Raw genomic sequence first — 1,153,433 nt, forward strand, 5'->3', positions numbered from 1 at the left:
AATGTACAGAAATGGGGAAAAAATGTACTCAAGCATCAAAAATGCTCCAATGTTTTTAGAACTTAAAAGGTGATAACCAACATTGTGAATTGCACTACATGCCTGTAGGAAGCCAATAGAGTTTGTAAAATAGTGATGTTGCACAGATGTATGGTGGTGGGGATCAGTAGTGGGATTCAAATCCCATCACTACCAGTTCGCTCGTGGACGTGTGTGAGCTTGTGCATGCACATGTGCAGAGACGTCCAGGCGGGTGGGCAGAGCGTCCCTTGCATGCCCTCCAAGATTTAGATGGCTCTGACATTGTTGATCTGCTGTAAAGACTTAAACCCTGGTACTTTTTTCCCTGAGAATTATGGTAAGACATTGGCACCTGATTTGAAATCATATTGAGAATTTAAATGCAATTATGATTTAGGCTTTGTTTATTATATTGTCTTTTTCATGTTACGGGGATTGGCAACTATGTCACTAACCGAAGCAGTAACTAATGCACAGGGATGTTTGCATAGTATGTTTGTGGTTGCTGGAACCAGTGCATTGCTTTTAATGTGTATTCTCCATTGTGTGCCTGCTTACTCTCTTGTGATCCTTCCCGATCCAATCTTTCTGTTCTATCAGAGGGGTTAGGGGGAAAAAAACCCATGTGACTTCTGTAGGCAATCTTTCCCATCTGATCCATTTTCTACACACCCTCACAGAATGCACAGATTTGAGAGTTACGAGATTACAAGAAAGTAAACAGGCAAATAATTGGGAATACACCAGGGGTGAAATGTAAAATTTGTTACTACCGGTTCTGTGGGCGTGGCTTGGTGGTGGTGGTGGGTAATGTGACTGGGTAGGTGTTGCCAACTTTTTTTTTTTAACTTTTCAAAGCATTTTTTCTGCAAATGCAGAAAAATGTTTTGAAAAGCCTCTGCCCATCAGGCAACTCAGCTGGGATCGTCAAAGCCTTTTCAAAGCATTTTTTTAACCACCTCTTCCGCTGAAGAGATTGCAGAAAAAAATGCTTTAAAAGTCTCTCTGATGATCCCAGCTGAGTTGCCTGATCATCAGAGAGGCTTTTCAAAGCATTTTTTTTAAAAAAGCCTCTCTTGACATCCCAGCTAGTTGTCTGATTGTCAGATATTTTTTTAAAAGCCTATCTGATGATCAGGCAATTCAGCTGGGATCGTCAGAGAAACTTTTAAAGCATTTTTTCTGCAACCTCTTCAGCGGAAGAGGTGGTTAAAAAATGCTTTGAAAAGGCTCTGACGATCCCAGCTGTGTTGCCTGATTGGCAGAGGCTTTTCAAAGCATTTTTTTTAACCAACTCTTCGGCCGAAGAGGTTGCAGAAAAAAATACTTTGAAAGGCCTCTGACGATCCCAGCTGAGCTGCGTGATCATCAGAGGCTTTTTTTTTTACTTTTAAAAGCATTTTTTCAGTGGAAGAAGTTGAAGAAAATATGCTTTTTAAAGTAAAAAAAAAAAGCCTCTGATGATCCTGCAGCTCAGCTGGGCATAGTGGTGGGGGGGCAGCGATTTTTGCTACCGGTTCTCTGAACCACCCGCCCCCATCGCTATTGTATTGGGGGATTCGGTCCGAACTGGGAGCATTTCACCCCTGGAATACACGAGGCTGTTTGCTTAATGCACTTGCAGCTGTCAACACATTGCTTTGATGTGATTTTCCCATTGTATACCTGCTTACTCTCTTGTAATTCCTTCCTCTCCTCTCTACAAGATAGAGAGGGAAAAAACAGATTAGACACAGGACCTGTAGACTATAAGATTAAGGGATGATGTGAAGCTCTTAAATGTGGATATTAGTTATAAAATTATTTTTTCAGCACCATTGTAAATTCATGCAGTAGCTGAATGAAACAATCAGTAAGCAACATTATTTTATTCTGTGTTTTTAATCTTTGTCATTGTTTATAAAATACAAATCCCTTAAATAAACTTTCTAGAGACTTCATTCACGCTTCTGGATGGAATGATGATCTCAATTCATATCAATGTAATTCTTAACTGGATTTGGTACTGAGATTACTGCAGCCATTCTAATTTGTGATCTTTGTCAAGAGAAAAACAAGGGATGGGAAAATGTTTTGATTCTTCTAGAGCATTTTGAGCTTGGATAAACATGTATGTAGAATAGTTTGAGATTATTGAAATTGGTGGCAAGAAACTGATCAAGGTTTTTTTTTCCAATATTGTTGAGATGAATTTTCATAAAGCATTATGGTTAATAGGAGAAACACACTTTCATAAGCATGTTCCTCTATATTGTTCATTCAACTAAATAACTACCGCGTTTCCCCCAAAATAAGACCCTGTCTTATATTTTTTTGAACACGGAAATAAGTGCTTGGCCTTACTGCCATGCACTCAAAAGCTCGATTGGGCTTATTATCAGGGGATGTCTTATTTTGGGGAAAACAGGGTAGGTAAATGAGAATAATAAGGTGCCTTCTAAGCCAAGGATCCCCAATCCCTGGTCCACGGACTGGAACCAGGCCACGTCATGTCAGAATTGGGTTGTGCAAAGAAGCGAAGCCCCCATCCTCAGGAAGCAGGAAGCATGCGAAACCACAGAAAAAAACCTTTCTCCACCGAACCAGTCTCTGGTGCCCAAAAGGTTGGGGGGGGGACACTATTCTAAGTAACTGCATATAAAGGAAGATAATTCTAAGTAACTGCATATAAAGGAAGATAGTTGTTGCTTAGCATAACCTTGCTACATTATGCTATGCAAAGTTTATTTCTAAAGATCAACTGGATTTCTGGGCAACCCTTTGCATGGCAAATGTGTACACATGCCTATTCCAAGGTACATGGGTACAGCATTGGAAGAAAATCACATTATATAGAGCCGAAGTGGCACAGTGGTTAGAGTGCAGTACTGCAGCTACTTCAGCTGACTGCTAGTTCAGCAGATCAGCGGATCAAATCTCACCGGCTCAAGGTTGACTCAGTCTTCCATCCTTCCAAGGTGGGTAAAATGAGGACCCAGATTGTTGGGGGCAATATGCTATTTAGTATTCTGTCTTTGGTGTAAGCCGCCCAGAGTCCTCGGAGAGTGGGCGGCATAGAAATATGACTAATAAAATAAAAATAAATTGAACTTAATGGGTCTTTCCAGTGGTGGGATTCAAGTAATTTAACAACCGGTTCTCTGCCCTAATGATTTCTTCCAACAACCAGTTTGCCAAACTGCTCAGAAAGTTAACAACCGGTTCTCCCGAAGTGGTGAGAACTGGCTGAATCCCACCATTGGGTCTTTCTAAAAACAATTCTCCAAAGGATTTCACTTGAGCTACTTACAATTCCATCAGATATAAACACCATGTGCATTTTATTTCTCATATCAAGTGAAAATCTTTAGTAAATGCAAGAAAGCTTGCAAAGGTGCCCATATTTACCTGCTTATTACTTTTATGGTCTTTAAATTATTAATTCTCTGTCTATCATAATTTATTGGAAATATAGTTTAATATTTATTTACTTTCTGCAATTATGGGAGTAAGTGAGAAATTAAATTTATTTTCTATTGGTATAAGGTTGTTTTATATGGATTATATTTATTTGCCTTAAAATATTAGTGTTTATAAATTCATGTTTATTTAGCTCAGATATATTTATAACACTGAAATTAATTTTTAAAAGCCTTTATTTAGTAAAAAAAAACCAGTTTTCTTCCCAATTTCTTTATAAATGAAAGAGAATTTTTTTAAAAAATACCGACAGTCAACCAAGAGAACCAGGAAACAATGGCCAATATTTAGCCATTTGACACAAAGCTTACTTCCACATTTATAAGATTGCACTATAAATGTGCAACCTTTTTCATTAATTTTCAACAAGTGCCATTAAACTGAGTAAGCATGATCTAAGTAAAAGCAATGGAGTCAGTGACCACTGTAACACACAGCAACTACAATTTTACCAAGAATCGATGTGATAATCTTAAGGTTTCAGATGAAAAGAGCTAATCTCAATTCATCCATTTTTTGCATTATGAGAACATTTGGACTTTAACAATCTCTTAAATTTAATTAAGAAAAATATCTTCAAAAAGTAGATCCTTAAGGTCCATGTCAGGGGACATCTCACAGACATTTCCAAACTTTGTAGAGTTATTTTAACTTGCATTCCTGCCAGTTGGTGAAGAGATCTTAAACAATTCATCGTGATTTTGAAGCAAATTCCTTAAGTACTGTATTCCATTCATTTGAATATTATTTTTATATTCCATCTTTCATTCAACTGCTCAAGGCAGAATGCACAATGGTCCCTCCCCCTAGTTTCCCCAATAACAGGTAGGTTGTGAGATAGGACTGACTGATAAGAGTATGAATCACCCAGGGAGTTTCTCTGGTTGTGAGTAGGCAACAATGTCCATGGCATCATTTCTCTTAACACTGAACACATTGGCTCTCATTTACATTCATTTCTATAAAAATTAAAAATATTTAGGAAGTCAAAAAATCCCCATTTTTTAATCTAGTTTAGACACGCCATAAAAATATTACCTTAGAAAATCCCATTCATTCTACATGAATGTAAAAGGAGAAGTTTTCAGAGATCATCCAAAAGCCCTTGCATAAATTCATTGGAAGCTTATATATTTGTTTGTTTGTTTATTCATTCATTTATTTTCAGCCCATCTTGCCACAAGGTGACTCTGGGGGAGTTTACAAAGTTAAAAACAATAAAACAATACAAAGATACAGTATATACCAGGGGTGTCAAATTGGATTTCTTGAAGGGCTGGATCAGCATTGTACTGTTCTTCCGTGTGCCAGCAGTGAGGGAAGCAAGGGGGGGAGATGGGACGGACGCCTCCTGCAGCATCCTGCCGGCCAAAATGGAACACAGGAGGGCCGTGCATGGGCCCCCTGCACCTCATTTTCAGCTGCACTGTCCCGGCCAAAAATGGCCCACGTGGCATGGCCCTGCATGGCGCCCGTGTGACCTGTTGTCATCCCTGGCCTCCAACAGCACTCTGCCAGCCAAAAACGGGCCACGCAAAGGACCCACAAGGTCCCCACATAGCCCCCCCATGGCCCATTTTGGCCAGCAGAAGCCCCGTGGGCTAGTCCTTTGATATTTCCAGGCTGGCCCCGTGAGCCAGATTTAAGCATCCCATGGGCCTGATGCAGTTTGACACCCCTGGTATATAGCAATAAAATAATAAGCTATGATGAAAAGATGAGGAGGGAAAGAACAAGGTGTATAGAAGATGAGTTGGGATCTGCTATTAGGCATCCCCCAAGCCAGCTGGCAGAGCCATCCCTTTAGGCCCTTATGGAAGGCCAGGAGGATGGGAGCAGATCTCACCACGGGTGTTAAGATGTTCCAAAGGGCAAGAACCACTGCAAAGAAGGCTCTTCTTCTGGACCTTGGCAGCCAAAATTCCTTGACTGATGGGATCTGCAACATGCCTCCTCTGCTGGCATGGATGGGGTAGGCCCATCCCATTGGGATGAGACAGTTCCTCAGGTAACATGGACCCATGCCATGTAGGGCTTTATAGGTAATAACTAACACCTTCAATTGCACCTGGAAGCAGACCGGCAATCAGTTCAGCTCACGGAACAGCAGTATAACGTGGGCCATTCTAGGGGCCCCAAAGGCTGGCCACACCAATGCACTCTGCACTGGTTGTAGCTTCTGAATGCTTTTCAAGGGTAGCCCTATGTAGAGCACATTGCAGTAGTCCAGACATGAGATGCCCAGGGCTTGAATGAGTGCAGGGAGTCCTGATCTTGATTTTTTATAAGTTTTTCAATCAATTAATCTAAATGGTTAATTCATTAAACAATGTGGCCCTGTATTTTACACATTACTTATTAGCCATGTATAAAATAATTACTCTTCATAATAAAATAGCTATAATCAAGAACAGATTATTTTGATGAAAACTGTAATTCAGGGTACAGTTATTTAGGAGTAATCTTCACTGGAAGTTATTTCCCATTAAAAGCAGACTTTTGCCCTTAATCACCCATTGAAACCAACAGAACAAAGTGACTGATATGGCTGATTAATTTAATTCAACTAATTTTAATGGATTTAAAAAAATAACCCTCTCCAGATTTACTTAGAACTCCTTTGACTGAAATTGTCATGTAATTGCTGATGAACAAGACCACAAAGCCAGAAGGACTGAGTGACTTGCAAATGACTGGGTTGCCATGCCTGGTTAATTGGAGCTGGAGCAAAGCCATTACATTTTAAACAAAGAAACTAATCTATCATGGTATTAGAAATACTTTTGTAAGAAATATATCTGACTCGCTGATAATTATTGTGTCTCATTTAAGGATATTCTAAGTGTACCTTAGCAGAATTTAGAGATAATTTAGATTAGCCTGCCATTTCAGACAGGTTTAAGAATCCCATTTTTATTTTTGCCTTAGTAGTTAGTCTCCTTCAAGTAGAATTCAACTCCTGCTGGCTTTATCAGACTATACATATGTAGCATGAGAAGGGGGGTGGGAGAGATAGTTAGAGAAGGAGGGAGGGAGAGGGGTAGGGAAGGAGGGAAAGAGAGAGAAAGAATAACTTGATCTGTGGAGGCAAGTATGCATATACTTGCATACATATATGCACTACTTGCTAGTTAAGCCCCACCCCTGATGTTTTCTGATGATTTGCAAGGTATTACCTGTTTGCATTTTTAAACATATCTGTATCCTTACTGTAATGGTAATTCCTTTTAACCAACACACTGTTATCAAGTCAAAGATACAATTAGATGTTGATCTAGCAGTAGCACTGTAATCTTAATATAGGTAGTCCTCGACTTACAACCAAAATTGAGCCCAAAATTTCTGTTGCTAAGTGAGACATTAAGAGAGGTTTGCCTCATTTTACAACCTTGCTTGCACATTTGTTAAATGAATCCCTGCAGTTTTTAAACTAGTAACCCAGTTGTTAAGTGAATCTGGCTTCCCCATTGACTTTGCTTGGCAGAGGGTTGTAAAATGTGATCACATGACACTGGCACATTACAACCGTTATAAATATGAATCCTTTGCCAAGCGTCTGAATTTTGATCACATGACTTGGGGATGCTGCAACAGTGTAAGTGTGGAAAATGGTCCTAAGTCACTTTTTCAGTGCTGTTATAACTTCAAAATGTCACTAAATGAACTGTTGTTAAGTCGAGGACTACCCGTACCTTCTGGGAGTCCACCAGGGTCCATCTCACCTACCAATATTGGAAGGATCTTAAAAACCATGAAGAGGGTACCACATTTGGACGACAGAAATTCAAAACAGGGCAGCAGAGGCCTGGACAACCGAAACTGCAAGTGTCCTTTTGAAATTCTTCAAACTGCTTATTAAAGTTGCAAAAGGAAAAGGAAAACGCTACTAGTAACAAAATTCCAAACAGCTGATTGTTCCAAGAATGCCAAATCTCTCATCTTTGTGTCCAAACCCTAAGGGAGAGGGAGAGAGAGAGAGAGAGAGAGAGGCAACAAAGGAGCAAGGAAATAAAAGTAGTGCAATACAGAGGAAGGAAAGTACATATTGCATTTCCTATTTTCTTTTTTCATTTCCTATCGAGAGGAAAGCCAATTACAAAATTGAGGGTCGTCCAAAGCGGGAGTGGTGGTAGTGTAGATTTACCGGGACAACCCTAAAACAGACTCCGACACTTATGGGGACAGAGAGACCAAGACTGTCCATGGGAAAACTAGTCCGTGGAGAAAACGTGCACGTGGGAAAGCGAGCGTCGGGCTGGTTCCTTAAAGGCTGCATTTTGAGCACCCGACCCACCCACCCAAAAAAACCTCCCAAGACGCCACCCCGCAGCTTCCTATCCTTTCACAGGGCTGTATTCAAATTGCGCGCATTTTCTCTCGGGTTCCTCTCCAGCACGTGGAACCCCCTTTTCTAGCACCCGCTCTGTTATTAATCGCTCGGCGCAATCCAGAGAGCCGGAGACCCAATGCCCACGTCGCCAGAGCTCGCCTCGACCCTCGGCCGGGGTCAGCGGATAAGCAGAAAGCGGCTCCGGCGCTGCCGCTCGGGGCGCTCCCGGGTGGGTGGGTGGGACGCGGAGGTTGGCTGGAGGGCGGGGGAAGTGTAGCCGCGGGACCAAGAGGCGGGGCCTGCCCATAGGACGGGCCGGGCGGGGGAACCCATGGCACTACAGGCGAAGGCTTTGCTCCTGCCGCGTTGACAGCGTCAGGTCAGTGCGGGAGCGAACGAGGCAAGCGGGAGGCTCACGCGGCGCGTCGGGACAGGAGAGAGAGCGAGCCACACGGGCAGAGTCCCAGAGTGCCCGCCCGCCTCAGTAGCGGCTGCCACTCGCTGCGACTCTAGGAGGCGTTCTGGGGAACTCGGTCCGTGGAGGCACGTGTCTCTGGGTCCAGCGGGAGTGGGGCGGCTGTGGGAGATGCGTCGGGACCGGGATGGAGGGGGGGGGAGTGTCTCGGAATAGGGGAGCTGGCGCCGCAAAAAGGCAGAAGAAACTTTGTTTTTTGGGGGGGGGGGCAGCGGACCTCTAGGAGGGCCGTGCCAGGCAAGGACAGGTCTTCTTCCCTATCAGAGTCGGAGGCGCAGGGTTTCCTCATGAGAGTTCCTCTCCAGGCTCGGGGGGTTGTGAGAGTGGTCGGGAGAAGGAGTTGAAGTCTTTCCGGATGGGGTTACCCTACGCGAACTCTGTGGAAAGATAAGGCTGACTGTCCGGGGCTGAGGGGGGTGGGGGGGGAGGACGGTGAAGGGAAGGAGAGACATCCGTACGAAAGGCATGCCCGTGTCAGCACACGCGCAACAACTTATTAACTCCTAGTTAATGGATATGTCAGTCTGGGAAGTTGGACCCTAGACGAGGAAAATTCCGCCCAGGTAAAAAGAATCCAGTAGGTCTGAATGCAGAGACGGGTTGCAAAGGGTTTTTGTGATGTGCAGATTTTTTAAAAAAAAAATGTATATTGACTTGAAAGTCTTTAGTTAAAAAAAAGAGAGTTAAACGCTTCCTGGCCCCTTTAGGCATGGGTGTGCAGTTTGCTTTGCATCAGGTCTGAGTAATACCTTGAGGAAGGAAAAGTTGATAGTAACTGGAATTATATTTGAGTATCTGATAAAACCCAGTGGGCAGGAATGGGCATTAATAGGCGCCTTCTGGGTTTGCTGAAGGAGTTTCATAGGGCTTTGTTGTTCTCTAGATCCCCTTAAGCTTTTAGCTTTTCCTAGGTAAATTGCCTGCTGTGAGTATTCTGATAGTAGGAAAATGTAAAGCACCTGTAGCCAAGATGGATCCTTATGAATAAAGAGAAGATGATGGGCAGGGAGTTACACTTAGTACTTAGTAAACCAAAAGTGCTGATAATTTCTTTTAAATAAATCATACTTTTTCTCTTAGCCTTCCTAATCACAACAAGGAGTGTAAATAGGGTTTCAAGTGTAATCATTCCACAACACAGATTATAGATTGTGAAATACATATGATGCCTTGGTGTCATATCCCAAGTCTGCAGGAGTGTTTTGTAAGTTTCCCACTGACATTTCTCCCTAGGGCATTAGAGACTGCAAGTTCCTGTTAATGTTGTAACTTTGAGGCAATATGTGTGAGTTATGATCAGTATGGTAACAGGGTCATAATTTAATACTGCAGTAGCATTTTGGTAATAAATTGAGTGAGGAAACACTTTTTATGGAGTGTGGATGTCCACAGGTAAAAACCATAATTGCTTTCAGTGATAGCTTGAAATTGAATATTTCCATCAGTAGCCAAATCATATACAAGTATGTTTCATATATTATAATTTACCAAATATATCTGGAAGTCATAAGAGCCAATTTAGTAATGAGCATTAATTTGACAATAATTATTCCAAAATTCAACCCAGACTCCTTTTAAAATATGTACTGTCTAATCTTCTGAGATGGGATTGAGCTAGAAAGTGATGGTACAGCTACTTTCTTTGTATAGTGAACTTTGAACCATCTTTTTGATATAAATGTCAAATGTTAATAACACCCACAGAGGTAGTTTTTACTTGTGAAACTAAAAAGATTAGCCGTTTTCCTGTGTGTGGTACAGTGAGTGAAAGCTATATCTAAGAGGGAAAAAGGGAAAGGAAAATCAGACAGTGATTACAGGTTGTGTAGGTTGTTATCTTGATCATAAAGATTAGTGATATTCAGTCTGGTGTACTCCAGTTGAAGTGGGATTTACCAGAGAGTTGAAATCCCAATGCTTCTGGAGACTAAATTGCTGAGGTGGATGCGTTATTACATAGTGACCTTTATAAGAAAAAGTCAATTTAAATTGTAGGTATTTAATGTATATGATAAAGTTGCCTGTGAAAAAAAAAATTAGGATCCTAATTCTGACTCTTATTCCATCAGTTAAAGTGCTTCTTTTCAACTCATTTCTATAAAGTTCATTTTGTGGAGTAATCATTCTGATGTATTGCTTAAAGATATTCTGATTTCCAGAGATGTTTGTATCTAAACTACCATATTGATAAAACCCAATGTTTAATTTTGTAAAAAAAATGAAATGCATGTCTGCAATAAAATAAATGTAAGTATAATGTAATTAAGTCATGCACGGTTATTAATGGCAAAATAAACATTTGTGGGGGGTTTTACGGTATACATGAGCGTGCATTGTTTTAGATTTTTTCTCTTTGTACTTAGATTAACTTTCCATGAAAAAAATGCTGTATGCAGTTTGGGCAGCAAAAATAGGTACCTTGAATTAAATTTTGGTGTTTTTTTTTAATGTTCCGTACATCCTATTCTCGAATCTTTTTATAATTCAGTCTTCTCTGTATTTTTTTAGAACTTAAGTCTCAAAAAATGCTACAAGGTTTCAGGTGCAGGCTAAAGAACTTGGTAGATTCTCAGGATACGTTCCAGTTTAGTTATCATCAGGTTTAGAAAATGAGCTCATCTTTAAAATTGGGTCTCTATGCTTATCATCAATATGGAATAACCATTCCATGACATTGAACACCTATTACGTTGGTTTTTATTTTTTTAGCACAAATCTTTTTGTGTGTGTGTACCCTGGTATCTCAGGTAATGTTAAATAACTACAACACTTTGTAGAAGAAGGGATTGTAAGACATTCATTCTATGGTTTTCAGAAACTGAAATCTAAAGTTACCTGTTTTAAATTGAAATAAAAGTCTAGTTGATATATTGATGAGCCTTGTCCTCAGAATCCCTAAAATGTTACTGTGATTCTTTTATTCATCCAAAGAACACCACACTTAATTTTTTCCAAAATCAATGGAAACAGTAATATGCTATAGATTACATAGAATAACCAGAGAGAAACTTCTAATTTTGGTAATATTTACCTAGCACTTTTCAACAAATGAAATGTCTTATATGAATGATCAGATTTTTCAGTATATCTGTTAGATTCCACACCTCTTCTCAATATTTTTTTCATATATTGTGTATATTGAAAAAGCCTTTTGTCATTAGTGATATTAATAAATTGGCATAAACTCCCAATTCAAAATCTATAATAGTGAAGTCATATATAGTTCAGTCCTATACAAAACTGGGTGGCCAGTCATATGATTCAAGGTACGCATTAGGACTAATAACGAACATACAGCATAAGGATTGTGGTGAATAGCTTGATAAAAACTTAGTTTTGTTGCTCTGCTTTGATATTGGAAATCAGGACAAGTTCAAAATAAAATTGCAATATCATAATTCTTTTATAAAAATCTATACTACAGCCATACTTGGAATAAGTGAAGTCAGAACACTCAAAACATTTTTGGATGAGGAAAAAAAAATAAGGGGGAAATCTCATAAACACATATACAATTAAGGTAGGCAGGGTATGGTAAAAGAGTCTTAAATATAACCTGAAGGTGGAAAATTCAGAATCAATCCAAAGAAGTGCTTCTTCATATAGTCTTATCGTAAAGTTATGTGATTAATTAACCCAAGATGTAAGAGCTATGAACTCAGACAGTTTTAAAAGAGGTCTAGAGGATAAAGTCATGGGAGATAGTGTAAACCTATCATAGCTACTGGTCAAGATGGCTGTAAAAAGTATTGTAAAGTCAACATGCTTCTCCGTACTATTGGCTAGAGAATATAAAGAGAAGGGAGCAGTTGTTTTCACATGCTGCCTAATGCTTTCTCACAAACAACTGGATAGACTATGTGGGATCAGAATGCTAGATTAGCTGGGCATCTCATCTGAAATGGCATTCAGTACTATAAGTGCTCCCTTGCTAATGCTAATGACTCATAATTAACATTTAAGAAATTGCACCAATTGCACCAATTTGAACCACTTGCACTACTGAGGACATGTAGAGTTGTTTTTTGTTTGTTTGGTGGTGTTGTTTTTTTGAGAAAATGTCCCTGTGTGTAGCTATATGATTGTGCCATTATAGAATGTGTTGTGTATGAGAGTCACTAAGAAAGATCTAGCAATCGTAGGTCACATCTTATTTTTGCCAGCCAGCTAGCATTATATCAAGCCTCATGGTGATGCTCCCCAGAAATACAAAGGCCACCCCATTCTCTTATGACTAAGCATATTATTTGCTTAGCCAGAACAAAGTCTATGAATTTAACACTGTGAATCCCAAAGTCCCGCCTTATGAAACAACTATTTTCAGCTTTACTAGTTGAAAATTAGCAGAGTTTGAAGGAAGGAAGGAGGGAATGGGAAAGAAATTCTAAATAAAAAAGAAGGAATGATTTGCATCATTCTGCTTTCACTTACTGCTCTTAAGATTATATCTATTTGCAATTATTGGTCCGTGCTGGCTGTTTGTAGAAGCCATCACTTGATACTGAAAGTATCAAGTCAATAATTTGGAAGTATGAATTCAGCTTCAATAGGAAATAGAAGCATTGACTCTTAAAAAACTTATCGATGCAGTACATCAAAATTTTGAAAAAGCCACCTACATTTTATTTAATATTTGAAATCAAACATTGCCATCAAAATTACTTTGGCATCTACAATTATGACACAATGATTTGAGAGTTGTGTTAATTTCAGAGTATAATAATCTAATAGGAATTCAAATTAGCTGTAGCCTGCAGTTTATCTGATTTTCTGCTTTAGCTCTCAGCGATTACTTATGTGTCTGCTTTAATGTTTTCTAGTACAGGATTGGGTGGAGCCTTTCCTTACTCTGCCACATCTTCCCTTAACAAACATTGGATACCTGGGTTTCATAAAATCAAACTTCAGAATGCAGCCAGGATTATCAGTTTTTGATTTACAGTGTAATCCTAGAACTTCTAGGAGTTATAGATGGAGAGGTAGAGAAGGTTTTTTTCTTTTCATTTGGTCTGCTTGAAGTGTTCAAGTGAAGGAAGAAAAATGAAAACTTGTTTTCTTCATTAAGACAAGAATACCTTGGGATATGTGGATTTGAGTAGACATACTTAAAAGAAGGAGAAATTTCAATTCCGCGGTGATTGTGCTTCACCTAAAACAGTATTAAGAGAAAGAATCTTGTAACTTTTTATCTTTTCTAGTTTGTTTTATAGTGCTAGGATTCTAAACAAGTGTGATTGGATTTTGCTAAAGTTCTAGAAATCACCAGGAACTATTAGTTTTCCAGCGTACAAGTAGTTCTCGACTTACAACCATTCATTTTGGGACCATTCTAGGTTACAACGGCACAGAAAAAAGGGACTTATGACTAGCCCTTGGACTTACAACCATTTCAATGTCCCCAGTCACATGAATAAACTTTGGGCACCTGGCAACTGGCGTGTATTTACAACAGTTGCAGTGTCCTGGCATCATTTGAGAGCCATTTCTGACATTCCTAGGTAGTTTCCGACAAGCAAAGTTTATGGGGGGAAATATATTCACTTAACAACTGCAGTGATTCATTTAACAACCATGGCAAAAGGCCATAAAATTGCACACAACTCAATTGCCTAGACTACTTGTAATCTACATTTTTAAATAATTCTGTAGACAACAAATTGTTCTTGTGATCTGTGGTTTTACCCAATTCATATAAGCCAGCATTTTTCAAAAGTTGGCAACTTAAGATAGGTGGACTTCAACTCCCAGAATTGCCCAGCCAGCATGCAAGTGATAACACTTAATACACAGGCTTTCACATTGATGTAAAAAATATGGGAAATGAGTTGTCTTTTAAAAATAAAATGTTTGGTTTTAAAAATTTATTTTAAAAATAAAATACTTTGGTTTTAGATATTTTTATTAGAATATATGCTTTGTATTACTGGGTTTTGCTCTTGAATTTTCCTTTGCAAATCCAAGTTTTAAACATAAACAATTAACTTTTTTTATTCTTATGAGCCTCTGTCAGATTTGTCCCTTTTTCAGGTTTGTCCTTTATTTTTTCCAAGAAAATATGGTCATTGTAAATATATGTAAATTGCTTTCCTCTAATATCTTATGTACACCAACCTTCACACACATATTTTTAAACTAAAACTTTAAGCTACATTTTAAGAGATATCTTCACAAATCAACATGCAGAAAGAACGTTAGCATCAAGGACGCAATAAATTATTTCCACATTTATATAATATGAAAATATTTAGTGAAGAATGTCACTATTTAAATATTCCATCATTTGAAACTTCTTTAAATATGGAATTTGAGGTATGAAAATAATTTATGATAAGGTAAGGAAAGTTTTTGATTGGTGGACTCACTTGGGATTTTAAGAATGCTTGGGTACCCTCACACAAGAGCAGGTGTAGGGAGGCTTCCTTCTGTACAAAATGACTGCCAGTCGTGGATATGGCCAATCATAAAACCCCCATTTTTCAGAAGGCAGGACTGACAAGATTGCTCCCTTTATTCACCTTCACCATGATAATGTTAACCATGATAATGTTAGGATGTTTTCAAGAAAACATACTAATTTCTTATCTACTTGTTTTTAACTAAAAGGATCTAAAATATTAAAGTAAAATACATCAATGGATTGATGCCCGGATTGGTCAAGGCTGCAAATGAATTGGTGGCCAGAGGCATTATGTTGCTTATTGTATTGCTAACTGAATCGCTAACTAAGAAGTGCTTAATTAACATATGAAAATATATTTTTAGCAGAGGCTCCATTGTATGTTAGTCGTCTAACTCTAGCCTGCAACATTAGAACTGTTGAATATACTCTTAGCTGCTGAGGATAGTAAAAATATATTTCCTCATGCCATTTTACAACTAAGCAGTTATGATAACAAATAGCCTGAGGAGTCAGGATTATTTTTTCTTTTCCCATGCCTGGAACAACTATAGATTGCTCTTGATCTTTATTCCTGTTAAACAAGAAAATATTCAGCTACTCCTATATTTTAGTTACTACCACTTGAGCAACTCTTTTTCCAGGAAGCAAGGCCAGGTTTAAACATGATAAAACTTTTTTCTTCAGCTATTTCATTTCGTCTTGTAAAGAGACTCTTGTAGAAGTTGAGCATTCTTTTTCTTTAGTCTTTCAAATCATTTAATCATAAAAATGTCAACATGCTTTACCATTTTGCTAAGCAGGTGGTCGGATTGTATTTTTTTTAATAATAGGAAAACTGACAGACATGCGTAATCCCAAACAGATATCTCGCTATTTGGAATGGTAACACTTTCTTTGAATTCTATCATTTTGATTCTTCTGAAAATATAAACGGCCTTGAGGGAATTCCAATCAGGAGAAAAGCATATAAAATGTTTGCAAATTTATTTTTGAATAAATTGAAGACATACAAAGTAGAAACTGCAAGAAGAACATCAGGAAAAGGTTAATAGTCAGATAATTAGTTCTTTCATTTGACCCAGATCTCTAAAGTTCTAGTAATGTTCTTACCTCTGATGCTTTTACCCAAAATTGAACATGATGGTGAGAATCTCTGCTTACAAATATTTGGCTTTTTCAAGATAACAAAGCTGTGGGGAGGTGGGGGGGGAGTGACACTGCAAACTTCATATTTGTTTTCAATTTAAACTGCAGTACAGATTTTAAGAGAATTCAGTACAGCAAAGTCTTCTTTTAGCATCTTGACAAGAACGTTATCCTTTTTGAACATAATTTGTTTTTTATAATTTTTAAATATTCTATATAAGTTTTAAATTATCACTTCAAACACTTTTTGTGGGTATTTGCTGCAACTAAATTAAGCAAAAGATGTCCCAGTTTTAATGTCACAGGGATGTGTTATTTGTTACTTCAAACAAGCTAATATGCAGAGAAAAATGTTAATTATAGGGTTTGGGAACTTGGTGGTCATTTAAGCAGTAATGGTCAGAAGAACAGGTTTTACTTCCCAAGGGCAAGGACTTTGATTACCCCAATCAGGAGATTTAAAGAAAGGCAACATTGATTTGTTAATATTTATTATTCCAATTACTTATACTTGGGAACATGAGAAAACTAGTGGAGTTTAAGCCTTATTACAGTGATAACATTTCAGTTAATTGGGGCTAACTAAATCCCCAGTTTCTTCAGTGGCACTTAAGAACAACTAGCTTTCTTTGAATCTGGGATGCAAGTGTTATATTTTAGATTTGAATGATAAGACTGAAAAAAAAAGTTAAAATAGAAGAATAATTCTATTCATTTATTTATTTGCCAAGTATATATGGCTGCCTATCGCACATAAAGTGGCTCTGGGTGGCATACAATAAAACCAACAAAAATGTTCTACAAACCAATTAAAAACCATAAATATGGATAAATCAAGATTATGATGGGAAAAATATATTATATAGCCAACATGCAGACTCCCTATTGCCAGGAGATTCCCTGGCTCTCCAGAACCATGTTTTGAGGGCTTTCTGGAAGGTCTAAGGTTGAGGCTAACTTCATCACAGGAGAGTCAGTGTTCCAGAAGGCAGAAAAGACTCACCTCCTTAGTCCGATTTCTTTCACAGATGGGACTTGCAGTATATCCCTCCAACCAGACTTGATGGGTGGGATAGATGTAATCAGGAGGTGGTCCCCCCCAAATAAGCCAGCACTGTGCCTATAGGGTTTTAAAAGTTAAAACCAGCACCAAGAACTGGACCTTGAAGCAAACAGGTTGCCAATATAGTTGATGGAGCAGAGTGGTACTGTGTATCACTCTAGGGGCAGACATGACTGCCCCCATTGCCTCATTCTGCACTAGTTGAAGCTTCCAGAACCCTAAAATCAACAGTAGCCCCATGTAGAATATCTGAAAGGTTATAATCAACACACCTACATTCTTTTCTACTTTTAACGATATTTTAGAATTAATTCAACATTGAATAAACTCCTGTGAACTTTTGACTATTAGTTTTTTTGTATGGCATACTTTAAAGGAGCTCTGGTGCTCTCCCAGACATGATAGGCTGGACTGTATCATCTCCAACAATGAAATGGCTTGTTTATGCTTATGATGGAATCCAGCACATCTGGATGTTGCTGTGATAAAGTAGTAAACTTTATTTTTATCTTTTCTAATCTGTTTTATAGTGTTAGGATTCTAAACAAGTGTGATTGGATTTTGCTAAACTTCTAGAAATCACCAGGAACCATTTAGTTTTCCACTGTACAAGTAGTTCTTGACTTACAACCATTCATTTTGGGACCATTCTAGGTTACAACAGCACTGAAAAGAAGGGTCCTTGGACTTACAACCATTTCAGTGTCCCCAGTAACATGAACAAACTTCGGGGACTTGGCAACTGGTGTATATTTACAACAGTTGCAGTGTCCTGGGGTCATTTGATAGCCATTCCTAGGCAGCTTCCAACAAGCAAAGTTTATGGGGGGAAACAGATTTACTTAACAACTGCACTGATTCATTTAACAGCCATGGCAAAAAGGCCATAAAATTGCACACAACTCAATTGCCTTGCTTCGCAACATAAAATTTGTTTCCAATTGTGGTTGTAGACTACTTATAATCTACATTTTAAAATATTTCTGTAGACAACAACTTGTTTGTGATAAAACAGTAAACTGTCTTATGGGACATAGTTTAAATTTACATTGCTGGAATGACACTTAATGGAAATGTCATTTCTGACTATTTATTTCTGTTTCCCTATTTTGTCTATGGAGGCAGTTTCTCTAATGTCACCGAAGTCACATCAAACAGCTCACCCTATGCATCATGCACTATTTCAACCTTAATGTGATGTAACCTTGTGGTTGTGAAAGTCATGTGCACATCTTTCCATTCACTTTTGAGTGACAGGATGCTCAGTCTGGTAGGCAAAAGTTCAAGTAAAAGTCATTTCATTAAGAAGGCACTTCAAATGTATTGTCTTGTGGCTGTCCAATCTCTTCTTGAAAACGAAGTCGCAAAAAGAGATCACATGATGCCAGGACACTGCAATAATAATAAATATGAGCCATTTGCCAAGCATCTGAACTTTGATCACGTAACCATGGGAATGCTGCAAAGGTCATAAGTGTGAAAACTGGTCATAAGTCGCCTTTTTCAGTGTCATTTTAACTTTGAATTGTCAGTAAATGACTAGTTGTAAATTGAGGACAATTTGTAATCCAATTCAGATTTGCAAATGAAGCTCACTTTATTATAATGCTCTCACTTGCTGTTCTTCTGTTTGAAATTTCAATATACTTTCTAGCAATTACATTTTCATCATTTGTGCACAGTTCTATTTTAAACTCAGTTTTACAATGGTCAAAACCATAAATTCTTTTGTCTATTTTAAATCTAATAATTGGAAATAAAAGAACTATTGACACTATATCCCTTTTCTATTATTTTCTTGATTTTATTTTATATTCTCCTTGAGAAAAATCTAGTATATTACTAGATTAGTTAGTCATTCTGTTTACCTATTACTTTTTGTCTATAAAATGCTTCTTGTGCTGAGAATCACAAGGAGTTTTTGACACAACCTGGATTTGTATCTATTGCATATTCTCAATATGGCACATCTAACGAAATGATTGTAAAATCCACATTAGCTTGACTTTATCACTAATATCCATGCCATAAAAATCTTGGGTTATGTCCTTCTAACTCAAAAAGCCTTCTGTTTCTCAGCAACATCCATTTTCTTTTAGCAAAATCGAACAGAAAATTTCAAATCAAGAAAACTCAATGCTCCTCTTTCCTTTGTATCTAGTAACACTTTATATTTAACTTGTGGTTTTTCCCAGTAATTAACAAATGTATGTATACATCCTTCTGCCACAGTTTGAACGATGCATCAGTTGTCAAAACAGTTATTGTCTGAAACAAAAGTATCATTTTAGGCAAGCCATTCATTTTCATTACAGAAATTCTCTCCAGGAATGATAGTTGTAGTTTCTCCAATCTTAACATGGCTTGTTTAACTTGTTGAACTTCACTTCATGTCTTATCATGATTACTTAGAAATAACACACAATTCATATTTATCATTATGACACCCAAATATTTTACCTTCTTCTCAATCTTAAAGCCTGTTTTGTTAAACAATTCTGTTTGATCTATTTTCATATTTTTTGTAATATCTTCACCCTTTGTTTATTAAACCTGCTAATACACCAGCTTCTTTTAATTTGCTCATTAATATTTCAATTCCATTTAAAGGATTGTCTAGAACCAACACTTGTCTTGTTTGTTTTTGTATCTCACATGGTTTCGTTAGATGTCCACTAACAATTATTTGTGCTTTCTGTGAAATATAGATGTCTTACCTGTTATATAAAGTTCTGTAAAAATTCATTTCTTCCAGAACTTTGGACAAGAAAGCCCAATTCAACTGTGAAAGGCATTTTCTGCATCTGAGAAGATCAGTGTGGCTCCAAGTATTCTGAAATATCCCACAAATTTCTAATATTATCCCTTAACTGTATGGTAGATAAAAAATCTACATGGATTCTCATGAATAAATTCTTGCAAAATTATATTCAGTATCAGAAAGAATAATTGCGAACAACTTGTAGTCATTATTCAATAATGATATTGGCCTATACTTTCCTGTTAAAGTCAAATCTTATCTCTCTTTAGATAAATAGTATAATATATGTCCAATTCTCTGGCAAATTTCCTCTCTGTAGTTTATCGTATTTTGTAAAGATTGTAAAAGTTCATCCTCAAAACATTTCTTAATCCATCTGTCCAGGCAGCTTTCCGTGGCTTCAGAAACTTATTATGTCTCTGGTCGTCTGTAATCCTGAGTAAATTTTATTTCTTTAAATATTCATCTATTTTCTATAAAGATGTCACTTCCTTTATACAAATGGGAATAATATTGAATAATGAAATGCTTTTTGTATGGCTGTGTTGTCCATTGATACAGATCTCCGGTTTGCAACTTCAATATTTTGTTTTCCTTTTTGTAATTGATATGCTACCCATTTTCCTGGTTTATTTGTAAACTCAGTTTTTTTCTCTTTACATAATTCATTTTTATTTCCGTTTCTTGCTCCTGATAGTTAATTGTTATTGTAAAATGTTCTTAATTTGTTAAGAAATACTTGTGAGAAATACTTAAGCAAATGGAACAATAGAAAAATACGTGGCTGAAAGGATTGAAATTTGCACTAGAGATTTTTTTTATATAAAATAAGATACATTGGTATATGTATCAGACATATTTTTTAGAATATATATAAGCACTTCAAATTTATGTTGGAAATGTGAACAACAAAAAGAGACATTTTATCACGTCTGATGGATATGTAAAAAAGCTAGGTAATTTTGGATTCAAATGCATACACTGATTCAGAGGATTTTAATGATTAATATATAGTTGAAACTAGGTATTGATCTTTCGGGATTGATGGATAAACAATTGTGAAAAAAACTATGGAAAACTGTTTTTGTACATGATAACTGCAGCAAGATTATGGTATGCACAAGATGGTTGGTGAAGATGATGGAACTTGCCAAGGTGGCTTAATTGATTTCTTTGAACAGAGAAAAGACAGCATCTACATTTATTGCTGAGTGGACACCTCTTATAGACTTTTTGTGTGAAACCAAAAAAATAATAAACTCTTGAGTTATGGTTTTGATGATTAAGATAATTATAGAAAGAGAGTTATAAAATAACTATAGAGCCGTGGTGGTGAACCTATGGCACACGTGCCCAAGGTGGCATGCAAAGCCATCTTTCCAGGCACGCCAGCTGTCACTCAACTCACCTGCAGCTGCACATGCATGTGCACCCCAGTGGTGCTCGAGCCTCTGGTGTGCATGCGTGCAATTCAGGGGAGCCAGCTGGTCTTTGGAAATCTCCTGCACATGCATGCACATTTGCACATGCGTGTGCGAGTACTTGTTCGCAGCACATGCATGCATAGATGGCATTCACGCATGTGCATTGTGCAAAAACTGCACATGTGCAGATTGTGTGATTGCATGTGCAGTGCACAAGGAGCTGCGCGAAAGCCGCACGCATGTGCAGATGGTGCTGTTGTGCATGCAGCGCATGGGAAGGAGTGTGTTAGCATGGATAGCACACTTGCACGTATTGCATACCTGTTCGGCACTGAGTTTAAAATAGAACTGTGCACAAATGGTGACAATATAATTGTTAGAAAGTATATTGAAATTTCAAACTCCTCTTTCCCCCCAACTGCCTCCACCACCAGTCTGCCAAGCTAGAAAGATTGGCCTTAGAAAACGTCTTTGGATGTCTGGCTGAATTCAAGTAAACTTTTTTTCTCTTTTAGTCTCCATACAATTCTCATGGAATCCTGGGGATCTACAGATATCATGTGAAAAACTCATACCTCAAACAATATCTTATAATGTTCCCAAGACTGAAGGAAAATTGTGATAATAGGGTAGATCCTCTTCTTTTGTTTGCAGAAAGTCTAAGTTGTTTAATCCTTGATCTTTTTAGGTAGAGTGTGAAAGTTTCCCATTTGAAACCTCAAAGAGTTGCTGCCAGTCATTTTAGACATTACTGAGCTAAACAGACTTGACTCTGAGTCAGGATCAAGCAGGTTAAAGGAATGTCCTTTGCAGATAATGTGAAATTGTTAGAAAAGGTACAGCTGAAAAAAATATCCAAGAGAGAAACAAAGATCAGTGTTTTAGCTATCCATATTATGACAATCACGTTCTATATTGCAGTTTCCCACACATATACACCCTTCCTGGAAAAAAGTATGCAAATAACCATGATAGGAGCTGGAGCATGTGAAGAAAATATACTTTTAGACGTACTTCTCTGGACTGTGACTGTTCCAAATGCAACCAGTAAGGAAGTAAAGCATTAGTGCTTTTACTCAACAAATTAAAAAATGACATCAACTTGCAAGTCCCATTCTGCTCCTTCTGTCATGTGTCTGGGTAGTTCTTAAAACCTTACAATGTTACTAAATAGCATTGCTGTGCCAAATGTTATCCTTCAGCACTCCTTCAGTACCCTGCTGTGCTGCCCTCTGGCAATATGGGAACTGCGCTGAATCTATCAAGGACATTCTAGTTTAGTGTCATGTATCAACCTGGATGGATTTGGGAAGGCCCTGGAGTATGACAGGCCTCTTGCACAGCCACTTCTTCCCAGCAATCTATACAGAAGGCCAGCAGAAGATAGTAAATGTCCATTAATAGATATTAATGACCTGGACACATAAATCTGTCCAGGGCCCTGTTTCAAACTACCCAAATGGGCTGCTGTTGCTGCAACTGCTTGATTGTGACAGGGAGAAAACCTCTCTCCATGTTACCTGCATCACACATGAATCTGTATCTCTAATCTTGTTTCCCTTTATCTATTTTGACTCAAAGATAGAATAGAATAGAATAGAATAGAATAGAATAGAATAGAATAGAATAGAATAGAATAGAATAGAATAGAATAGAATTCTTTATTGGCCAAGTGTGATTGGACACACAAGGAATTTGTCTTTGGTGTATATGCTCTCAGTGTACATAAAAAGACAAGATACATTCATCAAAAATTATAAGGTACAACACTTAATGATAGTCATAGGGTACAAATAAGCAATTAGATTATACTAGGAAACAATCAATATAAATCGTAAGGATACAAGCAACAAAGTTACAGTCATAAGTGGGAGGAGCTGGGTGATAGGAACGATGAGAAGACTAATAGAAATAGTAATGCAGACTTAGTGAATAGTTTGACAGCGTTGAGGGAATTAGTTGTTTAGTTTAGTTTAGTTTTATTAAATTTATATACCGCCCTACTCCCGAAGGACTCAGGGCGGTGAACAGGCACAGGATAAAATACAGAATACAAAAGTTAAAAACAATTTAAAACCAAATTAAATATTATTGGCCCACGACAATTAAAATCCCAATAAATTTAAAACAAATTAAAATTTCAATTTAAAATTTAAAAGAAAGGGGAGAAAAATTAGGCCAGGCCGGCTTGCTGGAATAAGAGGTCTTAAGAGCACGGCGGAAGGTGCGCAGATCCGGGATCCTCCGTATCTCCGGGGGGAGCTCGTTCCAGATAGTGGGTGCCCCCACAGAGAAAGCCCTCCCCCTGGGGGCCGCCAGTCGACACTGCTTGGCTGACGGCACCCCGGAGGAGACCCTCTCTATGAGAGCGTACCGGCCAGTGGGAGACTATTTGTGGTAGTAGGCGGTCCCGTAAATAACCATGTCCTAAGCCATGGAGCGCTTTAAAGGTGGTAACCAAAACCTTGAAGCACACACGGAAGACCACTGGGAGCCAGTGCAGCTCGCGCAGGAGAGGTGTTACACAGGAGCGCCATGTTGCTCCCATAACCACCCGCGCGGCCGCACTCTGCGCCAGTTGGAGCCTCTGCGTGCTCCTCAAGGGGAGCCCCATGTAGAGAGCATTACAATAGTCCAGGCGGGAGGTGATGAGGGCATGAGTGACTGTGTGTAGGGAGTCCCGATTCAGAAAGGGAAGCAACTGGCGGATCAGGCGAACCTGATGAAAAATCCTCCCGGTCACGGCCGTCAAGTGCTCTTCTAAAGACAGCCGTGAATCCAGGAGGACACCCAAGTTGCGAGCCCTCTCCGTGGGGGCCAGCGATTTGCCCCCAATAGTTAGCAATGGCGTCAACTGACTATATCGGGACGCCAGAAACCACAGCCACTCGGTCTTGGATGGGTTGAGCCTGAGCCTGTTCCTCCCCATCCAGATCCGCACGGCCTCCAGACACCAGGACATCACTTCAAGGGCATTGTTGGGGTGGTCTGGGGTGGAGATGTACAACTGAGTATCATCAGCGTACTGATGGAACTTCACCCCGAAACCATGGATGATCTCGCCCAGCGGCTTTACATAAATGTTGAACAGAAGGGGCGAGAGGACCGACCCTTGTGGCACCCCACATACGAGGGGCCTCGGGGACGACCTCTGCCCCCCTGCCAACACAGACTGCAACCGGTCAGAGAGAAAGGAGGAGAACCACCGTAGAACAGTGCCCCCCACCCCTAACTCTTCCAGCCGGTGCAGCATGATACCATGGTCGATGGTATCAAAAGCCGCTGAGAGATCTAATAGGACCAGGACAGAGGATCAGCCCCTGTCCCGAGCCCTCCAGAGATCATCAACCAATGCAACCAATGCCGTTTCCGTGCTGTACCCAGGCCTGAAGCCCGACTGGAACGGATCCAGATATGTCGTTTCATCCAGGTACTGGGGGAGCTGTCGCGCAACCACACTCTCAACAACCTTCGCAACGAAGCAAAGGTTGGAGACTGGACGATAGTTAGCCAATACTGCCGGGTCCAGGGAAGGCTTCTTGAGGAGAGGCCTTACCACCGCCTCTTTCAGGGCGGCGGGGAAGTCACCCTCACCCAACGAAGCATTTATAATCCCCTGGAGCCAGCCTCGCGTCACCTCCCGGGAAGCCAGCACTAACCAGGAGGGGCACGGGTCCAATAAACAAGTGGTCGCGTTCAGTCTACCCAGAATCCTGTCCACGTCCTCAGGGGTCACAGGATCAAACTCATCCCAGATAACATTCTCAAGACCTGCCCCAGTCCCTCCCCCTGAGACTAGTTGTTTAGCAGAGTAATGGCGTTCAGGGAAAAAACTGTTCTTGTGTCTAATTGTTTTGGTGTGCAGTGCTCTATAGCGTCGTTTTGAAGGTTAAAACAATTTATGATCAGAATGTGTGGGGTCTGTAAATATTTTCACAGCCCTCTTTTTGACTCGTGCAGTATATAGTGCAATCCCAATTGCTGTAATCTTTTTTTCATAATTCTAATTATTTCAATTGATCCTTTTTACTTCTTTTAAAACAGTAAAATCCTTTTTAACATGACCATACATAAGGCAATGGCACACTGACCAAAGATTTCTGTTAAGGATCTTGTTTGATTAACACTTTTGTTTTAGTTCCCTTCCTAAACCCTTTTGTTTATAGCAATTGCACATTGGATTAACATTTAAATTACTGATTTTAGTTTTATAAACCACATCAGCGAGTTAGACTTTCCAAATCGGAGTCGGATTTCATTAATGAATAGTTCAAGTTTGCATATTTTTTGTGCCAATATGCTTCTGCCTATATTTGACATTTTGAAGAACATCAAGCGAAAGTAAAATATTCTCTCTTGACTGCCATGTGTCCAATATCTTTTCAGAATGCCTGGTTTATAAGAATAACAGACAGGACACAGTTATGCAATTCTGGCAGAAATTCTTGAAAATATATGAGAGTGTGTATGAAGCACCTCTTTTTTAATAGTTAAAGCAGTCTGTCTTTTTTCAGGTTTGTATAACTGCTTCAGGAACTCCTTCTAGCTTTCCTTGTGTGGAGTGGGGAGGAATGGACCACTGCACCGATGTATATGCACAAGCCTAAGGCAGATCAGGTTTCCAACCACCCCCATGAACATATAAAAGGACATGATTGAAAAAGAGCTACTTTGGATGTGGTCTAATAGCTAGAATAGGACTCTATGTATATGCAGTTCTACATAAAACTAATGCATCCTGAATATCAATGTATATTTTGCACTGACTAATTCTACTAAAGTCTGTGATTCATTTTTGCATTGTTATTCCATTAATAAAAATGCTTTTTTATTCATTTGGACTGTATGTCTTGGGAAACATTTAAACGCATCTGAGACTAGTTGTAGTTATTAGTGGTAATTATTTAATGTACTAGAAATCATTTAAAATCTGCCCTAAGTTAAAGATAAAAAATCCTGAATTCCTTTACACAGGATTCTGTTTTATAAAAAAAAAATGCTGTAGTATTTAGTCTATGGGAGAGTCAGTACTAGAGTTAATTTATAACTAAAACAAATGAATCTATAAAAAGAAGAACAGTTGCATAAGTAAGTCAAGAGAAAAAAAAGGGTAGATAAGGGCTATCTGAACCTGTTTGATCCCAGTGATTTTATGACCAAGGAATTCAATTATAGGTGTGTTGAGTGCAGCAAATCACAGATCTCTAAATTAATGGGACACAAATATCTTTATCAAATTCTATATGTATTCATATGCTGCAAAGTTCAATCTATCCTCCCGTAAATAAAATTCCTAGCAGCTGCACTGGGCACCTCTTGCTGAAACTAAATGGTTCAGCTGAAACATTTTTCAAACCTACCTACTAATATAAAGCCTAGCTTTAAGTATAATAAACTAAATCAATAGATTTTTTCCTTTAGAGAAATATTTGATTGTGCATTAGCAGCATTTTGCTTCTGTAAGCCTCACAATAATTAGTGCTGAAGAGCAAAGGACACAAATAATGTTGTAGGTAAATTACATCCAATTCTATGCATGTATTGCCTGGGTTCTTTGTTCATCTCGGGTGGGATTATTTAATATGAATTTTGCCTTATTTTTTAAAACACATTAAAGTTTACTATGAATTAACTTCTATTACCAAACTTTAGGTTATCTCCTTAGAAAAGGAGTCATTTTTAAGTCATGTTTGAGAGAGACTCAAAGAGGTCCTTATGGTCTTATGATTCAGTAATAAGATAGGACAATACAGATATATGCGTAATATTACCATTAGTGCTGTGGGGAATAATTAGGACTAATTCTTCGAATGGGGTTTCAGATTTAGGCTGTTTTCAAAGAGAATCATACTCCCATCCTGTTGAAATGAGGTACACCTAATGTTCCATTTATTTTAATGGAACCTAAGTAGAATTTACTTTATTGAAATTGAAGCTCTTGAGTTTACTAATAAAATATTGACAAAATTCTAGAGTTGGAATAAAAATTCACAATCGTACAACCAGAAGAGTTCAAAAATGTCTTTGTACATTTTTTCTTTCTTTTGTCAGCACATCATATGACTTTCCTCTCGATCCCTAGGGATCCATTCTTTAGATATCTATCAAGACCTCAGTGTTGATGTACTGCAAAAATATATGGAATTGCTTTTTCCAGAATTTGTCACTGCTGTTTTCCTTATCTGTGAAGGAAGCTCAGTTACTCCCAATGGAGAAATTTTATGCTAGCTTAGTCTTAAAATAAAGTTCTTAAAAAAATCTGAGGGAAAGGTCATATCCTAATAACTATGACAATCTAAATTCCCAGGGAGTTTGAGAATGATGCTGCAGACCACAGCACTGACAGCTTTCCAGTAATAGGTTGCTGGAATGCTGCCAGGGAAAGTGATCTGAACTGAAGCAGAATTACAGTAGTGGAATAGAATACAAGCAAATAATGGGTCCTTTTTTTTCCCTTGGATTAACTTTTGCAATTTCTCATTGGTCTTTAAATTAGTCTTGTGATAGTGCTGTTGGCCAAAGCTCCTGGTCATTTGCATCAAGAGTTGATGTAAAGTCAAGAAGAAACACGTTTTATCTGTGGGAACAGGAACCAAAGGTGTTCACAGCAAGAGGACTCTAGCATTGATAGGAATGGAGGGGGAATATTCTTGTTTTTCCAATGTGGAAAAAATAAGGAAGTTATTAATTTACTAATTAATTAATCTTGGAACTGTCAGTGTATCATATATTCAGAGGTTACAGATACAAAAAAATAATTTATACGCGCTGTTCTCAGATTGAACATTCCGGCTAAAACCAATGAAACATTTTTCCTCTTATCTGTGTGGATAATTTTCATTGTGTCTGGAAAAGGAAACTTTAAACATTGGTACCCTGCAAATAAAAAAATCCCTCCCCTTCAACTTCATATTTGAATAATTAAAAAAGCTGTTTTTACTCATTAAACTAGAATCTAGTTTGTCCATCTGACATGAAACTGATAAAGAAACTGTCTCATCTTAATCTACATCAGGGCTGCCAAACCCCCAGCCTGCGGGCCAGATGTGTTTTGCGCTGGCCATGCCCATGCCCAGTTTAGCAAAGGGGAAAAAAGTCCTGATATGTCATGTGATGCCGCCGTGATGACATGAGTTTGACACCCCTGATCTACATCATAGGACTATGCTGAGTTTAAATAATATGGTAAGTTCCTAGGAATAGTAGAGAGATATCACGAGAAGTATTTTACTTAAAGTTCTCTAGTTTTGTTTGCTGACCATAAACTAAAATGACATCTGTCTCTACATTGGATTTTTACTCTATAGCTTAGTCTTAGTAATAAAAATAGTTAAGTTCAATAATTTAATGTAATTAATGTCTGTGCATTTATTTATCATTAAATGTATGTACTGCCCATCTCATTATTGATTGACTCTGGGAGACTTACAAGATCATGCATGTGACGCATATAAGGACTATATATAGTTCTTATAACAGTCCTGTAAAATTGATCAGTGGTATATTGCCATATTGAGGATAGAAAGAGTGGATTGTCTAATTTATTTCCTGTCCCATGAGTACTATTCTATACTATGCTACACTAGTTCTTTGTGCTACTTATTAAACCATAATCAGCCATGCTTGAAGAAACTTGTTAAACCATAAGCTTAGGCCTGCTAAAATTAGTTGTAGTGAGCTCATTGTCAAGTTTTCTGTTCATGCTCTGTGGTGTCTCTCTATGCCCACCACATACATAGTTTCGCAATTTTTTTCCCAATATGTATCATACTGTCTTCATGTGCTCATGAAATAAGCAAACTCATCTCTTCCCACTCGCTTTTTTCTTCTCTCATGTGGAAATGAATTTTTTCCACTTGCATTCCTCTGTAGGCTGTTTGATCATGGTTAAGGAACATGACTACTTGTAGCTAGTAAAGTAATGCACTAATTTTTTCCTTGTTTTATTGAACACACAGCTGAATGAAAGTTATATTTCAATATTATAAACATTCACAAGGGATCAAATTTATGCATGCCTTTTGATTATGGAAATTATTATTTAAAGTGGGTATTTTGTTAAGTATTTGTTACTTTCAGGTTTCAGAAATCTGAAGGTAACAAATTAAATTTAAATGTCATTAGTAAATTATTATGAACAGATATATTCACACTAAATTCGGAAGGAAACCTCAAATCTACACCATGGGTAGGATTATTTTTTTCTGAACAATTGAGACACACAAGAATAAAATACAATTGGACATATGTTTTTACATAATACATCACTTTATGCACTTTATATACTCTTTTGGAATAGTGCCATAATTTCCAATTTAAACAAAGATTTGGATATGTTATCATCAATTCTGTTGCCTACTTTACAGAAATCAAGTTAGGTTTTAAAATTTCTATCTGCATTTTTTCTGGCTAAATTTCCTATTTCTATCCCAAGTTGACATTCCAGAAATGGATGACCATGGTTGGAAGCAGTTTGCTTCTTGGAAAATAATGTAAGAATGTTTGCATTTGACTTACTTCACAGGAAGGGCAGGATATGGAATGATGTTGCCTCTAAGGGCCATGTTGGATAGAAAAAAAATTACAGTTGGAACTTCGAATATAAAAGGAATGTGGGAAGAGTATTAGCCCTGATCTGCTTTTACTGTGTAAATGTATTGGGGCTCATCACTCTATTTTTTTAAAAGTGAATTTTCTTTCCCTGTCTTCAGTTCTTCAGTAAGCTTTGTTCCTTCTAAAGTGCCACTGAATGATCTAAAAGATGTAATTTTAAAATCTAATACTTTCAAATAATAAAACGCACAGTCACTTTCCAGTTACGTAATACAACCCACTGCAGCCACATGATCTTTTCTGGTAGCAGAAACTGGCATGTTGCAGAAGTAACACAAAGTCACTGTCAGAATGTCTCAATTCCTTAAATATGCCTTCCTTAAAAGATGTATCAATCTTATATTTTTCATTGTATTTACATTATAGATATCTAGCTCAAAATTTCCATATCTGTATGTTGAAATGTGATTTACATGGAAAATAATGTTGAAATATTTCAAAATGTTAACAAATACTAGGAAAGGTTTAACTGTAACACTTGAGGCTTTGGAAGCTTTTTAGTTGAAGTTTAGAATAGTAATACAAATTAAATATATGAAGTGGGGAGGGAGACATAACTTTTAATATAGAAGCAGTTAACTTGAGTTCTTTGTGGCAGTGTGACACTAGGATGACCTGTACTTCATGATGATAAGTCCTTCAGTTGTTCGCTGAAACTACACTCACTGTGTAGCTTATCAGTTCAGAAACTGGGTGGTGACAGACATTTCTGAGATCTGCATAAAATCATAGAATTGGAAGAAGCTCTTAATGCCATCAGATCCGATTCCCTCTCAATAGGTAATTGTAATATAAGATGCATCTACTCCTGCATGGAGCATCATATATTTAAAACCATTATCGTATTTCTCATTAATAGTTTCTTCTTCAAAGTAGTTACACATAATCTGTTACATTACAATTTTATTGTCAGACTCTGCAATATTGGTCAACCGGCTCTAAATTTAGGTACATAAAATGTAACTATGAACAGACCATGAAATAGCTTAGAGGGTGTGCACATTTAACTATTTTTCAGATATCTGGGGCATTGTATAACCATAAAGTATGCAAAATGATACTCTTATGCTAAAATCTTATTCCAATTAAATTATTGATCCTAGTCTTATAAACCATATTTTGAATGTCAATGTGCTAAATAAAAACTGCAATAGAATCACAGACTTTCTCCTTTTGGCTTTTTAAAGAAGACACATTGACTTCTGCCTTGTTTGAGAAATCTGATGTAAAAGATGACTCAGGACATTGACATTAGAAATTTTAATTTTTGCTTACACATTTACATCCTGCTTGTTATATATACAAAATCTTCAAATTATCTTATTATATAATTGTCACAAAAAAGAGTAACCAATATTCATTCTGTCTGTATGAAATATTGAATGTCTGGCATACAATTTTTTTTTAAATTTTTAAACTTTTATTAATTTAAGAAACCACATAATACATTTATAAATGCAAGTAAAACAATTTACAACAAGCATCATATTAATGACATCTATCTATAATATCTGAATTGTTACAATATCAATATCCTATATTCTTCAATATACAATATTTCTCTCACCTTCTATAATGATATTATTTTATTGATATCTCATGTCTCTTTCTTAAATTTCATTTGATGTAAAAATTTATTTTACTCTATTGATATCTTTTCTTTTATTTAATTTTTCTTTCTTTCTTCTTCTTTTTTTTTCACTTCCCTCTAACCATTCATACCATTTTTTTCCAGACCAGATAATATTCAGATTCTTCCTTTAAATAGTTTAAATTTAAATAGTTTCTGATAGAATGAAATTCATGTGTCTTTTTCTTTTACATGAAAAACGTACAATCTGTTGTGAACAGTCAATTCCCCTACATATCCCCCTCACTTCCCAACTACAAATTACTACACTTCCTCTTTTAGACAAGGGGGTGTATAAAATGTAATAAATAATATCAGAATGACAGATCAGAACAAATAATTTGCAAGCAAAATGAGTTTTGCCTCAGATAAATCCTCAGTAAGCATCTTTTGTCAGCTGTTGGTTTGCTCTTGTTTTAATCATATGAAATGTACACTGTTTCCAGCTGAATATTCTTAAAGAAACAGACATTTGCCAAATAAGCTGAGTCACTAGAAGAATAATGGGCTCAGCAGGCCATATTTTCTGGTGGCCAGCTGCTTTCCCTCCATCCTGAAAAATGAAGGATAGCTACCTTTTTTTCAGAAATTTGTATTTAAATTTGCCTGCTAATTATAGCATGCCCTGCTTCTGATGAAATGAATACTAGTCAACATACAACTTTCATAATAACCTTTTTAGTGTTAACTGTACCAACGTACCAAATGTGTCTTTTTTAAAAAAAAAAATCAGTGACGTAAGAAAAAGATGTTTGCAGTTCAGATTCACTCTACTGAACAAACACACCCACACACACATTATGCTTCTTGAAGCAATCAATGCAATGTTGTAGGCAGATACATGTTAATACAAGTTGGCATTCTTTAGATGTAATTTCTTCCATTCAAAAGTGTGGTTGGCTGAAGAAAGCTAGGCTTATCAACAAAAAGTTGATAGATTATATTTCCTTGAATAGTGCAAGTAGATATGTATGTACTGTTACCGTATAGACAAATTGTTCACATTCCCTACATGTACCTGTACTTGTCTGATGATCACATCAACCAGGGATAGTGTTTCTGTTCGGGTTTCTGGTAAGAGAAAGTCACATGGGAAATGTTGCACATAAAGTAGTACAAACATTTACATGGAGGTGAGAAAACGAGATTGATCTGGTATGGTTATTTCCTTATGCCTTGTTTCATCTCTAGCAAGGTATGAGGAACCTATTGGTATAGCTATAAAACTAGCTTTCTGGAGAGCTATTGGGTCTACTACTCTTAGCCTGGGGATTATTCATCATCATGGTCAACTTTTAAGAATGAAAAACCTGAGCCCTTCCAAAAGTACTGGACTTCTCAATAGTAACCCAGGGAGCCATGATAAAAAATGTTAGGAGATAAGACGTTCTAGTTTAGCAACATTGGAGCATCCATAGATGCTTAGGCAACGTCAAGCTTCAGGGCTTAACAATTGTGGTCTAGACAGCCTGGATACACCAATATATCAACCATACATTTCCCAACCTTACATATCTTTTTTTCTAGATCATCTGCCCAAGAAGAGAGTGATTTACTCCCTCTTGATCTTTTCCCCCCTACTTTGTGCCTCTTAAAACAGTGAAAAAGGAATTGCTATGAGGATGAAAGTGCTGTAACTTTTTGTGAGTGAATGGAGGAATTGTTTTGTTGTAGTTGTTCAGGCTTATCTGTTCTTCTGCTTTGTGTCAGAGAGTGTTACATACAAGCTTTTGAATGAGTTGCTTAATATTGATTTTGTTGGCTCTGGATATTATTAGTTGTGTTTTATCTCATGTGAACTTCTAAAATGTTTTAAATAAGGGTTCTAGATGAATTTCTGGTGTTGTGCCAGAATGTATTATGATTTTAGTAATTGTATTTATAATATCTGTTCTGCAAACTGTGTTAATGCCATTTGTATTGTAATATACACACATATATAGACTATAATAGCAAGCGGTATTACAAGCCCATAAATTTAGAACTAGTCCTTGTTTAACAACCACTTCTTTAGCAAGCATTTGAAGTTACAAATGTACTGAAAGAGAAGACTTCCGATAAGTCCTTGTAGTTGTGGCTGTTATGCATCCCCATGGCTGTATAATCGCAATTTGGATGCTTGGCAACTGGCACTCAATTATGATGGTCACAAATCTCGCAGTCATGGCATCACCATTTGCAATCTTTATTGATGTCTTCCTACAGGCAAAGTCAATGGGGAAGCCAACAGGAAGTCAGAAATTCCATATTTTCACACCTTATTACCATGCAGGATTCAGTTAAGAATGGCAACTGCATCTACTACAACTGTGGTTGTAAGTTAGCACTATCACATGATACAGCACTTTGTGATTGTGTCCCTTAGTGCCGATGTTGCTGGCCCTAGTTACCATCATGAAGCGACGACTATCTGTAATGTCTATCACTAAAAAAAAAGATATGGATATAATTGCCATATTGAAAATCTAGTTCATCAATAAAAATTACGAATACAATTCCTAAGCATGATTGTAGTCGTGTTCCATTGATTTGAATGGGATTGTTTGCAAATACAGGTAATCTTCACTCATGACTGCTTGTTTAATGATGGTTCAAAGTTATGATAGTCTTGGAAAAAGTGATTTATGACCTGTCTTTCAAGTTAAATCATTGTACCATGGCCCCATGGTCATGTGATTGCAATTCAGGCACTTGGCAACCAGCTTGTATTTACAACCAGTTGCAGCATCCTATAGTCACCCAGTTACGATTTGCGACCTTCCCAGACAATTTCTAGCAATCAATGTAAATTGGGGAAGCCAGCTTTGCTTATTGACCAAGATTCATAATGACCATGTGATTCGCTTAATGATCACAGTAAAAATGTGAAATCAGCTCTGGTCACATAATGATTTGTTTAATAATTGCATCTCTTAGTGACTGAAATTCTGCTCTTAACTCTGGTCGTAATGCATTTTTTGGCATTTTCCTACTTGTTTTGCAATAATTTAAGTCATTTTAATATATGGAAATAATAAATAAGTATAGTTAATACTAATTAAGTTGTCTCATCCTGGCACTCCTTAGATTTATCATCTGGGAGTTATGGGATTGTGGTCCAATGCAAATATTGGATTGTCAGTTGAGGAACTTTATTTATGATAATAGTTATAGTTTATAGTTTATTTGATTTGTATACTGCCCTACTCCCGAAGGACTCAGGGCGGTGAACAGCCAAACAATAAAATACATAGATACAAAAAATTTAAAAACCAGATAAAATCAAATTAAATCATTTTGGCCCAGACAGATTAAAACACCCCAATAATTTAAAAACAGATTAAAATTTACATATTTAAAAAAGGGAAGAGATTAGGCCAAGCCCGCCTGATGGAATAAAAAGGTCTTCACAGCGCGGCGGAAGGTGCGCAGATCCGGGATCCTCCGTATCTCTGGGGGGAGCTCATTCCAGATGGTAGGTGCCCCCACAGAGAAGGCTCTCCCCCTAGGGGTCGCCAGCCGACACTGTTTGGCTGACAGCACCCAGAGGAGCCCCTCTCTATGAGAGCGTACTGGCCGGTGGGAGGCTATTGGTGGTAGTAGGCGGTCCCGTAGATAACCAGGTCCTAAGCCATGGAGCGCTTTAAAGGTGGTAACCAAAACCTTGAAGCGCACCCAGAAGACCACCAGGAGCCAGTGTAGCTCGCGCAGGAGAGGTGTTAGATGATAATAATTTAAAAGTTTCTATTTTTATGTATTGCTGAAATAATGTAAAAACCTTATAGTGCCTAAAGTTTGTTCTATTTGCACGGTTCCTACTTATTATATATAAACATAAATTATAGGGGGAAAAATCATTAGTTGATCAATTCTGCTTTAGTATTGTTCCCTAATTTTTTTTCTGATTTGAGACTTTTTAAATGCAAGTAGATCAATAAATGTGCTCTATTTTTTAATCATAAGTGAAAATAAAAGTTTTAAAACTAAGCTTGAGTAAACCAAGGGTAGTGGTTTAAGGAATTATGAAGATCATCCATGGAAACCAAAGAAAATTGTATGGAGAAAGGGGAAAGCTTTTCTGATTTTATAAGCAACTGAGACAGAGCATTTTACTTGTGCATCTGCGTGTATTTCTCTTGTACATATATGCAGTAATTAAATAATGTGATTTGATATGTGGGATTTAGACTTGTACTGACTTTCTTGAGCCTATTAGTTTTAGCCTCATTCAAATGCCTTCTGAAAAATAGGTGTTTTGGCATTGGTCAAGCCCCCCTCCATGTCTGCCATTTTGTGAATAAGCCAATACCCATTCTTTGTGAAAGCGCTAAAAGCACCTGATATGGCACTACATAAACATGGTGTGGATCCTAATACTAACCAATAAATGTTTCAAGCTACAATCTGAAATGTTCTTACTAAACAATAAAGCCTACTAAATGTTGCCGATCTTATTTCTAAGTAAACATGCACATCATTTTGTTTTGTTAAATTTGTTCCAGAGACAAAAAGACACCCAACATTGCTTCCATTTTGCATCAGATGAGATTGAGACAGAATCTGTCTCAGGATAAAAGTTATAGGTGTACTCTCCATGAATCATTTCATTAACTATTAGTAGATGTCTGCTGTATCACAGTTACGTAATCGGGGGGGGGAGTCTTTTAGCAGAGATCTTTGCTCCTGTTGGCAAATGCTTCGAACTCATTGTGCCAAGCAATTAAATATGACCCTAGGTGTCTGTTGCATTCTGTTACCCATCTCTAAAAATTGCACTGCAATGCAGACCCAAGTTATTTCTATAACTATAGTAAAACTTCACAGGGAAACTTTTTTGATGACTAGATTAAGGCAGCCAATACGCAGGCTGCATTGAGCCCCAGACATATTTTTGTGGGTCCCACAGCACTGTTGTGTCTTAATGATCACACCTCTGAAATTCAGCAACATGGCCATTTTGATGATGCATATTTTTTTTCAGCCTCCAGGTGCCTATTTATATTACTTTAAATGAAAATGCTGTTCAGAGCTCCAATCCCCCCAAACTGAATTTTAAGCCTGATTCCAAGCTATTTATACTTTTGATTTCCATTTGTGTCTAGTATAAGTCATGAGGATGTAATGGCATTATTTGGCTACCAATCTATTTTTATTTCTAAGGATATCCACTTGCCAACAAATCTGCCAACAAATCAGCCTGGCATTATTATGCAAATGCTGTAAGTTTTGTGTTAGTTGGGTCATTATATAATTGCTAAATCTACTAATAAAAATGCATTATTAGCATTAGTGACACAATGTCATTTGCCCCCCTGCAGACACCCATAACTGTGGTCACCACCATTTCCCCATAGTCATGTAACATTTGAAAAAATGGACAAAGTTTACCTCCCCAAGAAATAAATCCACACTTTTTCTTAAGGCAGAATATTAAAATTTTCAGAACAATCTTTAATGCAGAAGGTTGTAAGCAATGTTTCATAAGATGAGGGAACAGAGGAACTGAACTTTCACCAGGGTTTATGGTGAATACTTATACTAATTTATTTTAAACTCTGTTTTTTCCTAACAGAGAAAAGTATTTTATTAGATGTATACCCCACCCTTATGTACACTGAACAGAATCTGCATAATGCTCCCACTTCCTATTTTCTGCACAATAGCTCTGTAAGGTGGGTTGGTCTGAGCGAGAATGACTGGCCCCAAATCACCCTTCCAGCTTCCATGCCTAAGACTAAGACTAAGACCCATGCCTAAGACTAAGCCTAAGACTAAGACCCTTCCAGCTTCCATGCCCATGCCTAAGAGAAACCTAAGACTTACAATCTCTGGTTTCTGAGTCAGCCCCTAGACTAAACTGTAGAGCCAAATTTTGACCCGTTTGTTGAAGCCAAAAGATTGGGGGTTTTCATCACCTCTGGGGGGTAGGATGTTCTACAAAGCTGGGGCAGGGGGCTCTCTTCCTAGACCCCACCAGTTGAAATTCTTTGACTGTAGCTTACCTTCCCTGCCTGATCGAGTGATGGGCTAATGAGATGGGGTGAAGCCAGTTCTTTAGGTAATCTGGTCCTATGCAATGTAGGCAGTGGTGGGTTGCTCCTGATTCGGTCCAGTTCTTGCAAACCGGTAGTAATGGCGGTGGGAGGCTCCACCCACCCGCCCTGATGTCATCACTGACAATCTGCACATGTGCAGAAGCTTCTGCGCATGCACGCGTGTGCTCCCGTTGCGAACCAGTAGTAAAGGCAAGTGGAACCCACCCCTGCATGTAGGATTTTATAAGTCCAACACCTTGAATTGGACCCAGAAGCAAACTGATACCTAGTGCAATTTACAGAGCAAAAGTGTTATAAGTACCCTTCTTCAAGAACCCAGTATAGCTTTCACTGCCATACTCTGCACCAGCTGAAGCTTCCAGATATTTTCAGAATTATTAAATATCTCTATGTAGAGCCCACTGCAATAGTCCAATCGGAAGATGACCAGGGTATGAGCAACTCAGTGTAGAGACTCCCTGTCCAGAAAAGGACATAATTGCCACTCAACGTGGAGTTGAGCAAAAACCCTCCTGGCCACGACTTCCACTTACTCTTCGAACAGGAGCTGAGGATCCAAGAGGATACCGGGTCTGTCTGGTCTAGTCAGGTCCATCCAGAACCAAAGATGATAAGCTCTTGAGTACAGATGGGCTCACTCATAGCCAGATAACATACTATCTAAACTGTGTATGTAACAAACATATTTGAACATGAGCTTCTATTTTCTAATAATCAGAGATTTCATATTGGATGGTTCTTATGTAGTGGAAAATATGCTTTAGTAAACTCTGGAAAAGCCAGTTGGTCATAAATGGAAACATTTCCAAATACCCTGAAATATTCCTAAAGATATAAGAATCATAATATGTTTTTTGTTACTAGTGAAGCATAAGCATGAGGATTAATCAATCTATTGCATCATTATACAGTATTATTAATGCTGTAGTTATGTATTATACTTAATTCAGTGGGGGGAAAGGTATTTCCATTTTATGAGATAATAGATATTAATAGGAAGAAATTGTAATGAAAAATGTTATGTTTACATTCCATAAATGAATTTTGTTTTATTATTCATACAACATAAAACATAGTAACTAACCCCTGCCCAATACCAGAATCCACCATTGCAGATCCCTGCTAGATGGCCATGCGGTCTCTTTTAAACACCTCCAGCAAAAGTGTCTTCACTTCTAAGAGTTTCTAAGGATGGAACTCTTAGTTACAAGTAGACACATTTCATTTTGTCTATGGCCTTCCTAAAACTTTATGCCCAGGATTGAATACACTAATCTGATCAATGCAATGACTTTAGTAAGTACTGGCAACTAAGAGTTCCCTCCTTAAGAGCCAAACACACAAGTGATATCCATTTAAAGTCTGTGCATTAAGAGGAAAGAAAATTCAAGAGCTAAGGAAAATCTCTTTATAGAATCATCTTTAAGAAAATGTATCTGTGCAGTGTATTCTTAATCTAGCAAATAAGAGGATAGGGATAGGCCCAATGAAGATATGGGCTAATATTTGGGGAGGATCAGCCTCCCCTTCCACTAGAATCTATTTTCAGATTCCAAACCAATATCCACTGAAAAGTAGAATAGCTCTATAAAAACATAATATACACTATATCTAATGATCCATCAGACTACCAAGAAACCCAACACATCCTAAAAGGAAGTCCTATGGTTTACTGCTCTATCCTTGTACAAAAAAAAAAATCCCATCATAGGATTCACTTAAAGGGGTTAATAATTGCTTTTCCTTTCTACCATCATTTCTCCATATCTATTATCTCACAAAATGGAAATACCCTTTTCCCCCACTGAATTAATTTGACCATGAATGAGTAGATTTCCTAATAAGATTTGGGGCAGTGAAATAATTTACCATATAATTTTAATCCTTTAAGTGTTTTCCAGTAAAGACTGACTAGAAGTTAATAAGGATTTTTTTTACTTTTACAAGTAAGTTACTATGACCTAAAGCATATATCTGTGCTATATTAATTGCAGAAGGTGCATGTGGCTATTTCAGCCAACTGCTACGGTACAATTAACTTTAAAAGAGATGCTAGGACTTAGTAACATATAGGGCCTAGAGAAAAAAAGTCTGTGTATGCCTCTGTATGTATGTGTTTTACTTAACATGTTCTGATTAAATAAGTTCAAAATAACACACATGTCTCTCTTATACACATTCTCCTCCTTGCTGTCTTGTACAAGATCACAAGGTTTTCCCTCTCAGTGAATTGTTCGTACATCTCAAATTTACCATGTTGGAAGATGAGACATTTGGAAGGCAGTCCCTTAAAGAGGAATCCAAAGCTGGTGAACCCCAAAAGATGCTTACCCTTTTCTAGCCATTCTGAACAATGAAGTATTTGTAAAAATGCATTAATGTGATTATGAAAACAGAGCAGAATAGGTTATAAAAGAACAGAATATATTCTTTGACTATGGAAATGATCTAGCAGCCAATGTTTTCAGTTTAGAGGTCTGAATATTGGATGGACATTTTTAATACTGAGTGTAATATCATCGATACTGAAATAGAATATTTTAAACAGAAGAGAGGTTCAGATATTTAAAGAGGTTTGTGGTGGTGCAGTGCTACATGAATGTACTTGAAATCACTTTACCAAAAGCTCTTACACTGATTATTTGTTGTTTATTTAAACAATTTAGAAGCTGCCCATTTCTGGAAATTCTGGGCAGCCTGTAGTTAAAAAAAGTAGCAACAATACAAAAAATAATAATCGTGGAAAGGTAGAGAAATAGAAAAGATTCTAATAGAAAGACAGCTTGAAATGAAGCTGCTTCGTTAAAAAATGGCTGATGTAGGTTATTTTCATGGTGAAATAACTTGAAAATTACCTATTCAAAAGCTGCTGCTGTGTTTCAAAGTTGTCCCATATTGTATTTTCAGGTAGATGAGGTAGGAATCTAAGTACTAGCAATGCCATTGTAAGCAGCCTAGAAACGTACTCTCAGCTTAATACTGAAATTTCTATTAAACAAATAAGAACAAATTTGGAAAAGCCATTTCACACGCTTTCTTCTCTCTTGTTATTAGTTCACTTTCAAGTACATTGGGTTAAACTGCAAACAGTTCCTGTCCCTCTTTCTGAAAATAAGATGACTATAAGTAGCTTTTGGCAGCAGGAGTATTGTTTTTTTTATCAGTTTATAATTCTATCTGCTAAACCTCAAATATTAGAGTTTTATACCTTGCGAATTGTGTTTAGGTGAGTGAAATCTGCTGCCTCCAGTGCATATCCAAACATGCTTAAATCTGATTGGTTTTAAACTAATTGAATACCGCAATCCTGTACAGAAATACTCAGAGAATTTTGAAGTCTACATATCAGAAAGGAATTAAAGTTGACAAAGCATAATTTATACCAGTGAAACTCACTGAGTAAACTTTACAAACTTACATACACATACTATGGTAAAATAACTCCATGGATAATACTCTCAGTTTCCTGGGAAAAGGTGGAAATGTGTGTGTGAGGGGGTGGGGGTTAACAAGAATATAAAACTGAGTTTAAATGAATAAAAATCAGTATATTTTCAGATCTGTATTTCAGTGTGTTCTCTAGCCAAAATATCATCTATCTTTGTTCATTTCTATACTACATCATTTTTGATTCAGAAGATTGCATTTACTTGATAATTTAACTCGAAATCAAATTTATACTTTTCTTACATCTGTTTCCTATTAAAGTGTTTACATGTGTAACAACCTTGGCTGGAAGCAAATTTCCATATTGACTGTAAAGAATGGGGGGGGGGAATGATATATTTCAAAAGTAAAGAAATGGCTTTGAAGGAAGTACCTGTTAGAACTTGAATGGCCTGAATGGCAAATTTTGTCTGTCATTGTGTTATGTAAATTTTTGGCCAAGTTTTCCACATTTCTTAAGGGACTGTCAGCTTGTTTTAAAACCGGAAAACAAGATGCTGTCATCTGAATGGCATGCACTTAATTTGGGGTATTTCAGTGTTGTTCCAGACCCACTTTTTTTAGTGCAAAGCAAATGTTCTGTCATTGAGATAGAGCCCTTTTTCCTGTCACCAAGTGGAGGTCTTCTCAGTACTAACTGCTGGTGATCAATCAAACTAAAGACCTTCCAAACTCTATACAAGGCCTTCCATAGCTCTTATAGATTCAGAGTTTTTATACAAATTGGAAACAATTGTTTACAGTCCAAGTGATCTTATTACAGTTATGAGCTAATGATAATGTAAATTTGCCGGTGTCAGCCTTGCAAGCCATATTAGGCCGGAAGCTTCAATGCTGCCACCTCTTCATGTGTGGGAACGTAGGAGGGGGGATTTAGGAGAGAGGAATTAGTAGACATAATAGCATTCTTCCTATCGGTCAAGGTCAAGGTGATCCAGCATCTGGAGGAGGAGTGGTCAGGGGCTGGGTCGAGGTGGAACGGATGTTGATTGGAGCATGTGATCGATTTAGGAGAAAGGGGGTGGCTTTGGGAGCTTTGAATTACTGAAGAAAAGCCTGAGCTTTTCAGATTCAGGATTTCCCAGATGTGCCAGTTTACCTATTCTAGTAAAGAGAACTTTGGAAAATGCCTGCTTCCGCATCTTTACTGGGAGTTGGGGGTTTTCTGGAACGCTGACAGCCAGTCAAAAACCAGAAAATAATATTTGGTCAATATTTGGTCAAAAAGTCCAGATTATATTTTGGTAATGGAAATCTATGATTCTAGGTTTGCACAATGTAATAGAATTCTATGGCATTTATTAATGCAAGCCATGTTTATTGGTGGTTTCACTTGAATAGAATAGACTAGAATAGAATAACAGAGTTGGAAGGGACCTTGGAGGTCTTCTAGTCCAACCCTTGCCCAGGCAGGAAACCCTACATCACTTCAGACAAATGGTTATCCAATCTCTTCTTAAAATCTTCCAGTGTTGGAGCATTCACAACTTCTGCAGGCAAGTTGTTCCACTGATTAATTGTTCTATCTGTCAGGAAATTTCTCCTTAGTTCTAAATTGCTTCTCTCCTTGATTAGTTTCCACCCATTGCTTCTTGTTCTACCCTCAGGTGCTTTGAAGAATAGCTTGACTCCCTCTTCTTTGTGGTAGTCCCTGAGATATTGGAACACTGCTATTGTGTCTCCCCTAGGCCTTCTTTTCATTAAACTAGACATACCCAGTTCCTGCAACCGTTCTTCATATGTTTTAGCTTCCAGTCCCCTAATCATCTTTGTTGCTCTTCTCTGCACTATTTCTAGAGTCTCCACATCTTTGGTGGGAGACCTTGGTGGGAGTCTACATAGCTATAATCAAATGAGTGGTGTTTCCTAAATAGTGTTACATTTAGGAGGAAAAGTACTCCAAAAACTATTGTAAAATGCTACCATTTTATTTTTACCTGCCCTTTGAACTGCAATAAAGTATGACTAAAACACACACATCTCCTTTTCCTATGTAATTAAAGGCATCAGGTAACAGTAATGTTATGCTCCCTCTGCTGATTTTATAGTACTACAACAGAATAGCTGTGAAAGTGAATTGTCTCACTGAAATAAATGCTCAGAAGATGCCATGTGTTAGCAGAAGGTATACAACCTGAGGCGCTAGGACTACATGAAGTCCTTTAGGTTTGGTTCCCAAAGACCTCAGTTTGTTACCAAATTATAATTTCTAATAATACAGAAAATGAAAATGATGGTGTACTTGACTGAAATGTGTAGGCTTCCATACAGGGGGACAAGAGGCAAAATATTTGTCATGATAAAACAGTTATAACGTATTTGCTTCAGATGTTTGGATGAAAATACCTGTGAACAGGTTACGTCATGATATCAGATGTGTTGTCATCTTGACACAATATTTGCTAAAAATACCTGCCCTATTAACTATTATGGTTGTGCAACAGTTTGGAATTGAAGAGGAAAAGGTGCTTTGGTGACGTTATACATGTAGCAACTGTAAGAATACAATTTTTCTCTTTAAATTGAAGCACTATCCAGCACAGTTAACTAAATCTAACTTAAATTGCATTTTTAAAAAGTGATTAAAACTAGGCTTTGGCCTGGCACCACTAACTATTGTGGGACGAAAGGTCCATGCATCTCATTAAAATCCACATGCCCTTTGAATGGCCAAAGAATTGATCAATCAACCTTCTATCCCCTCTGATAAAATCCTTATTCTACCATTCTTTTCTCCAATGTCATAGATTAGTCAGCCTTCCTCGGCCTTCTCCACCTTCCAGAATTCCATAATTTCCTTAATTCCCAATGCATCTGGTTGGGGAAGACTGGTCGGAAGTGTTAGCTACATATGTGGTGTTCTTGTGTATAATTTAGAGCAGAATAAAATCCATAGAATTATATTCCCAAGAATTCTAATATTTATTTTTGCTTAATTCTCTCAGAATTTCTTTTTGTGTATTTTTCCTTTCTTGGTTTTGTACAACCAGTGTGAAATTAGGGATGAGGCTGCCCCTGTTCACAGGTCTAGTGACAATGTTCTGTTTAGTGAAAAGAAATTATGTCTAGAATGCAGTGCAACAGGCCAATCAGGTTAACGGAAGCTTCTTCATTGTATGGGGTAAACGCTGAACAAAATGTTGTTAGCCTATTTATTATTTATTGCCATAGCATAACACCCACCAGATATAGTGAATGACAGCTTCCTTAATTCCTAACTTATTTTTTAATTTAAACACACAATTAAAGTGTGGTAGAACCACACATCTGCAGAACACGGGTTTCAAGAAGGTTGCCATAGACAAAATATGGGAGTCCAGAGGATTGTGGGGAACTTTTTTCCTATGACCTAAGCTCAAGGCACTTCCACCAAAGCATTTTAAATTACTGTTATTTAAAGACATTCCAGAGCTCTGTAATCCCGTGAACCAATTTATTTCCCAGTTGGCTGTGGAGCAGTTGAAACAATTGCAAAGTGAAGTGTGGTTCTTGTTTCTTCTGGGAAATGGGCTCCATTTCCCATTGGAAGGAGCTATTATCTCCACCACCTCTCTCTTCCTTAGTTTCAATTCTTGTAAGGGAAACACAAGCCCAATAACTTTGCTGTCTTCCTCAGAAGCCCAACTAAAAGGAGCATTGGGGAAATTGACTAATGTTACCTAGGAACTGCCATGCAAAGCACCAATCTTAAATTGTTAGTTGAGTTCCTCTTTAACATGGAGTGAAAATATTTTGTTGTTGTTGTTGTGGCAGTCTTGTGGGTCTGCATCATCTTTGGCAGTAGAGACAGTAATTTTTATTCTTTGCCCTCAGCACTTTGTGAAGCAACTAATAATCTGCAGAAGTGAAAACAAGACAATGTGGAAGTGTGTGGGGCCAATAGGATAGGTTTGCCTTATCCAGTCCCATGGGCACTTTCTCAGGAGAGCACTGGAGACCTGTCTCCTTTTTTTTTGTACTATCCTGTGTTCCCCTTATGTGACTAGTAAAGCACAGTGCTGTCCTGTTCGTTGCCCTTTCTCTATTCCTTGAAAGTAAAAAAGAATAAAGAAATGAAACTCGTTCCCTCCCATGCGTACCAATTCATTTGCGCTGAACATATTTTAATTGACAGTGAGAGTGTGGAATAAATGGTACTGCAATTGAGTTTAACTCTCCTGGGGAATCTTTGGGATCTACTTACCTATTTCCTTTTTACTTAAGTTGAGGTCTGAGACTGTGGAATAGAAAATAATAAGCTATAAGTTTAGGAACCCAACATAGATGTGAATCTACTCATCAGGATGCTGTCATTTGCCTATTCCAGGGGTGGGCAACTGTGGCCCTTTTACAACCTGTGGACTTCAACTCCCAGAATTCCTGAGACAGCCAAGCTGCCCATCCCTGGCCTATTCCATCTATCACTGTAAATTCTGGTCTTTCCTATGAATGGAGAGAAGCAAATTGTGAATTAGAAATGCCTCATTTTCAGTTAGAAACAGTTTTTTTTACCCCAGCATGAAGCAGTTGTTTTATGCTTCAAGCAGTTGTTTTGTGCTATTTCAGTCCTTTTAAAAGTGTTTTAAGTTCAAAAAAACTTCTTTCAAGATCCAGTCACTTCCAAAGTGATTAAAACAGCTCAGTTTGAAACATCTGTTTCAAATTAGAGAAATAGTTTCAAATTCAAAACGGAACAATTTTCATTTGAAATGATTTGCACATTCATATATTTGTTGCGTGGCTAATTTGGGGGAGTGTGGTTATTACTTCAAAAAACATATTTAAATAGTAGTGAATGCTAATGCTAATCATTGTAAAGCTTTTTTGTTTCTTTTTTATTGCCAAAGGATACTGGGTCACCTTATGCCAGTCTTAGAGGACACCACATTTACCCATAATATTATGCATACTTTCTTTTTAAAGCCACAGATATCATAGACCCAAAAAGACATCTCTTATTTTTGTGTTTGATTATTCTACATAGCACAACACTTTCATATAACAAATTTGAACAATGTTTTCCTCTTCTAGCCACAATTAGTAGATTTTATTTCTGAAAAAAATGATAAATGTCTTCACAGTGTCTTTCATATAGATTAGAGAATATTACAGACAAAATAAACCAGAGGAACAGAAAAGACAGGAATATTGTTTCTTCAGTACACTATTATGTGTTTTTTTTTTAAAAAAAGATTATTTCTTCAGTCTGAAATACTTAGGAAATGTAAACTGAAACAGTTTATTCAGAAGACATCAAGGAGAAAATTCTCTTACCAGTTTCCCCAAAATGTGTCAAAGAGGGCATGCTTAATGTATTTTCATCAGATAATTCTTAGTGGTGGGATTCAAAATTTTTTACTACTGGTTCTGTGGGCGTGGCTTGGTGGGCATAGCATAGCTTGGTGGGTGTAGCTTGGTGGGTGTAGCTTGGTGGGCATGGCAGGGGAAGGATACTGTAAAATCTCCATTCCTACCCCACTCCAGGGGAAGGTTATTGCAAAATCCCCCATTTCCTCCTGATCAGCTAGGACTCGGGAGGCAGAAGATGGGAGCGAGGCCAGTTAGAGGTATTTATTGGTTCTCTGAACTACTCAAAATTTCCGCTACCGGTTCTCCAGAACTGGTCAGAACCTGCTAAATACCACTTCTGGTTTTCACATTATAATCTAAGAAAGCATTAACCCTAAAGTTCTAGGTGGCACTTTAAACATTAGCTCTTCTTTGTTCTGGTCAATGTTTTGAGGAGCTGTAAAATTGGCACCATATAGCTAGTTCCCTTACTGATGCAAAACTATAGGCAAATAACTATTTAATCCTCTGTGTGAAAAAGAACAGTGCAGGTTTTGACATAACATTCTAAAAAGCATTTGCCTATCTTTTGGGGTGTGCCAAGATCAGTTCTGATGCAGTTTCAGTATATTGGACGAGAGGGGAATTAAAGGGTTCTTTCTCTGGCTGGATTCAAACACTGTGCAAACTGTGGTTTGATTTTGAATAAGACATGGTGGCCTGGATCACACAATCCTAGGCTATAAAACATGGTTAATAAATCACAACGTATGACTTTGTTGATCCTGTCAAGCCAAACCTAAGCAAAACAAATTGTGCCCTAAGAATGAATAATGTGCCATTGAATTATTATATGCCACCAATAGTCACTTTCCATGAGATACGTGGCCATATAAATGTGATAAATTAATAAATACAACCATGCACTCTAATTGGGAGACAGTTGCTGGGGAGATAGTTTGATCTCATTAATATTTGACTTAGCTTTTTTAACACAACAGGAAGGTTTACAGTCTCAAAGAATTGCAGCAGCTGGTAAATTCATACATAAATTTTTACATATTAATTGTGTTCTTTTCTGGGATAAGCAACATTATATATAGCACAGATAAGAGTAAGTAATCATAAACCAAAGGAATTAAGGTATGAGATGACAAAAGGAAACACACCTAATATCAGCACCATTCAGTATTTTTTGCAAGCTTGGAGTTTTTTAACATTTTCACCACATTTTTTTTCATCTAGTTTTCTTGAACACTAATATTCACACTCATTCTACTCTTCAACACATTATTATAATTCTTGTAAAATCTGTAATGCACTTTGTCTACCATCATTTCAGCTTTATCCGAAATCATTTCATCACTTTTATTATTTTTAGTTCCATCCATTCTGCTGGAACTCTTTCCTTTGCCTCTTCACCCATTTTCAAAACCATTTTTTCCTTTCAAAATCACGGTACATTTTATTGGTCACTTTTAAGTTTAGCAGTTTCATTTTCTTAGCTACATTGCTTGTGACTGTCTTTTTCTCTTTTTTAACCTCAGTTTTGTTCTGATATGCAATTTTTTCTTCATTCAAAGTGACTTTCATTGCAACAGTTCTATTGAGCATCCTTATTCATACTGGCCTTTCATATATGTAGCTCCACACACTTCTGTAGCTCACTGTAAAATAATTCTTTTCCCTCTGTTCCAGTTTCTACATTTTTTTCTTATGTCCAGTGATTATGTTTGGGGAATTTTTATGTGTGTGCATGTGCTTTCAAGTCAGTTTTGACTCCTGATGACTGCCTGTTCTGCCATTTTCAGTGGTTTGCCATTGCCTGCTTTCTGGAGCTGCGAAAGAGTGACTGGCTCAAGGTTACCCAGTTAGCTTTGTGCCTAACGCAAGACTAGAACTCTTGGTTTTTGGTTGCTAGCCTGGTACCTTAACCACTAATGTAGGATATGTATGTTCTCTTCCTACCTTTCTACTTTTACTTCTTTCACTTCTTTCCTCTTCTTCTTATATGCATTTTTCATCATAATCCCTCAAATCAACCATGCTTTTAAATTTATATTCATTCCGTTGCTATGTGTACATATGGATGGACTTATCATTAAACCATGTATTCAAAACAGCCCTTTTTCTAATCAGGTACCTAACTGTCACCATTCTTATTAATTCTTGGATTTCTGAATGATCAATCACTTTTTTTGAATGATTTTTCCTTATTCATTTTATTTATTTTTATTTTATTTTGAATTTGTATAACGCCCTTCTCCCTGAGGACTCAGGGCGGTGAACAGCCAAGTAAAAACATCAAATACAAATATTAAAATACAGTTAAAAATATATATATAAATTTGGCCCCATTAATTAAAAACGATAAACAAAACAATTAAAAACACTTAAAAAAATTAGGCTTGCTGGAAAAAGAAGGTTTTAAGGGCACGGCGGAAGGCACTGAGGTCATGGATTCTCCTTATCTCATGCATATCAACCTAACAATTTTACCCCCTGGAGTTGCCTTCAAAATAATACATTTTTTTCTCAGAACTCATTTCTGGTTCTTACATTATCCTTGAGTTTCACATACAATTATCACAAACTTTGGATTTCTACTTTTATTTGCTCCATAGCAACCTAGATAACACTAGATGATATTTCCTGACATACATTTTAGCTGTTCCTCTCATAATGAAACATCCCCTTCCAATTTCCTGTGTTTCCTGGAGCATTAGCTCCAGACTATAAGTATTGAATATCTTCATTCAGATCATTCACTAATTCATGCTCTTTGCCTTTTATAGAAGACTCAAAGTCACAATTTTCCATATACCATAATTGCCACCAGAAGAACTTTGACACTGACATTTATTTTTTCCTGTCAGATCTTTGGTCACCTGAGATTTCTTATAATGCTTTCATAAGATAAACTAGGCTGCCATTTTTAGCCATAGTCATGCCACATGCAGCATTCCCTCAAACCAAAAGGACAGTATCGGTCACTTTTAACACTTCTGACCTTTATGTAAATTCAATCATTTGTAATTATTTTCTGCAAAACTTGGATAAAACCAAGGAAGGAACATTAGACTCAAAAGTGTAGATTATGAGTCTCACAAGGGGGCTTCCAATGGAGATGGCTATGTGGTGACTAGGAGTCTTTATCTTTCATTAATGGCTTCCCAGGAGCAACAAAAAAAAATGAATGTAGATTTGGGTGTTGGAAAAATGGCAGGAAAATTAAAACTGACACCACACTGAGGGTTTTGCATAAACTAGGAGTTGGCGATCCTTTGTCTATTGACCATATGCAAGTCTTGAAATTCCTCTTTTGCAGAGCCACAGGAAATTGCACTGCTGAATGTTGACAGCACAAAGACTGAGTGCACAATTTCTCAGACACAGAATTTCTAGGGAACCTTGGTTAAATCACTGGATCTGATGTATTCTTTTTGGTGAAGTATGATGTATGTACTGTAGATGGCATATTTATGTCACGCGCACACACACACACATTACTCAAGAGCTCCAGAAGCATAGCTAATGTTCCATATTTTTTCCCACAACAACTCTGGAATGGAACAACTTGTCCCGGCCGACTTGTGATGGTCAACTTGTCACAAGACAACTCTGTGCGACAATTCAACATGGGATAATTCAACAGAGGGACAAGTAACATTTCAGCTCACCCCCAGCCTTGAGGACTTCTAACTTGAGAAGGTTCAAATCTAAAGCAAGACAAGGATCGCTGCAATTAACTCATTCCTCTCTTGAGTTATCCTGTGCTGAATTGTCCCGCAACAAGTTGGCTTGTGGTGAGTCGGCCAGGGCAAGACAGCCGGGACAAGTTGGCCAGGGCAAGTTGTCCAAGACTTCAAAACCCTATGAGTAGAAGTAGGTGTGGCTGAGAGAGACTGACTGCCCATATAGTCCTCTGCTTTTCAGATTTTTTTTTCATTTTTATGATATCTCTATCAACAGAGGGTTTAATTGTTTTTCAGTTGAAAATATTGAAATCACTTTTTTAAAAGGAGTTTTCCACCCTGCTGAGAAAATTATTTGCTCAGCAGAAAATACTGATGGAGGAAGAGGGGGGAATTTCCAAAGAAGTGTGCTGAGGATTGCAAACTTTAAGGCATGTCCAGACTCACCCAGGTCACAGGGTACAACTTTTACCAGAGCTGGGATACCCAGGGCCAGTGATATGTTTGCCTATGTCACCAAGGAAGTTAAACGTTGACAAAAGCCTCTCCTCCCGAGTCTAATGTGATTACAGTCGATAGACCATTGCTGCTATTTTAAAAACCATTTTTAGGAAGGAAGGCAGGGTAGTACTGGCTGGTTCAAAGTAAACAGAGCCAAACCAGTTTTAATTACATAAAGGTATAAAGTCCATGCATGCTAGTATTCCAAGTTTCAAATGAAATATCAAGCCAAATACAGTCAGCTTCCCTATTTTTATATGTATGTGTGTGTGTGTGTGTGTGTGTGTGTGTGTATATATATATATATATATATATATATATATATATATATATATATATATGCCTCTGTGATGTACAGTTCTAGTCTTGCACATACCTATATGTTTGTGTGTGTCTGTGTATCATATCATATATCTCTGGTGCTAATTAAGCAGTTGCCTACTTCAAAACTGGTATTATATATGCCTAAAATTAAGTGTTCACTTGTGGCCTTCGAAAGACATTGCTTTCCTGCCTCTGTCTCCCCTTTTTTCAAATTGGTATGTTGTGTGTGTTTTCTTATTTTTTTAGAATTATTAATAAGATCTAGCCTGATCCTAATTTAGATATGAGTATTTTACCATTCCAGACTTGGTAAACAGTTCCTGGATTTCCAGTTCTAGGCAAATACAAAAATTTAGTGGTTGTTGCTGCATTTTGTGGAATCTGTTCATTTGTCATGAAGTCCAAAGTTGACTCTTTACAGTTGTAGGCAGCATTCTGTCTGAAAAAGTAATTCTTGTGTGAAAGAACAGTTGTACTATGTACTATGAGCACTACTTAATTCTGCTGAGCAAAATGGTTTAAATCTTGCAATAACAAGTCACCTCCTAGTAAGCATCTGGGACATCTATGTAGTTTTCTTGGTAACTATACAGAATTGGTGAACCATGGCCACCTTCTATGATGATATTTCTACTTTCTAATGTAGTCTACAGGTTTAGGATTCTTAACCATTAACCTCCTCATTAACCAGATCCAATTCTCCATAGTTGTCTTGGCATAACTATCACCATCTTTTTCTACTGGATACTTATTTTAACTGCAAAAGCATCATATTGGAGGTCTCAAGCAAAGATCAAAGGGATCATTGTTTATAGAATGACAACAGCACTAATGCATTTGTAGAAGAATTAATTTAAGTGATATTTGAAGGCTTCTGAACATATGTAAACTCTACACCCACAATCAGCCATAATTGCACCTGGTTTTGGGGGATGGTTTTTCAGCTCAGAAAGTGTAACTTTGAAATAAACAATTAAATAATATCCACATTGAATGTAATCTACAGGAAGCTCTCCCACACAATTCCTACTAAAATTAATTTTGCCATGCTAATGGTAATAAACTTCCTGGTACATTAAGCATTTGCTGATTATTCATCCCCTCCCTAGATTTATTGGATTCCTTTTCCCCAGGGGGGAAAAAATCCAGCATACCACTTCTGATATTAATAAAAAAGTAACATCACTAAAAACCAGAAGATTTGCAACCATTCATAGATCGTTGGTATGTCTTGCTTTTGAAAATATTTACAGAACTGTGTCAGACCAGCACTTCTGAGTATTTCTGGCTTTGTTCATTATTTTTCTGGAATGTGAATGTAATTGTAGTGATGTAAATTTTTATTTTATAAATATTGAGTCTCACTTTTTTCTCTTTTTCTTTTTAATTTCAGGCTTTACAATGGTTGATACCGAAATGCCGTTTTGGCCCATGAACTTTGGTATTAGCCCAGTTGATCTTTCTGCAATGGATGAACACTCCCATGCTTTTGACATAAAGCCCTTCAGCACCGTTGATTTTTCCAGCCTTTCTTCTCCACATTATGAGGACCTCCCTCTTGCAAGAACTGACCAGATAGCCCTTGACTATAAATATGATGTGAAATTTCAAGATTGTCAAAGTATGTAAACTTTTTATGGCTTGATCATTGTAGTTATTAGAAGAGTGTTCAGCTTTAGTTGGTATCAAACACTATAGGAGCCTGAGTGGCGTAGGAGGCTAATGCCTCCTACTAAGGCAGCATTTAACATCCAGCTGCCTGCAATTACTGCGAGTTCAATTCTCACCAGGCTCAAGGTCGACTCAGCCTTCCATCCATTCTAAGGTGGGTAAAATGAGGACCCGGTTTGTGGGGGCAATAAGCTGACTTTGTATAAAATATACAAAAGTATGAAGGCTATTGCTTAACGCATTGTAAGCCACCCTGAGTCTCCGGAGAAGGGCGGCATATAAAAATAAAAATAAATAAAAATAAATAAATAAAATAGTTTATAAATTAACTAGTGAACAGCTTTAAATCAGGGGTTTTCAGGTTGTGAAACCTGATAGTTAAAAAAAAAATTCCTAAGACTGATCAGGAGGCAAAGCTCAAGTGACTTCCTTAAGTCTCTCACAAAACTCCATCAACTGAACGCAATTTGAAAAATCTTGCTTTATACAATCCGGAATACAGATAAACATACATTCTTCCATAGTAAAAGGCCACTGATTTAGTGATAGTTTAGTGATAGGTTGATAATTTATATGCTATAAATTCCTGTTTTGTTGCTATGTTGTATCAACAAAATAATTTTTTAGGCTATTAGGATCTACAAAAAAGACCCTTTGGTACAATCAATCATATTTTAAGATTATAGTTATTTCCTTAAATTAAAAAAAAAACTGTTGCTTGGCCTTCGCAACAAAAAAGACTAGAACTATCATTCTGTGTACACTTATCAATTTAAAAGTTAAATTCAAACCTAACAATATCCAGGTACCACAGTGTTCATATATTCAATACTTATGTATATTTAAAAATAAAAAATTATATATATATATGTATGTGTGGGAAATGAATTTTTATGATTCCAAAATTATGTACATTTAAATGGGCTGTAAACTATATCAATTAGCAGTTCGAAAGCACATAAAAAATGCAAGTAGAAAAAATAGGGACCACCTTTGGTGGGAAGGTAACAGCGTTCCATGCACCTTTGGCATTTAGTCATGCTGGCCACATGACCAGAGAGACATCTTCGGACAGCGCTGGCTCTTCGGCTTTGAAATGGAGATGAGCACCGCCCCCTAGAGTCGGGAACGACTAGCACATATGTGCAAGGGGAACCTTTACCTTTTTAAACTATATCAAAGATAAACCCATCTCTCTTCTGTGCTCCTTGAGTCCCCCCCCACTAATTTTCAATCTCATATTACTTTCATTGTTTATTCCATTGTTTATCTGTATCATTTCATTACTTTGATACTGTTATTTTTACTCTTCATTGCTCTGTTTCTACTGTTGTAAGCCGCCCAGAGTAGCCCCTTAGCAAGATGGGCAGGAAATATATTTAACAAACAAATAAATAAATACTAGTTCATAAATTGGTAATCTTAGCTAAGATCACAATATTCATATCCCACCCCAATCAGAATACTGTGGATAGGACACAAATACAAAAATCAAAGAGAATCAAGGGTACAAATCTTTAATCTATACCTATAGTAGCCACCATCCTTTAATCAACTTGAGGAACTAATCAATTTAGGAGGTTGTAGCCTCCTGAAACTTCACCCCATTTAGTTGTTTGGGGAAAGGCTAGCAAGGTAATTGCTGTGTTTATCTCTAATGGGGCGAATGTTCCAAACAGTGAGAGCTGCCACAAAGCCTGTCACCCACATATTTCAAATTGAGATAGTGCTATCATCAGCAGGCCCTCTCTAAATGTCTGAAGTGGTTTCAATTCAATTCAGAGAGAAGATGAAATATAAAAAATCTGGGATTATAGATCTGACTATATAGAATTTACAAGAAACTAATGTAGTACTGCCTGTTGAAAGATACACTAAGAAGCAGCATTAGATTTATAATTCTTTAATTTTTATGGTTTACTGAGTTTCAAAATGAGTCATGCAATAAAAATATAAATAATACAACCAATACTTTTTATTCTTTGAATTAATGTGCACTAAAGCAAAGATTGTGTAACCGATCGGTGTAATATAGGAAGCAGGATTGTTTTGTTTTGTTTTTGTTTTTATTAAATTTATATACCGCCCTACTCCCGAAGGACTCAGGGTGGTGAACAGGCACAAAATAAAATACATAGATACAAAAGTTAGAAACATAATTAAAACCAGATTAAATAATTTAGCCCGAGACAATTAAAAATCCCAATAATTTAAAACAGATTAAAATTTCGATTTAAAAGAATTTTAAAACGGGGGAGAAAATTAGGCCAGGCCGGCTTGCTGGAATAGGAGGGTCTTAAGAGCACGGCGGAAAGTGCGCAGATCCGGGATCCTCCATATCTCTGGGGGGAGCTCGTTCCAGATAGTGGGTTCCCCCACAGAGAAGGCTCTCCCCCTGGGGGCTGCCAGTCGACATTGTTTGGCTGACGGCACCCAGAGGAGCCCCTCTCTATGAGAGCGTACCGGCCGGTGGGAGGCTGTTTGTGGTAGTAGGCGGTCCCGTAAATAGCCAGGTCCTAAGCCATGGAGCGCTCTAAAGGTGGTAACCAAAACCTTGAAGCACACACGGAAGACCACCGGGAGCCAGTGCAGCTCGTGCAGGAGAGGTGTCACATGGGAGCACCATGTTGCTCCCATAACCACCTGCGCAGCCACACTCTGCACCAGTTGGAACCTCCGGGTGCTCCTCAAGGGGAGCCCCATGTAGAGAGCATTACAGTAGTCCAGGTGGGAAGTGACGAGGGCATGAGTGACTGTGTGTAGGGAGTCCCGATCCAGAAAGGGACACAACTGGCGAATCAGGTGAACCTGATGAAAAATCCTCCCGATCACAGCTGTCAAGTGCTCTTCTAAAGACAGCCGTGAATCCAGGAGGACACCCAAGTTGCGAGCCCTCTCCATGGGGGCCAGCAATTCGCCCCCAATAGTCAGCGATGGCATCAGCTGACTATATCGGGATGTCAGAAACCACAGCCACTCGGTCTTGGATGGGTTGAGCCTGAGCCTGTTCCTCCCCATCCAGATCCGCACGGCCTCCAGACACTGGGACATCACTTCAAGGGCATCATTGGGGTGGTCTGGGGTGGAGATGTACAGCTGGGTGTCATCAGCGTACTGGTGGTACTTCACCCCGGACTGGGAGAGCTAACAGCCTGTTTTCTATTTCATGGTTGTAGAATTATAGAATTTTTTTTTCACTCTGAGCACAACTGTTAGAGAAGAATAATTTAATGGTGCATGCTATCAATCTTCCCATTCCAAAGTATTAGATGCCACTTAATCTTAAATATGACCAGAATTTAGAGGCATAATGGCTTGGAAAATCAACAGCTTAATGGCATGCTCCTTTTGAAAGCCCAGGTTCCAAAGGCAGCATATTGAGTATTACAAATCAGCCAAAACCAAGCTTGATTTTATGAACTGAGACATACATAATTGACACCAATACGTTTATCAAGCTAGACAATTATTTCATAGCACTTTCTATAACAACCTCACCAATTATACAGATGTAATTATTCATTTTGAAAAGTCCTATACATAGTTTCGTAATATATATAGTATATTCATAGTATATAGAAATTCTAAAGGATATTATTCCCATTTTGTAGTATAGGGCCTGAGAAATATCAACAAGATATATGGGCAAATCTCAGCTTGTAGCTCCTTCTCCTGGACACTGCCCTTTTCAGTATTTGCCTCACAGAAATTATAGTTTTAAAAAATGAAAATATTGTGTTAACTATAGTTGAAACTATGTTTTGAATTGGATTTCAAATTCTGCTTTAGAAACATAATATACAGTAATTGGTGGCCACCAATGTTTTACTTTGGCTTTTTCCACTGGAAAGGCAAGGTTAGATATTTCAGACTCCCATTTGCTGACTTTACTAACTTTGTATATCTAACTCTTGTATAGTTTTTAAAATATCTGAATCTTGAATGCATTCAGATTGGCAATACTAATTAGAGGTAATTGGTAATAATCAGGGATTTAGTTAATTCTTCTTTTGAAATCTTCCTCTTATTCAGATGCAATTAAAGTAGAACCTCCATCTCCACCGTATTTCTCAGAAAAACTTCAGATGTATAGTAAACCACATGAAGAAGCCTCTTGTTCTCTCATGGCTATTGAATGCAGGGTGTGTGGGGACAAAGCTTCTGGGTTTCATTATGGAGTGCATGCATGTGAAGGTTGCAAGGTAGGTAATTGTAGTAATGCATGATTCATTAAAAAAAATGTTTCTTTATCTCTTTAAAATGCTATCAGCCCTTACTGTAATATCAATAGTCAAAGATAAGAATTTCTAATTCACCAAATTCAGGAGGGCCATATACTTCTAGTTTATTTCTTTTCTAAAATATATTAGAACATGCTGCTCCTCATTATTTTGTATTAATAGAATCTAAAACATCATCTGAGTTAGTTTTAACTAAAAAGTTCCTTGTCTGTTTTAGTTAACTAACAGGCAAATGACAGTAAGGAACTTACTTTTCTAAAGTATGTTTTGTTTAGTATTTGTCTTGCTGGAATATTGCACTTCAGCTTTTATCTGCCCCTTAGTATACCCTGAGAGAGCAAGCACATTTAGGTTTTTTGTAACAATTCTAAGAATGTGATTTAAATCACATTTTTAGAATTGTTAGCAAGCTAACTTTCTGTTATTAAATCACATTTTTAGTATTGTTAGACAAAAGCTAAATTTGTTAAAGTGCTTACTCTCTCGGGGTATACTAAGGGGCAGATAAAAGCTGAAGTGGAATATTCTAACAAGACAAATATATTTCAAACAGGAAGTAAGCCAAAGTAAGAAAATGTTTCTCATGCACTCCATCCAAACTTGTGAAATAAATACAACTTTTGGAGATATGTCATGTAGACCTCCCCAAAGCATGTTCAATCTTAATATTTTGTCACATCAAGCAATTAATTAAAAAACCTTCTCTTTTAAACAATCACATCACTTTCCCAGAAACTATAATTTAATATAATTTATTAAGTGAGTATTTAAAATGTTTTGCAGAATTATAAATAAGAAGGTAGAAAATTATTCCATACATGTGCACACACAAATTCTCTATTTAGTATACTTAATTCTTGCAGATATCTTAACTAAGCTACAATGAACTTACCATAAAGTAAATTCCACTGGAATTAAAAAGAGTTCCTTTCATATTAATGCAATATTTAAAACACACACACCATATTGCTTTGTTCTGAATGAATACTGAGAAATCAGATTTCAAAAAATAGTAGAGAGTGTGATAAAATCCACAATAACATTAAAATATTTCTAGCCAAAAATACGTTGTTGTCTTTCAACTTAAATCTGATATGGTAGGAAATTCCTTAAGGATAATATTTTTTGTATCCCTTTATTTTATTTTTTTTGAAGGGTTTCTTTCGCAGAACAATCCGTTTAAAATTAATCTATGATCGATGTGATCTCAACTGCCGCATTCATAAAAAAAGTAGAAATAAATGTCAATATTGCCGATTCCAAAAGTGCCTTGCAGTTGGAATGTCGCATAATGGTAAGCATCTTAATTTCTGGTTAGCTGATTGGAAATGATGTGTCAAGAGAATGGATTGCATCTGTTGTCTATGAAACAACAATCATGTGGCTCTGTGCATTTTGAATATACAGGGTTCAGCAGCTCTTTATATAGAATGTGACATCCTATGCAACTTGCACACATAAGTACTCTTTAACGGTTGCCTGAAAACGTGTGCAATTTCAAATGTTTTAATAATCTCACTTCCATTATATCTCATGGGAACATAGCCATGTCGTGAAATGCTAAAAGAGTAATTAAAAATATATATTTTAAATATAATCTGGATGATCCATGGAACCATGTGCCTGCATACCTTCCCTTGTCAAATTCAACCAGGTTAAAAAACAAAACCTGAGAACGCATTGCAAGATCTAGGTGTATGATCATTTGAGTTTGGCACTTAGATGCAATTCCCATAGAAAGATGTTTAATAATGTCAGGGGCTACAAACCACGGTAATCCTTCCTAGTCATGCTTAAGACCTCAGGACTAGGGCTACTGAATGTGAGCAATGGCTCTTCCAGTCCTGACAAAGGAGCATATCCTTGGAGTGCTGGTTTAAATGATAGCTCAAGCAAAATGATCTTGCTGGAATGAAGAAGCATGTTCACCCTGCAGAACAGCTGGAAGAGATCTACAATTATCAGCAAGATATTAGCTGGTGTTTTGGTTGCTGTGTCTGTTGCACACAATCATTATCTATCTGTGTATTCCCATTAACTATCACTGTTAGTTTTTCCTAAATTATTTTCTGCTCTCCTTTACCACACTATGCCTTTTGGTATCCTAGCCATACTTGAGAAAGAAATCATATACATCTAGTGCGGTGTTTCTCAACCTTGGTAACTTTAAGATATGTGGACTTCAACTCCAATGGCTGGCTGGGGAATTCTGGGAGTCCACACATCTTAAAGTTGCCAAGATTGAGAAACACTGTTCAAGTGTCAATGTAATATGTAGAGTATGATATTATCGGTAACACATGAAGTGATTGATATCATATGAAGTTATTTTATACCCATCTGGATACAAAATAAAACTCCATGACAGTATTGTTGAATACTGTAATGTATTTGTTGACTGTTGGGAGCTTATATTCTAGGTCAGCCCATAGCACTTAATTCTTCCTATATTTCTTGGAAAATAGGAAGGTTCACAATAAAATATAAATATCCTCTTGAGGCATAGGTTTTATGTAGGTTTTTTCAAACAGTGAATATTTGGCTTATGTAGATTATTTAGTAAATATTTGGCTTGAAAAGGTTTGGACTGCTTATTCTATTTTCCTGTCCCTATTACTTCCTCTTCCATTGCTACATCTTATTATGTTATTAGCCTTGTCTCATTTGGTTATTTAGATTTCATTTTATTAATTGAGATTATATAATCATAGGTTTTTCTGCTTGTGAGTCTGAAAGGCCTTATTGTTTCTGACCCATCTCTTGTTTTGCATCATATACTAAGTACATCATTCAGTGCAATAACATTAACACTTCCAAAATCAGATGTCTGTTTGTCTGTTTGTCTTTCTTTCTTTCTTTTTCTTTTTCTTTTTCTTTTTCTTTTTCTTTCTTTGTCTTCCCTTCCCTTCCCTTCCTTCCTTCCTTCACTTTTTCCCTCCCTCCCTCCCTCCCTCCCTTTCTTCTTGAAACTTATTTCACGTCTATGTTAAGGCTGGGGCAATATTAATCCATTTTAACTATGGTGAGATGAAAAGATTTTGCCCTTTATTGTTCATATGCATAATTATTAATGAAGTGCCTAGCTTTTGGCTGAATAAGATTTTTTTTCTTCCAAGGAGTTGAGAGATAAAGATATGAATGACACAACCATCAGCCCCATCTTTCATAGCCTTTTCTGCATTTTTATGCCACTTCATGAATAACCTAGATAGTTGGCCAATGTCTCTATCTGGTTTTCTGCACTGAAAGAGTGCAGAAAACAGTACAAATTGCTATTATTGTGCAGGGGAGAGGGGACCTGCATTGCAGGAGAGAATGATGAAATCCATGGTTGGAAGACAAGTCAAGACTAGAATTCTTGCCATTGGGAAACCATTCCAGAAGAAATGCAGCTAAATAATCTTCACAACATTTCTGCTTCAATTGGAGTTGAGTTAGCATCTACTTAGCTGAGCTTTCCACTCCCCACTTAAGTCCTACAGTTTCATGGGCTTACAGTTGGTGCCATTCTCAGAGGAAGAAAGTTACAAGCTAATGCCATTTCATCCAGTCTAAGGAAAGAAAGAACATCTGATGGCTTTATATTAATTGGTGGCATCAGAAAAGCCCTCTGGTATCTCCGGATTTTTCAGGAGAGGAGAATTCTGCTTTGCAATGTGATTGCAGAGGCTCTAAACTGGAAGTACGGTACTTGCTATAACATTCTTTGGCAAGTAGTCTTAAAATTATGTAATCAAGATTTGAACTACCTGGATTTGACCTTGTTATTACAGTACTTTTCATGAAGTAGTTTATTTGCTGCTGCTTATTTATTTATTAAATTTATATGCCTCCCATCTTTCTGTTAGGGTGATTCTGGGTGGATAATAGAAATAGAAAAGGAATTAAAACTTGTAAAACTATGCATAGAAAAGGAATTAAAAGTTGTAAAACTATGCAGAAAACTAGAACCAAGGAGACAGATAGGATGGAAATGAGGTCTTCTTATCCCATCAATCATTCCCCCCCTGTGGTTCCAAGCCAACTGGCTAAATCAAGTTTTAATACTCTTCCGGGAGGCCAAAATAACCGAAGCAGTTCTCGCCTACAGTGGTAGAATGTTCCACAGGTCAGGGCCACAGAGGAAAAGGCTCTTCTCCTTGACCCTGCCTGCCAGAATTGCATAGCAGACAGGGTCTGTAGCAAACCTCTTCTGCTGGAAGCCTTGACAATGTAGAGAAGTATTTCTGCTAAGGGAAGTTAATGTTGTTTCATGTATCGTCATTGGCAGTCCGATAAAGCCAGATCTAATTTACTCCAAAACATTGTGATATTAGTACGCTCATTAAATGATTCCAGTCAGTATGGAGAGAAGGGGATGCCAACAAAACAGAACAGAAAAAAATGGGGGGGGGGAAATAGTATGGTTGTAAATTGCCACAAAAGACTGAAGAGGTATGGTTCCTTTTTTTCCCCAGATTACATTTTATGTTCCCCAAAGTCAACTTGTATACTTGCAATTTTAATGAGCAAAAAAGTCAGTAAAAAAAACCTATTTCTACTTCCTTCTTGTTCATGTTTTTGACATATACAGTGGTCAATCTTCCTCAGTTATAAAATCTTGCCTGGTTTTTCTAGGCTGCACATTTATTCTTCTATTTCCTTAAAGGAGTGAGTCCCCATTGACTTTTAAAAGAATATATTTGAGTACAACATATCATTTGGCCCTAACACAGCTTGTAGAATGAGCTTGATAGATTTAGGAGATGAATGTATGATATGGGACAATTTAAAGACCATTTAAGTTCATGCTATGAATTTATGAGAAAATATTTAATGTTATAATTCTTGAGAGAATGAATTCTAGTGAAGATTGTTTTCTCTCTCCTGGCAAAGCCAAACGAAAACAGGAATAGAATGTCATAACAGAGCCTTATGTAATTAAAAAACTAAAGAATTGCAAACATTACTGGGAAAATATCTTCTCTGTGGTTTTTATTTTCTCAGTATAAAATGTAGTTTCCTGACGCCAGAAGAAACTCTTAACTTGTTTTTTATTACCAACAAATAAATTGTTATGAGAAGTATTTTCTAAAATCTGATGTTATTTTAAAGGCAAAAATATTGCTGTGAAAATATTTTTATAGAACCTCATATGGACGCACACACTTTCCTAGTTAAGCTCATTCTGAACAGTATATATTATCTATTATGGAAGAACAGTGAAATGTATGGGATTTCACAAGACAGAATAGAAGGACACGGGACTCTCATATACAACTGAATCTAGTGACCTGAGCTTCTTGAGGTATCAGATTCCACATCATGACTAATCCATCCTCAATAATTCTATGAATTAAGTTAGTGTAGCCTTCAGTAGCCTTGTTTTCCCCAGAAATATTGGATTGATTTCCAATTAGTTTCTAACCAAGATGGCTAAAGGCAGTTTGAGTCAAATTGAAAAAGACTAATAAAAAACACTGTCAAACTTTCCTCTTTGCACCCTTGACAGGAAAGAGTTAATTCAAGGAACAAGAATCCAAGAGCAATAATTAATAGTAGTTATAAATTAGAATTTGTTAAAAAGTTATAACACAAGAATTCAAGCAAGTGCCCTACTTTGGATAAGATGCCTATAGTATACATTAGCAATTCAGCAGCAAGAGTCTTGGCTGTTTCCTCCTGTTTTGTTGATGTAGAAAAGAAATAAGTCTATCTTGTGAAGATGGGACAGTAGGCATTTCCTGTGTTGATAACTCTCAGCGCTTTTATCAATGTGAGAAATAGTTCTCACAAACAGATTTATTTAGCAAAAGATAAATATCAGAGCTTAAAAATCAGACTACCTCCCAGTAAAACAATTCAAGGCCCTTCTGAAATTGCATAAAACTGAGACTACTGCTTACTGAGAAAAATAAAGATTTTTTTACATTCATTTTAGAGAAAATATAGACCATGTAAACCACTTAGAAAGGACTGTAAAACACTATGAAGCGGTCTATAAGTTATTGTTATTGCTATTTTCAATGACATCAGGTCCAATCTGCTGTTATTTATGCAGGTAGGCAGATGTGTACAGATCATCCATACAACAGCATTTGCTTAAGGGATTGTACCTGTTTTGGACCTTTGCAAAGTAGGGCAAAATGGCAGGTTGAAATAGACTATAGTATGGGTGAGCAAAGGTGCAAAAGCAAATAACCCATAATTCAACTATTTCAAGACTTTCCTCTATTGTTCGAGCCTTGTGTTCTCCTCAGATGGTTGGAATTTTGGAAGAGGGGAATGATACCCATAGGCCTACTTAGCCACTGAATAGAAAGGGTTGACAGGATGTTTGAGGAAGATGATCTACCCATTAGTGAATGAAGCTTTTTATTCGCCAAAGGTCATATTGGCCAATAAAGCCATTCTGCTAAACCGGATTTTAATCATTGATGATTTTTTACATCCAGTACATTTCTTCCAGATATATATTTAGTTCAGGCACTGGGGATATTCTATTTTGAATGCATAATTTTTATCTCATTTAGCAAGAATCCATCTGTAATATTAATCTAGGGCTGTGAGTGAATTCCAAATCTAGTATTGCATTGGATCACCAAACTCCTTAAACTGGTCCTACACAACAACCTTATGTTACATGTTGAAAGTAAAAAATCTAGAGTTTGAATTGTTGCATCAGTTCCGTCAGTTACTTTAGGCAATTCCTTTTCCAACGTATATACTTCCTATCTACAAATGCAGAAGAAAATCACATGTTTTGGAGGTACAGCTTTTGTCGACCTCCAAAATTTATGGTTTATAGCACTAATCTAGAAATTCTCAGATTGTTAAAGGTACTGTGTGCTTTGCTTGATTTTATTGTAGGTAAATATGGCCATGTAGCATGTTAAGGGCTATAAAGCTTGGCATCCACGGAGACATGCTGTACAAATGAGGATTATAAATAACATTTTCTCCCTCCATAGGAAACAGAGACTCTTTGATCTTGCAAAGAATAATCCATTTCATTCTAATTCATATATTGCTACCAACATCTTTCAGTCGGATTTGTCTCCATTCTACTATATGCATTTTTAAACATGAGCAATTTGGACCCTTTGCTCTAGTTTCTAAATACAGGGATATTGTAGAATTATTTTCATTACAAAATGTACTGGTAGTTCTCACCTTATGATCACAATTGGGACTGAAATTTCTGTGATAAGTCATTTGGTTGTAAATTGAGTCAGACACAATTTTACAATTTTTATGGTGGGCATTAGGCAAATCACAGTGGAAAATTATGCGGTTGTTAAGCGAATCCAGCTTCCCCAATGGCCTTTTCTTTCTTCTTTTTTTTTTTTTGCCTGATATCAGGAAAAAAAAAGACCACAAATCACAAGCGTGTGATGGCAGTACACTATAACCAGCTATAAATGCAAGTGTCAAGTGCCAGAATTGCAGTCACATCACCACGGGGTGGGTGGGTGGTGGGTGGGAGTAGTATAATAGTCGTAAACTCAGGTCTTAAGTTGATTTTTCCAAAACTGATGTAACTTTGGATCATCATTAAATGAACAATCCTAAGTAAAGGACCATTTATCTATGTGAATTTTCTACACAAAGTATCACCATGGAAGCTTTGATTCATGCCTTCTTTGAAGAACCTGTTAGATTTTTAACCTGCCTTCTTATATCTTTTTTTAATTATTATTATATCTGTAGTTTTGTCCTGCTGTTTTATTAAGGCAGCAAGCATACGTAATTCTCCTGCCTCCTTATGTTTGCCACAAGGAATTGGGTTGAGTTGAGAGAGACTGGCCCAAACCTAGCCGGTTTTCACGCCCAAGGAAGTCATAGAACTCATCATCTGCTGATTTCTGGACCAGTAATCACTGGTAGTAATCACCAGTACTATAATCACTATACCACATAAAATCACGAATTCCTAAAACATACAATTTAGAACACTTATTTGGTACTTTGGCAATTTCAAACTTTCTTTCATGCTTTTAATAATCAGCTAATAAAGGAATGAAGTAAAATATTCTGCTGAAACTGAAGAATTTTATCTTTTCTATGATAGAATACTTTCAGTTCTATACAGAAAAACTGATTTCAGCGTATTACCCAGAGATAGACAAAACAGTCATATGAAGACAAACACACATACAGATAATTTTTAAGATAATTTACATGTCAATATGTTTACTTAGAAAAGTTCCTTTGACATTAGTGAAATTCTACCAGAGTGAACTTTTTGTCCCTTTAAATTATTTATGCATTCAGGATAGAAAAGAAAAATAGCCTTATAGTTAAATAGATACATTTTAGGATTTTTAGCCCACACTAACCAACATTCTGAACATGTCTAAAGCTATTCCCCCAGTAGAAGAAGATCAGTCTAGGTAGCTGCTATCTTTATTCAAATGAAGATTGTACTTAGATGTGTGGGAAGCCATTTTTCTCAAAGAGAAGAAAGGAGGTGATTTAACAACGATTGGTCACTAGTGATGGTGACACAGAGCTGAGCAAACACATGCACTGCTTTTCCACCGAGAAGAAACATTATATTTACATCCTGTAAAGTTGTAAAAGGTGGTGGAGGGAAAATGCAACTACAACAGAATGGAGATCAGTTAGGTGCAGTTTATTACTGTTGCCGTTTTCCTTTCAGCTATTAGGTTTGGGCGAATGCCACAAGCTGAGAAGGAGAAACTCTTGGCAGAGATTTCAAGTGACATCGACCAGCTGAACCCTGAGTCTGCTGATCTGCGAGCCCTGGCCAAGCTGCTCTATGATTCCTACATAAAGTCTTTCCCCCTGACCAAAGCCAAGGCGAGGGCAATCTTGACAGGAAAGACAACAGACCAATCAGTAAGTTCCATCCAGTTGTTCTTTTCTTCTTTGGGCAAAAGGTCTACCATTCTAATGGACTATATTGTGCGTGTATGTGTTTTTTAAAAAATGTGTTTGGTACTTAATGTATTTCAAACCAAAGCCGAAACACAGGAAATGGTTTAGATGGGATAAGTAAACATTATTTGGAAAAAATCTAATAAAATATTTGAATCCCTTACAAGTATGTGAAGGTCAACACAACTTGCCTTCCTGTATAGTCGCTCCTTTTTCCATTGGTAATCACCTACATTATCCAATGGAGCTATTGTATGTCTTAAAGCATCTATGTTGGGCTACAGTTCAATCCCTTTTTGGCATTAGACTGGACATTTTTAGTTCCCTGGTAGAAAGGCTAATTCAAGGACCAGCCACATCCTTTTGCTAAGGTTTCTCAACCGTGACAATAGATATGTGGATTCAACTCCCAGAATTCCCCAGCCAGCATGCTTGTTGGAGAATTGTGATAATAAAAATTTATACATCTTAAGATTGTGAAACTCTGTGTTAGAAGAACAGCAAATTTCCCCTCCTTTTTTTTTTAAACTAATCTATCTAGTCCCACTGATCTTTTTATTTTCAGTTGTCAGCAAATGTCTAGTGTTCAGTTCTTCCTTCCAGTGTTTACTTTACTTCCTTATACTCTAGCTGTTTAACAATTCGTTGTAACTTTACTAGCTCTATGCTCGTGAAAATCCTTGTTTACATCCTTTATTGCCGGCTTGCATAGTTTATTTGAGCAAGCTTATTTTTGTTCTCATTTGAATAAAATTTCCTTGGTCAGAAAGAACTCTTGTACTTCCTTGATGCTAGATAATGACCTTGCATATGTCCTCTTGTTTCTAATGGTATGTTTTCTGACTTAAGATACAGATACTAGTTCATTTATATAATCCTTCAGCCTCAGTATGTCAGAAGGCCACCAGCTCTGCATCTTCCTGTCAGTCATAGGCTGCTTTTTTAGAGCATCTCACCGGTGCCTCTCCTCTCCTTCTTGAGCTGGTTGATGGTAGAAGATAGGGGTTAGCAGGAAGGACAAGGAGGCCTTAACACCTAGGTGAAGGGGGAAGTTTCAGAAAACAGAACAAGGCAGGAGTTTTTGCCAGTAAGCCATTGCCTGCTCTGCAACTCCTAAGGAAGTACTGCCAAATTGTCTTTGGAGCATTTCCTCTGGAACAAGAGTTAAGTTGATATTTAATCGGATTGGCTTCTCCAGACACTCCATAAAATTTATGGAGTTGCTGCTGCTCTCCATTGAAAGAAATCTTTGAAAGAAATGCATTTAAAGAAATCTTAGTTTGTTTTTCTGAAGGAGGAGACACAATTATATCCAGAAAATACAAAAGAGTGGCCACTTTGCAAATGCCCCTTTGAAATAAAATACTGGGCAATTCTCACAAGATGTTCAGCATTTGGCTGTATATAACCAAATACCATATACTATTTTGTGAGATATGAACATGTTCACACTACCCACAGCTGATATATTGAGAAAAGGAGGGAATGCTACTTCCAAATAGTGTGATTTATAGGTATGCTGTCTTCATACATGGCGGGCTATGTGTAGATGTGGCCCCTGTTATTTGCAGAGGTTCCATTCCAGCCTAACAACTGTGGACAATGAAACAAGGCTTATTTTATTGTGCTTTATCCCTATATGACCACCTTGTAAAATACAACTCTGGGTAGCTCACAACAATAATAAAACCACAAACAATAAAAAAACAAGTATATCAGGTACCTGGCCTACCATCTCCAATCCATCACTCTATGCATACCTTGAGCTCCAATCATGGCACCCAGGGGAAACCCATCCCTTTACATCTTTCTGCAAGGCTAGAAGTGTGTAGGGGTCTACTGGTTCCCAGAGGGAAGGGTGTTCAACAGGGCAGGAGCTGCTGAGGAAAAGTCACATGTCCTTGGTATCTAATGGAAACATTTAAGGGATGGAATCTGGAGACTTTTTAAAAAAACCACAGAGTAAAAGCAATCTGCACACATATGTAAACATTCTTTCTCTCTCTCCTCATCCACACACACACTTGGAAAGCCCTCCTTCAAACAGAACCAAGTCTACTGATATGCAATACCCTTTATTGAGTTCTGCTCTGTAATTGCTGTGTCAAACATTGGATTATGGAACTGCTGTATGGAGAACGAATGAAATGGGAGGAGCAAGGATGAAAGAGGGCCCTTCAAAAATAGAATGTTGTTTACTGATTGCCTTTCCATCAGTAATCCTGCATAAAATCAGATATATTTTTATGGTTGCATACAAACGATCCCATTTTGATAAGTTTTAAATAATATTTTAAAATGTGTGAGTTCAAGGTAAATATTATAATAGGCAGCAGTTTTCTACATACTCCCTGAATGAAGAAAAACTGAGACTGGAACCTCTTTGAAATTGGGCTTTCACATTATGAGTCTGATTTGCTAAGAATTACATCTAAACTGGAACTTTTGTGTGTGACAGTATTCACCTATCCATGATTAAATTCCAACTATCAGGATAGTGTTACTGGAATAAAAACTAGAAACGAAAATCCCATATAAAAGGCCAATACTTTCTTGGCCTTACCTTTAAAAAGAATGAGAATAAATGTGCTCATTCAGTAAATAATGTGTAAAACAATTTTATTATGCCTTCTGTAATGGACTTTGGGTTCCCAAACATTAATATGTTTATTGTGGATACAATTCTCAACTATGTTTCTTCTCAGAATGGTGGGTAGCACGTCTTCATATGTAAATGACTGGTAAATAGATTGTACAGTTTAAAATAATTATGTAGACAGTTGTTCTGAGACATACAGTGCTCACTGGCCTTTGTAAAATACTTTATTAAGTGACAAAGAAACCCATTTCAGGTTCTCTAGCTTCCACTAATTAATATTTTCTGCAATTTTCTAAGAAATATCATGTACAAACAAAGATCAAGGAAGCACTAGAAATAATAAAGCAACAAATAACACCTATAGCCAAGAAGATCAGCAGACACAAAGCTTGAATTGCAAATTACAGTCAGAACTTCCCATTTCAGTCCAATCATAAACATTTCTACCAATCCATCAATGGAGACTGGAGTTATTCAGATAGTACTTGATGAGGAAGAAACAGTGTAGTTCTGGGCATAGATATGGGATAACCCAAGAAATACAACAAGGACTCAGCTTGGTTAAAGGAGGTAGATAAGAATAAAAAACAGTTGAAATGAAAGAATTAGTAATAACAGCAGAAATGGTAGAGAAAACAGCAAGAAATATCAAGAATTGGTCAGTACTAGGTGAAAATGAACTGCATGGTTTTTGGTTGAAACATCTGCCTAGTCTACACCCACTTGATGCCAAGCAGTTTAACAACATACTGCAAGGAGGTGAAATTGAAAAGCAGCTAACATCTGGCAAACCTACCTGATAAGGAAGGATCCAGCAAAAGGGGCAGCACCAGACCACAATAAGCCAATTACCTGCTTACCAACAACTTGCAGATTGCTAACTAGAATGGTAGCTAATGCAGTCCAACAGCATTTAATTGAAAGCAAGCTCTTTCCACTTGAGCAGAAAGGAAACCTCCCAAACAGTGGAGAAACATAAGATTGACTCCTAACTGACCAGATGATTTTGGAAAACTGCAAGGGAAGGAAGACCAACCTGAATCTAGTGTGGATTGACTACAAAAAGGCATTTGATTCCCTGCCACATATTTGGATAATCAAATGTCTAGAAATAACATGAGTCAGTAGAAACATCTCAAGCTTTGTGCAAAGATCAATGGCACAATGAAAAACAATATTGCTGTTCAATTGTGATAAACTGGGAGAGGTTAATATCAAAAGAGGAATTTTACAAGGCAATTCACTGTCATCACTACTGTTTGCCATTGCACTGATTCCTCTATCAATAATTTTGAAAAAGTTGCCCCATGATTATCAAACATCTGCCAGACAATCTCACATCTTTTACATGGATGATATGTATGGAAGCTGTATGGAAATACACCATCTGAAATAGAAATGCTGCTCAACACTGTCCAAAGTATTGCAATGGAAGTTGCACTGGACAAATGTTCCACCCACACCATCAGTAGAGAAAAATAGTGAAAGCTATAGGATGCCCTACAGAAATAACATCAAGAGTCTAGATCAGGGATGTCAAATTCAAGGCCCGGGGGCTGGATCTAGCCCATGGGGTGCCTAGATCTGGCCCACAGGGCTGCCCTGCAATCAGTGAAGGACTGGCCCGTAGTGCCTCTGCCAGTGAAAACGGAAGTAGGGAGGGCCACAGTCAGTCCTCCTGAGCTCCGTTTTCTCTGGCAGAGGGTTGCAGAAGGCCGTCACAGCCAAAAATTGAGCTCGGGAGCCCATTTTCACTGGCAGAGCATTCGGGCCACCACAGGTGCTTCCAACACGAGTGACATTGAGCTGGCCATGCCCACACTGGCCACACCCACACTGGCCCCCCAAGGTCAAACACAACCATGATGCGGCCCTCAATGAAATGGAGTTTGACACCCCTGGTCTAGATGAAGAAGATCACTAGAAATACGTGAGCATACTTCAGGCTCAAGCACACTGAAGTCAAGAAGAAGATTAATAGTAGAACATCAGAAGAATGAACAAGATCCTAGAGTTCAAACTCACTTGTAGAAATACCATTAAGGCAATTAATACCTGGGCAATTCCAGTCATTAGATACACAGCTGGAATAGTCAATTGGACTAAAACTGAACTAAAAGCCCGGGATAGGAAGACTAGAAACATAATGACATTGAATCATGTCCTTTATCAGTGCAGTAATGTTGACAGACTCTACTTACCAAGGAAAATAGGTGGGTGTGGAATGTTGCAAGTACACCAGTCAGTTGAAGAAGAAAAAAGGACATTGAAAGAATATCTGAAGGGCAGTGAAGAAGATACACTGAAACTAGTACATTATGAAGGCTCACTGAGTACTGTATAGACCAAACTGGCCTTCAAGAAAGACCAAATGAAAGATAGAAAAGAGACATGACAAGGCAAAGTGATATTACATGGCCAACACATTAAAAAATAGCAGGCAAAGCAGATAACAAGAACACTTGGCAATGCCTAAGAGCAGGAAAATTGAAGACAGAGGGGCACATTCTGGCTGCATAAGATGAAGCCTTAAGAACAAATGCATACCAGGCCAAAATTGAGAGGACATCAACAGATAGTAAAGCAAGCCTCTGAAAAGAAATTGAAGAAAAACTTAGCCGCTAAAGAACAGACTGACTCTAAACAATGGCAGGACAAAGTAGCAATAATGGTGCATTGGAATATCTGCAAGATACAGCATTTGCCTGCCAGCAAGAACTGGTGGGAAATAATAGAAAATGAAATAAATAGAAAATGAAAATAATAGAAAATGAAAAAACTGAAGTGCTCTGGGACTTTAGAATTCAAACAAAAAGACCCTGGCCAGATAATACCTCAGACTTAACAACTCTGGATAAGAAAGGGAAAAAAAACCTTTGGATAGTGCATGTTGCAGTATCATCTGGTGCCTTTATTCTAATCCTTGTATAGGCACAGATTTGAATTTTGACAATACTCTTATCCTCTGTAGCAACAGATCCATACTCTTTTGGGAAGTTCTCCAATCTTTCCATTTTTAAGGGGTTTCAATGGGTAAGGAAGAAAAGCAGAAATCAGATCTTCCACCTTTCATCCTATGTATCATTTTCCATGTCTGATATTCCTTTAATTTAAAAAAAAACAGTTCTTCAAAGTCCAGTTGAAGCAAATAATGCCCCAGCACCTTCTACTTTTCATCCAATTAGCTGCATGGTTCATTGTGATGACTTTAAAATACATTCTGAGTAAGCATACCCTTTATGAAATGGTCACAATAGTGTTGTGAAACAGCCTTCTAGATCTGTCTGTCTGTCCCTCTCTTTCTCTCTCTATCTTTTTCTCTCTATCTAGCTATCTGTCATCTGGCTATCTATCTCCTGGTAATTCAATCACAATTGTTTACCTTGTTTTTGTTTTAAAGAATCAATGACAAATCATAAGTATTATTGATATAGGGATGAATTCAATAAAATACAGTAAATGGATTTGCTACACAGTGCTACTGTCTTCTACTTCTATGGGAGTAATGGCATATCTTCCATGTTGTTTGATGAGTTTTAGAAATAAGGTACAAGTAAGGTTTTCTATCTCAGCTTCTCTGCTCTGTCTTTGAGGAGGAGGATATTACATTGCACCCCTGGCGTTAAGAACATTCAGTCAACATGTGTATGATTGTGGGTGGGTTGGGGGAAAATCAGCTTAAAATATGCCAATCTCATGCTATACATTTTACATGGGTTTTATTGCCCATTACAAATCTATGGCAAGGAAATTAAGAAAGCCGTAAAAAAAACAGATTAGCCTTAGTGATAAAATATAGGAGCCTAATTGCCAGTATTATGTCGGTGTAACAAGTTTTCAAAATGATAAAGCAGATATGCTATTGGCTTTAAATGATTGCTGCTTCTTAGCAATTTACCTCGAGGGGAAAACATAGGGCTTTATTTACCAAAACAAAATGGTTTTTCTTCAAAATATGTCCTTGAAAACCGAGAGATCTATTGTAGCTGAGTTCTTCACATTCATACACTATCTTCTCCAACCTGTTTTTCAGATAGTCATTGTGTTTTGTGTTGCAAAAATCCTGATCATCAACTGTATCTCTGTCTCTCTTTTTTTAGCCATTTGTCATTTATGACATGCATTCCTTAATGATGGGAGAAGACCAGATCAAGTGTAAACATTTGAGCCCCATGCAAGAGCAAAATAAAGAAGTGGCCATACGCATCTTCCAGCGTTGCCAGTTTCGCTCAGTGGAAGCTGTTCAGGAAATCACTGAATTTGCCAAAAGCATTCCAGGTTTTGTGAGTTTAGACCTCAATGACCAAGTAACTCTCCTGAAATATGGAGTGCATGAGATCATCTATACGCTCCTAGCCTCCATGATGAATAAAGATGGTGTTCTCATATCCAATGGACAAGGATTCATGACTCGGGAGTTCCTAAAGAGCCTGCGGAAACCTTTCTGTGACTTTATGGAGCCAAAATTTGAGTTTGCTGTCAAATTCAATGCACTGGAATTAGACGACAGTGACTTGGCAATATTTATAGCTGTCATTATTCTCAGTGGAGGTAAGTGTGAGAAAGTTTCATAGTTTTCCTTGATTTGCAAAGGTGCATGACTTCTGAGCCCCCCCCCAACACCCCATATTTAGCACACCAGCCTTGTACTTTGGTCTTCACTTCCCACTCAGAACATTAAAATAGAGACTAAATCCCTGGCGTAGTTATTAATGCTTCTTTAACTGCTTTCAGTTGAATCATAAATTGGGCGGTCCTGATTTGAAAACTATACTACTGTATTATGGATAGGCTCTTGTCTCCAAAAAGCTAATTTACATATGTGCAATGATCCTTTTAGAACAAAGATTCTTGAGGCAATTTTTCTCATTCTACTATATGCAGTTTGGAAGATGAATGAAATGAACAATTGCCCTTCATGAAAGAGTTTAATTAAGAGTTTAATTATCCCAAAAGAGTTTTAAGTATCCTACAGAAAGCAGTGGTGAAATGCAAATTATTTTACTACCGGTTCTGTGGGTGTGGTGTGGTGGGCATGATGTGGCGTGGTGGGCATGGCAGGGGAAGGATACTGCAAATTCTCCATTCCTACCCCACTCCAGGGGAAGGATACTGCAAAATCTCCATTCCCATTCCATTTTGGGGCCAGCGAGAGGTGGTATTTGCCGGTTCTCCAAAATACTCAAAATTTCCGCTACCGGTTCTCCAAACTGCTCAAATTTCTGCTACCAGTTCTCCAGAACCTGTTGGAACCTGCTGGATTTCACCTCTATCAGAAAGTATACATCAGGAGTCCTAGGAGTTCTAAAGGGCTCAATTTTTGGCTCTCCACTGCTCCACATCCAGTGACTACATATTAGCCAGCTGGACTGACTCTACTTGTGCTGGTTATTGGATCCCCTTGGGAAGAAAGATGCAAAAATCATTGTGTTAATTAGTCCTTGCTTGACCAATCTGATCTTTTGGAGCCCTGGTTTCTTTCTGTACATATTAATTGTCCTTCAATCTGAACCTCTGCTTGTATCTCAGTTCTGGTTTGTCCTTCAGTTCTTGTTCTTTGGTTCCGGCAAAGTGGTTTTGTCCCTTGTCTCCTGATTCCCTTCAGACTGCTGTCTCTGGACAGCCCTGGCAGTTCAGTCACAAAACTAAGGCCTGGAAAGCATATACCACAGAGATGGTATTCAGCAGGTTCCGACCAGTTCTGGAGAACTGGTAGAGGAAATTTTGAGTAGTTCGGAGAACCAGTAAATACCACCACTGACCAGCCCCGCCCCCATCTATTCTCTGCATCCCAAGTCCCAGCTGATTGGGAGGAAATGGGGATTTTGCAGTAACCTTCCCCTGCCACGCCCACCAAGCCACACCCACAGAACTGGCAGTAAAAAATTTTAAATCCCACCACTGGTATACCAGGACAAACTATGAAACCCAATGTTATTGGTTTTGATTAATAGCTATTTGTCAGAGTCTGCAGCAGAAATCTTGAGACTGAACATGGCACCACGTGTAAACAAAAAAATGTCAAGTGAACTTATCTGTTTCTTTGTGACTCTTTGCATCTCCAGGGTGACCCTACTGAGTTGGGTTGCTGCTGCTGCTTATCACCATATGCGGTGCTCTGTTTTCCTTATACAGAACCAGATGCCACCACCCTTACATAATTTCACCTCTCTGATTGCTTCTTTCTCTCAACCACCTTTGAGGATTGCATGATTCAACAAGTGTCAGGATTAAAGGAGTTTAATTATTATTTGGTACTTTTCACTTGGAACTGCAGCATTAAGGCATGTTGTTAGTTAAACTAAAAGCTCATTTAGCAAGAATATATACTGTAAGAATTCTTGAGAAAGATTTTGGAATGAGTGACTGAGTGGCTCTGAATAAAGGCAAAAATCAAAGTTGATTTTTCTTTTGAGAGCTGCTTCCAGCACACCGAATTCAGTTCCATTCTGTTTTCAGAGTATTACAGTATCGATAGACAAAGTCCTAAGCCCTCTTAAATATTTCCTTTCCAACATGCCATTAGATTGGAAAGGATAAAATTTAGCTGTATTATTTCAAGAGAGGTTTTAAAAAATGAGTTACAATTAGTCACAGCTGCAATAAGACAGGAATTCTGAGACTTTGCAGTGGAATGAATCACTAACATCATTTCTCTTTTCCTTCACATTGATATGACAAATTCAAGAATTAATCTAAATAATATAATTCAACAAAAGTTAAATTGAACGCTTTGAGAAGCACAGTGTCTTGGAATGCAAGATTGTCAGGGAAAAAAAACCACCTTCCATCTCAAGAAATTCCTTTGAATTGGATGGTACTTTTTGATAATAAAGGTTAGAAAATGTCTTCCTGCTTGCTTTCCTCAAAACACTGAACACATAAGGCAAAAAGAATACATCTCAAGTATGGATGTTTCAAATATGAATACTTTTTAACCTTTTTAAATTTTATTTTAACAGATATTTAGAAATGCAAGCAAGGGAGGGGAACAAGGATATAAAGATTTCTAGGCTATAAAAAATTGAATAAGAATTTTCAAAGTAACATTAAAGATTATTCTGTTATTAAAAGCAAATCAATAGCAATTACCAAATGTAATAATAGGATAATCAATCAGAAATATTAGGAAATATAAATTAAGAACTTTTATCCTTATTGTAACAAAAGACAATTGTTACTGTTACCTAACTGCAACTCATCCTTTTTTTAATATTGCTAATAGGTAGATAGATAATTAAAACAGTTTTAAAGGTTACCCTAGTTAAGAGGCAATAGCTGCATTTCTGAACATGATAGCAAAACACTTCTGGTTGAACTTGATTGATATAGTACAATGTTGTGTCCAAAAATTGACTGTGTGTGTGATGGAGTGTGAGTGGGTGTGTTTACAATTTAAAAATAAGAGAAAATTCAAATCCATAAGGCAATATTGTATACATTGAGTTCTGCTGAAGAGGAATCAGTGGAAATTTTTCATTAGTTGCTTTATATTTTCAATGCAATTAGAGTTAAGGTATAAATTCATATCCTTTCCCATTCTTCTGTCTGCCTGGAAACCCTAGAGTAGAATCTGCTAGGATTCTAACTTAGCCTGGATGTGCATAGTCCAATCCTTGTTGGAGATAAGCGAAGCTTTTATTGATCCCTGTGAGGTTTTGGTGCAGCTGTAACTTGTGGTAAAATTTATCAACTGGTTTTTGCAAACTGGACTGAACCAGCTAGTAGACATTTCTAGCAAAGCCTCATTTAGTGCCTGTAAGATTCTTGCATGAGAAGATTTTCCCCTGAAATATTTGTACTCTTTTTTGATTGATTGATTGGTTTCATGCCATCAAGTTGATGTCAAATCTTAGCTCTTCCACCAACACCCCTATCACCTCTGTAACTGAATCTCTCCACTTTGCTACTCATCATCCTCTTCTCTTTCCTTCTCCCTTTCCCAATATTAAAGCTGTCCTCAGAGAGCTAGGTCTTTGCATCTCTCCAAATTAGAGTAATTTGAGCTTAGTCATTTGTGTCTTGATTGGGAACTCTAGGTTGATTTGTTCAGTGATCCATGTGGTTTATTTTCTTGGATGTCCACAGTATTCTCAGGAGGTTTTTTTTAGATTTTGGATTTTTTTATCTGACACATATTATTTTTATAAATAACTCAAGATGGTGAATGCACCTAATTCTCTTTCTTCCTCTTATTTTCTCACAATAACAAACCTGTGAAGTGGGTTGGGCTGAGAGAGTAACTGGCCCAATGTCACCCAGCTGCCTTTCATGCCTGAAGTGGAACTAGAATTCACATTCTCCTGCTTTCTAGCCAGGTGCCTTAACCACTGGACCAAACTGGGGTCAACACCAAAAGCATCAATACTCTTCCTATTTTGTTTCTTCATGTTTTTGTATAAATATTTAATATTTAAAATAGCATCTTCAGTGAACTTGGAGACAAATTTATAAACAGATCAATTGTATATTAAATTTTCAAAAGGATTTAATATGTATTTGCCTATAGAATGCCCCAAAACAACGCTCCCACAAAATGGACAATATGCTGTCTTCCCAGTCTTTTAAATCTTCTTCAGGCCCAATCCAACGGAAAGTACATTCAGGGTATTACATATTCCCAATAATTGTGCCTGAAGTTGTACAGATTAAAGTTTTCAAGTAATTATTGCACTGTGGTTTGAATAATTGAAACCATTGAAAAATGTACAGTTTAGGAATAAATGATCTCGAAGCTTTATGTCGTCATTTTAAGACAAGCTTTTAAGTTGTAGTTTTCTTCATAGTTTTCATTCTGCTACCAGAATTCTGCCTTGTCTGTGAGACAAGAGGAATGAGATAATCCTTTCCAGTTTCATTTCCCTGTTGCTCTAGGAATTTCAAGGAAAAGTGGAATAGTTTACAGAAGGAAAGGGGATCAGAAGAGATTGCTTCCCCCTTTCCACTGGAGGATTCCCACACTAGATTAATAGGCTCTTGTAGAAAAAAGCCATCTGCTAAATACTTCTGTTGGATCCAATCTAGTTGAAAATACTTTTTTTTCGAGGGTCCTGAACTATTTTATCAGTATAGGAATTGCTGTTTACAGATTGAAAAAGACAAACTCTCATTTAAAAGGACAAGCCAATTAACAGTTTTGAGGGATATTCCACCTATTAAGAATTTTTTTTATATAACTTATAAGATATGTGCAGCCAGTGCTAGTTTCTTTGGATTTAAAACCTGATTTGTTCTGTACTCATTAAAATCAGGCACGCAACTGCTGAGTCACACTGACATTATGATAAGAGTTCCCAGCCAAATGCCTATTCTTGTTCTAAATGAGCTTCAGTAGCAATTGCTCTTAAGAGATAAGAATACATAGGAATTTTGCAAGTGTACATAGAACATAAAATAATTGTTATGAACATTTTGTAAGTGAATGATTAACAGAAAGTATGGTTCTCTTTGAGAATGTTAAAGAATAAAAGAGACTTCCACACTGGATAAAAGCCTATCTCTAAATATGGTCATCTACTTTGGGAACATTGTTTCAGCTTTACATTTTACGTATTTATCAGTCTTTCAAAAATAACTTTTATTGATATTAGAATAGCAGTATTTCTAATGTTTATTTCTAGTTAAATAAACTACAGTTTAATTTTAAACTAAAGGAACAATAGAACTTCATTTTTATCACTTCTGTTTAATGTTTCCTATGACTATTTGGGGACACAGGCATGTGTGCCACCTATGTTAGAACTTCATCCTAAAGTCTACCTGGAATTTATCTTTAAATGCATTGAAGTGTCGAACTATTCAAATTCCAACTAGGCTTTCATATTTTTTAAAAAAATGCTTCAGTATCCTAAGCTTGGCCTTGATTTGGAGTACTTTAAGAGGGAAGACTCTTGGAGAAAGCATTATGTAGGTTTTCTTCCTTTTCTTGGGTTTTTCTCAATGATAAACAAGAAAAATGGTGAGAAAATAGGTAAGGGCTTCTGATCAAAGAGGACATCTGGATCCCTTGATAAGCCCAGGAAACAAAAATTATGCTGTGGCGCAGTGGTTAGAGTGCAGTACTGCAGGCTACTTCTGCTCACTGCCGGCTGCCTGCAATTTAGCAGTTCAAATCACACCAGGCTTAAGGTTGACTCAGCCTTCCATCCTTCCAAGGTGGGTAAAATGAGGACCCAAATTGTTGGGAGTAATATGCTGACTCTGTAAACCGCTTAGAGAGGGCTGTAAAGCACTGTAAAGTGGTATATAAGTCTAAGTGCTATTGCTATTGCTATGTCTGGAAAAAAAATCCTTTTTTATTGTAGAAAAAAGAACCTGTAGAATTCAGTCTGCTTTTATATTTCCTTGGGATAAAAAGAAGTTACTTTTAGACAAGTTGAATAGTATTATATTGTTAACAACATTAAAGACTGACAGTGAAGTAAGCAAGGGATTTTCTAGGATTTCAAAAACAGTAGGAAAAGATGCTGCAGACTTTACGGTTGCTTAAATTTTATGTTTATGCACAATGAGTCATACCCAGATGTTTTAGCATTTGCAGATTATCAAAATGTTGTTAAAATCTATGTAGTCCCTCACAAACCAGACATTTAAAAAAATATTAATTGCCACATCTCTAAAATGTTTATGCACACATATCCTCCATACATAGCAGACAGATCTAAAAGTTTTGAATAAATGACCTTGAGTGTCACATGAGTAAGCTTCTGTTTGTGCAATATTACATGAGCAGAGTTTGTCTCTCTTTTCTCCTTCTTTTCCTGCAATAAATAAATAAATAAATATGTTATGCTCTTCCAAGCTTCTTGAGCAAATTTGGAACTAGAAGGAGGAAAGAGGAGAAGTCTGTTCTAACTGCAGAATCTCTTTTGCTGGCAGAAAGGCATCATAGGATGTAACTCATAAAATAATGTAAACCCAGTATGCCTACTTCTTTTTGACACAGCTTTTCTTGTGTCCTTTTTTTATACTCTGTTGGGGGTGTCAAACTCACGGCATCACATGATGTATCGTGACTTTTTTCCCCTTCATTAACTGGGTGTGGGCGTGGCCAGGGCATGATGCATCTGGCCTGTGGGCCGCAGGTTTGACAGCCCTGCTCTATGTTATTCCTTCCTCATTTTATTTAAAGTAGAATGCTAAATTTTGGGGGGGTAACTAACTTATTGATTGGGCAATGGTAGCTATGCCTTTGTGATTTCTGAGAAAAAATAAAACATTTGAGAAAATGGTTCTATATTCTTGTTATGTAAATATTTGGGAGGGTATAACATTTCCTATATATTAGGTCTAGTTAGTCAGTGTATTTTATAATGTAAAAACCCAAATTATGAAGGAACTATCAAGTATATCAGTTTATATGAAATGCTGCCTTTTTTTTTTTTTTTGACACCTAGGGTAAATAAGTCATTTTGTGGTTTATATAATCAGGTTGTAAATCCTTACAAGAACTAGTTCAGCCTACTTGAACTTCTTTAAACAGACACAGAGCTGGTTTCTTGTTTTCATCTGTTACTGTTTTAACTTCCTTCACTTAACACCATACGATTTCTATGACCTTGAATAAAATCATATTCTAGTGACAAAACTGAGAACTTAAACCTGGCAATGTAATTAACAGCTTTACTTAAATAACTTAATAGCAATCAGTTTGGGCTGTGAAGCTTGAGCAGCAGGCTTAATTGATCAAGGATGTTACCCTTTCATGTTTAAGAATTGTTCTACAAAAGCTGCAGGAATGGCCACCATGATATAACCCAAATCTGGAAAATGACATTGGGTTATTTGTTAGGTATCAAAAGATTTGCACAACTCCTAAAGTCATCATTTGTTGATTTCAGTCTTCTTCCCTTTATTCTTTGATGATGAAGGAACTTTCTTGTCATGTGAGGATGTCTGTTCCCTCCTGTCTTCAGGCTGTAAATCCTAGACAACAACAGATCAGCCTCTTTTTGTTGGTGTTGTGTGACTTCATCATCATTATCATTGTCCCCATGAGCATTCTGAATAAGACAAATGGAAGTTTCTTACAGCACAGCTGGAGGGCATTAGATTAGTGAAAGCTGTACAGTACATTACACCTTATCCAGACATCTGAGCCTATACCCAATGCCCTCATCTACAACAAGATGACACCCAGCTTGTCCACTTACTTGAATGACTTAGCAATTGTTTTACTTATTAACTTTTGCCTTGCAGCATGAAGCCACTGGATTCTGGTTATTGTGGTTTCACATTGTCGAGTTTAAGAGATTATATATTAGCAAGAGAGGCTGCAATGGTCACTTGCAGATGTTGTCAAAATAGGAACATTGTGCACAATTATTAGCAACATTTGGCTGTATTTTCATCCCTTTTGCTTATAGAATTATAGAATTTCTCCATTTGTCCAAAAGTTCAACATAAACACAGGAGTTCAATTAAACTGTGGTTGGATTTTAGTATTTTTTTTTTTTTAGTCTTTTTAGGATATAAGGCTATACAGCAGGGAAAACTCAAGCAATTAACCCAAGAAATCTCATAAAACATTGTGGTGGTTTTGGTGGAGAGTTAGTTGAATGTTGTCAACAACTTCATGTTAAATAAAAATCATAAACAAATCATAAACAAATGGCAAGAAAAATGAAAAGAGAGGTACAGGTAAAATTGTGTGTGAAGGAAAAATCAGTACTCTGAACTGAGGCTAAAAAATATCTCTGACCCTAAAAAGCAGGCTTTTGTGGCAGTCAAAAACGTATGGGTAATTCCAGTTCAGATGGCATTTAAAGGTAGTTTCCGCAAAGCTAGAACTGCTGCGGACACCTTTATAATTCAGCTATACCTATGGATATGTAGCTATATATGTTTTAAAACAAATGTTGTTGTTGTTGTTTTTGCTTCTAGATCGACCTGGATTACTGAATGTGAAACCTATTGAAGATATTCAAGATAGTTTGCTGCAATCACTAGAACTTCAATTAAAGCTGAATCACCCAGAATCATCACAGCTGTTTGCAAAATTGTTGCAGAAAATGACAGACCTCAGACAGATTGTAACAGAACATGTGCAGCTGTTGCAAATTATAAAGAAAACGGAGACAGATATGAGCCTTCATCCACTCCTACAAGAAATTTACAAGGATTTGTATTAAGGGTCATCAGATTTCTAATTCATTTACATAAGTACGTTCATCAAATTGCACTATTTCTTTAAGAGGAAAAATATTACATACCTAAGAAATTACTGTGAAAAAAAAAACCATTTAAAGAGACAGAGCTTTACTATTATAGATCTATTTTATGCATATTGTTTATAAAGATACATTTACAATTTGCTTTTAATATTAAAATGTCTTTATCATCAAAATGTTGACTGTATTTACCAGATTCTTTTTTCCTGACTTATTTGATATAATAGCATTGCTTTTTCAATCTGATTTAAAAATAACAAGAGTAAGAATATAGTTCAGCTTCACTGCAAAGAAGAGTAATTTCCCCCTCAAGGGAAGTTTTCTGGATCTTGATGTGATTGTGAATCAACAACAATTATACAGGTCACTGCATTATCCTACAGTACTCAAATTATATACATCTAACTTTTAAATAAGTTTTCCAGAAAGGCACAAAAGGCTCCAATTTTTTTTAAAAAAATAATTAGGTTGCGATTTTTTTTTTAAACATTCCTAACATTACAGTATCTGGGTTTGAAAGAGACTGCCAGAAGAATGAATATTTATGATTTACACTTATATTAAATAATGTACATTTCAAGGTGCTCAGGATAGGTAGTGCAAAATTAGTTTTATGCATTTTTATATACTTACATTTATATTGTACGCTGATTTCAAATGTGAGCTGCATAGCAGTTTTATTTTTTTTCTCTGCTGCCTCTAGCGGTAGCTTGGCACAGGACCAGAAACTCAGATTTGCCCTGAGATGTAAAACACTCCCTGTGTGTGGTGGTGAAGGTGGTAGAAGCAGGCTCTTTTGATCTTGGCAAAGCTGGCAGTGAGAGCCCTCATGTGATTGCCTCAAGCAAGCCAAACATTGCAAAGCAACAGGGCAGATTTTATGGGACTGCTGTTTGGATTAGTATTTATAGGGCAGCAAGTTGGAACAAGATAGCATTTACCAACTTCTGACTGAGAAAGGAAATTGTTCTCAACTGGAAATGCTTGGTGACTTTGGAAAGCCTATTGGTATCACTGTTCAGACAGATCGTGCATCTGTCCTATATCCTGGGAGTTTGGGAGGCTGAGCCAAAATGGAAATGTAGGAAGCATCTTTATCCCCTCTTTCGCCCTAAGTAAATATGCTGCTAATGATGAAGATTTAGAATGGTGTAAATGGCCTGAAAATAACACCAATGCAGGCAAAGTACTGATCACCATGATCTAAATACTATGGCTCAGGGAAATTCTCCATAGTGAGAGTGAATTAAATCAGAGGTAGATAACGGGTGGTAGTTCAGATATTGCTGAATTAGAGCTTCCAGTTTCCCAAGCCCATCTGGCCAGTGGTGAGGGATCCTAGGAGTGATAGCTTAGCAACTTCTGAATGATGTAAGTTACCTGTCCTTACTATAAACTGTGAATAAACAATCAGGTTTTTGATCCATTGTGGATCTTCAAATCTTCTCTCAAAAATTCTCTAAGGAGAATAGATGGAAACAACAAGGAAGCATCATTACAGGTCATGGGGAGTTAGCCTGTCAGCAGCCATGCTTCTAAAGAGAGTTGAATTTGCTAGTCTCTGCCTTGAACACAATTGTGGTTCCTTCCAATGGAGCAGCTCTCCATTGGCTGCTCCTAGAATGGTACTGCTAGGGATCAAACGTAAGAGTTGTATACATTTAAACCTCTGCTTTACTTCCAACACAATAAATAAAACCATACCAGGAGATGTGGACAAGTGTACATTGAATCAAACCAATAGGACTGCATATCTAAAGCAACTCAAATGTGAACTGTATTTATTATCAAAATTGAAAAGGAGGGTTATTCATTACACCCTGATTCCCCGTGGTTTATATATTGTATATTTAAACAAGGTACAAAGCTTGAACATAAATTGTGTTCTTAAATCTTGCAACTTTGTGACATGTTGCTAGATAGAATAGGCTAATGCTGATTCCATTCTGATGAGTTGGTTTGGCAAGAGGTTTATTCTATGTTGAAAAGTGTGTTCAATACTTGGCAAATAATAGTAAATAACTAGGATTCTAGAATATCTGCAAAGGAGATTTGATGACATTGATTTCCAGCTGTTCCTCATTTCTGCTCTCTATGAATGATTTACAAGTGGGAAACACAATATTTAAAAATTTAATGAGAGATTCTAGATCAAGTCAGAGTAGCAATCCAATATGCCTCAAATAAAATGCCATTTTTAATTTCCTTACTGAAAATAAGGAAATCTACCTATTTCAGATTTTGATTTCAACTGGTGCTAATAGCTTGAGAAAAAATGAAAATATAAAGTGATAAATAAAATTTATATTATACTTTAGATATAATATTACATTTTTCATATTGCTTTTAACATTCTTGCCAAAATGATATTCAACAATTTAGGCATTTATCTGTTTAAAAGTGGTAAGCCAAATTATGAATGAGGTACAAGAATATATAACATTTTTACAATGAATCAGGGTTTGAACTAAGAAAAAAGATTTTCACCATGGGCTCTGTACTTAATTAGACCATTCACCCACTTCAGGGAAAAACCCTTTTTATAAAGTCCTAATATTTTCTCATGTGAATTATAATCATAATTTTGGTTTGAGTTTAAATATATTCTGCTTCTATGGGATTTTATTTATTAAAAAAGCTTGCTCATGTCAATTTATGTAGCTGTGTTATTTTCAGAACCTCGAGGGCTTTGGTGAAAATATTCCAAATCGTAAATCACTGACTGTTTTATGAAAACATGACTGTAACCCAAAACATTTGTTAACTTGAAATTAACATATGTGTTCTTTCTTTTCTTTCTTTTTTTTTTCTTTTCTTTTCTGAATCTTAGCAGGTATATATTGTATTATCCTCTTCTTTTTTTAGAATAGCTATTACATAAAAGGGGCAAAATTTTTATTGGGCAGTTCAATACACATACACACACAGCCTTAAATGTCCGGCATAAAAATGTTTATATAGTATATAGTATAGCCTTTATTGTGATTGTAAATCATATATACAACAAAATTTGGTTTAGCCTCTCTAGTGCAATCCATAACAGAAAATACAAAACTATGCTTCTATGCACATTTTTAGGAATGCCATAAACCACTGAAGATACCAATTTATTTGTTGAATATTAGTGGATATAGCTCGTTTAAAATTAATTTTTTATCTTCAGATTGCTAAAAATTTAGTAGCATGTTTCAGAAAGAAAGGCAGTCTTTAATTTCACAATTGTAATACATTGAAAAACTTTGTAGAATGTCCAAACTCTTATTATTTTCAGTAATTTTTCATATTACTACATCTATTAGTCACTGCTGATCACAGGTTGAATCTATTGATGGTAATGAACTAAATTTGTAAACCTAAAAATTTGGAAACCTAAAACAGGAATCCCCAAACCCCGATCTGCGGCCTCAATACCAGGCCACGGGCCACTGGAAACCGGGCCGTAGAAGCAGCAGGCAAGTGCATGAAACTCCATTTAACTAAGGGTACATGTGTGAAATCAACCCCTTTGCCCCATGCAGATCCGCAGCGCCCGAAAGTTTGGGGACTACTGATCTAAAACAGCTAAGGGAGTTAGTCAGCTAAAACTGAAAAGGATTGAAGTATCTCCACAACTATGAAAATATTTTAACAATTCGTTTTCAAAAGTTTTCTCCTGTATATGTAATCTTTTTAGAGAACAGTAAATTGTTGGGTTTTTTTAATAGAAATGGCAGTCATTGTACTATTCACTTCTAGGATACTAAAACAAAGTGATAAATTGTGACTGAAACAATTCTTGTAGAGAACACGCCTGTGATCACAGGAGCCATCTTTTACCACCCTTGCAGTCTGTAAATCTATTGAAGACTTGACAAGCTACATGTGATAGGAGCTGAAGTTCAACACATCTGACAAATGCTCATTGGGTGGAGGGTTGAGAAATCTATTCTTAACCATTGAGGAATAGGAATTATTGAGGGAGAAACAGCAAAGATTGAATTACACATTAAATTGAGGGAGAAACAGAAAGATTGAATTACACATTCTCACCTCTGGTCCATGCTTCCTATTCCATAAGATTGGATTTAAAGCCTCTGTTGGACTATTTCTGTGGAATTTAACAACTTGAATCATTTTTCTGAAAACTAAAATGTTTTAAAAACACAAATTCAATGAATGATGCAGATGTCATCACAAATATAAGTATATACTCAATACTCGCTGGATTGTAGATTTATGTAAAGGGCATACATATAATATTATACGTTGATAAACTAGGCAAACACACAACAACTTAAATAACAAAGCTGTTGCTAAATCTTGCTCTCAGGCTACTCAGGTAAGTATTTTAATAATTACTGTCCAGAATTTCACATATCTGAATATAATGTGCCCTGTGTGCAAAAGCACGATAAAACCATTTCACTGAGGAATTGTTCGCTTCATGATCACAAAACCCCACAGTAAAAACAGTGAAATATGGGGTCTTTTAGAAATTGCTGAACTATAGCTGACAGCACTTGGGAGCATAGCCAATGGTGACAGATGATGGGAGTTGTAATTCTGTAATATCTGGTAGGCTGCAAGTTCTCCAATCTTGATCTACATGATATAATCCTCCAGCAATACTCTAAAGCACTGTTTCTCAACCTTGGCAACTTTTAAGTTGTGTGGACTTCAACACCCTGATACCCTTATACTGCACTGGTTGGGGAGTGCTGGGAACTAAAAGTCCACACATCTTAAAGTTGAGAAACATTGCTCTAAGCAAATAAAGTGGGTTTGAGTACCCAAGCTAGAACAGAAATTACAGTTGTTCCTGAAAACTGACTGAACATGCTATGAAAAGCCTTTTACTCAGGATAAGAAATTCCAACATTTTGCACTTAGATGTCTTGTGACTCATATGACTTGCATATAACAATTAGGACGTTTGTGCCCATTCCAGTACACTAACATCAAACAAATAAAGGTGGGAATAGAGGCAATAAAACATGGTGGGAGGGGGAAAAGGAAAATATACAGTAAGCAGATTGTGAATTATCTTGTTTTAAAAAAATCCCACTTGCATATGCTTTGGATAGCAGTAAAAACTGAACAATTGTTTGACAGGTAAGCTAACTGATAAGTTTATAATTTATTTTGCTACCTGAGGTAGAATTGTGTTCCCTGCTAAGTGCTGGATAACTAAGATTTTACTACTTTTTTATGGCATTCAAATTACCCATCTGATGCACGCCCTCTTTTTTTCTGGTTATCACATTTTCTCCCCTCTACATCCTCTACTCCAAAATGAAGCTCTGTCATTTTAATTTTTTTCAAAATTTGTTGTTGCTTTTCATGGATGCGGGACTATCAAAGCAGATAAATACATGCAGGGATGCCTCAGGGCATAGTTAAAAGAATTAAGATGGCAGCACTGCTTCGATCACACCATTTTGGCTGATATCATGGCTTTTTGATTGTACCCTGCAGACACATCTGAACTATTGCAAATCTAAGATAAAGACCTGGGAATTCTCTTACACCACAACTGAGGTTTTGAACAAGGTGGCTACCTAACCCATCCATCCTCAATGTCTCTTTGTGTCTATTAAGATTTGCAGATTTTAGCAATAAATCTGCAGTTGAGTCAAACTGGAAAATAGTTCAGGGGAAAAGTGCAGATGTGGTCTTTCTGCTTCAGTGAGAAAGGAAAGACCTGGAAGAGTCACCAGATGGATCTGCAAACAAGATTCAGAGCAAAGTCAACTGTAATAAAAATTTGATTCAGGTCAAATGAAGTTAATCCTGCAGAGTCTCAGTTAAGAAAAAATAAAATAGCTACTTAAGATATGCATTGTTTTTTAGCAGCTAATCTTCCACAAATTAGGAATATACAAATCAGTAATCACCGATTGTCCCGCTAATTTCAAAGGCACTGTGATAAACTATAATGAAGTTTGCATAGTTTTGGTTTTACATCTCTGTGAATTTACAGAGTTTATTTGATACAAGTAGTCCTCATCTTATAACCATTGATTTAATGACCGTTCAGTTACAACAGCATTGAAAAAAGTGACTTATGACTGTTTTTCGCACAACCATTGCATGGTCACCTAGTCAAAATTCAGATGCTTGCCAACTTGTTCATATTTTGATAGTTACAGTGTCCCGTGATCAGCTCTTGCGACCTTCTGACAAGCAAAGTCAATGGCGAAGCCACATTCATTTAACAACAGTGTTACTAACCTAACATCTGCAGCGATTCACTTAACATCTGTTAAGGTCATAAGAAAGGTCATAAAATAAAGCAAATCTCACTTAACAAATGTCTTGCTTAGCAACATAAATTGTGGGCTGAATTGTGGTTGTAAATTGAAGACTATCTGTATTTCTAAAAGCCCCAATAAACAGTTCATCATGTGAACTCAATATGTATGAAGTCAGTAAAAAAAAAAGGCTCCTCTAAGTGAGTGTAGCTAGTATCCAGTGAAATCTACTGAAGTGCAAACTTTTAATTTTGGCTACAGCTCATCCACCCTTTATATAAAACATGACATATGTTTGAATATGAATAAATCATCAACGTTTTCAGTCAAAAAGAAGGACTGACTTTTTTCAAAATCTAAAACAGGATTCACCAAATTCACTATCTTGAGGTCTTCCAAAGGTTTCATATAAACAGAGATTGGGACAACATAGGTTATTCTTTACACTGAGTTGCACTATCTATATAGATTCCTGTAGAATCATGGAAGATGCTTTGGCTTTTCAAAGTTAGCCTGCACTCTCACTTCATACTACACAAAGGCTGTGCTGGACCTTTGACCTCCAAAGAGAATCTTAAGAAGACTGTAATGTGCTTCAAACCCAATTTATTTCTGAAAAGGCATTATCTGACAAAATAACAGTATCTGCACAAATCACAGGGCAGTAGATCTGTGAGGTTCTGTGTTCAGAGTTAGAATGTTCAGTATAATTGACTGCAACATTTAATTTCACTTAGAACCACTTAATTTTGTGTAAAGACTTAAATGAAGTCTCTTAATAAAACTTCTGGTGCTGGAAACTGTTCTGCCTGAGCAGAAAATAGTTGATGATTGCCTATTGATTATTAACATGGCATTGAAACGGTCTGAATTATAAAACCATTTGTCTATCACTACTGTGGTGCTTAATTTGTGTCTTGATTACCTCTCCTTTATCTCAGTGAGTTAAAACTGCAGACAAAGAAGGTTTTGATTTAAACTTATGTGTTACACACCAGCATCTTTTCAAACCCAATAATGTTTGACAGCTGAATGGATCTTTATTTGACAACTCATAAGGTATATTTCATCTTCCATAAAATCTACATCTCTTGAATGTTCTACAGAAAGCCTGTCAAACTTCATGTACCGAGACCTAGTAGTCTGTGTTTCTTATCCAAAAGAAAAAGACTGGATGGAGGATTTACTGCCTAATGTCAACCCTGGTTTGTTGTTTAAACTGAGATCCTTTCAAAACTTCAGAAAGCTAATGCAAGTTATGATAGTTGAAAATCCATAACACATGCAAACATAAAAGCTGAGTTGACACATTGTGCTAAGCCACAATATATTTAACAAAGAATTGTTCCAGAGTTTCACAAACTGTCTAATATGGTGACTCCTTAAAACAATAAATGCATTTATACGAACACGCACATATATTCCTGAACTGTAGCGAGTACACTCTGTCAGGACTCCTGTTATCAGACAGGTCTCTACTCTGCTTGGACAAGCCAAGTGCCCTAATAAGCCAAACGGCTTGTGCACAAATTGTAAAGCTGGTGCCAGTCAGATCATACACCACATGTTGGGTCTGCAAACCACAGCTAGATTGCTGTAATGCTGCCTGAACAATCTGACAGCTGGAGGTAATACAGGAATGCTACCTAGCCTGGTATGTCTGTGATAATTTAATTTCCATTCTATTATGTCATCACTTGATCCAGTGGTGGGTTTCAATTTTTTTTACTACCGGTTCTGTGGGTGTGGCTTGGTGGACATGGCTTGGTGGCCGTGGCAGGGGAAGGATACTGTAAAATCTCCATTCCCACCCCACTCCAGGGGAAGGATACTGCAAAATCCACATTTCCTCCTGATAAACTGGGATTTGGGAGGCAGAGAATAGATGGGGGCAAGGCCAGTCAGAATTTTTACTACCGGTTCTCCGAACTAAAAATTTCCACTACCGGTTCCCCAGAACTGGTCAAAATCTGCTGAAACCCACCTCTGACTTGATCCTGCTAAAAGACTAGATATATCTTAATATTAAAAAAAAAAAAAGGTACTCCAAAATTAAAGCAAGTTTTTCATTCATTCATGGTGGGTCTCTTTCTCTACACAATTAGGCTGGGATTTATTCCCCTCTTCTCTGGGATATGTTCTGCCTTAATGTCTACCTGTGCATTTCAAATGATGCTGTCCAAATTGAAATTTGTCACAACTACAACATACCTCACCCATATACTAAATGCCAACATTTCACAGATTTTACACATACTGTCATTTTTGTAGTAATTTTATTAAAGAGTATAATCAACAACAATACCTGGATTGCAAACTTTCAAATAACCACTAGCTGGAAACAAAGAAATACAGAAAACTGTAGCCCATTGTTGCCATCTAGTGGTTGCCTTGATTTTTTGCAGCCCAGATAGTGAACTTGTACTTGTGTCTCTTGTGACCTGTGCACTATGATAATGCTCTCTAAATAATCTATATCAGTAAAGTGTTTGAAAGGCTAAACTCCATCTCCACCTTACATATGAAAGATATCAGACTAGCCCAGAAAAATCTTGCCTTCAAATCTTCCATCTATCATTGGATGACCTTGATGAAGCATCCTGTCTCTTCTCAACCTAGGTACAAGGACTGGGAAAAGTGACAATATGTATGCAGTCTTGCTTTCCTCACAAGGTGAGCTAGTTAGATAAATGATGGTGCCCCAGAACTGAATACTGTATTATTTATTTATCATACTGCACTTAAATTCTGGCAGAAGATACAGAACAATTAAAACTTGGACCACACGTTTTCTGAATAGTTTTTATCTGGACCTGCACCAGTCGGGCTTCAGGCAGGGGTACAGCACAGAAACGGCATTGTTGTGTTGGTGGATGATCTCTGGAGGGCTCAGGACAGGGGTTGCTCCTCTGTCCTGGTCCTATTGGATCTCTCAGCGGCTTTTGATACCATCGACCATGGGATCATGCTGCAGCGGTTGAGGGGGTTAGGAATAGGGGGTACCGTATTGCGGTGGTTCTCCTCCTTCCTCTCCGACCGTTCTCAGTTTGTGTTGGTAGGGGGGCAGAGGTCGACCTCGAGGCACCTCGCATGGGGAGTGCCGCAAGGGTCGGTTCTCTCGCCCCTTCTGTTCAACATTTATGTGAAGCCGCTGGATGAGATTATCCGTGGTTTTGGGGTGAGAGTCCATCAGTATGCTGATGACACTCTGCTGTACATCTCCACCCCAGACCACCCCGAAAATGCCTTAATGTGATGTCTCGCTGCCTGGATGGGGAGAAATAGGCTCAGACTCAACCCTTCCAAGACCGAGTGGCTGTGGCTTCCAGCGTCCCGATATAGTCAGCTGGTGCCATCGCTGACTATTGGGGGTGAATCTCTGCCCCCCACAGAGAGGGCTCGCAATCTGGGCATCCTCCTGGACACACGGCTGTCTTTAGAAGAGCATATGACGGCCGTGGCCAGGGGGGCTTTTTATCAGGTTCGCATGATTTGCCAGTTGCAGCCCTTTCTGGACCGGGACGTCTTGCGCACGGTCACTCACACCCTTGTCACCTCCCGGATGGACTATTGTAATGCTCTCTACATGGGGCTCCCCTGGAAGAGCACTCGGAGGCTCCAACTGGTCCAGAATGCGGCCGCGCGGGTGGTTATGGGTGCAACTCGTTGTGCCCACATGACACCCCTCCTGTGCGAGCTGCACTGGCTTCCAGTGGTCTTCCGGGTGCGATTCAAGGTGCTGGTTACCACCTTTAAAGCGCTCCATGGCATAGGACCCAGGTACCTTTGAGACCGACTTCTGCCACCAATAGCCTCCCACTGGCCAGTCCGCTCCCACAGAGAGGGTCTCCTCAGGGTGCCATCGGCCAAGTTATTTCGGCTGGCGACACCCAGGGGGAGGGCCTTCTCTGTGGGAGCCCCTGCCCTGTGGAATGAACTGCCCCCGGAAATGCGTAAAATCTCCCACCTCCATGGATTTCGCTATGCCCTCAAGACCCTGCTGTTCCGCCAGGCCGGGCTATCAATGTAATGATTTTAAATTAGGTGTTTTAAATTTTGGGGGTTTTAAATTTGAGCCGAAACTATTTAATAATTTTAATTATTTTTAATTGATGTTTGTCTTTGTGCTTTTAATAGGCTGTACACCGTCCTGAGTCCTCTGGGAGAAGGGCGGTATAGAAATAAAATTATTATTATTATTATTATTATTATTATTATTATTATTATTATTATTATTATTATTATTATTATTATTATTATTAATCCCAGAGCTATAATTGCACTCAACAATGCACTAAAAGGCCACCATCAGTGAGCTGTTGGACAGCATTATTAGGTCTGTTGTGTGGATGTTTGGGTGGTTTAGAGGCAGGGAATTTGTGACGGGTGGGGGTGTGTTTGGGGATTGTTATGTGTGTTGGAGCTGGTCTTTGGGTGTTAAGTGAATTTCGTTGTATGGGTATACTGTGTATATACGTACAATGACAATAAAGTTATTATTGGTTAATCTTTAGTGAAATTCACAGCCTTTGAGGCTGGTTAATAGCTCAGCAGCTCGAGTCCTAACCAAGGACCTAGGAACTGTTAAGGTATCATCGGAGGATGTAAGCTGTTCCGAGTAAGGTGGTTTTTTGTAGAGTCAAAATGTTCAAGTCCGGCAAATTTAGAATTTCTAAATAGTGGGGTAGCCCTTTGGGTATTGCTCCAAGAGCTCCAATTACAATCGGGACAACACACAATTTCTTTTTCCACAGTCGCTCAACTTCAATTTGCAAGTCCCGGTACTTTGTGATTTTTTCTTGCTGCTTATCTTCAATCCGTGCATCACCGGGTATTGCAATGTCAATGAACCATACTTTTTTCTTTTCAACTATTGTTATGTCAGGTGTGTTGTGGACCAAGTGCCTGTAGTCTGAATCCTAAAGTCCCACATGAGATTGAGTCTGTTGTGTGGATGTTTGGGTGGTTTAGAGGCGGGGAATTTGTGATGGGTGGGGGTGTGTTTGGGGATTGTTATGTGTGTTGGAGCTGGTCTTTGGGTGTTAAGTGAATTTCGTTGTATGGGTATACTGTGTACATACGTACAATGACAATAAAGTTATTATTATTATTATTATTATTATTATTATTATTATTATTTTCATCTGGTTTAATGTAAAGCTGCCTACTTTTAGAGGAGAGTTAGATAGATTGCAGACATTTAAAAGAACGAGGAGGCATAAGAACATATGTGGAGTTTGAGGTTTTAAAGGCCTTGTTTTCATGTCGATGGGCCATTTTTCATAGTCTTGTGTGGCAATGCTGAACATTTATGGCTCGTTTCATAGAACATGGTTACCCAAGAGATCTCTCAAGCTCAGTGGAAATTTCAAGGAAAAAAAAAGGCATTCTCCAGAGACAGGGGAGGGAAGGTGAAGCAGGAGTCTCATTGGCTCTTTCAATGGGAAGAGCTGGCAATGTACTGGAGTATCTTGTCCTTCATGCAGCAAAAATGATTAAACCCGTTCTGTTGTGTCAGCGTATCCTCAGTTTGTTAGTGTTTTCTGGCCAATGCTTGCCAGAAAAAGTGAAGGAAGCCTGCCAAACAGGCTTAACAAAAATGCAGCCTTAAATATAACAAATGAGGTTGCATTTTGCTGTGGAAATATTTCCTGAAAGATTTAAAAAAATAAAAATAAAGATGTGAACAAGCCAAACAGCCATGTACTTAAGGGAAGGGAAACGGGGGCTGATGAGAAGAAATCAAGAGACTCCATTCATCTGAAAGCGTGTTTAGACAATATGGGGCTCTAATTATTTTGAAGGTGTCCCAACTAATTTAAGGTGGGGAAACCACACCTCATACTTCGGCCTCCTATTTTCCTCACAACAACCACCCTGTGAGGGGGGTTGGGCTGAGAGTGAGTGATTGGACCAAAGTCACCTGGTCAGCTTTTATGTATTCATCCTTTCCTGGTTTCTAGGCCAGCACCTTCACCACTACACCAAACCCCAAGTGATGGGTAGGGTAAATTCCAAAACTAATGTGATGCATTGATCTAGTACCTAGAAATAGAAATAGAATTACAGAGTTGGAAGGGACCTTGGAGGTCTTCTAGTCCAACCCCTTGCCTAGGCAAGAAATCCTAAACCACTTCAGACAAATGGTTATCCAATCTCTTCTTAAAAACTTCCAGTGTTGGAGCATTCACAACTTCTGGAGACAAGTTGTTCCACTGATTAATTGTTCTAACCGTCAGGAAATTTCTCCTTAGTTCTAAGTTGCTTCTCTCCTTGATTAGTTTCCACCCATTGCTTCTTGTCCTACCCTCAGGTGCTCTGGAGAATAGTTTGATTCCCTCTTTTTTATGGGCAGGCCTTGAGATATTGGAACACTGCTATCATGTCTTCCCTAGTCCTTCTTTTCATTAAACTAGACATACCCAGGCCCTGCAACCATTCTTCATATGTTTTAGCCTCCAGTCCCCTAATCATTTTGTTACTCTTCTCTGTGCTCTTTCTAGAGTCTCAACATCTTTTTTACATTATTGCAAATGTATGAGTACTCCGAGTTGGTCTTACCAAGGCATTAGAAAGTGCTATTGAACATGTCTCGTGATCTTGATTCTATCCCTCTGTTTATGCAGCCCAGAACTACCTGATCTAGTACCTAGGGCTGCCTATATTTCAGAATAATTTGGAAGAAGTGCCTCAGAGCTCACCCATGCTCAGCACCTCTCCACTTATCTCTAGTGCCCTGGCAGAGCCTGGAAGAAAAGGGCTGCAGCTGCTTGGAGAGCTGTTTTAACTCTACCAGACTGACTGCTTACAGCAGCTTTCTTGCAGAAGCCTGGAGAAAGATGGGTAACAGAGTGATGAGTAACAGAGGGATGCTGTGCTTGTGAGATCATAAAGCATTTGTTCCAATCAGACTAAAAAGTCTTCTCCAACCTCTAGTCAACAATGTCCTCCTTCTGTCACATTCATTCTCAACTTTTTGAGCTCTCAGCATCCACTTGTAGCCCTGGGCATCTCTGCCCTAGAATAAAGTCTTGCTCTTCCAGATGCTTCCAGCCTCTGTTTTGTTTTGTTTTTGCAAACACAGAATATTACAGATGGTGATGCCATATTTTGCCACCACTTTTTTATTAGTTCCAGTAAAGGGAAATGCATTTGATGATCTCTGGTTGTAGGTCAAGAAACATATCTGAAGGAACTCTCCTTTATTGATATGGACTAGAGTAATAGAATCTTAAAAGTCTAACTCAGTTTTCCCTTCTTTTTACACCATAGGAAATTAGGAAGGGTTAGTCTGAACCCATTTTCAGGCTCCAATTCCGCTGCTTAACAATTTTTTTTCCCAAATATTACTTCTAATTTCTTCAAGATCATCTCTGTGATTCCAAACACAAAGATACCTTCTTCTTCTTCTTCTTCTTTTTTTTACTTGAAGCACTTCCTAAGTTGTGCAAAATGGCTTTTTCTAGTTTGTGTCTTCAATGGATCTCAAATTTACAGTATGTAATCTACAAATTTCTTGTAGTTCCTTTCACAGAAGTTGTAGTTCAACATATGGCGGTCTTGTCTGGCTTTGCTCAACAGTTCCTAATGTTTGGTGTGGAAAACACTCAAGACCCGCAAAGATACTGCATGGGCTTCCAAATAAATAAATAAAGGCTAAAATCTCATGAGATCACCAATAATGCAAGATGTTCGTATTCTCATTCAAAATGTTGCAAGATTTCAGGAATGAATGTTTTAAATCCCTGCAGAATTCATACTTTCGCAAGTTTTCAACATTAAAAAATAACATTTTGGTATCAGGGTTTTTCTTGGGTGTTTTTTTTCTTTTAAACTGGTTGTTCTTATTTAGGTTCTTATGGGAGAAACAAAACATCAATATAAAACTTAAAAGAGTTTGATTAGTGATTAAGTTGCTGATTTAGAAATCAGGATATGGTGAGTTTTAAGTTTCCCTCAGGCCAGCTGGGTGACTTTGGGCCAGTAACTCTCTCTCAGCCCAATCCGCCTCATAGGGTTTTTGTGAGGAAAATAGGAGACGTGAGTATTAGGTAATTCAAAAATAGAAGATGTACACAAAAATACACATACCTGTTCATAGACACATAAGCTTAAGGAAAAATACATACACATATGTATGTACATATAGAGTACATAAACATTAGGGGTTTTTTAACAACCCTTTTTGCTATCTAAATTTTTAACCACAACAGTTTCTCATACATTTGAGTATCTCAGTTAAAAATATATTGCATTTTATGTGACCTATATGTTTGTTTTACAGATATGGACAGAAACCACAGCTGATTTCAAGGGAATGTTAACCCAGCTAACAAAGATACCAATTTGCTTTTAATCTGCCAACACAATCTATAAAGGTTACAATTAATGGAATACAGTGTTATCTTCAAGGTCAATTGCTGAAATAGATTTATTGGGAAATGTGTGCTACAAAGTAATCCAGGTAAATTCTTCCAATGTCTAAATCCTTTTTTAAAAATTTTTTAAATTTAAATTTTTTAAATTGGACATTTTGCCAATCCCAACTGGGATTTTTCAGTATGTGCACATACTGGTGCCCACAAGTGTTGTTGTTAGTTGCAAAGTTGTGTCTGACCCATCGCAAGCCCATGAACAATGTTCCTCCAGGCCTTCCTGTCCTCTACCGTCCTCTGGAATCCGTTTATGCTCATGCCAACTGCTTCAGTGACTCCATCCAGCCACTTTATTCTCTGTCATCCCCTTCTTCTTTTGCCCTCAATCTTTCCCAACATTAGGCTCCTCTCTAGTGAGTCCTTCCTTCTCATTAGGTGGCCAAAGTATTCAAGTTTCATCTTCAGGACCTGGCCTTCTAAAGAGCAGTTAGGGTTGATCTCCTCTAGGACTGACCGGTTTGATCGCCTTGCAGTCCAAGGGACTCGCAGGAGTCTTCTCCAGCACCATAGTTCAAAGGCCTCGATTCTTTGGAGCTCAGCCTTTCTTATGGTCCAACTTTCACAGCCATACATTGCAACTGGGAAAACCATAGCCTTGACTATATGCACTTTTGTTGGCAGGGTGATGTCTCTGCTTTTTAGTATGCTGTCTAGATTTGCCATAGTTTTCCTCCTCAGGGGAGGAAAATGCCCACAGGTACCATATTGCTAATCACTAATTTATATGATAATTCTCAAAAACCAAAATTTTACTTGTGTAGAAAAGGAAAACATTGGGGACCACATATTATAGCATTGACTTTTGTGAGCTTTCCTGAATTTCATCAGAATTTATCAAGGCCACATAGCTTTTCATAATTTGACCATAATTCCCTGGAGCATAAAAACCACCAATTGGAGGAGGTTGTTTAGCTTTGTCCAAACAGCTGGTATCTGCTGACTTGATTTTCAAAAAGGAAAAAAAAGGGTTAAATCAAAAGAATGCTTTATTTCTATGCACAGTGGGAACAATTTAGGGAAATGATAGTCCATTTGGAATGGTGTCAAAGATTCCTAACTGCAAATTTGTTCTCAGATGCAGGTACTGTATCTTGAACTTTGACAACATCTCAATTTGGGAGGGGGGGTTGTTTGCTTTGTTTTGCATAATGCCTAAATAGTTTTTTCTCATTCCAGAAAAACCAACATAACAAAAGGAATGAATCCCAAGGTACAAAGCAGTCCAAATGGCTTTTTTTTCCTTTTTCTTTTCCTTTTTTTTTTTTTTTTTTTTTTGCTATATAGATACAAACCCCAATGCCAAAGCAGATAACCATGTCCTGCTGGGTCATCGTTTCAGAGATATTTCCCTACTTAAACAGAGAAACAGAGTGAAGAAGGGCGAGCAAAAAAGCAGGCACAACTTTCGACTTCCTATCAGCTTCCCTATTGAATTTCCTTATGGGAAACTGGCAAGGAGCATCAGAAAGCCTTCCTTCCTTCCTTCCTTCCTTCCTTGCTTGCTTGCTTGCTTGCTTGCTTGCTTGCAAATAAGTGGCTGCTGTTGGGTGGGGGAGTGAGGGATTGTTAGACTGGCTGGGAAACACTCACAGAACATTGAAAATTACAATCATTTCAGCAACAGCCAATAGCACTGAAGCAGCCACAAATTTCCCAAATTTCATTTCCTCTGGAGTCATGTGTCCTAGATTTTGGACACATTCTGTAAGTTAGCTCATTTGAGGTACTTTGGCTCAAAAATTGGAGCCCTGTGATGCATCATTCTGCTCCAGTTAAAGGTCATGACAACAAGAGTTTTAGTAGCATATAAATGAATTTTTTTGGCTATTAAAATGCTCAGTTATCAAGACTTAAGTTATACCTTGATTATTAATATTGTTCATATTACTGTTTAAGTAACAACATCTCATCTTCAAATACCGTCTATACCCATTCAAAATAAAGAAAAAGAAAAATGTTTTTATGGATTGGAATCTCCCTTTTTTCCCACACTTAACCAGATGGAATGCCGTAATTTGAGGCACCAAACCTCAAAATGTATTAACATTCCATTATGTTTTAAAGGAAACATAAAAATGTTTTCTGATGTGGCTTCTAAAATAACAAAGATTATAGGAGTGTAATTCAACTTTATCAAGTAACCTGTACCCGAACTGGCTGTCTGAATTTTTGGAATCCTATTTCCCATGTTATTACATTTTCGTATTAACTTACATTCTGTCTGCCTTCCCACCTGTCCATCAGCCTGCCAGCCTGCCTTTGGTAAGTAGGATCCATAGAACATTACAGGGATTGCCATGAAGGGAGAGACAAAATGACAAAGATTAATTAAAAAAATAAGAAACCATTTTGCATAAGCTCAAGTATGAGCTTCCCTTTCATGCTCGCTTTTACTTTTGGAAACAAGCCATGGCTTTTTCAATGAACCATTTCAGTGTGGATAGTTTCAAAGTTAATATAAGCCATACATCAGGGGTGAAATGTAAAATTTGTTACTACCAGTTCTGTGGGCGTGGCTTGGTGGTGGTGGTGGTAATGTGACTGGGTGGGCGTGGCCAACTTTTTTTTTTTTTAACTTTTCAAAGCATTTTTTCTACAACCTCTTTAGCCGAAGAGGTTGCAAAAAAATGCTTTGAAAAGCCTTTGCCGATCAGGCAACTCAGCTGGGATCGTCAGAGGCTTTTCAAAGCGTTTTTTTTACCACCTCTTCGGCCAAAAAGGTTGCAGAAAAAAATGCTTTGAAAAGCCTCTGACGATCCCAGCTGAACCGCATGATCATCAGAAGCTTTTTTTTTTTACTTTTAAAAGCATTTTTTCGGCGGAAGAGGTTGTAGAAAAAATGCTTTTAAAAGTAAAAAAAAAAAGCCTCTGGTGATCGTGCGGCTCAGCTGGGCATGGTTGTGGGGGGGCGCAGGGATTTTGGTTCCGGTTCTCCGAACCACCCGCTGCCATCGCTACCGGATCGGGCGATCCGGTCTGAACCGGGAACATTTCACCTCTGCTATACATGCTGCTGAAATGAACTGTTTCCATTAAATAATCCATATTAATGAAGGGCAGAAGCATTACATGAATGAATTAAAATAGGGACTGACTCTAATCCTGGTCTGTTTTTCATCCCCTGGAGCTCTTTGAGATTCATTGCTAATTGGATCTGATCATGCATTCACTTTTTTCTCCCTTAAAGCGTTTCACTTCTTGGAGAGGACAATTGAAAAGGGTAGACCAGGTCAGCATTGGGCCATCTCTACCAAGTCCAGTGAATACCGCTGAAATATCTGCAATGTTTCAAAATCATTTTGAAACCAGACACTTGTCTAGTCAATCTCTTTGGTAGGCTGAAACTCAACAATGTCTCTCTAGAGCACAGAGTCCTTCATTCCTAAGAAATCCTGGGGACATTATGACCTCCTGTTTTTGTAATAAAGGAGCAGAAAATTACAAAACCTGTACAGAACAGTACGTTTTAATAACATTATTTGCCATACATGATTTTTATATCTTTTTAATATATCCCTTGAGTATTTCAGGAATTAAGGTCAGAATGAAACTAAGAACGTACAGAAAGCAGAGAGGAAAAGAAGCATACCTTTTGTTGCAGTCAGAGGCAGGAAAGGAATTTGAACCTAAACTAATTTTGGGATTTGTTAGAACGAATTATAACCGACATTATTATTGAGTTTAATTTCTGCTTTGATTGAATAGTTTGACAGACTCTCTGTTAAGAGATGCCAAAGAGTAATGAAGTGGAAAACAAAACAGAGTAGGGACTCCTTTTTACTGTTGCGGTGCCTAGGGACAATTACCAGGAATGCAAGGAACAAAGTTGGATTATTTTGTTTCTTATTCTTTTCTAGCTGCACCTCAGATTGGATAGTACAACCTGATGCCTCCAAACATCACAGAGTCCCCAGAAGGATATGGCCTTAAGCGTTCCTTCTGAATTTCACTGAAAGGGAATACTATGAAATTTGTAGTGGATAATTATATTATTTCCATTTCATCATAGTAATTCTGTTAATCTTGGTTTCAGGAGTATTTGGAGTTAGAGGTAAAAAATCAAGATGGTGGACATGAACATGTGATCTAAACTATCAACTTGATTTTTTTTTTTTTTTGTCTTCTTGACGTATCACCCCAAAGTCAAACACTGCCCTTGGCCCAAAACTGGCATGCATCTAGTGAATAGAACATCTCTGTATCAAATTCCAATTGAAGAGGATCACCAGGTATAGATTATCTATTCCCATTATTCTGAGTAATCTTCAAAAATCCAAACCTAATCAAAAAGAGTTCTCACTTTAGTATTGACTTGTGCTTCTTGTGTGAAACAACATCAGGAGCAATATGAAAGGCTGGGGATTTGCAGCATAATGTTGCAACACATTTTTTTTTCATCTTCACAGTTTTTAGTTTTTCAACTTCACAATTTGTAGTTGTGCTATACTATAATATCAATTCTTTGCAGATGTGGTCATCTAAACAATATCAAATTGGGGAGGGATGCATACATAACCAATACAAGTATCTATATTTTAACACTTTTGTTGCTCAAACCACAGAGAAGGATTTCTGCTAATCACTGGAATCTTGCATTCTCTTTTTTTCCCTCAAAAAGAACATCTGACAGAGGGGAGACTTGTCTGACTATCAGTGTTGTCGGTCAAAATCCAAATAACTTTTAGGGACCAACTTCAGAGAGACTTTTGCCTTAGGCTCGAGGCATGAGGAGAAGAATATTCTGGCTTCTTCCACATTGACATAGATTTCTTGAAACTTCTGGCATTCAGATGTGATGGACCTCAACTTCTATCACTCATGTCAGTCTATCAAGAATTATGGTGACTGTAAAACAACAGACAGAACCTTCCTACTAATTATATTATTGTTCTAATGTGTTATAAGCTACCTCAGAAATGAATGGGAGAAACAGTGAGAAAGAAGATCTTAAAATCGAAAGGCTTCTTTTCAAAGAAATAGCACAAAAATTTTAGATTACAATATGCTTGCCTCCGAGATGGTGACTTTTTGGTGTATCTTGAGCTTCTCTACTATTTGAATCATTCTGTGTTTCTTCCTTTCTATTCTAGCCTTCCTGTGACTACAAAGAAGAAGAAAAAAAGCCATATTTAAAGATAAAAAGTAAACTAACATGCAAATAATAAGTTCACAGTGCCTTCATTGAGTCAAGTGGCATACATGTTTGATAAATGAATAAATATAGATTGTTAGAATTGTTGTTTAGGTGCAATTGATCCTGAGTGTTACATTTTGCACTGGTAAAAATTTTCTCATTTGAATGTAAATTTCTTAGTAATACAATTTGATACATATATATATGTTCAAAAGTAAGTCTTACTGAGTTCAAAAAGTTCAGTGGACTGTTTTCATAGTTAAATGAATGTAGCCTAGCCTAGCCTTGTAGGCCTAGGAAACAAAAAGCAGAAAACTAAATGATCAAGATATTTAATTCTTTGTTCTACACTATTTTCCTGTAAGTTGTCTCATAGAAGAAATATTACTTAAACTGTTTGGCTCATTAAATCAGTACGGTAGCTGTTGAATTTCATTCTCCAAACAAAGTCCATTTTTTCTTCAGGTTTCTAATCATACCTAGCTTGTGTTATAGTATATTAACAGAACAGAACCCTAGTACATAAATCACAGAATTTGCTTTGTCATGACATAAAATATTTTTTGTCACTTGTCCCCCAATCTGCTGTGGACACGTACAAAAGCATTAGTCCTGTGGAAGGCCTCAAAAACAATAAGAGCTGGCAGGAATATCTCTCTATAATTCATTAAAACAATTGTGTCTTCTTGTGGATTCATACAGTTGTCTTCTGCAGCTGCTGTGAATACTTGGAAAAAGATACATTCTATTTCACACATCATACATGTGCCATACATGCTTTTGTACTAATATGTACAAAAGATTGTAACTCACTAAAAGCTGAGGGAACATCAAACCATCAGAGAAGTTATTGGGCTGGTGTGGTTTGACTTCCTTATGTGCTAAAATACAGGAGTAGCAAATGTAGAATTGGAAGACAAATACTTATAACAGAGATAACACTGCCATTGGTTAATCCATCCACATGGCAATAATATCATTCTGAAGGTACAAAGAGAAAACTGAAATTATTGTGGGGAATGTTTACACATTTTTGCTACATAGGGATATCATAGGGGAAAAATACATAAGCACAATAAATTCTGAAAAGAGAATCCAATCAAGTTTGCCATTAATACATGGAACAAATATGAAAATATAACGTGGGTCACAGCACTGAAAATCATACCACCATACAGGATGGCAGGAGTTGTATCAATTTTAGACCAACATTTGAATTGGCATAAGGGAAGATTAATATGATGAAATCTTTAGAATCTGGACTTCTTTATAAATTGCCAAGTTATTTTTCCTGTGGCTATACAAAGGAGTTACACAGAAGCAACAGTTTGCAGTCTTGCTGTGCTTGATTTATTGTAGCATTAAATTTTTGGCATCTTGAGGAACTTTCATAATAGGAGAAAATGAATAATCTGTTGTTTGAGCAAAGAGTACCCATTTGAATACAGCTACCCATGTTTTAGCCAAATACATTAATGTAAATCCAATTCTAGCTATTTGGAAAGATGCAGAAAAATATACAAAAGAAAAGGAAAATGCGATTGAACGTATTTAGGAACTTCTAGTTAAAAACAAATGGCACATTAACAGAGCGGTCCAATTAAATAAAGTATATTTCCATGGCCCCAAAGTTTCTACTCTCCCAACCTAATCCCTTCAAAGCGCAGGTAGTCCTTCCACAACTGGGACCAGAATCTTGTTTGTTTAGTGAAGCAATCATTAAGCAGTATGTCCATGTGGCCACTTTGCTCAATGAACATAATTCCAGCACTCCTAGTTGTGGTCATTAAACAAACTTGTGGATCATTAGGCAAAGCCAGGTAGCTTTTTTGCTCTGATTTCAGCTCCATTTAGGTCTATGGGAAGCTGAAATCCTTGGGTAGGCAGCTCTTTCAACCAGCTTCCAGAAAGGACAGGGAGTTCTCTTGGCAGGTGGCAACCAAGCATCCAGATGGTGATCACATGCGGCATATGCTTTGTTTCCAATCATCAAAAGTGCTTTACAGGCTATAGTTCACTCTTTTTGAGACTGTTGTTAGGCAAACAGTCATAACTTGAGGAATACCTGCATTTTCAATCTGATCCATAAACCTCTTCACTCACAGCCAAATGCCTGGGCAAAAATAAATGAAATAGCAATAGCACTTAGACTTATATATCTCTTCACAGTGCTTTACAACCTTCTCTAAGTGGTTTACAGAGTCAACATATTGCCCCCAATAATCTGGGTCCTCATTTTACCAACCTCGGAAGGATGGAAGGTGGAGTCAACCTTAAGCCTCTTAGGATCGAACTCCTGGCAATCAGCAGAATTAGCCTGCAATACTGCATTTTAACCACTGTGCCACTATGACTCATCAGATATAAATAAAGGCTCTCTTCATCCACTCCAAGCTGGGATATCTTCAGGATGTAATTAAAAAAAAAAAAGTCAAGATGGCACACATGCAATTAAAACAGACAGAGCTCTAATCACAACATTGTGGTCATCATCTTGACTTTCTTGACTGTGCCTTCAGATATCCCCAACTCCAGGTAATGACAGGATTGATGCAGTGTCAAGTCCTCTACAGCTGGGCTGTAAAGCAAGAATGACATCCTTTGGGACAGAGTGATGCCTGGATCAGCCATTTGTGATCTCTTTTGTTTCTTTTTAATGTAAGCTCCCCAGGCTCATTAGGAGTCAGGCAACCTTTACATTGTATGAATAATGGAAATCAGTAACAGAAATCCATAAGCCTTTGGGTGGGTGGGGGGGGTGTCCCATCCTTTTGAGTCAACATTGACTCAATTGGACTGGTCCCTGCAGTTTTCTTGGCAAGGTTTTTCAGAATGATTTACCCTTGCCTCCTTCCTAGGGCTGATCCAGTGTGGCTGGTCAAAGGTCATCGATCTGGCTTCATGCCTTAGGTGGGATTAGAAACCCACAAAACCACCAACCACTACCCAAGAGCAACTGCAGGCTCTTGGAAACTGTAAGGATTTCCTAGCCTTGTTTTGAACTACTTTTCTCAGATGCCTCCCCACCTGGACTAACTTGCTCTTTATGCAATAATTTGTCTACTGACTCATCTCCTGGATTTGCAGCTTCCTTAATGCAGTTGTCTTTAATTATTCCAGAGTAAAAATGGTATTTTCCCTCTCACCATAAAAATCTTTCCATGTCTAGGGTGCATTGGTGGTTGCACCTAATCTACTCATTTTTCTTATTTTTATTCCAGAATATCAGTTGATTACTACTCTCATGTGTATACTATTCTATGTTCATATGGAGAGGAGGGAAGAAAATTGGTTATATGCAAGTATCTCCTCTTTGCTTTGGCTATGGATTTATAAGATACAGCAGACCACTTTGTTATGCCTTACCAAATATTTTCTCTTCTCCATACTCTATTTCATACATGTTGTGCAAATAATAAATCATTAATTCCCTAGCAGTGTAGTCAGTTGTCCAGTTATTTTCTATCCTTGATTGTAAGAGCAGCATATTATTTAACAATAGCAAAAGATAGCAAAAGAATCAACAATACATCTTTTCTTGAATTTCTGCTATGCAAAGTAAACAGCCTTGAAATTATCTGCATGGGTATTTGGGACTGGAGTCTAAATTACATTGACTAGTCCTATGTTTCGGTGAACCTGACATTTCTCTACAGAAAAAGACATAATTATAAGCAATGGAAACAGTAATATTTTTATTGAAATTGTGAACCGTACTATTCCTTGCAACCACTCAACAATTGTAGAATAACTGATTAAGATAGTGAAGGCTCTTATTTAATTTTGCAAATTTCCAATGACAAATTCTCAATCAGACTCCAAACATGATTTAAGTAAATATCTGCTCCCTGAACTGATAGATATTCCAAATATTTAAGCGATTTCTGAATTTTCATGAGTATTTGCTTATTATATCACTTTATATATTGCATTTAATTTTATTATTAAATGCATTTAATTTTATTTTAAATATGCAACTAATTCCAGGCATTGTCAGCCATTCGAGGTAGGGCAGACCAGGAAACCAACATTACAAGTACTACTTTTATTCTAATGTTACAATAACAGAATCAAGCAAGTCTGAATGTGCTCTCCCTCTTTCCCTCCATCCCTTTATCCTTGTGAGAACTAGAAACCATCAAGTCTGACACTCTCTCTCAAATTACATTTCTGCCCCAACCTCAGATTTCTTTTCCTGACAGTTACGGTACCTTGATGGTAGCTCTTCTTCCTGCCCCTCAAGGTTATTCCTACTGCTTATTAAAAGTATTTAGTTTAACCCACATTATTGCTTATTTATTTGTCCTTTGCTTGTTTGTCAAAGACCAAAACAGACATTAAAAAAAGGAAAAGAAAAACCCCTGTAAAGAACAAAGCAGTATAGTCAGAAACTTACACAAAAAGTATTGAAGCTACCAAGATTACTCAACAACATAAGATAGAAGTGTAACTGCAAGAAGAGAAATGGCTATTCCAGAGATATTTGGAAGCTTGTCAACTAAGAGGAGGAGTAATTCTTGCTTTATGTATTGCATTGTTGTATTGCACCATATTTCTATCATCACTTTGTGATAGAAATCTACACGTGGAGATGTCATTTGTCAGTTATTAGTTACAGCTTCTGTGTCAACCTATTGAGTTCTGTTAGCCAACTTAGCTTATTGTGGGAGAATAATTCCAGGAGTCTATACAAATTGTCTAAATCATTAAAATTTCACATGCTGATAAATGGCCAAATTTTCTTCTCTGAATTTTACATGGCCTAAAAAGAATTAAAATCTGCCTTGGACTGCAGCCAAATTCTTTACACTTGATCATCAGGAAGCAACAAGGTGTCTTGGCTTCATCCCCACCCCCACCCCCACTTCTTGCCAAAAGGCAAACTGCTTTCTCCAAGTAAAACTAAAAAAATTAAAGGCATAGTGTTCCATTGTTTCTGAGTTCATCCCCACTATGTTTTTCATTTCTTGTATGGATAAAGAGCGGGACATTCATATGAAATTACAGTTGGAGAATCAGGAGACGTTGTCCATTAATTTCTCAGGGAGGTAAAGGTGTGTATTGCTTCACTTCCATCAAGATTTTTGCTGCTGCCAAATGGATATTGTCTTTTTGTATAAAAATCCAGCACTTCTGTGGCTGCATATGCACAATTATGGCTGAGTGGGATCAGGGAAAAAGTTCTCTTACTTACGGGTAACTGAGGACATAATGTCTTTATCTGAAAATTCCATAGCTAAATAGGGACACATTCAAGCAATTGGTACTGTTTATATTTGCAAAACAAATCTGTGGGCCAGCCTTGAATCTACCTGCAATCTTAGTTACAAAATGAAACCATAATGGCTTCTAAAAGAGCCTAATGCAGCCTTTATAATCTGATGCTATTCAGATTGTTATTCTAGGGTACACTATATTTTCAGGCTGCTACTAACTGAATTCTTGGATCAGTTTTGTTGGTTCTCTACTCCTTATTGTAACACAAACCTATATCACTTTATTTAATAATTTAACAATCGATCTGGTGAAATACAAGTGGCAGTTTCAAACTTTCTTTGATCCTTTCTGTTATAGTGATAGTTTTTAAGAATCAAAGGATTTATTTCTTTGATTTGGATGTGATCCACAGATGCTACCATAACATCTTCTTATTATATGGCAAATTGGGTTTGTAAATGGGAAATATCTTTATGATCACTGACCAATATTTGGATTTGTGTAAATTTGGACGGGTAGGGTGGGGTTGCTAGCATTATTCTCTGCATCTGCCATAAAATATGCAACCCTTTGCTGGTTATGCAACATCAGAATAGATACCATTTTTGAATGGGATTTTCTATTTTGTTCTCCCACATCTATATAAATGAAAATGTAAATGTCCGTTTGTACATAACCGCACATCTCCAAAAGTTCTTCACCGATTGCTTTCAAATTTTGACACAACATTGCATTCGACTACGGGCATGTTTTTATATAACTATGTTATATACATGTCACACCTGTGACAGGTAAAAACATGAAAAACATTGGAAAACATTGAAAGACACTGAAAGACATTGAAAGACATTGAAAGACATTGAAAAACAGCGCCATCTGCTGGATGTAAAACCAACATGGCAGCCTCCCAGCCCTGATTACGCTCAACAGATTTCTGCTCCTTATATTTAGACTCTCCATATTGCTTCCAAGAAACTTCGCATTTGGAAGGCAGAGACGCCCGAGGGCCATATCCTGCCACCAGGCTTGGCAGGTAGGCAGCCGGCTCCCCACTGGGAAGCCCTCATAGCTGGTGCTTCTAGGGCTGGTTGGGCCTGGCTCTGACCTCCCCCTCCCCCGGCCTCCCCTCGAACTAGCCTCGCCTGCTGCTGCTGCCCATCCCCCTCGCCAGCCGCTCTCGGGGCTCCCTCCAAAGAACACCTGGCAACAAGGCTGCCTGGGTCCACCGAGCGGGAACCCTCCATCCCTTGCCTGGCCCAAATCGCGCCTGGCCCAGCGCTACCATGGGCCCCAAGCTCAGAAAGACCAGCCGCTAACCGGCGCTATGCGAATCTGGTCAGTGAGTGGGAGATGGAGGCAACTGGAGCCTCGGGGTCACCTTTGACCAGCACCGCCTTTGATTCCCAGGTGGGCGCTCTGGCAGTTCATGGAGCCTACATGAAAATTTCGGCCTCTGCCAGAAAAGGGGCTCCGGGGAGGCTTCGGGGGGCAGAAACGGCCAGGAGGGAGGATGGCTGGCCCTCCTTCGTTTCGCCTGGAAGAGCGGGGGATTTAATCATTCCCCTGCCCTTGGCAGGCGGGGCAGGAGAACTGCGCAGCAGGGGTCCAGTGGGGTGTGCGTGGCTCCTGTCTTTGCCGCTTTCTTCCTTCGAGCAGGAAGCCCCAAACCAGCCTTGAACCCCCGCCGCACCCCCTCCCTCCCTCTCTTCTCTGCTATGCGTCTCCCCGTCGAGCCCCCAGAGAACATCTGTGTAGGGAGGACGGACGGGGCCCCCGAGTTTCTGCTGTGGTGCGGAGAGCTGTGAAGGCATGGCCTGAAAAGGTAAAGGCGACAGCGAGGGATGCAGAAGAGGCCAGGCCAGAGACAGAGATAAACAGAGAGAGAGGGAGAGAGAGACATAGAAAAATACAGAGACACGGGGGGGGGGAGAGACACATACAGAGATACAGAGAGACAGAGACAGAGAGACAGAGAGAGATACAGAGAGGGGGGAGAGAGAGACATAGAGATACAGAGAGAGGGGGAGAGAGAGACACATAGATACAGAGTGGGGGAGAGAGAGACATAGAGAGATACAGAGGGGGGAAGAGAAAGAGAGACATAGATACAGAGAGGGGGAGAGAGAGACACATAGATACAGAGGGGGGAGAGAGAGATAGAGAGATACAGAGGGGGGAGAGAGAGAGACAGAGAGAGATACAGAGAGAGGGGGAGAGAGACATAGAGATATAGAGAGAGGGAGAGAGAGAGACCTAGAGAGATACAAAGAGAGAGGGGGAGACAGAGAGGGAGGATTTTGTGGTTCCCATTGTTTTTTAGCAACCGGTTCTCTGCCCTAATCACCAGCTGGCTAGGCGTGGCTCGGGGGCTGTCATGTGACTGATGAAAGTGAGTGACGTCAAGTTGGCCACACCCACCAAATGTTCGTGGAGAGTTTGGAACTTCAGCCTCACTCTTTTAGCCCAGCAGAAGCACCAGACTGGGCCACAGCAACGCGTGGCCGGGTACAGCTAGTATGTAAATAAATAGAGATCAATAAGCGTTTTTAGCTTATATTATTTTCATTAAACAAACATGGTCCCCATCAGAGCTCCAGAAAGCCATTTCAAGGACTCCACATAAAGTCTAGTTTAGGATTGATGAAGAGTGATAATTTGGCTCCAATTCTATATTATATCTAAAAAATTGTGCCCATTTTATCATTGTCTCCTCGACGACCTCATCTTCCATCTTGTTTCTCAATAAATATTTATATATTTTGTTAATTAATTTTTCCTCCGTTCCTTGTATAATTTTATCCAATTCCGCTGCCCGTCTGTCATTTTTTCAGGATTTTTTCCTTATGTAATGTATCCTTTACATTCCAATATTGGGACTAATAATTTTTGTTTCTCTATGGGTGGGTATTTAAAATAGAAAGTCAACTGGGGGTGATTTTCCGAGAACAATTCCTATAGAGCTAGTCATTTATCAAAAAATTTAGTCAGATTATTTTTCCAAGAGACCACATGATTATGAAATTTTTCCAAATGCCAATGAAATGAAAAGACTGGGGCAAAGAGTACTGCTAGAAATATAAAATATCTGTATTTTCAAGAGCATTCATCTTCTGTGTGGTCAAAATATTAGGGTAGATGAACTTTGATGGTCAACTACCTTAGGGACACCATACATAATAAGGCCTACTCTTAAGGAGCATGTATTTTGTAGAGATAAATCTGGGCTTGCCATGATCTGTATATATTTTCAGGACATAACTACAATCAATCCTGCTTTGTGAGGAGAACACTTTTATGTTAAATGAACCTATGCTGTAAATAAATAAGTTGCATTCAACCTTTACTTATGTGGGTGCAAATGGAAGAGTGATGTTCCCATTGATCATTTGTTCAGTCTCAATACATCACTTCAGAAAGTAATCAAAATAGACTTGGAATGAATCCAAAGTGAGAATGATATCTCCCAATAACTAGCATAAGAAACCTGCAAGCTATATTCAACTTTCTAATACTTCAGCAAAGTGAGGTGAAATTTCCCAAGTGGTTGACGCCTAATTTTAGATAAACTCATGCTTCTTTAAATTTTGTTTTAAACTATATGAAATTCAAAATGGTCAGCAAGAATTGGATAAAATTATACAAGGAACGGAGGAAAAATTAATTAACAAAATATATAAATATTTATTGAGAAACAAGATGGAAGATGAGGTCGTCAAGGAGACAATGATAAAATGGGCAAATTTTTTTAGATATAATATAGAATTGGAGAAATGGGAAAAAATGTGGGAAACAAATATAAAATTGACTATGTCTGCTGCCTTCAAAGAAAACCAGATTAAGATGTTCTATAGATGGCATCTCCCACCGGCAAGGCTTGCCAAGATGTTTTCAAACATTTCACCAACAGTTTGGAAATATAAAAATGCGTACGGAACATATTATCATTTATGGTGGACATGCTCATCCGCAAAAAGGTATTGGACCAAAATTAGAAAATGGTTGGAAGAGTTAATCGAGCAACCCATAGATTGGAAACTGAAGATATATTTATTAGGAATATCCACCAGGAAATATACCAAAGAAATACAATACCTAATTTTACATATAATAACGGCAGCAAGGATATCATATGCACAAAACTGGAAAAATAATAATTTACCAACTGAGGAAGAACTGATAAGAAAAATACTGGACTGTGCCAGGAGATAAAAGAAAAGGAGGACACAGAATACTATGCAGCATGGAACAAATGGTTTGGATGATTGTGAACCGCCCCGAGTCCTCCGGGAGAAGGGCGGCATATAAATTTTAATAAATAAATAAATGGTATAATTGGCTGGAGATTAGAACTAGTAAATAAGAATGAATGGGAAAATGTCACAAAACGGATAATGTTTGTAAAATAATAGTTACAATATTATGTGTGAAGGATTATAGACAGAAATAAGGAAAAAGGGACTATAAAGACAAGTATAGTTAAAGAAGAGCAGGGGGAAAATGTAAATAATAGAGGAATACCATTACGAAACTGTTGTAAAAAGGAAATATATGTTTTATGTTTGTGTTTGCCTTGTTCTGTCTTCTAAAAAACAATAAAAAGATTTAATTTAAAAAAAAATTCATTTTAAAAAAGGAAAGGAGACAAGGAACTTTACTGTTCTGAGATGAAATCAGACTGCATTTGCAAGAATAGTCTGGGATGATAGACTCTTCCCAAAAGTTCAATTGGTATTGTGCAAAGGGAAAATTTACAAATTTGAGATGATTTAACATATAGAGTCATTTATTATTTGATGAACAATTTGTATGAAAAATGCAAATACAAGTAGCATTTGGGATGGAACATTGGCATTTGGGATGGAATTGATTTCTTTTTTATAATATGTATACCTAATATACATATTGTTTGATAGAATTTGATATGAAAATACATTTTCTGCAAGCAAAAGGTGTATCTGGACTACTGCGATGCTCTCTACATGGGGCTCCCCTTGGGGTGCACCCGGAGGCTACAGTTAGTCCAGAATGCGGCCACGCGGGGGATTATGGGAGCGACGGGGTGCTCACATATGACACCTCTCCTGCGTGAGCTGCACTGGGTTCCTGTGGTCTTCCGGGTGCGCTTCAAGGTGTTGGTGACCACCTTTAAAGCGCTCCATGGCTTAGGGCCGGGTTATCTGCGAGACCGCCTTCTGCCGCCAATAGCCTCCCACCGACCGGTTCGCTCGCACAGAGAGGGCCTCCTCAGGGTGCCGTCAGCCAGACAGTGTCGGCTAGCAACCCCCAGGGGGAGAGCCTTCTCTGTGGCAGCACCCGCCCTCTGGAATGAACTACCCCCTGAGATACGCACGATATCAGACCTCTGGACTTTTCGTCGGGCCCTGAAAACACACCTATTCCATCTAGCTGGGCTGGCTTGATCCCATCCTCTCAGTTTTAATTGAATTTGATTTTAATTGGGTTGTTTTTAATATTTTGGGCCAAAATTATTTAATTGTTTTTTAAATTGTTTTTAAATTTTATATGCAATGTTTTATCTTGGCTGTACACCGCCCTGAGTCCCGCAGGAGAAGGGCGGTATAGAAATAAAATTATAATAATAATAATTATAATAATAATATCTGCACTTGCTATTTATGGCAGCTTGAGAGCAGAGTTAGAAAAAAACATATCCAGACTGAGATGTTGCAATAATTGTTTGTAAGGCATTCAATCAGGGGTGAAATCTAATTATTTCCCTTACCGGTTCTGTGGGCGTGGCTTAATTGGTGGGTGTGGCTTGGTGGTCAGGTCACCCAGTGGGCGTGGCTTGGTGGTCAGGTTACTGGGTGAGCATGGCCAATAATAATAAATAACAATAAGAGGTACCAAAAAACAACTTTTATACTTTACACACACACAACACAACACAACACAACTGACTCACACACAATGTAAAAGCAGCTGCACTTCATCCAAAACGGCCCCTGCAACAAGCAGGAACCTCACACAGCCACAAAAAGCTCAAAAACCAACTTTCACACTTTACACACACACAACACAACACAACTGACTCACACACAATGTAAAAGCAGCTGCACTTCAGCCAAAATGGCCCCTGCAACAAGCAGGAACCTCACACAGCCACAAAAAGCTCAAAAACCAACTTTCACACTTTACACACACACAACACAACACAACTGACTCACACACAATGTAAAAGCAGCTGCACTTCAGCCAAAATGGCCCCTGCAACAAGCAGGAACCTCATACAGCCACAAAAAGCTGAAATCAACTGTGAAAGTTGGTTTTTGAGCTTTTTGTACCACAGAACCAGTAGGGAAAAAATTTGAATTTCACCCCTGACTACATTATTTCTATAACCCCACATAATTCTAGTCATCAAATCCCAAAATCAAAATTTCATTTCTTGCAAGTTTCTTGCAAAAAGTACAAAATAGTTTTCATATTAGAAATAAAATTGGTCAAAATCTTTTCTTCAATCAAAACTGACAAATTGCCGTCTCCAAGAATTACATCAGCTTTACTTCCACTCCACTTTTTCACTGGAGGCATTTAAAAGTCCTTCCACCTTTGAGCATACAGAAGTATCACCGCTTTTATATATGTTGTGGGAGTTTTCCTAACTTTAAAATCAGAAATTTCTTTCCTAAAGAATGGGAAAGCAACTAATTAAGGAATACTCAATACTTCTCATTTATCACACCATTTTTCTACTAATATCAGCATTTTTGGAAACAGAAATTTTTCCAAACCAGGGTTTAGTTTTTAGGAATTATGACATGAGATTCACAAATTCTTTTGCAGAATCATTTGCAACCTATTTCTTCCCTTGAAAAGCACCTTGAGTAAACTGGCTGTTAGAAAGAGATTCATTTCTAATTAAATTACAGATTCATTTCTAGTCTTGTTCAGCAAAGGACTTCTGGGAGCTGTTGCAGCCTCATCCCAAACTCAGATTAAATAGTATCGTTAGAGATAGCCAAATATTCACAGCCATCAGTTTTGTTGGTTTAATTCTAGGCCAATTAATCTTAATTAATAATGGAATTATTTGAAACTTGCATTTTAGCTGCAGCAATGGCCTTGACACAAACCCAGTTCCACAGATGTTATGTTTCAGCTCACAGTCTATCTAGGAAGACATGAACTGAGTGTACATGAATATATATTTTCCCGAGTAGGCTATGAAAGTATTGCTATTTAAAAATAAATAATAATGTAATTTATTTACAGTGCTGAAAATGAAAATTGCACAAAAGTTAGGGGTGGCTGACACAGGCAAGGGGAATCTTTGAAATGATATGAAGCCATGACAGAATGTTTAACAAATTCTTTACCCTAAATTGAGCTGATTTGGTTACGGGAAACAATTGTTTGCATTTACTTGCTTATAAATGTGTTTTAAATAAACAGAAACTTCCTAGCACATGTCTCGGCATATAGTATTTTGTTGTTAAAATGGTAAAAAAAAAGGAATAAAGCTTGTTGGTGTTTCAGATTCAACAAAGGAACAGCAATCCTTTTCCTGTTATGAAAAAAGAACGGAAAGAAAATATTAAAAAGTGGGACATTTCTCAAGAGGATGTTTTTTAGTTTATTTTTGTTTAAGAAAAGACAACATGTCTTTTCTGGCAGAAAATTAGGGGTTTTTTGCTTTCCCGCTGTTTAAGAAGGTGCTGATTTAGGGCATTATCCTGTCTTTTGGATAATGAAAACCCATTTTCTGAATTATTTTGGAAGGTTTTTTTTAATTTTTAGGACATTTTAGACAATAAACAGGCACCAGGTCAAAAAAGTTCTGAGGCATGTGCCAGATTTATAACACTGTATACAATGGGACTATTAATAGAAAGGCCCATTAAAACATATGCTTGATTGCTGTACTTTGCTGAATCAGGTCCATGCATTGTTTCTAACATTCCTGCAAAAAAGGGAAGATGGAGGGCCAATTTTAGTCTGACTTGAGACTTTAGTTGACAATGCAACTTGAGATTTTCTGCCAGAAGTGAATTGATGCCTGGAATTAATAATTCAGAATCAATCATTGCCATCTAACTGGGCCCATTCTTAAGCATGGTTCCAAACTTAATGACAAATCTACAATCCAAGCCAAGGCATCTTTTTCATGAAGGGCAAGATAGACACGCCTCCAACCCCTGTAGGAAAGCTGACTGGATTGGTAATTGAACCTGCTAATGAGAGGAGAGCATCCCTCAAGATGCCAAAAGGTAGCAGCATATTTTAAGCTCTACAATATGCAAAATCTGGTCTGTTTTGGTGTCAGGCTGTTTCCCAGCAGCTGGTACTTTCTCTGTCTAAAAAAAAAAAAAAAAGTGGGGGAGGGAACCTTGTCCTAAATGATAATGCCAGAGTTAAGTATTTATGTTCTGTTCCAAATCACTCACTGTGTTCAGTTCAGAGGTAAGATAATACTGTAGAACTTCTCTGGGGTAAGAGGGAGAAGCCAAATATGCATATCATAAGTATTCATTCATTCGTTTGTTTGCTTGTGTGTTTGTTTATATCTTCAGGAGCTCCAGGCAATTTACATAGCACCTTTCCTGCAATTTCACAACAATCCTGAGAGGTAGGCTAAAGGTGACCATGAACCTTTCTGGTTGAAGCTCTAGGATAGTTGGGAAACTCCCCCTTCTCCCACACACATCCTGCTTTTCCATTGTGCTACCTCAGTGTTTTTCAAACTTGGCAAGTTTTAAGATGTGTGGACTTCCACTCCCAGACTTGCCAAGTTTGAAAAACATTCAGCTAGACAGTTCTGAAGCAATGTTAACCTCTGACTGGTAAATATCAGTGATTTCTACTGTCTTCCCGCATAGCTTCTAGTTTTTCTAAGAATTCAATTTTTATTATTTTCTTACTTAAAATACTTCTAAGGTGTTTTGAGGGCAAAAGTATCTTACAATAAAAGCATTTATTAAACAACAGTAAAGCCTACAAGATTTAAAGAATGAATAAGGTTTACAATCGCTACCAATTAAAGCTATCCTTCCTATACCAGACTACTAAAATTAGGGGGAGTGTGTGCTTCTAAGTCTGTGTTGATTCCTGACAGCTTCCTGGACAAGCCCATGCTGCACTTTCAGAATTAGTCTGTCCTTGGCTACTTCCTAAGGATGAGAATGAGTGGCCCAAGGTCATCCAGATGGCTTCATGCCTATGGTGGGACTAGACCTCACAATCTCATGATTACTAGCCTTCTGCCTTAGCCATTAGTCCAAATGCCATAACCACTAGCCCTAAAGAACTCTGAAAATTAGGCTTTGTTACAGCTAATATCCAGAAGGGAACACTAAAACTTCACTAGGAGAAAAACTTGGGGAGAAAATCAATAGGTCTCGAGGGCTTTTAAAGAAACTGTTAATGATAGACCCTGATGAAATCAGAGGCTATGTGCCCCACCTGTAAAAGGCCACTAGGGAAAATCTCTCTTTTTAAATCTAGTTCAGGAAGGTATCAATCTCTGCTTCAGGTAAAAAGGTGAACACTATCCTACCAATAACATGGTGCACAATTTTAAGGTTGATGTCAGCGGCAGCTCCGTGAGAGACGCTGGGCTGAGAGAAGAGGATCCAGTCAGTTTCCAGAGTGAGGGTGAGTTGAAGGTGGAACTGAACCCTGGTTCTAATCCCAGACCTTTGTCCCAATTTTGCAATATTAACCCGTGTTAGTAAAATTGAATCATCAATTAATCAGTCTAAGGAGGTTCTCCAGTCACCTGGATGACTGAGAATTTTCATAGACTTTTAGCTATGGACTTTGGGATAAACACACTTCGAATGGTGTGGGAGTATGAATGGATTTCCAGAAAAATTGTAGACTAAAAGAACCATTTGTGCTTCAGTTTGAGATGCAGACAACTCAGACTCATCCCCAACAGCCAGTGCCTGTGTTCAACAATGAAGAGACACAGGACAGAAACCATCCTGCAGCCAAGTAGGCTCCACACTCATTTGCACAGGTGACCCTGAGAACATAGATAAACCTCCAACTGGCCTCAATGACTTTCTAAAAGAATGCAAATAACCAGCTGTCTGCAAGGAATATAAATCCTTCCGTTCCTCACCATCCAGAGTTGAAGAATCTTCTTGGTTGAGAAGCGAAATGTCTTCAAAGGAAAAAACAAGAAATCCAATTGCCTCTTGAAAAACCACCTTTGAGCATCAATTGATCAATTATAAAACCTTTGTAGTGGTAGATGGTTTTCACAGATGTCTGGATCATCCAAATGTAACCCTCTTATAACAATTGCAGGCTTTGCTTCCCTTGGCTTGTATAAACCTGCTGTGAGTTGCCCAAGCAAAGTGTGAGTGAGTTGAGTGTGCTCCTGCTTTTCCTGAACAAGTGTGATCAAAATTATTATCTCCCCTGTAGATTAATCTTGACACTTCAAATGGACTCACAACATCCCACTCTAAAACCAGTTTTTAAAAATAATACATTATTCACTATTTTAAATTCTATGCATGTTAACACTATACATGAAAAGAAAAAGAGAAGTGGAATATTATATTCTTCTTTCACAAATGCATGCTGAATCAAAATATCAAATTTAGTATGTTTTAGGTTGTGCTGTGAATAATCAAGCACAAAGCTAAAACATATACATTCCAAACTTCTGAGAAGAACAATCAGCCATCAGCCCTTGAGCTGTAATTAAACGTTATCTTTTAATGAAAAGGCTACATCCCTCCATGACTATAAGAATAAGGGTTTCTGGGGATCACAATCATGAAAGTGAGTCCAACTTCAAAATGTGCAGTTGCACATTTTGCAGCTTTTGCATTGTTGCAGCTAACAACCATGTTCCAAAGACATTGACAAATGCGATGGACATCCTGCAACCTATATTATCCTCTTGTCCCTTATTAAGCTTTATTCTTTAGCCAGTTCCTTTACAAGAACTGGTGAAATTTGAAACTCAAACCTCACATGAAAGAGCAATAATTAACGTTCTCAGGATTTGGGCCTAGTAACTATATTCTGGATAAATTTTATTCTGAAGTATAACAACAAGTCACCATCTCATCTAACTTGCAGTGGGATATTGTGGTAAGGAGGCTTAATTCTCTCAGAAATGTCCTCCAATTTGCAGAATCAGAACCGTATGCTATGCTGACATTGATCCAACTCTTAGCTGTTTGTTGGGGATGTTCAGAGAGGACATAATTCTGGGCACTATTGCAGATAAAGTACAGCAAAATTGGGTACGTGAATAAAATGTACACCCAACTGCAGTTAAAGTATTTAATGAACTTAAGAATAAAACATTTATGTGATATTGCTGGTTTTACAAGTGAAATCAGATTGAGGTTGGTCTTAAGAGATTTGTGGGAGATTTAATGTCATTCATTAATAACTAACTTGGCATGCCTCACCTTTTGTTGACATTTTCAGCAGGCTATAAACACATTCCCATAAACTACTCTGCAGGAAGATTAATTTTAAATCTGGGATAAACAGTGAAAATTACTGAAATGGGGACATCTAGTGGCTCCATCTATTCCTACTTTTCAAAAGAGTGAACAGCTTGACAATACAATGGCAAAACACAGTGGACTTGTTCTTTCACTGAGAAATAGAATTTAATTGGTTGCTTTGCCCTTGCTGGCTCAGAAGATAAAAGGATGCAAAACAGAACCAGCTGAGTCTTAAAAATAAGCACTTGACAAAATATTAATGGTGTAGAATTCATTATTTAATGCACATGTTTAATGTTTTTTCAGTTATATTTGTGGGATCCTTGGTGCTCTCAGAGAGCAGCATCGACCGCATAGCTCAACTCTGAGCTACAAATATTCTCTGCTATTGGTAAAGTTAGACTTAATTCAGATTGCAGCAGCTCATTTATTATCAGGAATTAATCTGCAAGCACAGTGTGTAGCCATTGTGCTAAAATACAGTATGGGATATTAATTAGCTTTCAGTGATAATTTAAAATGTTTAATATTTAAATTCCTAAATCAGTTTTGACCAGATAATCCATTGTTTTAGTTTTGACTCAATATCAGTCCCATGCTATCAGGTTCCCTGCACCAACTTTCTTCCTCACTTGAAATTAAACTGAAACAGGTAAGCCCCAGCTCTTCTCAGCAAGGAGGATAGGCTGATTCTGCTCGTTCTCCCAACTTGATATGTGTCCCTACAGCAGCTTTGCTCAACCTTAGCAACTTTTAAGATGTCTGGACTTCAACTCCCAGAATTCCCAAAAACTTCAGGCATCCAGATTGAGATTGAGATACATTGCCCTACAGGCTGAGATAGAAGTTGTCCCAAAGATACTCCACACCCATTTGTACTACTCAGATGACCCTGAGGACAAACCTCTAAATGGCCACAAGGACTTTCTAAAAGAATGCAAATGACCAGCTGTCTGCAAGGAATATAAATCCTTTCATTCCCCACCATCCAGTCAGAACTGAAGTAAAGCTTCTTGGATGAGAAACCAAATGTCTTCAAAGAAAAGAAAGTCCAGTTGCCTCTTGAGAGAAAAAAAAAAGGCACATTTGGGACAACCATGATCTGGATGACTGAGAATCTCCATAGACAAGAAGAAGTTGTGTTTCAAAGATTTGAAAGGGGCCAGGTTGGGGAAAGCCATTTTAGGAAGTAAACTTTCTGTTGTTTTTATGGTGCTTATAGTTTACATTCTCATTTCTATTTGATTTTCAAGAATATAGCATTTTACTTATTTTCTTCTTAGAGATACTTCAGAGTGTAAATTGCAGGTACTACTTATAATAGTAGAATGCTATAGATTGCCACAATAAGATGTGTGTTAATATGCAAATCCTTATCCATAAATCCACTGAATTTAATGATCCAAATCCTTACTGTAGCAAGCCAAATTTGTGGGTGAACCAAGATATAAAAAATGCCTTTAGAGAAACTGGCAGGAATTAAAAACAAAGCTAAATTTTAATGGCATGTAAAGCATGTAAGATAATCTCTGCTTTATGAGCCTTTTTTGGCAAAGTGACATACCATTAAAGTATCATTGCAATAAACCAATCTTATATAAGCAATAGCGTGATTTAAATCAAAAGTCAGCTTTTCTATACCAAAATTAATATGTAGCTTTTTAATACAAAAAGAACAACTCTGTGGCACTTAATTGGATTGAAATATGTTGACATATGTTACCAATCTGTTATTTTTCAGACAATTTTATATTCTTCCTGCATTTCTGGATCTGTGCTATTGCCATATTATATGCAGGACAAAATCAATGTTAGGGTTGCCAGGTGTCCACTATTTGAGCGGACAGTCCGCTTTTTTTACATTATGTTCACTATTTTTTTTCACAAAATAGTAGACATTTTTTTTATTCAAAAGCTTTATGATGAAATGGTACGTAATCTAAAGCTGTACAGTCTAAGAGAATAAGGATAAGAGAATCGCGTTTTGTCTTTTTTTTCATAAGTTAGAATGAGACAAAGATCGAATATCCATTGAACTTGATTCTCCGAAAAAAATAATGAAATTAAAATAAAAATATATTATAAAATTATGTGCAGTTCACATTTTTAAAATGTATTGTAGCTTGTGTCGACTGACCTAAAATGGCGTCGAGTGATGAGAGTGACAGCAGCGAGATTTCGAATTCTTTAAAACGAAAGAGAGTGTGCAAATACACCAAAGACTGGGAAGCTACTTTTGCATGGATTACCAACAACGAAACCGACAGAACAAATACGACGGCCTACTGTAAATTGTGTCAGAAATCATTCACAATTGAATATAATGGTATAAAAACTGTCACATAGCATGCAAGCACAAAAAATAATTTAGATAAGGAGAAAATAGCTTCCAGCAACAAGCAAATCAATTCGTTTTTCATTGTTAAAGACTCCTCTTTCAGTGAGAAAGTGACTGTAGCTGAAATGGCTGAAACTTACCATGGGATCAAACGCCATATTTCTTTCCTGGCTCAAGATTGCGGTATTAAGTTAATGAAGCAAATTTTTGATGATTCAGAAATTGTAAAAAAGATGTCTTGTGGAAGAACCAAATCATCAGCTATTGTCAATAAGGTTTTGTATCCTTTTTCTATTGAGTTGGTTCTCAATGATCTTAAAACTGGAATTCCATTTTCTCTCTCTATTGACGCATCAAACAAGGGAAATCACAAAATGTATCCCGTTGTTGCACAGTATTTTACTTGTGAAGGACTGTGTGTGAAAATTTTAGACTTTTATGAGAATTCTTTCGAAGATTCTACATCAATAAAAAATCAGCTGTGTCGAGTTCTTAGTGATAACGAATTGGAAATAAATAATGTTTCAGCTTACTCAGCAGATAACGCATCGGTCAATTATGAAGTGAACAAATCTGTTTACCAAAAATTATTGCTGGAAAATGACAATATTGTAGCTGCTCATTGCAATAATCACATTTTACACAACAGCGCAAAAAATGCATTAAAGCAGTTATCTTTCGATATCAAAAATGTAGTGCTGAAGGTTTTTGCCGAATTTTCGAATTCTGCGAAGAAACAAGAAGAGTTGAAATCATTTTTTGAGTTTTGCGAGTCAGAATTCCATGAAGTTTGTATATTTTTTAATATTTCTCAACATTGTACTGAAATTAAAAAATTATTCCTTAAACATAAAGAATTGATCAAAGCTGCGCAGTCAAATAAAAAATACACACGACAGCAAAGTAAAATGTAATTTAATATTTTACATATTATTATATTTGATGTTTTGAATTTTAAGTAACGTTTTGAAGTGATTATTTTAATATGTGTTAAAATGTTTGTAAGAAAATATATAATTTAATTGTAATTTTTTTTTATTTTTTTACTACTTAACCTCCCCCCCCCCCGCTTGTCCGCTATTTTTTGGAAGCAGACCTGGCAACCCTACAAATATCAGACAATTTATATTAATTCATCTGATCCCCAGATATTTACCTTCTTCTCAATTTTAAACCCTTGTTTTAGACTGTTTTGATCTTGTATACTCATATTTTTAACCAACATATTTGCTTTTTGCTTTTTATTTTAAGATCAACTAATGCACCAAAGGCCTTCAATTTCTTTATTAAGCGTTCAATTCCATTCTGAAGCTCTCATAAACATAAACTAAACTAAATCATCAGTGAAAGCTATGAATTTGTAAGCCTATTTTAAATTTTCAGTCTCATTATTTTCTCATCCTAATGTCTCTATTTAACACCGCAAGAACAAAAATAAAAAGCAACAAGGATAAAATATATTCTTGCTTTTGTCTCCTTCTGTATCCTACATGATTTAAATTGCTATTACAATATTTTTCTAAGATTTAATCCCTTAAATAGAATTCTCCCCAAAATCCATACCTTTCAAAATTTTGAACATAAATGATCAATTCAAATTACTGAAAGCTTTCTCAGTATCTAGAAAACTCAGTGCCACGTTTCTGATGATGTCGTTGTAGCTACTCTACTATATCCAATTCTGACATTATCTCTTAATAGTCATATTGATCTTCATGAATAAAGTCCTGTAAAATCCTCTTAACTCTTATCAGAAAATATCAATGTAAATACACTGCTCAAAAAAATAAAGGAAACACAAGCAGAAGACATCCGAGATCTGAATGAATGAAATAGCCTTATTAAATACTTTGTTACATACAGTAGTTTTGTGTTCCCTTTAGTTGTTTACCTTAACATACAGTAGTTTATACACTGCTCAAACAACTAAAGGGAACACAAAACTACTGTATGTAACAAAGTATTTAATAAGGCTATTTCATTCATTCAGATCTCAGATGTCTTCTGCTTGTGTTCCCTTTATTTTTTTGAGCAGTGTATTTCATAGTCATTCAATCGATCTATAATTCTTAGTTGAAATTAAAACTCATCCTTCTTGTAGGAAGAAATATCCTTCTGGGTTCAGCTCCAAGTGGGGAAAAAGACACTGGAAACATGGAGACTGCTTGGAAAGATGGTTTAATGGTGGACAGGATCATATGGTTTGAGTTCCTGAACAGAAAAGGGCGAGATACAGCGAGTCCCTGGGTTTTATGCTTTCTCTGGCTTTGAACTTCCTGGGGCCCCGAAAGAGTATCCTGATTGGTTGTCAGACTCCCAGGGTGTGGGGGTCTTAGTTAGCCTTGCTGGCTGATGTAATCTTCCCAGGTGCCATGTGGTGAGTTTCTGTTGCTATTGTGTTGCAGATGGGTCCTATTGTCAAAGATTGAGTTTCTGCCTCTGGCCCATTAACAAAGTTAATGGTCTTCCGAGTGCGCTTTAAGGTGTTGGTTCTTACCTTTAAAGTGCTCCATGGCTTAGGATCTGGGTACCTAGGAGACCACCTTCTGCAACCGATAACCTCCCACCAACAAGTATGCTCCCACAGAGTGGGCCTCCTCAGGGTGCCATCAGTAAAACAATGTCGGCTGGTGGTTCCCAGGAGGAGAGCCTTCTCTCTGGGGGCACCTGCCCTATGGAACAGGATACCCCCAGGGATATGAATGATCCCAGATCTCCATACTTTCCGTTGTGCCTTGAAGACCTTTCTATTTCACTAAGCCGGACTGGCATAAATTTTCAATTTATCTAAATTTTACGCTGAGGATCTTAATTGATGAGCCAAATCGGTTTAATTATTTTAAATTATTTTTATTTCACATTATATGTATGTTATTCTGACTGTTCACCGCCCTGAGTCCTTTGGGAGAAGGGCGGTATAAAAATTAAAATAAATAAATAAATAAATAAACAAACAAACAAACAAATAAAGGGGGGGAGGCAGGAAGGTGGGAGTTGCTTTGTCTTTAAAACATGTTTCTCCATTTCTCAACCAGGGAAACATAATATTCTGCCTTTTTAATATTTCCTAAAATATTTCATTCTTCTAGGAAAGGGTGGGTGCTAACTTCCTACACTTTGATAGTAAAGCACTATTAGCCCCTTTCCAAGATTCTGGCATAGCAGATCCCTGTAATTCAGCATGCAATTGTTGGAAGAAATATCCTACTGGGTTCAGTTCCAAGTGGGAAAAAAAGACACTGGAAACATGGAGACTGCTTGGAAAGATGGTTTAATGGTAGACAGGAATCACATGGCTTGAGTTCCTGAGCAGAATCATATGGCTTGAGTTCCTGAGCAGAAAAAGGCAGAGATGCTATGAGCCCCTGGGTTTTATACCCTCTCTGGCTTTGAACTTCCTGGAGCACAGGAAGAGTATACTGATTGGTTGCTGTCAGAGGTATAGATAGCCTTGCTGGCTGATGTAATCTTCCCAGGTGCCATGTGGGGAGTTTCCATTGCTAGATGGGTCCTATTGTGTTGCAGATGGGATGCTGAGGCTTTAATGGCCCATTGACAAAGGGGTGGGGGAATGAGTTTCTGCTTCTCTGAGTTTCTACTTCTCCTTTAGGGGAAATATTCTGCCTTTTTAGTATATCCTAAAATATTTCATTTTTCTAGGAGAGGGGTGGGTTTTAACTTCCAACACTTTTAAATGGTTGATCTTTGAAACACTTATAGTATAAACTTGGTGATCCATCAGGCCTTGGTGCTTTCCCTATTTTATTCTTTTTTATAGTTTCTGATATTTCAAAAGTTGTTATCGGATTATTTTATGGAAAGCCTTAACAAGAGTTACAAATTTACAAAAGTGATTAGAAAAGTATCTATCTTTAAAGGCACTGACAGTGGTTTGAGGTACAGTGGCATTCCCTCATCTCCCAGAGCATTAAACCAGAGCTGTCAAACTCCTGGCCCATAGGCCGGATGCGTTACGTGCTGGCCATGCCCACGTCCAGTTTAGCGAAGGGGGGGAAAGTCCCGATACATCACGTGACAGCACCAAGACGACATGAATTTGACACCCCTGCTCTAAACCCATTGGAGTTCACTGGCTTGCAGTCTTCTCATGAGAAGTAATTGTCTGGAGCACTTGTGAGCAATCCCAAGTGGTCTCCTTGTCGAGAGAGGAATTACGAAGAGTCCATTCACTCACTGTTTCTTCATTCTGTCATGGACATTAGCTCCACCCCCAGTCAAGCTGTCTTCAGCTTGCCATTCCCCCCCCCCCAAAAAAGATTAAAGACAGTGGTGAAATCCAAATTTTTTTACTACCAGTTCTGTGGGCGTGGCGTGGCTTGGTGGGCGTGGCTTGATGGGCATGGCAGGGGCAGGATACTGCAAAATCCCCATTCCCTCCCCACTCCTGGGGCCAGCCGGAAGTGGCATTTGCTGGTTCTCCAAACTACTCAAAATTTTCACTACCAGTTCTCCGAACTTCTCAAAATTTCTACTACCGGTTCTCCAGAACCTGTCAGAACCTGTTGGATTTCACCTCTGATTAAAGGTGTTCCTCTAATCTCTGAGGGGAAGATCTTATTTTGATATAGAAGCCTATTACATTTCTAGGTCAATGCAATATACATGCATCTTCCTGTATCAACCCCAAAACTCAATATAAAGCAATTACAGGTAATACTACTTCAAGTATTTCCAAATGATTTCATCAAATTCTGACCTCTAAAAGGAAGTTCATGTGTTATGCACCAGGTTACTGACCTTTCTTTAAATGAGCTGCAAACGTGAACAATTCGGTTATCATTGTGAAAGAAAGTGAACTGCTATTAACCCCAGCTAAATATATTGACACATACCTATTCTGGCAGCAAATGGGCATTTCAAACTTTTAAAGACAGTCCCCAATTACAAATTCTCTGTCTTGCTATACTTATTGGAACTAAAATTACTGCGGGATATTATTTTCTGTGTATTCTGAGTATCCAAAAAAACAACAACATAATTTAAAGCACAAATTTAATCTTTAAGATAATGATTACCAAAAGCATTATCAGAGAACAAATACAAATAGCCTTATTAGAGACTGAAAAATAGCCTTGTTTTACTGCTGAAATTTCTTTAATTTCTCAATTTGTATCGTATTGAGGTAACTGTACTTAGCTTACTTATTTGAATTAAAACAAATTATGATAAAAGGCTAAAGCTCAGCTCATTTTGTTGTTGGGCTTTATTGGGGGCGGGGAGTAACACTGAAATTTTATCCTCCTTGAAGCCATTATCAATTTCATAAATTAGTGATCTGACAAAACAGTGGATAGCCACACTTACTATTTTAAAGATAATGAGTGATAATAATGCCATTATAAACATAATGGTTTGAAAGGGCAGTATGGGGGCAGAGAGGTTACACATCTTATAATATGCTGTCAGCCATTCCATGAATTTTTTTGACCGTAGCACACTTGCTTTTGCCTTTTCTGACACTGCCAACATAAATTAAACAGGGCAAAAACTAAGGCCAGTCAATATTGCTTTCAACATCCTTTTCTGCAGTAAAGAACATTTCATTATAAGTGCTAGATTGACAGCAGACTCCACCTCCCCTCTGTTCCCCACTCACCCATATTTTTATTAGCTATATTGATGTATTTGCTTTGCTTTCTTTTTCCTTGTTCATTTTATTGTCCTTCACTTTGTTTAAACTTCCTTTTTGTTGTGGTTGTTGTAAACCACCAAAAATAGCCCCATGACAAGACAGCCAGCAAATAAATTTAAGAATTATTATATTCCAAATAGTCACATATTCATTATATTGATTAATTTCAATTATGTTTATAGTGTTTCACTATATTCATTGTATTTTAGATATCTGACTGGAGACGAATTTGGTGCAGTGGTTAAAGGCACCAGGGTAGAAATAGGTAGAGCCTGAGTTCTTGTCCTGGTTTAGGTATAAAGCCAGCTGGGTGATCTTCAGTTAGTGACTAGCAAGAAAGCAAAAGTAAACCACTGTCAAAAACTTTGCCAAGAAAAATGCAGGGACCAGTCCACAGGAATCAACACTAACTGGAAGGCACAATGCATATATGCCTGTGTGTGTGATACGCACCTCAGAATCCTAAAAAGTCACCAAATTTATTATACAGATAGTCCTCGACTTACAATCAATAATTGAGGCCAAAATTTATGTTGCTAAGTGAAAATTTGTTGAAGTGAGTTTTGTCCCATTTTCCAACCTTTCTTGCCACAGTTGTTAAGTGAACCATTGCAGTTGTTAAGTTACTAATATGATTAAGTGAATCTGGTTTCCCCATTGACCTTGCTTGTCAGAAAGTCACAAAAGGGGATCAGGACCAGTGGTGGGTTCCTCCCCGTTCAGTTCGGGCAAGCTGGTAGCGGTGACGATATGACGTCACCGAACCGGTTCTCCCCCCCCTCCCACCTTATTCTTATCTTTTATTTGGTCCCACCCCCAATCTATTGCTGCCTCCTGAGTCCCAGCTGATGAAAACTGTTTAAATTCTTGCAGCAGGGCTTCAAAGGGCCCTCCTACAGCTGATCAGTGTTAAAAGCAAACAAATGAGTTGGGTCGTAAGTGCGAGGACTGGTCGTAAGTGCGAGGACCTTCCAGAAATGACTTACCAGCTAGCCACGCCCACCTAGTCACATGACCTCTAAGCCACACCCATAAAATAAGCCACGCCCACAGGACCGGTAGTAAAAAAATTTAGAACCCACCCCTGATCAGGACACTGCTGCAACCCTCACGAACCAGTTGCCAAACATCCAATTTTTGATCACCTGACCATGGGGATGCTGCAATGGTTGTTAAGTGCGAAAAAAGGTCATAAGTCACTTTTCTCAGTGCCGTTGTTAACTTTGAATGGGCACTAAATGAACTGTTGTAAGTTCATTACTTACTGTTGTAAGTACATTACTATTTTTTTTTCTGATATTTTAAAATTCTTTTACATCCACATTGTAAATCCTCAGTTTTGGAAAAAGTTGGCTGGAAAACTGTTAACTGTTGCCGAGAAAGAAATAGCTAGCTGTGTACAGAGATATGCAGAAATAATCTCCCGACACACCATTGCAACGAACAGACGCGCGTAAATACCTTCAAGCTCAACTAGACTCAGTTCGTTATAGCCCACCCCTTCTCCCCCCACCATGAAGACATCCCGTGTCAGTCGCATGAAAGTCACGTGGCCGCCCGAACCGCTATGACGGAGCCTTGACGTCCCTTCGTAATCACGCGCTTTCTCCCCCGCCCCTCCCGCCGCTCCGTTGCCTCAGCAACCGAGCCGTAAATCCACGCCACCTTCCGAACGGGCCTTCTGCTGCGCTTCTCCGTTGCCACAACAACCACGTTGGACCGTAAATGAAAGAACAGTCGTCAAACTAAAACCCTTCGGCTCTAGCAGGACGTCGGGAGTTTAAAGTGAGCCTGGTGGTCTCTTTCTGGTCGGGTTCGACTTCTGCCGACGTCATAGGGGTTTGCCTTCTTGTTGTCTGGGCGGGCGGTCGCGCGGAATGGCTCGCCCGCTGTCTTGCTTTCCGGTTTCCCATTCGGGACTGCAGCCCTGGGATTCCCGAGTGGTCTCCTATCCACGCATTAAGTGAGACCCAACCTGGTTAGTAGCTTCAGCGCTCGGCAAGGAAGCGGCGAGGAGTTAGGGCTAGCTAGGCTGCCCTTGGCCGCGTTTGCAAGGGGCGCTAAGCCACGTTTTACTGCCAAAGCTCAGCTTCCCTCTTAAGACTCTATAGCTCGCGAGCTCTGAAAATGGGGCTTTTTAAAGTGAAGAATATAGAGGCCGAATCAGGGAGACCTTGCACCAATTGAATTTCCAGATGTATTTTTTAAAATGCTCATAGCAACCTAATTAAGGAAATAGGCAATTCTTTTAGCTTTTAGCATCATTACTAATGTGAGAACAATTGGGTATTTTGTGTAACAAGTTCATATACTGCATGCCAGCTTTTCCTTCTTAGAAGGCATATCAAGTCCGAGTGTCGGACCTAGAAGTAAACATGCAGCTGCTGCTGTTTTTCCTGCTCTTGTTACTTCCATTTTTGCAGACTTGATATGGAATTTTTTACTTAAGATACTAAGAGTAGGACAGAAACCCATTTATAAATATTGTTTGAAATAACCATAAAAGTTCTTTCTTAACTATTCTGAATAAGATAATGGGAAAAAATACATGTCTATGTGGGGGGGGGCATTATTATTTTCCCCTCCGTTGGCTTATGGTCTGTATAAAAGAAGAACTTGTGCAAGTGTCTTTTTTTCTCCCTTTTTGATATTAAGTGAAAGGTTATAAAAAGTGCCAGAGCAGATGGCAGCATCTAGCAGATACTAGACATTCCCCACCAACCTCCAGAAATGCTAAGCATGATCCAGCCTGTTTAATAATTGGATAGGGGAGAGCATGGCAAGTGGCTAAGCTGGAGACTAGAAGGGAAAGTCGGGATATATTTTAAAAGAAAGTAGTGGTCATATTACTGCCAAAGGTTCCAGTGCGGATGGCTCTATGACATCCCCTGAAGCTATATTTGATTCAAAATATTTTCTTTTGTGTTTGGGAAAAGCTTATACCTCAGTAAAGAGCCATACTGTTATCATACATAAAAGTCCATATTCAGTTTCTGGCATTTCCACTGTTTTAAGCCTTGGACATACACACTTTGCAAGCTGTTAAGAATATAGGTAGTCTTTGTTTAACAACTGCAATTGGGACTAGAATCACTAAGCAACATGGTTATTTAGTGAGTTATCACATGACTATGATGGATGTATGATCTCAGTTCTACCAAGGTGGTTAAGCAACTCACCTGTAATCATTAAGGACATCACCTGACTGCAATTTCCAATTTTACTTACAGCTTCTCCATTCACTTTGCTTGTTGGAAGCAGGTTGTGAAGCACAGAAATGGTGTCCACGGGATACTACAATAGTCATCAACCCCTAGCTGGTTTAAAATGTCTGGATCTCAATTATAATCGCAGGAATACTACAACGGTTATAACTGCAAGGATTTGTCATAAAGTTATTTTTACGGTGCTGTAAATGGTCCTTAACAAGGGAGTGGCTTAGTGAGGACTACCTATATGTAGCTTTGAACAACATAAAAAAAGTAATAATTTAGAATATAACCAAATATTTATTTATGCTCTTTACTCTTAGATACTTGCATTGAAAGAGAAAGATAATACCAAATGGCAGAAGCAGTTTTTCATCCTCCCAGAAGGAAAAGAAAAGTATATGAATCATATGATTCCCCATTCCCTATTTCTCCTTCTGTAGAAGGCAGTCATGGAAGAGTTTCTAAAGTGTGCCGGGCTGAATTGATAAATAACAATGTAATTGTGAAGAATCCTGAAGATATAGAACAGATATATAGCAAGGTATTTTTGGCTCATTTTATCTGTATAATCCATTAAATTAATCAGTTTTGGATACTGATCCTGCATTTCTGTCTGAACAAAGAATGTTTTGTTAAATAAGTGGTATCATAGCTTTGCTTGTTTTCTAGGGATTTTTTGGAAAAGGTATTCTTTCAAGAAGTCGACCAGAATATAATATTTCAGATCCTATGTTGACTGCTAAATGGAAAGGTAAACAGAAGCATGTATGTGTGTGTGTGTATTAGACTTATATAGCTCCATTTTATATACCAGAATCCTGGACAGGATCACATAACAGCAACAATCAATCTCCTGCCCCCCACCCCCAACCTAGCACCCTAAAAGCAATACACCTCTACACAGCCCATGTTCAACTGAATTGAGCTCTAGCTTCACCCTACCCTGCAGGAAGAGCCAGTTGTTCAAAGCCTTTCAAAACATTAGGAGAGTGAAGGCCTGCCATATCTCAGGAGAAAGGGTGCTTTACAAAGCAGGGGCTGTACAGAGAAGGCACACTTTCTTGATCCCATGGATTGGTAGCATTTAAAGAAAGGGATCTGGTATGCACCCACCCTATCAGTTGAAAAAGTAGATGGATACTGTGGGAGAGACAATTGAACAAATAACCTGACATTTCACCCTCAAAAGAATCTTCCCTAAAAAGGGCAGGTTGGAGAATGGACAAAATTTGTCCAACTCAGTTGAGTCCAAGGAAGGCCTCTTGAGAAACAGGCATACTAATGCCTCCTTCAAGGGAGGTAGCCCTGCCCCATCCTCCAGTGCAGTGGTGGGTTGCTACTAGTTCGCCCCGGATCGGGCGAACAGGTGGCGGCGGCGAGAGGCTCCACCCACGCTCCCGGGTGTTTCTTCCCATGCCCAGAAGCACCGCCTGAGCATGTGCGCACCCACAAGCGAACCGGTAATGATGGGACTAATGCTCCAGTGAGTCACTAATCACTGCTTGGATCCAACTGCATGTCACCTCCCAGAGGACCTTAAGCAACCAAGAGGGGCACCAGTCCAGCACAAAAGTAGCAAAACTGGCATCCCTGAGGACCTCTGGTCATTTCCTCAGAAGTAACCAGCTTAGAATCTTCCCAGATAAATTAAAAAGGCATGTGGTAGGCATTTGGTTACACAAAATTGCAATTGTGCTGCTTTGTGGTCTCTGAGCATGCAGATTGAGAGAGAGCTACAGTTCTCAAATTTATTTCAAGATCAGCATATTTCTAGATTTATTTACCCCATATATTTATATACTGTCCCTCTCCCAACATTCAATGTAATTTTCATAATAAAGCATTTTGATTATATGGTAAATATGAATACCTTTCTGAAATTGTATCCAAATTATGTTATTAATGTTTTAATATGTATATAAAAATAGTAATTATACTTTCTATTGCAGATGCTAAATTAAATATGCCAATAATCTCATCAAAAAAGTAAGTTTTACTTTTCGCTTTGTCTAGCCTAGAGTTTGAGCATGCTTAGTAACTATAAAAATAACAGTTTAATCAAGTGTTGTCTCATTGTTAAGATACTTTAAAGAAACAAAATACTCTGTCTTTGATTCCCCAATTAAATCTTTGCCCTATCATCGTTCCAATTATTAAGTGATTATAGTGGAGAAATCTAAATATCGGCATTTTTTTTTTGAACCAAGAATTATCAAGCAATTATTTAAGTTATAATTTGATATGCCTTTTGAGTATTACCAATAGAAGAGAATATTTGTTGTTCAGGATTGAACTGTGGGATTTTGGTGCTCTCTCAGCTTGATAGTTCTCTTACAAGCGTTTCATTACCAAACTTGGTAACATCATGAATATACTTTCGAGTATTAAACTAAGAGTCATATGTTGCAATATATGATATACTGAATCTTGCTTCAGAATTAACAGGAAAGTATATCAAGCGTGGTCCCGTTTTTCTTGTTCTCATATCAAAGAAAACAATTTTAAAAATTTCTAGGTGAATTACACTTTTTTTTACAAGGGCTTGATATGGGGAAACTTGACTTGTTTACATTTTGGTTAGTGAAGAGATCAGAGTGATTATAGCTTGTTTTCAATTATAATTTCAGCAAACCATGTCTTTCCAGAATTATCAGTGATTTTCCTTCTTGGAATTAACACTTTCTTCTGGAGCAATTAAGCTGGTTGCATATTTAAACTTGCCTTTTTGAATGGAGGACAGTTTCTGGCCATACTTGCTCAGCAGTAGAGTTTGAACTAGCTACAACTTTTCAGACTCAGATTTTATAATTCAGTAGAGAACATGTGTCCGTACATTTTATTCTCACCAAGGATGATCTTTAAAAAATTTGTCTGTTTTATTCCTCACTGACTTTTAAAATAGAGATAAAAACATTTGTCTGAGAATGGGACACATATTCACGTTCTTAAGCAATAATAACAAGTTCCCTCTTTATAAGAGCCTGAAATTTAGAATAATCCTTCTTTGCCATATTTAGGGATGCAGAAAAAAGCAAAGAACAACATATTTAAAATTGCTAGAGCCTTTCAGTCTGACCTTTGATAGCAAAAAGAAGTTACTTATAGAGATCCTCAGATAATTATAAAGGCATACAAAAGATCTTCTCTTCTTCTTGAAATTATCATATAGTTCCTTATCCAAGTTTAAGAAGGGTTAAAAAAAATATTGTGATGTCAAAGCAATCCAGAAAGCTAAAGGAGAACATGTTTTAGAATTCTTAACCAGATCAGAGTTTACTCTCGATCCTTAGGTGAGGAATACTGCTGCAGAAAATTATTCCTCGGAATTTGCTTGTCTGTTCAGAAGTAGGCTTATGTTCTATTATGAAAGTCACATCTGTCATTGCTATTGTTTCTTAGCAATGTAAAAAACATTCAAGAAATATGCTGAAAAGTCATATATTTAAGCATGAGTTAGAAGAATCTTAGAAATAATGGTCATGCTTTGGCTTGGTTTATTCCATCTTTTTATTTTCAAAAGATGAATACGGCTATCAGAGCAATCTTGAATCCTAAAGGGCTGAGCAAATGTGAGTGTTGGAGTTTACACTGACTGACATCATCAAACATTACTGGCATCAGTAATTCTTTCTGAAGCATACTTCATAACTCAGTCAAGAAGAAACCAGTATTAAATACTTCAAAGTTTTCTGATACCATAAATAACACTGTAATAATTTTTAATTAAAGAGATTACCTTCTGAACAATCAATACAAATAAGTGATGAAATTAAATATTTCCTTTAGTCCATTGCATTTTTAAAAGAAAAGAATTCTGAAATATACCTAAATAACTTCCTAAATTTAATTAAGACCCTAGAACTCAAGGTGGAATTCAGATTCAGCTCTACATTTCCAATCTGACGTTGTATTATTTTTTATTTTATCTACAAGTTACTGTTCCTCCGGATGCTCAGCTTGCAAGAATAACTGGCAAATAAAATAAATAATGCAGCAATCATAAAAGAAATGAGTACAAGAGTGAAATTACTGGTCTCATCATTCAATAACATGCGTTACAGCAGTGAATTTTTAATCTATTTGCCTCAGTGTCACTTAACTCTATTGTCTTGATCAAAAGATAAAAGCTTTAGCGAATAATACTTTATTCTTCATATGTATCACTGAGAATCTCAGAGGTTGTGGGTTTCTCACTTAGGGCAATCCTCACTAAATAACCCAGAAAGACAATCATACCTGTAGTCTTTGTATGTTGTGCAATAGAATAATAACCATTAAAATATTTATGAATAGCCAGAGATATAGAATATATGATTAAAGAAACTAGATATTATTTATTTATTTTTCATATTTCTAAACCACCCATGTCCCTCAAAAGAGGGACTCCTAATATACCTAGGTCTTCAGTAAAACTCGAGAGGTGATAATTTGTTTTACAGATATACTTTTATATTGTTCATGCGTTTATTTATTAGCCCATACTTTCTGTTTTCTTCTATTCCAGATACCAGCATTGTGTTGAATGGGCTAAAAAACGTCTGTCAGAACAGGGAATGGATGACTCCACAATTAAAAACATCATACAAAATTACACTAAACAAATTAATCTGAGAATAGAAACTGGACAAAATAATGGATTTCAAGATGAAGAAACATTTAAAATGGAAACTAATAAAGAAGAACCAAAGCTTTTAATGACTTCATCTGAAATTAATGGGAATAATAGGTCTTTCGAAGATAATTCACGTTGTGATTCATTAGACAAACATGCCTGTAGTGAATCAGATATAACAGACTCTAACATTTTAGCTAAAACTCCTTCACAACAATGTTCTCTCAATATATATGATAGCTGCAGAGAAGACAATTATGTTGAACCAAAATTTCATTGTTTCAGTAATAATGAATATGAGCACGAGCTTGTATTAATAGAAGAAGAATCAGATTTGTGTATGGAAGAGGAAACAAGTGAAGAATTGCATGTAAGTATAACTTGATTGGTAAATGGTAAAGTCAATTTAAAACTTATTAAATTGGGTATTTTGCTTTATAGATGTCCTTTATCCCTTTTTATTAAGAGATCCTGAAACTAATCAGTTGATGGATATCAGCAAAGTGCACTTAAAGAAATCATTTGCCATTTTACTTCAGGAGTCTGCTTGCATTTCCTCTGTCCTATTCCAAAGCATGTTGCAACACCGATGAGACTGAATAGGGACATCGAGAAAATCATGTCTTTGCCTGCAAAACTTATAATGTTAGAGCAAAAGTTGGAGGATTTAGAAATTAAAAGCCAAAAGGATCAAGAGGATGTCTTATGGCACAAAGGAAATATAATTCATTATGGTGGCTGACCTTTAGCTGATGCTATGTAAATTACAGAGATGTTTTGATTCCTTCTTTATAACTTTCATTACTTTCTTGTAGTTAATTAAAAAAGCAAACTTAGTATGCCGAAGAAATCCTTTCAGGATTTTCGAATATCTGCAACTCAGTCTAGAAGAGGTAAGTTTTATGTTCTCTCTTAGTTTGCATCTGCATATATTAAGAAAAAGCCTTATAAAGAAGTCTTCTTTTCAAAAAATCTAAATTGAAAACTTCCAGGCAAACATATAAGACTGAGAGATTAAATTGATGCTTGCATAATTGGAACAGCAAAGTGACATTGTCTAGCAAACCTATTGTAAGAAGATTGATTAAGCAGCAACTAGCTGAAGTTACTGATCCATTTGCCACCAAATGTTGCATGATAGCAAAAATTGACTCACCAAGTCTTATCTCATACTTTCTTTCACAGAATGTTCCTGAGATTTTCCCTTGATTTCCTCCTTCAGCAATGGATTTCTGTTGCTTAGCACTAATGTACACAATGGAAGTTTATTCCTCTCTAGACTGCTTCCATTTTGTGGTAGTACATAAGTAAAGGAAAAAATATCATTTCCCCCCAGTTTAACTTGCTTAGGAAAATGTCTCTTGTATTATAATTGCTGTGTAGAAATACTTTCCTGTAATCCTATACTTGCTTATTCAGATGTAAATTAATTAACTAAATACCATTTTCTTAAAAAATTGTCAATATTGTGTAATAATTTTGTATCTTTAAATAAGAAAGCTTTCCCAGTACTCTAGTTCTTTAAACATGCACAAATTAATTTTTATTTTATGTCATTTTTAGGCTTTTTTCCTGGTCTATGCTCTTGGATGTTTAAATATTTATTGCAATGAGGTAAGTTAGTTGCAATGAGGTAATGATGTTAGTAGTCATTCTTGAGTGAGAAATCTGTTGATTGTGGAGTAGTTATTAGCAAATAATAAAGCACACTCTTTCTAAGGCACTTTATACCAACTTTAAAAAGGATGCTACTTATTTGTTCATGTAAATACTTTTATTAATTAGTGTATGTAAATAATTTTTTATCATTGTGAAATATTAATAGCCCTACCAAGCTACTATTGTCTGTTTTTTATAACAGATTTCACACTTGGCTTCTATTTTGTTTGTTTTTATAATTTTGCAAAGCACTGTCTATGACATTTCTATAATATTAGAATATATTCATTCACAATAATCATATGGTTGTGTTTTTAAGGCATCTTTATCTATCTTGAAGCTATGGGACCTTTTTGGTAAAGCACAACCCAATTTTAAGGCTACCTACATGGCTTATCATTACTTCCGTAGTAAAGGATGGGTCCCTAAAGTTGGCCTGAAATATGGAACTGATTTGTGTAAGTAGTATTCTTTCATTATTAGCACCTAATGAAATAACTGTACAAGAGTGGGTCCATTCGCTTGCTCTGTTATGTGAACGTTCCTCTACCTTTACATTCAGTTATTCTTTAGTGGGGTTGATGTTCTGCTGCTAGGAATATTGGCTTATTATTTTGAGTCTGCTTGTCATATTCTTGGAATATATTATGTGAAGGCAGCAGTACTCTTCCCTGTAAGCGTTGTGTTTAGACTGAACATCCCATTTTAGGGATTTGTGCTGTTTGGAGAAAAAAAACAGCAAAGAATAATACTGGGCTTCATTGTTCTATGATATAAGTAGCCCTCAAATTACAACAGTCCATTTAGTGACCGTTCAAAGTTACAACAGCACTGAAAAAAGTGACATGACCATTTTTCACAGTTACGACCTTTGCAGCATTCCCATGATCAGGTGATCAAAATCCAGATGCTTGGCAATTGGTTCATACTTAAGACCGTTGCTGTGTCCCAAAATCATGGGATCACTTTTTGCAAGCTTCTCAATGGGGAAGCCAGATTCACTTTAGAACTGTGTTACTAGCTTTGCAATGATTCACTTAACAACTGTGGCAAGAAAGGTCGTGAAATGGGGCAAAACTCACTTAACAAATATTTCACTTAACAACAATCACTTGGGCTCAATTGTGGTCGTAACTTGAAGACTACCTGTATATGATTGTATTTATGTATTAAGTGGCCAGTTCAGTTGATGTATAATATTTTTTTCTGTACATCAGTAAAACTCTACTAAACAGTCTGTGATCTCTTGGCTCGTTGTTTCCTTATAAGTTCCAGTTTCCTCAACGTCTTCAAGAATGGCAGGGCTTCTAATTTATTTGAAAAGTTCTTAAAAATTCAGGGATATTCAGAATGCATCTGCCTCGAACAAAGAGAACTGACCACAGGAAGTGTTTTGTGACATTCCGTATTATGTCATAAAATGCTTTATGAAAATTGTTATAATTGTTTTTATAAATTTTATTAAATTTCAATTCCATGGGAGTCATGGGACCCAGTTTTGGGATGCATTTTGTAAATTAGCCCATTTGAGCTTTCTTGGCTCAAAAGGTTTTGCCCTATGCACCATTTTGCCTCGTTACAGACATGAGAGTGTCTATGGCGATTCTCAGTCATCTAGGTCATGATTGTTCCAAAGATGCTTTTTCAAGAGGCAATTGGACTTTCTGTTTTTTCTTTGAAGACATTTCGCTTCTCATCTAAGAAGAAGCTTCTTGGAGAAGCTTCTTGAATGAGAAGCGAAACATCTTCAAAGAAAAAACAGAAAGTCGAGTTGCCTCTTGAAAAAGCACCTTTGGTACAGAGTTTTAGTAGATAAACTAGGTTTTAGTAGGTAAAAAATCAGTTTACTTTCAATAAATATGTGGTATCATTTCTACTTATTTAGAGTGCATTCATGTTATAACATTAGAATACAACCTCATCTTACTATAAAGTAGTTTAGATTCTCAAAGTTTTGTAATGAGTTACCACAATCTTACCTTGTTACAACTGAAAACAAAAATATGACTCTTATAATAAATGAATGTTCATTTTATTCCTGTTGTAGTGCTATATCGAAAAGGCCCTCCTTTTTACCATGCCAGGTATAGCATTAAGGTTTGGATATAGTTTTCATTTTTACTATATACAATGCTTATTTTTTATGCTACTGGAAATTATGATTATATGTTTGTTTCTAACTTGCTTTGACATAATTCCGAATATTGTTTTTCCAAAGCTGAAGCTAAGAGTAACCTCAAATTAGGAGATCCCATGGGTGGCCATCTTCAATAAGAACGTTCAGATAACCAATCCTACAATGGAATGTTCTGTTACCCACAGAATAGCCCTGGAGATGCCCTGAGATTCAAATAAGGGTCTCAAACACTTAAATAATTGGAATTTCAAACATAAAGAACAGTTATGTTGATTTTGGCATACTTATATTGCATTATCAGTATGTATTTTATTAAAAGCTGACCTTGTCTTTAAATGCTGCTTTGATGAAGACAAACCAGTGTTGCTTCTTTTATTAAAGTAATTAAAACATGAAAGTGGGTGGTGATGAGTACCTCTCCTCACAAATATTTGTTCTGGAGGACCCTCACTGATGTCCAGAGATGATTTGGAAAGGAGGAAAATGGCTTTGGTGGCTGGAGGAGGGGATAAATGTTCATGCATTTGATAGAATCAGTCTCATTATCGTAATGTGACATTGAATTTTACCTTCCCTTTAATCTACGTAGTCTACTTATCTATTTGAAAGAATACTGTGGGAAACTCAGAAAAAAGACTTAAAAGAATATGAAAAGAGATCTAATATCCTATTGTTTGCTGAATTGATTCTTTCACTTATACTGAAGGAACCATCAGTATTTTAAGTTATTTGGGTTGTGATTTTTAAATACATGTTTTAACTTTTCATCCTAAAAAAAATTTGGGGGTTATTTTCCAGCTATTCTGTGATTGCTGAATTAATTAATGATGATTTTGATGGACCATTGCACAGACCATTCAGTTGGAAATCTTTGTCTGGACTGAACAGAACTACAGCAAACGTTTCCAAGGTAGCCAATAAGAAGAATAATTTTAAATTACACCAAAAATGCTATGGAGGAAAATGGATGTTTAACTTTAAGTGCAGTAGGTGAAATTTTACAAAGCGTGTAATAAAATAATTTTGCAATAAATGAGAGTAAGCATATATGTGTTTGTATGTATGTTTCTGGTTAAGAGTGGAAAATCATCTTTCATATGTTTCAGTGTGTGAATTGTAAAGCAATCACAAATGTTGTCTGGTTGACTGACGCTGCTGTGATGGAGAAAAGATTCTCCTCTTTTCCATGTTTAATATTCCATCACAGATATGAACCAGATTTTAGATGCCATTTTTCAAAAAAAATTGCTTTAAAAAGCTAAACTTTCATAATAGTGGTCTGCTGCTATACAGTATTTCAGCTTTCTAGTTTCTAGGGGTCTTGAGTTGTTCAGACTGTATTTCTCTAATAATTGAGGTTTGCTTGAATACTTAGATACCCATTGCTTTTACAAATCACTTTTCAAATATATATTTTTATTTAGTTTGTCCTAATATACTATTTAGGATAAATGTTGATAATCTCCACTGTACATTTTAGAAAGAGTAAATGGAAGGAAGGAAGGAAGCAACTGAATTATAGTAACTAGAGATGAAAGTTACCTCTGAAGGCCAAGAAACCTAATTTTGAGGGCTCTGCACCACTTCACATTCAAAGCCAAATGGTGCTTCGGATGACCCAGGAGCACAAATAGAATACATGTCCAAAACTCCTAAAACCACATGCATACTTAGGACTGGGTTGCAACAAGCAGCTCCATAATCCTAGGAAATGACACAACCGCTTTCAGGAGTTGCAGGCAAGTTTACGTTTCCATCCCTGCACACTCCAAAGTATATTTTGCCTTTGAATCTAAAGTGCTATGCAACCCTCTAGGTTACCTGTTTTTACCTACACATTTTTCTCACTTTAGTTTCCTCTGAAAATTAGCTCTAGAAAATGGTTTGGAGCTTCCCGAGGTGCAATAAAATGATAAAGAGCTTCCAATACTCTTCAGAAAACGATAAGATTTTTTATAAAACTATCTTACAAAAGGACTCTCTTACTCTTGTTTTTTTATTAGAATAATTGATGCTGTCTGTCCCATTACTTGCTATAAAAAGTGAATGAACCTTAATTTGAAGTTTTCAGGAGAAACGTCTGTTGTATTTACATTTACTTGACATTTTGGTAACATAATTTATTTGTCACCAGGAACTCATGTTCTGCTATTTGATTAAGCCATCTGATATGAATGAAAAAGAAATGCTTTCACCTGAATGTCTCAAAAGAATGAAAGTCCAGGTATGTATGTTTCTTCCCAACTTAATGTTTTGTCAGAAATGAACATTGAATTGTTTATTTATTTACTGCTACAGTAAATAAATATACTGTGTTATTTATTCACTATCAGTTCTCTAAAACCAAATTAGAAGATCTCTTCTATATATTAGAAGAGATTGAAATACATAATTTCTCTCTAAGAAATAGGAATGATGCATGATACAGGTATATTAAACTAATTCGTCCAAAAATAAATTACAGGTAGTCCTCATTTAGTGACCGCTTTGTTTAGCAACCATTTGCAGTTATGATACTGATGAAAAAGTAATTTTGCAGCTTTACATTTACAAACTTTCCAGATCTGTAAAGCAAAGGAAAGCTTAAGTAAGATAAACCCGCAGTTTCACTTAGCAACTGCCTCACTTTACAGTCAAGTTGCCAGTCCCATTTTTTAATCACTAATAAGGATTGCCTGTAATTGTGTTTGAAAGAGCAATGCTAAAAATATGCTTTGGTATAGTAAAATAAACTATGGAAAATAATGGTTTGAATGCAAAATACTCTGTTCTTTAATTTTAAAGGAATTTGAGCGTATCTTATCTTGAAATTAAGCAGCCCCATCAAATCACAAGAAGTCTATGAAGCATTTACAATACTAGAATGATATGTTCAAAGAGAAAAGGCTTTTTAAAAAATCTTATAATATACGCAGTGCTAAAAATCAGCTATGTAAAACATTCATCAAATAGTAGGTTGATCTTTTAAAAAAATGTAAAGGTCAGCCAAATGAAGTGCTATTGCAACTAGTACAGGAAGTTATTAGTGGTAATTACTTTCTGTGAAAATGCCATAAATACTGAATTAGCGAATGCCAAAACCTCAATTGGGAATGTGCACATTGGGTAATTCTAATGATTTGCCACTCCGCCTATCTACTAATAAGTGTGATAGTGATGCAAGTACTGATTTCAGGATGACAAAGATATTTTCATAAATAATCAAATTTACAAATATATACTTCTTTCACACACACCCCAAAATAACAAGGATTATCTGTATTTTCATTGATCAACTGTCGCCTTGTTTAGAGATGAAGCAACCATTATATATTGATTAGAGGGGTATTTAAGAAAGAATCATTCTTCCATTTCCACTAATAGTCTCAGTACTATTTGTAGTTGCACCAATGATCATGCCTCTGGCTTGCTATACCTTTGTGTGAACCAAATACTTACAATAGGTAGAAGCAGCCCAAATGCAGTATTTCTCCTTAAGCTATCTCTTTAGCAGGAAAATACATATTAGCTAACAATATTATTCAGCAGCCATATTTACATATTTTACTTATTTTATAACCAGTATCTTTCTCTTTAAAGGAATTGATCCTAAATCGCTGGGTTTCATCCTGTGAACGTGGTGAACAAGAAGAGGTGTGAAAATTGGAATCCAAAAGTTGAGCAATATTAATAATAGAACTGCAGCAAACTAAATAAATTTTAACTATTCTTTCTTTTAGCATGTATATATTAAGTATATATAATACAGAGCCCTACAAGTTTGATTTTTTATGAAAGCTCAAATGGAGAGTGACAATTAAGATGAGCATGTTTTATGACTATTAGCTTAATACTTCTAGAGTTAATTAACCTCTACTATAGTCTTGGCTCAAAACGTTGTTCTAGTTACACCATGTATGTTGGAGATTGCTTAAATCAATTAAACAAAAAAGTAGATTTTTTTTAATTTCTGTCAACCAAAATTTTTTGCTACATTATACCAAATAAAAGTACAGTACATTTTATTCATATGGTTCATAGTTATATGTCACTTCCAGCCCTATGATTCTATGAAAGCTGAATTTAATTTTGTTGGTTGGTAGGAATTTCCCTTAACTTCTATTCATGAATACACCCACAGAAAGAAAAATGTCATTGTCTTTGCTTCAGTGCTATCTGGAGCAAAATTAAAATATTAAAAATTGTTTTCCACTTCCAACAAAAAGGAAGTGTTTCTTGTTCCTTGATCCCATCCATTTTTTTTCTGTTTGTAGATTCTTAGACTTCGTATCAATGTCTATAAATTAAAATAATGCTAAATATAATTATTTAGCCAAATAGAAAAGATGTTTATTAGAAAATTTACATTGTGATTCAGTTTCTGCAGTTTTATGGATAATAGGAAATAGTTCTGATTTCTCATGGATTTCTGTCCAATTAAGTATGATGGTAATGATATCCACTTTCCTTATAACAAGATAGGAACAACACCTTATGTCTTAACTTGAATATTTTAATTTTACTTACAGTAAGTGCTTTTGTCTAAAGTCAAATGGCATTGGTAGAAGTACTGCCTTTTTGAGCAGGATGGTCAACAACATAAAAACCATTCTTGCATATTTCCTTGTAGATGGTGATATATTTGGAAGCTTTTCTTGTTCGGGGAATTACAAATTTCTCTGTAAATTCATTTTTATTCATTTGCTGTTGCTTTTGGGCACTCAACACACAATTAATAAATGTTAGTGCAAATGTATAACAATTATGGAAACATTCTTCATACCTGTTAAATAGATAAAGAGAAATGAGTCTCAAAGTAACAAAAACAAAGCTCCTGCATAACTACTGTATATTTTATGAACTTCTGGTATATTTATAACATTTTCTCAATGGGAATAGAATTCTAAACAACTCTTAACTTATTTAACATAATTATCCTGCTCTTTAACCAAAATTTGTATCATGCTCAGCTAGAATAGAAATAAATAGTGGCAGCCTTATAAATAGAATAGATTTACAAATAAGAAAAAGTGGCAAAGAATATTGCCATACAAGGATACTGCAGTAAATTATTTACTAGTCCTGTGCATCCTTTGAGCATTATTGCTCAAAGGATGCACAGGACTTTGAGCATTATTTGAAAATGTGAGTTTAGTAACTTTTTCCATGGAAGGCTGAAATTAGATTGCTTAGGTGATTGTAGGAAAGTATTGCACTTATCATGAAAACGCAATGCCCCTATTGTGATTTTAAAAAGCAAATCTGTTTATAATTTTCTGCAGATCAAAAAATATTTTTCAATACACATGGTAGCCACCTAGATTATTCTCATTAGAAGGTCACGTAGTTCCTCTCCTTCAGATGATAGCAAGATATGCAATTTATTTTTCCACACAGGCTACTTTTATGGAATAAAAGTATAAAATTCTGCAATTGACAAGGAGCTCAAAATTATTCCGATTCCAATAAATTAATGGCCCAGTTGTGGTCTTCTTAAGTCGAGGACTAACTATTTAATTTATTGGAATCAGAATAATTTTGAGTTTATCAAATGCAGAATTTTGTATGAAAGTTTCATTCCATAGAACAAGCCTGTGTGGAAAAATAAATACTTTGCTATCATCTGAAGGAGAGGAATGATCTTTATGATGATCTATACGACCTTTCTTGGCACATTTGTTAAGTGAAACACTGCAGTTGTGAGTAACATGGTTGAATCTGGCTTCCCCAATGACTTTGCTTGTCAGAAGGCTGCAAAAAGTGATCACATGACTCAGGACACTGCAGCCATCATCAATACATGCCAGTTGCCAAGTGGCCACATTTTGATCATGTAACCATGGGGATGCTGTAACAGTTGTAAGTATGAAAAACGGTCATAAGTCACTTTTTGCAATGGTATTGTAACTTCAAATGGCCACTAAAGAAATGTTTGTAGGTCAAGGACTACCTGTATCCCAATTTTTCAAAAATGTATTTTGAAAAGATCTTTCTAGTTTGCTTCTGAAACCAGTTTTCTTTTTCTGTCCCAAACATATAGAAATTACATATAGAAATATTATGGAACACTGGAAGTGCTTTCTGTTGTAAAATAATCAATAACCTTCCAAACTTTTATCACAGGTGGTTTAATTTCAATCTATTCGTTTAGGACTCTTGTTAAGTAAATTAAACACAGATAGTCCTTACTTAACGACTGCAATTGGGATGGGAACTCCATCACTGAATGATGCAGTCGCTGAGTGAAAGATCACATGATCGTTCCTGGCGTACAGTGTCAGTTCTCCTGCAATCATTAAGCACAATGTGAATGTAAGTTGCAACTTACAATTTACTGCTGGCTTCCCTGCTGAATTTGCTTGTCAGAAGCCAGCTGAGAAGATTGCCAATGGCAGTCATATGACCATGGGATACTGCCACCATATAAATGAGCATTTTTTTTGGTGCCATCGTAAGTTCAAACAGTTGCTAAACAATGCAGTCATTAACCCAGGAGTACCTCTATTTCTTAGTATAGGCTAATGAAGACAAAGGTTCTGAAGAGGTTTATTCTGTCCAAATGATTGCATGAGACTCATCTGTAACTCACAACCTAAGCAAAGTCCAAAAGTTTAACATGTTAGTTTTGCTATCTTAGAGGCAGTCACCAATACCATTTTGAATTCTGTACCTGTGTGGAAGCCAAATATCTGTTGCTGAAAATTGTCCTAGATAGGTATCCCATTGGTTAAGGAGACCATACATATCAGGCTGCACTAGTGGAATGCTCACACATTGTTCCCAGCCATATTCGGCAATGGTAATACCAGTTTCATTGTAATTATACACCAAACCTACAAATACAAGAACAGATGAGATCAGAAGGGCATAACTGCTCTGTATACAATGGTAATATGGAAAGCCTGATTATCATATACTAGTAACCGTTTTTCTCATTCTGTTATAATTCTGAAAACACTCTTACTAATTGTAGCTAGGACACATATTTATTTATTAACAAATTTGTATGCCCATCCATCTAACCAATAGAATTTTGGTCAGCAAACAGAAGAAAAAAAACACAATAATTATGTGTCATGAAGTTAGTGGCAACCACCTAGATTCTCTCCACAATACACTATCATAAACTATTACATGTACTTGCATAAGAAACAGATATATGCTGTACTTCACTAAATATCCTGGTTACAGTACCTGGAGGATAGAGGGGGAACCCAGGTCTTTATGGCTTTCTAGAAGGCCAGCAGAGTTGGAGCCCTCAAATCTCTGGGTGTTCCAAAAGGCAGAAGCTGTGACAGAAAAGGGCACATTTCCTAGGCCCCACGCTAGGTGACACTGCTTCATAGTGGCCATTTCATATTGCTATCAGCACTGCGTGTAACCAAACTACTTTGTAGGATAGAATATACAAATTGTTTGTCCTGTACAGTATATGCTTACAATGCATGAAGACTTCATATTAGAAGGTTAATTATATGTTTTTCTTACCATTGGTATTAGTTATTCCAACATGAAGGTCAGAATCTCCATCATAATCTCTGAAAAGACATTTAATGTTTTACTTTGGAAAAAGACATTAGAGGTTTTTTTTTTACTTATTTGAAGAGTTTTTGATAAATAGGGTGACGTAATGCTATTCAAATACAATTAGAGATACAAGTTATTTGCTTAGCAAGAGTAATTACTTCTAAAAACCTCTGAGCAAAAAGCTCTCCAGTAATCAGATGTGTAAAAATCCTTTTCTACATTGGTGCTTGCCTTATATTCCAGTAATGATAGAAGGCAGCTTTTATATGCCTTGTTTCTAACCATAGAATAACAAGGAAGACCCATACCTTAGAAATGTTCCTATAGTGGGCTTCAGTAAAAAAGCACATCTTTCTCGGTGTCCATTAACAAATGGGCTTGGAATACTGACAGGTGCTTCTTCCAGACTTCCGTAAATCAACCTTTGCCCACATAATGGACAGTTCTCGGGAACTAAGCAGCCAAAAATGTCTTTGTCACAGTGGGTGACTTTAATTAAAGCTCTCTCTGAGTCCAAAGGTTGCATAATCAGTCCTTCCTTGGGTAAATGAACCTGCTTTCCAACTTGTATTTAATAAACAGAAGCCAGTAGAATTGGACATTGAAAGAAGGAAGAGATTAGTTGAGAATGACAGGTCCCAATACCAATTCTTCCTCTACCGTGGACTGAATTAACAAATGAGATACAAGATATGGGAGGGACAGCTTTTACTGGACATTCTTTTAAAGAGATAGTGTTCACTTTTTGTATTAATTGTATCTGGTACTTGTGTGCTGACTTAATTTTTGATAAATAGAAACCATCACATTTGTTTGTTATTTAGTCTGTAGAATAACCTGTTAATTAATGGTAAACAGATACATCTATAGATCTATCTCCCTTGATTAAAATGAGAAATAAACAAATTTAGAATTACCACCATCTCTTCCTGACAAAGATCTTCTGACTTTTGCAATATAGGCAAAAATGTAAACTGTTTTCTAGTTTATTTGGTCATAAACCAAAACTTTCCAAATACAACCCTACTATTCTTGTTAGCTGTACTGGCTGAGATTTTCAGGAACGGCAGTACCAAATCATCAGGAAGAAACCAGATTGGGAAATATTAATTTTGTCCTCGGCAGGAAAAGATCAGCATCCTAAATTTAATGCTGGCTTATCATACAGTTATTAAAGCCAGGGGACGCCTTCTCTTTTTATTAATATTCTATTACCGTAATTTGAATAATACAAATTTATTCTGACATACAAATGAATGCAAAAAAAAAGTATTGCAGACAACTCACAATGTTGTCCAATAAAAACATAAAGATATGAAAGATCAAATAAAAATTTCCAGATCTGAAACAGTTGCATACTTCTCATAAGCTACCAGATATCAGAGTACAAGGACCCAATACCACAAGTTTCCAAAAGTTCTATCCCCAGTTCTAATTAGGTAGTACTGTTATGACAGCAATAAGCTACTCTCTGCATACTGCGCAGGTTGTATGTTTCCACAAAACATAAGCATCAAGAATATTTGCATCAAATTTGGAGGAAATGCTGATTTTCCAATTATTGCTTGACATAACTAGTTGCTATCTTTACAAAATCAGAAGGTTCATTTAACTGCTTATCTGCTTTATGCTATATAAACTATTATCTACTCTATCCTTACCTTTAGTGATGAGACTGCTGTAACACTTTCCTAATCTCTATGCTCTGCCTTTTAATCTATATATTTTACAAGATAACTTCAAAAGGAGAATACAGCAGGAAGTTTGGGTTAGATGGGGTGTAAATTGATTTAAAATGTGATAATTGTTATTAGCGCCAAAATCGTTGCCAGTTACTCCACATACACTAAAGTTTTAGGATACTCATATTTTCTCCGTGTGTTTGTGTACACATACAAGACGGATTGGCTGATTTAAAATGCATTTTATAAGTTGAGTTCTGATGCATCTATATAGCTCGATCTTTCAAGGTATGTCAAGATAAATCCTTTAATGTCCCAGTTTCACATCATTTTTTTTTTTGTTGCTGCAATTTAAAAATTTTATCGCAATAAATCTACATCAATTGGCCCAGCAGACTGCATGTCTATTTCGCGCGTCAAAAACCAAGACCTTCTCCTGTTGCTTATTGTGAATGTCCCTCCATTCCCTGCCAGATAGGCAACAGGAATCATAGATATACCAAAAATAGTGGGTCCCGAAATCCTATCACTTTAAACTGAGGAGGGGACATTCTGGCCGGCAATCTCGCTTCCACCAAGGCGGCCACTGTCCCGCCTTCCGGATGTACTGTATACCCGGGGAGCCGCGTTAGTCTATGGTAGCCAAAAACCAGGAGACTGCCCATTTCCCAACTGACAGTTTTTTTTATTAAAAGGCGGCTTTCCAATAACTTGTCAGTCTGGAAGAGGGAGGCCGATCTCCTTCCGATATTTAATTTATCATAATTGGCCTTCCTGCTGAAAGATCTATACAGCCCACCCTCTCGCGTGTGAAGGAAAGCCACTCTCTCTCTCTCTCTCCTGCTCTATGGTAGAGCGTTTCATTCATAATTTCCGGCCGGAAACCAGTTCCTGTAGCAAAGGCCCGGCTCTCTTTGTTTGGGCTCCCAAACAGCTTTCCCTTCCTCTCCCTCCCCCACCTCTCCCCGGCGCTACAGCGGAACCAAAATGCGAGGAGCCGCGCAGGGAGGAGACATCGAAGCAGGAGCGGTGCCAAAGGAGACATGAGCAGCACGAAGGACGTGACCTGCAGGTCTGAGGGAGCAGTTACCGCTTGGGATGAGCGCGCTCTGCTTTCCTCCCCACCCCGAAAAACGGACGGGCGCTTGGAGAGGCTCCGCCCACGGGGACGGAGGGGGGGGGAGGGAGGAGGACGGGACCGAGATGCCTCCCGGCTCCTTTCTCGCTCTCTTCGTCGGTCTCCTCCATCTCCGACTAAGCCTCGAGAGGAAGGGAAAAGCCGGAGGACCGATGGCTCCTCGTCCTTGTTTCGCTAACTCGCCAGCCCATCCCTTTCACGCGGTCTCTAGTGGCCCTCTTTCACTTCCCCCAGTTGTGTCTGTGTGTGTGTGTGCGTGTCTGTTGTAGCCCTTCAATATGCGCATTACACACAGAGAGACCTTTTTCTGCTAACTCGCCACCCCATCCTTTTCATGCGGTCCCCAATGGCTCTCTTTCACTTCCCCCAGTTGTGTGTGTGTGTGTGTGTTGTAGCCCTTCAAAATGCGCATTATACAGAGAAGAGCTTTTTCCACTAAGTCTCCATCCCACCTTTTCACGCGGTCCCTCGTGGCCCTCTTTCACTTCCCCCACTTTGTGTGTGTGTGTGTGTGTGTGTGTTGTAACCCTTGAAAATGTGCATTACGCATAGGGGAGCTTTTTGCAGAACCCCTTAAAAGATCTAAACCTCATTTCCCCTAAATGATTCCTAAAGGAAAGTGTTTCATAGGACCAAGGCCTTTGTGCAGTTGACCCACAAAACACCTCAACACCTCTACAGGTCAATCAGATCAGTTCCGTTCTCTTAGTTCCTTATTATAAGAGATTGAAGTTTCACGCAGGATGGAAGTATGGCATTAATCCTGCGGGTTGCTGATTTGCCCCAAAGTCTTTCTTTATTGATAATCGGGAATCTTTTTAGGATATAAAGTACATGCGTTCAGAATCTTAAATATATATTTTGTAAGTTCTTTTAAAAGCGCCAATAAAACAACATTGCTAGAGGAATCAGTGCAACCTTATTTGAGCCGTGGGTTTAGAATCAACCTCTTATTTCAGGACATTTGTGTATTTCAATATACAGATATTTCACATTCTGCTTTTCTGAACTTTCTGGAGAAAATCTTGGCAGATTTATTCATGGGCTTGACAAATATTGAAAGAAGAATTATGTATTTTGACATCTGTTGCTGTATAACTTTACATTTATATTATTGTAGGTATTTTGTACAAGGAGTATGTCGTGAAGGAAATAGGTGTCTGTTTTCCCATGACTTGTCTACCAGCAAACGATCTACTATCTGCAAATTCTATCAAAAAGGACAGTGTGCCTATGGAACTCGCTGCAAGTATGTGTTATTAGTTTCCAAGAGAAAACCTGCAGTTATTTTTTTATGTTAAAGAAATTTAAGAAGCTGGTTATTGTTTGTGTACTTCTTGTACTATGTGCCAGTGCATTTCTTGTAATTTCTTACTAGCACTGTTTGCTGTAAGATGATTGGGAGCTGAAGGAATCTGGGAAAGCCTCTTAAAAGAGGAACTTTTGAATTTTGATAACTGTTTTAAAAGAAACTGCAGAGAGATATGGTCTATAAATAGGTTTCATTTTTAGCGAGATGGCTTTCTAAAGGTTTGCAAGTTTAGCACCCCGATCATCTGCATATCTACTCCAAAATAAGTGAAATTCAGCAGGTCTTACTCCCAAATAAGTGACAAACTTGGCAATCTCAAAGTACACTGATAATGCAATGTTTAGACCCCAACTGTTAAAAGGAGGAAAGACTCTCATGACTTTGTAATTTAATTCTTTTTTTACTTTTTTACTTGAACTCCAAAATCCAGTTCAGATATAAATTATATATTAAACTACTGAGAAGTCAGAAATCCTGATCTATTGTAAAATACCCAGAGATCCACCAATAGATGCTGATTTACTTTGTATACATATCCACATCTTAAAATTATAATCCTGCACATGCTTGAATATTTATTTTATTAAATTCAGCAGATTGAATTAAGATTGTTAAACTAGAATATATGACAATAATCCATATTAAATTTAATGAGTGGCTATATCAGACTACCAAACATTACCATGAGTGAAGTTATTTTTTAATCACCTGGAATTCTACTATATATCATTATATTGCTTTACAATTAAGTTATATGGAACTTTGAATTTTACAGGATCTTTTATATATAGTTTTAGTTATATTATAAAGTTAATCACTCAGGCATTTAAATAACAAAAAGCCTGTTAATTCTTACTTCTTTTATCTTCAGCATCTTTCTCCTAGAATTAGAATAATTTAGGTTCCTACATTGAGATTATCAGTTCTGTGAAACAAATCCATATTGCAAGTATTGCTATCTTTCAAACCATTAGAAATTTCGCAATAGCAGAGTCTTATCTTTGTGATCAGTGAGCTTTCTGAAATACATGTCTTTATAGGTTATTGTTGTTTCTCATTTGTTAAGATATGATCACGTTAAACCTCTGGGGTCCTCTGCATCCGGGGGCCCAGTGGGTTCTAGACCACTTTACATTGCTGCACCACCATTCCAAAGACTTAACTCTCCATCAGAGCAAACCCCAAGTGTTACCAAAAGTAAAGTACATGAATCTGGAAAACGTGAAAAGAAAACCTTAGTGCTCAGGGACAGAGGTGAGTAACAATGGGTCATTTTTTAAATGGATTTTCTTTTTTCTACTGGTTCTTTAAAATGTAAAATCTTTCAATCAGGTTTTATTCCTGGTTAGATTACAGATATACCCATATCATTTTGTTGGAAGCAATAGAGAAGCTGTTTGTTATTGGTTTCTAAGTTTTCTTTTAAATCTAATCTGCAATCCTGGTATGGTACACAGCCTCTCATCAAAGTATTAACCAAGCCTAATCTTGTTTAGCTTTTTGAAGTCAGCCATGATCAGCCATCTATCTGGACTTGACTAGTTCTTCGTGTCCTATCTTTTCAGTTGTTTTAAAGCAAATAGAGCTATTTTTTTCTAAAAAAAACCCAACAACCTATTTTACTATGAAAAGTAACGAGTTGCATATAATTTTCCTCTGTCATTTACCATAATATCCATTCCCCTTATATTTCATTTGCCAATAATGGCAAGTATGTTATACAAAGTGCAGTTGTTCAAGCCAAGGATAGATACATCCAAAGTATTTGCTTTACCAGACATCTGAAAATACAAGGCACATCTAAACACTTAATGATCATCCTTTGCCAGCTCTCTGTAGAACCAGGTCTTTGGACACATGGCAATTCTCAGCATTCCGTCCATTGGAGGCATAGTTCATCATATTGGTTAAGAAACGTTTATGTAAGAAAGCTTCCAACATGTCTCATACCATTCATACCTACCTATATCTTGAGGTGAAGATATTTTTTTTACTATTTCTAGCAAATGACAGGGAAGACCTTTTTGGTGCTGGCATCGTGGATATAGAATGGCCTTGTCTTAGAAGCTTGCCTGAAGTCAGTTGAATTTTTTTTTTTTAATAACCTGCTAGGGTTTTATAGATCCTGACTTTTGCTTTTAAATATTTTAAGACTTGCTTTTTGTGGTTCGTATTGCAATCATTTTTTAAATTTATGTATAATATCCAGAGGATTTTATGGGATAAATATAAAGAAAATAATTGGGTCCAATATTCTCTCATTTGCTAGACTGACCAAGAAATAGATGCTACATTAAACTGTGTAGTTAAGGGCAGACCTGATTCATAATGGGTGAAGTCAGAAAGTAAGTTTAGCTCCGGTTCCCACCTCAGTAGTGATATTGAATTGCATTTCTCGATGTTCTTCTCCCTGATTGGATGGCTGCTACTTATGGAGGGAGAATAGTACGTGCTGTGTTTGGAGACTCATGTTGTGGCCAAAATATGCTCAAGCCTCACCTCTAAAGTCCTTGAAACAAGTTCTTTTATGTGCACTCCTCTGGTTGTCATTACTGGTATTTTGTTAATCTGCAATGGTTTTCATCTTCTGTTGTAAACTAAGAGATTATGTTGCTGCTGCATGGTTTTGTAGGCAACTAATAGCCATAACTTTGTGGTTTTACAGTATGCCACTGGAGATTATAATAATTACTATGCTTTGAAGTTGAAAGCAGATTTTCCATGTTTGATGGAAGCACATCAACTGCTATTAAAATTCAAGCTTAGAAATACTTGCTAATTCCCCCTGCTTTACGGATTCCATGAGAATCATGGCCTGTTTTTAATGTGATCAAATATTTTTTCTTCCTATTCCAAGACTTATGTGGAACCAATGAAGAAAGGGCAAGGCCTGGGTCAGTAAGTGACTTGGCATGTTGCAGTATGCCAGCTGACATACCAGAAACAAAGCCCCATTCGTATTTAGATGCTATCCGCAGCGGGCTTGAAGATGATGCTGAACCTGGCAGCTCATATGCATATGACGAACAGTTATGTCCCTACGCAGCAGCCGGCATGTGCCAGTTTGGGGACCGGTGCCTCTACCTCCATGGGCAAGTGTGTGAAATCTGTGGGTTGCAAGTACTCCATCCCTTTGATCCAGAACAGAGGAAGGCACATGAGAAGGTAAACCTGACCAGAAATAAAACTAACTTGGCTCTGTTATTTTCAAATCAAATCATTATTTAATTGACCAAAATAATCAGGCCAACTAATATTACAGGATGTAAAATATAAGAATGACAAAAGAGTGAACAATTGGGTATGTAAAAATGTGGAACTGGTCCTCATCTGATTTACTAGCTCTTGCTATGCTAGTGGCCAATCCTGGTGGATTTTATGTACTGTTGCACAAAACATGACAACTGTGTATGTTATGGGGAGGGGGGATAGGTATTACCACAGGTTATAGACTTACCATATTTTTCGGAGTATAAGACGCACTTTTTCCCCCCTAAAAGGGAATGAAAATTTAGGTGCGTCTTATACACCAAATGTAGCCCCGCCCACCCACTGGTCCCCACCCTTTGGCCTCTGCTTCCCAGCAGTTTACCTCCTTGCAGCAAACAGCAAGAAGAAACAGCTGGTTTCAGCTTCAGCACAGCCTAATTACCACAAGTTGATTGAATTGGCCTCCCGACTCGCAGCTGTTTGGCTCTCAGCTGTTTTGCAAGGCCTCTGCTGCTTGCAAGGAGGTAAAATTCTGGGAGCAGATTTTTTTTTTCTTGTGCTAATCAAGCTATGCTGAAAACGAAAATGAAAGTAAAGCAGGCTATTTGCTGTTTGCTGCAAGGAGGCAAAATTTCTGGGAGGCAGAGACAGATTTATTTTTCTTGTTTTCCTCACCAAAAAAGATAGGTGCATCTTATAGCCTGCATCGTCTTATACTCTGAAAAATACGGTAGTCTGAAATCAGTATTGGGGAAACGAGTATTTAAAATATCCTTCGAAAATTATCACTGAAGAAAAGCATGCTTAGCCAACTCAATTTGCCACAAGGGCATAATCATTCCTTGTGTGGGATCTTCTATGTCTTCCCGCAGAAGCGGCTGAACAGACAACATAACCAAAATATAAACGTGATCAAAGGTTTAATGCAAACCTAATGGAATGCTTTTTATTTTCCATTAGAAGAAATCACTGTATAAACCTTGGGTTTGTATAGTTTCTCTCCTCTTTCAGACCTGCAAGAAAGAAATTGCAGTACCCCATAACATCTGAATATGGGGAATGGTAGCTTCGTGAAAAAGACTATATGATTTCTCTACCTAATCACACAGTGAAAAAGCAATTTAAGTCTTTAATAAAAAATGTCAGAAAGAAATATGGGTCCAATCATATTAATTCTAACTTCTTTTATATTTTAGAAGAATGCATTTGTTGTTCATTGTATGTTTTATAAAATTATTTGGATTATTGGAAGAATGTAGCTAGTCTTGTTTTAGATCAATGGTAGTCAACCTGGTCCCTACCGCCCTCTAGTGGGCGTTCCAGCTTCCATGGTGGGCGGTAGGGGTTTTGTCTCTACTTTATAAATCACCATTACTGTGGAACCGGTGGGCAGTTAGAAAATTTTACTACTAACAGAGATACAAAAGTGGGCGGTAGGTATAAAAAGGTTACTACCCCTGTTTTAGATCAATTAATGTTCTCTAGTAACATGCAGATTCCTTAATCCAAGGGCATATGGCTCATAGAATCAAACAAAGATGACCCTCATTATTTTTGCTTAAAAAACTAGACATAGTTTTGCTTCCAAAACTAGACATAAGATGTTGGTGAAACACACTATACTTTACACATGCCCCAAAACCTATTTCTTCCTATTTGCACATGCATAAAATATACAGAATGTATCCCAAAAGTCCTCCTCCAAACATAGCCATATGCCTAAATCCTTTAATAGGGATAAGAAGATCTGAGCTATATTTACTAACCGCAGATAAGCAGAACTGTGGTTAATTGACCTATAGATTATAGAAGCCACCTGTACAAAATATGGTTAAATTTTTTTTCTCTAATTTGACTTAAGTGAACTTAGAAAACCATGGTGAACTGTAATTAGTTTAAACAGATATTTTTGACTGATTCCGCAATAACATGAAAGTAGGAGACGAAGAATTGCTTAGTTTAGCATTCTATTCTGAATATAACTCATTTACGAATGAAGACAAATATACATGTCCCAGACAAGGTTGCAGGGTCCAATCCGGGTCAGTCACTGGCATAATCATTTACCTGTGTGTGGCGGTTCTCTTGTGCTGCTAAAATCCCTGTTTGAAAAATAAACATACAGGTAATCCTTGACTTATGACCTTTTGCTTAGCAATTGTTCTAAGTTACAACAAGCCTTCCCAGACTACATATGACAGTTCTGGTCTCCCCCAGTCACATGGTTGCATTTTGGCTCTCAGCAGCTGGCCCACATTTACAGCTGTTTGCAGTGCCTCACAGTTACATGATTGCAATTTATGACTTCTTTGCTGGAAACCAGTGTTTGGTTTCTAGCAGAAAAAAACATTTGTTCCAGACACTTAATTCACTTAATGTCCACAGCATTTGCTTAATGGCTGCAATGATTAAGGACCAATGTGAAAAAGGTCGTAAAATCAGGCACGGTCAGGTGATGATCCACTTAATGTCCAGCATGATAAACAACCATAATTCTGGGCCCAATTGTCAAAAGTCAAGGGCTATCTGTAATTAAATTTTTGCAAGTTTTTTCTTTCCCTTTATCAGTTTTTCAATCAGCCTATTTCCCTTTTAATTTCTCATTTCAGGCACTCTGTTAACCAATATTACATTAAAGTTAACACCTACAAATGTTAAAAGTTATTCATTCCTGTTCAGCTTATGACTTATTGTGGCAAACTTTGTTTATCTGTTGTATTGGCTGCATGTTGTGGAGGTTTCCTATACACACTGACCTGGTTCATTTGTCATGCTGTGATTTGTGGCTCATTGTGTAAAAAGTTGTGCTCATTTATTTAGCTTTATAAAAGGTACAATTCTGTTATCCCATAATTCTGTTCAGTTCCCTTTAAAATCCAGGTTGTTGTCCTGTATGTGTATCATAGTTTTTTCTGTCTGATACCTCAGATGCCAGTGTTATTTATAGCAGCGGATTATGTCCCATTTTTCAGTAAGAACAAAATGACTGGTAGTTTTTAATAAAGTTATTTGGTATTATGTAATCCAACTTTATTAGCAGTGGTTCTTGCCAATAAAATTGAAATGCTAAAACTTAAAGTCTTCAGTGGTATGCAGAGACAGACCTTTCTCAGTTGTAGTCCTACTTATTTCAGAGTAAGCTGCTTTGATTTTAATGAACTTGTTGTGTTTTACTGTAAGCATACTATTTTATCAATCTAGAGTAACCACTCCTTTCCTCTATCTCTGCCTTCTCTTCCCCTATCTAGATGTGCATGGCTAGTTTTGAACATGACATGGAGAACGCTTTTGCCTTCCAGGCAAGCCAGGACAAGGTGTGCAGTATCTGCATGGAAGTGGTTTATGACAAGCCATCCGCATCCGAAAGAAGATTTGGCATCCTTTCAAACTGCAATCACACCTACTGCTTGTCCTGTATCCGTCAGTGGAGGGGGGTCAAGCAGTTTGAGAATCCCATCATCAAGTAAGTTCCCATAGCCTGCTCTTCCAAAACTTTATTATGTTTCCTTTTAAACTGTTCAGTCCTTATAGCTTAAATAAATGATAGAGTAGCTAATAGTTGACAAGGATATTCACAAAGACACGTAAATTGGACAAAATATGATGGTGGATTTCTCAGTTGCAGATTATCTTGATTAATTTTAAACTGCTTTGAAATAGATTACAATATTTTTCGGAGTATAAGACGCACCTTTTTCCCCAAAAAAAGAGTGTGGAAATCTGGGTGCGTCTTATACTCTGAATGTAGCCTCGCCCAACCTCACAAACGGAGATTTCAGAGGCTGAAAGAAGCCTCTGAAAGAAGCTTCAGAAAAAAAGCCTCTGAAAGGCTTTTATCTAAAATAATATGGCAAGCAACAAAAGAAGAATCAGTAAAACTATGCTAACAAATCTGGGGAATGACACAATAACCAACAGATCAGAAGAGGTTAATCTATATACCAATACAAAGAAAGGAGATTGAACAGGGTACAGATAGTCCTTCAGAATAAAAGCCTCTGAAAGAAGCTTCAGAAAAAAAGCCTCTGAAAGAAACTTCAGAAAAAAAAGCCTCCAAACAGAGCTTTAGAAAAAAAGCCCCCCCCCGCCGCCCCCCAGCTCTGTTTTAGAGGCTTTCAGAGGCAGAAAAAAAAGTAAGGCACAGAGCTCACAACCAATGAACCTGTTGCTAAAATTCACCTCTGGGAACAGCTGATTGGGGGTATCCCGGGGAGGCCGATCTACCCACCAGTCAGCTTTTTTCTTATTTTCCTCCCCAAAAACTAAGGTACATCTTATACTCCGGTGCGTCTTATACTCTGAAAAATGCGGTAATTTCAAACTGCTTTAGAGTGGGCTTTGGGACTTTGATTTCTGATTATTGTCTTCGTTTGGACATCAGTTTACAGACTAAGGTTTGGTGCTGGCTGATTTCTGCATCATTATTAATGCTATTAAGCACAATGTTTTTCTGTTGCTGTTTGCCATAATTATATTCATTTTTTTCAGACAAATTTTAGATGTTCTTCAAAGTTCTAATCTGTCTTTATTTTATTTCAATATTTATATGAAACTGATAGGAGTTCTCCAGCAGATTTTGAGCTGGATGGTGCTAGTTATTTCTTAAGTTCAAGTCCTGCCACTTTTTTTTAAAAAAAAATCAAAGACCAACAAAGGGGTAAATATTGAATTTTCAGAAATGAATTGGCGCTCTTCAAATGCTGTGAAGCTTACTTTTATTATAAAAAGTTAATTTGCAGGAATGAAAACTTAGATCTGAAAATACAAATAGGATGGACTTTTCTTAATAAAGATAATGCTTACGTTTAATAAAATTACATGGTAGATGCCTTCAAAATCATGATAAATGGAAGGGTAATTTTATTCAGAGAACCTTTGGTGTGTGGTTTGTTTTGTTTTTTTGTTTTTTTGTTTTTGTTGCTTTTTGTTCTGTTTTTGAGTTAGGTAAAATAGCTTCTTCAACAACCAGTATACCACCTTTTCTTTTTACTACTCGAGGTCCTGTCCAGAATGCCGTGTGGTATCTGAGTTTGTCATTCCCAGTGTGTACTGGGTAGAAGATCAGACAAAAAAGAATGAACTAATTGAAGCATTTAAGCAAGGGGTTGGGTAAGTATTTGTATAAACATTTAAGACCATTTGTAAGACATTTTTGTTCTGTGCTGTGCCGCTTAAAACTGTGGCTGAATGAATGGATGGTAAACAAGGTCTTCCTGTAAAGAGGAGTAAGAGAATTCTGTATGACCATTTATTTTCAACTGAAGCAGAGTTGTATGTTGCAAAATAGGACCAGCTTCAGTCAATCATTTCAAACAGCATGTACATCTCTAATCACTATGGGTAATGCATGCTACACACACTTCTTTTCTATGAAATCAGCCACCACACCAGAGTCTAAAAGAGTAGGCAGTTGTATTTCTGAGGGGTCCTTGGTGCTTTCGGAGCTTGGTAGTTTTCCTTCAGACATTTCATTACCCAAACTAGGTAACATCATCAGTCCTAGTAAGGAGTGGGTTTGCTCTTAGTTGTTGTTGTTTTTTTTTTGTTTTATTATTATTATTATTATTATAATAAGGAGTGGTCTTGGAGGTTATTTGGTTGGGCTGTTTACTGTTAGCTTATTTGGCATTTCCTTGATTGGAAATGATACCCAATCCTCATTTCAGCCCTGAGCTACAAATGGTACCCAACCAAAGAATCCCCAATACCACTCCCACCAACACTGACTGGACAGGACATGCCACTAGAATATAAATGGAGAGCAAACCACATTCCTTACTATCACTGATGATGTTATCTAGTTTGGTTATGAAATATCTGTAAGAAAACAACCAAGCTCAGAGAGCACCAAGGACCCCTCCCCATTTCAGCCCTGTAAAAGAAATATGCTCCTTGATTGTATTTCTGTGCTTTGAAGAATAACAGGGATAATAAAATGCACTTGCCTATTGTTGCTTATCTGAGCCATTTTTAATTGCCTGGGGCCTCCTTGTTGAGCTCTTGGGAGAAGACACTGGAATTTCCTAAAGAAGAGGCTATGGAGTGATTTGGGAGGTGACTCATAGTTTCACTGGTTTGGTGCTTTCCAACCAACTCACAGGAAGAAAGTTTGGCAAGACAAGCCATCACTAGATGTCCTAGAGCTATTCTCTCATATGCCCCATTTTACTAATTATCCTTCAGTTTATGAGACTCAAAGTCTTTCTGAAACTGTTGAATTAGGAAAGATCATTGGGTGCACATCTCCAGCATGAAACTAAAAATTAGCTGTATACTACCACAAACTCGCAATTTCCTTGTTTTACTAATCTGTCATCAAAAGCATCTCTAAATCTTTGCATGAAATTATTATTTGAAAATGTATCATTGCTCACAATGAGTAGGACTGTCCATCTTGGCTGACACTTCTTTCAGCAGACCAAGAACAAAGGGGACTTTGATCTGACCTGTAGAAAATCCTGTTAGTTAGCCTGCCATGAACAAATCACATGAGGGTTGAAAGTTGGGGATCTTGAGTTTCTTCAAATTTCTCTGGTAGACTTCCAGAAGAACAGAACAGCATTGGCTTTCTGCTAAGATAAGCCTTAACTTTACTGCCGGGCTAACTGTATCACAGTGTTTTATGGATGTATTATCTATGTATCTTGCTACCGTTGCTACCGCCTCAACCACGTGTTTTACAGACAGCTGGGTGCCTCAAGGGCTGTTACCATATTCTAGACTGGAAGGCGAGATCCAGTGCCTCTCAGACAGTAGTGAGGCTTACAAGATTGTTGTTAACTTTTTGAAGTCAAGAAATAAGCATCAGAGGTTCTAGGAATACTTTTTATTGTTAGAAGGGGAAGTAAGAGAATCTTGAAAGTCTGCCACAGTTCCTCCCTGTCCCATTTTATATCAAACAAATTCAAGGCAGGGATTAGGTCCTTTCTCAGGACTTTCCTTGTCCCTTAATGATTCACTATCCCCTTTTTTCCTTCCAAAGCCCAAATCTGTATTCTTTTGCATATATGAAAGACTGTGTTTTCAAATCATATTCTTTTGCTAGAACATCTTTCATTGATGAAATGAACATCTTTCATTGATTTATTGAAGTTATCAAATATATTGTACAAGTAGCAAATTCAGAATGAAAATGTGAATAGGTTTAAGAAACATATTTTGATCAGTGTTTTTCTTGTGGGTCAAGTCGAGGGATGAAACATTTCACCACACTGGTTTTATTTGAAAATAAATTTATTTGTATAGGACTTCCTGCCTGAGCAGGGGTTGGACTAGAAGACCTCCAAGGTCCCTTCCATCTCTGTTATTCTATTTTATTTTATTCTATTCTGTTCTGTTCTATTCTACTCTATTCTAATTCTATTCTTTCAACTAGTATTTAGATAAATGTACGTTATGTTCAACAAAATGACACATTTGTAATTCTGTGACCTTCACTGCTTGTCTCTAAAAAGTTTTGTGCGTGACTCTAAAAAAGCTGAACTTTTGTTGTTTACATTATGTTGCTCTCTGTTTATGGAGCATTTTGCTTATCAGTAACATCAGGAGCTGTGCTGTTAATAAATCTAGAGCTGAAATCTGAAGCTGTTGATCAGAACACACAGATTAGATTTATATTACATAATTTATATTATGGTTTCAGTTTGAAGTCTATAATATATACATTTCCATAGAAATTAAAACTGATTGTTCGATTATTTACCCATGATGGTTTCCAAATAACCTGTGGAATAAATCTCTATGTGCACCAAGGTAAAAAGACCCTGTGAGTTTATATTTTGCAAAGATGTAACTGGAAAAGATTCAGTGGTTTGGTTAAAAGTCTACCCTAAGTGGGAATATAATTTCTTTCACTTCTGTTATTTTCTTTGCCAAATGAGAAGTTTAACATTTTTGCCTTTGACTTACTTGTCAGATTTCTCATGCTACATATAATTTATTCTGCTGAGTATCAATCATTAGTTCTGTGTTGGAATATGAGTCCTTGGCATCAGATTAATCGGAAATACAGTTAACATTTTTCATGTGCTATAAATAGCAATAGCACTTAGATTTATACACCACTTCACAGTGCTTTACAGCGCTCTCTAAGCTGTTTACAGAGTCTCAGCTTATTGCCCCCAACAATCCGGGCCGTCATTTTATCGACCTCGGAAGGTTGGAAGGCTGAGTCAACTTTGAGCCTGGTGAGATTCGAACTGCCAAATTGCGAGCAGTTGGCAGAAGTAGCCTGCAGTACTGCATTCTAACCACTGCCCCACCACAGCTCTTTGAGAAATATTTGAGAATGAAATTCTAGGTGACTGGTAAATATTGTTCTTATCTTCAAAAATGGGGGAAGAGAAGAATCAGGCAGGCAGGCATTTGGCATTTATACTTGGGAAGATTCTGGAGTAGATAATCTGTGGTGGTGGTGTCTGTGTGTATAACAGTATTGACTCCTGCAATGGCATGGACAAGGCCCATGCAATTTTCTTGGCAGCATTTTCAGAAGTGGTTCACCATTATCTGCTTCCTAAAGCTGAGAGAGCCCAAGATCACCCAGTTGGCTTAATGCCTAAGTCAGGATTAGAACTCACACTGTCCTGTGAGTTTCTTGCCTAATGTCCACACTAGACTATCTCTTAATATGCCCCAAAACAATGAGGGTTAGTAGTTAATACGGATTTGTTAATAACTTGTCTTATCTATCTATTCTCATTATTTTTGGTCTGCTTCCTTAGCAGAACATAGGAATGCTCTAGAGTTAATATATCTTGATTTCAGCAAAGAGTTTGACAAAGTAACCCATTACATTTTGACTAAGAGGGTAATCATACAAGGTGTGAGTAGCAATGACAGTAAATGCTGGCTTGGAAATCATATTCAAGAAGTACTGGTGTGAGGAATCAAGGAAAGTGCCACAAATGATTCTAGTGGCTTTTCCACATCTTTATTAACTCCATGGTTGACTTAAGTGGATAGAATGCCTGTCATACTTCAGATTACATAAAATTTAGTAGGGTAATTAATATTACTCAATACATATTCAAAATTATCTTTATAACTTGGAGAAACGGGCTGAAAATAATAGAATAAAATGACTAGAGAAAGAACAAGAAAGTACAAAGATCTGAGTATGTTTCATTTTGACAGTGGCAGTCAGGAAGAAGCGGTTTTGTAATATTGTACATTTACAGATTGTTCAGCACGGGTTATTGCCAATATTATCTGAGTGAGAAAAGGAAAGGCGTTGGTGTTTATTCTAGCATATAAATACAGCCAAATGTTTTAAATATTGAATTGCTTTCCTTTATACTTTTGTCATCACAATTCACATTTCAAAATCATCCCAAAAAATATGCATCAGGCTTGCTTTTAGGATTGATCTCTCTGTAAATTGGCTTTATTTTTCTTTTTAGAGCCACTAAGCTCCTTGAGTTTTTAATAATACATTGAGCTGTCAGTCTCCACATGAGTAACCCTGATACGCATTCTTCACCCTCTTAATCTAGGAGAAAGGCCTGCAAGTATTTTGAACAAGGAAAGGGGACTTGCCCATTTGGAGGGAAATGTTTGTATCTCCATGCTTACCCAGATGGAAGACGAGCTGAGCCAGAGAAGCCACGAAAGCAGCTCAGCTCTGAGGGGACAGTCCGGGTAAGAAGATACATAACTCTCTCTATATCCTGTCTCAGCTTCCCAAAACTGCTGGGATCACTAATCATCTCCTTTCATTTGAGACAACACATGCTATTTTGAAAACACCTGAATAGTTGGTTTAGCAGAAACACTTTATCTGTGTTATATAATAAATGTAACACAGACAAAATAAACCTAGTCCCTACTTTGACAATCCACTTGTTTGTTTCCAATTTAGAACCCAATTAACCTCAATAATTTTAAAATTGCAGCTTGCACTTGCAATTGTGACAGTGGTGTCATCACTCTTGGCAAGCTACCCTGCTGGTTTCTCACAAGCAAAGTCAATGGGGAAGCTGGCAGGGAAGGTTGCAAGTCACTCTGGTGCCAGTCGCCCCCCCCCCCCACACACACACACACTTCCCTGCACCCTCCTTCCTCAGCCTCCTTGTGCTTGCACAAATCCACAGTGAGGTGTTGGGATGCTGCCCTGGATGTTAAAAAAAAAAAGCTGTAGTTATAAATCCAAACAGTGCCTTAAATATATTAATAAGAGATACGTGTGAGTAACTAATATGCCTTCTGTTTTAGTTCCTCAACTCTGTTCGTCTGTGGGATTTTATCGAAGACCGAGAAAACAGGACGCTGCCAGTTACCAATGATGATGTCTCTGAGATTGGAGAGCTTTTTATGCATCTTTCTGGCACAGATGCCGAATCTGCTGCTCCTCCCTAGACTACCACAAGATCTCTCCCGTGTCCATATTCCATTTTGATCCTTCTGTTTCTTCAGTAACTTTGTACCACAATGTTAGAATTATTGTGCCATGGAGACTGAGGTCCTGGTGAAATTCTAGTATGAGTGTCACTGTAGAGCAAAAGTGTTGAAACATCATAAAATGAGTGCTTGGAATAAAAGTGATAGATGTAATCATGAAGAGAAGAACTTTTCTATTAGAAGGGAAAGAGCAGCAATGTGTTTTTAGTTTAAATGAATATTTACTCCCATTTTATTGAAAAAATCTTGCTATTCTAAGATTTGAGGTAGATCCAAGTAATTGGAGGTTGTCTTTTAATATTATAATATCTTAATAAAAGAACGGAAAAATACATCTAATTATCCATGTCAAATATATCAATGTGGTTTAAAATTATCAGACTCTGTTTTCAGGGTTGTTAGCAAAAAAAACGCCACGCTATCTTCTAATACTGCACGTGGCCAATTTTTTTAAAAAAGTGATTTAAAAAAAAAATGGCCATGAGCATTGTTAATGTATTTTATAAGCAGCATGGTTACTTAAACATTTGCCGCACTAGCTATGCTACAGTTCTCCTGACTTAAGCTGTACCCATTTTTCCATTTTAATGCAACTATAACTAACCACATTTAAGATTATTTGTAGGAATGAGATATCTAAGAATGAAAGTACAGTCAAAATAATCCATGTTAGTTATATGATTTTCTTGGAAGCAATAACCAAGATTCTACTTACACATATAAGTAGAGAATTCCTTTGTTAGTTAGTTCCAAGTAGGGATGGATTTTCAGAAATAATTGTTTTAGTTCCAATATGCCTGTTCAAATATTGAAGTAAAATCTGTTAAATCCATATATGGGTAATTTTTCCCCTTCCATGTAATTGTGTCCGATTCTTGGAGACTGAACAAGTTCCTGCAGGTTTCTTGGTAAGGGTTTTCAGAAGTGGTTTGCCATTGCCTCCTTCCTAGGGCTGAGAGAAAGTGACTGCCCAAGGTCACTCAGCTGGTTTTATGCCTAAGGCAGGACCAGAATGGACAAGTTCCTGCTTTCCAGCCTGATGCTTTAACCACTACACCAAACTGGCCATAATAGGCATTGCTAAAATACTGGCACTCTGTGACGTAATATAATTTAACTTTTTAAAAAGTAGCACTGTCTGAACATTGCCTGAAAAGTGGGACCATGCTGCATTTCAAACTTGGAGGCAAAATGATGCTTCAGAGCAGCATGTTTGCTCATGGAGCCCCTTTCTACAGCTCTTTAAAGCAATTGTGTCTTTTTCTAGATGCTGTGCATGTTTGCCTTGAGATCTAAAGTATTGCAAAACTCTCCAGTTCGGTTATTTTAAGATGTTCTCTTCTCCTAGTCCCATTAGTAGGAGCAATTAATAGCAGTATTCAGCCTTCAAAAACAGCCTTCACTGATACCAATTTTTTATATATATATGAGGATAGCAGGTAATGGAAAATCATGACTCAGGTCAATCTAACTAGTGGGTGAAAGTGGTAGAAGTTCAATGGAATAGAAACTATTTGACCTGCATATACTAATTTACACACAAAGAACTTTCTGGGTTTTGAATCTGCTTTTTGCAGTCCCTGTCGGAATGAAGGAGCCATTTGGTAACTCTCCCATCCTGCTTGATATTAACTGAACTTTAATATATCTTTAAAAACAATGCCCATATTCCTAGTAACTGCAGGAAACTTGTAGTTTACTTGGCAAGCATTATAAGAGTCTATTTGCTATTCTTTTCTGGAAAAAAAATCCCTCACTTTTAACATACAACCCTAGAATTCTCAGGTAGTCTCCCATCAAAGTATTCATCATGGTTGACTCAGCTTAAATTTTGAGATTGTCCAAAGTTACTGAGACAACTATTAACCTTTTAGGCCATTATTATCTATTACTGACAACAGTGATTCAATACCTCATCATGTTATAAAGTAAGGGTGTCAAACTGGCGGGACGAATGTGTCACGCGCAGGCCACGCCCACCCCAGCTCCACAAATGGGGAAAAAGTCACAAAACGTCATGTGATGGCAGCAAGTTTGACACCTTGTTATAAAGCACTATCATAAGTGCTGCTGAAATCACATTCTAAATCCTCACAAATGAGATTGTGTAGATAGTGGGAAAGTATGTGAAGAAATAATCATATAGGCTTCTTTGTGGTGTAAGTACTATAAAGAAGCAGAGTATCCTGTCTGGCTTGTTTGTCCAATATAGGAGCAGGTATTGTATACTATCAGGAGTATATTTGGAGTTTTACAAGTGTATTATGAGTTCATTCTTGCAGTCAATGGCTGTGTGTTTATATTTACAAGAATTTATAAATGCCCAAAGATGTGAATGTATACCATGTGGTCAGCACCTGCTCTAGTAGACCTTTTAAAAATGCATTTAATTCAATCAGCTGGTTTGGCACTTAGGTATCAGGTGAGAAAAAACAAGTATAGGCATAGTTTATTCTCCAACAGCATAGTTCCAAAATAGCATCATTTTCTGTACCTAAACCAGATATTCAGTCTCATACAAAAGTGCTTGGTGGCATCTTTGATAATTAGCCACATGTTAAAACTCAGTATCTAAAATTAGCTACTCGTAGGGGTCTAGAGGTTGTAGACAAATATCCAAGCAGACTGAATAATTAACTTGCTTCTTTGTCAATGGTTAGTAGTGTCACTTTCTGACCCATCCTAAGCTTGACACTTATTTGAAGACTGTATCTGTTATTGCTGTAAATTTATTAGAGTATTTATTAAATATTGTTCCAGGTTTGTGGTCCTTCAAATGCTACTGAGCATGTGCAGCTTTTTTACTACAGATTAAGAATTTGAAATGTTATTGAAGAATTGCAAAAAGAATGCAAAAAATACAGCCCAGGGATGATATGCGATTTGCCAGCGTACCTTTTGCAGAATAAGCAGAACCAATGACTTCAGCCTCATTTTTGTTTTGGCAAAATTTGTAAAAAGCATTCTTTAAACCTCATGAGGACTTAAGGTAGGGGTGTCAAACTCGCGGCACACGGGCCAGATGCCTCACGTGCTGGTCACGCCCACCCCCGGTTTAGCGAAGGGGAAAGTTGTGAGATGTCACGTGACATGACATCATGAGTTTGACACCCGTGTCTTAAGGCACCTGTTTGAAATCACCAAACCTAAAAAACCTGAGCCAAAGGTTATTTATACCTGTATAGTGTATCATTCTTCAGAATATCTACAAGATAGATAATTTTGATTATATAGCTAGCCAAAGTTACTGTCAACACGCAATTTAATGAGGGCATTGGTCGGAATCCTGACAGTTACATTTCTTTTCAAGTCCCAGCATCCACAGTTGATCAGAAGGAATAATCTAAGATGCTTTTATGAAAAATTGTATTGTCTATACATTGACTGATAATCACTCTAAAGATTATTTTACTTTATTGATAGATTAGGCAAAATGGAAGACAATGCATCAAATTTAATTCATTTGAAGAACTTTTCCACTTATATTTAAATAGCCAGGTGAATAGTAAATAGTAATAGTTTTATTTAAATAGAACATAGGTTTGAGTTCAGGTGACTTTCCTAACACTGGAAAATAGTGTTCTTTTGATTGATGGTGTGTGTTTGAGTTCTTGAAAGCTTCAGAGGGCAATAATTTTAAACTTGAGTCAATAAAAATTCAAGGAAGATAAAACTAGTTTCTCTAAATCTACTACTACAGTAACTATACAAGTTCTTAAATCAGATCTTGAGTTCCCAAACTACAACTGATAGCCTAGGCATACAGTTTTGAAATGAAAATGTTTAGTTTTTACTATTTGGCTATAACTCTACATTAATATTCTGTAATCAGCAGAGATACATAAAACAAAGAATATACTGGTTCAACAGTTTTTCTCTTACTTTATAGAGTATTTTTAGAACTAGTGTATCTATAGGATTATTCTCAGATTATTATTTTTTAGTTATGGATAAGATCAGGGCAAATTCATATTAATCTCGATTTTTTTTTTTCAAGTTGGCAGTGTTCCAACAATTCAGAGCTCAAAATCTTTACTAAGAGGCTCCAATACTCAAATAAAATCTGATGGCGGAAATCAGGAAACTTAAAGAGAACACAACTCTGCTGACATTAGTTGAAAAAATTGTTCCGATTAGAAACTCTTATTGAAAAAAGCACCCCTTCCCAACAGGCAATATGCAGAAACTTTCATCTATTGATTCTCAAATATTTCGGTCTCGGGTCTATTCTTAAAAATGATTGAGAAAATGTACAGTATCAATATGTACAGTACTCTATTAGAAATTAAAACAGAGAAATGTTAAAATATTATTTGACTCCACAGAACCCCTGAAAGGGCCTCGGACTCAGCTGTCTTCAGACAATACTTTGAGAATTGACACTGTCATTCAAAAGATTACAGCAGTACAGCATGTTAGTTGGAGAATTCTGGGCCTTGAAATTGCCGTAGTTGAGAAATACTGGATTATAGGATATAAAATGCATCTTTTCAACATTTCTTTCAAACAGCATATTTCTCCTATAAAATCTTAAAATGTTTTGAAGTTGCGTGTTTTAAATAGCATCAGCCAATTTTTATGTAAGTATTGATAACGTCTCTAGCAAAAATCTAACAAAAGCAACCAAACTGTTCTTTGCTAATGTTTTACTTGCATAGGAGGGTGCCACTGGTTACAAGAATGACTGGTGCTTGTGAACTGGATTAAAGTAACGTGGTAACAAGACAAAAGAACATGCGTGAATTGAAGCCTGGCAAACCAGCTCAACAGATTTTTGCATTTTTAAATGTACACTGAAACTCAACAGAATGTACACACACAGAATATAAAGTGCACATCAGAGTTCAGCTAACCATCACAGGCTAACGAAATAATCTTTATATCTGTACAATTGCAGCAACATTAGGACTTGTGCAGTCATAATGTAAGGTACTGCAGTACAAGCAACTATGCATTCTCTCCCTGAAAAATCAAACACCATAACATACAGTATCACACCCAAACCCCTAGTCTGCCAACTTTAATTCTAATTTCTTTGCAGCATCCTGAAGATGAGTGGATTTTAACTCAGAATGCTCAGCAATGGCAGAAAATTCTGAGAGTTGAAATCCATATATCTGAAGAGTATCCAGATCGGGAAACAATGAACTGGCAAGCTGCATAAAATGTTATCTGTGTGAGATTAATTAATTGGAAATGTACAATGCAGTTCAAAGGGAATTAATATAAAATACATATAGCATTAACATATATATTGGATGACTCAACTTTCTGCTTTAGTAATCCAACAATTTAACGAGAGATTTTGGAAGTACAATGGGCAATTTTCAGAGTATGAAATGGGTAGACCCAGTTATATCTGGCTATCGGAAGAAAGGCATTTTCTTCTTGTAAAGAAAATCACAGAAGCCTAGAGAAGAATTTACAGATCGCTCCTCCCTCCTTCCCACATTCATGGAATTCAGTCGAGTGCAAGTCTGAACCCAGCAAAGTATGTCAGGTATCTGAGAGACAATACACAGTGAAAAGCTGTAAATAAAATAGTGTTTTTTTATGAAATAGCATTTTTTTAAAAATTGCTTCAGTATTTTTTATTCCCTTCCTTTAAAAGTACTTGATAAAATAGAATGTATGGATTTGATTGGATATCTAAACACATACGTACACATACCGGGAGACCAAACCTGTTTGTGTGTGAAGCAGCCAGAAAAAACAAATCAATGACAAATTTAAATTTAATTTATTTATTAAAATAAGATAATCAGAAGAACCTGGGTTTACAATAAATGTTTTTCTCTCAGGAGCAATAAAAACAAATTAAAACCCAAATCAGCAAGGAAAAATCCTGTATATGCCAAATTTCCTTATAGTGCATCTCAGAAAAAAAAAGTTTTTTTTTTCCAAACAGTCTAATGACTGTTTGCAGAAATATACTGACATTACTTTATTTCTTCCACAAAACTATCATGTCTTACTGAACCCTCAGGTGCTGCAAGAAACAAGTCTGAAGTACCCAATAAGTTTCTTATGTTACCTTATGAAGATTGTAGCAAGATTGTGCCAGCTTCTGAGGAGGAATACTAGTTATAATATACATCTCATCTTAACATGATTTTTCCTATGTGCAAAATTATTTGTAGTGATGAAACTTTAACCACCAATATTAAGTGATTATGACAAATGCTCAGTTGGGGACACTTCCATGAACTTGCATTTCCATCTTCCCTTAAGTCATCTTTACAAATTGGTATTTTAGTTATGATTTCTCCAAGCCAGAATGTTCTTAAGTAATAAGAAAAACAGCACCATTTGCATTGCCTTTTCTCAAATGCTGTTGCTATACAAAAAAATAACAGTTTGTTCAGCAGAATGCAAGAGTTGAAACCAGAAAAGTAATACTTTTTTTCCTTTCTTTTCTTTTTTTTTTTTTTTGCATATGGGAAAAAAAAATAAGGCTCAAGTGCATCTATAAAAAATAGCAATAGAACTTTTTATACAGTCTGTGAACTATTTCCATAAGATAAACTGTAGCAAAAGGCAACGTGGAGTTTTGTCCCTGTAGGCTTAGAATAGCAGAAATTCATAGCAGCTCACTCTTAAAATTGGCACCCAGGTGAATCCCACGCTGGCTGTTCAGTTCTGTAGATTGAAGCCTTCAAAACACAACTGCTATAAAATAACTCTTCTTGGGGAGAACTGTGAAGGCTGCACGTGGATCTCCTAGAACACAGGTAGCTTTGTTGAAGTCAATGTGCATGAATTTATGTCCTGGGTGTGAGTTGCACGATGCAGAGAAGGTTCTGAAGCACTTCGGTTAATTTTGGGTAAAGAATGTTGCAGCAGTTCAATGGAAGACAATATCTGGAAGAACGATGGGGAAAGGAAGTGAGAATTTTTTTTATTTTTCAGAAATAACACATCCATACAGACTATATTTTGAATATTATATTCAGCACGTGAACAATAGAAACATTAACATTATAGATACACAAAAGAAAACCCGATGGTGATAATGGGAATAGTTTATGAGATGGTAATTTCGTATATTTTGAAAATCGAAACACCGATCATCGTTCATTACAATATAACATGATCATTTTCCAAATCAGAAGTTCAGTAACAGAGCAGAATTTTTATTTTTTGACTTGCAATTAACGGAATAAAACTATAAAACTATACTCACCTGTGGAAAAAGAGGTCTCTCTTCCCTTACTTTTTTTACGCAATCTGCTACAAGCCTCTTCATAGCTTTTGGACAGTTTTTGTATAGTTTACTGAGATCAGGCGATGTATAACCACGACCAACCATGAAAATGATCTACGAATTACAAATAAATACATTTTTGTAAATGTAAATGTATATCAACTTTATAAATGTGAAAATGTGCATCAAGTTTTCATAATTCTCATGAAAAAATTAAAAGTAAATAAGCAGCTGCTAAGTCTTTCATACAAAAAAGATACATCCAACCCCTTGCATTTACCAGTAGTAGCCATTACTACTGCATTAAATTAAGTTCCATCAGAGTCACTTGCCAGGTTAGGAAAAGAAAAATACAATCAGCGTAACAGACTACAAGCAGGACTGGAAATCCAATTTTTTTCAGATGTGTTATAGTATAAAAAAGTGGATGAAAATTTATAGAAATGCAAACTACAGCTGTTGCCATCTTGAGCAAAATGTAACAAGCATTCTATATTATTCACGTCAAGGAGAAAATAATTAGAAGGATGTGCTAATGCAATTAGCCTATATTGCACCTTTTCAATTCTGCTACTAGAAAATGGAGGTATAACTTTCCTGAAATATAGACCTTTCTGAAGCATTCGTTTTCTCCTTACAATATAGAATGCAGAAGCTAATCAAAGAGTAGGAAATCCTTATCAATAAGAGCCTAAGAACTGCTGTATTCAACAATACAAAGATTAGCAGTTTCAAGCCTTGACTAGACTTCCAAGCCTTCTCAAGGAAGACAGATACCTTTGCTCAGCAACAAACGTCGTGCTTCTTAAAACTTCTTAAAAACTATAGGAAAGATGTTTTAGACTAGACTAGGTTGACAGAAGGGCTCAGAGTCCAACTGTCAAACAGGGCATGAGACACTCCTAGACATAAATTCTCTTTCATCCCTGAAGAAAGAGGCAGGGATGTATCAACTTTGCTCCTGCGTAATGGCACCATTTTCAGTCTATTTATTAATCAGCAGCCACAAATGGTCTTTCACATCCTCCTTTTGGTGCCCTGAGAATTGTCAAACTTAATCACAGGATTTCTTCCATGGATTTGGAATGATTGGGAATGCTTCCAGTGAATTCCCTGTCTTTTTAGCTTCCATTCAGGAAGAAGGCTATCCATTGATTATGCTCGCTAGAGGAAAGTGTCGTGTTTATCATGCCAAGTGAAAATGTTAAAACCTAGCATACTCTGATCATTCTCTTTAGAGACTGGATTAGTTAGATTTTTTTTAAAAAAAAAAGTTAATTCCATCATATCTCACTGTTCTAAAACAATTTCAGGCCCTTCTCCCAACTAGCATAATTATTCATGATATCTGGGTAAAGTAGAATACAAAGGGGGAAGAAGAAGAGTACACAAGTACTTTTAGTCTCTGATTAAAAGAGCAATCGGAAGACCAAAGCAAATTAAAGGAAATTATTAGAATATACAATGTGAAAACATCAATGAGCATAGTTAGTTCAGTATATGGGAACTTTAATTCTGTATTTTTAATAGATGAATCCTGTAGTGGCTCACAATGAAAGAGCTTAGGACAAAGATGATGGCATTACACTGACTTGAGGCACTGTAAAATAGGAACCATTACAAAATTATTGAGAAAGCATTCAATAACACATCAGATAGATATCATCCAAATACAACTATTAACCGTGTATATTTTTTGCTCTGTTAATTTTAATATAATTTAAAAACAAAACTTGATCAAAAAATATAAAGCACTCTATCAAAACATAATAATTTCTCACCTGATCTCTATTGTTAATATGTGAATAGGGTAACTCTCCTGTCATCAATTCGTATAGTACTATTCCATAAGAATACACATCTGATTGAAAGCTGAATGGATTGCTATCTTGCATTCGAATTACTTCCGGTGCCTTTAGAAAACATAACAATTTTTTTAAAAAACAAAAAAACAAATTATAGCAACCCACCCTAAAGCCCATAGTTTTTTGTCCATACCCCACTACTGACAACCATAACTGTGGACTAGAACAGTGTTAAACTTTGAAAATAATTTTCTAACGCATTTAAATTGGGTCCAAGACCATACATGCATGCCGATTCACTATTACCTTTCAAGGTAAGCAATGTTATGCACTGCTTGGAAAATGAATAAAAAGTAGAGGGTCAAAAAAAGTAAAGGCCTTAGGTAAAAATAAATAAATCATAAACCATAACTTAAGGTGAACGGTTTGGGTGTAAACTACTTTATCTTCCTTTTTTTAATGATATCTGTCCATGATGGCTGACCAGCAAATTAAATTAAGTCTGTAGATTTCTACACAGGATTTTCAAAGGAAATAACTGGTGTTGCCTATAGCGTTGGATGAATGCAAAAGACTGGGACAAAAGATCTCTCCCCTGCACCAATCTTCTGCATGGATATAATGGAAAGTTGAAAAAAATACTGTAGGTTACTATAGTGAAAGATGCCTCACATTCTGAAGGCAGGGGTGGCAAGCATGAAATGGGCATTGGTCTTACCTGAGACGCCCTTTCTCAGGACAGTGGACCAGCAGCCAGGAATGGAAGGCAATTCTCGATCTCAAGACCCTGAACCATCACATCATTTATCAACGGTTCAAGATGCAGTCGCACCAGACCATCTTCTGTCAGGTCTACTGACGTGAGGAAGTTGCCTTTTCTGACGCTCTCCAAGGTGGTCTGGAGCTACTGCATCTTGAACAGTCGATAAATTATGTGACGGTTCAGGGTCTTGAGATCGAGAATTGCCCTCCATTACTGGCTGCTGGTCCCACCTTTATGGAGAATTGTGCATATAGTAAGTGCAGGCTATGCAGTCTCGATTTGACTCCAAATCAGGTCTTGAAGCAAAATTATTACTTTGTTTGTTGGGCCTTAATTCCTTAAACAAAAACATACTATTAATACTACTATACTATTAAAACATACTATACTGCAGCATATCAGAAACCTAGATCTTTCATAACAAGGAAAAACAACTGTAATGGAATAGAGCGCACTATATTTTGGGGATTAATTTTCCCCCAAAATTTGTTGTACAAATCCTCATTAATGTTAGAGCAATGATGCATTATTTCCTTTATACTTGAGACCTTACCATCCAGAGAACAGATCCTGTAGGCTGTTCCACTTGTTGAGAACCACTCCATCTGGATTTGACTGTTGCCAAACCGAAGTCTCCTATCTTCACTGTTCGGTCTTCATGAAGAAATATATCTTAACAATTGTTAAGGAACACATCTGGACCATAATTTGAATTACCAAGCACTGTCCCACTTGCAAGTAGGTTCAGCCAAGTGTTTAGGCTGTTCATACTGTTAAGTGTAATATTTATAGCAATTAATGTATTTATAAAATATATATTATTAATTGGAGGAGCCACTTATGTATACTTTCTATACTTCATTATCAGCCTTTCAAACAGATAACTACTATTTATGTTTGTGTTTTGCTAAATAAAAAGATCATTTGCCACTCTTCCCACCTACAAAACTCAAGATTTACAAATAGGCCACTTTTCCTCTTATTATTATTTATATTATATGTATTTATGAATATTTTTATTATTTTAACTTCTAAAGTAGTTAAATTATCTATTTTTGCAGAAATGTATTAAGGGCACCGTATTTAAAAAAAATTACTGCATAAGAACTTGTCCACAAGCAGGACAAATCTAACAATAAGATACAAGCACTTTTCTATTAGGGACTACATGCATTCTATGAGACTTTTTATATTAATTTTCAGCTCTAATTAGTATCAAAATACTGAATGAATTCCGAAGGATTCGTTTGTTTTGTCAACAGCAGTCATCTTGATCTCACCAAATCACTATCCTTAATTAGTAGTACTAAGCTTCTTTATTGTCTTAATCAACTGACTACTAGAAATCTCACAAATAGAAAGGATACTATTTGATTTCATGTCTCTGTGTATTATATTCTTTGCATGCAAGTAGCTATAAATAGAATTAGATAAATTTGAGAACAGCAATAAGCAATTGAATTAACTTCCCCAACTGTTTTAGACAAACAATTCTATCCATGCAGAATCATTTTCTTTCTCTACAAAGAGAAATATAGGTAGCCCTCAGTTAATGATCACTCATTCAGGAACTGTTTGTAAGTCAATCCTATTCCAAATGCTTTTTTCTCCTCCAGAGCTCAGTTACACGAAGATCCTGGAGATCTCTTACTCGTAACATCCACCCATCTCACTGGTGTGGCGCTCCAGTAGCCACTTGTGTGTTCTCCCACCCTGGCAGAACCCACCCCCCACTCGACTGCACTTGCACCACAGCAGCCACTTGTGAGCTACCTAGATTTGTGATTTCCTGCTGGCTTCCTTTTCTTGTTGGAAGCTGGCAGAAAGTTGCAAGCAAATCCTTGGATAATGGCAACCAGAGATTGTTGTCAGCCGGATCTCCAGCATGGGTTTTTCCTTTGACGCATGCTTGCTATCGGCTGACATAGTAACGGGGGAGGGGTGTATTTGGGTTTGGGAAGTGAGCTGGTGGGTGAAGATCCATGTGAACTAAAAGGGAGGTTTGCTCTCAAGAATTATTGTGCTGCTGAGTGGAGTTGTTTACACCCAGTTAAGGCCAAACATCCTAGAACTCCAGGTGGGCGAAAATACCTGAAGAAGAGCTTCACATGACATTATGCGGGACATGGATTGGACATTCAGCCTGGGACCTGGAGGGAGGGATTTGGGGAAACTTTCATCCTGTATCTTTCACACCTTTTGAATCAGATCTTGCTTTGCTTTTGCCGCTATCATTTCAAAGTCAGTAAAAGTACCTCTTCTCTACTTCAATGGAGTTGGGGATTTTCTTTCTTGGGTTTTGAACGGAGACGGTCCTGACAGATTGCTATCTGAGAGGTACTTGGTACTTTCTGAGCTTTGTTGTTTTCTTGCAGATGTCTCATTACCCAAGCTAGGTAATATCATTACTAGCACTGATGATGTTACCTAGTTTAGGTAATGAATTTTTTGCAAGAAAACAACCAAGCTCAGAGAGTACCAAGGACTTCTCATTTCAACCCTGAGCTACAAATAATCTCCTTTTTTATATTGCTATCTCTAAGCGATGCAGTCCCGTGTCATCACAAAAGGCTTTGCCAAAAATTTAAGATAACATTTCCTCTAGAATCATTTTTGCTCTCCTGAGCAGTCAACCGCACTTCAACAATCTCTTAATGCAACAAGATTTGTTATCATTAAGCCTACTTACTCCATTCCTTGTGCTGTCTGTCTTGCAATATCAATACGCTGTAACATTGGAAACTTGGTCTCCTGAACATGTAGGTGGTTATATAGGCTACTTCCTTCACACCACTGTGTGACAATGGCCAGATTATCTTTAGTCATGTAGCCCATAAATAATAGAATATTAACATGTCGAGTTTTCCTACCAGAAACAAATAAGAAAGCATATTCAGCTGACATTTTAAAAACCTTAACATCAATAAAAAATGCCAAAAGTCCAGCTTCACATGGGCTATACAATATAATGTAAAATGAATGTGTGAGATAGATGAATTTCTAAACTAACTCTTCAGTGTTGACATTTAGTCTTAATTTTGCTATAATTCCAAAACAATATTCTTTTAAGTTACTTGGGCTGTATGGCTAAGTATATGGTAGAACCATACGGTTCCCCCACCAGGGTCCCTTAATTTGTATAGGGGTAAGTAACTGTTTATTTCATTGCTTTTCATTTATATCACACAAAATTTCACATTGTTTCCATCTACTTAATATCTTCATAAAATCACAGATTAAGAACACAAAAATGTTTATACTAACAATATTAATACTCCTGCACCTGTAGGAGAAGGAGTGGCAGAACCTGCATGCAGAGTCAAAAGAGGCATTAGCCTAGAGCAGGGGTGTCAAACTTGATTTCATTGAGGGCCGCATTAGAGTTGTTTGACCTCGGGGGTCGGAGTGGGCATGGCCAACTCGACATTACTCATGTCAGGGGCACCTATGGTGCCCAAGTGCTATGGCAGAACTTCCCTCAGACTCTCCCTCACTCTCATTATAATCTTCCTTCCTTCCTTCTCTCTCTTCTTTTTCCTTCCCTCTTCATTCTTTCTTCTTCCTTTTCCTCTTTCCTTATTTTTTCTTCCTTGCTCTATTCCCATCTTTCCTTCTTTTTCTTTGTTTTTCTTCTTTCCCTTTCTCCTTTCCTGTCTCTTCTTGAATGCTCAAATGCAAAGGGGGAAAGATTTCTCCTTTTGTTTTGTTTTTAGTTAGTTTTGCTAGCTCTCTGCCAGCAAAAACAGAGCTCCGTTTTCAGCTGTGACAGCCTCCTGCAGTCCTCTGCCAGTGAAAACAGAGCTTGGGGGGGACCCCGTGCCCCATTTTCATTGCCAGAGGCCCCTGGGTCGTCCTTTGCTGGCCCCAGGGGTGGCTTCACGGGCCACATCTAAGCACCCCGCGGGCCAGATCGTTGAATAGATTCCTGTATACCGGCATGATTTTAATTGGAACTACATGTGTGGTCTTGATCTTTCATGCCTGACATACCAAAATTCAGATCATTTGAAAAGCAGTGTTTTGGGCACAAAGCCCATTATCTGTCACTTCATAAGCACTCGGGACAAATACAGCTTTGGGATCAGGCTTTAATGCGGGTCTGTTGCCTAGAGATAATATAGCCATTGCAGTATCTCAACTGAGGAGAGCATTAAAATTAACTGCCTGGTTATTAACCATCAATCAATAAATTTTAAAAATGGTCTTTCAAAGAGATTCCCTCTCAATATGGTAAATTAACAGGAAACTTATGAAACATTTTAAGAAACTAAAATATCTCAGAACTGTTCTCCCTGCTGAGTAGAGTTCAGTATTTGAAAGAACTATTTTCCATGCTGGAGAGTTCAGTATTTGAAAGACAAGGCGAAAGAAGTTTAGCTGCCATCTTTAGTTTTCCTGTATGAAGGAAGGTAATTATATACTGTGTGGATTAAAAACATTTGAGGCTTGGCTATCTAATTTTTGTATATTTTAAGACATATATTTCTGGTCCGATAATGGGCCCCAAACTCAGTCCCTTGACTTCGGAATGGTATCAATTAAAATTTGAGTTCAGATAGAAAACATTACCACTGGATTACATTTGTAGAAATATTCAAAACATATATATTTCTCCAATCACAGCACAAATTAGGGCAGGATAACTAAGGATGACAATTTACATTAATTGATGAAGAGGAGATTTTTGGTAGTTAGAATCTATATATTAGCTATGATGGAATGTAAATATTGCTTAGAGTTTGAAAAGTCCAAGCGTTGCTTTATGTTAATACATTTTATATGTTTTTATATATTGCCTTAGGTTTTCTATCTATCTATCTATCTATCTATCTATCTATCTATCTATCTATCTATCATTTACCTATCATCTATCTATCTAACTACACACACACATACATACATACACACACATTTTGATGTATTTATTTTATTACTGATAGTTGCTTAGATCTGTAAGTGCAATGCATTTTAAACTTCACTACAATCTAAGCAACAATACCGACAGGATAATTTTAAGAAACAATGTTTTCTAACAATGAAATTCTGGAATTTTCTCCATTTTATTTTTCAGCATAAAATTCCAGGAATCTGGAATAAATGCGATATTATATCTAAACTCAAAGTTGTCACTGCACTTGTATATACAGAGCACATTGCAGATATTTAAAGAAAGCCATGCTGATTTTTTTGTCCTTAAAATGAAAAATAACTACCTGCTAGCTTCCCTTAAAATATTTGTTGAAATTATTACATTAACAATTTTCTTTTTTTTTCACCCTGGAGATCTATCTATGTGGTCATGAAGAATCAACATTGATTTGATAGAACATAATCAATCAATCAATCAACTTTCTTTTTTTATTCGCCCCACCAGCACGTTTCACTGTATTGAAATCCCAGTAATATTTTACCTTAATACAGCTACTTCATTTCTAAAGGCTTGAAATTGTTCTGGGGTTGGATCTACAACCTTTAGGATCTTTACTGCTACATCACCTGCAAAAATAATCAGTAAACACCAAAATCAATAATGGAAAAGTCTCAAGTGCAGAATTTTTATGCATATACACAACAGCTGTTATAGCAAGGGAGAACTTGAAAACAATATGCCAGTTACAATGGAAAATACAAAGCCAGAAATTTAATTTCTCTGCATCAGACTGTTTCATAAAAATGTATACTTCTTGACAGAGATTTATAAAATGAACTTTTCAGATTGAAAAGCACGAAAGCATTCTTTTTCCTCCTCAGAGGCAGTACCAGTTTGGCTAAAAGCAAAGTGCTTTGAATGAAAAATGCTCCATTTTTATTTTGAAACAACTCAATTCTTGTATGGAATAAGCTGTTTTGACTGTTTCTTAAAATGTATTCAAGTTCTCCGAATTGTCCCCGTTTTGATTCCAAGACATAGTGTTGAACTCTAAATATCCCAAATGACGAAGATGTGCATTTCATATAATAAACAGATATTTTGCCCTCAAAACAGATCACTTCAAATTCTAAACAGTTCATATATAAAATATTTGCAAATTATTAAACATATTATTCTGTTAACTAATATTTTAAAAACTGTTAAGTTCTAAAACAAAAAACTAATTGATTATAGAAAGGCATTTGTACTGATCACATCAAGCTATGTGCTTAGAAAAACAGGAATTCCAGAACATCTCACAGTCCACATGAGAATCATATATACAGGTCAGGAAGCCACAGTACAGACAGACTACGGTGAGACAGACTGCTTCCAGGTTGGCATAGGAGTGAGACCCAAGTATACTCTGTCCTTATTTATTTAACCTATATGCCAAATACATATTAAGGACAGCTAGATTGGAAGCTGATCATTCAAAATTGGAGGGAAAAAAAAACATCAATAAGCCTGCACTATGCCGATGACATTACTCTGATAACCAAAACCACAAAGAATCTGCAAGCTCTAAAGTCAAGGAGCGAAAACCCAGGACTAAAATTAATATAAAAAGAATAGACTAATGATAATAAGCACAATAACCAGTCTTAGAATTGAGAATGAAAATACTGAAGTTGTAGTTAATTGATCCTAAAAGACAGAGGCTATCAACAATAAAGAAACAAACAATAAAAAAAAATTCAGAGACTAGCACTTGTAGAGTAGGAATGAAGGCCCTGGGAAAAGATATTTAGATGCTCTGATGTGTCTATACCTACAAAAATTAAAACAGGGCAAGCAACGATATACCCTGTGATAGAACAGGGGTCCCCAACCCTCCAGGTTGCAGGCCATGGCCTATTCGGAACCAGGTCGCAGGAGAGGCGGGCTGATTTGCAGCACCTGCAGCTCAAGTCACACAAGCGGTGGGCAGTTGAGCTGCGTGTGCATGTGCGTGCACTCTGGCCCACCACCCAGGTGAGTTGAGCTGCGCAAACATGCATGACAGCCTGCCACTCACGTGGCCCAGTTCCCCTCTCCTGCCCCACCCAGCTGGGCCACCAAGCTGCAAAGGTTGGACACCACTGACATAGAACATTCCCTGTTCAATGGAAGTAAAAATTGAACTTTGAAGAAGCAAGCTGGTAAGAATATTGACACTTTTGAACTTTGGCATCTTCTGAAGACTTCCGAGAATACGGTGGTCATCATGGAAAAAATATGTGGCTCCAAAATCCACCTATGTGGCTACTAAGAGTCGACACCAACTTGATGGCACTTAGTCAATCAAAAGTTAAAGAACGAAGCTATATATAGTAAATGACTACATAAAAAGCACAAATCCTGTACATCTCTGCAGAAGGTATGCTTACTATTCTTAAGAATCTGAACAGAGACAAACGTCAGTTGTGCTTAAAATAATATACAGATCAGAATGCAAAGATCTCCATTGGTTACATAACCGAAAGGTTCTTTCAGTTTGTGAAGCAGCAACCTTCTACCCTTCCCTCCCTCACCCTGAATGCTGCCAGCCAACACTGTTAAAATATAGAAAATTCTCAGAACAAGTTACATAATGGCCCAGGGGTCTATTCAATTAAAAAGAAGCAGGAGGAGGTCTCGCACAAAATACCCAAGCACATGGGCGCTGTTAAGTAGCTCTTTGGATCCTAGCCACTGTTTCAAACGCTGTATTCCTGGAAACTGTCCCAGTCTTAAAAGGTTCAACCAATAGCGTATATACTTTCCCCTCATCACAGTAATGGAAAGGATGTGTCGAAGCACAATTTTTAAGAAGGAAAATGTCAATAATCGACTTTGCCACTTTGAGCAGGGAAGCCTCCTCTAGCAAGTATAATGCATAGCTAAGACTTCCTCTCAATATGAAGCTGAGACAAACCAGTAATTCCATTTTCTCCTAGTCTTTTTTGCTCTGGTTTCGACAAAAATTAGATGCTCTTATTTAAAGACGGCAAACATCAAACCTGGCAGCATGCATCTAACAGCTCTTTTTGAAAGTCTGCCCAAAGAAGAGTCTCACTTACCGTCTTTAGTCAGGCCAAAATTCTAATTCCCATAAAACAAATCAGTACTAAATAGTCAAACTACAAATTCAGAAAAACTACTGTATATTGGAAAGTCAAAATTGGAGAATGTGCAGGAATGGAAAAGCTGACTGCATATTTGGAGCAGGAGATAACTGAATTCAAGAAGAACTGTCTCCCTTACATGCATCATATCACATAGAAACTCGAATTTAGTCACTTAAAATATGGTTTCGGAAGGAAAAGAGAAATTGCCTTAAATAATTAAAATGAATCAAACAGAAATGATCAATAATCATAGTAGTTTAAAGCAGGGTGGATAAAAATCAATGATTTTTTTTATTTAAATCGGATTTTTTTTTATTTTTATCAAATTTATTTTAATAAAAAACTTTTGGGGTAAAAATCTATCGTAAGATAGTTTTCTATTTAAGATACATAAATAATTTAGTTTATTCAGCATGAAATGGAGCTTAGTTATGTAGCATGAGGCTGTATATTCTGCAACACTGGGACTATCGGTGAGTCAACAGTGGGTCAAAGGAGTAGCAGAGATGACAGTTGCTCTTTAAAAATTATGATTTAAATCAAGCCTTTTTACTAGTGATTTAAATCATGATTTAAATTGTGATTTAAATCAACTCGATTTAAATCAAATCCACCCTGGTTTAAAGCACATTATAAAAATACTTAAGTAGAAGTCAGTCGGGGTGAGAGAACAAAAGAACGGAGTGGCTTAAATGCTTCTAAAAATCACTTTTTCTTGTTTTTTTCATAGTCTTCATCTTAATTTTTATATTAAATCTCATCTTTTGAATTCTCACTTCAACTCTCATCTCAGTATAAAGTTTATGCAAGAGCAGCAGTAATATTAATTTACATAAAGTCCAACAACAGCACGGATGAAAGCGATTATAGTGCTAGATGTACTTAGATGTATCTATTCTATTCTATTCCTTTCTCCCTTTTTTCTTTTATTTTTCCTATTGTTTTTACTTAACTTTTTTAAAATATAAAAATAAAAAATAAAAAAACAGTGAGAAAACAACTTAAATCTCTGCATAACATTAAAAATCATCTATATTTGAAAAGGCTATATGTCTGATAAAGTTAAATGCTTGGAGAGCATTTTGCTACACTTTTAAGTTAGCAAAGTAGTTCTTAATCATCAAATCTAGCCTATTTTTATTTTGGCCAAATAAGAAATAATCTTTCCTTTTGGGAAGGATTTGGGTCTTGTTGCCCTTAGAATAATATATTTACAATGGTTTGGGTTTGGAAAAGAAAGTTGAGATAACAGAAAATTATGTAATTGATCTAGATATTCTGCACTACTTACCTAAAACTAATTAAAATTTGATCCTAGGAAAAACAACTAACCAGCTTTCCTTGTTTTTCTATCCATAATTTTTTAAGCAAAAAGAAACAAATGTAAAACCCTATCAGGTTAGCTTTGTTTTTAACCTTAGTTAAGTGCTTGAGAAACCAATTTAGACTTTGTCTTATCTTCTGAAAGCCTCATGAATTGTGAACTCCCTTTAGGCTATTTAGTCTGTCGTATTCAATTCAATTTAGTCTGCAGTATACATCTGATGCTGCCCTGGTTATGTGCTGCACCCTAGATGAATTATTTAAGTAGAATTTTTCCAGTTATGCAATGTTGGGTTTTCCCCCAATCAGTATAAATTTCTGATTAGAAGATAAAAGCATCACTGAGATTATTAGATATGGACACATTAAATCAAATTGAGGCAATGAAAACCTGAACTATTTGCATCCTATATAAATATTTGATCTTTGTCAAGCCAGCTTTTCCTGTAGCAAACTGGCCTTCTCCTCAGTAAGTACCTTTATACATAATCACTCTGTCCTATGGGCACCAAAACAGGAAATATAATGTACATTTATTTATTTACCATCATTCCTTTTCAGAGCATCAGCAGAGTCAAATGTATACCCTATGAAGATGCCTGTATCCAGTCATTTTTTCCGGTCTTTCATATTCTGTATCTTTCAACACAGTTGAAAGATATAGGAAGTTGGATATATTATTGCATCTTAAAACTACCTCAATTTTAAAAAGATGGTACTGTTATTCCTATTATATACTTTTGGAAGCAATAACTAATCTGTTATTTGGTATACAGTCCACTCATCAAAAATATTATTACAATCCTTAGTACTTACTTGTGAATCAAAAATATATCAAAGGTATAGCGAGCCAAAAGTGTATTTTTATACTATTTTATATATATTAATAATAGTTCAAAAGTTAATGAAAAAATACTGAATAGCTACCATGCCATTTTCCTTTATAAACTGTTCCAAATGAGCCTGATCCAACTCTGGTTGAGAGCATAACTTCACTTGCTTCTATTTCCCAATAATAGCTTGAATCCCGCTGTCCACGTTGTCTCTGCAAAACAAGCAAGTATTTCTAGTACAGACAGCACGACATGGAATCCATGTTTTAAGGTTTTATTAAAAGTATATATGAAATGTTTCATGATATTTGAATACACAACCTGCATTGGCCGGACGTGTGAAGTTGAATTGTGCATTTAAATTCTGAACAGAAAATAGTGTAAAAAAAATTAGGATTAAATCATTAGCTTTCTGCTCAGAAATATAGGGATCATCTGATAATTTTGTTCCCAATAAAATGTTTCAAGTTACAGAACTCATCTTGCATTCTTCTAAAAATAAATGCAATTTCATTTCTGTTCCTCTGCTTCTTTTCTAATACTCACTGCATTGTTGTTAATTAGCATGAGTTCCCCTACTAGCCCAAGAGGCTGGAGCATATACTACGGTACCATTACAATTCTAACATAGAAGGTATGGGAGAATACCTCAAATACAAATAAGAAAACATTCTATTTTATAAAAGCCCTGCATTGTTTTTGTTTAATTTGATTAAAGGATGCTAGTGTATATCCTCTTCCCAACCTCTTCTTTCTTTGAACAATTATGCGGAGGGAAGCTGTATTGAAAGCTTTGAGACTTCAACTGCAAACTTGCAAGCAGAGTTCCAATCAGATATGGTAGAGAGAGAACACCAATTTTGACAAGTTAATTCCTTTTTTTAGAAACTCACATAATATTCAGGTTAGGTCAGAAACATTTAGCTACACCTATGTACAAATCAGACCTGAATGTGCAGATATTTGATGTCTGTATTATATTCATTTTATACAACTGTATTTTGATACTTACTATTTTTTTTTCTTGCGGATTAGCTCCTGCAGCTCGCTCTCTTTGAGCCGGGACTGGTGTTTTAGGTTGTGACCACCCTGTTGGACTTGTATTGTTGGGGCTTCCCGATATCGCTGGTGGTGATGCTTCAAATATTTAAAGAAAAAAGTAATAGATTTTAATAATACAGTATTCCTTCACAAGCAAAGATTGTAGACAAGAACTGGCATGAAACCAGCATATATGCCACATTGTATAAAGACTAAATAGCACATGACAATATTAATGCTACCGTGTTTCTCCAAAAAGAAGGCCGGGTCTTATTTTCTTTTGACCCCCGAAAAAACGGCTAGGCCTTCTTTTTGGAGGGTTCTAATTATTGACTCACCTTGTGGCGGTGGCACTGACAGCCCCGCCGAGCAGGAGCCCGCTGCTGGCCCACTTCCTCTGCAGCCGCTTGCCGCCACTCACATGCATCGCCCCAGCCTCCGTTTTGCCTTCAGATGCCTGCCGGAACGCATCTGGCAACTGATAACAGAGCTCCAGATCGATCCGGAGCTCTGTTATCAGCTGCAGATGCCTTCCGGAAAGCCCTCTGCAGCTAATAATAGAGCTCTGGACCAATCCAGAGCTCTGTTATTGGCAGCAGATAACAGATGCCGGCAGGCATCTGAAGGCGAAACGGAGGCCAGGGCGAAACGGAGGCCAGGGCAAACAGCCACAGAAGAAGGTGAGACAGGTGTCTGGGTGTGTGAGGCCTGGTAAATAAGGTAGCTCCACCCACCCCCCATCCCCACCCTAGCTTATTTATTACCTGTATGCCTCGTCCTGCCCCCTGCACCCCAGAGTGCAGGGGCCTTAATTAGGCCTAATTTTGTAGGCGGGGCTTAATTTGATCGCATGCGCTCAAAAAAGTGATAGGGCTTCTTTTCAAGGTGGGTCGTCTTTTTGGAGAAACATGGTAGCATATTTTAGCCCTTCCCATTTATACAGGTAATCCTCATTTAACGACTGGCCTCTTTAGCAACCATTCAAAGTTGTGACGGTGCTCAAAATTACTACCAATCCTCGTACTTATGATCACTGCAGCGTCCCACAATCATCTGACCATCATTTGTACATTTCACTGCCAGCTTCTAACAAGCAGACTTAATGGAGAAGCCGGCACTTAATGACTGCAGGGAAAAGTGATGTTAGTCAGCCACAGTCACATGATGTCTCACTTAACTACTGTGTCACTTAGTGACGGAGATGCCAGTTCCAACTGGGATCGTTAAGCAAGGACTATCTGTATACACTACTCGCTATAATGCAAAATACAGCAGTTTTTCTTCAGAACATTCTGTCTGACCTGAGTATTCTAGATAGTTTGAGCATTTCCAAAAGTGCCTATTTCAGGAACACTTTGAAACATTTCCTGTTTCCCAGGATATACATTTGGAGAGGACTAAATTCTGGCAGGAAAATTAAAAAGTTGTGGATTGCTTCATTTCACACTTTTAAGGAGCATCTAATTACCATATTTTAGTGAATGCACTCACCAGATTCACTGTGACTACGTATAGCATCCTGAAACAAAAGGAAAAAAAATATTGTCACTCTTTCAATATAACTTCTGTGAGAAACAGAAGAGTAGCCAATGTCTCTGTAAGAGAACCTGACTCAGCAGCTTTGATTTTAGACTTCAAAACATCAGCCAAGACATATGGTGAGAAGGGATATTGGCAATTCAAAGCACAAGGAACCCTAACTGCACTTTCAGCAATTATAACATGCTTAGCATTCAAAATGAGGCCCAAGTGATTTATTTGCAGTTTGTACAGGAATGTCAAAATTGTTGTCCCCATTTTTGTGCTCTGCTTAGAGATTATTTTAATAAGTTGTTTACAGGCAATCCAAAAATAAATAAACCGAGAAAAGAAGAACAAATGCATAGGACGGTTTAATATTTCAAATTCATTTTCGCATAAAATGTTTTTTATCCTAGTGTCTAAAGCAGATACTTTGCTGAAAATATAACAACAAACTGGATCTGTAAAAAATAAAGAATAATAATAATCAGATGCCCTCCAGCATAGCACTGCTGCAGCTGACCTGGTTTCTCTTTCTCTTCCTTAATGTTACACATGCTAGTCTATGTAAACATGCACAGCTGTGATCAAACACACATTTGTACTGTTCCTCATCTGTCCAATACTGTCCAAATCAATATCTGGATAATTGACAGAAAGACGTACATGCCCAAATACTCCAGAAAACAATACCCAAGGTCAAAATGTGGGCAAAAAAATGGCTTAAAGGCTTGAATGGCTTGAAGATGATGAATATGTTTGTCTCAGTAAATTGGCTACAAACCACTCAGAATTTTTTTTGAAATATAAGTGGGTTTGAGAAATAGTGAAGGTTCAAATAATTTTCCAATAAAGCTATGAAAAAGTTGAATGGAATCCTGTGTGAGAATTACATCATATATTCAGTTATAAATTCAGACAAAATAGGTTCAGTTATAAAAAAAGCAACTGGGAACAACTTCAGGGCCTAAGAATTATGTGTAAAACCATCATATTTATTGTTTTGGTTCTACTTTTTATTATACAAGGCATAAAACCGTGTTCCAGAAAATCAGCAGAGCTTCTGAAACAGTTCTTGCACGTGTGCAAAGGGAAAAGAGCAGTTTAGACTGAAAGCAACTATTGCATGTTCTTGTAGATTTATGTAGAACACCGGTTGTTTTCCAATGTTTTTTTAAAAATCCATTCTATTTTCAGAAAGACATAGAACCAAGGACACAAATTGCTAATGCTAAAAATAAATGGCTGTATTTCAGCCATTTTGAAGTTATACCAATTTCAAGTTTTACCAAGTCATACTAATTTGAGAATCACTTACTTTCACTTCAGTTATGTATTGTATGTTCTCTTTTAAGAGAAAAAAAGTATGCTGAAATCTTACTTTATATTAACTGAACTATGAATGCAGATTCCCATTCAACTGCTTAGTGAGAATCTATATTAATTCCTCAATAAACAGATAGCTATTGCCTATTTTTGTATATGTATTTAACCAGCAATTGGAAAATATAAGAGGATGACATTGAAATGAAAAAGTTCAGGCTAAGTGGCTATGGGATCTTATTCTACAGTGCTATACTGCAACTGAAATTCTACTAAATAAAACACAGCTCTGATTTTTGTATTAGGGTCAAGCAAACATGCCACACCAGTACTTCAATATGAAGTTTCAGTTAATTCACTCTAATCTGATCAGCTGTTTTAGCAATTTTGTTAAATGAACCAAGCAAAGGCATCCAGATAATACCTACTCTTCCCCTTAAACAGAATCGTCTGCACCAGGACCTGGGAGAAGCATTCAGGCTGTTATTCTAGTTCAAAGCAATGAGAAATAAGAAAAGAACAGAAGGAGTAGTAAAAAAACAGATTCCAGCTGCTAAAGATGAAAGAAGTATATAGAACAGACTTGGGGGGGAGGGAGTTAATGTAGTAGCTAAGTGTAGGTTACACTATCTAAGAACTGCAAGAATTTTAAAACTGATGCAATCGCCTCACAAAGTTAGCCAAGCAGACCTTCCATAGACCATGAAAGTTCCTGTAAAGGAAGTTCTCAAAATTATCTTCTTCCCCCTCCCCAAAATTGGAGAGCAGTAAGATTCCGCTATAAGCCAAACTTGCGTGCAGAACGGACCAATGAAAAAGAATTCAAGTATGTTGAATTCTTAACCGTATAAGAAAAACACCTGAAAAGAACCCAATAGTGCAAAATCAAGTAGAAGGAACATTGGACTTACCTGCAGGTTCTTTCTCCTTGCGCTGCGTGAGAGTCCATTGAATGGGTTAATCCTCATGTGACTGGCCAGAGACTGAGTAAGAATTTGCATAAATATACCTCCTCTTCCTGTCTAGCCCCAGTTCTGAAACGAAGTCCGGATCTGAAGCAACAGAAACTTGAACGGAAAGGGAGTTAATAAAAGTCCGGAACCCACCAAAAAAGGGAGGGTATGGACTCTCATGCAGCGCAAGGAGAAAGAACCTTCAGGTAAGTCCAATGTTCCTTCTCCCTTGCGCTGCTTAGAGAGTCCATTGAATGGGATATACCCAAGCTAAATATCTCTGTGGGGGGGGAAGAAAGAGAGTCAGGCAGACCCTCCGTAGGGAGAACCTGTTGGAGCACTCCGCGACCAAAGGCAGCTTTGGCTGATGCAAACTTGTCCAATTTATAATTGCGAATGAGGGGCATCGGTGAAGCCCAAGTAGCCGCTCTGCAGATCTCGAGAAGAGGAGCCTGGGTGGCCCAAGCAGCAGTGGTGGCCATACTACGCGTTGAGTGCGCTGTAATGCGCCCAGGTAAAGGCTTGTACTTCCGATCGTAGGCCATGGAAATGCAGGCTTTGAACCAGTGAGCGATGGTGGAAGAAGACACCTTTGAACCACGGGAGCCCGGTTGCTGGAAATGAATAATGATTCGGATTTATGGAACGGAGCTGTCCTGGCAATGTACCTTTTCAAGGCCCGACGAACATCTAACGAGTGCCAGAGGCATTCGGTGGGATGAGTAGGCCTGGGGCAGAAGTCAGGTAACACAACCTCTTGGGCCCTGTGAAACCAGGTGTTGACTTTCGGGAGGAAGCTGGGATCCATCCACAAAATGACCCGGTCAGAATGAAATATGCATAAGTCCTTGCGTATAGAAAAGGCCGCAAGCTCGGAAACATGCGGATGGATGTGACCGCAACAAGGAAGGCGACCTTAAAAGTCAGTAATTTGAGGCTGGTGGAGGACAGGAGTTCAAAAGGTGATGACATTAAGGACTGAAGAACAAGACAAAGATCCCAGGAAGGGTACCTGTGGATGCGGGGGGGACAAAGGTTGGAAGCCCCCCTTAGGAAACAATGAATTTGTGGATTCTGGGATAGCATGCCGTGATCTTTGCAGAAGAGAACGGTTGCCAATGCCGCAACTTGTCGTCGTAGGGTGTTGACTGCTAGGTCAGCATCCAGTCCCTCTTGAAGGAAGCCCAACACCTGTGGAATGGATGCTTCCATGGGTTCAATCTCTGAAGAGGTACACCAGCGACGAAACGAAGACCAAGTCGCGTTGTAAATACGGGTGGTGGACGCTCTGCGAGAAGCGAGGAGGGTAGATATAACTTCGGAAGAAAATTGCTCCCTCTTCAGGATCTTCTTTCAAGTGCCAGGCAGCTAACGGGAACCATTGGGGTTCTGGATGGTGGAGAGCCCCCTGGCGAAGAGAGATCTGATCTGGAGGGATCCTCCATGGGTGGCTGATAGATAGGCCCATGAGGTCCACAAACCATGCCCACCAAGGCAAAAATGGGGCAACGAGGATGACCCTCCTCCAAAATCTTCCGCACGACCCTCGGTATCAGAGATATTGGGGGGAAGGCATAAAGAAGGCCTGGCGGCCACTGGCAGTAGAAAGCGTTGGTCCCTTCGACTTTTGACAACCGCCAATGGGCCCCTGAAGGGAGGGGGCACTATTTTCTACGGTAGGGACAAATATTGGAGCCCCAAAAAGGTCGCCTGGCTTGATGCTGATGAGTGCGTTCTCTGAAAGACTGTCTGTCTTGGGACCTGTCGGATGTCTGATGAAACAGTAGGTGAGGAGCCAGGTTTTGTAAACCTGGGTCAGAAGATCAAAAGGACTGCCTCCGATAAGGGAAGGCAGACCGTCTATCAGAGCGTCTGAAAGTAAAAGGGAGGACCTTTCTCTTGTCCCTATCTTAAATTAGGATAGGGTCCAAGACTTCACCGAAGAGGGAACTGCCCTTGAAGGGAGCTGCAGTCAGGCGCCATTTGGTTCTCATTCCACTTGCCAATGGCGCAGCCAGAGAAGACGGCGAGACGTGACATTGGATGCCAGGGCATGCAAAGCAAATTTGGCTGTGTTAAGAGTCACATCAGCGGCATATTCCATAGCGGCGATTATCTTATTGATGTCCTGATGCAAACAAGCATCTTCAGGCGACGCTCTAGCCTGCATCTGGCGCAGCCAAATAAGGGACGTCCTGGCAAAGAAGGACGCAGCTGTGGCAGATTTGATAGCCCACGCAGTGGCCTGGTGGGTCTTATGGGTGGAAATTTCGGCCCGTCTATCTTCTGAATGGAGACCTCAGTTGCATCAGATGGTAGAATGTTAGGAGAGGTAAGGCTGGCCATGGGAACGTCCACCGCGGGAAGCTTAAGGTGGTCCTCGAGCTCCTGTTCCACAGTGTACAGTTTCTTATCCAGCCCACTGGGGTTAGAAATCAAACCAGGTTGGGCCCATTGGCGCTGGACAGTGTCAATGAAGAGTTTAGGTGATGGTATGACCTCTTGTTCGATAACAGCTTCTGTAAAAAGAAGACTGGTGGAGTAAGTGGGATCAGAAGAGGCTGCCGTGTGTGCCAAAGTGGCCCCCATATTGGCAGTGGCTTTTGCCTTATGTAGTAAGGTCTTAAACAACTCATGTCAAAAAAAAAGACCTGTGGAACAGTGTCTATCCGATGAAGTTTCCTCCTCCTCCCCAGAGAGGTTGTAATCGAAAGCATCCTCTACGTCCATAAGAGATTGGTCACTGCGGTGAGAATGAGAGTGAATGGCCACAGAAGAATCGCTGTCCAAATGGGACGAGGCCCTGGAGAGCTGGCGTGTCTGAGCGGGAGCAGATGATGGAGCCAGAATACCTCTTTGGGCGAGGGCTGCATCAATGCCCTTAGCCACTGTCTATGCAATGAGATCGCACATTTCCTGGGAAATGACAGTCGGATGGCCTTCCTCCGGGCAGAGTCCTGCCACTGTAGGAGTGAAAGTGGAAGATGGCCTGGAGGCGCGAGTTTGCCTAGGTGGATCCAAGACGGAATCGGTTCCCTGAGAGAAAACCTCCCTGATTACAGCCTGGTCCTCTTGCTCTTCTGTGGAAACATTTGGAGACCAAGAGGAGATCTCCTGCTGAATTTGAGGAGATATGTCATGCCCCAGGGCTGAGGTGGAGGGGGGGGGAGTGGGGGGAAGTGGGGGGGGTAGGAGGTATAATGGCTTCTGACAGCTTTTTTGCTTTGTCAAGTTGCTTGTTTAAGGCCAGATGCCTTCTCCTGGCATCTTTCTCAGATGCAGTTGGAAGAAGAAGCAGCAGCCTTAGATGATTTGGCCCTGGTAGAGTGCTTATCCTTAGATTTACCTCTGTGCTGAAAGGGAGATTGGGATTTTCTAGAAGGGGAACAACTGCGGTCAGCCATTTTGAAAGGGCCGGTGGCAATGGGAAAAAAATGCAGAGAATGTGATCCTAAAATAATTGGTGCCAGGGATAATATAAAGAAGCAATCCGGATGCAGTGCTGAACGAATTCCAGCTGAATTAGTAAATGTTTAAAATCCTGGGAGGTGTAACCAAAATGGCACGGGGCTGACAGGACAGACCTGATGAATAAACCTCACACTGAGACTCCAAAATGGCGCTGGGCTGACAACACAGCCCACAGGCACTTCAAAATGGCAGCAGAACTGCGTGGAGCTGACAAAACAGCTCTTTAAAAGCCAAAGGGTCCCTGAGGGAGAGGCAGAGAGCCAACAACATAGCTCCTGAAGCACCCTAATTACCTGCCAGAGAGTGAAGCAGGGCTGACAAAACAGCCCCTTGCGCTTAAAAATTGAGCCCAACCAAGGCGGGAGCCGACGAAACAGCCCCAAGGCAATTTAAAACGGGCAGAGCGAAGGAGAGCTGAGCTCCAACAACACGGAGCTATCCTCGATCCCCGCAGCGCGAAGCTGACAACACAGCTTCCCTCGCGCTCCCCAGTCAAATCACAGCAAGGCGATCTCCCTTGGAACAGCAAGCAGAGGATCCTTGTGTCCTTGGCTAATGGTGGCGAAATAAAGTCTCCGATGACGCTGGCAAAGCCGCGGCTCAGCTGAGCGGCACTTGGCCAAGTGCAAATCCAAAGATCGGCAACGTCTGGGAAGACTTTCAGGAAGGACTGAAGCTTGGAGAAGCTTTTTAAATTTCTTCCAAAATCTCTCTAAATGATTAGAGAGTCAAAAGAATGGAGCTAGACGATAAACAAGTCTCTAAGACTGGACTGAGTAAGGAATTGGGGCTAGACAGGAAGAGGAGGTGTGTTTATGCAAATTCTTACTCATTCTCTGGCCAGTCACATGAGGATTAACCCATTCAATGGACTCTCTAAGCAGCGCAAAGGAGAATTAAACTAATCAATTACATTTCATTTCTCAAAAATGGCCCCCTAACTTCATTCAATGAAAAATCAAGGGGAAAAAAATCATGTCCCCACTTTGTTCATCTCAATACTTTGGGAAGCACTCCATTGCTGGTTTCAGCATTTCTAGATGTGATAACATAACCTATTTATCTGTTCCAGTAAAGGCAGATTAATGCAACGTACATGAATACAAAGAAAAACCCACCATATTCATGCAATCATGAATTCAAGGAACTCAAAATTCTAACATTGCCATGTCTCTAAAAACTGTAAATTTGGTCACTACTACCTGGGGACATTTTTTTATAGAAAAGGCAAATGGTTTTCCCAGAATGAAAATTTGAACCACAGTATTATGCAAGAAAATTTTATTATAACAAGTCTCTGGATATCTTTCATGACCTCTTCCTATGAGTTTTAACATTCACATACTTGAAACTTCACCAATATTAACAATACTCCCAAAATCTACATTGGCATCATACTACCCTGTTATTTGATATCTGCATTAAGAAAAGAAAATCAGTATTAATTTTCTTTTTACTTTTGTAGTACAGTAAGTAAAAATTAAATCTAAATCTTTTGGATCTCAAGCAAACAACATTTAACAATCTGTGTTTAATTTTATTCATGGCAGGCCTTGTAATAAGGCAGACTGCTTTAGACAAAATAAACTGATTCCAAAATATTAAAATACAACAAGATATTATCTATTTATTATTATATTTTTATTCTCAGAAGATGTATTTCCAGATTATTTGTTCAAATGCTACATTGGAAAGAATAATGTAGCAGCCTTTTTATCTTAGAAGGCATAAATATCATATTGTTCTGGGTCCTGTTATACAAAAGTTGTTCTTTATTCTACTCAATCAGCTATTGTAAGCACAGTTGTAGTACAGTCATAAAGATCAAAATTGGCTCCACTATTCATTAGTTAGCAGAGATAATAGCACTGAAAGCTTGATATATTATTAGATTTAACATACATGGCAGCAATGACTTGTTCTTTGATCCTCTAATAGCATAGACAATTGATAATTTATGTGAAGATGTTGCCTGAGAAATGTTTGAGAAAAGGGTTTTTCTTAGGCCAGGCACACAGCAAATGAACAGCATACAACATAGCTTAATGATTTAGAAAATCAGAAAAAATACATCTGAATGAAACCAACTTTAAGAGTTATTAAATAGACATGCAGTTAGATATTGTAAAATACCAATTAAGTAATAGGGAGTAAGAATACCTCAATTATCCGGTTATCCACAGGCATAGTAGTACTGACCATGTGGACATTTGGGGTAGAGGTGGATCTCTGCCTTTGAGAAAGGGAACATTCAGGAGAAGGATTTGTTCCACTGAATGTGAAGACATGAGGTGTAGAATATCTATGCTGAGAACTAAGGAAAGAAAACAAAATTATAGATGTATGCTTTTATATGAAGACCTTAGCATTAACTTATGAAAATCTATAGAACCTATTTAAGAATAACAAGTTTTATGATATAGTCCTCTAGAAATAAAAAGTTATTTTGGAAATGATCAGAACTAAGATTTTCCCCCTAATCCACCTTGGTTTTTTACACCAGAGATTCCCAAAATATGCAGATTAGGAAACCAATTTTAAACGATGGCTTTGAATAGGTTTATTCCAGGGGTGAAATGTAAAATTTGTTACTATCGGTTCTGTGGGCGTGGCTTGGTGGGGGGGTTAATGTGACTGGTGGGCGTGGCCAACTTTTTTTAAAAAAAAACTTTTCAAAGCATTTTTTCTGCAAATGCAAAAAAATGCTTTGAAAAGGCTCTGCCGATCAGGCAACACAGCTGGGATCGTCAGAGCCTTTTCAAAGCATTTTTTAAACCATCTCTTCCGCTGAAGAGGTTACAAGAAAAAGTGCTTTAAAAGTCTCTCTGATGATCCCAGGTAAATTGCCTGATCGTCAGAGAGACTTATAAAGCATTTTTTTCTGCAACCTCTTCAGTGGAAGAGGTGGTTTAAAAATGCTTTGAAAAGGCTCTGACGATCCTAGCTGAGCCGCGCGATCATCGGAGGCTTTTTTTTTACTTTTAAAAGCATTTTTTCGGCAGTTGTTGTTGTAGAAAAAATGCTTTTAAAAGTAAACAAAAAAAAAGCCTCTGATGATCGTGCAGCTCAGCTGGGCAAGGGGGGGGGAGCAGGGATTTTTGCTACCGGTTCTCTGAACCACCCGCCACCATTGCTACCGGATCGGGCGATCCGGTCCAAACCGGGAGCATTTCACCCCTGGTTTATTCTCAACTATGGAGTGCTTTACAAAGTAACTCCAGGTAATCCTCGCCTAACATTTATCCATTTATTCATGACTGCCTTCCCGGTTACTTCCCCATCATCTTTTCCTGTCTCCCTGTGCTCTTCATCCCGGCCATATGTGGAGGAGCACTGTAGCAATGTCCCACGTGCCAGGAGTGAGAACTATGAGTGATGGACAGGGGGCAAGGGCAGTGGTGTGCATTAAGGAGTTTGGGCAGTTATGGATTGTGCATCCCTACTAGCTGGGGCCTTCTTTTCCAAGACACAAAAAAGGCCCTGGCTCTGGTGGTATGAAAGAAGGGCATAGCTGGTAGTGACATGCAGTGTGCTGGATATGGCAGTGGGTGGGGTGATGCAACAGATAGTCCGGCACACAAAAGGGCAGAGCTAGTGGGTGAGGGAAAGTGAAGTGGAAGCACTTATTGCTTTAGATCAGGGGTCGGCAACCTTAAACACTCAAAGAGCCACAAAGGTCCTAACCGGAAGCCCCCGTTCAATTCTGGAGTCGACCGGAAGTCTGGTTCCCCACCATAGAGTCTCCTCCTAGCGCGGCATCCTTTTTTCCTCTACCTGTCCTAACCAGAAGGCCTATCAATTGTGGAGCTGACCAGCAATAGGGAGCCGCAGCAGAGGGATGAAAGAGCCACATGCTGCTCCAGTGCTGCAGGTTGCTGACCCCTGCTTTAGATTGAGAGGCAAAGGAATTACTTCTTAACTTATGATGAGTGTGCAAAGCTAGACTACTTTGCTGGGCATCCTGAAATGGTATTGAAGAAATGAATCAATTTGAGATGAAGTGTTCTTTCAAAAAAACTTACCATTTTACACACATAAATTTTGCCCAGAAATTCATAATACTGCCAACTTGTGAAAAACAGTAACAATTTAATATAATACAACTTAAAGGGCTGCTTACTTAATGGGCATCCGAGAGACAGATTCACGTATTCGCCGAGTCATCAAAGGAGGTGCTGAGATACCACTATCACCAATATTTGAATGTGGAAATAATCTAAAATCAAAGCATCCAAAGAAAAAGTTACTGAATTCAAGAGATCTTAACATTTCAACCAGGGCAGCTCTGCTTTTTCCAAAAAGAAAAATCTTAGGAAAAATCATAATCAATTGACACAGTATTTAAGTTTAAAAATGCATTCACATGATACACTATGCCATAACTAGAAGGTATTGTATAAACCATGGGTAAGCAAAGTACGACTTAGCATGATAAACTTAGAATTCTTTTACTGACAGCTAATCATGGTGAAAGGATAGCACCAAGTTGGGATACACAAAAGATTTTGGATGCAAACAACTTTGAATTTGAGGCGCTCCCATTTTGAGTCTAAAACAGTTACTTGGAAACATGCTATTTTGGGTTCAAAGCAGAGGTGGTATTCAGCAGGTTCTGACCAGTTCTGGAGAACCGGTAGCAGAAATTTTGAGTAGTTTGGAGAACCGGTAAATACCACCTCTGGCCCCGCCCCCATCTATTCTCTGCCTCTCGAGTCCCAGCTGATCAGGAGGAAATGGGGATTTTGCAGTAACCTTCCCCTGGAATGGGGAGGGAATGGAGATTTTACAGTGTCCTTCCCCTGCCACGCCCACCAAGCCACACCCACCAAAACAAACCACACCCACCAAGCCACGCCCACAGAACCGGTAGTAAAAAAAAAATTGAATCCCACCACTGGTTCAAAAGGGGAGATTTCAAGTTCCAAATATTATCAAAATGATTGAAACAACACATAATGAATGCAGAACAGCCATTCTGAACACAAAACAAGTCATTTTGATTTTAAATGCTTTTACAGATTTCTTGCAGAAGTGTGTAAATTGTCATTCTATCACAAGAATCATATTAGCTTTAGTAGAGATCTTTAGTACAAAGTCAGAACTAGTAAAAAAAAACTAGCAAAGAAAAGAGTAAAAAATTTACCAAGACAAAGGACTAGTAGACCTGCTTACTCACTGCTTCTTTAATTATAGTTTACTGAGCAAATTACATTTGGCTTAGCTAAAACATGGAAATCCATATATATCACAATTTCTAAACCACCATAGTTGGATTCACCACACCAAAATCAAATAAAACACATTTTGGTTTTCCATGATGGCCGAATCAGACTATAAATAAAAGTAATTACAATAAAAAGTTGTTTTTAGATTCCATATAAGTACTTTGCTTTGCATCTTTGAACAACACAACCCACTAATAGTTTAGCTATAAAGTTGCAGCAGTGAGTGAAATGACAAAGATTCTAAACAAACAGGAGGGGCAGCTAATTTTACAAATACTTTTCCCCATTCCTGATATTACCTGTTGAAACAAGCACCAGAATTAAAAACAAAAGAAAAACAAACAACTGAGTACTTTAGGGAAACTGCACTGGCAACAAACAGAGACCAAAGCCTAGCTCCTGCCAGGTGTACTAAGGACAAATAAAAAATACAAAAGATGTAGCTAGAGTGCATGATTAAAAGTAACATGCACACAGTTACTGCATATCAAGTCACAGATGGAGGCATTAGATAGGAACTAGGCAAATTGAAATGATAATAGCAAACAAAGTAGTTAAAAGTTTCAGAAAAATTCCCTACAACTTTTACATAGAAGTTTAGGAAAAAATCATCAACCAGGCAATTTTCAATAATAGGGTGATCCCCCCCCCCCAAAGTAATCAGGGTTCTGCATTATTTCAACAATTTAGAATTACTTCTATCCCGGATCCTCAAAAGTCCTTACAAGAGTTGCCGGATATTGCTCCAGTCCACACACATAGTTGGAACTTTTGTGCTGCAGTGCTCATGGAATTTGTAACCGCAGGTTTGACATCGGAATCCATTTAGTAAAAACTTCTGACAGATGTCACAGTATGCAAGCTTCAGAAATGTTTTCCGTGCCTGGAAAACAATTGCAATTGTTTGTCACTTATGTTGCCAATTACAAAGAGCAAACAACTTTCAATAAATGTGTTTTCAAAAACTAACTTTAGTTTATATTTTCCAATTGCTTCAGTACATTTTCATGGGCATTGAACTTTTATAAAAATCAGTAAATTCTAAGCTTTGTGATCAAATTTTAATAAGCACACAGAAACAAATACATGCTCAAACAAGTTTCTCTCTGAATGTATGTATGATACCACACAGAGAAGAAATTCTCAAACTGTCCTTTAATTCCTCCCCCTCCCCCCTCCCAAAAAACAAGTACAGATTGCATTTGCTGACAGTTATCTTTTCTTCTCACTATGTACCATATCGATTTCAAAGATTCTTTGAAGTTCAACATACCCAAAGGGGCAGAAGTTCCAGAAAGGGCTAACCCACGCTAAATTTACAGATGGGTTTTTTAAAAAATACTTTGAAGTATCTTTATATATCCTAGCCCAATGCATGCATTACTAAATGAAAAGGCAAAAGGATCATGGAATTGTGTGTTCCAATCTTTGTACACTGATGACAAGGGCTTTTACATCATACAGAGAACTGCACATTTCATACAGAGGGTTACATATTCAGCAACGTTTAGTCTTTCTTTACATTTTTCTCACCAATTTTCAGAAGTTTCAGAAAAAAAGAGCTGAAGCTGGCATGTCCCCTGCTCCCTCCATACTTTCATTTTGTAATACCTGTACTTGATTAGTGAGAATGTTCTATTACAATCATTAGGCCAAGATTGGAAGAAGCATTAAGCATAGCAATAATCCAGGTGCCTACAGGATCGTAATATAAATTAGAGTATTTTCTGACTCTTTCTTCATGCAAAAAAGGAAGGTCAGAATATCTTTGACTACTATCTATTTACGTATATATGTATCAGGAGAACCCATTCACAAATTTTCTGCTAAGAACTATAGAGGAGCATGCAGAATGGAAAAATCACTAAATGGTTAAGAAAAATAGTTTGTATTATTTACATTAATTAAAAAATAATTTTCAAAAAATGTAGGCACTGATGCACAGATCAGAGGAGGAACTCTGTAGTTTACCCGACTACTTTAGGTATAAAATCCAACTACAACTACACTTCTGACCATCTTAATGGACATTTAGAAAAGAGAGGTTTTAAACTGCACTTGGTAATTCTTAATCTTGCAAGGAAAAATGCCCAATGCAAACAAGAAAAAAACTGTAGAAAAGAAAAGGACAATATACTACAAGACTAGTGAACAAAACTGTTCATTTTATATCAATATTGGAAAGACAGAAAACTCAACTATATTATAGCTTTCTGATGTACATGTTTATTTTGTGAGAAGACAAAATAAAGAATAAAGTCTGTATACAAATCTAGCAGCACTGCTTTCCATAAAGCATTGCCAGTTCTACTATACATACAAAAGATCAACATACGAAGTTATGTGTTGTGAGTGGAACATGATCAAGGAAGTCAACTTGTAATTCTTCTCCAATCAAGGATGCAGCATCTGTACTCCAATCTAATCGTGCTTTTTTACTATAAAAACAAATAAAACCTCTTAAATATCTGCAAGTATTCACTTTTCAAAGAAATTATTTGGAAACCTCATTTATTGCAGATAATTGTTAGTTAGAAACAAAATTACCTTAAGATACACATGACAATGTATTTTACTTTCTACTCTGAAGTATTCAAAAATTGCAAACAATAAGAGTATTATAATTGTTCATGGAGCCAAGGGTGGCACATGATAAAACATAAGAAACATCATCATAAAAATACCATCATTTTGTAATTAAGTCAACCATCAGTATAGTACACAAGCCCATAATTTTTGTACTTCCTTATTGATGTCATTGTATCCGTTGTTATTTTGGCATCTTCACTAACTTTGTTAAACATGCTATTGCAACATCTATATAACCACTGGAACCTTAAGTTATCTGGAATTTACACATTCAGGAGAAGAAAACAAACTGACATCATCCATGATTTGCGCTTAATGTGGCCTTCAGTATAAGCCTTAGAAGGACTGAAGTTATCTTCCCCAGCAGCTTGGTATAGAATTATTTGATCTCGTCCTATAAAAAGCAGAGGAATATCTAAAGCGAGAATCATAGCTGATTTGCTTTTTTTAAAAATGTCCTGTCATAAGAGAAGAGTCTCCAGCTGCTATATGAAATGAAATATACTAAATATTATCTTAAATAATCTCATGGGAAGAAATTATTTATATACAATTTAATTCCAATTCTTACCCTCTGTGTTCAGTAAGTAATTGAAAAACAGCACAGCATTCTGGCTGCAGACCTCTAACTTTGAGTGCTTTCATAAGACAGTCATGAAGAGTCATTCCATTACGTACATTTACCTGTTAAACACAAAATAAAGTTTTTCTATTTCCAAAAATATAAATTATTATTTAGCTTCTTAATCTTCATATTTCAATTAAAGAGCAATTGTTCTTAAACTCTAGAAGACTCAATTTGTTAGACAATAGCCAGATGCCTTAAATGCTGGTAAACTCTTACGGTCAGTGGAGTGAATAGAATTGAAAATTCATTTCCTTACTATTGTCAATGTTTTTGGGAGGGAGGGGCATCTATCCCTGTAACTCTGTATACTTTTACCTTGGAAAAACTAAATGCAAAATGCATTAAAGGTATTGACTTCCAACCACAATTGGGACCAGAATTTCTATTGCTAAGCAAGGCAGTTTTTAAGTGAGTTATGCCTGATTTGACAGCCTTTTTTGTCATGGTTAAATTAATCACTGCAGTCATTAAGTGAGTCCAGTTTCTCCAAATGACTTTGCTTATCAGAAGCTGGCAGGGAAGATCGCAAATTGCGATTACATGACCCTGGGACACTGCAACCACTGTATATTCATGTTGGTTGCCAAACATCCAAATTTTGATTACGTATCCATGGGGATGCTGCGATGGTTCCAAGTATGAACACCAGTCAAAAGTCACTTTTTTCAGTGCTGTTGTAATTACAATATAGCAGCAACTCTAGGAGATTTACTTCTCAAGAAGGGGTTTGTTAGGGGTTTAGTTGCACTGGTACTAAAGCTGCATTCATTGATTGTTCTTGCATCTAATTATTTTTGCAGGATGGAACCAGGATGAACTGGAGGAAGAAACTGAACAGAGATAGAACATCAGAGATAAAACATTATTTGATCGGGAGATAGGGTCAATGTAGCCAGACTTTTGCAGAGCTGTAGTAACTATAGGGATAACTTGTACCTGGATATTGATGAGTCCAATTTATTACTAATCTCTTGAGGAATTCCTGTCACACAAAGTGATCATCGTATTTGAAGACTGGTTTATCAACCTCACCTAGCCCCAGAGAATCAGATCTTGTGACATCTTCTGCCTTAGTTCCATCATATCTGGATTATACTCTACCAACACCAACTTCAAACAATACTTGAAAACTACAACTGGGTCAAAATGTAGCAGCCCAATTGTTAACAGACATATTGAGAATGTAGGACTGATCTTCTGAAATAGCTACTTGTTTTTCAATTTGTTTCCAGGCTACAATTCACATTGCTTCAGATGATCTCTAAAATTTTAAATGGTTTAGCACCAATACATTTAAAAGAACCTCTTTTTCAATCTGGACTCAATGCCTATGGAAACTGTATTTGAACTGTATTTTGATGGATTGTTTGTTGGTGTTTCCAGTGGTGTTTGTTGGAGTTGTCACCTGAATTCAGGAATTACCGTATTTTTCAGAGTATAAGACGGACCTTAATTTTGGGGGAGGAAAACAAGAAAACAAGAATTCTATCTCTGCCTACCAGCATTTAAGGTGGCGCTGCTTTACACCGCCCTCCTCCTCCTCCTGCAAGAGAGAGGTGCCTCAGAGACTCGGCTGGGAAAGAGGGGGTCGATTACTGAGAAGTTCTTTTCCAGAAAACTTATCGGGGTGCTCCTGCAATCCACAAGGACTACTTGTTTTTCCTGAAGAGACCCTCACATGCTCTGGGGGCAGCCTGAGGAACGAGCCTCTTCGGGATGGTCTGGGGGGGAATCTGCCCAGTGGCTTCAGTGAACAAGGCGGGCCCCACGGTTTGTGAATGACCCCCCTCCTCTGACCGCCCAGCGGGCAGCTCAGGGCAGACAATGGCCACAATGACTTCACTCCCCAGCAATGTAAGGAGCCGCCGCCGCTTAAAGCCCCCTCCATGCCTCGGAGCCCCTAAAGCAAAACATCCCTCCTTTCCAGCCACCGCCACCCGTTGGCCCAATGCAATTTGCAGAGCTACATTTCAGGCGGCAGCTGGTTCCCCTCCAATGTGCTTCGGGAAACCAGGGAGGAAAGCATTTTCAGGTGGCAGCGCCAGCCACACGCCGTGCATTTTGATTCAGGGAGGAAAACGCTTTGCATAGCATAGCAGGGAATGGGGGTGGGGGGTTGATCAGTCGTTTGAAGGGGAGGGGGAAGATACATGCTCTTAATTTTGCATGCCCGTGGTCGGTGTTGGAAAGGAGAAGTGGAGGACCTGTGGGTGCTGATGCTCTGGCCCCCCCTCCCCAACACTCAGGCTGCCCCGGACAAGATCTCCACCATCAAGCGGGTCTCGGAGAATGTAGCTGACTACTTTTACAAGAGATACGGGGGAGGACCCAGGCTGACGGGGGGGGGCACCCAACCTGGACAAGGCTGGCTTTTCCCCTCCCCGAATCCAAAAATGGGATGTGCGGCCGCCGGGAGCCGCTCACTCCTTGACCGCTGTTTTGAGGAGGTTACAGACAGCTTTGTAGTACTCGTTGAGCCGGCTCTTCAGCCACAGCACCCAACACCTCTCCACCGTGCAGTCCTTGCAGAGGGCTTTCACTGAGGAAGGAGAAGGATGCCTGGAGGCTGAAAGGCAGCAGCAGGGCCCCCTCCTTGGCCGTTCGGCAAGGGGGGAGCTTCTACCATCCCACTGCCCTAACCCTGTGGAGGAGACCCAGCAGAGAGCTCCCACCCTGGGAAGGAAGGCAAAAGGCCATCTCCCTGAGCTTTCATGGGCGGGCGCCACTTTTGCCAATATGGATTCCTCGGGTCGCACCTCGTCTCTCCAGAGGCAACTCCAAAAACAGTGCTGGGGAAGGTGCAAGGGGGTGGGTGGGAGGAAACTGACAAATGTGGCAACACACCAGTGAGGTGTAACACCAAGTTTGCAACATTTGAGATCTCACATCTCCTGAAGAGCTGGAAGGCTCCCTCCCTTCTCTGCAAGAGCATACCGTAAGCAGTTCCATCTGCCTAGTATTCCCTCACCTTTCCTTTCTTGCTCCTTCCCCCGCCACCCCAAAGCAGAGGGGATCACACCAAGAAGGCGGCCAGGGCCAAAGCCGGCCTCGCCCAGGAAGGCGCACCCCCCACCTGTCAGCCTGGGTCCTCCCCCATATCTCTTGTAAAAGTAGTCAGCCACGTCCTCCAAGACCCGCTTGATGGTGATTTTATCCGGGTGCAGCTTACCGTGAGAGCACAAACAGATCGTGTTGTCGATGGCTTGGGGGGGGAGTATCGATTCGTCCAGCTACTGCTGTAGCCATTCCAGGGAAACAAAGTCATAGGGGCAGCCTGAGGGTGGGGGGAGTAGCGGGCCAGAGCATCAGCACCCCCAGGTCCTCCGCCTCTCTTCCTCCAACACCAACCACGGCACGTGCAAAGTTAAGAGTATGCATCTTCCCTCTCCCCTTCAAACGACTGATCTACCCCCCACCCACATTCCCTGTTATGCCCTCCCCGAATCCAAAAGCAAGGTATGTGGCTGGCGCTGCCATCTGAAAATGTTTTCCTCCCTGGTTCCCCGAAGCACATTGGAGGGGAACCGGCCGCCACCTGAAACATGGCTCTGCGAATTGCATCGGGCCAACGGGCGGCGGTGGCTGGAAAGGAGGGATGTTTCGCTTTAGGGGCTCCCAGGCACGGAGAGGGCTTAGGTGATGGCGGCGGCTCCCCACATTGCTGGGGAGTGAAGTCATCGTGGCCATTGTCTGCCCTGAGCTGTTCGCTGGGCGGTCAGAGGGGGGACCAGCCGTGAACTGTGGGGCCCACCTTGTTCGCCGAAATCACCAGGCAGATTCCCCCGACCATCCTGAAGAGGCTCGTTCCTCAGGCTGTGCCCCAACCCAGATGCCCGCCACCTGGAGCCGCCCAAAAACGTGACGCGCAAAGGTCGAATATGTCTGAAGGGTGGGGGCTGGCGGGTGGGCGGGGCTACATTCAGACTATAAGATGCGCCCAGATTTTCACCCTCTTTTTAGGGGGAAAAAGGTGCATCTTATAGTCCGAAAAATATGGTATATTCACTTGGAAATGATCTCATTTCTTCACTAAAATACTTCTAAAAATTGAGAAAATCTTCAGTTCTAGAAAGCTGAACTTTCTGATATACAGTATTGATTGAATATACACCGATACACCGATTTAACCCCTTGCTCTCTTGTTGCTTATTACAGTTGTTGTTGCATTGGAATTTATTCTGATCTTTTGGGGCCTCCAGAACTCATTTACACAGTTTAAAGCACCAAGATATTGTATTATGGACATTTTGTGGCCAAAAAAAAAAAAATCAGGGTGTGACTTTTGTGTTAAGAACTAGGACAATAATGGTGGAGGAATGGGAACACAAGCCCTCTATAAATTAAAATAACTCACAATCTCTAAGGAGAAATTTCCTGACAGAACAATTAATCAGTGGAATGGCTTGCCTTCAAAAGTTGTAAGTGCGCCTCTTCTATGAATTAATATTATTAGCATGCTTTCCTATCAAATTTACAATTTTAGATTTTGATTGAGAGGAAACCTGGTAAATGTTAATCTTGATAATCAATTATGTAAACAATTAAGGCAAGCAAGGAAAAAGGAAAACAGACATGATAGTTTCTGCCTTTAAAAAAAAACTCACAGTAGACAGCCCAGCACTTTTACACCTATATTAGGCTTCCTTACAATACATAATTACCTCAAATTTAAGCACTTTTTAAGCTAAGGTTAAATTCTATACAGAGAAGGGTTGGAGAATGTCATCACTGTTCCATATTTGGCAAAAAACAAAAAACAAAAGTAGGAAGCCAGAGAAGAAAGCAAGAATGCTATTAACAGATGAGAAACACTTTTTAAGGTAATTTCTATGGGTAAAATTAAGATTCTGTGTAAGTTTACGATTACCATGAGTCCAGAAGCTTGTCAGCCATTTAACAAAAGACTCCATTTCGGATTCTTTCTAATTTGCCTGAGCTTATGTGATTTTTGCTGCTGATGTTTAATTATCTATATTTATGATGTGGATAGAAGTCTAAAATTCTTTGAGGTTCAACTCAGTAGCCTCTTTCAAGCCAAGAGCAAAACACAAGAAACCATCTAATGTCCAGAAAGGGTGCATTAGCAGGACCTACTCATAAGAGCAGGTATACATATATTCAGAGAAATTACACTAGTCTCACTACTCTCTCCAAAGTTATGTGTGTGTATATATTGAATAAACACGTTGAACAAAATGTCAGTGTATCCATTCTGGACTCTTCCACATTTAAACATTTTTAGACTACTGGAGCACTGGAATATTTATGAACTAGTAGAGAAAAAACAGTGAATCTTTTATTTTGACCAAAACAAGAAACAGACTCACCACTGTGCGTTGCTTATTAGGCAAAAAAACACGAATAGTATTACTTGTCTTGGAGGAATCTAAAAGTTTCCCATCATCAGATGCTCTGCGCTGATAACCGAACTGTTCAACAATGGTAGGTGAAATACAGCTGGATCCATTGAAGACAGAATCCTTTAATCCAATTCCATCAGGAAGGGTCTTCCAAGCTCCGTGAATGTGGTCCATTGAAGCAGCTTTAAGTAACCAAACCTTTAAAAGAAAGACAAGTCTCCTCAGAAGCATGCTGAAACCAGTTTCTTATTTTGCTATAAAGTAAGTATTTGCAACACCAAATGCATAGTAAAAGATTTATAATTCAGTTATTAAATATAAGAAAACTTCATCAACAACTGCGGGTTTTGGGTTTTTTTTGCCTTAGCGGATGTACACAGATACACGAACATGTTTCTGGAGCAGCACACTATAACCACCAATAAGACCAACTGTTTACAGGTAGTCCTTGACTTACGACCTCAATTGGGACCAAGCAAAGCAGTTGTTAAATGAGTCACACCCAATTTTACAATTTTTTTTTTGCCATGATTGCTAAGCCAATCATTACAGCTGTTAAGTGAATCATGCTGTCTTTAAGTGAATCTGGCTTCTCCCATTGACTTTGCTAGTTGGAAGTTAGCTAGGAAGATCATTAATAGTGATCATGTGAATCCCGAATGCTGCCATTGTCATAAATACACGCCAGTTGCCACATCTCCAAATTTTGATCACATGACCATGGGGATGCCGCAATGGTTGTAAGTGTGAGAACCATTTTCAAGTCATTTTTTTCACTGTTGTTGTTACTTCAAATGCTTGCTAAATGAATGGTTGTTAAATCAAGAACTACCTGTACATTTCTAAGCTTTCTACATTATTATTTCCTTGAATCAACGGACCAAAATTGTTCACAATGCCAAAAGACATACTAAATAATTAATAGCTTGTTTCCTATTTTTTCTTGAAGAAAATCCAGGTTACATGTGCTTCTTTGTAAGTCATAGGAATTTAATTCAGTCGATGAAGGCCAATCTTTTTTTTCCCAGGCTGCAGCACATATGACAGTAATGCATAGGATAGGATTGACATTTTCAGACAATTTTTTCTTTTTTGAAAAGGGAAGCTGTAGTTTTTAGTTTTAAAAGTCAAGTAAGTCTGCTAAGCCAAAGCACTCTTAAGTTATTCCTGAATCCCTGTATATTTAGTTGTCAATTTTCAATGGTATGATTTTGTTAGGAGAGTCTAAGGGCATCAATTTAGCAGTATTTAGGAAAGAAATTAATCCCCCGTTACACTTACAACTGTAACTGTACAGTACAGTTAAAGACTATATAGTATATAAGAACCTTTTTTTAAAATAATCACTGATCAAGTGTCTCATTTAAATACTGTGCTAAACCATGATGCATCTTAACATAGTAACTGAATCTATCCACTCCAGTTTAGTATTGCATAGACCAGGCTATTATTACTTATTCAAACATACAGTACGTAAAAAATGTTTCTGACTTTGTATGGTGTGGCAACTCAGCTACTAGTGCCTCTGTTCTCTTTTCCCACTACAATTTATAAGGAATTAAATGTAGACATTTTTAGAGGGAAAATACACCATACACATAGCCATGCCTAATCAATTACACAGACTACTTTATTTCAGTTCTAATAACAGACATATTTTCTTGCTAACAACTTCTTAAAAAGCTCTGTCTTCATGCTGGAATGATTTTTTTTTTTCAATCAGCCTATACGGAATATTACATACCAATATAATGTTAACAGAAATAGACAAGATTGCATTATTACCATAAGAGACTGGACAACAAGTATACTTTTACTTATCAGTACATTCCCCATTTGACCTAGGAACTAAAGCCTAAACTGAAACCCTATTCTTTTATATTAAATTAGTGCAAGCATATGCAGTTTAAAATGATCTATTCAGGTTCTGAATATTATTTCAGTTTCTAAAACTATAGTGTGGTCTTCATTAACAAAAACCCAACCAGCTTAATTTGCTATAGAATCTTCAACAATTAGAATTTTGCACACAAATTGGAGAGAACAAGTAACCCGAATGGTGAAAAAAGAAAGTACAATCTTTTCCACTATTCCAAACTAGGTTTAGTGGCATCTTGCTTCTACTTAACATTACCTATTTTGTATTATTTTTGCAATGTACACTAAAAACTGACATTTTACCTTGTTAAGGTCAGAAGTGTCATTTTCAGAGAATACTATCAATAGGACACATGCACGCTGGCACATCCAGCTGAAATTTTTTATGAGAACGGATGAATTCATCCAGTCTGACTTTATATCACTTTTTTTGCCACTAGGAGGGAGAAAGGAACCATGCTTTGACAACCTTCACAAAGAACAGATGAGAAAAATGAAAACACCAGCCTTTGGGGTTGCTCCATGATCTCTGGGCTAAGTACTGAATGGCAGAGAAAGGCAAAAGCCTTACCTAGAATTGTGATAGCAGCATAGGAAAATAGTACAGAATAAGCATTGAGGCAGGAAATTTTCCAGAGTTATATTTCTCTGTGGAAATAATTCCATATTACACACAATTTTACAATATTAGTATTCTAATAAACATTTTTCAGGTGAATCATGCACATAGACATCCTATATTGGTAATATATATAGGAATGTGGATTTTGGGTTCTAATGATGGAATAACAGCTCTCAGCTTTTGTGTATTTTTCTTGACATTTAACCAATGTGAAAATCTCAGTACCATACTCTTACTATAGTTTACATTGTGTTGGAAGAAAAACTAAACATTTTGAATAGCATTAAAACCATTTAAAATGGGCATTATTAAAGAAAAATGGAAATAATTACAGTATATGGAATGCAAAATACAATCCTATACATTATAATAAAATAGTTAATCCTTCAGGTGCCACAAGACTCTCTTAATCCTGTTTCTTTGTTGTTACTGTTTGATTTTGGTTTTTTGCTGTAGAAGTCTATCCCTTGTTACACTATGACAATATGTTAAATAACTACAACTATTGTGGTTTATAAAATACAATCAACAGCTAGCACAATGAATGAATCCAACCAACTATAATTTATTCAACAATGCTGCATTATTATACGATCGTGGGATTTTGCTGGAATATTTTGAATCTCTATTTTTCAGAAACTATTAAATGCAATTCATTTAGGTTCAAACATAGCATTCTTCAGTTCGAGAGTATGGATAAATATGTGAAATCATATAAAATATTTCAAATTTACTATTCCAAATGTATTTGAGACACTATTTATGTAAATATATGTTTCCATGAGTCAAAGCAATAAACTAGGATTTAAAGGCTGCTTCAGCAACCATGATCACATTCTTGCTTACATGGAGCCCTCAAATCAGGAAGGGGTTAAGTGTTGAATAGAAATTATTTCACAGAAGCCTTTTTAGGTTTATGTTACAGAACGTTAGGAGCCACGATCCTATATATATAAGGATCCTATATATATATAAGGGATATATATATCCCACATATAATTTGGTTTTCATTTCAGCATGTTCTCATGGGTTTCAGTGTATTAACCATTCTTTTCTGAACAATTCTGAATGTTCTTTTAATTTAACAGACTAAGATTTAGAGAAAAATAGATCCCAGAAGCCTACAAAATTCATGCCATTGTTAGTAGATACTTTAAATAATTATCTCTGGTGAAGCGCTTCTGAAATGTATGCAGAAATTATTCACATATCACATTAAATAAGCACCCTAATTAGTACATTTGTAGCTTTTTGTACATTTTTACAGGTCAATAATGATGACATCAATAACAGTTCATTGAACTCCCAGTTCAGATGGGTTCTCTTATCAAAAGTGGCAAAGGAGATGAAATATTATCAACTCTCAAATGTTACTGTTTGTTGTTTGCCACAGCATAATCAAACAACCTGCAACTTGGCACTTGATATTCCTTGTCTATGCTTTTTGTTTAAAACATTGATAACTCATCTTTTATCTAGAAAACCAAGCAAGCTCTGCCCAAATATCTTCTTCACAACAAACCTATGTAGTAGTTTAGACTGAGAGACAGCAAGTGACACCAATGATTTTCATGACTGAGGATATTTGACATAAAGCTTTCTAGTCTTAGCTCAGTTTTTTTAACAGAGAAATTTTAACATGCTAGAGGCTCATCATTGGATTTTGTAGTTATGATGGTACACTGCCTATTCACTATGAGAATCTCAGGTTCAAAAAGTACTATCATTGACCTGACATTTGTGGAAAGGCTATTTATTCAGGTGTGTTTACTGAAAGGAATTATTTTTGCCAACTCATGTACATTTTCCTGTGCCATTTCTCATACCAAACATAATCTTTGAAAACAGATATTTCAAGTATTTACAAGGTATTAAAAAAATATCTTCACTAACCTTCCTGAAGAATTTCAACAAGGAAAAGCCTAACATCAATAAATCTATGATTTTTGAAAAGTACTACAAATCTTCACAAGATATCTGAAAAGTACATGAGTTGGCAAAAGTAATTCCTTTCAGTAAACACAAACTAATGTACTGTATATTTTAGGGGGGTTATATTTCCTAGTACCAAAAGCAGACATACCATATCCAGACGTCTGAGATAATCAATGCACAGAAACAATATTAAGCAGAAATTAATACATATTGTATTTCCAAAAATAGAGTTTAGCTATTTCCGATGTTTTTCATATATCAGATATAAAATTCACATGAAACTTTCATAAAAAATATCAACATTTGAATGAAGGACAAAAATCAAATAAAATATATTCTGATTTATAACAATATAGAAAGTTACCAAATAACAAATATGAGATGGAGAATTTTTTTTTAAATGTAAATTTAATCCCTAGATTCTGTTCTGTGTGCCTGTGAAAAATAATTTTACACCAATATCTCATCACCCTACTATGACAAATTTCTACATCAGTGGGCTTTTAATGTACTGCCATCAATGTCCCTATCAGGTAGAAATAAATAAATAAATAAGTGAGCCTTGGTAGTACAGGGGTTTAAGGCACCCTGTTATTAAGCTGGTTATTAAGACCAATTACTGCAGGGTTCGAATCTCGCCAAGGCTCAAGGTTGACTCAGCCTTCCATCCTTTCTAAGGTAGGTAAATTGAGGACCCAGTTGTGGGGGCAATAAGCTGACTTTGTATAAAATATACAAAAGGATGAAGGCTATTGCTGAGCACATTGTAAGCCGCCCTGAGTCTTCGGAGAAGGGCGGCATATAAATCAAATAAAAAAATAAAAAAAAATAAAAAAAATCTGCTGCTTCTAAAGTATTTGTCATTCTGATCAAAATAAGTCATATCCTTCTGTACTTCCTTTTTGATAATTCATATTATTACTTATTTGATATGATATATCACTATCTACGTCAAATCAAAATAATACATCCAACAAATTGCTTAGTAGCAAGAACTGAGGATGTTATGCTGAACTAGAACTATAAATATTGCATAGCATGTAATCACCACCAAATTATCACCATAATCTCAAATTATGCTAGGCACAATGTACACCATTTATATAATGGCAGCAGAGTGGCTCTTTGAAGGGGGATATAAACAGTCCTCTACTAGAAATTCCACAATGGGAAAGTTCTGTACACTAATGGATCTTTATAAATTGAGATGCAATTTCCCGAAAAAGGATTGTATGCAGTTTGGGCAGCAAACAAATTTTATATTATCACTGCAGTAACCATAAATTGAAAGGTTCTGAGAAAGATCTGTACAAACTGATTTTTTTTAAAGTACACAAACATGTTTTTCCAAAAATAGAGAGATAGATGACTATTAGGAAAAAGTGAATATTTAACTTTTTAATGGAAAGTTAAATGTCTTACCAATTAAACAACTTTAAAAACTCAGTTTTTATGATCCTGTAATCCTTCAATTAAACAACTAAAACAGTAAATGTATGTGAAAAGGAACATAAATCGTTCTAAAAATATATTCAGGAATTTGGAAAGTTTCCTTTTAGAATTCTTCCACATACAGTATGGCAGAAACATAATCTTTACTGGTTTTATTATTTGTATCTGATTTTTAATGTGTTGCTTTTTGTCTTTACTTTGTAAAACCCACTTCATACTCTTAATATTTCAGAATTCGATTGTATTTGTTTCTAAACTTATACCTATCAACACAGATGATAATCATTATCAATTCTCATTTTCAAGGTGTGAAATGCCTTCCTTTCAAGTGTCTTTATTTTCAAGGGCTGACCTACAGTATATGTTTCAGAGATGGCACAACAATGAAAGACTAAGGGCTGGAGTCCACATATTTTGCCACGGGGATGCTGCCATCATCATCCTGGCTAGAACATGCAGAAGTACTTACTGCGTGGAGCTCCGTGATCATGCACTGATATCCCATGCTCCCGTTTTCAGCCACATCTCCACCATGGCAAATGTAGTTATGTGCTCCAGCCCTAAGAATATCAAACGTAATATGTCCATCACAACTAGGCCACACCAGGTTCAGTGATAAAGTGATATACCATATATAATCTGCTCAAATTATTAACTATACTCTTCAGAACATGATAAATTTCTATTTCCCATCTTAGTACACTCCAAACCTTCAACATTCCTCCTTGGTCTGGTGGCTCAGCAGACTGATAGCATTGTGATTAACACCAGCTGTCTGCAATTACTGTAAGTTTGAATCTCACCAGGCTCAAGATTGACTCAGCCTTCCATCCTTTCTAAGGTAGGTAAATTGAGGACCCAGTTTGTGGGGGCAATAAGCTGACTTTGTATAAATATACAAAAGCATGAAGGCTATTGCTTAATGCATTGTAAGCCGCCCTGAGTCTCCGGAGAAGGGCAGCATATAAATCAAATCAAATCAAATAAATAAAATAAAAATTGGTCTCAAGTTTCACTATATCACTGAGTTTGTACTATGACTAATTACCATCTATTGAAATAGGATTTTTTTTTCTATCTATGTCCACCAAAAGCTGTTTAGAAGCAGACAGAGGAATCCTCCCTCCCACGTATGCATTTTTAAAAGAATATTTTCAGAATTTTAATTCAGTTTAATTTTGAACCTTATCAGTAAGATTTATCAAGAAGCTCTTCAGTCACCAGAGTCATTATTTTTTACAATAGAAGATGCTTGTTTAAACTTTTAAAAATTTACCTAGATTTAGGGTCAGACATTAGATTCAAAGTCAGCGTAGAGCAGGGGTGTCAAATTGGCAGCCTGCGGGGCGGATGCATCATGCACAGGCCATGCCCACCCCAGCTCCGCAAAGGGAAAAAATGTCACAAAACATCACATGACGGCAAAGTGACGCTGCAAGTTTGACACCTGTGGTGTAGAGGATAGATTGATTACTGAAGGACGTTAACCATGGGAAAAACACAAGACAAATTTTGAAAATCTCTCTGCTCATGCATCTACAGGGATTCCTCAATTTACAACAGTTCATTTAGTGACCGTTCAAAGTTACAACGGCACTGAAAAATGTGACTTATGACCATTTTTCAGTTACGACCTTTGCAGCATCCCCATGATCATGTGACCCAAATTCAGATGCTTGGCAACTGACTCATATTTATGACTGTTGCTGTGTCCCAAGCTTATATAATCATCTTTTGCAACCTTCTCACAAGCAAAGTCAATGGAGAAGCCAAGTTCATTTAACAACCGGTATACTAATTTATCAACTACAGTGATTCACTTAACAACTGTGGCAAGAAAAGTTGTAAAATGGGGCAAAACTCACTTAACAAGCAAAATGTTGGGCTCCATTGTGGTTGTAAGCTGAGAACTACCTGTATTAGCCCAACCTAGACCATTCTTCCCATCATCCAATATAAGGTTTGCAAGGGATCTAGAAGATCATCTAATAGAGAGATTCTCAACCTCAACCCCCATCATCACCATAGTAAAAGAAATGCTGAAAATGTGCACCAAAGGATATTACTATCAATTCTAGAGACGTAGATAAAATATTGAATTAGCAAAGACCATCTTTTCCCTAGAGCCTGCCAGGTTCCCTAGATTGGGAGTCCCCTTAATAAACAGAAGGAACCCCCTCTATTTGTAACACAACTCAGTTCAAGTGTTTCTGAATACTCTGAAATGGAAAAATGCAAACTAGTGGTTCCTGAAATTCCATATATGTTATAGTAACTATAATAGCAGATGCCAATATATTATTTGTCAGCATTAATGGTAAACCATTCTAGTTTAGCCTTTTAATCACAGAAAAACACTAACTCTACCAAAAGTATGACAACGACATGAATTAGCAACACAAGGTATTTGGAAGATGGGGAGGGAAGAGAATCTTTTAAATCCTTTTTATTTGATTCAAATCAACTACCATGCAAAATATATGCTGCATTTTAAATGTGTTTTGTATAACTTTTACGTCAGTAGAATACTTAAATAAAATTCTGAGATATGTTACACCACAGAGGCTTTTAACCCAGCTATTTCTTCCACAATATATAAAACCAGGATTTTTATTAATTGACATCAATGATAAGTTACTTATATTACTTCTGCAATATCCAAATTGTTCACCAAATTCATTTACTAATCCCTTAATCTCTTGAAAATGTAGGGGCTTTTTTTAAAAAATTCGCAATTCTACTACATTAAGTGAAAATTGATAAACAAAGATATGCACACATACCATCTCCTACTAACAACAGTCTTCTAAATTTAGGGACTTTTACTTTACCATAAGCAATTAATGAATATTAAACAGGGTGGATACCAGGTGAGACACCCCTAGAAAATAGGTGCTGGCAATGAGAATGACCAAACTACTAACCCCCAGGCACAAGGCCAGGTAAGAATGTGAAACTCCAGAGACCTCCAGACTTCCACTCTGTTCAGTTCAGTTCAGCAGTTCAGTTATCTGCTACAAAAAGCTCTGCTTCCATCAATATAAGATTATCCTTCACTGCAGTCAACCTGAAAAGGCTGCATCGCTTCAATCAGTCATACCTTATATGTGGGTTGAAGAATGCAATGCTGGATATTTTATGAATTTGGGAATCAGAATCATCTCTCTTTTCTATGGACAATGTATACAAATACTGCAGTTATATTTCTGTATTCTCATGGTTAATAGTTTCTAATCCTTTAAAGAAAAAATGCATGTTACTTAAACATTGCTAGGAAAGACAAAAGGCTGAAAACAAAGGGTAAACACAATTCAGGATTAATCTGATAGAAAAGAGAAAACTGAGAGACTTGAACTGCAAATGAATTAACAAAACAGAATTCTCTTCAGGACAAACTCTGCATGACCTACTCTGGAAAGCACTCTAATCTTCTGAAGCAGAGTTAAGTAGAAATGGGAATGTACAATACGGAAGAAATGCCTACCACTTTGGCCATTAATTTTTCTGAAAAACACCATCTGATACAACTCACTGGAACTGAAAAAAGAATTATTTTTCAAAATAAAAGTTAAACTATGCTCAAATTATGCTTATTAAAAGATTTCTATATAAAAGGTAGATGAGAAATAATGTGTAAGGAGGAAATTTTATACCATGCTTGTATTTCCAGTAAATTCAAATGAGCTAATGCAAATAATTTTTACACAATGCTTTAAAAAACTGGAAATTGATTTGATAGTGCAGAACATAGTGGCTCTGGGATCATGATATATTATAAACATATCTCAAACTCTTTTCTTATGCAATGCTTCATAAATATTGCAAAAAGTATTATTTGAGCATTATTGATGTTGCAATTAATACAAATATTAGGATTAGAAGAAACTTAACGTATCACATCAGTTAATATATGAAGACATTTTAATTTCTTTAGCATCACATGACTTTCACTTATCAGAGTAGATATACCTCAGAATTTATTGAAGTGGCAATATGAGCTATAGTTACATCACATTTCTACAAAGTGGGTTTTGGGTGAAAATTTAAAAATACAAGGGATGGTAGTTAGAGTATTTTATGTGAAAAAGAAGAGCAATGTCAATGAAAAGTTAATTTAGAATGAAATGTAGTGGTAAGTTTTCATTCACTGTTACAACACTGGAACTAGGAGAGAACTTATTCATAAATTATCTATTCCCTGCTGTTTCAGATGTCTGCTAATCCAGAATTCAGACGAGGACCCTGCTGGCTCTTAAGACCTAAGTATTCCCTTGGACATTGGGCCAGAATATTGAGTGAATTTATCTCTAGATATTATGGTAGCATATTGGTTAGCATCTCAGTTGCCAATTTGTTCTGCTGTTTTGATATATACTTTTTACTATTTCTATTTTACTTGCACATTAAACTGAATAACTGAGTTGATCTACTCCTAAGGGTTCCCAATATTCTGAAGTCAATTGTCAAAGTGCATAGAGAGTTACAGTAGTAAATCCGGCACCTTGAGTGGAAAGTGTATAATGTTAGATTTATCCTTTGGGGTTTTAAGAGGATTTTTTATATGCCACCAGTGATATTGTGATATAACAAGAAAATTCATTATTATTAAATTTATTGTTAAAAAAAAGAAAAGCTAGGAAAAAATTAATTTATAAGGAAACTAAAACGAAGGAGGGGTTGAAATATATATTTATAGAGTAAGAAAGATGACCTTGATAAATGCAAGCTATCTTGGCAGAACAACAAGAGATCTCTTAAATCTACAAGAGAGATAATATTCAAAAGTAGCACAGACACTTCCCTAGTCCAATGGAGGAGGAGGAGGAGGAGGAGGAGGAGAAAGAAAAAGAAATGCAGCACAGACTTTCAAAATTATGTTGTTGTTGTTGTTAGTAGAAAAGTCATGTCTGATCCATCGCGACCCCATGGACAATGTTCCTCCAGGCCTTCCTTCCTCTACCATCCCCCGGAGTCCATTTAATCTTATGCTGACTGTTTCAGTGACTCCATCCAGCCACCTCATTCTCTGTTGTCCCCTTCTTCTTTTGCCCTGAATCGTTCCCAGCATTAGGCTCTTATTATAGCCTATATAAAAGTAGTTTCAGCCTTCTGATTTATTGATCCGATCTACTTAGAGGGGTAAATATCAATCTTGCAAATCTAATGGCTACTGACAGAAAACTCTGAACCAGAGACACTGCTTCAGCAATAGCTGGATATGAGGCCTTGTTTGAGAAATCTAGCTTTAGGGACAACCTCAAATTAATCTAAGAAGCCAATAGTAGAGTTTGTTTTTATTTCAGAGCAATGCTACATGTCTTAAAGGTGGGAGTTATTAATATCTATGTAATGATAATTCAGATTGTCACGGTCTGGTGCCACCGAACTCAGAGAGGAGGATGGACCTTTAGATCAGTCCTTCCCAAGTGTCTAATGATTTTTCTTCTCCCCTAAAATCACAGTTTGGCTGACCCTGTAAGCACATCCCAAAATATGGAGGCACCTATAGCCTTGGATAGATTTGTGTCTGCACTGCCTTTCCCTGTTTATCAATTCAGAGGAGCTCCTTCGTTTACTGAGAAACTTCCAAGACATTAAATGACAGGGGAGATGCTTAGAGAGTCACTGGTAGAAAATAAGAAGCAAATTTGATTTGAACATGTACTGTAATGATAAAAATGGTTCCACCACTCCTTGTCATGTTTGCAGAGGTCTAACCAGCAACTCAATTTAAAGTGACCCAGATGTTATGGCTAGGCCAGACCATAATTTGCTAGGCTGTTGTGAACAGTAACTAATGCTACTCTCTAGGTGTCCTCTATATAGCTGTGAGCTGGGCATCTAGTAGACAAAATTGCCTGGATGCTAGCTAGATGGTTTCCTAATGAGATGTCAGAGGTCATAATTATCAAAATTATCTGGGCTGCAACATCAGTTCTGCCATCATCTTGGAGCCTCCAAGGAGATGAAAAGGAACCTGGACAATTTTCTTTTGACAAAAAGGCTGCTGAGAATTTGGTGAGCCTGTAGTTGCAGAAACCTCTGAAACTCATATGAACCATTTTCAGTTAAGGGTTTTACTCCCAAAAGGGGCGTTGTCTTACCTGAACGCCCTTTCTAACTGGAGAGGGGCCAGCGGTCAGGCACGGGTTTGCTCCTGTCTGATCTAGTCGGATCAAGTCTGCAAGCTCAGAAGCTCCTCCCCTTCCTTAGCTTCCCAGCTTTCTGATGAGGAATGAATGCGGCAGACAACACACCTGCTGAGCGGAAGAGAAAACAGAGTATACCAGGCGAAGCAACTCAGTGGAAAACAGGGTGGGGCTGACCGCTGGCCCCTCTCCAGTCAGAAAGGGCGTTCAGGTAAGACAACGCCCCTTCTCACTGGATGAGGGGCCAGCGGTCAGGCACGGGACATGCCAAAGCAGCGGACCTATAGGAGGGGAACCGTCGGGGACGAAGAGCCTCGCCTTGAGTATATTTGCTGAAGCACCCGGCGGCCAAAAGCCGCCTCCGCCAAGGCGAAGGAATCAATCCGGTAATGGCGGATAAATGGAGTCGGGGACGTCCAGGTGGCGGCCCAACAGACATCCAAAAGGGAGGCCTGGGTAGCCCAGGCCGCCGAGGTAGAGGCGCTCCTGGTAGTGTGAGCCGTGATACGCGGTGGGACTGGCAAGGCCTGAACCTCATAATAGGCCTTGGCGATAGTCGCCCGAATCCAACGACCCAGCGTAGGAGGGGACACCCTCTGCCCCAAGGTGGCTGGTTGAAACGAAACAAAGAGGGACTCAGTATGACGCAGGGACGAAGTCCGGTGTAGATAAAACTTGAGGGCCCGCTTGACATCCAGGATGTGCCAGGCCCATTCCGATGGGTCGGGTTAGGACAAAAATTGGGGAGAGCTAACTCTTGGGACCGGTGAAATGGGGAGTTCACCTTCGGGAGGAAGGTGGGGTCCAACCAGATGACAACCCTGTCGGGGTGGAAGATACACAGGTCAGCTCTGATGGAAAGAGCTGCCAATTCCGAAATGTGATGGGCAGAGGTTATAGCTACCAAAAAGGCCACCTTGTAAAATAGGAAGCGGAGACCCGCCTCCCGAAGGGGTACAAAAGGCCCCCGAGTCAGCGCGGTGAGCACCTTGGGTAAATCCCAAGACAGATACCGGTGGATGGGGGGGATGTTAATATTAGAGGCACCCCAAAGGAAAAGTCTAATCAAGGGACGTCTGTACAGGGAAGTCTGGGAGCCACAACAAAGAATGGAAGAAAGAGTGGCTACTTGCTTGCGTAGGGTATTTGGTGCCAACCCTGCATCCAAACCATGCTGGAGGAACTCTAATACCTGTTTGGTGGAAGCCAGCACGGGCTCCAGTCCCCTTGTCCCGCACCAGGTAGCGAAGGAACGCCACATGGCCCCGTAGATCCGAACCGTGGCCGGCCGGCGTGCCACCTGAAAAGTTTCAACGATGCGGGATGACAATCTGGAACCCTTCAGCAGGCGCCGCTCAACCGCCAGGCAGTCAGCTGTAGCCATTGGGCGTCCGGGTGCAGTAGAGAGTCCTGATGGAGAACTACCTCAGATGGTGGGAGGCGCCACGGTGGAAGAATGGATAGAGCTTGCAGGTCCGCGAACCAGGGGCAAAGAGGCCAATGGGGAGCGATGAGGACCAACTCTGCGCGTTCTGCCAGGAGCTTCCAAACAACCTTGGGAAGAAGGGGGAGGTGGGGAAAGCATAGAGAAGGCCCGGCGGCCAAGAGGTGTGCAGTGTGTCCACTGCCTCCGCACCCAGTTTGGGAAACCTGGGGAGAAATCGAGGTGTCTGGCGGTTGGTCCACATCGTGAAGAGGTCTATCACTGGAACACTGATCCGAGCCGTGACCTTCCGGAACAGAGCCGGGTTGAGTTGCCATTCGCCGTCGTCCAGGGTGACCCAGCTGAGCCATTCGGCCTGGACGTTCGATGCTCCTGATATGTGGGAGGCCCGAAGGGACCTCAGGTGAGTCTCTGCCCAGGCTCCCAACCTCGCGGCCTCCTGCATGAGGTGCTGGGAGTGGGTCCCCTCCAGGCTGTTTACATGGGCCTTGGGGGCCACATTGTCTGTCCTGACTAGAACATGTTGGTGTCGTATCTTGTCCTTGAAGACTCGAAGGGCCAGGTGGATGGCCCGCAGCTCCAACCAGTTTATATTGTGGCCCAGATCGGCCGGTGACCAAAGGCCCTGGGCCATGGTTGACTCTAATGTGCTCCCCAGCCGTGAAGGCTGGCATCCGTGGTGATGACCAGGCAATGGTAGTTCCTGAACTCCCTGCCTATAAGAACGGAGGGCGAGATCCACCAGAGAAGGGACCTGCAGATGGAGTTGGGAAGTCGGACTAGCCCACAACAGATGACGTTTTTGATACAGGAGGAGAAACCACTGCAGGTCCCTGCAGTGGAGTCGGGCCCAGGGAATTATGCCAATGCACGAGACCATTTTCCCCAGGAGCTGGGAGAGCGATGCCAGGGATACAGGTCTCCCTGATGTGGCCGACCGGACCAGGGACCGCAGGCTGGTCAGGCACTCCTGTGACAGATAGACCCTGCCCTCGACCGTATCTATAATCGCTCTGAGATGTTGTATGCGGGTCGTCGGAACTAGGTGACTCTTGGCCCGTTTGATGGAGAAACCAAGAGTCGTCAAGACCTGGAGGGTGGTGTCCAGGTCGAGATGCACTGACGCCTCTGAGCTCGACTGGATGAGGAGGTCGTCCAGGTAAAACTGGATCCGTACTGGTAGAGCTCGCAGGTGAGCCGCAAAGGCGGCCATCAATTTGGTGAACACTCGGGGAGCCGAGGAGTGACCAAAAGGAAGTGCGCGGTACTGGTAATGGCAATCCTCATGACAAAACCGGAGAAATTTGTGATAGGCTGGGTGGATGGGGACATGAGGGTAGGCTTCTGTCAGCTCTACTGACGTGAGGAAGTCCCCGGCTGTGATCCCGTCCAAGTTGGACTGGAGGGACTGCATCTTGAACCGATGGTAGCGGACCCAACAGTTCAAGGACTTGAGGTCGAGGATTGACCTCCAACCCCCCGAGGATTTCTGGATGACGAACAGGCGGGAATAATCGCCTTGTCCGTGCTGCTCCAGTAGTACCAGTTCGATGGTTTGAATATCTAAGAGATGACGAATTGCTGATACCAGCAGGAGTTGAGTGGACCGATCCCGCGAAAGGGGACATCGGAGAAACCTGTCTGGGGGTGTGGAGAGAAATTCCAGGGAGAAGCCCCACCTGTCTCCCTGACCCAAGCGTCTGATGTTATCGCCTCCGATTGGCCAGCAAAGAGAGCCAGGCAGCCCCCAATGGGAGGGATGGACCTGCAGTCAACGAGAGCGTCAGAAGGACCTGCCACGGCCTCCCTGAAAGGGACGTTTGAATTGACCCCGGTAAGACTGGGAACCCTGGCGATCTTGGGGACAGGGACGATTGGGGAAAAACCTCTGAGACCTACCCCCGAATTGCTGGCCTCGGGCTTCCGAAAGGGCCAAAAAGGTGTCAAGCAGCGATGCTCCGATCTGTGTGATAAATTTGGTAGGACATGCCTCTTGTCCTTGGACTCAATCAATAATGGCTCTAACGGAGCCCCGAAAAGAGCCGAGCCCTAAAATGGAGATGCGGCAAGACGCCACTTCCCCGTCGGCCTGCCATTGGCGCAGCCATAAGAGGCGGCGGGTGGCCAGGGAAGAGCCAATGGCCTTGGTGCAAATCAAGATGAATTCAAGGTCGCGTCTGCAGAATATTCCAATGCAGCTAGGATCTTATTAATATCCTGCTGCGACCGAGTATCCGATAAAGGAAGTTGGTCCTGCAGCTGACGCAGCCAAAGGATAGAGGACCTGTTAAAAAACGAGGAGGCCATAGCCGACTTAACGGACCAGGCCAATGCCAGGTGTGATTTGACTAGAATGTGCTCGAGTCGTCTACCCTCCGGGTAAAGGCTATCCTCTGGGGGCCCTACTAGGTTGGAAGTGGCTGACAAGGCCACGATGGGAGGGTCAACTGAAGGGACCTGGAGCAAGCTGGACACTTCGGGAGCCATGTTATAAAGGCGCCGGTCCAGGCGATTTGGGTTTGGACCTGAAGCAGGGGAAGACCACTGCTTGGACAAAATGTTCCTAAACAACTTGGGGCCTGGGATTTCTTCCATCTCGAAGACGGGTTCCTCAAAGAGGAGCACTGAGGGGGTAGCAGCTGATCCCAGCAGAGATGAGGTTGGTCGGCAGGAGCCCAACTGCGTAGTAACTCTAGCCTTGTGCAACAAGGAATGAAATAGTTGGGGCTTGAACAGCCCCACGAAGGATGGCTGATCGGGGGTAAGGTCATCGTCTTCGGACAAGTCCTGATCCCTGATATCCTCCGCTGCCAGAGATTGATGGCCCGAAGATCACATTGATGGAGCTACGGCTAGAGTGGGAGGCCGGAGATTCCCCAGGTGAGAATCTTCCACATCTACGTGGGAACAGCCCGAACCCAAAACCCATGATGCCGTTCTGCATTGTAATTCAAGTTGAACCCCTTTCTGAATTGCCTCTTGAATAAAAGCAGCCAACTCAGGAGAGATAGACTGGCCCAGTTATGGATTTCCTGCGGCCTGGGAGGTGGAAGCAACCGCCGGAGATGGCGAAGGAGGCCTGGGGGAAGGAGGCTTCGGGGTTGCAGGCTTCGATTGCGGGCCGAACAATGCCTCATGTATCTCCCCTTGGATGGGAAGAGACGAAGGGGCCCCGTCAGGGGACAAAGGAGGGAGCAGGACCATAGGAGCCTCCGCAGTCCCCGCTGGGGAGGCCACTGAGGCCGGATTCAGTAATGTCCTGGGGGGCGGTGCAGATTGGCCGGGGAGGTCCTTGACTGATGCTTCTTCCAGGGCCCTCTGAATGGATCTTTCAACAGCCTGGTGGAGGCACAGTTCTTTCTTGGCCCAGGCTGTGAGATTCTTGGCCTCTTTAGAGGAGGCATGAGCCTTTCGTGATTTTTTGGCAGGGACTGAGGCAGAAGTTCCAGGCTCCTCGCCCTCCATGGCAGCCCCTTTGGGTAGGTTAGAGTGCCAGGCAGCCATCTTGATTGAGGCGGAGATAAGTAGGCCTCTATAAGCCTCGTGGCGAAAACAAAATGGCAAAAACAAAATGGCAGCCGGAGCGCAAGGCCAAGTTAGTCACCCCGAGAGGCAGGCAGTCCCCAAGCCAAACCGTGTGCTGTGTCCTCCTCGGAAAGATGGCGCTCTGGATTGCAGCCACGAGGTCCACTGTGAGGCTGAGCTGCCGGCTGTAGGCATTTGGGGAGGATTCCCTCAGGAGACGCCAAAAAGGATGCCTTGCCAGCTGGCAGAGGCACCACACCAAGGAGGCGCTCAGCGAAGGTCAGCTGCTGCTTGACCCACTGGATCCAATTAGCACGGCACGCCACTGAAAGCATCCCTGAACAATGCAGCGCCAGAAGGACAGCCACAGAGATGGCGATCGATCGTGGAGCCGAAAAGCCTGAGCTCTGGGAGGCTCCAGCTGTCTCCTATGACCAGCGGGTTCAGCCGGGAGCCCTTCGCGCTCGTTAGAAGGGGGAAGGCTCAACCAGCCGGGAGCCTTCAATCCCTTGCACTGCAAAGCTGTCTGCAGCGGGATTGGGCACGAAGCCCTTCACGCTGGATCAGCTCAACCTAAAAGAAGGGAGCCAGATGGTAAAAAGCTAAATTTTAGATCTATACCAACGGTCAATTTACAGAGTGTTCAGACAGTGTGTCTGATCCAAATCAGACCAAGTCTGAAAGCTGGGGAGCTACAGGAAGGGGAGGAGCTTCTCAGCTTGCAGACTCGATCCGACTAGATCAGACAGGAGCAAACCCATGCCTGACTGCTGGCCCCTCATCTAGTGAGAACCCATAATGATTACTCTTGTGGATAATCTATGGTGGACAAAGATAGGTGAAGTATCTGATCTTGACTGATATCTCAGCAGATTTTAATGCTGTTGACATCAGTACTTTGTTGGATCATATATGAGTTTTAACAGTCATGGGACCTTTTGCAGTAGTTTTTGCAGGAGGCTTTGCTCATTGCCTTTCATGCTTTAGTCACCTTATATTTGATTAACAGCAATATGCTACATATGTGCTTTAAAGATCCCACCAAAACCTCAACTGCTTCAGTGGCTTGAGCAGTGATAGGCATTACAGGTAGCCCTTGAGTTACAACCATTCGTTTAGTGACCATTCAAAATTACAATGGCACTAAAAAGTGACTTATGAACATTTTTCACTTATAATTGTTGCAGCATCTGCAGCATCCCCGTGATCAAATCATCAAAATTTGGACACTTAGTAACTGGCTCATATTTATGACAGTAGCAGTGTCTTGGGGTCATGTGATCACCTTTTCTGACCTTCTGACAAGCGAAGTCAATAGGGAAACCAGATTCACTTAACAATCATGTTACTAACCTAACAACTGTAATGATTCACTTAACAACTGGGGCAAAAAAGGTAGCAAAATGGGGCAAAACTCCTAAACAACTCATTTAGCAACGGAAATTTTGGACTCAATTGGGATCCTAAATTCAGGGCTACCTGTAGTTGATCTGCTCCAAGTCCTATACTGGTAGCCAGTTTGTTCTGGTGCAATTCAAGCTGCTGGCTGTTCTCTTTAAAGCCCTTCATGGTCCAGGTCCACAATATCTGCGGGATTATCTCTTACCATTGATCCCTGCAGGTTCTTTCAGATCCGGAAGAGAATGCTCCCTCTTGGTTCCTTAGGGCAATGGTTCCCAACCTTTCTGGTTCTGTGGACCGGCGATGGCGGGGAGTTTAGGGTTAGGGTCGTGATTAGGGGAAGAGGTGGTGGTTTCATGTCTCATGAAATAAATCAAGCTTTTTTAGAACAGAGAAATTTTTCACTAAAGTTGAATAGATTATTTTGCATATCAAGTTTTCAGATTCTTTGATCCAATGGATTGTTTACTGACAGATATTCTAAAACCAGAAAAATGAGCATGTAACATATTTTTCACTCTATGCTCACACACTTTATCCAAGATGTTTTCATCCACTTATCTTTTTATAATAGTTTCAATTACTTATTTATTTAACCTTCAAGTCAGTCTCAACTCTTAGTGACTGCCTTGACAAGTTCCTGAAATTTTCTTGGCAAGATTTCATAAGTGATTTGCCCTTGTTTTCTTCCTAGGGCTGCAAGAGTAATTGGCCCAAGGACATCCAGCTGGGTTCATGCCTAAACCAGGATTAGAACTCATGGTCTCCCAAAGAGACTCTCTTCAAAACCATTGGTGACATTTTATTAAAAAATATGTTGATATAATTGGCAGTTTTAGCACAAAGAATGTATATAATACTCATCTTTAATTACAGAAGCATGCTTATAATGAGATTAGTTTAATTTTCAGTATTTCAGAACTTCAATAAAGGAACAATACAATTGGAAATCAACTAGTCTATAGATTTAATAAAGCCAAACAGATATATGCTTATACAATTCCAAAAATTTAGAATAACCTCTAGACAAATAAACTATATTTGTGTAAAAAAATCTCCAGAATATGCAAAATGTTCACTTATTTAAAAATTTTGAGTAATAAAAGATAAAATTAATTTACCATTTATTCATCATACTTGCACCAATGAAATATTATCAAAATGATCTGTTTCAAAATAAACAAATCAGTAAAATAATTTTAGAAATAAAAAAACATTGGTAGCATGTTTTTACTTAATATACAAGATTTTAAAAAGCAGGATTAGGAATTTCTAAATTAATGAATATTTATGCGAATACAATTGAATTAATAGATAAGAAAACTCCCTTTAGTTGAGAATAGCTTCTTATAAAATAAGTACTACTAATTTAAGATGCCAAAAGAGATCTTATAATTAAATTAATGACAGATTCAAAAGGATTTTGACCTGCTAAATTCATGAGCAGCAATCCATGAGTTAAACTTTAAAGGAGCTTAATCTTACCTCCAGAACCTCCAGAATATCAAGAGTTATATTCCAATTCTTAAATACCACATGAAAGCCCAATGTATCCTAAAAAACCAATTTTAAGAATCCCATACTTCAAACTTCTCCGTAGGCATACAGACTCCAAGATAAAATAGGAAGCTCTACAATTTTTTAGGGTGTGGCTATATGCATATTGTAAGAATAGAAGCAAAAACAGAATATTAATTATTTGAAGGAATTCTACCTAAACAACTTTTGCTTTGGATTAGCTCCATGTAGGTAGTTTGAAAGAACTACCTTCTTTAGTTTGAAAGAAAAAAAAATAAACATGCATAAATGGCATATTACTGTATTCAATCCATTCACTTCCACTGTATTTATAGACAGGTGACCAAGTGAAGAAAGAAATAACTTTTTGAAATGTTTGAGTCCAGATTTATAGCTCAGTACGCACAAAAAAATCAGGATAATAAATCAGTTATAAACCATGATTTGTTAGTGTGTCTGGATGCCACAACTTCAATTTAATTGACCCAATTAAATGTCCCTATTTAAGGGACTTTGGGTGCAATGGATCCAAACAATACCTTAAGCCAGCGGTGAAATCCACTTACCTTCACTACCGGTTTGGGAACGGAAGCATGAAGGAGCGTGCGCATTATGTGCGCCTCTTCTGCACATGAGCAGAAGGTAAAAAACAAGGACGTAATGATGGCCCGGTGGGTGGGTAGAGCCTCCCACCACCGGCACTAGTGAGCCGGATAGAACCAGGTGGATTTCAACGTGGCCTTAAATCATAAACAAATTGGCTGTATTCAAAGTATTTTACCTTCTAGTTCTGTTAAGTTCTACCTTAATTTTAAAGCATATGCAGTTATTACTCATTTGCATAATTAACCAATCTGAAACAAAAGACAACTGGCCTCAATTAGCCTATTACACTGAATTTTACTGTATTAGCTTCAGATATTGGGCTCCATTATCTCTGCCTATCTTGCCACCCTGCCAACCTATCTGTCTTGCCATTCTACACTTCACTCTCTCTGGCAGCTGTGGCAGCCCTGCCCACCTGAACTTGCTGGCCTTGCCATCCAGCCAGCAATTACCTTACATAGAGTCAAGCCAGATGTGCCTCACCAGCAGTGGAGATAGCAAAGATTAGTTGAATGCAGCAGAATTGTGGAACCCAGGGGAATGGAGTACTGGGGTTTTGCATTATAGCGGGGTTTGAGGTGGCACTGTGGCTAAAGTAGAGGCCCCAAGGCATCCAGCCAAGACTGAGCTTCTACTATCCTAGCACCATTATGAGGAATGCCACTATGCAGGGCAATCAGAAAGGAAGAAGGGAATTAACAGTTGGGGGAAATTGAAGAACTCCTGCAGTCGTAAGTGCAGGCAGGATGCCAAGCACCCAAATTTTGATTATGGTTGCAGGGGCACTTCAATGGTTATACCTCAGCAGCTGAGCATAACTACCATTTGTTCAATGCCACCATAACTTTGAACAGTTGCTGAAGAAATGGTTGTAACTTGAGAACTCCTGTACAGAAAATGTCCACCATCTAATCCAACGGGCCATCTCAAGATGTTCAGACAGGCTATCACAATCTGAATAATCAAGTTTAGATAGACATGAGACATTCCCTCAGAATGGGCTCCAACACAAGTCCGAAAAGCTTGGAAAAACAAACTTCTGGTCCCAGTGACTGACTCAGATTAGATCCTCTAAGGACATTCAACCTATGTTTATAGCTTATGAATTTCTGGTTGTTTTAGTTATATGGCAACTTCTTGAGGAGCATGTACAAACTATTTGTCTTTGAAATAAAAAAAGAATTTCACTAGGAGTAGCTTTATGTTATTAGTTCTGCAATAATAGCTTGGAAAACAGGTGTTGATGATTCAAGAAATGCTTAATACCTGCATGTTTAACACCTGATCTTTTTAAGGAAAGGGAATAATTGAAGATCATGCACAAACCAAGTAGATTTTCTTTTGTGCTTAATATCAAAACAATTTACTGAATCCTTTGTAGGCAACACCAAAGCACTTGGACTATACTTAGCTTGAAAACTGATTAATTCTAAATATATTCTGTAGCAATTAGCTGATTTAAACCTCTCATTCCTGAAAGCAATACTTTATTATGAAAACTGTATTTAGTCTATAGACTATGTCACCATACTACAACTTCTGAATAAAAACATCATACAAATGAACTATTTAAACACCTAGAAAAGTGTTCAAAGAGCAGCAAACATGATAAGGGAGCTGGAGCCTAAATTGTAAGATGAACGGTTAAGGGAACTAGGTATGTTTGGCCTAAGGAAGAAAAGAATTTGGGGAGGGGGGGAGGGAACATTGTAATTATCTTCCAGTACTTGAGAGGCTGTCACAGAGAAGAGGGGATTGACTTATTTTCCAAAGCATCTGAGGGCAGAACAAGAAGTAATGAGTGGAAGCTCATTAAGGAGAGATCCAACCTTGAAGTAAGGAGAAATTTCCTGATATTGAGAACAATTAAACAATGGAACAGTTTTCCTCCCAGAATTGTGGGTTCTCCATAACTGGAGGTTTTCAAGAACAGATTGGATAACTGCCAGTATTTGACCAGGACAGTACGGTACTTTTCAGACTATAAGACGCACCTTATGTACCTTAGTTTTTGGGGAGAAAAATAAGAAAAAAGCTGATTGGTGGGTGGATCGGCCTCCCGGAATACCCCCAATCAGCTGTTCCCAGAAGTGAATTTTAGCAACAGGTTCGTTGGTTGTAAGGTCTGTGCCTTGCTTTTTCAGCCTCTGAGACCTCCGTTTGAGAGGCTGGGCGGGGCTACATTCAGAGTATAAGACGCACCCAGATTTTCACCCTCATTTGGGGGCGGGGGAAAGGTGTGTCTTATACTCCGAAAAATATGGTCTAAGGTCTTCTGCCTTGACCAGGGGTTGGACTAAAAAACCTCCAAGATCCCTTCCAGTCCTATAATTCTATGAGTCTATGAATCCAAAACACATCACATCCCAATAAAATTATGTTAAACTAGTACACTGTCAAAAGAATCCCACAATACATAGCAAGCATGCCAAATATGCTATATATAAAATTTCTATAATAAACTAATATTTTGCTCTCAAAATGACAGTTTATCACACCTAAGCTAAGAACTTCTCAACTGCTTATTCATTTTTATGCCTGTTAAATCAGAATGTGTAAATTTACTAATATGGGTAAGAATAAGAGAGGAACTAATAATACTATCATGGCTAACAGTACTCTGCATAATAATGCTAACATTTAAAATATGTTCTAGTTATGCGAGACATTATCTTTTTTTCACCTGACAAATTCAAACAACACATTTTTTTTTCCCTATACAATTTATGATTTTGTTTTGTTTTTAGTGATCTGACTATGTTGCTTTCCTGATTGCTACTGGTTATTGTTCTATGATCTACTGTGTTTTAAACTTAATTACTGGGAATGGGAATTGTGAGACTGAGTCTGTGAACTGAAGTAGCACAAAACCCCAAGTAAATAAATGAATTCCCATGGATAACAATCATGTGTACAGCAGAGTCATACCGTTAAAATTCTGATTGTTGCAGCTCTTTTTCAAACAGCTGCAACCAGAGGAATTGCTGCCAGCCTTAAAGAAATTGTCCAGTTTGTAAGTTTTTATCCATGTCTACAATTGGAACAATGAAGAATCTCTCTACACCCAATCTTAGAACTTCTAACACACAATGTATAAATTCTAAGCAAAAACTAGGCAGGCTGCTATTGTCTGCAATCTAAGGGCTCCAAAGAAGAACCCATCTACATGCTCTTTTTTATAGCAGAAATGTTCATCTTGCATCCATGAGGAAACTCCCGAATGAAGATTTCTTCATAAAGGACAACATGATCATCTCTCATGAAAAAGCAACAGCCTAATTGGCTGGCACAGAAAGGAAGCAGCTATGGTGTTGAAGAGCTGATTTAAGACTAGTCAGTCGAGAAATAAATGCACATACAAACACATTCCCAAGTAAAGACATACTTCCAAAGTCTCTAATTAATTCTATTTCTTCATGCAACAGAATGCCAATGTAAAACTTCCCTGAAGCCTTCTCTACCAATTATTCTACAGGTAGTCCTTGACTTACAACCACAATTGAGCCTCAAAGTTTTGTGCTAAGTGAGACAGTTGTTAAGAGAATTTTTCCCCATTTTACGACCTATCTTGCCAGTTATTCAGTGCATCACTGCAGTTAAGTTAGTAACACAGTTGTTAATTGAATCTAGCTTCCCCATTAACTCTGCTCATCAGAAGGTCGCAAAAGGTGATTGCACGACCCTGGGACATTGCAACTGTGATATGAATTTGGATGCCAAGCATCCAAATTTTGATCAAGTGATCAAGGGGATACTGCAATGTTGTAACTTGGAACAGTCACTAAATGAACTGTTGTAAATTGAGGACTATCTGTACTGAGTTAATGAAATATAGTGGAACATCAAATTTCACTTTAACATCACTGAAAATTGCATTCCTATGTAGCAAATTCAACTGTGTAATAAAGGTCATTTAACTTTTTATGGCACAATGGCTACCATATTTTGTAGAGTTTTTCCTGGAATCAGAGTACACATTTAACAACATTTTGGGTCCGATTTGTGAGGATCACAAAGATCCTTGAAACACTTGTTTTCCCAGATCTTATGAAACTGTAAGACTAGGAACTACTGCAATGCATTCTACATAGAATACCCTTGAAGAATATGCAGAAGTTTCGGCTAGTGTGAAATTGGCCACGCAAGCAGTTTTGGATACCTCAAGGGCTTTGACACCTTTGCTGCACAAACTGAATTGAGTGCCAGTTTGCTCCCAGGTCCAATTCAATATGTTGGTTCTCATTTTTAAAGCCCTTTAATGCCACAAGACCAGATTACCTGAAGAATCATTTTATTCCAATTACATAACCCATCCCACCAGTCTTGCAGGAAGCATATGTTATGCACTTTGTCGGTTAACGAATTTCATGGATTATGGAATCTAGGAGGACAGCCTTCTCTGCTATTACCCTTGCTGTATGGAACATCCTGTCCCCAGAGATGAGGTTGACCCCTATCCTTCCAGAAGATCTGGCTCTGACAACTGGCATGAGACTGAAGAGTGGCATGCAACCCTAGGGGTAGTTGTTGGCTTGAGGGCACTCCCTCCACCTTATAATTTGTTCATTAACTCTGTTTTTAATTTTGTTTCTTTTATATGGTTTATGACTTTTATCTGTAAACCACCTAGAGTCACTTAGACTGTGATATGGGCAGTGTATAAATTTGATAATTTGTTTTGATTAAAATACCCAAGAACAGTTTAACTTATGGCAATGATGGAGTTAGATCATGTTTGTAAAGTTACATGTGCAAATGTATGTATAATACAGATACACATACACAGAGGAATATGTCTATAATATCTTGTAATTTTATTGTTAGGTCTGCTCGTACAAAACAAACCTATAACTACTACATTTCTGATATGACCTTGAGTTGCTTAAATTACACCAATGCTCTCAAACACATAATCACCACTGATAAATGAAGTACTTCAGATGGCTGTTACTTATGTACTAATATACAAAAATTATTTTGAACACTTACAGAACTATGCAGAAAGATCAGACCCAATTAATTCATTTTACTGACAGAAAAAAGTTAATTAGTGCAAAGAGAAGTGAGAAATCTTCAGTCTTCAATATTCTCCCAAATATAATTCACTGAGAGGGAATATTCAGGGATTGCATAGATAGTCATGTAAAGAAAGAAGACAGCATAATCTTCTATTCACATTTTGGATCCTACCAATATAATTTTCTATATCTAAGGCAAAGACTCTGTCAACCTTTTCCATTTTGGAAAATTCATCACATAGGGACTTCAACTCCTAGAAATTGGTGTCCAACATCTATAAAATGCATAGGTCAGGGATAGTTATGGTATATTTCTTTAACACCATTATACGTTTTAATAAAAACTCACTACAGTGTTAAGGTTTCAAGAAAACTTTTCCTACAAAATGAAGAAGGTAATACAGTATTCAAACTCAACAAGGAAACTCAACCTGAACCAGAAATATATCAGAATAAAAATCATTATATTATGTAAGCAAAGCATTAAGGAGGCCAATATTCACATTTTTTATCCTATTAGGTTTTTCTTCCTGGATATAAAACAAAAAAACAAATTTCAATTACTGTCCTTTGTCTTAAAATTACAAGGGCATACCCCCTGGAATAATTAAAAATAGCACTATGAAAGATGCCAAAGAAGAGTCTTTCAGCTAAACTGCAACTGCTTAGTCTGCAACATTAACTGGCTTTCTTTTTATAATTCTTTGGCTACAATACCAAACTACAGCTAACCCAGCAAATTTTTAAAAGGTTGAGAAAGAAGACTCAATCGCTCTCTTGCATTCAAGGGTTTTTCCTTCAGCTTTTCCTTTAGCTTACAGCTCATTTCTAAAGTTACTTGATTCTGTTTATCTGCTGCTTGTCTGATGAAACCTATTACTTTCAACAAATCTTTTCAAATACAGGTCAACACTTTATAAATTGTAATCCTTAAAAGTAAATTTTATTTTATTTAAACATCTTTTTGTGGCCATCCAATTCAAACATAGTGACTCCAACCTTGTAGGGATGACAATACAGGCACAATTATAATAGCTACTTGATCTGCTCCATGTCAGCCTGGGGTTCCAGATCCACTGACAGAATATATAAATTACTAGTTTGACTTTGAGTTTTATGTGCTATGGATGTCTGAAATAGAATCTGAATTTTATTTCCAGGCCTCCAGGCCACCACTTACGACAGCAAAGGTCTTTCTTCTTTTCTATCCATAAATATCATTGCCCTATTAATATTTTATTGCCAAATTTAATGGAGAGGGGGAGATTTTTCAAATAAAATTATTCTACTCTTGCTTTGGGCAAAAGACAGCTGGGTGACCTTAGGCCAGTCACTTTCTCTCTGCTCTAGGAAAGAGGCAATGGCAAGCCACTTCTGAAAAACCTTGTCAAAACAACTGCAGGGACTTGTCCAGGCAATCTCCAAGAATTGGACACAATTGAAAAGAAAGGGAAAAAAACTTTTCCAATCTATATTAAACAACCATTAATATGATATAATTCTTCCTCTATTAAATTACTGCGTCCTTAGATTTTTATCTATTCTATAGATAGCAAAAATGTTTCCTTGATCCATGCATTCTATATAAATAACAATAATAAAAATTATAACTGAAATGAAACATTAAAAACCCCTTAGGTCTAAAATCCTGTAACTAATTTAATTACTGTTAACACCACACCCATCCAGCAAGTCAGCAAACCAACCTCAATCAGTTCACAATCTAAAAATATACTAGAGGTCCCAAACGTTCTTAAATGCTATTATGTACAGTAAATGGAACACATTGCTAATTGATAGTTTTATGAATATTTGCCAGTACTCAAGCAATTTTGGTTACACCACAGCTGTACTGGAACACCAGGCTGGAACATAAACAGTCACTCACACATCATAAACATCACATTCTCTCAGGTGGCACTGAAAAGTCTAATACATAGATCTAACAGCTATCATACACCTAAGTGTGTGTACAGATTATACATCTGATTTAATCTGCAAAAAAATGTTAATACTTAACATTTCTATTAAGATCCTGCAGCAGTCGTAAGTCACTTTTTTTCAGGGCTATTGTAACATTGAACGATCATTAAATGAGTGATTGTAAGTCGAGGACTACCTGTATAAAACCATGTATGACTAAAAATTGATAGTTTTTTTCAACACTGCCCAGAGAAGCAATTAAATGTGTTTCTATTATGGCAAAATTTGCAATATATTCCATGAATTAGTTTGACAACAATTGCACTCTTCACTGGTATTTCTGCCAAGAAAAAAACATAGTAGCAAAATAAAACTAGAAAGCTTGTCTTATGAATAACTGCATCAGCTGAACTCATTGTTGCATTTAACAGCAACATATGTGCTAGTTACCAAAACCTCCAGCTTTTCAAATAAAAACTTACTAAAAAATTTCAAAAGAACTTAAAATTAGAATGATGCCTGAAAGTTTTTCATTAGAATTAAATTGATACACAAGCACCCATGTTACAAGTAGCCTGAAGAGAGGTAAAACCAATGTGTCTGTTCTTAAACAGCTTACATTTCTTTCAAGTTGATTAAGTATACCTCACTAAGTTTTAATATCATTAGTTCCATTTTGAGTTAGCCTTGTACATGAATTCAGGCATTAAGCTACAATTAATGATCTTACTTTGGATTCCTGCAACGTAGTTTAACAAATGAGTTAAGGAAATCATAGTTTAGAACAATGTGTCAACCCATCTAGTGAAAAACACAGCTTTCATGAGTTAAAATATAATTTCATCAAGTATGTACTGCCAGACAGATGGCTCATAGAGCTTCACATGAAAAGACATCAAGCAGTTTATTCTCTTTTTCTCTTCCAAAACCTTGACTGGAAGCACTGTTATTTAAGCTATCCATACTGTTTTTCATGTTACAATCATAAACACATTTACTTGAAAGTAAATCTCATGCAAATCAGAACTTTTAGTTTAGTTTAGTCTCGATAAGTCTGAGCTATTAGTGGAAAGCAATATTCTTACTTACACAAGACTATTCAAGGCAAACCTATTTATATTACCACCGCTGGGGCTTGGTTTGTATTACTTAACTTTCTTTGATCTTTTATAAATCAGGGGCACTTAACCACCAAGAAAATCCGAGTAGGCTATAAACAAAAGGCAAATAAGGCACGTCTCTCAGGATCCACAAAGAATGATCACAGCCATGAAAAATTAAGAATAAATTCTCTCCAGAAGTTTCACTTCGGCGCAAGCCAAACTCGTTTTTCACAAGTCCCCCATCAGCCTCATAATCAAGAAACTGAAGAGCAGCTCTTCAATTCCCTCTCTATTCGATCTCCTTGCGGCAAACCGCAATTGCCTCTTTTTTGTTTTTGTTTTCCCAACCTAGCAAAAGCCTTTCCCGTCTTGCTCTCTCCTGCAAGTTTAATTCAAAATCCTTTCTTCTCCCGGGGCGTGGGGGGGGGAATCCTGCTGCCGCTCGCCTGTCTCACTCAACGCCCGCCGAGCCGACGCTTCGGATGCTCCGCACACAACCCCGCAAAAGAAAGCCAGGGAGCGCCAACCTGCTGTCCCATGACAGCTGGCTGGCGGCGGCAGCACCAATAGCGGCAGCAGCGGTTGCATCCATTCCTGCCCTTGTCAATAAACGGAGGTCCCCGGTCGCACCTATTCCCGCCAGCAAACACACGGGACTCAAGTTCCCCGCAGGACAGGCTGGTGGCTCCGTTCTCTCTCTCTCTCTCTCTCACACACACACACACACACACACCCCACCCGAAGAGAAGAAAATGAGGAAGGAGGTCGAAAGAGAGAAAGAGCCCAAAATGGCAAAAGCAAACGGGGGAACAAACCAGACTCCTCCACTGGGGCGCCTTCCTTCGCAGAGAAGCTGCATAGCAGGCATCCCCCGTGCAAGAGGGCGAAGAAAGCCCGAGAGCGGCAGAAGCAACAGCACAGCAGCAGCGGCGCCGGGGATAAAAGCCCACCGCTCAGCCCCAGGCGACCCCAATGCATTCGCCTTTTTCTCTCGGCGCTCCTCCGTAACTCAGAAGCCGAGCTGCAAACGCGGCGGCCGGGGGAGGAGGAGGGTGCTCCTTCTCCTCCTCCCGCAGCCTGTCCGAGCCCCCCTACTGCGCCCCGTACACACGTACCCCTTTTCCTCTCGAGCCAGCAACCCAGCCGAACCGAACTCCACCCGAACCAGTCCTGGCCTCCGACGGCGAAACTCGCTGTCCCGTCCCCACTCCCGTCTCCCCCCGTACGAGGAACTATTGCCGTACCTGCCCGCTTCTCGGCTGCTCCCGCTTTCCCCACCGCGAGGGCTTTTCCCTCACTCGAAGCCTCCCGCTCCTCTCGTCATCTAAAATGGCGGCCAGGGTAACAGCCAGACATTTATTGCAAACGCATCGAAGCTCTCGGCGCTCGATTTCTTCTGTCCGGAGCGCCGAGACTTCAGCGTCTCGAGCGGCTTTCTGCCCCGCCCCCCTCGGGCTTTTCCGCCTGTCTCGGCTGCCATTTGCGACTCCTGCCCGGGTCTGGGAAGGGGGAGCAAGGGGAGGGGGTGTGGCTAGAAATCCCCCCCTCCCCCGCTGCGAGGCAGGTGAATAGTCCTGGTTAGGAGAGTGCCTAGCAGGCGCCCGGTGTCGTTCCTCCTTAATCTTGTTTAGACGGATTAAGGATTAAGTTTTCCAGATGTGCCTCGTTTTCCTGTAGGTCTTCTTACCTATCTAATGAGAGGAACATCAAGAGGGGCGCTTATAGCCATCCGTTGCCCTGCCATTTCCAATCGATACGCCAAGGAGTGTCTTATTGCTCGTCCCTACGTTGCGGTCTACATTTCTGAAACCGGAGAGTTACTACGACTAAGACTGGAAGCAATTGATTTATCGAGGGCGGCGTTAACCTAAGACTCCTTCGCGTGGTGTGCTGAATTAATCAGATGCTTGGCGGCGGGGGGGGGGGTGTCTCAAAATTCACTGAACCGCAAACTAACATACTGACTAGGTTTGTCCTGCTCGCTAAGCAAGCACGCTTGAGCTTAGTCTATATTGGGCAAACCCAACCTGTCACATAGAATGAGGTAGACAATTTTAACGAGCAAAATTCAAGCAATTTTGGTCGTTTTTTTAAACTCTGCTCATAAATCGTAGAGAACAATAAAGTCCTTCAGGCTTGTTATGTAAACGAAGCCCTGATTTGATTTAGCATGTCTAAGCCCGCTAAATTGTGGCTTATTCAATACATTTTAAACCATAGTATAGTGTGAGGATTGAAAGCTAGCATTTTGTAATGATTTCCAGAGTAAGGACCATGCTATAGTACTTAGTTTACGACCGGGACAAGATTAGTAGACGGAGAATCGAGCTTTTCACTTCAGAAGTTCCCAAATCAGCCCAACCAACATTTTTAAAAGAATGGAGCAGCGGTCCTGAAAAAAATAATGCAGAAGGCAATTACAACTTAGCCTGCAGCATATCCAAATTTTTAAAAAAAGAATAAAAGCGGTCTGTTCCTGTTTAGAGTGCGAAGGAAAAGGAGGGAGAAGTGTGAAGGGAAAGCATATCCAAAGGGAATGGAAAGTAGAAGAAATCAGAGGGTGGGAATTGTGATCCAATCAATGTCTATTTATCCTTAATAGCACCATTGGGAGCACAAAAGAAAAGTATTTCAACACTTCAAAAACTAAGGATTCTTCTACACTACATTTTTCTATCTGTTTCCTTCTAAGGCAGATTTGAAACACATTTGTCTTCACTGCTGCTACTACTGCTCTTCCAGCAGAGAAAATATGTGGTGAACACCAGAAGTCAATAATTTTGCTCCTTCTACCTGACCAAAAAGTGCAAAAAACATCAGTGTCTCATGTGCCACACATTTCTTTGGGTCCTGGAGGGGGAGAGAGATCTATATATCCGGTACATACGGGTACTTCTCCCTCCCCACCCCCCATGATTTTGCTATGATGGAAAAAATCTAAGCTGCCTTGCATTTATTTTTCTGCATACAAAAGTATCTAAAATGTAATGATTTTATACTGGCAGTTTTGCAGTTGGTGACTTCTCAATACTTAGTATGCTATAGTGCTATGCTGCTATAATAGCTAGAATGGGGGAATAAGTTCTAAGCAAGGCACACAAATACCAGAAGTTCTATTTCAAAATGCAGTCAAGGGTTAACTGGACTGTTTTGGCATGTGCAATTTCTCACACCCCTTGCAGGAGTGAAATCGACACACATTCTTCCCCCTTCTCTTTGGCAGGAGACCAGTCAATATGCAAAATGCTAGACTGCTTGCATTTTTTTCCAACGCCTCCTTTGAAAAGAAATAGATTGCTTGAGCCAAGAGAAGGCCGATGAGAGAATGGACCTCCCGCAATCTTCAGTGTTGTGTAGAGTTTAAAATAATGTGTCTCAATGCCAGAAAGAACTGAGTCGCTGTCAAAGAACTAACCTCATCTGATTGGACAGATCTAGTTTGGAACTGAGGCAAAATCCTTGTGTAGAATTAAATGTTTTAATACAACGGCCATCAAGATTATGGTACTTTGTTTTCTGGTGTGTACTCACTTCATCAATTACACTATTTTTTTACCCTCATATAAAACCTGTACTATAAATACCTTACATATTTGTATGATAGGACAAACCACTCTGGTTGTTTAGTGGGGACATACAGTCTGCTTTCCTAATCCTCTCCTGTACAGCTTCATTTTCCCTAACTATTGTCAAAGGCATTCTTTGGCTAAGCTTGTTGTCTCAACTTGGTTCATTTTTGCTTAAAACTATTCAGAATCTGAAATGCATAAGTTATCGTGTTTTTCAATTCCTATTTGTGATAACCTGAGAACCAGTTTGGTGTAATGGTTAAGGCATCAGGCTAGAAAGCAAGAGACAATGAGTGTCAAGTTCTGCCTTAGCCATGAAGGCCAGCTGGACAACTTTGGGCCGGTCACCCTTTTCAAATATTTTTTTAACTTAAAGCAAAGATTTGGAATTCAGTGTACCTATTTTGTTTCCATCTCCCAATCTATTTTGTTTAGTTTTGTAAATGCTGAGTTCATACATTATGTTAAGTAGTAATATAATTTCTTAGCTATCCACCTATTGTGAATTAAAAACATAGTTTATTGTGTAGTAGGTTACGCTGCCCCAGCTCTTTGTTTTGTATCATGGATTGGCATATGTAAATCAGCTAATCATTGATAAGGCATTTGTACATATATTAAAAACCTTTAAAAGGAAAATTATTTCACTGAATTCACTGGAATGCACATTTAAGTACACATGTACAGGATCAAGCTGTACTTCAATTAAAACATACTATACTGGCATATAGTTTGTGCAAGGCGGGGTATCTATTTTTCATTTCATTTCATTTTCATTTTATTAGATTTCTATACCGCCCTACTCCCGAAGGACTCAGGGCGGTGCACAGCCAAACAATAAAAACACATACAATACAAAATTTAAAAATAGAATAAAATCAAATTAAATAATTTTGGCCCCGACAAATTTAAAACCCCAAACTTTTAAAACCAATTTAAAATTGAATATATAAAATACTAAAAGATATTTAAAATTTTAAAAATCTTTTATAAAAGAGGGGGAAAATTAGGCCAGGCCGGCCTGGTGAAATAGTAAGGTCTTTAAGACGCGGCGGAAGGTGCGCAGATCCGGGATCCTCCGTATCTCTGGGGGGAGCTCGTTCCAGATAGTAGGTGCCCCCACAGAGAAGGCTCTCCCCCTGGGGGCCGCCAGTCGGCATTGTTTGGCTGACGGCACCCGGAGGAGCCCCTCTCTATGGGAGCGTACCGGCCGGTGGGAGGCTATTGGTGGTAGTAGGCGGTCCCGCAAGTACCCGGGTCCTAAGCCATGGAGCGCTTTAAAGGTGGTAACCAGAACCTTGAAGCGCACCAGGAAGAACACCGGGAGCCAGTGCAGCTCGCGCAGGAGGGGTGTTACATGGGAACGCCATGTCGCTCCCATTACCACCCGCGCGGCCGCACTCTGCGCCAGTTGGAGCCTCCGGGTGCTCCTCAAGGGGAGCCCCATGTAGAGAGCGTTGCAATAGTCCAGGCGGGAGGTGACAAGGGCATGAGTGACCGTGCGTAATGAGTCCCGATCCAGAAAGGGACGCAACTGGCGAATCAGGCGAACCTGATCTATGATATGATCTATGATCTATCTATGATATTGTTCCAGAATTGTATTGCTATAGTAGCCATTTATAAATTATTGAGCAGGACTACAGTACTTTGTTAATATTATGCTTTCATTCATGTTCATATACCTCTAGTGGCTTCATAAGAAATGGTTTTTATAAAGACACTCCATTCTAAATCATTACAAAACTGAAACAATTGTGGCAAACAATGCTTAGCAAAGATCATGTGAATTCAATTTTTTAGTTCAGCTTTTGCTTGATGAAGGCCTCCCAAATTTTGTAACATTTCCCATGGATCTGGGCCAGCTTCCAAGGCAATTCAAGCCTGCTGCCACATCATTTCATCTCTCCTTCTGGCTTCTAGCCATCCATGTTTTTCATCTGCAATTCTCTTAGGCCTTCAGTCCACGGTATTGACTTTGCTATTTAAATATGAGGTTTGCCTGTTTCAGTCTTGTTCAATCATGATGGTTTTACTTTATGAATGCCTGTCTAAAATAAGTTGTATGCTCAGCTTTATCCATTAACATACATAATACACTTCCTGAGGGATTCAATGGAATTAAACCAGAGATACGTTGGTGAAATGTTTAACCTTTAGAATATTTTGCTTGTTAAAAATATTCACCACTGCCCGGCAAAAGTTTGCATAACAGATTCTTCCAAGAAGGTTGGAGCATTTTAATCCTATTAACTGATTGCCTGTGATGCGTTATCCTGTTTTTCCATGTTCTGAAAAATATATGACACATGGTTTACCACCCATTGGGATATATAAAACTTTTTATTTGGTGTCTTATTGATCAGCATCTTTGAGCATTTATTTTTTCTTCATATCAGTAGTGTGTATATGCTAAATTCATGTCCATTATTTATATATACTAACCAATGAAGAAACTTGATGTTTATCCATTTCCACAAAATACGTATTATGTATTTGACATGCAAAATTGTGATACTAAGAAATAAGCTTCCATATGAACACCTGTACTGCCTTGTAGGAATTCCTCAGGGAATCCCAGTTTGTCGTCCAACTCTTCCAACTTAAAGAAGTATGTGTTTGGGTGCTGGATGAATCATCCAAATTGCCTAGCTTTGTTTTGTCACAATTCTATTCAGGGAGGCTGATGTAATTTTCTTCCTGAAGGCTCATTAGGAAAGTACCTGAATAATTCACTGGTTAATGTGTTTGTGTATCTATGTGGAGAGACAGTATAGAACCGTGATGGTGAACCTATAGCATGTGTGCCACAGGTGGCACGTGTAGCCATTTCTGCGGGCACGCGAGCCGTCACCCTAGGTCAGCTCCAGCGCACATGCACGCTCACCTCCCGCCGGCTAGCTGATTTTTGGGTCTCTGCTGTGCATGCAGGAGACATGCACGCGTGCCCATGCCACCCCACCTGTCCCAGGAGTCTCCACGTGTCCCATTTTGGATGACAGATAACTACAGGGCTTGCACGGAGGCTCTTGGAGGGTGAAAAATGGGCCTACCGGAAGTCCAGAAATAGGCTGTTTCCGGCCTCCCGAGGACCGGAGGAGGCCGGAAACAGCCCTCCTGGAGGCTCCAGGAAAGCCTCTGGAGCCTGTGGAGGGCAAAAAATGGGCCTCCCAGAAGTACCAGAAGTCTGGAAACGGCCTGTTTCTGGCCTCCAGAGGGCCAGGGGAGGCCGTTTTCACCCTCCTGGAAGCTCCAGGAAAGCCTCCAGAGCCTCTCGAGCCTGGGGAGGGCAAAAAACTACCGGAAGTCCAGAAACGGACATCTATCAGTTCTTCTAGGCAAAACAGTTCATTTCCTTAGGTCTCCACTCCATCCAAAAACACAGACCAAAGTAGCATTACTGAAATTTTGGCAGAAGAATTTTAGACGTTTTGGTGGGATTGAGCAAATCAAAGATGAAATGAGAAATGCTTCACCATTGAAATTGTTCTCATTCTCACCGAAACACCCAGATTTTTAAAAAAGTTATCTCCATCCTCCTGATGATACTGCAACAGTAAAGGCATCTTATCCCTTCCAGGTAATCAGGAAGTGAGGGGAGAGAGTGAGATGCAAGTCTCTCAAACAACAAAAGGTTGCCAATTTCTGCCTTACAACATATTCAAATGAATTTGGAATATGACCAGATACTGCTTGGAATCACAGTTATGTCTAGATTATTGAGAATCTAGAACAAAGGCCCCCAACCGCATGGGTCACAGTCCATTACTGGGCCATCAGGTGTTAAGAACTGGGCACGTGAAGTGATGGGCAAGCACGTGTGCATGCATCCCCACTGAGCATCAGGTGAGTGTGTGCTTGTGTGCTCCATTTGTTTGAGTGGCAGGCAGTGTGCCCATTGCGTATGCATTGCTTGCCCACTGCTCATGAAGAACCATCCCCTCTCCCCCCCCCACTTGGTGGTCTAAGAGCTGGTCCGCTGGTCCAAGTTCAGGGAACTGTGGTCTAGAGCATGATTAGATTGGGAATTCTGGGATTTGTCTTACACAACGTATGGCTGCCAACTTTGAGAAATACTGGTCTAGAAGTTCCTCATAATATCTGGCAATCAATGTTACCTTTTGCCATTATAGTAGGCCAGAATCTGAGTTTTCTTCAAATTACGTCCTGGATCCCCACCCTATGCATTGGGTTGTGATTAGGTAAAATCTCATCATTTCTGCCTTTAGAAAAAGTTGAAAAAAAATCTCTTTGGAGAAATAGTGACAAGAAAATGCTGTAAACAAAAGCAGATGAAGACCCTAGTACTGTGATGGTGAACCTATGACATATTGGTGGGCGTTGCCCTAGCTCAGCTCAGGTCCCACCGGAAGTCACCAAACGGGCCATTTCTGGCCTCCAGAGAACCATTTTCGCCTTCCCCAGGCTCCAAGAAAGCCTCTGGAGCCTGGGGAGGGCGAAAAGTGGGCCTACCGGGCCCACTGTGCCATCGCATGCCAAAAGCAGGGAGAGTTGCACGCGCACACACATGGGGGGCAGGGCACACTGAATTATGGATGTGGGAACGCACATGCACGACTCCCCCACTCTCCCCCCACTTTTGGCACGCGACGGCAAAAAGGTTAGCCATCACTGCCCTAGCATATGATAGCACCATAGTGATATAATGATGCACCTTATTCAAAAGCTTTTCTGAGGAAGTTTAACTGTGACAACACAATTAACATTCTAAGTTGAGCAGTAGGAAAGGTTCCCTGAAAGAAAATCAGCTATAATAATGCCGAGACAAACATCAAGATGTGGCAGTTCCATGAATAAGAAACTAAATCTGCATGAGATAGATGTATAAAAGATTATAAATACTACACCTGTCCTGGTTTCAGATGTTCAAGGAACTAAAATGTAACCTTTGTGCAACAAAAAATTTTCCTGCATAAAAATCAGGTAACCTCCAGGAGCTGTTTTTACCATAGGGAAACTCCACAGTTTTTACCATAGGGAAACTCTTCAGAGTTTCCCTATGGTAAAAACTGTACAGTACATTTCAAAAGAAAAGTTGACTGATAAGCAACATAGCAAGGGAACCTGAAGAATTGTGGTATACACAGAGGCTGTGCTTTGTCCCAATGTGTACAGAAATGACGTGATTCGCCTGAGGCACTTCATGTTACCTTGAAGCTCGCCAACAGTGAGATTAGCCAGGAAAACCGTCTGGCATGCTTCACTTTTAGCAGGGAGCAAATGAGGGGAGCAATTTTAAAAACAGTGCTTCGCACAACCCTTTATCACAATGAAGGAATCTTTGAAGGTTTGCACAGGCCTGTTGAATAAACATTAGATTATAAACAGAATAATCTCAGTGGTAGCAAATTGATTGGGCATTCTGTTAGCAAATTAACAAAGATACTTGGAGGAATTACCAGGTTGGAAGAAATCCTTGAAATCATTCAGTCCAATTCCTCTTGAAGCTTCAAATGTTATTAAAATACAAACATTGACGTAAGTGCTCTTGAAAAGACCATCAAGAAAACTCACTTTTCAGAGAAGGCAGGGAGAAAATCTATCCAGGTGCAAGTTCATCTGTTTAAACACTTAGTGATATCAGCTAAAAAGTAGCATAAATTCTCCAAAACATGGTCTGATGTTTTGTTCTATAGCACCCAAAAGCAGGTAATAGATTCACAGCAACCCATTATTATGTCTGTCATTTCATAGATCTATCTAAAATAGAGTAACTCTGCATTAATTCTGACTGGGAATATATATATATTTAATTAATTGTGATTTTCCAAAGATGGTAGATTTTAAATTTTAAAATAATTTATGTAGACTAAATTGCAAAATAACCAGGAGCCATAATGGCTTAATTCCAAGCATGACAACATTTTAACTGACATACAATGTAATGCATCTGACCTTGTTGCCTTACTAAGGATAAACAAAGCAGCTGCTACATTAAGCCACTGATTGAAGTACCTGATCTTACAATCACCCGCTGCCCCCCCTTCTAGAAATGCAAATTACTTTATTTATTGCTCTGAGACAGCTACTGTGTCTGCACATGCAAGAGGAGGAGACCTTAAGTTGTGACAACACACATGGCATTATTGTTAAACTCACTGCTTGTTGCACAAAGTTTAGGACTTACTCTGTTAGTAAAACTCAAAATACACGCCATCTTGAATCTCTTTCATCCAAAGTTGTAACCAACTACCCCAAAATTAAGGCCCAGCATCTGAGTTGAAGGGCACTCTGAGGTTGTCCATTTCTAATTCAAACACCATGGTGAATCTTGTTTTGCACATGGCATGCAGGGGTTAAAATCCTGATCATGCAAATATAGGTTGTATGAATATGGTCTTATTGTGTGTTGTTTGGTTGAGTCTTTGAGTTTTTGAACACAGCATCTGTTGATTTTTTTTTTTTAGTTAATGCAAACTAATCAATTTTTAAATGACTTGGATTATCCCCAATCAATTGTGATTTATTGATAAACTATACTTTAAAAAAAAAAATTAGTGTTCAGTGTGCCAGGGAAACTCAAATTGAAATTGCTTGTAGGGGACTTTATTTCTGGAAAAGAATAATGACTCTGCTTCTTGAGGGACCATCTTTTCTTGTTTCCTATTCATGCATCACTGCCATATATCCCCTTTTACCCATTTTGCATTGATCTTCACAGTTTTTCTCAATTACTACCACCTGTTTCCTGCTTTGCCCTCAGCTTGAGCCCAGATTTCCACTGTACTCCACTTCCTCTTGTCTGTAGTTCAGCGCTGAAACTGTGGTCTATGTCTGTTCACCCCAGAACCAATCGTTCAAACTTCAAACATGGCTTGGCTTTCTTTGTGATCCACAGAATAGAATAGAATAGAATAGAATAGAATAGAATAGAATAGAATAGAATAGAATAGAATAGAATAGAATAGAATAGAATAGAATAGAATTTTTTATTGGCCAAGTGTGGTTAGGTGTATATGTTCTCAGGAGAATAAAATACATTCATCAAAATACATTCACTTAGTTACTGTTTGGTTCTCCAATCCTGATTTTGACATGCTGAAACTGATGTCTGTCTTAAAAGTACTGGTACATGTCATATTTCATTCCTAATCTGGTATAGAATTAACTAAACTAGTCCTCACTAGGTCAGCTCCTGCACTAAGAAGACTGGGATAGCACATGTTTGGTTGTATTGACTATGTTTATGCAAAATGGTAAACATTTTGCCTTTGCAATTCCAGGTAATGATTAGCTTTTGACCTAAAACATCAAACATAAAATCTGCCTGCCCTTTAAACTATGAAATTACATTCTGTGAACTCTTGTTCCTGTTTTCACCTCTCTGTCATCTCCCGAATTTTATAGCATGGTTAGGCCTGCTCTCCAGTCTATGAACATTACAATTCCTATTCACAAAGAAAACTGCTTGTCACAACTGCAGAGTTTGAGTGACAAAACACTTCTGTTGTAGACTGTGCACATCAGTAACGTTGCAAGAAGCAGAAAAATGCAGTGAATTTGCATTTATAAAAAAGGTTCACATTATATATATATTATGCCATCAAGTCAATGTTGACTCCTGGTGATTGCCTTAATAAGTCTCAGCAATATTTCTTGGCAAGGTTTCAGAAGGATTTGCCCTTATCTTCTTCCTAGGGCTGAGGGTGTCATTGGCCCAATGTCACCCAGCTAGCTTTGTGCCAAAGGCAAGGCTAAAACTCATGTATACCCTGTTTCTAGCATGGTGCCTTAACCATCACACCATACTGGGTCTCTAGTTTAATCATAATTTATTTTAAAAAAATAAACCACTATGCAAAGCCAACACAGAACAAATCGCACACAAATCTCTCATGTAAACCCAGACACTGCAATGAGTATTAAAACATTAATTCTCTACCTTTTTCTTTGAAGACACTTTGTAATGTAATCAATAAAACAAGAGACAGCTTGGCTAGAAATCCATTAAACCAAAATGATGTCATAAAGAATCTGTCTACACAAAACCATTGAGGGAAGATGTGGAACCCAATATAACAGAAGCCGAGTTCAGGCAATCTCACAGAACTTGTGAAGAGACTTCTGCTCTTCCAATTCAAATATCAAATATCAAAGTTTTAGCTCTCCTGGAAGCTTCTCCACTGCCTATATCTTTTCTATATCAAGAAATGAACCCTATTTAGTGATACCTCTAATAAGAGAGGAAAGGACTCCTTGAAAGGTCACTACTCCTCATATACTTAGTTATACAAACAAATATATTGCCTGAATAGGATGACCAGAATAATGGCATCAGTACCAGATGATTGTATTACAAAGCCACTCTCCAGAGTCTAAATCTTAGGACTGTTACCTCATTTCTGTGACTCTTGATTTCTAGAATAATTTTTTGTCCTGGTACGCTAGCAGATTGGAATGTAGTCTAGCAGTGATGTAACCGCCCTAATAAAAACAATATGAGATAGCCTTACATTATATTCTCTTATGGGTGTTTCTGTTTTTTATGATCCAGTGCACCGGAGGGAAATCTTTTAATCAGGAAGAAATTTGTCTTTTTTTCAGAGATCTTTTGGCCTGATAATGTTCTCAAACAACACATAAATATGAGTGACCATTCTGTATAAAAATACAAAACCATTCCCCCACCTCATCTGGTGTCTTATTTGAGATTGAGATATTCTTCTAAAACAAATTAACATTAAGGATAATTATATGAGCAACTGTGCTTAGGGGGAGGATCAGAGATGGGTTTCAGCAGGTTCTGACCAATTCTGGAGAACCGGCAGCAGAAATTTTGAGTAGTTCGGAGAACCGGTAGTAAAAATTCTGACTGGCCACGCCCCCATCTATTCTCTGCCTCCCAAGTCCCAGCTGATCGGGAGGAAATAGGGATTTTGCAGTAACCTTCCCCTGGAGTTGGGTGGGAATGGAGATTTTACAGTATCCTTCCCCTGCCACGCCTACCAAGCCACACCCACCAAGCCATGCCACGCCCACCAAGCCACACCCACAGAACCGGTAGTAAAAAAATTTGAAACCCACCACTGGACTGACAAGATCAGCCTGAGTAATTTATCAGTGTTCAAATGGGGACAGAAAGATATTATAGCACCACCATTTCCCTATATTAAAGGTGTACATGACAAGTAGGATAGAGAGGGTGTTTCTGTTGCTCATACCTGGTGACAACATTTTCAACATGGTATCTCTCTACCCACACCCAGTGAAAAAACTTTTCCATGTATGCATTTATAGTAAAATGGTCATCAATAAGTGACGACATACATATTATTTACAATGGTCCATCCATCACTAAACACTTTCACTTTATAAGAGCAACTTCTGTGAGAAGACTGTTACAATTATACTTTAAATTTCCAGTCAATATATTCATTCACTCATTGTTAACTTGACAGTTGCTTCAAACTTTAACTTAAAGACTAAATATAGCAAGTAATATATTTTTAATAAATTTATAGAAAAACTATGGTAGTTAAAAGTTAACTAATATTTTGTATAGTTCAACAATATGAAATACTTAATTGCTTAACCATCTAGAGGGTGTCAGTTGAATCACACTAGAAAATAGAACAGAACAGAACAGAATAGAATAGAATAACAGAATTGGAAGGGACCTTGTAGGCCATCTAGTCCAACCCCCTGCTCAAGCAAGAGACCCTATATCAGTGTTGGCGAACCTTTTTGGCACTGAGTGCTGAAATGGGAGTTCGTGCATGTGCATGTACATGCATGCCGGAAACTGGAAGAGCAGCTGCCTGGTACGCATACGATGCCCGGAAGATGATTTTTCAGTTTCCGGCGTGCATATGCACACCGGCCACTGGGTCTTCTGGTTTCTGGTGCGTATGTGTACACGAAGACCAGCTGGCCGGTGTGCATGCACGCCCCAGGAAGATAATCTTTCCATTTTCCATTTTCCAGGCCACCTGGTCTTCTGGTTTCTGGCGTGCACGTGCATGCGAAGATCAGCTGGCCAGTCACCAGAACCCAGAAGAGCAACAGGCAATGGCTCTCATGCCCGGAAAGATGGCTCTGCATGCCACTTCTGGCACACATGCCAAAGGTTCGCCATCATGCCCCTATACCGGTGGTGGTATTCAGCCAGTTCTATCTGGCTTGGGCGAACCGGTAGCGGCAGCTGCGGGAGGCTCCTCCCACCTGTCCGGACATTATCACGTCCCATTTTTGACGATCTGCACATGCACGGAAGGCCCCATGCATGCTCACATTTGCGAACTGGTAGCAAAGGTAAGTGAATACCACCCCTGCCCTATACCATTTGGAACAGATGTCTGTCCAGTCTCTTCTTGAAAGCTTCCAGTGATGAAGCACTCACAACTTCTGAAATAAAGAACTGAAATAAAGAACAGAACTTAGAAAATAAAGTATGGCAAGCGAAGCCAGCAAAAGAAATATCAAGTTCAACAAGGAGTTGAACTGACCAGAAATTGTGAGGATTGAAGATGGACACATCTGAAATCCTGTTCTCCAGGATTTTAGTAGCTGGAAGTAAAATCTCTAGAGTGGAGTTTATACAATTTTTATATGTGAAATTTATTTGGATTGAGGAAATTAGGAACCAACTGAGAGAGGAAGGGGAAGACTGGAGAGAAGGCTCTAGGTATGGAAAAATATTTGCCTTCACTTCTGTTCTATTTCACAGCATACCTTATGTTTATGGCAGGGAGTAAAATATTAGTCATGCCATTTTTATGAAGATGGGCATTCAGAAAAACCTGGAGTTACAAATATCAACTTGTATTAGTCTATCACAGAACACAGTCGATTCTTCTGAAGTAAGCATTTTTAATTTGTTCCAAAATACCTTTCCCTTGCGTTTAATTAAGCTGCATAATAAAGACCGATTAAGGACGGCAAAAATTGATATAGTAACATTTTTTTTCGTTTATCTGCTTTGTGAAGATAATATTGTAGCTACAAATTATTCAGATCTTTTTAATCTTGCTTTTATTTAGAATATTGGTTACGTAAACCATGACGCAAAAAGCATTCAGAAGTTGTTTAAAACAAAGTCAGATTATACTACTGCTGTGAAATGGCATGGAACAATAAATAAGAAGAGCCAATAAGCCACTAATAACTGCTGATTAGTAATCTTGGTGTTTGTCAGCTGACCAAATATTATTGTAATGGGCAGGGTAAATCTTCAGAATTCTGTTAGCTGAACAGGATTTAAGTAGAAGCAGAGAGTGGAAATCTGATACAGAACAAGTAATTGATAGCTGATATTTGCTGCAAATGCCACAATAATCATAAACAGATTGCATTCTAATCCTCACCCCAATGCCCCTTGTCTGCAATAAGTCTATTATCATCAAGAACGTGATCATGGACAAGAAGAAGGATCTGGGCATATCAGCACTACCTGGCTTGACAAAGTGGGGTTCTCTCTCCAAAATGTATGTGGCTGGCTTTTGGGTGGTTTATCAACCTCAACAGAAAAGGAGGGGGCCTCAATCATGTATGGAGAGCCTATTAAGATACAAGAAGCAATGTACCAGAGGGTCCAGGTATGAGTTTCTGTTTGTAATGTTTGTGGAATAGCTGCAACTGTTGTACTATCCCCCCAGCTACAGGGCTGATACCTTTCTTGAACTGTTTTACCTTACTGCATAGTTCATCCAAAGAAGTAGTTCTAGGTAATTTCATCCTCTCTTTTTTGGTGTTAGAGGTAACATGGGATTTCATGGCTACCAAGACAAGTGTGAGTATCTCAGGTCATTGCTGGCCTGGCCTACATTGAAGACCAAGTTGGTAAGGGTGGTAAAACATCATTATTTCTCTGTCCTTATTGCATTTGTGGAATAGTGTGCAATAATGCTGTTTAAGAATTACCTGGATCCTTGTGGAGAAGGATGAACTATTTAGGTGGGCATTTTTGTAGGGGAAAAAATCACTCCTGTTCACTCTGAGTTGGAAACTGGATGGTTAGAATCTGGGGGGTCTCAGAAATGGACATTTTTCTGATACAACACTATTACCTGTCAACCTATTCCCAGCCTCTCCTAAGTGATTAAAAGTTTTGGAAGGGGGATAGGGAATTTGGTCTGATCAATAAGCAACATCTAATTGTAAAAGGGTCCCAGCTTGAAAAAACGTACTGATTTGCTCTTCCTCGAGAGGCCTACCCTGGACCCATTGAATTGGAAGAACTATCATGCTATCTCCAATCTTCCTTTTGGTGGAAGTTGACGGAGAAGCTAAGCTGGTGGGACAGCAGTTACTTTCTGAGAATCCTGAGAGAAGTAGACCCCAGAAGGCTATATTGAAGTACAATTATAGAAAATGAATGCATTGTTCACCTTGATAGATGTTCTATGGCAGCATTTGGATGCTAGAAATACAGCCATTTTTGTCTGGTTAGATCTCTCAGTGGCTTCCAATATTGTGGATTTTGGATCTTTCTTGGTCACCTGTGAGTTTAGGTTTCACACTCATGTCAGAAGCACCGAGGAACTTCCGGGTTGAAAGGATTAGCTGGTGACATCACCATTGCCCTGGGGAAACCCAGTTGGGGGCTCCATTCATGTTCCCAATAGGAGCTGGAGTGAAGGACAAGAGTTCAATCCCTCCCCATGGTAGCTCTAGAGTCTCAAACGTGGGCTTCCTAATCTCTTGCTCACGTTCCAACGTACCTAAAGCCATCATTTTCGCGCCACCGTGCTCCTGTGAATTTAGGTTTAGAGACATCAATGTTTAGTAGTTTCTCTTCTTCCTAAATGGGGCAATTTCAGTTAGTGGTTGGTTAGAGAAAATATTGAGCCCTCAGGAACTCCAGTATAGGATGCTCCAGAGCTCAATTCTTTCCTGCATTTTATTAAATAGTATGCTGGTGATATCTTATGTCTTGACTCTGAACCAAATTGGATGAGATAGTAGAAGTCCTAACTGATGTTTTCATGTTTTGAGGTACTGGATATGGAGAAACTCAGACTCAACCTAAGAAAGACAAGTGGCAATTAATTCAGTGGTCTCCTGACCCCACAACTATTCAACTTCTGACTTATAACAAGGTTGCACTAATCATGAAAAGCAATCTAAAGTTGTTCTTTTTTTTCCTGGACTCATGGTTCTTGCTAAAAGAGCAGTTGGGAGGCTGAAGCTAGGAAGCTATAGCTAGGAAGGACAACAGCTTTGTTCACTTTCAGCTGTTCTTCCAGTTGTGACCTTTTTTGGAATGCGGTATGGAACACTGTCACTGTCACTCATGCCCATGTTAGTCAATGGACTGCTGCAATTCATACTGTATAGGGCTCCCCTTGAAAACCATGCAGAAGATTGAGTTGATGTAGAATATGTGTGTCCACCAGCTAAGAGATCAGTCCCTGTACTGTTATACTAATATTGAGAGAACTGAATTATCTACCAGCCTGTTTGCAAGTATAATTCAAGGTGCTGATGGTATAGTGGTTTAGTGCACCCTGTCATTAACACAGCTGCCTGCAATTTCTGCTGGTTCGAATCTCTCCAAGGCTCAAGGTTGACTCAGCCTTCCATCCTTTCTAAGGTAGGTGAAATGAGGACCCAGTTTGTGGGGGCAATAAGCTGACTTTGTATAAAATATACAAAAGAATGAAGGCTATTGCTTAACGCATTGTAAGCCGCCCTGAGTCTCCGGAGAAGGGCGGCATATAAATCAAATTTTTTAAAAAAAATCATATATAATGCCTTATACAGCTTACATCTTTGAGACTACCTCTTCTGGATATAATCTGCCTGCCTATTTCATGAAAGCAGAACCCTCCTATTCAATGTTATTTCCCACTGAGACCTTTGATGGGAGAGGGGCACAGAGGCTACAATTCTCTATAGGCACCCACCTCCTTGAAACAGCTTGCTCCCAGAACTAAGAATGGTCCATTCTCTGATAAATTTCCAGGACACCATTGAAACCTTCTTGTTCAGAAAGTGTTCAAAATCAAGGTACATTGTCTATTGTCTGAGTCAGTTATGCCATCAGCTAGTTTATTTTTGTTTGGTTTTTTTGTCTTCTATTTTATTGTGTTATTGTATGAAGGTTGTTTATAATATCACTAAATGTCTCTTTACATATCTCTACACAGTTTAGAATCAATTATAATTGAAATAGGAGAGAAGCTTAATAAATCAGTTTACAGAATTCTTGTCAGTATTACATTGGTTGGGAAATTTGGGAGTGCCATCTCAATATGTCTGGAGGGCAGTAGACAGAGAACACTCTCAGGACAGAATTAGCTGATATAATGCCTATATACCATACCTGTTTTATAGGCATTCATATATTATTTAGAATGAGGAACCAGTCTAATTCTAGACTGCAGCATTCAATCTGCAGGGAGACAGAAACCCTTTCAAATTTTTCCTTCTAATAATTAAGGTTTTACACATATTCAACATGGGAGAAAAATTGTGTTGTTCCCAGGAAACACAAGCCAAGCCTTAAATTTTACATTAGCCTTGACTAATGTATTAGTTGCCTGGGAACAGATCAGTTCATGCAGATTGGGAAAGCACCTGGTTGTTGAAGGATGCCATATTTAGTTCTTTGTCTTCTCACCCCTAATTTTAGTGAATTCCTCATGTTCCTTGCCAAATCTCTAGTAAAAGTAGAACTTTAAAGAGCAACTAATTGTAACCATTTCCTCAGATAATGGTTCATCTGGCAGCAGAATCAAAACCACTATCAAGTGCTAAATATTTCAGACTCAAACATTTAAATGGGCGGGTCTCCATGTAAGGTCTTAAAAATATTTTGAAGTGTTAATATTTGTGATAAAATAGCAAAACCAAGTTCAAATATACAGTGAATGTAAAAGAGTTCTGCCATTATGGCCTCTCCTGCACACAAGCAGCGTGGGAAAACTGAAACAAGCAAGAGCAACCCGCTTCTATCTAAAGCCATCATTTTATTGTTTGGATTGGTTTAGCATATGATGTAAATCAGCCTTTATGGTCTAGAAAAGAGGGATATTGTTCTGAGAATAAAATAGAAGCTCCAAATGCAACTGTGAGTTCCCAAATAAGAGCCCAGAATTAATCAAAACAATAAATAAACATAATATTTCCCCCCTGTTTGTTTGAGTGGGATGAGAACAAGTGACCATAGAAACAAACATTATTCAAGCAGCCAATGAAGAAAGTAATCTGATGCATTCTGTTGGGAGAAAAAAGGAGGGGGACATTATTTCTCCAGCCCCCAGAACCGCTCATAGATGGAAACTTCCAGGTGTAGAGAAAGATTCTATCCCAATTTTATGGATCCAAAACTTATCCAAATTCAGCAATATCCACCCTTATCAGAACTTTAACATGTATTTATCTTGAAGAATAAACATGTTGACGTCTTATCGTTTATTAGAGTTAATGCACATAAGTGAAGTTATACTGAGCAATTGCAATTCTGTGAGTTTTACAATATTGTAGTTCATTTGGGTTTAGCTTGATTCTTCCCCCCTCCCTCCCCCCCTTCCACCCCCGTCATTTAATCTGTCATTTTTACTGACTGCTCTCAATTCCCTGAAGTGGTTCACTCTTCCAGTAAAAACCACATTGATTCTGGTTCTACACAACTGTTAAATATAGAACCTCTAAGCTAAAGTAGCAAGAGAAAAGAGAGGTCTCTCCACATTCTGATCCTTCTACAATTTATTTTGAGGACAAGAAAAAGAAGTAATACATTTCACAAGTATAAGGCTGCTTCAGGGGGCAATTTTCAACACCCATAGAAATCAGGTTTTTTAAAGCAGAGGTGAACAACTGTGGCTGACTGTGGTCCCTGAAACTTTGGGGGACCCAAGAAGGAGGATGACCCAAGAAGCCCTAAGTATTTAAAGTACATTTTCCCATAATTTTAAAAATAAAATTGAAGAGGTATGTAAGATTGGTTTATCATGCTTAAAAACACTAAAGACAACTACTGCAAGAAACACTAAAAAATCTTTTGTCCTGCCTTGAAGACAGCAGTCCTGGGTATACTTGTTAATGGGAAAAATATTTATTTAATTTATTTAAATTTATATGCTGCCCATTTCACCTAGTAAATAGAGTGTGTTTATTTGAAAGAGATAAACCCAAGTATGACAATTTCCATTCCATCTGGCACTAGGGAAAATCAAGACCCAAGATCAGGCTCTTCTCAAGATTGAGTGGCTGTGGCTCCCTGCGTCCCGATATAGCCAGCTGGTGCCATCGCTGGGGCGAGTCATTGGCCCCCACAGAGAGGGTTTGCAACTTGGGTGTCCTCCTGGACACACGGCTGTCTTTAGAAGAGCATATGATGGCCCTGGCCAGGGGGGCTTTTTATCAGGTTCGCCTGATCCACCAGTTGTGTCTCTTTCTGGATCAGGACTCCCTGCACACGGTCACTCATGCCCTCGTCACTTTCCGACTGGACTACTGCAATGCTCTCTACATGGGGCTCCCCTTGAAGAGCATCCGGAGGCTCCAGCTGGTCCAAAATGCAGCTGTGCGGGTGATTATGGGAGCGATGGGGCACTCCCATGTAACACCTCTCCTGCGCGAGCTGCATTGGCTCCCAGTGGTCTTCCGGGTGTGATTCAAGATGTTGATTAACATCTTTAAAGCGCTCCATGGCTTAGGACCTGGGTACTTACGGGATGGCTTTCTGCTACTGACAGCCTCCCACCGGCCGGTACGCTCCCACAGGGCAGGGCTCCTCGGGGTGCCATCAGTCAGACAATGTCGACTGGCGACCCCCCGGGGGAGAGCCTTCTCAGTGGGAGCTCCTGCCCTCTGGAACGAGCTGCCCCCGGAGGTACGGAGGATCCCGGACTTGCGCACCTTCCGCCGTGCCCTGAAGACTTTGTTATTCCAGCAAGTCAGGCTAGCCTAATTTTAACGGTTTTAAATTTTAAATTGGATTTTAATAGGATGTTTTAATTGTGGGCCAAAGTATTTAATCTGGTTTTAATTATTTTTAACTTTTATATTTATGTATTTGATTCTGGCTGTTCACCGCCCTGAGTCCTTTAGGAGAAGGGCGGTATATAAATATAATTAATAAAATAAATAAATAAATAAATAAATATGATATTTCAAAGTAGTTAACAGTTCGGTACAGCACGGTCAATGCTAGTGACAGAAAATCTACCAAGATCTTAAGCATATAAGGCAGACCAGATCATCATATGTTCTCTACACAGTTTAACAGTTCCACTTAATCTTCTGTCCACAATGAGGGAATCAGCCAGCCTGCCCAACTTTAATTCCAAATCCCAAATATATCCTGTTCTTGAATCCTGGGACAGACCTACAGAAGTCAGGTTTTCATGAATTACTAACCTCATTCATTGGAAGAGAAATCTAAATAAAGGATTGACTCCCTAAAACAAGTTTGAAGGCAATATTACAAGTGATTCCTTGTAATATTCCATCAGCTAAGACAAGAGAACAATTAATCATTGGGGTATATTATGTAACCGTGTATTACCTAGAAATATATGCAGTGGATATAGGTTAAGGTGACCAGATTTTAACATTGGTAAAGAGGGACATTGTGGGCGTGGCTTATTTTGTGGGCGTGGCTAGCTGGTCATGTGACTGGGTGGGCGTGGCTAGCTGGTCATGTGACCGGGTGGCCATGGCTATGTGTATAGGGTAAGGTGAACAGATTTTAACATTGGTAAGAAGGACACCATTGTGGGCGTGACTTATTGTGTGGGCGTGGCTTGGAGGCCATGTGACTGGGTGGGCGTGGCTAGCTGGTCATGTGACTGGGTGGCCATGGCTATGTGTATAGGGACTACTCAGAGGGCTGAAAAGTCATTTCTGACAGGTCCTCACACTTTTGACTGGTCCTCACACTTATGACCATCCTCACATTTATGCCCGTGCAGCATTCTTAACAACCATGTCACTCATTTCACAACTGCTTCTCTTTACCATGATGACAAGATAGGGCAAAAATGTAAAATGTGAGGACAGTCGTAAGTTCGAGGACTGGTCAAAAGTGTGAGGACCAGTCAAAAATAACTTTTTCAGCCCTCTGAGTAGTCCATATGCATTAAAGGATACAGCAATAGAGAGGGATGAAGGAATGGAAATTAGAGTAGGAGTGAGGGTAAGAGAGGGAGGAAGAGAGGAGGAGAAGGAGAAAGGAAGAGGAAGTAGGGAGGAGAAAAAGAGGGTGGGGGGAAGAGAAAGTAAGAAGGAAAGAAAAGAGAGAGGTGGTAGGTTTGAGGAGAAAGATTGCTGTACAATAAAAAAGATGAAAGGGAAGAAAGCCAACCCCAAGCAAATATAAAGATATTAAGATAAAGAATGAATTGTTAAACTTTAAAGAATAAAAGAGAACAAATATGAATAAATAGCAATAATTAGAAACACATATACAAACATACAATGTATTTTCTTTGAACAGAATATTTGGCTGGTTCACAAATTTAAACAGTGTTTAGTCATTTCAATTAAATTTACAATTTCTATATTTCCTTTTTGCCATATTTATTCATCTATTTTTTTAAAAAAACAATATTACCCTTCATCCTCATCTCTAATCTTAATCAAATTCAATTTTTCCTTTCTATTCTATATTATACCCCTTCCCATTGTCATCTATTTTTATATCCATCCTCACATTGTTTAATTATGTAATTATGTAATACAGTTGTTAAATACAAATTCAACATTTTAATATAAATCAATTAGTTATAAAACTATCTTTTTGTATATTAATCAATATGAACATGAATATTCCAATTATTTCCATGCAATCCAATTTCTTACAAATCAATTAATTATATTTACCAATAATAATAAACCAAATAATTTCTCCCATATATTCCTCTGAACCACAACTTAACCATTTCTGCTTTCAACACAATATACAATTAATAGTATCTCAATTATTACAATTCCCTAGTTAAATACAGCTTTTTTTTCTTTTGTGTTTTAAAATCTTGAACTCTCCTCCTAAATTTCCCATTGTTTGCAGTTTTTCACCTACCTTTTTTGGGGAGGAAAAATAAAAATAAAAATAAATCTCTCTGCCTCATTTTGTCACGTTGCACCAAAGATCCTGGTTTCGGTTTCGTTTCTGCAGCTTAGCTAGCTTCAGGAACTCTTTACACTGATTGCCTGTAGGGCGGCCCTTTGAAGCCCCGGGCAAGAGTTTAAACAGTTTTTTTTTCTTCTAGCCATCAGCTGGGGCTCAAGAGGCAGCGGGACTGAGGAGGCAGAATGAAAAATCGGGACTTTTTTGAAACGCCGCGGGACGCGGGACAAATTGCTAAAAAGCGGGACTGTCCCGCCAAAAGCGGGACGTCTGGTCACCTTAATATAGGTGCAAGTGGATAAAGGCTTAAGATGATCCTCCATTTTGTAGGTAAATTATTCAAGAAAAATAAACCCTCGTCTTTTTTTGGGGGGGGGGGATAAGTATGTATCATTGATCGCTGAAATCTTTTGGATAAGTATATACCATTGATTGCTCCTCCTCAGCAAAGACTAATCATTTAATGTACTGTTGTATTTAAGGTATAACTGTTGTTTATACCAATACTCAAAGCAATTTAGAACAAGCCATATTGTTCTGAAAATGTAGCATTCATTGGTCAGGCATAAAGTGATCCATAAAGGGAATGAGAGGGCCCAGGATTGCACAGCAGGTTGGGAAGACGTTAACACACAATCATCACACAATTTGTGACTAATGAAACCTCTGAATTGTTCTAACATTGAGTTGTTTCAGAAATAGTTTAGTCTCATTATAACATATAACTTTTCAAAACTAGTGGTCTATCACATGCCATGATAACAAAATAAATTTGTTTATTTTTTATTTTATTTTTAAAAAACAGATTTTTACAGATTTTTTTTTTAAAAAAATCACCTAACTCCCTGTCTGAATGATCCAGGGATTTTCCATTGAGGCACTTCGCTCAATTCCACAAATTAAAAGAGCACATCAGAGGTGGGTTTCAGCAGGTTCTAACCAGTTCTGGAGAACCGGTAGCAGAAATTTTGAGTAGTTCGGAGAACCGGTAGTAACAATTCTGACTGGCCCTACCTCCATCTCTTCTCTGCCTCCCAAGTCCTAGCTGATCAGGAGGAAATAGGGATTTTGCAGTAACCTTCCCCTGGAGTGGGTGGGAATGGAGATTTTACAGCATCCTTCCCCTGCCACGCCCACCAAGCCACACCCACAGAACCGGTAGTAAAAAAATTTGAAATCCACCACTGGAGCACATGTGTTAATGTCGGCAGACCTTATGATAGTCTCTCCCAGTTTAAATTTATAAAAATGATTTCTAGAGTATGGAGAAAATCTATCCTCCTGAATCATCAAACGAACAAAAATTAGCATTGAATACTGTGTTGTAATTTCAGTCTTGTGTAAATTACCTCAACATAACAGGAATCCCTATAATACAGCAACGTGTTTAAATTTATAAAAGACAGAGTTCACCCTCTCTCCCACCAGTGAGACAACAGACCAACCACAATTCCGGTATTGCATAAGAAAAAAAAACAAACAACACTCCTCTGGTTTTCAAACAAGCTAATCCAGAGCCAGAAAAAGACAAGTCATCTTACAGAACCCATTGATGCCATCCAGGCAGGTCTAAACCTGAGTTGAATGGAAACTTTCCTAAGAGACTGATAGGCACTGAGTAAATACCTCTGCATTCTCTCTTCAGCTATCAATCCCCTGAATTCCCCCCTTTCTCCAACCCCCTTCCTCCCAAATATGAGAATTACTAGCCTCTGAAGAAACTTTTTTGTGTGATGCCTCAGATGGGTTGTGCTTACAAAAGTATTGTAAAATGGAAATGGCAAAGAAGGTGAGGAGAGATGCATGCATAACACCTGACACTTCTCTGGGATATTCACATACCCACATATATTATATGACAGGGAGAAACAACTAGTTAGGATGCATACTGTATACATGTACATGGCAAGAAAAATGAATCTTGTGAGTTTACCAGATGGATGGCATAGGGAACAAAGCTGTTACAGAATCTGGTAGTCCTGCTAGAAATACTTCAAAACCTCCTCCCAGAAGGGAGCAACAGAAAAAGTCCGTAAAGTGGATTTGTTGGGTCTCTAACAATGCTTTGAGCTCTAAGCTCATAGCGCTTATAAGCAGTATCCTAAATAACGGGAAGCGAGCTTCCTATCTCTATCTTATCCCCTTATTTATCTAGCTGGTAGGACCTGGCAGGTTGAGATATGTAAGGGGTGGGGAGACTATTCTCAAAACAGGAGAAAATGATGGGAAACCAGGTGTATCTTCAAGGTCTGCTTTCAAAAAATAGCGGTCAAGCGGGGGGGGGGGGTTTAAGTAGTAAAAAAAAAAAAATTACAATTAAATTATATATTTTCTTACAAACATTTTAACACGTATTAAAATAATCACTTCAAAACTTTACTTAAAATTCAAAACATCAAATATATTAATAATATGTAAAATATTAAATTACATTTTACTTTGCTGTCGTGTGTATTTTTTATTTGACTGCGCAGCTTTGATCAATTCTTTGTGTTTAAGGAATAATTCTTTAATTTCAGTACAACGTTGACAAATATTAAAAAATATACAAAGTTCATTTCGGACTGATGGTACAAGCAGTCGGTTACGTTCGTCAGTCCACAAATTTCCCATGACACTGAAAATTCGTTCAATGTTTGCATTTGATACCGGAATTGATGCACAATACTGGAACAGTTTCAGTAAACTTGGAGCTGGCTCTTTCTTGAAAAAGTATGTCCACTTATCAAGGGATGAATCGCCCTGCAGATGAACATAAACTTCTTCTAAGGCAGAAATTTCATCGAAGAGAGTGTTGGGTGGAAGTTCTTCTCGCCATGGTGATAATAACCAGATGTTCGTCATTTCTTCTAAAGTTGGAGGATTATTGCGATCAATTAGATTGAAACAATTTAGCATCTCATATACTGAATTGGTGAAATTATACCACTTTTCTAGGTACACAATGGCTTTTTGATACACGTTGATGGCTTCTTTCTTGAACTTTTGCATGGCATTCTCAGGCAAATGTTTTTTATGTAAGGCAAATAAAACTTTCATTCCAAAAAACTGCTCATCGTATTTTTTTTTGCAAAGAATCACACAGCTTACACATGATAATGTGAAGATCACATGCAAGAATTTTCTTGCTTTCCAGCTTCAGTAGAGTGTCTTGCATCATTGACATGAAGAAGTGCGTGAAATATAAATACAATTCTGAAATTGTTGGTTCATCGTCCTTTGCGAGTTCATTTTCCTGATCCGAAATAAGGTTCCAGATAACCTTATGGCACTCATCAGATCCAAGAGAAATAAAATACGATTTTAGAGGTATCCAGTTTAAAAGAAGTTTTTCGACCGCTTTAAACAAACTTAACCAATGTGTTGGAACATGGCGCAAAACTTCATGGAATTCTGACTCGCAAAACTCAAAAAATGATTTCAACTCTTCTCGTTTCTTCGCAGAATTCGAAAATTCGGCAAAAACCTTCAGCACTACATTTTCGATATCAAAAGATAACTGCTTTAATGCATTTTTTGTGCTGTTGTGTAAAATGTGATTATTGCAATGAGCAGCTACAATATTGTCATTTTCCAGCAATAATTTTTGGTAAACAGATTTGTTCACTCCATAATTGACCGATGCATTATCTGCTGAGTAAGCTGAAACATTATTTATTTCCAATTCGTTATCACTAAGAACTCGACACAGCTGATTTTTTATTGATGTAGAATCTTCGAAAGAATCCTCATAAAAGTCTAAAATTTTCACACACAGTCCTTCTTCACAAGTAAAATATTGTGCAACAACGGGATACATTTTGCAATTTCCCTTGTTTGATGCGTCAGTGGAGAGAGAAAATGGTATTCCAGTTTTAAGATCATTGAGAACCAACTCAATAGAAAAAGGATACAAAACCTCATTGACAATAGCTGATGATTTGGTTCTTCCACAAGACATCTTTTTTACAATTTCTGAATCATCAAAAATTTGCTTCATTAACTTAATACCGCAATCTTGAGCCAGGAAAGAAATATGGCGTTTGATCCCATGGTAAGTTTCAGCCATTTCAGCTACAGTCACTTTCTCACTGAAAGAGGAGTCTTTAACAATGAAAAACGAATTGATTCGCTTGTTGCTGGAAGCTATTTTCTCCTTATCTAAATTATTTTTTGTGCTTGCATGCTATGTGACAGTTTTTATACCATTATATTCAATTGTGAACGATTTCTGACACAATTTACAGTAGGCCGTCGTATTTGTTCTGTCGGTTTCGTTGTTGGTAATCCATGCAAAAGTAGCTTCCCAGTCTTTGGTGTATTTGCACACTCCTCTCTTTCGTTTTAAAGAATTCGAAATCTCGCCGCTGTCACTCTCATCACTCGACGCCATTTTAGGCCAGTTGACACAAGCTACAATACATTTTAAAAATGTGAACTGTACATAATTTTATAATATATTTTTATTTTAATCTCATCATTTTTTTGGAGAATCGAGTTCAATGGATATTCGATCTTTGTCTCATTCTAACATGAAAAAAAAAGACAAAACGCGATTCTCCTATCCTTATTCTCTTAGACTGTACAGCTTTAGACTACGTACCATTTCATCATAAAGCTTTTGAATAAAAGAAGTGTCCACTATTTTGTGAAAAAAAATAGTGAACATAATGTGAAAAAAGTGGATTGTCCACTCAAATAGTGGACACCTGGCAACCCTACTTCAAGTACAACTGTGCTATTGCAGGAAATGGTGGAATAAACCTTGTATCCAGCTCTTTGGTGGCTATGTGCAACTAAGAACTTAGTGGAAACTAGACATGATCTCCAACAGTAATTGAGAGAAGGGGGCTGCTTTTTGATAGTGCAATCATCAAAGCACTTATAGGAGGACTTAGCACTTGAACTGTTCTTTAAGGAATGGCCTGAGGCTTCTGAAGGAATGGGGAAGCTTTGAGGATGAGTGAGGGCCTGGAATAATTCAGAAGAAAACAAGGATGGTAGTTGGAAGTGGCCTTATAGAGCAATGACGGAATGAAGGCATCAACTAATTTATTTAATTTTACTTATCACCTATCTCATCTCAACTAGTTGCATCGTCCCAGGAAAACATGTGGTTGCTTTAAAGCAGAGGTGTCAAACTCAATTTCATTGAGGACTGCATCAGGATTGTGTTTGACCTCGGAGAGTGTCGGGGGGAGGGGCTTGGCTTGGGGGGGGTCATGGTCAGCTTGACATCACTCATGTCGGGGGCGCCTGTGGTGGCCTGAGCACTCTGCCAGTGAAAACAGGCTCCCAAGCTCCATTTTCTGCTGGGACGCCCTGCAGTGAACCCTCTGCCAGTGAAAATGGAGCACGCAGCCATCCCAAATTCCGTTTTTTCTGGCAGAGGCATCGCAGGCCGGTCCTTCGCTGTTTCCAGGGCAGGCCTGGAGGCCAGATCTAAGTACCCCCTGGGCCGGAACCAGCCTCTGGGCCTTAAGTTTGACACCCCTGCTTTAAAGAGATAAAGATAGGTGCTGGGTTTCTATCCCTGCACCATTCCGAAGCACATTTTCAAACTGGTTTCCAAGCAGTGAAGATCCTTACTTCTTGGTATCTGCAAGTCCTACATACCAACCATACAAAATGACTGGACAGCTTGCAACCACCCCAGGGTTTTGTTTTGTTTTTAACTACTGAGCCACATGGGGTATTTTTTGGCAATATATTTCTGCTAACGTAAATCTAGAGCTCTGAACAGGTCAAGGTCAACATGATTACTAATTGCCCTTTAACAGCATGCCATTATTTTTTACTGCCATTATTTTTTACTGAAATAATAGACCCATGACCCAATTTGTTTACAGCTCTGCAAAAGATGAAAACCACAAATGCTGACAGAGGCTCAGCTGCTCCCAAAGATGAAGACATCACTTCCTTTAATGTTTGTTTTTCTCACAGCAATTTATCATCTCAAAGAATGTTGCCAGGGGGTGAGAGACAGAGACAGGAAATCTTGCACTACTGATAGACAAGGTTGCCGAGAGGAGGTTCCATTAATTCTGTTGTGAACAGGTAGATGTGCAAGGATCCAACAATGTGTAAACTTTTATTTAAAAATAAAAAAGTGAATGACTCTGGCATAGAAAAAAGAAAGTGTATTATTGTATACCAATAACATTATTCTCACAAATCAAAAAACAATTGAGCTACTTGCAGGTTTTGTTCTAATTTTAATTTAATTTTTCTTTCTTGCAGTGTGTTCTAATTTTATTCTATGCATTTCTTAAAGCAGGGAGCCTTCTAACTGAACTACCATGTCCAGCAGCAATACCCAGCATAGCCAAGAGTAAGTTTTAATTGTGTTAAATAATACAAATTCTAGTGATTATAACAAAGCTTACAATTTCATTCAGGTGCAATTAACACTGTTTATTGAATAAAGGACAACTTTAATCTCAACAAGCAAAGTCATTAAAGCAAATAAACCCCCTGGTGAATCAGTTTTTTCAGAATCAAACCTGCCTCAGAAAGGAATATTGTAAAATTAAAATGAAAAAGGGAGCATCATCAATGCTACCTTAGACTTCTTTGAGGAAAGTCATGATGTGAATATATGGCATGTAGTGCAGTACTTCTTAATTTTTTTCTCTAAGTCCACCTTCCCACTTTTAAAAATTATGGAGTGTCCTAAAAGGGCTTTTGTTTTTATGGGTTATATGTAACAATATTTACCATATTAAAACAATTGATTCTTTGATGAGATTTTAATATTGTATTATTTTTAAACATGGGCTGCAAATAATTTTGATTTTACAGACCTCTGAAAGGATCTTGAGGACCCCTCAGGAATCCTAGGACCACACTTTAAGAAACACTAGTATAAAGCATTGATTAAGGCCTGGGATCTGGATTGTAGCATAAACTGACAAGTAATTTGGCTGGGAATGATGAGACTCGTAATCCAGTATATCTAATTGCTGCCTTCCAGTCACTACCTCTTAGAAGTTTCTGCAGAGAATGTATTGTATTCCACTGTCTTCATAAAATATACCAATCAGTTTAAATAAATCAGTTTGAGCATATTTAAATGCATTAAAATAACACAATACCTTTATTTATATCTATAAAGGAATCTTTTGCCTAATGCTATTTTTAAGACTTTATAAGAAACATTTTATCTGCCCAAAACCTTTGTGAAAAGGTTTTTTTCTCCTGATTATATTTTCTCTTGCCCTCCTGGATCAGCAAAGGAAAGAAAAAATCAAACTAAGTACAAACTAAGTACAACTTTCATTGTTCTTTTGGCTTGGCTTACATTCTGTCATGGCTGTTTTGTTTTTATACAAATGAAAATTAATTTTTATAAAAATGAATTTTTAGACGGGACTCGCCAAAAACAAGGCAAAGTAAATACTTGGCTTGCTATCTAGGCCAGACCCCATAACAAACCAGCTGCCAATGTTAATAGAATTAATACTGAAGTATTGGAGATTGTATTTCAAATGCCTCAATAAATTATGTTTCAGTGCATGAGGGACAGAGTGATACTCAAAATCTGGTTCCAGTAAGACAACCACGGGCTGTGCAAATACTTAGATCAAGTGAATAATGTAACATAGTTATGTTATGACATCCTTAGGATGCCAGGAAAGAAGGATGATATCACCTACAGTTTGGGCTGCTTTTGTGTCAGCCTTTTCATTTGACTGACAACTGTTCCATAGCCTGCCAATTGCAATTCACCAATAATCTGAAGGCAAGCCTTCAGCATGGTGATCTTGTCCATTAAAGCAACCTCTCTTCTGCAGCACACCAAGCCCCAATATGGAAAGTTAGGACATTTCTAACTCACACTGACATTTGATATTAACTCCTCCTGATACTTTAATGGATCCTTTTGCTCTGTCACATTTTAGTTTTATTTTATAACAATTTCATAAACTCATTCAGGACTTCTTATGATGAGAAGTGGCATAATTACTTTTAATAAATAAACAATGATGCTAATAGAACAGTGTTCTTGGCTCTCCTCCACAGCCTTTTTTAAAATGGTCAGACAAGCTGTCCCTGTTGGCTGTTTGGACCGGATAGGGCCTTTAGAGCCAAATGGAAAAAGAAACAGAAGCCATCGTCTCTAGCTTTTTACCAGGAACTGGGGATGCCATGAGCTGTAATCGATTATAGCCATTGACCCATGCTGAAGAGGATCAAATGCTGAGGTAAGGTTACTTACACTTCTGTACTTTTTTCTTTCAAAATGTAGGCAGTTTGGGATTTCCCCTACTACTGAGTTGAAGTGCTATTCACCATCTTTGAGCTGACATAAAATAATGCTAACATAAAATTAATTGCCCCATTATCAATTTCTGTCCAATCCCTATTGAGTCTATCTGAAGTCACTGTGAAACAGGCTTATCCTGATTAGTGGGGTTGCTCCTTATTATAGACAAGGGAGGGAGGTGGTTTTGTCAACTGTCCTTGATGCCTTCCCTCTTTAGAATGTTACTAGATATTGGGGAACACATCTGCCAATCTAAATGCTCCATCAGGAATAGGAAAGGGCTCCTTTCAGGAGGGTCACTACCTTCCCTAGGTTGCTTTGCCTGTCCTCTTCCCACAACTCATTTGGCCCTTCCCCAGGTTAAAAGAATGGGAAATGTATATGGAAAGGCACCAGAGTAGAAGTATTCCCAGAGAGGAGGGAGCCGATTCTGTTGTAGTTTGCAATTAATTCCTGCAGAGCTGAAGAACTGAAGCCAACTAGATGTGGGTATCCACCTCTCTTATTTCAAGAGGGAAGGGATGTGATTGGAAGTGACAATTGCAGGAAAATTGTCAAATAACAAACACATTCCTTCTTCCTCCCCAAGTAGTGAAGTAGTACTGCTTTCTGTCTGGAAGCCTGCAGAAAAGATGACATCAAAATCAGGAAGACAAGGGAGGTGAAGACTACTCAAGAAACAAAAGGGATAATGGGGAGGACAAAGAGATGGCCACATCTCCCAACACATTCTATTCACACCAGTAATAGGTCACTTATCTTCATATCAAAGGATGAAATGTAACAGATTTTACATATTTTGAAGCTGTTCTTGGATAGGGTCAAAATAAGAGAAAATAGGGGTGGGGAGGCAAGAATGTATTTTGAGTAATGTGCTCAAAATTGTTGAACTGTTCCATTTATAATGTAATTAGCAATATTATAATATTCTTTTCTCAACCTTACCAAGCATAATTGTATTTTTTCCCCTTAGTTCTTCATCTTTCAACTTGCATGGGTAAATTTGCATTTACTGATCACTGCCTCATAGAGAGAGCATTCAGTCTCTATTTGGTTCAGGACTGATTGATGAGACCTTCCAGTCTTTGATACTGTAAGTAAGCAACTGCAAATCTATATTTTCCAGAGTGTTCTGTCATAGTGTTTTGCCACATGTCTACCAAACCACACACCAGTCCACTGAAAGAAAACATAGAACATAGTGCAGCAGATGGACCAGAATGGGAAAAACATGCTTTTAATACAGAACTAGAAAACTTTGGTGGAGGCTGGCTTCCCAGCAAGCTGGTGGCATGCTGCGGATAATGTCATTCATTCCTGTCCTCCCCAAACAGAAGGTAGGTAACCCATCTTTGTGTTAAGGCAAAGAGGAAATGCAGAATAGAACAGAACAGAATTCTTTATTGGCCAAGTGTGATTGGAAACACAAGGAATTTGCCTTGCTGCATTCTCATACATAATCTCAGTGTACATAAAATAAAAGATACATTCGTCAAGAATCATAAGGTACAACACTTAATAATAATCATAGGGAACAAATAAGCAATCAAATCATATTAGGAAACAGTCAATATAAATTGTAAGGATACCAGCAACAAGGTTACAGTCATACAGTCATAAGTGGAGAAGATGGGTGATAGGAACGATGAGAAGATTAATAGTAATGCAGACTTAGTAACTAGTTTGACAGTGTTGAGGGAATTATTTGTTTAGCATAGTGATGGTGTTTGGAAAAAAACTGTTCTTGTGTCTAGTTGTTGTGGTGTGCAGTGGACACCAGAACAACTTCTGGTAGGAGTTGAAACATTTATGTCCAGGATGCAAGGGGTCTGTAAATATTTTCACAGCCCTCTTTTTGACTCGTGCAGTATACAGGTCCTCAATGGAAGGCAGGTTGGTAGTAATTGTTTTTTTCTGCAGTTCTAATTATCCTCTGAAGTCTGTGTCTGTCTTGTTGGGTTGCAGAACCAAACCAGACAGTTATAGAGGTGCAGATGACAGACTCAATAATTCCTCTGTAGAACTGTATCAGCAGCTCCTTGGGCAGTTTGAGCTTTCTGAGTTGGCGCAGAAAGAACATTCTTTGTTGTGCTTTTTTGATGACGTTTTTGATGTTAGGTGTCCATTTCAGGTCTTGAGATATGATAGAACCTAGAAATCTGAAGGTCTGTACTGTTGATACTGTGTTGTCTAGTATTGTAAGAGGTGGTAGTATGGGAGGGTTTCTCCTAAAGTCCACCACCATTTCTAAGGTTTTGAGTGTGTTCAGTTCCAGATTGTTCTGGCTGCACCATGAGGCTAGTTGTTCAACCTCCCGTCTGTATGCGGATTCATTAGTGTCTCAAATGAGACTGATCACAGTTGTGTTATCTGCAAACTTCAGTAGTTTAACGAATCGGTTGAGATGCAGTCATTGGTATATAGAGAGAAGAGAAGTGGAGAGAGCACACAGCCTTGTGCGGCTCCTGTGCTAATTGTACAGGTATCTGATGTGATTCTACTTAGCTTCACCTGCTGTTTCCTGTCTGTTAGGAAGTCCTGTCATTTTTTTGTAAACAAAGTGATGTGGTTTGTGTTCCTTGCATACAGTTGTGTGTTGTCCTCTAATTTTGATTTCAGTTGTCATCATGTCCAATCCCACCATTCTTTTAATATGCAGATGACTCAAATCTGTGGTTCTGTGACCCACCTTTGCACAGATCAGATTACTGTACAACTTTGTTTTACAAGATAAATGTTCTCATGAATTCACAGTGTTTTGGCTTGTCTCTTATTTTGCAAAAGCTTTGTGTTATGCTCATACAAAATTAGTGGGACAGGCTTTTGTGCATGTGTAAAGTATGCTTTACAAAGGTCTCATGATCCATTATCTTATATAATATTCATTATCTTATAAAATCCCTGCAAATAACAAGAATTACTTGCTTTTGCTGTAAAGGTTATACAGATATGGGGATCATATGCATGCTTGTGTCGTTCGGTTTTCTATTCTGAACCATTTTTAGCAATTACTATCCTAAGAACTCAAGGGATGCAGTGACTCAGTGGCTAAGACACTGAGCTTGTCAGTCAAAAGGTCGGCAGTTCAGCGGTTCGAATCCCTAGTGCTGCGTAACAGGGTGAGCTCCCGTTATTTGTCCCAGCTTCTGCCAACCTAGCAGTTCGAAAGCACATAAAAAATGCAAGTAGAAAAATAGGGACCATCTTTGGTGGGAAGGTAACAGTGTTCTGTGCGCATTTGGTGTTTAGTCATGCCGGCCACATGACCATGGAGACATCTTCAGAGAGCGCTGGCTCTTCAGCTTTGAAATGGAGAGGAGCACCACCCCCTAAAGTCGGGAATGACTAGCACATATGTGCGAGGGGAACCTTTACCTTTATCCTAAGATCGTGAACTAGGTGCTCTACAGGACTATGCACAATCCTGGCAAAAGGGACAATTTGACTGAGAAAAGTTTTTTAAAGGTCTTTGGAATAGAGAATTGAATCTGTCCATATTCTGTCCTCAAGAAATCCTCTTCTCTCTCTCCCTGCCTCCACCCTCCAAACAAGGGGTACGTGAACAATATGACAGATCTTCTTCTGTAGCTCTCCACACTTTGGCAAGCTTTAGAACTCCTTATCCCCAGAAGTCTGCAAAGCTATTTACGTCATGTTTTTTAGGAGGCAACTTGATTTCACCAAGCTTTCAACTCTAGCTAAGTTTTACTGACGTCCAGCTTGGGGGAGGAGTGATTTATTAACAATCTCTTGTTTCTGTTGGTTTAATAATTATGATTTATTTTATTGTTGCATTTATACTTTTAATTTGTTGTAACCACCACCGCCACCTGGAGTCTTCTGATTTGTGGGAGGTATAAAAAGTAGAAAATAAAAATAAAATCTTTTTTTTCTTTTGAAGAAGACAGCGACTTTGAAAATAGAGTGGAGAAGTAATGAGTGGAGGTAGAAACCTTGTCCTCCATTAACTCCTTTTTCACTGAAGTTCCATGCGGGAAGAAAAGTATGTGAACCTCAAAACTCATGGTAGCAAAAGATGATTTTGCTTCTGGAGCTATGAAGGAACAGGATCAGTGATGGGTTTCAAATTTTTTTACTACTGGTTCTGTGGGTGTGGCTTGGTGGGAATGGCATGGCTTGGTGGGTGTGGCAGGGGAAAGATACTGCAAAATCTTCATTCCCTCCCCAATACAGGGGAAGGTTACTGCAAAATCCCCATTTCCTCCTGATTAGCTGGGACTCGGGAGGCAGAGAATAGATGGGGGAGGAGCCAATCAGATTTTTTACTACCGGTTCTCCGAACTAATCAAAATTTCCGCTACCGGTTCTCCAGAACTGGTCAGAACCTGCTGAAACCCACTTCTGAACAGCAGCAAATGAGTAACAGCTTAAAACATCATTGCTGAAGAAATCTCCCACATGATCTTTCATTCATATCAAAAGCAGCAGGTTATAGAATTTAGACATAATATGCAGAGACAGTTCATTAGTTCTGAGGTCTTCATAAATCAGGAGGTGAGATTTTCATAAAATTGTATTATTATAGTATAAGCATGCAGTTGTTATTCAGTTGAGGAGAATTCAATTCACTTTGTAAAGATTTTGAACAATGCAGCTTTATACCTGATGCCTTTTGGCAGCAGACTACAATGGCCATCCTCTCTGACATAACAATCATGATTGGCTGGATTCATACAGCACATTAATTTTCATTCACTGTGGGTTTTTTTAAAAAAAAATATCTTATATTTTGCTAAGGAATAATTGAGTTTGTTTGGCTGTGTTTTAATGTCTTGTCTGAACACAGAAATTATAGTATTTAAATCAGCATGGAGCTGGGAACATGCAGAAACTAGAGTTGAATTTGGGTTGCCAATTATGAAACTGTCATTGTTCCTTTAATAGCACATGATCCAGAGACATTAGCAGATGATATATAACATTTATCACCCTGCTATAAGATGTTTATCTTAGGCAGATTGGATTGCCTATTAAAGTCGAAAGAATTGGCTGTAGCCTTCTATTGTATTGCAGATTAGTCACCAACCCTACATTGTGGAAATTTTCTTTGCGAGAAAAGGAGAGGAGTGGAAATCCTTGCTATTACCACTGACATTTATAAATTATTTTGCGGGAAAGTAATCTTGTGGCATCACTTTCAGTTTTAAAATTATATACTAATTACATATACTAATTACATCATCCACTCATACAACTGAAAGCAAATATATATATACATACATACATACATACATACATACATACATACATACATATATATATATATATATAATTCCAGGATAAGGTGGCAGGATCCAGTCTGAGTTGGTCACCTGGACCAGAAGTTTAGTTTTCTGAGCTTTCGGATCCATGCTGGAGCCCATTCTCAGGGAACTTTTCTCTTGCCAGATTCTCTCACATTCTGGGAAGAGAGAAGTTCCCCGAGGATCGGCTCCAACACGAGTCTGAAAACTTGGAAGACTAAATCTCTGGTTCTGGTGACCAATGCAGATTGGATCCCGCAAGTCATACAGTTCTTTAAAAGGGTGGGCAATTACTTTGTTTAAACTTTTTGAGCCAAGTGGCAAACCTCTTGGCCCCTTTTAACACTTTTATCTAAAAAAATATTAGAATAGAATAGAATAGAATAACAGAGTTGGAAGGGACCTTGGAGGTCTTCTAGTCCAACCCCCTGCCCAGGCAGGAAATCCTACACCACTTCAGACAAATGGTTATCCAAATATTATTATTTCCTTCTTCCTTGACTCCCATACTGAACTATACATTTAGTTCAGCTAGCAAAACACCTTTATGGGTTTTCTTTTCTTTATTTCTGCATCTTGCATTCTTTGGCACAATGGGACTTTTTTTTTTTTTAATGTTGCAAATCACACGTATACATACTACATTTAAAAATAATTAAGCAGTGCTTATTACCCATGTCTGGAAAAATCTGGAACATGGTAACCTTTAATTATAATATTCTTGCTAGGCTGCTATACTAATTAAGTACAAAGTAGATTGTCTGTGTAGAAGAGATAGCGTTCAGTTCCATTCCTAGCCAGACAGCCTGGCACGTACCGAAAGTTTGAAAAGAAAACCACAGGCACATTCCACAAAACCTGTACTGTCGTGGCTGCAAAGCATGACCATTACAAGTAATCCCCCACCACCTTTGAAGCAGAGAGCATTTCTCAGGTGAACAGCTGTTTCTCAATGCAACCTCGCATTTGACGCTGACTCAAGCAAAAAATGTTAGCCTGCCTTTTGCCTGAATGCAGCAGTAACCTAATCCTACGGCTCCCTGTTTGGAACTAAAAATGGCTCCTGTTGTTTCCAAACTGAGGCACTGCAGGCTACTCCTCTACAGTTTTCATCGCCCCTCCTCTTTCTTCTCCTGGAATTTGGAAAGTGTCCCAAGACCCAGAATGCAGTTCAGCAGGTTTCAAGACAACTTATCATAATGACCTGATCCAATTATGTTGCATTTCTTTCCCTTTTGAACTCCTAAACTAACCTGTATTTTTTCCTTTCACAGGCCCAGAGCTAAATTAAGTGTCTGATACACCCAAAGAATTCCTAACTTACCACTGCTGACTAGATTGGGAGTTGACAACACCTAAAATGACTGCCAGAGGGCCATCGCTGGCACTTGTTGCATTCAAGTAAAGCCAATCTTATCAGGTAAGAAGAAAGCATGTATGTCTGCTCCTTGTAATGGGTCTGTAAACCAATATTTCTTTAACTGGTGAAGTTTTGGAGCATCAGAAAGAAGGAAACTTATTCCTTTAATTTCAGAGGTTTAAAAGATACTTTATGGATTTTAATGTAAAAAAGAAAATTTAAGGAACCATATACTATGGTCTTCCTTTCACTGGGTGAACTTATTGGACTGAACTCCCATCCTCCAACCTGGAGTTGAGCAATGTAAGCACTTTCCAGATATTGAACTTGCATCTCATCTAGAACTATTGATGAGGAATGATAGATTATGGTCCAAACTTCTGGAAGACCACACGTTGCACATCTCTCTAAGCAGCCTTCATTTGTGTTTCACTAAAGGTATTGGTCAACAATTTCAAACAGTTTAATCTGGGTAGTATCTTGGTTGAAGAGCTGGGGAACACTCAAATTGTAGTATGACACTTCTGGGAGAAGCTGATATGTATTGTTAGCAGTACTTATTGGAACTACCAAATAAAACTTTTTTTACTATTCAGCTAGAATGTTGGTTTAGCATCTCAAAATGCAGTCACAGCTTGTAGGCTTTGCTTACAAACAAAGCATACCCTGTTATAACCTTCAATCTCTTTCTCACACCTTAATTTGGGGTTTTCCTGGAATTTTTGCAGCCAGATTTTGGAATGCAGAATTTGAAATGAAGTGCATATTCTACAGTGTGTTATTTCTGCAAACGATTGTAATTCTTACCTTGCAACGCCGCCAGAATGTCTTTGGAAAGTAACCTCAGACCCAGAAGTTTAAATGAGATGACTACAGTAAAACTGATACTGGTCTGATTTTCCCACCTCCCGACCTTGCCAATCACCAAAGGGCTCTACTCAGTACGATGTAAAAGGGTGATGTAATCCAGCATTCCAAGGACTTTGGAACACTGCAGACATGAGCTTGCCAGCTTTGTTTTCTGAAAGGGCCATTCCTTCATAGATGAATAATATAATAGCAAAAATTGGCAGGTACTCCACTAGCACAAAATCTGCATGTCAGGAAAAATATTGCATGCTGAATGTCCTTGTTCTTGGTGGCTGTTAAAATTATTAAGACCATAGCAGGAATAATTTAACCACCTATGCTGAGAAAAATTATCAGCCTTCAGATGTGGATTCCTGGCTTCACTGAAGCCCACCATTATTTGATTATTGATAAAAATGAGCAATTTAGGCAGCTCATACAGTATCTAGAAAATAAGGAAAATGGTTCCTGAAGCCTCTCAAAATGTACTATGTGAGTTTCTGAACACACAGAATTTTTTCCCCTGCTCACCTATTTCAGTAGTCACATTGTGCTCCTACCAAGAATATCTTTTCTGTTTAAAGCATTCATAAACAGCATGAAACAATGATTCATTATGTGACTCAAATGTTAGCTTACATACTGTTACTCAGAAGCCTGTAACAATAATTTACTTGCATTAATTTGACTAAGTTACCAGGTGATAGCAAGAATTCCTGAATGACAACATAATTGTAATGAGGTGTGTTGTATAGATCCAGATAATTGTAATTAATTTAATAAACCATCAAGAAGCAATTCAAGGCATAACAGGTTGTGTGAAAAAACGGCTATTATATGTGAAAAGTTTTCAATGCTTGAAATGTGTCCTGTAAACAATGGAATGCAAGTAACCATAGTGATACCATAGAGACAAATATTAGCTTGCTGGAAGCATTCATAAAGAAAACATGCAAGGAGCAAGTGGGATTTGAACTCCACTCTTGGTCTATCCATCCTAAAAGTATGTCTCCTGTCTAGGTTGCAACAATTTAAGTGGCTGATACAGATGGCAGTACAGGAATAGGAAAACCTGAATACTACCCTCTAGTGGCCATCCACATTTTTGCAACCCAATTATAGTAACCTGCTTAGATACATAATGAGGATATAAATGCATTCAAGGGGAACATTGTCCTGGGATTCAGAATTCCCATGCTTAAACTAATGAGACCACTGGTGAAAATGGTTTAGGTCAAAGATTAGTCTTTCCCAAGGTCATACCAACTACCATCAAATAAAAGAAGTATTTTTTTCTGTAAGAGTTAAAGAGAATTAACTCAATGCATCATGAATTAATTGCTGTGTTTGCAATTAATTACAGCTTGCAAGTTGTAGTGTTTGGTCTATCACTCAGGACTTGTCCTATCTCTGTGGCAATACATATACATAATGTATGTGTATATTACACACAAATGTATCTATGGATATTGTGTGTGTGTATATACACTTACACAGTATGTGGATGGAAATAATTGTTTTTGTGTGGTGTGATCAAAAATGTGATTCAGTTGAAAAAAGTAAATGTCAGAAATATAAAAATATAAGATAAGATATAAAAGTAAATATTAGAGAAATATTTGTTCATCCTCAGAATATACTCCAAATATTGAATCCAATTCTGGGTTTTGCATTTTAGGAAGAATATTGACAAATTGTATCATGTCTAGGGATGTCATGTCCCAAGGAGACAACCAAGTTGATAAAAAGCCTGTAAAGAAAAATGTAGGAGAAATGGATATAGGTGAGAATCTCAAAAAACCGAATGTCTCTTTAGTGCCGTTAAATGATCATCTGGGTTTTTCCAACCTAGATACAATAGCTAAACTTTAGGGCTGGAAACACAAGAGTATCTCAGACAGCTGCCTTTGAATATCTATGGGTAGTCAGGTAAGATCGGCAGATTTGATCAGGATTGTTCCAGAAGATAGTACAAGGTCTAACAAAGAAGTAGACTTTACTTGGACACTAGGAAAAAAGCCCTAATGGTAAGAACTGTTCAACAATGGGACAGATTGCCTGGGAGTGAGTTAGATGATCCTTTGCTGGAGTTGTTTAAGCAGAAGCTCAATGACCATCTCCTAGTAATGCCGTAGTAGTGAATTCCAGGACAAGATCTTGTTGGATTGGGTTGAGACACAAAGTCCAGCAGTCTGTTTCACACTGTGTAAACAGGTGCTTTCAAGAAGCTCAAAGCATGGACAGGTAAGTATTGTTCCTAAACTGTAAATGAATAGTATCTAAAGTATACTTCCTATGATTATAACAATAATTATATCAGCGCATTAGGTGCCATACCAAAAAGTCTTGGATGACACTTGGAAAATCTATGTATTGGCAAAATTTTCAATTGGACTGGATCTGCACATAAACTATGCTAATCCATTATAATATCCTAGGTTCTTGGGAAAATACAGTGCATATGAAGGCCAACACCAGCTAAAGAACTGGCAGTTATGATGTCACATTTTGTGTATATAATAATAATTATTGATGGCCACTTGTAACACTAGTGGTCTTAATATTTAATGGCAATTTAGACCTATTTATATTGGCCACCTATCTATACAACTAAGGTTCTAATGAATCTAATTCCACTCCTCTGTTAAAATACTGATTTCAGTGCAATGCTGATTATTTATCACTCCAATAATAATGATAAAAGAGAAATAAACCCCTTCAGAATTATGAATCTAGTCAACAGTGATGACCAATGCAATGGATTCTTAAGATGCACTTTTTGTAATCAAAAACAGCTTAAGTATAAACATACAAAGTGCCTATTATCACGTGTGAATTAAACCCACTCTGTCACCCTACAGTATTTGAAAGCCCAAAGAAGTCCAATTTAAACAGCACAGGAGGCCTATCAACAGGTAGCTTGTGATCGCAGAGACCTTCTAGTATTTAGCAATTGATTAAAAACAATCATCATTATTTTGAAGCTTGAACACTGAGGATTCCATGGTTTATACCTATGTCCTTCTCTTGTTTTCAGATCTTTGGTATCTGAATCCACCTATCCACCTGTCACTGTCATCAACCCCCAATCTCACTTAGCCCTGAGTCAAATCACTGATTTCTGCCTATTTCACCAAACTGCGATTTTTCCACAACAAGGAGTTTCCCTACCTTGTTTTATCTGGAACATATTTAGAATTTTGCCAGGAAAAATCATGTATTCTGCCAACATCTTTAGATTGGCTTTTCTTTAAAACAAACATTTAAAATGAGTGTTAAGACTGAAGCCATTGCCTCATCCTGGAAGAGTCAGCCCATGGTTTCTCTGCCACATTTTAATGATCAGAGCATTTATTATAGAAGGAAATGCAGCCTATTCATAAATAAATGGCTGCTATAAATATCCAAGGCTCTCCAACTTGTTCAAATTAAGCTTTGGATAAAGAGCTGTTGGTAGGCATCTATTTTATTTCAATCACTTTCCTAGTGAAAAAGTATTCAAGAGATTTGAAACTTGTTTATAAGTAATAGTCAACCCTGTTGAAGTCCCTGTTGAAATTATAAAGCAAGAAGGCACCCTCAAAAAAAAAATCCCCTATTTTTTTGATTTAACATTCATCCCTGCATGTGTCAGTTTATGCTTGGACCATCAGCAATGTATGAAATTCAAGCACCAATCTAATTAGCACAAAATGATGACTCCTCCATAGGAACAACTCTGCATTAATGATGAAACAACTGAGCTTTCAAGAGATGATTTTACTGAATTGAAACTGTGATCAAGGGAACAAATCAAGGAGAAGAGAAATGAACTGAACCGCACACGGAACTGATCTCAGTTTACCCTGTTATTTTCCAGCTCCTGTAATTCATGACTAATCACTGTACCAATCAGTAATTTTCACATCAAGCTTTGACCTGTTCTAGACAAAATTATCCTCCATTTTTAGATCCAATGAAAGATTATTTTTTTAAAACCTGGAAAAATCATGAAAACTTACCAGTAGAAGTCCTAAAAGCTTCTTTTCTCTATTTAAGGGCCAATCAGGAAGTTTTCACACAACGGCATCCTATTTGCTTGCAGAACTAACAAATTAGAACAGGAGCTTCGGCAGATCTGAAATCTAGGCGCAGCTGATCTTGACTAAACGAGGATGGGAGGAAGGTCCCAGGACTGACAGTTCAAACACTTCGACTGAACACACGGCTGCCACAGACTGAAAAAAGGCAGTGAACCCACAACTTCCAATTAAATACCACCCAAGGTATTTTCACATTTTCTTTGGAGCCTCTCAACGTCTTTTCGATGTAGCCTGCAATTTTTCCTCCTGTGTTCTCTTCATCCCCACCCAATTTTAATTGCTTGCTTTCTTGCTTTGGCTTGATACTTTTTCTCACTCTTTTATTTTTAGATTGTCAGTATAATACAGTCACTTGTAGAGGCTGCATGACAGCAGCAAATGTAACTGGAGCCGTAGCTCTTGAGTGCCAGGAATTACAGCCTCAAGCAGGACTTCGCTGAGGGTACTGGCGGGAAGGCCTGGGCAAAACAAAAGGATTGGAAACCTCCATTTTACATCAATAGCTATGGTAGTTGCAGGGAGGAAAACTATGAAAGCTAAAGTAGCTCCAGATATTGAAGATGATTTGCCAGTATATGCAGGGCAGAGAATTCCAGCACAATGTTGCCTAAGCATTGGGCATCTTCCCATCCTAGCACTGCCATAATGGAAGGAGACTAGAAGATGAGTTCCAAAAGACCTTCTAAGTCTCTCAAACTGATTGTGGATGGGACCAACTGGCAAGTTTCAAAGGTTCAGCAGAAGAAAGCAAGGTTCAGAAAGATAGCAGAACCAAGCAGGAAATGTAGGTGCAATGATTGTGCTTTCATTATTGTCCATTTAAACTGCTCAGGTTATAGGAAATAAGAGAGTAGAATTGAGATTTGGTCAAAGCCAGTTGTGCATCTAAACTGTCCTGCAATGCAAACAAGAAAGAAACACAATCTTGTGTTTTGGAGTAATGCCCAATAGCTTGCGCTAACATGTTCAAGGGCAAGGGATGTAACCATTATAATCCAGATATCTGTGGGCACCAGGTGGTCTATCCCAGCCTCAAACATATTTTATAGAGAGGAACTCGGAGTAACAGGAAAGCTTCTGCTTTTATATATTCTTCTTTAATCTTCTAGTGTTCTTCTGATTGCAGCTGACAAAAATCCACAGTGCAAATTACTTCCATTTTGAGACATTGCAGCTGCAGTATAAATGCTAAAATAGTCTTCACATTTAAAATAATAAAGGAAAAAAACCCACAAAACTCATCAAAAAGAAAAAAAATCAAGGAGAAAAAAAACAAGATCCCAGGACTGCATACCTGAGCTATTACCAAAGATCCCTCGTGCATGCCAAATATTAAGCTGACTCCTAGGCGCTAAGAGTTGCCCATCAGTTTGATGAAGATTGTCCCTGTGTATCTCACTCCTAAATCCATCTTTGGCTTGTCAAATACGGCTGCAGATCTGACCTTGCAAAGGCCATGAACAAAATCTTGCCATATGATGCCAAACTGGAGCAAGTTCAAATCCTGTTCTCCCTGCAATATGCTCCCGTGATTTATGGTAACATTTCTTCCAAACTGGAAATTACCCTTGCAAATTGCTCTAATCTTTGGAAGCAAAGATATTGACAGTTTTAAAAAAAACAAACACACCAAATAAATTACTTTTTCTAGAGGGTCATATGAAGATGAATGAGATTTGGTTTGATGGTTACAACAAATTGTACTACATAATTGCATTCATATTAGAATAAAATCCTATACTTGTCTATTCAAAAGTATATCTCCCTTTTTTCAACTGGGTTTATTCCCAAGAGAGATAAGTAAATATCTCATCCTATTATAGGGTAACTAGTTAGTTTTCATCTAATATCTATATCTATATCATCTATATCTGTATCTGTATCTATATCTATATCTATATCATCTATATCTGTATCTGTATCTATATCTATATCTATATCATCTATATCTGTATCTGTATCTATATCTATATCTATATCATCTATATCTGTATCTGTATCTATATCTATATCTATATCTATATCATCTATATCTGTATCTGTATCTATATCTATATCTATATCATCTATATCTGTATCTGTATCTATATCTATATCTATATCTATATCATCATCTATATCTATATCTATATCTATATCTATATCTATATCTATATCTATATCTATATCTATATCTATATCTATATCTATATCTATGCAAGTATTCGGGTCTTTTCCCGTGTAAGATTGAGAGTATCTTGGCGACATTCAATGAGGTCCCACTCGTCATCTTCAGGCTGATGCCTCTCTATAAATACTGGTTGGGAGGTGTGGGATGCTGGCTTTGTGTTGTGAGCGGGTTGGTTGCCTGTGTTGTTACATCTTGATCTATATCTATATCTATATCTATCTATACGTAAGCTCATGAATTTATTACTCTCCATTCAATTTTGATGAATCTTCGAAATATTGTCTTAATTTGATCATTGACAGCATAATTCTTTCATTTTCTTTTTTTAAAAAAACATTTTATTAGGTTATAAAATAAGATATAAAATAAGATATAAAACAGGGAGACAGTCAGGGGAAAGGGGAGAAAGAGAAGTGAGGAAGGGCTGGGGAAAAGAAAAATAAAGTGTTGACTTCCGACTCCCTCTGTTGCAGCAAAATAAAGCATTAACATCAAACCACAACTTTTTGCTTTTCCATAGTAATTTAAACTAGCCATTTCTATAAACACCAGTCAATCTAATCAGTAAAACCCAAAATCATAGTTTCGTTTTTTTTCCCCCACCTCAAGCACAAAGTTCAGAAGCGGTTTCCATGTGGAAACAAAGGTACTTATGTTCTTTTCTTTAATCAAAAGAGTCAATTTAGCCATTTCTGTCAACTCCATCAGCCTCTGTAGCCATTCGTCCATGGTGGAAATCGAACCGTCCTTCCATTTTTGTGCATAGTGTAGTCTTGCTGCTGTCAACATATATACGAAGTTACGAAGATTCGTTCATTTTCATAAAAGTGTACAAAATCCAGGTTTTGGAAAAGAATTGAAGAATAACACAACCTGATTTCTAGAAGCCATTTCTAATAATTTGTTTTTAAAAAACAGATAAAATATTTTGAGTAGTTGTGTTTATCACCCTGCCTCTTCCTTCTATCATATTTTATAATATGATATAACTTGCTGCTTTTTTAATATGTTTTTTTTTAACTTTGATTAAAAACTCTTTTTTACTTTTTTTAAATTCTAATTTTAAATGGAATTGCTGGTTCTGGTTGTTGAATATTGTGGTGCAACAGATTTGGAGAGAATATTGGAAAATATTGGAATATTTCCAACATCCAAAAATTGGAAATAGCGCCTTCAGCAGACCAAAATTTCATATTCTGCTTGTGGTGAATGATTCTGATGGCCACAAGCAGAAGAAAAGAAGCAGATGCTATATTTTCAACACAAAAAATCAGCCTATCCCTTCTTTTAATGTTCTGGCTGACATTAACTCCTCTCTGCCAGATTCAGTCCCATTTTAGAAAGCTAACTGGGCGGGGTTACATGTTTATTTGGAAGCAAACTGTATGATATTCAGGCTGATATGTTGAGGTGGGGATTGTGACTTAAATTTCCACCTTTGCTTTTCTACTTTACCTAGTCATACTCATCAGGAACATAAGTGCATGGCAGGCAGGCAGCCTCCCACGAGGACAAAAGGGGCAGTGACAGCACATAACCCTGCATTCCTTCAAAACCAAAGGGGAAAAACTTCTTCCAGAGCAGCCAGAGCAAAGGTGAAATCCAGCAGGTTCTGACAGGTTCTGGAGAACCTGTAGCGGAAATTTTGAGTAGCTCAGAGAACCGGCAAATACCACCTCTGGCTGGGCCCAGAGTAGGATGGGAATGGAGATTTTGCAATGTCCTTCCCCCAGGAGTGGGGAGAGAATAGGCATTTTGCAGTATCCTTTCTCTGCCATGCCCATTAACCCACACCACGCCCACCAAGCCATGCCCCCAGAACAGGTAGTAAAAAAATTTGGATTTCACCATTGAGCCAGAGATTTTGTCCCCATGGAAGAAGCCATCTTCTTCTGCAGGCAGTAGCCAATAGGTTGCATAAGGAATGGTATACTCCAGTGGTGAAATCTAAAATTTGTTACTACTGGTTCTGTGGGTGTGGCTTGGTGGGGCGGGGGGGTAATGTGACTGGGTGGGCATGGCCAATTTTTTAAAAAAATATTTTTAAAATCATTTTTTGTAAAAAAAAAAAAATGCTTTCAAAAGGTTCTGATGATCCCAGCTGAGTTGCCTGATCGTCAGAGGATTTTTTAAAAACCCTCTGCCGATCAGGCAACTCAGCTGGGATCATCAGAGGCATTTAAAAGAAAAAAAGCCTCTGATGATCGCATGGCTCAGCTGGGCACGGAGTGGGGGGAGCAGGGATTTTTGCTACCGGTTCTCCGAACCACCCGTCCGAACCGGGAGCATTTCACCCCTGGTATACTCCTCCACATGGGATTTATTTCCCTTCCGACTTTGTCTGGAGGTCTGTGCCCAGCATTCTCTCATCTAGTAGATGTCCTCTGTTGGTTTCAGTAAAAAAATAACCAAATCATACGTGTGCAAGCCTTGCAATCAGCAAAACTGAATGCATTTCGGGATCAAAATGATAAATGAAGACTTTTCAGAAGAACCTCCCATTGCATCTCTGTTCATAAATATCAAGGCATTGTTGATTTATATGAGAAATAGAAGCCCAGAAAGGCCATAAACATTGAATGTGTAAATATTTAGAATGCTGGAGAATCTTGCATTCTAATATAAACAGAAATTCCTCCGCTCTACAGCAACATATGAAAGTGGTTAATTATGACCTCCATTACTAGGTGCTGTGTTACCCCCACCAATAAACAGGGCCTTGTCACTAATCTCTGAGAAACACTCATCCTTCTACATTTGTAAACAGACATGGGGGTTTTGCAGAGAGACCTTCCTTCTGCATGGACAGTGCTAAAAGCAAGAATGGGGCAGTGTAGACATTGATAAATACAAGCAAGAGCAATGTAATAACAGTTACATTGCTTGAGAAGCTGGCCTCAGTGGGGAACAGTGAGGCACCCAGTGACCGAAATAGTATCTTTGACTGGTTCTTACCTTGACTGTGTTAGTAGAAGAGGGAGAAGAACATGTAGGCAAGCTATTAGATTGGAAAGCTCTCTGGTATTAAAAGTTACCACAAGTTACATTAACCCTTTTCTGTTTAATGGGTAGAGTCATGACTCTGACCCAGATAAAGTTTCACACTACAATGAAAGGCACCAGCTTGAGAAAGTGGCAAAGAATATATATTCATATTTATTTATAATATTTACATATTTTCCCCAGACCCCAGAGTTTATATTCAGGCCTGTTTACATGAAAATATAATAACATATCCACTATACTTAAACTATAAACCATAAAACATTAACAAAATCCCTCCAAGTTAGCAGATGAAGCACAGTAATTCAGGAAAAGCAATCAAAGGTTTATGGAAAAAGAATCCAAAATCCATAGTTGGGTAATAATACCTATATTAAGTCTACTCCAAATGTCACAAAATAATGTGTGTGCTCGCAAGCCCTCTGGAATGTTTACTTAAGCAAAATGTTGCAAAAACACAGGATGGAGAACAAATGAGTAAATCCACACATTAGATCAGATGTTTAGACCAGGAGGGCTGACGTTCAATCTCAGTCACAAAATGAAGTTGTGAATCAAATGGATAGCTAATGTTAGAGGTTGTTAGGATCAGGCTATATTTAGAGCTTAGAGACAAAGTCCCACTCCAAGCTCTGAAAACACAAAGACCATTAGTCCTCAATCTATTACTCGGTATGGGTGACTCATAGAGGCAACTTGGCCTAACACAGAAGAAACAAAACATTACAGAAGCTTCTCCAAAATAAGTATAAGGGAAGGCCAACAGAAGTTTCCACAGATTGGGATCATAGCTCACTGAGCACAAGCGTAGGAAGTCTGAGGTTTAATCCTGTGGGATTTCTGACTAAAATGGGGTCGGGGGAGGGGGGAAAGTTTGTGGCTGGAGGCGGACTTCTATTTTTTGGCAGCCAAAAGATGCAAAGATGAGTATGGCCAACATTTAGTTTATGGAAATTTAGAGGGTTTTTTTTAAATTAAAAAAAAACAAAAACAAATGTGTTACAGCTATCAGAAGTCCAACACAGTTTTTGCCTTCTTTTCGGAAATTGGTGGAAAATTGAGCCACTATTATCATTATAACTGGCTTAACTGGCTTGCCACTGAATTTCAAGACCATCTTTGAGGGGCTCTGGAGACTACAAGAAATAAAGTACCTTGAAGGTAATGTATGACCCACAGATTATCTATCCATGACTTTAGAAAGATCCAATAACAAGAGATGGGAAAGATTCCTGCTACTAAGGCTCTGCAGAGCTATTGGTGGTCAAAAGTTGAGAAAACAATTACTTTGATCTGGGAGGAAGTTTCGTGTTCCCCCCTCTTGAAGACTTACAGCAATGGCCACATTCTTGAAGATTTGATCTTCATAATAATATCAAGAAAAGCAACAAGATAGTGAACTTTGCTGGACTTTGCAGCAAAGCACAAGAACTCGTTATAGCAATTCTATTTTCTTACTTGTTTCATTTATCGATAACATTTTAGGCCTGCTTTTCATTGAAAATGATTAGGTTTAAAGCTAATTCTAAGGCAGGATCCAATAAATCCAACCAATAAAAACAAACAAAATTCCAAAATTAAAATTGGACAGGCAAAATTTTCTATCTTATCAAGTAGTAGGTTGTGGTCTACTTTATTAAATGCCTTACTGAAGTCCAAGTAAATTACATCCATAGAATTTCTCTGGTCCAGTAATTTTGTCACTTTGTCAAGGAATGCAATAAGATTTTTGTCTGGCATGATCTATTTTTGACAAACCCATTTTGGCTTCTGGTTATGACTTTGTTTGTCTCTAGGTATTTGCAGATTCATTGCCTGATTATCTTTTCCACAATATTCGCAGGTATTGATGTCAGGCTGATAGGCCTGTAGTTTCCTGGTTTCATTTTTTTCTTTTTTGAAGATGAGAATTACATCAGCCCTTTCCAGTCATCTGGTAGTTCCCCGATGCTCCAGGATCATTGAAAGGTATGTTTCAGTGGTTCTGAGATAATGTCTACCAGTTCCTTCATAATCATGGGGTGATTTGAACTCATGGATAAGTGTTCTCTTATCATTTTCTTGCCTATTTTAACTTGAATTCTGTTTTTTACGGTACTGTTTTTGATAGATTGGATTGTTTTTTCCTTTTGTGTAAAGACAAATGCAAAAAATGAGTTAAGCAGTCCTGCTTTCTCCCTGATGCTTGTCACCTTCTTGCCATTTTCTGCCATTCTTTGACTTTGTTTGATTTTTTTCTTGTTTTTTACATGTTGAAAGAAGCTTTTTTTTATTTTTGACTTCTGTTGCAAGCCTTAGTTTATTTTGAGCCTTAGCTTTCCTGACTTCACCTTTGTAGGTTCAGGCTGTTTGCTGGTATTCTGCCTTAGTTATGTGCCCCTCTTGTCACTTTTTATACTTATCCTTATTCTGGATGTGACTGGTAGATAAGGAGAAAATCCCACCTCTACCCTGTTTACACATTGGTCCTTTTTATCCACGTTGTTGTTAATTTTAATGTTTTAACTTTAGGTCCCAATGTTTTAATGTTTTTAACTTTCTAATTGCTTTATGCTGCTGTTTATGGCGTTGCAAGTAACACAGAGTCACTGGATAGTGAGATGAGTGTTATATACATTTAATAAATAAATATAAATGGTAAGTGTTATTTTGAAAGAGAAAATATCTTCAGAAAAGATACTACCAAGCTTTTCCCTATCTTTTAATGATTATTTGTGACCTTGACGTTCTCCCCAAATTAATGCTTGCAAATAGAAAAATTTGCAGCAAGACAGCCCAGCAAGGAGAAATGAAAATAACATATAATGATCACTTCTCAAATCCATCATCCTCTTTGCCCACTTAATTGACAGTTTCTTAGTCTCAGCTCCAAAGAGATGTGAATTTTCAAAGACTGGTGTGCTCTCATTAATGGAGACATGGGGGGAGGGGGGGATAAGCTTCCCCTTCCCACTTTAGACAGTTTTCTAGCAGTGGGGGATACTTGAAGTGAAATAGAACTAGAATTGTGTTGGATAGCTTGTGCAGCTTTTGACTGATGTGATCACTGACCCGAAGGCAACAGATGTATTGCACTGTCATGATAGTAAATTTCCTCAAAGTAAACTCTCCTGAACTCAGTGGCATTTACTGTCTAGTCAAAGTGCTACTACAAGCTGTGACATGTTTGAGTTGTAAACCTTTTGAGGAGCAAGCATCATTTTCTGCATTAGATCAGGTGGTTTTTCCATTACCTAATCTAGCCTTACTCTATGTTAATCTGTCTGAATATTTGTCATCTGTTGACCACTTTTTGTTTAAATGTCATACATACACTTTGTACTTCACTTGATTGCATAAGGGGGGAAAAATTACTAGTATCGGTGCAAAGAATTCTAACTGGTTTAATGACCAAAAAGGACTCTGCATTTACAAGGGATGTTTGCAGTAAATCATGCCAGCAATCCAGCAGCTTTCTCATTAGTCATCTATGTATCGTAGTGGACCACCACTTAAGTATGAGTCAACAGTGTGCTGCAGCTGCCAGAAAAGTCAATGCAGTCCTAGGTTGCATCAACAGAGGGATACTATCAAGATCACAAGAAGTAATAGAACCACTTTATACTGCACTAGTGAGGCCACACTTGGAATATTGTGTCCATTTCCAGTCCCCACAATACAAAAAAGATGCTGAGACCCTAGAAAGAGTGCAGAGAAGAGCAATAAAGATGATAAGGGGTCTGGAGGCTAAATTGTGCAAGGAATGGTTAAAGGAACTAGGTATGTCTAGCGTAACAAAGAGAAGAATTAGGGGTGATACACCAGCTGTCTTCAAGTATTTGAGAGGCAGTCACACAGATGAGGGGGTTGACATATTCTCCAAAGCACCTGAGGACAGGACAAGGAGCAATCGGTGGAATTGCTAAAGAAAGATCCAACCTGGAACTAAGGAGAAATTTCCTGACGGTGAGAGCAATTAATCAATGGAACAGGCTGCCCCCTGGAGTTATGGAGTAACTCTCCAGTAAAATCTCTTTTACTGGAGATTTTCAAGAAAAGTTTGGATATCTAGTTGTCCAGCATGATATAAGGATCCCTGTCCTGAATAGGGGATTGGACTATAAGACCTCCATGTTCCCTTCCAGCCTATGATTTTATTTTTTCAGCACTCTTTTCTTGACTTTCCTTTCAAAAGATTGTGTTTTGTTATCATCATGATCCTTCTGTAAGATATATCATCATTCCTGCCACAAAGCTAACGATCAGTATTTGTTTCTTTGAAGAAGAAATGGGGACTTTCTTACTTTTAATTAAATGTGCAGGATTCAGTGGCAAGACATGTATTTTAAGCTGATATAATAACAAAGTACTGCAAAGCTGCAGTGAGCAAAGATGCATCACAGTGCAGGAATATTATTTGCTTCTGGAAAAATACCGTGTTTCCCTGAAAATAGGACATGTCCTGAAAATAAGGCCAAGCCTGATTTTTGGGATGGACCTAAACATACGCCCACCCCCCAAAATAAGCTCCCTCTCTCTCTCTCACACACACACACACACATACACAAACACAGGTCCCTCACGCTCCCCAACCCTCCCAAGGCAGCCACATTCCTGCGAACTCCTGCACCCCCCGCCCCTTCCACCACCTGCAGCACCGACCATAGATCTTGAGTGCCTGCTCCTGCGCCATGGTGGCGGCCCACCCGCTCTTGCCCCCATGGCCAGGTGCCGTGTTCACATAGCCTGTGCTACTGAGCACCTGCCAGAGCAGCCACAGCGCAAGCAGTGCCACCCTGAGGCTTCTTTGGCAGGGCAGCCACCGGCAGCAGAGAGGCCTCCATGCGCAGCAGGTAGTTGCAGAAGACTACAACAGCAGGCCTGGCACATCCTGCAACTGGGTGCAGGTCTCTCGGAGGGGATGGCTGAGGTACTGCAGATGTTGCTGCCTCCACCGCCACCTGTGGAGGCCCAGCGGCCCCCAGCAGCCAAGCTCAGCTATGGGTGAGGAACGCTGGCCATGGCTGGGCCAGCCAAGCTGTGTCTGTCGGGGCTGCCCTCGGCGCGGCTGCTTGGTGTTTTGCGGCACCTGGAAAGAGTAAATGGGATCTGCGGGAGGAAGGGAGGGTGGGCAAGGGTCCCGCGAGGCTCCCTTCCCCAGGAAGAGACTGGCCTGGTCGCCATCCACTCCGGTGACTCCCGAGGCAGAGGGGCTTCCCAGGCTCACCAGCGGGCACTCCGGTCGGTCAGCGCTCAGGTGGGGGAAACCGTGGGGCAATCGGAGCGGAGGGGAGAGGAGCAGGGGGGAAGGGGAAGCCTCCAGCGACTGTCACCATAGAGCGGGAAGTGCACTCACAGAGAGACTGCTGCCCTGGCTTGGGTTTGGAAGCCACAGAGGCAGAGTTTGCAGGAAAGAAAGAAAGACTTCTGCTGCTTCTGCTTTTGGCTGCATGCAAGGAAAGCAGCAGAAACAGCAGAAGTCTTTCTTTCTCTCCCCCAAACTCTGCCTCTGTGGCTTCCAAACCCCAGCTAGGGCAGCGGCCGCTCTGGGAGTGTACTTCCCATTCTATGGTGATGGCTGGAGATGGAGCTGAACCCTGCAGGGAGAGCTGGCCCAGGCCGTGGCTTCTGTGTGGGTGCTGGTGGTGGGCGCCAGCAGCGGGCACCAGCAGCGGGTGTCAGCGGCATTGCCTACAAGCTCCTCAAGGACCTGGTGCTCACTGGCTTCACCCACATCAACGTGGTGAGGCCTGGGAGGCATGCAAGCAGGGATGGGGACAGGCACTCGTGTGGCTTGGTGCCTTCGGGCTGCTCGCGTTCTACACACACACCCCGTGGGAGGGGAGGAGCTTGATGGTGGCATGCAAAGGGACCCTCTCTCTGCCGGACTCCCGGCTGTGAGTGCGCAGGCCACCCAGGGCCTCCTGCACCCCCCAAATAATAAGACCCCCCCAATAAGAAGGCCAAGCCCTTATTTCGGGGTTCAAAAGAAAATAAGAACCTGTCTTATTTTCGGGGAAACACGGTAGACATTTACCATGCAAATTTTCACATAATTATGGTTAGTTTGAAGGATGCCATGCAATTTTTAAATTGTTGAAATAAAATGGCATGAAATTCATACATGAAAAGTAATCTGAGAGCCAGAGGTTCTCAGACTAGAATCAACAGATTTGTAAACACACTCAGCTTCAAGACCACCAACTGCTTACAGCTCTACATTGGCAGTGGACAGTCAATTGTTTTGTTTGGATTCATTCTTGTTTACAATAAATATTATTTATCCAAACTGTGCCTAAGATAACTAATCAGAGTTTTAGCCTAGCTAGCCTTGTAAATTGGAGAACTGTGATTCAGTGCTGAATCAAGATTAGGGAACCTGATAGCATATTGCAGTAAGATTAAATGCTTTGGTGAGGGAGAGAAGAATTGTGTCTTAGCAAAATCAAGTCACTATTTCATATCCAGCAAGATATATAGTTTTGAGCATCAGGGGAAAAGTCAAGTGGGGAAATCTAATATTTTTTTAGTTGCTACACTGGAAATAGCAGTGTAGCTCCACAGCAAAAGTATTAGTGTCTTCACTTAGAGATGGGTTTTACTATGATTTTTCTTTCAAAATGGTATGTTTCAGAGGTGGTATTCAGCAGGTTCTGACCCGTTTTGGAGAACCGGTAGTGGAAATTTTGAGTAGTTTGGAAAACCGGTAAATACTACCTCTGACTGGCCCCGCCCCCATCTATTCTTTGCCCCCCGAGGCCCAGCTGATCGGAAGGAAATGGGGATTTTGCAGTAACCTTCCCCTGGAATGGGAAGGGAATGGAGATTTTACAGTATCCTTTCCCTGCCACGCCCACCAAGCCACACCCACCAAGCCATGCCCACAGAACCAGTAGTAAAAAATTTTGAATCGCACCACTGGTGTGTTCTTTTTCCAGGGACACTTTTTAAATATTTTGGGACTGACATTTCCAGAATCCCATGATTAATGGCCATAGTGAATGAAAAGTTTTGGAACTGCAAACCAAACATGTCTAAAAGGCCACACAGTGAGAAAGTCTGGTATCTGACTGATTAGAGTCAGTGTTTAAATGTATATGAAGATACCCAATCAATGAACTGATTAAATTAAATTAACTACTGTAATCTTAGTGTCAGCATTCCAGAACAAACCCCAACTCCAAGTAAAGATGCGGAAGCAGGCATTTTCCAAAGTTCTCTTTACTAGAAAAGGCAAACTGGCAAATCTGGGGAAACCCGAATCTGAAAAGCCCGTGTTTTCCTTCAAAGCTCCCAAAACCATCCCCTTTTCCACCCAGTCGGTCACATGCTCCAACCAACATCCATTCCATCTCAATCCAGCCCCCTGACCACTCCTTCTCCAGATGCTGGATCGCCCTGACCTTGACCAACAAGAAGAATGCTATTATGTCTACTAACCCCCTCTCCTAACTTTCCCACACATGAGAAGGTGGCAGCATTGGAGCTTCCGGCCTAATATGGCTTCCAAAGCTGAAACTTAGTGTTCAATAGGAAAAAAAAGTCCTGATTAACTTTTTAGTAATATTATCTATAAGGAATGATTAGATTTGGTGGGGTTTGAGTGTGGCTTGAATGGATTGAAGGTACACACACCAGAATGCAATGAGGGTTATGGAATATTAGTGGGGGTCACATTGCTCAAAAACGGGAATTTGGTGAAATGTCAGTCTGTTTCATGGCCAATGCGACATGTAATTTTTTTCTGAAGCCAGAAAGGTTAAAGGAACTCTCATTTTTTTTAAAATAGTAGTATACCCAGAGAGCAAAGATGGCTTGTGTCGATAGTTAAATCTTGAATATTGGTTACCGTTATTTTTCTACTAGTAGTTTTATATCAGGTTATTGCAGCCTTTATATTCCTTTTAGTTTAATCTTTGGAATCCTTCCAGCATACCTTTCAATTCTGTAATAAACATCCAGCTATGAACATTATTTTCTTACTTTAAAGCCGCTGCATTTATTAACTGTAGCAAATGAGGCAGGTGATCAATCTTTTCAAGATAAAGGCAAGTAAATTGCAACCTATTACCTATTAATGGAATACCTTTTAAATTTGTTCAATTGATAAACATCCAGATTGTTTGGATAAACATTCTGTTCCCTTGTCCCTTCAGACCTGATTGTATGACATCTGATCATAGACGTATTTATGGCCAAGAAAAGTCTGTTCAGTAATTTGAAGGTTAAAAAACAGTAACTGAGGTGTGAACGCTTTTTACTCCCCTACTCCAAGGCCTTCATATTGCATTCTCTCATTATTTACAGAATTAAGGGCTTGTAGCTTGCCCTTAAGTGTGATAATGGCATAAAGCACAAATTAATACTGTGTATTACATCTGAAACGCCTATGAATTATTTAAACCGGGTTTAAAAGGTTATTTTTAACAATGATTTCAGTGCATTATATGCTAGCCCTAATGATTTTCTATATGAATACAAGCATGTGGTGACAAAGGCAATTTGTAGAATGGAAGAAGACCCCAGCAGGCCATGCCACCTCCCCTCCCCAGTGATGTAGCTTTCGGTCAGCCAGTGGTAACTGGATGCATTGGGAAGCTTGCAAGCTGAACTGCAAGATCCCAGCTTCCTTCCCAGAAACCAGTATAAGGCATACTGCCTACAATTCACAAGGTATTAAACAGCCATGGATGACCTAATCTTCCATAAATCTGCCTCTTTTGAACACAGCCCAAGCTGGCTGCCAATACCACAACTGCTGGCAGCAAATTACACAGCGCATAAAAATACTACTTTCAGTTGGGTCCTCAATCTTGTTGGACTTGGTTTTGGTGAATGGTTCCAACACTAGGAAAAGGGAGGATATTATTACCCTTGCCATATTATTTATGCCATGCTACGCATGCATGTATGGTATGTCTTTTTACCAGTGGTGAAATGTAAAATTTGTTACTACCGGTTCTGTGGGCATGGCTTGGTGGAGGGGGGGTAATATGACTGAGTGAGGGTGGCCAACCTTTTTTTTTTTTTTACTTTTAAAATCATTTTTTCTACAATCTCTTTGGCTGAAGAGGTTGTAAAAAAAATGCTTTTAAAGCCTCTGACGATCCCAGCTGACTTGCCTGATCGGCAGAGGCTTTCTTTTTTTTTTTAAAGCCTCTGATGATCCCAGCTGAGTCGCGCGATCATCAGAGCCTTTTTTTTTACTTTTAAAAGCATTTTTTCAGCCAAAGAGGTTGTAGAAAAAATGCTTTTAAAAATTAAAAAAAAGCCTCTGATGATTGCGTGGCTCAGCTGGCAATGGGCGGGGGGGGGGGGCAGGGATTTTTGCTACCGGTTCTCCGAACCATCCACCTCCATCGGTACCAGATCGGGCAATCCAGTCCGAACCAGGAGTATTTCACCCCTGCTTTTTAAACTTATGTGCTTTCCCTCTCACTTTGTTTGTTTATGTATGTCTATCCACGCTACCCTTTTACCCTCTGAACTAAAGAATCCCAACTGTTGGCGTATCTCCTCTTGGGAGCTATGTTTCAGTTCTCTAATCAACTGGGTTGCCATCTCATCTTTAAAAAAATGTCAAAACTTTTTAAATGTCCTTTTTTATTCACCATATGGATTCACCGTAGATTTGTGTAAGAACATTCTTATATTCAGAATTTCCTCCCTAATTCAAGGGATGAACTTTGCTTTGTTTACAATTGTTCTACCCTGAATTCCACCATGACTTCAAGATTCCTTTCCTCATTAGTCAACTGTAAGCACAGATTCCATTAATGGCATACTGTGAAGCGGCATACAGTATAAGTCTAAGTGCTATTGCTATTGCTAGTGAAGAGATGACTGTGGATTTCTTGTGCCGACTTGCATAACTTGTTTACAAATGTACATTCACCACTTTGAAGAATTCCTACTCACCCTATATGAAAAGATGTTTTTGGATTTTACTATCCTGAATACAGGTAGTCCTCGACTTATGACTACAATTGAGTCCAAAATTTATGTTGCTAAGTCAGACATTTGTTAAGTGAGTTTTGCTCTATTTTACAACCTTTCTTGCCACAGTTGTTAAGTGAATAATTGCATAGGAACCTTGGTGAGGGACTTTGAAAAGATCTTTTTGAAACTCCACAAACACAATATCTTGTTGACGTTAATAAAAAAAAGTTTGTCTCACTTACAAAAAAAAAAAAAGAGTCAGGGTTTAACCTTTACGAAAGGCATATTTTTCAAGGCCATTCTGCTGTCTCTATTCTGAATGTTGGCTTGTTGCTCATCATGAGCTGTCTTCATTTATTTTTGACTCTTTGCATCCAGACTAGTAAAGCGTGCCAAGAAGCCTTCATCCTTTGATGACTTGGCACTCAGGTACTGTATATCTGTAGAATTGATTGCTTAGCATGCAGATATATCTGTGGAATTGGGCAATTGTTGTGAGGTTATAAATAGATGATAAAATAGCAACATTCCATTGCACAGCCCTGCCTGCAAAGAAACCGTTTCTGGCTGTTCTTTTCTGGGAGCAAGATGAATAGTTGCTAAACGCAATATTGGAATATTATTTCCTTTCAAAGCATTATTCATAGGGGCAGGAGTATTCCTATATTCTCCCCTTCTTATGCTGATGATGTTTGGTGCTTTAAAGCAGGGATGTCAAACTCACGTCATCACATTGTTGTCACGTGACATATCGCAACTATTTTCCCGTTCGCTAAAATGGGGGTGGGCATGGCCAGCGTATAACACATCCGACCCGTGGGTTGTGAGCCTGACACCTTTAAAGGGAAGAATCCTTCTGACAGATGTATTGATGTGATATACTACTATTCACAACATCATCCCAACCATTTAACGAAACCATTTTTTTCCAATGTTCTGTTTTTGTCTCTTTTGATATAAATCCATGGGCTGCTTTTGGAGGGATTGTTGTGTATAACTCTTTCAGCATGGCAACTGAAAGAGTTATACAAAATATTTGTTTAATAAAATTGTAAACGACAGACCTATCAGCCTGACCTCAATACCAGGGAAGATTCTCAAAAAGATAATCAAACAACGAATCACCAAACACCTAGAAGCAAACCAAGCAATAACCAAAAGCCAACATGGGTTTATCAAAAACAGATCATGCCAGACTAATCTTATTGCATTCTTTGACAAAGTGACAAAATTAGTGGACCAGAGGAATGCTGTCGATATAATTTACTTGGACTTTAGTAAAGCATTTGATAAAGTAGACCATAACCTACTACTAGATAAAGTAGAAAAATGTGGGTTAGACAGCATCACCACCAGATGGATTCGTAACTGGCTGACCAACTGCACTCAACATGTAGTCCTCAATGGAACTGCATCTACATGGAGGGAAGTATCCAGTGGAGTACCCCAGGGCTCTGTTTTAGGCCCTGTGCTCTTCAACATTTTCATCAATGACTTAGACGAGGGGATAGATGGGGAACTCATCAAATTTGCAGACGACACCAAGCTGGCAGGAATAGCCAACACTCCAGAAGATAGGCTCAAGATACAGAAGGATCTTGACAGACTTGAACATTGGGCGCTATCTAACAAAATGAAATTCAACAGTGAAAAAAGCAAGGTTCTACATTTAGGGAAGAAAATCAAAATGCACAGGTAGAGTTTATGTGGTACCTTGCTCAATAGTAGTAACTGTGAGAGGGATCTTGGAGTCCTAGTGGACAACCATTTAGATATGAGCCAGCAGTGTGCAGCAGCTGCCAAAAAAGCCAACATAGTTCTGGGCTGCATAAACAGAGGAATAGAATCAAGATCACGTGAAGTGTTAATACCACTTTATAATGCCTTGATAAGGCCACACTTGGAATACTGCATTCAGTTTTGGTCGCCACGATGTAAAACAGATGTTGAGACTCTAGAAAGAGTCCAGAGAAGAGCAACAAAGATGATTAGAGGACTGGAGGCTAAAACATATGAAGAACGGTTGCAGGAACTGGGTATGTCTAGTTTAATGAAAAGAAGGACTAGGGAAGACATGATAGCAGTGTTCCAATATCTCATGGGTTCCCACAAAGAAGGAATCAAACTATTCTTCAAAGCACCTGAGGGTAGAACAAGAAGCAATGGGTGGAAACTAATCAAGGAGAGAAGCAATTTAGAACTAAGGAGAAATTTCCAGACAGTTAGAACAATTAATAAACGGAACAACTTGCCTGCAGAAGTTGTGAATGCCCCAACACAGGAAATTTTTAAGATGTTGGATAACCATTTGTCTGAAGTGGTGTAGGGTTTCCTGCCTGGGCAGGGGTTGGACTAGAAGACCTTCAAGGTCCCTCCCAACTCTGTTATTCTATTCTATTCTATTCTATTCTATTCTATTCTATTCTATTCTATTCTATTCTATTCTATTCTAGACTATTAGCTCAACATTTTATTTTATACTCTGAGATCATTTTGCAAACTCTGAATTTATTTATGGAAAACGATACTATAAAAATCTTAATTCTGAGTCAAACGCAGGTAAAGGTTGATGAGGTATCCAATTTCCTAAATGGTCATTTTCTTTCCAAATTTTGCCACAATAAGATGCAATCTCATGACTTCATTCCCATTTAATTATACTTAGTAAGTTTTCCTCCTCACTCAGCACCTGGATTGCATATTTCCTTTGATTATTAGTTTAAGCAGTGTTTAAGGCAGAGTCCCTCTGTGAGGGAGATGGGTTGTTTTAAAAACTGGGTAAATAAAATAAAAATACATAATACTACTCTACTGCCCCATCCTTGCTGGAGATAGTCAGCAGAGCTGAGCCCAACTGAAAACAAAAATCCACTATCCAATCATACAGATGAACTTTCTCCAATACAATCCTTCCCACACATTCTAGAGCTGCCATCATCCACAGCTAGTACTGCAAAGACAATAACAAACCAGGTGGAGAAATAATCTAATTTATTGGAATCCAATGCTATGTTCTCAACATTTCCACTTTCTATTGACTGTGGAGATACTCTTCTCAGAGCATAGGGTCATCCAACTATAATTAGGACACACAGAATAAGATCTGGTTTTTCAGGAAGTGGACAAGATGGATAAACAATGGCTTTTCAAATGCTAATATCAAAATCTCAGTTTCTCTGGGATGGGTCTGGTTACGCAGCGTGCCTGGAAGGCTGTGTGTTCCACTTTCCTGTGTTAAAATTGTATTGTGTATTTATTTAATCAGTTTTTATATAGCTTCAGTTTTATATTTTATGATAGCTTCACGAATCAAGGAAAGTGAATTTGAAAAAGTTTTCTTTCAATCAAAAGTGCTTGGTGGGTTTTTTCACTCCATTATCCCTTGCTTAGCACAATTTCAGTTTGTCGCACGTTGCATTCCAGAGAAGTTAAATGAATGTCAGTTTTCTTTAAGGACACATTCGTGTTTGTTTTTTTTTAAAGGCGGCAATTAGTAGGCTCCATGGAGAAAGAAGAATGAGGTAAAGTAACCCTATTTCCCCACAGCAGACTGCTGTGATTCAGTGACATTACCTTCATGTTTTTGTCTAGTTTCAGAAGAAATCTAAAAGCTCCGATAATTTCTCTCCTGCTCCTTATGTAACAAAGCACCTGCACACAAAATAAAACAAACAAGGCCAAATTCCATTATCTGCTACTCCTGTCCCAAGGCCAAGACAGCACCAGTGAGTCAGGGTTCTCTCTTACGTCTTCTGCTTACACATTCCCCCAGTCCGTGAGTCAGCAGAAAAAGTATGTTGATAGGAATTGCACTGCTGGGCAGCCAAACCTTCTTGTGCCTCAGGCACCATCCCCTGAGCTGCCTTTTCAGATTCAATGCAACTCAAAGAAAATGATTGGATGAGCAGTGGACTGGACTAGAACAGGGGCCTCCAACCTTGGCAACTTTAAGACTTGTGGACTTCAACTACCAGAATTCCTCAGCCACTGGCTGAGGAATTGTAGGAGTTGAAGTCCACAAGTCTTAAAGTTGCCAAGGTTGGAGACCCCTGGACTAGAAGACCTCCAAGGTCCCTTTCAACTCTGTTATTCTATTATTTTGATACCTCTGGGTTCATTTTTCCCTCCCAAGGAATATCAGTCGCCACTGGGTAAATCAACCACCAATCATATCTTAACACACATATTTTTAAACTTTATTCCATGTCTTAACATAATTATTTGAAATCACACAATTCATATTTGTCGAAGCAATACCCAAGTATTTTACCTTTTTCTCAATCTTGAAACCCATTTTGTTCCTCAATTCTGTTTGGTCTTGTATTTCCATATATATTTTTTTTTGACACCAAATCATCTGCAAAACATTTTTTCTTTCTTTTTACATCTTTATTCACACAATCTTCTCATTTTATCTTATGTCTCTATTCAATATTTCAAGAACCAAAATAAACAAGAGAGGGGATAGTGGACAACCTTGTCTTGTTCCTTTTTGTATCTCACATGGTTTAGTTAAATCTCCATTAACAATTACTTATGCTGTCTGAAAAATACAAATCAATTTCACCCATTTTATAAAATTCTCTCCAACATTTGTATTTTCCAAAACTTTAAACAGTAAAATCCAATTCAAATTGTCAAAAGCTTACTCTATATCTAAAAACATCAATGCGGCTTGTTTTTCATTATGTTGTTGAAAATATTTCAAAATGTCCAGTACATTTCTATCATTATTCTTTAACTGTCTTTTAGGTAAAAACCTACATTGATCCTCCTGACTAAATTTTTGCAAAATTATTTTCAACTCTCGGTCAAAATCATTCTGAAGAAGTTATAATTATTATTCAATAGTAATATTGTTCTGTAGTTTCCTGCTAAATTTAAATCTTGTCCCTCAGTTTTAGACTGGTCTCTTTCATAATCACTGACAATTTTCCTCCCTGTAAAATAGAATTCATCGTGTTTTGTAAAAATTGTAAAAGTTCCTCCTCAATGCATTTTATGATACAGACTCAAGATGCAAATGGCACTCCCGGAGAAAAATACACAAAAATCATAATAGATGCCTCAACAAATGGAAAAAGAAGATACTGAATTAGTGCTAGAGTTACTGATGGTGTTAAAACTGGGTTTATAAGTAACCTGAAAAGCAGTAATCAAGCCTAGGGAGGAAAAGCTCCCATACTGCTCTGAGAAACATATCTTGTACACTACTCAGCATAATATAACAATGGTAAAACATGTATGATGAAAAGAAGTGTATTGGATAGAACAGGTTGGCATGTCAGTCCAACTCATTATGTTTGTCCTGCTTCAGCAGGAGGAGGAGGAGGAGGAGGAGGAGGAGGAGGAGGAGGAGGAGGAGGAGAAGGAAGTGGAGGAGGAGATTATTATTAGTTTCACCTCTTTCTAATCAATTTCACAATAGGCTCTTTCCAGGCATTCTGAATGAATAGGAGAGGGGCACTCTTATTTATTTATTTTATTAAATTTTATTAAATTTCTATACCGCCCTACTCCCGAAGGACTCAGGGCGGTGAACAGCCACAGGATAAAACACATAAATACAAAAAGTTAAAATAGAATAAAAACGATTTAAATAATTTGGCTGGACAAATTTAAAATACCCCATAATTTTAAAACAAATTAAAATTGACATTTAAAAAGGGGAGAAGATTTAGGCCAGGCCAGCTTGATGAAATAAAAAAGTCTTAAGTGCGTGATGGAAGGTGCACAGATCCGGGATCCTCCGTATCTCCGGGGGGAGCTCGTTCCAGATCGTAGGTGCCCCCACAGAGAAGGCTCTCCCCCTAGGGGCCGCCAGTCGACATTGTTTGGCCGACGGCACCCGGAGGAGCCCTTCTCTATGGGAGTGTACTGGCCGGTGGGAGGCTATTGGTGGTAGCAGGCAGTCCCGTAGATATCTTGAAATTTGTAGTGGCTTAAGTGAAAAAGAAGTGAAATGGTATCTGCAGCCCTCCATCACAGGCCTGCAGATGAAAGGGCAGAAAGGCTCAACAGCATTGACAAATCTGTGCACACATATATCCAAGGACTAGCACTTAAAAACTCCTAGCTCACAAAAAGTCTGTCTAATTCCTGACCACTCTCATGGACAGATAGCTCCAAATACCCCATCTCTCCAACACATAGGCCAAAATAGCCACCAAGATCAGTACTAAGTGACTGGAGATGAGGAGATGTGTCCCCAGCAGCCTAAAATACCTATAGGAGTTAGGCAGATTCTAGCCTTCAGCTTGCAACCAGTCAGATATCCTAAATTGCCAAGCCTTATGTCTGGATAAATTTAAAACTGAAACAAATAGGGATCGATTTAGAATAGTTCAGCAAAAATGAGATGAAGCTGATAGCACAAGAATGCATCTTTTTAAAAATCCTAACAAGTCATCTTGTGCTGACATTAGCAGGATGTGAGGATGAGCCCCTGGGACTGATACAGCAGTATTTAAGCTATCATTGTGATTCCACTTCAAAGTAGCATCCTTCAAATGAGATGTAATTCTCACATTTGGTAGGCTTTTCAGGGGAAAAACCCAGGGACTGTAACATGTTGAAAATAAAATGTATAGTTTACTGTGTTAAACTATGGAGAGATTTGAAATTAACATATTTCTGGTAATAACTAACAATGAAGCACTGAGATGAGTGTGTGAGGAAATGCATTCTCTATCCATCAAGCAAGCCCTGTGCATGTCTGTTAAAATATAGATAACACTGTTCCCTGTATTTTGAAGTGATCTATAGCACAAGTGATTCCTTACTGTGGAATGAGTTCTCCATGTAGTGTGTTATTTTAAATGGAGCATGTAATATAGGTGTACAGATTATATATATTTAACTAGGGCTTGGCAACAAATGTTGACCTTCCTGATTGGTGTGTTATTCTAGAGTAATTGGTCATATTGGTTGGAGATTTGGGGAGTTGTACTCCCACCCAACACATCTAGGCATTGCTAGGATGGGGATAGGTTTTCTGGAATGCAGTTTATAATTGCCCCAAATAGATTTGAATCTCTAAACCTGGCTTTAATACAGCTCAACAAATCTGGGGCTACAATATACTACATTTTGAAATTAGGAAGAATGTTAGCAATTTCATAGGGATTACAAATAGAATGTTCTGTGCAAAGCCTAGATCCTTTGTAGATCTTTTTGAAGCCAAAGCTGCTTTATATATTTTAATAAAGCAACATTAAAATATTACATTACTTCATTTCCTAAGCATCCAGGACTTCACCATGAACGTGATACTAAAGCTGTATTATTGGAAAAATAGAAAGGAATTTATACTCAGTAAAAATTTGGCTTTTCTTCCCCTATTACTTTTGATGTCTGCCTAGATTAGAATAAGACTGGCACATACTCTGTGTACTAATTCTATATATGAATGTTCTGGCCGGTCCTATTTATATACTAATGCTTCTTTTCTAAAATAAAAAATAAAAATAAATAAAAGCTATTTGGACCCCAGCTAATTATAGTTAATTGCTGAGAGCATACCAAGGAACAGACTGACAAGATAGTATTTTGCAGTAAGACATATATACGTTGAACACAACTCGGAGAAAAATTAAACCCAGTGAAGTCATTGAGTGAAAAGCCATACAGAAGGATTCCTATACAGACCTCTTCTCTTGGGGGGAAAAGAACCTGTCACTCTTTACTATGTTGATACTTCTTTATTTTGTGTCATCATGATCACTATTATCCAATTAATAATAATAATTTTTCATCTGCTTTCTAAACTTTCCTTTTGGAAGTTCCAAGCAACTTGAGCTTTCCTTGTTCTGTTTGTGGAAGAGACCACTGAGTATAATCATGGGAAGATATGATGTAAGATGTTCTTTTGTTTGGTCTTCTCTGACATGGTTATTACTTCAGACCATCAGTCTATAGTGGGTTTTTTTTTCTTATCCCTAGACAGGTTTGGTTTCAGATGTGGGTATGTTTGCTTCTCCATGCAGATTTATGTACACATTCTAGATAGTTTGGAGTTAATTGACTAAGTGATAGAGAGAGAGTTGCTTCCCTTTTAATTAGTAGGGGTCTGCCCCTTCATTGACATATGAAGACTTGGAACAACTGTTCAGATTCTGAGTAGCAGTACTATTACTGGCAACAAGCTTTCCCTACTATATTTGATGCAGTTTTTATGCAGTTTACCACAATTTATTTATTAATTATTTATTTAAGGGACGTGGTAGCTCAGTGGCTAAGATGCTGAATTTGTCGATCGAAAGGTTGGCAGTTCAGCAGTTCGAATCCCTAGTGCCACGTAATGGGGTGAGCTCCCGTTACTTGTCCCAGCTTCTGCCAACCTAGCAATTCGGAAGCACGTAAAAATGCAAGTAGAAAAATAGGGACCACCTTTGGTGGGAAGGTAAACAGCATTCCATGTGCCTTTGGCATTTAGTCATGCCGGCCACATGATCACGGAGATGTCTTTGGACAGCACTGGCTCTTCATTTGAAACAGAGATGAGCACTGCCCCCTAGAGTTGGGAACAACTAGCACATATGTGTGAGGGGAACCTTTACCTTTATTTATTTATTAAACAAATTTATATGGCCACCCAACTCACAGATGGTGACTCCAAGCATCTTACAATATTATAATTTCACAATTTAAGAACCCATAAACCATGTACCCACCGTCAGTGGTGGCAACCACAATCACACCAGCCATTTTATTGGCTCCATATCAGCCTGAGGTCCCAGGCCTGCTGACAGAACCATGTCTTCAGGGCCTTCTGAACAAGTATCAAGGTGGAAGGCAGACTGATTTTTAAGAGAATGGTATTCCAAAGAGAAGGAGCCACCACAAAGAAGATATTTTTATTTCCATCAGAGATGTGACCCACAACATACCTTGTCTTCACACTCTGGTAGGTTGGATAGATGTAACTGGGGAAAGGCAGTCCTTCAAATAACCTGGTCCCAAGCCATATAAGGCTTAAAAGGTGATAACCAGTGCCTTGAATTGCATGCAGAAGCAAATTAGTAACCATTGCAGCTGCTGCAAAAGATGTGAGACAAGTGAAGATCTTGACATGCGCAAAACTATGCAGGTGACTGCATTTTGAACCAACTGCAGCTTCAAGGGCAGCCCCATATAGAACACATTACAACAGTCCAAACGGGAGGTGATTAGGGCATGACTGACTATGAGGAAGGCATGTTGTTCAAGGAATTGGTGTAACTGGTGCACAATTTGTAGTTGTAAAAAAGGCCCTCCTGGCCACAACTGCTGCCTAGCTACAATTGCTATCTGGTCATGACTGTCACCACAATGCCCACATATTGAATAATTGTTGAGGACTGATCATATGCTTTCATTTGCAAAAGTTTCCTGTAGGATCTGAGACACCAGTTTAAACTACTCTTATTAACCCATTAAAACCGGGGGTGGGATATCAGATTGTGTATGATGGTTTGGTTCACCCACTGCACTAAAATTATCACTTCTTTTTGCTATGTCTTGTTCACTAAGCCTCAAAAGCTTGTTCACACAATATTCTAGGCCAAATAAATCATATTACAGCACAGCACAATGCATGGAGTTGACCTTTGTATGATCCTGCTTTCTACAACAACCTGAAGATAATTCTTGGCAGTGTCTTCCAGCGTATCATCCAGTCTGCCCCAGGTTTGGTGCCCCCCCCCCCATTATTTAGGCAACATTCCCATATTTCTGGTTATGCTGAATAGGAATAAAGATTAACACCCTCAAACATATCTGGAGAACACCAGGTGCACAAGGCAAAGAAAGACTATTAAACAATTGCCGCTCAGAGTCACCTTCTAGGGGAGAGGGGTGGCATAGACATTTAATAAATAAATAAAATGAATAAACAATGCAACGTGTTGGTATGCAAAACTCCCTTTTCTAAAAGGTCTGTACGATCCTAAGTCTGCATATCTCCAGCACAATCCCAGAACACATTCTCAAAAAAAAAAAAAAAAAAAATGCAATACAGAGGCATTAGGGCCGTGATGGTGAACCTATGGCATGTGTGCCACAGGTGGCATGCAGAGCCCTCTCTGTGGGCACGCCAGCCATTGCCCCAGCCCAGCTCCACCGCGCATGCGCGCACGCCTCCCACCGGCCAGCTGGTCTTTGGGTCTCTGCCATGCATGCGCAGGTGGGGCACATGCAATGCGCGGGGGTGGCGCGCCTGCATGGGGGTGCAGGTTGGTGCAGGAGCTTTCCAGGCCCAAAATGGGGCACGGGAGCCTCTTACAGCGCCCCATGCCGTTTTGGCTTCCAGTTTGGTGCAGGAGGCTTTCCAGGCCCAAAACAGACTGTGCTTGGCAGCATTACCCTATTGCAGTGATGGATAGCCGTTTTGGTGCTGAGTGCCCAAAGCACACACGTGCACACACGAATGCAAAAGTGCAATGTGAATGCCCCCTGCGCATGCATCTTGCCCCCGTGCATGCACATACGTTCCCCACATGCATGTGCATCCCTGCGCATGCACCCCGCCCCCCATGCATGCGCCCCCCGTCCCCTGTTTTGGCTTCCAGGTTGTTCAGTAGGCTTTCTGGGGGGGGTCCCCCGTGCCCCGTTTTGGGCCTGGGAAGCCTCCTGTACTAACCTGGAAGCCAAAACGGGGCACGTGGGAGTGCAAACTCGAGGGGGCAGGGCGCATGTGCGGGTGTGTGTGTGCTCACATTGCATTTTGGGGGTCCTGGCATATACGCATGCATTCACGTGTACACATGTGTGCTTTGGGCACTCGGTACCAAAAAGATTAACCATCACTGCAATAGGGTAATGCTGCCAAGCACAGTCCAGACCTGTATCACTTAAACTGGTTTCCTGGCTTCCCTATGTTTTATTGAAGATTCATTTATATAGATTTACTTTTTCTGTCAATGCTATGTGGTTAGGGATGTAGGGTTATCTTACATTTCCTTGTGAGCTTCATTCCTGTCACTGGGCTTACCTAAAATTTGATAAACTAAAATGAAAAATATTGGTGATCCCCATTATTAGAAAGGAAATTATGCTCTTTTATTTTTCAGCTTTTTCTCAGATTCTTTGCTTTACCTTTCCTTCATTTATACAATAAACTTTGAAGAGGGATTTAAGAGATACAAGTCATTAGCTCCCTCTGCTGGCTAGACAACACTTCCGGTTTCTAATCATAAACGTCCAGGCATTTAGGGTACTTTCAAGTAAGAGTTCTGGGATTGAAAGACTGACACACACACACACACACACACACAAAGGCAAACTGTTCTGTAAAAATCTTTTATTTCACGATCTATGATTTAACAGCAACATACTTATATTTTTTCCGTATCATTACTACCCTGTGAAGCTGAAAAAGAATGCCCTTTCCAAAGCCCCTAAGCCTCATCCTACTTGGGATACATTGCATTAAACTTAACACTGCTTCTGAACTGAAATCCATAATATTGCACTATTAATGGTATTAATGACAAAAGCGGAAATGTTTTGATTCTCCTTATCTACCATGCTGTATCAACCCTTACTATTACGTATTACGTATTATATTACGTATTAATGTCAATGCAAAAAGCCAGGTATCCACCAAGAAAAATCTTATACCTAACCTACCATTATAGGATATGAATATAATACCTGATGTTCACTCAAGTGAATATCTGAGACCTGTGTTCATTCACAATAATTAGATATTTAGGGTTTTTTTTCTACCTGGATGGTCAAATAGATAAAGAAAACATTTAACTTCTTATCTTTTCACTGACTGTTATTCCTGACTACTAGATTAAAGGGTCTTTCCCCTAGCCAGAGGATTAGATCTGGCGAGATCAGAAGGAAACAGCTTGAGACCACAACATTTTACAACAAAACACAGATGTTAACTGTTCCTTCTACAATAGTGATAGGGGTGTGTGTGAAAGGAAGATGCAAAAATTGAACCTTGTTTCTGCTGGAAATATGGCTTGTGTTTTACCCTTGGCAGCTGCTGAATTTCTTCCCTAAACTCCTAATTCTTGCAATAAATATACTTATCAAGAGTATGCGGCATCTAGTATCAAGCCAGGGCTTGATTGAAAGCAACTCTGTGACCAGCAAAGACACTTCTGACTGATAGTACAACATATGAGTGTTATTTACCTATGATTTCTTTTGAAAAGGAACATTAGCAGGAAGTTTATAGTTAATAATAAATAGTTAATAATAAAATAGTTAATAATAAAATAAATAAAATAGTTAATAATAAAAATCTTCAATTATATTAAATAAAAATATTCTCTTCCCTAAATATTCTGATACGTTGCAGAAATCTTGCTGCCTGAACAAAAGATCTTTTCCTCCCCACAAACATTCTCCATGTTTTTAAATTTGGAGTGTACAGCTACAGTGATGGCAGCACTAATTCCATTTACCGAAATTGTATTTCATAAACTTGCTTCTGTTCATTACTATAGACCAGTTTGGAGCTACTTTGCTCACGTATCTGAACCACAATTACCTCTTAAAAAGAACTTGGACAGAAAGCTGCACTGTTTGATTTCCTCATTTACTCATCGGTGATTGGAGAACATGCAGCTTTATTTGCACCAAGCTTAACCTGCAACACTAACTTAAATCCAGTGTGAATGTTACGTCTTTTTCCATCAAATTTATGAGTGACATATCAAAAAACTTATGAACTTACTCTATAGGGAAAGAAAGGTAATAAAGCGTACGTAAATGTGAGAAAGCATCTAAATCAGTGGTGGAATTCCATTTTTTTTTACTACCGGTTCTATAGGCATGACTTGATGGGCGTGGCTTGTGGGAGTGGCAGGGGAAGGATACTGCAAAATCTCCATTCCCACCCCACTCTGGGGCAGCCAGAAGTGGTATTTGCTGGTTCTCCGAACTACTCAAAATTTCCACTACCATGTCAGAACCTGCTGAATAAGATCCCTGATCTAAATGTGTTGTATAGCTAATTTGTAGCATCTGAATGCAGAAAAATTAAGACACGAATTCTGGCTTTGCCAAGAATCTCACTAGATAGTTTGAGAAAGTTATCTTCCCATCCTAATTATAAGGTGTTGACCTGCTAGTCTTTCTCTTTAGAGGACATAGAGTGATGATGTGAAATTAAAAGTTTGCCTGTTTCCCCTTTAACTGGGGTATAGCATGAATTAGGAGCTGCCAATAGTGGCATTCTCTTACAATATTTATCAATTACTCTGTCTCACTTCATTTCACACTTGTCTGACAGCATAGTCAGTCAGCATGGGCAGTGTAGCATGGGCGAAGGGGAAACAGGTCCTGAGAAAGATTTCCCATGTTGTTTATGTCCCCCCATTACAACTGTGATCCATCAGCCAGCTTGGCCTTAGATATGTGTCTAGATACAAGTTTAAACAAATAGTGTTCTTTCTGAAGAGTTTCATCCTCAGAAATAGTCTTAGTGCAAAGAAGCTCTATGTTGTGACTTGTTGCTTGGGCAGCCTTAAAAAATGGCTAAAGTCTCTATCCCAGGCACACACCTATTGCCTTTCAACCCAAAACTGCATGTGAAAGACAGCAATTGGTGTTTGCCCTTCTTGTTGGCAGATAACTCTGGATGGGAAGGAACCACAGCCAGGGGAATCCAACTATCATTGCCTTTAAATCGGGGTGAAATCCAGCAGATTCTGACACGTTCTGGAGAACTGATAGCGGAAATTTTGAGTAGTTCGGAGAACCGGCAAATGTCACCTCTGACTGGCCTTGGAGTGGGGTGGGGATGGAGATTTTGCAAAATCCTTCCCTCAGGAGTGGGACGGAATGGGGAATTTGCAGTATCCTTCCCCTGCCACACCCACCAAGCCACGCCCACCAAGCCACACCATGCCCACCAAGCCACGCCCACAGAACCAGTAGTAAAAAAATGTGGATTTCACCACTTCTTTGAATTGTCAAAATATAAGGACAACACCTGTCACCAGCTTTGTCACTGAAGCAGAATACAGTTTGACTATCAGACAAATTATACCAGCATACTTTTATGCTGACTCAACATGTAAAGGAATGAATATTAACATGGAAGAAGTCTTCTGCATCTATAACCAGCTTCTTATAGGTCGTTGTTGGTAGTACTATGCATGGAATTGACGGCTCCCTGGAAAAATAACAATGTTCTAGTATAATAACTATTAATAAGCAATCAAATTATGATAATTTTAAGGCACTCTTCTAAATTACTGATAGAGTCTGTCTCTCACAACTGACATAGCAGAGATGAACTGCAATGTAACAGAAGACAAATGACAAAATAGAAATAGATCAACTTGTAATCAGATCTACTGAAATGCCACCCATCCTATATAACATGCCAGGGAAAACTTCTGAAGCAGACCTTAACTTGCAGCCAAAGTCACATCATTTCCATTTGGCTTAATCTTGGAGCCATTCAAATATAGAAAGGCAACACCTCTGTTAGAAACGCAATGTACAAAAGGCATTCAGGCCAAAATACGGAACTTTTCTAGCCTGCAATGAGCTGAAAAATCTGTTAGCAAGTAACCATATTCTCCACATATCAATTTCTTTTAGTCAATCCTATTTCAAGAAATTGGTTTTGTATAAAATCCAGATTCTTGAAATATCCCTAATTTGTCCTATCCTTGATTGTAGGACATTTTTAAATTAACATTTAAGATTGCATAAAAATGGGGCACAACTCTCTTAACAACTGTTTTGCCTAGCAATGGAAATGTTGGGCTCAACTGCGGTTGCAAGTCAAGGATTACTACTACTTCACAATGTGTTCACAAAGATGGCAGTGGTTAGAGTGCAGTACTGTAGGCTACTTCTACTGACTGCCAGCTGCCTGCAATTTGGCAGTTCGAATCTCGCCAGGCTCAAAGTTGACTCAGCCTTCCATCCTTCCGAGGTGGGTAAAATGAGGACCCAGATTGTTGGGGGCAATATACTAACTCTGTAAACCACTTAGAGAGGGCTGTAAAGCAGTATATAAATCCAAGTGCTATTGCTATGTGCATTATCAGTTACTGAAATTATGTATGGATTGATTTAATTATATAAGTTGCCCAGAGCTGGTTTGCAGAGTGAGCTTGGTGGCATATATTGTCTTTTTGAGATGTTAGATTTTTAATTGTCTATGGGTTTTAGTTGGGATGTTTTAAATTTTGGGCCAAAGTTGTGTAATTCTTTTTAAAAATTTTAAATTTTGTATTGGAATGTTTTTTATTTTTGGCAGTGCATCGCCCTGAGTCCAGCAGGAGAAGGGCGGTATACAAATTTAATAAAAATAAAATAAATAAAGCAAACAAACAAACAAATAAATAAATAAATATGATTGGTCAGTTAATTGCATTTATTTTCAGCCTTTCTTTTAGGAACTCAAGGTGGAATACACAGAGATTCTACCTTTTTCTCACAACAGCCCTTTGTATAAATCTTCGCACAGATTGTAAGTACTAACTGAGCAACAAATCTAATATATGTTTTAAAGCTTCGTTTTTTTATCTGAATTTTATAGGAGGTAGGTATCCCTACTTGGTACTGTCAATCTGGTTTGCTTAACCAGATCCACAGATGCCAATAATTTTCTGTATGTATGTATGTATGTATGTATGTATGTATGTATGTATGTATTAAGTTAATAAGGCTGCCCAACTTCACAATGATTGACAATATGTATTTGTTCAATGTATAAGGCTACTCATTTGGGAAATGACTCTGCTGCAAGTTAAATTCTCAGGGCCTGCACTATGGAATGGACACTATAATCAGAGTGGTTCTCACTGAGATGCGATTAAATTGAAAATACTCAGTTGATGTCATTATTCTTGTTGTTGTTAAGACTGTACAACTTCAAAAAATATTTTACCATGTAACCAAAACATGTTTAAAAAACACAACTAAAACAATATGACTATATAGACTAAAACAGCATTCCCAACATTCAGAAAAAGGACTCCACAGGGGTTCCACAGGCACCCTAATCTGAGGTCTGAGAGTAGAGCTGGGCCCTATGGGACCTTCAGGACCCTTGGAGTCTGGGAGCTATACTTATACCTGGGGAGATGTTGTTCCAAAGGGCAAGGACTGTGATTGAGAAGACACTCTTCCTTGGTCTTACAAGATGACATTTAATTGAGAGACCCTGGAGCATGCCCACTCTGTCTGAAAGGACTGGAGACAGAAAGTCCCCCAAATGATCAGGTCCTGTGGCCATGAAGAGCTTTCTGGGGAAAGTGATTAGAAGTTAGGTTAGTGCATTTAGTGTCCTTTGAAAGGCTCCATTGCAGCTATGACTTTGATGATTTTGTCTCCTGGCACTCAGCCCTGGAGGGGGATTATTGTCCTGCCTTCTTCTCATGAGAAGTAGCCATATAGATATGTGGGTGATTTTCTGCTCTCTCCTTGTCTGAAGAGGTTCTGAAGAAATGGATTGCTCACGGGTTCTTTAGCCTTTGCCATAGTTGCGCTCTCTGAAGTGCATCATGCCTTACCAAAAATTATGTAAGGTATTAATCTGTAGGCAAATTCCCCCCTTCAAAATCTGCATTCTCAGATTTTTAAAAAAATTGTGGTCATAAATTGATGACTATCTCTATATGGATGACCACTCCAAGAAAGCTTTTAGTTAAGCCTGGTTGAATAAGAATGTTTGAGGAAAGTCAGTGCTTGAACACTGATATAATTTGTGCATGATATATCCATTTGTTTCAGTGAATCATCTTTTGGTAAATGGAAAATGTGATTAGCCTGATTCAAGCAAGATCATTATCAGGGCAGTCCTGAGCTTACTCTAAAAATAGCATCAACAGGCTATTTGACCTTCATTAATAGACTTGAGGTTTAGTTATTCTTAAGTATGCAAAGAATTGCAGTAGTACAAGCTTGGTCTTCATCAACATATATTTAAAATGTGTGTCTTAGCATGAAGTGTGATGCCAGCACATCCCCCTTTGCAGTGGAATTATAGAAAAAGGGAATTTCTTAATAAAGTCTTAGTAAAGTCAAGTAAGTAAAACTACTGAGGCTGTTAATACTTATTTTTTTGTATAATAGCTTCATTTGTACCAGAAGCTTTAGGCTCGGTTCACACATTATATTAAACAAATGTTTTCTATATTTATATTTATTAAATATAATATTTTTATTAAACTCAATATTTATTAAATAATCCACACTTGGCTAGATTTAGGCATCACAAGGAGCTGAAAGCAACAGCTAAACACAATGTACGAGTCTTATGCTTTTCCTGCAATTATTGCACTCTTCAGCTACTTACCGTACCTCATTTGCCTGATTTTGCTGCAGAACGTGTGGAGCACTGGAAGCAGCAGCAGATGAGGGATCTGATCCAGGACTTTTTCCAGTTCTAAGGCACGTAGGGCTGAGTGAAGAGCAGCACAAAGGAAGCCTTGCAAGCAAGGGGTTCTCACCAGCAATCACTTGCAACAAGTGGGGACTCTATTTTAGAACCGCTGCTAACAAAAGGAACCTAGCATACATTTTGCTGCAATGTCAATCAGACTGATAGGCCTACAATTGCTAGTATCCATTTTATTCTCTTTTTTGTATATGGGGACAACTTTTGCCATCTTCCACCCAGCTGGAATATTTTACTCCAATTTCATTTTAAATTGTTTTTATTAGGATTTTATTAATCATTTGTTTTTTGAACTCTATATTTTGATATGGCCTATGGGCTAATCATAATAAATAATAATAATAAACTAAATTAACTAACCACTGCTAACAAGTAATTCCGCATTGGGAACAACTACCCTGTCTGAATTCCTGCTTGTGGAAACACTGTTCTTTTGGACCAGGGCTGCTGCTAAATACCAATGTCACTTCTGCCACTGCTTTGAAATTGCCTACTGGGAATTTGCTTGAGACTGTCTATACAACTGTGTGCACACCCTGCCTGCCACTGCTATAATTAATCTATTATAGAGTAATTATAGTCTATATCTTTTCAAACTGTAGGGATGTGTGTATATGTGTGTTGGTGCTGGGACAGGACAATGAACTTGTTAAAAAAGAGGCGCTCATACTTCCACTGGTGGACTTGTAAAAAAAAAATACAGCTGTATAGTATAAGGCAATAATCAATGCCCAGAGGGAGGAAGTTCTCCCCTAGCAGGCAGTAGCTAATTAGAGTGGAGGTATTTGCCTCCAGTGACATTAAGTCCAGTAAGTACTTGAACCAGCATGGGTCAGAAAATGCCACCTGTGATGTGTAGCAGAAAAAGAGTGGTGCAAATTGCCTTCCACATGGGCTGAAATAACAACACTGTGTGTTCCTATTCTTGAGAAATTTGTCAGTAGCTTGTACTTGTGTGAGAGAAAGCCAGTCATCAATCTCTTTTCTATATTTCTAACATTTGTCAAATCTGATTCAACCCAGCTGATGTAATGGTATGTGGGAGTGAGTTTGGGAGACAGAGCAATCAGACCCAGGCAAGGGAACAGTCAGATAAAAGGCAGATAAAAGTTTAGCCCACAGCAGGAATGTAGGCAGGGCAAAGGCTCAGAAGAGATCATCCCTACTTTTATAGAGCTGTAAAGGGGTCCAGAAGTACTTTCACACTTGCAAGATTCTGTTAACCTAACCTTATAATGAAGTAGAATTAGCTCATCTGGTCATGTTCCCTATCTGATCTACCCAGTAAGGCTGACAAGCTTGAAGAACATGGTTTTACATTATTTTTCAGAGACTATAACCTCTAGTCTCGTAATCCTAGCTGTTTCACTATTAACCTACTTATAAATTGCTCCCAAAATTCATATCTCTACTATAATAATGTAGCATAGCATAGCAGTATATCTATTATTGCCAACATTCCTGGAGTGACTATACTGAAACCTAACAATCTCCTCTCTCTTTTAAAATTCGGATATTAGCTCCTATCACTAAATTAAATTTCTAAATTGCCCTTTGCTGCCATCCAGTGAATGGAAAAGAATTTAGTCAATAAAAAGGGGCATTTGGCTGGAGCTAAAGTTTGGTATAGTAACTTGATTACTTTCCACTTCCTACTCCTTGCTTTATGGGCTCATATGTTTTTTGAAATATTTTCTTCTGAGTTGGAAAATTGAATACCGGGTCTAAGAAAAGAACAGGACAGAGGAACAGTGATAACAGCTTTTGAGAAAACAAGGAAATTACAACTTCTGTTGACAAATATATTTTTTGTTTTAAGGTTTTGCTCTACATGTCGCCAGCATATCCAGCTATTGGCATTGTAGTCCATATAGTTAAGATTGGAAACCTAGCAGGTACCAGGGAAAGTGAGAGTTGAAATAAATAACAAAATTGTTTGGCATTTAAATTTTCTGAAGTCACTTTTATCAAATATCCATCCAATATGAAATAATAAGATATACCGGTATGTGTTATATTTAATTTATTGTTTTAATTCTCCTTAAAGTTAAAGCTGAGAAGCATTTCTGCTCTATTAAGAACATAGAAGAAATCTACCTAAATTCCCGTTCTTGGTGAATCAACACACCTTCCTATGATTTCACAGAACTGTAAGTCATGAAGAAAGATACAAAAAGTTTCTGTTATGGCATCATTGTCATAAGGAATTACTTTAATTGTAGGGTGGAGGAAAAGCTTAAGGTTCTCTTCCAAGCGTGCATAATTTGATCAGCTGTATCAGCAACTGTGCACTGTATGTAATGAATTTATCTGCCTGTAAAAAAAAAAGTTAACACAGTCCTAGATTGCATAGGGATAGGATCAAGATCACATGAAGTGTTAGTACTCCTTTATAATTCCGTGGTAAGATCAGAATATGGTTGCCATGATATAAAAAAAGACGTTGAGGCTCTAGAAAGAGTGCAGAGAAGAGCAACAAAGATGATTAAGGAACTGGAGGCTAAAGCATACAAAGAATGGTTGCAGGAATTGAGTATATCAAGTTTAATGAAAAGGACTGGGGGTGAATGATAACAGTGTTTCAATATCTAAGTGGCTGCTGCAAAGAAAAGGGGGTCAATCTATTCTCCATAATACCTGAAGGCAGAACAAGAAGTAATGGATGGAAACTAACCAAGGAGAGAACTAAGGATAAATTTCCTGACAGTACAATTAATCAGTGGAGTGACTTGCCTCCATAAGTAGTGGGTGCTCCAATATTGGATGTTTTTGAACAACCACTTGTCTGAAATGGTATAGGATTTCCTACTTGAAGAGGAGGTTGGATTAGAAGATCTCCAAGGTCCTTTCCAACTGTCTTTTTCTGTTATTCTCTGCAGTTTAGTATTATTAGATCTCTTTCTTGGACTATATAAAGGAGATCAGAGCAGAATAAATTACACAATGAAAAGCTTCCTAAATTTTATTTTTGTGGCTTTCCATCTTCACTGAATAAATCATCAGAAAAGAAGCAGCAGATCTGGATATGATAGAAGTGCAGAGGACCAAGTATATCTTCAATTTAGTCCCCTAATTAGTGCAGGAAATCCAGAATTTATCTAGTTGAGAGCTATCCCTTAAGACTTCCATTTTTGGAAAGCCAATTCTTCCCTAGATCCTAAGGCCGGTTACATCATTTCTTCTTAACATTCCATTGGGTTGAAAAAGAACAAAAACTCCTTTAATATTCAGTCACAGTTAACCTCTCTTACTTAAATTAGCTGGACCAGGACCTGTTCTGAACAGCAGTGAACTTTTTTATTTTACCCTTTACATGTACCCTTTACCACTGAGAAATCAGCAGACTGCTTCTATTCCCCATTCCTAAGAGGTCTGTAAGGGGTGTGCATAAGCGCACCAGCGTGCCTTCCATCCCTGTCTTACTGTCCCCATTTATTTGTATCCATTTCCTATATTCATATCCATGTTTATACTTATTCCTGTTATCTCGTACATGTTTGACAAACTAACTAACTAAATAAATAAAACGTTCATTTTCAGTTTCTCCTTTTCAGATGAAAAACATTATTTTTCCAAGATGGCAGGGACCTTACAATTTGGAGCATCACCCAGAACAGATCTGTGCAAATATCATGTCCCCATTGATTTCAAACAATGCCTCCCTCCTTCTTGACATCAGACAAACGAGCAAGACCAAAACAATAACCTAATCAAGGAGAAAAATGTGCAAGCAACCCCATATAAACAGGGAAAATCCCACACTCACTACAATTATATTACCTTGTGGGGTGCTGAATTGTTCTGCAAACAAGCAAACAAGTTCAAGATAGCATCTAGGATTCCATAGTTCAACCCTGAGCTGTATATATTTTCTTTTATTGGAAGAATGGTTATTGTTAGGACATTGAATGTGAAAGCATATTAAATATTTTAGTTATAATACCCTGTTTCCCCAAAAATAAGACCTCCCCGGATAATAAGCCCAATTGGGCTTTTGAGTGCATGCGCTAAAATAAGCCCGCCCCAAAAATAAGCCCTCCCCAAAAATATTTAAGCATATGCAAAGCCAGTCCCCGCCATTTCCTTGGGTTAAGGTTAGGGAGACAGAGGTGGAAATCAGGTAAGACGGCAAAAGGAGCCCCGTCTTGCTCCACACACCCCAAAATAATAAGACCTCCCTGGAAAATAAGGCCAAGAGTTTATTTCTGGGTTCAAAAAAATATAAGACAGGGTCTTATTTTCGGGGAAACACGGTAGGTCTATGTACTAAGTAACCCATAGTAATAAATCTATATATTCTACTTAAACAATTTTATATAGATAGGTGTACATATAACTATAGATAAAATGTTTTATTTTGATTTGTTTTACTATTTGGGGAATTTGCTAAAGAGCAGGTGTCAATTTGATGCTATTTTTAAATGTAGAATTAAAGTGGTCTACCTCAATATTCTGGTGAATGATGTTTGATTTTCTCTTAAAAATCTAAACACAAACATTTATTTGAACACAAATAAAAGATTGCTGTGTTTTTCCCTGTAGAACAAACCAGCTTTACCTGCTTTCAGATGCATTAAAGAGATGTGTTTATCAGCCAATTAAATATTGATTCCATTTTCGTTTTAAAATATTAGGCAGCATTTTTCATAGATTTTGCAAAGGAGCATGAATTCACTAAATATTTAATTGTCTTAAAAGCTGAAATATTCACTCATAAAACAGATTTCAAATCTGATAGATTTGAATTACAGTAGTCCCATGTATTTTTGGTATGTTCTGCAAACTAGCAGAACTGCACCTATATCCACAGCAGAAGTGGGTTTTGGCAGGTTCTGAACAGTTCTAGAGAATCGGTAGTGGAAATTTTTAATAGTCTAGAGAACCGGTAGTAAAAATTCTGACTGGCCCCAACCCCATCTATTCTCTGTCACCCAAGTCCCAGCTGATCAGGAGGAAATGAGGATTTTGCAGTAACCTTCCCCTGCCATGCCCACCAAGCCATGCCCACACAGAACCGGTAGTAAAAAAATTTTGAAACCCACCACTGATCCACAGTTACTAAAATATGTATAGTTTGACTTTACTTTCAAGTTAGAAGTCAATATAGAAAGGAAGGTCAGTATTCTCTCCTTTCATTGTTTCCTGCAGCTGCTGGCCAATAATAGAGTATACAACATGGATTCTTCCACCAAGCACCTTACAGAATACTAAGCACACACCATATGTGCATATGAGTCTATTTCAAAGAGAGAGTTCCCAAGGAGCCCAACAGCAGCCCAAGAGATCTCTCTAATGCATCTATCCAATTCTTGCTCCAAAGAAACCAACTAACTTGTCCAGAAGAACCAATGACCCCTCATTTTAACCTTGAGCTACAAATATTCTTCTTTATAGGGGATTTATTGTGTGGATAAACTGAGGATTGACCCACATATGTAATAACAAGAAAGAAGGCTGGGTGGAAATAAAGACATTAAACCATAATGTAATTTGCTTGTGAATTAGCAAGTTTTATGAACTAGGTGCTGTCATTTCTAAACCTTGCTAATGGTTCAGCATATTGTGCAACTCCAACAACTATTTTGTTAATCAATAAGCAAAAGTTGAACAAAGCCTAGGTTTGTTCAATGTATGAACACAGGCATTGTTAGTGGCCAGCTACTTTTTAGTGACAGAATAGTTAATATACAGTACATTATCTGCGTATACTAAATTTTCAAAAAAAAAATCCCATCTTTCTTCTAGAATTTTGTCCAGACTCCATACTCAAAATATGTCTGCATCAGAGTTATGAGAACCCATGTGACTCTTTGAATCCAAGTTCCCTTGAATGATAAATTGAAATAGATGGGAGATCTTTCAAATATACAGGTTTCCAAGACTTTTCTCCACCCCACTGTCTCAGTCTGAAAACTTCTGTGTTAGGTAGTGGGAAAAACAGGGATTTGGGAAAGATTCCCTGGCCAATGCCTTTCCTCTGAGGGGTTCTTCTCCAGACCAAAATAATATAATGGGGCATCTTGCCAGGATAATAATCCACTAACCTTCCTGATCTTTCATCTGATGGCAATCTCACTTGTCCACATTGGAAGACTGGTCCTGAAGGGAAAACATTTCAATATTCTTGGTACAGTAGTTTAAAAAAGAAACAAGATAATTAAAAGTGTAACTGTTAACTCAAGAATTTCTAGAAATGTAAAGATGTGGATTATGGTAGTATTACCATAATATTATGGTAACATTAGTTTTTATTATATACCTTCGTGTGTGATATGTAGTAATTAGGTCATCACAAAAAAGACATGTTATATTTCATGTCAATTGTGAAACTGGTTTTAATGTAGTAAGTGGCTGAATGTGTGATAGTACAACTATTCCATTTTTCTCACTATGGATTATAACGATGCCCCAAATTACTATCTGAGGGGCATTCCAGAAACAATTTTTAAAGTTCTGTGCACGATCTTCTGGCATTATGATGTCACGCTCTTCTACTGTGCTTTATTCTGTCATTTATGACTTAAAAACCACTTTCAAATTCCAGTAACTAATCTTTAGAGCACCATCAACCTTTTCTACTGCAACATCTCTCAGGTAACATTGTTATGGCTATTCTTTCTATATTGAAAATAATCAGAATGTAATTATTACATTTCAATCATATATAACACTACATAATCTTTCTAAATTAAATAGAAAAAAACAAATGGCATATTGATAATGTATGGTATATATACAATCTTGGATGAATAGCTACATAAATATAAAATGTCACAAATTATTAGTTTTGCAAGAGTAGTATCAAATAAATAGGGAGGCAGAATTCACATTGGAATTTGTCACAAAATTTGGTTCCTGTATCTGCATTACTGTGGCATGATGTACTGTGGCTAATTAATCATTGCTTAAAGTTTAGTGATTATTTGTATATAAATCCAAGCCTACCACGCAGATCTTCCAGGGTGAAAATTGAGGGTATGCTTGTACTTTTGAAGAGAAATGTTCAGAAGAACTGGACTAGGTTTGAATGACGGCAAGGAGAAAATTATTCACATGCTGATCAAATTTTATCAGACCCTCATTTTCATTCTAAAGATGTGAATGTATCTCATATAAAACAGAGCATTTGGAGGACAGAAACTAAGGGTTTAAGCGCCATAGCTAATTTAAATATGTATGTTAACCGTCACCCCAAAAGTACTACTGTCCTTGTGGGTGAGTACCAAGTAGTGTAGCTTAATCACTAAACAGAATTTAACAATAACATAATATTAATTGGAACTGTACATTTACACTTTTTTTAGCATTCACTCAAAACTTTCTAAATTATTGTAGTCCGATTCATCTACTGCAGGGATGTCAAACTCAAGGCCCATGAGGTGCTTAGATCTGGCCCACAGGCCGCCCTGGAAACAGCAAAGGACTAGCCCACGGTGCCTCTGCCAGCGCAAACAGGGGCTGGGAGTGGGGAACCACGTGCGGCCCTCCCTGGCTCCATTTCACTGACAGAGGGCTAGCAAAACAAACTAAAAACAAAACCAAAGGAGAAATGTTTCCTCTTTTGCATTTGAGCATGCAAGAAGGGACAGGAAAGGAGAAAGGGAAAGAGGAAAGACAAAGAAAAAGATAGGAAGATGGGAAGAGAGCAAGGAAGGAAAAATAAGGAAAGAGGAAGGAAGAATGAAGAAGGAAAAAGAAGAAAAGGAAGGAAGGAAGGAAGGAAGGAAGAAAGGAAGAAAGGAAGGAAGGAAGGAAGGAAGGAAGGAAGGAAGGAAGGAAGGAAGGAAGGAAGGAAGGAAGGAACAATTATAATGAGAGTGAGAATCTGAGCGAAGTCCTGCCTTAGTACTTGGCCACCACAGGTGCCCCCAACATGAGTGATATCAAGCTGGTCACACCTACCCTGGCCTCGGCCACACTGGACCCTGAGGTCAAACACAACCCTGATGTGGCCCTCAATGAAATAGAGTTTGACACCCCTGATCTACTGCATAATTGTTGCAGCATGCATACTGCCAAAACATTTTCAAATGTTTGCAACTGCACTTCATTTCTGAAATAAGCAACTGAGATTACAATATTTATTATGACAAAGGCTTTCTTAGATATATATATGACCCTTATAGAGAAACTATAAGTTATTGCTTAACTCATTGTAAGCAGCCCTGAGTCTCCGGAGAAGGGCCGCATATAAATCAAATTAAAAAAAAAACAACAACATTGACACTTGGGTAATCTTCATATGGCTGATGTCTGTAATGAGGAACTCTAACCACATATAAATATTTTTTCAGTGTTTTTGTGTCATTTTTGAGATTGATCTAATTGGTCGTTCCCCTCCATCTCTTGTATACAGGATTGTATTGTATTGTATTAGTATTCTTGTATTGGTATTCTCATTTATCAGCTATAATCAATATCTGCATTGCCTGCTGCTTAGTTTCTGTGCCCAAAGTTATAGTCAAATCTTTAAAGCTAGAATTTTGTTTGGGGTTGAGGGCCCATTACTGGCCTCTGCAGATATGCTATGAGCTGCACTCCAAAAAGCTGTAGGGCTAAACCCATAAATTTGATTAAATTCATTTAATATTTTTTTAAAATGTCACATTAAACATTGGTGTGGTAATACCTTTTGGAAAGCCTGTGTGGGCCCCATTCAAGGTTAAGGGGCACTAATGTATATAGCCTTGGAATTGCAAGCTGTGTTATTTCAAACAAGGATTATCTCAGTAGCCTTGTAAATACTGTCAGAAGAATAATTTGGGGTTCCAATTTGAGCCAAGGTTATGCAAGAATAAAAATGAGATCCAGACAGCTGTGAAAAAAGAAGTAATATTTATTCCTAAAGGCAGAGTTAAATGTCTATGGAGATTCTTAGTCATCCAGGAAAAAAGTACCTTTGGGATAGTTTGCCTTTAGGAGCAGCTGCAGAGAAATTAGGTACAGTGACACAATTTTATAGGGGAGCTTGTTCTGGGTATGGAAGTGTCTGTGTTTATTCTAGGGTGACACTTGAGGGGCATGTGTATGTAGATATGTCATCTACAATGTTTATTCTTGTGAAGGTGCAGTTCTGCTGGGAAACCCAATTTAATTAACTCTTTGTGTTAACATATCTTATCCTTTGATATGTGGATTAGGTCTCTGTAATTTAGATAGGGGTTTGAGGAAGTTTGAGTAAAAGATTTCCCGTTTGATTAACTTAGTTTCAGCTTCACTGTCAATTATTTAGTGGAGCTGCTGATTCTCAGTCCATTGTGGATTCTGTTTTGATAGAAACAGTATAAAGAATAAAATATATTTTTATATAAAACTTCTCACAATACTGATCACAAATGGCCAGAATGGCCAAGGGTATCTTGGTGGCCTTTTTGCTCATTCCTGATCAGAGAATGAGAATCATTTTCCTCTGTATTAATTCACTCCTACTTTTGAATGATATACAAATGTTAAAATAATGAACAAAACATCAAGAAATTAAAACAATTACATTAACAAAAATATTTTGTAAAAACTGTTAAGTTTTACAGTTTTACTTTTAAGAAAAGTACTGTGCACTTTTTAATGATTCTGTTCCTAATCCAGTTTGTGGTTTCTCATACTACTTAAATGAGGCCATCTCTATTTATAGTATATAAAAATATGCAAGGCATTACAGCAGTCTTCAATTGAGCTGGTGTACCCTGACTAAAATTATGTTTTGATTTAAAATTTGAGAACATTTTATAACACAAAATTGACTATGCTGAAGTTGACTTTTATACCCTTCTACCGCTGCCTCAAATGTTCCTCAGATGATTCATTTCCTCATATTGCACAACCTTCCTAAGTAACTATGGTTGTATTTGAGAAAAATGCTACTTTGAATATGAATCTTTCTTTGCAAGAACGTTTTTAACTTTACGAATAAAAGCTTTTCAGGGGCTGAAGGGCAGTGGGAAACCCAGAGTCACAGCTTTTTTCCGCAGCTTCACATCTCAGGATTCTTTGTTTGTTTGTTTGTTTGTTTCCTGACACCAAAAGATTCTCCATGACAAACAAGGCAGCCTCTCCAGATTAATTCAGACCTCAGTTTCACAGGGTTCGGCAGCTTTAAATTCCGTGCTTAAGACTGAAAATAGTGTAAAAATGATAAAGCAAAATACACGGTGGACTTTGTGAAAAGGATCAAGAAACACAACTGACGCCGCGTCGGCAAATCCTATTCCAAACGCGTCACTAACGCTGGCAAATGTCGTTTTTGCCGACTCAGGTGCGCCAACAGGGCGGCAGCAACCGCCTGACAAGCGACGCGCGGACCTTGGCTAAGTATCGCGATAAACCGCGCGCGGGAAAGCTAGTTGGACTCCCTCCCCTCCCTTCCCTTTTTACCGTCTTCGTTATTCCAGTAACAGCCCCTCCCCTCGGTTTGGGACGAAGAGTACTGGAGGATATTCCGGTAGGCGGACACCTCCCCCTTTTCCACGGTGCCGATTGGCCAGTTGTACGTCTGTCGTCGATGGACTACGCGAAGCCATTCGCGGGTTACCATTGGCCCCGCGCTTGGGATAGAGCCGTGCGCAGATCGGCAGGGCGGGTGTGTGGGGTCGTGTGCAAACCGCGTGTGGCGCAGCCAGCAGGCTCAACGGTAGAGGGTGGCTGGTCGTGTCTCGCGCGTGGATTAAGAAGGGGGAGAAGTCCTTTTTAGCCCAGCCGGCCATTCCAGATCGAGCCGTCGACGGGAACGAAAGTCCGCGAAAGGTAACCGAAGTGACGGAGTGGTTTGCGAGTGAGTTCGTCGGTTAGTGGGGCCTCTGTGGGCGGAGTGAGTTGAGGGAAGGAGGGCGCTGGCTCGTTCCGGCCTACTGCGCGGGAAAAAAAAAAGCCCAGCCTTAACCCGCGTTTCTTTTCAAGTAAGCGGGGGATATCGACGACCCATCGTGGATCGGCAGTAGGTAATTACTCCTCATGGGCGCGGCGGGACGTCCTGGAGTTGCGAGAAAGGAGCAGGTCTACTGGGCTTCCCCCCCTCCCCCCGCCGCCTGGGCCTGTATTCGAGTCAAGGGCGACGGGATGTGAAGTTTTATGCGGGCCGTGCGCTTTTGGAGGAGAGGCCTCCTCCTGCGGCGCTATATTAGTGCGTGTGACTTGAAAAGAAAGCGAGGTGGGAAAACGTGGGAGGCCGAGGCCAACATGCAAAGCTTGGTTTTCGGACTCGCTTGTTTCGGGAAAGCTGGCGCTCTCTGGTGGCGCCGCGGCCTCCACGTGTTCGCCTGCCTAATTCTTCAGCGGCGTTTTCCCAGGGCATTATGGTTCGGGATTGTGTATAGTAGCTCACCTCGCCCTTTTCTGGCGCTGATTGATAGTGGTACTTTACTGAGGGGGGGGGGGAATACAGTATTCCCGATCCTAAACGTCTTTGTCTCAAAGCCAACCCGATTTGGTGGATAGTATACCTCTGCTGCCCTTTTTGAGGTCAGCAGGCAGATTTTGGGAGATTTTAGCATGATTTGGGTGGCAGGTTTTCTATTCTAAAACTAAGTGTACTAAAACTAAGTGTAGAATCGGTCGGAGATAAGAATTTTGTCGTAGTATTTTATATTACTTGGATTGGTTACGTCTTTCAAAGGAATGGAATGGAGAAAAAATTAGGTGACTCAAGATGAAGAGATAGGTTTCAAAAATATTACCAGATAATAAAGTCTGAAATAGAAGTGACAGTGGAATACTAATTAATTTAGGAACCTAGATAGCCACAACTGGGCAATAGAAGTAAGAATATCACATGTCCAATTTAATACTGGATAAAGATTTAATGTTGGCCTAAAAACAGCTGGTGTTTATCTGTTTAGCAATGGCTGCAGATCCTTTGATAACAAGATGATGGCATACTTCTGTATGCTGGCTATAATAGCTTTATGCTAGAAAATGTCACAGAATTAAACATTTGAGAATTTAATGAATTTGCAAAAGTGGGATTTCTTAATAAAGTGTATAATAGAAGTAAGAGAAATTACATCCCCCCAATACATTACAATAATTCTTAAGATGTTTAAAATGGATCAGCTAGAAAACATTGCCTATACCACTGCTAACCTATGCTGCTGCTTCACTTTCTGAAAGAAGCAGAAGTTGCTATTGATGGATAATAAGGATAATTGTTGCTTCTTTAATTATAATTTAGTTATAAAGTGACCAGCTCTAATGTATGCTTAATTTGCAGTTAACAGTGCGGTTATTTGAATAAATCAATACAAAAAGTTGCCCTACAGGCGTAGCAAGTTGAACTGTACAAAAATTAAATTATTTTTAATGGCAATTATAATGCTTCATTGGGTTCCCTAGTAAATTTGTGACAAGCTGTTTTTCTTGCTGCAAAACAAGCAAAGTCCTTTATAAAGGAGACTGATAGGGCCATACCTACACCTGCTCAGTAACAGTGTTGATGTAAAAATGGTATAAAACAACTGGTGTGCTTTTACACTGATAGCAAACATAAGTTCTGTGTATATTTTGAAAGAATGACTTTCAAAACTACCTGGGAAACAGTTGAAGAACCTGCCTGATTTGTCAGATTTATACAGTTTCACCTGGGCTGGCATTTTTAATTATTGTTAACAGGTAAAATTAGAGTCTGTATGAAAAGATTGGAAACAATCATTTTGAAGAACATACCTTTTATAAGGAAGATACTTCATTGATGCATCAAAAGAATGATTAGGACATAGTTATAGGTATACATGATATATCTAGATCCTCTGAATTGTGATGATATAGATTTCAGCTGCAGAGAGGAAGGATTGCTGGCTTGCAACTGTGGAAAATGTGTAAATATTCTTGATTGGCAGCATATAGTAGCAGTAAAAAATCCCAAAAGTTAATATAAGTACTATCAGTAGTCAAAGTAAATATCTACAAAATATATATTTCTGATTTCTCTCAAATCAGTTCATTGGTAAGGTAATAAAATATAGTTTGGAGATTGAAAGATATTATTTGGAGGAATTATGTGCGTAGAAATGGGAAGAAAAAAATAAAAGGGTTTATTATATTGTCAACAGTTTACAATATTGGAATTTTATTTGTTTTCTGAACAGATTTTTATTTAGCATCTAAATTACCTTAATTCCATATATAGGATTCACACCAAAACAATGAAAACTTTGTAATAGTTATGTATGTATGTATGTATGTATATATATGTATTTTTTTAGCTGGGTCTTGTTTCAGATCCAGTGGGCATCTATACTGGAAAATAATTATAATTATAACAATAAGCCTGAAAGAAGAAATTGGATTAAATGAAAGTAAGGAAATAATAGGAACCAAAAATAAATGAGAATGAAACAGCAAATAAAAAGAACAGGATGAACATTGGCAGTAGTAGGAACCATAGAAGACATCCAGAAAAGTTCCTGATTGTGCTTTATTCTAGATAGCTGTCAAATTGATTACAGACTTTTTTTTAACTCATTTTTTCTGTTGACTGTAAAAAGGGCTTTATTTTACCTTCATTCTAAATAATCACTCTCTAAAAGTGGGAGCTGGGTAAGGATTACTTTAAGCATTCTTAAAGTAAAATAACTTCAGTGATAGTAAATCAAGGCTTTTGAACACTATGAAAGTGTGACAATAGTTGTACCTATTCATATTTGGAGCCCTGCTGTTTGGTATTTTGAGTGATTGACTGTAGAAGATACCTAGCTAGTTTCATCAACCATTTGTGGGCCTTAGAGAAGACAAACAAGTTAAACAAGAATGTAATTCTTTTAAATCTGAATAAATTTAAGGTTTGTGATGGTAGAAATAGACAAAACACCCATTTTTATTCATTTAGAAACTATGAAAGTGGGAACTTGAATATTTTTGGATCAGTTATACTTGCAAACCATCTTGCTCTTTAGATTACATTTTAAAAATACGATTTTGGTAGTCATCTTTCAAGATTAAAAGGCTGCCTAGGTGGCAATACCAGATTTTCTAATTTTTCCCAGTTGGGCTCAAGTCACTGCAAAGCTTAGACTGCAGCGAGTCATATTCGACGGAAGAATTTAGACTCCAGCATTCTTTATATTTATTTTTAAGTGGGCCTCCACCTGTTTTATCCATCCATGTCCTTGCTGTCCTATTTACTTTAAATCATTGTAGTATAGCACCGTGTTAAACTGACAGCTCTGTCCATTTCAGAAATAAGAACCAATGTTAGTCAGTGCAATTTGAGACAGGACTTTTAAAAACAATGAAATAAGCATGATTGTAAGAATTTAAGCTTTTTATTTAACTTGGTGGACATATGTCTTCTGACACAATTTTTTGAAAATGGAAATGGCCCTTCCCTAGAAAATCTTAGTAACAATATGAAGTGAGTTATATGCTTCCAAATATTGCTTTTAGTAGTTATTTTGTATGCTTCTTTTTTCTACTCCTGGGAACAATTACAATGTTCACAGAGATTATGATTTGATCTGAACATCAACATTAATGTATATGTCTCGGTGGACTGTATTAAGCAAAAATACAAATTTTTTTCAGTATAAGCGGAAGGTTGGAAGTGTACATTAAAATAGATAGATAGTAAGTAAGGTAGGTAGGCAGGCAGGCAGACAGACAGACAGACAGACACTTATCCATGTGCTTTGAAACTGGTTATAAAGGGGTGGGGGGAATTACTAGCTAAGGGATGTATTTAGTTTTTAATAAACTTGGAGACTAACTCAAAAGGATCTATTGTGTATAACATGGAGCAAAAAGCACATAACTAGAGGGGAATGGGGTATATTTAGTGTGGATTGGAGGGTTACCGCATATTTCTCAGGTTATTCTTTTTTTATGACATGCTGCCTGACTCAGTCAACATTAAATATTAAAAAATGGCAAGCATGATGATATGACAGACCAGATGGAATGAAGCAAGAGTTCTCATTTACTACTACCAAAGGCCTGGATTAAGAAACTAGGTCTTCCTGACCCCTCTAAAAATAGCAGATTGGGATCACCCAGGTCTTGGGGAAATACATGTTTTGGAATTGCATATGCCAGTATATCTTATATGTACTTGTATGTGTATTCTATACAACTCATTTTCCCTTTGGAAGTTGTATTGTGGATTAAAAGCCATTAATACTATATGTGGTTGTATAGAATATTTAACTGTAATTTGAGATAACGAATGGTGAAACTTTACCGCTCAGTTTTAAAATAGTTTTAAATGATAATTGAATAACAATTGCAGTTGTTGCCATCCCTTATTTGACATTTTACATATTGATGACACTGACATTTTATATATTGTCATAAATGTGTAGTGTTAATACTTCTCACGTAGCAAAAATAAGCATTTTTACACAAATAAACTGTTCTTTTCAATGTTTTTCTCTTGCTTAGAGAACCTAATTGGAGCAATGAGCAGTAACGAGTGCTTCAAGTGTGGGCGTACTGGCCATTGGGCTCGAGAATGCCCCACTGGAATTGGTCGTGGCCGTGGAATGCGAAGCCGTGGCAGAGGTATCTTTCCTAACAATTTTTTCATGAGTTTGAATCCATACATTTACCTTAATTGTTCTCTTCTTTTTTGCTGTATGCAAGATTGAGTAGCAATAAAGTAGAATTGTAGTTTTATTATATGGATTTCAATTGATTGAACTACTAATATTGTCTTTCTCAACAGGCTTCCAATTTATGTCATCATCACTTCCAGACATCTGTTACCGCTGTGGTGAGTCTGGCCATCTTGCCAAGGACTGTGATCTTCAGGAGGATGGTAAGTATTAATAAACAATGGAGAATAAATGCATTGTAACGGTTAAACTTCTTTAAGTACATGTCCCACAACGCTATCAAGGTTTTATAGTCTTGTTTATATTCTTTTTCTTATTGTGGAAGCCTGCTATAACTGCGGTAGAGGTGGCCATATTGCGAAGGACTGCAAGGAACCCAAGAGAGAGCGAGAGCAGTGCTGCTACAACTGTGGCAAGCCTGGCCACTTGGCTCGTGACTGTGATCATGCAGATGAGCAAAAGTGTTATTCTTGTGGGGAATTTGGACACATCCAGAAGGACTGCACCAAAGTCAAATGCTATAGGTAAAAATTGGTTTTAATACTAAGATGGGCATTAATCCTATACTAATATTTCAGATCAAAAGAACTGATTAACACACTAATATGCAAGAGCTTTTTCAGTTGCTTGTTCCTGAAAGCATCCCATGAATTTAATTTGGATACTTTATTGTAGCCTCTACCCAGAATTTTATGAATACTAAAATTGCTATGTTGTGCTTTAATGTTCAGTATGTGTTAATACTGCAGATGTATGGGACATATTTTTTCTCTTGACTAGCCATGTTTAAATCCAGAGCAACCATTTTGTCACAAATGCAACAGAAGGTTTCTGTACATGTATTTTTCATGCTGCTAATGTTGGTTTTGTGTCATTTCAGGTGTGGTGAAACTGGCCATGTAGCCATCAACTGCAGCAAGACTAGTGAAGTCAACTGCTATCGTTGTGGGGAGTCAGGACACCTTGCACGGGAATGCACAATTGAGGCTACAGCTTAACTGTTTTCCTTTGTCGCCCCTCCTTTTTCTGATTGATGGTTGTATTATTTTTCTCTGAATCCTCTTCACTGGCCAAAAGTTGGCAGATAGAGGCTACTCCCAGGCCAGTGAGCTTTACTTGCCGTGTTAAAGGAGGAAAGGGGTGGAAAAATCGACTTTCTGCATTTAACTACAAAAAAATGTTTATGTTTAGTTTGGTAGAGGTGTTATGTATAATGCTTTGTTAAAGAACCCCCTTTCCGTGCCACTGGTGAATAGGGATGGATAAGTGGAAAGAGTTAAGTCAAACCAGCAAAGCCTCCCTGGGTTCCATGGAAGTGATCGCATGCAGGAGGAAATACGCTGGAAGTGTCTGAACTTCCACAGTAATTAATTCTATTACAATAATGGCCTTGGATTGTCTGACCTCAGTAACAGTTATAACACCAAGTATTTATATCAGGCCTTACCAAAAGCATATAGCGAAGTGGGATAAACAAACAATGCACATGCCTGTTAATGGCCACAAGAGTGAGGGAGAAATTGAAGTAACCGTAATACAATAAATGAATGTCTAATGCGAGGTAACAAGGGAATGGGAAACATTAAATATTTCAAACTAAATCAAACCCAGAACATCAGTGCTTGAGTATACACAATTTGGAGCTATTCAGGACTTGAAAAGAACTGCATTTTCACAGAAATCAAGATGTTATTTTTGTATACTATATCACTTAGACAATTGTTGAGTTTCATTTGCTTGTAATCAGTTTTTAAAGTCAGATGGTAAAAGCAATTGAAGTCCTAGAATATAGAAATGTAATTTTAAACTATCAATAAAGCTGGAGGAGGAAGGGGAGTTTGACTGAAGTTTTTTTTTGGTTTGGAGTTTATTTTTCAGGTACATGATAATATTACATAGATAAATGTAGAAAATGCTGAACAATTGACTATTGTACTACTAATGTATAAACAAAGTTAATTCCTGTATCATTTAAACTGTAGAATTTGTTAAATATATCACTTCAGAAGCAGTATTTGCATTTTTTTCTCTTAGGTGACAAGTATATAATTAGAGGTGCTTATTTACTCCTTCAGTAAGTAAAGTAAGCTACAGTTCAAAATGTTTAAACAAAAAAGTGCATTGGGAGCATTAAAGTTTGCAGTTTTCCCACTGATGGAATAGTGGAAGGAATACTGAGATAGAAAGGATAACACTGTTGAGGACATAAAGTATCTTTATATTCTTCCCTGCTTTTCAGTCCCAACTCACTTAAACTGAAGCTATCACAGTCACAAAAAAATAAAACTGCGTAACACAAAGTACAGGTGCAGAATGTAAATAATTTGTATAATTTATTTTACATAGGTAACAAATCAATCTTTTAGAACTGACTAATAGTACTGTGACTTAATATCAGAACTTAATGTGTGACATATTAATAGACAAAAATTCTGATATTTGACAAACACTGAACACCTTGAGCTAACACTGTTGGGAAAAGAGTGCAGAGCCTTAGAATAAACAGTTCTAAAGGTTGAAGGTCACTCAGATGATTATGTTCTCCTATAAAAACATTGGTTGCCATCATCTGTTTTCCTCAGGATGCAGATTTGAAAGGGCATGACCTGATCAAAAGAGATCTCAACCTCAGAAAAATGGTTGTTGAGCGTGATAAAGATGGAGGCGGCTATAAAGTCATTGCCAAAGAATTTGGCTTCCATCAATTCAGTCAAACATTAAGAAAGTGTAACACTATCACATTCTTTAAAAATGATGTGTCCAACAAAAGTTAGCCCAATAAGATAATTCTATGGAAATTCACAACCTCAATAATAGCAAATGATTTGCGTGTTATTCATATTGCCTCAGGTCAGTGGTAATGAGACCAGAAAAATGGCCCCAAAAAAATCACTTGGAAAAAAAGTAAAAAGCATTGTCAAATGTTTGTCAAAGACAACCTGGGTCAGGTCATAGGGCAGACTGTTGGAAACATTCTCTGAGGACAAATAAAAATAACTGTCATGAATGACAAATTGTATGTTTAGAAAAAATGAAACCCCATCCCAACTTTGAGGCAATGCAATGGAAGTAATGATTTCGGATTTCTTTTCAACCGCAGGACCAAGGCTGCTTGAAATCTTAAAGAGTGTTAGATTCTACATTGCATCAGCATATTCTCCAGGAAAATGTCAGGGAAGTCAATGATCTGAAGTTTAAATGACTTGGTGATTGCAACGGAAAGATCCAAAACAACTACATCTTACAAATGAATGGCTGAAGCATTTTTGGATTGACCAAGTTGCCCTGACCTTTATCCAGTGCAAAGCAGCCCAGTACTGTACAGAATGAAAAAACCTCCAGCGTGTAGGATTGGTCAACAGATAAGAACATTTAGCTAAAGGAATTGCTGCTAAGAGACATGCCACCAGTTACTAAATCTAAAATTTTATGTACTTTTTCTAGCAAAGACATAATATTCTTTATCTTGATTAATAGTGCTTAAATTCAGATTACATACCATATAGCACAGTGCTGCATACTTAGATAGTTGGAAGGATTTCCAACATATCTCGCCACTATAGTGTCACCCAGAGTATGACAAATGCAGCACACCTAAAGGTTGAGGGCAGCACCAAAATTATAGTGACAAGGACCAGGAAATGAATGTTGGAAAATAGTGCACCTCCTATAAGAGCGGGATCCAGTTTCATATCCTGCCAGTTAAATAGCTTACAGCCAGTTATCACTGAACTATGTCTAAAAGTACTTTACCTCTTAATCCAATAACTACAGCGTTGCCTCTCAGTGATCCGCGAAGCTGGATTTTTAATCAGAATAACTAGTAAAGAATTCTTGAAAACTCAAAATTTGCACGTTTGTAAAACTTCAAGAAATAGATGTTAAAAACAGTAACACTGCATTTTTATGCTGCTTTTTACACGAAATTATCTCTGATCCACACAAATTTACAAAAGTAATACAAATTTAAAAAAGGTTATAAAGTAAATTTAACAGTAAATGTAACCTTATTTTAAAAAGGGTAAAGGGGAAACAGAAAGATAATCCAGTCTCAGGTTTTCACCAAGCTAAGGTTTTCCTCTTAAGTTTTCTCGTAACTCCTTTTTCAGGGGGGCGGATAGTTCTGTAGACCTCAGCCCGCCAATTCCGCCAAGTTTTAGTTTTGGCTCCGCTCCGCCTGGCAATCTGCCGTCGGGGTTCGCTCTTAGGCGTGAGATGGCATTTAAGGAAAAACGAACACTGTAAAGCTTGGAAAATACAATAATCAGTGCTAGAATGAGAGGCGAATACGACGAAATCGCTAAGCATATCAGGGCTCTTATATAAAAGTCTATATACGCTATTAGCGCTTTTGCCTATTCATGGCCGCCTCCGCAAACTGCAATAGACGACCGAAGCCTCTGTAAAGCAGTACAAAGCAGGAGGGACTTACTGCTGTCGATTATAGGTCAAATCTCTTCCGGGTTATTTCGGTTTTTTTTTTTTCCAAGATACGTTTCCGGTTGGGCGTCAGGTTTCGGGGCAACATCGTGTTCTGCAGCGGCTGCAACCATGGTGAGTGGGTGGGAATTCGTGTCGGATCGCGGGATCCAGTGCAGCTTCTCGTGTGCTTGTTCTCCACGGCTCTTCGGATTTTCGGCCAGTTTTTATACGGCCGGGGTTAGGCACGCACATGTGGAGAAGGAAGGCTCCTCTGGAAGTTAGGCATGGGGGAGAATCGAACAGACGTGATCGCCCTTCGCTGTTTTATACAATTATACCACTGTATAATGGGATTAGATTTGGAGATGATTCAAGTGTATTATAAGAATGAGTCTGTAGGGCCTGAAGGTAAATACAAGACTTGCAATTGAAGATTGTTTGTAGAAAATCTTGTGCAGAGTTGGCAGCTCAATATAATATTTGACCTGCCAGCAAAATAAATACATATTTTTTTTAAAAAAACACTAGTTTTTAAATTGTTATTGTCAGTGCACAACATATGTGCAATGAGATTGGTTGAGCTCCCTCAGTGCACCCCCCCAACACAGTGAAGACAGAAAATCCCTAATCCAATAAATCATATTAACAAAACACCCAGTCCTATTGCACCAGTTTTTTGTTATGAGTGCATAGTTAATTACTAGTGTCCTGCACTATGTTTAACAATAGCCCCTGAATTATTTTTAAAAATTGTATATAACTGGATTTTTCACAGCAATTTTACTTCACTATTCTGTAGATCAGCGGTCAACAACTGGTTCCGTGGACCCCTGGTGATTCGCAAGAAAATTTTGGTGGTTCGCAAAAAAATTATTTGCATTTTTTTATATTGCACTAAATCAGGCGTCCTCAAACTATGGCCCCTGGACTGGATACGTGCAATGAACGTTTGTGTTGCTGTAGGGAGTCTCCCCCTTCGGAGTCTTTTTGTGCAGGTTGGAGGGGGGCAGAAATTTCAACTAGGGTCTGCTTCAGCCTTCTTGTGCGGGGCTTTAGGTGAAGGCTGGAGGGAAGTGCTGCTGGTGGCAAGGAGCGGGAGGGCCTCGTTCCAGTGGGACTGCATCATGGCCTGGAACTGGCTGACCATCTCAGCCCACTGAACCTCCAGGCACCTGTACCTGGCCTTGCACTCCCGCAGGTCTTCCCTCTGCTTGGAAAGCCTATGCTCGTAGTCCTCAGTGAGGTGCTTCTACTGAGCCTCCTTCTTGGTCAGATCCAATTTGAACTGAGCCAGCTGTTTTGCCAACTCTTTCATGGTGGCTGCTTAGCTCCAACAACTGCTTTGTGTTGGGGCCCTAAGGAGCCCAGGTGGGAGGCGAGGAGTGGCTGGCAGGAGAGGGGTGAGTAGAGGCTGGCGAGGCACACTTCGATGTGAATGACATCGAGTTGGCCATGCCCACCCAGTCACATGCCCACCTAGCCACACCCACCCAGTTTATGCAGATCATATTGGTGGTCCACGGAATTTAAAATTATGAATTTAGTGGTCCCTGAGGTCCAAAAGGTTGGGGACCCCTGCTGTAGATCACACACACTCATTACATTGTTTTCCTTTTTGGAACCAGGCTATTACTCTTTTAAAATTGCAGGAATGAAACTCATTTTGAATCCTGCAATTTATTTCCTATCAACTGTCTTGTTTCTAGATTTTAAAAAAATAGTTCTGTCATGACTATCACAAACACAGTTGCTTGGTTTTGTATATTTGTTTTTCATATTCCTAGTTGTTGATTTCTAATTCTGTGGACTATTATGTTCTGTTGGATACCTGATCATGTTATGATTGACTGCTAGAATGACATCAATCCAGTTGTCCCATTAGACCAATAGGGAGTGTCTTTAATTATTTAGTTATTTTTATTCATTCATTTATTTATATTCTACCCTTATTTTCAAAAATAACTTAAGGTGGTGAGCATAGCTTCTTCCTATTTTCCCCACAACATCAACCCTGTGAGGTGAGTTGGGCTGAGGCAGAGTGACTGGTCCAAAGTCACCCAGCTGGCTTTCATGGCTAATGCAGGACTTGAACTCATGGTCTTTTGTTTTCTAGCTGGTGCCTTAGCCACTAGACCCAACTATGAAACTCCTTAATTACACGTCAAATATGACACTATGAATGGCTGGAACATCAATTCACAATTCAAATTAATCCTCAGTGATGACCAAATCTATTTCTCAAGAGCCACATATGTGAAATTATAATTGAAACTCTTAGCACTGGAAGCATTGGATGTTCATACTGGATTAATCTAACAAGATTTTTTATTTCTTCCTGTAAAATTTCTCCAAACTTCATGTTATTAGTATTCTTTTAAAACAAATAATAATTTTTCTCTCTTCTTTAAGGCTCGAAATGCAGAAAAGGCCATGTAAGTACAATTTGAATTTTGTTTTTATTTTTTAATTCTGAGAAATTGACAGACTGTTTTTTTCACAGTTGAACTATTTGCTGTATTTGTTCTACATATAAAAGCATTTTAATGATTGAGAGAAATAACCACTATATATCTTAATGAAAATCCCACTTCCCTCCAAATACTAGTGCAAAAAACAGGATATCATTCACATGCACTGTAGTTTCGATGTCCTTTGATTAAGAAAATATGACTCTGGTTTGTAGACCAATGTAGACCAATGTCTTTGTGGGGGGGTTGCTTTTAATCTCCATCTCCAAAGAGAAAAATAAACTCTTACAGCATAAAAAATACAGTTTAAAAGATTGAATTGAAAGTTTTTTCTTCAGGCTTAAATGTTTTGGATAATCTAACACAGAACATAAGTGTGAAAGGATTAGTCCAAAAGATTGTGGCATTTTTTTCATTTTTTATATTAATAAGGCTTAATCACATTGTGAATTTTGTTTTTCTTTCCTCATATAATAGGATTTATTTGATATTTGTCTGGTTTGTTTATTTAAAATTTTATATTTAAAATATTTTTTAAGGAAGGACACTTTAAAAAATTAAAACAATGATGTTCTATCTTAAAAGGTTCAGACTATAATCATAGTCATTTTTCTATGTTTAGTAACTAAAGTCTGTACAATTTTTCAGATAATGAATGCAAATTGAAATACGTTGAACTTTTTATTTACCCAGTATTAATCATCTAAATTGATGTTTGTAAATTGTTTTTAAAAAACAGATGCTGAACTAAGCTTTCTTCCTTTTAGGACTGCTTTGGCAAGGTTTCGCCAAGCTCAGCTAGAAGAAGGAAAACTTAAGGTAATAACATAGTTAAACGTATATTAACAACTATACATTTAAATACAGAGACCACTCTCCACTGAGAAGGCAGACATACAAATGGGCTCTTGAAAATAACATTAGCAATTAAGTCTAGAAATGCAGAGATTAATTTTGGCTGATTGATATGAAATGATTTTACCTCAATTTCACCCCAAAAAGCTGGAACTAGCAAGATATATTTCTCTGTAAATAGCCCTTCAGCATCTTCACAATATACACCACAAAGTTCCTGATTAAGCTGTGGTAATGATCAGTATAGTTAATATGCTAGCTGTTTGGGCAATACAAACCATTTGAAGGAACACTTCATAAAGCACTTCTCCCAACTTGGTCAGATTATCAAGATGACCATACCTCTTTAAAAGGCTCATGGTATTGCTTTTTCCATCAAGATTGTTTGTGAAATAATGTGACTTGTGCTGATATTAGTTTTGAAATTGGTTATTTAGAGACTTCTTGCTTTATTTGTATGCATGTGGAGAACAATTCTGCATTGCCTGGATTAATAATGTGATGTCTGAACATCAAAAGGAGTTCTCAAGTTAACTGCTGTGTATTGTTCTCATATATATATATTTATCTTCTCTTCCCCGCTTTGTTGATGTTATATGTATTTTCTATGTGTGATTTGAATAATGAAAACATTATTGCAGTTATTGATTGAAATTCAATGTAATAAATAAAAAAGATACAAAATAAAATATTAAGCAGTTTTCATATCTAAGCAAGATTTCTTCTGCAGATAGTCATTCTGTTCATGCTGATGATCTTCTCATGGCATATTAATTTTGCTAAACACAGCAAAAATTTATCACAAAACAGAAAAAATTAGGATTTAAGTAAAATTGGTTCTAAAAAGTTCTTCAGAACAAAGAGGATATGCAAGGCTGCTTGTGTTTTAACTGTTTATTTTATCTGTGAGTGTTTAAAACTTCTTTTGTCTTGTATGAACTGCTGTATGAATTGATTGCAACTGAATAGAAATGAAAATAAATAAGATCTCTCATAAATCACAGGACAAATCTGAAATAAGTAATATAAATCTCCCTCACAATAACATAAAATACAGTATGAACAATTTGGTTTTTTAAAACAAGATGTTCAAGTAAAAAATTGAGAATGATGCACAGGAAGTTTCTAATAATATATACTAATCTCTTGTAGAGCAGTCTTTGTTTCAGTACTATAAGTCAAAGTCATGTGCTTTATAGAAATCAAGCTTCTCTGAAACACTCAACATTCTGACAAATTTAATTTTACAAAACAATTATAGATATTCATATGTTCTCACTTGTTATTAAAGGATCTCTACCCTTTCAGCCCAATAATTTTCTTAGCAGCTATTTGACATTTTGATTTGTGCATAAAAATTAAAATTGAGAATCACATGGCTGTCCATTGATACAGTATGCTATCATGGGTTGAACTCAATGTCATACCCATATCATTGGATAGCCATGTGATCCTTAATTTTAACTTTTATGCAACAATGTTTTCTTTCAATTGGTTGGTAAATTAATATAGCTATTATGTTTGTATCTGACTTATTGCGGATGTAAGAAAGCATGTACATTAGCTATGTAAGTAAAATAAGTCATTGGAAAGTACATAGCTTAATGCTAGAATAATGGTTAATACATTTGCTTGTTTCAATAGGAGCGGAGACCTTTCCTTGCATCAGAATGTAATGAATTGCCCAAAGCTGAGAAATGGAGAAGACAGGTATTTTTCTTTTGAGATTATGTATCAAATTTAAATCTGTGAATTAAGTTTGATTGCATATTTCTATAGGTAGTCCTTCAGTTACAATTAATTGTTCAGTGACTGTTCAAAATTATGCTGGTGCTGAATGAAGAGATTTACAGTTCAACTGGTCCTCAAAGTTCTGGCTGTTGTAGCGTTCCTCAAAGTTCTGGCTGTTGTAGCGTTCCTGTGGTTACATGAACAAAATTCAAGCACTTGTCAAGTAGCTTGCAGTTGTGATTGGTTGCAGCATCCCATGCTTATGTGATCACCATTTGTGACTTTTGCTGCCGGTTTCCCACAAGCAGAGTCAATGGGGAAGCTGGCAGAAAAGATTGCAAATCTCTCAGATAAGTCGTCATCCCCCCCCCCCGGCCTTTACTCACATCACCATACTTTCATCCCCCACCGTTTGCCCGCCTTTACTCTGGGCCCTCTTTCTTCAACCTTCCTTGTTTGCAGACACGCATGGACCCCACACACTCACTAGCTCTCCTGTGTTTGTGCACACCCCATACCCTCTTGCCCCAGCCTCCTTGAGCTTGCATGTGCCCTGCATTCTCTTCCCCTGGCCTTCCTGCTCTCACTTTTCCCAGTGTCTCTGCCTGTACATGCACACACATCTCCTGTAGTCTCTTTCCCCAGCCTTTCTGTGCTTACATCGCACTGTAGCACTCACTCCCTGTTCCCAACTTTTGTGCTGAGCCTCCTATGGCCTCCCCCACCCCCTGTAGTACCTTTGCCCTCTTTGCCTTGAGACTCCTTCCACGTCCCACTTAATGGCCCACTTGTCTGAGTTAGGACAACAATCAGGACTGCCTAGATTGCTGTCACTCAACAATGTGATGTCATGCTTTACGACCGCATTTGCTTTATGACAGCAATTATGATTCCAGTTACAGTTGTAGCTCAAGGACTATCTCTACTTCCTTTTGTTAGAGACTTAATGAATTGTTATGTCATGTACTTTGATGTACAAAACAGCTATATTGCAGTGCACTATTGGGAGGTGAAAAAGATGTAAGTAAATATTCAAAATATCACTTGATCCAGGGGTATCTACTCCGTGTACGCAAATTTGTTAGAGATCAGAATGAGAAGAGCAAGAATCAATCAGAATCAGAATAGAGCTGGAAGGGACCTCGGAGATCTTCTAGTCAAGCCCCCTGTTCAAACAAGAGACCCTATACTATTTCAGACAAGTGCCTATGCAGTCGCTTCTTAAAAACCTCCAGTGATGAAACCCCTACAAGTTGTGAGGGCAAGCTGTTCTGTTGGTTAATTGTCCAAGCTTCTCCTTAATTCCAGATTGCTTCTCTCCTTGAGTAGTTTCCATCCATTGTTTCTTGTCCTGCCCTTTGGTGCTTTGGAAAATAAGTTGACACTTTCTTCTTTGTGGTAGCCTCTCAAATACTGGAATACTGCTAATATGTCCTCCCTAGTCCTTCTTTTCTCTAGACTAAGGATACCCAAATCCTGCAACCATTTTTTTGCAGCTGCAGAGTTTGAAGCCTTGTGTAGTATTATATGTAGTTCCATGTTTGCAGTGTTCCTGATTTAATGAGCTGTACTAATTGCCTTGGCCCTCAGCTCAACCACTGCAAGACTTTACAGAGCAGACACTTCAGACATGACATAAAGACAAGTGATGTAAGAAAGCCATGTTATTTTATACATAAGAAAACTGAACAGATCTTCTTGTGAATTAAAGAACTTATGGGAGAGAGTGGTTTTATGGCCAAAGTAGAGTGAGATAACAAACATATTAGTGAGTTATAGTAACAACAAAAAATATTCAAGTCTTGACATATGGCATAAGCTTTTATGAGCAATTGCTTGATCAATTAGGTAAAATACAGATATTTTGTTTATCAAGGAAAATCAGAATAATTATTAAAGGGCAGTGGCTTTGATCCAGAATGTTTTATATTCAAAATAAATAATTAATAAATAATTGTGTTGCATTCTTGGACATATATATAGTATTAAGATACAAGTGTCACCTAACTCTTCAAGAACACTAAAAGCACAAATGGCTAAAACCAAGGGGGATTTGATTTAAAGAAGTCGAATCGTGATTTAAATTGCTAGTAAAAAGGCTTGATTTAAGTCAATTCAATTTAAATCATAATTTTTAAAGAGCAACTGTCATCTCTGTCCCACAGCAGCTCCTCCTCTGACCTGCTGTTGACTCACTGACAGTCCCATTCACTTTAATGGGACGGCTGGTGATGCGGCAATGACACAAGGTGCAGAATGTGGTGGGCAGAAGGTGAGTGGATGCCCGCTAACAGGCGCTGCCATGATGGATCTAAAATGACAGGTGGTCTTTAAATGTAAAGACTCATTCTTGCTAGTAGTTAGAATCTTTAATATTATTATTTGCAAACAAAAGGAAGGTTTCCTATTTAGCTTGCAGAGCTTGGATTCATTGAATGAGTTTACCAAAAATGTAAACATTGCAGAATATACAGCCTCATGCTACATAACTAAGTTCCATTTCATGCTGAATAAACTAAATTATTAATATATCTTAAATAGAAAACTATAGATAGATTTTTACTCCAAAAATACTCCTTATTTTAATTTTATTAAAATAAATTTGATAAAAATAAAACAGATTTTAAAAATATATGATTTAAAAAAAAATCATTGATTTTTATCCACCCTGGCTAAAACTAAGACTAAAGTGATATTAAAGGTATTGTTCATATTTATTCTTTCAGCCAATTCTTTTTCAGAGATTCAAATGGAGCAACAAAATTAAAATACAAAGATATAATTTTTGTACAGTTAGCGCTTTAAACTAGGCAGTATAAGTAGGTTGAGAAAATATTTCTCATGAATGTTTAATATTTACAATCATCCCATTTGGGTGGGGTGATCCCATAATTGGCCTCCCATCTATCAATCAAACACTGCAGACTTTAACAAAGTAGAATAATGGTGCAGATGTTAACCAGTATAGGAGGAAAACTATGTCCATGATTTCTTATTATAGTGCATCTGATGAAATGAGCTGCAGCTCACAAATAAAAATTTAATAAAATTTGCTAGGTGGAAAAGATTATGATAGCAAGCTCAGATGTTAACCAAAATCGTACATTTCTAAACATGAGATGTCATAGTGTAAAACAGGCTACTTTTTCGAAGAAAAGAACTAACCATTGTATATTGTCTCTTTTCAAAAGATTATTGGTGAAATTTCTAAGAAAGTGGCCCAAATTCAAAATGGTAAGTCCTAATGATGGGAGTAATTTTAATATCGTTCTGCAACTGCAAAAACTAGTTTTCAATAATATTTAAATTTGCACCTTTTCCTAGTTGATAATTAAGAAGTATGGTACCAAATTTATGAGGGAAATTGATGCCAGTATTCAAAAACATCTATAAAATGTGTTCTTTTATTCTTTCTCCCTTTACCCTCCTTGGCCTGATACAGTTCTTGTGTTCAGCAAACCTATATAAATATTTAAGTTTTAATTAATATGAGAGGATTTGCTTTTTTATTTAAAACATACTATTTTTTAAAATAATTTGAAGGCCATTAAAGTTATACAGAGGCAAAGAGAAGTTATTGAAAGGAGTAAATCAAAATGAGAGATCTTTTATAATTCCCACAGATTTTCAGGATAGAAAAAGTATTGTTTCAATTTAAAAAGACAACATGATTAAACTATTTTCTTCTTTAAAAATAGCTGGTTTAGGTGAATTCAGAATTCGTGATTTGAATGATGAAATTAACAAACTCCTAAGAGAGAAGGGGCATTGGGAGGTCCGAATAAAGGAGCTGGGAGGACCTGATTATGCAGTAAGTATACATTAATATTTGTAAGAAAATGCAAAAGTATAAATGTATTATTCCTAAGTTGTTAATAAAATATTTGATAAAGAAAACATATTCAGATACATAAATTGCTAGTTCAAATATTTTAGTCTCCCTGTTGAAATAATTTCTTTGAATACTTCCTGCACAATTTGGGCAGATCCTGGTCACATCAGTTGGTTAAAAATATCTGAAGTCATGTGAAATTTGTCTACAGAGATAAAAAGAAAAAAACACTTTTAAACTTACGGCTCATCTTCCTTTAAAAAAAACATTTTATAGAGAATTGGCCCTAAAATGCTTGACCATGAAGGAAAAGAAGTTCCAGGAAACAGAGGTTATAAATACTTTGGAGCAGCTAAAGACCTACCCGGCGTTCGAGAGCTTTTTGAAAAAGAGCGTAAGTATTTGCTCGTTGATTGGACTATTACTGTAATGCCAATCAATTGCATGTAAATATTTGTGTGTGTTTGAAGGTCTTTTAAGATAAAATGATATATATATATATTTGATCTTATGAAACCAGAGTTGTTTTGGAGTTGGATGACCTAGAAATTTATTAATAAATAAAATAAAATAAAATATATAAATAAATAAATATTTGCATTCCTTGGCTCACCATAAGTGTGATTAAATTTACCTGCTCCAATACAGAGATTCATTACAGGCAGTCCCTGCGTTAAGAAAGTCAGATTTACAGACAACCCATACTTATGAATAGGCTGCCTGTTGCTAAAAATGGCAGGCAGTGTTCTTACTCAAGCTGATGAATCAATGAAGCCACACAATGATTTTGTTTGTTTGTTTGTTTGTTTGTTTGTTTTTGCATTTCTGAACCACCCATCTCCCTCAAAGAGGAACTATATAATAAAACATCAAAATATAGAAATATTAAGTTAGAATTAAAATGTCAAAATGGTTAGAAGGAGGCAAGAATAATTAAGTCCGGTTAAAAGTTAATTTAAAAGGTGAAGGGAGGATTCTCAGGGCACCAAACAGCCCCGTGGCTACATATTCCTTGGGATTCCCATATTAGGCCACAGAGGCATGTTTTAACTCTTTTTTTTGGAAGTCCAGGAGAGTGGAGGCCTGTCTCACCTCCAGGGGGAGAGAATATTCCACAGGGCAGGAGCAATGCCAGAGAAGGAAGGCTCTTTTCCTAGACCCCGCCAGTTGGAGTTTGTTAACTGATGGGATCTGCAACATACCTTCCCTGTCTTACCGGCTGCGGTGGGCTGACATGGTGATATGAAGCCAATTCCATAGATAGCCTGGTCTTGAGCCATGTAGGGCTTTATAGATTAAAAACCAACATGCTAAATTGGACCCAGTAACAAAATTGCAGTTTGTGGAACAGAAGTGTGACATGTGCTCTTCTCTGGGCATCCAATATAGCTTATACAGCTGCATTCTGCACCAGCTGAAGATTCTGGATACTTTTCAAGGGTAGCCCCATGACTGACTGAGCGGAGAGCCTCCCTATCCAGGAAAGGATGTAACTGGCACATATCACAGAGTTTGTGGATATTAGAAATGCACAGTTCCAGTGGTTCATAAAAATGTTGCACGGCTTCAACAGTTGATCAGCTCAAAAAACGAGAATTCTGTCCACCATTTTTAGTAATATATTGCCTGTTCATAAGTACAAATTCCAATTTATGTACAAAGTTGAGTTAAAACAGAGTTAGGAATAGAATATATTCTTAACCCAAGGAATGCCTATAATGTTATCTTTTATTCTGATTCTTATCTTTTCCACAATATAAATATATAAAATCCATATTAAATCATTCATTGGTACATTTCTGAACTATTTCAAAATGATCATAACCATATTTGTCAAATGGGTATGGAGATTCTCAATCATTCAAGTCACAGTTGTCCCAAAGGTGCTTTTCAAAAGGCAACTGGAATTTCTTGGGTTTTTTTTCCTTGAAAACATTTCACTTCTCATCTAGAAGCTTCTTCAGTTCAGTTTTTCACTTCTTCAATTTAACAAATATGGGACAATTGAATGTTAACCTCACTGTGCATTTAAAAATTGGAATGTTTCTATGAAGTAGCTCGGGTAGTGCAACATCTTAATTTTTTTTAAGATAAGGTTCAGGTTACAATAAAATGGTAGAACATTTGGAATCTGTGTAACAGCGAACAAAACAACTGCAGTTTTCAAATCATCCAAAAAGAAGAGGGTTTGATTATATCTTGAGAAGAGACTGAAGTAAAAAATAAGTACTTATAGGAAGCACTCTGTCCAAGAAGTTCTTTAGCTTGATTAGGTTGATTACAAGCACTAGTGAACATTTAATTGAACCTGTGACCTAAAATCTAATCCTTTATGCTTCTATTTTATTTTTTGAAAATGATTTAATTTATTCCATTAGCCCTTCCTCCTCCACGGAAAACTCGAGCTGAACTCATGAAAGCTATTGATGCAGAATACTACGGCTACAGAGATGAGGATGATGGTGTCCTGGAACCGTTGGAACAGGAACATGAAAAAAAAGGTATAGGAAATAATTGTTGGCTTTTTGAAGTGCCATTTAAATCAATATTTACTTTAACAGTAGCCAAAAATGGATTTTGGTAGCCCAAAATGACTTGCATTAAATATTCTAGTTCTTGAATATGAGCTTGTAGCTGTACTCCCATCAGATTCACTCTTCATCTTACTCCACGGTACTCCAGGGACCTCTTCTGTTACTTAACTACCTTGACGACCCTAATATAAACTAAAAGCAAGGTCAGTTGGGAGTGATCATATAGAGAGCTTTGGCTGCTTTCCTGTTCCAAACATTGATCAGATTCATAACAAAGTTGCCTACCAAATTGCTGTATTTTCTATTGCAGGTTGCCAAATAACTTTCTAAAAGAATTATAAATGCTAGGAATTCAATCTCAAAACTTTTGCATTTAAAGTATATACGACCATCATGTCCCATTCCAAAAAGTAAAGTAATATTGGAATCTGTTGACGCTCTTTTGATAATTTAGAAATCAGATTATTCATGTATTTTGTATAGTCATGTTATCCAATGTCATTAGCTTGTACTGGCATCTTGAAGTAAGACTTGCATTAGCCTGAAGCCAGCGATAGCACTAATCTGCAACTTCTATGTAAGTTTAGCAAGATGTCAAAGCACAGATAGTTCCTAACTCCCATGTATGAGCAGAATACTCCATTCCACAAATAAATGGGGTTCCCAGCTGTGGTAGCAGAAAAATCCTTCGAACCTTCAGTTCATTAGTCTTCAATGAGTTGAAGTTCTTATTGGAACCTTCTATTTTCAGTTTTTCATGGGAATGATTTATCTGTGAAAGCATTCTGTCAACTCCTAAACAAAAATTTATTTTGAAAATTAGATTGAGAGTACACTTCCAAAACATTCTAGAAATGGTTAAATCCCCAACTGCTCCTGTTGATAAGACACCAACATTAGATGTCCCCCTAATACGCTAAATTTAGAATTAAACACTGTAAGGACCATCAGTTTAAAGGTCACTTCAGAAATACAAGGAAGTGTTGGGTAGTAGTGGTACATCAGCAGAATCTCAATGGCTTGATGGTTTATCACAAATGTATATGTCCAGATTTTCAAATACAATTTTTCAGTAGAGATATACATTCCTAAAGCTTGCTACTACATCTTTTCATTCATTGGATCATGCACACTCCTGCATTTTTGAAAACAATTGTTTTAAATAGACTGAAAATGTCCTCTCTCAACTGAGAGTGAGCCAGATTCACTTATTCATTCAGGATTAAATTGTGAGTTAAGGGGTTCTTACTAATTCTGTACTGGATTGAGAAGTATCATTTTATGACCAAACAGACCTATCTTAAATAAGTAGGAAGTTCTTGGTCTTCCTGAAGCACTAGCAAGCAGTAGAATTACTAACCCACAGAAAACCAATTAAGACTTAAAGTAAGCAAATAGTCTTGGCCCAAAACTGCTGTATGTCCCTGCAAGTCTATCTCTGTATTCACTTTTCTTTTCTTTGTTATTGGGATACCAAGGAAACAAATTGTTTCTTCATTTCATACATATTGTTCCAAAGATCTAACATGAAGTCGACATCCTTGATGAAGGTGCAGCTTCCCCACTAATACAACCCACAGTGTAGTCTAGGTTAAGTGTCACATTAGGAAACTCAGCTTGTGGTCTGCCTTCAGCCATGGAATTCACTGGGTGACTTTGGGTCTGTCACTTTCTGTTAGCTGAACCTATATAGGGGCCATAGTGGCTCACATGGTAAGATGCTGGGCCTGCGCACCACTGAGGTGGGCTTGATTCCTGTGAGTGAATAAACCACATAGGGACAAGAAAGGAGCCTCCCCTGATTGCCTACTGGCATTCAGGTGTCCTGCAGGTAAAGATAACACCACCCCAAAAAAAGGCAGCGAGCCACCTCGAGGATCCCGGGCTAACGCTAAAAAAAAAAAAAAAAAAAAAAAGCTCAACCTATTTCACAGAATGTTGGTTTTGGGGAAAAAACTATGTTTGTTTGTTTGTTTGTTTGTTTGTTTATTTGTTTGTATGTATTTATTTCCCGCCTTCATTATTTTTACAAAAAAACTCAAGGTGGCAAACATATCCATCCCACTTTCCTACTCCTATTTTCCCCACAACAACAACTTGAGAGATGGGTTAAACTGAGAGTGACTGGCCCAAGGTCACCCAACTGGCTTTCATGGCTAAGTCAGGGCTTGAACTCATGGTCTCCCTCTTTTTAGCCTGGTGCCTTATCCTAGGAGACCAAACTGGCTCTCTACATTTGCTTCCAGTTTTAAAACACAACCTCTTGTACCAAACATTTTCAGTACCGTGGCTGATAAGTGAGATTGGAAGCTTAATGACTCTTATTTTCCAACCTAATGCCTATATTGTATAGTCTTTTTCTGGGAAGCAATCAGATGTTTTTGTTCCTTCTATTTAAGACAGTTCAGTAAATGCTGCTGCTGTTTATTGGTAAGCCTGGTTGAATCTGGTTTCATGGTAATTAACTCCAGAACATGGATCCTCGTTTATCACATGGATACAGAGGAAATTAATGCATGTGTTTTAGAAATGAATGGGCCTAAAAACTAAATGAACCAAAATAAGGAAATAACTAAATTGCCTCTTTTAATTTTGTTAAATTTCTGTAAGTGGATGTGAGTGATCTCTTAGTAGAACTTGTCAACAGAGTGCTTTGCTGTGTTGCTTTTAAATTCAGAATTATATTGTGTTTTATAGATTGACACAAATAATTAAATGAGATAGATTTAAAGAATTGTGGAATTGGAAAGGACCCCCAGATAGTCCTTGAGGTATGATCAGTCACTTAACAGCCATTTAAAGTTATGATGGATGAACCATCCTCAGGTTATGAACCATCCTCAGGTCATGAACCATCCTCAGGTTATGACTGCTGCACCTGCCCTGCCATCATATGATTTCAAGCATGTGGCAACTGGCTCGAATTTATGACTGATTGCAGCATCCTGGAGTCACATGATCACATTTGGCAAAAAACCCCATTCTTTGATTAGATTCAGATTTACAACCATATGAGTCACTTAACAATTGTGGTAGCAGATTTAACAATAATTGTAAAAAGAATCTTAAATTAGAGTCCAATCAGTTTTGTCTGCAACAACTTACAACCAAAATTTGAGTTTCAGTTGTGGTTGTACAGTAAATTGAGGGATAACTGCATTTAATCCAGTCCCCTGCTCAGTGTAGAAATCCAGGTTAAAGCACCTCCAACAGACACAGTAAATGTAGTGCCTACATAGACCGCTTGAACACAACAAGTGAAAGGTAGCTTACTTCTCTTTTGATACTAATTCAATTTTCAATCTACATTTAGTTTTAGGATTTTTCTGCCAAAAACTATGTTCCTATATTTTATACATTCGTATTCTATATTCTGACCTTTGGACTGAAGGAGAGCAGATTTTGTTCGTATCCAGCCTTCTCTTTTCAAGGCTATACATTATCATTTCCTTTCATAAGATGTAGTTTCTGGTTCCTGGATCATGCTTGTTGTCTTTCACTCTAATCCTTCATAGTGTGGAGCATAGAACTAGATCTAAAAATTCATTTTGCAACTGACTATTATTCTAAGGTTCTTTTCACACCTACGCCAATACCTCTGTATGTATATGTATTCTTCAGCAAAGAAATTGGCATTTGTTTTTGTTAAATTTCATTCAATTTTCTGCAGTCCATTTCTTTAAACTTATCAGTACTGTTTGAGGTAGAAAGCCAAGGACTGAACTCTACTCAATACCACATTACAGTATAGTGGAGAAGCATTGGAAAACACTGAGTACAGCTTTCACTCCAGCTATTTCATGCCATCCAGCCCAGTATAACTAGTTTGTTAATTATGGTGTCAGAGGATACTTTGTTAAATGTTTTGCTGAAATCAAGAAACTATGTCTATGGCATTTGCACAGTTTACTCAGGAAGTTACCTGATCAGAACATGAGATAAGACTAATCTGGTAAGACTTGTTTAAGACAAATCCATGATTGCTTCTTTTCAAGATGCATACGGGTCAGTCTCTTTATGATTCATACAAGAGTTTTCAGAGGTCGTCCTTTCAGATTGACGGATTTATAATTCCATGGATTCCCCCCCCCCAAGCCATCTCTTTTTCTTAGTTAAAAATGGGAACGTGTTCTGTCTTCTAAACCAGACATTAGCAATCAGAAGTATTATTTGAAGGTAACGCAGACAAGATTTAAGCTGCTGTTACGTTTCAGTATTGCTGAATCTAGCACTTTTGCCTAGAAGAAAGAGCTATATCCTTCAGAAGTGCTTAGGCGTGAAAAGAACCTTAGAATAATAGTTAATTGCAAAATGAATTTTTAGATCTAGGTCTATGCTCCCCACTATGTAGACAGCTAGTGACTGTCTGCAACTTCTTAAAGCAGCAGCAGCTTTTCCTGGGACCACATAGCTGCCCTCTTTATCTGTTACATGATCTTAAGCAATGACACATTTGACCTAAGGAATTGAAAAATGGTGCTAACTTCATGTTCTCACATCTTCCAAATAATCTTTTTGTCTTCAAATCTAAAATGCTTTAAGCCTAAATAGACATTCCTTCACTAATTTTAACCAAATGCACTGTATTGCATCATCATGTTAATTAATTTGGATTTCCAAACAGAATGGGTATTTTTAATATTCATTGCAACTCCTCCATTTCTGCTGTTTCTCTTTTGAAAAAAAAAAGGTACATTATGTCCCCTTTAACTGTTACTTTATTGGGGCTTGATTATACCCAATAAATCATATTTGCCTTATTTTATTAAAAGTTCTTGGTCATTTGGTATATTATTCTCTTTCAGATTTTCACTGCTTAATAGGTCCTTTTAGAGAAACTGCCCTAGATCTGAAAACTTACATTTTTCTCTCCAAATTCTGGGATTGGTGTGCCCACCTGGTTGATGTATGTTAGGGTTAGATTTACTATCACATTTACTTTTTGTTCAGTATAAGCATTTGCTTTTAATGTATATGCCACCCAGAGTCTATATTGAATTGAGCAGCCATATAAGTCTTAATCACAAATAAAATTATAAACATCTCTCCCTCTTTTTTACAGCTTACAAATGTCTTTTTCTCCAGTCACCACAGTATTGATCTTTTCTCTTTTATAAGATTTGAGTTGCATAGCTAAGTTGCTTATATTTTAGTGATATATATATATAAAACTAAACAACTTTGTGACCAGCTGGGACATTTTAAGGAAAAGATGGTGCAGTCTGATATGACCAGAGTGAATATTAAATGTTCCTGTAATCATCTATGAATATATATCATAAATAGAAAAATAATTATAGTGGCAAACAAACTTCAATAACAAGTAAATATTTACTTATCCTAAAGAGAGTGTCCACTATAACAATGACTAGTTGCTGTTTCTTAGTAGTTTGCAGTTTTTGATACAACTTTCAATTGTGGCTATTTTGCTTTTCCAGTTATTGCAGAAGCAGTGGAAAGGTGGAAGATAGAGAGAGAAGCACATCTTGCAAAAGGTGACAAGGAAGAGGAGGAGGAAGAAGAAAACATTTATGCAGTAAATGACATTGAGGTAGTGTATTTGTTTCTAGCCTTATGCTATATATTATATAGCAGTGATGGCTAACCTTTTTGCGGTCATGTGCCAAAACCGGAGGGAGCAAGGGGGGTCACGAGCGCATGCCCACACCCATAATTCAATGCCCCCCCATGCCCCTGTACATGCACGCACGACCCCTCTGTGCATGTACGCACAACCCCCCTCCCCGCACCCTTTTTGGGCCTAGCAGGCTTCCCTGAAGCCTCAGAAGGCCGGAAACGGCCGTTTCCCGACTTCCGTTGGGCCGGGCAGGCCCGTTTTTCACCCTCCCCAGGCTTCAGAAGTTTTCCTGGAGCCTGGGGAGGGTGAAAACAGCCTCACCTCCCCCCAGAGGCCCTCCGGAGGCCGAAAATGCCATCCCAGAGCCTCTGCACGAGCCCTGTACTTACCTGGCATCCAAAACGGACCGAGTGGAGACTCCTGGGAGGGGAGGGGCAGCATGGGCAGGGCCAGCTGAAAATCAGATGGCTGGCGTGTGCATGTGTGCTGGAGCTGAACTAGGGCAACGGCTCGCATGCCTGCAGATACGGCTCCGTGTGCCACCTGTGGTACGCGTGCCATAGGTGCTCCATCACGGTTATATAGTCTATAAACTACAGTAGTATTCTATTACAATATTACTATATAGTAAACATGTATTCCATCATGACTGATAAAAAGATTAATAATGTGCAGCTACATATTCACAAGTTGATAGACCTGCATTTTCCAATGCTGTCTTATACAAAATACATATCATTAACTCTGATTTCTAGCCAGACTCTGGCTGAAGTGCAAGCAAGAGAAAAAGGAATTATTCTGTTTATTTTGAGGTGAAGTTCTAATGATGTGCTAAACAAACTTAGAATTCAACATTTTCTCAATGCTTTGCAGTCTGATGAAGAAAATGGAATGAAAACAGATGGTGAGGATAGTCAGCAGAAATTTATTGCTCATGTCCCAGTACCATCACAACAGGAGGTAAGGACTCGCACATGAAGGAAATACAGGAAGCATAACTTTGAAAGATTGGGGAGGTAGCGAGGAACGAAGAGAAAAAGTGAAAGGGAAGGATAAAGAAAGAAAGAGGGAGGAATGAAGGAGGGAGGGAATGAAGGATATACAAGAAGTTTAACTTTGAAAGAAGTAGACCTGTGCACTAGTTGCAACAAAACAATTAGTATATTTCAAAGTAAGCAGATTTCCTCAGAATATACTTTAATAGGCTATTACTGTTGATAGTTGGGTGTTCACATACACTCAGAAATAAAGGGAAGCAGGGTGGATAAAAATCAATGATTTTTTTAAAAAAATCAAAAAAATCAGATTTTTTTTATTTAAATCGGATTTTTTTTATTTTTATCGAATTTATTTTAATAAACTTTTGGGGTAAAAATCTATCTTAAGATAGTTTTCTATTTAAGATACATAATTTAGTTTATTCAGCATGAAATGGAGCTAGTTATGTAGCATGAGGCTGTATATTCTGCAACACTGGGACTATCGGTGAGTCAACAGTGGGTCAAAGGAGTAGCAGAGATGACAGTTGCTCTTTAAAAATTATGATTTAAATTGAGTTGATTTAAATCAAGCCTTTTTACTAGTGATTTAAATCATGATTTAAATTGTGATTTAAATCAACTCGATTTAATTCAAATCCACCCTGAAGGGAAGGATGGTAAAAGTGCCACTGAAAGAATTTCTATGGAGATTCTCAGTCATCCAGGTCATGGTTGTCCCAAAGGTGCTTTTTTTCAAGAGGCAACTGGACTTTCTGATTTTTCGTTGAACACGTTTTGCTTCTCATCCAAGAATCTTCTTCAGCTCTGACTGGATGGTGGGGAATGGAAGGATTTATGCTCCTTGCAGACAGCTGGTCATTTGCATTCTTTTTAGCTGGTCATTAAGGTCACCTGGAGTTTTATCTGTGTCATTAGAGTCACCTCAGTGGTGCAAATTGGTGTGGAGCCTTCTTGGAACTGTTGAAAGGATTGTGGAGATAGATGATGTTGTATCCCTCCCCCTCTGTTGAGAGAGGGCTGTTCAATTTTGACATAGATGGCCTCTTGAAAAAAGCACCTCTGACACACTGAAAGAATTCTTTCTTCATTCGGAATTAATTCATTACTAGACAAGCTCTGCCCTGTGGTTGTGTCATTGTTTAAAATATATTTTTTTTAAATATAGAAATCAGAATGACCACAGGAGCAGAATCAACTTCTGACTTCCTGTCAGCTTCCCCATTAAGTTTCCTTTCCCTTCCTCCCTTTCATTCTTTCATTATATTCCTTCCCTCCCTCCCTTTCATTCCCTTCCAGTTTTCCTTTGATATGAAAAGCTGATTTGCTCTTATAAGGATATGTATGTGTAATTTTTAGGCTCACTATACTGTATTAGTGAGGAGGAAATTAGGATCTTTAAAATGTATTCATACAATACAAATCATTAAAATGTTATCTAATTGGCAAGTTATGTTTTGATTGTTTGCATTGTATGAATGATTTTTGTAAGTGCATTTGCAAGATGCTGCAGTTGAACAATTTACCAATTTTTATACTCATTTCTGAAAAATAGTGTTGTAACTTGCATTGTTTTTATTAAATGACCTAATTTAATTTTTGATCTACTGTGTTTCTCCAAAAAGATGACCCACCTTGAAATGAAGCCCTATCACGTCTTTGAACGCATGCGATCAAATTAAGCTTCACAAAATTAGCCCTAATTAAGACCCCGCTCACCGCAGGGGGTGGGGCAAGGCCCACAGGTAAAACATAAGGTACGGGTAGGGATGGAGGGGTGGAGCTGCCCTATTTACCAGGCCTCGCATACCCCGACACCTGCCTTGCCTTCTTCTGCAGCCCACTTCTTCTATGGCCGCTTGCTGCCATTCGCACGCATCGTCCTAGCCTCCATTCCAGTTTTAGATGCCTGCTGGAAGGCATCTGCAGCTGATTACAGAGCTCTGGATCGATCTGGAGCTCTATTATTGGCTGCAGATGCCTTCCGGCAGGCATCTAAAGGCAAAACAGAGGCCAGGGCGATGTGTGCAAGTGGCAGCAAGTGGTCATAGAAGAAGTGGGCCAGCAGGGGCTCCTGCTGGGAGGGGCTGTCGATGCCACTGCCCCAAGGTGAAACAGTAATTAGAACCCTCCAAAAAGAAGGCCTAGGTGTTTTTCAGGGGTCAGAAGAAAATAAGACCCAGCCTTCTTTTTGGAGAAACACAGTAATCAATTCTGTTATGGTCAGTTTCTTAAGTTACTTTTACTAAAGAATTTTCCATTTGCAAGTTTTCAAATTGAATGTTGCTCATTTAACAGATTGAAGAAGCTCTTGTCCGAAGAAAGAAGATGGAACTTCTTCAAAAATATGCCAGTGAAGCTCTTCTGGCTCAAAGTGAAGAGGCTAAAAGACTTCTAGGATTATAGTAATTGCCCCTTCTATTTTTTATACTCTATCTTGATTCTACAGAATCAGTATCTTCTTGATTCTATAGAAATAAGACTTTGCAAGTTCTAGAATGAAGATGGTCATTTTTTCCAAAATACATTTTATTACACATTTTTCACGCTATCCTAATTTATGAGAGTTTATTCATTTTCAGTTTCCACCTTCAAGCTCTTAAATAGCTAGCCTGTTTTGAATTTATCTTTGTCCACCTATTTTCCTCTTTGTTTTATTTTACCTTAGTAATAACTGTTAAATTAGAAAGTAACATTTTGTATGAATCTTCACTTCAGTAGAATGTTGAGTAGCTCTTAGAAGATTTATTATATTTAATTTCATCTATCATGTGTAAATTTGTAATTGTCAGACATTTCTACATCTGTGGAATGGTATTTAATTTTGAGTTTTCAAGAGAACTGAAATGTTCAATATAGTTAATATGGAACTACGTATTACGCTACTGGAAAAAACACTCACTTGGCTGGGTTTTTGAAATGCTGAATATTTCAGCAAAAAAATTGTAAATACTTTTTTATAAAATCTCTCCTTTTTCAGTAAAACTTTATGCAGATTTAACTGTTTATTGCTTTTGTTAAAAATACTAAAATTCCTCAGCTATGAATACAATAATTTATAAATAATATGAATTCTGGGAATATATGAGTGTCAACAAGATGAGTAACTGAAAAAAAAAATCACACAGACTATGTAAAATTGTGTGTGCGCAAAAAATGAATTTTCCAGGAACAGTTTGGAGATTTATGACTGTTTTTATCACAGGCTTTTTACAGTGATACCCAAATACAGCACATTATTATATAATTAGTCCAAGTCATACAGCACCATGGAGTTTCTATAATGTGACCCATTTTTCTACTACCAAACTAACAAGTGTGGATGCTAATATTTAGCAATTGTAAGGCAGAACAAAACATTTTTAAAGTATTAATCAAATCAGTCTTTATATACTGTATATCTTATTGTACTGATAAGAATGGAATCTTTAAACATATTATAAAATCATACCATAGTATACCAGCTATATATAAACTTGAAGCAAAATTTCAATATTTGGAATAATAGAAAAATAATATAAGATTATAGATTTTATGCAGATGCACCCATTACTGGCAAAGCAGACATACTGTAATTGGCAAAGCCAATTCTTGAAAGTTTAAACCATTCCCACCATGGTAGGTGAGATTGGCATTAGAGATTTGGATACACTAGAGGGTTTGAGAAAGAAGCTGGACACTGCAAAATCACCAGAGCTTTCAAGCAAACTGGTGCATTTCTTTGAAAATGTAGTTTTGTAATTTGGAAAGTGTTTCTGAACCTGAATTTTTGGGGGCATATCTCGGGGACAGTAATTGCCAAAATACCGTTTCGAAAATAAATATTCTACTCATAACCAGGAACCATATAAATACAATGTGTAGAACAGCCCAGTGCATATATTTTGGAGAGAGAGAGGTTTTCTGAGGATGGACTCCAGCATGAGCCCAAAAGCATGGAAGAATAAACCTTTGGTCCCAGCGATCAACTCAGATTGGATCGTGTTATTTTTTCTTACAGAAACGAAATTCGGCCCTTGCATGTTCTTGTTATCTCCTTCAGGATAGCATTTATTTATTTTATTTTATTTTATTTTATTTTATTTTATTTTATTTTATTTTATTATTTATTTATTTATTTATTTATTTATTAATTAATTATTTATGGTTCGATTTATATGCCGCCCTTTTCCAGAGACTCAGGGCGGCTTACAATGCGTTAAGCAATAGCCTTCATACTTTTGTATATACCTGCTTAGTAGGGCTTTCGGCCCTACTTATATTGGTTATATGGCTTTTTAAAGGATGTCTATCTCTCACCAAGTACCTAGCTTAACTTGGCTCAACTGGGAGACTGCCACATTCAGATTTTCACTCCTGATTAGAAAGAACGTATGTCTGAAACTAAGGGAAAGGGTAAAGATGTAACTGATTTTAAAAAAGGGGCTCTGAAGTGGGCCACTGATAGATCACTTGCTGAATTAGGAATGGAAGATCTAAGTTTTTCAGTATGAATTCATGTTATCTAGTTTCTTATGTGGTGGGTATAAAAATAGGAATCGTATGAGGTGGTGATAGGATTTTACTTTCTAGTATGAATGGTGATAATGGGAGAACCAGATATGAGTTTTGGGGGAAACTGCAGTATTCTAAATAAATGCAATTCAGAGAAACATCATACTGCTAGTTGAAATGAATGGGTAGGTGGTGGATGAAACAAGTACAAAAGAAATGGGTTATTTGGTGACTGAAGAATAAAAGAAAATGTAGTTGATTTTGCACAGAGGTATAATGAAATGAGCAGAGTTTGTGTTTGCTAAATATAATAGCAGTACATGATGGAAGTATGTCAGGAGCTGGGGTAGAAACAGGTACATAGGAAGGTTCAATTTAACTGATTTATTCCTAAAGGCATATGCACAAAAGTCTTCTCAATTAACAGTCAGCACCCGGTTAGAACTAGATAAGGTTCAACAGCACTTAAAGGGTAGGGCTTAGTTTACTTATGGCTACAGAACCACTCTAAACTGATCCCTCTTTACCCTTCCCCTGGTCTGCCAGTCCTTGTCCTACAGCGCATATGTATGTAAATAAATGAAATGGTTCAACACTGGGCAGGGAATAACACCAGGATGTGTGATGTTCATTATTTGCTGAATGTATTTATAGATAAATGCACCAGAGATGCTTATGGTGACAGTAGATATGCATTGATTGGGTCCATAAGTGTACTTTGTATGCAGTTAGTGCCTTGTTGACTGAGAAAGTGAATATATTTGTATATTATTGTATACTAATATATTACAGTATATTAGTATTGTACAATACAATGAGAAGCATAAATTTCAAAATTAATACAATACAGAGAAAGAGAAATTAGAGAAAAACAGAAAACCATGATTACCAGTTTTATATAAATGATAAAAATCATAGTAAATTAAATTGTATACCTTGGGAAACATACTTTTAAACATGCAAATGCTGATAGAATACCAGTGCATGGTCTATTGCAGGGGTTGGCAATCTTAAACCCTCAAAGAGCCACAAAGGTCCTAACCAGAAGCCCCTGTTCAGTTCTGGAGCTGACCGGAAGTCTGGTTTCCCCACCATAGAGTCTCCTCCTAGTGCGGTATCCTTTTTCATCTATTTGTCCTAACCAAAAGCCCTATCAATTGTGGAGCCGACCAGAAAACCCGCCCCTTGCCATAGAGTCTCCTCCTGGCACATCATGCTTCCCCTCCCCCCCCAACCAGAAGCTCCTCAAAATTGTGGCGCCGACCAGTGATGGAGCCACAGCAGAGGGATGAAAGAGCCACATGCGGCTCCGGAGCCGCGGGTTGCTGATCCCTGGTCTATTGTGAATACTTGATATTTACTGAAAGAAGCAAAAAGAGTTATATTTAGTGCTTCTGTCAGTATTATATGGAAGTTAGAGATGAATACAAGTAGTCTTCAAATTACAACTAATGGAGATTGCCCATCACAATCATAACTTGAGACAGTTGTAAAGTGGTCACATGACTGACCCAATTTTATGACATTTATTGCAGCTGTTCTTAAGCAACCAATGCTGGTTTTCAGCAAAAACATAAAAAAGTGGTAGACAGTATGCAACCAGCCATTAATATGACCCAGTTGCCAAGTGTCCAAAATATGGTCACATGACTGCAGGGAGCGCAGGTAGGTTCCACCTTGAACTTTAAAGGATTACTAAACAACTAGTTGTAAACTGAGGATAATCTGTATTACTAGGAAAAACAAAACTAAATTGAATTCTGTAAGATTAAGATCATTTAGAACTGTGTGTGAAAAAGCAGGAAGAGATATGGACAAGGATAAGCGAGTGCTGAAGGAATGTGGATTGAATACAAAAGTGAGCGACCTGCACTAAAGTATGATGAGTTTGTTAGATGCATAGAATGAATGAAGACTGAGTCACAAAACAAATGTATGAAGGAAGAATGGGTGAATTGAGAGGAAGAAAAGACTGAAAGTTGGGATTGGATGAAGGTTATCAGAACCTCAGAAAAAAGTACAAAAAGTGGTGGAATTCAGAATGCATTGCAATGACAGAATGTTATGGAGGTAGAGTAAATGGCATTTGTACAATCTAGATTTAGCTGAATTTCTATTTCATACTTATTTACTTTCTTTGGCTTAGTATTTCTTCCATTTTCTGTAGTTTACCAAAAGGAGTGTCCCAATAAGAATGTAATATGTGTATAAAAACACCAGGCATTCAAAATTATGGACCAATTTTCCTCAAATGCCAGTGGTGATATAAAAATAAATAAATAAATTGCTGTTTATTAATTTGATTCAGATTCTGAAAATGGATTCAATACAAATTCACTTTTGTGAAAATCAGATTGCTGCTGCTATAAAAATCGTTTAGCCAAATGGAAATTAAGTTAGGAGCATCTTTCTTTACTTATTTCCATAATACTTATTAATCATTTTTTATCTAATTTAGGTAAAATAGTCTTGCATATAAGCTATGCAGGCTCTCTACCTTTTTTAAACCAAAATCCAGAACTCCTTTGCTTTTCCGACCAACGGGGCAAAACAGGAGAAAATGAGAAGCCCCTATGCAAACTGTCCATCCTCCTCCCCCCACCCCCACTCCCCAAAAGTTGCGTAACCATCAACAAAGGGAAGCGGAGCGGGCGCCTCCACGGCCGCCCCGGAGATTTCTCTCTTCAAGGTCCCCGTAGAAACGCCGGAGGCTACGACCTACGCGAAAGAGCCATGGCGGTGCCTGGCAGGCTCCACCCCTCGGCTGACGTAAGAGGCAAAAAAAAGGGGCGGGCCCGTAGAAAAGCATTAGGGAGAAGCCGGCGTCGGCTTTCTGGCCGTAGGCGCGCGATGGCGCTGAGGCGGTCGCTGCTCTTCTGAGGGCAGGAGGGCTGCCGGGGTCTTGGGCGAGTCCGCGCAAGGGACGGGCGCTATGCGGGGCCCGCTGCCCCTCCTCTGCCGGCGTCTACAGAGAGCTCTGGCTGCGGGAGCTCCGGGGAGGGTCAGGCTTTGCCACGAGGCGCCGGCTCCCGCGGCTTCCGGAGGGAGCAAAGGCAGAGCTCAGGTAAGAGGGGCTTGCCCGCTTTTTCTCGCCCCGGGATGGGGAGGGGGAACGCTTTGGGAAGACCCTCCCCCCCTGTCGCTCCCTTGACGTCCCCGACCCAAGCAAGCCCAGAGAGCGTAGCGGGAGCTCTTTCTCTCCGTGCTGGGGTGGCGTTTCTTTCAAACGGGAGCAGAAGGAGGGGAAGAAAAGCCTGGCGCCATCTGCTTTCAGAAGACCCTGCCGTACGCGGGGAAGCGCCGCTTTGCTGGGGGGTGGCGGGGGGGGCTTCGCGCTTTCGTGGGTCTGAATGCCGGGATTGAGGTGGGGAGTGGGGGGAACAAACACCGAAGATCTTCCCGGTTAAGAGCACTTTTCTTCTCGTTTTCATTTCACGCTTAATGCCACTCTAACCCACTTTGGAGGAAACGGGTCAGCGAGAGAAGGCAGAATTTGTTATTTTCCACCTCTGGCTTTCTCAGAGAAGAGCTAAGCCGGGGCTTCACCCCCTTTTTAAGCAGCCAGCAATGGGTTTTGGGGACCCGGTTGCTTTTTTTTTTACTCTTTTTGCTCATGTGTAAATCATTCGATTCCTTTCAATTCCGTTAAGGATGATGATTGCTTCTGCTGCTGTCAGTTTTCTTAAAACTCTTGTCCTTTCAGCATCGGCTGGCTGGACTTTTGATGCAGGAAAAGTCTGGATTCCTGACCAAATCCATTGGTTTGCCCTCCTGAGTAGTGTGAAACTTATATTTAATGAGTTCTTGAGAAGTTACACCGAACTGTTAACGTGCATGCTCGGATCTGAGTGATCAAGAATTTGGATTCCAAAATATTTGCTGCAACGTTCTCAGTGCATTTTAAGCCGGGTTATCTTGTTTGAAACAATTCATACAGAGAAGAGTTTGTCTTAAATGATAAAGATCGCTAATGTTTTCTTTCTTAATCACTCTGGTTTTCAAGCATGTGCTTTTTTTAAAGTCATCCCTGAGTTAACCAAACATAGGAATTCTGTGTTGCTAGCTGGAGAAAGCCTTTAGGCTAGGAGTTGTATATAAAGCTTCTTAACATTTCAAGTTTAAGCATAGTTATTTCGGCTCAAGTAACCTGTCTGAACTAGTAGCACTCCTTTTGTAATCATCACTACTGCTGTAGTTCCTTAAGTGAGGAACTGTATACTGGGTGCCACATAGGTGGAGAAAAGAGTGCATAAATTAGTATTACCTTTAAGTTTATAGGAGGATCAGATTCAGAGTTAATTAATGTGCTAAATATTAAGATTCACAAACTAGCATTAATCTTTGCATTCATTATCAATAGCCATATATGAGAAGGGGTTAGATGGGAACACTCAGTTGATAACTATTTGCTGCAAAAACTAGGATAAAGACAAACTCAGAAGAACATGCAGAATGTGAAATCATTTAAACCCTTTTGGAGGCAGTGGTCATTGGAAGCATCTGTTTTAACCTCCAAGTAGCAAAATAACATGCTGCACCTCTGTTTCTATTCTCAATGTATAGGAACAATGCAGGCTGCAAATGCTGCTTCTTTGAGTCACATGATGGGGGGGGATTAGAATGGAACAGTTGGCAACATTAGAAGCTACTGCCCTACTGCTTCTATAGGGAAACACTTTTTTTCTGCAGCCCTGATCCTCCCCATTTTTAATTTTCTTTTTGTTTTGTCGATTTCACTATAACACCACATTTGGTATCATTCTGTCTTTATGGAGTTATCCTGCTGATGATTAGAGAGGATCCTGGTCCCTTTACCTATCTTTTCCTAGATTATTTTGATGCCAGGGATGTTTGTTTCTTTAGAGAAAGTGTACATGAAACATACAGTAATGTTTGAAATTAGACACTACTCTCCTGTTGAAAGGCAGGCACAAATAAGAGCAAATCAACTTGGGCTGCAACTTTGATATTAATGATGATAGGTTGCAATATTGTAAAAGGCATGAACTTTCAGAGTTTTTTTCAGAAACATTTCATTGTTTGAATTATAAGTCATTATAAAGTATATGAGGTGGCTATATGGTTTGCTTTTGCAATGGGTTTATTTTGCAATAGCCATTTGTTCATTCAGCTTGTTTTCATGTACAAAGAGTAATCCCAAAGATAAAATGTGGGATTGTGTTTATACTTGCAGCCATCATTACTAGCACATTCAAGCTGACTATTTAAAAATTAGGTTACTGGACTTGTTATATTCTTTTATTTTCCTTTTTGATTTTACTTATTTTAGCAATATGTTTCTACCTTTCAAAAGATCAAAATTGTGCAGGCAATGGTGGGTTTTGTTTTTTTGTTGCACTGTACAGAAGTTGGACTTTGAAGAAGCAGGATAGGAAGTGTACTGACACTTTTCAAATTTGGTGTTGGAGAAAACCTGAGAATACCAGGACAACAAACCAATAGGTCATCAAACAAATCAAATCAGAGATCTCACTAATAGCACAAATGAGCAGACTGAAATGGTCATACTATGGACACATGCTTATCTGGAGAAGTCAGTAATGCTGGGAAAGGGGAAAAGAAAGAGCAGAAGATGATGAATTCATTGATAGCAGTAATAAATGTGTCATTAAAAGCCTGAAGAACCAGGTTGGGGACATATTCTCCTGGAGATAATCTATCTACAGTACATGGTTTTTTAAAAATTGATACCATCTTGATACATAATCAATTCTACCTTTCAAACTGATGATGTTGTTGTTTTTCCATCTGTGCTGTGGCAAATGGAATGTAGACATTATGCCAACAGTTTCTTTCTGGTTTCTGGGCAAAGCCAAACTAAAATGACTAATAATATGTTATTACGATCTCCATATACCTTGTGGGCAAATGTGTAGTGAAATTATGCAGTAATTGGGCATATAAGTGCCAGTATCTAACTTGGCATAAATGTTTAATTCTCTAAACCAACTACTTAAACATCTAATCATAAAAAATATAGTTGTGAATACAGTGGGGAGACTCAGACTTTATATCTAAATACAAATATTGTACACTGGAAATTATGATTTTAATGATCCTCTTGTGCCTGTATGCATGGAGAGGTTTGCCCAGTAGAAATTTCTAATTGTTTACACTTGATCAATTTTGGTAATTGTACAAGTATATTATCAAACAAGTGCAGTAACATCATCTAGTAAAAATGGCAAAATAAACAAGTGCTGTCTTTCCTACTTATAATAGGAAAACTATATTCCTTTGAATAGATTCATGATATATTTCATACCAATGCATATTCTACTGTCATGACTTAATTCCCACTTATACTTTCCTAGCATCTAGTATTTGAGATAGCTAACACCTAAACAAATTAAAAAGCAATATAAGAAAGGCTGCTAATAGAATCCTCAATAAAAATGTGAAATATGTGCATTGTTGGATCCAGTTTTTGAACCAGAAAAGGCATTTACAGAGAGATATTGGAATTCTTTTATTTTTTGTTTCAACTAATTCAGACATTGTGAAAACCATAAAAGCATTGTGTACTTTTAATTGTTTTATATGCTTATTTCCTTCCCTAAGACTTAGTTTTGACTATATTAAAACTTAGTACAGAAGTCTTCAAAGTAGGCAGCTTTAAGATTTATGGACTTCAACTCCCAGAATTCTCCAGCCAGCAGAGCTGAACTATTCTCCAGCCAGCAGTATGCGAACTATTATACACTGAAAAATCTAATATAATTCTTGTCTTAACTATGCCATAAATCTTCCAGTTGGAACATTTGAGTTATATATTCATGTTCTCTGGAACATGTATTTTCAGACATTTTAAATGTTTTTATTTTTCTCTGAGAGAGTATATTTCTTTTTAGTAAAGTAAGAGTTTTGTAAGTTAAAACAAGCCAAAACATTAATATAATTCAATCCCTAATAAGACTTACTGTATAGAAATAATGGTTTAACAAATATATCTGAGTCAAAAACGTAAGAAGTTAGTTTGGTTTTTCCAGTAGCTAAAATTCATCTCTACATGATCCCTTTTTCTAATCTAGTTATTTAGTTAATATCTTATGTCTCATGACGGACAAATAGTCTTGGATAGAAAGTTGGAAATAACATTATCTTTCTCAATATAAAAAAATATTTACTTTTCTTGTCAAGTTATATTACATAGATTAATACAGGTAAAATTGTGTTTTCCAAATCTGACATGCCTATGCCTTATTGCTTCTACAAGTCTGCTGTCTGAAGCTCACAACAATTTAAGGACCTTGGCACCTTACATTTTATAGCCTTGAGTTCATTGACATTGTATTATTACTAGATACCCAACAAAGGAATATGGGAATTACAGCATAATATTCTTATGAATTTTTTTTCCAAATATCCATCTTGACATGCTGCTCATGAACCAAGTTTTATTTCTTTTTAAGTTTCAGTGCCATACTTAATTTGTAATATTAATAATAATGTGTAATATGGCAATGTGTTGATGATCTTGGCGTCAGTATAGAATGTACAAGTGCCAAAATGAGTTTCCCGGAATAGTTAGAAGTAAAATACCAATTCTGTTATAAAGCTCACTATATAGTCTTGAGCCGAGCATACTCCTTGGGGTAAACTCCCTCACAGAGTTAAGATAATACTAGTCACTTCTAGCAATTTCACTTTGATTGTTGTAAATATACAGTGAAAGGGAGGAGGAACCATGTATTTATATGAAGTTGCTTGAAGCAGAGAAGAGTAACACTGAGTACAAGAGTAACACCAGCATTTTATGAATTTAAGCTACATGATGTCTAATTGATAACAAGATTTTTCTTTCTCTTGTTTCTCTCTTCCATTTCAGCTAGGTGTACAACCTACCTTTGGCATTCTGTTTGATATCGATGGAGTATTGGTACGAGGAAGGACCCCAATTCCTGCTGCCCGAAAAGCCTTTCAAAAACTATTTAATTCTCAGGGACAACTTTTGGTGCCTGTAGTATTTGTTACTAACGCAGGAAACTGTCTGTGTCAGAAGAAAGCAGACCAGCTGTCTCATCTTCTTGAAGTTCCAGTGAGTAATTTTATTCCATCTATTGGAATGCTTGTCATTTTCTTTCTTCTCTACTGTACATGAATTGGAATTGTCGTATATTTATCTATAGCTTAGAATTTTGCCTTCAACTGATAGAGGCAGCTTCTTAAGCTTCATTACAAATCTTTCCATTTTTTAAAAATTAAAATTGTTCTACATTTTCCATTTCTTTTGGAAGCAATTTGGGGAATGAGGCTTCCAAAGCACCACAAGAGTGGCCTCCATTCTCTCGAACCTTCGGAAGCCTTACTCCCCAAATCATTGTAATTTCAGTCACTGAATAAATGGTCATAATTCAAGGGCTATCTCTACAAGAATGAAAACGGATTATCCACTTTTTCTCTCTCCTAGATTTCCAAAGACCAAGTTATGATGTCCCACAGTCCTTTGCGAATGTTCAGGCGTTACCATGACAAGTGTGTTCTTGTATCAGGACAAGGCCCGCTCCTTGACATCGCTAAGCAGTATCCTTGGAAATACTGGGTTTATTCTGCATTGGGCCGAAGATGCATGATAGGGGGATGTGCTAGAGTTAAGCATGTGGTGTGTATTGTTTTTTCTCAAGATTCAAAGATACATTTTGTAGAGAAAGCAGAAAATGTCTCCTATCAACTCCATGAATTTAGGAAATCTCAAATGGGATGATACAGAATGTAAACGGATAAGACAAACTAAATAGAGGGAGTAGATCTCCTTTGCCTCTTGATTCCTTGAATCAATTCCACTAATTCAAAATTCCTCTTTCTTTGAGCAAAGTTAAAGATTTTCAAAGCAAAGTTCCTAGAAATCAGTTTGAAGCCATTTATTAGGAACTCTCATAAATGTTTCAGATTGGAATGTACCGTAAATTATAATGAGTTAATAAGAAACTTATTATTGGACATTGTTGTACTTCTGAATAAAAATTAGCTTTTGTAAGAGTCCTAAATGTAAAGTTCTGAGTGAACCAATGAACGAAGATTGTGTTTATCTCTCTCTCTATATTGTATGTACAGTATTCTCCCAGAGGATATGGAAACATTTCCTCTACTTAGAGTATGTCTGTCACTGCCATTTCAAATGTATTATTTGGGGAATGCAAAACAAATATGTCTTTCATTAAAACATAGATGCATTGCTATCCATAACCAACATGTCATTAGTCTTGGATTTTGTCGGCCTATTACAATTGACAGGTTGCGAGAAACCTATCCCTTATTGGACATGGTGGATCATGACAGAAGACCTAAAGTTTTGGTAAGTGTACTGTACTTTATTGCTTTTTCTCTTTAATAATTCCTTTCACATTTTTACATTGTAATTACAGTTGCCTATTGGGCTGCTTGTCATATAAATCGGGTTCCCAACCCCTGGGCCATGGACCAGTCCACGGCTTGTTAGGAATTGGGCTGTGCTGGCGGGCAAACAAGCAAAGCTTCATCTGCACATGTTCATGGTCTAGGATGTGTACGAAACTATCCAGACTGGTCCGTGAAAAAAATGTCTTCCACAAAACCAGCCCTGGTGCCAGAAAGGTTGGAGACCGCTGATATAAATGATGTTCTTTCCAAGGATGAATAAGGCTTACATTGATTCCTTTTGGTCTAGTGGTTAAGGCACAAGGTTAGAAAGCAGGAGATCATGAGTTGCAAGTTCCTCCTTAGCATGATACCCAGATGGGTTCTTTGGCACAGTCACAACCCAACTCACCTCACAGAGAGGTGGTTGTGGGAAAATAGGAGGAGCGAGCTGTGTTGGATATGTTTACTACCTTCAGTTATTTCTAAAAAATAAAATCAAACAAATAGATTCAAAACTAGAGGATTCCGAAATTTTGGAACTGGAAGTACACTTATAATGAGTGTCACCTGGGCAATTGTGATAACCAGGCATGAAATACTGGGAGTATCACTTCTTCTAACTTTGAGCCTCACCATTCTACAAATCAAAAGAAGTAATATACTGTCTGACAAAGCTGTCTCAGACCATCTCTTCTCATAAACTCCTTTGGCCCTCTGACTCAGCACTCTATTCCAAGGCTAAATGTCTGCTGTTTCCACTCTCACCTAGATGGTGCCAGTTCCTCTTATGGACACGTAGTAGCAAAGCAGTAAGCAGAGCAATAGGTGGGCTGGATGATAGGAGAAGCAGGAACATAAAATGGACAATACCACATTGCTGTGATTCAGACTCCTTTATCTGTTCCCAACCAAACCAGAAATGCTTGAAACTCTTAACCAGTTTTGAAGATGGGGCTTGAGTGTGACAGAAAAAACAGTGACCTTTCAAGTGCTAAATACCTTCCTGAATATGTTTTAGAAAGTGGCAGTATCACTTACCTTTTCTTGTCTCGGAAAGTAAATAGTGTCAGTTTAGATTACTGATTGGGTAAGAAATGACAGAGAATTACCAGTAATGTAGTCCAGACTGGGAAGTTGAAAAACATCAGGAAGATTTAGCAACAACATCCTTTCCCTGTTGTTAAGAAAACTACACGAATACATCAATTGTCAATAGTCAACCTTGACTAAAAGAAGACTTCACTTTACCTAGTCAGATGATCTTTCATACAGTGGTATGAAAGTTATACAATAAAATAAGTATAAGTTAATATACAACTATATTCAATAAAAACAAAACATACATTAAAATGTGCTGAGAGATATATTTCCAACATTCATACCAAGAACAGAAGGGTGTTGATGTTCTATGTTATAAATAAGTTAACTCTTTGACTTCTTGTTACCAATTCTCTTTTGTGCCAGTAGCAACATAGTGAAGGTGGGTTTTAGTTCAGATTATAGCAGAGCGTGGATAAATATTTCCTCATATGCACAAATAAAAAACAGTAATGTGGTGAAAGTCCAATTGCTCAAGTCTTATTGTTTCCTTGATGCAACATGTACTGCTAATTTGATTGTCAAAAATTACGCACTGTGTACACAAAGGATGCATTTAAAGTATCTTTCTTTGCATCATTCGTAGCATATAAAAGATTGCACTCTTTCTTCTTAGAGTTTCTCAATATTGACTGATCCTAGAACAGATTTGATAGCAGCCGAGAGAGCAACTGAGGAAACGCTACTGGTGACTAATAACACAAACGCTCGAGTATTGTAGTAGGGAAGAGGGTAAAGAAGGCAGCAGCATTGGACTGATTCAGCTTTGTTCAATTGAGTCTCTCCTGACATCTGGAGTTCAGGTCAATGTATAGTTAGCTCTCTAATTAGCTCTACAGGCTTGGTTGTTTTGCAGAAAAGAGTGGTTATGGTTTCTTATTTTGTGATGCAATTGTTTTGTTCTTTCCCTGGTAAGCACACTATGACGTAGATGTTGCTGGTACACCATTTTGCAGCAAACACACCTGCAGCTACAGAAAAGAGAAATCAGAGAAAAATAATTCAGTAGAGTGTTGAAAGTAATTGATCTGGTTAGCCAATATAGTTTAGTTCAGGTGTCCCCGTCTTTTCCCATGATTATTTAAATCCAACTTGAAAACATTGTCTTGAGGGAGGTTGGTTAAGTTTGCTTGCCAGGTAAAACAACTGAAGTTACTTTCATATGATGTTCCATAATCCCCACTCAGCCTCCTCATACTTTTGGGCTGAAAATTTTAACTGTGAAGCTGAAATTCAGCACACTTAAGTCAACGAATGTGTATGTTACAAAAACATTAAAAATAGAATACAGAAGAATGCATGAATATGGTTTTCATCATTACATCTGTGATATTGTGCTGTTGAACATAATGCAACTTCTACAGACCAAATGAGCTGCAATTGAATATGTGGAAATGACATGAAGTTAATAGTAAGGACTTCAGATGATCAAAGTCAGAAGAGTGGAGGAAGAAGCAGCTCTGGTGGCATGTTGAATTAGGCCTAAAAAGATAAGTGATATATTAGAGGGTATTCTGTGTTATAAACACAGGAGACATTTCTAAGACACATTGGCAATTATATGGACTTTTTTTACAGCAAGATTAAGGGACAAAACATTCAAGATCTAAAACAGTGGTGTACAAATTATATAAATGGGAAGTAGCTCATCTCCTTACGTTTGTGATGACAGATTTTAATTTTTTAGAGGTGCTGGGAATTTAATCAGAACATGGGCTGTGCCCATAATGTTCAGAGGTTTGTTTACTTTGTTTCTTCTTTGTGCTAATAAAGGATACTTTTCTTAGTAAATGTAACTTTTTTTTTAATTTGTAGCACTTACCCACAATGGAATTCCCCAAGATTGAAGGTCAGTATGTCTAGATGTTTATGTTTAATTCTGAAATTTACTCCAAGTAAAATGGACTGCTTTGTGATAGCTCTGAAAGCATTGTGCTAATTTTTGCTAGCTGCTGTGATATATCCGAATAAGAATGTGACAGTCATCACATACAATATATACTCATTTTACAATGATACTGACAGGTTGTTCATTTTTATTCGTTTCTTTGATTTTTCTACTATCTACATTATAAATCTACCATTAATGTTAAGCTGTTAAGTTTCTAGTTCTTTACCAAACCTCAATATTACAGTTTCAATTTCATATGAGGTTTAAAAACTAATGAAAAAACTAGTAACATTTATTTATTTATTTATTTATTTATTTATTTATTTATTTTTGAATTTATATACCGCCCGTCTCCCCCTTCGTTATTATTCTATGCTAATTCATGTTACAGAAGTTGTATTAAGGTTTGTAATTATATTCCACTGGCAGTTTACATTAAAAATTGGTTTTTGTACAGTTGATTTTTTTTCTTGTGTTTTTTTTCTCTATTTCTAAAAAGAAAAAGGACTGAAGTACTTTAAATACAAAGTAATTATTTTCTTTTAAATATCAGTGGACATACCAATGTAATGCTACCCCAAATGGTTTTGTGATACTTAAAAAAAAAGATTTCTGCATTTTAAGATGTGCTATTTTATTTATTTATTTATTTATTTGCTGCTAAATTTTGATGGCATGATCACAGCAGCCTTTACGGGCTGATTAAGAATAGATTCAATGATTAGATGCAGCCCAGGCCCATGGTTTGCCTATTCTTGTTATAGTGTGCATGAAAAACGGAATGGGGTGCGTTTGTTATTTTGCATTAAGAAATAGCTTACAATCACACCCATGTAACACATTGATATTGTGCTTATCTTACAGCAGTTATTTTGTTTGGTGAGCCAGTGAGGTGGGAAACCAACTTACAATTGATAATAGATGTTCTTTTGACAAGTGGCTATCCTGGAAATCCTTATCAACGTACGTATCCACATATTCCTGTATTGGCTTGTAATATGGATTTGATGTGGGCAGCTGAAGCTCAATCCCCAAGGTAAGGCAAAGATGCTAGTTGTTCTGGAGGTATTTTTCTTTAGGTTCTAACATAGATTCTCACCCACTACCTTAATCAAAGATGTGTGGTGTCATAATTGTTTGATTTGAGACAGAATTGATTGTTCAATGAATATATCCAAAGCTTGAATTAATATTTGGGTAGTGACAACATCTTCCCTCCAGGAGTGGGTTCTACTTACCTTTACTACCAGTTCGCAGTGGGGCCGCGCACTCTTCTGTGCATGCGCAGAAGTGTTTTGATGACGTCAGGGTCGGTGGGCGGAGCCTCCCGTCAGTTTTATTACCGGTTCTATAGAACCGGTGTAAACCGGGGGCAACCCACCACTACTTCCTTCCCATTTAAAATGCACTTATTGCTTTGTCACTTGGAACAATGTAGAAATCCATTTTATGTGTATAATGCCATTTTGGCATTTGCAATAATAACTGATGCTTGGGATACTATCCTGGTAACAGGGCCGGATTTTCCTATAGGCTAACTAGGCTTCAGCCTAGGGTCTCAAGATCAAGAGGGGCCTACATTCGAATTGTTAGCAAAATTAAAATTACACAAAATTAAAATTATAGGTGAAAGGGCCTCATAAGTGGAATAGCCTAGGGCCTCTTTTCATCTAAATCCGGCCCTGCCTGGTAAATCCTGAAAGAAGAGGCAAAAGGAGGCCTCTCATAAGAACAGCAATTCTATGGGAAGGGGCTTAGCTGGAAATACTACTTCCAGATGCATTAGAAGTATCATTGGAAACACATGAATTTTAGTTTTTGAATATGCAAGTATTCATAGAATATATTCAGCCGTGTAAATGTTTTGTGAAGCTTATCTTGCCCAGATTGTTTTTTTTTTCTACACCATTAAAATGTTTTGGCATGTTTCTTCAACTTTTAAGTAACTGCCAAGAATTATGTAGGCAGAAGAAAAAGTGAGTCAAAGCAATCTTGCCTTATAATTCACAGCAGAGAAGCTAAGGATTTGGATAAATAGTATATATAAAATTCTTCCTTTTAATGTAATACATTGCTTTTATCCTAGCCAGCGATAGAACTATTGACCAAATTTTATTTCTGTGTTTCAGGTTTGGGCATGGAACGTTTATGGTTTGTTTGGAAAATATTTATAAGAAGATCACTGGCAAAGAATTGAAATATGAAGCATTGATGGGAAAGCCTAGTGAAGTGACTTATCACTATGCAGAGTACCTCATTAGGACTCAGGCATCTGCAAAGCAGTGGAAGAGCCCTATTCAAACGTTGTATGCCATTGGGTAGGAAATTTCTTTTCTTCCCTCTCATTTGCTATCCCCCCCCCCCAAAAAAGTTAAATTTCTGGCTAGCTATTGTTCCAAGTTAAATGGAGGTAGACAATTGAAAAGAGTATATAGATTGCCCTCTGAAAATATGTTGATCTCTAATGTAATTGTTTTGCAGGGTGCCACTCTTGCTGAGGCAGGTTAGACAGAAAATCAATAACAAAATCTGTCCTGTACTTCTACATATCACTACCCAATCTGCCAATTAATTTGAAACCCTCTTTTAAGATCTTGCTGCCTCTAGCAAAGATCTTGCTCATGTGTGCTTAAGTGTTACAGTCATGTTTTCTTAATGGAATTGATTAGTCCTCAGCATCAGCTAAGATTGTCTTGTAGTTCATGGATGTCATGCTTGAGATTTCAGTTCAAACACTACAGATTTCACTTTGGAAGAGCTATATGAGAGAACTTTTGAATAATTGGTTACTTGTGTAATTGTACAGTAGCAGCTAAGCTTCAAATTGATTTTGAAAGTAATTCCATTGCAAGATAATCCTGCCTATTGTAAAATGAGACTGTTTAGCATGAAATGCCATTGCATGGCTGCCAATAAAAAGGCAGCCTAGGAGTGCTAAAATGATCCAGCAGCTTCCTTTATCTTCTATTTCTGAATCCCGGCAGGATAAATTAAAAAGCTTGCCCTGTGCCTTACCCTGCTTGTGCATTTCAGATTGTATTCATGCTTGTGGGAAACAGTTTTTTAAAAACCCTTTTCAATTGAAAGTTAAAATTCTGATATGTCATATTTTTTAATCTAGTTGTCATCTGTAACTTTTGGCAGTCTTGAGTGTATCAATTTGATATTGGGATATGCATGAAATGGTTGCACTGTGAGAACACTTGTGAGGCTGTAACATGCTCACCTTCAAAATAATGTTTTTTGCTTGCATTGAACTATAATTTCTGTCATCCCACACTGAGGAAATTGGAAGATGACCTCATAGACATTCCACTGGCAACATATTAGAAAAGATTAGGTTCACACTTGCAACCTTAAAAAATGCACAAGTTTTAAAAATGTATTATTTTAAATACTTAAAATAATACAGGCAATTCTCAGTTAACTACCCCTCGTTCAGCAACCAGTCAAAGTTGTGACGGAGGCTTATAACCAGTCCTCAGTGTTCCAGCCATCACAGCACCCACAGCCACATGATTGCTATTATAATGCTTGGCAACCAGCTCACACTTATGACACTTGCAGCATCACACTCATGTGACTGCAGTCATCTGATCACCATCTGCAACCTTCCCTATTAGCTTCCCACAAGCAAAGTCAATGAGAAGCTGACACGGAAAAGCACAAATTGCTCCTTTAAATCAATTCTGCCACTTTTTCTCCCGAGGAACCTGCTACGCCAAGAGCTGTGGTGACACAGTGGTTAGAATGCAGTACTGCAGGCTACTTGTGCTGACTGCCTGCAATTTGGCAGTTCGAATCTCACCTGCTCAAGGTTGACTCAGCCTTCCATCCTTCCAAGGTTGGTAAAATGAGGGCCCAGATTGCTGGGGGCAATAGACTGACAACATCCCCCTACCTACATTCCCAATTACTTCCTCTGCCCACATTCCCAATTACAGTCCCAATTACTATCATTATCCAAGGACTATCTATACTCTTTAAATATTCCATTAAACTTTATTTGTCCAAAAGAATAAGAAGCTCAGTGCAATACCATGCAGGATTTGAGTTTACAAAATTGCTGGATCAGGAGTAAAATTCCCGCAAAGGGAGCTTTGATACATATAGTTTCCCATGAAAAGGGGATACCACATTATGCAAAGAGTAGTCTATGTCTCATTCCAAGCACCTCTCCAAATTCTAACTGGGTGTAGACAAATGACTGAAATTGAATTTTTTTTATTTTTTATTTTATTTATTTGTCGAGTACATATTAGATAATATATATAAGTATAAGCATGAATTGAATACATAAAATGTATACAATTAAAGGGAACATTAGGATAGGGATGGTAGGCACGCTGGTGCTCTTATGCACGCCCCTTACAGACCTCTTAGGAATGGGGTGAAGTCAACAGTAGCCAGTAAGGTTAAAATTATGGTGGGTTTGGGATGAAACCAGAGAGTCAGGAAGTGCATTCCAGGCATTGAGCACTCTGTTGCTGAAGTCATATTTTCTGCAATCGAGTTTGGAGCGGCTCACTTTTAAGTTTGTATCTATTGTGTGCTTATGTATTGTTGTGGTTGAAGCTGAAGTAGTCATTGACAGGTAGGACATTGTAGCAGATGATTTTATGAGCTATGCTTAGGTCATACCGAAGGCGGCGTAGTTCTAAATTTTCTAAGCCCAAAATTTCAAGTCTGGTGGCATAAAGTATTTTTTTGCGAGCAGAGGAGTGGAGGACTCTTCTTGTGAAATATTTCTGGACATGTTCAATTTTGATAAAATGAACTCTCTTACCCTAATAATTATACATATACCATCTATATTTTTGTTCTGATGGAATTTTCCTGTGTTTCTAGGGACAACCTGATGACAGATATTTATGGTGCTAATCTTTACAACCGCTACCTTGAAGAGAGGATCTCAAGAAGTTCTAAGGCTCATGTCCAGGCCAAAGCCCTCGGGGGCACAAGATCTGCCACCGTTTCTCAGGAAGAGGAGCTTGAGAATTCTTGGGAAAATGAACTTGCATCAGCTACTGCCACAAGATGTACGTCTGTTCTTGTTTGCACCGGAGTTTATAACCCTCACACAGAGGTGCCTTCTGATACAAGGGAGAACATCACTGAGACTGTCTTTCATGGACACAGAGATTTCAGATTTGATCCTGCTTTAGTAGAACCAAACCATGTAGTGTCAGATGTTGAAGCTGCTGTTGATCTTATCTTCCAACTGGAAAATTTTGCACCACATGAAAACTGCAGGACTTTCTAATGACTTTGTGATGCTGTTATATTCCTTTTCCTTCTGAAAAACTAAGAGGGGTACTTAATATCAAACAGTCTCTAACATACTAATGTTTTTATAAGTAACATTTTTAGTACATTTCTTTAAAAAAACCCAGAACCCCATATATTTCTTTTCTGCGTCAATTTATTTTAATGACCAAAACTGTTATGAATTGTACTTTTTAATGAATTTTCTTCTAAATATTGACTCCTGGTTCAGAGATCCCAGTTTCCAGATTTGATTATTAATGTCAAACAGGTGTGTTTGGCAATCAAAATTCTAAAACAAGTACACTATTAAACTCCACACATTGCACTTAATTCCCAAGGAATTAAAATGTGCCTGTCTGTAGTATCCAACTTTTTCTTTATTTCATTACCTTCCCTTGGATCAATGCTCTGTGTGAACCACAAAAGCTGAATGCTGATGCTTTTCTTTTGTATTCAATTTGAGATTGAATGACAGAATTCATATGTGAACAGAAGGGCTTTCCCGAGGTAGGTATATGCAGAATTCATTAAAATGAATGGGGTTTGTAGGATAGCAAATACAATTTTGCTCAAATCCCACTTTGAATAAGCTGCCTAAAGTTGCTTCTGTCAGACTTTGCCCTTTGGGTTTTATTATTAATCGCTCTGGTGTTTTTGCTGTACTGAACAGCAGGATTAAACAGTTCCTTGAGCTTTTAGTTTTAACTTGAAACTCCACAAGTGCGACCAGGTACTGATAAGATAATGTTTTCTCTTCCTTCTGCTACTAAATGTTACATACTTAATTTTTAAGGACTATATATCTCATAAATGTAAACACTACATTTTATGTCTTATTCTTTGAAACTTTGTTAACTGCAGCAGTCTGTCCAGTAAAATATTTTCTATTTTAGAAAGCACAAATTTTTGTTCAGCGTTCTAATCCCTCTTTAAAGTCGTTTCAGTTGGCAGCTATCCGTTATCTCTAATTTCTTCATTTTGCTCTTGGGACAATTAAAGTTCCTGTACGTATTTTCTTATCCTGTTTAGTTTTTGTTATGAATCTGTAGCAAGGAACTTTATCAAAGCTTTGATAGTGCAAGCACATATTCTCTTTTCACCCAAACGTTTTTAGATGTGTCACTCTTAATAAATTCTAATAGGAAATCCTGCTAATTCCTTTTCTGGCTTTTTTTTTCCCCTTCTGCACATTTTCCATCAGTTTATTTAGAGTGTGGCCTCCATCCCTATAATTTCTTTGCTTCCACACTTCAAATCTTGTTTATTGTTAAAATGGCCTTTGTCCACTTATTAAATATGAAGGACAAACACACAACTAATTCAATATTTTTGTTACAGCAGTCATTTACTCTTTCATGCAAATCTTTATTTGCCCAGGAGGTTTTGAATATCATCAGTATTTAATCAATTTATACATTGGTTTGCATAGCAAGGAATATAACTTTTTCGGAAATCCCCTACTGAAGATTTGTGTTTTGCTAAGAACACAGATGCAAAGAATGTCATTTGGACTTTATGTTTCTCTCCTCCTTCACACATTCATCTAATCTATTTCAGACACCACCACCCTAATTTTCTGGGGATTTTAAGGCATACATGGAGCGCTCTCTGTATGCTTTTTAGATTAGTTTCTTCCTTTTTCAGTTTCAGGTCCTTTTTGTTTCACTTGGGTAAGACTTATCTTTTTTTAAAAAAAAGAGTCCTGCCTACCATGCTGGCATAGTTATAGACTTGGTGATAGTTTTCCTGACCTGCAGTGTATATACTATCTGAATTTCAAACTTTGCAGTATGGAAAATGCTCAGGCATTCTGGAGAAACTGAACTTTCAATTTTTGTTTTAACCTTTCTTGACCCTTTTTTCATTTTTTTTTTTAAACGGAGAAATGCTTATATATGGCTAATTTTTTCAAAATATTTTAAAAAAAGAAAATTCAGTGTTTTAATTGGCAGTCGAAATTATTACTGCTGGACAGCCTCCATATTAGCAACCTTATGAAAGGTATTATGTTCTCCAAAAAAGCAACCAGGTCTGCTGCAGACTACTGCCACAAACTATTGCATTAAGCACTAGCATGTTCACATGACTACAAGGAAGAGATTATTTAATCACTGGTCAATCATTACTGTTCTGATGATTAATCTTTACAAAACTCTGAGTCTATGGAGTCCTAGACTAAGTAAAGCTATTGGACAAAAATTGATCTGAATAAACTTCGTTCCAGTTCAACACTCACCTCTTAAATGCAATCTGTTTTACCTAACTCTAAACTCCCAGAATTTTCAGAAATTGGCATGCTGATTTGGAAGATCTGGGATTTGGAAATAGTGGTATACAGAAGAGACAGAGATGGCATCTTGTGTGCAGGAGTATAGAACTAGTCAAGTGGAGAACCTGATGGTATCAGATGTCAAAGAAGTAAGACTGGTGGTTTAAACAACCATATTTTAAAAAAACTGGATGGGTGCAAACCTTGATGGATACAGAGTTAAGAAATAAAAACAGTGAGCAATCACAGGCTATATACATAACAGTACACCTAGAGGGAATAGAAAAGCTCTGGACCTTCAGAACTTCTAAGACCAAATAAGATTGATGAGGGATGATGAAGATGATGACGAACAAAAAAAGGAAGAGAAGGAAGTCCAACCTGAATGTAGCTGAGTTTGCTACCCTCCTGTATTTGTTAGTTGGCACTTGACTCTACCACATACTTGGATAATCAAGTGCCTAGAAATAACTGGAAGCAGCAGGCACATCAGAGGCTTTGTACAAAGTGTCAGGGTTTCAACCGATGCCCTAAATAAATCATGAGCCTCGAGCCAAGCTTCAAAAGTAAATCCAGTTATTTATTAGGAGCTTCATGTTGGCACAATCCAAGTTAAGCCAACTCTGACCCAACGTAATCTATGTTCCAATTCTGACCCCGTTTCCCCCCCCCAAGGTGTGTCATCAGTCACAGTCCCCAACAAAGCAATTTTGCGGGTTGTAAAAATCATTCCCTTCCAGCCACTGTGGGTAATCGTGGAGATGGCCTTGACAGAGAGATGGCTGGAGTGTGCTTTTGTTTTGACTGACGTGCTGCCTTGCCGCAGCTGCAGAGTTCATTTTTCCATCCCCCTTTCTTATGGTAACTCGAGAGCAGGCCAGGGATGCTTTGCGAGTTGACACAAAGATCAGTGGAAGAATGGAAGACACACTTGCTGGTCGATAGTCTGGAAGAGGTTAACATCAAGAGAGGAATCTCTTAAGACTTTCGCTACTACTGTTTGTTGTTGCATTGATTCCTCTATCAACAGTGCTGAACAAGTCATTGGTCACAAATCCAGCTCTGTGAGCCTCATATTTATAATTAAATTTGGTGTGAAACATTAAAAGTGAGAGAAAGAAGCCTACCTCCTACCATATATAGGACCAGGATTTTTATTCAACAAACACTTTTCAAGGTGTTTACCCTTCTTTTTGAATGAACAAGGTAAATGGATTTTTTCTCTTGAACCAACAAGATAATTTAAGAAAATGAGTAACTTTATTCCTTGGAAAAGCATTGAAGAACAGTAGCTATCCTGATGTCTACTGCATGTTCTTACAGACTACAGCAATTCCTGAATCAGTCTGTGATCTGAACTAAAAGCCAAAAATGAACCAAAACCCCAAACTTCAAGGGATAACTGATGCCCAATTATAATAATGGTTATATAGTGATTTAGAATTTAATATATTTAATGCGGCTTACATACACGCACAGTGACTATGTATAAAATGAGAAATTTTTTGAAGGGGAGGTGTTTACATTTACCTTTTGAGTAGACAATGACTATAGAAGTTGGGAAATGACACAATGTTCTATTTTTTTTTTAAAAAGGGATTTTAACAGAATTAAGCATATTTTATAGTCCTTAGGGTTTATCACAAGTAAACAGGAACAAACGGGCTACTTCCAGTAGCTTTTTTCTAGTCTTGCAAGCATATTTTTAAACTTTTTAGAAATTAACCAAATTCAAAAAGAAAAATACACAAAATTGTAAAACAATGATTGGAAACTTATCAAAGAGAGAAGCAACCTGGAATTAAGGAGAAACTTCCTAACAGTGAGGACAATTAACCAGTAGAACAGCTTGCCTTCAGAAATCGTGGATGCTCCATCACTGGAGATTTTTAAGAAGAAACTAGACAACCACTTATCTGAAACAGTATAGGTTCTCTTGCTTGGGCAGGGGGCTGGAGTAGAAGACCTCCAAGATCCCATCCAGTTCTATTCTATAATTCTAAACTTGCAAGCATGATTCCATCATTACTTGCATCCTTTCCAGGAAAATGGTGACAAGCATAGCAAAACTTTATACAGGTTGTTGAAGAACATAGTCATGGTAGCAATATGGAATCCACACAATTGTCACTAAATATTAAGGGCTCAGTGGTGAAGAGACCGACTGCCAGTAAGCTACTTTAGCAAGTAGCAAGTGAGAGATCAGATTTATCATTATAATCAGAAGCATTGATTGAATGCTTGGACTTTTTAAAAACAATGCTTTTATATTAGAATCTTGTTTTTAGTGTGCCTGAGTGTATTACATTGATTGATTAAGGGCCATGAGGATGGTGTTGATCATTAGAAGTGGTAGATTCTTTATAGGATGATCTGTCTTCCCTCAGCCTTTTGGACTTCTCTGTGGGGTACTCATTGCTCTCATAATTGAATCCATCCTTCTTGCTCTAGTCCTCTTCATTCCATTCTTCCAAGCATTATAGATTTTTCAAGGAACTGGGTTTCCACATAGTGTAACTGAACCCAGCTTTAAATAGTTGTCAAGAACAGCACACATTGTACACTGAGAGTATATACACCAAAACAAATTCCTTGTGTTTCCAATCACACTTGGCCAATAAAAAATTCTATTCTATTCTATTCTATTCTATTCTATTCTATTCTATTCTATTCTATTCTATTCTATTCTATTCTTCGTCAGCTCGTTTTCTAAGGTTTGAGATTCAACTACTGCTATAAAAAGAAATTGACCCACAATGTCAGATTCATTAAGTACAAACATATATGTTTGGAGACATTCCTCCCCACCTTCTGAGCTCCTGAAAGCTATCCTAGTTGCTAAAAGTCTGTAGAGATTCTCAGTCATCCAGGTCATGGTTGTCCCAAATGTACTTTTTCAGGAGGCAACTAGACTTTGTTTTTTCTTTTGAAGACGGTTCGCTTTTCATCCAAGAAACCTCTTCAACTCTGACAGGATAGTGGGATAGATAGATCCTTCATTCCCCACTATCCTGTCAGAGCTGAAGAGGCTTCTTGGTTGAGAATTGAACCGTCTTCAAAAGAAAAAATAAGAAAGTCCAGTTGCCTCCTGAAAAAGCACCTTTGGGACTCTCCTGATTGCATTACTGAATTTAAAGTTGTGACTGTTGAAAACTGGCAGCAATTTTCCAATATGATAAGAAAGGACCTGTACAAAGACTGCATATCATAAATTGTAGAATAGTTTTGATTATATGCCATCCAGTTGGTATTGACTCTTAGTGACTAAATAGATTTAGTGATTAAATAGATTTTCTCCGGGGGGGGGGGATCTCACTCAATTTGATTCTTCCAGTCTTTCAACTGTGCACTGATTGCTGTTACAATTGAGTCCAGCCACCTTGTTGCTGCCATCCTTTTTCTCTTCTCTGTTATAGACTCCTGCAGAAAGCTACATTTTTGCACAATATGTCCAAAGTGTGATTTGTGTCATTTGTGCCTCAAATATGTTCTCTGGGTTGATCTGCTTGATGAGTCATTTATTTTTTTAGCTATGCATGGGATTGTCAGGAGTCTTTTCCAATACCAAAGTTCAAAAATGTCAATATTAATTCTACCCTCTTTCTTCAAAGTCTTACCTTTGCATCTATAGAATGTCACAAGGAAAACCACTGCCTGTATCATTCTGAACTTTATAATATAGACACCTCATGAACAGCTTTTCCAAGGCCTTCATTGATACTCAACCAAGTGCTAGTCCATGGCGTATTTCTTGACTGCTGGTTCCTTTACTGCTGAAAATCGCATTACTACTGTTAAAACAAAGCATAAAAGTGCTGTACAAAATATGGCTTCTGCCTGCCTCCAAATTATTAAATATTAAGTGCAGATCTCAGCTGTGATCCTTGGCTGAGTATAATGTGTGAAGACAGTAATTACTGCTGCAATCAGCTGGAAAGTGATGAAGGTATTTATTACTGTGGCCATTGCTTGATCCATCCTCTTTCCCAATGGACAGAAGAGTTTTTTTTGGGGGGGGGAGGGTTTGGGGGTGGAATTCACATAATTCTTTTGATTTCACTATTTATTTGCTTTGCTGACTGAACTGAATAACGTGAGGTGGCAGTTAATTAAGAAACACACAGTGTAATAGCCAAATGCTCATTTTAATTATAGACAGTACAATGTATTTGCTACAGATTTTGCTATATTTTACCAAAAAAAGTAATTTCATAGTTGTTAAAAATAAACTTTTTTTAATAAATCCATAAATAGGTGCCAATAAAATGTCAACATTGATACTCTGTTCCCTTGTTATCTTGTTTTCACCTCTTCTAGTAAACTCTATGTAAGGGAAAACAAGACAGACGGGCCTCTATGTCTGTTCCCAGAAGCCTTATTACAAGCAATAAAACTGTTTTCAAAAAATGGAGAACAATAACATCAGAATTCTTCAAACCCTTTGGAAATGAAGTAGTGAATTCAATATGAATTGGTGCTTTATCTTACTAAGTGTATGAACCAGCTAGTAGAAAAGCTGCCTGTCCTTAGGACAAGAGATTTTAAAAGTCAGGCTATACCAGTTAGTTAGGCACAATTACTGCACAGAGCATATGACGAACCTTTGTTAGCCCATACCACTAAAAGATTTGTCTAAAAAACAGCCCTCACTTCAAAAATTGTGCAGGTGCTCTATCAGATTTCAGACAATGCTATATTTACCGACACAAATCTCTACCATTACAACCCAGCCTAGAAATACTTGCACCTGTCCTATTATACCTTCCACAGATTCTGCCATCGGGTTATAGCTAAACTTAAAAGCAATGAGGTGATAATGCACACATAAATGCTGAAATCTTATTCTTAGTAAAACAACCAACATCAACATGTTTCCAAATCATATTTTCAAAACTAGGAAAGCAATTTAGAAAGGCAGAGTATTTCAGAGCAGAGAAACGGCAAGATAAGAGCAAACCAATTACTTTCTTCCTCTCCTTTATCACTCATAGGTTCTGATAACATTAGAAGTCATTTTAGCCAGGATATGTAAACTAGGGATGCTATTAGGATTGCCTCCGTCATGCCAGTACTTTTATTTTAAACATGCATAATACCAATCTTAAGGAACTTGTACCTTATTGATCATGGCAGAAATCAGTCAATTGCAAATAATGTGTCCAATCTTTGTTAAACTCGGGCAATGTGTGTAGCTATACAAAAAATGTATATTTTACATCTGGCCTTTCACTTTTAGGCAGAACCATTTCTAAGGCACAAACTCCCTATTTAAAATAAAGCTCACTCAATTTCTCCACTGATCACAATTTTGCATTTTTGAATTATATACACTATGTTGGCCAGATTTAAAAAATGTCAACTGTCTAAATATCCTATCCCTAATTGAGAGAAAGATGTGTCCTCTCGTGTCTGAGAGTGGATGGAGGTATGTATTTTATCTGCACTGCAACATCAGTATCAGCTTTGAACATTCATCTCTATGAAGATGCACATTTGATCATGGAATTCTCCATGTAGCTCCTGATTCAACAAATAAATCTGTGAAAGAAGGTTTGATCTAGCCCATGCATCTAATTGATGGAATTTAGGATAGGTGATGACTGTTTATTAACTGAAACAAGAAACCTAATAATTTGAGAACTTGAGAAAATAGGCAGATCTTAAAAACCCAAGATGACTCAAACATTATTTTTGGGAGAAGAAATAGGACGAGCTTCTCTATACTTTATTCAGCACAATTCAAATACCTGAAAATCCCATGTTAAATTTTTAGTGCAGCCATTTGCTATAATTGATATAACAAAAGCATGCCTGTGAATTATACATGCACTTTATTTCCCAAAATGGAATGAAAAGGAGGTAAGTTACGATCTAATAAGCATTTTATGTAACCATAAATATTTCAGATTGCCTCACTATTTATGATACCCTGAAAATGTCTATACTAGCTATACAGATACATTGGAATTTAGGTTTTCAAGCACCATGAGGCAGGCAGATATATTCTTATACTTTGTTATATTCACAAAAAAGTCAAATGATTTACAAAGGAACTGATCTTCAAGTCTGAAACTCAGAAAAAAGGATGATGTCACTTTCCTGATTATGTAAGCTAGAAATCAATCCACAGAACTAATGCCATTATCATAACTGGGTCAGAGAATCCAAGGGTGGAGTAGGGAAATTGACGGGAGGCAGCCATAAATTCTGCTGTTGCTTAGTTTTAAAAGGAAAAGACTTCAGAGAAAGAGGTGCATAATCTGACTATATTTACATTTTAAAATATTTATCAAAGATGTGAAAAGACATTATATATTAGAAAGGGGAAATAGGACAAAGTTCTTTCTTTTTCCTTGCTCCATGAGAAGCATACAATTTCAACGTTTTACAGATGTGCAAAGAGATGTGCAAAGTCTCTTCTGTTCTACATGCTTATATGTAATATAAAAACTGAGATTGTATAATTGGTTGTTTGTAGATTAGATAATCTGCTATGCCATCTGATACTCTCTTTTAACCTGTTGCGGTAGTGATATTGCAGATATAACTAGACATATGTGCTTATGTACTTCTGACATTTCCTGATTCCAGACATTTTCTAAAGCCCAAAGGGAAGGGGCTAAATGAAATACATTTTTCAAATTTCAACATTTTTGCATAGACTATGAATTAAAATAAACGTTGTACAGTATTGAAAATAAATACATAAAGCAGACATCTTTTTTAAAATGCAGTTTTTTAAAAATTAATTGAAATTTTAATATTTTTATAAATGAGTTATCTTCCATAAAACAAAAAACCCAATACTAGTTAATTGTATTTTTTTTCCTGCATTGCCAAGTCTAAATGTCATCCTATAAACAATTCAATTAAGAGTTAAGTGCATATTTTCTGTAATATACATTTTCTTCTAACCTCATGATGGTGGTAGCAAGGGTGTATTCCAAAGAGGGTGAGTGAAGAACATTGGGGGTGCATGCCAAGACCAGATACTCCCAGCAGAGTAATTCAAGGCATGAAGGCCACCCAACTGTTCAGCTAGTTAGAGAAGGCACCTATATCAAGCAACAGTGATATAGGAAGATATATCATCCACTGGAGGTGGATGATCACTTTAGTGCCAAGAGCAAAACCAGTTTCACAGTGCACAAGAGAAAGCAATGGTAAACAAATCTTGTACTTTACCAAGGAAACCATATGGATAGACAATGTAAAGTGCTGAGTGATGGTGGACCCCTTAGATTGGATGGCATTCAACATATTACTGAGAAAGAGCTTCTTTAGCAGTACTAATGTTTAATGGTATTTATGAAAAAATTAAAGTCTTTGGGGCATCTATTTGTAGGTGCTTCTGTGCAGAAAGAGAATAGGAATAATGGAATAACGGTAGGAATAATGGAAATAAGCATCAACACAGGAAAACTCAACATAGTGGAAAATGAAATCAATCAATTATATATATATATATATATATATCTCTTAGGCATCAGCAAATTAAGATGGACTGCAACTGGACAGTTTTTCAGTCAGTTACTTAGGTACAATGTAGTTAATGACCAAATAGTATCGGTCAGATTTATAGACAACCCTTTTAAAATGACCTCCAAATTATACTCCAATCACTAATGCAAAACAGGAGGGGGGTGGATGGATGTTATAGTCAAGTCCAACTGTTCAATCAATAGAATATGCAAGCAAAATGTATCAGTTGTGGCTGGAAACTAAGATGCCAAAGCTGGAAATAGTAAAGCAGAAAATGTAGTTGTTCTATACGACCTAGAAAACTGAATGAGGCAAAAGAATGACTTATCAGTCAACCCAATGATTTATTTATTGCTTACATGCTCTTCAAAACACCAACGGAGGAAAGCTACTGTCAGAATGCATGCTGGAAATTGCCAAAAAGGGAAGAGAAGCCAAAGCCAAGAAATCCAAATTTTCAGGAACACAACAAAGATGTCTATGGAGATTCTGTCATCCAGGTTCATGGTTGTCCCAGAGGTGTTTTTGCAACTGGGCTTTCTTTGTTTATCCTTGAAGATGTTTCACTTCTCATTCAGTGAACTGAAGCAGCTTTTTGGATGAGAAAAGAAACGTCTTCAAGGAAAAACAAAGGAAGCCAAGTTATCTTTTGAAAAAGCACCTTTGGGACAACTTAACAAAGAATTTCAGAGAACCATTCAAAGAGATGAAGAGTAGTTTTACAAAGATATTGGTAAAGATACCGAAGCTGGAAGTTGAGAAATCCAACAAATACCAAAACAAAATAAACATGTTTATTTACATGACGAAAAGACTGAGATCTCTTGAAAATCCATAATGATGGTAAAGGTGAAAGGAACAAAAAGACAGATGATGGCAAGATGAATTGACTCAGCAAGAGTTGCAGAGTTGGAAGTCCTGAAAGGCCAGATTGGAGACCTAGAGAAGATCTATCCATTTGGTCACAAAGAGTCAACACCAATTGAATGGGGCACGTAATCTGCCAATCAATCATAGAATATTGAAAATGAAAGCATTAATTATAAATAACATTTAAAATCTGGACCAACCTGGGTATAAACTATATAATTTCCAATTCTCTCAGCAGTTGTGTTAAAGAATTTCCCTAGTATTCAGATTGTTAGAAACTTTTTACAAATTTTAAAGCCATAAATTGTGACTGCACATTTCTATCATAAGACTTCAACGGTATTACTTTGGAAAAGCTGGAATCAATTTTAGACATAATTTAGTGTATTTTATTTTTCAAACTGTCACAAAAAACAGTCTGTTCTAAACCGCATGATACATATGTAATACTATCAATTACAATTGTATTTCTGTAGCATATGCCCCTGCATTTTATGCAAAAAAAAATAGACCATAAAATTTGCTAATTGTGTAAGAAAAGTAGTTCATCTGAAATGTTTAAAAATCTGAAAATGGTTTTCAGTAAAACAGTTAGGCATTTAATATCTCAAACTGACTCTGGCACGTTTCATGTGCTTCATTTTATGTACCTGAAACCTCCATATTATTTTATGCTAGAGAATGCCAGATAAATATAAATCCATGGAATGTGACTATGTGTGTGCGCATGCGCGCCCCTATGTGTTTGTGTGTGCCTGTGTATTTGGAATGTAAATAGGTAGTATTTATATCAGAACAGACAAGAGTAACAGTGTTACTCTTAATTTGCTAATGTTTTATAGTATTACATTAAAAACAGATTTAGACAAAATAATGAATTTTTATAAACATAATTAATTCTACAGATCATTTACATTATGGTTAAAGGCCAATAATTTTAGCATTACTGGAACAGTCAAAAAGTGATCAACAGCACATAAAGATGCTGTGAAGAGCCCTGAGTCTTTAAAGAAACAGGCATGGAGTTTAAATTCATATTTTTGCTGCAAGTAAATAAATGTTTCCCATTCCTTATGAAATACAGCTATTTTTATATTTTACTGAAAAAATCCATTTGAAATAATGACTCTTTTCCAAACAGGTTTCTCCATGCAATACTTCCATTCTATTCAAAAAACTAAAGAAAAACAATGCTGTTGACTGAATTCTTCCTGCTGATAATGGGGTCACTAAATATTTTGACAATTTCGTCTTTTAAAATTTAGGTTCAAACTACTAGCTCAGATAGGTTCATTCTTCAGTATTTCCACTGAAGATACCCACAAAGCTGTTGCACAGTACACTACTTAAGTTCTTATTTGTCATTGCATAAGGATGGTTGTCTTTTTTCTTCTACCTTTCCCAGGAGAAGATTGTAATGAATCCATATGTATTGCCTTACTACTTGGAAAGGCATCCTATTCAACTCCTCATACAAAGAAGGGCCCAGAAGATTAATTTTTAATTGGAATTTGCAACAGCAATATCATTGCCACCTTTCTCCCAAAAATCTGCAAAATACAGAAAAGTTTGCAGGGGCCCAGACAATCTTGCACTATTCTGTTTTCAATTTGTAAGTTTACCAGAAATTCAACAGAAGTAATACAAGAGAGATTTGTAACGTTCTCTAAAATCTGGTCTTTAATTTTCTTGTCCTTGCAATGAATAATTGAAGCAAGAGCTAGTCTTTGTACAATAATTACTGAAGTGCAGTATGTATGGAGAAAGAAACCGGTAAACCATATCAATACTATGCAACCCCATCGTAACAGCTCATAAAAATCAATTTGAGCAAAGCTGTTGCTTTCCAATCTGGGAATAAATAAATAAGCAGTTTACATCACATTATAAAACACTAAAGAATCTTAGATGCTAAAATGTGTATTAGCAATATGAAGCAGCAAGTTAATTCTGAAGCAACTGTGTGTTCTCAATTACTTTTGGGAATGTATACCGAACTATAGCCCTACAAAACCAGTATGAAAGGCGTCTGCTCACATAACACTTGAACATTTTTATATAAATAATGTAACAACCCCCCCAAAAGATGTCTATTCACAGAATCCTTTTTTAAAAAAAACATTATTGGCACACCGTTATATCAGATTGGCCTGAAATACAGTAGCATCAATTCCTTAGATCACTGCTAGGCCAAGATCTTTGCAGCCCTTGGCAAGCAAAGCTTTTCTCCCTTTCTGCCACAGTGAAGAAAGAACTCGCCATTTCTAAACCATCATTTCCATTAAATTGTCTACCTAAGGCTGAATTCCTTCCCACCTGGAGTCAGACTGATACTAAACTACTAAGTGCAGGATTCACCAAATGAACATATGGTTATATCATCACAAATATTGGTCAGTTTGCATTTCCCTCTTTGGTTAATCGCTCAGTTTTTGTCAAAATATATATTAGTTTTGTGGATTCTTTTTTATACTTTCTGATGATCTTGCTATGCTGAAACCCCACAGGCCTCCCCCTTCCGGGAAATAAATATTCTTAAGAATGATGAATGATGTCAAATTTTATGCTGCATTTTATTTTAAAAGAAACTGCTTTAAATTTGTTTTGATGTTTTAATCACTGGAAATAGAGCTGATATAGTTCTTTCATCTTTGTTTTATTTACCGACTTCGGTATACTCTCTCATTTAACTCTTGGAAAATCAAACTTGTCCTTCTACATATACATAAGAGATGCAGGGAGTATTCTCTAACTGTTCTGTTTAATCATACAGAAATGATTAAAACGTAGCACCCATCAAATTCCTTGTGCAGGATTTTGCCAAAACCTCAGCCTTTTGGAAAGGGGGGTTACCTATGGCTTGAAAAGTGTACAGATGCCTGATATAAAAGCTACTTTATAAGGAGATGAATTTAGGATCTGTGCTTGGTTCAATCAATCATGCATGCTAAGACTATTCAGTTTCATTTTTTTTTCTTTCATTTTCATGGACTCAGCTGAAGAAACTGAAATTATATAATATTAATTCTTAGGTATTGGATTCAAAGTACAAAATCAACCATTTCTGTTTAATGCCAATGTTCTGTTAGTAGTCATTTTTAGTTACTGCTTAGGAATCAAAGGCTGAATATAATAAACCTGAAGAAATCTGGTATAAAATAGAATTTAGAAGCAGCATCTCTCAGGCGTTATCTCTTTTCTATGGAAACATAATTATAAAACTACATCTAACTGAAATTAAGGCCCCTTTCTTCTACACCTTACAAAACATTCAACTTTAAAGCTACTATTCTGAAATTACAATAAAAACATTCCTCAGGATAATCACTGGAATCAAAATTCGAGTAGTAAGGTAAATAACACAGCCAGACAACTTTATACTGCAAAAATTAAAACAGGTTCAAATGTTTTAACTTTCTATATTGATCTTCTACAAAAGCAATCTCTCAAACTAGTGTTATCCTAATCTCTGGTAACTGAACTGAAACTTGTTTCCAATCATAAAACGCTAAGCATTTTCCTAAAATAGGTTAGACAAATGCATTGGGCATATTCACAAGTTTGAAAGCATATTATGTTAGTTTCACATTTGATCTTTTAAAAGTAAGAAATCTTTAAAAAAAAACACCAGATGGGTTAGAAAGCCTATGGGTACTCAGGGAGGTATTCATGGCCATAATAGTACCATTGTATCAAACCCGTTTTAATATAACTGCAAGAATTTCATTCAAAATCTTTGATTCTCAGAGAGGTGCATAGGACCCATTAGAAATAATGTTGGACACTGAAAAGTTGCTTGGAAGATTTGCAGTCATTATAATTATTCTTCATTTCCCAGTTTAAGGTGCTCTAAAAAGGCAATTGTTATTAATATCTGTACTTCTAAACCACTGGCCAACGTAAACAAGGATATTTATCTTAAATTAACAAAGTAGAAATAGTTCAGCAGTTTTTGACTAATAGTTTGCAGACTTTTTCTACAGTATATGCTATTGATTTGTCATGAAAAAAATAGCGTGCAGCTAATTTGAAGATTGTGTTGTAGCATAATGGAAGAAATTAGGGGCAGAAGGAATGGGTAAGGAGCAAACAGTAGGAAACCCAGGCCCTATGATATAAAAGAAGTATCTTATAAAATTAGCAAATACGCCTTATCATGGTAATTCCTGAGCCATTGTCTTACAAAACAAAGCAACTGTTTGATGATTTTTAGAGCTCTATACTATGAGCCATCAGTTTAGGAAAATTACCAATTATCTCCTACACATAATTCAACATTTACCATATACTTATTAACAACTTAATACCACTGACCAGAAAAAGTTCAAAAAGAGCCAACTCAATAATTGTTGAAAGTACCGAAAAATGGGGGGAAATCCTCTAGCTGGAATAATTTATAATGTGCTCAATAGTAATGAAAGAAGAGGTTAGGATTGAAGGGAAAGGTATTCAAATAAGCTGCTTCTCTGAAGTATGCTAACCATATTGAAATTAATGAAGACGAGAATTACCAATCTATAGTATTAACTGAGGAATCTATATCAATTGTGCAAAATAAACTATTACATCTATCTTAACTTATAATTTTTAGCCTATTTAAAATAAAGCCCTGTACAGTTTCAAAGGCATTTTACTTCCAAGAAAGCTCCACTGAAACCCATGGAACTACTATCCAGTGAAATGTGTTCAGGATCAAGTCTTCTGAGGTGAATATGAAATGAAACAAAACAGGGGTCTCCATTCTTGGCAACTTTAAGACTTGTGGACTTCAATTTCCAGAATTTCCAGAATTCCTCAGCCAGCAAAGCAAAACTGGCTGAGGAATTCTGGGAGTTGAAGTCCACAAGTCTTAAAGTTGCCAAGATTGGAGACCCCTGCTCTATGTAATATACAACTGCTACTGCTTTCTCTATTTGAAAAAAAACAAAAACAAAAAAACCAAGAGAGAAAAATGCTCGTTTTGCACGTCTTGTATCAGCAGTATTAGTATCCAGGAAAGCACAATTCCATAATTTAGGAGATTCAGCTACTATATCCTATGCAGAAAATTGAGTAGTTCATACTTGAAATATCCCTACAAAATTTACGTCACTATGTGTAAGTTTAAATACTTTTTTTTTCCTGGAATGTGAAGAGTTGAAACAGGCAGCCTGAAAACTCGCTGCCATAAAAGCATTAAATGTCATCCAAGTTGCTAAGTCCCTTACATAGATGTCAGTGAATAGCAGTTTTGCACTCAGACCATTTTGTATGAAGATATTTTAGTAGCTTCATTCTGTGCAACTTACTGCCAAATTGCACTAATTCCTCTAAAAAAGAAAATCTAATAGAAATTGCTACGGAATGACTGCTACAGTTTCAGATCTACACAAGAAAGTTCCTTCATATTAAAAACATGCTGCAAATGTTAATCCCTTAATTTACAAAACACAAAGCTTGTGCAAAGTGTTTATGTATAGAAGAGACCCAGAGCGAAGGAGAGAGAAGGAATGTATCCTCTAAATTCCAGTAACAATTAGAGAAATTGTATGATCAGCAGCCACACCCCCACCCTTCTACCACATCCTTGCTGTCAAGTTTGATGCTGTCTGTGTTTTTCTCACTGAACACAGGGCCTCCATGTCTCATCATCAGCTCTGTGGCCATCTTCACAAAAGCTTCCTCTACATTGCTGGAGTCCTTTGCAGAAGTCTCTATGGCACAGATGATATCATAGTGTTCAGCCAGACTCTGAGCCTCTGCTAGTTGAACCTCCCGAAGGTCACTTAGGTCAGACTTGTTTCCTAGCAGAAAACAGAATTGTTGATAAGATTAATTTTTAAATGTGGATTCTGAAGATTAGGGGAACTGTTCAGTTGAGGAAGCCTAGGGAAAAAGACAATGGCAGGGATAGATAAAATTGTGCTGAAGGACCTTAAAAGTGATAAAAGAAATCAGATACTAGAGTTACCTCGGAGATGAGAAAAAAACAGCTAATGAAATATCAAGATAAAGAGATAAAAATATAAAAAATAGATAAATAGATAAATCTGAGCCACTGGAAAGTATAGCATTAATTTTTTGGATCCTGGATTTATAATTCTATCCCACTTTGATGTTGACAAACCCTGCATTTCAACATAATACTTCAATCTTAATACTCTGTGGGCCATCATGGCATAAGCATGGAACATGTCCCAACAGATAGGAAAGCACAGACTCACAAAGTGGCTTGACTTGGTCAAAATATACTGTCAAATAAAGATCCTTAAAGCACGGAATACTGAGTCAACCATAACAGGCTGAAGTAAACAAAGTAAACTGTAGAAGAGCTTGAAAGTAATTTTTTTCCTGCTTCATCAATTATTATGCAGTAATTCAATCCAATGCAAAATAAGGAAGAAATGTTTTTATTTTTGGAAAGGAGGAAATGCCTTTGCACAAGTTGCTATTGTCTCCTAATGCATAGGCATAATTCTTTTTTATTTCTGGTTTACCAAGTAGATCGTTCCACACTCACCAATTAGCAACTGTACTATATTGGAGCCTGCATATTTCCTCACATCCTCGATCCAGCGAGGAATGGACTGGAAAGAGCCTCTCTTACTAATGTCATAGGCTAAAATAGCTCCATTGGCGCTTCGATAGTAACTCTGGGTTATAGTCCGAAACCTTTCTTGACCAGCCGTGTCCCAGATCTGTAACTAAAGGAAGTAAAAAAGAAGTAAGCCTGTAAGTTCTTCAATCATAAGTTGTTGGTTGTACTTATCAGATGACCCTTTCTTATGCATACTGACTGAAAAATATCTAAACAGAGCACAAAATAATTTCACATCCAGTTGGATTACAATATATTATCGCTGGGTTGCCACAGCCAACATGCCCAATCTATTTGGCAAGGGAAAGTGGAGCAGCAAGTTTAAGAGAGCAATGGTGGATAAGCAGCCATGACTCTTCAACATTACTGGTTCCCACAAAGGCAGGAAGGTTAAGGCAATTATAACTGTGATGTACAGAGAGCTGACCTCTGACCACAAGTGCAGTTTTATTTCTTTTTATATCACAAAGCTGCTCTTCACTGCTACAGTATTATAAAAACACATTTGTTTTCAAAGTTGGCCATGTTACGTGTGCACCCCCACAAGCTCTGAAGCACCGCACACCTCTGAAATATACTTAAATTCAAGTTCAACGAAAGGGCATCACTTAAACAAAAGTATTGCTTTAGATTTTTGTATGGTTTACTTTAGGACTGGCATTAAAAAACACTGCCTTGTGTTTGTATGAACTGAGTGAAATATTTTGAAAATGCAGATTGTATTGAAATACTGTAGAATAGGAATCAAGATTATCAGTAATGTCTTTGCCACTAGATACTGCATTTGTTATAGGTTTATTTGTATTTTATTGGATTATTACTACTCGTATTGTATTATTGATTTATCAATCTAGAGCAGGGGTGGCGACCTGCAGGCCGAATGTGTCATGCACGGGCCACGCCCAATCCAGCTCCGCAAAGGGGGAAAATGTCGCGAAACATCATGTGATGGCAACGTGATCTAGAACCTCTGGAATGATTTATAAAAATTATAAACAATAAATAAATGGTGACTGTACACATTGATAACTAGTTACATTTAAAGTCTTGCTTAACAACATTTCTTATTAACAACAGTCCATGTAATTATGAAAAAGTACAGGTAGTCTTCACTTGCTGACTGCAACTGGGACAATGCCAAGCTTATGTCAGTTCTACTATGATTATTAAGCGTGACATATGTGACCGTAACTTGCAACTTCCTGCTGACTTCCCCATTGACTCTGTTTGTTAGAAGCCAACTGTAAAGATCACAAATGGCAATTAAGAGACCGTGGGATGCTGTGGCAGCTTCCTGTTTGAGAACCAATCTTAACGCTACTCTTTTAGCATTGTTGTAACTTTGAACAGTCTCTGAATGAGGTAGTTGGTAAGTGAGGACTACCTGTATATAGATAGCGTATATAGATATTTATTCCTGATATCTTCTTTCAAGGAATACATTTTAATCACATTTTTCCACTTAAATCATAATATATTATTGAGGCAAAAATAAAGTTCTGCTCTCTGCTTTTGAAAAATGTAAGACTCCAGCTTGTTCCAAACCTTACAAACGAACATGTGAACAGCTCTTTCTGTACTCATAGATTTCAAAACAGTAAAATATAAAATATTTAATAGTTTTTGCAAAAATCACACTGCAAACCTGTATTACTTACATATGAAACCAGGTGCACATATCATATTTGAAATTATGTATCTTTGAAACATTATAGAGTTGCTCTAAGACTATTTCTTAATATGCTATGCAAAATACTTTTTAAATCTGCTCTATTTTATGCTGCAATAGCAAATATGGAAATATTAATTAGTTCCATCTCCTTGCTAACTATCCTAATATTATAATGCCTATTAACTTAGCTAAAAGCAAGCACACAATGTGATGAAACAATGTGAGTTTAGAAAATGGAATTTTCTCTTTTGATATATAACATTAGTAAAAGAAATTTTGTTAACTTTGTGTGCAAATGTTGACATGCAAGTGTTGTGGCTGAATATTTTGCTTTGAAACCAACCAATTGTCAAAATCAGCATTAAAAGTGGTGTAGTTCGAGAGGTATTCCCGTTACTCCCGTGCTACACCTCTCCTGCACGAGCTGCACTGATTACCCGTGGTCCTTCGGATCTGCTTCAAGGTGCTGGTACTTACCTATAAAGCTCTACATGGCATGGGCCCGAGGTATTTGCAGGACCACCTTCTGCCGGCCTCCCACCGCCCTGTGCACTCACATAGGACAGCCCTCCTCCGGGTGCCATTGGCCAATGTCGGCTGGTGGCGCCAAGATGAGGGCATTCTCTGTGGGTGCACCGACCCTCTGGAATGGATTACCCACGGGGCTCCGGACGGCCCCCGACCTCCACTCTTTCCGCCGTGACCTGAAGACATGGCTTTTCCAACAAATTTGCTGATCTGATGGGTGATTTTAATTGGGAGATTTTAAATTGATTTGTTTTTAGTAGTTTATTTTTATTGTTCTTATCATCTAATTTTGTGAGCTGCCCTGAGTCCTTTGGGAGAAGGGTGGCATATAATTAAATAAATAAATAAATAAATAAATAAATAAATAAATATATATTTATTTATTTATGTAAGCTCCATACAGCAGGGCAATCTGATTTATTTTCTTCTAAAAAGCTGTCTCTATAGAAGACACAAACAGCTCTCCCTATGGCATTAAGTTCCTAAACTAAAAGTTTCAAGAGCAGTTGTTGAATATTCTGGAGGGGCCTTTGCCACATTTCCGCAGCTTCCAGATAAAGACCCAAGATTACTATTGAGGTCCAAATAAAGATGTTTGTATCAAATAACATTGAATACTTATTTTAGATGTGGAGGAATAAGGTATTTCCAAGTCTGTATTCAGGCACATCTTGCATTTAATGACCATTTTAGGCTCCAAAGATACTTAAAAGGTAACTTTACTACCAGTCCTTGTATTTATGATTGTCAAAATGCCCCTCTAATGTCATGTAACTGACATTTGGGCACTTGGGCACAACTGGTAGGCATTTTATGATTGCAGTTGAAATGCCTCACACCCGACTTTAGGTTAAGTCAATGGAGAAGCAATTGTGGTCACTAAATAAGGTCTATTTGTAACCCCTTCTTGCTTAGAAAGCTCTGTTTTTAGACAATTCATAATAATCAACAGCTGAACCTGCTAGAATGTTTTTGGTGTACCTTCTGGGCATAACTTTTGGGTTATCTTCTGAATTCTAGTCACCCACATGTAGAAAAATTATGGTTTTAAATTACACAAAATCAGACTCTGGTTGAATAGTAGGGAAAAAAATCCTATTGGAAATAGTTCAAAAGCAGAATTCCAAAACGAACTTTCCTTCAAAATATGTATTCAAGCAGATGTCATAGATATTTTAGTTTGGATTCCTGTGCAGAGTAGGGATTGGATTCAATTGTTTAAGTGAACCTTTTCAACAATGATTCTTTCAATAGTTCATTATTAAATCAATATATTTAAAGGCTTTCTTTTAAATATATGCTAATACCTATATATCTTATTACATTAGGATTGGAATAAAAGAGAATTAAGCAACTTCCATTTGGAAATTTTAACCTACCAAGAATAACCTATACTTTAGCAATAACTCATTGTAAAATATTGCACACATTGTCTTTGGAAAATTTCTTGATTACTTTCAAAACAAGGTCTGGAAAAGCATTCTATTTACTTTCCCAAACTGAACAGGTTTATAGCCCTCTTTGGTGTGCTGTGTCATATAATAAAGGAGTTACACAACATGTCTGTTAAAGTCAATTAAAATCCTAAAACTCTTTGACACAATGCCAATAACTTTTCCAGGTCAAATTACTAAATCCTACCGGGATATCGAAGTCTCTCCCCTTTTATTTACGTACATGAAATCTTGTTGATCCAGATTACAAAGCATGACAATTATTTTTTTTTAAGTGTACATTAGAGGCATTCATGTTCTCTATAATAAAATATGTTTATTGTACTGAGGGCAAATGCTAATACTTTCCTGAAATGTGGGCATTTTAAAAAAAATCTACCCTTAATAGCAAAGGGGGTATATTTAATGTATTCAGATCTAGATGTCTACAATACATACATACATATAGATATGAAAAAAAGGGAGAAATTAAAAATTCAAATTAGCCTGATTTAAAGCATTACAAAAAGTCTCCCAGTTAATTTTACAATGTTCCACAGAGCTGGAATGGTGTTTCCTGCCTGAGCAGGGGGTTTGACTAAAAGACCTCTAAAGTCCCTTCCAACTCTGTTATTCTGTTCTAGAATGATACTTAAACCAGACTACCCATCTATGCTTTAGCACACAAGCAGAATATTCGCATGAGTTACGGGCCCTGTCATGACAAAATTACTTATACGGGGATTACAACCTAATTTCTAAACAATACCAACCAAATCTTAGAAGTTAGGAGATGCGGAGCCATCTCCTAAGTTAAGTAAAGAAGTTTGTCTCAAAGTTTGTCCCAAGATTTTATACTTACTATTACTCATCGGATAAGCAAAGTGGACTCTTATCAAAAGCAAAGTGGACTCTTTCATACTCAAACAGGCTCCAAACTCAAGTTCATGGAACTGTGTTATCAACACAGTTACAACTCAATTACAAAAGAACTCCTAATGTTATCTTATTTTCAAACATTACCTAAAAGCTCCTATGGTGAGTTTTATTTGAATAGGCCTGGAATTATCACCACTGAGGTTCCCCCAGCAGTTGAAGAGGCTTGTTTCTTAAGCACCTCCAGAAAGGCAAAGAATATCCGTTGAGGCATTTTTACAGGGGATGTGCAGCAGTGGTGGGTTTCAAATTTTTTTTACTGCCGGTTCTGTGGGTGTAGCTTGGTGGGCGTGCCGTGGCTTGGTGGGCGTGGCAGGGGAAGGATACTGTAAAATCTCCATTCCCACCCCACTCCAGGGGAAGGATACTATAAAATCTCCATTCCATCCCCAATCCAGGGGAAAGTTACTGCAAAATGCCCATTTCCTTCCGATCAGCTGGGACTTGGGAGGCAGAGAATAGATCTCTGATCTATTCAGTCAGAATTTTTACTACCGGTTCTCCAAACTACTCAAAATTTCAGCTACCGGTTCTCCAGAACTGGTCAGAACCTGCTGAAACCCACCTCTGATGTGCAGTACCTAAATGTTGTTGTTGTTTTTTTTTTAACTTTCTGAACCAGGGGTCTCCAACCTTGGCAACTTTTAAGAGGTGTGGACTTTTAACTCTTTAGCTTTGCCAGCTGAGGAACTCTGGGAGTTGAAGTCCACAAGTCTTAAAGTTGCCAAGATTGGAGACCTCTGTAAATCTGAACTTAGCAAAGGGTGGGTGGGAGGGGGAGGGAGAGTGGGAGTCAAATTCTAGTTCTTTTTATTGGTTTTAAAAGGTTATCCGAACTGCCAGCACAAACTCTTAGGCAAATTCTGCCTTGGCGTTGAATTCTCTCGGCCCAGCCAGGGATGTCAGCAGATCGGCTGGTGAAGACGTGTGGGCGCCTTTGGGTCTCCCGGGAAAGGGACGTTGCCATGCCAGCTTCTTCTCCCCCGACCGCAGCTGTTGTTCTGTCCGCACACCTGTTACCTGCCCGGCCAGCGCCTCGAAGGGAGATAAGACGGGGGGGGGGTTGGCCGCGGGGCCGCTTCCCTCCCTCCCTCCCTCTTTCTTTCCCTCCCTCCCTCGTCCCCCGTCCCGCTGCCCACCTTGACCCGCTTGCCCTGGATCTCCAGGCTCTTCATGGTGAAGTCCACGCCGATGGTGTTTCCCTGGCGCTCAGAGAAGGCCCCGGTCTTGAAGCGCTGCACCAGGCACGTCTTGCCCACGCTGGCATCGCCGATCAGCACCAGCTTGAAGAGGAAGTCGTAGTGCTCCTCCGGGTCCGGCCCGGGAGGCGCCGACGGGGAGCTGGGCATGACCGCGGCGCTGCTCTCCCCGCGGCTGCCCGACGCAGGTCCCCTCGCTCCCGTTTGGCAGCCGCACCGCCGGCCTCAGCATCCTTCCCCGCCCGCCCGGCCGCCTTCCTTCCTTCCTCTGCCAGGCCGAAGCAGTGGGCATGCGCGGCGGGAGCTTGCGTTCTTCCTCCTTCCACGCCCCCCCACCACGTTCCCACGCGCCAGGCGTCGAGGGTGGGGCAAAAGTGCAGGGCAGGATTCCCTTCGTGCTTAGTGGGCGGGTTTAGCGGCTTTAACCCCTCCCCCCTCCCTGGCTTGGAGGGCGAGGTCGCCCATTAAGATGGCCGGATTTCCGTGTGACGTTATCTCTCTGGTTGCCCTGAGCAGGAAGCGCGCCTAGAGAAACTCCCTCCCCCCCCCGTGTATGCTCTGCACTTTGAACCTTTGATGGCTAAATTCCCTAGAATTAGACCCAATTTCTGTTTTACATGCAACGGTTGACATAGTGCACTTTGAACGGGAACGGTTCCCAGAAGAATGCCCGAAATAAACAAAAACTGAGCTCCTTGGAGGCAAACATAAAATGTATTGGTCTTTGGGGTGCGGCAAAGCTATGGAATCAATCACAGTGAGGGTGGCCAGTCCAACGTGTGTAAAAATTAGTGATCAAATAAGTTCTGCAGCTCCCTGCAGCAGGAAACGTTGGCAGGAAACGCACAATCCTGCAATTAATTGTTAGATTCACTTAGTCATTTATAATTGATCTTTATTTGTAATTTTGGAATAAACCAGCACATGCTTTATACAAGCTGAGTATCACTCTACAGGAAATACAGGGATACTGAATGCATTTGTTTATTAGTTTTCCAGTAATTTTTACCAAAGCTCTTTGATACTGTAGGAAGTTAGCACCCACCCCTTTCCTGGAAGAATGAAATATTTTAGGAAATATTAAAAAGGCAGAATATTATATTTCCCTGGATGAGAAATGGAGAAACATGTTTTAAAAGCAGCTTCCTGTCTCCCCACCACCACACCTTTGTTAATAGGCCAGAGGCAGAAACTCAATTCCCTCCCATCTTTGTCAATGGACAAATCTACAATAGGACCCATCTAGGACAGAAACTCACCACATGGCACCTGGGAAGATTACATCAGCCAGCAAGGCTAGCTAAAACCCCCACCCACTGGGAGTCTGACAAGCAATCAGGATACTCTTTCGGGGCCCCAGGAAGTTCAAAGCCAGAGAGCATAAAACCCGGAGACTCGCTGTATCTCGCCCTTTTTTCTGTTCAGGAACTCAAGCCATGTGATCCTGTCCACCATTAAACCATCTTTCCAAGCAGTCTTCATGTTTCCAGTGTCTTTTTCCCACTTGGAGCTGAACCCAGAAGGATATTTCTTCCAACAATACAAAGGATACCAGGCATCCCACAAGACAGAAAAAAGGAACAGGTGGTTGAGTTAAAATGTAGAACATTTTCTCAGAGTCAGTTGAGTCCTGAACCAAAATTTGTACCAAAGCCATAAATTTCACACAAAGGAAAAATGTTACATGGTAATAATATTTGTGTTTCTCTATATTCCTCTCCCTCACTAAGGCTGATAGTTAAATAATTTTACAAGTATGTTTGTTTCCAAAGCTTTAATAAAAGGAGTTCAGAGCTTGTCCTCTGTATGCTTGTTGACACTATGAAGGGCTATAAGTTTAGGATCTGAGTTTAGGATCTACCTTTGTAAAAGTCTACTGTAGTGCAGGGGTGTCCAACCTTCTAAACTTTAAGACTTGTGGAGTTCAACTCCCATAATTCCCCAATCAGCATTCTGGGAATTGGTCCACAAGTCTTAAAGTTGCTAAGGTTGGACACCCCTGGTCTAGTGGTTGTTTTTTCTTCCATCCAGCATATCACAGGAGATGCCTGTGTTGCTTCAGGTTGCTTAGCTGTTCTTTCTGTCATGGAGAGGACCTTTGCCAGGCTCACAAGATCTGTGCTCTACTTGTATGCTGCTATTGTTTATTGGAGAGCATCCTTCTTCAGTATGAAAACCAGATATGTGTGTCTGTGTATCTGTGTGTTTACATATATGTAAACAGTGCCTAGCCAAGAAAGCAAATTTGGCAATGAAAGGGAAAAATACTGATTCTGCTATGCAGTAAATTGTGCTGTAAATTATCTTACTTTTTACTTCATAAAATGATGATATCCAAACCTCTAAGCCACAATAGATAACTCAGCAAGAAATATATCTATGGCTGTCAATCTTTCTTGAGTGGAAAGTTAAATGTATTCTTTCTAGTCAGTTTTTATAGAAGTATTCTTCAAATTAATCATTATTAATCAAAAGAAATCTGCAGTTTTCCCTGGTGTGAACATTTGCCACTATTGATTATGACAAATGTTTTGCAGTTAACTTTAAAAGTAAGCATGAAATATAGCTGTAGATATTAATAAATACATTCACATATCAGGACATGTACAATTGATCTGGTCATATAATTATGACAGTTCCATGCACAGCGTTCAATTTATGCATAGTGTCAATAAACTGTTGACTTGTATGTTATGTAAGGTTAGTGATTACAAATATATAAACTCTCTTCAAGCTTCGTAAAATGGACATAAGAAAATGTCCTTTGGCCTGCCTTCTCAATCCTTGAGAGTTTGGTTAGCATGATTTGTAATAAGAATGTGATCATATACTGTAGTTGAATGTAATGAAAACCCTCCAAGGAATTGTGATATTAATAGATGAACATCTCCGAAGAAAAGTCAGAAATGGTGGTGGGTGTGTGGGTGTAAAAGCTAGATCTGCTCTGCATATTTAAAATATGAATTGTGGGCTATTTAACATTCTAAAATATTAAGTATTGAATGAAAATAGGAATGGGTACAGTACATATATTTTTACTGGGATTTTAAGGTAATATTTCATTACTGAAGACATACCTGTATCTGACCAAATATTGTGACTTTTGTACTGTAGCTACAGTTTACAGTGCTGATAAATGTTACCTTTTAGACTTTATATTTCATATACATAGAATTTGTCACTCTCTGGAGAATATGCAGAAAAATGCCCATATTTCCTTAAGTATTTCATTTTCAAATATTAAGTGCTTTGAGCCTATACTTTAAAAAGGGTTTAAAATACAAAAGAAAATGTAGCACATTTAAATGGTTTTTAGTTGGATTGAAAAATCTACTGAAAACAAGTATATCATTAGTTTTATCTTTTTGAGTAAAGCAAACCTATATGCTCTTCTGTGACCTCATCATTACATTTGATGAGGTTGTATTGTACTAATAAGTGAAGTATTATATAATTTAACAAGATCATCCTCCCAAGCAGTGTAGTCTGTTGCCCTCCTTTATTTCCCAAAGCCTTGCCAAGCATATTAATTTTTTCTCATCCATTATCTGCCTGTATCTCATACCCCCAAAGATGTGAGTTTCTGTTTGCTGATTATTGTCTCAAGAGAGCTTCAGTTTTATTTAGTTTAGGGCTGATCAATTTTTTTCCTTTCTATCTATAGCATTCCTAATGGCCACCCCCAAATTTATAATTTGAAAGCATCTATCTTTTATCTCTCACCCTTACTCAGTATCCAAGTTTTGCAGTCATTGCTTTAACTGGAAAGTCCATTGTTTTAATTCTTCTTCCTTTCTTTTGGAAGACATGCCATTCCATTTAAACTCTGTCTAAATTGATCGTTGCCCACTTCCTTATGATTAATTTTGTCTTTCTTCTTCTTTCACAACATTTTTGAAAGTCACTGGATCGTTTCCTATTTAAAACATTTTTTATTTTCCCCCTGCTTTTCTTTTTATGAAATATTTTATCTGTAGCTTCAGTTAAACATAGTAAATAATTTCCCTATATACATTCTATATTCTGATAGAGTTATATCCTTTAATAAAGACATCTGTCAGGGGAAAGAGGCATTTTTCATCTTTCTCAACTTCAGTTATTTTCACCCAGTGAAAGGAAATAATACATTCCTTCTCCTTTACCTTATATTGCATAGCCTCTGTCAAGGGCACAGCTGAAGTCTGACAGCATTGACGATGTAGTTAAGTGAGAAGAGAAGGGCAACAGCACTTACTTAAAGCTTTAAATATTTTTCAGTCCTAGTGATTTAAGTCACTGTTTTCTGAATTGTATTTTCTAAATATGATTGGCATGTATTATTTTTCCAGATGCATTGTCATATGGCATTGTTTTAATTTGCATTATATTGTGAGTTTTATATTGTATGCTGCCCAGAGTCAAGAAGGAATTGGGCAGCCAATAAATTTAACTTATAATAATCAAAGAAGACCTGGAGCTGTTTTGGTTACTTGATTAGGGAGTTCTGTTTTGCATATGTCAATCCAGCTTTGTTGTATTTCACATACTCCAGGATTAAGTCCTGGTTTTGACAGTACATTCCAAAATTTATTCTTGGCACAAATTAAACTCTCCATTTGGCCTGGTGCTATAATTTGGTAAACTAAGGAATCTATTTTAGGAAAAACACTGAACTAGTAAGGAATTAATTTAGTATCATTGTATTTTACTGTAATGATTAGGCAAAAGTACTAGTAGGACTGTTAGATTCTGAAGCAAAAACAAAAATAAAAAAATTGACTTTCTATTGCAGGACTGAGTGATTGTCAATCTAATTGTGTAGAAGCATCTAATGAAAAAGTTGAGTTTTAGTACAAAGAAGTGATCCATCATTGATTTGTTATGAAAGAATACCATAAATAATAACATGTATCTCCTATTTTGGAATATAGCGTTCATCAAAGTTCTTACCCTAACATTTTGCATTGTTGCTACAGTTTTTCAATAAAATAAATGTCAGCTACTAATAACAGATTTCCTGAAAATGATGTTCTCAGTTATTTTTTATGCTTTCTCCCATTTGTTCTGTTTCACAAAATGAGGTAATGAGATCCTTTGAGTTCTAAAAGTATACAGTGTATTTCTACAATATACATTTTGTGAGCAGCTGTTATAAAATGTATGAGCACTAAAAAGTTTTCATATTTTTATGTAAAGTGATGTTGCCAGCTGGGAGACAGAAACAAAACTTTTGACAAGTAAGCACTGCTGTGGATTTGTTTATCTGTTTTTGCATATATATAGTTCTCTGGGTTAATATCTCTCTCTCCTTTGCAGGTGCAAAAAGCTACATGAGTAACTATATAAGAAGCTATATAATTTGAGCACAATACTACAATTTGCATGTATAATAAAATAGAGCTGAAGCAAAAAACAAAACAAAAACAAAAAAACAACCCAAATGCTGCCTTCTCTAAGCCATTAGTAGTTGCCCTGTGTTACTGTATATGTTAACAGTATCCATTGTGGCATTTTAAAGGTTTCTTTTAGACTAACTTTGGTGGATTTTTAAAATAATTAATAAAAAGAACATAATTTAAACATGGTTTAATGTCCAATCACAACACAATCAGGCCACATTTTTTAGTATTTCCTGTGAAGAAAGAAACATATCGTTACCCACAACCTACCAGCTAGAAGGTATATGCTTGCACTAACAGATACAGGATACCAGCAAGTGATAGATACTAAAATATGATTCAGTTAACACATTGCATGGAATATTGTGAATTCTAGACATTGCAACATGAAATCTTCCATTTGTGATTAATGCACTGTTGGAAGCCAAATAGTCAATTAAACAATCATTAAAACAAACCATGGGTTATTGAAGTTTGCAAAATCACTCATAACATACCGGTAATGTTGTGACATTTGTTCTGAGTATATGAGAAGACAAGGAAATAAAGCATGCATGTTTGCTAATTCTGAAAATATAAGTTAATAACTTTTAAGACTTTTAAGCCTATAACTGGAATAGTTGATGCTACAAGTTGGGGCAATCCCTACAGACATTTGGAAGATAGAGAAAAATTTCTATTGGTGGATTTTAAAAAGAGATCCATTAAAGTACGATATTTCAGATATTTTGAAGCTACAGAATAGAAATATATGAGATTCTACCTCAGACTTTGTGAATGGGTGGCACCACTTTTTTCTGCATGGAGAAATACAAAACTAATGTAGATTAATTTGGAAGACTCTTTTTTTTAAAAATTTGATTTATATGCTGCCCTTCTCCGGAGACTCAGGGCGGCTTACAATGCATTAAGCAATAGCCTTCATACTTTTGTATATTTTATACAAAGTCATCTTATTGCCCCCACAATCTGGGTCCTCATTTTACCTACCTTAGAAAGGATGGAAGGCTGAGTCAACCTTGAGCCTGGTGAGATTTGAACTTGCAGTAATTGCAGGCAGCTGATGTTAATAACAGCACTGTTAATAACAATGCTTAGTCTGCTGCGCCACCAGGCTCATTTCCGCTGCCTAATTCAACATTTGCATATTTTGCCAACTTATGGACTACTGAATAATTGCTGAATGGTAGCATACATCTTCACAATTGGCCATGCTTGTTGGGGTTCAAATTGTCACTGTCACAATTTGGATTTTATTTACTTCCCAAGACTGAGCTCACTCACCATAGAGTCAGAAACTTCAGACAGGAATTTAAGTCAAATAATCTTTTCTCTATTAAAATTAAATTACTTGAGATCATCAAGAGAGAGAGAGAGGGAGGGAGACAAAGAGAGAGACAGACACAGAGACAGAGAATGAGAACTGGCCAGATATATGGGAAGCTGGATGGAAAAATTTGAGATATTCAACTCTTGGTGAGGATATGTGAGCTGGATGTTCATGAAGGAGCAGGAGATTGGCTGCTGGATGCTAGATTGTGGCTGGCAAAATCTCTCTGGAGAAAGGAGAGATTGTGAGATTGTTTACATGTACTCCAGAGAGAAGATCCTCATGAACAAATTGTAGAAACCAAGGATTTTGCAGTCGGCTTATGAGTACAAATAATTGTCTGAGCTGCTGCATTCTGTATAAGCTGAAACTTCCTGATAGTCTTAAAAGGTAGCCCCATGTAACAGCAGTCCAAACTGGAAGTGACTAGGGCGGTGTTGGTGAATCTTTTTGGCACCGAGTGCTGAAATGGGAGTACAGATGCACCAGGGAGCTGCTCTTCCAGTTTCCGGCACTCCTGCGCATGTGCGTGCTCCCGTTTAGGCATTCGATGCTGAAAAGGTTCACCAACACTGCCCTATCACTTCCAGATTGGACTGCTGTTACATGGGGCTACCAGTCAAGACTATGCGCGCGCTGGAAAGCTGGGAAGCTGGGTTTCCGCTGCGCCACCTGGTCTTCTGGTTTCTGGTTTCATGTGTGCGCGAAGACCACTTGGCTGGTGCACATGCGCGTGACAGAAACTAGATGTTCAGCTTCCCAGTGCATGCATAGTCTTGAAAGGCAGCCCCATGTAAAAGCAGTTCAATCTAGAAGTGACTAGGGCAGTGTTGGTGAACCTTTTTGGCACCCGGGGAGCTGCTCTTCTGGTTTCTGGTTCTCCCGTGCAGGTAAAGAACAGCTGGCCAGCGCGCATGCGCACGCCGAAACACAGAAGAGCAATGGGCGACGGCTGACATGCCCAGAGGGATGTTTCTGTGTGCCACTTCTGGCACGTGTGCCATAAGTTTGCCATCATGGGACTAGGGCCTGAGTGACTATAAGCAGTTTTAAGATTCTGTTTATATTTTATAGTTAAGAGATGAGATATGGGAAGAAGACAGCATTTGTTGCATTATAAGAGAAGGTAAGAAGGTGATAAGTTAACTAAAATTGTTTACATTTGTGATGAAGAAAAAAGTTATTTCTTATTTTTTTTTTCTATTTTTCTTTCTATTTTTTCTGCACTTTCTAATTTTTCTTTTTTACTCTTGTATTTTTTATGTATGTATTAGTTTTTAATCTTTTTCAATTATAACCCTTAATAAAATCATTATTAAGGAAAAGGAAGATTTGAGGCATTTAACTGATAAAGGTAGCTGTTCAAAATCCTCTTTGTTCCACCCCTGTTTATGTAATTAAAACTGTTGTCTCTCCAAAAGGGTAAAACATTTCTTTTTATCGTATATACATTCCAAGGAGAGGAGATGTTTGCCTCCTTTTGTCCTTCAAGTGCTGGATGAAAGTAAAAAGACATCCCCTGATCAGATCAAAAAAATGCTTGTTAATCACCTTTCCAGTTTCTCCCAGTCTTGTGAACCCATGTCTAAATGTTAACTGCCTAGCTTTATCTTTTATCCATGGCACAGCTATGTAACATGGATGCTGGCTAAATAAATAACTAATCAAAATTTTGAAATGAGCTGTTCACAGTTAAAAGGAAAAATCCCTGTGATCTTCTGCTATTTATATTTTAGGGGGAAAAGCAGCAACTCTGCTCATTTTCCTCCTGATCAGAGTACTTAAATGGCCACTAGATGACAGTGTTGATCTAGTTTAAGGACCGTTATTCCTTGACAGAATTTGAGCAAAAGTTAAGCAAATGTGTTTAAGGTCTCCATATTTAATTATCAATATTTTGTCTTTCTTGAGAAATTCCAGCTGTCCTTTCCCATTTGTTTTTAAAGAGTGCTATTTCTCTCTTGTTAATCAGCATTTTTTACATTTACAATTGCAGAGAATTTGTTACAAACGTTTTCAGAAGGGTAAAACGCCCAAGGGAAGATAGTGTTGCAGTTGGAAAGGAGTCAAAAGACTCTTTTTATACAGTTTTCCCACCACAGACAAAATATCAAATTTTTGGAGTGCAGGGACAGCAATAGGAAATGGCAAAGGAAATTGTTATGGAGATGACAATGCAAGGCAAGGGGTTAAAGATGACAATGCCTTCCCTTTTCTCTTTTTAAGGAGGACTTTAGCTTGAACAGCTATTGTTATTTCCCGCCTTTGGAAAGAATTCTTGATGTGATCCTGCTAGGCACTTCCTTTTCAAGAACAGCTTGAAGAAAAATACCCTAGCAATGAATAATAGCCAAACAATGAAAGTTGGACTCAGTGGGTTTTTTTATTGTGCCATATTACATAGAATCACAATCTAAGAAGGGGTAATGTGGCCATTGAATCCAATATTCTGCTCACTGCCGGAATGCGAATTAAAGCACCCTTCCAACTAGCTTCTCTTGAACCTACTCTTGTAAAGACAGCCTATTACCAATACAATGGATGGTCTTTGTCATTGATGAACTGATCTTACTGTTAGGAAGATATTTTTCTAACAATCAATCAAAATTTGTCTTGTCTGAGCAGAGGGTTGGACTAGAAGACCTCCAAGGTCCCTTCCAACTCTGTTATTCTGTTATTTTCTGTTACCTTTTTTCTGAGTCCATCATAGGAATTTTGATTCAGATTTTATTCATGAGTACCAATTCTTTAGTGATTCACAGGAAATATATCTTCTAAAGAGATGAAATGAAATACTTAATTTCATTTGTTGGCCATTTGGAATCCTATTAACAATAAAGGAAGCACCATCTTCAAAGCTACATTTCATTGGTAACACATGCTTTATTATCTACCTAATAAAATAAAATGTTTTAGGTAGTTCTAAGTTATTTATTTGTGGTGTGTGTATATTTGGGGATTGTTATGTGTGTTGGACCTGGTCTTTGGGTGTTAAGTGAATTTTGTTGTATGGGTATACTGTGTATACACGTACAATGACAATAAAGTTGTTATATTATTATTATTATTATTATTATTATTATTATTATTATTATTAAAAATGCTTTTAGATTTCCTGATAATATGAAAGACATCACTGGTGGATCCCGCCCCCCATTGATAAATATTACTTACTATCAATCCAACTCATAGCCCAAAGGATATATGTGATCTCCAAGCTGTATTGTACCTTCCAAACACCCTGAGCTGAACATTTATTTCTTACCATTTTGAGGAAATGCAACAAAATTGCTGTGTATGCCTACAATGATATTAAAGGTACAAACTTGAGTTTGACTCCTGCTGACTTCATGATCAGTTGTTTGATGCTGGCTTCTTTGGGGGTGTTTTTTCAACTACCTTGTATAGCCTAGACTTGGTTGTTTCCCATCAAATACTAACTGAGTCTTATGAACCTTATTTAGCTTTTCTGAGATCAATTAAAGTCAGCTGGTTTTACAAACGGCTTAACTTTACCTAATATTTTTTAAAAACTACAGCCCACACTTAGAATGAAAAAGTAGAACTGTCTAGGGAACAGCATTAGTGGTATACTCAATGCTACAGTAAAGCCTTGCTAACCTGTTTATTTTATAACATATGAACCAGTTGTAGATTATAGCTATGGATATCATAACAGGAACTAGCAATGGACTGGAGAAGTCCATGAATGATATTCAGTCTACTTTGTACAGTCTACTTTTAAGAAAAAAACATTATGTTTTTTTTCTTAAATATCAATATGATAGGAGAGTCAGTCTGGTGTAGTCAAGGCCTGGTGGCTCAGCAGACTGATAGCATTGTGATTAACACCAGCTGTCTGCAATTACTGTAAGTTCGAATCTCACCAGGCTCAAGGTTGACTCAGCCTTCCATCCTTTCTAAGGTAGGTAAATTGAGGACCCAGTTTGTGGGGGCAATAAGCTGACTTTGTATAAATATACAAAAGTATGAAGGCTATTGCTTAACGCATTGTAAGCCGCCCTGAGTCTCCGGAGAAGGGCGGCATATAAATCAAATTAAAAATAAATAAATAAATAAATAAAAATAGTGGTTATGGCATTGGGCTAGAAACTGGGAAACTGTAAGCATAAATCCAGCTAGGTCACTGTGGGCCAGTCAGTTTATCTTTGCAAGGGCAAACCATTTCTGAAAAACTTTGCCAAGAAAACTGCAGGGAGTTGTCTAGGCAGTCTCAGTTGAACACAACTGAATGGATGAAAAAAAACCCCTGAAGAACTATTCATATTTACTGAGGACCAAATTTCACGGAATACAGTGTGATATTCTCTCATCCTTGGCCTCTCTCTGGGTCTTACATTCGGCATGGGATATGATGAAGCCAAAGCTTTTATTAAACATCATATGGCAGACACTGAGCCCCAGGTCCCCAACCTTTATTGCCACTGAATCCAACAGGCACTCTTCTTTTCCCATCAAATTAACCAAATTCAAAATACCTAACTACCAGAGGACCTTTACACTGGCATGATGTCATGCTCTCTCCACAGCTGTCCTAAGGGCGATACAGGAAAATTCCCTAGCTGGAGAGATAGTGTGAATCTGGACACACAGAAACAACAGAGCATGTGTTTTTTTTCAGTGCTTGTGTTACAGAAACATTTGTGCTAGCCTCATTTCATCATTACTGTATAAATATCCTGGTTGTACAGAACTATTTTATATTTCTCTTCTGCTTGTAATTATACCACAACATACAATGTTGTCAGGTTCTGCTCAGCAGTGTTTAGAATCCGTCAGATGATGACCTGTGCCTCAAACTAATCTTAATGAGTATTTGAATTGTTAGTTAAGAGTGTATTGTATTGTATTGCATTGCATTGCATTGCATTGCATTGCATTGCAATAGACTTAGTTATCCACATATTAGTTTTTTGCATTTATCTAATGTTTTTATCCCTCCCTATAGATTTTTTAGACTTGTTTACACACACACTCCTATTTTTGTTTTAAAATTTTATGTAATGTATGTTTTAATATTGTTTAGTTTTTTTAAAAAAAATATTAATTTTCTGTATCTCACATTGCTTATGCAGGTCTATAAAAGTACAAATGTTTGATCTGTGATTTTTTTAAAACAGACACATACACCAGCCATGCCACTTCAGCCCTGCTCACTCCTGATAAAGACACATTCAGTTTAAGAATGGGTAGGCAGTGCATACTTGTAAGCATTTTTTTTTGCATGAAATCTAATGTCCACTACATCACTGGGATGTGTGTGTGTGTGCGTACACGCGCATGCAAATAGTGCATCTGTGTCTCGAGGTGTCTCTGTGTTAAATTTGAATAGACTGATTATTTAGTTTAGTTGAAGTCTTAGATCTTTTTTTCTTTTATTCTTCTGTTGTCTTTATGTTTATTTCATTTCTGCCTCAACTGGTCATGGGGAGTCTTAAACATCATTCAGGATGTCTGATGAATGAATTTTGATGCTAGGCGTGTGTGCAGTTTGCCTGTGAGCATTAAGTAGTCCTGGCTACTTAGCATTCTGTGTTATTTGTCAAGTTGGCACAATACAGAGCTAATTAAGACAGATTTCAGGACGTGTTGATTCAGGGAGCACTGAGAAAAATAGTGATAAGGTGCAGGTTGCTGCCTAGCTTGCTCTACAAAAATATCTGGAACAGATTTTGCAGTGATTACCATTACCATAGCATCATTGTTTGGTAAGAAGTTTTTTGGTAATCTGTGCATGTGTGGTTTAGCTAATGATATATGATTTGGCAAGTTTTGGGAATAACTTTATATTGCACAAAACAGATGGCTTTCCCTCGGCATTTAGGCTCTAATTATGCCATGTGGCTTTTGAATCATGTGGCATTCACTAATATAGATCCCGCCTTGAAAAGCTGCCTGTTCCATTGCTCTGATATCAGGAGCCTGCAAGTAGTTGCCCAACAATACCTATGTTGATGTCTTTTCAGTGCTTTGAACCTGGCTGTGCTTTTCTGTGCCATCCTGTTCCTGTGACAATTGACCCAATTCATAATATATAGTACGTAATTATTTTGTCAGAATCTTAAGCAGAAGGGAGAGGCATGCATACATACATTTTAAGAGAGCCTATACTGAAATCTTTACAGATTGTTGCAACCCAAGGCAGGTTTGGATTGAGTACAATCTGTTAAATGTTAATTTAATTATAACAAGAAATGAATCTGTTTATTTTTAACAATGTTCAGTACAAAGGTTTATTTCAAAATATGCTTTTGATATTTTCAGCAGAAAAGACTGCTGCAATGAATCGAAACATTAAAACCTTTGCTGAACACTAGTGTTAATTAAGAATGTTTCACATAGGCCTCAAAAACTCCGGATTTTTTTAGGTCAGATCTGGAAGGTAGTTTTCATACCTTTCAATTCTATACCTCTTTGTCTTTCTATTTTGAAAAATAAAATAAATAATCCAGCTAACACTTCTTCAGCACAGATTGCTGCTACCTGGTTAAATTACTTTCAGTAGCAACTTAAGGTACGTATGCTTATTTAATAATGCTTATTTAATAATAAGTAACAACAAAGGACTCTATAAAAAGGACAAGCGGAATGTGGAAGCTGATTACTGACACTAGACACCAGATTTAGCAAGCACAGCTGGTCCGTCCTTCCCCAGTTCCCCAGACGTGTTGTATTTTTATTTAAATTGTACTGATTATTTCTGAGTGGATACATATCATATTAGTATATTCTTCTTCTTTATTCTCATGCTTTTGTGGGACAAATGCGGGAGGATTCTTTTCACTATGTGTAAATCAGCAGTCCTGAAAATTTTATTAGGGTGGAAGCACTTTTCCAAACAGAAGCAAATCTTTCCAGGATAACCTCTTCTGAAAACTTTTTCATAAATAACTTGATGTTAACTTGAAGTCGGTACTAGTATTTCTTTTCATAGCTAGTTTGAAAAAAAAATCCACAATTAGTTTTTTCCCCCCTGTTTTCTTTTTGATATACCATTATTATCCATTTTTGCAGTCCAGATATGGTAGCCCTGACTTAGCCTTTGCAGATACCATGATAATAGAAATAACAATAGCACTTCTCTGTAGTGCTTTAAGCACTCTGAGAGGTTTATAGAGTCAGCATATTGCCACCAGCAATCTGAGTCCTCATTTTACCGACCTCGGAAAGATGGAAGGCTGAGTCAACCTCGAGCTCTCAAGATCAAACTCCAGGCTGTGGGCAGAGTTAGCCTTCAATGCTATATTTTATTCACTGTGCCACCAGGGCTCTAGTGATATTTTGTTACACTGATACTGCAGTGGGGGAAAGCTGTCTTTGAACAGCTGTAATTCATTAGCCCTGGAAAGCACTAATAACTATAGAAAGCAATGGTTTTCAATCACTTTTGTCATTCCAATCATTGTCTATTACTATACACATTCCCCCACCACCACCACATTGTCCTGCACTGCCAGTGTTACCCGTTTTACATTCAAAGGTGCTATCTAAAGACTTTGTGATTCACATAAACCGTATCATTATTTTGCCAGATGCCTGTTGCCATAAAACTGTCTTGATCTTTTACTGTTGTCTCAAGGCTTTGCTTATTTCAATCTGATTTTTGGTATGCATTTTATACTGCCAAAGCCTGACTTTAATATGATCTTACTTTGTTCTTGACGTTATGCTATGCCAGGATTTACTTTGCAATTTGGTTTATTCCTGATTTAATTCATATAACTGGCTGGGCTTGGCATAAAATAATGATAAGCTATAATTTACAGATCTTGATATTCAATTAAAGTCAAAAACCATTTGGTTTAATGTGATATGTAAACCTAGCCCTATATTAGCTAAATGACTGATCCATCTATTTCTCTTTGTTAGACTAAATTTAAAATTTCTATATATTTTTTTCAGAGTGTATATTATATGCAATGTGTTTAGGCACATTACCCACTCACATTTATCCACATTTGGTGCTTTCAATTTCATATGGCAGTTTAATATTCTTGCTAGTCTGCAGAATTGCCAGGGGACAAGATCTTGTAACCATAGGTTATTCGGGGCTGACACATCTTGCTGTGTAGGGGACACATTACAATCTCAATGTTTTTCACATCTCCAAACCCCTTTGTATTCTTTCAGTAATGAGATCCCACTGAGCATAATCTTATACGTAACATTTGGGTATTCTAACTCATCATCTGTTCCCTTGTATCCATGGTTTCAGCAACTTGCATGATACTATGATTCCTGTGGTTTCTAATCTTTTGCAGCCTTTCAAATAAAAATAAAAGTAACAAGGACCTTTCTTTTTCAGAAAAGATGCGCTTTCATTTCCACTCATTCAGGAGTGCTCTGAGAACAGCCAGTTCCTAAGCAGCAGGCCTAAATATTGTGATTAAGATCAGCAGCTATGTTTGAAAGACAGAGCAAGTTTCTTAATATGTCCTAAGAGATCATCTTTGCCTATCTGGGTGTTGGCTTCTGGATTTTTTTATTTCCTGCTTAACTTTTTCTTATTGTCTTCTTTGAATGGAGTGTAATTCAGTGGTGGGTTTCTACTGGCTTGCCCTGGTTCGGGCAAACCGGTAGAGGTGGCGGCCACCCGCCCAGATGTTATCACGGACAGTCTTGAATTGAGATATTTGATTGTGAATGTACTAATAGCGGCTAGAATTGTATTTGCTAAAAATTGGAAAAATGAGAAAATCCCAACACAAGAAGAAGTTATTAAGAAAATAATGGAATGTGCTGAAATGAGTAAATTGACATTTGAAATGAAAGAACAAGAAGTTAAACAATATTATAATATATGGGACTTATTTTATCAATGGTTAGATAAAAAAATATGGAAATGAAATATTTATTTATTTATTTTTATTTTATTAGGTTTATTTTATTAGGCTTATATGCCGCCCTATCTCCAACGGACTCATAAAATATGATCTTTTTAATACAAGTAATGTAAAATTATATAAAATATAATATAAAGATGTACTATTATTGGAGCGATTTAAGAGGATGATATGAATGGTATAATATAAATTACCTTAATTTTAGAATATCTGGTATGAAACAAGGGAAGAAGCAGCCATAGTTAAATATATGATTAATCAGGATAATAAATGTATGGATACACATGAATAAGATGAAGACACACAAAAGACTTGTAACCAACCGACACACTGTTTGTATTTGTAATTGAAGATGGTTTTTTATTTGTTTTTTTAAAATATTTGTTTAAAAAAAAATTTTTTTTCAAAAAAAAAAAAAGAAGGGACACGCACGCTCACAATTCCGAACCGGTAGCGAAGGTAAGTGGAACTCACTACTGGTGTAATTGTGTGTAAAATATTAACACCAGGCAAACAATCAAGCAGAAAACAATACCCTAATTAAGGAACTACCAAGGAGAAAACCACCACCCTTACCAACACTAGCAGGCCAAGCTACTGTCTATAAATAGGAACCTCCCCATCCCATTATTACCTAGTTGAGTAATGAAACATCTGCAAGCAAACACCAGGCACAGAGCCCATCAAGGACTCATCCATAGTTTCAGCTCTGAACTGCATATATTCTTTTCTATTGGAAATATATGACTGTCTGATATGGATTCTTAAATGAAACCATTTCACTCTAGTATTTTGAAGCAAATGGTACTTAGGTTTTCTTGTTCACAGTCATATAATGCAGGTGTCCCATTCACAGAGCAAAAGACTGAAAGAGTTGGTTAAAATTTGATAGTCTACTTTAGAGCTATGTAGCGGAGAGAAAGCTATTGTCTCATCTTCTCCACCTGGGAACTGTTATTCAGGCAGGAGAGGCTGCTTCATATTTTATCACTGTTCCAACCAACGTCTGGTCCTGTAGTAAAGATATTCTCTCCCCATGACTTTCCAAATGTTCAGCAACTGGGTCTCCTATCAGCATCTTACTTCTTATCCCTTCGACCAAATGCTAGCCCTAAAGTCTGTTCTGTGTAAGCAAAGCCTCTTTTAAGGAACAAAAGTGAGGTAATGGCAGCTAAATTCTGAAGCATACCTACATTTTCAATTTTTAAAATTTACATATAATCTAAATTTTCTTCTAGATTCTAAAAACATAATTAGAAGTTATCAAAATATTGTGTTACTTTGCAATAATTCCATTAGAAGACATGTCTTGAAATTTCCAGAGTTGTCTATGGGCATATTGATCATCAATAAATGCAGTAGTCTGGCCAATTAGTAGACTTATTATATCTGTAGACCCTGCATTGAGTGCCAATACATTCCCAGTGCAATCCAAAATGCTGTTTTTAAATTATAAAACCATATATGCCTTTGCACCTAGATACCAGCAGAACTGCTTTCTCTAAGCAGAATTTTAGAATAGACTAGAATAACAGAGTTGCAAGGGACCTTGTAGGTCATCCAGTCCAACCCCTTGCTCAAGCAGGAGACCCTATACCATTTCTGACAGATGGCTCTCCAGGCTCTTCTTAAAAGCTTACAGTGATTAAGCACCCACAACTTTTGAAGGCAAGCTATTCCATGGCTTGATTGTTCTCACTGTCGGAAAATTTCTCCTTATTTCTAGGCTGAATTTCTCCTTGATCAGTTTCCATCCATTATTCCTTGTCTGGCCTTCAGTGCTTTGAAAAATAGGTTGATCCCTTCCTCTCTGTCACAGCTCTTCAAATATTGGAACACTGCTATCATGTCTCCCCTGGTCCTTCTCTTCACTAGACTAGCCATATCCAGTTCCTGCAACCATTCTTCATATGTTTTAGCCTCCAGTCCCCTAACCACCCTTGTTGTTCTTCTCTGCATTCTTTCTAGAGTATCAACATCTTTTTTATAGTGTGGTGACCAAAACTGGATGCAGTATTCTAGGTGTGGTCTTACTAAGGCTTTATAGAGTGTTTTAGTACCTCACTTGATCTTGATTGAATCCCTCTGTTAACACAATTTAGGATTGCATTGGCTTTTTTGGCTGCCGCTGTACACTGCTGGCTCATATTTAATTGATTGTCCATTAAGACTCCAAGATCCCTCTCACAGTTACTGCTATTAAGCCAGGTTTCACCCAATCTATATGGGAATTGACAATTCTCCTAGGAGAAACTGCTGATGATACCCCATCTTCATGAGGTAAAGAAAACTGAGGTAAGAAACAGTTGTTTCTCGATTAAGATATGGAAAAATCTTCTCCGGAACTAGCCTGATGTCTTTCTGATTGCCTTCTATAATTTGATTAAGTTGTAGCTCTTCTGGAGAACATTTGGGGATTGATTTTCTTTTTTTGTCATCTATAATTATTGTCTCTATATTCTGTTGAATGATTGCTCATTATTTTATTGTACCATGACCATTGTATGGGATTTTTTTCCCCTAAGCTATCATGATTTCCCCAGATGAGAAAGAGGAAGGGAGGGAGGGAGAGAGGGAGAAGAAAAGGAAGACATGTCTGGAATGGGTGTTTGAGTACTCAGGTGAGCCTTTTAACCCCCAGCGTTTAAATGTAATGGTAGAATGAATGTTTTCCTGTCAGACACTTTCTACTACAGCGTAGAATTTGGATCTACTGAACTGAAGTTTTAAGGTCCTATATAGTAGAGAGTAAGGCTATGATCTTGATGGAGATATGCAGGAACTGGCATATTTACAGGCAGCCCCTAGGCAAAAGGGGCTGAAACATTTTTTAAATTGACAACAGCCAGATAACATTCAGAAATAGTCCAGATAGAGGCCTCCCTAATTCACTGAATTAGGAGCAGGAGGAGCAGTGGTGGGTTGCCCCCGGTTCGGACCAGTTCGCTAGAACTGGTAGTAAAACCAGCAGGAGGTCCCGCACACCACTCTGGATGTCATCATTGGTGATCTGCGCATGCGCAGAAGCTTCTGCACATGTGCAGAGGCAAGGTGCGTGTGCGATCCCATTCTGAAATGGTAGTAAAGGTAAGTAGAACCCACCCCTAAGGAGGAGGATTACAGTTAGAATTGCAATATTCTGTTATTGTAGCCATTTAGTACATGTGACTTGCATTTTTATGGAATTGATTTCAGGGATGATCTTCCTAGTGGGGGGTTGACATATATAGAGAAAAATCTATGGTGTTCATCCAGATAGGAAAACCTTTGAACTAGCATATCATCATGAGTTATGGAGAGTCAAATAGTATTTGAAGCAGGGGAATAAATGTTGCAAAGCTTTGCACAGATACAGGCAGTTAGAGATTTGTGAGCTCTAACCTTAACCATAACCATAACCCCATATCTGATACATGTCAGCAGGACAAAAAACCCTCTCCTTTCTCATCCCAACTTATCTCATAGGGCTGTTGTGTGGAAAATAAGAGGAGGGGGGTGCTGGGTATGCTACTTTGAGCTTTTGACCAAAAGAAGGGCTCTGTAAACCAAATAAATATGTACGTACATGCATGGGGTGTTGTTTTTTTTACTTGGTTGTTTGTACTGTGTCTTAGCAAATGTATCATCATCATTGTCATCCATCTTTCCTACAGAGGAGAGGGTAGATTTTTATGGCAGAGATTAGACTATTTATTACTATCCAGCCGGATCATAAATGATGGTTTGGCAAAAGATTAGGCAGATAATAGATACAATTTTGCCTGAGCATCCAACCCTGCTCCTAAAATCCACATGGCATTCACCAAATGGCTGTGGAGTTTGCTTTATGACTGTTATGTTAACAACTGCCACAAAAAGTCATAAATTAGGTGAGTCATATGATGACCTCCTATGGGAGTTCAACTCCACAAGTCACAACTTACAATTTACAACCATGTTTTGTAGGCTATATTGCTTTGTAAGTCGAGGACTACCTGTACATCATAGTCTATCTATCAAGGACATCTGGGTTAGCCCTTCTCGAGATAGTAACAGACAAGCATTCACTGCACTCCTTGGCTCACCTGTAATTGACACCAGCCTAAAATGAAGCCATGCATATGCAAAAGGATCCTTTTCTGAATAGAGAACCTTAAATAATCTTTACTTCTGGACTCATGCATGTTTTAGAATGGCTCCACATGTTGATGGTGGAGCTGCAACTGAAGTATATGTCAGTACTGGCACTTAGGCATCCATCATCTCAATAGGTGCATTAAACTTGTGGTACCACGAGCTAATATGTTGAATAATAGTTTCTGAGTGCACAGTATCCATGTTGCTATTCACAAACAATTCCACAGATGTAACTCCTTTTACATACACAAGGCATTCTGTGGCAATTATAATCGAACTATTGGCACCCAACTAAAAAGGTATAATTTTAAAACGCTTGTTTGCATTAAGAGAATATATGTTTCATTTGTTCCTGCAGTGGTTCTGATTTCTAATTCCTTTTCCCACCACGTCTCTTCTAAAGAACCTCTTTTCTCTTTCTGTCTCGTGCCAAGGCCTCTGGTGATGTGTCCTTTATCATCTGCCTGTATTCTCTTAGCGAGCTCTATCTCACAAACTTAAGAACTGTGACTGTGAAAATTGCAAAGGGCTTGTCTAATTCTTTCTAGAGATCAAGGAGAAAGCGTGAAGTGGAATAAAGTGCCTCATGGTTTGCAGCTGCTCCAGGTACATAAATAACGCGGGCAGAAAAAAAAGCACTGGCAGCAGCCGAACTTTTGGCATTCTCTTTTTTTCTGAAATATTTTTGCCAGGCTCCACTGAAGCTTTATTCCTTCTTTTTACACAAAACAGGGATATTCACTCCAGTTTGTAGTACAGCTTGCATCTAGATCCCTTTTACAGGAAATAGTATATATGTTTATGCTTCTGATATCAGAATAAGTCATTTTTATTAAGAGGAGGAGCCCATCCCAAGTAAAATCAAGTAGCTGAATTCCACTGATTTCAGTGGGAGAATCAAAGAAAGACTTAAATGTGTATTTATGAAATGTGTGTGATACATGAAAGCTACATTTGACCAATTATGTTAAAAGCGTGCAACTAAAAGTATACAGAAAGATAGGTCGTCTTGGTTCTGTCTATTTATACTGAAATGCTTGTTTGCTGAAAGCAGACGAAAACCTTTGGGGGGAAAATTTGCCAGACTTATCCTAGAAGGCCAGAAACAATTCAGTTCAAATGCTTTCACCAGTCTACTTTGTAAATCCCATGAATTGTATGCCAATTCATGTAGATAGATAAGCTTTTATCATGATTTATGTGGCAGTATTTGATTGATTCTCATTAGGATTCAAACCAGTAGTGGGTTTCCCCTGGTTCAGACCGGTTCACAAGAACCGGTAGTAAAACCAGCGGGAGGCTCCACCCACCACCCTGGATGTTGTCATAGGAGATCTGCGCATGTGCATGTGTGCACACGATCCTGTTGCAAACCGGTAGTAAAGGTAAGTAGAACCTACCCCTGATTCAAACCCTTTTAATCTGAAACTTTGGGTTTGAATTTTGTTATTTTGCTGAGTGTGAATCCCATTCTTAGACAAACCTTCTAAAGTATCATCTACAGAGTGATGCTTATTGATACCGTCTTCTAATTTGTCAGTACTGATATTTGATGAGAAGAAGAGTATTGTGTGACACATTCAGAAAAACACTCCCTGATATGAAGAGCATCGTATTTTTAATAGTCATTATGGTAAAATTCTTGTTATCCAAGAAAATAACTTATTAGATTATTTTCACTGGTTTTGTTGGTGAAAATCATTGTTACTATTGCAATTTCTATTTGTATGTTTTGCAGGCTTCTTGAACGTATGGTTTCTTCTAAACTGCAAAAAAATTCTATTCATTTAGAGCTATAGTTCTCATCATCCACAGTTATTTTGGTCATGGTGATGGGAGTAGTCCAAGTAATGTGGAAATACCAGGTTGATAAAAGTTAACTTAAATTCTTCTTTTTTGTGTGCATTTGCCTTCAAGTGGTGTTGACTCCTGGCAAGTGCCTGTATAAATCCCCACAATTTTCTTGGTAACAAGTGATTTGCCCTTGCCTCCTCCTTCAGATGGTTAAAAACAGTTTAAAACTATCAGTTGTTGCAGAAATATTAGAGAACAATAAGCATCAGTAGACATGACTTTGCACATTTTTAAAAATCCAGAATAATACAAAGATATTCATGAAATATTTCCATGTATTGCGAGATAAACAGCAAGTGAGTATTACTGGAAAAGAAATAGGGTGCACAATCCTAAAATGTTCTTCCCCTAACTGCAAACATTTTTCTGTGGGTGGTCTGGAAGACACATAATCTATAGGTAGGTTGGTACAAAGTGTTAAATATGGAGAGTATTTTCTCAAACTAGAGGCTTTGAGGTCAGTACAATTATCTTGAATTGAATTCAGAAAAAGACAATGATTGTAAACACATTTCTTTGAACTTGATAATAAGTTTTCCCATGCAATCTTGCCAAGAAATCATATCTGCTGCTTACTGCTTTTTGTGTTGTTGATAGATATATTAATAACAAGAAAAACAGCAGCAAACATAGACAGATACACATACAAGCAGAGCTCCACATATACCACATATACTAGAAAGTCTTTAAAGAATTTCTCATTGTGGTATATACTAATCAGCATCTGGAGCACCTGAACTCCATCTGCCAAAAACTGTTTATGGATTAAATGAAAATGACCACAACCAGGACAGAATCCAGGTCAACAGATGCTAAATAATTCAGTATACTGATTTATTAATCAAAGGCCATAATTTGCCACCTGATCTTTGACTTGAATTATAGTACAAAAATATGGGTGGTACTTTCATCAGATGATTTCCAACATGTTATGAAAATCAAAAGTATGTTTAAAATGAGACACTAATTCTTTGGTTTAAATTTTACCTTAGAAGCTGCAAATTATGGTTTTTGTTCCATGTAGATATTCTTAATGAGTTTCTGTTCTTTAAAATGAATAATCTAAATAGTCATGCTTTTCAGTTGACCATTTCACTTTTAATGATAAACAGAAATAATTTGTTTGACCTTTCTCTTTGTTCTGCAACCTAATGCACAGTAGTCACAAGCAATGATGAATGGCTTGGTACTCTTTTTCCTGTTCTTCTTTTCAGTTGATCAGAAATAGCAGGAGCTTTTCCTGGGTCTGCGGCGGGGGTGGTGGTGGGGGGGCTGGTCATAAATTCTTGTCATAAACATCCACTTTAAACTTAGTCCTTTTTGTTATCAAGAAACAGTTGATAATAAAAACAATAAGACTAAAAAAGAAAATGAATGCATCATTGAACAAGAAATCCGAACAAAGTATACGGGAAGTGAAGCACAACTGCAGTTCATTCCTCTTGAGCTCAGATATCATTGTTTTGCGAAGTGCAGGAGGAGAAAAACACCTAACATCTTTAGAAGCTAAGCTTCCCTCTTGGTCTTCCAACCAGTTTTTCAGATACAAAATCCCACAGTCACAATGCCATGGATTCCTAGATAGATTGATGATCTTCAACACCTGAAGATGGTCAAATGCTCCTGCAGGTATCGTGGCTAGCTTGTTGCCTTGGAGGTACAACTCTTGTGTTTGACTTGGCAAAAGTGGAAGCACCATCATTCCCATGAAGCTACAGTTCAGTTTTAGTGGACTGTTTCCTGGTGGAGAGCATGTACAGTGGTGTGGACAGTGGCTTGCAAAGGCAGCTTCAAGAAACAGAAGAATCAATAAGCCTTGACATGGCATCATCCTGAAAATTTAAATGAGGATAACCGTATAAAGAAATAAATTAGTGTAAGTTTATGAACATTTAGTTTTGGTCAACATTCTCCACAATAAACGTGTAAAATATGTTGAAATAACTCAGGGGTATCCAACCTTGGCAACTTTGAGACTTGTGCATTTCAACTCCCAGAAATCTTCATCCAACATGGCTGGCTGGGGAATTCTCGGAATTGAAGTCCATAGATCTTTGGACACCCCTGATGTAAATTAATATCTCATGCTCATCATATATTTGAATAGGTGATTTAATATTTTGTGCTGCTTATAAAAGATTCCCCTTGGAGTTGAGGTTTACTTTAATATTATAGTTAAAAATATTTTCATATCAGACATAGAATGAATTTAGGTTTTGCAATATATGATAGTCTACATCTAAGTTGAATCTTCTCCTGACTGCCCCTTTCAGATAAGAAATCAATACTTTTATAAGCAGCCAGCAGGAAGGGAAAGTTAATTTTCATACAAACAATTTATTTCTCATTGTGTTAGATCATCTGTGAAGCACATGAAGCATGTTTTCCTTCAAAGGTAAGCACTGATATTTACGAAGGCTTATGCATAGAAATGTTTTTCTCAGTTCTCAAGTTCAGGTCTGACTCTTTTCAGTTCCTAAATGGAATTGTGGGAACAACCTACTTACAGAGAAATGCATTAGGATGCTCAGAATGCAACATTTTTTACAGAATAAATTAAACATATTCAGCCCTAGGGGATGTTGTTTTCAAATTATGGGAAAATGGATTCCAGTAGGTTTTGAAGTGGAGGATCACAATTTTTTTACGGAATAAAAAAAAATCAAAACTTGAGGAAACTGCTATGCCTATGCAAAATTTAAAGAGTTGGGATATAGTATAACACTGACTTACTAGATTTCACTTGAACAGTCATAAAAGAGTGATCTGTCAAAGGAGGAGGAATGGACAGATTATTAAATTTAATTCACATCTGTGATCACCAGGAACTTATTGGGTAATCATGAGAAAGGCATTATCAGAATCCTTTCTGCGTTATAGAATTATTTTAAGAATAAAGTAAGTGGACATTTATTATCTCAGTGGAGGAAGGATAGGAATATCACAAAAGCAGCCAGTTATGCATATCCTGCCCCTATTTACAGGTAGTCCTTGATTTATGACCACAGTTGAGCCCAAAATTGCTAAGTGAGACATTTGTTAAATGAGTTTTGCCCCATTTTACGACCTTTTTTGCCACAATTGTTAAGTGAATGGTTGTAGTTGTTAAGTTAGTCACACAGGTGTTAAGTGAATCTGACTTCCGCATTGACTTTGCTTCCCAGAAGGTCATAAAAGGGGAAATCACATGAACCCAAGTCACTGCAACCACCTTAAATAGGAACCAGTTCTCAAGCATCTGAATTTGGATCACATAACCATGGTGGGGATGCTGCTATGGTTGTGTGAAAAATGGTCGTAAGTCACTTTTCCAGTGCTGTTATAACTTTGGTCACTAAATTAACTGTTGTAAGTCGAGGACTACCTGCGTGCTGGTGGCACTCTTTTTGAAAGGCTGAAAATGTAGGTCAGTGGAATCATCTGCTTAATAAAGCAACAGATAGGTGGAGCTGAATGCAGAGCAGAAAATAATCTGAAGCTGTTATCTCAGACGTTGCTCATTTCCAAGCTGGTTGGAAAGACAAAAATATGTAGACCCAACCTATATAAAAAACACCTAACTAGCTTTCCCGCCAGGGTTGGGTTCTACTTATCCTTACTACCAGTTCCCAGCAGTAAAGCAAATAACTTTGTGGGCCTTACGTCTGGAGAGAAATGTGTAGAATTCAAGGAACTTTAAAGCAATAGCTGAATATACCACTATGAGCTAAGTGAAGTCGGGAGAGATGGGGGCCCTATTTTGGCCCTTCCCCCTTTGCAGCTGCTGCTGTTTTGCATGTAGCAGCAAATTCGGCTGCATTCCCAAAACAAGGCAAAATGCCTCTCTCTGATAGTAAGCAACAAAATGTGAGGCATGCAATTTTTCAAACAACCCGTTCAAAAAACTTAATTATGCATAATAGGGTAAAAGCAAGTATTTAAAGCAATTAAAGCCATTCATGTAAAATTACTCTTTTATATCATTTATATATGCCCTGAAAATATTAAATGTTTATTTTTTAAAATCTATTTTCATTTTAAAAAGTAGGTCCTCTGTATTTAAGTAAGGACCTGCCAAATTCAGATGTTTCACATGTGAATCTGCTTTTCTATTTCTCCATATAGCTTTCACTTAAATGTTCTGTAGCCCTGAGTATGCTTAGTTCTTTTGGGGTTCCTTCCTTCTGTGGTTTTATTTTAGGGATTGGGGTTTCCATTTCTAGAAATCCTCAAGTGCCCCCTGGATAATCAGCAATAACCTGAACAATGGAAATAGAAACTTTGTTAGTTAGTTAGTGCAAATCCCAAAATACAGAGACTTGCAAATAGAATAGAATGACTATGGCAAAAGAAAGCAAAGATAGTACCAATAGTAATAGGCACCTTGGGCTCAAAACAGCTGGAGCATTACTTGAACATCTTTGGCATTGACGAAATCACCATCAATCAATTTCAAAAGGCAGCTTTACTTGGAATAGCTTACATCCTGCAATGATACTTTTAACCCTATCAAACAATATCTGCCTACGCCTTGGGAAACATTTGATTAATGGATAAAAATGCCAGATCCAGTCTAAACATCTGGCTGACTGTATAGCCAACAAAAACAATAATTTATTTTTATTACCATTGTGGGCTTTTTTTTTTTTTTTGCAGTTTTTTCTTTTTTTCTTTTTAGAAGTATAAAAAGACATAATAAACACCTTTGATACCAGAAAAAGAACTTACCTCAAGCCAAAGACACATGAGAACGTCTTCTGTACACCTTTGCATTCTCTTAATTTTGTTTGTAAATATTTACATTGATTTTCAGCATCTGAAAATCAGCTTTCAACCTGTGCATTTTTCAATATAGGAAAAGATAGAGCTGATTTACAGACCACATCACCTTTCCAAAGTTCTCTGGGAAACTTTTTGCACATGATCCATTTTCAGTGGATGGCATAGTTGTTCCATCTTTCTGTGGGTTGTTACAATGAGAACTGTAAGCAGCAGCACGCCCTATGGAAATCCATTTGATTGGCTATGTAGGAAGTGTCCCGAAGCTTATGAAAGAAGTGGCCGGGGAAGATAAGCTTGTGATACTCCCTCATCCACCATTGCAGCTTAACTCACTCTGTCTCTGGAAGAATTCTCCTGATAACAACATCCTGGTTCCTTCTGATAAGGAGAGCTCTGCTTATTAGAAAAGCTGCACTCCTTCAACAATTCTCCAAGACCTCTAAAGTTTATGTTTCCCAGAGCAACATTTTTACATTCTCTGCTATAACTAACTTCAGTTCTGATTTCCAAAAATATCTTTAAAATAAAGAAGCTTTTTTTTTTAAATATGGACAGTGAAAATTGATACATGTCTACGTCGATGTGAATTCAATTAACAAGAATCAAGGACTTTATTTCAGATGTTGCATATGTTTATAGACATTTCTCCAACTTAAAGCATAGAATGGTAGGACATGTGTGTGGGTTTTCTTTCCATTTTGCCTGCTACATGAAACTCTCATATTCCTAATGAACTTTCTAGAGCAGAAAATATTTTCATGTTAATTTTACATGAAATAAAATAATCTAGGTTTACCTTCACACAAAAACCGATTATCATATATATTGCATTAAACAGGAATAATGAAGGAATTTAAACACCACACGCATAATGGAGCTGCAACTCATTAATTTATAAATGATGCAAAGCTTACAATGCAGTTACATTTCTTTGCACATCATTAGTGAAGGATTTGTTTCCATTGCTTAGGGGTTTTTCAGGCAGTTATCATAAAATAACAAACTGTAATATTTTCAGCAAAGAACAGTATTCTATAAAGCAAAAGAGATCGCTTGTGGTTTTGAAGACTTAGGGGTTTGCAACCCTGGGGTTTCCAATAGAGAAAATCCCCAATCCAGACCAGTTTTCTTTGTGCAACAGCCAGTTATTGGTTCTCTATCGCTTGTTCATTTCTTTTGATGAATTTGGATAATGTTGACCTCCCTTATTTTTAAAAAAATAATGATCCAAAAACTAAAAATGTTGGCTGTCTACTTGTCCTTCCCATGGTATCAATTGATTAATATGAGTGACATAATACTGGCTTGAAACACAGCTGCTGAGCACAAGAGTTCAAGGGCAATGGTTACCCCTTCATTGTAAATTTCTGGATTGAGGCTTCCTTGACTAATTGGCTTAGTTCTTACCTGGTATGCCAACTTTTCCTAGGTCAGGAAGCCCTTCAGACGGCCACTTATATCCTAGTTGCACTGTGTCTTGACAAGTGCAATATTCCAGTCGGTTCTGACAGGTTCTGGAGAACTGGTAGTGGAAATTTTGAGTAGTTCAGAGAACTGGCAAATACCACCTCTGGGTGACTCCAGAGTGGGGTGGGAATGGAGATTTTTCAATTTCCTTCCACCAGGAGTGGGGAGGGAATGGGAATTTTGCAGTATCCTTCCCCTGGAATACGGTGGGAATGGAGATTTTGCAGTATCCTTCCCCTGCCACGCCCACCAAGCGACACCACACCCACCAAGCCATGCCCACAGAACCAGTAGTAAAAAAATTTGGATTTCACCACTGACCAGAAGCTTTATATAAGTCATAGGCATGGTTCCATATGACCATGTAGCACCTCTATTTCACGAGCTACACTGGTTGCTGGTTTCCTTTCTGGTGTGATTCAAGATGCTGATTACCTATAAAGTTCTACATGGCATAGACTTTGGTTACTTGAGGGACTGCCTGCCTCTGTATCTGCTGCAGCCAATTGGATTTGGCAGGGTTGGCATGCTCTGTGCTCCTTTCATTAAACTATTGGGACTCCTGAAGGATGCCTTCTCTGTAGGCAGCACCTGGCCTTTGAGACAAAGTTCTGTCCAAGATCTGGATAGACTTCCACTCTGCTGCTGTTGTTTAGAAGAACATCAGCACCTGGCTTTTTACCCAGGCCTATGGCAAGAAAGAGTAAGACTCTTCACTTTGTCATGCTTTCCTTGCTTTATCTTTATGTTTTATAGATTTGATCGTAATTTCTTTTACTTTTGTGAGCTACATAGGGTTGTTAGAAGTCAGCTAACATACAAGTTTAATAAAATTATGGTTTGTTGCAGAGTCAGGCATGGTATTACCATTCTTCATCATTAGTTAGGCTTGCAATGGTTGCTGAGAGGGTAGATCTCTGACATTTGCGAAGCCAGTCCCTTTCTGTAATACAGTAGGATAATAAACTTTTCCCACTGGGAATTCTATAAATATGTTGGGACTATACTTCCCTGAGCAACCAGCTAAAATTTCCAACAGTGATGTGTTGCTTGGGAATTCTGGCAATTGTCGTTCCTCTTACCAGTAGAGAACCATGCTGGAAAGGACTGATATAGTGCATGATTTATATCTCATATAACCCATGAGAAAAGTGGAAGTATTAAGTCCATGTTGATGAAATAAATTAAGTAAAACATTTTATCATTTGTAAAAAGGCTTAGACTTTAAGGAGATAATGATAATCCTTGATAAATCCGGGGTCTGCCATGCTTAGAGCAGTTTCATTTAAATTTATGGTCAAGACTAACTGAATTTATATCCAGACTAACTGGATATTTGTATGATAAATCATATTACAAATATGATAACATATTTGTAATATGTTACAATGATTAAATTTCGATCCAATGCTAGTTAGATAATTGTAATTTCATGCAAATGTATTTGTTTCTGGCATGCTCTCTCTAGCATAAAAAAAAATATTTTCGATGAAAAACCCTTAAATTCAGACATGATATCATCCATATAGAATATAGATCACAAGAACAGGTGTCTTCTAAGCATAACTGAGAACACTTCAATAATGTGAAGTATATTTGTGGAATAAAATAAAGAAAAACCTGGAAATGTGTGTTGTGGAACTCTTTACTAGAATTGGTGGACTGTGAACTATAAGTCTGCTTCATTTAAATCAATAAATCCAACACAATTTTCAGTGATATAGTGCTTGTTAAATAATAAAAGGCAGGATGGTGTATTATTCTGTCACACCAGTTATGGACTAGGACTACTCAGCCTATACTGTACATTCAAGACTAAAGTTGTTTGAAGCAAATTGAAGTCCTTGGATACTTCCATATTCTAATCTAGAAACTCTCAACATTCACTAGCAATACAAAAACTGTGCAATTTGTCCATTTTACCTCCCTTAATTCTTCTTAGAGCAAGCAAGAAGATAAATAATAAATACATATTGGGAAATAAATAATGGGAAAATACAGAAAGATCATAAATGGAAACCATTGTAAACCTCCACCCACCCCAATATACTGTAGATGGTAGAGTATATTGGTAGTGCAATTTCACATTAAAAGAATCATCTGAAACAGAGCTTGGCAAAAAGCCCAAGTAGAACCCTGTGAAGGAAATATGGATGAATTTGTGACATAGCCACCAAACTCACTCATCAAATTGCTGAATAATTAAGTGTCCATATTTTTTAAAAATTAATAATCCCTTCAGTAAATGGATTGGTAACTTCCAATTTCTAAATGGATAGGGATTGCAATGCTGCAAAAATAAACTATTTTCCAATCCTAAATATTCTGTCCATAAAATATTTTTACTAGCAAAACCATAATTTATAGAATATAACTTCCTAATTCAAATTATTTTTTTTTTTCAGATGGAATTGTAAAAGATGAAAGCACTAAATTCTCTGTCCTGGTATTCAGTGAATATGTGAGTAACTCCATTTTCTAATATATAAGAATATGCTTTACTACCACAGTGAACAACATTTGCATAAGATCAGGATTATTTATTCTCTTTGTGAATGATTATATGGCTGAATGACTGAGTGCCATAGCAACAGAACCTGTGATGCATGAAAACACATTTCAATTATGCATATCGGAGCATTAATAAGTATAGTACAATTACAAAGCAAAACAACTTATACATCTATCAGAATTACTGGCTTAATATCAATGATATTGTGATTATTGACATACACACATAGAAATGTGTGTGTGTGAGAAAGTGTGATATCTTTACCAAAAGAGGCCTTTAGTTGTGACTATAGATACTTTCAGTTCACAAAAATACAATATTACATGGTTGGTTTTATCCTTACAACATTTTATTGCCCACTGCAGCATTTCATTTGGACTTCTGATTTTCCAGGTCATGGAACCCTAGCAGTGGGACTTCAGAAGAATGCTGCTTTCTTCTGGCTTGGAAAACCAACTGTTTTGAACGTTGCAAAACACATGCTGTTAAAATTAAGACAATGATTGCCAAAATAATCAGACCAAAGTCCCTCCCAAAAAAATCACGGCAACTGATTGGCAGGGATTTCCTACATCCCTCCAGTTCATTCCCTTTCAGCTGGCTCAAGGCTTTCATATTTAGAGAAGCTGGAGTTTTACAGGTAGCCTTTGCAAGAGAACTTTTATTGAAGTCTGCCAGCCACTCCTTGAGATATAAAATAGAGCAGTCACAGTGCCAAGGGTTGTTGGAAAAATTAATTTCCTCCAAGTTGGTCAAGCTATCCAAAGCACCAAGAGGAACAGTGGTCAAGTTGTTGTTTTGCAGATGAAGAATTTTGATGCTGGAGTTCAGGAGGGGCATCTCCTTGAGTTCCATCAAATTGCAGTTTGCTTCCCAACCCCAGGAATCAAGAGTCTTGCAAGGACAGAGCATGCAGATCCAAGCTTGGGTTGTGTTTAAGAACAACAACATGATTAGCCCTTTGATCATTGAGATTATTGTAGCTCTGTTGCTTGTAGCTGTGGAACAAAAAAAAACCAAAACACAATGTAATATGTGTGAGCTTATCTCTGTCCTATTCAATTAGAAGATGGGAGTTATATCCAAGAACATCAGAAGGTGACAGTGGCGCTGCCCAAACTGTGTGGTTAAATTTGGACCCAGAAGGCAATCCTTGTTAAAGCCATTTTATATTCTTAGTTAAACTTCCCAAGTCTTCTACATGGGAAGAAATTTGATCACCAAAATGTCATGATAAGACAGTGACTAGAGAACAAATATGGATTCTACACTGGCCATGTCTCTTAGATGATCCCTCTTCCCTTCTTCCATCTTAGTTTCTCTTTACACCTCAATTAGCCTGCTCAACAGGCATAAATATTCATATTTTTTTGGATGCTGATCAGGGGTGGTATTCACTTACCTTCACTACCAGTTCGCAAATGTGAGCGCACGTGCCACCTCCACGCATGTGCAGGGCCTTCCGCGCATGCACAGATTGTCAAAAACAGGACATGATTACATCCGGGTGGGTGGGCGGAGCCTCCTGCCACCGCTGCTACTGGTTCTCCCAAACCGGATAGAACCAGCTGAATACCACCACTGATGCTGATGCTTTTTTATTTCAACAATAATATTTGGCCTTTGAATACATTAACCCCATGTTCCAATTCTAGCCTTTCTCAGTTGGGGTTCTTTGAGAAATTGTGATTGAAAAAGAAAACTTTGCATGCCACCTAATGCTAGCATTCACAGTGGTAGGAATGTTCATGCATTACAACTCACGTTTGCTGTTTTTGTACACATTGTAAAATGTGACTTGTGTAGGTTAGAAATGAGTTGTGTTGTGGAGTTTGCATACAATTTGTTGTTTTTAGGCAAGATTCCCTGGGACCTGAACATTATTTCAAGGGTTCCAGCAGGGCAAAATAATTGAGAAAGGCTGGTCTATTCAAATTTAGTCAACTCTCAAACTGTCTAAAAACTGAATATGACTATCCATCCATTTGGGGGAGTGGGGGGGCTAAAGAGGTTCTGGAGAGTCATAAAGCCCCTTTTGCCTACATTGTTTTAACCTCTTCATTCAGGCCAATGTTTCCCAACCTCTGCAACTTTAAGATGTGTGGACTTTAATTCCCAGAAATCAGGTTCACATATCTTCAAGTTGCTGTGGCTATGAAATACTGATTTAGGTGATAATCTGTCATAGTAGTTGTTTAGTAGTTTTCAGAATTGATACAGATCACCCACTACATTAGTGTGGCTCTCTCTTTCTCCAAGGAAGCACCACTGCTATGTGATAATGAGGACTTTTATGCCAGGCAGTAAATTCCTATATTCACACACAGGATCACACTATTAAAACATTAACCTCTTTTTTTTAAAAAAAAATAAGCTCTCTCTCCCTCCCTCCCTCCCTCCCTCTTCTTTTTCTGTTTTGTCTTTGATGGCTCATTCAGCTGCTCATTTTCGGAATACTACAGCTTGCATTGTTGGTGATGCATTATACAGCAAACATTGATGCATCTTTCATAATCTGATGTTATCATAAAAGCTTTGCTTTTCAATGGAGTCAATGCATGCATTCAATTGAGATGAAGTGCTAAATAAGCCAATGGCGCACAGGCATTTGAGGCTTTGAGTTCCACACTTCTTATGTATGTGTTCTTTTTCTTAAGAAATGACACCCTACCTAATATAGACAGTAATCTGATGTTTTAAATGGGTCTTTGAATAGTTGTAATGCTATGTGGATGACCAACTTTTCTAAGGCAGCACAAATAAAAGCCCATCAGATAGTTATTCTCATATATGTTGGATGTGCATTAACTTTATTTTTTTATTTTTTTTATTTCTTTAGCTGCCCAGCTCAACATGTGACTCTGATTAGCTTTATCATTCATAAAATCACAGAACTATGGAGTTGGAAGAGACCACAAGATTAAGGTAATCCAACCTCCTTCAGTATGCAAGAAAACCAGTTAAAGTATTCACAAGAGTTTAACCAGCCTCTTCTTAAAATCTTCTAGAAATAGAGAATCCATGATAGGCAGAATGGAAGTGGCTTGAGTCAGTTCCTTTGTCTTAGGGCTGAGAGAAATGACTGACCCAAGATCACACAGGTAGGCTTGTGCCTAGAACTCACAGTTTACTGATTTCTAGTCTAATACCTTAACAACTTTACCGATTATGAAGGGTGGGTTAAAAATGTTCCATTCTATATGTCAAATGCGCTAGGTGTGCCATTGATCTCACCAGTGCAAAGTAGAGAAGAAAAAAAAGATTTTGATAGACTGTTTCTTTTAATGAAGCCTAGAATAATCCACCAAGGGTTTATAGGTTTTATTCAAAGTACAATAATACCCTATTACTACGTTGAATTTTATTATATAAATTGTCCCTAAGAATCTTTAGAACTTTTTAAAGTACAGAGAGATGGTGCTCAGAATGCATTTATCAGTCAGGGTAAAATGAATGATTCCCCAAAGGGAATATTTAATCCTTATCTTAGTATGAAGTACTATTTATTAAAATGATTAGAGCTGAATATAAAGCCGTGTCTCTGCATTGCATGATTACTCAGCACTTCCAATGCAGTCCTCTGCACATTTATTTGGAAGTAAAGTCTCTTGAGGTCAGTCACTTTCTTATTTGGAATATAACCCACATAACCTGCTAATTTTAAACAGTTAATGTGATGGTAAACCAAATTTCATTTGTAAAATATTTAGACTTGAGATGCCATTCCTGTCAATTGCCTCACAGACATTTAACTGAAATTCAAAGAGATGTTGAATTAATGGGAATAAGCAGGAGGGCTTCAGTAATTTTCAGGGGACAGGGGCTTCCATTTGCCTATCTAGGGAAGGGCTGAGCCATCTATAGATGGTCAAAAACTACAAACAACTTTTGGGAATGTAGACAAGGGCTACAAGAAGGCAGCATGATGAATAGCATGCAAGTTTCCATTCCTCATGGGAGTTTGGAAGGCATTTCATGTCTTTTAAAATGATTGCGTACATGCATTGCTCAGCTTCCCTTGGTCTTTCCAGTGAGACACTGGCGTAAGGAGATCAGAGGAGCAAAAAAATGTGAGAAGAGGGGAAAACAGAATTGGTGAGGAAGAAAGAGCAGCAAAAAGGATCAGGCAAGATAATGTAGTTGCATTAGCTTTGTGAAGTGGAAAGGACTGGATGACTTCATGTGTGAATGGAGTTTCAACTCAGATCTCCACCATCCTTGTTTACACCGTGACTAGTTTTGTCCCCAGCTTGACTCTTGTGGATGCATGGAGATGGCGCGCTGGCTGGGAATTCTACCCAGAGGCTGCTTTGGTCAGCACTTTCCACTGGCTGTCTGGGTCATCTTGCTTTTTATGCATGGTGGTCCATTAATAGGAACAGTATTTACAATAGGGAAAAGGTGATTTGTTTTTGTGAGTGTGTTTATTCAATAAGAAACTATGACATGAAATCAGGTTTTAGCTGTTTAAAGATGGATCTGCTGCAGATTATCTTCAGCAGTTTAACATGAAAAATAAGCAAGGTAAAAGAAGAAGAGAAAAGGTGCAAAAAAAGGAAGAGAAAGAGAAAGAGAAAGAGAAAGAGAAAGGTGCAAGCTAAAAAGAGAATTGAATCCTATTTCTTACCTTTTTTTTGTTTTTTGTTTAAATAGAGGCTGTGTTCTTCTCACTGAACCTTCTTAACTGACACCAATGGAGCAAATGCAGTAAGTGGTTTTTGAATTCAGGAAGGAAATGAGTTTAATAAGGGCTCCCCACAGAAGGCAAGTCTCCATCATTATCTCCTGAACTCAAGGGCCATTCAGATGCAGGATGGGTGTTTCCTGCGGTGGTGGGAGGGGGGAGAGCTTCCTTTAAGGATGCACATCTTTCTCTCTCATCCTTGCTCTATGCACTTCTCACCACTAAAGTATTCTACCCATATCCATGGTTTATGTATGCTGGTCAGTCTAATAACAAGAGACATTGAGGCTGCAGGGATAGACACAAACTTGGTCACATGAACCACTGGTTTCACTCAATAGAATGCTGCTTCAGAGAGAATTGGGAATTGCAGGAGTGACATTTCGGCCCAGTGGCTTTCGCTGGAAAAACAAGATAAGTGTAGTGCACAAGTGATCAGTGGCCCAGTCTGAAGAAGATTGGTTTTTAATAGATGAAATTTGCCTGACTCTGCAGAGGGTCAAGAAAGTCAGTATGGCATCTGCAACCATGCAGTTGAAACCCCTGCTGTTGTTTTTTACATGTGTTACGTGCACGGGCCATATAAAAAGTCATACTGTTACAGCTGACTTTTTTGGATCCCTTCCCATGGACACCCCCATGCCACTGCTTTTGACTAGGTTAATAAACAGCCACCAAGTATTCATGCTTTATGATTATTATAGAAAATTTTGGAACTTGCAGACCAGCTCTCCTCTCCCTCAGATTTTTATACACATCATCCTCAAGTAACCATGATTCTTCATCCCACGAAGTCTATTCAGAAGTTTAAAATATCCGACACAACTTTAAATTAATCACAATTTTGTATGTTTGTAACTTGGTCTCCCTGCCTCTTAAAAATGATGATAAATGATTGTCTCAAAAGAAAAATGAGGAGTCAAAAGAAATCTCGGCATTAAAATTATGCCCTGCTCCACCACCTGTTTTGAGACTCTGTTTAATTATTATTTATTTTGAAAAACTGGCCTAAAGGGTATCTAGGTCTATTGCTTCGAACTCTAAAGATTAATTGGTAATCTTTCCTTATAAGATGATTTATAGTACACATTTGTTTCTTAACATTTAAGAGCTGCTTGAAAAATAGCTACAAGCAGGAGAATAAACCTTTTCAACCCTTTTCAAAATGATCTTCATGTGGAAATAGAAATGGTTCCCATTAAAATTAACACCCTGTCAGCTTGTCAGTTCTGTTGCCACAATCTGTTGCTCAAGAGACGCTTAATGAATGCAGCGCTGGAATCAGCCAGCAAAGATTCAGTCAGTCAGTTCAGCTCACTTACCCTCCCCCCCAAAACCCCTCACCTTCTGCATTTCCTGTCCACCTCATCAGACTGTGTGAGGAGAGGGGAGAGTCCAAGTTCCTCCTCTTCACTTTATTTTACTCTATATTATTGCCATCAAAGCACTCATAGCTTCAAACTAGTCTGTTCTCTGGAGGCTCCAAAAATGTAAGAACAATCAGCTGAGATAGAGCATCCTTGGGGAGAGGTTCAAAAAAGTCCAATGGCAGCTGCATAGTGGAAAGCCCATCTGTGTTTTTATGTGTGTTACTTTAATTATAGGTGGGCCATGTGAATGTGGCCATTTGATTTTTTTAAATACTTCCTCTTGAGGATGCCTCTGATCTGAGAAATATCTGTTTGCTTCCACTATGAGTAGGCATACCCCCCAGATTAAAATTGGCTGAGCATTTAATAAGTAAGAAATGTGTTGATTATTATCCATTCTCCTACTTTATGAATTGGTAGATTATTCCATTGATTTCAATATATTGAGAACCAGGCTTTCCAAGCCAATTTTCTTCTCTACTTCTGATTTTCTTTTCCAAGCTGTCACTCACTGTTGCTACTTTTTTATTTGTTTAATTTATTATATGTGACTTATGCTTGTTTCTCCCTTAACATGTTGCATTTTAGAACTGAAACCTATTTGGCTTTTTTTTTTCTCAGCATCACTCGGGCAATTCTGTTGACATATATTCAAGTTCACCCCCAGAAAAAAAAAAGACAAAAAAGCTGAATTTCTTCTGAAATAATTCTGGAGTAGCATTCAGTTATTTTACTTTGCTAAGACTCTTTTGTTAGAATGATAGGTGTCACTATTGGCCCAGAGAAACCCAGCACTCAGCTGAAGTTCAGTTATTCTCTTCTACAGCCACTGGTGGTTCCTCTGGAATGAAGAAAGAGGAATCCTATCAGTACAGTGAATAAAATGGCATCTTGGGAGACATAGCATTTTAGATCTAAATCAAAAGGGTACTTTTCTGTAGATGTGGGTATCCAGTCAGCATCTCTTTAATTTTCCTAGGCATGCATGACTACTCTATAAGCCTAGGAAAGTCTTAACTTTCTAAAGAAGTGACTGACAGATGTGGTGCATGCACCCATGCATACCCCAAAGCACCTTTTTGAGTTTGGATCCAAAATGAAGCACACCCCCAATCTATTTCTCATCCATTTCTCTTTCCCAAAACATAGCCATCCTTGGCTGGTCTCAAAAAACAAAGCAAGGTGGGATCTGGTTAGTACTTGGATAGGAGACCACTAGCAAATATTAAGATTGTAGACCACTTACAAGATGGTAGCCCTCCCAATCTAGTTGTCAGTCCTAAAAATCTCTCCCATCCAAGTACTAACCTGGTCTAACCCTCCTTAGCTTTCCATTCCAGATAAGGCTATTCAGATGCTATCACCTGCTGAGACTCTCTATGAACCTTATATCAGAGGTGAAATCCAAGAGCCTTGGTAGTACAGTGGTCTAAAGCACCCTGTTATTAAGACCAGCTGCCTGCAATTACTGCAGGTTCAAATCTCGCCAAGGCTCAAGGTTGACTCAGCCTTCCATCCTTTCTAAGGTAGGTAAATTGAGGACCCAGTTGTGGGGGCAATAAGCTGACTTTGTATAAATATACAAAAGAATGAAGGCTATTGCTTAGCGCATTGTAAGCCGCCCTGAGTCTCCGGAGAAGGGCGGCATATAAATCAAATTAAAAAAAAAATCCAGCAGGTTCTGACAGGTTCTGGAGAACTGGCAGCGGAAATTTTGAGTAGTTAGGAAAACTGGCAAATACCACCTCTGTCTGGCCCTAGAGTGGGGAGGGAATGGGGATTTTGCAATATCCTTCCCCTAGGAGTGGGGAAGGAATGGGGATTTTGCAATATCCTTCCCCTGGAGTGGGGAGGGAATGGAGATTTTGCAGTATTCTTCCCCTGGAGTGGGGTGGGAATGGAGATTTTGCAATATCGTTCCCCTGCCACACCCACCAAGCCACATCACGCCCACCAAGCCATGCCCACAGAACCGGTAGTAAAAAAAATTGGATTTCACCACTGCCTTATATAGCATTATTATAACATGGGCGGCTGGAAGATATGGGGAATTAGCTACTTCATTAAATGCAGGACACATCTGAATGAATTCCACAGCATCCCAGATCATTCACTTCTTGAACTGGCTTCATACTTAAAGGGAGGAGAAGAGAGAATTAATCATTGCACGTATTGGTTCAGTTGACTTAATGCATAAAAATGAAAGAAATATCTTGGAATAAAATTAACTTCTAACATTAATAATTTAGCAAAGGTCTATTATATGTCCTTGATAGGAAAATATTGCAATTGGTATGATTAATTAGCATTACAGCAGTAAATGTATTACTTGCGTTGTTATTGTTGAAGATCTTTCTGTCTGTTTGATGCATGGAGAACTGTGAATATGATAAAACATAATGAATAATTTTATCATAGATAGAAATTGTAGAAGTGATGTATAAACTGGAAAAAAATGGGCATTAATTGTGTTAAAGCCCTACTCACCCATCTAATGACCAACAAATGTGTTCAAATATCACTTCTAGAATTCTGAACAAGTTGTGGTTTCAATTTGGGGTCAAATAAGGAAAAAATATTTCAGCATTCTGCCTTGGCTAAGAAAAAGATAGAGGACAGCAAGGCTGATATATGGTCAGTTCCACAAACAATTGAAATAGTGCTGAAAGTTCTGATGCATCTCCCTTAACATCCATAGTTTGCAGCTAAACAGTCAACACAAATTTAAAATCCACTGGAAAAGAGATTTAGGCTGAAAAGTAGACTATTATCATTTTTACCTGTCCAGTAAATAAAATAAATTTTCTTTTGCCATTGCTATTGTATTCTTAGGGCTTGTCCTATCATCCTGCTTGCCACAGAATGAAGTTACCCAACTAACATTTTTGGAGGGTACATTCTCATGATGCCACCTCCATCTTGTTACCAGCCTTACTTGAGTTACTTACTTACTTACTTACTTGAGTTACTCAGGCAGCTTTAGGTGTTGTGATATATAACCATAGTGCTTTCTTTCTCATCCCAACCCAAGGCCTCCCATATGGACAATCAAGGGCACATAGTTTGAAGATGATTTAGCTAGAGGCTGGGATCTGCCCAGGTCCTATTGATTGGGTAAATCTGCTGTAGAGATGCCACTTCCTGCAGATCTGTTTACTGGGCCCTGCAACACTATTGCTATTTTGTATTGGCTATGAAAATAGCACTTCAAAAACCCCAGCTAAAAATAGTAATTGATTTTCCCTTTTTGAGATATTTATTTTATTTATTAAATAAAATATGCCATCCATCACACTAAGAAGCAAGCTATGATGACCTACCAGGAGATAAGCCTATCAAAGTTTATTAGGTCATCAACAGCTGTGAAAAGAGAGCCTGCCTGAGGAGGCTGGAGGGGAGAATGGGAAGAAAAGGGGGGGAAAGGGGGGAAAAGGAAGTAACTACAGGTTATGGGAACAGAGAGGGGAAGTAGCTGCAGCAGCTCAGGAGTAGATTTTGTGAGGCATGAAGAAGACTCATGGAAAAGCTGTTCAAGAGCTTTCCTTGATGGTGAACTAAACAAAATGCAATTGAACTGAATTGAAGGAGAAGGAGAAAGCTGCTGTGGCAGAAACTCAGCCTCAATCACTGGCATGGAAAGGGAGGGGATGCATTCTCTATCAGCTCCATAGTTTATCCCCCTGGGAAGGGGGAACATTAATATGGTGCAGCTGAAAACACTAAGCAGTTTTACCTCAAAGCCTGAATTCACTTCTCCTCTGCAGTCATCATCTGGTCTTCAGTGTATGTCTCAAGCTCAATCCTTCTATTTGCAGTAGGGGCAGAGTAATGCTTACCTACTTGATTGTGTAAACAAGAGTTATACTTGAGTACTAGCTTGGATATGTTGAGAAGGGTTGGACAGTGGACTCTTAAGATTTAGTAAGTAACAGGATTGCTTTTGGCTATACCAGAGAGCAGAAAGTGACACTGGGAAATAAGGAAGGATCAAGGAAGAAAGAGGAGAGACATGTGGATAGCTCCAATCTGTGATGTTTTGATTCTGAGAGCAGAATAGTTCATTGTAAAAACATCATCTGAAATAAACAACTTTATCTTTTCATTTTTTTTAATGTTTATCATACTCATTTATATATGACTTTATATTTCATCCCACTATGCTAGCCTATGATTCAGAGTAAAGTGTTCCTTCATTTTTCAATGAGTTGATACAGTATAGTCAAGACTTTTTAAGACCTTGGGAACCTTGGGGCAGAGTTTCTTTTGAATACTGCCAACCCCAGCCCCCTCAACACATGCTTCTTGCTGCAGTCTACATCTACATCTATCTACCTATATTTATAGCAGAGGTGGGTTTCAGCAGGTTCTGACCAGTTCTAAAGAACCGGTAGCGGAAATTGTGAATAGTTCGGAGAACTGGTAGTAAAAATTCTGACTGGCCCCACCCCCATCTATTCTCTGCCTCCCAAGTCCCAGCTGATCGGGACAAAATGGGGCTTTTGCAGTACCCTTTCCCTGACATGCCCACCAAGCCACACTCACAGAACTGGTAGTAAATTTTTTTGAAACCCACCACTGATCTATAGTTGTATAAAGTAAGCTGGTTTTGTGCAGTGATTAAGACATCAGGCTAGAAACCTGAGTTTCCGTTCTACCTTAAGTACAAAATCAGATGGGTGATCTAGGGCCAGTCATTTTCTCTAGGAAGGAAACAATGGCAAACCATTTCTGAAAATCCTTGTCAAGAAAACTGTAGGGATTTGTCCTGGCAATCTCTGAGAAACACATTGAACACAATTGTATGCAATTGGACACAACTGAACATAAGAAAAAAACACACACATAACCCAGTCTTTATCTATCTTTTCTCCATGTGTTTGCTTTTGAAGCCAATATTCCAGTAATTGGGAGTGCATAATAAGATTGGTAATTCTGCAAAAACTCTTGCTATTATATTGTAACTGATTAGTTTTGCCTTGAATTTAAAAAAAAAAGGAAGATCCATTTGGTCATTTCAAATACAAAGTAACTTTCAGAAGGGATCCTCTCAAGTGTGGAGCCTGGATCAATAGTTTCCACATTCCTCCTTTAAAAATGTTCTGGGTGAAGTGTTATCCTTGCCTGACTAGATGTGCTCAAGGTACATTCATGTTAAAGTACATTCTAACATTTACATAGCACACTTAGTTTGATATTAAGTTGACAGAATGTGACCCTTTGCAGAATTTCCCACATTTTTATGGAAAAGCTAAAATGTAGCAGACTCTAATAAATGTTCCACTTTTCTTGCATTCTCAAAGGTTTCTTCCAATGAACTGTTTTCTTCTGGGAATTGATTATCCCGTCAGTTGTGGGAGCTCTGCTTGCATTCTCTTTTAAAGTGATTCATGCATACAAATGATGAAGTGATTGAAATCCTGCTGTTCTTCGGTAGCTGGAATTTAGGCTATTTGGATTAAAACTAAACCTCCAGATGAGATACATGAATCTGTTCACTGAGAACAAGCCTATGTAAACCAGTCTTCCAGAACACAAACTATTGTGTGGCATTCAATCACATTGGGTTATCCTTCATTTCTCTTAGCTATTTATAGTTCAATGCATCTATCTTCCTGCTCTGATATTAAAGCACTTTTCTATAACCTAGTATTATAATTTATATAATATGGTGGTTTTACTTCTGTTTCAAATTGTGACATTGCTTCTAATGCTTTTACAAAAGGGTTGACAACCAAGAGGTATTGTCATCCATTGAAAGAAAATATATACTTATTAAATTATTATTGAACTCTCACGTGTGCCATAACAGGATCTAGGGTTTAGTGAGGCTTGGATTTAGAATAGGTGAGATACAGAAGACCAATTTTAAGAAACTCTTGCCTTTGTTCTAATAAATGGAAATGGAATGGAATTTCAGAACCAGTTTAGTTCCCATAACATTAAGTGTCAGAGTTTGTTGCAGCACACACAATTAGACACAATCAAATATTAGACACAATTCTGCAGGATTCAACTACATAAGAAACTTCTTTATATACAATACCAGACAGCAGAATTCAGCATACAAATCAGGTACACAGAGGCAATATTCATAGAAGAAAGTCATTACAGAGTAGAGAGATACAGAGGCTAATATATTGTACAGAGGCTTCCATTACAGAGGCCAAACCAACTCTTATATACAGTTCAGCAAGTCTAAGCCACGACTCCAGACTCCAAACTGTCCCATACAAACAAATACTATGTTTCAGTTTCCAAACAGTCCTCAATGGCTGACTTAGTTGCTATGCCTATTCATTGGCTGACCTGTTACCTATTCCAGTCTAGGAATATTCATACTCTGACATTAAGAAATAAAATATAGACTCTAATTCTATATTTATAAAGCTTTTATTGTCCGATTTAAGCAGCAAATCAGCATCACATTCTTCAAGACTTTACTTTGTCATAGTAGGCAATTTGGGTAGATACCTTTGATATATTGTTTGACATCTGTTTTTTCAGTTTAGTGAATGGGAAGTTGCTTGAGAAAAGATTGGGATGGTATTGTTTGTGAAATGAAAGCCTGCAATGAATAGTCATCAGTGCACATTAAATAATGTGCTGTTATTTATTGACTTTTTAATTGCCTGGGTACTTCCTCCAATTGATCTATCAAATGCAGGTGTTTACAGCAATGACTGTGTTGAAGTGAGAACTGTTCTCACTTGTGCATTGCTGGGCCAAAAATTGTAAAGATGGTGAACTGGGAAGTACCAATTTAATTTTTTTTTATTCTGCCTTTATATTTTTTGTAGATAAATGAAGTAAAACAATTGGTAAAATCAATGGGTTTTCCATGAGAAAAATAGGTGAGCTGATTAAGGACAATTGGCAAATCATTCAAAAAGAACATTGCAGTCAAGCGTAGTATTTCACAGGAACATGTGGATCACATTATTAAAGTTCTTCAATATTAAACGATTTCTGCAAAACAGGTTCCTATCAGTCTGCCAATGAAGAAAAAAGCTTGACATCTGCCATCATTTATTGTCACTCCATGAGAATGAAGGTAAGGTAATGCTATTCACTGCATTGTGATAGCTAATGAAAAATGGGCTTATTATTATGACCAAGAAATGAAGCATCAATCCATGCAATATCATGACAAAGCTTCATCTATGAGGGGACACCCCCCCCACCAGACTTCAGCAGGAAAATTCATGACCTTAGAACACAGATGGTGTTATTTACATGGATTTCCTTGAACACAGACCACATTGCAACACTGAAAACTTTGAAAGAAAAACAATTAGGCATAATTGGGGAAAAAAACCAAAGAAATTTTGTTGCATGGCAACAAAATTTAGCTACCAAAGAAGCAATTGAAAGTTGAATCTCACTATCTTACGCCATACCCCATACCATCCTGACTTGCTGACATGTAAGTTTCAAGTTTTTTTTCCAAATTGAAATAATGCCTTCAGATGCATCAGTTTGAAAGAAGAATAAAAACCCTAGATTTTCTGATCTGGACTGGAAGTCCACAGAGTACTGAGTGATGAAAATAGATACAGAACATAATGTTTTGCATCCCTGTCTTAACCCACCTATTTTGTTTGTTTCTTTTTTCTTGTTAAAAAAAACCCCACACAATTATCCAGGACCTATATTACATTGAATTATAATACAAGGTACTATATTATCTTATGGGTATGTAGCAACAGTTGTTGTTTTAAAATTTAATAGAAGTGGAGTGGAGAACAAAATACAGGTGGGAGAAATGCTACATCCATAGAAATAATACATGGAATTGCTTCCTCACAATATTAGTCCCACTACTTTCTGCTTCCTTTCTGCTCTTCTCTGAGACAGATTCATGGTTTGATTAAGTGCCATCAGGTTGTTTTCGACTCCTAGTGATCACATAGATAGATCTCCTCCATGACAGTTTCTCCTAACCCTGTTCTCCCAACCGTGCATTCATCACTACTGTGATTCCATCCATCTTCTCTGAAGGAGTGTGTTCATTTTAAAATAGGTGATCTGTGGGTCAGCAGCATGGAGATGACTCAAGATCATTTGGGATGGAGAAGCTCAAGGAACCATCCAGAATAACACTTCATTATGGATAAATGAGGGAACCAGCAACATAATTTTTATTTTTGTGAAAAAAAACACATTTTAAGTCACTGCCTTCTTGTGCATCTTGTTGTGAAAAAGCAAAATAACATTCAACTCTGATATTACAGGAGTGGCTACAGAAAAAATGGTTTATGACACCATTCATTTTAGTATCTCTTTATTTTTATTTGTTTATACCCTGCATTTATTATTTTTATAAATTACTTAAGATGGCAAATACCTAATACTCCTTTTCTCTTCCTATTTTCTCTATAACAACAACCCTGTGAGGTAGGGTTGGGCTGAGAGAAAGAGTGACTGCCCCAAAGTACCCAACTAGTTTTTCATGCCTAAAGTGAGATTAGAATTTATGATCTCCCTATTTCTAGTTTGGTGCCTTAACATCTTTTTATCTCTGTATACTCTGGAAAACAGACGGCTACCATCCAAATTCAGGCAAATATTTTTTTTTAAAAAAAATTCTCTTTGTTCACAGAATGATAGTGCAGATCAACTTTCAGATAGGATGAATGATAATTTCTGTAGAATAATTCACCCTTGAAGAGTCCACAGTCAAGGATGTGTTCCCTAAATCTGACTTTAAGGACATAATTTCGCTCCACCTCCCACCCCCTCCCCCAGTTCCCCTATAATAGCATTTGACCTTTTTTTCATCTTGGTGCCTCTTGTGGAGATAATTAGATTCTGTTTTACAGCTCTTGGGTTGTAGTCAATAATCTTGAGGAAAGAAATCAATAATTTTAGTGCTCCCGTTGTGTGTTTCTGCGGCTGAAAGTTTTTGGCAGTCAGTCTCCTACTGAGAAGCATTGATGGTTTGTGCTGAATGGATGGCAGATCCTATTTTCCTTCTTATCGATAATAGTTGTTTAGTACAGCCCTTTACATAACCAATCCTGAGTGTCTACTGTTTATGAAGCTGGATTTTTTTTTACTTGCTATCTTAATTGTGTGGTGGAGCAGTCCTTACAGTTCATTTGCTGAGATAAAAAGAATGTTCTGGAAAGTAAGTGTGTGGTGATTTTGCTTTTTTTTTTTTTAATGAACCTTTGAATGCTTCTCTTTCTCGTTTAGGAATTAGAAATAATAGGCTAGAAGGGACTATTGCATATAGACAATTAAAACATTTAAAAGCATAACCTTCAGTAGGGGCCAAGCAATTTCATGATTATGGCACCCAGGAAGTAGATTAACTCTCCTTCAGTTGCAGTAAATAAAGTATTCTTGTTGTGACATGTCTGGTTTTTTTAAAAAAGAAAACTTATCAATTTTGGCCTCTTGAACTTCTCCTATGAAGCTGGAAAAAATGGTGTATTTGGCATACAAATCAAGTAAAGGATATAGTCATTCTGTATGTTATTACTGTCCTTTCTTTGATTAGGATAATATTTGGACTTTATAAAGCTTTTTGATTGTCTCAAACCCCTCCCCCCTCCATCTTGCCCCGTCTTGCCCTGTCAAAGATCATGCAATAGAAAAGGATTGTGTGAAAAGGGTAAAAAAAAAAAAGGACTTGGGATGGTGTGTGCAGCACAAGAGATGGGTAGTCTCAGGTTTGTGCAGAGTAAATGGATAGTTTTGGAAATTGCCTCTGTGGGAAGAAAAACGCATTTGCAGGGGTAACTGCTTAACGCATTGTAAACCGCCCTGAGTCTCTGGAGAAGGGCGGCATATAAATCAAATTTAAAAAAAAAAAAAATCTAAGCCCCAAGGAAATTTTTTTTAAATGATAGGTCACATTGTGCTCTGTTGTGCCTTTTTGTGCAAATAGATAATGTAAAAGGGTGTGTTTATGGGTGCAATTAGCATTTGTTAATAGGTGTTGAGATGTAAATGTAAAAACTGCTGAAACTACTGAAATAAGTCTAGTTTAGCTTGTTTATTAAGCTTTGGTATAGATACAGTACCTATTCTACATACTCTTATATCCTTTTATTGCTGCTCTTGCATCTTCTTCTAATGTTAACATCTGTCATACAATTGAAAAATTACAAGAAGCATCTCTATTTTTTTTTTTACAGCCAGCATTTATTCCTGTTGAGAATAAAAAAATATCAGAAAAGAGCAGCATAGTTCTTTTTCTAACCTTGTACCTGGCAGGGAGAGTTTTTAAAAAGCTTGCTGTTGGTTCTGACAGAAATATGAAATGAGGTATTCCTTGAGAAAGATAGAAAGATAGATAGATAGATAGAAAGAAAGAAAGATGAGAGAGAGAGAGAGAGAGAGAGAGAGAGAGAGAGAGAGAGAGAGAGAGATGTAGATAGATTCAACAAGATAATCTCAAAACAGTGAGAAAATTTATAAAGGAGATGTACCAACTGAAAGGCATGTTAAAATGATTTTCTTTTCTCTAGATCTAATGACTAACTCAGTTGGGTTATTTACAGAAATAGATACTTCTGTTATCCATTCATTTCATATTTTATGCTGCTGAGAATAGTGTGTTTTCATTGTTTCTATCAAAAATGTTTTAAAAATCATTCCCACAACAAAATTTTTAGATCTAAGACCAGGCAAATCAATTTCAGTATGACTCATCATGCAACTTACTTTTAAGGCCCTGAGAACAAGGAAGCAGCAATTTGATTGGAGCAACACAAAAATCTTTGGCCACGCTATCATCCACCACACTCATGAGCTCATCAAAGACTGGCATTCCACAAGCAATTCCATCAACAGACACACTGACCTACAACCAGCCTACGAACCCCTCAGAATCCAAATCAACTTCACGGCCAACCAGAGATAGCACTGACCCTCAACCAACCCACGTAACCAGCAGTTCCCCTCCCATGACCCTGAACTGATGTAATCTCCTTATCACAAGACCCCTCACAAGACTCACTGATGACTCATACCTGACCCATCAAAAGAACCTCACTTGACACATCCACACCTGAAGCCCTTATGAACAGAAGGATTGACACTGGCATCCCTTAAACTTCGCTGAAAAAGATACCTAGCCTGATAACAAAAACCCACAAGCTCGGAGAACGAACCTTCACCCTCAAGTCATATAAACTTGAAAGGATTCAAAAGAATGTTCTGAGTGGGCTGTTTTCTTCTGACCTTAAAACAAACCATATTCTCCATTTTGTGCTCTCAAATAAAGCTGAAAGCTGTAATCATTGCATATATTCTTATATTCCCTTCTCTCTCCCTTAGGCTAATATGCATCCGGTAGATTCTACATATTTGGGATAGATCAAAAGAGTCTAAATAAACATATAGCTAATCCTTGTTTAGCAACCATTTTCACTTACAAGAATGATGAAAGGGTAACTTTGTGACCAATTCTCACATTTAAGAACCTCCACAGGTCTATCAACTAAGGAAAGCTAAATTAAGTTCATAAGCACAGTCACAACCACTTCACCAACTGTATATTCTTCCAAGTAAAGGAAATAACACACCAATTATCCCAATGGGATTCCAAATTTCAACCTTTACTTTTCTTCAAATTAGATAATGGCTTCTTTCCCCTCTATAATAATGAAAGCTGAGGGTGAAGGTTCGTTCTCAGAGCTCGTGGATTGGTTTCTGAACGTTTCATTACCAGGCTAGGTAACATCTTCAGGAGATTTTAGGGGATATCAGTGTTAGTGTTCTTCTGTTTATAATAATGAAAGCTTCTGCTTTGGACAGTCTGTTACAGGAGCTACTCTGGGTGAATGGCAAAGTGTAAGAATAGTCCAAAATAGGATGGAGCTATAGCTGTACCCATCAATTTCTATATGCAAAAGCAAACCATGCTGGGTGATTATGTTTAGTGTCTCATGGATTATGGGCTAGCACTTTATTCCCCAGAAAGGGAAGGTGACAACCTATTTTAAGGTATCCTATCCAGGGTTCTTGATTCACACCACTGATATTGAACTGATACTTCCTTTCCATTCATCCAAGCCAGCTATCCATTTCCTGGTTGGACTGGTTCTTGAATTACTCTCTGGAGCTATAAAGAAACATGATCTCGATGGAAATATGCAGATGGAGTTGTTTAAACAAAGGGAACCTGTTTAAACCCAGAACATCCAGAAGCAGTCCAGACAGATAGTTCTCTAATTCTATAAGAATGTAACTATAAGAAGGACAAGAAGATACGTCCAATCAGGTTTGGAAGATTCTGTCATTATAACCATTGTCAATAAAAGTCGTTTTAGCCTGTATACGGAATTGTTTTCCTTATTTGATCTACCTAAAGCAGCAGTCTCGAACCTTTGCGGCTTGGCAGCCCAGCTGGTAGGGGAAGAGAGGGGAACTGGGCCACATGAGCAGTGGGCCAGCACACTTGTGCACACAATCCATGCGTGAGTGGCAGGCCAGCATGTATGCCTGCAGCTCAACTTGTGTGAGTAGCGGGCTGCCACTCACATACTGAATGCCCGCTGGCCCACTGCTCACACAGGTTGAACTGTGTGCACATGTGCACTCTAGCTAGCCACTCACGCAGCCCAATTTCAAATAGGCCACAGCCCACTAGTGGGCCACGGCCCAGGGGTTGTAGACTCCTGACCTAAAGGCCTGTAAAATCTCCTAAGGTCCTTGTAATACATAAACATCACCTGCTGTACAGTACACAGAGATATTATCCTACTTCCGTAACTTTTCCTCCAAATTGCTTTCCCCATCAGATAATTATATCAAAACTTGTTTTTTTTGAAATCTAGCAAATTTGCTCCAATCGTATGTATACGTGAGAGGAATACCCTTTTTAATCAAATAGAATTATTTTGAAAATAAACATTATATGAAACCCACTAAGATTTGGATTGTTGCTTCAATTATATCTGAGTCCATTTTATGTTTTGAGAATGAGAAAATAAGGGGCCCAAAGGTTATATCAGTTCATTTTACCACTGACTGAATGGTACTAATGATTGGATTATAGAACATTATAGATGTGGTGAGATTAGGCAGCACTTGGACAGATTGTTGTTGATTTTGTACAAAAAAAAGAAAAAACCGCTGGCACAAATAGAGGCTTTGCCCCAGCACCAAACATTGCTGACATTTCTGCCTGATGAGTTATAAGTTGAAGAATTGTGTGGCATTGTCCTGACAGTTTCTTGTCCTCCACAGCAATTAGGAATGGATTTATGGATGATATAAAAGAGTGAGAATCAAAAAAGCTATGGTTTGTGACCTCAGAACTCTAGAAGGTTTTGGCGATGAGCCAGGTCATTTTAAAAAGCCATTTGATTTTGTTTTTATATCCAAAGGGTTATGAATGTCATTTTCCCTTAACAAAAGCTAATTGACTAGCTATCCTTGCTTTATTTTGATTTAAACAGACCATTATTACAAGTTGTAATGATGAATGGAGTTTTATTTTTCTTCGATTTAGGTAAAAAACTCCCAATTCCAGTTCAACTTCTGGTGATTCCTTCAATAAGTATACAGGAGTTGTTTTTTTGTTTTTTTTTAATTTGATTTATATGCCGCCCTTCTCCAGAGACTCAGGCGGCTTACAATGCGTTAAGCAATAGCCTTCATACTTTTGTATATTTATACAAAGTCAGCTTATTGCCCCCACAAACTGGGCCCTCATTTAACCTACCTTAGAAAGGATGGAAGGCTGAGTCAACCTTGAGCCTGGTAAGATTCGAACCTGCAGTAATTGCAGGCAGCTGTGTTAATAACAGGGTGCTTTAGACCACTATACTACCAAGGCTCTTCATTCCTAACCATGATAACACCAAATTTACAAAAGTTAAAATTTAAAAAACATGTCCAGCAATGTCTGCAGAATGGGACAAATGATGAAATGAGTGTTGTGCTGTGTTAACTGATATTGCATACATGTACAAAAGAATGAGTTTGCATTTCCACTTGTCCCAAAGGTGCTTTTTCAAGAGGCAACCGGACTTTTTGGTTTTTCTTTGAAGATCTTTCGCTTCTCATCCAAGAAGCTTCTTCAGCTCTTTCCACTTGTGATACTCATCTTGTCTTTTGGATGAAATAATCAGATTCTGTAAATACCTTTACATGTATCATGACACATAATCCAAGTTCCATTCTTTTGTATTTGTATCTTGATGACATAGTACACATTTCATCACTTTCCCCAATTGGCCCTTCTGCAGATTTTTAGGGCACTAATGCAGTGGTGGGTTCTTCCCGGTTCGGCCGGGTTCCACCGAACCGGTAGAGGTGACAATATGACATCACCAAACCGGTTCTGCCCCCTCTCCCCCGCGCCCCCCTGTGTTATTCTTACCTTTTATTTGGCCCCATCCCCAATTTATTGCTGCCTCCTGAGTCCCAGCTGATCGGCTAGAAGGAAAAAAATTGTTTAAACTCTTGCCGCGGGGCTTCAAAGGGCCGCCCTACAACTGATCAGTGTTAAAAGACAGTGTGGTGGTAGACCGGTGCCTCCAAAAACAAATGAGTAGACCGGTGCCTGCAAAAATAAATGGGTAGACCAGTGCCTCCAAAAACAAATGAGTAGACCGGTACAGCTCTGCAAGCAATTAACAGCCTGGTAGACCAGTACCTCTACTAAATCCTAAAGAATTGTCACATGACCATTAAGCCATGACTACAAAATAAGCCACACCCACAGAACCGGTAGTAACAATTTTTAGAACCCACCCCTGCACTAATGGATGCTTTACTGGATATACAAAAGAAACTGGCTGAAGTTTTAAAAACTAAAAAGGAAATACAAATGAAATACCAAGAGTGAAATGATAAGCCAAAATATCTATGGAGATTGTCAGTCATCCAGGTCATGGTTGTCCCAAAGGTGCTTTTTCAATGAAGCTTCTTCACTGAAGAAGTTTCTTGGATGAGAAGCGAAACATCTTCAAAGAAAAACCAGAAAGTCCAGTTGCCCCTCAAAGCACCTCAAAGCACCTTTGAGATAAGCCAAAAGGTTTTCTTATTGGATCTACAAAAATGACTTGTTAAAGCCTTGAAGCAATTTTTGCGATGGTATAAACAAGAATGAGATAAAATTCTATGACCATGTTGGATTGAATTAAAAATTAAGTCTATTACAGTAGAAGTAAAAGGGAGGAATATAAAGTTGATTTATTTGATCAAAGTTTAAATAGGACATGCTTTTGCAAAGTTCTAGTAACCCTTTATGGATTTCTTTGTTGCCACCAGAATTGAAAATTTGATGTTTAATGATTTTAGATTGATAAATGATTGGCTATAGAATGAAGAGATATCTGTTATTAACCTTACATTGGGTAAATAGTTATTAAACATGCTTATACATGTGATTAAGGATGGATGTCACTTGTTTATATATTTCTTTATTATTATTCTTTATTATTATTCTTATTCTTATTCTTATTCTTATTATTATTATTATTAATATTGTTGTTGTTATTGTTATATTTTTCCTAATTTTATTTTTTCTTTTCTGCTGCACTTTTTATTCCTTTGTTCCCCATTCTATTCTCTTTCTCTAAGTTTAGTTTAATTTAGTTTTTACTATTGCAATTAAAATTCTTAATTCTTAATATTTAAATTCTTAAATATTATATTCAAAAAACAAAAAGTACCAATTATATGAACTGTTAGGTTTGATTCATATGAAAGATTAGGAATTGTCTCCCAAGAAATATATCTTAATTGACTCAATTTATTTTCTTGCAGGAGGATGGGAAACTTCAATCAATTAATTGTTTTATTTTTTTCATATTTTACTGGGATTATGTTGCAAAGATGAAAAAAATAGATGTTGATGATGGTAATAAATCAAAAAATGAAGTCTTACCTCATTAAGAAAAACTGGTATTAGTTAATTAAGACTTTGATTTAGACTAATGTTTCTGAGCTCATGGCAAATCAATAAAATGGGATGATCCTGCAACATTAATTAATTGTCCAGAAGTTCTTCAGAAGCCTATCAATGCAATCCTATACTGTACATAATTTCTTAGATGTCAAATTCACCACATCCAATGAGATTTCCTTTCAGAAGTAATTATACATCTCAATCTGAAAAGAATAATTGTTTGTTATGCTCACTAGGCAGTCTGGTATTACAGTTGCAGTTTGCCTTCTACGCCATATCCTTGGGGACTCTAAAATTGTGGTTACCAATAGTATTTAAGTTATGGCCATTAATTCAGTTACTGTTCAATTTATGGTGGTCCTTGAAGTTCCAGCCATTGCAGTGCCCCATGGTTGTGTGAACAAAATTTGGGTATTTGGCAACCAGCTTGCACTTATGACCAGTTGCAATATCCCATGGACATGTATCACTGTTGTCCTTCTCTGATGGCCTCTCACAAGCAAAGTCAATGAGGAAGCTGGGGGAAGGTCACAAGTTGCTTGGGTAGCTCTCCCCTCCCCCGGCCTTTCTTTGTTAGCACACACCAGGGCCCTCTTTCCCCAGCCTCCTTGTGCTCACACACATGCATGCATGTACCCCACATTCTCTTTTCCCAGACTGCCTGAACTTGCATTGGGCTAGTTTTTGTTGTTAGTTGTGAAGTCATGTCCGAACCATTGCGACCCATGGACAACGTTCCTCCAGGCCTTTCTGTCCTCTACCATCCTCTGGGGTCCATTTAAGGTCACGCCTACTGCTTCAGTGACTCAATCCAGCCACCTCATTCTCTGTTGTCCCCTTCTTCCTTTGCCCTCAATCTTTCCCAACATTAGGCTCTTCTCCAGTGAGTCCATCCTTCTCATTAGGGGGCCAAAATATTTGAGTTTCAGGATCTGGCCTTCTAAAGAGCAGTCAGGATTTATCTCCTCTAGGACTGACCGGTTTGATTGCTTTAGAGTCCAAAGAACTCGCAGGAGTCTTTTCCAGAACCATAGTTCAAAGGCCTCAATTCTTTGGTGCTCAGCCTTTCTTATGGTCCAACTTCCACAGTTTTAAATTGCAACGGGGAAAGCCATAGCCTTGACTATATGCACTTTTGTTGGCAGGGTGATTTCTCTGCTTTTTAGTATGCTGTCTAGATTTGCCATAGCTTTCCTCCCCAGAATCAAGCGTCTTTTAATTTCTTGGCTGCAGTCTCCATCTGCGGTGATCTTGGAGCCCAGGAAAATAAAATCTGTCATTACCTCCATTTCTTCCCCATCTATTTGCCAGGAATTGAGAGGGCTGGATTCCATGATCTTAGTTTTCTTAATGTTGAGTTTCAGGCCAACTTTTGCACTCTCCTTCTTCACCTGCATCAAGAGGCTCTTTAGTTCCTCTTCACTTTCTGCCATTAGAGTGGTATCATCTGCATATCTGAGGTTGTTGATATTTCTCCCAGCAATCTTAATTCCAACTTTTGATTCATCTAGCCCACCTTTCTCATGTTGTGCTCTGCATATAAGTTAAATGGGCAGGGCAACAGTATGCAGCCTTGCTGGACTCTTTTCCCAATTTTGAACCAATCAGTGGTTCTGTGTCCAGTTCTCACTGTTGCTTCTTGAGCCGCATTTAGGTTTCTCAAGAGACAAATAAGATGGTCTGGTAGTCCCATCTCTTTAAGAACTTGCCACAATTTTTTGTGATCCACACAATCAAAGGCTTTAGCATAGTCAATGAAGCAGAAGCAGATTTTTTCTGGAACTCCGTAGCTGTCTCCATGATCCAGCATATGTTGGTAATGTGATCTCTAGTTCCTCTGCCTCTTCGAAATCCTGCCTGTACTTCTGGTAGTTCTAGATCCACATACTTCTGGAGCTTAGCTTGTAGGATTTTAAGCATAACCTTACTAACATGTGAAATGAGTGCAACGGTGTGATAGTTTGAACATTCTTTGGCATTGCCTTTCTTTGGAATTGGAATGTAAACTGACCTTTTCCAATCCTGTGGCCATTGTTGAGTTTTCCAAATTTGCTGGCAAATCACAAATTGCATTGCGCTACAACACTGCAAGCTGTGCATAGCCTGCACTGGACTTCCCAGGGCTTTTCCTCCCCCCCCCCAATGCAGCCCCCATACTCCTGATCTGGGGCTCCTTCTGCCTCTCACTTAATGATTTGCATCCCTTCTTGCAAATCCCTGCAACAACAACCAGAACTGCCTGGATAGTCATCATTAAGCGACGCAATCACATGATGTCATGCTTTACAACCACATTGTTTAGTGATGGCAATCCCCAAAACAACTGCCACTGTAACTCAAGGGCAGCTTATATTTTTCTACAGCAGTGCTAATAGTGTATCCTATTTTTCTCAAATTGATTTTCTGATTCATGTATAATTCTGTGGAAATGTGCTTCTGCTTTCACCGAGCTGGCTAAAATCTCAGGGAAACTGACTTTCTGATTTGGAGTTTATTTACAATAGTAGTCATACTGGTGTTGATAACGCTGAGATTTTGAGAGCAATGAGCTCTCAAAAAGAAATGCTTGGAATGGAAGGAGACCACTTTATCCCTTTCTGTCAACACTACCTCCTTTGGAAGGAAATGAAATAAATCAGAATTAGTTTAACACTTGGGATAGCATTGTGTCTGCTGCAAGTCTAGTTATAACAGCATCCATTATCACATCTCAGATGGCTTCTCTGCAGTTTTCTGGGGTATATTTTCTCTCTGTGTGTACAGATGTTTATGCATTCAATGTAAGTTTCTGATTTACAGCAATATGAAATGAAAGTTAAAAAAGTTAAGCTTTCCTTCCCTTTTTTAAAAAAAAGGACATGATGGACACTTCACTTAACTGCCTGTTTTCGCTCATTAAAATAGTTAGGTTAGCTTCTGGGAAGCTCTGCTTTTATTAAATCATAAATTTGAGTATTATATACAGCGGTCCTGACCCATAAATCCATTAGCTGATTGGGGTTAGAATGAGGTGACAAACATGTCCAGTTCGGAGACCTCAATTATGATTATGGATAGCGCTGCAGGTGAAAATTACTATCGGTGGTATTCTGTCAGCAACAGCCCACAAAATGAGCTATCCGCTTGTAAATCTGACCACCCCTAGAACTAAAGGGACAATAAACAATAGCTCTGGAGACCCTGCCACCAGTTATCTATATCAGGGGTGAAATCCAAATTTTTTCCCTAATTGTTCTGTGGGTGTGGCTTGGTGGGTGTGGCAGGGGAAGGATACTGCAAAATCTCCATTCCCTCCCCTCCTGGGGGAAGGATATTGCAAAATTTCCATTCCCACTGCAATCTGGGTCCAGCCAGAAGTGGTATTTGCTGGTTCTCTGAACTACTCAAAATTTCCACTACCGGTTCTCCAGAACCTGTCAGAACCTGCTGGATTTCACCCCTGATCTATATGCTGGATGAGCACAGTTTAGCAGGGATTGGGAAACAGAAGGCTCAATGAATTTATCTCATACTAGAAAACCTGCGACCCACTGGGTCATCCTTTCAGAGACATTTTCTTACCAGGCTCATCAGTGCTTTCAACAGTGATAGAGCTTCTAAAACACTGCCTTCACTTGAAAAGTTGGGATACATTAAGACATATATCTACCTTGAAAATAGCCCAAGTTGAACTATATAGCATAGTCAAACATCAGAACAGGAAGTGTTTCATAAAATTTATATGATTTCATAAACAGTTTTATGATAATTTCATGTCATAAAATGTTTTAGAAAATTTGCCAAATTTCAATTCTGGATCCTAGAACTTGGATACATTCTTTTGAGGTATCTTGTTCTAAATGTTTTGCCTTGTGATGCACCATTTTGCTCAGTTAAAGGGAAGAAGAGTTTTAGTAGTATACCGACAGATTCAGAGTCCCATTTAGGATATCTCTAGGCAATAAGCTAGCTGACCAAAAGGGAATGCTCACTGGTTGAACTTGTAGGGTTTTTCCACTTATTTACTGTATCAACTGGCTTACTGCTTAATCAACAGTGCAGCTAAAAGTGGTAGTCACACCACAGAAAGGATTTTTTGTTTATTAATAGGTGGGGTTTCTGGTATCCTGAAATAAATGTTTATCTAAATGGGCTCTGGAGGTTGACCTTGGGTGATGGGTCTGGTATTGTGTGTGTAAAAGATTTCTACATCCTGCGTAGATTTCTTATGGTCTTGATTGAATTGCTGATAGTTTCCAGTTTCTAGTGGAACACTTAGTCAGTGCAGCCAAGTGACAGTATGGGCATAAAAGCTCATTTATTCTATTCAGGAATGGACTGATTTGGGAGTCAAGGGTAACATGGAGATCCTGCCTTACCACAGTGTAAAACAAAGACCATTGTTCTGTGTTCTTACATCCTTAAACTTCAACTGTTTTATATATTTTCGAATTCTTAAATTTCGTTTTATCCCTTACCTGTTCAAGGTGACTCTTCCCTTTCCTTCAGGAGATCCCCAATTCTTTCCAGGACCAACTTTATCTGATGAAGCTCTTATCTTGTGATCAATTAACATCTTTTTTCCCCCTTGTTTTTATACCTGAAGTTTTTTTCCTATGTATTGCCAATTTTAGCCCTGGCCAGCCAGATTCCTAGGTCTCAAGTTCTTGCTTATTGTAGCAAATGCCTACTACTTTGCATTGGCTTTGCTCATTTTCTGAAATTTACTGCAGTGCCTGGGGAGTACAAATATAAAACTAAATGAAAATGAGGTTTCAAAGGTACATGCTTTGTAATGTAATTATGAATTTTTGTTGATGCAGATTCATAGCTTATTCTTATTCCTATTATGTATTATTTTATTATTATCACTATTATAATAATGGAAGATTTGTTCCTTTAAAAAGTTGGACTGAACCATGCTCTCCCGAGTCACATTTCAGTGCAAAATTCAAACATCTCTGCACAATAAGCTGCCTTCAGAATTCCCACCTTGTACTTTTAATAAGCTGTTTATCTTCTGCATTTGGGTCATATCTCTGTAAAAAGTTCTGGGAAGAAAAAATCCTTCTGCCTTGCCTTGATGTATCTTTTAACTTATTTTCTGAAATAACTATATAGGGTCAGAAATAGGATATATATAGCTGCCCTGAGTCTTCGGAGCGGGGCGGCATATAAATTGAATTAATTAAATTAATTAATTATATATAAAATCACCTTGGCAAAAAAATAATAATGACAAAATGAAATCATTCCTGCAGACCCTAGTTTTAGCAAATATTTGGGACAACCAAAGTCCAAATATTTGGGGGTAGGATAAGTCCATATATTTGAGAGGTGGGTTGTAGAAGAGCTGATAGAAAGATTGCAGGACAACCTTGACAATGTGGCAACAAAACAAATGTTACATGCTATTGACATTAGCTCAAATCTAGTCCAGCCATTTTTTCCCTTTATATTACTTTTATGATGGAAAACAGTTTCAGTGTAGAGATGGAATTAAATTAAAATATTCATTGCTGGTCACATTTGCCAGTAGAATGCTAGATATAAACATTTCTTCCAATGTCCTTTTGCAAGACAAAATGGAATCAGCAAGGCTCAGGTTTAGCATATTTTAGTTGTCCTGGGTAATAAAGAGAAGGTTAATTTCAGCAATTCTGGTGAAATGGTAACCGTTTACTTCTAAGGATCCAGGTATTTTAACAAAATTAAGAAATTGAATGGTTTTTTTTTGCAGATAGTGTTTATTAATATAAATGGTGCCCCTTTTATAGAAAGATAAGCCTCAGAGCTAACTAGATTAGCCTTCATTTCCTATAAATATAGATAGTAACTTGATACTTGCATAGAGTAACATTTAGGCACAACACTGTGCTTAAAACTATCTCTTGATTTAGTATTACATTACAGAGAAGCATTTTTAGCATATTTAATGAGGATATGTGTGTGTGTAATTATTTGAAACTAAGGCTGAGTTAAAATTGACTTTATAATTTCACAAAATTTCTTTCCTGGTGAAAAAGAGATAACTTTTTTCTGGACCCTTATTTACTGGATCCTTGATGTTTATTTTTGAATTTCTCTTGATACTATTTTTCAGTTGGGCTGCCCTTGCCGGTTGCTTCCTGCTTTAAGACATGCCTTTCCACTCTTAGAAAGATCCTTGCTTGACCACACTTTCTACTCTGAAAAGCCCAGGAGGAAGAGTTTTCTCATAATACCTCCCTGTGGGACTTAATTGAAGCATGGAAAATCCTTTTGGAAGGATGATTGCATAGTGAAAGACATGCTGAGCAGAAAAAAAAATCTCCTACAGGCATCTGGGAAATATAACATTTGAGCTCCAGTCCTTGAAATGAATGAGCTTCAGTGATATGGGGAAATATGTTAGTGGAAGAGAGGGATCCATGAATCACAGAAGTTACTTCAGCCCACCTTGAATTAAGTGGTAGAAGCAATGATCTGGAGTTTTAGCACCATTGAGAAACAGTAATACAACTCTATTTCAGCCAGATGCTTCCTAGCTGGGAGGAAAGTTTGCCCCTTTTATTGAGCCCTTCACGAGCAATTGTAATACCTGCTGATCAACTGAAGGGAAAAGAGGTGCTTTTCAAGGGCAACTTCGATGAGCCAACTGTGCCCACTTCAGATTTCTGAGTGAGAAATAACAACATGATTCACATTAACTTTCCCATTAATTTTGAAAAATTCAATTAAGGTGACAGATATACATTTATGATAACAATTATTAACCAACTAATTCAATTTATAGCGAAAGGACAAGCTAGAGGCCCAAAGGTCTACATAAACATTTATTTGATGCAGAGATTAAGGTAAGAGATGTATTTCTTTTAAAATCACAATTAATTTCGAATTGCCGCAGGTGGACTTAGGAAAATGTCCTCAGTGGGAACGAAGAGCAGCCGCTGCCTATTGGTCCAACCCTGGCAAAAACCTTGAGAAAAGCAGAAAGTCTTCGGCTAATTATCCTTCCTTCAAATATGGAGTCTTGCTAAGTGATAGCATTCAATAGACTCAGAAAGATCTCAAAGGCTAAGCAAGGTCAGACTATTTTCTATTTAAATGGGAAACTACCAGAAATTTCTGAAAATCCGACAAATCTGGAAGAAGACAATGGCAAACCACTTCCATATAAATCTTCAAAAAACTTCATCAACATATCCAGGAAGTCACTTGGTTACCAAGGGTCTCGCTTTCTCTTTCAAAGTCATATATTGCCAAATATTGTCCAAAATAAAAAAACTTTGAATGAAAACATAATAATAAGGAAAGTGATAAACAGAATATTTAAGTAGTAATTTTTTTTTGCACACATAGAGTAATTGCCAGAACAATTGATTGCACTGAATACATTTAAACTATATGCATTGTATTATATGCAACAGCAATCTTTTCTACACATCCATAAAACATAATACAGAAAAGCAGCATAGGATTCTAGGGGATTCCTTTTGTGTGGAAGAATCAATCATTCTGTTTCCCCTCCCCCCTCCCTGTGTCTGTAGTACTCCCTTTAGATCACTTGTCCAGTGAGGTAATTAGTAAAAAGAGTGTAAGACTCCCTTGATGAAGAAGATTTTGAATTTTCTTTCTGGCATATGTAACTCAAGTTAAAAAGCTGGAATAGAAAGTTGTCATCTCATAAATCATGACAGAAAATAAAGCATGTACAAGAAGCAAATTGGTATATAGTAAATTGCATAATAAATACAAATAAATAAAACTATGATTGTTGCTGGACTGAAGTTCCCTTCAACCTTACCCAGAATGGTGAGCAGGGACAAATCAGAACTGAAAACCAGAATCTGTACAATCACAGGAGTTTGGTTACAAAGGAAGGTGGATCATGAAGGGAGTTAAACATTTTTCTAAAACTATATTCTCATGAGAGTTAGTTTGGGGTAGTGGTTAAGGCATCAGTCTAGAAACTGAGAGACCATGAGGTCTAGTCTCGCTTTGGGCATGGAGCCCGATAGGTGACCTTGGACTAGTCACTTTCAGTTCTAGGAAGGAAAGAATGGCAAACCACTTTTGAAAAACCTTGCCAAAAAAACTGCAGATATTTGTCTGAGCTATCTCCTAGAATCAAACTCAACAGAAGAAAAAAAAATGCTCATATTTTAGTTAAATTAATATTATTATTGCTCTTTAATAGATTTAATTTTCATGATGCAAAAATACTAATTGTTTGTAACATCTCATTTATTACTCTAATAAACTAGCAAATATTTCATAACAACTATGCTGAACGCTTATTCCTTCTATACAGTATCAAATACAGGTACCTCTCTCCCCCCCCCGCCCCCCGCATGGTCCTTCCTCAATGCAAATTGCACTTAACCCAAAATATTTAAGAAAGTTCATGTATTCTAGTTATTAGAACTAAGAGAAATTATTGTTAAACTACTATATATAGTTGCATATAAGCCCATCCTTGGATAAGCCAACCCTTGAATTTTTAACCAAAATACCATAAAGCCACTGTAAATAAGCTGACCCTCAACAGTTTTGTATGCTTTCGTTTACAAAATTAGCTGCCATACGCTAAACACATACATACATACATACATACATACATACATACATACATTCATAATTGTCCATGCATGTCACACTTTTCATGGTATTTTGGTTAAAAAAATGGAAGATTGGCTTATCTGCAGATGGGGTTACCCAGGAGTATATATGGATACTTTAAAGAAATTTGGAGGTGTATTTTGGTGCCTAAAACTTATCTGAGAGTATATACAGTAAGTTTTATGGCATTTTATAAATTACAAACATGCAATGGTCGAGGCTGCTACTTGTTCTGCAGTTGTAAACTGTGACATTTTTGAGAAGATGAATGTCTACCTTATGGAACTGCAGCTGTTTTGGTTAGATTTCAATTAAACAAGGATGTCAAGTGCCCCAAATCATTAATTATTCTAAAGCTGACAGAGGAGGGGGGAAAAGGAAGAAAGAAAAAGAAGCCAGGTGATAAACTCTTATGGCTGCTATTGTGGTTCCTCTTGTTGTCTAAGAGCCGAGGTGGCGCAGTGGTTAGAGTGCAGTACTGCAGCTACTTCAGCTGACTGCTAGTTCAGCAGATCAGCGGATCAAATCTCACCGGCTCAAGGTTGACTCAGCCTTCCATCCCTCCAAGATGGGTAAAATGAGGACCCAGATTGTTGAGGGCAATATGCTATTTAGTATACTGTCTTTGGTGTAAGCTGCCCAGAGTCCTCGGGGAGTGGGCGGCATAGAAATATGAATAATAAATAAATAAATATTGAAGATTCAGCTGACTGGTCTCTTCTACTCTAATTTTATGATGCAAACATGACTCAGTCAGCACTGTTTGTTCATAGAATCATAAAGCAGAAAAGGGACCTTGGAGGTCTTCTGGTCCAATTCCCATCCCAAGGCGGGAGATCTTCCATCCCAGACAAAAGGCTTTCCAATCTTTTCTTGAAGATGACAACAATAGAGCATAATTTAAGTTGGCTTCAAAAAGAAAAAAGAAAAAAAAAAGAAAGGAAAGAAAATGAAAGGGGAAAAAAAAGGGAAAATATCAGGAAAGAAAAGAGGACAAAACAAAACAAAACAAAACAAGACAACAGTCTCAACAACAGTTCCAATATTTTGGGTTTTTTTTTTGCTCATATAGAGCAGGGGTGTCAACTCAAGGCCTGTGGGTTGGATGCAGCCCACAGGGTATTTAGATCTGGCCTGCGGGGCCACTCTGGAAACAGTGAAGGACCAATCTGTGATGCCTCTGCCAGTGAAAATGGAGCTCAGGAACTCCATTTTCGCTGGTGGAGGGTGGCAGGAGGCCACCACAGCCAAAAATGGAACTTGGGAGTTCGTTTTCACTGGCAAAAATCTCGGGCCAACACAGGCATCCCTGATACAAATGATGTTGAGCTGGCCACCCCCACCCCGGCTCCCCAAGGTCAAACACAACCCTGATATGGTCCTGAATGAAATCAAGTTTGACACCCCTGGTATAGAGCCTCTGTCTAACATTTCACTGTACTCTTCTGTCCCAAATATATTGTTGAATCATACATTGTAGGAAAAAAAATAGATTTATATTCACAAAGTTAAGAAGTTACCAGAATATCATTAGGCAATCTCTTAGGATAGTCAATTGAATGTGAAATATTTTTAAAAAATTATTTGATGCTTTCTGAATAGATTCTCAAATGCTCAAATCTTGCGCAATCAAGTTTAATTATCTCAGTGGACTCCTTTACGTATGACTGCTCTACATTTCAATTTGCGGGGCTGAACCAATGCCTGGAGGTGTTGATGGGACTGGTAAAGACCAAAAATCTTAAAACTCAGTCCTGATAAAATAAAGGCTCTCTGAATTAAAGTTCTATAGATTACCCTGGTTTCTAATCAGAAAGATCAGATCAGGATCTATGCTGGAGGTATCATATAGATGACTTTCTCCAAAATTAACTTGCTCATTAACCTCATGACAAACAGAACTGCACTATAGAATTCTTTATTGGCCATGGGTGATTGGACATAAAAGGAATTTGTCTTTGGTGCATAAAGTCTCATTGTACATAAAAGCTGTAAGTGATAAATCATGATCAAAGTCATCATAAAAACACATTCATCATAAATCATAAGATACAGCACTTAATGATAGAATTAACATAAAACATACTAGGAAACTAAATAAAACAATATAAATCATAAAGATACAAGCAACAAAGTTATAGTCATAAGTAGAAAAGGAGATAAGTAATAGGAAAGATAAGAAGAATAATATTAATACAGTGTTACTAAATATTTTCACAATAGTTGTTGTGCTTAGAATATAAATACCTTCTTTATAACTGTGGAACAAACAGGAGATTTGGAGTGACTACTAATAGTCACTAGTTGCTCAGTGTTTACTTGGTTTTTGTCCAGTTTCTTGTCTGTGAACATCCACAGGTTTCAACCATCTCTTCATTCCTACACATTTTTCATAAGTTTTTAGAAATAAATACTCTGTTGAAATGGTCCTCTTTGGAGTCCAATTTAAGATACTGGCAACTTGCCTGCAGAGACTTACCGTACATGACAAGAATTGAAATAACAGAAGCAAAACATATCTGACACATATCAAAGCCACTTTTTGGTGCCTCTACAATCACAATTAAGAGAAGTTGTGACCACAGAGAATACTTGAAATCCTACCTAAAGGAAGAGAAGTTGTTTCAAAGTCTCCATCTCATCATCTAGTAAAAGGGACCCTATTTTCCCAAAATGTATAAATAGATTTTAAATTAAATCCTGTACAACACTGGCCAGCTATTTATTTAATTACTTTCTTACTGGATGTAGTGATTCCTGCCTGAGGATGTTTTCAGGACATATGACAGAAAGATTCTTTCACCAGTGAAACGAAGAATATTCACAGTAACTCCAGCCTACATCTCTGTAGAAAGGCCAGTTTTGATATTCTTGACAAGTGCTGTCACCTTCCTTTTTTGTAATGTCAAGGAGAGCTCTGTGTGCACAAAAGTGATGTAAGGGCATAAAGCAGCTTCTGAAATTGCCCCAAAGAAATGATTCTTGGCTTTTGGAAGAACCCTTGTGTACATTGGCACTTGCATAAATGCAATCAGCTTTCAGAAAGTCTGGATTCTTGTAAGTCTTCAGAGCAAAAGGGTCATAAGATTATAACTGCAGAGATGTCACGTGGCTGGAAAAGATGTTGAAACACCAGCTGCACATTTCTCCTAAGTAAGAGAATTGATGTTCACCATAGAAAATGAATTGGATGCCTGTTTTTCAATTGTCAACATCCATTCCTTCTAAGCAAGAAAACTTCAGTGGACCTTAGTAGAGTTTTTAGAAATGATTAACTGTATTGATTTACCGGTATTTGTCTTGTGGATAGAGTTATGCTTTAATCTAATGGAAGGGTAATGTAATGTTGATACTTTACAAGCAGTGCAATCTATCAACATCAGCTTTGCATCCCTGACATATATATACCATTTCTTTCTTTATCATTGTCTGTTTAAGTATTTTATTCCACATTTAACTCCATGCTTTCGCAGGAGAGGTAGTAACAAACATTAAAAGAGGGAGAGCAAGAAGAAGAGAACGAGAGCTAAAACAGCAAATCCTGGAAGAATCTTTAACAGGCAAAGCTAATCTCTTTTAGGGAAGGATTGTCCAGAGGCTACCCAAGATGATGGGAAACCCAAATCTTAAGATTCCAAAATTCATTTGAAGGCATAGAAAGACTGATTTGGAGTGAACGTTCTTTAGAATACCCAGTGTCAAAACATTTAGGGTTTAAGATTAAAAGTGGCACTTCAAATGGAATATCCAAGCAGTCATGATCCAAAAAAAAGTTGCCATTTCCAAGAACTTTTTCAATTCTTTTTTTTTCAATTCAGACTTTTATTTTTTTTAAAAAAAGTCATGAACTCAATAAATTACACAATAATTTCCCCCCTTAATAAAATTTTCACAAAATAAAATTTACAATTTATAAGAGAAAGCTTTGAAACTCCTTTCTCTTTTGAAGTGCTGATGAGTTATTTTTTGTTTTATGTTACGCTGGTGGATTGTTCTGCGACTGCTACAATTGGTTTCAAAAATTTTACAGGAAATCAAACCAAACACAAGCAACAACAAAAATCACACACACAGATTTTAAGGGACAATTATTCAGTAGGTAATAAATGGAACAATCAAGTTGGCATTCAATGCCAACATACTAAGCACCATGAAGAGAAGTGACCAGGGAAGTTTCCCCAACTTTTAAAAATAAGAAACAAGTGCACTTTTAACATTAACTGTGTTACTGGGCAATATATAATTTGCTCTATTTGTAGCTTCTGCACTGCACTAAAAAGTACACCAAATAATATATCCAAAAATCTGAAAAACTTGTTAAGTGCCAAGAAACTGTATGTAGTAATCAGACTAGTTAGGACATATGTGGTTGAGAGTTGCTGGTTTTTCTAATACATAAGGACTATCAAGATCCTGCACTCATATTCTTTTGTTTGACACAAATATTATGTAACTGTTCAGCTGATGGGAGATACAATGTCATTAAGCACAGGATAACCATAACCATTTTCAATTCTTACTGTCACTTCTTGTGGCCGCCACATATTGACCACCATATCAATCAAAAGTGATAGGTTTTGCCTTTGTCCCTCTTTACACAATGAATGCCTCTATGGTGGATGAATTGCCATACTGATCCAGGATAACCGTTATCCAGTAGAAATTCAAGACTAGTGCTTTAAGCATGCCCATAGATCAAGTCCATTTTACAGGAGCACTGCTGGGTTATACCGCAATTTGTTATATATGGTTGAACTTTGATCTCACTTTGATCAGTGCATCTCGGGTGACAGATTCTTTTTCCCCTTCCCAAAACTGTTTCATTTAATAAGTGGCTCTCTTTAATCTTAATGTAAAATGTCATCTTTTCAAATGAGATTATTTCCCTTCTGAATTTAAAAGTATGAATTCGTAAAACAGCTTGTACAATATGAAATTAAAATCCTGCTAATTTAAAATGTGTGAAGTTTGTTGATCTCTTGGGCTGCTAGAAAAAAATATTGAAAATTAAATAGCTATCACAAATGTATCTCCTGTTTTGCTGGCCATTTAAATAGTAATTTGTCTCTGCTGCCTGACAGCTTGCCTATTCCCCTGCAAACTTCTTAAGACAAAAAGACAGCTTTTCTTCATGCTAGCAGGACATAAATGGAACACGCTGTGAATTTGATTTCTAACTTGGCTGGTTATGTTTAAATGTCTGCTATGATAGCAGGAATTTGCTCCAGGGTTCTTTGTCTATTTCACTCCTTTTCTAATGGAAAACTGCTGTTCAGATTATATTGCTTTTAACACTGCTAGCTTTCTGCTGCGATGAGGGATTCATGTTAATGTTTGGAACCTTAATTTTCAAAACATGAAAATGCCACTGAAAAATATCACAAAGGTATTTTTCAAATTAGCATGGCTTCCTCAACCACCTCATCCAGCAGTTTTGCATAGACTGTTCACCTTTGGTTGATTAGTACAGAACCAAACAATAAAATCCCTCCAGTACCTTTTTTTTAAATGGACAGCCACAGCAATGAAGCCAGTGAAGAAATTTACACCTCTGCTTAAGAGCCTTTTCAGAATGATATTCTAATTAGTGGTACTGAAGCTGCTGAGAAGCACAGCAGGCTGGAATTCATCATTAAAATCATCCAAGTCTATCTGAAAAGCATTGCAATTGAACTTCACCTCTTCTTTCATAGTTCTACCAGAGCCCCAGTTCCTTCCTTCTTTCCTTCTTTCCTGCCTACCTGCAGATAGGCAGGTAGGAAGGCCTACCTTCCTGCCTTCCATCCATCTTTTTTGACATTTCTTTCAGAAGAAATCACATTTCAAAATACAGAAAGATACTGTAAGTTAGAGATGGATAAAGAGCAAAAATAACCACAACAAGAAGCAAAAAAAGTAGAAAAGTCATCTTAGTAAAGTCAAATACCGTAGAAAGAAATATGATGTTCAATTAAATGTAAAACTCCAATTGTAATGCTTTAGCATTGAATGAAATTATTGATGGCTTATCCAGCAACTATGCTGATGCAAAATGTGAAAGGATAGGCATGAAATGTCCATGAAATTAGTCTTCTTAGGGAAAACCGTGTGGGTAGTAATATGATTTGTCATGCATACACATGCTAGGAATTTTAATGTCATAAGGATTTGCTGAGAAATTCTGTGTAATGTACTAGTATTGTAAAATGATTCTCTCCACCCACCGTCCAGTGCCGAAATCAGAATGTATATGGCCAAAGACTCTGTGTAATGGAGCCTTATGGAAGATGAATTGATGTTATTTAAACAATGAAGGAAAAATGTTTAAATAATTTAAATTTCTAACTTAAGTTCTCTTAATTTCAGTAGGTTGATACCAAATACACGTATGTCTGGATTCAAATCAATAGGCCTGCAATTACATGTTGCTCTATTAGTGCAGGAAATGCCCTTTAGTTTATTGATGTATCTCATACTAGAAGGAGTGGCTAGTAAAATACAACTGAGATGCCCTTCACTGTGACAATCATCACAGTATCTTTTAAGTCAATGTTAGAAATGCAGATTATGCATGAAATGACATTCATGATGAGAATGTCTCTTATCCACACACATTTTGCAGCAACATAAGCTGGCAAGAGAGGCAGCAGGTTGACTTTGAGTGCCTAAATGCTCCAGCATGGTAATTCATGCGTTTGCAGAGGAGCAGAGTGCCAACTGTGTAGCTCTGCCACTCTATTCCAGAGGTGGGTTTCAGCAGGTTCTGACCAGTTCTGGAGAACCGGTAGTGGAAATTTTGAGTAGTTCGGAGAACTGGTAGTAAAAATTCTGACTGGCCCCGCCCCCATCTATTCTCTGCCTCCCAAATCCCATCTGATTGGGAGGGAATGGGGATTTTGCAGTAACCTTTCCCTGGATTGGGGAGGGAATGGGGATTTTGCAGTAACCTTCCCCTGGAATGGGGTGGGAATGGATATTTTACAGTATCCTTCCCCTACCATCCCACCAAGCCAAGCCCACCAAGTCATGCCACATCCACCAAGCCATGCCCACCAAGCCACACCCACAGAACTGGTAGTAAAACTTTTTGAAACCCACCACTGCAATTCCCACACCTTTTAGCAATGGCCACTGAAGTAACTGCGCAAATAAGAAAAGCGGAGTAAAGTAGAATTTTTTTCTTTCTTTCTATCAGACAACTTGTAAGTTTTTGGTACTCTCAATACCTCATCCCCACAATCTTTACATAATATCATCATCATCAGTTGTTGTTTTTTTAAAGCAAGAGAAAATCAAACAGGCAATGTGGAGAATATTATGAAGCAAGAGGTAATAGAACATATAAGAATGATTGAAACTCAGTGGAAAGCAATTAATGAGGATAAGCCTACAACAAGCCTATAGAGCCGTGATGGCGAACCTATGGCACGTGTGCCACAGGTGGCACGTGTAGCCATATCAGTGGGCATGCCAGCTCAGCTCTGGCGCGCATGTGCATGCCAGCCACCTGATTTTCAGGCCTTTTGGGCCCACCAGAAGTAAGGAAACAGGTTGTTTACTGCCTCCAGAGGGCCTGGGGGTAGATGGGGAAGGCTGTTTTCACCCTCCCCAGATGCATAGAGAGGATCTGGAGCCAGGTGACAAAGAAAAATGGGCTAGGAGCAAGGGGGGAGGGGGGGTTGGGCGCGCATGTACAGGGCGGGGCGCATAGAATTATGGGTGTGGCATGCACGTGCGCGAATCTCTCCCCCCCTTCCTGGCACATGATGGCAAAAAGCTTAGCCATCACTGTTATAGAGGCTTCTGCTAAAACAACTCATTAAGAGTAAGGCTATGCTCCTTCATAGGCTGAAACACAACAGGACATAGATGTCTTAATTTGCTTAGTATAAGTTTCAAAATGGTATAAAAAGCTCTACTTCCAATATGCAGCTTAAACATTAAACTGGAATTTGCTGCTATAGAATAGAAAAAGAAGGGCACATTTTGTTGTTTGCTCAAGAAGAGTAACTTGGTGGAGAGAAAGAGAAAGGATTGTTCAGAAATCATCAGCTCTAGCCTCAAATCAGATCAATCCTTTCAATATTCCAACACTGGAAGTTTTAAAGAAGATGCTGGATAACCATTTGTCTGAAGTGGTGTAGGATTTCCTGCCTAAGCAGATATAGACATGGCATGGTATTTGAATATCTTTTCCAACAGTTTCATGGCTGATCCACTGAATGCTAGTTTGCAGCATATTTCTTGACTGCTTGTCTTTTATTACTGATAGTTGATTGAAGTGGCTAGCACCACTTCGATATCTTCATTGTCTTTTTAAAGGCTACTTGTTCAGCCTGTTGACATTAGTTTGGTCTTCTTTATATTTAATTTTAGTTCATTTTTTAATTGTTGTGGTTGACTTTTAATACCAGGCCTTGCAGATTCTTTGCATTTTTAACTATATGAGTAGGGTCATCAGCGTAGCATGGGGAAATGAGATGTTCTGGGATTCCCATTTTTCTGAGTACATTCCATAGCTTGACATGATTGACAAGATCAAAGGCACTTCTATAATCAATGAAACACATACTGACTTCTTTTTGGTATTCTTTGGTTTTCTCAATGCTCAGAGTGTATCAGCAATAATGTCTTGTGTTTCTCGGCCCTTCCTAAAGCCAGTACAAACATCTGGTATATCTTTTTCCATAAAGGGCCATAGATATATAGACCTTGAATATTTAGTTTTGGTCAGACTAGATGTTTTTCTGTAATTAAAGTTTCTTATTATTACTATTCTGTTATCAAATCTGTAGATTTGGTGCTGCTTTATCATTACTGCTCATCCAGAATTGTGTTGGCTTCACTTTAATAATGTATTAGGCCTTACATTTTTCCATCCATTTTTTTCCCTCCACATACCATATATTGCCAAATCAGCTACTATCTGCTTTTTCTAAAAGTTTGGAGAAGCAATTCAATTCAGTGAAGAGATATACAAAGTAGTCATGCTGCTTCAGCTCAATCGAACTGGACACTTTCTTAATAATATACTAAGTGCAAACATCTCTTCTTTTGTAGGAAACCAATTTGAATTTTTGCATCACCTTATCAATCTTGTTTAAGTCAATTTCTTTTTGAAGTGACATTGCTAAAAGGCACAGATCAAGATATATATCCAATCTATTTAATTAATGTGGTGTGACTTTCTTGTGTGAAAAAGCATTTCCTTTTTGGAAACCCATTATTCACTCTACTCCAACTTTCTTTATAGTGACAAGAACTAAATAAGCTATCAAGAGTATGCACTGAGTGGCTGGGATCTTATGTAACCATCTTGACATTTGATCTCTAGAATCACCTTGGGAAGTATGGGGACTACATCAGTTGGCTTGTGATATGCATGCCAACTTTGTGTCCTATTTTTCTTATTTTGAAAGTAGAAGAGAGGACAATGTTTTTCAGTAGACTTGATAAAAAAAAATCAGGCAGTACTAATCATTGAAACTGTGAGCCGTGGTGGTGCAGTGGTAAGAATGCAGTACTGCAGGCTACTTCTGCTGACTGCTGGCTACCAGCAGTTTGGCAGTTCGAATCTCACCAGGCTCAAGGTTGACTCAGTCTTCCATCCTTCCGAGATCGGTAAAATGAGGACCCAGATAGTTGGGGACAATAGCTGACTCTGTAAACCGCATAGAGAGGGCTGTAAAGCAGTATGAAGCTTTATATAAGTCTAAGTGCTAAAACCAGTTGTCCAGCAGGGAAGTGAAGAAGCACCATTAAGTGTGACTATCTTCCTCCTCAGAGAGGCCACAGGAACCACTCCAGAGAGTCTAAAAAGGTAGAAAGGAACAAGCAGCTGGTATTACATTGTTATTTTTGGGCTCTGCTGCTGTTACCAACTTTTCTAAGAGCTCCTCTGTCTTCCTCCTGGAGACCAACAGGATGAGGGACCACACAGGTTTATTAGATGTGGGGGGGGGGAGAAGAGGCAATCAGAAACTCCCTAAGTGGCCCATTTTCCTCACAGCATGTCATTATAAAAAGTATGTTACAATAGGAGCCAGTACTGTTTTTCTCTCATTTGAGCAAGCAAGTGTCAAAACTAAAACTACTAATGAAGATTTTGTGAAATTTTCATCTTATGGAATGCATTTAGGAAAATACTTTTAAAGAGCATATCAAGACATAAACAATGTAGCCTAACCAAAGAGAACTGTGCAGGTTCACATGAAGAAAGGTTGCAGGAATTAGGTTTGGCTAGGACTAAGGGGGACATGATAGCAGGATTCCAGTATTTGAGGGACTTTCACAAAGAAGAGGGCGTCAACTTATTTTCAGATGCAATTATAGTAGCAAATGCATTTTCTTTGCTCTCCTCAAAGTTGTGCATGCAGTAGACTTTGAGCGGTGGAACAACTTGCCTCCAGAAAGTCAATGCACTGAAAGTCTGGAAGTCAATGCACTGAAAGTTTTTAAGAAGAGATTGGACAGCCATTTGTCTGAAATGGTATAGGGTTTCCTGCCTGAGCAGGAGGTTGGACTAGAAGATCTCTAAGTTCCCTTCAAACTCTTGTTATTCTGTAGATTCTAGCCTGTGCTAGTCTTTATCTTAATACTTCCTCCACCATTGTGCTAGCTGCCAACCCAGCTGTTTCGTTGTCCTGAGCTTCCTGAACAACCAGTGGTCTCAGCTGTTTTCTTTAGATCTTCAGAAGCCATTCTGTCCACTGTCTGGATCATTTCCCTGCCTCAGACTGAATCCTTAACAAATCATTGTTTTGAAGTCACAAAAACATACCCGTTTAGATTCATTCTGCTAGGCCCTGCTACCACTAAAGACAAATTCTAGTCAGTATAAAAATGATTAGTGATCTGTCAATAAAAAAGAGACCATACTCTTAATACTCTAATCATCGTTTTCTGGTCCTGAGCAAAAGACAAATGTTTCCTGCTACAAAAATATGAGCAGTAATCATTTGGGCAGCCTTATGGGGGTAATGAATATTGTCCTTTCACATGCATAGAGATTGGAACCTCCCAGAATTACTAATATGAGAATTCCAGCTCTATATCTGCAAACATACTAGATAGTTTAGGTCAGAGATTGGATGCAGCAGGATAGATAAAATGAATCTTTCTATCCTCTCTCTCTCTCTCCCTCCCTCCCTCCCTCCCCACACACATCCACAAACACGGGGATTAGCAAATGGGAAGGGAAAGTGGATGAATAAACTGCCTGACTTGATATCATACTACTGCAGATTTATTTTTTCATTAAAAATTAAAAAAAAAAAAAAACAGGCTCCCTAATCCTTTTCTGCAATTGCTGGAAACATACTGAAAAATCACCATTCCTTTTTGTCCCTGATGGAGCGTAAGGATCAGTGTTGACTCCAAAGAACCAGCTCATTCTGCCAGGGTCATTGGACAAATATGGCCACATAATCTGTGGCTTAGTGTGATAATTCAAGAGTCCATTTGCCAGCAGATCTAAGAACAATTTCCCAATTTCCCACACAGTGCAACAAGCAAACAAGAAACATGTTGCCAAGCTAATGGGTACTGCATTCTCCCACTGCAAATCAGCATTTGCATTTTAAACCATGAGCTGAGAGCAAAACAAAGTAACAGACATATCCAAAATGCTTCCAGAGAAGGCTTTTCACTGTGCAAATCAAGTTTTTCTCATTCATAAAATTCTATGGGTGGTCCAGACATTGACATCTACCATGTTTTTCTAATGCATTCCCCTTTTTTCATACTAAGAAAAAATCCATTGAGAAGGTGGAACGGATGCACAATGTCTAGAACAGCTCTAGGAATATATGAATAGAGTTAAGATTTGTGTACTGTTAGAACAACGTTGAATTGTACAACTATCATGGATGTATTTTTGTTACAGATGTATTTGTATTTTAGTATTTTAAATTTTAATAAAGGTTTTTTGAAAATTAAAAAAAAAACCAGCTCTAGTATTTTCCCTCTGAGCCTATCAAATAGAGAATAATGTTACAATAAACACATGAATACGCATATGAAGACCCAGCTATCCTGAAATAATTTATTCCAATATTTTAAAGAAACTCAGTCTCCAAGTAAGCATGCTTAAGGCTGCAACACTGTTTTAACCAAACAGTGGTTTGGAATATCTTGCCTTAAGATATAAATTGATGGATAGTGCACAGCTAAATAATTCTTATGTTGGCCATGAGAAAAAACATTGAAACCCATATTGAGAGAATAACTTTATTAGTCTGTCTGAAAGCTTATAAATTGTGGCACACAATGGAATTTCCAGAAACAAGTCATGAAGAAAGATGGTTAAAATATACAGAATAAAAATAAAGAAGAGAAAAGGGAGATGGAAACTATATACCTGAAACATGTCTTATAAGTCACATCGTTATCCAATGATTGCCGGGGGTACCTGGAAGAGGGGAGAAAAGTCAAGGAGTGCTAAACTATAATGTTGGGTTGAGTTCAGGAGTGAAATGCTCCCGGTTCGGACCAGATCAGGTGATCCGGTAGTGATTGTGGCTGGTGGTTTGGAGAACCGGTAGCGATGGCGGTGCAAGGCTCTGCCCACCCGCCCGGATGTCATTACTTCCTGGTTTTAACCAGGAAGTAATGTGTTTTTTACCCTCTGCGCATGTGCAGGTTTTACACATGCACAGAAGGTCTGCGCATGCATATGATGCACGCATGGATGCACTTCTGAACCAGTAAGGAAGGTCAGTAGATTTCACCCCTGGTTGAGTTGTGTGATTCAGCCACTGAAAGTTGTCTAAGCACATCGACCAAACTCAGCCAAGTTAGTATCATGGTTAAGACATGGGGCAGCATCATATTCAAATCAGATCAATACTCAGTTTCATAGCTGATGTCACCCTGATTAATATCAAGGATCTAGAATCCTTGAAAAATCAGTTAAACTGCACAGAGAAGAATGACTTGACTTAGAGCTAGTCAGCTGGCAGTCAGCAGAAATAGCCTGCAGTACTGCATTCTAACCACTGTGCCACCGCTGCTCTTTAGATTCATAATGGGAAGGAATAGAATTTAAATAATCCAAGTACTTTATATACCCTCAAATATGTAATCAGAGACTTCCTGTGATTCTGTCTGGCTCCTATTACCTTCTCTTCCACCCCCATTTTTTTTTTCTGTACTGGCATTATTTCAAAAGAATCAAGGTGACTTTTAATATAACCACCTATATTTTACTAGGATTGAAGATAATAGTTAAAAGGTCTTACCAAGATATACTACATTTGTAAATTTCCAGTGAAAAAATGCAGACATAATTCTAGAATCAAATAAACTATGTTTACAAGTAACCATACATACATCGTTCAGCCAGATTATTTTTAACACACATAGTTCCTCCATGTACATGCAGTGATAACAACCTGTAACTATTTTACATATTGCTGAAAGGCTAGAATGGATAGATGGAAGATCAGGAGGTACTGGTAGAGATGGAGGCAAATGGTTTGTGGTAGATGAACAGCATTTCTCCCTTCATATCATAACTAAGATAGCTCTCAATCCAAATGGAAAACAAAACAAAGAGTAGATTTTTGTGTGTGAAAGAATTACAAACTGTTACTCTGTTCCTTGTTTTCCTGGTCCCATTTTGCAGCTAACTCCAGTGGAATGTTGTTAGGATTCCATTAAAAAACAAAGTGCTACAATTACTGTAGATATGTAATCTTTTTTGTGCCACTTTCTAAATGTTGCTGTCAACCCTAAAGCGGACCTGATTGAGGCCATCTTTATGGTTTCAGGATTGCCACAAGGCAGAAGAGGGGACAGGGAGGGGGAGAAAATAGATAGCTATGGTTTTGTAGTCAAAACAAAAAGTTTTCCTGTAGGAACCAAGGAGATTTCAACAGGTGGCTGTGGAGAGGAGTGGAGTAACCAAGCAGCCGGCCAGCACCTCTATTGGACAATATGATGACTGGGGGGAAAGGGGGAACTTTCACTTTTTAATTAGGTGAAAACCGCGGGAACTTTCAGAGTCGGTTTTCACCATATTGGTGCCAATATGATGTATCCAATAAATTGTTCTTTGAGGAATCTACCTGCCTCGGAGTTCTACTTTCGATGGATGCATTACTTGGAACAGTGACAGTTGCAGTCCAGATCTGATAGCCTACAGTAATTCTTGTAGACTTCAGGTCAGCTTTATTCCTCCTTTAATGTATAATCCTTCTAGGTACTTTTTAATTTTATTTTCTTCATGCCTAGCATTGGGTTACCACGGAAATGCTCAAGAAATGACAAAGAACTGTATTGGAATAATATCTAAAATGCAAATTAATCTTCTCTATTCAGAAAAGTAAAGTTTTACAGGGTAATAAGAGTATTGCATTATTTTGCACATGATAAAATAGACTGTATTTTTCGGAGTATAAGATGCACTGGAGTATAAAACTTTTTTGGTGAGGAAAAGAAGAAAAAGAAATTTCCCTCTGTCTCTGCTTCTGCCTCTGAGCAATTTTGCCTCGTTGCAGCAAACAGCAGTCTGCTTTACTTTCATTTTCGTTTTCAGCACAGCTTGATTAGCACAAGGAAAAAAAAAATCTGCTCCAGCAATGTACCTCTTTGCAGCAAGCAGCAGAGCCCTGCACAAAACAGCTGAGAGCAAATCAGCTGAGAGTCGGGAGGCCGATCCAATCAACTTGTGCTAATTAGCCTGTGCTGAAGCTGGAAGCAGCTGTTTTTTCTTGCTATTTGCTTGCAAGGAGGTAACCGCTGCAAGGCAGAGGCCAAAGGGTGGGGGCCAGTGGGTGGGCAGGGCTACATTCGGTGTATAAGACACACCTAAATTTTACCTCCTTTTAGGTACTCCTTGCTTAACAACTACAGTGTTTGTTTAGCAACTGTTGGAAGTTATGACAGTGCTGAAAAATTGACATGACTGGTTCTTGAATGTATAACTATTTCAGCATACATGTAGTCATGTGATTGCCATTTGCTATCTTCCAGCTGGCTTTAACATGCAAAGCCAATGGGTAAGCCGGCAGGAAGTCAAAAGTCACATTCACATAATATCTCACTCAATAACCATTTGCTTGATAACCATAAGCAGGTTGTTTATGTGAATTTTTGCTTAGTGATAGAGACAATAGGTCCCAATTAAGGTCATTAAAGTACGGACTAACTTGTAGTGTATGAATGATACTGGTAAAATAGAGATTTTAGATGCCATTTAATGCCATGTGGAGTAAATATTGGATAAAATTTATTTGTACATTAAATGAGAGTTTTGGGGACTTTGGAAATATTGAACATAATTTCAGGTTTCAGATGTATGTTGTACTTGCATAGTTCTCAAATCTCAAATCATATATCTAATTGTATTAATGCCCATAGGAAAGGATGAGAGATCCATCCTTCAAAATCTATTCAAGACCCATTGCCAGTCCTTACAAATAATTCTGGGCTTTCTGTTCCATTTGCCTATCTCTTTATGCCATTTATTTTATCATTCCATCTCTTGCATTGGACCATTACATGGACGGCAGAACCCTCCATGATTTTGCATTTTAACTTTTAACCCATGGTGATAATCGGAAAAACAAGAACAGCAACAACAATAGAGGCATTATAGCTCAACAGGAGATAACCAAAGAGCTTGATAAAGACTGGTGTCCTGGTGTTTTCTCAAGAGACTTGCTTCCGGCGAGTTTGCAGGCAGCCAGTTCATGGTAGAGAGCATCTAAAACTTCAACAATAGGTGGTTTTCCTTTAAGATAAAGAAAAAAAGAAACACCTGTTGAATTAACAAAATCAAAATTATGCAATTGCAACTCTATGAGTGTGTGCCAAAGAAGAAGGAGAAGAAGAAGATATAGAACCATATGTATCAGAAGCAACATGCTTTGGAGTATGGCAACAGGAGCATATGATTGTTCGTATCCTATTTATGGGAGGTGGTGATAATCTATTTGTAAGGAAGACGTTGTAAGAAATTTAAATGTACCTGTTGTCTGATGCATCAGGGCCTGTCTGTATCAGTGATTCTTAAACTGGGGGTCATTTTATTTATTTATGTATTAAATTTATATGCTGCCCATATTGTTATCCAGAGCAGTAATTTGGATATATTCTGGAATCAAAGTGTGATTTGCAACTGCTTGCTTATGACCAAAGATCCAATTTAACACTGCAGCTATTAAGACTCTTGTGTTTTTTGAGTGGGTAATGATAGTATTTGAGACCCAAAGAAGAGGTAATTGAATCAAACAGTGGTTTAAGAACCACTGTTCTATATATTTCTTCAGATCAAAGAAATCCCAAAATGAAGTAACCCCTTTATCTTGCATGTTGCTCTGCCTTAGAGACATTGGGGTGATTAAGATGAAGATTCATTTATCTTTGCATAGAGAATGGAAAACGTTTTGAAGTATTTGTCCTTGTAAAGCAGAACAGAATGTGTTGAAATGCAGATATAAAAATAATCTCATACCTCAAATCAAATTTGGCTTCTACCGCATTGATAATCTATGGTAGCCACTGCTTTTGTTCTGCCAAATAGGCAACATTTTATGAACATTTCGGGAAGGCCTTCATGCATTAGTGAGTAAAAATGCATGAAAAGAAAAGCAGCCTTAAGGAAAAAGCTTGTGAACAGGGAACTACTGGAGTATAAGGAGCCCTTGTGCATAAAGCATGCACACTCATCCAATGTTAAAGACATTTTTTTAAAAAAAACCTTCCAGCTGTTGATTAAAAACTACTTTTACCTTGCAACTGGCCCTTCTGGAGTGTACAAATGGGTTAAGGCAGCCCTGCTTCTGAGCTCAGCTTCTACACATTTTGAGACATAAGTAATTCTGACTGAAAAATCAAATGAAGAACCAAACCACACAAATATGGACGGAACAGCATTTTAACCTCCGGATGAGACAATTGCGAAAAAGGGGAGGCCTGTGGGCAATATCTCTTCATCAATTTCTAGTTCAAAGCACAGTTACAAAGAATGTGCATTTTTTCCCCTCACTGGCATAATTTTTTATGAAAAGACAGACAGGGAAATTCCTTATAAATAAATATGATTTTTCCTAGATTGTAAAACGTAACTGCCATTTTAGAAAATAAAATTCCAAATTAGAAAAATATGAGATCAATATACAATATATTATATAAAAATATGAGATTAATATGCAAATAAGCATACCAAATCGGTCCCTTCAAAACATACTATGTTTTCATACTAGATTGAGAAGTCCCTACAGAACAAATATTTCTAAATCACATATAAACATATAACATAAGCATAACATAAGGAACACTAGAGCGTAGTCATTTAATTTTTCAGATACAGGTAGTCCTCGACTTACAACAGTTTGTTTAGTGACCGTTTGAAGTTACAATGGCACTGAAAAAAGTGACTTAGGATCATTTTTCACACTTATGATTGTTGCAGCATCTCCATGGTCACGTGATTTACATCCGGATGCTTGACAACTGACTCACATTTATGATGGTTGCAGTGTCCTGGAAACATGTGACCAATTTTGCAACCTTCTGACAAGCAGAAACAATGGAGAAGCTAGATTCACTTAACAACTGTCTTACTAATTTAACAACTGCAGTGATTCATTTAGCAATGTGGCAAGAAAAGTCATAAAATGGGGCAAAACTCACTTAACAAATTTCTCACTTAGCAACATGAATTTTGGGCTCAATTGTAGTTGTAAGTTGAGGATTACCTGTGACTAAGGAAATGCTACAGGTAGTCCTCAACGTGTGACCACAATTGGCTGTGGAATTTCTGTCGCTAAGCGATACAGTGGTTAAATGTGTTGCAGCCAAGCTTACAGCCTTTTTTTGTTGTAGTCATTAAGCAAATCAGCATAGTTGTTAAGTGAAGCACACAGTTGTTAAGTGAATCTGGCTTTCCCCATTGCTTGTTGGAAGCCAGTTGGGAACTTTGCAAATGATCATCACTCGACCCTGGGACGCTGCAACCATCATAAATACATGTCAGTTGTCAAGCATCCAAATTTTGATCATGTGACCATGGGGATGTTGCAATGGTCATAAGAGTGAAGATCACTCATAAATCACTTTTTTCAGTGCTGTTGTAAGTTCAGACACTAAACAAATGGTTGTAAATCGAGGACTGCCAGTATTTCTCACTAATGGATTCAGCAACTAATTGCATTTCATTCAATAATGGAAGTCCGTAATTTATGGTTTAGCATTTTCTTTTATATTCATTCTCAAAGCACATTTTAATTTTAGTAAAAGGTTACTACTCATATCGTTGAATGCTACCCATGTAGAAATAGAAATCGTTATCTCATCATTACAAATAAATTAATCGCTTAGGCTGAAAATTGCCATGATGTTTATTCCCCATCCCTATAAAGCACTTTTTTTGGCGGCTCCCCTTAAATTCAGTGGAATTTCAGTGTACATAAGATCAAAGTGGAATCAAAGATTCCTATTTTTCCTCTCTCTCTCCCTCTCTCTCTCTCTCTCTCTCTCTCTCTCTGTGTATTTGCTTCATACTGAAATAAATGTAATTTTGTTTGGAGTTGCGAGAAGAATCTGGAGCACTGGATAACAAAAGAAAGCACATACTAAACTTCACTCTAAAGAACAGAACCATCAAACAACCTTTGGAGCCTGAAAATCCTCAAAACAATGGGATCTGCACAGTGGACTACTGCCTGGGGAGAAGAGAGAACTCAAGAAATGTGTGTATTGTATAAAGATGAAAGGTTATTATATTGAAGATCCGACCTACTTTCTTTGCTAAAGGACAACACTGTCTTCTGTTTTCTTCTTTCTTTTCATTGAGGCAAAAAAAAAAAAAAGGGGGGGGGGAATCTAAGGTTGCTGAATAAATATTTGAAAGAAAAGCTGGGCCAGAGGGTATACATTCTGCCTTCCTGTAATCCTATACAAAGTCACTGGGAAAAAGAAGTTGGGATGAAGAAGCTTATTCTAGCGTTGCAAATTGCCAGCATAAGCCTCTGCGCTGGATCAGGCTACCAGGACAGTTAGGAATAGATCTATATTACTAATCAGGTACAAATTGGCACTAGATGTCTCTAGTTACATACAGAATGATGTGTTAACCTCCATATATGTTCAGGGAATTTCAGAATTATGGAACATTATTTCAAGTTCAAAATTTCAATAACATTTTTACTTCTTTCAAACTTAAGCAATAATTTTTTTAAAATTAAGTTATCTTTCATTTCTCTTTTACCAACTAAATAAATTACAGCAGTGGTGGGTTCCTCCCGGTTCGGCCGAACCGGTAGCGGTGACAATATGACGTCACCGAACCGGTTCTCCCCCCCGCCCCCCATCCCCACCCCCCACGTTATTCTTACCTTTTATTTGGTCCCACCCCCAATCTATTGCTGCCTCCTGAGTCCCAGCTGATGACTAGAGGGAAAAAAACTGTTTAAACTCTTGCTGCGGGGCTTCAAAGGGCCATCCTACAGCTGATCAGTGTTAAAAGCAAACAAATGAGTCGGGTCATAAGTGCGAGGACTGGTCGTAAGTGCGAGGACCTTCCAGAAATGACTCTGACCAGCTAGCCACGCCCACCTAGTCACATGACCTCCAAGCTACACCCACAAAATAAGCCACGCCCACAGAACTGGTGGTAAAAAAATTTAGAACCCACCCCTGAATTACAGGATGTCTGCCCATCCCTTCATCTAGATGAAGGTAGCATTAGATGTTTTGATACACTATCCCCAAACCATCACCATATCACCAGCTATTCATTCCTCTTGTAGGGTTATCTTTTCTCACCCATTTTCTTGCCTCATCAGAGAATTATAATCTGGGTTCAAAGGAGTGTATGCTTTTCTTTGGGTCTATGTTTGTACTCACTGAAATCCTTTCTTAGCTTAATTAACTAGGATGAATCAGACAGCAAGAATCTCTCTTTCCTTCCTTCCTACCTTCCTTCCTTCCTTCCCTCCCTCCCTCCCTTTCTCTCTTTCTGTCTCTGTTTCTGAATTTTTAAGATCATTAACTATCTACTATCTAACTATCTTTTTTTTTTTAATTGAAAAAGTTTTACTATCTAACTATCTTGATCAACCATTTCTGAGCAACAAAATATCTAATATATTGGAGCTAATTCTCTTCTATCCGGAGAAGTTTCCTGATAACCAGTGGTCTTGCCAGCCAACCTGTGAGGTTCAGTACCAAAGGTTACTGTACTTTCTTACCATGTTGGGAGTCACAGCAGGATTCCAAAGTGTTCAGTAAGATTTTCCCCAAGGTGCGCTTAGAAATGTTCTTCAAAACATAAAACAATATTAGGGAGTTTTATCTACATATGTCAATAATGAAATACATTAACAATCGTCTTCCAAAATCTAAAATTCATACCAAGTACATCCATTGGATTTACTTCTGATGTCCTTTATGATCAACGAACAAATGGGCAATTAAGAGAAATTGTATACATCCCATAAACTGAGACTATTTTTATTCATTTCTATTATATCTTTTACCTTTCTCTTAGTTTCACAGGCATACAGTGTATCTCTCTTTCTTTCATTTGATAATTCATGTTCTTTATCATTTACTCTTTCAAGTCACAATTTTCACATGACGAGGTGATCACCACATGGGCCCAGAGATACTGACCTCTGCCACCAATTGAGGTTTTCACATAGTGATGTTTAATCAGATAGAGAAGAGGTAAAGGAGGGTACCAGCTTTAATTGTATCTGTAACAGATCACCATTCCTTGCTAATAATAAGAACAGTACTACTAATTTGGGCACATTTTGACCAGCATTTTCAACTGGAAAGTCTCAATCATTATTACACTATTCTATGTCAGACAGAGATCTATAATCTAGAGACTGCCGTGCAAGTCATTATATGAAGCGTACTTATATAGTTAGGTCACACAGTCATATCGTCAGGGTTCCAAGTAATACCCCCAATGAAGCACTAAGTGTGGCAGCCCTGAATTTCCAAAGAAAAAGATGGCCTCCAGGACTGACACATATCTTGGTTTATATAATACGAAAGTGTAATCTGAGTGTTTATATTCCCATATAAACTGATATATGCCTCTTTCATGTATCAGTTTATCTCCCTGCACACTTTACTTATATTTTCTTTTTTAAAAAAGCAAACACCCCCCCCCCCTAATTATAACAATACCCTACCAATTGAAGATCATGTACTTTCTTTTACAAAATTTCTTGAATGGTCATATTTATTAGTACATATAAGAATTATGTACTGTCCTTGGGTTACAACAGCAATTGGGATCAGGATTGCCATCGCTAAATGATGCCTGTGTACTGCATGACAATTGTGGCAGTCACAGTTGTGTCTTAATCACAGGACCACAAAGAGCGTTAAGAAGCAGGGATCCCAGGCAAAGGTGTGTGGGCATGCTGGTGTGAGTGTGTTTACATCCCACAAGCAGGTGGCATGAAATGCAGATGGGTTGGCGAAGGATACTACAGAGAATGAGATCCTGGAATCTTGTAGTCTGTAGTGGACTCCTTGGGAGATAAAGTGGGGGATGTGACTTACTGTAGCAACTTGCAACCTTCCATGATGGCTTTTCCATTGACTTTACTTGAGGGAAGTTGGCATAGGTTGCAAATGGCATTTGCGTTACAAATAGTCATAAGTCCAAGACTAAATCTAGCCACGAGCAATTTTCATTCTAATCGATCTGTTTATAAATTTATAAACAGATCGATTAGAATGAAAATTGCTCGTGGCTAGATTTAGTTCCTTTCCTACGTTTAGGAAACTTCTCTCTTAGAATTAAACTAACTAAATCTGGAACTAGAAAGTAAAATGCCACCATCATTTTCTACTGCATTTGTGAAGCTGAACAAGCCGATCCCTTAGGAGTGCTAATAGCAAAGTTATTTTTGTTTTTTAAAAAAAAGCAAAAGGAAAAAAAGCTGCAAATCTTACTGCAAATTTTCAAGCCAGGTATGAAATGTGTGTGTGTGTGTGTGCTTGAGTGCGTGAAATAATTCTATGACTATTTTTCTTCTGCACTGTTTCTGTTTTGCTCATTTATCTTATTTAACCACTAAACAGCATTTTCTTTCCCTATATAATGTAATTGTAGCTGTAAAATAACCCATATTAAAAATATACCTTTATTGTGTTCACATTGCAGATCAATATGAGAGAGAATTATTTGTTCAAGGTCACCAAGAGAATTTACAGCAGAAGTAAGATTTGGATCCGAAGCTCAAAGCAGTAATTCTACACAAAGTCAAGGGCTCTCAAAAGGAAATATATTAACAGCTACCTTAGACAAGTGTAAAGCTCTCCTAGCTCTAAATTACAGACAGAGCCTGCATATCTCTAATGGAAAGTTTGTTCACCTGCATGCTTTTCTAAGTAAGCTATCTACAACTGAGCTTTTTTTTCAGCAATTCAGTGTGAAAAACCTCTGTCTATTGAAGACCATGCAGAAAACTACAGACGTTGTCCATCCATACTGAGGAGCAGCATCTTGTTGTTTCTTCCACTATTTTATTTTGTTTTTTTGTTTTTGTTCTTTGTTTTTTTTTTCTTACCAGATCCCGGAGTTGCTGCAGCAGCTGTAAAACATCCAAGAGCTTTTCTTCCACCAGTGACAGCCTTACTCTCTCTGTCTCCAACATCTGGAATTCCATCTTCATCAGCTCAGATTCCTCCACCTTCTGTTGTATTTCCCCTAGCAATGGACCTTTCGTCTAGACAACGGATGACATAAAAAGTATTGCGTAGCACAATTTTTTAAAAATAAGTCTGACTTCTCTGTCTGAGTCTGTGGAAGATGCCTCAGAATTCTGTCTTCAAATGAATTTTACTAAATTGAATGTGTCAGTGAAAAATACAGTCAGTAGGATGTGTGCACAAATATGTGATTTTTCTATTTTATTGATATCTTTCTGACTACTTGATGTAGTTAGGATCAGCTGGGGATTTTAAATGCTGCGATTCCAAATATATTTTCTACACGCACGTATAATTTCCAAGGAAAGCAATATACACAAAATTGCCTGCTACCATTAATTCTATTTCACAGCTTCATTGCCCCTATAAATCTGGAGTTTTCATTGAAACCATAATAAAATATTTCTCTTTCAACCATGACTGTTTCAGAATAACCTTATTAAATGCAGACCAAGCTGCACTTCTGTGAAAACCCCTTGATTACTTCAAATGTATCATTTAATGTGTCACAATCCAAGGCCTATTCTCTGCCAGAACAAAGTGCAATACACAGAGTAACAATGTAGGTTATAGAAAAGAAGATTCCAACGGAACGTTAGAAAAAAAATTTCCTGCCACTAAGAACAGTTTGAATATAAAACCAATCATTCAGAGAAGAAGTGGACTTTCCTTTCATTTTGACCAAGGTGTGGCTGGCAAGCCATTTGTCAGGGATCCTTTGATTTGGATCAGTCAATATATAAATGGGCCCTTTCAACTCTATTATTCTATTAAGCAGAAGAGGAAATATTTGCTTCAGTTTGTTTGCATGCTCAAGTAATTATGACTGAAAGATTGGCTACAAGGTATAGTGCATATGGTTGATGCAAAGTTAACCTTAAGCATACAGACAAATATTTATTTGTTTGAAAATTTTTACTTGGTGATTCCAATATTTTTTCTTTGTCACCAACATGCAAAATACATTCAATATTATAGTTTAATGTCACAAGAGAGATGCAATTCTTAAGTTTCATTTGGCAAAATGATTTATAAATTGGTGGTCTTCAGGATGGAAAATTGGAGCAATGTTGTGTGGTGGAATCACTGACTGAAGGAGAGGGGCCCACTCTGGGAAGAGTAAAAAGACATTCCAAGTTGTAGTTAGTTTGGAGAAGCAAACATCTGGAATCAAACCCTTAGGTCTATATCTATTGTTTCCAAGGGAAGGCAGATAGTCTGGCAAGATTCTTGTAACATAGGTGATCAGCAATAAAGTATCTATTTGGACCTATTCACTGAGTGGTTCTGATTACATGCGTCTGACATACTGTCATATTAAACCGGTAAACATTTCAATCAAAGAGATTGCAATGCTTACCTCTCTTCTTTTGTATATTTCTATTGATTTAGAGAATATCAGAATTCAAATATAATTGGTAACAGATTAAAAGCAGCATGCCTTGCCAAATCTATCCTAATCATAATTTTAAATATTAATGCCTTAGTTACTAGCTAGCATCTTTACTAGAGTTTGTAATCACAAGAGGGTGAATAACACAGAAGAATAATGTAGTAGGCTGCTATCATATTAGAATACTGAAAATAAAATTAAAATTGAGATTCAACTCAATTATCTAATAAATCAATGTGTTATTCACTGATATCCCTTCACATAGTTAAGATCATTCTGGTTATTGTAAGAAACCTGTGACCTTTCAGATATTCAGCTTCATCATCCCAGCCATCATAAAAGTTTTCCTTGGGTTATAAATGTTTGCTTGTAAATATGCCCTCTTCAGCAAACTTCTCAGCAAATGTTAGCAAATTTCCCCCTTTTGTGTTCAGTCCATCTTATTGGGTTTTGATGGTTTTATAGGAGTGTGCAAGAGGAAGAGCGGCTTCTTAAATAACCTCTTTTAAGAGATCCCATGACAGATTCTGTGCCTGGAGGAGGAGGGGCCTAAATGCATAGTTTCCTGACATTATTTTATTTTTATTTTTTAAAATAGTGGTGTATGCTACTCTGCTATTTGAAAAAAGAGAAGAAAAATAATTAGTGGAACCCAGTGATTAAAGCCACAATGCCTCCAATTTGGAACACAACTTATTGAGGCAATTAAAAGATGTTACTTAAGGAACAATACGGATGTTATTCATGGCTAATCCTCCTTCTGTAATGGCAGAAGTGATGCAAAATTTCTAAGCACTGCACATTGCACAGAATCTAATTATAATCTAATATTGAGCAATTGAGATAGCTAATAAATTGACTAAATAATATATCGGATTTTGTCTGTAACAGACATTAGTCTGAATTATAACTAATGAATTCTGATTACTGTAATATTAAGCAGTTTCACTTACTAAGGAGAAATTTTAAACATGGAAATAACTAAAATGGTGAAGGTACTCTCACAAGGCTTGTAGTATATCATGTGAATGAGTACCACTACATTGACTACAACTAAAGTAAGTTGTATGACTATGAAGGCATACTGAATCTGCTGTATACACTTATTTTAATTCTCATCTGTTGGCATTATACAATTACTGCAACGCTTGGGCTATTAGCTTGTTTTGTTCCAAAGCCATCTTTATTAATGACCTGAAAGATGGAATGGAAAGCATGTTGGTTAGATTTGTAAATGACACCAAGATGGGGGATTTGTCCTTCTAGGACAAAATCACAAAATGACTTTGCCATTCCTGCACTGAATGCAGTGTTGGATTAGACGACCTATACAAATCCTTTACAATTCATACACAATATGATTGTATTATTGGGATTAATGTAAGAAAGAACATCCTTTAGATTAAGATTCTATTGATGCATTGGCTGAAATATTATAGTATGCCATGCAGGAAGATTGCCCAGCTTAAACATTTATTTGCTATCTGACTGCTTGCTTACATTTTAACAATTCAGACTAAACCTCATTCTGCTTTCTGAAACAAGCAGTAAGAATCCTTGCTGCATCCTATAGGATAGGATAGGATAGGATAGGATAGGATAGGATAGGATAGAATTCTTTATTGACGAAGTGTAATTGGACACACAGGGACACACAATAGTGTCATCCTCTGCAATTGCTTGCAGCAAAACAGGTTTAATCCATTGTCTTTTTTTTTTACACTGCAGTTTAAAACAAAACTTCCTAATGCATACATTTTACATTTTCCAGTCCTTCATCCTTTTTGGTAAATGTTGTACAATTTATTTATTTATTTATTGGAATTTGTCAAACAAAAATGAGAACAAGAATAAGAGAATAAAAATACAATGACAGGGACCATAGGCACATTAGTGCACTTATGCACGCCCCCTCTACTGACCACTTAAGAATGAAGTAAGGTGACTGAAACTGTTAAAATTTGTAGCTGAGACAACTGAATCAGGTAGGGCATTCAAGACTGACAACTCTATTACAGAAATCATATTTTTACAGTCAAGTTTAGAACGATTTACACTGAGTTTAAAGCAGTTGTTCATGCACGTATTATTGCGATTAAAACAGAAAAAGTCATTTTCAGGTAAAACATTACTATAATTTTGTATACTATACCTAGGTCTGACCGCAAGCGACGCAGTTCTAAGTTATCCAAACCAAGAATTTCGAGCCTAGTAGCATAAGGAATTCTATTGTGTACAGAAGAATGCAAGACTTTTCTCATGAAGTACTTCTGGACCCGCTCGATTATACTGATGTCAGCTATATGGTGGGGATTCTAAACAGTTGAACAATACTCTAAAATTGGTCTAGCATAAGTTTTATAAGCTCTAATTAGCAATACAATGTTTCCAGAAAAAAAAGCTTCGCAAAATTAAGTTTACAACTCTTAATGCTTTTTTAGCAACGCTAAAGCAACGTTACAGTGAGCTACAATATTATTGCAGTTCCAACCATATCCGGAGTCCCTTGAGAGAGAATTGAAAAGAAAAGCTACTGTTAATTTCTAAAATCGGCTTTGAAAATTGATAGGAAATATTACCAGAATCAATATTTTGCAACTGAACATCAAGTGTTATCTGAATAAAGTGTGCAATTGTTTAGGATCCATCCAGAATTTCTTTAACATAGTCACTGAATTTCATCCAGAGCTACAGTATAATATATTTGAATTGGCTAAAAGTTAACTCAGTTCTCATATTCTAAAATAAAGTCATCTTCTAACTTCCAGGCAAATCTGCCATATGGCAAGATGACATAGTCTCCCTAACGATTAAATGTGTTATTTAAATGCCTATATCCACAATCCTTTTGTAACCAAAAAAAAAAAAAAAAGGCACATAAATAATTGCTTGCTCTTGTCAGTCATAACATTACCACCATCTGATCAGCAGCCTGGTTTAGACATTATTTTTCTTTCCTGAGACAACGATGAACCGTGGTGGATTATTTTCACTACAATTCAACATCTTGTTCCTGTCTTCCCGGCTAACAACATTCTTGTAATCATCAGCAGTGGCTTCCTTACAACATACATGCCTGTATCCAAAGTAAGACTGAAATGTGTCAGTTGCCTGTAATATTATTCCAGAATGTTCTATTTCTTTCTGTCCTTTTTTTTCTTTGTTAGATAAACAAATGCAACAAGAAGATTTTCAGCATGTATCTCATGATTGTAAGCTCATTGGGTAATCTGCATTTTGCCCCAACAATAAAACCAGTGAAGAAATTCTGCAAAATGTTCCCATGAGCTTATTACATTGGATTTGAATGCAGCCTCAATTATTTTCTTGATCAACACTATAAATGTGCTTCAATTAATGTATAGATTGCTATTTTCCAACTTTAAAACTCTTTTGGAATATGCAATAACATTACAGGCTGGTTTTCAATGTGCTACATTATCATTAAGTCTAAACCAGTCCCTTGTCTACATTAAGATTATCTAAATCCTTGTAAAAGCTGTTCCAATGTTCATGTATCTATACACTAGAAAATGACTGCTTACAGTTAATTCCTTATATAGATAAGGCACATGACTTGGTCGATGAATAAATATATTCCAGCAAAAGTCAGATATCTATTCCACAAGCAACATTTTGTAATTCTAGGCTTAGGTTTAGAGTTTACTAATGATTACTTCAATATATCATCTGTTATCTGACACCTTCATTAAAATTTCTTTGCAAAATAGTTCTCTAACTGCAGCTCTTTATTGAAAAACACTTTAAAAGGAAACAAAGCAAATGGTTCTTTTCATCTTCTAGCTTTTGTAAAAACATAGGAGATGAAAAAGATTCGATCAATTATTGATTCTTTCAGGTGTCCATTATTCTTGACTTGCCTGGAGTTGAAATGACTTCTAGTTTGCTTCTTTTTATATACTTCTTTCTAAGACTTGGGGTTTTATGTACAACTAAGCCTGCCATGCCACTTAGATGCAGAATTAACTTGAAATACTCATGTATAAGGAAGTTAGTGTATTTATTCAGATCTGAGAAGTTCAGAGGTATAGAGATGTTTAGAAAATATTTCTAGAAATGTAAAAAGGTCTACCTCTTGGCAAATCAAATAATTATTTCCAATTTCCTCAGGATATATGAACCATGCCTCATAATAGCACAGAGTAGAGAAAATACTAAAGAAAGGAAGGGAAGGTCTAAAGTAGCAATTGGGAAGTTGCTAATTCCATTCATACACTGGTTTTCCATTTTTAGAAATATTAACACCATAAATTGGAAGAGGTGGAATTTGTAATGGAAGAAAGGAACATACCGGTAACTACTCTTACAATGAAATATATATTTATTTCCATTTATGTACAAATATACATTTGCAATAAATATACATTATGAACCACAACACTAGTGTGGGATAAGACCAAGCTAGGTAACTATGCCCATCTAGATGCTGTCAGATAGAAAATCATGCTATCCCTCAATATATCAACTGGAGATGATTAGTTATTGTGATCTGATGACATATAGATGTACCCTGCTCCCATACTTTAATAGAACACAATTTTTAGAGGCTTGTTGACCAAGAAATAGTAAATAGATGAACTGCATAAGAGTCCATGAAATTATGTACTGCAATTAAAGAATTGCAGTGCATAATTCTATACACTGCAATTGCATGGAATTATGCACTGCATAATTCCATGCAATTGCATGGAACTGAGCTTTCAGGGGATGAAAGCTGAACACTATCACAGCTGAGTCTTCTTGTTCTGAAATATGCAGGTGGTACCAGTGAAAGTGTCTTTTGATCAAATTTAAGCAGGTCTGATAAGAAAAAGAAATTCTGAAATATGCAGCCTTTGTAATGTACCTCCTGAAAGGACAGAATATAAAATGAATTTACCTCTTCCATATTTGTTTCCAAAACTTTTTCTTCCTGCCCTTCCATTTGAAAGTCTTCTTTTAATTTTGAGAGTTGTTGGACTAATTCCACAAGGGAGTTTTCATGGCCACAGTTACTGGGGTTGCCAAAGGATGACCGCAGCTGCTTCAATGTTGTGTCATCACATCTAGAGAGAGAAAAATTCTGGTCACTGCTTTTCTCCATCCTAGTAGTCTAATGATATGCAACATTAAGATATTAGGAGGTAAAACCTCCTAATATGGGCGGCTATATAAATTGGTTTAATAAATAAATCACTTCCAAAATTTTGCCAAAGAAATTGCAGGGACTTGACCTGCAGGGACAGTCATCAGCAATCAACAATGATTTGAAGCAGGGGTGAAATCCAGCAGGCTCTGACAGGTTCTAGAGAACCAATAGCAGAAATTTTGAGTAGTTCGGAGAACCGGCAAATACCACCTCTGGCTGGCCCCAGAGTAGGGTGGAATGGAGATTTTGCAATATCCTTCTCCCAGGAGTGGGGAGGGAATGGGGATTTCGCATTATCCTTCCCCTGGAGTGGGGTGGGAATGGAGATTTTGCAGTATCCTTCCCTTGCCACACCCACCAAGCCACATCCACCAAGCCACATCATGCCCACCATGCCCACAGAACCAGTAGTAAAAAAATTTGGATTTCACCACTGATTTGAAGGCAGAAACATAAAAAAGGCACAATTACTAATACATCTTACATATGCCTGCTCCATACAGGTAAATTTTCTCTAAACAACAGTAATTGGGAGCAGCAAGTCTGCTGCTAAGTGACACAGTTATAAAGTGTGACATCATGTTGACTTACAACAGCAGTTACTGTTGTTAGGTGTATCCTATGCATTTGCAGTATCATGTGGTCATTTGATTGTCATTTGTGACCTCCAGCCAGCTTCCCCATTGACTTTGCTTTTCTGAAGCCGGCACTGGAGATCATAAATGGTGATCACGGGATCACATGATGCTGCAACTATTGTGATTACAAGCTGGTTGCTAAGCACCCAAATCACAATCTTGTGACTGCTGCGATGGCCACAACTAGAAGGAATGGCAGTAATTTCCCCATTCATCAGTGTTGTAATTTTTAACAGTTGCTGAACAAGTGGTGGCTGAACAAGGATTATCTACATAACCATATGACATATTCCAAAGCTGATATACCTGTAATATTTTTGCTATGTCATACAACAGCATTTTCAGAAAAAAATAGCAAGGACAAAAGTTGCAACTATGATTTCACATAGACACTGTGACGTACCCGCTATTGCAACAAGGAAATCTAGCTAAGAGTTTCTTTACTTCAGCCATTTGGGATTGCTGGTCGCCTATCCATTTCTCTTCCTCTTCATCAGATGCAGCCTGGCCTTCCACAGAACGAAACATCTGATCTTCCACTGGAAAGAAAGAACAATAATCCCCAAATAAGACAATCACTATTACCTATTCAAGTAGCATTTTTTAATCCAGTTTAAGAAAAACAATTTTGGGAAAAATTAATTCAAATACTACAGTAATTAATTGCCAAACAAAAAAGGACCTCCTTCTTCATCATCTGCTATCTTAAATAGACATATGCTAATTTATAGTATATACCAGTGATGGTGAACCTTTTCGGCTCCAAGGGCCCAAACTGGAACGTGCACGCACAGAAACGCTGAAAAACCAAACACCAGGTGGCCGGTGCACATGACCCAGATGGTTTCCACATGCGCCGGAGCATCAGAAACCCAAAGACCAGGTGGTCCTCGGGTTTCCGGCACTCTGGTGCATGCAAAGACCAGAAGAAAGTTGGCGATGGCGCGCGTGCCCAGAGAGAGGGCCATCATGGGTATATACCATATATCAGGGGTCCCCAAAACCCTGGCCTTTGGGTCAGTGCTGGGCCATGGAAGCGATACGAGAGTGCGCACAAAGCTGTATTTGTGAAAGATGTGGGGTGCGTGCATGCACAAAACCATCCCTTCTTCCCCCTCCAGCCGCAGCTACCTCCACCGATCCAACAAGCCAGAAAGAACCATATATATTTGCAGAGAGGCTGAGAATTCTAGGTGCTACAATAGACACCTCCCCAAAAATTAGGTTCAGTTTATCTGTGGATGGAGTTATCTGTGAGCATATATAGCAGGGTGAAATGCTCCCGGTTCGGACTGGATCGCCCGATCCGGTAGCGATGGAGGTGGGTGGTTCGGAGAACCGGTAGCAAAAATCCCTGCACCCCCCCCCACCAAGCCACGCCCACAGAACCCATAGTAACAAATTTTACATTTCACCACTGATATATAGTAACACTTTTTTTTTAAAAAAAGAACTCATATATCTGTATATACAGTATTTGCATATAGGTCGAACTGTAGATAAACTGACTCTTGAATTTGAACCAAAATATGATGAAAATGTGGATCAACAACAGGTGGCATGTTTTTCATGGTATTTGGACATATAGGAGATATATGTCATGTCATTTTCTACCACAAATTGAAATAAAAAATAGTCCCAAGAACATGTTAATTAGTTGTAAATGTGATTTTTTTTTCAGTAGGCGCATTTCCATATGATAAACTGCAGCCTTACTTATTGAAGATCCTATCAAATGCCTTGCACCATTTCTCTCCTTCTTTTGAAAATATATTTGCCTGACTTTTTCTTCGATCATTAGTAACTCAATCTTTGAGCTAATCCCCCCCCCCCATAATCAGGCAAATTAGGAATATATCACCCTATGTCTAATTATGTAATTTATAGTCCACATTTCTGCTTGTGTTCTATGGCTGTAGAATTTAGACTTGGGTAATATGACCCCCAAATAAAATGTGAGTTAACTTTGAAGACATTCTTTGCAGAATATCTATGTTTGGTCCTCTATAAAGAGTCAAGTTTCCTTTCTTAAGGAGCATAACCTTTATAGATAGAAGGAGAACAACTGTTAGAGTTATATATAGTATCTTTCTTTATTAAACCTTGCTAATCCCCAGCAGTGTAACCAACCATTGCAGACAGAAGGTTGTCTTGTGCTTTCCTCTTAAGCAAATTTGTGTGTACACATATATAAAAAGAAAAAAGGGGGAAAGTAGTATATTAAAGTGAAAATCAATTGTACCTGGAACTTTTATTAAATTGTGTTCCTGAATTTACACAGTTGCATGAGCAACATCTTGACCAGAAGTAATCCCATAGTTACAGGAAAGCCTGGAGATTAGCAAATGCTAAATGGAAAAAGTGGGCTGAAGGAAGGAATGAAGAAAGCCTTTATGAGTTTCAACATAAAGTGGAGCAAAGGAGAAAAGTTAGAGGCAGTTTGGTATAGTGGTTAAGGCATCAGGTTAGACCAGGAGTTCCCAATCTTGGTAACTTTAAGACATGTGAACTTCTAGAAATTCTGGGAGTTGAAGTCCATTTGTCTTAAAGTTGCCAAGATTGGGAATCTCTGGCCTATAGTAGAAACCAAGAGACTGTGAGTTCTAGTTCTGCCTTAAGCACAATGCCTTAGGCCAGTCACTTCCTCTCAGCCCTAGGAAGAAGCCAATGCTGAACCACTTATGAAATCTTGCCAAAGAAAACTGTGGCGACTCAACCCCAAACCCCAACACCCCCCCCCAAGAAAAAGTTGAGCTATTTCAACCTTTTGGTGGTGGAGATGGCAAACCAAAGGCAAAGATAGGAAAGGAACTGATATAAGGATGCAAGGAAGATGGGGAAAGATCTTGAAGGAGGGGTGTCTCATTTTCAGAAGGCAAAGTTGTTTTTCTACCAGCTGTTTATGGCATGTAGGAAGAGAAAAGAAGATTTATTTTGGCACTAATATCATGTACTTGAAACACTCAGCCAGAGAAAATGAAGTGCTTTAGGCTAAGGCAGTCTTTTCAATCAGATTTCCAGAGTACATTTGCAAGGGAGAGAAATACTGGTTGAATAATTTAGACAATTGTCTGTTTTATTGACACAAATTTCTTCACAAACTGCATTTGTAAAGACTGCTGCTAGCTATTATTCACACATTTGTTGCAAGCAGCTATTTTGCAAGCGGAGGTGTCAGTTTTTTCTGTTAATCACTGTTATGTGATACTAGGAGTATAAAACACAGCCTTTTTAAAAGACTTCTGCTCAAGCTGGTTAATTATTTTCTCCCAATGTCTTTGTAAAATCAAGTATCTCTCTGTAAGTGGAAGATTGTATTTTATTAAAAAAAAAAAAGTTGGGTCTTCCTTCTGAGGTAACATATAAGGCATCGCCTCTTGAATCAAAAGACATGTTATTTTGTGTCGGCTCCCTTTTAGGTATTTGAGAAGAAAGTGAACAACGTAGCAAAAAATACAATTTGCAAGCGGGACTTTTAATATTGCTCTACAAATATTGTTGCTTCTGATGCTGCGACAATGGTTGAATGCTTTTCATTTGTTCCAGCAGAGGGCACTGTGGTAAAACCCAAAATAAAGAAAATGCCCATCAGATGACAAGCTTAGCAAAGAATGTCTTGTGAACAAAGTTGTCCTTCTCTTCTACAATAACAAAACTGGGGCGGGTGTGTGTGTGGGTATGTCTGTGGAATGTTAGCTCTAATTAAGTGAAGTAGACAATCCACTGTTAGTAAAATGCTTATTTCCCAACATTAGTTCAAACGCACAGTTGCCTCATGTATCCATGTTCTTTGTATAAGCTTTCAACTTCAAGGCTTTCCTTTGAACATAATCATTTGTCCCAAATGATTAATTAATAAGCAGATGCTGTATCTACCCAGCTGTAAGAATCACAGTCACTGTGGGATTTGTGCAATGCATTAAGAAGCAAACAATAGGGGATGGAGGGAGGGGGTAGCATTGTCTCTTTTAAATGTTGCTTTTGCACAAGCTTTGGACCTAGTTTAAACCACATCAAACCTTAAGCTTAAATTTTGTGGTTATTTGATGCAACAGCAGAGATAGCGCTTCTGGCTTCTTTCAGTTACACTGCTGGTGCTGGCGTACACAGATGCACTCACGTCTGAAACCAAAGACAAGCCTTTAAAGAAGTGAATGATCTAAGATCAAAGCTCCTTGTGAAGTTATAGGGAGTGCATACAGGTAGGAATAAGGAAGTAAAGGTATTTACCCTATTTTTTCATCTTTGCTCATGATCTTATAAAGGAAACTTCTGTCATATGCTCGTCTTGGATGTTTGTTAGAAGCATATACTCTTAAACCTCTAATATTTTAATCTCTGACATCTAAAACTAAAATTTGGTCTTTTGCAATTCTGGTGGGTTTTTTTAATGTTACAAAAGCCCATGGGGGAAAATGTGTGTCTTTCACACTAAACGAAAGCTGGTCCTAAGTACACAGATGCACTTAGTCATTACTCTATTGTTTTGCAATTAAATTAATAATTAGGTCAGTTCATTTAAGCAAAACATCTTCAAGGAAAAACAAAGTCCAGTTGCCTTTTGAAAAAGCATCTTTGGGACAGCCATGATCTGGATGACTGGGAATCTTTACAAATGGTAGGATATAAAATTACCTGAGGGTTCCATGCCCGGGGAAGGATAAGCAGTGGTCCAGGAGCTCATGGCCATGGTAGCAGTCATGCTTATTCCAGGTCATACTTGGTCCAACTGAGAGAAGTGGGTTTGTGATTTGAAGATGGAAGACATTTCCATCCATAATTTGCCATTGTGAAATTATTTTCTGTCTCACCTCTGCACAGAGTAATAGGAGCAGTTAAGATGGTGTCCCAGGTGGGTGAATTTGCACTTAGTCCAGCAGTGCTGGATAATTTCTGTTCCATCTTCAACATTCTCTATTAGGAGAATATTTTTTGGGAGTAGATAACTGGGCCTCAGAAAGTCTAAAAAGAAACTGGTCATCTAGATCTCTGCCAGTCATATTTCAGGCCAACCATAAGACAGAAGTTGCACTGATAATTCATGTACATGATCTATACCTAGACCTTGACTAGAGGAGTACATCTCTTCTGATTGAGGTAGATTTGTCAGTAACATTTGATAACATTGTGAGGTCTGGAAGCTGAAGGCACTATTTTCCAGTGGTTCCAATTCTTCCCAAGTAGATGGTTACATGGTAGGATAATTGAGTATTTGGCCACAATCTTCTAACAGATTTCCCAGTTATTATGGGGACCATTTTCTTCATGCTGAATCTTTCTGTACTATGCATTTGAGCTAGAAAGCATGCTGCAGGATTCCCATCCATGTGAAACTCAGTGGGAAGAGAACCAAGAGGCTAGACAACTATAAATTGCCCTTCAATGTAAGGAAGCCCCCCCGTCCCTATTAATCTTCTGGAAAGAAATTATGCTCTTTCATCAGGCTTTAAGCCATAATGTACAGTGGAGACTGCTATCGTTATATGTTTTTGTTGGTTATATTTATTACATTTTCAAAGTCTTTATGACTATGTTGCTTATCATTTTTCCATTCTACTTTACTTTTTTAACCTGCCCAAAGTCTTACGATGAAGCACCACAGAAATTATGTAAAATAAATTATAAATAAATAAATAATCAATGAAGTACGCATTTAAATCAATTTTAAAAAGTAAAAAAAAAATCAAATTAAAATAAGTTTGAAAAAACTCCAGCTTTATGACTACATATCTGAGTACATTTTTCATAATCTTGGAGGATAAACTGGATTCCCTTCTAACAAACATTCCGAACATTTCTATGCAGGAGACTTCAATAACAGCTTTATTCTAGTTGTGTGAAAAAATATTGTGTTCTGGGTATGGAATATTTGTTCCATTTTTCTTCCAGAATGTGTTAGTTCAGCCATTCCAGGGGTTGAACTAGTAGTTTTCCAGAAGTAAGTCTTCTGGAACAGGAAACAGTCTGCAGTGTTTACTGTAAGAGCAAATGTACAGAAATGATTAACCAATTATCCTCACTCACTTAAATCTGACCATTTTTTAAGCAGGAACAAACAGGAACACAATGGAAAATACTCTGGCCCCTTTAAGAGACCCAGGTAACACTTTTCCATTTAAATTCAATTGATGGCTTGTGCTCTTCTTCTTCTTCTTCTTTTTTTTTGTTATCCTGCAATGGCTGATCCACCTTTACAGAAGATTCTATCAGTGGTGAAATGTAAAATTTGTTACTACCGGTTCTGTGGGCATGGCTTGGGGGGGGGGGTTGTTAATGTAACTGGGTGGGCGTGGCCAACTTTTTTTTTTTACTTTTAAAAGCATTTTTTCTACAACCTTAAGAGGTTGCAGAAAAAATGCTTTTAAAAGCCTCTGATGATCCCAGCTGAGCCGCGCAATCATCACAGGCTTTTTTTTTTTACTTTTAAAAGCATTTTTTCAGCCGAAGAGGTTGTAGAAAAAATGCTTTTAAAAGTAAAAAAAAAAAAGCCTCTGATGATTGTGCAGCTCAGCTGAGCATGGGGGGGGGCAGGAATTTTTGCTACCGGTTCTCTAAACCACCCGCCGCCACTGCTACCAGATTGGATGATCCGGTCCGAACTGGGAGCATTTCACTCCTGGATTCTATGAAGGCAAAAGAAAGCAAACTGCTGTGCCTTTTTGATTTGTGATTTTAAAAAAAGAATTCATCCAAAAGCTATTTTTTATATTTTTATAGTTCTGCTACAAAAGGAAGATTAAATGAATCTGAATATATGAATTAAAATTAGCCCTGCAGTGAGTGCCATCCTATTAGAAAGTCTTACCACATTGTTGTGTTTATAGTATTGGCTGAGGCACCATATGTTCAATGCTATAAAATCATTTCAAAGAAAGAAATGTCACCATTTCCATAATAAAGTTTTCCATAATAGGATGAGACCTTGGTGGCGCAGCAGACTAAAGCACTGTTAAGTAATACCAGCTGCCTGCAATTACTTCAAGTTCAAATCTCACCAGGCTCAAGGTTGACTCAGCCTTCCATCCTTTCGAGGTAGGCAAAATGAGGACCTGGTTTGTGGGGGCAATAAGATGACTGTATAAAAAAGAACACCGCTTGGAGGGGGGGCAAAAGCCCTACTAAGCAGGTATATACAAAAGTATGAAGGCTATTGCTTAACGCATTGTAAGCCGCCCTGAGTCTCCGGAAAAGGGCGGCATATAAAATCGAACCAAATAAATAAATAAATAAATTAAATAAATTAAAAACATATTCTGAGAAGATTCTTGAGGGATTGGTAGACATTTACGTGTACCACCAATTAGCCTCCTGAGGTTTTCTTTGAAACATCACCCTTGATGTTTAGAGGTTTCTTTTCCACTAAAGTGCCCTGTAATAAGAGTTGAAGATTTTTATCTTTCCTACCATTTTCCAATACTCCTGCACCACCAGTTGGTGAATGTCTATCTTGCTGTGTAAGTGATAAGCTATCTTGTCCTTCCAGAGATACATTTTTCTTCTGTTCTGAGTTGCTTTGTGAAGGAACTGGGCACTTTAAGACCTCTGATCTGGAAAAAAAAAAAAAGACAAACCGACAAAATAAACCAAATAGCAAGAAATCCAGATCAACATTAAAGATTTAAGTATGGCCTATTTTTTTCTTACCATCAAGGGACTTCACTTTCATTAATAATGTTATTTAAAAACTTGGACTAGAAATCTCTTCCAGCCCTATGATTTTATAGTTTGCATAGATCTAAAAATAAAATAAAATTCTGTCCTCCTAAAATGCCCTATCAAATAAAGTTGCTGGTGTCTATTCAATGGGTGAGTTAAAGGATAGGAATGCTTGCTGCCAAGGTATGAATATATCTCCTTCACCCAGATAATATAAGTTTCTTCCCGTACCTTTAAATGACTTACTTATCTACTCAAAATGAAAGTGAACCAACTGACAGTTTAGAAATGAAGTTTAATATATTAATTCAAATCATGGCCAGACAAATACTACCACAACAAAATCTCAGGTATTCTAGAGTATGTTATAGATTGTTTAAGCAGCAAATTTACATGTATGCGATCTGTGATCACAATTCAAAAACCTGAAATTTAATTCTTTGACTATTTCCTCCTTTTTCTCTTAATCCATCTCATGTTGATGTTTAGTAAATAAGTAAAAATATACAGATGTTCTAACTCAAGTAAAATATTAATTATTGGTATTCACAATTAATGATAACTAGCTCAGACTGGAGCCATCCTTTACTTGTATTTCAAATTTCAAAGATACCTGTTTACTAAGGTATCTCAAATTTATATCCTGAGATAAGAAATCTACATTTTTAAACCACTGTGGATAAATCATTTCCTACAAGATTTATTCAACATAGATAAGAGGAGGAAAATGTTGATTCTAAAAAAATTCTATTTAAAGAAAAAAAAAGCATTCCAAGAAAGAAACTAGAATATGCTCAAAGGAAACTGATCCTGTGGAGACATAGGAGATAACAACATTTTCAGTTATTTACATTTAAATAATTTGTAAAACATCATAAAGATGTAAATTATTTACACATAGATAAATAAAAACAAATGTAAAATACATAGTTTTCTATAAACTGCATATGATCTTCTGAGATCTAATTCAGGCTCTCACAATAGTCATTAACCCTCTCCATACACTCAAACCAGCCAATGTAAATCACAGAGCTCTGGATTACCCTCAAATGAGAAGATGTCCCCTGGGCAACATATTTCAGGGAGAGGAGATGCTTTCCTGTCTTGAAACTCTCCTTGTAAAAGAAGGAGAGTGGTTTTGTTTTAATGAAGTGCTTTAACTTTCTACTTTAAATGTAAAAACAAGCGCTGCCATTCTCACAGAAGCCTCTACTTTGGCCCTTTTTCATTAGCATTCAGAAAACCTATGATAAACAGTGAAGAAGACTGGATGATCAGCACCATGTCTGCGTGTAGCAAAGACAAGGACAGCAAAGGAAGGAAGGGTCACTCCTAGGAGCCTGGGAAGGGCATATGCCTTACAATGCTTTGTAACAAGGTTTCCATGGAGAAATTATTTATTTATTTATCGAATTTTTGAAACCGCCCATCTCCCTCACAGAGAGACTCTATGAGAATGTCAAGCAACAGACTTGATTCATTTCAAAGCTTTTCTCAGGAAGATAATAGGAAGCTTGAGGAAAAATCTAGAAGCAGAAGTGACCCGATAGATTGGGACCACAATATAATGTCTGTGGCTAATTGCTTTTTAATTAAGGCTCTTTTAAACGGCACTAAAACATTTAACTACAATTCATTTGAAGCAACAGCTTCTATCACTTAAAGTTAAAAGAGTTAGCAGAATTAGCAGAACTCGATAAAAAACTGTATTTACACATAAGTGCATGTGTTTACAGGGTCTCTCTCAGACTATTTGGGGTGATTAGCAAAGATGTCTGCCAACGGATGCCTACTTCAAACATCTGCATTATGTGTTGTTTTTAGTCCTTCCAAAATCTCCAAGTGGAGAAAGCATGGAGAAGAAAGAACAAAGAGGGGGTTCAACCTATTTTCTAAAGCACCTGAATGCATAACAAAAAGCAATGGATGGAAACTAATCAAGGAGAGGTCCAACCTAGAACTAAGGAGAAGTTTCCTGACAGGGAGAACAATTGATCAGTAGAATGGGTTGCCTTCAGAAGTTGTGGGTACTCCATCACTGGAGATTTTTAAGAAGAGATTGAACAGCCATTTGTCCAGAATGGTACAATGCTTGTGCAGGAGGATGGACTAGAAGATCTCCAAAGGTCCCTTCCAACTCTGAGCTGTTTGGTTTGATTTTCCAAAGGACAGACAGACCATATATCAAGTGGCAAGTAATTGAATTGAATTTAAATAATACCATAGCTAGGATGGCAGCTTCTCCTAAACTCCAAACCTGAACAGATCTGTCACTCTCCTTTTTAATGCAATACTCCTTTAGTATAAGTTTATCCACTCTTTCATCTCTGCTTATTCTAGCCACTTTCAAAATGCTAATTCTTTGCTCTTGTAATAAAACTGGAATGGCTTCTGTGTGTGTGGCCTATCAAGTCCCCTCCCCCAATATATATCTTCCTTTTAGTTGGAAATAATAAGCACTAGTGTAAATATTGCTCAATGAGTGGCTTCATCCCCTACACAGCATATGGTTGCATTTTACTGATTCTTTATGTCTTTTCTCCTTTCTGTCTCTAGAAACACACACAGATAGAGAACAGATGTATACGTTCAACTTTTCAGTTTTTCACACAGTAATAAATAATATCCTAAACTTTCAACCTGTCTTTTCAATCTGCACAGTATCAGAAATAGACAAATTAGGCAGTTGCACCAGGAAATTAAATGCAGTTGCTGAACTTAGTGAGTATATTTAAATTGACAAGACCAACAGGATATATATTGACTTCTATAGCAACAATACTCCAGGCATTTTTCCTGCTTTTTAGAACAATTCTTCTCCTACAAAAATAACGTCATTGATTTCAGTTTTCCTTGATAATAGAATGATCCATTATATGTGAGGACTACTTTGGTAGCAGGAGGCTAGAAATGGAGAGACTGTGAGTTCGACCTCTACCTTTGGCATGAAGCCAACTGGCTGACCTTGGACCTGTCAGTTTCTCTCAGTCCTAGGCAACAGGCAATGTCAAATGACTTTCAAAATCTTGACAAGAAAAGTGCAAGGCATTCACCAGGAGTCAATGCCACCTTGAACACACACGTCTTACACATTGGCAAAAAGAATCAGAACACAAAATACAAGCTGAGTGGACACGACCTTGTAGATGACCCTCACTCTGTCAAGGACCCTGGAGTACTTATATCAAATTATCTAAGTGCCAAAGCCCACTGTAACAACATCGCCAAAAAGGCATTAAGGGTTGTAAACTTAATCTTGCATAGCTTCTTCTCCGGTAATATTACACTACTAACCAGAGCATACAAAACATTTGCTAGACCAATTCTCGAATACAGCTCATCTGTCTGGAATCCACACTGCATGTCGGACATTAATACAATTGAATGTGTCCAGAAATATTTCGCAAGAAGAGTGCTCTACTCTTCCTCTCGCAAAAAATACCTTATACCACCAGACTTGAAATTTTGGGCTTAGAAAATTTAGAACTACGCCGCCTTTGGCTCATAAAATCATCTGCTACAATGTCCTACCTGTCAATGACTACTTCAGCTTCAAGCACAACAATACACGAGCACACAATAGATACAAACTTAAAGTGAACCGCTCCAAACTCGATTGCAGAAAATATTACTTCAGCTACAGAGTGGTCAATGCCTGACTCTGGTTTCATCCCAAAACCCCCAAAATTTTAACCTTAGACTGGCTACTGTTGACCTCACCCCTTTCCTAAGAGGTCTGTAAGGGGTGTGTATAAGAGCACCAGCGTGCCTACCATCCCTGTCCTAATGTTCCCTTTAATTGTATTCATTTTATGTATTCAATTCATGCTTATACTTATAATATATATATATTATCTAATACATAGTCAACAAAATAAAAAAATAAAAACAATAAGTGCACACAAATCCATTATATATTTTTCAAAGGCCTATAAAAATACTACATAACATGACTGCCACATATCCATTATAAATGTCAGACCTGCCACAGCTTAAACCTCTACTTAGAAATTATCCTTGGCTCCATTTATTGAGAAAGGTATAGTTAATTAGTGGTCAAGTGTATTGCAGAATGGCAAAGCCAGAACTGAAAATTGCATGCCAAAATCCCTAGGTTCTACTTTTCTCTCCCTTAATGGTCTCTTATTGCAAGATGTTTCCCTAATGGTCAGTCCAAGCATAGTTTGATATGTGGTCCCCTCCTTCTTCCAGCTGGATGACCTTGAGGGAGCGTCTCGAGGAGATACAGCACCTACTTTTGTTTCCCGAAGCATTTCCCCCTCCAGTTCCCCTCCCCACAGTTCATGACTGTCTGTCACTGCATAGCATTAAAAAAAAATTAAAATTCCCATGAGTCTATCTTGACCTATTGCATGCCCAATGCCCATGTCCCTTTGGTTTTCTTGACAAGAAACTGGAAATTGTTTGACATTGCCTCCTTCCCAATTTTTTTCTCAACTTCCCCATTGATCTATAAAATTCCTTCCTGCTCCTATTGTGCTCCAATGTTGTAAAACATCTGCCTACTGTTTTCCTTAACAGTCCTTTTTATTTTATTTTTTATTTTTTTAATTTGATTTATATGCCGCCCTTCTCCGGAGACTCGGTAGTCAATATCACCATCACCATCACCATCACCACCACCATCATAATCATCTTCCTCATCCCAAAAGGTACCAATGACAATCCATGTTCATGAGCCATATGGATGTTTCTTTGAAGCAACCAGAAGCCAAGCTCAGTTTTAAATAAACTTAGATTTTTCCAATTTTAATTTTCTCTTGATAAACATATTTTTCTTTTTAAAAAACAACAACAACTAGCATTTATTGGAGCATTTAGCATAAAGCAAATAGAGAGTAGGAGGGGGACTGACTATTAGAATGAAGCATTCAAAATAGGATGTTTTTCAGAGTTAATGGAAAAACCAGCATAAGCACTCATTGCTCATGTTTTTGTAATATTTCAGCTGCTAACACAAAAAGCCCAGTTTTTTCTAGACGTTTGTCCTTTCCTTTCTATTCTTGCCCATTTGTTTCTTTTCAGGGTTGCTGAAATCAGTGATTTGAAAAGGGTTAATTATTTGTTTCATGTTAAATAGCAAACCTCAAGTACAATAATTAGAAAATGAATGGAAGGGATTCTTTATTTAATGACATGGAAATGCATCTAGTAACCTTAGTTACAATGGGTGCCGGCTTCTTATAGTGTCAATGCCAATGGACATCTGCTCTGACATGATACAAAATTAATGGGAATGAATTCACTTTGGAATTTCAATAATTTACTTAGAACCTTATTTGATTGTACATCAAATGTGCACATTCTCAGGGTCACATTTATAGTATTATAATGCAAAAAGTTTGAGAACCTAATTTAAATGTTGATATTGTAGGACAAGGAGGTCTATAGTTCCGGGGAATGCTTTTATAAAGTTTTCTTTACGTGTTCTGAAATTTGGGTATTCAAGCATAGTCTCCATTAATTTATTTCTCTGTTTAAATTTTTGTAAGTTACTCTGCTTTATAAATAGAAAAAACTGGGATAAAAACTAATTTAAATAATTCAAAGCCTGGCATCTCCAGAATGGGATAGCTTGGCATAGCCAATTCGCACAGCCAGCTCACCACCATCAAGCCACTTCTGCAACTCACCACTGTCAAGTCATTGCAGGATAACTGAACATGGCCAATTCGCCATGGAGACAACTTGCCGTGGCCAGCCAGAGAGCTCGGCAGGCAGGGGAGTGAGCAGGTGGGCACAGTGCAGAGCGGTGACAGTGGTCAGGGACTTCTGACTGGAGGGGGAGCTGGGTGAGAGGACTGTATGAAAATGGGATGTGCCTGGTGTCCACTGCCTCCCCACTGCCCAGCCGCCCACTGCCACTGCCCCAAATGGCCCAAACTCCAAATGGCTCAGAGCTCAGTGCAGCAGCAGCAATGGCGGTGTGCGTGAAAAAGGGAAGCCTCCAGCCGCCGCTGCTGCTGCTCTTCACTATGCTTGCTCACCTGCCCTCCTGCTGAGCTCTCCCTCCAGTTGTGGCAAGTTGTCCCTGCAGCAAATTGGCCGTGTTCAGCAGTCCTGCAATAACTTGGCAGCAGTGAGTTGGCAGAGGCAACTTAGCAGTGGCGAGCTGGCTGTGCCAAGTTGTTCTAGACCCTGGCATTTCCTTTATAGAACTTTGGAATCGAAATAGAGAAAAAGAGATGAAGAACAACTTTTGAAGTCTGCAGAAATTTTAGAACTGTGAAGGAAAGTTGTAGGAATGAGAATTTCTCTGTCCATATCCTGTTTACATGTTTATTTTACTTCCAATCTCTCACCTAACCAGTTACAGGCCCAATGGGGCTTTAACACTTATTTACACATCTTCACACTGGTGGGATCTATTTTGGGAAACCTCTTTCTCCATTTTGCTCAGAGTTAATTCAGACTGTTGGAGGATAAAGAGAAGATGAGGCAATAATAGATTAACAGATCAGATCTCCAATTTTTGGTACTGCTTTGATTAGATGTATCTTAGTCTAAGAGCAAGATTGTGTATTTTACTGAAAAAGTTCAGTAAAGATCAAATTCTTTTTTTTTTTAAAAAAGAAGATAATTGCTCACTTTTATGCTAAACATTAAATTTATTTATTTATTTATTTATTTTTCAAATTTATATACCGCCCTTCTCCCGAAGGAGTCAGGGCGGTGTACAGCCAAACATAAAACATAAAAACATAAATACAAACATTAAAACCAATTTAAAAAGATATATATATGTTTGGCCCCAAAATTAAAAGAACAATAACAAAGCTATTAAAAACATTTTTTTAAAAAAGTGTTAAGCCATGAGAAATTGAGATACAAGGGTGGGAGAATATGAAGTAAATTTAACTAGATTGTTATACTGCATAATCATTCACATTAGCCGGAGCAAATGGTGGTAGCAATTATTCAAGATTGGAAGCATAAGGACTTTTGATCTTAATGCCTCAAACAATTAATATTCATGGGACAAAGTGGCATGAACACAATCAAGGCAACCCAGGGACAGATAGAGAGAGCTAACCCTTTCCCTTCTCTTTGCAGTACTGAAAAAATAATCACACCACAAAGTCGTTTGTGCCAGGAATGACATGCACATCAACCTAATGCAGGGGCAAGCGTTCTTTGCTAAAGGAACTCCATGCATATATTCTAAATGATTTTTGATAATGAAGAACTGCAGGGGAGAGTCCAAGCACCTAGGAGTAGTGATGACCACAATATTGACTTTTTGACATCTCTCCTCATGAATGTTCCTGAGAATGAGTGTCTCTGGTTTCCTTTTCTTTGGGGTTTTCTGTTTTGAATAGGCTTTCTTGGGTGCACCCAGCCTTTCCAAAGATTAACAAAATATTTTCCTTTTATTTCTTGCTAAAAATTGGGCCAAAACTGTTCACAATCTCTACTCTTCGGTTGGGAAAGCTCTCTTCTAGGAGTTTTAGGGACTGCAAAAAAGGGGCTCTGGAAGTGACACATGGCCTCCATTTCAACCATGAGTTGTTCATCAAGTCTTCAAGAAGGAGGAGGTAATTTCCAATGAACAGATGGGAATAATTACTGTCCTTTCCACGTTCCCTCACACACAATTCCAAACTCCATAATATATAGGGAATAAAGGTACTAATGATTCAGTTTAATATGTTCTGCCAATCATCTGGCATATTTTAGATGCCTTTGGGAAACATTTCAGGACTTAAAAAAAAAAAAGCCAGCTCCTTTTACTTTTCTTTTTTCTTTTGCAATACTATTTTGTGGGTGGCTGTGAAATTATATTTTACACACCTATGCATATCTATATGTACTCAATGAACCAGCATGCCCAGTTTGCCATGTGTGCTACTACCTCACTATACCTAACATATGCAGCCTGTGCAGGATTCTCTTCAATTTACCTAAACTATGTGCACTACTGTTTTCAGTGGGATGTAATCTCAAATAAATTTTGAAGTGGCTTGAGGCTCCTGCTTTTATTAGGGCATCGGTTGGAGCCCTGACAACGCATAGTACCCTGTTTTCCCCAAAATAAGACATCCCCTGATAATAAGCCCAATTGGGTTTTTGAGCGCATGGCAATAAGGCCAAGCGCTTATTTCAGGGTTCAAAAAAATATAAAACAGGGTCTTATTTTCGGGGAAACACGGTATTAGATAGACTACACTTAACCATTGACCATGTTAGCGGCTGTTTGAAGGATTTTTTTTCTTCTGTTCATTCATGTCCAATTCTCAGAGGCTGCTTGGACAAGTCCCTGCAATTTTCCTGACAGTTTTTCAGAAGTGATTTGTTATTGCTCCATTCTTAGGACTGAGAGAAAGTGACTGGCCCAAGGTCATCCAGGCAGAACTAGAACTCTCAGTCTCCTGATTTGTAACCAGATGCCTTAACCGCTCTACTAATTTGGCTCTATGTTTGAAGTTACAAAAATGTTTTTTTTTTAAAAAAAAAAGCTTTGTGACCAATCCTTGTATTTACAAGAGTTGCAGTGTCCTGCAATCATACGATCAGGTACTTTGCAACTGGCTTGTGAGAAGCAGAGTTAATAGAGAAGATGGAAGTAAAATCGTAATTCGTGGTCACATGATGTTTTGCTTAATCTCAGGGCTCCTCTTGATGACTGAAGGGGAAGTAAGGCTGTTAACCCATTGTGGCCATGTGATTTTCCCACTTAGCTACAGCAGCACTTAGCAACAAAGTTGCCAGTCCCAAAGGTAGTCACTTAGTGAGGACTGCCTATACTTCTTTAGGCTACTGGAACAAATATTATTATATATTCAGGTTTACACTAATGAGTTGGCATATAGTATGTGTGAACTATGAAACTGCATTGTGCAGCATTTTAGATTTATGTATGCCTATTTTATTACAAGAACATTTTTTTCCATCTGCTTTGCATGTTCTACTGATATTAGTTTAAATGAACTTTGTAGACGAATTTAATTAATTTCTTGGATGCCATGAAGTCAAGTTCAATTCCTAACAACTTATGGATAAACTCTCCCTTTCTTGATTAGTTTTCAGTAATATCTCAAACACTAGAATCAAAATTAGAATCTAAACAAACATGTTATTACTCTGAAGGCCAGACAATATAATTAGCCAGATAATGTAATCATGTACGCATTAGCTTTCTGTAATCTAATCAGTCATTCGTAAGTATATTCTTCTTAGAAATAAACTTCTTAGATACATAACTAATATTTCAAAATGTTTCATTCAAACTCCAAACATAGCTTGTCTGATTGGAGCCAAGATGTCTAGTATGAAGCATATGATTCAGATAATAAACATGAAAAGAAAAAGTCATTTTTTCTTCCTCTTGGCTTTCTAAATATTTTCATTCCTTGTCTGTCTATTAAATGAAGTCTTTATATAGATCATGGTACATTACTTTTGAAATGGTATCTTACTTCTAATGCACTAATCCATAAATCAATATACAAATAAAAAAAATCTGTGCAAATCTTTTGGAACCCAATAGATAAAAAAATTATTTTACCTCAGATTGAAAATCAGATTGGATTTCTCCAGAGGGCCATTTGAGGTGGAGACTAAGGCTGCCATTTGATGCTATCTGCTTAGAAGAAAATCCTACTGGGACTCACATCAAAGTGTATATATTACAAAATGCCACAATAGTGATGTTTAAATCAACATGAAGTTGGTTTCACAACTAATAGTACTGTAACCTTGCATCAAGAAATATTAAATATTAAACCATTAACTGTCTCTCATTCTGCTTCTTATAGAGCACCGTAAATATAAGGTTGAAATCTGAAATTCTAGCTTGAGGAAATATGGAATTAGAGCCATAGACTCACAGAGTTGGAAAGTACCTTAGAGTCCAATATTGCTCAGTGGAGGATCTATTGCAAGCATTTCTTAAAAATGACCATACAGTTCCTGTTTCAAGGCCACCTCATGAAGCAGTCTGTTTAACTGGCTGACATCTGTTCAATTGATGTAATTTTAATCCTATGATTTTTCTCCCACCACTGGATTCAATAAAAAATAAGTTCACTTTCTCTTTAATGTGAGAGTCCTTTGGCTATTTAAAGACTGTTATCATTTTTCCATTCAGCCATCTCTTTCAATGTTCTTCATAGGGTTTGGTTTCCATCTTGGTAATGAAAAAAAGTTCTGGAAACCAAACCCTATGAAGAACATTGAACAGTGAGGAACGTTTTCCTCACAAGACACATTTTTCTCACAAGACAACATGTTTAATTCTAATAGCCTTCATTTATTCTGAACTGTGCTGATGACGCCATGAATTTTGCTTATAGTTCTTTATATCAGTATTTAGCTCAAAGGAATATTTAGGCCCAATGTACCAATGCACCAAATGACAATTAAGTTTAGCATCTACTTTGTTCCTCAAATGTGAGATTACATGATATTAATTTGGTTCATAAATGTTGATCTATCTCCAAAGTTTATGCTGTACCAACATTTCCTATTGAATGTAAATAAAAATTGGTATCCAATATATCCAATTTAAGTCACATCATTTCAAAAAATGACAACAGACTGAAAATTTCATAGAGGTTTTAAGTAATTCCTTTATTTTTACCTATGCATAATGTCAAAGATTTACGTAAGGACCTCTTAATTACAGTCTTTTTGCTATGGAACATTCAGATTTTCCTGGTGTTATGCATTCATAAAAGCATGGTCTTGGTATTGATCTTCACATATAAACTGCTCTGCATTTTCTTTCATAAACAGAAGTATTTAAATAAAATCTGTAATGGAATACTTGTAGAAAACATTTGTTTGTAAATATTTTAGGTTTGGTAGAATATCCTCTTGAACTAATTATTCTGTGTTATTGACTCTCTTATCATTTTTCTTCCCATTTTGTGTTAAAGTATCTCGCTAGGGTCTGTACACTTCTTTATTTACTTATTATTTAGATGCATAGGGCTGTACATGGCAACTTCAAAGATTAAAGAGAAATCACAATACAAAACCAATACAACACAAAGGAAGGAAGGAAGGAAGGAACAAAGAAAGAAACAAAAAGAAACCGTAGCCAACACTGAAATGATATAATATTAAGTCCCCTGGGCTTCATTAACTTTCTAAACCCCACGGATGGAAATAGAACTAGGTTTTCAATGTTCTCCATAAAGCCACCAGGATCAGGGGTCACTTTGATCCTATTTGATGTTCTCTAGAGGGTAGATGCTATGACAGAAGAGAAACATTTCCTGGGTCCCACAAGATGACATTTCTAAATAGACAGGACCTGAAACATGCTTTTCTTGCCAGATCTAATAGGATAAGTAGAAACCACCAGAGAGAGAGAAATCTTAAGGAAATGTGTTACACAAATATTTCCAAAGCCTGCAAAGCCTAATTACACAACGGCATATTCTCAATTCCCCAGAGTGGCTTCAACAGAGAGATGAGAGGTATATAAATTTAATAAATAAATATAAATTCCAGAGAAGTTGGGTCAGCAATCCAGTGCTGAGAATATTGCTGGCTCTTCTCTAACACTACTTATCAGCTCGAAGAAATTCTTTTTTAAAAAATTAATTCTCATAGGAAATTATCATCATGCATTTCCCATAATTTAGACAGAAAATTAGTTTAGAAAAAGAAAACCGTCTTAAATCTATTTGTTTTGAAAATGCAGAATTTATTTCTAATAGAAAAATAAGTATGTACATTTTAAGGACTCCTATTTGTTTGAGAAATATAATAGTTCTCTATTATGTAATTCTGCGGATGCAGAATCTCTTCTCGCCATTCTTTAAAATAAAGCATCCAAAATATATGCTTTCCATAGACATCGATACGATTTGAAACTTTGTTTCCCCAAGCATCTGCTCATCCTTCTGCTAAGACACCACCGTTATTACACCTTTGCTTTCCAGGGCCACTTTGTGCAATAGCTTTTCCTTTTCTCACCAAGGAAACTCTGCATACTTTAGGGTGCATTGGACATTGACGTGATCTCGGTTTATATCACCAGTATAGCACCAGTAATTTTGCTTGGTTTCAGCAATGGTCTATCTAAAAATGTTCCTCTGAGGGCCTAATATTGTAGGATGAGATGAGCAGAGATAATCAAGCTGTTTTTCAGGCAGCCCCATCTGCTGTTTCTAATCTTAATGCAGAAACCTAGATAAGATTCTGAGGTACCCAAGAGGCTTCCAGAGAACAATTTGAAAACCATTAACATAAATTCCAGGCCACAATCTGGCCTTTGTGCAAATATTTTCTACTATAGTTCATAATCTTATATTGTCAGTTTATACTGTCTGGATATTGCAATCCTACTTGAATTGCTTTTCAAATATATATTTTAAGATATTCCAAGCCGTTAATGTATGGATTTGTATACACAGCATTCTTATTGCATTTTCCTCCTGTCCTTAGTCCTTAGCTTAGTTTTATTAAAAACAGCAGCTCTCTCAAAAGTTCATTTGCTTAAGAATGAATATGCCTTACAAATACAGCATCATTTATTATCAATTATATTTTTTCCTTTGGTTGAATTGTGTCCAGTTCTCAAAGACTGCCAGGAAAAGTCCCTGTAGTTTTCTTTTGCAAGGTCTTTCAGAACTGATTTGGTTTTGCCTCCTTTCTCAGGTTGAGAAAAAGTGATTGGATCAAAATCAGCCAATTGGTTTAATGCCGAAGGTCCCACTTGAACTCAGGATCTCCTGGTTTCAGAAGTCAAAAGGATATAGAAATGGATGTAATAACCACTGGAATATGACAAACAACAGAAGAAGAATAAATAAGGATTGTAACCAAACAATGCCAGCAAATCTGGATACTTACAGGACCGCCTGCTGCCACCAATAGCCTCTTACCGGTCAGTACGCTCTCACAGAGAGGGGCTCCTCAGGGTGCCGTCGGCCAAACAGTGTCGGCTGGCGGCCCCCAGAGGGAGAGTCTTCTCTGTGGGGGCACCTGTTATCTGGAATGAGCTCCCCACGGAGATACAGAGGATCCCAGATTTACGCACCTTCCGCCGCGCCCTCAAGACCTTTTTGTTCCAACAGGCTGGCCTGGCCTAATTTTCCCTTTTAAACGGCATATGAGTAATTTTAAATCTGTTTTTAAATATGGGGATGTTTTAATTCGTCTCAGGCCAAATTGTTTAATAATTTTTATACTGTTTTAAATTTTATAATCTGTGTGTTTTATCTTTTTGGCTGTTCACCACCCTGAGTCCTTCGGGAGTAGGGTGGTATATAAATCTAATAAAGTAAAATAAAAAATAAATCTGAGAACAACACACTGGCCAAGACATTGCAAGAGGTCAATCTACATTCCAATGTTATTGGTACTTAAATGTAAAGTATTGAAGAATAAATCTAACTGGATTGAAAAGATGAGATATAGATATTGAATCTCATTACATCAAGGGTGTTATTCAGCCAGTTCACTTCACAACTGATAGCAGAAATTTTGAGTAGTTTGGAGAACCAGCAAATTGCATCACTGGCTGGCCCCGCCTACCCCGCCCCATATAACTTGCCTTCAGTACACGGCCCAACTAATCTCCATGCCTCGCCTGCTCTGCTCACCAAAGGTAAGCATGCTGCCCGCTTGCCCTTTGCCTTGGGTTGGGACCTGGGGACCCACCATTTCCCAGCTCCAGCCTTGCCCCGGAGCCTCCTCCCACCTCGCCGGGGAACATGCCATTCCCTGGCTGTGGCCTTTCCCCGGAGCCTCTGCTTGCCTCAGCCAGGTCGGGGAATGCGCCATTCCCCGGCTCTGGCCTTTCCCCGGAGCCTCCACCCACTCGCCATTCACCTCTGCCAGGTCAGGGAACATGCCATTTCCCCACTCCAGCCTTGCCCTAGGCCTCAGTCCACATGCCACTCCCCTCTGGCCTCAAACTATGGCCCCCTGGGCAAAAGCAATTTATGCGGCCTGCCGCCTGCCACACTAGGCCGAAAGGCCACGGGTGGGCGGCATGGGTGCAGGAGGGCCAAAGCGGTTTGGGAATGGACTGGACAATTCTTCTTACCGGCAAGAAGTCCCATCCGGAAAGTGCTGTAGTGGAGATCTTGCAGCTGTTTCATCTGTCCCTTGCTGAGTCTCAGTCACTCGTGGAGACGCTCCATGTGCTCTCCGGGTCAGCAGCTGCTTCTCTCCACTGCTGCTCTTGCTGGGAGAGTGTCTTGTGCAATTTAGCAGCTGTGACCCGCCACTTTCCTCTAAGTCCCACCTGGAAAGCACTGCGGCTGAGAGAAACAGCATTCAACATGGCTGCTGCAGCGCTGTCCAGATGGGACTTACAGGAAAGTGGTGGCTCACAGCTATTAAATTGCACAAGACGCTCTCCCAGCAGTGCGGAAAGAAGCAGCTGCTGCCCCGGAGAGCAGAGATGGGGAGCAGGCCCCGAAAGGCTGCTCGATCAAGCCCTGCCATGCGTGTGCACGAGTGGAAACTACACATGCGCAGAAGCTCCCCCACATGCTCACATTTTCAATGAACTGGTCGTAGAATTATTTGAAACCCACCACTGGATTACATGTATCCTCAGTCAGTGAACTCATACCCAGAAAAAAACTTAAAATGTCCACCACTGTCTTCACCATAAGAGGATTATATATTTCTCTTTCTTCTACATAATGTGCATAAAGATCTCATGAAGTTGGAATTGATTGATTGAACTCTTTTTTTTGGTACTCCCACAAACTTGTTTCCCTGCACACGACGACGAGAAATGTGACGGAGAAACATGATGAACCTGGAAATAAGATTAGCAAAGAAATGCTTGGGGGAAGCGAGGGAATCTGGGCGGTGGTGGGTGAAGTAAGTTCCGTGGCATGGCTCTGCAATGCAGAAACGGGCAAGAGAGCGGCTGGCTTTCCCTCTTTCTTCTCCCTGCTCCTCCTCAGGTTAGCAAAGAAATGCTTGGGAGAAGTGAGGGCATTTGGGTCCCAGGCGCTGAAATGTGCCCGTCTCTCTCCAGCAGTTGCCCAGGCCCACTGGAGGAAAGGCTGGTATCTACCAGATTTTTGAACTTTGGGTAAGAAAAATGGGGTGTATCCTATACATCCGGCGGCATCTTATAGATGGAAAAATATGGTACCTATGAACAAATACACCTGGTCTTCATTATGTTATTTAGCAAAAAAGAGCAACTATAAACTTCTATAGGGTGTATTTTTTTCTGTCAAGGATTTTTTTTTGTCCCCGTGCTTAGTTAGAGCTGTGTTTGATTTCAGTCACATATTATACTCAGTGAGTAGACATAGCACAGAATATGAACTAGGCAAGGACATTCAAATGCAAATTAAAGTAGTGGTTGCTAAGTCTATCACCTGGTTTAAAAAATCTTAATTTATTGATCATATGACTTTTTACAACAGATTTTAAAAATATGCCTGCTTTTTATTGGATGGCTGTTTCAGCACAAAAGACCCTTGGAAAAAGCACTTCTCCTTTGCCAGTGTCTAGTAGAACCCATATGTAAATATGAAGTTTCTTTGGACTAAGACTTGTCTACCGGTGAACTTATGCGCATATCTACATGTCCACTGTCTTTTGTCAAGACGTGGGGAGAGGTTGTTTAATTCCTAGGCTAATCTGGTATTATCTGATGCCCTTTTCCAGCCTCTAACCAATGCGTAGTTTCCAAACCCAGAAAAAGCTGATCAGATGTTGCAACCTGCTGGACATATTGTATAAAATTTGATGTCTGGTGTCCAATTACATGCTATTAATGGATAACATTTATCTATTAAATATTGTAACCTTGATTTTTGCATAGAGAAGTATGACATGAATGCACAATAAAAATCTATTCTGACTAGAAAGTATTTAAATTCAACTTTTCTTTCACATGCTATCTCACATTAAAACATTCATATATAATGGGAATATTTTTTGGAACTAGATGGCCTAGAAATTGGAAGAAAGGAAGAATGAATAAATACATAAATTACATTAGTACAGGTGATTGGTTCTATTGTGGCTGATTTGTGAAATCCTGATGATTAACATGGCTAATAAATCTGGCTGACAATTTCTAGATATATTGAATCAGTATTTATATCATTCAAAAATGAATGAAAATCACTGAAAGAACCTCTCTCTTTTGGAGAGATCCAAAAGAACTCTTAGCTGCAGTCATATGAGGACTTAGAAGATTTTCCTGAACCCAGAGGATTTTGGCTTTCTTTCTCCAAGTTTAGAGTAAAATCCACAACCTCCGGAGGAGGAGCTCAATCCTGGATTCCTTCCTTCCTTCCTTCCTTCCTTCCTTCCTTCCTTCCTTCCTTCCTTCCTTCCTTCCTTGGTTGCTTGTTTCCAAATTAAAAAGCACCAAAAGTAAGAACTGTTGCTAAGATTATCATTTAATGCTTGGCAAGACTCAGACTTCACCCCTAACAAACACAACATGATTTACAAACCACTATTGTTAGGAATGAGCCAGACACTTAATCCAAAACAAGTAAGGTGTGCTTTTTCCAAGCAGCATCTTTTTTTTCTTTTTCTTTTTTCCTTTTTCTCTCCTTTAACCATCATCAATAATAATAAATGCAGCAGAGAATACAGTATTAAGTATTAAGGTTAAAGAGCGAAACCTTTTACATATAAAATAACTCAATGCATTTTGCAAATTTTTATCAATAGCTTACTTAGTATTCATTGTACCACTGAAGCAATCTTATGTTCATCAGCATCTTAGAAATTAATTTATCTAACTCATCATAGTGCAGCAATTACCAGTTTCTATTTTATAAATACTACTGTATTCCGTTATTATCTGCTTTCTATAATGTATTATTCATATTTTATAATCAATAAAATAATCAACCAGGGGAAAAATATGTCAATCTCATCTGTTACTATTAATACAAATAATGAAATGAACATTTGTGTTAATGTGCATGAGAAATGCATAGATAAGTAACGTGAAAAGTAGTTTCACCCAATGATAAAGCAACTAAGTTTTCTTCAGAGCTCAGACACAAAGTGAGCACTGAGATTCAATTCTCTTGAGGAAAAAGCATCTACTAAAGATCTAGTGAAGTTACTCCCTAGAGATAAACTGATGTTGCAACTAACAGGCAATGTTAAACCAATTATTTTATATATTGAACATATTTTATATATTCAAAACCTCTTTATGCCTCTTTATTCATAAACTGAAATTGGAAGAACTACATAAAACTGTAGGTTTTCTATCAAGGAAATTATGAAAGAAAACTTCGATAGCTCACAGATTTTCAGACACATCTTTTTCCTGCTTTGAGGTAGCTTCCTTATTGAACACACACAGGAAAGATAGGAAACATAGATAAAGAAAGAAAAACAACAGTCGGAAAGTGAAACCATAGAGATTGGAAAATATGAAATAAATATCCTTGAAGTGATGGATTTCAGATAACTTTTGAAATAAAAGCAAACAATAAAATTGCATATTACTTTTTTTTTTAAAAAAGTAATATTTTCCTCTATTTTCCTAATCCATTTCCATTAAATACATATTTTTATCTATTCTGAAAAAGCTGGATTTACTTAATGCTCAATTCCCTTTAATAATCCATAAAATATTAAAATTATACCAGTTTCTAAGTGTTTTCTGTTACTGTTTTTGGTAGATGCATGCCAATTTTGTAGCTCACCATATCAAAATGAGGACTGTCTTAAAAAAAAAATCACCTGTAATCATGGGAAACATAATGGAATATCATAACATTTATTTATCATTTTGATTTCTAATAATGTCCAATTCAAAACTGACTTGCGTCACACAGAGATATTAATATTAATATCTGTTAACACACAGATATTAATATTAAGGTATTGTTTAATACTTTAAACAATACCTTAATAAGACAATACCTTAAAAGAGGAAACCAAAGTGAGCATGACAGAACACATAGCTGGAAAACATATTTTTTATCCAAATAAAAATTGTACACCAAATGGACACACTTGCATCTTTTCCAGAACGGGGGGATTTTTTTTCCCAGAGATGATTAAAGGCTTTTAGGATCAGAGCAGGCCATGGGGATAATGATATTCCAGAGGGCAGGTGCTGTATTAGAAGATGTCTTCTAGATGACTTATTGAAAGTAACGTAAAGCATGCCTGCTCTACCAGGTTTTGCGAGACGGGAATAAATTATGAGAAAGAAATGCTCCATTAGATAGCTAGATCCTAAGCATGTTTCTACCCTACCCTTCCGTGGTGGTAGAAATGGTTGTGTCCATGATTTCCAATCTCCTTTGTTTCTGCTCAGACCAGCGGTGAAATCTGGCCAGATCTCTTCAGCTCACACGATCTGGTAGCACCTGCGGCGGGAGGCTCTGCCCACCCTCCAGGATGTCATTACATCCTGTTTTTGACCCTCTGCGCATGTGCGTTCACATTTCTGAACCAGTAGCAAAGGTAAGTGCATTTCACCGCAGGCTCAGACCCACTCCTCTTTCCAGTAAAAAGAGGAGAATGAAGTTCCTGACTTCTATAGGGCCCCTCCTTTTCCTCATGTATCTGTTTCTAGATCCTACATAGCATTTTTAGTCAAAGAAAGATAGGTGGTAGGGCACACTTGAGACTTGTATTTTCTTTCAAGGCAAGGAATGGTGATTGAAACCGATATGAAAATGGTAACTTTAACAGGGCAATTTTGACCTAAGAAATCCCAATGAATTGGGGAGGATCCAAAAGAGCTCTCCCCCCCAACCCGCCCAGAGTTGTCAGGTCAGAGTGAGTCATTGGCTTCTTGTACTCAGATGAGCCAAAAGCAAGAGTCATTTAGAGACCTAATATTGAAAGTTGAACAACTGTTTGCACATCTACTGTATATATAGTATGTTAATAAGGGACCCCAGTTGAAAGATTTGCTTTACACTTGGGAGGAAAATAAAATAACAGAAAGAGAAACATGTCCTTTGATCCTGCACGGCCTTTACAGAATTCATGCAAACACCAGATTTTAATGTTTGGGGTTCGCATGAAAGAATATACCGTATGAATTGCTTTCCATTCTTACACTTCCGCAAATGGAGTTTGGAAGCTAAGGGTATATTCCCAATTCTTCATATATTAATCAAAAGGGGGGAAAAGTGCATATGCATCAGGAGTGGGTTCTAAATTTTTTTACTACCGGTTCTGTGGGTGTGGCTTATTTTGTGGGTGTGGCTTGGAGGTCATGTGACTAGGTGGGCGTGGCTAGCCGGTCAGAGTCATTTCTGGAAGGTCCTCGCACTTACGACCAGTCCTCGCACTTACGACCCGACTCATTTGTTTGCTTTTAACACTGATCAGCTGTAGGACGGCCCTTTGAAGCTCCGCGGCAAGAGTTTAAACAGTTTTTTTCCCTCTAGTCATCAGCTGGGACTCAGGAGGCAGCAATAGATTGGGGGTGGGACCAAAATAAAAGGTAAGAATAACATGGGGGGGGTGGGAGGGTGGGAGGGGGAGAACTGGTTCGGTGACATCATATCGTCACCGCTACCGGCTCGGCCGAACCGGACCGAACCGGGAGGAACCCACCACTGATATGCATGTAATTCTTTGGATGTGTAAGTTTGAAATTCTAATTAGCATTTTAAAGAAACTTCATATTATATTTTCAATTTCTACCTGTCCATATTTTTTCAGAACTGAGTGATGAACAGGAATAGATGAAATTCTGGCATTAATTAGTCACTTCTGTAAATGATTATCATAGGCTATTGCATCTGGGATAACTCTCAGGAGACTTGGAATAGCCACTCACTTATTCCCACTCATTTGCAAGTATAGCAATATGGCTTACCTAAGCCATCAGAGAATAGAGACTGCTTGAAGTGGAGATGAGTAGAACTTTAATTTCCTGAATTCTTAGCCAACATGCCAAATTGAAGAAAGCTCATTATCCTTAAAATTATGGAGTTCAATATCTATAAAAATATTTTAAAATGCAGTAAAGTTTTGGACTGGGAACTGCTTCTTTATTTAAAAATGAAAATCACTTCATAACGTTGGTTAAGTTTCCATTGTTTAGAATTTTTCCGGAAACTTGAATAATTGGGTCATGTACTCTCTTCCCCAAGTATAAGGACAGAAGGGTCAAAGAAAAAATCCTCCAGGCTATTTGATCACATGACCTCTTCTGTTGCTGAAGGGACAAGAGAAAGTGATTTCTTTTCAATGAACAAAGTCATATTCTCTGCTCAGACGAAACTCCTTCCAAAATATCCTGCAATTAGCAGTGTGTAGCAGACCAATCTGCCTGATTTTACAACCTTTTTTGCCACAGTTCTTAAGTGAATCATGCAATTTAGTGGCTCCGACTTCTCCTTTGGACTTTGCTTGTCAGAAGAAAGCTGGGAAAGTTGCAAATAGTGATCACATGACTCCAAGAAACTGAAACCATTGTAAATACATGCTGGTTCCTAAGTGTCTCAATTTGCATCACATGACCATGGGGGTACTACAATAATCATAAGAGTGAATATCGGTTTTCAGTGCTGTTGGATGGTCATTAAATGGTTGCAAGTGGAGGTCAACCTGTATGAATCTAGGCTTCTCTTCCTCCCATTTTCTCTTTTCAACAACCAGGGCAGTAGATGACACTGAGAGAATCAAATTGTTCAAAATTTCACAGCTACTAAGATTGTTGGCTGGGCAGATGCAAAGATAGTCACGGAAATGATTGAAGCCTGGGAAATGGGCCCCTTGTCAGTCAACAGGAGTGCTGATTTATCACCATCTTATTGAAACTACAGCCAACGACTTTATAGCCAGGCATCTTCACTCCAATGAACCATGTAAGAACCACATCCAACAAAGCACCACATAAATACTACACATAGTAAAGCCCAAAGCACACTTTCTGGTAAAGAGAAGTTTCCTGAGTTTCCAGCATGAGTACAAAAGCTCAGAAGACTAAACTTCTGATCCCGGTGACTGGACCAGATTGAATCCTATACTGTACATACTATATTAAGAATATTGAAAACACTGAACTATTTTCAGACCAAAGTGCTACTGTGTATAAATATGACCAATATATTTCTCATTACAAATGCTACATTTTTGTATAATAATAATACACATGCTTCTACATAAAAGTTATTCTTTTCATCTTCATTAAACAGAGCAACATGATGTTCAGACTGGTCTCCACAATGAAAAGAAGGCTAAACATATAAATAACAAAGAATGCTAACAGGCATCAGGAAGCAAAGAACAAAATAACACATTTCCATGCACAGCTGTGCTGTGAGAAAGATTTTTTTTTAACCATTTATTTCCTTCTGAAATCAGATTCTATCAGTAGCTTGAGATTTCATTTCCCCAAAAAACTACTTTTTTGAGTTTATAATGTGATAATAACTAAACAATCCACCCAACCCAAAATGAAATTCGTGTCCATCTTATATAAATGGTTTGTAAAGATGCCTTGTAAAAATGAAGCAGTTTTCTTTCAATGAGTAGGTAAGATACAATGCTAAACAGTAGAATATTTTGATGAAGAAAAATCCCCAATTAAACATTAGAATAAATTAAGTCTAATGGAGAAATGGTGCGGAATAATCTCGTATGATTATCTAGTATTTGAAGAGGTAGTATGAAATAAATATTTGATAATGCTAAAATAAATCTCTGGGAGGGGGGGGACAACATACCATTCAACCATTTGGTCATTATCAGATTTATCTGTGTAAAATTTTAAAAGTTCATCTATGTTAGCAATTTCACAAGTTCATGAAGATTTGCCATTAATACAGTTCTTTGCAGGATAATATAGCTCTGCAAAGAAATTTATATCCTTAGAAAAGTTTAAAAGTGGTGGGCGAGAATTTAAAAAATAATGACTGCTGACAGCATGGTGATCAAACAATGTTGAGCCTTACTTACAGCTTCAATTGAGTCAAAGCACACTGACGCAGGAGACAGACAGTTATCTATAGTTATTAACTGAGGAGACAGACCTCTTCCTCTGTTTACACTATCATAACAATAACCCAGACTATTATTATCTTATATCTTAGGCTAGGGAGATTGAAATCTCTTTTTCTCTATCTGAGGATAGGTTGTCTCTTTGTGTTGCTGAATACTAAAGACTTACGATTATACTGTGCTCATTTCACTTGGAACAACTATTTATTCCTTCTCATACCAACTATTAACAATCAGTACCATTTATCATTTTATTCAGCATATGCATAATGGATTAGGTTATTTTTCAGATAACACAACCTGGCTATAATTGTATTTCAAGTTACTATCCTCAGGACTTTGTGTGATTGCCAAGATGAAGAAATTGAATTTATAATGATAGATAATCATATATTGTTCCATGTAATCAAATATCCTGTTTACATACAGCACAAAGCCTCCATTTACAAAAAGCTAAGAATGTAAGACTAGCCTAGTCAGAACAGGCAAGATTCATCCTAGACCAAGATTTTGTTTTCATAGTGGCCAACTAAATTCTTTTAGGAAGCTATTAAACAGAAGATAAAGACTGAGCTAGGTGTTTTTCCCCACCATTGGTCTACAGTTAATTAAAAAGATGTCATCCCTAACCTGGAGCTAACACTGATTTTTTAAGACATCCCCCAAAATAAGACATCCCCTGATAATAAGCCCAATTGGGCTTTTGAGCTCATGGCAGTAAGACCAAGCGCTTATTTCAGGATTCAAAAAAATATAAGACAGGGCCTTATTTTTGGGGAAACATGGTTGCTGTTAATAAACATGACTTCCATGAATTTGTTCAATTCTTATTTAAATCCATCTACATTAACAAATTTATAGCAAATACATTTAACAAATAAATAATAATAAAAGAAATATCTCAATTTCCATTGAGATACTACAAAAGAACTGATTTCTGACTGTGCAGCATGGTTGTCTACAGTGATGATCTTTGCAGACCCTTTGCAGACACATGAAATCTTTATGACTTGGAGGGGGGAGGCTATTCACCCCTATTTACAGTATGTGTTCAGTTTCAATTCTGTAACTCATAACCTAAACACATCTTAAGGAGGGATCACTTTAAATTGTTTAGCTACACTGGTTTCCTATGCATGTTAGATAGTTCACACCAAAACTACCATATTTTTTCCAGGTAAAAGATTGTATAGTACATGTGGCAAACTGCTGGGAATGTGCAAGTTTGCATTATGCAATAAATCTACATGGGTTGATGTCAATTGAGCATCATTCCATGGCATCAGAAACCAAAGATAAGGAGCAAAGCAAATAGCCACAACTTGACCACATGAAAAGTGACTATACACCCTGCTGAAATTTTTACAACAGTCATGGGACTACAGTCTCTTTTGACATTCCAGTTTTAAAAGTCATATAATCTATCCACTCCCTCAGGGTGAAGTTAAATTAACTTTTAATTATATGAACAGTCTTTGCAACCTTTTGTTCTTGAGGCATCCTAGGTGGCCAGAAATTTAATTAAGGAATGGAAGAACTTGCCCCATTTTATTTATTTTTACCATATGCTTGTCCTGAATTTCGAAAGACTGCAATATCACTAAAAAAAAGATCTACACAATAAATGGTAATATTTGACCTTTACTATTTACTTTGATCTATCTAATATAAATGTTGTGGTGTGTCAGTGTACAATGAAAAGGATGTCTGCAGTTAGTCCCAAATATAGACTGAGATAAATTTAAGAAAGAAGGTTCATGTATGATTAAAGTAGCTTGATATATGGTAGACCAATGAACTGATCATACAAATATATGAAGCTTTGGATTTATAGTAGTTTTGATAGAACGAAAAATTATGTATTTTAGAAGTAATGTAGAATAGGTTCTCAACTCTCACGAGCTTGTACACCACAGTTAAAAACACTGAAAAAAGGTCTTCCCATTCTTATTTACTCATCTATATGCCTCTTATATCTCGGAGGACCTCTCATGGACTATGAATGTTAACATGCTTGTGAAGAAGGCATAGAAGAGGCTGTACTTCCTGAGAATGCTCAGGAAGATAAATCTATCTCAGCATCTACTTCTGTCCTACTATTGCAGCACCATTGAGAGTGTCCTGACATACGGCATTTTGCATGGTATGGGAGCAGCTCTGCAGCGGACAAAAAAGCTCTACAGAGAATCATTAAACTGCCCAGAATATCATCGGGCTCCAGCTACCAGCCCTGGACGACATCTTCGAATCTCGCTGTTTAAGAAAGTTGCATAACATTTTCAGAGACTCTTCCCATCCTGTTTACAATCTTTTTGGACTGTTGCCTTCTGGCAAAAGATACAGAACAATTAAAACTCGGACCACACGTTTTCTGAATTGTTTTTATCCCAGAGCTATAATTGCATTCAACAATGAACTAAAGGGCCACCATCAGTGAGCTGTTGGACAGCATTACTTGGTCTGTTGTGTGGATGTTTGGGTGGTTTAGGGGTGGGGAATTGTGGTGGATGTGAGTGTGTTTGGGGATTGTTATGTGTGTTGGACCTGGTCTTTGGGTGTTAAGTGAATTTCGTTGTATGGGTATACTGTGTATACACGTACAATGACAATAAAGTTATTATTATTATTATTATTATTATTATTATTATTATTATTATTATTTAATCTTTAGTGAGATTCACAGCCTTTGAGGCTGGTTAATAGCTCAGCAGCTCGAGTCCTAACCAAGGACCTAGGAACTGTTAAGGTATCGTCGGAGGATGTAAGCTGTTCCGAGTAAGGTGGTTTTTTGTAGAGTCAAAATGTTCAAGTCCGGTAATTTTAGAATTTCTAAATAGCGGGGTAGCCCTTTGGGTATTGCTCCAAGGGCTCCAATTACAATCGGGACAACACACGATTTCTTTTTCCACAGTCGCTCATCTTCAATTTGTAAGTCCCGGTACTTGGTGATTTTTTCTTGCTGCTTATCTTCAATTCGTGCATCACCAGGTATTGCAATGTCAATGAACCATACTTTTTTATTTTATATTATTATTATTATTATTATTATTATTATTATTATTATTATTATTATTACTATTATCATCATCATCATTTATATGACAAAGAAATCGTATACACATCAAAAATAAGCACCATTAAATAGGACTTCATCGTAGCTAAGTGTTTGTCAACCCTAGCAATTCTAAGAGGTGTGGACTTAACTCCAGAATTCCCCAGCCAAGCATGAATTAAAAGCAGATTCAGAGGCCTGTGTATTCATCATGATCTCCTAGCATGGAAGGAAGAGATAGCACTATCATTGGTGGGTTGCAAAAGTCCAAGCAGGTACTAAATGATACAAAAAATTACAAATACAAATTACAAAAAATGATATAAGCAATACAAAAAATTCTAATTCTTGTCCATCAGAATTTTACCAGAAGCATAGCAACAGCCATATTCTATACACATTTGGTTTGCCATTTCCTCTTTTCCCCTGAGAAAGTTTTAAAGAAGAAAAATTTGGTGTCAGTCAACCTGTGAGGGGGAGAAGTACTTGCAAATCAAGTGACTAGGAGGAAAAATGTTTTTTTTTCCCTGAAGATAGACAAACTCTTAGTCAGGACTGAACTTTTACAGGTCTCCAGTGATCTAAAATTAATAATATTTTGATATGCATAATCCATTTAACATATAGGTTAACCTTCAGGGAAGAGTTACATATCATTGCATGATATATTTCTTCTTCCTCCCAATTATTGTCTCAATATTACAATGCATCTCAAGCAAGAAAAATGATCACTATTAAAACTGACATTCTGAAAAAGCCATTATATTTTAGAAAAGATATTCCCATTCTGCATTCAGAGGGGAAAAAAGTATGGAAATGTTCAAGCAAGATTTGGTACAAGCTTTACTTTTCTTGAGTAAGAGGATACATCACTTGTTTGCTTTTTCACTCCTGTTAGCTCTTTCTTCCTGTTATAATTATTAATCTTTCATCATTTTGCAAAATCTCAGCTTGGATGCCCTTAGCTAACTGTACAAACATACTGGAAAGTTCAACATAAAACCATTAAAATTACACTCAGAGATGAACAGGTCATATCTGTACTTGTTAATATTAAACTGTAAGGGAGGCTAAGCGGCAGAATTATGTAGGGCAGGACTTACAAGTTTCCACTTCATAAATCTGATTCTTAGTTACATTTAGTTATATTTTAGGGGAAAAAAATAATAAAGCAAATATTAATAAAAATGAGTTTATGGGATTAGTACCTCCCTACTTAAATTTAAAAGTTATGCAAACAGTTTGGAGCACATTAATGTATTTGGAATGAATGAATTTACATCTTAGTAATGATTATCAAATGACATACATGCTTCTAATAGCTCCACAGCACATCCAATTAATTACTATGTATAGTCCAAAAACTTTATAAAGTTATTGATGTTGCATAAATCCATAGTAATCTCTCTCTCTCTCTCTCTCTCTCTCTCTCTCTCTCTCTCTCTCTCTCTCTCTCTCTCACACACACACACACACACACACACACACACACAGATTTTATATAGTATTTCTACAGCTTTACCTTATTATAAAACTGGGAATTATACTTCAAAGATGGAGGATGTTTACAAGACCTCTTGTTTTTTTTCAGTGACACCTGAAAAACCCTTTTATGAACCAGATTCTTTCCCTAAATGGAATAAAAGAAACAAATAGGAATGTTCTGCACATCCGCCAGATGCTGCCCCACTATCATCTTTTTGTCTGTTACAGGCAGGACAGTTTCAATCTTCATTTTCTTTTATTTCAGTCTTTGTTCCTTGACTCAGGGAAGAGTTGGAAAGAGAGAAAGACTGACTTCTGAGGGAGGCACGGTGAAGTGAAGACACCTCTGTGAAAGTGAAGCAGATGATTGTGGCAAAAAGAACCAATGAGTAGTCTGGTTGTTCAGCTAAGAAAAGGATGGAGATCATACACATGCTTCAGATGGCTGCTCCATGTCAGAAGATCACAGGACAGAGGTCTTCTGTGGGTTTGAACACCAGGAAATGAAGGAATTAGCCATCTTTCTTGTAACTAAAGTGGAGCCTTTTAAAGGACACTTACTGTGAGTTTGCAAGGCTCACTTTCTAATCACTTTTGGAAATTGCCTATTAATCACCTTAAAACTAAAAGTGTTGGGGACCTTTAGAATGACAACTTTGAAAAGTCTTTATCAATTGAGTTTAATGTCTATAGAGATTCTCAGTCTACCAGGTCATGGTTGTCCCAAAGGTGCTTTTTCAAGAGGCAACTGGACTATCTGGTTTTTCTTTGAAGATGTTTTGCTTGTCATCCAAGAAGCTTCTTCAGCTTCATTCCCCACAATCCAGTCAGAGTTGAAGAAGCCTCTTGGATGAGAAGCGAAACGTCTTCAAAGAAAAACTAGAAAGTCCAGTGGCCTCTTGAAAAAGCACCTTTGGGACAAGTGAGTTTAACTTCAACAAAGATAAAAAATAAAAAATAATTAAAAGCTTAAGAACCTAAAGAATTTAAGAGCTTGTCATAATGAGTTACAGAACAAGTTGCAATTTTGAAATTATTTTGAAATTATTTTAAATGTGATCAGCAACAAGAAGGATAGAGAAAAATATGGATAGACAAATGGAACTGAGAATGTTATAGAGAAAGATATGGACACACAAATGGAGCTGATGGATGATTTATTCACTAAAGGAGATGTACAACTATTAAATCAGGAAACTGATTTAGATACTGAATATACAAAAGAGCTAATTTAAGATCTTGAAGGTCTGTAGTAGAAGTGACATACAAAAAACCCCAAATAAACTTTACTCATTGGATATACAAAAGGAATCTGTTAATGTTTGAAAGCTTTTTAGCTTAAAAAAACAAAACCACACAAAACCAAAACCTGGCTCTGGGACTCTCTTTGAAGGGGTTAAAAATAACATTCATAAAAACTCAGAGAAGGTATACAAGATTGGCTTATTCAATCAGGGTTAGCATTTGAGATAGCTGAATGAGCAACAGCCATGTAGAATTAGTCAAGAAAGGTTAGAGAAGATTAAGCAGGCAAGGCCATGAAGCCTTCTGAAAGTAAAAATAAAGGTACTTTTGCCAGATTGGCCAAAGATAAAGAATCCTTCCCAAGGACAGGAGATAGGTAAATGTTGTTTGGTGGTGTTAAAGGAATCATCACAGGATATAAGCTGTTCAGAGTAAAGCTTCCTTTTACAATTGATAGATGATGATTTTGTCAATGCCAATGGTGTTCAATTAGTGCTCCAAATGTTTTGGAGTTGCACCCAAGGCACCTATTACTATTGGTACTATCATTGCTTTCTTTTACCACAGTTGTTCTATTTCTATATGCAGGTCTGTGTTTCTCTTCTCTTCTCTTCTCTTCTCTTCTCTTCTCTTCTCTTCTCTTCTCTTCTCTTCTCTTCTCTTCTCTCCTCTCCTCTCCTCTCCTCCTCTCCTCTCCCCTCCTCTCCTCTCCTGTTCTCCTCTGGTACTGCCATGTCCACTATCCAGACTTTTTTTTTGTTGTTGTTAAGTCTGGGATGTTATGTGGCAGATGCTTGTCTATTTGAATTCTAAAGTCCCAGAGCACTTTAATTTCTTCATTTTCTATTACTTTTTCTATTTTGTGATCTCACCAGTTCTTGCTAGCAGTCAAAGGATATTTCTTGCAGATATGTCAATGTGCCATTGTTGCTCGTTTTTCATACCATTGTTTGGAGTTAGTCTATGCAATCTTCTTGTAGCAATTAACTAAGTTGTCCATTGTTTCTTCAGCTCCTTTGCAGAGGTGGTACTTGCTGTCTTTTGCTGTCTTCTCAATTCTGATTTTGTATGTGTTTGTTCTTAAGATGTAGTTTTATGCAGTCTGTCTCCTTCTCCTTCAAATTTCCTGCTCTTAGCCATTGCTGTATCTGGTTGTTATCTGCTTTGCCTGCTGTTTTTTTAATGTACTGGCCATGCAAAATGTTGTCTTGCCATGCCTATTCTTTATTTGCTCTTTCTTGTATTGTTTTTGGGTGAACTATAGCAATTAGAATGACATTTGGCATCAGCATAAAGTTGAGTACAGAGAATAAAAACCAAGCAGATATCCATCCCTATATGCCAGATTCTCAGCATTACGTATACTTCAAGAATGTCTCCAAAACATTGCATTATGAAAACAGGTTTTGTCAAGATAAAACACTTGGCACTGACACTTAATCTCTGTCTATGTGCATGCATATGTAGTGAAGCTGTATCTTTGGAAGCTTTTCCAGTGGCATCCATCATTCTAAGGGTATCTATCTCCATTATTCATTATTAATAGTTGTGCCAGTTTGTGGCTGAATGGCAGATGTGGTTTACAGCTTTTCAAGGAATTACAAAGTAGTGCTTAGTGACACTTCATTTCTAAGACAGTTTTGAAGAGACAACTCTTAGTGGAAATATTATTATTCTATGTAAAATGGTATAGAGTTTTGTAGAGAACAATCATAAAACACGATCCTAGGAATCGTTCTGCAGCATTCAGCAAAAAGGCCAGCACTTTATCCCCAAAGGAGATATCCAGAAAACTCACATATGTGGAACATTGAAACAGGAGCTAATTAGTTTTTCTCAGCATCTGATGCACTGGATCATTAAATATGCATTCATCAAATTTTAGTGAATGTCAATATTCATGTATGATTACTGAAAATCTCCAATGAATTCTATAAATGTCAGAAGAGATATACAAGCTTTATTATATTCTATTAAGCACTTTGTATTTGCAGCACTCTGCAGCAAATGCTGACGATCAATCACTTTGGAGAACTGAATAGATTTCATGCTTGGTATATTTAATTACCAAGGAGATAGCCCATCCATTCTTGACAGGAATGCCAAATTGATCACATGGAATACAGTGCTGCAGTTGCCCTCTCCTTTGCAGGATGTTGACATGCGAAGTGTATTTTTGCTCCTTGCATAGAGCACAAAGCCAGACACATGAAAATATCCCAAGGTTGAAAAATGCATTGTGTTTGTGTTACTGTTTAATTTCTACTCCTCACACTTTTTAATATGGAGAGGTTTTTTTTTTTTACACTGAACTTATCAGAAATATATTCTTAGGACTAAATCTTTTAGCATTTAGAACTGTATTATTACCACCTGGTCAACATGAGATAGAGCTACTAAATGTTGCTTAGTAAAGAATGTTAAAATCCAAAATACACAATACTTTTAGCTCCAGTTTTTATGTTGGAGAGAGAATAAAATACTTCAAATGCAAAGGGGGAAAAAAGACCTTGCACTGAAAAGGTCATGCACTGAAATTGAAAAATGTGCCTGGTCTTTACTACATGTCAGAATGTAGGATAGAATTTCAAAATCAAATTAAACAAAAAAACCCGCCATAAATTTATAAGAAAAAATAGCTTTCATTTCCAAGAGATTATACATCTGGTATGCAACCAATAACATGGTATTATTATTATTATTATTATTATTATTATTATTATTATTATTATTATTATTATTATTATTATTGGAATGTAATATTAACAAAGTTCTTGTAGATTCTTTGTTAGGGTAAAAAATCTACCACCCATACTGTGATAGACTACCTTTGGTTTTGGGGTTGCGGGGGATTTTACTCCCTCCCCCTTTCCACTCCACAGATCACAGATCTTGGTATCTCGGCCTACATAAATTGTGCATCACAATGTTCGTTGCTAAGTGACAATTACAATATGCACGACAAACAGCTCCCACACAGGCTTCTGGAATCTCTCAGACTGTGCAAATGTATGTCTGCTTCAATGAACACTGAGAATTGTGGGTGATACTATATTGTGTTTCCATGGAATTGCCCCAATTCACTGAATGTTAAGCAATATGTCATCCTACAATACATTGTGAAAAAAAGAAACAAAGGATAAAAAAGGAGTATAGCACGAAGTTTGGCAGTCTTTCTTCCAAAAAGATACCATGCCACTAATCATAATTTTCATAAATTTAAAACTGAAAGGCATTGTGCAAAAGCTTTTACTTTGTTTACTTCAAGCAGTCCTTACATTAAACATATTATAGTGAATAATCCCTGCAAGCTGAAAACACGATACTCAGTCTACATTATGCTCTTTTTAAGAATGTCCATTCACTTAAATAACTGGTTATGTCATTTAAACTATTTTAATGAATGACTTATACCAGAAGCTGGAGTTGAGATCACTGTGATCTCTTTTAGTAATTCCTTATAGATATTGAGCAAAAGGAGAGAGCCAATGGGATGCTGATAGTGATAATGCCTCTATCCAGCTTCTGGCTCTATCACTACTTACAACTAATCCACCCACTTGGTACCCTTGAACACGGTTGAAATTTGATAATAGACTGAGTATATTTTTGGAAGTGCATAGGTACATTATGACTAGTATACCACTTCTGATTTGGTGGGATTTGGCTGTAGTTATCCACACCCTGTTACATTCCCTATTTAATTACCACAGCATACTCTTGAAAATTGCCTAGAAATTGCAATTTGTGCAGAATACTGCAGCTAGCTTGCCATCTGGTCTAAAGTACAGTTTGCCAGCTGTTCATCAGCCATAATTTAAACTACTGATTTTAACCTGAAAATCTTATTGGCTTGGGGCCTCATTATTTAAAAGTTAAAGTTGAAGCTGCCAAGACAGAAGCCATTGATTCTCAGACCACATAAAAGCATTTTGTAAACTTGGAAGAGATGTTTCTGATTTTCAACAGTGGGAGGAAAAAAACCAGCCCCAAGTCTCTTAACTAAAAGCACAGGAGAAGTTGTCCAAGGATTTAAACCTGTGGCTGACAAACATTTGATTCCTAATTCTTCAATATGCATCTCTTCTACAATAAGCAGTAAACAGCATGCACATGTGGTAAATAAATACTATTTCTTGAAGCAACTTATCTAGTCATAATGAGCCTCTGAAGCTTCTGATATTATTGAATATGGAACTTCTGGAGAGTTGATTTTTATTGCTCTGACTGGTATGAAATCTGCTGCTTAGGAAGTACTTTTGCCATTATTACTGCATGTTAAGAAATTCAGAAAAGGTCTTTCTGAAGATGAGAGTGCATTCATTTATCTGGGTGAATGTAATTTTCTTTGCAGTGTTATGGAAGTGATAATATTACTTTCTTCTGGCGTTGGTCTTCTTTTATACTTTAAAATCCAGGAACATGTGAGGTAGACAGGACAGAAGCTGGAGGACAGCTGACAAAAATTCAAATACAAAAACCAGTTACATGCATTTCTTAGGTCCAGGCCATATTGATGTCAATGAATGCTACTGGTACATTATGGTGCGTGAGTCCGGGATGGGTAATCAGGTGTATCTGGGATGACAGGAAAGAAGCCTGCAAGCCACTGGAGATAATCAGTTTTTAATGTTGATAGTTCTGAATTCTCACCCATTTCCTTGAAGGTTTTTACCAGGGTATATGAAACCAGCTTTTAAGGGTACACCTGGCCAAGTTGAGATCCTCAGGGACAATCCCATTCTTTAAATCATTTGTTTTGCACCCTAAATGAGTATGTCATGAAATAATCTTTAATTCTGTGGCTGAAATTAAGCTAATCAAGCCAATTTCCTAATAGGTCACATATTGATATTATTTCATCCTATTAGAGCTGTTTATAACACACCATTTCTGAAGGAGTAGCAAAAAACTCGAGAACAAGGATCTTCGAATGAAAAATCTCCACAGCAAGAATAAAAATGTAACAACTTGTTCTGAATCCCTCATTACAAAATCAGAATTCTAACATTATGGAATGTAATTCCTTAGAAAAATTAATAACTGCTCAAAGTTAATTATACCAAAGATGGATTGAAATCACCTGAATATCTTCTCTTAACTTTATTCTCTAATCTTCCATCCTATGTAGACCTAGCAGATGGATGAAACAATTCCTGGATTTCCTTTCATCTTATCCCTGTGATGCTTAGGCAGATTTAAGCTCTATGGACAAATTAAAGAACAAAAGATTACCTCACAACGCTCTGAACAAAAAAAGGTACACAAATCTTCAGCTATAAGCGAACCTCACACACATGGATCTACAGCAAAAAAACCCTTCAGGTTGGACTATTGTTAAGAGTTAGAACTTTGGGAAATGAGTTTAAACTCATTTGAATGTCCTGCTCTGCTTCATTTGTGATATCTGAAATTATAATCTTTGCATCAGATATAAATGCATGAACAAAGAATGTGAGGGTAACTTGAATGCTTCTCTTGAACAAAATTGCATCTCACTAAAGCGGCACAAAAGATAGGAAGTGAAGCTATTCGTATATCCTGTTTTCTCTCTCCTCATCCTCCAATATTGAAAGTTGAAATTACTTCAGAGCAGAGCTGTAGGAATATATCCACAATGAGAAAAAAATGTAAATAAATATGTGGGCCCCACTTTCTCTAGACTAATTTTGGCTTCTGGACAGATTAGAAATAAAATAAACAAAGAAATACAATATAGAGGGAGAAACATTTTCTATTTCCTGTAACTTTCTTCCACAGTCCTACATTTTATGAAGGAAAAATCTCCCCTCCCTACTTCTTACTTTTATTAAATTAAAAGACTTTGCATCTGATTTACATCAACAAATTTATCTCCCTTTTCTACTTAAAAAGCACTTATATTATAGTTAAAAACAGGAATAAATTACTGGATCCATATTCTGCATTTTACACTTCAGTCCATCCAAATGCCTTCCACTGTCTAAACACACAGTGATGTCTCATTGCAAGGAACTGCTTTTAATCACAAATATTATACATGTTACTTCCTAGCTGTGAATTGTCACCTTGGTGTTATTCTGAAAAGTTCTTCCTGGGCAAGCCTGGCTCCATATTTATTTATCAAATTAGCCTACCTCCCTTCCCAAAAGGACGAAGTTCATGCACAATTAAAATTTGGAAAAGCACACTAGTAGGCAAGAATCCAAGACTAAACCCGATTCCTAAATAGCAAGAGTGCTATATATTTGCTTATAAATCCTCCCTTCCTCATGATTTAAAGGCAGTTCTTAATTCCCACTTGAAATTGTAATATGAATCAAGTTCTAGTAACAGCAATGGAATCCATCAATGATGTAAGTTAGGAGAACCAACACGTCAATTACAAAAGCATCAATGCATGGCAAGAAAAAAGTAACATTTAGGTTTTTTTAAAAAAAAAAACTGTATTTCACAAAATATTTTTTTTAAAACACACACACTTACAATAGCAATAAAAATGACCCTGACTTACTATTTTTAAACTATTCTCCAACTTCAGACAACAATACCTTGACAATGCAAGTAACCTATGAAATGAATGGAAAGGAACTAATAGATTAACAAAGGAAATGGCTATTTTAAGCTACCAAAAGTATTTATAGTTACTTTTGAGCATCACAGTAAGATGGAAAAATAAAACAGAATATTCATATAACATGTCAATGATATTTCGATCAGTTTCCATAGATCAGCAGTGGCCTCCAACCCTTTGGGCACCAGGGACCGGTTCTGGGGAGAGAGGTTTTTCCATGGACCAGAGGGGGCGTGGTTTCATGTGCTTCCTACATCCCGCCGATGGGCCTTTGATTGTTTGTGCAGCCCGGTTTCTGGCTTGCTGCGGCCCAGTGCTGGTCCACGGACCAGGGGTTAGCGACACCTGCCATAGATTATAGCACATTACAGCAATAATTCTTCAGGCTTCAGTAGAATAGGACTGAATGAAATTTCAATATTGGTGATTGCTTAGAATATTGCTTAGAGTATTGTTATATATTCTAATATATTCTTTACAACTTAATGTAAGTATTGTTCTCATGGTTAGAAAAAAACTGAAAGTGAATTCCTTGTTAGATTCAGCATTAAAAAACCCAACAATTTGACTGCTTAATCATACTCCTGGCTTTGGTTTCTAATATTTTAACTCTTGATAAAAACTTTACTGGCATGGACCAGTAGTGGGTTGCAAATCCCATCGCTATCGGTTCGCTCATCATAAAATAATTGCTCGCGTGTGCAGAAGCATCCGGGTGGAGACTCCCACCGCCGCTGCTACCAGTTCGCCCAATCCGATCACCTGCCTGGAACCTGCACTGTATTTCATACATCAATACATTAGAGAGAATCCAGAGATATTTTACTAGAAGAGTACTCAAATCTTCTGCTCGAAATAAAATTTCTGATACCACCAGGCTTGAAATTTTAGGTCTAGATAGCCTCGAACTACGTCACCTACGTTTCGACCTATGCTTAGTTCATAAGATTATTTACCAAAACATTCTACCTGTAAATGAGTACTTTAATTTCAACCATAATAACACAAGGGCTATCAATATATTTAAACTCAATGTAATTCACTCTAATCTTAATTGTAGGAAATATGACTTCTGTAATAGAGTAGTAAATGTCTGGAACACTCTACCTGATCCTGTTGTTAGTCTCTCTAATCCACATACCTTTCACCATAAACTGTCTATCATGGACCTTTCATGTTTCTTAAGAGATCCCTAACGGGGCGTGCATAAGCACACCAGCGTGCCTACCGTCCCTGTCCTACTGTTCCCATTTATATGTACTCATTTTATGTGTTTATGGCTATGTTTTGCCAATTTATATCCTTTTTTTGTGCCAATTTTTTTCATGTGTCCATGTCTATGTCTATTCTGTTACTTGTTTTCTTGTACTTGTTGACAAATTAAATAAATAAATAAATAAATAAATAAATAAATAAATAACCCACCACTGGCATGGACTTCTAGCCTTGTTGCTTTAAGGTAAACTGAGAGGCTAGAATTCAATGCCAACAATAATGAAAGAAACACATGCATCATCAAATTTAGTTTTAAACACCCAGCATCTAGTCATAGCTAGAACACATAAATGGATAGAAAATGAATAAATAATGAAATACCTCTTTCAAACATAGCATATTGGTTGTATATTCACATAGTGATGTCCTTGAAATCCATGAGGACTATTGTAATGGATTTCACCCAAAGGAAACAACGAAAATACATTAATAGATCTATTCATTACAAAGATAAAATCATAAAGAGCTGCGGATCATAAGAACTGTGGTAGCACAGTGGTTAGAATGCAGTACTGCAGTTTGGCAGTTTGAATCTCACCAGGCTGAATGTTGACTCAGCCTTCCATCCTTCCGAGGTGGGTAAAATGAGGACCCAGATTGTTGGGGCCAATATGCTGACTCTGTAAACCGCTTAGAGAGGGCTGTAAAGCACTATAAAGCGGTATATAAGTCTAATTGCTGTTGCAATTGCTATAAATGGAAGGATACTAACTACTGATCTATTTTACAGCCCAATTTTAGTAACATGTTTTAACCAAACATGTGTTATATACTATAGAGCAGCTTTTCTCAAACTTGGCAACTTTAAGATGTGTGGACCTCACTCCCAGAATTCTCCAGCCAGCATCTTAAGGCTGCCAACATTGAGAAATGCTGCTATAGAGATGCTTTTACTTTTCAATTATAGGTGTGGAAGCAACTTTTGGTTAGCACTGTCCACAGGATCTTGCTATTTTCGTGAAAATGACAAAAGCAGCATTGTGGTGTTGTACTGGAAGTTCTGCCCCTTTTGGTGGGCATGACATGTTGTGCTGCATTTAGAGAAAAGGCAAGGCTTGCATTACAACATCACATCATTGCGTTCTTCAGTATGACCTCTTCTGGCCCCTGTTGCAGCCTTTTGCATTATAATTCTTTACCAGGGGCAGCAGACAAAGCTGAAAGCAATGCTGGACTAATATAATATAACCATCAAGGTAGTATTGTGACCCTATTTCTCAATATCAATTTTGAGGGGGGTTTTGTTTTGACTATGGATGGAGAAATCATTACTCAAATCTACATATCAAATCAGATGATTAATTTATGTCATAAAGTTGAACATATATGAAGCCCCAATAATTATTATTGTGCAAGTAGCAGACAGCAAAGCGGACAAGGCTATGAATAGCAATAGCATTTAGATTTATATATTACTTCATAGTGCAGCCCTCTCTAAGCGGTTTACAGAGTCAGCATATTGGCCCCAACAATTTGGGTCCTCATTTACCCACCTCAGAAGGATGGAAGGCTGAGTCAACCTTCAGCCTGGTGAGATTCGATTTGCCAAACTGCTGGCAGCCGGTGATCAGCAGAAGTAGCCTGCAGTACTGCACTCTAACCACTGCGCCACCACAACTCAAGTGAATGTTGTTCACTTTTGAAAATCATTTTACAAGGCATTTGCTTGTAAACCTTAAATAGCATAACAACCACTGTATCTTGGACAAAGTACCTGACATACAGTATTACTTGAAATACATTTTGAATGGTTTTAAGAAAATTTATGCTGTACCAAAGCAAGAGGAATCTCAAAGTGCAGTGTTGAATATTAATTTGAAGCTCAGAATAATCAAATTGCATTGTGGATAACCAATGCCCTTAATGCTTACCAGCTGTGTTTTTTTTTTACCCAGAGGCCTCTCCCATTAGATTACAAGTTACCCTTTCTAAACATCCACAGCCACAATACCATTAATAATGCCTGCTAAATTAGATTGTTGACATCTGCTGTTTTTTGTCAATGGCTTTTTGGGATTTCCTTTGGTGGTCTCCACTGTTACTAGGAAATCATGTTTGCTGCTGCATTAACTAGAAAGAAGATAAGTAACGCTTTGCATTGAGACCCTACTAAGAAAATAACTACGTACTGTAACAGCTAATTCTCTATCCACATTTCAGCAAAGGTTCCAAAACCACATTTGCACTCAGTGTGTTACATTTATTTACTTTTAAACTTTCAGCCTTACCTATAATACTGTAGCTGAGATTCTAGCTGCTGGATATAGAGCTGCAGTTGGGACACTTTATGGGCTTTAGTTTCTAGCTCCTTTACTTTTCCAAGGCTGTTAACAATAACACATCTTGCTTCTTCAACTTTCTTCCTCATTTCTGCCTGCTCTCTTTTTAAGCTGTGGTTGCAATCTTCCAAGGCTATCAGGGCTTCATGAGAATTCCTTAGTTCTTTTTCCAGTTCTTGGTTAAACTTAATTGCTTCTTCAATTTGTCCATCTCTAGAAGTTCGGATTAATTCAACTTCTTTTAGAACGCTCTGAAGGCACTTGGAAGTCTGAAATCTATTGTTAACCTGTTGTCTCCGGCTGCCTATAAAGCAAGTCCCATTTTTCTTATGCTGTGCATGGCTCTTCCACAATCCCACCTACAATCATCAGGAGCAAAATAGAAAATATTAATTAGGACCTGTTTAAACAAACAGATTTCTTCTCAATGCAATTAATACATTTGCCTTCAATAAATGTATCAATAGCTGAAGAATGATCATAATCCAATGGCTAAATTTAAAACAAACACACAAGCACTCATAATGACTCTTGTTTACATTGTTTCACACAGGAATTCTTGTGTGAATATTCTTAAATGGAGTTTATCGCCATTTTGGTTACCTAGATTACACAACTGCGCTTCCCAATGAAAATTTAGGAACATGTTCCAGATTAAACAAACAAGGCTGAGAGACACCAACATGTATTAAAACTGTAATCATGAACTCAGTTACCTCACAGAAAGGTGCATTCGGTTTTGAGTCAAGATGCATAAAATTGCATTATAAAATATATGGCAATAATAAGTATGAAAGCTTATCAAGAGAAACTGTCATCTTGTAACTCTTAAGCTCTTGGTGAAATAAAACATTGTGAAACATTAAGTACTTTTTATTCTAATCCTGCCTAATTTGGTGCTGTACTTGAAGTGTACCATCTTGCTGGCTGTGAATTATGGGAGCTGAAATCTAATGCATCTGAAGATCACCAAACCAGAGAAGACTGATCTAGAAGTTATTAAAGTATCAACAAGTAGAACACATAGCTAAGAGTGCATGGTATGCAAACAAAACCTTGCTTATACCAATATTGTCTTCATTAAAGTAATATATTTCAAAAACTTGTCTTATTGTGCTTTCAGTAAGGGATGATGAAGGCATCAATAAACCACGAAAAGCACAGTACTCAATCCAACATCACTATAACTCAAATTCAGCGTTTTATTTCATAAAGGGTATACAGAGCTACTTCAACACATCCCAAAAGCTCTCTAAAACTGTCCAGAACTGGAAGCAAATGAAGATAGCAGATGGGTATCAAGAGTGAATGTCAATGAGCCAAAAGAGTCAATGGCTCTTTTGGGGCAGGGAGGACAAAGGACTCCTTACTGTATTATGGTTTGGGGGCAGAGGAGGAAAAGGATTGCTCTCACTGTCTTTGTTCCCACAAGTACACAGTTTAATTTGTGAAAGGGAACGTATATACCTGTGTTCTGCACGCATGCTCTAAGTTTTGTTTTTTCACATACTAATATCACCTTTACTATGAATGAATGTGAGTAACCTATATTGTTTATTTATTAGATTTCTATACTGCCCATCTCACTAATACAGCAACTCTGGGCAACTTAGGTAAAGGTAAAGATTCCCCTCACACATATGTGCTAGTCATTCCTGACTCTAGGGGGTGGTGCTCAGCTCCGTTTCAAAGCCGAAGAGCCAACGCTGTCCGAAGATGTCTCCATGGTCATGTGGCTGGCATGGCTAAATGCCAAAGGTGCACGGAATGCTGTTACCTTCCCACCAAAGGTGGTCCCTATTTTTCTACTTGCATTTTTTACGTGCTTTTGAACTGCTAGGTTGGCAGAAGCTGGGACAAGTAATGGGAACTCACCCCATTACGCAACACTAGGGATTCGAACCGCTGAACTGCCGATCTTTCGATTGACAAGCTCAGCGTCTTAGCCACTGAGCCATCACATCCCTTTTTTGGGCAACTTATAATGTAATAAAAATATGTATATGATCTGTGCAGGCATAAGAATCATGCAGAGGTCGCCGATGCCTACTTATGTGAAATACATGCAGGTGTTCCCACAAATAGTAAAGTAAAGCAAGGAAAACAGATATAATCCCATTCCCTTCCACACTATTGCATTCACTGCAATACATTCAGAGAGGAAGAGTACATGGTTAAAATTCTCCTTGATAGGAAGGAAGCTGAAAAAAGAAACTTGGCTCTTAGGATAGCGGGTCATCAGTGGTGATGGATGAAAAAGAGCAGAAATTTGCTCTGGTTACCAAGAGCTATCAACAGTTACCAATAAGACAAACAAATGAGATGAAATTGTGACTTCAGAATAGAGTATATCATTCAGCCAAAGCATATACTATAGTTGGACGTATTCATTTATTTATGTATCAAAACTGTTGCTAAATCTAGATTCACCCTGCAACAGCATACTAAAATAAAGTGTTACACAAGAAAAGAAATGTATTGCATCACAAAAACAAGCCAAAATGAAAATTATTTATTAGCTAACATTTGGGTTGTTGATGGGTTGGCTATGTATATACAGCTGTTCTCCTAACATTTATTTCTTGAAATGTTAAAACTCATGGATTTTTTTTTTTTATTCAATTGCTCATTTAAAGTTAGTTCCCTGCGTGCTGGCCAGTATTACAAAATTGACAGGATGTAATAAAAACTAATTTCCTGTTCTACCTGACTGGGGGTTCCTATAACAAAAACATGATGGGTGTATTATTTGGGTACTCTTGGATGGTCCATGAGACATTCTAGGAATAGTCTAAAGAAGAAGAGATGGGGGTGGGGTATGAAGTAAAGGAGTCATCCTGCTACAATCCTAATGAATAGGAGAGCCACAGGAAAAGATAAGAGACAAGATGGAATTTCCCTAATAGAGGTACATTAAAGATCCATCAAAAACATTGGGAAAAATATGTTTGCAAATATCATATGTTTTTGGCTCTTGGTAGGAATATATCCATCTCCAGATGAATGTAAAGAACGATTAAAAATTAGAAGTAGATAAAGTGGTTTATTGGAAAATATGTTTTTATTTATTTACTAAGTCTCAGATTTATTCAAAAAGGTAAAACATAAGCATATAAAAATGCTTCAAACTAGTTTACCGAATTCAGTAGACTTTTGTGAAATAAATCTGTGCATTTGATAGCTGCTTCAAATAGATTTCTGCTTATGTACCCACCTGTTGGTGAGCAAAGACTACTGACCTTACCGGCAATTAAATATTAATGGGCACGTAAATGGCATTGAATTGTTAAACCCACTCAAGTCAGTGTGTTTAATTCTGCATTGGATTGAACTTTTATTAAAACCATGAAATTATTTATCACTGTGAGCTATGCTATGGGAACCCAACCTTTTTTATATTAAAAGTGTCAATCTCTTTGTTATTGAAAAGGTGTGCAGGAATGAAAATGAATACAAGTCTTCAAATATTAATATTATTGAATTTATGTAGTGTATCCTGTTTCAATAGAAAAATACATGTTTTTTCTTCATCTTTGCCCTCCATACTTTATTTGGGTTTTCCTTCAATCCAGTCATAGATAGGAATTGCCCATTGAAGTCAATGAATTTTCCAATGGAACCAAAACTATACTTATTCATAAATATATCAGAAAATCAGAAAATCCATGTAAGAGTGCTTCAGAATAAAACTTCAAAAGTGCTTATCATTGACTGGACAAGTTCATTACTTTGTTTGCAAAACTTGCAAACACAACAAGAGGCACTTGAGATTATTCTAGACAGATTTTTGCAGGTAGACCCAAATGAACTGTTTCATCTGAAACATGCTTCTCTGAATTTCTAGTAGAGTGCTGTCAACACAACACAATGTTCATTTATACCATATATGGGACCACAGTGTTTATGTGCCATGTTGTCCTTTTACCACTGACTAACAAGATTTCAGAGAAGACAAAAGCTAAGCAAAGTATTTGTGCATCAGCCCCAAAGCCAATAACTGTCAGTGACTTCAGGGAATCTTTGTTGAAGAATCTTTTCAATTTAACACAATATAAACAGAACCAGGTTTGAATGGAAATTGAAAAGTCACAAACTTTTTAGAATGATTCCCGTTACAAAAATGGTTGCTAACACTCAAGGCTGGAAAGAAATAGGGACTCTTGAACTTATTACTGCTATTTTCTTGGTCAAATAGGATACACATTACTCAAAACATACTAAACAAGACCTTCCTATAAAGCTCAATAGAGGAGCTACATTCTCCATAGGATTTGTCAGAAAAAAACCAGGGTTGCTTCTTTGTCACAATTTACTCTTTCCCCTTCACTTATAATAGCCCACCATGGCAATAAAACTCACTCCCTAGTATGTCATAATAATAAGGGTTGGCTTTGGCAGTTCAGGAAAACCCACCTAAATCAAAGTGCATGCTTTATATACAGAATAGATCATCCCACAGTGCATTTCTCCACTTGTTTGGCAAGGGAGTGTTGGTTGGGAGCGTCTGGAGCCTCCCAACATTACCCCATTCTCTTTTAAGTTGTCCTGAAAGGAAATAAAAATGCCAGTGTGGGTTTCCCTCCCTTCTGAACATTTCAATTGGCTTCAGCATCTTTCCCATCCCTGGCTGCAGTTGAGTTGCTAACTAAAAAAGTAACTACTAGTTTGCTGTAAGTTCACCACATCCCAAATGTGCCGCCTCAGACAGCTACCCCACTATCCCCTAAGGACAGGTAGGCCGCAGGAAGGCATTTAGGACCTTCTGCTGTTCACTTTCCCTTCCTCCTGTCTTTAGGTGCCCTTTCCCAGAACAGACTGGGTGGCACCTTTTGGGTGAGCATCTCTGTCACTCAGGATTTATCACACCCCACTGCCATCTCGTCTGAAAAGCGTTTAATTAAGAACCCTCGGGCGTGGTTGGGGCTCATCTTGGGACTTTCACGCCCACCCAGGCAGCGTAACCGGGGTCCGGGCAAGGGAGGCTCAACAGCTCCAAAGGCGCACTCTTTCCGATCCCTTCGGGCTCCACGGCGCAGCAGGACTTCCCCGCCCGCTCACCTGGAGCGCCAAGCACCGGGCATCGCTGCTCTGCAAAGCCGCCCTCATGTCCTCCACCAATTCGCGCAGGCTGGCGTTTTCGTCTTCCAGCTTGACGATGCGATCTTCCGCCTGCTCCAGCGCCACGATCTCTTCGTAGCATTCCCGGGAGCACGAGCCCGGCGGCGAGGAAGAGCACGACCGAGCGCCGCTGCTCCGCGGGCAACCCCTGCCCGCCGCCCTGCGTCCCGCCGCAGCTTCCTCCCGCCGGCGGCGGAGCGGGCTGCGGAGGCGAATCTGGGTCTCGATGTGCTCGCTCTCCTTGCCCAGAGGTAGCCTGTTCACCCCCGGGACGCCCTGGTCCGGCAGCTTGCAGCCGGCCTTAGTGCTGAAGTAGCCGCACAGCTTGGCATGGAACTGTCGGAAAGTCAGCTCGGGCGAGAGGTTCTCGCAGAGGCCAGCGCATTCCTCCGGGTCGGCGGCCGCCTCGCCGTCGCCGTCGTCTTGCAGCCCCAGCACCAGGCAGAGGGTCTGGAAATCGTCGCCGGGGATCTTGCCTTCGCCTTCGCAGTCCAAGTGGTGGAAGATCTCCTGCAGGTACTGATCCAAGCCCGTGGCCAGCACGATGATCTCGTTCTCTACCCCCCGGTCCAGCCCGTAGTGGTAAGCCAAGGCGCTCACCAGCCACTGGGTTCGGCGGGCCGGCCGGCTATAAGGGTCCCACACCTCAGGCGGATCCATCGTCGGGCGCTCCCGCCGCCGCCGCCGCCGCCGCCGCCCCCTCGCCACACAGCTCGCGCTTCTCTTCAACCATTCTTCCCTGCTTGAATCGAGTTTCCCCGGGTCTGGGTGGGCGGGGCTCCCTGAGCCAGCCACGCCCCCTGCTCGTGTTCCTCCCCGCCGTCGACGCCCCGCCTCCTGTCCCCAAGCGCGGAGGGGCTAGGTGGGTGCTTCTTCTAAGGCTCTGGAGGGGCGAGTGAGCATGCGTCGCATTTCTTCGGTGTAAATGAGTTGAAGGAAGGATTTTTCTTAGACTCGGAATATGAGTAACGTTTCTCAATGGAAGGAGCCATAAAATAGACTAGGAATTGGGGGCGGGGGGGGGCGGGGAAACTTTCAAGAAAAGACATTGATTGTGTCGAGGCCATCTCCAGAAGTTCAGCTGAACTGAGATAAGTCTTTGCCTTATTTATATTGTATGTCAGCTTTTGCCTCCATTTATATAAGCATTTCCAAAAGTAGCAGTAGATCATAACAGTAGCAGCCACCAACATAAATCAAATTAAGAAAGTCAATACAAATGACAATATTACAAAGAAATGCTAGGCAAACATCAGACGAATCGCATAAGAATACAAGAGCTTCCATGCGTAGCCAACAATTCTGCTTTTGCTGTAACTTGTTGCACAACACACCCCGGCAGGTGTATTTTTCTGTATCTACCTGCAGAGCTGAAGAAGCTTCTTGAATGAGAAGCGAAATGTCTTCAAAGAAAAACCAGAAAGTCCAGTGTGCCTCTTGAAAAAAGCACCTTTGGGGCAACCTTGACCTGGATGACTGAGAATCTCCATAGATACCTGCCCAAAAGTTTGTAGTTGCAATAGTTCATAAAGAGACAAATCTGCTTTCCTCAAATGTTTTAACAGAAGTTTTCTTTTTTTATTTCCTTTTTCCAAAACTAACTAAACAAAAATTATTCAAAAATAAATCAATTTGCACATCACACACACAATTTTTAAGCAAGGAAGATGCTTGGCATTAAGATGAAGAAACAAAGAATGCTTAGAATAGTTTTTTTATTTTTTAATCCTTCTGGCACAGTTCCTGCAATTCATGCCTAGAGTGTAAAAGTTCAGTCGCTAAGCCATGCCGTCCCTCCATGGCCCCATGGACCATAGCACGCCAGCCAATCCCCTCCCCGTCCTCCACTGTGGCCCTGAGTTTGCCAAATTCATGTTCGTTATGTTGATGACACTATCTAACCATCTGATCCTCTGCCGTCCCCTTCTCTTTTTGCTTTCAATCTTTCCCAACATCCTCCCTGCACATTAGGTAGCCAAAGTAGTTAAGCTTCGGCTTCAGTATCTGTCCTTCCAAAAAACAGTCAGGATTTCCTTTAAGGATTTCCTTTAGGGTTGACTGATTTGATCTCCTTGCAGTCCAAGGGACTCTCAAAAGTCTTCTCCAATACCAGAATTTGGAAGCATCAGTTCTTCAGCACTCAGCCTTCCTTATGGTCCAACTCTCATAGTGATACATTACTACTGGGAAAACCATACTTTTGATTATACAGACCTTTTGACTATACGGACCAAGGTGATGTCTCTGCTTTTTAATATGCTGACTTCTTTGTAAAGGGCAGTCTGTAATTTTTAAATTTGTGCCATTGCAAAAGAAACATATTTTATTAAACAGTTCTTTTTAACCTTTCTGATTTTGTCTGCTCTCCAAGATCTGCTCAGCCACTTGCAATTACTGACTGATGCTGGAGTTTTTGAATCGCAGGTCCCTTGCTAGGCAAGGAAGTTCATCTAGTTGTTATTTCCTTAAAAGCATATCACATCCACAGCAAATGTCTGTGCTATTAACGAAATAGTTTTTTTAAAACAACAACAGCAGGGGCGGGTTTCAAAACCTGTGGTTTTTTTTTTTTTTTGTAATTCAATTTGTATGCCACCCCTCTCCGAAGACTCAGAGTAGCTCACAATGCATTTAAAATCATTATAAAAAACATTTAAAAATTAAAAATATTAAAACTCATTCTCACCATTCATGGCCAGATCTCGCCGGATTACAGGAGCGAGATCAACGGCCCCAGGCCTGCCGGAAAAGCCAGGTCTTTACTGCTTTTCGGAAGGCCAATAGGGTGGGGATGGTCCAGACCTCAGGAGGTAACTGGTTTCAGAGAGCTGGGGCAGCCACAGCAATGCCGCCAGCCGGCATTGTTTAGCTGATGGGACCCGGAGGAGACCAACTCTGTGGGATCTTACCGGTTGTTGGAAGTTATGCGGTAGAAGGCGGTCTCGAAGATACCCTGGCCCTGAGCCATGTAGGGCTTTAAAGGTAATAACCAACACCTTGAATTGTGACTGGAGACCAATAGGGAGCCAGTGCAGCTCGTGGAGAATTGGTGTAATGTGGGTGTACCTAGGTGCACCCACGACAGCTCGCGCAGCTGCGTTCTGGACCAACTGTAATCTCTGAACATTGGTTTGCTTGTGGGTGGGTGGGTGTGCATGCGTGCAACACTTCTGCACATGTGCAGAAGCATCCGACCGGCTGGGCGGAGCCTCCTGCCGCTACTACCGGTCCGCCCGGTCCACGGTAAACCGGTAGTAACCCACCACTGAACAACAGTAATAATAGTCAAACTTCCTCTCAGAAGTTACAAATCTCACAAATTATTGAAAAACAACAGGCGCTTATGTTAGGACATAATGAAAGTTACATTCTGACAAAGGTGACATTGTTCCTTGTTTCTGTAGTATCTGCCCTGATTAAAAGATAATACACTGTTTTGTGACATTTTTCTTGGTCTCGATAAATAATACATTTATCAGTAATAATATTTGGATCCCCCCTTTTATGGTTCAATACAAATATAATTGCTTTGCATGGAGATTCACCAATTTACATAAACTAATGAACAGGACAAGCAATAATTAACTTAAGAGAGAAAACCATGAAGACTGGCACTAATTTAAAATTTTCTAATCTTACAATATTAAAAAACTCAGCAGAAAACAGTACTTACAAAAAAATAAAGAAGGTACTGGATGAATATATAAATGTATTGGATGACAAAAAAAAAAACCAAAGAAGATTTTACGTTCTTACTTGATCACAAGTTTTCCTGAGTAGCTTTGCACTGGTTTTTCTCAGCCAATGGACAACACAAGATTGCTGACTTAAAAATAAAAATGCTGGGTCTCCCATATGTTTTGCACCACACTTATCTAAAGAAAAATGTGAATATGAATGCAAATAAATAAACCTGATATATATATATATATATTTAGAAAAAAAAAAGGAAAAAATCTCAAAAAAGGAGAACAAGAAAACAAAAAAGGAGTAATTCATTTCTGAATTACTCATAAACCACTGGTAAGTGCTTTATATAGGCACTTTATATAGGCAACTATCTTAGAATCTTAAATTCAGAGTAAAAAAAAAAATCAAGCCTTTTAAGAAACTTAAGCAATGCCCCCAGATTTTTGGGTACAATCCAGAATCCTCCTATTCAGGAATAGCAAAGAAAATGGTTTTCTGGGAATAAATCTGGCTATGGTGGTAGGAAGATTGAAGGGATGCCAAAGCTGTTATTACAGAGGGCAGTGGCCAAATAAGTTGGGTGAATAGCTTTGAAAAAAACTTGTAGAGACAAGACTTAGCCTGAGGTGTTAGCAGCAGCATCCCCCTCCCAATTGTTAGTTCCTTAATTGGTGATTAAAAACTGCAGAATTGGTCTTGGTATCAGAAACTGGCAGAATTTTTGCTGCTAAACAATGACAGTTCAAAAAAGATACCATTCCAAAGATGGAACCATATGCTGGGCAACCCAGTAGCTTTTTTAATAGCATAAAATATTCTTAAATAAACCAAGGCATCAAAGCAGGTGATAGAAAAAGGAAATGGTTCTGGCCATAGAAATCATAAAGAACAAGTGAAACTCTCAAACGGGAACCTGCTGCTGATAACAGGATTGCTTGAATTCTCCTGTGTCTCAAATATTACTATGATCTTTGTATCCATTGTATGCTTCAAAATAGCTTATTTTTCTCATCATACCTTGGATTGTCTCAAGCAATTCTTTCCTATTGCTGGCAATGTGGCTTCTTTAAATCTGACAGGCAATTCATTAGCAGACTCTCGCAATGGAATTGCTAATCAATTTAATCAGTGGAGGGAAGTATTTTTTTCCCCTTTTCATTTCATTATACCCGGGATGTATTGACAATAGCAATCAAGCCTTTTGTTCCAAATGGTTCTGCCAGACTTTTCCAGCAAGCCTATTTCCCTCAGAATAAAATACAAACAAAACAAAATCACTAAGGTAAGATTTTTAGTAACAGCAAATGATTATAAGGTTTTGCACCACATAAAATTATCGCCATCCGGTCTAGCTTATCTAAAACAAAATGGAACTGCATGCAGTGGAATAACAATACACATTGTAGAAACATTGTCTCTATATGCTAGGATATAACATCTGGAACTCAGTTTCTAATTATTCTTGCTATTGTCAAGAAAGGAAAAAAGAGTCACTTGCTTCCTTCAAATGGTAATAGCATGTAGATTTCCAAACTTAAGTTACCATTTATTCACCCAGTAATCAAAATATAACAAGGAATCTGCTGCTTGTGAAATTTTTATATTGGATGCTCAGAAAATATGGGATCATCACACGGATGAACAACTTTTGCAGTTCTTGTCCAATAAATTAATGATAGGGTATTTATTGCACAGAGGAAATTATGCATAGATGGAAAATATGAGGCGTTGGAAGCTAACAGAGCTTCCAACTTAACTTGCTTCCAAATTCTTTCTACCTTGACTAGCGGTTAAGAAAAGCAGTGGCATAGCTTGGTGTATAATCTGCTGTGCGCACATCAGTCGTGGGACTAGCTCATATTTAAAGTGTCTCTTGTGAGAATTGAGACATTGTCCTTCAATATATACAGGCCACTGTACAGCATATAGAAAAGAAAGATAATGGGAAGCCAATTATCTTTTAGGTCATAACCAGCATTATTTATTTTTTCATTTGGAATCTTGCAAATTGCTTCCTATAAAAATTAATTTGTCCATTATAATTATTGTGCATTGCTGACAGGAACGTTCTGGTATCTCGGATAAAAATGTATATTCCTTTTCATAATACTAAAGCTTCTTTATGTGCTTATGAGAGAAATATTTACATTGCATTTAAGAAATTGCATATTAGCCCCCTTAACTGGACCTTTAAAAACCCTTTTAACTTCTGTAAATATAAACACTCTTAGTTTTTGGCAACTGCATTCAAATGTTTAGTGGGACGGATGTATCAAAGCAAGCGTTTAAAAGCAAAATGCTTGCAGACTTCTTATAGCAGCACCACTCAAAACCACAATAAAATTCATCAGTGTTTTGCATGAAAGATCAAAGTGGATGATTCCAATGTTCATTGCTGGAGTTGGTTAGAAAAGAAGTCCTGCTTTCTTGCAACTTTGTGTTCATTTCTAGCATTGCAAGGAAAAAAAAGCTGTTGCTAGAAATGAAAATACATTTTCTCAATATAAAAATATGTATATTTTATTGTCTTTTAGTAATATAGGGGAAAAGGTTTAACAGATTAACAGAGTTGGAAAGGACCTTATAGGTCATCTAGTCCAACCCCGCCCCCCGGGCTCAAGCAGGAGACCCTATACCATTTCTGACAAATGGCAGTCCAATCTTTTCTTGAAAGTCTCAAGTGATGAAGCTCCCACAACTTCCGAAGGCAAGCGGTTCCATTAGTTGATTGTTCTCACTGTCAGAAAGTTCCTCCTCATTTCTTGGTTGAATCTCTCCTTGGTCAGTTTCCATCCATTATTCCTTGTCTGGCCTTCAGGTGCTTTGGAAAACAGCTTGACCACCTCCTCTCTGTGGCAGCCCCTCAAATATTGGAAGATGGCTATCATGTCTCCCCTGGTCCTTCTCTTCACTAGACTAGCTGTGCCCAGTTCATGTAACACTAATTGGTAATATATAAGTAAGGTAATATATATAGCTAGTCCATATGTGATATGATATATCACATATATATTCCCACCCCCCAAAAAAGCCAGTAGTGTTGAGAACTTGCAGCATCTTGTTCTTTTCTCTCTCCCCCCAAAAAAACACTATTGCTATGATCCATTATGCCCCTTCCTTCCTGGCTTGGTCATAATAATTAGGTTCACTCATTTCATTTTCCTCAAGCACAGTTGATTGACTAAGGAGAATGAAATATATCACATGCAAATGGTTATGGTTCAAGAATTCAGGCACTATCATGGGACTTATTCTTAGATAAGTACGTAAGATGCTTCTGCTTTTTCACACCGTGGCAAACCAGGATTTTGCAGAATTGTTCACCTCGAACAAGCAGTTGAGCTAATAAACAGTTGCTCAGTTTTTCCTCATTTGTTCCCAGTCAACAGAATGTTGTCAATTTTGAAAGCAAATTGCTTTTCTGCCATCTTAGGGACCAGAGGGAAGTCACTGCATACGTATAGAAATAAGCTTTGTTCTATGAAGGTAGATGGAAATGACATGGCAAACCATTTCAAGGGCTTTTAATGGAACACATTATTCATTTTTCGCACAGTCCTGTTTTGTGGCAGGGCAACTGCATAACTAAAGTTGTGTCTCTGATCTCTGTTTCCTTTTTATAAAATCCAAGTCCATAGTCAGCAAAGTCCATTTCCTATGCCCAAGAGAAAGTAAAAGAGAGCACAACCATTGCTTCCTGGGTTAATCCTGAACGTTTCACTTTATTCGTTGTTCCTGTTGGCCAATGCACAGACATTCACTCTGGTGTGTTAAAGCCAAGTTCCAGCCCAAATGTACAGATTCTCCTCTGACATTATAGCCAGAGGTTGAAACCTGAAGCCCCTGCATGTTAAGTCTGTGCTGTACCACCAGGCTCCAGCCTCGTATGCTGAATCTTTAATTTGAGGTTATATAGTTGATTACATGGTACCCATTCTCTCTCCTCTAATATGTATGTTTAACTTGTGAGCTATATGGTTGGTGGCCTTGTAGGCTAGACTCTATTGTGAGTCTGTTTTCTCTGCTGTGCTATGGGTAAACGGGAAACCAGAGTTGCCCTAATGATTTCTATTTTTTTGCATTAAATACTGTTTCTGCCTTTGCCTTACAGAGGTGGCCAATATGTGTTCAAACCTATGTTGTTTTCATTTCAGTATTTTACTACAATATCAGGTGATTCTTGTTGCTCTTTTTGGTGAGCTTCCTTTTGTCTGTATATTGGATTCCTTGATTTGACCTTTGCCAAACATGTTCTTTCTCAATCAGGAATATACGTTGGTGTGAAATCATTGTTCCCATTGTAATGAAACACATGCTCTGGATTATACATGTTTGAGAATGTTGGTGCTTCCATGTAGACCTAACCAAACACACACCTATGGACCTGGAATAATGGAGAGATGATCTATAATTTACTTGCAGGCAAAGTGGTTTCTGACATGAAGACTGCTGCTGAGTTGCTTGGATTGCTACAGCATGTAGAGTTCTTATGGAGTGAAACTTGCTTATTTGCTTACATAGATAATGTTACTATAGGGTTTCCTCATTAGTGGCATTTAGTTTAGTTTTATTGAAGTGGAGGAATAGGAAGGAAGGAAGGAAGGAAGGAAGGAAGGAAGGAAGGAAGGAAGGAAGGAAGGATAATGAATGAGGAATTTCCTAAGAGAGATAAAACATTTTTCTGGAATTTATGAATAATGCGTTCTCTGAGTTCTAATGGCCATGCTATCCCACCAAAGTACCATGTTCTCTTATTTTCTTATTGTTTTGTGTTGAAAGTGTATATGAATGATGTCACAGGGATATTATGTCACAGGAATATTATGCCACAATGATCCTCTCATTGTACCTTGTATATAATGTCTTTTCCAGTGGAATTTTGTGGCTGACAGTAGTGTTGCCAGTTACACTGAAGGAGTAGCTATTGCCTTTACTATCTTTAACAAACAATATTTTTATTTATTGCTTTTATTATCTATAAAAAACAATCCTTTTATTTCCCTTTTAGTTATGACTTTTAGTTTTCATTTATAGTGGAATATCTGGAGCAGCCTTCCCAAACAAACGCCTATAAAAGTAGAGTACAGTATTGCAATTAAAGTTTATATTCACGTTCCTATTTAACATAAACATTCCATTGATTTATATTTCTAATTGTATGTCTGTTGTTTCTTAACTGATGGCATAGTTTGCAAATGTAAAAATAATCCTAATACTTTATTCAAAGTTCTGAAATAATTAATTTTGATAAAGTAGTTATATTCTGTAGCAATCATAAAGTGTGTGGAAGTCAGCTTTGCCTATAAACACCAAAGTTCTCCAAATACCGTAAGTAGCCATTATTTAATGGACCTAAATTCTGCATTCTGTGAAACTCTAAAAAAAGTGATGTATTTATTCTCTGAATATTAAAGTAAAGGAAAATGGGTATAATAATCTATTCTGAACTTTCTGCGAATTATTATGCTAAGTTGTATCTGTTATTTAATCTGCATATATCAAGCCAAATGAATCTTCACCCAGAAGAAGTAAAGCAAAAAGTCCCCAGGGCAGATGTTAAACAATTATCATTGGTCTTGTCCCAACTATTTTAGATAATTGATTTGAAGTCTAACAAAATCTTTACCAGACTATTAAAATGTCAACCTATATTTTACCACAGCACCTGCAGTTTCCACATGAGTGGTGATTGAGTTTCTCACTCATTTCTTTCGCTGGAATAAAAAGACTAAAGTATTATTGAAGGAAATGGAGCCTTTGTTGAATTGTTAACTGCCCATCTGCTCTTCTTCTGATTTAAAGAATGGACGCTGAATCTTTTGAAAGATAAGCCTTTGATTGAACTATCAGGGTGTTAAAAAAAAGAAAACACACATCAATACAAAGGCAATTCATGTTCATATACATTGAAATAATTAAATACACCGAAGACTGTGGGTTTGTGGAATAAACACTCTCTTTTCCCCTCTAACTAGAAAATACCACAATTGTGTTCCAGACTGAAGTTCATCTACGACTGAAAGAATTCACTGCAATTCACCCTAAATGTTTAATTCAGCTCACTGCTTATTCTAAACAAAAGCTTCACTGATAAATGTATAATCACATGATCACATAAATATATAATACCCATTAGTAATCAATTCTCAAGAATTCTTAAGAACTCGGGCAATAATCTAGTCATTAGAAACAAGAAGCTTACCATAACACTATTTGTTAGGTTAACTCATTTTCAGCCTATTGTTTATTGCATCTATTTTGTTCCTGACAAATTCATCTCAGGGTGAGATATTTCTACTATTTATAGAGAATATGTCCGTCCCACTGAACTTATCTTTAATATTTTCATAGTTGCTAACTAGAATGCTGTTTCTTTAACATTAAAGATTATTGCACCCTGACAGTATGATGTTACTAGTATATAGTAATAAAAACTGAAAGTAAATCTGATAATGTAAACTTCTGATTTTAAATGAATACTATTATTAGGTGAAATAACTTCCAGGAGATCTTCAAGGAGACATGTAGAGTGCATTGTAATAATCTAATCGTGAAAGGGCACGAGTAGTTTTTCTGGAGGGTCTCCTGATTGAAGAGAGGGTGCAACTGGTGCACAAGATACAGAGCTTATATAAAGGCCTTCGAGGTCACAGCTGCCATCTGCTCTTCATGGATTGCCTTGAAGACCACCTGGAAGCTGAAGTCAGAGTTCTTAAATGTTTGGCCTTGAGTCCTTGTACATCCTTCAAACGCACTGACGCTGCTAAATAAGGTCTGTCATCTGCTTTTCTTAAGAACTCCTTATCTTTAATAACTACATAAGATAGGCATATTATTGCCATCACTGGTTTATTGTATGTAGCCAATGAAAATAATGGGAATTTAATTCATTTTTTAAAAAATTGAATTAACTTCATGGCCATCTGCCATATTTGATTAATCAGTTATTTTCTTTCACATTTTCTTTCTCAGATTCCTTTAGGATGTAATCAATGGTTTTCACAAAGTTCTTATGATTAATAAAGTTTTCACCCACTGCCAGTGTTAAGTGAAGGAAAAGACGCTTGAAACTTTTTCTTACTGAACATACATATGTTCATCCTGCTGCTGACTTGCTTCCTGGTAATGAACAGCATCTGGCATCACTATTCTCTACTCCCAAGAAACAAATCAAAGGCACTTTGAACCTTTCAGTCTACTATTGAAATTTATTTATCTTCTTCTTGCAGTGAAGAAGATAAATGTGAAGGCATAGATTTTATAGGGCTCACAGAGAGGATTGACGGCTTCAAGAATCTTTTGTTTATCCAAGCAGAACCACACCAGAGCCACATGTCATTACTGGAAGTAATGGCGCTTCATTTGTAAGAACTTGCCACCTTATTGTCTATAGTGTATGCCTGTTCAGCTGTATCTATTTCTTTCAAGTTTGGAATAATCTCATGGATAAATCACTAAGATATTTGAATGAAGGATATCCAAAAGAACGACAAGGCCTTATTTTTTTTAACATCTCATTTTACTTCAGTCCAATGAAAAATGCAATGGAAAAAGAGGCTGATAAAAAGACTTCTACATTTTCAGAAAGTACATCACTTCCAAGTATGAATAAATTCCTTTCCTAATTATACACTAATGCAAATCAGGAGAGTTCACATACTGAGTAGTTCACATATTTATTCATAAGGTATGTGGGCAGTTCATACCTGAAATCCAGAATTACTGAGACTTTGGGACAACTCCTCCATTTTTATGATTCTGTAATCTCTATTTGTGGTAGAGTTTGGGGGAACTGAATGGAGCTGAGTGTTTACTGGCTGAATGCCCTTCCTGATGCCTACATGTTCACAGCAGATATTTTTTTTCTTTGTGCCCTAGGAGAGAAACATCTGCTATTACCGCAGAATTTAACTCTCAGTCTTCCAAGTAGGAGCAAGGTCTTCATTACTACTCATCACATTGCTCTTTGGGACAATCCCTGATGCGCCCTAATTTGCAACAAAAACCATCTCTAAACTTTAATTTGTAGGGGAATATTGTAGACATAGCCAATGGAATAGAGATAATACATAAACACTCAATATATGCTCAAAAATGTGTAAACAGCTGAAATGGAAATAAAATAGAATTTGTGCCAAAGCAAAACCTTGCTGGGCTTAAGTAATTCAAAATATGGTAAATTACCAGTAGTTGTTCATCTATTGTATAATGTAACACCATCTCATTGCATGTATATCTTTTCCATTTGTAGGTATAAGAAAATTTAGAATTCATGTACTACCAGCTGTGGTTCTTCTCCAGTCTCATAATCCTCTTAAGAAAGATCATACATATTTTGTAGTTGGATGCAAAACACTTAAAAGCATCAAGAGGTGTATGTGATGGATATTGACTGTTTTCATAAACTCCAACAGATGAAATATTTTAGCTGGGATTGCACAAGTAGAAAGTGATAAAAATGTTCTATATAATAAATTGAAAAAGTCTGATGATAACACTTAATTTTTGTGAAAAACTGGAAGCAAATTACTGTAAATAGAAAGATTATATGGATAACATCCAAAGTATTTCTTAAATAAAATAGCCACCTATATAATAAATGAGAGCCAGTTTGGTATAGAGGTTAAGGCACTGGGCTATATAGCAAGAATAGTGAGTTCCAGTCCTGCCTTAGGCACAAAGTTAGCTGAGGGATCTTGGGTCAGTCACTTTTTCAGCCCTAGGAATGAGACCGTGACAAACAACTTTCAAAATCTTGCCAAGCAAACTGCAGGAACTCATCCAGGCAGTTGCCAGGAGTCAACACACACTCTCTCTCTCTCTCTCTCTTTTTAATTTGATTTATATGCCGCCCTTCTCCGGAGACTCAGGGCGGCTTACAATGCGTTAAGCAATAGCCTCTTGAAGGCATCCCGCCAAAGATTAACATATTGTTAAATACTATTCCCTCATTTGTATGAAAAATTTGGGTCCTTCAGTGTCCTCCAGCATCCTCCAGTGCTTTGTTCTTTTTAGATGTAAGCATTGGACAATATTGTCTATATAGTATTTGTTTTATTTTCAATATGCAAAGTATTTTAGATACAAATACATTCAGTAGACAGCAGATCTTTAGTCTTCCTAGTAGATAAAAGGAAAGATGATTTAAAAATGTCCAAGGTTGAATCCCTACTATCTACAATAAATATTTTCTTCCTGAAACTCCAGAAAGTTGCTACCAGTGAGTATAAAACCATAATAAACTAGAGACAATTAAAGTCAGATTCCATGGCTGCACTCACATCTGCTAAATATACTAATATGTCATAGTTGGATAAGGTACTTAACCAAGAGGTTGTCAATCAATTTCAAACACTTTTGTGTGAAATTGACTTTTCATATTGATTTCAATCCAGATATGGTCCAACTTTAGGACAGAAACTGTTATTTGCTGGCTTGCTTTTTTTTGAGAACAAGTGGGGAATACAATTCTGTAGTTTCTGTAGGATCACGAGTCAAGACGTAGATTTTGATACTATCAATAATGGTATTTTTTCTATGGTTCTCCTGTTATTTGATTGCTTTTTCCGGAATTTGATGTTGAGGATTTATAATAATGTTGCATAGAGTTGTGTCCTGCAATTCCTTGGACTCAACGTTACCTTCAAAAAGTGGGTTGTGTTTTCATTAATGTGAAGATCTAAATCTACTTTCATCTAATTCATGGAGACAGCCGATGTCCCGAAGTGATTCTTGTATAATGAACTTGGAGGATCAATAAATGGAAGCTCAATCCAGATAATAGAAAGTGACAATCAATCTGCCCGAGAGAAGGTTGCATTCAGCAGTCCTGGATACATAACTGTCACTAAAAGCATAGGAAAACTCAGTACTTAAGAGTCTTTTTAACAATTAAAAAAAATATCAGCAGTGGTTAGCCAAAAACGGATGAGGTAATGGATTCAGGTGGATGTGTGGTTAAAAATTCTTTGATAATTTCTCTGTTGGATTGCGGAAATGTGCTGAAAAGAGTTACTTTGATAGTGGTTCAAAAGCTTCAGAAAGTCCAAAATAGACCTGTTATATATTTTATAGTTTGGTACTTTATTTTTCTTTAAATTGTTTTAATATAATCAGAATAAGTTCATTGGGAAGGACTCGATCAGTGGATAAAAATGCCAAGTTCAGTCTAAACATCTGGCTATGAGACCAACCATCATCATAATATATATCCTGTGACAATTATGTTAATATTGAAAAACCATATCTGCCCATCCCAAGTCCTTGGGAAGGACTTAAGAGGTGGACAAAATTGGTGCCAAAACATCTGGCTGTGTGGCCAATACCAATAAATATTTTTTGGTATATAAGTCAGTGGTGGGTTTCACTTACCTTTGCCACCAGTTCGCTTGCGAGCGCTTCTGTATTTGATGACTTCTGGGCGGGTGGGTGGAGTCTTCCACTGCACTTATTACCAGTTCTCCTGAACCTGTGCGAACCAGGAGCAACCCACTACTGATACAAGTACAACTTCTTATAAAGTCTGCTATCTCTTACAAATATCCTAGTAATCTCTGGTTACTGCAATGAATTAGATTATAAAGGAAAGTTTCTTAATTATATCTGCACTTTTGGGGTGGCCTCTGTCTGTGTGCCAGATCCTCATCTTGATTACCTTCAGTCTCAATTTGATTTTCAGTGCTTCGTCTCCACTGGGATGGTACATTTAATATATTGTATATCTTAATTAATTGCATCTATTTTATTATCTGGATTTTAATTTATTTTTATTGGGTCAGTAAAATTGGGACAGTATGTAAGTAAATAACTTTTATCTGGTTTTGCTTTTTCATACACAATGAACCCAGCCTTGTAAATCATGGTTTATGACTTGGCTTGTGTGAATGGATTGGTTCTTTCAATAAGCTATGGTTAAGGAAATATAGTGCCCTGGAAATGTCGAGGCCCGAAAAAGGCTGCATTTGATCTTGAAGCTATTTTCTGTGTTTCCCCCTAGTTGTAGAGAAACGAGAGAGAGAGAGAGAGAGAGAGAGAGAGAGAGAGAGAGAGAGATGGTTGAAATTTATTTGTGGGCTAAGTGAAAGATGGGATGAAGTGACTGGCAGATTTAAAAAATGCCTACTTTTAGTTAAATGTCTGCTTTGATGTAAGAGAAAGTTGGATTCTAGAGAGCACTTCCCTTTTGGGGCTTGCTTACATCTTCTGATTTATGGGGCAAGTTATAAGACTTGATCTTTAAGTGCTGAGATTGGTTATTTGCAAAATGGGGTGTTTTGTGACCAGCCTCATCCTTTGCAACTGTATTTCGTGACCTGCTTGTCCCAATGGATGGCACTGCACAACTGTTAGTAACTCCAAAGGAACCGCCTACTGCCAAAGGCTTGAGAATCTTGCAATAATGACACAGAAAATCCCAGAATACGAATCTCGGAATTCGAGTACACGTCATAAAGCTACATGCTAGAAGGCTCCACTCGAGTTGGAGATTTTTTCCCACCACCTAGCGGCGTTGGAAACACGTCCATTGCACGTGGACTGCCTGGCAGGCCTCCTCACAAAGCAAGGCCTCATAGGTTGCGTGTGTTATTTGGAGCATGTACAGGTAGGTATGCACAGTATTGTTCTTAGCGATGATCACGTTGCCAGCCTTTGCTTCCGAGTCTCTGGATCCCTGCCTGGTTGTCACAGTAGGATTTCTCCGTGCGGGTGAGAAAAATAAACACCTTAAATTCTGTGCTCTCTCCTCGCTCTTGGGTTGTTTGAAAAGCCACTAGCATTGCGGGTGGAACAGCAAATTCTGTTCCTGCGGCATCCCAGCACCAAGCGCAACACACTGGTTGCGAGGGCAATTTCTAGGAACGAAACGGGCCGAGCGGGATTCTTTTGGAGAGGCGGAAGAAGCTCGGATCCCGGACAATTTTGTTTTTGTTGCTGGGTGCTGTGCCGGCTAAGTGAGTTTCCCGTCGAGGTTTGTTGGGTGTGGACGGGCTCCCTCCCTTGGCCCAAGTAAATCCTGTGCGTGGCCCTGGAAATTATTTTTGTTGGGGTGGAGGAATTGCTGACTTACAACTTGGATTTGTGGAGTTGATCAATAGTTAGGCCGTATAACTCTGTTGGCTTCCTGGAGGATTACATTCGGGACTCTATTCTTGTTGTATTGGTGAGGGTGGTAATTATTGAAGCGACACGAGCTGCAGATAACACTCTTTATTGTATAATGATAACCACAACTCCGTAACAGCCAGCAAAAGAAGATTTCCCTGACAGCTCTTATATAGCTGCTGTCAGATCTCTTTAACCAATCAGGAACTGCGGAAACTCCCACTCAAAACAAGAGTTATGATCCGGCCAATCAGAACGCGGTGGCTCTGTTGTCAAGGCAGCGTGCCAAAACAACACTCCTCCCCCCCCGGATGGAGCATGAGTAATCCTGCAAATATGCAGGGCGCCTTCACACCCATCCAGATCGCCGTGGTGCAGGAACCACTTATGGAACAGGTTCCTGGTCCATAGGTAAGTCGGCCGAGGGCTCTTCCAGGTGCAACTTCTTCAGGTAAGTTCAACGGCGGGTTGTCTGTTACGAAGGTGGGCGGAGGATTGGCAACGGAGCCCGAAAAAGGGTGGGGACCTCTCTTGGGGCAGTCGCGGCACATCTCTCACAATAGACTGCGGTGTGGTTGTAGCTTACCCTCGTAATTGGTCCACATGGCACCGCCAGGTTCTTCCATCGTCAAGTTGGACCCTGTAAGAGCAGGGACCTGTGACTTGGGTCATTCGTCCCTGCAATCAATGTGGTTTCCCCCCCACCCCATAGTTCCGAGCAAAACCAAATCTCCCTCATTGAATGCCCTGGGGACCCCACCGGTATCTCCTAGGTCTAGGGGCACGTAGGAAAGATATAGCATAGTCCGGAGATGACAGCTCATCAGCATTTCCGCAGGGCTCAGGTTAGTCGATCAGCACTGGGTTGTAAGCTGCACAAGTAGATAGGTGGACATCTGCTCTTGCCACCCCTCCGGTCCCAACCTGGCCAACGCTTCTTTGTCTGACCTCACTGCCCTTTCAGCCAGGCCATTACTGGCCGGATGGAAAGGGGCTACCTGGGCATGGCAGATTCCTTTCCAGCTAGGAATAGCTGGAAAGTAGCTGACATTAGTTGCGGTCCATTATATGACACCAGCACGTCAGGAAGACTGTGTGTGGAGAACATGGTATCGCAATACCCTGATGACAGCCTCTGACGTGGTAGAAGGCATTATTTCCAATTCCACCCACCTAAAGTAGGCGTCCACCACTATGAGGAAAGTGCAACCCATATAAGAGCCCATGAAGTCTATATGAATCCTCCACCATGGGGCCCTGGGAACTTCCCATTCTCTAGGAGGAGAGGCTGGGGCAGAAGCTCTGGATAACTGACACTCCTGACATTCAGCAACCTTGCTGGTGATATCCTTATCAATCCTGGGCCACCAGACATAACTTCGGCTCAGCCCCTTCATCCATATAATACCAGGATGGCTTTCGTGCAACATCTCAAGAACCGAAGATTGCAATTTGGGGGAAATTACAACCCTACTTCCCCAGAGCAAACACCCCCATTGGACCGACAGTTCGTGCTGCTGGACCCAGAATGGCACAAATTGCTCCGCCACCTGCCCTACAGGCTACCCTCTCGTCATCTAGTCTATCACCCGGGCGAACAGAGGGTCCTTCCTCGAGTGAACTGCGATGTCCATAGCTGTTAAGAAGGTGCTAAGCTCATCAATTAGGAGGACGGACGGGGCTGGAGCTGGATCTAGGATAGATATGGGCAAGGGGCAATGACTGAGGGTGTCTGCATGTGCTATCAATTTCCCGGGGTGGTAAACTAAGGAATAATTATAGGCCATTAAGAACACTGCCCAGTGGGACATCCAGGGTGAAAGAATTAGAGGAGTTTGCCTGTCCCCTGCCAACAGACCTAATAGGGGCTGATGGTCCATCACTAACTCAAACGGTTGGCCATATACATAATGATGAAAACGTTTGACTGAGGCCACAGCCGCTAATGCGTCCCTATCTAGCTGGCTGTAATTGCGTTCCGTAGAGGACAACGTCCTCGAGTAGTAAGCAATTGGAGGCTCAAACCATTTGGGAGCCTATGGCTCAAAACGGCCCCTATGCCGAATAGGGACGCATCAGCCATCGGAACAAGGGGAAGATCAGGATTGTACTGAACTAGGACAGCTGAAGAGGTGAACAAGTCTTTCACAGCCTGGAAAGAACGAGATTCCCTGGCCCCCCAGGACCAAGGCACAGACCTATCCAGCAGTCTGTGAAGGGGTTTAGCCACTGTAGCCTTATGTGGCAAGAACATGCTATAAAAATTCAAAAGCCCCAGAAAAGCCTGCAGGTCAGACTTACAGGTTGGCACGGCAGCAAGTTTAATAGCGGCCACCTTGGATCCGGTGTCCACCTCCATCTGGCAGGTTGCACCTTCTATCTTGACAGTCATAAGGAGCTTGGCAGAATGGCCCGAACTTCTGGGGTGTGCGGTCACCTCAGTGACCCGGCAGCCACGGAAAATGCAAAGCAATCTTTGTTAATTGGAGGTGGCCCGCCAACAGTACGCTTATACTTTCGGCCAGTAGCGGTTTGATTCCCCGAGCGGCAGACCCATGCAATATGCCCTTGCTTCCCACAACGGCAGCAGGCAGCCATTCGGAATCGACAAGTTGAGTGGGGATGATTGTCAAAATCATCATGCAAAAGGCCGGCAGATTTTTCTTCACGGTCAGTCCCTTCAGACGGGGGAGTGGATGCCCGGAGGTGGCTGACATCTGCCTCATCATCTGTGGCCTCATCGGAAGTGACTTCCTGGAAATGAATGGCCGCGGGGTGACTATTTGGGGATGAAAACGGCATATGTCTGTGGTAGATTTATCGGACATCTCCGCCGCCTGGGCTTCTTCAACAGCTGTTTGGAAATCTAAACTCTTCTTAGCCAAAAGCCGTTTCTGCAGATCAATATCATGCACCCCACAAACTAACTATTCCACCAGGGCATCTTCTAAATCTCTGAATTTGCAGTTGAGAGCAGCAGTCCTGAGGCGAGCCACATACCGGTTAACTGGTTCTCCTCCTCTTGTAGTATCTGCCTTAATTTGAAACAGCGGGCTATGCGGGACGGAACCGGAAAATAGTGGCCCCTTAACTTTTCCCTCAGGATATCCCAGGGAATTGTATGGACTGGCTGGGGTGCTACTAAAGCTCGAGCTGTCGCAAAGACCTCAGGGCCACAAGCATTCAGGAAATGTGCCCGTTTACGGCTGCTAGACAATTCAGTAAAGTCATTGGCTTCTAAAAAGCACTCAAACCTCTCTTTGTAGGCATCCCAGGTTTTGACAGTGGCTTTGAATGGGGCAAACACGGGCGGAGCCATTTTTATAGCGCTCGTATAGCCTGGTGTTCGTTAGTGGTGGCTTTCCGATACGTGCCGTCAAGAATCGGCCCTTCCTCAGGACTACAATAACCATGTGCCTCAAAATCCCATCCTCATCACCAGTGTTGTATTGGTGAGGGTGGTAATTATTGAGGCAACACGAGCTGCAGATAACACTCTTTATTGTATAACGATAACCACAACTCCGTAATAGCCAGCAAAAGAAGATTCCCCTGACAGCTCTTATATAGCTGCTGTCAGATCTCTTTAACCAATCAGGAACTGCGGAAACTCCCGCTCAAAACAAGGGTTATGGCCAATCAGAACACGGCGGCTCTGTTGTCAAGGCAGCGTGCCAACGCAACAATTCTTTTGAAGTAGCTGCTCCACTCTGGTTGCCCGATACAACAGATAATAACACTGAGCGATCTCATCTGGGTTTGGAAGTTAAGCAAAATCAACTCCGGTGTGTCTTTTGATGAAATGGAGCAGGGCACGCTGTTATCTAGAAGGGCAGAAAGCAATGGCAAATGACCTGTGTTCCTTTGCCAAGAAAACTGTGTTTCTACCCTTGAGGGCATCTTTTCCTTTTATCCTCTCTATTTGGATGGAGGGTGTCCTGCTTGCTGTGCCCAGAACATAGAACAGAGTTGGAAGGGACCTTGCAGGTCTTCTAGTCCAACTCCCTGCTCAAGCAGGAGACCCTGTACCATCTCAGTGTGCCCTGTCTGCCCAGCTGTGGAACTTTATGGAAGCAGCAAGTTTCCAGTGGCCCCAGGCCTGGAGGGTGTTATGTTTACATGCTCAATCTTTTTTCTCTAAATTGCTTCACAAGCCTGCATAAAAATTGCAGCCTGAATAGGTGCAGGCTTCTTGATTTAAACAGTTCATAGCTAGTTGTCACATTCTCATTTTTGAAAATATATAATCTGGGAGATTGGTCTTTGCCAAACAGATTCATGGTCTCCGGAGGTAACCATATTCATGCTGTCATGTGCCTTACATTACAAATACATTACATTATGAGGCTGTCATGTGCCTCATATCATGTGCCTTACATTACAAATAATGTACAAACACATTAAATACAAATCCCTGATTTGTATTTAAATTCCACAATTCCAGCCAAACATTTTTTGTTTTGTTTTTATATAATTGGGGGAAAAAAAAGCTTTGCTTTGTTATAATTCTGATCATTTTTTTCCTGGTGATTTAGCTTCATAAACTAGAGACTATACAGATCTTAATATTGCATATTAGTTGCAGTACCAAACAAAAGAATGAGAATCCTTTAATATTATTTCATGAAAAACATTTCAAATAATATTTTGAAGCAGCTTAAAATATTTTAAAACCTAATTAAAAACAGTGTTAAAACAATTGAAACATAAACATTAAAAGCAATTAGGAACAAATAATAGTACCAATCTCTGCCATTCAAATAGGGACGACATCTTATTGCTGGAAATCTTCTCATGAGCTACACCAATCTGTGTATGCTGAAGAAGATAGAAACAAATCTGTTTAATTAATGTGGTAGAAATGTCCTTTGGTCTGATGTTTTAGTAAAATGATGTAATTAAACATGATCCAGGATTAATTCTCATTTTTATATCTGGTTCAAAGACCTCTAATTTTAGTTAAAAAAACGAATTTTGGGAAGTCTCTTGTAGGCTGCACAATGCATTGCTATCTTGAGAAACTCTAGCAAGCATGTAGGTTGAGAAGGTGAAGTCTAATTAGACATTCTAATACAACTGATTAGAAAGACATGCTTTTAAATTACTGTAATATTCTAAAGGCTAATTAAATCCAATTTACCTTGTTTATGTATGATTTATACTTACCAAGATTACCCTAGGGAACTATTTGGTTTCATCTAGAAGAGTTTCATATATGATTTTATGTCCTTTTGCAATCTTAGAGGACTTTCCTTTAAGCAAGGAAATGATTGGTCTTTACATTGTCTAATTTTTATAAATACAAGCCTTAGATAATAAGATAAACAGTTTGAGGTATCCTGGCAAAAGTATTCAATAATAAGTTATATTACCATGTTAGTAAAGTGGTTACTGATTCCAAAATGACTGTTTACAAATTGATTTGTTTTTTTAAGTAGGAGGAAGAACTTTTCTGCGGACTAAATGAGCATAATACTGAACTGCAGCTTGAAATCATATTTACAAACATAATAAAACAGCCATTCAAAAATTTCTCCTCACTCATAATACTGTACAGATTTTTGCAATACCGTATTCATTTCTCTGTGTAACCGGATAGCATATTCTATAGGGAATATAGAGAATAAGGGGAAATGTACATGTAGATATATATATCAGGAAACATGTATGCTGCTGCTCATTTAAATTAATGAGACTGTTTGCTAATGGGTCATTGCTTTCAAAGTTAATCTCATTTATCTTTCTCTGCATTTTATCCATTCTCATAGCTTTCTAGTTTGATTCACTGGAGTGTAGTTTGGATAATGACAGCTCGGCTTTTTATCATATTAAAATATGCTTTTTTTCCTTGAACACACAGTTGAAATCCAAGTTCGTGTTTGTAGCAGTGTGGCATATGTGCATCTGCTTGTTTTTCTTGCCTTAAGAAATTATTCGAAATGAAAAAATTCATTTCCTAATCTCTGGATAGGCTTTGTGTGGTTAATGCTGTATTTTTAATCTTCTATCCAGTCATCATCTTGAATACTAAATGTAACAACATATGGCAGCTTTCTGTCTCTTTGGTTCTTGATACATCAGGAATGCTTGAATGGAAACTTGCTTGTTTATATACATTGCTATTGTTGGTTTGGATTGCTTGATTATAGGTGTCAGTTCATCATAAGTCCCTTTGTGGTTGTCTTCTCTTGTCTTTGCACCTTTTGGCCACCTTGCTTTGTACTGATAGAAAACATGTCATGCAAAGCATATGTCAAGATTGGCACGCCTACATGTGACATTAAGAAAGAATAGCTTACAGTTACTCAGGGTTGCCAACTAAGCTAAATGTATGCATTACATCTTCTTTTCAGCATTAGCCTCTATCTCAAAGTGGTTTTCAGTAGCTCATCAAGGTTGCCTCATGATGTTCTCTTATAGCAGGTATGGAGGATCTGCAACTTTGTAGACTTAATCTTGAATGAGTTTGCTCTTCTTCTTACCTTCTATAGTAAAAGCAGCCAGGCTTAATCTTAAAGTGTCTATAGCAGGGGTGAAATCCAGCAGGTTCTGACAGGTTCTGGAGAACCGGTAGCGGAAATTTTGAATAGTTCGGAGAACTGGCAAATACCACCTCTGGCTGGCCCCAGAGTGGGGTGGGAATGGAGATTTTGCAATATTCTTCCCCTGGAGTGGGGTGGGAATGGAGATTTTGCAGTATCCTTCCCCTGCCATGCCCACCAAGCCACGCCCACCAAGCCACACCACGCCCACCAAACCACACCCACAGAACCAATGATAAAAAAAACTGGATTTCACCCCTGGTCTATAGGTAAGGCTGCTTCCCAGTGGCTGAATGTCTTCTAATAAAGTTGGCTATAAGCCTGAGAAGGAATTTACAAAGAAATGATTTTTCTAACCTGATTTGTGTGATATAATAGCCTACAAAAAAAATGAGTGGTTTGCAGCTAGAGAAAAAAACCACTTTGCTATTTTAAAATTATGTTTGTATTATATATGGAACAACTACATCTTGTTCAAGAATTATTCAGGCCCAGAATAAAACAACTGTTCTTATTCTGGTCATGTTACAATGGATTGTGTGTTTGTTGGAAAGGGACATACAAAGTAAGTTTGTCCAACTTCTTTTTGTGGAGAGTTTTAGTTGAGCATAGGTTACTTACTTCATTTTTACAATAATTAATTTTAGAAAAAAAAGCACAGATCAGAAGAAATTAGAATTATTAATAGTTGGATTTCTGTCCCAGGATGGCAAGTAAACAACTAGATCCTGAGGGAGAAAATGAGGAGGAAGAGTCACCTGAGGCATATTTCAATGAAATACAATATTCAGACAGCAGCTATGTAACCGAAAGCCCAGAAATGGGTGGTGCTGGTGGCGGAGGCGGCGGACATCCCACTCCTATAGATGAACATGTAGCATCCGTTCATTCAATGAGAAGCCAAGAACTTAATTTTCAGCACCTGGTTACCTGCACATTCTCAGTTTCATTGGCTGTTCCACTAACTCTTCCAAGTAGGTAAATGGCATTGTAAGTTCTTTTTCTTTTGAACATATCATACGGGGTTTACAGAGTACTGCATAGGAGACTGAGCATAGGAAGGATCTTACATGTTTGTCATTTTATTTAAATAACTCTATCCTATACCAAGTTCATGTTATAAATCCCATCCATTGCTGATCTTAGGGATGTAAAGATGTGAAAATTGTATCGATTCTGTTTCAGCACAATTTAACTTCATGTAAAACATTGATATAGATGAGGGCTGTACAGTAGATATGGATAAATGTCACATGCTAAATTGGCTTTTTCGCAATTCCTGATGTCTGGTATATTAAATATTTGTTTGAATGTGGAAACAAGTGTCCAGCTCTATTTATAGTTATACCAGGGGTGAAATGCTCCTGGTTTGGACCAGATCACCTGATCTGGTAGTGATGGAGGTGGGTGGTTCGGAGAACTGGTAGCAAAAATCCCTGCCCCCTCCATGCCCAGCTGAGCCGCGCGATCATCAGAGGCTTTTTTAAAAAAAGCCTCTGTCAATCATGCAACTCAGCTTGGATCATCAGAGGCATTTAAAAGAAAAAAAGCCTCTGATCAGGCAACTCAACTTGGATTGTCAGAGGCATTGCCTGATCGTCAAGCTAAATTTGACGATCCAAGCTGACGATCTAAGCTGACGATCCAAGACGATGCACGATCCAAGCTGAGTTGCCTGATTGGCAGAGAAATTTAAAAGAAAAAAAGCCTCTGACGATCAGGCAACTCAGCTGGGATCGTCGGAGCCTTTTGAAAGCATTTTTACAACCTCTTCACAGAAGAGGTTGTAGAAAAAAATGGTTTTAAAAGTTAAAAAAAATTGGCCATGCCCACCCAGTCACATTACCCCCCACCACCAAGCCACACCCATAGAACCGGTAGTAACAAATTTTAGATTTTACCACTAAGCTATACCTATAGCTATACTATGTTTGGAAAGATGAATGGAAGCTGGAAGTTTATTTAACATTTTTTGGTAATTTTATCTAGTATGTATGGATACATTTAAAAACATTTAATTAAAGCTATGAGACAACTAATTATTATTGTATTTTCTTCACAATATTCGTGGCTTTGGAATATAAACTACACAGATTAATTCATATATTCAGTTAGGCCAAAGTAAATATGTTAAGATTATACTTTTGTAGGTAAAATGCCAATTTTGGAGATTCTTAATAGAACAAAACAATTGTAACAGCAACACTCTCACTGTCACTATTTCATTTTCTATTTTATTTATTAATTTTCAGCAAATAAACCTTGGCAGTCCTCTAAACCAGATATACAAAGATCTGGATCTAAAGCAAAAGAAGGATTTATTCCAAAAATGCATCGTTTTTATCATATGGAGTATTTTCTTCTACCAGATGATATTGAACCTCGAAAATTAGATTTGGTATTGTTTGGTCCAGTGGCTAAATTATTTCTGGATACAGAATCTAAGGTAAAAAAAAGATAAACTATTTTTTTTTGGCTATTACTTAAATAATTATAATACATTCCTGAAGTTTGGAAGTACTGCATTGCAGTTTTACGTTATATCACCAATCTTGTTAAATATTGGAGAAATGAAATTCAGTAATTGGAAAGCTAAATTAGACCACTATGATTTCTTACCTTTTATGTCAGGTTTTCTACCAGATAATTTTGAAGAATATGATAAAGGAGATAGGATTAGAGCTTGACACAATGTGGTGTATATCAAAGAAAACTGGAGATTAGAAAATCATTCTGAATACCTGAATGGAGTAAATTCAACAGATGTTGAACCTTTAGAATGAAGAAATTAAAGTAGATAACTTCCTAAGTTGGATGAATTTGTCGGAGGCTGTCTTATTTTAATCAGAAACCCATGCAGATTCTTCTGGTTTACATTCAAGAGAATTTGGTTTCAATTCAAAGTACCCACTTTCCTCCTCACATAAGCACTTAAGGTAAAGATGGGCTTGTGAACTATTTAAGAACCCAGCGGGCCGAAAGTCATGTTTTATCCTATCTAGATGATCTACTTAGCACAAGGTCCTCTGTAGAAAGTCACCATGGGAGATTGGCTAAATTACTAACATTATAGGAAGAAGGGTGCTTGCATCTGGAGATTTTTGGTAAGTTTTTAATAAGATGAGGATGCCCTTCTTTTGACCTATTTCTGAGAGTGGGACAGGAAAAAGATGAAATGCTTCTTCCGATTCCAACAGAACAGAGAGGATTATGCTTGATGGCACTGTGGTTGGAGGGACATCTGTATGCTTTTCTGCATTTTACAGTGGTTTCCAAGGGGTGCACCAGGTAAAGTGCTTAAGACATGAATGATTCTTATGTCATTCTGAACCAGCAAGCTGTGATACTCTTAATAGAGATGAGACAGAAGCGACCATGGCATCTTCTGAAACCTCTCTAGATTCTGCATCAGGTTCTAGAACTGCATTTGGCCCCAGGACAAATGAACATCACTAAAAAGACTTGGAGCTTCTTTCATATAGATAGTCCGTGACTTACAACCACAATTGTGGAGTCTAAACTCTGCTAAAAATGTTACCTAGCCTGGTAATGAAATGTTCGGAAACCAACCCACAAGCTTGGAGAACAAACCTTCACTCTCAAACTGACCAATATTTTGAAGGCAGATAAAAAAAACTTTGTTTCATTGCTGCTTCTAAATTCACATTGTTGCCCGGAGGAATTAATTATATCTGCTTCTAGTTGTGATGAAAAAAAAACATGCATGTGGTGATATCATAATGTAAATCCTATCCTTTCATAAATGTCCCAATGTTAGATGGAAATACACAGTGCACATTTCATTATTTGCTGTTGAAAATGGTGGTGGCTGTGCTTAGTTTACTTTCAGAAGGCACACCGAATTAAGCAAGCCAAATACAAACTCTAGTTTCTTATTGGGATTATGACTTTTGGTCTTAACTGTAACCTTTATTGCAATCTACAATTACATCCTTGAAAACCTTACCAGTAAATTGACTTACTCTATTATACACACATATTTGCAGTTGAGCTTGGATGACAAAATAGAAGGTTGTTGGCAAAGGAGAATTCTAAGTTAATATCGTGTTTTGGTGATACATGTAGTTCCTGAGAATTTTAACAACTTGTTTGCCCGCTCAAGGTTTTTTTAGAATCAATGGTTCTAACTTAAAGTGCTATAAAATCTACATAGCATTATTTTAATAGTTAAAATATTGATTTAAAATATTAGAAAAATAGGATCAATAGCATATTAATAGATCGGAGGCTTCCAAAATGTATAGAATGAAATAGTCTATTTTGTATTTTTCATTAGTCTGTTTTCTTTGTCATAGCTTTTTCCTCCTTTCCTTTCTTACTTCTGTTGTCATTTTGTTAGCCAGGGACTCCAAAGGACAACGAACGAAGCAAATTTAAAAAGCCATCCACGCTTAATATTTCAGTAAGTGCAGATAAGATTCTGGGGAATGAATGACAATAAATAATGTACGAAACCTAGGATGGATGACATTAATTTTATTTTTCTGTGTGGTTTCAACTTGACAGCAGATATGGTTTGATCCACTAGTTTTATTTAGTGATATTTCCATGGGTGCTCAATTGTGTTTCAGTCAAAGGTTGAGGTCTTTAGTACTTGAAGGATTTTACCTTCTAAGTATGTTCCTGCCTGAACATTAAGATCTGGGGGAGAATTCTTCCATGTTCCTACATTAAAGGAGGTATATTATATAAGGAACACCCCAACCTTACATCAACATGAAGCATTTTGTAGCACCAAATGAAGAGCCATGGTGGCGCAGTGGTTAGAGTGCAGTATTGCAGGTTAATTCTGCCAACTGCCAGAAGTTTGATCCTGACTGGCTCAAGATTGACTCAGCTTTCCATCCTGCCAAGGTCAGTAAAATGAGAACCCAGATTGTTTGGGCAATATGCTGACTCTGTAAACCGCTTAGAGAGGGCTGCACTATGAATTAGTATATACTGTAAGTCTTAAGTGCTATTGCTATCTGACTTTTTATTTTTGCATTTGGGATGTTAAGTCAACTACAGCTTTTCAGTTGCTTTTTTTTTAAAAGCATGACCATATAGGTAGTCTTCGATTTACAATAGTTCATTTAGTGACCATTCAAAGTTACAATGGCACTGAAAAAAGTGATTTATTACCATTTTTCACACTTATGATTGTTGTGGCATCTCCATTGTCACGCAATCGAAACTCAGATGATTGGCAACTGTATTTTTGTATTTATGATGGTTGCAGTGCCTAGGGTGGAGTGATCATTTTTTACAACCTTCTGATAAGCAAACTCAATGGGGAAGCCAATTGCCTTAACAACTATGTCACTAACTTAAACAACAGCAATGATTCACTTAAGAAAGGTCATAGAACGGGGCAAAATTCTGTTTTGTTTAGCAACATAAATTTTAGGCTCAGTTGTGGTCATAAGTTGAGGATTAATTGTACATCAGGCAAAAGGGATTTCTTTATAATATCCAGCTTATATTTCATTTTGTGGGAAAGGACTACTACTCAGTGAAGAGAGAACATCATTTGAACATCCAAGTCTTGGGTTCAACCCTTGGCTTCTGAAACTAAAAGAAATTTTCCAGTACTATATAGGAGAGCTACTGCCAGCCAGAGTAGTTAGTAGCGGCCTTGATGTTCTAATATGCTGGCCTGCTATAAAATGTTTCTCTGTCTATATTGAGTTTACTTATACTGTTAGGGAAATCTGCCTAAATTTAAAGTTTGATCACACTGAATGTATTTGGTTTGAGGTTTAAAAGGTTTCAGCCATTATTACTTTTAATAAGATTCTTTATACATGTGTGTCAAAATTGTATGACTTTCAGCTGATGGCCAGAGGGGAGAAAACATATGTTTACTCCTTCACTGATTGGTCTTTCTAGTGCTTTAAAAGCATATTCTTTAATTGTGACCTGGAAAATATTGTTGATCATGTATTGTTTCAGTAGTTTTTTTTTTTTTTTAATAGATAGTGAAACCATGGCTTGAAAATGACCAGATATGGATTTCATGGAACCACAGCATTGAAATTAATGTTACCAATGAGTTTCTAATAAAGCTAAGAGGACACAGCATAAAATTAAGGTTATGGGATCTCAAGGAAAAGGTTTGTTCAAAAGCCAGGTTCTGTAAACTAAAGAGTAACCTATTAACAGATCAAGGAGAATTTGAAGGTAAGTATATTTAAGACATCGCTACTCTTGAGTCAATTTCTGGTCATATAATACAATTAACATTTTTGACTTTAACCTTATTACAGTCTTCAGTTATATATACCTGACTGGAAGAAACTAATAAGTGTTATGCCTTTTAATGGATTTTTTTTAGTTGGAGTGCAACCAGACTTCTGATATTTTGCCACCATAAACACAGTTCTATAGTGACCCTATAGTTACTTTATTAAAGTTAGCTAAATCTTCATCCAAATCAACTGAAGTAAAATCATCTCCATCAACTATTATCCAGCTTTCTTTAAAGACTTCCTAAGAGACTAAAAGATTTACAGAATGGTTATTTTGATCTTGACATTTCTGTCCTACATAGGGGAATTGTTAAACGTATACAACAAGTATACAACAATATCTGTTTCCTGTTTAGTAAAATCTTTGGATTGATATCACAAAATTGTCAGCATAACTCCTGTTTACTTACCCATCTTATTTTCTCTTAATAATATAAGCACATAGTAAACAAATTGTTAGCTGTAAATGTAACTTTGTACTGCTTTTTCCTATTCAAGGTAATGTCAAGAGTATGGTTTTATATCAGAGAGAATTCTTACAATATAATGAAGCCAAACCCAGTGTCATAAAGGTTAAACCAGTAGTACCCTTTGTGCGAAAACAGACAGCAGATGCTTTGTCAGGTAAGATACTGTGAACATAAGGCTCTATTATATTATATATACAAGTACTTTGATATATACCACAAAGATGAGCTTCAACTGTGATCTTATTTCATGCTCCGCTGTTTCTGTGGTAACAGTTAATGTAAAATGCAGCAATTAATTGTTTGCCTGTTTTTCATTTCTCTCCTATATAAAAAATAATTCTGTTTCAATACGAGCACCATGTTACAATGACATCTCATTAATTTATAGAAGTTAGTTCTCAGTTTGGGTAAGATGTTTTAATGTAAAAGTTATTACAAACTTGTTTGTCATGTACTAATTACATGCTGTTGGGTTTTGTCTCTCCCCTTGTCCAAACATGGTTCTGGCAAAGCTAAGCTTATAAATTTATGTGATTACATTTATTTATTTATTTTATTTTATTTCAAATTTATATACCGCGCCTTCTCCCGAGGGACTCAGGGCGGTGTACAGCCAGATAAAAACATACAATACAAACATTAAAAACAATTAAAAGAATATATATTAATTTGGCCCCAGTTTAAAATGACAAACCAATTAAAAATATTTAAAAATACGTTAAGCCAGCCACTTGCTGAAAAAAAAAGTTTTAAGGGCACGGCGGAAGGCACCGAGGTCTTGGATTCTCCTTATCTCTGGGGGCAGCTACCCCATAGGGTAGGCGCCCCCACAGAGAAGGCCCTCCCCCTGGGGGTCACCAGCCTACATTGTTTGGCTGATGGTACCCCAAGGAGGCCCTCTCTGTGGGGTCGGGTTGCACGGGTCGATGGGAGGTTGTCGGTAGCAGCAGACGGTCTCAAAGATAATTAGGTCCTATACCATGGAGCACTTTAAAGGTGGTAACCAACACCTTGAAGCACACCCAGAAGACCACTGGGAGCCAGTGCAGCTCACACAGGAGCGGTGTTATGTGGGAGCGCCATGCAGCTCCCATAATTACCCGCGCAGCCGCATTTTGGACCAGTTGGAGCCTCCGGGTGCTCTTCAAGGGGAGCCCCATGTAGAGAGCGTTGTAGTAGTCCAGGCGAGAGGTGATGAGGGCATGAGTGACTGTGCACATGGAATCCCGATCAAGAAAGGGTCGCAACTGGTGAATCAGGCGAACCTGACAAAAGGTCCCCCTGGCTACAGCCGTCAGATGTTCCTCCAAGGACAGCTGCGTATCCAGGAGGACTCCCAGATTGCGCGCCCTCTCCGAGGGGGCCAAAGACTCACCCCCAATAGTCAGCGATGGAGGCTGGTTTACAGGCTGGTTTTTTTAAGTTTGTTCTCATATTGATTTATATAAGCCATTCTGATTTTAAAAAGGATGTACTTAAATTAATTCAAGTACTTCTCTTGCCTGACACATTTTCAAATTCAGTATATTTATATGTTGTAAAAAAGCAATTGCCCCTTTTTTTGTTCCCTTAAAATGAACTCATTAGCAGAACAGTTGATAAAAATGTGTTTTAGCTAAACAGATTTCAGCTTTTTTAACTAGACGAATGTATCCATTCAGTTGCTGTTTGAAGAACACAGCTTTGTACAAGTCCTGACCTAATTTCCACTGGGTCATTGCCTTTTTGCTGAATATTGTATCTTCTATTTCCGTGATGGCGAACCTGTGGCACGCGTGCCAGAGGTGGCACACAGAGCCCTCTCTGCTAGTACGTGCGCTGTTGCCCCAGGTCAGATCTCTGTGGCATTTCTTTCATGAGCTTCTGTTTCCCTGCCAACGATGAAACATAAACTCATGAAAGAAAAAGATCTTACCTCTTGCCGTGGTCCCGGTGTTGGGATGCCCTGCCTTCCACCAGCCAGCTGGTCTTCGGGTCTCTGCTGCGCATGTCCATGCATGCACACCTGCATGTCCGCACACATCCACACATGTCTGCACACTCACACATGTCCGTGCATGCACATGCTTGCGCATGTTCACATATGCGCACGTTCTTGTGCGCGCACCTTTCAGTTTGGGCATGCGTGCAAGCACAGTTTGGGCACTCGGTGTCTAAAAGTTTCGCCATCACTGCTCTATTTCCTGTTTAAAATTGTGCTATTATTTTGGTGTGATACATGAAACATGGATAAATACTTCTTAAATTGATGAATTTCTTAGATATTGCATTAAGTTATAATTTTCCAATCACCCATTATATTCCACAACTCCCATTTAAACTGTTCATAGAGCAAACACATTTGCCCGAGTGGGTGAAATCCTGTATCATGTCAGCGGATTTTTGTCTTCTTCTTTCCTCTGAAAATTTGCTTTGGAAATTTGAAAATCTCTGGAGCTGCAAGGAGAAGGCATCCTTCCTTCCAAGATAAGCCAGCAAAACTAAGCTCTGTCCGAGTCTGTGAACTCAGTGGACTCTATCCATGAAACCCTTTCATTGAATTTCACCCAAAATTCCAAACTGATTCTCAAGAAGACTAGACAAAAGGCCCACTATGAGAGAGGCTTCTGTTCCAATCCATAGAACCCAAGAAATTGAAAGTTAAAAATGGCTCTTTCAAATGGCTCAAAACTCTGTTTTGGGTTCTAGTGCAAGCAATCCCTAATAACATCCAGTGAAGATAGAAGATCCTTAGCAGCATTTTTTTTTAATTTGATTTATATGCCGCCCTTCTCCAGAGACTCAGGGCGGCTTACAATGCATTAAGCAATAGCCTTCATACTTTTGTATATTTTTATATAAAGTCAGCTTATTGCCCCCACAATCCGGGTCCTCATTTTACCTACCTTAGAAAGGATGGAAGGCTGAGTCAACCTTGAGCCTGGGGAGATTTGAACTTGCAGTAATTGCAGGCAGCTGATGTTAATAACAGTGCTTTAGTCTGCTGCGCCACCAGGGCCTCAGGAACCTTTTGGATGCCATGAACCCTCTTCAACGGTAGTGTCTACAGTAGTCCAGAAAAGAATTTCGCTGAGAGATTGTCAGCTTTTATTGGGTGTTTCCCAATGTTTGGAGCCCATTTTATAGTTCTTTGAGGTTCTGTGTCTTTAGTTTATTTTTGTTTGCTTTTTTTGTATTTATTTTTGTATTTATTTATTATATTTATTGTATTTTTCATTTTTTCATGAGAGAAATCACAATGCTTTACCCAGATGGGTCTATTAATTTATCACACTTATTAATTCAAGGAGACTAGTCTAGAATGATACACTAGATCTGTTATGGGACAGGGCTGTGCAGAATTTTGACTTCGAAGTGAAATTGCTTCAGAGCATACAGGAAATGCTGTACTACAGGCTAAACTCAAATATATTAATTCTTTTTGCGATCCCATAGTTTTCTGGTGATTCCTCTGCCTTTTTTCTTACACTTCTCTTTATGCAATGTCACAGAAGCCAAAAATACAACTGGAAAAAAAAAAAGAATACAGTAGAACCTCTGGTCACGAACGCTTCTGACCACAACTAAATTGGGTTCTGACTAATTTTTTTTTCCCCGTGGCCGATTTCCCCTTCCACGCCATTTTTTTTTTGTAAGCACCAAATTTCCAAAATTAAGTTTGGGTCACGACCAAATCGGGTTGCGACCAAAGTTATGGAACAAATTATGGTCATGAGCAGAGATACTACTGTATCTGGAGTCTCACAAAGCCTCATGGAACAGAGAACCTTTAAGATTTGGCTGTATTGAGACATTTTGGCTACTTTGAGGGTTTTTAAAAAAATAAAATGGAGGTTGGTGATTACTTTCTATTGGTATCATATATCTGATTATGGGTACAGATGCTGTGTTCCTGACTCTTGATTTATTCCAAACATTTTAAACCAAGGAGTATAGTTTTAATTTTGGATTAATATTATGCCATTTTGCATTACAAATTTCTTAGAAAGCCTAAGCCATTATCTTTGTGTGAGGATGGGTGGTGGCTGAGGGAAACTAATCATTTCCATTTTAGAGTGCCTGTAGTCTAGTATCCATCTACTGTCAGCAATTCAACATGCATTTACTCTAGTGCTGACATAAGAAGGAGAAGCGAAGGTGTCTGGAAAGGGACGGCTGACTTTTCACCTACTTATTTTCCCTGGAGATAATGTTTCCAAGGAGATGAGATGGGAGGGGGGAATTCCTTTGAGCTGGAGTAGATTAGGGGTAGAATGACTTGGAAGATGGCCAATGAGTGCAGGGGAGTGGGTAACGGAAAGGGAGGGTTTTGGGGCTGGAAGTCAGTGTTGGCTTCGTTTGGAGTCATGTTAGGATGTCGTGCTCAATAAATAGGAGTTTTTTCTTCAAAGATTTTGTTTGAAATACATTTTATTCAAGACGACCTCAAAACTTGACATCTACATTTTTTCTATATTTAAAAAAACTGCTGCTCAATTATTGGTATTAAAATCTTACTCAAACTTAACTTGGGAGGATATCCCATTCAACTTACTGAGATTTATTCATGAAAAGGCACATTTTGTATTGTGTTGTGTATGTTTACTTAGTTTACTAATCAGTCATCAGTCCCTTACAATATATTACTGGTCTTCCTACTTCAGGTTTGAGCAAGCGCACGGAAAATGGATCCAGGGCTAGTGATCAAAAATACTCTCGGAAATTTAGTTTTACACAGCCTCCTGCAAAACCTGATGAATTGAACCATTCACTGAGGTAAGTCTGCAGGACGTGCAAATATTAGAATAACTTCTGCTTGATTGTGACACAGATTTACTGTGCATCTTTCAATAAAATTAAAAATAGCTCTTTTCTTCCCCTTCTGATGCTATGGACATGCTTCATTTTCAGTTAAGCGAAAGAGGTGTCTTAGCATGACACCTTTTGAACTTCTGCAGACAAATAACAACGTGTTGGTGACATTTCCTTTTTATCTATTCTCTGCTGTTATTCAGTTTAGAGAGAGCTAAAGGTGAAATCTGTCTTTGACATCATACAGCAGATAGATCTGGGTGTTCCAACCAACTTTCAGTTTGGAAACCTTTTATATTCACAAGCTATTCAGCCTTATTTTCCCACCACATTGTAGAAACCTTTTTTGGCTTGTTTCAGTGCCTTACTACTAGATGGAGGTTCAGACTCCATGCACTGGAGATGCTGTCACTGCAGTTAGAATGAACCCGGGACTCTATTGCATACATTTTTCTGCTGTCCTTTCTACACCATTTTATGTGCAGACATTTCTTTGCTGTCTAACAACATCTGAATCTATTACGAGATTGTGTATGTGCACCTACATCAGGGGTATCAAACTCAATTTCATTGAGGACCGCATCAGGGTTGTGTTTGACCTCAGGGGCCAGGGTGGGTGTAGCCAAGGTGGGCATGGCTGGCTCAACATCACTCTTGTTGGGGGTGCCTGTGGTGGCCTGGGCACTTTGCCAGCGAAAACAGGCTCCTGAACTCCGTTTTCAGCTGCAACAGCCTCATGCAACCCTCTGCCAGCGAAAACAGAGCTCAGGAGGGCTGTTTGCGGGCCTCCCGAGCTCCGTTTTTGCTGACAGAGGTACTGCAGGCCAGTTCTTTGCTGTTTCCAGGGCAGCCCAGTGGGCCAGATCTAAGCACCCTGCGGGCCAGATCCGGTCCCCAGGCCTTGAGTTTGATACCCCTGACCTACATATATATAGCGGTAATAAAACAAGATAAAGTTTCAATGGCGTGCATATTATTTATGATACCTTTGCACTTCTCAGTTTTTCAAAGTGGGTGATACAGTGCGAAAGGGCTAACTGTCAGTTCTTCCTTACATCTAAGTGCTTAGGTTTTCACTTTGCTTTTTTTTCTTCTGGGTTCTGCATTTCACTCTTTCATTCTTCACCTATTCCATCCCCACCTCCACCCGCTTTAGTGGATAATTTTCTGTATTTCAGAGTCTTAAAGACAGTTTGCTTCAAGGTCATTTCTTCAACAGGAGCTGTGCCAGTTGTGCCAATTAGAGCTGACTCTTTAAGAATATCTGGAAGCTTCAGCTAATGTAGAATGCGGTGGTGTACACAGTTACTGTACTGTTCTCCAAGAATTGTATACATTACACCTCTGCTCCACAATCTGCATTAGTTGTCAATGTGCTTGGTGAGCCATGGTGGCGCAGTGGTTAGAATGCAGTACTACAAGCTACAAACTTCTGTTGACTGCTGGCTTCCAGCAGTTTGGCAGTTCGAATATCACCAGGCTCAAGGTTGACTCAGCCTTCAATCCTTCCGAAGTTGGTAAAATGAGGACCCACATTGTTGGGGGCAATATGCTGACTCTTGTAAAATGCTGAAAGAGGGCCGTAAAGCACTGTGGAGTGGTATATTAAGTGCTATTGCTATTGCTTCCAGATCCAATCCAAGCTGCTGGTGTTTACCTTTAAAGTAATACATGACATGGGACCAAGTTATTTCTGATCTGCCTCTCCCAGTTATATCTACCCATCACACCTATTCTAGCAGGAATGGCATGTTATGAGTCCTATTAGCCAGGGAGTTTTGTTGGGTAGGACCTAGGAAGAAAGCTTTTTCTGCTGTGGCTCCACACTTTGGAAAAGCCTTCCTCCAAAGTAAGTCTGGGACCAATCTGGTTGGGTTTCCAGAAGACCCTCAAGAAATGGTTTTGTTAACTGGCCTGAATCCCATGATAGGCAGGAGCCTACTAAGAGTGTTACATAATAATTATCTCTTTGTTTCAGGTGCTTTTTTGTGATTTTGGTTGTTTTTATCTTTTAAATTAGTTTTGGTGGTATTTTTAATCAGTTTCTATCTATTTGGATTGTTTTATTGTGAATGCCACCCAAAGTCCATATGTGAGATGAGCAGCTATATAAAAGTAATTAATTGTGACATTTACTCTCAGTTCTCTGTCTGCTCTCCTGAAAAGCCTCTCATCCCCATGCAAAAAGTTGTAGGTACATGCTATTTTGCATTTATTTGGCACCTGCTGACTTTGTATTTTGGTTTTTTTAAAATTTGCATGCTGATCAGATCATGGATAGATTGCAGAATTATTAAAACAAAAATAAACAATATAAAGATTAAAATAAAAAACATAATATATTCATAAGCAGTCCAGATATAATAATGGGGATTCAGGGGAAGGCATGGCAGTGTAGATATCTATATGAAGGTGGAGTCAATGACTGTGGCAAAGACCAAAGTAATTTACCAAACCAGTACCAGGGTACACTGGTTCTTCAGAACCTGTCTGGATAAGAGGAGGGACAATCACCCACAGGTCCTCTGGAGGGCTGGTCCTAGTGAGGAGACCACAGGACAGGGGTCTTCCCCAGATTTGAACACTGGGAGATGAAGGGTTTAAGGCAGGGGTGAAATCCAGCAGGTTCTGACAGGTTCTGGAGAACCGGTAGCGGAAATTTTGAGCAGTTTGGAGAACCGGTAGCGGAAATTTTGAGTATTTCGGAGAACCAGCAAATACCACCTCTGGCTGACCCCAGAGTGGGGTGGGAATGGAGATTTTGCAATATTCCTTCCCCCAGGAGTGGGGAGGGAATGGGGATTTTGCAGTATCCTTCCCCTGGAGTGGGGTGGGAATGGAGATTTTGCAGTATCCTTCCCCTGCCACGCCCACCAAGCCACACCATGCCCACCAAGCCACGCATACAGAACCAGTAGTAAAAAATTTGGATTTCACCACTGATTTAGGTATCTTACTTTCAACCACAAGTGGAAATTTTTAAAGGGCCCTGCATTTACAAGCCTCACGTTTTAATCACTTTTGGAAATTTTCTATTAACTCTCTTATCCGAGTGTGGGTTGTTAGGGAGAATGTGTTCTGGTATTTTTGTTTTCTTATCTGTTTTATTGTATTTTTTGAATTGTGAATAAATGTGTCTGTTTGCCTGAATGCCAGGTTTCCAGGAATTCCCTGGTGTTTTTTGAATATAGCTTGGTCTTAGGATGGTCATGTTTCTCAGTTAAAATTAATGTTGTGACATTGAGTGTTTATCATGTCTTCTGATTGATTGATTGATGTTCATGGATGCGCTCTGCTAGCCTTCTGCACATCCAGCTGTTATATAGTGGCTGTTAAGAATCCTTATGCTTATATTGTAGATTATTTCTTTTTTTCTTGTGCTACTGGGTCCTTTGGTTTACTTAAGATGTTTTGGAGGGCTTTAGTTGTAATAATCTGCTGGATGTTTCTGAGATGTTTTTGATATATGGCAATGTTGTTGTTTTCATAGCTTTCATAGATAAAAATCAATAAAATTTAACACATACAGAACACAATAAATAAAACATGAGCTAAAACAGAAAGAACAGCAGCTTCTACAGACTCTTGAAATAGTTATTTCCCTTTAAGTCAATTTCCCTTCACTCTGGAAATTTCCTTCAATTATTTCTGAGATTGTGGGAAAGATGTTAAACCATTTCACACCTCAGTCATCAGATTATACTTCTCATTTTGAAATAAAAGAGATTGGGGAATCTTGAACTTCTGGAAATAGATTCTTGTAAGGTGCTAAAATTGTGTTTTTTTGAGAAAATAATGTTGAGACTTGTTGCTGTTTTAAGATTTCTTGATTTACTACATTTCTTATTTTAAACATAGCTTAATTTCCTATTTTGTAGATCAAATACATGTTTCTTAGTCACATACTTGCATTTTCCCTAATGTATCTATTGTTTTTCCATTTTTCTGCCCCAGGATAACAACCCATTCCCACCTGTTAACTGTTCATGATAACTATAATAAAAGTACTACAATCCTATAATCCCATTTTTGCAGATATAAGTTAATGTTGCCAAGGAAATAAACTTAAAACATTCCTTGGCAAATAATTTGAATAATGTGGGTTTGACATTTCGGAAAATCTGACAGTAATAAGATTTGTTGCCAAAGGAAACAGCTTCTTTTATCACACTTGCATTGCAAGTGATGCTATGCCAGTCAGTGTAGAAATGTGTGTTCATTGCTGCAAACAAATTTTCTTCCATAGTTATTCTGAGCTGAGTTAACTCCTTTTTAAAATAATTCAATCGCTCTTGAGCTATTCATGATGTTCTTGAAGTGTCAGAGACTCTAGCTTTATCATTATTAGCCATTATCAAATGACTGATATAGATAGAAATCAGAGGAGGGTTAGTTATTAACCTGTCATATGTATTTATACCTCACATCTATAAAATTCCAAGAATGATTATTTTTTTGGTGGTCTATTTTAGAATAAGGTAAACCAGAACTCATTGCCGCCTGCTTTCTAGTCTGCCTTAACCATTAAACTAAACTGGCATGTTGATAGAATCTGTTCATTTACAGTGCCCGCAAATGTGTGACACACTCTCTAACTCTTATTGCTAGAAATTCTTAATTGTCTAGTTGATTAGACTATACTCCTAAATGTTCTGTTCTGGAGCGTCTCCTGAGAGCCATAGTCATGCAGAGACTTGGAGTGGCTGGTTCTGTAGAGAGTTAGGAAGATGACCTTGATAGCGATAGGCATGATTCTGTTACTATTTATAAATAGCAGTCTTAGCTTGGTGTGGAATTGATTTATTGGTTTGCTTTACATAGCAGGGCTGACATCAATCTTGCATGTACAGTGTTTTACCATCACTACCACCCCAGTACTCATGTGGATTAAAGAAGTGCCACACGAGTCTTTTGTGCATTCTTTCTCTTGTTTTGGATTTAAGCCACGTTTTTTTTCCTTGTAGGTTTGTTAAACGATTTGGCCTATTTCTCTTGAGGTCATGTTCCTTACTTTCTACAATTTCACAACCCCCTTGAGTGTTTTCAGCATTCACATACACATCTAGTAAATTTGACAGAGTCTCCAAGTCTGCTGTGCTATGCTGAGAGTGAGTTTATAGAAGTTATAGTTTTTATATAGAGGAAAGAGATCAGGGAAAGAGAGAAGGCTTGTCTACACATTTCTCTTCCCAAATTGTGTTCATGAGAATTATCTGAGCTAGTCTGTCCTGCATTAACCTCCTTAAGGTAGTTATTAGTTTATAGGATTTGTTTTTGTCATACCTGGAGAAAAACATGGATCTCCAGAAATAATCTTTTAAAGCAGCAGATAGCTTTTTATTCAATGTTTGTAGAAAAGCCAAAGAGCAATTAGTAATAGCAAAATCATACTTTTATATCAAATTTTTAGCAAAAGCTATATATTTGGAATTAAACATTACAAATTGAAAAGGGAAACAAGAAGAAACAAAAAATATTTGAAATTTCAAGACATCATGAAAGAATGCAATAGAACCGTGATGGCGAACCTATTGCATGCGTGCTAGAAGTGGCACGCAGCACCCTCTGATGGTACGCGAGCCATCGCCCCAGTTCAGCTCTGCTGCGCATGCACACGCGCCTTCTACCAGCCATTGGTCTTCAGGTCTGCCATGCATGTATGGGGGGGGCATATGCGAGGGGCCGCATGAGCATGCATGGGGCGAGGCACATGTGCAGGGGCCATGCACGCAATGCGTTTTGGGGGTTTGCACATTTGCATTTGGGGGTTTGCATTTTGGGGGTTTGAGCCTTGGGCACTCGGTGCGGAAAAGGTTACTGGAATAGAACACTGGAAAAGAACAATAAAATGTCTCTCTGTTTTTATGATCATCAAACTCTTTATTTGTCATGAATATACAAATCATTCAGTTGATAAACAACAAGTCAAATGGCAGAGAATCTTATTTTCTGATCTTCCCTCTCCACCAGTGTAGAGCTAGCTTGAAGGCTGAGCATTGACAGATATTATTGAGCCAGCCTGTAGCATTTGCTTTGCACATGTATTTCCAGGAATACATACCTTGCTAGCATTCAGCCTAAGAATACCCGGGGTGAGCTTGTCGGGTATGGAAGATGCAGAGTAGTCAGGTCTCTGTCATCCTTTTTCTTTGGATTCCAGCAAATATCTTAGTAGGGTTGTAACAGAGAGAGTGCTGCGTCCCATGGGTTCCTTTGTCTGCAATTAATAGATGACGTGTTTCCAAAGAACCTTGCAGTACATTTAAACTTTGCAGCCACAAAGTTCATCAGTTCTAAGTTTTAATCTGAACACTTTACTATTTTTGTTATTATTGAATTCATTTTCAATTACTAATATAAATGAAGCCATCAATGGCCTGTTTCCCCCCCTATTTGTATCTAACATTACATGCAGATAATGAGATACAGTGACATACAGGCAATTTAAGCATACCATTTCTAGTCTGACTAAAGATTAATTGCATTTGCTTTTCAAATTGTTCTGGTTCTTTTTATTTAAGAATTGAAAGGGTTGTTTAACTATAAGAAATTAGATTTTGAATTCTAAAATTGGGGTTGAGGGTAGGGAACACCAGAACATTCTCTTCAGTTTTTTTTCTACCACCAACTGTATTTATGTTTGGGCCCTTTTGCTCCCCTCAAATTCATAGCACTGCTTTCTCATCACCACAACTGTCCCTAATGTTGGCTTAAGCAGAATAACAGAATAACAGAGTTGGAAGGGGCCTTGGAGGTCTTCTAGTCCAACCCCCGGCTCTGGCAAGAAACCCTATATCCATGATGACGAACCTATGGCACGCATCCTGGAAGTGGCACTGAGTAGCTGCTCTTCCAGTTTCTGGTGCTCCCACACATGAAGACCAGCTAGCCGGCACACTGGAACCCGGAAGAGCAATGGGCAATGGCTCACATGGCCAAAGACGTGGAAAGGGGATCCTAGTGGTGCTTCCTAGGGGAGCAGAGCTATTGGCCAGGATGGGTGGGCTGGGGCTTCCCTCCCTCCCCACCCGAGCGAGCTTCTTGCACAGCCCCTGCCCTCCAGCCCATGACACTGATGCGCATCCGGAGCGCCTCTGGTGCACGGGGCAGTGTGGCAGCTTTTGCTGGCTGAGTGGCCAGCTGCCCCATCCTCTACTCCTGCTGCGGGCGAAGGGCAAAGAGGCGGCGGCGGTTCTTGCAGTGCCACTTGCAGCCAGGATGCTGGAGCAGCCAGGAGGAGGAGGAGCCGCTGTCGGGGGGGGGGGCGAGCTGACCCAGGTGGGCTGGAGGAAAGTGCAGCTCCTCATGCATGGAGATGTTGCTAAGGGCCTGGCTTACTGGTGGGGGAGTGGTTGTGGGGGCCAGCCGATCACTCCTGCTGCTTGCCCTGTGGCTGCCGCTTCTGCTGCTGCTCTTCTGGGGCAGTGCACAGGAGCTGACTTCATGTGGGAAGAACGTCTGTCCGGCGCTGGGGTAAGAGGCGCAGTCCCTTGGCAGAAGTGGCAGGAGGGGGCGGGGGCTGCACTGACTGGTTCTTGGTGGCAGGCTGGGGGGACGCTTCATTGATACTCTTCCTGTTTCTGGTGAGCGTATGGACACCAACTAGGTAGTCTTTGCATGCGCATGCATGCCCCAAACCAGGAGACCAGGTGGCACGCTGGAAACCAGTAGATCATGCTTCTGGCGCCCATGTGCTCTTTTGGTTTCCGGCACACATGTACGCGCTCCCGTTTTGGCACTCGGTGCTGAAAAGATTCATCAACACTGCCCTATACCATTTCAGAAAAATCATTGCTAGACATCTCAACTTTGCTGTGTTTGCTTTTCATAACGAAGAAAGAAATCTGGGGAAGCAGGAAGTTTTAGAATGGCTTCTAGAATTATTTCTAGTTTCTTGAAAATATCTCTGTGCTAGGTTACCTGATTGGGAAGGGAAGCAGAATGGGGCTTAGAAGGAAGAGCAAATGAGATCTTGTGCTGTGCCCTATTTACATTTCTCATATGGGGAGAATTTTTTCAGGATTTTGTCTCCTCATAGCTTCTAGCCAGATTAGTTCCATTTTCAACACAACTTTCCTTTTGTTAGGTTCTCTTCCCCATGCCACATTTTATCCAATTATGATTGGTTTTCAAAGCATTTTCCTGTTGAAAGACAGATGGGCAGACAGAGAGAACTACCTGGGTCTCTTCATCATTTCTTTCCCTTGACAGGGAAAGAATAAAAAAACAAGCTTGGACCACCATAAGTACAGTGGAGAAGGATGGGAGAGGACTTGAAGTGACAGGGGAGTCCCAGGGATAGGGAGGATGGATTAGGTAAGAATTCCTACTAGAACTAAGTGCCTTGCCCTGCATCCTGGAGCAAGTACTGCAAAAATGTTCTCATGTTTTCTTGGGATTGAAAACTGAGCTGATTTTCATCTGTGGTTAATTGGCTCAGCTTTCACAGAGTTCTCAAAGTACCACAATATTGTTAGAACATGCAGGATGGTGATGGTGCAGCCCTTGTGTGACAACCTTCCATATGGCCTTATACAAGCAGTTGGACATTCATCAACTCTTGGCGTAAGTTTAGCAAATGTTTATTTCACAAATGGTTTTTTTTTAACTAATAGGCTGTCCTGCAGGTTCTGCTGTGGGTTTTGCAACAGCTGCAAGACTTGGCAACGTTTTGGTGAGGGAAAAAAAGCATTTCAGTGACAGTCTATAGCTCTGAGCAAGTTAGATCATACAGAGAAAAATTATAAAATAGTTACCAGTTCTATTTCATTTCTACTTTTTACCTTGTTGCTCTCTTATTACTCTGTCCCATAAATGTTAAAGGTTCCCTGTATGCGTTTCTTATAAAATCTAGATCTAATGCGCAAGAATTAAAACCAAGAGTTGCAAATGAGATTCTATTCATCACCACCACCAAAGGACCCAGCAGCCACAGAGGCACAGAATCCCATGTTTGGATGAGAGGTGATTCAGCTGTTGGGGGCATTTTGATTTCCACAGTCAAGAAGATGGATAGATTGTAGAGAAAATTCAGAATGCCACCTGCATTATATCCCTTTTATTTCTACCTTATCTAAGTGGAACTATTAATTTGGTTTTCCAGCAGCAGCAATATAGATAATATATAACATTTTCCTCTGGATAACATGAGCTTTATTCCTTCTTTTCCATTTAAGTGTACTCAGTTTTTCTGGGAGCATAGAATCTTCTTTTAAAGAAAAAACCATTCAGGATGCTAAAATCATAAAACAGAAACACCGTGTGTCACTGTCGGCTAAACACTCAGCATTAAAAACTAATGGGAGCAAACCATTTTCTTCAGACAGAAGGGAAAGAGCGTCTACAGGTGAGTAGCACATTTCTGCATCGTTCAGTATGGGTAGCAAATAGGTTTCAGTTTTATGAAGTAAACTCTGTAATGATCTGTTTTTCAGCACTGAAAACAATCCAATCTGGGTTGGTCACTGAAAACAATCTTTAACAAGGTTAGATTAAGATAAAATCTAAATTAAGAATTGAGAATTCTTAATTGAGAAATTGACAAAATGAAATTGACAAAATGAAAATTAAGTACCCTATTTTTTGGACTATAAGATGCACTGGACTATAATATGCACCTTAGTTTTTGGAGAGGAAAATAAGAAAAAAGGTGATTGGTGGGTGGATCAGCCTCCCGGAATACCCCCAATCAGCTGTTCCCAGAGGGGAATTTTAGCAACAGGTTGGTTGGTTGTGAGCTCTGTGCCTTGCTTTTTTTTCAGCCTCTGAAAGCCTCTGAAACAGAGCTTCAGAAAAAAAGGCTTTTTTCCTGAAGCTTCTTTCAGAGGCTTTTATTCTGAAGGATTATCTGTACTCTGTTCAATCTCCTTTCTTTGGTATTGGTATATAGATTAACCTCTTCCAATCTGTTGGCTATTGTGTCATTCTCCAGATTTGTTAGCATAGTTTGGTTAGAACCTTTACTGATTCTTTTATTGCTTGCCATATTATTTTAGATAAATGCCTTTCTGAGGCTTTTTTTCTGAAGCTTCTTTCAGAGGCTTCTTTCAGCCTCTGAAATCTCGGGTTACGAAGCTGGGCGGAGCTACATTCGGAGTATAAGACGCACCCAGATTTTCACCCTCTTTTTTGGGGGAAAAAGGTGTGTCTTATACTCTGAAAAATATGGTAAAACCAATGTATGGTGCTCCCACGTGCCCAGAGATCCTTATAATTGAGCTGTAATACTTAACAATAATATTACAAGTTTGCAGTATTGTGCCATGGGTAGTGGATGAATGAACTGCTGCTCAGATTGAGAGAATTGAGTGGCAGTGCAGAGAATTTAGTAAGACACATTAGGAACTTCCTGATTTCATTCTGCCTGTACCATTTTTAGCATACCTTCAGGGCTGGATATATATGTATGTCCATCATGCTCTTTCCTTTCAAGATATGCAGCATTATGCAGAACTGAGAAGAGAAGTAAGACATAGTGAGGCAATGTATCAGTGAAGATTCTCAGTCATCCAGGTAGAGTTCTCAGGAGATTGAACGATGGTAAATGAACTCAAACCCAAAAGAAAAATCCAGTTGTCACGATTCAGCTTCCAGTTTGTGAGGCAATGAAATTGAAGCTAAATCTAATAACCACCTTTTTGTCTTTACAGATCAATTTTATTCACATTATAAATTAATTTCTATAATTTTCCAGCTTTTATTCACTCAGAAAAGCGGAGGCCATCACAAAAAAGTAATGTTTTCAGTGCTGAGAAGAAAGCAAAACAGGCCGTGCAGAAGTCAATTGGTAAAGAAGCAGCTGCCTTGGCAGCCCAGGCAAGGAAGTTTGGAATAGCGGCTTTGCAGCTGGACCTCATCCCTCTTCTAGCAGGTATTATTCTTCTCCAGAGATGGGTGACAGGGAAAATGGGAATATGATGAAGGAATATCAGAGAGAGAGAGAAATACCTGCAAGTTGGATCCAAGCCCCACCCTCCTGTACATATCAAATGACAACAAAAGTGCCAGGGTTGCATTTTTGAGTTGCATGGCCTATCTCTTCACCTGAATCTGGGTGTTCTGATCTCTGACAGTTTAGTGATTTGGAGGCAGTCTGAATTGGAAATGTGGACAGTACTTTGCAGCATTCTCTCCTTTGTTAAAATTCCTCAGTAATAAAAGAGTATTATTAGACCGGTCATTACCATTAATTTTTAGGCAATCAATAAAACCTAGATGATATGGAAGCATGTTATCTAAGCTTATCTCTTCATTGATCCAAAACCACTTTAATGGTTTTAATTTTTTACAGTCTTCTAAGCAAACTGATTTTTTTTTTTTGCAAGAGTCCACACTCTGTTTATCCAAAGCTCTTTCAAAATTGACAATTGTATACTGAATGGACTGTAATTTAACAATGTATTTATTTACTTGAACCTTTATTTTCTTGCAAGTGTTCACCATAATAATATCTAACCAATAAGGAGCTTCTTGAGGACATAACCCAAACATATATGAAACCAGCATAGACACTGCTTTCAAAATGCCCATCACTACAGAAGCCACATTCAGTTTTTACTGCATTTATTCTTCCCCACAGTTTAAGAGTATTTCATTCATCTTTCAATATCTCCTTTCATCTGGACAATACAATGTTATTTTCTACTAAACAGAATATTTTCATAGAAATAATTACCTCCAGGTATTTGATTTAATCACCATAAAATAAAAATATAACTTTTAGATATTCATAGCTCCTTGTTACCAATTGGCATGATATTAGATGAATTCCAATTGTACTCTTGTATTATTTGCCATATTGTTGTATAGTTCTTATAAAATATGTTTTAATATTCATCTTTGATAAGAATTATTCTTAGTCTATATTACTTGATTGGTCCCAAAGAAAGCTTTTGACTGAAAATCTTTGACTTCAATTAATCTATTCATATGTTTTCCCGCTTCCTGTTTTATTATTTCCTACAGTATAGATTGGTGCTTCCTGAGTAATTTGGACTACTGCATCAGAATTTGCATATGAGGCTGTCATAGTTGTATCCCTTTATTCTCTTCTTCTTGGAATTTCCTAAGTAGTAAAAGTGAGAGTTAGTGAGGTCCACTTATATTTTCAGGAGGAATGTTTTGCTGCATTAACTGCATTAGCGCCAGCCCTTCAGTAGGCCCCAGCAGGTGGCTGTACTTGGTGGCTAAGTAGGGTTGGCCCAGTTAGTAATTGGTTGGGGGAACCCTTGGGAATGACAGGATAGAGGAGGTCTAGTGGGAAAAACATCCTGGAAGCAGACAGAGACGACCCATTTTAATATTTTTGCAAAAAATTGTACATGGTCTCATCCACGAAGACAGCACAGATTTTACATTTTTAAAAAATCTGAACACTTATAAATAATTCAGATCCTTCTCTCCATCTGCAGGTGAATACTATACAGCCAGTCGATGGGAAGAGAATTCCCCCAAACTTAATGAAGCGTACTTAGGTTTTGCTGTAGACAAACCTATTATGAGTGAGAAACACAAACATGACTTAAACCCACTGATTATTAAGATTAAGTCTGCAAATTGTTTACCAAATACTCCTGTTCCAGTTGAAGAGTTGCAGGTAATTTGTTTTGGTTCTATAGAGTGATAATAAAGGGCATTCTGGGGCAAAACAATACATTTTAAAGTGTCTTTTGTTTCTGGATTCACTGAGTCTTTACAAACTCTAAGCGTCCTGAAATGAAATGTAGAAAACTTTAATTTTTGTAATGTACAGGGATTCACTAGGCCTCCTTAATTCTCTTATAGGGGGAGCCTTGACTATAGCTTTTGTAACACAGGGACCACCGTTGAAGGTCATTTTTCATTTGATTGTTTTTCAGTCTGATTTAAAGAGCTTTGAATGAAGCAACTTTAACTTTTTTTTATCAAACCAGCAAAGGATTTTCTCATCCTCCTCTCTGTTCTGGCTCTCATTCTCCAGAGAATTTACTTAGAAAGTTTTATCCTTCACAAACCTTCAATTCTTCTTTCTACGTATAGTTTTTCACTAAGAGCCACTTCAAACCTTCTTAATACTGCCATTATTATTGTTGTTTTGTTTCCACTCTATATCCTACTCTATACTTGACCTAGGGTGGGGAGAGGACTTCTCATCCCCCAATCCTCTCATATCCTATATGTACAGTATAATTCCTACTGCAGTGTGAGGAGTTGTTGGTGCTCTCTGAGCTTGGTACCCAAACTAGATTAACATCATCACTGCTAATGATGTTTTTTTATAAACGAAAAATCAGGATTAGCACTGATGTAGTTACCTAGTTTGGGTAATGAAACATCTTCTAAAAAACAAGCTCGGGGAGCACCAAGGACCCCTCATTTCAACCATGAGCTACAAATACTCTCCTTTATTGGTATCACTCCAGTGTTTCCATACTAATTGCTAAGTTATGGATCCACTATATATCTTACAGTAGGTCTATAGAGATTCTCAGTCATCCAGGTCATGGTTGTCCCAAAGGTGCTTTTTCAGGAGGAAACTGGACTTTCATGTTTTTCCTTTGAAGATGTTTTGCTTCTCATCCAAGAAGCTTCTTCAGCTCTAACTGGATGGTGGGGAATGGAAGGATTTAAATTCCTTGCAGACAGCTGGTCATTTGCATCCTTTTAGAGAGTTGTTGAGGCACTCGGAGGTTTATCTGTGTCCTCAGGGTCATCTGAGTAGTGCAAATGATTCCTGTAGTCTGCAATTTTTCTGACAATCCATTCATACTCTCACACCATATATATCTTTGCGAACATATACAATAGCGGACTTGGTCACCCTGAGGAATTCCCCCCATTCCTGGGTGTGGCCAGTGGGCCTTGCGAAGATCTACCTTAATGACGGGTCCTGGGACCCCGAGAGGTGGCACAAGGGTTTTAAGGGTTCTAGAGGTTATAGTAAGAGAGTGCTATATTGTTTTTAGTGAGATTTTTAAGGGGTTTGGGGAGGGGGGTGGGTTGCGATTGCCGGAAGGTTGCTGGGGGGACTCCTCCGGGTCAGTGGCAGTCCTGGCTGGGGACGGGGAGCGACAGTGGGAAAGAGGGGCAGGGTCCACCGGGGACCTTGGGGAAAGGGTGGGAGCTTTGATTCCGGTTGTGATTGGGAATGGAGGCAGGTGAATGAATGGAGGGCCATATTGGCACTTGGAAGCTCGTCTCCGTTGTCTTCGAGTGGTGCCATGCTCTGACCCTCCTGGTTCCACCCGACTGCCTGGGGGTTTGAGGGGGAGGCTCACTGGACTCCGACTGGTCTATTTTAATGCCAGGTCTCTGGTTAACAAAGCTCCCCTCATTCAGGATTTGATTGAGGAGGAAAACACAGATCTGGCTTGCATTACGGAAACCTGGTTGGGCCAGAGGGAGGTGTCCCTCTGACTGAACTTTGCCCACCAGGTTTCTGGGTGCTGCACTGGCCAAGCGCCCAGGGGAGGGGAGTGGGGGTGGCGGTTGTTGTCAGGGAGACCCTGAGACCACAGGAGGTCACTGTTCCTCAGATAGACGGGTGTGAAACTCTTCTCATGAGATGGGGCCCTCAGGGACAGTTGGGTCTGTTGATTACGTACCTGTCTCCCAGCTGCGTAGCAACGGCCCTGCCCGGCCTGCTCGATGCCCTGTCGGGGCTGGTGGTGGAATTCCCCAGACTTATTGTGCAGGGGGACTTCAATCTGCCATCCCTGGGTGGAGGGTTGGGGTGGCTCTGGAGTTCATGGCTTCCATGGCAGCCATGGAACTGACTCAGATTATTCAGGGCCCTACTCATGAAGGGGGGCACACATCCAATCTTATTTTTATCTCTGAACAATGGCATGGTGAGTTTGGGGGGATTACCTGCTGTCTGTCCTCTGTCATGGTCCGATCGCTATCTCCTGTGGCTGGACTTCCAGGATATCACCTCTCCTCACTGGGATGCGGAACCTACCACCTGTTTCCGCCCTAGGTGCCTGATGGACTCGGATAGGTTCCAGATGGAGCTTGGGATGATTCCTCTCTCTCTCTCCCACGCCCCGATTGAGACCCTGGTGGTAGCCTGGGATGAGGCAGCTGCCGGGGCTCTCGATCGTGTCATGCCTATGCGGCCTCTGACTCGATGCAGATCTCGGTTGGCTCTGTGGTTTACTGAGGAGCTCCGGGAGATGAGCATCGGAGGAGAGGCCTAGAGAGCTGTTGGAGGGCCAGTCGTTCCGAATCTGACCGTGTACAGCTAAGAACATTTACACGTTCTTACCTGATGGAGATGATGGCAGCAAAGCGTCGTTACTTCTCCACCCTCATTGCGTCCGCAGATAATCGCCCAGCTGCCCTGTTTAGGGTCTCCCACTCCCTCCTGAACCAGAGGGCGGGGGAGACCCTTTGCAAGGGCGGGCCGAGGAGTTTAGTCAACATCTGTTGGACAAGATCACTCAGATTCGGGACGGCTTGGACTCTGACTGGGCAGGGTCAGACAGAGGGAAGGCAACAGGTCTTGTTGTCTGGGAAGAGTTTGACCCTGTTACCCCTGAGGAAGTGGACAGGATCATGAGGAAACTGAGTGCGACCACTTGCTTGCTGGACCTGTGTCCCTCCTGGCTGGTCAATTCAGTGCGGGAGGTGACATGTGGCTGGATCCAGGCAGTGATAACTGCATCTTTGCATGAGGGGAGCTTTCCTGCTGCCTTGAAGGAGGCGGTGGTTAGGCCCCTCCTCAAGAAACCTGCCTTGGATCCGACCATTTTAGGTAACTTTCGTCCGGTTTCCAACCTCCGCTTTGTGGCGAAGGTTGTTGAGAGCGTGGTGGCACGTCAGTTCACAGTGGCCCTGGATGAAGCGGATTATCTAGAACCGTACCAATTGGGTTTCAGGCCTGGATACAGCATGGAGATAGCATTGGTCGCGCTGTTGGATGATCTCTGGAGGGCTCGGGACAGAGGTTATTCCTCTGTTCTGGTCCTATTAGATCTTTTGGCGGCCTTCGATACCATCGACCATGGTATCCTGCTGCGACACCTTGAGGGGTTGGGAGTGGGACGTACTGTTTTATGGTGGTTTGCCTCCTACCTCTCGGGTCGTACACAAGCGGTGTTGGCGGGGGGCAGAGGTCGGCCATGAGGTCTCTCACTTGTGGGGTGCCTCAGGGGTTGGTCCTGTTGTGGCCCTGCCCTCTGAGCCTATCTCAGGCTGTGTGTGTGTGTGTGGACGGGGACAGATCAGGTCCTCTCGCCTCTTCTGTTCAACATTTACATGAAGCGTCTTCCGGTTTGCTGTTCATCGCTGCCAGACATTCCTTTGGGATCGTCAGCTTCCACTGCCTGTCAGAGCCGCCTTCACAACGGAATGGAAAAAAGCCGGCAGGGGTGGGTAGAACTCTCCGCGGAGTCCCAAAAGTTTTTCTTTTACTTTTGGGACGGAGCGGATGAGATGCCCCATATCCCCAACCGCTGCTCCGGGCTTTGGGAGACCTCTGCTAATGCAGAGCCAGGCGTCAAAAGCAAGCCTGCAAATTTAACAGATTACTCAAAGAAAATGTGAGCTGGACCTGTAATACTGAACCGCAAGTATTTTACTTTTCTTTTAAAAATTACTTAAGAGAAAGGAGGAGAAGAAAGAGGGGAAAAAAAGCCTTTTAAAATGGCGTCTGCCGCGGCTGGAGGAGAGGCTGAAAGGGAAAGTCCTTCCGTTTTCTATTATTACAATGTAGCGGAATAAATACCACTGGCTACATTTGTAGACAAAACTTCGCTCCTGTGTTTTTTTCTCTCTTTTTCCCTTGGAGACTTGATATTGTTGTTGATTGGAAAGAAGTCTTTTTTTTCTTGTTTTTTTTTTTTAACAAAGCCTGCCTGGGCGGAAACATGGCATTGAGACTCTCAAAGTCAGATAAACAAATAGGGGGGGGATTCCCCCACCAACAATTTAAAGGAACAAGTTTTAACTCTTCAGTCTCAGAAACCTGATTTTAATATAATAGAATTTCTCTTAGAGGAAATTGAAAGAAGGGAGGAGATTATGAATCAGCAACTTGAAAAATTTAAGCAGGAAATTAAAGAATTGGTGAAATCTAAGTTTGATTTTTTGGAGAAAAAATTTTCAAAAGTGGCTAATGGTTTTTCAGAATTTATGATACAGTTGGACACAAATACTAACTTACTAGAGTCTAAAATGGAAGAAATTCAAGATAAATTGGACAATAGAACTCAAAAAATTGAAAATGATTTGATAAACACTCAGGATAATAGCTCAGAAGAAAAACCTAAAATGGATGCTGATCAAAAGTTTGGTAATGTAGAAAATTTGCAACAAAAGATTGAAAAAGAGATTCTAATGGTACAATATAATTTCACAGAATATGCGATAAGATTAAGAGGTTTGCAGGAAAATAACAGAGATGATTTAAGGAAAATATCTTCTGAAATTCTAGCTGGGATTCTAAAGGTTCAACCTGAGGAAGTGTTTTGTAGGATCGACAGAGTTTATCGAATAAACTCCTGGATTGCCAAGCAAAGGCAATTGCCTAGAGATGTGGTGATTTATTTTACAGATAAAGAAATTAGGAATAATATCGTGCAAAATTCCTTCAATTCTAATTTGCAATTGTATGGAAGAAAGATTTGGATTTACAAGGAACTCCCACCTAAGATATTAATGGAAAGGAAGAAATTTGGTTTTCTGGTGAATGAGTTAAAAAAGAGAAATATCCCATTTAGGTGGGACGCCCCAGTTGGTATTATATTCAGATATCATGGAGAAAGATACCAGCTAAATACTGTTGAAAGAGCGGAAGAATTTTATCAAAACAGGTTGAAAACGAACTTAACATCTTCAGGTATAATACAGGATAAGCAGAAGGAGCTGGAAATAAAGGTAAAATATCGAATTATAGAGACTGTACCAGATGAATCGCCTTTGGATTTATCGGACACCCCAGCTGGACTATCTACAAATTTGAGAGAAGTGGCATCTAACCTTAATGTGATGACTTATCAAGGCAAGGACAAGCATGGAAATCAATTAGAGGATACACAAGGGATAAAAAAGAAACATGAGACACAAAAACAAGACCAACAAGACCAATCTACAAAGCAGAATGTAAACCGACCAGATGATACACAATTTGTAGAAAGGAAACCAGGATGGAAACCAAACCCACAAAAAGAAAAGAAAAAAAGAAATAGGTCGCATAGAAATAGAAATTTCTAAATCAAGCAACAGTGAAGCCAGTGACTTTAAAATATGAGTGATTATGTGTAAACATAGAAGAGGCGACATATTGGTTAATATCATCCTGAGGATTGTGGCAGATCTCTGCATGGCCGTAATCTGGGGACGTGAAAAGAGCCTTAAACTGATGGATTTGAATTATCCACTTTGGAATTTCTTTTTGTGTTGATAAACATATTATAATTATCTTGAATCACAAGGCAAGAGAATTATGCTGGGGCATGCAGAAGATCGGGTTGTTACCCACTACGATGATGGGAATCAATAATCCTGATGAAATCCACAATTATTACTATTTGGAATATAATTACAATGTCACTCGGGTGGTTGTTTTTACCTTTATACATATAAGAAGATATTTACTACTGATGGGGGCAGATATGATTGAAGATTCTGAATAAACTGTTGCACCAGCAAGTTATGTTACCCTATTATGGATGTTGGTTCTACCAATCTAGTGGAAAGACCTCAAAGAAGATATTATATGGACTATAAATTTAAAGTTATTGTCTTTTCTTTTTTTTATTTAGATATAATGGAATATATAGACATATATTTTTAAGTAGTGTGGGCAGTGAATCAAAGATATTAAGAATTGTTGTGTATGGTAATTTTGCGTGATAGTGGGTGAATAAGCTAGTTAGTAGATTGATTAGTCTAAGAAAAGGGATTTTCAAGTGATATATTTAGGGGAGTGGAGGAAATGGATAGAGTGGAATAAATGTTAAACTAGATTTTATGGGGAAGGCCGCTTTGAAATGTTATAATAATATATATAGAAGATTAAATGTTAAAGTAGGATTTATCGTATAGTTTTAAAGAGGAAGGAGGTCTTGAATTGTTGTAATAATATATAGATACAAGCTTGGGAGAGGTGAAAAAGGGCAGACTATTGCCAAATTGGGAGTTATAATACTATTATGCTAAATTAGAAGTTATTTTATAATGTTATAGTATAATGTCTTTTTTTCCCCTTTCTTTTCTCTTTTCTGAAATGTATGGATAAAGGGGGATGTTATAATATTAATAATATTTTTAGTAAGTAAAGGTCAATACTTAGAGGAGGGAGTAAGTAATCTGTTATGAATTAGGGTTTTTTTTGTCATGAAGAAGTCACAGGGGGGGATGGGTGGGGAGGGGGTTAGGGAGGGGGAGGGAGAGAGGGGGAAAAAAAGGGGGAAAAATTTGTACTTGAAAACTTTTTCAATAAAAAAAAAACATTTACATGAAGCCACTGGGAGAGATCATCTGTGGTTTTGGGGTGAGGTATCATCAGTACTCTGATGATACCCAGCTTTTTGTATCCACCCCACACCAGCCCAGCGATGTCCTCGACGTGATGTCCCAGTGCCTGGAAGCGGTACGGGTCTGGATGGGGAGGAACAGGCTTTGGCTCAACCTGGCCAAGACTGAGTGGCTGTGGATACCGGCATCACGGACCGAACGAGAAGTTCCATCTTTGACTATAGGGGGTAAGGGTTGCCCCCTCTAGACAGGGCGTGCAACTTGGGTGTCCTCCTGGATTCATGGCTGGGCTTGGAGGAGCATATAACAGCCGTGACCAGGGAAGTGTTTGCCCAGGTTCGCCTGGTGCGCCAGTTGCGCTCATACTTGGACCGCGATGCCCTATGCACAGTCACTCATGCGCTAGTCACCTCCTGGATTGATTATTGCAATGCTCTCTACCTGGGGCTGCCCATGAAGACCACTCGGAGGCTTCAGCTGGTGCAGAATGCGGCCGCACGGGTTGTGATCCCGAAAGTCCCATGTTACACCTCTCCTACGCGACTTGCATTGGTTGCCGGTTGCCCTCCAGGTGAGATTCAAGGTGCTGGTGTTGACCAATAAAGCCCTTCATGGCTTAGGCCCAGGATATCTGTTGGACCACCTGCAACCAGCATCAACCTCCCATCACCCAGTGCGTTCTCACAGAGAGGGCCTACTCAGGGTGCCATCGGCTAGACAATGTCGGCTGGCGACCCCCGGGGTAGAGCCTTCTCTGTGGGCTCACCCACCCTGTGGAATCAACTTCCCTTGGATCTTCGATTGGCCCCGGATCTTCGTACCTTTCGCCGCGAGCTTAAGACATGGCTGTTTAAACACCCTAGCCTGGACTGGTTTTAGTCTGTTTTAGTATGTTTTAATGTGTATTTATTGGGATTGTTTCGCTGATGTGAGCCGCCCTGAGTCCTTTGGAGAGAGGGCGGCATATAAGTCCAATAAATAATTATAATAATAATAATATCTTACTCTTCAAACTAGCACAGACATGATGGCTCTTGCAGCTGGCTGACACCACATTGTCCATTATATTGGGATGTCCTGAATATATGTCCTAATGTTCCCTTTAATTGTATTCATTTTATGTATTCAATTCATGCTTGTACTTATATACATTATCTAATATTTGCTCAACAAAATAAAATAAATAAATAGAATTCTGTTTTCACATTGTAGTTCTGATAATTTGCAGTCTTTTGATACAATTGTTTTTGAAGATCCTTGTTGCTGACGAGGATAACAATTTCTCTACCATCTACTTGCTTAATAGTCTGCTGCTTGTGCTATCTTCCAAACTATTTATATCATTCATCCCTAATCATTCCCTCCACTAAAATAGATGTCCCTGAAGTTAAGAACAAAATATTCTCTTAAATCATTACTCCCTTAATTCATTACAAATGTATTCTTCAACTTCATTAATGTCAAGATTCTTTCATTCCATTTAAGAATAGCTAGTATCACACCTGAATCAGATGAAAAAAGAAAACAAAAATATGTTGTAAACATACCAGTGACATATCATTTCAGTCCCCAGTCTGACCTGGGTTTCATAAATAGATACTATTAGTGTGTTAGAGAAGACAGAAACTTGCAAATTAAGTGTTTAGCTTAATATTCTATCACCATGTGATAGATAGAGATAGAGTCCAGAGAAGCTACTCTGGTTGAACCAATTGAAAGCCAGCATTAGGAGTCATTGAGCCAGGAATCTTTTGAGGGTGATCAAATATAGGCATGATCAGAATAGCCAGATGTTGATGTACAGCTTCTAAGCCCTTGGTCTTGTAGAGTAGAGGAAATCATAGCAAAGATGCTCAGTGAGGCTCCTTGCCAATCAAGGGCATATATGCTTTAAATGCCAGCTGCCTTCAGCCTTATTTAAGAGGCAGCTTTGACTTATGTTTCCTTGTTGGCAACAATGATCTGATTTCCTATATCTGACCATGTTGTTGCTATCTACTCTGTAAGAAACCTAAAACTCCCATTCTTGGACAGGCCTACAAATCTTACTTGGCTCTCTCAATTTTGAATTTTTGACTGTTCTTCTGCATATTTCTGTGGAAAGTGAAACTACCTTATTGTCAGAGACTGATTTATGTACCTTTGATTATCTGTTCATACTCAAGTAAATTACTTATGCTTTACCCAGTGTGTGTGTGTTTGAAACCTGAAGCAGGAGATCCCATTCAGAAATTGATGTTTTAAGCATCTATGTATTGATACTTAATTGTATTCAATTCATGTGTCAAGTATCTGCCATTTGAGATGTGAATGAACTCAAGTTTTTCTTTCCCCAGTTGTGATATCAGATTAGGGAACACCTTTGCTTAAGTGTGTGTACTTTAAGTGTTCTCCCTGCAACCTTCCCTCTTAGACCATCAGTGTTTTTTCCTACTTCAGTTTCTTTGATGTTTTCTTTTTCATTGTCCTTTTGGTTTTAATTATTACTTTGAAGTTATTTTATTAGACGTTTGGAATACATTTGTAGACTTAATACATTTAGAATCAAGAAGTCATTTATACTGAACATTTATACTGTTACTTTGTCTTTACAGAAAACTTGCCTCCCTGTTTACTGCAAATACACTTTCTACAAAATGTGTCCCCATTATACACAACATCGAGATCATGGAACAGATGTCTTCTTTAAAGATACGAATGTGATTCTTGTGGGATCAATAGACCCTGGAAAATTCAATGAATACCTAAGAGGCCCACCTTTAGAAATTGAAATTCACGACAGAGATAAGAAAATGGAAGATCTCAAGATGACGCCATCTTTGTTTGGAGAGGAACCAGGAGATAGCAAGCTAAGTGACATAAACACTGTCACTTCAAGATACATGGCCCAGAATCTCATTACAGCCAAAGAAAATATTTGCAGTCCATATGGAGTAGCTAAAATCAACTTGAACGATTTACTGCTAGGTGAAAAAACCTTGAATTTCTGTGCACCAATTCACAACTGCTCAATTCAAGATACATCTGGCAAAAATACCAGTTCAGGGGCTAAGAAAACCGATGACTCTCAAGTTGTTCAACTTGCAATTGGGCATTATGTAAATGCAGAGTCATATCTTAAAGTGAGAGTTGAAATAAGTGTCCCATTAGGTCCTGCAGAGGAAGAAGATGTTGCTGCTGCAGCACATTGTCCATATGGCTGCATCATTTATCTTTTTGATTATAATAATACATCGTTCTTGTATTATTTGATGCAAGAGATTACAGAAATTAATTCAGAGGCTTTCCTACTTGATTCCTATCCCATAGATACAACCCAAAAATCTCTTAACACTTTGAAACTGAATCAGAAACTTTCCTTTGAAGAGATTTCTCGGCTAAATATTATTACTGGGTTTCACATAATTGATGGATCTATTCACCTCCTTATCCTGGAAGGTTTCAGAAATAAAGCACTAAAGAGGCTGTGGAATAAAAAAATCGATAGGTAATCAACACCATTTTACTATTAAAATTACTTTTTTCTGTAGTTATCTACTTCTGAAGGTAGTTTACAAGATTTTATATCCTAACATAGTAACTGATAATCTTCAGAAGTGATGCCAAGAGCCCCTGGTTCTCCAAATGCTCATCCTGTGAACACTTCATAGGTGACCAATTCATAGATTTATAAACAGAAGTACTAGATTGTCCCAGACTGTGGCTCGAATGTGTCCTGATATTTTTTAAAAATAATTGTGCATATTGAATCAGAATGTGGGAATGAATTCTGTGTCTGAACATTTTAAAAAAATGAATAGTGCTGTAGAAATTGGTAGCTTTCTATATTTTGTCTGTTCATATGGGTACAAGAGACAGGAATTGTGAATAGATATAGGAAGAATTGATAATTGAGGATACTGTTACCTTTAGACTTTCTCTGATATTTGAAATTGTTTGTATCTATCTATCTATCATCTATCTATCTATCTATCTATCTATCTATCTATCTATCTATCATCTATCTATCTTTCAATCTATCTAATTTTTGAGTTATTTTGATATTTTGAATAGTACTATTTAGTAATGGTTATTTCTCCATTTTGTATGTTAGGAATCCAAATCATGTTTTCTTAAGAATGGGAGAATTCATAAATCTGAATGAATCTTAGGTACAAACTCAATAAGGTTTTATTTTACACAGTTTGCAATTGTGTCCATTGCTTTTTGAAAGCAAATACCATATTTTTCAGAGTATAAGACGCACCTTTTTCCCCCCTAAAAGGGGGTGAAAATTTAGGTGCATCTTATACACTGAATGTAGCCCCATCCACCCACTGGCCCTCACCCTTTGGCCTCTGCCTCGCAGCTTGCCTCCTTCAAGCAAACAGCAAGAAAAAACAGCTCCTTTCAGCTTTAGCACACCCTAATTAGCACAGGTTGATTGGATCGCCTCCCGACTCTCAGCTGATTTGCTCTCAGCTGTTTTGCACAGGGCTCTGCTGCTTGCTGCAAAGAGGTAAATTGCTGGAGCAGATTTTTTTTCCCCTTGTACTAATCAAGCTATGCTGAAAATGAAAATGAAAATAAAGCAGGCTGTTTGCTGTTTGCTGCAATGAGGCAAAATTGCTCAGAGGCAGAGGGAAATTTCTTTTACTTCTTTTCCTCACCAAAAAAGGTAGGTGCGCTTATACTCCGGTGCGTCTTATATTCCAAAAAATACGCATCAAATATAAGCATCAAGGGACCTGATGTATTTCAGAATTCAGATGTGGGTTGGAAGGTGGGTGGATAGGGAGCCCATAGTTCTTTCCCTCCTTCCCCATAGCTTCAGTCTAAATTGTTTCCCTTTCAGGGAGTTGGAATCGTCTGCCAGAATACCCAGCTGTATTCTGGGTATTCCGGGAGGAACAATAGTTCTGTATAGCTGTATTACTATCTACAGTATTATGTCAAGTTTCGAAGTCGTCTTGAATAAATTGCATTTCAAACAAAGTCTTTGAAAAAAACCTCTAATTTATTAAGCATGCACATTCTAACTCCGACTCATTGCAGCCAAGTCTGGCTTCCTCAGGCAAACCCTCCTTTTCCTTTCCCCACTCCTCTATACTCATTGGCCATCTTCCCCGTCACTCTGCCCCTAATCTACTGCTCCCCTCAAAGGAATTTCCCCCCTCCCATCCCATCTCCTAGGTGATATTCTCTCCTGTGAAAATAAGTAGGTGAAGGGTCAAATGACTCTTTCCAAATGCCTCCGCTTCTCTTCTTATGTCAGCATTGGAGTAAGTGCAGCGTGAAATGCTGACATATTATACCTTGGATAAAAACTTTTGTGTTGCATTTAATACTTCTATTAATTAGGGAAATGTTTTATTTTATCAGTAGTCATCTTTTATATAACATGTCTCTCCAAAAATAAGACCCTGTCATATTTTTTTGAACCCTGAAATAAGCGCTTGGCCTTATTTTCAGGGAGGTCTTATTATTTTGGGGCACGTGGAGCGAGACGCGGATCCTCTTGCCTTCTTACCTGATTTCCAGCTCTGTCTCCCTAACCCTAACTAGAGGAAATGGCGGGGATGGGCTGTGCCTGCGTTTAAATATTTTCAGGGGAGGGCTTACTTTTGGGGAAACACGGTGTTTAGACTATTCTTCTGGCACTGACCCAAAGTTGGTTTTTCAGGAGGCAACTGGACTTCCTTATTTTTTCTTTTGAAGACATTGAGTTCGTACATTTACAGCACACAACATTTCTCTGCTAATTCTCAAAAATAAAAACAAAAACCCAGAAGGGTGTGGATGTGAACTTAAACTTATTTACTTGTAACTTGGAGGGGGGGAATGTTGGCTCAGTGGTTAAAGACTGAGCTTGTCAGATGGAAATCTGATAGCCCAGGTTTGAGACCTGAATGCTGCACAATGTGGTGAGCTGCCATTACTTGCCTCAGCTCCTGCTAACGTAGCAGTTCAAAAGTATGCAAATGTGAGTAGAGAAATAGGTATTTTGCGCACTTGGGTGTATAGTCATGGTGGCCATATGATCAAAGAAGTGTCTTTGGATAACGTTGACTCCTGTGGCTAAGAAAAAGAGTTGAGTATTGCCCCCTAGAGTCAGATCCAAGAAACGGGAAACATATTCATTTACCTTTACTTGTACAGGTAGTCCTCAACTTACGACCACAATTGAGCAACAAAATATCTGTTGCTAAGTGAGATATTTGTTGTCATATTAGCCTCATTTTACGACCTTTCTTGCCACAGTTGTTAAGTGAATCACTGCAGTCCTTAAGTTAGGGATATGGTTGTTAAGTGAATCTGGCTTCCCCATTGGCTTTGCTTGTCAGAAGGTTGCACAAGGTCATAAATATGAACCAGTTTCCAAGCATCTTAATTTTGATCACATGATCATAGGGATCCTGCAAATATCGTAACTCTGAAAAAATGGTCACAAGTCACTTTTTCCAGTGCCCTTGTAACTTTGAAAATTCACTGAATGAAATGTTGTAAATCGAGGACTACCTGTAACTTATTCTGTGATAATCAGCCTTCAGAGCTGACTATGGTGTTTGTAAGAAAATGTTTAAAAAATATTTTAAGTGTACCATATTAATACTTGACCGCCTTTTGCAAGGATTAATCATGATAGTTCAGTTGCATAGTCCAGAGAAGGATAAATGTATCTTTAGCATGCATCACCCTCAAAGCCAAAGGCAAGCAGTTAGGCCAGCTTTTGTTACACTGATACATTAGAATTTGACAGTACAACACTGAATTAAATCACAATGGAAAAAGCTACCTTTCCTCTACTTCGAGTAAGATGTTATTGTGCAGGGCCAGGAAATATTGTGATGATCCTCAGTGCTGAAATATTGACTTAACTGGGATATTGTCAGCTCTTCAAGGTAGCCCAAACAAAGAAACTGAAGTCATGCATGCTAGTACAATACTACTTTTATTACAAGGTTACAGTAAAAGAACTAAGTCTGAATGTACCTCCCCACTCCCTCCCTTTATCTTCATGAGAACTAGGGAAGATCAAGTCTTAAGAAGATTTCTCAAAATTACATTTATGCACAAGACTCACGTTTCTTTTGTCTGCCCCTTGTCTTGGTTGCAGCTCTTCCTCCTGTTTTTCCAGGTTATTCCTATGCCTATTACACATATCTATTTAAAAAATAACAGAATGTCTCACAACACATTGTATGTAGTTTAACAGGGCTCAGTATTTAGAATTAAGTAAACTTGAATGTATTAAAGTGGCAAGTGCCCTCCTGTTTTCATGTACACCAAAGGGAATCCTTTTTTATAGCCCAAAGCTTAATATTATACTTCTTTTTGATGCACACCTTTTGTTTTATATGCAAATTTATGTATATTTATTTACAGTATCAAAATTAAATCAACTTTACCGGAAGTGCATCAATAGGAGTAGCATATTTGCTATATTTCTAGAGTTAAAATGCACTTCATTCGAACAAAGCTTTAGTGCAGTTACAAGGAAGAAAGCTGTGTGGAGGGCTTCATTTATAGTCTCGCCTTTATTTCTGCAGCATGTTAAATATGCTGAGTTTGGCAGTAGCTAGATATTAATTATTGCAGCAATCCTTTGCAAGCAGAGATCCAGCTTTGCATGTGAATGGCATGCCTGAAGCAGCTGGAAGAGTTCCTAATTCTAAGTTGGCTTCAGTTTTCCCAGCTCAGCGTCCAGTAATATTCTTTATTAGATAGACTCATCTCAAATGAAGAGAAATACTTCCGATGAGCAAACCATTGTTGGTGCAGTTTTTCCTTAGTTCTTTAAAGTTCTTTAAAAATACTGTGATTTATTGTGCTGGGATTTGCTTTTTCAGGAATGCCATTTTTTGTCTTGTTGCTTTTGCACAAGAGTAGTTTTAGTGGAAACGTAGAAAACTGATATGCAGTACATAGTTTCATTACTTTGTACCGGGGTGAAATGCTCCCGGATCGGATCGGATCGCCTGATCTGGTAGCGATGCAGGTGGGTGGTTCAGAGAACTGGTAGCAAAAATCCCTGCCCCCCCCAAATGCCCAGCTGAGCCGCACAATCATCAGAGGCTTTTTTTTTTTTTTTTACTTTTAAAGCATTTTTTCTACAACCTCTTGGGCCAAAAAAATGCTTTTAAGAGTAAAAAACAAAGCCTCTGATGATCATGCGGCTCAGCTGGGATCTTCAAAGGCTTTTTTTAAAAAAAATCCCTTTTTTTCTTTTAAATGCCTCTGACGATCCAAGCCGAGTTGCCTGATCAGCAGAGGTTTTTTAAAAAAGCGTCTGCCGATCAGGCAACTCAACTGGAATGTCAGAACCTTTTGAAAGCATTTCAAAAAGCATCACTGAAGAGGTAGTAGAAAAAATGATTTTAAAAGTAAAAAAAAAAATGGCCACACCCATCCAGTCACATTACCCCCTCATCAAGCCACGCCCACAGAACCAGTAGTAACAAATTTTAGATTTCACCACTGATTTGTACCTGTATTTTAAAAGTCAGGTTCAACAGAAGAAATGTGGGATTTATTATTTAATGTAGTTCAATTTCCTATCTTACAGGGTGCATGAAGCGGAACATGGGAGATTACAGATATTCTATAATTCACATTTGTCTTTTCACAAACGGCTGTATATCGATCTTGAAGCTATCCTGCTTCACATCCGTCTCTGCAAGCCACTGTCAAGCATCATGAAGCAGCCTTTGTTATACCTCAGGGACATGGTTCCTCCGCCGTGCTTTGAAGCTCTTTCCAGGTTACAGCTTTGTTAGATTTTGGAATACGAGTTATGGGGATTTAGAAATTGAATATGGTAAGGGTTTATCTTGGGGCGGGGTGGGAGTCTGGCAGGGCTCAGATTTTATGGCCTCCATGGCAGCCGTGAGTCTGTCCCAAGTAATCTCAGCCTGACTCAGGTGAATGTGCAATGGGTCTTGTTTTGTGTCTGATTGATCGTTCAGTGGCGTTTTTTTTTTTTGAAATTTTTTTAATTTATTTTTTGACATAAAACATAAAACAACATCTTTTTAGAGCAAGGGTTTGATCTGGTATAAAATAAGTATAAATTCCAAATTTCATCAATTAACATCTTAAAGAAAAAAGAAAAAAAACCAGAACAAATCTAAACCCAATTTTTGTCATTCAATCTAACATCTTATTCTAACATTTAGCTATTATGTAATCACCCTAAATTTTAAACTTCAAATCTAAATAGCTCTTTATAATATTCATTTATCATTTTAACAATCAGTATTTCATATATTTTCCTTACTTCAAAGACCCAAATCAAGTCAATGTTTCTTTTAAATCACATCTAATAGTCAACATAAAATATTTTATTCCTCTCAAAACATTTCAAAATCAGTAACTGTTCTTCAAAAATATCTCCTTCACTCCTCCTAGGTTTATTTTTAGCTGCATAACGGCTTTTCAGCTGTTTTCTAGGGATGTTTCCCTCCACTCCTAACCTATATTTCGCTGGTTCACATTTTAGCTTTAACTGCTCGCCAGTATTGTCTACTCCTCCTCCTAAGTTTATTTTTTGCTGGTTCACAGCATAATTATATTTTGTTGGTTCACAATTTAGCTTTAACTGGTCCCCAGCATTGTTTCCTCCACTCTTCCTAAGTTTATTTTTGGCTGGTTCACAGCTTAGTTAGTTGTTTTCCAGGGATGCTTTCCTCCACTCCTTACCTTACATTTAACTGGTTCGCAGTTTGGATCTAACTGCTCTCCAGCATTGCCTCCTCCGCTCCTCCTAGGTTTATTTTTGGCTGGTTCACAGCCTAATCAGCTGTTCTCCAGGAATGCTTTCCTCCACTCCTAACCTTATATTTGACTAATTCACAATTTAGCTTTAATCATCTGATCCCCAAAATCATACTTCCTTACCAATTTAAAATAATAATGCATTTTAACATATATCTTCTCTCCTACTCTTTCCTGAACTATTAATTTTCTTTAAATTTCTCCCATTTCCTATTTGTTTCTTGCTTTTCTATGTAAAACAACATTTTAAACCATTTTAAAAACCAATTTACCATAGTTATAAAATCTATAAACAAGTCATTATTGATATTCAAAAATTCATTCCCATTCTCTTATTTACTATGAAAAAAACAACATTTCAAACCATTTTCAAATCAATTTTCTGTACCCATTAGAACACTTAATATTTTTAAAAAGTTCTTTCAAAATATTCACATTTTTTGTAGTTTTTCTATAATGACATTTCTCGCTTTAAAAATAATCATAAAGTCTAAAAAACAATTATTGGTATTATTCAAAGCTTCATTCACGTTTTCTTATTTTCTATAAAGAACAATATTTTAAACCATTTTAAAGAAACAATTTTCTGTAGTTGTTAAATCTATCAGCAATTCTTATTAATAATCAAAAATTCATTCATAATCTTCATATTTCTTATAGTTTTTCTATAATCACATTTTCCCCACCTTGAGAATCACTTCTCTTAATAGTAATAATGAAAGATAAAAGTACGAAAGAGAAAGGGAGAAGAAAAAAGGAATAAAAGTATAGCAGAAGAAATCAAAAAGAAAAATTCAAAAAAAAAAAAAAGAAAGGGAAAAAAAGAAAAAGAAAAAGAGAGGAATATGATAAGAAAATATTAAAAAAAGGAAAGAAAAAGTAGAAAAGAGACAGAAAGAAGCAGGAGGAACACTCCTCCTTACATTGTTTAGACATCAATTACATAGAAAGTATTTACATCCATTTTAATCAAACTGTGGTACTTTTCTCATCTTGCTCCCCAGTATATTCCAGTTTTTTCCTTTCTCCTATCTGTCCAAACTTTTTTCTTTCCTTTCAGTTCTAATATCAATAAAGTTATAAAGACTAAAGGGTTTAGTTATTTTGTATTCCATATATGGTATCATCATGTCTTCTTCTGGGGCTACATCCTTCCCCTTTTTGTTACAACGCCATTAATTAGCAATTTTAATTGTTCCAATTAATTTCTTCTTTCCAACTGTCCATAAGTAGTCCAAAAACAGTTTAAGTGCATCTAAAATCAAGCTGAGGAACCTGCCCGTTCCTCTCAGCCATCCAAGGGGTCCCTCTCTAATCCCCTGTCCTTCCAGGACAGGGTAGGTCCGCAGACCTGCCGGCAGTGGCTTAATAGACGGGGTTTTTGCGGGGCTCCAAAGAGCCCCACTATTTCCCCATCTGATCGCCGCGGCACCAACCCGATCGTTCAGTGGCTTTGAACGCATCATCTGATCATTTTCCAGTCCAGATGAGATTTGTTGCTACCCTGAACCTTCTATAGGAGAGCTGACACAGTACTCAGTGCTACAACTGAAAAGAGTGGAGCAAGAGTTCTGCAAAGAATTTGACATGTTGAAAAGTAAATAGTGGACAATATTTATATTTAATAAATATTTAATACCAACTTTCCATAACTCAACTGGCGAAGTTCTAAGTTTGCCTGCAAAGACATCAGATTCTGCATCTAAGTTTGCCTGCAAAGACATCAGAGGAAGGATAGTAGTTAATAGACATAGTAGTTAATCTTGGCTGGATTCTCAGCTGTCCATGGATGACCATCTGACGGCTGTAACCAGGGAGGCCTTCGCACAAGTACATCTTGTGCGCCAGTTGCGCCCTTTCCTAGACCGAGATGCCCTTGCCACGGTCACCCACCCCCTTGTTACTTCTCAGTTGGATTACTGCAATGCCCTCTATATGGGGCTGCCCTTGGGATGCATCCGGAGGCTCCAGCTGGTCCAGAATGCGGCCACGCAGGTAGTTACGGGAGTTCCTCGTTACTCCCGTGCAACACCTCTCCTGCGTGATCTGCACTGGCTGCCAGTTGCTCTCTGGGTCCGTTTCAAGCTGCTGGTACTTACCTATAAAGCCCTACATGGCTTAGGCCCGGGGTACTTGCAGGACCATCTTCTGCCTTCCTCCCACCGTCCCGTGCGCTCCCACAGAGCAGGGTGCTGTCGGCCAAACAATGTCGACTGGCAGCCCCCAGGAGGAGAGCATTCTCTGTCGGAGCACAAACCCTCTGGAATGATTTGCCCACCGAGCTCAGGATAGCACTGGACCTCCTCTCCTTTTGCCGCGAACTGAAGACATGGCTCTTCCATCAAATAAATTGATTTGCTAGGGGTTGCACAAACTGTAATAATTTTAAATATGGTTTTTAAGGGGTTCTTAACTAATTTTGTGATTTTGTGATTTGTATTATTGATTGTTGTTGTAAGCCGCCCTAAGTCCTTTGGGAGAATGGCGGCATATAAATAAATAAAATAAATCACAAAAATAAATAAATAAATAAAATAAATCTATTATCATGCATTGGTTTCATATCCATTGTCAGTTTGATTTGTTTTGCTGTTTTGATTGTTTGTCCAAAGTAAACTCTTGCTATGTGATTTATTTATTAAAGGGATGCAATCTGCATTTCAACAGCACAATTAAGCCAAAAAATGTAAAACAAACAGTAGTAAAATTAAAATCAAATTAATAGCTCCCTTATTTAAATTACAGTTGTTCATTTTCTTTCTCCACGCTGTAGACTTGATTTCATCTGCCACAGTAAGAAGTTAAGGGAAGTGGTCCATTACAGTCTCTTGCCTTCAGCAGAAATGATTACCATGTTGAGTCAGGAATTTGGGGTTCCCTTGACTAAAGCTGACATGTGTGTAAAGGAGCCCCCAGAGATCTTGGAAACATTCGATAAAATGCAAAAGGATTCAAGCATGAGAGAGTATGGGTGTTCTCATTTGGATCACTACAATAAGAAGTATGTACTGAGAAAAAGGGAACGAGAAAGTCGGGCACCACATAATTATATCCAGGTGGGTGAAGTGCAACAGTGAAAATTGCCTTGCAGAAAGAATTGATAACCTATACTTAATAAAGATTTTATTAAGGCGAATTTTTATTTTTTATTTTTTTTTAAATACTTTATTGAATTTTCCAGAGTTAAAAAGATAATATACAATCTCTATCTTGATCCGAGGTACAGTGTTTACACAATTGGTGAATCAAACATTGGATGGATTCCATCCATAACTATACAATATATTATACAGTTCTATACAATTCTATACAATTAAGTCCAATTCCAGTGCCTAACAAGTCATAACCTATTATCTTACTTTTATCTTGTTCTTCAACCAGTTATACTAATTTCCCCATACTTCATAATATTTAGAATTCTCCTCATTTATTAACTCGCTCGTCAATTTTGCCATTTCTGCGCACTCTAGAATTTTATTTATTAATATTTCCTCTGAGGGCGTAGATTTATTTTTCCAGAGTTTCGCAAAAGCTAGTCTAGCCGCGGTTGTGATTTGAATTACAAGTTGGGTTTTGTTATTGTTGAGACCATCTTCAGTCATACCTAAGAGAAAGGATTCCGGGGCCAGGACTATCTCCTGTCCCGTTATTTCAGAGAGCCAGAGTCGAATCTTTAACCAGAACTTTTTGGTCTCAGGACAAGTCCACCAAAGATGATAGAAGGTGCCGTTTAAGGCGAATTTTTAGCGATGATCACCAGATGTCAGTTTCTGTTATGCAGATTCCCCCCTCCTTTTTTTTTAAAAAAAATACCATATAGCTGCACATACAGGTAGTTCTCAATTTACAACCATTCGTTCAATGACCATTTGAAATTAGAGTATGCTGAAAAAAAGTGACTTACAATTGGTCTCCACTCAGTTGTTGCAGTGTGGCCATGGTCATGTGATTAAAATTGGATGCTTGGCAACTGGCATGTATTTATGATAATTACATCATCCTGGTGAACACCAATTCCCAGGGAATGTCTGACAAGCTAAATCAGTGGGGAAGCCAGATTCCCTTGACATCCTCAGAAAGAAGATTGCAAAATTGTTCACTCAGGAATTGCATCTCTTAATGACAGAAGTTCCAGGCTCAATTGTGACTGTAAGTTGAGTGCTACTACTTGTAGCACCGCTTCCTTAGTGTGCAAATTAGAGCCCATGAGAAAGTAATGTATCCATTACACGGAAATTAGATAAAATACAATCTGTATACAATTTTAATGGATTCTGGAATAAGTTTGTGAATGATTTCTGTATTCAGTGACTCTATTCTTGTGAGCGGAATCTAGTGCAGCCATCAACCACATTCATCCTACTTGGTCAGACATTCAGAGGGTTATTTTTCTACTACAGGTAACAGGTAGTCCTCAACGTACAACAGTTCATTTAGTGACCTTTCAAAGTTAAAACGGTACTGAAAAAGTGAGTTATGACTGTTTTTCACACTTATGACCACTGATTTACTTAACAACTGTGACAAGAAAGCTCATAAAAAGGGGCAAAGTTCACTTAGCAACATAAATTTTGGGCTTAATTGTGGTTGTAAGTCGAGGACTACTGTATTTGAAGGGTAAGCTGCTGGTAGTTTTGTATGGAAGCAATTGTGTCCTGAAAATAGTATTTTCTCAGAAAACAAATCTGAGGCTTTATGTTTAGCATAATTATGCTAGGCATGATGATTCATAAGATGCCACCTTAGAGAGAAGTACTTTCCATCACTTAGGCACACATAGTTGTCTTATAAGGCAGCGGTCCCCAACCTTTCCACCTTGGCGGCCTGGCCTGGTGTGAGGATGGGTGTGTGAAAGGCAGGTGCCTTTGTATGCAAGCCCCTGCTTGTCCATTACTTGCGTGGCCAGTTTCAAATAGGCTGAGGCCTGGTAGTGGGCTGCGGGCCAGGGGTTGGGGACCCCTGTTATATAAAGCACTATCCAATTGCAAATGTTTGAAGAATTGCTTTTAGGACTGTTTGTGATTTTTTTTTTAACTTGGCCGTTTACTTTTAACATATCGTCATAACTAATTTTGTATGAGAGATACGACTGTATTGCTACCTTAACTAAAAGTGATTGGCCATCAGCAGCTAACAAGACAACATTCATTCACAAACAGAATTGGGCTTCTAATTTTCAGTTGGCTGCAGAATATTGCCTTTAAGATAGCATCTTAGGAAGTCCTTTTTCAGAAAGTTGGCAGAGAGGACAGGCTTAATTTTAATTTATTCTAATGTTTAATTGAAATACGTGCTCTGTAATTGCCAGCCTAATTACTGATATTTTCCAGAGTAGTTAATATATATTTGGAGGGGGGAAGGGTTAAGGAATGCATTCAAAGCTAGTATAATTTTATCTGTTTATGTCTTTCAGTCCAATATTGAATATGTGAACTTCCTCAATGAGATACTCGAAAGAGAAATCCCGAGGACCATCAGAGCTTTCCCTTTTGGTGAAAGTGCTATCTTTAACTACAGTACTCAGACTTTAAATTCAGCAGAAATTGCAAAGAAGCTACTTCGACAAGAAATGGCAAAGGCAAGGAAACAAGATTTGTCTTTTTTTTAAACATGTTTTTTCCCAAGAAATCTACATGAAAAAAATTCTAATAGCCTGGGGCATGTTGTTCCAGGACGGATGAAATTCCAAATTCGAGAGCAGAGAGCTGGATAATGATATGCTTCTAGTGGTCCTTAAAATTCGGGCTGCCTCAGTGAGGAGAGAGAGGACAAAAGTGACTTGAGAAAAGGTGTAAAGAATAGTAGCTTTCTGAGTACAAGATAAAAACAAATTAGACTATCCACGTTCGTCCATTAGATGCCTAGTGTTTGAAAATGAAAGTGTTAAACTTTGTTAACAGTTTTTGTATTTACTTCAGTGAATACAGTCAGACAAAGACAACCAAATGTGATATTCTCCAGATATGTTGGGACCAGTATTATATTTTAGATATTTGGACCTTGTTGGTTGCCAACCATGAGAATTTTAGTATGAATGACAGCAGGTTCGAGAAGGCTGTTCTCTACATTGGTCTATGATGAATTCCACTAGAATTCTGGGGGGGGGGATACGTATGTGTGCATAAAGGTAAAGGTAAACACATGTGCTAGTCGTTCCTGACTCTAGGGGGCGGTGCTCATCTCCGTTTCAAAGTCGAAGAGCCAGCGCTGTCCAAAGATGTCACCGTGGTCATGTGGTTGGCATGACTAAACACCAAAGGCGCACGGAACGCTGTTACCTTCCCACCAAAGGTGGTCCCTATTTTTCTAATTGCATTTTTACGTGCTTTCGAACTGCTAGGTTGGCAGAAGCTGGGACAAGTAACGGGAGCTCAACCCGTTACACGGCACTAGGGATTCGAACCGCTGAACTGTTGATCTTTCGATTGACAAGCTCAGCGTCTTAGCCACTGAACCACCGCTTCCCCATGTATGTTTGCATATATAACTATAAATATATATATCCTTTTTTTAGATGCCAGGAAAAAGATTTGCTTATAATGAGTATCTGTCAGGTATGTTTGAGCCAGTGGATGAAGATAGTATATTAAAAGAACATATTCAACAATCAAAGAAATTGTGGTTGTATCCTGGAGGGTTTGCAAATCCTGGATTTAAGAGTAGCGCAGATTCCAACAAACATCCCCGTAGACCTGATGAGGCACGATTGATTGAATTAAGAGAGGTAATTATAAATTTTAGATTCCTATCAACTTGTCATATTTATCTGCTACTAGGAACAGCATGTTTCATTGCTACACTGTGAGAAAAATTCAAGAATTGATATTTGTTCCAGGCCAGATTAATTGCAGGCTAAATGCAGACTTGAAACTCACTCCAGTGTTACTGGTAGATCTTTTTTACTGTTGTGAGGATATGGGGCATATTTCTGCAGAGAAGCTGATTAACAGCACGTGCTTATCGGGTTATATTTGATTTGGACTGATATTGCTAAATTTAGTGTAGCATTTTAACATTTAGAGTCCAATGCACATTTAGTAAGTTTCTCTTTGTTTCCCTTACTCTGGTGAACAGGTTGCATCTTTTAAAAAATTACCATCTTTTTCTGAATGGTGGTATAGAAAGGTGCTAAAATAAAATTATTTTTAAAAGTACATGGCTAATGATTTGTAACCTTGAGAGCTGTATTATGTTTTGAACAGCTATATTTTATAGTGCATCTAAATTTTGTTTCACTTCAATTACTTATTTAAGCACAGGGATAAAAAGAAAAGGGAGTGACGTGCTGCTTCAATGAGCAAATTGGTAGCTGTTTTTTTAAAATTATTTAATTTCAGATTCTTCTGCATAGTAAATAATATCTACAGAGATAATAAGATTTACACAAATACTTTTATTGTTTTTCCTACGAAAAAGACTCAGTGAACTCAGTATTTCTTTCTGGGTAAATAAAAACAATGTGTGGGTAAACATAAGAACAGTATTGAGACATCTCCATAATCTAATTGATATTTCATTGCATGTATATGATTATAATTGCTCAGGACCAAAGACTGATGTCTGGATCTGTCCATGAAAGATTTGGAAGATCCTTAAATTGAGGAGAATTAGATTATGGGCAGCCATATACATTTCTTCTTCTTCTTGTGCCATGTCCATCATCGGACGTTGGCGATCATGTAGGTGATCCTATTTTTATCAACCACTACATGAAAAAGTGCTGTTGAGTTTTGTCCAAACCAGTCCCTTAGATTTTGAAGCCATGATGTTGTTCTTCTGCCTGGACCTTGTTTGCCTTCAAACTTTCCTTGGAGGATTAAGTGAAGTATGCTGTATTTTTCTGGGTGTTGCATGAGATATACATTTGTTACATAATAAATAAATATTTCTCCTTTTTGTTAACATGGTTTTTGTTTCACTTGGACCATGCTATTTTACAGTGGCCATGGCATCCTACATTGGCAATTGCTGGTGCATTTTCTGTCCCATCCCTTATCCCAGATAAAAGTCATTCACTTTAATTCAAAACGTCATTTTCTATAGAACAAGAGTTCACTGTTCACCATAGATTTTCTAAAACTTCCTGAAAATAAATATTTTGATTTGCATCAGAGTAATAGTCATTTCAAGGTTCTTCAATAATAGTATACAGAAATCAGTTATTCTAATCAGTTATTTCTGTTGTCCAAAGCATGTTTTGACTTATAGAAATTTGATAGGATGCACATGTATTAAAATGGTGGACAATTATAAACAGTGATAAAAAGAACTGATAATAATTGAGCAGTGGTCCAAAAGGTTTTGAATAGTAAAATTTAAATAGATGTCAATAGCTCTTTGAACATCATTATTTCAAATTAAAATTTTCCCATGTTTCTGCTTCAAATCAGCCTGTGGCAAAGATATCACCAAAAACTAAAAGAAAGATGATTTTTAATTTAAAATGATTGCCTCCCATCCCCAGGAGTAGACAGAATATCTATATATGTGTCTGTGTACACACACACAATACTATAACTGCATACAAATGCATACATACATAAAATACAATAGAAAACAAAATACAACATTGTTAAGGCATCAGGCTAAATACTAGGAGATTTGGAGTTGTAGTCCCACCTGATACAAAGCCAGCTGGTTGACCTTGGGCCAGTCACTCCCTCTCAGCCCTAGGCAGGAGGCAAGGAAAAACCACACACACAAACACACAAAGGGCCAGGAAAAATAGTTAATAATTTTAAGCTGCTTCAAATCACCAATCAGCCTATTCTGAACTTGAATGACATTCAAGATGCTTGCTGTCATTGGCACATTTTACAGGTAAAAGTTATTGTTATATAATATATAATAGTAACGAATAGGCAATAAACCCATTTTATGGGATGAATAGGGTAAATTTATACTGCTGTACATATTTTAGGACATTTGTAGGATTTTTAATTCAATTCAATAAAAGCCAGCTGGGTAACTTTGGACCAGTCACTCTCCCTCTCTCTCAACCAAATTACCTCACAGGGTGCTTCTTGTGGGGAGATAGAAGAAGTATTAGGTATGTTCACCCCCTTGAGTTATTTGTGGAAATAATAAAAATGGGATATAAATAAAATAGTTACATTTATTATGATTCCTTACTTCATTTAGAAATGGCAGGAGAATTTTTTCAATGCTAATTTTATGAAGCCAGTTCTGGATCGGGATAGATGGAGATGGGACAAACGGGATGCTGATTTTGAGCTTTATCGAATGCCAATAGTCCAAGACCCGGTTCCTGACACTCATAGAGAAGGTAGGCACTAGATTCCATTCCAGGGCAGTTCTTGATACTTAAATAGTTATATCTGCTTACAAATCCAAATCAGGTATGGTTACAGAGAATATTTACTGGTCAGTTTTAATTGAAATTAATTATATTTCTCTGAGTTCTGTGAATAACCAACGTTGAACATCACCAAAGAAACTTACCTAGGCATGGAAACGTTTTTGAGAAGGGTAGCTTTTGCTCAGTGTAAGTAGTCCTTGATTTACAACAGTTCATTTAGTGACTGTTCAAAGTTACGACGACACTGAAAAATGTGACTTATGACCATTTTTCACAATTAACAACCTTTCCAGCATCTCCATGATCCAGAACTGTAATTATAATAAACTGGACATAAATTATGAAAAAATAAAGATCATGGCCTTTGCAAAAAGACCAAAACTTTATTCATAGTATCTAAATGGCCACAAAATAGAGCAGTAACCACCTCCAAATACCTGGGGATGGTCATTCAGGCCAATGGTTGAAGAAAAGCACATGGAGAATATGCAGCTGCCTCGGGCCAAAAATCAGCAAGCACCATTTTTAATTTTTTCCGCACAGAGGGAGAATACTATGTCCCTGCTGCTATTAAGCATTTTATGGCCAAGTCGCTAGCACAGCTCCTTTATGGGACCTTGCTTGGACCGTCAGCTTCATGTTTTACATCATTAGAAATAATTCAATCCAAATTCATTAGATCAATTCTCCAGATGCCACGTTGTGTCTCAAACTCATTTCTGCGCCTGGAGACAGGATTGATAAAAGTCGAAGCAAGAATCCGTATAGCGTCCTTAAATCTCTGGCTAAAGCTTAATTTCTTTCCGCAAGGTCTTGCTCAGTTAATCCTCCAAGACAAATTCTCTTCATCATGGATCAAGGCTGTCGAGTCCAACCTTGCCAAATTAGGTTTCTCCCCAGCTTTAATACTCAAGATGGACTATGATCTAGCAAGACAAACCTTGCGACAAAGGGTGGAGGTCATCGAGAGGCAGGTGGACTTAGGGAAAGCTCTGCTGTTTCTGTCTCCAGATGCTATTAGATGTGTTGTTGCTCCTGCCAGCTATCTTAGTCAGTTGGAATCAGAAAACCACTGGAAAGCATTTGCACTTTCATGGTGCCATGCGCTTCCATCGGCCGTTCTGTATGGCAAGTATAAAAGGATACCATTCACGGAAAGACTCTGTCCCTGCGGCTCAGGAGAGGTGGAGGCTGTGGGTCACATACTTCTTAGATGTTCCTTTTATACGGAGATTAGGAAAAAAACATTCTGCCAATAGCTGCTAGGTATCCTTCAGTGGCTGCTTAAGGATGAACAGTCCATAACTACAGCACAGGTGGCCAGATTCTGCGCAGCAGCACCGGGGGTTCATCGCAAATACGTGTCTTCTCCACCATAGTGGTGTATATAACAATTGTGGCTAACTCTTTGCACTGCTTAGTCATTTGTAACGCTCTCTACATAGGGCTCCCCTTGAGGAGCACCCGGAGGCTCCAACTGGTCCAGAATGCGGCTGCGCGAGTAATAATAGGGGCGACCCGTCGCTCCCATGTAACACCTCTCTTGCGCGAGCTGCACTGGCTCCCGGTGGTCTTCCGGGTGCGCTTCAAGGTTTTGGTTACCACCTTTAAAGCGCTCCATGGCTTAGGACCTGGCTATCTTCAAGACCGCATTCTGCCACCGATTGCCTCCCACCGACCAGTACGCTCACACAGAGAGGGCCTCCTCAGGGTGCCGTCAGCCAAACAATGTAGACTGGCGACCCCCAGGGGGAGAGCCTTCTCTGTGGGGGCCCCGCCCTCTGGAATGAATTACCCCTGGACATATGAAGGATCCCCAACCTCCGCGCCTTCCGTCGTGCAGTGAAGACCCTGTTATTCCAGCAAGCCGCTCTGATGGGAAAAATGATTTTAATTTGGTTTTAATGGGGTTTTAAAATTGGTTTTAAAATGAGAGTTTTAAATTCGGCCTATGATTTAATTATTTTAATCTGCTCTTAAATTCTATTTTGTACATTGTTTTATTATGGCTGTTCACCGCCCTGAGTCCTTCGGGAGAAGGGCGGTATATAAATAAAATAAAATAAATAAATAAATTTCCTTTTTAGCGTTGAACCCACAATGGGCCACACAGTTTAGGGATTGCAACTATCGTATAGTCAGACCATGTATAATTGACCCTGGATTTTATTATAGATTTTAGTTATTTATTATTTTATACTAGAATTCTTAAGTGTATATGTACTGAGTGCTTTTATTTGTTCCAGTCTAAGACTGTAATAATAAATTATATTAGTCCATGATCATGTGATTAATTTTTTATTTATTTATTTATTTTAATTTTTTTAATTTGATTTATATGCCGCCCTTCTCCGGAGACTCAGGGCGGCTTACAATGCATTAAGCGATAGCCTTCATACTTTTGTATATTTATACAAAGTCAGCTTATTGCCCCCACAAACTGGGTCCACATTTACCTACCTTAGAAAGGATGGAAGGCTGAGTCAACCTTGAGCCTGGTGAGATTCGAACTTACAGTAATTGCAGACAGCTGGTGTTAATCACAATGCTTTTAGTCTGCTGAGCCACCAGGTTCAGCAGTAAGATATTTACTGTGTCCCAAGGTAATATGATCCCCTTTTGCGACCTTCTGACAAGCAAAGTCAACGAGGAAGCCAGATTCATTTACCAACCGCATTACTAGCTTATCAACTGCAGTGATTCACTTAACAACTGTAGCAAGAAAAGTCATAAAATGGGGCAAAATTCACTTAAAAATGTCTCACTTAACAACATTCAATTTTGGGCTCAATTGTGGTGATAAGTTGAGGACTACCTGTATTATCACTGAATGGCATATATGGCCTGCATTGTACTATGCTACAATTATGCGAGAATGCAATTCAGTGATATTTGGAAGGTCATAAGATTTTCTGCTTTTGAGCCAATTTCCCAGACATCACTGCTAAGAACACTTAAAGGCCTGGATGGAGAATGAGATCTACACAAATTATCATGTTGCCTTTAAAGACTATAGCAATATTAGAGGAGGAGTAAAATCCCTATGCTTTTGAGGTGAGTAAAAGCTGCCCTTTTTAGAAAACATGCCTTGATAAGTTTCTTTGGTGATGCTCAATGTTGGTTATTCACTGAACTCGGATTAATATTAGATATAGATAGATGATGATAGTTAGCAATATAGAGATGATAGATAGCTAATAGCTAATAGATAGACAGGCAGACAGATACAAAGATCAGAATGAACCGATATGTTTTAAAGAGTTTTATGATGGGGTAAAGGGGTTTAGTGTTTTGTATAATTTCTTATATTAGGGTTTCTTAAATTTCTTATCCAATTTAAGGAGATTATGGTTTGTTATTAAAATATGAGGACCAGAATACACTGTTAAATGCGAGTTCACTTACGGTACATTTAATATATTATGTAACCTTGTTACTACTAATTTTTAGATTTTTATAATGTCCCAGATTTATTCTCGGTCTAATTCCAGAATTAAGCCAGAAATTCTATTAAAAGTTAATTGGAATTGAATGAGTTAACAGAATAGTAATTCAGATGTAAGAATCTGATTGATACTCTTCTTACAATGTCTTTTCTGTGTCATTGTTCAACTGGTGCATCTGAACAAAAGAGCCTACGATACAAGCGTCTTTTAATACTGCTCTGAAAGTTCATCGGTGCTGCCCAGCAACAGAGCTTATTTCTAGTGGACCTAAAGCCAGCTGCCAAATGGCTCGCCTTCAGGGTCTTCTGAAGGATAAACCAGTCAAGTCATCTCTGAAGATGCAGGTAAATCTTAGTCCTGGTTTTTGTATAGTTTTAAAATTTTAATTTGTATAGTTTTAATATTTTAAATAAATGTTCTATTTACCTTTTTATAATCTAACCCACCCAGAGTTGTCTTAAAGGGGAGATGGGCGGCATAAAAAAAGTTAATAAATAAAATCTTATTACTGAAAAATTGCAAACCTTTTATAAGCAGCTGTTTCCACTGTATGTGTATTTGTGTCTCATTTTGGATAATATGCTGCATATGGATTTCATGTGTTTGAGAAAATATTTTGTATCTATCAGTACCAGTGAGGATGCTCAAAATTCTAATTCAAAATATTGTTATCATCATTGCCTGCTGAAATAGTGCAAAGATGTTGCAGATATATATTGTATGGCTATAATCTTTTAACATATTTATTTTTTTGTTGAAGCTCTTGAGGAAAAAGTAAATTAAACAGCATTCCTGTAAATCCCAATCTTTCTCATTTTAGGCTCTTCCAGTTCTCGGAGTTTTAGATAACATGGAAGACAGCCGTCCCTGTAAAGGATTTGTTCCTGGTGCTGACATTCACCGAAGTTTGATATCAAACCACAATATTCCGTGTTATGACAGGGCACACAATGTATTTAAAACTCTGAAAGGAGCAGATTTCAGGTGTGTCATCCAACAGATCAGTAAACGACAAAAAATCTTTAAAAGTGTTTACTGAATGTGTATGATCTTGACTCGAGTTACAAATAGAAAGGATTTAGTCAAAGGATCACTACAACAAAAGAGAAAAAATTTAAACCTGGTTCCTCTGTAACCCATTTAGCATCTAAGGCAAGATGTGCTGGTCTAATGAAGTCCACGTAATCTATTCAGATCAGGTTCCCAAGGCCAGGCTTCCTTGGTGACCATGAATCTTGAATATTCCAGATCCTGCAGTGATGAAGCAGACTTTTCTTTAGTCTTTTTCTATTGAAACACACATGCGCATCCTGTATACCCCTTTTATTCCAAGTCATTGTATATGGATATTCTCAGTTAGGATAGTCCAGGTCATGGTTGTTCCAAAGGTACTTTTTCAAGAGGCAACTGGACTTTCTGGTTTTTCTTTGAAGACATTTCACTTCTCATCCAAGAAGCTTCTTCAGCTCTGGGTGAATGGTGGGAATGGAAGGAATAATACTCCTTGCAGACAGCTGGTCATTTGCATTCTTTTAGAGAATGTTATCTGGGAAGAGTTTGACCCTGTGATCCCCGAAGACGTGGACAGGATTCTGGGTAGACTGAGCACGGCCACATGTTTATTGGACCTGTGTCCCTCCTGGTTGGTGCTGGCTTCTCGGGAGGTTACACAAGGCTGGCTCCAGGGGATTATTAATGCTCCATTGAGTGAGGGTGACTTTCCCGCCGCCTTGAAAGAGGCAGTGGTGAGGCTCTCCTCAAGAAGCCTTCCCTGGACCTGGCTGTGTTAGCAAATTATCATCCAGTTTCCAACCTTCGCTTTTTGGTGAAGATTGTTGAGAGTGTGGTGACGCGACAGCTTCCCCAGTACCTGGATGAAGCTGTCTATCTGGATCTGCTCCAGTCCAGCTTCAGGCCTGGGCACAGCACGGAAACGGCATTGGTCGTGTTGGTTGATGATCTCTGGAGGGCTCGGGACAGGGGCTGTTCCTCTGTCCTGGTCCTATTAGACCTCTCAGCGACTTTTTGATACCATCGACCATGGTATGCTGCACCGGTTGGAAGAGTTGGGGGTGGGGGGCACCGTGTTGCAGTGGTTCTCCTTTCTCTCCAACTGGTTGCAGTCTGTGTTGGCAGGGGGGCAGAGGTCGACCCCGAGGCGCCTTGTATGTGGGGTGCCACAGGGGTCGGTCCTCTCGCCCCTTCTGTTCAACATTTATGTGAAGCCACTGGGTGAGATCATCCGTGGTTTCGGGGTGAAGTACCATCAGTACCCTGATGACACTCATCTGTACATCTCCATCCCGGACCACCCCAATGATGCCCTTGAAGTGATGTCCTGGTGCCTGGAGGCCGTGTGGATCTGGATGGGGAGAAACAAACTCAAGCTCAACCCATCCAAGACTGAATGGCTGTGGTTTCCAGCGTCCCGATATAGTCAGTTGGTGCCATGACTGACTATTGGGGGCGAGTCATTGGCCCCCACGGAGAGGGCTTGCAACTTGGGTGTCCTCCTGGATTCACGGCTGTCTTTAGAAGAGCATTTGACGGCTGTGGCCGGGAGGACTTTCTATCAGGTTCGCCTGATCCGCCAGTTGCGTCCCTTTCTGGATTGGGACTCCTTACGCACGGTCACTCATGCCGTCATCACTTCCCGCCTGGACTACTGTAATGCTCTCTATATGGGGCTCCCCTTGCGGAGCACCTGGAGGCTCCAACTGGTCCAGAATGCAGCCGCACGGGTAGTTATGGGAGCGACGTGGCGTTCCCGTGTAACACCACTCCTGTGCGAGCTGTACTGGCTCCCGGTGGTCTTCCGGGTGCGCTTCAAGGTCTTGGTTACCACCTTTAAAGCGCTCCATGACTTAGGACCTGGGTACTTACGAGACCGCCTTCTGCCACCAGTAGCCTCTCACTGGCCAATACGCTCCCATAGAGAGGGGCTCCACAGAGTGCCATCGGTCAGTGTCGACTGGCGGCCCCCAGGGGGAGAACCATTTTCTGTGGGGGCACCTGCCATTTGGAATGAGCTCCCCCCGGAGATACAGAGGATCCCGGATTTACGCACTTTCCGCCGTGCCCTCAAGACCTTTTTATTTCAACAGGCTGGCCTGGCCTAACTTCCTTTTAATTGTTAATTTTAAATTTGTTTTAAAACAATAGGTGTGTTTTAATTTGTATGGGCCAAATTATTTAATGTGCTTTTACATTGTTTTTTAAATTTTGTATTATGTGTGTTTTATCCTTTGGCTGTTCACCGCCCTGAGTCTTTCGGGAGTAGGTCGGTATATAAATCCAAAATAAAGTAAAGTAAAGTAAAGTAGAGTCGTTAAGGCCACCTGGAAGTTTATCTGTGTTTCATAACCATCTGCACTACTCAGGTCACCCTGATGAAACATAAACCTCCAGGTGGCCTTAATGATTAGCTCAAATAATGCAAATGACCAGCTGTCTGCAAGGAGTATAAATCCTTCCATTCCCCACCATCCAGTCAGAGTTGAAGAAGCTTTTTGGATGAGAAGTGAATTGTCTTAAAAAAAAAAAAATCAGAAAGTCCAGTTGCCTCTTGAAAAAGCACCTTTGGGACTAAATCATTGTATTTATGGGTTTGATTAGAAAGGGAAGAATATAAAAAAAGGAAACCATTATGTAATCTTAGAGGATAAAATATAAATGCATTTATGACTGTTGTAAAGAAGACTGGAAGCCACGTGGTATATATTTTTATTCTTTTTTCTCTCTTTTATTTCTTCCTTATTTACTTATCACTTTTCTTCATTTTTATTTTTATAAAAAAACCCATAAAAATTCTTTAATAAAATTAATTTAAAAAATGAGAAAGCTTTGACTGATGTAAAGATCTCTTTTTTGGGAGAGAATTTACACCATCACTTCTAGTCTAACCTTTGGGTGCTTTTTCCCCAGACTAATTTGTCAGAATCGTTCATATCATTACAAGAGGTATCCCCCTCAGGATTTATGTTTAAAGAAGCATGTCCCAGCAATGGATGAAACAGAGAAAGCAGGTAATGTGGGAATGATAATTGTAGATAGTGTACAAGTAAAAGAGTTGGCCAAAGGTGCCATACCCTAGAAACAAACTGATATTTTATTTACAGGTAGTCGTTGAGTTATGATGGTAATTTCTGTCAGTAAGTGATACACCCATTAAATGCAACATCATGTGACCAAAGCGATAGCAATCTGGACAGTCCCTATTGCAGTTGTTGTGTGGACTATGCCTCGTTAAATGTTAAATCTCATTTGATCATAACTTGTGAGTTCCTGTTGGTTTCAACAAGCAAAGTCAATGGGGAAGCCAGCAGAAAGTCACAAGTCCCAGAAGGATTGCAAGCAGGCTGGTGGACAGGTAAGCGGCTATGTGGTGCTGTGTGAATATCGGTGGGCTAAAGTTTGCTGCCGCTGCCACCAGGTGGAACATGACCATGGGTAGGGATGGCTGCTGCTGGGTGTAGTAGTTTATACACACACACACACACACAGAGAAGGGGGGGGGGGAATATGTGCATGCATGGATACTGCACAACAGCCGCACCCACACACAAACTGTGTGTATGTATTCATTCCAAAATTTTTCCATGAAGAAAAACATTGGGAATCAATATTTTAGTATTCTATAACAGCCAACTTAAAAACATGGCTTCATATCTGACCAGACTGTACTTTCTAATGCTGAGGGGGGAAGGAGAGAGGGAGGGAAGAAGTGATGGATGGATGGATGGATGGATGATAGATAAGTGATAGTTTTTCATCAACTGGAAGCAGTCTTATGTAATTTATTACTTTATTGTATTTTATAAAATTGCACTGTAAAATATGAAACCGTACATGTTATTAGTCATGCATTTTTCCTCAGATGTAAGAACATACCCGAGGATCCAGTTGGAATACATTCAGTTACTATGTTCTCTGGCTCTAGTAATATTTTTCAGCTTTCAGAAAGTCCTATTTAGGGGGTGCGAACAAATGTAGGTTCTTTTTTCCAGCACCTGATCTGCCACTTTTTTAATGTTGTCATCCAGGTTTTCAGGAGAATCTAGAGATAATGGAAACAGAAGAAATTGATCCTTTAAAGACAAATCTAAATGAGAAACAAGACAAGCTGCTGAGCAGCTAGCAACAAGTGCATACAGGTAATCCTCAATTTACGACCACAATTGAGCCCAAATTTATGTTGTTAAAGTGAAAAATTGGTTAAGCGAGTCTTGCCCCATTTAATTTATTTATTGTTTATTTATTGGTTCGATTTATATGCCACCCTTCTCCGGAGACTCAGGGCGGCTTACAATGCGTTAAGCAATAGCCTTCATACTTTTGTATATACCTGCTTAGTAGGGCTTTTGCCCCCCACAAGCAGTGTTCTTTTTTATACAAAGTCAGCTTATTGCCCCCACAATCCGGGTCCTCATTTTACCTACCTCAAAAGGATGGAAGGCTGAGTCAACCTTGAGCCTGGTGAGATTTGAACTTGCAGTAATTGCAGGCAGCTGGTGTTACTTAACAGCACTTTAATCTGCTGCGCCACCAAGGGTTTTAATGACTTTTCTTGCCACATTTGTTAAGTGAATCACTGCAATTGTTAAATTAGTAACCGGTTGTTAAGTGAATCTGATTTCCCCATTGACTTTGTGTGTCAGAAGGTTGCAGAAGGGGGTTACATGACCCCAGGACACAGCAACAGTCATAAATGTGAGTCAGTTGTCAAGCATCCAAATTGTAAATCATGTGACCATGGGGATGCTGCAACGGTCATAAGTGTGAAAAATGGTCATAAATTTTCGGTGCCATTGTAACTCCAAATGGTCACTAAGTGAACTGTTGTAAATCAAGGACTATCTGTATTCTTCATTAAGGGAAATAATGAAAACCTGCTTTGCCCCACATCCTTAAGATACATTAAAGGCATGTTTTAGAAAGGGTGGCAGGTTTAGCAGGTTTGCTTTAGCAAGTATTGACTATTCTGTTGACACCTCAGAGGGGTGACAATTATTTTATTGATTTATTTGATCAATTTAGATGAGTTACATACAGTTGCAAGAAAAAGTATGTGAACCCCTTGGGATTACGTGGAGTTTTGCATGAATTGGTCATAAAATGTGCTCTGAACTTCATCTAAGTCACAACAATAGAAAAACACAGTCTGCTTAAAATAATACTACACAAACATTAGATGTTGCCATGGTTTAATTGAACATAACATGTAAATATTCACAGTGCAGGGAGGAAAAAGTATGTGAACCTTTGGACTTAATAACTGGTTGACCCTCCTTTGGCAGCAATAACCTCAACCAAACGTTTCCTGTAGTTGCAGATCAGACCTGCACAACGATCTGGAGTAATTTTGGACCACTCCTCTTCACAAAACTGTTTCAGTGTAGCAATATTCTTGGGATGTCTGGTGTGAATCGCTCTCTTATCGCATTTCAATTGGGTTGAGGTCAGGACTCTGACTGGGCCACTCCAGAAGGCGTATTCTGTGCTGTTGACGCCATTTTTTTGTTGAATTACTTGTATGCTTTGGGTCATTGTCCTGTTGCATCACCCATCCTCTGCGGAGCTTCAGTTGGCGGACAGATGGTCGTACATTTTCCTGCAAAATGTCTTGATAAACTCTGGAATTCATTTTCCCATCAATGACAAAATCCGTCCAGGCCCTGAGGCAGCAAAGCAGCCCCAAGCCATGATGCTCCCTCCGCCATGTTTTACAGTGGGGATGAGCTTTTGATGTTGGTGTGCTGTGCCTTTTTTTCTCCACACATAGTGTTGTGTGTTCTTCCCAAACAACTCAATTTTGGTTTCATCTGTCCACAGTATATTTTGCCAGTAGTGCTGTGGAACATCCAGGTGCTCTTTTGAAAACTTCAAACATGCTGCAATATTTTTTTTGGACAGCAATGGCTTCCTCCGTGGTGTCCTCCCATGTACTCCATTCTTGTTTAATGTTTTCCTTATTGTAGATGTGTCAACAAAAATGTTAGCATGTGCCAGAGATTTCTGTAGGTCTTTAGCTGACACTCTAGGATTCTTCTTTACCTCATGAAGCATTCTGCACTGTGCTCTTGCAGTCATTTTTACAGGATGACCACTCTAGGGAGAGTAGCAACAGTGCTAAACTTTCTCCATTTGTAGACAGTCTGTCTTACCGTGGACACATGAACATCAAGCTTTTGGAGATACTTTTGTAACCCTTTCCAGTTTCATGCAAGTCAACAATTCTTGATCGTAGGTCTTCTGAGAGCTCTTTTCTGCGAGGCATGATTCACATCAGACAGTGCTTCTTGAAACCAGTAAACCCAAAACAGGTGTGTGTTTTTAAAGGGCAGATCAGCTGTCAGCAACACATCCAATATCATCACACTGATTGGAGTCAAGGTTGGCTCACTCCTGGCTCCAATTAGCTCTTGGAGAAGTCATTAGGTTAGGGGCTCACATACTTTTTCCTCCCTGCACTGTGAATGTTTACATGTTATGTTCAATTAAACCATGGCAACATCTAATGTTTGTGTAGTATTATTTTAAGCAGACTGTGTTTTTCTATTGTTGTGACTTAGATGAAGTTCAGAGCACATTTTATGACCAATTCATGCAAAATTCCACGTAATCCCAAGGGGTTCACATACTTTTTCTTGCAACTGTACATGACTCTGGGAAGCTTGCAAGTTAAAAACACATAAACTCAAAAAACAGACAAACCCCAAAATCATAACAAAAACATTGTTATTGAAACAATAAGAACGATTAAAAAATACGATCTGTACCATAAATGCAAAGATTGGCCGCAAAGTTACTTTTCCATCAACTGTCATAAGTGTGAGCAGTTGCTATATAAGACAGTTGCTAAACAAAGAATACCCGTATAACCGCTTAGCAGGTGCCGCACAACTCCCCAGGTGAGATGGTAAGGCCATATTTATGGGCCCTTCCAGAAGGCCGAGGATAGAGCCAATCTGACTTCAGGGCAGAAAATGTTTCAGTGAGTGGGTACCATGGCAGAAAAGCCTTTCCTGCTGAGTCCCATCAGATGACATTTCTTAGTGGATAGGGCCCAATAACTTGCCCCTGCTGCTAGACCTGATGGGATGGGTAGATGCAATTGGGGAAAGGCAGTCCCTCAAATAACCCGCCCTATACGTTTAGGGATCATTACCAACACCTTGAATTGAACCTGGAAGCATACTGGTAACCAACGCAGCTTGGAGATCAAAGGCGTAAAAATGCTCTCATCTAGGTCCCCACACCACTGCTTTTTGCACAAGCTGAACCTTCTGGAAGCTCTTCAAGGGCAACCCCATATACAGGAGGCTTCAGTAATCCATGCAGGAGCTGACCATATGAGCGATTGTAAGTAGAGCTTCCCGATGAAGGAATGGGCTCAACTGGTACACAAACTGAAGTTGCCCAAAGGGTCTCTTAGGACTGTTAGCTTCTCATTAAGCAGGAGTTGTGAGTCCAGAAGGACCCCAGATTGTGCACAGGGTCTATGTTGGGCAGTGCCACCCATCTAGAACCAAAAACAGGAAGGTTCCAAATCCCGATGATCCCAAAATCTAAAATCGCATAATTTTTTCAGATCTTGTCACTACCTGGCCAACCTAGGCTCAGAAGCCGAGCAAGCAAGGTCTGGTTAGTAATTGGATCGAAGATTTTCAGAGGGTATCAGATCAATAGGCTAGATCCAGAAGTTAAAAAAAAAAAACTGAAAAGAAGACAATAGCAAGCCATCTCCAAAGAAATGGGAACAAAATGTCATGTTCATGTCCATGAAATCACCAGGAATAAACTTTTTACTTGAAGGATTTTTAAAGATACTTTGTTACAGCTGAAGCAGCAATATTGAAGTCAATTGTAACTCTTACCTTTTTGTAATGATACTATTGTGTAATTATTCTCAAAACAAGCTTCTGTGCAGAAAATATTTGCAAGCAGCACCTAGAAGTCAGTTGAATTATTAGCAGTTTTAATTCTGTTCCTAAGTGTACGTCAAGAATTTTAATGTAATTATCAACTCCTGATATACGTGGTTTGGACAAAATCGTCTTATTGAACTCTAGGTACACCATGTATCTGCTTAACAAATAAAAATGGACTGACTGACTTTCTTTCTCTCTCTCTCTCTTCCCCCTCCCTCCCCACTTTACAGTGCTTGTTGCCTCACAGCTGAATAACTCGACTGAAGTTTGAAAGATTAATAGAAGAATTTTTATATTAGTTGCCTGTACGATAATCGGAATCTAACAATAAATTCAAACCTCCTGAATAAATTCTTTAATTAACATACAGATTTCCAGTATCTAAATTCTAGAGCAGGGGTGTCAAACTCAATTTCACTGAGGGCCGCATCAGTGTTGTGTTTGACCTTGGGGGACCAGGGTGGGTGTGGCCAGAGTGGGCATGGCCAGCTCAACATCACTCATGTTGGGGGCGCCTGTGGGGGCCCGAGTGCTCTGCCAGCGAAAATGGGCTCCCAAGGTCCGTTTTCGGCTGCAACAGCCTCCTATAACCCTCTGTCAACAACAACGGAGCTCTGTTTTTGTTGGCAGAGGCACCATGGCCCAGTCCTTCGCTGTTTCCAGGGTGGCCCCACGGGCCAAATCTAAGCACCGGATCCAGCCCCCAGGTCTTCAGTTTGACACCTTTGTTCTAGAGGAAGAAGAGAAGAACTATTTTGCTAATTCATTGTTAAAAGCCTATTGTGGTTCATCTACTAGTGAAGGCAGGATGATCAAATATAACATGGTAGGCAGTAGTCATTTCTGTTCATCTCCAACATCTCTATGCAAACTTTGTACATGGAGTTCCATTTAGCTTTTCTTAATCATAAGAACATTATCATAGATATGCCAAATTATTTCAAAATTATGCTAATGTTATGATGCACTGGAGAAATAAAGCAAGAATCTGATCTTTTTTACAAAATCATCTTGTCACAGAAATGACAAGATAATTCATTTTTAATTTCTTTTAAAAATGCTGCAAATGGAAATATACATAAACTTTGTTCTCAGTTAAAAGTAAAAATAATCTGAATTTCCCCCTTCTGTCTGCTTTATTACACCATCATTCAAGTTCATCACATTAAGATGTAAAACAAACTCACCTCATGATCATGATTACTCAAACCAATGCAGATAGATCGGCTAGCCCTGGATATGACTGCAGTCATTGCATATATATTAATGACAATGTTTGCCACTTTTTTAAGAACCATCTGCTCATCCACAATAGTCTAGTATTAAAGAAAACGGTAATAAAGAATCACTAGCCATCATGAATCGTTATGCTTATAAACAAATACAGTAATATTGCCATACTGATATGTGGTTAGTGAAAAAATGTCTTTTATAGGCTATATTAATTTTGAAATTGTCAGATTATGGAAAACAACCACTGATTTACATATAGTCTAAAATAGTGTTTTAGTGGAAGGAAACGTCAGACATTTAATTTACCTAGATTAGTAGGATGTGACAACATAAAAGTGAGAAGAAAAAAAAATTAAAAAATCCTCTGATTTATCATTCTGGTCAAGCCATGTTTACCTTGCCAAACCTCGTTAGTAAATTTTCAACTGTCTTTCCAAACTCAAAGACATTTTGTTCAAGTTTCTCAACACTTTCCTGCAAAGAAAAAAAAAACCAGATACTATATATTTTCAATACATACTCAACTTGAGACATGGACATAAAGTACATATTGGGTACTTTAATCATGACTGGATGACTTTTTGCAGTCTTGAATTTAATGACTCATATTATACACACAATGTAGATGGCTATTCAAAATCAATATATCTAAAACATAATTGATCTTTTGTTGGTTTGTTGATTTTAATACAAACAGGCTTTTTATTAAGAGAGTGTAGGTGGTCAGAAGGAGAAACATCTTAAATATGTTAAAAAAAACCAAAGCAGAGTTAATGCTTTGACATGGTTTTCACAATGAGATTATGTTTTAAATTTCAAACCTTTTCTTTTTGATAGTTCTTTCCATTCTATTAACAACCCAGAAAATATATTTGCTTTTTTGAACGCATGTAGGCTGAGGAACTCATGGGGATCAGTGAAAATGACCTTGCTCAGCCAGTAACTTTTTTCAGCTTTATACCTGCAGCCAGTTGAAATACACATTTCAAATAATTGCTCCTCATTCCATAAAAGGGTTGTTTAGCTCTTTTCACACGTCAAGTTCCATGTCTTCATTATTAAGCATAAATATGATACTGATACCAAGCAAGGAATGTGACATATAACTGAAACATTATAAGGCAGTTTAGTAAAGCAGTCCAACTGCAATTTGGTTTGCATTTACATTAACTGATACAGGATTTGGTAAATCCAAATTTGCATAGATTTAACAATTTCTCAGTGAAACAATGAGTATCTAAACTTACACAAAACCCCCAATGTAAACACCAAATTGATTTTATCTTATTTATATCATTTAAAATGTGAATAGCAGGGGTAAAATAATTTGAAAAAAGGTTTCACTGATAGCAGCAAGAATTAAGCATACAAAAATTATCATGGAAAAAATACATTGAAGCTGGAAATCAGCTAAGTCAATTCAGTAAAAGTAGCTAGACAAAGAGATATCTTAAAGGGACTATACAAAAGATTACATATCCGTTTTATATGGACAGTTCCAGGTTCTTCAGGCAAGTTTTCCAAGATGCAGGAAAGCTACTGGCAGCCAATTTGCAAGATGTACGTAACCAAATCAATGAAATATCAACTGTACCATGCAAACCCAGCAGTCGGCCATTTCCAGATTAAGATCCTGGCTGAACTAACCCCAAAGTACTCGCATTTAATGGTAATGTGACTCCAGGTAGCCAGGCTCAAAATTTCAAGAATAATCACAAATACTATGTTTCCTTGGTTGGTTAATTCTGCCCTACCCCCCAAAAAACCTCATCACCAGAAGCAAGGGATCATTTATGAAAAAAGCCCTTCATAGCAAAAAAAGCTATTTCCCCTCTAAGAAGGAACCACAGCAGCTAGACTGTGCAGGAGGAGGCAATGTCACCAATAAAGGACTAAATGGGCCAACAGTCAAAATGTATTTTTTCAATCTTAGCAACTTTAAAATGTGTGGACTTCAATTCTAATAGCATTCCTCAGCTACCATGCAGCCAGAAAATTTTGGAAATTGAAATCCATACATCTTAAAATTGCCAAGGGTTGGAAAATACTAGTCTAAACTATGTAAAACCAAATGTATTTTGTTTCCTAAATAATAAATGGAAGAATTTGGTATTGCACTATAAAGCCTGGAGGACTATAATACACATATCATTTTTCTATATGGAACACTTACTTTGAGACTGGGATGAACTACTCCCCCATGTCCAATTAGTCCTATGCTTGGAGGCTTGCTGCCAAACAGCCTGCTCACAACCACATTCCACATCACTTTTGCGTTCCTTTTCTTGAATTCTCTGCGGAAGAATAATTGTATTAATTTAAATGGTGTGCCCGCGTAATATTGTGCATAATTGTCCTTTGTTTTTTCTTCACCTTAGTACCCATTTTATTCAATATTTGTTTGCCCTGCTTTTCATTCCTCCAAACTGCTGCAGCTTCAGTTCACCCTGGGTGGGGGTGGGTGGGGGTGGGGAGGGAGATGGAGGGCAGGGAGGCATCCTTATCAGCTCAGGAGCAGCAATGTGACAAGGGCTCTGCTCTGGGGGGGGGGGAATAAAGACTCCTGCTTTTTGGGGGGGGGATATTCAGTGGCAAGAGGTTAAAAATGCATTTTAAGCTTCTACAAAACCTAAGGCAGTCCAAATCCAATGAATTAAAAGAAGTCAAATTGTCTTGGTTGCTGTCAAGTACCAAGACAAGTCTGGATTTACCAATTACCTACCAAATTGATATGGCTGCCCATCTTACATACAGTACGTTATTCTGGGTGTCTTACAATAATTAAGAAGAAAACATGAGTAAAACTCTATGAAAAAAACAAACAGAAATGAAGTAACAATACAATAATTGAAGTCATCTACAATAAATTCACAATATAAATCAGAGCTACGTTGGCCGCCTCTTACATCATGGTCTGGATTAGAAAGACCATGGCCTTCATTTCTTAATGCTTGCAATATTTGCAAACATGATACAGGTGGTCTTTGACTTACAACCATTTGCTTAGTGACTGTTCGAAGTTACAACGGCTCTGAAAAAAGTGACTTATGACCATTTTTCACACCTACAACTGTTGCACTTGCTGTGGTCATGAGCTCAAAATTCAGACTCTTGGCAAATGTATTTATGTATTTATGATGGTGTCATGTGATCACATTTTGTGATCTTCTGGCAAGCAAAGTCAATGGGAAAGCCAGATTCACTTAACTGTGGCAGAAAAGGTTATAAAATGGGGCCAAACTCGTTTAACAACTGTCTTGCTTAACAATGGAAATTTTGGGCTCAATTGTCATAATTCAAGAACTACCTGTGTAGGTAAAAATTCTGACATATAAGCTACTGCCGTATTAACAGAAACTGAATTCTCATCTGCAGAATCATTAGCTACCTTGAGTTTCCTTGATTACATATTCTTTCTACTGAATTGATGCCAATTCACAGCATCAATAGTTAAAGGACCAATATTACAAACACCTTTTGTAGTTTTAATCAAGTTACAATCGGCTTCGCTTTAAAAAGAGAATATTTGAAGCACAGGGTTGAAATGAGGGGTCCTTGGTGCTCTCTGACCTTGGCTGTTGCAGACATTTCATTATCCAAACTAGGTAACACCATCTGACCTAGTAAGACTTACTTTAAAATTATCCTTCCAGAATAATACAAATGGAGCATTATTAAAATGATCCATGAATGCAAGAAAAAAGCCTGAAGCATCCTTTTCCTTTAGTGCTGTTCCTACTGACCAATTTTCAATCTACATCCAGTATTAATTCATTTAATATGATTATTTCAAAAAATTACATACCTTATTTTTTCAGTTAAGATTTTGCCTGCATATTGTATGCCGGTCAAAGCAATATACATCCTCAAAACTTCATTTGTTCCCTGAAACAGAAACAGAAATATTTGAGCAATTTTAAATCTGTATTAAATATTGTATTTAATACACTTTAATTTGTCAACAGCTTGCAAAACTACATTTAAAACTTGTACAAAGATTGGAACGGTTGTTATGATGTATTTTTTCTGAAGGCATTCATATTTACCTCAAAAATCATAAGTATCCTACAATCCCGGAGATAGCGTTCATACGGATAGTCTTTTATGTAGCCAAGGCCTCCAAGAATCTGCAGTGCTTCACTCACACAAACCCAAGAACCTTCTGAACTGAACACCTGCCCATAATCATAAGAAAAAAACCCTATTATTCTTATATTAGTGTTTTTAAAACTTAGATATATAAGAAGCACTTAGTTTAAGTTACTATTAAATTTTGTCATGCTAGTGGGATGAAGATGTCAAACCATATTTGGAATTATGAAAAGCAGCATGGTGGTTTTTTTTAAATGGGGATTTATTAGTAACTGCTGAACTGTACAGAATATGAAGATATGAGCTATTAATTTATAAGAACAATTTTGTCTCTTGCAAGTGTTCATAATAAAAATGCACTCATTTTAGACTTATGAACTAAGCAAACAGGATATGCTACCGAGTTATATGTATCTATGGAATATATTGATTTTTAGGGTGGCGGGGGTGGTGTTTTGTTTTTATTTTGCTTTCATCTGTTGAGTCGTGGTGGCACAGTAGTTAGAATGCAGTATTGCAGGTTAACTTTGCCCACTGCCAGGTGTTTGATCCTGACCAGCTCAGAGTTGACTCAGCCTTCCATCCTTCCAAGGTCAGTAAAATGAGGACCCAGACTATCGGAGACAATATGCTGACTCTGTAAATCACTTAAGCACTATGAAATGGTATACGAGTCTAAGTGCTATTGCTATTTGAGATACTTATACTGCTAGAAATTCTAGAATTCTCCAAATCTGATAGCGCCATCTTTAGTGCCATTTGAAAAGCAATATTCTGAGAACCAGAGTCATTTCTCAATGTTCTCATAGAATGAACGTTCTCTGAGCCTCGGTAGCGCAGTGGTTAGAGTACAGTACTGCAGACTACTTTTGCTGACTTGCCGGCTGCCAGCAGTTTGGCAGGCTCAAGGTTTACTCAGCCTTCCATCCTTCTGTGATGAGTAAAATGAGGACCCAGATTGTTGGGGGCAATATGCTGACTCTGTAAACAGCTTAGAGAGGGCTGTAAAAGCACTATGAAGCGGTATATAAATCTAAGTGCTATGGCTATTGCTATATACCATTCACATATACCAGAACATGAATAAAGCCAAACTAGTGGACACATAAGATATGTAAAGTCCCCCCCCAACTGAATTTGAGTATATTTACATTAATTTGTGAAATACATTTCATTGATAATTTCTACAATCCTTCCTGCATTTGGGACTCTTTCTAAAACAGATGACTCATTGGGGTTTATAGTCAACTTATGATGTAGGCAAATCTTGGTTCCTGGCATTCAATTGTTTTTATTTCAGTTAGATGTACAAAGTCTTGCAGTCACACCAAACGAAAATTGAATTAATACAAGGGCTATCATTTAAGAAGCCAAACAAAAGTATTTAACTGTAATAGTGGAAAACAAAGCTATCACAGATTTCTTGTGTTTGAACATTAGGAGAAATATGGTATTTCTAGCTTTACCCCAATATCTCAATAAAGCTTACTTTAACAATGGCAGCTTCAACAGAACAATCTGGGATTCCTGGCCTGTCCATCATTCCTGCAGTGAGATAGGCCATGCTTTCCATTACATAAGCGTTCCTAGCCATAAGGGCAAATTTCTCCTGAAAGATTCATTTAAAAATATCCATTATATTTAAATATTCTGCATACATTAAAAATAACATTAGAATTTCTTTCCCGTTTCATGATTTAATACGATATTCTTACAAACTTGCAATAATTCATTTTATTTACAATATTACCAATAAAGTCATATGTTTTAAACCAGAAACTGTTACAATTTGTTATTGCTCAAAGCAGGTTAAATTCCTTAGCATTTCTCAAATAAATTAAACAATTCCTTTTTCACCTGAATTAATCCAAATTCACTCAGCTTCTTATTGAATTGTTTTCTTGTACAAGCATACTCTGCAGTCATCTCTTGAAAAAGTGAGAAAAGAAGGCAATTGAATAAGCCTATGTATTAGGACTGAATCTGAAAAGCAACATATTGTTTAAACATGTCAATAAAAAGAAATTTAGAATTAAGATAACAAATGAAACTGACTCATGGACAATACGTACACTGAAATCCCAATTTAACTTTTGCATCAGTTTGTGGTACCATGAGTGCAGTGTCAATTGTTTTTATATTTACACATTTATATTGAGATCACTGATAGTAGTTACCATATTTTTCGAAGTATAAGACGCACTCCCCCCCTCTCAAAAGAGGGTGAAAATTTGGGTGTGTCTTATACACCGAATGTAGCCCTGCCCACCGCTGGCCCCTACCCTTTTGGAGGCTGCAAATGTAGCCTCCCAGAGAGCCTCTCAAGCAGAATTTTTTTTTCTTATTTTCCTCCCCCCAAAATAAAGTGTGTCTTATACTCCGGAGCGTCTTATACTCAGAAAAATGTGGTACATAATTTCACTAATGTGAAATATGATTACCATATTGTCTTAATGACTTCATGTAACATTTATTTCAAATACAAAAAAGAATGGTATGAACTTCAGGATATTTAAAGGCAAAGCTCATTTTAAACATTCATATTTACCTCAGTTAAAATAAAAAAAAGGTTTTCAATGGCTTGCACATATTTTTCTTCCAAACAGTTGTATGAAGTAAGTAAACAAAGAACACTCTTTCTGAGTCCAGGACACAAAAAATTTGTAATATAATGTGTGCTCTGGAACAAAAAAACCTGTCTAATCATCTTAGGCAAATAAGTTCCAGAATATTGAATAAAAAGCAGGTAGTTGTTCCAAGTCCCCAAGTGACAGATATTTATGAGTCACTATTTATTTATTTATTTATTTATTTATTTATTTATTTATTTATTTATTTATTTATGTGAATAAATAAATAAATAAATCTCCTTTGTGTTTTGCTGAGTCTCCTTTCGGACTCAGCAAAACACAAACTTGTTTCCTCCACCAAACTTTGTGATTTTTATTAAAAATTATACATACAAGCAAACATATATCAGGACATTCTGAGAAATCTTAGACAGTGTCTCCTGCTTACAACATCACCTCAAGACCCCAGGGTTTATCTAGCCTACAAAGGTATCACAAACTTTCTCTCTAGCTAACACCTTTCTCAATACTGTAACTTGCATCAGCATATAATTTCTAAAGAAAATACTATGTCAAAGTGATTAATAAGCCAAACTAATATTTATGAGGATATGACAGTAACCTTTGCACAAAAGGTCCTAACGCAAGAATTTGGCAATCCAGAAGCCTAGCCTTACCAATCAGTTTCTTAAGCATTCCAGCAGAAGCACTGCCCATGCTAAATCTTCCACTGTTTAGAATATTCATTGCAACCTGAAATACAGATAGGAAAAGAAAACGCAAAGTTTTTCTCTCATAGTTCGCTTTTATTCAAAACCAAGAGTCAGTGTTATTTATTTAGCTGGAATTTTGGACAATTGATCATACTATCTTATGAAATTCATTCTCTAATGTCACCATGAAATGTACAGCATTATCTCTACATCTTACCTTAAACCCTCCTCCAACTTCTCCAATAACGTTCTCTATAGGAATTTTTGTATTTTCAAAGTGAACTTCACAAGCTGTAAGATTAAGAAGTATTCAACATTTTGCAATGCCCTTGAACATATAAACACAATTAAATCAAAAGACTTGAAGAAGATTTCAAGACTGGGAGTGAGGCCCAAGACTAATTATGGAGCTCACTATTCTAATTTCCAATTTAGGCATAGCCTGTGGCTATTGCCAGCAGGACTATGTGTTATATTTGAAAATTACAATTAGATGCAGGTTCTCAATGAGGTGGATACCAGATATAAAAAGATTGCGATAATGAGAAGAGGTGTGTGTGCAATTCTATGACTCCAGATGCTGTATCCTGTGTTCAAGGCTAATTCCTTTAACAAAATGTGCTATTTAAAGAACTAGAATGTAATATTTTGGATTACATTACATATTAATTAACATAGATGCTATGAAAAAAGATGACCCCTGCTCTAGATTCTTATACAATAATAAACTAATATAAAGTGAGCTAAGAGCTGGTGTGAAATTAGTTGTCCTAAACATTATTTGTGTGGAATAAATGGTACAAGAAAGTCCATTCCCTATCATATGCTTATTCTCAATAGTAGATGTAATTGCACAAATCGTAAATTACATTGAGTTTCTGATACAATGTTATTTTCAGCAGGACAAAGATCACAAAAGGAGATAAAAATAAATGTGGCATATGAAATCCCACCATCTACCACTAACTTCAGTTAATGAAGGATACAGCTTACGGAAGAGGATAATGGCAGTGGGATTTTACTTGTAAAATCATAAACTATTCTAAATGCAGTTACAAAGTAAAAAATGGTGAATGCGATCACGCAACTAACATTTTTCAGAAAATATATGCATATGAATACTTTTTTGCCAATTAAAAAAAATCTGTCCCAGACATTTATGAAAAAGTTGTTGACAAAAACACTGGAATTGCTTTCGAGGTTTAGTAAACAATTTGCGCTTGTAAATTCCACTATAATGTGAATATAATTCTTACTATTAGATCCACGTATCCCCAGTTTATCCTCTGCTTTTCCATTAGTGATTCCACCAAAAGCTCTTTCTACAATAAAAGCAGTAATTTTGTCTTTGAATGCACCATCTTCATCAACCACCTCAGTTTTTGCAAACACAGTAAAGATATCTGCAATACCACCATTGGATATCCATATCTGCAATTGAAAGAAAAGAACATATTTTATGTTCCACTCAGAAGAAACATGAAAATCACTACACTAAATATGTATGAACTGATAGGCAGATGTATCTTTAGTATTCATTCCTAGCATGTTTTCTGAAATAATCACCTAAGGGCGAATACAGATCTGACAAACTGGATTCAACACAGGGAAATGAATCCTTTTTAAACACTAAATAGCTAGAAACTTCACACAAAAGAAAAGCACCTTTGGATACACTTTCTTTCTTATTAGGTTATTTTAGTGTTTGTGCAGCTCGTTCTTTTTGTAAAAAAGGCTGATCTCATCCAGCTAGCTTTCTCTTTAGAAACGTAAATCACATTGGTTAAATTGACATTGACAAAGTGGTCCGTTCTGTACCTTTGAACCATTTAACAGGTAATGCTTTCCATCTTCACTCAAAGTGGCTCTGGTCTGAATGGATGCGGCATCACTTCCACTGAAATACAGGTAAACCAGGAAAATGGGATTTGGTAGCTGAATTGAGCTATGGAACTCAAAATCCTTTCCCTCTCCAGAGAAATCTAAATCTGAAAAGGCTACGTATTATTATGCTTCCAAATGTTTAAAATAATTCCTTAAAATGGTTCTTAAATTGCTCTTTTGAGTAACAACAAATGTCTGCTTAAAGCAGTGTACACCCAATAGAAAGACAGGCAAACAAATCTGTACAGAAAGATGGTCACTGTCAGATATTCTCACACAGCATAAGTGGCAACAGCTTCTCCACCTTGCCTGAAGCTTCTACCCACAGAAGAAAACTAGCTAGCTTTGCTCCCACATGAGGGGGTTTCTCAAAATGGACAGGGTGGCCTGCATTCATTCCAAACTCACTATGCCTTGCTCTTAGTGAGAGCTTGTAATTTGGGCTTGTAATATGCTTTTGTGACTGTCCTGGCCATTTGTAAAAAAAAAGCAGCTTACAAACTCTCCAGACCATCTATCAGCTAGTTTTGGAGAAACTGACATGGGGAAGAGACTATTATCTCCCCTTGAGTAAAAGCAGGGCGGCAACATTTCTCCTGTCTCCCTTTCACCCTCTTGCTTTTATCATTCAACAAGCAAGGAGCTTCCGTGAAAGGCACAATAATTGTGTGCATGCCCTCCGGCTTCTCTCTCAAATATTTGTCATATTGGAGCAATTCCAGTAAGAAAAATGTAATTACATATGCAGACATGGTTCATTCAGATTCAAAGAACAGATTAAAAACACAACAAGAATTACAGGTAGTCCTCCACTTACAACAGTTCGTTTAGTGACCATTTAAGGTTACAAGGGCACTGAAAAAAGTGACTTATTGTGTTTCCCCGAAAATAAGACCTGGTCTTATTTTCTTTTAGGCCCTGAAATAAGCACTAGGACTTATTTTCGGGTGTTGTCTTACTTTTTTTTAGTGCCACCGCTGCAATGCGGGGGGGGGGGGGAGCTGCCCACGCACACACTAGCTTACTTCAGCCCCCCTGTGGTTCCACATTCCAACAACTGCTTCACGGCAGCAGCACTAGCAGCCATGTTAAGCAGGTGTCCATGTGGCAGCTGGCCCACTGCTTCCAGCACCGGTGCGGCACCAGAGCAGGAAGCCAGCGGTGCAGCCAGGCCATCCACACCCCAACAACTGCCTCGCCTCATGGCGGTGGCCGTTTTCTTGCAGCACTGGCATGGCACTCGTGCGTCGTTTGGCCTCTTGTGCTGCCGCGCCAAAAAAAGTGGGCTGCCACAGCCAATTCTTAATTGGAAATCTTTCTCACCAGGGATCAATCTCATGTAGATAAATTTAGTCTTTTAATAAATTTATTACAAAAAATGCTACCTTCCTGGTTCTGTGAGGCAAAATGCTGCAATGTGCTGTCCAGAAGCCAGTTTAGGTAGATACTTTTTCTTCTGTTCCTCAGTGCCTGCAATCAGGAGCCCCTGCCAACAGCAAACAAATAAACCAACCAGCCAGACAGGGAAGCATTTTTGAATTATAGGTTTTGAGATCATAGGAATGAATTATTCCCGAGGGCCCTGTCATTCCAGGAAGTGATATTTCAAGTGTCATGGCTTCATGCATTGCAAGTTTTCCTAAACTAGCACAACACCTGTTTCTAGAAATTATGAAATGAAAAGGGCATTGATGTGATGACCATTTAGTCAGGTAATGAAAGCAACTGCATGAAGAGCTAACATAAACTCTTCAGAAAACTGTAAGAATTAGTACATACTAAATTTTAAGACTTCTCAAAAGTTAAATGTATTTATCTAAATTGAATTATGTCCATGAATATATATATATTCAATCCCTGCTGCCCGGAACTGGCTGAAAATACGATGTGCAGAAGCTGAAAACGTGACGTGCGGAGGCAATGATCAGCACCGATGTGCTGTAGTGATCCTGGCAGCCTGGAATGAGTCTAAAACGGAGCGTACGGAAATGTGATGCACGGAGGCCAAAAATGCAACGCGCAGAGACGGTGATGGGCTCTGGCAGTCCCTGCAGCCTGGAACAGCTGATTGGCAGTATTCCGGGAGGCCGATCCAACTGCCAATCAGCTGCTCGTGCTGAATCAGGCTGTGATAACGTGCTGAAGCTGACCAGGCTGTTTGCTGTTTGCTGCAAGGACGCTAGCCAGATGAATACCAATGGATGCTGGTAGGCAAAGGCAGATTTTTTTTTCTTGTTTTCCTCCCCAAAAACTAATGTGCGTCTTACACTCCGGAGCGTCTTATACTCCAAAAAATATGGTGTGAGTGAGTGTGTGTGTTAGGGTTAGTGTATGTGTAGTGTGTGTAGTGTATGTAATGTATACGTATATTTATATTATCTTTTATCTTCTCCATATTTGAAGCATTGATTCTTACGACATTAGATAAACACAAATGTATACATTAATAAAGAAAGATTACCTTTAGCCCTATAGCCTGATGAGCTGCCAAAGTTACGGCAATGGATCCATCTTGAGAAGTTATTTCTCCTAGACGGGCATACATTGTATTTGAAAGGCCAAGGCCACCTGAAAAAGATGTGGTCAAACAAAAGAAATTTGTCTGCTACACCAAAATTAAATAAATTTGCTTTGTGATTTTTAAAAATCTTTTAAATCAATTGAGATCTGTTTTCTTAGAAAACACTGTGTTTATAAAAGTAAAGGAAAAGGAAATATTGCACCAAAAAGGGGAAAGAAAGACAAGAGGAGGAGAGGGATAGAGGAGGAGAGGGAGAGGGAGGAATGGAAGAAAGGGGAAGGAGAGGAAGAAAGGATAGGGGACAAGAGCAGGAGAGAAGGGGAGAAAGGGGGAAAAGAGGGGAGGAGTGGGGGAGAGGAAGGGGAAATAGGGGAGGAGAGGAGAGGAGGAGGAAGAAAGTAGAAGAGGAGAGGAGGGAGGGAGGGGAAAGAAAGAAGAAGGAGAAGGTTTGTTGTGAAAAGAGGGTAGAAGAGCAACCCCAAATGTAATTAAAATGTCTTATTTTTATGCTTTCGTTAGAAAAAAAATATGTATATATATGATTAATTATGGATAAGAGAATGTACATTTACAATATGTGTATAAGAAATAAAAATAAAAATCTTTTTTAAAAAAATCATGGACCCTGTTTGGGATTGTCTTCTATACAGTGATTCAGTTGCAGGTCCAGCCTTGGTCTCCGTACCTGTTGGAAGCTCTTTAAAACTGTAAATCTTCTCCTGAGATTGACAGGAAAAATGTACATCATATATACTTGTGAATAAGCAAACATTTTAGTTCCAACCCTTCCCCACCACATATACACCCACAATTGTTCTTGGCTTATCCCCAGATGGGCTAATCCATGAGTGTATACTGCAATACTTTTTAAAAGTGTCTGTTTGTCTTTCTCTCTCATGGATAATCCATTGATTACTTATAAGTAAGCCAACCATAGAAATTTAAAAAATTGGGCTGTCCACAGGTGGCATATTTTTATGGTATTTTGGTTAAAAATCTGGAGATCAGTTTATCCACAGATGGTTTTATAAGCAAGTATATATGGCACTTCTTTTAAAGAGTTGCAGAAAAGTTCTGTCTTCATGTCTCAACAAACTGAATCACTGTTTCAAAGCACTGTTCTGCAACTGAATCTTACACAAAGCGTAGTCTTTTTCCTTAAGCTCCTAAACAGAAATATAGCCAATTTTCTGTCAAGACTTGTTTTCAGTGGTGGTATTCAAATAATTTAACAACCGGTTCTCTGCCCTAATGACTGTCTCGATGGGCATAGCCATGGCAGCACTCGGCCTCCTGCACCCCCTGGGAGAAAAAAATGGGCCATGGGGGGTGGGAATGCGCTGCACCCCCGCGCCCCGTTTTGGGCCTAGTAGGCCACCCTGCAGCCTCCTGGAGTGAAAACGGGGTGCGTGGGGACTCCTGGAAGGGGCAATTTAACTACCGGTTCATTGAACCTGCCCGAACTGGCTGAATCCCACCACTGCTTGTTTTTCATAAAATATTATTTTAAACCTGTTTTCATTTTGTTTCACCAATATAAAACAACTCTACATAGGGGTTTATTTTTCATACACCTGCCATGAAGACTCCAAAGCCTTATTCTATAATCGTGCTTTCATTACCAGCTATGAAATAAGACTACTGTATCCATCAATGGTTTGTAAGTCCAGGTGTCTAGGCAAGAGACAAAAAGATGTGGAACATCTTATGATTATATATGCTAATTTGTGTAAAAGTGTATTAAGCTGTTTCCTGAAAGAATCATGTTCTTTTGAACAATGCTACTAGTAATAATAACAACTGTAAGTGAAAATTTCAACTTTACTAGCCCCAAAATATTACAGAGCAACAGCACTACTACATCAGCTCAAACACACATCAAAATTTTAAATCTACAAGGAAACAATTTCCACAAGAATTTCTACAAGAATTTCAAAGTCTTGGAGGTAAATAATTAAAAATCCATACAGGAGGAAACTAAACTGAACTAAACTAAAATAAAAAATATGTAAATATATATAAGTAAATGTGTAAATGATCAAAGTATTTCTTGCTCCAAAAGAGGGGAAAAAAAAAAAAAACCACATTCATTTTCACTCACCATATTCCTCTGGTATCTGTATGCCAAAAAGGCCCAGACTTTTCAGCCCATTAAGAGTTTCTTGTGGAATTTTAGCATCTTGATCAATTTTCTTAGAATCCACTAATGAACATGAGAAAACCATAGTAACTGATTGATAATTAGATAACTCAACAGTTAAGATATTTTAGCAAACAATCACAACCGAAGCAAGCTTGTTCATTCTATTTTAGTGACTTAAACTAAGTTAAGAAGTTAGCAAAGGATATATAACAGGCATAGTCATTTTATGGCCCCCTTTGGCTCTCTCTCTGGATCACATGAGGTCAATTGGAAATTAGAAATCAAATGTAAATAAGATGTAACATGTATTCTTATCAGTAGCAGCTAATCAAAGCCATATAATTTGCTACTTTTTATAAAGTGATAACATTAACATTGAGCAGAATTAAACTCAGCTTATTGGTTCAGCCCTTCACAGCCCAGTTTCTTATATGGCTCTTTGGAAAAATTAATTGCCCACTCCTGATTTATGTGAATATCCTTTCTTTTGTTTTGGCATTATTTCTCCAGCTGTTCACAACCATTCTGGTTTCCATATTTCAGCTAAACTTAGGACAACCTGAAGGTACTTTTCTCTTTGGTAGAAATATTTATTTATTTATTTATTAGTCCAATTTATATGCCGCCCTTCTCCGTAGACTCAGGGCGGCTTACAATGCATTATAGCAATAGCCTGCATACTTTTTTGTATATACCTGCTTATTAGGGCTTTGCCCCCCCTACCAAGCAGTGTTGTTCTATACAAAGTTGGCTTATTGCCCCCACAATCCGGGTCCTCAATTTACCTACCTCAAAAGGGTGGAAGGCTGAGTCAACTTTGAGCCTGGTGAGGTTCGAACTTGCACTAATTGCAGGCAGGTGACAGCTAAGTGCTAGCACTTAACAGCACTTTAGTCCGCTGCACCACCGAGGCTCTTACCAAATAAACCTCAAAATTTTAAAAAATATGTCCCAAAATGCCATCAGTAAACATTTGAAATAATTTTTCAAACACTCAGAGAATAAAGGAGGAAAAAACGGTAACTTTTTGAAAAAATACAAATGCAGGCTCCAGCACAGCATTAACAAAACTCCTTAATATGATTCTTGCTATTTTTCACTTTTTGCTAAAAAATACAGATAAGCAACCTTGGACGTTTCCTTGTTAGTATTATATTTTATTTTTATATTTGGCATGGTGAAAAGCCTTTCAGAAAAAGATTTTAAAAAGTCTTGAGGAGGGTAAAAGTATACCTTCTTCCCTGAAGAATTTTTCCACTGGCGCTACGAAGTCATTGATTTCTTGCAATTCTTCATTATTAATTTCAGGATAAGGAAAAACTTCCTTCTGAAATGACAGATTTTCATGATTTGTTTTGTAAAAAAAAAAGTTGTTTATGGTGTTCAAACAAATGGGCAGGGTCATTTAGGTGTTTGAGTTCAGTTTCCTGCAAGTCAGCTGATGGCAAGGCATTCCATGGCATTTTCCTCATGGCAGCCTTAAGCTTCTTTGGTCCCATGTGGGGTCTGATTTAAAGTATATCATCTTAAAGAAATGTTGACTGTACTCTGAACCCCTATTCTGGCACAACAACAACAACAACAACAACAACAATAATTTTATTTCTATACCGCCCTTTTCCCGAAGGACTCAGGGCGGTGTACAGCCAATTTAAAAACATAAGACAAAACAATGATTAAAAATTAAAATAATTAAATAGATTTGGCCCAATTTAAAACCCCGAAAATTTAAAATACCCCAATTTAAAATTATTAGGTTGATAGCCCGGCCTGGCGGAACAACAGGGTCTTCAGTGCGCAGTGAAATACCCGGAGGTCAGAGATCTTACGTATTTCCGGGGGCAGTTCATTCCACAGGGCTGGGGCTCCCACAGAGAAGGCCCTCCCCCTGGGTGTCACCAGCCGACATAACTTGGCTGATGGCACCCTGAGGAGACCCTCTCTGTGGGAGCAAACTGGCCGGTGGGAGGCTATTGGTGGCAGAAGTCGGTGTCGAAGGTACCCGGGTCATGGAGCGCTTTAAAGGTGATGACCAACATCTTGAATCGCACCCGGAAGACCACTGGGAGCCAGTGCAGCTCGCGCAGGAGGGATGTCACACGGGCACAATGAGTTGCACCCATAACCACCCGCGTGGCCGCATTCTGGACCAGTTGGAGCCTCCGAGTGCTCTTCAAGGGGAGCCCCATGTAGAGAGCATTACAATAGTCCAGCCGGGAGGTGACAAGGGCGTGAGTGACCGTGCGCAAGGCATCCCGGTCCAGATAGGGCTGCAACTGGCGAATCAGGCGAACCTGATAAAAGGCCCCCCTGGCCACGGCCGTCATATGGTCTTCTAAAGACAGCTGTGCATCCAGGAGGACACCCAGATTGCGAGCCCTCTCTGTGGGGGGCAAAGATTCACCCCCAATAGTCAGCGATGGCACCTGCTGACTATATTGGGACGCCGGCAGCCACAGCCACTCGGTCTTGGATGGGTTGAGTCTGAGCCTATTTCTCCCCATCCAGACCCGCATGGCCTCCAGGCAGCGAGACATCACATCAAGGGCATCGTTGGGGTGGTCTGGGGTGGAGATGTACAGCTGAGTATCATCAGCGTACAGATGATACTTCACCCCAAAACCACGGATGATCTCACCCAGCGGCTTCACATAAATGTTGAACAGAAGGGGCGAGATGACTGACCCTTGTGGCACTCCCCATGCAAGGTGCCTCGAGGTCGACCTCTGCCCCCCTGCCAACACAAACTGCGAGTGGTCGGAGAGGAAGGAGGAGAACCATCGCAGAACGGTGCCCCCTATTCCTAACCCTGTCAACCGCTGCAGCATAATACCATGGTCGATGGTATCAAAAGCCACTGAGAGATCTAATAGGACTAGGACAGAAGAACAACCCCTGTCCCGAGCCCTCCAGAGATCCACCAACGTGACCAATGCCGTTTCTGTGCTGTACCCCTGCCTGAAGCCCGACTGGTACGGGTCTAGATAGATGAAGCAGAAGTCTGCCTGTGTGGGCATGGTGAAGAGAGGTTGGCTGTGAAATATCTTCTTTTATGCCAGCTTTTGTACAGAAAACCAATTTGTTGGAGAAGGCTTGGGCAAATGTGAATGGCTGGACTTGTGTAAGTGGGTGCCTGAGATGGAAGCATCAGCCTGCTTTCAAACTGGTCAAGTGACAGATTGTTTGTGCAGAGGTGCTCTATTCTGGTAACTCCTCACAACATGGTCTTTTTCTGAACTATTTCTGGTCTATTACTCTCCTCAAAATGCAACATAAACCATCTGCCAGTCCGCCAGTCTTCTGTAAGACTGAAAAACCTCTATTTCCAAACAGACCACTTGACAGTTTGATGGGAGAGGAAGGATGTGGACTAAAGCTCCCAGGAGTGCTGCAGTCTACCAACCCACAACCTGGCCTATCTTTGGATGGAGGTATACCAATATTTCAAAAGACTAGTACACAGTTTTATTATTCTACAGTTTTATTATTCTGCTTGGGCTAGAAGGAGAAACTAGCAGAACTCCTGTTAACCTCTGCTCCCAAATATCCAAAACTAGATAAGTGTCAGACTTTGCAAGTGATTATAATGCCAAGAAATATGCTATAAAGTTTAGGCATTGCTTCTCTGTCATGGAAGTGAAACATGCAGATGAATCCATAGCTCTGAAAGATTTTACTTACCATACCTATACAGATGATGAATAATTTGGGTGATAGACAATCCTATGATATAGTTGCTATGGAGTTTAAATGCCTGCCCCATTCCCCACAACCAGCACCAATTTCTGGAGATGGCATAACAAGGAGTTCTAAAACCATGGAAAGTTGAGAGCACCCACACAGAACTCAATTCTCCGCACAATGATACTACTGTTAGTATGAAAAGTTTCTGAAAGTTTCAAAAGAATGAACAAATGTATACATTCAATGTTCTTTTCCCAGTGAAGGTCATCCAATAGAGTGACCAAGATTGTTTTAGTGCCAAATCTAGGACAAAAGCCTTATTGAAACAAACCTTGAAAGCCACAAGCAAGAATGAACAGAACTGATCTATTCTTTGCTTCAGAAGGTATATTCCTCAGTTATAACTACTTAGATCTGAATACAGCGATGATTCTTATTGGTCTCTGGTGTTTCTAAAATCTTTTTGAAAGGCTACATAATTGCTTAGACCAAGCTGGCCAGCCCTTCCTTACTAATTTGATATTAAACAGAAAGACTGAGCAATATTTAAAAGTACTTTGTAGATCTTTGCCTCAAGAAGTGATTTTGTCTGGGCTCAGAAATTAAGCAGAGACAGCCTTGCTTAGTATCTGAATAGAAGATACCGTATTATGTTGGGAAAGCAAAAAATTGAAGGAAACAATGGCAAACATTTTGTACCATTGCAAGAAAATATGCTTAGAGTTTACCAAGTTCACTAAGCCAACGTTTAGATTTTGGTATAGAAATATCCTTCCAGAAATATGTAATTACCTTTTTTATAACAAATCTAACACCATATATCTAAAATTCTTCAAAAATTGAGAGCACCAATTTTTAGAAAATAGTTTGATAATACATTAATATAAAGGTAAAGGTTCCCCTCGCGCATATGTGCTAGTCGTTTCCAACTTTAGGGCTCATCTACGTTTCAAAGCCGAAGAGTCAGTGCTGTCCGAAGACATTTCCATGGTCATGTGGCTGGCACGTCTAAATGCCAAAGGTGCACGGAACACTGTTACTTCCCACCAAAGGTGGCCCCTATTTTTCTACTTGCAATTTTTACGTGCTTTCGAACTGCTAGGTTGGCAGAAGCTGGGACAAGTAACGGGAGCTCACCCCATTATGTGGCACTAGGGATTTGAACCGCTGAACTGCTGACCTTTCGATCGACAAGCTCAGCATCTTAGCCACTGAGCCACTGCGTCCATTATTATACATTAATAATAATACATTAATATATTGACCCTTAATTTCCCTCTAGGAATCCAGTTCTCTATAGTAGTAATATCTAACTCATAAGAAAGTTACCAACAAAGGATAATATTTGTAGCCACCTACAAAATTACAAGACAACTAAAGCCCTTCAAAACGTCCTAAGTAAACTAAAAGACCCAGCAGCCCCAGAAGAAAAAACAGGAGTCATTTACACATATAGTGTAATGACTACAACAGCCACTATGCAGAACAAACAAGCAGAAGATTGACAGAACGCATCCATGAACACCAACTGTCAGATGTCATGATGAAAACTTTTGAATTTAACTACATATGAACTGACTTAACCATAGTTTCAATTGGGAAACTGTGAGCATCCTAGACTAAGCCAAGTCCAAAAATGCTAGGGAATTTTTAGAAGCCTAGCACTCTGGCAAATTAACCATCAATAGACACATAGACATAAACAACTACATACTATGCAGAAGAGACAATCAGCAAGCTAAAAGGGGAACAAAAAGACCCCAAACACCTCTCCACCAGCAATCAGCACCCAGATGAGCATAGATTCATGATTAACATCAGACCAACAATCAAGTAAATAATACCCCAATCAAGAGACTACCAAACAGTAAATAGCTCAGCCAAAGAACCTCCAAGACACCCACCAACACTGACAGCACAAGCCACTAGACTAGAAGTCTAGTCTAGTCTAGTCTGAGAGCAAACTCCACCCCCTACTAGCACTGATAATGTTACCTAGTTTGGGTAATGAAATAAATGTCTGCAAGAAAACAATCAAGCTCAGGGAGCACCAAAGCCCTGTCATAAGAAAGTTAACCTGTGCACTAGGATTCCTTCAGATTTATTCATCCCATGCATAGAAAGTAGAATAATTAAATGTTTTAAACATTCATTGAAAGGGTACAATAAATCCCCTTCCATTTCCCCCTCCCCCATACTTTTGGTGGACTAACCAAGTTTTTAAGCAATATAAAGCAGGGGTTTATACTGCCCCAGGTGTCGTCATGGTGGTGTCACATGACATATCGGGACTTTTCCCCACTTCGCTAAACCGGGTGGGGGCAGAGCCAGTACGTGACACATCCGGCCCGCAGGCTATGAGTTTGACGCCCATGGTATAAAGCAACTAACATTCCTTAAAATCCGAAGCCATCAATTGTGTAATATGGGCTACTCCAATTCTTTATTCCAAAGTTCTTATCATTGTAATTTTTTTTCTAAACCATGTTACTGTATATTTATTAAATTTATATTTGTTTATTTATTATTTATTAAATTTATATACCACCCAACTCTGGGCAGCTTACACCATAAAAACAGGAGTAAACATAAGGGTCCTTAATATCCTATTATCTGGCTAATACAATATTACAAATTGAAATGTTCTTATCCATCAGGTAGAATATATTCCTGGGGATTGGCTGCTGAATGTTAAAGAATGTTGGAATAGCAGGTTTTTCAATGCTCTCCTGGCTCAGTTGGGCCTTAAACATTTTTACAAAAATGACGTTTCTACAGAAATCTTCAGGATGCATTTTTATAATGTTGCATAATGTTGCTGTGAATCTTTGCATAAAGTTTATTTGTTCATTCATTTCAATATATTTACAGGTCCTCAGTGAACTACTACTTGTTCAGTGACCATTCAAAGTTACAAAGGCACTGAATGACTGGTACTTATGACCAGTCACCTCAGAGTTCTGGATGTCCAAGAACTTCAGCAGTCACATGATTGCAATTCAGAAACTTGGCAGCCTCCGAGGGAATGGGAAAGGCTGTTTTCGCCTTCCGCAGATACATAGGATCTGGAGCCAGGTAAGAAAGAAAAATGGCCCTACCAGGCCATCACGTGCCAGGAGCGGGGGTGGTGGTGGTGTTGCGCGCACATGCGCAGGGCAGGGCACTTAGAATTATGGGTGTGGGCATGCCCCCCCTCTCCTGACACGTGATAGCAAAACGGTTAGCCATCACTGACCTATAGCAGCACCACCTGCACTCCATAGCATATGCCCGCTTACGTGGTGCCAAAGGAGCCACCTGTAGGCCTTCCTGCATCTTACAGTAGTCATTCCTATCCTAGCTGCTATCTTAGCCTTCCCATACCAGAACTTACTTGTCCACTGGCCTGCTTGTGAGTCACCTGAGAGTTGCAACTTACTGCCAGTTCCTCATTGACTTTACTTGTTGGAGTTGGCAGAAAGTTGTGAGGAAATCCATGCTTAAAAACCATAATCCTCATTTAATAATGGCAAAAGGGACTGTTGTAATTAGCATTCTTAAGTGATGCGATCACTTGACATGCTTTATGACTGTATCAGCAATAGAAATTCCAATCCCAACTACCATTGTTAAAGAAAGACTATCTGTATTTATCTATTTATTTATTTGTATTTATTATTGAACCATTACTGGTTAATAAATTGATTGGCCATCTGAGTGGATTCTAATAAAAATCATCATGAAATTATATAGCACTAGCACTTAGTCTTATATACCGCTTCATAGTGCTTTACAGTCTTAAGCGGTTTACAGAGTCAACATATTGCTCCCAACAATCTGATCCTCATTTTACCGATCTCAGAAAGATGGAAGGTTGAGTTAACCGTGAGTCTGGTGAGATTCGATCTGTCAAACTGCTGGCAGCCGGTGATCAGCAGAAGTAGCCTGCAGTACTGCACTCTAACCACTGCACCACTGCGGCTCATCTATGCGTGGATCCCTCCCTTCCCAAACGTAGCTTCAGTTCATTTATTTCAAGTTGCTACCATATCTAACGTCTACAAGTAGTCCTCAACTTACGACCACAATTGAGCCCAAAATTTATGTTGCTAAGTGAGAAATTTGTTACGTGAGTTCTGCCCCATTTTGCAATTTTTCTTGCCGCATTTCTTAAATAAATAACTTCAGTTGTTAAATTAGTATCACGGTTGTTAAGTCAATCTGGTTTCCTCATTTACTTTGTCAGAAGGTTGCAAAAACTGATCACAAGACCCCAGCACACTGCAACCGTCGCAAGTGTGAGACAGCTATCAAGCATCCGAATATAAATCATGCGACCGTGGGGATGCTGCAACCATTGTAAGTGTGAAAAAATGGTCATAAGTTACTTTTTTCAGTGCTATTACCTTCAAACGGTCATTAACCAAACTGTTGTAAATCGAGAACTAGCTGACCAGAGCTACTGCCTAAAATTACAAACTTTGAGATCTGAGTTTGACAGGAAACACCAGAGAGAAGGAAAGGTGTTTTTTTTTTCTAACTTTAACTTGAGAATCCCAAAGGTGCTTTTTCAAGAGCCAACTGGGCTTTCTGATTTTTCTTTGAAGGTGTTTCTCTTCTCATCCAAGAAGCTCCTTCATCTTTTGGATGAGAACCGGAACGTCTTCAAAGAAAAACCAGAAAGTCCAGTTGCCTCTTGAAAAAGCACCTTTGGGACAACCATGACCTGGATGACTGAGAATCTCCATAGGCATCTAACTTGAGAGACACCACCCGCAGTTAAAAAGCCAAGGGATTCCTGAGATGCTGGAAACCTGGGTCTTCCCTTAAACCCCCAAGGTCCCCCAGCCCAGGGAAACCGCGAAGCTTTCGGCGGCCTCACCTCTTGGAAGTTCCCCAGGAAAAGCTCCTTAACAAAAGCGGGCCGAGGGCAGCCGGTGCGAAACAGCCTGGCCCCGGGTGGGAGCGCCGTTCGCGCCGCTCGCAAAAGCAAAGCGAGCCCACTCATGTCTCCAGCAAGCAGCTCGTCCTCTTGGCACCGACGGCGAGGAAACGACCGGCGCACGTTAATGACGTAACGTCGAATGGCCCGTTCCAAGGCAGCCCACGTTGCCCGCACCCGTACGTGAAGAGGCGGTGGGAAGGTGTGCGAAGTTCAGACGTCTAGCGCTCATGTACGAACGGATGGGAAGGGAACCAGGGCGAGCTTTAGGCTTGTGTGGAAATGAAACCTAGATTTTGGATCTGCAGCGGTTGATTTTGACTTTTGCTGCAAAACCTTTGGGAGGCTTCTCGGCTCCATCTCATTTTAGCTGTTGTAAAAGAGTCGTAGAACAGCTGTCTGTGGCGTATTAGCAATAGCACTTAGACTTGTATACCGCTTCACAGCGCTCTCTAAGCGGTTTACAGAGTCAGCCTATTGCCCTCAGCATTTGTTCAGCCTGTCTCGAAACATTCTGAATGTTTGATCTTTATTTATTCTTTATTATTACATTTTCTCACGTCCTTTCCCTCCCAGAACTGGGAATCGTGATGTTCTGTATTTACATTTGCACTAACGCCAATGCCTTTCTCACGTCATTGGTTTTATGTCTTCAGTGGTTCGTTTTGTGCTATTTTATTTATGTGTTGTATTTCCTAATAGTAAATTAAACAAACAAACAAACAAACAAAGGAGCAGCCTGAACTTGCTTTTTCGTCCCTGTCTCAAAAATAAATAAATAAAAGTAAGGCTTATAGTAAAGTAGGTCTGCTTTGGACTGTTATAGTGTATTGAATCCTAAATTTGTGGTTCTTAGGAATGCGAGATAGTTTCTGTCTGGTTGCTTGACTCCACAACTCTAGGCACTTTACAGTTTTGTAAAAAACATGCATAAAGGAAATAAATATTATAGCTGACCGGGAGACAGAATTGAAACCAAAACGGTTCAACCCATGAGCTGGGAAAACAACGAGGTATCTGACAGTTGTATTTAACATGTTACAGTGTGCTCAATTTTTCTTGTAGAAGTAATCAATTTGGAAGAGTAATTTTTAGCAGAAAAAGTGCGAACGTTTTCTATTACAGCTTTCTGTTAACAAGTTTAGTATGAGATAATTGTTCTTCCTTCTGTTACTCGAATATTTTGAAACTTTATTTTCTTAATGATCTATTTTGAGATAAAGGTAAAGGTTCCCCTTGCACATATGTGCTAGTCGTTCCGACTCTCGGGGGCGGTGCTCATCTCAGTTTCAAAGCCGAAGAGCCAGTGCTGTCCAAAGACATTTTTAAAATGTATTTTGTATTTATGTATTTTTAATGTATTTTATGTATTATGTATTTTGAGATATATAAAACCATATTTTTAAATTATCTATTGTTTGGTGATTCATCCTTTTAAATAAGAGTTAACCTATTTCAACAACATTTATTAAGAGATTTCCATATATTATTCAGAACAGAGAACTAAAATTAATTTTATGATTAAATGACTAAAAAGCTGTCTTTCAGTTTAATGTGATGCTTTGTGTAAGTCATATCTTCACACTGTTCAATTAACAAATGTGATTTTTTTCTCACCATTTAATAATAAATTCTTTGATAGCCAAACTAAAAATCTCATCTTTGTTCCAATTTTTAGAGAGAGAACCAGAGTGCATATGATAAAATTTTTTCATTTATTTCACAAAATATTTGCAAAAATGCATAATTAAAAAGTACAGTGGGCAGGAATGTTAGAAAAGTGGTCAATGGAAAAATACACATATATTCATGGGAAAAATAAATTTCCAGTTTTGAAAATATTGATGCAATTATTAATATATTGATCTCAGTGACTTGATGGATTTCTGTTGTTGTTTCATAAAATATGATTACAGGTAGTCCTCAATTTAGAACCTTTCATTTAGTGACTATTTGAAGTTTACAGTGGCACTGGAAACAATGACAGCAATAGCACTTAGACTTATATACCGCTTCACAGGGCTTTTACGCCTCTCTCTAAACAGTTTACAGAGTCAGTATATTGCCCCCAATAATCTGGCTCCTCATTTTATCAAACTCTGAAGGGTGGAAGACTGAGTCAATCTTGAGCTGGTAAGAATCGAACTTTGGCAGTTGACAGAATTAGCCTGCAATACTGCATTCTAACCAATGAATAGCTCTCTCATGACCATTTTTCATACAATCATTGCATGTCCCCATGGTCATGTGATCAAAATCCAGACTTTTGGCAACTGGCTCATTTATGACACTAGCAGTGGCCTGGGCTCATGTGATCATCTTTTGTAACCTTCTGACAAGCAAAGTCAATGGGGAAGCCAGATTCTCTTTATAACTACAGTGATTCACTTTATAATTATGCCAAGTAAGGTCATAAAATGGGGCAAAACTCACTTAACTGCCTTGCTTACCAATAGAAATTTTGGGCTCAATTGTTGTAAATCGAGCTTTTAACTTTAAAAGCACAATGAAAAATATAGAAAATGAGCTATTTAGAAAATTAGTAAAAGCTTATTACTATGCTGAATAAATACTGTTGTAGTACTTTGTTATGTCATGCTGGATTCACCCAGCATCTGAAAGGCTGGAATATTCATTTTTAGCAGTTAATAAAGAATTGCTATAACTATAATCTCCTTTTCACAATAAATTCTGCAATTGTTTAGAAGCACCTTTCAAAATGGAAGCAAAACACGAGTAGAGGGGAAAATATCAATCAGGTTCATGGACTGTTCTCCCTTTCTTCAGAATTTACGCCTTTTCTAGAGACTATTTTCTAACTTAGTTTTTTGTTTCCCATTTCTTTCTGATGAGGTGCAATGGAACACTGGTTTATCAGCCTTTCTTTACAATAGTGAATAGAAATAGAAATTCAGATTTTTTGTGAAAAGCCTCTAATGTGAATGCAACACAATTTATTTATGGAGTTTATAAGATGGAAATTGTAAAACATTCTGTAGTTACTCAGATACTGGATCAAATTAATACTGTTTTAATAAATATGCTGCCTGAGCAAAACCTTTATTTTAATTTATTTCCTGTGATTTTCTTAAGGCTTAATACCTTTGAGTTAGTGATTGTCCCCACTTATGTTGTTCCTATCTGACCACCAATAAGATATGTGCTTTATAATAGCTTGAAAAAATTATTTTGTGCACAGGAAGGAATGGGAAATTATTTGGAAATGTAGATAAAAGGGGCAGATAATTCCATTCCTCACTATCCTGCCAGCTGAAGAAGTTTCTTGGATGAGAAGTGAAACGTCTTCAAAAGAAAAAACAAAGTCCAGTTGCCTCTTTAAAAAGCACCTTACTGATACATCTTCCAGCAATACTGTTCCAGTGAATCATTTTGGCAATTGTTATGTCATTTATAGCCAGTTTATGTGATCTTGCATGAGCTGAGTGTATTATCTATTATTTCTTCCGCTTCTCCACACACTCTGCACTTTGAATCATTTAATGATTTTTCAAATCTGGCAGATTTTTTTCAATTCTATTCATTAGTTCAACTAGCTGGCTCTTGAGCAGCCAAAATCAAGCCTACAGTTTCTTTTTTTATGTTCTTTTTATCATTAATATTAACATCAACATTATTAATATTCCTTATGATTATAAGGGAACAGTAGTTGATGTGAAGCAGAGGATCTAGTGAGATTGCATGATAATAATGTACACTGAAGATGGCATTTAATTTTGTTGTACGAGGTGCAATGACAAAGTAAACTAAACTAAACTAAACTAATACTATGTACATTATTGAATCCATTATCTGAAATGAATGAATAAATGCAAGCAATTCTTTCCTTATTTTGAATGTAATTCTTCTCCTTGAAACAATGCAAAATGAGATGTCCAAGAATTAAAGTGGCATAAATAATTTTATTCAATTAATATGAAAAAATATATGTTCTACAAAGAATGAGAAACTGGGTGAGTTCAAAGTGATTTATTTGATTTCCCACATAATCACAGTTATAGTTTAACAACAATAAAGTCTGATACTACTTACAAACATATGCATATTAAAATGAAAGCACTCCTTCTTTTCCAACAGTTACAAAATCTCTTGAATCTCCCTTTACAGAAGCTTCTCATGAGCATGATGTTTCTTAAAGTCTTTTTAACAGTCTGCATTCAATCTAATTCTAACAGTTTAATACTATTCAAAGCTGGGATTTAGTTCCTAGCAGAGACAGTTACTGTGTGTAACCTGAAAAGTGACTGCAGACTTATATTAATACTAATTTACACACTATATACAGTTTAGAGAATTAATTATTCTTCCTACTTGGTCCTGTTTCCACTCCCTTTTTCCCTCCTTCAAAATTGTATCTTATGATTGGTCATTTTTTCTTTGAACTATGTACACACTTTTTTTGCAGGCAAGGTGTGATGATATTTTACAAATGGAAACAGCAAAACTCATGCTTAATTGCAGAAAATGCACAGCTGTATATGAAACAGCAAGTCAACATGTAAAGTGTCATTGTTAAGTAGCTGCTGACCGCTTTTCAGCTCATTTAAAAATTAAGAAACGAGGTTTCAGCTGCATGCAGTGCTTGATGGGAAAAATCATCCTACAAGTTATGCTGTAAGACTTAGCAATACAAGACATTTACATTATAATAGGATAACTTTGGTTTTCTTTACATTGATTTACATTTCATTCTTAATTAAAAGAAATATATAATTGATGGTTGTCCCAGAAAAGATATTTTTACAAGGTCCATTTTTCTTACAGTTTTCACTGAGAGAAAGAGATGCGGTTCAGTAGTGCTTTATACTGCTTTTTAATCAATAAGGAAAACATAATTAAAACTTTCCAATATCTTTTAAAAAGTTAAATTTATTTTCTTCAGTAGCATATAAATCGTAATAATGATTACTTTCATTTTCCAAAACATGGAAAAGTATTTTTCTTTTTTACTTTTAAACCTAAAGGTAATTCTCTTCCTTGGATGTTTTGTCTAAATGGCAATAACACTGGATTTTTATGCAATAACATATTAATTGAATGGGTTTATTGATTATTTTTTTTATATTTGCTAATCATCAAAATTTGTGATGATTACTTTTTCTGTATAATTATAAAAGATAAAACTTGTATCTAACTAAATGCATACGAATCTATAAACCTAAAATCTTTGATTTTCCTGGAATATCAAAACAATGAGTATAAAAGATGGACAGCATTTTTAAAATATGCAATAGATAATACAGATATTAATGCTTGAAATGTAAAATAATGACTATCCAGCCCATTGCTTTGAGTTTGATATATGCAAATTAGACAATGAGCAACATAAAGGAAAAAATGTCCTATCTTATCTTTTCTGGAACAACTTATAAGTTACAATTCAACTCTACTATTGGTACAAAGGTTTGAAGAAAAGCTTACATATTTAAATATGTTAACACTTTACTTCAACTAATATCAACAGTAACACTGAAATACTTTGCAAATATACGTTATGGAGAGTGTAGCCTCAATACTACTAACATTAGATGACATGCATACAGTTGTATTATTCCTTATAAGAAGAAAACCCAAATTTAAATGTGAAGAGATCCTTAGGTTGTGATGTTCCCTCTTAGGTAATCTGCACAATCTAGGACAGCTTGGATGATAACATTCTTTTTATTTAAATTTCCTATGAAGTTAAATTAGATGGAGGGAAAACCAAAGACAGGAAAAGGTGGTGTATATTGCATAAGAAATAATTTTCGAATTTAAACATCAGACTCTCTTAAGTGGTTGTTTCTGGTGAATGAAAGTTAACAAAACTACTGATCTTATTTTTGCTGGTACTCCATATAATCCATATATTAGAAAGTGAGGGAAGAAAACTGGAGATCAGAAATCACCAATATAGGGAACTTGTTTCATACGTTATGACTTCTTTCAGAAGCAATAATCGGTTTTTGTTTGGCTTTACCCATCTTTCACGGGAACATTTTTCCTCCTCTTCTTTTAAATCAACATTCAGAATTCTGCTGGTGCAGCTCTGCGGATCCTTTTGTTTCTGCCTTTTAGATGTAAAGTCGTGATTGAGGTGGCTCAAAATGCTGAAACTACAAAGTATGCTCCATGTATGATTTTATTTTATTTTTTTAAAAAAATAGGATTTAGGTTTACAAAGAAATATATGGTCTTGCAAATGACTCAGTACAACACATAAGCAACAACAGCACAGTTGGATTTTACAAGATGTCTTAGACTAACTGGACTATGACAGTTTGAGCATAGACTCAGCCTGCTGAGTGCTGGATAAAACTAACAAATGTGATGAGAAAAATGGTGAGAAAATCCTGCTGCCAGCACATGGCTACATGGAATTACAGTTATAAAAATCTATACTCAATACTAAAATAAACTTTCAAGTTTCTGATTGCTTTCATGTGGAAAAAAAATCTGAAGTTTTCATTGATAAAAACTGAGTATTAAATGGTAAAGAGGCAATGTGGCTGAAAAGAATGGATGTTGGTTATTTCAGGGTCTGAGATGAATGTTCATGCAGCGTATGTAAATACCTTCTATGTAAATCTTCATGTGTATTTATTAAAACATACACAAATACAAAAGAAATGTAAACTATGTAAGTTCACAGTTATCACAGCCTTTAAAGTGTCTAAGAACTGGAGGAACCAAAATGTAGAGAAAACCTATAGTAAAGGTTGTCTCGTGTTGCTACTTTATAGTTACTGCATCTTAACTAGTTTGCTTACCTGAAATAGCAGAGCAGTTATAATACTGAATAAGTATATTATTATACTAATAGAGTACAAAGCATATTTGATTGCAACAGTTATATGCTATGTTATTTGGCACATTTTGCAAAGATTGCTTAAAGATTTTATTTTCTCAAGTCCAGAGAACTTTCAATGAGTACTGAAATGCCTGGAATTTGTTCTTTAGTTTTTTGGTCTACACTTCCATTTGCTACTCATCTATTTTACTGCCCTTTATCAGTAAGGGAAATTATGGAAAAGTATATATTGCTAGCTTTTGGACTGAAAAAGCTTTTTCTAAGCATAAATGTTAGCTATACAGTGTCTGTCTGTCTGTCTCTCTCTTTCTGTATATATATATATCTATATGTCTATATTTATATATTTATATTACATAGAGTTTACTTACGTATTTTCATCAACCATATGAGGTCTACTTTTTTTGCCCATTGTAAATTAAAGAGCAAGAATGCCACATTAATTTTATTTCATAGTTTTCCTTTTATTTTGAGTAAGTTATGTTTTCATTACTTGTTAAAAATGGTCATACGGATGAAAAAAGGTAGCTTAACGTTTTCAGCAAGCAGCATATTTTCAAGGCTACTAGAGAAAAAGGAGGGAAAAGGTCACCACCGAACTGTAAGACCAGCACTGTGAGGTTAATATGCATTGATCCATTGAATCCTTAAGGCAAAGGAGTCAATTAAGTTGCTTCTGGTTCGGATCTTTTAAAATAAATTAAAAAAATAACCAGAATTATAGGCTGCTTCTGTTTCCTGCAAGTGCCTTTACATCTAGGCCTAGAGCTACAGCTGTGGCTGGGTGGCTGGCTGGCTTCTAGACTATTGTGCTGATGCCGCTATGCTTGGGCTTCGTGCTGGCTGAAGTAGAGGGGGCTACTGGCTGTGCATGGTGATGGGAAGCATGGGAAGGATGTGCCAAATGAGGAGGGGGCAAGGGAGGATGGGGAGCGTGGGAATATGGGGTGTGGGAATGTGGCAGGTACGAATGCTGGGCATGAGCTACATGCTGCGAGTGCGGCCCATGATGGTACTGGTGCGGATGCTGGATGTGCTGGGGTGGATGATAGTGATGGTGATGGTGATAAGGAGGTGGGTTCTGCATATGGCAGTACTGAGAGTGATGGCTGTGCACTTGTGCCTGGGTCTGCCCTTCAGCCGGACCCGGGTGGTGCATGGCAGGAGGATGTTGAGAGTGCTGCGGGTGTGACATTATGGGAGGGTGCTGAGGTGGCAGTGGTGGGCCGGATGCTAAATGGCCTTGGGGAGGCTTTCCTCGCTTACTACCAAATAAGGACCCTAGTAGTGAGGAAGAATTAGGCATAGTCTGGTGAGGGCGAGATGGACACTCTCGGGTTGATGTAGCTCTTCGGCGCATATGAGGACTGCTAATGATGGACCCCTAAAAAGAAATTAATAGAAAATAAAAATTAAAAAAAATCTTAAAAATATGTGTAAAAGAAAAAGTTCACAGTGACCATCATGTTTTCTTTAAAAGCTCATATGGAGAAATAGCTTTATGAACTGCAGGAGAAATCTCTTTCTTTTTCTGCCAATTTCTTTTTTCAAGTTATAAGTGGGAAGTACTAAGTATGATCCATTAACAAATACTGGTGGCTTTCTTAAAATAAAGAACCCTGAAATTATTAAATAATAAAGAGTAATCAGTTACCACAAAATCTTTGATTTTGCTTTACATTCTTTACCCTACTAAAATATAGTCATGTTATTTATTTTTCTCTTCAAGGACAAAAATATATACAGTTATGTTGAATTAACCTGAAGGCAGTTACACACTATTAGTAGTCAGATTTCATGATAAATTTTCAATAGAATTATAATTAAAATAGCCTGTTCCTCTTTGTAATGTAGAAAATAAATATTTTTTTGCAAATGGATTGCTTCTATCTTTTTGCAGGCTGATGTGCTGCCTAGTATTTTCAACTATTTATATCTTTTAGCTATCCAACTTTCTTGTTAGTCTCTGGATGCTTTTGTTTTCTTTACAATTAACTGCAGATGCTTTGTGTGCTATATGTGGACTGCACTCTATTCAGTTTTAACATACATACATACATACATACATACATACATACATACATACATACACACCCACACCCACACACACACAAATTTGCAGGCTGAATTCAAAGACATGAACAGTATATAAATGGTTTGAAGATGAATGAAATCTCATGAAATCCACATTGAATTCACCTGTTTTATATGTTTTCTTTTCCCATGCCCTATCTATGCAATTCCATGATGTCACGACTGCATACATTTCACAATTTAACCAGAAAGTAAGCAATGTGAATGACTAAGCATGAATTCAATACTTTGCATTAAATAACAAACAGCACAATAAGTGCACTGTGTAACAAAGAATCATTGGGCCTTTACACAGGGACCAGAGTGACAGTGGCAAAAGGGCACATCATATTCATTTAGTCATGCTTGCAGGAACAGAAGGGGAGAACAGCAGCTGAAATAAAAAAATGATGCATGATCTAAACAGACCAGAAGTAGTGTTGGTTTTTAAAGGCTAAAACTATAAAGCCTTGGCATGCATTTTATTTGAGGCAGGCAGGTTGTATGTTAGAAGAAAAAAAGAGCAAAATATGTATATAAAATAAAGGTTTGAAATGCACATCACATCCAGCTAGACATCAGTAACTTCCTACTTACTTCCATATTGCTGTCTAGCGATCCTGCACTGCTGCGACGCCCACGCTTGCCTGCCCAGGACATGCAATACCATAGATTAGAGACCAAGACAAGACCTGGGGAATCAATAGCCACTTTCCCTAATGCATTGCAGGACTTTTTTCTGGCAGCCTGAAGATTAATTTTGCATGTTGTGATAGCTCAGGAATAGTTATAGAACTACACAGTTAAAATTAAACTCCACGCACACTGACTCAAAAGCAATTTCTCTATTTTTCAGTGGGCCTCGTGCTCAGGTAATAATGTAATTTATACTGCCTGGAAGTCGATGAGGAAATTTCTATTTTAATGTGGCTGAATCCAGACTTATGGAATGGTACTTAATTTAATCATCAATAATTTTATGTTTCATGGATTTCAATGATACATGCTTTAAATATGACCAAGTCTGAACATAACTCATGATTTATAATGAAAAAAATAGAAGTTAAAGCCACTAGTTTCATTATAAATTTGTCTTATATGTATTTTTGTGGAGATCTATGGGCATTTTAAAATATATTCATAATTATACATATGAACAATTGTCTGTCTATGTGTGTGTGTTATCCTGTAAAATGTTTATATAAAATGGCCATATTGGATTGGATTTAATTTTTTTAAAAATAATGATTATGCATTTTTCAAAATCTATTTAAATATTTTTAATCATACTCAAGGATTTCAAGTATGGCGACTGCATTTTGACTTATAGATTTGCTACTATTACATGATAATTATGTGAAAGATAATAGATTTCATATAATCATGGCAAAGGAAACTAAATTTAATTTTACATACAAAAATAATTAATCCAATGTTATGTTCAAGACTTGTTTGTTCACTGTGCAATGCTTATACATTTACATGGATTTACAATATTTTTTAAAGATGGGTGCTCAGATCCGATACTTCACACTAAAAGTTTGTTGGGTGCCCATTCCTAGCATATGGGAACCCACTCACCCTTGAAAAAAACAGATTCCAGGACACCTCTATAGTAATTTTACTTTATATGAAATGTAACATTATGCCATAATAATGATAATTTATTCAACTTGCATGCCATCCAACTCTCAATGACTCAGAGTGGCTCTAAATTTAAATTGAAAGGAGGAAGAAGACCCAAGTTAAATATTAGAATTGGGAATGTGCCAACTGTGGAAACAGCATGGAAATAAACAAAAGCCCCAAAGTGTTGTTCAGGTAGTAATGTTCGATATTTCTTGTTTTGCCCTCAAGATATACTTTCTGTCTTAAGAAGTCCTGCCTTATTAAATGTGAACGAAGACTTAGAATAAAAGGGGATAAGGGCAATTAATTAATGACTTTATGATAATTCTGAGCATTACAATGGTTATTGTCTAGCAGCCAAACAATAATGTAAAGATGGATGTATAATATCTGCTTCTATATGTAGCAGTTAACAAAATATAGAAAGTCAAGCTCAAAGGGACAAGAAGGAAGCATTCTACTTCTTACTTTAAAAAAGTCAGAGTGAATTCCACAAGAATGAAATTGATGCATAGTGAGTATATGCTAGTTCAATGATACAGAAGAAAAGTTTCAACAGAAAAAAAGTGTGAGATTGTAAGGTCTGAGACACTATGCAATACCCTTTATTGTTTATACAGAATATTATATATATATATATATAATTATTATATAATTATATGGTGAATATAATTTATCACTGGCCAGTTTAAAATATTGGTTTAAAATAAAAATCTGCCACTCAAATGTTACTTTCCACAATAATAAGCTATTCCATATTATTCTGTGTAATGTATTTTCAATTTTTTTTTTAAAAAAAAGAAGGACAGTCTGGTATTCATCGTATTTTTACTTACAAATGTGCAAAGCCTTTCAAAGAACTGCTTTATATCACATGGCAGCGTGTACAATGAAAATTTCTTCTTCAGATAATTAAAGAAGATATTTCTTTTTCTGGGAACCGAAGTAATAGGTAAAGGGAAGAAGCAGGCATATGAAAAAGATAGAGCTACCTTTATGAATCTAGGAATCATGGTTTTTAGGCACAATCACATGTTACAAAGCATATCTTTCAAAGGATTTGCACAACTCTGTTAAAATATTTGTCAAGTTAGGTTTCTTTCAAACAGGCATGTTTGAAAGGCATGTTTCCTTAGAAAATCTCCATTTTAGAATTATAGTTACTGTAAGACCTATTTCATAGCCCATACAAGTCCTAAAGTTAGTACTATATGATAAAAGTCTGAATGAAGTTACATGCTGTCCTAAATCAGTTTATTTTATTCATTAAAATTTTATGCCACTGCATGCCACTGATGCAGAGCTTTGGCCAGTTTACAATATAACTGAATTACTGAATGCACTTTCATACATTTTAGGATTAATTTTAAAAAAATGTTTAAGATAAAAAAATCTCAGTCCAAACTAATACTTCTATGTTAGTTCTGAAATATTTTAAGGTGGCCTGTTCCAGTTTCTATTAATGATTCAGTTTTTATATGATAAACAATGTGGTAAACAATATAACGGTATGATAAAAGTAAAATTTGATTAATCTCACAGAGATCACTCATGTATTAAAAATTAATATTTGTGGTTTCAGTGTAAGTTGTGCAAAGATTTTTCAACTCTTTATTGAATCTACTGATCTACCAATGAGATTCGACTGAGAATGTAGAATAAAATGTTGCAAAATAGAAGCTTCAGGATTTTTAGTCACTTTTTTCTATGGTCCAACCCCACTTCCAATTGTAGTTCAGCATTCTGTGCCACTAGCTGTGCTCACTCCTCACTGTGATATTCGGAGGTGGTTGGGATTTGCAATTTTTATGAGGATGTCTGTAAAAACTGTTCTCAATCCCAGTTCCACGAACTCCTTGATTTATTCCTTTATTTTTAAGCAATGTCTATTGAAGACGTTTTAAAATAAATTCTTAGTATCAATCAGAAAATGACTGATGCACAAGGAAAGTTGCTATCCTTTTAGCATCTATCTCCCATAGCCCTCCTTTTCCAGTTTCCTTAGAATTCTGGGAGTTCAAGTCATTTTAATGTTGCCAACATTGGCAAACATTAATCAGTTGTATTCTCTCCTTTATGCAGTTTTCATTAGGGTTTTTTTATTTCCTCTCTAATGTTTCCTTTGGGTAATTCAGCAAACTACACAGTCACTTCAGGTTTGCCCTCTTGTGCATGGATAGTGATGTTCTGGGTCACAAGTGCAAGCAAGAAAAATGGAGTCAGAAAGGAGAGATATGATGCTTGTAACCTAAAAGTACATTTATGGTATTGGGGATATTACTTATTACTATAATAGACAAAAAGCCTATACTGTGATAGAAAACCAAAAGGAATTCTCATTATTCCTTTGTCCTGAGAAGCCTCAGAAATAGTTAATGTGACTGGCAAAGAACAAATAAAACATTAAACATATTGTGCAATAGAAAGCAGAAGATCAGATGATTCTCAACCTCAACAGTTTAATAAAGGTATTTACTATCTTACTATCAAATCCAACTCCTAGGTGAAGCAATTTATTTCTAATTTCTATTTTAAAAATCTTACATTTTTATTGTTACATGCAACCCCAAATCTCTTTATATAAACAGTCTATCGAAAGTGCCATTGAAAAAGCCATCTTGATATTGTTAAAATTTTTTATTTACTTTATATATTAAATTATATGCCTTCTATCTCACTCAGCAAAGCAAGATTTTGGTAAAGAAGGGGAGATTTCAGAAAAATTAACATATTCCATGCACATTGAATGTTTTTAAGTTTTCTTCTACATAAAGTTTATTTCATATGTATTTTGGGGAGTTACCCTAAATAACAAAAAAATAAAACGAATCATAATTTTACTAGCAATTTAGCAATTACTGTGAGTCAAAGAATTTTCATGACATATATCCTGTGCAGGTTGACTATTATTACAATACATCAACTGCAGAAACTGATAATTTGGGGTCTGTAAACAACTGGAGGACTCCAAAAAGACACTAAATGATCATCTGTCAAATACGCTCTAGTAGTTTCTCCATTTAAATTTAAGATTTGATTCGTGTGTGTATCTACCTCTCTTGTAGCAGAATAAGTCAGTGGTGGGCTCCAATTTTTTTAACAATCGGTTCTCTGACCCAATGACTGGCTGGGTGGACATGGCGGGGGGGGATAATGTGACTGAGTGGGCATGGCCAACTCTACATCACTTGTGTGGGTGGTACCTGTTTGGGATAAGCAGGTTGGGGAGGGAATCCAAGGGTTTCCAGTGGGGGGGGGGGGCGGAAAGAAAGAAAGATCCAATCTGTTTGTGTGTGTATGTGTGTGCGTGTGTGAGAGAGAGACTGTGTCAAGCTAGACTGGGAAAGCTGGCCGTGAGAGGAAAAGGAACTGGGTAAACTGGACCCAGATGTTTCCTGGGTTCCCTCATCCCAGAAGCAGAAACCTCGCACTCTCCCCTCTCTGCTAGCCCTAGAGAGGGAGAAGGGGGCAGAGGTGGTTGCTAGCAGGGAGAGTGCCACACAGAAACGGGAGCACACAGAAACGCCACCCCCTTCTCCCTCTCCGTCTCCATTGCTGGGTGATCCTGTGTAAAGAAGGGGGCTAAGCAGAGGGGGAAGAGTGCTTTTTTGGACCCTTGTCAGGCCATTTTTCAGGCTGTTTTCAGGCCATTTTTCAGGCAGATTTTGGCCAGAAAACATCTTAAAAAATGGCCTGAAAATGGCCTGAAAAAGGCCCTGGTTTTGGGGCCATTTTCAGGCTGGTTTTTGGACAGATTGTGGCTGGAAAAACGGCCTGAAAATGGCCCCCAAAGGCCTGAAAACGGCAGAAAATGACCCCAAAACCAGGTGGGGGCAGGTGTGGGGCCAGCTGGTGGTCTGTTTTGCCAGTTCTCCCAACCACGCAGAATCGGAACAACTGGTTCAGGCGAACTGGTCCAGGCGAACCAGTCCAAACTGGCAGCAGCCCACCTCTGGAATAAGTGCCAAAACTGATATTTTGGCACAGTTGGCTACCTTCTGTGAGCCAGTGTTTCTAAACCTTTTCCAGATTTAAAAAAGATACTTCAACTGGATATTATAGGAAAATTAATACCCATAACTCTACTTCATGTCAATGTTAGTAACTACTTGCTTCAAAATGACATCACATGATATCAAGGAATATGACAACTGAAAAGATGCACTTTGTGTTTATATATATATATTTCTCAGCCTAAAGAACAAGCAATCAATACATTATTGATTTTATATACCCACTTCCATATATTATAATGGAGTTTAGGGGCCATGTTTACTGAAGAATACTCAGAATACCTAACTTAAGTGCTCAAAGCATTTGGATTTAAATACACCAGAACACCCTACATGTTGAGAAGTTAAAATATGCTAAAGTTACTATAATTTATGTACTGCATGATATTATAATTTCCTAAAATAAACATTAAATAGCAGTAGTGCCTATTTGTTGATTTGGAAAATCAAACTCCAGTACTAGAAGCCTTATTGTGGCTTCATTTCTATCTTCCTCTTGAAGTTATTACTGGAGCTGCTGCTGTTTCTTCTGAGTTTCTCAGCACTCAGGCTGCTGCTAGAAGCCACAGCTCATACAACAGAAGAAGGATGTGATGGCAATCTCCTTCTCTCTCTCTCCTCTCTCTGAGAGTGAGAATTGTAATAGTATATATGGGAATGATCTTGGGAGACAGGAGTAAGAATCTCAGACTAGTCATAAATGAAATTTGAGCCCAAAGGGAGAGGAGTGGCAGAAGGGACCCTCCCTAGTTTTGGAGAAAGTAAAAAGTGAGGGACAGGAGGGCTACTTTGCGATATACAAAGGAAGAGCTGGTATTCTTGGATGTGCTTCTCATCTGGACTACCTTGCAAGGCTGACAGTCTTGCTTCTAGCTTTTGACTCAATCAGAGCTTCTAGCTTTTGACTCACACTCCAGAAGCCTTTCTCACCTGACTTGACCAAGTAACTTCCCCTAGGTGGACCCAAGAAGAAGAAATTGTGATATTTGCCTGCCTTTATATTCACAATCCCTATTCAACCCTTGCCACTGAAAGCCTTCAAGCTTTCTTGAAGATAAAGCTTGCAAACAAGGTGCTGGGAAGAAAGGAAGACCATGCCAACTGTTGCAGGTGGGATGGGGTAAACAGATTAAAGGTATATAAATTCAGAAAATGAATGGGAGGCCACATGTGGCTTCCAAGAGTAGGGCTAGGACTGAAATCCCTAGCATAATCACCATTTGGGAATAATTTTTGACAAGTTTTCTCTAAAATCTCCATATACAAAAATTCTTTGTCTTAGATGTAATTCACACTTTCTCCATTAAGATTCCAAGAATGAAACTGATCCAACTAGAGACTGGATTGTATCTTAACATTTTAATCATTTACCAATCTACATCACAATTTATTTCATTATTTTAATTATCTTAGTCAAAATAGCAACAATGAAATTTCCTAACAATTTTTATGCTTGAACTCATTCCTGTAACTACAAAAGCCATTTTCTTATTACAGAAAAGATCTGATTCTCTTTTTTTGATAACAACTGAAATAATCTATGTTTAACACCCCCAATTGACTCCATTTGTGTTTTCAAATTAACTGCACTGCACAAGTCCAAACATAAAAGTTCCATAATATTAAATTGAAAAATATTAAAGTTTAGCAAATGTTAATATGTGCATCACTTAAGCCCTTTGTCCTGATATCCATGTTTGGCTTTGGAGAACAATTGTCAGTATTGCCTATGCCAGCAGATGGCACACGCTCTAGGCATATTAACTATTTTATTATCATTAAAAATTCAACTTGTTTATTGTAAAGAGGCAGGATGAAACTATCTACATGATAATGTCTGAAATAAAAAACTGAAAACTCCTTATTAGATGAAATATATTAATTCATAATCCTCTCAGATAATCAGTACAACAGTAACATTCCTGTTTCTAAAAATGAATGTTGCCACTCTCATGTGAAAAACAAAAGCAAAACATGAAACCATTCTTACATGATAACAATTACTGAGACTCCATCCAAATCATACAAGTACCTTTAAAAGACTTAGTAAATCTCTTTCAGTGAAACTAATATATTTAAAGGTCACTGAATTGCCCTCTAAGTTGTTTAAAGTGAATAAAAAACTATGAAACAGAATATAACCTGCAAAGATAAAAAATACATATGCGTATATTCTGATGAGCAAATAAATGTTTGCATGTAATGATTCATACTGCATATTTAAGATTGATAGACAGAATATTGATTGTATGCCTTTCATCGTACATTAAATTCAGAACATCCGTAAAATGAACATCCAATATTTAAAAGAGAGCTGCATGTTACTTTATATAGTAATGAAAACAAGAAATAGGAAAAATATTAATTAAATCATATATTTATAACTGATATATTTAATTTAGGATGATGTGCATGATGTTAAAATGCAGAGTAATACTAGTAGCAACAGTAGGAATCATTTCTGTGTCTAATATTATGCACGCATGGCTGAAATGTCCTGCTTGACATGCAAAATACACCACTGATTTCCAAACATAATAATAGAGGTTATCTCATTCCTGCATACATAGAAAATGTATATAATCCAAAACCGGGCATGTAACATATATATATTTCAATATATGTTAAACTGCTATCACAATCCATTTTAAGCCACAAAGCAGTAATGCAAAACTGGAGTAACTACTTTGCCATGATGGTTCCTCACCATCATACTGGTAAATAGCAGTACAATATATACATAAGCCACATTTGGCAAAATCTAGAATCTGTTTTCTGAGCAATACAATTAAGTAGCATCAATCACACAGGTATGTCTGATCCGTATTTCTCTATAGAATTTAGCAGGGCTTCACTCAATTTCATTCATCAGTATTCTACATGTTTACAATCAACCACAAAAAGCATAAGCAGCAGCCACTACACAGTGATTCGAGTGTATTTTTTTTCTAATGACATTAATAAACAGAAGAAAGCAAAGATAAAAAGCAAAACTAATTATTCCTTGTAAAAATGTACAATTCCTTGTAAAAAATGTATTATTATTTAATGATTGTAATATAAAATATATATTTCTTTTTGTTCCTCTTTAAAAATAGGTATACAAAGACTGCCTATAGCAATCTAATATTTTCAAATGCAAAGAAAAAATAGAAAAAATTAATACATAATTTTTCCAGATTGATTTCTAGACTTTCATGTTGACAGACAGACAGACAAATTCTTCTAATATGCTAAAAATAACCTAAGAGAGAAGAAATGCCAAGCTTACCGGCTTCAGAAAGATCTCTAAGGGAGCTGCTAAGAGCGCTCCTTTTGAGGCCTTCCCCTGTGGCATAGCTGTCATCCAAGCAGGCCCGGTTCAACGTTCCATTGCCAGACTCTTTTTTCAGGCTAGAGCACTGAGACATGTTTGGTCGCACTACACCTTTCTGCTTTTCTAATTCAGCTGAAAAAAGGTAAAAGAGAGTTCTATGATGAATCAAAACCTTTTGTGTAATGTATTCCAGTAGGTTAGAAGTGCATTATTTTGGCCACACAAGCAAGTGGAACTTCTAAATGCTGTGCTATTGCTATCACTCAATATAGATTCTATAACTCCCCCAAAATAAAAATTGTGTCTCTGTCTGTCTGTCTGCCTGCCTACCTATCTTCCCCACATCATGGACATGCTTACTGTTTATTTGTCAATTATATATTTTATTTTGTGTCTTCATTTTATGATACTTATGTATGATAATAACAATTTATGTAGTGCATTGGAGCTGCATTGGTCTCATCACTCTTTCTCAGCCCAATTTACACCTGGGGAGGAGTTGGGAAAGAGACTACTGTACTAGATACACTACCATTCCTTCCTAGAAGTAAGGCAAATATAAATTTAATAAATAAATACATTTGAAAAAGAAACAATTTTAAAACTTGGGACAAATACTGCACTGCAATTCATCAACTGTGTTATACATGACAGGACTTCTGTATGGTGAGAGAAATCCCCACTCAGTTCAATGTAGGGGAATATTCTATGTGCTAAAAATGTCACTTTCCATTTCAAACAGGTGTACCTAGGGAGGTAGTACTGGGGAGATAGTACTACACAACTATTTACAAAACAAAACTCATAGTACCGTACCAATAAAGAAGAATATTTGTAGCTCAGGGTTGAAATGAGGGGTCCTTGGTGCTCTCTGAGCTTGGTTGTTTTCTTGCAGACGTTTACTGATGATGTTACCTACTGTGGGCAATGAAACAACCAAGCTTAGAGAAAACCAAGGACCCTTCATAATTCAAAGTCAATGGCTGGCAGACGTAAAGACTCACCACGTATTGAAACAGCTGAGTCTTCAAGGCTTTCTTTAAGGCCTGCAGAGTTGAGTCTCTTCAGCCTCAGAGAGAAGGCTATTTCTTATAGCAGCAGCACAACACAGAAGTCATGCCTTCTGGGTCATACAAAATGATATTTTAATAGATAGAGCCTAAGCATACTAATCCTAACATAACTTTCTAGATAGGGATGCACAACTCTAGATAAATGGTTTGCAAATATTCAAGCTTTGTGCGATATAGAGCTTTATATAAATATATGTACATGATATGCTTGGATGTATTTATATATGTATTTCTATTAGAGCTGTGCAAAGCACTTGGAAAGAGTGTTTCATGTAATATACAATTAATTATAGGTAGTCTACTGTATCTACCTTTGTACTTACACTCTATTCTGTGTTTTTCCATTTCTTGTACTTCTGCAACAGATTCCCTCAGATCATCTGTAAATTTCTTTCTGTCCTGGGGATTTGGAGCATTGAAATTTATTAAAACTTTGATATCTGCTCCTGGAACAGCTGATGTCAGTCGTATGCCATTTGGATAATCTAAGAGGTAGCAAAAAACAAAAACAGAATACCCCATTTGTATTAATTTCATTTCATTATTTCTCCACAGCTCCATGTATAAAAATATTTCAATATATCAAAGATTTCTCTTACTGCATGAACACTCTCTTTTCCTATTCTTTTCTAAAGAAGACCTTCAGAGATCTTCATACACTGTTCTGTACGTTTCTAGCAAACTAAATCACCATTTCTGACACTAGGTATTTAGCATTCAGCACCTGGAGAGCATAATTTTAGCAAATTTTCCAGTCTGTTTTAATTCCTCCTACAGCAATGCTTTCAATAATGTTTTCATATTTTCAGAATATTAACTTAGAAAGTCTTCAGGAAAATCAGCATAAGGATATCCTACATTTGGGGTACAGACAGATGGAACTACAAGCAATGTCTGTGTAGTGATCGTATCAAAAACTAATATATTCAAGAGACACTGAATGGTCACAAGGAAATTATCTAATCCAACAAGCAAAGTTTGCTCTATTTAGGAACTTGAAGACATGGCTTTGGTATTGGACTGATAATTGTTATTTGGTTTCTACCGTGTTTTCCCGAAAATAAGGCCCTGTCTTATATTTTTTTGAACCCCGAAATAAATGCTTGACTTTATTTTCAGGGAGATGCTATTATTTTGGGCACGTGGAGCAAGATGGGGCTCCTCTTGCCCTCTTGTTTGATTTCCAGCTCTGTCTCCCTAACCCTAACCAGAGGAAATGTCGGGAACGGCTGCACATGTGGTTAAATATTTTTAGGGAGGGCTTATTTTCAGGGGGTGACTTATTTTAGTGCATGTGCTCCAAAGGGCGATTGGGCTTTTTATCAGGGTTTGTCTTATTTTCAGGGAAACAGGGTAGAAGACGTTTTACATTAAGACGCTAAACATTAGCTAAACCCCAATTAGTTGTATTCACAATGCCATTTATAGGTAGTATTTGACCAGTCACTGAGTGAAGTTATGACAGATCTCCCTAGAGCTACTTATGACCCAGTTCCAAAGCTCCTATGGTGGCAACCCCCCCATGGTCATGTGACCATTCTGGGCACTTAACAACTGTTTTGCATTTATGGTTATCTGCAGCTTCCTGTGGTCACATAGACATGAATTCTGGCGGGTTTTTTTTTAACCAGTTTCTGGCATTTATTTCCAATTTCTGGCAAAAAAATGCCATTGAAGAAAATGGGCCCGTTTAATGACCACAGGTAAAAAAGATGTAAAATCAGGCAAGATCATATGGCAACCCACTTAATGACCACCATGAGTTACAATCATTATTTGAGGTCATAATTATTGCTAAACCGAATATCTGTAAAGAAAATGGGCTTAATAGTACTCTTTGCAGCTGCCTCTTGAATAATGCCGTAGATATTCCCAGGCATTTGGGGCCAAATTAAGTGGAGTAAACTTTTGGTTGTTTAATTAATGTGTTCAGTTGCTTTTAAATGCTGAGTCTCCATCCCCCCCACCCCGTTTATTGTATGTATTGTGCTGTTTGAGTTGGGTGGCCCATAAATCCATTATAAACAGCCTGTATCAAAAGTCAGGCCCTATAGGCCAATCACAGTATGTTTTATTTAAATACAATATGTTTAATGCCTATTTAAAATAATTTATAATACATTTTCTATGGAATCTTTTTTTAGGGTCGGACTTTTGTACACCGTGTCTCTGTGTGTGTGTGTGTGTAAAAATAATTGTGGCTACCTTCTGCTTTGACTTATGACCACAATTGAGCCCAGAATTTCTGTCACTAAGCAAGACCTTGTTAAATGAGTTTTGCTCCATTTTACAACCCTTCTTGCCACAGTTGTTAAATGGATTATTAAGTTAATAACAGGGTTGTTAAGTAAATCTGGCTTCCCCATTGGCTTTGCTTCAGAAGGTTGCAAATGAGCACCGCCATTGTCATAAATATGAATCAGTTGCCAAGTGTCTGAATTTTGATCACATGAGCATAGGGATATTACAACAGTTGTGAAAAATTGTCATCAGTCACTATTTTCAGTGCCGTTGTAACTTCGAACAGTCACTAAATGAACTGTTGTAAGTTGAGGACTATGTGTATTCAACTGCCATGATTTATATCTCCAAAGATCCAGCTCTCTGGAGAAGGCTCTAATGGTGAGAAAGGTGGAAAGAAATGGAAGAAGAGAACAACCAGAAGCAAGGTAAACTGATTGATAAACTTAATTACAGTAGCAATGAGTGTACCATTAGCTGAAGGAACAGATTAGGGACAGATCATCATGCAGAAAAATTATCTATGTGGTCACTAAGTATTCACAATGCTTTGATGGCTCATCAATCAATCAATCAAACAAGAATTGTATCCAATAAAATGTAATCGCAATATGATTTTAAAAGAAGCAATATCTGAATCCTAAACGAAAGAAACAGAAATGCACAATAATTTTGGACCTGAAAGTTTGGGAATGAAAAGAAAATTATATTTGAAAATAAACAGATCCAAATTGCTCTTGTGAATTTTGCAAGTTTCTAGAACAATAGCTATAAGAAATTACCAATCAAATTTATGGCTAAAATGTTCATGTGATATTTGCAGACATGCCTTCTTCTAAAAAGAAGAATAGCAGAAGAGAGAGAGAGAGAGATGGCAGATACTCAGATTACAGGAGATGGGAAACCTTATCAATTTTGTACAGTTAATAACTATTTTGTTGATTGGCACTACATATCTCATCAGCACGTATGCAAAAACAGGTTACTTTGTCCTGATTATTATGGCTTTATATCAGAGAGGCAATCAAAGGAGAATATGTCGTTAAAATCTAACTTCAAATCTTTCATTGGATTGCTAAATTGCAATGGATACAATTAATTTAAATTGATTTCTGTACAATATAAATGACTCTGCTTTGAAATGGATCAAATGATAATAAATTTTAACTTAAGTGTTCAGGATTATTGTTTCAAATTCATTCTTTCTGCATTAAGTATAATCCAAATCTCTTAATAAACTTAGTTTTTTCAACAATGCTTCTCTGTTAATTTTCATATTCTTATGAAATTGCTGATGGCTGATCTACAACTCAGTTCCAGAAAAATTTTGGATTAAGGAAAGTAGTTAGTTTTTAAGTTTAAACACCATTTAACATAGCTTATAGTGTATGTATTTTTTCTAACAGTGCTGTGATTTACCATCTGGAAAAGATATGGATTACTGTATAAATTCCAAATGTTAATTTTGGAAGCCAGAGCAGCCAATTATTTCCATAATGAGATAAAGATGTTGCATTTATCACATTTTCAATATATATATGAATCATTTCCATTTCCATGATGAGCTAAGATCCCATTCTAAAAAAACATATACATTATTTTTCTCTATTCCTTTTGTTACTTCTACTTTACTATAGTTTCTTCTCATTTCTCATGTTTTACTTATGGCCATCTTGGAAGTTAGAAAAATGTAGCTAAAAGATACATTCATTCTTAAAATGATTTACAATGAATTTTTAAATCAGATAAATGGACTTACACTGATTCTCAAAAAGGAGAACTTGCATTCCATAGAGGGTAAAGGACTGTCGAAAACTATATGTGACTGAATTTTTCTTCTTTTGAAAAATTTTAGTGACCTAAAAATATTAACAGACAAATAAATAAAAATAAAGCACCATATTATCTAACTAAAATATGAGCAATCTAGCTTTACTTTGTAATACATAACTTTTTGGTCTTAAATGATATAGATCACATTTGGGGACTGCACTTCAGCAAGCATTCTAAATATTATTTTTGTCTCAATGCCATACTTATATAATCAAGGAAAGAGTTAATAAAGATACTCTTGCTAGAATACAGCTGGTTAGGCAAGTCTTTAGCAATAACAACAGTTATAATACCACTAAGAATGCATAGAATTAGGCCATTTTTAAATGGCAAAAATTTCTAGGATCCTATTAGCCTTGTACGTCTAATATTGTTTCAAATTGTAGTAAAACTTTAATGGAGTGGAATGGAGTGTTTAAGAATCCTAATATATACCAATGTATACCATTTTCTCTCATAAGAAAGCAAAATATAATTAATTAAACCCATAATACTCAATTCATTCCTTTTTGTGGGAGATTAATGCTCTTGTACCATTGATGAATGTGAATCATGTTAAGTGTGTGAGAACAAGGTTAACTCACTAACATACATATTGCTTTTAATACCCTGTTTTCCCCAAGATAAGACCTCCCCTGATATTAAGCCCACTCGGGCTTTTGAGCGCATGGCAATAAGGCCAAGCCCTTATTTCAGGGTTCAAAAAAAATATAAGACAGGGTCTTATTTTGGGGGGAACATGGTAGGTTATTTATTTAGTGTATGGCATGTGTTAGCCAGTGATCCCCGAGGTGGCTGGCTGCCTCTGTGAAAGGATTTTTTTCGGGCAGTGTTATCTTTACCCGCGGGATGCCTGAATGCAGGTAGGCAATCAGGGGAGGCTCCTTTCTTGTCTCTCCATTTAATAGGTAAAATGTATTGACAAGCAATTACTTTAGAGGAGAAGGATTGAGTCCAGTCCACCAAGCAGCCTATTGTGAAGATTTCAGAGGTTTGTTTTTTTTTTTAAATATAAATTAAGGGCTTGATGTATACAGCTCTGGTCTGCTAGATTATAGATGGGAACTCTGAGATCCAATTTAGTTGTACATTTGTACCTTATCCATCAGGGCTACGGAAAGGTTTCTTGCTTAATAATGGTTCTTCCTTATAATAAAATAATATAAATTATGTGGCACATACCACAAGAAGATCATTAAATAAAAATATTTCTCGCTGGTGTAATCCAAGCTTCTGAGGTTTATTTGGATCTGGAACTTCAAAAAGCCTACAGTAACAAACTAGTCGCCGATGTGGGAGAGACAGAACCTATAAATTGGAAACAAAAATGCAATATATTATAACCGATTTCCCTGAAATTTATAAGGCTGCTCCTTGCAAATAATACTTGCAATTTATTTTTCTCTTTCTTGAACTGAATCCTTTATAGAAAACACTAATCAACTCCATTTGTATAACAGAAATATTTTATTAGATTAGTGATTCAGTTTTTTCAATGTACTAACTAGAATACTGTACCAAATAAGTATATAATATTCAAGTTTATAAAGGTCAGTTTTCTAAAATTATGGTGAGATCTGCTTACTGAATATAAAAATATGAAAGCAAACACTTACACAACCAAGCCCATGATGTAGAGATCCAATCTATGGTAAAAGACACAAAAAATATAATTAAACTTCAGAAAAACATAATATTGTACCTTATCAAGCAAATATTTCAATCTGATTATGATTAAATGTATATAAAATAAATGTTTCTATAATATTGATTGTAGAGATTGTACAAATCATCACCAAAAGACTGTTAGAAATATGAAATAATTGAAAACTTGAATTATACAACTTGATATATTTGCAGTGTTTTTATTTGTTCTACTTTTGAAGTGGCATTTTTAGTATTTATGGCAATAGCGTCTTGGCAGAATCATCTTGGCTTGAAAAAAAATGGTATCATAATACATGATGAGCTGCTTGTTCATCTGAGCTATACCAAAGATAGACAAACATGGACATTTCTTTAAAGCTTCCTTCCATTCCAAAAACACAGGGCAAATTTCTTGTTATTAGCATCTTTGTGTTGGTCAGGTAAAGTTTATTTAATGAGGTAGAAATAATTTTTATTGCTTTTGTTTCCTACACGTAGAAGACCTAAAACTATTTTGTAGCGGAACAGAATGGAATTTAAAAACAACAACAACAACAACAACAACTTAAAAAGATAATAGATCGAGTTTCAACTCAGAGGAGAAGCCGTTATTGCAGAGAACCAATTATATACTTTCAAAGCAAAATATCTGCATGTAGAAAGAGTGCAGAGAAGAGCAACAAAGATGATTAGGGGACTAAAGGCTAAAATATGTGAAAAACAGTTGCAGGAATTGGGTATGACTGGTTTAATAAAAAGAAGGACTAGGGATGACATGATAGCAGTGTTCCCTGCTATAGGATTCCCTTAGGTTTGGACTAGAAAACCTCCAAGGTCCCTTCCAACTCTTATTCTTTTATTCTGAAAGCTCACTTGCTTGATGCCAGCTGGTAAAGTCATTTAAGCTCCATGGACAATTAAGTGATAGCAGGAGACAGTTCTAATCATTTCAAACATATATTATTTATCTTTCCTGATATAATTAATTGCAAAGAGCTTCAACAGAAGCACCAGCTATATCATCTAGAAATTCCCTGAAGACAAGCTAGACCAGGGCTGTCAAACTCCTGGTCCATGGGCTGGATGAGTCACATACTGGCCATGCCCATGCCTGGTTTAGCGAAGGGGGAAAAAGTCCCAATATGTGATATGATGCCGCCATAACGATGTGAGTCTGACACCCCCAGGCTAGACCATTTTTCTAGGACTAGGGGACATACTTTTTACATCGGTGCTGCATTTTGAATTTCAATGAATGTAATGAAAAAGAACCATTTCTTTCATTTTGCCAAATTTTCAAAGAGAAACCACAACCCTCACTCTGTGCTTCCCTCATTAATTCGTCTCTAATCTTTCTCCCTGTTCCCATGGACAGGAAATGCAACAATATAATATTTTAGAATAACTGCAACTTGACATATCTTCAGAAACCAGACAAAGGCTAGTTAACTATGGTTTGTTGAAACTAGCTAATTTCAAATCATTATTTAGATTAACTGGGGGAAATTTAACTAAGATTTAAAAGGCCATTGTTAAAGGATTGTTTATCAACAATCAATCAAATCTCAAGTCGAAGTGAAAGCATCCATCAAAGGCAAGCCAGAGGAGAAAGAAACACACAATTCTAAAGCTTCCTCTTGCTCTTTTTTATAAAGCTGGACTTTTAGCTGTCCCATTCAGACTCAATCATTCTTTCAAAAGCCAGGAAATCCAAATCCTGCTATATGTAAAAGTATTGTAATAAGCTACCAGTACAAGGTTATTCAATTTTCTTCAATTTTTTTACTTTATGATTATAAACATACTATGATTTTTTAGAAGACTCTCATTGTCCTGGAATATTCTGGCAACATTCTGAGACAATCCAGTCTAACTTTATGCATAATATTTATCCATAAAAGAAACTTACCGGCTTTTTCCCTACTATGAGTTTTTCAACCTTTTGGACCTGTGACACATGATCCTCATTGGTCTTGAGTTCCCGTTTTCGGATTCTCTCATAAATCCCAATGAGCATCTCTCGTGGAATATCTTCACCATCATCTACACCTGGAAAAGTGATTGTGATTATTGCTGATTAATACATGTGCCATCTTTGCACTTTCATTATATTATCTTTCATATAATTCCAAACCAAAGATTGGATACTACTAGTCACCTTGTAGAAGAAATTGGTGGCACAGAACTTTAATAAATAAATAAATATGTCTGGAATATCACCCACAAAACAGGTCCTGGCTGCTAATATTACCATTATGCCAATTAAAGTCTGAATTTCTCTATACCATACTACAAACAGCCATTTTGCAATGGAAAAAAAAAAGGCTTAAAGCTCATTGATATGGTAACATTTCCATTGTTAACTAGAAATAGGCAAATGAGGTGTTCCATTCACACATAATTATTGACTGTGAAGCTATAGCAATTAACAACTCTAAGAACATAAAAACCCATTTATTTAAGACTAATGGTACATCTTGCCTAGTAATCTGAGCCTTTGCAAAAACCTGAAGAAAATATGGAGACAACAGCCCCCTCTCAATTGATTTCTTTTAAAAGTAGTTATTATTTAGGGTCCAATAAACATGATTATTTGATCCTGTCCCAGAAATGATATAAAACAGAAATAAGTACCATATGATAGAAGAAAATATTTGTAAATCAGGGGTGAACAGCAGAGTCCTTAGTGCTCTCTGAGCTTGATTGTTTTCATTACCAAACTAGATAAGGAACATCAGTGCTAGTATATTATGGGGTTTGCTCTCATTTTATTTATACAAGTGGCTTTCCCTGTTAGTGTTAGTGGGAATGGTCTTGGTGGTTCCTAGATTGGGCTGTTGTTTACTCAGCCAATTGGGTAAACTATCAACTACCAACCCAGTTTGTTCATCTGATTTAGTAGTTCCTTGATTGGAGTGTTGTTTGCTTTTTGATTGTTGTTAATGTTAATCTTGATGTTACTTTCTGCTCATTAGGGTGTTGATTGCTGGTAAGAAAGTGTTCTAGCTTTTTGACTGTCTCTTTTGAATGGTATGTAGATGTTGTTTATGATTTTATTTAGTTTGGTAATGAAACATCTGCAAGAAAACGACCAATCTCAGACAGCACCAAGGACTCCACAGAAATGACTAGTTTGCAGCCCTCAAGCTTGTTTCTATTTTGTTATTTCCAGAATACTGTCACATCAGTATAAAATACTGGAATGTTGAAATAAAAGTGCTAATTTCCATTGACATGATTTTTAAAAGGTTGCGAAGGTTGTTGAGAGTGTGGTGGCATGGCATCTTCCCCAGTACCTATTGAAACTGTCTATTTGGACCCGCTCCAGTCTGGTTTCAGGCCTGGGTACAGCACGGAAACGGCATTGGTCGCGTTGGTGGATGATCTCTGGAGGGCTCGGGGTAGGGGTTATTCCTCTATCCTGGTCCTGTTAGACCTCTCCGCGGCTTTTGATACCATCGACCATTGTATCATGTTGCGCCGGTTGGAGGGATTGGGGGCGGGGGGCACCGTTTTGCGGTGGTTGTCCTCCTATCTCTCCGACTGGTCGCAATCTGTGTTGACAGGGCGGCAGCGGTCGACCCCGAGGTGCCTTGTTTGTGGGGTGCCACAAGGGTCGGTCCTCTTGCCCCTTCTGTTCAACATTTATGTGAAGCCGCTGGGTGAGATCATCCGTGGTTTTGTGGTGGAGTTTCATCAGTACACTGATGACATTCAGCTGTACATCTCCACCCCAGACCATCCCAACGATGCCTTGGAAGTGATGTCCCAGTGCCTGGAGGCTGTGCGGGTCTGGATGGGGAGAAACAGGCTTCGACTCAACCCTTCCAAGACCGAGTGGCTGTGGCTGCCGGCGTCCCAGTACAGCCAGCTGGTGCCATCGCTGGTTATTGGGGGTGAATCATTGGCCCCCACGGAAAGGGCCCGCAACTTGGGCGTCCTCCTGGATGCACGGCTGTCTTTGGAAGAGCATACGACGGCCATGGCCAGGGGAGCTTTCTATCAGGTTCGCCTGATACGCCAGTTGCGCCCCTTTCTAGATCGGGACTCCTTACGCACGGTCACTCAAGCACTCGTCACTTCTCGTCTGGACTATTGTAACGCTCTCTACATGGGGCTCCCATGGGGTGGGGTGCACCTGGAGGCTCCAACTGGTGCAAAATGCAGGCACGGGGGATTATAGGAGCGACGGGACGCTCCCACGTAACACCTTCCTGCGCAAGCTGCATTGGCTTCCGGTGGACTTCCGGGTGCGCTTCAAGGTGTTGGTGACCACCTTTAAAGCGCTCCATGGCTTAGGGTCAGGGTACTTACGGGACCTCCTTCTGCCAACAATTGCCTCCCACCGGCCGGTTCACTCCCACAGAGAGGGCCTCCTCAGGGTGCCATCAGCCAGACAATGTCGGCTGGCGACCCCCAGGGAGAGAGCCTTCTCTGTGGTGGCATGTACCCTCTGGAACGATCTACCTCCAGAGATACGAGTGATCTCAGACCTCCGGACTTTTTGTCGGGCCCTAAAAACTTACTTTTTTCAGCTAGCCGGCCTGGCCTGATTCCATGTTGGTTTTAACATTTGATATTGATTTTAATTTATATGTTTTAAATTATGGGCCAAATTTCATTTAATTACTTTTAATAATTATTTTAACTTTTGTGTACAAATGTTTTTATTTTGGCTGTTCACCGCCCTGAGTCCGAAAGGAGAAGGGCGGTATACAAATTTAATTAATTAATTAATTAATTAATAATAATAATAATAATAATAATAATAATAATAATAATAAGTTTAGACCAAAAAAGACACCCTTAAACTGCTCTATTCCTCTGGCCATTTCAATGATATTATATAATCTATGATATTAACAAAGTCCTATCTAGATCTATTTGGCACAGAGACATGACTCATTATGAGAGACATATAACTTCATAAAATAATTCTTCATCCTCTGATTACTTAATATAATGTGTATTTCTTTCTGCAACATGTATGGAAAGTTATAATTAGAAGTATAGTTTATGAAATGCGAAAATACTAAATGAACAATACTTGATGACTACTACTGTTAAATACCCATTTGCAGCTGTATAGTATAATAGTAGCCTTGGTTACTGTACTGAGCCTCGATCACAAACATTGACAATATTTCTTCTATAAATTATTGCATTAACACACTGCATGTGTTATGTACCAATATTAACATAGTAGTTTACAGACACTATGACTATGGAATTACCCACACATTCACTACCATGTTGTTTAACAGTGAGGTAAGGATAATGTGTTTGGGCTACAGACAGATTTGCTAGAGAGAAAGTACTTCATGCTGCGGATGGCAAACATGATCTTAAGGATAAGCAAATATGTCCTTCTACCTATGTTGTCTGTTTTGTTCTGTTTATAATCTGGTTTTATTTTTGTAACTTGGTTTCTTATGGACTAAATGCTGCACAAATAACAAAAAACAAAGAAACTACTACATAAAGGCTGTAAGATATATTTTTCTTCTACAGCCTTGTTAGTAAAACACACACATGCCAATTATTCCACTCTAAAGCAGGGGTAGGGAACTGCTTGTGGCCACCTGGTATTTTAGGATCAATTTGTTTTCCTGAAGTGGTTGCTTGTTGTGATTACAAACCACCAATTTACCAGAAGAAAAACTGGAGAGATTCATTCCCTTCACCTATATAAATCCTCAGAAGATTTTCTACTGATTCAGATTCTTGCTTTTTTTTCCTCTTGGAGCTACACATTTATTTATTTATTGGTTCGATTTATATGCCGCCCTTTGCCGGAGACTCAGGGCGGCTTACAATGCGTCAAGCAATAGCCTTCTTACTTTTGTATATACCTGCTTAGTAGGGCTTTCACCCGCCCCCCCAGCGGTGTTCTTTTTTATACAAAGTCAGCTTATTGCCCCCACAAACCGGGTCCTCATTTTACCTACCTCAAAAGGATGGAAGGCTGAGTCAACCTTGAGCCTGGTGAGATTTGAACTTGCAGTAATTGCAGGCAGCTGGTGTTACTTAACAGTGCTTTAGTCTGCTGCGCCACCAAGGCTCTTCTCTTTGTTTAGAAGTATGTTTAGACATACTTCTAAACAAAGCACAGGGGTAAAATCAACTATCAATTTTATTTTGTAGGAAAGCCTGTGAGGCCCAAGTAAGGCCAGAGACATTCTAGGGGGGAAAAAAAGAACATGCAACTGATTGAAGATTTATAACATATCAACTTCTTGATTATTTATTTTAAATTAAACTTTTTTTTAAAAAAACCAGACTTTCACAAATGGCAAGCTAGGACATCTCTGAATGAGCAGAAACAACATTGCTGTTACAACAAAAGATCAGTGAGTAGACTTGTCCCATGGAAGTCCTGACAGCTATTCCTCAAAAGGAGACTGCAGGATGCTTGGCTTGCTAATCACAATTTCTAATAATTTTGAACTAATTAACCATCTTAAGGCTAATAAAGGTAAAGGTTCCCCTCGCACATATGTGCTAATTGTTCCCAACTCTATGGTGCGGTGCTCATCTCTGTTTCAAAGCCGAAGAGCCAGCGCTGTCCGAAGACGTCTCCGTGGTCATGTGGCCGGCATGACTAAATGCCAAAGATGCACAGAATGCTGTTACCTTCCCACCAAAGGTGGTCCCTATTTTTCTACTTGCATTTTTTACGTGCTTTCAAACTGCTAGGTTGGCAGAAGCTGGGACAAGTAATGGGCGCTCACCCCGTTACGCAGCACTAGGGATTCAAACCACTGAACTGCCAACCTTTCGATCGACAAGCTCAGCATCTTAACCACTGAGCCACCACATCCCTTTACCTTTAAGCTAATAGAGATCTTCAAAATGACAAGCTTGCGAAGTCACATGGTAAATTTGCCTTCATTCCAGAATAAAAGAAAACTTAGCTATAAACCTATGAGTTTAAAGAAAGTGAAATAAATATCAAAAAGCTAAATAAGACTTTAATCCAATAAAGTTATAAATGAATTAAGGGTACAGACAAATTTGTAATATTAGATTTTTTTCTATAGGATGTTAGATATAATTATATAAATAAAGAGCACCTTTGTGGGAACTAAATTGTTTAGTGTACTTTAAGTCATAACAGAAATCCAAGATTTTATGATTTCAGAAAGGGGACACTAAAGGGGACTAAAGATTCCAAGCATAAAAAGAAAAAAAAAAGGCAATCTGGTCTAGTGGTTAAGGTGCCAGGAAATTGTGAGTTCTATTTCTGCCTTAGCTTTGAAAGCCAACTGGATAACTTTGGGCCAGTCACTCTCTGTCAGCCAACTCTCCTCTCAGGATTGTTGTAGGGAAAATCAGAAAAAGAAGTAGCATTATGTATATTTGCCACTTTGAGTTATTTATAAAAAGATAATAATGTTTGGATTAAGACAGGCTTGCCTTTTGCCTTTGGTCAATATTGGGACAAAATGATAGAAAATGATGTGACATTTTAAATACTTCAGGAGATATTCAAAGAATGGAGCCAGAAAACTAGCAACTACAATGTCAGTACTGAAGTTTATTTTTATGTATGTCCAAAAGAGGAAATGACTATTGTGAAAGAGAATATCTTAGAATATCTACAAAATAAAGAGCTGAAACACCCCATATTGTTGAAATATAGGAAAATAAAACAGTTGTGGATTATAAAATAGAGATGACAGTTAAAAGGGAAATACAATGGAAATACAAATGATAAACTAAGGGAATGACCTGAATAATGATACCTTACTGGATTTACAAAAGAAGTTTGATAAAGCCTCGAAGAAGCCTGGGAAAAATGGATAAAAAAAAGTGAAGACAGATTAAATCCTAGATTTCGTGTAGATTGCTAAAATTAAAAGGAAGGAATATACAATTGGTTTGTTTGACCAAGATTAAACTAAGACATGTTTCTATAGAAATCTGGGAACTTTTTACAGAATTTTTTCTAGCACCAGGACTGAAAAGTTAATGATTTATCATTTGTGTATTGATAAGGGATGAGTTACAGAAAGAAAAAAAACTTGACTGTCACCTTATAGGGGAGGGGTGAGGAATTACTAAGTTTGTTTGTGTTGAAGATTGAAAACCACTTCTTTAAATATTGCTCTGTTTTTCCTTATATTTTTCTCTTTCTTTTTTCCTTTTTCCCTCTTTTCTTCCACATTCTACTTTCTCTTTCTTTATTATTTCATCTTTTTTGAGTTTAGTTTATATAGTATTTTATTATTATTTTTATGGTTACTATTTACTAGTACAATTACTATTACTAAAATTTCAATAACAATTATTTAAAAAATAAAAAAATTATGTCAGCTATATTAATGAATCTGGATAGTACCAAGCGAGATATCCAAAGGCAAACTGGTATCCATAGACTATTCACTGTCATTTCCTGATTTAAATAAAGGCAAGCATTTTTAACATCTCCCTTTGTAGTCCAAACAGAAGAACTTATTTATTGATGAATATATACCTCTATCTATATGCACACATATATACACAGACACACACAAATAGGTACACTTTGTTCTTCACATTGATTTTCAAGCTACATTATAATGTCAAAAGAGCACTCAAACCATTTGCAAATCATTGGATAGACAATTATTACTATCTTGGGTTGAGACCTAGAAGGAACCCAAGCATGGTGCAGAATCTGAAATGATGAAATCTATAAATATCGTTCCTTGGCCTGTTGCCAGAAAAACAAAAGCAGGAAAGGTGGACTAGTTCCTCCATAGGGAGCAGGTAAGGTAGACTAGTTTCTCCAAAGCTTCTGAAATAGAATGGCTAAACTCTCAACATTTTATTATTATTAAATTTATTTGCTGCCATGGGGTTACTTTTGTTGAACAGTTGTAGTACAGTTGGCAATATAATATACCCAGCCAGGTCTCTAGATAATGACAAATCTTCATGTTATACCTACCTCTTAGATTTTTGACAAAATCTTCGAGCTTCATTTTACGTTCTGGTTTTACATTTGGACTATACATATCTGTGTTTAATAATATTATCGCAAAGGCAAGAATGAAGATGGTGTCAGGATTTCTGAACTGCCTTACAACTCCTGGATTGCAGATGCAGTATCTCTGGCTAAAAAGATATTTTAGAAAAATACTAGGTGAGATTCAAGATTAGGTTGATTAGAAAAATAAACATTCATACAGAAATTATATTCTTATCATTATTCATTTGACAATATAAAATGTAAAATAAAACAGTATTTACTCCTTTATTCTATTCTCTTATCTAATAACAAAAGTCTATACTGCAGAATACTTTATTAAATGTCTCAAATGTAATATATTAGGTAAAAGACCATTGGTTTATCAAAAGGACAACTATATAATTTTATGCAATTAATTTCCTAAATTTGCACACTTCACCAACACAACTGAAATTTAAACTTATGTGCTTTATACTAAGTGATTTGAAAACTATTGCAAACTATAGGTATAATATGACTGATATATAATCAGTCTGATATCAACTGGATATATAATACTGATTTGGGTGAACTGAATAGCAGAATTCATAAAAAGTATTCCATGTTGCTTGTAAAATATCCTTGCTTCAGAGCAAGCTTACAGAGTGAGTCATCAAAAAAGTGTAACTATTCATATAACGCAGCAGTAATTACACAGATTCCTATTATATACCATAGCCACAGAATCGCCACCTGGTTTTAGTGGTCATAGAAGCATTTTGCTTTCTCTGCTTAATGATGCCATTGATTTAACAACTATAAATCAATGCCTAAGGGTATATACCTTTATTTTAGGAACACTGGATGACTTTTAGATTTCTTGCCACATTTCCACCAGTATAAAGAACATTTGAATAGGTTTTAATGAGCAATGTCTTTGCTTATCACAGTAACTGTATAAGTCAATGCATTTTAATTTGAGACTATATATTTAACTTCTTTTTAAAGGTTTAAACTGAAATAGTACCATTCTGTTGCTTCAGTTTAAAATAAATGACAAAAGAATAACTAAATTAAGCTACCAGGAATTACAACATATATACATAATGGCTATGGAGATTCTCAGGCATCCATGTTATGGTTGTCCCAAAAGATGCTTTTTCAAGAGGCAACTGGATTTTCTGGTTTTCTTTGAAGACATGTCGCTTCTCATCGAAGAAGCTTCTTCAGCTTCTTGAAGCTTCTTAAGCTGAAGAAGCTTCTTGGATATGAAGTGAAATGTCTTCAAAGAAAAACCAGAAAGTCAAGCTGCCCCTTGAAAAAGCACCTTTAGGACATGTATACATTTTTAAAAATTTTAACAGATTATCTGAACAATCGCTTATGCAATTTAAAAAAAAATAGCTATATTCAACCACACTGTTCCTGAGACTTATAAATTTTCAGTCAACTGCTATAGTTTACTATGTCATACCTAAAAGCTTCAATGAGTCGTTCTACTTTCTGAGCTTCTCCTTGGACACGGATATGAGCTTGAAATTTCCTGAGAGCTTCATCCAGTTCCATAGCTGAGAAGTCCATCTCATCCACAACACAGCTGAAACAAATAAAGCATTAATTTATTTTGGTTTCCCACAACCAATTTTCTTTTTGTAAATTTAACTCGTCTAAAGTAGAACAGAACAGAATAGAATAGGCCTTATTTATTGGCCAAATGTGATTGGACACACAGGAATTATTTATTATAATAAAATGCAGACTAGCAAATCTTGCTAGATATGCTTTCTACTTTTTCTCCTATAATCTCCTATAATGTCAGGATGGGGATTGGCAAAGAGAGACTAAATAATAGTGAGAGATTCAGTTATGATGTTGATGACAGGTTTGTCACACAAAATATCAGCAACGAATTCAGAGACTTCTCTGACATGAGCTGATGTCACTGGTATTCCTCTGGATTGACTGGTATCTAAAATGTGTTATTAGTTTTTTGTTCTAAATTTAAACAAAAATGTATGTAATAATAATAACAATGTTTAAAACTTGTATGCCACCCAATTCCCAGTGATTCTTGTAGGGACTGTATTGCCCTGTCTCAGCCATTGGACTTAGCAGAGCAGACATAGTTATCAAACCCTCTCATGGTTTGTGGCACCTATGAGGCAGCAAAAGATGGCTTCAGCCAGGTTTGCTTCAGAGTTGACAATAGTTACATAAGTAATAAAAGCTCTAGTCTAAAAGGGATGAGTCAAATTCCAAATCTGGTCAAAATTTAAATTATCAACTCATCCAAACGAATATGTAAAATATGAATATTTTTGATATATTTTGATTGGCTTTGTCTCAGACAGAAATCCTAATATAAAAAGATTCACTTAGAATAAAACTGGAACGTATCTAATGTAGTTTAGAATGCAAGACTATTCAGGACCAATATGGTAGTGACTACTGAGTAGATCAATACCCCTCAGGTAATCTTTTCTTGTAAATCCTGCAGTTTTGAATATGCATTAAGTCTTTTGATTCTCTGTATGAGGATACCATTGTTCCTGCAGGGTTTGAGTTTAAATCAGAATTTGGGTTGTACAGCCTGCATTCATGAGGCCCAATTTTTTCCTGACAAATGAAGTTTACCCTTATTCAAAATATTGTTGGTTTCTAAGATCTCTCCTGGTTCTTTCTTTTGACATGGGATTTTCCTAAAATGCTATAATTTGTATGAACCCACAACCAAGATCAGGCTAATGGGAACCAGTTTTTGAATGAAGGGTGAAAACTTGCTTCTCCATTCATAAAATGTCATTAAAGACACTGTCTGGATTGCATTTAACTTGATTATATACTTAGCATGATTTGGGTCAGCCATTAAACAGTTAATGGAATGCCTGAGTGTCAAATTAGTTTCTAATCTATTTCTGATTTACTATTTTGCACTTTAGTCATTGGAAAATTTCCCCTACAACCTAATTAGCTATGGTAGTAATGCATAAAATAAATAGATAGTTAAATGAAAACTAAGCTATGATGTAGCTATCATAAACTTAGCATTTTGAGTAGCATTTAATATCTAATTAATTTTGTTTTTTAAAAAAGTTCTGACATTTATATGAAGGACTGCCATCACATGTGAATGACTTCTGCTTTCTTGCCCTATATAAAGTCCACAGCACAAAGTAACATACTAAAATATAAGCTAATTAATAGTGATTGATTTAAGTGCAGATTGTGATGGCATATTTAATATAATATTTTGCTCTTTTCCAGTGCTGCTTTAAATAGCTCAATCTCTACTGCGTGGCTTAAAAGAAGAATAAAGTAGTAATCAATGTTTAATCCATAAAAAGTTGAATAACTGGAGCAAATAAAAAGTGGCATAAGAAATAACTTTCCTAATTTTTAATGCAGCAAAAAAGATATCAGTATTTTTATGTAGTCCAATTCCTATACAAAATATTTCATCTGATAATTTTAAATAAGTTTCTCCAGCAGCATTGGAAACTACAGGGACACTGTTACAAATATAGAGCTTTGGAAATGAACTGAACAGAAATGTAGGTTTTTTTCAGGAAAGATTGAAGATCAGGTAAGATATTTTTAAGTACAGTTTGCTTCAGTATTCAGATGAATATGAAACAAATAGGCAATATCAGTCCAGGAGGAGCTCACAAGGGACTCACATATAATATAAATTACATTTCCCAATTACTGCATAAGAAGCTAAAGTATACTTAATTAAGCTCAGATGACTAGAGACACCTCCATGCAACTTTCTTGGCAAAAGTATGCAAGTGAGTTCATCACTGTCAGTTTCAGGAATGGTGTTAGATTTTCCAGTTTACCCTGCCATGGTGTTTATTAGTTGTCTCTTATCAGTGAATCAATTAGATTTGACTATTCTTAGCTTCATAGCCCAGAAAATCATCTCATGGAGAAAAGTTACTATACTGTATGCTTCTAAGATTTCAAATGACAATGAAGAGGCTCAGTAGCTACACACAAAACTATAAGAGAGGACATATTGCCTGCTCATATCCCTTCAACATCAAATGAACTTTTTATTTTCCACAGTGATGCTTCATTAAGTATTTGGCATATTCTTGCAGTCCTAATAGACTTGTCTGTTTTTGTGAAGTTAATCTATTTCTGGCTCTGTGTTAATGTATTTGAAACTAAGGCAAAGCTGGTTCTTTTGTTTGAATCACTATAATTCCACAAAACTTGTAGGAGGTCTGTTTTTCCACTGATGGGAATTCTTACTTTATATCAATTTCTAGACTTAAGGAACCAGTATTATCTATTCCCAACAATAGGTTTTAAGTGTCTTAAAATCTGGTGCTTATCTACAGTCATTGTTTAGAATGCAGCTTCTCCTATTCCATTTCCGTTAACAGATTGCAGCTCCTGGAAAAACATCTGGTTGCAAAAGGGCTGGCATGATATAATTTAATTTTTGCTGCTTCTGAGACACTCCTTAGTGCCAGAAGAATTGCTTTGCAGCCAATTAATCTTTTCTTAAAGACACCACTCAGTTTTTTTAACAACCTGGATAAATGAATATATTTAATGAATATATTTATTGAAAAGGTGGAGGGGATGTATGGCAGAATTGTCTGCGTGTGCACACATTAATGTTACAGAATAGGAGCACCTTGGAACAGGGCACTGATTGAATGTTCTTTGCCCTTTCCCACTGATCAACAGGAGGGAGCACTGTCTGGTTCATGGTGTTAGCATTTTGAGACTGGCAGCAAATATGATGGGTTAGCTCCAATCATTATATAAAGCACTGTTGACTGATATAATCAAAGCCTGTCACTTTTTTTAAAAAAAGAAAAGAATTTTGCTTCAAAAACCACAAACACACCATTTGCAACTGGATGAACCTGTGCCTATCTATTTTAAACAATCATAAATTTGGCTGCAAAGGCTGATGGGGTTAGCAGAGATGCTTTAATTAAAGAATACAACTAACTTTGTTTTTAATTGGAAACCACATCTGTATTTTGTGCTTGAGACAGAAAAAAATGAAACTTTGATTTGGGTTTTGCTGATTAGATCAGTTTGTTGTTATAGAAATGACTAGTATATATTACTATGTGAAAATAAAAAGTTGAAGTTTTCTACGGCACTAAAAAGAGTTGGCGTCAATGTTTTTTCTTTCTTTCTCATTTTATCTTACACTTCTTCCTCTTCTCTTTTTCCTCTTCTACTTTCCCGTTACTTTCATTTTTCTTTGAATTTATTTCAATAAACTAATAAAATTTGTAAGAATAATCATAAACAGCAAAACAGCAAAAAAAATAAACCCTTTCTATACCTGTATCTGCATTAGTCCTGCTGAGAGGCATGCATGGATGCGATAGTAAATGGAACAATTTCTTCACCTTGATTTTGTTTTATTTATTTTATTAATAAAATTTATATATATTTATAAACTGCTAATCTCACTGATTAAGTGATTCTCGGAGATTTAAAAATAAAAGAAGAACAATTACTTTTGGCTGAAACACAAGACACTCAGAGCATCAGCTTTTTTTTTTTTTTTTATGTAGCACATGCTTAAATGGGTAACAAGAGTTTCATATAAGTTACTTACTCTAAAACATCCCTGTTAAATTGCTTTTGTCGATTTCCCAGGAACTCTCCGATCATTTGTCTGCTAAGACCTTTTCTCTGTAAAAGGAAATGGGCAACTCCAACAGGCGTATCTGGCACAAAACCTCTGTCGATCAGGTACTGGATTCCTTTTTCTGGTTTTCTAAAGGGGGGGAAAAACAGAAATACAAGATTCCCTGTTTTGTTTTTTTCCCAGGCTCTGGGTTGTCCTAAAAGGCTTATAATCTAAATATTTTTGTTTAAACCTGTACTTTGAAAGAAACAATTGTTTGTTTTTTGTTTGAGCTAAGCTGAAAAGCAAGTTGTGATCTCATGTAAATTTGCAAAGTTCTGAGAAATTCATATCCCCTAAAATATATAAAAACTATTAATTCTAAATTGTTTACATCTCATATGTACATAAATATTTAATTAACATGAATAATTAAATAAAAATATGTTGTGTATATAATCAACAATTACAACAATGAAGAACAAGAAAAATGTTTGTATATTTTTTGCTACCAAATGAACACTTTTCTTTTAAATGTTTTCCTATCTACGGTATATATATTTGATTAAAAAATACAAAGTTAAAAGATAAACAAACTAAAAAAAGATGTAAGTTTAAAAAAATACCATTTTCCCTAAAATAACGCATTCCCTGATAATAAGCCCAATTGGTCTTTTGAGCGCATGGCAATAAGGCCAAGCGCTTATTTCAGGGTTGAAAAAAAATATAAGACAGGGTCTTATTTTCGGGGAACCACGATAGATGCAACTCTTATTCAAACACTGATATTCATCTATATTGTTTCCATAATCCCACATAATTCTAATCAACTTTTCATTCCTTTCAGTTTCTGGCAAAAATTTCAAAAATGGTTTTCAAGTAGAAATAAAATTTGTTAAAGTCTTTTCTTTCATCAAGCTTTCAATTTCACCATCTTTTCCAATTCTACCAGCTTCACCATTCATTCATCCATTGTAAGTATTTGTAAATCCTTCCATCTTTGAGCATATAAATGTCTTGCTGTTGTTATATAATATATAAAAACAAAGTTCCGTAAGATGTTTCCATTTGTATGTCCATTAAGCCCAAAAGAAAGGCCCCTGATTTCAATTGTATATTAACTTTTAAAAATCTTCTGCATCAAAATACATATTTGGTCCCAATATTTTCTAGCTTTGTGTCAAGATAGAAATAATCATCTCAGTTCCTCCTCAGATCGGAGTACATTTTCAATAAATATTTGAAATTAATTCCCTGATATATTTTTGACATTTTATTCGGTGTCATTTACCGACAATATATCATTTTATAAAAATTACCTTTAAAATTATAATTCAATATAAATTTCAACCCTTTCTTCATGTACTATATTCCATTGGAGCAACTCTGTATTGTATCTGAAATATTTTTTGCCCATTTTATATACAATCTTTTAACCTGCTTGTCTTCTATTTCAATGTTTAACAAAAGATTTTTCCACCATTAGACTTCCACTATCTAAATAATTGTAAATAAAAATTGGGTTATGCCTAACCTATGTGCCAGTTGGTTTTGATTCAGTTCTAGAAATTTACAATCACAACTATTCTATTTGTTTCACATTTGCTAAAATTTAAAATCTAGTTCTGCATCCCATTCAGAAATCAGGGAACAAAAGGTTCTGGCAGGGATTTGTGCACACCCTTGAAGAAAAGACTGCCTTTGGTTTTGATTAGTCTGCTTATTAGTCACTATAAGAGACTGAAGAAGAATATTATTCCATTATATGCCATGAATTATGCTTATTATCATTACACAGTATATGTGTACAATGTAAATTCAAAAAATGGAAACACGTTTCAGACATTGCATTATGCAGCGATTTTTAAAAAAATCACTTCTGGATCTAATTAGAAGTGAATGTATCTTAGGAACTGAAAGAAAGGAATTGAAATAGCAGCTTAGTGCTCATTTTTCCTTGCTTAAAATTAGATATCTTAAATAAAATGGAAAGAATATTCAATCTTCATGTTCAATATGACTATAAATCATCTAATCATAAATGACTTGCTGCATGAATTTCTTTACTTTTATGAAGAAAGATATTTAATAGTAGCTGTGAATTGGGCAAAAGATGATTTTAGCTGGTGAGCTGCAGCTTACGAAAGCTCATTTTTAATAAAGTATATTAGTTGGAAACATTGCCACCGGATTCCTTTTGAGTTTTGGCTATTATAAACTAATATGGGTCTCCTTCCTACAATATCTGATTAGTGAGATGTTATTACTATGATCAGTATCATTGATAACCAAAATTGATAACCAAATTAGTTATATCATTTTAAAATATATATTTTATAACTTTTTTTCAATGTGTAAATGTAAGACATTTGATTGATAAGATCCAAGGTTTCAAAATTTGGGGTAGTATACAAATAGCTAAATGTAGCTAAATTAAAAATACTTTTTAAAAGTTTTCTTTTCTTTTTCAAATATTATTTAGTTTATATTTTCTTTTCCAAATGTCACAAATTTAACAAATGTTCAAAGTAGCATGTGAATCAAAGATTAAAATATACTGAAAATATACTGAACTTTCCCAGAAAAATAGAAGGGAACAGACAAAATCAAAGATTATATTTATTAGCATGTTAGTCTTTCAAAAACAGTGATTAAAATGCATTTGAACATATACTATTAACACATAAGAACAGAAAATCAATTAATTGCTACAAGAAAAGGGAGAAGGTTCACAGCCACAGTAGTTTGCTAGGTACAAGTTTTAGTTAGTGTAAATGAGACACATGAAACTCATAAGAAGATAAAAAGGATAGATACATCTTTAACGCAAGGCAAATATTTTTTCACAGTGCTATACAGTTTGAAAATACTGTAGCAAAACAGTTTATGTACAAAACCACCTAAGTAGTTCTTGCCAGGCATATGTAAATAACATTGTATATTATGCTATGTGATCGAGGTAGTCTGGTTCAATTTCAAATGAAATAAAAAAGCATAATAATTTGCATCAACATTTATGAGACAAAAAACACCTTTATGAAATGAAGATATGCAGATTGCAACAGATTATCATTCATATGATCTGTTATCATAATCAGCTAATCTCATCATAACTGAACAACACAGAATCCAAAAAATGTAATGCTATTTCCCCCCCTAAAACTAAAAGCTTAAGTTTTTGAAAAAATTAAGACATTTTATCTACTGGTGGGAGGACCAGAAAAAGGCCACAGAAAATCACATCCATTTTGTGCCGAGTCAACATATTACCAGGAATTGAACATGACAAGGAGTCTTATTTTTATCTACTGCTGCAAATAATATTGATTGATCATGTGCTATGAAGATGTTGTAGACTCTTTGGGATCACATTGACAGTGTGATCATTCCTCCATTATGTTCTGTCCCTAACTGGGTCCTTCAGGTCTTCCAAAGGCACACCTAACTGAGTCTCTTCACCACTGTTGGTCATCCTCTTCTTCTCTTTCCTTCAAACTTTCCCAGCATTAGAACCTTCTTCAGGGAGCTAGACCCTTGCATAATGTAGGATAATTTGAGCTTGGTCACTGGAGCTAGAGAAAATTTGTCTCTAAAGGCTGAGTTAATAAACTGGACTGAATTAATAAACTGGAGCTAGACAGGAAGAGGTGGTGTGTTTAACCAAATTTCAACTCAGTCTCTGCCAATCACATGAGGATAATCCATCCAATGGACTCTCTAAGCAGCACAAGGGAGAATATGGTATTCTATGGATCCTTCTCCAACACCAAAGATCAAAAGTGTTAATATTCTTCCTATCTTGCTTCTTCAAAGTCTAACTTTCACTTCCATAAGAGTGTAATACCCACTGTCACAGGGAATACCATGGCTTACACAATTCTGTTATTTGTACAGATAAATTATACATTTGAATATCTTTTTCAAGGCTTTCATGGCTGCTGTTCCAAGTGCTAGTTTGTAGTGTATTTCTTGATTGGTTGTTCATGATTGGTTGTTTTTTTACTGTTGATGATTGATCCTAAAAGGCAGAAATTTTCCACCACTGCTTATAAAATTGTAGGGAACCTCAGTAAGCCATTTGTTGAGCCCCCTCCAGTGTCCATGAGCTGTGCCAGTTAGCAGCAGTAGCAGTGACAGCTGGGAATCTAAACTTAATAGAGGGCTTCGGGTATTATATTTCCATGGCACTGTGAGATATTTAAAATAATAGTTTCTCAACAGTCCTCTGGGGGGGTCAGATATGGAAATTGAAGAGAAGAAAGAGAAAAGGCCTGAAGACTATTTGTACAACTTTTAAAACAGAATGACAGGTATGTAAGGTAGACTGCATTTAAATTTTCTCCACTTGACAAAACAAGGCTGTTTTTTAAAAATCCTGAAATGCAGAAATGTCCAAAATTTGGAATAAGCAAGGTTTATAGAGAAAACAATGGAAAATATCTTTTTCTGCCTGCTGCTTCTCAATTGAAAATGTAGTCCATGCATTATTATTAAATCTTATTCATCTGGAGATACCATTTTATTGAAGCAATAGATAGCTAGGTCCAACAACAGTTCAGTCTCCCGTCCTCCCCTTTTTCTTTTGGGATGGGGGGGATGTTAAATAAAAATTGATCTATGAACTGAAGCTTGACAATCCCAAAGTCATGGTACTAATAATCAACGTTGTGCAGATAGTAATATTTCACTCACAATGGTGTTTAGAGCTCCCTATAATTAAATTAGAGCCAATAACAAAAATATAGGTTTTTAAAGTGCTAAAATTTCACAAAAATAATAAATTCTCATGAAGATTTGAACAAAAATGCCAAAATCTTGTAGTATGTTAGGACATCCTTGTATAAGATCGTGTGAGGTTTCTTACCCAAGTGATTTCTAGGCAAGATTGTTTAAATCGCATGGCATATTTTTTCCAGGTTTCAGATAATTTAGGAGGGAAATATGAGTCATGTAAAAAGTTGCACAAGGATCAAGCTTGATTATAGACTTTTCAATGCATAAAATAATACATAAGCCGGTAATGACAGCACAGACTCAGTAGTGGGTTTCAAATCCCATCGGTTTACTCGTGGGCCCGCGCGTGGTTGTGCATGCGTGCGACGCTTCTATGCAGAAGCGTCCAGGTGGGTGGGTGGAGTCTCCCACCGCCGCTGCTACCGGTTCACCTGATCTGGGGCGAACCGGTAGCAACCCACCACTAGCATCATACTGCTATATGTTAATAGAAACAACCACAAGCAGGATGTGACTACAACTTCTCTGTCCCAGCAATGATACAAGAAGTCACACTAGTTCTAGTACTAGAATTAATATATAGCCATTATGACCGTTACTGTAAACAGATATCTGAAGTCTCACTGAATTGCTTTATCAAAGCGTCATTGCTAAAAATTTTGGAATACAAATTCATAGTTTTGAAGAGTGCCTAAAATGGGGAAGATGGCCTTAAAATGTAATCCTCCTTTGAAGTATTTAAGTTCTGTCAAGATCTGCATGGGCAAAGAAACAAAAGAAGATAATCACCACCAGCCCCTTCTTACTATAATCAAATAGGAAGATAGACACTCTGTGTACAAGTAACTGGTAAAAATCTGTTTTAGAAATTTGTAACCATGAGTTACTGTAATATACAAAGTTAGATAAGCTGACACAATCGACTGCACAAAGCATTGTACAACAAATAGTTTTTTGCACTTGGTTAGACGCATGTTTAAGGGCTATGATTATCAACTATTTACTCTGATTATACATATAGTGTTTTAGATTCACTATATTGATTATATTTCTCTTGCTTTTATTTGCTGTTTATCTCACTGGGACAATATTACTATTTACCTCTTGCTTTTTGTTCCTTATTTTTGAAGCAATTTTCTAAATAGCATCTGTCTCTATTTTTCCTACGGAAGCCTAGCTATGTTGAATTCTAAAGAACAAGAAATGCAATAACACATTAAATATGTTAATCTAACAATTGCATAATTGTGCCAGCCATCAAGCCCCTTCTTTTCTGGTTAGCATTTCACAATCCTGGTCACTAATGAAGGCATTGAGATGGCGACATTTTGCTGAATCGTAACCCGGATATTTCTTCAAGCAAATAATTTGCCTAAAATGTTTCGTATGAGAAAGGCAGGGGGCTGATAGGCTAGGAATGATATAATAATTTCCATTTTCAGGGCTTTCTCAATGAAATTGATTTTTTCAACATTTGGGAACATTTATATACTTTCTTTATATGGTTGTAAAAGAAACTCTAGACTCTTGCACCCTTATCTTAAAAAAGAGCCAGTCCCTCCATTAATCTATGGCTTGAATCTATCCTTTTTATGGCCTTTTTATGATTTTTGATTATTTAAATGTAAAAGGATGTATTGCTACTTACACTGCTGCTGGAGTAATATTTAATGCAGATATAAACAAGGCAATGTTATTTATTTATTTATTTCACTTATATATTCGAGTATTTTTCAAGTAATAACGTATAATTAATATATAAAATATATAAAAATAAAAAAAATATAAACAGAAAGGCCTTCATGTATTTTCAAATATCACAGATGCTTTTCTGAACAGCCATATTTTCAGGCTCTTTGAAAATGGGATGGTTTGGACTTCTAGCTGAAAGCTATGGCAAACTACATGTTTTAGTAATGGGACAGATTTATGATGGAGAAGACAGCTTTATGCAGAATCCAAGCCATCAATATCTATCTCTCTGGAGTAAGAGGAGATCTTCAGGGAACCCATAAGATCCTGTACAGTTTCTCCTCAAGGGTAAACTGCAAGAATTCCTGTTTTACATTATCTTATGGGTTGAATGATTGAGAGTTGAGAAAATGAGAGTGGAACCATCTTTGCTCAGGCATAAATGCCAGTTTTTTTAGGGACATTAAACTCAACCAAGCCTTAATACTGTGGATTTGTGATTTTTTTCAGATCGTTTAGAAAAATTAAGATCTTTCAGAATAGCAAGTTATACTGCATTTGCTAGGTTACCTTTTCCTTAGAGAAACAATTTTTAAATACGGTTTTAAAAGTTTTTGAAAAAATATTACTTTCTGTAATAAACAGCAAAAGGGTGCTTAGAATATGGATTTCAGAAACCTGAATAATGGATTAAGGGTTCAGATGGTCTTGAAATTATAATTTTAAATCTTTGGAAGATTTTTTTTCTGTGAGAATGTCGTATTGTTTGCCTTTCATTAGTCAAAACAAGATAATGGGTCTTTATCTGTTGGATACTAGATGGAACTAGAGCGGGGGTGGGCAACTATGCCCCTTTTATGACTTGTGGACTTCAACTCCCAGAATTCCTGAGCCAGCCATGTTAACTCAGGAATTCTGGGAATTTAAGTCCACAAAAGTCATAAAAGGGCCATAGTTACCCATATCTGAACTAGAGGATAAAAAAACTGGAAGGAAATATTCTAGCAATGAGTTGCTTGATGGAAAACTATAAAAAATTTATGACAGAAGGTCTTTGAAATTGTCAGAAAATGATGGATAGATGGACAGTTTAGGTTAGGATGTAATAAATGAAGAACAAGATATTCTGTATAAATTTAAAATTAATCTGAATGTGTATATAAATGTGACAAGTAATGAGAAGGTTGCAGAAGATGTACTGGGCTTTCAAATGAAGCAGGTTGATGCTTCAATGCTTAAAGGAGATATATAACTATCAAACCAGAAAAGAGTTATCAGTAATTTACTGGAAATCTGCTAAAGGTTTCAAGACGTTTTTGAGATGTTCACACACACACACACACACACACACACACACACACACACAAAAGAGCAAATGCATCTTACTAAATCTACAAAATAGACTTGCTAAATTCTATTGGGGGAGAGGGGAGGATTAAAGAAAAGATATCAGGAAATAGGGATGGGCTAGTCTGGATGTCTGTATCATAGATTTTAATGAAATTATTAGCTTGGCTATTGAGATAGTGTTAATTTCTTTTTCTCAAGTAAACATCTTAAGAAATTTATATATGTTATTCAAGGAAAATTAAGTGAAAAACAATAAAAATGCTTTATAGTAACTGTCAGGATGTATAAGTAAATAAAAACCCACCCAGCCCAAAGCACAAGTAAAATTATAGTGAATTCTAATTAATTTTGTCTTAAAAATATCTATTATTCAGACTCCTAAAAGATCCGTACAGTATTTCAGAAATAATGAGGAAAAGGTACTTCAGAATCTGGAGAAGCATACTTATAGTATCTGTTGGTGATAGTCAAGTATTACATTTGTGCTCTACATGCTCTAAAGCAGCGGTTCTCAACCTGGGGGTCGCGACCCCTTTGGGGGTCGAACGGCCATTTCACAGGGGTCGCCAAAGCCCTCTCTCGCCCCCCCCCATGCCTTCACTCACCCTTACTCTCTGCTCTGTTGGATTGCCGGCCATTCGCTTACCCCGCCCACTCCCAATCTATTGCTGCCTCCTGAGTCCCACTGATGGCTAGAGGAAAAAAAACTGTTTAAATTCTTGCCGTGGGGCTTTGTTAAATTGCTGGCTCGCCCCGCCCCTCCGCACCACTATTTATTGCCAATAAATAGTGGTGGGCGAGGGGCGGGCGAGCCAGCAATTTAACAAATGGTTCGGTGTTTTTTTGTAATTTTATTGGCCCGCGGAGCTTCAGCATAGGCTAATTAGCCCTGGATTAGATTGGCTCCCGACCCTCAGCTGATTTGCTCTCAGCTGTTTTACTCAGGGCTTGCTGCTTGCTGGAGCAGATTTTTTTCCCCTAGCTATGCTGAAAAATGAAACTGAAACTGCTTTGCTGTTGCTGCAACGTTGGAAAATTAGGCAGGCAGATTTCTTTTTCCTCACCAAAAAAGGTAGGTGCAAACAATGGGAAATTTAGGGAAAAAGAGGAGAGTTCAAGATTTTAAAACACAAAAGAAAAAAAGCTCTATTTAACTAGGGAATTGTAATAATTGAGATACTATTAATTGTATATTGTGTTGAAAGCAGAAATGGTTAAGTTGTGATTTGGAGGAATATATGGGGAAAATTATTTGGTTTATTATTATTGGTAAATATAATTAATTGATTTGTAAGAAATTGGATTGCATGGAAATAATTGGAATATTCATGTTCATATTAATTAATATACAAAAAAGGTAGTTATATAACTAATTGATTTATATTAAAATGTTGAACTTGTATTAAACAACTGTAATATTACATAATTAACCAATGTGAGGATGGATATAAAAATAGATGACAATGGGAAGGGGTATAATATAGAATAGAAGGGAAAAACTGAATTTTATTAAGATTAGAGATGAGGATGAAGGGTAATATTGGTTTTTTACAAAAATAGATGAGGAATAAATATGGCAAAAAGGAAATATAGAAATTGTAAATTTAATTGAAATGACTAAACACTGTTTAAATTTGTGAACCGGCCAAATACTCTGTTCAAAGAAAATACATTGTATGTTTGTATGTGTGTTTCTAATTATTGTTATTTATTCATATTTGTTCTTTTTTATTCTTTAAAGTTTAACAATTCATTCTTTATCTTAATATCTTTATATTTGTTTGGCATTGGCTTTCTTCCCTTTCATGTTTTTTATTGTACAGCAATCTTTCTCCTCAAACCTACCACCTCTCTCTTTTCTTTCCTTACTTTCTCTTCCTTCCCCTCTTCTTCTCCTCCCTACTTCCTCTTCCTTTCTCTTTCTCCTCCTCTCTTCCTCCCTCTCTTACCCTCACTCCTACTCTAATTTCCTTTCCCTTCCTTCATCCCTCTCTATTGCTGTATCCTTTTATGCATATGGACTACTCAGAGGGCTGAAAAAGTTATTTTTGACTGGTCCTCGCACTTTTGGCCAGTCCTCGAACTTACAACTGTCCTCACATTTTACGTTTTTGCCCTATCTTGTCACCATGGTGAAGAGAAGCAGTTGTGAAATGAGTGACATGGTTGTTAAGAATGCTGCATGGGCATAAATGTGAGGATGGTCATAAGTGTGAGGACCAGTCAAAAGTGCGAGGACCTGTCAGAAATCACTTTTTTCAGCCCTCTGAGTAGTCCCTATACACATAGCCATGGCCACCCGGTCACATGACTAGCTAGCCACGCCCACCCAGTCACATGACCTCCAAGCCACGCCCACAAAATAAGCCACGCCCACAGAACCGGTAGTAAAAAAATTTAGAACCCACCCCTGGTTGGGGGTCACAACATGAGGAACTGTATTAAAGGGTCGCGGCATTAGGAAGGTTGAGAACCACTGTTCTAAAGCATGGGTCTCCAACCTTGGCAACTTTAAGACTTGTGGACTTCAACTCCCAGAATTCCTCAGACAGATTTGCTGGCTGAGGAATTCTCGGGGTTGAAGTCCACAAGACTTAAAGTTGCCAAGGTTGGAGACCCCTGCTCTAAAGAACATTTTTTGGATTTAAAGCACTGCGCAGCTTTACTATAGAAAGAGGCAATACTAGACCACACAGGAACAAAAATATTCAGCTCAAGATAAACAGATTATAACATCTCAAATTAGTAACCATGTTAATCAAGGTCAATATGTTTAAAGATTTAGCTAATCAATTAATGAGCAAAAATAGTATTTTGGAGGATTTAAACATGTACATTCATATATGCAACTGTACAGAATAATACATTGTTTCATACGGTATTATAATTATTTGCTTTCCTCATATCCTAATCACTTCAGAATGGTATTCATTCCTGCACATTAACTAAAAATTAGGATAGAAAGCAGCCCAGAGATTTGGAGCTCATTAGATTACCGGTATTTTTTTATAGCAATTATATAAGTGGTTCCTTTGTATACCATTTCTTCGAGAGAACATCCTTTTTTGTTAACGACAAGGGAATTTTGAAAAAAAACTAGGCTAAGTAATTCTTTGTAATATTTTAGTTTGCTGCTTCATGAGACATTTTAGCTCACTTTTTCCAATTCAGCTTTTTTTATAGTTGGTTTCCTCATTTTTCCAACTAATGCTGAATAATATATATTCCAGGAATAGGGCAGACAAGTATGAATTCAAAACATGCAGTTTGGTGAATCACAGTGGAAAGTTTGGACTTCACATATTTATTTATATACCTACCTTATGAAATACTTTTTTAAACAATTGACTAATCATTTGCATTCTATAGCACCGAGGTCTGAAAACAGACCACTGCTGACTTGCATATTTTTGATACTCATTTCAATTTGACCCATGCTGCACAAAATTAAAGTGGGATAAGCAATTGAGCAGCCTGCACCTTCCTCTACATGTTATATGAATGTTTTCTTTTGCCTATAAATTGAGCAAAACAATTCTAACAGTCTATAAAAGTCAACCCTTCTTTGAAGGAACATTATTTTAGGATACTCATTATCCTAATACTCATTAACAATCTCACACTGTCAAGTCACCAAGTGATAGAACACTTGATAATTTCTCACAGGTTCTCCTTATTTATCTGTATAAACTTTTTCTTGTGAGTCTACAAAATACACGTACTAATGACTGTAATAAATATTGATTGATTCTGTACTGATGTCAAAACAAAATAAATCAGCAAACACAGAGGATTACATGAAGATCTACAGAGTTTAAGGCAGAGAAGGAAAATCTTATATTAGAATTGTTCAAAACAGTATTTATTTAACCAAGTTGTGAGTCTTGAATGAATATTCTGAAAATTTGATTTGCTATAAATAAGCTATGTAGTAATTGTAACTGAAGATAATGACATCAAATATAGCCAATGGACTTTCATACTATGAAACTGGGCAAATTCCCCCACACCAGATGCCTTTCCTATTGAGTAATATAGAACTGTTGGCTCATACAGTGTTGGATGTCTAGAAACAGTCCTCGTTTAGAAACTACCTTGTTTAACAACCATTCACAGTTATGATGATAATGAAAAAATAACTTTATGATCAACCCTCATTTTTATGATATTTGCAGAGTCTATAAAAACAACGGAAAGCTGAAGTAAGATCATACACTTAGTCAGTTTTGCTTGGTGATCACTTCAGTTAATGAGTGGAGATGACAGTCCCGATTGTGGTTGCTAAACAAGGTCTACCTGTAATCATTTAATCTCTCTGCATTTCATTGTATCATGAGGCTTATATCACAGTATTCCAAAGATTAAGAAAGACTATGCAAGATATTCTAGCTACAGACCAACATCTCTCCTTAATGTGGATGCTAAAATATTAACAGCAACATTAGCTAGATTATAAAACATCTGTAATACACCTATTTCAATATGGATTTTAAAAAATAGACAAGCATTTTATATCATTTGTCGGGTGGTTGATATTATGGATATACCATGTTTCCCTGAAAATAAGACCCTGTCTTATATTTTTTTTGAACCCTGAAATAAGCGCTTAGCTCAAAACCCCGATTGGGTTTATTTTCAGGGGATGTCTTATTTTGGGGGAAACAGGATAGCTGTGGATGAACCTGATCTACTAATGTTGTTAAACTAAAAAGATGTTATAGTCCTGAATGAATTTATGAAATGTGTTTTAAGTATGTTAAAAATATATGGATTCCATTTTTTGTTTTATTTTGATATTTTTATCCTAAGGCTACAGTTATTACCAATGGATTCATTTGTTAACTATTTAAATTACATTGTGGGACCCAGTTAGGATGTTTCTTTTTTCATTTAATTTTCAATTTGGTTCTTCAACCACTAGTTTCTTCCATCAGACAGTATCAAATGTTAAAGCTGTAGTGGCATTTCATACTGAATATTAGTTCATACATTTTGACATGACTTATCTTTGACAATCCTTAACAATTGTGTGAAGTAATTAGCCAAGATTGTTTATGTTATACAGCAAAATGGTTTATTTCTGGCTATTCAGTAAGTCTAATATCCTTTGGGATGAACTGTATCTGCAGATTATTATAGGAGATTAAGAATTACAATTTGTATAGTTTCTATAATATCTTTGTTTATCATAGCATGGTGAATTACTCTAAGTATCATGGGTCCTTAAACTACGGCCTGTGGGCTGCATGTGGCCATTAATCTGGCCCGCGCAGGACGAGGCTCTCCCGCCCACATCACCCCGCCTACCCTTCAAACGAGCGCAGACTTATCTTCATGAGCCCTACAGGCTGGAACTGAAAGGTAAGGCCAACAATTTTTGCCTGCAGAATGCTGCTGGAGGTGGGGGAGGTGAAAAACAGACAGACACCCAAGGAAGCAAACAAATGGGCAAAATGGCCCATTTTTGGCCAAAAAATGGGCTGTTTTTGCCTGTTTTTGGCTTGCAGAATGCTGCTGGAGGTGGGGGAGGTGCAAAATGCACAGACGCCCCAGGAGGCAATAAAAAATGGGCAAAAATGGCCCATTTTTCACCTCCCCCACCACCAGAAGATAAAGAGAGACAGAGGGAGAGAGAGACAGAAAGAGACAGACAAACACACACACACACACACACACACACACACACACACACACACACACACACAATTATAAGCTCCTTGGAGCTGAGAAGAATTGCTGCAAAACTGAGTTTTCTGAAGTGGATCACTAGACTCCTAAATAACTGAAAAAATAATCTAGTAAAAAGAAAAGTCAACCAAAAGAGCAACATGCAAACAAAAGCAAATAAAACATCCCCATGATCAAAACGATAAAAATCAATGACTTTTTAAAAAAAAAATCAGATTTTTTTGATTTAAATCGGATTTTTTTGATTTAAATTGATTTTTTTAAATAAAATGCTTTTTGAGGAAAATATATTACCATCCAAAGGTTATTCCATCATGAAATAAAGATTAGTTTTTTAATTATGTAGAATAAGGCTGTATATGTTTAATTTTTTTGGTAAATAAATACCATTAATCCATTCACAATGTCATACTCTTCCAGAGGTTTTTATAAGATTATTGGGCAGTTTCTCTGCCTACAAGATATTATCACAGATGCTTGGTTTACTTTTGCCATTCTCAAAACTGAATTTGACTCAGCAGAGATCACATGCCTCTTCTTCACAGCAAAAATTTATAACATGAAGAGAGTTGAGAAAAAGACCTTAATCCTATTGTTCTACAAACCTATGAATACAGAATCAATCAACAAGAAGTTCAGTGAATAGAATAGAAACAATATTTTTCTGATTGTTTGGAGTGGAATAGATCTGCACAAGAAGAAAGTGAAACTACTTATGAGGAGGAAGGGGCAAGCAGACAAGCATTACAAAATGAAAGTGAAACTTTCTGAGCACAATACTGCACAGCCACAGACAGACAAGTCTTTGGATCTTTTTGTGTGTATGACCTGAGGTTTATCACATTCTTTCCTTGGAGGAAAAAACCTATAATGGCAGCAGGCCATAAAAGAGACCCAGTTTGGCAATATTTTAATGAAGTTCCTTTACCTATCGGTAAGGCAGGTATGCGTGCAAACTGCAAACACTGCAACAAAGAAATGCAAGGCCTGGTGGCCCGAATGAGGCAACATCATGAGAAGTGCTGTGATGAAGATGACCAAAGAAACACATTTGAACAGGCAGGATCTTCAGGTTGGTAAACATTTTTATTGAATCATATTTCTAAAGACTGCCTTGAACAGTCATGTTTGAGCAAAATTATATTTCTTATTATTACTGCATGTTACTGTCATTTGGTACAGTTATGAAGAAAAGCAAATATTCCTTTTGGGGCAGTGCTGTGTACAATAAGCAGAAATTGTATAAACAATAAAATGACAGCATTGTTTAGGGGAATTCATGGATTCTGGAAACTATTCACCTTCAAGATCACCATCCTCCTGTTCTACAGCTTCAGAGTTATCCATCCAGGATAGTGCTTCATTAGCCTCATCATCATCAGACACCCACAGCCACATATCACTATCACCTAAAAGAAAGAAAAAACCCTTCCCTCCTGGAACCACCATAGATAAGTTTGTGATAAAAACTAGCAGATTAGAAAAAGAGTTAATTGATGAAAAAATTGCCCAGTTTGTTTATGCAATGAACTCTTCTTTCCGTCTGACTGAGAACCCACATTTCATTAATATGGTTCAGTCACTGAGACCAGGATACAGTCCACCCAGCAGAGCAGATGTTGCAGGGAAACTGTTGGATAAAGTGTATGACAGAGAAATGGAGCAATGGGCAACAGCTCTGGAGGGTAAAATTGTTAACCTAAATATTGATGGGTGGAGTAATGTCCACAATAATCCTATTGTATGTGCTTGTATAACAACAGAAAACTTACAAGAAGTGGCAGTAAGAGCTATAATAACATGTGAACAAAAATTCAAATGTCTAATACGCAGTTTGGTCACAGACAATGCTGCAAATGTATCCAAGATGAGAAGAAATTTAGAAGAGCAAGAAGGGAATACAAAGCTAATAACATATGGTTGAGGTGCTCATTTGCTGCACCTCTTAGCCAAAGACTTAAGTGTTCCAGAAATAAAAACTAATGTTGTTGAAATTGCTAAATACTTCCGTAACAATCATTTTGCTGCAGCAGCTCTGAAAAGGATGGGTGGAACCAAGCTAACGCTCCCACAAGATGTTAGATGGAACTCTGTGGTGGACTGTTTTGAGCAGTGGTTGGATCAGCCTCCTGGAATACTGCCAATTAGCTGTTCTAGGTGGCGGAAACGCCACTGGCAATCGCCACTAATCGCTGCCGCCGAAGGCGATCGGCAGAGGCGGATAGCGACGGTGATTGTGGCAATAGGCTGTGGCAATAGGCGGTGGCTAAAGGCGGCGGCAATCCCCGCCACCTAGAACAGCTGATCGGTGGTATTCTGGGAGGCCGATCCAACCACCAATCAGCTGCTCAGCAGCCAAGGCTCCAGCATTCCCCTGGCAGCAGCTCAGCTCAGCTGACCCGTGGTGGGCGCAATGGACCTGAGCCCTGACGAGCCAAGTGCTGGGGCTGAGAATAAAAAAAAGATGAACATTGAGAATGTAGCCTCTTCCGTAATTGATTTTCTATTTTTACATTGTCTACTTGAGTTCTTTAAATATGCCTTCAATATTTAATTTCTTCTGAAATTGATACGAAGGAAAACAAAAGGGTATTTAAAAGTTTAAAAAGACCACCTGCTATAAATGCACACTATGAAATTATGAGAAATGATGCAAGGTTACCAAGGCAGTTTAGTCATGACTGTAGAGATAAATTACTTCTTGCTACATATAAGAACCCCAAGGCATCAAGTAAATATCATTTCATAAAAAAGAAAAAAGCACTGTACTCACTTATTAAAAAGGTTCAGTCCAATTCTATAGTGACGTTTCCTGATGATATCATTACTGAAGGCAGGGGAATCCCAACTATTACGAGTTTCTTTGTGGTATGTTTGCTTGCTCAAAGTTTGTTCCCTTAAGCTATCTCGAGAAGATGATTCTGAACTGCAGTTTATTGTGTCATTAGAATTGGAAGTGCTGTTGATGCTATCATTATCTCCATCAGAATAATCAGATTCAGATTTGCTTTGCCTGTTTGCTGTACCGTTAATAGCCAAGTGGCTGTCAATAGGCCGAGGTCTATGCCTAGTTTCTGGATCTTCTCGGGATATTACTTTGCTAGGGAGGCCATGTGATATGTGTTTTGGGCTATCTTGCTGACTACTAATTCCCCGATCATATGCATTTTGCCTCTTCAGTGATCCTCTTTCAGAACGGTCACTTAAATCAACCGAACTGTCACTTGGTGGTTCTATGGTTAGCAAAGGAAGATGATCCATCCTCATTCTCTGTTCTTGGGATTCCAATGAAGGGGTACTCCTACAACTTGTGTCAGTGTCTATTTTATGGTCTTTATGTGTCATAGACCAGTATTCTTGAGAAGGGTTTATTGATCTAAGTCTCAAGTCAGACTCTGTGCTTGATGGTCTTTCTATAGGATGAGAAAGGGGAAGTGGTGGGGATAATTCTTCCTCATCGATATATAACGTAACGTCACTGTAGGAAGCAGTCATTTCATCAAGTTTCCTATGATCAACATTATGGCTTGTTGATTTAGTTGGACCACAGCTATCTCTTTCTATTTCACGACTTCTGACTTGGTCAGGTACCTCATCAGAGTGCAAACTACGACAGTTTAATGCATCATCAATGGATTCTGCAAGAGATTTTACTTGTCTTGAAAAAGCATCCTCCAATTCTGTTATGGCATCAGCAAAGTCTGTGGAAGCTGCTGGAGATTTCATTGTAGCCGATTCAGCAAGATCATTACATCCAGACTGGACAAGGGCTCCTATTTTTGATCCATCATTTGTAACAGAAACTTGCTTCCCCTCAAAGTAGGAACTGTGAACTTTCTCAGGTCCTTCAAATGAAAACTGCATTCTCATATTGGATAGTACAATGCGTCTTGACATACGATTTTCAGACATAGAACTTCTGAGCCGCTCAAAGTTTTTGTTCATCTGATACTGGCGGAAAGCAGTCTGTATAGTACGAGCAGCATGTCTAGTTATGAGACGGCCTCCATATTTTCGTTCTAGCATTTCAACCTAAAAAGAGAATGTATTTTATAATATGTAATCTCTAAAGCATGGGTTTCAAACTCAAATCATCATGATGGCTGCATGAGGAGAAATTCATTAGCCTGAGAACCACAACAGTGAAGCCTTTTCATATATAATACAAAAGTCTCATGGGTCAAAAAGGGAGGGAATCATTATATGCCATTAACCACAAATGTATTGAATAAAAAGCTTCACTATGAAATATTCATCCTTTTTTTAACCATCTCACTTTGGCCACCTATATGTCATTGCTTTTTAAGTAACCAAATCACCATTATTTCATGAATGACAACATAAATCCTCTGAACTGAATCCTATCATCTGAAACCTGAATGTAGTCCCCTTAAGAAGAAGCAACTATGCATGAAAATCATTTCCAATTCTGCCAAGAAAAATATATTGGCAGTTGTCTGATGAAAAATTGTTTTGTTTTCAACTTAGTACATGTCACCCTTTCTTGAGGTTATAATTCCTGCAACTGTAGCTTATTTTCTGATTATTTTTAATGGAAAGCAGGCTAAAAAATACATTCTGTCATATATAAAAAAAGAAAACCAATTGCCATTTGGTATTCTCCAGTTATAATTACTTGGAAAGTTTGGAAAGCAGGAAGTTTTGAGGTTTCCAATCAATTATGATTTCAGACTATGATGCATCTCCCTCATAAGGCTGTTGCAGATATAAAATAGTCATCTTGAAGTATAAAGAGACTTTTGGGGTAACTTGAACTTTCTACCGAGCAACAGTAGGCTATATACCAGTGTTAAATGTGTAGCTAGTTTCTGGACCTATTGTGAGAAAAATTTTGGAAGCTGAAAAGACGTTATCTGTTTCTTTCACGCATCTCCAAATGATAGAGTACTGTGGTAGAGCCCAAAGCAGAAGCACATATTTGTTTCTGCTGCTTGACCAGAGATGATGGCTCACCCTCCTTACTGTTAGGAGCAACCTTCCTGCCCAAGTTGCTGAAACAAAAACTACTTTTGTTTTTCCCTCTGCCTTCCTTTCCCAAAGCAAGCATTGTCTTACAACTTAACAGCTGCAGTCCATAAAGCTCTAAGTAACAGTGATTATTGCTTTCCCTCTGTTTTCCACCTGAGATGAGCAACACCTCTGAAAATACTTTAAGAACAGTGGGAAGCAAGTAAGAGAAGATCCTGGCTTTTTCTCCTCTCTTTTTCAGCAGTGCAACAACTCCTTGTTACACACAATATTTCCTTCCTGGAAGCTACTCTGCAACCATGTTTGCCAAGGAGCTGGGGAACAGCTGGACAGGTGAAATAGCTGGAGTCACTCAGGTCTTCCTTATGCTCCATGGCCATTAGTTATGTTATGAAAGGAAGTTCAGAAAAGAGAGAAGAGGAAGGAACAGCAATAATGTGGCATCTTTTGGCAAACTCCAGAGAAACTGGCCAAGAGGGCAGGTGCTTCTAGCACAGGGAGGGCAGAATACTATTCTTGTGCAATTGTCAGAAATAAAGATGCTCTCTTAATGCTACCTCTGTTAGCTGTAAACTGGAAGGTTCCAAGTCAAAATTATTACAATACCTTGATGCTGTTTGATGTTAACAGCACTGAAAAAAGTGATTTATGACTGGTTTTTGAACTGATGACCATCATAGCTTCCCTACAGTCATGTTATTAGAATTTGGATGATGAAAACCAGCATGACTTTATGATGGTTACAACATCTGGGGGTCACATGATTGCCATTTTCAACCTTCCCAGCTGGCTTCCAATAAGCAAAGTGAATGGGCAAAGCAAATTTGCTTAACAAAGGTGTGATTCATTTAACGACTGCAGTGATTTGCTTAGCAACTGGGGCAAAAAGTGTGACTCACTTAACAACCACCTTGCTTAGCAACAGAAATTCAGGTCATAATTGTGGTTGCAAATCAAGGACTATCTGTACACAAAAACACTAAATACTAGAGGCTCATAAAAAAATCTCTCAAGAAAGTTGATAATTAGTACTTTCTTTTTTTAGCTCGATTAATACAGCAGTACAGCTCAAATACCTGTTTATCCTGCAAGTCAGATGAGAGTTCATAGCTTTCTGAGAGGGACCGTGACCTTTTAATAGCTTCTTCTTCTGCTTGTTTTCTTAATATTGACGTTGAGTGCTGAAGCTTTGGCCTCCGGGGCCTTTGCTGTCCAGGGGAGACAGAATATAGACCATATGGAGAATGGTCATAATGATCTGGACTTAGAGCTGAGCTGTGAGTTATAGTTCCTTGATGATAAGCAGATGAACTATCCAGGGATGTGCCAGTTTCACTTCCAGGAGCTTCACCCTCAACACTGAAAAAAAGGAGAGTAAAATGAAACATGGTTAAGATATATAGTATAGCTTTTTACTGCTGCAGTTCCATATATAATAAATGCTGGCTTGTTTGTTTGATTGATTTCTATAGACACCCATCTTAGCAAATGACTCTGGGAGGCTCACAATTAAATTATTAATTAACTGTGAACTATTAATCATGTCTAAAATATTCACTTTCAGATACACACTTTAGGAAGCTACAAATGATCATGTTTACAAATTTCTGATACTTTTTCTCAAATATTTTGTTTGTTTCTAATGTAATACAATGCAACATAGATGAAATGAAGATTTAGAAATTTCAAACATTACTATTATTTCCTTGGCAACTCTAAACTTTGCCTCATGTAGTTTTTAATAGGAATCTCTGAATAAAAATATGTGATGCATATCACATTATTAGCAATAAAAACAGTAAACTAATCAATCATTTCTGGAATCAGCTTAGTGGAACAATGGGAACCTGTATCCAGTTATACGAGAGAGCAAAGTAGTGCCCATTGCAATCCTAGAAGAAATTCAGCTTTCCCCATGAAACACAATAAAAGTCTATCAATTTTTGCAGATTTGACACCAGAACATCTATTATGCAATAAATAATTTGTAGATACCAACATGTTATGAGATTTGGTATTTCTCTCTTTTTTTATGTCGTTATTTGTATGTATTTAACATATCTTTCTATGTTGCCACAATCGAAATCAATTCTCAGAGCTCATATAAAAATATATGAAATAAATCCCATGAAAAATTAGAAATACATTACAAAAATTCAATAAAAGATGGCAACAGCAACTCAAAATCATGGAAGACCCTTGAGGGGGTGGTGTCTTTAGAAACTTGCAAAAATATCAACAAAGGGAGAACCAACATAATATATCCCCAATATTGGTGCTGCAACACAAAGCAGCATCTCTATGCCTCAGCCCTCCTCCCTCCCAGAATCTCCCAAAAGTGTGGGACTTACAGCAGTTTTTCCTTGCTGGATCTAACCAGCAGGCTGAAGTGGGCTAGAGTTAGAGATTTGGTATTTCTCATGAAAGATCAAGTATAATTTTAATGATCAGTGTTGAGGTTTCAGTAAATGTTACAGGAGGAGCGAAATACTCCAACTCATACAATAATGTAACAAATAATATATAGAAACATGAACATTGCACAGGTTTCCAACTAATTATCTCATTTTAATTACCTTCTCCATCCCACTCTTATTTTCAGTCTTACTGTTACAACTTTATAAAGTAAAAATAAATATTCAAGTTGCTTCTTTCTTGCCAAAATATAAATTGTTCAATGGCTCTAAAATGCTTCATCAACAGGATTTAGAAACATGCCAAACCCACAAGAAAAACAAGTTCCTGCCAAATCTCCGTGGAGATGAATGAACCAACACAGTAGCTAGCAAGAATATGAAAGTTACTGTCAGATGAATGCCAAGATAAATAATAATGATCATGTACCTAAGATAGAAAAAAATTCTTAAAATTTTTAAAGAGGATTTTATTTATTTATTTTATGTAAATGTTAAACAAGATAAGAATGGTAATTAATCCTCAGAATTTATTTAGTTATTCAATTTGTATAGCCACCGCTCTAACATATGTGATTCTGGGCAGCTCACAATGACTAAAACCAAGAATAAAAATATAAATAAAAACAAGCATACAACCACATTAGACCACAATTAAAAACTAAAAACATAATCACAGTCAGCAAACAATACATCCCATTCAGAATAACAACTGAAAATGCTCATGACTATCCTTGGACTCCCCATCCCCCCAAAGCCTGGTGATGTAGTCATATCATCAGGCCCTTCTTCAAGGCCAGAAGAGCAGTGTCTCATCTAAGTTCAAGGGGAATTGAAAGGACGGGTGCCAGAGCAGGAAAGGCTTTCTACTTGGATCCCTTATGATGACATTCCATAGTACATGGGACCAGGAATATGCCTCTCTTGCCAGATCCGAATCCCATAAGACACTGACCAAAGACCAGTAGTATATTAAGTGGGTTAACTGTAGATTTGATTCTTGTACAAGAATAGCAATTTGGTAAACAAGCAGCCTTGAAAGACATCATAATCAATAAAATATTATAATCTCTTTCTTTACACGAATTACGAAAAGGCCTAATTCTCTGGAGAAGGCTCTAGTCCTGGGAAAAATGGAGGGAAGGCAAGGTGAATTGACTCAGTTATAGTTACAATGGGTGTATTTTTGGAAAACCCAAAAGACCAGGTCATGGAGAAAATATATTAATGTGATAATTAACTGCGTGACAACAACTTGATGGCACATGATCAATCAAAAATCAAACTCTCTTCGTCCATTTCCCAGCGAAAATTACTGTTGGTTTCCATCCATAGCTTTGTAATTATTATCATCCAAAAACCCAAAAGAATTAAATCACCAAAACTGCTAACACCCTGTCTTCCTCAAAAGAATACGCACACATGCATACCTACCTCCATCACTGACATAGCTGCATGCATATACATATTACCAAAAGGAAAATTGATATGAGACATTAAATTGTTTTATATTTATTTATTTATTTATTTATTTATTTATTTATTAAATTTTTATATCGCCCCCTCTTCCGAAGGACTCGGGGCGGTGAACAGCCAAAATTAAAAACACACAATACAAACATTAAAATACTTAAAATGAAATTAAATTTATCTTTGGCTTCCCCAACTTAAAACAGTTATATCTGTTCTGAGTACACAAAATCATTAATATTTAAACAATATCTGTTTAAAAGCAAACCTTACTTGCTATTCTAGAATGTGGTTTCAGAATGAACACTATAAATGTAGACTATAATAACTAAATTACATATTTCATATGAGATAGACTCAGGGGTGAAATCCGATTTTTTCCCCTACCGGTTCTGTGGGCATGGCAGGGAAGGATATTGCAAAATCTCCATTCCCACCCCACTCTGGGGCCAACTAGAGGTGGTATTTGCCGGTTCTCCAAACTACTCAAAATTTTCCCTAAAATAAGACATCCCCCGATAATAAGCCCAATTGGGCTTTTAAGCGCATGGCAATAAGACTAAGCACTTATTTCAGGGTTCAAAAAAATATAAGGCAGGGTCTTATTTTCGGGGAAACACGGTAAGTAGTGGGTAATATTTCAAGTGCTTATTAGACTTCTCATGGGAATCTAGATTTGCCTTCCTGAGTAAGTTCATGGTTCCTTCAACAAAAGTTTAACAAGTCAAAGTTCACTCCACACGCTAACCCAAAATGGGATAAAATGTAACTTATAATGTGTGACACTGTTCTATTTTCTTTCCAATTACTTTATAGTTTTTGAGTTCTCTCAAAGATAAATATTTATAAAAGACTGAACAATATTTTTAAAAAGTGGAAGTAGCTATTTAATGTACCATTGATATTTTAACATGGTTTATATTTTATAATACATTGTTCTCTAAACATATACTTAAAAGTGATAAAATATAAAAAAATATAATAATATAAGTATACAAATATAAAAGTATACTTATATAAAAATATAAGTATACAAAAAGAATATGTGATCTATTTTGAATGCATTTAAATCTAAATACATATAGTAAAGAAATGAACATAAATATAAAAGGAAAATGGATTTGGGTATCTATGGAAAAATTGAGAGAATTAGCAAAGATATTTGCTTAGGGATATAAACTGCCTGTCATAATACAACAGGTACAGGTGGTCCTCAACTTATGACCACAATTGAGATCAGAATTTCCACTGCTAAGCAAGGTGGTGGTTAAGTGAACTGCATTCAATTTTATGACCTTTTCTGCCACGGTGAATCACTGCAGTTGTTAATGGAATCACACGATCATTAAGTGGATCTGGCTTCCCCCCATTCACTTTGTTTGTTGGAAGCTAACAGGTGAGGCCACAAATGGCGATAACAGGATTCCAGGACATGGCAAGTGTCCTAAATACATTCTGGTTACCAAGAGGCCAAATTTTGATCAGGCGGCCGTAGGGATGTTACAATGGTCTTAAGTGTGTGGACTTTTTTCAATGCATTGTAACTTTGGTCAGTAAACGAATAGTTATAAGTTGAGCACTACTTGTAGTGCCAAAGGATATAAGATATTATTTTAGTAGTTGCATCTAAGCATATTCAGTGGCAACATAGATTAGGAATGTTAAGGAAGTTATGAATGACGTTCTTAATTCAAATCCCATTAGGACACTGGTCATAAACTGAAGGGGCATGGGAACAATTCTCATAAATATCTCATGCGTTACTTTTTGTGTTTTTAAAATGGCAGAGCTTCGATCAAGAGAGCTCTGAAAATTCTAATTGACTCTGGAACAGTTTTGTTAGCCTTACACCTTACACATTGAATCATCTTAGTATACAAGGTGAAATTTCATGACTTATTTATTTCACGTGGAGGATAAGTGCAAGGTTATGAAATGTATTTTACTTGAGAGATGCGTCAACTTTTGGAAGATACATGAAAGGTCATGTATAACTACTGAGTACATTCAGGTGGTAAAAATGCAGCAGATTTTGTAAAATGTCAGTATTAACAGCCTATTCCAGTGATGGCGAACCTGTGGCACACAGAGCCATCTCTGTGGGCACACGAGCCGACGCCCAGGTCAGCTCCACTGCACATGCCTGTGCACCTCTCGCTGGCCAGCTGATTTTCGGGTCTCTGCCGGGAGATGCGTGCATATACTTGGGGGTGGGGTCAGTGCGGCGCTCCCAGGCCCCGTTTTTGGTTCTAGGAGGTTTCAGGGAGGCCTGCTAGCACAAAACCGGGATGTGGGGATGTGTGGCGCCCCCATTTTTGGTTCAAGGCGGCTTCAGGGAGGCCTGCTAGCACCAAAACGTAGGTTGCGTGTGCATGCAGGGGGGAGCACAGTGGGGTTGCCATGTGCATATGCAGGGGGACCTGCGGGGGGCATTGCATTATGGGTGTCACACGCGCACTGTCGCATATGTGCCCTTTTGTCACCTGAGGAAAAAAAAGTTTGCCATCACTGGCCTATTCCATAAGAATGAGACCATTTGAAGCATGGCTGTGGTTTAATCTCAGTGGCCAGAAATGAAATCCAAGACTCCAAGCAGTCTGCAAACTATGTAAGAAAAGCAAAATCTGCTAAATCCTTTATGTGCCAACATGTCTTGCTTATTAAAATGGTTTATAGTACTATTCTTAATGTGATACTACTAATTAAAAACATTTTCAATCATTTAAATTTTACCCATGGCAAGGTAAAAAAAATATTTTGAAAGAAAAATAGAACAAGGATCAAGAATATTCCTCAGTGAATTACAATATTTTTGCCAATTGTGCCTGCCAACTAAAATAAAGTGAATTTTCTGAGTAGAACTCAATTCCTTATGACTTTAGGAATACTCCCTTGTACCTTTATTAACAAGAATATTTAAATACTTTGCTGTTGTCTTCTTCCAAGGTTTTATTCCCCCTACTTTCCAGTCCAGGCTAGACTGGAAAGTCTAGCCTACTTTCCAGTCCACACCCATTCAAATGTGAGAGCTTTTCTTTTATTATTCAACAGAGTGTGTCCATCATTTCTAATTATTTATTGCACACAAACTGTTTTTTAGCCAGCTGAATCAGTGAGGATCTTGCTCATATACTCTGCTCAAGCATTTTTCATGTAGCTGGAGGAAGAAGTTTAAATGTGTATTAATGGGACATGATTTGAGGAGTAAGCCAAGTGGAAACTCAGTAAGCTCAATGAAATTATTTTGAGAGACTATGCTAATAAATAGTTTCTGAATTTTACCACAGTTCTCAAACTGTATTGCCACCATGATTTATTTGCTATTTCCTGAAAATCCACACAAATCAATAAAATGTTAATTTTATTTTATAAAAGAATACTGACTTTTATATCAAAGGTAGTCATACACTCAGTGGACATTTGTGCTAGTACATTTGCCTAAGATATCTGCCTATATTTTCCAGTGATCGTAAGTCTTTACAATGTTGTTATATGCTCTGTGCTCGGCCCTTCCATGCTAGTACAGTGAGTTTTAGGATTAAATATAAAAAGTAAATTTCTAAAATAACAGAAATTTAACTCTTATTTGATTTCATATACCATAAATTATTATTATTTAGTGTATGGCATATAAGGCCAGGGAGGCTACAATGTTATACACACAGTAGAAGTCCTGGCAGCCACCATCACTAGTTCATTTGTTGCACCAGTGTACCACAAGAGGGCAAACTAACTTCACACCGGCTGGCCTGTAGCCTTCTCAAATGAAGTCGACTCATCCCAGTCTTCCCTCCATAAATTATTTTAACCAACACATCATCATAAGATGTCATAAATATCTATTGGGCTTGTTTCTTCTCTGAATTAACCTACATGCATTGCACAACGACAACTAGGGGAAGATAAACTGAATAGTAAAACTCTTTAGATTAAAGGTGTTCAGGTCAGATACTATCAATATTTAGTTAAGCACATACTAAATGTTTGTTCTGGCATATATATGCCTGCAATGATGATGCAGAAGTAATACAGTGCTAAAGCTAAGTTTTACTTTTAACATTATAGACGCCATAGAACATATAAACTTGACAGAACATTCCAGAAGATTCAGAGCAGTTTTCCTTTCTCTTCAAAATATCCTATTGTTTCTAAATTTCACTTTTTGAAATAGATTCAAGACCTCTTTCCTATTACTGTATCTTATTTTCTTATATCATGAAAAATAATAAAATATCAATAGTTAGCAGTGGAACATATTTGAAGAAACAGAACATGTAGCTGTTACTGTATTTAGAAGATTATAAACTGAATTTGGGGGAAAAGTATCAAAAAACTGTCAGTCAGGGGGCAGTTTAAGGTTTTTACTTTACTGGAACTCATTTAGATACATAAAGCTATTATTGTTAGTATTAGATCTTATGTAGTTTTAACCTTACTACTGGGAATTGAACTCCTTACACAGTGTATTTAGCTTTATAAGCTACAATGTCCTGGTTGTCAAAGATCTGATAAAATGCCAATTTTGGGGACCAAATCCTATAGCAAGCATACAAATAATAAGATTACAAAGGAAGATAGTTTGTTGAAGGAAAAATTCATAAAGGGGATCTCATGAAGGACTTCCTGAAAAGTAATAAGTGAAAAACTTAATATTTAATGGTATGTACTTTCAAAGGTTTTATTTTCTTTATTTCTATATGATACTTCAGGACATAATTTAAACCAATACTCTCTTTGCAATATATTATAAGACTTCATAATATATTCCAAAGTTTTCATTGCTGGAATTCTATTTTAAAAACTGGAAATGATGTGTGCTTATTGTGCTGATTTTGCTATATACATTCACCATGATTTATTAAGGACACAGTAACATAAATGAAATAACCACATAATATTCTGATCAACAACTGAGGAAATTAGTTCAGATACAGATAATTTCTTATTATCTTACTCAGCATTATCTAGAATTTAGCTTATTGGGTATTATAACAAATCTTAGCATAAAAAGTAACACTGCAATCACTATTTAAGTTATCATCAGAATGTTAAAGAAATTTCTGCATGAATTATTCTGGATGGCTAGCCTCATAGAAAAAACTCCAGGGGTTATTCTTCTTAACTATTTTGAATAAATTTGAGGAAATATTTGAGTGTGTGGTAAGACCTAAATAAACAGTGAAAATATTCAAACAAAATATTGCTTTAAAGCAGCGATTTTATCCATTAACTATTCTGTTTGTGGGTATTTAGTTCAGAGTTCATAGGATGACTACATATGTTTGCTATGTTTCACCAAAAACACTTGTCAGCAAAAAGAAAGCCTGTTTTTCTTAGAAATCCAAAAGTCTAACTGTGCCAAAACCAAAGAAAGGAAATCTTCAAAGCCACAAAATAATAGAGCTGCGTATCAACTAGTTTTTTTTTAAATAAAATTGTTTAAAGATAGATCTCAACAAAATGCAGTATTTCAAGGAGATGAAATGGTAAGAAAATCAAAGGTTGCCAGATAGGTTTATGCTAATTTATAATTGGAAGTACATATAGTTGTGCAAACTAGTTGCACAGGAATTGCTTTCTAAGATCAAAGACAAGGATTCCAGTGCAGAATACCCATATGTAGATTGCAAATCACTTTTCAGCTACATGCTATGTACATGCTATGCACAGATTTCACATGAGCATCTCTGAGAATGACATGGACTTACAATATCTAAATAAATAGGAAAACAAATAAATATAAGCCTCAGGCAACAACTACTCAACAGAAAGTACAAGGATAAAAGTAAATTGTTTATTTATTTATTAATTTTATTTCTATACCGCTCTTCTCCCAAAGGACTCAGGGCGGTGTACAGCCTAATTAAAAATACAAAGACAGACAAAATTTAAAAATAATTAAAATTATTAAATAATAGGCCCAATTTATAAAACCCCAAATTTAAAATCCCATTTAAAACCAATTAAAATCTTTACATTGATAGCCCAGCTGGCGGAACAACATGGTTTTGAGGGCACAGCAAAACACACGGAGATCAGAGATTTTACGAATTTCTGGGGGCAGATCATTCCAAAGGGCAGGGGCTCCCACAGAGAAGGCCCTCCCCCTGGGTGTCGCCAGCTGACATAATTTGGCCAATGGCACCCTGAGGAGACCCTCACTGTGGGAGCGAACTGGCCGGTGGGAGGCTACTGGTGGCAGAAGACGGTCTCGAAGGTATCCAGGTCCAATGTCATGGAGTGCTTTAAAGGTGGTAACCAACACCTTGAATCGCACCCGGAAGACCACTGGGAGCCAGTGCAGCTCGTGCAGGAGGGGTGTCACGTGGGCACAATGAGTTGCGCCCATAACCACCCGCGCAGCCGCATTCTGGACCAGTTGGAGCCTCCGGGTGCTTTTCAAGGGGAGCCCCATGTAGGGAGCATTGCAGTAGTCCAGTCGGGAGGTGATAAGGGCGTGAGTGACTGTGCGCAAGGTGTCGCGGTCCAGAAAGGGCCGCAACTGGTGGATCAGGCGAACTTGATAAAAAGCCCCCCTGGCCATGGCCATCATATGTTCTTCTAAAGACAGCCATACGTCCAGGAGGACGCCCAGATTGCGGGCCCTCTCTGTGGGGGGTAAAGACTCACCCAATAGTCAGTGATGGCACCAGCTGACTATATTGCAACGCCGGGAACCATAGCCACTCAGTCTTGGAAGGGTTGAGTCTGAGCCTATTTCTCCCCATCCAGACCTGCACGGCCTCCAGGCAGCGAGACATCACATCAAGGGCATTGTTGGGGTGGTCTGGGGTGGAGATGTACAGCTGAGTATCATCAGCATACAGATGGACTCTCGCCCCAAAACCACGGATCTCACCCAGCGGCTTCACATAAATGTTGAACAGAAGGGGCGAGAGGACCGACCCCTGCGGCACTCCCCATGCAAGGCGCCTTGAAGTTGACCTCTGCCCCCGTCAACACGAACTGCGAGCGGTCGGAGAGGAAGGAGGAGAACCACCGCAAAACAGTTCCCCCTATTCCTAACCCCCTCAACCGCTGCAGCATGATACCATGGTCGATGGTATCAAAAGCCGCTGAGAGATCTAACAGGACCAGGACATAGGAGCAACCCCTGTCCCAAGCCCTCCAGTTAATTGGAACCCTCCAATTGTTAATTGGACTATAAGGGACATAGGATAGTATGCCTAGTAGTGTTAGCCTAAACATTCCCTTCCAAACACCCTCTTCCTATACTTTTTTTCACTGTTTAGCTGCCACAACTCTTAAGTTTAAGTATTAATAATATCATCTAAAAATAATTTTGTTTGCATTACACTAAGATTCCAGGTGAATTAGCAAGCTTAATTAAAATTCTGTTTTCAGCCCATGAAATCCTACTGTTGTTTAATGGACCGTTTCAAACTAAACACTGGAACAATTTAAAAGAAAAATAAAGTTCAGAGTTGCTCAATAATTTTTAAACACCATGGAAAGGTTCAGTAGCTCCAAGACTCTCAGCATGATGTTAATGACAAAGTGAACTGATAAAGTGACCCTCACTGGTAAGGTTGAGATAAAACCTAGGGACATCATGATTTTCATTCTTTTTAAACTGTATCTCCAATATTATGTCTATACCCATTTCCTTGAAAATATTCACAGAGAAATTGATGGCATCTATTTCCAAGGAGATAGATACAGTATTGAGTTTTTAGTTTTGATATTTACATGTTTCAACAATAAAGTCACTATATTGCTTTACATAACCTAGATTTTTCCTCATATTTTTTTCTCTCTCTTCTTTACCTCATCAGAAAATGAAGTCTAGCAAGGAAGCTATTACTGTGCTAGTACATGGGAAACACTCAGAATATTCATGGGCTAACACAATTTAATAATATTTAGCATGTAAAAGCAAAAACATTCAAATTATTTCTAGATGTAAATTTTTGTCTTCAAGAGCTTATTTATATTTTACAAGATAGAAATCTACCGTTCTGTGTATAACACCTTGCGATATTAGATTAATTCATACAAAATTTGAACTCAATTTGAAAGTAGCTTTGGTATACCATAGCATTCATAATGGCACCGATTTATTGGAAATGAATCCTGCTCACTTCCAAACCCAGAAAAAGTTGGGCAAGTGTTGCCACCTGGTATGATCATTTTCTCTGGTAACACTTTGAATTGCTTTTCTCATCATTAGGATGCTGTTGCCTCATCACAAGTAACCATTTTTCTCCTGTCTTTTGCACAAAGCTTAGTTTGCAATGTATCTAAGCAGCGGCCTAGTACTTTGAAGCCACTTGTCTCTGGTCAAAGAGGATGGGAATAAAGATTATTCTTGTCAACTACACACTTGCTTACTTTGCATAAAAGTAATGAAAAGGCACCTGGGAAGAACTACAAGGGTCTGCATATATAGTCAAGAAAAGTCTGGTCTACTTTCCTTCATCCTTGTTAATATAAAAAACAACCAGGGTTCAAGCTTCTGTGAAGAACACCTGCTATCTTTCTGGCTTCACTGCTGGAACTGGCTTTTAAACAGAAACAGAATAATGTCTCTGTGGTTGTTTGGCCTCATTTTTTTTTCAGCAAAAGGTCCAAGAAATGCATTGAACATGTATTGAAAATGTCTGTATATGATGGGAAAGTTTCCTAATTTTATGTATGGGAGGGAGAGAATGGGGGTGAGAAAATGTTTGTGCCAAGTCTCTGTCTCTGTCTCTGTCACACATACAGAGTAAATTTCTCTAAAAAAGGGATAAAAATGGTTTCTTTGGATGCTAGAAGACAATAAGCTGCATGCACACCTGGAATAGCACTTGCTTCAGTAGAAGAATCCTTTCTCTCTTCCACGCCAACATTATTTCCACTTGATTGCTTATGTGCTCCCGTTCTCTGCTGAGAGATCTAGACATGAGAGGCAACTTTGGATATCATCCTCAATAATAAAATATTCAATTTAGATTTTTTTGGGAGGCAAATAATAAAGTTCCTGCTCTGTGGCAGCCTCTTCATATTTTTACACTACAGTCATTTAGTGTCCTTCAGAGAAGCCTTTACTGTAAGCATCGATTAAATTTCATGAAAGCTTTGTGTGTTAAGGTAATGTTAAACAATGTAATTATCCAAGATATAAATCAAATCAAGCTGATAAAATCTGCTACTTGATTTATTCTGGAAGTATTTTCTCCATTGCTATTTGAAAGAACTGCTCATTAAGAGATAGAACAAACAGCCGGGAACAATTTTGACCAAATTGTATTCACTTTTCAAATAATATTCAAATAATATTCAAATATTCAAATAATCCGGGGCTTCGATAGAAAGAGCATCCTCCTGCTCGACATCCACTCGAGAAGTAGAAGCGCCAGACCGAACAGAGACTGCCCTGCTGGCGGGTCGAAATTGAGACGCCAATGACTGCTGCACTGCAGCCGCGATGAGCTGTTGGATTTGATCTGGAGACAAAAAATTGTTTTGATGTGCCGCACTGGATCCTGTTTCAACAGGAGGAGGTGCAGAGGCCAGGTCAGACTAATTCAACAATGAAGATGGAGGCGGAAAGGACTCCACTGGAAGCTGATGAGGCGGAGCAGTGGGAGAACCCCAGAGATCGGACGTCTGAATAACCGCAGGGCAATCCTGAAGGGAAAGTTGGTCCACCTGTGCCCCAGATTCAGAAGTGGTAGCTGCATGTGGAGAAACTGCAGTCGTCTCCTTGATAGACATATGGTGGCCTCTAGCTTTAGCACAAATCTTTTGTAGTATTTTATCCCGGCGAGCTTCCGCATGGGAGGGCAGTGAATGGGATGATGACTTGTGGCAGGGCTAGGAAGGGTCCGCACCCACTGGCCTAGCGGAGGAGCCAGAATTGATATCTTGTCTAGTAGGGGAAGCCCCTTGATAAGGAGGCTTTCAGAACACCCCGCCTTGTGACCATGCTTCAACTTGTGGGAAGCTTTGGGCATGATCGATGATTAGTGAGAATAGCCCAGCTAATGACAATGGCAGATATCGCCAGGTGTCAGAGGTTCGCAAGTGGTAAACAGCCCTTAGGAGGCACAGGCCAAAGCCTGGAGACCTCTACACAGTACTACCTTACAAGGGTAGTGCGGCTCAGCCAGCGAAGGCAAGCAATTGGGAGCGCAAAAGCTCCACTTTTTAAATCCAATGACGTTCCCTGAGTTGAAAACAGGCAAAGTTGGCAGCACAAAGGGTGGAGGCGAGCAAGCAAGGGAGCGCAAATAAGCTCCACTCAGCAAAATGATGCACCCTGTGTTGCAAAGAACAGAAACAGTGGCTCTCCAATGGAGGCAAACGCAAAAGTGCTTGCTAAAAGAGAGAGGGGGTGCGAAGCTCCACCAATAATAACCTCCTCTCCGGAGGAGCGGCTGTGCTGTGAATGAGGCATGAAGCCCCGCCAAACGCCGAATAGCTAGGTCCACTCAATGTCACATCAGACAGCCCGGCAATGACGCTGTGAGGGAAAGGGCTGGAGCTGCTAAAATCGCTGGCCCATTTTTGCGCCAAAACCTCCTGAGGCGCTCGGAGCATCACAACAGTCGGCAAGCCGTTCAAACAAGATCTGGGTGCTCCACAAGTGACAGCCGGGAGCGTGAGGCTCCACCAGGCAGCTCAGCAAGTGATCAGTCAAGCCGCTAGCTGGGACGAAATCAAGAGGCAGATAACGAGTACACGAGGCGTCGAGGAAAACAAAATGGCTACCGGGACAGGAGAGCACGAACTCCACGAACGGCAATTTAGCCTCCGAGGCACTGGAGCGGCCCGCAGCCTCTTTCACGGGAGTGCGAAGCTCCACAAGTCCCCAAAACTCTTACAGCCAACTGAAAGGGAACATGGGTCCCAGGACAGAGGGAAGAGGTTCCCCCCAGCCAAACCAGTTACTGGGTTTTAAAGTCCTTACTGTGAGGAATAAATGAAATCGAAGTCCAAAGAAATCCAAGTCACAATCCGGGTCAAAACCAATAACACCAAACAATTATTTGCTGTCAGAATAGACAAAAAGCCAAGAAAAATAGAGAGAAATAGCAAGAGGAACAGTCCCACATGCCTGTCCAGGCTGACAGACTGAGCCAAAAGCTGGGTTTGCCCAGTAACAAGGGCAGGACTTAGCAACTTTGACAGGCTCAGTCTATCAACCTGAACAGACGAGCACACCCCTTCCTGGCTGCTGTCTCCACCCACAATGGAGAATAACCAAGAAACAGGTTCTTGCATACACTCAGCGTCTCTGACCCAGACTGAGACATGCAGCAGAACTTATGAAAAGCAAGTAGGGCAGCGGCCATTCTGATCTCCAAAGGAAGCATGTTCCATAGGGTGTACAGACTGTACAGCAGGAAGGACCCATCAACTGGAATTCCTTATTAACTGGACCCAAAGCATGCCCGTTTTAAAAAGTTAATGTCATAGTCATGAATGTTTTCAAAAACTGAACCTTCTTCTAAAACTGTATAAAATTACATAAAGTTAATAGTTCAATCTGCTAGCCAAGGCTTCTTAAACTATTCAAATGAACAATTTGATGAATAGCATTCCACCTTGGAACACTTCACAGGGTCAGCAAAGAAAAGCTTTTTCACAGTACGTTTTAGAAACAGCAGCTTGCTCTAGTCTTTATCTTTCACACTTTTTTTTATTATTATTAAATCTATATGCTGCACATCTCATTATCCAAAGTGATTCTGGCCAGCAGAGGTATCAAAGATATCTAGAATTTTCAAATATCAGTGCCAGGGATTCCTAAACTTTTTATCATCACAGCTCCCCTAAAAATCCAAAAACTGAAACAAGCACAAATGAACAGAGAAAACAATAAAAGGAAACCTCGGGAAACATGGATTTATTGTAGCAAAAAAACGAAAAGGTTCTTCACATTTTCCTGGGACTCAGATTTCCCTTAACAGTTTGGGAAACCCTGGCATAGGGATTAAGGATTTTGAACTAGGGCTGCAGAGACATATATTCATATTCCTGATATTGATGCTTGCTATTCCTAGCATTTAAACCAATACCATAACTTACTTTACAACACAGTGCAAGCTACTGAGAATCAAAACCTGAAAACCATGGTTAGAATCCCATTCTGTTTCTCTGTATTCTGCATCTGGACCAAACTAGTGTATGCCAGAATAATTCAGGAAAGGTAGTTTTTAATTAAAGGTAGTTTAATTAGATTCCAGCACAAGTGATTGTTAGTCCACTTGTGAGTAGACCATTAAGAAGCTGCAGTGTTTCATTGTAAGATTTCATTCCACATTGTAGGCATAAAGACAGATGTCTGCACACAAAAATTTCTCCTGGGACAATCTAAAATTAAATATGCCGATTGCTCTTTTGTTAGAAGCTATTGCTGCTATTCCACTGAAACTGATATCTTGCTATTTCACAATCATGATCTTCTCTACCCCCTCTCCCATGTTATGATAGCATAGTTACAGAAACATACTGTATTAAACAAAATTATTTTGTGGACTTCAATAACATTGAAAGGATATGTTGTAAATATGAATGCTACAATAATTTTCAGTAAAATGCCAAAAGGTAGTTCAGTTTTATAAACAAACTCTATACATGAAACATATAAATATTTCCTTGTGTGAATCTGATTAAGAATTAAAATACTTAACTTTTATAGAAAGAGATGTCAAATCTTGAGCAACAACAGATGTTCTGGAACAATATAAATAGTAGGGACTTCCAGAAAATCTCCTAGTGTAATTTACTTAAATTCAAGATTTCTACTAACTGAATCACTGTACAGTTTATGGCTGTTTTGTCTTGCGATATTCCTCTGCATGTGTTTTGCCCTTGTGACTCAACTGTACAATCATCACAAGTTTATCTGTTACGGTTATACTTTTGGACACATTTTAACACAACTTCCATATATTTATCTAAGACTGCGATTACCCATCTTTACTCAGGTCAGACACTCAAGTGATTTCTTGAAATATTTAGATACGATACATGAATGTGAAACTTAATGTAGCGAAGATCAAGATAACTGGGTTTTTAGGGAATATACAGTGAACAATTACAAGTTATAAATAAATGGTGTTGAGATAAACTAGATTTAGCAATATTTCCTTTTGTTTTACGTATTTTATACATTTAATCTCTTTGGCTTGTAACTTTTTTGTACTTTGCATAATGTTGCTTATGTTGAAAAGATAAGCCTGACAGGTATGCATGTAAAATTTAAGTGACTTCTTAACAAACTGATGGCAAATAAATTCAAACTTGTACTCATGTTTATCAAACCATGGGGATGAAGGACAAAGCTCAACAGGTGACTGCTCTTAGAATCAATAAGAGAATAATTAGCTTGGACAAGTTATTTAAAAGTTTATTTTATACAAACAGGACAGCAGAAGAAAATAATCCTTCATTTATAAACATAAAGAAATAGCTTAAGTAACTCTTCAAAGCCAATTCTAAATATTCTATTCCTAATTTAGAGAAGGTCTATGTAAGTGATTGTTAAAGCTGGCACCATATTTATGGCATATAATCAATCAGAATTGAAAAAGATGAAGAGAAGATAAACAGCATTTTACATTTCATTTATTAAACACAAATGGAAAAGTGGGGCAGAGTTTGGGTGGCTATGTAGCCTAAGGCTGGTTGCTGGGGAAATTAGAGAGCAAGGAAGAGAATGTTTTAAGAAAAAGTGCAAGAAACAGAACAGTATATTATAACTGAAACAAACATTGGATGGGACTATATTGGTGTTCAAGTCTAACTTTCTGACCAGTTGAGAAATTTGTCTTAAAAGAATAAATCAAAACTTGAAGTGCAGTAATTCCTGCCATTCCCTTCTCCTGCTTGTATCTCCCCCACCAACAGCTGTGTGTATATACTTTACTCTTCTTTCAGGACTATACTCAATGGTATTTCATGAGATGAAATGTAATCCAGAAAAGCATATGTGATAATATATTGGCGAGTCCTTAAAGTGTATCAAGACCTTTCATTTTTATAACTTCTTTATTTTACATTTTCTTTTTGATGAAACTATTTGAAGCTCTATATTCACTAATAATGAAGTGTTTTTAATAATGAAGGAAAGATAATTTTAAAACTGTTTTTGTTCTCCATAAAAACATATTTTTTAAAAAAAAATACTGCAAAAATCCTTTTAGAGTAACTTATAAGACAACGTATCAGTTAGTAAAGCCAGCTTGCTTAAGATGAGTGTTGAAAAAATATACAGTTCAGAAAACCCTGGTTGCATTTGGTTTCATATACTAGTCAACAAATTAATATGAAGAGCAGACTGAACCAGACATATATTATCTTCAATTTCTGTATATTAATCTGACCTTTTTCCTGTGAATATATTGATGTATCACTAATCCAATTCTAAAACCCTAAATAAAATAAGCAGGATAGCAACATATTATTTGTCATATTTGGTCCTGAATTCATAGTCACACACGTTCTTTACAGATCATTTAGTAAGACAGTGAACTGGAGAAGTAAAGAAGAGATAATCCTAAAGAGGGAAGCAATGACAAACTTAGATATAATCACAAAGATATTTCTTTGATAACAAGGATCAGAATAGTTAAAACAGTGATTGCTCCAGTGATAACATGCAATTGTTAAAGTTAGACACTCAGAAATAGGTAAAGCAGATCAATGCCTTCAAATTAGGTGTTGGATACTGTTACTAATAGTACCATGGACTACAAGAATATCCAATCAATTACATGCCCAAATAGATTGATTGTTCTCCTGTGGCAATGATCAATAGGCAGAAACTCACATATTTAGGGTATGTACTAAAAGTGAATAGTGATTTTTAAAACATAATTAATAATAAGATTAAAGTGCTTGTTCTTTGAAGGCCTATAAGTTATTATCAAAGAGAGGTCGAAACACTAAACAATTGCTCATATAGTCACCAAGAATCAAGCCCAACTCTATAATACCCAATTAATTGTAAGCTTATTACAATAATCAAGCACCACTCTCTATATAAGTATTAAACCAAATCTCAGCAACTGTAGCTGAAGCAGCTATAGCTGTTGTAGCCCTCCAAAACCAAAATACTTACCTTCTAGCTAGGTAAATATAATGGGAATCCAACTGAATCCACTACCTTCGTCCTTCAAAATGAATTATACATTTCTTAAGACCCAAGGATTTTCTTATCAATTGATATAAATGGCATTTATAATTGGTCTAAGAATAGAGGAAACTGCAAAACAGACAAGAACTTGTTCTATTTGGACAATTATGCTAATTCTATGACTGGCCTGAGGGTGATTCAGTCAAGCAAGTTCACCAACTGTGAACTCTGTTACCTTTTACATGGTAAGTACCTGATGCAGGAATATACTTCTGAGCTCCTGTTGTTAGCTCTGTATGTGGCTAAATCTTTCAAGATGAAAAAAAAGTCTTAATTGGACAATTTAAAGAGGATCAATCATATGAAATATGAGACAAACTAATTCACCAGGGCACTCCAGAACTTCTTTTGTATTAATCCATGTCTTATTGGGTATTCATAGAAAATCAAGGAACTATGGCAGAGTGTAGGTAGAAGGGAAAATACCATCATTCTCTCTGAGATTGAAAGGCAACAAGCTGTGCTATCTACCCAAGAAAAGATTGTATAATCTAGACCAGTGATGGCTAACCTTTTTGCCATCACGTGCCAGGAGAGGGGGGGAGGGTCGCGCGTGCACGTGCCCGCGCGCATGTGTGCGCAACCCCCTCCCCCCCGCTCCTGGCACATGATGGCCTGGTAGGCCCATTTTTCTTTCTTACCTGGTTCCAATCCTCTCTGTGTATCTGGGAACGGCGAAAACAGCCTTTCCCACTCCCTTGGAGGCCCTACGGAGGCTGAAAAAGCCCATTTCCCAATTCCCGGTGGGACAGGAAGTGACATTTTTTGCTATCCCCAGCCTCCAGAACCTTCTAGGAGTCTCTAGGAGCCTCTCTAGGAGTCTCTAGGAGTCTCTGGAGGAAAAAAGTCACTTCCTGTCCCACCGGAGTGGGGAAATGGGCCCTTTAGCCTCCATAGGGCCTCCAAGGAAGTGGGAAAGGCTGTTTTCGCCATTCCCAGATACACAGAGAGGATCTGGAGCCAGGTAAGAAAAAAAAATGGGCCTTCCCCCCCCCAGGCCCTCCAGAGGCAGGAAACAGCCTGTTTCCCTACTTCTGGTGGGCCCAGAAGGCCCGAAAATCAGCTGGCCGGCGTGCGCATGCGCCCCAGAGCTGAGCTGGCATGCCCACTAATATGGCTCTGTGTGCCACCTATGACACGTGTGCCATAGGTTCGCCATCACGGATCTAGACCAAGGCTGTCAAACTCCTGGCCTGCAGGCCAGATGCGTCACATGCTGGCCACGCTGAAGCACGTTTTAGCAAAGGGGAAAAAAAGTCCTGATATGTCACATGATGCTGCCGTGATGACATGAGTTTGACACCCCTGATTTAGATAATATGACAACGCCACATATATTGTCCTGTTAAGATTCTTCCTTCTGAAGCATCAAATGTCATACTTGTATAATATGCAATTGAAAATTTCTGCAGAAAGCATACATTTTTATCAAATTGTCTCTTACACAAGAATCTCCACAGACATTTAGCTATGCACTTTGGGATGAACACCCTCAAATGGTGCAGGAGTATGAATGGATTTCCAGAAAAATTGTAAACTATAGGAACCCTTTCAACAGTTCCAAAAAGGCTTCACACCCATTTGCACTACTCAGGTGATCTTGAGAACACAGACAAACCTCCAAGTGGCCTCAATGACTCTGTAAAAGAATGCAAATGACCAGCTGTCTGCAAATATACTGTAATGGCTTGGGAGAACAGTCATTTTTTCAATTAATTTTTGAACATCATTAGTGAGAACTGTACAGAAACTGGTGGGTTTCTGTTCCAGGGATAGGAGCTGCAACAGAGAAGGCAAACTTCTAGGAAAACAGTAGATAATATTGTTTTATCAAAGGGATTTGAAGGGCTCTCACTCTGTCCCATTTCATTGGCCAGGCAGAAATAATTGGGGATACATTGTCTCTCCAACAGTGAAGCCTTATGCCATGAAGGGCTTTACAGGTCAAGTGATTGCACCTGGAAACAACTGATAACCAATCATGAAGCAGCTATGTCACAAGGGCATATCCTGGCATGCCTATCACTACCTGTGTAACTGCATTCTGAACTATCTGTAGCTTCCACATGGAAGATAGTTCATGTAGAGTGAAATACAGTAGTCCATTTGTGAAATAACTAGGGCATGAGCGAAGGGTCTCGTGTCTGAAGGGCCTCTCAATCCAGAAATGGGCACAAGTTGGTGCACTAGATGAATCTGTGTGAAGGCTCCCTTAGTCACAGTTGTTGTCCACTTTTCAAACAGTAGCCGTTAAGTCCAAAATGACCTCCAGATTGCACATCATTCTTGATTGGGGAAGTGCAACTTCATCCAAGATTAAGGACAGGAGGTCTCCAGAATTGGGAGGCTCAAATATCTGCAGCCACTCAACTTGACAGGATTGAGCCATATATGTTGCTTTCCATCTAGATCTGCACAGCCTCAAAGACTAGGATTAGAGATCTCACCACTATTACTTGGTCAATGTAGGGTCATGATATACAAATGAATATCATCAGCACAGTCAGATAATACCTGACCCCAAATCAATGATAATCATATGCAGTCATTTCATGTGGATGTTAAATAAAAACAGTGACCATGCTGAGTCGTGAATCACCAACAAAGGAAGGACTACATGCTCTATCCTCTCCTGTCAGCAAATAAAGATGATTTCTAAAATGTAATCTCCAATATGCAACAGGCAAGTTCATGATTCACAGTATCCATGGAGGGCATAAACTCCTCCATTACCCCAGACTCATTCTTGCCTGATAGATAGTAGACTTCATATCTCTAAAGCCAGCTGAGACATGGAATGCAGCAGTTCAAGCAAGAATGATACTGTAGAGTACATAAGACAGTACAGGGAAAGCAATCCCAGCTGTTTTCTGGACCCCATATTGAACCAGAAGGCCTCACAGAGCCTCTGAGAACTTTCAATGACTCATGGATGATAATAGACCTCTCCCTCCAACAGTCTTCATGCTAGGTTAGCAACCTAATCCATAATTTTTCTCATACAGTACCAATTTAGACATGAAGAATTAACATAATGCATTTGGAATCAGAGCATTTATTCTTTTCACTGGGCTATATCAAAGAGTATTTAAGTTAACTTATTTGGAATGAAAAGTTTTCAAACTCAGCTCAAAGGGAAAGCAGCAATCTCTCGTTTCCCCTGCCCTAGAAGAAAACCCAGTAAGAGATTAGATAAGTCACTAAATTGATCTTCCACAGAGCAATTTAGGAAGCTGTTTTTATTTCCTCTTCCATACAGATCAGTAAGATCATTTATTATTTGGACATTATCTCCTTTTGCTTCTTAGGTGAAGAATGGCACCCATCATTCATTCAATCTTTAGATAGGGAAAAGCTGAGTAACTGTAGGCAGTCACTTGCTGGAAAGCAGCAGTCATCCCTTCTCAAAATTGCTTTTTGTGAACTTACTTCCAGAGCTAAGTAGGAAGTGTGCAAGTCAGCAAAATAAGCAACATCTACAGAGCAGTGCAGAACTTTGTATTTGATTTGTGCCCACTTCCAAGTGTGCCAAGAGCATGAGCACAATACCTATTTGCCACTCTTTAAAACAGCTATGTCTTTTTCTGGGTTCACACAATTGTCCTCTGCGACTGCTATATAATCTCAGAAAATACAAAATTGCTTTAAAAAACCACAGGCAGATGCTATGTTCATGTTATCATACACTCCTGAAACATCTTTATGAAACTTAGTCCAAAACACTACAATGCTTATATATTCCTTCTCTTTGAAAATGCAGCATATAGTCTTGTTAACAGAAGCATCAGGCACTTTATCCTCTCATTATTTGCTCAGCAGAATTCTCCTTTTGAGTAGCCCAATTCTGAATTTCAAGTCCTCTCTACTGTGCTTTTTTCTTCAAAATAAACACAACAGTATTAAACATCCTTTTTTCAAATAGGTGGTTAATACCATAAAGAGTAGCTTTTCCTAAAGATCCTATTCCAAATTCTAAGTGCTTATATAGCTGTAACTCCAACTGGTTTCAACATTTACTGCATTTCGGATTGTGGCTTTTGAAATGCAGTGATTTGCATTTACATTCAGGATGTCACATTTTTGTGTTTTTTTTTAAATAATGAAAATGAATAAAGAAGGTTCTGTGTTCAAGTAAATTGGAGAAGGTGATAATATAACTGCAATTATGTACAAAGATAAGTTGCAGCCCTTGCCATATTGAAACAATAGTATCGCTGTAGAGTTAAATAACTTTTGCCTCCATGTTCAAATGACTAAACCATACATCTTAATCCTGAAGGATGGATGCAAATGCCGTACTGTTGTTTTTGAAACCAAACAAGTGTACTACTGAATATAAAAGTATCCTAACTGATAGGATATAAATGGATAAAAAGCTACACTTGCTTATTATACTCAAGATACCTTTACAAAACATTTAAAACGGATTATTTAACATTATAAAATATATAATATTCTGAAATAAATTCTCGCCTGGATACAATTCTGCCTAAAAAGATAAGAGCCACTATGTATTCTATGTGTGCTTACACATTTTCTGTCTATGTGTAGGTAGTTTGATGTCAATAAAGAGTTGTCATTTATACATTATTATTTGTGCTATTTCTTATATTTGTTAGAAAATATTTCTTCCAAGAATGCTGTAATTGTTACAGTATATAAATAAAAAAAGCAACAGTCAGTGAGACCAAACACTGAAACCCTTTGTGTCACTGGAATAGTATTTAGATGTGCAGCTGATCATTTTCTTAACCACACTGCCTCAGTCTCTCTCTTTCTCTCCCTCTCTCTCCACTAATCACACAAAACCATCGTTCAGGACTAAACAAAGCTGTTCTGAAATTTGCAACTGAAATACAAGGAAAAAAAAAAATCCTTCCCCTCCAGACTGGTCGTTTGGCTTTACGAAAACCCATGCTGTTTCTAATAGGCGGTAATGGCTTACCAGCTGTCAAGCTCCAGCTCCAGCAATGACTGAGTCCTCTCCGAATTACAGTGCAAGCACCACATGGCTGCAGAGAAGAAGTAAGGAGGACCCCCCCAAGTTTATAGCATATTTTCCTCCCCCCACCCCCGGGCTCGCCCACCACTTTCGCCTTGCCCTGAGAGTGCAGAAAGAGTAACTAGAGGACGCACCAAGAAGCGCCCTGCTAAGTCTCCAGAGCGAGTGCTGAGCTAGGGGAGGGGGGGAGGGAGGGAGAGGGGGAGGGGGTCCGGAAAGGCACGAGCACTCGGAGGTCCACCCTTTTCCAGCCACAGCGCGCGCGCCTGTGCACGCGCATGCCCTCACTCAGTTACCTTCTCACACATCCATCCATTCCGCCAACCGCGCGAGCTGGGAATACCAATGGCAGAGATTGAGGAGGGGGCCTATTTTATGAGGCAGAGATTGATTTTCGGAGCAAATGCCGAGGCCAGTAGGGAGACCAAAAAAAGAGAGAGAGAGAGAGAGAGGGCGGTAGTCACCCCAGGAATAGAACATTGTCGGGGTGAAGAAAAAAAAAGCGCAAGCTTTCCTCGTCCTCTCTGGGCATTGCAGGCATGTGACTTCGAAGAGGAGGAGAATGCACAAGCAGCGACAGCCCCCGCCTCCTCCTCTTCCCACTCATACTTTTCTCCCTGCTTCTTTTCACGTGACGGAAAGAGCGGAGGCTATTAATAGTGACATTCAGACTTCTTCGCTATTCAGCAGCTTCGGCGACCCTAGTAGCGGCTGTTTCCTCGGGCGCGCGCGCACACACACACAATTTCGCTTTGGTAGCAACAACTGTTTGTGTTGGCTTGAAACGGCTTGGAGCTATTTTGAAAAAGAGATCGTTCCCCTTTTTTTTCCTTCCTTCCCTTTCTTTCAGTTCTCTTTTCTAATGCGATAAAACTGTACGTTTCATAACGACATTTTGGGCGCATAATTGTCCTCCAAAGTTAATTAAAACTCAAAATAAAAAGACTACAGAACGCTTGTTAACTGCAAACTGATTACCCTAACTATGTCCTACTGGAATAGATTTTGGGTTTTAGCAGCTCTAATTCCACTTAAGCAGAGATGAATGAGTAAGATGAATGTATGGTTTTGAAAAATGAGGTATGTAGAAGCTTTTTCTTTACCCCGCCATATAGCTTCTGAGCAGCCTTCAGAAATCTGATTCTGCAGGCTCCAGAAATGCTAAACTGCAAGTCCCAGAATTCCCCCCATGCATATTTTGACTGAGAAATATAGGAATTATAATCCAACATTTCTGGAGGGCAGAACGCTGTTCCAAAGCTATCAGATGGAGTCCAAAGCCATATTAGTTTTTGGGGAGATGATTTACAATTATGATTTGGAATGGATTTCAAATTAATTTGGCTCATACACTTCCTTACAGAGAAAATTTACTGTTACAGCATGCTTAAAATCTCCCATGAAGGTAATTCCACTCTGTTCATCTATTATTGGCCAGTAAAGACATCAGGAATCATGAGACTATGTCATAAACATTGTCACAAAATACTTATGCTGAAAGTGTATCAAACTATAAGATATCAATTTTCCTGAAGATAAATTATTGAGATAACTCCCTGAAACATTTTCTTCATCTCCACTGGAAACTCAGTGTATCTAGAGCTTCTTGGGGGCTCAGAGCCATTCTATGAATAAATGTTACAGAAGGCTGGGATGTGAGTTTGCTTTATTTCAATGAAAAAAGTATTTTTTTTTAAAAAAAAACATAATCCCATGGGTATAAACTTTTAAGTGCCAAAAGAAGTTGCTGATGCCTCTAATCTTCTTAATATTTATAATAGCTTTTTTGTACTTCGAACCCATTTGCTTATACAAAACAAATTTATTAAGCATACATTTAACTTTCCAGTCCTTCATTCAGTATTATTCAGTATCCCTCATTATAACCTGGACTCTCATATTGTTTTTCCTATGCACATATGCCAGTTTCTTGATAACTTTAACCTATAGTGCCTAAAATTAGACATGGTTAAGGAAAACATGCATTGTTGTTTATACTACACTAACTCCGGGACAGAATTCTGTAGCATCCCACATATATGTATCTCCAAATTGATGAATCATTATGTTTTTTGGAGGGGGGAGGGTTTGAAGTGTCCTGGTCCATCAACAAATATAAATCCAATTAACAGTGACACCATTAGCCCATATTTTACCATATGTTTAGTAAGAATATGCAGGAAACTTGTTGAAGCCAAGCCATAATTGACTTAAAACCACAATTCTAACTCTACTGTAGGGTTGGGAAAGCTGGCGACAAATGCACTATAGAAGGACATACTTGCCTTTTGTTGTCACTTTGCAGAAAAGTTAAGTAACCGTCTCAAATAATATTGACTTAATATTATTTGACTTAATATTAAAGTCACCCTTTACTTTAAAAAGTTTATTTGGATTTTATTATACCAATTACATTTCATACAACCGCTCAATGTTTTATGAGCACCTCCTTTCCTTCTTTCATAGTTTTATGTCATTTATTGGATACCAGTAGAGGCAGTGATGAATTGGCATAAATATAATACAAAAGATGCTATAAAAAGCTAGTGGATACCTGAGGAGGAAAAACATGCCACAAAAAATAGGCATGAAAATTTGATAGTTACTTCCTCTAAATAATTAACATTATAATATAACAAACTATAATTTATTAAGTCTTATTAAGTATGATGAAGAGACTATTAGTCTTGCCTGTCTATGTCACACATCATGATTCCTATTTACCACCCTGGAAAAGTAACTCTTATGCTAGGTTGAGAAAAGATGTGATTCTGAATCATGACAAAATTTACCATGTCATTTGAAAGTCTGCCCATCACAGTAGAAAACAGATCAACATGTCTTCTAAATCTTTATTTGTATGTTATCAATGAAGGTCATTCAAAATGCAATGCAACAATCCTTACAGTTTGAAGTTATTTTGAAATAAACTAAAATAATGTATATATTTTACACAATCTTTTCATTTTTAATTTTAATATTGCTTTAACTCATTTTAATTGCTTAAAATAAATTTGTTCAATTAAGTTTTTATTTAGACTATTCTTTTAGAAGTATATCCATGACCTCAAAAAATCACTTCTGAATTTGTCGCTTTAGAATTTGTTTTGAATAATAACCCAGATTTATTTATTTATTTGATTTTTATAGCCACCCATCTCAACTAGTCACTCTAGGTACCATACATCATAAGACATGAAAATCTTCTCAAGATAAATCAATAGCTTAGTAGGCGTTTTAGTCCACTATCCAGGTATACATCAGAAATGATTTCATTCATCCTTGCTCTAAGATGTAAATCATGGTTTTCAAACTGTAATGGATTTACGTAACACATGAAGCCAAAACCATACACATATGTGAAGTTGCATCAGTATTGGATTAGTATGGGCACCCTCGAGTTCAAGTCTACCCTCGGCCATGCAAACCAATTAAAATTGTTCCCACAATCTATTGGATCTCTTAGCTATTATATTTCTGAAGCAAAGCAAACAGCTGCATTATGAAAGGAGATTTCTATTAAATATTCTATACTTATTTCTATTTTTACCAAATACGGAGACAAAAAGTTTTATCTATCTTTTGCTAAGCAGTGCTGCGTGCATTGCATGTGTATGTTTGCTGTATTTTTTTAACCAAGTCATCTAACACTGATTTCTCTTTATGCTTTAAGTGTAAAGCATCTCCATGCTTTGTAAATGCTTTTTGTTCATGATACAAACTACCCTTAGGCAAGAACTTCATTGGCTAATTGGGAGAATAGTTAGGAATAAATTAGATTCTTCTGAAGCTTGTCCCTCTATGTTTTGATATGCAGCACAAGTAATTCCAATTTGGGACTGAATACCAGATCGGAAGTTAAGCATGTGATGTGATTGTTATAGTATTTTAGGGTGAGATGCTACCACTCCATGCTTCTACTAATTAAAATAATTGCTAAAGCAAAACAGAAACAGGTATGCTTGCTGATATAGATATAATGAATGTAATTCACTCTGAAGTATAATATTACATGGTTATTTTTCCTGAAATTCACACCACACTGAGCACTATGGCAATACTCCAAAGAATTTCATTTGATTTATCATAGAGCTTCTACATAGATAAGACAAATTTGACTCCGTCTGACTTTGCTATTATATGATAAATGGACTGATCAATATATGACACAACTACAGCTATTTTTTAAAGAAAAAAAATCCCCCACTTGGATTATTCAATTACCTACATTTTTAAAAGTACTTATTCCAATGTTTAAATTTAGTTAGTGGTTTTATAAACAAACGTTTTTCAGCATGAAACCATGGCTTTTGTTCATATGCTGCTGAAATGTAGCTCAGGCCAAATGCCTTATTTGTAGCTTTGACGCGTATTCTATTATGGGAAAAACTGTCATTCTTATTACTATATTGATTTTTTGTTATCAAGGGATGCAGTGGATACCTTAGATCTCTGAAAGGAGTAAAACTTCCATTTTTACCAATAGCACACACACAAAAAATGTTCTAATTATTTCATCTTCAGCTACTCCAGGAAGCCTGCAAATAAGATGCAACGGGAAATGGACTGTAGTTTCTAATACTGCATTGCACATTACCCAGATTATAATGAGTAAAGTGTTCCATAGGTTTCTGTTCAATTTGATTCATTCAGAAAGTATTTCCAAGATAGTTCTTTTTGTGATATGTGTACCAAAACAGTATATTTAATCATATGCAGATTTTGATAAAATCAATATTTCAAACACACACACCATGTATAGAGAGATTCATTCATTCATTCATTCATTCATTCATTCAATCAATCAATCAATCAATCAATCAATCAATCAATCAATCATTCATAGGATTTTATAAGATTTGAGTACTAAGAATTTCTAAAGGAAAACTATATTATATGTAACAAAACAACTCACAGATCCTGAACTGGATTAAAAAAACATAAATGCATAATTGGGCAGGCTGGCAACAGTTGAACTCTGCTCTCTTCTTTTGATAGCTTCTACATCTTCCCAAGATTCATATATAAGCTAACATTTTAAAAATAAGACAGAGAAGAATAATGTGTATGTGTATAGAGTAATTTTTTTCCTCTGTAAATCTCAAGATACCTCAAAAACAATCAAAGCTGCATTTTGTTAAATCTCACGTGGACATCTGATAACTAGAATACCCAATAATTTCAAGCAGTGTATCAAAATTGCAATCCATACATGTAGTCTTCAATTTACATCCACAACTGGGACTGGAATTCTGTTGTTAAACAAAGTGGTTGTTAAGTGAGTTTTGTCCAATTCTATGACCTTTTTGCTACCATCATTAGATGAATCAAATGATTATTAAGTGAGTCATGCAGTCATTCAGGCTTCCTCCATTGACTCTGCTTGTCAGAAGCCCCCTGGGAAGGTCACAAGTGGAGATTTATGTATTATATATTTATTAAACAAATATATATGGCTTCCAAAATTACACATAGTGACTCTGGATGATTTCCATATTAAAAATTTCCAATATAGAAAACCATATGACCTCAGGATGTTGCAACTAATGTAAACATATGCTGGCTGCTATGTTCCTGAATTTTGATTATGTGACTGTAGGGATGCTGCAATGGTTGTAACTATGAGAATCAATTGTAAGTAAGTATAGAGTGTGGTAGCTCATATGGTTAGGATGCTGGATTGAAGGTTAATGAGCTTATGTTCAAGACCTGAGTGCCGTTGCGTAGAGGAGTGAGCTCCTGTCATTTGCTCCAGCTCCTTGATGGGGACATGAAAGGAGCCCCTATTGGCATGTCTTGGGCAATGGTGATATCATCAGCTAATCCTTTCAATCTGGACATGGTGCCTCTGACATGAATGGGACGGGAGGGGCAGTGATGGGTTGCTCCCAGTTTGGTCCGGTTCTATAGAACCGGTAGTAAAACCGGTGGGAGGCTCTGCCCACCCGGCACAACGTCATCCTGGGTGATCTGCGCACGCGTGCTCCCGCTGTGAACCGGTAGTAAAGGTAAGTGGAACCCACCCCTGGGGAGGGGGGTATTGTAAGTTATTTTTTTCAGTGCCATCATAACTTTGAATAGTCATTAAACGAATGCTCATAAGCCATGGACTACTTGCACCTAGTTTGATTTAAGGATGCCACAATCAATAAGGCTTAATGAAAAATGTATGCATTTAGATTTGCCAGTCCATGAAAATTACTATATTTGATACAGTCTAGGCAAAGTTAAATCCATACACATTTCATTGATTTCAAGGGCTTAATATACTAAAGATTTAATAGATTTACACTAACACAGCACACAAAGCTTGTAGTCAGATTTAAATTAATTTACTTCATTACTATTAGCAGAATCAAATCAATCCAATCATGTTGGGAAAGTAAAAAAACCTGTCCTTTTAAAAAAGAAATCCTTCCTTCCTTAGCCATCCACCATATTAGTAAAAATGGAACCAACACTAATGTATGATTATGATACTGACAATCACTGAAAGTGCACTGTCCTTTTCCAAGCATAAATTATCCCACCAAGACAGTTCACATTCCAACTCTAATTCTTATTTGGAACTATATAATGAAAATCAATGTAATCCAAGACTAGGCTGGAATTGACCACTAGAAAATTCTAAACACCCCTACTGTCCACGAATCTATTCTCACACAAAGAATTTCAATTTCCTTATCTATGTATTAATAAAGCAGCTCATGCCAGCTTCTTTAAATGCAATAAAACCATGGATAAGGACATAGTTCGCATAAATGGAAAGCAACCTGACAAAACTTCTGAATGAGATAAAGAATAGAAATTGCATCTTTTCCCCCTCTGCTTATCACAATGCAGCAAGCATTTTAATTAGGTACCAATAATATAATAATCTGCTGTTGAATCTTCCTGGCTATTGTGCACGCCATGTGGCATCTGCCAAAGCTGTAATGAACTCAGGAAAACTACAATCAACCATGGACAGCTACACTTCCATTCAGAAATGAGCATTCAATCAAGTAATAAGCTCTGTGGGTAGGCAACACTGATCTGCTGGTGTTATTGTTTTCCTTTCTATCTGCAGAATTGACACTAAAAAGAAATGTGTTGGGTATCTTCATCTGTTCATTGCATGACTCAAAACTTTTGTTGTGAATACTACATTCTCTGTGCTCTCTCTTGTTAAGGTCATATTTGAGTTCCGATAGAAGAGAATATTTGCAGATCAGGAGTTGAACTGTGGGGTCCTTGGGGCTTTCTGAGTGCTGGTTTTCCTTGGTGATTTTTCTGCAGATGTTTCATCTTCAGGTATCATCATCAGCGTACAGAAAAAGGACCCCTCATTTTGAGTTCCCCCAAACAAGTATGAAATAAGCCCTTTTCTATTCATGACCCTTGGGAAATAAATTACATTCTTTCAAAGTGATATAATTAATTAAAAAGACAAAGAATAGATTAATTCTCTCTGCCAGATTAACCCAGAGCCAAAATTATATGAACGTATTGTATCTTCTTTTAGAATTCGTCTCAACCTGGAAGCAATGTTTTCTATGTAGTTATCAAACAACCTTAATATTATTCTAAACACTGCTTTTTTATGTTGCTTATGGAATCATTAATAAAATGAGGCTATAGTAATGTAAATTATTTTTAAGTGACATTTCTATTATTTTCTGTAATATGTTTCCTAAATTATATGGAAAATAAAAATGTCTATTTTGACATTTTGCCAGTTCAAATATTTTCAACTGTTTAGTTCTGAATTACTGTTAATGAAGATTAGTAATGACTGTTGATCTAGATGACATGTAACACAAACTGTAATTACAAGTTGCATTGATTGCATTCTGGCTAGGTAGTGTCATCAACACAATGAACATGAACTTCAAGTTCAGAGACAGAGAGGGCAGGAAGTCCAGCATGCTATAGTCCATGTAGATGTGAAGAATTGGACACGATTTAGTGACTGAACAACAACAACTGTATGAAATTAAGAATGTGCTGATTTGTAATAATTTCATGTTATGTTTCAATTAATAATAATAATGAGGGAATCAGAGATGAGTTTGGAAGAAACTTGTCAACATTCTAAATCTTGTGACCCAGGAGAAAATATTAGGTTTCAAGAGTGAATTGGTGGAAAAATTCAACAGTGAATTAGAGTGGTGATTTGTTAGTTGCTGATGAAAAGAGCTATGCGTTTTGAATACAAAGGACTAGGTGTAAACCTATCTATATGTACATTTGCAAAATGGGATGTACTGAAAGCATAATTGGTCTGACTGAAATATTAGAGAACTAATGGAAGATGCAAGAATAATGAAAGGATCTATGGGACAGACTGTTATTTGGCAATGTAAAGTGTGAAGATAATAATACAGTTCAATACAATCTTGACATGTTAAAGATGCAGCATGAAAATAACAGAATGAACTGCAATACAAACAAAGATAAAGTACTTCATTTAAGAAATTAAATCAAATGAACAGCTCGGGATATCTAGCTTTGTAATAGAAGCAAAAGAGTGGTTATTTAAAAGACTACTGCAGTTTTAAGTTGCATCAACAGATGTATAATTTTCAATCATATGAAATAAATGTTCACTTTATTCTGCGTTCATCAGACCTGACTTCATGTACTGTTCAGTGCTGGACACATTTCAAGAAGGATTCAGCTGAACTGTAACAAGTTTGATAAAAACAGGATGGAAGTAAGAATTAGAATCTGTCAAGGACTTGGAGTAGTGCTTTTTAACTTGTTTGTAAATTATCTTGACTTAGGGATGTGATGCAAGATGGCCAAATTTGTTTATGATATAAAATGTTCAGGATAATAAAAATAAGAGATAATTTGGCATGACTAAAGGTGCTGGATTAGAAGTGGGGAAACTGCAAATTGCCTTAGACATGTAAGTCAGCTGGATGATTCTGAATCAGACCCTCTCTTTCAGCCATAGGAAGAAGGTATTGGAAGGGCATTTTTGAGAAATGTTGCCAAGAAAACTATTTATATCTATGATCACTAACAGTCAAGATTCATTTAAAGGACTCTAACAATAGCAGCAATCTAAAGTGAAGAGCACCAGAATATTCTTTTTAAATTGGATGAAAGGCCAAGCAAACTGGAGTTCAGTTTAAGTAAGTGTAAGTATAAACTGATGCACATTGGCCAATTTCCCCACTCTCTTATCTTTACATATAGATTGATTGGTTCTGAACTACTTGAAGCTAAAAAAAGGTATGTATGTCATACTGCATGGCTTATGTACATGAAAATAAATATGCAGTACCTGAAGAAGAAAAACTAATGTAAGATTATTAGAAAAGATATTGAAATAAAAGTTCAATATTGTAATGACCCATATACAATCTATGGCATCTCCACTAGAATACTGTGTACACTTCTTGTTATCATATTTGAAAATAGATATAACAGAACTAGGGAAAACAGAGAAGAGTGCAGCCAAAATAGGTGCTCAAATACAGTATTTTATTGTAAGAAAAAGCTGGAAAGTTTGAAGCTCTTTTTTCGTTTTTGCCTCTCTGGTACTTTGACTAACTGGAACATAGAAAACTATAGAAGCATAGTTATTTGGTTAATATTTAAATAAAGAAACTCTGATCATAAGTAAGTAAAACCATACTTCACATCTGTTAATAACAATAGAACAGTTGAATGGATGGGCATGATAATTCCTATCTTATTACATGAAATAAACTGACTTTGGTTTGATAAATTTTCCTAAAAGTCTTTTTAAGGCAATAAGAATTTCACATAATGATTTTAGTAACTGCATTTAAAATGACTTGCCTCACTGCTTTTGCTTAAATACATCTTTGGAATTACATCAATGCTTTGGAAAATAACATAAAGATAATAGAAATGGAAATTGCATGCTTTTATGATTGCATAGAAATTGATGGCACCCATCTACATGAATTATACAAAGTTTCTGAGTTTGTGAGTTTGATCAAGAAAAAAATTACATTTCTTACTTGAACAAACATCAAACACAAATGCACATTCATGTGTATACACGTAGTTTTGTTTAATGCTATGATGATCCATTTTGTGTTTTTATTTTTATATAAATAAATATAACAATATATTTCATATTAATATTTTATTATTATATCTACTTTTCTGCTAGAATTTCCCCAAGTGCAAGTAGTCCTCGACTTACAACAATTCATTTAGTGACCATTCAAAGTTCCAACAGCACTGAAAAAAGTGACTTATGACCGTTTTTCACAGTTATGACCCTGCAGCATCCCCATGATCATGTGATCAATATTCAGATGCTTAGCAACTGGTTTATATTTATGATAGTTGCAGTGTCCCAAGGGCATATGATTGCACAATTATATTTATTGAGATGAATGTACACCTGAAGTTACTCTATAGAAAGGATAGCACTTTTAAATTATGAATACTATTTGTAATATCCTGCAGGGTTAAAGTAAATGAAGATAATGAAATAGCTGCAAGTGAAACTACTGTTATTCTTGATAATAGATGTTGTACATTTCCTCTCATTATTGTCTTCTATTTTATTAAACTGCTAGCTATGGCTTCAAAAAGACCTGATTAAAGATATTTAAATACCCTTTGGGAACTGATATGACCAGTGTTTCTCAGTCATGGTCACTTGAAGATGTGTGGATTTCAACTCCCATAATTTCTCATACAGGTGTGCTATGTTGGCTGAGGAATTTTGGGAGTTTAAGTACATACATATGACTTATTCCCCCTGTTAATATTATACTATTATGGTTGTACAGTTATTTTAACATGTTTACTGAGGGAGTGTATGCTACTTAAAGTTGGTTGCAACTGAAGGAGTATGTAAGACTGAATGAAATAAAACAATGACATTTATAAATAAGATAGTTCTACCTTTTCAATGCATTAATTTTAATTGCAACATTACACTCGTCATGTATTGAGATAAAGACCTGACTATTTACTTCCTAGCAAATACTATGAAAATCTGATCACAGAATCTTGAAAGAAATATAAAAGAGCAAGCCTCATTATATCAATTATATATGATGAATTGGCAGCCAACGCAGTGATGATACATTATCTTTTAAAGCATCACCAAATTTTAATCAGCTCTTCTTTTTAATAATAAAACTTTATTGAATTTGCCGGTCTTTTGAACTTCACATGTGGTCTTATATTTTTATTGTATTGTTTATATGTACTGTATTTTGCAACCATAACCATTTATCAAGTGTTAGATCAAAGCAGGTTAACACCCAATTTAAATCTATGGTACATCCACAGTGTTTTGCTGAACAAACTTCCTTGTCACATTTGCAAAGAAATGGCTGTAATGCCATGCCAAATCTCCTACCTAGGATTCCCATTTTCTTGGGAGGAGGTAACAACTGGTAGCAAGGAAAAGGACTTCCTACTGATGCAGCTGGAACAAAAATAACAACGGGAGAGTTAAAATTATCCACTAGTAGGAGTACCTTTTGTTCTTTAAGAGCATTTTTAGAAGATTTTTTCTGAGCCTTCACTCTTCTTTATTACCCTTCACAAGATGTGTCAGGATTCGGTTTGTTGTAGCTTTATGGAGGCAGAAGGTAGCAACCGGCACTACCTGAAGTAGCCTTTACCTATCTCATGCTTTGCAACAGCTGAACACATCTGCTTCAAATGCTTCTTTATAACCCCATCAGACAACTGAATTCTGAGTTGTTAGTCTTCCTAATCAGCAGACGTTAAAGAAATATTTTGAAATATTTCCAAAGAATAAAAAATGTTCACTAGTAACATTGGAATAAACACTAGGAGATACACAGTAATTGTGTCTCCTAACGTTTTCAGGAAAAAAGCCAGCTTAGTCTGTGACAGCCCAAAATCAGAAGGACTCTGGTCGTTATAGCTTTTGCTTAATATGTATTAGCAGAGTGTGCATATGTGCTCATGTAAATGTCTGCAGACACATTATTTGAGATTTTTCATTGTAATACTGGAACTCAGGAATCATTCATCTCTCCCTTAATATATATTTTAGACATTATTGAAGTGATTTATGCTGGGCTTTCCACTTTTACAATATATCTTCATTTGCCCATATGTACTTTCATCTCTTTTTTAGTACATCACTTTTTATTCCTTAGCAAAAACAGAATAGTTCTATTAATTTTTTAAGCATAACACTTCACAAAGAAATCCAAAATTTGAAATACTCTTTAAACAATCACTTAAATGTTAGCTTTTGCAAGTCTTTATGTAAAAAAAGTTCTGCTTTTTGTCTTTATGACTGAAATCTAATTTTCAAAGTGAAGTTTAGTAAATAAATATAACCTATTTAAATGAAGTAGCATGGTTCTATTCTTCTATGGCTGTGTTTGGTTTGCTTGCTTTGAAGGAAATTGTAAGGTTAGTAAGTAAACACCAAATACCCTTGGTCTAGGTATGTTTGAAGATCTTGCCACCTTTTGTTTAAATTGTGAACTGCACTAGCTAAAGAACAAATAATTCAAATGTACACGATCGTGTCAAATTCAGTCACAGATTAACATCTCCAATCAGGTTTATACTATGTTTATCAAATAACTCATAAATAGAAAGTACCTTTCTTTTTAATTATTTTAGATTTGTTCCTTCTCAGAGTTGCTGAGTTGAAATGGTCAGCTATAAAAATTAAACAAACAAAGAAATATGTGCTACATGTCATTTAATGATGTGATTTTGGATTAGATTTGTAAATTTGTAGAGGAGAGATTTATTTTATTTATATTCTACCTTTTGTATAAAGCTTAAGGTGGCAAACATCTTATATCCTGCTCCTATTTTTCAAACCTATGAAACAGGTGGGCTGAGAGAAAGCAATTAGTCCAAATCACCCAGTGAGCTTCTGTGGCTGAGGGGAGACTAAAACTTGAGACTCCTGTCTTCTCATCTACCACCTTAACCAGCACAGCAAAATGGTTTTCTGTGTGGTCATTGTGTGGCTAATAGTCTTGATGTCTATGTATTAACTCTTGAATCACAGAAAGTAAATTTTACATATTGGGGAGCTTCTGCCCCGTCTATATTTATCAACTTCCTGAATTACTACCAGGATTGAGAATCATACCACATCATTCTAGCATGATTGAAGAAAAATAATTAATTGGAGTAACCGAGCATATTGTACAAAACATTATATATTCTGTTACCACTTTAAAACTTCATTGACATGGCTATATTAAAACATACTCTTTTATGATAAGTATGTAAGTATATAATACTCTTGAAACATTACAATATTTTGCCATCCTAGCTAAAGGCAAACCATAGTATTGGGGTATTTTAGGTGACAATATACTCCACCAATGATTCTGTAGGTGCTAGATAAGAGTAGTTGGTCATTATTTGAAGTACAAAATGACACCCCAGTACAAATACTTCAGTACAGATACTGTAATGAAGAATCAATTCTAACAATGCATACCATTTTGCAAAGAAAAATGTTACTGAGTTTAGCCTTACAGCTGCTGTTGTTATCATTCTATATTTTATACTGTATTTATGACTGCTGTGAAGTAATTATTATTAAGCAAACATTCTTAGATTACAGTGTAATCCTGTGGAAATCTATAAGACGCAAGCCTTACTGAACTGGATGGACCTTGCTTTCAGATAATGATGTCTAGGATTCCAGCCTAAATCAACGGCTTTCAGATAAAGTAATCTCAGAAAAATAATTTTCAATATAACTTTCTGTAAAAATAACAGGACTTCATTTTGCTTGCCTTTAAATCAGGGGTGGGTTCTATTTACCTTTACTACTGGTTCGCACGCACGCTTGCTTTGCTCACGCGCTCTCCTGTGCAAGTGCAGAAGCGTTTTGATGACATCAGAGTCAGTGGGAGGAGCCTTCTGCCAGTTTTACTACCAGTTCTATAGAACCGGTGCGAACCGGGGACAACCCGCCACTGCTTTAAATGCAGGAATAATAATGATAGTAATAGAAAGTACTTCCAGATTAGAATGACAGAAAAAAAATCCCCTTTTAACACTGAAATAATAGCTGGATGCATTCCTGAGCACAACACTTTGGCCTTCAAGAAGATATACCAAATCAATAAAATATTTACAGTAAAAGTTTATCTTAATTTGCAGATGCAAATGTACAAGCAACATTGAAAATAAAATTGGTTTTGAAAAACTATTTTAACGCCAATTCTCTCTTTTTATATCACAGTAATGTTCTTGTCTGAAGAGCATCAAGTCAAAAATATAATAGACTAAATACTGTTTTATGTGACACCGTCAAAGAACATATGAGCCTTTCTGTCTAACGAATCAAAGGAAAACTGCTGAAAACTTTCCTGGTATCAACAATTTGGCACTTCATATGTCCCTAACAGTTTTTTCCTTCTGTTTTTTTTTTTTAAAGTAAGCTGCCATTTTTCACATTGGAGAGAACTAAAAATGGAAGTGCTCAGTATTTAGGTTAATGTGGAAAGGAAACAAAACCAAAATAAAACTGTATTAGACAAAAACACCTTCCTTCTTTTTATGACTCTGCTAGTTTGAATACTTAAAGCTGGACATAGGAAAGAGCAGGGGTGAAATTCAGTCGGTTCTATCTGGCGAACCGGTAGCACCAGCGGCAGAAGGCTCCGCCCACCCACCCGGACATCATCACATCCCGTTTTTGACCCTTTGCGCATGCTCACATTTGCGAACCAGTAGCAAAGGTAAGTGAACTTCAACCCTGGGAAAGAGGAACAGAAATACAGGATCTACAGTACAATGTAGTAAAAAAAAAATGTGTCAAATGTCTCTACTTTGAAAATGAATGAACGTACAGTAGATAGATGTGGCAGTTTATTAGTGAGATGGCACAAAAGCACAAAAAATAAACAGCAAATTCTAGCTAAATTTCAGATGGAGATCAGTAACATTTCCCCCCCAAATTTTATGAAATGGCACAAGCTTTCATGAGTTATAGCTCACTTCATTATCTTACTTCAACAGATGAAAACTTATATTTGTTAGAAAAGATGCTAAAAGACTCATTCTGATTTTTGATTACTATAAACTAACATGTCTCTCCTCCTATGGTATCAGTAAATTCTAAATGAATGACAAATGAAAAGCTTAAATGTAAATCATGAACTCACTGATAATGGAGTATGACACAGGACAGAAAAAAGGAGATTGTAAAAGTGAAAAAATATTATATGCATTAAGATATAGTACTGTACATGTGTATTTTCACACTAAACAACTACAGGAACTAGATGAGATTGGACAGCAATGGACAACTCTGAGGTTTTTAAGCAATTAATAGGAAAACCACAAAGATTTTTTTTAACAATTAGTAATTTTCCTAATCCTATTCTTTCACAATTGATCTCAGGGAGATGTTAATAAGGGATGTCCCTCTGTACCTTCAAAGTATTACTGTGAAGCAGCTTATATAGCATTATAACCACTTGAGTCAAGGATACCAGAGAGCTTCATTTTTACCTGGAAGTTTGAACTTGCATTAATCTTCTAGTCAAGATTAAACATTAATTACACTGATTGCACTGATTCAACACTAATTACACTAACATGATTGAATGTCAGAAGGATGAAGAGCTGTTACTGAAAATTTATCTGAGTTGTGGAAAAACATTTTGAGAAAGAAACTCACAATAACTCTGCCTTACTCTTGTTACATGTATTCTAAAGTAGAAAAGGCTTTAACAGCCCTTTGAGTAGGCAAGATCAGGAAATTGGTAGGAGTCTCGGAAAGTACATTAGTGTGGTTCAGGTATTGTCACAGAACCTTGAAAACAGAAGAAAACTTTCTTTCTACTTTAAATTATATCTTACACTTCAAGGTGGAGTTTTATTTATTATTAGCATATTAAGGCATTGATTCTCAAGTCAGATAGCAAAGCAAGTAGGATATAACTAATGCCTACAAATGCCCATAGTTCTTCCTAGTTTTGTCTTTAAAGGCCAACATGTAACACATTGTTTTAATGAAACTAGTTGCTTTACAATTTAGATCAACTATCTCTCTGTTAGAAATATTGCTTCTGATTAAATTACAATATGCCTACCCTAAAATGTAGTTGTTATTAAATTCCCCAAAGAGTTACTCAAGGGCTTTAGTTAAAATAACTTTTAAGGCTACCTTTACTCTGATCTTCTTTGGGGATTCTTCAATTTCTAATGCACACTCTGGATAATTCTGCAAGAAGAGCTCCCCTTTTCCCCCTGAATACCTCTATAGGGTAAACAGATCTCACGCTTTTTCTTACATGGCAAATTTAATGATGAATTCTATTAGGCAGTCCCCAGAATCTGCACCTGTTTAGCAGCCTAAGATTGCCTTACATTATTTTTTCTTATGTAGTCATTTTTGCCTTCTCTTTTTCCTATTCTTTGCCAGCTTCTTAGTCAGTTTCAGCCTTCTTGCTGCCATGAGATACTCTCTTGATGAGAAATCCCTTATCTACTGTATTCTTTTCTCAGTTCTTTCCTAGACTTATTATTAGCCAGAAATAGTATATTTAGCTAGTCATTTGAAAGAATGACAGTCTGTCACAAGCACATTTATATAACACAGATTAGAAAAATGAAAGCAATGGTATTTTTAATGGATATGGGTGGCAGAGAAAAAGTCTTGGGGGGGAAAAAAAGAAGAGAAATAACACTGGCATTTCTGATTTATGGATCTGGAGATGGTTCTTATGAGTATAATGGGCTGCAAAAAAACCCTAGCAAATAAACCAAATAGGTTTATTTGGTCCTGGACCAGATAAAGGTTAACCATCCATTGAGGCAAAGATCAGCAAGCAGAAGTTACGTATTTGGGACACACAATGCAAGTGAGTGATGAACAAGAGAAAAATCGCTATGTTTGGCCAAGGTTGAAGGAAAGAGAAGAGAATAACAAGGAATAGGATAGAAAAGCAGGAATCAAAAAGTCTACTGCAATGCCCTCGAAAAAGCTATTAAGATAAGTGAAGATAGCAAGCTTCTGCATATATAGTCACCAAAGATGAACCAAAATTTATGGCTCTTGATTAAGTGTTAAATAAAAAATGCAGTGTATGAACAAATTATGTTAATAAAGTAACATTAAAACAGTACTTGTGACAAGCTGTTTGGAGATAATCTAAAGATGACAGCACTTAATGGAGTTTGAAACAGTACTCTCCCAATAATATGCCATTAGAAGCACACTACACAACTTTTCTCTCAATGTAGATGTCTGCATTAAGAAATTCTCATATAGTACAGTTATAGGAAGTGTATCATTTGAACTTATGAGCATTGTATAGATAGAAAGACTGAAAATTGTAACTATGTTCAACTGTATGTAAATAAAAATGAGAATCATGATGCGACCACTGTGATTACATTCAGTTGTATATGGTTTGGCTTCATTGGACAGATATATATTGTCTGTTCAACAAGACGGACAATAATACTCTCATAATCTAATTGTTTTAAGCTGTTCACAGTAGGTATTGCAGGCTAAGTTTACAACTTTTCTTCTTTTAGAAACAGGCTTTGAGCCTTTGCCCAGGTTGCGCGTCAGCTTCACCCTTATTTGGACCAAAATGCCCTACGCACCGTTACTCATGCGCTGGTCACCTCCCGTCTCAACTACTGCAATGCTCTCTACCTAGGGCTGCCCATGAAAACCACTCGAAGGCTTCAACTGGTGCAGAATGTGGCCGCGCGGATTGTGATGGGAGTGTCCCGACACACCCATGTTACACCCCTCCTGCGTGGCCTGCATTGGCTACCAGTTGCCCTTCGGGTGAGGTTCAAGGTGCTGGTTATCATCTATAAAGCCCTTCATGGCTTAGGGCCGGGATATTTGTCGGACCCCCTGCAGCCAGCAACAATCTCCAATCGCCCGGTGAGTTCCCATAGACAGGGCCTCCTCAGGGTGCCGTCAGCCAGACAATGTCGGCTGGTGAGCCCCAGGGAGAGACCTTTCTCTGTGGGGCACCGACCCTTTGGAACCAACTTCCTTTGGAGCTCCAGATGGCCCCTGACCTTTGCTTGTTTCGCCGTGATTTGAAGACCTGGTTATTTCGTAGCCTGGACTGATGGGGGGGGGGGTTCTTAATAGTTTTTAAACTGATTTTAAATTGTTTAATTCAGACTTTTTAATTTAATAGTATATTAATGTTATTGTGTATTTTACTGTTGTGAGCCGCCCTGAGTCCATTGGAGATAGGGCGGCATATAAATCACATTAAACTTGAAACTTGAAACTTCTGGAGAAGGAAATGGACCTTTACTATTTGCTAGAAATACAGATTATTGTTGTCTGGTAATAGAATAGTTCCCAAGATTTATGAAGCCCACAATTATCCCTTAGATATAACTAAACTTTCAGTACCGAAATAGTAAACATAAATATTGTTATATAATTATCCCATTGCCTCCAATTTAAGTTTGGCATGGTAGTTTTTCTTAGTTTTATTTTATTTTATGTAACTGAAGGATTCATTCAATATCAACATTCTGTCAATCTTTTCAGTAATAAAAAAAAGAGTAAGAAAATTTGATTTTCATATGTAACAATTGCATAAATATTTCATTCAGTTTCCTTCCAAAGTTTAATGTCTATGGAGATTCTCAATCATCCAGGTCATAGTTGTCCCAAAGGTGATTTTCAAAAGGCAACTGGACTTTCTTGAGAGAAAGAAAGTCCAGCTGCCTCTTAAAAAGCACCTTTGGGACTTCCAAAGTTTAGATATTTTATAATCTTTACCAAGCTTCCGCATGTAATAGACATTCTTCAGATTTGCCAAGAAAAACATACTGCCAAAATAATAATAATAATAATAATAATAATAATAATAATAATAATAATAATTGGAAGATGAACCATACGGACTGTGACACCAGTGAACAAAGGTTAATGGACCAACGATGTGTAATCCTAAACCACAAATTTTTCACTACAGAAGAATTAATAGCAATAGAAGAGAAAGCAATTAATGGTCTGAGTACAACAACAAAGAGGAGTAACATCAAGAATGATTTCCAGACTCAAAAGCAAATTGAGGAAGAAAGGGAAGAAGAGGATACTGAAATGGATGAAGATAAAGAACAAGGAAGCACTAAAGAACAAACACCAACAGATAGTGCTCAATTAGCTGGAAAAATAAAGCACCAAATGGAAGATGATGAAAGAACACGTTTGCCAAAGCTGAACCAAGTGAACCGGAAAGAATTGAGAAATGTACTAAAAAAGGTCAATGAGGCTGTGCAAACTATTCGAACCACTACATTAGCCGAAACTAACCAACTAATGTATGCAGCAGCTGTCATAACCACCAAAGAACTGGGGTTGAAAATACAAAAGAACCAAAGAGGCAAGAAGGGGAAGCCTAAGTGGAAAATTCGGTTAGAATTGAAGATCAAAAAAGTACGTGGAGATTTGAGCAACTTGAAGAACCTAAGGCAAGGTCAGCTAAAGAACAAGCAGGTCAAAAGCAGCCTGGAAGCAAGATACGATCTAAGGAATAAGGAGATTGCAATAGTAATTGAAGAGCTGAAGCAGAGGGTTGTTGCCATCGCTGAAAAGATTAAAAGGTATGAAAACCGAGTAACTCAGTTCAAGGAAAACTCACAGTTCAGAGCAAATCAGCACCAGTTTTATAAGAATTTAGAAAATGGAAATGGAGTAACAACAAATGAAAAGCCTGATAAAGAGAAAGCTCTGAAATTCTGGAAGAATTTGTGGGAAAACAACAAGAAGCACAACAGAAATGCAAAATGGATCAAACAGGTTGAGGACTCTATTAAAATGCATAAAATGGAAGACGTGAAAATAACAAAAGCAATGGTGCAAAGACAGTCAAGAAAAGTGAAGAACTGGAGTGCACCTGGACCGGATGAGCTGCATGGCTTCTGGTTAAAGGCACTTACAAGTCTGCACAAAAGATTGGCAACCCAGATGAACCAGATCCTAAAAACACCTGAAAATGATGGATGGATGACAACTGGAAGGACATTTTTGATCCAAAAAGATAAAGAAAAAGGAAAGGACCCTGGAAACTATAGGCCAATCACCTGCTTGCCAACAACATACAAGCTTCTTACTGGTATCATTGCAAACCAAATCTATGGATACCTGGAAAGAAATAACTTGCTTCCTGTAGAACAGAAAGGATGCTGCAAAAACTCAAGAGGAACAAAAGATCAATTGCTGATCGACAAGATAATCCTAAAGAACTCAAAGAAAAGACGAACCAACCTGTTCATGGCTTGGATAGACTATAAGAAAGCATTTGATTCAGTTCCCCATAGCTGGATCAAGAAATGCCTGGAAATATTAGGCATCAGCAGCAACATACAAAAATTCATGGAATCTTCAATGAACTTCTGGAAAACAAAACTTATGGCTAATGAAGAAGAACTGGGTGAAGTTGAAATTAAACGAGGCATTTTCCAGGGCGATTCCCTTTCACCCCTACTTTTTATACTCTTTTTATACTACCACTGACAATCATTTTGAAGAAGATGAACTGTGGATACGAACTTGCAAAGAAAGGACTGAAAATCTCGCACTTGATGTACATGGATGATTTGAAGCTGTTTGGTAAAACAAAAGCTGAACTGAATTTATTAATTGAAAACACAAAAGAATTCAGCCAAGACATTGGTATGCAGTTTGGAATTGACAAATGTGCAACAATAGCAACCAAAGCAGGCAAGATCATAGAAGAGGATGGAATAGAACTAGAGAATGAAGAAATGATAAAGGCAGTAAAATCAGAAGAAGGCTACAAGTACTTGGGAATTTTAGAAGCCTCTGACTTAATGCATAATAAAGTCAAGGAATTAACTTCAGCCAAGTACATTCGACGAATTCGTAAGATATTAATGTCCAAATTGAGTGGAGGAAACATCATAAAAGCCATAAATACCTGGGCTATACCTGTGATTAGATACTCTGCAGGAATAATTGACTGGATCCAGATGGAGTTAGACAATTTGGACAGAAAAACAAGGAAGCTTATGACAATGAATCATGCCTTGCACCCTAAAAGTGATGTTGACCGATTATATTTACCAAGAGCTGAGGATGGTCGAGGACTCCTACAAGTAAAGCAGACTGTGGAAGAAGAAAAATGCAGCTTGAATGATTACATCCAGAAAAGTGAAGAACCAATGATTAAGGAAGTAAATAAAGGAGGCCTTTTAAAACAACTAAAACAAAAGCAGAATATAAGAAAGAAGTAACTGAGCAGCGAGCTGAAAATTGGAAACACAAAGCTCTGCATGGCCAATACTTGAAAAGTATTGAAGGCAAAGCTGACCAGAAACTAACTTGGAACTGGTTAAGATCAGGAGTACTGAAAAAAGAAACAGAAAGCTTTATTTTGGCAGCTCAAGAACAACCCTAGCCACAAACTGTATGAAGGCAAAAATTCAACATGTTACCACCAACAGCAAATGCCGCCTCTGCAATGAAAAAGAAGAGACAGTTGACCACCTGATCAGTGGGTGCAGCAAAATTTCACAAACTGACTACCTACAACGCCATGACCGTGTTGCTAAAATCATTCACTGGAAATTGTGCCAGAAGTTTGGATTTGAGTACAGCAAAAACCACTGGGAACATCAGGTTGAGAAAGTTTTAGAGAATGAGAAACTCAAGATCTTGTGGGACTTTAGGATTCAGACTGACAGGCACTTGGTCCACAACACACCTGACATAACAATAGTTGAAAAGAAAAAAGTATGGTTCATTGACATTGCAATACCTGGTGATGCACAAATTGAAGATAAGCAGCAAGAAAAAATCACAAAGTACCGGGACTTACAAATTGAAGTTGAGCGACTGTGGAAAAAGAAATCGTGTGTTGTCCCGATTGTAATTGGAGCCCTCGGAGCAATACCCAAAGGGCTACCCCGCTATTTAGAAATTCTAAATTTGCCGGACTTGAACATTTTGACTCTACAAAAAACCACCTTACTCGGAACAGCTTACATCCTCCAACGATACCTTAACAGTTCCTAGGTCCTTGGTTAGGACTCGAGCTGCTGAGCTATTAACCAGCCTCAAAGGCTGTGAATCTCACTAAAGATTAACCAATAAATAATAATAATAATAATAATAATAATAATAATAATAATAATAATAATATTAATAATAATAATAATAATAATAATAATAATAATAATAATAATAATATTTTATTTCTATACCGCCCTTCTCCCGAAGGACTCAGGGCGGTGTACAGCCTATTTAAAAACACAAGACAAAACTCAACCAAATATGAAAATTTTCTGAACATACTCTTATCACATTTTGAAAACCTGATGCTTGTTCTCTGCATGTCTTTATAAAAAACACCTAAATAGATCAGTTTGTTTTTATGTTGTTGCAGAAAAGTAAGTGCATATATGACCAATTCTGAATTTTCATTTGTTAGTTTCAGAAAGCAGGTAAGGTCTGATTATTACAACCCATAAGTCCAATTAAAGTGTGTTGAGATCCCTATCATTTTTTCTTATATTTGTAAGCAATATAAACTCTATAACTATTTTAATTATTTTGAAACTTTAATTAATAGTTTAAAAAATTCTGAAAAATTCAGAAATAAATGGAACTAAGATTATTCTTTCAATTATCTTCTATTGTGTAAATTATAAATTGGTAAATCCAGAACGTGGCTATTGAAATCTATTAAAATTTACTATTATTTGCAACATAACTGCATTATATTAAAAAGAATGGAGAAGAATGACAAGTATTAATAACATTTTCAGGTAACACACGCACACGTTTCATTTTGCCAGATCCTGGCTTACGATGTATGAAGCATGAACTTGTGGTTTTAAATAATCTTTACTTTGTTGCAAAATAAATCCATTAAAAAGTCTGGATTGTTTTGTTAGCATATTCAACCTTTAAAAATAAAAAAGCTGGCAAGAGAAGCATTAAGATATTGCCGAGTCTCAGAATGGGGATCCCATTGTCTTTAGTTGGCTTGGGACATATATAAAATGAGCTGGTTAGGGTTAAAAAAATGTAGTCAAAACATGTGGTAGTTAGATGGGGAACCGAAAGAGATTAGATAAACAGAAGATTGGAAAGAAAAAGGCTGGAAGAAACTGAGATAGTAAATGCCAGTTTAATCAGCAATAAGATTATGTTCATCCATGATTTGGTAGTGAATGAACAATCATATGTGAGCTCCATTATCAAAAGCTGGTTGGGTGAAACTGGAGACAACAACCTGTCAGGGATTTGCTCTCCTAAGTGCCCACAAATATGTAGCTTTGGATCACTTGACTCAAATAAATAAATTAACAAGTATATTGTTTTTACACATTTGTTTCATTGGGTTCACTTTATCTAGTTTTATTACTTGTGTGAAGAACAGGTCATGTTTTAGGTCATATTTATGCAGAAATATTGCAAATTAAAACAGGTTCCTAAACTTTTCAGCACCGTTGTACATATGAAATACAAAAGGACAGAAGACATGCCAGAGCTGGACCTTGAAGAGGATTTCCAGGGCCTGCTGTCTTTCTCTACCCCGAGTCCAATTGGTAAGCAACTGATAGGAGAACTTAGAGGAAGAGCAACAGCAATAAGAGATGGTAGCCAAGGAAGAGCTACACCCAGGAGCCTTAAATGTCTGGGGGAGGGGTAATGCCTCAAACTTTGCAAGAACTTTGTTTGTAGTCCTCATCAGAACAAGGAAATATGACTGAAAGTCCTTTGAAATTATGGTGGGATATGTGATAAGATTAAAAAAATTAAATGCGTGGATTATATCTGCTTTGAAATGTATGATTTCTCTGACTCATGAATTGTCAGAGAAATCCCACTATAATAAATGTATGATGACCTGAATCATCTACCTGATTCTTTCATAGTGATAGTTTTATTGAACTATGATTAACAAACATTATCAGTACCCAAATCCGCAGCCAGCTAATTGAAGCAGAAAGTACTGAAAGTCTAGGGAATTGGTCCTTTTTTGACCCATAAAGACAGGGCACCTTGGCAGAAGGGGCAGGGGCAGAATTAAGAAACACAGGGTTCCCAATATTTTCTTTCCCCATTGCTCCTCTCCGGCAGGACAGTCAGCTGTCTGGCAGCTGGCATGCGAAGCCCCCAAGGGGTGGGAAGAGTGGGCTTGTGCCTCCCAGGATCTCCCACCCTTGAGCTTCATTTTACAAGCTGTGAATGCACTGGGGAGAGCAGGGATGGCTGGTCATTACTTGAGGCAATTCATTTCACATCCCCTATTCTAGCCTAAAGGGAAAGTCTTCATTAAGGTTGTAACTCAAGGACTACCTCTATGTAAAGTATTATACATGTTATTATTATTATTATTATTATTATTATTATTATTATTTATTAGATTTCTATACCGCCCTACTCCCGAAGGACTCAGGGCGGTGCACAGCCAAACAATAAAAACACATACAATACAAAATTTAAAAAATAGAATAAAATCAAATTAAATAATTTTGGCCCCGACAAATTTAAAACCCCAAACTTTTAAAACCAATTTAAAATTGAATATATAAATACTAAAAGATATTTAAAATTTAAAAAATCTTTTATAAAAGAGGGGGAAAATTAGGCCAGGCCGGCCTGGTGAAATAGTAAGGTCTTTAAGGCGCGGCGGAAGGTGCGCAGATCCGGGATCCTCCGTATCTCTGGGGGGAGCTCGTTCCAGATAGTAGGTGCCCCCACAGAGAAGGCTCTCCCCCTGGGGGCCGCCAGTCGGCATTGTTTGGCTGACGGCACCCGGAGGAGCCCCTCTCTATGGGAGCGTACCGGCCGGTGGGAGGCTATTGGTGGTAGTAGGCGGTCCCGCAAGTACCCGGGTCCTAAGCCATGGAGCGCTTTAAAGGTGGTAACCAAAACCTTGAAGCGCACCTGGAAGACCACCGGGAGCCAGTGCAGCTCGCGCAGGAGAGGTGTTACATGGGAACGCCATGTCGCTCCCATTACCACCCGCGCGGCCGCACTCTGCGCCAGTTGGAGCCTCCGGGTGCTCCTCAAGGGGAGCCCCATGTTGAGGAAAGCTTGTTCCTGCTTTCAAGTGGTATAGAATATTAACTCAGGAACTTTATAGAACAAGACGGTTAACAAGTGCTAGGATTACCCAGTGCCTATTGATAAATTGCCTTTTTTTATTTTATGTCAAGTTTTGAGGCAAACTTTATGCAAATAATTCATGAGCAAGATTTTGGGAAATTTTCCTTACTGGTAATTTCATCAACGTCTAGGAAATGTCTGGGAAAAATAATAAATTGTCCACTAGCTTTCTCTTAAATAAATGTCTGCTTTTGAAATTGGAAAGTGCTCCAATTACAAGGCTCCATTAAATTGCAAAATAGAGAGGCACTCTATTCATTTAACCCTGCTTGTTCATTTTAGATCTTTACAGTTATGGGAGGACATGTCCTTGCAATGAAAGTCAACAATCTTGAATAACAGACCATACTGACTAGTTGACAACTAATCAATGCATTGCCCTACATATCTGTATCTAAAGTGTGAACTTGTTCATCTTTTCTGCTTTTTTCCAGCCTAATATTGTATCACCATGCAATGTATCAATAAAATACGAGCTGTAATATATTCTGTTGGGACCATGATATTCTTTTTCAGATGGTTTAGTTATTGTTTTTAATGATTTTAAGTTACTAGTTAGTTTTTACATTCTGTTGTTTGTTATATGGTGCTTCTTTTTAAAGTTGTCTGCAAGAGTTGTTTTGAATCCTAAAAGAACACAAATTCATTAAATAAATTAGCCACCTAAATTTCATAAGGCTTGAAAAAAATTGCAGAATTTTGTTTACTTTGATAGTAATTTATATAATTTACTGTAGTATTCCAACCTGATTGCCCCACTGATTTAGTGTTTAATGTTTCTCTCTCTCACACAGATACACGCAGAGAGAAAGAAAACGCAGATTGTATCTTTCAAATAGACAAGAGGAAGGAAAATATTTGTAGTTTATACATAACAACATATATATTTTAAAATGCAGTAAACAAGTTTTAAATTGTATTTTTTGGCATAATAGTTAAAATGCACACTTGAGAGAAAGGAGGATTATTATTTTTTGCTTATTTTAATCTGAACTTTTCCAGGCTCTGCGTACTCCACATGGACACACGAAGGCAGAATATAACTGATTATATGTGTACATACAAAATGGTGTTATTTTCACAGGAGGACTTTTCATTTAAATGACTAAACTTCTAAGCTTAATGTATTCATTAAAAAAATTAATAAACTGTTTTTTAGATTATCCAAGGCAGTATGCAGAAGAAACTTAATGTCATAAGAAACTGACTTGACTGTTGGCAATATATCTAAAGTATATCATAAAGTTTAATGTATTAACAAATTATAAAATAAGGAGTATGTTTTTAAAAACGTAGTAATGCAGCAGTATTACAAAAAAGCTAGCAAACATGTTTTATAGATAGATGGTCAAAAAAAGGTAACTTTAAAAAATATCAAAAATTCTTTGAGTACGTCACTCTACACTAAACATTAAAAGTGTTTAAAAAGTTTAAAAAGAAGAAAAACAATACATGCAATCAGTCAATCAATAATACAGAAAACATAAAACTCACTATTCTCCACTATACACTTGAATTAAACTGAATACCACCTACAAACTGCCTCAGAAAGAGGAATAGATGCCAAACAGGCCCTTTGGAGAGCATTCCATAAACTGGGACTCCAACTGAGAAACCCTCTGCCATGGAGCCATTCATCTCACTCCATTTGCCAGGAATGCCTGCAAAGATGATAAAAACAGTGGGCAAAATTCATATGGAAGGGGGAATTCTGGTCCAAAGACACTCAATGGCTTTTTAAAAAACAGATTAAAATAAGTCTGTGGAAAGCAATTGAAAGGAGTGTTGGCAAGGTGGTAGGCACAAATTAGTGTCCAACAGCCAGACATTCTTAAAAGCTTGTTTTAAAGGACTTGTCTTGTTGTCGTTATGCCCATCTTCTTCACTGGCAGTCCCACCAAAATTAACTATGCTCTGTGGAGCATTATTTTTGGAAGGTTTTTTTTATTTCTTCTGTTCACTTGTGTTTGATTCTCAGAGATCATCTGGACAAATCTTTGAAGTTTTCTTGGCAAGGTTTTTCAGAAGTGGTTTGCCATTGCTAACTTTCTAGGATTGAGAAAAAAGGACTGGCCATCATCCAGCTGGCTTTGTGCTAAGGCAGGACTAGAAAGGACTTTGGCTTACCATGATACGTTACTTCTCATAGTGTAAAATGGGAGGTGCCAGGCTGGGTTCTTCTATTCTCTAGCTCTATGAACTGAGTTGAACCTTCTGAAGGTCTGCTTCTCTGGTGATGTTCCTTCAGTTTTGACAACAAAGACGAAGCAAATGGAAAGCCATCTGAAAGACAGAAAGAACACTCCCCACCCAATGGGAGTTGGGCCAGACAGAGAAGACAGGGTGGGGCTGGCACCTCCCATTTTACACTACGAGAAGGAATGTATCACGGTAAGCCAATGTCCCTTCTCCATAGTGTAGAAATGGGAGGTGCCAGGCTGGGATATACCAAAGATTGTCCAGTATTACGGGCGGGAACTGTCCTGGGCCGATGACCCTGGTTCTTCGCGGACCTTCTGTAACACTTGCTCCCAAACGCCGCTTCCGCCAAGGCGAAGGAGTCAAGTTTGTAGTGGCGTATAAAGGGAGAGGGAGACATCCACGTAGCCACCCTACAAATCTCTTCCACGGAGGTCTGAGTCCCCAGGCTGCCGTCGTGGCTGCACTGTGGGTAGAGTGCACAGTTATCCCCTGAGGCACCAGGAGAGTATGAAGCTTGTAAGTCATGCTATGCATGTCCTAAGCCAACGCTCCACCATGGAAGGGGTCACCCTGTGGCCAAGAGTTGACGGCTGAAAGGAAACGAAAAGGGACTCCATTTTCCGGAATGAAGAGGTCCGTGATATATAAATACGGAGGGCCCTCCTAACATCCAATGTATGCCAGGTCTGCTCCAAGGCGTGCCGAGGCCTTGGGCAGAAATCTGGCAGGACCAACTCCTGTGCTCGGTGAAACAAGGAGTTGACTTTTGGAAGAAAGGGAGGGTCCAGCTGTAGGACCACCCTGTTAGAGTGAAATATACATAAGTCTTTCCTCACCGATAATGCCGCCAACTCCGAAATCCATCGGGCAGAAGTGATGGCCACAAGGAAAGCAACCTTACACGACAGGAGACGAAGACTCGCCTCCCTCAATGGTTCAAAAGGTGCCTTGGTCAATGCCTGTAAAACCTTGGATAGGTCCCAAGTGGGATAACGATGAAGCATAGGAGGTTTTAAGTTAGACGCTCCACGCATAAATGTCTTCATCCTCAGATGGTTAGCGAGGGGGCCCCATTCCCCAAAGGTCAATACTGAGCCCAGTGCAGCCACCTGTCGTCTCAGAGTATTAGGGGAAAGTCCCATGTCCAAGCCCTCTTGTAAAAACTCCAGCACTTCCACTACATATGCTGAAGTAGGGTCCAATTGTCTCATGTCACACCAACTGGCAAACTTGCTCCACGTGGCCTCGTAGATGCGTGTGGTTTTTTTTAAAATTATTTTATTTGATTTATATGCCGCCCTTCTCCGGAGACTCAGGGTGGCTTACAATGCATTAAGCAATAGCCTTCATACTTTTGTATATTTTATACAAAGTCAGCTTATTGCCCCCACAATCCGGGTCCTCATTTTACCTACCTTAGAAAGGTTGGAAGGCTGAGTCAACCTTGAGCCTGGTGAGATTTGAACTTGCAGTAATTGCAGGCAGCTGATGTTAATAACAGTGCTTTATCTGCTGCGCCACCAGGTTGAGGGCCACCTGGCTGCCTGCATCGTCTGGATGACCCTGGTAGAGAAGTTCTCCCATCTCAAGACCCTCCACTCAATCGCCAAATAGCCAACTGCAGTCTTTGCGGGTCAGGATGCTGCATGGGATGCTGACTGAGGGAGAACCTGTCCGGGGGAATCCTCCAGGGCCTGGCGACCAACAGGCTGACCAGGTCAGCGAACCATGGCCTCCTGGGCCAGTGAGGGGCCACCAACACAATCTCTGCCCCTTCCAATAACACCTTCCTGATGACAGCTGGGATTAGGAGTAGGGGAGGGAAGGCATATATGAGGCCCCTGGGCCACGGGGTCCTCAAGGCGTCCACCCCCTCCGCTCCCGGGGCAGGAAACCAGGACAGGAAACGGGGAAGGTGGGTGTTCGTTGGAGAGGCAAAGAGGTCCATCACCGGGCGACTGAATCGGTCGACTATGTCCGCAAACAGGGTGGGATGGAGCCTCCACTCCGATGGATCCACGGTGGCCCGACTCAGCCAGTCGGCTTGGACGTTGGCTGTTCCGGTGATGTGGTCCGCTGTCAGGGACAAAAGGTGAGTCTCTGCCGATTGGCAAAGGGTCTCCGCCTCTAGCATCAGAGGCCATGAACGAGTCCCCCCTTGCCTGTTTATATGGGCCTTCGTAGTTGTGTTGTCTGTGAGGAGGAGCACATGCTGCCCCCTCACCTGTGGTAGAAATGTCTGAAGGGTCAGACGTGCTGCCCGCAGTTCCAACCAATTGATCTGCTGGGAGAGTTCCAGCTGAGACCAGTGTCCCTGGGCCATATGAGACCTGCAATGGCCTCCCCAGCAGAACAGGCTGGCATCCGACGTCACAATCACCCTGCAAGGCTCCCTGAAAAAACAACCCTTCTGGATGGCCTCCAAAGTCCACCAACCCAGGGAGTGAAGTACCCGTGGCGGCACCTTTATTCTGATCTTGGATGAGTGGTGCCCACCCTCTGAAATGGAAGCAAGAACCACTGTAGTGGCCTTGCATGATACCTTGCCCACGGGACTATGGCCAGACAGGAGATCATTTTCCCTAACAGTTGGGATTAACAAGACCACAGGCACCCATCGTTCCTGCCGAATGAACTGTATCAGTGCTCTGATGCTCTCCTGTCGTTCGCGGGACAAGAAAACCTGACCCGCCTGGGTATCTATCAGGGCCCTTAGGTGGACAAGTCTCGTTGAGGGTAGAAGTTGGCACTTTGCTAAATTTACAGGTAACACTGAATCCTGATAGGGATCGACCTGAGGTATGCTGCCAGGACTGAAAGAATTTTGGTAAAGGTTCGAGGGGTAGATGCCAGTCCGAACGGCAGGGCGAGATATTGAAAGTGGTGGCCTGCATAAAAAAACCTCAAGTACTGACAATGCTCTAGTCGAATAGGGACATGGAGGTATGCTTCTGTTAAATCTATGGAAGCCAAGAAATCGCCCTCCCTGATTCCCGCTAAGATGGAATGCAGGGAGTGCATTTTGAACCTCCTGTAGCGAACATAGGTGTTGAGTCCCTTTAAATTTAGAATTGCCCTCTACCCCCCCCCCCCGAGGCCTTTGGGATGACAAATAGGATCGAGTAGAACCCGCACCCCTGTTGCTATGGTGGGACCGGCTGTATGGCCCAAATATCCAGCAAGTTCCAGATAGCCGAATCCATAAGTCCCCACCTGACCGGGTCTCGAGAAATAGGGCAATAGAGGAAATACCTCGGAGGAGGGGAAAGGAATTCGAGGGAGAGCCCTGCTCTTACTGTCTCCCTCACCCAATAATCTGATGTTAGGTCATCCCAACGGTCCGCAAACAGGGTGAGCCTGCCTCCAATAGGAGCCGTCACTTGGATCTTCTAGCCCTTTTGCCACCAGTGCCCCTGAAGGGCCTGCCAGACTGCTGCTGTCTACCCCTGACAAAGGAAACTCGGTCTGGAATACTGAAAGGTCTGCTGCTGATGGGGAAAGCCTGCCCCAGCTCCCCCCTGTCTGAAGGAGGACCATCTATAATAGGGCGATGGACAGAAATTGGTGCATCTGCCCTGGGAAGGGAGCACCTTCCGTTTATCTCTGGTCTCCACCAGTAACAGGTCTAAGGACTGCCCAAACAAATGACCCCCTTCAAATGGAGCTGAGGCCAACTTCCACTTGTTCTTTCCGTCCATGCGCCAATGGTGCAGCCAGAGCATGCGCCTCGCTGTAATAGAGGACACCATGGCCCAGGCAGAAAACTTGGCAGCCGCCAGTAGCATCACCAGTGTACTCCGCAGCCGCCAGAATCTTTGACAAATCTTGGTGAGCCCTGACATCCTCTAGGGCAATGTGGGACTGTAAGTGGCGAAGCCATCTGACCAAGTCCCTGGTAAAAAAGGATGCCGACATGGACACCTGGACAGCCCAGGAATCTGCCAGATGAGCCCAGCGAAGAGCAGTCTCCTCCCTCCTCCCTCCTCAGCCTTCAAGGCATCATCCGCATCCAGTGGCAACACAGAAGAGGAAGTGAGTGCTGCAACTGGTGTGTCCACTTTTGGGACCTCCAACAAATGAAGCAGAGCTGTATCCACTTCAAAAAGCTGATTCTCCAATCCCGTGGCTCTAGGTGCCGCGGTTGGTGAGACCCACTGCCTACAAATCGTGTCCAGGAAAATGTCAGGTACAGGGATGGTATTTGCTGCCACCGGCTGTTCCAAAAATAGAAAATCATCCTGGTCCCCACCACCCAGGTTAATATCAGCAGAAGAAGGGGCCTGTCCAAGGCCGGCAGTAGCCCGGGCCTTTGCTAACAGGGGCGGAGTTAAAGAGACCCTTAAAGTCTGGCCTCTGGTGTATATCCTGCTCTACATCAGAGAAATCATCCTCCCCTTGAAACTCCTCCACATAAAGGCTAAGTTCAGAAGGGGTAGGGGATTCTGGATTCTGGTAATCCACCATATTAGGCATAAACCTGTGAGACCTCAGGTCTGTAAGCGTACATTGGAACAGGTGCCTGACACTGCAAATGCATGCCTTCTGCTATAACTTTACGGATAGCTTGATCAATCCACCCTTTCATGAGATCTGGGACATCATATTCCCCCAATTCCCCTTGGTGGAGCCCCGCTGCAGTAGGAGTGAAGGTGGCCTCAGGGGCCCGAGAGACCACTCCTGAAGGACCAGGAGCTGTCTGAGGGTCCCCCAGTACTTCAGGGGACCAGGACCTAACAGCACCCTGCTGGGGAGACCCACTCTGAGGTGTATATTCTGAGCCTGTTGTCCAGACATGATTGGAGAGGCAGATGCCAACTGCTGTTCAGAAGCTGCAGAAACAGAAGAAGTCTGTGCTTTTGCAAACTTCTTGCCCAGGGCCCTTTGTCTCACAAGTGCTGTCTTCTTATCAGCCTTAGAAAGGCCAGAACGTGCTCTGGCCCTAGCCTTAATTTTAGCAGCTGCTGCAAGACTGCTGTCCTAGGCTTGATAGTCGCCCTGCTTACTCTGTCAGGTGGGGGGGGACCATGAGCCCTCTGCAGAAAACAAGCCTTGTCTGTCAGTGTCCTCCATATTAGGAGCAGGCAAATCCAGTCACACACCAGGACTTAAAGGCACAAAGGCCCTGCCAGCAATCCAGTCACAGCAGTAAAGAAATTATCTCTTCTAGGGGAAATAATCAGTCAGTCCCCCTCAGTTCAGACAATATAGAAGGAAAACAATGGAGAAATACTGGCCTGGTCCCACGAGGCAGTGTAGTCAAAATGGCCGCCGGAGTTCAAAATGGCCAACCAACGGTCCCTGCAGGAAACAACAGACAGGATCAGGCCCCAGGTCCAGCCAGATCAGGCTGCCCAGCAGGCCTGCAGGCAAGACGGCTGCCACTTATTGTCCTGGGATCCTATCCGCCTCAGTGGAAAGCCCAATCAGTCCTGGGACAGCGAATCCTTGCCGGGGGAGCAAAGCTGCCCGGACTTAAGCCTGCCCTGACATGCACGGGAAGCAAAGCCGCCGCGACTTAACCCAAGGGCAAGGCTGACTGGCCCCAATCGCTCCGCCATGCTCCCAGCGCTCCGCGGAGGTCGCAGCAATAAAAATGGCCTGCGCCCAGGCTAGAGAAGGCTGGCGCGGCTACAGGGCTCAGAAAGGCAGCCGAAATAGGAAAAAAAATGTCGCCCTGCATTTTTTTCCTGATCAGCGGTGATCAAAGGGAAGCCGTGCCAAGGCTCCCAGAGGCTGGCACAGCTCCAGCGGCTTCAACGTGGCTCCTCCAGCCCCAAAGGCAAGCCGCAATAGGTGGGATAGCTCCCCATCTGGCCGCACCCCAACAATCTAGTCCAGCGCTGTGGGGGGGTTGGGGAGGATGAGGGGCGCCAAAAGGGCCACCACCCGGCTCAAATCCGTAGCCACGGAGAGCCCTCCCATGCTGCAATTCAAATGGAAGCAACAATCCAAAAACACAAGTCAAGGAAAAAAGAAGGGAAAAAAAATAATAAAGAATAATAAAGATAACCTTATCCAGGGAATCTAAGCTCAGTTCTAAGCTCTGGAGCTAAGAAAATGGGTCCATAGTTGAGCCTGAGTTGAAAAAAAACTGAAGGAACGTCACCAGGGAGGTGGACCTTCAGAAGTTTCAACTCAGTCCATAGAGTAGAAGTAGAGCATAGAAGAACCCAGCCTGGCACCTCCCATTTCTACACTATGGAGAATTAATGATGTCTATCACAATACCTTACCCACTATACCAAAGAGGCTCTTAGCATAGCTTAGCACAGCTCTATCCAATACCTTGAATTATGACCAACTTCAGAAAAAGCTGAATAATAGTCACCTAAGCCAAAAGTTCACCCACTAACAGTAATACTTTTCTACCTGAACCTAGTTTTATTTATGACTCTTCCCTTCTTTTGATATGCTCAAATCTCTGCAGCTGTTTGTATACAAACATAAATAGTTTTGCTTTTGGATAAAAGACTGACTTTTAGTTGTTTCATTCCTATATCGTAAAAAGAAATTAGGTTTTGTTAGGAAAGTTGCAAAGAGAAATTTCCAAATCAATATATAAATCAAAGTACAGTTATCTTTCATTTTTTAAAATCTTGAAATTTACAAGTTTATATACCATCCAGCTCCCAAAACTTTAGTTAGTTTACAATGTAGAATTATAAACAAAACTCATGTAATTCTAATATAAATACAACTAAAACCAAATCAAATGCAAAAGACAGACAGGACATTGTAAACCTTAAGAAAAAAAGCACTGAAAAATCAACCACCAAGGTAAACATAACCATACTTACAGCTTTGCCTTTATGGAAAGAAAGGATGGGACTAGGTGTATCTCTGAGCTAAGTGTTCCATATTTTGGGGCCATCATAGAAAATGATTTGCCTTCAAGGTCATTCAACTTCTTGTAGAGATGGAATTTTTATTATGCCTTCACTGCATGCATGCAATGGATATAGATTCTGAATGTTCTTTATGAACACTATAAAAGAGCTTTCTGTTCCACTGATTCTCAGTTTAAGAACAAAGCAGATGTATCATAAAGCAAGCTTCAACCTCCCTTTGCAATTTCTACCGAGAAAGAGAACAAATGTAATGATTTTGTGTCTTGCCCAAAATTGTGTGTCTGTCTGTGTGTCTGTGTGTATGCACTTGTGTGCTTTTGGCAGCTCTAAGTATCAAGGTATAAATCCCTTTGCTTCCAATCATTACCTCCACCCCTGCCTCTTTAACTGACCTCAGTGCAATAGGTTCTAGCTTTGGAAAAGGACAACGTACATTCATGGAGTCTGCCCATGTTATTGTATTGGCCAAAGATTTTACAAGCATTTGCTTTCATGCTTCACTTCACTTATATAGTGTTCTGGCTTTCTGATAGACCACAATCTTTCCAAAAAAAAAAAAAAAAAATTACTAGTAAAAAACAGATGTAGTAAGGTCCATCTATAATGACTCTTAAGCTCTTCCCCACTAGTTCCAGTAATATTCAGTGATTTTATGCTTACAAGGAAATGTTTTCTCTTCTTCTGGGCTAAAGAAATATTTATCAATCCATCCAAAAGAAAGAAAATAAAAGAAAGGAGAAAAGTACAGCAACTAATATCTTAAAAAAGCATTATTTCTTTTCTAAGAGGATTTTATAAGAATCTTAGATGAAGCAGAATGGGGCTTGCAGCTGAACTAACACCCTCTATTATGCTCTCTAAAAACCATAATAAAGGCACAGTGTCATGATGGGCCATTTCTCAGACTGGGTCCCTTTTGATTCCTGCCGACTGTTGGCTTGAAGTTTGTACAAAGTTAAGTCATTTGAAGCTTGAAGTGTAGAAAAATACAGCTGGAATCCATAGGTGCATATTAGACAGCAAATGTAGAGATAGTCAGCATTCACTTTCTACAAAAGAGCAATCAGAATTTTCTTTCCTCCAGTAGAAAGATTGCTGGAGTTCAATCACTGAAGAAAAAAAGCTCACAACATTCTACTTCTAAATGGTAAAATAACTTAAAAAATTTTCAGTAGTTGCTGCCTAGCACTCACCTGTGTAGTGCTAAAGGCAGGCCTTATAAAATTTCCTGGAAGCCACTACAATTAACAGCTGCTAAAGATAAAAGCAGCATTATAAAGAAGAATTTTATAATAGGAAGCAATAGAATACTACGTTTGTTGTTAAAGGATGCCAAGGACTAAACATGAGTATATTTTTGACAGTTTTACAAAAAAATCACACGCATACATATGTGCAATGTATTGCTTATTCATGTTTTGTTGTTTATGATTCTTTCTTTCCATTAGGAGTACCAATTTACCAAGTGTAATAACTACATGACAACCCATATACAATGATAGGACACTGAGCTGCTAAAGGAAATGAGTATTCAATTATTCATAAGATCTAACCATTTACTAATATAAAAGGAATCAGAAAGGAAGAAAAATTAGATCCAGGCTGTTTGAAGGACAAAATGTAATCGATAGATACTTTCCATCATGAATCTCATTCGTACAGAAACATCTATATGAAGTTCTACAAAATAAATGTAATGTTCACATCTTTAAATTTTAGTATACCCACAACCCTATTTTATTGCAAGAGTAATTGACTATAACAATTTTGTACAATTTGAAGAAATATTTTAAACATGTACATTAAAATAGTGGGGAAAATATACAGAAAAATGATTTAACGTGCAAGTACCTAAAATCTCGAATCTTAAGTAGTATGTTGTAGCTATTCACATGTACAATAGGCCACATTTCATGCTATTTGCACAATTTCGCATAAAGCTTGTACTGGTTCATGAATTTTATATACCTATTTTGAAACCACTGAATAAATATATTCAGCTTTTCTTTTTGAAATACATTCCTAAATTTGCAATATATTTCAATCCATGTTTACCCAAACTTAAATCCCACTATGGTAATTGAGGCTACTTTGTAGTAATTATGTTCAAGGATTACAACTTTTAAAATGTAAGCTGTGAAAAAGAAGTCCCAGCCATAAATATATTGTTTTCTTATCCTTGTGATTTTTATGTATTATTGTATGCTTTTTTCCATTCATCTAATAAGAAATTGTTTTGTTTCACAATATTATCCAAAATAGTCGGGAAAACATGGATCCTAAACTAAATGTCAGTGAATGCAACCAGCAAAATTCATTCATTTTAATAGGAAATTCTATCAGTTTAAATATAAGAACATATCCAATGATATAGTTAGATCTTAGCAAGCTATTTTATCTTATTGGTATAGAAATTTCAAGCACATTCAATGTTTTTTTAAAACCTGAAATATATTACCTTTCAACTATACATATGGCTTGTAATCCATCACCTACCTATAAAAATATCTTGATATCTTAACCAACCAGTAGTTAAAATTTTGAAAGCTGTATTTAAGATTCTAAAACATTACAGAATGTTTTAGAAATTTCTCCTACCCTCAGTCAGATTTGGCAAAAAAGAGAATTTGTTCACAGAAGAAGATTACAAACTAGAAGATAAACTCCTCCTGAAAAATGGGCTGGTATTAAGAGATTTTGAAAACAATCCCATTTTACTTTTAATATTATATATCACACTTTTTCATATTAATAGCCTTGCTGATTCCAATTGCATTTTAATATTTTTAAAGGATGCAGAAGTGATAAACAACCCCCATCTTTTAATTATTGGTTAAAAAAAGGGGAAAACACTCACCTAAAGCTTTCAGGATTAGCAAACATACGTAATTGATCAAATGCACAGAACTTGAGACAGAAGCAAAAGGAATCAGTGTGGTCATTATAATTATAATAAGCATTTCTGGAGAGGAACTGATACAGTATAGAGCAGCCTAAAACTCTTAATCTGTTTAGCTGAGGAATAATCAGTTCTCTAGAAAGTACAGCCTTCTGCTTTCTGTTTTAAGGAAAAAAAAAAGAGTTCATTTTCTTCAGTTCCATTCTGAGCACAATTCGCATACAACAGGAAAAAGACTGAAAATCACTATAGCTCCAGCCCAATGCATGCAAAAGAAATAGAATGTACAAACATAATCTTCCACTGCTATACGGATTCACTTAATTACAGCCTTAGCAAAAGCTAGTGCTGCATTAACTTTCTGCACTGCATCATTCACCTACCTCTGATTTCACAGTTCCAGAGGACATAAAAAAAAAAGTCCAAATAACCAGTTGGAGTTCTGTCAGTTTCCCTTTGCAGTGATGATCAAACAACAACTAGGAAGGGTGGAGGAAGAGGGATAGGAGAGAGAGAGAGACACAGAGAAGCCCTATTGTGTCCAATAGGAGGATGCAGCTGGGTCAGTGCCTCAGCTGGAACAGAGTGCAGGATTCTTTGCTGAGAGATGTTCTGTGATGATCAGCACATTTGCCAGATGCTGTCATGATGTGCTAGACCCCTGCCTTTTCTTACTCTACTCAGCAGCCTTCAAAGCAACTGTAATTCATGCAATATCTAATCTCTTTAGTGCTTCGGACAATCTTATTGGATGAATAATGGCTGTTATCAGTTTTTAAAAATGAGAAGGCAAATGTGCAGGTGTGTTATATGTGGAATGACAAATAGAAATATAAATAAATGCATTTAATTACAAATTAATTAAGTCTCTGTATGCATCATCATACTTACTATTAAGAGTGATGCAGGATTAAATATATATTTCACAGCCAGACACCTACAAGCTGTATAATTTAGGAACACTGGACAGAAATGTAAGATAAACAGTATCAGAGCACTATTTATTTATTTATTTTAAATTTATATACCGTCCTTCTCCCTGAGGACTCAGGGCGGTGTACAGCCAGAATTAAAAAACATAAAATACAAATTTTAAAAAACAATTAAAATATATATAAATTTGCCCCAAAATTAAAAATACAAACCAATTTAAAACATTTAAAATTTCTTCTTAAGCCAGCCCGGCTTGCTGGAAAAAATGGGTTTTAAGGGCACGGCGGAAGGCACTAAGGTCTTGGATTCTCCTTATCTCTGGGGGCAACTGATTCCAGAGGGTAGGTGCCCCCACAGAGAAGGCCCTCCCCCTGGGGGTCACCAGCCTACATTGATTGGCTGATGGCACCCTGAGAAGGCCCTCTCTGTGGGAGCGCACGGGACGATGGGAGGTCGTCGGTAACAGCAGGCGGTCTCGAAGATAGCTAGGCCCGATGCCATGGAGCGCTTTAAAGGTGATAACCCACAAGTATAAGGGTGTTTTAATATTCTAAAAGTACACTTGAAAATCTCTTATACTGCATGTTAATTTACAGGAACAACAATTAGATAGATGTTAAATATAATATAAATTTAGGCTGATATATAAAGAATTTCTTCAAGGTGATTTAAACTATTAAAAAGCAAGGTTCAGTAACATCTTTCTAGGATCAATCAAAATGACAGACAAGAGTATACAAGCTTTACATCACTGTCCCATCTTGGCCTCCCAAAAACCATTAAATGAGGTCTTACATATTAAAAAATGATACTCTGGATACTAAAACCACGATATATCATATTATATAGTGAACAGTGGTTATATATATCTTATATATATAATATGTATTTATACCTACATTTATAGCAAGCAATTAATTTAATGCTCGTTTAGTTTCAAAGCCATCAATTGGTACTGCATATTTCAAAAATCCACATGCACCTGCTTTTGATACCAAAAGCGCCAATGTTCGCCTAATCTTTGCAATGATGAACATGTGATTAACTGGCACAAAGTAATAGGATATATGCTTGTGCCCAAATGCTGTAATAGAACGTCTCAATTGTCATACTGGAGGTACTGCATAGGTATGTACCTGTCATACTTTTCTCTTCCAGAATAAGTTAGCCCAGACTGGTTTTCAACAGACTGATCAAGAAGGCTACAGGTATTCTTTGTAAAAATCCTCTAGAATCAACAGTGTGTTGAGTATACACTGGGGCAGAAAATCAGTAATGCTGAATTAATTATGGATATTTGTATCTCACAGGTATGGATTACCAATGTGGAATAATTATAGCAATACCATCTTTTTTTAAAGAAATGGAAGAAATCTACATTCCTGATATAATTGAACTTGGCACTCCAGGTTGATTAACAGACTTAGGTCTGAAATTAGCAACATTACTCCCATTGTGATTACTTGCTATTGTTTGGACCCAAATAAGCTGCTCATTACTTATACAGCTTATGTCTAGGTTATTTGCAGTACTTTCTTCTTCTCCACAGGCAGTCCTTGACTTACACCTGGACCTGGAATTTTGGTTGCAAGGCATAATGGTTGTTAAGTGAGTCACTATGTAATTGAATTTGATTTTACAACCATTTTTACAATGTAAAGCAAGTCACAGTAATCATTATGTGAATCATATGGTTATTTTCTTTTGGAAAATAGCAAAAAGGTTGCAAATTGTGATCACATGACCATGGACTGCAGCAACTAATCGTAAAGTGAGCTGGTTGCCACATGCCTGAAATATGATCATGTGACCATGGCAGGAAATCATAATTTTGAGGACAGGTTGTAAGTAGTTTTTTAAAAGTCTGTTGTAACTGAATGGTTAAGTGGCCAGTCGCAAGTTGAGAAGTATCTGTTCTTAGATCTTTTCATGTCCTGCCATGGAAATGACTAACATCCATAGTTAACTTTTTTTCTTTAGATACTAAGGTCTATGCTTTAGAATGATATGTCATTGGAATTGAGGCTATGTATATTCTTCTATAATATACCACTTACTAAACAAAAAAGTATAATTGTTTCTTTTCAGGAGGGTCCTTCTATTGATACACTATATGCACGATTGCTTTATTGTAAAAAAAAATAAATTACTATTTCTCCATAGATTTCACTTCAAACGTATTTCTATATATTTCATACGTATTTTTACCTAATTTATTATTTTTCCTTCTGTTATATAGACAATGCACTACTATTTCTAGTCATGTCTTTTCTTCTACTGATTGAAATTCTCCAGGTTCTTCATCTTATCCTGTCAGGTTTCAGTTTTACTACAATCTATAAAAATACACCTGTCCATTTACTTACTTTTCCACTTTGATATTTGTGTGTTTTGTGTGTGTGTGTGTGTTTTATTCATAGCTGAAATAAATATCTATGTGGAAATTTATTTTCTCCTCATCAGATTCTATTCCTTTTTCACATACTCAATTATTTATTTAGAACAGGCAGATACTAGGATTGTATGAAGCTTCAAAGGGATGGTTTGCTTTCATAAAGCTTCAAACAAAGCACTCCACCCCCCCTCACACTGCAAGATTTTTCACAAAGCAATATGTAGTTTACCTTGATGAATGAAATGAGCATGTTGCTTTACTTTTCTCTACTTCAGAGCTCTGCTCAGCTTTTTGTCTGAGCATGGTTCCAAATACTTCCATGCTTCAGCAAATGCAAGTTTCAAATTGCCATTTTGCAATGTGTGTCAAGCTGCCCAACCTAAGGTCCTTTTGTCGCGCAATGAAGGTCTTCCAGGTTAGGCAGTTCATGTTTACTGTGGGCAATCCCTAAGCCATCCATCCTGCAAGTGCTGGAGGAGAAGGCTGAGAAGACCTTTCTTCTACAAGGTAGACTCAAATGCTTTGACAAGATGAAACAAATCATGCTGTCTTCAACACTAAAATTGCAGTGTCAAAACGTATCTGTGACACTCTCCCCAGATCTAGCAAGTTTCACATATTTATTTCTTGCCCTTGTTGGTAAAACTCAATTTAGTAAATATTACAATCTTTTAAAAATCAACCAGTACTTTTCTTTAATAACAAAGTAACATAAATTATGCCGAAGGAACACACTGACTCATACAGAAAAATTAAATAAACTAACATTTATCCAAATGTTGTGCTCTATAGATCATAGCACTATTTTTTAATGGGCCACGTAGTTAATTTTAAAAGTACAAAAGATGATTCGACTGTACTATTATTTTAAATTAGTTTTATAGGCATCTTACTGGTTAACTAGAAATACATCATTATTCAGACATAATGCAGACATGTTCTCTTTGAATTTCATTGACTAAACCTCAAGAGGACCTCATCTGTGCAAATGTCTATAAATATGATTACAGAAAACTAACATCCTATCAGTGTGGATTGGCTATGATCCAGCTTGCTGTGGCATCCTAACATTTTAGGTTAGGACACTGGGTTGGAGGTTAGCAAGCCTGCATTCAAGACCCGAGTGCTGCTGGATGGTGGGGTGAGTTCCCGTCATTTACTCCAGCTCCTTGATGGGGACATGAAAGCAGCCTCCACAAGCATGCCTGGGGCAACAATGATTTCACTGGCTAATCCTTTCATACCAGAAGCAAAATGGTGCCTCTGACATGAATGGGAGGAGGAATTGCAATTAAAGAAGAGTAGGCATTTTGCTACATTGTTTAAAATGAGGTGTCATTTCACTGAGTGTTTTGATCAAAGCTCCAATTAAAGCAAAACATTTTATAATATGGCCTTCTCTAGGAGACTAGAGACTCTTCTGGCATATAAAAGTGAACCAAATCAAATAGGTCTCATATACACTGAGTCAGCTGAAGCACAGCTATTGGGATCTCTATTTTTTTTTTTTTTTTTTTTACAGTTCTCATGTGGAGCACTTTTCAATTTTATCTCACTGGAACTTTTCTAATCCGGATTTCTGAGAGCAGTATTCAAGATACCCCACTGTCCTAACATCAGTCCATGACTGGAGGATGGCCTGATAAAAGTGGAAGCCCAGGTTTAGTTGGTGGGTGGTGAGGGAAGAATGAGGGTTGGCGAGGTAGGATTGGCACGGGGGCAACAATGGTTGATGGGGGAGCCTTCTTTCTCCCTGGAGGGAGGTGATTCCTGGGGACACACTGGAATGAATGGGGAAATTTGACAAAATTAATTTCAAATGCTTCTCACAAGGAAGGTCATTTGGGAAATCAGCAGGAAGTCAAATATCCACTGCTTTTCTATCCATCTCTGACCATCCTGTTTCTCTATTTAGGTAAGGAGATACCTCTAAAATGATAACCCAATGGGCAAATTAGACTGAAAACATTCTGCTTTGTGGAAATGCATATTTTTAAAGAAAAAATAGAATTGATCTATATGTTTTTGGTCTAAGAAGTTGCTGAAAGGTGCTAAATAACCAGGCATGTTCTGAACCACTGTGATTTCCCTTGAATACAAAAGTTACTGGTAATTAGGAAGTAGTTAGGGATTCCAGATTGTTGGGGGCAATATGCTGATTCTGTAAACCGCTTAGAGAGGGCTGTAAAGCACTGTGAAGCGGTATATAAGTCTAAATACTATTGCTATTGTTATACCTTATTTGACCAGTAGATGGCAACAAAGGGATGCAGAATCTAATACTCAAACCTTTCATGCTACCTAATAGTAATCTAGATTTTTTTCAGCCCAGGTAAAATAGCTTTCAAATAACATCCATCTTAAATGATATACATCATAATAGTTTCCTCCCCCACCACCACTGCTGAAAAAGTAAAGGCTTTTAAAGATATTTAAATATCAATGCTTGTAGGTATAGATAACTGTCTTGATGCTGACATGTTTTATTGAGCTGTTCTTCACTAGTTTGAGCATTCCATTTTAACTCAATGTTAAGTGGGTAGCAACTTGCTTAAATAGACTTGCTTAAGTTGCCACCAAAGTGAATTAACTAAGTAGCAAAATTTTATAGTTACAAGGTATACCAATATAATATTTTTGTAAACAATATTATTTATATGCAATCTGTTATTTTAGGTTTGATTACTCTTAGTTTCGTTAGCACATTTGTGCTATCTTCTTAGGCTTAGATCTCTGAATGGAAATGGCATGTATGTAAAATCATTCTTTACAAATCAAACTGCACACTATACAGTGAAAAGAATTGCATTTCTTCTAAGAGTAAAAACAATGTAGAATTTCTTTGTTGTGGATCAAAAGACTATTATACTATAACAACTTTCCAGCAGGAAAGTCTTGCCAACAAGATTCATTAAGATAAAAATTCCTGAGTCAAACGTCTATTGCTGTCAGAGAGGTCTCTGCAAGAGTGTCCTGTAATTTATTTAAAGAGTATCGTCACTGTAATGTTATTTTTAAATGTGTAGGGTTTCTCGTCTCCTCCTTTATTGATTTATTTGGTCGATTTATATAGGCACTCAACTCACATATGTGACTTAAGTGATGTATGAAGTTAAAAGCATAAAAATAATATAACAAAATATCCAAAAACATAACAAAATCTATTAAAACATTTAAAAACAATAACCATTAAAAAAAGTCATGTAATCTATGAGGCATACAAACATTACTGATTCTCCTGGCCAGGTGGCAAATCCATTGTTTTGAGGTTTTTCCAGAAGACCAGCAAGTTTAGAACCACTCTGACTTCAGGGGTAATAAAAGAGTGAATGCTGTGACAGAAAGTTTCTCCTAAAGCCAATCAGATGACATTCCTTTGTAGACTGGACCCACAGCATGTCCTTATTGCTGGATGTGGTGGGATGGGGAGATGTGATTGGGGAGAGGCAGTACTTCAAATAATCCAGTTCAATTATATATATGGCTTCACAGGTCATTATCAGCATCTTGAAGTGAGCCTGGAAACAATGTACGAAACAAGTTTACGGAACAGAAGTGTAATGTATGCTGATCTAGGTGCATGCATAACTGCCCATTGCCACATTTTGTATCAACTGAAACTTCCATATACTCTATGAAAACTGCATTACAGTAATTCAAGTGGGAGGTGACCAGGGCATGGATGACTGAGTTTAGGGTCTCCTGGGCACAACAGGCACACAACCCAAAGTTCTGCAAAGGCTCTGTTAACCACAACTGTCACTTGCTCATCAATCAGAAGTTATAAATCCAGATTATGCACCAGGTCTGGGGCAGTGCCACCTCATCCAAAGCTAAAGACAGTAAATGTTCAGATCCTGGCAGATCCCAAACCCAAAGCCATTGAGTCTTGCAACATTGAGCTGAAGCCTGGTATTCCCCATCCAAATTCACAGCCTCCAAGCACTAAGTCAGGATGTCACAACTTTGCTTATTTCATCAAGAATAGGGATATATATCTATGGATGACCTCACTCAGTGGCTTCATATAGATATTAAGCAGGAACAGAGAAAGAATCAAATCCTCTGGCACCTCATAAACTTTGGTTCAAGGATATATACCATATATTAATGTTATCAAAGGCCACCATAAAGTCAGATATTCCCAGAGAGTTCCATAGAAAGTTTATAGCGCAAGTAATCTCTAGTTTACTTCTTCTAAGAAGTTATCCTCCTCAAGTTAATGTTTTCTAACAATATGCAGAATCAGAATTAATAACTGAATTCTTCAGAAGTTCTAGATACTTTAGAACCTTAGTATTTATATCTTGACTTTTAGATTCCCAGCTAAATTTTAACAACTAGTCGAAGGTCACCTAGGTGGCTTTGTGCTTAAAATGGAGCTAGAATTCACAGTCTCCTGGTTTCTAGACTGATGCCTTAACCACTACACTGATGTGGCTCTCATCTTATTCTAATGTCTTCCTATTACTATAAGTTTACATCTATTTCTACTAATCTATTCATTTCTCTATGTTCTATGTCTGTGTTTCTATTCCCATGTTTTTAGCATAATGCTTTCTTATATTAACTATTTCTTAGCTCTCTAACTCTTTCCTTTTCCCCCAGGTCTTCAGCTCTTGTAGTCAGTCTCAGTCCATTTGCTTCTTTTAGAGATATAATTTTTATTAAGGATTTTGATTACAACAGTAATACAAACTAAAGAAAAAGGAATATAAAGAAAAAGTGCCAGAAAAAAGAAAGAATATAATGAAGAAAAAGAAATATATAGTATATATATATAGTATATTCCAATCTTCATCATAAGTATATTATACTCATATACAGTATATTCATCATAAGTATAGACAAATTTAGTAACTTAACTAATTTTTCTCAATGAAACATATGCAATAAGGTATAGGTATTAAAGCACTTAATAATACATTTGTTATACTCTGAAGCTAGAAAAAGCTTAACAAAAAGAGAAAATTTGATTTTTATTTTGTAATTGAAAATATCATTTGTTTTCTTCTACACATATCTTTATTTAATTTCTTTACATTTTTAAAAAATATATGAGATAGCTTATATCCCAAAGATGAAAGTCCTGGTGGGATGCTTTAATATGGGGCAACAAATCACTTCAGGATAGCCATGATATTCACATTTAAAACCTAGGATACAATTACTATAAAGGGTATTTTGCTGAGGCCCCAAGCTGCTTAGGAATGACACTGAGCAGGGTAGGGCTTGGCTAGGAGATCACAAGAAAATTGCAGGATAATAGACCAGACTGGAAAATGATGTAAAAGCTACATCTATGCTTTTAAATAAATATGTACGACATCAAAATGTAAAGTCTGTGAGTTACACAATCAGTAACCTATTCACTATACATTGCTGAATAGCAGTGTAATTATGTTTCTTGGAAACACTCATGCCTGAATTTTGGCAGATCTCGAAATAGAAGGGATTTTTGCAACTTCAAAGGTGAATATTATCAATTTTCTCATAGAAATGCTTATAGACATGAGACAGAAAGGTCAAGGAAAAGAGAAAATTGTCAGTACTACTTGTACAGTCTCTAAAACCTATGATAGAACAAATAAGATAAATTAAAGTCAGAAAGAATGCCAAACGAGACTCAGAGTAAGGACTTTTCTCAACATATGCTTAACTAATGCTTGTATTTTATATACCAGAGCTACAAGTAGTCTTACATATGATGTTTAATAATTTCAAACAATATACCACTGGAAATTAGGAAATAAATACTGAATCATTAATTTTTCATGTGCCCTGAGATATTTTTATGTATTTTTTCCTACACAAAACTGTTTTTCCTTTCTTAAAACTAGTTATAGTGTGTATTTGTCATAACAAGATGTTCACATAGCAATTTCCCCTTTATTTCTCTTTATTCTCCCTGTATTATTTATAAATGTTACTTTTTTAAAGCACGTAAGTATTACTTTGCAAGAATCATTCTCTTAAAATACTGAGACTCTAAGATTAGAAAAGAAAACCTACAAATTAAAATGCTTTTTCCAAAAGGCAACTGGATTTTCTTTCTTTCAAGGAAGTCCATTTACCTTTTGGAAAAAGCACTTTTGGGACAACAATGACCTAGATCCGTGATGGTGAACCTATGGCACACGTGCCGCAGGGGGCACAGAGAACCATATTTGTGGGCACGTAAGCATTGCCATAGCTGAGATCCAGCATGCATGTGCATGCTGGCCAGCTGATTTTCGGGCCTTCCGGTCCCACCGGAAGTTGGGAAACAGGCTGTTTTCGTCCTCTGGGGGCCTCCAGGTGGGTGGGGGAGGTCGTTTTCGCCCTCCCCAGGCTCCTAGAAAGGCTCTGGAGCCTGGGGAGGACAAAAAACGGGCCTACCAGGCGCACCGGTAACCTTTTTGCCATTGTGTGCCAAAAGTGGGAGCAGGGGGGTTCACGTGTGCATGCCCAGGAGGCGGGGCACTGAATTATGGGTGTGGGCACAGGCACGCATGACACCCCCCCCATGCTCCCTATGCTTTTGGCACGCGACGGCAAAAAGATTAGCCATCACTGACCTAGATGATTGAGAATCTCCATAGTCACCACAAATTAAAAGCTAAACGTCCTATTCAGAACCTTTAAAGAGGTCAACTATAGGAAAAGTTCACCTTCATTTTAGGCACATGGCTGAGTTTGTCTTGGCTTGGAAGTTAGGCAGGGTCAGGTTTTGTTACCTGGGAAAACTAGGTGAAATTTGGAAGTCAAAAGACTGGTAAGAAGGTAATTAGCAAATAGCTTCTTTGCTGTTGCCCCAAAAACCCCTACATGGTTGTCTCTATGTGCTTGCCTGGAATGGAATGTGACCTGGAGAAATATTTATTCATTTTACTGAGCATTTGTCTCTGGTACACAAGGATAAATATACAGCCTAAAATAACACTGATAAAATATGGTTGTCTTTATTTTCAATTAATATTGCTTCTAAAATTAATTTAGGAGATTACTTTTAATTAGCTTCCAGAGTTAAGCACTTTGGGAATTATTCAGGCTTCTTGGAAAATAGTACTTTAATAAAAAATGAAATGAAATGAAATACAGACGGGGAAAAATAACTTGTTGAGACTTGTTCAGCTTATCCTTTAACTTAAAAATAGCTAATAAAATGAATAAGGGTACTAGAGAAAAGGTTCTGTCCTTGAGTAGCTTAATATAGCTTGCATGAAGAAAACTCTGTAATCAGATACTGCATAATGAATATTTAAAATCAAACTGCCTAGAGGCAGATCACAACACTGCTTCAGCAGGATTAAATTTCAATTTCACCCAATTCCTAAGCATCCTTTCATTTCGATGGAGGTTTCTTTTAAAGATGCTTCTTACTGATAGCACTATAGAACATGTCAGAAATCTAAACGCATTGTATTGTTTTACAATAGTACTTTTTTTTTAATGCATAGTGCATTGGAGTAGTACAAATATCTGAATTAACACTAAGCGCTTTTTGTATAAACTGGGTTTTTACCAAATATAATTAGTATTATATTAAATAATTCAGCTGTAATGACCTTAAATCATTAATGTTAAACTTATTACGGGAATACAAGCATAACTGTAATTCCCATTAAAACATGGAAAGTCTAAAGTTGGCACGATACAAAATATACTCTTAACTCTTTTTAGTAAATGTTATAAATAGAATAATAAGGTTGACTTTCATTCAATTTAGCTGATTTTCCATAATGTTATATAACACTAGGCTTTGTGCTATGAATGCTTATTTATGAATATGGTCCTTCAAACACTCCAAGACTTTAAGGGAATTCTTACAATATTCTCTCATTTAGTTTCACATATACATGAAAATCTATCCAAATGGTATTCAGCAAGACTGAATTTATCCTAGTGAGAGTTTTAAGACTCATAAATATTTGACCACTGTAACAAATTGGCTTAACACTGGGAAAAATACATAATCATGGGGACTCATCTGGTAGATAGGTTATATGCAGATAGAGACCATCTGGGATTTGAACTTTTTACCTGACCCATGGCTGGACTGTGTTTGTTATCCAAATTGTTTTATTAGCAAGATCTGTGCTTCAAAGAAAGAGAAACCCATACTATAAAGAAAAGGAAAAAAAAAAAACCCTTAAGCTATCTTTGAGATTGTGTCATGTGTTTTGCTCATTTTCATTTTCAAGAGCTACACACAAATCAAAGTTTTATAAAATTAAGGTGAATTTACAAGGTTTTCCAAAAGCTGAAATGCATTGGTTTAAAATGCATGTTATCACAAAATTCCCTGATATATAATTCACTGGAAAAACAAGCATTATTTGTGCAAATCTTTGAATGTTCTAATAGCTTAAGGAAAATTATTTGTAATTATTAGGAAATAGCACAAATTGACTTAAGAACATTCTTAATGCTGTTTGAAATGGTAAGATGTGTCTTTTAAGAAAGATTGCGGTGATAAAACTGCTTTATTTTAAAAACTTATTTGTGTTAAAATAGCCATACATATATCATACATATGGCCCAAGAAATAATAAAATTAATAATATTTAAAGTCTACAATTATACCATATTGATATGTTGCCATATTAGTTTATATTAACGTTATAACTATCAGAGTAATATTCATAAGCATGGGTGTCTAGATATTGAAAAACTAATTTAGGTATGAAAATTACTTTGTATATTAAAGTACATGTACTAAAAAATAATAATATTTCAAGACCTCAGCACAAAACTAAAGTTTCTTAACAAAAGAGAATCTGGAGGTCTTTGGATAACATACAAAAGAAATTCTTTATACATTTATTCAACTAATTTTTTGTTTTAAACAGATAAATGTATTCTATAATATATACATTTAGAATGTCAGTGTGAATTTTGGGTTTGGGAATATAATTTGCTTCTCATACACTGCCTCCTAGTTCATTTCCATATCAAAGTATATACAGAGTACCTGAAAGAATTCATATTTTTTCATTAATTATAGAAACATGTTCTTTAAAAAATGTAGAGCATTTCTAAGATTGTTAATGGGATAAAAGCATCACAGAGTGACACCATGACAGAATAAAATAAATCATTTAAAAGTGCATCCGCATGTCAGAATTTTTAAAGGATTAGACCATACTATAATTAATTCAAAACTATTTTGATTGAATAATCCATGGTACATACATTTTCAGAAGATATAACGAAATACAAAATGAAGCATATTGAAACATTCCTATTAAGAATGCCAAGAGGGAAACACATTCTAAATTTTCAAAGTTTGTAAAAAACAAGAGAAGAAAAAGTATTTAAGGAAATAAAGATTATTATGCAATAAATTGAGAGATTTATTTCCCTATAGGCTGTTCAGTAGGAAAACTGAACTTTATGTATTTAAATTCTGTAAAAGATATATCTAGTAAAAATTTCAGTTTGCTTTGGAAGTAAGGCAAAAACAGAGGTTAGTATCACAAGTCCAAATACAAAAAATAACATACTGGAAACAATTATCTATTAAAACAGGACCATTATTTATTGTTAAAACATTCTGAATATACTTTTTTAGGTTTTAAGAAAGATCCTTGTCATGTTGCTATATAAAATCATAATAAACAAGGTACTTCCATACTTACCAACTATTTAAAAGCCAGTTTTCTTAAGAATGCCACTTCATCAAGATGCCTAACATATTACATCTGCATACATTCTCCTATTTTTGTTTGAATCACAGCAACTTCAGCAACATTAATTGTCAACAACACCAATAATACAGTATGTGCAGTTTAGTTTCATGAAGTAATTGCTGAAAATTATAACAGTCTTGTATCAGTATAAATACCGACCCTTGTAGTCTGGAAAATAGGACTAGAAGCAGTAAAGTAAGCAAAAGTTTCATACCATAAAGAACATCACCAAATAATGTGAAAATATCTCTTGTCTCAATGCTGCAACTGGTTTTACCAGTCTCTTGGTACTTTTGCTTCTACATTAAGAAACATTTTGTGAAACCACAGTGTAAATAAATTAATAAATTAAATAATTTAAATAAATAATTTGGTAACTTCACCAACTAGATTAGGTTTCTAACATCTAGGGTTACACAGTATAATGCCAGGTTCCGCTGCCTGAAAGTACAGATCTTCAGCATACTGAAAGCTGTTGGAATCCATTAAAAAGTCTGAGAAACCACATAGAATCCAGGAATAAAGTTGAGTTAAACGTAAATATGTTGGCACACCAAGCTGAGTTCAATTAGATTTGAACATGGTCAAAAATAAACAGTTCAAATATTATTGATGGCAATAAGACAGTTAAAATATGCTTCATGAGTCTATCAATGCTGGAACAAAAGGTTTTTTTGCTGCCTAAGAGAAAAATCAACATGGCAGCCTTCACCACTGTGCATTAAAGCAATTTGGTTGGTAACATTCATTATGGCTGACTGTTTCCTACCATATATGGTAACAGCAGATTAATTTAGGAGCACAGTGTGCTTTGTATCACAAATCAATTTCTTGCAGAAATTGAATATTCTGGCATCTGGTTCTAAGACCACCCCACAATAGGACATGAAAACACTGGACATTGTTTTAGTTTATCTCTGAGAGGGGAAAGCCTTTGTGAGGTTGTGGCCTCACTTTAAAAAAAAACATCTGTAAGGTTTGCAGGACAACAATAGAACTGTAAGTAAGTTGGCTGCTGGATAATATCTTAATTTCTTATATATTTTTTTTGTTTCTATTTGCATAGCATAGGGGAATCTGGGAAAGTTATTTTAGCTCCAAATGCCATTGGGCTGTTTTGTACTCCAGCTCCTTCTGTCACAAGTGCTAACCCTGCTTTCATTGACCTAGTTAAGCAGATCATATGAACACAATGTTCATGTTCAATGTTTTTGGTTTTGTATTTGATTATAAAAACAGAGGTATCCTAAAAATATATTTGACACATGCTAGATAGAAATGCAGAACTCAATATGGGATTATACCATTCCACTTTGTTAAAACTCAGCATAGTGGTATTGGTCAGTTTCTTTAATAAAAATTACCAGAGCCATTCCTCTTTCTCTTCCTCTCAATACTTCCAATAGGGATATACAAATTATGTATTCTGATTTATTTTTTAATAATATATAATTTGCAGAAACGTCTGCAAGAAAATAACGAAACTCAGAGACCACCAAGAACCTCACAGCTCAACCCTGAGCAACAAATATTCTCTTCTATCAGTAAAATTTGAAGCCAATACTATTTAGAAAGATGCTAATATATTGTTTGCAACAGAAATGAAGCACAATAATTGAAAGACGGCTCATTGAAACAAGATGGGAAAAGTCTGTACATGATGAAAGTACCATGACATCTCACAATGAAAGAACAATGTTTTACTTTTTCCAGATGTGTGAAGCTTTGAAAGCAAACCATCAAATCTTTTCTTTCATTCCTTGAAAATTGAACTTTAAGATGCAAGCATAAAGTTATGCATTACTCTCTTGTAAACCCAGCAATTTATTCCCTGTGGGTAGTGAATATGTTGACTAAGAACGTTCCAGTCTATTTTTCCAACCACTAAACCAAATTTGGGAACAAACTACTTCAGGCTTTACTATTAAAAACATTGGTAATGTAATATCTAATTGATTTTATCCCTTTCCTGGCAGTGTTTACTAGTGTTTTTGTACTGGCATGATTCTGTAGATCTGAAATGCTAGCACCACAAGGACATACAACAGAAATTCTGTGGAGAATTTTATTTTTTAAATTTGAAGCATTTAATGCAGTCCTGGGTATCATTTATACACAACACATATTGTTTTCTGCATAACAGCAATCTTAAAAATCAAAACTCTAAGGATGAAATACATATCTCTGGATACTAAATCCATTCCATTTGAAAATCAACTAGTTCTTTGGACATTTTAAAGAGCTCAGGCAGACACACAGAGACTTTATCACTAGCTACTCTAATGTAAGAAAATAATTTAAGACAATAATTTGATTATTTTACTGCAATAAGTGAAAGGGATTTTTGAAGACATTCTCCTTATCAGTGAAATGAAAAATGAAATGTCAGTTGGCAAGCATGTGATAGGTAAACAAAAGGACTGACTGAAATTTATTAAATACATGGATGAATTATTTTGAACAGAATCTGGTGCTTCCTAAGAAACATGAAGAGCTCCAATATAGTTGAAAGAATCAGTAGGATGGAGTCAGTTAAATGAAGCAAGGAAAGCCTACAAGGAAAGGAGACGGAATAGTATGGCTAGGCAAACAAGTGTATCATTATTTTAGTTTAATTTAAATAATCTAAAATAATTCTGCTCTACTATGAACACTACATTTCAGATGACAAAAATGGATTCTCTTACATACAAGACATGAAGGGATTTCATTTGTACAATTGTATAGTTTTTCCTGTAATTGATAATGCTTCTACTTAATGAAAGTTTGGGTCCATCGAGACAGAAAAAGCATTGTTGAAAATGAAAGTGGCTGCAGCAATGGACAGTTAATTATCAAGTTGTAACCTTTTCTGAAATATGATAATCTGGAAATTATGACCTGACATGATTTAAATACTCAACATGTTTAAAACTCTTGACCTGAACTCAGAGAGAAAGGGATGTCTACCTCTAGTACTAAACTGACTATACTAGTTAATTTCTGGGATAATTTGTTTTGATTAGATCTAAAAACAAAATTTCAACGTTTTTTGATGGGAAGGAAGGGAGGGAGGGAAATGGGAGGGAAGGAAAAGGGACACCAATGTGGAAACATCTTACCCCAAGGCTGGGTATTATGGATGAGTAGTTCAGGGCTCCAGTAGGCTGAGATTTATGAAAGTGGCAAGAAGAAAGGGAGTTAGATATCATGTGCAGCCTATTGGTAGTCTATCTGTGGTTTTATCTTATATTTTCTTTTAGAAAAGTAGACAGCTGCTTTAAGGGTCTGTAATTCTTATCACATAGGGGAATTCTGAATACATTTCTCTAAGCAAAAGCTAATTTCAGTGCTGCTTCACAGTAGGTACATAACTTCTAACTAACATTTCACACTAACACTTTATTCCAAACATTTAAAGATCTGTATCAAGATTATTACTTTGGAATGCAATAATAGGGGCAAAGCTGAAACATGACCATACTTGAAAACACGGTAAATCTAAATTTAGTCCCAATGTTTATATTTCTTTTCTGTAGCAAAGATAGAAATAGTTATTTGTCAGCTATATAAACAAATACCAATCCTCTTTAAATCTGCAGTGCTTTTACTTACTTGTATATGACTCACTGCTTCCGCCTTGCTGCTTATTTTTTGTGCATATATTTAAGAGTATATATTTTTATGTCCTGAAGGTCAGAGTTAATATTTTTAATAAGATAATGGAAACTATTTCACTATTCCATAGTCACTCCAGTAGTGCCCCTAATCTTGACCCAAACTATTCTTTACATTTATGGAAAGCCCAAGCAATCAATCCTACTTTATATAATAAGTAATCCTTTGCCCTTTGGCCCCCTTGGGATCTATAGCTACAACAGATTTTCCCCCCTCTAGGATTGAAAGTGAAATCTTAAAGCCTCTTACGTGTTTAAACAAATGTGAAATAAATGTCATGCAAATAACCAGGCTAGACTATTTCTTTACCACAGTTAATAATTACAGTGTGAAATATAGTGATTACTTAGACCACGTATTTCCTTGAGAGTGTTGGCTACAAAGATCCCATGCAAAATATACACCACAGTTTAAAAGAAATCATAGCATGAAATAAATAAGGAAGAAACTCCGTAAACCAGTTCAAGTATTTGCTTAATGGTGTCCTTCCTCACTTCAGCTTCTTTCAAAGTTACAGGATCAGAGCTTAGAAAAACATTCAATGTAACAAACTGGTCAGAAGAATGAGGAAAGGATCAGTACAGCCTGCTGTACTGAAAAGGATAGGCTTTTTAAAAAACATATAGAACATCAAGTAAGATTCTGACAATACTACCCAGAGGAATAGATTAAGTTACTCCTATGGTTTTACTTATATCCTACAAAGTTCACTTGCAGTGCCTGTAAACAAAAGCAATGGTGGAATATACGTCACATATACTGTAAGTGCTATCCATACAAAAGAATTAAACTTTTAGGGCTAAAACACAGTTTGACCCCCAGCATAACTGAAGGAAAATAATAATACTCTTCTTCAATCAGCATTTGCTGTATTGTACCAAATGCCAACTGAATGGAACATTTCCCTAGACAAACGGACTAGCTGGACGGGCTGTAAATTTCAAACAGTACCTGATTGTCCTGACTGAAATGCAGTATTTCCACATTAGATTCCACATTGCACTGCCATCTCCCGTCATGACCACCTCAGAAGTGTTGCAAAAAGCACACTTGTTCTGAAGAACCTAATAAAGTAGCACATTTAGCAGTTGCAGAGCAAAAGTTAGCCAAGTTTCAGGAGACAGTCAAGCTCTGATTCATGATCTCACAATGATTCCCTAATGTCTGCTGGCTTAAACTCTGCAACTCACAGAGGGAAGCCAGTTTTCCCATCTGAGATCTCAAATTACTGCCTTCTTCAGTATTTACATTATTCACTAACTAGGAAATCCAGCTCTGTTTGGAAAGTAACAAATCCTTGGTACAGATGACTAAGGAAGTAACTTATTGGTTATTTATTTCTTTGGTTCCAGAACATTATTTGCTAGAACCACAGTTGTTTTAGGAATAGGAAACACAATTAATTCCTGTGAAGGCAATAGTGTAAACACTCCAACACTTTTGCCTAATGTAACGAAATTCTGTGCCAGAAAAAGTATGAGTAATATTCCAATGCTGGATATGAACACATATTACAGGAATGACTATCTACACTCCCAATACTATATAACATAACATTCAGAAAGGGCAGTCTGTTATTGAAATGCTACTCAAAAGATAAGTTTAAAAGGGGGGGTGGGAAGAGAGACAAACTGGAGATAAACCTTGTATGGTAATTCAATCTTTAGATTTATTTTATCAATCCACACTTTAAGCATTATTGCATACTTATTATGCATCAATAGTATATGTGATGTATATGTTACATTATAGTATATATAGTATATGTAAAGTATATGTAACATTTGCTTTACTACTGAATAGTCATTCTTTCAAGAACCATTTTGCTTGTGCCATCATTATATACACTTAGAAATCTAATAAAAGAGAGCCTTCTTTTCTTGCTGCCTGTGGATTTCATGGAACAATTTTCATGCAAAGAGAAATAGAAAACTCATCCAGATTCTTATGGATTGTAGGAACAAAGATACGTATTTGTAATACTGTGGTATTGAGAAACAAAGAGCCAAATTCAAGCCATTTTCTGAACAAGAATGCCTTTATATTATAATCCTTGTTTTGTTTTTCTGAGAAACAAAGCTTTATACTTGGAGGAAGGCCAGAGCTTTCTGTGAATATTGTGAAGTTTTTTTATCCTATTACAACTTGTCATGTAAATTAGTTTGTAAAGAGAACAATCATATCAATCATATGCATGAAAATAAGATCATTTTCAGGATTCTAGATAATTATTTTATAAATTCTGATACATATATCTGTATTCAATAATGTGAACATTTTGAATTTTTGATTTTACAATTTGAAGTTATAGAGTCTATAATGGCAAACTTCAGGCTTTCTATTGCACAGCATATCTCAAATGTAATTCTTTTCTATCCTAGATATTCAAAGAGTTTCCTACTCCATTCATTCTCTACTACTCCTATATTTGGCTAATGTAAGTCTCATAAAAGAGGAGCAGCAGGTACATATGTAAGATAGCTGACAACTGCACATTTTTGGTTCCTACCCCTCCATTATATTGATTGTACATCCCTCTTTTCTTCAAGTTGTTTGAAGTACTGAAAAATTCAAAACTTTACTCATTGCGTTATGACAATTTTGTTGATCCTAATAAAGTTACTGTTCTATTTTTTTTTTCTCATGCATACAAAAATAAACATAAACTATGTATTTTGTCAGCCATCTTTCATTTTCTTTCCCGGAATAATTTACAGTTCATATATAGGAAAAGTTGATAAGTAGAGTATTATTATTGTGTGATGAGAGTAACAAGCTGACAGTTACAAAGAGTAACTTTGACAATGGAACAACAAACCAAAGATATATTTTCTTTATGTTTTGATTAAAACATGTTTTAGTTCTAAAATCTAAAAGGTTTTCACTGACCAAGGCATGAGCCAATGTGAGTAGGGCTTGAAAAATGAGTGCAATTAACATACAAGATGAACCCCCTTAGCTATTACTGCCATCTGTTCTTTGAGCAGGAACTATAAGTCCAGGTGGATCACAATGTTTGTCAATTCAGAGTCAAGGCTAGCTCTGCATGGATGGATATTTCTTGATGGGGAGGGCCTTAAAATCCAGGCCAGGACTGACCTGAAACCTGATTTTCCACATCCAAACTCCTTCAGCTTCCAGGCACTAGGAGAGAACCTTGATGACATCACTTCGGTGACCTGGGATAAAGATGTATGATTGAATATCATCAGTGTACTGTTAATTGTTGATGAATGATCTCACCCAACAGCTCCATGGACCTGGGGGATGGTAGATTTCTGAGGAACCTCAGAAAGTAGGGGTCTTAATTTCTTCCCCTTGATCAATTCTGTCTGGAACCAGACTGAAACAAAGGAGAACAATTACTGAAGCATCTGCATCCCCCACATCTAATCCCCTATGCTGAACAATACCATTACTGATGATCCTGAAAGCTGCTGAGTCCATAATGGATGGTCTATCATCATTCTGAGCCTATCAAAGGTCTTCAGTACATGTGATAAATGACATCTCAGAATTATAACCAGTCTGGAATACCAATTGAAAAGGACCTAGAGACAATCTGCCTCCTCCAGTGCGCTCTGGAGGTGCTGGTTATCATTTTTCAATGATCTTCACTAACAAGGGTCTACCAAAATTTTACTGAAAATGGGTTTAGCAATAGCCACTTAAGGAGAAGTTTCAGAACTACCTTTTTCAAAACAGGTAGCATTATCCTACCTACCTACCTACCTACCTACCTAAACTCAAAATAATGAACACTAATTAATACTTGTGCCTCTTATTTCCCTCAGAACAACACTGGGCTGATAGAGAGTATCTGACCCAAAGTCACTCTGGAATCTAATAGTCTTGTCAGATGCTGCGAGTGGGATGGGGGCATAACTGAACTGATCCTACCTCCCTGCAATGAGATGCCACCTCAGAGAACTCCATCACTGGAGTGATCTGTTGACACTTCCTGTAAGGTACATGGTGCACTGATGCCTTGTTGACTTTTGTTAGCTAGCAACACAACTTTGTGGGGGAAATCACTGCTAGAATCTCTCTGGAACAAAGGAAATATAGTCGCGATCATTCATGTGGTTCTGGATGGCAACTCATCATAAGTAACCCATGGAAACTGCTTTGATGGTTGGTTTAGGAATAGAGTGGCTGAGAGTCGGGATTTACATCAAGCTTAAACTCACAAAACTGCCTTTATGGACGCTAAGCTCAACCAAGCCTTATATCTTAATCACTTTTTTTTTTGGATTTTTAAAAATTCTTTGCATATTAGAGAGATTAAGACTGTCGAACTGGCAAGGGTTTATTTCATTCATCAGGTGAGTTTCCCTCTTCTTAAAAATGATGGTGAATGTTTTTTTAAAAAGTAAATGATTTTAGGAAACTACAGGTGAAACTCAAAAAATTAGAATATCGTGCAAAAGTTCATTTATTTTGGTAATGCAACTTAAAAGGTGAAACTAATATATGAGATAGACTCATTACATGCAAAGCGAGATAGTTCAAGCCTTGATTTGTCATAATTTTGATGATTATGGCTTACAGCTCATGAAAACCCCAAATTCACAATCTCAGAAAATTAGAATATTGTGAAAAGGTTCAATATTCTAGGCTCAAAGTGTCCCACTCTAATCAGCTAAGTAAGCCATAACACCTGCAAAGGGTTCCTGAGCCTTTAAATGGTCTCTCAGTCTGGTTCAGTAGGAATCACAATCATGGGAAAGACTGCTGACCTGACAGTTGTGCAGAAAACCATCATTGACACCCTCCATAAGGAGGGAAAGCCTCAAAAGGTAACTGCAAAAGAAGTTGGATGTTCCCAAAGTGCTGTATCAAAGCGCATTAATAAAAAGTTATGTGGAAGGGAAAAGTGTGGAAGAAAAAGGTGCACAAGCAGCAGGGATGACCGCAGCCTGGAGAGGATTGTCAGGAAAAGGCCATTCAAAAGTGTTGGGGGACTTTCACAAGGAATGGACTGAGGCTGGAGTCAGTGCATCAAGAGCCACCACACACAGACAGATCCTGGACATGGGCTTCAAATGTCGTATTCCTCTTATCAAGCCGCTCCTGAACAACAAACAACGTCAGAAGCATCTTACCTGGGCTAAAAAAAAAAAGAACTGGTCTGTTGCTCAGTGGTCCAAAGTCCTCTTTTCTGATGAGAGCAACTTTTGCATCTCATTTGGAAATCAAGGACCCAAGAGTCTGGAGGAAGAATGGAGAGGCACACACTGCAAGATGCTTGAAGTCCAGTGTGAAGTTTCCACTGTCTGTGTTGATTTGGAGAGCCATGTCATCTGCTGGTGTTGGTCCACTGTGCTTCATTAAGTCCAGGGTCAACGCAGCCGTCTACCAGGAGATTTTGGAGCACTTCATACTTCCTTCCGCAGACGAGCTTTATGGGGATGCTGACTTCATTTTCCAGCAGGACTTGGCACCTGCCCACACTGCCAAAAGTACCAAAACCTGGTTCAATGACCATGGGATTACTGTGCTTGATTGGCCAGCAAACTCGCCTGACCTGAACCTCATAGAGAATCTATGGGGCATTGCCAAGAGAAAGATAAGAGACATGAGACCAAACAATGCAGAAGAGCTGAAGGCCGCTATTGAAGCATCCTGGTCTTCTATAACACCTCAGCAGTGCCACAGGCTGATAGCATCCATGTCACGCCGCATTGAGGTAGTAATTGATGCAAAAGGGGCCCAAACCAAGTACTGAGTACATATACATGCTTATATTTTTCAGAAGTCCGATATTGTTCTATGTACAATCTTTGTTTTATTGATTTCATGTAATATTCTAATTTTCTGAGATTGTGAATTTGGGGTTTTCATGAGCTGTAAGCCATAACATCAAAATTATGACAAATCAAGGCTTGAACTATCTCGCTTTGCATGTAATGAGTCTATCTCATATATTAGTTTCACCTTTTAAGTTGCATTACTGAAATATATGAACTTTTGCACGATATTCTAATTTTTCGAGTTTCACCTGTATACACCAAAAGGAGACTTAGTATATGGATTTTAGAAAGTCAATAACAGATTATGGGGCCAGAGGGATTTGGAATTATGGTTTTGAATTATTTAGAAGTTACTTTCACATTCATGAGAATGTGAAGATTGTTTTCACTTTTTTTAATGAAAAGGAGACCTTGAAGGCTGGACACTAGAGCCAAAGGATAAAGAAAATGGAGCAGAAATCCTTCGTGCAATTTTTAAAATACATTTCAGTTAAATTTTTTGACAGAATGGATTGAAAATTCTGAACTTGATAAAATTCATAGAGCATGTTCTAATGAAGTTGTAAAGCAGACATCAATCAATGTTTATGAAAGTAACTTGAATGAATTTTACATGTAATATAAATGAATCTGATGGATAATTTACTCCATAAAGGAGATGAACAGATATTAAATCAGGAAATTGATTTGGATATTTTTTTTCTTAAAGGTATATAGAAAAGCTGACTAATATTTGGAGGAACTGTTTTTTTAGAAATAACAAACAAAAGAATACATTTTGCTTATGGATACAAGATAAATTTGTTAATCTTCTGAATTATTTTTACTCTGAAACACAGATAAACAGCAAATTATTCCTGTGATCTTTTTTTGAAAGGGTTAAAGATTCTTTTAAAAAAAGAAATCAGGGCAGATTTATAACATTGGCTTGTTCAATCAGGATTTAAACAAGGAAAATCTGGCTGCTCTTAGTGGACTTTTGCTGACAAAAATTGATTGACATAGTATTTGGACTTTGCTTTACTTATCTAAGAGAAGAGCTAGGGGGAAAATAGCAATTAGGAAGAAAATACTTATATCTGGTTGCTCTTACTGGACTTTTGCTGCCAAAGATTGATTGATGTAGTATTTTGATTTTGTTTTCCTTCCTAGAAGGTGAGCTATAGGAAGAAGAGAGATTATGTTTTATTTAGACAGGGTGGTAAACTACTAAAATTGTTTTTACCTGCTGGGATGAAGGGAGAAGTTACTTTTTTCTTCTTTTTTTCCCCCCATTTCTAACACTCCATTTTCATGCCCTTTGGTATTTGGTATTTTTATGCTTGTATTTTTTGTAATTTGCATTGATTTTTATTCTATTATTCTTTTCATGTATAATTCTTAATAAAAGAATTATACTATTATATTATTTGAAAAAAACATTATTAAGGTTCTGATGGTAATATCTCCCAAATCCAGATCACATTGTCATTGCCTCAAGATAAAAAGCAGGTTTAACATTTCCTTATTTCTCCCCAGTGGTGGTCCAGAGAAAATTTGGATCCAGGTCTAAGGTCACCATAATGTCTGTACCCAGGGATGGCAAGTTAAAATCTGACACATCTATAAAGCATTCAGGAAGGGAGGCTGCTGTGTATCAGGGAGGCTGGTAAACATGCACTAATCCCCTTTGATTTCTAGATCTTAAATTCACTAATAGAGCTTCACAATTTGCCGTCTCTGGATTATAGAAGTCTTAATCCTTGATTCTAGAAGACCCTAGAAGTCTTCAGAATTTCTCAGATGACAATGACAATATCATTGACAATGGCTTTATCCTATCCTGTCTTTGAGTTAATGGCAGATGCCATACACACTTGGCAGGATACATCTCTAAGAGCTCCCCCCCCTTCATGCTTCAGCAATGCAAGTAAAGTCAGTTGTCTCACCCCCATTCATCATGGATGAGAAAGCTCACGTTAGCTAGCAGAAGCTATGAAATCACTCTGTGGAATCCTAATTAGCATAATTTTGAAAATTTAACATCCCAGTTATGGTATAATAGCAGTTTTCTTCTTTCATTAGGCTAGATTGCAATTGGATCTCTAAAAGACATACAGGTTTTATTATGTATTAGAACTTCAATCAGTTTTCTTTCACTTGTATTCTAGCTATCATACTATCTAGTTTTATTGTCCTTACCTTGGATAAATATGTAGAACTTTCATGAACTCTGGAAAAAGGAAAAGATATCTTAAATATGGATGTGTCAATTGCCCAGGTCAGTTCTGTATCCTTTAGAGTGACAGGATATCAATAGGAGCATTAGTTGTATTAACAAAAAAAATCCCTATGGACCTTTGGAAACCCTTCAGATTCCATTAGCCGCTTGGAGAAAATAAATTTAATAAACTCCTAAAGCTTTGGGTGGGAGAAAATTACTGAAAGTTCAAATTTGAGTAGGAAATGATCTGATAATGAGATCATATATAATAAAATACTCCACCCTTAGATTCTCCTTTTGAATTTCTTCTCTCTGAAAAGATAAAATGCATCCTGTTGTATGTATTGGATTTTAATGATACATTGGGACAACAGTTTTCCTGCTATCCAGGGATGACGATCCTACTTTATTATATTCCTGGAGATTCTCGGTCATCCAGGTCATGGTTGTCCCAAAGATGCTTTTAAAAGGCAATTGGACTTTTGTTTTGTTTTTTTCTTGAAGACATTTCATTTCTCATCCAAGAAACTTCATTACATTACTTGATTTTTCAGAGACGCAGAGGTTGTAGTCCAAACCTACTTTATGCAGCAAGACACTTTAACGGAGACAAAGAACAGCTACTAGTGTTTTGTTCTATATTGGCAGCAGATTGAGGGAAGAATTGTAAAATCATGCAACTTCAAATGCTCATCTTTGCAAGCATCCCAATCAGATACCTGTAATAATCATAATTGCCCTGTAGTGCTGTAAGAGGAAGATATTGCTCTGGACCAGGTGATCCTTGCCTGATACCGATAGATGATACTTGGCAATGTCCCAGCAATTGGAATTGGAACTGTACAATTGGAATTGGAACTAGATGTAGAATATTATGTAATTTTATCTCATAAAGTCAGTGATTTTCTATAGGTTTAACTTTCTAAAATTGATCAGAGATGGAACAGTTGCAGAGAATTTGTTTTGCTCTTCCTTGCCAAATGAAGCATTCCCTTCCTATTGAGTTATTCTAACTGTTGCCCAATCTATGTAGGGACAATTGTTGAGAGGGGGTTGGCACACAGTTACAAAACATTCTAAACAAAGTGGATTATTTGAACCTTTTACAATCTAGGATCAGGCCAAGGCACTGCACTGAAACAGCATTGGCCACTCTTGTTGATAACCTTTGGAGAGCTCAGAATGGGTGTGTGTGCAACCATTCTGGCCCTCCTGGATCACTCAATGGTTTCAACCATTGAATCCCTCTTAAACACCTTTGGAGGTTGGGAATGGAAAGCAGTATGTAACAAGGGTTCTCCTTCACCTGCAGCTAATTACAGATGGTGGAGGAGAACAAGTTGAGCAACTAGGCCTTGCAATGTGAAGACTCGGGAGCCTCAGGGCCTTTCCTTTCTCCTTTTAAATGTCTACATACATGAAACTGCTGGACGAAGCCATCAAATGGTATGGGATGCAGCATCATGAGTATGTTGATAATACCCAGTTGTACATCTTCACCTCTAGCCAGACAAATGCTGTGGTGGTGCTGGCCAATTATCTGGAAGTTGTAATGGTCTCGATGGAGAGGAACTGGCTTCGATTCAATCCTAGAAGGACAGAATGGCTCTGGCTTTTTGGCCCTCCAGGCCCAGGTAATAATTAATCTCTGACTCTGAATAGGGTGACACTTCCCCAGACTTGAGTTGGTGTGCAATTTGGGGGTCCCCCTAGATTCATGGCTCCTGCTCATTATCAATTTTCTGCTTAGATAAGTCTTAGAGACTAGCATCCAAAATTGTAAAGAAAATACAATTTTAATTTTTCTATTTTAGAAAATTAGAAAATCCATAATATACGAAGGCCTTCCAATTGCATTTTTCAATGCTACTGAAGTGGCGAATATTCATTATGCATTTTATTACAATGTAGGCAGTAGATCATAGTTACAAAGGGCAAGGATTGCATGTACTGGTATGCATGGAAAGAGGTTTAAAATCTTTACATTATTTATGCATTTGCTTTATTTAGAAGTTTGTTTTGATTGACTATCTCCATTGTTTTATCATGATATACACTCTGCAGAATGTAGACCATATATAAAAATAACATGAGACTATAGTCTATGCTAGAAAGGAGGGAAAGGAGGATACTGTATGTATGCTCAGCTGCCCTGCAGCCACAGCAAATTTTATCTAACACTACCTTCCTTGGAGAGATGTACTGCAGATCCTATGACTCATAAGCTTGCTCTCAAGTGAAAAGAAATCATTTGTTCCCAGGAATCCTGACAGTAAACTAAGTCCATAACAGATCCATTGTCTTTCTGTTTTATAGCATTCCATTGTCTCACACAAAATACATAGATGCTACAAAGAGGACAATATAGTTATAAGTCAGTTTTGATTGGTGTCTAGTTGATATTAATCTCTCAGGAGGCACTCCTAAGCATATTTATTTGTGTGTGTGTGTGGGGGGGGAATCTACTGAACTCAGCAATACAAACATAGAGGCTGTCTGCAAGAAAGGAGGAAGTTGGCTTCAAAATCTATAAACAGATGTAGCCATTTAGTGTATTAACTCTTTTCCACCTACTGCTGTCAGACTTCTCATCTCTTCCATATATGTAATCATTCCAAATTCATAATGAATAGTATTCCAAATAATTTCTAACAGCTTTCTATTTTACAGAAGGTATAGCATTTACAAACAAGTTTGTCCTTCATATTAAACCATGCTGTTCTTTAACTCAAAAACATAACTAAAAAATAATTTGAAATAAGTAATCATGCTTATAATTCATTTTGCTCTAATATGTTAATCATCACTCTATAATCACCTCTATAATACGAATAATAAATATGAATAATAAGAAATAAGAAATAAGTTTGAATCTTACTTAGTTATGTTCAAAATATTTTTAAAAGGATATACAACTCAGCATGCTATAACCCCTAAATTCCTTTTTTTATCTATGAATACAATAATTACTACCGATTATATAATTGCGAGTTCAAATAATATATTCTATTTAAAATTAGCTAACCTCTCTGCACTATTATATCACTTCCTTACATGGTAAGGAATCTAAACAAACATTAGTGACTTAAATGGAATAAAATAGATGACAATGAAACCTTTTCTTTTTCAAGTTAAAGCTAAATTAAGGCTAATTACTACCTTAGTAGCCTCCACTGTGCAAATACAGCATGAATGTAATGAAGATGAAGTGGAAGTTAGACCTTCAAGGAAGGCAAGGGCAGAGAAATGATTATGCTATATCCATGTCCTCTTTTACTATCATGCTGGTTTGTTTGACACTTCCAAAGTTCAATATATGTTTCAGTTTCCATAAACTATGACTTGGGATACTGAAAAGTGTCAGGGAAGGGTATGAGTCAGATTTATTTATTAGAATTAAAAATAAGCATTAAGCACAATTGTCGTAAATATAACTAGATGCATTAATAAATAAAATGGATTATTATGCCAAAATCAAGGCACACTGAAAGAGAGAAGCAGTAAGAGAAGACCATGCTTTACAAAATCTCAAGAACTGTCTGAACCAGACCTCCAGGGCAATTGCATTATATATTACATATCCATACTACATATGCAAATAAAATAAATATTTATGGATCCCAGAAATAGACATAAAACGTTATTGCATTCATCAGTGTTGTAGAAAATTGCCTCTGCATTGTGATAGTTGCTGTCATACCCATAATTTGCAGGGGGATTGCCATCATCATGTCATAAATTTCTATTAATTTGCACTATATTTCTGTGATATAGACTATAGAAGCTGTGATATAGACTATTAAGATGGTACTGTTCCTTTTAGTAACTATTTCTGTTTTGCATCAGAGATGGTCACTCTTTGTCATGGAAAGTTTTTATTAATAACGTTCTTGCATAGAATGCAAAGCAACCTTTAATCCATTGATCTTGGAACAAAGTTAAGGGTTTGATATTTTTGTATTTTGTGATATTTCCTTTATTTTTAATATGGCATTAATTACAACATTTTCATTTTTATTATTAAAACTAAGCTGTGGTGCACACGTTATATCCATAACACTAATGCAGTTGATTAATTGGTTTTTTACATATGCTGCAGTGGGCTGCAATTCAATGCATTGGATTAAGTGGATATCCGAATCCTTTATATTACAGCAAAACATACAAAGGGGATTTCTTAAGTTAGTCAAGATTTCAGTAGAGAATAATACATTGAAAATAAATTTTAAAAAAAGCTTTATTGCCAATTGTAGAAAAAAGCAGAATTTTATCAAACGTTAGTAACAGTATTCTTAAACTTAAGTATATGTATGCATGCATGTATGTGAATGCATATATATGATTCAAATTTTTGAGAACATAATAATTTAGAACATATTTAAACAACAATTTAAATTATTTTTTAAGTATCATAATTCTATAGTATTTATGTTCATAAATCTTGGGAAAACGCAGGGATATATTTTTTCTTTTTTAAAAAATCTCATTACCTGGCTACATAGCTCTACAGAAATAAGTTTCATGATTCTGAGCTTGAAAATAACATATTGGTGTTACACTAGTCAAATCATTATCTAGCTTGTAATTCAAAACATGACAGGGAGAATTTTATGCCTTCACTTCTCCAAATATTGTTTTCCATCCATTAATTTGTTTAGAGCTGCAGCTCAGTCAGTAACAAAATGTAAAAAATGAAAGAAAGGATTTTTTCCCTCCCTTTTCTATCCCTGCTACCAATTACATTACTGTATGTGGAAACAATCCTTAAAACATACAGTTTGCCAAGGATGTCAAATTATAGGAGAAGATAAAGGGTTTACAGTCAGTTTCTATGACATTACCTAAAGAATAGATAGGGCTCAATGGATGGGAGAGGAAAAGCATTCAAACCCTCTCATCATTACTACTAAAAATTGGCAATGCTGCCTGAAAGAGTCAATCTATAAAAATAGATTTAACACAGTTATAGTGGGATGGGGGAGAGTCCCTAGTCTCAGTTGCTGCATTATGGTCTTGCCACTTTGCATCATTACCCTACTATCCTCTGTGATTCTTTCTATACCTTTCCTCCTGGCCACTGCCCACTTATTTCTCATTTAAGTTTTATTCTTATCTCTTTTCAGGGGTATGGGTGGGGATACAGTTCGTGTTAATTAAGCCACTATGATGAAATCTATTGAATCTTTCTGCCTCACTAGTTTGGAGTGGATGTTTTGTACCACAATAAGAATGTGGTATATAATCGTAAATAAATAAATTGTAAATAAATCATAAATAATCGTAAAACAATTATTAACACCTATATGGTTATGATAACTTCTTGGATACCAAGGGAAAAGTCTGTCAGATGTCCTTGCTATCACCAATTCTGGTCTTCCTTTACTAGCTTTTACTTCTGTCTGTGAATTAATCAAAAGTTATTCAAGTATGCATTGCATCCTATATTTTAACCAATCATGAATCTTGTTTAAAAGGAATAGCATTACAGTATGCTCAGAGAAATCATTAAACTGTCTTTCATATTTTATATAATTTTTCACAGCTCTTCAAAAGGTAATGACTGTGCTTAATTGAAAGCAATTTTGTGTCTTTCCAGCACATCTTAAAAATATGGATGTTACATTTGAGGCAAACTTGTTTTTAGATCAGCAGTAGCAATATCAATTATTGAAATATTCTGAAAAACATATTGTAATGTCCAAATTCATATTTTAAGAAGACAATTTTATTTTGTTGCAGTATTGGTATCCTTTAACTATATTTTTCTAGGGTTGTCTTATCACCCTTTCCATCAATGTTTTCTTCTACTTGATTCAGGAAGTGGTAGTAAAATTTAATAGAAAGAGGCTATATTGATAAATGATCAAGTTGATTATTGTGCTAACCAATTTTTTAGGTTTGTACAATATATTAATCATAAACTAATTAAAGAGACTGGGCTGGTATAATACCCTCAGTTACATTTTTTAAAAAAACCTAACCAAACTTGACCATAACAAACAGTTTGTTGTTTAATGTATTTGCTAGATTTTTTTCCCTATGACTTTATTAAGCACGCTTTCTGAACATGCCAGATTGTCAAATTATTTTCTGTGACTTGCAACTGTTCTAAGTGCACTTAATCTAACAACTTCATTCATCTGCATGTTAGATCATACCATTTAGAGGCAAACACCTACCCATTTACAGGACAGAAAGAATCCCAAACCTTTTATTACCCATCTCTCCATAAATAATGTGTAAATGAAAGAGTAAACTAATTTCCAATTCAAATCATACAATTCACACAGACACTCATTCCTCCCTCCCCCTTTCTCTTTCTCTCTCTCTCTCTCTCTCTCTCATACACACATATTAAATGGCCTTCAAGCACATTCCCAAGAGCTTTTAAATCAAAGATTTAAAAATTCAAATGAAGAACTGGAAGTGTTTAGAAATTAGCTAATATATTTTAAAATTGATTATACATTCTCTGTCATCTGGTATTCACACTTTTTGTTACTTTGTTTCAAGAAACAAAAGGTTTAATTTAAATATTCTATTACAACTCACAATTCAAACTTTAAAACTTTAATGTCATTTATTTATTTTAGCAATGCAGTTTTCATTTCGTATGTAAATCCAGCCCATTTCATTTGCAGGATAAATTCTAAATATATATATAGAGAGAAAAATAATCATGAGCAGAACAAAAGGAAATAGTTTACATTTCTTCTCATTCATATAGGATAATGTTAATTAGGCAGGAATTAGCCATGAAGAAAAGATGCATATAAATAGCAAATGTTTAATTATTTGATGCTGAAATATTTTTAGCTAAAATAATATAGAACCTGCCTATGTGGATCAAAAAGTGATTTCATATTTCTTGCAACACAAGCTTTAAAACTTCAAATAAGAGTTTAAATATTTCTTATATCCTCAACAAAAAGCAGTACCTTCAGAACTATATAATGAGAGATTATTTTAAAAGGCATAATTTCTTAAAAACAACTGCAAATTTCCTTTGCAATATTGATATCATAAATTTCAAATTAACAATCTTGCATAGCTCTTATTTTATGAAACAAAATTAATGTATTAATGGTTGCCTGATTTTATTAAAAATAGCTTTCAAGTATTATGAATATTGAACTATGTGTAAGTCTAATTAAGACGCTAGTCTCAATAGTGAGACTTAAAAAAAGCCATCAGTGTAGCATACATGTCAAATTAAATTGCTTATTTTGCTGTTCCATGACTTTGGCAAGAACAATGCACTCAACACTCAGTCTCATTACTTTCGACCATCCCTCCCATTTATCACTTCTGCCTTCTGTCAGAAAAACTGTGGACAGCATTTGATTTTGTACCATATGAAAAGAACTGGTCTATTAAACTTTTTCCTTGTAGCAACATTAATCTGTATTCTACAAATTCCTTCCCCCAAACCAAGCACAATTTGTAATGGGTAAAATTTAGCAGTAGTAAACATTCTTCCCCGGCCAAGAAAATTCATGATGAATTAAAACAGCTAATTAGCATATTTCTGTCTTAAATTAAATGTGTATAAGCACAACACTGCATCTGGAGATAGCAAGAACCATCGTCACCACAGAGAGTTAAAGGGAACAACAAGCAGATTTTCAACCATTGTAATAAGTCTGCATGAATTTTCCCCACCACACCCCTTTCTTCTCCATGTAAAAGTGCCTTACAGCAAGAGAACTGAGCAGCCTGGAGACATTCAGTTTTGACAAGATTTTAGATTCAACATTTGCTTACCTTTTATAGAAACCGTGAAGAGGCTGAAGACAGAGAAACTGCCAATAATCCAAACAGAAGGCCTTTAACTTCAGCATTTTAAAACAATTGAACTGGCAGCAAGTGAAACCTTGCTTGTAATCGTTAATAACAGACTACCCCACTTCTTAATGGAGAAAAAGGCCAAACAGTATTACAGTTAATTTCCCTCCCCTCTTCTAAGAGAAAGCAGCGTGTTTTCTTGTTGCTACCAATGTATGCTAGCTCTTTATCCACATGGTACTGCACCTGCATAGCTACAGTGCTGTCCTTTAATACAAAGAGACAGTAGTACAAAGGCTACAAATTCATTTTCTGATCCATGTTTCTTTTGATTTCAGTTAATTTCTCCACCGCTCTTTCAGATAACCAGTGATTGGCAGTACAAACAGAAAAAGAAGAAAAATCTTGCCAATTTAAACCATTCCAAAAAACTTAAGTAATTAGTAAATATTCCAGTTAGATTACTTGAGGGCCCCTCCAAAAACATCAGGAAAATTCACAATTCTTGAGTAAGAGACAAGCTAATATTCCAGTCTGCTGAGGACAAAAACAGATGTAGGAGAATATCATATAAAACTCCTCAGTTCTGCAACTAAGCTGAATATAACTTTTTTTTTTTTTAAAAAAAAGCCTTCTCCTCTGGTGTGAATCACATCTGCTCCATTGTCTGCCAGTACATAGGAAAAATGTTGGTCTCTTTATGATTAGGAAGAGAGGTGGGAAGTGACACACAGAAGTGTGGACCCTCCCCACTCACAAAATAAATTATGCTTATCTTAATCCCAACACACTTTGCCAGTTAGGTCTCTCTGAAGAAAAACTAATCATCTGAACCACATGGTGCACAGTGGGGCACGCTCCCAGCTATAAAAGCCAGTAGGATAAAGCCTCCCCGAGATAGGTTGATTCTGGTTGTTATGGCAACAGGAACACATTGATAAAATCTAAAATGGAAGCCTGATGACAGTTTTCATTGGCTTCTAGAGATATAATGCATGTATAACAAGCAATACTGAGGCACTCTTAGCAATCTCATCAGTGAAGATTGAATTTGGGGCTAGGCTAATTAACAGCACTGTGAAACAGCAGCTAGCCCTCATTTAGTTACAGTGGAATTTTATTCTAAGGGGACCACAGAAGCAATTAGCAAAGAGATGCTTTGAAAATAGAAAATTTAATATTAGAAGCATTTGCTATTTGAATCTTTTGAGTGAAGTGGGAATGATAAAAGCAGCTTTCATTTACTGTTCTTGGAAACCTCAAGCTATTTGGATTCTTTATCTTTGAATAAGAGACTATGCATTTCTGCATTTTTTAAAAAAACATTCATGTCGGCTTCCTTTGCATACAGTACATGAGAGGTGCTTGGTATAAAAATATGCAAAGAGTAAATGTTCCAAAATATATTCTAGAGATGAATTATACTGTATCCATGTAACAAGGTGATGATATTTCAGGAGAAACCTAACCTCATAATCATGACCACAAGAAATGAAAAGCAATCCTGAATCCCTACAATGCCAGTTCATATTACAATATTCCCACCAATGAAACCTAGCAATTGCAAGAGGTGGGGGATAAGGGGGGAGTTAAATGTTGTAAAATAACATAAACTCATCCACAAATTACATAGTAACCCAAGTTGATGAAACAAAACAAAAAAGTAAAAACAAAAAACGCAATCATAGTGGAATGGTAAGGAATAACATGAAGAAATGTTCTTCAGCTTTCAAAAAACAAAGCTGTTATGTCATCCTTATGTATGTTGTGATGATCATCTTTCCTATTATGTATTTACTAATATTTATGTAGTTGAATTTTGGGGACTGCTTTGTTAAACATAACAAATGGTATGAGGAGTTAACTTGTTCCAACTTTGATCAGGCTACCATCTCTTTGGAACTAAAGGATGGACATCTGACTCTATCTTTATGGTTAAATTAAGTTAAACCATGATTTATTTTAATCACAAATTATTAAATACAGTATACACTGAAATTATAGTTCAATTGTTAGGTTCATGCAACGTGATTAAACAAAACCAAATTGCAAAATTTAAGATTATGCAATCTAATCTTAAATCATGTAATCCTTACACTTGTGCGTGACTAGGATAATCTGACACAGATTCTAAAGTTATTGGGCAAGACACACAGTACATAAAGGAAGCAATACGTTGGAGAAAACTTAAACATGACTAAATATGATTGATCTGATTTGCTAAGTATTCTGATTAATCTCACCAAACTAAATATTACAAAAAGGCCAGTAATGAGAATGGATCAGTCAGTATGAAACACTTCTCCAAAGGCAAAAATGTTCATAATTTTGGAGCAAACATTAATAAATTGCAAGTCAAGGCTGGTATTTTCATTGGTATATTAATATTGACATGAAGCTGTGATTATTCATGCAGAATCTGAAAACCAGGCAGTTCTTCTTACAGATTTTTATGACATGCATACGAAGAACATACTCAAAGACTAGAAAGGGTTAAGCTTGGTCTGGAGAGTTGGAAAGTTTGACATTTTTTGCTTGGCAAAAGTCCCATCTCTATTAATGTGCAATCAGAGACTGATCACTCAATCATGTCCACTACGTTGAAGCCACTGACCATCACTGCATTAGACTACATAATTGGCTCTCAATTTCTTTTTCCTGAAAAAGTGCTCTAGAGATAATTTCTGTCCATGTTAAAAATGGAGTTCTTTCTTAGTGTCTAATCATTATGACCTCAATGGAACATATCAATGCTATAATTAAAAATAGAATCCAGACTATCTGTAGGGAAGTAGATACTCTGCATTTGTAAACTGCTATCAAAATGTTGACTGAAGTATTAGGAACAGACAGACTTTAGAGGCCTATCTCTGTTCACTTTTATCTCCACGATAAAAGCATAAAGTTTTTAAAAGTGATTTTTCATGTATTCATACAGTGTTCCTTGAGGAGATGCTACATGATGAGGTAATACTACTTTCCTCCCCCACAAAAAAGTAATAACTGTCTGTGCCCACTTTCCCATATGCTATTTCATCTAAATATTTAGGCATGCCAATTCTGCAAAAAAAAAAAATTTTACTACCAAATGTAATCTTCAAGAGTTGAAAGCAGAGATTTCAGAACAGTCATATTTTTACCTGTCTTTATGAGCAAGAAAAAAAGTTTGTCACTCTGTGTTCTAAATAGAAATACTCAGTGGCTGAAAAAGTACTCATTTTATAAATCAGTTTCTAATGCATACTATATTGCATATATTTAAAGAAAATGCTAATGGTGGACTTTTGTGAATGATGTATATGCAGCCAATTTAACATACAGTCTTTTCCTCTGGAATATAAACTAGTAAAATACATTAAATTTCATCTCACACTCTGTCTGAATATAAAACCAGTTCTCTGAAAAGGCATTTCCCGCTACTTTCTTTGTCTTCAAATTCACAGCCTAAAAAGCATACTAACTTTTGGACGTGGTACAGCTCCTGCATTGTGATGCACAGCGAGCTGCGTTCAACTGCTGTATATTCATTTGCAGAATTCAGTGGCTGACAGCAAACGAGGGTAGAGTACTCTAACAGGCCATTAAAAAACAGCTCCAATGAATAGGCTCAAAAGTATAGTACATCTCTTCTAAAAGAATGGTTGCCTTAGCAATCGGTGATGCAGAGGCAAATCTTCAGTGGCATACTCTGGTATTGAGAGAATATTCTGTGAGTTAAAGACAGCATAAGCTTCAAGATATCTTTACTTCACATCATAGTGAAAGATACTTGAAAATGACAAGGATAGGTAAAAATCTCTTAATAATTTTTTTACATGAAATAAACAGTAAACATTGTCTAGTTATTTTTAATTTTTGTATACGTGGTAGTCAGTAAGTTATAATAGAATTTTCATGGAAACAGGAAAGAATGGGGAAGAATGACTATATTGGAAGGAAGAGCTGGTGAATAGACCAGTTCTTTGTCATTTCTTTCCAGAGAAGGAGGGGAATTGAGATTGCCTGCAAGTGCTCCAGACAGTTGCTCCTCATGAGGACACTGCAAGGCAGGGATCTCTGGCAAGTTTTAAACTCTGGGAGATGAGGGAATAGAGTATCATTTTGCTCAAACCGCAGTTGGCACTTTCAGAAAGGACATTGAGTTTGCATACTTCCTTTTCAAATCACTTTTGTAAATTGGTTGTTAATTTGTTCTCAGCTATTTCGAACCTTTGAATCAGTAAGTTTTGCAAGCACCACTTAGTTCCCTTTAATCTTAAAGAAATCAAATTTAAATACAAGTTTAAAGACTTACTTTTTAAAAAATAAACAGTAAAAGGCAGACTAGTGCTTTGATTTTGGAAATTTATAAACAGACTAGAATGGATTCAAAATAAGATTTTGGAATTAATTATAAGACTCCTCATGGAAAAATGTTTTTGATTTTTTTAAAAAAACATAGTATGATAAGACTTTAAAAATTGGACACTAGAGGGAACTAGAGAGAACTAGAGATTATAATTAAAGGAGAACAGTCAAACTTGACTTGCAACAATGAAGCAAAATATTTAACACTGAATACATTGATACATATGGATACATATTTTTGATTGGTTGGGGGTGTGTTCTGTTTGGGTGGGCGCTTGGTTGTGCTCAGCTTAGTCTGAGTTGCAGGGGGATTTGAGCTGGTGAGCTGCGTTGTTGTTGTTTGGCTTCGTGTTTGTGGCCGTGCGAGCTCTTCATGGTGGGTGTCAGTCTGCTTCATGTATGGAGGGGTTTAAAGTGGCTAATGATGCAGCTGCGGTCTGGCTTCTGGTCCTTGGTCATGGCTCATTATCAGTGTGGGTTTGAGTCTGCTTTCTGCGTGGATGTGTGGTTGTCATGAACACACCCCCAGCCAATCAGAGCACAACCAACCCCCCATCCAATCAGAGCACAGCCAAGCCCCTAACCAATCAGAACACACCTCCACCCAATCAGAACACAGCCAAGTTCCCACCCAATCAGCTCACACCCCCACTAGCAGTTAAAAGGAAGAGACAGCTGCGATCTCACATTGCTCCTGGAAGCACGAAGCCGAGAACACCAGCCTGAAGATGACGAATGAGACTTCGTCGAAACGTCGCCAAGATACTTCCAATTTTACGTGGGAGAAGACCCGAATAACCAAAGACCTACATATATATGCTAAAGGTGCTCACTAAGAAAGAATTTTTTGAAATGACCATCAGAGCATTAGTATTTCCTATATTATTATTAACACGCTCTGATGCTAAGCAGTTCTATTCCCCCTCCTCATCTGAAAAGAAATCTGTTCCAAATGCAAAACACAAGCAGAGGAGAGGAGTTTCAGTTTCAGTTTCAGTTTTACTTTCACAGCAGCAAGCAGGGGATAGGATAGGGAAGGCAAGCCTGAGGAAGTGAAGGGGATAGGATAGGGAAGGCTTCTCTGGGGCAAGGCTGAGAAAGAGAAGGGAATAGGATAGGGGAGGCTTCTGTGGGGCAAGGCTGAGGGAGAGAAGGGGATAGGATAGGGGAGGCTTCTATGGAGCAAACCTGAGGGAGAGAGGGGGAAAGGAGAGGCCAATCATAACTACTAATTAATTTTCAAGCTGTAAGTGTTGATTTATCAAGCCTGATCACATAGTGGGTATTCAGCTAGTGTTTAATAAAATTACTATTAAAATTACTATTTTTATGCAAACAAAAATGAAAAATGGTTACTCTTGTAAGATAATGATAATTTCAGTTAGACAGCGAGAACTTTCATATACTGTATTCTTCTACAAAATATAGGTTGGCGGCACATTTTTTATAAACGGAACTTTGCACATGGATTGCTTCTGTCAGTGATGTGATTTTCACTGATTTCTCAGGAAGTAAGAGTGCCTAACGAGCAGGGAGAGTGTTTTCAAGCCATGAGAATGGTGGAAAATGGGTGAATCTTTAACAATTAATCTTTACTGGAAAGCTACAGGAGTTCTTGTAAAAAATGATACAGCGTGTGTGTTTCATTTTGAAAATGACAATCAACAGAGCTCTTGAAGGATTAGTGTGGTCTACCTGCCTCTTAAAGAAGAATAAAACTGCTTGTGTATTATCATGCACAATGAAGTAATTCTTGAAGTAATGTATTCCAAAATAAAGTCACAATGAATATAAGTACGGTGTTTTCCCCAAAATAAGACCCTATCTTATATTTTTTTGAACCCTGAAAAAAGCGCTTGGCCTTATTGCCATCAGGGGATGTCTTATTTTGGGGGAAACAGGGTAGTTTTAAATACTCCATATTATCCAGCTAGTCAAATGTCAAGAAAGACTCACAAGTCTTCTTAAGGAAGGTTTGATGTGTATTTATTTTATGTTTATTTATTTATTAAATTCTTATACTGCTCATCTTTCCTATAAAGTGACTCTAGGCAACTTATTCTGGGTGTAAATACCTGTTATAGTTGTTCTGAGAAAATAGGGCATGAAGAAGCCAAAATGGCTACTGAATCATGTGCAGAACCACAGAAGGGAGATAGAGAATCAGGACTGGACTCCAAGGATTTTTCTGGCGTTAAAATAAAGTTTACTGAGGGCATAAAGTATGAAGTATGCTGTTTTACAGGAGAAAGCATCAGCCTCTTATTCTGCATACTGAAATAGACCAGATTCAAGATATATGTTCACTTGACCTGGCACTGGTTAAGAAATCTGCAGATATTCCTTGTCAATTCTAAATTCTATGGGTAACAAGCACACTATAACAGATGTCAGGATAAAGAGCATTTTTGGTGGTCCAAAGTTCCTTGTTAAAAATATAGTTTTATTCAGTTGTACTAGCTGTTGAGAAAAAAAGGCACAAGTCAGAAAATTGCCTTAAAACTTCAGAGAGTAAATACAGCTCTCAAGTTGAAATCAAAGGTAACAGCCTGTGCAGTAAAGAGGCAGACAGAATCTGAACAATGGAAGATGAACTGAGAATTCAATGTCTGCCGGAGATGAAAACTGGACTTAAAATTTGGACTTTAAAGCGGCACCCACTGTGAGACTGGAATTGCAAATTTAGGAATAATTTTGTGGTTAAAAATAGGCAATCCCAAGAAATACTGTACATTTTATAAAGCAGGGCTTCTTCAAAAACAATGTATTATAAAGAACAACCCTCTACAATTGACTTTATTTAAATTAAAGGCATTATACAAGGCTAGGAAGTTTTAACTTTGCCAACTTTCTACTTTCTGATAAATCACATTTTAATCTATATATCATTAAAACTAGGAGCGTTAGATGAATAAATGGGAAAAAATTAGTATTTAGCAAATCTATCACAGATAAAGCACTAATTAACTAACAAACTAAATGCTCATTAAGATTAATTTATAGCACAGGTCATCATCATCTGATGGATTTTAACTGCTGCTCCACAAAACCTGGCAACATTATATGATGTCGCAGAATTAGCATCTTCAAGCAGCAGGGAGGTGTAAAAATTTATGCGCTCTGGGTATTTATACAGTAATGGTGAGATGAAGCTACTATGAATGTCTCGATTTTACAGGCATTGGATGTGTATATGCTACATTGTTTCTGTGTGTCCAAATTTTACAAGGGCATTGTTTTTCTGCATACAGAATTTTCCTGTATGAGCTTCAATGACAACTGAGAGGAGGGTATGACATCATGCCAGATGGTTAGATACCTCAAGGTTATTTACATATGTCATGGAAGAGGCAGAGTTCCTGCTGGATTCATGGGCAATAAAGGTTGTGGACCTAATTAGATCCAACTGGCACTCAACATCTACTACACACTGATTAATGAATGCTTTGGCCTGATCATATCCAATGCTGAGTAGAAGGTCTGGAGAGGACCCAAAGTTGAGATTTTAGTTACCACTGCCTTGTTCCATGTGGACTGAAAATCATCCCCCGTAGTTAATGGGTCAAGGCCAAGGGGAAAATAGTTGAGCCAATAGTTGAATATGGTCACCCACACTCTAGTCCAGTGATGGCTAACCTTTTTGCTGTCACGTGCCAAAAGTGGGGGAGCGTGGGGGGGTTTCACGTGTGCGTGTGCCCCCACCCATAATTCAATGCACCCCTCCCCCCTGTGCATGCATGCACAACCCTCCCACAATCCCCACGCTTTTGGCATGTGATGGCACAGTGAGCTCAGTAGGCCCATTTTTCGCTCTCCCCAGGCTCCAGAGGCTTTCTTGAAGCCTGGGGAGGGTGAAAACGGCCTTCCCCATTCCCCCGGAGGCCATCCGGAGGCCAGAAATGGCCCATTTCCCATCTTCCAGTGAGCCCGGAAGGCCTGAAAATCAGCTGGCCAGCACACACATGGGTGCTGGAGCTGAGCTAGAGCAACGCTCGTGTGCCCACAGAAATGGCTCCGTGTGCCACTTGTGGCATGCGTGCCATAGGTTCGCCATCATGGCTCTAGTCTCTAATTTATGAGGCCTGTCTCCATTCTCAGAGTGGATTAAAGAGATATTTGGGGACTTGAAAGTCCAGTCTTAGAAATTTGGATTGAACAAGTTCTAATGCAGCAAAATTGGAGAAGAGGCCCATTTGGGCACCACAAAGTAGTTTAGTGCATGATGATGTAACTTCTCTTGGGTAGAATGCATTCCAGTCGTTTTAATTTCCCATAGGGTATAATAGGTAGGTTGAGGGGAAAGGAGAAGACAGAATAATGGTACCTACCCTCATATACAATTCCTTCAATTTTTTTTATTAATGCATAAGCAGATCTGGATTAATTATAGTTATTCTGCTGGAGCCATCTCAAATTTCATTAGGCAATCCCCACCTTTATTCAGTAAACTAGCCAATTAAGCCTCTCTTATTATCTATGGCAGGGGTGTCAAAGTGGTAGCCCACAGGCTAGATGCATCACATGCAGGCCATGCCCACCCCAGCTCTGCAAAGGGAAAAAATGTCGCAAAACATCACGTGACGACATCGTGACACCACAAGTTTGACACCCATGATCTATGGGTTCAAAACATAATATAGAAGACTGTGGCTTTCAATGTAAGAGGAATAAATGATAAAAAGCATAAATAATGAATGAGTTGAAAGAAACAAAAATAGGTAAAAGATCTGAATGAAGGTGGTCTTATTTTCTGTTCTCTTTACTACAAAGAAATATGCTTTTTTAAAAAAACTGGCAGTTAGTAAAACCTGATTTGCAGATGGATAAAGCAGTATTCAAAAGCACTGTAACAATACTGAGCTAGATTAGAACTCAAAAATTATGTAGGAAATTTTGTTTTATCATCTAGAAACATTTACAATTTTAAAAATTCATTATTTTCTTCTAATATGTTTTTATCATTCATGCATACATTGTACCTCATTGATAGCTGCAAAAGTTAATTGTACAGGTAATTATCAACGTACAACTCCTATTGGGGCCAGAATTTCCATTCCTGAGCAAGGCGATTTTTAAGTGAGTCACACCCAATTTTATTACCTATTTTGCAGTGGTGGTTAAGCCAATCAATGCAACCGTTAAGTGAATCATCCAGTTATTAGGCGAATCTGGCTTCTCCCATTGATTTTACCTGCTAGAAGTCAGCTGGGAAGGTCACAAAAGGTGATTATATGATCCCAGGACTGTGCATCCTTTGTAAATACATGCCAGTTGCCAAGCACCAAAATTTTGATCGTGTGACTCTGGGGCGGCTGCAAGAACTAAGTAATTTTTTGTAGTGCCATTGTAACTTCAAATATTCACTATATGAATAATTGTAAGATGAGGACTACCTGTAGTTATGTAATCAGTAAATTCAAAATGCAGCATAAACATCTGGAGGAATGTTAGCATTTCAAAAGGCAACTGGTTCATTTCCTGTTTTTCATAGATGAAAAAAGTTTGTTATGCCAAAAATAGTCTATTAGGAAGATGGTGTGACAGACTGTATAACCTGTGCTGCTGTAATGGAACACTAAATCTAGAAAAAGACTTAAAAAGATAAATACAGTGACAAGTATATTTTAAATGAAGGAAGGCCATTTGCTTGGACAAAAAGAAGCTATTTAATGGGTCAACGGATGATGGGTTTTTATTGATAATGACTGCACACATACCCTCTTCTAAGACTGTCAAACACAATCTTTCTCCTCGACTCCTTTAGTTGCAGAAAATGAAGTCCAAGAGATTATTTGTCTCAATGACAAACCACTTCAATAGATTCTATTGAAATATACTGTGTTCCAATTGATTTCTACAGCATACTTTGCAATAATATGAATCATTTTAAACATACTGCCTGCTAATTTGTTTGATTTTATGAAACATAGCTTCAGCAGAACATTCTTCCAATAGAATTTTATTAAATTATTATTTTGATTTTTTTTTAAAAAAAAAGCACAGTTTATATTTAATGTCGTCTGAGAAGCACCTTCTTTTCTAAGTTGAATTTCCTACTGCAGGGCAGGAGTTATTTGTAATAACAGCCTGTAAATGATTTGTCAGGAGATTTCTTCGTTATATGGCAATCTACTACAGTACATTTCAACCATTTCTTAGGATCACACAGAATGCTGCAGTGGTAAAAAAAAAAAAAAAAAAGCATGGAAAGCTGCCTAAAATTTTTCAGATTCATAACAGTCCACTGACCTTCTCATTAGACTCGTAGCATCCTATATCCTGTTCTACAGAATGACTCTCCATAACTGAGAGACAGCCCTGCAAACTTGTGCTGATGACAGTGAAATTAATTGTCAGTATTATATTGAACTTGCATGATGTTCATGATTATTAAAATTAATTCTACTACTCCATCTTTTTTTAAAAAAATATTCAATATATTTTACCTGCGTGGATCAGTTGAAAGGCTCTTTCTTGTTTCCAAGGAAGTCCTGAGATAGTTGTAAAAAAAGAATATTAGAATATAAGAATATTAAACATATAGTATTAGATAAACTTCTGAAAAAAATTCTTACACAAATTATCCATCAAATTATCTATATATTATAAAATATATTATAAAATATTAAAAATAATTTTTAAATAAAAGCTTTAATTGCCATATAAAAAGGACACAAAAAGTTTAACTTCATTTTTATAAATATTTGAAATCTGAAGTATTTATCATTAATGAATCTATAGTGTCATTCTATAATGACATATAAATATATACCTGTGTTATATATATAAATCTTGGTTACGTAGGGAAAACCTGGCTAGAAGAAAAACATATATATATATATATATATATATATATATATATATATATATATATATTCTATAGCTACAGATTATGCCTTTACTATAATGCTAAATCTGAAGATTTTAATTATATCCTATAATTTTACATGTACCAACTCTAATCATATTGCGATTAATTTCTGAGAAGTCTTATATACATAAGCCAAGTGTTTTAGAATCATTCTTTTTATTGATATGTTGCTAAAATGTTGCATTAATCTATCTCCTTCTCTCTTGACATTTCTATTAAATGGTTAAAAATGCAATTATCTTTTCTTTCACCATAGGAACAAATGGATCTTTATAGATCAGCTGCTTTAAAGCCTTTCATTTTAGTTTAGAAGGGAAATCTGTTTTGCATGGTTCAGTTGAAAGACTGGACCTGAACTAGGAGCATATAATTTAGCTAACTCTCTCTCGTAAGATGATCAAAACATTGTGATCATGCAGACAGCTGTCAAATACTGTCATGCAGATGCATATAAATATACCACAGTTTACAGATTTTGTTTAAGTGCACCTACTCACGTAAAACATGTTCACACATTTACAAGTTGTTTTCATAAATAGTTTAAATTAGAATAAATATTCATACCATCTCATCTGAAAACTACCAGTAGTGAACAGTTGTATTTTTTGAGGATGAAATCATTTTTCATTAGTTGTTCCTTCTACACTCTTCAAATTCAATTTCAACGTTCCCAGAATTGATTGTCCAATGATATCAGTCTAGCCCTCTAAACAATACAGATTGTTTTGAAGGTAAATTCAGCATTTACATTTACACCTAAATTTTAATCTCAATGACATTAAAATAGCATGAAAAGTAATCTGATTCAAATCAGTTTTTAATCAAGTGCACAAGTGAACAGATGTATGTCTTGCCCTTTTCAACATTGTTGATAATGTGCATCCTTTTTTATCTCTCACAACCCCAATTATGTGAATGTAGACTCCACTGTAATATATTGGATGGTCATCAACTTTAATGGTTAAGGATGGACTTAAAGCTCAGTCTTTCAGTCTGAAAGTCGAACTCTATTTTATAAACTAGTAAAATAATGAAACAGGAAAACCCGTTTTAAAATAGGAAAATCTACCTTCCTATAACTTTCAGCTCAATAGAAACCCAAACATTTCTGATCTGTCAATAGACCTCTGAGTTTCTTTGGGGATAACTATATAACAAGGTCTACACAGTTTGGTATGTGATACTACTTAAAGTTTTTCTGAAGTGCTAAAACACGGGTGTCAAACTCACCACGTCACATTGATGTCACGTGACATATCGTGATGTTTTTCCCTTCGTGGAGCTAGGTTGTGTGTGCCCTGCACGTGACGCATCTGGCCTGTGGGCCACCAGTTTGACACCCCTGTGCTAAAAGAACCAAAAGAACCAAAGGCCAGAGCAATACAGAGACAAGGGATAAAAGATAAAACTTGCCTTTTCATTCATCTTAATATTTGAATAATTTGAAAGTGAAAATGAAAGCTGTTTCTTATTCTGGAGAGACAATTACAATGTACAAATTATTATTACAGGTAGACCTTGACTTACAACTGTAATAGAGCATTATGGTCGTAGGTTATGACAGTCACAAAGGAGGTCACCCACATGACGGACCTAATTTTACGAACTTTTCTTGTCTAGGTCACTAAGTGAATGACCACAGTTAAGCCAATCCCTGGTCATTAAGTGAACACTTTGGTTATTAAGCAAATCCCATTGTTTGCTATAGGCTGTTTTTACCAAAAAAAAAACCCAAAATAAACAGGTTTTCAGTAAAAATGTCATAAATTGTGGTTATATGATTGTGGGATGTTGCAAACAGCTGTAAATGCAAACCACTTGCTGACTGCCAAAATGTACCCATGTGATGGGGAAGGGGCATCATAACTAGGTCATAAATAATTGGGCAATCTGTTGTAACTTTGAATGGTCACTAGGTGACCAGTCATAACTAAAAAATTGCATGTACTTGGTGTTTACTGGTTGTCTCTTTGGCCAGGACAACCGTCTTCCTTTTCTGTTGATACACATTATTTTATGTCTGTTTTTACATTGACTAGACTCATCAACCAGTTGGTTGGACTTAAAATGTAAATTATACATAAAAAAGAAATAAATATTCAATCCAGCTGCATATTTTCTGTCATGGAACCACTCAGCCTACTTCAGTATGAGAATCAACTTGTAAAAAAATTCACATTACAAATGAATAATTTCCAACTAGTCAGTTCTGGTTCTTTTAATTTTTAGTATTTTAGCTCTCCTTCCTTCCTTCCTTCCTCCCTTCCTCCCTCCCTCCCTCCCTTCCTTCCTTCCTTCCTGTAGTTGGAAATAGCACCCTTTTAAAATGAGAGAAATTAAACCTCTTTCTAAAAAAGAACAAGATGTCTACCATAAAAGTCAGTTAATACAGTATGCCTATGACAGATTGCACTGAGGTTGAGAGTAAAGGAAGTCTCTAGACACAAACAATCAGCAGATGGGAGAGATTGTTACAGGCTTATCAAGGAAATGGATTTGGTCACACAAACAGTCTGGGAAAGGGAAAATCAAAAGCTTTCAAGAAACCTGTTTTGATGAAGGAGGACAAGTATGATTCTTGCTTCCCTGATCCTGCTTTGCAGGTAAGACTTGAGAATGCCCCTTGTTAGGAAACAATTACAGGACCAGAAGCGAAAAGAAAGAAGTTTTGACTTAAAGGCAAAAGAGTCCTCCCTCAGCCAGGTTGCTACTTGAATTGCATTTTCAATTAAACACATAACCCCCATCTCATCTCCAAAATCTTATTTCATTTCCGAAAAACATTTAACATAATAGCTCTAGCGTAATTTGAATTTTAAAAAACAATGAATGAACAATTCTGAACTAAATGGATAACTAAATAGAACTGGATATGTTTAGTCTTACGAAGAGAAGGACTACATGATAGCAGTCTCCAATATCTGAGGGGCTGTCACAAAGAAGTATGTGTGTGTGTGTGGGGGGGGGGGTGTCAACCTATTCGCCAAAGCATCTAAGGGTAGGGCAAAAATTAACAGATGGAAGCTTATCAAAGAGAGATCCAACCTAGAACTAAGGAGAAATTCCTGATAGTGAGATCAATTATCAGTGGAAGCTTTTAAGAAGAGATTGGACAGCCATTTGTCTGGAATATTATAGGGTCTCCTGCTTAAAAGAGGATTGAACTAGAAAACTTTCAAGTCCCTTCCAACTCTGCTATTCTGTGTAATAATGCAGAAACAATTAAAGATTTAATCCTGACTTTGGAAACTCATTAAATAAATCCTAACAAAACTTAAGTATTGTGCTATTTTTCTGATTTGCCAAAAACGGGGATTATATTTTTAAATTCATAGCAGTTCAAAGTCTACAAAATATTTCTATTTTAGAAAAAAGTATTCCAAAATATCTTGTAGCTAACAAACTAAACATGTCATTTTAAATGCAAGCTCAAATATTTTTACTTCTTTTTGTTTGCTTTCACTATGATCCAGGAGGAGCTAATAATGATGATCTTGCAATTCTTTGTTAATATGAGACCTGGGAATTGAAAATAATGAACTTAGTTTACTTGCAGATAAGTCTTGTCTGCAATATAACATATAAAATTATAAATGAAACTGTACTAAGAATACTCTAGATTGCTTCTACAATATTTAAACATCATTCTGCCAACCTCATTAAGTGGCACATTACTGTATATAATGAAGACATGTAAATTAGATACTAAATTGGACTGATTAGCTGATCACCTTTGTAAAATCATTACTGTGATACTATGCAATTTTTAATAGTACATATGAAAATTAGACCACAAATATAAACTAAGCACTTGCTCTTTTAGAAGCAAAAGAAGATGAAAAGTATATGTAGGTTCTGTAAATGATCGCAGTCTTCCAAACAACAGCTGAATGTCTGGATTTAATTGATTAATAACTAATTCTCTTAATTCTGGGCTGATTTTGTTTTTGGAAGGGAGACCAAAAGACATCCTAGGGCTGTAGGTTAGTGTAGTATATTATAAACCATTCCATAAGAAGGCAATAGCAAATTATTTTCATATATTTGCCAAGAAAATTAAGTGGATATATCCCCAAAGTCAGCATTATGAGCTTTACCCGAAGGAGACATTATTTTATTTATACAATTGAAGTTTCTCTGTCAAAAACAACTTTACTGATAGAAGAAAACAGCTTTTTTGATAGACCATTCATCTTGAAAAGAGACTATTACCTGTGTGAAGCATAACCCCAGTAGCCAAACTCTCTGCAGAAAGTGCACTTTCATATCATGAAAGTATATTTTTGGTAAAGTGTGATGTTGCCTTTATAAGTTAATGACATAAAAAGTTACAAGAACCAGAACAAAGGGAGGACATCTGCTTGAAATATTATAGCAAGTAGTTTTAAGACAAAACAGCTAGAATCTCAGTGGAAAATGATTTCACAAGCACATTTTAGCTAAAATATCCCACATCACAGAGATTTAACTGTCAACAGATGTGTTTAAAGAACCAAGTCTGCCTCAAGAATACAAGCAAGACCAAGTTACAACATACAAAATAAGTTCAAAATAGAATTCCTATTAATACTGTGGTTTTCATTACAATTGATGGCATTCTAGCATAGTTAAATTGATGCACTTTGCAATGTTGTCCAGGCATTTATCTACCTGATGACCCATAAAATGAAAAAAATATGGAAAATGATATGTGTGTCACCTTTTTATATTTGGTTTTATAGTTCTACTTCTTGAGTAGGACTTGAGGACTTGGATTGTGGGGGCAATAAGCTGACTTTGTAGAAACACCGCTTAAGGGGGGCCAAAAGCTCTCATAAGCAGGTATATACAAAAGAATGAAGGCTATTGCTATAAGTGCATTATAAGTCGCCCTGAGTCTTCGGAGAAGGGCGGCATATAAATTGAACTAATAAATAAATAAATACTTCAAACTTTTGAAAAATTATTGGCCAACTTAATATAAATAAAGCTATGGACAAAAACCACAGATGTCCTATTAATCTCATACTGAAATTAAATCTGAATCATAGCATTTTCAAGCTTCTCTCTCTATAGTCAACAATTAGTCAAAACTATTTGGATCAAAAACCAAGGTTTATAAATAGCATCCTATGCTATCAATAGCATTCCATGACACTATCTTCCTTTGGCTGTGTAACATTAATGCCCATTGCTGTGTTGAATCATTGACTGATTAAAGCTATTGTCCATGTGACTCAGACAGAAAGCTCTGCATTTGTTTCTTCAAAGAAAGCAATGACAAACCTCTTCATACTGATGCCAAATTATATGGATTTGTCTATAGAGTCACCAGAACTCTATCTTGACGTGTTGGAGATTTTACCTTCTAGTTGTTTTTTCACCTCAGAATAAGTGAAGATATGTAATCATGGACTTTAAGCAAACCATAACAATCATTTAGTCCAACTTTCTATAGCACTACGTAAAAAAAACAACAACAAATATAATCATATTTGAAAGATATCCATTCAGCTACTTTTCATAAGCCTATAAAGACAGAGAACCCACAACCTGTGTATGTAAACTATCCTACTATTAAGCAAATATATTATATTTATATAATATCCTACTATTAAGCAAATATGTTATATATTTTTTTCTAATATTTAAATATTTAAAATCTAGGTTGCTGCAATTCATACTTATTATTTTTTGCTTCTGTGGCAAAGAAAACCATTTCTGACTATTTTCCCTGTGGCGTTCTCTCAGTCAATATCAATAAAAACGCTGATATTACGTCCTCTCTGTTTTCTTTTATCCAAATTGAATATCCCAAATGCCTTAAGCCTGTCCCCCTAAGGCATAACTTCAAATCCCTGTATCATCCATGCTGCTCTCTTCTGGACCTATTCTAACTTGTGAATAGCTTTCTGGAAATCTGGTGCACAAAACCATGCATAACACTGTAAGTGTAGTCTCAACAGCAAAGGGGGATAGGGTGTTTTATTCACATAGTTGCTTTTCTCCTTAAAATTATATGGAGTTAGGGGCTTCCAATTCAGAGCTCTAATTACCATATAATTGAGATTAATTTATTTCACAATAGAGCTGGGCAACATTTCTTTCCTGAATTTCTCAGCCGTTCTTTAAAGGAGTCATGCATTTTCTCAGGCTTGCACTATAGTCATGCAGACTCAGAAAAATACCCGTTTTAATTAAGGAGGCTGTAAAGAGGTTGCAAAGGAATGAAATCATGTGTTGTTATCTTCTTAATGCTCCTTTGATTCAAACATGTATTTCCAAAGCTAATACAGCTACCATGTGGGTCCCAGAAAAAAAAGTTTTTTAAGGAACAGTTGACAGATACAAGTAAAGGTCCATGCCTACTTTGGTTCCACACACTCCAGAAATGTTTCATACTGACTTGTTATCTAGATCCAGAATTAGATTAGAAAAACAGAGTTCTGTTCTCTCTCAGCCTAGCCAAGGAACATACAATGGCTATATCTTTTTTCATTTTTCAGCAAAATAATATTGTTCCTGCAAATAAAATTTAATTTTACACATAATAAAGCTTATGTGTAGAAGGTGCAAGTTAAATTTAATAGAAACCCATAAGAGGTTTTTAGATTATAGATCTTTTAAGCCTATATTTTTTTAAAAGGATGCATTTATAGTTTTGCTATACTGGAGGAACATATGATTTGCATTGACAATACTTCTTACAGCACGAATAGCTGAACCAATAGTTGAGAGTGGTTTTGTGCAAAGGGAGGGTATACCTTTGCTAATACGTTGGGAATTGTGAGGAAAAAATACTTATAAGGAATAAACATGCTGAGGATTTTCGCAGAGTAAACCTGTTGTAGGCTAGATGCCAATATACTGTAGTGGTTAAGTTTTTGAACTAAGAGTGGAATTCCAATTCAAGTTTATCATCAGCTAAACTTGTCTTTTTGATTAACCTGCTCATCAGGGCTGCTAACTGTGAGGGGAAAATGAAGTGAGATCCCAACACAAGCTGTCTTCAGCTCCTGGAGAAAAGCCAGCATATAAATCTAACACAGGCACAAACAAATAAAATGAAGCTGAGCCAAAACCACACTGAGAAATCTATAGTGAGGATGAGAATATTTCTGCATCCCACGAGCATTCTGTCTGTCTGGATACTATTATTGGGGCTTACCAATAATTGCCTGGTTAGAAGGATCCCTCTGATTTGAGGGGAGCATTGTCATTGTATCTGCTATTCCTCCATGTTCCCACAGTGTTGTTTTAAGTAAACAATATACTGTTTTATTTTTTTCTTCTTATTTTTCTCTGGCTAATGTATTGCCAGGTTTTGCAACATCTCTGAATAAGTAGTTTACAAAGATTCAGAATACGAGAGGTTCTGAGCACATTAACCCAACAGAAGGAAATGGATACCTGTACCACTGTTCAGGCTAGGCTCAATGTATACTGCCTCTAAAAACTAAACAGTTAAGAAGTTGCGATCTAATAGGCTGATTTTTTTTTTAAAAAAGTTTTGTGTGACTGACTAAATGTTAATAACTGGCAAGTGCTTAGACCAAGGGTGTCAAACTCACATTGTCACGGCGGCGTCACATGCCGTATCGGGACTTTCCCCCCTTTGCTAACTCCATGGGCCAGGAGTTTGACAGCCCTGGCTTAGACTATTCTTCCGGTTTCTTGGCAAGTTTTCAGAAGTGGTTTGTCCTTGCTTGCTTCCTAGGCCTGGGAGAAAGCAACTGACTCAAAGTCACCCAGCAGACTTTGTGCCGAAGGTGGGACTAGAATTTATAGGTTCCCGATTCTAGTCCGATGCCTTAGACACTACACCAAACTGGGTCTCTTAACAAAAATACTTAATTAAATACTTGAAGGCATCCTATTTTCTTGAAAACCTAATTGAAGGAACATCATATGAATACACAATAAACAGTTATTTTATGTCCAACTAGAAGGAGAATAGCCCCTTTAGAAAGGATTACAATTTTTCTAAAAATAATAAGATGAGGATTAATTAATTAATTCAAAAAAACATCCAACTTGCAAATTGCTTTTCAAAGAAAACTAAGAACTGAGCATTTTTTTCCGTAGCTTTTTAAAGAAAGCTAAGAAAGCTAAAGAACTGTTAATTATCAATTTTCATACAAAGATTTTACTGAGGACATTAAAAAAGAGAATTGTATTGGTTAGCACTTTGGTGAAAAAAAAAACCAATAAATATAATCTAGGGAAAGACACTGTCTTTTTTTTCCTTAGGTCAGTGGTCTTCAAATTTGAGAATCCTTCTCAATGTGAAAATTCAGTACAGAGTCAATGATTTAATATGCTTTCTGTAATACATTTTATTTAAACAAAATAAGATACAAGTATGTTGTAATAATACATTTCATACAATGTAAACAGAAAATGTCATGTTGAATCCTGGATGACTCTCACGGAACCCTAGGGTTCCAGGAAACCTAATATGAATACAGTACCATGGACAGTACTGAAATGTTTATATTTGTGTCCCCTAAATATTTTTACAGCCCTTGCTTGATTTTATTGTTCAGTTCCCCTACTCAGCAGGATGAGGGAAGGGACTCCTGCCTAATAAATTCTGAGAATTATAGAAGTTTGGTCACACTTTTGTTTGGTCTGAAATTATAAGAATCCCCCAATATAGGTCAAGAGCCAATTTGGTGTAGAGTTAGTTGGTGACTGTAGACCAGCATTTTCTCTCAACCCTAGGAAGGAAGCAAGGGCAAACCACTCCTGAAATCTTGCCAAGAAAACTACAGATTTGTCCAGGCAGTTGCTAGGAGTCGACACTGAAGATACACACACATGCACTCTCACACACAGAGATTATCAAGATAAAAAATTAAATACATTTATATTTCTAAAATACATGAAATTTAAAGAAAAAGTAAAGGATGACAGAGAGACATAAAACCTCCTCTTTCTGATAACATAGATCTTTTAGAAGACTTTCATAGAAGTGAATATGGTTTTGTCTGTTTTCTATCTCAAAACCACAACAATAAGTATATTGATGTAGCGAGTACAATTTAGAAGTAAAATTGTCTGGAAAGGGTCTTGCCATCAAACATATGAAATCCAGCCACTGAAGTCTAAATATTTCAATCAGGTTGCTATGATCTTCTCAGCAGAGCTTTTAAAACTGCCATAACAATGGAGTTGCAGAGGGGGAAGGGCCAGTGGGGTCAAGAGAATTCAGTCGGCTTAGAAATGAAATATTTTCCAGTGGTTCATACCGCGTGGAAGTGAAATAATTTACCGTATATCACTTGAAAATGTTGCAACACAACTTGCTTACATAGAATATATACATTATAGAATTATCACCCAAGCAACAAATTATGTTGCACTTTATAAGTGTTCCACAACAAATTAAGTGCAACAATATTTTACAATATAATTGGAACAAGAACCTCTAAAGTATCAAAACATAAAACTGAAGAAGATGAATAAGTGGGCTGCAATGTGTTCTCCATTATTATGCTGAAGAGCATAATGAGGTATATATGAGACTACCTTGAATTTACTTAATTCAAGTGATAGTTTATAAAATATTTGTCCTATCTGCTGACTCAGTGCCCTAGAGCCTTACCACATTTTCTTAGAAGAGGAAAAATGAGGGGACAATGGAAATAAGTTCTGATGTTTGTAGAGCTTCCGTCCACTAGGGATAGCAATGGAATGACATTCTAGTAGTACCAAGGAGGAAAAAAAATGAAGGACTGACTTCCATCGATAACTGCAATTTTCACACTGCAGTGTCTGTAATATTTCTAGTGGCAAGAAGGTGATGAGCAGCAGGAAGAAAGCAAAATAGCTTAACTAGTTTTTTTTGTGTCTGTCTTTACACAAAAGGAGAAAAAAACAGTCAAAAATATTGTAAAATGCAGATTAGGGATGCAAATCAAAAACACAAGAAAATGGTAAGAGAATAGCTACCTACTCTAAACAAATTCAAATCACCAGTACCAGATAGATAGACTCCAAGGTTTTGAAAGAATTTGCAGATGTGCTCTCAGAACTACTGAACCATATCGTTCAAAGATCCTGGAGTACTGGGAAACTATTAGATGACTGGAAAAGGGCTGATATCGTTCAGATCTTCAAAACAACAACAACAAAAAATAGATCCAGAAAACTACAGACCTATCAACCTGATATTAGTACTTCTGGAAAAGATTATCAAGCAATGAATCTGCGAACATCTATAGACAAACAAAGTTATAACCAGAAGCCAATATGAGTTTGTCTAAAACAGGTCATGCCAGACAAATCCTATTGCAATTTTCAACAATGTGACAAAATTAGTGGACCAGTGAAATGCTGTGGATATAATTTACTTGGACTTAGGGTGTTTACTTGGACTTAGCAAGCAAGAAAGCAAGCAAGCAATTGTCTAGAACAGAGTTCCTCAACCTTTTTGGATTGGCAGTCTGGGCCGGGGGGGGGGAGGCACCTTTATATACGCATGCATGCATGTAAACAGGGCCGTGAGCATGTGTGTGGTGCACATACTGACAGTAGCCCCTGTGCGGCATTCATGGCAATGGTAGGACGAGAGGGATGGCCAGCCATTCATGCGCCCCGTGGCCAATAGGCCATGGCCCAGTAGTCGGCCGTGGCCCGGTAGTCAGCCATGGCCCACAGATTGGGAACCCCTGGTCTAGAATATAGACAACAGATGTATCATAAAAAATAATAGAATTTGCACAGGTTGTTATGTAAAGATATCCAAACCTAGTAGAACAGCAGCAAATGGGACCTGTCTATAAACGGTGTTTGTGAATCACATATTGTCTAGTTCCCCATGAATTTCCTCTATTAATATTCTTTGAAATATGCTTAATCTAAATATTATAAAAATATTAAATGTATAAACAATATAGTATGGAAAACAAGAATAAAACTAATAGGTTAAGATGGTGCTTTGAGTGTATAAGTACTTGTATAGAGAAATAGCCTTAATACATACTTAAAAGAAACATTTTTAGTGTTTTTTTGTGCTAAGTAATTTACATGATAACTGTTCCCTTGTAATTTCTAAAGAAAGCAAGTCTGTGGAAATTACTACGTGAGTTATCTTTGTCACTGTATGGAATGGAAATAAACATTTGCTTTTCCTGTTTTATCTCTTCTGTTTAATCCTGAAAGTATAAAAATAGGAGAACTCATGGTGTGATTAAAGGAGTCTGTAGGGTTTTTGTTTTGTATATCAGAAGTACAGTATTAGTACTTAATGTTTTATGGTCCACTGCAGTTTATGTAGTTTGAGAGTGATAGTTTCATTGTTTTGGGGTTTTTTTTTTGTCCTGCAGCTCCTTTGCTCTCACAATAAAAACCAATAGTGTTTTAGGCCTCTGTGTGTGTTCCTTCCATTTTTTTAATTAGAATTAAAAATTAGAAATTGAATTAGAAATTGCTTTTGAGACTCTCTTGTATTGCAAACTGTACACATACACAGACATTGTTACACATGGTACTGAAATCCAGTGTTGTAATCCTCCCATTTCCCCTGACAGCTAATAGTTATCTTGTAAAAGCAATTTCGATTTTTGAATCCTAGTTTATGCAACAAAACTCTTTGACCTAACTGTAGAAAACATATATTTAATTTTGTCCCAGACAGCCTTCCTCAATCTTTTTACCCTACAGGATCCCTTGAAACATTTTTCAGTCTCAGGAAACCCAGGCATAAAAATTGCAAAAAAAATATGAAAATTCCCAGTTCACTTTCAACCTACAAAATCCATAAAATCCATGTTTTACAATGGCTACCACAGCAAAATGGCAACAGCCCAGCATAAAAATTTCCACCACTGTAAGCACTATCACTAGATGGCATGCAATTTTTTTAAAGTGGGTTTTTATCCCCACTTATAATTGTAGACCCCTTATAATTCTCCTAGAATTCTGGAGGCTGATATAAAGGAATGCAATAATTTTAATTTAATATTTATTGTACCTCCACAAAAACACAAGATCTAGTGATTTAACTCACTAAATATAACTAAAATTATGCTAATTTGTCTTCTTTGTTGCTTTAAATGTTTTACTTTGCATATTCCACTTATCAATTTAGCTAAAAACGGAATTGAGATAAGGACATTGGTGCTTCCTATTAATCTGTTCTAAGCACAAACCATATGGGAAAGTCTACCATTCTGTGAACCATTTATAAAGATAATAATCTAAAACTTTATGTAAGGCCAGTATTGGACTTAAATACCAATATTAGTAGTAAGAAAGTCAGCAGCTCTCAGGTCTACCTAGGACAATAAGATCAAGGCTGCTTGATCTTATTCAATTACAAGAGAGAAAAGAGTTTTGGAAGATCAAATCTGATAACCCCAAATCTACTTTATTCTTTTTATAACCAATGGGACTAGACCAGGGGTTTCAAACTCGTGTCATCACGGCGTCATCACGTGATGTATCACAACTTTCTTTCTCTTTGTTAAACTGGGAATGAGTGTGGCCAGGGCGTGATGCATCTGGCCTGCGGACCGTGAGTTTGAGGGCTGTTTTCTAAACAAAGAGTGATATAATCAATTAGCCAACCTGGGGAAAAGAACTGCAACCAGCTTGTTATAAAGAGTGAGAAAAAGACTAAAGATTGGGATACCTCTGTCTCAAGCATTATATAAACATATACAGACACACACCGAGATGCACATCGGACTTCATAGTCTGACAGCTTCTAACTGCAATAAAGTTCTTCATTCATTCATGTCAACTCCCTGAATTATAAAGAAAGACTTATTGCAGGGGTCTCTGACATCTTTAATTAGCTTGCTTTGCTTTTTAATTACATTGTTCTTTGTCTGTTTTTAAAACAAATAAAAACAATTAGGATCAATAAGAATTACATTTTTTTTCATTGTTGGGCTTTTCACATGTTCATTAAAAACACCTAACACCTAAGTAATCTCAATCACAAAATTCTGATTAGGCAACTCCATGAAACCTTGCTGTATCAGAGCTCCCCCTAGCATCCATATGTTGGTACTGTATCATTTTAAGGTTTTTCTAAATTAGTTGCTTTTGATTAGCCTATTCATATCCAACAGTAGAAACAGCACAGTTTTTATGTTCCAAATATAGCTGCCTTTTTACACAGCACTATTTGTTAAAAGCCAGAAAAAAGTCAGAATTTATTATAACTCATATTATTCATGAAGTTTTAAGAAATGTTGAATTAGGCTGAAATAAAACTGAAACAAACACATGGATCATCCACAATGAATCTCTCACCTCCCAAAAAGGTATACTGAAACCAGAGGCAAAATCATCTTGTGAGGATACAATCAAGAACTAAGTTTGTGTTTTGGCAAATTCAAATCATGCCAAAGGAAGAAATGAAAAATGGTCAACCTGATTTAATAGACCTATTAATAAGCTATAGCAAGCCAAATGATATGCACTGATTCTTGTACAGCCTTGAGTGGGCTTACGAAATTTTACTACTAATAACTACGACCTCTTTGTTTTTCATGCAGTACTGATTTTTTTTCTTTCTTCTTAATAACATCATCTGAGAGAACGTAGGCATCAGTTATTTCATAATATAATACAGGCACTTGACACCCTGAGCCCTCCATGAATCTTTCCTGTTTCTCTAAATCACAGGCTCTTCAACTACATTTACAAGCACAAATTTTATTTTTACTGATTTATTTACCAGCATTTGTATGCCACCTACCAACCAGCATTCTGTTGTTGCTGCTTTATTATATTTATTGACAAGATGGAAAATTTTCATGTCCATCAAGTAAAACATTTTAAAGATTGTCCTTGTGATTCTGACAATATCAATAAATATAATTTTAGAGGTATTTTTTAAAAAATAATGTCTTACGGGAATTAAAAAGTGATATTGATATGTAGTTGCTCAGGTTTATTATTATTAGCAGGTATAGCTAGAGAAATATACTGTTAATAATAATAAACAGTTTCAATTTTTAAAAACTGTTGCAGAAAAATCACACTAATTATGTTTACCAACTCTGATTTCTAATTGCCGTCATTCATAATAATAAACCAAATGTTCTTTCTCTATTTTTGGTTTAGTGTGAATTCAATCCACCTGTTATGTCTTAGCACTGCTCAAATCCAGAATTGCTTGTTCAGTAACTTATGGTTAACAAATTATTAGTACAGCGTTATGTATAACCATGAGATCTGCATAGGGAGCAAGTGAAGTTATAGCACATAAGTTATGTTAATTGTGATGGAAGATAAATGCAATAAATAAATACGAAGAAAAATGGGAGAATAAGGACATTTTTTTGTCCCTATCTATGAATCCATTCACCTAATGAAGCTGAAAGATAAAAAGCTAGCATTATAAAGCAATGTATTTTTATCACATTTTCCAGCTTTTTTCTAAGTATATATTTAGTGATATTTATATTTGTAAACAAGAAGTGCAATGTATCAGAATAATATGACAGTCTTATTGTACTTTCAAAATTATATTAAATAAAAGGGTATTTATAAATTAGATAAACATTCCTAGAATCTAATTCTTAGCATTAGAAAACACTATGTTTTAATCTTAGATGCATGGAAGATGATTCATCAGTTGAATAAAGTAACCACCTAGATCAGGGTTGTCAAACTCACGGCCTGCAGGCCGGATGCATCACGCATTGGCCACGCCCAAACCCGGTTTAGCAAAGGAGAAAAAAGTCACAATACATCATGTGATGCCGCTGTGCTGATGCGAGCTTGACCCCTCTGTCCTAGATGATCTTCCTTAACCTCTCTCAGTGCACTCTCAGTGCATCTACCTTAATGGTGAATTCTTCTCTTTCTTCCAACGTTTTCCCAGCCACTCACGGGAGCTGGCTCTTTGAATATTTTCTCCAAAACACAGTACTTTCTGTCTTGAAGAATTTTTTTTTTTTTTGAGTATCAGACAGATAATCTTTTTTATTACTGTAATAATCTACACATTCCAGAATTAGCTTTTGGATATGAGTCCTGGTAAAAAACAGTGAATGGTCAGTTAAATGTTCCATATAAGTTGTAAATTAAATGTACTATATACAATAAACTTTGCAGCAGGTGCTACCTGTACCATTTTTATATTAATGAATTAAGAAAAAGGCCAATAATAGCAGAACTAGTTAAATTAGAGTAAAGCCAGATTTGTTATTGGATCTATTCTGAAGGCTAAAGGGATGGTTTGAGCTAAATAAATAATCAACATTAGAAGGCAAAATGGATTTACTCTTCTTTTCCTCAACTTTCACTGGAACTTTCCTATTCTGTTTTATTTGTTTATTTTAGCTGCTTAAACAAGTTAATGAATGCTTTTTAAAATGCTAATGTGATCATTGTGAAGAGTTCTACATGCCAATACTGTAGCATAAGAGTCTGAAGACTGGCAACTATTATATATACATGTATTTACTCATAAAATCTGCATCACTGGATACAAAACTAATTTGGAAAACTGAAAAAAAAGAAAATAAAATAGCATTCTTTCCACAGCAGATAGCAGTAGAACTAACATCACCTTTCAATTAAAAAAGAAAGAAAAAGGAACTACTGTAACAATAGGCAGATGAATAAATCTTGTGTGCTGACTCCTAAAGTTAATGCTTTGAATTTGTTTCCAAGATACTAGACCTTTTTTATTACATGTATGAACAGAATTATAATTAGATTAAAAGATTACAGAGATCTTCCTCTATGTGAAAAGAAGTAATTACACACCCCCACTTTTCTACACTGAGAGTGGTAGTAATTACTGTTTATGTTTCTTGAAAATATATAAAGATACAACATAAATTCTTAGTCCTCTTTAGTAAGCAAATTAAAAGATTCGGGTAATGCCAAGTAGATACATGTATTTATATATCCTCATCAAAGGATACAAAATTAATTGCATTTTACCATCTTACTGTAGGAATAGCAATACTGAAAATACTGTTTTGTGAGCACAACAATTCACCTCTGGACCATATATTTAAATATACATACATTTGGATAAATATACTTAATTTTTGCTCTTTAAAATTCTTCCCTTATAATGCATAAAACTACAGGAATAATACAAAAAAAGAACGAAGAAGAAACTATGATATTATAAAAAGCTGCTTGTACTAGATAAGAGAAGCAATGAAAACTGTATGAAGAATTTTGCAGTATTTATCACTTACTATAGCATAACACTTTTTTTTTTTAAATGACCAAAAGTCTACTTTACTCCTTATTGATATATCTTTCCTCACTTTTTATTTTAGGAATAATCTTCATGTTTATCAGCTAATCATGTCAAATTTTATGCCGCATGGAAAATCATTTAACACCTTGTATTTAAATTGATCCACCACTTTCAGGTAGCAGATTTAACAGGAAACATACAGTGCAGTTAGGTGCAAATTTTTTAGAGGAAGCTAAAGTGTTCTCTCGCCAGGTTCCTGAAAGTGGGGTTCTAACCTGAGCAAAATTTATTTACAACTATTAAAAAAGAGGTATATTCACAAAAAATACATCATAGCGATAGGCAAAGCCCTGTATCTAGCTAGCTATGCCCTACCAGAAGAGTCAAAATAGCATGCTCTCTGTGCATACATATATATCAGAAAAGTAGGAGGAAGCCACCTCAGATTAGCAAATTTACTGACAAAGAGCACAGAGTGACAAAGAGGGACTCAGAGTAAATTCATAATTCTCTATTTCCTCCCTATTTCCCCCTAAGTCATGAGATGTTGATTGATAAATGCAGTTGATTCTGCAGTTTAGTGCAAAGGCTGAATGACAGCATTTATTTCTTCTGGTATGCAGCATTTCAGTTCAATGTTTTTTTTTTTTTTTTTTTTTTTTTTTTGCATCTTGCACATAATGATATTTGGGTGTTTATGTGCTATGTTGAGAATGCAATTCTCTCCATTTGGGCAGTTGAATATATCTTTGACCTGAAACAGAACTATTAGCTTGGGCTCATCTATCTCAAAGTTCATTTATTAAAAACTTATGGAGCACAGAGTCTCTGCATACTTGTACTGCAAATACCTAGTGTGCTTTGATGGATGATAGGACAGCGACTGACTGATTTTTGCTTGTGCAATTGATAAATCTAACTTCACCTAGGAGCACTTGTCTGTTTGTGGATTTATGATCTGTCCTGTCTTCTGCACAATGTGTATCCCTGTAGCCAGGATACTGTTGTCCAACAGTCTAAGATTTAAGAATGTAGTTTCTTTAAATTCACCCTGTTGACTCAAGAATAATCTCCTTTGGTTGTTGCATTTTACCAACCAAAGCAGGATTTATATTGCTACAGCAACGTTTGGCCTTGTCATTATGGCTGAATCCAGGACCTTTCCAAATGCACTCCTGAATATGTCAGTCTTGATAGGGGCTCTTGGCAGTTTGCTTTAAGAAATTAGTTCCCATAGATACAAGGACTTTGTTGGCTTAAATAAAACTAGGAACTCACGATAATATTTTGTCTTCTATCCTTGGTCGGGGAAATAACCTTCATTTCTCTTTCTATCTAGCTGCCAACATAGTAGAAGCTATTTCCCAGCACTTTTACTTCTGCTTTCTTGATGAGTCTCTTTACAATTTCTTAGATATCGCTCTTATCTTAGCAAAAGATAAATAAACCAGGTGAGAATGTATGTTTTATCAGTAATTTCTATAAATGGAATAAAGCAGAGGTGGGTTCTACTTACCTTTACTACCGGTTTGGTTGCTTCACTCGCACGCATGTGCGCTCTTCTGCGCATACGCAGAAGCATTTTGATAACATCAGGGTAAGTGGGCGGAGCCTCCAGCCAGTTTTACTACCGGTTCTATAGAACCGGTGCGAACTGGGGGCAACCCACCACTGGAATAAAGACATGGATTTGTTTCATGTTTTGTGACGTCTTCTTTGACCAGCATCTTGTTCAGCTTCTCATTCAAGGTTCCAGCTGTTTTGCTTCAGGCAGCAAAAATTCTAGAAACTAGCATATTAGATTTTTTTTTTGCCTGATGTCAGATGGCTGCTGCAAGTAGATGTCTTTAATAATTTCTCCATGCAGAAATAGAGTCTTTACATCAAGGTGGTGGATTTGATGGGTCTTGCTGCTGCTACCTATATTGAGCAGTACTCTTATAAAAGTATCCTTGACTACCGGTGCAAATGTCTCATCATAGTCTTTACCATAAAGGTAGCCCTTGACTTACAACCACAACTGAACCCAATCTTTCTGTTGCTAAGTGTGTTTTGTCCCATTTTACCTTTCTTGCCACAGTTGGTAAGTGAATCGCTGCAGTTGTTAAATTAGTAACATGGTTGTTAAGTGAATCTGATTTCCCCATTGACTTTGCCTGTCAGAAGGTCACAAAAGGTGATCCCAGGATTCTGGGACACTGCAACCATCATAAATATGATCCAGTATCTGAATTTTGATCACATGACCATGCGGATGCTGCAATTATTATAAGTGTGAGAAACAGTCATAACTCACTTTTTTCAGTGCCATTATAACTTCAAACAATCACTAAATGAACTGTTGTAAGTCAAGGATTACCTGTACTTCTGAATGTATCCCTTGGCCATCAATTTAGTTTTATGGTATGGAGTTCCTCATTTGCATTATTCGCATAGTCTTGGTTGTATTTCTTACAGGTAGCTTGACAAATGTAATTCTTGTGGAATACTTCATTCTCTTCTTCTGTAGTCTTCCTCCATTCCCTTCCCTTGGTGGCTCTCATCTCTTCAGTTTCCTTTCATGTGCAGGGATCTTTCCACTTGTTCTTTCTTGCCAAGTGAGACAGCCTTGGAACGCTTTTGTTGGACTTAACAGTATCTGGCTGCAATGCATTAGTTTCCTTGTGTAGGTCTGTCACAAACTCAACTTCTGGGCATGCACGGATGTCTTAGGAAGTTTGTAATCTCTGATTGCTGTTTGCCTGGATATAGAAACAAAAACTGACACCTTATTTTGTCTCTAGGATACAGATTACTGAATTTTGTGAAGAAAAACTGCAGCTTCAATACTTTGCATTTTCCCTCCTGATCCATTATCTGGGCAAAATATTTGAAGCTTTTTTTCCCCCAAATTGCTGGTATGCTGAGGCCACTTATTTAAATTTCTCCAGACCTCACTCTTTTCACTGATCAAGTAAGAAAATAAGTATCTTGTTTGATGATGCAAGAACATCTTTCTTTTCTATATAGTCTAGTGATATACCAGAGACCCATCCCTATGCACAAATGTTTTTCTCTTTTCATTTATAGACTTATGCCTTTGGCATTTACACAACATTGGCATCAAGACTGATTTGTACATGAATCTATTGCTTGAACTAAGCCCTCCAATTTACAAACAGAATCTAAGTCCATTTTGCTGGAAAATCCCTTTCATATGCAATTGTGCACTCTCAGTTACATAAGGATTGTCTTTAAATCTTATGCCACATCCTTTTATATATGATACATTTTATTGAGAGGAAATTTGCTTCAGATCTGGGATATACAAAGCATCTTTCCTTGTTAAATTGAGCACCTTTTCCTTTGCCTAATGCACAATTTTCAGAGCCTCTCCCAGCTGAGGTGATCTTTTGTCAGCTTGTCAAATAAATGGCAAATTTGTACTAAATTTATATCAGTGAATCTCCTTTCTCTTTAATGAAATTGAATGTTGTAGCAGAATCAAAGCAGATGATATCTGATGGTCCATTTGTTCTTGCATTCATTGCTTGATCTCCCTCTGGCTTTTTAAAATACTGGTCTGAGATGAGTCATCCTATGAAATGCAGTCTAATGGCTCTGTCATTTCTCACTTTTCTTAGGACAAGTGACTTGCAAATGATTCTAGGCTATTGCAAATGAAATTTTCCTTTCTTTTTTTCTGGCCTTGCAAGCAGATTCTTCAGTGAGAACTGCCTTTTGCACTTGAGATTTATACAGATGATAATCTTGCAAACAGTGAATTACAAAATTAATATCAGTTTCTTTTCTTTTTTTCCCATTTCTATTGCATGCACTGCAGCTTGGTAACTTCTAGCAAATGTCCTTAAAAAGAAGGCAATTAGTATTTATATTTCTCCCTAAATCTGCTCAAAGTGAGTAATTTGTGTTCCCCTCTCCCTCTCTCTGCAGTTTTAGACTAAACTTGTATAGCCTTCTGTGTAAAAAAAAAAAAAAAATCACCTTGGAGGTTTTGGATTTTTTTTTCTCTCAAATAAGCCTGCACAGTTTTCTCAACTATCTGTGGTTTGATTTAAATTCCTTAAAAGCACAATAATGGAGCCACTCACCACCAGGCATATTATTCCAGCTGCTTTGTGGTCTGTTCCATTCCAGGATGCTCCTGACTACCCTGATTAATTGAGTCTCTCTTTGTCAAGCAAAAAGATGATTCCTTGATTTCTTAGCTATCAGAGTTTCAAACAGAGAGAGAATTATGGTCCTTCCAAATTCTCCATGGGCTGAAAGTTTCCTGACTCCATTTCTGAAAGTGGTCTCTTTCTTTTTCTAATCTTGTCCTTGAGAAGAGGCTTTCCCCTCTCCTTTACGGAACATTTTTGGTACTGTATCTGTGTATACAGTGACCAGGATTCTGTTCAAGTTTGAAGTGTTCTCCATGTGTCTGTGCGAATCTAATCTCTTAATTTATTCTCCATATGAGGGTAGGATAAGAAGTAATGTATGGAAGTTCATCAGGAAGAGATGCAACCTGGCAATAAGAAGAAATTTCTTCACAATAATAACTGTTAAGTAATGGATTTGCTTGCCTCCTGGAGTTGGGGATGCTCCATTGATTGAGGTTTTTCAAGAAAAGATTGGACAATGATTTGTCTGAAATGGTATGAGGACTTCTGCCTTAGGCAGAGTTGGACTAGAAAAATCTTTAAGATACCTTCCAGCCCTATGATTCTAGGAGTCTTTATTAAATATCTATAAACTAATCTAAAACTTGCCTGTCTGTTTGATTGTTTGTAGCAATAGCAATAGCATTTAGGCTTATATACCACTTCACAGTGCTTTATAGTCCTCTATAAGCAGTTTACAGAGTCAGCATATTGCCCCCAACAATCTGGGTCTCCATTTTACCAACCAAGGATGGAAGCCTGAGTCGACCTTGAGCTGGTCAGGTTCAAACTGTTGGCACTGAGCAGTGAGCAGTGAGTTAGCCTGCAATACTGCATTCTAACCACTGTGCCATCACAGCTCTTGTAACCTTCAGTTGAGAGAAATGGTGCATCAACCATTTTTTGCATCAATACATCTCAAATGGGCTAATTTACAGATCTAAAATCTGAAACCTATGATTCCTATGAGATTAAATTTTTGAAAAGTTGTGGTCACTTCACTTCTGCCATGCTGCTGCACTGATGTAGTCAGGCTGGATCACATAATCATTTTTACTGCTCCCTGCTAGCTTTGTACAATGAAAGTCCACAGGGAACCTGGTAGGACATCAGAAGTCACTGGCCTCCCATTGCTTTTCTACCTGCCCAAAGTCATTACGTTTCTCTATTTAGTAAAAAAGTATCTCTGAAAGATGACCCAATGGCTCACAGGTTACCTAATTATATTTAGGATCCCCCGAGTTCTATTCTTATCATTATTTTTCTCTTTCTGCAGTCTACTGATTCTCCATGAGAAAGTACATTATTGTAATAAAGTAATAATGCAAACAAAACTATGCAGTGTTGGAAGAAGAAAAAGATAAACTTGGACTTAAAAATTGTTACTGGATTTTAATAAAATATTACGTATCAGCAGTCATTCCGTATCTTATCCAGGTTTGGAGTTGTAGAATATGTATTTTAAAAAATCAATAATCTTAAAAATTTTACAATGAAATGCCTTATCAAGTTACTGAAACAATCAAAATAGACAGACATTTAAAGCTGTAGTTGTCTACAGTCATCTAGCATGATTCTTCCATGCCAATTTCTGTTTACTAGTGTTATATAAGAGACTATAAATTTTAAAGAAATTAGGCTTCTTTGCCATCAGGATAATCTGTGCAGTTGACAAACACTTTTTCGATGCTTCAGAAACCATCATATAGTTAAGGCAACACAAACAACAGCAAACATTATTTTAAAAGAAAAATATTCTCAGAATAATATTTTTTTTTACCTCATAGAGGTGCTGAACAAATTTTATGCAGAATGGTAGTACAAGAAAATGATGATATTTCTTTGACATTATAACGTCCTTTGCAATATAGTTTTGCTTTCACAGGTGCCACTGGGGGAGGGAAAAAGAAGAGAGACAGTCTCCAGTGTCAAGATTTTTAGACTACAGTTTTTAGACAACATATGTTGAAGAATGGAAACAAAAAACTGAACCATTAGGCAAATAATGTATGTGAAAATTAATCAGAATGATTACAAAGAAAGATGTCAGATGAAGGTCTTCCTAGGAAAAATAAATAAATCTACACATATAAAAGAAAAAAAAATCTTTCCATAAGACAATATTTTGAAGAATTTTATTGATCTGATACCCAAGGACATTAGTGACTATATTTCTTTAGTTTTAGTCATATACCTCAGTGCCTTCCGCCGTGCCCTTAAAACCCACTTTTTCCAGCAAGCCGGGCTGGTTTAGGAAGAAATTTTTTAAAATTTTTAAATGTTTAATTGGTTTGTGGTTTTTTAAATTTTGGGCCAAATTTATATAGATTTTAATTGTTTTTAATATTTGTATTTCATGTTTTTAATTCTGGCTGTGCACCGCCCTGAGTCCTCAGGGAGAAGGGCGGTATATAAATTGAAAATAAATAAATAAATAAAAATATATAGAAGCAAAATTCAAACAGGAATTGCCTTGATGGAGTGCAACAACCTGGCCTTTTAGGTGACATTAAAAATGTTTGCAAACTCAAAAGGGCGACTTAAGTTAATCAAAACATTTGACTTACTCCAGTTCCAAACAGAACTGAGTAACTCTACTCTTCAGGATGGCTAATTTCATAAATGCTATATACAATATATCATAATTTTTATTAAAGCCAAACCTGAATTAGTTTCTACTTTAGAGATGTGAATAAGATCAGACAGAAACATAATACTCTGAAGGAGACCACCAAAAGAAAGTTCCTTATTAAAATAATTGTTCTGTCATGATGAAGACATAACCAATAACACTGAAGTTAACAATGGTGTTTAATTCATTTTCTGGTTCTCTCAATGTGCAATGTTATTCGCAGAATGTATATGCAATTATATGCACACTCAGTAAATTGTATGAATTGTCTATTCAGGATGACTGTACTGCAATGGACTAAACCTAGTTTTTTGTTTCATAGAGAAAGAAAAATTTACATCTGCTAAAAATAAAATTTCAAATTATTGTTGTGGCCTGCCAGTGGCCTGCACAGATTGTGGCTGATCCCGAAGAGGAGGAGGCTGGTGTGGTGTCGCGCCAGCAGCCTGTGCAGCCGGCGCTCGAGTCGGACAGCGAGGAAGCTGAAGAGGATGTGGTGCCAGAGGCAGAGACTCAGCCAGGGCCTTCAGAACCTCCAGAGGCCCCTTTAAGTGAAGAGAGTGAAGGTGGAGGAGCCTCTTCTCAATGCTCGAGCACGCAGAGCTGCCAAAAGGCAGGAGTGGCTACTCAGGAGGAGGTCTCCTCGAGAGTAAGGCTTGGGGTTAATTGGCCACTCCCTTAGCCTATTTAAGTTTGCACACAGATAGCAAATGTTGCTGAAAACAACGTTTGGTCCTACGCAGAGTATTTTGGTTTCTGGGCTGATTGCCAACCCTTGTCGGACTTTGTTTAATCTCTGTAATTCATAGCAGGCTGATAAGGACATTTGTGGTTAAAGCCTGCATTTTGACAGGGGTCTGTTTGTATTAACAGACTGTCAATATAATAATTTTAAATTGGGGTATTTTAATTTTTGGGGTTTTAAATCAGCCAAATCTATTTAATTATTTTAATTTTTAATTATTGTTGTGTCTTGTGTTTTTAAATTGGCTGTACACCGCCCTGAGTCCTTCGGGAGAAGGGCGGTATAGAAATAAAATTATTATTATTATTATTATTATTATTATTATTATTATTATTATTATTATTATTAAACGGAGTTTTTGGAATTGTGTGTGTATGCTACACTTCTTGGGAATCGTAGCTGGGGCAGAACAATTATACCTTATACATGAAAGATGCTTTCCTTTCACTTAAGATAGTCCATAAATTGTCAAAACTATGAGATGAAGCTGTATAAATAGCATTAATGATTCTGAAATATCTGTACCAAAGAAAATCCTACATTATGTAGGAAATAATACAGAGAACTGTTAACCTGATAGTAAGAATTCTGTTTGTGTGTATGTATATACACACACACACACCCCAAAGAAAATAAACATCATTCTTTTTTCTATCTTTATTTTTTTTCTTCTCTATTCTCTGTACTTTTACTCTTTCCTTTCTTCTGAACAAACAAATTCAAGTCTACCTAAGTGAATCCTTATGCAATAAGTTTTTTTAATGATTCAAAACAGTAATTAACACTGATGCTCTGTGGCAACAGACACGAGTATCATGGGATGTTATTTGTATATCCCAGGGGTCGGCAACCCATGGCTCCAGAGCCGCAAATGGCTCTTTGGGCCCTCTGCTGCGACTCCCTCTCCCATCACTGGTTGGCCCCGCCCCTCTTATTTCTTTTTTGGACTCCAACTCAAAGCAGCAGAAGCAAAGCCTGCCTTACGCACAAATGTGGTGTGAAGGCAGGTACAGGACAGATTTGCTCCTGCATTCTCCTCACCTTTTCCTCTGCTCATAACCTCCTAGCCAATTGTGGCTGAGTCGGGAGCATGCACATGTGCAGAGAGACCCTCCTCAAGCGAGCACCAAAGCTCAGGAAAGGCGCGTGTGGGGTGGGCAGCGGCTTGCTTAAGGAGGGTCTCCCGCACATGCACATGCTCCCAGCTTGGCCACAGCAGGACATCCTGAGAGGAGGGGGGGAGGAGGGTCGCTGGAGACTGCAAGTGCAAAGCGGCCCTGTACCTGCCTTCGCGCCACATTTCCACATAAGGCATCCTACGCTTCCTGCTGCTTCGGGCTGGAGTCCAAAATAGAAATAAGAGGGGCAGGGCCAACCAGTGATGGGACAGGAATGAAAACTCCTCACTTTGAATTGGCAATACAAATCCCCAAGGTAATTACTATTTATGTTGTATAAGAGAGAGAGTAACATATTGCTTTGACAATTCAAATGACTTCCTAATATGCAACTTTTACATATCCACATGAACTTTTCAATTGCCTCAACAGAGTTAAAGTTACACCCTCAGGAAAGACACATGGGTGTGCTCTCTCCCTCCCTCCGCACTTGGCCAAAGAGCTGCCGGGGGTGGGCGATGACATGGCAAGGCAATGGCCAGAGCATTCATGCAGGAGAGAAGCCGCGTCCTGTTAAGACCCTCCTTAAGCGAGCGGCCACCCCCCGCGTGCCTTTGCTGCACTTTGGTGCTCGTTTGAGGAGGGTCTCCCGTGGCATGCGCACGCTCCCAACTCAGCCACAGCCGGCCAGGGAGTTACAAGAGAAAGGGGGAGGAGGAGAATGGTCACCCGAAGGGAGGGGGGAGACACATACAGAGAGAGAAAGAGAGTCATAGAGACACACACAGAGTGATACCCAGAGAGGGGGTGAGAGAGAGACATAGAGAGACGCAAACAGAGTGATACACAGGGGAAGAGGGGGGAGAGAGAGACAGAGGGAGAGAGACAGAAGGGGGAGAGAGGAGAAGACAGGGAGAGGCACAGACACAGAGATACAGAAAGAGGGGGGAGAGGGGAGATAGGGCAAGGGTGAGAGACATAGAGAATGGTTTTGTGGCTGGGTAGGCATGGCTAGGGGGTCACGTGAGAATGAGTGACATCAAGTTGGCCATGGCCACCTAGGTTTTGTGTCCTGGTGTATTTTTTTTTCTGTAAGAAATGGGTCCAAGAGGCTCTTTGACTGTTTAAGGTTGCTGACCCCTGGCATATCCCAATAAATGCAATTAATAGTGCAAAAAAGGGATTTCAGGAATGTTTAATCTGGACCTAAGAGGATGCAGAATATCAGTATTAAGATACATGAAAGGGTGTCATTGAAAGCTACATTCCCTGGACCAGAAATAATGGGCATAATAATTAGATTTCATTCAAATATAAGGAAAACCTTCCTGATATAAGATACGGTAGATAGTAAAAATTGAACAGTGCATTTACAGTGGTTACAATTTCTCCATCTCTAGAGATATGTAAGAAGAACGTGAACAGCCACCTCTCAAGAATTGTTTGATTGTTTTTCTTCTATAGTATATCAGGGAGAAAGAGAGAGAGAGTTACATTAGATGGTCTTTGTGGTTCCTCACTTTCAGCTTTACAGTTCCATGATTGAATGATTCAATGAAGTGATTCAAAGGCAGAAAGATGCTTTGGAGTTCATAAATATTTAAATGTAGCACCTGACTGCAGCTCCTTAAGCATGTCCAACTGCCTTCCACAGCTTCCACACGATCCTGGGAAAATAAAGCTTTGGTTTAAGGACTTACAGACAGATGCTACATGGATTATTCCATAAATTCCAAAACAGCTCTTTACCTTTATATCCAAAGTACTGAACAGATCTAAGAGTAAGCTGTAAGGAAAATTCAAGTCCAGGGTAATTTATAGGTTTGCTATGATTTTTTAAAAATCCATTTGTAAGATACATGTTTAGAATTGCAAGTACATTCATTCTGTGGAGATTTCTTCTCCAATCAGCAATATCATTTAATACAAGAAGGTAGCAGTTTTATTAAAAACGGAAAGTGTGTTATTAACTCTATGTGGTATTTTTATATGTTAAATAATAAAACCAATTAGTTCTAATTACATTAGGAAATATGCTTTCAAGGGACCATGAGATCATTAGAATGCAACCTAACTGGTCATCTCAGACACAAATGAAGCACTAATTAAACAAAACTAGCCAAGCAGAAGTTCCTTAGTGGGTTTTTTTTTAAATGTACTACAAACAAATATATTATCTCCATAATACAGAACCATAATTTGCTGCAGTTTGTTGCAATCCATGACCACCGAATAATGAATGACTCTACGATTCATAAACTCTAAGTTCCTAACTCTGTGATGGCCTTCTTTTTGTAGTCTTCAAAAATGGTAAAACAAGCTCAAAACCAAAGTGTAAGACATTCACTCTTTCCAAATTGTTTACTGTATGTTTATAAGGGGGAAACAAATCTAAACACAAAGAGAAACAGAATAATGTTGAAAATATGGGGAAAAAATAAGGAATTAATGAATTATATAGACATACATCAACAAATAATGTTTTGACATTTACAGATTTAGGGTTTATTGCAGATTCTTTCCTAGAGAATGAAAGTGCCATGATTTTTCAACACATTATTAATATTTAATATATATATTTAGCCATGACTTGGCTAAATTGCCACTCTCTGACTTTTATTGATTAAAAAATGAAAACAGCTGTCCATTTCATGTGTACTCTTCATGTATAATTTTAAAGCTATCTTGAATACTTTTCAGATTAGAAAAGCGGGTATAAATAAGATACATATTTTTTTATCTTATGACTTTATTTATTTATGTATGTATGCCTATATGTCCTTTGTTTATTTAATGATTTTATGCTAATTTTCTCAGAAAATTCTACGAAAACCTCCACTGTGAAATCTATTTACATTTCATTGAAAAATGAATTGAATGGGTTATGGTTTTCATAGCATAAATAAATGTATGGCCAGATCTCTCTATGAAAGGAAGAAGTGGGTGGCCCAACACTACTCTTACCTGTACTCTGAGTGTGTGGCAGGGAGAGTTAGCAGAGTATGGTACAATGGAGCTGGACAGCAAAACTGGTGCAGAGTATTTATAGACCTACGACACAAGGAAAAACAAAGTCAACACACTGAGTGTTTAATAAGGGGCTTTCTAATGGAAAAGCAGGTGCTGCTGATTACATTTGAGTTGCTTCACTCAGTTTTCATTTGATGAAAAGTAAAAATAAACTAAATCCTTAATTCCAATTCCAACAAGTGTAACACCATCTGTATCAGAAATGAGAAAGAAAAATGACTGCAATGAAACTTTGAAAAGTATCAATGCGTGTTAAGATTTAAATGGCACTCTTTGCTAGCTTAAGTGGAATAATAGTAGCAAAGAAAAATGAATACGGTTTCTGGAAAAGTAGGAAAAATATATGTTTGGAATATTCTGCACCAGTCTAGCTGTTCATCTGATAACATTAGAATTCCATTGTGTTCTAAGAAATTTAAAGGGATATTGAATAGTTACATATGTTTTAAATGCTTGTGAAACAAAATAAACTATGTGTGATTATGCAATATCCTATTTTCTCATGTGTAAGGATATTGTGAATTCATTTTCAATAAGCCTTTAACCAGAAAAAAATAAATTATTTCCAATATAAAGTTACAATTAAATCAGTTTTTAAAATATAAGAAAATTACTCCAGCATTTGAAAACAAATGAAGTTGTGTCCAATACATGCAATTCATTTAAAACCTGAAACTATTTATGACAAGATTAAAATATTACATATAATTGCATTTTGTTCTTTCGTTTTTTTGCTTTCAGACTTTTCTCTAGAAGTTTCAAAATAAAATATATTGAAGAGCAAGTCCTTTGAGGTCATCCTCTTATGAGATCAAAAAGAGGAATTAAGCAGGAATATGTTATGCTGTGAGTCTGCAGTAAGTAGAATTATATCAAGCTAATCTTTTTAATACAAAAGTCAGGCTGCTCTGATTTTTTTTCCATCCAAAGTTACATATGTACATCATAGCAAGGCTAAAAACTATTGAACATTCATAAAGTTGAAAAAAAATGGTAACATTTAAACATATTTAATGCTTTTATGTTTAGCAATAGGACATGTCTGCCAGTGAGCAAAACATGAAATCCAAAAGAAAAATTGAATTCTTAGGTATTAGTATTTTGGAACAATATAAATATCTCATGGGAGGAAGAGAAAATTCAAAACATTTGAATCCAGATATAATCCCATCAAAAGCAACAAAACCACCACCCCCATCCCCTTTGAAAATACTCACAAAGTTTGGTAAGGATATTAATTGGGGAAGAGTTTACCAGAGGTTAGACAGAGAAATTCCCTGTGCGTGCCAAAGTTTCAAATAAACTTGTGATATTAAGAAAAAAATATATTTTGCAACATTATTAGACATAAAATAATATTTATTCTACATACTTATATATACAAACATACACTTACAGAGTATCCCAGTTGGAAATGGTCTTTTAGAACATCTAGTCCAAAACTTGCCCGTTGCAAAACTTGTCCATTGCAAAATTCCATTAAATCATTTCAGACCATCCCTGAAAGATGGTCGTCTAGCCCACATTTGAAAAACATAAGCAAGAGGGTGCTATCATATCTTAGATAGATTGTTCTACCATTTAAGAGTATCATGAGGAAATCCCTTCAACTATTCAGCAAGGTTATTTTTCTTTCAATTTAAATCAGTTGTCATGTTCTTGGTTGTAATGGAACAAATCCACCCCTTCCATCATGCGGCATTTGTAGACCACTCACATATCTTTGTTCAGTTTTTTTTTCTTTTGCAAGCAAACATGGTTTTAACATGCTTTAACCTCAGGTTAGGTTTCCAAGACCCTGATCATCCAGTACTTCTCGTCTGAATGTATTCCACTTCTCAATGTCTCTCTTAAGACAACAATAGAAAAACTCATGGTTTAATAGGATGCTTTACTAATGATTTCAGTTTTAAAATATTTCCTTTTTTAAAAAAATGCTTGAAATTTTTATTTTAACAATAATTTGAGTCTTAATTCCCAACAAATATCTGTTTATTCCTACAATTATTTTAAACATGTTTCATTCTGAAGTACCTACAGTGATACAATGGGCAATAAAACTGAGAAAACATAAAGAAAGTGGAAATTTTGGTCAAAATTTACTAGTACACGATCTAGAAAGTAGTTATCATCAGAAGAATTTCATACTTCACATACAATTGGTATTTATTTCCATCATAGACTATCAGCTGCCTTACTATTTTCAGATTCACTATCATTTCCTTAAATGCACCTACATTCTCACTTCCTGTCTTCGCATGAAGTGTAACAACGAAATGTTAATGGTGTGAAACTTGACATAAAGACTCTTGGAAAATACTTAGATCATTCCTTTACACTTATACTGAAATATCCAGCTTTTTTTAAAAAAGCTTTTCTTAAAAAAAAATATCCATTTTAATGGTTCTTATTTTATCATATTTATATATTTTCTTTATAAATATTTCTACCATTTGAAATAATAAATTATTGAAATATATATTTATATATTTATAATCATACCAATTAAATCATAAAATAATTTCCTATAACTAAGTTCCATAAGTATATTAACAGTTTGTAATAACAAAGGACCAATGTAAATTTTAAAAAAAAACATATTTTACATCTTTGTGAATGCTTTACTTTTGCTTTTAGTCATTCCTTGGAATTGAAACCAGCTTTTAATGAAAAGGAATTCTAGTTATAAGCAAAATTTGACATAATTCTGGTTTCTAGTTTATATTTTTTTATTTATGTCTGCATCATTTGAGCAGGGAATTGGACTAGAAGACCTACAAAGTCGCTTCCAACTCTGTTATTCTGATAAATGATTCAAATTTTTCGTTTAAAATGCACCAAAGCTGTCCTGAAAGCTGACGTAATTGACATCTAAATTAATAACATAGTTTTACATTCTTAAATCATATATCTATAACACAAGATAATTTCTGCAGATAAATTTATATATTATGGCTGCAATTGTCTCTGTAATAACTCATACACATAACTGTTATGATGAGTCATCATAGAGCAGTTTCCTAAATACAAATTGAAACAAAACACTGATTTTGCTTCATATATAGACAGAACCATGACCATATTTTTTCTCTTAGTTCAAAATATCAGAGCACTACACCATAGTTTAAGAGAACCCTTGTGGTTCTATCAAGCTTCTATTTCACAGTCACAGCCTAGGAACCAAAATGTTACCTGCACAATCATATGCTCCCTGTTCCCTGTTAAGGCTAAAATGTATCTTGGCTCTGATAAACATTAATAAGGATCTGAAGCTCATTTGAGAGCCCTGTTAATCTGGTTTTCTAGAAGTATAATTAAACCTGATATAGTTGAACCAAACAGACAAACTCAAAGCAGGAGAACCAAGAGAACTCTCCACTTACAATATTATATAGGCAGAATGGTTAAAACCTGATATGGTTTCATAAATTGCCTTTATTACACTAAATAAAAATACAAATGATATGCATAAGACACAAATCATATTCCCAGTCATCCCCGTAATAGTCCTGGCTTAATCATTTGAAGATTCTATTGTTTGAAATTGATAATGCTGACAAAATTAGTGTTATGTAAAAGGACTACACGGATAGACAACAGGAACTAAATTTACACAAAAGTTCATTATGAATAGAAAAAAGCTATATTCATATCAACCCCAAATTCAAGCCACAGAAATTAAGATAATATGCAATAGCATGCCCAATTTGACATAAAGTGATATATATAATATATCATGCAGCCTACATTTTTGCATGCAATCTCCTACTTCTTGAGTTATTTAAAAAAAAGCCAGTCCTAAATTTTATTAACACCCAGCTAATGCTTTTTGAATAATTTAAATAGAACACATTAGCCACAAATTGTCAACAGCATCTGATATTCAAGCATCTGGTTATTCAAAGTATTGTAGCATCATCTTGAATATGAAGGATGCGTGCCATGGAATTTTTCACCTATGTATGTGAAAGTAAGAGGTGGCAGAATGTATATATCCTAAAATAATCACAACTGGAATTTTGCACACGGTGGCCATAAAGTGGATATTTATGCAGTGTCTCATTGCAAATTTGCAAAATAGACCTGCAAATTAATGTGAGTTTTTACAATAAAGTGGTTTCAGCTATTATCACAGTTGGAGAACAGAATAGGACAATGTTTGGTGGCCTTGTTTAAACAAATGTATTTATTTGACTTGACAATGCCTATGCATGTAATCTATTTATTAAATCTGGTTCATATAAGGTCCAACAGATGCTAAATTGTCTATATCCCCCCCTCCCATACAATGACTGTACAAATAACTTTTCTGTAAAAAGGGGCTTGGTATGTTGTTCAAAGACAGCGCTATTGGAACACATAAATGATATAGATGAAAATGAATTGTATGTCTTGATTTTATTGCATAAAGATTATAAAACATACTGTACATAATAATGTGTCTGCACAAACTTTATATACTTGTTTTGGCTTACATGCCCTAAAAGTAAAGTAAAGGTAAAGGTTTCCCTCGCACATATGTGCTAGTCGTTCCCGACTCATGCCATATTAGAAACAATTCACCTATCCCTATTGTATTGTATTGATTTCTAACTGTGAAATCTCTACCATCTTTTTTTGAACAAATGTAAATATCTCAAAGGAAAAGTATCTATTCATGGGAATTTAAATAGAATCTATTACTTTTGTTGTTGCTGTTACCAACAGTTATAAAATAGGCATGAACTCTTAACATCACCTTATTAGACTATTATGAGATATATTTACAATAGTTATTTTTATCTGCTAGTTTTAAATAGATCATAACCAGAGGCAAAATGAGAGCATCCTGAACAGACATGAAATTCATGTTTTAGATTTAAAACCATTTAGGTGCTATACCTGGAAATTAATCACAGCAACAGAAACTGGGTGTCTTATTATATTTCCCTGAAAGCATACACTTTAAAATATAATATCCTTTTCTGTTATTTCAAACTAATCATTTTTTGTAGCAAGAAGCAACAGCATAATATACAAGTCATAGAAAATACTTAACCTATTTCAATTGAAATTACATTTATTCTTTGCTTATATGTAGAAGATTTAAATCATATATAATAACTAAATGTAATATTAACAACCAGTAGTTGTTTAAATATTTTTCAATCTAAAATCATGTGCAAATAAATAGATAAAAAATACACAAGAAATCTAAGAAAAAGAAACAGCACTCATAACATATTTTAAACTGAGCAGAATTATTGTGAAAACTGCACTTAAAACACCTTTCAAATAATTAAGAATACAATTACAAATTCTTATTTTACTGTTTAGAAAATGTATGACCAATAGAAGAAAAGACACCAAAGATTGCAAATTTGTTTTCTCAGCGCAGCAATACATTGTAATTACTGGTTCTCAAAGGAAAAAAAAAAGTTGTCCTAAAACAAATGAAATGAAAACATTCCTCTGAAAGCAAAGTTATTATCCAGTACAATTGTATATAACATGCTCCATTCAATTGGAAAGGGAACCAGCTAAATCCAGGACTTTATTCTTATTTTTTGTACCAAGCTGAAAATAAATTTTGTCTGACATTATCTATGTGAATTATAACTACTGCATATATTAAAGCATATCTACACAGTAAAATTTTAAATGCATTATTTCAAATATCAAGATACAGTCTTTGTAATCCGTATTTAATATATGTATGGTTATTAATTACTAAGTACTATGTCTTATAGAATACTTTTGTAGAGAAAATAGCACTTATCTATTAAAAAGACAAATATTTTGACATTAATTAGAAATTTTTTTCATCGTAAGTATATATCTATTTATTACCCAAATAGTCTGCTACATTCAATAAATTCAGCATTTAACAGCTCACAATATGAATTAATCATTTGATGAAATGAATAATATTTCAGTCAAACAAACCAAAAGATAAAACTTCAGATGAAATGAAATGAAGATTTTTCTTGTATGAAAAATATGGTCCTGTCCCTTTTACAGATGGCAAGATGAATTTAAATTATTCATAAAAATTAAGAACTGATCTCTAAATATAAACAGCTTGAAGAGATCCACTAGCATTCTACTATAACATAGTAGGTAAGTAACACATGAAGGTATTTTAAACAATATCAGAAAACTATTACAACTCCTATCTCCCGTGTCATCTTAAACTGTTACAATCTTGATTACATATTTATGAAAACAATTATCATAATAGTTTTGTATTTGAATACCAAGTTGTATAAATAACATAGTAGCAAATATATGTACAGTTGAAATTGAATAGCTGCCAACTCCAATAAAAACCAAGCTAAGCATAGTTAATCTTACAAATATATATGCAAGTGGAATCTAGATAGAATTTCTTTTTTATATGACAGTTTGGCATATGGCAAAATAAGTAACTAATATAACAATACATTAACAAGGTCATCTTTGAATCTGGGCAAAGTAAACCTGACATAATTGTCAATATTCATTCAGATAATAGTAAATTTAAAGACATCATACTTTCATCCTAAGGGTACAATTCTCATTATAGCCATTATCATTACCATGGAATAAGGAGTTCAAGGCTAAAAATCATCATATCCAGCGGAACAACCCCATTAAAGGTAAATGAAATGAGCTGCAGCCTAAAAGCTTGATTCACAAGTCACTGGAGCTAAAGTTCTAGGATTAAAGCCAATTTAGTCACACTGAAATCAGGGTTTGACCTTCTTTTTCATCTGAGTAATGAAAAACTATCTATGAATATCAAACCTTGAAATCAATTGCTCTTAAAATTGAATTTATATTGGTTAAAATTTAACTTCAGATGAGATGCCAATTAAGCTTCAATGAAGGTGAATTATAGCAAAACCATGCTGCATAGCCACTGGTTAATTTCAAGACATCTGCCTGTGGGATGAGCATTTTCCCTTTGCATTAGAGGATAAAATTAAGCAGACATGCACGTTATAATAATAGATCTGAACACTAACCACATTCTTGGACTGCATTGACATCAATGCAGAGGAAAATGTAGCATATACAGAATAAATATCAATGTAGTTTAGAGTTGTAAACTTCTTGACTTGCATGTTTCAAACAAAATGGTGGAATTATCAAGTTACAGTGACATATACTACCATACAATCACCATATGTTTGCTTTCATTTTTATTAAAATATAGATGACACACTAATTTAACTGCTTGTAATAATGCATGCACATATTAAATCCATTAGAGTCTTTTTAAAGAATTGCAGTCTGATATAAACCAACTCTGAATAAACCTTACATTTCTCACTGGCACACGAAAAACCAACCAAACACCTTACTCTGACTACCGTATTCCTGCAATGCTCATATTGAAACACAAAATACATAAACAGCAGGACAAAATGTGTAACAGTTATATATTGCTGTGCCACAAACAATATCAGAGTATCCAGAAATAATCAAAACCCATATCCTAAACATGCCTTAACAAAAGAATTTCATAATAACTGAACAATGCAATATTAATAACCAAAGCCTTATACACAGAATTTTTCAATTTCATTTTTTTAAAAATTATGGGATTTGATATAATCACTAACAAATCCTCTTTCCTTTTTCACCACGCTTAATTATTTCTACTTTTAAAGCTTCAGAGTCTTCGAACTAGATTTCTAAAATGCACATCAGTAAAGTACTAAGAGGAAACACCCATAAAATGGTTCTTGAAAAGAAAGCTGCTGTACAGTGAATTAATTGTTATTCCTATTATCACCTTGAGTAATGTAGATTCTTTCCCCCCTTCAGCAAATATCAGTTCTTTAGAATTTTAACAAAGGAAGAGAATACTTACAAATGACACCTTCTGCAAGCCATTCTCCGTTTTTCATAAAAATTCTTCGGCTCTGTATAGGTGTCTAAGTGCCTCTTTTCCAAGAATCAAAATTCACGTTCTCGGCTTTCACATGCTCATTCAACTCTCGGCCACAGAGGAACACCACAGATTAAGAAGCCTGTGATGTAACCAGCATCAAATACTGCATCAGATGAACCCAAACACTCTAAGGGGTTATATTTTGCAAAGCAAAAGGTTTTTTTTAAAGAGGAGGATTAGCAGATGTATAAACCAGAAGCTCTGGATTCACACTGATTTGTCTTTATACTTTCTGTCTGCTGCAATATCGTAGATTTATGTTTAGATTAGCAATAGAATCCTAATTGAACTCTGTTATCACATTCAGTTTCATATCTTTTTTAAGCAAGCTAGAGATACAGTTTTAGAATTCACCGTCTTTTTATGAACAGCATAGTACAGTCCAAGCTAGAAAAAGGCCATTGGTCCTTTTATCTCCATGGTAACAGCAGCATCTGTGGAGCCAAATTCTACTGCAAAGTCAATATATAGTGATATATGATCATACAAACAGATAAAATGGAAACAAATAAATAAAAATAGGTACAGATAATGAATATTAGTGATTTGAGTAAAAAGATTAATTTTACGTAACATTATATTTAAAACAGAAAGGAATTTATATTACTTCAGCAACACTACCACCTCATAATTTTGGATCACTACAACATATTTATGATGTAGGCATTTTAAGAAGGTGTATTTGTATACGTGCTTAATTATGGAAAGTCAGACTTACTGGTTTTTACAATAATTGTAAAAATCTATTAAATATCAGAAAATTCCAAATACACATTTAAACAAAAATGTCAGTTCAGGTTAAATAATGAATCATGTCTGACTTCTACTAAGTTCGGAATCTGTGTTTAGAACTTTTGCTGAATTAAAAATACATCTGATTTATTATGGAGTGCTTTTTCATTTAATTCAACTAAATAATTTCTTATTGAATTGTTTTGGTGTAAGATTGATAATATGTCTCTGGATCAATCAATGTGTTCAGGATGTTTATCTTCTTGGCTTTATCCCCAGTATTGAAAGCACTGAAAAGTTATAAATTTGAAGTTTATAAGAGCTGGCTAAAATAATTAGTGTGCAACACAGGAAAGAGAAATGTACACCTCATGGACTGCTAATGTGTGTTGTTTTGTCAGCATTTGAATTTAGAGAAGGAATTTAATGAAGGGTAACTTCATTATTGGCTACTTTCCTAAGCCCATTTTTTTTCTTTTTTTGTTATCATTATTATTACAGTTGTATTATAGTATTAATTTTGTTGTATGCATCCTTTGTTTCGGTAATTATGTTGCTACAACAATCATAATAGTGCTATGCCAATAGTAAGCTATTTGTAATGATATTAGTTAGCATGTTTAACTGTATACATAGGGTCCTCTAGATGACAGAACACATCTTTCAACAATGGGCTGTCTTTTTGTGATTTTGTGTGCAGCTTTAACTTTACTTTTAATTCAATATATACAATTGCAACTTATATAATGTCCTTTAGACTTCTTTTTACATAAAGGTTTGCATTTGGCATAAACAGACAGAAATTTAAAGAAAATGATTATGAGGTTTTACCCTCTAAAGTGAAAAACTGGTCTACATTCTTGGACTATTATAGTAAGAAACTAAAACTTTTAATCTCTCACGATACAGAATGTCTTGTTATTCCTGCTGCCCATGCCCAGGTATGGGCATGGCCTTAAAATATAGTACTGCATTATCATTATTATCTAACTCAGGTGGTAAGAAAATTTAATTTCATTAAGTGATATAATGTAAACCTCACTTAGGAACCTATTTAAAAAAATAATATTGTAGCAGTGGCAAGCTTTTTTGTAAAACTAATTGATTGTACTGTGAGAATTGAAAGAACAAATTAAGACAGTTAAAATAGTTTCCTGTTAAAATATTTTTGGAAGAATTACTATGAAGATGTTCAATTAAATTACAATCTCTTACTACTTATGCTCTTTCTAGGCTTTGTATAGTCTTGTCTTCCTATTTTATTTAAAGTGTATACTGTTACTCGGATTTTCCTCTCTACCCTCCCTCCCACATTATTAGTCTTCTGCCATTTTAAGGTTATATTCATACGTCAACATAGCAGCCTTTTTATAACTTCTCAAAAATTATTCAGATCTACTGAAAATAGATTTTCCCTTCATGCTTTGTGAATGCCCTGTACCTCTTTATTCCTCATGTCATTTGCTCATTGGACCAAATCTTTCTATTGCATAATCCTACAGGAAGGCAATTCTTGATTGAAAGAGAGATAAAAGGACATGTAATATATGCCGATTTTCATACAGTGAAGGTCTATTAATGGCAAAAAAGCAGTCCTTCATGTATTTGAAGCATTTGTTGATGTCTACATGTCTATTTTATATAATTCCAGAAGCTAAACACAATGCATATGGTACTCTATCCTCTATTTTTTCCACAAGGAGGAGGAAAGGACGAATTAAGCTAAATCAGCCAATGAGATTTCATAACTTAAAGGTGGATTTGAACCGCAATCTCCATTTTATCCAAATAACCAAACATTCAGAATCTTCTACATTTTAAAAGCCTGATTTCTCTGACTAACTCTTTTCTCCATTGCTTATTGTTTTACTTTGCATCAATAAAATAGAGAGCCAAGAATACTCAGTCCAAATAAGAAAGGATGGGCAACTCTCTAGCATCAAAATTTGTTATTGAGTTGAATAAAGTGCATCCTGGCCTATGTTATTTGGCTGAGTTTGATCCTGTTAGTTCCAAGAATGTCAACAGGGTTCTCAGGGTTATAAAGTTCAGCCACTCAATGTTAGTTTCTTATCTTTCCTAGCTAGCCAAAACTGCTTGGAAGATAATATATGGTTGAATCTGGGCTATCATAAATGCATCCTTGAGTGTGGTGGTGGTATCTCACCTCCTCAAGAAGCCGTCCCTAGTCCTGACTGTTTTGGGCAACTTTTCCCCTATTTTAACTTTCCATACTGGTAGCCTTGCAGCTTCCGAGGATCTTGGATGAGGTAGATTATCTGCACTCCTTCAGCTGAGTTCCATATGGGATGGAAATGGAAATGATAATGCATATGACTGACTTCTGGATGGCACCTTGAATGTGGTGGAGGTTGTTAGATCAGGCGATGGAAGAGACAGGACACAGCTCTCAACAGTAACAACAGCTCTTTATTCGTAGATCGGTGCAACCCAGCAACTGGCTCGTCTGACTGCTCTCCCATTTAGGGAGCTGTCAGACAGGTCAGCTAATGGGGTTTGAGTATTTTCCCGCTGGATTGGCGGACCTGAGTGAAGCCTATGCTCACTCCTACTTAATATTCAATACTTCTCCCTTCCTGGATGAAACAATGTCCAATCATTTAACTATTTACAAAATGTAGTCACATAGATAGGCGGGGCATTGCCAAATACTAGTTGACCTGCGCAGCTCAGTTGGTGCCTGAGCGTCGGCCTGAGCAATTGGACCTGTTGCTGGTTCAGAACTTGCCAATGGAATCGTCTGGATCTCATTGCAGGGCATGGTTGGAGTCTTTAGGCCCAGCCCATCCAGGAGTATGCGCTGGAGTCTTGGTTCCTTGGGGGGGGGCAGTGTTCCTGCTGTACAATCGGGTTTGAGTAATAGTTAGACATTTATTTTGTTGGCTAGAGTCTGTAGGGATCAGCCTCTTGTCGGTTTGAGCTAGCTCTGGTTGACTTAGCGGTGAGTTTTCAAGACAGCCTTGGATTTGGTCCAAGTGCCATTGCCACACTCTCCCGTCCTCCAGCTCTACTTTATATGAGCAAGGACCTGAAACTTCTACCACTGTGGCTGGAATCCAAAGGGCACCACCGGCATAGTTGTGGGCATATAATTTGGCCCTGATGTCAAATAATTTTCCCTGTTGAATTGGGAGGCGTTTCAGCAATGTAATTTGGGTGTAAATTGTCTAATTGGGAATGGATTATCTTGCCCATAAGGATTTTCACAGGGCTTCTATTTGTCATGGGGCTGGGAGTGATATGTTGCACTAATAGGAATTTATCGATCTGAGTTTACCAATCCCAAGGGCCCATGCGGGCTAAGGCTTCGTTAGCTGATCTCACCATCCGTTCAGCCTGCCCATTACTGGCTGGGCAAAAGGGGGCGACAAGGGCATGCCGGATTCCCTGCTCAGCCAGTAAGAGTTCAAATGGGCGGGCTGTATTGTTATTGACTGGCAACTGTTAATAGGCCTATGTCAGATTGAGCTTGGCAAATGTTTTTCCCCTTCCTAGTGAATGGAGCAATTGTTAAACAATGGGAACTGGATAGGTGCTCTGCTGCAATGCCTTATTGATTGTGCATTTATAGTCTGTGCAATCAGGATAGATCCGTCAGACTTAATAGGTGTTACAATAGGGGTTTCACAATGGGCGTGATCGACTGGTTCAAGGATTCCTGGCCAATTAATTATGCAATTATTTGTCGATTTTGGGTTTGAGGGCAACAGGGACCCTTCTCGATTTGATTCTAATTGGGGCAATATTTGGGTCTAGGCTGAAAGAAATAGGCTTTATACTTGCCCAGGTCGTCACTGAAAACATCCTCAAATTTCCGCATCAGTTTGTTCTCACTGTCATCGTGGATGGTGTTGATTCCGGTCACTCCCATTCCCAGGGCCTCAAACCACTCCTAGCTGAGTAGGCTTGGCAACACACCGCCAACCATGGTTATACTCAGGGGACCAGAGAACTCCCCAAACTTGATGTGGAATGTTCCGCTCCCTATAACAGGGATGTGGTTACCTTGGTAGTCTTTAAGTTGCACCCTTTGGGGGCTTAGGTCTCTCTTCTTGAGTCTGGGCACAGCCTTTCTGATCGCCACCCAAGACACATTCGTCAGGGACGACCTGGTGTCGATTTCCATGTCGCAATGTGTTAGGATATGGTTTGAGCCTTATCCTTAACACAATGCGATCCTTCTATCTGGACATCGATGTGTATTTTCTTCGCCTTAGTGAACTTCTTTGCCTGATGTTGGTTTGATACATGTTCTTTTCGTCTGCTTGTGGACCCTCTCTGCACCGAGGCTTCCAGGGTGTTGATTTCTGTCTCCCTGCTGCAGCAGCTGCAGTGTTGGTTGTCATGTATGGAATATGGCGGGATGGCTAGCATGGCAGACTCTTGCCAGGTGCCCCCTGTGGTCACACCTCTGGCAGATAGTCTTTGTATTTGCACGCTGCACAGGAGTGCTTGCCCCCACACCCTGCACACAATTGCTGTCTTCCTTCCTCATTGGGGTAGACTTTCTTTTTCTCGGACTGAAGCTGGCAGATGTCATTTTCATCTCCGGATTACTCAATCAGCTCAGTGCTCTCCTGATGGATGCCTGCTCTAGACACCATTGATCAGGGATTGTCAGCTAGTGGAACCTAGGCAGATTAGATTGTTTCCTACATTTCTGGGATTCCATAAAGCCATGAAGTCTGGCTTCAGCAACTCTTTGAGGCTTAAAGCAGGGGTGAAATTCAAAATTTTTCCCTACCGGTTCTGTGGGCGTGCCTTGGTGGGCACGGCAAGGGAAGGATACTGCAAAATCTCCATTCCCACCTCAATCTGGGGCCAGCTAGAGGTTGTATTTCCCGGTTCTCTGAACTACTCAAAATTTCCGCTACCGGATCTCCAGAACTTGTTAGAACCTGCTGAATTTCACCCCTGGTTTAAAGGATTGGATATTTTCTGTAGAATGATTTTTGGTTAAGCGATTTTTCCCAGTGAGAAATTTTTTTCTTTCTTTCTGTTGGATGATTATTGTTGCTTTATTATGCATTATGCAATAATATATTATTATATGGTTATTTTTTTAAAAAAAATTTCATTTAACAAATGAAGATGGTATGTGAGTGGCTTAGAATTGCTTGTTGACTAGAGCAATTTATAAACCTAGTACACAAATAATTAGTAAACAACTTTTGTTAATTTAAGATACATTTTAAATTTTATTTGATTTGTAATTACTTTCAGAAGTGTTAATAACTACAATTAAAGTCACTTGATATAACTGAACTTGAAAGATACAAGTAAGCACTCTTGTAATACTCTTTATATGTATTTGTAAATTAATCTCTTTAATTCAAAGAGATTTGACTGTTTTAGTTATGGAGTAAATTTACAAAGATATCTGCTAATTGAAAGGAATCTTGACTGGTGTAGTTTATCTCTTTGTCTTCCAATTCAATGTGCTGATTTTCACCTTTAAAGTTAATTTGTCGGACTATCCCTGTCTGAGGGTATTTGCCTATCCCACCATATTGGGCAAAAAAAAAAGTTTAAAACAAATAAAACAATAGTAAAACCTTACTGGGAATGGAAGCCATTACAGTTAAACAATGTCAAGTCAAATGGAAGTTTCACACAAAGTCTTGGCCCAATACCAGTGTGAAAAGCCAAGTTTTCAAGACTTCATAAGAGACAGCTGGATTGGGATCATACAAGTGCCGTTTGCTAAGGGGGAAAAGAAGTTTGTTCCTTCCCATGTGACAGTGTGCAGTGTGACAGAACTTTGACGGAACCCATATCATTTGGTTGGCCAGCGATGAGGTTTACAGCTGGCTTTATATAGTGCCAACCCTGCAAGATAATATCAAACAGAGTTCTTGGTTTCTATTCCTTCCAGCTGACTTATAACTGACCATAGGAAAAAGAGAATCCTACAGCACTGGGTTCCCCATTCCCAACCTTTGTAGCCTGTCCAGAAAGATGTAATGACCAATTATATGAAAAAGTGTTCAGAGATCAAGAAGAACCAAGATAAATGGGTCTTCCACTTCCAATCCAAGTTATACCAAGTATAATCTTATACCAAGTATAATACTGCTTCCATGCAAACACCTTTTCAATTACTTCCCTTCCCCCCCAAAAGGAACATTTGGACACTGGACATTATCCAATGTTATTGTGTTCGCTATTGTCTTTTTGAGGAAGGACATACCACCATCCTTAAGCTGGTAAGAAACTCCCTCACTGAGGATGAATTTACCATTACTTGGACCCTATCCTTGGGCTTAACCAGCTAAAAGGAGCATGAAACTAACAAACAAGTGGATGTTTGTTAGTTTCTTAGAACCTAAGAATCAGGGTGGATTTGATTTAAATCGAGTTGATTTAAATCACAATTTAAATCATGATTTAAATCACTAGTAAAAAGGCTTGATTTAAATCAACTCGATTTAAATCATAATTTTTAAAGAGCAACTGTCATCTCTGCTACTCCTTTGACCCACTGTTGACTCACCGATAGTCCCAGTGTTGCAGAATATACAGCCTCATCCTACATAACTAAGCTCCATTTTATGCTGAATAAACTAAATTATTTATGTATCTTAAATAAAAAACTATCTTACGATAGATTTTTACCCCAAAAGTTTTTTATTAAAATAAATTCGATAAAAATAAAAAAAAATCCGATTTAAATCAAAAAAATCCGATTTAAATAAAAAAAATCTGATTTTTTTTTATTTTTTTAAAAAAATCATTGATTTTTATCCACCCTGCTAAGAATCCATCCATTTCATCAAGAGTCAGGGGTTCACATAGGGCAAGACTGAACCTCAGTCAACTTGACAGGTCCTGTCCAGTCAGAATCTAGATCAAGGGATCCAAGTGAGCTAGAATATTTATCAGATGTCTGGATAACAGTCACTTACAGCTGACATTTATGAAATAGAATAGAAATATCTTAATGATTTTACTTTTAACAAATCATGTCCTTGGTCAAATTTTTTATTGGTACTAACCTCACATAGGCAGAAAAAAACCAGTAGATTTGTTTTTCCTTTCCTGTTTTTTTTTTTTGGGGGGGGGGGAGAGAGAGAATAGTTTGCCTACAAGGTACAAGCCCAGCAAAAGAACTGTATTATCAATATTTTTGATTACCCTTTTGATGATCCAATAAGATAGCTGCTGATGAAACAATAAATAGCTGGTGGTGCTTTTGAACATAAATAATATTAACATTGCAATAATATACGCATATACACAAACATCAACAAATCAGCCCAATCTAATATAGAATGTATTTTAAAATACCCATTGAAACTCAATATCAAAAAATACAAGTCCACACAAAACTTTACAAACTCACTAAATCATCAGCCCCACAAAGACATCTCAGCAGTATTAAAAACAGTTGTTTGGTGAAGTATCCAAAGAGAGGCATACAAACTCTAATAAAGACATTTTTATAGGGGAAGGAAAAGCGTAATAAGCATATCTGGCAGATGTGCAGGTAAAAGCAGCCTTCTGTCTGGCCATGAACTTAAATGCTACATCACCTCTTAGCACTGCAGTACATACATCAAACTATCCCATCTAAACCAATAGCAGCAGGAATATTGTTAGTCCCTGTTGCTATATATTATTAATCCCTGTTGGGATGTGCAAAATATTGTGAACTCACAATCACTCTGGCATTCTTAGTGAAACAAAACACATGTTTTAAGTTTTGCTCCCAGTATGAAATAAAGTTGTCTATTTCAAGAGGCATGCTTTTGAATGTTCCTGACTATTTCAGGCTTTATAATTCGGTCTGTTGCTTTAGGATTTGTGATTCTGTCATCAGATGAATTCTATAAACCTGCCCTTATACATACAAAGATTTTTTCTAAGATTCAGCTACAACCCCTTAAATCCAATATTTATGCAATGTATTATGCAACACTACAGAACAGATTTAGATCTTGTCCAGTGCCCTGTGATCTTTTTTCAAAACTAAATATTTCCAATTCCTTCAAATCTGCTTTCAAAGAAATTAGATTCCGTATCCTTCATAAACTTTGTTACTGTTCTCTTAACCTGTTCCAATTTTTCTGACTCCTTCTTAAACAGTACGGAGTAACATAGCTCTTTATTTATTAAATTTATATACTGCCGATTTCACTGCCCAGCTATTACTTTTCATGATCTGGAAATAATGTTTTTGTTGGAAGTAGTTTAAGATTACATCTCTTTTTTTACAGTTGTATCACACTTTATTAAAAAAGTCAGACTTACTACATGTGAACAGGTAGCATTCCACACTTTTTCATAAATACCATTATTAATTCAAGGACTATATACACTCATGTATAAGCCCATCAACATATAAGAAAATCTTGAAATTATAACCAAAATACCATGAAAAATGCACCACCCATGGATAAGCCTATCCCCACAAAATTGAGATATGCATATGCTGTCCTATTAGCTATCTCATTATTTTCAAGATATTTACAAATCACTGTCTTTATGATCTGCTCTAGAATCTTTCTCTGTATCAATCTCAGACCGATTGTTCTGTAGAGGTAATCCCTGAGTTATGACTACAATTTGATAAGAATTTCCCTTGCTAAGGAAGGCAGTTGTTAAGTAAGTTGCACTTGATTTTATGATTTCCCCATTGCCAATGTTAAGCAAATCACTGCAGCTGTTGAGTGAATCATGTGGCTGTTAAGTGAATCCCGATTACCCCAATGACTTTGCTTGTCAGAAGCTGGCTAAGAAGGTCACAGTTGGTGATAACATGACCCAGAGATACTATAACCATTGTAAATACATGCCTATTGTCGTTGCCTGAATTTTCATCATGTAACCATGGGAATAGAATAGAATAACAGAGTTGGGAGGGACCTTGGAGGTCTTCCATTCCAACCTCCTGCTCAGGCAGGAAATCCTATATCATTTCAGACAAATAGTTGTTCAATCTCTTCTTAAAAAAATCCAGTGTTGGAGAATTCACAACTTCTGGAGGCAACTTCTTGGAGACAACCGGTTGTTCTACTGGTTAATTGTTCTAACTATCAGGAAATTTCTCCTTAGTTCTAAGTTGCTTCTCTCCTTGATTAGTTTCCACCCATTGCTTCTTGTCCTACGCTCAGGTGCTTTGGAGAACAGCTTGACTCCATCTTCTTTGTGGCAATCCCTCAGATATTGGAACACTGCTATCATGCCACCCTTTGTCCTTCTTTTCATTAAACTATGCTGCAAAGGTCATAAATGCAAGGGCCAGTTGCAAGTCACTTTTTCAGTTGTAATATCTGATGGTCACTAAATGAATGGCTGTAAGTCAAGAACAACCTGTAATTTCCAGATCCTCTCCCCCAACCTTTTTCAAGATAGGGACATTTACTTTCTTACACTCACAAAGTATTTCTTAAGTTCTACAGGATGTCTATGGAGGTTCCCAGTCATCCAGGTCATGGTTGCCTCAAAAGGGACTTTTTTAAATTAAGCAAATAAAGAATTGGCCAGACTATTAGGAAGTTACTTTAGTGCCAAAGAATGCACTTCGTTTCATCCTTATTCAAGTAATATGTTATTTGATCATTTCAAGCTTCAATTCTGCCTTATCTTCAGTTTTACTTAGGGATCACATACCCACTTCTTAGACAAAAGTGAGGAGAATAAAGTTTTTCGAATTGTTTTTCTGTTGTGGTTTGTTAACATTTTGTCATTTTCACTGATCTTTTATCATACTGGGCATACTGTATATGAAAAAGCTCTTTATACTGCTTTTTACATCCTCTGTCAATCACTGTTCATATATTAAGAAAGGCTGCTTCTCCTGTCAGTGCTTGTTGTAGCCTCATCTTTTTTGAGTTGACAGATTTTATCCTCTCTTATACAGTCCATCTGGTGTATGTACCGTATTTCTCGGACTATAAGATGCACTTTTTTTGTCTCCCAAAAGGGGGCAAAAATGTCTGTGTGTCTTATAGACCGAATATTGCCGAAGTCCCACCCACCCGCTAGCCATTTTTTTTTACCTCCGCACGGCCTGTTTTCGGGCCTTTCTCCAGCCTTTTTTGGCCCATTTTCTAGGCTTTTTTTGGCCTGTTTTTTGGCCTCTTTTTTTTTGCCTTTTTGGGGGGCTTTTTCAGGCCATTTTTAGGCTTTCTTGGCCGCCCTTTTTTAAAAAAAATGGACCAAAAAGCCTCGAAAATGGGCCACAAAAAGCCTCAAAAATGGGCCAAAAAAGCCTTGAAAATGGGCCAAAAAAAGCCTAAATTTAGGTGCATCTTATAGTCCAAAAAATACGGTATATGCCAAGCTGTGCTTCCCATGAATATATGCCACATGGTTTTCAGGAAAGAATGTGAATATGCCACAAGCATCAAAGGTAATGATTATAGATATCTGTCCATCATTTATACTTTCTGTTTTTCAAGGCATTTGCACTAAAAGGATTTTCTTGTATTTCTTCTTTTTCCAGATTCTTCAGTTATAAAAAAAAGTGTCAGGATCTGCTCTTCCAAACTCTTAATGGCAAAACCCTGTTGGATGTCCATCTTCACATGGTCAATGAACTCTTGTCCTGAAAACTGGATACCTTATATTCCTCACAGTCTTTGCTTACTCAGAGGGAAGCTATCAATCAGTCATCCACAATGGACAATTGGCAATTATTCAAGAAATGACCTATCACTTCTTTCAGCTGAGTAATGAACCCCTCAGAACATACCTCTAGTCACTGTCACTGATATTTATTGTCTCTTCTTCCTGTTAAACTCCACAGACAAACTTTGGTTTGCTCTGTCTGTTCACTCCCATACACTTGCTAACACAACCACCACAAAGATCTGAAGTAAATTTTCAGAAGAAATTTATTGCTGGGCCAAAGCATTTTTCCAAAATATTATTCGGAATCAATAATTTGTTTAAATGCTTTATACTGAATTCTTAGCATTCTTATAAACAATAGAAAGTTGTAGAAAAAACAACTGCAAAATATTCAAATCACAAGTTGTCAGCTTGATGAATGACTCAATTTGTTCTGATTCACAGTACGCATTATACATATAAAGCAAATAATTGGCTACTTTCCTCATCTGCCAGTAAGCTCTCTAGGGCATAATATTTCATTATATACTTGAAAATCATTAACATTACAACTGAAGTGTTTGCTCATAAAAGTGCAGTATCATAATTTTGTTTCATTAACTATTTTTTTCTCTGTATCAATGCTACTAGAATATACATACATATACATATACACATATATACATACATACACATATAGGTGGATTATAGATTTATACACACACACACACACACACACACACACAGAGGCATGTACTGTATGTATGTGTTTCACCTATCACTGTAAGTAGAGATTTAGTTCTTTCCCAGCCTATATTACAGTGATGAATATCCTGCTAATCGCTCTGTAGTTGTCCAACCAAGATGGCTATCAGAAAGAATCAGATGTTCTACATTTTAAAGCAAAGATTATCCCAGCTAAAATATATTTCTCAGTTTCATGGAAAAAGGAAGAAAAATAGGCAATGACTAATGTAATTTGGTTTCCTTAATCATTCTCCTTTTCTTCCTCCTCCTCAAATGTATGCCCAATATTATTTATGTACTTATTTAAACATTTTCATATTACAAACATTTTAGAGCAACTTTGGATTTGCAGATCAAGACAATTGTTTTATTTAAATCAACAATTAAAAGCCCAAAATAATTAAGTTTACTCACTTTCTACTCACTTCCTGCGCACACGCACACACACACACAAAACCACCTTGTATAGGAATGCCTATAATGGCTTGGAGTAGGGACAGCAAGCCATTTGAGAAGAAAGGTCATCTGCTTTGCACACAATTGGCTGTGATCCATCTATTCTTGACTGTATGAATGTTAGTATTGTAAACATCCAATTATTGAGCCTAGAAATTATAGCACGGTAACATAAGATCTTTAAGTGATCAAACAGTATGCTGTTTAGTATTTCAGAAAACGAATGTTGAAAGTATATTAAACTAACAGCAACTGTGGAACACTGTTTTCATGGGCTACCATTTTGTGAATCAATAAAAATGTAACAAGGTAATGAAAATTATTCCTGTTTTAGGCATGAAGTTAGTTGGTGACTGTAGACCAGTCACTTTCTCTCAGCCCTAAGAAGGAATGTTCTGACCTAGGCTTCCTTAGAAAGCATGAAGCAAAGTCTTAGTCCTGCAAAACCTCTTTTATTTATCCAACTCTAAATTACTTTCTGCAAGGCTTGATAAACAGTCTTTCAGAGGAAGGTTATCAACACCCACCTATCTCATATGGAACACTGCCAGAGAGCTAATTTCCAGACGCAGGGCAAGGCCAAACTTGGCACAGAGTCACAAACAGAATTTTCAAATCTTGAATCGGTCAAATGAACTAATTGCTTCCTACAAAAACTCACATCCCATTCGCTTTTCTTTTATGTCATATGGGAGGGGACAATCATCTCCAAGCCTTACTCCCAAGTCGACCCTGTTTCCTTAATTGTTCTTGTCTTCTGGCAGCTCTGCACATGTGCACACTGGGAACAGGCTCCCGCTGTTCTTCTGCCTCACTGATGTCAGACTCTGGAGACTCCGGAGGCAGCAAAGAACTACCGGATGGCCTTGGTTCCCTCTCTGCCTCCAACTCAGAGCTCTCGTCCAAGCCTTTCCCAGACTCCAGGACTGGCCCACGTTCCTCCCCAACCTCCTCACTGTCCGAATCTGCTGCCAGCTCTGTTGGCTGCTGACGGGCCACAACAAGAAATCAAGAGCAAACCACTTCCGAAATATTGCCAAGAAAACTAGAAAACTTATCCAAGCAGTTGCCAGGAGACAACACTGACTAGAAGACATGCATGTAATTGTATGCAGGAAAAATCTTGGGAGACTCGGTGAAAAGATGTTGCCTAGGAATGGACAGATATGAGACAACATTGCCCACAGCTGCTTAGTGGGCAGAGCAAGGGGCTCAGAAGGGACTTTCCCTAAATTCTCAGGATTTAAAAGTAACAATAGGAGAATTGTACTTTCAGACTTTAGATTTTGTTAAATGTAGCTTAATAAATACCATGTTTCCCTAAAAATAAGACTGGGTCTTATTTTCTTTTAGGCTTGAAAATAAGCACTTGGGCTTATTTTCGGGGATATCTTTTTTTTTTTTTTTGAGGTGCAGGAGGCGGCGAGTGTGGTCACCTCATTGTTGCTGGGCCCCTTAACCATGGCCCGCGGATTAGCTGATACAGTGAGGGCTGGGAGTTCTTTCTCTCCGGATTCCTGGAGATAGCCCCAGCCCTGCCATGTCACCAGGCAACCTTGCAGCTGAGGGCCCTTCTGTTTCCTCAGCTCACCTGTGTGTCAAAAGCAAAAATGTCAAAACAGTGTTATTAACATATATTGTAATTATAAATACTGCCATTGGGTTATATCTGACAGATAATACATGTCTCTTAAAATAGAGTATGTCAAAAATTTGTCTCCATCATCTATCAGTTGGTCTAAAGCAAATATCACCGATTCCATTCAATTTTTCTATATCACCATCTTTCTTCAATTTTTTTAAAAGTTGGATTTCCATATAAAGTCAATGTGGCATGGGGAAAAGGGTCAAATACTTTTTTTATTAGGCATTATATTTTATAATGGGGTGTCAAACTGGTGGCCCTGGGCCAGATGCATCACACATAGACCACACTCACTCTGGCTCCACAAAGGCAAAAAATGTTGCGATACATCATGTAAGATCACGTGACACGATCAAGTTTGACACCCGTGTTTTATAACTTTCTAACTGATGTAACTATTTCTAGAGATACCATGGTTTTAGTATATTTAGACTATCCAATCAAAAATGCTTTAGATGTATATTCCAAAGTTGTTCAGACTGGAACATTGATTAAATATGTTAGAATTGCCTGGTGAGTTCTGGAATTCCCTCTCCTTCAGTTTAATTTCTTGTAATACAATTTGGATTTTTTCATCCATCTTCTTCTTAATTGCTGTATTATATTGTATAAAATGTCCTCGTGCAAATGATATTCATGGAATAAGAGGATTTTTTGTTTATATAATGGTAGGATCCAAATTCTCTGATGAAGTAAATTTGAGACTTAGGATATAAGGGGCTTCCCTAGGCCTGTGATGGCGAACCTATGGCATGCGTGCCCGAAGTGGCACACAGAGCCATGTTGCCTGGCATGTGCAGTGTTGCCCATTCCTTTTCCGGGTTTCCACCACGCATGCTGGTCAGCTGGCCTTTTTGCATGCGGCAGTGCCGGAAACTAGAAGAGCTGCTCTTCTGTTTACTTGTGTGAGCATGTGTGCCAGCCAGCTGATCGTCGTATGCGCATGTGCGCCAGAAACCCAGAAGAGTAGCTGGCTGAAACCAGAAGTTCAGTAGCTGAAACCGGAAGTTCATTTTCAGGTGTGTGCATGCGCCCTGAGTAGCTCCTCTTCTGGGTTGTGGCTCCAACAAGTGTGCGTACGTGCTCCCTTTTCGGCAGCTGGTGCTGAAAAGGTTCACCATCGCTGCCCTAGGCCCTCCACATGAAAGGATACCATCTATTTTATCATTTTGAAAATATTAGTGTAAAGGAGTTTACTTGCAGCAGCTTTCAATTACTGTTAATTTGCATATAACATAGCACAAACATATCTTAGTAAATGTCTTAGTTACTTATGATGCTATAGGTTGAGTGTACTTTTTAACTTGTAGTATTTCATGGATCCTAAGTTTGAGCCTTCATTCAGGTATGGATATAAACTGCTAGAATTTCTATATTTAGCAATTATGCATAAAAATCTGAGTAACTGACTAATAATGTAGCATCACTGGAAAAATTAATTGAAGAGCTAGCACTACAAATCATCCTGTTCTGTTCTAGCTGAATATATACTTTACTTTGCCAATAGTATTTACGTAAGCCTCACTAGATATATTTCCAAGCAAAAATGTGACTCCTGACTCAGTCATTTTAAATTAAAATATGGCATTTCCTCTGAAACATTTAAACATATTTACTGTCTCTATTCTATGAAGTAGTTAATGATGAATGATCACAATCATATATCATGTGCAATGTGAAAAAATTATAGGATGACATTGCTACTGAGGTTGAATTTCCTAATCACCATAAAATGCACATATTGATAATTGCTTCAAAACTCTTTAACAGTCACCTTTCTTTGAAAATATAGGAATCTAAACGATAAGAATTAGATTTAGTTGCAGCGTAAACAAAAATAACAAAATTGGAGATGCAAAAGTGTTTTGTGGCAGATCTCTCAGATCTACTTCTTCACTCCACCTTGGTATAAAGTCAATCTACGTGTTCAAAAAAACATGTCACATTACACATCTGAGGATATCTCATTTCAGACTTGTGTATATCCACTTGTGAAATAACCTGTAAGAACATGCCAATTGTATTCTATCCAGTTTGGAAAGCTATATTCTCCTCCCCGCAGTACATGTTTGTGTAAAGACATAAAAACATATAAGAAGCCATCATAGGTAATGTAAAACCCTGTTCTAAGAACTAATGACTGCTTATGCTACAAACATTACTTTGCTTCAGTAAAACTACATTGTGACATCAAATATGCACATGCAAAAGAAATTCTGAAAGATCATAAACACCGTATGACATTTAACCCTAAATATTCAACTAATAGTCTGATAGCTAAGACTTCATTTCTTAACGTTATTCTAAATCTCAGTAGCTATTTTAAAAAAAATAAGTTTTATCAGCCTTTCAGGTAAGTAGTGAAGTTAGATGAAATTCTGCTAAATTATTATTTATTAAGTTGAAAATCCTCACACTCTTTCAGCCACTGCATTTTAGTGCTTGAGAATCACTATAAAATATCACTGCTATTTAAAGAGGAAAATTAGATGTTCTTTATCAAATTGTGTTACTCCTTAATCCCTCACTTTATATACAAAAGTGCCCTCTTGCTCATATCTGCTCCAGACTGTGCCTAAACTTAGATCACACACTGACACACTTTAAAGGCAACATAATATTTTAAGGAGATTTTATACAGTAAACATACATAGAAAAATATAAAAAATCAGATTAATGATGTGACTAAATCACATCCCCAAATTCTGACATATTCATGTGGCTGAATCCACATATCCAAGACCATCAGTTCTTAGAAACTAAGAAGAAAATTAGATTAAATGTTTTTAAATGAAGGAGTTCAAGAATGTAGCCATGGTTTTATCTTTTGCTCTATGGCACTTCCAGCTGAAATGAAAACAGTAAAGAGACATTTTCAAATTGAAGGTGTGGGTAGTAAGGAGAAACATATATTCAAAAATTGTTTGTGGAATTGTAACCATTCTGTCCCCAGGAACCTCCTCTATGAATTCCATTCTTCATCAGTGATTAGCAAAGCATTTCATCAACTATTGCATGACATTCATCTTTGGTGAGATGTTGCTATATTTAGTCCCAAATTTTACTCATATTGGATAAAGAAGTGTTATGGTTACCAGAATTTCAAATGATACAAAATTGGATGGAATAGCTACTACCTAGTCTTAGAAGATAGAAGTCACACTGAAACTAATCCTGATTGATTAGAGAAACAGGTTGAAAGTACAGAATCAAATATAATGTAGACAAGCTCAAAATGATTAATTTGCGAAACAAAAAACAAATGCAGAAGTTAAGGTGTGAGAAGCTTGACTAGATTGATAAAGTATTGGGGAAAAGATCCTGTAATGGTACCATGTTTCCCCGAAAATAAGACTCTGTCTTATATTTTTTTGAACTCCGAAATAAGTGCTTGGCCTTATTTTTGGGGAGGTCCTATTATTTTGGAGAGGGTGGAGCAAGATGGGCTCTTCTTACCGTCTTACCTGATTTTCAGCTCTGCATTTAAATATTTTCAGGGCGGGCTTATTTTCAGGAGGAGGCTTATTTTAGTGCATGCTCTCAAAAGCCCGATTGGGCTTATTATTAGGGAATGTCTTATTTTTTGGGAAACAGGGTAGTTGAATACAAATTGGTCTTGAAACAGTAGGATTATAGGGTTATGAAAAATAAAAAACACAATTGTACATTGTCAACAGAAGTATAGTTTCAAATCAGAAGAAATAAAACTGTTCTGCATTGCTCAGTATCCATCTGAAACTCTACTCAATTCTAGGCATCACTCTTAATTTAAAAATCTGAGAAACTGGAGCTGGTTCAGAGTGGAAAAACACAGAGGAACAGAGGATCAAAATTAAAATCAAAGAGCTGGAAGGGACTCTATCTATCTATCTATCTATCTATCTATCTATCTATCATCTATCTATCTATCTATCTATCTATCTATCTATCTATCTATCTATCATCTATCTATCTATAATTTACCATCCATCTATCTATCTATCTATCTATCTATCTATCTATCTATCTATCTATCTATCTATCTATCATCTATCTACATATCTATCATATTTGAAATTTATTGGCTGTCCATCTTACCACAGGCTAACTCTGGGCAGCTTACAATATAACATTAGAAGTCTTCTACTCCAACTCCCTGCCCAAGGGAGGAGACATTGCATCCTGACAAATGGCTTCCAATATTTTCTTGAAAACATCCAGTGAGGGAATTCCCACAATTTGGGGAGGCAAGCTGTTCCGTTTCACTGTCATGAAATTTCTCCTTCATTCTCTCTTTAATGAGCTTCCACTTTTGCTTCCCTGAGGAAGTCTTGCAGTTTTGGAGAATAAGTCAACTTCCCACATCTCTTTGGCAGCCCCTCATATACAGGAAGACAGCTACCATGTCACCCCGTCCTTTCTCTTGGTTAGATCTAGTTCATGTGAATGGTTCTGTTTCATGAAGAGAGAATTTAAAAAGTTCTCAATTTCTGTTCTCTATCACTGCAGAGGTAATACACTAAACGATGAATTTTTAAATTGCTGGAAGTCAGTTTCTTATTTTAGGTAAGATTTCCTAGCAATGAAATCAGTTCAACAGTGGAAACAAGTGGGAAGCTCCCCTTTATTAAACATGTATAGGTACTAGATGTGTAACAGTTATGTGTTGCAGATGTAGATGTTGTAATTTCCTGCACTAAGAAAAGTCACTATACAAAGCAGGCAAAACTGAATTCATAAGGGAACTGATTAAAGATGGATTGTGGGAGGCTGGCTGCAGTCCTTTCAGTTTCACTACCTGGAAATGAATGGCTAGGATCCAACTAAAATAGGAAAAAAAGGAAAAAAAGAAAGAAAGAAAAATACACAGGCACGAGAAGGGTTGACCATGAAAAAGGATGGTGCTTATTTTGGAAGTAAGAGAAATTACTTCCAAAAGAGCAGGATAAATATTAAAAATCACATGTGATAATCTAGCAGGTAGTTTAGAAATGATGCTCAACCAAGGGAGCACTTTAGAAGTCAATGTGTGAGTCAGCATAATAATGATTATACTCAGATTGGCTTTAATAATCTCCATAATCATGGCAGGTCCAAGACTAAGCATTAAGTTAGATTGCAGGCATGCTATAAGTAGCAAAAGAAGATTCAAACCTTCTCAGCATCTGAGGAAGTGATTTGTCAACATGAATGGCTCAAGAGAAAATGGTTTTTTTAAGAAATTATCTCTCTGGTTGAAGGCCTTGGCTTTTCTCTGTAGTACAGATTTAAACTGAGCAGCAGTCTATTGCCCCTAATTTAGGCTAAAGAAAAAAAATGATTTGGTTCCAGCCAAGCTTCAGGTTTGTTAGTTCAAATGAATTCAATAAAGGGCTAGGCAGATGGATCTTTGCTACATTCATTTGTCATTCAGGAAACCCTGAGTGAATTTCAATCTGAGAGTAACGCTACAGATTTATCATTGATTGATCCTCATGACAGGAAATTCTGGCAATATCTATGAAACTTCTGTTATGAATTTTCCTGTTTTTCAGGAAGTTAATTTTCCAGGGGCTGAAAGAAAACCAATGAGCAGATATTTTCCTAGTGATATGACTATCTCTGACTTAAGCACTTAAGTAGATAGTCAAATTAACTGATACATGCACTCAGAGAAAAGGAATTTAACGTATTTTAATACTCTAAAAATAAAACAATATATGAAAAATCTCAATACTCAAGCTACATTTCTTCTGTGGGTCAATATAGACTAAAATCCGTATCAAACACTTTTTATGAAATGCTTATAACATCCACCAGAGGGCAATGCTTTGCTATGGAAGACAACAAAAATTTCACACTTGATGCAGAATGAAAACAAACAAGTTTTTGTTGGGGAAGTCACGTAGGACATTTTGATTATGAAACCAAAATACATCATTTATTGTGTTATATTTTTCAAAGTCCAATTTATAGTTTTTATAAGTAATTTAAAAATTATGTCCCTTAATCACTAATTACAAACTATAACTTGGGGATCTGAAAAATACAACATTAGCATAATCAAAAAATACTGCAGTCAAGATATAAATATGCACAAATATTTGCAATTTAATTGGTGCTTCACACAAACTAGTTAACATTTGGTAACTTAAATAGCATCTTTTTTTACAAACTAGAAATAATCTATGTTCCAGATTTTCTGGCAGAAAGGATTATGATAGACTAATCAACAGACTTTGTTAAAAATATGTTGAAATGAGGCAAATTAGATTTCAGGAATCACACAAAATTGTCACTTAAGCATCTACAACAACAAAGTCGATGCTGAAGCAATTTACACATATGCACATGAACACACACATTTTTTTTCTTTCAGATGTATTATTTTCCCAGTTGTGGAGATTTATATGAGATTTGTTGGGCTGCACCTGAGGAAAAACTCCCACTCCTGCTTCAGGGCAAATGAAATTCCTTCAGGATGGACAGGAGGAGAAATGTCAGGTTTTTGCCTGTTCCTGTATTTTAATAAAAGCAAGTCATTAATTTATACACATTTGGGAAGGACATTACAAGGAAATCAAGATGTAGCTGCTAATAAATATTTATTATGCACCTCATTTATATTCTACTCAAACTGATATTGCCATGAACTGCCTAATTCAGGTGAACTTTGATCAGAACACATTAGAAATAGATGAAAGCCATTTATTATTTATTATGGTAAATGTAGTATTGCCAATTAGAAAATTCTGTTAAGATTGTAGTTTCTATTTTGGGTCTGAAAATATACTGAAAAGGAACAGAATTGCAACAGTTTTTTAAAAAATGTCCTGAACAAGTTTGTTTTTTCCTTTTTTTTTATTTTTAAACAGCCAAGATTCTTTTCATTATTTCTTGAAATATAAATTTTGGTCAATGCTATGAAAAAGAATCAGTAATTCTTGTAATTCCAAATTAAGATCCTGATCATATAACATTTAATGTTAATTTTAATTCTTGGCAATTTGACTACTACAGAAATTACTTTAAAAGAGGCTTCAGATGAACCCTGGCAAGACTGAGTGACTTTGACTTTTGAGACATACAGATTTTAGCTCTATGCCATCTTTTATGCTAGATGTGGTGGCACAAACCTAAAACACCTAAGACACACAGAAGTAGTGCACAATCTGGGTATCCTCCTAGACTCTCCTGCTTGAAGAAAAGGTGGCAGTCATGGCTAGGAGGCTTTGCACAGCTTTATCTTGTTCACCAATAGCACCCTTTCCTGAATCAAGAAGGGGCGTTTGTCCTACCTTAAACGCCGATTCTCTCCTGGCTGCAGAGTGGGTCATTAATGGGTTAATGGAATCCAATCTGTCAGGAAACTGAGTCAGAATTTTGTGGCCACGCCTCCATGTCTCTGCTTCCTGTCCCAGTTTTCAGCGAAGAAAGACCTGGAAGAGAATCTGGCCCAGAACATCAGTAATTCCGGATCCAGGCTCCGGCGGAAAGGGTGGGGCTTTGCAGCAAGGAGAGAATCGGCGTTTAAGATAGGACAAACACCCCTTCTCCTATCCTGCTGCAGAGTGGGTCATTAATGGGACATACCCAAGCCAGCAGAGTCACGGGCGGGAAGCCGAAGGGCCTGGATCACCTCCGGCAATGACCACCTGTTGTAGAACTCGCCTCCCAAAGGATGTCTCCACTGATGTAAAGACAACCAGCTTGTAGTGTCTGATGAAGGGTGAAGGAGATGCCCAGGTGGTTGCCCGACAAATCTCCTCAAGGGAGGCTTGTGTGGCCCAAGCAGCTGAGGTTGCTGTACTGCGAGTGGAATGTGCTGTGACTCGTCTAGGTGGTGGCAGTGTGTTGCTCTCATAGGCACGGGCGATGCACGCCATGATCCAATGGCCAATAGTGGAAGAGGTTACCTTGGTCCCAAGGGAAGCAGGTTGAAAAGAAACAAACAGAGCCTCCATCTTCCTGGAAGATGCAGTGCGGAAGATATATATTTTTAGGGCTCTCCGCACATCCAAGGTATGCCATTTTCTTTCCAAGGTGTGGGAAGGCCGAGGACAAAAATTGGGCAAGATGACCTCCTGCACCCTATGGAATCAGGAGTTAACCTTCGGAATGAAGATTGGATCCAGACGTATCATTACCTTGTCTGGATGGAAAATGCAGAGGTCTGACCTAACAGAAAGGGCTGCTAGTTCTGAAATACGCCTTGCAGAAGTGATAGCTACCAGGAAGACGACCTTAAGGGAGAGATGGCGAAGGCTAGCCATTCTCAGAGGCCCGAATGGAGGTTCCATGAGTGCCCTCAGAACCCTAGGTAAGTCTCATGTGGGGTAACAATGGATGACGGGGGTGGTGGGGAGCAGGTTACTGGCTCCCCAGAAAAACCTGCGGATATCAAGATGTAGGGCCAGGGGCTCCCCTTCCCTGCCCGTCAGGACTATGGAAAGAGCAGCTATATGACGCCTGATGGTGCTGTGGGCCAGCCCCTTATCCAGACCATCCTGCAGGAACTCCATCACCTGTGGAACAGAAGCTGAAACAGGATTAGTCCCGTGCGCAGAGCACCAGCGAGAAAATACCTGCCAGGTGAGATTGTAAATCCGGATTGTGGACTTCTTGAGGTCTGCCTGGATTGTTCGAATGACCCTGTTGGAGTGAGCACATCGCTTCAAGATGATCCCCTCAAGTGCCAGGCGGTCAGATGGAGCCACTGTGGCTCCGGATGTAGAAGAACCCCCTGGCTGAGGGATATCCTCCAAGGGGGGATCCTCCATGGTTGGGAAATGGAGAGAGTGATGAGATCCGCGAACCATGGTCTTCAAGGCCAATGCGGCGCCACCAGGATCACCTCTGCCTCCTCCTCGATGATCTTGCGTATGACTGCTGGGATCAGAGGCAAGAGCGGAAAGGCGTACAGGAGATCTGGAGGCCATTCGCAGCGAAGCGCGTTGGTCCCTTCCACCCCTTGAGTTGGAAACCTTGTGAAGTAACAAGAGAGGTGCGTGTTGAGATGAGATGCAAAGAGGTCTACTTGCGGTTGACCGAAGCAACTGCAGATGTCCCAGAAGAGGTCTGGATGGAGACGCCATTCGGAGCTGTCGATTGTGGTCCTGCCTGCGTGTTGGAATCACCGGCGATGTGATCGGCCTTCAGCGATAGGAGATGGGCGGAGGGCTTCTTGCATCAGCTGCGTTAACTGAGTGCCCCCTTGGCGATTGACATGAGCTTTCACCATGGTGTTGTCTGTCAGCACGAGGACATGCTGGCCCTGTACTAGCCGCTGAAAATGGCACAGGGCAAGGTGAATTGCCCGCAGCTCCAACCAGTTGATGTTGTGCCAAAGGTCCTGCGGAGACCAGTGACCTTGAGCCACCTGGTGCTTGAGGTGAGCTCCCCATCCGTAGAGGCTGGCGTCTGAAGTGATGGTGAGTCTTCGGGGCTCTCAGAAAATCGTCTCCTTGATCAGGCTGGGGGATGCCCACCAGTGAAGTGAGCGCCGAACTGCCGAGAGGAACTTGCACCGGAGTCCGGGAGTTGGATACCTTGGCTCATTGGAAGGGAAGGAGGAGCCACTGGAGCTCGCGAAGGTGTAGACGGGCCCAAGGCACTATTTGGATGCAGGAAACCATCTTCCCCAGTAACGACGACAATGTCGCCAGAGGAACTGTGGGATCTCACAGAACCTGGGCTCCCTGCTCCCTGATGGCTACCTTTCTGTTGTGAGACAAGGAGACTTCCCCCATAGTGGTGGTTATGAGAGCGCCTATGTGTTTCAGGCTTGTGACTGTCTCTAGTTGGCTTTTTGGAACGTTGGTCAGAAAGCCGTGGCTTTTCAAGGTGTGTAGAGTCAATTGAATGTCCTTTCGGGCCTTCTGAAGGGAGGGGGCCTGTACTAGAATGTCATCTAGGTATGCCTGAATCCTTACTGGTTTTGGCCTTAAATGGGCAATCACGGCAGCTAGTATCTTTGTGAAACAGCGGGGGCCTGATGCCAGCCCGAATGGCAAGGCATGGTACTGCAGGTGATTTCCCGCATAACTGAATCTTAGGTATTTCTGATGTGCCTGGGCAATCGGAATGTGAAGATAGGCCTTGGAGAGGTCGATCGAGGCCAGATAATCCCCTTTGCGAATTCCCTCCAGGATGGATTTGAGGGAACACATCTTGAACCTCTTGTAAACCAAGTGGGAGTTTAGGTTTTTTAAATCAAGGATCGCCCTCCAGCCCCCCGAACGCTTCGGTACCACGAAGAGGATGGAATAATAACCTTGTTTCCTTTGATTTGGTGGAACAGGTTCTATGGCTCTGATGTGCAGGAGGTGCTGGATGGCCTCCTCCATGCGAGCTCACTTGGTGAGGTCTCTGGAGACATGGCATGGCACGAAGTGGTTCGGTGGGCTGGTCAGGAATTCCAGATGAAGGCCGAATCTGATAGACTGGAGGACCCACGGGTCTGTTGTCTGTGCCCACTGGTTTGCGAAGAGGCTCAAGTGATCTCCTATGGGGGGACGCAACGAGTCATTTTTGTTTACGGAATTGGTGGCCGCCAGTTCCACGGAGGGAGCATCTCTGATTTCCACCCTGTCTGCCCCTGTAACGAAAGGACTGCCTGTCCTGTTGTCTAAACTGGCCTTGCTGGTAAGTACGTTGGGGCAATTGGTTCTCCTCATCCTCAGACAAGTCAGGGTCTCTGATAGGCTCATCTCCAGAAACAAGTTCCCCACTGCCCTCTGAAGGAGAAGGAGAGTGATGGGAACATTCAGTAAGACTGGCTTGGGGTAAGGAATGAGCCTGCTTACTGAGATATTCGGAAATTAAAGATGAGGATCTATGGCTACGAATGCCTGCAATGGAAATGGCAGTGGAAATGGCTTTGGAAATAATAACTGAACATTGTCTGGTAAATTGTCCAGTTGGATCTCAACAGGATCTGGAGCCCTGATGGATCTTGGGGTCTCAGGATGAGAATCACAAATAAATGGTTGGGCAACTTAGGTTGATCTCTATCAATAAGCAACTCCTGTGCTTCAGGAGTGGTGGGACTTGGAGAAAGTCTTCCAATTTCCCCTTGAAGGGAAGGCTGGGGTGAAGCTTGATGAGTAATCTGTGGAGAAGACTGAGCAACAGGTTGATCACTGGACCTGGACATAGTTTCTAATTGAGCTTGTTTCTTTTATGCTATGGAGAACTGTTTCTCCAAGGCTTTTTGCCTGAGCTCCATAACTTTTAATTCAGCGCTGGACTGTTGAGAGGACTTGCGACCCTGTTTAGATTTGGAGGTAGACTTCTTGTGGGTAGCAGTCACAATATTGTCTTGTGATCTATCTGCCATAATTAAGGTACAAGGCAGGTCCACAAGCTGGTGTAAAGAAATAATTTGACCACCTGATACAAGGCAAACAGACCAAGGAAGACTGCTGAAGGGCGGCTTACTCAGGGAGAATCTGAGTGCTGCCTGCACCTGGGCCCCCCTCCTTTGCCAGAGCCTCAGAGTGGCAATACTTGCCAATCAGCAGAGAAGGGGGCTTTCAAAGGGAACCACTTTTAAAGCTGCAGGATCCAACGGAGTTTGCTGCAAACGAGGCAAAAAATGGCCACCGCTGTCCTAGCCATGCCTCCTGGCTAGTTGCTGCAAGGGCCGCCCCCTGACTAGGCACTTTGCAATGAGTCCACCAAAAAGTGCCTTCCAAAATGGCCACCACCAGGAATCAAAATGGCCACCGAAGCTGGAAGCAAGTCTCGTGGTTGTACTTCAAAATGGCAGCCGCCAGTCCTACTGAAGGAAAAAAGCCCCCAAAATGCCACGTCACCCCAGAACGGTGACTGTGACAGCCGCAGTGGATCACTAGAGCCAGCGGTGGTAGCTGGATAGGGGCAGCGTTGGTGGTAGTGGGGGAGTGGGGGGGTTAAAGGGAATTATGCAGCTATACCGCAAGGCCTGTTAGGCCTGGGCCCCCAGGGGTGGCCACCCCCTTTTTCTTGGTAGTGGCGGCTTTATCAGCCTAGACTGATGTGGCCAGCACACTAACCCCCAGAAACAATAACATTTTTTTAAGAAAAACCTGTAGTTGAATCAATAATAAATTGAACGAAGAGCAATCTGCCAAGATGTCTCTCTCAGACGGACTGAGTCGAAAACTGGGACAGGAAGCAGAGACATGGAGGCATGGCCACAAAATTCTGACTCAGTCTCCTGACAGATTGGACTCCATTACCCATTAATGACCCACTCTGCAGCAGGATAGGAGAAGCTCTATTCACAGTCACTCATGCCCTAGTCATTCCCAGATTATTGTAATGGGATGTAAATGGGGCTTCCCTTAAAGAATATCCAGAAGTTTCAACTGGTGCAGAATGAGCAGCGTGGACCGTTATGTGTGCTCCTAGAAAAAGGCTGCCACTGTGTTTCTTGGTCCAAATTTCAGGGACTGGGTTTAATCTTTAAAGTCCTCTGTGACATGGGACCAGGATGTCTGAAGTAGGCTTTCTCTACCATGGCACACCTTAAGGAACATTCTGCCCTCTGAAGTTGAGCTAGCTCCTTTCCTGTTATCATTACTTTCATATCCTTTTATTTATTCCCTCAACACTGTCAAACTAAGTCTGCATTACTACTGTATTAATCTTCTCATTGTTCCTATCACCCATCTCCTCCCACTTATGACTGTATGACCGTAACCTTGTTGTTGGTATCCTTAAGATTTATATTGACTGTTTCCCTATGACTATCATTAAGTGTTGTACCTTATGATTCTTGACCAATGTATCTTTTCTTTTATGTACTCTGAGAACGTATGCACCAAGACAAATTCCTTGTGTGTCCCATCACACTCGGCCCATAAAGAATTCTATTCTATTCTGTTCTATTCTATTCTATTCTATTCTATTCTATTCTATTCTATTCTATTCTATTCTATTCTATTCTATTCTATTCTATTCTATTCTATTCTATTATTCTATTCTATTCTATTCTATTCTATTCTATTCTATTCTATTCTCTATTCTATTTTCTATTCTATTCTATTCTATTCTGGTGCTAGTAATGTCTGAAGGCCTGGGGGTTCCAGGGTACTGGGATATTCTGAGATGGCTCCACTGTGGATGGCATTTTTGCTCTTTCCATGTAAACAATACATTTTAAATGTTTTACAATATGTTCCCTTTTATTAATGATTCTTTAATATTATAATATTAAATATAATTAATAATATTTTAATATTTATTTAACATTTTTATAATTACTATTTTTATCCTATTAGATTGTTGTACACCACCCAGAGTTGCTTTTTATGAAATGGATGGCAGAGATGTCAGCTATGGGGTTCTAATAAATCATTTTATAAGTATACACAAAGACATTCCTGATAAGTAGCAAATCTGGTAGGTTTTAATTAATAAAGTCTGTATTTTTGACTTATATCAAATCTGAATAGGAAAAGCTACTCAATGGAATCTTTCAACGTCACTTTCTAGAACTGATCCTTGAAGAAAGAGTCTACAAACTAATCAAAATACCATGGTTTATTAATTAGCAAGACCAACAAGAACATCCTTTCCCACATACTGGCAAAGATAATTAATCAAGATGAGCAAAGCTACTGTATTTGTGAAATCCAAGTTAATGTTGCCATCCAATCTTATGCTTCTGATTGCTTTGATTTAAATTAAGAACTCTGCATTTGTCTTTGTAAATATTGTAAAAAGTACCACACTCAGCATATAATTTTATGAAGCCAATTTATTACTTTACTCCAATGTGACAAGAAGTTGAATATCAACCACTAATACAATATGGCTTTCAAGCCAGCTCTGAACCCATGTAATTGATATGCCATTGAGACCCTTACATATTTTCATTTTGTATCCTATTTCTTCCGTTCTCATACTGGATATGCTGTCCATGTTCTTCTATCCATTTTCACATTTCTTAATGCAAGTATATCTTACTTTTTTGATAAGAAAAAACAAACAACACAATTCTGTTTACTATTTCAAAATTCATAATGTTATGCAATAAGATAGAAATGGAATCTTTTTTCCAGATAAGATTTTTCTCAAAAATTTTCTCAGCAGAGTAGTGTATAGTAGCTTCCTGATTAATACTGTAGTTTAAACTGGAGTGTTAGAGATAAATATATATGAACAGTACAATTTAGTCACAAGGTGCTTAAGTAAATGATTAGGAGGGAAAAAATAATTAGATAATTATGTTCTACTAGCAGGGAATCTGAAGAAGTAGGATAGAGAATTTATGTTGGAAAATACTCATGGGAATACCTTGAACAGCCAAGAAAAGAAACCAGTGTATCATTGAATAAATCAACCCAGACTTCTTATTCAAGATATGGATGATCAAGGTCAAATCATCCTACTTTGGATACATTCACATTATGAAAAAATGTGATCTACTGCTGGAGAAAGTGGAAAGAGAAGATGACAGCCAGCCAGCCAGGTAGATAGATTCAATTATAGCAACAATGGGTACTTCCCTGGAAGACCTGAACCACCATGTTAGAGACAAATGATCATGGAGAAAAATCTATCTATGTGGTCACAAGGAGTTGATGGCATATTTTCCTATAATCAATCACTCACTATCAGAAAGCTTTTTATTCCCATTCCAGGAATGGGGCAATACAAACTTGCAAAAGCTAAGCAGCTGTAAATTATTTTACAAGCTTGTAAAATAAATTCTAAGTACCATCCAATCAGAAACAAAACACCAGTACAGGAACTAGTAACTACGTTTACTATTAAGTAAACAATTTCAATTTGATACAAACATTTTAAAATTTAATTTTATGATTAAAAATGTATTCATTGGTCAGAGAGTATAGGCAATTATGCTTCTTTAAGGAATCTTTTATAATTAAAAGTCTGGGTACAGATTTTGTTTATAGTACCAATTTGCATAAAAACATTAGATGTGGAAACAGAAAAGCAGCTGATTACATAACAGGCTGTACAGTTACTATGTCATATTCACTGGAAAGTTTTAACTACAACAGCATTTGGTTTTATTGCTAGAAATAAAATATAACCAAACATAGAACTTTGGAAAGGAATTCTAGAGAACATATAGAACAGGGCTGTCAAACACCCGACCTGCGGGCTGGATGTGTCATGCACTGGCCACGCTCGTTTTAGTGAAAGGGAAAAAAGTCGTGATACGTCACATGACACTACTGCTGTGAGTTTGACACCTCTGATATAGAAGAAAGTAAGTTAAGGTTAATTAATTACTGCTGATGTCTGCCCCACTCCTAACAACCAGATGAATGTTTGCTATCTTGAATTATTGTTTAAACAGAAAATCCAATGTATTAATTAATCATTAATATTCAGTATGTACGACACGTGTATTATGTGTAATATTAACATTTTGAGGATAAAATTCACAGTCCAGTAAGGCCCATTCTCCATGCTAGAATACAAGTTACTTGATGTCTTCCCTGTGTTAGAATGACTTTTTGTGCACATCCAGAAGAGCAGGAGAAAAGTCCAACTACTTGGCCTGGATCTCAATGTGCTTGCCAACATGCTTCTTGGTGCCTGCCAAATACCCTGACTGACCCAATGCTTTAAAAAGCAGCTTTATTTAATAATAATAAATAAATGGGAAAGAAACATGCTGCAAAACCAAGAACTGGCCTCAAGCATGTTTGCTTTCTGGTATGTGAATGCTTTATTATTGACAGGGTTAATCTTGGTAACATTTTACAACACATCCATAACTTAATTGGAACTGATTAATTGGTAGCCTCCCACCGGCCAGTTCGTTTCCACAGAGAGGATGTCCTCAGGGTGCCATTGGCCAAGTTATGTTGGCTGGCGACACCCAGGGGGAGGACCTTCTCTGTGGGAGCCCCAGCCCTGTGGAATGAACTGCCCCCGGAAATGCGTAAGATCTCCGACCTCAGGGTATTTCACTGTGCCCTTAAGACCCTGCTGTTCCACCAGGCTGGGCTATCAATGTAATGATTTTAAATTGGATGTTTTAAATTTTGGGGGGTTTTAATATTGAGCCGAAATTATTTAATAATTTTAAATTATTTTAATTGTTGTTTGTCTTTGTGCTTTTAATAGGCTGTACACCGCCCTGAGTCCTTTGGGAGAAGGGCGGTATAGAAATAAAATTATTATTATTTATTTATTTATTTATTTATTTATTTGTTATTCATGAGATGTAAATCATACACCAGTGAGGTACAAATCTGTTTATCAAGTCATAATATGCCCGAATCTAGGATATTTTTTTCACTTTCTCAGTACCAGGATGATGTTTCAGAATAGTAACTATCATTTTCTGACATTGGCATAATAATAAACTGGCAGATTAACAGAGGAATTCTGCAGCTGCATCATGACAAAAGGTAAGAAAAATAAACACAATGGCTGGAATGCGTGAGTCCATTCCTGCTGATGGAAGAGCTGGCTTCTGAAGTTGCAAGTATCAGGAGTCTCAAAACAAACGCAATGAAAAGCTCCAGGTCTGAAGACTGACACTGTTTGATGTAAGGGAATTTAAAGCATGCCTTCCTTGCTAGACCTGATAGGGAGAAACAGGCAGGCCTGCAAATAGCAAATAGGTTCTAAGGGATGTAGAGCTTTATACATAGCGATCAGCACTTTGAATTAAATCAGAAGCCTACTGGTCACAGAGCAGTTGTGTTATGTAATTGTATCAAACGACAACCAAAACTCCCCACATCACTGCATTCTAGAGTAGCTGAAGCATCTGAATAATCTTCAAGGGCAGCCTCTATAGGGTATATTACAGTAATCCAAGCAGGAAGTGACTAAGATATGAGATGCCTTGAGCAAGGCCTCCCAGTCCAGGAATGGGTAACCTGTGCAAAGTCTCGTGATCACTGTTGTCACCTACCCATTGAGCAGGAGACATGAATCTAAGAGCCCCCCGCCAAAAAAAAAAAACTACCTACCGGCTTTGACTGGAGAAGTGCAAGAAACTGATTTACTCAAAAATCAGTAAATCCACGACTGGATTTACCACATTTATCAATTGTTCTAGTAAACTCTTTTTTTTTCTGATAAACTACAGCTTTTCCAGAGAGAGAGTCCAAATTTCTAGGGAATTCTGACTTTAACTCAGATTATTTTGGTTTGATCCTTTTGTTGTCGCCTAAATCCATGCTTTTCCAAGTACAAAATGTTCTGCTTCAGCAGCTTTACTCAGACTATTCTATAAATGCTCTGGGAGCATTTCCTAGAGTCACAGGTGTGAGTATGTAATGGCTCAACTAAAATAACATTGTAGGGTAAGATTGTCAAACTTGTGGCCCATGGGCCGGATGCGTCACACGCTGGCCATGCCCATACCTGGTTTAGCAAAGGGGGGATCCTGATATGTCATGTGAAGACGCTGTGAGGATGGGAGTTTGACACCTCTGTTATAGATTCATGGATCATTCCTATCCTGATGCAAAATACTCTACTCCCAGCCTTCTCAATATACTGCCCACCTTATAAATTATAATTATAGTTACCTCCACCCAAAAATACCTGCAGCATTTGGCCAGTGATTACTGCTGAGCCATTGGGGTCTACTCTATAGCCATGGGCACAGAACCTGATTACCAGAAGATAAGGTAAATGTGGTGCTCTCTGATTGGACAAATATGACCATTTCACTGAGTTGGGTTGCTCCTTCCCTCAATAATATAAGATTCATTCTTATCATTCTTAGAATATCTCCAAGAGGAGATCTCTGCCCACTTACACCTTATTGAAAGTCAACTTACAGGATCCCATTCTCTATTCTGTCTTATCATTCTTAAAGATTCAGCTCTATAGGGCTTCCCAACACGAGAACTTTTCCCTTTTGAGGTGCTTGAGCAGCAATAAAGTCTACAATTCAACACATTCTAATATTTGGGGAACAATAGATTGGCTCAGGTAAAATAGTGGCCAAATATTATTTATGACTAGTTAGGCTGGTTCCAGTCTAATAAACCTAACAGAGTATTTCAACAGGATGTAGAAACCAGAGTTTTCAGGATTTAGAGTTCAGCGGACATTGTTGCCTGGCATTGATTGATTGTTAGGCTCAGTTGGACAAGCCAATTTCTTGCTGGGTTCAGAGAGACTAGGCAGAGAACATGAATTCCCTTTCAGCGAGTTTTGTGGAAGAGCTTTTGCAGTTTGGAAGGAAGAGCAACTTGCTGCAGTGTAGGCTCCTTAGAAGACCAATATATCAATACTCCCCAAACAGTGTAGGTTTTCACTCCCTCTTAGTACTTGCATTCCATTTGCAAGTCCCTCTCTCTCCCACATGCCACATTTGCCAACAGAGGTTTCTAACAAAGCCAGTAGAGCCTGCCAAGGCTTAAGTCTCCGAAAGGGAAGAGAAGTCTGGTATTATTCCTGTAGGAATCTGCCACTTCCCCTCTCCTAAGTAGAAATATATAGGCCTTGGCCTCAATCTGTGTGTAATTAAACATTTAAAAAATGTTGTTCGTCAAAATATCCAGCCAAGTTCTAAAAGCCTGTCTGTTTTCAATATTAATAGTTGAACAGTAGAAGAGGTCTGAAAAGAGATTTGAAGGTATTCCAATAAAAATGGCAAAAGACCTTTAAACAGAAATTCAAAAATGATTCTCAAGTACTTTAGATTCCACCCAACTGTTTTCTGTTAGGCATTAAAAAAAAGAAGACACGGGTCATGCCTCACTACTTTGTAGCTTCTGTAGAAATTATGATTCATTTTCATTACTCTACTTTTGAAAGACTTTACAGGCAGAAAAGATCCATCTCACAGCTCCTATTAGACTGATGGACCAATATTCCAAGTTCTACTTCTGAATTTTACTTTGTAGCTTTTAGAATATATATATATATATTTCCTGGCATAGCAGAGTACTTATCATATATTCAAACTGTTCAGATTGCTGATTATACTATCACTGCAGGCCTTAAGATAATTTTTTTAAAAAAGCATCACGGGTATATTTTATATTCTAGGGACAAGAAATTAAAGAGACGTCACTGAAAGAAACATGGTGGATGAAGGGTAGCGTGAGCCAATAGTTGAATATGATCACCTAAATCTAGTCTATATTTTCACAAGGTCCGTCTCTAGTCTTAGATGGCATTAGAGACACAATTTGGGGCTTGAAGGGTGAAGGTATTTGGACTAAACAAGTTCTAATGGTGCAAAACTGGAGAAGGGGCCCAACTGGGTATCACAGAGAAGTTGTGCTAATGGCTTGGCTTCAAATAATTTGAGTGCTGTAGGAAAATAGTGGCCACCTCTTCACTTGAGAAATGTAAGGATGGCAGATGAGTTCATCTGTGCACTTACAGTGATGTACATTAGTTTCCATGGGGATTCCTACTCTTGGCAGAATGTAAAATAACTCCCAGATATTTGAAACAGGAGAGCTGGTCAACCTTGTGGCCATCTATCCATCAAGAGTAGTTCTTGGGCTTTTTGGCAAATTCCATTATTTTGGTTTTCTGATAATTGAGTTCTAGCTAGCCTTCTGTGCTAGTTCTCTCAGTGCTCTTTTAAGGCCGAAAGGTATTCTTGAGAGCATTTCCATATCACCTGCATACAGTAAAACAGAGATGTGTCTTCCAGCTATAATGGGGGAGAAATGACCCAACACAGAGTTGATACAGAAGTTGTGTGGTTTGTTGTGTGGATGTTTGGGTGGTTTAGGGGTGGGGAATTTGTCGTGGGTAGGAGTGTGTTTGGGGATTGTTATGTGTGTTGGACCTGGTCTTTGGGTGTTAAGTGAATTTTGTTGTATAAGTATACTGTGTATACGCGTACAATGAAAATAAAGTTATTATTATTAAAGAATAAGAGTGGACCCAATATGGAGCTTTGTTTCATGACTTTTTCAGTTCCACTGGCACTGGTGAGATGGCACTGGAGGTTGCATTTTACTTTGGATGATGTCTCTTCATGAAGCACATGTATTAGATAAAGTCATTCAAGAAGGCCTCCAGATATGGAATCAAAAGCTGCTTTGCAGTCCATGAAGATAGCACAAAGGAAGGTCAGTGGTGAATGCCCTTCCCTAAATCTGGCTTGCTTTTCTACAAGTATGTTTTCATACTTGCATAAAGTTTGGTGATTATATTGAGGAAGCTGACTGGTCCTTAATTGGCACAGTCAATTTTCTTTTTCTCTTTTTTATATATAGGGACAATGATTAGGAACCTATATCCTCGGCCATAGTTATCAATATAGGTAAAGAACAAGGCCAAGATGGGAATCCAGAAGCCATTGTTTATAATGGCTTCTGGAGGAATTAGATCTTATTCTGGGATTTCCCTAATCTTAATTGTGCAACATAATTCTTGATCTATGGCACTGTCACTAGTGCCCAGAGTTGTAGATTACATAGAATTATAGGACTGGAAGGGAGCTCATAGGTCTTCTAGTCCAACTCCCTGCTCAAGGTAGGAGACCATATACCATCCTGGTCAAATGGTTGTCCAGGCTATTTTTGAAAACCTCCAGTGATGGGGCACCCACAACTCTGCAAGGCAAGCTATTCCACTGAATAATTGCTTTCCTTATCAGAAAAATTATCTTCCTAGGTAGGATCTCTCTTTAACAACCCATTACTTCTTGTTCTACTTGTTCTGTGGTGCCCTAGAGAATAAGTCAATCTCCTTTTCTTTACGACAGCCCCTCAAGTACTGGAAAAAGACTAACATTCCCCTGTCCCAATCTGCCTCTTCTAGATCTTGAGCCTATCCTAAAGTGTTGGGTATTCCCTCCATCTTGGTGTCATTTGCAAATTTGATGAGTTCTCCTTTTATCCCCTCATCTATATCATTCATGAAGGTGTGAAGAGTACTGGTTGCTTAGTTGGACATGGGACTGGGTGGATGGTTTTTGCAAGGACAGTAGTGTTCTGACCTAGGCTTCCTTATAAAGTAAACAGCACAAACTTAGTCCCGGCAAACCTCTTTAATTCAAATGGCTGTGAATTATTGTCATTCCAAGTCTGAAAGACTTCTTAAACAGTCTATCAGGTGAGTGTTACAAACAAACACAAAGGGCAAGGCCAAACTCATCACAGAGTCAAACAGAGATTTTCCAGAGCTTTTACCGACCAGATGAACTAATTGCTTCCTGCAAAAGCTTATGTCCCGTTCGCTTCTCTTTTATTTCTTATGGGAGGGACCAATGATCTCTAAGCCTTACTCCCAAGTCAACCCTGTTTCCTTAATTGTTCCTTTCTCCTGGCAGCTCTGCTTATGTGCACACTGGGAACAGGCTCACGCTGTTCTTCTGCCTCACTGATGTCAGACTCCGGAGACTCCGGAGGCAGCAGAGAACTACCAGATGGCCTTGGCCCCCTCTCTGCCTCCAACTCAGAGCCATCATCCGAGCCTTCCCCAGACTCCATGACTGGCCCATGTTCCTCCCCAACCTCCTCACTGTCCGAATCTGCTGCCAGCTCTGCTGGCCACTGGCGGGCCACAACAAGTAGGTTTGTATTAGTTGACAGTTGAGGTGGTTGTAGTGGTTATCTCTATGGGGCCAGGGAGGAGTGTGGCACCATCCAGTTCCTGCTCTCCTTTCTCTTCTAACTGCTTGTCCATTAGAAGAATCCGTGCAGCATGGGCAGTGAAATATGGATCATTGGCAAGCAATAAGGGAAACACCCTTTGCTTTGTAAGTAGAAGTGTTTGTCCTGGGAGTTAGGTTTCTATTGAGGAGGCCCCTCAGTTTTGGAGGCAGATGAGTGTGTATAATTTGCATCTTGTGTTCAATTAATACTAAAAAAATAGTAAATATATACAGGAAAATCTCTCTGAAGCCAGTTTAAAAACTTATATCTAATATAAAAAGAAAAGCAGAGTATATGCTAATAGAAATCAGCTACACTGATTCAAATTCTAGAGTCTTAAACTGTAATGAAACAAAATTTCTGGAAAGCAAAATGGCTCAAGGAAAAATAATACTCTATCTGCAGTGATAAAAATTATATCTAAAAATGATATGATATATCATCATCTTTAAGCTTCATATTGTACTTTATTAAAATGAAATTTAACTGTAATAAACATTTTATAATGATGGTTTGTAGATAACCACTTAAACATAAGTTAATGTAACAATATAATATAATAAAGTAGAACGGCCATTCAGAAATTCATTCTAAGTAATATTTTTAATGTATCTACCAACAGATGGCAGTGATCATTCACAAAAGTTTATCATAAATGTGCAGAAAGGAACAACAAACAGATTTCATTTATCACTCATTACTATCTACAAATATCCAATTTTGAAAGATGACAGATCTGAATCCTACTAACAGGATGTATCAAAAGTTGTGATTTTAGTCTTTGGAGTTTTTTTTCCTTCCCTTTGGGACTTTTATTAAAGTGATTGGAGAGTGGACCTAGGGATAGGGTGCTTAATCCTCTTTACCTCCTTCCACAATTTAAACAAGTCTTTTAAAGGCAATATTGTGGTAGGTTTAAAGGCAGTTACAGTTTTGCCAGTAAGAACAAAAGCCAGATGGATAAAGTACTCAACAAATTGCAACAGTGATTAGGCTGCTAACTAGGGTCCAAGTGGCTTATCCAAGTGGCTTTTATGTTTTAATGAGTAAAAGATAGTAGAAACCTATCTTTTTAACAGAGTACAAAAGGAATAGTGGCTAATCTTTTGCTATCCCTGTCCTAGTAATCTAACCTAGATAATAGAAAGCAGAAAGCATTCCTTAAACTCACCATATCATCAAAACTCACCATATGAGATCTTTCTAGCCAGTTTTAATATGCACACGGACGTTCTGGTTTGGGCACTCGGTCCCGAAAAGTTTCGCCATCACTGTACTATAACATGACAAAATTGTGTATGGCAGCCTGTAAAATCAGGAAGGTGCTGATGCTTACAACAAGTCAGCAAATTTTTGTGGAGTCCTTGGTGCTCTCTGAGCTTGCTTTTTTCTTTTACCTATTTGGGTAATAAAACATCTACAAGAGAACAACCAAACTCAGAGAGCACCAAGGCTCTCATAGTTCATCTGACTTGCAAAATAGTTTTGGTCCTTAGTTTTTGTTCTTATGTTTCCTTATGTTTTTGCTTCCTTCCATATTCAATAATATTTCTTGCTTTCTGTAGTATTTTCCTAATTTATTTATTTATTCACTCCCATTCACCAAAATTTTAACTAATTCACTAAGAACATATCTTGGTCTAGTTCTTTTTCTCCATGACTTCTGCTGAAAATATGCTCCATGCCAAAGTTTTCTTTACATAATTCTTATTTACCTGAATACAAATGGCATTGTTATGTGCACTTACTTTGTATTAGAACCAATTAAATCCATTATCAGTGCACTTGGGTGCCCTGGGAAGGAAAAGCAACAGTGAATGCTGTATAAACATAATTGCTTAGAATTTATCATCTTTCCTTTTTCTACTGGATAGAAGATAACTGCACAGAAAGCAGTGTATTCTAAAAATTGTTAACTTTATAAACATGGACAAGCAGCTAATACTCCCATGTTCTCTGTACATTTATATTTAGCAACAGAGAATGAATCATATCACTATTAATTTAAAAGGCAAGCCCTTAGGGCCCATTTTTGCGGGACATAAATCCATTTTGTGCACAACATAAATACTTCAGTGTGATTCTTGTTTATTATTCTTTTGAGGCATACTGGTTGCAGGGCTGTTTGTAAGCTACGCATATTTCTAATTACCTGTTCAAATTTTTTTGGCACAAATATGTTAATCAAATTAACCGAACAACAGGTAAAACAGCACTCCTTTAAAAAAAATTAAAGCCTTGTAAATTCCCCAGCTGACTCAGAGCAGTTTGTATATTTTATGTTTCTATATTTTAAGTTTTGGATGAAGCATTTGTATAGTTGGATGCTTCATCCAAAACATTAAAAAATTGTATTTATTCACTGGGGTGGGGAGGGGAGAGGGGAAGGGAGCAAGGGAACAAGGGAGCAAGGGAGCAAGGGAGGGGAGGGGAGGGGAGAGGGGAGGGGAGGGGAGAGGAGAGGAGAGGAGAGGAGAGGAGAGGAGAGGAGAGGAGAGGAGAGGAGAGGAGAGGAGAGGAGAGGAATTTATTCATGTATTAACATTAGCAAAGCACTATAGGGTTCCCTATACTATACTCCTGTGTTGGGAGCACCGATGCGCTTCCATAGTGAAAGGATCATCTGGTGACATCACCACTGCCTGGGGAATGCCCAGTTGGGGACTTCTTTCGTGTCCCTATTAATGAGCCCACCGAAGTTATACCTATTTATCTACTTGCATTTAACATGCTTTCAAATTGCTAAATCGGCAAGAGCTGGAGCGAATTACATGAGCCCACCCTGTCACACAGCAACACTCAGGCTTCGAAAATGGGCTTGCAAATTGTCAACCCAGCATTTTAACCATGTGAGCCACCATGCTTCTTCCCTGTGTTGGTAAAACGATGTCTTTCTTGCTTAAGTAACATTTAATGTTAAATCTGTATTAAAAAGATCTTATTTTAATTCTGTCATTTCATCTCAAGCCTGATTCTTTTGGATCAATGTGTTATCATCCAGAATCAAGAATTTGATTAAAATGGGATGCATGGACTCAAATTCATCTTCCCAGAGCTCCCTGAAGAAATGGAACGGAAAAAGGAGACAGATAGCTAAATGTCAGTCCATATAAGTACATCTCAGGTAAGGCCTCTTCTTTAAAGGTTATGAATTGTGTTCTACCATATTGGTCTACTGCACTCTGATATTTATGGAGTTCTGGTCTAGCATTATGAGAGTTACTGGCCGAAATTCATCCAACCAGCTTCTGTATCTAAGGAAGAACTGTTGTGGTCTGCCAATAGCCTGAGGAGCTGGCAGCAAAGTCAGACAGCAATGAGACTGAGGTAGAACAGGGGCCAGTCCTGGAGACTGGGGAAGGCCCAGATGAGGGCTCTGTGTCGGAGGCAGAGATGGGGCCAGGGCCATTGGGGAGTGATGTGCAGACTCCGGAGCCTCCAGAGGCTGGCAGTAGAGAGGCAGAGGAACAGGAGGAGCCTGTTCCTAGTGCACATATGAGAAGAGCTGCCAGAAGACAAGAGTATCTACAGCAAAGAGGACAACTCGGGAGTAGGGCCAGGAGATGATTGCCTCCCCCCCTCATAAGCTTAAAAGACCAGCAATGGCTCTTGGGCTCTTTGTCAGAAAACAACATTGATAGACTTGTTCTTGTCTTGCTGCACTTACTTTCTGACGGCGTCTTCTGCTTCTGAACTTTTGCCAAGAGAAGCCTTTGGCAGTTTGCCTAATTATACCAAGGTTGGTGATTAGACTGAAGAATTTGTGTTATGAAGAATTTGTTTTGATTTAGTTTGGACTATGCTGAGAATGAGTTAATTCTCAGCTGTTCTAATAAAGTGTTTGTTTTGGAACTGTTTGCATCTAATACTACTTACTTGGACCTGGGTCACAACAAGAACTAGAACCCAGATCTTTTTTCACCTGTCCCAAAAGACCACCACACTATTTGCAGTGTTACATAAAGACAGAGTATAGGAAAAACCATAACTGCATCTCAATTCAAAACATCTGTTTCTGTATTTTGCATTTAATTTCAGAAAGTTAATTTTAATATGTTATTTTACTTCAGTAGATCTAATGGATTTTTACAAAAATAAATTAACCATTTACATTTATCATTGGGTGTGTCTCATACTCATCTTCCTTCATGGTTCTCAAACAGTAATAATAAAAATACTTTGGTGGAATTATCTTCAAAGCTGTAACCTGAGAATAGAGCATATGAAAAGAATGACAGGGAACAGAGACATTATTGTTTAAGACACAGTGATTCCACAGTGTGACTGCTTGGTATGGCAATGGCTTCTCCAGTGTTAGCAAAAGCCACCCTGATTTTTTAAAAATAATATTGCAACAGCTGTGACTATCCTCATCATTATACATAAAAAGCCAGTCATTAGGCATATTGTTGGAAATATCAGATGTTGCAACTGAGGGGCTCATTAGAAATCTGATGCAAGCTTTTGATTTAAGGTGCCTTGACTCTTGTCACTAGTACCAGAAAGATTGTCAGATATAAAACTGCTCTAGATACTCTTAAGCAATATGGGAAGATGACTAAGGAATTCCCACTCTTCCAAATTATATACTTAATTAAGAAGAAATGTGAGATAAAGCAATGAAATTGGACAAATGGTTTGTGAAACACATGACATGATTGTTTGTTAGAAAAAAAATAAATCATACCAAGAAATGTTCAATAATCAGGTTTCTATAGTCAACTCACTCCCAGAATGATACAATATATCTGGAGAGACAAGATGGGGAAGTTTGTGCTTGATTGATTGAGAAGAAACCACTTAAGGAAATGCCTTGTAATGTTATATGCCTCATTTGCTAGGAACAAAAGTGCTAAATTTGAGCTGCACTGAAATGATATCTTCTTTTTTCCCAATGGTGCTTTTTCAAGAGGCAACTAGACTTTCTTGTTTTTCTTTGAAGTCATTTCACTCCTCATCCTCATTGGATGAGAAGTGAAAGTCTGCAAAGAAAAACAAGTCCAGTTGTCTCGTGAAAAAGCACTTTGGGACAACCATGGCTTGGATGACCAAGAATCTCCATAGGTATCTTCCTTTACAGATTCCAAATCTCACTGTTGCAATTAGCTTTTTTTCACTGCAAATATCAAGCAATACATCACGAAGGTGTTTGTAAATGCACTGCCACTTCTACTGAAATTATGGTGTTTCCATATGTAATGGAAAAACAAATCACCGCTGAACCAAATGTCCATTATTTAAATCTTACCATAGCTGCCAAATATACCCCAACCTTAGATCTGAGTTCCCTTCTGCATTTGTAGTTTCCATTACTACTTTAAATTTTCTGAAAATATTTTCTCATCCAACCAAAAATATTAAATTCAGTTGCTTAGCGGCGCATTTTAATGTGTTAGGTTCAAGCTTTAAAAACCAACCTAGATTAGGTTGAAGTTGATATCTCATCTGTTACAAATTAACATTGTTCTTAGGAGGCCCATTTCTATGTTACTTAGCACACCTACTGTATCTGTGCCATCAGTGGTGGGTTTCAAAAATTTTTACCCCAGTTCTGTGGGTGTGACTTGGTGGGCATGGCATGGCTTGGTGGGCGGGGCTTGGTAGGCATGACAGGGGAAGGATACTGCAAAATCTCCATTCCCTCCCCAATCCAGGGAAAGGTTACTGCAAAATCCCTATTTCCTCCCAATCAGCTGGGACTTGGGAGGCAGAAAATAGATAAGGGTGGGGCCAGTCAGAATTTTTACTACCGGTTCTCTGAACTACTCAAAATTTCTGCTACCGGTTCTCCAGAACCAATCAGAACCTGCTGAAACCCACCTCTGCTATGCATGTAGCATATTATATAAAAATATAAAGGCATCTTCCAGGCTGTAACTTCCTCTTTGATTCTGTTCATCATTCAATACAGGATGTATAATTTGAGTTTAGCTCTGCTGATAAACATGATAAACATGAACATGATCCAGGAGAGAAACAGCAGGTAACTCTTAATGGAGACATTATTTTTTTTAGAAAACCTATCTAGTCTCCAGCCTACCCGTTTATGAAGAGATCAATGGAGTCTGAGCAGTGTCACCTTTCTGTGGCTTTATTCTTTAGATCAAATGAGTGCTTTATTTTGGCTACTGATTAGGAAAGCTAGAGTAAGTGTTCCTGTTATGTTCCTTTTAATTACATAACTGATTATTATTTCAGCTGATTCTTCTCTTAGAGGAGCATGGATCCAGATGGATATCACACACACACGTAATATTCTGTCTCTGTATTCTCACCCTAGTTGTAAATAGTGAAAATGTTATCCATCTGCACAATCCATCTTGAATTTCAAAAAGCCAAGTCTGCAGCTGGGGATAGCACAATTAGTCTGTACACCATATTCTGAACAGTTCAAATCAGAACTTTGTTCCCAGATCAATGAGTAAGAATGCCATTCACAACAAGGGAACCCACATTACAAAGAAAAACTCTGCAGAAATTATTGAAACAATTCTGTTCCAGAGTAAGAATGATTTCCTCTTGTAATATGTTATTTGGCCTCAAATAATTGCCTTATCATGTAATCCACCATCAACAGAAAAAAAAAACTTTTATGCAAATATAAAGCTTTGAAGCATTTATTGTCAATTCTCAGTAACATGTGGAGAACTTCAAACAAACAGCAAGGAGTTGTTTATTATCAGCACTCCTAATTATTCTCCTTCTAGATGAGAAGGATGCATTCTGGGATGCTGACTAGAATACACATTTTAAATTGCCTACCTTTTTAATATATTTATTATAACAAGTACTGCATGCCTTTTGATCATATTAACAAGCAGTTCTTCATTCTTCTCTCAGTGGCATATTATCCACATTTACAAATAACAATGGAATATATAATCCTGAAAAGTTGCCAAATCATTCAGACATTCTTTTCTTAAAAAAAAGAAAAATATGAGGTATGGGATAGGACAAGGGCAGTTAATGAAGGAAAAAGACAAAGGTGCTTTGGCATCCTGAGGGCTGAATGAATGTGCATCCTTTTATAATGTATTACGCGCCCAACATCCTCATTACTCTAGAAGGTTTATTTATAAAGATATACCAAATTACTATTTCAACAGTTTCCTTGTCAATTCTCAAGAGCAATATAAAGAGCTTTAGTATTTCTTGCAAAGTTGTTATACTCCCTGTTTTTTCCATTCCAGCTTAGACTTTATGGTATACACGAAAGTGCATACTTTCGTTCAGTGCTTTCCCTGGGCTCTTGTTAAAGAAGAAAATGGAGTAATATCCATTCATCAGTGGCCATTCCAGTTCCCACTGCAAACACTTCACCAGAACAACACCAGAACCATACCAGCCACCAGAAGCCTTCTTTGATCACTAAATTACAATCACAGCTATCAAACATTGCTTGGTCAAGATTTAAGAAGCACTGCCTCAAAAGCAGTAGTCTTAAAAGTTACAGAGTAGGAAAGAATTTCTGTAAGGTAATTTAGACTCAACCTAATCCATATATTATGCTACAAATTACATTTCTATTGTTTAAACAAACACTACCGATGTTGTAGCAATAATATGGGGAGGAGTTAGGGATGGAGAAACTATGAGGAAATGAATATAATTTATACAGCATTTAGGTTTTGGTTTATCTAGATCTAGATTACATGTACAAAAATATACTATTTATGTACATATAGACAATAATCTGAAAGCCCTTTATAATCATAGATCATAGTAAAATTTTATGTGTAAAGATATGCTCCTGCTCATTTTGACATATTCATTCATTTAATTTATTTGTTTAGCGTTTGTTTTTATTTAGCAGTGGAACTTCACATATGGAAGATAAAAGTGGGTATGGTCAGGAAGAGAAAGGATAGATAGATAGATACCCTGTTTTCCCCAAAATAAGACCTCCCCAGATATTAAGCCCAATTGGGCTTTTGAACGCATGCACTAAAAATAAGTCCTCCCTGAAAATAAGCCCCCCTCCAAAATAAGCCCTCCCTGAAAATATTTAACCGCATGTGCAGCCGATCCCCACCATTTCCTCTGGTTAGGGTTAGGGAGACAGAGCTAGAAATCAGGTAAGATGGCAAGAGGAGCCTCATCTTGCTCCACACACCCCAAAATAATAAGACCTCTCTGAAAATAAGGCCAAGCGCTTATTTTGGGGTTCCAAAAATATAAGACTGCAAAATATGAAAATGATTAAGGGCTGGTCAGCTGCAAGGGGATCAGAAGAATCCAATACAAATTAAGGTCACAACGCTTGTCCGTTTGTTAACTTGGGGTTAGGACTTTTTAGGGGTGTCCTGAACAGCAAAGCAGCTGAGGAAGATACTTTCTTTAAATAATCTCTCCCTCTGCAAAGTAACAGAGGCTTTCAGTCATGGGGTTTGCTTATCATGTTGCTTAATGAATCTTTTGTAGGAATCATTTGCAAACACTAAAAAAGGTCTACCTGTATTTGCTAGAAAGCAATGAGTTCACTTATGTTTGTACATTCTCTTGCAATCAATTCCTGAATATGGGGGTGGGGGTGGGGTAAGGTTCTGAAGCACTGAAATTTCTAATGCCTGGTATGACTTCTGACAATATCTCCTTTTAGATACTATCCAGAAAGGCAGGCAGAGAAATGTTAAAATTAGTTTTATATTTTACATTGCAGACTTTGTGCTTAGGTTCAAACCTTCTATTTTAAACTAAAAAGGGACCAACTTATTTAATTTTTAATTTTTTAAATTTTGTGCATGTGACATATAACGAAGTATAATTCAACTAAATTGTATAAACAATTTATCTAAAGGTGCAAGAATTGTTGGTTAATCTAAACCAAAGCATGTGTTTCTGTCACTAGCTTATTAACATTTTGGATCAACATACTTTAAGAATATAGTCATATATAGTGATGCAAGAGAAGGTTGCCTAAGGATCATTTCACTCACAGGATTATTAATAAGTATCAATTAATACTTAATGCAGTTATGTGCTATGTATTAAGTATTTGTTTGCATGTGTTATCTTGTAACACATAAATCTTTTGTAAGCCTTTTGTTAAAAAAAGTAATATTTAAAAATATTTGATATTTTCTTTAGGATGCTCTTCATTTCACATAACAAAGAGTACATTCTCTAGCAGGAAGGGGTTTTCGTATTCTTTAACTGTATTCCTAAAAATATGTATGCATGAATGCAAATATTTAATCTATGAGGTAAATGAACAAAAATGGTTAAATGCTTGCTGATATTAAGATAAGAAGTTTGGGTATTTCCATTATTTATTATTTTACTACCATGTTTTCCCCAAAATAAGACCCTGTCTTATATTTTTTTGAACCCTGATTTATGATTTGAAGCCTTATTTTTGGGGAGGTCTTATTATTTTGGGGTGTGTGGAACAAGACAGAGATCCTCTTGCTGTCTTACCTGATTTCCAGCTCTGTCACCCTAACCAGAGGAATGGCAGCGACTGGCTGGGTATGCGTTTAAATATTTTCGGGGAGGGCTTATTTTCAGAGGAGGGCTTATTTTCAGAGGAGGGCTTATTTTCAGGGAAACATGGCATGTATGTTAAGAATAGAAGGAATCACATATCTAATTTTCCTTTTTTAAAAAAAGGGAAATCTGTTCGATAGAATTTGCTGCAATATAAGTTTTTTTATTAGCTTTGCATAGGAAGTAATTTTAAATCATTAGCATTCTTGATATTTTAGTAAAAGCAATAGTTATATTACAATTAATAGAAAAATAAAACAATGACAGAAACAATTACAGAGTTTAATATGTAAAAAGTACAATCATGTAAATCAATTTAGATAACTATTTCAGTGGCATTGTCTCCCTAGCTCATACTTTAATTCTTCTCTATAATATGATTTCAGCCAAGCATTTATTTATTTATTTTAATTTTTATACCCAAGTCTAGTGATTAGGATGGGAAAGCAAAGTAGAGGCGATCACATCAGAAATGGGCAAATGAGAGACTCAAACTCATAATATATGGGGGACCATGGTAAATGTTGTTTTTCTCTAGAATTCCTCCAAAAATTAATGAAACAAGCAATCTTAACATTATTTCTCTGTACTCCTTTCTACTCACTGACAATAATACTCAGTAGTCTTACCAGAAACCATGCCATATGTCTTAACTGGTCATCATTTAATTACAGGTGGTACTCAGTTAATAACTATTTATTCAACAACCGTTTGAACTTAGCAACAGTGCTGAGTGACTGGTACTTATGACCAGTTGTCAAAGTTCTGACAACTGATCATAATTATGGTCATATGATCACCATTTGTCACCTTCACTGCTGGCTTCCAACAAGCAAAGCGAATGGGGAAGCTAGTAGGAGGTCACAAATGATAACCATGTGACACTCTACTTGAAATGATGTGAGATCCACTTCATGATGGCAACCAGAAGTGCCAAAAAATACCGTTGCTAAGTAGCACAGTGGTGTGACATTTGACTTTATGACCGTCTTGCTTAACAATGGAAATTCTGGAGCCAATTGCAGTTGTTAACCAAGGTCTATTTATGCTACAGTTCCATCTACCAAACTGACCATGAACACTTCGATCCATCTCCTAATTCCATAATGCAACTAATTCCATAGTTAGCAGTCTAACTCCGGCTATAATTACTTAGCCTAAAACCAAAAAAAAAAAAAAAAAAAGATGACCAGTGAAATTTTGAGCAGCCTGACTGCCCTCTGCTAAGTTTGCATGCCTCAACCAAGAAATCCTCTTACATCCAATTCCCAGAAACAGCATGAAGAACAAAAAGAGAAAAGAAAAGCAAGTGAATGAATTCTGCTTTCTGGTTCCTTCTTTTACAAATCTGGAGAGTTTCATATCTCGTCCCCAAGAACTGATTCATAAAAGACTCATTATAGTTCTGTTATGTGCTCCTCCTCCTTCTAATCCTTTTATTAAACACAGTATTATCAATTCTTATGCTAATACAATTGAAATATAATTCTTACAGTACTTGGCATTTCTTTTCTACGCTGTGTTGATTCAGGACATTTCTGACTTTTTAAAGAAGAGTTCATGACAATTTAACCCAGCTCAATACCAAGGCCTGCAATCAGCATTGTTCTGCCTCTGTTCAGAAACTGCAGCATGGTCTTTGCCTTTAATAAGCAACTTAATAATCAGTCTATTAAATTTCACACTTATTAAATGTCTCTAGTAAAATTGCAAGATTTTATTAACCGCAGTGAGAAAAACAGTTATTGCAGGCAAATTAACTCTATTGCAAAATTAAAACTATTAAATAACTATGTGAGATGTAAACGTTGAAACAAAATTGCATTTAACATGCATAGGAAATTAAATAATTATAAAGCAAATAATCTTCAAAAATGCCCATTATTTAAAATGCAATGTAATATAAAAAATATTTAGTTGTAGCTAAAATATATTAAGTCAGCTTAAAATATGAATTAATATTGAATCTCACTGACCTTGTACTACTTTCAAGCTATTTGCTCATTTAAACTGTTAGTAATTAAGACATCAAAGGATGCACAAGAATAGTGTTCTTTCATTATTCCATTCAATTTTATTTTTGAGATGGGATATATTCACATGTTCATTAGCCATGAACATCATGTTATTAATACTTTGATTCTTATTAATGTTAAATTTTCCACTAAGCACTTTTTAGAAGATTCCTGCAACATAGAACAATTTTATGACCTTTGAGGTGATAGAGATGTATCCCAGAAGTGTCAGACAAACCATTTTGGTTGGGAAATTGAAGGATTTGAAGTCAATACAATATATCAAAATGTCTTCCAGGTTAGAGATGGCTGCTCAAGAGAATAAATGAAATGGGTAATAAATGGTAATTTCTTTCTCTAAGAAATAATTTTAGGTATGTGAGTACTATTTATACCAACATGTTCCAGAACAATGTTATATCTGAACCTTGTAGAAATTATGAACTATAATCAAAATCTAATGGTGAAATCTAAGTATTCGATTTTACCATTAGATTTTATTTGATTTGTAGAGAATTAATTTGATTTGCAGAGAACATTTGTACCTATAGCCTAGATATATCTATACTTGTAAAATCTTTCTAAAGCTTCAGATGGAATTTTTTCAAGGTTTGTCTGGAGATGTCAGCAGCTTGAAGTCAGATTCCACACAATGGAAAACTATTCTACATTGTACTGTGGTTTATAAATAAATAAAATGACAATTCTTAAGAAATAGAAAAAACTTTGTTTTCACCAGAAAGGATGGACTTCTTCAATAATGAATAAGGAGGAAATCCTAATATGTATACCTGTTAATTTATTATCTACGTATTTACTACTGCAATGATATTGGCACACATAGGGTATGATTTTCTGTCAGCATAACGTAGCTGGCAAGACTAATGTAGCAAAGCCAATATGGTTTAGGTAAGAGATCTTAATTCTAGTCTGAGATAAAGATTTTTGGAAACTGTATAGGATTTTCCCAGCCTTATTTAGTTAAGTAAATGAGGGACAGTAAGCCATAGGTTTTTTTTGAAGCATTTTCTAAAGTTCCTCAACTTCTAGTGTGATTTAATATTTCTGAGGTAATCTTTCAACTGACTTTCCTACAATCTCTCATGCCTCATTTCATATTTACAATAACATTCTTGACAGCTAGGTTAGGTTGAAAGACAGCTAATAGTCTATAGTTAGCAAAATTGCCCCATGATTGGTTTGGTTTTTTCTCTTATTAACCAAGGCATCCACTAATGGAATAGGAGTGAACAATAGTGGTGATTCTTCCTGTCCCTGCAGATTGTACACTGGATATAGGAGACCACAAAGAAGGAACATCGTTCTCCCTAATTCACCGGCAGTTACCTTACATTAAGACCAACATTCAACTACTGGGATTAATCCTATCTTGTTTCCATAACCCTGATTATATCACACTTATTTTAATCTGTCATGACATCCAGCACATTTCGCTTGTTACCTATACCTCATACATTAATATAGAGATATTTAAGACAGTGAATTAGATTCCTTGTGTTCTCTTTCCCTTTTTCGTTATGCCCATATTTACTCCCCCATTGTTGAAGTAGCAATTTCCAAAGCACTTCCACTTTGCTGAACAGGCCTGCTGTTCAGATTAATCAGCCACAGCTACAAATCTATTTTCTCTCCTTACTGAGATAAATTCCATCTCTGCAAAACAGCCCTTCCTCCTGGAAGTTTATACACTTATTGAAATACTGAAACCTCTGTTGCAACCAGGAATTAACATGATACATGATTCTTTCTTTTGCTAAACTCTAATGAGAATTATTTGATGAAAACCAACATGGGTTTGTCCATATGGATGAGTCTTGTCAGACTTTCCATCACATCTTAGAGTCAGGCACTTAAGAGATAATACACATGTTGAGATGGAATACCTAGATGACAAATGGGAACTCCTGTACTTCTCAAGAGGGCATAACTTATGAACGTCTTCCTCTGGGTGATTGGTGATGGATCTACATGGATCAGTTGGCACAGCACAGAGTCTTCTGTAATGCACTCATGTTTCTAGAAGCTTCTTTAAAGTCTGGATTTAAAAAAAAATATTTTATATAAACAGGTTTTTAAAGTCTAGATATAAGAAGTAGGTGCCAAGATGTAGAGTAATGTTGATGCAGTGTCTTTTTGCAAGCCACCTTCTTTCTCATCCTTAGAAGTTGTAAACATCATTGATCTTCTGCTTTTGGAAAGCAATAGAATCCACACATCTCCCTCTTGACAAGTGAGCTGAACATATAATATACCAGCCTCCAGTTTATCAATCTTTATATTAAGGACTTCCACAAGCTTGGTATTTAACAGCTTTCTTTCTTTTCTGGGAACAAAGAAAACATGGCACATCTGTTGCAGGCAACTGCCAAAACCTCATTTCTGGCCAGGATGTCTTCTATATTCACTGGACTAAGAAAGAAAAGAGGGAAAAGCAAATAGAATTCTTTCTTTCCCAGAATACACTAAGACAGTGCAATTGATCATCTGTTGAATTAAATGTTAGGCAGCTGACTTGAGGTGATCAGATGAATTCTAATTCCTCTACTTTTCATCTGCTTCCCAGAATGCACAAGGAATATGCAAATGAACTTCTGGAAAAAAACTTCAGTTAAGAAATGACACAGAAACATATTTAATATGTACTATGTTAATTGTATGGTGGCACAGTCATTAGAGTACAGTACTACAGACTACTTCTGCTGACTGCTGGCTGCCTGCAATTTGGCAGTTTGAATCTCACCAGGCTCAAGGTTGACTCAACCTTACATCCTTCTGAGGTGGGTAAAATGATGACCCAGATTGTTTGGGGCAATATGCTGACTCTGTAAACTGCTCAGAGTGGGCTGTAAAAACACTGTGAAGCTGTATATAAGTCTAAGTGCTATTGCTACTAACATGATGTATCATTTATTGAGCATTCCTAGTTGGACATAAATGACATTTTTGTTAATACCTATAGTGCTGTGTGAAATATAACATGATTAAAATTGCCAACTTAATTGGTCTGAATTGTCCTTTGTTTATCTCCATATGAGTCCACTTCCACACTAAATTTACACACTGGAAAGCAACCTAAAGGAACAGCCTTTTCTATAAATATTTTCAATGGTTAATCTACAAGACCAAATAGCTGCACACATTTTATCACTCAGCCAATTCACTTTAAAATATTGGTTTTCTTCAGTGCAAAATCATAAATTTCTTCCCCATATCTTTCGGTGTTGCAAATGTATGTTCTTTAGAGAAAAAATTGTATTTACTTTATTAAGAATGTTATTCTGTCAAGGGTTAGGGTTTCATTGTAGTTTCTATTATACGCCCCAAATTAAATGCAGATTAAAGCTGAAATTAAAATAATAAATTAAAGGCCTATTTAAAATGGGTGCTTTTATATAATGGCCATCTTCCAGATTTTAATTTTAATAAAAAAACAAAACTCCATAAAGAAAAATAGGCTCCTCAATTCATCACAAAGTACTGTATATTTCAGAAATCCAGAAGAACTACAGAGAAGATTTAAGTTATTCTCAGCTGACATCAAAGCAACTGTAGGCAATTTTTTTCAAATAAACTCAGTTATGTGGGATCATGGATCATATAGAGGAAGACAGTCTCTGAAGTAACCTGCATCCAGTTGTATGCAGCTTGAATAATAATGATCAGTACTTGCATTTTGAGACAGTTTAGTATATAGGTTAAGGCGTCAGGTTAGAAACTGGAAGACACCGACTTTTAGACTCTTAACACAGCTGTGTGACTTTGGTTACTTTCTCTCAACCCTAAGAATGCAGCCGTGGCAAACCACTTCTGAAATTGCTGCCAAGAAAATGAAGCAATGAGTTGAACACACAGAAAACAAAACTCCCTTGCATTTCATCAAGAAACAAAGTAGTAATCAATGCAATTCAGTGCTTTTAGATGTGATACTATTTTTGAGTTCTTCCACAAATCACCATATCAGCTAATAGGTTTCTAAAGTAAATACAACCTTCAATGTAGATCTGAAATAGTCAGAACTTGAAGTCCCAAGCAAGTGTATCACAGATTTCCCTCCCCAGAAAAGAACAGTAAAGCAAAGTGAATATATAATGTTCCTAGTCATTGCCTCAATTTGTAAAACCTGAGTCATCCAGAAGTGCACCAAATATAATTCTTGCTTCTTCCAAGAGACTGGAACCATAGTCGAAACATGGAGACATACTGCCTTTCTGCAATTATAATGCCTTACAATAAGCAATTCTGGCATTTCTGGATTTAATTGCTTTTTATTATTTACCTTCACACTCACTACTTTCTGAACACACTCAGGGGAGCCACACTATTACTTAATTATTACCTGCCTCCTGTTAAAACCAACTCCAAGTCCATATCGAAAAGCACTGGAAACAAAATCGAATCCTAATGTTAACTATATAAGAAGCTTCAAGGAACAGTAAATGAAATCTGAGTCCTTCGGGAGTAGGGCGGTATATACCGTATTTTCCGGCGTATAAGACGACTGGGCATATAAGACGACCCCCAACTTTTCCTGTAAAATATAGGGTTTGGGCTATACTCGCTGTATAAGACTACCCCTCTTCCAACGCACACCAAATAAAAATTAAAAAACATCAATTGGCTCACCCACAATGTAAAAGCAGCTGTGCTAGACCCAAAATGGCCCCTACAACAAGCAGGAACCTCACACAGCCACAAAAAGCCCAAAAAAACAACTTTCACACTTTACACACACACAACACAACACAACTGGCTCACCCACAATGTAAAAGCAGCTGTGCTAGACCCAAAATGGCCCCTGCAACAAGCAGGAACCTCACATGCCACAAAAAGCCCAAAAAAACAACTTTCACACTTTACACACACACAAATGGCTCACCCACAATGTAAAAGCAGCTGTGCTAGACCCAAAATGGCCCCTGCAACAAGCAGGAGCCTCACACAGCCACAAAAAGCCAAAAAACCCCAACTTTCACACTTTACACACACAAAGTTCCACATACAGCTTTGTGAGATTTTTTGTGTTTGTGTAGTTAGAGTGAAACACTACAGAAACACACTAAATCTCAGAAAGCTGCACAAATATTATTTTATTTTATTTTATTTTTATTTTTATATGAAAACTAAATTTAAAACTTCCTAAACTTTAAATGGCTAGGTCTAAAAAAGAACAACTAAAAAAAACCCCAATTAACTATTTTTTTTAAAGCTCCCAAAGGGGAAAAAAACTTACCCAATAGAACAGGGGTCTCCAACCTTGGCAACTTTAAGACTTGTAGATTTCAACTCCCAGAATTCCTCCGCCAGCTTTGTTTTGCTGGCTGAGGAATTCTGGGAGTTGAAGTCCACAACTGCCTGCTTGATTGCAGGCAGGGAGAGGCTTGCTGATGGAATGGATTCAATCAAGTGAAGTAAGGCAGGCGTTGCGACTAGCAGCTAAGGTAAGCAAGCTGGAGGGAAAAAACTTTTTTTTACAAAACTTTTACATGGCTCTGGCGATCCCAGCTGCGTTGCCTGATTAGCAGGCAAAGCTGGGATCGTCAGAGCTTGGATCACCAGAGCCATTTAAGGCTCGTCAGAGCCTTTCGGGCTGGTCTGCCTGGTTACTGGAGAACGACACCCAGCGTATAAGACGACCCCCGACTTTTGAGAAGATTTTCATGTGTTAAAAAGTCATCTTATATGCCGGAAAATATGGATAAATTAAATAAAATAAATAATAAATAAATAAATCTGAACTATATCTTGGAGCTAAGAATATTCACTATAAACCAGAATTTTCTCATTTTTTCCAGGGAATGTAGAGTCTCCAAAATATTAATAAAATAAAATTAGGCCACACCTACTTTAAGACAGATTGTTAAACATTCTAGAAAATTCTCATATGAAATTTCTATAATGCACAAGAGAAACCCAAAAGACTCTTAAAGGAGAAACAATTCAAAAATAATGATGGATGATCTTCTAATTACTAAACTAAAAAAAAGAGACTCATAAAGTGCTTAATATTCAGCTTCTGATAGTAATAAGTTATATTAAAATTTTTACACTTATGAAAGAAGTATCCCCTCCAATCTTTGATGAGACATTCAAATCTTCAAGCATTTGTATCATGAATATGCAGAAATATATTTAAAGGACTGTTGTATCCTCAAACATTGCATAAACAAATAATAAAGAATAAAATAACACTTTTTCAAAATATGTTTCTAATCTCAACTTTGCTTAAAGATACAAATCTTTTATAACCCTATTGAAAAGAAAGAAAAAAGATGCAGAAAGAAAAACATAAATAGAATAAGTAATTGTCACAATAATTTAATATCAGAAGAACTTGATTTTAGCCAAAAGGCTGAAAAGCAGGATCAGAAGGAAAGAAATCTGAGAATCATACCTGATGCTTCTTGAATTTTCACTTTCAGACCTGTAAAATAAATACATAATTTAATACTTAGTAAAAATTTGTAGCAGATTCATATCTACATGCTAATTTACAACAATATTGCGCTCAAAAGATCAGGTTTTTTACACTAGTAAAGTTGAAGTAATAAGAGTGAACAATTAAAATAGATGCTTATTGTGATAAGCTTTAAATATATGCATTTTAAAAACAAATATTACAATTAAAATTGGGACGAAAACAATTGAAGTAATACATCTAGTTGTATTCTGTTCATTTTGTTTTGTTTTAACAATATATAGTCAACAAGACTTCTTTAGCATTAGAGTGCTAAATACAGTATACTGCCATCCAACTCAGTAAGTAAAACTGTAATTCCAGATAGAGTATATAAATAACTATATATCTTTTTCCAGTTTTTAGTATGAATGGTTTGTACTACAAAAAAAAAAGGATACATAGTGTTGTCTAATAAGTCTTCACTTTTTAAAAATGATACTGTTTCTTAAAAGCTCATTAAACACTGAGAGTCAATGAATGTAATTAATTATTATTATTTCTTTCATGGATATCAGACTACATACAAAAGGTATAAAAATGAATATACACAAAACAATACTTTATGGAAAAAAAACACCAACCAGCTGTACATCCATTCAGCTGAATGCTCCCCCTGCCTTTTAATTATTTTTTAACACTGAATTTTAATCAACCTTGTCTGTTTTTAAATTTTATGTAATGTTTTTATGTTTTATTTGTATACTATCCAGATTCTCCTAGTTTCTAGCCTGGTCTCTTAACTACAAGGCCAAACTGGCTCTCCAACAATACTTTATGCAATACCATAATTAAAACAATTGGAAGCAGTCTTCCTAAATTGATGCTGTCCAGAAGGACTGAAATTCCAACACTGTCCAGACAGTCCTAGGAATATGAGAAGCACCTAGTAGGGAAAGGCAAAATTACAATGTTCCAAATGACTTAATATAGATGAATGTAACAATATATAAGAGAAAGGAAATGATAGCATATTTTATACAAAAATAAACTCTCATAAAGTACCTTGGTCATAACTCCAAACAATGAGAATTACAAATCCCACAAGAACCTATATAATATCTCCTGAAGGCTTTCAGTTCCCATTTGTAATAGAAAAGGATATATGTACTTTAGGATTGAACTGTAGTCTTCGGTATTTTCTAACCTTGGCTATCATATTTCATTACCTAGCTAGGTATCCTCATCAATACTATTGAGTGTAGGGTTTCCTGCCTTCTTATATACAGAACTTGCCCTGCCTATGTTGGTAAGAATGTGGTTTTCTCCTTGGCAGTACCTTGGATTAGGGTATTATTTTCTGCTTGATTATTTGTCTAGTTTTAATACCAGCTTACCTGGCTGGTATTACTTCTAGTCTTATTTTCTTTTTAGCTTTTTTATTGACTCTTTTGAATGGTGTGTAAATGTGATTTATCTTCATGCCAGAGGTCTCCAACTCCCGGGCCACATCCCACTATTACTTGTTTGGAACTGGGCCGCAGAAACAGGAGGCAAGTGCACACACGCAGCTCAATTTGTGCAAAAAGCCAGCAAGTGCACACACAAAGTTCCATTTCTGTGAGTGTGTGCCCACCAGTTGCATAAATGGAGCTGCACATGTATGCATCACTTGCATGGAACCATCCATCACACACACACACACCCTGTTGACCCACAAAGTCAGAAAGGTTGGGGACCTCTGCTTTATCAACCGGGAACTTCTGTAAAAGGAAACAAACCACCTATATAATATATTCCAACAAAATGGATATCCACACAAGTTTAATAAAAAGTGACTAACCTCTTAACCCATTACAGCACAACCATCAAGCTAGGAAAAGGATAAAACTACTATACATCAATAACATTTCAGAAACATCCAACAAACTATAACTACACAGCATTACCATAGCACACAAATCAACTGAAGTATTCTAAAGCATTTTAAGTAAACCAAAAGATCTAGTAGTCCAAGAAGGAAAAACAGGAGTCATCTATAATATATAACAAAATTAAAGACTGTAACAGCCACAGAATACATCTATGGACACCAACTAGCAGTCCAAAGATACAGTAAAACTTGTTAATCTCATATAATGGACAGATTCAAGCATAGTTTTGAGTGGGAAACTGAACATCCTAGATCAGGCTCAATCCAAAATATCAGAACGTTCCTGAAATTTGGCATCATTCAGCTCAATCATCAATAGACACATGGAGATAAACCACATTTTAATTGTCTCAAGAGAGACATTTAAAAAATTAAGAAGAAACCGAAAAGATCAGGACACATCCCCTTCAGCAGCCAACACTCAGATAAACAGGGATTAACACCAGACAAACAATCTAGCTGAAAACAATACACTATTCAACGAAATAGCAAGGAGAAAACCACACTCCCACCAACACTGGCATGGCAAACCACCGTATATAAACAGGAGGCAAACCTCTCATTCACTAGCACTGATGATGTTACCTAGTCAAAAAATGAAACATCTGACAACCAAGCTCAGAAAGCACTAAGACTTCACCTTTCCATTTCCTTAAGGTCAATTACCCAAAAGAATTTTTTTTTAATAAGACAGCATACTTAGAAAGTAGCCACAGGTTATTCTGAATCTGAAAATGTGTTTTTCCCTTTTATGTTCATAATGTTTCATACAGTATATAAATACAATTCAATCTAAGAGATCATCTGATACAATTTAATGTCTTTAAAGCATTTTGTTGCATGGTGCCAGATCACCTGTGGACCACTGAAATCTCAATTTATTCTTCAATCTTCTAGTTGGAAAGAGGCTATTTCCTCCTTGTTTCTGGAACTAGCAGTCTAAGAAATTCAATTTCCCCACATTTTTTCTATTCTAATTTTTGTTTTTAAACTACTTATTGGTTAATTTACAAATGTATGTAATATATTCTTTCAGGCTTAATGTTTCTTAAATTCTGCTCCTTACAAAATAAGACCACATCCCAATTCCTTTTAAGCATGATAAAAATAAATCACAGGGAATGGTGTGAAAGTATAAAGCTACCTTGGCACATGTAGGTATGAACGTTGAAGGTGACATCACCTGAATAAAACACTCACTGAATATCATTTGTTTGAGATCTGAATTAGTCCATTTAGTGAAATAATTCTTCAATAAATGTGGTAGGAGGCTAAGAAGCAGCAGGATTTAATTGAGTTCCAAGCACTGAAGCAAATTGTCAGTACTCATAGCTGTCCATGGTCCTGCTGATACCAATTCAAGCAGATTACAGTCTGCTAGGTAAGCAACGGCTGTTTTCTGAACTCTGCTCCTCCTATTTCGTTTTCATCATTTCTGGCAAAACCTTAAAGGCTTATGCTCAACTCACCAAGTCTCTCTCTCTTTCCAAAATAATGCAACTATTATATAGAAATGTAATTTGAATCATACTTTTTCTATTTATTTATTATCCACTTTGAAGCAGCCGTGAAATTTAAAGAAATTAAAAAGTAATTTAGTTCATGTAAACCAGAACAAATTATAATTATTTTTTACATATTTTAAAGAAAATGTGATCTAACAAAATATGTTAACAAATCCTTTTCCCCTTTAAGATTATTTTGATGCCAAAGTAATGATCTATATAAGTTTTGTTTTTCATAACCTAGCTACATAAGCTTGATGATGAACACCCATGTGTTCTTGTTTTAAAATATCACACCCTGCTTGTACTTTGGAGTCAGCTGCCTTGTATATTTCACTTAATGAGTTTAGGGTCCATGGTGGGCGTGGCCATGGTGGGTGTGACACGGGACCGCACCTCCGCAGACATAGTTATATAAACTTATAAAAATAGGGAAGTGTACATTTCTGTGATTTTGTTTTTTTAATACTTATTTGATCTACTTGATCACCTAATGAGAGAGGGACCAGATCAAGACACTGATTCCATAGGAAGACTAGAACTATAAATTATTGACATACACTATAGTAGCAGAATCCTACAAGCCTGAAAGGTAAAATATTGTACTTTTCCTCCATTTTATACACATTTTGAGCCAAGGACAGCTCACTTTGGAGGCCCCATTGTGGGCCAGGATAACCTCCAGGACCACTCCGGACACCAAAAGTGATTGCAGGGGGACATGCCCCGCTAGTGCCCCATTTTTGCTAGCAGAGGCACCGTGAGCTAGTTCTTTGCTATTTCCAGACCGGCTCCACAGGCCAGATATAAGCACCCCGTGGGCTGGATCCAGCCTGCTGTACACCCCTGCTGTATGGGAACAGCTTGACTTCACCATCAGAGGGTAGTCACCATCTGAGAGGGCCAAAATGATAGTTGTATATTTTGTAAAGTCCACATAGGAACTAATCAGGAGTAATAAGAAAAAGAAACTGATAGACTGAAGAGCATGAGAGTTTCAAGTAATAAGAGCAACAAAGATGATTAGGCGACTAGTAGATAAAACATATAAAGAATGGTTGCTGGAATTGGGTATGTCTAGTTTAATGAAAAGGACTGGGGTTGCATGATAGCAGTGTTCCAATAGCTAAGAGGTTACCACAAAGAAGAGAGAGTCAACTTATTCTCCAAAGCACCCAAAGGCAGGGACAAGAAGCAATGGATGGAAACTAATCAAAGAAAGAAACAACCTAGAACTAAGGAGAAATTTCCTGACAGTTACAACAATTAATCAGTGGAACAATTTGTCTCCAAAAGTTGTGAATACTCCAACACTGTAAGTTTTTAAGAAGAGATTGGACAATCATTTATCTGAAATGGTGTAGGGCTTCCTGCCTGAGCAGGGGTTGGTTAGAATAAAAGACCTCCAACATTCCTTCCAACTCTGTCATTCTGTTAAGGTGTCCAGTTTAATAAACAAACAGTGAAAGAATGCTACTTCATTATTGTAGAATATAATAATAGAACTTTGAAGTTATATTATTGTCCAAGTTTCTGTCTATCCAATCTTACACTAAACAAAATCAAGGCTGGATTTCTTTGTATTTCTCTGTCATGCTTGCTTCAATTTGTGGACTGTGTAATCTCTTCTCCAAGCCCCTTATTAATTGCTTGTTCCTTCCTTTCTTACGGTTCTTCCCCAAAGTCAACTCTAAATTTTGTTACACCTGGATAGCATGCTAGAAACTTGCATTGCTGTGATCCCAAGGAGACCTCAATATTTGGTATTTCACATTCTTGATAACCAGAATTAACATTGAAGGATAAATGGAAACACACTAAATTGCTGACTTTGACCAATACCTTCCTCTCTTATACCAAGAGTTGCACATGTGGAACGATGACATTGTTAAAAGAAACACAATATCATAGAGGAATTAATTACCTGACTCTGAAGCTTCAGGGGAAGTGCAAACTGGTAATTAATGTCCTGGGAGTGAGATAAGGCAGAGATGTAATGGAAAATATTCTAGGATAAGAAGAAATTAGTGGAGTTGAAGGGAGAAAGAAAAATGATTTTAAAAGGGGGAAAGAAGTTTCTTCTATTTTTAAACTTTATTCCTAGAAGTACCTTAGTGGCTGATTAAAATGGAACTTCTAAAATAACTTATGGGGAAACTCTTTGTTCATTAATTTTATGGCTCTTTGTCTTCATAAGATAAATTTACTATAAATAGTTACTGCAACTTTTGTAACAGAAGAGAAAGGAAAAGGAGTCACATAAATAACATCTGAGATGAGTATCTCTATGATACTCATGATTTGTCATGGCAACTAAGATGAATTTAAACAATTGCTCATACTACATAGCTAAACAAACATGAAAACACCTCCAGTGTTTCCAGTGTTTGAGAGTGCGTGCAGATAGCGGTTTGTGTGTGTTTTCTTCTGGTAAATGTTGTGTCCTAGTGAGCCATTGGATTTTTTGTAGACTAAAATATCCAGACATCCAACTTCCCTTCCTGGAAGCTATCTGCACGCACTCTCACACCACCACCCAGCACAGATCAACTCCATAGCCAAGACACTCATCTCCAGAACAAAACGTTTAGCTGACGAACAACACCTAAAAACCGAACTACACACTCTCACTAACGTACTAACATCCAATGGATTCCAAAGAAATAAGATTACCAACCTAATCCAAAAAGAAACCCCCACTAAAACCCAAGACAGAGAACAAGAAAACAGCAAATCCCTCCTCCCATACATAAAAGGCACCATAGACAGAATCAGCAAGATCCTCCACAAACACAACATCAAGACAGCATTCTGCACAAACCGAAAAATATCCACCATCCTAAGAAACCCCAAAGACAAAATTGAGTTAGAAAATCAAGGAGTATATGAAATCCCATGCACCGCCTGCCCCACCACATACATTGGACAAACCAACAGAAGAATAAATGCACGCACTGAAGAACACAAGAACTCAGTCAGAAAAGAGGAACCAACTTCTTCCCAGGTCCAACACCTTAAAGCCACAGGACATGATATTGACTTTAAAAAGACCAGAACTATCGCCAAAACTGAACACTTTAACAACAGAATAATCAGAGAAGCCATCGAGATAGAAAAACGCCCACACAGCATGAATAAACGAGATGATACCTCCCATTTGGAAGTTTCGACGAAGTCTCATTCGTCATCTTCAGGCTGGTGTTTTCAGCTTCGTGCTTCTAGGAGCAATGTATGTGATCGCAGCTGTTTCTTCCTTTTAACTACCAGTGGGGGTGTGAACTGATTGGGTGGGAGCTTGGCTGTGTTCTGATTGGGTGGAGGTGTGTTCTGATTGGTTGGGGGTTTGGCTGTGCTCTGATTGGATGGGGGGTTGGCTGTGCTCTGATTGGATGGGTATGTGTTCTGTTTAGGTGGGAGCTTGGTTGTGCTCGGGTTAGTTTGAGTAGCAGGGGGATTTGAGCTGGTGAGCTGTGTTGCTGTTGTTTGGCTTCGTGTTCGTGGCCGTGCCACCTCTTCATGGTGGGTGTCAGTTTCCTTCATGTATGGATTGGAGGGGTTTAAAGTGGCTAATGATGCAGCTGTGGTCTGGCTTCTGGTCCGTGGTCGTGCCTCATCATCAGTGTGGGTTTGAGTCTGCTTTCTGCGTGGATGTGTAGTGGTTACATCGTGTGTGGCTCTCATGAGTGTGGGTCTGGTGTCATTCTTTGTGTTAGGGACTCATTTGTCAATAATGGCGGGTGTCCAAATGGCTGATAGGCGGGAGGTATCGTCTCGTTTATTCATGCTGTGTGGACGTTTTTCTATCTCGATGGCTTCTCTGATTATTCTGTTGTTAAAGTGTTCAGTTTTGGCGATAGTTCTGGTCTTTTTAAAGTCAATATCATGTCCTGTGGCTTTGAGGTGTTGGACCAGGTGTTGCACTGCATGGGATTTCATATACTCCTTGATTTTCTAACTCAATTTTGTCTTTGGGGTTTCTTAGGATGGTGGATATATATATATATGCTTTTATGCCTATTTGTATATCACCCAGAGTGATATGAAGGAGATGGAGTGTGTTTAAATACAATAAATAAGTAAACTTCCTGGACTTCATAAAGGAGACCATGGTTCTAATAGCTCAGAGAGAGGTGCTTTATACACACACACATCAGGGGTGGGTTCTAAATTTTTTTACAACTGGTTCTGTGGGCATGGCTTATTTTGTGGGTGTGGCTTGGAGGTCATGTGACTAGGTGGGCGTGACTAGCTGGTCAGAGCCATTTCTGGAAGGTCCTCGCACTTACGACCAGTCCTCGCACTTACAACCCGACTCATTTGTTTGCTTTTAACACTGATCAGCTGTAGGACGGCCCTTTGAAGCCCCGCGGCAAGAGTTTAAACAGTTTTTTTCCCTCTAGTCATCAGCTGGGACTCAGGAGGCAGCAATAGATTGGGGGTGGGACCAAATAAAAGGTAAGAATAACGTGGGGAGATGGGAGGGCGGGTGGGAGAACCGGTTCAGTGACGTCATATCGTCACCGCTACCGGCTCGGCCGAACTGGACCGAACCGGGAGGAACCCACCACTGACACACATATATATACCTTTCTCTCACACACCGTATCTATCTATCCAAACACATCTGAAATAGAACAAGTTTCATTGTTATATTATTGAATTTATAGCTCAAGCAAATAAAATTGTGGCTGACTAACCCATGCACACTCTATAAAATTCAAACAATGTTTGAAATGTCAAGTTCCAAGCAAACTATTTAGAATTCCAGGGTAGGCTTTCATAACTGGTATCAACAAAGCAGAGAAGAGCTTTTGAGCGATGGTCTCATTTACTTTTATCCTGAGGTTTCACTGGCAACTGTGCTACCTGTGAGCAGCTGACAAGATACACCACAAAGCAATTCACTCTACCACCAAAGATCTCAGCCACAACTGCTAGATAAATGTCAGGACAAAACCAACCAACCAACCACTACACCAGGACCATTTAGCCCAAAAACTCATCACTGCTTTATCTAGAATTTTCATTATAGGATAAAAAAGTGAAATCTATCTTTGGCTATTCTCTCACATTAGAGCTGAGTTATGATGAAAATAATTTTTAAAACTCCCATTCTAAACTCATGGCAATCAACCTCCTATTCTCCCTTTATATCTTAGAACATTTCTAGAAATCAATACTTGAAATAAACTTCTGAGAATCATTCGGAGTGGGAATGTATCTCAAGCCACTTAATAAGCTGGGTCAGCATAACCACAAATGGCTTCTGTTAAGAGACAATTCACCATGATTATGCAAACTTTTCCCTTTTTATAGAAATGACTTTTCCCCATTTCCAGAAATGGCATCAATTTTATTTGCTGGCCTATGTTGACAATTTCCTACAATGTAGTTGTCATGGAACCACATGATAAGTGGAACTTACTGGTTTTTCTTTTATAAAAACATATCACTGATACATTCAGTACATAACAATTATCACCGATTTAGAAATAAGTACTATGGCAAAATAGTATAGATAAAATTTTGTTAAAGATTTTGTTAAAAATTGAACAAAGTGATGACCGGATCAAAGCTCTGTTCCAAAAGGATGTAATTTGTATGTTTGGGGGGGGGGGGAACTTTTTGCAAAAAAAAAAAAAAATGATCACCGACTTCTGTTTTTTAAATTGCCATAGAAGCTACTTCTATATATTCCTTAACCCACTCATGTCCAATTTTTTAGCACTTGGTTTTTGCTTTGCCACTTCTCATTTCTTCCATCTCTTTGGAGATTCCTCTTTGGTCTTCAACTACTACAAGCTTCTCCCACTTTCTTCACCTCTTTGGCCATGGATCACCTGGTTCCTGGCACTCTTAGCCACTGGTTCCTTTGCTCCACCATGTTCTGTCCAGTTGCCTCTTGCTCCAACATGATCTTTCTAAATGAGCAAGTTTGTCAGATCCACCAGCTTAGACTTGGCGCCTTGCTGGCGTTCTGTCATCAATTGGGGAAGAGACAGGGGGAACAAATGGGCAATGAAGTTGTATACCTTTATTATGGGAAATTGGGAGAGGGAATTGACCACTGAAGGAGGACAGGGCATTTTGGAATCCGGTTTGTATTGATGGCCTAGCATCTTTAAGGCTGTTTGCCCCAAGTGTGGAGTTTGCCCAAACACTTCAGAGTTTCTCATAACATCTCATCGGTGCTGGATTGGCTATGCATGGATGGACTACTGGCGGAAGGCTAGGGGAAAGCATGGGTCTTAGTTCTGCGTTGGCATGAGGGAATTTTAGATTCCACTTGAGTCTACTGAAATCAGCATCTCTTAATAAAAGTGCCATTTCACTTCAACCAAATGGAGTCGAGAGTTTTACTTCCCTAAGGGATCAGACTGGGGCAGGTTTCTTTTTATATTTTATTCCTCCAATGCCTATATGGCAGCTTGCAAGTGATTCTAATGAGATTAGACTTTTTTCTCCCTTTTTTCTTAGTAACTGTCTATCTTTCTAAACTGCACACCTGGCATTCAGATCAGCAGAGACACACAGAGAGAAAAACCTTTGATCTTGGCTTTTGCATAGAACAATCTCTTGTTTCAGGGTAATTTATCCTTCCACAGACATACTGACATAATGCACTGATAATCCATGAACAATGGATACAGAGCTGAATATTAAACAATATTTTACAATTTATTCTCCAAATGTCTTGTCAAATAATTTTTAGGTTTTTGCAAACAATAGTTTATTTTGCTAAAAGAATTGCCACACAGAAAACAGCAATAAAAAATTCATTCTAACTAAACAAATACTCTAACTAAAACTAGAATATTTAATTATACAGAATAAGTAAAGACATTTAAAAATGCAAATACGTATTTTCTATGAGATCAAACACTTTCACATGTAAATATATGACAAACTTATTTTATAATTTTATAACTTCATGTCAGCACATCTGGTTAGAGAGTTGAAAAAGATACTCCAGGGCAAAAGTCTTGTTTATTGAAATTCTATACACGTATCTTCAAAGGATGCCCGTATTTATTTTGAAAATCTAACAAAACTCCAGAAGTAATCTTCCAGTTCAAATGACTGTAAACTATTCATTTTGCTGATAAATAGTGGCATCATTAGCGATTTAGGAGACTAAGCTATGAAACAGAAAGTTTCTAATTCACCTCTACCCTGAATTCCCTAGGTAAACTTGAGGTAAGTTCAGTTGTTGCGAGTAACACAGCAAAATGATTGATATCAAATATTTTAAAACAGGCAGAATTTTTTTCATGTGGTAGATAATTAAGGACAGGGTACCACTAAAGATGTCTCATCCACATTTGAAAGCCACAAAGAATTACCAGTATATTGGATATTGCTGTCCATTGAATCTCCTCTCAATATCTATTAGAAGAATTATATTATTATTATATATTACAGGGAGTCCTCAACATAGAACTATTTATTTAGTGACTGTTTAAAGTATGACTGTGTTGAAAAGAGTGATTTATGATCAGTCATTGTACTTACATTCATTGAAGAATCCCCATGATTGTGTGATCAACATTTGGGCTCTTGGCAACTATCAAGTATTTACAATAATTACAGCATCCTTTTAATTGTCTTTTGGGACTTTCCCAGCCAGCTTCAAACAAGCAAAGTCAGTAAGAGAAGTATGATTTGTTTAATGGTCACAGGATTCACTTAATGACTGTGTTGATTCACTTAACAGCACAAAGGCCATAAAATTGGGTGTAACTCACTCAATGATCACCTGACTTAATAACAAATGTTTCAGTCCCCACTACGGTCATAACTCAAGGACTACATATACTACACACACTTTTCAAAATACACATTAAAGTAACTATTAATGTGGTGATTATGATGATCTATGAGGATCAGGACAGGAATAGATAAGGTATTTGAATATGTGAAAAAAACCCTTCATTTTGTTTTAAATATTCAAAGGGCAATACATGAAGTGGTGAATAGATGTGGTAGTAGGAAATGTTAGGATATGGTGTAAGCCTAACGGGTTATCCAGGCAATATATGTGTTCCATAACTTTAAATGTATTCTGTAACTTTAACATGTAATGCTGAGTAATTGTACTGATGAGTCATTGTAACTGACTGCTGACTGCAATTATCCTAATTGTACTGTTGAGTCATTGCACTGCTGACTTCACTTATCTTAACTGGATAATTACTAGTGTAAACTGTATATAAGAGGGAGCCGAGCTATAGTCATTGTTGGTCAGAATTGGTTGGAACTGTTACTGTCATGTGAAGAAGCTCTCATCGTGGATGGATCTGCTACCATCATGATTTGTTACCAGCGTTGAATTGCTGTTTATTACCTACTGCTGTTTTGTATGGTAAGAAGATTTCTGTAACTCCAGACTGATTTGAATGGTTAAAGACTTGGATTGACTAAAAGACTATGCAACTGTTTTTCACTACAAAGTAAAAGCTTTGTTAAATCAGTTTGTATGTATTGCATTCATTGCTCTCAGTACCGTTTTTCTGTGCACTTGCTCTGCTGGTTGGTTAACACAACAATATCCTTAACAGGAAGAATGGTTTACATCAGGGGTGTCAAATACAAGGCCCTTGGGCCAGATCCAGCCCGTGGGGCTGCCTTGGAAACAACAAATTATGGGCCCGCAGTGCCTCTGCCAGCGAAAACAGTGTTTCCCTCGAGCTCCATTTTCACTGGCAGAGGGCTGCAGGAGGCCACCACAGGTGCCTCCCACACGAGTGACGAGCTGGCCACACCCACCCTGGCCACTCCCGAGGTCAAACACAACCCTGATGCAGCCCTCGATGAAATTGAGTTTGACACCCCTGGTTTACATGGATATAATAGTTTGAAAAGATATATAGTAAAGTATTTTGGTGTAAAATTATCTCATGCCTTTAATTTCTTTGACTTACAAATACTTACTCTTTTTCATTTTTGCACGATTACTCATTCAGAAATGGAAGAGTGGAATGGTTCCAGTCTAGCTTTCCTTTCTTCCAATCACCTTTATTTCCATTATATCCTGCATAATACTTATTTCTTTGTCTTTGAAATTATTTATTCATTTTGAAGATCTCATCAAGTCCATCCTACCACAACTATCTTTGTCTTTGACTTCCTCTTGACATTTTCCATGTAACGAAGTGGATAGAAGCACACACTTATGCATCTGCATTTTTGACAAGCAATCATTCCTCACAATAGAGTATTTGTTCCCTTTGTTTCAGATTTTGCACATCTTAAAACTCCTTCATCAATTACTCTATCCTTAGTAAACACTCTCCCAAGGGTAGAATCAATTTGTTCTAGTTTTCACTAAGAACCATTATAAGGGTACCTATAGCACACTCACTTTAGACTTTGCTGGAGATCAATAGTTACATACAGATAGATTTAATCAAGAACTGAATTTTTGCTTGATATTACTAACATTTGTAAACTGTACTGCATTCCTTCATGCCTTTTATTATTTCAATTGCAAGACGATATGCAGTTTATTCAGTTAAAGTGATAATTGGCAAAAATATGGTGCAGTACAAATATACTATATAACATGCATTTTTTTGCTAGATTTAGCTCCTTCGATCCATTCTCATAAAACTAAATTCTATAATCAGCAAGGACACATTTCTGTCCTTGCTTTCATACTTACATTGTTTGTTCCTTCAACATTATTCTTTATGAGACCAATATCAATAGATATGTTCAATGCTAAAGCATTTATAAATTATAAATATTACATAGAAAAAATATTGAAGTAGTTGAAGCTTTGCCAAAATGAAGCTTTCAAATCCATATTTTCAAAACAGATAAATGGCTGTAGTTTAAGATTTCATTCCATCAGCTTTAGCTGTCAAACTCTAAACAAATATCCAAATTGCTGAAGTTGCACTAATTCAGCCATAGTTTCTTATTTCAATGATAGCATTACTATCTTCCTTTTTGAGTCAGATGATGGCTAGGTAGATAGATACATACACATATACATACATACACACACATATATGTACATGTATATGTATGTGTAGGTTCAACTACACATACATACACGAGTGTGCATGTGTGTGTATCTACCTACCTATCATCTGTCTGTCTGTCTGTCTGTCTATCTATCTATCTATCATATGTCTATCTATATAGAGGGAGGGAGGGAGGGAGTGCTATTAAGTAATTATGTGCCCTCCAGCCAGTGTCAACTCTTATTGATTACACAAATAGTTTTTCTCCAGGATGATCTCTATGCAATCTAGTCCTTTGGTCTTCACTTTCATCACCTATGCAATTGTATCTATTCAACCAGCTGCTGGTCTTATGTCTTTCTTTTTTCTTTTATCTTTATGATCTCCTAGTAGTAAATAGAGTATGTTCTGAGGAATATTGTATGTTGACATCTCTACTACCTTGTTTCTCTGAAAATAAGACCCCGGCTTATTTTCCTTTGGGTCCCAAAATAAGCACCAGGTCTTATTTTCAGGGGATGTCTTACCTGCTTACCTTAGGACAACTGCAGCCAGGCCTCCCACACCCCAACACCTGTCACGCTGCTGCCTGACTTTTGTTTGACTTCTGTGGTCGCTTGCAGCCAGACACTGCATGGCTTGTCGCATCAGTGTCACCACTTGCAGCAGAAGGTTGCATGGTGTGTTGTGCCATGAGTGGCAGCAACAGCGCGACATCCACACAGTGTCTGCAAGTGACCACTGCAAGTCGAGCAATGGCACAACAGGTATCAGGCATGGGAGGCCTGGCTGTAGTGGTCCTAAGATAAGGGGGTGCATGGTGAGTGGGACAGCTCAATCCCTCCCACTCCTGCCCTAGCTTGATTTTTTTCGCATGCGCCTCAACCCACCTCATACAACCAGATGGTGGGAGGGGGGCTTAACTAGGGCTTATTTTGGGGTAGGGTTTATATTAGGCACAAGCCTGAAAATCAGGCTAGGGCTTGTTTTCGGGGTAGGTCATATTTTTGGAAATATGGTATTCCAAATTTCAGTATATTTAGTATATTCTATATTCATGTTTGTTTGGCCTTCTATAAGCCCAGTATAAGAATCCTCACACCACTCTGGACAAATAACAGTTCCCCCTGACACTCACACAAATTCAAGAGGCAAGCTGTTCCATTGCCTAATTGCTCTCACTGTCAGAAAATTCCTCCTTTGTGTAAATTTGGTTCTCTCACTGTGAAGCTTTCAACCACTCTTTCTGAGCTTAGAAAACATTTGGAAGAATTTCCTTGTCTATTTCTATGTCGTGGTAATATTTTGTCTTCTCTCTTCTACCAAATCTTTGAAAGTTGTTTTAGGTTCCTTCCTGGAATCTTTGTTTTTCTTGACTTTGGCTTGTCTTCTCCTCTTGGCAATTTTCAAGATTGTTCTCAATTGTTGTGACATCCAGTTTATTTGTTTTCCTGCTCCCTGGTCTTGGCAGTCTCTTTTCACATTTATCTTTGACAACTACTTTAATTTCATTCCACAGTTCTTCTGGTTCCCGGTCAATGAAGTTCAGACTTGAAAGCAATTCCTTATGCTTTTCTTGAAAATACTGGTATATGCTCAAGATCATAATGTGGATATTGATTGGGCTTTTTTCTACTTTAACTTGTTCGTTATATGTTCTGATTTAGTCAAGCAGCTATATCCTACTGGCCTCTGGAGTCCATCTACAAAAAGTTAGGCTTCTTTGCTAGCAGTTTTGAGAAGGTTATGTTTTGTTATTTGACTCCACAACTGATTTGACATTTGTTCATCTGACTCTATTGATTGTACTTTGAGTCACATATTTATGGCTATAACTGAGGTGTTCTAACTTTTTCTACTACTAATAATATTAGTTTTCATTTCTGTGTACTCCATCTTGAATATGAATATAGGCATGATTTTGTTATGGGAAGACTTGTGCTACCAGTGAAGAAATCATAAGACTCATGGAAATTAGTAAGTCATTCTGTTCATTGCTGCTTCTATATTTTATATTTTGTGTTTTCTTCCTCAATATTTCATTATTTATAACTCTGTCATTCCAGTTCCCAGCCATAAGCACAGTCTTGCTTGTATGTTCTATTAAAGTCACACTAAAGTTGATCATAATTATCAAGGAACCTCCTTTCTTTTGCATCATTCGTGGAACAAAAATTTGGATATTTATAATATTCCAGAGCATAGGGTTTGGGACAAGAATCCTGTTGTTTTTAGCTTGTAGTTCTTGCCTAAAACTGAAATGGACTTCCTTCAAATCTAGGTAAGGAATTTGAATTCATAAAATTGCATATTGCAACTACATAATCAGTTCTCCTGATTAGTGAGACTGATGAGTGGAAAACAACCATATCTAGAAGCAGACAGGCAATTAGGAGAAAAATGAGCACAAAATAACTCTCCATAATCCTGTATCCTAAATGGTTCAAAGGTGAGAGCAGTAGTGTCAGATGAACAAAGGCCAAATCAGTTGTGTCATCAAATGTCAAAATATACAACCTTCTCAAAAGAGCTAGCAAAGAAACTTTTGTAGAAGTGCTACTACTGCTAGCACTATTGCAGCATTTCCTGAAAATTGCTCTAATTCTTTGTAGAAGGACTCCAGATGCTTGTTTAAATCACACAGTTTGTCTGTGTTGTGATCCACTTTCTTACATGTTAAGAGTTAAGTTTTATTGCCTTCCTGTACCCAAAGTAAAAGATAAATAACAACATAAAGGTAGAGCAAAACCATAGACTATATATTAAAAGCATACAAGGGTATTTCCAAACTGGGTTTATGATCCAAGAAAAATGTAAGGAGGATCAACTTTTATTAAGTTATATATTGTCTTAAATAAGAAATAATTCTTTGGAGGATTTTTTCCCTATGGAAATTAAATAAAGCTCAACATAGAGACAAAGTTTGCTGGCTCACTTGGCTAACACAACAGTAATAAAAAAGCCTATAATCTGAAAATGCATTAGAGTGGACATATTCTATACAGTAATTTCAAGGGGTATCAATAGAAATAGGGAAGGGTTCTAACATAGGAAAAATATATTAGAGGAAAAGAAGTCTGAAAATTCTATACAAAATGTTTCATAGGACTCCTGAAGGAGTAGGATTTTACTTGGCAATTGCTAACTCATCCTTGCTAAACAAAAAAGAACAGATATGGTTGCATAGTCTTCATTTTATTTACATAACTTCTGTGATGATGGCCGATTCCCTTGTCTACACTGCCCTGATTGCTGGTGAAGCTAAGCCAAATCTAGCAGTGAGAGGTTTTAATTGTGATCCATGACAGAGCTGCTTCTAAACTTAAAAGTGTAGCAGAGTCTTGTCATGGGGGGTGCATTGTATTTATGTAGAATACACAAACTGCTTGATTTCTAAACCAAAAGGGAAAGCTATTTGCATTACATCAGCCCCTTATCAGAAACCTGACCAATTGCACAACTGTTCTGGATGCCAGAGTATAGGATCCAGGCTTTGTGATGTGACAGCAGGATTATAAATAATAATCTTGAAGAAATGGGTTGAAAAACATACCATTATTATAAATGCAACATGATGACTGAAAAGGCAATAAGACAGGTGGGACTGACACCAGTTTACTAATGGAGCCAAAACTAATGGAGTACAATGATCCCCCACCCCCAGAATAAAAACAAGTTAACATTCTAACTTCAGCAGTAGCCACTGAATAGTAGAAACATATTGCACTATTGTAGCATTTCCTAAAAATTTCTCTAAGGACCATGCAGGATGAGCAACACTGAGGGATCTGATCTGAAAGACTAGGACAAACTAAATGAAGACTAAACAATAGATATGATGAGCAGAAGACAACTGGGAAGAAAAGTGGAAGATTGCTCTTATATTCTGCATGATACTAAGAAGGAGGGATTTCTCAATAGCCTTTTGTGCAAGGGTGGAGTTTACTTATAAAGTACAGACACCACACACAGCAGAATAATGATCCTCCAGTATTCATGGATTTTTCACCAGCCCAATATGTAATTTTTAAATGGTGAGCTTTGCAGTTATTCTTACAGTAATGTTGAAAATGCTTATTGCTTTTAATTGAATATTACAATACCACCTGATACCTCTCAATTAACTCTTTGTGAATAATTTGTTTTGCCAACTTTGTTAGTGATACACCATAATGTGAACCTTTTATGATATGCAGCAATATAAATCTGCATGCCACAAATGCAGTTTTGGATCTCATGATAAATGTAGTTATTAAATTATACACAGCCAGTATGGTGTTTGCATTTTATTAATTACTTTCTCCAAAACGTGAAGGCCAGCTATAGATAGCAAATCCAGGAAATTATTGCTTATCAGGAAAGATTCAATCAGTGCTGTAATAAACTATGAATAAACAGGAAGAAAGTAATTATCTTTTGATGGACTGAGAAGTCAAAAGGTAAACAAATTGCTCTGGATACAAATTATCTGTTTATATTACTGATTATATTACTTACCTAGCAACAGTGTAGGTAAGCAAACATGTCAATAATAGTTTGGGTAAAAGAACAAATTGTTCCTTACCACATGATTTGATCCTTATATGCAATCATTATATCTTGTGTGTGTGAGAGAGGGAGAGAGGGGGAGAGAGAGAACAAGAAGACCTCCAAGGTCCCTTCTAACCCTGTTATTGTACCCTGTTTCCCCCAAAATAAGACATCCCCTGATAATAAGCCCAATTGGGCTTTTGAGCGCATGGCAATAAGGCCAAGCGTTTATTTCAGGGTTCAAAAAAAATATAAGACAGGGTTTTATTTTTGGGGAAACATGGTATATATGTATGTACAGTATGTATGTGTGTATGTGTGTGTGTGTGTGTGTATCTGTTGGATCCACCCTCCGAGTTTACGAGTCACAGCTTTGAGAGCTCCTATTTCTACTGGCATCTCTCTGGCCTTTACTTTCCATGTCCTCTCCGTTCCTTCTTGAGGACTTGATACTTCTCTAGTTTCTCATACTCTTTCTTCCTGAGGTTGCTATCACTTGGCACCACTACATCTATCATCACCACTGTCTTCTGGTCCTTGTCTGGTTGATTGGCCAGTACCTGCTTATCATGTCAGTACAATGACTATCTGATACTTTCGGGGAAGTTTCTATCAGTAATCAAAACTTAAATGTACACATTCCAAATAGCAAAAAATCAAACAAACAATCCCATCCACATATATTATATACATATATAATTCATGTAATATATATATTACATAAATATAATGTATAACACATATATTACATGAATTGTTAACTACGGCATACAAAACCTTTACCAGATCAATTCTCGAATACAGTTCATCTGCCTGGAATCCACTCTGTATATAGGACATTAATACAATTGAGTGGGTTCAGAGATATTTCATGAAAAGAGTACTCCACTCCTCTACTCATAATAGAATCCCTTATGCCACCAGGCTTGAAATTTTGGATTTGGACAATCGGGAACTGCGCCCCCTGCAGTCTGATCTAAGCATAGTGCACAAAATTGTCTGCTACAATGTCTTACGACTTCTTCAGCTTCAACTTCAATAATACATGGGCAAACAATCGATACAAACTCAATGTAAACCGCTCCAAACTTGATTGCAGAAAATATGACTTCAGCAATAGAATAGTCAACCCCTGGAATGCTCTACCCAACTCCGTTGTTACATCCTCAAACCCTCACAGCTTCAACCTTAAACTGCCTACCATGGACCTCACCCCATTCCTAAGAGGTCCATAAAGGGGATGTGCATAAGCGTGCCAGCGTGCCTACCGTCCCTGTCTTACTGTCCCCATTTATCTGTATTTACTTCTTTTTCATGCTTATGTTCATACTTATACTTGCTACCTTGTGCATGTTTGGCAAACAAACAAACAAACAAATATATAAATATATTTATTCCTTTATGTTAAACCACATCTCTTAATTTCTAAGGCTAGATTCTTTAAAATTAAATTAGATCGTGTAACAATTTACTCATAAAGAAAAATGTCAGCCTATTGTAGCTTACATATTGTCACCAATGTATAGCCAAGATAACTGAAGCTAATGCAAGCTTTCAGATACTAAAGATAGATCAAATCACATTTTGTCTTTATGACTATTAAAATAAAATGTATTTCTTTTCATTAGAATGCTATATTATAAAAGGAATGTGAGGAAAGAAATACAATGACAGATGTATTTAATCTTGTGTAATTGTTAAGCAACAATAATGTAACTTAACATTCCTTTTGTTAAATTTCGACCTTCCAGTAAGTTCTAACAAATTCTCCATTCTTTCACAATCAAATGAAATGGAGTACAATAAATCAAGGCAGTTCATAGTTTTAAATTTTCATTTTTCTTTTTCTTTTGATGAACTGCAGGTGCATTATATTCAGTCCTTCAGACTTAAGTAGCACAGAGTATCTACTCTGTTGTGTAGAACAACAGTGATTTATTGTCTACCTTTTCACAGCTACATGCTTAGTTTTATTCTTGCAGCAGCTCTGCATGTCTCAGCTGAATAAAGAGAGAAATTGAATGTGGATTTCCTAAGGCAACCTTCAGTTCAAACCAAGCTTCCTCAAAGCAAGACTTCTATTTAAAGGATTGTTAAGTCTTTATAAGGTTCTATTTTTTAGTAGTCTTGTTCCATTGTTAACAGCATCTAAAGATATAAATTGGTCCAGGTTATATTAATTAGTCCCTGATAGGACCTATTATATCCTGCGAGCTTTATCATAGTATCAACAATATGTGACTGTGCATAGCTGACAGTTGGTGTCCTATATTAAGTGGCATTTATAGTTCTGTTATGTTACACAGTAGTGTTCACAAAGTAAAGCTAAGCTCATAAATTAATAAATTAAACCACAACATAAATTTGTCAAGCCTATTGTCCTTGACTCATAAACTAATAGCATGTAGGGGATTTACATGCAAGGGGTGAAAATCCATTTTTAATAACATATTTTGAAATAGCCATCACTATACTATGATCTGGATACTCTACCTGTTTTTTTCTAGCTAAAGAAATAATAAGTCAGTACTAATAGCAGATATGCTTTAACTCACGGGTGTCAAACTCATGAGGTTGCATGGCCATTACATGACGTTTCACAATGTTTTTCCCATTCTCAGAGCTGGGGTGGATTTGGCCTGTGCGTGATGCATCTGGCTCATGGGCTGCCAGTTTGACTGGCAGCCCTGCTTTAATCCATCCTTTTCTGGCATATCTGTGGGCAAGTCCATAAAATAGGTAATGGATAGGATACTTACTAGATGTTCTGGGTGACATTAGCTTTTGTAGCAGATTTGCTCAAATAAATAGGAAAACAGAGATGGCAGGTAGTCCTTGATTTACAACAGTTCACTTAGTGATCATTCGAAGTTACAGCAGCACTGAAAAAAGTGATTTATGATTGTTTTTCACATTTACGACTGTTGAAGCACTCCCATGGTCACATGATCAAAATTCAGATGCATGGCAACTGACTCATATTTATGATGGTTGCAGTGTCCTGTGATCTCCTTTTATGACCTTCTAACAAGCAAAGTCAATGGGGAAGCCAGATTCCTTTAACAACCATGTTACAATCTTAACAACTGCAATGATTCACTTAACAACTGCGGCAAGAAAAATTGTAAAATGAGCAAAATTCACTTAACAAATGTCTCACTTAGCAACAAATTTTGGGCTCAATTGTGGTTGTAAGTGGAGGACTACCTGTATGATCTGTTTTTGACAGATAGATAAGGTAGCCAACTTTTATGGTAATCAACTGCACAGGTTATCCCTAAGCCCTTCAAAGATACATTATATGATCCATCTACTATATATTTCTGATACGTTTGGGTCATTTAAACTTCAAATTGTAGGTAACATTAAATTTCATTACTGTATATTTTTTTTCCTTCTGGTCCTTTCTTTTTTAAAAAAATTGTTGTACATAAAGGTCTTGCTGATAAGAATATTGTGGGACTTATAGTTCCAAACACCAGGGAGGCACTAGATGGATGAAAGCCATATTACATGATATCTATTAGCATTGATTTTGTGAAATGAACTAAATAATTTATCACTGAATGTAATATGTTAATACTAGAATAAAGCTCCTGGTATCCTAATGTATTCTACTAGTGTTTTGTCATTATTATCCTAACTGGGAGGTGTCAAATTGATGAATGCATCTTAATTTCTCCAACCACCCAAGAATTCTGAAAGTAATCTGTCAATCATCTTTGGAGAGTCTAAAAAACTGGGGAGATATCAAACATCTGAAGAGAAAATGTGATTTCCATGTTCAAGGCAAAACAGTGGGAGATCCCAGAAATTATTGACCAATGACTCTGATATAATTCCCTGGAAAATGTTAGAGCAAAAAATAAACAGCCTGTTTTTAAGCAACTGGAAAATAGTGTAATAATTGATGAGAGTCAAAATGACTTTGTCAAAGATAAATAAGGTAAGTCAAATTTTCTTCTTTGGCATGCAAACTACATTAGAAGACAAAGGGAATACTATGGATAAAATCTCCCTTCATTTCATCATATTTTTTTGAAAAAGACTGTAGAAATACAAGGTATTATATTTAGAAACAAAACATGTAGAATGTACATACAAGGTGGAAATACATGGCTTGAAAATACAAGATCAGAAAAGAATTTGGATGTAGTCATTAACAGAAATCATTAACATGCTGAACAGGAGTTAGCAATGTGGGTCTGCTGTTAGAACTCTGAACTGCATTAGAAGACTCATCAAATTAAAGAAGCATCAAATTCTTACTGGCCTCTAATTGCATTGGTGAATCCACACACATCTGAGAACTTTGTATTATTCTGGGCACACTTCCAGAAGGATACTGATAGATTAGAACAGGTATAGAGGAGTGTTATAAGGATAAGTCAGGCACTTGAGGACATTCCCTATGAGGACAAGCTGGAAGAACTTGGGATTTTCAGTTTGAAAACAAAAACACTTAGCCATGTTCAAAACTTTAAGAGTAGATCTGGGAAAGATGTCAGTGAATCACTTTCCCTGGAACTAGGAACAGAAATAAAAGCATTAAGTTATACCTACGACGTCAGATTCAAATGAAAGAAAATCTTATTGATGGTAAGATCTCCACAAAAGTGGAAAATCTACCTTTGGATATTGTAGATTTTCCCTCTATGGAGGTTTTGAAGAAAGTATTGGACAGCCTGCATTATAAAGGGTTGGACTAGTTTAGGGGTATCAAACTGGTGGCCCACGGGCCGGATGCATCACGCACAGGCCGGGGGAAAACATCGTGAAATATCATGTGACAGCAACGTGACACAATGTCATTGTGACATCTAGTGACTAGATGACAAATAGGACTCTGCTATACAGGTAGGGAGGAAACAAAGATGGGAGTCTTAAAGAAATTTTGAAGACTGAAAAAGAAATTAGCTAGTGATTTTGAAGTGGGCTAGGCAGTCTTGTAATCTTGAAAAATGATGGCTTACAGGGCAGATATCAGAAAAGATCATTGGAGACTGCAGATTTGATACTGTAATGGCTCAAAATCAGAAAGAGGAAGATGAATACCAACCCATATAAATAACCAATTTAGTACAGTATAGTACTAACTAACTTCTATGGGAAGCTGGAGAGAGAGAGAAAGGGCATGTCTTTCCAGAGAAATGACAGCCAGCATAATTATTCCCTTTATTGAACTCAAAAAAGAGGAACCTAGAAACAGCATTGTACTCATTTAATTAACCTTATAGGCTGCACATATATATTGCTTGATCAGATGTACATAAATCATGCCTTTATTACATTATGGGCATTTTTCAAAAATATTCAGGAAGGTAAAAGAATTTGAAAAATAATCTTGCTTAATTTCTTTAACAAAGTACTGCCTAAATTGTTTAACTTGCCTGAAAATGTTTTGTTTTATCTTGTTAATAAAAAGATACAGAAATTGACAAGTTTGCTCTGTATACTGTCTCTTGGATTAACTTCCAACTCTCAAAAGACCTTCATGACACTGCATGCTTGAAAGTGAACCTAAATCTAATAGTAATCATTATTCTATATAATTTAAGGAAGTAATTTAAATGAAAGTTGTTTAAATCAATACAACACACACACACACAAATTTATTACACTGGATTCAATACAGCAGTGATGATGCTATCTAGTTGGGTAATGAAACATCTGTAAGCAACAACCAAGCTCAGAGAGCACCATTGAGCTACATATATTTTCTTTTATTCAATACTTTCACTTAGCTTGTTGCAGCATAAATATTATTTAAAACAACATAAATATTGGTGAATCTGTATGTTTCCCATGCAGTAGGGAATCCAACAAATATTGCTATTTTAGATGTACCTCATTTTTGTAGATGTGTCAAACAAAATTTTAGAAGTTCCAGTATCCATATCTGGGAGACATTTTGACTTGTTTTTTTCTGTTATTGATTCTCAGCTATGCACCAAATACAAAAAACTGTGAAAAATGTTTTCAGTTTGAATGTTACAAGCCTGAAGAAAATTTTTCCTATTATTTCCAGTCCTATTCTGACTTTATCACAAGGGATATTTCATGGTCCAAACACTTCCAATAACAATCTTTTTTTGGGTTTGAAATGTTTAAATTCAGAACATTTTAAAATAATAATAATAATAATAATAATAATAATAATAATAATTTTATTTCTATACCGCCCTTCTCCCAAAGGACTCAGGGCGGTGTACAGCCAATTTAAAAACACAAGACACAACAATAATTAAAAATTAAAATAATTAAATAGATTTGGCCGATTTAAAACCCCAAAAATTTAAAATACCCCAATTTAAAATTATTAAGTTGATAGCCCGGCCTGGCGGAACAACAGGGTCTTCAATGCGCAACAAAACACCCGGAGGTCGGAGATCTTGCGTATTTCCGGGGGCAGTTCATTCCACAGGGCTGGGGCTCCCACAGAGAAGGCCCTCCCCCTGGGTGTCGCCAGCCGACATAACTTGGCTGATGGCACCCTGAGGAGACCCTCTCTGTGGGAGCGGACTGGTCGGTGGGAGGCTATTGGTGGCAGAAGACGGTCTCGAAGGTACCCGGGTCCTATGCCATGGAGCGCTTTAAAGGTGGTAACCAACACCTTGAATCGCACCCAGAAGACCACTGGGAGCCAGTGCAGCTCGCGCAGGAGGGGTGTCACGCGGGCACAACGAGTTGCGCCCATAACCACCCGCGCGGCCGCATTCTGGACCAGTTGGAGCCTCCGAGTGCTCTTCAAGGGGAGCCCCATGTAGAGAGCATTACAATAGTCCAGCCGGGAGGTGACAAGGGCATGAGTGACCGTGCGCAAGGCGTCCCGGTCCAGAAAGGGCTGCAACTGGCGGATCAGGCGAACCTGATAAAAGGCCCCCCTGGCCACGGCCGTCATATGCTCTTCTAAAGACAGCCGTGCATCCAGGAGGACACCCAGATTGCGAGCCCTCTCTGTGGGGGGCAAAGATTCACCCCCAATAGTCAGCGATGGCACCTGCTGACTATATCGGGACGCCGGCAGCCACAGCCACTCGGTCTTGGACGGGTTGAGTCTGAGCCTGTTCCTCCCCATCCAGACCCGCATGGCCTCCAGGCAGCGAGACATCACATCAAGGGCATCGTTGGGGTGGTCTGGGGTGGAGATGTACAGCTGAGTATCATCAGCGTACAGATGACACTTCACCCCAAAACCACGGATGATCTCACCCAGTGGCTTCACATAAATGTTGAACAGAAGGGGCGAGAGGACCGACCCTTGTGGCACTCCCCATGCGAGATGCCTCGAGGTCAACCTCTGCCCCCCTGCCAACACGAACTGCGAGCGGTCGGAGAGGAAGGAGGAGAACCACCGCAGAACGGTGCCCCCTATTCCTAACCCTCTTAACCGCCGCAGCATGATACCATGGTCGATGGTATCAAAAGCCACTGAGAGATCTAATAGGACTAGGACAGAGGAGCAACCCCTGTCCCGAGCCCTCCAGAGATCATCCACCAACGCGACCAATGCCGTTTCTGTGCTGTGCCCCTGCCTGAAGCCCGACTGGCACGGGTCTAGATAGATAGCTTCATCCAGGTGCCCGGGCAGTTGTCGTGCCACCACACTCTCAACAACCTTCGCCACAAAACGAAGGTTGGAGACCGGACGGTAGTTAGCTAATTCAGCCGGGTCCAGGGAAGGCTTCTTGAGGAGGGGCCTCACCACCGCCTCTTTCAAGGCGGCGGGAAAGGCACCCTCACTCAGAGAAACAGTTATAATCCCCTGGAGCCAGCCTCGTGTAACCTCCCGGGAGGCCAGTACCAACCAGGAGGGACACGGGTCCAATAAACATGTGGCGGCACTAATCCTACCCAGAACCCTGTCCACATCCTCGGGAGCCACAGGATCAAACTCCTCCCAGATAATATTCTCAAGGCCTGCCCCTGTCTCCTCCCCTGGACTCATCCAATCGGAGTCCAAGCCATCCCGAATCCGAGCGACTTTATCATGCAGGAATTGCACAAAATCCTATTCTACTCTTGCATCCTTAATAATTCTAGGAGGCTGGAATTGATTGCCAACTGTGAAAGTGAATGACCGAAAGTTCTTTTTATTTTATGCATTATTCCCATATTTTTATCAGAATATTACAGTATAGCAGGGTGGATTTGATTTAAATCAAGTTGATTTAAATCACGATTTAAATTATGATTTAAATCACTAGTAAAAAGGGTTGCATGTGGGGGGGGCGCACACATGCAGGGCGCATGCACGGGGTGGGACAGGGCACATGCAGGGGGTCACATGTGCATGCGTGGGGGTGGGGTGCATGCATGGGGGCTGCACATGCATTGCATTTGGGGGGCTAGGGGGCGCGCACACATTCACATGCTTGCGCTTTGGGCACTCAGTCCGGAAAAGATTAGTCATCACTGTTTTAGTCAAAACAGGGACTTATTCCTGAGTAAAAATGCATAGGAGTTTTTAAACCCGACACTTTAAAATGGAAATAGCCAGCATAGTGAGTTGCAATATATCAAAATAATGAGTCATTCTACTTGTTTCAGAAGGCCATCCAGCAAGAAACTATTTACTATATTCAGTCTTAGAGGTTTAAATGTTCAAGGTCAATACAGGATTTTCTCCCAATAAATAAGATACATATTGAAAGCAGATACATATTAAAGAAAACAATTGCACAGGATGAAGCTTTAACGAAAGAATTAGCATGTTCTCTAAAAGGTCATTACTAGACTTTGTTCCCTTATAACAAAGTAATGTGCTTAGTACAAAATAGGTGATATACTATTTATCCTTTTACCAAGAAATCTTCCAGGATAGTATTAAGTTTGGCGCTCTATTGGAATTTCCTCCTTTACTTGACAAATTCCAGGTCAACCTATGGAACTGTCCCTTTTGCAACAGCTCAAGTCTTCATGAATACCAGGAATGTGTTTCATACATGCTAGGCCCCAACAATTTATGTATGATCTGGTGTTCTGTGCCAGCTACTGGTGAGACACCATCCTCTTAAATTCGTTGTTACAGGAGTCTTTTAGGTAACAAAATACAGTTGAAGCTGTCTGCTTTCAACTGATTTTGATAATAGGACTTTTGCTTTTACAGTACTTAACTGCTTTGTCCTGCCTCAACTTACCTTACTAGATGTTGTGTCTCTTTATTAAATTGCTAGCATTATTGTGAATATCAAAGTCCTAAAGATGGAACAGTAGTTCTTTTCAAATGCTTTTTTCCTGCTGTGGCCAGTACTGATAACCAAAGTCAAGTACTAATGGATGAATAATTGGTTAATACATATGAGAACAGTACTCTGGAAGCTGTTAACCTTTTTCTAAGTATAAAAATGTTCTTTGATGCATCTGTTGCTTTCTCAAATTTTAAATGTCATAATCGGTCAAATAATAAAAATAACAACAAAATCATGCTCAGAATAAATGAAACTAGCAGTAACATTGTAAATAATACTAGTAATAATAATTCTGAGAATGATAGACAAAATTAAAAATACACAAGTACAAACTGGAATGTTTTCATTTCTTTTTTTGTTCTGAATGGTTGCATGACTCAGAACTTGCTATAAACATAGTATTTTATTCTGAAAGGCTGTTAAATCACTAAATCTTCCTGTGATATTTTCATGAAAGTGCTCCACATTTCTTAATTAAAAATATTCTCTGTATGTGTTTTTGAAGATTAATATGTACATTAATAATTGTAACAAGCAACTGTACAAATATGGTCATAATATTTTGGGGTGGGGTTTAATTTGAGGGAAGCTGGCCTTTTACTTGGTGTTTACTAAGAGTTAAACTATAAAGGAATGAAAAGCTCTATTCTTTTTCATCTTGCCGCTGTAATGCCACTATGAAATTTTGTTGTAATGGTCATGTTGGTCACAATAATGGAAAATATATCCCAATAAACCTAGAAGGTTTAAACCATCTTAGGACCAGGATATTTCTGAGAAATGGGGGACCTAAACAATAACAACAACAAAATGTATGTATGGATTGCTGTAATTCTGGGCAGACATGTCACTTGAGGAAAAATCACAAATTAAATCAACTTTCAAGAATATATAGGAAAATAACTATTAACTAGGATAACAGCCTATTAATAAAGTGCAGGTACTTCCATACCCCAACACTTTTTCTGTCTTCCATAGCAGAAGATTGAAAGCAAATGCTGAAAATGACAGTAATAGTAAAGAGAGAAAGGTATAACATTAATGTCCTACTTATAATAGCACCATTTTTTTTCTTCTTGCTTACTGATCTGTATTAAATCCAGTAAATAATTGGACCAGTTGACCAAATATTTAGATTTAGGAAAAGTTAGATGAGATACACAGTTGAAATCTAGATTACAGTTTAGGATGAATAAACTAGAATAGGAAAAGAAAGAATTACTGTATGTAGGAGAAGGACTGGCAGGGGGAAGAGGAAAAAGAGAAACCAGCCTAGAATCATTACATAGCCACAAACAAAGTCCAACACTCCTTGACTGCCATTACCATTATCTAATTATAACCAGGTATTGACCATTAAGTTCAAAGATTCCTATGCATAGGCTTTTAGCAATAAATCAGTTAAATTAAACCTTCACATGTGAACCTGGTTTTCTGTACCTGATAATCTGTGAGAAGGAAGCTAGAAAAATTATGCATTTTGCTTCCTTAAATCAGTATCATATTTATCACATCTCCCATCCATCACCTAACCCTCATGCCACTCCTTTCTGTTTCAGCTGCCTCTCTTAACCAGCTTACTTTGCCATCTGTTTCTTTTACTGTACATGTGCATACAAAGCAGTAGTGTGTTGCAAAACCCATTGCTATCGGTTCGCTAGTGCGCTTGAACGTGCTTGCAATGCTTCTGCGCACGCATAGAAGCATCCAGCATGGGTGGGCAGAGCCTCCTGCCACTACCAGTTTGTCGATCCAGGTAGAACCGGTAGCAACCCACCACTGATACAAAGACATTTTTCTCCTTATTTTAATAACCTAATATAATAAGTTCTTGTGTATGTGTAAATGTCAGGAATCCTTGATATCTCAAAAATTATTTGTGTGACTGCCATTATTTGGCTATATCTGCCTGAAAGTTAGAAATAGAATATGTAGTATTTTTAGTTTATCAAATACATTTAACTGGTAATAAAACTATGAACGAAAATGATGGTATCCTCAAATTAGTATCCAAATTTAATTTGTTATCTTCTCTGTAAGCATGAAGAAATATATTTCAACAGTTAACTAAAGCACCTCAACTGCCTTGCTGACATCAAAGCTCCGAAACTATAGTCATCACTGTGTATCATTATGAATTGTGAAAGAATCATCGGTATCTTCAAAATACCTGAATACTGATAATGAACCAGCAGAGGGAGCATGAATCACTAATTCATGAAAGTGATATAGCATCCAGTATTAACTAGATTTAAATTGCCAAATTCAGCGCCAATAAAACAGTCATGCACAGAACTCCTAGTTATTTTTGTTATGCCTAAATTAAACTTGTGAAATTTAAACATGTCATTTAAGTCTAAAATGTAAATATGTTTTCAGAATGTAAACTCTGCAGATTACAGCTTGCTGGATTTTTATGAAAGGACAGTGTTATTAAGATTTCTACAGAGGCGAACAATTTTCCAGATCGATGCCACATTCAAACTGAGCCAACTTTACTGTCCCGTTGGAAAAGCAATGCTACAAGTGTTGGAATGTAGGCAATGACAGGAAAAATGTTACACTTTAAATAACATATGCATGATGAATAATCAATATAAAATCAGAAAAAGGCTATTCAAGAATAAACCACATAGCAGCCAGCCTGTCTTAAACTAGGCAATGCTTCCAGAGTGCACCAGTTTAGGAAAAGGCTGTGTAGAGCTTTTGACTTGATATCTGATTTATGGTAAAACAAGTTCTGCCCTATTTCCTCTATAAGTGCAACTGAGTCACCATCATCTGAATTATATTGAGCAGCTTATAATAAAATATCATTTACTACACACAAAATATTTATTACAACGGTAATAATGTGCAGGCAATTTTTAATCCTTAACAATACAGAATTTAGATCAAGACCTTTGGCTAGATGTGTTCATTTCTATGACCATGCTACTGTAATTAGTCTAGGAATGTTTTCTTGGCAGCAATATGGAAGTGGTTTGCCCCTAATTTCTTCTAGGATTTTTTTTTTTTAATATTACCAAGGCTAACCCTGGGATTTTCCAATCCTCCCATCTAAGCAGGCCAAGCCATGCTTAGTTTGCAAGCAGAAATAGGTCAGTGAGGTGCCTCTATCTATGGTCTAGTGCCAACATAAAATCATGCAGCTATTATGTTAATAACGTCCAATTTCAAATCTATTAGGAACACATTTTGTAATGCATGACTGCAATAATTAATCACATTTTCAATGTAATATTTTATTTCCCCTGGCTGAATCTAAGAAGTAACTTGAAAATTCTCTTTCTCTGCTCTCTTTTTGCTCATTTAAGAAAATCCCTAAAGAAAGATTCCTTGGAGTCAGGCATGTTTTGTTTATCCAAACACTTTTTTTTTTTACACATTGATCTCTGAATCTCTTTGTCTGATCCCTGAACTGGAATTTCAATTATACTTAACTATCAAAACAAAGAATTAAGCCTGGAATATTCTTTTATTTGTACTTTATAGATAAATGCTTTTTATTTTTCTTATGTAATATTTGATAGGCAATCAATTGCAAATCTATATTTTATACATTTAATTTGTGGCATAAACTGCTTCTCTACATCTGTTCTCCAATGGTTGGCTCGCCTATCATACCAGAATTATGCTTATTTGCAAATTCACCTCATACATTTTATGTCTGGAGTTCAGTCTTAAAAGTAGTAGCAAAAGGAGAGAGCACAGTAAAAAGCACACATTGTCTTGGGGGGGGAAATAAAATAACTGCAGTTGGAATTTACGGTTAGATTTCTATTTAATTTTGAAAAGACTCATAATATAATCATTCTTTGACACCGGGAAAACCATTACTCAGATTTATATTTTGTATGAGCTTCCAGCCAACGTCCTTATCTTTAAAGTGAATTTACAGAACAGCACATCTCATAAAATTAAACTAGGTATCACATTTTCTCTCTTGCTATTTAATAAATTCAGCTTCAGTTGTGTGCAACCTGACACTGAAAACAAATGGATTTTTGAAGTGTTGCATACAGCAAAAGAAAAACTAAATACAGGTAGTCCTCAACTCAACCACAATTGAGTTCAAAATTAATGTTGCTAAGTGAGACATTTGTTAAGTGAGTTTTGCCCTGTTTTACGACTTTTCTTGCCTCTGTTGTTAAATGAATCTTTGCAATTGTTAAGTTAGTAACTTCCCCATTGACTTTGCTTCTCAGAAGATCACAAAAGTTTATCACATGACCTGGGATACTGCAACTGTCATAAATATGAACTATTTGAATTTTGATCACATGACCATGGGGATGCTGCAACGGTAGTAAGTGTGAAAAACGGTCATAAGTCACTTTGTTCAGTGTCGTTGTAACTTTGAACAGTCACTAAGCAAACTATTGTAAGTTGAGAACTACCTGTATTATTTAGTAGCTTTTCCCAATGATTATTTCTCTAAGCTATCATAAAAATACTCTTTTGTGAAGTGTAGTTGGCCCTTTCTATCATGACATCATACACAGTAATACAATATCCTATGGCATATGCATTCATATGAAATGCAATTGAATTTATTGATTTTCTTGTACTCTACAAGATATAAATTATTTAAACACTGAAGAAACTACTTCGATTACTTCGGGCATGTTTAATTTTAATGAAACATAGTTATATTTATTTATTTTATTAAATTTATTTTCTGATCATTATTAATACATACTATAAATATCAGAATATATATATATTAATAATAATATTTAAATATGTCACTGATGTATATTGGTCAAATGATTTAATATTTTATTTTATAACGTTTTTATTTATATACTTATAAATATATAAGCAATATAATAATTTGTATTGTATTAAGGTAAACTAATTGTTATGATAATGAAAGAGAAAAGAGCAGATTAAACAGCCTGAACAATTATCTTAAATACAGAACATTTCCAAAAAACTGAAAATATCCTTGGAAGCCGCCTCCTTTACTCATTTAAGAGAAAGCAGCTAACCGAAATGTTAATAACACAGCAAGCAACTAAGGAAAATAGAGGATAGGTATAATAGCTGTAATGCATATAATGTGGCTGGATTAAAACCAAAATAATATCTAGCTCCTAATGTAATTGGAAGCAAAAAGAAAGTTCAATGGTGAAAAGGTATATGGCATGTCGCAAAGAGGGGGTTGCGGGTTTTTTTAAAATTGTCTATGTCTAATCTTTTAAGGGGTTTGGGGAGGGGGGAGGGGGGTGGTATTGGAATTAGGGTCGTGGGTTTGGGGGATAACCCACCAAGGGGAGGGTCGGGCCCGGCCACGACGTGCGGCGGGGCAGGTGGGGGACCCGGGGGCAATGGAGGGGGTCGAGCTTGTTCGGACTGTGTTTTTACCATCAGTACTGTGAGTGGGAGGGGTAGATATGGCGGGAGCAGGGGGCCATATCATGTTAAGGGAGCACGCACCCGCTGTCTCCAAGCGGTAGGGTGCTCCGGCCCCCAAGGCTCCACCCGTTCGCCAGGTTGCACAGATCCTCACGGCCCGGGCCTTTGTCTGATGTTGTGCAATGCCAGGTCCATAGTAAATAAAGCCCCCCTCATCTGTGATCTTGTTCAGGAGGGGGGAGCGGACCTGGCGAGTATTACGGAGACCTGGTTGGGCCCGGAGGGAGCGGTCCCTCTGGTAGAAATGTGCCCACCAGGCTTCCACGCATTCCATCAGCCAAGGTCACAGGGGAGGGGCAGGGGAGTAGCGGTTATTATTAGAGAAGGCCTTAGGCCTAGGGAGACCACGGTACCTCAGACAGCTGGTTGTGAGTCCCTCCTTGTGAAGTGGGGCCATGGGGTTCAGATGGGCTTGCTGATCACGTACCTGGCTCCCTGCCACGTGGCAGCAACCCTGCCTGAGCTACTCAACGTTATCGCCGCGGTGGCGGTTGATACCCCCAGACTTATGGTCATGGGGGATTTCAACCTGCCGTCCATGGGTGAGACGTCTGAGGTGGCTCGGGAGTTCATGGCTTCCATGACGGCCATGGACCTGACCCAGCTAATTCATGACCCTACGCACATGGGGGGAAACACACTGGACTTGGTTTTTGTCTCTGGACAGTGGTTGAGTGATCTTGAGATAGGGGATGTAGTCATTGAGCCCTTGTCATGGTCGGATCACTCTCTCCTTCGCCTTGACCTTCGTACCGCGGCACCCCGCTGCAGGGAGGCGGAACCGATAAGATGGTACCGCCCCAGGCGCCTGATGGAACCCGATAGGTTCCAGACGGAGCTTGGGCCAATTCCTGAGGTTCTGGCTCATGCCTCGACTGGAGACCTAGTGGCCGCCTGGGATAGGGCGGCCGCTGGGGCCCTGGATCGAGTCATGCCTTTGCGGCCTCTGACCCGGCGCGGATCTCACCTGGCTCCTTGGTTTACCGAGGAGCTGAGGGAGATGAAGCGCCAGAAAAGACGCCCAGGGAGTAGTTGGAGAGCTAGTCTTTCTGAATCGGACCGGACACTGGTAAGGTCCCATATTAGGACTTACCTAGTGGCGATCTTATTACATCATCAGATAATCGCCCGGCCGCCCTGTTTAGGGTGACCCGCTCCCTGCTCCACCAGGAAGCGCGGGAGGACCCCTTGGAGGGAAGAGCCGAGGACTTTGTTCAGTATCTGTATGACAAAATCACTCAGATTCGGGAAGGTCTGGACTCTGACTGGGTAGATCCAGTGAGAGTGACGGAGGCAGGTCTTGAGACTGTTATCTGGGATGAGTTTGATCCTGTGACCCCAGATGACGTGGACAGGATTCTGGGTAGATTGAACGCGACCACGTTTGTTGGACCCGTGTCCCTTCTGGTTAGTGCTGGCTTCCCGGGAGTGACGCGAGGCTGGCTCCAGGGGATTATAAATGCTTCATTGGGTGAGGGTGTCTTCCCCGCCGCCCTTAAGGAGGCGGTAGTGAGGCCCCTCCTCAAGAAGCCTTCCCTGGACCCGGCAATATTGGCTAATTATCGTCCAGTCTCCAACCTTCGTTTTGTGGCGAAGGTTGTTGAGAGTGTGGTTGCGGGACAGCTTCCCCAGTACCTGGATGAAGCGTCGTATCTGGATCCGTTCCAGTCGGGTTTCAGGCCTGGGTACAGCACGGAAACGGCATTGGTCGCGTTGGTTGATGATCTCTGGAGGGCTCGGGACAGGGGCTGCTCCTCTGTCCTGGTCCTGTTAGATCTCTCAGCGGCTTTTGATACCATTGACCATGGTATCATGCTGCACCGGTTGGAAGAGTTGGGGGTGGGAGGCACCGTACTAAGGTGGTTCTCCTCCTTTCTGACCGGTCGCAGTCTGTGTTGACAGGGGGGCAGAGGTCGACCCCGAGGCCCCTCATATGTGGGGTGCCGCAGGGATCGGTCCTCTCGCCCCTTTTGTTCAACATTTATGTAAAGCCGCTGGCCGAGATCATCCGTGGTTTTGGGGTGAAGTACCATCAGTAAACGGATGACACCCAGCTGTACATCTCCACCCCGGACCACCCCAACGATGCCCTTGAAGTGATGTCCCAGTGCCTGGAAGCCGTACGGATCTGGATGGGGAGGAACAGGCTCAGGCTCAACCCATCCAAGACCGAGTGGCTGTGGTTTCCGACGTCCCGATATAGTCAGCTAGTGCCATCGCTGACTATTGGGGGCGAATCATTGGCCCCCACGGATAGGGCTCGCAACCTGGGTGTCCTCCTGGATTCACGGCTGTCGTTAGAAGAGCATGTGACGGCCGTGTCCGGGAGGATTTTTCATCAGGTTCGCCTGATCCACCAGTTGCGTCCCTATCTAGATCGGGACTCCCTACACACAGTCACTCATGCCCTCGTTACTTCTCGTCTGGACTACTGCAACGCTCTCTACATGGGGCTCCCCTTGAGGTGCACTCGGAGGCTCCAACTGGCGCAGAGTGCGGCCGCGCGGGTGGTGATGGGAGCGACATGGAGTTCCCATGTAACACCTCTCCTGCGCGAGTTGCACTGGCTCCCGGTGGTCTTCCGAGTGCGCTTCAAGGTTCTGGTTATCACCTTTAAAGCGCTCCATGGCTTAGGACCTGGTTATTTACGGGACCGCCTGCTACCACCAATAGCCTCCCACCGGCCAGTACGCTCCCATAGAGAGGGGCTCCTCCGGGTGCCGTCGGCCAAACAATGTCGGCTGTCGGCCCCTAGGGGGAGAGCCTTCTCTGTCGGGGCACCTACGATTTGGAACGAGCTCCCCCCGGAGATACGTAGGATCCCGGATCTGCGCACCTTCCGCCGCGCGCTTAAGACTTTTCTATTTTATCAAGCTGGCCTGGCCTAAATCTTCCCCCTTTTTAAATGTGGAAATTTTAAATTTTTAAATTTTAAATTCGTCTTATTTATAGGGGCATGGGTAAGGCGTTTTAAATTGGGGAGCCATTTTGGATTTAATTCTGTTTTAAACGTATTTTAATGTTTATATTGTATGTTTTTTAATTTTGGCTGTTCACCACCCCGAGTCCTTCAGGAGAGGGAGCGGTATAAAAATCTAATAAATAAATAATTAAATAAATAAATAAATAAATAAATAAATAAATAAATAAATAAATGAACTGCTGATACATGTAATATTGGAATTATGAAGCAAGGCAACATTATTATTGTCAAAACAGAAATCAAAATATTGAATTATAGAATAATAGAGTTGGAAGGGACCTTGGAGGTCTTCTAGTCCAAGTCACTGCTTAAGCAGGAGATCCTATAAAATTCCAGACAAATGGCTGTCCTATCTCTTCTTAAAAACCTCTAGTGGTTGCCTCCATAACTTCTGAAGGCAAACCGTTCCATTGATTAATCGTTCACACAGACAAGAAATTTCTCCTTAATTCTAGGATGGATCTCTCTGTATTAAGTTTCCACCCATTTGCTTCTTGTACTGTCCTCAGTTGCAAATAAAATAGTAAATAAATAAAATAAAATCTTATACTATGGAAATCAGCAGCTCAAATGAACTAGATTGGATCTTGTCACATCAAATGATCTTTGCAGATAATCCTCTGAAGACTAGAATTGTAGAAGAAAAAGAGAGAGTAGTTATTATTAACGAAAGAGTGTCAGAATTTGTAGTTGGATATCATCATCCTCTTTTAACAACCCCATAATCCCTTGCGGGGTGGAGTCTGGGCAACTGAATGGAGCTGAATGTTTACTGGTGCATGCCCTTCCTGTTGCTAATGCGAAGATTTTTTTACCAGATATATTCTCAGTGCTGAAAAAAAACTCCGCATTGGATATAACCCTGCAAAATAATAGAATGACCTAAGTTTCAGTTCAAAGAATGCCAATGAATGTAACAGTAATCAAAGTCCAAGCTGTAACAGTGTTGCAAAATAAGTTGAACTTGAACAATTCAATAACAATTTGACAATCTGAAAAATGACAGAAGATTAGAATGCTGGTGGAAGTAAAAGAGCATCTGAAATAATGGGAACATTTAATGTCAGACGCAGGGGGAAAAATAAAAGACTCTTCCAAGAAAATTCAGTTCTTATAGGTCATACCTTCTTTCAGCAACGTGAAAGACAATTGTATGCATGGACATACCTGCATGGACAGCTTGGCAATTAAATTGACAATATACCATACGCTGCACACAAACACAGTGAGGTCTATATTTAGTTAATAAAAACATCAATTACTTCTGATATGCTGGTGATAATACTTTAATTACTGGAAGTAAAGTAGACTAGTGCAGGGGAGAGAGAAAGGAATTTAAAAGTCTATCTACTTAGTATTAAAATAACTAAAATTATGTCAACAATGCTAATTTAATGCAAATTAGGCACAAAAGAAGTCTAGTACCATATTTATATTCCTAGATGCAAAAATTCACCAGGATGGTATAACTAGAGCCTGAAAGGAAAAATTGTCTGCTACTTGAAAAGAGACTGTGACAGATATAATCAAAGTATGTAAGTGCAGAGACATTACATTAAAACAATGGTTTTGTCAAGGCTAAAGTTTCCTCAGCTGTAACATCTGGCAATGAAAGCTGGATCATCAGAAAGGTTGAGCAAAGAAAAATGGATGCCTTTGATTTGTGAAGCTGGGGAAGATTCTTGAGAATATCCTGGATTTAAAGAACAAATAACTCAATACCACATAAAACCAAAACCATCTTTAGAAACACCAATAACAAAACTAAGACTTATTTTGGACACACAATGTATAAAAAGTCATTGGAAAAAATCTTGATGCCTTGAATAATTGAATGAAATTGAAAAAGAGGCTCTTGAAAAGACGAAACAGCTTATTACTATCATTGATGATACAATCATAAGTTTGGAAGAACTCAAACAAATAATTACTGTATTGAATGTTGTTCTTTGGACTGTGATTAGTGTACTTCTTGAAGGGCTAAATAAATAAATGGTTCTTGGATTACTGGACAAAAGTGGGATTTTTTAAGAAAAAAAAAACAAAATAAGATGCTTCATAAGGAAGAAATGAGTGGAACTTTGAAGGAGATGACTTTGATTTTCCAAAGCACAAAGGACACCATGGAGAAAGGATTTAAGGAGATTACGGAAAAAATGGAAAATACTATACGAGGAATGAGGAGTAAAGTTCTAGATGCTCAGAAAAGGGAAGAGCTAACAGAAGGCATGGAGGAAAAGATAAAACCAAAGAACCAGCGAACAAAAGAAGACAAGGAGGAAGTAATAATAAAAATAATAGTGATTGATGAATTAAATCAGGGAAAAAATATTTTAAGAGGGATGAAAAGAGAATGCATAGCCAAGAAGTAGATGCAGACAGAGATAAAGATCCAAGAGAGGAATATGGGAGGCAAGTCAAAAGCATAGCAACTAAAGTACTGAAGCGGGCAAGAAATGATGGTTAGAAAAGAAAAGGTTTCTCTCTTTCTTTTTTTAATGTTTTGATTTGCTTTTCTTTTTCTCTTTCTTTCCCTTCTTTTTTAGAATGGTGGCATGATTAGAAGTTAGGTAGAAATAAGAGAAGGGGGAAACATTTGTATATACATGCCTTTATACTATGGAATAAAAGTAACAGTAAAATGGGGAAGCTAGAGATTGAATGATGGTATTAAGTATCTTTTAATAATATTGGGATTGGCATTGCAATAATATATTGAAACACTGAGCAACTAAATAATGAAAAAATATACTTCAATATAAACATGTGTATTACTATCAGAATTACATAGATTTGATGAATCGTAAAGAATATGACTTTATAGAATAATTTTGTATGTCTAAATAATATTGGGATTGGTATTAGAATTGTGTATTGAAACTTTGAATAATGAAATAATGATTATATCTTAATACAAATAGATGTAGAGTGTGAAATACGGGAGGTAAGTTGAAAATGAACCGGATTTAAAGTACCAAAGTGGGCAAGAGATGTTGGATAGAAAGAAAACATCTTTTAATAAAAGGGTGACATGATTAAAAGTTAGACTAGAGATAGAAATAAGAGAAAGGGGGGGATATTGTACACTGGAAAACTTCTGAACTTTTATATAAAACAAAAAAAATGATTTATTATCTATGGTTTTTATTAGGTAGGCTAGAAAGAAGAGGATCACAATGTAACAGGTATGAAATAAAACAACTGTAATTATAACTGCTGTAAATAAAATTGGAAGCCAGTTCTTTGTAACTTTTTTCTTTTCTATTTTTCCTTATTTTTTCTTTTTTGCACTTTACCTTTTTCTTTTCTTTTTTCCTTCTTAATTTTAGTTTTGAATTTTTACTCGTTTTTAAATTTTTCAGTAATATTATACTTTAAAAATTTAGTAAGAGAGAATTTGTCTTTCTCTGACTACACAATGTTTGCCGTAATTATATTTTTATCAGTTAAACCTGTGGTTTGCAGACCTCTGGAAGGGTGTGATGTTGTCACAGGGGATCCATGAAGGCTTGAAGAAATATTATGATTTAAATATTGAATTAAGTCTTCGGTGTTCGTGGCCCTGGTCCATCGCCACAAAAGGTATTTAAAGGGGGTCTGTAGTAAAGAAAAGGTTAAGAATCGCTATCTTCTTCATATCAATTAAGTCTCCAAAAAATAAAAACATTTTATATTTTGACTCACTGATATGTTAGGATACATAGCAGGGATGAAATCCAGCAGGTTCTGACAGGTTCTGGAGAACTGGTAGCGGAAATTTTGAGCAGTTCAGAGAACTGGTAGCGGAAATTTTGAGTAGTTCGGAGAAACGGCAAATACCACCTTTGGCTGGCCTTGAGTGGGGAGGGATTTTGCAATATCCTTCCCCCAGGAGTGGGGTGGGAATGGAGATTTTGCAGTATCCTTCCCCTGGAGTGGGGTGGGAATGGAGATTTTGCAGTATCCTTCCCCTGGAGTGAGGTGGGAATGGGGATTTTGCAGTATTCTTCCCCTGGAGTGAGGTGGAAATGGAGATTTTGTAGTATCCTTCCCCTGCCATACCTACCAAGCCACGCCCACCAAGCCACACCACACCACGCCCACCAAGCCACGCCCACAGAACCGGTAGTAAAAAAAATTGGATTTCACCACTGATACATAGGTATGGCTTCTGAAAGAAGGTGTTAAATTCTTATTCTTGGATGCAAATTTAAGAGAACATTCAGTTGTTTAAGAATGAAATATTTTGTCTATTTTACTTCATAAATTAATACTGTATGAGGGTTAATGATGTGTTTAAATGTCATGTTAAGGCATAAGGCAGGGGTGAGTTTTCCCTACCGCTTCTGTGGGTGTGGCTTAATTGGTGGGCATGGCTTGGTGGCCAGGTGACCCAGTGGGTGTGGCTTTGTGGCCAGGTGACCTGGTGGACGTGGCCAATAATAATAAATAATAAAAATAATAAAGTACACAAAACAATAAGAGGTACCAAAAACCAACTTTCACACTTTACACACAGAACACAACACAACACAACACAACTGACCCACACACTGTGTAAAAGCAGGTGCACTTCACCCAAAATGGCCCCTGCAACAGCCAGAAAAAGCTAAAAAACTAACTTTCATACTTTTTCCAAACAAAATGCCACATACAGCTTTGTGAGATTTTGTGTTTGTGTGGTTAGAGTGAAATATTATAGAAATACACCAAATCTCAGAAAGCTGCACAAGTATTTTATTATTTTATTTTATTTATATTTTTAGATAAAAGCAGCTAAATTTAAAACTTCCTTAACTTTAAATTGCTATGACTAAAAAAAAAAAAAAACTCCTAAAAAAACCCCCAATTAACCCCGTTACTTACCAAATTGAAGGCACAAGGCAGGCAGATTGAGTTGCTCACCAATTGGATTGATTGCAGGCAAGAAGATTCAGTTGCTAGCTGATGCAATTGACTGCAGGAAGGCAGGAAAAGCGAGCGAGTCCAAAAGAAGCAGCAAGCTGCCAAGTGGGCAAGTGGGGACCGGGCGATTGGGTGGGCCTGGGCAGGGAGGCCAGGGATTTTTGCTACCGGTTCTCTGAACTACCCGCCATCTCTACCTCCAAATCGGGAGCATTTCACCCCTGGCATAAGGCACAGAGATTTTCTCCCAGTGCCTGGAGACTATGGGGACCTGGATGGCCTCAGTTGAACACTAGCAAAACTGAACAGCTTTGGGGTTTTGGAACTCCTGGTTCTGGGGACCTTCCATCTTTGGTTCTGGAGGGCTTGCATTGTCATTGACAGAACTGGTATGCCATCTGGGGTTCCCCCTGCACTCATGGCTCCTGCTTTAAGGGGAGATGGTAGCCATGGCTAGGAGGGTTTTTATTCTTCAAACGTGCCCACTCCTGGATCAGGAGTGTATTTGGCTAGGAGTGGTAATAATTCTTGTTGTGTTTTTGATTGTATTGAGGAAAGATATTATTGATTGGTGTAAATCTATGTTTTGGTATCGAGTGGATGTAAGTTCTCCTTGATTGATTGATGTTGGGGGAGCTAGTTCATTTATTTATTCCATAATGACCTGATTGGATTATTGTGAATGGATTCTATATGGGATTTCCCTTGAATAGCTGGTATAGAGTACAGCGGTGGTGGTGCCTGCTTTTCTGTACATGTGACATAACTGATGCACTGGCTACCAGTATGCTTCTGACTATAGATCAAGGTGTTGATGAATCACCTTTAAAGCTTTTCATGGTGTTCCATTACTTATGGGACCATCTATCCCGTTGTTTCTAGTCATTTCATTCAGCCTGGCAGGAGGGTATATTCTGGGTCCCACTGGGAATAAGTGGCAGGGCTTATAAGTCAGCTGGCAGGGCCATTTTGGTTATGGCACCCTCTTTCTGGAATAATTTCTCTCTGGATATTGCATTTTCCTGGGCCTGTTGGCCTTCTGTCATGGCCCCAAGTGTAGGATGGACACTATTTCTTGGTTAAATATCTAATCACTTTTACTTTTTTCTGAGTGCTGTTTTATGTTTTTTGTACATTTGGTAATCCCTTTTTAATATTGTTAGCTGCCCAGAATCATGTATTTCAGATGATGGCCATATTAATCTACTAAATATATAAATAGGGTAGTTTATTTGCTTGTGACTTAGAATGTAATGCGAAGTCAGCCAATGCAGTTTGCAAACCAGGATTTATATTTTAAGATTGTTGTGTGGATCCAGGCTCTTTTGAATCACTAAATAGTTCATTAAATAAACCATGTTGTAATACATGTGGACCCAAACATAAAGTTGCAATTCAAATAAGCAACCACATGCAGATGGATATTGCAGATAATTTTTACATTAAGAACAGAAGTACATTTGCTTTAATTTATATTTACTGTGATGGCTTTCCCTTCTAATCTTGTTGTGGTATAGTTTCTTTCTTTTTTACTACTGGAAAAATCATATTGCCATGTTTTAAACTGAAGCTTCTGGTACAAGGGTAATTGTGGGCATCTCTGAGCTATTCCGATTGAAAGCTGTGTATATGTATGTGTGTGTATATATATACATATATATATGTAGGTCTTTGGTTATTCGGGTCTTCTCCCACGTAAAATTGGAAGTGTCCTGGCGACGTTTCGACGAAGTCTCATTCGTCATCTTCAGGCTGGTGTTCTCGGCTTCGTGCTTCCAGGAGCAAGAGCACGAAGCCGAGAACACCAGCCTGAAGATGACGAATGAGACTTCGTCGAAACATCGCCAAGACACTTCCAATTTTACATGGGAGAAGACCCGAATAACCAAAGACCTACATACAAACACCCGCGAAAAGCTGAGAAAACAACATACATATACATATACATATACATATACATATACATATACATATACATATACATATACATATACATATACATATATATATATATATATATATATATATATATATATATATATATATAAGTTCAGGAGTAAACAATACTATCAATCTTAATCAGCATGACCAATAATAAGAGTGATTGGAACTGCAATTTAACAGATTGGGAAAGCTATATATTATCCTCTACTATTTAAGGTGGAGTTAAGTGCATCAACACAGGATAGGTTTTGTTTTTTGGTGGGATTTTTTTTTTTTTTTGGCATATGACAATTGCTAGTTTTTTGATACATCAGAATTCAGTGCTGAATTAATGGATTAAGTAGAACCTATTTTAAAGAATAGGACTATAAATCAAATAGTACTATTCCTGACAGCAGCCATTCCAAACTACCTTGTTCTCCTAATTGAACAAGACGTTTTCATCTAAACAACTTGTGTGCAATAGCCAACTCACTATATTTAAATTTGTAATTTCAGTATTCCAACGTTTACTCTTGACATTCCCTCCTACTCTTACTTAAGATTTTATTATTTGTCTGCAATTTATTGCTATAAGCTATAAAATTCCTTTCATATTTTGCAAAATGGCAATGAAAATACAGTAAGATGGAACTAGTCATATGACCACTAAATATTAGAATATGTTTATGTTTTCATTGTATGCAGTGGCTCATTTACATAACCTACTTGATAAAAAGAGGGATCAAGAGATACTGTCAAGCCCCCTCCCTTCCAGTGACTGGAGGTTTTGAGGGACTGGATAGAGGAAAAGCAGATTGCAGCTTAATCCTGGCAAGATCAAGTTGCAACGGGTTCTAAAATCCTCACACCCAAAGATAATTCCATCTGTATCTCTGCATGGGATTTCATTTCCTCAGACCCCCACTGATATGGAATTGGGTAACTCCTATTGGATTCATAGCTCCTGCTCAAGGACCAGGTTGCAGCTCTGGCAGCTATTGCCTTTCTGTAAATCCATCTAATGTGCCACTGATAATACATACCTAGATTGAGAGGCCCTGTTCATGGCCACCCATGCCTTCATCCCCGCCTGGTTGGTTGGACTATTGCAAAGGGGCTGCCTATGAAGAGCATTCAGAAATTGCAACTAGTCATCTGAGAAAAGAGTACCAGTTCTTGACAAAACGTTTAATTAAAAAAGGAGTGAGCTTTAGGTGGTTAATACCGGAAGGAATATTGGTGAATTGGCATGAGCAAAGACACAGATTTGACTTGCTAGAGAAGGCAGAACTATTTTATTATCAATATTTGGGACTACAAGAAGAGGAGAGATTGAGAGAGGAAAGAGAGATTAGATACCAGGAAGAAACAGTGAAAGAAAAAGAAGATCAAATAAGAGAGGCAGCAAAGGAACAAGAAGAAAGAGCAATAAGAGAAGGGGCAAGGTGTTAAAGAACAAAAAGAGACAAGAATGACAAGATCAGCAAAGACTATTAATAAGTAAACTATGGAGGAAGAAATAAAAGCAATATCGATAAACATTAATGGATTAAATTCATCAATAAAAAGGAAAAGAACTTTAAATAAATTGGAAAAATTAAATGGACATAATATGTTTACAAGAAGTTCATATTAGAAAACAACATAAAAAACTTTTGGAATACCAAAAATTGGGAGAAGTATTTACTGCACTGGCATATCAAAGTAAAAGAGGTGTAGTACTATACATTAAAAATACACTAGCACCTAAATAAATATTTGCTGACAAAGAAGGGAAGATTCTTATTCTGGAAGTAACAATGAACTATAAATAGTCTTAATGGTGATATACGCCCCAAATGACAATCAAGAAGATTTTTATGGAAAATTGCACAGAAAAATAATTGAATAATTTAATTCAATTCATACTCGAATTGAAGTTGAGTATGAAAATATTTGCATGATGGACAATTTTAATGCAATAACATAAGTTGAATTGGACTATAAAACCACAAAGATAAATAAGAAACCCAGAAAAACTCTTCCAAAAGCCTTTTTTACAATGGTGGAGGAATTAAATATCCAAGATGTTTGGAGAAGATATCTGAAAGAAAAATGATACACTTTTCATTCAAATAGACATGTGTCATGGTCTAGAATAGATATGATGTGGATATCAACCGATTTATTAATAAATATACAAGATATAAACATTGAAGCAAGCACATGGGCAGATCATAATCCGATTACAATTATATGGAAGGGACAAAAAAAAGAGATCAAGCTAGACATTAAATCAAACAATATTAAATGTAAAAGTTTCAACAATTTATGGAGAAAGAATTGACTTTCTTTTTTAGAGAAAATAAAAAGGAAGATACCTCATTACAAAATGTGTGGGATACAGCAAAAGCATACATTTGAGGATTGGCAATGACTTATTTGGGAAAAAAGAATAGAAAGAAAAGACAAACTCAAAAAAAATTGGAAGAGGAGTATAAGAAATTAGAAATGGAACTACAGAAAGATACAAAAAATAAGAGGATTAAAAATCAAATGGACCTTAAAAACATGAATCTAATTGAAAAAGAGGATTTGGCACTCAAAATAAAAACTTCTAAGCAAATTTTTTTTGAAAATGCAAACAAGTCAGGAAGATGGTTGGCATACAAAATGAAAAAGGAGAGAGAAAAAAAGTTAATCAATCAACTAATGGATGAGGGAACTGTATGCTATCAAAATGAAGAAAAGAAGAAAATAGTACAGAACGAGAAACTCTGCAAACAAGAGACAATATCAGAAGAAAGGATAAAATAATACCTAGAAAAATCTGAATTACCCAAAATACCAGAAGATTATAAAAAGGCATTAGACGAAAGAATAACAATGATGGAACTAAAGAGGGGATTAAAAAATAAAAGAATGGCAAAGACCAGGCCCAGATGGATTGCCAGCAGAGCTATATAAAACATTACAAGGGACAGATTAGAGACAATATGAGAATAATTCTGAATACTTTGGAATATTATGAGGCACATCCAGAAAAATAAATGGTGTTGATGTTTCTTGATGCACAGAAGGCATTTGACAATGTAAATTGGCAATTTATGATAAAACAACTACAGACTATGGATTTTGAGGGGAGATTTATAAATATGATTAAAACAATTTATTATAAGGAATCAGCAAAAGTGATGGTAAATGGAAATATGACAGAGAAGGTTAATATTATGAAAGGCACAAGATAGGACTGTCTTCTATCGTCATTATTATTTGTGTTGACATTAGAGTATTAAATAGAAATATAAGACAAAATGAAGAGATAAAAGGTATTAAAATTAAAAAAGAAGAATATAAACTACAGGCATTTGCAGATGATTTAGTCTTTATTTTAGAGGAGCCACAAGCAGTTGGGCCAAAATTAATAGAACAAATAGAATAGGGAGAAGTGGCAGGGTTGAAAATCAATAAAGAAAAAACAAAAATATTGGTGAAAAATATCACAAAGAAACAGAAAACGGAATTAATGGAGAAATTGGATATTCAGATTGCTAAAAAAGATATGTAGGAATTCAGTTAACAGCAAGGTGTATTACGATTGAGGATAATTACTATTGAATTGTAATTGAGACAGATTTGGAGAGATGGAAGAATCTACAATTATCATTAATGGGAAGAATAGCAACAATTAAGATGAATATATTACCAAGATTGTTGTTTTTATGTCAAACAATACCGAAAAAAATAGAAAAAAATATTTTGAAAATCTTAATAAAATAATAATGAAATTTATATGGCAAGGGAAAAAAACGAGAATTAATATAAAAATGCTACAAGATGCAAGACTCAGAGGAGGGTTTGGACTACCAAATTGGGAATTAAATTATCAGGCAGCAACATTATCATGGATGAAAGAATGGATTGAATTAAGAAACACAAGGTTATTGACATTGGAGGATCATGATCTAAAACTGGGTTGGCATGCTTTTTTATGGTATGGGAAAAATAAGATACATAGTTATTTTCAAAGACATTATGTAAGAAATACTTTATTATCAATATGGGCGAAAGTTAGAGAAAAACATTATTTGAAAATACCAATATGGCTTTCAACAAGCCATAATGGAAGCATTAGTACATCCAAATATTATTAACATGGGAAATATTATTAGATATAAAGATATTTCATCAGAAAAGGGTGAAATGAAAATGAAACAAGAATTAGAAGAACAAGGGATTGATATGGAGTGGTATACACAATTGCAAATACAATTGAGATATGAAAAAGATGCAAAGTTATATGGTTTTTACTTGGAGATGACAGAATTGGATGAGATACTCACAGGAACAGATGAGAGAATGATTAAAAAATTGTATAGTTACTTTCTATTAAATTAAAAGAACAAGTAAAAGAAACAATGATAGCATGGGCAAAAAAATTTGGATAAAAACAATAGAGTTAGATAAATGGCAGCAACTATGGGAAAGAAACTATAAGTTAACAATGGCAACAGCATACAAAGAGAATTTGTATAAAATGTTTTATAGATGGCATATGTCACTGTAAAGATTGTCAAAAATGTTTAAAGATAGATCAATTAAGTGTTGGAAATGTCACCAGACACCAGGATCATATTACCATATGTGGTGGATATGTGCAGAAGCAAGAAATTATTGGGCAAAAATTTGGATTTGGTTAGAGAAAATGACTTGGCAACATATTATAAAAAATAAAAATAAATAAACTTTGCTCACCTTTTAACATCTGGCTTTTCCCCCAGGCATATGGAGGCAACCCTTTGGTTGCTTTTATTATGACTGGTTGTCATTCTATAGTCTGTATACAGTGGTGGGTTGCCCCCGGTTCGGACCGGTTCTATAGAACTGGTAGTAAAACTGGCGGGAGGCTCCGCCCACCCACTCCATCATCAAAACGTTTCTGTGCATGCGCACAGCCCCATTGTGAACTGTTAGTAAAGGTAAGTAGAACCCACCAGTCTGCATATCATCTTCATATTTATGCATTGTGTATGTTTTCACATTACATGGTTCTTTTTCAGGTTGTTTTGTTGTTGTTGTTGTATGCCACCCAGAGTATCCCTATTTGAGCTGGGTGGCCTTATAAAACCAGAAAATAAATCTAATGAGATTCAAGAAGCAAACTCCGAGATTCCGAGATTCAAATGAGCCTCTTCCAGTTGGTATTCAAAACGTTTTAAAAACATGATTATCCTCAATAGCCAGGACATTAAGTGAGACTAGTTAGGTAAAAACTGTATATTTTCTGAGGACTACACATTATTGTTGTGATAGTTACCATTAACTGTTGGGGTGTGATTATTATAGTTTTAATTAGTTATTTTATTCTTAAGAGTGCCAGTTTGGAGTAGTGATTAAGGCATCAGGCAAGAAACTGGGATGTCATGAGTTCCAGGCCTGCTTTAGGCATGAAGCCAGCTGGGTGACCTTGAGCCAGTCACTCACTCTCAGCCCTAGGATGGAAGCAAAGGCAAACATTTCCAAAATCTTGCCAAGAAAACTGCAGGGACTTGTCCAGGCAGTCGCCAGAAGTCAGGATTAACTCAAAGGTACTCTCCTCTCTCCCCCTTCTGTTAAAAAAAGCATTGCTAGCCACTCAGAATCATGGATGCTAGATGGGCAGCCATATAAATTATTTAAATGATTAAGTAAACATTTTAAAAAGTAATCATTTTAACAGGAAAACACATTACATGAACTACATATACAGGTATGCCAATTCCAAGACTAGCAATTCTGATAATACTGGATTAAAGTAGAAATGGAACTATTACAAGCACAGCAACTTACAAAACAATAGAATTTGACAATTCCACATAACTCTGATTCTATCTGATCCAAAAGAGCTTTCAATGAAACTACCGTAATCATAAAGGAGCAATCAGAGCTTGAGACAAACTGCCCAAGAATGTCAGAAAGAACATAGTCCATCATTTGTAGTTTATGATGGCATACAGAGTGCCCTAGCACTGTTTTTTTCTGTTGTGGCCCATAATACTGTCTTCATCATATCCCTAGCCCATGACTGAGTTAGGTCTTAAAACATTCTTAACTGTAGGTTAATTAGATTTTTTTTCATCCTTATTGCAACTATCTATGGTAATCTCAACTGATGGCTGGGAAATTCTGGGAATTGAAGTCCAAAAGTCTTAAAGTTGTCAAAGTTGGACACCTCTGGTCTATACTGTAATATCTATCAGAGTTTGTTATCTTATAGTAAGATACACAATTTAACATTATGGTTTTGGGGAGGATATGGTTATACTTTTTTCAGATATCCTAACAACATTGCACTACATACTAGTGAAAAGCTGCATGGATTTTTGCAGGTTGCCTTAACAGAGTCAAAGGAGAGAATGGAGCACAAGCTCTAGTTCTGAAGATTCTAATTACAAAGCCCCAGAACAGAGCCAGCATTTTTCTGGCTAAACCAACAGTATGTAATCAATATTCATATCACACAAAATAGCTCCTCTTGGCTCAACATCTCTTGTGATAATAGAAGCCTGGTAACTTTAAATGTTTGCCCTGAGCTGTTCTGACTATACCTCAGGAAGATTATAAGCACTCCATAAATACCCCAGATTAATACTGATCCCAACATCAAATCCACTTAGAGAGACTTTAAGAATACTGTGGTTCTCAAAGCTGTAACTCACTGCTTTCTTCCAAGAAAAAAACTGCTTTCTTGGAAAATCAGAAGAAACTAATGAAAACATGGCAAATAATACATATTGTGTCAGGTATTGGTAAGAATACCAATTGGTAAGAATTGGTAAAGGTATATTGATAAGAAAATGTCTAAAATATGACAGAAGGAACATCTATATATTTTATTCTCTGGCTTTATACACAATAGAAACATACATAGAATTAAGGTTTCTTTTTTAGATCAACCCTCTTATTGTGAAAGCACGACCTCTCCTTCCTAAAAGAAGTATACATTACTCTAAAGTACATTATAGGTTAAAGGAACTGTTTCCCACTCTTCTTACAGGTTCAATCATTTATTTCATCAGTTTATGTAGTGATTTAACAGGATTTAGCCCCAATATGATTTAAATCAATTTAACATTACTAGCATGCAAAAAATGTTACATGTCTTACTAAAATAAACAGTGTAGCCGACAACAAGAGAAAAATCACAAGAGGCCAGCAATACAGTGTTTGGTGGACAGGAAACAAACAAAAATACATACCTCACTTATACATATCTTTATACTGGACAGGTAACAAACATTTAAGCCCACTTCCTAGGACTTCACACTGAGTAACTACATTAACTAGTACAGGAATATAGTTCCTAATCCAATATAACATATTTTTCCTAGATGGAAGTCACCTCTGCATATAAGCAGTTGATTATATTTTTCCAAGTTCACACATTGTAAATATTATCTATATGAATTTGCAATTGCAAAACTCTGCAATACAGATGCAAATGTTGCAGTAGACAGCAACTCAGTTTTAAAACCCACATGCAGCAGAAATAAGGTAGTTTCTAATGTTGGTCAAGAGTTATGATCAGCATTTTGCCTTGTAAGACAATACTACTATTTGAATACATGTTAGTAAATCTGTCAGGTATACAATCTGAGCGAAAAATTTCTTTTTAAATGATGCAGACTAGTAATAGCATGCATCATTTTAAGAGTCATTCCACTTTTTCTATGGAAGGGAATGCCTCTTTTAACCCAGTTGTAAAAAACTTTAATACAACTACTATTGGTAACTAATTAGACATCTATCAATGAACACTTTTTGAGCAATTTAATTAAACCCATTAGCTGAACAGTTCCAAAAGAGAAATGTTTTTCTTAACTACATCACAATTATTAAGTTTAAGAAGACATACTGGTCATCTCAAAAAACTTTTACATTTATGTAGGGTTGGGGAACAAGACAGACAAACAATGTAACAAAATCCAAGAAACAAAGTACCTGAACATTTTGTGCCATGAATTCTGATTAATAAATAGGTTTTCCATATCTAGTTAAAGACATGTGCTAATTGTAATTTCAATCTTTTTTTTTTTTTTAAATCAGAGACGTTGTTCTGTTTTTGAAATAGCCTTATGGTAAGCAGTAATATCGCTAAATGCCTTTCCATCTGCAGCAAGCATTGCATTATGGAAGCTTAAAGCCATCTGAAAATAGACCCAATGATTGAGAGCAAACTGGTTCCTGACGATCAACAAGTTTAGATATGAAGGAGTCACAGTTCAGAAGGGTGGCCACCTGCCAATGTTTACTGACTCTCATTCGTTAGGGACTAACTCCACCTCCAAAGTCTGCAAACGCCACTCATTACACTGCCTTGCACTAGAAGACCAATTCTTTCTCCAGGACTAGAAGGCACAAAACAGCATCCTTCACACCCTTTCCCCAACGTCTCTTCTTTGAAGCCTTCTGGATCCCTTAGCAGTAGGCACAGTTCTGTCCACAGGCAAACTGCGTGGTTCAAAACCCTCTCCCAGAAATCATCCCTTTTGGGATCGGGGCAAGAAATTAGGAATAAATTCCTCGAAGGAGAGACAACTTCGCCAGCCAGCCGAGGGAGGTTGCCACATAACATCTCTGCTCTTTTTTATATTATTATTATTCGCCTTTGCACACTGGCCCACAAGAGAAGAGGCAAAACTAGGAAGAGCATCAATCAAAGCACGAAAGAAACCAGCGGGGAATGGAGAGGGTGAAGGAGAAAACGCGTCTTTGTCTGAGATCATCCATAACCTCATAACTACCCAGCCAAGACCCCCAAGACAGGGAGAAGCATCGGCTACCAGCCTCGTGGCTAATGCTTCGTGGTCACCTGGACTGCTTTTAAAACGTTACGTGTGCCCCCCTCCACACGTCGATTAAGACGCTCCCCGTTCCCCGTTCCTTACTTTTCATGCTGGGTGATTTCTTGCCCCTTCCCCGGCGGTGCGGACAGGGCACCCTGCTGCTGCAGAAGCAGCAGCCTGCAAGTGGCCAGGTGCCGCCGGTGCTCCTCCTGGAGCCGGGCGTTCTCGTGGTACAGCTTGGCCACTTGCTGCTCGAGTTCGTCTATCCGGAGCTTTTGCTTCTCCAGCAGCTCCTGCTGCGTCTCAATGATCTTGTTGAGTTCCTTGAGATACTCCGCCGCCTTACTCGGGTTCTCCGCCGGCGCCTCCATGGCCCGGCCAGCCCTGCTAGCCGCCACGCACCTTCAGCGGTCCAAGGCGGTCTTGGCCACAGCTCCGGGGAAGGGAGGGAGGGAGGCAGCAGCAACGCCTGGGAACTCAGCTCGACCGCTGGTGTCGAAAGTCGGCGACCCCAGCGCCAGTCCAGCTGTCCCCACACACACACTGTTGGAAGTCCGCTTCTCGGCTAAGGAGCGCCGACCGAGCAGTTCCTACTCGGAGCCGCCATTGCCCGCGGGGCCCTCTTGACTGCTTTTGACCCAGCCGGCCGGGCGTGTTGCTTCCTTCACCGAGAACGTCCCGCGAGTCTAGCGCGCAGGTTTCTTTCCCGCCAGCCTTTTCCTTCTCTTCAGCGAGCCCTGGGAAAAGTCTGCCCCGGCCAGCTCCGCAACCAGTTCCCTCACCTCAACCGCCTCTCGCGCTTGACTCCTCCCGCTTCCTTTCTTGTTTCTTTCTTTTTCTCCCCTCTCGTGCTCACGCAGGCGCTTTTGCCCCCCCTCTCTCTTTCTCCTCCCCCCGCAGCTTCTGTTACTGGTCTCGTTTAAACCGCAACAGCCCCTGGATTCCGCACGTCGACAACGGGCAAGGACCGGCGCAGAGTTTGCAAAGTGTCCGCGCCGTACTGGATGGCGCGCCGCTTCCCGGCTTCGGCGGGGGCGAGGGTGGGGGGGCGGAAGAGAAGAGTTGGTGCTGAGCAGCTGCGTAGCCGCTTGATTTAAGCCGCTGGGGTTGGTTGCTGTCACCGCGGCGTCCTCTTGGTCGCTGCTAGCCGGACGGTCAAAGCAGCCCCAGCATTTCGCTCCAACCCGGTCTCCGACACGAACATAAATCCCTTCCCCGCCGGGAAACCGAGGCGGAGGAAGAACGGCGCGTGACGGCAGCTGCAGGACCGCTGCGAAGGCGGGAGACCGGCCAGGGAGTGACCAGCACGTGGAAGCAAGCGAGCAGCAGCAGCCGTCCCCCTCCCCCCGCCGTCCCCTCAGCCCGGCTCCCCTTTTTGGATGGGGAGCACCGCTGAACGACGCCGGCATAAAGGTGGGAATATCGGCTGCCGAAAAAGGACGCCCTCTTCCTCCTCCTCCTCCTCCTTTTTCTCCCACCCCAGTTGCGAAGAAGGAAATAGCGAGGGACGCTGGAGAGCCGGGACGCTCCGCCAGGTGAGGGAGACGGTAAGAGCGCCCGCTGGGGCGAAAAACCGAAGTCCTTGCGGCTTTTTTTTTTTTTTTAATAGGTGAGTTGCGCCTCCTTTTGCTTGCAGTCTCCAGCGGTCGTCTGTCCCACAACAAATCCGTCCGGCGGCTGAAATTCAGACCCTCAGTTGCCTTCTCCGTATCAACGGCGTTGGTGGCAAGCTCGCAGTTACCTCCCTTTCAGCTCTCCGAAATGCTTAAAACACTCCCCCCCCCCACTCCACACAAACACACAACGCCGCTGAATTTACTCCGGGGGATTTCAATTCAGAGAATATTGCATTTCTAGGGGAAAAGAGGAAGGAGGAACTGGAAGGCGGAAAGTAAAGCCCGGCTGGCACTGCCCCAGTCTCTCTCACGGCCCTTTCCCCCACTTGGGAAAAGAGGGCAGACGGGGCTCTTCCGAAGAGAAAGGAGCAGGAGGCCAGTCCTTGCCAAGAGCCGGAGCTGTTTGCAAACATCGCCAGCCGGGCGCTCCAAGCGGCAGCTTTCTAGCCATATGCCCGCGGCCACGCTTCCTCCTTTGGCTGGCGACTGCGAGCGCTTTGAAGAGGCAGCCGGTCTCTTCTCGGGCAACAGAAGAGCCAGCGGTGTCCTCCCTCCGCTCCAGGGGGGGCTTCCACTCGAGTTGGGGGCGTGGAACCTATTGGAAGGGATCCGGGGCGGCTGACCAAAGAGACGATCAAAAGAAGGTGCCTAGAGAAATAAGGAAACCTGTAAGTTGGGGAAATGATGGGCGGGAAGGGGAAACGGGATTTTCTCCATCACTTCCCAATCGCGTTTCTCTATTTTCCTTCCCTCTGCTGTTCTGAAATGCGCCTTGATGCGCAATGGACTGCAGTAGCGTTTGCTGCTTTGGCTAGCTGTACCGGTAGTCCTTGACTTACAACAGTTCATTTAATGACCATAAAATGACTTTCGACCGTTTTTCACAGTTACAACCTTTGCAGCATCTCCATAGTTATGTGATCAAAATTCAGATGCTTGGCAACTGGTTCACACTTATGACCATTGAAGCATCCTGAGAATGTGTGATCCCCTTTTGCGTCCTTCCGACAAGCAAAGTCAATGGGGAAGCCAGCTTCACGTAACAACCAGGTTACTAACTTATCAACTGCAGTGATTCACTTAACAACCGTGGCAAGAAAGGTCGTAAAATGGGGCAAAAGTCACTTAACAAATGTCTCCCCTAACAACAGAAATTTTGAGCTCCATTGTAGCTGCAAGTCGAGGACTACCTGTACTGGCCCCTGGTTTGCAAAAAGTCGGTTGCTGTGAAACCAATCTAGGCTGAGGTTTCTTCTAATGCTTGATCTAAAAGGCACCATTGAGGTAAGAAGGTTATTCAGAAAAGGAAGAAACTTGAGGCTTTCTGAATAAAGAAGGTAATAATGGTAAAGGTTTTCCTCTTCCCTTTTCTGCAACATCTAAGGTACTGAGAGTAGAGTAGACCCAACTAATAACAGAACTGCTCTGAAACAAAAGCATTCAGTGTATCTGTGGTTAATGACTCTTCAAATTAGCTTTCCCAAGCCAAGAAAACTACAGGACTTGTTGGAGAATCGGACAACGATTGAACAGAGGGAAAAAATACTAATACACCAGAGAGGTGTATCATTTAAAAAGTACTGTAAAAATTAGGAACTTGATCATCTAATTTTAACATTGTTGCTATTATTGTTTCCAAAAAAACAGGAATAAATCTTAGACGTCATCTTACTAAAAACAAATATTATAACTGAGGTATCCTGATAAATCTATGTATCCAGCTTAACAGCTAACCAAATAAGTCTAAAATATTAAAATGATACCACTATTTGGGCAACACAGAGTATTTGATTCTTCACCAGACAATATGAAAAAGGAGGAACGGAGTATTTAGCAAATATGAAAACTCTGCTGTCTGCATTTATTTATAATCTTAATAATGGGATATGGGGCGACTTTATAGATAGAATCTCTTGTCTTCCAATTGCACACAGGACTTTGAAATGAAAGAAAGTGCAAACAATGACCCATGCTAGTCAAAGTACCTAATTTGAATGTTAACCTTCTACATTTCTATTTTAAGGCTATGAATAAACGCAGACACAGTGGATATTGTTCAGTGTTCCTCAACCTTCCGCTTCCTTTACTGTCCAGCCTGATTAGGAGTTCTGGGAAAGGTCTGTAGAGATTCTCAGTCATCCAGGTCACGGTTGTCCCAAAGGTGCTTTTTCAGGAGGCAGCTGGACTTTCTTGTTTTTTTCTTCAAACATCTTCAAAAGAAAAAAACAAAGTCCAGCTTTGAAGAAGCACCAGTGGGACAGTTCTGGAGAACCTAAGAGTATTTTGGGACATTTTCTTTTGCTTAATGTACTATAGAGTTTGAAACTTATTATATATTTGTATGTGAATGGCTAGTTTGTAGCTCAGGTGTACCATACAAATCTGGCCAATATCTTAGAAAGAAACCTACAATCCTTTGCTACTAAATTTCATACTTCTGCCGAAAGACCCTTTTTGTCCTTGAGATCCAAAGCAAACCAACACACATATGCTGTCTTTTGCATGTATCCTTTAAAAAAATAAATATACAGGAGATGCTTCTTTCTTAATTAAATCAGCTTTAGAGGAAATCCAGAAGAGATTATTCTCACTTAAAGAAGCTCTAACCCACTTTATTGGATTCTTAGTGATAGCTGATAACCAGGTCCTTGTTCCAGGTGCCCAAAAACCTCATCTGATTGGTTGGAACCCTCTTCCTTATCCAGGCTCTTCTCAGAACTTCCAGAATAATTTTTTTAAAATAAGTTTTCTCCAGTGTTTTTACTCATTAGAAAGATGTCTTCTAGGAATGTTATGAGGTGATGCACAAATTTTAAATCTCTAAGAATATATAGTGATTGAACCATTTTTTAAAAAAAAAACTTTTACAGGTATTCCTCATTTTCAAGTAACTTGTTTGCATTTATGGCAGTGAATGTTTGCATTTATGGCAGTGATGAAAAAGCAACTTTATGACCAATCCTCACATTTCTGACTATCACGGGTCTGTAAAGCAAAAAAAAAAAAAGCTAAAGTTGTGGCTAAAGTTGTGGTTTCACTTAGCATCTGCTTCGCTGAATGACCAAGTAGGGGGTCCCAATTGTCAGTTTCAGAACAATCAAAGGGCATTTTCTGTCATGCATCTTATTCTATGATGGCTTTGAAGAAGTAAAGTTTTTATATATCTTTTATACTTTCCAACAAGGTTTGATCAGTCTATCAAAGTTTAGATAGTTACATTTTCGGCTTTTTCTTGCACCACCTGATATTTTTCAAGTTGAGTCCCATTGCTTTACCCAGTTTAAATGGAATAATTTTTTGCTTTGATAATTATAGCTTATACAGTATCTGCTTCAAAATCTACATTCTAGTACTTTTTTCAAAAGGTATAATTTGAAAGCTTCCTTAAGAAAACCTTTCTGCTTCCGTGTCCTCCTCTAGAAGGATCTCATGTATACTTATCTTTCATTTACACCTGTTTATATAAATTCTATAATACTATAGTATTTCTGTATATCATGGTTTTGCACCATAACAATATACTAGCATTAACATACTGATTCATGTTTAATTAATCATGTTATATATCTTAATGTCTGCGCAATGGCTCAGCAGTTAAAGGCACTGAGCTTGTCAGTTGGAAAGCTGACAGCCTGGGTTTGAGACCCGAGTTCTGAGTGATGGGGTGAGCTCCTGTCCTTGCCCCAGCTCCTGCCTACCAGCAGTTTGAAAGTATGCAGATGCAAGTACATAAATAGGTACCACTTTGGTGGGAGGATAACAGCATCCTCCCACCAAAGGATGGGTGTATAGTCATGCTGGCCACATGATCACGAAATGTCTTCTGACAATGCTGCTCCCTCAGCTAAGAAACGGAGATGAGCACCATGCCATAGAGTCAGACACGACTGGACAGGGGAAGCCTTTTACCTTTTTCTTTATATATGTTAAATTCCAACATTAAATAGATCTTTAGGAGTTTTCTTTTGTAGATTTTGTGATATAAGTGTGATGTTTGATTAATTCTGGTTTATAAATATATCATTTTGCATTAGTGTAATAAAATGGTTTGGAAGGTTTTATGCCTAATAAAATATATATTTTATTATCCAAGTACAGACATTTTTCTTTTGCTATCACAAAAATTCTTTCTTAAAAATTACAAATTCTGCAAAGCAGAGAGGGAAAGACTATTGTGAATATCGGCTTGAAGATTCGCTAAGAATACTCATTACTTTGCTGGATGCCCCTGTGCCCTGTCTGAAGTGCTTAGAGAGAGAAATCACAATTTTTCCCAGGAGCTTTAAACAGTCTTCTCACTTTGTTGCACCAGAGGAATTAAAAAAAGCTTACCAACCAGGAAGGAGAGAAAGCATATTCATGGCATCCATACCACATTCAAGTTTTGTACAGCCAAAACCAATTGCAAGTTCTTTTTTAATAGAGTGACAGCGAATAGCATCAAAGAAAGCATGAAAGAATGCTTGGCCTGCCAACAACACCACAGACTCATATACACGCACACAAACTAAAAATATGTTACCCATTGTGTTTATTGGAAGACATGAACTGAGAGAACTAAGAATTCTCCTGCACAACTTTTTGATTCTTTGAAGGAATATTACATACTTTGGAACCAAAATAGTTTTCAGTTCGATCACGCCAGATCACGCCAAACATCCATCTAGCTCAGGGATGGGCAACTGTGGCCCTTTTAAACCTGTGGACTTCAACTCCCAGAATTCCTGAGCCAGCTTGGCTATATCAGGAATTCTGGGAGTTGAAGTCCACAGGTTGTAAAAGGGCCACGGTTGCCCACCCCTGATCTAGCTTACAATGTCTCAGCCCTACTAGGTAGAGCAAATCATGAAACCAACTAAAGGCTAAAGGTATTTTTTTATTAAGATTGGTTATAATAACAGAACCTTGAAAGTTTGATTTGTACTATATCTCCTCCTCCTTTTTAGTGAATTAGGAAGTTTATGAACATTATCCGGCCATTCTGGACTTTAAAAAAAATGCTTCAGCCCCCTTTCTCCAGGCAACAGGTTTTGCACATCTCCATCAAAATTATCTTTTAATTTCTAAAGATGATGCTAGGCTTTCATAATCAAAGACTGGAAGTTTTTCTCATTATTTGTGAAAACATACACATTGCCCCCAAACCAAAATGCCATATTTTAATTTCATGGAATATTTTTTCTTAGCAAGCAGATACTGTATTGATCTGGATTGACCCCAATCTTTAGTGATATAGTTGTGTCTTTCGTTTTTGTTTTTCTAAAAAAACATAGGATAGTGGCTGGCATGAGTTAACTAAACATGTGAAGAGTTCCTTTGAAACCATTGTCAACTATTTCCTAAGGATGCCCAATAATTCCATTAAAAAAATCTTTAGTTCTAATTTGATGGTATGGGGAAAAAAGGCATTGCTGCCATATTTTTTAAAATGTCATATTCTGTAATGTTTATCATTTAGAACTTCCATGGTACAAACAATATGTTCCTTTTTTGGCTTACAGGAAATACAATTTCATCTGCTTGATTATACCTGTCGCTCTTTTTTATACTTTTAGTATGATAAATTAACTAAAAGTTGTAGAAGATTTTCTATAAATTATATGGCTGGAATTGTAGATCCAAAGTTATAGATGGCTGCACTATAGTCTTACAATATATTCAATGTTACATTTTATTCCATAGGTGCATCAAAGTTCTACTTGGAACATTCCCAGTGGCAGAAATGAGACAGATTATTTTCTTTCCTACTTTCTGCTCTTGTAGCTTCCGGCAAGAGTTCCCAGAAGAGTTGAACAGGTTTCCAGCAGAGGAATGGAGGGAGATATGGGGAAAAAAATGAACACAAATTGATTGCCATTGAAAATGCTATTAGGTTAGAAGGTGGATCCAATCCATAATGTCATGCTTATTGTTTTATTTTCAGCACTTCTCTAAACTTAGCTTCATACAACACACTAGGAGATAATATGGTTTCTTGATATAACCTACTATTATGTGAACTAGGGCATTCTAATTTATAAATCATGGCTTTTAGCTTAGTGTGGAATGTGCAATCTATAACACACAAGTGGTTATATCTGGTTAAACAACCAGCAGTCAAGCACAGCATATAGCACAGCCTAATAGTTTGTAATATTAAGTTTATTTTTACAAATATCAATTTATTGCAGAGTTTAAAGAAAAAATAAGTAGATAGAAGATAGGGTCCACATTTTAGCCTATAAAACTATTCCAAACAAAAGAGGACTTCATCAAGAATTGATATAGGAGGTATTTTTCCAGAAGAAAATTACAGGAGGACTTCACTCACTGACAACGAGAGCAAGAGAATAAGAAGATATCTCACAATGTTAGAGCTCAAAACTGCCCTAGAGGCTAGAGCCAAATAAATATGCTGAAAAAGGACAATGCTGGTGTATGGAATAGCAGAGGCAATACAATTCCTATTTATAGGAGACAAAGAAAGTGAAAAATTATGGCTCTTACTGCTACCATCAGAATGAAAAGAAGGAAATATGGGTCATGTTTTCCAAAAGACAACTGCAGATCTTTCAAAGGCCATTTGTAAAAGGCTCTTGTCTATGCTCCCTATCATAGATGAGGACACTAAACTTGCTGGACCCAGGAGGAGGTATCCTTTTGCCTGATGTGGACCATTAAGATTTTGAGTTCTTGTATTAGCTGAGACTAGAGAGCTGATTGTGTTATCTACAAGTCCTGATGGCTCACAAGACCCTGGTCCTCAGATAACCTGATGTAAGATACTTTGGTTGAAACTAGGTTCTAAAGAATAGTTAGGATTGGTTGCACTATCTTCTAGTACATTGTCTTCTCTGCTGTTCATTCATTTCTGCTTGAGCTCTGGATTCCATTGCTAGGTTGACAATAGAGTGTCTGAGACTATTGGTGCTCAGAGAATTCAATTTGCTGCCTGGCAGAATTAAGTCCAGGTAGCAAATTTCTAGCTTCCATGACAACCATGGACCTACATCAAGTCATCAGTGGCATAATGCATACCAGTGTTATACATTAGATTTAGTGCCCATCACAGACAATTAATGGACTGAATGGAATTTTAGATGGAATTTGCAGTCTTTCCCAAGAATCTGATGGGTGGCATGGTTGAGAACTTGATCGTTGCCTGGAAAGAGTGGGTAAGTGGAGCTGCAGATCACCTCAGCCCTGTGTTGCTTTTCCCTGCTTGCTGTTCATGAGAAGATCTTGCTTTACTGAAGAGCTCTAGAAGAATTGCTAAAAAAAAAAAGAGAGAGGGAGAAGAAGATGCTTGGAGCTTTGCTGGAGGAACACTCAAAACACACCTGAATAAAAGAGGGTAAGAGCCCTCTCCTAGGCTTACTTTATGGCAAAAAGAGCAGTGAAAGGTCAGCATTTCTCCATTCTTATTATAACCCTAATAGACATCCAGCAGCTGTTTTTAGGGTGGCCATGTTTCTTACAGCTGGAAGAAACTTTGGACCATTTACAGGACAACTTTGAGGAATATTCAATATTTTGGCAGATCAGTCACTCTGATCTGTGCTGAGTTGGATGTTAACTGGCAGGTTAAGTCTGATTGAGTTACAAGAAACACAGTCTGATTTGGGATGAATTGGAAGTAGTGATTATCAACAAAGTAGAGTTTCTGCTGTTAGTTCAGCCCTACATGCTGGATCCAGCCCCTTCCTAGCTTATTAAGACAGGCTGACAGGCAGTCAAGAAGTGGTGATGGTTTTTTGGGGGTGAGGGTGGTATGCCTGAAGAAGCTGTTATTGGCCAAACAAGTTTAGACACTATTTTCCTGTCTCCAATCCTCCCTTTTCAGGGACAGCTATTGAGGAGATAGTCAGGCTGCAATTATACAGGTTTTTGGGAAAGCATATAATCTAGAGCCATTTTAGTTAGGTTTCAGTATGGAGACAACTTTGTCAATACTTGTTGATGACCTTGGATGGGCTAGTACATCCATCTTTGCATTCCTTGTCTCAACCATAATATACTTCTGCACCAGTTTCCAGGGACTGGAAACTGAGGACATCTTTTCCTTCCTTCATAATCAGTTCCTGCCAGTGTTGGATGTGGGAGATAACTCCCTAGCCCACTTGTTTTCAGGATGCCCAGGCCTCAGTGCTTTCTCCCTTCTTATTCATCAACTACATGAAATTACTAGGTAAGGTCATTTGCCAGTTTAGGATCTGATAGCACCAGTATGCTGTTGATATTCAGTTATATATTTTAACTCGGACTGACCACAGACAAGCTGAGCAAAGTTGTTGAGGTTCTGTGCCAATGTCTGAATGTGGGGAAAATATCTATGGCTCAGTGTTGCCAAGACCAAATGACTGGTGGCTGTGGGACTCTGTAGGTGCAGGATTTTAGTAATAGCAATAACACTTAGAATTATAGAACTTTATAGCACTCTTTTAAGTGGTTTTACAGAGTCAGCTATTACCCCCAACAATCTGAGTTCTCATTTTACTGACCTCGGAAACATGGAAGGCTGAGTCAACCTTCAGTCTGAATTGAACTCCTGGCAGTGAGCAGAGTTTGTCTGCAATACTGTGTTCTAACCACTGAGCTCAGTGGCTTTTGATTTTCCATCTTTGCCTTAAAATCGCCTTAACAATTTGGCTATTTCCCGAGGCTTTGGAGAAGCATGGATAGATCACCATGTTTGAGATTTCTGGATTGATGTATTGCACCCTTGCAAGTATCTTGTAATTCTTTGGGGAGTTAATTTTGATTAAATTTCTATTTTCTCATTGTTTTTCTTTATTTTTTGAGTTTCCCAGTGTTAGGGTTCAGCATGGTCAAAATAAAAAAAAAAAAAAGAAAAACATTACATACTTTTAAAAAAATTGGCTATGCCGTAGCCATGATTAGAGTTTCTAATTACTCCAACAAAAGAAACTGCTAATCATGGCCCTTTTAACAAATTGCTAACCCTATCATGCTCACAGCTTTCTGCTTTGAAAGGTGGAAGAAAGAACACGAGTATTATCATTCATTGCCCATGATTTCATCCTAACATACATGGAAGATAAAAAAGACAAAGTGGAAGTAGTAGGAAAATTATTATACAGTATAATACTAGAATCTTTGATGTCATGGGAAAATATCCAAAGTGGATGGAAATTACTTAAATAAATACTATAAACACAGTTTCAAACAGTTCCAATGAAGTGGAAGGGGGATTGGAAAAAGCAACAATAGGAGAGGCTCGTGGTTGCTCAAAAGATTTTGTAAAATTTTTAAAATCAGAAAGGATACCATAAGAGGTGAAAAGGAGAACAGGTCACAATGCAAAATGTATGCAGGTAGCCTAGATTTGTAGAAATGTTACCAAAAAAAAAGCTAACACTCAAATATGGCCAATTCTAAGGTTATTGGAAGATGTTAAGAAGAAAACGGGGTTTTAAAATATTTTCTTCAAAACAAAAGGAAGATGCAAGAATCTGGGTACCAGCTGCTCAGTGAAAGATCATAGAATTCCAAGTGATCACAAGCTGAATATGAGTCAGCAGTGTGACAGGGCTGATAAAGTGGCAAATTTACGCTGCACCAATATAAAGATATTTTCTAATTCATGACAAGTAATGCCATTCCACTACATTTTGCATCAGTCAGAAAAATACTGTGATCTGTTCTGGATGTCAGAATGACTCAGAAAAATTCAAACAAGTGCAAGTGCAAAAAAGAGCAACGGAGATGGATTCAAAAGACTAGAAAATAAGTATGACAAAGAAAGATTGAGACACTAGAATATGTGCAGCCTTGGGAAAATATGATTGTGGGGAGAATATCATAGTGCTTTTCAAATATGCAAAGGCGTAATTTACAGAAGATGGTCAGTGTAACTTCGTTATCTTCCCAGCATTCGAGACATAGAATCATGCTAAATTACAAGAAGGCATGTTTTGGTATTTTGAAGGGCAATTACCTCATGGTAAAAATAGTTCCGTCATGAAACCAATTATCAAAGGCAGTTGCAGGGTTCCCTTCACTGGGACTGTTCAGGCAGAGGCAGAACAGCCATTGGAAATGTTTTAATTTTCATTCCAGCACTGAGCAGGGATTGGACTCCGTGACCTAAATGGCCCATTGAATAAATACCTTCCATAACTAGAAGACTTAATTCAGGGCTTGCAGTCACACTCAGTAAACATTGAGGTGTAATGGAAATCTAAGTGGTTACCAGTACCTGTTTGATCTCTTCTCTTTTCTTCAAAGAACTTTAATTGGAATAATATCTTGGAGAAATTACTATTATGAGGGTTTGAGAATTCTTAATAATTATTGTCAAAGAACAAAAGCAAGTGAAAAATGTAGGATAAAGTGGGATACAATTTTTTGTTATAATATATAGACAGAATAATGGAAAAATATGTGGCTGAAAGAATTGAAATTTATGTTATGTTATAATCTTAAAAAGAATTTTTATAAAATGAGGTACCCTTGGTATAAGTTACCAGAGAAAATCTCTTCCATATATAAAAGCACTTCAAATTTGTTGTGTTGGCAATGTGAATAAGAAAGGACATTTTACCATGCTTGGTGGGCATGCAAAGCTAGAACATTCTAGATTCAAATACACACACCAATTCAGAAGATTTTAAAGGTTTATTTATTTATTTTATTAAATTTATATGCCACTAATCACAATCTGAAAAGATACTCCAAAGGTTAACTGCATTTGTTAACTCTAATTTACTCTGTACTCTATATTATATACCATACCTAATAACTAATATTATTATTTCAGAACTTGCTGTTCAGGATATTTGGATTCAACCCTGTTTGAGTTGGAGCAGATAAATCATCATCATATAGGGAGGTTTTTGTTTTTGTTTTTGCTTGGCCCACTGTGTATTCATAGACTTAAATTTAAAATCTAAGATATGGATTATGATAAGTGATATCCTGCACCAAATATTACACAGCAGATTGCTTTAGTGTAAAAATCTAACCAGTATAAAAATCTTGCTATGGTATTCTATTCTCTATTACCTTAATTATTCACTTTCTCTCATATCTCTAAAGTCAAAACCCATTTTGTGGTCACTGGACTAATTCTTTTTGTGCTTCCTTTTTGTTTGACAGAAAGTGATCTGATTATGCCCCATTACCTTAAAACATTTGATTTCTCTATCAATATTTGTGAATGGCTCTCACTTCATAGAATTTTCAGAAAGTGAACCAGGAAAGGACTCAATCATTAAAACTAATAAAGTGCCATGTGGTACAGTACTAAATTGTAATCAAAGATTGTGCATTAAGGAAATTTGATGCAACATATCTCTAGCATAATGCACTGGGATTTAATTATATGAATCTGTTAAAAATAAAATTGCTGTTATGGCTACTTTTTTCTAGTAAGTCAAGAAAAAAAATCCTCTGCTAAATAAGGAGCTACTCAAACCGAAAATAGAATGAAAATTGGCCTTCAATAAGGAATGACATAGATCCACATAAAATTAGGTTTCAATGTCCCAACAAAAAGACATAAATCATATACTTTAAGTACTTAGACAAGGCAATATAATTGCTACAGTTAAATTCCATTTTAAAATTATAAAGATCTATTTGTGGATCGCTTTTCACTGTTAAAGACGTCTCCACATGCTTACATTTTTGAAGTGAGGATTCCAAGATAAATTCTCGGTTTCTTTATAGAAATATTACAGCATGGATTCTTTAGCATAGTTGTGGTATTGATGCGATGGGAAATATTGTTCCCAGAGACAGAACAATGGAAAAAAACGTTTCTTAATGCAATTGTTCATGAGAAGTACAAATTAATTTTTCGCACCCGGTAATATGAAATGAATGTATGCTTACATAAGAGTTCCTTGACCTTTATTCCAACAAATCTTTCACAATCTGGAATGGATGTTTATCGTAATCTTATGCTGTTGCCTCTGGCTTCTGGCACCATTTAGTTACTTCAGGGACTATTTCCCTCTGGTCAGATTGCCTCCTCTTAAATGTCTTCTAGTGCTGTCTGCTTTAAACATCAATGTCTGCTTTGCAACATAATGCTTCTTGCTTCCCTTTGACAGCTTTCAGATTTTCTACCAACAAGGTTTTCACTTCAGAGCTTTATTCCCTTCTTAACCTATTGCCAATTGTCCATTTTTAAAAACTGTCAGTCTAAAATCTCTCTTCATAGCAACCACAACTAAAGCTGTTGCCAAGACCTAAGTCCAATATCAGTAAAAAAAACCAAAAAAACATTTTGCCTATTTTACTACATTATAGCTTGGGATAGACTATACAAAAAATACTGTGAAATGTAAACTGCCAGCTATAAATATTGTGTTTTTTCGGAGTTCTGTTTTTGATTCACTGAAAGTGATCTGAATCTCACATTTTAAAGGAAATTCCTGTTTGTTTAAGCTATTTAATTAGTCCCACTGGAATTCATTACATAGCCTCACCAAAATAAATTAACTCAGATGGAAAAATTGATAAGGATAAAAAGGAATGAAATTCTAACACGATGCATGATAACATAAACAAGTTAGGCTAATGTCTCATACATGCGCACTCATATATATTATAGGCATTCCTTGATTTTAGTTCATGGATACAGATTAAATAAAAAGTTTGATTCAGAGCAAATTTAGATTATGGATGAATGTTCTGTGACTCACAGTTTCTAGCTACCCGATGATTAATATTGAAAACTCTGAAATGGTCTGCCATTTGTTAAACCAGATAGATTAAAATTTGTAGGCTAGAAGCATGCAGAGGTTTCAGACACAGAAATGTCCAAACTCTGATTTTAAAACAAAAGGTGCTAATAATTTTATCAGGATAATATTTGATGGCATTGATAGGCAATATCAGTTATCTCTAAATTGAGAAATAGATAAATATACTTCACTCAAGGTACTGTGATTGCATCCTAAAATGTGCTGATCTTCGAATATAAATCTTCAGGAAAAGGACTTTGCTGAAGCAAAACTGAAGTGTCCCTATAGATTGTAGAACAAAGAGCAGAACAGCTGTGTTCTTTGCTTAGTTTGTGGAAAGTGGTTTATCCTCACAGGCAGATATTCAAGGTTAAAGCATATTTTCTCTATGTTGGATCCATCAGCATTTGTAGCAATAGTTATAGCAATAAGTCTTATATGCCGCTTCATAGTGCTTTACAGCCCTCTCTAAGCAGTTTACAGTTTACAGAGTCAGCATATTAGCCCCAACAATCTGGGTCCTCATTTTACTAAACTCGGAAGGATAGAAGGTTGAGTCAATCTTGAGCCGGTCAGGATCAAACTCCTGGTAGTGGGCAGAATTAGCTTGCAGTACTGCATTCTAACCACTGAGCCAGCACAGCTCTTTAAAAAGGCAAGATAGTAGCCATAGAGCATAATTGAGTCCCATTACTTCTGTGTAAGTGTCATTCTTATGTAAAAAAAAGGGGGGCTTCACTTACACCCCCACAATAATTGTCTTGCCTTTTTTGACACAAATGTATTCCTGGATGCTAGTGGTTGAATTCAGATAGAGGGTTGAAATATGCTGAAACAATGTGGCTGGTTTGAGTTCAGCTTTGAAACCAGGGCAAAGGTAGGTATTCTGGTTTATAAACCATAATTTATGGTGAGGGTAGGCAACCAGCAGCCCTATCACACCTCACACACAACACACACACATACACACTCTCTTGCCCTCTCTTATTGGACAGCTTTTAAGAGCAACTGGCTGGATGGATGGCAGGAGTTTGGATTGCCTTAAAATTGAGAGGAAATCACGGTAGTGTGGAAGTCCTGTAGGAGATAATATAAGAAATGCATATCGTCAAGGAGTTCTAGTTTGGTTTTCATTTTAAACATGATATTGCAGCAAAAAAAAAAAACCCGCCTACCTTGGATTCAATAAATCCATCCTAGATGAAGTAGGCAAACAATACACTAGTAATATTAATAATATTTGAAGATGATATCACACTATGCTCTTCATGGATGCACTCAATTGCCTTTTATGCAATACTGTGAATCATTCTATTCAGTATTTCACCAACTACAATTTTCATATACCGAATACCCACTTGGGATACAGAAGGATAAAATAAAAGCAGAAAAGTACTTTCACTGAACTGCAGTTGTTTCAGTGTGTATTGTCAAATATAAAGGACACATGGCATCAATGTGACTATGTTAGTAAAAAAGAGTTTCTAACAAAGAAAATTATACTGGATTGCTAGGTGCAGTGCTACTTTAAAATCCAATTTATGTTGGCATTATTGAATTCATTAAAATAGATCAAATAGTTGGAAGCCAGACAAATATATAGAGCCAATCTGGTTTAGTGGTTAAGGAGCTGGACAAGGAACCAAAGATTGTTAGTCCTAGGTCTTCCTTAGGCACACAAACCAATTGGACTTCAGGCCAATTTCTCTCTCCCAACCCCAGTCCATTTTACAAGGAAAATAGTCAGGATCATTTTGCATGCCATCTTGAGTTGTACAAAATAAGGACAGGATATAAACCTACTCATAAATTAATTGAATACTATCTAAGACTGCAGTTTTAAAATTACTTTCCCCTATTTAAGATATGTTCTTTAAAACATTAGATGCCCCCAGCTTAAATCCTTATACTGTTAAACTGGATCTTCCAAGAGTGGTCCTGCAAATTAATCCAATGAGTAGATCCATGTCTTTGGTCCAAGCTGGAAGATATTAAGAGGGTTACATGCAATGTGTAGAATAGTGTACGGCATGTAATTTGAGAATGGGGATGGCAAAGGAAAGTGATTTCAGTCAGAATTCAAATAAAACATGAGAAAACATGGATTCAATATCAATTTATTGAATCCAAGATTTGGTTTTGGCCTTTGGCATTTATGTCCAGAAGAAATCTTATGCCTATCTATGTCTTCCCCCTAGATTTGTAAATAAATATCTGAAGGAGAAAAAAACAGAAAATGAAAAGCCAGCAATAAAACACATTCAATCTTTACTGGTCTGCTGTTTTATCAAGTACTAGAGAAAACTGGGTTTAATTTGGCATCTTGGCCAGGCAGAATTCTTTTTCCTTCTCACCTCTATATATTAGAAGAGGATCCAGAATAACAGAATGCATTTATGTGTACAGATTTCCAATGTTATGCAGAATTTCTGTTATTGCATTTCTGAAGAAATGTAATTCATCTGTAAAAGTGCCAAGAAGCAATCAAAACTATGAGGGGTATACAGAAATGCAGCTTTGTGAAGGGACAATGGAGGTAGATTTATGTAAGTATGGTTGGGGTAGAGGAAAAGGATAGTATGGCTCTGGATGTCATTTGCTCCCCATAAAAGCAAGAGAGACTATGGTACTTCTAGACATCCCACTTTCTTAGCCATGTTGAGAAATCATGCTGAGTTTGATTTCCTGTCCTGGTATATTTAATTTGCTGGAAAATGATGAGATTAAGGGATGGGAAACTGAGCAACATAAAAATATGTGGCAAATTACAATGCAGCTGATTAAATGGATGGGGTAAGGAAAGGCTTCTCATTTTTAATGTGGAAGATAAAGAATATTTCAGTCTGAAGAAAATAGTATCCACTTATCATCAAAAACAAAAATCATGTTTGGAAGGTTTCTATAATGGAAAGCTTTTAGACTTTATCCTATTTTGAACGAGTATTGGCTAACATAATCAGTAAATAGTGTTTTAATTTTAATCTTACTAATATATAGTACAAACTAACTATCTTTAAAAATTAATCCTTGATGAGTTTTTAACATTATTCATATGCCCTCAGTAGCTTTTGTTTGCTGTATTATAACTCTTTCATCTCAGATAAAGAGTGAATTACTTAAAACTCCAAATGTTTTATGCAAACTTCTAAAACAGCAGATTTTGCTATTCATGAAAATGCTTCTTTGCCGATGACTGTAACTGGATCCAATTCAGTTCTGCACCTGAATAGAACTGCAGTGACAGCAGAAGAGGTTGTTGTATTGTTTAGTTTAATATAATGCATATTTTTCTCTCTCCAAAACTGCTTTTTTAAAATAAGTCTGCATAATTGATATACGTTTTGTGCCTAAAAAAGAAGCTCATGTTTTAAATCTCTGTTTGTACCACAATATCTCTGCTAATACCACAATATACATTTCAAGTTTTGGGGACTAATATAGATATATTCAAATGGTACACATGTTCAGAAATAAATGTGATTTGTATTTAGAATGAATATATTGTAAAAGATATGCTACTAACTATAGAATATAGTTTTGTTTGAAAACTTTAAACAAAACTTTAAAATGGAAAATGAAACTCGACTTTTACCTTCTCATAGACTAGTGCAGGAGTGTCAAACTGGCGGCTCACATGCTGGATGCATCATGTGCAGGCCACGCCTACCCCAGCTCCACAAAGGAGGAAAACGTCATGAAATGTCACCTGATGGTAACGTGACGCCGCAATTTGGACAGCCGTGGACTAGTGAGATACATGGAATAACTTAATCAGTACAATATACTAATTCAAAATGCAGAATAGGCTTAATTTAATAATTAAATTATTGCAAACTCAAGCCATTAACTGTGACTAAAAATTGGTGTCAAAGCTACATATGTTTTCTGAACTCTAGGGTATTGTTGTCTAATTGTTGTCCTTTGGGCCTCCCGTTATAGATCAGAAAAGAAGTGGTCATAAAATGAATGCCTTCATTCAATTTTCAGTCTCTTCCATATGTTTCAATGGGATAATATTAGAATAGCAAAGAATTCCACTAGAAAAGCAACAAAGCTTGGTGAAAGGAGGAGAAATTGTTTCAGAATTTGACCAAAAAGAGGATTACTCCAGAAATATTACCAAAAAAAAAAAAAAGTTTACAGAACTAGGGAAGAACTTACCTGAATCTCATAAAAATATGGTTGAAATTAAAGGGAGAATAGAGGAAAGATTTGCAAAGATGAAAGAGAAAAAGAGAGAAGAAAACAATCGAACAGTCTGTAGATCAATTGATAGAAGTAAAAGAAGTTAAGACAAAGTCGAAATTCTAGAATCAAGACATAAATAAGCAGAAATGAGCTCTACCTAAATTAAAATGAAGTCAAGCTACTAGCACATAACAAGATAATCAACAGCTTTTAAATTGTTTCTTGAGATATTTCAGGAAATATTTTAAAGGATGGGACCAGCATTGGAAGTGGTTTTATAGCTGTCAAGTCAATCAAGGAGGCAAAAGGCTAGCACAATCAAGATGATATTTTAGTATGTGGTTGTATGAAGAAGGTGAATTCCATGTTAGGGACTGAAAATAAACAAGCCAATATTGTAATGCCTTTAGAATTGCACAGATATCGTACACAGTTGTATATTCTTGTGGTCACCGCATTTAAAAAAAGCTGGAAAGCTTGTCAAAGGAGACAATCAAAATATTCACTTGAATATCTTTATTATGAGAGAAAGAATGGTTGGGACACTTTATCTTAGAAAAAAAAGATGTCTAAGGGGTCACACAACATGATTGAGATGTATAAAATCATATGTGTCATGGATAAGCTGTACAGAGAAAACATTTTCTTTCTCTCAAAAGAGGACCAGGGGCCATCCAGTGAAGTTTATTGGAAGATTTAAAACATTAAAAAAAAGAAGCATTTCTTCATGCAGCACATAGTTGCATAGTGCAGCTTATTGCTACAACGGTTGATGGACACTGACTAGCCTCATTTTAAAAGGGTTATGGAGGACATATGGAGGGTTATGGTAACAAGGATCATTGGTCATTTAAGATTCAATGGTATTTCCAGGTTAGATTTAAGGTATCTGAACAGCAGTTACCGGTGAACAACAATGGGAGATGATACTTCTTTCCTGTTTATAGATACACTAAAGGTGGTTGGTCCCTGTGAGAAATAACATGCTGAATTAAAATCAGTTTTGGACTGATCCAGCAGGGTTAAGGTTATGTCTGAAAGTGTTGGATACCTGGTATAATAAACTTGATTTTTATAATGAGTTCATGAAGAATACAAATGAATTGGAGTGCCAACTAGAAAGAGCTTAAAACAACCTGCTGTATGATAAATTGTCTGAAATAATAACTTAAATTGACTCTGTTCCATTTGAAGAAAATATGAGCAACTATTGTGAGCTGATACAAAAAGAAAATGCTGTAAGTTTCCCATTATGTCTCTGGAATGTTGCATTCTAGTTGTCATACCTAACAAGATTTATATTTTAGTTTAGTAGCTGAATCATCAGTGTTAAATGCTGGCATGAAGGAATATGATGTAGAGTAGAAAAATGTCAGTATTAATAAACTGGTGACTATGAAAGTACTGAAGAAAGAGCTACTAGTACTGGGGGAAAATATTCCCATGCTTCCTTTCAAAAGCAGTATGGATAAAAGATACTGGAAATCTTCTAGATGTAATACAAAAATGAAGATTTAATCATTTGATTCTCAGCAGAATTAAATTATTTCTCAAGTTTAAACAAACATATAGTAATAGTAATAGCACTTAGAATTATATACGACTCCATAGTGCTTTACAGCACTTTCTGGATGGTTTACAATGTCAGTATATTGTTCCCAACAATCTGAGTCCTCATTTTCCTGAACCTGGAAGGATGGAAGCCTGAGTCAATCTTGAGCCAAACAGGATTGAATCCAGGCTGTGGGCAGAGTTAGCCTGCAATACTGCAATCTAACCACTGTGCCATCAGGGCTCACAAACAAACTAACAAACAAATGCATGTTCTCCAAATCCATTTATCCAAGAAATCATTATAATTTTGACTAACACTAAAAGCTTGCGAAGAAAGTCTTGTTCTTGGGGCAAAACTCATTTAACAAATGTCTCACTTAGCAATTTTGGGCTTAATTGTAGAATAGAATAGAAGAATAGAATTAGAATTAGAATTAGAATTAGGAATAGAATAGAATAGAATAGAATAGAATAGAATAGAATAGAATAGAATAGAACAGAACAGAACAGAACAGAATAGAATAGAATAGAATAGAATAGAATAGAATTCTTTATTGGCCAGGTGTTATTGGACACACAAGGAATTTGTCTTTGGTGCATAAGCTCTCAGTGTACATAAAAGGAAAAAAAAGAAAAAAGGGATCAATCAATCACTGAAAATAAAAATTAAGTGCTTTTCATAGGCTTTTTTTTTTTACACCATTCACAGACTGCATTTACTAGAGTTCTGCAATGCTTTGGATACTTTTTTCTAAAGACCTTTTAGAGAATGTAGAAGTATGGATATAGGATCTGCTTTTCCTGGAATTATACAGCTGCAACAATATTTTCTCTGTTTTTCTCAAGTTTTTCCTCATTTCATTTCCTCCATAGAATTAGTTTGTTCAAGAACTCACTTAAGTTTACTTCTCTTCCCTTCTCAGTCTCAGATCAGCAGTAAAACACCCCACTGGTTTTTAAGGGATCTTTTTCACCCATTTAAATTCATTTCCTTCCCTTCATATCAGCCAGTTCTGAAGATTGCATTTGTTCAGTCCCCAGTGCAAGGCAATTTCCAAAGTACTTGTGTTTACAGAAACCAAACAGATTGTGGAGTATCTGAGAATGAAGACATAGCAAGATCTTTCTGTCACTTGTTCTGGCAAAGACAAAGGTTTTTTCTCTCTCTAGTTCCTGGATGATTTTATGTTCAGATGAACGTGGGAAGAACCCTCAAAAACAAGATGAAAAATTGAATGAATGAATTGGTCAGCTTAAAGGCGATCAGTTTGCATAATCATACAACGTTCTGGTATTTTCTGCCACAGAGGTGGACAAACATATTGACATGAGCTTCAGAATAATCACAAAAGAAGTGGCTAATGCTGTGTTAATTTGGATGTGTATTATACCGCAGGCTCTGTTTATCTGTATATTATCTGCACTACAGACTCGGATAAGAAAGAATCTTCGGAAAAAGATTATCTAAGGCCACCAGAAATAATAACACTTATGCAACACTTGAGATTTTAAAGCAATTTCTGTAAACAATTGAGCTAATCTATTCAACAAACATGTAAAAAAGAAAAGTATGATGTGTAGATAAGCACAGAAAACACACAGCATGTTTATGAACCATTATAATTGTTTTTGATGACATTTAGAGCCACATTTGGAATCGTGTAATAGCAGCTGAGATTACTAACCACTTGCAATAGTGCTTACTTGCAGAAAAGGTAAGGAGAAGATATATTAAATGGCAGTCCTTGAACAACCTTATGACTGCAAGCTATCATGTCCAGCCTTGAAATGTTGGCACTAAAATTCAGAGTTCATCATTAGACTTTGGTAAGCTTTTAAAGGAATATAGCAATATTTGGGGAAAAAATGTGAAAACTATGGCTTATTTATTTAGCGTATGACACCTCCTACATGAACTAGCAACACATATCAACATTTCACTAGATTAGTAAAACACAATTTATTTATTTTATTATTATTATTTATTAATTAAATTTGTATACCGCCCTACTCCCGAAGGACTCAGGGCGGTGAACAGACATAAAATAAAACATATAGATACAAAATTTAAAATAGAGATAAAACAAATTAAATAAATTTGGCTGAACCATTTTAAAACCCCAATAATTTAAAACCAAATTTAAAATTCCCATTTAAAAGAGGAAAATTTAGGTAAAGCCAGCTTGATGAAATAGGAACAGCTTAAGCGCGCAACGGAAGGTACGCAGATCCGGGATCCTCCATATCTCCGGGGGGAGCTCGTTCCAGATAGTAGGTGCCCCCACAGAGAAGGCTCTCCCCCTGGGGGCTGCCAGTTGACATTGTTTGGCCGACGGCACCCAGAGGAGCCCCTCTCTATGGGAGTGTACTGGTCGGTGGGAGGCTATTGGTGGTAGCAGGCGGTCCCGCAAATAATCAGGTCCTAAGCCATGGAGCGCTCTGAAGGTGATAACCAAAACCTTGAAGCGCACTCGGAAGACTACCGGGAGCCAGTGCAGCTCGCGCAGAAGAGGCGTTACATGGGAGCGCCATGTTGCTCCCATCACCACCCGCGCGGCCGCACTCTGCGCCAGTTGGAGCCTCCGAGTACTCCTCAAGGGGAGCCCCATGTAGAGAGCATTACAATAGTCCAGACAGGAGGTGACGAGGGCATGAGTGACCGTGCGTAACGAGTCCCGATCCAGAAAGTGACGCAACTGGCGAATCAGGCGAACCTGATGAAAAATCCTCCCGGTCACAGCCGTCAAGTGCTCTTCTAAAGACAGCCGTGAGTCCAGGAGGACACCTTTGCGAGCCCCTTCTGTGGTGGCCAATGATTCGCCCCTAATAGTCAGCGATGGCACCAGCTGACTATATCGGGATGTCAGAAACCACAGCCACTCGGTCTTGGATGGGTTGAGCCTGAGCCTGTTTCTCCCCATCCAGATCCGTACGGCCTCCAGGCACCGGGACATCACTTCAGGGGCATTGTTGGGGTGGTCTGGGGTGGAGATGTACAGCTGGGTGTCGTCAGTGTATTGATGGTACTCCACCCCAAAACCACAGATGATCTCGTCCAGCGGCTTTACATAAATGTTGAACAAAAGGGGCGAGAGGACCGATCCTTGTGGCACCCCACATATAAAGGGCCTCGGGGTCGACCTCTGCCCCCCTGTCAACACAGACTGCGACCGGTCAGAGAGAAAGGAGGAGAACCACCGTAATATGGTGCCTCCCACCCCCAACTCTTCCAACTGGTGCAGCATGATATCATGGTCGATGGTATCAAAAGCCGCTGAGAGATCTAATAGGATCAGGACAGAGGAACAACCTCTGTCCCGAGCTCTCCAGAGATCATCCACCAATGCGACCAATGCCGTTTCCGTGCTGTACCCAGGCCTGAAACCCAACTGGAACGGATCTAGATACGTTGTTTCATCCAGGTACTGGAAGAGCTGTCGCATAACCACACTCTCAACAACCTTTGCCACAAAGCGAAGGTTGGAGACTGGATGATAGTTAGCCAATATTGCCAGGTCCAGGAAAGGCTTCTTGAGGAGAGGTCTCACCACTGCCTCTTTCAAGGTGGCAGGAAAGACACCCTCACCCAATGAAGCATTTATAATCCCCTGGAGCCAGCCTTGCGTCACCTCCCGGGAAGCCAGCACTAACAAACATGTCCAACAAACGGGTCCAACAAACATGTGGTCGCGTTCAGTCTACCCAGAATCCTGTCCACGTCCTCAGGGGTCACAGGATCAAACTCATCCCAGATAACATTCTCAGGACCTGCCTCCATCATCCCCACTGGATCTACCCAGTTGGAGTCCAGATCTTCCCGAATCTGAGTGATTTTGTCATACAGATACTGAACAAAATCCTCGGCTCTTCCCTCCAAGGGGTCCTCCCTTGCTTCCTGGTGGAGCAGGGAGCGGGTCACCCTAAACAGGCGGCCAGGTGGTTATCTGATGACACAATAAGAGCAGCGAAATGAGTGCATTTCGCTGCTTTTATCGCTACTAGGTAATTCTTAATATGAGATCTTACCAGTGTCCGGTCAGATTCAGTACGACTGGCCCTCCAACTACTCTCTAGGCGTCTTTTCCGGCGCTTCATCTCCCTCAGCTCCTCGGTAAACCAAGGAGCCAGGTGAGATCGGCGCCGGGTCAGAGGCCGCAAAGGCACGACTCGATCCAGAGCTCCAGCAGCCGCCCTATCCCAGACTAGATCTCCAGTTGAGGCGTGAGCCAGAACCTCGGGGATTGGCCCAAGCTCCATCTGAAACCTATTAGGTTCCATCAAGCGCCTGGGGCGGTACCATCTTATCGGTTCCGCCTTCCTGCGGCGGGGTGCAGCGGTTCGAAGGTCAAGGCGAAGGAGAGAGTGATCCAACCATGACAAGGGCTTGATGACTATGTCCCCTATCTCAAGATCACTCAGCCACTGTCCAGAGACAAAATTCAAGTCCAGTGTGTTTCCCCCCATGTGCGTAGGGCCATGAATTATCTGGGTCAGATCCATAGCCGTCATGGAAGCCATGAACTCCCGAGCCACCTCAGACGTCTCACCCACGGATGGCAGGTTGAAATCCCCCATGACCATAAGTCTGGGGGTATCAACCGCCACCGTGGCGATAACATTGAGTAGCTCGGGCAGGGCTGCTGCCACGTGGCAGGGAGCCAGGTATGTGATCAGCAAATCCATCTGAACCCCATGACCCCACTTCACAAGGAGGGTCTCACAACCGACCGTCTGAGGAACAGTGGCCTCCCTCGGCCTAAGGCCTTCTCTAATAAAACCGCTACTCCCCCGCCCCTCCCTTGTGACCTCAGCTGATGGAATGTCTGGAAGCCTGGTGGGCACATTTCTACCAGAGGGACCCCTCCCTCCGGGCCCAACCAGGTCTCCGTAATACCTGCCAGGTCCGCTCCCCCCTCCTGAACCGGATCACAAATGAGGGGGGCTTTATTTATTACGGACCTGGCGTTGCACAACATCAGTCGAAGGCCTGGACCCTGAGGGTCTGTACAACCTGGAGAATGAGTCGAGCCTTGGGGGCCGGAGCACGCTACCGCTCGAAGACAGCGGGTACGCGCTCCCTTAACATGATATGGCCCCCTGCTCCCACCATATCTACCCCTCCCACTCACAGTACCAATGATAAAAACACCATCTGGACAAGCTCGACCCCCCCATTACCTCCGGATCCCCCACACACCCCTTTTATTTACAATAAAATATAAATGTTAAAAAGAATTAAAAAAGGATGACATTGCTTCACTTCATTTGCCTACACAGCCTCCATCATCTCATGAAACAACTAGATGAGACTGCAGTGATGAGCAATTCTTTTGTTGAAGAAACTCATATTTTCTCTTTGATTAAAAAAATGAATTACAGGGATCCATTAGGCAGGTGTATCAAACACACTTTCCGTAGTGTAACCATTTGTTGTGGTTAAGTAGACTTAGAAAGCAATAGCAGTAAACGGTAATGTGTGTTTCTTCATTTATTTTCAAAAGCCAGGCAGGCTGCAAGAGATCTACTTGCTTAGTCTGTAAATTGACTCTTTAAATTTATTCTATTTTACAACATTTGTATAATATCCCAATCAAAAAGACATCAAAAGTTTTGACCCAGTAGTATCACTCTATGGTCATCCAGTGATTGACTTCTCTGGATGTTCCACAGAAACATCTGTGGTACATCTGGACATCTACATTTTTTATGTTACCTTGGAAAGCTGCACTAACAAATACTGAATTGAGTGGGGGTTTTGTTTTTGTTTTGACAGCAACCCTGGAAAACACTGATCTGTGGATCAAAATATAACTTAATGAGCATTCCCTATTTGGACAATTGAAACCAAGCTGGAGACATTCCCTTTCTCTTTCACTGAAATTTCTCAAGGCAAAATAATAAATTCACAGAGGAAAGGATGCTAGCAAGGCAGGGATTTAATGGAAAATGAAGAATTATCTCCCTGGATGAGAGTGCTGATAACTATCTCAATGTCAAATGAGTACATTTTTATTTTATATAAACACAGAAATATGTTTTATTGCTTATTTATAGTTATAGAAGTATGTTTTATTACTACACATGGGTATAACAAGATCCAGAGATACTCTGAACAAATGAGGCTATCCGGTGTCTTCTGCCTTTAGTGATTGGTGACATGCAGACATATGTATACTTGTCCTTTGTGCCCTGATCAGTGCACACTTGAAGATGTCATGGGAGCAGTACAGAATGCAATTAATATTACTAGTTTCTAGGTAAGATCTGTTTAATTTGCATATATTTTAATCTTGAATTTTATATTTTAAATTTTATGTCTTATAGAGTGTGCATGCACGGGGCGGGGAGCATGTGGGGGGTGCACACATGCGGCATGAGCTCATTGCATTTGGGGGGTTTGCGCACGCATTGGGCACTTGGACTGGAAAAGGTAACCATCACTGTCCTAGACTTTTTGATGTTTTGAATAGTGTAGAATTAGTTTTCTAAAATTGAGGGGGGAAAAGGAAAATAAGCAAACATCAAGAATACATTGGCTGTTTCTTGATGGGAATACAAACCAGCAGCAGAGTCTCTTATCTCAATGATAATCATAGAATTTATTCATTCTTATAAAAGAAAATTGCACCTTACTGCCCTGAACCAAAATTTATAATGACAAAGTCTTGTGTTTAGGTCAGTTTAGTTTTACTGATTCAATAGGGCAGTGATGGCTAACCTTTTTGCCATTATGTGCCAGGAGTGGGGGGCATGCGCGCACGTGCCCACACCCATAATTTCCCCCATGCATGCACGTGCCCCCCTCCCCCGCCGCTCCTGGCACGTGATGGCCCTATAGGCCCATTTTTCTCTCTCAGCTGGCTCCAGAACCTCTCTAGGAGTATGGGGAGGGTGAAAATGGCCTTCCCCACCCCCCCGAAGGCCAGAAATGGCCTGTTTGCCAACTTCTGGTGGGCTCAGAAGGCTTGAAAATTAGTTGGCTGGCGCGCGCATACTAAGCTCGCGTGCCCACTGATATGGCTTCGCGTGCCACCTGTGGCATAGTGCATACACCTAGGGCATACACAAATTTATCTGCACAGATTGATTCTAAAATAGTTTTCCTGCTTCAGTGACTTCTACATAAATATTAGGAAACTAGTTTAATGTATCTGTGCAACTGTTGCAATTCCTTACTGTGGAAAGTGGCCCCCAAAAGAGTTGGATACTTTGGGAAGTCTCAGTGCAAAGCTATTTTAATAGTGATACTGCACCACCACCATGATCCTGGATTTTAATTTTAATACAAGATGCGTTTTAGAACTTGATTATATCACAATACTGTCTGTTTGGGGTGATGTTGCTCTTTTATTTTTGACTAGGCTCTAGTTTATTGCAGCAAAGCTGTGTTTTCCTTTAACATATTACAGCTTTATATGTTTTCAGTATACATATTTGTATGCATCTGTTCAGTAGTTTGCAAAAAAAGAAAAAGAAAAAAAAGAGGGAGATTGCTATGAATTAAATCCTGAGAAGTCTGATTATAGTCCTTCTATATGTACAATAATAGATTCTGAACTGAAAAATTAATGTGGCTGAATGCTAATATTGGGGATTGGATTAACCAAATTTCCCCCAAAGTGGTAACTCCAAGAGCCATGGTGGCGCAGTGGTTAGAATGCAAAATTGCAGTCTACTTCAGCTGCCTGCAATTTGGCAGATCAAATCTCACCAGCCTCAAGGTTCACTCTGCCTTCCATCCTTCTGAGGTGGGTAAAATGAGGACCCAGATTGTTGGGGGAAATATGCTGACTCCGTAAACCACTTAGAGAGGGCTGTAAAGCACTATGAAGTGGTATATAAGTCTAAGTGCTATTGCTGTTGTAACTTTTAGAATATCAGACAGCATAGGTGGCACCTCTCCAACACACGTGGATAACAGAACGTTAAGAGAAGGTTATAAAAAACATAACTGGATTCTCATAGAAAGTGTCACAATAGAAAACAAATGATTGATTGATTATAGGAAGATTGGTTGATTATGTGCTGTCTAATCAGTGGTTACTATTAGAGACCACAAAAATAGATTTTCTCTACAAGGATCTGGTTCCAACCTGGTTCTTCAGGCCTTGATGGTACACCCATTGCTGATGTAATGGAGTCCGTCTACCTTGCTGTTGATTTTCTCTTCTCCGCTCGTCTCTGCTCTGCTCCCCTCCGTTCTGCTCCTCTCTCATCTCCCCTCTCCCCTTTCTCCTATCTCTCCTCCTTCCCTCCCTTCTCCCCCCTTCCCTTTCCCAATATTATGGATCTCTCTAGAGAGCTAAGGTGTCTGAAGTATGATAATTTGAACCTAGTAATTTATGCTTTGAATGTGAACTCTGGGTTGAATTGTTAAATGATACATTTGTTCATTTTAATTCCTTGTGTGTCCAATCACACTTGGCCAATAAAGAATTCTATTCTATTCTATTATCTGTGATATTCTCAGGAGTCTTCTTCAATACCAAAGTTCAAAAGTGTCAATACTCTTTCTAGCCACTTCTTCAAATTCCAGACTATAGTAAGAATAGATCTTTAAATTATGAAAAATGGAACAATATATTGGTAAAGTTATTCATGACTATGCAAAAACTGGTTAGGCCTCAGGACAATTCTAGAAAAAAATATATGCTATCTTTGATCTAATAGACTTGCTGGTAGAGAAAATACAATTCATGATTCTAACTTGATTCATTTATGTAGCTGGTTTGTAAGTAATTTAGCTGCTTAGGTAGTCACAGTTTTAAATTTATACAGAACCAGCTATAACTTATGACAGTGCATTAGAAGATTTCTTTCTGTAATTATATCAGTTGTTTGGATATTACTAGTATTCTGGCTGAAATTGGTCATTATTGGTTAACTAAAAATTCATTGTTATGCAATTGAGAAGTGGAGACTGTGAGAAAATATTGTAGATTGTGCTTTTTTGCATGACAAATAAAAGATTCTGTTCATAACATGTGCAAGATCCTTTTCTTTCTCACTCCAAATTCAACCAATTCATATTTAAAGCTAGCATAAACCTCCATCTTTCTTCGGAGCTTTTCAGGCTTATCTTGTTATTGCTCAGACACTTATCCATAAATAGAAAAGTGAAAATGAGATATTTGTTTCTTTAGAGTATGGCATATCTGCCTTTTATTCATTCTCCAAAGCTGCAATCATCTGGGTCAGCATAATCATTTCCATGGCAACTATTGATGAAGATACATATCTTTTATCTTTCTGAAAAGACTAAAAAATATCCATGTAGGAAAAATGTTCTTACGCTGCTTTAAAGTTTGTTATCCAATCATCAAACATAAAACAAGATGAAGAAGCCATAGCACAATTAGGAGACAAATTATGCAGTTGGTGAGTACAGCACAATTAATTCAGCATTTGGTGGAGGCTTCTTTTTAATATCTAATGCAAAAACACTGCCCCAGGAAAAAAATGGTATGATTTAAAAATTAGGATCACTTAGTGTGTAAGTTTATATTATTAATTTTTTCTATACCTGCTGTCATCTATTTGTTCTAACTACATATTTTTAAATTGTTCTAAAGCTCCCAATGTTTTTATTTGCATTATCAGTTCATGGCTAATGTTACTTTCCCTTGGTAACAATTGAAGGAAGCTGGGAGGAGAATAGGAAAATTCTACAATGAGAGACCAACATTTGGGAAACTCATATCTGCCTAAAGATTAAGATAAACTTATTTTGTTATTGTTGAAGTCTGTATTTTCCTTTCATCTGCCATCATTTTAAAAGAAATTGACCATTTGATGGTCATACTTTTATTTGCTGATGATTATGAGAAAAGGACAATTGGAAAATAAGATTGAATAATGCCGTTCATCTTGAAAAGATTTAGGGTGACATATGTAACTTTAGCTCCCCAAACAAACCTGGATTATATAATTTTATTTGTTGTGGCATGTTCATTGTTTCTCTGAATCACATCTGAGTACTATGATATGAGCAATGGTATTTCATGTAATGTCCTCTTGATTGATATAGATAGTTCAGTTTGATCAATTTATTTGGAAGAAACTTCTACAGGATTCAAAGAAATGTATTTATTCCCATAGAAATATGAATTGAATTGGTTGCTACTTCCATACTACCTTTGCTCCATCCACCTACAAATAGTAGAATAAAGTAACTTTCTTCCATACTCATTTGGAAGAAATGTTTTGCCTTATAGAATCTGTACCCTGAGAAAATGCAGCAATAACCCTTTTCTTTTAATGTAAAAGGATTAAAAATATATAAATAAATTGAACTGCCAAGCTATAGGACATAAATAAACCAATTTAAATTAATAGATAAATATTTTTAAAAATCAATTACACCATCTATTATGTCTGAATGGATATTTTGGGAATGACAGTAAGTACAATTTTAATAGCAAATCTTTAAAGGAGTGTTTGGATTTGATAAAGCATTGATTGAATCACCTCACCGAAACAGATTTGTAAATCAAGTGAGAGACCCAGTTCAGTGCAGGAAATCACATCAGATGGCTGCGAAGAACTTCACAATCACATTGAATGGCTGTCTCTTCTTCTGGGGTTGTTACAGATAATGTAGAATGTTGCAACTTCTGTGTATGTGAGAACCCTGAGTGAGGGTTGCATCGCTTGATAGGTTCTCTGGGAGTGACCTGAGGAAATGACAGATAGGCAGATAACAAGGTGATAAAACTATTGAATGTGCCAAGTGGCAAGACTAACATTGCTTCAGGCCTCATTTGCTTTCTCACCCCTCAATGTCTTTACTGCAGCCAAACACAAGTTTTCACTTTAGCATTCCATCAACACTTGAGAAAGTATATTTCTGTGCTAGTCCTGTCAACACAAGTTATAGTTCAGCTCGCCTCTCAGCATTTTGAATACAAGCTCAGTGGTGATTATTCCACTATATAGTAGGCTCCTGAACCAAATCTTACTTCCAAAGCTTTAAGGAGTTTAAGTCTCTCAATGAATGAATGGATGCCAGGGTAAAAATTCAGATGCAGTGGTCCAAACATTTACTGCATTTTAAGAGCAGGGATGAAGAGATTATATTTAACCCTCTGTGACTTGCTTACCTCTGAGTTTTTGCTTCTGCTGCTTCTACAGACCAACAGGGTTTTGCCATCCACTTTGATCAGATGAATAATATTCATCTTTGCCTACTTTTCGTCTTCTTTCCATGGTGGTCTAGGCATCTTGTTTGGCATTTCATCTCCTCAGTTCCTCAGAAAACCAAGGTGCTTATCAGGATTGATACACAGTGACAGTCTACAGAGCAGCAATCTAATCCAAGGTCTTTGTCATATGCTTGTTCCAAGTAGCACCCATCAGGTGAAACTCCAAGTTTGGATTAATCCATTAATCACCAGAGGAAGATTGATCTAACAGATCCTATCCATTTCCTGTTTGTTTGTGTGTGAGTGTGTGTGGGGGAGGTAGAATCAGTGATCCAAAAAGCAATCAGAGTGATCATAGCCAAGGATTAATGTCCTTCACTTCCAGATGATATCACAATTGCTCAGAGACAAAACTGATCTAGGATGCAATTCTGGGTATATTTTGGGCTCTCAATGATTTGTGTCAGCTCCACAGTTGCTGCAGTGGCAATGAACTCCTGGATGGTCCCAACATGACACAACTTTGAGCAGACCGAAGAAATATAAACCTTGTATGCAACCAACTCTGTGACAGAACCCGGAAACTCGGGAAATTACTGCATAACAGGAGACAAATAGACCAATAACAAATTTGACAGCTCCCTAGAACTCCAAATTAAGGGATCCAAACGTGGTTATTTGCAGAGCAGAGCCTCTGAAAGCCATTAAATTCTCCCCTGTTTGTCTATATTCCTTGTAGAGGAGCACAGGCTCCTGACTTTAAATTCATAATTGGACTGCTACCAATTTGCATGCTTTTAGTATTCTTTTTTTAATGACACGTTTGGCACTGAAATAATGTCTGACTTTCAAAGGTTTGTGCGGGCTTCTAACTATACCAAAAGCTACAGAAGGCATTTTTTTCTTTTTAAACAACTGCCTCACAAGTTTTCCCCTCAATATTGCAGCATCTTGCTGCAGAAAACATCAGAGCCTTTGAAAGAAGTAAACTATTGTTATTCTATAGAAATATAAGAAAATAATAAAAATTTATTGGAATACAAATAAGAGACAATGATACTTTGGATTTGTAATATTATGAAGCATTCAGCTGGCAAGTAAGATGGCATCTTGACTTTTTCTTTCATTAAAAAATTATGAGAAAAATATATGTTCAATTCTATTATGAAGTGTAAAGCAATAATATAATATCTTTATTGTGCACCTTTACCAAAATGTGATAGAGATGAAAAAAGGTAACCAATTCAGTTCAATAATATTAATTCACAGCTTAACTTCCAAAACAGTAACATCTCAAGTTACAGCTGCCTGCCTGCCTCTATCTATCTATCTATCTATCTATCTATCTATCTATCTATCTATCTATCTATCAATCACACACACACACACACACAAAATTAAAAAGTACATGCTGGAAATACCAGCCTTAAAGCCAGAATAAAGTAACTAGACCCTGCACTAGCTCTTCTTGTCCAAAGGTCTTTAACCGTCTTTTCAATATCATCAAACTTTCACAGAAATGAAGGGGGAAGTTGATTCCAAAGTCACAAGGCCAAGTCCATGAAAGTCCAGAGACATTCGGCTCCTGGAATGAGGAACAGAAGGATGAGCCTGCTCAAAGGAAGAGAAGGGTTGTAAAGAGAAATAAGGGCATACAATACTGGAGGTTTTGTGACTGGAGGCTGTTACACAAGGTCCGGTTGTTTGAAGGCTCTAGCTTAAATTGGGAGCCTGTAAAGAGCCCTGAGAATAAATGGAACATAGGAAGAGTGTGGAAGCCTCATGACAGCCTAAATATTACTGTTTTCAACTAGGATCAGGAAACAGAAATTAGGAATAGTCACTAGAGAATAAATGCAGTAATGTAAGCAAGAAGCAACCAGATAAAGCCATGGTTTGTTCATCAAAAACACCTAGATCGTATAAATATGCTTCAGACGAATATTTGCAGCCTTTGTTGGAAGATCAATAAATAAACAGTGCAGCTGGTGATCAATCAAGACCCCAAACTGTGTATAGAGGTAATCAGGATAATTCAGGAGACTAGACATAAATGGAGAAAACACAATAGATAATAAGACAGACATTTCGGCTAAAACAAGACATACACCATCATATCTAGCACAATTTTTGCTTTGACAAGTATATTTGTGGCAAAGTTGAGATGTAATTTTAGTAATAAATAAGGAAAATGCAGTACTTCAAGTGTAAAAAGTACAACTTGTCTAATTCCAGTTATTTCAAGAGTATTTCTAGATATGGCTATTGTAGCCTTTAAAAGTAAATTCAAAATCTTGAGGTAGAAAGCTCATTGCCCTTAGCCTGATTCTAAGGTCAAATAAATAAGGAATAATTAGATGGCAAGGAATACTGTACGTGTTGTTTGTTTTCTAACACAGCAGTTCTATTGGTGCATGAAATACTGCTCCATAAATGAATGCGCCATAAAATTTTCATTTTGTGGCCATAACTTATCTGAAAAGTTTGCTTCAGTCAATGAAAGTTATCAAGACACAGCTGAATTTCATTCCAAGCATATTTCCAACATGAGAGGGAAAAAAAGTCATTATAATATAATACATTATTCAATATAAAATTGGAGGGTGACATAATTCTTGTGTTTTTATTTACTTTTTTCTGAGCATAAGAAGAAAAGCAGGCAACACAGAATTACAGTGTTATTATTCCTGCTGAGAAAGAACAGATTGCATTCAGCTATGAAGATATTTCAGTTTTCATCACCGCTGCTAGTTTTTAATATATCCTGTCAAAAAGAACCTAATTGAGCATTACTGTGGGTGGAGGCAGAGGTACTTACGTCCTTCTATGACATCAAAATATTTGTTTTCTGCTGTTTCCTGAAATGTTTACACCATCCATTGTCAATATGTTCCAATGAACTTGAAATTAGACTAGTTTTAGACTGTTCACTCCTGCTTCTTTGATTTAATGATTTAAATAATGCGATACAATGAATCTCAGGAAAGAGGTTGCAAATCTCCATTAAAATCCTTATTACCACCCAGTGTACTTACTTTAAAATGTAATACCTGTGTATAAATTATCCTTTTATTATTTGGTTTAATTACAGTATAAACCTGTAAACGGGGGAATCCCTAGTACAGGTCTCCTGCGTGAGCAGGGGGTTGGACTAGATGACCTCCAAGGCCCTTCCAACTCTGTTACTGTTACCTGTTACCTGTTTCCATATCTCTGCCTGCGCTAATGAAAATCCTTTGCAATGCTTTGGGGGCCACCTGGAACCTGGTGGTTTTGGAGGTGACAAAGGAGAAGGGGGCAGCTCAAAAATCTCATGCATTATGTTTTTACGTGGGGAGATGGGGACCCCAAACCCTTCACACTTCTAAGAATGAAGCCACTTATATGTTTTAAAATAATGTCACATTTTAAGATTATGTCTCAGGTGTAATTGGATTATCCTACATTTTATTTCAAATAATAATGCAAACATAATTTTGGAGAGCAATAACCTTGTTTATGATAAGATTTAAGGAAATAGTTCCTAGATATCAAAAGAAAAAAAAATAACATTTCAATGTTTTTCTATTTTTTCCCTTTAATTGTTTTGGCAGCAAGAATAACTGCAGGAATTTATCAGGCCTCCCTCAGTTTTCCTTCTGCTTTGCTGATTCTGCTTGAGCTTAGATAGGGGATTCTTAGACTGGAGGTACATTATTACTGCCAAAGGGGTAATCAAGGCATATCCTGGGTGTAATGGAACAATTTGGAATTGCTTGTTTATGAGTCAAAAATCGAGTTTGGAAGATGTTTGTGTAATACAACAGAGTGTTTTTGTTTTGTTCGGTGAGGATAATGACATTATTCAAACCTGGGGAAAGGGGCAATTGGCAATTGGGTAAAACAGTTTAAGAACCATTGGCTTAAACTGATATTAAAATCAGCAATGCCCATTTGGCCAAAAGCGGATGCTGAATGTTTCATTAAGCTTAAAATACAGATGTTGTTATTTCTGGTATGTATTGAACTTGTAAAGAGGTTTTTGAGAAGAAACAAAGGGGAAATGATAAATTAACTTCTGCAACACTATTGGAAGGGATTAAAGATTTTTTAATTTGTTGCTATTTCTGCTAGCTCTTTATGATTTTTTGTGGACTGAATTAAAATGACCAAGCTTTAAAGATAAGAGATAAGATAGGAAAGAAGAATTTTTTGTTGTATTTTTAAAGAAAATGATAAGTTACTGTGTTAAAAGTAAAGGAATATGAAATGGATTTGATTAAGGTTAAAATTATATATGCTGTTATTTCTGATAACTTTTAATGGACTTTTGCTTATTAAGATAGAGTAATATCTTAATTTGTTTGCTGATAAGAGATGAGATTTGAGGAGGAAACATCTTCCCTGAAGTGTTAGAAAATGCAGTAAATTACTGAAATTGTGCTTGCCTTAATGAAGTGGAAAGTCATTTCTTAAAATATATTTTTCTTAGATATTTTTCTTTCTTTTCTCCCTTTTCTCTTTTTAATCATTTTTTCCCTCTGTGCCTTTCATCACCACACCAAACTGGCTGTCCCATAATTTATACCCTAATAATTTCCTTTCTAGACTATAGCAACAAATATTCCTGAAACTTGCATTAATGCAAAATGTTGCTGCAAAGAGTATTTACCAGAATTGAATGGCATATACTCAATTCATTATGGATCCCAAATTAAGCAGTTGATATTAATTTATCAAGCTTCTTATGTCTTGAATCACAGAAACTGAAAGGATACTTGTTCATGTATGTTCCTTCTAAGGTCCCTTTGAAGGGTCTACTCTAGGTATCTCTTATGGTGAGGCCCAGCAGTAAGCTTTTTTAGTGGCAGCCCCTCATTTTGGAATGAGGTAGGAATTGTGTCATTCTTATTACCATTTCAGGGCTAGGAAAAGATAAATTTATTCTCCTAAATCTTCCAATAATATGTTAATTCGGTTTTGATTTTCAGTAATTTTAAAATAAACTACTTAAAAATTGCTTTTCATGGGAAGTGAAAGCAAATATTTTAAATAAATAAAAATGAAATTACAGTTCATGAATTGTAACACAACAATTAACCTATTTAGCAGTCAGGCTGTTGAACCTCCCTGCAGCTGGGCAAGACTAAGCAAGCAAGGACAATATGGGTTTCAGTTAGGGATCTTTAAGGCTAGTCTGGGAAAATGCAAAATCTTGGAAATGTTAAGAGGAAATTTGCAGCCTCGCTTACAATAAATTAATAAAGGCAAGTCCCTTTGAATATTCTGAAATATTTACTCCATCTTTCTCCTCATCTCCAAGGTGTCATTCCACCCATCTCATAATTGCTGAATTTGAGAAACATTAGTTTAGTGCAGCTATGCTGGCTGGAGAATTCTGGGATTGAAGTCCACAGGTCTTAAAGCTGCCAAGATTGAAGACCTCTGGTTCAGTGGGTACTCCAGTTATCCATGGATTGGAGGTTTGAAAGAAAAAACAAACAAACAAAGCCAATACTATGACATTGAAACAGCGTAGAATCAAATATCCCATGTTGTTCTTTGTCTACATGGGACAATATTTTGGAACTTGTGGTGTTGACTAGTCCCACTTTGGAACTTTTACTATGTTTCCTCCTAGTAGTGCCAAAGCTTTATGCAGTTCATAAGGGGACTGTATCTTGTTTGAGAAAAATCTTGTGTTGGATCATCTTAAAAAAATAATGTTAGTATTTTAATGCAATGATATATGCTGGAATCTTCCAGAAGAAAGCTTTCCCCCTTTTGTGGCCTGCTATGAATAGCTTTCATTTGCTCTAACTCTTTTTCATTCTTATTCATACCTTCTCACAAATACAATATATAAACCAAACAACTTCAAATAAAAGTAGTGAAACATCCTGCCTCCTGGAGTCATGGGTGTTCCATACCAGGTATTTTCAAACAAAGGTTGGAGAATCATTTGTCTGGAATGATCTGAAGACTCCTATCCCATGCAGAGAATTGGATGTATGATTCTATAAATTAATACATAACACTGATAACAAGACAGAGATGTTTAGTACATGGGGCTCCCCCTGGGGTGCACCCGGAGGCTCCAGCTGGTCCAGAATGCGGCCACGTGGGGGATTATGGGAGCGACAGGGCGCTCCCATGTGACACCTCTCCTGCGCGAGCTGCACTGGCTCCCAGTGGTCTTCCAGGTGCACTTCAAGATGTTGGTGACCACTTTTAAAGCGCTCCATGGCTTAGGGCCGGGGTATTTATGAGACCGCCTTCTGCCACCAATTGCCTCCCACCAACCAGTACGCTCACACAGAGAGGACCTCCTCAGGGTGCTGTCCGCCAGACAGTGTCGGCTGGCGACCTCCAGGGTGAGAGACTTCTCTGTGGCGGCGCCCGCCCTCTGGAACAACCTCCCCCCAGAGATACGTACAATACCAGACCTCTGGACTTTTCGTCGGGCCCTGAAAACTTATTTATTTCACCTAGCTGGGCTGGCTTGATCCCACTGTGTTGGTTAAATTTAATTGATTTTAATTGGGTTGTTTTAAATTGCGGCCAAAAATATTTAATTATTTTTAAATTGTTTTTAAATTTATTATGTTCTGTTTTATTCTGGCTGTTCACCGCCCTGAGTCCTGCTGGAGAAGGGCAGTATACAAATTAAAATAAATAAATAAATAAATAAATATATGCTGTATATGTTAGTATTCCTGCCATGTATATATTTTTTTCAGATTGAGTTTTAATGTATGTATTTCTTTTTTTGAAAAATGCAACTCCATCTGTTACTGTCACAGAGATTAATTGCCTATGAAAAAGAACTTTTTAAATGTATGACAAGTGCCACTCCTTTCTCAGCTATCTTTAATAACTAGCAAATGTGTTAAGAAAAAATTTGAAAAGCTGATGGTAAGGTGAATGACTTTTTCTTAAATGAATTGCATTAAATGTCCCCCCTCCGCAAATATCTTTAAAAACAAGTTGTGACAAATAGCAATCTGTGGTACATGACTCATTTGAAGACAAACTAGACTGCACTAGCCACAGTAAAAGGATAATTGCTAAATTATTTCTCCCTCTGCAATATCTAATAAAATAGACATGATGTTACATACTTTTTCTTTCTTCCTCCTCTTCTATCATTGATGATCACATGTCAGATAACTTTTCCTAAGGACTATGAAAAGGAAGTCAATTTTAAGTTTTACTTTAAAATGTTAAAAATTAGTGATATTCTTACTTTAAAATATAGAGATATTTCTGTAGGCTTATGTTGTAAGTTAATTCCTTTACCTTTATATGTGGTAAATTCAAGTAGTTATATCTAAACATGTTTCTAGTTTTTTTCTGAACCTATTAAAACATGACGGCTAGGAACAGGTTGGACATCAGGAAAAATTTGTGGACTGTGCAAACTGTCAACTTATGGAAAAAGATGCCACATGACATAGTAAGAGTTCTTCAAACAAAGGCTAAATGGTTAGGGTTAAGTGTTTGGAAGCCATATATTCTCATCTGATGGCTTCAGCTGTTTTAATAGTGCTCTTGTTTGATCAGCCTCAGATAATTCCTGGCTTGGTGTCTCCTGAAGCTGACATCCTGGAGTAACTTCTTCAGAGTCAAAGTCTTGGGCCGTGACAATCACTGGGGCTTCACTTGTTGAGAAAAACTGACATCCTAAATACATTTCTGATTCATGTACGAATTGCTGTGGAGTTCTAAGGGAAGGGGAACTAGAAGGTAGAATTTGAAGCTGTCTTACACTTTTTTCCTGAGTTAATTGAACTTATTTACTTGATTATTTTTCACATTTTTCAACCATCAATCCCCCTCAGAAGAGGACTCTAGGCATTGTACAATAAAATATTAAAATAGCTTATAAAAATATTTTAAAAATACAAATTTAGAATGTAAAAGGAGACAAAGATGATTAAAATCTGTTAAAAATTAGTTGAAAATGTGAAGGAAGGGCTCTCAGGGCACCAACGAGCCCCACAGCTGTATGCTTCTCTGAGCTTCCCATCCAAGGCTGCAGAGCCATGTTTTAACTCTTTTTCAGAAGACCAGGAGAGTGGGGGGAGGCTTTCTCTCTTCCAGAGGTAAGGATATTCCATAGGGTGGGGACAACAGCAGAGAAGGCTCTCTTCCTAAACCCTGCCAGTCTTTAACTGATGAGGTCCCATTGAAAAAAATGGGGTATGCAATTGATGAGGGTCCAAAGAATACATTCAGGAATATAAACAAATGGTTTTTTTTTTTCAGACTTACAGATGTTTCTCCTAGGGCTTAAAAGACTGGTATTTATAATAAATTAGCAAAGTAATTAAAAATCACTGTATTTATATATTTATGTTTGCGAAACAAGATCATATATAAAAAAATGATGGTTTATGTGAAGCAGAATTAATTCAAGACTAAAAGGATGACACCGTTGAGAAGCTAAAGCTTTTCAAAGCCAATTGCTGAGTCACGCTACTTAACAAGTTCCTAACTTTGCTTTTTTGAGAAGACTTCAGACTCTGAAAGATGATGATAGGAGAAACAAATGAAGGAATAGGAAAAAGTAAAAAAAAAAAAAGATCTGATGAGCAGGACATTTCTAAAGAACATATCTTCAAAAAATGTAGCAATTTCAAAAGAATTCTGAAAGTTCTCTCAGAATTCTCGATCCTATTTGGAATATCCCCCAGGTTTTAATCAATAGCCTTTGATGGTAAGCTTGACCTTCAATGTTTCATTGCCATATGGAATACGTGGGACTATCTTGAAAAGATCCATAAGCATAATCTGTTTGCTTTTATGCCAATTTTTATATTTTAAGCCTTAAACAACCATATTCTATTTTTCTGAAAGAATATTCCCACTGTATTTACACATGAAATCATCTGATACGTTTTCATTGTCTTTGCCATCTGGAGTATAGGAGAAACTCTGCCATCTGGAGTATAGGAGAAACTCTGCTTGTGTCTCATCCTTCCCTATCCTGATACATTTCCTTGATGGCTGCTTTACTTTTAAATAGTATATAAAAGTTATTTTGGATGGGATTGTCATTAATTAGGTTTATTATCAAGTTTTTAAAAGTATCTTATATTCTTCGTATCGTATTTATTCAGTTTTTAATTATTACTTGTATTTTACATATCATGATCACCATCTTAGAAGACTTTGCTTTGCAACAAGGTTGACTCAGCCTTCCATCCTTCCAAGGTGGGTAAAATGAGGACTCAAATTGTTGGGGGCAATAGGCTGACTCTGTAAACTGCTTAGAAAGGGCTACAAAGCACTGTTAAGAGGTATATAAGTTTAAGTGCTTTTGCTATTTCAAGGAGGTTTGAGGGAGGGTGTGTGAAGGTACAAGGGACTGTGTGTAAGAGGGGCCACACTTGCCGGTAGGATGCACAATGATGCAAATGGGTATTAGTGTGGGTCATAAACAGCACACACAGGTGCAAGGTGATGTGCAAGAAGCACGGGTTTGAAAGAATGTATGAGAAGTGTGCAGGGAAGCCAGCAGGGAAGGTTGGAAATGTCAATCACATGATTGCTGGGTGCTCCAATTGGTCATAAGCACAAACTGATTCCCAAGCATAGGAATATCATCAATTTCTCTTATAACAAAAAATATACAAGAAACTTACTTTCTAGCACCATACATTTCTTAGTGATGTGCTTAAAAACAAATTTCTGCTTTGAATTGTCCGTGTTCAATGAAAAACCACTTCACAAATTATGTTTGTTATCTCTTACACCCTTTTCAATCTGATTTCTTCTAAACATCTTCTCAATTAATTAAATTAATCTCCCTGGAGTCTTTGCATTCATTGTTGTTACACTTCCTTTTGCACAAAGCAGCAATAGTACTCAAGCAAACATTAAGTGCAGATGCAGTTTTCAAACTCATTAAATAAGTAAGCAAGCTTCATTCATATTTAACACGTCTTCTGTTTTATTATCTACTTCTGCAGTCTGATTATGTATAAACATAAAGCATTTATTGTTTCATTTTCATTTTCTGGGAGTGGGGACATACTAACGCTTATAATATTAATTTCAATTCTATTTGTCAACACACCAATAAGATCCTGTACCTCTTCTAGTATTTTCTCACTTCAGTTTCATTCCAAGTCATTTCATTACTTTTAATTCATGTCACAGAGGCTTTTGGGAGTTCTTAGAATTTGATGAAAGACCGTGTAAAAACATCTCTTTTTTGTCTTTTATTAAGTAAAAATGCTTTGATTTACTTTCACTTTTTCCAATCTAACTTTGCAAATGTAAATAAGTATGTAATATAAATGACTATGAACAGCTAGGCAGGAAAGTCAAAAGAGCTAGGAACATAGTTGATGCTCTCATCTGTACCTCCAATGGAAAATCAACATCCAATGGGGCACACTCAGTGGAGGGCTTCAAATAATTTAACAATCTCTGCCCTAATGACTGGTTGGGTAGGTGTGGCTAGATGGTCATGTGACTGGGGCGTGGCCAACTTTATGTTACTCACTTCGAGGGATTCTTAGTCTCGCCCGGCCTCTTGTGACCATGGGGATGCTGTAACAGTCATAAGTGTGAAAAACAGTAATAGGTCACTTTTTTCAATGCCATTGTAACTTTGAATGGTCACTAAATGAACTGTTGTAAATCAAGGATTACCTGTACAAAAATACAAAAAGCTTCTTTGCTTGCAAAAAGCTGCCCTAAATACCAATCATTAGATTAGAAATGGGGGAATACACACTGAAGATCAATGAGTCACAGCTGTCATGGAAAGCTAAACAACTCTGTCTGAATCAGTAGTGAGTTTCAAATCCTGGCGCTACCAGTTTGCTATCGGTAGCGTGCGGGCGCTCGCGCTCGCTTTGCGAGCTCATGGCGCTTCTGCGCATGCATAGAGCATTTTTGTTGACATAAGAGTGGGTGCGCAGAGCCTCCCACTACCGCCCCTACCAGTTTGCCCGATTCGGGGTGAACAGGGACCAACCCACCACTGGTCTGAATACCTTCTTTTTCCTCAGCAATACCTGCAACCCAGAGTTAAAAATCAGGCAGGGTGCCAGAGCACATTGAAGAGTTAAAATACAGCCAACTCTTACTCATAAAGTGAAACCTTTTAGCAGAGAGTCCATTTAAGCTCTCCAGAAAGTGGGTGGGCATATTTGGACTACAAAATGCCGAGCTAAAGAGACAAATTAACATCTTTTTTTTTAATAATCTTTATTTACATTTATCAATAAAAAAGAAGACAACACGCCATATAAATGACAAACAGAACAATAAGACAAATAACATATATGCCTATAAGTAGTACCTTAATAACTTAATATTCGGTACAGTATATCTATAATACATTCCGGGGGAGGCAGAACAACCTAATTTACATTTATAAATCAATTAGGTCTATCCGACCTCACTTTACTTGTATAATATAAATTTTTCAGTAAATACAACTCCTAATCTGATTTGGGTTTTATTTTTCTCTTTGATAGCCAAATATATAGTTTTTCCCAAGATAAACATGTTTGTGTTTGGTCTCTATCTTTCAGTTTTTTCGTCAATTTATCTGCTTCTGCACAATCCAAAATCTTCTTTATAATTGCTTCCTCTGATGGGGTATTTTTATCTTTCCAGAATTGAGCATATGTTAATCTCGCTGCTGTGATAATGTGTAGCGCAAGGTACTATGAATCTTTTTAAATATTTTCTGGTTTGGAGCCGAGCAAACACGTCTCTGGTCGCCATTCAATCTCTTGATTTAAGATCTCGTTAAGCCACTTTTTTATTTTTCCCCAAAATTTTACTGCTTCTGTGCACGTCCACCATTGGTGATAGTAAGTGCCACGCTCAAACCCACACTTCCAGCATTCAGCAGACTGTCCAGTGAACATTTTGGCCATTCTATCGGGGGACAGATGCCATCTATATAGCATCTTGTAAATATTTTCTTTGTATGCTGTAGAAACTACTAGTTTCATATTCCCCCACCAAATCTCTTGCCATTTTTCCAGATGAATTGAGTATCCAAAATTTTTCCCCCAGGCAATCATTGTGTCCTTTATTATCTCGTCGCCAATCTCTAACCTCATCAATAGTTTATAGCGTTTAGAAATCATGCCTTTTTCCTGGCCCATCAAGATCTTATCTAACTCCTGCAAGTCAACATTTACACCTTTCCTATCTCTGTCTTTTTTATATTTTGATTGGATCTGTAGGTAGGTCCACCAATCCAATTGTAATCCCTGGGAATTCAACTCCCATTTCGGTTTTAGCTCTCCTCATGCATTCAATAAGTCTTTGTACGTTAATTTTTTCACAGGGTTATATAGTTTTGGATATGTCAATGCTTCTAAAGGTGATATCCAGCACGGTGTTTTAATATAGTATTTTTTACTGATCTTCTCCCAATTTCGGATTAAGATATTCCTTATATAATGCCAGGTGAACCATTTGCTTTGTGGAGTGTTATCCCGCCAGAGTGCCATATGCCAGCCCTGTTGTAAGTCATGGCCTTCTATCTTGAGAAGACGGCTATTGCCTAAGGTGATCCATTCTTTTACCCAGACTAACAGAGCGGTTGAATAGTAGCTCTCCCAACATGGTGTCCAATTTTAAGACCTTTTATTTTTTCCTCGTTTCTTATTTTACGCAGTAGTGTTTCTAACGATAATATAAAAAGTAAGGGGAATAGAGGGCAACCCTGTCTTCTGCCTTTGCCAATAGAAAATTCTTCCGTCAAGTCCCCATTTATCAGTATTCTGGCCGTTTGTTTGGAATAAATGGCTTTAACTGCATTTATGAATCTTTGTCCAAAGTCCATGTATTCTAACTGTAATAATATAAACTCCCAATTGACCCTGTCAAATGCCTTCTGGGCGTCTATAAAAACTAATGCAACCTGTTTGCCTGGATGATCTTCATAATATTCAAGTACATTTAGCATGACTCTCAAGTTATCTCGTATTTGTCATGACGGCAAAAACCCATTTAGATCGGTATGTATAAATTCATTTAGAAACCCTTTTAATCTATTTGTTAAAATTGCTGTAAAAATTTTATAATCTGAATTCAGAAGAGATATTGGTCTATAATTTTTTATGTCTATCAGAGGAGGGTCTTCTTTAGCTATTAAATTAATATTAGCCTCCCTCCATGAATGAGGAATTTCCGCTTTTCCAAGAACTTCATTAAATAAATCTTTCATATGTTCTCCCATTACCTCAAATAATGTTTTATATAACTCAGCTGGGAGTCCATCTGTGCCTGGTGTTTTTAAATTTTCCTATTTCTTTACTGCTTTTTCAATCTCTGTTAGGGTAATTTCCTCGTCCAAAATTTCTTTCGTTAAATTGGGTATCTTAGGCAAATCCGAATTCTCTATATAATTTTTCGTCACACCTGCTAAAATCTCCTCTCTTTTATATAATTCCTTGTAAAAATCCACTGCAATTCTCTCTTTCCCTCCCTTATCTTTTATTAGATTTCCATCCTTATCTTCTAATTGTTCAATTCGTCTACTCTGTTTCTCTTTTTTTAACCTAAATGTAAGCCATCTTCCTAGTTTATTAGCTGACTCAAAGTGTTTTTGCCTTGCTGCCTTTATCTTATCTTTCAACCTGTCCAGACCCAAGAGATTAAGTTGGTGTTTTAACAATATTATCTGTTCTTTGGCTTCCATAGACAATGGATTATGTTGCAATTGTTCCTCGGCCTTTGTTAAAGAGACAAATTAACATCTTGAGTGAGGGCTAAACCCATTCTGTCTTTGTTCGGACCTTGCTGCAGGGAATTTTTGCCTATGAATCAGTGGTGGTATTGACTTACCTTCGCTACCAGTTCGCAAATGTGAGTGCATGTGTGATACCCTTGTGTGTGCACAAGACCTTCTGCACATGCACAGGACCTTCTGTGCATGCGCAGAGTGTCAAAAACTGGACAGGACTGGAAGTCAGGAAACAGGCTGTTTCTGGCCTCCAGAGGGCCTCCGGAGGGGTGGGGAAGGCCGTTTTCGCCCTCCCCAGGCTCCTAGAAAGACTCTGAAGCCTGGGGAGGGCGAAAAATGGGCCTTCTGGGCCACTGTGCCATCATGTGCCAAAAGCGGGGGGGGAGTGCAGGGGAGGAGCGCATGCATGCGTGGGGGGACACATAGAATTATGGCTGTGAGCACATGCACAGCCCCCCCCACACCCACACACCCCACTTTTGGCATGCAACGGCAAAAAGGTTAGCCATCACTGCCCTAGTACATCAGGGCATGTATCATATTGTTTCTCTTACTGAAATTGGTGTTATGGAATCTATGGTTTGAATGTGCTGCTAGAAGGATGTAAAGTCTTCAAAAAACCTAGATTCTGCAAAAGAGGAGTTGTATCATTATACTACTACAGAAATACATAGCATCATGATGAAAGTCTTCTCAAATGTGTTTGAATGAAAATTAGAGGGAAAAGAAATGACATGGCTATAGGTAAAGGCCACCTAACCAAGCAGAGGAGATAGATGAATTTTTTGCTAATCAGTTAGCTAAGATATGCAGGAAACAACCACTACTTTAAAAAGGCTACTTTAACTAGCCTTTTTAAACTGCTCGGTAAAGAGACATGTATAATCTGTCTAGATATAACTTAATTGGTTGCATCTAGACAGCTAGATGCTAACCATAATACCAGTTATGTCATACAAGACTCCATCTGGCCTTACCAGTTTAGCTTTTCTCTTCTCTATGGAAAAATCTTCGTATGAAACCTACTCTCAGATCCTACTTAATAGCTTATTATAATTTACTATAATGAAGTGTGGTTTGGTCTCTGACCTGTCTTGTTTCTTGTGATTCACAAAGCAATATTCCCTCCAGGGGGCCATCACAATTCCATTCACTTGACTGAGGTTCCTTATTTAATTCCAGAATTTTTTTTTTCATTTCCATCAGCATTTGGTTATAGGTTTTTTTTTGAAAGTTTTTTAAAATCTCAATTGATTTAGCAAAGCAAGTAATAAAATGAAAAAAAATCATTCTTTGCAGCTTCTGTATTTTTCCTCTAAATATATTGTACAATATTTTATTCTCATGTTTGTAGCAATAATTCCCTTATGCATGTTTTTTCATTCCTTCATTTCCCCAAGTACCCTTTTTCATTAGCACAAATCCACATATTTCTGTGGCCATCTGAAGCATAATTCACCCCACTCCTTCCCAAGCTTTATTCATACCCCTTTTTTCTTATTTTAACTTTTAACTTTCTGTAAGGAGAATCATTTATTAGTTTTTAATATATGTTTATTTTTTTCTTTTTCTATTATTCTCTATTTTGTTTCAGTTATTGCTTTTTCTTCCATGGCCACTACTGACACTTTCATATAATAAACTCTATCGTACAGAGAAGCTCTTCTTATCCTTGTGTCCTTCACTTATTTCTTCACTAATAGTTTTTGATTAATTTTTAGCCATATATAGTATATGCGCTAACAGGCTTGTTCTTGTTTTCAGAACAGACCATGTATTCAAAACATAACTTTTTCATAGCAGATATTCACCAATAGTCATTTTATTCATTCTCTGGTCTCCAAATATTTTGGAGCCTCCCTTATTCCTAAACATTAATTCATGTGTCCTAACAGAATTATTTTTCTCCTGGATTGATGTAATTGATGTAGTTAGATATTATCATCATTCAGGGGTGGGGGAGGAAATAACATGCAACATGATTATTTTTAGATTCACCGGCAACAATATACATGACATGAATTCATAGCTTTTGATGTCCATTTTAGTCCTTCACTTATAATTAAACTCATATCTTCACTTACATGCATTTATTCATCATGCCCACTGTACAAGATCAGACCATTCATCCACAACTATTACATTCTTCCCCTTTGGAGTTAATTTACATATCACAAGTTGATTTGTTTTTTTACTTTATAATAATTAATGTATGCATTTTACCATACACTACTCTTATTTGTACTGGAAATTTCTGGTACCCTGTGGATACCAATGAATGGGGCCATGAATCTTTACCACCTACCATGGTGGTGTGACATACTGTATGGATGATCCTGGGGAATGGGGGGTGGGGGGAAGAGATACTGCTTAGGAAACAATCAGACAAGAGAAGGAGGCTCCCCAGTGGCTTAACATTCAGAGAAAGAAACTTAGTATTGATCCACTCTAATTGGTTAAAAGTGGCAGTGGGAGTTTCAGGCTTGTAAAATTTTATTAATGTAGCCTTACAATAAAGTAGAATCAGCTCACCTAGTCATGTTTCCTGTCTGGTTTGCCTGGAAGGACTGACAGTTGGTCGTCCTTTCCCATAACTCTTTCTAATAAGAGAAAGAAAAAAATGGAGTTGGTTACTAGTCAGTTATACTTATACAACACGCCAGAGTGATTAAAAAAAGTCAATGCTAGTCAATATAGATCCATTTTGGCCAGTTGTCACAAATGTATTTTAAGGCAAGATTTACTCCAAATCCAGTCATGCTAATCTATATAAGCTAGGATCTGTAACTGAAAGAGAATTTTTCAAGTCAACATACTATCATGGCAATTGGACTTCTCTTCTTCTTTTTTGGTTTGAAATGCTTCACTGCCTACCCAAGTAGCTTTGTCAGTCTGAGTGAGTTGGTTAGAGGGACCAAAGTGGTTTCCTTTTTCATCTAATCTGAATAGCCTTGTTAGGAGTGTAGGTATTTCAAACCAAAAAGAAAGAAAAGAAAAGTCCAATATGTCATGACTCAATTTCCAGACCTGGAATGACTGAGAATCTTCATCACATACTGTTGCTTGCAGCCCACCAATTATGAAGTACATGTAATATACTGACATGTTCAAAATAGCTGAAAATATGATTTCCTAAGAACATAAAGCAAATTGCTAAGTAAATGCTTTTAGAATAATTATGTTGGCAGAATTATAGTGTTTGTGGTGTAGTGTTGTGTATATATTAGCATTGGGTGTAGAACAACATTTTGTCTGGATTAGGTAATAGGATGCAATGAGAAGAGAACATTGAAATTGAAAATTGGAGGAAACTGGAATATAATCATATATTATTATCATCACAAATAGGTGAGCAAAACCAGCTTCCTAACATAAGAAGCTGGTCACCTCTATCTTCGTAACCAAAAAACATTACCTTGACACAATGTTGTAAATCTCCACAACTCCTGTCAGTAATTACTGAGCCTATTGAATGAAATCCTCCAATGGGGCTGTCATATTTTTCTCTCCTCGGGTCATCATAAAATGTGTCTTAATCCAAAGTCTCTTGCAGTTTCACAAGGAGGATGTTTTTGTAAAGTTAATGCGTGACATGTCACCTTGGAGGTGGCAAACACATTAACTTTATTGTTAAAGAAATTAGCTTTTCTTCTTTCTAAAGTTCTGGCACAATGAAGTAAGCAATATAAATAGTTTTGGGAGAACTACCAGTATATCAGGCACACCATGTCAAATAAGACCAAAAAAAAAAAAAAAGAATCTGTTCTTGACAGCTGAATTTATTTATGGCTTCTGGTCATTTCAATTATCATTCAGCACAGTCTGAAATCCCAAATCTTATTGCACCTCACAGCCATACTGAATTTTATTGGGGTGTGATGCACTGAAGTCTAAATGGAATAATAACTTTTGTAATCATTTGCAGAATAACATTGCAGCAAACTGCAGTCCTACTGTGTGCTATTTGCCTTTTTTTCTTTACACTTGTATTCTTCTTGAGAAACCTTTTAAATACTTTCTGTCATTACTTTTTCCAGTGGTCTTTGTAAAAGTGTATGTACAAATGGGGAGGGGGATGAAACAGGTCAATGACAGAATTCATTATTAGTTTTATATGTTTGTGCTTATTATTTTATTGTTCTCTATCATTTTGTCTTTATTGTCCAAAAAGTACATGTTATTTAAATTAGGCAACAAAAAGTTTGCTTCATGGCCCATACCTTTGAAGGGGCTCAATTTAGGGACAGGCACAGGTGTAGCAGTCATCTTGCTTACGTGTGTAGAGACGATGGTGGCCTTAGCAGCAGCAGCTGTAGCAACAGCAATAGTGCAAGATTGCCCAGAATCAAAAGAGTTGCAATCTGAAGAGAAGGTAATGGCAGCTGTTGGAGTTTCCAGGCGTGAATGCAGAGGTGGTATTCAGCAGGTTCTGACCAGTTCTGGAGAACTGGTAGTGAAATTTTGAGTAGTTCAGAGAACTGGTAAATACCACCTCTGACTGGCCTCGCCCCCGTCTATTCTCTGCCTCCGTAGTCCCAGGAGGAAATGGGGATTTTGCAGTAACCTTCCCCTGGAGTGGGGTGGGAATGGAGATTTTACAGTATCCTTCCCCTGCCACTCCCACCAAGCCACAGCACACCCACCAAGCCACACCCACAGAACCGGTAGTAAAAAAATTTGAAACCCACCACTGGGTGAATGCCAACATTAGAAAAATGCTTTGAGGGAAAGAAGAGCCCTTTCCCAATTTCCCTCAGGTCTGCTGTAGGGAAAAAAGAGAAAGAGGAAGAAGTAGGTGCTGGCTACCATGACAGCAGCTACTATGGCAGCAAGCACTATAAGGGTACTTGTGATGGCATTTGGGAATGACTTTGAGAGACAGGAGGAAGACTCCGCAATCAAGGCAACTATCTGATAAAAGGGAGACCACAAGTGGGGGGTGGGGCGGAAACATGGGAAGCTTTTCAGAAAGGGTCTTTTGGAAACTAAAAAGAGAGGAGGGGAGAAATACTTCAATACTTCAGGCTAAGATTCTGTTTAATGTTCCTCACAATAGTGTTGATATTCCTGGTTGTCCTTCTTGTCTGGACTACCTTGAAGAGCTAAGAGTACTCTAGAAGGAATAAGCCCTTTCATTCTTCTACATCAAGATGATGAGTTACCAGAAGCATCCAGGGAGCTAAGCTCTGGCATTGGAACCGACCTTAGGTGTATTCCATATCCAGCCAGGTGGAAGCTGAAGTGGGGTGGGAAAGTAACAACTAATTCTTGAGAAGAAGATCTAAACTTGGTAGATAACAGCTACCCATGTGTGTAAACTATTATCAAAACCTTTGCTGCAGCGAATCATAATCTTCCAGAACACTGTATATCCTGAAGCTGGTCCTTTGCTTTGTGACAAGTAAAAATTAAATGACTTTAATTTTTCTTTAATTGAAAGAAACTTATTTTAAAACTTATGAGTAGGGGTGATCTCAGCCACTACTGTGTGCTGCCAGCCATTACTCAATTTCTAATTTTTAAAAAATTAGAGTTCAGTGTGGTAACAATTGTGTGGAAGTGTTCCAGGAAGATTTCTGTTTTAAAGAATCCAGAAATCTGCCATTGTTGAGGCTGCCAACTTGTTATTTTTTTAACCTCCTCCCTGCAGTTAACCCTGACAGTACTACAAGTATAGTTCTTGAAAACATATAATAAGCCTTTTCTGTTGCAGCACTCCAGTTATAAAATTCTATCTTGGAAATGAGACCATCACCATTATTTACATATTTTTGGTAGACAAGAACATCATTTTTATTTTACCTGACTTTCAAAGTTTCTTAAGTATGATACTGAATGATAATTTTGTCTAGTCTTCTAATCTAGTTTAGTGTGTGACTAAGTGAAAGCTGGATGGTGTGACGATTTAATCGATTCAGAGCTGTCTTGAAAATTCTGTTCCAAGTACACTCATCAATAATTACTCATCAAATTGATGAGAGGAATCTTCTACTTGATTAATGATTTTGAATAATGTAATTCAAAATGATAGATCAGTAGATTGCATAAATGGCTGAAAGTAACTGAAAGCAGTACAGAAGTATTCTGGAAGCAAATGTCATGTACAAATACAGAACGGGGATAACAGGCTTGGTAATGATTGGTAATAATTTGTATAAGAGGTAAAGAGAATGTTTATAAAATTTGCAAATACAACGTTAGGTGGGGTAGCTAATACTATAGAAGCAGAAGTACAATTCATAATGATGACAGATCAGATAAAAGACTGAAAGTAGTTGAATGAAGTGCAGAGTTATTCACTTAGAAAGCAAAAATCAGATACCGGTATATAGGTATAGGATGGGGATATTGGGCTTGGCACAGAACAATGTCAGGTAAGTTGGCAATGGAATATGATTGTGGACATGCTGTGATGCCACTGTAAAAATCAAAAGCAGTATTAGGCCACATCACACATATATAATTTTCAAGTGAAGGAAAGGAATGGTTCCACTCTATTCTGCATTTTTCAGTCCCATTATGTTCAGTGTACTATCTTTAGTTCTTGGCACCACTCTTCAAGTTTATTTATTTAGGAAAAAAAATGTATATATTTACAGAAGGGCAACAAAGATTACCAGGAGACTAGGAACTTTAGACCTATGAAGAGAGATTGAAGGAGCTGAGTGTTTTTGACTTTGAGAAAAGATGACTGGAAGGGAGAATATGAAAGGATGTTGAATAAACTCAAAACCTCATTCCAAAATACAGAATATAGTATAATACATTTGTTACTGGAAGGCAGGACAGTTAACTTACTTTTATTGGATGAACTCAGATGATAAATAACTATGTGTCTGGGATGCTTTAATTTGGATTCCTGCATTGAGTGGGGGTGTGGAGTCCTGCCTTTTCCGATGATCTTTTCCCACACACTGACCCTATAATTGTGTAGGAATTACAGTATGGTGGAAAAGTATAAAAACAGACAAAAGGAAAATGGGCTATGAAGTCAGAAGTAACCATAAAGTACTTTATACAGTGGGAAGCTTACTGTCAACCCCCAAAATAGTGAGCGCCCAGCAGTCCATCTTGGGGGGTAAACTTTTCCTTCACATGTGCAAAGTGAAGATGGTAACTGATCAGTCAAACTCAGGGAGAGGCTGGAGGACAAGGTGGCTGAATTTCTGGTTAGTGGTGAAGCCTGGAATGGGATGGAGAAGGAGCTGGTATATTTGAGCCAAGAGCATATCTGTTTATCCAAAGAAGATGAAAGATCTGAGCTTGGGGAAGGATAATGTGGAAAACAGAATGAAAGCTGAAGGGTCCTGGGCCTTAGAATAGAGTCAGCTGATAGCTACACATGAGCAAGGGAGAATTGAGTTGAGATAAAGATAAAATTTATTACCAAAGGATTCCCCAAGAATCTGATCTACTAGACCTACTGCTGTGTACTACATGTACAATGGATTACAGTCTTCTACAGCTTCTACAACTACCTGTATAATGGGATTGTGAAGGTAAAAGCAATTTATAAGAATGGGGAAGAAAAAATTAGAATTTGAAGGACTAGAGCCAGGAACAACCTCAGAAAATATATGTTTTCTGAACTCTGGTTATCAAAGAAATACAAAGCACTTAAAACTAAAAATTTTTTTAGAGGTTTATAGGAACAATTGGGAACATGGTTTAAAATAGGGATAAATGGGATTAACAGTTTAGGTTAGTAAAGTGAAAGAGACACATGTATTTCTAAAGCAGTAAATAGAATCCATTGAACATGAAGCTTCTACCTACTCCTTTGACCTGTCAGTGTCTGAATCATCCCAAATCAACCTGTGATTCTTTGGCTGTTTTAATCATTTGCATTTGAGATTTTTGATAGTTGCTTCTCACTGATTAGAAGAAATGATTCATTGCTTTTTTACATTGCACACTCACTGATATGATTTTGTAACTATGGTAAACTGTCCTTTATTTTGTTCTTAGTAGAAAGGAAATACAAAGCATTCATTGTTACTCTTTCCTCATTCTATAAAAACAAAGCTTTTCCTTTTCTTAAAGACGAAGTTATGTAAGCTAATACAAATACTTCCCTTGACATTAAAGACAGGTCTAATGGTTCTATTTATACTACTGTATGTGAAATCATTTTGGTTGCTTCAAAGGGAGTCTAATGCTCAGAGCTGCCAGCAATCTGGGTGACATTTCTTGACCTGGAAAGGCTACTGGGCTTGCATATCCCTTATATGAGAAGCAATTATCCATTTTGATAATGTAACTCTTAGCCAAATCAATAGAACAGGACTTGGTCCCTATCCCAAGGGTAGCTCCTATGCAACCATTTAAATCTATCTCACCCACAGGAAAACACACACACACACACACAGAGAGAGAGAGAGGGAGAGGGAGGGAGGGAGAGAGGGAGAGAGAGCAGAACTGAATGTCATGCAAATGGAAATATATTGGGTAATAGGATATCCTTTTATTTTTTTTCCACCTCTTTGTGCCCTGATACTCTGCTCTGGATCTTTGTGGACTATGTGAGAGAGAAATCGATCATTTCCTGTTTCATCAGCAGAGATTTCTTCCATTGACAGAATATATCACTCAATTTGGCTCTTAGTTTCTCTGGATGAGAAATGAGTTACACTTTATGAAAACTGAAAAAAAAATAGTGAGTAGGTCATTCATGGTCTCCTAAAATCACAACAGAACTGTATACTAATAATTTACCATACTTATTACTAAGTAATCATTTTTAAGGGTCAATGTTTGCAACAATATTGTAACTGTTTTTAAATTGTTTTATGATGATTCACTGTCCAGAGTCACTTGCTTGATGTGAGTGGCTATAGAAATTGAATGAATGAAAAAATAAAACAAGTGCAAGCATAGGACATTGATATTTTGTGATCTGTACCTTCAATGTTACACAGAGATACAGAGGTGAAATTAGCAACTGGACAAAAGAAGGAGTCTTGCTAGCTCGCTGTTTTGCTTGACTTTGCAGTGAGCATAACTTGAATTAGGATGATACAATTTAGAAACAGCAGCAGAATTATTCTTATCCCTGAGAATATAACATAGATAGCAATTCTTGAGAATGAAGTAGTCAAGTAACACCTGCATAAAAATAATTCAGAGATGCTATCTGCTTTGACAATTGTTAAAATTATCAATTCTACCATTTGCAAATTAATGCAAAATACAACTTGTCCTATTTTAGTACTATGCAATTATATACACTGTATACACTACTATAATATGCAATAGTACACACTTTTTCCATGTTCACTCTTTCCATCATCTATAGTCCACAGAGAAACCTCTAGGACAGATTTCTGGATGGTGCAAAGTAAGAGAGAGGAAGACAATAAGTGCTGGATTAGCCTTTTATCAGCAAAATTAATACTTGGACTATGTTTTTGTATAACCATAGCAATCTAGTCCTCTTGTTCTGGCTCAAGCTATCTTCTGTTTACCTCTCTAATGTCTTCTACATGTAGAATGGGTGGAATTCAATATTTTAGAGTTGGATACTCTGTGGCATATGCCTGGTTGCCTAAATTACTTTTTATATTGTTTATTTAAATAGGTAACACAACCTACACTTCGATATTATGATAAAGAGGAGTCAGTGAAATAAGTAAATTGTGAGTTAAAGTACCTTTAAAACAAGACTTTTAAACTTGGCAACTTTCAGAAGTGCGGATTTCAACTCTGCTAGGGAATTTTGTGAGTTGAAGTCCACACCTCTTAAAGTTGCCAAGTTTGAAAAACACTGCTTCAAGTTTCTAAGGAAAATTAAAGGCTTCAAACCAACCAACCAAACTAGGGGTACTTCCATATACAACGTCTGTGATGTTCCCAAATCTCCACTGAGCAACTGAGCCACTTGTACACTAAAAATGCTGAATGTAGAGTTTGAAGGAAATTCTTTTTTTACTGTTGGAATCTCTTACCTTATTGTTTTTCTGACTCCTGGCTTTTTTTCTGCCACATAAATACCTTTACAGTTTTGTCAACAAATATTTGCAAATATCACTAATAGAAGTAAAAGAGGAGCATCTTGGGAGCTTTATGGACCAAATGGTCTTGATTATGAAGGTCCATAAAGCTCCCAAGATGCTCCTCTTTTTTGCTCCTCAAAAAATGTTCCATTTTTTGTTTCTTTTTTTACAAGGTGTCAAGTAACACCCACAACCAGGATGTGAGAGGAGTTAGTGATTTATCCTCCCCCTCCCAATCTGATGGATTTACTGTGCTACCGGTAGTACCAAGGAAAATGCTATGTAACATTTTTCTTGTGTAATTGGAATAATGGGTAATAATCAAAACTCCACTTTCTTTTCCGCTGATTCCTAAGAGCTTCAAATTAGAGCCATTATGAGAAACCCCTGTTAGGGTCACAGGGATAAGAACTCTCCTACAATCTCCAAGTCTTCTCATGTTCCTATTTATACATGTTGGTCCATGGAAAGCAAATTCAATAGGGTTTATTACAAACTTGTGATAGACTTCTTTCCCAAGATGGTCCACTTATTCTATGTTCAGTATTGCTGTCCCAAATGAAACTGCGCTGCTGCTATTCTTGAAACACATCAATTCCCTGAATGTGTCATGTCAGATCATGACATTAACTCATAGTACAGCGAAACCCTTTTTGCCTCAAAGGCCTGGGGAAACAATGAAATGATGCAAACCTGCACTTAAAAAAATAAAAGCATTTAGCTAATGTGAAAAAGCTAGCTGGACAAGAAAAGAAAATAGAAACTAAGAAAAATGTTCTTGCAATTTTTTTAGATATAGGAAGAACTCTTCATCACTCTGCTATTTTAATATTGATAGTAAAGAATAGATCTTAGAAGCTCTTAAAGATCAGGCCATTTATTGCCTCAGCTGAGAAGACATTTCCTCCTCTGCAAAGATGGGGATGAAGTACTGCTGATTGCCTGCACGGAAGGAAAGGGATCCAGCTGAAACAGATTATTATTATTATTATTTTATTATTTATTGAATTTCTATACCGCCCTACTCCCGAAGGACTCAGGGCGGTGTACAGCCATGAAATAAAACATATAGATATACAAAATTTAAAATCAAATAAAATGAATTAAATAAATTTGGCTGAATTAATACCCATAATTTAAAATACCCATAATTTTAAAATACATTAAAAATTTAAAATTTACACTTAAAAGGGAGAAGATTTAGGCGAGGCCCGCTTGATGAAATAAAAGCGTCTTCAACTCGCGGCGGAAGGTGCGCAGATCCAGGATCCTCCGTATCTCTGGGGGGAGCTCATTCCAGATCGTCGGTGCCCCCACAGAGAAGGCTCTCCCCCTAGGGGCCGACAGCCGACATTGTTTGGCCGACGGCACCTGGAGGAGCCCTTCTCTGTGGGAGCGTACTGGTCGGTGGGAGGCTGTTGGTGGTAGTAGGTGGTCCCGTAAATAACCAGGTCCTAAGCCATGGAGCGCTTTAAAGGTGGTAACCAGAACCTTGAAGCGCACCCGGAAGACCACCAGGAGCCAGTGCAGCTCGCGCAGGAGAGGTGTTACATGGGAGCTCCATGTTGCTCCCATAACCACCCGCGCGGCCGCACTCTGCGCCAGTTGGAGCCTCCGGGTGCACCTCAAGGGGAGCCCCATGTAGAGAGCATTACAATAGTCCAGACGAGAGGTGACGAGGGCATGAGTGATTGTGCGTAACGAGTCCCGATCTAGAAAGGGACGTAACTGGCGAATCAGGCGAACCTGATGAAAAATCCTCCCGGTCACGGCCGTCAAGTGCTCTTCTAAAGACAGCCGTGAGTCCAGGAGGACGCCCAAGTTACGAGCCCTTTCCGTGGGGGCCAATGATTCGCCCCCAATAGCCAGCGATGGCGCCAGCTGACTATATTGGGACGTCGGAAACCACAGCCACTCGGTCTTGGATGGGTTGAGCCTGAGCCCGTTTCTCCCCATCCAGATCCGTACGGCCTCCAGGCACTGGGACATCACTTCAAGGGCATCATTGGGGTGATCCGGGGTGGAGATTTACAGCTGGGTGTCGTCAGCGTACAGATGGTACTTCACCCCGAAACCACGGATGATCTCACCCAGCGGCTTTACATAAATGTTGAACAGAAGGGGCGAGAGAACCGATCCCTGCAGCACCCCACATATAAGGGGCCTCGGGGTCGATCTCTGCCCCCCTGTCAACACAGACTGCGACCGGTCAGAGAGAAAGGAGGAGAACCACCGTAAAACGGTGCCTCCCACCCCCAACCCTTCCAGCCGGTGCAGCATGATACCATGGTCGATGGTATCAAAAGCCGCTGAGAGGTCTAACAGGACCAGGACAGAGGAACAACCCCTGTCCTGAGCCCTCCAGAGATCATCAACCAATGCGACCAATGCCGTTTCCATGCTGTACCCAGGTCTGAAGCCCGACTGGAACGGATCTAGATAAAGGTGCTTAAGGGAAAGGTTTTCAGACCATAGCAGAAAACATACCTGTGGGTCGAAGTTATGATAGGAAGGGAGTGAGTAAGAGGCTGACACTGTCACTTTCAAGAAAGGATGGATATCTCCTTCTGATGACAGGGGCAGATAAGTCTGAGTTCTACTTCAAATATATTCTACATAAGGCTGCCTATTAAATTTCATAACAGTTCTTCTTTTTTTTACGTTATGCCTTCCTTTCATATCAGATCCATACCTCGATCTGCATATTTTCTGGTGAACTTTTCTATGCATCCATTAGTTTTCAGAACATACTACTTCTAACACCTTATTTCAATTTTTCCTAAAAGTCTTACATCAATAGGAATAATGCATTAAGTATGCAGGAACAATGTGGTGAACATTCACAGTGCCTTATGGTCCTGGAATTAAATTAGGGGATCAAAAAAGCTGGCCCCAGAATGGTGTGGAAATGGAGATTTTGCAATATCCTTCCCCCAGGAGTGGGAGGGAATAGGGATTTTACAGTATCCTTCCCCTGAAGTGGGATGGAAATGGAGATTTTGCAGTATCCTTCCCCTGCCATGCCTACCAAGCCAAGCCCACCAAGCCACACCCACCAAGCCACACCACGCCCACCAATCCATGCCCACCAAGCCATGCCCACCAAGCCACATCCACAGAACTGGTAGTAAAAAAAATTGAATCTCACTACTGGCTTTTGGCATTATCTGAGCTTGGTTTTCTTGTTAGAGATACTTCATTACATCATCATCATCAATACTCTGATGTATGCACTAGAAATGATGTTTGTTGGCAGTTTGTATATAGTAGGAGCTTGGTTTTACCAACTTTGTGTGAATTTGGGCAGGGATGAGTGTTTTGGTTTTTGACACAATTATGATGTTATATAGGGTGATTGGGTGCTAGTTCCTGCTTATCTGGATCTAAGCTAATGGCTGTATGATAAGAGAGGATTTACCCTGGGCTCTTTGATCTTTCTTTGACCTTTGAATAGATGATCTATTCAATGGTTTATAAATGGCATGTATTCCTGTATGTCTATCAAGGACTATTTAAACAGAATGGCCAGCTTCTAAGAACTTTCTTACTTTGTTATATTTGGCTTAATCTAAAACAACCTTATAACTTCAATAACAATCTTATAACCTCAGCAGCTTTAATGTCTGTGAACTCCTAGAATTTTTAGTGATGGCCATGTTGCTAAGGAATTCTGGGAGTTGAAGTTCACACATCTTAAGAATTGCCATAATTGGGAAACACTGCCTCCAATTGAAATGGTGGTGTCTTCATTTTGTGAAATGAATGTTCATATGTCTTTTGACTGTCAATTGATGATGGTGGATGTGTTCTGCTAATTTTCTACCTATTTATCCTACACAGTGGAATTTGCAGTCCTTACATTGTGATAAATGACTCCTGTTTTGCCTTTTTGGCTACCAGATCTTTGAGTTTGCTTAGGATCTTTGGACGTATTTTTTTGGTTTGTGAGGTAAGATGAGGCAAGGGATTGCAATAATCTATTAGTGGTTTCTGAGATGTTTCTGGTGCCTGGAATGTGTCCTGTGACAATTATGCTGTGATTGATTGCGTGTATACAGATAATTTTATAAAATTGCATGGGTATCCATTGTACTGGAAGACTATCATATGTGTAATCTGTTTCTGCTTTTTGGAGTTCTGGCTGACTGCAAGGCATGTTTGCTCTTCTGAACAAAGTTCTTATGCAACTTCTCTTGTGTGCTTGGTTTGGTCAATGTTCACTGAAAATATTGTGACATTGTTTTCTCTGCTGGGGATAATGTCCAAGAAGAGCTGAACTTTTTGCTTCTACTAATTAACAACTCTTTGCCAAATCTACTCAGAATATGAATATAGGTACATGTCAATCGTGGAATGTATGAAATAAATGATTCCACACTTAGATTCAATTTGTAAATAGCATTCAGTCCAAAGCCTTAAACTGCAAGTGTCATCCTATAGTAATCTAATCCTTACTGTCCTTGTGAGCCAAGACTAGGAGATACTGAGGGCTCCGGTGCAGTCTATAGTCCAATTCAGTTTTACAGATTTGGCAAAATGGATCTATGACTTTCCAGATTAGAAGCGAGAGACTCTGCTCATCCAATCCTTTGTATTTTGCAAGACAGAAAAGTAACCTGAATGAAATTTAGATGTTCTTTTTGCTACTGAGTTGAAACAAGTTTCATTCCATTCCATTTAGTAATGCTGAGCAGAACACTATCCAGTTTTGGGATGAAAGATCATCAAGACTTTCAGGACTCTTCCTTCTCAATTTTGCAGTCCTGGACATGACACAGAACAGGAAAATAGCTGAAAGGCAAGAAATAGCACCAAGCTGTTCCTCCCCTTGATATGGTTTTAGTAAATGCTTGCTGCCTTGACTAAGCTTTATCATTTAGTTCAGGCTATAAATCCTTCTTGACAGTTATGAAATATTCGCCAAAGGGTTAGAATGAAATTGTATACACCAATTTAACCATTCTCAGTGGATGAAAACATAAATCCAAGGAGAATTTTAATTAGATGATATAAGAATTTCAGATCCTGGATGAATTTAGATTGAGAAAAGACACAAGAAGTTCACTCTATTAGTCTTGGATAACTCTTCTATTTAAAGATCATGAATTAATTCTGGTCCAGCATTGTTCTTGATCCCATGCCAGCTCTAACTCAGTAAATACTTTCAGTTTTATTACCATGGCATTCTTAGGCCTTTAAGGAAGGGATTCTTTCAAAGACAGATGTTACAATTTGACTGTGATAATATCATATTATTTTGAGGTAATCCAGGCCAATATATCTTCTGTAATTCTGATGTATTTTCTTTGTAATCATAAGTACTTAATAAATATCCTAAACTTGGAAGAGCTGTTTTGCAGTTCACTGTGACTTTCATACGTCAATATATTTTTTAGAAAGTGTGCCAGGGTGATGTTTTACTGTACAAAGCAGGGAAAAATTATTAATTTATATTTAGCTATAGTTTATCTACATCAAATGTACTTTCTAGCTGGAATTCCACCCACCTTGCAATAGATGCTCCACAAGAAATTACTTTAAGCATTGGTATACATTAAAATTGAGAGACTATACTAATACAGTTGTATTAGTTTATAATTAAAATATATGGCTCTGCAAGAGCAGAGTCAACGACTGAAATGGAAAGAAGAGCCAGTGAATGAATTGGCTCCCTGAAGTCCTCTCTGGATTAAGGATAGAACCTGGGATTGCCCATAATGCTTCCTTCAGATGCTCCCCATGAAAAAACAGTAAAACAGTGGTTTCCAGCAGGTTTTAGAGCTTTGGAAGTCAGGAGAAACAATTTTGCTCAAGCTGTGGTCCAGAGCCTTCAAAGAACCACAGGACTTGCCCATTTCCTTTCTTAATCAATTTCATTTGAAAGGGCTTGTAAATTGCTGTATGAATAATTAAAAACCTTCAGAAGGACAGGTTTCATTATCCTGACTTTTTGTTCAATTCTCAGCAAAAGACGTTCGATGTAAATTTAAGAATTTAAGGGAAACCTTTTGTTTTTAAAACAAAATAAATACGTAGCAAAAGGGTGATTGGTACATTGATTTTAGAAAAATTTAAAATGAACTAGCAGGGCAAATTGACTGGATATAAGATTATGAAAAAATTATAAAAATACTTCCTGTGGTTTGTTTAAATCCTATTAAAAATATATGAAGATTTTTAAATTAAGTATAAGAAACCTTTTCCTGGGAAAATGTGGATTAGAGAAAAACATGATAACAGGAGACTTTGATGGCTGGTTACTAGAGGCAACCAGAAAGAACTGAAGATTAAATTTAAAGAAAACCCACTTATACAGAATGAAGAAAAGTATTTTAACTCTTGAATAATTCAAAGATATTTGGCAACAATATACTCAGAACTTCCCCCCCCCCAGATTGTTAGTATGAATATGGCTTCAAAAGACAATACAAATACTAGGGTGAAGTGTTGAAGATTTTGACCTAAGGCTGGAGAGGTCTAGACTTAAGTACATCTTCAGATTTGGAAATATATTGGGAAACCTTTGGCCAAACCTTGTCCCTCGGCTGAATTTACTTCAGAGATTTGCTGTTGTAGGAAGAAAGAGCCCCATGTAAATTACTTTGAGTTCCAGAAGAAAAATCAGGATACCAATCTAAAAATAAATGTAAATATGAATTGGAATTCATGAAAGTCAGTTTTAGAAATAAAAGTAAGAGAAACAGAAATGAATTGGTGCTAGCAGAGCTGAAGGTTCATCTTTAGGGAGTTTGACATTTGTGTGCAGTGTAACCCTATCACAAACTTATTTCAAGTTACTTTGATGCAGTGGTGGGATTCAGCCAGTTCGCACTACTTCGGGAGAACCGGTTGTTAACTTTCTGAGCAGTTTGGCAAACTGGTTGTTGGAAGAAATTATTAGGGCAGAGAACCGGTTGTTAAATTACTTGAATCCCACCACTGCCTTGATGTGAACATACATGTAGACTATAGAGCGAGCACTATGCTGCTCCTATAGGAACTGAATTGCTAAAGTATGCATTTAGTCATTCTGCATATGTCAACTTTTCATACCCCATTTATTGCACATTATTAAAACTTTGGCTAGGTATAACTCCTCAAGGAAATTACTTTTCTTTCCCAAGGAATTAGTACCCCTCAGATGTTGTCAGAGGTATTGATGTCAAATACTTCTGGCATAGAGCCTGCACTAGAGGTCAAATTTGAATGTGGGATCATATCTGTTGTATCTCTGGGACCCAGGCACTTTTAACCTGTAAAGGCAACTTATGTTGCACAGCATGACATAATTCTCAGATCTTCTATTGGAGTATGCTTTTATCTAGTAATGTGTTCAACTGTATTTTTGTAATATCATTGCCAAAGTTGGCTTTCAATCAGAGAATGAAGAATAACTAATACTGCAGTATTAGTTTGGTGTACGTGAAGTCTGCCTAAAAGAATGTTCCAAGAATTCTTGTTTTTATCTGTGAAATGTCATTCTTTGTAGATGTAACCATTTATGTCAAAGAAACAAATTCTAATAACCGTGCATCATGAGCAACAAAGTTTGTGTGGGAAGTGTAAGAGAAAAATAAGTGACAAATCACAGAAAGCAAGGAGTTAGTTCCATGGTCACTAAAATGGTTGGGGTGTAGTTGAAGAATATAAAAAGAAAATTGTATCTTATAAGCTGTGTTCTATTAGTAATCTTTTTTTCTTAACAATCCTTCAGAGGTACTTATTTTACACTGAATTCTAGCTGACCACAGCTCAAGAGCACTTATGTGCAATTCTTTTGTTGAATTTATTGTAAAAACACTGAAATTGAAAGAGTAAATGTGTTTGGTAAGAAAAAAACCCTGTACATTGTGATATATTGTATGTGTGTTTGTGTATAGACACCAACCAACCAGTATCTTGATCATCAACCACCCACAACACCAATAAGTGAATATGGTGCATTGTGATTTGAGAAAAGCAACATGCCAGCTTTCAGTAACAGCAAAGGAAAAATGGAATCTGATGAAGACACTTTGTCAAGCAACACATACAAAACCAACACTGTACAGATTTACCCCTAGAATCCTGATAAAGCAGCTTTTGTTTCCCAAAATATTGAAGACAAGTTTTAAGATACTATATAATTGAGAAATACTATGTGTTTCTATTGGATTGTATGTGACAATCTGTTTGCTGATACAACTTTATGTGGAGAACTCCACCAAACTGAGGAACTGTTTAGAAAAAGGTTTAATTATTAATGTGTTTTGCCAAGGTACAACTTTAAAAAAATAGTTATTACTCTAGCTAGAGAAACAGTAGCTATACTGTCCATCCCATAACACCAATCTGCTTGGATTTTTAAGGATACAGTGCATAAATGACAGCCAGTTTAGTGAAATGGTTAGATAGTATGCTAGAAACTGGGGTGCTTTAGCCCTACTCGGGCATAAAGCCAACTGGGTGATTTTAGATCAGTCACATTCTTCCAGCCCTAGGAAGAAGACATAGGCAAATATGTTGCCAAAAACCTGCAAAAAATCAGAGATAGTTGCCAGAAACCAAGGGTCACTCAAATATACCCATGCACATGCTCACTCATACAAAATGAATAGTTGTCTGGGTAAAAGGCAATGATCAATGCCATTTTTGTACTCTGGTCAGTTGGAAGAATGATGATTGGTGCATCATTTTATTGGTACTGTATTTTGAGAATACCTAGCAAGGAAAATTAAAGACAACTGCAGAACAGCTTCTACCTGGTTTTGAAAAAGTCTATAGAGTAGTTGCTATGTGTGTATGACATGATAGCAGTGTTCCAATATCTCAGGGGCTGCCACAAAGAAGAGGGAGTCAAGCTATTCTCCAAAGCACCTGAGGGTAGGACAAGAAGCAATGGGTGGAAACTAATCAAGGAGAGAAGCAACTTAGAACTAAGGAGAAATTTTCTGACAGTTAGAACAATTAATCAGTGGAACAACTTGCCTCCAGAAGTTGTGAATGCTCCAACACTAGAAGTTTTTAAAGAGATTGGACAACCATTTATCTGAAATGGCACAGGGTTTCCTGCCTGAGCAGGGGGTTCAACCAGAAGACCTCCAAGGTCCTTTGCATCTATTCTATTCTATTCTATTCTATTCTATTCTATTCTATTCTATTCTATTCTATTCTATTCTATTCTATTCTATTCTATTCTATTCTTTCCTATACCTATTCCATTCTATATTATTATTTTCCATTCTATTCCATCCTATTCTTATTCCTATTCTATTCTTCTCCGGTTTATTTTCTGTGAAATAATGGATTATTAAAATGTGAATACTGCCTCAAGAATTTCAGACAATACAACAGTGACACCATGTAGTCTTTTTCTTGTGCTCCTTTTTAAGTCAGTCCTCTATTTAGGATAACTTTCATTCATGTAAATACAATATTTGGAAAGATGGAGGGGAAAAGAACACCCATCAGCAAGGTGTTCCAGCAGTATATTAGAAGATGTGAAGGATCATGTTGGGAACAGATTTTCCTACAGAATAATTTATCTATAATCAAATCCAGTATTTATTATATTTAATAATTAAAACATAATAACTTTCGAGCAATTTATTTGTTAAAAAAACATCTTTTTATTTGTGCAAGTCAGAAATATAGAAAAAAATGGCTAGTCTTTTTAAATAATAAACAGTCAAAATCTTTATCAACACTGGGAACTTTTGATTTCTATGAAATGTCTTCACAGTTCTGTGTTCATATAGTCCATATATACATTCACAATTAAGCAGACTCAAAATCACAATTCTTACAGTGTTAGAATAAGAGAACATGACCAACTGGAGGGGTGCAGTTATAATGGCAAACCAGGCTCACCTATGTGGAAAGTTCTTATCAAGTGGTGGGGAAAATCCGGATCGGCTGGCACCATTTTGTAATATGTTTAATCCATATTTTATTGCTAAAAGAGTTTCTCATTTATAATCTCAAAGCTGAAAACTGGTCCCATCACCACACATATGCTTCTGGGCTGATGTGAGTACCAGGTAGATGACCAGCTTTGCCATCCTTTTGTGAACCTATCCAAGATTATTCCACAATACTTTTCAGAATCTTATGGTAAATAATACAAAAAAGAAAGAAAGAAAGAAAGAAAAAGAAAGAAAGAAAGAAAGAAAGAAAGAAAGAAAGAAAGAAAGAAAGAAAAAGACATGATAACAGACACTGTTTTATAATACAAATAAATATCTTTAGAATATGTTTTTCTTGGAATAGTTTTTCAGTTGTAATCATATAATTGTAATGTGACAGCTATGTCTGAAAAAGGGGTTCTTTGTACTTCATAGGCAGTTTTGTTTTCTAGTAGGTTAATATTTGCAGTGATCCACACTCCGGCCTTATAGAGTGGTGATGTGTTGGTTTTTCTTTTCTTTTTTCTTTTTTTGTAAATCTAGAAAAAACCATGGAACATGGTTTTATAAGTCACATTTTTGACTTGGCTTGCACTGATTTTTGAAATTCTTTACTGATGTAACTTTCAGCATCTGTAGTTATATTGCTGCAGCCAATGGATGGAAATATGCAAAAAGGAAACAGACTCTGACAACAGTAGCTGAGAAAAAAAGGCTTATAAAAATAATGTTCATACTTCAGACGGATTGCTTCCGAAAAGCAAATTTTGTCTGCGTACCCGTACGTGTTCTCATTTAAGACCTAATCTAATTCCTATTGTTGAGTATAATTAGTTGGCTTAGTATTAATTGTACCAGCTATATAGGTCATCAGGATATCTATACACGTGTTAAACTCCTTTCTGAAATGAGCAATAACTCTGATTTCAGTGGGAAAGGTAGCATTCACATTAACTCAGTAGTGCAAAGATAAAGTTCCCTGATCCAAGTTATGTTTACAAGTCACCAGTTGCATATGGAAAGTCTGCTGAGGTATTTAACACTACTAAAACACATAAAATGCAATCTTCTCTTTGTTAGGCTAATAATATTTTTTAAAGAAAAAAAATGATTAACTTTTTTTAAAAAAAATGCAATTTGCTATAATAAAGGATTTCTTTAACAAAAGATTGTGCAGTATCACCTGATTGAAACTATATTAATAATTTTATGGGAAATAACACCCCCTCTCTCACATACATATACACACGTGGTCCCTATCTAAATCTACCTACCTATATATAGGTAGGTAGGTATACCTATATATTTGTTATATATATAAATAGGTAACATAGCTATTGCAGCAAAACTACTTCCTAAAGCCAGCAACTTCAAATGCTAGTACTAAATAGTGCAAAAAAGGTATCAGTGCAGAACATGTCATCCCTGAGCCTCAAAAAATAAAATAATATAATCTGAATTGAAACAAAAAATTTCTTTTTCTTTTATGTTGGGGTTTATCCTTTCATTATGTCTCTGATATCAAGCCTTCTTATAAAATCATAAAGTCATTATTTCCACACAGTTGCCACGCATGTATAGCAATTTGATTTCCTAGCTGAAATTAACTGAAGCAGGTAAGCAAGCAGAGTGGCTCAACATAGGTACTAACTGAATTTTCTTCCCCTTAAGGTTATCATGAATCTAAAGAAAATCTTTATAAACCAAGGTGTTACATGTTATTCTTCAAATGTCCATATTACTTAAAATCGAAACTTTTTATTTGTCAAAAAGATTTTCATTGTGAAGAATATGGAGGACTCCATAATCTGTTGGGAGAACTGTTTTGTTGACTTGAAGATATAGGGCTGAAGTGAGTTGTAGGAGTAACAGGCGTTCCAGTATCTGTAAATAAGCAGAATGATAAGTATGCATCAAAAATGATCAATGTAAGTGACTATGATATCTGGTTCAGAGCAATTAAAATGTAGATATACAGAAAAGCCATGCTACTGCAGTCCATGGATAAACACCCACCAAACTTTACACTAAAACTGCAAACTACATTTGTTTTTAATTTGGAGAAAATGCAGATGTAGAAGGCCTGACCCAGAGCATGTTTAGTGGCTGAACTGGAACAATTTAATGATTTTGTGCTAAGAATTGTCCTCCACAAAGCGACCTTTGCCACCGAAGATCTTGCAGCAAACAGCATTTATCAAGGGCCAATGGCTTATCTGGATTGGAACATCTATAGCTTTTACCCTTCCCAAATTGAAGCAGACAGTTAAAGCTAACTGTTCAAATGTGGGATTGATATTTTCCATTTAGGCCTTCAGGTAACTAGAAGCAAGCAGCCACTGAGAAAGTATGACAAAGTGGGAGCCCACAGTAGGCAATGCTCTTGGTATACATGTATCTCTGTGTGATATTTTGATATTATTGTATCTTATTTCAGCATCTTACTAGAGTTATGTACGATGCACACTCTCCTGAGTATTCAGAAGGCCCTTAAAAGGTGGGCCTATTCCCAGGCCTCAGTTTGGAGTATTGATGAAACCCCTGTTGTGTTTTCTGATTGTTATGGCTGCTTTTTAATTTGCAATGCTGTGTTTTGTTATTACAATAATAACAATTACAATAAAATCTATAACAGAATCAATTTAAATAACAATAATACTGTGTTTCCCCGAAAATAAGACCCTGTCTTATATTTTTTTGAACCCTGAAATAAGCGCTTGGCCTTATTGCCATGCGCTCAAAAGCCTGATTGGGTTTATTATCAGGGGAAGTCTTAGTTTGGGGGAAACAGGGTAAGCAGTACATCTCTTTTCATCACATGCTTACTACCTTTACATGAAATCTCTACCATTTACAAGTAGAGAGGATTTAGGTCCCCATTTGGCTCTGATTTGGTTTTCTCTTTTCCTTTTACCAATTTAATGTCACCATCAACTCAGGTGAGAGCTGTACATGATGATAATACAGTTTCTTTAATTATCTTATAAAGTACAACTATAGCATTTATCTCCAACTTTAGATGCAACATTATTAATTACCATGATCCTTATAGCACAAAGTTTAATGAATATTATACTTACGTGGTCTTTGAGGACTCGTCTTTGTGATAAAAGCTGGATGTATTTGCTGTTCATTTGGTGAGAAAAGAGTATAGTGCACTAAAATACATAATGGAACAAATATATAAACTTGGTTCTATTTAAAATTGCTATTTTTTTTAAAAAAAATTGAATTTGAAATACTTCAAATTCCAGTTGATATACTTACCTATGATCATAACAGCCATTCCAGCCAAAAGTGCAAAAGCCGTAAAAAACATAACTTGATAGGAATCAAGAAAGTGTTGGAATAGACTTGTATTATCTGAAGAATAAAAAATAGGAAATGTTGACTTTAGTCTTTAAATTGTACTCTAGGTGTACTTTTTTTTTTCTTTTGGCTTTAATTTATTATTTTTTCTCATACATTTTTATTTAATTTGACCCAATCCGATTCAATCCTACATTTTCAAACAATGTTCAGAATTTGCTTGTGAAAACCCAGTACTATAAAAACAAATGAATCTTTATGAATAGTGGACCAATATGTTGAAAAATCAGTCTGTAATAAAATCTCTATGTCAACAACAGGTTACTAGTAAAATTACAAATGTTAGCAAGTGAATATAGCATATTGGTTATAGTGCTGGTGAGACCCTCAACATGTTAGCTCACTGGCTGAATTTGAATTAGTTACTCTTTCTTAGTCTATACTAAGAGCCGTGGTGGTGCAGATTACAGTACTGCAGGCTACTTCTGCTGACTGCCTGCAATTTGGCAGATCAAATCTCACCAGGTTCAAGGTTGACTCAGCCTTCCATCCCTCCGAGGTCGGTAAAATGAGGACCCAGATTGTTGGGGGTAATATGCTGACTCTGTAAACTGCTTAGAGAGGGCTATAAAACACTGTGAAGCGGTACATAAGTCTAAGTGATATTGCTAATACTATCTCACTGGATTTTTGTTGTGGGGAAGACCTGGAGGAGAGAGTACTATGAATGCAGCCTTGTCCCTCTTAATGGAAAATAGAATATAACAAATAAATAAAACATATAACTTTGTAGATAAAATATACCAATCCAATTCTAAAACAAAATCTCAGAATGCATGAATATTTTAGAGGAATAAGAACTTACATTTCATTGACAGTGTTCTGTCAGACCCATAAGTAACTGTCACAGGGATAGTAAGAGACTGGTCAATCATTGTGCTGGATATAGTAAGTACCGCATTTAAATTTGTTTTACTTGCAATTTCTGGGTCTGATAAACTCACAGTGTAGGTTACATAACTAGGCAAGTCATAGGATCTGTCTTTCTCAAAAACCACCACCAGAGGTGAACTGGATCTCACCTGTAAGATAAATATTTGGTATCATTTACCAAAAGCATAGTTTCTCCCTCAAGTCTTATATGACACACTATTTCAAAAAATAGAATTAAATATATCATTTAATTTCTGATTTATTTGCAAATTGCTCACTTCGCCTCAATTTGATCATTTTAAATGGAGTTTTTCATTTTGGTATGATGCCGTTTTTCCTTTAGAAAAAGTTCATTATTGAACATTAATTGATTATTTACCAGGGATAGCTAAACTGCTAGTGACAATTAACTAATTACACATATAACGGTATGTGTTAATGGTTAACACATATAAAGTTGAACTTTGTCTTTTATTTTCAAAGCTTTTAAACAGAACTAACAGTAAATCTGTGTTAGATGGCCTAGAATCATCAAATCACATGAAATCAAAAAAGAAGGAATTTACTTTTTTAATTAATATAGAAAATTTATTTGGGCAATCATCTTACATTTGAACTCTTTTGTTAACAGCAATTAACAAAAACAATCTAATAATACCTCTGTAAACCAAGTGGAAAAGAATTAAATAATCATAATTCAATAACAGAGGCACCATATAATAGATTCAACATACAAACCACACTTATAGTGAAATATTAAATAATGAGATGAAAGCCAGAAGCCAAACTATTTAATGAATGTTTTGATCTTCAGTGGCATCTCTAGATGAATAGAATACATCTCAAAGAATTGGCAAATTTAGTTTTAATTTTTGTTCAAAGGCAAGCAATATGAATAAGTTATTACTTTTTAAAGTCTGGTTTCTATCCGTGGCCAAAATCCAATTTGCTTTAAATTTTTCATCACAGCTAAAATATTCATATGCTTTATTTAATCAATTTACTACCCTTTATATCTCACCCAGCTTCTGAGTCTAGAGACTACGAGGTGGTTAGTATTTAAATAAAAATCCATTAACAAACCAACAAACATATTGACATAAATAGGAAAAACACAAAGGTTAAAAAGAATCCACTGTGTATCTTCCCATTCTTTTAAAGAGTCAGGTCCATGCTCTATTTTAAAATGATAACACAATATCATTTGTGTCTGGAAGTGAGGAAATTCTGGAAAAAAATACAAAAATGGATCCAAGAAATATTAAATGAGGACATTAACTTTCTGCCTGAAATCTATCTCCTGGGAGTGCTAAAATGAAAATTTGTTAAGGAAAAGAAATATCTGATTATTCATATTGTCACAGCTGCTAGACTCTCCTATGCCAGTTGCTGGAAAGAGAAAGGATGTCCAACTGAGGAACAAGTAATCAATAAAATATTGGACTGTGCAGAAATGTGCAGATTAACGTATGCGTTAAACAGAAAGGAAGACTCAGAATTCTACACGATTTGGGATCTGTGGTATAGATGGTTGAAAAATAAATGCAAAAGTTAACTTTTATTAGGACAATGTATAATTACTAATTAAATCTATATATTGTTGTATTCAATCTTAGAAATTTACGTATAAATTGTATAATACTTAGATAATTGATTAGATTCCATATTTGTAAATATACAAGATGACTACACGTTGCCGAACCGTAGAGTTTGAAATGTAATACATTCTTTATTCAATAAAACTTCATTAAAATAATAATAATAATAAAAAAATAAATAAATAAAAAGAATCCACTGTGTATCTTCCCATTCTTTTAAAGAGTCAGGTCCATGTTCTATTTTAAAATGATAACACAATAAGTCAGCTTCACAAAAGATAAAGGAGAAATTGTGTTGAAACTTACTTCAAGATTTTTAAGAACTTCAGCAGCTCCAAAGATCTTCACGTCAGAACTTGTGTAATGATTATTTAGGATAAATTCAGTTTGATTAGCATAGAATCCCGGATTAAATGGCACTTCAGTGCTAATTTGCTCTAAGGAATGGCTGCCTTGGAGAGAAGGTGTGATCGTGATGGCAGTTTTGCTCATGGTGAGTTGTTTTAGATGCTTGTCGACTAGTCTGAGCACTCTGATGGAACAAGTATACTGTCCTTATAGAAGAAGACCAATCTGAATGTTAACATCTTTCTACTTCTTCATTTTGTAGATTATTTTATTGCTGAACATTCTTCATGCTAGTGCTAAACCTGGTCACTTAGAGGTAAGTGGCAATTTTAATGACGATTAGACAGCATCAGTAGGAAGACACCACAAACAATATTATATTTACAGTATAATTGCCAATGACCCTACACATTCACAGTGGGAGGAACAGGTGACAGAAGGTGACAAATGACATGACTTACATAGTTGCATCAGAATCATGATACAATTACATAATGTCAATTTGATAACATTATGATATATTTGTCACAATGTTGGCACCATTGTGGCTTCTTACAGTTCTGCTGCAGATAACAAATGGGACAATATCCATTCTTTTAAATTTCATTGAAATATTTTTTCAACATGCTATTTTTAAAATTTTATTTTAAGCAATAATGGAAGAAATGGATGTTTGTCAAGATTAATTATTAGACTTGATACCAGTTCCAGTTCTTCCTTGATTGTAGGCCTTATTATTAATAAACTGGTCTGGCATTTTTCTATCTTTATTTTTGCAGGCTGCTCATAATTACTTCATTACTTACTGTTTGAATTATTTTTGCTCTTTCAACTAATGATCTTTTATTAAATTAACAGGAGAAATAGCAGAAGGTATGTATCAGGAATCCAAGAGTGATTCTGAGATTCTTAAAGTCTACCATGAATTCCTCTTATAATATAAGTTAAACATTGTAGTAATTTACAAAGCCAGCACCAACAAATAACTATTTAATTTAATTTAATTTAATTTAATTTCCAATTTATATACCGCCCTTCTCCCTGAGGACTCAGGGCGGTGTACAGCCAAGATAAAAAACATAGGATACAAATATTAAAACATTTAAAAATATATATAAATTTTGGCCCGAAAGTTAAGAATCACAGACTAATTAAAAGAATTTAAAAATTTTAACAATTTCTTCTTAGGCCAACCCGGCTTGTTGAAAAAGATGGGTTTTCAGGGAACGACGGAAGGCATTGAGGTCCTGGATTCTTCTTATCTCCGGGGGCAACTGATTCCAGAGGGTGGGAGCCCCCACAGAGAAGGCCCTCCCCCTGGGGGCCACCAGCCTACATTGTTTGGCTGATGGCACCCTGAGGAGGCCCTCTCTGTGGGAGCGCACGGGTCGATGGGAGGTCGTCGGTAGCAGCAGGCGGTCTCGGAGATAGCTAGGCCCTATGCCATGGAGCGCTTTAAAGGTGATAACCAACACCTTGAAGCGCACCTTCAAGAAATTTACATGGCTATGTATAGGAAAGTTGAAGCACTTTTGCTGGAAAGAATGCAAATTGTCCACAGAATGAAATAAGTTTAACTAAACCTGGATTTCTGATTGGAAAGGGCCAATTTTGGTGCCAAATCTTTATATTTTATGCAGAACTAAGAAATAAATTCAATTAAGTGGAAAGCATTTTCAAGGCTTACAACCTTTTAAAGATTTTTAATATACCACATCAATATGATGGGTCACAAGTTGCTGAACTTTTGCTAGTTTAAAAGATTATGCAAATTCCTGAAAGACAGTTCTATGAGTAAACATTGCCCATTATACTCAACTGGAAACAAGCAATGCAGAAAACTCTGAATATTCTCAGTTTTTCTTCTCATAAAATTCTCAATCTAATGACCACCATTAGAATTCATAGTTGTATTCTTACTACAGTTCTGTCCTTTTATCTTACCTAAAGCTGTATCAAACATGGGTTCAGCTGCAACAATTTCAGAAGCTTGGAAATCAAATACATTGTTGTTGAAATTAAGCTGACAGTTGATCATAGATTGAGGTTTCATTTTTTCAATTACTTCCTTTTGGGCACTTGAACATTCTCCTAAGAAAAGTTGAATAATAGAATTGAGAATTAACAGTTCCACAGAAAGTAGACGTAACACATATATTATTTGAATGTCATATATATAAGAAAGAGATCAATACCTTAGACCACCCATTAGATAAACAACCCACTGCTATCCTTTTATTAAAACAACATATTTCATATGCAGTCAGAATTTTAAAAATTACATATATTATATGGCACTTTATTTGAATAAAATGGTTCAGTTCAGACCTGCATATGTGCATCTAATTGGGGTAAATTGTATGAATGATACAGAAATACGATTTGCATTCTTCATTCTCTTTTTTTTTAAAAAAAGAAAATTGTTTCATTTTTATATATGGTCTTATTAATCTTGTTTTATTTTCTGCATTTTGATAATGTTTAATGAACAATAAACTATTGAAAAATTATAAACGAAAAATCTATTCAAAATAAGCTGTAGCAAGAAATGTAATATCATGCAGCAATTTCAGAATTTTTAAAAAGTGCCATTGATTAGAGCAATAACACTTAAATGGACAAGCTTTCTTTCCTGTGTTCAAAGCACTTAATAAAAAAATCTTTTATAACAATATTTGTTGAGAATGAATTATATATAAAGCATTTCCAGGTGATAGGTTATACTGAATGACATGTAATCTCACTTTATTTAAACTCTGGATAAAGACATAGTAATCAAGAAGTGTGAGTATTCTATGGAAGTCTCATTAATGTGTTTTTCAGAGATTGTCAGGAAGATAAATTGTGTCATTTATTATTGAATTGTAATGGGACATTAGTTCTTCTGAAAATATATTCAATAGATCAGAAACTGCTGAGTGTTCTGCAATGTGCTGTTGAAATACACATACTTATAAATCATTCAGTATTTGTTATGCCATAAAAGATATTATTTATGTCACAAATTGAAACATAATTTGAACCTATCAAGGATGAATTTAGCTGGGGCATATACACTTAGACCTTACTGTATCTGTATCAAGCAGGCATGTCTAACCTGTGGCCTAGGACAGCTACTCAGCAGTCCCACAAGATTGTAAACTTTTAACATTATTATGTGATTTATATATAGTAACTATATTATTTCTAAGTTGCAATGTATGGTTGTGAAAGCTGGACCATAAGAAAGGCTGAGCGCCAAAGAATTGAGGCCTTTGAACTATGGTGCTGGAGAAGACTCCTGCGAGTCCCTTGGACTGCAAGGCGATCAAACCGGTCAGTCCTAGAGGAGATCAACCCTGACTGCTCTTTAGAAGGCCAGAGCCTGAAGATGAAACTCAAATACTTTGGCCACCTAATGAGAAGGAAGGACTCACTGGAGAAGAGCCTAATGCTGAGAAAAATTGAGGGCAAAAGAAGAATGGAACAACAGAGAATGAGGTGGCTGGATGGAGTCACTGAAGCAGTAGGCGTGAGTTTAAATGGACTCCAGAGGATGGTAGAGGACAGGAAGGCCTGGAGGAAAATTATCCATGGGGTCACGATGGGTCGGACATGACTTCGCAACTAACAACAACAATTATATTATATATTTTATATGCGATCAAGACAACTCCTCTTCACTTAGTGTGACTCAGGCAAGCCAAAGGTTAAACACTCATGGTTTAAAACATACGTAATTATGATTTAAATTATCTTGTCTACTATTTGGTAAAGGAAAGTGTTCAAGTAAGTAGAATTTCTGCCTACATAGTTAGCCAATTTACTGATTTGTTCATCTTATACCCAGATTCTCAATATATCTTGCATAGACTGCAATCCTGTGATTTACCATGGATATTAAATTCAGTGGGGACCTCTGCACAATATTAGACTCTTTGTGGCAATGAGTTGGGTTATAGTGTACATGGCAGTTATGCCATTTAAGGTTGGAATAAATGTATATTAACATTCATCTATAAAACATGTCCAGGAAAATGTCATATAGACTTATTTCTAGTTCTTCCATACATGTTGAAGTTCAGCTTCCAAAATTTCCATCTTGCTGGGATTTCTAGAAGCTAAAATTCAACCCATATGAAATAGTAGTTTGGCAAAGACTGCTTAAATGGGTATCCATAATTAAACATTAGAAGTTATGCAGAATAATAAAAAATTAGACAAAAATATTTATTGTAAAAGTAAGCTTAAATTTAATAAGTATACCTTTCAAATTTTTACTTCTATCTCCAATTTGAAGTATAACTTTTGAAGTATCCTGAAGATTTGTTTTCATTCCACTTATATGTGTTATCACAATCCTTTTAGGTTCATTAATTAACACCTAAAGGGGAAAAAAAGATTACACAATACTCAGTGACAATTGTTTGGACGGGTCTAATTTTCTCTTGAGTTTAGAGCTCATAAAATCTGGCCACTTGGGTATTTTCTGAATTAGCCTGTGTCTCACTTTAATCTCAGTGGTATATAAATTTAAACATGCTGTCTTATTATTTACTTTAAGCCTTTGAAAAACTTTGAATCAAACAAATCATGTTTACCATTTAACAATAAAACATTAACCAAAAAAAAGAACACACGTGCATACACATACACACACTCTCTCTCTCACACACACACATGATTGCCTGTACAAATACCTGCAGTTTTCTTGCCATGATTTTCATAAGTAGTTTGCCACTGCCTTCTTCCTAGGGCTAAGACAGAGTGGCTGGCACAAGGTCATCCAGCTGGCTTGTGCCTCATAATCTCCTGGTTTCTAGTCTGGTGCCTTAACCACTACAGGAAATTAACTGTATTTTATATATTAAAACGTTCTAATTTATACTCATGCTCTTGACTTCTGTTTATTTTTCAGTTATGTTGAAATAAGTAAGGATAATAGTATAAGCTAGTAGTCCTTAAACTCCTTGACTCAAATATCTCTTTTCATACTGTTGGATTGGATTACTTATAGTACTGTTTGAATTAATCTCACCAACACCTCCCTCCTCAGAATCTTGTTTTAGCCAAGCATTTCAGCAGTGACAGTCCCAAATTGGATCACTGACTCACAAACAAGCAATTACAAATTGCTGCATTACTCCAGGGATATCCCTGGTTTCTCCCTTGGGTGTAATTATCCCTGTTTAAGAACTACTGGCATAAACATTAATTTCTTACAATTTTCAGTATCTCTTGCTCTATGGATATATTCAACATATCAACTCTTATATACTATCTGTCCTAATATACCTTTCTCTCACACACAAAATCAGAATTTGAAAGACATAACTACAATACTGTCGGATATATGATTTTGAGTAATCCTCGATTTATGCCACAGTTGAGTCCAAAATTTCCATTAGTAAGCAAGACAGTTGTTAAGAAAGATGCACCCCATTTTACAATCTTTTTTTGCCACAGTTGTTAAGTGATTACTGCACTGGTTAAACAAATTGGTTGTTAAACAGATCTGGTTTCTTTCATTGACTTAGCTTGTCAGAAGCTGTCTGATAAGGTTACAAATAGTGATCACATGACCATGGGACAGTGCAACAGTTATCATGTGAACATGGGGATGTCTCAACTGGTTCTGAGCTGGCAAGCAATAAAGCCTCTGCTTCAATCTCCTGTTTAGTTCCACTGGCTCATTCTATGCAGATAAAGTGACCTATGTTTTGCTGGTTGATGTTTTAGGAGATGCTGATGCAGAAATCTGGAAGATCCATGCCATGAATCAAGGTACATTCTCTGCAGAGTTGCCAGGAATTGTTTGATCTGTGAATATTGTGGCTTACTCTGCACAGATTGATGCAATTTGTGATTTCACATCAGCTTTTGGTTGGTCCCAAATTAATATTAATGATCCATTCCTCTGATTTATTGCTGTGTCATCATGGTGGCAGCAAAAATCATTGGCAATCTATGACTAATGGGTCTTCTAAAAATCATGAGGTTCCATGAGAAAGGATGATGTCTCTTCAAACAATTCGTTGCAATTTTATGATTATAAATGATTCTTTTTTTTATTTTAGGAGCTATAACCACTTTGGCATGAGCCAATAATGAGTAATTTTAAAATATTTGCTGTTATAAAATAATACATCTTACAGGGGTGGCATAAATATTTCAGTTATAAGATAATATAAAAACTCTAAATATACAATAAAATAAAAGTGTAATAATGAGGAATTTCAGAAGTGACTTACCTCCCTATATGTCTTACACAACCCAGATATGTCATAATATATTATAACACTTCCAGAGTTCCTTGCTACAGCCACTCCGGCTTTTGAATCAATCTGAAGAATACTGTTTGAAGAAGAACTCCATGTTCCTGATAAACCTATGAAAAAGAGTATTTGTAAAAATAATCATACTGCAACTGCCAATCATAAGAGACTTATTTTCCACATAAGTAGTATTTATCATGGGTATATCCAGCTTTTTAATAAAAAAAAAGGTTTCTAATATATTATTCTACTTTTATAAATTCAGTTGTAGCATTATGAATATTGTCTTATAAAATTGAATACACATTCATAAATGTAGATATCACATTACAAAAATCTTTCTTTTGGAATAGAGGTAATCTGCTCCCTACAGTGAAGTTGAAGCATTCACAGAATAGTACTTCAGGATCTGCGTCATACCTATTTCTTTATCATTGTGCTAAGGCCTATAAAAGACCTGCATCTGCCCTACTGGAATTATCCAGCATCCTAGGAAAAGCACCTTTAATCCATTGCTTTATTCAGCTAGCATATCAAATCTGTCACGTTGAACAAAGGACTGCTTTGCTTGTAATGACTGTGGCATTAATATTTATTTGAGAGACTGCTTCTTTCTGATTATGTCTGCCTATGTCCAGCAGAAGGAATATGTAACAGGTCCCAATTACTAATGAGTTATATCTGGCAACACTCGGGAGAAATATCTTTTCTTTCAGGCACCTACCCTCTGAAACATCATTCTCCCTGAGGTGAGACTGGCCCTTTTTATGCCAAAATCCAGAAAGCCCTTAAAATGTGGCTATATAAGCAGGTTTGGGAACCTGACGAAAATGGTGAACTTGTAGATGACTACACTATAATCATATCAAGATGCTCTCCCTAGTCTTGTTAGTTAGTGCTTTTTCATAATAGTAGTCATCCTTCTGAAAGCAGTATTTTTGTACATAGAAGCGCTTTTTCTTCTGATAAAGCTGACATTAGGTTTTAGAAGGTCTAACTTTCTCCCTGCTTTGCTCAGTCTGTGCTACTGCTGCTAGACTTTCAGACTCAAGCCCAGAGATGAGACAGTGAGATCCAATCATGTCCAATTCTTTATTTGATTACACCTATTAGACAGAACTTTGCCAGACTAAAGCTAAAAACGTCTAATTTAATATTTCCTGAGAGATCGTAAGATATGGCTTCTCCAAACCTCTTACCATCTCATCCCTTCTAGCTTGGGACAACACACTCTCTTGATCTGTGTCTCCCTCTGGGAAAGCTCCGAGTTGACCAAATCCTTCCTCACTGCTGCTGCAAGTGCACATTCGATCACACAGATTGAGCAATGAGGGCATAGAATACCTTCCAAATAAGAAATCCAGTTGGGCAATACTAAGTCTTGCTTTCATTCGTATTTTCATATCTGTGCATCAGTTCTTACATCAATTCTACAGAGGTTATTAAAACAAGGTCCAGCAAATTATTCTTAGTATTCATAAAGGGATGCATTACCAAGTATAAATGCTGTTCCCTATTTCTTTCACATACCAATTGTGTTGTATTAAACATAACTTTAATACATTTTATATATTATATATGGTTATTTTGAATATGTGCCTTGCATACAAACACAAAAAGTTTCCATGACAACTTAGTTTTTTTTAATTCTCCGTTAATGCCCATTATTATTCAAAATCATCTTACCATCTTGGTTTACCAGTGAGGAGGTTAAACATATGACATCACCTACAATAATATCGGTGAGCTCAGGGGAGATGGCATGTTGGACAGGAAGAGGGACATAGTCTGCAATATTGTGTTCCGCATCCCAAACCTTAAGCAAACTTAGTCCAACGTTCATTGTTCGAAGTACCAAAGTATTGTTAGAGGTCCCTTTCCCAACCTGTAAAAAATCATCTCTGTAGACAAAAACAATTTATTAAAATAAATAAATAAATAAATTATTATTAACAGTCAAGAGAACAGAATTGTGTGAATGTCATAGATACAAAGTGAAAAGTTAGATCACTTATACCCATCTACTGTGGTTTGGAAATGTTTTTCATTTGTTCCAAGTAGCCCAATTTTTAAGATAGTTTTTAATTCCAGCATGTACAGTGTTATACAGAAATTCACTACACTATTACAGAATGTTTACTGTATATAAAGAAATATAAGATCAAATATCAGTCATGTATTAATTGCTTGTTGGGGCGACTTACAGATTGTTTGTTTAGGTCCACTTACAAATGACTAATACACTTGATCATATGTGCTTTTCTTGTAAGTACTATAAAACAAATGGGATTTATTCCAGCTAAATGAGTTTAATTACTATTAAAAGAAACTGGCATGAGTTTTAAACACATAATACAGATGCATTACCTTGATTTACAGGATTATGCAAATAATCTTGAAAAGATGCTTTGAAGTGCACTGTAGTCTGAATATAACATTTGCCTACAACTCTTGAAAGTAGCAGTAGCTTTTCTGGCATCCTGCAGCTGCCCTTGTGGTTGCCAAATGGCCCTAGGTAAACACTAGGCTGATTTAAACACTTTGATGACAAGTGCTACATTTATTTCCCCATACTCCAAAAGCACCTTTCTGAACCTAAAGCACTGTCTGGTATATATTTTCCATCCACCAATCTTGTAGGGCCCCATGTACTCTATCAATATGTTAACTGTAAACTACATTCATCAGTTTCTTCATCCAACTCATGGATGTTGGCTATACAGCGATACAACATTAGTACATACACCATTCTACTGATATATATCAAGCACCTGACAATTGCCGTAGAACAATCAAAATAACTTCAGGTACCATAAATGATAATTAGAATGTTCTCTTTCACTGTGTGTCTTCATGTAGAGGCCAAGTAATAGTCAAACTGAAATGCTTTAGTAATGTTCACGTAATTTATGCTAATCAAATGCTAATCAAATTACCTGTTGACTGCAAAGTGAAGCATGGAATTTTGTGAGTGGAAAGTATTTCCATAATTGTCATGGAAGTGGATAGTCAAACTCAAAGTGATGCCCAATGGTAATGCCAGTAAAGGTTCATGATTTTTTGTATGGAAAATTGGGTTCATGGATATTCTCAGGTAGGAAATAGGAGCTACCTGCATGATACATTCAGTAAAAAATTGAAGGTGAAATCAGTTTCCCGTTGCTCAAAATACATGTAACCAGTTATATTGTATATGATTATCTGGATTACTTTTTACCCTACTAATAAACACGTTTTTGATCTTACTGCATTGTTTGGGATTTTGACTGTGTCTCTCAGAAATATGAGCTAATTGAAGCCAGTCCAATTTTTTTGACTGATGTGCAGCAAAAAAGACATCTATCCCATTCTTTATTTAGAACCCAGGACAAAAATACCTTTCCAGCTTTTGGCAGGATAATAACAACCCCCACTGAAAATAGTTGGTGCCTTTTATAACACTTAAGCTCAAGTGCCTGAGATAACCACCTCATACTATCCAACTGCTTCATTTGTCCATATTTTAACCATTTAGGGATAGTTACTCAAAAAGCACTCTTCAGTTTTTCTACTGTTGTCTTCCCCAAACTCTACAGAGAATAACGTCAGTATTAATTGCAGCAAACTCTTAAGTCAAGGGAATTGCAAGTGTTTTATGAAAGGTCAAGTTTGCTTGAAGACCTGAAAGACCAGATTATGGAGAAAAATCTGTCTTCCTGGTTGCTAAGAGTCAACACGATCTCATGGCAAATAATGAATCAATGAATGAATGAATCAGTCAATCAATCAATCAATCAATCAGCAACATGCAATTATATTTTCTAAACTCTGCTCATCACTACCACATTATGTATTTTACAAAGTTAATATCAGAGAATAAAATGAAAACAGTACTTTGTCATCATCTTTAAGTGATTCAAAGCTTCAATTATTTTCTTGAGCTGGAGTAATGGAAATTTTAATTTTAAATATAGCAAAATGCCTTGAGCAAGTTAGCATTCTATTTTCATTCAAAGGAACTGAGACATAGTACCTTGACAGCAACAACAAGGGTCTGGTTGATTCCAAATGATTCTTGGGAAATTATTTCTATTGTTGATAGTCCAATGTGAGAATGAGAACTAAGATGACCACTTTCATCAATTTCTACCACAGGAACCCTGTCTTGACTATCCATTACATGGTAAGTTAGAGAAGCAGCTCCATCCCTTGATTTTTAAATAAATAAAAAATAAGCAAATAAGCAGGCAGGCTGTAGATCTCTGAAACTCAAATGATAGAATTCAAAGAATAACTATACAAGATACATTCCCATTGTTTTGTTCTTACAGTATATACCTCCAAAGCATTTTTAAAATCTAAGATGAATTTGAAATTTATTTTTTCATTTACTAAACATATTTCTGTGTTACCAGATTCAATCATAATTTGAAACACACATTTATTTTGTACCAAGTTTCCTTGTAAGCTACTTTATCTGAGGGCCTTTCTCCATTTCCATCTAAATACCATATTTGCCTGTCCTGGAAATCTCTTTATTTGCTAAAGATTAATGACATTGCCTTATTTTGTCCCAATCCATGAATGTGGCCATCCTTCTCTCTCTTGATTTTAAAGTTTCCCATTAATCTAGAAGCAATCAGCAATTTTATAATGAGATGGCCACTGTGAAAACAGATTACTGGTCTAGATCAAGGGTGTAAAACTCAAGGCCTGGGAGCTGGAGCTGGCCCGCCGGGTGCTTAGATCTGATCCACAGGGCCACCCTGGAAACAGCCAAGGACTGGTCCACAGTTGCTCTGCCAGCAAAAACAGAGTTTAGAGGGCTGCATGCGGCCCTCCTGAGCTCTATTTTCGCTGGCAAAGGGTTGCAGAAGGCCATCGCTTGGGAACCTGTGTTCTCTGGCAGAGAACACAGTGCTTGGGCCACCACAGGCGCCCCAAGTGATGTTGAGCAGGCCACGCCCACCTCAGCCACACACATACCCCAAGGTCAAACACAATGCTGATGTGGCCCCCAATGAAATCGAATTTGACACCCTTGGTCTAGATGGACCAGGAGTCTAATCCAGCAGAGTGCTTCTTATGTAATTATGTCCAAGAGAGGATATTCTGATGCTTGTGGGTGATTATTTGTTGTTGGACTAGTCTAGTAACCCTGAGGTGGAGAGAACTTGAGGCCTACTGCAGACATGGCTATTCCGGGGCACCTTTCTTTTGGCACCAATCTGTTTTTGTTCCAGGCAGAAAGAACTGGGCAGAGCTGCCAGATGCCAAGACTTCTGTAACTAATCAGCAGCTGATTGGTTTGTTTACTTACCTGTTTGTTTGAACTTTAAAAAAGGAGTTTGTTGACATTAATATCTGCCCTACTTCTATTCCCAGAATAACTAGTTTCTCAAATACCTAGAAACAAAAATTAGATAAGTTAAATAGGTATTAGTGTTATCTTCAAAATACTTAACATAATAAAGAATGGAATGCACTAAGGCATTTATTTTAAAATGAAACACACACATACATACATACGCACACCTCTGCAGAGATTTAATTCACAATTACAAGGGACAAAATATATACTAGGTTTGCAGGAAAACATCTCCTAAATCACAATTAACCTCCCAAATTTTATAAGTTACAAAGTTTAGCAAAAAATGTTTTTGTTTTTCTTTCAAATGATGCCCAGGGTTATTAGCAAGCAGTTCTGGAAACCAGAGTCCCCATCTTTGGCAACAGTCTGAGAATAATATTGGGCAAAGAAAACAATATGTGTTCTTGTGCATATCGCTTACTTCCTATTATTTATTCTGGGAAAATGTAGAAGCACACTAATGTTTAAGTGAATATGTTGGTTTCCTTATATTGTGCATACCTTAAAACTTCATTTGAGCTAAATAGTGAGATAACATTCAACACAATAAAAATGATCCCGGTTTGTTTTCGTTTTAGATGTTACATAGGCATGGAAAGGCAATAGTGTGCATCTCCGCAGAGTAGAATGAGATACATGTCATTCCCTGGTGGGAATTGTGAGAATCTCTGGAAATAAACTAGAAAGTATGCACAATAGGCTAAAGCATTATCCACCAACTTAGAATCTCCCAGATATATCAGGACTTTGTACCTCCTGGCAATGAACTCTGGAAATTGCATAGATGAAAGGCGCTAGACTAGAAGTGATGACTTAAAAAGAATTACACTTCCAGATTACTCTATGAAGACAAATTTGATCAATGGACTGTATTGACAATACTATGAACTTTACAAAGTATACCTCCAAAATGAAACATCAACATCCAAATAGTTAGGACTTGGGGAAGATTAAATAGGAAGGGAAATAGCTAAATTGAATCTGACTCAACATTATTCCAGTTGTATTGCCCCTATTAATTGAAAAAAATTAATTTTATTTTTTTATAAAAAATAATAATAATAAAAAAAGTGTGAGGACCAGTCAAAAATAACTTTTTCAGCCCTCTGAGTAGTCTATGTGCACAAAAGGACTATCCAGAGGGCTGAAAAAAGTGATTTCTGACAGGCCCTCGCACTTTTGACTGGTCATCATGCCCATTGTAGCATTCTTAACAACCGTGTCACTCATTTCACAACTGCTTCTCTTCACCATGGTGACAAGATAGGGCAAAAACGTAAAATGTGAGGACAGTCGTAAGTTCGAGGACTGGTCAAAAGTGCGAGGACCAGTCAAAAATAACTTTTTCAGCTCTCTGAGTAGTCCATATGCATAAAAGGATACAGCAATAGAGAGGGATGAGGGAAGGGAAGGGAAATTAGAGTAGGAGTGAGGGTAAGAGAGGGAGGAAGAGAGAAGGAGAAGGAGAAAGGAAGAGGAAGTAGGGAGGAGAAGAAGCGGGGGGGGGAAGAAAGTAAAAAGGAAAGAAAAGAGAGAGGTGGTAGTTTGAGGAGAAAGATTGCTGTACAGTAAAAAAGATGAAATGGAAGAAAGGCAACCCCAAACAAATATAAAGATATTAAGATAAAGAATGAATTGTTAAACTTTAAAGAATAAAAGAGAACAAATATGAATAAATAGCAATAATTAGAAACACACACACAAACATACAATGTATTTTCTTTGAACAGAGTATTTGGCCGGTTCACAAATTTAAACTGTTTAGTCATTTCAATTAAATTTACAATTTCTAAATTTGCTTTTTGCCATATTTATTCCTCATCTATTTTTAAAAAAAACCAATATTACCCTTCATCCTCATCTCTAATCTTAATCAAATTCAATTTTTCCCTTCTATTCTATATTATACCCCTTCCCATTGTCATTTATTTTTATATCCATCCTCAAATTGGTTAATTATGTAATATTATAGTTGTTTAATATATTCAACATTTTAATATAAATCAATTGGTTATATAACTATCTTTTTTGTATATTAATCAATATGAACATGAATATTCCAATTATTTCCATGCAATCCAATTTCTTACAAATCAATTAATTATATTTACCAATAATAATAAACCCAATAATTTCCCCCATATATTCCTCCAAACCACAACTTAACCGTTTCTGCTTTCAACAAAATATACAATTAATAGTATCTCAATTATTACAATTCCCTAGTTAAATAGAGCTTTTTTTCTTTTGTATTTTAAAATCTTGAACTCCTCTTTTGCCCTAAATTTCCCATTGTTTGCACCTATCTTTTATGAGGAAAAAGAAATCTGCTGCCTGATTTTCCAACGTTGCAGCAAACAGCAAAGCCAACAGCCTGTTTTACTTTCAGTTTCGTTTTGAGCTTGGTTTGCACAACGAGAAAAAAAATCTGCTGCAGCAATTTAGCAAGCAGCAGAGCCCTGCGCAAAACAGCTGAGAGCAAATCAGCTGAGAGTCGGGAGATCTAATCAACGGGCTAATTAGCCTATGCTGAAGCTCTGCGGGCCAATAAAATTACAAAAAACACCGAACTGTTTGTTAAATTGGTGGCTCGCCTGCCCCTCACCCACCACTATTTATTGGCAATAAATAGTGGTGCGGAGGGGCGGGGTAAGGGGCGGGGCCAGCCAGCAATTTAACAAATGTTAAGGCCAAACCGCCTAGAACCGGCAGAATCCCACCACTGGGTGAGGGTGAGTGAAGACGTGGGGGTGTGTGTGAGAGAGGGCTTTGGCGACCCCTGTGAAATGGCCATTCAACCCCCAAAGGGGTCGCGACCCCCCAGGTTGAGAACCGCTGTTATACAGTAATTTTTTCACTTTTATCTATTTTTGACACATACTGAAGTTGTTATTATTCTGACTAGTAGATGCAATCTTGGTTTTTTTATATATGTGTCAGCCTATATAAACAGAAATTTTGTTTCTTGTTATTTATTAAGCTTAATTCCCAGGTTTGTCATGATGTCATAGTACAAAAAGGCAATTATTAGGCAAAGATGTGTACCAGAACTCCAGGTTTCCGCACTACCTGTCATTAGAGGAAAGAACATTCAATGTTTATTCTGTATTCAGTGTCCCTTTGTTCAATTCTTACTGGGATAAGAAATGGATTGGTAATTGCCTAATATACAAAGTGCATTCTTTAAAATAATTATATTTAAACTTTTGAACATATTTAAGACCTGAAACTATTCCCTCCACACCCCTTCCTAAAGTAATTACTGCACTTCAAGAAACTGCTAGTTACTATGTATCCAGGGGAAACATTATTCCATCTAGATAATTCACATGCATATGATTCAAAGCTGTGATAATGTGCACTAATTGTTCAGTTGATAGAAATCATTCAGAATATATTTAATCTTTATAGCCAACTTTAATTATTCAAGTTGTTTAGCTCTCAGAAAATGCCATTCATTTATTTCAGAATAATCCTAAACACAATTGCTTCTAATTAGATTCAATGAAATCAGTGAAGTTACATTACAGTAACTCTGCTAAGTATAATTTGACTACTTTCTTAACAGAGCTCACAATAGATACAGTTTGTTTTAAAACTTGGAAGTTATTGCTGATCTTATTGCATTAACTGTGAATATCTGAAACATGAATTTTGTAGCATTGCTCTGATACAGAATGATTAAACTCTTCTCTGTGTCTACCCTATATAAAAAGAAAGTTACATTCAGTATCAAAAGAAGTAAAATTTGAAATTTGTAGTGTATTCAATGTTTAAAATAGCATTTTTTCCCTTAAATTTATTTGTATTTCCTCTAATCTGAGAGAAAGACAAAGAAAGACAGCTAACTATCGATAGATGTATAGCTCTTGTGGCTTTTGATATTAGATTATGCTTCTCAGTTTCTCACTGGCACAAACCAAAAGTTTCAGATTCCCATGGCAATGCAGGTAGTCCTTGACTTACAACCATTCCTTTAGTGACCATTCAAAGTTACAACAGCAGTGAAAAAAGTGATTTATGACTATTTTTCATATAACCATTGCAGATCCCTATGGTCACGTCATCAAAATTCAGGCGCTTGGCAACAGGCATATATATTTATGAGCTGCACTATCCTGGGGTCATGTGATCATCAATTGTAACTTTCCCAGTCAGCTTCCAAGAAGCAAAATCAGTGGGGGAAGCTTAATAACCATGCATTTCACTTAACAACTGCAGTGATTTGCTTAATTACTGTGGCAAAAAATGTCACAAATGGGGCAAAACTCACTTAACAACTATCTTGCTTAGCAGTGGAAATTTTGGGCTCAATTATGGTGGTAGGTCGAGGACCACTGGTACCAATTTGATAAGCAATACCAATGTGCATGCTTTCTTCCTGTGATTATGCAAAATTATGATTATGCAAAAGTTCTTCATTTGTGGTACGGGCACACAAACATCTCTTTTTTCATTCTGATTTTAGCAGCCTTCTGTAAAGGGCTAACAATGTTTCAGCTACAGGATTGCCAATGTGTTACCTGTATTTGAATTTCATCTGTCAGTTCTTTTGCCATGTGAGAGAATTGTCCAGCTGAAGGATCAAGGACTTTCACAACAACCTTCAGCCCCGTTTTCCCTTTTCCTTTCCCATAAACATCCACTGCAAAATTATTTTCCACCGAAAGCTGAAGGGAAGCCTGAAAAGAAAAGAAAAAGTATTAATGAAGGCAGTAGTGGAATTCCATTCACTATCTCAGGGCTGGCACTCTCCCTTTCTATTTAAAAAAAAAAAATAGCCTTCCAATGTTTTGTGGTCTGACAAAAGAGGTTTATTAGAAACCACCCCAGAATGCACATATAAGAATCACAAAATCGAAAGGAGGTTCTTATTAATGTAGGAAAATCCTTATTAGAGCAACTCTTAGGGTTAGAACTGGAGATATTATTGCCAAATTTCTCCTTTCTGTTATATTTTTGTAGGTGGCAGTTTCAATATCTTCAGATCAAGGGTGGGTTCTACTTACCTTTACTACCGGTTCTCATCGTGCCCACACATACTTCTGCGCATGTGCAGATGGCCTATGATGATGTCTGGGTCAGTGGGTGAAGCCTCCCGCCGGTTTTACTACCGGTTCTTGCAAACCGGTCCAAACCGGGGGCAACCCATCCCTGCTTCAGATGCCAAGGTGGAGAAGATTGTTTTACATCAAACCAGATACAATGATTTATATATCTACTGCTGAAGAAGACAATTCCCCCCCCCCACAAATCACACTCTATGAAACATTAATTCCAATAAAGTTGTAAAAAATGAAATCATAATATGGAATTAGCATTTACCTCACTGAATCTTGACTTGACATCCAAGATATCCCTCGTAGTGACAGACCAATAAAACCGTAAGCCTGGCACTGCATTTCCAAATGAAAAAGGGGTCTGATTGCTAGCAATGCCCATCACATATACCGGCATCTGGAAAAAAAGAAAAAAAGATTAACTTAAGGAAAACTTTTATCCTTTTCAAGGGATATGACATTTTTTTTAAAAAAGGAAAAAAATTAAAATTAGCTGAATATTAAAGTGCTACATTGAGGGCCAATCACATTTGGCTATTGGAGCAGCCGCCTCAACAGAAATAATGTTATACTTTGATTTACCTGAGTTCCAGTTTTCATTCGAGTAATAGGTGCATGGATTCTGACAGCTTCAAGCTGAATAACCTCAACTTCAACTTTATCCTAAAGGAAACATCAGAAAGCATTATAACGATTCAATTAATTGTGCTGTATGTCTGCATTTTCTTTCATATTTGTTGCTATTCACCATCTGAATCTAAACATTAAAAACACCAATAATTATTTATTCAAAGGCACTCCAGCTAGCTTTACAGTGTCAATAAAAGGCACTCAAGGTGACCCACAAAAAAATTCAAAATTACAATGTGTAATTGTATGTGTGGCTCAAATCAACCAACCGACTAACCAATAACATAAAAAATAATAAACCCAAATCATATAACACAAAAGAATTAAGAGAATAATCAAGAAAATCAAATAATTTATTCTAAGCAATAGAGATGCCTGATATAGGTAAGTGCCATTTTTTTCCTCTGGGATCTTGGGAATTATAATTTCCTTTTTGAAATTAAAGTAGAAACACCTTGTATGTTAATCTAAAGGGTGGAGTTTGATTAGATGGGATTAGCAGTTTCAATCTAATTTTTAATCTTTTATAGTTCATTTCTGCACTGAATTAGAAAAACAATAAAAGACTTAAAGCCTAAGTGAGATACAACACATAATGGATGAAATTTCAGATGTGATATATAAATCAGGACACTATAAAAACTCAAAGACAGATCAAAGCCATGTGAGTGTGTGAAATCTTTGCTCATCAAAATCTAGCCAAACAAAGCCATACATAAATAAATAGAAGAGGATTTATTTGAAAAGTATATTTAAAACTGGGTAACAGATTCATGAATACAAGCTTGTTTAGAGTTTTCTATTTGTATTTAGCAGCAAAGATAGTAGACAATATTTATGGGACAAAACAAGTACAGATAGATAATAAGAGATTGAAAATAGATCTTTAATTTGATGTGTGTGTGTGTAAGGGAGAGAGAGGGAGGGAGAAACACAGACAAAGACACACAATGAGACACACACACACAGAGAGATTTATCAAGGGAATAAATATTGACATAAAGCAGGATTGCTGTTCAAATGAAATGAATAAAGATTGCAATTCACTAAGCATTCTTTTCATGAACTGCAACACAAGTTACCTGCTTTTTTAAAAATGTGAACATTACTGTACATGGATAATGCTGCATTGTGAAAATATAAAATCTATGAGAAGTAATTATTTATCATACTGCTAATAATAGTGCTATAGCCCAATAATCAAAGTTCTCAGAACAAATTACAAAGTTATTAAAAAAGAGGAAAAAGGATAAACAAAATAAAAATAAGAGTGCCTTTTGTCCATGCTCCTGGAACATATTTACTGGTTTGGTACAATTAGTTATGGTTTTATGCTTTAGACGTTTAGCATAAAAAGTCATCAATGTCATTAAGGAAACTGGTAAAACAAATAATATGTTATCTAATATAAAACAGACTGTATAAGCAAAACCCAGCACTACATTGTATACAGTGTGGTAGTAGTAATAATAATAATAATAATAATAATAATAATAATAATAATAATAATAATAATAATAATAATAAATTTATTTCTATACCGCCCTTCTCCCGAAGGACTCAGGGCGGTGTACAGCCTATTTAAAAACACAGAAACAAAACAACAGTTAAAATTTAAAATCATTAAATAATTAGGCTCCAATTAAAATCCCAGAAATTTAAAATACCCCAATTTAAAACGTTATGTTAATAGCCCGGCCTGGCGGAACAACAGGGTCTTCAGAGCGCAGCGAAACACTCGGAGGTTGGAGATCTTACGTATTTCCGGGGGCAGTTCATTCCACAGGGCTGGGGCTCCCACAGAGAAGGCCCTCCCCCTGGGTGTCGCCAGCCGACATAACTTGGCCGATGGCACCCTGAGGAGACCCTCTCTGTGGGAGCGGACTGGTCGGTGGGAGGCTATTGGTGGCAGAAGTCGGTCTCGAAGGTACCCGGGTCCTATGCCATGGAGCGCTTTAAAGGTGGTAACCAACACCTTGAATCGCACCCGGAAGACCACTGGGAGCCAGTGCAGCTCGCGCAGGAGGGGTGTCACGTGGGCGCAACGAGTTGCACCCATAACCACCCGCGCGGCCGCATTCTGGACCAGTTGGAGCCTCCGAGTGCTCTTCAAGGGGAGCCCCATGTAGAGAGCATTACAATAGTCCAACCGGGAGGTGACAAGGGCGTGGGTGACCGTGCGCAAGGCGTCCCGATCCAGAAAGGGCTGCAACTGGTGAATCAGGCGAACCTGATAAAAGGCCCCCCTGGCCACGGCCGTCATGTGCTCTTCTAAAGACAGCCGTGCGTCCAGGAGGACACCCAGATTGCGAGCCCTCTCTGTGGGGGGCAAGGATTCACCCCCAATAGTCAGCGATGGCACCTGCTGACTATATCGGGGCGCCGGAAGCCACAGCCACTCGGTCTTGGAGGGGTTGAGTCTGAGCCTGTTCCTCCCCATCCAGGCCCGCACAGCCTCCAGGCAGCGGGACATCACATCAAGGGCATCGTTGGGGTGGTCTGGGGTGGAGATGTACAGCTGAGTATCGTCAGCGTACAGATGACACTTCACCCCAAAACCACGGATGATCTCACCCAGCGGCTTCACATAAATGTTGAACAGGAGAGGCGAGAGGACTGACCCTTGCGGCACTCCCCATGCGAGATGCCTCGAGGTCGACCTCTGTCCCCCTGCCAACACAAACTGTGAGCGGTCGGAGAGGAAGGAGGAGAACCACCGCAGAACGGTGCCCCCTATTCCTAACCCCCTCAACCGCTGCAGCATGATACCATGGTCGATGGTATCAAAAGCCGCTGAGAGGTCTAATAGGACTAGGACAGAGGAGCAACCCTTGTCCCGAGCCCTCCAGAGATCATCCACCAACGCGACCAATGCCGTTTCTGTGCTGTACCCCTGCCTGAAGCCCGACTGGTACGGGTCCAGATAGATAGCTTCATCCAGGTGCCGGGGAAGTTGTCGTGCCACCACGCTCTCAACAAATTGCTTAATGACAATTCCTTCAGTCAGTTAATTATAACAGTACTGAATTAGTGGTAGATACAACCAAATCTTGAAGATATGGCCATTGTTGCCATCCATCCATGAAAAAGTTTGCCTTGACCTAAACTGTCATTTTAAGGGTAATAGTAGTTTAATATCAAATCTGGATGGCGATCCAGCTCAGATTAAGAAGCACATTTTTGAATTGATCATGTCTACCTTTTCCTCTGATTGGCACTAAGGCTTTGAACATAGTGATGTATCTACTAGTCCATGTCTCTGTGTTTCCCACTGATTAAGTACTGTATTTGTAAATAGCCTACATATGGCACATCTACCAACAATTAACTGGAATCCATTCTTCATTTTAAAATAAGAGATGCCTGAAATCTTTTCATGATACACTTCAGCTCAGAAGTATTATATATACATGTATCAAGATGTTACCTGGGATGCAATCACAACCTTGCCAGCTTCCGTGTGAACTGCTTGAACCATTCCCAGTATGGTACTGTTGCCCACTGCTTTGCCAGTTATAAAGCCACTGTTGTTTACGGAAGCAATGCTGGCATCGTGGATGGAAAAGATTATGTTGAACTGAGGCTGTGGCCCTCCCTCAGAAGTAATCTATGGTTATTTAAAAAAAAAATTACTTTCTCATTTGTTCTCGATTTATAGGTTAAATAACATCTGGCAACAGGTACTTATATTCTTATAATACAACAGATGCAAACTGAAGTTGCTAGTGATACAAAGCTATTTGTCATTACATTGTTCTTTAAAGAGGACAGAAGAGAAAAAGACAGATTATTAAGCATATAATTTACCCTCGCCCAATTATATGGTTTCTAGGCTCCAGGTCCCCCCCCCCACACACATTCAAAGTTACCAAGGTCTTGGACACATGTGGGATTATGCACATGATTTGTGACTTCCTTTTGGCTACTGACTTTTCTTGACTTGTCAGAAGCTGGTTCTGAAGGTCACAAAGGACAATCACATGATTGCAGGATGCCGCAACCATTGTTAATGAGTACTGACTTCCAAGTGCCTGAATAGTGATCATGTGACAGCAGGGACACTATGATAGCCACAATTTTGAGGACTGGTCATAAGTCTCCTTTTTCAGTGCTATCCTAACTTCCAACAGTTGCTGAACTAGTGGTAGATAGAGGACTACCTATAATTATTGAATAGTTATTGGAATGGATGAAAAATGTTTTCCACAGTTTTTAAAGTTTGATATGTGCGGAAATGATGATTCTTTTAGTTCTAACATTGCCTTCTAGTCATCCTCATCAAGAAATTGCTGTCTACTGAACATTCAGTTTAAGAATTCTGGAATTTATAGTAGCCAAGCATTCGGAAATTACCAAATTGGGTAAAGCTGCTACGGAGATTGATGGAAAACCACACATCGAGGAATAAGATTAAGATTACTTTCTATTCATGCGTACACTAATGTCCCATTTAGGAAATAATTAGTTCAGCATAATAATTTAAAAACAACTTACTTGAATCACTGCACCTATGAGTAAGGTGACTTTTTTTGGTATCAGTTTAAAAGGAGGAAATACCTAGAAGTAAGACAAAAATTAGTGTTTATTTATAAAGTTAAAATTCAACTATTTGGAACAATATAACAATTTTCATTTCAACGTACCTTCCTGCTCTACATGTTTTTTTTAATTTTTCTTTTTAGAGTGGCTTTATTTTGTCCTTTTAAATTTCTGCACTCAAAGTAGTTTGCCATTATCCCTTCTGCCTTGTCATTATTTTTCTCTTAAATTTTCCCACCTTGAAAAGCATTTTAGTGTTTTTCTCCCTTGTTTGTGGCTGTGTTTTGCCAATTCCGATCCTTGTTGTCATCTTTTCTTTCATTTTAAAATTATTTTATTATCTAGCAATTTACCCGTGTTCTATTGCAACAGCTTTGGAGCTTGAGCATTTTCATGGCATTTATCTTATTAATCCTCAGCTTCTTTCTGAACTATTATCTCAAGTGCATTTTTCGTCTACTTTCTGCTTGTCCTCTCCATTCTCATCACTGCCCAACATTTAATTCCATGCACTCCTTTGTTTGGATAAGTGCAAAGAAAGCAAAAGAATCATCCAGGCTCTGATATTACTAACATGATTAGTAACATCTTTCCTGATTTATCAAGCTAAGTGCAGAGCATTACCACATCCATATGTCTGCCTAATGATACGGATATTTGTCCATTAAAATAATTTTGCTTTCGGTTTTTAAAATCATTTTGAGTAATGAGCTTTTCTGGCTGAGAAGTATGATTATAAAAAGTCACCCTAAAAGCATGAATAGCTAACAATGAATATATTTACTTCAATCTGCTGTGGAACCGAATAGATCTTTTCACCGTATCTGTCAGTGACAACTCCTGTAACACTGGTTTGACCAATGGCCATGCCTTGCACAAGAAAAACAGCTGTGTATTCATCAGAAGTTTCACCAAGGGCTCTGCAATAATAAAATGTATGAATTAGTAGACATCTGAATATGCCTTTAGAAGCACTAAAGAGCAATTGCCTCAATTTAATTCAATGCAGAATTTTCAGTTGTGTCCATTTGCAATGAGCTGATAACATAGTGAGAAATATCAACAAGACTATGTGATGAGCTCTATGAAACAATTGTTGTGGTCCGCCACGGCCTGTAGAGCTGGCAGCAGAGTCGGACAGTGAGGAGGTTGGGGAAGAACATGGGGCAGTCCTAGAGTATAGGGAAGGCTCAGATGATGGTCTGCATCGGAGGCAGAGAATGGAGCAGGCCATCTGGGAGTTATGTGCTGCCTCCGGAGCGTCCAGAGCTGGACATCAGTGAGGCAGAGGAACAGGGGGAGCCTGTTCCCAGTGTGCGCAAGTGCAGAGCTGCCAGAAGGGACGTTAAGACAAAAGGGATGACTCGGGAGTAGGGCTTGGAGATGACTGACCCCTCCCATAAGACATAAAGGAGGAGCAAATGTGAGCCTTTGCAGGAAGCAACTTTGTTCGTTCTGGTTGGTTTAAATTCTGAAGCTTCATTTTGACTGTGCTCTGTGTGGCCTTGCAAAGCTAATTGCCAATTAGGTCTTTGGCAGCGTGTCAAGGGAGATAAAGGTCAGCCTTATCCTGAAGGACTGTGGCAGACTTCTGTCAGACTCTTTACAAACTATTTGTGACTCATGACGGGCTGTGAATGAACAGAATTCACAGCATTGAAATAAAAGAGGGTTTTGGGGACTAATTATGTGCTTTTTACTGTCTCAGGAAGCCTAGGCCAGAACAACAATGTAAGACATGGGAAAAGATAACCAAAAACTTAATAACTGTGTTATTAAGTGAGATATCATGTGACTGTGATGGATTTACGACCTCACTTCCATTGTGGTTAAAGAAATTACTGTGTGATTCTTAAGCAAGACATTGCTTGACTGTGACTTGGAATTTCCTGCCAGCTTCTCTATCAACTCGGCTTGTAAGAAGCCAGCTGTGAAGCACTGAAAAGATGATAATGTGATCATGGAATGTTGTGACAGTCATAAATATTCACTGTTGTATTTCTATAGTACTTAAAACAGAGTATAACAAATGAACATTGTACTTACTTTAAGGAAATAATCTGAGATGCTGCTTTTAGAGTTAAGTCCATGAATTTGAAGTTTTTACTGTGAAAGTATTTCTTCGAAGCATCCAGCACTCTGACATAGGCTTTAACATTTTTGCCAATTTCTACCTACAATATATATTTACAGAGTTTTGCATTTCAATTCAAACAATACATTCTGTTTATCTGTAGCTTAAAATATTGTGCATCACGATCAGTCTACTAGTACAGAATTACTGCAATCAAAGTGATTTCACTATCTCTTAGCAACTGTAGATTGCAATCAAACTTGCTTCTATGTCAGCTTCCTTAGATGTACTGGATTATATCTACACCATTCACAGCCAGTATAATCCCGTTACCATTCTAGAATAAGCTGTGGAATAAGTCAAGGCTAAGAAAGAGGTTTCTGTGCAGCTCCTCAGCAATAATGTGATAAAGGCACTATTTTATTTATTTACTGTATATCCTTTTATTATTTTTCAAGTCAAGGCAGAGAACATAGGAATATGACTTCTTTCTCCTATTTTCTCCAGAACAGCAACCCGGTGAGGTGAGGTGAGGTGAGGTGAGGTGAGATGGAGTGACTGGTCCAAAGTCACCCAGCTAGCTTTCATGGCTAAGGTGGGACTAGATCTTACCAGTCTCCTGGTTTCTAGTCTGGTAGCCACTAGACCAAACTAGCTGAACATACTAATTGAACTTCTGAATTGCATTTAGTTTAGTTACCTAAGGTTTATCAAATACACCCCTTATGTAAAGACAAGGCCTGTTGGTTGCCTGCTGTTCCCAAAGCATACCCTATGACTCTGATTGCATCATTGAAATTTGGCAACAATATGGCAATTTTTGGTAATTATAGTTTTTTCCCCTTCCCTTTTCTTTTATAGAAATAAGAGTAGAGGGATGCCTGTTTAAGGAGATTCTCAATCCTCCAGGTCATGGTTGCCCAAAGGTGCTTTTCAAAAAGCAAGTGTGCTTTCTTGGTTTTTTTTCCTCTTCAGTTCTGACTGAATGGCGAGGGATGTCTTTTTGATAAAATCAGTCCCATTCACCTTTTTAAATTAACTCTAATTTGTACTATCAAAATTTAGGTTATTTTTGGAGAGGTTAGGCGGATAGGTTAGGGGAGAAAAAATAAGTTAAGTCTGCTTCTAAGAGCCTTTCAACTTTCATCCCCATTCTTAAGTGTACCCATATCTAACCCCTCTACCCAAATATGTTAGATTGTTAGAATTAGCTCTCATATTGTGGGATAGGCCACAAACTGAAATGCATACTCAAGTTGCATGAGCTTCTTATACCCATGTTCAAACAATATGACTCGTCAATATTTATTAGAATTCTGACTTAGTTGTGGGGGGAAAAGCCATTAATACTGCTTTCATTTGTAATATGTTTATATATTACAAATATACAAATATACAAATATACATACATACATACATACATACATACATATATATATATATATATATATATATATATATATATTTGTTTATGTAAGTTTTCACGGGTATGTATGTGTGTATAGTTAATATTTCGGGTTTCTTCCCGTGTAATTGTGGATATATCCCTAAAAGGGATTTATTTTTAGGGATATATCCACAATTACACGGGAAGAAACCCGAAATATTAACTATACACACACACACACACACACACACACACATATATACACATACATGTAGGTCTTTGGTTATTCGGGTCTTCTCCCACGTAAAATTGGAAGTGTCTTGGCGACGTTTCGACGAAGTCTCATTCGTCATCTTCAGGCTGGTGTTCTCGGCTTCGTGCTTCCAGGAGCAATGTGAGATCGCAGCTGTCTCTTCCTTTTAACTGCTAGTGGGGGTGTGAGCTGATTGGGTGGGAACTTGGCTGTGTTCTGATTGGGTGGAGGTGTGTTCTGATTGGTTAGGGGCTTGGCTGTGCTCTGATTGGATGGGGGGTTGGTTGTGCTCTGATTGGCTGGGGGTGTGTTCTTTTTGGGTGGGGGCTTGGTTGTGCTCAGCTTAGTCTGAGTTGCAGGGGGTTTGAGCTGGTGAGCTGCGTTGTTGTTGTTTGGCTTCGTGTTTGTGGCCGTGCGAGCTCTTCATGGTGGGTGTCAGTCTGCTTCATGTATGGATTGGAGGGGCTTCATGTATGGATTAAAGTGGCTAATGATGCAGCTGCGGTCGGGCTTCTGGTCCTTGGTTGTGGCTCATTATCAGTGTGGGTTTGAGTCTGCTTTCTGCGTGGATGTGTGGTGGTGACATCCTGTGTGGCTCTCGTGAGTGTGGGTCTGGTGTCATTCGTCGTGTTAGGGACTCGTTTGTCAATAAGGGCGGGTTTCCAAATGGCTGGTAGGCGGGAGGTATCGTCTCGTTTGTTCATGCTGTGTGGGCGTTTTTTATCTCGATGGCTTCTCTGATTATTCTGTTGTTAAAGTGTTCAGTTTTGGCGATAGTTCTGGTCTTTTTAAAGTCAATATCGTGTCCTGTGGCTTTAAGGTGTTGGACCAGGGAAGAAGTTGGTTCCTCTTTTCTGACTGAGTTCTTGTGTTCTTCTATGCGTGCACTTATTCGTCTGTTGGTTTGTCTGATGTATGTGGTGGGGCAGGCGGTTCATGGGATTTCATATACTCCTTGATTTTCTAACTCAATTTTGTCTTTGGGGTTCCTTAGGATGGTGGATATTTTTCGGTTTGTGCAGAATGCTGTCTTGATGTTATGTTTGTGGAGGATTTTGCTTATTCTGTCTGTGGTGCCTTTTATGTATGGGAGGAGGGCTTTGCAGTTTTCTTGTTCTCTGTCTTGGATTTTAGTGGGGGTTTCTTTTTGGATTAGGTTGGTGATCTTATTTCTTTGGAATCCATTGGATGTTAGTACGTTAGTGAGAGTATGTAGTTCGGGTTTTAGGTGTTGTTCGTCAGCTAAGCGTTTTGTTCTGGAAATGAGTGTCTTGGCTACAGAGTTGATCTGGGCAGGGTGGTGGTGTGAGAGTGCGTGCAGATAGCAGTTTGTGTGTGTTTTCTTCTGGTAGATAGTGTGTCCTAGGGAGCCATTGGATTTTCTGTAGACTAAGACATCCAGGAAGGGAAGTTGGTTGTTTGCTTCTGTTTCCATGGTGAACTGTATTTTGGGGTGTAGGCTGTTGAGGTGTGTGAGGAAGTTGTCCAGTTTTTCTTTCCCATGTGGCCAGATTATGAAGGTGTCATCTACATATCTGAGCCAGAGTTTGGGTTTGTGATCAGATTTTTCTAGAGCTTGGGTTTCAAAGTATTCCATATAGAGGTTGGCAATGACAGGTGAGAGGGGTGATCCCATGGGTGCTCCTTCTATTTGTTTGTATTTCTGTCCATTATAGATGAAGTATGTGTTGGATAGGCAGTGGTTGGTCAGATCTAAGATGTGCTTGGGTGGGTTATATTTGTTTTGGATAACTGTCAAGGCTTCTTTGATTGGTACTTGGGTGAAGATCCATACATGAAGCAGACTGACACCCACCATGAAGAGCTCGCACGGCCACAAACACGAAGCCAAACAACAACGCAGCTCACCAGCTCAAATCCCCCTGCAACTCAGACTAAGCTGAGCACAACCAAGCCCCCACCCAAAAAGAACACAGCCAAGCCCCTAACCAATCAGAACACACCTCCACCCAATCAGAACACAGCCAAGTTCCCACCCAATCAGCTCACACCCCCACTAGCAGTTAAAAGGAAGAGACAGCTGCGATCTCACATTGCTCCTGGAAGCACGAAGCCGAGAACACCAGCCTGAAGATGACGAATGAGATTTCGTCGAAACGTCGCCAAGACACTTCCAATTTTACGTGGGAGAAGACCCGAATAACCAAAGACCTACATACAAACACCCGCGAAAACCTGAGAAAACAAATACACATACATACATACATACATACATACATACACATATACCTAATTAACTATAGATCTGTTACATATTTTAGACACCTTAGAAAAGTCTTGGTTGCTTATCAGTAGAACAGAATATGGTCTAGAAATATTCAAAGTGCTCTCAAGTCCTTGGTGCCTGCTGAGCTTGGTTGTTTTCTTGCCAACTTTCATTACCAAACTAGATAACATCATAAGCTGTTAATGAAAGGTCTGCAAGAAACCAACCAAGCTCAGAAAGCACCAAGGACCCCACAGTTCAATCCTGAGCTACAAATATTCTCTTCTATCGGTACTCTTAAATGTATTCCTTGGAGCAAAATAAATCATAAATGAAACTCCAACCACTTGCCTATAATGAATTAATCTTGAAGAATCTTTGAATAGAATATTTTATTGCCGCAGTAAACAGTGTAGCAAACCATTTATTTAGAACTGAATACTAACCTTATCAACAATTCCAACATATACTTCTTGTATATTAGAAACATACACATCAGTTTTAGCAATGGTGGAAGATGCAAGACACAAGTCATGTATCATTACAGATACTGACCCTGGATATAAGGGATATATCTAAAATAAGGAGAAGAAAATGGAATCAAATGTTCCTAATTAGTTATTGTGACTATTCTTTACTTAAAGCTATTGTGCTTTAAGAAAATAACAAATGGTAAATAACAGTGACAAAAGAAAATTGTGTAGTTAAGATTAAGGAGGACATTTTTCCACAGAAGAAGATGTTCTTTCCAAATGAAGTTTTAAAATATATTCGAGGAATCTAATTTCACTGAGACAATAGAAACAACCTGCAGGTAGCAACTGCATTCAGCTGCCTCTATTGCAACTATTAGCCTCCAGTCTTGTATTACTTCTTTGGAAACAGGAAGAGAAAAACAAAACACAAATCTTGGCGAGAAAGGATCTTATAAACAAGTCCTTAAAAGGGAGTATACAGAGTGAATTTACGGAAAAAAGAAAGAAAGCATCTGTACTGCTGAGTATTTTATTCTTAATGACACCACATAAATTGATGGAGGTTATGTTCTTGAAGAACAATTTCACATTTCAGTGAAAACTTTTAATCACAATGGCTTTTTGTCATATCTCGCAAGGTATTACAATTTTCTGTAATGTCTTCAACCCATTTCTTTTAGCTTTGGCTGTCACTGTCTTTGAGCTCACACATTTTTTGAAACCATCTAAAGCAGATAGCCTATGAAAGTCTGACACTTTGTAAAGGGTTTAGTCTAATTTCATTACCTAGACTCAGGGAACTTCAAATGCCATACAAAGCAATGAGATTTATCAATTGATTTAGCTTTACAATATTTCTATTTCATGCTCCAAATATATTATCTCCTAGAGCTGCTCACATCAGCGGAGACAAGGGTGATCTCTGTCTTCAAATTTACAGCTCTCACACTCATCCACATGTAAAGCAAGTTATATAAATAACGAGGGAAAAACATGAAAGGAGAGGAATTAATTTGATGAATGTCAGACTGAATTGTTAAGTTAATTGGTGTTTACTCAGTATGAAGATAGTCACACTCAAGACAGAATTTTACTTTGCTGAATATAAGTCTAACTTGAGCAAAGTAAATTTATACAGAATATAGTAAAGGTCCATAGACAATTAAGAGACTGCCCCCATTCACCCCAATGGATATTTTGTGTGTGTGTGTTTTTGTGTGTGTGTGTGCTTTCAAGTCAAGTCTTGACTTCTGGCAATTGCTGGCCTAAGTTCTTACAGTTTTCTTGGCAACATTTTGGGAGGTGGTTTGGCATTGCCTTCTTCCTAGGGCTGAGACTGTGTGACTGGCCCAAAGTTACATAGCTGGCTTTATGCCCTAGGCAGGACTAGAATTCACAATCTCTTATTTTCTAGCCTGGTTCCAACTAGAACTAGATCAACAGAGTTGGAAGAGACATTGCAGGTCATCTAGTCCAACCTCCTGCCCAAGCAGGAGACCCTGCATCTGCTTCTACCTAGGATTGAACTCACAACCTCCTGATTGTGAGGCAAGAGCTCCACCTGTAGGCCACAGCAGCTGGGCTAACTAGCCTGTTACTTTAGCAGTAGCAATAGCACTTAGACTTCTATACTGTTCCATAGTGCTTTACAGCCCTCTCTAAGCAGTTTACAGAGTCAGTATATTGCCCCCAACAATCTGGGTCCTCATTTTACCCATCACAGAAGGATGGAAGGCTGAGTCAACCGTGAGCTTGTCAGGACTGAACTGCTGCCCTGCACTACTGCATTCTAACTAATGCACCACCACAGCTCCTTTAAGAATGTTTTTCACAGAGCTTTTTTGGAACAAAGCAGAACAGACTTATGTGTCTTCTTACTATCCTGACATAATTAGGAAGTGGCGGACTCTTATTCCATGATTTCTGTAAGTCTTTGTATTTTTAAGTTCATTTTATTTAAAATTCTCCCAATACACTTTACAAAATCCAGAGGATTTTCAATGTTTTTTTTCTCAAAAGAAAAAATAAATTATTTCCATCATAAATACTTACCAGAGCAATGTCTTTACCTTCTTCATATACTATTTTAACAATGTCAACAACGCTGGTATTAATAAAAAAATATCCAGAGCCCCCATTAATAATCAGTTCGGCCTGTGAAGAAAAGCACATTTTAGAAAATTCACACTGAGATATCAGTTATTATCTGTGTTTCTCCAAAAATAAGACTGGGTCTTATTTTCTTTTGGGCCCCAAAATAAACACTAGGGCTTATTTTCAGGGGGTGTCTTATTTTTTTCCCCATGTACGGGTGGCCCACTTCTTCTGCTTGCTTGTGGCAGGGCAGCAAGCTGCGTGGCACACTAGTGCCACTGCCGTGGGATGGGGGGTTGGAACTGCTCCACGTGCCCTGCACCAGCTTACCTCAGGATCCACTCAGCAAGGCCATCCATGCCCCGACACCTGCTTCATTTTACGGCTACAGCTCCAACACACTATTCGGCCTCCTGCTCCATTGCAGCCTTGAGCAAACAGAAGAAGTGGGCCAGGAGCCATGTGGGCTCCTGCTGGATATAGCTGCCATTGCTGATGCCACAAGGCAGGTGTCAGGGCATGGATGGCCTGGCTGCGGAGGCCCTGAGGTAAGCTGGTGTGGGGCATGTGGGGAAGCTCCACTACACCCCCCCCCCACCTTGTGGCTGTGACACTGTGAGCAACCAGATGAAATGGGTGGCTGGCTGGCTGCGCAGGCTCTTAAGTAGGGCTTATTTTGGGGGGTAGGGTTTATATTGGGCGCATGTGTAAAACATGTTAGGGGTTATTTTTGGGATAGGTACACATATACAGATACACAGACCTACCTTAACTGCCTGATGATTATAAATAGTCACTTCTATAGGACTGATTTTAACATCTTCCACAAGTACTAGTTCAATACCTGCATTTACAGGTAAAAGAGCTTGATACTATAAAGAGGAAGCAAGAAAACAAAGTAAAATAGATATCGAAGATGATAACAATATGGAATAATGATTTAGAAAAGTAAGCTAGAATGGAACCATTGGACTAGAACTAGGGAGACTTGCATGTTCACCCTCAACTATGGAAGCCCACTGAGTAACTTTGTACCAGTAACTCTCCCTTAGCCCAATCTATCTTATTTTTGCTGTGGGAAAAATAGGAGGGAGTGCTGTGGACATCAGCCTGAATCCTGGAGGAAAGGCAGGATATAACTCTAACAAATTAAAAAATAATACGAACAATCACTCTGAAAAAAGTAGATTCTAGAAACAAGTTCAGCATTACCAGATCTTTATTTTAACAACACATGCATTTGTATATTTATATTTATGAATGCCAATGTATTTCGATATGCTTTCCAGAATAATCCCAACCATCAGTTTATCATCAATACAAACTGCATTCATCAACAATGAATGCAGCTTGTATTTTATCTAATTGTGTTAGCTAACTGAGCTCCATGAAACATTGGCTTTATACATTCCTGATATTAATCTAATTCTAATTTCTTGTCCAAATTTCTTGTTTTTTTCTCTATTTCCTTAATTTCATGATAATATCAAAACTTAACAAATGCATGGCATTACATAAAAATAAAATTCTCCTATCTTTTGTTATATTTGAATAAATGACACTGAATTTCATTCAGAGTTCGAGGGAAATGGGAAGATGTGAAAAATAATAAAATAAAGAAAGAAGCATAATAGCTGCATAAATTGGTTTGGTAATTAAATACATAAATACATTTATATGTATTATTTAAATAATTATTTGAATTTTCTGTTTATATATTTGTATTGAAAAATACAACCCTTGGTGTAATAGCCAAATATATTTCAGTAATAAGGGAGACAGTCAGTATATCAATTTATAAATTATTATTTTTTAAAAAATAATTTATCTAAATACTATTTTAATTATTTCCTACTAAAGTGAACTAACAATCATCTGCATCTAGATGAATTATTCTAGATTAAATATAAATTTTGACCTTGGAAATACTTAAACATTTATTATTTGCGTGTTTGTGTAAACATAAAAGAGCTCCATCCCACAAAAATACAAATAATGGAGAAACTGTATGTCAACAGTAGAAGACAAGCTTTGCATGCAGAGTGTTCCAAGTTTAAGACCTGGAAAAATCATTTTCACTGTCAAGAGTACCGAACAACATGAACTAATCACCTGACTATTTTAAGATTCTTCTCAAATTTTTGCTATGAGAGTTTAGACATATCATAACAATTAAGTTAGAATGTAGAATGGATTTGGAGTTAACAATTCAAGTTTACTCTACAGTCCTCTTCATTATTTTGTGACATGTAGGAAGGAAGTCCTATAATTATAATTCACATAAATTGGAAATATATGTCTACTGTTCTTCAAGAAAAAAAATTATAATAAGCAGGATGTCAAGGTTCCAAGTAACACCCCCAATGAAAAAAGACTCTGAGGCTTGCAGTTCCTCAAAGTTCCATTTTATTAAGAGATGTCATATTGGCACATCTGGGAAAACCCGAATCTGAAAGTTTCCAGGTTTTCCCCATCCAAAGGAAAGTCCCTGCCCAGCACCCACAAGTTCATCACATGGTCCAACCAAAGCACCATCCCAACTGGAGATGCCTCCCAGCCACACCCCTCCAGATGGCAAGATGTCCTTTAATCTATGAGAAAGGAATGTTATTATGACTATATATCACCCCTGCTCCATACAATCCCCCCTCCCAGTTTCCCACAGCAGTAAATGTGGCAGGCCTGAAGGCCTAATGCAAAAGATGGCTTCCAGGCCTCACACAGGAACTTGGCCTGCTGAAATGTTAAGTAATGATGATCTGACTGTTTTCCAAACTTAGTATTTTCAGCATTCCCCCCCACCCCGTTCCAACCTGGGAACAAGAATATGGGAACAAGGATACAGTTCTTTTCAGTATATTTTCTTGAAAGATTAGGCATGCCAATTCATTCAGGGAAAATATATGCTACTGCTTAGAGGCATAATATTACTGAGTCTTCAGTAACAAATGTTACACCTTACCTTAGTTCTACAATCCCTTGTATTCAAACTTAAATGCACTAAATATAATTAAAAAGTATGTAAATATTAGGTCTGCAGGATCCAATCTAGGTTGGTCACCCAGAGTGACTTATGACCATTTTTCACATTTACGACCATTGGAGGATCCCCATCGTCACATGATGAAAATTTAGACTCTTAGCAACTGACTCATATTTATGACGGTTGCAGTGTCCTGTGATCCTGTGATCACCTTTTGAGACCTTCTGACAAGCAAAGTCAATGGAGAAGACAAATTCACTTAACAATTGGATTACTAACTTAACAACTGCAATGATTCACTTAACAACTGTAACCAGAACGGTCATAAAATGGGGCAAAATTCATTTAACAACTCACTTAGCGATAGAAATTTTGGGCTCAATTGTGATCATAATCATAAAGGATTATACTGTTTATGGTTAACTCTAATACTGAAAAGTCAGTTTTTTGACAACTGAACCTTCTTCAGGTTAAACCTGCATTTACAGAAAAATATGCAAAGAACAATTTGGAGGCTACCAAAAAGAATAATGAGGAGGAAGGGGAAGACAGATTTCAAAGCTAGAAAATCCATTTTAGTATTTTGTTTTACTTCTACGGATCTAAATTATAATACTTTAGAATGATGGTAAAATACAGTATATTAATATTGTATTAGGAAATAGAAATAGAAGATATCTTATTGGGGCAGTAATCTGAGGTAAAAAGGTATTACCGGTTTCTTTACTTCATTAGTAATCAAATGAATAAGCTGATAGCCAACTGCGGTAGCTGATATTATTGTTGCTCCTGGTTTCTGATGAACTAAAACAGTTTGCAGACCTAAAATAGGGCAGAGAAAATTGGAAAAGCAGTGTGTACTGCTGAATAAACCATCAGAACACAGGACCATAGCAATAAAGTAGCCTTTAAAGTTACACAGCCCCACATACTGCCCTCCCATTTTTTAGTATCCTTAGAAAAATATGATACTTCTTTCAAAATAGCTTCCTGGGTCTATAAACAAAGTTTCATTCCAGAAAGCAAAGGTTGGCAGTGATGGAATAACTAGTATTAGTATCACAAGGAAACTTAATGAATATTTTAAAAAATGTGAGGGAACAGTACCTTGCATTTTCTTCTGACTGTTTCCATGATCTTTCATAGACAGCTCCATAGGCATCCTGGCCTCTGTGCTAGCTAGTAAATGATCTGTTGATTCCCAGGTTATAGTAAGAGAACTAAAATTGTCAAATTTATTCCCTTGGTGATCATAAACATCTAGCTCCAATACTGGGTTGCGGAAAATTGAAATAGGGACCTAGAAGATAATTATTTTGTTTATAAATATGAAAAATATATTTAAAAATACACATGTATCTGAGCACAAAAAGATAATGCACAAGATTAAAAACAGGCCATATTCTACTATATTGAACAAACTAAATATTTCAGCAAGATTTTGGAATATAGCTGTAGAAAGGCAGCTATAGAAAGGCAGCTTGATTGAATGCAACTATATGTGTTGATATATTTGTTACCCCAGGTCTTGTGAATAGGGTTTTGAAAGCATCACAAAAGCTAACCCCAAACCCGATCAAAAGTATTATGGTGGTGTATGGCTAAATCATTTTTCTGAAGGAAAGTTCATGAAGTTGCTTCTCTCGATCCTTAATCTCCCAGGATATTTTCTACCACCATACCTTATTTTTCTCCAGGGCAACTGGGAGCCTTCTAACTAAAGCATTGGACAAAACCATTATGATTCTATTTCCAAAATATGTGTTGGGCTCTTCTGTAAGCAATTCTTATAAAAATGCTAGAAGTGGGAATTAGCATTGTATCAGCTTTCTCTCTGTCTGCCCTGTCTCTATAAAACTGTATTAGGCAGAACAAGTATAATGGTGAGCACCAAGAGAAGTATTTAGTGCTACTACATCATCTTCCCCCAATTCATACCTACCCCTTGTTTGTCCTGATGAAGGTAGGGACAGGAAACATCCATCTCAGGATCTGCAGATACAAGTGCCAAGGAAAATCGAGAAGGAGTGGCACAAATCAATGTCACATCAGCTGACTCAACAGCTGGAAAAGGGTTGGTTACAGTGGGCTTGTTGCCAATTGTTAGTGAAATTACCTGCATAAACATTGGTGAGAATAAATAATAATAATAAAAAGTTTGCACATGGCAAATACTTCTTTTTTATGCAATGCTGTTTAAGACAGATCATTAAGGTTGAGTATTTGTTTCAGTAATAGCCCGAAATGTTGACAAATAAAGATATGTCATTCTGACATTTATTTTCAAAAGCAGTGCTAGTCCATTATCAGAGTGCAACTTTATTGCTCTTTTACCCACTTTAACACTGCAAAATAAAATTACAATTTTGGGGTTTTGAAACAGATGGCTGATCTTTATGAAGACAAGGGGCATGTGCACATATAAGTGACTGCTTCAAGAAAAGCTAACTTATTACTGTATTTTAATGATAGAATTGGCAGATATTCTCATATTTACTGTTTATTCCAAGTAAATTTAGATTATATGAATACTCGAGGTAGAATTTTCCATATGGTGCTGTTGCACAAAATGCATTAACAATACTTAAAAAGAAGTTTAATGTAGCAGAATGAGAATGTTATGAAACTATTTTCTTTAGTATTTCTTTTAATTGTTGTATTCATGCCTAATACCTGACTTCTATCATCACAATTTGTTGAATGAACCATACTGGCCTGCTAAATTGTTAATAATAAGAGGCTATTATTAAGAGAGCTTAATTTTTAGGGGGGAAAATCTTATTGATGCTATGTTTCCAGATTCTATTAAAGCTAAAGACCGTGTACTTAGATAATCATTAGCTTATTCTATTAGATTTTATTTTTGGATGGTGGAAGTGATAGTTATGGATCACTAAGAAACAGTGAATGTCAGGTTAAAAAAATGCATTACTCTTACAATAAGGTTAAATCATCATTGATAATGATCAGAATCTACAATCTTGGGTTACTGTGGCTTTATAATCCAACTGTAACAGCATAGGAAATGGTTTTTGAGAGGGCATGTTACTTCAAAAATTTAAGAGACTATAATTCATATGAAAGCTTTATCCTTTTAGGGTATAACTGCCTAAATTTCTCTCCTACCACCAAATTTCAAGTCCTGCTCAGCTGCCTCATAATCAGGAGTGGGTTCTACTTACCTTTACTACCGGTTTGCAACGGGGCCACGCACGCACGCTCTTCTGCACAAGCGCAGAAGCATTTTGATGATGTTGGGGTCGGTGGGTGGAGCCTCCCGCTGGTTTTACTACCGGTTCTATAGAACTGGTGCGAACTAGGGGCAACCCACCACTGCTCATAATGGTAGGGATGTTCCTGGAAGACCTGAGTAAAGAACTCTAGGAGCGAGTGACAAGAGTATTCCCAGCACTCAAGGCATGAAAGCAATCCAGCTGCCCAACTGAGGCAAGCAGACATTTATATTAGGCAGAAATGATGTAAGAAGATGCTGAAGGACGGTGATCACTTTACTGATAATGCGAAACACATCCTTTCATAATGCACAGGAAGATACAATGATAAAAACTTTCATGTATTTTACCAAGAAAATCTAATAGACAGGAAGATTAAGTAGCTGATTATACAATTCAGGTGATGCTCTTCTAAGATTGGATGGCACTCAAAATGCTACTGAGAAAGAATTGAGAATCTTCTGGAGGTAAAACGTCTTACATTATGGCTACATTTAAATCTTTTGGCTGTCTAGCTACTGACGTTGCCATGCAGGAAAAGAAAATCTAAGGCTGAAAAGACACAATTACATGGAACAAGAAGTGTGAACATTGGAAAGTCAACATAGTGAAAGATAAAATATCAGACAGGAAGTAAAAATTGCCAAGAAAAGGAAAGCCAAGCCAAGAAAGATAAACTTAACAAAGGATTTCAGAGAGCTGTTAGAAAAGACAAGAAGCACTATTACAATGACATATGTAAAAATACTGAAGATTGAAACAGACATGGAAAAACAAGGAAAATTTTCCAAAAAAAATCTCTGAACTCCCAAAGAAGTTCAACCTTCAAATTGGTATGCCAGTCAATAGTATTTGATTCAAAGAAGTTCAAAGAAAGATGGAAGACTTATAAACTTATATACAGATACTTATATTCTGTAAAGTAGAAATGTCAACACTGAAAGTAGCTTAGAACAGGGTCCCCAATCCCAGGCTGCACAAGCAGTGGGGGAACAGGTTCGTGCATGTAGATCCACCTGTACGAACAGCTGGTAACTTGCATTTGTGTGTGAAGCTCCATTTGTATGAGTGGTACAGTTGCGCACCCACTGCTTGTGCAAATGGAACTACATACACAAGCGTGCACACCCACCGCTTGCACATTCCAGAACCATCCCCTCTCCCCCCTCACCTGGCCAGTCCGTAAATCTGGAAAGGTTGGGGACCACTACCTTAGAAGAAGATACTTAGAAGACAGAGAACTTACGAGTACCTATAGTACTAGATGGTTAGATGAGCACTCTGGTCATTAACAATATGAAGGTTATAAGAATTCATGTAATGTCAACAGAAATACTGGAAGCAGCCAAAGATACACTAAATGTTCTAATCAAGTTATGTCAGCAGATCTGGAAAATGACATAGGGACCAACAGATCAGTCCATATAGTATTCTTAAATTCCCTTTTTGGGTAATTAGTACCCCAAAAGGAAATCTAAGGGTGTGTGGAAACTATTATACAAGATCCTTGATGTCACATGCTAGCAAAATAATATTCAGGTTCATCTAAAAAGGCTTTCAATCCTACATGGAAAGAGAGATGCCAGATGTTCAACCTGGTTTTAAAAAACATTGATGCTGATATGCCCTGGATAATTGAAAAAAATCAATCAAGCAAAAAAAAAAGTTAATTTGTGCTTCAGTAATTACAGAAAGACCTGTGATTGTATAAACTGTGTCAGGTAGATAGCATGTGAGAAGGAAAACTGGATCCCAGAATTTCTGTTTGTATTCAAACGTATACACAGAACACAGTTCAGGATAGAATATGGTGAAACAGACTAGCTCAAGGTTAGTAATGAAGGCAGATAAAGCTGTATATTCTTTCCTTGTTTATTCAACTTGCATGCCAGATACGTATATTGAGAGTCTGTGAATTTATGTGACTTGATAGCACATAATCAATCAATCAATCAGTGATTACATTTGATCATGGCTTTTTTATTGCATTCATTCGTATTGATTTGCAAAAGTGTGCTATTTTATCTGAAGCATTAAAACTTAAAAGTCATACCTGCAATTTTTTTTAAAAAAAAAACCAATTAAGAAATTCAAAAGTTGCTGCGTTAAGTGTACAGGGAAGAATTTTTTTGTCCTTTGTAAAACTGTAATCATTATGTTATTACTTTTATATTTGTTTAAATGTCTAATAAGCTGAAAGATGCTTTTCAGATTTTTTTTTCTGCTGCTTTTTACTCTTATGAAAAAAAAAGATGGATCATTTCAGTTATGAGTCTGAGGAATTACATATAATATTATAAGCAATTATGTTCAGTCAAGAAACATACACTGAGTTAAAGCATTGGCACTTTTCATGATATAAAAGCATTTGTAAATTTAACAAAATTTAATTCTTATGACTTAAACAGCATCAGTATGCTTAAGAATCAGCAACTAATTCATGCATTCAGATGTCATAATAGTTATGATTACCATATGCAAGATAACTATTGAAAGCCTTATTTCTTGTACCGACTGTTAAAATAAACCATCTCAATTCCTCTCGCCTAAAAATCCAGCAAACTTTAGAATCAAAAATTTGTCTTACTCACATGATCCCCGAGGGCTTTACAAGTTGCTCTAGCCCAATGCTGGAAAGAATTCCTAGATGTAGGTGGTCCTAGTAAATGTAAGCCAACATTCTCTGGATGTTCCGTATTGGTATCTCTGAAGAACTTAGTTGGTTCCTGAATCCATGGTCTGGGTCCACCTTCAAAGAGGATGTCTTTAGAAGAACCCAAAGTTACCAAAGCAGCAGAAATAGGATCAATAATCTAGGAGAGAAAGTGATAACGATTCAGATCATGATAATATTATCAGTAATCTTGTCAGAAATTATTAATCTTGTTAATTAACCTATACAGTTTCTTCATATTAGACAATGCACAGTACCCATAAAAAAACTGCAGTGATGTCAAAAAGATGACAAGATGTCATGACCTCCCTATATACGGAAAGAAATTAATGCTTGTATATATCACATGTATGTACAGTAGGCTGTATATATTACATCATGAAGTCAGCAAGACCCCAGAATTGTGCACATGATCTTTCTGAGACAGTGCAATTCCCATCTAGAACAAGAAATGGAAGGTCCCCAGAAACAGGAGGCTCCAAAATCCAGAGCCATTCAGTTTTACTAGATTTGAGTTGAAGCACATTGTTCCCAAGCCAGGCCCATGTAGCCTTCAGACACCAAGACTTCCAAAATATCAGTCAAATAGCCTGGGGTAAAGATTCATAACTGAGTATCATCTGCATATTGATGAGACCAACCTTGAACTGGTGGATGATTCCACCTAGTGGCTTCATCTAGATCCGTGATGGCGAACCTATGGCACGCGTGCCACAGGTGGCATGCGGAGCCATATTAGTGGGCACGCCAGCTCAGCTCTGGGGCGCATGTGCGCGCCGGCCAGCTGATTTTCGGGCCTTCTGGGCCCACCAGAAGTAGGGAAACAGGCTGTTTCCTGCCTCTGGAGGGCCTGGGCACGGGGTGGGGAAGGCCCATTTTTCTTTCTTACCTGGCTCCAGATCCCCTCTGTGTATCTGGGAAGGGCGAAAACAGCCTTTCCCACTCCCTTGGAGGCCCTACGGAGGTTGAAAGGGCCCATTTCCCGACTCCCAGTGGGACAGGAAGTGACGTTTTTTCCTGTCCCCAGCCTCCAGAGACTCCTAGAGACTCCTAGAGAGGTTCTGAAGGCTGGGGACAGCAAAAAATGTCACTTCCTGTCCGACCAAGAGTTGGGAAATGGGCCCTTTCAGCCTCCGTAGGGCCTCCAAGGGAGTGGGAAAGGCTGTTTTCGCCTTCCCAGATACACAGAGAGGATCTGGAACCAGGTAAGAAAGAAAAACGGGCCTACCAGGCCATCATATGCCAGGAGCGGGGGGGGAGGGGGTTGCGCACGCATGCGTGTGGGCACATGCACGCGCGACCCTCCCCCACTCCCCCCTTTCCTGGCACGCGATGGCAAAAAGGTTAGCCATCACTGATCTAGATGTTAAACAAGAAAAGAGATCATACTAAGCTGTGGAGCATGCCACATAGCAGGGCCTATTGGCTGGAAGTCTCCTCTTTCTATCAACAGCAGCTGGGCTGACCCTGGAGGAAGGAAGACAACCAGCATAGTACAGTGCTGGTTAACCCCAACTGCCAGAGCAGATCCAGAAAGATGCCATGGAAAGCTGCTGAGAAATCATGGTGCTCTATTTATTAGTAGTGCAGCTATTCCACTTGAAGGATTAGAAGCGGATGCTCCAGTTTGCTTCAGAGAGGCAATTTGATATCAGCTCAAAAAAACAAAGCACCCTCTGAAATATTTCCATATTGTGTAATCTAGAAGGGTTTTAGTTGTTTCCAATGTGTTCTTGCTCACCAACACTAATGCTCAGATACTTTTTGTGCACGCTCAATTGTTTTCTTTAGCATTCTACTATACAACACCTGTAATTTGGGCAAGGAATAATTTCCCCCCCCACACAAAAAAATTAATAGATTTGGTAACCTGCCTGCAGAAAAGAATCACATGAGGGGAAATTCCAGCATGTTTTGTTATCTTGTTCCACCTTTCTATATATAATAATAATATTTTTTGATTAATTTTCTTTGAATATTCTGTGCTCAAATTAATGGTAGTTATTATACTCAGGGGAAATTTTTTTCAGCTACTTTCAATAAAGTAAATCTTTCTAGGGTTTCCTGCAAACAATATTCCAGACATATATAAATAGCAGCATTTGATGATGCAGCGCTTCATAAAATAAGGGAACAAATAGCCATAAAAGCAGACAGCTGTTTCAAGTGGAGTAGCTTAAACCACAGGACCTGGTGTGAACTTGCCTTTGGTTTTGGTAAGTTCCAATTATTAGTGAGCTGTTATAATTGTTTTTAAATAACATTAACATTTTGATATAGCTATACCCAATAGAAACCAGTCAGTTTCCTGGATCTCAGAGAATCATGAGGAAAATAGGATATACTGTACTTGGCACGTTATTTGTAAAACAAAATAATAAAGGCAGGGTGCAAATAAAAACAAATGAACAAATAAATAACATCTAGCTATAGAAGACTTCTCACCCTAATCTTACAAGAAAAGTTCCATGTTCTAAGGCTTTATTTTTATTTTAAATGCTACTACAATATTTATGAAACATACATTACACATGCCTAAAAGTCGTGGTGTAAGTTTTAATAAATATTTCTATTCATTAATATTTATTTTATATTCTATTTTATTCTTTTACTGTTTTTAATATATTAGGGTTAGTTAATGTTATTGCTTATTTGGTTATGGAAGTGGTTGTTTGATTTGCTATGCAGTCTTCTGAATTTCCTAGAGGAAAGACAATTCAGAAACGTAAACATAATAAATAACCCCTGCAGTGTTTTAAACACATACTAAGGATAATTCCAAATAGAACAGGGGTATCAAACTCAATTTCATTGAGGGCTGCATCAGAGTTGTGTTTGACCTCAGGGGCCAGGGTGGGTATGGCCAGTTCAATGTCACTCGTTGAGGCTCCGTTTTTAGCCGCAACAGTCTCCTGCAGCCCTCTGCTAGCAAAAACGGAGCCCGGGGGGGCACACGTGGCCCACCTGTTTTCCGTTTTTGGCCACAATAGCTTCCTGCATCCCTCTGCCAGCAAAAACAGAGCTTGGGGAGGCCACATGAGGTTCTTCCGAGTTTCATTTTTGCTTGCAGAGGCACCGCGGGCCGGTCCTTCGCTGTTTCCAGGGCAGCCCTGCGTGTGACATCTAAGCACCCCGTGGGCCAAATCCGGCCCACGGGCCTTGAGTTTGACACCCCTGAAATAGAAACTTCCATAAACTGATGTTGGAATTAAAGTTCATTTAATTCCAAGTGAAAGATTGGTCATTACATTTGTTTAGTTCACATGTTATCTTAATTTAGTTCATATTATATTATATTTTATACTATATTATATTATTATACTATATAATCAACGTATATTGAAGAAAGAATTTGTTAGAATTAGAAAGAAAGCTTTATTAAATTAAGGCTTACTTTTATTGGCAGATAGGCTGCTATGGTAATACTGGCACTGAGGTGAATATGGTCATGGGTATAACTAACAACAAGTGAGGAATACCCTTGAGTTTCAGCTTTAACTCTGATCCCACTGCAGTATTCAGGAGTTGGCTTAAGTCTCCCTGTTTTAAAAAAAATAGAGCATAAAAATTAATATTTACACTATACTTTTATACGTTTAGTTTTAAAACTTTCCCATGCTAATAAATATACTATTACAAGTCAATGTACTAATAAAACAAATAAACAAAAGGCAAAAGCCAGTTACAGAGAATAAAGTAGAACCTCTGTCAAAAAGGATACTGAGTTCAGTTTGTCTGGTTAACATGATGTAATCATCATGCTTACAAATTGATGAAATAAGAAGTAAATGAAAACATTCCAAGGACAGATTAACAACAGGGTGCATATGAACACTCCGTATTGTCTGAAACATTTGCAGAAATGATGTCATTGATTTTTCTTGGAAGATACTAAATAGGACTTTTGAAAGCTATCTTAAACAGAAAGACAGCCCTTAAATTGTGCTGCCCTCTGTGCCAACAAAATCTGCTCTGGATGGCAGGACCATTCCTGGAGCAGCTTTTGGGAAGATAGAGAGGCCTGCAGGACGAATAATAACAAGATAAAGTTTCATTCTTCAAGTGCACAGGCGCTCTTAGAACTCTGCCTCTAACCAAAGATTATTTTACTTATCTCTAAAAAATTTCCTGGTGATAAAATAAATATGCAGAGTCCTTATTCCAGGTCTCTCCCCCCCGTCCCCCCATATATTGGGATAGGGAAGACAAAAAATTATTTCTGGCCTGATATGACTTCTAGTTTTATTTGAAAAAGTAACATTTGCCTAAAAGTTTTCAGAAATATTAAACTGTATTAAATATTAGGTGACAAAGAGTCAGCAACAAGACATGTAGGAAAATGTTCAGCCCAAGTCTTAAGTGGATAAGTAATAAGTTATTTAAACTACGAGAGATATTTTATGAATTACTATAACATAGAATAATTTTTGTTTTGCATCTTAGACAAATTTTATCCATCCCACTGATGCATGCTTAATTATGAGATAAATGTATAAACTATAACATTAAACATTTAAAAGCATTTACTATCAATAAAAGAAATTATTACTGTCTCAGGAAGGGAATTTGTCCATTTATGTAAAAATTAAAATTTATTTTAAGTTACCTTGAAATGGACTGAACACATCGTGGTTTTCAATGTTGACAACTAAATCAAATTGTGAGCAATCACTTAGAGTGACCACCTCATTGGTTTCCTTGTTCATTACACCAATAATCTTCAGAGGCAGGTCCAGGGTGTGGCCCACATGTGCTTCAACTGGACAAGGTGTGAACTTCATATCACTGGGTTCTATCACATAGACCTAGGAGACAAAAATAAAATAAGACACAAGATAAAGACTGAGATGCAAATCTTGAACTGGAATTTAGAAACAAACAAACAAAACCAAATCTAATTAAAATAAATTTCATTTTAATTACTTAAACATTAACGGCACACACTCATAGATTGATTTATTGATTTGGAAGCAGCCTATTTCACTCTGTCAATCATACTAAATCACTTTGTGTCTAATATCTGTATTAGACAATATCTGTATGGTGCCCATCTTCATTATTTAGCCAGGCTTCAAACCAAACACTTCAGAAAACCCTGGCTTGTAAAATAATTATGCAGCAAGATTGGTTTATGAGTGGCAACTTACAACAGATTGTAAAGTGCAATAAATAGCGTATTTTCCATGGCATCTGTATGAAACTGTTACCTCAAATACAGGGGTAAACCAACACTTAGTTTGCATTTATTTCTTTATTATTGATAAAGAAAACATCACAGATGGATGGTAACATTTCATAACAACTACAGGATCAAAGATTTTCATTTGGCATGTCTAATTTTCGAAGCCATCTGCTTACTGCTTCAGGTTAAATTGTAGACCATATGGTATGGTGTTAAAATTGTAATCCTTGTGGAATTTATACACTACTTGCATAATCTGATAATCAAGGTCAGCGGGCAGATGCTTTGTTCAAGCAGAAAATGCAAAGTGTGAGCAATTTAAAATCTTAAACTGAAGATGTTAGTTTAATTTAATATTTGTTCCTTACAAATTCAAGTGGGGTAAAGTGCACTCCTATTGCTATGTGCTCTGAATCCTGAGTCTGAAAGTAGACTTTTAATTAAACACATCATTTCTGAACCTCCTGGAAAGAAGTCACATGAAAATTTTGGAAGCAACACTCATTTATTTGAAATTTAGAAGGAGAGGATTGAATATAATATTTCAGTACTCATAAAGGACATGTGCAGTTGACTGGAGGTTGTGTAGAAAGCATGACATTATTGATCAGTCATTACATTCACCTGCAATTTCTGAATCTGAGGCAGAAGTTTATAAGGTACATTATTTGAGAGAAGAGTAGATAATTTGGTGGGTCATTCTTCTGTCCAAATAAGATTTCAGGTAAGTCCTTTTATATGCTTGGGCTTGGATTTGAATTTTTGGCCATGATATTTCACATCCTATGCTGTTTTTTTAATTCTATCTTTGTTCTCAGTAGTATGACATTTTGTATGAAGTCTGCTTCTGAAATACTTACATTTACCTGTAGTTTTAAAATATTCAGATTAGACTGATGTTCTTTACCCTACATAAATAGTTCATCTAGGAAATTAAACTGCCAAGGAAGATTCATCAGTTAGGAACTTCCCTACTTCTTGGCACTACAAGAAGTAGAACCAGTATCAGAAGTAGAGAAGTATCATAAGCCTTCTCTGCAGTTCAGAAGGTACTTTCTTACAAAATTAATGTTCTTTACCTTCATTTCCCCATGGTGTAAAGGATTCTGAACATCTCTGGCATGAATGACACTGACACCAATTTCATTCCCAGTTGTCATTACTCCTTTAATTGTAATTGATGCAACATTTTGCTGAGATGAGGTCCAAGTAAAATTTCCACTGCCACCATAAGCCTAGGTTCAAAAAAGAAAAGCAAATTAAAACATTGGTGTCATGGTTCAAGTAATAACTCCATAGAAAGCAGAATTACGAGGCAGACATATTCCTCAAAGAACAATTTTATTGGAGATATCATTGAATTGAATTGAATTTATTAAATTTTTATACTGCCCTTCTCCCAGAGGGACTCAGGGCGGTGAACAGCCAGGATTAAAATACATACAATATGAAAATTAAAATAGTTTAAAACATAATTAAATCCATTTGGCTTCCCCAATTTAAAAACCCCTTACCCATAAAACAATTAAAAATTTTAAGCCAGCCCGGCTTGCTGAAAGAAGAAGGTCTTCAGAGCCCGGCGGAAAGTACGGAGGTCCGGGATCAATCGTATCCCTGGGGGTAGCTCGTTCCAGAGGGCAGGCGCCCCCACAGAGAAGGCTCTCCCCCTGGGGGTCGCCAGTCGACATTGCTTGACCGACGGCACCCTGAGGAGACCCTCTCTGTGGGACCGTATTGGTTGGTGGGAGGTTGTCAGTGGCAGAAGGTGGTCTCGTAGGTACCCAGGCCCTAAGCCATGGAGCGCTTTAAAGATGAGAACCAATACCTTGAAGCACACCCGGAAGACCACCGGAAGCCAGTGCAGCTCGCGCAGGAGAGGTGTTACATGGGAGCGCCATGTCGGTCCTATAATCACCCGTATGGCTGCATTCTGGACCAGATGGAGCCTCCGGGTGCTCCTCAAGGGGAGCCCCATGTAGAGAGCATTACAGTAGTCCAGGCGGGAAGTAACGAGGGCATGAGTGACCATGCATAAGGAGTCCCGATCCAGAAAGGGGCGCAACTGGCGTATCAGGCGAACCTGATAAAAAGCCCCCCTGGCCACAGCCGTCATCCAATTTGTATCATATTGGTACAAACTGGTGAAAACCAACTCTGAAAGTTCCCGCGGTTTTCACTTGATTAAAAAGTGAAAGTTCCCCCTTTCCCCAAACAATCAGTCACATTGTCCAATCAAGGTGCTGGCTGGTTGCATGGTTACCAGACTCCTCCTCTCTCCAGCCACCTGTTGGACGGTCCTTGGTTCCCATAGGATACTATTTTGTTTTGGCTACAAAATCCCCATCTAATATGTTCCTCTTCCCTTCTTCGCATTGTGGCAACCCTGAAGCCTCCAAAATGGGCCAGCCAGGTTCGCTTCAGAGTTGACAATTAGCTTGAGTAATCATTTTTAAAATATACTTCTGTTAATTATTTAACTCAAATTAAGGAGAATACTTTGGAGTTAGAATGCAGTATTGCAGGCTAATTCTGCCCATTGCCAAGAGTTCAGTCCTAATGGGCTCAAGGTTGACTCAGTCTTTCATCCTTTCGAGGATGGCAATTGTTGGGAGCAATATGTTGACTCTGTAAACCACTTAGAGAGGGCAGTAAAGCACTATGAAGTGATATATAAGTCTAAGTGCTGTTGCTACACAAATGTTCATTTCTTTCTGAGCATGTATCAAAACAACACAAGTTACTGCAGTATAATGCTATTTTTCTTTTTATCAGAGGTTGTGTTTGTTGATACATCTCTAAAACATCTAGTAGAATCCGCCTAGGTATCACATTGTTTCCAAATATGTTGGATAATCTAAGAGACTTCAGTAATTAACAATATCTGTAGTCAACATATTGCTTCCCAGGCCAGCACGTAAAAGATCCAGGTGATAGGAATGTCATAATTTTTAGAAGCTGATTAGTTTCCTTACAGTGAAAAATGGAGGCAGCCAACTGAATTACTTTGTCTCACTGCAACTAATGTGTCTACTGCTGAAAGTGTTTCCTAATGACAGAAATTATTTGGAAGTATAAGTGCCAAAGGGGAATGCAGTACAGAGAAAAAGAAGAAAATTGATTTTCTTCCTAACATACTATCTTTATTTTATCCCTAAGGGAAGACTAAGCTACATATATGCATGGCTATTGAAATTAATCAGAAGTCAGTCACTGATAACAATAAAGAGTAACTACATTTATTAGGATTCCCAGAGAGACTTGAATAGTTCTACACAATAGTATCTGCGGTATTTCCAAAGGTCTGTATCATTGTTTTCAAAGGCTATCAATAAAAGAAAATTTACTTCTTTTCAGTTTTTCTAGGCTGGAAACGAAAATGCAATTTATTTGTTCCATGTTGTAGCCTATGAATACAGAAAGATGGATTTGCTTGCAAATTAAGCAGCAGGATAGCTCTTTCTGCTGCAGCTATCAGAGATCTTTACCATCTGTTTCAACTCTGTAGTTGCATAAAAATCTAGTCTGAAAAGCATCTAGTAGAATCAGTCTAGGTATCACATTGCCAATATGAATATACAATCTGCATCAATAATAATAATAATGGACAATAATAAAATATCTCCTTATATTTTGCTAGCATGACTTCCCCTCCAATGTCCTTCCTACCATTCCTTTCTAATGCGCCACCTATTTCTTCCATGTGGAGGGCCATATGTGTGGAAGGGCTGCACATGAAGACTAATTTGTCGTGAAATTATTCTCAGCAACATTAAGTTACATAAAATAAAGCACAGTAAAAAGCCAAGTGTGGAGGTTCTGTTTTAAATATAAACTTTATCCTTTCTCTTCCTAATTAATATAACATGCTACATCTAAAACAATAATGATGATCAAAATTTCATTATTTGCCAGAAAATTGCCTTAATCTGATCTTTCTACAGGTAACTTCTTCATGATAATGACTGATCCTGTTTCTAGCATTAGTAGCTGAAACAGGAATAAAATATGATCTTTAAAGATATTTTAGAATAAATTAAGTCTAGCACCTAGTCCAGTAGTCTGTTCCCAAAAGGAAAGTTTCTCATAGATACTAAGATGCTTAAAGTGCACCTCTTAATAGACATTATTTAAAAGACCTCCTTCTGAATTTGTCTAATTGCCAGTCCCATTACAATAAGTCACCAGGCTAATAATATTTACTGTGGAATTCTTGGTGGTCTTGGTTGTTTGCTTGCAGACACTTCATTAACTGACCAGATAACATTATCAGTGCTAATGAGTGTGGAATTTGCTCTGTGTATATGCAGCAACTTGCCCTACCAATGGGCATCTGTGGTTTTCTGTTTGGTAACTGCTTAAGATATTATTTTCTGCTTGATTGTTTGTCTCCTTAGTGGTTCCTTGATTAGGGTATTGTTTTCTCTTTGATTGTTTGTCTCATATTAATTCCTGCTTATCTGGATGTTGGCTATTGAAGATGTGTTTTTGTTACCTCCTTGGTTTTTTTTTATGTCTCTTTTGAATAGTATGCAAATATAGTTTATCTCTATGTGACTCTTGATGGCAGATTTGTTTGAGTGTCAAGCTTCCAGAAATTTCTTAGTGTTTTTGGATTTAGTTTGGTCTAGGATGCTCAGTTTCCCAGTTGGATAGATGAGTTTATCGTGGTTCCCAATGCGATTAGGTTTGTCCATGTATTATGAGATGAAAGCATTTTCATCATTTCTTCTGACTGCTAGTTGGTGCTCATAGATGTGCTCTGCTAGTCTTCTGCCTTCCTTTCCTCCACAGTAGCTCTTACAGGGCTTACACTATGTTGTAGATAACTCCTGTTTTTTTTTCCTTTTGCGGCTGCTGGGTCTTTAAACTTACTCAGAATGTTTTGCAGGGATTTAATTGGCTTGTGTACTATGGTGATTCAGTGGTGGTTGCAGCAGGTTGGTTGGTTAGTTGTTTCTGAGCTGTTTCTGATATATGGCTGTGTTCTCTTTTTCATACCTGAGTTGGTTGTGTTGTAGTGGTTTGAACAGTTGGGCACTTTTTGATAAAGTTGTATTGATATCCATTGTTGTAATATATTGTATAGGCAGGTTTTTTTTTCCTGTTATTCTAGATTGCTACAGTGCATTTGTGCTTATCTGATTTATATTACAACAATACGAGTACAGTAAACAGTATCCTGCTGTTCTGCCTCATGATGGTGGAAGGTTGTTCCTGGAAAGGATGATTGAAGAATGCTGGGAGTTATGTCCAAAGTACATATTTTCATCATATACTTCCCTCAGATGTGAAAATAGCTAAACCAAGCTGGTACCTATATTAGGAAGCTGTGATACAGGAAAATGCCAGAGGCAGTTGATCACTTTAGTGAGAGTGGCAGAGGCATCAATTCATACTGTGCGGAAAAAGACATTGATAAACCACTGCTGTCTTTTTACCAAGAAAACCACATGGATAGAAAATATTAAATTATTGAAAATATTATGCTGGATGATAGTCCTCTCAGGTCAGATGGCACCCAACATGCTACTGAGGAGAAGCTGAGGATATTTTGGAATACTAATAGTGTTTATGGTGGGCTGGATTAAAACCTTTGGAATATCTAGTTGCTGATGTTGCCATACAGGAAAAGAAAATCTGAAGCTGCAATGAAAGAATTAAGGTGGGAACATGGAAGTATGAACATTGTAAAGCTCTACAGTGAAAAATGACATGGACTCTCTTATTTCCATTAAGGTCATCTTCTGTACTCTCTACATGAACCCAGAGTTCTCACTAAAGGCACAAAGGACATATTACGTGGAAAATTTAACTCTCTGGAGATGGCTATAATGTTGGGGGAAGATGAAAGGAAAGAAAAGAGGATGACCAGTAACAAAGCGGTTGGCTCATTTACAATGAGTTCACTGCTGGAAGACCTGGAGGGCTAGATTAGGGACAGATTATTATGGAGAATATTCATGTGATTACTAAAGGTTGAGCCTGACTTGATGGCACATTATCAATCAATTGAGCAAACAAGCAAGCAATTAAAGATCTAAAACAGCATAAGCCCGCGATGGCGAACCTATGGCACGCGTGCCACAGGTGGCACACAGAGCCATATTAGTGGGCACGCCAGCTCAGCTCTGGGACGCATGCGCGTGCCAGCCAGCTGATTTTTGGGCCTTCTGGGCCCACCAGAAGTAGGGAAACAGGCTATTTCCTGCCTCTGGAGAACCTGGGGAGAGTGGAGAAGGCCTGTTTTTCTTTCTTACCTGGCTCCAGATCCTCTCTATTTATCTGGGAAGGGCGAAAACAGCTTTTCCCACTCCCTCGGAGGCCTGAAAGGCCCCATTTCCCAACTCCCGATGGAAGAGGAAGTGACATTTTTTGCTGTCCCCAGCCTCCAGAGACTCCTAGAGAGGCTCTGGAGGCTGGGAACAGCAAAAAATGTCACTTCCTGTCCCACCGGGAGTTGGGAAATGGGCCTTTCAGGCCTTTGGAGGGCCTCCGAGAGAGTGGGAAAAAGGAGAAAGGCTGTTTTCGCCCTTCCCAGATAAATAGAGAGGATCTGGAACCAGGTAAGAAAGAAAAACGGGCTTACCAGGCCATCATGTGCCAGGAGCGGGGGGGAGGAGGTGCACGCGACCTTCCCCTGCCTCTCTCCCTTTCCTGGCACGCGATGGCAAAAAGGTTAGCCATCACTGGCATAAGCTATCTGAAAATCATAAATAATATTCCATCCAAATAGCAGAAAATGGCTATATTCCTATTAATGAACTTTATATGTAACTCTGAAGTGCAAACATTCAACTGATCTTCACTGAGGCTTTCAAGAATTCAATGCAATGCAATCTTGTAGAATTTACTTAGAAATAAATGAGGCATTAATTACGGGGTTTATTCCTAGCTATTAATTATCCAGAACTGCATAGTCTTATTCAAGATTATTTTTTTATATTTTTAATTAGACTAACTAGAAAAGAATCACCCACTTTTGTATCAACTTTTTTAAAAGCATGTTTCACATAGATATCTGTTTTGAGGAAAAGCATTTCAGTCATAGCCAAAGGATAAATCTTTCTAAACAATTCAAAGACTTTACAACTTTAATTGAACTAACTTTGAAAAAAATCCTCACATAACAGAACTTTCTTGAAGAAAAGCACTTCTGTGAAAAAAACTTATTCTTGAAACTGAAGAAACATGAAAGTACAGAAGAAATGGCATGGCTGAAAGAATATATAAATAAAGCACAAAATTATAACAATATTTGTGAGTGAATACAGGTGTAGATTTAGAGAACCAATAAGTACTTAAGCAAGTACTTTTTATAATTGTCATTTGTTTTAAATTTTATTTTTTTGTCATTTTTATATTTGAAATTTCTATCAAAATTTCTCATTTGCAACTATACACAAGTTTAAAAAGATTTCTAAATTGTAAGGTAAAGTAAAATGAAGCTTTTAAGGACAAAGGTGGGAAACAGCAAACAAGTAATAACAAAACTGTATTTCCAATAGAAACAAGATTATAGCCATCAAAATTAATAGCATATACTGGAACAGTAATGAATCCAATTGCTAAGCTTGCTGTATTCTACTTTTAGATGGCTTCAATACTTACCAGGATTCTGTACTTATAGGCTCCTGCTTTTGCTTGCCATGGAAAGGTCAAAATGCTTGGTTGAAGAACAATGGGAGCATAGATATCTACTTCTTGTTGATTTTGTGCAGGGACAGAAAATGTGTGAACACCTCCATCCTAATAAAATAAAAATACATTAAGTAAATATTTTACTTTGGTGTTCTTTAAAACCTATTTTTATTGGATAAGATAATATCCAATTATCCAATACTTATTGGATGCTTGGATTTTTACTTGGATAATATCCAATAATCCAAGTATTCTCTGCATACTCTGCAGTATGCAGAGAAGCATAGGGCTCCTTCATATACTTTGCCCTCCCCTTTCTGTCCTACCCCAATCATGAACATTAGCCTTCATTTATAAGAGGGTTCCACAAGAAGAACTTGATTCCTAGAGATTGCTCTTCTCTGTAGGGTCATAAGAACCCTTTTGGAGGGTCTATCATAACTTTGAATGGTCACTAAGTGACTGGTTGTAAGTTGAGGACTACTGTATCAGTTCCAAATGTGCAAATGAAACTGGCCAAAATTTCACCTTCAAAAAAAGTGTTTTTTCTATCAGGACTACCCAAATATGGGAAGGAGTATACTACTTCCCTTTTGCCTTTCAGCCCCAATCCCAGAGCCTTCGCAGGCAGTCGCTTTCACGACAAACTGTTTTGCATTACATTTATACTTTCCTTTATTTCTTTGTTGGTAAATATAAATTTAACACCTTTAAAAAAAGTTGGAAGTAGATTTTCCTGTGTGGAATGGGGAGAACATCATCCACCATGGAACTACTATATTTTAATGGGAACTGTACAAATACTGTTTTACACCTTAGTAATGTACAATAAATTATTTATGCATATGCATCAGTGGTGGGTTGCCCCTGGTTTGGACCAGTTCTATAGAACCGGTAGTAAAACCGGAGGGAGGCTCCACCCACTGGCCCTGACATCATCAGCATGTGCGCGGCCCTGTTGCGAACAGGTAGTAAAGGTAAGTAGAACCCACCCCTGACATGCATGCACATGTATAGCAATTAAAGAATTCTTTTTAACTTTGTTTTTCCCCCAGATTGCTAAAGAAATCACTATAAATATAATTATATCCTTAAATAAAGTATTTGCTACATGTTGGTGAGAGGCAGAGGAAATGTCTAATGAATAAATGAGCATAATATCTAATTTGTCTCAGTATATAAAATTTATTCTTGTTTATCTGAAAGTTCTAATTTCAACAATTTCACTTCTTTATAATCCATTTTGAAATATGTAACATATTACAAATTGTAATTCTAACAAAATACTTCATATGAAGTATTTTTATTGGATTATTTTAAATTTAAACAAGTAAATTGGCTAAATGTGGTAATAATTAGTAAAGTAGTCTACTTATTAACTAGATAAGGTTTACATAAAGCCACTTTTTTCAAGCATCATACCTGATCTACAATAGATGTTAGTTTTGCGCTAAGAACAGTATGTCCTTCTTTTATTGCTTTTACATGGTGATATGAACCATTCAGAGAGGACTGCACAACTTCAAAATATTCTTTTGGGAAGTACATATCAATTCTGATGTTCTGAAATTTAAAAAGGAATAATTATCGAATACATTTTGAATAAAAACATTTCTTAATAGAAATACCATTAATATATTCTGATGGCAGAAGAAAAATATGTGCTTAGGTCTTTTTCTTAAAAAAAGCAGTCAGTTGAAATCAATCTTTCTAGTTTGTCACTTTTTTCAAAATAAATTGTATTATGTATGTTGCACTTCCATAAGAAAATAGAAATGAAAGAAGTAGTGCAAGTTTTATTATTATCAAATCCATTTTGACTTGTAATGATTACCATGTTGCTTTTTAATGTACTTGCAGTTAATCTTTTCTATGATTTGCTCTATGATTTCCCAAATATTGACATTAGTTCACTATCGGATCCCCCTTTGGGAGATCAGACAATATTTTCCCTCCTTCAATCATCCATGATCTAAGGTTTCTCAAGACAATGAGAAGCTTGAAAAGTCAAGTAAGGAAAGTGAAAATATGGCAAATGTACAACCATTCCGACATCTGAAATAAAAAACCTAATTAACTGCTATGATGTTCAACATAAGGTCATGTTGCCTAAACCATACCTTATAAGAACTACATATAAACTGCTATTAGGCACACTAAGAAATTGAGATTTTTACAGGACAAATCTCCTTGCAAAAAGTGTGTGCCCTATAGTTTTATTGAAAGACTTTTCATTAGTACTTTACTTTCAATATACATATGCATAAATCTGTTGTCAATTCAAAACAAAGAAACTATAAAATGGCCATTGCCATTTTGAATATTAATAAGCAAGATTAAATGTCAGTGTGTTCTATCTGTTTAAAAGGTGTGGACTTCTGCTTTTCATAGATGATCTATGATCTTAATTTTCCTAAAAAATATTACTGTTTCCATAAAAGAATGTCAAACTGCTGTTAAAAATGCAGCAGGAAAGGCCAATTTTTTAAAAAGTAGCAAAAAATTACTTATGAGCAAAGAAGATGGTGATTGAAAGTAATATCATATTTTTCGGAGTTTAAGACACACCTTTCCCCCCCCCTAAAAGGGGGTAAAAATTTAGGTGCATCTTATACACCGAATGTAGCCCCGCCCAAGCACTGGCCCCCACCCTTTGGCGTCTGCCTCGCAGCAGTTACCTCCTTGCAAACAAACAGCAAGAAAAAACAGTTCCTTTCAGCTTCAGCCTAATTAGCACAAGTTGATTGGATCGGCCTCTTGACTCTCAGCTGATTTGCTCTCAGCTGTTTTGCTCAGGGCTCTGCTGCTTGCTGCAAAGAGGTAAATTGCTGGAGCAGATTTGTTTTTTCCTTGTGCTAATTAAGCTATGCTGAAAACGAAAATGAAAGTAAAGCAGGCTGTTTGCTGTATGCTCCAACGAGGCAGAGGCAGATGAAGATTTCTTTTTCTTCTTTTCCTCACCAAAAAAGGTGGGTGTGTCTTACACTCCGGTGCGTCTTATACTCCGAAAAATACGGTAAATTGTTTATCATTTGAGCTAATACCGGTTTCTTTGTTCACATGGTATCTATGTTCTGTTTTCACTCTAATCTGAATAGTATCCTTGACTGAAATCTCTCATCCTTATTACTATACTGTATACATGATGTGATTTTTCAGAAAAATGCTTATTTATGTTTCCCTTACCTCAGATAAATACACCTTATTGCTTGATTTGTCATATACTTCAATAGTGATTTCATAGAACCTCTCAGTTTCCAGCACCCATCTCTCACCAGGATGAATTGAAAATCCTGCACAGCAAAAGCACTGAAAGTCGTAGAGTTACAGAATACTCACCTGATCAAAACACATCAGAGTAGCATAAAGTGTGAATTTATATAAACTTTTCCATAAGGGGGAAATATTTCAAAACCTTGCTGTTCACCAGAAAGTTATTTTCCCAATTAAAAAATTAGTAATATTATATATAATTCAGTAATCACATATTTTCATTTCAATGCTTGGAAATATGCAATTATTGAATGATAAATAAGATAATTGAATTTTTAATTGGGAAAATAATGTTCTGAATGACAGTAAGATAAATTGGAAAAGAACTGAAATGGAAATTGGCTGGTCTAATAGCAAGAAGAACTAATGGCAGGTGGACCAAGGCAGTCATAGAATGGATCCCACTTGATAAAAAGCATCCATGAAAGAGACATAAAACAAGATGGATTGATGATATCAGCAAGTATTGCAGGCCCAACTCGCAAAGAAAGGTCAGGCTTTTATCCTGCAGTGGATAGACAATGGCTAAAATGATGATGATGATGATGATGATGATGATGATGATGATGATGACGAATCACATATAAGGGTTGTATAGCCATTTCAAAGAACTTTGAAGAAGTGGATTAAAGATAGGAACAAGGTTGGAACAACGATAACATTGATTGCACTTTTGAACAATCTCTGATGTAATTTATGATAAGCTGTCCAAAATATGCAATGATAAGAGCATACAATATCTGAGTCACAGCCTTCCTTTCTCTGAAGAATGTAACAATGCGAGCAGCCAATTTAATAATAGTAATAATAAAATAGCAAGAACTGCTGAAATCATAAAAAGGACAAAGTAACAGGAAATGAAGAAGCTAAAGTGTTCTGGGTCATTAGAATTCAAACAGAGAAGCGCCTGCCACATAATATCCCAGACTTAACAATTATTGATAAGAAGGGCAAAAAGTCTGGATAGGTAACATGGCAGTAGCTGGAGACAGGAGAATAGAAAGGAAAGAACTGTAGAAAATCACAAAATACAAAGATCTGCAAATAAACCTAAAGCAATTGTGGAAAAAGAAAGCAAAGATGGTATAATAGTATAAGGAGTATCATATTAATAGGAGCCCTGGATGTATTTCCAAAACATCTGGAGCACTACTCAAACACCATTAATGTTGACAAAACTGCCATCAGACAATTGCAAAAGGCAGTTTTATTTGGAACAGTTTACATCCTGTTTAATACCATCAAACAACATCTGCCATTCCCGAGGTCATTGGGAAGGTCACCATAGGTGTACAAAAATGCCAATCCACTCTAAACATCTGGCTGACTGTGCAACCAATCATAACAATTTTAATATCTATGTCACACGGCTCCCAGGAAGTCTACAAATTTATTAAGTACATGGCAAGATAAGTATGCATTTTTATATGGAATTAATTAACTTTGGTTATTTAAGAAAATGTATGAAGTTGTTTATTTCCAAAGTCAATTAGTATTGTGTACTAACCTAGGTATCCTGGGTCCACAACAAAAATGGTGCCATTTGGTAATTTAGAAGCCCCTTGCATAGATACACTTATAAATCAGTTAAGGATCCAAAAGTTAGACAATGATAACAAATTAATATCAATAGTTATATGAGTAAAATCTATGAAGCGCCTAATTTTTAACATTAGAAAGAATCAAAGAAGTCACACTGAAAATTTTGTTACATTAACACATATTATATTCTTTGCTGTTTGAACAAGTCAAAAGTATTGCTACTTAATGAGTAATAGCGCTAGTATAGAATATCCTGGAAGGCCTCTAAATACAGGGTGGTTAGTTCAATGATCATTGATTGTGCATAATATGAAAAACCACACACAAAAAGGATATTTTTGTGGGAAAGTACAAGGTTTGCCTGTCCCCGCTGCAATGCAGTAACTGTGCATGTTGCCTGATCCAATCTGGCAACTGGCCAGGCTGTATCTCCCCCAGGGCTGAGTGTGCTGTTCTGAAGTTGTAGCTCATACTGATCAGAATGCATGATTAGTTCTGTCCAAAATGCAAGACAACATTAAGAAACAATCAAAGCCACCAAATGCTTCCAATAGAAAAAAAAGCAACACACATGCTTTTGTGCTCATCAAAGTATTTTTAAAAGAAAAACACAACATAGAAATGTTTGCTTTGTACTATAAAATATCACTTTACCTATTTACTTATAAGGAGTCAGAGTACAAAGTTACATAAAAAGGCAACAGAACAGTAACAAATTTTCTTACTGCTGAAATCCTCACTACTAAAGCCGTAGGTTTTAGGAAGATAAAAATAAATGGATTCACGTTTTCCTTTCATTATGATTATATTGCTAATATAGGTAGTTACTTTATTCAGCCTCTAAGAAAGACTTGTTTTGGTTTTTTTTGGCTTTCTGCTCCCCAAAGCAAATCTCTTCTATCCTTTGGCACATATTAATGAGTTCATCTCAGCTTTTAGATATAACAGAGCCAAAGTAAATAACAGATGCTAACTAGTGAAGTGAAGATGACTTGATGTGGTTTTATTAATAAACTAGGAAAATATGAATATAAAGTTTATATGAATATTTTATCAATGGATATGGATCCAATCACATTTGTTGTATTTTAAATCAATGGAAAATATTTACGTGATGAATTATTTCTCCCACTGATTTAGAGGTAAATTAAGTTATCCTGATCTGAATTAGTCAATATTACCTATATTTTTAATTTTGTTTCAGAAGTACTTCTAAATCTTGAAAATGGGTTTAGGTTTCTTAACATTAATTCATTGATGATATTTCTTACTATTTTTTCCACTTAGCATATCTCCTTATAATTTATCCTTTAAGAAAGTTAAACTTGAGAGAGAATCAGGAACCATAAAAATTGAGTCCAAATAGCAATTGAGTGAAACATTTTTAATTTTGTTTTACAACCAAGTTGATATTTCTAAACCAAATGCCATAAAATGTTTTAAATTTCTCGAAACAGAACAATTTCTTCTGACCTCATATATATTTCCACAAAGCTGCTTTGAATAGCAGGTTGGAAAACGATTGAACATTACAGTATCAAAAAGAATTATTGAGATCATATAGGAACTGAAGTATGGAAATGTTGCTTCACTAACTCCTTAGAAGAATAGGCCAATAACATAGTAGAAATTTAGTTCCAAGCCAGAATATACAGTTCTATGTTACCTAATTTTTTCAGGCAATGCTTTACTACCCCTAAGTAACAAAGACACAATTAGCACAATATTCCTGTTATTTTTGTTTGTCTTTTCTCTCCTCTACCCATTCCCCATACACACCATGGACTGACATTTGCAGGTTTATATGATGAAATTTAATTGATACAATCTTTTAACTTTCAAAATGTGTTGACCAAATATGTGTTAAACTAATTATTAAAGGACACAGGAATTTATCTGAGCAATGACTTGTGGACTCTGTTATAACTTTGTTAACTTAAACATAGTTGTACCATTATATAGATCTGCAGGAAATATATGTAAAATATTACAGCTGGACAAAAAGACATACCTGTCATTTTCCCTCGCCTAATTTTCATGACTTTATATTGTACTGACATTCCTACCAGTAGGTAGACATCATAAGCAGGATTTAAAATGATGTTTTCCAAAATAAACAATCTGACTTCAGCTCCAGGCACATTCTGTTGGTTAAAAGAAGAATGTAATTTAAAGAAACAATCATACCCATGCATGTAATATTTATAAATATTGTAATCCACAAAATGTGAATTTTGAAAAAAGAAAGCTGCCATGCGAAGTTACTATTTTTTTTACTAATACTATAAATTTACTGCTTTAATCAAGAGTAAGATCAGCTTCTATGATTTTTTTGGGAATAAATATTAAAAAAAATGGAATTTAAAAAATTCTGCTGTATGCTTTGCATGGCACAATGGTTATAAACTGAAGATTTCTAATCCCTTACTATAACACAACAGTGTGTGTTTTGTGCAAACATGTCATCTATGTATGAACTGTTTATATAAGAACAAATTTCAGTCATTATTATATGTTGGCCTATTATTGTAATAATGATTGAGTAGATGTAGTCATTATATTTAGAATAGAATAGAATAGAATAGAATAGAATAGAATAGAATAGAATAGAATAGAGTAATAACATTATTGTCACTTTGAATTTACACTAATTGGCATACATTAAAATGAAATTTTGTTGCATACAGCTCTCAAAGGGTCACCACTCTTTGTGAGTTCATTCAATGCAATCGTGGAACCTGATATAGAGTGGGGTAATTTGGGATATTTTTAAAAACTCATTTGGGGTGAAGATCTTCTCTACTTGTTCCAGTAGGATGGCTTTCCAGAAGCAAACACAAGTCTTGCAGAGTGATTTTTAAAAACTCGGCTTTAGAGTTTAAATCTTTTATTCTGGATGCTTTATATGTGTCTTTATAATGTTAAGGGTATACTTGCAGCGGTATTAAAAAAATATCAAGCAATCATCTCCTGTTCAAAATACTCCTCAGAGCTATGTTTCTGATATTTAACATGGAAGTTCTGTATTTTGGGGGATAGGTGTAGTTTTAATATGAGCTCCTTCTCATAGGCTTTTGCAGTATTTTAAAGTAAATATTTTGATAACACAAATACATGAGACAATTGCAAAAATAAAAATATAAATTCTAAGGAAATTTACATTTACCTTAGTTCCTGAAAAAATTCTAGGACAAATTATAAAACGTTTGATCAGAAAGCAACTTCCCAGTTTAGATTTAGGAGTTACCTTAGAACTGTCAAACATCAACTAATCTTATCTTTTATTAATTTGAACAGTACTCTGAAGGAATGCAATGGACAGCTCAACTATTTAGAACTCCCCAGCATAATCTGCAATTTTTAGCCACCAATGACATAGGCTTCATCAGTGGAACCGCCTTTTCCAAATTATAGGTGTTACCTTATGCACTAGGCCCAGTCCTAGTCATTAAATGTTAAAAAAGGAAAGGACTTTAAGAAAGACAAGAAAAATACTCAGGGCTTAGAAAGTGAATGTTCAACCCAAATGGAATCCTCCTGACTATGTTATACTAGTGTCAGAGTTACAAAATCAATATTTGTTATAGATAGTGTATTTTTATCTGTGAGGTATTTGAAAACTCAGAGGAACTATACTTGGAAAACAATGCTTTCAATTTGCAATTTTTATTCCTTAAAAACCAAGAATCTCACAATTAGCTTTCCTTAATGTTCTATTTACAGTATAATATCAATTACTGAGCAAATTAACAGTGACAATAAAAAGCACTGTGGAAAAAAATAGCAATAGTTAAGTCAGATATAAGTTTTGTCCTTATTTCTGGACCTCCTCTAATTCTAATAATTAGCTTGCAGGGTAATAGGTGCAGATTCAAATAACTGAAATGAGCTAAATAAATAAACAATCTAGCTGTGATCCACCTGTGGCTGCTAAAATTAAAAAGCTAGACCATTCTTAACAAGTGACTCCAGTTTTCTACTTGAAGGCCTCAAACTCAACAGTACTGTAAGAAATTGAATACATGTTTTAAGAAGAATCAACTTTTAACTCTGGCATTTGAAGATTAGACTGGATTTGACTAGAGAAATACTGTAGCTGGTTAAATATAAGGTTATTTACTGTTGATAATGTGCTGTTACAGGATATCAAGAAAAGAATATTTTGTGAATATTTCTGTTTTAGTATGATGACTACTAGGTTTTTAAGGTATTTTATAAATTGGTGTTAATTGTTTAAACTTAGACCAGGGAGGGAAATTAATTTTCCCAAGGGGTCACATGAGAACTGGGACTGTTGTAGAGCACTGCCCCAATTCTGCTGCCAAAGCTGCCCTGGCATCCTGCCCTTGGCCACCAATGCCCATCCCGGATGCTGATGCTGCACCAACACCCCACCCCCACTAATGCCCCACCCCTCTGCCACTACTGTGGGCGTGATTGGGAGCTCCTGTGGATTGGATCTGGTCCCTGGGCTGTAAAATGTTAAGATTTGACTTAGAGGGAGGTGGTTGTATTATTAATATCTCTTTACTAAAAGAAAGTTAGAGGTTACTTTTGTTATATTTTCTTGATGCATAATTCTTTTTTTCACACTTTAATTTGCTTTGTTATTCCCTTTTCTTTTTTGCTTTTATGTTAGTTTGCGCTTTAATGGATGATGTTGAAATGTAATAAATATATTTTAAAAAGTTGAATGAGCTGAAGAAGCTTCTTGCATGAGAAGCAAAACATCTTCAAAGAAAAACAAGCAATTCCAGTTGCCTCTTGAAAAAGCATTTTGGTACAACCATGACCTGAGAAAAAACAGAATAACAGAGTTGGAAGGGACCTTGGAGGTCTTCTAGTCCAACCCCCTGCTTAGGCAGGAAACCCTACACCACTTCAGACAAATGGTTATCCAACATCTTCTTAAAATCTTCCAGTGTTGGAGCATTCACAACTTCTGCAGGCAAGTTGTTCCATTGATTAATTGTTCTAACTGTCAGGAAATTTCTCCTTAGTTCTAGGTTGCTTCTCTCCTTGATTAGTTTCCACCCATTGCTTCTTGTCCTACCCTCAGGTGCTTTGGAGAATAGCCTGACTACCTCTTCTTTGACCCAATTTGAGATATTGGAACACTGCTATCAGGTCCCCCCAGTCCTTCTTTTCATTAAACTAGACTGCAGCCTTTCTTCATATGTTTTAGCCTCCAGTCCCCTAATCATCTTTGTTGCTCTTCTCTGCACTCTTTCTAGAGTCTCCATATCTTTTTTACATCGTGGCGACCAAAACTGGATGCAGTATTCCAAGTGTGGCCTCACCAAGGCATTACTGTATAAAGTGGTATTAACCCTTCACAATCTCCACGTATATATTTTAAAAGGAAGAAAATTGGCCACATGTTTTGATACTATTAGAAAGTACTTCAAATATTTAGGTTCAGAAAAGGCCAAAAAAATAGTTATGAACAAACAACGAAGTGACCTTGAACAATACCAAAAGGATAAAAATAAAACGGCCAATATATCCAATGGATATTAGCATTAATGGATGTTGATATTCATAAATGAATGATAACAATTTCAGATGGAATTTCTTAATGCCCAAAACCAGACTTACTGAATCTTCTGAGATGTCCAAAAAAATTCCACCAACACGATGCTATATTCTGTTTCAGTAGAATTTTATAAAATAGGAAAAAGTTGTTTTCTTCACAATATTTCTGTTTACATAACTTGCATTCATAGTCTTTTATAATCTTCGCTACAATAACTTTTGTATTTGTAGGCCTTCCAGTCAGTCTTGACTCCTGGTGATTACCTGGACAAGTTCTGGAAGTTTTCTTGACAAGGTTTTTCAGAAGTGCTTTTCCATTGCTTCCTTCCTAGGGCTAAGAGGAAGTTAACTGGCCCAAGGTCACCCAGAGGGCTTTCATAACTAAGGTAGGACTAGAACTTATTAAACTTATTTATTATTAAACATATATAAACTCGATTGCAGAAAATACGACTTCAGCAACAGAGTGGTCAATGCCTGGAATGCATTACCTGACTCTGTTATTACATCCTCAAACCCCCACATAACTTTAACCTTAAGCTGTCTACCGTGGATCTCACCCCATTCCTAAAAGGTCTGTAAGGGGCATGCAAAAGCGCATCAGTGTGCCTACCGTCCCTGTCCTACTGTTCCCATTTATTCGTACTCATTTCCTATGTATATACTTATACCTGTTTATACTGATATGTTTATATGTTATATTCATACTTCTACTTGTTTTCTTATCCATGCTTGACAAACTAAATAAATAAATAAAATAAATAAATCCCAGTTACTAGCCTGGTAACTTAACCACCACATCAAATTGGCCTTCAGACTCCAATATATTTGCCATCTTCCTGTTTATTTTATTTTTATTTTATATTGGATTTCTATACCGCCCTTCTCCCTAAGGACTCAGGGCGGTGTTGAATTATGCCATCTTTATAATATGGGTATTGTGGTGCTGAAACTATTGTGCATATTGTGCAAGATTGCCCATGACATGCATTCTCTGGTTCCCTAGAAGATCCTCACAAAGCAATGCCAGAAGTGGGATCACCTGGATAGTTGAATTGGCCAGTTATAGGGCCATTGCCGTACTCCCATAGAAGTTTGTACATAATTGTGTGTGCCTTTACTTCTATTTTGTCATGTTCTCATCATGCACTAAATAATAATAAATAAGTATAGGTATAACACTAATGGGTATCGCTTTAGTTTCATCGAAGGACTATAACCATAAAGGAAGAAAAATATTGGCTGGGAAATGACCATGATAAATGTAGCACCTAGATGTAACTTACCTTATACACAGTTTCCTCTATTCTTGCTTTGAGTTTTGAACTCCCTGTTTTCATTCCAGATACTAAAACAATATCTCCTTGTTTTGCAACTTTCTCCATCTCTAATATATATGACGGTGGTATATATGTTGATTCAGAAAATTTCAGAATTCTGTTAGAAATGTTAATTATTTTAAATATTAATATTATTTCTTTATAAGGCTGATAAAGCAGTTCCTTCCAGAAACTATAATGATAAACATTGTACAAAACACAATAGAATAAAATACAATATAAATGCAAACAATAGCAAACATTAATGAAATTGAATTTTTTTCTACTGTAGCTGATTAACCATCAAATAAGCCTTTCAGAAAATCCTGGCTTAACTATTCCACAAAAGGCCGTAAGAATGCGGCCATTCTTGCCTCAAGTAACTGTGTTCCAAAAGAAGGGAGGCAACTCACCTGACTCTTGTCATACCTGCTGATAAAACAGGACATTCAGCAGGCACTCTCTTTTCATCGGGGTTGGATAGGCAGAATATACTCAGAAAAGCAATGTCTAAGATACCTTGTTCCAAACCATGTAGTCATTATGGAAAGCTGTTTTAATACTTTTAAATTATATTACACTATCTTGTGTGTTATATATCTACCAAAACAGAACAAATGTGGAAGGATCCTTGGTGTTTCTAAAAATTCTTTTGAATGTTACTTCAGGAGGAAGATGAATAGAAAAGAGAGAAATATAGTTTAAAAATTGATCAAAACCCAAGTTATTTTAGATGTGGATGAAAATATATTTAAAATCATGTCCACAGACCCAGAGTTATCTAGAAATAATCAAATGGAATTTAAAGTTCAGAGTGGCTGGTATATCACATTTATTTGGTAATTTTCTGGAATTGTTGATGAAAGTTTCAAAGATGCTGGTTTCCTTCAAGAATCTCTACTGGTTGCTAGCTGACTTCTAAACAATAATTCCATAAATCCAATACGATCTGAATGATGGCATCACTCTTTCCAAATGTTAAAATATCCAATATTCTCAATGTCATTACCAAGCTATTTATTTTATAATAACTAGCTTTAACTTTATTTTATTCACCTTTTTATCTAATTTAATTCTAATACATCTCTTCTGGGTTTTTTTTGCTTTTTTTAAAAGTGTATGTTAGCTAAAAAAAACATTGTGTCCTTATGAGCTGATACTCCTCCAAGATTATTTATTAAATTAGAAAATTGTATAAATGTAATACGTTGGTAACTAATAGTACTTATTTTAAAATATTACAATTAAAACTTCTCCAAAACTACTAGAGGCATAGCAAAACACCAGAAGGTTAAAAGGAAAAATACCCAAGCAGTAGTTAAAAAAAAAAAAATCCAAACAGCATTTAAAACAGATGAAACTAAAACATTAAAAAAAATCATCAAAACAATAAAAGTTTGTCTCTTCTATGTGGAGAATGTAAAAATCCAATGGAATTTTATACAATTTTGTACAGTTAATAACCATGAACCTGATTCAAGATAGATAAATCAATAATGGGGAGGTCAATAGAAATTCCCAATTTTGCTAATTGGTTTTGTAACAATTTGCCTGGCTCTGGCTGATGCATCTGGTTTGATTTTATCTGGAAGAAGATGCACTGAGTATAGTCATTAATGCATCTCTCAACTAGACTATTGTAATTTGCTTTAACAGGGTTGCCCTTGAAACAGAATACTCTACAGAATGCTTCTATCCGTCTGATAATGGGATAAAACTATTATTGTCATATTTCACTCATATTTCATATGAGCTGCACTGACTACCAGTATTTTTCTAGGTTCTATCAGGTGCTTGTTAGCATTTATAAAGCCCTATATAGTTTAGGATCTTCAAAACATTTATTCAGAATTTAATCTGCCCACTCAATAAGTCTAAGTAGAGTCCCTATTGTGATAGCTGGGCTACTTCTGCAGATAAGCTATTTTACAAGAGGGTAGATCCTGCAGAGAATGCCACTTCTATCCTGCCTCCACCAGATATACATACTGTGTGTGTGTGTGTGTGTGTGTGTGTGTGTGTGTGTGTGTTTCACTAGAATGACTTTTTAAAATTACAGATAATACTTTACAGTGCTTCTTTGTCTTACAGTTTTCAACATAAGCATATACTAATTGGACAAGTTTGAGTGCTTGGCATGAAAGCAACAATATAGCACTATTAGTTAGAACCAGATAGATGAGACAAGTATATTCTCATGAAAATTCTGTAGTTTGTTCTCAAAAACTCTTTGGCGAGTGATTCCCAAATATCCATCTCATGTAGGAACTGCAATTAATTACAACTGTGAATTCGTAACATCAACTATAATTAGACTAGTTAACCGGCCTTTAATAAAACGTTCAAAAGACAAATGTATGAAGGCAAGGAAAAATACAGTCAAATATAGTGGGAATCTGGAAATGCATCTGTAGAACTCTAGAAAAATAAATACTTCCTCCATACCTTTTAAACAAATATTCTTGTAAAATAACTATATCTGGCTATTTTAAAAGCTCTGCAATCTCTATCAGAACTGAAGAAGCTTCTTCAATGAGAAGCTAAACATCTTCAAGGAAAAAACAAGGACAGTCCAGTTGCCTTTTGAAAAAGCACTTTTGGGTATTACCATAAACACATATACAGATGTGCATGGTAACAAAAGTTGTGGGCATCTAAAACAAAAGAAAAAATAAAAGGAAGAGAAAGAAGAGAGAATAAGACTGAGTTTTATTTTTTATGTAGGTAAAGGGGCAAAAGAAGAAGCTAGCACAAGTATGGGAAAAAGTTCACCATTTTCAAATGTAATCATTTACCTACAAGTCTACATTTATGCACATATTAACAACTGAATAAATTAAACTTACTGTAGTGCATTATGGAAATCTGAGAATTCATTAGTTGCAGAAGTTTTCACAATGGTCCACTCAAAAGCAAGTCCTGCCAGTGTGCTAAAAGTGTTTCCTTTAAATAATGGAACATCAAAACCGTTAGAATGTAAAGACAGTTTTCCTTCATTTGTCAAACTATATGCACAACCACAATGTTTGGGAATTACAATGAAAATAAAGCAGAACTGCACACACATAAAATGATCAGGTAAACTCATTTTCAGGAGCAGTTGGCAACATGACTAAGTGTAATGACCTGGGAAAAGAGGAATAGAGGCAGAACACAATTCATTTATCTCATAGAAAATACAAATCCATATTAAATAGTCTATAAATATAATACAAGAAGTAAACTATTACTATAAATATAATAATATCAGATACATAACATGAAATTTGATTTTTTTAATGGAAAGATTTAAAATGGCACTAGGGAAAATTAGAAAGGGTAAGGAAACAATCTTCTTTTAGTAGTACTGTCAATGCCTCATCAGCCACAGAAAGTGAAATTGCAGCTAATTATTTGCAAGCACATTTTCTATTCAATAGACACTATATATAAATGATCCCAATCTGACTTCAAACACCAAATGATCAAATATCATGATCCAATGCATATATCCCTCTGCAACTTACGTTTCGCTTTTAAAATCCTAGCAATATCCCTATTACTGATAAAAACAGTTATGCAGAAAGTTCATTTACTCTAAAAATAAATGTTCCTTGATATTCGTCACAGTTGTGATTCATGAAGCAAATGATATGCCTAAAGATAGTTTATTTGCAAAAGAGAATTATCTGTAAATAATTGCTTAATGTTTTTGAACTTCATCACAAACATCTCAGCACAAGTTGCCACAATAAATCTTAGGAAAATTTAAATCTCTGATTGTTTTCATGATATAAACCATCTTCCTTCAACTTTGTTTGGAATAAAACACATAGAATTTCTATCCTGGAAGTTAATTCTCATATATCTGGAGAATATTTACAAATGTTCCCTATATGTCACTTCCTGACCTTTAAGGAAAAATAATTTAAGATCATTAATATGTAATAATATAGTACAGGCGTATCCAACCTTGGCTATTTTAGGAGCTTTGAACTTCAACTCCCAGAATTCCCCAGCCTGCATGGCTTGATGGGGAATTATGGGAGTTGAAGTCCATAGGTCTTAAAGTTGCCAAGGTTGGATGCTTCTCATATACTGTATCATAGAGAAAAGAGATTTCAATGAGTAAGTGTAATGGACAGGTATACAAGGTTGCATAATAGTAATTCACTATTTTCATGGCATATTTTTTAATGCCAGAAAAGTAAGACAAATTTTCTTAGAGTATTAATGATATCTAAACAAAAGTAAATCAGCAATATGCAAATATACACATGAAAAAGCAAAGTGCTATCCTTCTATGGATTAAAATGTTGAATCTGTGATACATTTGATACCTTCGGAATCTCGGGCTTGAATTTTCAGCTGCAGTGGTGAATCTTCCAGATATAATTCCTTTGTTGTAGATACTATGTGAATAGTATGAATAACATCAACTATAGCATCACAGCGAAGGACCTGGCCAGTGACTTGATGAAAAAGAAGAAAACATTGTTACTAATCCAGTGAACACTGAACTTTAATATAGTCAGCAGTTTAGCACAGCATTCTGTAACACAGTACCTCTAGATGGTTAGGACTATGACTATGGCCTACCATGCTGTGCAGGAATTTTGTCTAGAATTTCTATATAAGAATAATCTTATCCCAAAGGTGCTTTTTCAAGAGGCAAGTGGACTTTCTTGTTTTTTCTTTGAAGACGTTTTGCTTCTCATCCAAGAAGCTTCTTCAGCTCTGATCGGATAGTGGGGAATGGAAGCTTCTTGGATGAGAAGTGAAATGTCTTCAAAGAAAAAACAAGAAAGTCCGCTTGCCTCCTGAAAAAGCACCTTTGGGACAACCATGACCTGGGTGTCTGAGAATCTCTATAGACTTTTAGCGATATAATTTAGGATGAACACCTTTTGAATGATGTGGGAGTAGGAATGGATTTCTAGAGAAAAATTGCAGACTATGGGAATCAGGAGGATTACTCAGGTGACCCTGAGGACACAGATAAACCTCCACATGCTTCAATAACCCTCTAAAAGGATGCAAATGACCAGCTGTCTGCAAGGAATATAAATCCTTCCATTCCCCACCATCCAATCACACTGAAGAAGTTTCTAGGATGAGAAACTTTTCAAATAACAAACTTTTCAAATAACAAAAAAAAAGTTCAGTTGCCTCCTGAAAAAGCACCTTTGGGAAAACCATGACCTGGATGGCTGAGAATCTCTACAGACTTTAAGAGTGCCAATTCCTTCACTGCCCTGTGGGTTTATAATCTTACATTGCAACGAACTGAACTGGAGCATGCAAGCGAATATAGATAGCCTGGATCTTGTGTTTTGAGGCATGTGTTTTGAGCTGTGTTTTGAGACATGAGCATGCACACAATTGGAAATCACTGGCAAAGCAACCACAGATAGATGGCATTTTTACAGTCCAAAGGGGGCACTTCATACATGCTGTTACATGTACAGCACTGAATTTATCTTAACATGGCCAAATTTCAATCCCACAGGAATCACGGGTCACAGATTTTGAATACATTCTGTAAACTAGCCCATTTGAAGTGTGTTGATTCAAAAATGGTTGCTCTATGATTCCCCATTTTATCCAAATGGTTGCAAATAATCAAACAGACACAGGAGTTTTAGTAGTATATAGATGTAGAAATCCTATAAGGGCTTAAAATTTAGTCCTAATAAAATCTTAATAGAGAAGAAAGAGAGAGTACTTACAAACATCTTCAGCCAAAATAATACTTGTGAGCCGTGTTATTTGTGATGATCTGGCTTGAATAATAGCTTTCTGTGAACACTGACGGTTATCTTGTTCTATAGCATCTATGCTAGCAACCTCTGGTCTGGTGGAAGACCTATTTAAAATATTAAAAATATTGGGAGTTATAAACCAATTATAACTGCTGAAACCATTTGCATTTTAGTCCTGATAGCAAAGAGTTTTGGAAATTGAGAATTCTGTGATGGTGAGAACAGCTATTACTGCTGGAACAAAGAGAGCAGTCAGTTGTCATTTCCCCCAATTAAGCAATGCGTTATAGAAACAAGATGAGCCCATTTTTCATGTTCAGTTAACAGCTGTAAAACACGAGGAATTTTTATAATTTTTCTGATGCTTTGTGAAGCGGCTTTGAAAAGATGACTTGTGCAAAGTATGCTAATGAAATTGGCATAACAAGTAGTCCTCACTTAACAAACACAATTAGACGGGAACCTCTGTTGCTAAGCAATGCGTTGCAAATGTCATGTGACTACAATATGTCTTCTGATGTTAGCTCCAGCTACAGTCATTAAAGAAATCACTGCAGGTTAAGTGTGATGCCATGCAACTGAAAATTGCCACTTACAACTAACATTTGTGTGCTTGCTTCTCCCATTGTGTTCGGTTGGTTGAAACTGGCTGTGAAGGTCACAAACAGAGATCACATGAGAATGGGACGTTGTGACTATTGTAAATATATGCTGCTTGCCAAGTGCCTGAATTGAAATCCCACGGCCATGGGGATGCTGCAATGGCTATGACTTTGAGGACAAGTTATTACCGTATTTTCCGGCGTATAAGACGACTGGGCGTATAAGATGACCCCCGACTTTTCCTGTTAAAATATAGGGTTTGGGCTATACTCGCCATATAAGACTACCCCTCTTCCAACGCACACCAAATAAAAATTAAAAAACATCAACTGGCTCACCCACAATGTAAAAGCAGCTGTGCTAGACCCAAAATGGCCCCTGCAACAAGCAGGAACCTCACACAGCCACAAAAAGCCCAAAAAAACAACTTTCACACTTCACACACACAAAATTCCACATACAGCTTTGTGAGATTTTGATTGTTTGTGTAGTTAGAGTGAAACACTACAGAAACACACAAAATCTCAGAAAGCTGCACAAATATTATTTTATTTTTATTTTTATATGAAAACTAAATTTAAAACTTTCTAAACTTTAAATGGCTAGGTCTAAAAAAGAACAACTAAAAAAAACCCCAATTAACTATTTTTTTTAAAGCTCCCAAAGGGGGAAAAACTTACCCAATAGAACAGGGGTCTCCAACCTTGGCAACTTTAAGACTTGTAGACTTCAACTCCCAGAATTCCTCAGCCAGCTTTGTTTTGCTGGCTGAGGAATTCTGGGAGTTGAAGTCCACAACTCCCTGCCTGCTTGATTGCAGGCAGGGAGTGGCTTGCTGATGGAATGGATTCAGGCAAGCGAAGCAAGGCAAGTGTTGCAACTAGCAGCTAAGGTAAGCAAGCTGGAGGGGGAAAACTTTTTTCCTTTTACATGGCTCTGGCGCTCCCAGCTGAGTTGCCTGATTAGCAGGCAAAGCTGGGATCGTCAGAGCTTGGATCGCCAGAGCCATTTAAGGCTCGTCAGAGCCTTTCGGGCTGGTCTGCCTGGTTACAGGAGAACAACACCCGGCGTATAAGACGACCCCAACTTTTGAGAAGATTTTCATGTGTTAAAAAGTCGTCTTATACACCGGAAAATATGGTAAGTCTTCTTTTACAGAACTATTGCAACTTTGAATAGTTGCTGAATGTCGGTAAGCGAGAACTACCTAGATTGCTATGCACAAAATTAAAAACCATTTTGTTTCCTACAGAACAAAACAACACTACTTGAAACTCTTTGGCAAGTCATTTCAAGTTTAGTCTGTTCTGATGAAACAACACTTGAAATAGCTTTAGGTTACGTATTTCATCAGAACAAAATTCAAAGCATTCCTACCATAAGAAAGAATAGGAACAATTAGCTGTTCCTCCTTTATTTTTCATTTCAGAAACACACATAAATGTAATCCATGCTAAGTACTATCAAATACGGTAGTCCTCAATTTACAACAATTCATTTAGTGACCGTTCAAAGTTATAATGGCACTGAAAAAAGTGACTTTTGACCGTTTTTCACACTTATGACTGTTGTAGCATCCCTATGATCAAAATCTGGATACTGGCCTTTATTTATGATTGTTGCATTGTTCTGAGGTCAGGTGATCACCTTTTGTGACCATATGACAAGCAAAGTCAATGGGGAAGCCACTTAATAATTATGCAATGATTCACTTAACAACTGGGGCATAAAATGGGGTAAAACTCACTTAACAGCTGTGTTGCTTAGCAACAGAAATTTTGGGCTCAATTGTGATTTTAAGTTGAGGACTACCTGTAAAAATAAATCCCCATAGCTTTTCTCACACAATTTAATTTAGAATCTTATCAAATTTCTGTACCTTTCTGTCTTCAATTGAGATCATCTTTATTTCAATATATAAATATTAATTCTCAGAATGCTTCCTGAATTTTTTTTAAAAAAGCACCTAACCAACATTATACTAGTGCTCTTTAGAATTACTCAGCAGCATTAGTATCTGAATACGATATATACAAATACTACCTACCTGCAAAATAAATCATAGCACAATATATTTGCAATCCAAATAAATTCTAATTTCCCCATAGCAATTAAGAAGACAACAATAATAGGCAGGCTGGCAGCCAAGAATCACAGTCCTTTGCCTAGTCATGTTCTTAGCTTTTCTTCCTCTCTTCTTAACTTATTCCTGTATGACCTCATTCATACAAAGCAATAATAGCAGGGGCATGATGCTCCCTGGTTCTTTATTAGCTTGGGTGGAAGTAGTTTGGAAAAGCAACATAACCTTAAGCTTTAAAATAACCATCTAATCATATTGATGAGCTGCAGTGGCGCAGTGGTTAGAGTGCAGTATTGCAGGCTACTTCTGCTGATCACCGGCTGCCAGCAGTTTAGCAGATCGAATCTCATCAGGCTCCAGGTTGACTCATCCTTCCGAGGATAAAATGAGGACCCAGATTGTTGGGGGAAATATGCTGACTCTGTAAACCACTTAGAGAGGACTGTAAAAGCACTATGAAGCGGTATATAAGTGCTATTGCTATTGCTCAGAATTGGGATGTTCCAAACGAAGCTATTCGAAACAGCCACATTTTTGTTTCACAGAACAATCTCTAAAGATGCATTTCTTCTGCCAATAAAATTGCTGATTTATTTTGTTTTTTTATTTATACTGTATGTCAGCTTTTTTTTAAAAAAAATATATGAATTGCCTTAATCTTATACCAGAACAGTAAAATACCATATAAATCAAATAAATGACACAAAATTTTGTTCTTACAAAGCAAAACTCTTGAAACATTGTTGCTTCATGCCAGAATACTGAAGGCAGTCATTTCAAGATCAGAACATTTTGAATTATGATTTTCTAGGCATTTTAACATAAGAATAGTTTTCACAGCAAGAAGTAATAGCTCTATTTAATTCTGCATTGATCAGACCCCACTTCAATTATTGTTTCTATTTCTGAGCACTACCCACAAGTTCCACAGATGAGCCAAAGGAGGAGAAGCCAAGTCATGTGAATAAGGATTGAAAAAAGTGAAAAAGTTTCACTTTGCATAGGAAGAAATGTGGGTGGGAGTGTGGAAGGAGGGTATGACAGAACTGTTCAAATACCTGGGGGTGTGTCACAAACAGGTTGGTTACGATATGTGTTCCATCATTCCAGAGAATATGACAATGGATTTGAGTTACAGGAAGGAATAGAAAACCTTCTGAACATTAAGAACAATTTGAAAACCAATTATCTATATGAGCTGTCAGAAATTCTTTAATTTAAATTATTGCATTGGGCAGGACGTTTGATTTCATGGCCTAAATAACTATTTCCAATGTTATAATTCTGTCCCTAGTAAAAAAAATATGATATTTACTGTGAAAGCCAATTTATGGGTATTTTTTGCTTAACAACCCTAATTCTGTTTGGAAGTTGAAGTAGTTATTAGGTAAAATACCATGTGACTGTACTATTTAGTGGCAGCAATTCCAGTAGTCCCAGTTCATTAGGCCAGGACCTTATACTTGTCCTGCCCTGCCATGCTCGCCTCCACTTCAGTTCCCCAAATCCAGCTATCTCATCTATCTCTGCCCATTTGGTCATCCTGAATTCTACTACTGACCTTCAGCTGACCTTCACTCTCTTCTTCCCTCTGCTGATGAGGCACATCTGGCTGTGGCTGAGGCTGTTCCCTTTCATAGGCCTTGTGCAGCCTTCTTGAAGGAGAACAGCCTTGCTGTCAGCATCAAGACAGTGAAGGTCAACAGAGATCAGTGAGAGAATGGCAGATAAGTGATGGTAGAATACAGGCCAAAAGGGCAGAGACCAGAGGAAAAAGGTGGGTAGGGGGAGTTAAATTTATAAGCTGCAGTTGTAAATGTGGAGGCTTCCAAGCACCTGAATTTTAGTCACATGACCTCAAGAGTGCTGCAATGTCCACAACTTTGAAGACTGATCTTAACTCTCATTCATTCAGCTCTATTGTAACTTCAAACAGAATGAATTAAGTGAGAATTACCTGTAGTACTTAAAGCATCAGGTTAGAACCCAAGAATCTAGTCCTGCCTTAGGCACAAAGCCATCTGGTTGATCTTGCCAATAGTTGTCTCTCAGCCGTACGATGAAGGGAATGGCAAGCCACTTATGTAAAAAATCTTGCCATGAAAACTGCAACTAGTCCAATGACTCAAAAAAGTAAAAATATTTTTTTTACTGCAATTAGTAGCAATACCTAGCTGATGTTTGTGAATCTAAGAAAGCATCAGCCTTCTGAATAAATAGGCAGGAAACATGACTAAATAAGTTACATTGACTTTATTGTAAAGTACATTAACTGAATCTTGCAAGTTTGATTCCATTTAGGGCAGGTTTCCATCAATTAGGACAGGTCCTTCCTAATTTTCTTTCTCTGACCATTAACTCCTTGGGGACTCCTCCCTCTCTCGGCTGATTGTTTCCTAGGCAGCATCTCTTTCCTTTGGGCCCAAGATCATCTACACATTCCATTTCATTGAGCTAAGCAAGTTAAACTAGTTAATTCTTGGTGAGGGGGGACTACCAGGAATTTCAGGAATGTACACTAGAATCTACACTAGGGAATTAAAAATAAAGTCCGGGAAGAAGTCATTGACAAAAGGGTAACATACAAGTTTAATTAAATTATTATAATGACAAAAGGCCAAATGACTTCCATAATGCTGTTAACATGGTATGAAGTCAACAGCTGTCAGGTTTGACAGAAAGAAGTTTTTATTTCAGTATTTAATAAGAGATTTTTATGAACAACCCTTTCCCCCCAGAAGTCAAGAACCAAACTCAATGGTGGAAACACCATCAAAGCCATCAATATCTGGACCATACCTATAATATGATACACTCCTGGAGTTAGTAACTGCACTCAAGCTGAAACATAGAATCACAGGGCTGGAATAGACTTTGGAAGTATTTTAGTCCAACTCCTGCCCAAGACAGGAACTTTATAAAGTAGAAAACTAATGACAAGAAAACTGATCACTATTCACTATGCATTACTTCCTTGTAATGAACCTGGAAAAGAAAAAGAGGTAAAGCAGAACAAGTAGCACCAGTATCTACAAGAAAAGAAGACAGCTTCTCATTTATGTTACAGGAAAAAAAGTGACAAATGGCAAAAGTGGAAACAAATAGAAACAGAAAATAGTTATTCTCAGTCCTAATTTGACTACTGGATTACTGGTTCAGGCAATGGAGTTTGCTAAGATTTGGGTTTAAAATTCTGAGGGAAGTATCTTTCAGTGACTTTCCTTTCCATACCTATAACAAGCTTGAATTGGGACCAGGGAGGTCCCTTACAGGGACACAGACCTGTAAGTCTGTGGCTGTGATCACAAACATAATCAGAAGTTACCCTATGGCCAATATATTTTATAAATAAATGAATAAGGTGAAAAATCAGGGTAAATAGGTTAGCCATAAAAAATGTTTTCTATATATAGTTTGTACAGCCATAAAGTTATCTTTACTTGCCTTCTGTCTGGATTTAATTTCATGAGCACAATGGATAGTCACGTTCAGCATTTATTTATTGATTTAACTTGATTGCTAACTTCAGGTAACCATTAACACTAAAGCAGCAAAGACTGACTGTGGAAAAATGGCAGTTTCTGAATTCCAGTATGCTGATTATTACAAGCATTTGTAATAAACCTGCACACTTTTCAGGTGTCTTGCTTGCAAGAATGGATTTTAATCTAGTCAGGTTGTACAGAGAATATTTTATCAACAGCATCCAAAAAACTCTGTTGATATTAATCAATATTTGTCACTGCCAGCATCTGGGCTGGCCATTGACCCAAATACTTGATTGAAGAACAATGCTTTTATTAAAATAGCCTCTAGATTTACATCTGCCCATACAGCATCAAGAACATCAATGCTAGCTTTCAGTTTCTTGGAAATCATAAAACCACAAGTCATAAAGAATTTCTTAAGTCACAAAGGGTCCATGGGATATGCTAAGTAATGCATTTCTTCAGTTGGACTCAGGACTTCCTATATAGGAAACATCTGGATGTTCAGATTGGGAGATGTTTTTGAGGAGACTGACCTGGCAATATTGGTTTAACATTTTCTCAGAGTAAGCAGATACTAGGACTGGCAGTGAAATGTCTAGACCAGATCAGGAAATAGACACCACAAGAATTACTGAAATATTATTATATGGTATAATAATAGAATCTTGAAAACTGGACAGAGATTTACTGTCCATCAAGGTAGGGCAATCTTGATTTCCCCCACTCCTTATTATTCCTGCCTACATGGTTACATGAATGCTTATATAATGGCTATTGAATCCCTTCTTCAAAGCCATGTCCATACTCCTCTTCCTACCTAAGGAGATGCTGGAGAGAGGGGAAGGTGTGACAAACTCATTTTCCCCATTTGTTTACCAAGAATTTCTAATTACAGTGTTTCAGATGATGTGCATTCATAAGGAAATAAACCTTTCTTTTTGTTCATTTGATAATTGTAGATAAAGATAAGTGGCAGAATGTGAGGGAGACACAACAGAATTAGGTACCAAAGATTGTTTCAGTTCAGTCAAGTGTTAAGTCAACTATTAGCATCCTGTAGGTTTGTAAGACTCAAGTTTTCTAATAAATAACATAACATTGCTTCACCCACTATGACACTTATCAAAAAAATCACTTAAGTATAAAATCTTTTCCAAGTTAGAGAGACCTGTATTTGGAACCTGCCTGGAAAGGGTTTATATGTGTGACTGCCTCTGAAGGCAATCTGCTGAGAGGCTAATGGGCTTCCTTGTACAGTTGGATCATCACTTTGAGAATAAACTGCTAAATCAGATGGGCTGTGAGCCTGATCCAGAAGGGCACTGCATATATTCTTCAGTTCTAAGGAACTGAAGAAGGTAAATGTTTTCAAAGAAAAAACAACAAAGTCCAGTTGCCTTTTGGAAAAGCACCATTGGGATAAAACAAAAGAGACCAACAAAATAAGAATAAAACCATTTGCTTTCTGGATGAGAACTGCAATAAGAAATAGGCAGGATTTTTGTTCCATCTGACCCAGATGGCTGAAAGCCAGGTAGGAACTGGAGAGATGGAAGAAAGAGAGGATGAAGGGGTGGGGGGAGGCTGTAGGACATTGAAAAAAATGTTGGTTAGCTGTACCTGTAATTAAATCTTGTTTGGGTGCTGCTATTTGACATTGGGTGATTGGGAATGGGACTGGATAGATAAGGAGGGCAAAGATGAAAGGATGAATGGCAATGGTAGGCAGTGAAAATACACAGGAATACTTTCATTTCAAGAAAAGAAAGATTGGGCCAAAATTTTGAATCTTTAATTAAGGTGCCCCCATTTTTAAGAGGGCCATGGATTGATGCATGCCTCAGACTCAGACTACTTCCAAACATCAGATCTGTTTATAATGAACCAACCTCTTTCGCAATGAAATCATGGCACACACACTTGGCATACATCACTGAAACTTGGCTGGATGATCAAAAGGAAATATCTCTCACCAAGATCTGCATGTACTGGCAAGGAAATAGTGATGTGATATACCATTTTACAGTACATTGGTTCCATTCCTACATGAGTGAGTGAATTCAATTGGAAGTGACAGTGGGAGAAAGTTGAATGTTCTGTTATAAGGTGCTCCAGAATTCAACTCTGTCTCCTGTGTTGCAAAATATCTAAGTGCAGTCACTGGAAGAAGTCATCTGAAGGCTTGGGGTGGGACATCTTTAATATGCTCTTGATTCCTAGCTAATAGCTAATCCTACTTTGTGGTTTGTTAGATATTTTATTGATATGAATCCAGTCAGTTATAAATGCTTCAACAAGCTACTGCTTAGCAAAGTGTGTCTTAGTCCTAAATGTGAATTCAGATAAAGTAAAAAGAATCCAACTATTTATGTGTCAGCAACTATTTTACGGTCCTGATCTTTTGAAGCACAGATGGCATGTCAAATGAATGCAGTTATACCTATTTAAAACTAAAGAAAGCATCAGGATTAAGGATCCCTAATAAAATAAGCCCAAGTTATCTCACCTACAGATTTAGACGCGTGATAGATTTTTGACAAGAAATGTCACTTTAATCATATCCTCTGTAAATGTCTTACTCATGTGCCTGATCAGTTGGCAAAACCAGTTTGCTTTCAATATCTTAGGCATGATAAATATGGACTTGTAGACTGCACTATTGCATACTTTCATCAGGGAATAAATTCCATTGAACATTCAAGAGTTATTTCTGAATTAACATACTGATGAATGATTAAACTGTTAGGGCTGCAGTCTTAACACATTCCATAGTCTTAAAAATGTAAGAATCATCTATACATCCTGCCTATTTTAAAACTTATTTTGCATACTGGGGGGTGGGGGGAATCACAGTCAGAAGTGCAAAATACTGATCTAGAGAATAAATAGCTAGAATGAAAGAGAATAAACAAACTTACGGTGGTGGAATGAAGGTAAATATACATGTCCCAGGCTAATGTTGCAGGATACAATCTGGGTCCCAGTGACCGATCCAGATTGGACTATTGAGGTGGGTTCCTGGTCAATTATCTCTAAACACAATCATTTTTATAAATGATTACTTAAATAACTAAAGACTTCCCTGACCAGCTGTTGCTAGCCATATTAACTAATATTTATATGAACAGAAAACTATCAATCCATCTGAACAATAGGTATGTAAATCTGGAAATCACTTGCCAAAATATATTTTCAAGAGCCTAACCTCATTTGGATCTTTCGAAAAACATAAGCATCAATTGTTCTCCTTTGAATGTATAAAAATCTCAGTTACAGTATGATATATCTGAATCTTCTGAAATATATACACAATTCAATAACCTTTTATTTAGATAAAATGTAACATGTTGTAACACATTATTTAAAAACAACCCTAGTTGTACAATCCCTACTCCTCAAACTGGAAGACTGAAAAAATCTAATGTCATGTGATGTAAGTAGATAATTGTACCCATGGCACATCTGCAAATTTCTCATTTCCAATCTGTAATGCAGACTTTCAGATAGTATTAATGATTAGCAATCCTGGAGAATATATAGCATGTGTGTGTGCATTTATAATTGTATATTCCGTCACGTTGCTTTTTCAGCAGACTCTACAGGGCAGAACCACAAACAGTACAAATAAAAATGTAAAGCAGCCTACTTTAGTAACTACAAACGAAGCCCTGATTGTTAAAAGTTTATTTCCGTTCCTTGTTTTACATATAGAATTTGAGATTAAACAGAGGTCTGGTGCAATAGTTCTTCCTGTTCTGTTGGTTTCTACTCTACATGAAAAAGGAACCTCTTTCAAACACCACATAAAGAATTATGAAGCAAGAAACAATGTCCAGATGTCTTACTACTAGAGTGAATGTAATAATTCTGTGAGATTTGTGCTTTATACAGACAGAAGATTAATACAGTATTTACACTAGCAGCAAAATTAGAAACCTAGAAGAATAGTGAAAATATTGTAATATTTCTAATTACTGAGGCTTTTGAAGAAAGGTACATATCCTTTCTTCAAGTGAAAAGGATGAAATTCCAAAACAATGTTTTTTTTTAAAAATGTAGCACTTTTAAATTTGGAAAATTCTGCAGTAATAGATTTTTCTTGGAAACTGGTTTAATCTACAACGTTTTTACAATTAAAAATATCTTTCATTCCTTCCAATCTGTTTCTACCAACTTTCATTACCCTTAGATCTAACTCAGGCATGTTTTGGTTTGCCTGGGCCGCATATAAAATATATAATATCGTTAATGGATATAAATAACAAAATTCAATTTTTTTGGGGGGGGGTGGGTGGGTCTTGTGTGTGGCCTCATTACTAGCTGTCCAGGAATGCATGCAGCCTGCAATCTTTAAAGAGTTTTAAAAAACATACAACATTGTGAGATACACACACATCAGCAAGTGTTGCAGGCCTGATTGGCAAAAGAAAGCCCAGGACTCTATTGGTTGGAAACATGTGGAAGAGGCCTTCATCCTGCAGTGGATAGACAATTGCTAAAATATTTTATAGATAGATAGATAGATAGATAGATAGATAGATAGATAGATAGATAGATAGATAGATATAAAATTTATATTTCGCTGATAAAGAAATAAAGGTGTCTCAATAGAAACACACACACACACACACACACACACACACATAAATCATACATACACACGTATATATGCTTGAAGATACTGACAGGTTGAATTAATACTAACACCTGTTCACATTTTTGAAAAGACTGTTGAATGAACTGACCCTAATTATACTTCCTGAATTCTCTAAATATTCTCAGGTGATGATTGATTGATTGATTGATTGCTATATCAGTTGCTTCATTTTGGCTGAATCGTGCATTACCACGACTGTTAATTATATAAGAAATTTAAGATTCAATTCCAGTAATTGCCCAAAACTATGTTTATCTGCTCTAACTTACAAACATGCATATTTTTACCAAAGGGAATTGGTTTACTGGTAGATCATTCTTTTATAAGAAATTAATCCAATAACACAATCTCATTTATTGTACTGTGCATTCAGGACAAATGATCGATAACATGTAGCCAATCCAGGTAGTTCTCGACATGTATGTTTGTTTAATGACCGTTCAAAGTTACGACACTGAAAAATGTGATTTATGTCCGTTTTTCACAATTATGACCTTTGCAGCATCCCCATGATCATGTGATTAAAATTCAGATACTTGGCAACTGGTTCAAATTTATGCTGTGTCCCAAAGTCACATGATCACCTTTTGTGATCTTCTGACAAGCAAAGTCAATGAGGAAGCCAGATTCCCTTAACAACCGGGTTACTAACTTATCAACTGCAGTGACTCACTTAACAACTGTGGCAAGAAAATTCATAAAATGGGGAAAAACTTACTAACAAATGTCTTACTTAAAAGAAATGATGGGCTCAATCATGGTCATAAGTCGACCACCTGTAGTACAAGACTACCATAGGTGGGTTTCAGCAGGTTTTGACCAGTTCTGGAGAACCGGTAGCGGAAATTTTGAGTAGTTTGGAGAACCGGCAAATACCACCTCTGACTGGCCTTGCCCCCATCTATTCTCTGCCTCCCGAGTCCCAGCTGATCAGGAGGAAATGGGGATTTTGCAGTAACCTTTCCCTGGAATGGGGTGGGAATAGAGATTTTACAGTATCCTTCTCCTGACATGCCCACCAAGTCATATCCACAGAACCGGTAGTAAAAATTTTTTGAAACCCACCAATGAAGACTACCTGTACTCAGCAGGAACTAGCACCAACATTACATATAGGCACATAACACATCAAAAGTCAGTTGTCCAACAGTTCTAATGAGAGAAAACTCTGAACACTACTGTTAAGATAGTTGTCAACATCTCACGAGCACTAGGATTGTTGAATTCTGAAAGGTGAGTTGGAGCACACATAGATGTGTACAATGCACATGCTGTTATCTCTAGAAATTAAGTGTGTCTTTTTTGTGGCATCGAACAGCTACTTCCTTTTTAAGAAGCTGATGATAGGTACAACTTGGGTATTTCTTCACAGTCCAAATCATCTTTTCTCCTTCAAATCTGGATCATTGCACAACCACAGTGAGCACTGCTCTGCTGTACGAATGCGATTAGGTCAGTCAGTCATGGATGGTTAACAGCTTAAACATGCAAGCAATATTAGATTACAATATCAGGGTTCTAAATCACAGGAACAGCCTGTAGGAACAAAAGAGTTCTTCTGGTGCAGTTTATTTTCATACAGGACGACAATACGTTGAACAATAGAGGAGCAACTAATTCTCCTTCCTCATTGCAGGTACTGTAGAAGCTAAAAGCATCTGAATGTCTGAAGAAAGTAAACTCTGATTTTATGGCCATAGTAGTACAACATTTATATAGGTTCTACACTTTTTTCATAAAATCTAGAGCCAAGCTATAAATCATCATCTTCTTAGCGTTATTCCTGCAGGTTCAGGGTCTGCTTACATCAAAATATATTATATAGGCAAATTATCTATCATAATTGCAACATAGGTACAAACGGTTAAATAGTAACTTTGGCAATTTATTTTTTTTAAACAGACTGCATAAAGAATACGAAGAAGTATCTCACATCACTTTTAAATTTAGTTATTTCTGTCTTATCAAGATTTATAGGAAATGATTGGTCTACGTTACATGGGAAAAATGAAAGAACAAGGCCCCATTTATCTTTTTCACAAATTATTCACCCAGAACATCAGAGATGGACAGCTAAATACATAAATCTAGATTTGACTTCCCCTACTCTATTGTAAGTTATGGTTCATTTTAACCTTTTTTTTAAAATGAAGAAATCGTGGTTGTCTAGTTTTCTGAGTTGCAGTGGGTAGATTTGGCATATCATTTAAGCTGGGTTCATGGTTGAAATTATGTTTAAAAAGCAGACCCATGTTAGATGCCGCTTATTATGCTTGCTTGGTCTGATCATAACTCCTATGTCATCTGGAATGGAATAAAGATTGTCCATTATTTCTCAACTGTTTTTTCATCACTAAAACAAACCATAGCAAAACAAAAACAAAAACAAAACCCACCACCACCAAAGGAGCTTTGTTCACATGCTTTGTTTAACTCAATATTTACACAATAGGCTTATTCAACTCTTCTTTTTAAAACACTGCATGACATACCAAACCATAGTCTAAGTTCACATAAAATACAAGGCTAAGATGTGATTGTTAGCTCATCAAAAGTCCAGTATGTCATTGGAATACAGTGAATAAGTAGTAACTCTGACCTCAAATCAGGCTGTCATGGCTCTTTTCTTTTTTTCTTTTTGCAAAATGAAAACCCAGAAGCATCAGCCACTTCCTACAGAGGATAGTTCATCAGCCAGGGAGCATAAAAACAGCAAACCATTGGAGCATTTTTCCCCCCTGCTGTCTGGAGCATCATCCATAGATAAATAACCACTGGCAATAATAAGCACAATTTAGAATTTTAAATGTTAGGTTAAATGTTATTGTTAACATTAAAGGTTAAATGTGCCTAGACCATAACTTTGGTCTCATACCATGCTAAGCTACATTATGCTTAAGGCCAACATGAACTAATTAATTTTTAATGAAATTTTGCAAAGAAGTTTCAGTTAATTCTTTGGAATTTATTTTAACAATGTGCAAGATCAGACTGCCAGTTAAGCTGACCGACAGTTCTTTTTTGACTAAAAAGTACAATTACATTGTTACCTGATCTGCATTTTAAGCAGCTTTGTTCCTGTTATGCTTTCCAATCAAATTTTAACACTACCATCTTATTGCTATCTGATCTAATTATGTAAATACATTTTAATTAAAATTAACTTTTAAAAAAATGAATGTATTTGTTAATCTTGGTCTAGCATGGCTTCTGAGAAAGAAATATGATGAAGATAGCAATATATTCACTTATGTTACATATCTGACACTGAATAGAAAGTACTTTTCAATAATGAATTGTGAGACAATGCTCATTCATCTTTATAGACATTGAACTTATTAAACTATGAAAGAGTCTGGAGATTTTCGCAATTGAATAATTCAAAATATTGTCTGAGTAAGAAGTAATATAAACACTATCATACCTGCACATTCTGTATAATTAAGGCCATATTTCAAACCCAAATAAGTCGTTATGAATTTAGGAGTACAGTATGCAATAGTCACTAAAGTTTTAATCCAATACAATTTACCTAACTATATACTAACTATACACAATCAGGCTTACTTCTATAAAATCTGCAAGTTGGTATTGGTATTTCAAGTACTCTTTATAATCGCCAATAGAACTTTCAGAATAATACACAGGAAATCTATTAACATCACAGACAAGTTATTTTTACTGTTATAATGAGCTGACTTGGACAGCATGTAAATATCTTAAATAAAAATAATGCATGAAAAGATCAAGATGCATAAAGAGATCTCTCTCTCTCTCTCTCTCACACACACACAGTTAGGGTGGCATAATTGTTTTGGAAATAATCTGAATTTTTCCTTATCTGAGAGCAAGAAGGCCTTACACCTAAGAAAAAAAGATGCTTCTTTTATAATTAAGAAAAATGATTATTATACTACCCAGTCTTTTATTTCAGAGTTTCAACAGAACTGTCCATTTCAATAGGGCTTGTTCTGTACTGAAAACAAACAAACAAACAAAAGCGAAACCAAAAAAACCCCAGGGTAATAAGTACAGGAAAGAGATGATGAAGACAGAATCAACCAGTTTTATCACTGTCTCAACTGAACGAGCAAGCACTTGTAACAATTTCCTTTTTATTCCAACACTCTTTCTAACAGCAGCCCATCCTAGCTTCTTAAGAAAACCAGCACGTTGACATGGAATTCACTCTGTTCCATAAAGTTTTGTAGCATCGTGAGGCCCCCCCTACACATATTCCTACTTAGTAGGAAACAAAACCAACAATCCAATAGCGCTGAAGCTAAAGAACCGAGGATCCCCGACTAGTGAAAGGGAACAGTCTGCGGTTCAAATCATTGCCTCGAAAAAACAAAACAAAACCCAACTTTCTCGATCGATCGGCTGATTTTCCGATTATCGGAAACAAGGTGTGAGTTTCCTACGCGGTCGACTCTCAGGCAGTGCGCAAGCGCCCAAGAGATTTAATCATTACTCTGTCGGGCTGCAAAGCAAGAGCTATTCTACTGGAAGCCAGTCAACTCTCCTCTTTTAAAACTATCCGGCGGATTAACCGGTTCGGCGTAGGCCAAGATAGGATCTCGCTTTTGCGAGCGCCGAACTAAACACCAAGCTTTTTTCCCCCCACGTGTTTTGCCAGCGGTTGCTGCACCTGCGCCATGTGCCTCAGCCTTCCTCCCCTCCCTTCGCTTACCAACGGTAGCAGCCTTCGCTTGCCTCCAAAGTGAAGTTAATCCTTGCGCTCCGAGAGAAGGGCAACAACACTTTAGGGATGTTGAGTTTGGAAGGCGCCGCGGCCCAAGGCAGGAGGAAAAAAAGGAGCCAAAGCGAAGCTCCGGGCGCGGAGACGGCGGGTGTCATCCTCTCAGGAAGCTGCGACGGAATCCCCTTCACCTGTCTCGAGAAAGACCCGGTGTCCAGCGCGCTTTTCTCTCGCGCTTCTTCAACCCGAATATATAAATAAAGACGAGACGCTTAAGTTGCGGCACTTTTTCTCCGCCGGGGTCCTCCGCATGGAATTAACCCGCTTGGAGTTGCTTATTCGAAGGGACGTCACAGCGCGGGCAAACCGAAGCGCGGCCCCCCGGGTGAGAGGCGGGGTGAGAAGGACTAGGGGCTGTGAGGCGGGAGAACGAAAGCAGCGGCCTCAGGTGCCAAGGCTGCCTTCGCTCAACAGCCGCTGGGGACAGTGCAGCCGCTCTTCCGGACCTCGTGGGAAGGAACTTTTTTTTTTCTTCGTTATTTTCGGCAACCGCTAATGAAGCGGGGAACTTGCTTTTTATCGGAGACCGCGATCGGGAGAAGTGGAGAAAACAAGGGAGCTTAGAAGAAAGCTGTCGAAAATTGTTTCCTGGGCCCGCCTTTCCCGCGCTGAACTGTACCGATTTTGGTGGAAAGGCAGCGCAAAAGTTGGTACAATGTGTCAGTACTGAAACTGGCTTGGGTTGATTTTTGGTTTAAGCCTATCTCAATGGAGTAATTTAATTTTTCTTAATCATATCGCCCACACCTATGATTTTATCTACCCATAATATTGCATTATAATCTTAATTCATGCCTTTTGATTTATAAACTATTATTTTTAGTAAGATAAGCAAATTGCAATGGCCAGACTAAATCCTCTGAACCCCTGCCTTTCCAATGCGCTTTAGCTACACTGTTGAATTTGGCAGCAAAAACTGAGAAGGTTAAAAGTTCCCCCTCCGTTCCCCACAAATAGAAATAATGAAACAAATATCTTGTTCTTCCTCTTTTGCATAGTTGCGTTACTCTTATGTCCCTCAAATGGTAAACGTTGTCCTAATAAAATTGCCCACCTGTATATTTTGCTTATTCAGCAATATATGATTTAGCATCCCCCTAACCACAGCTAAATTCTTTAGTAGAGCTGAGGTTTTCCTTGTCCGTTAAAGGGACCAGAAAAAAACAGAGATTCTCCAACAGTTGTAGAAGATAACTAAGAAATGCAGTGCTTACGTAGGACAAAATTTGTCTTGGAGCCTGTTGCATGATAGTGATCTGTTTCTGATGCATCTGATCAGAGCTCCTGTGAAACTCTTTAAGAGCAGCACAAAACAAAACAAAAACAAACAGCCAACCCTTTTATTTCTTGATCTATAAGGAAGAAGAAAAACACTTGAATCACTGCGATCTGTTTGCAAGACACTTTATTGATAAATACCACTATATCAAAATATATGGGATCTTCTTGTATCAGGCAAAGTTGAACATGTCCAGCCTGTCTTCTCTATATCAAGCAGTTTCTAGGTGATTTCAAATATATCATTCAGAATTGAGATGTTGATTGAAGAATAGATTGAAGAATGGATTCTCAAAGCCCCAGGCCCTCTGAATGATATGGGCTATTTCAGCTTATGGGTGGAGTCCATGTGTGACATGAAAACACAGATGCTGAAATTCATTGGCAAATTGCTAGGGAGGGAGATAGTTTTATAAACAGCCTGAAATAGACATATTATGAATTTAAAGGGCTTAATTTGCATTTTTGGTGGACCCCCTCAGGAATTGAAATGGCATCCCTTGTCACTGTCATGTTCCCTATAAACATTTTAAAACTGTAACCTTCCCTTGCATCCACATCTGTTTCAAAGTAGCATCAGCACTAATTCGTTGTTTTGAGCAGTTTGTTCAAACCCCAAAGAAGGTTAATTTTCAGGATTGCCAGACAGCATTGGGACATTACTATATATTGGTGGCCCCATACTTTCCTAAATTTTAGATGGTAGCACTGGATAATTTTTGTTTCTCCTACAATATAGCACTAGAGACATCTTCTACATGTCTTTTCAAGTCCTGTGCACATGTACATGGAGACATACATAAATGTGGTGCTTCTTAGTTCTATTCTTTTTTTGTTTGTTTAACTTCTACATGAAGCTGCTGGGAAAGGTCATCCATCAACATAGAATATATTTTCATCAATATACTGATGATCTCAATGTATATCTTTGCCCCTGACTGACCAAGTAATGTTACTGAGCCTTCGTCCCAGGATCTAGAGATTGTGTGGTCTGAATGAGGACATACTGAAATAAGTCTGTACATGCAAGGTTGGAGAATGCTGGTATAAAGGAGGGGTTTTTTTCTTCAAATGGACACTGCGTGGTGGCACAGTGGTTAGAATGCAGTACTGCAGGCTACTTCTGCTGACTGCTGTCTGCGAGCAGTTCGGCAATTCAATTCTCACCAGCTCAAGGTTGACTCCAACCTTCCATCCTTCTGAGGTGGGTAAAATGAGGACCCAGATTTTTGGGGGCAATATGCTGACTCTTGGAAACCGCTTAGAGAGGGCTGTAAAGCACTGTGAAGTGATATATAAGTCTCAGTGCTATTGCTAAAGATTATTTTATTCTACAGATTGATAGTGACTGTAATCTCTTGAGAAAGTCTGAAAGGCTAGAAATGAAAACTAATAACAACTTTTCCCTTCCAGAGAAATTTTAATTTGTATCTTGAAGATTTATAAAATATGTACAATTGATATTTACAAAAACTTCAGACTTCATTATATCAGCATTGCAAAGTGCCAGCAGAATGAAAAAGACAAGTTATTATTATTAGAATTTGATTGCAGGCAAGGGATTCCAGTACTTCATTAGAAAACATGAAGCAAAGCAACATAAATATAAATTTTGCTGTTTAAGGAATAAAAGATGTAATTGACAGTATGTAAATCAAGGCTTTGAAAATCAAATGAGTTGAACTGAACAATAACTACTCCAACAGTTATCCAGATTCAAGGTTATTTTACCGGAAAATGTTAATATCTTGAACTTCTCTGCTTATAATGTTATGCTTATAGGGTAGAAAAACCCTCTTTGCCTAAACCCTTGATGATACATGAAAGAAAATATTGCTGAACGAAATCTCATTTGTTTCACTAGAAGGATGCAAAATTTTCCTCTACAACATTGAAACTGTTTGCTTTCTTTTTTGATAGGCTGTACTCTTTCATTTAAAAAAAAATATTCAAAATACAGTAGGTGTTCTTACACTATGTCCTTTGAGGCTTATTTTCCTGGGAAAAGTTGTATGTATGTATCTTATGTATGTATGTATGTAAAATTTAACCGTACAATTTTGAACTTCAAAAATGGGATTGAAGCTTGCACATAGTATATTGTTTTACTAAGAAAATTTGCTCCCTATCTTAATCTAGAATATAGTTTATATTTTGTGGAATTTTGCAACAGTTCAGCTGACTTTAAATTATTAGCATATTATATAGAATAGTGAAGTCTGAAATTAGAAAAATATGCTATTAAGTCTGAAATTAGAAAAAAAATATGTTAAGTAAAATAATTCCACAGTTTTATTTACAGAATCCATTTTTAATTTTTGCAAGCTGTCCAGATGAGCCCTTAGAATGCCTTTACACAAACAGGTACAATATGTGCCATTCAATTACAACCATTAGAATAATAACAGTTTTTGAAAAAAAAAGTTGTTTCACTCAGCTAATATTGCAGGCCTCATTCTCAATTGCCTAGATACCATGATACTGCATATCTGAGAGCTACTCTTCCAAAGAAGAAAAAATTATACAATTTTAGCAAATATATTTTCATATGAAAATGGCTTAGGCACAGTATATCTTTTCCAGTTAAACATCAAATTAAGAAAATGAAATTAAACCCTAAAGCTTCTCTGGGAAATGCATGGCTCCAAATTGTACAGAATCTATTCAAGTGAATACAAATTTTCATTGCTACATATCTAATAGTGGAATTGGATTGATGCACTTTTGAAATACAGTTATGTATTCCTGACATCATTCATGGAATAGAGAAAGCCAAGTCAATATTCCATGCTGGTCACCTAATAGTGAATGTAGCCTGCTGTTAACAAGTAGCTTGAAACAATCTGAGGGAATGTGAGTAAATTAGGACCTCTCCTACCAATTAGCAAATATGAGCATGACTATCACCTATTTACCTGGCAGTGCCCATGTATAATATTCTTTCCTTCCCAGTGATTACAGCATGATTATTTTGTTAATTACAATGACTATCTTCAAATTGGGGTGAGTTGGTTCCAGAGCATTGCATTTGGAGAAGATTTGAATAGCAACATGGTACTACATTCAGCGCTGTGGAATTTGTTGGAATAATAATTCAGGCAAGGGCAGTCTATCTGGGGAGATTATACTGTGCAACTGACTTGCTTACAAGGACAAACCTTTCATTAATAGTTGTAGTAGTAATAAAAGCCAGGCATGGCAAGCAAGAATCAGTCAAGTACCAATCTTTTGTTGTTTAACTCATCTGTTTTCTTCCCCAACTTGCTGTGGTAGATTGGAACTAATCAGAACAGAATTATCTCATTATTCAGCGGCTGCCTGACATAAGAAGTCAGATATTTTTTTTCCTTAGGTAGGAACTGGTATCTCTTAGCTAAAATTTCTATTCTAGTGTTTATGTACTGTACAGATGGGTATAATGCACAAAGCAGTTTTCCATTAGAAAAGCAATAAATGTAGAAACAGATGGGATATGAGCATGTAGGCATGGACCAAGCTTCCCCCATACAATGCACTGCTGATGTGCTGGGCTTCCAAACACATACTTCTAAGCCAGAATGGGGAAAAAAACAAGACTTTATGATTTGGTCCTGGGAAAAGCTGATAACTCCCAAGTCAGACATAAGATACAAACTGTTCAACATAATCTGATCTACACAGTTTATTTGTAGAACCTATATTAAATTTTTTATAACCTAGTAAGAAAGCATACTGCATTTATATGTAATCTTTTTAACTTGGTAGAGTCTTATAAATATCAGTCTGTACATTTCACATCCAATCAATTGAGTAAAGATAGCCGTCAACTTAGAACAGTTCATTCAGTCACCATTTGAAGTTACAAGGTACTGTAAAAAGTGACTTATGACCATTTTTTACATTTATGACTGTGCAGCATCCCTGTGGTCATGTGATCAAAATTTGGATGCTTCACAATTGGTGCGTATTTATGACCGTTGCAATCTCCCAGGATCATGTGATCACTTTTTGTGACCTGACAAGGAGAGTCAATGGGGAAGCCAGATTCACTTAACAACCATGTTACCAATGTTAATAGCTGCAGTGATTCACTTAACTGTGGCAAGAAGGGTCATAAAATGGGGCAAATTTAACAAATGTCTCACTTAGGAACAAAAATTATTCAGCTTGTAAGATGAGGACTACCTGTAATAATTTAAAGAAAACCTTTTTTTGGTTCCCCAATGTACATTGTTTGAAAGAATATAAATAGGTCTATTCATTCAAGTTTGAAAGAGTTATTTTTGATACATTTTCCAAATGCAGCATTTTTTAAAAAAGAAATCATGCTTGTCAGGGTTCCAAGTAACACCCCAAACGAAAGAAGACTCCAAGGTTAGAAGTTCCTCAAAGTTCCATTTTATTAGAGATGTCATATTGGCACATCTGGGAAAACCCGAATCTGAAAGCTTCCAGGTTTTCCTCACCCAAAAGAAAGTCCAAGTCCTTTCCCCTGCACCCACACATCCATCACATGGTCCAATCAATGCATCGTCCCAACTGGAGATGCCTCCCAGTCACGCCACTCCAGGAGCAGGGTAGAATGTCCTTGATTCTCAGAGAAAAGAATGATGTTATGGCTAGATATCTCCCCAGCTCCATACAATCCCCCTCCAGTTTCCCACAGCACTAAATGTGGCAGCCCTGAAGATCCAAAGAAAAGATGGCTTCCAGGGCTGAAACTTGCACTGAAATAGCTATTTATGATGAAACCAAACTTTGAACTCCTATATATGAACTTCCATAGTTTAATAGTTTTTATTATTTCTAAGACTTACACTATTTTCCCCATGTCAGATTATTATAATCCCTTGCTGCGTCACTTCAGGGTCTGAAGCAATCTGGGTCTGCAATTTTCACATTCCTCTCTCTCATGTATTTGAATGAAACTTTGTAACTTGTATTTTATTATTCAGATATGATTCCATTTAGTGATATGTGCCCACACATTTCTGCTGAAATATAAGTAAAAATGTTCAGCTGTTTGCAAGATATCACTCCATAAATATTTTTTCAATTACTGTAACTGAGGGATTGCCTCTTCGAATTTTCTAATTTTATTTTCTTCACTTCTGTACATAACTCGCTGGGTGTTAATTACACTATTTTTGTATTCTCTTTAAAGATTTTAATGAAGAGACTTTATAGGAAACTGGAACACATATTCAACATCTGTTTGTTATTTATATTTTCTACTTCTAAACTGCCCGTCTATACATTTTTAATATATTTATAACCACCTGTAACTCTTTTCATCATAGTATATATGTGCAAGTAAATAGAGTTAACCTGAACAATCAATCAGGTATTTCCCCCAAACAAAAAGAAGCTATTAAAACAGATCAAACTGGTTAAATGGAACACCTTTCTTATACTAATCGCAGGTTTAACATGGGTAATTATATTTTTCTTAGCTCCTTCATTACAGACTATAGGCAGCACATGTTATATTATTAAATATTATTAAAACAATCATCACAGTAACATTTCTAATGAAGAAGAAAATTGTTGTAATACCCCCATTTTGTTTGGGCTAAAGACATAGTGAAATAAAAAGTGTTTATTTGCAGAAAACCAGAGCTGTGAAACTACTACTGAGAATTCTTATCCATAGCATACTTTACCAAAACCCCATGACCTTCCCAAAGGAACTGGAGTCTCAGCAGATCCTTTCGCAATGATAAAAAATGAATGGCCAGATTTTGTTCTGTCAAGGAATTGCCTGTTGCAGCCTGGTGCTGCTCTTTGTAAGACTTTAAAGATATTTTAATTTGAGCCCAGCAGTAAACTGATCTCAATGCAGTAACTCTACAATAGTAAAATTACTATTGTAGCAGCATTCTGTTCCTGCACTTTGTGCTTAATTTAGCTTCCAGGTTGTTTCCAAAGGCAAAGTGGAGATTAAGGGATAAATTTATTACTGTTACTAAGGCAGTAACTTCCACCTTAATTGCTACTCAGCTGGACTAACCTGTTGCATTGAGCAATGGGCTTGTACTTGTTTGCAGAGATATTATTAAAAATTCTGTCTGCAATATAATACATGGTAGAGGCACTAAAGATGCCAGGGTGCTAAAGATGGCTAGTAGACAATATTATCACAAGACCTAATAGCACCATTGAACAACAGGAACATACATTGCTTCATCTAAAATGCCATTTATCATTATCAGTGCTGCCTTATTATACTGTATACTGGAAGAACTGGCCAATTTCAATGCTAAATAGTAGATATAAATTTTATATCAAAAGCAACAATATACTTAATTTATACTTAATTGGTGGGGAAATGCTTCAGCCTGCCCCCTGTTGCTAGGGCTCCCAGCTTTTTGCTCAGTCATCAGACTGGACAGTTGTGTGGATTGTGGCTCTAGTGACTTTGGTTTTTAGAGCTATTCCTTCTATTTGATTCTTAGGTTTGATCATTGGACTGTGTTTTGACTATTCTAGGCTTTCTGATTCGGATTTGTTCCTTCAGGCCTCTCAGAGGCCCCCTTTACTTTCTGAGGTTTTTCTCCTTATCCTCTTACTTTCACTCCTTCCCTCCAGATTCATCACTTATACGGTCAGTAATTTAATTTATATAGTGGAGTTTAGCGCTCCCGTGGGGGGGGTTTCCTTCCTGGCCTTCAGCCATCTGGCAGGCCACTCGCCATAAAACGAACAGAGGAGCCTTGCGCCCCCTCCATTTACTGTGTGGCGGCCATTTTATCACTGATGGTAGTCAAGCCATTTTGCTGTCATTAATAGAGCCTTGCGCTCTCTCAAAACGCCGCTTGTCGGCTCCATGAGTTTATCTGGCTGTGGACAGCGCGATCGTGCCGGAGTGTGGATTAGAGGGCTTGACAGCCCCTGCCCATTATTGAGAGCCTCGCCACACTAGTAAAGCCCTTACGTGCCTGCAACTTACTATTCAGCAGTGGAGCCTTGCGCTTCCCCGATTTCCTCCGGATTGCTAGCCTGTGTATTCCGCGCCCGGCGCTAATTAGTTTCAGCTGTCTGGCGCTATTGCCGGCGCTCGGGCGAAGCGCTTAACGCCCTGACTGTCCCTGTCAATCTAGGCAGTTCTGCAAGGCTCTCGGCACTAATTGAGTTCAGCTGGGGCGCAGTAGCCGGCAAGGCATAGAGGAGTCCTACGCTCCCAGCCAAGTTCGCACCCATGCCATTTTGAGAGCCTGAATCACCTGCTTCTCTCAGGGCTTCCATTTGCCCTATTGTGCCTTCTCCCTCCGGCGGCCATTTTGACAGCCAACACACTCTTGGGCTATCAATTGAACCACTGCTCCTTGAGCAGCTGAGTCTTTCTGATTTATCCTCATTAGTGGGATTGCATTTGACATTTAAGCTCATTATGCCCAAATCCTTGGCCAAATCGAAACATGGCCGTAAGGCCACAGTGCAGGCGCAGTCTGTGGCGCAGTCGGTGGCCTCAACCAAGGAGGACCAGACACAGGCTCATAAGACGGTTACCCTAGGCACCAGCTCAAAACGGGCAGCCAAGCCTCCCTCTAAGGGGATTGGTCAAGACAGGCCTGTCACGGACCAACATAAGGAAGCTTCTGGGCTAGACCTGACGCACCCCAAGGGGCTCAGGGTGGTTTCTAACGAACCTAGATGTGTGTCCTCTGTTACCCCTGATCAGGTGTCACTTCAGGATTATCAGTTGTCCACTGAATCCACTGATATGTGGGGTTCTTTTTCGGCCAGGGTCATGGTCCCTCCTGCGGAGCCTTGCACTCCCGCGCCCTCGGGGCTTCAGGCTCCATTGAATTCTGTTCCGGTCCGAACCTCTACGGAAGTCGGACCGGCTGGCGACCAAACCCAAATTAATTGGCGTCCTGAGGACATCCAGCGCATGATTGCTGTGGCTGTGCAGCAATCCTTGGCAGAGCGTGGTTTTCCTGCTCGTACTCCTTCCCCTACCCAGCCCGCACCTTCTGCCTATGAGGAGCAGGTAGAGGATTTTAATATGGAGAACGCTATTTCGCTAGCAGGATCAGATTCTCCGGCAATCTCCTGTGTTAGCGACCACTCCATCCAGGTTGACTCGGGAGTCCCAGAACCAGACTTATCGGAGGATGAGGGTTTGCCTCCAGATCAGTCCGCCTTTACAGGCCTGTTTCCTCAAGCTTTATTTAAATCTCTATTGTTCAAGGCAGTGAATACGGCCCAATTGGGTCCTTCTAACCCTCCGGAGCCTACTTCTGCAGTAGGACCCTTAAATCCGCTGTTTGCTGAGCAACCTAAACCCTTAACAGCAATCCCTACGCCTCCTCTCTTTTTAGAGGTCATACATAAACAATGGGCTACACCATCTTCGGTGCCTGTACCGTCCTCCACGGACAAGAAAAATTTCATTGTGTCCCCGGACCTTGATTCCCTGCTGCAGGTGCCTTCGGTCGACACCCCGGTGGCAGCTTTACTCTCATCTTCTTCCCTGCCAGGGGATCCAGAGGAAGGTCTAAGGCCGGAAGAATGCAGGGCTGAAGAGGTCCTGCAGAGGGCCCACCTAGGGGCAGCTTGGGCCATTAAATCAGCGGCCACGGCTTCTTTCTTCAATAGAACTACACTCCTCTGGCTTCGCGAGTTGCAAGAAAAGATGGCCTCTGAGGACTCAAGGTTGAAGCAAGACCTCAACAAGATTGTTGCTGCGGTGCAATTTTCCGCCGATGCCACCTTAAATGCTACACGGTTTGCGGCAAAGTCCATGGCCTCCTCCATTGCTGCCCGCCGCTTGGTCTGGCTTCGTCACTGGCAGGCGGATGCCAGGCACAAGTAGCGCCTAGCCTCTGTTCCTTTGTCGGGCACAAAGCTGTTTGGTGATGCCTTGGACAAGTTCCTGGTCAAAACCAAGGACAAACGAAAGATCTTACCTGCAGTCTTTCGTAGAGGGGAACCCCGTTTCTCTCCTTATGGTCCTCGCCCCCCAATGAGATCTTCGGAAGGCGGTTTGGGTCCCTCCCGTTCCATTGGTAACTTCCATACGGGATATCTAGGCCCTAGACAGAGGAATTTCCAAGATAGACCTCCACGGGGGAGGGCTTTCGGTTCCCGGCGGCCCTTTCGAGGGGGAGGAGGTCGCTCCATCCGTCGCCGTCGTTAGTAGTACCTGCAGTCCTCCCATTGGCGGAAGATTGGGCCTCTTCACCAAAATTTGGGAGAGTACTACTTCGGATTGCTGGGTCCTGGCCTCCATCTCATCGGGATTGGCCATTGAATTTGTTTCCACCCCTCCTTTGGCTTTTCTACGCTGTCCCCTGTCCCAGATAGCCGAGCGTAGAGCCCTCATGGAGGCGGCTATCAACCATCTGCTGGCCATCAAGGCCATCCAACGTGTGCCTTGTGATCAGGCGGGACAGGGGTTTTACTCCCGGGTCTTCTTAGTCCCTAAGTCATTGGGTGGGTGGAGATCTATTCTGGACCTTAAACGTTTGAACCGGTTCGTAATCTATAGAAGGTTCAAAATGCAATCCTTACGTTCAATCCTAGACGGTGTACGGAGGGGTGATCTCCTCTGCTCAATTGATCTTACGGAGGCTTACCTCCATATCCCTATTCGCCCTTCCCACAGGAAGTTCCTCCGTTTTTGTTATGCTGGGGTTCACTACCAGTACACGGCCTTACCTTTTGGTCTTTCTTCTGCTCCCCGTAGCTTCACTAAGATTTTGGCGGCCTTGGTGGCTCACCTCCGGCTTCAAGCCGTTCACCTCCAGTGTTACCTGGATGACATCCTCCTTATGTCATCTTCCCATCAGCAGGCCATGTCGGACCTCCGTCTTACAGTTCAGACGCTAGCGTCACACGGCTTCTCTGTTAATGTGGAGAAAAGCCACCTGGAACCCTCGACTAGAATCCTTCATTTGGGGGCTATTTTTGATTCAGAGCAGGGTAGAGTTTTTCTCTCCCCGGATCGGCAGGCCGCATTGAGATCCATGGTAGCTAAAGTCCTGAGGGATAAGAGGGCTTCCCCTTTATTTCTTTCCAAGCTCCTCGGCAAGATGGTCTCGGCCATCTCGATAGTTCCCTGGGCCAGGTTACACCTTAGAGACCTCCAATGGTTTCTCTTGCCTTTTCAGAGAACGGGCAGGGGATCTTCTCTCACCAAGGTGGCAGTTCCAAGGGAGGTGCTCTCCTCCCTTCGCTGGTGGCTCTCTCCAACGCTCTCCAAGGGTTGTCTGTTCCTGGACCCTCAGTGGGTAACAGTGACCACCAATGCCAGCAAATTCGGATGGGGGGCTCACTGCGGATCTCAGATCGCTCAGGGCACATGGTCCATTCGGGAAACTACCCGCAGCATCAATTGGCTGGAGCTGCGAGCAATTTACCTGGCGCTTCGAGCATTCCAACTTCTGGTGTCTGGCGAACACGTATTAATTCTCACCGACAACACCTCTGCCAAGGCGCACGTCAATCGCCAGGGCGGCACCAGGTCCCTGTTGCTGATGCGGGAAGCAAAACGACTAGGCCAGCGGTTCTCAACCTGGGGGTCGCGACCCCTTTGGGGGTCGAACGGCCATTTCACGGGGGTCGCCAAAGCCCTCTCTCACCCCCCCATGCCTTCACTCACCCTTACCCTCTGCCTCTGCTGGATCGCCCGGTCGCCGTTCGCTTACCCCGCCCACTCCCAATCTATTGCTGCCTCGGGAGTCCCAGCTGGTGGCTAGAGGGGAAAAAAACTTTAAATTCTTGCCGTCGGGCTTCAAAGACCCGCCCTACTCTCAGCTGTTTTGCGGAGGGCTCTGTTGCTAGCTAGCTGCAAAGAGGTAAATTCCTGGAGCAGATTTTTTTCCCCCTAGCTATGCTGAAAAAGCAAAGTTGAAAGTAAGCAGGGTCTTGGCTGCAACGTGACAAAATGAGGCAGAGAGATTTCTTTTTCTTTTTCCTCACCAAAAAAGGTAGGTGCAAACTGCAAACAATGGGAAATTTAGGCCAAGAGGAGGTTCAAGATTTTAAAACACAGAAGAAAAAAAGCTCTATTTAACTAGGGAATTGTAATAATTGAAATACTATTAATTGCATATTGTGTTGAAAGCAGAAATGGTTAAGTTGTGGTTTGGAGGAATATATGGGAGAAATTATTTGGTTTATTATTATTGGTAAATATAATTAATTGATTTGTAAGAAATTGGATTGCATGGAAATAATTGGAATATTCATGTTCATATTGATTAATATACAAAAAAGGTAGTTATATAACTAATTGATTTATATTAAAATGTTGAATTTGTATTAAACAACTGTATTACATAATTAACCAATGTGAGGATGGATATAAAAATAGATGACAATGGGAAGGGGTATAATATAGAATAGAAGGGAAAAATTGAATTTGATTAAGATTAGAGATGAGGATGAAGGGTAATATTGGTTTTTTAAAAAAATAGATGAAGAATAAATATGGTAAAAAGGAAATATAAAAATTGTAAATTTAATTGAAATGACTAAATACTGTGTTGGAAGAAATATCCTTCTGGGTTCTGCTCCAAGTAGGGAAAAAGACACTGGAAACATGGAGACTGCTTGGAAAGATGGTTTAATGGTGGATAGGATCACATGGCTTGATGGGGCCCATTGTGTTAGTTTCTGTTGCTATTGTGTTGCAAATGTCCTTTGACAAAGGATTGAGTTTCTGCCTCTGGCCCATTAACAAAGGGTGGGGGGCAGGAAGGTGGGAGTTGCTTTGTCTGTAAAATATGCTTCTTCATTTCTCATACAGGAAAATATAATATTCTGCCTTTTTAATATTTCCCAAAATATTTCATTCTTCTAGGAAAGGGGTGGGTGCTAACCTCCTACAACTGTTTAAATTTGTGAACCGGCCAAATACTCTGTTCAAAGAAAATACGTTGTATGTTTGTATGTGTATGTTGTATGTTTGTATGTGTGTTTCTAATTATTGCTATTTATTGCTATTTGTTCTCTTTTATTCTTTAAAGTTTAACAATCCATTCTTTATCTTAATATCTTAATATTTGTTTGGGGTTGGCTTTCTTCCCTTTCATCTTTTTTATTGTACAGCAATCTTTCTCCTCAAACCTACCACCTCTGTCTTTTCTTTCTTACTTACTTTCTCTTCCCCCCTTCTTCTTCTCCCTACTTCCTCTTTCTTTCTCCTCCTCCTCCTCTCTTCCTCCCTCTCTTACCTTCACTCCTACTCTTAATTTCCCTTCCCTTCCTTTATCCCTCTCTATTGCTGTATCCTTTTATGCATATGGACTACTCAGAGGGCTGAAAAAGTTATTTTTGACTGGTCCTCGCACTTTTGACCAGTCCTCGAACTTACGACTGTCCTCACATTTTACTTTTTTGCCCTATCTTATACCATGTTGAAGAGAAGCAGTAGTGAAATGAGTGACATGGTTGTTAAGAATGCTGCACAGGCATAAATGTGAGGATGGTCATAAGTGTGAGGACCAGTCAAAAGTGCGAAGACCTGTCAGAAATGACTTTTTTCAGCCCTCTGAGTAGTCCCTATACACATAGCCATGGCCACCCAGTCACATGACCAGCTAGCCACATCCACTCAGTCACATGACCTCCAAGCCATGCCCACAAAATAAGCCACACCCACAGCACCGGTAGTAAAAAAAATTAGAACCCACCCCTGGTTGGGGGTCACCACAACATGAGAAACTGTATTAAAGGGCCATGGCATTAGGAAGGTTGAGAACCACTGGACTAGGCCTTTGGGCAGAGAGGCATCTGGCCTCTTTGAAGGCGGACCATATCTCGGGTGTCTCGAACGTGACAGCAGACTGGTTGAGCCGTCAACAAGTAGACCATGGAGAATGGGCCCTGCATCCTCTCCTTTTCCAAGGGATAGCGGCTCGCTTCGGAAGCCCGCAGGTAGATCTGTTTGCATCACACCAGAACAACAAGTTACCTCGCTTCTTTTCCCACTTTCCTTCCGATCAAGCAGAAGCGGTGGATGCCCTTCGCTCTCCTTGGCCACAGGACCTGTTGTACGCCTTTCCACCATTTCCCCTAATTCCGAGGGTCATTCGGAAACTACTGCAGGAGCAGGCAGAGATCATTCTGGTGGCGCCACACTGGCCGAGGAGGTCATGGTTTGCGGACCTCATGCATCTTTCTGTGTCCACTCCTTGGAGGATCCCTTGTACTCCAGATTGCCTCAGCCAAGGGGCGATTCTGCATCCGGACCCTCAGTGGCTTCGGATGACCGCCTGGCGGTTGAGTGGGAAACTCTACAGTGGGACCTCATCCCACCTGATATAATTCATACCATCCAGGCATCCCAGCGTTCATCTACCCAACGGATTTATTCCGCTACTTGGCGGTCCTTTTCTTCTTGGTGTACGACTCAAGGTTTTTCCCCTCTCCAGGCTTCCATCTTACAGGTTCTTCCATTTCTACAGTCGGGCTTGGACAAAGGGCTGTCTCCAAACACACTCCGGAGACATGTGGCAGCTATCTCTTCTATCTTGACATATAACTCGGTTCATTCATTGTCCCAGCAGCCGCTGATCCGACGATTTCTCCGAGGAGCAACTAACATCTGTCCACCCATGCTACATCGATATCCTTCCTGGGATCTCGCCCTGGTGCTGGATTCCCTTATGGGATCACCATACGAACCTCTTGCTTCTTTTTTTTTTTAATTTGATTTATATGCCGCCCTTCTCCGGAGACTCAGGGCGGCTTACAATGTGCTCAGCAATAGCCTTCATACTTTTGTACATTTATACAAAGTCAGCTTATTGCCCCCACAAACTGGGTCCTCATTTAACCTACCTTAGAAAGGATGGAAGGCTGAGTCGACCCTGACCTTCTGTCAGCTTGCGTCTGTTATCCGGCAAGGTAGCCTTCTTGGTGGCTATCACTTCGGCACGCAGAATTTCCGAGCTTGCAGCACTCTCCACTAGGGAGGATTTGTGTGTTTTCCATGGGGATCGTGCGGTCCTCAGATTGGATCCTACATTTGTGACTAAGATTAACTCTCCCTTCCATCGTTTGCAGGAACTGATTCTGCCAGATTTCTATCCCTGTCCTTCCAATCCATTGTAGAGCCAGTTACACACCCTGGATGTCCGCCGGGCGCTTGAACTCTACATCCAGAGGACTGCTGATATTAGGCGAACAGAGTCACTGTTTGTTTCCTTTCTACCGTCTTCTTTAGGTCAACGAGTTACTTCTTCCACGGTGGGGCGTTGGATCAGAACCACGATTATGACAGCATACGAGCTTCGGTCGTTGGCTCTTCCTTCCAATGTCACAGCCCATTCTACCAGGAGTGCGGCGACCACGGCGGCTTGGTCTTCGAACGCGTCTTTGGACGAGATCTGCAGGGCGGCGACTTGGACATCCCCTTCCCCCTTTATCAGACACTATAAGCTGGATAAGTTCGCCTCTGCGGAGGCTGATTTTGGGAGGAGGGTGTTACACCGTGTTAAGGCTCGGGAGGGGTGTTCTGCCCAGACTGTTCCCGCCCGTGATATGGGACAGTGATCTTTGGTATGTCCCACGTCTGGCTGCTGTCTCCACCCTCAAGGGAGAAGGGGCATTGGTCCTACCTGATACGCCCCTTCTCGTTGAGTGGAGACAGCAGCCAGCCCCACCCTGATTTCAGTCTGGTCATCCATGTCATTGTATTATTGAATTGTTGTTTACTATTTTTTTTTCCACACACCGAGTCTGGATTTCCTTCGACAAAAGCTGGGAGCCCTAGCAACAGGGGGCGGATTTTAAAAGAATTCCAGGCTCAGTCCAACCTCTGACCAATGAGCACAACCCACGTCTGGCTGCTGTCTCCACTCAACGAGAAGGGGCATATCAGGTAGGATATAACGCCCCTTCTACTCCCACCTTAGCCATGAAAACCAGCTGGATGACTTTGTGTCGATCATTCTCTCTCAGACCGACTCACCTCACAGGGTTGTCATTGTAGAGAAAATAGGAAGAGGAAGGAGTACTGTTTTTCAGTTATGTAATAAAGGTGGGATTTAAAAAAATTCAAATACTGGTTTTATTGGAAAATAGTCTGACTGATTTTTTCACTATTAAAGTTCAAATCCTTTTATCACACAGCCTATGTTTACCAACTAAACATTGGCACAGTAATTGGCAAAGAGTTGTCTTTGAGCAGTATACAAATTTGATAAATAAAATAAGGTCTAGAGCACAAGCTAAGACACTGAGCTTGTTGATTGAAAGGTCGGCAGTTCAGCGGTTCGAATCCCTAGTGCCACGTAACGGGGTCAGCTTGTCCCAGCTTCTGCCAACCTAGCAGTTTGAAAGCATGTAAAAAATGCAAGTAGAAAAATAGGGACCACCTTTGGTGGGAAGGTAACAGCGTTCTGTGCGCCTTTGGCATTTAGTCATGTTGGCCACATGACCACGGAGACGTCTTCAGACAGCGCTGGCTCTTCAGCTTTGAAACGGAGATGAACACCGCCCCCCTAGAGTTGGGAACGACTAGCACATATGTGCGAGGGGAACCTTTACCTTTACCTTTTAGACCACATCTATTTTCATTCCCACTTTATTTTTGTTTTGCATGATTTGGTTTTGTTTTAGACATTGTTCTGGTTTATTTGTTACACTTTCGGTGTTCTTTTTTGAGATTGTATCTTGTCCAGAATAGATAAAAAGGTATACAGACATGCATACACATAAGTCCTTATATGTGATTCTTTCTAAAGCTGTTTTGTCTTTCCTATTCCAAGAAACAATTACGTTACATATTCTTGTCACAGAACTGGACTCTGTTCATCTGAGGCTTGTGATCTATGAAATTGTAGGCTATAATAAATCAAAGATGCTATAAGATTATTCATTCCAGTGAGTTTTCAGAATGGAAGATTCAATCTTTTGTCCCACCTAATAAAAGGGTGGGATAACCTGAATAGGAGACAAGAGGTGTCCTCCAAGCTATCTGCAATAAATCTTACGGCTTTGTGATTCTACTAAATGTCTGATAAGAAAAAAGAATCTGCTGGAATGGTAATGCTTTGTGTGTATGTCCCATATCAGTTCCAATTCTTGATGCTATGGATACTAAAGCCAGCTACAGAGAGAGAAAAAGAATTAAACTCTCACGACATTCCTCCCATGCTCTTTATTCCTTTTATCACAACCATTTGTTGTTACCATTTTAATAACATATTAGGCAAGCAATATCATTTGTTTTAACTCTTTGCAATTAAAAGATAATGGCAAAAGTGTGCCACATAAATGGTATCTGAAATGCTAATTCAAGAAGAAAGAATTGAGTTTTCAGAGAAACTCGGGAACACATGATTTCCCTTTGTGCATTTTTCTTCATCTCCTTTATGCATTAGTTTCGCAGATTAATTACTATAGAAGATTTCTCTTTTAGCCCTACATTTGTAGAATAAAATCTCATATTTGGCTTCTAATGAAAAATGCTTTCCATGTAAGTCTGTTTCTTTTAAATAAAAAGTAACAGTTATAGCAATATGTCTAGGTTTATTAGATTTCATTCACAAACTGCCAGTAGCATTCAGAACTACAATATGACATTGTTCATAGCCCCCTACTAACAATTTTGTAATACTTGAAATGTGCTATTTGATTATGTGTTCTCCTCCTGGATACTCAGCAATAGACATAAAAGATTATCATTTACATTCTGATGAGTTTTGCTTCAAATATTATTTCTTAAGGATATTTTAAAATAAAGATTGGAAGCAATTTGAGATAAAATCAGTAGCTTACATGATAGGATTTTTAAATCACTCAGAAACACACTTCTAATCTGTACCATCATGTGCAGAATTAATATAAAATATGATATTCATGGCACCTTCTAATGTGCAATATGAGGAAAAGGAATGACATTTGCATTAGCAGGATTGTTTTTACAGTATTTTATACTAAATAAAATGCATCTTAGAAAACAAAAATCTCTTAGTTGTCTTTTTGGGATATTTGGAAGATATTAGAAGCAGCACTATTGGTATCTAGTCTCTACTATATTAAAATGCTGTGTTTATTGTAATTATCTATTCAGGGCATTCTTTTAAATGTGTTGTTTTTGTAGAAGCTAGGAAATGACTTCACTAATGGCTCTACTATTCTTCTTTTATGTATAAATCTTCTGCCATCTTTTAAATTTTTTATTTTTATTACCATACATTTATAGGCTGCTGACCCTGTTATGACTCATGCAAAATACAAAACACACATCCAGAGCAAATGACCATCATTTCACAAATCAAACAACCCAAAAGGGACCCATCAGCCACTTTAGCCCAAGGCTGGAAAAGAGCCAAGCCTTAAGGTCTTCTCTAAGTATAGTCAAGTTATGGATCATATCAATCAGGGTGAAGGATGTCATTCCAAAGGGCAGGACAGGGGCTACAAGAGGCTACAAGAGAGAAGGTCAGATGGCATTTAGAGGAATACTCTGGTCAATGGTATCACCAAGAAATCAAGCAGCACCAGGAGACTTGCACTCCAAATGGAGCTACCTTTGAAAATCACCTGGAAAATCACACTGGGTACAGAAAACAGCAGCTGAAATAGTGTTGCATTTATTTATTTATTTATTTATATGTATTTATTTATTTATAAATTAATTATTGATAATTATTTATAAAAATAATTATTTACTACATTTTTATGCCACCTATCTCATTGATACAGTGACTTAGGGCAGCTTACAATATAATAAAGAGGTAAAAAAGGTCATACGATTAAAATTAAGAGGATTAAATAAGAGCTAAAAACCAAAAGGCCATCCCACATTATAGTGCACCCTTTATCAGGGCAGGTGGCAGAGCCAGATTTTCAGTTAGTCACCAAGCACACATGTTTGAGGCCGTATGTGGGTTACTAGAAGCATTATAGTTTCAATCAACAATCAATCAATTAAACTAAAAAACCCCATCTCTAACTTTACAATCCATTCAATTCCATTCTATAACATTCCACTCCACTCCATTTCATTCCATTTGGAAACATTCCATTCCATTCTATAACATCCCATTATATTCCATAAGATTCTATTCCATTTCATTCCCTTCTCCCATCAGCCCATTCAGTATGTTGTTCTTGAGACAAGATTTTGGTCTCCTTCCACTTTTTTTCCGCAGTTGATGCTCTGAGGTAGTCTACCCTTGGAGTTCAGACTTCTCAATCCTTTTTAGCTTTCCAGAAGCTTACTGAAGATGGCATTTTTCTGAAGAATATTTGGTTTAGTAGTTTGTTATCACCATATTAAGTTTATTTCTCTTATTAGTTAATTTTTGATATAATTAGTTTTATTAGGATTATTTTTTAAATAAAATAATAGTGATAAAAATTAAAAACTAATTGTGAAATATTGTGCATGCCCCTTACTATATTTGAAATAAATTTATACCCATCATGACTGGAAGAGATAAAGAAATGAAAGCACAGTAACAGTTCAACTTTGTTTTGCTTCATTAAGCTTTTTCTCATTTCCCTTCCCTTATTAATTTGCTTCTCAAAGCATCTACTGATCATTTCATTTGAAAATAATTAATGCAAGTTTTGTATTATTCCCATTTGTGATACTGCATTGCTGTATATGCATTTCTGCTGTGGAGATGCTCCTTCCAACTTGACTTGCATTCTTAACATGTGCTTCAGTTAAGTCTGCAAAATGTTGCTACTGGTTTTTTCATGCATAGGCAGCTTTCAGCTAGGCTTGGTCAAAAAGTTCAAAGATGCAAAACATCATATTTGCTGAATGAAAGCTTATATCAATAATTCAATCAATTTAGTGGAAGTTAATTTTGAGTAAGCATACATAGGACTAACATGAAACTGCAATGGTAAACATAGGTAGGATAAAATAATTGAAGTGGACACTGTGACTTTGCTTTAAATACATAGGAAGGAATTGCCTAAGGAAATAGAAAGTAAAATTATTCTATAGTGTTTTAATAGTGAATATCAACTATTGTTTATACATTTCAGAAAAAATAAACCTCAATATAATCTGAATTACAGATTTTGGTTGCATAATATGTTACATCCTGTATCTATTTTGACCTAATAACAAAAGTAATTTCATCTATTTGTTTTTTTCATTTCATTCTTCTATAGTGTCATTTCTCTCTCTCTGCTTCTTCAACTATATATATATCTGTTTAATTATCTAGATGTATTACTATTGAAAAAGGGGTTCAAATTCACCAAATTTAAATTCACCTGATGGACTTAGTTTTGTGTGATAGAATGATGATAGACTTGATAAGTCTTTCAATTCATCTTCTAGCACATTTCTTAAATAGTGTTTAATATGCTGTAAAACTCTTTTGCTTTTAAGAAAATGATTTTTTGCTTCAAAAATGGATTGTAAAAGTAAATAAGTAAAAAGTGAATATGTGTGTAGTTTTACTATGACTTGTACTTAGTAAGATAAATATAACTGAATACTAATTAGAAAACAGATTCAAGCAAACTGCAATAAAAGACTGTCACTGGAAATAATCTATAATTCTGAAATATAGGGATAGAGGCTGCAACAAACAAAAAAGAGATTTTAATTAAAAGTGAAATCCCAAAGAGTTATATATATTTGGAGGATAATTTCCCCCTTTCTAAATAAACCCCAAGGTGAAGTCCAGACACCCAAGGAAAGAACTCTAAAATAGTAACACATAAGAAAGATTTTAGATTGATGGCCTTTTATCTGATGCTTCTGTGGTGAAGTATATTTTTTGTCTCCAGAAGGTTATAAAGTCTTCCTATCATTGGTTTGATTGATGTTGTCAGTCACTGTTCTTTATAAAATATTTTTATTGATCAGCTATGCTACCAAAAGATTTCTTTCTTTCTTTCTTTTTGGATGTATGTCACAGTGTTAAACAAAGGTTTAATGCTGCTGACAAAATGTTAATCCTGCTGTTTCAATGTATTAAGACAGGTGAAGCTAAATGCCATTCAGGCTAGTAACCCTTTGGACTTGAAATCTAATACATGGAAAGCATGGTTTAGGGAAGGATGTCCTAATAGATTTTAAAATGTGTTCTGAGTAAAGGAAAATTGGTAGCAAAAATCTAATAGAATAGGTAATTTTTATGAAGATCTGCAAAAATAAAAAAATCTACCTCCTGATAAACTCTAAAGATATTTGAGACCCCCACAGAAAAACTAAATTTTATGACAATCTTATTTAATACCCAAAGTTTTTTTTTAAAATCTATGGATAAGTTAAAATACATATCAAGATTTGTATTTCAAATAAAAATGGAGTTGTGCAGTAGTTTGGATTGAACAATACTTCAAAGCATTCAGGAACTCAGAGGTAGCACTTTTTGCCAGACATGCTGAAGCTGGTGAGCTAGAGCCTGAGGTTATAATAATAATAATAATAATAATAATAATAATAATATTTATTTTGTCAAGCATATATAAGATAACAGATAAAAGTATAAACATGATTATGAATACATGAAATGGATACGATAAAAAGTTACATTGGGACAGGGACAGTAGGCACTTTGGTGCACTTATGCACACCCCTTACAGACCTCTTAGGAATGGGTTGAGGTCAACAGTAGACAGGTTAAAGGTTAAAGCTGTGGGGGTTTGGGGAAGAAACCACAGAATCAGGTAGTGCATTCCAGGCATTGACCACTCTGTTGCTGAAGTCATATTTTATTTGGAGTTTGGAGTGGTTTACCTTAAGTTTGTATCTATTGTGTGCTCATGTATTGTTGTGGTTGAAGCTGAAGTAGTCATTAACAGGTAGGACATTGTAGCAGATAATTTTATGTACTACGCTTAGGTCAGACCGAAGGCAGCGTAGTTCTAAGACTGAAATTTCAAGTCTGGTGGTATAAGGTATTCTATTACATTGTGAGCCACCCTGAGTCTTCGGAGAGGGGCGGCATACAAATTGAATGAATAAATAAATAAATAAATAAATAAATAAATAAATAAATAAATAAATAAATAAATTGTGAGCAGAGGAGTGGAGGACTCTTCTTGTGAAATATCTCTGGATTCTCTCAATTATATTAATGTCCGATATGCAGTGCGGGTTCCAGACAGATGAGCTGTATTCGAGAATTGGTCTAGCAAATGTTTTGTATGCTCTGGTTAGTAGTACAATATTACCAGAGAAGAAGCTATGCAAGATTAGGTTAACAACTCTTAATACTTTTTTGGCAATGTTGTTACAGTGGGCTCTGGCGCTTAGATCTTTAGAGATGAGTACTCCAAGGTCATTGACAGAATGAGGATCATCTACAAGGTCATGCCCATCTAGCTTGTATTTTATGTTCTGATTTTTTTTTTTTTTTGCCAATATGTAAGACAGAGCATTTGTTGATTGAGATTTGAAGTTGCCACTTGTTTGACCAATCTGACATATAGTCAAGGTCTTTTTGAAGGGTAGCAGCATTGTCGGTGGAGTTGAATAGTTTTACATCATCAGTGAAGAGAATGGAAAGAGAAGACAAACCTGTTCTTAAACCTTGACTAAGTCTCTTCTGCTTTTTAGGTTGGGGAGAGAATGGCCAAATTTCCATGGCCTTGAGGGGGATGGGAAAAGCCTGCAATTTAAACCTATTCTGTTCTGTTCTGTTCTGTTCTACAGTACATAGGACTTGGTTTGTGTGTTCTGCAGTGGGTTGATCATCTGTATGTAAATAGCTTCTATCTTTTTTTTTTGCAATAAAGTGTCTTACCTAGCTGTGTTGTATCTGTGATGTTTCTGTTGTAGGAAAGTTCCTGTATATGGGATTGAGATACACTACCATGCCTGGAGAGAATACTGATACCTACAATTGTGCTGCAATTTCAGGGGGCAAGGCATTGCTCAACACATGCCCCTTTTGCCTTCAACACCTAACCGTACATTTTGTATCATTGTTTTATCTGTTCATCTTTTCTTTTTTAATTAATATTCGAGACCGACTTCTGCCACCAATAGCCTCCCACCGGCCAGTTCGCTCCCACAGAGAGGGTCTCCTCAGGGTGCCATTGGCCAAGTTATGTTGGCTGGCGACACCCAGGGGGAGGGCCTTCTCTGTGGGAGCCCCAGCCCTGTGGAATGAACTGCCCCCGGAAATACGTAAGATCCCCGACCTCCAGGTATTTCGCTATGCACTGAAGACCCTGTTGTTTCGCCAGGCCAGGCTATCAACATGATAATTTTAAATTGGGGTATTTTAAATTTCTGGGGTTTTAAATGGAGCCAAATTTATTTAATAATTTTAAATTTTAAATTGATGTTTGTCTTGTGTTTTTAAATAGGCTGTACACCGCCCTGAGTCCTTCGGGAGAAGGGCGGTATAGAAATAAAATTATTATTATTATTATTATTATTATTATTATTATTATTATTATTATTATTATTATTATATTATTATTATATTATTATTATTATTATTATTATTATTATTATTATTATTATTCAAACATCATCAGTTTATTTCTTTGTGGAGAAGCTATTACAAAGGAAGAAGGTCACAACAAAAGGTAACTAGTTGAGGCAGAGGCATGTCTGTTTGCCTACTGTAGAATCTCAAACCTCAATGATCAAATGCCTGAATATAATTGTGTTAGTAATCATATTGAATAAAAGCATTTGAAAAGATTCAAGCTCATTTTTTCTTGAATTATACAGAGTACATCCACAATAGAAGTAGACTGTCACCTTTGGAAGAAAAGGAAAAATTTAATCAGCAAAACAATTACAATACATCAATACTTTTTTCAGGGCATCTTTGATATTGTTAAAATATACAATATTTATAAGCTTTATTATCCTTTGCTTCTCTCTACCTAATCTGAGGACAAGGCAAGTTTTTAAAAGAGCAAAGATTGTTTATCAATTAAATTAAAGCAAAGGCTAACAAAAAAAAAATCACACTAAGAGGAAATATTTAACACGTGCGGGTTTATTAATACTATATTTCCATCTGCAGTTATTCAGATGTAGGTTCCATTGTATTTAACTTCCAATTAAGTGAACATAATAGTTGAGGTTTTGAAATAAGCTTATTGAAACAAGTGGACTTATTTCTGAACAGACATATATGCAATTGCTTTCTAGTTTCCTGTGTGCTACTATTTCATAAAAGTTAAGTCCATTTGAACATAATTAAAAATAGATATGAATCAGTTTTATCCTTTGTATACCCATTATTCTTTCTTCATTTATAGTAACTACTTTAGGCAACAGTGAATTATTCTGGTAAATAGCTAGGTAACTGCAACATTAACTTTCACCTCTGTATAAAGATGCAGAGCATCTATCATTCTGAAATACTTCATATCCTATCAACTCTGTACAGAAGACATTTAACCTTTCAGAAAATGGGATGCAGAAGCTGTTTAAAGTGTTCAATGGCATCACAGCAATTTTAGTGCAGATGAAGAGAAAACTATGTTGGCAGTTTAAAGTACATAATAATAGGCCATGGGAAAGTATCTATCACTTTTTGATATTGCAAAACATGGTATTCTGTGTCTAAGTTCAAACAATATTTTCTAAAGTATGAGTATTTCAATGAAGAACAAAGCCATAATGTACATACAACTATCAATCTTTTCTTTAATCTAAAAGAAATATAAAAGTTTATAATTCTCATTATAAACTTTTACCTTACTCAATCCTAATGATGTTTGCTTGAAATGAAATCCTGCTTAATTTGAAAGAGCATATTCTCAGTATGGAATTTAGGTAGGTTTGACACAAGAAAAAGGTGAATTAGGAAAACTAGAATTAGAATTGTTCAGCTTTTTGAATACAGTTTTTTTTTCATTCATCTGCTGATGCTTACATAGATACTTCTGGCTTTCTTAGGAATAGTATGGAGGGAGTCTACCATTTCCACCTTCTAGAATGCTTTTCCAACTTTTTAGTCTAATCTATAACTGGGATTTCATGTTTCCAATTTAGCAACATAGACCCAATTTCTCATCTGCTGTCCTCCTGGACTTCCACTTTTATTGCCACATGGTTCGCAGTTGTAGGTTATCTTGCTCTGAGGGGAGTTTTAGCATGACATGAGGTGCCAATGACTGGCTGATTTCTGGCAGAAGAACACTTGTCACTAGTCCTTATTATGTCTTGACTAAGACTCAGTATCTCCATGCCAAACTTCAAAATATCAAGGAGAGTTAGGATAGATGCACTACCCCTATCTTGAGCTAGCCAAAGGTAATCAACAAATCAACAAAAGCCATCTCTATATTTGAAAGGCTGACAATGCCCAGGTATGACTCCTGACTGGAAGGGATCCAGATAATCTGCTTCCTCCAAGGTCCTCTGAAGCTGGAAGCCAACCACCTTCTCAACATCCTTCTTTAAAAAGGGAAGGTAAGAAACTGGATAAAAACTTGTCCAAACTGAATAGATTTAAGGATGATCTCTTGGAGGAGAAGGTGCCATTTCAGAGGCAGAAGCACTATTCCTTTTCAAAGGAATAGGCATTTACTTTATGCATCTATCCACATGTTCTTGCCCTTGCAGTCTTGACCAGCCAGGAGGGGCATGGATATAATACATACTGTAGATGGCTGCCCCTACATTTCCAAGAATCCTGTTCACTTCAAGAATAATAGGCTTGAACTCCTCCCAAAGGAGGAGAGATTGTGCCTCTGTTTCCTATGCCTCTGTCACCTCTGTAGCTGGAGGTGATTCCAATTCCCAACAGACCTGAGTAATTTTATCTGCCAGGTAGTGACAAAAGTCCTCATAGTGATCCCACAGAAGGTCCATTTTCTTTCCTAACCCAGACGGGACTGGCTTTTCCTGGGGTCCATTAGATGCCTATAGTGGGCCACTGGATAGGTTAGGGTTTCAAATTTATGCAGAGTTGTTAGATAATAATAATTTACTCAAGACTGAGTAGATAAACAGCAAATGAGGAAAGTAATGAAAAGTGTCCTTGCTTATTGTAGTTTTCTTTTCAATAGGAACACATATGAGACAAGTCAAAATCGGACCCATACATTGGAGAGACAAGCCAGGTTCCTCAGCCAGTGCCAAGGCCAGAATTTCAATGCTTTTTTTTTACATATATATGCAGAAAACACACCAGAGCAACAGATCAGGTTGTTTCCAACATAGAAACATGGATCAGGAATGCCTCTTAACTCAGGCTGCAGCCAGCTGTCTTTAATTTTAATTTAATTTAATTTAATTTAATATTTAAGATAGTTACTCCCTTTTTTGACAAGAAGCCTCACTGACAGTTGCTCTGCTCTCTGCTTTGAGGCTGTATTACATCATCTCACTGATCCAGCTATTGTCATGGGACTGATGATTTCTGGCTTGATGTCCTGAAGCTAACAATCCATTGTTTCCGATGAAGCAGCAACTTCAAAGTTAGAGTCTGAGTCCTGAGCCATGACACTGCTTCTTCCTAAGGCTGAGGGAAGACACTGAATAGCCCAAGGTTCCCCAATACATTTTCTTGTGTAAGGCAGGTTTAGACTTCAGGTTTTTGCACTTCTGCTCCAGCACTTTAAGACTAAATTAACTACAGTATGTCTCATTTTATCCTTATTGTTGTATTTATTACTGATTGTAGGCTACTTATTAAAAAAAAAAAAAACTTCCTGCCAATATTAACTGAAAGCGACCATTCAAGAACAAAGGAAACCACTGTAAAACAGCACCTCCCTCTTCCAATCATCATAGCAAATCAAGAAGAATATACTGTATAGTATATTCACTGTATACTGTATACTGTATATATATTCACTTAGTGATCATTCAAAGTCACAATTGAATGTTGCTGAAAAAAATGACTTATGACCAGGGATGGGTTCTATTTATCTTTACTACCGGTTCGCAATGGAAGTATGCGCACGCATGCACAGAAGCTTCTGCGCATGCGCAGATTGTCCATTATGACATCTGGGCGGGTGGGTGGAGCCTCCCGCCACTTTTACTACCAGTTCGCAAGAACCAGATGGAACTGGGAGCAACCCACCACTGCTTATGACTAATTCTCACACACCAAAGGCCTCATGATCAAAATTTAGTATCCTTGGCAACTAGTAGGTATTTACCACAGTTGCATTGTACTGGAGTCATTTGATTTCCATTTGTGACATTCTTCAGGGGACATCAAACAAACAAAGTCAATGAAGCTTCACTTAACAACTGGATGATTCACTTAACAATCATGGCAAAAAAATTATAAAATTGGTCCTGACTCATTTAACAATCACGTTGCTTCACAAAGGAAGTTCTTGACCTAATTATGTAAGTCAAAGACTGCCTATACCATGGTCAACATTACTGAAAGTCTCTCTTAAATGACCAGAAAGATTTCATTCCTTCCATCCAGGTCCATAAAAGGTCATCTACAAGAATGACTAACACTATTTCAGTTCCATGACTTCGTTTGAAGCCCATCTGGAAAAGATTTCATCTAGGATTCTCTGCAATATTTGTCCCACAACTTTCTCCAGAATCTTTCCTAAGAGCAGGAGATTGGAAGTCTATTGTCCAACACTGCCAGATTGAAATATAGCCTCTTCAGGCATAATTGCCTGTTCTGAAACTGACAGAACTACCCCTTGCTGAGAGAAGCGTTAACCACCTAGAATCCAATATTCATGCTTTCCTCCTGCATCTCTGAAGGAGCCAAGTGGGACATGGATCTTACTGCTTTTAACTCCCTCAACAAAAAATAATCTCTGTTAAGTTTACACTGAACATAAGTCACGTGTGATTCAGAAATAGGAGGTATAAATAATAGGGGGTCTTTTTCCCCAGGCTGTTGCAAATTAAATATCAATGGGGGATGACAATGCAAAATGTTCCAATTAAATCCAAACATTCACTTATTATCATACCTTCCTAAGTAATTATTGTTCTTTGAATTTTGGCATTTTCTGCTCTAATGATTTAGTGAATTAAACAGTGGTATTTGACTTTATGTTTTGCAGTGAATCAAAATAAAAATGAAAGTGAATAATGAATGGCAGGAGGCTAGAGCTGACTGCCTACACTACAGTATCTATTTTGGCATTAAAAAGTGCTTTAATATCTTTTCCACCTCATATGTTTTCACCTCATATGTGCATATGTTTATGCAGTTTTGCATAAATACAGTTTATGCAGTTGATACAGATATAAAATATGGTAAGTGATGTGGTATAAAACAAACTGCAATCATTTGACTGCTATGAGGATTGATCACAGGTCTCCACATTCAGCACCATCATAACTTCAAATGGTCACTGAACTAATGGTTGCTGAATGAGGACTATCTATATTTTCGGTTTTTTAATTTTCTGTTATTTTCTTATTTACTTCTGTATCTCAGATCTATGAATAAAAAGAAGCATAGCCATGCATACCCACCCACCCACCCACAAAGATAAATATAAACGTAAATATTCCGGTAAGTACAAGTGAACAGTTACATGTAGTAGCTATAGGATTCTATTATCCAATATGGTGTGGTAGCTGAAATCTAGCTCACGAAAAGCAACCAAATCACTTTGAAGATGCAACATAATTTTATTTGCATGCATACAAATAACAGTATAAAATGGACCCCCAGCAAAGCTTTAATACTTTGTTGAGTATCCATGAGCAAAAGCAGAACCATGGCTTATATATCTTTGACCCACTACATTGCAAAGCAAAAAAAAAGGCAAAAGTAAAGGCAGACACAATGGAAATTACAGCATGAGATTGGAATATTTTGAATCTCAATGACTTCATTATTCTTTATCTTTCTTCCTTCCATGGTTAGTATGCTGGCCATGCTGTCTTTGTGATACAATCAGTCAATGCAAACAATTTGCTTTATTGGGCCACACAGTTCCTGACTGACTGTTCTCCCAGTTGCCACACAGGATCAATTCACTTGTTGGGTATTTTTTTTCCTATAAGGGCATATTTTATTTATTTTTATTTTATTTTATTTCAAATTTATATACCGCACCTTCTCCCAAGGGACTCAGGGCGATGTACAGCCAGATAAAAACATAGAATACAAACATTAAGAACAATTAAAATATATATATATTAATTTGGCCCCAGTTAAAAATGACAAACCAATTAAAAATTTAAAAATATGTTAAGCCAGCCCGGCTTGATGAAAAAAGAAAGTTTTAAGGGCACGGCGGAAGGCACCGAGGAGGTGCCGGAAGGCAACCATTTATACGTATGGGGGCAGGGCATCTCATAGATTTGGTAATGAATGTGGTTTACATTGTATGGGGTGGGTACCTTTTACCATCACGGAGTTATTTTTAAAAAGTGTAAGGCAAATTACAGAGAAAGCTGGTATTCAGTGTATGCTAAAAACAGAATTCTACCATGCAATATTTTATTATATAAAATAAAAGAGGAGGCAAGGAAGGCAGCAACATCCAAATATCTCTAAAGGATAAGATAGATCTCAAAATCCAGCTCAATGGCAAGAACAAATTCCACACCATCAACTTGTAACCCTTGCCAGTCATCAGATACCCTCCCGGTATACTGAGCTGGCCAAAGAAGGACATGGAGGCTGCTGATGTGAAGTCACAGAAGTTCTTCACAATATACTCAGATTCCCATCGCAAGTCCAACACTCAGAATGAATTCCAACTGGAAAGAGGGTTCTGGTGAATGTCAAAGCCACTTGTCTATGGAGATTCTCAGTCATCCAGGTCATGGTTGTCCCAAGAAACATGGCATATGTGGTACAATGTGTAGATCTGTACATTGGGGAAACAAAACAACCACTTCATAAATGCATGGCACAACATAGGAAAACAAACCCATCAGAACTAAATTCAGCAGTCCATCTGCATTTAAAAGACAAAGGCCACTCTTTTGAAGATAGCAAAGTCTGCATTTTGGATAGGGAGGGCCACTGGTCAAAGAGGCCATCTATGTCAAAACTGAATAGCCCTCTCTCAACAGAAAGGGAGGAATACAAGATTGTCTATCTCCAGTCTACAATACAGTCCTTTCAACAGCTCCAAGAAGGCTCCACACCCATTTGCACCACTCAGGTGACCCTGATGACATAGATAAACCTCTAGCTGGCCTTAATGACTCTCTAAAGAAATGCAAATGATCAGCTGTCTGCAAAGAGTACAAATCCTTCCATTGCCTACCATCCATCAGAGCTGAAGAAGCTTCTTGGATGAGAAGTGAAACATCTTCAAAGAAAAACCAGAAAGTCCAGTTGCCTCTTGAAAAAGAATCTGTGTCAAAGCCATTGTTCTGGTTAAAATCAAGAGCATCCTGGAATATCTCAGCAAGATGGCACCCGAAGCTGAGCTGATGAGAGAATGCCTGAGGCAGTGGCAAACATAGGGCCCTCCATGGATTGTTACTTACACTGTCTCTTAAGACTCAATATCCGGGGCAACAGCTAGCACCTAGTTCCCTGATAAGCAAGAAGCTATACTGTGTCATAAGACTATAACTATTATGAATGTTTTTTCTAGCATTGATTCACCTGTTTAATATTTAAAAGACACAGAATTCAGAAAAAATGAAGTATTTTTACTTGTAATATTATAAATCTGAAACAGGACAATTACTTATAGTACTGCGTAACAGTAATCAGATAGGATAATAGATGTGCTTTTACAATTGGACAGCTAGATATTATTAATAGTTTTAATAACTGCTGAAATCAATCCTGTTTTTTTTTCTCTTTCCCATCCAGAAACAATTAACTTTAACAACTCTCTAGGAATATAACCATAGCCCCATGGATAGTACTAATTGTTGTGAAAATCTCTGCCAGAGATGACCATTATGCTATTGAAGCTTTTTTTCTTTTAAACACATTGCTATTTGGGATTAATAAAGGAACACAAACAATTTCCCCCTCCATGGTACTCCCCCCACAATATATTTTATTTTATTTTTATTTATTTATTTATTTGATTTGATTTGATTTTTATACCGCCCTTCTCCAACAGGACTCAGGGCACTGAACAGCCGAGATAAAACATAACATATAAAATTTAAAAAACAGTTTAAAAGACATTAAATAGTTTCGGCCCTCAATTTAAAACAACCCAGTTAAAACCAATTTCAAATTAAAACCAAAAGGATGGGATCAAGCCATTTCATTTCTACTTCATTTTCATTTTCATTTCTACTTCAAACTTTGTAGGAAATTTCAATATACGTTGCATATATATTTTAGAAACATTTGTATATCCCTTTAATAATGTGCCTGTGACAAAGAGATCTGCAATATGTGAAATATTGTAAGAGAAATTAGAATAACAAGAAAACCGGGCTGAATTCATTGGAATGGGTAACAATAGAAGAAAATTTCTGTAGCTCAGGGTGGAACTGTGGAGTCCTTGGTACTCTCTGAGCTTGGTTGTTTGCTTGAATGTGTTTCATTGCCCAAGTAAGTAACATCATCAGTGCTGGTTCCATTCATTGAAATGGGCTTTAAGATAGTCATTATTAAATAACTTCATTGAAATAACAGGTTGACTCTAGGTTTGCCCAGATCCAGATGCAAGCCAGTGTTTTTATTACCAGCTTTCCATTGAACATTGTTAATAAATATTCTAAAATAAAAATAGCAATAAAATATTGCTCCTATGTTATATTATAAGTAACCTTTCAGAAAGGGCAAGCCACTTCTTAATAATAGGTGGAATTATATAGGTGGAATTCATTAATTTGTTTGGTTGTGCAATTCACTAAACTATGATGAGAGCTTCTGACTAGGTGGTATTAGAGGTTTGAGGTGAGGGAGAGGACATGTTATATTTTTGTCTTTAATATGTATCCATATTTTGATCTCTAACTCTCTTCTTAACAAACTTAGCGAACTTCAGAAGTCTAAAATGACTTTTCTATTTTATTAATGGCCATAAGGCAAATTTCTGAAAGTATTAATAGAGTTCTTTTCACAAAAGTAGCAAGATTGCATTTTGAATATATTTTATATATAGCAAACTATACTTTTTAAATTGGAAAGTCATTTTAGAGCTTTTTTTTCTTTAAGATCAATTATGATATTTCCTACTTCCAAAAAGGAATGAGGAATAATAAGAATTTGATATTTCAAATTTATACTTCTTTTGTTATTTAATTGGTTCCTCTAGGGCCTGAAAACAGTGAATCACTGTTAAGCATTTTTCAGCGTGACTACTAGGGGTCAGTGTTCAACTTTATATAGTATTTATTATTTATTGTAAAATCATTTATGTAGTTGAAACACAAATTTTCTTAAAAGTGAAGTTTTCGCATATATTATTTTGAAGAATTTCATCCTGCATATTTTTCATTAGAAAAATTAAATGATTTGGGCTTTGATTTATGTTAATTAAAATTTCCCAGACAGAAAAACATGTAACAGTGCTTTTAATAACTTTACTACTTCAGTATACTTATTGCCAATATTCATGCAATTCTTTTTGGGTTTTTTAAGTGTTGAGAAAAATTGATCAGGGACTGAGGATATAATTAATAGTAGTAAAAGGCAATGTATTTACCTCTCATCAGCAGTGTTTTTTCCTATAATTTTATAAATGCTGACAACATGTTAGAGGATTATTTTTCAAAATTAATAATAGAAACTGTAACTATAAGGTGTTACATTTTATTGACTTCTTCTGATTAAGCTGAGTTGATCCTTGCTTACATAGCTATATACTAATCTCTCCTCTATGGAAAATATCCAGCATAGCCCTTGGGAAAAAAGAGGAATGCTATATTAGAAAGTAATTGTACTATATTAAAAGAAAACAACTGTAAAATTGCCACAAATATGAGAATGTGCTTACTGGTAGTATTGGAGAAAATAGAATAAACTTGTTAGTTTGTCAAAAAGAATAATAAGAGGAGACAAAATGCAGGAAATCACAATGACAAATATAATGGATTGGAGAGTCATCACCCCACTTCACCTTAAAATGTTAGGAATGGAAGCCGTCCAATGAGACTAAATGCAGAGAGATTCAGTATGAACAGTAAGAAATACTTTTTCACACCACACATTGTAAAAAACTTGAAAAAGAGAAGGTTTATTTGTTGGATTCCATCTATGCTAAAATCAATCAAATTACACTTAGAAAGGAGAGTCACCAAAGTAGATTTACATGGTATCTTTTATTTGTGAGATTTAACTAGAAACTTAAAGGAGTGAAGTTGGCAATGTGTTACACTCTAATATTGCTGAGCTATAATTTCCAGCTTCCTTTATCATTGACCATGCCAGCTGGGTAAGAGTTTGTGATTCAGCAATATCTGGCAGATCATATTTTTTAAAAAACTATGCAGATAGAAACTAGCTCATAATCAGAATAGTAAATCTTTCTACTTAACAGCACTACCTGTCGCCATACCTTCATGATTTAAATGCAATTATTCCTTTGCCTTATGGACTAATAGTTTAAAGTGTGATAGGAAACTGAAATATTATATTCAAGATTTCTCTTTAATTTCTGTCCTCCTACCTTATATTGCATTTTTAAAGCATTCTCTTTTTTATGGATAAACAGTGTAAAGGGATTTGTACTATGAGTGTAATGTGTAGATATGCAGAGTATGCAGATTGTTCTATCACATTTCAGTATTATTTATTTCATTAATACAAATAATAAAGTAATAAAAAAACAATTGGTTAAATGCTTAAATGCTTAACAGTTGGTTAAATTCCATCAAGCCTAAATGTTCTAGCCTCAAATATCTGTAAGAAAGCATATTTCTGTTCTAGGCTATCTGAGACTGTAATAACCAGAAGAGGCTTTTCTTCAAAGACTCCAGGTGCATTATGTATTAGTGAAAGAAAATTAATCTTGGTTCTGGAAATCTGAGAATAAAATCTGTCTTTTAAGGAAAGGTGATTACCTTTGATGGGAGGTCTTTCTATGTACATTTTTATTTTCCCCACATATAATTTTATTTATTCTCCCTTGGCCCATGTAACTGTATTTCATACATTCCTTGTCTTTATTATGGCACTGCTTTCCTATGTTTTTACTGAACAAGAATGAAGCTTGCTTTCCAAACATTTTAATAAACAATGATACATTTTTTTATAATTGCCTAATGCAATAGCTTAAACCACAGTAAATCATGATATTGGAGATGAAATGAGATTAAGGCTTTATTTAAACATATGTTTGTACATTGCCCTATAATTGTTCAATCTCGGTGCTATGTTATTACATGTATTAATTTTGAGAGAAGGTTTAGTATTTTCAGATGTTCATATTCCTTGGAAGTACAAGAAGTATGGAAATTGACATATGGACAAAGTATGTGGAGTCTCTGTGTCCTATTTACTTATTGTGAAGATAACTCATTGATCTAAGGAATCACTTTATTAGAATTTACAATGACTCACTTATCAATGTTGATTAGCAATGGGAAATTATAATAAAATTTGAAGCATTAAAATGCTTATGTAGAATTTTTATATCTGTACATGTATCCACTAATATATTTCCTGCATACAATTGGTTTTTTTAATAGCTGTCACCTGTTTTTGTTTCGTTATTCTTTGTAATGTTGTAGATTAATAATTTTTTATTCTATTCAATAATAAAAGAACAAACATATTGTATAGTGTTTCAAAATAAGATGCAGTAGATTTATACTCTTATTCCTTATTCATAAATGACCAGGAACAAGTTTTCAACTTGTACAGTTTGCGAGTTATTATGATTTGGGCGAGTTTACAAAAATAATATATAAATAAATTATAAGGAAAAAAAAGAAAAACCTTGAAAGTAGTAAACAGTCAAAACGCAAAACCAATATAAGACTGTTTAGTACCCCCTCAATGAATAATAATGAACAAATATGTTACCAAGTGAATGTGTGTTTGTGTGTGCATACATGCTTCATAGTTTGCAATTTTCTTAGAACATGGTTGGTCACACAGTCAGTAAGATTTTCAGACTGGATTTGACATTTTAATCCACGTTTTAAGACCTTCCCAAGGATCTGGAATAGGCAGATGTTGATATGTAAAGGTGTTAAAGTAGAACATTATTGTATTTTGATTATTTTATTTATGGTTTATGGGATCTGAATTTAATGAAGGGCTGAAAAAGCTTAAATAGCTTCTAAGGGGGAGAAGGAGACAAAAAGATATAACTATATGTTTAAAGGATTTATTTATTTATCAGATTTCTACACCGTCATCTCCTTGTTATGTAAATGACAAAAAATGATGAGAAGACATTCATATATTTCTTAACTTTAGAAATTTTGTTTCCTCTCTCTCATTTTCATTTCTTGCACTTTTTTCCTTTTTTAGAGTTGCCTTTTATTCTATGAAAAAATCCTTAATAAATATAAATAAAAAAATAAAATGTGCAGTTATGTATTAGAATTTATGATTAATAGGCCGTAAATATTTTGAAATATGTTTGTGTTTTTTGAGTTACAATATCACAATTAACATTATTAAACACCTATTGTATATTATAAATTCAGTTTGTTTTGTAGCGCCCTCATGTGGCTGGAATGTAAATATATATTCTAATTTATTAATAGGCATAGCAATATTTAGTGTTCCTTTGCAAGTTAAAGTATCTCAAGAATGAAAGCAATCTGAAAATATGCTCTGAATTTTATATTCTGAATATATATTTAAATACTGAATATACATTTATATACTGAATACACACAGACAGAAACACACAATATATATCAATAAATTGAAATGTGTATATTGCAAAAATCCAGGTTAGAAAAGTATTATAATGATTTAGAAATATTAGAATGAAAATGTTTTGTATTATTCTTATCAGATTAATTATGATTTTAGAAAAGCTAGGTAGGCTAGGCGTATTCACATATAAATTCTCTGAAAAAATGTGGCTTTATAGAGATTTTTGGAAATATCACTAAGTCTATTGTGATGTTCTTCAGATACATCATTACAGAATAAGTTTGTTCTGTAAAGCAGCATATAAGTCTAAGTGCTATGGCTATTGCTATTTACTGAAATGAATGAAAGCTGCTAAGAAGAATCAACAAGGAATGATCTCAAAACAAATATAGTTCTCAAATATCGATTCACAGTACAAGAGATAGTCTCCCATGTGAACTGGTAAACTGGGATCATCAATTGGATTACCAGAAATTTTCCAACTCAAGGAAAAGAAACTGGTGATTTCCATGACTGAAATGGAGGCAAAGCCTGGACTGAAATGGCTATTGTCAGTTGTGTAGCCAAGGGAAAAGAAATAACTTGCTATACTGTAGTGCTAATTTTTGAACAGATCTATAATACAGCAAGGGAACTCTCTGAAATATTCAGCTGTAACTGTCTGTTCCAAACCACAGTATCATCAAAATGATGAAACTGCATCATATCACAATGCAAGGTTCACCGTTTTGTACTTGTGTCCCAACGTTGTTTGCACATATGTAGAAAAAATTACTTTGTGTCACAATGTCCTGATGCACATTTCATTATTTGTCTCCTGCTTGGACACCTATCCTTGTAGCATCTTCACTTTCCAATCCTTAACCCAATTAGGATCTTGTTTGCTTTTTCTACCCTAAGGGTCATCACATTAATCTATTGGCGAGAGAATAAGTAAACAAATGAATAAATGAAATACTCCTATGATGGATCTAATGACATGTTGGTAGCTAATAATTCTACTTATGTGGGAAACCTATTGCATTTAATAAAAGATCCATGAACTCATGCCAGAAGTCGGTTTACTTTTATGAATTGGAAAATTGTGTGATTTTGTGTGTGTGTGTGTGTGTATGTATGTACATGTATAGTGTACATATAGATTGTACATATAGAATGTACAATCTACACAAACTAACTTTCAAATTAGCAATAGTTTTATACAAATTGGCCACTTAGTTCTATCAGAAATTAATTATATTAATAAAATTAATAATGAATGCTACTCATCAGAAACAAGGTAAATTGTGATTCAATGAATCTTAGGATGAAATAAAAGTCAAACATCTCTTTTTTCTAGTAAGACTTCAGTTGTTTTTTTTAAAAAGTAGTTATAGTCCAATAAAGTTTCATTTTTAAAAATCTCAAAATCAGACCCAGGTAAGCTCTTGAACAATCTGTCTTACCAGTAACACAGCTCAGAGAACTACAAAAGAGATGAAAGCAAACAACATCAACAAAAATCAAAAGCAGGCTTTGAATACGTCAGATTGTTCTGCTATCTAAAGAAAATGGCACTTCCCTGATTCATCTTTTGTAGAGCAAATCTTTGGGGATCTACAACAAAAGCTGCCTTGTGAACTTTCAGAGACCTTCTAGAATTCATGGAATAGGAGATAAAATAGAAAGCAGTAGCATGAAGCATTTGGCAGGTTCTCAAGCCCTGTGATAGATTTATCACACGAAAAGTGTTCTGCTTTGTACAGAGCACTCCAAATGTTTGAATGTAACATACTGGAATTTTTGGTTGTCATGTACTACCTCTTGTAGGTATATAAATATATTAAACAGATTTATATGGTTGCCCAACTCACACCCAACTCACTACATACTCTGCCTTCCCACTTTGCCCACTCTGGTGGGTGGGTGGATGTAACCAGTGGTGGGTTTCAAATTTTTTTACTACTGGTTCTGTGGGTGTGGCTTGGTAGGCGTGGCATAGCTTGGTGGGTGTGGCTTGATGGGCATGGCAGGGTAAGGATACTGTAAAATCTCCATTCCCACACCACTCCAGGGGAAGAATTCTGTAAAATCTCCATTACCTCCCCAATCCAGGGGAAGGTTACTGCAAAATCCTCATTTCCTCCTAATCAGCTGGGACTTGGGAGGCAGAGAATGGATGGGGGTGGGGCCAGTCAGAATTTTTACTACTACTGGTTCTCCGAACTGTAAAATTTTAACATCATCTATCATATATTTTTAAATTGCTATTTTTGTAACCGTTTTACCTTTTTCCCTTTTTCTTTTCTGTTTTGTTTGAAAAGGCCTTCGGGCTATTCAATAAACTATACTATACTACTCAAAATTTCCGCTACTGGTTCTCCAGAACTGGTCAGAACCTGCTGAAACCGACCTCTGGATGTAAGTGAAGAGAGCTGGATCTTCAGATGAAGGAATTGTACCTTCCAAATCCTAGCATCAATAGTGAGACATGAGGAGCAGTGCAGGGGTGGGTTCTAAATTTTTTTACTACCAGTTCTGTGGGCGTGGCTTATTTTATGGGCGTGGCTTGATTGTCATGTGACAATTATGTAGGACTTAGCAGAGGTACTGGTCTACCAGGCTTTTAACTGCTTGCAGAGCTGTACCGATCTACCCATTTATTTTTGTAGGCACTGATCTACTCATGTATTTTTGCAGGCACTGATCTACTCATGTATTTTTGCAGGCAACGGTCTACTCATTTGTTTTCTTTTACCACTGATCAGCTGTAGGGCGGCCCTTTGAAGCCCCGCGGCAAGAGTTTAAACAGTTTTTTTCCCTCTAGCCATCAGCTGGGACTCAGGAGGCAGCAATAGATTGGGGGTGGGGCCAAATAAAAGGTAAGAATAATGCAGGTGGTGGGTGGGGGGACTAGGGGGGCAGAACCAGTTCAGTGACATCACATCATCACTGCTACCGGCTCGGGAGAACCGGGCCGAACCGGGAGGAACCCACCACTGGAGCAGTGAATTTAAATGGTGTTTGGTTTACATGAAACATTTCTTCTTGGCAAAGTAATTTTGAATTCAAGCCCTTATGTCCAAAACTTGTACATGTCCTATATATGGGTTCATCACAGATCCTGCAAGCTGCACACAGAGTAAAAACCAGCAGTAGTATTGGATTTAAAGTATTAATAAAAGCAGATGTTTTAAGTGTTGTTCATATTATAAAATGCATACTTTGTAGACGGGAAAAAAATATTAAAATCATCTTGGTAATCCATTGTTCTGAATTTCTGTAATGGGTCCTCAGTGGTTCTAAGCATCTATAATTAATTTAGGATGTTCATCAAGCACAGTTTTTCTTGGTTAGAGGTTGTCCCACCATGCTGATGCATGTCGGATAACCTCTGATTGAAGTAATTATGTTGAATAAATAAATCTCAGGTGGCAATTAGCCAAAATGAATTTCTTGTGACCTTCCAAACTCTGTTTATGTGTGCTGCTGGAATTACCCTGATATTTTGGCTGAAGGACTGACTTTGTTTTTACGAAGACAGTATTTTCATAAAGTGCAACCTTTCCACTGTTGTTCAGCAATATATTCTATAGTGCTCTTCTTATTAGAAATGTTTTCTCCATATGTTACAACTGTTAGAATTAATATACTAGTCAAATGTTCAAATGCTATGAGGCGAGTATACTAAATCAAATTATTTTTTTTCTTCTGTAATCAGTTTCTGTACACATACATACATACATACATACATACATACATACATGAATACATGTGTGTGTATGTGTGCATTTGTACTATCACAGTTTTCAGTTTCAAATAGGTATTCTTCATTTTGTCAAATCACAGTGTATAAATATGAGGCATTGGAAAAGATGGGCTCATTTTCATATACAGCTATAAATAGCCTACATTTTGTTTTTACATGTGCAAAAAAACAAACAAACAAATACTTTCCTTTCTACTTGGAAATCACTTCTGGACTTTGTTCTTGAGATGGAAAAAAATGAAACTTTGATTTTGGGTTTTACCAATTAGATAGATTTGTTGTTATAGAAATGGCTAGTTTCTATTATTATGAAAAAATAAAAAATTGAGGGTAAATCTTAATGCCTTATTTTACTGCACCAAAGAAGTCGGAAGTCAATTCCTTTCCCTCCCTTTTTCCCTTGCTTTCCCGCACTATCCACTTCCCTTTTTCCTTTCCTAATTTCCCTAATATTTACTTTTGTATTCTCTTTGTATGTCATATTATAAAAAATTAATAAAACTATTTTTTTTAAAAAAAGCCTACATGTACAACAGAGAAAGTAGTAATGCAGGGGAATACAAGTAACCATTTCCTGCTCTTTGGCATTATTAGTATTACTATTAGGCAATATCTATATATTTATATCTATCCTGATTTTCGGACTGGAGCAGAATTATTATTATTTATTTATTTAGCATATGGCATACAATGTCAGGAAAATCTATACATGCTAGGTACAATGAAGTCCTGGCAGCCTAGATTTGCTAGTTCATTTTATTTGGTGCTTGAACATCTATTCTGCTAGCTTTATATCAAGGTAATTGGTGTACCCCAAGTTAACTGGTGTAAAGCTAGCAGGATTATTAACATCACACTATTGTCTTCCTAATTGTGTTATCTAAGATTTTTCATGCTTTTCATTTATAGTTTCAATTTTGAAGGATCAAGCACTGGAAGTGACATAAAAAGTTGTAAATAACCTGGTGACGAGAAAGGTAAATAGCAATCCAGAAAGCCCCTGGTGCAAGCCCAGAAGAATAGCATTGACAATATTTCAAGCAGCAGTAGAAGACAATTCAAGACTTAGCTGTAGCTCGTAGCCCCTACCTGTGAAGCACATAGCAGCTGTAGCCATAAATCCTTTGTACAGTTTCCTTTGGTGCACCACTTGCACACTTTCTTGGACACATTATCATTCATGCTTTAGTTGTGTGTGGATTACTGCATTGTGCTCTACAAGAGGCTGCAGACCATTCTGAAGCTACCATTGGTCCAGAATGCACCAAGGTGACATGCGGTGCAATTCAAGGTGCTGTTTGTCATTTCTAAAACATGGCATAGCACTTGGATGTTTGCAGGAACATCTCTCTCCTATTGTGTTGTCTATTCAATAAGATCAGACAGAATTGGTATACTTTGAATGTCACCCATTAAACTCTGACATCCCCTCGGACCCACAAGGTATACCTTCTTTTTGTTGCCTCTGTTTCCTCTACTCAGCTCCAACCTTGTCTACCTTCAAGAAAGCATTGAGAATTTTGCTTTTTCTACATGGTAGGCTATTTGAGGGACTGTTTTCTCCAGAGATAACCTATATTGAATTCAATGGATCTAAATAAGGGTGTTTAGTATTGCACCTTCAACTTCCAAACTCTATTTCAGAAGGTTGTAGCTTAATGGGAGATCCTGTTCAGGAAAAAACCATATAAGCTTTGCCAATCAATATACAAAGTACTGAACTAGCTGTACTGATGGGCTTCTGTTTCTGTATTTAGGAATCAGGTGACTTGTCTTCTGCCAACCTAAGCTGAAAACCATTTCATTGATTTAAGCAACAACTCCAGAGCAAATGGACTGTAAATTGCAGCCTTTTTGTCTAATCCACACAGAATATAATGTATACTATATAGCCATTTTAAGAACTACTTACTATCTATTTTAATTTCCATTAAAATAAATAGAAATGGATTTTCTTTTCTTCATCAATGCTCCTGCCTGAAAGCACTGGTTTATAAACTAAGAAAATGTAACATTCATATTATGACATTGTTTTTGTCAAATATAAAATGAACTTCTGGAAAATATATATCTCCACCTGCCTTGCTGGTGACATCTGGAAGCAATCAGAGGTGGAAGGCATGGATAATTGCAGATTCTTGTCTCAGTTTGCTTCACTGAAGGTTTATTGACACAGGCTTACATGTGGTGAAGCTGAATACCTCACTGTAGAAATGATTATAATTTTTTTTTAAAAAAACTAACCTGATGTAAAGGTAAGACTTCATAACAAAGAATATGGGATAATTGTATCAAATACACGTTCTAGTTTGCGATGCCCATTTTTATAATGGAAAAATGTCTCTTTGTATAATCTCAGTTCCCTGTGGAATTTATTTGTTCACTCCTCAAACTTTTATGACTGATGACCTAAATATAGCTAGTCTTCTATATGCAGTAATCAGAGGCTGTCTTTGTACAAGTGAGCCAATGTGTTCTAGCTTCGCTTAAATTTGATTAAAATAAAATATTAATATTAAAGGAGAAATTGGTAAAACATTTCTATTTCTAAAATAAATGTCAATCAAAATCTATTAGAATTAATTGAGATAAAGATAATTTATAGTGAATTGCACTTACATGTGGAATTTTGATAGTCAAAAATCCATCCAATTTTACCAATTTTATTTTCTACAAAAACTCTCTAAGCTGTATTTAATGTTCCTTGAGAAGGTTCTCAACGTGCTTACTCAAAGCCATCATTATAGTTCAGTTAACACAATACACTGCATTGTATCATTTAAACACTATAAGAAAGGAATGTGATCTCCCCTCTCTCTGTCTCTCTCTGTCTCTCTCTGTCTCTGACCCTCTCTGTCTCTTTTTGCCTCTCTCTCTCTTTCTGCCTCTCTCTCTCTCTCTCTCTCATATCTATATCTGCCTGCCTGCCTGCCTGCCTGCCTGCTTGCCTACCTACCTATCTATCATCTATCTATCTATCTATCTATCTATCTATCTATCTATCTATCTATCCATCCATCCATCCATCCATCTTCTATCTATCATCCATCTATCTATACATATACCTCTATTATCTATCTACCTATCTGTTATCTATTTACCTGTAAGAAAGGAATGTAATGTAATGTAATCTCTCTTTCTCCCTCTATTGTCTGTCTGTCTGTCTGTCTGTCTGTCTGTCTGTCTGCACCCTGCTTTGGAGGAACCAGGATGTGATGCTTCCTTGTTTGTCTTTAACATCTACACAAAGCAACTGGGTGAGGTTGTCTGAAGTCATGGGTTAGTATCATCAATATATTGATGATACTAGCAGTATTCTAGGCTGACCTCTTGTTCTGAGTGCCTGGATGCACTCAGATTTTTATTGAGGTTTAGATGGAGAAGAAATACTGTCTGAATGGAATAAACTAAATAAATATTTAGCTTGAAAACAAAACTTAGCAATTGACTAAGGGAATTTATTCATTTTGGATAATAATTTTTTCTCAATATAATAAATACTAATGTAATTTGTATTAAATTCAAAGTTTTGTAATTTAAAAATAAATGATGCTCTGGCATTTCCACAAAGTAAGAAAAATTAGTCATTAGGAAGAAAATCAATGTTTTATTTAAAATGCTCACCCACACAAATTAAATTTTATTGATCATCCAATATAACTGGTATGTTCCATGTATCAAAATGTTCAAGCCATAGGCTGACACTATTATCTATTTTCTCCTGACACTAGACAATTATCTTCAGACAATTTTAATGTAGCTAATAAAACAAAGGACAAAGTCAGATTTTGTTATAAAGCTTGAATGTAAAGAATCTGAAATATAGAGCATATAACTTTTTCTTCTTCCCATTTAGAATTTAAGGAAGGAGATGCTAAAATCCATGCTTAGTTATTGATTTACCTGATTTGGTCATTTAAGAGATTGAGTCCTCGACTCAAGAGATTGTAGTCCTCGACGTATGACCACAATTGAACCCAAAATTTCTGTTGCTAAACAAGACAATTGTTAAGTGAATTTTGCCCTATTTTACCACCATCCTGGACACAGTTATTAAGTGAATCACTGCAGTTGTTCAGTTAGTAGTATGGTTGTTCAGTGAATGTGGCTTCCCCATTGACTCATGTGGATCACATGATCCCAGGACACTGCAACCATCATAAATCTGATCCACTTGCCAAGTGTCTGAATTTGAACCAATGACCATGGGGATGCTACAATGGTCATAAATGTGGAAACCAGTCATAAGTCACTTTTTTCAGTGCCACTGTAACTTCAAACAGTCATTAAACAAATGGTTGTAAATTGAGGACTTCCTGTAATGCAAACATAAATGAATCCAGTGGTATAATTCCCAGGGATTAAAATGGAACTGCCTTTGATAATAGTTGTTCTATAGATTTTAAACTAAGTTTCCTTTTTCTTGATTATATCACAGAACCTCCATCAAAGCTGATATCTGGCAGAACATAAAACAAATCAAAGAAGTAGTGCAAGATTGAAAGATGTGGAGAGCTCACAGAATCGCCAAAAGTCGGACATGATTGAATGGATAACATCATCATATCACAGAACAATACCATATTAGATTTATTAATTAGAATACCATAATATGGCTAACTCAGCATGAAAAGTATTAGACAGGAAACAGGTTGTTTCCCAGTAGGATTTTTCTATGGGAAATGGTATTTTTGGATGCTCCATTCATGCTGCCATGCACAGCCTAATTTATGGAAAAAGAAAATAATTATTAGCTGATATCTGACTTAAAAAAATGAGCTCAGACTGTGTAATTACAGGGGGTCCTTGTTTAACAACCCCTTGTTCAAGCTTACAATGGTACTGAACAAGTGTTAGTTATAACCTGTCCTTGTACTTGTACTTACATCAGCCACATTGTTCCATGATCACCATTTGCGACCTTCTTTTCAATCTTCCTACAAGAAAATCACTGGGGGAAGCCAGCAGGAGATCACGAGTGGTAACCACATGATGTTCTCACTTAACAATCTGTGGTGATTTGCTTAATGATGGCATCTGCCAGAACTGGAATTTCTAACACTATGCAGTGCAGTCATGTGACATCATGCTTTATGACTGTATTGGTTATCAAAGCAAATTCCAGGCCCAATTGCTGTCATTAACTAAGGACTGTCTGTATTACTCCTTACAGCTGTTTGTGCAGCTTTTCAGAATGCTGGGATTACTAAAGCGATGTGGATGCTGCATTTCTGTATTTTTTCTGCTCTTGTTTGGCTCAATCTCACCGGCTCAAGGTTGACTCGGCCTTCCATCCTTCCGAGGTGGGTAAAATGAGGACTCAGATTATTGGGGGCAATATGCTATTTAGTATACTGTCTTTGGTGTAAACTGCCCAGAGTCCTCGGAGAGTGGGCGGCATAGAAATATGACTAATAAAATAAATAAATAATAATGTGTATAAAAAAAGAAAACAACATAACCCTGGATGAGACCTTCCCTTAGAATACATGTTAATTTTCTGTTAAAACAGCAAATGGAAATTATAATTACTGGCAGGCTAACTTGTGCCAATTGTCCCAAAGGTGTTTTTTGAGGAGGCAACTGGACTTTCTTGTTTTTTCTTTGAAGATGTTTTGCTTCTCATGCAAGAAGCTTCTTCAGCTCTGACTAGACGGTGGGGAATGGAAGGATTTATATTCCTTGCAGACTGCTGGTCATTTGCATTCTTTTGGAGGGTCATTGAAGCTTTTGGAGGTTTATCTGTGTCCTCAGGGATAAACCTCCAAATGCTTCAACGACCCTCCAAAAGAATGCAAATGACCAGCTGTCTGCAAGGAATATAAATCCTTCCGTTCTCCACTATCCTATCAGAGCTGAAGAAGCTTCTTGGATGAGAAGCAAGATGTCTTCAAAGAAAAAACAAGAAAGTCCAGTTGCCTCCTCAAAAAGCACCTTTGGGACAGCCATGACCTGGATGACTGAGAATCTGTACAGACTTTCAGTGTGCCAATTCCTTCACTGCCCTGTGGGTTTCGCTAGTCTAGGGAAAAGAAGGACTAGGAATATGATAGCAGTATTCCAGTATTTGAGAGGCTGCCACAAAGAAGAGTGGGTGAATTTATTTTCCAAAGCACCAGAGGGCAGCAGAAAAAGAAACAATGGATGGAAATTAATCAAGGAGAGAAAAAAAACTGTGATAAAGGAAAAACTTCCTAAAATTAACAATGGAACAGCTTGCCTCCAGAAGGTGTGGGTGCTTCATCTCTGGAGGATTTTAAGAAGAGACTGGATAGTCACTTGTCTGAAATGGTGTAGGATCTCCTGCTTGAGCAGGGGGTTGGACTATTCAGTTCTATTCTGATTGATTCTGTACTGAAGAATGTCTGATTCTGGTTTACTTATTGAACATGAAGTCTGATAATGAATTCTTATTATTTATTTTTATTTATTTTATTAAATTTGTATACCGCCCTTCTCCTGCTGGACTCAGGGCGGTGCACAGCCAAAATAAAAAACATCCCAATACCAAATTTAAAATTGGTTAAAAGAATTACACAACTTTGGCCCCAAATTTAAAACATCCCGACTAAAACCCATAGACAATTAAAAATCTAACATCTTAAAAAAAAAAGGGGGGGGGGGTTACGCCAGCCCTGCTTGGTGGAAAAAAAAAGTTTTTAGGGCATGGCGAAAAGCCCGGAGATCTGGTATCATGCGTATCTCCGGAGGCAAATTGTTCCAGAGGGCAGGTGCTGCCACAGAGCAGGCCCTCCCCCTGGGGGTTGCCAGACGACACTGCCTGGCTGATGGCACCCTGAGGAGTCCCTCTCTGTGGGAGCGTACTGGCCGGTGGGAGGCTATCGGCGGCAGAAGGCAGTCCTGCAAATACCCAGCCCCTATGCCATGGAGTGCTTTAAAGGTGGTAACCAACACCTTGAAGCGCACCCGGAAGACCACTGGAAGCCAATGCAGCTCACGCAGGAGAGGCGTCACATGGGAGCGCCCCCTCGCTCCCATAAACCCCCGCGTGGCCGCATTCTGCACCAGTTGGAGCCTCTGGGTGCTCCTCAAGGGGAGCCCCATGTAGAGAGCATTGCAGTAGTCCAGGTGGGAAGTGACGAGTGCCTGAGTGACTGTGCATAAGGAGTCCCGATCCAGAAAGGGACGCAACTGGCGAATCAGGTGAACCTGATGAAAAGCCCCCCTGGCCACGGCCGTCACATGCTCTTCTAAAGACAGCCGTGCATCAAGGAGGATGCCCAAGTTGCGAGCCCTCTCCATGGGGGCCAGTAACTCTCTAAGGATTTCATAAAAGCTTGATGGATACGGGAATTCATTCCAAGCCAAAAGAATGCCCTTTGAACTATTTATCAACCTGCACATAGATAAGAATTGCAGCTGTTTAGAGGTTGCTTGAACCAGTAGAAAATCTAACTCCTTTGGAAAAATCCTGACTTTGGTAGGAAAATGTGACTGTCAAGAAAGCTAGTAGTCACTTTAGATGCACCTTCTGGAGCCAGCCAGAAGTTCATCAGAATGATGTAAATGCATTGCAATGTCAAAACTCAAGTTCTGAACCTTACATGGTCATTCTTGCACCTCTCCCTTCCCAGGAAAATCTCCAGCCTTCCAACCCAGGAAACCGTTAACTAGGTGACTTAAGGAAGGTTTAGCCCCTCAGCCACTCCTATACAAGTTTTAGTAGAGAGTAATTATTTTGCAGATGTTTTAGAAATAAACACATGCCCTGGTTCTCTGAAATGGATTCCAGAGTTTATCCCCATTGTTTTACAAGGCATTTAACTGATTACACATACTGTCTAAAAACAAAGGCATATCAAAAGCCATCAGAGAACATTCCTGTTACTGACAGGGCTGGTTTAAAATCCAGTGCGTGAAAATATGCAGTAATGCTCCAGATAATTGTCTTACCAAAGAAAGGAGAAAAAAAAAGGGAAGGGGGGAAAAAGGGAAGAAAAAAGTGACATTCGTTGTTTGTTTAATCTTGGCTTCCAACTGTGGTGTCGGTTTGCAAGTGATGAGAAAAACATGTCTAATTTTGCTGTTGATACAAAGCATCCCTAGAACATAATTATTAGCACTTGACTGCAAGGTCAAGCTATCACTTAGACTGCAAGGCCCAGTGATTCTAAGTATATAATCATGCTCACAATAGCACTGGAGATGCAATTGCTTCACATCTGAGAAGTGTGATAAACATCCACAGTTGGAGACTTTACCCTAATGAAGAAGGAACAGTCTGCCCATTTCAGATGGCAGGAGAGACTCACATGATGGAATACTTCTCTGTATCAATTTTTTTTCTGTAGGGAAAGGCAAGTTTGAGGGCGGAGAGACAACAAATCTTCCCTCATTGTAACTAAGCTCCTTCTTGACCCTAAATGGATGGATTTATTGATGGTTGACTTGTGTGTGCTCACCAGTTTTTTAAAAAATAGGGGGTTCTAATCAGTATGGGCCAAATTTATTTAATGTGTTTTAAATTGTTTTTTAAATTTTATATTATATGTTTTTTATCTTTGGCTGTTCACCACCCTGAGTCCTTTGGGAGTAGGGCAGTATATAAATCCAATAAACATAAACAAACATAAACAAACATCATGAATGCTTCCTCCAAGTAGGGTGTGCTGTAGGCCCTACTGAAGATCACTTCCTCTTTAAAAGGTAGAAGCTAGTTTTTGGATTTACTAACATTTACTTACTTACTTATTTCTTTTATTGGCTTTTATTGGTTTGTTTGTTTATTTATTTATTTGCCATCCATCTTACCTCAAAGTAATTTTGGACGGCTTACATCATAAAAGATAAAAATTGTACAAACTAAACACATAAATAACTTGATACAAAAGCAAACACTGCAGGACAATTAAAGTCGGGGAAGGCGGAAGCCAGATGAAGAGAAGGTGGGATCTGTTGTTAATCGATCAATCACCTCCACTGTGATGCTCCCCCATTGGAGCCCCAAGCTAACTGGCAGAGGCAGGTCTTAGGCTCTTATGGAAGATTGAGAGGGTCAACCTTAAATTTACTACCTCTTTGAGCAGATTATGGCTGAGCACCTTTAGAAGCTTTTGGATGAACCCGATTAAAAAAGATACACACACAATTTCTGTTTCGTTTTGTTCTGTGAAAATTCTGGTCTGTATTGTTATGGAAGTTGTGAATTTTTTTGCCTTGCCTTATTGCTATTTTTGGGTTATAATAATGTATTACGGCAATTTAGCATATATATTATTGATTATTGTGATTACATGGATGTTTAGTTTTCTATTAGTTTCCATGGGATGGTTTAAGTTCAAGCAAGCGGGATTGAAATTACAGAAACAGAAATATACAAATCTCTCACAAGATAAATAGCCATCCATGATCAAACTAAGCAAACTGCTGAGCCATCTTCGGGGACTTTTGGAATGAAGGCAATATCAGAGCCACTTGGATCTCCATAAGGAGGGAGTTGTAGAGTATGGATCCTATCATTGAGAAGGTCTAACACCTAGTCATTCTGAACAGGGCCAGTAATTGAGAATCTGCCAAGACAAGACTGCTCTTATTACCCCTTAGTAGCTTGAGTATAAATTCAGATCGGTACTTTATGAAATTTACTTTTGATTTTACACTATTGTCACTTTAAATGTCTGTTCAGTCATTTCATCTTCTAAGTGAAGGAAAGGGGGGATTTCATTTTTTACAGGGACTTGTATTCTTTCAAACATTGCTTATATCTAGAGACATCTAAAAATGTCTAGAGATATGCATAAGCAGCCATTCTAAATGTAGATGCTGTATTTGATTGTATTTTCACATACATTTTCAATATCCATTGATACTGGAGGGGACTGAAACCAATTTTTGTACCTCTCTAGATCATAATATTCTGCCCAATTTATACTCTCATGTTCATGGTATTTTATGCATGTGAGTTTCATGCATTGGCTATTCAACATGCTTTCAGGCCTTTCCAATAGTATGACTGTGCTATCTTTTCTTTGTCTCTAGATTATTTCCGGATATCTCATTTGTTGAGATCTGAAAAGCATACCGTATTTATTTAATTAATATACCAAAATTATTTTAGAAGTGAATTTCATAAACTTTTTGATAGTAAAATTAATAATAAGATTTCAATAAGCTTATTTAATGTTTTAAAATGGTCTCTGAATGTGTCTTTGTTGAATGGTAATATTGTTTTTAATATTGATTACATCACTATGCTATGGGATACTGTCAAAATATGTAATAAAAGTCATATTTTTGCATATGTTCCTTATTAAAAAGAAATATCCTATGAGAAAAAAAATTGAAGAATTGTGGATTTGTATGTATCATATCCATCTCATGAGCAGTATAGATCTTTGGATTCTGCTAAACATGAACTCATCAACTTTATGTTTCTAACTTTTATTATTCTATACCAGCTAACAATATTGGGAAAAGGAGGTAGTCCAATAAGCTATTGACTTTTAGACTAAATAAAGCACTTTACTTTTGTTCATGCTACAGATTCAAAAGGAAATACAAATTCTGTATCCGTTACCCAACACTTTAAATGTTTCATTCCAAAGTGTAATGTTCTAATTTTTCATCAAAACATTTGATATAAAGCAGACATCTACAGAATGTGAGACTCCCACAGTTATCCCAGGACCAGCCACATTTTAATCAAATTTTGCCTCCTTCTCTCTCTCCCAAGAATTTGTGGCTGTATTTACATCAACAAAATCAGGAAAGCTCTTCAGCTTGATGGATTGCCAGTTTATTATTATTGTAGTACAAAAATTACAGTACCTTAGATTGTCTTCCCTTTTGAACTTGAAGTACTGTATTGAACTGACATTTCTTCCTCCAACAGCACAGTGTTCCTTAAATCCACAGGTTGTCACTGTAAAAGCCTTTTAAGTTTTTTATATTGTAAGCACCACACATTTGACATTAATACCCAAATTTGATTTTAAAAGCTGAGTGGAAAGAATGTATATGCTGCCATTAAGGAATCATTGGATGAAATAAGTCAAATCATCTTAAATGTTGCTTGGAGAAGATTTTGGCCTAAGACGATCAATGATTTTCCTTTTTTTTTCTACAATTGCTTTTAAGTCAAGCATATCATTGTTTGAGCTTGAGGACTGCTATGGATACTGCTAGTCTACTTTGCTGATAAATGTAAGATTTAACTGATTTTCTTGGCTTGTTGAATACATGTTATTCTTCCAAGAAATTATCTTCATATGCACTTTTGCATGTTATGAAACACTTATTTTGAAATGTTTGCCCAGCTATATTAAACAGCTTTATGTTTTGAATGCATTGATTTGCTAGAGTAGGAATGCCATACAGACCTGATTGTCCCTATAATAGGTTTTAGTGGTGAGAAATATGTACAAATTCATCCCTTTCAAGATATCGGTGGTGCAAAAGATGTACAGTATGACTGATTTATTGATGCCAGATTTTCCAAGAGGCAATAATAAATGATACATTCCTTTTATGATTGGCTTCTGCGAGGCGAATAAAAGTTGAATGAGAAGATTAGATGGATTCTTTTCTCTTAAGAATGTTATTTTAATCTATCAGAATTGACGTGCTATGCTGTACAAAGCATTAAAGCAGATCAAAAGCAGAGCACTTCAAAACCAAAGGCTATGAAACTGAAATCCAATGTTAAAAATCTTTAGCAGACTAAAAATGTTTTACTGCCTTTCTGAAACTAATCAAAGGTGAAACCTAATTTCACTGACCTACAAAATCATGCCAAAGACTTGTGTATATCATGAAAATCTCCTGAGAAAAATCTCTTAAGAAGGCCTTCCAATGAGGGAATAAAAAATCCAGCCTACAGATTAGGACCAACCTGCTCATTCCTTTCAGATGGCCTCCAGAGCTGCCCTGAGTGAGCACAACAGAAACATTGCATACTTTTTAAAAAACAAACAAACAAACCTTGTGTGTGTGAGAGAGAGAGAGAGAGAGAAAAGCCAAATAGAAGGGGCTATAACACTGAAAATAAATAATTAAATATCACTGCATCTTTAACTAATGAGAATAAAAATGACACTTTATGGCTGTATGGTGAGAGAGAGGTGAGAGACAATTTTTCTGTTATGTAACCCTCACAAAATAAATAAATGGTTGGAAGGCCATGGTTCCATCATGTTTTAAGATACAATCATTGTACTAGTGCCCAAGATAACTATAATCATATGCCTAATGATTACTGTCCAGTTACATTCACTTCCATTAGGATGAAGTGTTTTGAGAGATTGGTAAAGAACTATATGGCTTCATGCCTTCCCCTACATTTGACTCAGTACAGTTTGCCTATTGGAAGAACCACTCCACAGATTATGCATTTTCCTGTGTGCTTCATGTGTGAATGTAGTTTGTTGATTTTAGTTCACTGTTCAACACAATCATTCCTCAGCATTTGGTGAACAAACTGGGCCTATTAGGTTTTAATACTCCTTTATGTAATTGGATATAGGATTTCCTTATTGATAAGCCCCAGTTTGTGTGAGTTGGAAGAAAAGTTTCAAACTCCATTTCCTTGAATACAGGTTCCTTACATGGCTGTGTCTTGACTCCACTACTGTTCACCTTGATGATCTATGACTGCTGTGCCAAATCTTCTACAAATCATAGAACAGAATAGAATTCTTTATTGGCCAAATGTGATCGGACAGACAAGGAATTTGTCTTTGGTGCATATGCTCTCAGTGTACATAAAAAGAAAAGATATATTTGTTAAGAATCATAAGGTACAACACTTAATGATAGTCGTAGGGTACAAAAAAGTAATCAAATCATACTAGGAAACAATATCAATCATAAGGATAAAACAACAAGTTATAGTCATAAATTTGTAAGTAGGAGGAGATGGGTGATAGGAATGATGAGAAGATTAATAGTAATAGTAATGCAGACTTAGTGAATAGTTTGACATGATGTGAAGTATGTGGATGACATGACAGTGGTGGATCTTATCCGGGATGACAATGAAGATGCTTATAGGGAAGAAGTGAAGGCTCTAGTGGACAGGACAGAAGAAGAAAGGTATATTCTATTAACATTTAGAACCAGGTTACTTTTATTGTACCAGTCGCTTTTTACAGAGCCACAATTGAGAGAGTTTTAACAAACTGCATCACTGTTTGGTTTAGTGGCAGCAGTGCCTCAAATAGAAAGTCCATACAGAGAGTGGTAAGGACAGCTGAGAAGATTATAGGAAACTCAATTCCTGTTATTCAGGATACTGCTTATAAGTGCTATGTGCTTAGAGCTCAAAGCATTGTTAGAGATCTCACACACCCACTTTACAGACTGTTACTGTTGCTCCGCTGTGGGAGCAGGTTTCGAAGTATTTCTAGCAGGATTACCAGATTCTGTAACAGCTTTGTTCTCTATGCCATCTATCTGGTAAACTCGCACATGTATACATGTGTACATGTATACATCCCACCTAGACTGTGTTGTTTCTCTGTGTCATATAATATATGTGGGTATATGCATAATTTTGTATTTATTTATTTATATATTTATATTATTTAAATATTTATTTAGAGAACTGTATGCAATGAAATTTTATTTTAATGTATGCTGGTTAGTGTATATTCAAAGTGACAATAAAGTTATTCTAAATTCTAAGGTCTAAATTCTAAATCTTTATGTAAATTCATCGAATTAAGAAAAATAAAAGAAATGGCCTGCCCACTTTTTGAAGGCTGTCCTTTGTATACTATGTAAGCATAGTGTATCCTTTGAACTAAAAGGATTGTAATTTATGGGAAGCTAGTTAGAGTGGTATAGAAAGAGTGCCGATTCATCCTTTTTTAAAATATATATATATATATATATATATATATATATATATATATATATATATATATATATATATATATATATGAAGGACAGTCTTTTATTTCAGAAAGCTGTCTATCAGATTTATTTATTTTTCAGAAATTCACTTTTGCCCTTTATTTGGTTCATTTAACTTTCACTGTACAAATGGTATCACTTAATGCAGTCTTTGATTTGAAAAATATGGAAACTGAATGGTCAATTTAAAATAAATTAATTTTAATTAACATTGATTTAAGATATTTTTATTATAATATATATTTTGTATGTTTTTCTTGGTTTTGCTTGTGAGTTTTCCTTTATAAAGCAAAGTTATAAATATAAAGAATAAAACAAATTGTTTATCCTTATGAATATTTCATATTTGCCTTCTTTTTAGGTTTGCCCTTTATTATTTCACAGAAAATAATGCCACTATATGTATAAGTGAGCATCGCCTTTTTGGGTTGCTCTGTACAAAATAACCCAATAGCCAGTGTAATTGATAACAGATCAA

The 1,153,433-nt window shown here is 37.7% G+C and overlaps 16 protein-coding genes and 3 long non-coding RNA genes across 71 annotated transcripts; 10 read left to right on the top strand and 9 right to left on the bottom strand.

The window, feature by feature from the left end:
- Positions 1-8,102: 8,102 nt before the first annotated feature.
- PPARG (peroxisome proliferator activated receptor gamma) lies at positions 8,103-81,328 on the top strand. 2 transcript variants are annotated; one of them, XM_034438181.2, is made up of 7 exons: positions 8,103-8,189; positions 51,986-52,213; positions 56,296-56,465; positions 57,660-57,798; positions 65,146-65,345; positions 72,084-72,534; positions 80,866-81,328. In XM_034438181.2, exons 2-7 carry the CDS (start codon positions 51,994-51,996, stop codon positions 81,111-81,113), a joined length of 1,428 nt encoding a protein of 475 aa, XP_034294072.1. In that variant the 5' UTR covers positions 8,103-8,189; positions 51,986-51,993; the 3' UTR covers positions 81,114-81,328. The 2 variants fall into 2 exon arrangements, with proteins under 2 accessions (XP_034294072.1, XP_034294082.1); XM_034438191.1 differs by lacking the exon at positions 8,103-8,189 and adding an exon at positions 8,208-8,343.
- A 45,839-nt stretch (positions 81,329-127,167) lies between these two features.
- On the top strand, positions 127,168-141,953 carry TSEN2 (tRNA splicing endonuclease subunit 2). Of its 4 annotated transcripts, none has more exons than XM_034438103.3 (12): positions 127,168-127,385; positions 129,133-129,353; positions 129,482-129,563; positions 130,762-130,798; positions 133,317-133,794; positions 134,240-134,317; positions 134,988-135,038; positions 135,403-135,541; positions 137,131-137,167; positions 138,019-138,130; positions 139,355-139,444; positions 140,800-141,224. In XM_034438103.3, the coding sequence occupies exons 2-12, from the start codon at positions 129,165-129,167 to the stop codon at positions 140,857-140,859; spliced, it is 1,353 nt and encodes a 450-aa protein (XP_034293994.2). In that variant the 5' UTR covers positions 127,168-127,385; positions 129,133-129,164; the 3' UTR covers positions 140,860-141,224. The 4 variants fall into 4 exon arrangements, 2 of the variants coding, with proteins under 2 accessions (XP_034293994.2, XP_034293986.2); XR_015732651.1 differs by having other exon boundaries at positions 127,173-127,385; positions 137,131-137,180; positions 140,800-141,953; XM_034438095.3 differs by having other exon boundaries at positions 127,220-127,578.
- MKRN2OS (MKRN2 opposite strand) lies at positions 141,528-148,131 on the bottom strand. Of its 2 annotated transcripts, none has more exons than XM_060688362.2 (4): positions 147,499-148,131; positions 144,688-144,737; positions 143,870-144,032; positions 141,528-141,982 (listed from the first exon to the last, which is right to left on the bottom strand). In XM_060688362.2, exons 1-4 carry the CDS (start codon positions 147,654-147,656, stop codon positions 141,748-141,750), a joined length of 606 nt encoding a protein of 201 aa, XP_060544345.2. In that variant the 5' UTR covers positions 147,657-148,131; the 3' UTR covers positions 141,528-141,747. The 2 variants fall into 2 exon arrangements, with proteins under 2 accessions (XP_060544345.2, XP_034294025.1); XM_034438134.3 differs by lacking the exon at positions 147,499-148,131 and adding an exon at positions 145,035-147,296.
- On the top strand, positions 147,409-162,800 carry MKRN2 (makorin ring finger protein 2). The gene is made up of 8 exons (XM_034438122.3): positions 147,409-147,480; positions 148,667-148,795; positions 149,925-150,112; positions 151,716-152,023; positions 155,317-155,531; positions 157,067-157,177; positions 161,563-161,707; positions 162,281-162,800. Exons 1-8 carry the CDS (start codon positions 147,452-147,454, stop codon positions 162,422-162,424), a joined length of 1,269 nt encoding a protein of 422 aa, XP_034294013.1. The 5' UTR covers positions 147,409-147,451; the 3' UTR covers positions 162,425-162,800.
- A 5,394-nt stretch (positions 162,801-168,194) lies between these two features.
- On the bottom strand, positions 168,195-275,542 carry RAF1 (Raf-1 proto-oncogene, serine/threonine kinase). 19 transcript variants are annotated; one of them, XM_034438055.3, is made up of 19 exons: positions 275,405-275,507; positions 210,863-210,953; positions 204,474-204,704; positions 199,090-199,202; positions 198,265-198,367; positions 196,655-196,812; positions 194,825-194,920; positions 192,865-193,018; positions 186,709-186,768; positions 184,928-184,955; positions 183,408-183,532; positions 182,490-182,607; positions 177,650-177,734; positions 174,928-175,104; positions 173,606-173,652; positions 172,792-172,910; positions 171,452-171,583; positions 169,650-169,784; positions 168,195-169,327 (listed from the first exon to the last, which is right to left on the bottom strand). In XM_034438055.3, the coding sequence occupies exons 2-19, from the start codon at positions 210,896-210,898 to the stop codon at positions 169,187-169,189; spliced, it is 2,058 nt and encodes a 685-aa protein (XP_034293946.1). In that variant the 5' UTR covers positions 210,899-210,953; positions 275,405-275,507; the 3' UTR covers positions 168,195-169,186. The 19 variants fall into 19 exon arrangements, with proteins under 19 accessions (XP_034293946.1, XP_087743910.1, XP_034293937.1 ...); XM_087887784.1 differs by lacking the exon at positions 275,405-275,507 and adding an exon at positions 234,768-234,786; XM_034438046.3 differs by lacking the exon at positions 275,405-275,507 and adding an exon at positions 234,325-234,490.
- On the top strand, positions 270,475-282,626 carry LOC117677730 (uncharacterized). Its single transcript, XR_004594828.3, has 3 exons — positions 270,475-270,614; positions 275,442-275,668; positions 282,502-282,626. It is a non-coding gene; the product is annotated as an uncharacterized LOC117677730 (long non-coding RNA).
- Positions 282,627-309,988: 27,362 nt separating this feature from the next.
- On the top strand, positions 309,989-312,389 carry LOC148115519 (uncharacterized). Its single transcript, XR_015732652.1, has 2 exons — positions 309,989-310,091; positions 311,496-312,389. It is a non-coding gene; the product is annotated as an uncharacterized LOC148115519 (long non-coding RNA).
- Positions 312,390-318,432: 6,043 nt separating this feature from the next.
- CNBP (CCHC-type zinc finger nucleic acid binding protein) lies at positions 318,433-325,308 on the top strand. 6 transcript variants are annotated; one of them, XM_034438025.3, is made up of 5 exons: positions 318,433-318,681; positions 323,305-323,424; positions 323,588-323,680; positions 323,803-324,001; positions 324,358-325,308. In XM_034438025.3, the coding sequence occupies exons 2-5, from the start codon at positions 323,322-323,324 to the stop codon at positions 324,473-324,475; spliced, it is 513 nt and encodes a 170-aa protein (XP_034293916.1). In that variant the 5' UTR covers positions 318,433-318,681; positions 323,305-323,321; the 3' UTR covers positions 324,476-325,308. The 6 variants fall into 6 exon arrangements, with proteins under 6 accessions (XP_034293916.1, XP_087743923.1, XP_087743926.1 ...); XM_087887797.1 differs by having other exon boundaries at positions 318,486-318,681; positions 323,588-323,679; positions 323,799-324,001; XM_087887800.1 differs by having other exon boundaries at positions 318,529-318,709.
- Positions 325,309-327,949: 2,641 nt separating this feature from the next.
- ISY1 (ISY1 spliceosome associated protein) lies at positions 327,950-348,891 on the top strand. Its single transcript, XM_034437995.3, has 11 exons — positions 327,950-328,031; positions 330,309-330,331; positions 331,135-331,186; positions 332,867-332,932; positions 336,145-336,187; positions 336,652-336,764; positions 337,062-337,179; positions 339,164-339,286; positions 344,758-344,870; positions 345,771-345,857; positions 348,194-348,891. The coding sequence occupies exons 1-11, from the start codon at positions 328,029-328,031 to the stop codon at positions 348,299-348,301; spliced, it is 849 nt and encodes a 282-aa protein (XP_034293886.1). The 5' UTR covers positions 327,950-328,028; the 3' UTR covers positions 348,302-348,891.
- A 4,300-nt stretch (positions 348,892-353,191) lies between these two features.
- On the top strand, positions 353,192-369,161 carry LOC117677641 (haloacid dehalogenase-like hydrolase domain-containing 5). 4 transcript variants are annotated; one of them, XM_034437963.3, is made up of 8 exons: positions 353,192-353,453; positions 358,239-358,448; positions 358,821-358,933; positions 359,612-359,705; positions 362,663-362,696; positions 363,603-363,774; positions 364,868-365,056; positions 367,587-369,161. In XM_034437963.3, the coding sequence occupies exons 1-8, from the start codon at positions 353,322-353,324 to the stop codon at positions 367,999-368,001; spliced, it is 1,359 nt and encodes a 452-aa protein (XP_034293854.1). In that variant the 5' UTR covers positions 353,192-353,321; the 3' UTR covers positions 368,002-369,161. The 4 variants fall into 4 exon arrangements, with proteins under 4 accessions (XP_034293854.1, XP_034293863.1, XP_034293872.1 ...); XM_034437972.3 differs by having other exon boundaries at positions 353,194-353,453; positions 363,606-363,774; XM_034437981.3 differs by having other exon boundaries at positions 353,195-353,453; positions 359,645-359,705.
- A 12,513-nt stretch (positions 369,162-381,674) lies between these two features.
- RAB43 (RAB43, member RAS oncogene family) lies at positions 381,675-391,383 on the bottom strand. The gene is made up of 3 exons (XM_034437952.3): positions 390,913-391,383; positions 385,127-385,310; positions 381,675-384,410 (listed from the first exon to the last, which is right to left on the bottom strand). Exons 1-3 carry the CDS (start codon positions 391,120-391,122, stop codon positions 384,160-384,162), a joined length of 645 nt encoding a protein of 214 aa, XP_034293843.1. The 5' UTR covers positions 391,123-391,383; the 3' UTR covers positions 381,675-384,159.
- Positions 391,384-412,261: 20,878 nt separating this feature from the next.
- On the bottom strand, positions 412,262-417,627 carry LOC117677618 (platelet glycoprotein IX-like). Its single transcript, XM_087887782.1, has 2 exons — positions 417,222-417,627; positions 412,262-414,346 (listed from the first exon to the last, which is right to left on the bottom strand). The coding sequence occupies exon 2, from the start codon at positions 414,343-414,345 to the stop codon at positions 413,791-413,793; it is 555 nt and encodes a 184-aa protein (XP_087743908.1). The 5' UTR covers position 414,346; positions 417,222-417,627; the 3' UTR covers positions 412,262-413,790.
- A 3,634-nt stretch (positions 417,628-421,261) lies between these two features.
- On the bottom strand, positions 421,262-426,450 carry LOC117660627 (platelet glycoprotein IX-like). The gene is made up of 2 exons (XM_087887804.1): positions 425,882-426,450; positions 421,262-422,252 (listed from the first exon to the last, which is right to left on the bottom strand). Exon 2 carries the CDS (start codon positions 422,221-422,223, stop codon positions 421,624-421,626), a length of 600 nt encoding a protein of 199 aa, XP_087743930.1. The 5' UTR covers positions 422,224-422,252; positions 425,882-426,450; the 3' UTR covers positions 421,262-421,623.
- A 37,502-nt stretch (positions 426,451-463,952) lies between these two features.
- Positions 463,953-533,137, bottom strand: EFCC1 (EF-hand and coiled-coil domain containing 1). Of its 5 annotated transcripts, XR_015732653.1 has the most exons (10): positions 532,111-533,137; positions 527,002-527,411; positions 489,006-489,148; positions 482,005-482,140; positions 480,715-480,880; positions 478,729-478,890; positions 474,280-474,438; positions 471,934-472,003; positions 468,472-468,535; positions 463,953-467,471 (listed from the first exon to the last, which is right to left on the bottom strand). XR_015732653.1 is itself a non-coding variant. In XM_060688358.2 (9 exons), the coding sequence occupies exons 1-9, from the start codon at positions 532,828-532,830 to the stop codon at positions 467,453-467,455; spliced, it is 1,887 nt and encodes a 628-aa protein (XP_060544341.2). In that variant the 5' UTR covers positions 532,831-533,137; the 3' UTR covers positions 463,953-467,452. The 5 variants fall into 5 exon arrangements, 2 of the variants coding, with proteins under 2 accessions (XP_060544341.2, XP_060544340.2); XR_015732655.1 differs by lacking the exon at positions 468,472-468,535; XR_015732654.1 differs by lacking the exon at positions 468,472-468,535 and having other exon boundaries at positions 477,967-478,890.
- Positions 532,222-612,097, top strand: CFAP92 (cilia and flagella associated protein 92 (putative)). Of its 2 annotated transcripts, none has more exons than XM_087887805.1 (19): positions 532,222-532,686; positions 555,210-555,478; positions 556,757-556,950; positions 558,865-558,927; positions 560,483-560,687; positions 561,254-561,379; positions 565,869-565,980; positions 575,193-575,362; positions 576,710-576,886; positions 578,427-578,611; positions 588,069-588,961; positions 594,020-594,214; positions 598,001-598,283; positions 600,641-600,805; positions 601,742-601,951; positions 604,369-604,513; positions 608,179-608,336; positions 608,813-608,976; positions 611,917-612,097. In XM_087887805.1, exons 2-19 carry the CDS (start codon positions 555,211-555,213, stop codon positions 612,083-612,085), a joined length of 3,882 nt encoding a protein of 1,293 aa, XP_087743931.1. In that variant the 5' UTR covers positions 532,222-532,686; position 555,210; the 3' UTR covers positions 612,086-612,097. The 2 variants fall into 2 exon arrangements, with proteins under 2 accessions (XP_087743931.1, XP_034293768.2); XM_034437877.2 differs by lacking the exon at positions 532,222-532,686 and adding an exon at positions 551,625-551,747.
- Positions 612,098-612,782: 685 nt separating this feature from the next.
- On the bottom strand, positions 612,783-640,924 carry ACAD9 (acyl-CoA dehydrogenase family member 9). Its single transcript, XM_034437888.3, has 18 exons — positions 640,624-640,924; positions 633,312-633,405; positions 632,037-632,138; positions 629,876-629,982; positions 628,800-628,900; positions 627,349-627,427; positions 626,787-626,961; positions 625,748-625,821; positions 625,495-625,570; positions 624,105-624,175; positions 623,737-623,856; positions 622,202-622,330; positions 621,961-622,040; positions 620,329-620,449; positions 618,552-618,629; positions 618,110-618,238; positions 616,869-616,941; positions 612,783-613,048 (listed from the first exon to the last, which is right to left on the bottom strand). The coding sequence occupies exons 1-18, from the start codon at positions 640,747-640,749 to the stop codon at positions 612,948-612,950; spliced, it is 1,836 nt and encodes a 611-aa protein (XP_034293779.2). The 5' UTR covers positions 640,750-640,924; the 3' UTR covers positions 612,783-612,947.
- LOC148115520 (uncharacterized) lies at positions 612,966-617,273 on the top strand. Its single transcript, XR_015732656.1, has 2 exons — positions 612,966-613,145; positions 617,153-617,273. It is a non-coding gene; the product is annotated as an uncharacterized LOC148115520 (long non-coding RNA).
- A 4,713-nt stretch (positions 640,925-645,637) lies between the features above and the next one.
- On the bottom strand, positions 645,638-944,501 carry IQSEC1 (IQ motif and Sec7 domain ArfGEF 1). 17 transcript variants are annotated; one of them, XM_060688352.2, is made up of 18 exons: positions 943,590-944,320; positions 892,340-892,369; positions 830,770-830,856; positions 802,576-802,620; positions 733,688-733,756; positions 699,386-699,668; positions 696,094-697,352; positions 679,845-680,006; positions 675,723-675,845; positions 674,249-674,415; positions 667,226-667,365; positions 665,286-665,315; positions 664,852-664,977; positions 663,596-663,695; positions 659,919-660,080; positions 658,478-658,654; positions 650,162-650,211; positions 645,638-646,796 (listed from the first exon to the last, which is right to left on the bottom strand). In XM_060688352.2, exons 1-18 carry the CDS (start codon positions 943,856-943,858, stop codon positions 646,755-646,757), a joined length of 3,321 nt encoding a protein of 1,106 aa, XP_060544335.1. In that variant the 5' UTR covers positions 943,859-944,320; the 3' UTR covers positions 645,638-646,754. The 17 variants fall into 17 exon arrangements, with proteins under 17 accessions (XP_060544335.1, XP_060544337.1, XP_034293653.1 ...); XM_034437762.2 differs by lacking the exon at positions 645,638-646,796 and adding an exon at positions 647,935-648,875; XM_060688354.2 differs by lacking the exon at positions 650,162-650,211 and having other exon boundaries at positions 646,651-646,796.
- A 65,496-nt stretch (positions 944,502-1,009,997) lies between these two features.
- Positions 1,009,998-1,103,202, bottom strand: NUP210 (nucleoporin 210). Its single transcript, XM_060688355.2, has 40 exons — positions 1,099,439-1,103,202; positions 1,083,879-1,084,015; positions 1,082,490-1,082,621; positions 1,081,017-1,081,113; positions 1,078,138-1,078,288; positions 1,073,328-1,073,460; positions 1,071,640-1,071,811; positions 1,071,282-1,071,349; positions 1,069,688-1,069,794; positions 1,067,924-1,068,064; positions 1,066,472-1,066,609; positions 1,059,943-1,060,098; positions 1,058,288-1,058,486; positions 1,057,076-1,057,221; positions 1,053,599-1,053,820; positions 1,049,717-1,049,890; positions 1,048,882-1,049,074; positions 1,048,490-1,048,596; positions 1,045,559-1,045,663; positions 1,044,750-1,044,851; positions 1,042,668-1,042,796; positions 1,038,327-1,038,454; positions 1,037,065-1,037,200; positions 1,036,236-1,036,298; positions 1,035,169-1,035,348; positions 1,031,694-1,031,774; positions 1,031,377-1,031,508; positions 1,030,575-1,030,733; positions 1,026,001-1,026,086; positions 1,024,714-1,024,888; positions 1,023,638-1,023,813; positions 1,022,388-1,022,602; positions 1,020,678-1,020,814; positions 1,018,693-1,018,810; positions 1,016,392-1,016,538; positions 1,014,406-1,014,653; positions 1,012,434-1,012,650; positions 1,011,527-1,011,622; positions 1,011,340-1,011,417; positions 1,009,998-1,010,143 (listed from the first exon to the last, which is right to left on the bottom strand). The coding sequence occupies exons 1-40, from the start codon at positions 1,099,603-1,099,605 to the stop codon at positions 1,010,037-1,010,039; spliced, it is 5,655 nt and encodes a 1,884-aa protein (XP_060544338.2). The 5' UTR covers positions 1,099,606-1,103,202; the 3' UTR covers positions 1,009,998-1,010,036.
- Positions 1,103,203-1,153,433: the final 50,231 nt, after the last annotated feature.

Source organism: Pantherophis guttatus, chromosome 2 (genome assembly GCF_059756535.1).
Source record: "Pantherophis guttatus breed Tessera chromosome 2, ASM5975653v1, whole genome shotgun sequence".
NCBI classification, from domain to species: Eukaryota; Metazoa; Chordata; class Lepidosauria; order Squamata; family Colubridae; genus Pantherophis; species Pantherophis guttatus.

Coding starts and splice junctions, on each gene's coding strand:
- NUP210 (XM_060688355.2), bottom strand. CDS start 1,099,605: ATGACACCCGCCGTCTCCGCGCCCGGAGCTTCGCTTTGGCTCCTTTTT. Junction 1,044,852..1,045,558: donor ATAATCATCAGGCAGTTAAG/GTAGGTCTGTGT, acceptor TTTTCTTCACAG/GCCGAACTGATTATTAATGG. Junction 1,035,349..1,036,235: donor TCATAGGTGCAGTGATTCAA/GTAAGTTGTTTT, acceptor AAATAACCATAG/ATTACTTCTGAGGGAGGGCC.
- RAF1 (XM_087887783.1), bottom strand. CDS start 233,948: ATGCCTGCTATGCAGCTTCTCTGCGAAGGAAGGCGCCCCAGTGGAGGA. Junction 210,954..233,895: donor CGCCCCAGTGGAGGAGTCTG/GTTTGTTCCCCC, acceptor TGATATTCTTAG/GGCTGGAGCACATAACTACA. Junction 183,533..184,927: donor ACGTAGTCACAGTGAATCTG/GTGAGTGCATTC, acceptor AAATATTTGAAG/CATCACCACCAGCGATATCG.
- TSEN2 (XM_034438103.3), top strand. CDS start 129,165: ATGGCAGAAGCAGTTTTTCATCCTCCCAGAAGGAAAAGAAAAGTATAT. Junction 135,039..135,402: donor TAAATATTTATTGCAATGAG/GTAAGTTAGTTG, acceptor TGTGTTTTTAAG/GCATCTTTATCTATCTTGAA. Junction 139,445..140,799: donor TCAAAAGAATGAAAGTCCAG/GTATGTATGTTT, acceptor TTCTCTTTAAAG/GAATTGATCCTAAATCGCTG.
- PPARG (XM_034438181.2), top strand. CDS start 51,994: ATGGTTGATACCGAAATGCCGTTTTGGCCCATGAACTTTGGTATTAGC. Junction 52,214..56,295: donor GAAATTTCAAGATTGTCAAA/GTATGTAAACTT, acceptor CCTCTTATTCAG/ATGCAATTAAAGTAGAACCT. Junction 57,799..65,145: donor AGTTGGAATGTCGCATAATG/GTAAGCATCTTA, acceptor TTTTCCTTTCAG/CTATTAGGTTTGGGCGAATG.
- LOC117660627 (XM_087887804.1), bottom strand. CDS start 422,223: ATGATCAAAGGGCTAATCATGTTGTTGTTCTTAAACACAACCCAAGCT.
- LOC117677641 (XM_034437963.3), top strand. CDS start 353,322: ATGCGGGGCCCGCTGCCCCTCCTCTGCCGGCGTCTACAGAGAGCTCTG. Junction 358,934..359,611: donor CTCCTTGACATCGCTAAGCA/GTATCCTTGGAA, acceptor ACATGTCATTAG/TCTTGGATTTTGTCGGCCTA. Junction 363,775..364,867: donor GCTGAAGCTCAATCCCCAAG/GTAAGGCAAAGA, acceptor TCTGTGTTTCAG/GTTTGGGCATGGAACGTTTA.
- MKRN2 (XM_034438122.3), top strand. CDS start 147,452: ATGAGCAGCACGAAGGACGTGACCTGCAG. Junction 148,796..149,924: donor GCCTATGGAACTCGCTGCAA/GTATGTGTTATT, acceptor TCATTTGTTAAG/ATATGATCACGTTAAACCTC. Junction 161,708..162,280: donor GCTCTGAGGGGACAGTCCGG/GTAAGAAGATAC, acceptor CTTCTGTTTTAG/TTCCTCAACTCTGTTCGTCT.
- ISY1 (XM_034437995.3), top strand. Junction 330,332..331,134: donor CGAAATGCAGAAAAGGCCAT/GTAAGTACAATT, acceptor TCTTCCTTTTAG/GACTGCTTTGGCAAGGTTTC. Junction 345,858..348,193: donor CAGTACCATCACAACAGGAG/GTAAGGACTCGC, acceptor CTCATTTAACAG/ATTGAAGAAGCTCTTGTCCG.
- EFCC1 (XM_060688357.2), bottom strand. CDS start 532,830: ATGGATCCGCCTGAGGTGTGGGACCCTTATAGCCGGCCGGCCCGCCGA. Junction 489,149..527,001: donor TCTCAGCTACAGTATTATAG/GTAAGGCTGAAA, acceptor TTTTTTTTCCAG/ATCAGAGGTCTTAAAGTGCC. Junction 480,881..482,004: donor TTTCCTTGTTGCAATAGCGG/GTACGTCACAGT, acceptor TTCTCTCTCTAG/ATGTGATGACACAACATTGA.
- LOC117677618 (XM_087887782.1), bottom strand. CDS start 414,345: ATGATGCCATGTCAAGGCTTATTGATTCTTCTGTTTCTTGAAGCTGCC.
- MKRN2OS (XM_034438134.3), bottom strand. CDS start 145,252: ATGCAACCTTTGGACTCAGAGAGAGCTTTAATTAAAGTCACCCACTGT. Junction 144,738..145,034: donor ACTATAGGAACATTTCTAAG/GTATGGGTCTTC, acceptor ATGTCTTTTCAG/AGATTATGATGGAGATTCTG. Junction 141,983..143,869: donor GATATTTGGCTTCCACACAG/GTACAGAATTCA, acceptor TCTATTTAACAG/GTATGAAGAATGTTTCCATA.
- ACAD9 (XM_034437888.3), bottom strand. CDS start 640,749: ATGAGTGGGCTCGCTTTGCTTTTGCGAGCGGCGCGAACGGCGCTCCCA. Junction 632,139..633,311: donor AAAATTCTTCAGGGAAGAAG/GTATACTTTTAC, acceptor CATGTTCATTAG/TGGATTCTAAGAAAATTGAT. Junction 620,450..621,960: donor ATCTTAACTGAAAAAATAAG/GTATGTAATTTT, acceptor ATTCTTCCGCAG/AGAATTCAAGAAAAGGAACG.
- IQSEC1 (XM_034437762.2), bottom strand. CDS start 943,858: ATGGAGGCGCCGGCGGAGAACCCGAGTAAGGCGGCGGAGTATCTCAAG. Junction 802,621..830,769: donor GCCACACACTCAGAGTACAG/GTAAGAGTAGTG, acceptor CAACTATCTCAG/GACTTCCTTGGAAACAAGAA. Junction 697,353..699,385: donor CTGACTTGCAGGATAAACAG/GTATTTGAGCTG, acceptor TTCTCTTTTTAG/GTTGAAATGCTAGAACGAAA.
- RAB43 (XM_034437952.3), bottom strand. CDS start 391,122: ATGCCCAGCTCCCCGTCGGCGCCTCCCGGGCCGGACCCGGAGGAGCAC. Junction 385,311..390,912: donor TCCAGGGCAAGCGGGTCAAG/GTGGGCAGCGGG, acceptor TACTTCCTTTAG/TTACAGATCTGGGACACGGC. Junction 384,411..385,126: donor TATAGTACAGTTGCTAATTG/GTGAGTGTGGAA, acceptor GTTTTCTGCTAG/GAAACAAGTCTGACCTAAGT.
- CNBP (XM_087887797.1), top strand. CDS start 323,322: ATGAGCAGTAACGAGTGCTTCAAGTGTGGGCGTACTGGCCATTGGGCT. Junction 323,680..323,798: donor ACTGTGATCTTCAGGAGGAT/GGTAAGTATTAA, acceptor TTTCTTATTGTG/GAAGCCTGCTATAACTGCGG. Junction 324,002..324,357: donor ACCAAAGTCAAATGCTATAG/GTAAAAATTGGT, acceptor GTGTCATTTCAG/GTGTGGTGAAACTGGCCATG.
- CFAP92 (XM_087887805.1), top strand. CDS start 555,211: ATGGCAAGTAAACAACTAGATCCTGAGGGAGAAAATGAGGAGGAAGAG. Junction 561,380..565,868: donor GACAGCAGATGCTTTGTCAG/GTAAGATACTGT, acceptor TTCCTACTTCAG/GTTTGAGCAAGCGCACGGAA. Junction 604,514..608,178: donor TCCTGACACTCATAGAGAAG/GTAGGCACTAGA, acceptor TCTGAACAAAAG/AGCCTACGATACAAGCGTCT.